The sequence below is a fragment of the Heterodontus francisci genome, chromosome 2, assembly GCF_036365525.1.
Source record: "Heterodontus francisci isolate sHetFra1 chromosome 2, sHetFra1.hap1, whole genome shotgun sequence".
NCBI lineage: Eukaryota > Metazoa > Chordata > Chondrichthyes > Heterodontiformes > Heterodontidae > Heterodontus > Heterodontus francisci.
The window spans coordinates 27,518,589-28,672,021 of NC_090372.1; the positions used below are offsets into that span (position 1 = coordinate 27,518,589).

The 1,153,433-nt window shown below is 43.8% G+C and overlaps 5 protein-coding genes across 8 annotated transcripts; 3 read left to right on the forward strand and 2 right to left on the reverse strand.

Moving 5' to 3' along the window:
* The first annotated feature begins 364 nt into the window (after window positions 1-364).
* marchf6 (membrane-associated ring finger (C3HC4) 6) lies at window positions 365-98,332 on the forward strand. 2 transcript variants are annotated; one of them, XM_068056208.1, is made up of 26 exons: window positions 365-641; window positions 22,528-22,624; window positions 23,845-23,918; window positions 42,289-42,432; window positions 44,369-44,441; window positions 45,984-46,152; window positions 47,522-47,729; window positions 52,350-52,411; window positions 54,110-54,142; window positions 54,634-54,685; window positions 57,869-57,945; window positions 59,131-59,211; window positions 61,578-61,646; window positions 66,406-66,480; window positions 70,504-70,638; window positions 74,415-74,534; window positions 75,111-75,211; window positions 77,109-77,246; window positions 78,828-79,032; window positions 80,435-80,504; window positions 85,163-85,344; window positions 87,665-87,799; window positions 91,246-91,335; window positions 94,038-94,170; window positions 94,864-94,999; window positions 95,819-98,332. In XM_068056208.1, exons 1-26 carry the CDS (start codon window positions 623-625, stop codon window positions 95,904-95,906), a joined length of 2,766 nt encoding a protein of 921 aa, XP_067912309.1. In that variant the 5' UTR covers window positions 365-622; the 3' UTR covers window positions 95,907-98,332. The 2 variants fall into 2 exon arrangements, with proteins under 2 accessions (XP_067912309.1, XP_067912318.1); XM_068056217.1 differs by having other exon boundaries at window positions 57,869-57,927.
* A 14,254-nt stretch (window positions 98,333-112,586) lies between these two features.
* ropn1l (rhophilin associated tail protein 1-like) lies at window positions 112,587-187,298 on the forward strand. Its single transcript, XM_068056230.1, has 6 exons — window positions 112,587-112,718; window positions 116,592-116,727; window positions 124,598-124,721; window positions 128,029-128,190; window positions 141,005-141,180; window positions 187,057-187,298. The coding sequence occupies exons 2-6, from the start codon at window positions 116,597-116,599 to the stop codon at window positions 187,142-187,144; spliced, it is 681 nt and encodes a 226-aa protein (XP_067912331.1). The 5' UTR covers window positions 112,587-112,718; window positions 116,592-116,596; the 3' UTR covers window positions 187,145-187,298.
* Window positions 187,299-210,480: 23,182 nt separating this feature from the next.
* Window positions 210,481-254,144, forward strand: ankrd33ba (ankyrin repeat domain 33ba). The gene is made up of 4 exons (XM_068050102.1): window positions 210,481-211,326; window positions 235,554-235,683; window positions 248,321-248,461; window positions 252,322-254,144. Exons 1-4 carry the CDS (start codon window positions 210,973-210,975, stop codon window positions 253,194-253,196), a joined length of 1,500 nt encoding a protein of 499 aa, XP_067906203.1. The 5' UTR covers window positions 210,481-210,972; the 3' UTR covers window positions 253,197-254,144.
* A 20,767-nt stretch (window positions 254,145-274,911) lies between these two features.
* dap (death-associated protein) lies at window positions 274,912-341,431 on the reverse strand. Its single transcript, XM_068056245.1, has 4 exons — window positions 341,259-341,431; window positions 331,052-331,154; window positions 281,041-281,086; window positions 274,912-275,235 (listed from the first exon to the last, which is right to left on the reverse strand). The coding sequence occupies exons 1-4, from the start codon at window positions 341,311-341,313 to the stop codon at window positions 275,116-275,118; spliced, it is 324 nt and encodes a 107-aa protein (XP_067912346.1). The 5' UTR covers window positions 341,314-341,431; the 3' UTR covers window positions 274,912-275,115.
* A 43,798-nt stretch (window positions 341,432-385,229) lies between these two features.
* On the reverse strand, window positions 385,230-937,817 carry LOC137383425 (catenin delta-2-like). Of its 3 annotated transcripts, XM_068056257.1 has the most exons (22): window positions 937,658-937,817; window positions 930,760-930,872; window positions 715,369-715,403; window positions 714,760-714,876; window positions 714,353-714,537; window positions 711,345-711,888; window positions 704,085-704,279; window positions 691,086-691,323; window positions 622,840-622,959; window positions 597,604-597,736; window positions 567,889-568,102; window positions 545,492-545,675; window positions 501,733-501,850; window positions 498,651-498,836; window positions 465,357-465,530; window positions 452,419-452,569; window positions 440,842-441,070; window positions 432,171-432,255; window positions 414,309-414,435; window positions 402,781-402,912; window positions 394,167-394,243; window positions 385,230-385,738 (listed from the first exon to the last, which is right to left on the reverse strand). In XM_068056257.1, the coding sequence occupies exons 1-22, from the start codon at window positions 937,670-937,672 to the stop codon at window positions 385,478-385,480; spliced, it is 3,633 nt and encodes a 1,210-aa protein (XP_067912358.1). In that variant the 5' UTR covers window positions 937,673-937,817; the 3' UTR covers window positions 385,230-385,477. The 3 variants fall into 3 exon arrangements, with proteins under 3 accessions (XP_067912358.1, XP_067912368.1, XP_067912378.1); XM_068056267.1 differs by lacking the exon at window positions 622,840-622,959; XM_068056277.1 differs by lacking the exon at window positions 402,781-402,912.
* Window positions 937,818-1,153,433: the final 215,616 nt, after the last annotated feature.

The window sequence follows — 1,153,433 nt, forward strand, 5'->3', positions numbered from 1 at the left end:
AACACCCCTGCTCTTCTTTGAAATAGTGCCATGGGATCTTTTGCAGCCACCTGAGAGGGCAGACAGGGCTTTGGTTTTGTGTCTCATCTGAAAGTTGGCACCCCTGACAGTGCAGCACTCACTCAGTGCTGCTTTTTTATGTTTCTTTTGTTCAGTTATCCAGGGGTATTATTTATCTCTGATGTTAGATTTCATTCATTAGAAGTTAAGGCAGAGAACATCAACACACTCCAGTGCATGTGTGTGTAAGATCTTGCTGCAACTCCCTTGAAGATCAATCACCTCCTCCAGCCTTTAAGGTGCGCGCACCCGGCCGCCTCTAGAGGGCGCGGCGAGCTGCTGTCCCGCGCGGGAAGGGTGGGGGAGGGGAGCCGAACTGAGCCGTAAATGGAGACGTGCGACAGTGTCGCGCTGCGCCGCCGGCTCCTTTAATGTTTGTCCCTCCCTCCCTCTCTTCTCTGGCGCACTGAGATCTGAGGCCGAAGCTGACAGGAGTTACCCGAAGAGCAGTAGCGAGTGACCGAGCCCGGTCCCTGCCCTCTTCCAGGCCCCTCTCGGCGAAGAGGGGGGAGGAGGAGGAGGAGGCGCCACCACCACCACCACCACCACCACCACCGACAAGATGGAGAGCACCGAGGAGGGTGAGAGAGCAGCGGGAGCGGATCAGGAGAGGCCGGGGACTCGGGGGAGTGAGCAGGCCACTCACCTCCTCCCCGGGGAGGGGATTAGGTAGCAGGAAAAAGGGCGGTAGTGTTCCACCATAGACCAGGCCGCGACTTCACTGCTTGGGGATATATTTTCCTGAGCCTTCCCTTCCCCCAGCCCAACCCCAGTTTATTTTGGGAAAGAAGAGAGTTAAATTCCAGGTGATGGGTTGACTTTGGGAAGAGTTGGATCGGGACATGGTTTCTAGGGACGTTTCACCAAAGGTGGATTTCTTTTTTGTGTGCCAAAGGGACGTGAAGGCTCAGCAATAAATGGCAAGAAACTGAAGCACTTGGTTAGTGCCTTTACACTGTTACTGAGCTATTGCTTTATAGGAGACTTGTATGAAAGCAAAACTTTCTTATCTAGGCAAGGCAACAAACAAATTGCAGCTGTGCGACATCTTAAATGTAGAAATAAAATGTTCTTATGTCACCTCCCCACCCTTCCCCACCCCCCCCCCCGACCGATCCAAAAAGGGTGCTTAGTCAAAGGAGGACAAATTGGGTGAGGTGATTGTAAACTTGGACAGGAATTATAACTGTGGTCAGGTACTGGCAGGAGGAAATTGCAGTCAGTGTCCCTCATGTTGTTTTGTCTTGTCTTGTTTTGTTTTATTATGGTCTGACTACTTTCAACAATTTCCAAATTAAAAGATGAATCACCTTGAGCAACAGTACAAATTCTGATAAATGAATCCATGGGGAAAAATAGCATGACTCCTGAGATATTCACTAGAGCACTAAAAGTTGTAATCATATTTTTCGGGTTGTCTTGTGGTCTGATGCCACCTGAACCCCTCTGTTAGATTGCTACTTTTGTAATCACTGCTAAATTATCATTTTCTACTCTACAGCAGTTGAGAGGTTTGGATGATTTTATAAATGACTTGAACTGACTAGTAACCCAGAGACCCAGGGTATTGCTCTGGGGACATGGGTTCGAATCCCACCACAGAAGAAGGTAGAATTTGAATTCAATTAATAATTCTGGAATTAAAAAGCTAGTTTAATGATGGCCACGAAACCATTGTTAATTGTTGTAAAAACCCATCTGGTTCACTAATGTTCTTTTGGGAAGGAAATCTTCCTTACCTGGTCTGGCCTATATGTGACTTCAGACCCACAGCAATGTGGTTGACTCTTAAAATGCCCTTTGAAATGGCCTAGCAAGCCACTCAGTTGTATCTAACCGCTATGACGTCAATAAAGAATGAAACCGGACAGACCACCCGGCACAGACCTAGGCATCGGAAACGACAACGGCAAACCCAGCCCTGTCAACCCTGCAAAGTCCTCCTTATAACATCTGGGGGCTTGTGCCAAAGTTAGGAGAGCTGTCCCACAGACTAGTCGAGCAACAGTCTGACATAGTCATACTCACTGAATCATACCTTACAGACAAATGTCCCCATCGTGGCCATCACTATCCCCGGGTATGTCCTATCCCACCGGCAGGACAGACCCAGCAGAGGTGGCGACACAATGGTATGCAGTTAAGAGGATGTTGCCCTGGAAGTCCTCAACATCGACTCCAGACCCCATGAAGTCTCATGGCATCAGGTCAAACATGGGCAAGGAAACATCCTTTTGATTATCACCTACTGCCCTCCCTCAGCTGATGAATCAGTATTGCTCCACGTTGAATACCACTTGGAGGAAGCACTGAGGGTGGCAAGGGCACAGAATGTACTCTGGGTGGGGGACTTCAGTGCAGTAGCACCACTTCTGACTGTGCTGGCCGAGTCCTAAAGGACATAGCTGCTAGACTGGGTATGCAGCAGGTGAGAACCAACAAGAGGAAAAAACATGCTTGACCTCGCCACTCTGCCGCAGATGCATCTGCCCATGACAGTATTGGTAGGAGTGACCACCGCACAGTCCTTGTGGAGACAAAGTCCTGCCTTCACATTGAGGATACCCTCCATCGTGTTGTGTGGCACTACCATCGTGCTAAATGGGATAGATTTCGAACAGATCTAGAAGTGCAAAATTGGACATCCATGAGGTGCTGTGGGGCAGCAGCAGAACTGTACTCAACCACAATCTGTAACCTCATGGCCCGGCATATCCCCCACTCTACCATTACCATCAAGCTGGGAGACCAACCCCGGTTCAATGAAGAGTGCAGGAGGGCATGCCAGGAGCAGCACCAGGCATATTTCAAAATGAGGTGTCAGCCTGGTGAAGCTACAGGACTATCTGCGTGCCAAACGGTGTAAGCAGCATACGATAGACAGAGCTAAGCGATCCCATAACCAACGGATCAGATCTCAGGTCTGCCACCCTGCCACATCCAGCTGTGAATGGTGGTGGACAATTAAACAACTAACTGGAGGAGGTGGCTCCACAAATATCCCCATCCTCAATGATGGGGGAGCCCAGCACATCAGTGCGAAAGATAAGGCTGAAGCATTTGCAACAATCTTCTGCCATAAGTGTCGAGTTGATGATCCATCTCGGCCTTCTCCTAAAGTCCCCAGCATCACAGATGCCAGATTTCAGCCAATTCGATTCATTCCGTGTGATATCAAGAAAGGACTGGAGGCGCTGGATACTGCAAAGGCTATGGACCCTGACAACATTCCGGCAATAGTACTGAAGACCTGTGCTCCAGAACTTGCCGCGCCCCTAGCCAAGCTGTTCCAGTCCAGTACAGCTACAACTCTGGCGTCTACCCGGCAATGTGGAAAATTGCCCAGGTATGTCCTGTACACAAAAAGCAGGACAAGTGCAATCCGGCCAATTACCACCCCATCAGCCTATTCTCAATCGTCAGTAAAGTGATGGAAGGTGTCATCGACAGTGCCATCAAGCGGCACTTGCTTAGCAATAACCTGCTCAGTGACACTCAGTTTGGGTTCCGCCAGGGCCACTCAGCTCCTGACCTCATTACAGCCTTGGTTCAAACATGGACAAAAGGCCTGAACTCAAGAGGTGAGGTGAGAGTAACTGTCCTTGACATCAAGGCAGCATTTGGCTGAGTATGGCATCAAGGAGTCCTAGCAAAACTGGAGTCATTGGGAATTGGGGAAAACTCTGCTGGTTGGAATCATACCTAGCGCAAAGGATGATGGTTGTTGGAGGTCAATCATCTCAGCTCCAGGGCATCACTGCAGATGTTCCTCAGGGTAGTGTCCTTGGCCCAACCATCTTCAGCTGCTTCATCAGTGATCTTCCTTCAATCATAAGGTCAGAAATGAGGATGTTTGCTGATGATTGCACAATATTCAGCACCATTCGTGACTCATCAGATACTGAAGCGGCCTGTGTAGAAATGCAGCAAGACCTGGACGATATCCAGGCTTGGGCTGATAAGTGGCCAGTAACATTCGCACCACACGAGTGCCAGGCAATGACCATCTCCAACAAGACGTTGAATGTCAAGGGGCAACAGCATTGCCATCGCTGAATCTCCCATTATCAACATCCTGGGGGTTACCATTGAACAGAAACTAAACTGAAGTAGCCGTATAAATATCATGGCTACAAGAGAAGGTCAGAGGCTAAGAAACCTGTGGCAAGTAACTCACCTCCTGACTCCCCAAAGCCTGTCCCCCATCTACAAGGCACAAGTCAGGAGTGTGATTGAATATTCTTCACTTGCCTGGATGGGTGCAACTCCAAAAACACTCAAGAAGCTCAACACCATTCAGGACAAAGCAGCCTGCTTGATGGGCATCGCATCCACTCCCTCCATCACCGATGCGCAGTGGCAGCATTGTGTACCATCTACAAGATGCACTGCAGCAACGTGCCAAGGCTCCTTGGACAGCACCTTCCAAACCCATGACCTCTACCACCTAGAAGGACAAGGGCAGCGAATGCATGGGAACACCACCGCCTGCAAGTTCCCCTCCAAGCCCCACACCATCCTGACTTGGAACTATATCACCATTCCTTCAGTGTCGCTGGGTCAAAATCCTGGAACCTCCTTCCTAACAGCACTGTGGGTGTACCTATCCCACGTGGACTGTAACAGTTCAAGAAGGCAGCTCACCATCAATTGGGGATAGGTTGTAAATGCTGGCCTAGCCAGCGATGCCCACATCCCATGAATGAATTCAAGAAAACTTTAAAGTGTGTTTAAATTATGTTTGCCTTGTTTTTGTTATATGGTTACAGTGATGTGCTGGAAGGAACAGAGATCACATCACCTGCATGAGCTTAAAATAACTAACAAAACCACCTTTTAAGTCCAAAACTAAATTAAGATTAGAGTCACTTATCTGAGATTGTGAGAGAGCGTGTCCGATCCGGCCCGACCTGACCCGAGCCCAGACGCGGAAGTGCAACCCGACCCAAACCCGACACGTGTCGTCAGGTCTCGTCTGGTTCGGGTCGGGTAGCTGGCCTTTAACATGAAGGCCCTGGTAGTAAATAATTCTAGCTGAAGCAGGTTATAACAGCACCTTTGGTTCAGAATTCAGTATACATGAATGCAAAAAACACCATTTGTTGTGATGATTCTGAAGTTTTCATAACACAAGATCGAGGGACCAATCACGTTGATCCACATTTCATACATATTGTAATATTATTAAAAACAGCATAGATATTAGCAGCAGATGCCTCTGCAGATGGTAGAGTAAAGAATGAGTTGGGGTAGGGAAGGAGAATTTATAGAACAGCATTTTTATTTTTCCTTTGAACATGTCTGGAGCGGCGCAGTGGTTAGCACCACAGCCTCACAGCTCCAGTGACCCAGGTTCAATTCCGGGTACTGCCTGTGTGGAGTTTGCAAGTTCTCCCTGTGTCTGCTTGGGTTTCCTCCCACATGCCAAAGACTTGCAGGTTGATGGGTAAATTGGCCATTATAAATTACCCCTAGGATAGGTAGGTGGTAGGGAAATATAGAGACTGGTGGGGATGTGGTAGGAATATGGAATTAGTATAAATGGATGGTGGATGGTCGGCACAGACTCGGTGGGCCGAAGGGCCTGTTTCAGTGCTGTATCTCTATTTTAAAAAAAAATACCCTTGCAGGGCTGGTGAAAATAACACGTGTGAGCATAAAACCTTGTAATAAAGGTTTCTTGGGGAATACTGGTGTAACCTTGATTATGCTAAAGAATTTCTAGTCTTTTTTTGTCTGGGCACAACATGAACTCTTATCCCAGGCAGTGTTGCAGGGTTTCCTCACCACAACTGACTAGTGTTATTTATAATGGAAGAAAATAATGCTCTCATTAAATATTAGGCTCCCTACCTTTTGATGCTTGAATATTGTATGTAAAAAAAAAAAAGTCAGGGTTATGTTACCCAAGCTAGGTTTGAGCAGCTTATTGATCATGACGCTTTGTGTTGTAACATCATCAAAATCTAATGAATTTTGCAACTTTGTAATACACAGATGTGTGATCCTTTATTTTTTGGGTATAGAATGTATTAATAGAATATGAGTTCATAATGTGATTCAGATGAGCTGGAGGATACTTCAGGGCGAGTCTTTAACACCACTACAAGAACGTACCAATTTATTGTAGCTTAAACCAACATTTAGGACTTTATTTTTGACCGTTATCTTATTTTATGATTAATGGTTAAGGCTGGGAGATTAGGTGCCCTGGAGTGTGGCTAAGGTTGTTGTCTGATGGTTACTAAGTTGAGCAATGCAGGGTGGCCGACCTGAGTTAAACTGGCAAGTCCAAGTAAAGTGAAGCTTGCATGCATTTGCATAACGACTCCACAGCATCTACATGCAATTTAAAATTTAGTGATCGGGATCTGACAGTCGTATGTGCTCTAGGTAAAGTTTCCAGATACTCCACTGGGTAGATATTCCTTGAATTTCATATTGAATAGGGTACTATTATTACTATAGCTAGTGTAAAGCTGAAGTGGTTTGACACTACTTCCTACAGGTGATCTCATACTGCTTGTCTGACTGTGGCAGCGTTGCACTTAAATTACTCAAGACAAATGTGCATCGAGAGCTGCTTTGCATCATTATCATTTCTGTGAGTTACATGCCCATTTGATGGAACTTCATAGCTATACTTTGATCTTCCTTCATATGGGTATGAAGGAAATCAGGTTTTGAAAGATATTTGTGTTGCAGTGGTTTAACTGTTAAGCCATTTTGTGACCAGAACAAGCATTGTTTTAATCCTTGTGAATTGTGGAATAAGCAAAATAAAATAGGTGAACTATTTGACGTGGTAAAAGTAAGAGAATTTGAGCAATCTTTGATGATTGGAATATAGATGTGCAGGTTTGATGTGATGTATTACTACTACACATTTTTGTACATAGTTTAAAAAGAAAGGCTTGCATTTATATAATGCCTTTCACAACCAATAGACACCCCAGAGTGCTTGACAGCCAATGAAATATTTTTGAAGCGTAGTCACTGTTGTAATATAGGAAATACAGCAGCCAGTTTGTGCATAGCAAACTCCCATAAACAGTAATATGAAAATGACCAGATAATCTGTGTTTGTGATGTTTTTTGAGGGATAGATATTGGTCAGAACACTGAGAGGGACTTCCTTACTCCTCTTCAAAATAGTGCTACGAGATCTTTATTTCCACCTGAGAGCACAGACGGAGTCTCGGTTTAACGGCTCAGCTGAAAGATGACACCTCCAACAGTGCAGCACTCCCTCAGTACCGTACTGGAGTGTTCGTATTGAATGGCGGAGCAGGCTCAAGGGGCTGAATTGCCTACTCCTGCTCCTAGTTCTTGTGTTCGCTTAGACTGCTGTGCTCAAGTCCTGGAATGGGGTTTGACCCCACAACCTTCTGATTTAGGCAAGAGTGCTACCAACTGAACCACGACCAACAAAGTCAGAACTTTTTTTTCCAGAAATAATAATCTTATGGTTGTAATACACGATTATGTAGAGCGTATGATTGTTTTAGCCAAAGTTAACTCCCCCCTCTTGCCCTTTGATGTTTAGCTCTTTTCTGGGCCACCAAGGTGATTTGCTGCACCCCAACAGAGATCAGGTAAATCCATACATTGGGAATTGAGTCTGGCACCTTCAAGTTTGGGAATCTTGTGTTACACCAACTGATGCTGTACCTGCTCCATTTTGGAAGCTCAGAAACCCTTTTTACTATCTTGAGCTGAGTTTATGGCAGTGCTGGCTAGCTAATGAATAATGTAATAAAATGATTTGGATGCATGTAGCCATCGTAGAACTGAATGTATCCTGGGTAAATATATCCTCCATATGTGCACATTTACAGGATTTGGCAATGAGACTGAATTGCGGCTGTTGAGCAATAGAGGTGTTTCCAGAGCTTGTGATAAATAATTGGTTCTGTGGCTATGTAAGTGACAGCTTGCTTCTCTGTGAAGGGTTATTTATTTTATTTAGAGATACAGCACTGAAACAGGCCCTTCGGCCCACCGAGTCTGTGCCGACCAGTAACCACCCATTTATACTAATCCTACATTAATCCCATATTCCTTACCACATCCCCACCATTCTCCTACCACCTACCTACACTAGGGGCAATTTGCAATGGTCAATTTACCTATCAACCTGCAAGCCTTTGGCTGTGGGAGGAAACCGGAGCACCCGGCAGAAACCCACGTGATCACGGAGAACTTGCAAACTCCGCACAGGCAGTACCCAGAACTGAACCCGGGTTGCTGGAGCTGTGAGGCTGCAGTGCTAACCATTGCGCCACTGTGCTGCCCTAACAGCTACTATGGATGTGTATAGTTGTGGCAAAAATGCATTTTAACTTCTATTTTGCATTGCTAGAAACAAACAGTAAGGGGCCAACATTCAAGATGATCTCACGTGATTTATTTTCAATAGAAAGCCATCAGCTCAGGGCAGACAGGTTACCTGGAAAGGGCTCCTTAAGGTGCAAGACTGGCTGCAAAATAGCTGGCTGAAGTGTAGTGCCATTATAAGAACTAGGAGCAGGAGTAGGCCGTCAGGCCCCTCGAGCCTGCTCCGCCATTCAATAAGATCATGGCTGATCTTTTTGTAGACTCAGATCCACTTACCCGTGCTCTCACCGTATCCCTTAATTCCTTTATTGTTCAAAAAGATATCTACCTTAGCTTTAAAAACGTTTACTGAAGAAGCGTCAACTACTTCACTGGGCAAGGAATTCCATAGATTAACAACCCTCTGGGTGAAGAAGTTCCTTCTTAATTCAGTCCTAAATCTGCTCCCTCTAATCTTGAGGCTATGCCCTCTTGTCCTAGCTTCATCTGCCAGTGGAAACATCCTCTCTACTTGTATCTTATCTATTCCCTTCATAATTTTATATGTTTCTATAAGATCCCCCCTCATTCTTCTGAATCCCAATCTACTCAGCCTCTCCTCATAAGCCAACCCCCTCAACTCCGGAATCAACCTAGTGAACCTCCTCTGCACCCTCTCCAGTGCCAGTACATCCTTTCTCAAGTAAGGAGACCAAAACTGCACACAGTACTCCAGGTGCGGCCTCACCAGTACCTTATACAGCTGCAACATAACCTCTCTGCTTTTAAACTCAATCCCTTTAGCAATGAAGGACAAAATTCCATTTGCCTTCCTAATTACTTGCTGTACCTGCAGACCAACCTTTCTGCGATTCATGCACAAGGACACCCAGGTCCCTCTGCATAGCAGCATACTGCAACTTTTTACCATTCAAGTAATAATCCTTTTTACTGTTACTCCTACCGAAATGAATGACTTCACATTTATTAACATTGTATTCCATCTGCCAGACCCTTTGCCCACTCACTCAATGTATCTATGTTCCTCTGCAAAGTTTCACAGTCATCTGCACACTTTGCTCTGCCACTCATCTTAGTGTCATCTGCAAACTTTGACACCCTACACGTGGTCCCCAACTCCAAATCATCTATATAAATTGTAAATAATTGCGGTCCCAACACCGATCCCTGAGGCACACCACTAGTGACTGATTGCCAACCAGAATAGCACTCATTTATCCCCACTCTCTGCTTCCTGTTAGTCAACCAATCCTCTATCCATGCTAATACCTTACCCCTAACGCCATGCATCCTTATCTTATGCAGCAGCCTCTTGTGCGGCACCTTGTCGAAGGCCTTTTGGAAATCTAGGTACACCACATCCACTGGGTCCCCATTGTCCAACCTTGCTCGTAATTATGTGCAGTCACACAAACACTTTGGTCATTGGCTATGCATTTAATGGTGATGAATGTCTGTTTAATCTAACATAAGAGATGCAGCCGCCTACTGCTAGGATAGCTTTGGCGGGGGGTGGTGTTTGCAAGCTGCATTGATGCATCAAAGGATAGTTCCTGATCTAGTTTAGTGGTTCTTAGTGACAAAGGTGGGTCTGTGATCTTTAAGAAGGGCACTAACTAGATTTTTTTTAATGGAGAGCTTGGTGGTCAGAGACCACTTATTATTGAATTATGTCAGACACCAGGAGACTGTTTGCAGTCAGTTTTAGGGTGGTTCTAACAGCAGCAGGGATGTGTGGTTTATAGCCAGGAAGTTAGGCTTGATTTGAGTTTACAGTATAAAATTAGGTGTTAAATCCATAGGCAGAAATTCGACTAGTTTGCATGGTTTTTCTAGTGCAACTCATCCAAAATCAGGCAAATCAGTTCCAAAGATCAAGGAATTTCAAGCGCAAGTTACAACCAGCGCGAATCAATTTTCCATGGTCTTTTGCCTTAGTTGTAAAAAAAAGAAATCACCCATACTGGAAGCCAGCCCCAGCCTGCATTGAGTTAATCACCATGGCTGCTTTCCGCTAATTGCCCGTGTTTGTGGCCCTTTGAGGAGATCTTTCAATTAAAATTTCTTTTAGGTGCATGGACACCAATAGGCCCTTTTTTTTTTAAAAGCTTTTCAATATTAAAAAAAATCATTAAGTAAGTGACTAGTGTAACCAGTAAAACTAGTAAATGGTTCTGTATAGATTTTTAATGTTTTCAGATGTTTAAAATTACTTTTGGTAATTGCTTACAGGATAGTCTAGATATTTTATTCATGCTTTATTTTTGAGAGAAACCCATTTTCAGCTGTATTAATGAAACTGCACCAAGTTACCACTCTTAAATATATGTCAAGAAATATTTTAATGCAAGGGGAACAAAACAGCTGTTCTAAATTGCTGCCCAATTGCACTGATTCATAGGAGATATTAAGTTTGTGATTAAGCAGATGAGTTTAAGCGGAACCTTAAACCATAACTAGCACAATTTGTGCCTGGATTGCTGATTGCGCCAAAGTGGAAATTCTACTCGTATTTTTAGAGGAAAACACATGGCATATTTGTTATTTGATACATTGAAGAAGGCAGAGAAATTTTTTTTTTAACCGTAACTTTGTAAATAAAGCCATTTGTTGCTTCAAAAACCTGAGTTCTCATTCTACTGAGTGTTCAGAGTGTACCGAGATGAGAAATTTTTTCTCTGAGGGTTGTGTGACTATGGAACTCTGCTTCAGAAGGTGGTGGAGGTGGGGTAATTGAATATTTTTAAGGCGGGGGTAGATTGAATATTGTTGGGCAAGGGAATCAAAGGTTATCGGGGGTAGATGGGAGTGTGGAATTCGAGATGCAAACAGATCTTATCGAATTGTGGAGCAGGCTAGAGGGCCCTACTTCTCCTAATTTGTATCTTCATATCCAGTCCATTTTTTGAGTCGTGAATTATGTGGCAGCATGTGATGCATTCCAGTAGCCGGTTTACAGAGTAAAGGTTCTATTTTATGATACCTGGGTCTCACTATCAGTTGTCTAGCTATTGGGCAGCAAAAACTACACTTCAGATCATAGGAAATGTGAGGTTTGTTCTCTGACACAGAATGCAAATAAACATTGAGTTTAGAAAACCAAAAATTCAAATTCAAAGTGAGTGAGTAATTACTGTGAATTCCTTTAAAGCGTTCGTGTCAAGCCCTGCTGTGACATAGCATGCAGTTCAAACACAAATTATTATGTGGTAGCATAACTATCAACTAAGCGCCCAAAAACACTTGCTCAATTTGATTTTGAACCTGTGTGCATCCATAGAGTTATTCAAGGCGCACAGGTCTATTTTTAACAAGTCATTTTTGAAAGGGTGGCCTGATGGTCTAATGTACTGCGCAGTAGAATGATATTGGGGCTTATTTCAGTGTTCGGAAACCGAAGAAAGGTTTAGTTGTTTGCAGGGATGAAAACAAGGATAAACATCTTTTTAGACATTTTGGCAAAATTTTAATCCAGGATTTTTTTTAAAATTTGATAAAACCCTAAGATAGGCCATGATTCAATGCCTAATCTATTCTTGGCTGTTCATTGACGTTGGATAAAAAGCCCAACTACTTCAGGTCTGGGAAGAAAATTGGACATGAAGAAATTTAGGCAGCTATCTCGCCTCCAGTGGGCTGGCTATCTATAGGTATTAGAATCATTCCTAGTTGTACTGATTTTAGGAGCTGAAAATTTAACATGATTGCTATAACAACTTTAACTTATATAGCATCTTTAATGTAATAAAACATTCTAAGGAGCTTCATAGAGGCATTATAAAACAAAATATGACAAGAGCCACATGAGATAGTAGGGCAGATGACCAAAAGCTTGGTCAAGGAGGTAGACTTAAAGGTGCACCTTAAAGGAGGATAGAGAGGTTTGAGGGAATTCTGGAGCATAGGGCCTAGGTAACTGAAGGCATAGCCACCAGTGATGGAGCAGTTAAAATAGGAGATGCTCAAGGGGCCAGAATTAGAAGAGTGCAGATACTTGGAGGGTTGTAGGGCTGGAGGAGATGATAGAGATAAGATAAGGCCATGGAGAGATTGGAGGGTGATGTGATCTGTTGCATTGCATTCATGATTCCTCTACCCAAAGTAATTGCGAGAAAATCTTGTCACAGGTAAGTGAGCTGATTTTTTTAACTCGTATTCCATGGTCGGTGATCAAGTCGTAGGTCAGGCCTAGTTTCTTTCATTTACAATGAAAGTTTTCCACGTGTTACTTTGTGGAGATATTTTTTAAACTACCAGAATATCATAACATTTGTCAGATTTTTCTGTGCCCAGAAAGATTCACATTTTCCATCAGTTTCTCTATATTTAAAAGGAATATTATTGGTTATATATTGTCAAGAGCAGTGTTTTTCCCAGTCCACAGTCTTCCTTCCCTATGGCAACATATTGCATTAGGCAATATATGGATAGTCATCTGTATACTGAAACACGCTAAGAACGACGAAGGATAGAACTTGCATTTATATAGCGGCTTTCATGGTTTCAGACTGTGCCAAACTGCACGAGACAAGCTAGAGAAGCACACGAGGGAGAAAGGAATAGAAGAATATGCTGATAGGGTTAGATGAAGTAGAGTGGGAGCTAACTCTTGGAGAACATAAATGCTACCATAGGCCAGTTGGGCCGAACAGCCTGTTTCTGTGCTGTAGACTCTTTGTAAATGGTGATGTACAATGTTGGTTGAGGAATAAATGTTGACCAGGACACTGGGAGAACTCCCCTGCTGCTGTTTGAATAGTGCCATGGAATCTCTTGTGTCCACCCGAGAGGGCGGACGGGTCCATGGTTTAACGTTTCATCCAAAGGACAGTACTTCCAACAGTACAGCACTCTAATGCAGCGAACTGTCCGACTGGATTATTGCTCAAGTCTTTGAAGTGGTGCTTGAATCCTCAATCTTCTGACTCATGCGAGAGTGTTTTAACTGAACCATGGCTGATATGAGTTAGAAAAGAATGAGTAGTGATTGTGACCATTTGGCTGTGGAATACAGGTAACAGCATGAGACAAAGTGGTCTATAATTCAATTAAAGCCATTAATGAGCAAGAAGGACCCCATTACTTTCATTCTGTTTACGTTAGAATCTAGCTCCTCTCAAAACTACAGTCTTTTTTTAAAAACTTGGATTCTAATCCATGTCCATGTCTTGTGCTTGATGCCCCCACGCTCTAATTTCCCAAGGTTGGATTGTATGACAAAAGGTGTAGTTTAAGATTGCTATCTTGGAGTTTTGTCTGAGTACCTTTGACGATTGGGAAGAAATTTGAGGTTTTTTGGGGGAAGTTTCTTCTGTTCTCCAGATCAAATCAGTTTAGTAAAATTCTTGATAGTATGGATAAAATGGTCTGGTTAAAGGAGTGAATGTGATAGGCCAAATATTTTTCTATATATTCTGAAGATTTATAGGCCAATTGTCTGCTTGGCTGTGTTTCTCTCAGTTCCCTGTCCTCTGGGCTTGTTATGAAATTGGTAAAATTAAAAAGACATCCTCCATTGGTTATTTTTAATTGCTGTTCTGTTAATAAAGGAATAGGTTTCACTGTTCAGTTGATTTTCAACTGTGAAGAGCTGAAATTGAGCACTTGATAAATTTTAGTCATAGGTCATTTGGTTAGACTTCTGTATAAATCTTTTTTAGAAAGGTTTCTTCTCATTTTCATGCATTGTGACAAGCGGAGGCTGTGAAAATCTGTTTCCAGGCTTACGGCAGTGTTTTGCAAACAGCTGTGATATGCATGAAAGTGGCCAGAGTATCTTGCCTATCGAGTCCTTGTTAATTCCTTCTAATTTTATTTAGGGAAGTGCATGATTTTGGTTCTGAGACTTTACACTGCCAGTGTGGAACTGTTCACTGCAGGCTTGTGTTGCATCACTTCCTGATGCAGCAGGTTGAAATAACAAAAACAACTGTATTTACAAAGCACTTTTAACATGGTAAAACATCCCAAGGCACATCACAGGTGCGTTATCAAACAAAAATTGATACTGAGCCCCATGAAATATTAGGCAGATGAGCAAAAGCTTGGTCGAAGAGGTAGATTTTAAAGAGTGTCTTGAAGGAGGAGTAAGAGGTAGAGAGGCAGCGAGACTTAGGGAGGCAATTCTAGAGCTCAGGACCTAGGCAGCTGAAGATGGAGCAATTTAAAATCAGGAATGCTCAAGGCCAGAATTTGAGGAGCAAGATGTCTCATGGGGTTGACATCTTTGTTCTGATTTTCATCCTTAAAGGCACTGAATCTTGCTTGGCACACAGTTCTGGAAAAGAGACTGTCTACCTTTCTGTACCTCACCTAAGTTCCTATTCTTCATGAAAGTCTGCCACAACACTGATAGGGATCTATTTGACAGTGGAAAGGCTAAAAGTCAATTCTGATTCTGTTCACGGATGCACATGTTGCAGTGAGTAATAGCGATTGCGAACAGCAAATCGGACTGCTTTCCGCCCTCTGCTTTTAGCATAGGGTTGCTTTGTGCTTCAGAAGAATCTAATTGAATGTTTTTAATTATTTCTTAATGGTGTGTTGCAGCATGTTCTGTTAAGCATTGAAATCTGTTTTATTGTTTTACATTTTGTGCCCGATCATGCCCCTTTCACACTAAAACAGGCTGACTTCAATATGTTTGCCACTTAAGAGTAATGTAAGGTTGGCATCGTTCCTTCCATCCACAAAAGATGATGGACACGCAGCAAACAATCCATTTTCTTCTCTCGCTGCATTTTTGCTAATGCCGGTGAAGGGCAATCCTTGAGAGGCAGGTTCTATCACAAGCCCCGCATGTGAAGCTGCCAAGTGATGCTGAGAGTTGTTTTTGGCACCTCTTGCCAAGCTGCAATAGCCACTGCTTGGGCGTGGTAATGCATGCTAGTCCACAGTATATGTCGCCATTTCCCTGTTTCGCCAGCTAGTGACTCCCAGATGTGATAGTTGACATTTAGGGCCTTCATGTCATGCTTGCAGCAGAGCTTTGCTCTCCCCGCCCCCCCGGCCCCCAAACTGGTCATCTGGCTCTGGCTACCTCACCATACAGAAGGTCCTTGGGTACGTGTCTATCTTCCATTCCACCGAAGCCTCTGTTGATTAATGTCAACACACTTGGGCGCTCTGCCTTTGCGAGGCTGCCGTTTTCGTGAATTTTGTCTGCCAGGATATGCCCACTATGTGCTGCACACAGCAAAAATGGAAATTATTAAACTTCTTTTCCTGGTAGCTGTAAGTCGCCCATGTTTCACAGCCATACAGTTAGGAAGCATTGGCAAAATCGGCCTGACTGCATTTTGGGAAATAAGTATCAATTCTGACCTGAAGTGAAACTTTTGTGTCTGTTTCTTGAGGGTTTTACTGTAATGTTGAGTTAGTTTGAGCCTTTGTTATGCATATACAATGTATTATGTGAATTACCTCTAACTATTGAGATCTGTTTGATCACTTCTACAGATTCGCTGCTAATGCCGGTTTGCATATTGCTTCTTCCTAATTTAATTTCTAAGGTTGCATGTTGTAAATTCCCTTAGTGCTGTTATCTGGCTCATCAGAGTTTTGTGCCTGGGGAGTCTCTAACCTAGCAGCATTTTAATATTGGTTGATCAGAGATGCAGCATTGAATGTGATTTTGGCAGAAGATTAATACATGCCAGATGCAATGTGAGTTAACTTAAAGAAGCTAATCAGATAATGAAAAGGAAAAATCATAGTTGTAAAATAAAAATCAGATGAAAGAATATTAAATTCATTTGTTTAAAAATAAATCAAGTGAATTGGAAGAAAATAGCTTTTACACTTTGGGGCAGAATTTTGTAATATGTTAAAAATGCTAAACATAGCTCTCAAGGTTAAATTCACAGAATAGCAGGGCTGCAAGCTGTGCATAGGTTTCAGATGGGCTTCTGAACCAGCATCCTGGAGTCAGCCTATTAAAAAGCAATAATTAAAATGAAAACAAAATGCTGGAAATACTGAGTAGGTCAGGCAGCATTGTGAAGAAAGAAACAGTTAACCTTTCCGGTTTATGGCCTTTCCTCAGACCTGTGTGTGAATCATGTAAAGAAGATTGTTCTTATAACGCTTAAGTTGCTGGCTGAAAAACCTAAAAAATAAGTCTGCTCGCTTGATCTGAGGATGGTACACCTAGGTCAGGAAGGAAATAACTCAGTCAATATAAAAAATCGGGCATTTTCTTCCAATGGATCCAATAAGGACAATAGGTAGAATTTTTAAATACTTGATCACAAGGTATATGATCTGTATAGCTAGACCATTATTCTTGTTATTTTGATAGCTTAAGCCACATTGCAGTTCTGTAAATAACCTTGGCAAGAAATCTTGTATAAAAACATGGGCCCTGTTCACACAGTTGCATTATTGAGTTAATGTTTGCTGCAGTAAAAAGCAATTCTTCCTAACATTATATTCACACATGGTTTAGAAATTTAGCTAGATACCTTTTTCCTCCCCCTTTTTTTGGGGCTAAATTTTCTCCCCCCTACTCTCTGCTTCTGAAGACATTTACTCCTATTTTGGTTTGTGGTAGAGACTTGTTTGGTTTCACAAGTTATTTGCTTTTCTGTACCTCATCTAAGTGGTCATTCTTAACATGCTAAATATAGTGTTTTCAGTCAATCATAGGGATTTTACAGGGGAACCTGATCTTGTTCCCATGCAATATTCATACAATAGTGAAATCGAACTGCAGTTAAGAGTAAGGAGCCCTAGCCAGTTTTTCTTTTCCTACCTGGGGCAGAAGCTAATTGTAGTGCACTGTCACCCTAGCTGCAATCAACTAACTTAGCATAAAATGCAGCGTTGACTTTCATGGTCTTTATAACTCAGCTACTCATTGAGTTACTCTTGCCTTTCTTTGACCTTATATGTGGATCACATAGGCATTTACCAGGGAGTCCTGAAGGCTGTGAGTATTAAGTATAAATCCTAATTCCCATTAAGTGGCATATACCTCATTGCTGATTTAACCAATTTTAGTGTTCTGATTTAGGCTTATTAATCAGCGAGACAACAATGCTAAGAGCATCCTTTCAAATGGAACTAATCAGCCAGCATGGCCGCCATTACCCAGAGGCCGTGGATTGAACACCCCTGCTCTGCAGAACCTTCACTTAAAGCCCAGTTTAGATTCCAAACTATTTGGCCGTCTCAATGTAAGACTGGAGGTGAAATGATTGTTGTTGAGGAGTGTAGTAGATCCTGAAAATATAAGCAAGCCCCAAATGTTTGAAGCTGTCTGCTTTGCACTTTATTGTAAGGATCGTAACGCCTTGTTATATTATCCTTCAGACAGATTGCTGTAACTTCTGAAAGTACAAAATTTGCTGAAAACTGTTGGCGGAAATGTATAATCCCTTCTGAGATATGGTACTGCTATGAAGAGTCATTTCGGATCAACTTGTTGATGTAAAGCAGCTGGTGTAAGAAATTTGTTGACAGTTAACTGGATGCAGCAGACATGAAATGCTGCACTACATGTTCCTATTTCAGACTTACATGTTCGTCACCAGTGTACATAATGATCTACAAATGTTGATCTATTGTAGTTGCTACCGGTTTTCACTTGTAAGCTATGACACTTCATAGGGTTTGGTTCCATATATATAAAGTTTATTCGTGTGCTGTGTTCCAATGTAAACCTGTTCTTGTGGAAGGAATGTGCTTTGGGTTGTAATGAGGGGCGTTGGAATATTGCATGGAAACTGGTAGGACAGAGTGAATGTAAAACAAATGTGAACATGGATAAGTTCAGTTAAATTGGATGTCAATGATTAACTCCATATTAAACCTTCAAAGGAGTTGGGAGTTCTAATGTTTGGATATAGTATGTGATTCTCATGACCTTGTTAAAAAAATTTTCTTAACAAACATTGAACATTAGTCAACAGGAATGTTTGAAATAGAGAAACAGTGAGTGTGTGTTCTCTTGGCAGCCAACCCCTTGCCCAAAACCCCTCAATTTATTTTTCTTCTGGGCTTCACTAATGCCACATTTTTTCATTCAGTGAATAATGAGTCTGGAAGCCTGCTCCTGACTGGCAGCCTGTGCACCTCTGAAGCTAGCTACAAGTAAGTATGTGAAAGTCCAGAGTCACCAGTAGTTTGATTTTTTTTCTTCATTTTCCCCAATCCCCAAAAAAAGAATACTTGGTATTCCTTCATAACAGCAAATTTGAGATCAAATGCTTATCATGTGCATAATTGTACTTTCAAACCTGGGTCCTATTACTTTAAGGAAACTATGTTCTAGATTTAGTCATAATTCCTTTTAACTGGACCTGCACAGTCTGCTGATAAATCAGCTTGGGGTGAATGTTCCAGAAGGCTCTGAACAAAAAAGAATAAGTTTATCTTTCTGTATGATTTCTGGGTTTTCCTCCTCTTGGTGCATTTTTACAAGGATAGCATAAAATAATGCGTGGCTACCCGACCCAACCCCGACTAGACCCGACGACGTGTCTGGTTCGGTCGGGTCTCTCTTCCGAGTCCAGCATTCGGGCTAGGGTTGGGCTGGATGTGGACAGCAGGACAAGTTGAGAAGGTTTTTATTAAACATATGGGGTCTTTGACTTTATTAATAGAGTACAAAAACAAGGAAATTAACTGAACCATTTAGGTCTCAACTGGAGTATTGTTAAAAAGTGCACTGCCCATAATTTAGGAATGATGTCACGGTCTTGGAACGGGTGAAGAGGTTTACTAGAATAGTGCCAAAGATTAGGGACTTCAATGCTGTGGAGAGACTAGCAAGCTGGGGTTGTTCTCAGAACAGAATCACAGAATTATTACAGTGCAGAAGGAGGCCATTCGGCCCATCATGTCCGCACCAGCTCTCTGAAAGAGCAATTCACTCCGTTCTATTCCCCCACCTTCTCCCTGTAACCCTGTACATTCTTAACGGAGAAGTTTAAGGTAATATTTAATAGAGATGTTCAAAATCATGAATAATTTTGATAGAGTAAATGAAGAGAAATTGTTTCCGGGTTCAGAAGGGCTGGTAACCAGAGGTGGCACGAGGAAACTTTTTTTAATAACCTGGAATGAACTATCCATAAGGGTGGTGGAAACAGATTAAATAATAATCAATGGAGAATTGGAAAAATACTTGAAGAGAAAACATTCACAGGGCTATGAAGAAAGAGCAGGGGATTGGGATCAATTGGGTAGCTTTTTCAAAGAACTGGCACAGGCATGATAGAACAAATTGTCTTCTGTGCTGTCTCATTCTGACTGCTGCACTGTCAGAGGTGCCGTCCTTCAGATGTGACGTTAAACAGAGGCCCTGTCTGCCGCCTCAGGTGGTCTTAAAAGATCCCATGGCACTATTTTGAAGAAGTGCAGGAGAGTTATCCCTAGTGTCCTGGCCAATGTTTATCCTTCAGTCAACATCACAAAAAACGATTAGCTTGTCATTATCACATTGCTTTTTGTGTGAGCTTGCTATGTGTAAATTGGCTGCCGCACTTCCTACATTACAACAGTGCCTACACTTCAAAAGTATTTTAATTGGCTGTAAAACACTTGAAACATCCAGTGGTCTTTTTCTCTATAATTGCCTTGTAATTTTCCAGGTTCAAATCTGAGTATAACATCTCCAATGCAGGGAAAATTATTTGTGCGCTCTGCATTGCTTCAGAGACAGGTTTTGATAACAATGTGTTACACCCCCACCCCTCCGACAGAGTCAGTGTACTCTTTGTAGGCCCCTTAATGAACCAGAACTGGTGCCTTATTTATATTGTAGAGCCATTTGCCTTGCCTGTGTTCAAAATCTGTCCAGTTTATCCTGCAGGACAAATTCAGAGCATGTGCAAAATTGGTTTTGCAACTTTCTGCTTCCATCTATGAGCTTTCTGTGGTGGCTGGCGGTCTCTACATTCGGAGCTTGTACATTGCCTCTCTTAGCATTGTTATTGAAGGGTATGAGAACTCGACCAAACACTGACCAGCCGTTTGAAGATTATTAAGATCACTCACCTTAAATTTCCTTCAGCATAAATTTTATTGCAATTTTTCTTATGTTTGCTTTTATGAAACTGGATGTATTGTGCTGTCAATATTTTAAATTTTTATTTATTTATTTAGAGATACGGCACTGAAACAGGCCCTTCAGCCCACCGAGTCTGTGCCGACCAACAACCACCCATTTATACTAACCCTACAGTAATCCCATATTCCCTACCACCTACCAACACTAGGGGCAATTTACAATGGCCAATTTACCTATCACCTGCAAGTCTTTGGCTGTGGGAGGAAACCGGAGCACCTGGTGAAAACCCACGCGGTCACAGGGAGAACTTGCAAACTCCGCACAGGCAATACCCAGAAATTTTCTTGCCAAATTAGAATCTTTACTCACAAGCTAAGTAATTTATCAAGAACACATTAATTATTTGGGAATCTCTAAGTACCCAGATATTTTTCTGGGATTACGAGAGGAGGACATAGGACAATGCTAAGCTGCACATGGTGTACTCCTTTTCTCCACTGTCTTTTCAAACCATTGTCCATATCCCAACTCACTGTCCAAAGCAAAACCATAAGCAGTGTCACATGAGTCAAGCCTCCTGACCTTATAAATCTTGACCTGTCACTTCTCTAAACATCTTCCCCAAGTCAAAAACAACCCCTGCTGAGTAATTATTTGAAGGCAGGTGCCTTCAAGTAACTGTTTACAGTCCAGACCTCTAAGTGACCCTTGTTTTAAAAAAAAATTCCATGGACTCCTTTTCCGTTTTAAATGACAAATCTTCAAAATTTAACAAAAAAAGGAAGCACTCATAACGGTGTTCTGAATCCTTTCCATCTGAAATTCTGTTTTCCTTAAGCTGAACTAAACTCCATAGGAAAATGCATAAAGTTCTAGGTTGAATTTACATTCTGCACCGACTCTTGTGTTGGCCTGCTGACTCAGATGTGGTTTAGGGAAGAGAAGAGTGATCACTGCAAATGCTGATATAAGTTTCCTTGTAGCAGCAAAATTATGTTCAGTAATTGAAGATTGTGGTAGTTGCTTTGAAGAAATCACTTTAGTTGTTTTGAAGCAACATAAGAGAAACTAATTAATTTGTAATCTATGAATTGTGTATTACTTGGGGCTGATTTTCTAGTCTTGGTCTGCAGTTATGCTATCCCTTCTGCAGTATTGCAAAGTGATTAGTTGCGCATTGACCAAAAGCGATGGTCAGATTGGTTCCTGATATGATGTAATATCCTATCCAGCAAGAAGCCATCTCACCGCTTGAGATGACATTACGTGGCATGTAATTGCAGTGTAGTGTGAAGCTCAGTGTTTAAAAAGTTCCGAGCACTTTGTAGTACTTGTAGAGTCTTGATTCTATTAGTATGTCTTTCTGGAGTCATGAGAAAGTGGGCAGTCTTGTATGTTTTCCTAACATTTGAAAAATGACCACAGGCACGTGGAGCTGTGCACTGATGTGTTTACTGATGGGCAGTGAGCTTTGAGCTGCTAATCAACTGCCCGTCGTAATCTGACCAATAGTGCAGTCGTGTGGCTGTAGGCTTACACATCTGAAATGAGCATTGTGTTGCAACAAATGGCAGTTAGAAAGCCTTTGCTGTTTTTGTTTGTTCCTGGTCATGTGCAATCTCAATTGGCCCGCATATGCTTTGTTTCACAGTAATTTCAGGACAGTGTTGCACAGATGGATTGCATGAGAGCAAATTGGTTTAGTCAAGATAATATTTAACCCTATTTTTGTTCTTTTTTACATTTCTCCATTCCTAAAAAAAGAGGGAAATTGCACCCTCCTGCCAGCCAACTAGAGATCAGAAACTTGGGGGTGGGGGGAGAGAGGGGAGTTGTAGAAAGGATCTTATTACTGTGAACAAGCATATTGTAATGTTTTGTATTGCTGCTTGAGCCATTATAAATAAAAATGAAGGTGATTGTTTTATTATAAAACATGTATACACATGAATGGTAATTGGCACTCATGTTTTCAGCATTTATTTGATGCTTGGCACATTCTTTCACTTGAACTTTAGGAATAAGTGACAGAATTGAACAGTTTAATTAAGCTAAGTGAGGTAAGGGTTTACCAAAATTTCAATTCTGAAAATTGTTTTTCTTCTCCCCCGTAACAGATATATGCCGGGTATGTCGGTCAGAAGGAACACCAGACAAACCACTTTACCATCCTTGTGTGTGCACTGGTAGTATCAAATTTATCCATCAAGAGTGGTAAGTTGAATCAAATTGATCTGCAGCACAGTAGTCTTTACTCATGATGCAAAATACTATTTATAAAAGTAGTGCAAGTAACATTACAATGAGGAAAGACAATTTTCTGCCAGCATTGACCTTTAAAATAGTTTCGCATAAATTAACATTTCAATTATGTTGATATGCAAAATAACTTTTAAGTATGATCATTAAAGCTAATTAAAGCCTAGCTGTTTGCAGTGGAGATGGGGAATGAAAGCAGGAAGGTTGGGATGACTCAATATAAATTCTAAAGTGATTCAAGTGAATTTTATTAGGTTTATGTAATGAGTGAAGCTTTTAAGTAATTGACTGCTACATTAAGTAGAAAGACAAAAACTGTTAATATTGAAAATGTAAAGTAAAAAAAAAAGAAAGTTGGGCATATATAGTAGCTGTGACAGCGTCTTAAAGATAGATTAATCCTTTGAATGTTGATTCTTTACCTGCTAAACATTTGAGCTGCTGCCCTTGAATCTCCTGTTCCTGAACCTAGGAGTAGAATGATACAGCACACAAAGAAGCCATTCAACCCATCATCCTTGTGCCGCTCTTTGGTAGAGCTATCCAATTAGTCCCATTCCCCTACAGGATCAGGTACCAGTCAGTGAGATACACTGGCTGGTTGTCCAGTAGTTAATATCTACCACAAGCTCTCTAACAATATAGCATTCCCTTAGTGTTGCATTGAAGCATCAACTTAGATTATGTACTTAAGTCTTGAACCTGCAGATTTCTAATCTAAGCAAGAGTACTACCAACTGAGACAAGCTGAGAACTAAGCTAATTGATGCCTAGTGACCAACTTGGTGTAAAGAGATCAACAGTGGCTTGATGGATGAGGGTACTTCAGTCTGGTAAGGTTCATCAGTATATGCAATACTACAGGAAGCAACTGTTGCTGCAAATCAACCATAATTGTATGCAGTTAAACATCTGCTTACACAGAATAATGAGTGAATATGTACAGTATGATGGTGGATTGATGAACATAAATTAAGACTAACCTTGTTAAACTGTGCAGTATGGGAATAATAACTGAGTGAGAATGAGAGTATTTTACTTTAAATGGTTCCAGTGAACTTTGATATGAGAGAAACTATCTTATCAGGCAAATACTTGAATTCTTTTTGTAAAAGTAAGCGAATAATGCTTGTCCATATTTGGCAGTACTAACAATTTTTTACCTTTTCTTGCAGTTTAGTTCAGTGGCTCAAACACAGCAGAAAAGAATATTGTGAACTATGCAAACACAGATTTGCTTTCACACCAAGTAAGTGACTAATGTTTGTGTCACTTTGTGTACTTTGGAGATTCTTTTTATCCTGCTCATTTTCTCCATCTGGTCATTTTAGCATTTTAGGCCATGCACTATATACAGCTAAGTTGTTGAGCATGCAGCTTGCTCCAAGCCTCTGCTGCTCTGAACTGGTCATCAATTCATTTTGTTTTGGTGCCCTTCCATATATTGGCATGGTTGAGATTGAGAACTTGGCAAAGTAGACGGTCAAATCTGTTACACTGCTCTGTGTTGGTTATTCAGGACACTGTTTGAAAGAGTTCATTTTTGTAAATGGAGCAATGTGCTTGTATATTAAACAGTTGAAGCAAAGCAGATGTTTAAGGTCAGATTAGTCTTTAAAACTTATTTTGATGATGGGGCTGGTTTCCTCCTATAGCTTCCCGACATGGTGAAACTTGGTCTTTTTGTATGCTATTTGGGAGGCACAGCGTGGAGCTTGGGAAATTCCATACAAGGAGTTGTGGGGGGGGGGGCGGGGGGGGTAAATTATCTGTAATCACTTTGGGTTGCACCTCCTGGTGACTGAATCAAGAATTATTGACAAATGTGGGAGCAGGCCAGTCATCTTCTCCCTTGGCATATGTTCTGGAGAAAGGATTTTTCTGATCAGAATGGAGAAACTTTTTTTATGTCAGTGGTGCACTGACCTTCTGACTTTGTCTCAATACATTGAGGAGCTGGCATATGGCCATTAACGTTTGGCCCACTGAGATTTGCTGTATGCTACATCAGCTTGGAGTTGTATTTTGGCTGACCTTTGTGGCTGAAGTACTAACAGGCAGTCTGTACTGAATAGTAAAGAGCACATTGTAGGCATGATGGAACGTTCTGTTTGTCCTGGTGGGACTTACTGATGGTCTATCTCTTAATAATTCAAATCTCATCAAGGATTAAATGAAATAATGCAACAGAGCAGCCTGGTGTGCACTGCAGGACTGGTCAGAATTAGCATCTAGTAGATTTATAATGTTGGTCTATCCTTCCCTCCCCATCTTTTCTTTTCTATTCCCTGTAATTAAATTGATATATTCATTAGTGGATGTGCAAGAATAGTTTACCAGTAAGCTATATGCACTCTCTGGTGACTTTCTTTGAAGAGGCACAAAGAATATTTAAGAATAAATGTAATTAAACTAACGGTGGTTTGATGTTGTTACAAATGCTCTGTATCAGGCTATGTGTGTGTGTATATACTTATTTTCAATTACAGTTGAATATATTGACTAGATTATATTTTAGTCATAGAGAGATACAGCACTCAAACAGGCCCTTCGGCCCACCGAGTCTGTGCCGACCATCAACCACCCATTTTTACTAATCCTACATTAATTCCATATTCTCTACCACATCCCCACCTTCCCTCAATTCTCCTACCACCTACCTACACTAGGGGCAATTTGCAATGGCCAATTTACCTATCAACCTGCAGGTCTTTGGCTGTGGGAAGAAACCGGAGCACCTGCACAGGCAGTACCCAGAACCGAACCCAGGTCACTGGAGCTGTGAGGCTGCGGTGATGACCACTGCGCCACTGTGCCGCCTTTTGTCATTAATCTTTTTGCCAGTGATTTTGAATGACTAACCTAGGTAGTGATGGGTTTTGCCAGTAGCTTAGCAGAAATAAAAACATTCATCTTGATTGACAAGTATATACGGCTAATGTATTGAAAAAGCATATCATTTTACTGCCTACCATGCTACAGGCAAATTTGATCATTAAGAAAGCACTGAAATGAATGGTGTAAATTATTGTGCTATTTGTGTTATAATTGGCCAAATTAAAAATATATTTGAGAACATAACTTTTAAAAAAAAAAAAGGAGCAGGTGTAGACCATTCTGTCCTTTTGAGCCTGCTCTGTATTTCCATAAAATCATGATATCATACTTCAGCTCCACTTTCTCCACTTTCACCATATCCTGTGAATCAAAACTGCTGGCTCCCACACCACTCTTTCAGCCACACATTTTAACTTTCTGGTCTGCTGATTCATTCTTATGCTAATTTGCACATGGATCAGGTAGTAATCTAGTAAATTCTACATTCTAATTTCAACCCCAGCTCCTCAAACTCTCCCCAGTAGAATTTCATTCCTAGTTCTACCTATGTCGTTAGTTCCATCATGGACCACGGCAATTGGATTGTGCCCCCCCCTCCCCCCACTTCAAGGGCTTTTCCAGCCATGAGAAGTGTCCTCAACCCTGGCACTGGCCAGGCAACACAATCTTCAGAACTCTGGCTGCAGCTGCAGAGAACAGTATCCTGATTATATTGTCCTCATCACAACCACATTTTTTTTTTTTACCACCTCCACTCGAATGGCCTCCTGTGCTACAGTGCCATGGTCAGTTTGCTCATCCATCCTGCAGACTTTGCCCTCATCCACATAGGCACCAATAGGTACCCGTTGGACAAGGGCAAAGGTTGCGGCTACAACAGCAATGCACCTGGGGTCCTTTTATCTGCCTGACTTGCAGTGACACCCTCCTGTCTCTGACCACTAACCAAACCTGTACCACTACCAAATTTATCAGGATGGTACTTTTCAGGAATGCACCCTGTAAACTTCAATATTGAAGTACAGAAGAATAAGTGAGCTGACCCCACTATGAAGGCCATATTTGCACTGACGAGCTCCAAATTCAAGCTTTTCCAATAACAAGACAATTGTCAAACAATAGGGGACTTAAGCAATGGGAGGCAGTACCAGAACATTGTTTATTTACCAACTTGTTGTAATGATGAAGTTGAGATTAACCCTAATGAGGGTAAAGTGCTGGGGCAAGAAGTGCTTTGCATTTTGGTCAGCCAGCATTTGCATCAACGGGTATAGCAGAGTTGCTTGCAAAATAAAGCTCCCTCTACTTAACCCCAGTAGTTTTATTTTAGATAAAATGTTGTTCTGGGGATGCAGGCATTTCTGGCAAAGCTACATTAGTAGTTGCCCTGAGAAGATGGCAGTGGTGGGTCGCCTGAAAGTGATGGTGCTCCCACAGTGGTGTTAGGTTTATGATTTCCAGGATATTGACTTAGCCCAACATACTAAACACTAGTTTAAGATATCATTAGCTTTGTGGATATGGTACAGCCTCACTGTTGTGCTTCATCTCATGAAAAGGAGGGGTAAGATGGATAGAGTGCTGTTTAAAGATGAAATGGTGTGGGTTGAAATAAATAGCTGGTGTTTTACAAATGCTGAAAAGAATGGATAATGTGATGTGATCAGATTATTTAATTTAAAACTGAGATCGTAAAACTATAAGGCAGAGGTACCCAATTAGCTAGCCTAAAATAATTGTGTGCAGCTAAGTCCAAATGTCTTCATAGGCATTGTAGTTATGTGGGTAATCCTGCAAGGGAGATGAACAAACTGACCATGGCACTATGGTGGAGGAAGCCATTCAAGTGGCGGGAGTGAAAAGAAATGTGGTTGCGATAGGGGACAGTATAGTTGGGGTGGGAGAGGGGGGGATGCGGAGAGAGACATTTTTTTTTCTGCAGCCACAGCTGGGAGTTTTGAAGGTTGTGTTGCCTGCTCGGTGCCAGGGTTAAGGACATCGCCTTGCATCTGGAAGCAAACTTGGAATGGGAGCGGGGGGGATCCAGTTGTCGTGGTCCACGTAGGAATCAATGACATGGGTAGAACTAGGAATGATATTCTAAGAGTTTGAGGAGTTAAGGTCCAAATTAAAACACTGATCCTCAAAGGTAATAATCTCTGGATTATGACCTGAACCACGTGCCATTGGCATAGGATCAAGCAGATTAGTGAATTAAACCTGTGGCTTAAAGAGTAGTGTGGGAAGAAGGGGTTTCAATTCGTGGGGCACTGGCACCAGTATTTGGAAAAGAGGGAGTTGTTCCATTGGGATGGGCTCCAGTTAAACCATACTGGGATCAGTGTCCTGACAAATCATATAACTAGGGCTTTGGATCGGGCTTTAAACTTGGGGGTAGTGGTGGTGAAAGGGAGGGTTCAGGTGAAGGAGATTTAGAAATCTAATGAGAAGTCGAGACAATAGAATAGTGTACCAATTTGGGTAAAGACCAGCGGAGTGGGAAAGGATGGGACAGAAAGTTTAATGGTAATAGTGCGTCAGCGAATAAAGTCCAAGCAAATAATAGCAGTAAAAAAAATAAAAAAATTCAAGGCTATTTATCTGAATGTGTAAAGCAGTCTGGATGACGTATGTCAGCCAAGAGCGACGTCTCAATTTATTCCATCTTTGCTGCCTCCGGAGAATACTTGGCATCAGGTGGCAGGACCGTATCTCCAACACAGAAGTCCTCGAGGCGGCCAACATCCCCAGCTTATACACACTACTGAATCAGTGGCGCTCGAGATGGCTTGGCCATGTGAGCCGCATGGAAGATGGCAGGATCCCCAAAGACACATTGTACAGCGAGCTCGCCACTGGTATCAGACCCATCGGCCATCCATGTCTCCGCTTTAAAGACGTCTGCAAACGCGACATGAAATTCTGTGACATTGATCACAAGTCGTGGGAGTCAGTTGCCAGCGTTCGCCAGAGCTGGCGGACAGCCATAAAGGCGGGGCTAAAGTGTGGCGAGTCGAAGAGACTTAGCAGTTGGCAGGAAAAAAGACAGAGGCGCAAGGTAAGAGCCAACTGTGTAACAGCCCTGACAATCAAATTTTTCTGCAGCGCCTGTGGAAGAGTCTGTCACTCTAGAATTGGCCTTTATAGCCACTCCAGGCGCTGCTCCACACACCACTGACCATCTCCAGGCGCTTACCCATTGTCTCTCGAGATAAGGAGGCCAAAGAAGAAGAAAGCAGTCGCAATAAGATCGATGAACGAGTGGCACAAATAGATATAAATGGTTTAGATCTAATCACCATTACGGAGACATGATTACAAAATGACTAGGGTTGGGAAATAATTATTCCAAGGTATATAACTTATGGAAAAGACGGAATGAAAAAGGAGGAGGAGTACCCCTAACGGTAAAAGATGATATGAAGGATTTTTGCTCTGAAGATCAGGAAGTAGAATCAGTATGGGTGGAGATTAGGAATAACGAGTCAGAAAACGCTGGTGGGAGTAGTTTATAGGCCCGCTAATGGTAGCTCTGCTGTTGCACAGAGTATTGAGAAATTATTGGAGCTAGTAACAAAGGCAATGTAATAATTTGGGGGCTTTAATCTTCATATAGATTGGACCAATCAAATTGGCAAAGGTAGTCTGGAAGATGAGTTTGTAGAATGTTTTCATGACCGTTTCCTGGAACAATACATTACGGAATCAATGAGGGGTAAAGTGATTTTGGATCCAGTATTGTGCAGGAGTAAACCCCAATAGAAAATCCGGAGCGGAACCCCGAATCACCTTTGGCATGTTTCCGGCAGCTCCTGCAGCCATTCCGGTGCCAAATGTTGTGCTCTGCACTCCTTTGGACCCCACCAGGAAGGCCGAGAGGGGGGTTTTGACGCTTGGGCAACTCACAACCTCCATACATCCGCCCAGACATTCACTATGGAGAGGTCACTCCATAGTCGCCTCACAGCGACCAAAACAGCACGCAAGGCAGCAGTTACAGGTTATAAGTCCAGCTCAGTTGGCGTAGAGATTGGGCGCCACGGGTTGCCTTTGTTGGTGGGAGAGGTCATCGCATCTCACTGAACAGCTACCGCTGGCCTCAAACTGGGCAGCCCCCAGTCAGTAAGGTTCTGTCCCGCCACAGTCCACCTGCTTCAATGGGTGCTTGGAGCTCAGGGTCATTGCCCGACAAGTGGACTGTAACACCACAGCAAACAGAATGACAAAAAAAGGAAAGGTACCAGCCCTTCGTTTTGCAAGCTGGAACGTCAGAGCTATGTGTCCTGGCCTGTTGGAAGACCTGACACAAATCAACGATTCTCGGAAGACCGCCATCATTAACAAAGAGCTCAGTAAACTCCATGTGGACATTGCAGTACTTCAGGAGACATGCCTCCCTGCGAGCAGATCTCTGAGAGCAAGGCTACACCTTCTTCTGGCAGGGTAGGGCTCCTGAAGAACAAAGACAGCATGGAGTGGGCTTCGCCATCAGAAAGTCTTTGCTCAGCATGATAGAGCCACCGTCAAATGGCTCGGAACGCATCCTGTCCATCCGACTGCTCACCGCCTCTGGTCCAGTACACCTACATCTGTGCTCCAAGACTCTGCTCCTCACCTGAAGTTAAAGACCAGTTCTATGAGGAACTCCATAATATCATTAGTAGCATCCCCAATACCGAACATCTGTTCCTGCTGGGGGACTTTAATGCCAGGGTTGGGGCCCTCCATGACTCATGGCCCTCCTGCCTTGAGCACTATGGCATTGGAAGGATGAATGAGAATGGACAGAGACTGCTTGAGTTGTGTACCTATCACAACCTCTGCAGCACTAACTCGTTCTTTCATACTAAACCCTGTCACCAGGTTTCTTGGAGGCACCCAAGATCACATCGTTGGCACCAGCTGGACCTCGTCACAAGGCGAGCCTCTTTAAACGGCGTTAAAATCACATGCAGCTTCCACAGTGCGGACTGCGACAACGACCACTCCCTGGTGTGCAGCGAGGTTAGACTCAAACCAAAGAAGCTGCATCACTCCAAGCAGAAGGGCTGCCCGCGCATCAACACTAGCAGAATTTCTTATCCACAGCTGTTACATAAGTTCCTAAATTCACTTGAAAAAGCCCTTCAAAACACTCCTGCAGGGGGTGCAGAGACCAAGTGAGCCCACATCAGAGACTCCATCTATGACTCAGTAATGACCACCTATGGCAAACGAGTGAAGCAGAATGCAGACTAGTTTCAATCTCACTTTGAAGAGCTGGAACCTGTCATAGCCACTAAGCGCATTGCACTGTTGAACTACATGAGAGCCCCTAGCGAGTTAACATCCATAGCACTTAAAGCAGCCAGATGCGCTGCACAAAGAACAGTCAGGCGCTGCGCAAATGACTACTGGCAACACCTATGTAGTCATATTCAGCTGGCCTCCGACACCGTAAACATCAGAGGAATGTATGATGGTGTTAAGAGAGCTTTTGGGCCAACCATTAGGAAGATCGCCCCCCTCAAGTCTAAATCAGGGGACACAATTACTGACCAACACAAGCAAATGGACCGCTGGGTGGGGCATTACCTAGGACTGTACACCAGGGAAAATGTCACTGAGACTGCCCTCAATGCAGCCCAGTCTCTGCCAGTCATGGATGAGCTGGACGAACAGCCAACAAAATCTGAACTCAGTGAGGCCATTGATTCTCTAGCCAGTGGAAAAGCTCCTGGAAAGGACAGCATTACCCCTGAAATAATCAAGAGTGCCAAGCCTGCTATACTCTCAGCACTACATGAACTGCTATGCCTGTGCTGGGACGAGGGAGCAGTACCTCAGGACATGCGCAATGCCAATATCATCACCCTCTATAAGAACAAGGGTGACCGTGGTGACTGCAACAACTACCGTGGAATCTCCCTGCTCAGCATAGTGGGGAAAGTCTTCATCGAGTCGCTTTAAACAGGCTCCAGAAGCTGGCTGAGCGTGTCTACCCTGAGGCACATTGTGGCTTTCAAGCAGAGAGATCCACCATTGACATGCTGTTCTCCCTTTGCCAGCTACAGGAGAAATGCTGCGAACAACAGATGCCCCTCTACCGAAGAAGGGTCACTGACCCGAAACGTTAACTCTGCTTCTCTTTCCACAGATGCTGCCAGACCTGCTGAGTGACTCCAGCATTTCTTGTTTTTGTTTCAGATGCCCCTCTACGTTGCTTTCATTGATCTCACCAAAGCCTTTGACCTCGTCAGCAGACGTGGTTTCTTCGGACTACTAGCAAAGATTGGATGTCCACCAAAGCTACTAAGTATCATCACCTCATTCCATGACCATATGAAAGGCATAATTCAGTATAGCGGCGCCTCATCGGACCCCTTTCCTATCCTGAGTGGCGTGAAACAGGGCTGTGTTCTCGCACCTACACTGTTTGGGTTCATCATCTCCCTGCTGCTCTCACATGCGTTCAAGTCCTCAGAAGAAGGAATTTTCCTCCACACAAGATCAGGTGGCAGGTTGTTCAACCTTGCCTGTCTACGAGCGAAGACTAAAGTATGGAAAGTCCTCATCAGGGAACTCCTCTTTGCTGACGATGCTGCATTAACATCCCACACTGAAGAGTGTCTGCAGAGACTCATTGACAGGATTGCAGCTGCCTGCAACAAATTTGGCCTAACCTTCAGCCTCAAGAAAATGAACATCATGGGACAGGACGTCAGAAATGCTCCATCCGTCAATATCGGCGACCACGCTCTGGAAGTGGTTCAGAAGTTCACCTACCTATTAGGCTCACCTATTACCAGTAACCTGTCTCTTGATGCAGAAATCAACAAGCACATGGGAAAGGCTGCCACTGCTTTGTCCAGACTGGCCGAGAGTGTGGGGAAAATGGCACACTGACACGGAAAACCAAGGTCTGAGTATATCAAGCCTGTGTCCTCAGTACCTTGCTCTACGGCAGTGAGGGCGGCACAGTGGCGCAGTGGTTAGCACCGCAGCCTCACAGCTCCAGGGGCCCGGGTTCAATTCCGGGTACTGCCTGTGTGGAGTTTGCAAGTTCTCCCTGTGTCTGCGTGGGTTTTCTCCGGGTGCTCCGGTTTCCTCCCACAAGCCAAAAGACTTGCAGGTTGATAGGTAAATTGGCCATTATAAATTGTCACTAGTATAGGTAGGTGGTAGGGAAATATAGGGGCAGGTGGGGATGTTTGGTAGGAATATGGGATTAGTGTAGGATTAGTATAAATGGGTGGTTGATGTTCGGCACAGACTCGGTGGGCCGAAGGGCCTGTTTCAGTGCTGTATCTCTAATCTAATCTAATCTAAACATATGTCAGCCAAGAGAGACGTCTCAATTCATTCCATCTTCGCTGCCTCCAGAGAATCCTTGGCATCAGGTGGCAGGACCGTATCTCCAACACAGAAGTCCTTGAGGTGGCCAACATCCCCAGCATATACACCCTACTGAGCCAGCGGCGCTTGAGAAGGCTTGGCCATGTGAGCCGCATGGAAGATGGCAGGATCCTCAAGGACCCATTGTACAGCAAGCTCGTCACTGGTATCAGACCCATCGGCCGTCCATGTCTCCGCTTTAAAGATGTCTGCAAACGCGACATGAAGTCCTGTGACATTGATCACAAGTCGTGGGAGTCAGTTGCCAGCGTTCGCCAGAGCTGGGTGGGCAGCCATAAAGGCGGCGCTAAAGTGTGGCGAGTCGAAGAGACTTAGCAGTTGACAGGAAAAAAGACAGAAGCGCAAGGGGAGAGCCAACTGTGCAACAGCCCTGACAACCAATTTTATCTGCAGCGCCTGTGGAAGAGTCTGTCACTCTAGAATTGGCCTTTATAGCCACTCCAGGCGCTGTTTCACAAACCACTGACCACCTCCAGGCGCTTACCCATTGTCTCTCGAGACAAGGAGGGCAAAGAAGGAGTATTGTGCAATGAGAGAGGATTAATTAGTAATTTTATAGTAAAAGACCCACTGGGAAAAAATTTCATAAGCTTGAAAGCGACATACTCCTGTCCCAAACAAGAATCTTAAACTGAAACAAAGCTAATTACACTGGTATGTGGAGAGGGCTGTCTAAGGTTGATTGGGTAAATAGACTAAAAGGTATGGCAGTAAATAAACATTGGGAAACGTTGAAAGAAATAATTCAAAATGTTCAAAATATTCCGTTAAAAATTTAGCAAGAAAGCTACATCCTTGTCTTACTAAGTAACTTCAGGATAGTATTAGATTAAACGAAGACGCCTATAATGTGACAAAAAATATTAGTAAACCTGAGGATTGGAATTATTTTAGAAACCAGCAAAGGGCCACCAAAAAGTTGATGAGGGGAAAAAAAGAATGAGAGTAAACTAGCCAGGAATATAAAAACGGATTGTAAGAGCTTTTGCAAATATATAAAAAGGAGAGTAGATAAAGTAAATGTTGATTCCTTCGAGGCCGAGACAGGAGAAATTATCATGGGGAATGAGGTGATGGCTGAGAACTTGAAAAAATATTTTATGTCTGGTTTCACCAGTAGAAGCCACAAATGAGATACCACAAATAGAGGGTTACCAACGGGCTAATAAGAGTGAGGAACTCAGTGGAGGAAAAATTACTGGAGAAACTTAAGGGACTAAAAGTCAACAAATCCCCAGGACCTGATAGCCTACATCGTAGGGTTCTAAAAGAGTTAACTGCAGAGATAGTTGATGCACTAGCTATCATTTTCCAAAATTCCCTAGATTCTAGAATTGTCATAGCAGATTGGAAGTTAGCCGATGCAACTTCTCTGTTGAAGAAAGGAGGGAGAGAGAAAATGGAATGACAGGCCAGTTAGCCTGACATCAATTGTCAGGAAAATGCTGGAATCTATTAGTAAGGAAGTCTTGATGCCCTTAGAAAATCATAGTATGATCTCAAAGTCAACATGGTTTTACAAAAGGGAGATAGTGTTTGGCAAATTTATTAGAGTTTTTTGAGGATGTATCTAGAAGGGTAGATAAAGGGGAACTCATAGATGTAATATATTTGGATTTCCAAAAGCCATTTAATAAGATGCCCCACAGAAGGTTAATACACAAGATAAGGAAGGGCTCATGGAGTTGGGGGTAATATATTAGCATGAATATAGGATTGGTTAACAGACATGAAGCAAAGAGTAGGGATAAATGGGACATTTTCAAGTTGTCAAGCTGTGACGAGTGGAGTGCTGCAAGGATCAGTGCTGGGGCCTCAGCTTTTACAATCCATATTAATGACTTAAATAGAGAGGAATGCATCTACGTTGGCTGATTATACAAAGCTAGGTGGGAATCTGAGCTGTGAGGAGGACACAGGTTGCAAAGAGATATAGACAGGCTAAGTGAGTGGGGAAACAAGGTGGCGTATGGAGTATAATGTGGGAAAGTGTGAGGTTATTCACTTTGATAGGCTAGAAAAGCAGAATATTTTTTAAAAGGCCTGAAACTTGTAAATGATTTTGAAAGGGACTTCCTACAAGGAGCACAAAGTTAGCATGCAGGTACAGCAAGCAATTTGGAAGGCAAATGTGATGTTAGACTTTGTTGCAAGGGGATTGGAGTACAAGAATAGGAACTCTTGCTTCAATTGTACGGGTTTTTGGTGAGACTACACCTGGAGTACTGGGAGCAGTTTTAGTCTCCATATTTAAGGAAGGATATGCTTGCATTGGAGGCAATACAGCGAAGGTTCAGTTGATTTAGTTCCTGGGATGAGAGGGTAATCCTATGATGAGAGGCTGAGTAAATTGGATCTCTTCTCTCTGGAGTTTAGTAGAATGAGAGGTGGCCTCAGAAACATACAAAATTCTGAAGGGGCTTGATAGGGTAGTCACTGAGGATTTGTTTCTCCTGGCTGGGGAAGCTAGAACATGGGGTCACAGTCCCAGAATAAGGAGCTCATCATTTAAGACTGAAGGGGTGGTAGAGGCAGGAACCCTCACAACATTTAAGTATTTAGATTAGCACTTGAAACACCATAGCATACAAGGCTACGGGCCAAGTGCTGGAAAATGGGATTAGAATAGATAGGTGCTTGATGGCTGGCACAGACACGATAGGCCGAAGACCCTGTTTCTGTGCAGTATAACTCTTCTGACTCTATGACAAATACAGGCAACTTCAAAACTGATAAAGGACAGCACCCAAATTAAGTCTTGCAAAATTATAGTGAACCTCCTGCATATTTCTGGTATTTTGTATTTCTGTTTCAAGTAAGGAACTGGATAAGTACTTTGCTATAAGAGATTGAAGGATAAGTATGGACATTGAAACACTGGGGGAGAATTTTAAACTTCTGCCTCCCTCTCTTTTTCCCCCCCCCCCCCCCCCAAACATTGAAGTTGCAGACTCAGAAGTGGTTTACTTTCATACGTTGCTTTGTTCTGTCTACTGTCAGTGTAACATTTCAACAGTGGTTTCTTTTTTTTTACTTCAATCAATTATCTACCTCTTAGGGTGGGCAAGAAGATTGTGTGTACTGTATAAATTCTGCTGCGATTCAATTAAGCGAAGTGAGAGAGTTTTGGTCTATTTCTTTTTCTTTTGTGCATGATTGATTTCTGGTCCTCTGTTTAATGCTCCAGGATCTTTGTTATTGTAGCTTTTGTTTAACTCTTATCTACTGTCTTGAGCCATAAATTTTTGTGAGGAGTAAAGCCTAAGCCCTCTGAATAACTTTCCGCTATAAGTTGAATTGGCCTTGTTTAAATTATGTTGCATGCTTGTCTGTAGCTTTACTGTGCCAGGCATGGGGTCACCATAGTAGCAACTATACTGCTCGCACTCTGACTGAAATTTAAATGTAAAGTGGTTTGCATTAATTAAAATCTGTTGAGAATTTGCTCAAAGGGCTTGTGTTCAAATGTTTAATAAAAAAGTTAACTGAGCCCCTATGCACGTTTTCTACAGTATCTGCTTCTATATGTTTGAATTCTGGCCAATTTCTAAAACAAGCTTTAAGTACTTAATTGACAAGATTTTACGAACAACCTTGTTCCCTATTAAAGTAGTGGTACCTTTTCCTCACATTTTCTCTGGGCTGGGGTGGGAGGCGAGGGTGGGGTGGTACATTTGTAAGCAAACTTATGGTTGGACGGCTGTAGCTGTATCCCAAGTTGAACTCACACTTTAAATTAATTGTCCTTTTATGTATGCATTCCAAAATCCTACTTTGCCATAATCTAGGGTTAAGTGTTCCTGTGTATTCTGAACCCCTGCAGTGTTGTCTTGATATCAGTTTACCACCTGATATAACCATTTTCTATATAACGTATAAGGAGGCCATTTGGCCCATCATCTCAGTGCCAGCTCTGAGAAAGTCAGCTAGTCCCACTCCCCTACCCTTTCTCCATAGCCCGGCAACTTTTTTCTTTAGGTAATTATCCAATTCCCTTTTGAAAGCTGCCACTGACTCTGCCTCCAGCATTCTCTCAAGCAGTACAATCCAGATCCTAACTACATGCTGTGTGAAAAAGATTCCCCCTCCCCCCGCCATGTCACCTGTAGTTCTTTTGCTGTTCATCTTAAATTGGTGTCCCCTGGCTCTCGATCATTCCACCAATGGGAACAGTTTCTCCCTATCTACTCTGTCCAGAGCCCTCATGATTTTGAATACTTCTATGAAATCTCCTCTCAAAGGTGTCACATACCACCTTTATCATTTAAGTGCAGCAGTGTGCAGAATGAAGTGGGCCTTGTGGTTCTCTGATTCAGCTCAGGTTATTACATTTGAAGTCTCTGTTCATAGTGACACTCTTGACTGTTTCATGCAGTGCCAGTTCTATGGGCACTAATCTAGGAATGGGATTGGTTACATATGAACATATGAATTAGGAGCAGGAGTAGGCCACTCGGCCCTGCGAGCCTGCTCCGCTATTCAATAAATTCATGGCTGAACGGATTACTCCACATTTCCACCTACCCCAGATAACCATCCACCCTCTTGCTTATCAAAAATCTATTTACCTCTGCCTTAAAAATATTCAAAGACTCTGCTTCCACGCCTTTTGAGGAAGAGAATTCCCTGCCACTCCGGCCGTGCTCCTCTCTCTCTGTGACTCTGAGCTTTTGGCGCGCTTTTTAAACCTCTGTTCTTGCTGTGCGCTTCTGTCTCTTTGTATGGCCGTTGCCAGCATATTTCCCAGTAAATTATCCAGCATTTCTTAAGATAAAACCCACCTTAATGCATTTTATTAATTGTCATGTATTAAGCCACTTAAAAAGCAACAAATGTATTTGCTTGTAGAAGAAAATGATGCCAACCAGCTGATTTGATGACATTATACAATGTTGATTAAAAGCAATACCAGATTATTTACGCTTTCAAGGTAGTCTACACTAGTAAGATCTGTTGCATACAGGCAGACCATTTTTATTAAAATTTAATAAACTTTAAGATGCTTGTTTCCTTTAGATGGATTTCAGGTTTGAACTAATTTAAAGTGCGTTGCCATCTGTACAATGCTTAATCATTCAACTTAGATTCTTTTTATGCACTCAAATGTCATTGGTTAATGAGAATTGTTTAGAAATTAATTTTCCGATGTAACTTGCGTGAATGGAATTCTGAGAAAACTTAAATCTGACTTTAAATATGAGACCTATACTTGCAGCTGTTAGAAGTTTGTTGTGTGAATGTGCATCTAAACTCTTAATCTAACAGTGATGCTACGCTGACAACAGGTAATAGTGTGGCAGTATGGAGGGAGGGATAATCAACTGTTACGTTGATGTGGAAACAAAGTAGATGCAGTGTAGATTTTTGAATTATAAATACATTCACAAGCGTGGACTGAAGGATAGGCTCATCGTGTGACTGATGTGTTACTTGAATCTGTTAAAGATGCAATATGGTCTTGGAGAGGTCGGTTATTTTTAACTTGACCCTGAAATTACTAGTAAATTTCAGGCTTCAAATTGAATGCTGCTGTGAATGACCTCAGCATTTAGAAATGGTTGTAACTCCCTGCATTTGTTTTTTTAGTGCATTGGCCTTAATGGGCTAAATTAGCAGCTAAATGTTATAACTGCACCAGGCGCCAGGTTACCAGTGAGTAATGGTATGGGAGAGCTGCCAGCTTTTTTTTTAAACTGTGAACTTTGCCCTGTCTTGTCAAAAAATGAAAGTGATAATGTTACAAAGCAACTTGAGCGATTAGTTTGTAAAATGAGGTTCATAGTGCAGTATCGCAACCACTTTCTCAATGTATAATGATGCGCACAGGAAATGTTCACGCAGTAGCACTGTGGGTAGTTTTGCCACAATGATTTTGGTAAATGCTAGCTGTATGCAATTATGTTAATGTGTTCATATGCTCTGTTGAAAAATACCTAACTACAATTAGATTACAGATTTTGTTTTTCAAAATTTGGGTCCAGTCCGGAGGGAGCATTTCCAATTGTAAAATGGGATGAATTACTCGTGATTAAAGTTCTATGATCAGTCCTTTAGTTCTTCTTTGGCCGCCTTATCTTGAAAGACAGTGGGTAAGGCCTGGAGGTGGTCAGTGGTGTGTGGAGCAGCGCCTGGAGTGGCTATAAAAGGCTAATTCTAGAGTGACAGGCTCTTCCACAGGTGCTGCAGAAAAATTTGTTTGTCGGGGCTGTTACACAGTTGGCTCTCCCCTTGCGCTTTTGTCTTCTTTCCTGCCAACTGCTAAGTCTCTTCGACTCGCCACACTTTAGCCCCGCCTTTATGGCTGCCCACCAGCTCTGTCGAACGCTGGCAACTGACTCCCACGACTTGTGATCAATGTCACAGGATTCATGTCACGTTTGCAGACGTCTTTAAAGCGGAGACATGGACGGCCGGTGGGTCTGATACCAGTGGCGAGCTCGCTGTACAATGTGTCTTTGGGGATCCTGCCATCTTCCATGCGGCTCACATGGCCAAGCCATCTCGAACGCAGCTGACTCAGTAGTGTGTATAAGCTGGGGATGTTGGCCGCCTCAAGGACTTCTGTGTTGGAGATGCGGTCCTGCCACCTGATGCCAAGTATTCTCCTGAGGCAGCAAAGATGAAATGAATTGAGACATCGCTCTTGGCTGACATACATTGTCCAGGCCTCACTGCCATAGAGCAAGGTACTGAGGACACAGGCTTGATACACTCGGACTTTTGTGTTCCGTGTCAGTGCGCCATTTTCCCACACACTCTTGGCCAGTCTGGACATAGCAGTGGAGTAAATTGAGCTATGAGTTATTGGGTATTTATAAACAATATCATGCAATCTTAAGGCATATTGACTTAAATAATCCTGAACTCATTTTCCAAAAAAAAATGATCTATGGCGCAGTATGCTAGTGCTGAAGTAGTTTTCTTGTGGACAATACATAAATACTGTGCTGTACCTCCATGTGGAGGCAGGAAATGAGTATGTGGCTTTAAAGAACTTCATCTGATCCTCATTGCCTGACTGAGCTCGTTCGTAGGGCTTGGGTGGTCCTCTTAAGTGTTAACTTCAGGATTCATTGTAGTTATATCCATTAATGCAGTAGATCTACTTTAATTTTAACGGCTTTGAAATATGGGTGATGTTCAGATACTGCTTCTTGCTTTATAAAAATCCAAGCTTAAAAAACTTAGGACTTCTGTTTTGACCTCATCACATCTTTCAAGTGAAGATGCGTTTTAGCAGATATGTTTGACTTATTGTTACCAAGCCTAGGCTTTTTATTTTGTCTTTCTGTTGTATTTGTCAATGTGAGAATAGAGCTTGGCTCTCACCAGCCAGAGCTAGAGACTTTCTGTCTGCAATTAGGGTAGCACAAATAAATATTGCATTCGTTAGAAATGAGGGACATGGAATTTTAACCATATGGCATCGGTGAGCCTGTTTTTTTTTAATTAAAAAGGTGGCAGTCAAACTTACTTTTGAATGTCTGTAGGCTGAGGGATTAGGCATTTTCAGATACTTGTATCATTGCTAATAGCACACCTTGTACCTTTCTTGGGTCAGAGAAAAACTAGGTTTCTGTGACAAAGTTGCTGATAAAACTTTTTAAATGAAGCAGCTTTTGCTGTACATCAACTACTTCCATTTTATGTAGTGTTAATGGTTTTAAAAATTTGCTTACTGCTTTACAGAATAAGCATATCAAAAACAAATCAACAAACCCAGGTAGAGATTCTAGTTTCTGAACATAGGGAGGAGCTCTGCCTCCTAGTCAGTGGGAGACCTCATGAAACTGGCGAACTTCTGTCTTTGTAATTCTCGTTTAATTTTAAATTGCTATTCTAAAATGGTGGTAATGTACATTTAAACAGTTGTTTTGATTTGTTAGAACAATGTGTAAAAGGTGGTTTTATTTCAACAAATGCCTTAAACTTGTTGAATTTGAGTGGCACTTTTATTTGGACTTTTTTTTTTATTGCACCCAAATTTCATGTGTAAATTGGATTTCCACAGCAAGACAATATATTCTCAAGTGTAACTTTGCTTTGTAAAGATTTATCTTGGAGTTTAATATTAGTAAAAAGATGGACTAAACTTGCACCAGTTTAAATTCCAATTTGTTTTCTATGCTGTGTTGAGAGCCGTTTGACAAAGACGCAGATTTTGTCGTTGCAGTGATGTGAAATTGTCTGTGATCGCTGTCATTACCCTGCGAAACTTACCGCATCTGCACATGTTGAGTTAAATGCGTAATTTGAGGTTACTGCAATGATTCCCTCCCTGATCCTCCACAGGGTGTGCCGTTGTCCCTCCAGATGACAATATTTAGTAATTGCTTAACTGACGAGAACTTGCCCTTTTGCATTGTTAATGAACCTTGTTAATGAAGTGTAACTGGATTTTTAACAGCTTTTACACAACAGCCTCTTTGGCCCTGACAAACTAACTTTATTTTTGTTTTATATTAAGTGTTTCCATTGTGATAGATTCCATACTTAAATTATGTTTGATATTTCAGCTTCTGATGTGTATGTCCCAATAGTTATTTTGCTCTCTGGGCAATTTATAAAATGTAAAGGATAATCAGTGCATTTTACTTGTTGGTTTGCTGTCTGAGAATTCTTCAGTGTGATTGGCTGTTTGCCCTGCTTGATATCATCGTTTGCTGCATGCTTGGAGATTCCCTTGACATGATGTCAGATTTAAATTAACATCGGGAAAGGTGAAATTACAGCCACAGAGTTTATTAGGTCTATGTGGGTAGCTTTCTTCAAGGTCAGCAGCGAGTACAAAATTCAGTCCAAAGTCACAAATTAAAGTAAACCAGTAGAGTTTTAACCCATTACCTCCAGGATGTCACTTTCAGCCAGATTAATAGATGGTCTAGTTCATCTCATTGAAGCAAGACTGGGTGTAGATGGTGCAGAAAAGAAAGGATAACATTTACCATTTGGATTTCAGTTCTGTTTCATGTAAAATTATTCTGGAGATCATGGAATCATAGAAATTACGGCACAACAGACCTTTTGGCCCATTGTGCAAGGGCTAACTGTTCAGTTGGTGCTATCTGCTCCAATCCCATGTGTGCTTTTTTTTTCTCTGATATTATAGTCCTGCTTTATGAACATCCATTATTACCAGGACTTTTGTAAATACCCAATGTTGCAGCAGCTTCTGCTTCATGAAATTTTCAATTTAAAAACAAAAATTACTCATTCTTTTGAAAAAATCTTGTTGGATATGTAGAAGTGGATTTTCAATCTGTCACCATACACTATTATGTGTAAAAATGTCTTTCTAGAATATTAGAAATTCAAGATAGTCTTTTAAAAATGATTTGTAGCCATGCAAATTTTATGTTTTTAAGAGAAGTTTGTTTCTTTTCCAGTTTATTCTCCAGATATGCCATCTAGACTTCCAATTCAGGATATTTTTGCAGGATTGGTTACGAGTATTGGTACAGCAATAAGATACTGGTTCCATTATACGTTGGTGGCCTTTGCATGGCTGGGAGTAGTACCTCTCACAGCATGTAAGTACGAATCTACATTTTGCAATATTCAATAAGCTAGTTCTAAATCATTATTGAGATCTACAAGTGGAAATGCTATGGAATGAGAATAGTTTTGGACTAGTTGATTTGTTTCCTACATTTTCTAAGATTTCCAATTATTTTCATGCCTGGGACTTGTAGCTTCAGTGTTCCTCATTAAGATTAAGGTTAAATTAGATAATATAGGATATGTAGCGATGCACAATAAAATCATAGAATGATACTGCGCAGGAGGCCATTCGACCCATCGTGCTTGTGCCGGTCCTTTTGTAGAACTAGCTAATTAATCCAACTCCATGATGATTTGAGTATTAAATTTAGCGAAAATTTTTAATAGTTCCCCAAATTTCTTTTTTATGTTAGAATCCTGTTGAATAAGTAAGAATGTGTTCGCAACAAATCAATGTGTATTTATGGCTCTCTGCTCATATATTTTTGAGTGTGTTTTGCTCTGGTTCACTGATCTTTTGCAAGTGCTTTTCCATCCCTTTTAATAACTCTTCAATCTTTGCTTTGAGCCTTGAGCCCTGTAGTTGATGAGACATTTCATAATTGAAGGAAATGTTGAGAAATAAAAATGAATTCAGTTTTATCTACCCTTTCGTCTGTGCAAGAGGTTGACTAGCAGTTTCTACTTGCTCTACTAAGTTAAACGACTTAATAAATATTCAAACTTTAAGGTGTTGCAAAATGATTTCCCTCAACATGCCCTGGTGTAATCCATTTGGTAAGGATATCTATATGAGAGGACTTGGGCATTGCCTGTTCTTCAATGACTGGCTCAATTGTGCTCATTCTTCTATGACCTATTTGTAAACCGCGAGCAATATTTTTCAGCTTTTCTCTACTCCCCATCACGACCCTATCATAGAACAAGTGATCATTGCATTGGTGTAGGAAGGGATTGAGAACACATCATTCTGATGCGGAGGAATGTTCCGTGTTGAGTAATGCAGTGGGTTTAACACGCCGTCTACTCATTTCTGAATTGCTCGTTTAAATCCAGCTAATATAAGTGGGTTGAAGGCCACTTCTGGGTGTAAGGGTCCTATGCAAAATGCATCTGGTTGTCTGAATCAAGTGGATCCACAGCACAGAAACTGCTCGTAGCTAGCAACTAATTACAACTGGAAAATTACAGATTTTCTCTGCATCTGTTCTTTGACCTGAATAAGGTGTATTTAATATAAAATAAAAACAAGAAATGCTGGAACCACTCAACAGGTCTGGCAGCATCTGTGGAAAGAGAAGCAGAGTTAACGTTTCGGGTCAGTGACCCACCCTTCGGAACTAGCAAATATTAGAAATGTCAAAGGTTATAAGCAAGTGAGGCAGGGATGGGGCAAGAGATAACAAAGGAGAAGGTATAGATTGAACAAGGCCACATAGCTGACCAAAAGGTCATGGAGCAAAGGCAAACAATATGTTAATGGTGTGTTTTATTTCAGATTTCCAGCATCCGCAGTATTTTGCTTTTATTAAGGTGTATTTAATGTTGCCCCTTTCTAACTCTGATCTCTCTCACTCTCGTACTCCCTCAAAAAGATCTAAAGGAAATGCATTCAGGGGTGTGTGTGATATTTTCCCAACATTCTGGCCTGCCTTGAGCTAGTTCTCTTGCGGCTGGTGCAGAATCTATTTACTTTGCCTCTGTTTCTTCAGTAAATATTTGACTGACTCCATTATACTGAAATTTTTGAAGAATTTTTAAGTAACAGTCGGTAATGTCCTGTATAGATTAGGAAAATGAACTAAGATCATCATATGGCCATTTTGATGGAAATGCAAAATGCTGAGAGTGGTATAATGTTCAGAGTGTGTTTTTTGTGTGAAACAATGTGGTTTTAAGAGATTCTGTTGAGAAGGACAACCATTACGTGTAGCTCAAGTGACTTTTATTTTCTTCCCTATTTAGGCCGTATCTACAAATGTTTGTTTACTGGCTCTGTGAGCTCACTGTTGACACTGCCACTAGATATGTTATCCACGTAAGTTTATGTACCTTGGCATTTGTTTTTTTTAAAGTAGTAGTTTGAAGTAATTGGATAGTTTAGAGAGACCATATCTGGTTTCTCAATATAGTGAAGCTATAAATGTTACTAGTTGGTATTCATGAACTGTTGGAATTTTAGGATATTTACTTTTCAGTTCCATATTTATACCTTTTATGAATTGGAAAAATTTTCCCTGCATAAATACTGATTAAAATTTCAGTTAACAAACTTGCATTTATTTAGCATCTTTCACTTCAGGATGCCCCAAAATGCCTCTCAGCCAATGAAGCACTTTTGGAGTTTAGTCATCTGTATTATGAGGAAGCACAACAACTGATTTATGTACAGCAATCTCCCACATAGCAACAAGATAATTCAGTGAATAATCTCTCTTCGTGGTGCTGGTTGAGAGATGAATGTCGCCAGGACAGGATAAAGAATTAATCCTGTCCTTACAAAAAAAATGCTGGTTCCTTTGTTTTGTCACCTCATTGGTAGCACCTTTCTAAGACGAGGTGTATCAGTTGTAAAAGAGAAGCTGACCTGTGAAATGAAGGATCAGTCAGCAAGGAGCTCTCTTGCAATTATGGAAATATTGTAATCCCTCTCTGGCCTGGGAATTGATTGGTCAAGTAAAAATTCACTATTGGCAGGTAAGGTGCAGTGATCAAATTTGGCATTTCTCAACATTGTAAATCTAGCTGTACATCACTGACAGAATTGCTGGTGTGATGTAAAGCCTTTGGAAGAAACATCCCGCATATTTCACTCTAAGATCCACCGGCCCAACCTGGTATACTTTTTTCCTCTGTCCAGTCTAATGAATTTCTAATCCTCAAAATAGGTGCAATTAGCTTAACAATTTTTGACCCATACATCCCAGCATGTTTATGCCACATTCATGCTATTGGTCACTGTGCTGCTGAGGGAATGAAAAATTCATCCACCTGTATTGCTAACTGTGTTTAAAATGCTGCTGCAGCCATTCAGCTACTAGTATTTGTTATCTTTAGCACATGATTGAATCTTGTGATACTTTTTCACCACACTCCCCCACCTCATTCAAGTGCAAAAATATATCTTCTGTCAGCTGTGGCAGGTTGGTCTTGTGAAATCACGGATCGGATTAAGTTTGTGGCTGAACCCTAGTAATTAGTCCAAGTTGCACACAGCAAGTCTCACATGGTTTCAAACAAGTTCTGATGTTTTGCTCAAGTTAACTGTAATACTTTTCAGAGCTTCTGTAATTGACAGGCATTCTGGCCTCTGAAACTGATTTTGTTCAAAGCTAGCCCATTACGAGTTGGTTTATATATTTCTAAATTCACTAGTGAGGGGAAGACTCCTTCAGTTCAGATGGGGGAACTGGTGTTTTTGTGAATCATTAAACTTCTCATCACTTGTGCGAGCCCTATGATGTGCAGAAATTTATTCGATAGAAGTTCCTTTTGGATAGTACATCTTGCATTAAAATTTCAAATCACTAGCTGTAGAACTGATTCTGCATGTTTAAACTTTTGTTCTATATCTTTCCAGGGAGAATCTTCTGGCAGACTCTTTGCAAGGTTGTTTTGTGGTAACATGCACGCTGTGCGCATTTATTAGCCTCGTCTGGTTACGAGAACAGATCGTACATGGTGGAGCTCCACAATGGCTAGAACAAAATCAGGCCCAACCGCCCAATGGAGTTGGACAACAGAATGAGGTAGGGACTATAGAAATAATTTCAAGTTACATTCTTGAATGGAAATAAGTAAGAAGAATGCCAATTTGACTGAATATTCAGATTCCACTTGCTTCCTCCCCCATAATATACTTGCTTTGTGTTACAACCAGGTGAGAAGGGGTCGAGGGGGTCTGAAGGAGTAAAGGGGAAAAGTTTGAGGCAATATCTGGTAGTTATAGTCCTTTAAGTTCAATGTGGAGTCTTTGGTTGCCAGTAAGTCAACTTGTTCCAATGTAGGAGTCTTTTCTCTTGAGGTTTACCTGTCTTCCATGGGTCCAGTGGCTTGGGAGAAAATGAGAGAGACACAGCCTTGCTTGTTTCAGCTTCAGTTGTACACTGCCTTCTGAATTCAAACTGTCCTGTGGCTAGTTCAAAAAAACCTTGACTAGCCAGTTAGGCATTTGACCGGCTAGTTTAACCAGTCTTGGCTCTGTGGATTGTATCATCTTAGCAGGGCCTGGAATGCGTTTCCTTACACCTTCAATGTCTGGTGATCAATATCCATTTGGCTAAATGGAGCCAGGAATGGTCCTTTGTCTCCACAAGCATCGTCTCTTAGTATGCAAATGTCCTTCCAGCCCAGTGTCTGGTGATCTTCAAACAAGTGATTTCTTCACTCCAGCAACAGTTTAAAATCAATGTTCGTATGTCGAAATTAATATGCCTCATTTTTGGCAGGTGGGGATCTGCATGACAATTGTATTGTTGGTATCCTTAAGCTGTCCATAATGTATTATTTAGGGATTTAAAAACATAAAACTGTCATCTCAATTTTCTCTCCAAATTTTTTTTTATATCAGTTCATTTTACATCTTTATTTTTAAACTCGCTCACTTCAGTTTTATACACTTTTACTCCAGATGTTAACCCATCAGTCCTTCGCAAACTGCTCACTGGGCAATGCATGAATTATGAACTAAACTTTTATATTACTTTGTGGCATTGCTCATTGTAATGCCAGCTGGCAGCATAGGACAGCAAATATAGAAACAGTTTTGTTTGGTAAACTTGTTATGGTAGAATTACTTTAAAAAGGGCAGATTGTAGACTATGATGCAGCCACAGAAGTTTAGTCTGGGAGTATTAATTAGGCAAGTTATTTTTTTCTCTCCTTTTTACTACTGTATCAGAAATGTCTCAGCAACAAAGTTGCTGCAGTGAATGTAGCACCCTGCTTTCGCTAGTGCTTGAGACTGTAAGTTTACACAGTTACAAGGTTGGGAATTTCAGCATTAATTTACCCCTCTTTCCACACCCCTGCCCCAAAAATATCTCTACAACAAATCATAAGATTTCTGCAAATATTCAATTTTTAAACTCTATGTAATCAGCATTTTCAATTCTGTAGCCGCAAGCTGCTGCAAATGTTGCAGCCGAGAATCCTCAAGTTGCTCAACCAGCCAACCAGGCAGCAGAAAACCCAGCAGCAGCTGCCGGGGCTGCCCCTGCAGCAGCTGAGAATGCCAATGTTCGGCCAGACGAGGGCGAGAATGATGACGATGAGAATGATGATGCTGTAGTAGAAGACGGAGCCGATGTCAACAATGGTGCTCAAGGTATGATGGGACCTCAAGGATTGTAATCTCTGGGTTTCGTCTGGTGCCACGGGCTAGTGAGTCTCTGTATAGGAGGTTAGAGCAGATGAATGCATGGTTGGGGAGATGGTGCAGGAGGGGGAGGGCTTTAGATTCTTGGATCACTGGGCCTGTTTCTGTCGAAGGTAGGATATGTATAAGATGGATGGGTTGCACCTGAACCAGAATGGGACTAGCATCCTGGCTGGGAGGTTTGCTAGTGCTGTTAGGGGGGAGGGGTTTAAACTAATTTGGCAGGGGGATGGGATACAGAATGGAAAAACAGTAGGGGGTGATGTACAATCAAATATAAATGTGAAGCTAAGTCAGTCCGGAGGACAGAGTAAATGTAGACCTGTTAAGGCTCAGGCAAATAATGCAAGGCTGGATTGTATCTATTTTAATGCAAGGAGTCTTACTAGTAAGGCAGATGAATTGAGGCCGTTGATTAACACATGGGAATATGATGATGCTATTACTGAGACATGGTTGGGGGAAGGGCAGGACAGGCAGCTTAATATCCCAGGCTATAGAATCTTTAGACGTGATAGGGGAGGGGGTAAAAGAGAAGGTGGCATTGCACTGTTGATTAAAGAGACAATTACTGCAGTAAGGAGGGATGATATCTTAGAAAGTTCCTTTAATGAGGCCATATGGGTAGAACTTAAAAACAAAAAGGGGGCTATTACTTGGCTGGGAGTGTACTACAGGCCTCCAAACAGTCAGGCAGTGGTAGAGATGCAGATATGTAGGCAAATCTCAGAGGTGCAATAATAATAGGGTAATAATAGTAGGGATTTTAACTTCCCCTATATTAGAGGGAATAGTATTCGTGCAAAAAGCTTAAAGGATTCTTTAGAAAGAATTCTTCAAGTGCATAAGAGGAGGGACTGGACTTAATCCTAGGGAATGAAGCTGGACAAGTAGTAGAAGTGGCAGTGGGGGAGCATTTCAGGATAGTGACCATAATTCTGTAAGATTTAAGGTTTTTATGGAAAAGAACATAGAGGGACCGGAAATAAGAGTACTGAATTGGGGGAAGGCAGATTTCAATATGATAGAACAGGATCTGGCCAAAGTGAACTGGGAGCAGCTTCTTACAGGAAAGTCTGCATCAGACTAGTGGGAGTCATTTAGAAAGGAAATTGTGAGGGTTCAGGTGCAGCATGTTCCTGTAAAGGTGAAGTGTGGGACGAACAGGTCAAGGGAACCCTGGATGTCAAGGGATATAGAGGATTGGATACGGTAAAAAAAGGAGGCGGATGGCAGATTCAGAGTGCTGAAAACAGCGGAGGCCCTAGAGGAGTATAGAAAGTGTAGGGGAGTACTTTAAAAAGTAATTAGGAGAGCGAAGAGGGGGCATGAAAAATCACTGGCAGACAAGATAAAGGAAAATCCCAAGGTGTTTTATAAGTATATTAGGGACAAGAGGATAACCAGGGGAAAAGTGGGGCCCATTAGGGATCAAAGAAGCAATCTGTGTATGGAGCTGGAGGACGTAAGTGAGGTTTTGAACAATTACTTTTCATCAGTGTTCACTATGGAGAGGGACGATATGTAGTGATCAGGGAAGGGGATTGTGATATGCTTGATCAAATTAACATTGAAAAGGAGGAAGTATTAGCTGTATTAATGGGCTTAAAGGTGAATAAATCTCCAGGCCCAAATTAGATGTATCCCAGGCTGCTATGTGAGGCAAGGGAGGAGATAGCGGGGGCTCTGACACAAATTTTCAGATCCCCTCTGGCCACAGGCGAGGTACCAGAGGATTGGAGGATAGCAAATGTGGTACCATTATTCAAGAAGGGTAGCAGGGATAAACCAGATAATTACAGGCCGGTGAGTCTAACATCAGTGGTAGGGAAATTATTGGAAAAGATTCTGGGGGACAGGATTAATCTTCACTTGGAGAGGCAGGGATTAATCAGGGATAGTCAGCATGGATTTGTCAGGGGGAGATCATGTCTAACAAATTTGATTGCATTTTTCGAGGCGGTGACTAGAGGTGTAGATGAGGGTAAAGCAGTTGATGTAGTCTATATGGACTTCAGTAAGGCTTTTGATAAGGTCCCGCATGGGAGATTGGTTAAGAAAGTAAAAGCCCATGGGATCCAGGGTAATTTGGCAAATTGGATTCAAAATTGGCTTCGTGGAAGGAGCCAGAGGGTGATGGTAGAGGGTTGTTTCTGCTAGTGGAAGCCTGTGACCAGTGGTGTACCGCAGGGATCGGTGCTGGGACCCTTACTGTTTGCAGTGTACATTAATGATTTAGACGTGAATATAGGAGGTATGATCAGTAAGTTCGCAGACAACATGAAAATTGGTGGCGTCATAAATAGTGAGGAGGAAAGCCTTAGACTACAGGACGATATAGATGGGGTGGTAAGATGAGCAGAGCAGTGGCAAATGGAATTTAATCCTGAGAAGTGTGAGGTGATGCATTTTGGGAGGTCTAACAAGGCAATGGAATATACAATGGATGGTCGGACCCTAGGAAGTACAGAGGGTCAGAGGGACCTTGGTGTACTTGTCCATAGATCACTGAAGGCAGCAGCACAGGTAGATAAGGTGGTTAGGAAGGCATACGGGATACTTGCCTTTATTGGCCGAGGCATAGAGTATAAGAGCCGGGAGGTTATGATGGAGCTGTATAAAACGCTAGTTGACCACAGCTGGAGTACTGTGTACAGTTCTGGTCGCCACGCTATAGGAAGGATGTGATTGCAGTGGAGAGGGTGCAGAGGAGATTCACCAGGATGTTGCCTGGGCTGGAGCATTTCAGTTATGAAGACAGACTGGATAGGCTAGGGTTGTTTTCCTTGGAGCGGAGAATGCTGAGGGGGGGACCTACTTGAGGTATACAAAATTATGAGGGGCATCGATAGAATACATAGGAAGAAATTTTTTCCCTTAGTGGGAGGGGTCAATAACCAGGGGGCATAGGTAATGGGCAGGAGGTTTATAGGGGAGTTGAGGAATTTTTTCACCCGGAGGGTGGTTGGAATCTGGAACACACTGCCTGAAGGGGTGGTAGAGGCAGGAGCACTCACAATAATTCAAGAAGTATTTAGATGAGCACTTGAAACGCCATAACAAACAAGGCTACGGGCCAAGTGCAGGGAAATGGAATTAGATAGGATGGGTGCTTGATGGTCGCAGGTGCGTTGGGCCAAAGGGCCTGTTTCTGTGCTGTAAAACTCTATGGCTCTAAGATTCTTGTTTGTGATTGGAGCATGTCACTTTCAAACTTAACATGGAATTCTATGGTATTATGCTCACTGTTTCCTAGTGGATCTTTTCCTCTGACATTGCTTATTAACCCTGCTTCAATACACAATACTAGTTCAAAGATAGCTTTATCCCTAAAATAAAAGCAAAATACTGTAGGTGCTGGAAATCTGAAATAAAAATTTATTCTAGCTATATCCCTAGTTGGCTCCACAACATATCGCTCCAAGAAACTGTCCCGAAAACATTCTACAAATCGTCATCTAGACTACTCTTGCCAATTTCATTGTCCCAGTCTATATGAAGATTAAATTCCCCCACAATTATTTACATTGCCTTTGTTAAAAGTTCCAATTATTTCTTATTTAATGCTCTGTCCAATGGTATAACTACTGTTAGGGGGCCTATAAACTACTCCCACCAGTGTTTTTGGATTCTTGCTATTCCTTATTTCCACCCGTGCTGATTCTACTTCATGATCTTCTGAGGCCAAATCCTTCCTCACTAATGTCTTTATGTCATCCTTTACCATTAGTGCTTCCCTCCTCCTTTACCATTAGTGCTTCCCTCCTCCTTTGCTATTCTGTCTGTCTTCCGAAATATCATGTACCTTGGAGTATTTATCTCCCAACCTTGATCACCATGTAACCATTGTCTCTGATGGCGATTAGATCTAAGTCATTTACTTCTAATTGTGCCACTAGTTCATCTATCTTATTGCAGATGCTTTGCGCATTCAGATATAGAACCTTTAATTTCATTTTTTTGCTTCTATTCCCTTCAGTGACCTTCTTTGCTGATGTACAATTTCTGTTAAACTCTCTCTGTCCCTTCCTGTCCCATTCTGCTTGTCTTTACCCACAACGCTATACTGTTCTGATGCTTCGACCTTTCACTTTGGATTTCTAAATCTCCCCTCTCCCGAACCCTCCCCCCACTCTGTTCACAACCTTTAGTCATATCTGTTGACTCGCTCTTGAATTTGTTTGCACTGTCTCTTCCTGTCGCACCCTGATTATCTTTATCCTTATTGCTATCTTACTCTCTTGTCTTCTCTTTAAACTATCACATCTTCCCTCACTTGATCCCATGCCCCCACTATTTAGTTTAAAGTCCTTGACAACTTTATTTCCATTCTTCCATAAAATATATGGACTGGAAGGTTGATGGACTCTGAGGCACCCAGTAATAGTCTAGGTTTCATTTGAGTCAACTTCTGATGAGCTGCAAAAGCTTCTCCTGCCCCCTACCTCTTGACAAAACAGTTGACAGGAGGCTTAAATATTGAACAGTGAAGTACCAAAGGATCAAATTACATTTATTATGCTGGCTTTGAGTTCAACTAATAGATTAAAACAATTTTTCTCTTTTAAGATGACATGAACTGGAATGCATTGGAATGGGACAGAGCTGCAGAAGAACTTACATGGGAGCGGGTATGTTGCCTCGCAGTCTACTTTGAAAGTTTTTTTTTTGTGAAAATTTATTTTGTTGAAGTTAAAACTGACTTTCAGTACATGCTTTTTAAAACAAAACAAACAAGTTCATTGCAATAAAATTAACTGTAAGCAGTTGCCTCAGCAGTAAGGGTGGGTGGCAAGAATATATTTTCATTTAAAAATGCATCTTTCACTTGAACACACCACCTAATAAAGACAACCCAATCGTTCCTGAATCATGAATTGCATTGAAGCACCTGGGTTGTTTTTCAGGCCTGGGAAGGTTGCCAGTCCCTACTGATAGTGATGGGCATCTGAAGGTGGACCTGTAGTATACATTTGCCAGATCTGCAGAAGTGTAGTCACTCTTTATGAACAATTGGAATTTCTCCTCCAAGGTAGAGAATTTTATTTGAAAAACTAGTTGTGAGTATTGATTCAAACAGGCCAATTCTTATCAGTTCGTCTTTGTTTACATCCACGTGCGCAGGGTCATACTTGCAGTGTCAATTTTGTTAGAGGTGATTCATGCATCTCTCTCTCAAGTATGTTTTAGGTTGCATGCCATGTAAATTTGTGTGCCCGATTATATGACTGTACCCTTTTTGTATTTGGAATAGCCCATACTGCTGTATTGCACTTTTTTTCATTTGTTAGCAAACCAAGTCTTGGTGATAAAATATGCTCAAGGCTTGAAGATGGTTCCTAGCCTAAATTTTCAGCTAGAGTTCACAGTTGTTGTTCAAGATTAATGGATAGATGTACTTGTTTGTTATCAATACTGTGGTGAGGGCAGTCTAGATTGATCTCAAAATGGATACTTATTCCAGGAAGTCTAGTGCCCATAGTGAGGCTCTTTGAAGGGGGGGGCAGTGGCGAAAGATGTTTTCCTGCTCCGTAGAGTGGATTGGCCTGGTTTACAGTCTAACTGGGGGTAAAGTAAAACTAGCTTGGAGTGCAGCATGAACAACATCTAAGCCGATGTGTGTGTGTATGTGTGGGGCCAAGTTAGCGAGAATGCAAGTAAGTTGCTGTGAGGTGCAGTGTATTTTTAGATAAGTAGGGAAGAAAATAGTAAGCATGTTGTGGTGAGAGGAAGTCTGGGAGAGCTGTAAATTGTTTAGAATAATTTTAATTTCTCACTATATCTAATGACTACTGTTACTTGCCTGTAGTTTGATAATTGCTGGCCGACACAATGGTGGCTGAGAGTTGAGTAGCTCCATGGTGGCATTTGATCAAGAGCCTGCAATTGTAGGCAAACTTTTTTTTAAAGTGTTAACTACTTAATCACTATTTTAAGTAGCTAACATTACAAAGTTTATCATTGTCAACAGTGCCACCTATAGCCATAACTGGTATGCAGGTAAATGGCAACACTTTTATAATACATTTTTCCTTTCTGATACTATGACATGAGATTTCTCAATGCATTTTAAAATGGAATATTGCAACCCACTCAGCATTTTGAATAATGTTTTATGTACTATCTACTGCTAATTCAAAGTTAAATACAAATTAATGATTAACTCAAATTGCCCTTTTATGCCACTTTAAGGCAATTGCTTAATTTTAATTACTGGATAATTCAAAAAGAAATTGGGAGGGACAGGGGCATAAAAACGACTTCCAATAATCAAGAGTAATCTTGTTTAAAATGTGTGTTGTTTAAGCTCATTCCTTTTTGTTTCACAGATGCTTGGATTGGATGGTTCACTTGTATTCCTGGTAAGTTTAAGAAGGTTGGTCCAGTATTTCTAGTAAAATAATTATCTGTGCACGTCCAAGGCTGGGGGAGCAGATTGAATTTGAAGTATTTGTTGCCATTCTCAACCTGTTTTAAATCAAGCAGTAATGCCTAAAAGTAATTGCATCACTTCTTTGCTTAAAGGAATTTATTGGCCTCTGATTTAAAATATACAATTTTTCCACTAATATGGTTCGCTGATGTAAAGCAGGATATTTTCATACTTCTATGGTGTTAAATTTATGTGGAGGTGGCCTGGTCAGGCTAAATCAATATATAACACTGCCCACTTTGCCAAAAAAAAGCAAAATTTATATGCTTTAGAAGCCTTTAAATATTAAGTTAGTAACACACCTTGTTCTTTAAATGTGTTAAAGATAAATATGATGTAAAATAGTACTTCTAAAGCTCTATTGTAAGTAAAATTGTGATAATTTTAATGCTAACTTATGACTTTGCATTTTTCTGGCAGGAGCATGTCTTCTGGGTGGTTTCATTAAATACACTATTTATTCTTGTGTTCGGTAAGTACCTCTTGATCTAGCATTCTTACATCAAATTATGAAGTCTTGAAACTAGAGTTGTGTTTCCTCTTGCACATTATCCACCCACAGCATTTAATGTTGGGGCTTGTAACATCCCAGAGCATAGCCCCGAATCAGTAGTTGAGGCAAAAAGTATAGATGCATTGAAGTCATTTTATGTACTTTCTATTGCCATCTCAGAAACCGAATCATTGATTTTTGAAGTACAAATATGCAGTTCTGGGAGGGATGTCATCTGTTTTCCTTCATATATTTTTTTAAAAAAAACTAATTTGGTACACTGAAGACCACCCCAGCTCTACAAGATCATGACTAGTTGTGCCACAGGAGTTTCCAGTGCCTGATTTATGTTTTAAGCTGAAGAAATTCTTGTGATATGTAACCATAATCCTGGACTTCGGGCACTGGGTACGTTCAAAGGACGCACTTACCCTGGGTGATGTTGATAGTGATGTTTTAGTAGGTGTTTGTAAACAGCAATGATCAGCAACACTGACATCACGCCACAGATATTGAGAAAATATTTTAATTCTAATCACATTTAGTGAACAAAGCACAAAAAGTCCACATTGCAAAGGGTAATGGTATAGCAAATGCTGTGTCTACTCTTGTGTGCCCCTTTGTGAAAGCTGACATGACAGCAGTAAAATTGAATAGGCTGTTTGACAAACTTGCCCAAGAGTCCCCAAAAAACAGATGATGGCTCATTTTAACCTAACTTCCTGATTTCGAAAGTTTGCAGAATAAAAGTCCTGGGAGATGAAGTGCAGTTATTAAGTTAATTACCATGAACACATAGTGGGTGGGCGGCACAGTGGCGCAGTGGTTAGCACTGCAGCCTCACAGCTCCAGCGACCCAGGTTCAGTTCTGGGTACTGCCTGTGCGGAGTTTGCAAGTTCTCCCTGTGACCGCATGGGTTTCCGCCGAGTGCTCCAGTTTCCTCCCACAGCCAAAGACTTGCAGGTGGATAGGTAAATAGGCCTTGTAAATTGCCCCTAGTGTAGGTAGGTGGTAGGAGAATGGTGGGGATGTGGTAGGGAATATGGGATTAATGTAGGATTAGTATGAATGGGTGGTTGTTGGTCGGCACAGACTCGGTGGGCCTATTTCAGTGCTGTATATCTAAAATTTAAAAAAACATACTTTGCACGTTTTTTGGCTTAAAGCCTGTCAAAAGTTTTAAGAGATCTTGGGTCGGATTTTCAAAGTGGGATCGGGGATCTGACACTATGATAAATTCCGGGACCTGACCCCGCGCTTCAGCTATGTTGCTCACACGACATGATCTTTGAATTCTTACGCCTTAATTGGACAGGAGGTGAGGTCGGCGCCCAATTAGAGACGGCAAGTGCCTTCAGGAGGCGGGAGCTGCCTGCCTGGTGCCAGCCTCAAAGACAGGCAGCAGCCATGTTAGGGGCTGCCGCTGCCTTCTCAAGGAGAGCAGGCAACTCATGAAAGGACCACGTTGTCAACCACGGCTGAAAGTGGTCATGGACCCCAAGTGAAGGAACAGCACTAGTTGGTTCCTCAAATTTAATCTCACCACACACGGAAACAAACTTGCTTTTTCCCACTATGACCCCTACTGACCTGCACCAGACTGGTCGGAATCACCAAAATCTCACTTAAAAGTTGCCTTCCCGAGCACCCTGGCTTCTTAAGCTCCTAAAGGAGCTTAATGGGCCGTTGGTTGGTGTCACGCTTGGTCGTCGTTCCCTCCCCCACCAGCACATTGAAAATTCGAAACCGCCCCAGAGGCGTTGGGATCCTGAAATGACCTGACCCCGCAACCCTTTGAAAATCTGGCACCTTATAGGTTGTAAACACTAAAGTAACATCATTACTTTCTTGCTGAATTTTTGACCCTCACTGTCTCTCCAGAGGGAATTGTCTCTGTTGCTGGAGTACAGTTCTACAGGCACCAAACATGCTTTTACCTAGGGATTCATGTGCAAGTCTTTTGGCTGACTAACTGCAGGGGCATTGCATCTAGATCTGATTCCATCCTCTTTCAAATTCATTTCCATTACTGCATGGCAATTGGGAGTAAGAATCCTGGCTGATGTTTTCCTCTCCTTTATAGAGAGGGTGCGGAGGACAATTATCCCACTACTGATACTTTGATTTGAAATCAGCTAACTCGCAACAGGTTGAGAATAGAGCACTAAGCCTTTCCTGTCCATGTTCCCCAGCTAAATGCTGGATAAACTTGCTTCATTGGAGAAGCCTATTTTGTGTATTTTTAAATGTTCTTAAGTTGAGCACTTCTGGATGATTTCCACAGTCTCCTAGGAATGGCATTTTATACACTTTGCCCATGTTTGTTGTTTGCTGTTCTGCCTTTCATTGTTACAGATCTAACTGCAGCTGCTTTTTAAAAAAAAACTAAAGTGAGCACAAGAATGTGAAACGAGGCAGCCAGAGAAAATCAATTTGTTTAGAATTTCCAATTATTTGACACAGCTTTTGAATACTTTTAATTTTAAAGGATGCATCAACCCAGTATTTTTTGAAAATGTACAGTTTTAATAATCCTGACACTAATGGAGTCTCTTAAATTTTCTGAACTAATGGCACTTTCTTGGGGAGAAAGTCAGCTTTTAAAATTGAAGTTTTTTTTTAAAGTTCGACTTTGCCTTTTGTAATTATTATTCAAGGTTAAGGAGCAAGCCACTTTTTGCTACTTGGTATCCTTATCCAAGTCTCTAGGTCAGACATGGCATTGTTTAGTGCAGAGTAAAGTGCCCTTTGCTTTCTCCCAACAATATACCTGTGCCTCCTGCAGTTTCCCACACTATCATTCTTGTGTAAGATTGCCAACTTGTTGCTAAATTGAGCTCAATTATGGCCAATGTGCTGTGGGCCTGCACCCACAAAAAACTGGTCAAACGCATTTCACCAAACCAGCAACGAGGAGAGACTTTTAATCCTTTTCAATCTGGGTTGGATTTGTACTCGTCTCAAAAGGTGAAAGATTGCTAACCCACTGTGCTATTCCTTTTTGTTTGCTCCATTTTATTTTTCTGATTGACTTATTACAAGCTGAATTTCTGAAACTATATTGTGTAATAGTTTAAAGTTACAACTTAGATGGAACAAGAATGAATAAAATATGGGAGTACCAGTGCACTCTTCTATAACATTGCTGTTGTACATTTCAGCATTCTGTCCTTACCATATTGGACACTTCTCAGTTGTTGGTTTGGGTTTTGAGGAGTATGTAAGTACCAATGATACGGTGCGTGCCCTTTGAGAAGACTTTATATGAAATTAGTCTGATTAGCTTGTAGTAATGTCTCAGTATTGTGTGTTAATATTTTCATATTTGTACTGAGTAAACTTGTTCATATGCTTGTTTTATTATATTGTATCCCATAGTAATCTAGGACACCGCTGTGAATGGCCTTTCCCATTTAAAAGAAAATGTTGTAGATTTGGGACTTTTCTTTGTCCAAGAAGCCAAAATACTTTGAAAAGTTTGGTAGCACATTAGAGTACAGTGATGTATTTTCCATAATGCACTTCCTATTTTGTGGAGCTTAATTTAAAGGTAAAAAGCACCTGAAAGAAATATGTTTTTTTAAAAAGTGCACTTTAAGTTAGTTTTCTTTTAGACCTTTTGCCCTCTAGGACATTGTCCAAGTTGCTATTTGTCATGAGTCTGAACTGTTGTTTTCGCCTTTCAACCATTGGGGTGTCACAAGTAATGCTGCCAATAGATATGAACATCTAGCAGGAGCATTGGATCGCAATCAGAGTGGCACCTCTTGCCTTCACCCATCCCCCCACTCCGGTCAGAGCCCCCCAGCCTCTCCCTCACCTGCTCATTTCTCACTTTCCTCTCTAACCCAGATACATTACCTGCTGCTGCCCCCAGTTTAAATCAACTAACTGAGCACAAACCAGGGATTAAGCCTGGACTGACTTCCCCTTGAAAGCTTAGTTCCTTTTGTCGTCATTAGCACTGTACCTCAGTAGTTTCTGGTACTTCTGAAGACAATGTATACAAACTAGTGAAAAGAGTTTAACCTTTTATAATCTGCTTTATAACTGGTTGTGTTTATCTCATTCTGATATATTTTGAATTTCTACTTAATTGCATATTTCTAAGCTTTGTCTTTAGGTTTATACAAGTATTTGCAGTATAATTTAAAATATGAATATTAATGTGATAATACAATAAGTTACAAATGATCAAAGCAAGTTGATATTCTGATGCTGAAAGGTAATGTTCACCATTGCAGAAACCAATGACTGCCTTAATCTCAGTTCTTGGAAAGACTTAAAATTAAAGGAAAAAAGTGTTCTGTATACAAAGATGATTAGTGTGTCGAACAACAGAGCCTATAATTTTTAATGTTTAAACAGCTTTGTTTTTTTGTTATTATATTGCACATGGTACCAATTGATATTGTTTTTTCAGGTTCAAGCCTCACACTTTGAAGGCCTGATAACAACTATAGTGGGCTATGTACTACTGGCTATGACTCTAATAATCTGTCACGTATCCTTTTTTATCTAGTATTAAAAGGAATTTGTTATAAGAGCTCCAAGTAACCATGCAGTCTTCACAACCAAATGATTTCAAGAGTTACCTAATGTTATAACATGTCAACCAATGGTGCAGTGAATTGTCAGCTGTACTGGGCTAACAGATTGAACCCCACATAAAAGCAGGTTGATGGTCTCAGGGTTTACAAATGTAGTAGAATTATTGGGTTAAAACTGGTCCTCATTTACATGTTTTCAGAGAGTAAAACAGAGTTTAAAAGGACTAATTTCAGGGTGCAGTGTCCTGTGTCCAATCTGCACTAGGTTACAGCCAGCACCATATCAGTAAAGCTGGCTTTGCTGGCATTCCAGATGCATGTCTAAAACTGGTTAGGTCCCTCATTTAAATATGTAGGGATCTGAAGCCTGATTAAGGACCCTCTTGCCAAAATTGGTTGGTGACTCGCAGAGCAGGTGCCTGACCTGTGCTTCATGGTCCCTGGAGCTGCCAAGAAAATGCAAGTACATTTTTGTAATCAGTAATTCATAAAATTATAGAATGGTCTCCTTCTGTGCTATAACCATTCAGCCAGTCGTGTCTGTGCCGGCTCTCTGCAAGACCACTTATGCTAGTTCCACTCCTCTGTCTTTTCCTCAACCCTGCAAATTTTTTCCTTTAGGTAATTATCCAATACCCTTTTGAAAGCCATGACTGAATCTACCTCCACCACACTGTCAGGAAGTGCAATCCAGATCCTAACCACTCATTGAGTAAAAGAGCTTTTTCCTCATGTCACCTTTGGTACTTTTGTCATTCTCCTTAAATCGATATTTTGGTTCTCAATCCTTCCGCCGATGGGAACAGTTTCTCCCTATCTACTCTGTCTACTTCCCTCATGATTTGGAACACCTCTATCAAATCTCTCCTTTTCTAAGGAGGAGGGCCCCAACTTCTCCAATCTATCCTCAAAACTGAAGTCCCTCATCCCTGGAAATATTCTTGCAAATCTTTTCTTCATTCTCTCTAATGCTGTCACATTCTTCCTAAAGTGCTGTGCCCAGAAATAGTCGCAATCCTTCAGTTGAGGCTAAACCAGGGTTTTATGAAGGTTCACCGTAACCTCCTTGCTTTTTCATTCTAGGCCTCCATTTATGGAGCCCAGGATCCCGTATGCATTATTTCTCAACCTGCTTTGCCACCTTCAGTGATTTGTGCACATATCTCCCCAAGGTCCCTCATGTGCCCTGCACACCAAAGTATAGGCCATTAACATGGATTAAGAAAAGCAGCAGTCCTCCTACTGACCTATGGGGAACCCCACTATATACCTTCCATCAGTCCGAAAAACAGCTGTTCACTCCTGTTTTCTGTCACTCAACCAACTTCGTATCCAGGCTGCTACTGTCCCTTTTTATTCCGTGGGCTTTAACTTTGCTGACAAACTTCTTATTTATTTATTTTATTTAGAGATACAGCATTGAAACAGGCCCTTCGGCCCACCGAGTCTGTGCCGACCAACAACCACCCATTTTATACTAACCCTACAGTAATCCCATATTCCCTACCACCTACCTACACTAGGGGCAATTTCATAATGGCCAATTTACCTATCAACCTGCAAGTCTTTGGCTGTGGGAGGAAACCGGAGCACCCGGCGAAAACCCACGCGGTCACAGGGAGAACTTGCAAACTCCGCACAGGCAGTACCCAGAATCGAACCCGGGTCCCTGGAGCTGTGAGGCTGCGGTGCTAACCACTGTGCCGCCTATTTGTATGCCATTTTATCAAACGCCTTTTCAAACTCCATGTATACCACATCAACTGCATTGACCTCTGCAAAGCTCCCTGTTAACGCATCAAAAAACTCAATCAAGTTAGTTGAACACAATTGCCCTGATAAAATCTGTGTTGATTTTATTTTAATTAATTCTCATTTATCCAAGTGACAGATAATTTTGTCCCAGATTATCGTTTTTAAGAACTTTCCCGCCACCAAAATTAAACATACTGGCCTGTAGTTGTTGGGCTTATCCTTACACTTTTTTAAAAACAAATGTGTAACATTTGCAATTCTCCAGTCCTCTGGCACCACCCCTGTATCTAAGGAGGATAAGAATATGGCTAGTGTCGCTACAATTTCCATCCTTACCATTAGCTTTAAGTACAGTGTTTTATCAATTTTTAGCCCATCCAGTGTCCCAACTACCTTCTTTGACTTGGCAGCATCTTCTTCCTTGGTAGATTGTTGCTGTGGAACCAGGAAGAACAAGAATACTTCCCTGATTCAATAGCATCCACAGTTGCCATTCACAGATATGCATTACACCAGTTACATAATGGAGTGTTTGGTTGCTTTTGTTTAACTTAACTTTACACAGGGCTTGGCTGCACTGGTGAAGTTCCAACGATCTCGTCGTTTATTGGGCGTTTGTTATATTGTTGTTAAGGTATTGTTGCATTGTCCTAAAGGTTACAACTATAATTGTATTTTGTATATGCAAATAAAATTAGACGTTTTATTTATGTATCCTGATAAACAGATCACAGCCATAAATTTTTGCCTTAAAATCCTAGAATCATAGAAAGCTTATGGCACAGAAAGAGGCCACTTGGCCCATGGTGTCTGTGCCAGCCGAAAAATGTTCCACCCATTCTGATCCCACCTTCCAGCATTTGGTCCGTAGCCCTGCAGGTTATGGCATTTGAGGTGCATATCCAGACTTCTTTTGAATGAGTTGAGGGTTTCTGCCTCAACTACCCTTTCAGGCAATGAGTTCCAGACCCCCATCACCCTCTGGGTGAAAAAACTTTTCCTCATTTCCCCCCCCCCCAATCTTTCTACCAATCACTTTAAATCTATGCCCCCTCGTCACTGACCTCTGTGCTAAGGTAAATAGGGCCTTCACCTCCACTTTATCCAGGCCCCTCAAAATTTTGTACATTTCAATCAGATCTTCCCTCAGCATTCTTTGTTCCAAGGAGAACAACCGCAGCCTATCCAATCTTTCCTCATAGCTGCATTTTTCCAGTCTCGTAAATCTCCTCTGTACCCTCTCTAGTGCAGTTGCATCCTTTCTGTAATGAGGTGACCAGAACTGCACGCAGTACTCAAGTTGTGGCCTAACCAATTAATTATACAGTTTCAGCATAACCTCCATGCTCTTATATTCTATACCTCGGCTAATAAAGGAAAGGATTCCATATGCCTTTTTAACCACCTTATCGACCTGTCATGCTACCTTCAGGGATCTGTGGACGTTTACTCCAAGGTCCTTCACTTCCTCTACTCAGTACTTTCCCATTAATCGTGTATTCCTTTGCCTTTGTTTGACCTCCCCAAATGCATCTCCTCACACTTCTCCATGTTGAATTTCACTTGCCACTTTTCTGCCCATCTGACCAGACCATCAATGTTTTCCTGCAGCCTACAGCTATCTTCTTCGCTATCTACGACATGGTCAATCTTTGTGTTGTCTGCAAACTTCTTGATCATGCCCCCCACATTTATGTTCAAATCGTTAATATATACCACAAAAAGCAGGGCACCCAGTACTGAGCCCTGTGGAACGCCACTGTAAACAGCCCTACAGTCGCAAAAACACCCGTCAACAATTACCCTTTGTTTCCTGCCACTGAGCCAATTTTGTATCCACCTTGCTGCATTTCTCTGGATCCCATGGGGTTTTATTTTTTTTAACCAGTCAGCCATGTGGAACCTTGTAAAAAAAATCCTTGCTAAAATCCATGTCGACCACATCAACTGCACTACCTTCCTTGTTACTTCAAAAAACTCGATCAAGTTGGTCAGACAAGATCTTCCCTTAACAAATCCACGCTGACTATCCTTGATTAATCTGTGCCTTTCTAAGTGACAGTTTATCCTGTCTCTCAGAATAGATTCCAATAATTTGCCCACTAAGGTTAAACTGTAATTATTCGGTCTATCCCTCGTTCCCTTTTTAAACAGAGGTACAACGTTAGTAGTTCTCCAATCCTCCGACACCACACCTGTATCCTGTGAGGACTGGAAAATGATGGTCAGACCTTCCGCTGTTTCCTCTTTGGCTTCTTTTGACAGCCTAAGGTACATTTCATCCGGCCCTGGTGATTTATTAACAGTGCTAATCCCATTAATGCATCCTTTCTCCCTATGTTGATCACATCTAATACTTCATACCCCTCTTCCTTAACTACAGTATCTGCATCGTCCCCCTCTTTTGTGAAGACAGACGTGAAGGATTCATTAAGAAAAATACCAAAATCTTCTGCCCCTACACATAGGTTACCTTTTTGGTCTTTTATGGGCCCTACTTTTTCCTTAGTTATCCTCTTGCTCTTGATGTATTGATAAAACAACTTTGGGTTCACCTTGATATTGCTTGCCAATATTCTTTCATACCCTCTCTTTTTGCTTTCCTAATTTCCTTTTTGATTTCACCCCTCCACTTTCTATACACCTCTCGGCTTTCTGTAGTATTGAGTACTCTGTGTCTAGCATAAGCATTCTTTTTCTGCCTTATCTTACCCTGTAAGCTTCTTGACATCCATTGGGCTCTAGATTTGGCCATTCCACCCTTTTTCGTTGTGGGAACATGTTTACTCTGAGCCCCCTGAATCTCCCCTTTGAATGCCTTCCATTGCGCTGACTGATTTTACCTTCAAGTAGCTGTTTCTAGTCCACTTTCGCTAAATCACTCCTGAGCTTAGTAAAATTGGGCTTGCCCCAATTGAGAGTTCTAACTCCTGTTCTATCCTTGGCCTTTTCCATAATTATGTTAAAACTGACTGAATTACGTTCACTACCACCAAAATGCTGTCCCACTGACACTCCTTCCATCTTCATTTCCTAAAACTAAGTCTAAAACTGCGCCCTCTCTTGTTGAACTTGCTACATACTGGCCAAAAAAGTTCTCCTGAATGCATCTCAAGAATTCTGCTCCCTCGATTCCTTTCACACTAAAACTATCCCAGTTAATTTTGGTGTAGTTAAAATCCCCTACTATTACTGACCTATTCTTGCACTTCTCAGAGATTTACCTACATATCTGCTCTTCTATCTCCCTCTGACTGGGGGTTTACAGTACACTCCCAGCAGTGTGATTGTCCCTTTTTTTGTTCCTTAGCTCAATCATATGTCTTCATTTGATGAACCTTCCAATATATCATCCCTTCTCACGGCTGTAATGGTTTCTTTGACCAGAATGGCCACTCCACTTCCTTTCTTATTCCCTCCCTATCGTGTCTATCTGTGTCCTCAGCTCATCTGTTTTATTTGCTATACTCCTTGCATTGAAATAGATACCCTTGAGCACTGCCAGACTCTCTCTTTTCTAATCTTTGTTTCCTCTGTCTTCCAGACTCATCCATTAATTTTCTGCCTTCCATTTTAATATCTGATTTTGTCCCAACTGAGTCTACCCTCAGGTCCCCATCCCCCTGCCAAACTAGTTTAAATCCTCCCCAACAGCACTAGCAAAACGTCCCGCAAAAAACTCAGTCCCGGCTCTGTTCAGGTGCAGCCGGTCCCAATGTCCCAAGAATCTAAAGCCCTCCCTCCTGCACCATCTTTCCAGCCACGCATTCATTTGTTATATCCTTCTATTCCTGTACTCACTTGCATGTGGCACTGGGAGTAATTCGGAGATTACTGCTTTTGAAGTCCTGCTTGCTAATTTCTTGCCTAGCTCCCTAAATTTTGACTGCAGGACCACATCCCTCTTTCTACCTGTGTCGTTGGTTCCGATGTGGACCACAACTACTGGCTGTTGACCCTCCCTCTTCAGGATGTTCTGCAGCTGCTTGATGACATCCTTGACCCTGGCACCAGGGAGGCAACACATCATCCTGGATTCACTTATGCGGCCTCAGGAATGCCTGTCTGTTCCCCTGACTATTGAAGCACCTATCAGTCTTCCCTGTACCTGCCGTGCAGCTGAGCCACCCGTTGTGCCATGGACTTGGCTCTGGCTGCACTTCCCAGATGAACCATCATTCTCGTCAGTATTCAGAACTGAATACTTGTTGGAGAGTGCGATGCAATCAAGGGACTCCTCTACTACTTGCATGTTTCTTATTGACTGCCTGGTGGTGACCCATTCACGTGCGCTCCCTGCATAATCTTAAACTGTGGGGTGACCACATCTATAAACGTGCTATCCACTTAGCTCTCACCCTCGTGAATGCACCGCAGTGTTACCAGCTGCCGCTCAATTCCAAACCCGGAGCTCAAGCTGCTTCAATTGATGACATTTCCTGCACAAATGGTTCTGCAGGGTACGGGAAGCATCCTGGCGCGCTCACATAGCACAGGAGGTGCACTCTCGAGATTGAAGCAACCCTGTCATACCTTTATTTATTAATTGACCCTTTGCTACCACTAATAAAAGAAATGTACCCAATACTAAAACATCTTAGAACTATTAATAAAATCTTATTACTGATCAATACAGTTCATTAGTTTAAAATAAATCTTACTCAAAAAAGATAATACTCACCAGCTACCCACTTATTCCTTATTATAAATACTTAATTTTTTTCTCTCAGTTGTTGAGATGCAGTCCCTAAGCTGCAATACTCACCAACCAATCACCTACCAGGTTCCCTGTGATGTCGCACCTCTTTTTTTTTCCCTCTTTCCAAATGCGGGCTCCAACTGGTTACAGGCAACAGCGAGCCCTGCTGATTCGCACTGTTTATAGCCCTGCTAGTAACGCTGATTCGCGCTGCTCCAACTGAGTGCAGTCAAATTTACTTTTTCTTAATTTATAGTTCCTCTCCTTACCAAACTCCCCTCACACTCTGCCCTCCAACAGCACTCTGCTCAATGCTCCATCTACTGTTGTAATTCCAGTGCATATGTAATTTTTTGAAGATTACACATTGAAAGCATTTGGTATAAAATATAAATCTAAAAAATGCTGGAAATACTCAGATCGGCAGCATCAGTGGAGAGAGCAACAGAGTTGACCTTTCAGATTGATGACGTTTCATCAGAACTGCTAAAAGTTAGAGGTGTAAAAGGCAAGTGAAGGGGGGAGGGGGGAAAAATAACAAAAAGAAAGCTCTGATAGGGTAAGAGAAATTGATGAAACCTGCATTTTAGAACTGTCTAATGGAATTTCTTGGAGATTGTGTCTAGCCAATAATCTCCAATACATTGTTATGTACATTTCACACAACTTCAAGGTTTGCTTTTTTTTTATTTAGGTGTCCTTGCTGGTAGTTGTGGAAATTGGTGTATTCCCTCTTATATGTGGCTGGTGGCTTGACATTTGTTCACTGGTAAGTTATTTCTCTCAAGGAATTGATCAGAACTGTGGTTCTCAACCTTTTTGCTTCTGAGGTTCCCCCTTCTGTTACTAAAATTCCATGAACGCCCTGTAATACTATATATGTATATTTCCTGTACAAAAATTAGTTATCCAATTAAACAAATGTTATTTTTGCTTTATTTAATGTGAAACTTGTTACTGGTGCCCATTTTCTAATCTCCTTACATGACTGGGTGCCAGATTTTGTTTTATAGCATACATGTGAAGCGCCTTTGGATGTTTTACTCTGTTAGTGGCCCCATGTAAATGCAAGTTATTGAGGCTGGGGGTGTTCCAGGATTCTGCAGACAGTGTGGGAGAAAGTCAGTTCGGTGACAATAAGACAGCCCCAGAATAGAAACCATCTGTAATAATACTCAGTTTTTTGCCTGTTTGTACTGTTTTGATAGTTCAGTGTAAGGGGCACGTCAGTTGGTGGGTTTATTTGGTGCACATGGGGTGCATGCAGGATTGGAGAGCATAACGCACATGCTGCTGCCAGTGGTGGGGTAGTGGGGTGGTGGTGGATTGGTGGAGCACAAAAACAGCAGAAAGTAAGGGGAGCCCAACATGTTACCCTGACTGGAGATATGTTTCCATGAGGGATGGAATGGAATTGACAGGGGTGGCAAAGCGGGATTAAAGGAATGAATCGCAGAATTGTTACAGTGCAGAAGGCCCATCGTGTCCGCACCGGCTCGCCGAAAGAACAATTCACTCAGTTCCATTCCCCCGCCTTCTCCCCGTAACTTTGCACATTTTTCCTTTTCATATAACTGTTTAATTCCCTTTTGAATGTTTCAGTTGAACCTGCCTCCAGCACGTTCTGAGGCAGTGCATTCCAGACCTGATCCACTCACTGCGTGAAAAAGTTTTTCCTCGTGTCGCTTTTGCTTCTCTAACCAAATACTTTAAGTCTGTGCCCTCTCATTCTCCATCTTTTCACAAGTGGGAACAGTTTTTCTCTATCTACTTTGTCCAGACCCCTCATGATTTTGAATACCTCTATCAAATCACCTCTCTGCCTTCTCCTCCAAGGAAAACAGTCCTAACTTCTCCAATCTATCTTCATAACCGAAGTTCCTCCTCCCTGGAGTGATTCTCATGAATCTTTCCTGTACTCTCTCCAATGCCCTCGTGTCTTTATGAAGCATGGTGCCCAGAACGAGGGACAATGCTCCAGCTGATGCCAAACTAGTGAATGGGATGGGGATTGCACAGGAGGAGTGGCAGAGCTGATGGAATTGGTTAAGTGTGGCAAAATGGTTGAGACAATATGACTTATTATTCAAAAGCTATTCTTAGTGCTAAGAATGAAGATTCACTAGGTTTGAATGAAAAAAGTTTTAGAAAAACTGTCAGGTAAATTAAAAGAATACATGTGTTGATTCTATAGATGAGGATAACAGTCTATACCCTCCAGAGTTTCTGCGCAGTCTACCTCTGATGGGGATGCCGCTGCATAAACGTAGACTCCAGGAAGGAGCAATTATAATGTTACTAGGAAACTTGAATGCTAAACAAGGACTTTGTCATGGAACAACTTGATAGTTACGCTGTTTTCTTCGATGATGGATGCTGAAATTATAACAGACAGATTTCAAGGAAATAGTGTGTTTATTCCTCAAGTAATATCGAGCCATTCGGATGTAAACCTGTATTTCTAACTCGGGAGAAAACAGTTTGCAATTAGACTTTAATATTCTATGACCATCAACAAGACACAAGGCCAGACTCTTGACAAAATTTGTATTATTTGGCTTTATGTAGCTTTTTCCAGAGAGAAGTTTTGATTCAGTTAAACTCTGGTGAAAGAATAACTAGATTTCCTGTAATTAAGGAAGTACTGTTGCAACAAAGATACTAATTTGACCAGAAATACTTTGTGGGTCTCTGCTAGTATAAAATAGTTGGTTTAAATCAGTTGCAAGTTATTCAGTAAATGCTGCATTCATTTCAAAAGCATCATCGATTATTTTGGGACTGTATGTAGTTTCAGTGAACTGACCCACAATATAATCCCTCACGTTCAGAAATGTCAGCCAACTGTTTCTGCGGGCTGGAATTTTACATTGGGCGGTCAGGGGCTGGCCACTGACGTATAAGTCGGTAGCGAACCCGCTTCCGCTTAGCCTGGGGATCCGGCTAGCGTTTTACAGGTCCCCGGGCTTTAATTGTTCCGAGGTGGGACTTCCACCTGCTTGTGGAAGTCTCGCCTCATTGAACTGCCGGCCAATCATTGGGCTGGCAGCTGTTAGTCTCAGCAGCGCCATCGGGAGCGGTGGCCACTGCTGGAACTGCAGGCCAGCCGAGGACATGGAGCCAGGTAAATTTGGGTTGCCTCGCCAGAGGATAATTGGTCGTACCCCGGCGAGGCAAGGGTGGTTATTTGGGGGGAAGGTGGGTCCTGTGCCCGATCGTCAGGCCCCCCCCCCTCCCCCCAGTGCGCTGAGAAGCCGCCATGTTTCACTGGGTGGCCTTTCATGTCTTACGGACGCCCTCCTGCCATTGGTAAAATCTGCGTGGAAGTGGGCGAAGGCCCTTATGTGGTCTGGGACGGGTGGCCCGTTTTTTGCCCGCCCTATGTAAAGTTGGGCGGAGGCGGGTGCGTTTCGGGAAGGCCTCCCGGAGCCTCCTGCTAAATTTTACGCCACCCTCCCACTACCATCCGGCTCTCTGGGGTGGCGTAAAATTCTGGCCTACAATAGAGTTTAAATTCTCTTGAATTTCTTGAAGAGTTTTTCTTCATTGTTTTTAAAATCTTCCCCTTGTGCCCAGAAACACTGCTGTTTCTCAGTGAGAATCTGATGACTCTGGGGTGACGCGCAATCCCACCAATCTGATTACTCAGGAGTACCTTAATGGAAACCCACTTCTGCCACTCTGAGCAACAGCTGCTCTGGCCAATCTGCTTTCCCAAGTGCTTCTCAGTGAAAACCCGCCTCAGACCCTCTAACTGACAGGGACTCCAGCCAATCCGCCTCCCCAGCAGCTCTTCAATGGAAACCTACCTCCATCACTCTGAATGACAGGCATTTAAGCCAACTGACTTCCCCAGGAGCTCCTCAACAGGCCCAACCAGCCAATCAATGCTGCTGGGAGGCGTAATTTAGAGAGATTAGTTCAGTTGAAAGAGGCTCGTGCTCGGAACTTGCTCACTCAGTTTAATTTTTCTTAAATTAGAGGTAATCCGTTTTTCCTTTTGACAAGGTGTTGTGTTTTGACGAACCTCTTAAAACCCTCTCGCGGACTCTTGTTGAGAATCCCTGCTTTAAAAGATAATGTGGGCTTGTTGAGAGCTAGTGAAAGCTTTTAGCGGTTGTTTATATTGTCAAGACACTTCACAAAAGTGTTCTGGAGGGAATTAATGCATGATCTACATTAATCAATTTCAGTATATCTTTTTGAGAAGGTTAGCAAAGTACTTTCTACATTCTTCGAGACTATTCTGGCCTCTGAGCAAACTCTTTTGTTGAAATGTGTCCTTCTGCCATAGTGCTAGTGTAACTGGATTCTACTCTCGTCACACTGTTCCAAAGCTCATCTCGTTGAGAGTCTAATACTAATGCAAAAATGTATAACTTAACCTTGAGCCTGCTACACTTGCATGGAGTGTATATTGTTAATCTAAGAATCAAATTGTCCTTTCTGCCTATAGCAAACAGGTAGGTCTTCACAGACAAAAGAGACTCAAAAATAAGATTTCATCAATGCCTTTCAGATTTGCTCAGCTAAAAGAAAGCTAGCATCTGTAAGTGGAGAGAGAGCGCATAGAAATGCACTGGAACTGACCTTATAATGTTCTGTTGATAAAATGTGGGATCCTATTTGTATCTTTTTAAAATAGTTTTTGAATAGCAAGATGAGCATTGGCCCTTAATTTTTTGCTTGGATTAATAAAATGTATTTTTTAAAACAATCGGGAACAGTGTTGAAATGCAGGTTAGTTGCACTGATGGATATGGCATCACCCTGGTTTTAATCTGGTCTGTAGGAAATGTTTGATGCTACATTGAAAGACCGAGAGCTGAGTTTTCAGTCTGCACCTGGAACCACAATGTTCTTACACTGGCTGGTGGGGATGGTCTATGTGTTCTACTTCGCATCTTTCATTCTTCTACTCAGAGAGGTAAGTTGATCTAAATTCAGCTATTGGTACACTTGAGGTTTGCTGGGATTTCTGAAAGTTGAACATACGAATTAGGAGCAGGAGTAGGCCACTCGGCCCTTCGAGCCTGCTCTGCCGTTCAGTAAGTTCATGGCTGAACTGAATACTCCACATTTCCACCTACCCCCGATAACCTTCCACCTCCTTGCTTATCAAGAATCTGTCTACCTCTACCTTAAAAATATTCAAAGACTCTGCTTCCACCACTTTTTGAGGAAGAGAATTCCAAAAATTTACGACCCCCAAAGAAAAAATTTCTTCTCATCTCTGTCTTAAATGGACGACCCCTTATTTTTAAACAGTGAATCCTAGTTCTTGATTCTCCCACAAGGGGAAACATCCTTTCCACATACACCCTGTCAGGACCCCTCAGGATCTTCTATGTTTCAATCAAGTCACCTCTTACTCTTCTAAATTCCAGCGGATACAAGCCTAGCCTGTCCAGTCTTTCCTCATAAGACGGCTCACCCATTCCAAGTATTAGTCTAGTTACTGAGCCCCCATTTAGGAGTGTATTGAAATCTAATGGCCATGCACAGTCCTGTGAGGGCCAGCCTCACAATCCATCTCAGTTCTGTTTCAGAGTTTGATTGTCTCCCTTGTGTCTTATTCCACTGTGTTACCCTTGCCCTGGATGAGCAGAACTGGATGCTGCAATTCCTATATGATCTCACCAAAGTTGTTTTCTGTCAAACTTTGTTCTTTGGTTTTGTGCTGTTTACATCAATGGCTGTATCCCAACATCATTATTATCATAATACTTCCACTACCATGCACTGAGATTTTCAGTGCTAGGTCAATAAATATATTCTGATCTTTTTCCTGATTTATGTGGTTGAAGTAGTTGTTCAGCTACAGGTTCACTAGTGCTATTAGGGAGGGTTTAAACTAATTTGGCAAGAGAATGGGCACCAGGATGTAAGATTAGAAAGGAAAAACAAGGAACACAAAGGAATTGTACAGTGTTGGGTGGAATCAAACAGAGAATGCAAGAAGGTCTGAGATTTTCAATGCAGGTGTATAAATGCACAGAAGGTGGTAAATAAGGTTGGTGAGCTATAGCCACATGGAAATATAATGTTGTGGTGATAATGGAGGCCTGGCTCCAAAAAGGGCAGGATTAGATTCTTAACATTCCTAATGCAAGATGGTTAGGAAAGATGGGCAAGGAAAGAAAGGGGTAGGGGTGGGTGACAATATTAGGGAGAATGTTACAGTGCTGGAAAGATGTCCTGGAGTGGTTAATGACGAAATTTACTCGGTTTGAGTTCAACAATAGAGGTTCCGTTGCACTACTGGGTGTATTCTATTGGCCACTGACTAGTTGGAATGATATAAGGAACAAACTTGCAGGGAAATTACACAGGTGCAAGTGGTATAGAGTAGTGATAATGGAGGAATTCAATTATCTTAGTTTTGACTAGGAGCTAGAGTTTCTGAGGCGTGTCCAGCACAACCACCTTGATCAGTCCATTTCCGGCCCAATGAGAAATGAGGCATTGCTGAATCTGGTTCTGGGCAATGAGGTTGGTCAGGTGGATCAAGTATAAGGGCTACATTTAGTGAACCGTGATTATAGTATCATGAGGTTTAGATTAGCCATGCAAGAGGACAAGGAGTAATCTAGAGTAAAGAAATAATAGTTGATTGGCGAAGGGCCAACTTCAGCAGGCTGAGAACAGATCTGGCCGTAGTCAATTTGAATTAAAGATTGGCAGGCAAAGTAGTCTTTTAAAGAGGAGCTGGCTCAGATATAATCTCAGTACCTTCCCACAACCAGAGCTCCATGGATGATGGAGAGTAAGATGAAGCAGAAAAAGGAAGCGTATGACAGATGTTAAACTGATAATTAAGTGAGAACTAGGCTGAATATAGAGAATTCTGGATCTGCCTACTCTGCATACCTCTGGAGAACGCTCCCAGCACCTGCACTAACGACCTCGCCAAAATGGCATCCAGTACGGCCCACACTAGAATGGTTCCAGGGATGAGGGACTTCAGTTACATGGATAGATTGGAGAAGCTGAAGTTGTTCTCCCTCGAGCAGAGAAGGTTAATAGGAGATTTGGTGGAGGTGTTTAAAATCATGGACTGGACAGAGTAGATAGGGAGAAACTGTTCCCGTTGGCAGGAGGGTCCAGAACCATACGACAAAGATTTAAGGTGATGTCCTCATTTGCCAATGTGGGGCAAAACTGTTTTATGCAGCATGTAGTTATGATCTGGTTATGAGGATGGTGGAGCCAGATTCAATTTTAGCTTTCAAAAGGAAATAGGTAAGTACTTGAAGAGGAAAACATTTACAAGGAAATGGGGAAAGGGCAGGGGAGTAGGTCTAGCTAGGTTCCTCTTGCAGAGAGCCATCACCGACTTGATGGGAATGGCCATTCTATGATTCTATGAATAACATAACCCTCATATTTTAACATTTAAGGATGCATTCACACTTCAACTGTAGCATTGGTGCAAAGCAGTTTGCTTCGATGCTGCATTGAGTGTAAACATAGTCCAAATCCAGAATCCAAAGTGAAGCAATGGTGTGATCTGATGCTAATATGTAGTGTGGATGTAGCCTTAATTCCTATTTAAGCTAAATTCCAGTAGAGTCCTTAATGTCTCGCCAACTTTAAGGGCATTTAAGTGGTCATTGGATAGACATATGGATGTAAATGGAATAGTGTAGGTCAGATGATCGGCGCAACATCGAGGGCCGAAGGGCCTGTACTGCGCTGTAATATTCTAATTCTAATTCTAATGTCCTTTGGATTGTCCTAAAGGTGAGCCACAGTTGGTTTCTGGGTACTTTCTGATTGGTGGTAACAACATGCTGTTAGTCAGCAGGTTGCCTGGTTTACTGTTTTCCAGTGAATGGCATAGGACATGGCTTATTTGAAAAATGGTATTGACCTTAATTATTGCTGAAAATAGAGACATGTTGTTGAAGCTTTTTGTCTTGCACTCATCAGGACAATCCACAAGAATCACTATGTAAGGGAAAAGAATGACTTTGTACTGTATGAAAAGAATGCTGATTGGTAGGCAAATGAAATCAATCAGCACCGCCTTCTCATACAGTATAAAGTCGTAATTTTCCCTTACATTGGTGTTCTTGCGGATTGTCCTGATGAGTGTAAGATGAAAAGCTTCAACAGCATGTCTCTATTTTCAGCAATAGTCAAGTTCTGTATGACCAAATTACTATTTGTAAATCTTAATTATACTATATGATTTGCTAGTAATGTTTAAGAAATGTAAAAATTGTTCTTGCACCTCTTCTAGGGATTCATTAAGCTGCTTTGCCACAAAGAATGTTTCTAGACAGAATCCCATTTTTTGCTGTTGTGGTAACCCAAATAAATATTTGAATTAATATTTGCTCTCTTGAATGTATTCTTTATATCAAAATGTCATACTTAATACAAATTGATACGTAACTATCTGGTAGAATTGACTTAGGTAAACCAGAGTGATTTAGAATTCAAAATGTTTTCTAGTTAATGGGGAAAACTATCTAGTTCTGTGTGGATCTAGTTCTGGACTGGGGAAAACTGATCAACCACACTGCTAGCAGACTGTGGCTTTAGCTAAGTATAGTGGATTTCATATCTAAGTTTTTAAGCCAGAAAGGCAAAAATTAGTTGTTTTAGCTTCTAATGCTTCTATCTTGTTTCTTGTACTGCTTTTACTGATCCTAGGATCTGTTCAGATCAGTGTTTAAAATTGCTGTTTTCTTTCAGGTATTGAGACCTGGTGTCTTATGGTTTTTAAGAAATCTGAATGATCCAGATTTTAATCCCGTTCAGGAGATGATTCATCTGCCTATTTATAGGCATTTCAGGCGGTTTATACTGTCTGTGGTAAGTCCAATGTCAATGTGTGCCTCCTCTTGAAATTAAAACTGCTAATGAAGAAGAGAGAGGATTTAACCAGAAAATGCTCAAAAGGGAATGGTGTGTAGTGTGGGATTGAATGGGCAGAGGTACTGGACGAGAAGGAATGGGCAGCCTTGGGGTAAGGCAACATTTCAGATTGGGAACCTAGAATTTGGCAGTATTCAAGAGGAAGGGTATGGGTCGCATGGGTAGGGGTGAATTTTTCCAAATTATTTTATGTTTTTATTTTAGGAAGAATCTCATTTCATTGGTTGCTTTTGTGGCAGTTCATCATTGGTTACCTTTCAGTGAAGAAAGTGATTTTATTTCTTTTGAATAGTGGATTTTGGTTCAAATGCCCCTTTCACTGAAAATCAGTTCACATGCTCAACACAAAACTGTTGTATTAATAGGTTGGAAAAGGATGGAAACAATTTAAAGATAGATTTTTTTCTTTAAAAGTAAATTGGAGATTAAGTAATCAAACTCTGCAAACATTACTTTTTAATTTTTCGTATATAACTTGATTAAGGTTCTTGTCTCTTGCCTTTTTCTTTGCAGATTGTCTTTGGGTCTATTGTCCTCCTTATGCTTTGGTTACCAATTCGTATTATTAAGACTCTGCTGCCTGATTTTCTACCATACAATGTAATGCTTTACAGGTAATATCTGGTCTTGTACTCTTACAGACATTATAACTTGTCATCTGGTGGCACACCTCATTGATATAACAATGCCAGGAGTGAGTTGTGGGTTCCCATAAAGTCAGACTATTGGGAGAAACTTGAGCTTAAGACCCCTGCTCATATTTCCTAGCAACCATTTGAAGTTTGACGGAGGCCTAAGAAATGCTTCTTTGCCGCATCACTGCTGCCGCTCCCCACCACCTCGCCCAAAACCCAGGGAATGTATGTGCCATGACAGGGGACCTGTAGATGGGGAGAAAATTAAAACGACAATCTACATTTTAGGTAATAAGGTGTTTTGCCACAAAAGTGACATTTCTATTAATATATTCTGTAACTGAAAACTGAGTTATAATGTTTTGATGTTGAGAAAGAGCTGTTTGTCAATTCTTTACATGTCCAGGACTTATTAATTTTTGATTCTGTGGGTAGCTAGTATTGGTCTGTGAAAATTAGATTTCCAAGGTTTGGCAGTTTTCCTGGTTGAACTTTCAAATGTCTTAAGTTAAGAAATAGTTTTTTTTCCCCTGTTCAGAATACAAAAATTACATTTATGTAGCGTCTTTCATGACCTTGGGACATCTCAAAATGTTCTATAGACAATAAAGTACTTTTGAAGTATAGCCACTGTTGCAATGTAGGAAATGTGGCAGCCAATTTGTAGTCAGTAATGTCCCACAAACGGCAATGTAATAATCAGATAAGCTGTTTAATTGATGTTGGTTTAAGGGATAAAGATTGGCCAGGACACCAGTGAGAACTCCCCTGTTCCTCTTCACAGTGCCATGGAGCCTTTTGCATTCACCTAAGTGAGCACACCGGACCTCCGTTTAACATCTCGTATTCAATGACCTCTGGAGTAATTATACTTAAATAAATCATGGATTAAACCTAGCATAAAAGTGGGTTAGGTGATCTGCCCAGCTTCTGGCAGTACCACCCTGAGGTAGCCGCTTGGAGCTGTGCTAGATAAGGTTTTCCCTCCAGATTTCCTGCTTGCCTCTCTTTTTAAGGTGGTACTTGGCCTCTGCTTGCTACCTCTCTATTGAACTGTTTAGATCTATTAAATCTATGTGTGCATATCTTCCATAATGCAAGCTTATGAGTCACTGATACTGAATGCAGCACAAAGCACAGTTAATCTGTTTTTAAGCACTTTTTAAAGACTTATTAATTTCTTAAATCGCCTGTTTTTGCATACTCTCACCTATGTTAGATATTGATAGCAGTTACATTGGTACGCTATGAAATCTGTGTGCAATTTAATTATTTGCTTCCTTGTACACATTTCCATTTATGATGGGTTCCTGTTGCCCAGACATTGCAGTGTGCTTGCTTGCAGGCACTAGAAAAAGCAGAACCAAAATGCAGAACAGACTACAAAACCAAGTGAGAGTGGAAATTCCAGTCCCGTCCCACTGACCCATGTTCGGTTTCTGGCCTGTGCTGAGTTAGCTAACCTTAGCTAGACCAACTACAACTTGGGCCCGGGGGATGAAAATCATTGAGTGTGTCTCCTCCAGATTGTGCATTTGCCAGCAGATGGCATCCGTGGACATCTGAATACAGGATTGGACTCAATTGTATAATTGCTGTGGTTGGAACAGCCTACCAGCACTTGTTGCCTGGATTCACACATGAGGAATTGGCCAGTTGCAATGGATATTAGAGGCCTCCTGGTACGCTGGGAAAGATCCTACAGCATGAACCCCCGCTGCCCAAAAAGAAGGGAAAATTCCAAAAAAGAAAAAGCAGTTCCTGGATATGACCGGAAAGAATTGTATCCTTTTTTTTGTACTCCTATTTTCCTTTCCAATCCTGTTAAACAGATTGCATTAACAGGTTGGTATTTGCCATTCTGGTTTCTCTGTAGTGACGCCCCAGTCAGTGAGCTGTCTCTAGAACTACTTCTACTGCAGGTGGTATTGCCGGCCTTATTGGAGCAGGGACACACCCGGCAGTGGTTGAAGGGCCTGGTCCGAGCTTGGACTGTCACAGCTGGGTATTTGCTGTAAGTAATTCTTATTGATAATTAGCAATAGGTAAGAATTTGAACCTAGATAATATCTGTGTAAAAGATACATGGACGCACAAATTTAAGTGCATTAGAGCATACAGTGCCATAGTAGGAATTATTTACTACAATTTAGCAAGTTACTGTAAAGTTAGTACTACCTTATGACCAATTCTTTTTAAGATTGAAAACATTTACTCTTCAAGTGATAGTTTGTAAATCTGACATCTCCCTCATAGCGGACTGAATGATGTTTGTACTCACTCTATTGGAGAAATTAGGTTAAATCGATTTGATCTGCATACTCTGTGTAATGCCTGTATCTTTTTTTTAAAAAAAAATCATGACTGGATATTGCAAAAATCAGTGGCAAAGCAATAGCACTCACTGCTGACCTCACAGAAATTTGCCGACATTGATCTAGTAATCTCTGGCAAAGATTTCCTCTTTTCTAATGTCAATTAGAATCTGGCACCAAGGGGCTATCCTTGCATCCAGCAGCAGTGATGTCATCAAGTAGGGTAAGCAGCTAATCACATTGGAGTATTTTTGCAGACAGTAAACCAGGAATTAAAAACCACTGAGTTACCTTCACTTTTAATTTCAAATTTTACAAATAGCAAAATAAATGATTGGGGGATAAACATGGGATTATGGCAGAAGTTCATTATAAACAAACTTTAAAAAAAAAATTAAATGTGTGGAATTTATTCTAAAATTACTCTTTCAGGGCTTGAGACTGTTTAGCAGTAATTATGAACTTTGCCATTAAAAACCCAGTTATACCTCATTGAACAAGGTATAACTTTTCAAGGGTTTTTACAGTAAGACTAAGAGCATAAGAGTGGAAATTGTTGTCCTTTCATTGATTTCTAATTGATTGCATTCGTAAGGGGCTGTCAACAGTGAACCCTGTGCAGAAGCAATGTATCACTGACAGCAACTTCTGGACTTCCATATTTAACAGCACCTGCGCTGTCAGAAATTGCTGTCAATTTCAGAAGAGCAATGATGCCGAATGCTGACAGTTTTACTCTCATTAATACTTCAAAATCTGGGCCCATGTTTTTTTGATCTAGACTATCCAGGTGCAGAAGTCTGATCTTTTAAGTTTTTATTTTATTTATTTAGAGATACAGCACTGAAACAGGCCCTTCGGCCCACCGAGTCTGTGCCGACCAACAACCATCCATTTATACTAACCCTACAGTAATCCCATATTCCCTACCTACACTAGGGGCAATTTATAATGGCCAATTTACCTATCACCTGCAAGTCTTTGGCTGTGGGAGGAAACCAGAGCACCCGGTGAAAACCCACGCAGACACAGGGAGAACTTGCAAACTCCACACAGGCAGTACCCAGAACCGAACCCGGGTCCCTGGAGCTGTGAGGCTGCAGTGCTAACCACTGCGCCACTGTATCATTGATTGATGTGTTTTTAAATCATTTCAGCAGAATGAATGCTACTGTTACATGAAATGCTGTGGAAACCAGTCCGCTGCAAAACAAGTTACATAAAACTTGTTATTTCTCATCTCGTTTAATGTCTTGAATGCATTTGCTTCACGCTGACAGGGACCTTCATTCGTATTTGCTCGGAGATCAGGAGGAAAATGAGAACAATGCCAACCAGCAGGCAAACAATAACCAGCAGGCTCGTAATAACAATGCCATTCCTGTAGTCGGGGAAGGACTTCATGCAGCTCACCAGGCCATTTTGCAACAGGGTGGGCCTGTTGGCTTTCAACCTTATCGGAAACCTTTACAGTTTCCTCTTAGGGTAGGTAACTTATTAAATTGTAAATGCTGTTTATTTTTTTAACACCAGAAGCATGAGGGAAAGTTTCATGTGTGCATTGAGCGTTGCAAAATCATAGGTATCTTTCAGGCCATAATTCCCCTTTTCGTTTTTAAAATAAAAGACAGATGGGTGGTGCTGCTCAAAGCCCACCTTACCTACTTGTGAGGTTACTGGAGTAGCACTTCATTCAGGGAAATTCTATATAGTATATATAGTGTCTGTCCAAAATCTGCCTCTTGCAATTTTAAAGAATAATACTATAATGAGACTGAATACCAGTAATTTTATTTGTAATTAGCATTCTAGGAGCATTCATAAGATGATTTCCTCTGTGTTAAGTATAATCAAGTCATAAATCCATTTGTAAAGAATTGCCATTTGTTGTAAATTGTAAGCCCAATGGGGGGAATCTTAGATTTTAGATCTAAACCTTAGATTTTAAAACCTGCATAACTATATGTAGAATGAGTAGGAAATGATTTGGAGTACAGAAATGCTGGGAGTAGAGTTTATGCTGGTAATACAGTGCAATCTGGGCTGAATTGGCCAGACCAGTGCAAGAGAGCAGAGACTTTGAAATGCAAGTGCAGTACACTCAAAACCACTTGCATTCATGTTTTCTCGCCATCTTTTATGTCCATTGAAGATTCAGTTTGTAGGACTAAGCCCGCCCACAAAACTGACACTGTCTCTCCCCCACCCGCCCCAGGTCAATGTCGTGCAATTCCACTAGTATGGATGGCTCTAATTTTCTTAAGTGCACCAACGCTAGGAGGCATGTTTTTAAATACTTAATTTTCTAAGAAACTGACTAGCGTATAGCAATGAAAGTGGTAAATGGTTCAGTATAGTTTTGTAAGTTATTTCCAGTGATTTTAAACCAAGTTTCTCACTGGTGGAGGACTGGAGAGTTTTTTTTAATTTTTTGTGATTAAACCCATTTTCAGCTGTATTAATAAAACTGAACAAGGGTACCACTCTTAAATACAACAATGAATAGTTTTCAGTGGAAAGAAGAAATGATTATGCTGGTTCATGGAAGATTTTGTGTTTTTGATTTATTCAAATATTTATCAGAAACTCTAACTGTATCGAACTGGCATGCTTTCCCAGTTTGTGGTCAAAGCAGAAACTCTACCCCAGTAAATAAATTATAATTATATTTTGTGTTGTAAGCTTTCACTGGAAACTGAACCTGTCCTCCACAATTAAAGTTGCAATGGTACCTATACTTAACAAACTATTGTGATCAGAATTGTTTTGAAACCAGCTGTGCATCAAAGTACTTTGATGTGAGCATGTTCTTTGACTTGGAATTAAATGCTTAGGTTTGTTTCAGTATGTAATTCAGTGACTCAAAGTTGTTCTTTATTTCAATTAGATCCTGCTGTTGGTAATCTTCATGTGTGTGACATTGTTGATTGCCAGTCTCATCTGTCTCACATTACCAGGTACATGAAGATCTAATGGCACTTTTTATGACTCCTCTTACAAGCATAATTAAATTTTATTATGTAAATCTCTTTTTTTTGTCTCCCTGGTGCCAGGGTCAAGGATGTCACAGAGCAGCTGCAGGGCATTCTTCTGGGGGAGGGTGAACCGTCAGAGGTCGTCGTCCACATTGGTACCAATTACATAGGTAAAAGAGGGATGAGGTCCTGAAAGCAGAGTTTAAGTTAGGAAAGAAATTAAAAAGCAGGACCTCAAAAGCAGTAATCTCAAGATTACTCCCAGTGCCATGTGCTAGTGAGCATTGGAATAGGAGGATTAAGCGATCTAATACGTGGCTACATAATTAGTGCAGGAGGAAGGGCATCAGATTTCTGAGGCTTTGGGGTAGGTGGGACCTGTACAAGGTGGACCTTAGCAGGACCAGGACTAATATTCTCACAGGGAGATTTGCAGGTGCTATTGGGGAGGGTTTCAACTAAATTGTCAGAGGGTTGGGAACCTAAGAGGGAGCTCAGATTGGAGGGAAGCAAAACTGGTAACAGGAATTAGCAAAGTAGTAAGCGAAATTGGAAGGCAGACTAGACGAAGGCAAGCATCAAATAGGGTCGGAATGAGGAATAATGTTAAGACAAAGTTAAGGGCAGTCTATCTGAAGGCATGCAGCTTTCACAAGGTAGATGATTTGAAGGCACAAATAGAGGTAAATGGACATCATTTAATTGCCGTTATGGAGACGTGGTTACAGGGTGACCAGGCCTGGGAACTGAATATTAAGGAATATTCGTCATTTAGGAGGGATAGACAGGGGGGGGAAAAGGAGGTGGGGTAGTGCTGTTAATAAGGGACAAGATCAGTACATTAGAGGGAGAGACTCTTAGTAAAGGCCTGCTCAGGTCAGGAAATTAAAAACCCGACCAGAACCACATCGGAGCCGAGCCAGAGTCCCTCCACTTTTTCCCACGCCCAACCCGATCTGGCCCTACCCGACCCGACCACCGGAATGGTTGCCTACCTTGATTCCATAGTGCACTCACTCACTGTACTGCTTTTGGATGGACAGATTAAGGAAGTTGCAGCGTGAGCGTGATGACCTCATTTAGACGCTCACTGCGCAGACTCAGAGTCTGCCTCCTTAACGTCCCAGACTTCAGCTCAGTTAAGTTTTTTAACTTTTACACTCCAATCCAGCAGAGCAAAATGCAAGACTTCCTGTGTGTGTCCGGCCCAGACCCGGCCCAATCAGACCCGAGCCTGAAAGCTGGACCCGGAGGAGTGACTCAACCCAAACTCAACACGTCATTGGGTTCGAGTCGGGTAGCAGGCCTTTAGCTCTTTGATCAAAGCAGCAAGATGTGGAATCATTTTGGGTGGAGCTTAGAAACAACAAGGGGCAGCAAACATTGATGGGAATTATTTTATAGGCTTTCAAACTGTAGTAGTATTGTTGGACACAGTAAAAATCAGGGAATTAGAGCTCCATGTAGCATGGACGATGCAGTAATAATGAGTGACTTCAATTTACATATACTATGGTAAACCTAATTAGCACTAATGCTGTGGAGGATGAATTCCTGGAGTGTATACAAGATGGGTTTCTGGAGCAGTATGTTGAAGAACCAACTAGGGATTGGGCTATTTTAGATTTTGTATTTATGTAATGAGAAAGGGCTAATAACCTTGCTGTAAAGGAGCCATTAGGAAATAGCGACCATAATCTGATAGAATTCTGCATTAAGTTTGAAACAGGTATAGGAACTAGAGTCTTAAATCTGAATAAAGGAAACTGTGATGGTATGAGGGGCATGTTGGCTATGGTAGATTGGGAAAATACATTAAAAGATTTGACGGTAGGCAATAGCTAGTATTTAAGGAAGTATTACGTGGTTTACAACAAATATACATTCCTCTAAGACACAAAAACCTAACAGGAAAGGTGAATCAACTGTGGCTAACAAAAGAAGTTAAAGATTGCATTCGATCAAAGGAAATGGGTTATATGGTCACCAGATAAAGTGGTAAACCCAAGGATTGGGAACAGTTTAAAGTCCAAAAAGGAGGACCCAGAATCTGAAAGAAAGGGAAAAGAGATTATGAATGCAAACTAGCTAGTGATATAAAGGCGGACTGTAAAAGCTGCTTTAGGTATGTGAAAGGAAACGATCAGCAAGTGCGAATGTGGGTCCATTGTAGGCAGAGACAGGAGAGTTTGTGGTGGAGAATGAGGAAATGGCAGAAAGACTAAACAATTACTTTGTGTCTGTCTTCACGGCGGAAGACACAGAAATACTAGAGAAGCAAGGGACTTAAAAAGTAAGAACTGAAAGTAATTATCAATGAAGAGGTAGTACTCGAAAAATTAATTTGATTGAAAGTTGATAAATCCCAGACCAGATGAGCTACATCCCAGCATATTGAAGGAGGTGGCTATAGAAATAGTGGTTGCAATTGTGATCTTTCAAAATTCTATAGATTCTGGAAGGGTTCCTGCAAACTGGAAAGTACAAATGTAACCCCACTATTTAAGAAGGGAGCGAGAGAGAAAACTGAGAACTACAGACATGTTAGTTTGACGTCAGTAGTAGGGAAAATGTTAGAATCGATTTATAAAGGATGAGATAACTGGACACTTGGAAAATAATATGATTGGGCAGAGTCAGCATGGATTTGTGAAAGGGAAATCATGTTTGGCAAACTTGGAGTTTTTTTTTGAGTATGTTACTTGTAGCATAGATAAAGGTGAACCAGTGGGTGTGGTGTATTTGGATTTTCAGAAGGCTTTTGATAAAGTCCCACACGAGGTTAGTAAACAAAATTAAGAGCACATGGGATGGGAGTAATATACTGCAATGGATTGAGAATTGGTTAACAGACAGAAAGCAGACAGTAGGAATAAATGGGTCATTCTCAGGATGGCAGGCTGCTACTAGTAGGGTACTGCAAGGATCAGTGCTTGGGCTGCAACTGTTTACAATCTATATAAATGATTTGGATATGGGGACCAATTGTAATCTTTCCAAATTTGCTTATGACACAAAACTAGAAGGGAATGTAAGTTGCGAGGAGGATGCAAGGAGGCTTCAAGGGGATTTGGACAGGCTACGTGAATGGGCAAGAACATTGATGGAATATACTGTGAATAGAACATTGAGGGAATATACTGTGAATAAGTGTGACGTGATCCACTTTGGTTGAAAAAGCAAAAACACAGAGTATTTCTTAAATGGTGAGAGTTTGGGAAGTGTTGATGTCCCAAGAGACCTGGGTGCCCTTGTTCCTGAGTCACTAAAAGCTAGTGTGCAGGTGCAGCAAGCAATTAAGGCAAATGGTATATTTGCCTTCATTGCAAGGGGATTAGTGTACAGGAGTAAAGATGTATTGCTCCGATTGTATAAAACCTTGGTGAGACCACACCTAGAGTATTGTGTACAGTTTTGGTTTCCTTACCTAAGGAAGGATACACTTGCCATAAAGGGAGTGCAACGGAGGTTCACCAGACTATTCCCTGGGATGGCGGGATTATCTTCTGAGGAGAGATGTGGAATTGGACCTGTATTCTCTAGAGTTTTGAAGAATGAGAGGTGATCTCATTGAAATTTACAAAATTCTTACAGGTGTGACAGGGTGGATGTGGATTGGATAATTCTTCTGGCTGGTGAGTCTAGAACAAGGGGACACAGTCTCAGAATAAGGGGCAGGCCATTTAAGACTGAGATGAGGAATTTCTTTACTGAGAGGGTGGTGAATCTGTGGATTCTCTACCCCAGAGGACTGTGGAAGCTCAATCATTGAGCAGGTTCAAGACAGAAATCGATAGATTTCTGGATACTAATGACAGCAAGGGATATGGGGGTTGGTGCGGAAAAATGGCATAGAGGCTTGCTGGCCCGAATGACCTACTTCTGCTATTTCCTATGATTTTCTGAATATGAATTCTTTCTTGGTAATCTTGTATGTGTTAAGGGTAGTAGGGGTCAGGGAGTAATGAACAACCATCATATAGAAATAGTTATATATCTTTAATCGTCTCTTGTTATTATAGTGCGTGTTTCAAGTTCTAGATAAGCGCCTGAGTGGATACTAAGTGCTGTAGTTCAAGAATATGTGTCGTTACAGTTAAAAAGCAACATTGGATGCATTAGAAAAAGAATAGAGAAGAGCAGCAAGAATGGGCACAGGTGTACAAGGTGTATGAAGAAAGATTAGAGAAATTTAAGCTGTACAGTTTGGAGAGTAGATAGTTGAGAACAGACCTGGAGCATTAAGATTGTATAGATCAGATGAATCAAAGATATTAATTCAAGGTAAATTGCGCAACACTGACCAGTAGAAATTTAAAGTAACTTAAAGTAATTGAGTTTAGTTTTGCACAATATTTTTGCATATTTAAAATTATCTCCCAGGCGAAGTGGAATGCAAAACCTTAAAAGCATTCAAAATGTGGGTACTAGGCTGGATGAATTGAGCTATCAAAAGGCCCCAGATGAATCCCTCAGCGTTTAGGTTAATATAGGCTTTTGAAATAAATATATCTTTATCTTCAGATGGCACTGGAGTGTGGATTTCTGTCTTGATATGAGTTAATTTGACCATGCATTTGAGTTGCATTTTTCAATCAAGTAGTTAGACCCTCCTGACGCACATGGTATTTTGTGTCCAGTTTCAGCAGGTCGTTGGCTTATGTCATTTTGGACTGGGAGTGCCAAAATCCATGAACTATATACAGCCGCCTGTGGATTGTATATCTGCTGGTTGACTATCCGAGCAATTACAGTGCTAGCGGCATGGATGCCACAGGGACGAGATGTTATTTTTCAGAAACTGAAGGAATGGTCCCTCATGGTGAGTCACTTCAGCTGCTGAATTTAAAGTTTGTTTTTTTTGCTTTTTGGGTACATGTCCAGGTGATGCATATAGTACAGTAGATACATAAATATTGCTGTAATTGAAGTGTCAATGGCATGTAGCTTGAAAGTAATTTGTTAAATTGACTATTTCTGAAAAGTAACAATTTTAAAACAAGTTCACAAAATTGCCATAATTTACATAATTAATCTGTGTTGTCAGGGCATTTTATGTCATCCTTTGAATTTTTACACCCATGTTTCTTTTAAGTCCCAGGTGAAATCTATCTTATTGATGACATATTTCAGTGGTGTAAGCACAGATGTGGGGGGGGGGGGGGGGGGGGGTTGCTGGTGTGGGTGCTTAAAGATTGAACATATGTTCTATTTTATTAAAGTGGCTACAAGAGCAGATCAGAGGCTGAGAATTCTGTGGCGAGTTGCTCACCTGACTTCCCAAAGCCTGTCCAAGGCATAAGTTGGGAGTGTGATGGAATACTCTCCACTTGCCTGGTTGAGTGCAGCTCCAACAGCACTCTAGAAGCTAGACACCATCCAAGACAAAGCTGCCTGCTTGATCTCCACCCATCCACCACCTTAAACATTCATTCCCTCCTCCACTGACGCAGTGGCAGCAGTGTGTACCATCTACAATATGCACTGCAGCAACTTGCCAAGGCTCCTCCAACAGGCATCTCCCTAACCTGCGACCTCTACTGGCTAGAAGAGCAAGGGTAGCAGATGCATGGGCACACCACGACCTCCAAGTTCCCCTCCAAGTCATAGACCGTCCTGACTTTGAAATATATCTTTGTTCCTTCGCTGTCACTAGGTCAATATCTTGGAACTTTCTTCCCAACAGTACTGTGGGTATACTTACGCCACATGGACTGCAGCAGTTCAAGAAAGTGGCTCACCACCCCTTCTCCAGGGCAATTGTGGATGGGCAATAAATGCTGACCTTGCCAGCAACATCCGCATGCCATGAATGAATTAAAAAAAATAATAAAACGACTGAGTTTCTGTTGATCATAGTGTAGGCCAACTGTAGTGATGCCTTTCCTGAAAAGCAAACCTCAATTAGAATTTAGAATTGCCTCACTTTCCAGACATCGTGTCATTTCTGCTTAGTTTGAACTGCCTTGTATTGTACAATTGTATATACTGTAGCATGCTTTAAAAGATGAGAAAATGAATATCCTGTACAATGCACAGAGTAGAGAAAATTCCTGTGGTGGAGAATGTCTTTATTTTTTGGAACGAGTATTGAATTTTGTCAATGTCCTTTCCTGTGAACTCAGTTTTGGTTGCATGGTACAAAGCAATAGTGCAAAAAGTGATACCAAAGAATGAATAAAAGTTATATAATATTCAAAACTGTATAAATAATGTCTGGTCTGCAAGTAGATTGTTTTGCGCTGGCAGTAGAAGTGAGACACCTTTAGAGTGTCCCAATATGTAATTTTGGGGTTGTCAGGGCAGCGATTTGCAATTCTTCGAGCAATTACATGCACACATGCTGAAGATGGTAAGACAATCTGATATGCCTTTTATTGTGTTAAAAAGTGCTGCAGTGTTCAACTCATGATTTATCTCATAAACTGAATAATGCATCGCATTGTATAATCAGCTGTAAGAAGGGATCTTCAGGCAGTAGAGTTGATTCAATATTTATTTTCCAAGCAGTTAAACAATTGCTTCAGCCAACCACCTCTTCAGCCAGCGAAAGACTTGCCCTATTAGTGTTCAGTTTTACTCCTGAATGGTTTTTGTTGTAGGGAAGCTGGGAAAGCACCATTTATTACCCATCCTTAGTTCCCATGAAAGGAAGTAGATTTTCTGGAACTGCTGCAGTACTTGTAGCAACAATGTTTTGGTAGTGATTTCCAGAGTGTTGACCCTTTGTCAGTTAAGACATTGATATGTCCAGGTTGGCATGGTAAGTACTTTGGAGGCGAACTTGGAGGTGATGCTGATCTTGGTTTATATTAAAGGGAAAAGAAAGGTTTAATTCATCTGTTAAAGATCTAACTTCTCAATCTTGTATTTTAAACTAATAGTCTTCATCAAAAAGTGTCTAACAGACTTATTTTGGGATGGAGGGACAGAAAAATTGAGTTTTCACAATGGCATCTCATGCAATTGAAAATACGTTGGTTTATCACATTGTGTTTGCAAGCAAGCAAAAAATTGACTACTTATGAATCTGACACACCTACTGATCTATTGATTTAAAAAAAAATATATATTTATAGCTGATAATTTGAGAAGAACGTAACTAAATACACATGAATGGTTTTGCTTTCTTTTCTCCACAGATAGTAAAAACATTGGTAGTGGCCTTGCTGCTGGCTGGAATGGTTCCTCTTCTTTTAGGACTTTTGTTTGAACTAGTTATTGTAGCTCCCTTAAGGGTACCTCTGGATCAGACACCACTCTTTTACCCATGGCAGGTATGTTACTAGCCTTCAATATGTTTTTTGACAGGTTGTCTGCAGAATAGCTCGCACATAGCACCAAATACATTTCAGAGGAACAATGGAAGTAAATCAAATTGTCAGCCTTAAACTGACCTTTTTCTCTTTAGACATGTAAGATCTTAAAACTAGGATGGAAACTTTTAGAACCTTGTTTCCATAACTTACGAGCATACGAATTAGGGGCAGGAGTAGGCCACTCGCCCCCTCGAGCCTGCTCTGCCATTCAATAAGATCATGGCTGATCTGATTGTAACCTCGACTCCACATTTCTGCCTATCCCTGATAACCTTTCACCCCCTTGTATTTACCTCTGCCTTAAAAATATTTAGGCTCTGCTTCCACTGCCTTTTGAGGAAGAGTGTTCCAAAGACTCGAGACTCTCAGAGAAAAAAATTCTCCTCATCTGTCTTAAATGGGCGAGCCTTTATTTTCAAATAGTGGCCCCTAGTTCTAGATTCTCCCACAAGGGGAACCATTCTTTCCACATCCATCCTGTCAAGACCCTTCAGGATCTTGTATGTTTCAGTGAAGTCTCTTCTTACTCTTCTAAACTCCAACAAATACAAGCCTAGCATGTCCAACCGTTCCTCATAGGACAACCCGATCATTCTGGGTATTAGTCTAGTACATCTTCTCTGACCTTACAAAGCATTTACATCCTTCCTTACATAAGGAGACCAGTACTGTACACAGTACTCCAGATGTGGTCTCACCAATGCTCTGTATAACTAACACATAACCTCTCTACTTTTGTGTTCAATTCCCCTCGCAATAAACAATAACATTCTATTAGCTTTCCTAATTACATGCTGAACTTACTAACCTTTTGTGATTCATGCACTCGGGCACCCTGATCCCTCTGCATCTCAGAGCTCTCTAATCTTTCGCCATTTAGATAATATGCTTTTTTATTCTTACTGCCAAAATGGACAATTTCACATTTTCCCACATTGTACTCCATTTTCCAGATCTTTTCCCATTCACTTAACCTATCTATATCCCTTTGTAGCTTCCATACGTCCTCTTCACAAGTTACTTTCCTACCTATCTTTGTGTCATCAGCAAATTTAGCAACCCTACCTTCGGTCCCTCAATCTAAGTCATTTATATAAATTAAAAAAAGTTGAGGCCCCAGCACTGATCACTGTGGCATACCACTTGTTGCATCTTGCCAACCAGAAAATTACCCATTTATGCCTACTCTGTTTCCTGTTAACTAGCCAATCTTCTATCGTGCCAATATGTTATCCCCTATACCATGAGCTTTCATTTTCCGCAATAGCCTTTGATGTGGCACCTTAGCGAATGCCTTCTGGAAATCTAAGTACAGTACATTCGCTGGTTCCCCAATATCCACAACACATGTTACTACTTCAAAGAACTCCAATAAATTGGTTAAACATGATTTCCCTTTCACAAAACCATGCTGATTGCCTGATTACCTTAATTTTTTCTAAGTGCCCTGCTATAACGTCTTTGATAGCTTCTAACATTTTCCCTAAGACAGATGTTAAGCTAACTGGCTGGTAGTTTCCTGCTTTCTATCACCCTCCCTTTAAAAAAATACTTTGTTGGATTTTCACTAAAGCAGAGCAATCTTATTGAAATTATCTGGTCACTTATCTTGTGGCTGTTTGTGGAATCTTGCTGTGTGCAAGGACCTTGAAATTGGCTGTCACGTTTTCCTACAACAGTGGAGACCCTTCAAAAGTACATTATTGGCTGTGAAACACTTTGTGATATCCTGAGGTTATAAAAGGTGCTATATAAATGCAAGTTTTGATTCACTGTTGAAAAGTTATGGCAAGAACTTCCCTACATTTTTGCATACTGTTCTGATGGTACTAAAGAGTTTAATTCGTGTAACCCACAGACTCCTCCTAACCCCTGCCGCATAAGTTATTAAATCTATTTAACAGGCACTGAATAGTGCTTGTAACTTTGATCCTGGAATTACAGTTGATTTAATTGTTTCATGACTGTAGTCTGCTGCTGGTCTAGTTTGTAATTTCCTAAAAATACCTTCACGCTCATCTTAGGCATACGATCCAAATGAGAAAAAAGACCTCCTTGAACCATTGTTTACAATTAAAATTCATATTAGCTTATCAGTAATTTGATGCATGCCGTTTGCTGCACAAGGAGGGTGGAGGCTGGAGGGTGGGGGGAGGGGGGGGGCGGAACTGTCAGACAAGTCCTCCTGGGATCCTCAGCACACCTCTTGAGTCAGTTTTCAGGCTCCTTGCATAAGAAATAACTATGGATGGAAATTGCAGAGTCAGAAAAGAAGAACTTGCATTTACTTGTTGCTTTATATCCTCAGGATGTTCCAGAGTTGTTCACAGCCAGCAGATCCCAGAGTGTTTTACAACCAGTAAATTTCTTTTGATGGCCAGTTTCTGTAGGCAAATGCAGTATTCAGTTTTCAACAGCAGTGTTCCATGGAATACGCAATCAAGTTCCACGTCATCTGTTTCTAGTGGTGTTTGAGAAAAGAATGGAAAAGAACACTAGGTGAATTCCCTGTTGTTCTGTTAGCCCCATGGAATCTTTCACGTTCAACCAAATGGACAGAGGGCATCTCGGTTTAACGTCTCATCTGAAAGACCGCACCTCTGAGAAGGCAGCAGTCCTTCAGTGGTGAACTGGGCAGTCTAGATTGTATGCTGAAGTCTTGGAGTAGAACTTGAACCCACAATCTTCTTAATTACCAGAGACTGCTATCAGTTGAGTCAAGCTAAAATGTTTGAGAACCTTCAAGGGTACATCAAATTGCCAGGAGCTTTCCTAGTATAAAATGTTCCATTGATGTACCAGCAGCTAAAAGTTGAATTTGCATCAGTCAGCTCTTGTTTATACCCCAACTCCTGCAGACACGCCATTTGGGTTATACTTCCAGTGGTAACTCTTGCCCGATTAGTCATTATTCACATGTAAGTCTGAGTGATAAGTACCATAAGCTATTTGCCTGTGCGGACAGAGAGTCACAGCAGAGCTTTTGCTGTCTTTATGGCATCTGCACATGCATACTTTCTGGCACAATTCATTGGATAACAATCCAGAGCCCTTACTGATTATGCCTTTATATATTAATCTTCCCTCTACAGCCAAAGCAAATTATAATATCTCTACTAGCAAGCTAACAGAGCACAGAATTGGGTCAGACCTGGGATGTTTCTGTACTGGGTAAACAACACTGCTGTATGTAAATTAATATAAGCACTTAGTTATTTGCATACATAGACAATGGAAAACCTGCATCTGAAGCTTCAAGGGAACTTAATCGAGTATATTGTCATATAGGTCATGCTCAGGTTTTGAAGATGAGTCCCATTTGCGAAAACAACAGACTGTGGGGGACAATAGTATTTTAGTATGTACCTCCTCTACTTTTTAATGCTGATGTTTCCATTTGATAGGACTGGGCTCTCGGTGTTCTCCATGCCAAAATAATTGCTGCTATAACACTGATGGGACCTCAGTGGTGGCTGAAAACTGTTATCGAACAGGTAAAAGTCCCCCAAAAATACTTAGCAAATCATTTCCTTTACAATTTCTATGTTGCTATCAATGTAAATTGATTCCACCTTCACAATAGCAGCGAAACTGCCCGCACTGATCTGAATGCACGCATAGGAAGTGGTAAAATAAATTCCAAAGAGGAGACGATGTTAGTAAAGGGGAAATCTGTTTGCATTGCTCATTTTTGACATCTGTGTTTAATTCTTTGCTTAACATTTTTGGCAATTGGTTGTAGTTTAGTTTAGTATGTTATGGTGGAAGTCATCATTGCAGTCACATGGAAATGTATGGGTCGCATGCTGTTATTGTAGAATTTATATTTTCATACACATGTATCAAGAAGATCGCCCCCCTCAAATCTAAATCAGGGGACATAATCACTAACCAACATAAACAAATGGACCGCTGGGTTGAGCACTACCTAGAACTGTACTCCAGGGAGAATGCTGTCACTGAGACTGCCCTCAATGCAGCCCAGCCTCTACCAGTCATGGATGAGCTGGACATACAGCCAACCAAATCGGAACTCAGTGATGCCATTGATTCTCTAGCCAGCGGAAAAGCCTCTGGGAAGGACAGCATTACCCCTGAAATAATCAAGAGTGCCAAGCCTGCTATATTTCTCAGCACTACATGAACTGCTATGCCTGTGCTGGGACGAGGGAGCAGTACCTCAGGACATGCGCAATGCCAATATCATCACCCTCTATAAAAACAAAGGTGACCGCGGTGACTGCAACAACTACCGTGGAATCTCCCTGCTCAGCATAGTGGGGAAAGTCTTTGCTCGAGTCGCTCTGAACAGGCTGCAGAAGCTGGCCGAGCGCGTCAACCCTGAGGCACAGTGTGGCTTTCGTGCAGAGAGTTCGACCGTTGACATGCTGTTCTCCCTTCTTCAGATACAGGAGAAATGCCGTGAACAACAGATGCCCCTCTACATTGCTTTCATTGATCTCACCAAAGCCTTTGACCTCGTCAGCAGACGTGGTCTCTTCAGACTACTAGAAAAGATTGGATGCCCACCAAAGCTACTAAGTATCATCACCTCATTCCACGACAATATGAAAGGCACAATTCAACATGGCTCCTCATCAGAGCCCTTTCCTATCCTGAGTGGCGTGAAACAGGGCTGTGTTCTCGCACCCACACTTTTTGGGATTTTCTTCTCCCTGCTGCTTTCACGTGCGTTCAAGTCCTCTGAAGAAGGAATTTTCCTCCACACAAGATCAGGGGGCAGGTTGTTCAACCTTGCCCGTCTAAGAGCGAAGTCCAAAGTACGGAAAGTCCTCATCAGGGAACTCCTCTTTGCTGACGATGCTGCTTTAACATCTCACACTGAAGAGTGCCTGCAGAGTCTCATCGACAGGTTTGCGGCTGCTTGCAATGAATTTGGCCTAACCATCAGCCTCAAGAAAACGAACATCGTGGGGCAGGACGTCAGTAATGCTCCATCCATCAATATCGGCGACCACGCTCTGGAAGTGATTCAAGAGTTCACCTACCTAGGCTCAACTATCACCAGTAACCTGTCTCTAGAAGCAGAAATCAACAAGCGCATGGGTAAGGCTTCCACTGCTATGTCCAGACTGGCCAAGAGAGTGTGGGAAAATGGCGCACTGACTCGGAACACAAAGGTCCGAGTGTATCAGGCCTGTGTCCTCAGTACCTTGCTCTATGGCAGTGAGGCCTGGACAACGTATGCCAGCCAAGAGCGACGTCTCAATTCATTCCATCTTCGCTGCCTCCGGAGAATACTTGGCATCAGGTGGCAGGACAGTATCTCCAACACAGAAGTCCTCGAGGCGGCCAACATCCCCAGCTTGTACACACTACTGAGTCAGCAGCGCTTGAGATGGCTTGGCCATGTGAGCCGCATGGAAGATGGCAGGATCCCCAAGGACACATTGCACAGCGAGCTCGCCACTGGTATCAGACCCACCGGACGTCCACGTCTCCGCTTTAAAGACGTCTGCAAACGCGACATGAAATCCTGTGACATTGGTCACAAGTCATGGGAGTCATTTGCCAGCGTTCGCCAGAGCTGGCGGGCAGCCATAAAGACAGGGCTAAAGTGTGGCGAGTCGAAGAGACTTAGTAGTTGGCAGGAAAAAAGACAGAGGCGCAAGGGGAGAGCCAACTGTGCAACAGCCCCGACAAACAAATTTCTCTGCAGCACCTGCGGAAGAGCCTGTCACTCTAGAATTGGCCTTTATAGCCACTCCAGGCGCTGCTTCACAAACCACTGACCACCTCCAGGCGCGTATCCATTGTCTCTCGAGATAAGGAGGCCCAAAAAGATTAGGTATTGGGTTCTCCCCATGCCCTGCTTTGATTTCTCTTTACCATACATACGTAAGCCCTTCTTGAGAGGATAGACTATCCCCAAATTGCTGTCTGGTGCTACTTTATAAACCGGGCAAACAGGTGTGCAGCAGCAGTCTTTGCTCAATGTCACAACATTTCTCTCTTTTTTTCCCCCCCCCCCCCCCACCCCGGTCCCTGGCCGAGATTAGAAACTCAAGTGTGGCAAATTATTACCATGGAGCTACACCGTACCACTTTGTGTCCTGCACTATTATATTTTCAAACTGATATTTCCAGTAAATTACCTACCTAAATAGTAAATTATGCAGTGCTGCTTGTGTGTGAATTTATACATCTGTGTAAACTGTCCAAATTAATTTTTTAGGTCTATGCAAATGGGATTCGAAACATTGATTTGCATTTTATAATTTGCAAACTAGCAGCACCAGTTATTGTGGTGCTGCTGTTATCACTCTGCCTGCCATACGTCATAGCTACTGGCATTGTACCCCTGCTGGGTAGGTACTGAATTATTTGTCTGAGTTTACATTTTTTTCAACAAACTAGTGGTATGACTGCTTGATTGGCCAATGCTTATTGAGAACTTATTTTTATGGGATGGTTTCTGGCTGTCTGAACTTTCCTTTTGGTGTTTAAATACTGTAGTTCAAAAATAGTGTCGATTGGGATCTCTAAATGCAATTCCTCCAATGAGTGTACACGACAGATTGTTGCAAAAATTGTTTTAAATAGTGAAGTCACGAAGGTCTTGGATACATTTGTTGGATTAATCTTTCCAGCAGTAGAAATTGTAATAGTTGATGCCATCAAGCCATTTTCCAGATAAAACCATATAAGTATGTTGTCTGTTTTCTCTAAGCATTTATAGCCTTTATGAATGGTTCATAAAATAATCTAGTTAGTTGCTTAATACTCTGAAGGATCAACTGTTCAAGTTAACATGGAACAGTCGAATTATTTAACCTTGTCTCTAGAACAGGCAGTTTCTGCTTCAGTAGAATGTTGAAAGGACTGAATGAACTTGTATGATTAAAATGTCTGGGTAAAGAACCTATTGTTTCAAACCTTTCTTAGTTATTTTGCATCATAATCCCAGATATAGAGTCATATTAATCAAAGTTTGCTTGTGTGTGCACTTTATTCAATATAAATTTTGATATCTGTTGCCCTTGTTCCCCACTGCTATACAGGTGTAACTGCTGAGATGCAGAATCTAGTCCAGCGTCGAATTTATCCTTTGCTTCTAATGGTGGTGATATTGATGGGAGTGATGTCCTTCCAAATCCGCCAGTTCAAGCGCCTCTATGAGCATATTAAAAATGACAAGTAGGTATTTTACTAGGCAACTCAATATGCACCAGAGAATAAAAATGGTAAAACACTTTCATTATTTTCTCATCCTGAATCTCAGTCTAATCAAAGATCTTTATGTAGAGTGGATATCTAATATTGAATTACAAGACGCTACACCACTAATGGAATTTTAATGATAAAATAGACTAAATTTAAGATACAGTATAATTTCACCTGATTCTTAATATTAGATTATAGGTTTTGTTTACATCCATTTTATTGCAATGTGCGCAAAATTTGAGCTTTTCATAGGTTCTTGTTTTTGGCAATGTGCAGTGTATCTGTGCAGTGCTGAATAATGTTTACAAAAGGGTGTTCCATTCCCTTATTGTCATTATTGGTTTGTTGAAAACTGATGTGGTGTTTCCTAGGAATCCAAAAGCATTGTATTGTATAAAAAAATTAGTCTGTATTTCTGAAATGGTTCTATCCTTGATAGCCAGCACAATAAGTGCCTACATCTAATATGCACATTGGGTAGATGTTTTCCTGCATTTGCTTTTAGTGAGCACAAAGTATTTTTTTTTTAAATCTAGAAGGCTATTTTGAAATCTGCATGTATAACAGTTGCAGAAAGTAAAGGGGTGGTCTGGATTTCTTGGGCTGTCTCGCTGATGACTTCACTACATGTAAGCAAGCATGTCATATTTGTCATGACTTAATGAATTATGTGGCTAAATATTTGTACCACAGCATCTTCAGAAATGTGTCTCAGATGTACCTTTAATCTTTGAAAATATTATATGCATTGTGTGATGGTGTTTATACCTTTTTTTCTTTTTCTAAACCTAGGTATCTCGTTGGCCAACGGCTTGTTAACTATGAGCGAAGGGCGGGTAAACAAGCAACGACAGCTGCATCACCTTCTTCTGAGGAGTAGTGGGTGTTGACTGACCCTGCCATCCCTCCTATGTGTTCTTCCTTTTTGCCCCTCTTCGCCCTTCCCCTCCCCCAGTACCTTTGCTAATGTCCAAAAAAAAAAGCCCAACACCGTCCTGTTTTATCTCCCAGTGCTGTCTGATAACTGTATATGTGTAAATATAATGACATGCTGAGCCCCTTAAAGATAAATGAATGTGCATTGTAAATCTTAAAATATGTATATTAATTTATTAAATGTAGTCATCACTTTATTTGGACTGTTGTCCTACATTTTGGGAGTGATGGTGACAGAGGCAATATAGTGAGGAGGTATTTGAAAACTTCATGAGCTCACTTTTTTTAGAAATGTTCATACTGGCTGATGATTTAATACCTTGGAATAAAAATAAACTCTTAAACAGGGAAAAGCAAAACAAAACTGCATATAGAAGGTCTTCATATAATTTGATAAAATCATACTTAATTATTATGACAATTTAAAATGAACTTGGAGCGAAATCTTTGAGGTTTACAGTATTGAAGGCTACGGTGGAGCGTTATAGTCTACCACTAATATGGCCCAAATACAGCTATTTGTAGTTTGATGCAACCTCTAGCAACAATGTTTGTTTTACTCTTACATCTGTGACAGCCGTTACAGATTTTAACTCCATAATGCAATTTTGATCTCAGTTTTGGGGGGTGTCTCTTTTGCAGTACCTTGGTTTAACAAGTTGACTTGCTGTCCTTTTAGCCAAGTGAAGGACAGTGTTGAGATTTAGGCTGTATAGCTCAGGCAGTGCCAGAATACCTAGTTTTTATGGCATCTACGCTTTATTTACAATTAAATTTGGGCAGAAATCTGTCTATTTTGTAGCCATGCCTTTCTGCACCCTGTAAATGCCCATACTATGAATGAATATCTGTAATGTTCAGTGAGTTTATATTCTTTAGAAAGAATGCTGAGCAGTTATAATCTCGTGACACTGCCTCTACTGATTGAGGACTGTGGTATATTTTACATAAAACCAAGTGCATAAAGTTTTAAAGAGCGGTATAGGTTTTCAGTCTGAACTTGTGTTTGCATCCTTAATTGGTAGTATTTACACTAATGAGAATGTTTTGTTTGTACATCACTTTTAAAAACAATATAGGTAATGAAAATGGATACTATGGCTTAACCTAGACACTAATTAATGCAAATTTTCTGAATTTGACTGTACCCCTACTTTTGATATTTTTAAAAACTCTGCAGAAGTGGCACATTTACGCAGTCTGTACTTTGATCTGCAAGCTTTAGTTTAACTGCAGATGGTAGTGTCAGGATGGATTACATTATCAAAAGATGAGGTAAAATTATTTTTTAAGAAAAATTTGGACAACGCAGCTAAATTTTACATTTATGGCTGCAGTAAGTATCCAGTTATGAAATCTTGCAACACTGATGACCAGAACTAAATTTTTTTTTAAATTACAAAGTCCATTGAAAAGGCTAACAATCCAAACCCACTTCATCAAAGTCAAACTTTTGATTGCTGTAGATCTATAGTTATTGCAGGATATGCACAATGGCCATCTCTTACTCTCCACTCCACACCGAGTGCCTTCAAATATATATGAGGATGTCATCTGTGACCCAGAGGCGCATGAGCCTTTTGAGAAAGGATTACCCCTTTGCTTAGTTCAGATCTTCCTCGACAAGCAGAGGGAACTTGAACTTCAGCCCTAGCTGCTTAGTCTAACCTCTGTCTGAAGTCCATGTGTAAGCGCCAACCAACATTGCAATTCAGATTTGAATTTTGTATTCAGCAATCCAGTTCTGCATCAGTCTAACTACTGGCTTGCAGTGTCAGACATTCATGTAATTTTTCAGCAAACTTTGTCATTGTGGACTTTGTTCTTTTCTTAAAGACTTAATATCAATGTCAGCTTCCTAATTTCATAACTTGTCTTGAACATATATACAATTGGAAAGTGAGTTCATGCAGTGAAGAGTAGGTTCACTTGCACAGAATTGCTCATCCTGTTTGATCACGGGCAATCTGTTTTCAGTTCAGAACTGCATGAGTATAAATCTAACTGAAAAAATTCAGTGCAAATATTGGTCTCCATTGCTTTTCCTTGAGGTGGCATTTGGGAGGGTTTGGTAAGGTGGGGAGCTGTTATTACAGTGCATTTAAGGGGGAGGGGCTGAACTCTTTTAGCTTCCATAATTTTGCCATACTCTAAGCATGTATCTGCAATGTAACATTTGCAGACGTAGCTGAACTCTGAAAATTTGTATTTTGTCTCTGGATCAGACCTATTTTCCCAGTAGATCAAAGGAAAGCAGAGCGCAGCACTTGTGGAGGAATGAAGATGATTTCTGCTGGGATGTACTGAAGTCTACTGTAAATGTACTTTTTATTAACAGTTATTACAGATATTAAAACTATTCTGGAAAAATTTTCGTATTTACAAAGGTGACATTTAGGATGGTGTCATAAAACATTTAATATTATGATCTTGCGTTGTAGATGCTTTCTCTATTTGCATTCCATTTTGCAGTACATAATGAGATAACTATCACTGGACCATTTAATAGACTTTTTCTCTCATTTTCTGCCTGGTCTTTCTCCTTACCTCTTTCCCCCATTGAATGTGCCACTTGAGCATGCTTATCTCAGCCGAGTGCACTTTACATAGCGTTCTTACAAATGCAGTTCCAGCAGGGTTTACTGGTTAACTCAAAAGCAACCCTGGCTCATTCTCCCCTTACACCCAGGCATAAACTTGTATTGTGACTGAAATTAATGAACTCGGTGTAAAACAGGGGAAAGTGATAATAAATTTGTTGATCATTAAGTTGATACACTAGAAGAAATACCATGTACTGTATTTCTAATCTTTACTGAGGATTAATATTGAATCAATTTCATCTTGAATGTGTTAATTTATGTATATCAAATTCTGGGGCAGGAATAGGATTACAGTAGAAGACTATGGTTGAAGATCTGGCAATGATGCAGGGTTAGTGGGTTGAATGGTCCAATGTGCTGCAGTGTTTATATCTCTTTGACGTTGAAAGAAGGGAGGGATTGTTCAAAGGAATTGAAAGGGTTATTTGTTTTAATAGCTGGTTATACATGCAGCAAATGCTTTATTCAAGACCAGACACAAGCATGATGGGCTTCTGTAGTTTAAACTTTCTTGGCTTTTTTTTCTTCTTTTGCAGGTAGCTGCATATTTACATTTGTTCAATGGAATGACGTGATGGAAATGAACTCGTTTTATTTATCAAATTATTTCGCTTAAGCAGAAACAAGCTGCTCATCCTTAAAGAACCTCTTGGGGAGGAACATTTGTCCTAACCTCTCCATCACTCTTGGTGATATTCATAAATTTATACTCTCTAGTTACTGACTTGCCAATATAGGAATGAGTTTTTTTTTTCCCTATTTACTTTATCATAAACCCTTATTTTGAGCACCTTTATCAGATGTCTTTTTTTGTAGTGAAAAGAGCTCGACATTTTCGCTCATCTTTGCTTATAAATAAAGCCTCCCGTTGCTGGTGTTCTTGGGGGGGGGTGGGGGGAAGGCCATTGTCAGCCTATCCCGCCCCGTGAAGATCGCTGGGCAGCGGACCCTCCACCCCGTCGCCACCCGTCATGATATTCTGTACTTCCCCCTCTTTCTCTGTTCCCAATGCCTCGGGGGGGGGGGGGGGGGGGGGGGTGTCTCCAAATCATGGCCTTTATTCTGATTTTGTGCTGTTGATAGACATTGGAGAGCAGCAAGAAAGTGGAGTTGATGCGGAAAATCAGCTATGATCGTTTTGAATGATGGAGCAGGCTCGAGGTGCTGTATTGTCTATGTTCTTAATCTTTGCTGTTGTCTGCAGTTTATCAAACCTATCCATGCTGCAACATTGACATCATTCACCTTAGTTTTATTAGCAATCTTCTATGCAGTGCCTTATCAGATATCTTTTCAAAATTCAAATATAAAACAAGCATTATTAAGATTAATGCTGTAGTCACTAAGCACAGCATAACAGACGATTGTAGCATCCCCACCTCCTACTCACTCTCCCAAAAGAACTGAAGTAGGGAACTCAAGTATATACGTACTTCCTGTTTGGTAAGATCATATTGGTAAACTGGTCCTGCTGAAAAAAATTAAAATCAAAGGTTTTTCTGTATTCAAGGCCCTCTTCATCCATAAAGCATAATTGTAGAGCCCCCTACCTAATAGCATTGTAGGAGTAAATTCTCCACAAGGACTGCAGTGGTTCAGGAAACCAGCCCACCACCATCATCTAGAGACAATTAGCAATGAGCAATAATTTCCAGCCTTGCCAGAGATGTCCATGGCTCAAGAATGAACTTTTAACAGCCATGGATGTTATATGTAAGATTTTTTTTAAAAAATGTTACATGCTACATTCAATCCATGTTCTGTGCTGAGTTAGCACATCAGGAGATAAATACCCTTGAAAGGGGAAAATCAGCGAGCATTGCTGCTGATTTGTAACCAGCAAGTCATGCTGGAAAATGTGATTACTTCAGGTGAGGACAGAATAAGACTTGTCAGTAATGCCCCACAAATGGTCTGCTGGTAATGTCTGGTCTCACTTGGGAAAAGTTAGCCAATTGACCTCCGTTCCATCCGATGTGGACAGACTTTACTGCAAGAGTCATTTTTGCTTTTTTTACGTTTCCCAGTTCGTGCTATAGGGAACAGATATCACACCATATATATTGGATGGTTTGGGAGTGGTAAGAAATAAAAGGTACACTAATGGGAGATAATTTATATACAAGGATGCATTGGTTAAATGGTTAAACTCCGTTTATTTCCAGAATGGCTCAAGCCACTGAAGAAAAATGCTTTACCTCTTTGGGCCATGTTACATCAGATTTATGTGCTTGATATAGAAGACTATTCCATTCATCGTTACTAAGGCTCTTTGCAAAAATTCACCAATTTTGACTCGATATTACTACATTCTGACAGTCTTGAGAATTTGTGTGGGCAGTTGGCCACTGTAACAATCTTATCCCTGCCCTTGACCTGATTGCAATGCCTAGGTTATTACAAATGGATCCCTATTTCTTTTAAAATGTTTGATTTTTTTTAAATACACTATTTTCTCCAAGAAAAGTTTAACTGTTAACCTAAACCTTTATCTCCAAATAGGCTTGCAGTCATTTAGTGATCCCTTCACCCACTCCACTTATGACCAACGTTCCTCATTCAGAGCCGATACTAATTTCTAGACCAGCTTGAACAGATTAGTGTTCAACTGTTTTGAAATTGAACCCTCAACTCGCTAATCCATTACTTGATGTGGGTAACATGATTATAACCAGAATTGGCAAGTAAGTGAATGTTTTATTCCCTTCTAATGATATTGCAAGCTGAAACCTTGTCGAATATAGGTAACAATGGACCATCTCTTCATAGCTAGATTTGTTGGAATCTCTAGGCAGATATAGTAATATATACTGCATTCTTGGATCCTCACTTCTGGCGTGAGAAACATTGACACATTTCACTGCAAACATCTTGGCAGCTCTGGCATATCACAGGATTCAAGGTTTGTAAGAATCTAAAACAACATTTCTATAAAATACAAAGCTGAATATAAATCTTATGAAATGGAGGTTGACAGCCACTAGATTAAGTGAAATCACATTTATTCTGCATGATCCATGAGCCAACCTAGAATCATTGTAAACTCTTTGAAGATGCCTCTTAGTAGCAGTATTGACTGAACTTGCCTTCTGAAGAAGACTTTTGATCCTCAACATTTTGCATAAGGGTCATCGCACCTATGACGGTCAATAAAAACAATAAGATCAAACAAGTGGTATGGTTTTCTCCATTCTTTGAAATTATCTTATGCTCCACATACCTCCTGTATCTTACCTAATTTTTCCAATTAATGTGTAATAATCATTTCCAACAGTGCAGTGTTGGATATGAAATAACAGTGTCAAGTGGAGTCTCATGTTGGATAGAACTGGAGAAGTTGATATGATTTGAGATTTCTAAAAGTGTAAAACTGCTGGAGGGTCACTGTCGGTGATTACTGCCTAATGAATTTTGTGTTTAACCCAAAGTTTCTAAAGCATAAACTATATAATAGGGAAGACCACACCAAAATATGGGTAATCTCGTTCAATATATTTTTTAGTACTTGGAGATTATGTTCATGTTATGATTAAGGACATAAATAGCAGCAGGAGTAGGCCATTTGGCCCTTTCAGCCTGCTCTGCTATAAGAGTGTGGTGGATCTTCTAGCTCAACTCCACTTTCCTGTCTTATCCTTATATCCCTTTAGAATCCAAAAATCTGTTGATCTCTTGTTTCGAGTATACTAAGCAACTGAGCATCCACAGCTCTCTCAGGTAGAGAATTCCAAAGATTCACAACCCTCTGAGTGAAGAACTTTCTCCATCTTATTCCAAATGGCTGATTCCTTATCCTGAGACAAAACCCCCTACTTCTAGCTGCACTAGCCAACAACAACCCTATTAATCCACTTAATTTTAAATATTTCAATTAGATCACCTCTCATTCTCCGAAACTTTAGGGAATATAGGCCCAGCCTTCTCACTCTCTTTCTCCACCCCCCCCCCCCCCCCCCCCCCACCAAAATAGGACAATTCCCTCATCCCAGGAATCAGTCTAGTGAACCTTTGTGCACTCCCTCTAAGGCAAGTATATCCTTGGGTAAGGAGACCAAAATTCTACAGTGTGGTCTCACCAAGCCTCTTTATAATTGCAGTAATACTTTTAGCATTTATTAAAAAGGGATTGGAGTATAGCACTATTTGCTTTCCTAATTGCTTGCTGTACTTGCACATTAACTGTTATTCGTGGACAAGGATCCCCAAATCCCTCAATACCAATATTTCCTAGTCTCGCACCATTTAAAAGATATTCTGCTTTTCTACTTTTTCATACCAAAGTGGATAAATTCACACTCCTCCAAGTTATATTCCATCTGCCACATTCCTGCCGATTCATTTAACCTGCCTACATCCCTTTGCAGCTGTTTTGCATCCTCTCGCAGCTTACCTTCCTACCTAACTTTGTAATGTTAGCAAACTTGGATACTTTGCACTTGGTCCCCTAATATAAGCTATTGATACAGGTTGTGAATGACTGAGGCTCAAGCACCAGTCTTTGCAGTACCCCAATAGTTACAGCCTGCCAACCTGAAACTGACCCATTTATTATTTTCTATTTTCTGCCTGTTGGCCAATTCTCAATCCCTACTAATATAACTCCCAATATTCCATGAGCCCTAATTTTGTGTAACAACCTATTGTATGGCCCTTTATACATCAGCAGTGTCTCAGTTGGTAGCACTCTCACCTATGAGGAAGAAGATTATAGGTTCAAGTCCCACTGCAGGGCTTGAGCACAACAATCAAGGCCGACACTCCAGTGCAGTATTAAAGGAGTACTGCATTGTCGAAGGTGCCATCTTTTGGCTCTGTCGTTAGAGCAGGCAAGATCTCAGTTTATCAGGTGGATGTAAAAGATCTCATGGCACTATTTTGAAAAAGAGCAGGGGAGTTATCCAGTGTTCTGGCCAATATTTATCCCTCAATCAACAGCACAAAAGCAGATTATCTGGTTATTATCACAATGCTGTTTGTAGGAGCTTGCTGTGTGCAAATTGGCTGCCTTGTTTCCTACATTATACCACTTCAAATTAGTTCATTGGCTGGAAAGTGCCTTAGGACATCCTGTGGTCATGAAAGGCACTATATAAATTCAAGTTTTTTGTTTAATCAAATGCTTTGTGAGAATGCAAATAAACTAAATCCACAGGTTCCCCCTGATCTATGCTACTAGCTACAACCTCAAAAAGCTCAACAGATTTGGTCACACTATTTCTCTTTCGTAAAACTGTGTTGACTTTTCCCATTCACATTCTTGTTTTCTAAGTACCTTGTTAACATATACCTAATAATAGATTGTAGTATTTTCCTATGCCAAGCAAACTGGCATATATTTCCCTGTTTTCTCTCTCCCACCTTTCTTGAATAGCAGGTTTACATTTGCTACATTCCAATCATGAGGATTATTCTAAAATCTAGGGAATTCTGGAAGATCAAAACCAAGGCATCCACTATCCTCTAGCCACCTCTTTTAAAACCCAAGGATGTAGGCCATCAGGTCCAGAGTATTTGTTGGCTTTTAGTCCCATTAATTTATCTGCTATTTCTTTACTAATTATTTTCAGTTTCTCATTCAGTAGATTCTTAGTTTCCCACTATTCCCAGAATGTGTTTTGTCTTCTGCTATGAAGACAAATACAAAGTATTAGTTTATTATCTCTGCTATTTCCTTAATCCTTATAATTTATACTGCATCTGCTTTCAAGGGACCACATTTATTTTCACTAATCTCTATTTTTACATATCTATGGAAATGTTTACAAATTTTCTTTGTCTCTTGCTAGTTTACTCATTCTATTTTCTCTATCGATTTCTTTGTCATCCTAACTTCTAAAATCCTCCCAATCCTCATGCTTATTATTCCTTTTGGCAACATTATAAGCCTCTTCCTTTAAGACTATCTTTAACTTCTCATTAACCATGGTTGGACCACTTCTTTCCCATAGCGATTTTTATTCCTTAAGGCAGTGTATATTAATCGTACATCATGAATTTTCTTTAAATGATTGTAATTGCTTATCTAAATTTGTATCTTTCAATCTTGTTTCCCAATCTACCTTAGCCATTCATTCCTTATACCTATGCTTTTTGCTTTATTCAGATTTAAGGCTTTAGTTTCTTGCTTAACAAATCACTGTCAAACTCCAAGAAAATCATGATGAGGTACTAAAAAGGCTGGCTATGCTTAGGGTAGATGGTCCAGATGGCTTGCAATCCAGGTACAAAAGGAAGTGGGGGTGGAGATAGCAGAAGGGCTTGCCACAATCTTCTAATCTTCCCTGGATATGAGGGAGGTGCCAGAGAATTGGAGAGTGGCAAATGTGACACCCTTATTCAAGAAAGGGTGTAAGCACAGTTGTAGCAATTACAGGCCTGTTAGTGGTGGGTAAGGCTTTAGAAACAATCGGAATGTTTGGTAATGTATTTTTCACAGATTTTTATGAATAAAGTATATTTTGAAAATAAAATTTTAAAAAATCAGGGGAAAAAAATCAACAGACACTTAGCGAGGTTCAAGTTAATTAAGTAAAGCCAGCATGGATTTGTAAAAGGGAGATCATGCTTGACTAATCTAATTGAATTTTTTGATGATGTAACAGAAAAGGTTGATGAATGTGGTGAATGTTGTTTATATGGATTTTAAGAAAGCGTTTGATAAGATACCACATAAAAGGCTGGTTAACAAAGTTGAGGCTCTTGGAACAGGAGGGTCTGTCCATTGGATTAGAAAAAAATTGGCTTAAGGACAAAAAACAGCAAGTTGTAGTAAATGGTTGTTTTTCAGACTGGGAGATGGTAGACAGTGGCGTTCCCCAAGGGTCAATGCTGGGACCACTGCTTTTTTGGCTACATATAAATGACTTGGATCTTGGAATCCAGAGTAGACTTTCAAAAGTTGCTGATGACCCCAAACTTGGAGATGTGGCAGACAGTGAGGATGTGAACATACAAATTAGGAGTAGGACTAGGCCATTCAGCCCCTCAAGCCTGCTCTGCCATTTGATAAGATATGAACTGCCTGCAACAGGACATAGATAGGCTAGCAGAATAGGCAGCTAGGTGGCAAATGGAATTTAATACTGCTAAATGTGAGGTTATGCATTTTGGTAGAAGGAATAGGGAGGAGGAATATATACCTAATGGCACAGTTCTAAAGAATGTGCAGGAACAGAGGGACCTGGGGGTACATGTGCATCGATCTTTGAAGGTGGCAGGATAGTTAGTTCCTCAACATATTGATCTAGAAAACTGTCTTGAATGTACCATGAACTCATCCTCCACACTCTTACTACAAATCTGGTTTTCCCTGCCTATATGAAGATAATAGTCATGGTTACTGTATTATCTTTATTACATGCACCTCTAATTTCCTGATTTATATTCTGCCTGCCACTACAGCTTCTGTTAGGGGGCCTATAAACTGCTCCCACCAATGTTTTCTGATGATTATTTCCTAGCTCCACTCAAAATGATTCTACATCTTAATTATCTGAGCTCAGATCCTTTCTCTCTCCTGTCTTTATCCCATTCTTTATTATCTGGGCTACACCTCCTCTTCCATTTTGCCTGTCTCTTTTAGAAGTCAAGTATCCTGTAATATTTAGTTCCCAACCTTGGTCACTCTGGAACCACATCTCCGTAATGGCCATTAGATTCAACCCATTTATTTCTGAAATAATTCATCTATTTTATTGTGAATGCTTTGCACAATTAGATATAGTGTTAGAAGAGTGCTTTTTTTTTGTACAATATGTTTTTAAGGACTTCTTGTTGAATTATGAACACTGATTCATCTGGAAGCTTGAAAAGATGCTGAACTTTGTATCTTTTTTTGAAGAGGTCACCAGAAGGATTCCTGAACTTGGCTTGTAAGCAAACCCTTATTGGAAGGCACCTGTTTTCAGATAGAATACCAGCAGGGAGCTTCTTGTTTTGATTTGGGGAGATGCTTACAAAGAAGTGACAGGTGAAGATTTATAGCGCTTAGGAGGCTTGACTTCTAGAATGCTTTCGGTTTCACTTTGAATTGTTCCAAAAGAAAGTTGTTTTTTGCCTGCCAAGAAAACCCAGCTCCCCTTTCCTTTGGAAAGAAATCCTGCATATCCAGTGTGTCAGTCTCCTCTTTCCTCCTGTATTTGAAGCAACCTTTCATATCAAATGAGTGGGAACTGAAACACCTGTTGCCGCATTTCTGCTGTAAGGCCTATCTGAAACCTCTGTTGCTGCATTTCTGGGAAAGCCTACCCAAACTGATCTTCAACATCGCCTGGAAAGAAGTGTTCTAGAAAGATCCCAGTGACAGCCTTCTATACGGATTTGGGGCACCAAACTAAAACAAATGACATCTTTCCATATCTTCTCTCTCTTATTTAAGAATTAGCAAATATTTAACCCAAGTGTTTTTTGTCTTTTTTTTGTAATGGAGCTCTAAAATGCAAATCCCTTTATTTTTCCAGTTAACGTGTGTGTGTGGCTAAGATCAAAAGGGAACTTTAATATTGCAATCTGTGTTTATGCTTTACTTCATTACTGGTTAAGACTTGTTTTATAATCTGATAATTTTGTTGTTTATTAAAGAAACCTGGTTGGTGTGTTTTAGTCTGGGATAAAAATAGAGTCTATGATTGTATCGATAAGTGGGAAAAAAAACTAAACCTATGTTGACTCGTGAAAAAGTGGAACTAGAATAAACAGTGCACTCCTCCCACCTCGGTCGTAACAATACTGCCTTTAGTTTTACCATTTTTTAATATTTCTCCGATGTCCCCTTAGTTATTAATGCTCTATTAGCTTTGTTAAGCTTTCTGTCCCACTCTGATTTTTTTCTACCAAAATTGTTACTCTGCTTTACAGCCTTGACTTTTCTCTTTGCTACTTTTGACTTTATCTTTTCTTGAATTCTCCCACTCAATTCATAGATATTAATAACTCAATCATTAGTGAATCCTTTGTTTAAAGAATAATTTGAAAGATAGTTATCAGTTAGCATGTTATCTCACTGATCAGTTGTGACAGCAGATGCATGTTTTGTGAATATTGCACAAAAGTTGCATAGAATGTAAATTTCGGAAACAGACCTTTCAGCCCAACTTGTCCAGTGTTTATGCTCCACTGAGCCTCCTCCAACCCTATTTCATCTAACCCAATTAATATATCCTTCTATTCCTTTGTCACTTGTATGTTTATCTACTTTCCTCTGAAGTGCATCTATGCTATTCATCTCAACTACTCCTCGAGGTACCAAGTTCCACATTCTAACCAATCTTTGAAGTTTCTCCTGAATTTCTGATTGGATTTATCAGTGACTGTCATATTTATGGCCTTAAGATTTGGTCTACCACACAAGTGGAAACATCTTTGTTATCCCTACCCTATCAACCCCTTTCATAACCTTAAAGTCCTCTGTCAGGTCAACCCTCAGCCTTTTCATTTCTAGAGAAAAGAGCACTGACTTGTTTAAACTTTCCTGCTAGGTATAACCTCACAGTTCTGGCATCATTATAGTAAATACATTTTGTACCCTTTCCAGTGCCTTTATATCCTTTTTGTAATATGGAAACCAGCCTTGTGGATAGTACTCAGCCAAGGTTCTATACAAGTTTTAACTTTCTCTGTTTTTCAATTCTATGTCTAGAAATTAACCCCAGTGCTTTGTTCACTTTTTTTTTTAATGACTTTAATAGCCTTTATTACTGCTTTTAGTGATTTGTGTATCTACCCCTAGATGCCTTTGCTCCTTACCCCATTTGAACTCTTATATATGACCTCCTTCTTCGTTACGAATGCACCACCTCACACTTGACTATATTGAAATTTATTTAGGAACATAGGAACGGGAGTAGGCCATTCAGTCCACTGAGCCTGCTCCGCCATTCAATACGATCATGGCCGATCGTCCAATTCGATGCCTTTTTCCCACACTATCCCTATTTCCTTTCATGTCATTGGTATTTAGAAATCTGTCAATCTCTGCTTTAAACATACTCAATGACTGAGTTTCCACAGCCCTCTAGGGTAGAGAATTCCAAAGATTCACAACCGTCTGAGTAAAGAAATTTCTCCTCATCTCTGTCCTAAGTGGCTTTCCCCTTATTTTGAAATTGTGTCCCCTGCTTCTAGATTCCCCAACCAGGGGAAACATCTTAACCTGCAACTACCCTGTCTATCCCTTTGAGTATTTTGTAGGTCTCAATGAGATCACCTCTCATTCTTCGAACTCGAGAATACAGGCCCAGTTTTCCCCAATCTCTCTTCATAGGACAGTCCCACCATCCCGGGAACAAATCTGGTGAACCTTTATTGCACTCCCTCTTTGCAAGAATATCCTTCCTAAGGTAAGATGACCAAAACTGCACACAGTACTCCAGATGCAGTCTAACCAATGTTCTATACAATTGAAGCAAGACTTCACTACTCCTGTACTCAAATACTCTTGCGATGAAGGCAAACATATCATTAGCCTTCCTAATTGCTTGCTGCACCTGCATGTTAGCTTTCAGTGACTTATTGACAAGGACACCCAGGTCCCTTTGTACATCTACACTTTCTGATCTCTTACCATTTGAGAAATACTTTGCACATCTATTCCTCCTACCAAAGTGGATAACCTCACATTTTTCCACATGATATTGCATCTGCCATGTTCTTGCCCACTCACTAAGTCTGTCCAAATCACCTTGAAGCCGCTTTGCATCTTCCTCACAATACACATTCCCACCTAGTTTTGTGTCATCCACAAACTTGGAAATATTACATTTTGTCCCCACATCCAAATCATTGATATATATTGTGAACAGCTGGGGCCTGTTTATTCCTTTATGCCTTTTCAGAAACTGCAGAGTTGCCCCCCTTCCCCCCACGCTAAAAATACATATTTGCCCTGTCTGCTGCCTCCCCACTACACCACCAATACAGAGTTCACCCCTTCTCCACCCTCAACTACACTAAGTGCAGAGTTGACCCCTCCCCCACCCCCAACTATACAACAAATGCAGAGTGCCCTCCTTCCACACCTCAGTAGTGCCAGCTTTCCTTGGCTGGAAAAGTGAAGGCGCATGAGTGCTGCCTGTCACACTGAAGACCCTGAGCTGCTGGTAAGATCGTTGCAGGTTAGATTTTAATTAATGCAAACAGCTAATTTAAATATGTAAAGTCAGGTCCCATCACAGATCTTTCCCACCGGCGGAAAGATCGGGCCCGGAAATCCATGGTTCCATGGCGGGGCTGCTGCTGCTCCAATCTTCCGGCTCCACCACGGAGCCTGACATCGGGAGGGGAACAAAATCCAGCCCTATGTGTGCCTTCACTCTTTGAAGTTTGTGGCCTGGTTCTGGAGCTTGTGACAATGTAAAGGATTATCAGAGTTCAATTTATCCATTTGCTTAAGAAACTTTAATATTTTTCCCCAACTCTTCTCCTTCAGTCAATATCTGCCTTTTTCTCTTTTCTACACTAGCTCCAGTGCCTGTATATCATTGCTACAATACAGGGACCCCAGAACTGCCTGGCATTCTCTGCTGCCTGTATTCTAATACACATCAAGTCCCATTCACCTATCAACCCTGTGCTTGCTGACCTGCATTGGCTCGCAGCCTAGCAATGTCACAAATTAAAAATTTTCATTCTTGTTTACGTGGCCTCATCCCTCCATATTGCTGTAAACTCCACCCCTACAACACTCTGAAAATTCTGCGTTCTCCAGTTCTGTCCTCTTGTGCAACCTTTGACTGCCTTCATCCCACTGTTGCCAACCGTTCCTTCATTAGTCTGGGCCCTAAGCTCTGGAATTTCCTTCTCAAACATCTCTGCCTTTCCTTTTAATATGCTGTTTTGACCAATACTTTGGTCATCTGTCCTAATGTCTCCTTCTTTGGGTCAGTGTCAATTGTTTTGTCCAATAATGCTCCTGTGAAGCACCTTGGAATGTGTTACTATGCTACAGGTGCTGTATAAATGCAAGTTGTTATCCTAACCATCACCAACATTGTCACTCCATCATACCACTGCTGTTGAAACACATCCACATCTTTATCACAGCTAACAATTTCTCCAGTACTCACTGGTCTGTAAAAGCTTCTACAAATATATACAAAGGAAGAGAGTAGCTAAAGTAAGCGTTGGTCCTTTAGAAGATGAGACTGGGGAATTAATAATAAGAAACAAGGAAATAGCAGAGACTTTGAACAAGCATTTTGTATCTGTCTTCACAGTACAAGACACTAAAAACATCCCAAGGATAGCAGAAAATCAAGAGGAAAAAGGAAGGGAGGAACTTAAAACTATCACTAGGGGAAAACGTAGTAGGAAAACTAATGGGACTAAAGGCTGATAAGTTCCCTGGACCTGATGACCTGCATCCCAGGGTCTTAAAAGAAGTGGCTGCAGAGATAGTGGATGCATCGGTTGTATTCTTCCAAAATTCCCTAGATTCTGGAAAGGCCCAATGGATTGGAAAGCCGCAAGCATAACAGCTCTGTTCAAGAAAAGGGGTTGACGGAAAGCAGGAAACCATAGGCCAATTAGCCTAACATTTGTCATTGGGAAAATGCTAGAATCCATTATTAAGGAAGTAGTTATAGGACATTTAGAAAAGCATTATAAAGTCAGGCAGAGTCAACATGGTTTTATGAAAGGTAAATTGTGTTTGACAAATTTATTCAAGTTCTTTGAGGATGTAACAAGCAGCGTGGATAAAGGGGAACCAGTAGATGTAGTGTATTTGGATTTCCCAAAAGGCATTCGATAAGGTGCCACATAAGCGGTTATGACACAAGATAAGAGCTCGTCCTTTTGGGAGTAATATATTAGCATTGACAGAGGATTGGCTAATTAACAGGAAACAGAGTCGGGATAAATGGGCCACTGGGATCAGTGATGGGCCCTCAATTATTTATGACATATATTAATGACGTGGATGAAGGGATTGACTGTATTGTAGCCAAATTTGCTGACAATACAAATATAGGTAGGAAAGCAAGTTGTGAGGAGGACACAAAGAGCCAGCAAAGAGATATAGATAGGTTAAATAAGTGGGCAAAAATTTGGCTGATGGAGTAGATTGTGGGAAAATGTGAGGTTGTCCACTTTGCAGGAATAATAGAAAAGCAGAATATTATTTACATGGAAAGAGACGACAGAATGCTCTGGTACAGAGGGATCTGGGTGTCCTTGTACATTATTCATAAAAATGTTAGGATGCAGGTACAGCAAGTAATTAGGAAGAGAAATGGAATATTGGCATTTATTGCAAGGGGGATAGAGTATAAAAGTAGGGAAGTCTTTTTACAACTGTACAGGGCATTGGTGAGACTGCAGCTAGAGTACTGTGTACAGTTTTGGGCTCCTTACTTAAGGAAGGATATACTTGCTTTGGAGGTGTTACAGTGAAGGTTCACGAGGCGGATTCCTGGGATGAAGGGGTTGTCTTATGAGAAAAGATCGAGCAGGTTGGGCCTATACTCATTAGAATTTAGAAGAATGAGAGGTGATCTTATTGAAACACAAGATTCTGAGGGGGTTTGACAGGGTAGATGCTGAGAGGATGTTTCCCCTTGTGGGGGAATGTAGCGCTAGGGGGCACAGTTTCAAAATAAGGGGTCTCCCTATTAAGACGGAGATGAGGAGGAATTTCTTCTCTCAAGAGGGTCTTTAATCTTTGGAATTCTCTTCCCCAAAGAGCAGTGGAGGCTGGGTCATTGGATATATTCAAGGCTGAGTTAAACAGATTTTGATCTACAATAAAGTCAAGGGTTATGGAGGGCAGGCAGGAAAATGGACACAATCAGATCAGCCATGATCTTATTAAATGATAGAACAGGCTCAAGGGGTCGAATGGCCTATTCCTGTTTCTTATGTTCTTACGGAGTACTGTACTGAATTACACTACTGTACTATATTGAATTACACTGCCGAGTGCTAAACTCAGGTATTTCAAGTTTGGTCCCGCCCCACGTCAACCTACGTGACGTCAGATAATATCCGCGCGTGCAGCCCGGTAACCGAGCAACCAAGGCGGGCACAATAGTCGCCCCGGTAACCCGCGTCCTATGGCGGCGCTCCCCGGCCCCGCCCCGCCTCCAGACCGGAGCCAGGGGGGCCCGGAGGAATTGCTGTCAGAGCTGCGCAGCGCGTCGTGTGTCGGCACCAATCCGGTAACTGGCGTTCGCTGTTCACCCGGGGCATGAGGGACACAACGGGGAGCCGGGTGGGAGGCCCCTCATTGATAACGGCAGGCAACATTAATGGCACCGGGGCAGGGGTCATCAACGGCAGTCGCGAATGGTAGAAGGAGCCCATTCGGCCCATCATGTCTGTGCTGGCTGTAAAAGAATGATGCCGCCTACCAACTTTCTGGTTCTTGGGGCCCTTGCCCTGTAGGTTACCCCACTACCAGCATATATCTAAGTATTTCTAAATGCCATGAGAGTTTCTGTCTCTACCACCCTTTCAGACAGTGAGTTCCAGACCCATACCACCCTCTGGGTTAATAGTGATCATAGGGGGACATCAGGGATACAGTGTGGGACATTAGGGTTACAGTGGGCACTATCAGTGAAATAAGTGGTAATAGCAGGGATGGTAATGATATTTGGTGGGGAAAGGGGGGAATTAGTGCTACTCTTATAACAGGATATTTGTGAAATAATGTGTTAACTGGAATAACTGGGGCATTATTGAAATAATGGGGATTTATTGGTATGACAAGAGTAAAATAATGTGCTGTTGATGGTATGTTGGGATTAAGAGGAATTTGGATGTCCTTGTACAAAAAACACAAAGTTAACATGAAGGTACAACAAGCAATTAGGAAGGCAAATTATTTTTATTGCAAGGGGGTTGGTAAATCAGACTAAGGAAGTCTTGCTGTAATTATATAGGACTTGGGCGAGACCACCCCTGGAGTATTATGTATCCGAAGGAAAGATGTACTTGCCTTAGAGGGGGCACAATTAAGGTTCACTAGGTTGATTCCTGGGATGAGAGGGTTGTCCAATGAGGAGGGATTGAGTAGAATTGGGCCTATATTCTCTCAAGAAAAATGGCAGTAATTTTATTGAAACACATAAAATTCTTTTGGATGCTGCGAGGCTGTTTCCCCTGGCTGGAGAGTCTAGAACTAGGGGTCATAGTTTCAGGATAACGGGTTGGCCATTTAGGACTGAGATGAGGAGATATTTCTTCACTCAGAGTGTTGTGAATCTTTGGAATTTGCTACACCAGAAGGTTGTAGATGCTGAGTTGATGAGTATATTCAAGACTGAGAATGATAGATTTTTGGGCAGTAAGGGAATCAAAGGATATAGAGACAGGATGGGAAAGAGGAATTTATGTAGAAGTTCAACTATGATTTTATTGAATGGTGGAGCAGGCTCAAAGGGCTGAATGGTCTTCTCCTGTTCCTATTTCTTGTGTTCTTATTTTTAGAATGTGGTGTTACTCTCATAACGAGGGACATCAGTGAAATAACAGGGTGTTGCTGATATCAGAGGGATATCAGTGATATGATGTGCTGTTACTGATATAACATGCAATTGTGATATAATGTGATGTTACTGGTACAACAGGACTATTAGTAAAATAATGGGGAGTTACTGGTAAATCAGGGCATTGTGATATAACCCAGGATTGTTACTTATAAAACAGAGGAATTAGTGAAATTACATTATCACAATGACTATACGTCAAAATATTTCATTGGCTGAAGGCATTTGGGATGTCCTGAGGTTGTGGAAGAAACAAGATGTTACTGATAGAAGAGGGGCATTCATGAAGTAGTGGGTGTTACTGATTAAAATGGGCATTGGTGGTATAATGGCTGTTTGTGGTATAACGGGTATTAGTGATGCAGTGGGGTGATATTAGTATAATGAGGGCAATAGTCCCTTTCCTATCCTGAGTGGCTTGAAACAGGGCTGTGTTCTCGCATTACACTGTTTGGGATCTTCTCCCTGCTGCTCTCAATTGTGTTCAGGTCTTCAGAAGAAGGAATTTTCCTCCACACAAGATCAGGTGGCAGGTTGTTCAACCTTGCCCGTCTAAGAGCGAAGACCAAAGTACGGTAAGTCCTCATCAGGGAACTCCTCTTTGCTGACGATACTGCATTAACATCTCCCACTGAAGAGTGTCTGCAGAGACTCATTGACAGGATTGCGGCTGCCTGCAACGAATTTGGCCGAACCATCAGCCTCAAGAAAACAAACATCATGGGACAGGACGTCAGAAATGTTCTATCCATCAATATCGGCGACCACGCTCTGGAGGTAGTTCAAGCATTCACCTACCTAGGCTCAACTATCACCAGTAACCTGTCTCTTGATGCAGAAATCAACAAGCGCATGGGAAAGATGTCCACTGCTATGTCCAGACTGGCCAAGTGAGTGTGGGAAAATGGCGCACTGACACGGAACACAAAAGTCCGAGTGTATCAAACCTGTGTCCTCAGTACCTTGCTGTACGGCAGCGAGGCCTGGACGACGTATGTCAGCCAAGAGCGACATCTCAATTCATTCCATCTTCGCTGCCCCCGAAGAATCCTTGGCATCAGGTGGCAGGACCGTATCTCCAACACAGAAGTCCTCGAGGTGGCCAACATCCCCAGCATATACACCCTTCTGAGCCAGCGGCGCTTGAGATGGCTTGGCCATGTGAGCCGCATGGAAGATGGTAGGATCCCCGAGGACACATTGTACAGCGAGCTCGTCACTGGTATCAGACCCACCGGCCGTCCATGTCTCCACTTTAAAGATGTCTGCCAACGCGACATGAAGTCCTGTGACATTGATCACAAGTCGTGAGAGTCAGTTGCCAGTGATCGCCAGAGCTGGCGGGCAGCCATAAAGGCGGGGCTAAAGTGTGGCGAGTCGAAGAGACTTAGCAGTTGGCAGGAAAAAAGACAGAAGCTCAAGGAGAGAGCCAACTGTGTAACAGCCCCGACAACCAATTTTATCTGCAGCACCTGTGGAAGAGTCTGTCACTCTAGAATTGGCCTGAAGATAACTCCAGGCGCTGCTTCACAAACCACTGACCACCTCCAGGCACTCTCGAGACAAGGAGGCCAAAGAAGAAGTGATACATTGTGGTGTTAATGCTATAACAGACACAGTAGTGATATAATGGAGTGTTACAGTGATAACTGTAATATTAATGATATAACAGGGTGTTACTTGTATAATGGCATTATTGAAATAAAGGCCTGTTTATGGTAAAACAGGGGTATTAGTATAATTGGGGCAGTAATGCTGTAATGGGTGTTAATGATATAATGGGCCATTCGTGACATAATGGAGTATTATTGATATACCGGGGCATTGGTAAAGTAGCTGGGGCTTACTAGTGTAACAGGGCATGCAAAGTGTGCGGATTGTAAAGTCAAAACAACCTCTCACACTGATTTGGTGCACGATCTGCCATCTTGGACTGCACAGGTCCAATTAACGCCCCTCCTACTCACTCCCAGCTACGTTCAGCTGCACAAGGGCCCTTAAATAATGCTAATGACATCAGCACCTACATGCATGCATTCATACTGGCAAGCCGGCAAATGTTCGCACACACGGATGACATCCGCAATTGTTCTGCGCATGCCCTGCGTTGTCAGGAGTCACTTTTTGTTTATATTTACTACATAATATACCAACTTTAGGGCCATTGACAATTTTTTAATGCAAATATTTGATCATTCATTACTCAACTTTGTAATTAAAATCGACATACAGTCAACTACTTTATTCAGATTATCTGGTAATTCACCACTAAATTCCCACTTTGTTTTATTTATATTGTTTAATTCACATTATCAGCAAATTCAGTTTGCTCTATGATAAAACTGACTTTTGATTATCAGAACTGTACTGTACTATCCTCTACCTGAGGAATTGTAAATTTCTGCGTTCAGCTTTGAGATCTAAATGAGTCTTCTACTCACTGGTCAAGTTCTGTTTGGACATTAGGTGTGGTTCTGATTTGCGCTTCTACGATATATTCCTGTTTTACTCAACTTCTTTCATTTTAATTCTTCTTTACAGCAGCCATGCCTCTTCCAGATGTTCTGTTCTGTGCTCAGCAGATTGAAATCCCACCTGAGTTTCCAGACATTTTAAAGCAGTTTACAAAGGCTGCTATCCGGACCCAGCCACGTGATGTTCTTCAGTGGTCTGCTGCGTGAGTAAAGCTAATGGGTTCAAATTTGCAACTTTTTTTATTGAGAAACAAAGGTGAAGGGCTAAGATTGAAAAGAGTAAAATCAAAACAGAAAATGCTGTGGAAATATTCAGCAGGTCAGGCAGCAGATGTGGAGAGAGAAACAGAGTAACCGTTTCAGGCCAGTAACCTATTTATTAGTGCTAGAAAAAGTTAGACGAAACAGGTTTAAAGCAAGTACAGAGGCTGGGAAAGGAGGGGAAGAGAGGAAAAGAACAAAAGGGAATGTCTGTGATAGGGTGGAGGACTGGAGAGATTAAATGACAAAAGAGATGACGGTACAAGGCAAAAGGGGGGTGGTAATGGGACAAGTAAAGAAACAAAAGAAGTGTCTAGAGGAGGTGTGAATGGGAAAGTGCAGAATTATTACCAACAGATGCCATCCAAAAACTAAAAAAAAGGAGCATCGGTTATGATCTATGACCCTATCACAAACCTTTCTTTTTTATTCTATTCCTCCCCTCCTCCCTTTCCCTGCCTCTGCACTTGCCTTAAAACTTAACTTCACCTGTTCTGATGAAAGGTGATCGACCTGAAACGTTAACTCTCTTGCTCTCTCCACAGATGCTGTCTGACCTGCTGAGTATTTTTAGCATTTTGTGCTTTCATTTTGGATTTCCGGCATAATAAAATAAGCACAATCTTGTATGCGATTGTTGATCTGTTCCACTCTTCCCTATCTGACTGTAGCTCGAGCAGCTCCAGAAATGGATTCTCTTCCCAGCCTCACACTGTTACCTCCAGGAGTCTCCCAAGAATCTGATGTTGGCCCCCTTCTCTTCCACATCTACATGTTCTACCTAGGCAATATCATCCAGAGACATGGGCCAAAATCACTGTTGAACAGCTTTGTGGGAGTACCTACAGCCACACAGACTGCAGCAGATCAAGAAGGTGGCTCACCACCACCTTCTCAAGGGCAGTTAGGGATGGGCAATAAACGCTGACCTTGCCAGCGATGCTCACATCCCATGAATGAGCATTTTAAAAAAAAATTCCTGGTCTTCAACCCCTGGCACAAAATTTGTACCCTTTCTACCAATTTCATTGCCCTTCCTAGCCATTATCTTCGACTGTTCACGATTTTAGCATCCTATTTGACCATAAGCTGAGCTGAGCTTCTGCCCCCATATAAAGACCACCAACTTCACCGTCTGTCACAGGTTCCCACTCTCTTCCCCTGCCTCAGCATACCTGCTGCTGGATATCTCATCCACATCTTTATCACCTCCTAACCCAACTATTGGAGTCCTCTCCTGGCTGACCTGCCGTCTTTCACCTTTTACAAACTTCAACTCATCAACACTCCACTGCCCATATCCTATTCCACACTAGGTCCTCTGTTCTCACCCCTATCCTTCCTGACCTACAATGGCTTTAGAATCTCCTAAACTTTTCAATTTAAAATTCTCATCCTTATGTCCTTATGTATAAATCACTTAAATGGCCTTACTCCTCTAAACACTTCCGGCCCTACAATTCCCCCAAACTCTCCATTCATCTGACTCTGGCCTCTCATTTATCCTCCCTCCCTTAATCACTTTATTGATGGCCATGCCTTCAGCTGTCGAGACCCCATACTCTGGAATTCTGTCCCTGAACTTCGATTCTCCACTTCTCTCTCCTCCTTTAAGGCCCTCCTTACAACCCACCTCTCAGCACTCCTAATATCGTCTGCTTTGGCTCAGAGTCTGTTTTTATCTGATCAGGCATCTGTAAAGCACGTTGTGTTAAAGGCATTTTAAAAAATGCAAGTTATTATTGTTAAGTTGTTCAATGTGGCATTAACTGAGTCATTAGTTAACCCTCAAATGAATAGTCTACTGCTATAGTCTGCACATTTGTATAATTTTAGTAAATTCTGTAGATTGAGAAACTGTTTTACCATTGACTGCTAATCACACTAACGGAGGCATATTCCTTTAAAATATGCAGCTCCTTCTCGTCGTTTTCCTGTGCCATTCAGTTCTTAAATTCTGTAACTATTCACATGTACATGTATATTAGAATGAAAAATCATACTTAAATGTACTCAGATTATTAATTGAATGTGATGCATATTGAATGGAACACAAATTAAATTTTACCCCAAAGTCTTTCCTGGCTGAATCTGGCTACAGAGACAGAGAGGTAGCTGCCTCTCTCTGGCCACTGTTTGAGGCTGAAGCAGACTGTCTGTAACCTTGGTATTCCTACTTGGTCTAGAGCTGAGCTTCTGACTGCATATCCTCTCCATTGCCAAGGCCCCCTACTTCTACTTTCATAACATTACCTATCTCCTTCCTTGCCTCAGCTCATCCATTTCATCCATGCCTTTGTTACCTCGAGACTCAACTATTCCAATGCTCTCCTAACCGTCCTCCCAGCTTGCACCCTCCATAAACTTAAGCTTATCCAATTCTCTGATGCCCATATTCTAACTCTCACCAGGTCCCATTTACCCATCTCCCCTGTGCTCACTTTTTTTTATTCTTTCATAGGATGTGGACGTCGCTGGCTAGGTCAGCATTTATTGCCCACCCCTAATTGCCCTTGTCAAGGTGGTGGTGAGCTGCCTTTTTGAACCGCTGCAGTCCATGTGGGGTAGGTATACCAACAGTGCTGTTAGGAAGGGAGTTCCAAGATTTTGACCCAGCAACAGTGAAGGAATGGTGATATAGTTCCAACCCATGATAGTGTGTGGCTTGGAGGGGAACTTGCAGGTGGTGGTGTTCTCATGCATCTGCTGCCCTTATCTTTGTAGGTGGTATAGGTCGTGGGTTTGGAAGGTGTTGTCTAAGGAGCCTGGGTGCATTGCTGCAGTGCATCTTGTGGATGGTACACACCGCTGCCACTGTGCGTCGGTGGTGGAGCGAATGAAAGTTTGTGGATTGGGTGCCAATCAAGTGGGCTGCTTTGTCCTGGATGGTGTCGAGTTTCTTGAGTGTTGTTGGAGATGCAGTCATCCAGGCAAGTGGAGAGTATTCCATCACACTCCTGACTTGTGCCTTGCAGGTGGTGGACAGGCTTTGGGGAGTCAGGAGACAAGTTACTTGCCACAGAATTCCTAGCCTCTGACCTGCTCTAGTCGCCACAGTATTTATATGGCTGCTCCAGTTCAGTTTCAGGTCAATGGTAACTCACAGGGTGCTGATAGTGGGAGATTAAGCGATTGTAATGAATGTCAGGGGGAGATGGTTAGATTATCTCTTGTTTGAGATAGTAATTGCCTGGCACTTATGTGGCGCGAATGTTACTTGCCACTTATCAGCCCAAGCCTGGATGTTGTCCAGGTCTTGCTGCATTTTTACATGGATTGCGTCAGTATCTGAGGAGTCGCGAATGGTGCTGAACATTGTGCAATCATCAGCAAATATCCCCACTTCTGACCTTATAATTGAAGGCAGGTCATTGCAGCAGTCACAGCTGAAGATGGTTGGGCTTAGGACACTACCCAGAAGAACTCCTGCAGTGATGTCCTGGAGCTGAGATGATTGCCCTCCAACAACCACAACCATCTTCTTTGGTGCGAGGTATGACTCCAACCAGCAGAGAGTTATCCTCCTGATTTTCATTGACTCCAGTTTTGCTAGGGCTCCTTGATGCCATACTCTGTCAAATACTGCCTTGATGTCAAGGGTAGTCACTCTCACCTCCCTTCTTAATTCACCTCTTTTGTCCATGTTTGAACAAAGGCTATAATGAGGTCAGGAGCTGAGTGGCCCTGGTGGAACCCGAACTGAGTATCACTGAGCAGGTTATTGCTAAGCAAGTGCCGCTTGATGGCACTGTTGACGGCACCTTTCATTACTTTGCTGATGATTGAGAGTAGACTGATGGGATGGTAATTGGCCGGGTTGGACTTGTCCTGCTTTTTGTGTTCAGGACATACCTGGGCAATGTTCCACATTGCAGGGTAGATGCCAGTGTTGTAGCTGTACTGGAACAGCTTGGCTAGGGGCACGTCAAGTTCTGGAGCACAGGTCTTCAGTACTGTTGCCAGAATGTTTTCAGGACCCACAGCCTTTGCGGTATCCAGTGCCTTCAGTCGTTTCTTGATATCACATGGAGTGAATCGATTTGGCTGAAGACTGGCATCTAAGATGCTGAGGACTTCAGGAGGAGCCCGAGATGGATCTAGCTAAGAGGAAAAAGGAAGCATACATAAGGTGTAGGCGGCTGATGAAAGACGAAGCTTTGAAAGAATATCGGGAATGTAGGACCAATCTGAAACGAGGAATTAAGAGGGCTAAAAGGGGTCATGAAATATCTTTAGCAAACAGGGTTAAGGAAAATCCCAAAGCCTTTTATTCATATATAAGGAGAAAGAGGGTAACTAGAGAAAGGATTGGCCCACTAAAGGACAAAGGAGGAATGTTATGCTTGGACTCAGAGAAAATGGGTGAGATTCTAAACGAGTACTTTGCATCGGTATTCACCGAGGAGAGGGACATGACGGATGTTGAGGTTAGGAACAGATGTTTGATTACTCTAGGTCAAGTCGGCATAAGGAGGGAGGAAGTGTTGGGTATTCTAAAGGGCATTAAGGTGGACAAGTCCCCAGGTCCGGATGGGATCTATCCCAGGTTACTGAGGGAAGCGAGAGAGGAAATAGCTGGGGCCTTAACAGATATCTTTGCAGCATCCTTAAACACGGGTGAGGTCCCGGAGGACTGGAGAATTGCTAATGTTGTCCCCTTGTTTAAGAAGGGTAGCAGGGATAATCCAGGAAATTATAGACCGGTGAGCCTGACGTCAGTGGTAGGGAAGCTGCTGGAGAAGATACTGAGGGATAGGATCTATTCCCATTTGGAAGAAAATGGGCTCATCAGTGATAGGCAACATGGTTTTGTGCAGGGAAGGTCATGTCTTACCAACTTAATAGAATTCTTTGAGGAAGTGACAAAGTTGATTGATGAGGGAAGGGCTGTCGATGTCATATACATGGACTTCAGTAAGGCGTTTGATAAGGTTCCCCATGGCAGGCTGATGGAGAAAGTGAAGGCGCTTGGGGTCCAAGGTGTACTAGCTAGATGGATAAAGAACTGGCTGGGCAACAGGAGACAGAGAGTAGCAGTAGAGGGGAGTTTCTCAAAATGGAGACGTGTGACCAGTGGTGTTCCACAGGGATCCGTGCTGGGACCACTGTTGTTTGTGATATACATTAATGATTTGGAGGAAAGTATAGGTGGACTGATTAGCAAGTTTGCAGACGACACTAAGATTGGTGGAGTAGCAGATAGTGAAGGGGACTGTCAGAGAATACAGCAGAATATAGATAGATTAGAGAGTTGGGCAGAGAAATGGCAGATGGAATTCAATCAGGGCAAATGCGAGGTGATGCATTTTGGAAGATCCAATTCAAGAGTGAACTATACAGTAAATGGAAAAGTCCTGGGGAAAATTGATGTCCAGAGAGATTTGGGTGTTCAGGTCCACTGTTCCCTGAAGGTGGCAACGCAGGTAAATAGAGTGGTCAAGAAGGCATACGGCATGCTTTCCTTCATCGGACGGGGCATTGAGTACAAGAGTTGGCAGGTCATGTTACAGTTGTATAGGACTTTGGTTCGGCCACATTTGGAATACTGCGTACAGTTCTGGTCGCCACATTATCAAAAGGATGTGGATGCTTTGGAGAGGGTGCAGAGGAAGTTCACCAGGATGTTGCCTGGTATGGAGGGCGCTAGCTATGAAGAGAGGTTGAGTAGATTAGGATTATTTTCATTAGAAAGACGGAGGTTGAGGGGGGACCTGATTGAGGTGTACAAAATCATGAGAGGTATAGACAGGGTGGACAGCAAGAGGCTTTTTCCCAGAGTGGGGGTTTCAATTACTAGAGGACACGAGTTCAAAGTGAAAGGGGAAATGTTTAGGGGGGATATGCGTGGAAAGTTCTTTACGCAGAGGGTGGTGGGCACCTGGAACGCGTTGCCAGCGGAGGTGGTAGACGCGGGCACGATGGAGTCTTTTAAGATGTATCTAGACAGATACATGAATGGGCAGGAAGAAAAGAGATACAGAACCTTAGAAAATAGGCGACATGTTTCGAGAGAGGATCTGGATCAGCGCAGGCTTGGAGGGCCGAAGGGCCTGTTCCTGTGCTGTAATTATCTTTTTGTTCTTTTGTTCTGGCTGAAGATTGTTGCAAATACTTCAGCCTTATATTTTGCACTGATGTGCTGGTCTCCCCCATCATTGAGGATGGGGATATTTGTGGAGCCACCTCCTCTGTTTAGTTGTTTAATTATCCACCACCATTCATGACTGGATGTGGCAGGACTGTAGTGCTTAGATCTGATCCATTCGTTATGGGATCGCTTAGCTCTATTGCATGCTGCTTATGCTGTTTGGCATCCAAGTAGTCCTGGGTTGTAGCTTCACCAGGTTGACACCTCATTTTGAGGTATGCCTAATGCTGCTCCTGGCATACCCTCCTGCACTCTTCATTGAACCACAATGGGTGCCGGTCTGGCAATGCCTTGATTTTAAAATTCTCATTTTGGTTTTCAAATCCCTCCAGTTTTTCCTTCCCTATCTCTATAATCTTCTCCAGCCCTTACACCCTTTGAGATCTCAGTGTTCCTCCAATTTTGACTTCCTGCTCGCCCCCCCCCCCCCCCCCATTTTAATTGCCTCACCATTGGCAGCCATGTCTACAGCTGCCTAGGCTCTAAGCTCTAGAATTTCCTCTCTCTGCCTCTCTACCTCTCTCTCTGCCTTTAGGACTCTCCTTAAAACTTAGCTATTTGGCCAAGCTTTTGGACACCTGTTCTAATCTCTCTTTATGTGGCTCAGTGTCAAATTTTGTTTGATAATGCTCCCGTGAAGCATCTTAAAACATTTTTCTGCATAAAAGGTGCTATATAGGTGCACGTTTTTGTTGTTTGCAATAACTAAATGATTCAGTCAAATTCTGGCCTTCTCTTACAATTGATTGGTTGATTTAATCCCAGGTTGGTTTGGATCTGATGCAATGTCTTTTCTATCAGTTAGAGTTAACAAAACTGCAGATTAGGTACATCTTCACTAGTCCTCAGTTTGCATGGAAGAGCCTTGTTTTGTCTCACTGGAACTGGCTGTTGGGTCCTTCTGAGGTCTAAAGCTGAGCAGTACCTATTTTTTCAGCTGTAGTTTCAAATCGGATTTTTCATGGCACACTCAATTTCCAAGTATCCAATGCTTCAGCTTTGGATAGTTATTTCACAATGGGAGTTCCAAAACCAAATCTGAGCTGGGGGGTATTAGTTCGCATTGTGATGCCATGACCTATGCAAATTCAAACAACAATAACTTGCATTTATCTAGCGCCTTTAATGTAGAAAAACATCCCAAGGTGCTTCTTCATGGAGGGATAATTGGAAAAAAGGATGAGTTATTAGGAGGAATGAGCTGACTTTTAAGGAAGGCCTTGGAGTACTGGCAGATGGGGAGACAAAGATTAATGGAGAGAATTCCAGAGCATGCTGCTTAGGTGGCTGAAGGCATGGCTTCCAATGGTGGGAGAAAGGGAGATGAGAGATCACAATGCAAGCATACAAAAATGTTTGGGTAAGTTTTATAGCCATTAAAAATAGTTTTAACATTGCCCCTTTTCCCCAGGAGGGACAGCCATTGGTGAACCATCTTTGACCTTATTAAGAGCAACATTGACAATAATATGCCCTCCACCTCACCTTTGCTTGGAGAATGACAATGGTAGCTCTATAGAGCGAGGATATAGAAAATGCATAAAGAGTTCTATTAAAAATGCTTCCTTGTCCCAGCATGACAAGCCAATGCTTTCATGGCTATCCCAGTAGATTCCTATGTACCTGCAGCTAATGTGATTTTCTGATCACTGTCATTGATTTAGGTATTTTTCAGCATTGTCTAAAGGTGAAACCCTTCCAGTGAAGGAGCGGTATGAAATGCCAGTAGCAACACAGAAAAATGACACCGGTCTTACACCGGGACTTCTAAAAATCCTACACAATCAGGTATGGTACTGGAAAGTTGAACAATACTCTTCAAGGCTGCTGTTAAAAATCTGAAATACTCTACTTTCATGATTCCATGTTTGCATTTATACTTATTAAATGCTCCTATTTACTGTCTTCTGTTATCTTCTAGAGCCAAATCAACAGAGTTTCTGTGGAATAATAATTACTGTGAGGTTAGATTTAAGTGCTTGCTCTTCTCCAGATATTGCAGGTGGTGTGTAATGATTCCTACTATGGCAGTTGATGCTGAGCTCAGATTAAAATTGGTTTGATGGAGCAAAATAGATGCTCTAGCAGATCACATCTGATGGGAATGAAGCAGGAATGTTCCTGTACCTTTCCCATTTGTGTCCTTCTATCAGTCTTCACCACAGAATCACCTAGTGCCACTCACCCGCCTTCTCCCCGTAACCCTACACATTTTTCCTTTTCATATAACAGTCTAATTCCTTTTTGAATGCTTCAATGGAAAAAGTTTTTCCTCGTAACTTTTTCTTCTTTTACCGATTACATTAAATCTGTGCCCTCTCGTCCTTGATCCTTTCACAAGTGGGAACAGTTTCTCTCTATCTACTCTGTCCAGACCCCTCATGATTTTGAATACCTCTATCAAATCTGCTCTCAGCCTTCTCTTCTCCAAGGCAAACAGTCCCAACTTCTCAAATCTGTCTTCATAACTGATGCCCTGTTTTAGTTACTCCCACAGAGTGTCTCTAATGCACTGGATAGAACCATGGTTATAATTTGGAGGGATGTCTTATGTACAAATGTTCCTTTTGTAGGAGAGTTCTGATCTTCTCCAGCAGTGCAGGGAAGTTCAGCTCTTTGTTTGTTAAGAATCTTCAGTTTGGTTCTCACCCGTGTTTAGGAGGAATTCTGGTTGATTCTTCACCCCAATAAGCATTTTGTCCCCGAGATCACATTTGTAGATAGTAGAAATAGTGAAGATGATCTGGTGAGGCAGAGGCTATGTGATGGAGGGTGAAAGAGGGACAGGGGGTGGCAGCATAGGCACAGGAAATGGAGGCAAATGAGGTTGAGAGTCTTGTGTTGACCACAGATGAAGGAAAATCTCCGCAGAATAATTTGGAAGCCTTTCGGAGCTTGGGAAGTCATAGAGTCGTACAGCATAGAAACAGGCCCTTCGGCCCACCGCGTCCATGCCGACCATAATGCCTATCTATACTAATCCCACCTGCCTGCATTAATTCCATATCCCTCTATGCCTTGCTCATTCAAGTACCTGTCCAGATGCCTCTTAAATGTCACTACTGTTCCTGCCTCCACCACCTCCTCAGGCAGTTCATTCCAGATACCCACTATTCTTTGTGTGAAAAATTTACCCCTTTGATCCTCTTTAAACGTCCTCCCTCTCACCTTAAATCTATGCCCTCTAGTTTTAGTCACCCCTACCATGGGAAACAGACTCTGGCTATCTACCCTATCCATGCCTCTCATAATTTTATATACCTCTATCATGTCCCCTCTCAGCCTCCTTCGCTCCAGGGAAAACAGACCCAGCCTATCCAATCTCTCTTTATAACTCAAGCCCTCCAAACCAGGCAACATCCTTATGAATCTTTTCTGCACCCTCTCTAGCGTAATCACATCTTTTCTGTAGTGCGGCGACCAGAACTGCACATAGTACTCCAAATGCAGCCTAACCAACATTGTGGACAACTGTAACATGACGTCCCAACTCCTGTACTCAATGCCTCGGCTGATGAAGGCAAGCAGGCCATACGCCGCCTTCACCATCCTGTCTACTTGTGTTGCCACTTTCAGGGAACTATGTACTTGTACCCCAGGGTCTCGCTGCTCAACAACACTCCCCAGGGCCCTGCCATTCACTGTATATGTCCTGCCCTGGTTTAACTTCCCAAAATGCATCACTTCACACTTGCCTGCGTTAAATTCCATTTGCCACTCCCTTGCTCTCTTTCCCAGTTGATCGATATCCTGTTGTAACCTTAGACAACCTTCTTCACTGTCCACTATACCACCAATTTTGGTGTCACGTGCAAACTTACTAATCATGCCCCTTACATTCACATCCAAATCATTAATATATATGACAAACAACAAAGGGCCCAGCACCGATCCCTGCGGCACACCACTGGTCACCGGCCTCCAATCTGAAAAACAACCCTCCACTACCACCCTCTGCCTCCTATCACCAAGCTAATTTTGTATCCAATTTGCTAGCTCACCCTGGATCCCATGTGTTAGAACCTTCTGGACCAGCCTACCATGCGGGACCTTGTCAAAGGCCTTGCTAAAGTCCATTTAGACAACTTCCATCGCCCTGCCCTTGTCAATCCTCTTGGTCACCTCCTCGAAAAACTCATTCAAATTCATGAGACATGATTTCCCACGCACAAAGCCATGCTGACTATCCCTAATCAGACCATGTCTTTCCAGATGCATATAAATCCTGTCTCTCAGAATCCCTTCCAATAACTTTCCCACCACTGATGTAAGGCTCACCAGCCTGTAGTTCCCTGGCTTATCCCTGCTGCCCTTCTTAAATAAAGGCACAACATTAGCTATCCTCCAGTCTTCCGGTACCCCACCCGTGGCTAACAATGATACAAAAATCTCTGCCAGGGCCCCAGCAATCTCCTCCCTTGCTTCCCATAGCATCCTAGGATACACCTGGTCAGGCCCTGGGGATTTATCCACCTTCATGCGCTTCAAAACCTCCAACACCTCCTCCTTCGTAATGTTGATATGCTCCAGGATATCGGTGTTCTCTCCCTTGAACTCACTAGCTTCCATGACCTTATCCACGGTAAATGCGGACGAGAAATATTCATTTAAGAACTCACCCATTTCCTGTGGCTCCACACATAGATTGCCACACTGATCCTCTTGGGGACTCAAAATTAAATGGATTTTGGTTTTGTTTCCCAACCCTGAAGTAGGTTCTATCTTCATTGTCAGAATTTCATTTCTAAATGTAGGACTATTGTTGGGTAGTTCTTCTTTAAATGGAGGGTATTTGAACAGATTGCTAGGAAGGATGGTTGAGGCCAAGATATTGAACTTGTTAAAGAAACTAAATGTTATAATGGGATAAGATTAAGTGGGCTGAAGGGCTTTCTTTTTCTGAACCTATCTTGTGATTAATGAGAGCACCTCAAGATTAAAGGAATGTTTCCTCTTTATTTTTTATACCCAGTTGCAGTAGCTGCTTTAGATTGCTATTATATGTAAGTTGACCTTTGATTTATGATTGTCAAAATGTTTAAATGCTGCTATGCTGAAAATCAGTATCTAAAACCGTTGTATTTTTGAACCTTAGCTTTCTCCAAAGAACTTGGTTGAGGAGGCTGAGTTGGTGGAAAAATGGAAAGATCTAGGATTGCCAATCCAACAACTGCAAAATATTCTACAACTGGGTCAATTTGAGGATGAGATTGAGTGGATGAAATTCCTGGCACTTGCTTGCAGTGATTTGGGTGGGGTATGTATAACTTTATAAACTGTTTAAAACTATGCAACTACCACAGACCTTAAATTTACAAAACAGTGAAGTTATAAATAGTCAATGAAACATTCATTAGACATTATAGAGCGTGATATTGTACATTATTAATTTTCTCATTTTCACTGGTAATAGGTTGTACTAATAAGGAAACAAAACAGTGCAGAGCTCCAATACTCAGAATGAATTGAAGTAATAAATGCGCTGTTTGTAAAGAGCATATTAAGTCATTAAGTATAGAAGTCATCTGTGGGGTTTCTCTGAAAAAGATTGCCAATTTAGCGTCAGTCAATACCAAATTATAGGCACCAAGGACTGGGTTGAAATGACTAACATTCATTACATTATGGACCTTGACAGCCATCAAGAAGAGAATTTCAGAACAGGTCTTAAGTTCTGGCCCAGAGGCCAAGCTAAGTATTGTAGTCACCCCTCAGTCAATAGCTTCTTGCATTTATGTAGAGCCTTTTAATGTAGAAAAAATATCTCGACACTTTATGCAAATCGAAGAAAAGAAATAAAAGGAATAAAACAGCTGCTGCCAAATCATGGGGGCTGGATTTTGAAGCCTCCTCCCCAGCGGAAACTGGCATGAAAAAAGTTCCCACTCTGTTCCCACTATCACTGTGGCTGTCTATCTTGCCGGGGTCCTGAGTGGCAGCCCATGCAACCACCTGAAGAGGTTATCACACAGCAGATTAAGATATTTAAATCAGAGTCATCAAATGATATCAATAGGACATTGTTGCCTATTTGGGCTGAGACCACCAAAGGCTCTGCCGCCAATGGTGGGACAAAGGGACGGGGGTGAATATAAAAACTGGAGAAGGCAACAGAGATGAGCGAGGTCACAGAGGAGGTTGTAGATAAGGATAGAGTTTTTAAATTTAATGCTTTGGAGGACTGGACACAAAGTCAGTGAGGACAGGAGAGATGGGCAATCGTTGCAGGACAGGATAAAGGTAGCTGAATTTTGAACAACTTGGAGCTTATGGAGAGTGAAGATGGGAGTCCAGTCAGGAGGACATTGGAGAAATTGAGTCCGGAAGTGATAAAAGCATAGATAAGGGTTTTAGTGGCAGAGGGCCTGAAGTAGGAATAGAAGCTGGCAATATTGTGCTGGTGGAAGTGAGCAGTCTTCATGATAGGGTTGTGGGGTTTGAAGCTGAACTCTTGATTGAACAGAATACCAAGATTTTTTTGATTCATCTTGTTCGAGTGGCCAGGGAAAGGCATGGTCTTGGTGGCAAGCAACCAACAATGTATGGCAGCATCAAAAATGAAAGCTCCAGTCTTCACACGGTTCAGTTGGAGAAACTTTTTGACTCATCCATGACTGTTAGACAAGGAGCGTGACAGCACAGAGGTGGGCCTAGGGTTGATGGAAGTGGTGATGGAATAGAGCTGGGTTACCAGTATTCATATGGAAGATGATCCCATGCCTGCAGATGACACTACCAAGGGACAGCTGGTAGATTGATCAGTGGCAGACTTCAAAGATGATGATGTGGGTGCAAGAAGAGAAATCATTGCTGGACATATGCTGGCTGCCTTTGTGCAGGTGGAGGTGCTTCAACAGGAGGGTGGTTCCACAGAGTTAGATAATAGAGGAGAGAAATGAATTGGGGATGGTGTGATCAACCACAAGAAATGCTACAAAAAGAGCAAGGTGGGATAATTCACTGTAGCCACAGTCACAGAGAATGTCATGGTTGATGGAATGAAGGGTGATATTTAAATACAAGTTTGTTTGTTCCTTCCTCATTGTAAGTTATAAGAATTTAATGGGAAGTTGAACAATATTTTTTCATTATTGTTTCAAGTGTACCTTAGATATTCTAACAGGTACAGCAGTTGTTTTCATCCCTGGAAGCAGTCTAACAGTCTTCTAGGCAAGAGCATGCCCATGCTGCCCCATTATATGATAGGGGGATGAGTTTTTGGGGCCCTTTGAAGTCTCGAGCGGAGGCGGGAAGGCTCTGAAAATACTGCCGCCAGGTGGCATGCCAGTTACAGGATGCCATTCCCGGTGCTGGGTGGCGAGTCAGTTACAGGATGCTGTTCCTGGCGCTGGCAATGATAACCAGAGCGGGGGCAGGGCGGGACAAGAATCCTGCTGTCCTCCCAATTGAGGCCAATTAAATTACTTAAAAAGCTCGTTAAGAGCTTGTTGGAGGGGGAGGGTGGAATATTTAAAGGGCCTCACGGGTTTCAGAAGCTCAGTTTCTGATCAGCTGAAGGAAGGCGGTACAGAGTGAGGAGCCAGTCAATGCTGCCCTCGGGCATCACTCTGGCCCCGTAAGTGGTCAGCAGGGCAAAGGGCGACTCGGAATTTGGTAAGGAGGAGGCCTTGGTGCTGCGCAGGTGGTGAGGAGAGTGGACATTCTGCACTCGGGCATTGAACAAGGTTGTCAACCCCTTGGCAACATGGGGTAGTAAAGCAGGGGGAAAGGCTGCAAAGGACAATTGGCCGGCCACCTGCCCAGAAGGAAGGCTCCAGCTGGCAATCGGTGTACAACTGGCAGACTTTGGACCCCAGCGGCGATGAGGGGCAACACCCTCCGCAGAAAAGGTGGAACCCCAGGCATCAGGAAGGCACAGGAGAGGAAAGAGGGGCAGGAAGGCTAGGAGGCCATACCCTCATCACGGGATCTACCGCCAATGACAGACCTACTGGAAATGACTGAGACCCAGTGCCACAGGAGACTGCGCCTCTCCAGGCAGATGATCAGAGATCTATGCCCTTGTCGCCTAAGACCTTGCACCTCGCAACACTGGTTGCCATATCATGCCAGTAGCTGTCAAAATCACTGTGGCCTTGAACTTCTTTGCTTCTGGCCCCTTCCAAGGACCAGCTGCGGACCTTAGTGGCATCTTCAGAACGGCTGCACACCACTGCATCTCGCTGGTCGCTAATGCCCTCATTGCTAGAGATGGAAAATATATTAATTTCATGACAGACATGGCCTTGCAGGGCATTGGGTTTTGCCTCCATCGCTGGATTCCCCCAGCTGCAGGGCATCATCAATTGTACTCATGTGGCCATCAAGGCATCCAGTGACCGGTGACTCAGATCCATTAGGAGGGAGGGGTTCCGCTCCCTCCATCTGTATGCTCGCTTTCCTGGCAGTTGACTCCTTCATCCTCCGCCAGTCCAAGCTGCCTCCGATCTTCACTCCAATGCCCAAAATGTGTGGATGAATCCTAGAGGATAAGGGAAATCCCTTGAAGAGGTGGTTACTAACTTCTCTATGGAAGCCTAGATAGAGCCGCAGAGGCAATACAACCAATGTCATCTGCACAGCAGGACAACCATTGAGCAAGCCATCGGGCTTCTGAAGATGCAATTTTAGTGCCTGGACCAGTCAGGTGGCGCCTTGCAATACCCTCCTGCAAGGGTCTCGGTCATTGTGATAGTCTGCTGTGGCCTCTAGAGAGTTGTGGACCTTGAGGACAATGAGGCCCTGGAAGGAGACAGCTGATCGTGGGAGGAGCAGGAGGTGAGAGAGGAGGAGGCAGAGGAGATGACGTTAAACAGAGAGATGCCCCTGCTGTACAATGATTAGATTAGAGATACAGCACTGAAACAGGCCCTTCGGCCCACCGAGTCTGTGCCGAACATCAACCACCCATTTATACTAATCCTACACTAATCCCATATTCCTACCAAACATCCCCACCTGTCCCTATATTTCCCTACCACCTACCTATACTAGTGACAATTTATAATGGCCAATTTACCTACCAACCTGCAAGTCTTTTGGCTTGTGGGAGGAAACCGGAGCACCCGGAGAAAACCCACGCAGACACAGGGAGAACTTGCAAACTCCACACAGGCAGTACCCAGAATCGAACCCGGGTCCCTGGAGCTGTGAGGCTGCAGTGCTAACCACTGCGCCACTGTGCCGCCCTTTTTTTAAATATTGGATGATTTTGCTGAAAATTGTGCTCCACATGACACTAACAGCAGGTTAATGTAAATCATGCACAAACCACTCATTGGGGGAAACCAGGACTTGGAGCTATCACTACAAGATTAGATTAGATTAGAGATACAGCACTGAAACAGGCCCTTCGGCCCACCGAGTCTGTGCCGAACATCAACCACCCATTTATACTAATCCTACACTAATCCCATATTCCTACCAAACATCCCCACCTGTCCCTATATTTCCCTACCACCTACCTATACTAGTGACAATTTATAATGGCCAATTTACCTACCAACCTGCAAGTCTTTTGGCTTGTGGGAGGAAACCGGAGCACCCGGAGAAAACCCACGCAGACACAGGGAGAACTTGCAAACTCCACACAGGCAGTACCCAGAATCGAACCCGGGTCCCTGGAGCTGTGAGGCTGCAGTGCTAACCACTGCGCCACTGTGCCGCCTCCTGCCACACTCCGGGAAGAGCACCTCCCTCCTGTTCCTCACGGCCTCCTGTATTAGATCCAGGTCAGCATTCTTGAAGCAAGGGGCAGCCCTGCCCTGGGTGCCAGGCCTCTGGCTGCCCTGTGACATCTCGCTTCCCTCTGGTGCAGTGGAAGGCTTTGGCACAAACCATGGATCTCTCTCTCTCTGGACAACCAGCAGCCTCAGTGCTTGCTGCTATGAGGTGTCTAAATCAGTGCCACACTTCATCTGACCTGCCTCCGTTACTGCCCCCATTGGCTCTAATTGGACAGGAAACCCATCTCCAGATCAATTCACAGCTTCCCCGTGTGAAAATCTTAACATTAATCAAATTCCCCCTGGTTTTCTGACCCGAAAACGAACTCCGCTCCTTTTTCCTGCCTCCTTGGCAAAAATTCGGCCCACGGTAGGAACATTTAGACTCCCCGTGATCTGAACTGGATATCGTGTCTTTCTTGTGTGCATTCACATTCTCCAATCTTTTTGAAAGCAGACTAAGAAACTCATAGTGAGATGAAGCCAGATATAAATCATTAAATTACTTTGTCACACGCAGACATCAAATGTAATTAAATCGCAAACTGATTCAACTAACCATAGAACTGTCCCCTGGAGAGCAAGAAAAATAATTGAAATATGCTACATTATCCCTATTAGTGGGCTTGCTTAACTTCTCCTGGTCTGCTTTTCAATTCTGACTGGTTCTGGGCTTGAGATCAACAAGTTTCCTGTCACCAGGCCAGGATTCCCCCCTCCAGAACTATCTGGGTGGAGATTATCCTGTGTCTCTGTCCTCTTTGCTCTGTGTACCCAACTATTGGGAGAGTTGATCCTGCGACATCTTGCCTATCCAGTGAGTTGCCAGTAGGTCTGTCAATAAAAGCAGCTACTCTCCTCGTGGGATGCAGGTTTCATAAAATAAAATACTTGCTGTTCTCAATATGAATAAAGGGAACTAGCTTACTAAGTCGAGGATGAGAAAATTGAAAGGAAGAGCTTTTTAGCATCTTTCACAACCTCAGCCAAATCACTTCACAGCCAATGAATTAGTTTTGAAATGTAGTCATCAATGTTATATTCCAGTTAGAAGATTGTGCTACACGATTCAAGGTTTGAACACCAGATGGAGCTGTCAGACATTTGCTATTTGTATGTTTACTGCTTCAAAGCCAAAATAAGGTGAAACAAGATGCAAATTATAAAGTACTTTTGAAAAAAGGTTATCTTGGCTCATTGATACAGCTGTTGGTTATGTACTATAGTTCCCCAAATGATCCTAATGAGATTAACGCTGTCTTGTACGATCTTTCCAGGACATTTGCCAGTTTTGAGTATCTTATCAGATGAGCAAGTTGTATGCCCAGCAGGAATTAGAATTTTAATATACACAACCATAATGCCGTGTGTGTTGGGGGAAGGGGGGGTGGGGGTGGTGAAGGAAAGGAGGGGTTGAAGTCTTGTTCACTTGGTTAGAGGGTGGGGTGGTGTGGGAAGAGACTTTGTGCATGGGGGCTCATGGTTCATTCATTAGATTTAGCTTTGGATTTCCTAAGCTAAAAATTCTCTCTTGATTCAGTACAATGGAATTCTCCACATCCACTCTGCAATTCTCATTATTTTTTTATTATCTCCATTTTTGTGGGAAAATACACATTCTATTCCCAGAGTTACTCTTTTATCAGTCATTGTTTTAAGACCCAATTTCGACCATTGCCTGGGTCTTATGTTCAAAATTCTGTTAAATAGAACACTTTTTATATGATATAGAACTTTCTTGTTTGCTACTTTAGCACAAACATACATTTCATAGATGGGAGGTTGCCAACCAACATTGTCTTACATTTCTCTACTTTCTGCAATTTACCATTCAGCAGTTTGACATTTCCACACCATGGGAAGAACATTTGCCCCGATATAGCAGGGAGTATGGAGGCAAGCGGGTGGGAAAATTCATAGTGCCAGTTTGCTGGCACCATCCTGTCCCCGGGCCATTTTCGTGGTGGGATCGAGGTCAGAAGGGTTACCTGCCCTCAAGTGGCAGGTAGCCAATTGAGGTGAGTAAATGACCCATTAAGGCCAATTGTCAGAGGTCGACTGGAACTTTCCCAAGGCATCAGGAACTGGCAAGCTGCAGGCTGCCTTGAAGTGGCCTCCTGGAGGCAGACCGGGGTGGTGGGGGGACTGGTGGTGGGAGGGAGGGCAGCACTCCAGGCAGGCTTTGAGGAGCCTCCCCCTCCCCCTGCCTGCGTGGCCGGAACAGTGGCTGCACGCTGCCCTGGAGAGGGGTTTTCCCTCTCAATGGTGACCCAGTTGCTGAGAGGGTGCCTCAAGATGGAGGCGTCCTTCTCTCTCAGCTGAAATGTCAAGCAGCTTAATTGGACAGCGAGCCCACCCTCTGGCCAATTCAGGGAAAATCACTGCCAGTGACTCTTTCCCACACAGTGCGGGTTTAGGACCCCCAGTTGACCCTGACGTCAGGGTCCTGACCCAAAATACAAAATCCTGCCTCATATATCTTATTTACAATGAAGCCATCAATAAATATCATAAACATCAAGGGGGAGCCTGAAAACAGTCCTGAGTGAGTCTACCAGTCACAGCTGTCAAACACCACCACCGAAATTATCTCCTCTTACCTATTCATCCAATTAGTAATCTAATTTACAGCTTCTTGGAGCCTCTGTTCCAAAATAGGAACAAGTGGGACTTGAAAAAAATCTGCTGGTGTCAGGACTTTACTGGGAATTTGCTTGTGTCATATTTGCACATAAGCAGATCCTTATTTTAGCACATTATTTTTCAAACAATGAGTTGTACATTATATTAAGGTTTTCCATTAAGTTCCCACCATTTACACCACCTATGCTTATCATGGACAGCCGTCTATATCAGGCAAATGCCGTTAACCTTTTGTCATCGCCATAGGAGTCAATTACAAAGGCGCTGCTTGTCACGTCTAGCATATGTCGATTTCAGGCAAAACGGGTCTTCAAGCAGTTTCAGTCAGCTGTTCACACCTGGTTAAAGTGCGATTACTTTAGTGATGAGAGTCTGGATGTAACTGCTAACAACTAGGAGAGACATTTACTAAGTGGAGATTCTTAAAAACTATGTTGGTTACCGGCCACTGTGTATGGCGGGCCAGTCACATTATCACCAGTGCTGCCAATATTAACGGTGTGGGCTGTAATTGAGAAACAAATATTTTAAGGCATTTTACTTTCTACCCTCACCTGAGTCTTCTCATGCCATGAACAACCATTCTTTGCCCAAATGGGTAAACAGGTGGCATCTCCAGGGTCTTTACCTGGACAATGACTGCACCAGAATTTTCCCTTTTTGTCAGCCATGACTCAGTAGTAGTACTCTTGCCTCTGAGTCAGATCCTACTCCAGAGACTTAAACACAATCTAGGTTGACACTTCAGTGCTGTACTGAGGGAGTGCTGCACTGTCAGAGGTGCTGTCTCTTGGATGACGTATTAAACTGAAGCACCATCTGTTCTCTGTGTGGACATAAAAGATTCCCAAGAAGAACAGGGGAATTCTCTCCAGTGTCCTGATTAATATTTATTGCTCAACCAACACCAATAAAACAGATTAATGGGTCATTATTACATTACTGTTTGTGGGAGCTTGCTGTATGCAAATTGACTGCCATGTTTCTTGCGTTATAACAGTGACTACACTTCAAAAATATTTTATGGGCTCTAAAGCACTTTAGGAAATCCAGAGGTCATGAAAGGCACTAAATAGATGAAGTTATTCTTTACTCTCTGTGGGAAAAGAATAACGCTCTGCTTTGCACCTCCCACAGTGCCAACAGCAGTGCCAATTTCTGCCATGTGTGCAATTATTCTCAAACTCTCACGCCGCATTGTGGAGTGCCACTGTGTGCATTCCCCTTTGTTACCCTTTATTTCCAATGAGAGCAAACAATGGAACTTTAATTTATTAATTTTTACGATATAGATGTCCCTGGCAAGGCTGGCATTTATTGCTCATTCCAAGTTGCCCTTGAAAAGATGGTGATGGGCCATCTTTCTGAACCATTCCCATGGTGAAGATACTCCTACAAATGCTGTTAGATAGTGACTTCCGGGATTTTAACTTAGTGATGATTGGCGATTATTTATTTTGTGAGGGTGGAATTCACTCTAATTTCTCCTGACTCTCTCTGACCATGTTGTGCTATATATGTCAACTAGTCTCACTCCCAGCCTTATCCATTGATGCTTGAGTCCGCCACAAGTAGGGGTGATTCTCCCTCCAGTTTTCCTACTTCACAGCAATGTCGCTGAAATAGGGATGCTGGGTGGAGATATTAAAGCCTCCTGTGGGCACTGGTGTGGTACAATGTGTTGGTTCTCCAATGTACTGTGCCACAGTGCTGTAACTTCTGCTATTTAAAACAATGTGAAGTTTCCTAAACTCCATGGGGACGAGAGTGATTTTGTCATAGGTTGAGCGGAAATACTGTTTACCTGTATAACTGGGATTAGGGTAAGGTAGCGGGAGAACCTCTGGAAAAATTCACGCCCCAACACCCATATCCTTATCAATCTGCAATTGTAAAGCCGAATTTAACAGCAACAACAATTTAAGATTATAAATGACTTACTTGTTTTCTCCTCAGGGTTGACTCTTTGCTATGGTATAATTGCCTCTCCCCGGCCCCAGCATTTATGTGTTATCTTTGACAATTGAGTATCAGCAGCCTTTTCACCAACAGCAGATATCACAATCGAATCCCAATCTTATCTCACCTAATGTCTACACATACACATCCAGCTGAGGTTGCTAGATAGCAATTCTTTTCTTTCCCCCTTTTTTTCCTAACCCAAAGACACTGAGGCCAATTATTTTGCCTCTGCTCCCATCACAGCAAAGATCACCTAGCAGAGTAGAGATTGCTCGAAGCTGAGCCATGGGGAAAGGCCCTGTTGCGAGAGACGCAGAGTTAACGTTTCAGGTCAGTGATCCTTCATCAGAACTGGCAAATATTAGAAATGTAATAAGTTTTAAGCAAATAAAGCAGGGGTGGGGCAACAGATAACAAAAGAGAAGGTGTTGATAGGGCAAGGTCACAGAGAATAACTGACCAAAAGGTCATGGAGCAAAGGCAAAAAGTATGTTAATGGTGTGGTGAAAGACAAAGCGTTAGTGCAGAGAGGGTGTTAATTGACAGAAAAATGAACAGCCCTGGCCCAAAGCACAAACATGAAAAAAGCAGTACGTAGACACAGTAGAAACAAACTAAAATTGGTCAGTTATTCTCTGTGACCTTGTCCTATCAACACCTCTTTTGGTTATCTCTTGCCCCACCCCCGCTTTATTTGCTTAATACCTATTACATTTCTAATATTTGCCAGTTCTGATGAAGGGTCACTGACCTGAAACGTTAACTCTGCTGCTCTGTCTACTGATGCTGCCAGACCTGCTGATTATTTCCAGCATTTCTTGTTTTTATTTCAGATTTCCAGCATCTGCAGTATTTTGATTTTATGTTAAGGTTAAGTGGAAATTTGATAATGTTATGCAGGGTTTTGACAGAGTAACTAAGAAATGTTTTCAGTGGCAAAAGGGTCAGTAACGGAGAACACAGATTTAAGGTAATTGGCGACATGAGAAAACATTATTTATGCAGCAAATTATGATCTGGGATACACCTCCTGAAAGGGTAGTGGAAGCAGCTTTAATAGCAACCTTCAAAAAGCAGTTGGATAAATACTTGAAGGGAAAACATTTGCAGGGCTATGGGGAAAGAACAAGTGGTGTGGGGCTAGTTGGATAGCTTTTGCAAAGAGTCGGCACAGGTGCAATGGGCCAAATGGCCTCCTTTTGTGCTGCATGACCCTGTGTTTCTCGCCACAGGGCAGGCTCATTCACTTGATAACTAGCTACAAACTTACAATAACATGTACGTCATCACAGAATCGGGAGGGACAAAGCACTGGCATCTCCATTTAAATTTTTGGCTTAATCTACTCGACACTAAAGGGTCACATAATTAAAACAATGTACGGCATGGAACTTCCAGAATAGCAGGGCATGGGTACTAGACATTTTGGAACTTGTTCAATTCAATAAGAAATTGGTGTCTCTTTTTTTTATTCTTCTGTCTCCATTTTCATGGGGTGGAATCAGCTGATAGTTCATTCTTTTAAGAAGTTTGCACAGTTGTCCTCAAGTGACTCTCTCCCCATTTGGTTCTCCCGAGTCTGGCTACATTGTTCTCATTCTGGCTCTGTCGTCAGTCCTCAACCAAGGGGAGACTAGAATGTACAATAAAAACTTGGGTCAGACTGGCAACATTGCACAACATTTCTAAAAGGGGCAGTGTCCCAGGTGAACATTCTTTGGAAGATAACTAATAATTCTATTGGTACATGGAGGTAAAATAGTTGATCTTTCCTATTCTTTGTGGTTCAAGCATTTTCTCCAATAGGGTACAAAGAACAAAGAACAGCACAGGAACAGGCCATTCGGCCCTCCAAGCCTGCGCCGATCTTGATGCCTGCCTAAACTAAAACCTTCTGCACTTCCGGGGCCCATATCCCTCTATTCCCTTCCTATTCATATATTTGTCAAGATGTCTCTTAAACGTTGCTATCGTATCTGCTTCCACCACCTCCCCTGGCAGCAAGTTCCAGGCACTCACCACCCTCTGTGTAAAAAACTTGCCTCGCACATCCCCTCTAAACTTTGCCCCTCGCACCTTAAACCTATGTCCCCTAGTCACTGACTCTTCCACCCTGGGAAAAAGCTTCTGACTATCCACTCTGTCCATGCCGCTCATAACTCTGTAAACCTCTATCATGTCGCCCCTCCACCTCCGTCGTTCCAGTGAAAACAATCCGAGTTTTTCCAACCTCTCCTCATAGCTAATGCCCTCCAGACCAGGCAACATCCTGGTAAACCTCCTCTGTACCCTCTCCAAAGCCTCCACGTCCTTCTGGTAGTGTGACGACCAGAATTGCACGCAATATTCTAAGTGTGGAAGTGTGGCCTAACTTAGCTGTACATGTTGTACAGCTGCAACATGACTTGCCAATTTTTATACTCTATGCCCTGACCGATGAAGGCAAGCATGCCGTATGCCTTCTTGACTACCTTATCCACCTGCGTTGCCACTTTCAGTGACCTGTGGACCTGTACACCCAGATCTCTCTGCCTGTCAGGACTCCTAAGGGTTCTGCCATTTACTGTATACCTCCCACCTGCATTAGACCTTCCAAAATGCATTACCTCACATTTGTCCAGATCATGTGATTGACAATGGCTATGGTTATGGCAGGGTTGCAGTGCTCACTGGCAAGGCACTGTGCTTTGGAAAACTGGGACCTTTGCTCTTTGTAGTATATATAAATGATTTGGAGGAAAATGTAGCTGGTCCGATTAGTAAGTTTGCGGACAACACAAAGGTTGGTGGAGTTGCGGATAATGATGAGGATTGTCAGAGGATACAGCAGGATATAGATCAGTTGGAGACTTGGGCGGAGAAATGGCAGATGGAGTTTAGATTTTTAGATTTAGATTTAGAGATACAGCACTGAAACAGGCCCTTCGGCCCACCGAGTCTGTGCCGACCATTAACCACCTATTTATACTAATCCTACACTAATCCCATATTTCTACCACATCCTCACCTGTCCCTATATTCCCCTACCACCTACCTATACTAGGGGCAATTTATAATGGCCAATTTACCTATCAACCTGCAAGTCTTTTGGCTGTGGGAGGAAACCGGAGCACCCGGAGGAAACCCACGCAGACACAGGGAGAACTTGCAAATTCCTGCCTGTGTGGAGTTTAAATGGGTGGTTAATGGTCGGCACAGACTTGGTGGGCCGAAGGGCCTGTTTCAGTGCTGTATCTCTAAATCTAAATCTAAAAATCTAAACTCCATCTGCCATTTCTCCGCCCAAGTCTCCAACCGATCTATATCCTGCTGTATCCTCTGACAATCCTCATCATTATCCGCAACTCTACCAACCTTTGTGTCGTCCGCAAACTTACTAATCAGACCAGCTACATTTTCCTCCAAATCATTTATATATACTACAAAGAGCAAAGGTCCCAGTTTTCCAAAGCACAGTGCCTTGCCAGTGAGCATTGCAACTCTGCCATAACCATAGCCATTGTCAATCACATGATTTGTAAAGCTAATTCTTCCAAATTTAAACTAAGGATTTTTAAGATGATTGCTAAAAATGTTCCAATTATTCTTGCCCCCATGCTGAGAATACATCCTCTTCCTTGATTTTAGGTTGCAGGAGGAAATCTCAAAAAACAGTGAGGTTATGACAACAAAAAGTCACATGTCTGTTAAATGTAAAATCATATATATAGCAGATAAGACTATTTTCATTTCTTTTTGAAGACTCTCTTCAGTGCCCTGAAATATGCCTGTGAAATCCTAACGACTGACCCAACGGGAGGTGCTGCCCACATCCAATTTGAAACTTTCAAGTATCTGTACACCTACCTGGCAATGATGGACACAGAAATTCTGGAGTCTGACATTGAAGCTACGCTTCTATCTTTACAGGAAGATGTGTGAGTATAAATGCAGTCCAGCCCGACAACTACAGCATGCCAAGGATTTCTGACTTTAGTTATGTGTTGATGAAGAAAAGTGTGGAATTGACACTCATGTTGAATAGTAATCTGAAAGGATGCAGACAGAATAATAGTTGCAAGGCTAGTAAGTACATTGAGGGACATTCATGATATGAACATCAGCAGAACCCTGTGATCACTTATTGCCTTTCTCCAATTGCCTTTTATTCTTCATAACTAATGGTTACAGCACAGATGGAGGCCTTTCAGCCTGTCATGTCAATGCTGGTTCTCTGAAAGAGCAACTCAGCTAGTCTTGCTCCCCCACCCTATCCTCATATATTGTGTTATTAGGTTCTCAACACAAATGCACCAAGCACTAGGAGAGTGACCGGTAAATTGAATGAAGGGTTCTTTATTACAGAATGACAGAATTATAAGAGAACTGTTTGATACACATGTTACCTGCTGACTAATACTGCTCCAGATGTTGCATGTTAGTTTGCATCACTTCCTGGGATGATGTATACTAAACTATTTACATATTCAGCACTATGTTAACTAGTATTCAAGCAGTTAAGACAATATCACAACACTGTAGCTCTACAAGTTTTATTTCTTCAGGTGCTTTTGAAAGTTACGATTGAATCTGCCTCCACCACACTCTCAGGCAGTGCATTTCAGATCCTAACCATACTCTGTATATAAAAAAAGTTTTTCCTCGTATCGTTGTTGGTTCGTTTGCAAATCACCTTAAATCAGTGTCCTCTGGTTCCCCACTCTTCCGCCAATGGGAACAGTTTTCTCTCTACTCTACCTAGAACCCTCATGATTTTGGACACCTGTATCAAATTTCCTCTCAACATTCTCTTTAAGGAGAACAACCCCAGCTTCTCCAATCTATCTACGTAACTGATGTCACTCATCCTTGAAACCATTCTGGTAAATCTTTTCTGTACCCTCTCTAAAGCCTTTACATCCTTAATGTGCGGTGCCCAGAATTGGACAAAATACTACAGTTGAGGCCAAACCAGTATTTTATAAAGGTTCATCATAACTTCCTTGCTTTTGTACTCTATGCCTTTATTTATAAAGCCCAGGATTCCGTATGCCTTTTTAACCACTTTCTCAACTTCCCCTGCCACCTTCAATAATTTCTGCACATAGACTCCCAGGTCTCTGTGTTCCTGAACCCCCTTTAGAATTGTACCCTTTATTTTATATTCTCTCCTCATTCTGCATATCTACACTTTACACTTCTCTGCATTAAGTTTCATCTGCCATGTGTCCGCCCATTCCACCAGCCTGTCTATGTCCTCTTGAAGTTTCACTATCCACCTCACAGTTCACAATATTTCCACGTTTTGTGTCATCTGCAAATTTTGAAACTAAGCCCTCTACTGCCAAGTCTAGGTCATTAATACGTATTAAGAAAAGCAATGGTCCTAGTAGCGACCCCTAGGGAACCCCACTGTATACTTTCTTCCGGTCCAAAAAGCAATCGTTCACTGCTCTGTTTTCTGTCACTCAGCCAACTTTGTATCCATTTATTTTATTTATATTTTATTTAGAGATACAGCACTGAAACAGGCCCTTCAGCCCACCGAGTCTGTGCCGACCAACAACCACCCATTTATACTAACCCTACAGTAATCCCATATTCCCTACCACCTACCTACACTAGGGGCAATTTACAATGGCCAATTTACCTATCATCTACAAGTCTTTTGGCTGTGTGAGGAAACCGGAGCACCCGGTGAAAACCCACGCAGTCACAGGGAGAACTTGCAACCTCCGCACAGGCAGTACCCAGAATCGAACCTGGGTCCCTGGAGCTGTGAGGCTGCGGTGCTAACCACTGCGCCACGCTGCCACATCCATGCTGCCACTTTCTCTTTTATTCCATGGGCTTCAACTTTGCTGGCATGTTATTATGTGCCACTTTATCAAACACATTTTGAAAGTCCATGTACACCTCATCAGCTGCATTACCCTCATCAACCCTCCCTGTTACCTCATCAAAAAGCTCAATTAAGTAACTGTGATTTGCTTTTAACAAATCCAAGCTGGCTTCCCTTAATTAATCCATCTTGTCCAAGTGACTGTGTTAATTTTGTCCCGGATTATCATTTCTAAAAGCTTTTCCACCACCAAGGTTAAACTGACTGGCCTGTAGTTCTTGGTTTCTCCTTCACCTTTTTTGAACAAGAGTGTAACATTCGCAATTCTCCAGTCCACTGGCACCACCCCTGTATCTGGGGAGGATTGGAAGATTATGGCCAGTACCTCTGCAATTTCCACCCTTGCTTCCCTCGGCATCCTCAGATACATCCCATCTGTCGCTGGTGACTTACCAACTTTAATTACAGCCAGGCTTTCTAATACCTTCTCCTTATCAATTTTTAGCTGATCTAGTATCTCAACAGCCTCCTGTTTCACTTGACAGCATCTTCCATGGTAAAGACAGATGCAAAGTTCTCATTTAGTACCTCAGCCATGCACTCTGTCTCCATGCATAGATCCCCTTTTTGGCCCCTAATCGGTCCCACCTTTCTCTTACTACCTGTTTACTATTTAAATGCCTGTAGAAAAAGACATTTGGATTCCCTTTATGTTAGCTGCAATAAGAAGAAAACCCATAAATGCTGGAAATTGGAAATTAAAAGCAGAAAGACGAAGGCAACTCCCCAATGGCTAGCAAATTTATGCAGCTTTTGAGCAATAAAAACCAGAAAGTTCACAGACCCCCAGCTACCTTGGCAATAGGGATGCTACACTTGATCATGGCATTCCTGCGATAGGGAATGGAAAATCAGCCAGGCTGCTTGCTCCTGATTTCTACCCGGTGATCCTTCTCTATGTAGCTGTGATCTTGCTGGACTGTGACCCTCGCACCCTTTCCCACTGCCCAAGCTTGAACAGCTTTCTGACATTCACCAGCAATGTTCAAAGGCCACTGAGGTGAGCACATCCATGCCCCCAGCATAGCATCAGTACCTTTAGGAAAGGAGAGTGTGAGGGAATGAACATAAATAAAATGCTGGCAATGCATAGTGGATTAATTAACATTAAAAAAAAATGAGTTAACATTTTGGATGGGACATTTACAAAAGATCAGGTTCTCTGATGGCCCCAAGACTTTGGGGGTAATATTACCTATGGGTGATAGTGTAAAATGGGCGATATTAATTTGGCCATCCATTATGCATGTGTATGTATGTGTGTGTGTGTGTGGCTTCAAACATGCAATAATTGATTTTCCGGTAAAGCACAGCAGCCATTCTTTACTAGCAGCATCTCACAGACATCAATGAGAAGGATAATTGTTTAATTATGTTTCTTTTCACCCCACCTTGATATTGGCTTAGGGAGGAATATTGGTTAGGACCCTGGGTGAATTCCCTGCTCTTCAAATAGTGCCATAGGATCTTTAATGTACTCTACCTGGAAATTAATTCCACACATTGATTATCCTTTGTGTGAGGAAGAATTTTCTGACATCGATTGTAATTTCACTAGTTTTGAACTTGTGCCCCATTGCTTTACTCGTGTAATTTCTCGGGACTGTTCCTCCAAGGCTTGAATGCCTCTCTTGTTTCCTGGCAACCAGAAGTGGATACAATATTCAAGGTGTGGTTTGACAAGAACACTGTACAATTGGATCATTTCCTTCTCTAATTATTCTCTCCTGCTTTGGCTGTGCAGTTTAATATTCTGTTGCCTTTGTTGTTTGCTGCTCTGCATTGGTTGGATGTGTTTAGCATTGAGTTTATCAAGACTCAAAGACTGTTTCATGCTTCATCCTTAGCTAGTGCTATGCGATTGACAAGGAAAGGAAAGGGCTTGAATTTATATAGCATCTTTCATGATCTCAAGATGTCTCAAAGTGCTTTACAGCCAGTGAGGTACTTTTGAAGTGCAGTCAATGTTGTAATGTAAATGCAGCAGCCAATTTTCACACAGCAAGGTGCCACAAATAAATATAATGTCCAAATAATCTGTTTTTAATGATGTCAGTTGAAGCATAAATGTTGACCAGGAAACCGGGAGAACTCTTCTGTTCTTTGAGTAATGCCATGAAATCTTATACATCCACCTGAGAGGGCAGACGGGCCGCAGATTATTGTCTTGTCCAAAAGGTGGCACTTCTGACAGTGAAGCACTCCCTCAAGACTGCACTGGAGAGTCAGGCTGGATTATATGCTCAAGTATCTGGAGTGGGACTTGAACCCACAATCTTCTGCCTCAGAGGCAGTAATGCTACTCACTGAACCATGGTTGACAAGGCAAGGGGTCTGCATATGTTCCCCAACTTCTCTATCTTCAGAAGTTTACATTTAGCTGCTTTAAATTCCATGTCATTGTCCTATCCATATTTTGTCTAATTCATTCAGTAATTTCAGAGCTGCCTCTTCCAATTCCATTACCCCTCCTACTCTGGTAACCCAGAGGTCTCCAACCTTCTATCCTAGTTGAGAATGACATTTTCTTTGTTTCACTCTTTGAAACAAAGGAAATAAATAGTAAAAATATTTAGGGAAAAAACTGTGCAAGAATTTGCAGGAGGGACTTTAAGAATTGCTATAATGAAGAACCAAAAATCACATTGGATCAATGGAATATATTCTTCTGAGTCAGAACCATTGCGTATATCATTTGGAACTGGTTGATACTGATGCTTGCTGCAAAAGCAACATTTTTAACCCCATGACAAATATTCACCAAAAAATTAAAAGTGATGGCACACTGTTCTAAAGTGACTTTTTCTGATTGCTCAAAGAAATGGGTTCTTATGAAATGGCCAAGGTGAAAGCAATACACTTCATCACTCAAGATATAACACAGGTTGTTGGTCAGGCAGAAGCAAAGAGGAGCACAGATGTCATAGACATGTCAGGCAGTAGATGGCAGTCTAAACTGGTGTGGAACTCAGTGCAGCATAATATTGGAAGTGGGTAACTAAAGATGATATATGGATGTTATGTTGCACGAATGATCAACAAGTGATGGTGGGCTTTAAAAAAAAAAGTATTAAAAATATTATTTTGTTCCAGAGCTTCTGGAAGAACTGCCAGATTTGTGGATTTTATACTGCTTTCTTGGTATGAATATTCCATATTAGCAATGTACCAATCTTTGTGGTTTGACTACCTAGCATAACATAGATTTTACAGCACAGAAACAGGCCATTCAGCTGAACTGGTCTATACCAGTGCTTGTGCTCCACATGAACCTCCTCCTACCTTACTTCATTTAACCCTCTCTGCATATCCTTTTTCTTTCTCCCTCATATACTTAACTAGCTTCCCCTTAAATACATCTAAGCTATTTGTCTCAACCATTCCTTGTGGTAGCAAATTTCACATTATCACCAGTCTCTGGGTAAAGAAATTTCTCCTAAATTCCCTATTGGATTTATTAATGACTATCTTCTTGTTATGGCCCCTAGTTTTGAACTCTCCTACAAGTGGAAACATCTTCTCTACATCTACATTATCACATTGTTTCATAATTTTAAATACCTCTATCAAGTCATCCCTCAGCCTTCCCTTTTTTAATGAAAAAGGCCCCAGCCTGTTCAGTTTTTCAGCCCAACTATCAGCCACAATGCTCATGTTAGTTTGCATCAAATATCACAATGCAAGTTTTCCTGGAGGTTCTGTGAATAAATAAAATGTCATCATTGCTAAAACTATTATACTTGAAATGTGACTTTAAACAGTGCAGCTCTGGTCTTATTTCTGTAGTGCCAGGAGAAAGATAACCTGCATTTATATAAAGCCTTTTACAGCTAGTGAATTACTTTCAAAGTGCATTCATTGTTAATGTATGCAAAGTGGCAGCCAATTTTCTACCAATAAGCTAATCTGGTAATTAACAAGTAGATGTCAGAGAAAATAAGATAATATTAACGGGTCTAATGGTAAATAACATTTTATTAAATCCAAATATAAATATATTTATCATGTTACATATGCCTGCATATAAAATTCAGTCCTCGGGCCTCATCTATTTACAATCTATAGCAATGATTTACATTCTGTCCCCCCACGTAATATATTGAAGTTTGCTGACAATACAAAGTTAGGTGGGAAAATAAGCTGTGAAAAGGGTGCAAAGAGGCTGCAATGGATATAGACTAGTTAAGTAATTAGGTTAGAAGATGGAGTATAATTTGGAGAAATGTGAAATTATCCACTTTGGTAGGAAGACTAGAAATGTTGAATATTTTTAAAAGTTGCGAGACGAGTAAACATTGGTATTCAGATGGCTTTGGGTGTTCTTGTACACAAATCACAAAGTTAACATGCAGGTACAGAAACCAGTTAGGAAGGCAAATTGTATGTTGGCCTTTATTGCAAGAGAGTTGGAGTATAAGAGGAAGGAAGTCTTGCTGCAATTATACAGGGCTTTGGTGAGACTTCACCTGAAGTACTGTGTATAGTTTTTGGTCTCCTTATCTAAGGAAAGTTATACTTGCCTTAGAAGGGGTGCAACAAAGCTTCATCCTTCACAGAGAGCTCGGAGGAAAGGAGCAGCAGACGAGCCAGAACCTGGAGGGAGTGTGAGCGTCAGGAAGCGAGGTTAAAAAAAAAATAAAGTAACATCAGCACAAGGGAAGGTGCTGATTGGTGAGTAGCTGGTGAGTTTAAAAAAAAAAAATCTTTAAGTTTTAGTTAATTTCTGTTGCCTTTTGTTAGTCTAATAAATAGAGGCATCGTGGGACACCACAGTCCCTTCGGATATACATCCTATGACATATGGGTATTCCAGGAAACTTCCTGTGTCCTGGACAACCACGTGCAGGAAGTATCATCAACTGAAGAAGCTTCAGCTCCGGTTTTTGGACTTTCAACAGCAGCTGGTGTCACCACAGTGCATCTGTGAGGCTGAGAGCTATGTGGATAGCATGATTCAGGAGGTGGTTACCCCCACAGTTTGAATGTGCAGGTAGAGAGGGAATGGGTGACCTCCAGACAGTCAAGCAGGACCCAACAGGTAGTGCAGGATTCCCTGAGTGCATCTCACTCTCCAACCAGTGGGGGGGGGGTGGTGGTGGGTGTGGGGGGAGGCAGAATGGAGGAAGAAGGTCAATAGTAATAAGTAGATTCAATATTTAGGGGACAGACAGGCGTTTCTGCTACTGCAGACGTGAATCCGGGATGGTATGTTGGTTCTCTAGTGCCAGGATCAAAGATGCCACTGTGCAACTGCAGAACATTCTGAGGGGGGAGGGTGAACATCCGGATGTCATGGTCCATGTTAGTACCAATGACATGGGTAGAAAGAGGGGATGAGGTCCTGCAGACAGAGTTCAGGGAACTAGGAAAGAAATTGAAAAGTAGGACCTCAAAGGTAGTAACTTCTGGATTATTCCCAGTGCCATGCAGTAGTGAGTATAGAAAAAGGAGGATAATACAGTTGAATACATGGCTGGAGAGGTGGTGGATGAAAGAAGGGGAGGGGGTGGATTTAGATTCCTGGGGTATTGGGACCAGTTTTGGGGGAGGTGGGACCTGTACAAGGCAGATTGGTCAACAGGGCTGCGACCAGTTTCTTGGGGAGGTTTGCTAGTGCTGTTGGGGAGAGTTTAAATTAACTTAGTAGGGGGATGGGAATGAAGAGGTGCAAAGCTGAAAATAGAAGGCAGAAAATTGGTAAGTAAATATGGAAAGTCAAGGAAACAAAGGCTAGAAAATAGACAACAAAGGAGTTGTTCAAGGATTAGTAATGTAAACTTCAATGCAAGGAGTCTATTAAATAAGGCAGATGAGCTGAAGGCACAGATAGACATTTGCAAGTATGCTATCATAGCTTTTGAAACATAGATTAAAAAAGGACAGGAATGGCAGCTCAATGTTCCTGGTTATAGGGTTTTCAGATGGGATAGAGAGGGGGGGGGATAAAAAAGGAGGAATGTTTGCATTATTGGTCAAGGAAACAATCACAGCTGTGAGAAGGGTTGATATGCTAGAAGGAGCATCAAATGAGGCCATATCAGTTAAACTAAGGAACAAAAAGGTCAATCACACTTTTGGAATTATACTATCGCCCCTCAAACAGAAGGAGACAGAAGAACAAATATGTAGTCAAATTGCTGAAAAGTGCAGAAAGAAAAGGGCAGTAATAGTAGAGGATTTCAATTACCCTAATGTTAACTGGGATAAATTCAATGTAAAAAGTCTAGAGGGTGCAGAATTCTTTTTTAGCCAGTACATAGCAAGTGAATAAGAGAAGGGGTGGTTGGGCAGGTGTAAGGAGTACCAGTGGGAGAGTATTTTAGTGATAGTGATCATAATTCTGTTAGATTTAGAGTGTTATGGAAAAGGGTAAAGATAGACCAAGAGTAAAAGTTTTAAATTGGGGAAAAGTTTTACTAAGCTGAGATATGATTTTGCAAAAGTGGAGTGGAAACAGCTATTTGAAGGTAAAACAGTGTCAGGGAGGCATTCAAGGAGGAGATAAAGAGAATTCAAAACCGATATGTTCCCTCAAGGAAAAAGGGTGGGACTCACAAGTCTTGACCCCCTGGATCTCAAAGAGCATAAAGAGTAGGATAAGGCAAAAAACAAAGCTTATGCCAGACACCAACAGCTCAATACTGCAGAAAGCCTAGAGGAATATAGAAAGTGCAGGGGTGAAATTAAAAAGGAAGTTAGGAAAGAAAAGGAAAGGCATAAAAATATATTGGCAGGTAAAATCAAGGAAAACCCAAAGATGTTTTATAAATACATAAAGAGCAAGAGGATATCTAAAGAAAGAATAGGGCCAACTAGAGACCAAAACAGTAACTTTTGTGTGGAGGCGGAAGACGTATACATGTTCTTAATGAATATTTTGCATCTGTTTTCACCAAAGAGAGGGATGAAGCAGACATTGTAGTTAAGGATGAGGAGTGTGAAATATTGAATGGGAGCAATATAGTGAGGGAAGGAAATATTAAGATGTTTAGCATCCTTGAAAGTCGATAAATCACCAGACCCGGATGAAATATATCTCCGGCTGCTAAGGGAAGAAATAGGAGCAGTTCTGACCATCATTTTCCAATCCTCTCTGGCTACGGGGGTGGTGCTGGAGGACTGCTAACATTGTACCGTTGTTTAAAAAAGGAGGAAGAGATAGCCCAAATAATTACAGGCCAGTCAGCCTAACCTAGTGGTGGGCAAATTATCAGGAAAAAATGCTGAGCGACTGTTTAAATTCTAATTTGAGTGACACTGATTAATCAAGCACAGTCAGCATGGATTTGCTAAGGGAAGATCATGTCTGACCAACTTAACTGAATTTTTTGAGGAGGTAACCAGGAGGGTCAATGAGGATAGCACATTTGAAGTAGTCTACATGGATTTTAACGCAGCTTTTGACAAGGTCCCACATGATCAGAAAATTAAAAGCTCATGGGATCCAAGGGAAAATGGCTCAGTGGCAGAAAGCAAAGGTTTGTGATCAACAGGTGTTTTTGTGACTGAAGACTGGGCCCCTTGCTTTCATAGTACATATCCGTGATTTAAACTTAAATGTAGGGGCATGATTAAAAAATTTGCAGATGATATGAAAACTGGCCACATGGTTGATGATGAGGAAGAAAGTTGTAGACTGTAAGAGGATATCAATGGACTGGTCAGGTGGGCAGAAATATGGAATTCAATCTGGAGAAGTGTGAGGTATTACATTTGCAGATGACAAACAAGGCAAAGGAATACACAATGAATGACTGAATTCTGACCAGTGTAGAGGAACAGAGCAACCTTGGAGTGCAAGTCTACAGATCCCTGAAGGTAGCAGAACAAGTAGGTAGATAAGGGGGTCAAGAAGGTATATGGGATACTTTCCTTTTTGAGGCCCAGAGTATAAGAGCAGGGAGCTTATGCTAGAATTGTATAAGGCACTAGTTGGACTGCAGCTAGAGTACTGCATAGTTATGCTCATGGCATTACAGGAAGGATGTGATAGCACTAGAGAGGATACAGAGGAGATCTACAAGGATACTATATTGCCAGGAATGGAGAATTTTAGCTATGAAGAAAGACTGGATAGGCTGGAGTTGTTTTCTCTGGGACGAGGAGGTTGAGGGGAGATTTACTTGAGGTGTATAAAATGGAGGCCTAGATAGAGTTGTTAGGAAAGGCCTATTACCATTAGCACAGAGTCAATAACTGGAGGGCATTGATTTAAATTAATTGGTAAAAGGATTAGAGGGGAGTTGAGGAGTAATTTTATTCACCCAGAGGGTGGTGGGCATCTGGAACTCTGCCCAAAAGAGTGGTAGAGGAAGAAACGCTCAACACACTTTAAAAAAAAAACTTGGATGTGCAGTTGAGGGCTGTAACTTACAGGGCTGTAGACTAAGAGCTGGAAGGTGGGATTAGGCTGGATAACCCTTTTTTAGGCCAGCATGGACATCATGGCCACCTTCTGTGTCATAAATCTTTCTATGTTTCTCTAGATTGATTCCTAGGATGAGAGGGCTGTACCATGAGGGGAAATTGAGTAGACTAGGCCTATATTCTCTGAAGTTTGGAAAAATGAGATGTGAGTTCACTGAAATGTTTAAAATTCTTAAAGGACTTGACTTTGTAGATCTGAGAGGCTGTTTCCCGTGTTTGGAGAGTCTAGAACTAGGGTTCATCATCTCAGGTTAAAGAGTCAGATATTTAGGACTGAGATAATCGTGAATCTTTGAAATTCTGTACCCCAGAAGGCTGTGGATGCTCAGTTGTTGAGTATATTTAAGACTGATATCAACAGACTTTTTGGGTACTGAGGGAATGAAAGGATATGGGGATAGGGTGGGAAAGTGGAGTTGATATCAATGATCAGCCTTGATGTCATTGAATGGCAGAGCAGGCTTGAGGGGCCATATGATCTACTCCTGCTCCTATTTCTTATGTACGTATGGACTTAATATGTATCTTTTCCTGATTTTGTAAAAATGATCTGACTTTACTGGTTTCTGTCACATCATTTATTTTAACTCATGTAGTTATGCATTAAAATTTGGCAGCTCAAGCCTTGGCTAAATTCACAACATGCTCTTTGAGTTGCAGTTATCAGCTGACAGCATCAGTGTATCTAAAACAGCTAATGACCCACAGAGTGACAGCTGCTGCTTTAGCCAATTGGACTATCATCTTTGCCATAGCATGGAATATGCTAATCAGATGTAACTGGCCTTTAAAAAACATTTTAGTAATTGCATTAGGTTTAGAGACACTTGCAACCTTGTCATATCCTTCACTGTGGTCATAGAGGGGCGTTTTTCAGAAGAAGTGAAGCAAGTTTGGTAATGGTGGCAAAATATACTTTTCTATTTTGTAGAATCTACAGGGAAACATGTCATTCATCCCAACTGGTCTATGCTAATGTTTATACTCCACATAAGTCTCCTTTCACTTAAATTTCCTCTTCGCACCCAGCTCCCGTATCCCTCCATTCCCTCCTGTATGCATCAGGCCTCCCCTTAAAAGTATTCATGCTATCTGCTTCAACCCACTCCATATGGCAAAACGTTCCACAATCTCATCACTCCGTGTGCAAAGAAATTCCTCATAAATTCTTTATTTTATCTGTTAGTGGCTATCTTATATTTATGCTCCCTTGTTCAGGACTCCTGCACAAGAGGAAACATTTTCTCCATTTCCACCAAATCAAGGGCCTTCATAATTTTAAAGACTTGTATCAGGTCTTCTCCTAACCTTCTCATTTCAAAAGAAAAGAGCTCCAGCCTGCTCAGTCATTCCTGATAGTTGCATCTTCTCAATCTGGTATCACATTTGTAAACCTTTTCTGCATTTTCTCCGGTACTTTTATCCTTTTTGTAGTTTGGAGACCGGAACTGCACACAGTACCCCAAGTGTGGTTGAACCAAAATTCTAGATAAATTAAACATTACTTCCCTCATTTTGTTTCTATTCCTCTGGAACCCCAATACTTGTTTGCACTCTGTTCTTCAGAAAAAAGTTTATGATTTTCACATTTTAAATATCAGAAATGCAATAAGGGATGGACTGTTCGTTGGAATTAGATAGTTGACAGGTTCTTTAAAATGTTTCTAGAAAATGTGGTTCAGAGATTAATGAAAGGAACTGGAGATGGCATGTTGGAACTGTATGCCAATGTCACAGGAGAGGCCCACTTATAGTGAATCTGAAGTACAGTGGAGAATGCTAAAGTATCCTTTATCAACAAGTGCCTGATACACAAGAGCAATAAAGAATACAGGTTCACTGTTAGATTGTAAATTATGTTACTTTGGATTTGCCCATGCAGTACAGTAATAATTATTTTGGGGGAACAGTGTGATGCCAATGTGTATTAGAACAATATTACTCAATGTCTCAGCTGGTTTCATATTCACTCTACTGAATTTCTGATCCTAGCAGAAGATGCTAAGTGGACGGTTGCTGTATCATTGGTGACTGTGCCTTCAGGTGCCTCGGCCCAATACCCTCCCTACATCTCTCCACCTCACTTTCCTCCTTTAAGACACTCCTTAAAATCTACTTTTTGGCCAAGCTTTTGGTCATCTGACTTACTATTCCCTTTTGTGTCTCAGTGTCATATTTTGTTTTATAATCCTCCTGTGAAGAGTTTTGGGACATTTTATTATGTTAAAGGCGCTATATAAATATAAGTTGTTGTTGATGGGAATTGCATCTGAGTGGCTAGCTGGAGGGCCAACTGACAGTCGTCTAGGAGCAGGCCAAAGGCTTGGTCACCTGACAACAGGACTGTTTAGACCAAGGAGATTGAGGAACGGGGATAACCTGTTATGAAAGCCTAGTATGGATTGGAAAAAAAAATGTTAAACTTCTAATATGGTAAATCATCCTCTTGATAAATCCAGGTAGGTAGACAGACCATGAAGCTGTCTTTATAATAGAGTAACCGATAAGTACAAAATTTAAAAATTTGAGTATGAAACTGTTTTTATTTAGCCAGTTCTGAACTAGAAGAATCAATGAGGCTTTACCAGTCAGTGATTGCTTTTGCCACAAATATAAAGATATCCAGAGGTTTTGTACTGATGTGAAAGAAAGAAATAGTGGGGAGGCTTAAAGTTTGTCCATCTTCTCATGGTGATGTGGAGACAAATGTACATTGGCAATAAGCCAAGTTTTCACATTGCTGGTGACCAGAATAGTGCTTTTACTGGGTCAGACTAGATTTAGATTTGATAAGCTTAGCTGAATTTGGATTGAGCTGAGTTTTGCTGCTGCTTTTAGGCGGTTTGCTAATCCCCACTGCTTACCTAACTGCTATAATAACATTGCACAAATCAAAACAAAATTCAAGCAAGATTGTTCAAATAACATACTTTTTGAAATTACAAGCATTCCTTGTGCTTATGGACAAGTACAGATAATTGTTATAATTAATACTACTATTTCCGCTTTCTGTTGCTACTGTCATCCTTACCAGCATAGTAAATAATTGCTTCTGTGTTACAATGTGTCTGTCTCACAACTTTCTTTATTCACTTTACAACAACAACTTGTTCTGTAGCACCTTAAGCACAACAAAACATCCCAAGGTACTTCACAGGGGCATTATAAAGGAAAATTTGACACTAGCCACATAAAGCAATATTAGGGCAGATGACCAAAAGCTTGGTCAAAGAGGTTTTCAGGAGTGTCTTAAAGGAGGAAAGAGAAATAGAGAGGGATGAGGTTCAGGGAGGGAATTCCAGAGCTTAAGACCTAGGCAGCTGAAGGGACGGCCACCAGTGGTGGAGAATTTAAAATTGTGAATGCTCAAGAGGCCAGAATTAGATGAGCACTGTTATCTCAGAAGGCTGTGGGGCTGAATGAGGTTGTAGATATGGGACAGAGGGGGTGGTGGTGGGAGGTGAGGTCATGGGAGCGTGTGAAAACATGGGTGAGAATTTTAAAATCAAGGCATTGCTTGACCGGGAGCCAGTGTAGGTCAGCAAACAGAGTGGTGATGGCTGAATTAAACTTGGTGCAATAGGAACACTGGCAGCAGAACTTTGGCTGACCTCAAGCTTACAGAGGGTAGAATGTGGGAGGCCAGCCAAGAATGTGTTGGAATAGTCAAGTCTAGAACTAATAAAGGCATGGATGAGGGTTTCAGCAGCAGATGAGCAGAGGCAGGTGTGGAGTCAGGTGATGTTACAGAGATGGAAATAGGTGGTCTTAATGACGTGGCTATGTGGTTGGAAGCTCATTCAGAGTCAGATATGACACCAAGGTTGCGAATAGTTACCACGTAGAGGAATGAAATTGGTAGCTAGGAAAGAGCGAATTGAAGGTTTCATAGGTCACTCCACATTCCCTATAAATCATAGCTTACAATTAAAAGCATGCAGTCACCAGTAATAGCATGACTCAGGATTAACAATATACTCTTGTATCCCTGGACTATACAATTTAAGTTATATGGGATACCCACCATCCACTCTTGACCTCTTTGATAGATGTAACAACACCACGCTTTCAGAGCATGGTGGCTTGCAGATGCACTTTAGCGTCTCTCCTTTCCACTGTTTAGGGATAATTACTCTATTTCCTTTGTACGGGTGCCATCTTGGGCTGTCAGTTCATCTCTGTAAGCCAAATATGCTCTTGAGACCACAAGAGTGTTCTTGATGCTGTCAGGCCATCCTTTCATCACTACTTCTTGCAACACTTGTAGAGTTGGATCTTGTTGGGTAGTTTGCTTGATTTGAGCAAGGCGCGTGTCCGTCAGATTCAGTGTCTCTGCTGAGTTGATGACTTCCAGAGCATATCAAGCTGCAGCTTCACATTGGATTTGGAAAATTTCACACTCTGTTGTAGCATCCTCTACTTTCTTCATAGGGAGTTCAGCTGTCGACAGCATGTCAGCGATGTACATCTGCTTCCCTTGCTTGTATGTCACATCCAGATGATATCTCTGTAACTGGAGTAACATCTTTTGCAGATGCTTTGGAGCAGATAGTAGCGGCTTGAGGAAAATGCTTTAAAGTGGCTTGTGGTCGGACTCGACTGTCACTTTGTCTCTTCCAAGTAGGCATTGATGAAAATGTTCAGAAGCAAAGACAGTGACCAGGCACTCTTTCTCGATCTGAGTGTAGCTTTGTTCTGTTTGCATTAATGGCCTGGATGCAAATGCATACTGGCAAGTGAAGTTGGATGAAAGCAGCAGCTTTCACACTCCGATGACAAATTGGGCAAGAATTTTACTAAATAGTTGACAGATCCAACAAATCGTTGCACTGCTTTTACATCTGTTGGTCGTCGCATCGCTGCTACTGCTCTCATCTTTTTGGGATATGGACGAAGACCCTTTGCTGTTAGTACATGACCTATGTACTTGACTTTGGGCATCTTTAATTGCAATTTTTTCTTGTTCAGCATCAGGTTCATTTGGTGAGCTCTGTCCAGCAGTCGTGCTAGATTTTGATCATGGTCAGCAATAGCTTCTTCCATTGAGTCTGCGCATCCATAAACTAGCAGATCATCCACTATAGCTTCCAATCTGGGAAGATCACTAACTATCTCATGCTGTCTGCGTTGATACTCCCCTGGAACCGTGGAAATGCCAAATGGCATGCGCAACCATCTATATCTCCCGAACTCCAGAATGTAGTTAGAAAGCTGCTGCTTTCATCCAGCTTCACTTGCCAGTAACCATCCTTTGCCTTTGCAAGTTGTGGCAAAATTCCTTCGATGGTTGGCATGGAATAGTGTGATCTCGTCAAAGCTTTATTTAGATCCTTTGGGGCGATGCATACTCTCAGCTTTCCAGGTTGTTTCACTGCTACCATGCTGCTAATCCATTCTGTTGGGGTTGTCACTTTCTTGATTACTTCCTTCTTTTCCAGCTCTTCTATCTTGTCTTTCAGGCTGGCCTTGAGGGCAGCTGGAGCTTTCCTTGGAAGATGCTGAATTGGTCTTACCCTCTCATCTACTTTGAGATGATATTCTCCAGGAAGACATCCTAAACATGTAAATACATCGTTGTACTCCTCTAGGATCTGTTGCGCAGTCAGTGGTTTACTGTGCTGTGACACGTTGCAAATCTCTTTTTGCACGTTGAGGGTTACCAGTCCAAGCTTTAGACTTGCTCCAGCAGAGATGAGTGGCTTTTGCTTGCCATCTGTGATCTGGAACTCCAGATCTTCGTCCTTGTCATTGCAATAGGCTCTGAGTAACTTGTCCTCTTGGTACTAGTATGGTGCCATCGTATAGCTTCAACCTTACTTTCGAGGGCTTCATCTTTGGATCACCATGTTGAGCCACTTTGCACAGGTCTGTGAAGGTCTTGATGTTTCATGACACACCAGTGCCTATCTGGCACTTTATGTTGACTTGATATTCTTCTTCTGCAGTAATCATTCCAACAGTCACAAACCATTTATCACCTATCGAGCTGACTGAACCAACCTGTTGTATATTGTATCTTGATTCGTCAGAAACTTCAGCTGACACCTCTCCAGTGGCCATCTGTACCTACTTCTTGTGCTTCCTTCTAGCTGAACACTTATGTGCAGAATGAATCAGCTTCTTGTAGTGAGAACACTGATCTCCCCACGCTGGACATGCCTTCTTTTCCTGTGCGTAATGTCCTCCGTAGTATTTGCATCCTGTCCTTTGAGATCTTTCTGCACTTTTGGCCTGGAATGTCTATCAGCATAATGCAAGGCCTGGTCTGTTCTGCCATGAATATGGTCTAGCTGCTGATTTACAACCTCAGCACTTCTGCACATGTTAATTGCTTTCCTGAGAGTAAGTTTGTCTTCTTTCAGTGGACATGCTCTCACTGCAGGATATCTTATGCCTAATACAATCCTGTCTTTAATTAGATCATCCTTAGTTGCACAAATTCACAGGATTCTGCGAGCTATGTTAATGCAGTCGCATATTGATCAATGGACTCTTTTTTCACCTTGGGACCTAATATTGAACACATATCGTTCATAGGTTACGTTCGCTTGGGGTTCAAAGCGTGCCTTCAAGGATTTCAAAATTTCTGTTGTCTTTTTTTCTTCAGAGAGACTTAGTGTGGAATACACTTTGTAACAGTCTCTCCCCAACAATGATAAAAGTGTAGCTACTCGCAGCCACTCTGGTTTGTTAATTAAGTCTGTTGCAATTTCATAATTTTGCCATTGCAAGTGGAAAAACTGTCAGTTTTGCTTCATATCACCTTCCATCTCTACTGGCGCAGGCAGAGGAAAATTTGCAGCCATTGTCTTACCCTGTGCTCACCCTGTTTCTTTGTTCCTTTTCTGTGGCTTCCTGTAGCAGTTGTGACAATTCCTGTGGCCTTTGTTCCGTAGCTGTGCTTCCTCACCACTCAATCTCAGCTCCACTCTGACACCATGTTTCAAGCTCGCAGGACACCAGTCTGGCGTGTACTCTGTCTTTATTGAAACTGACTGAGATGGCTGCCTGCAGTCAGGGTGCCTCATGGTAGAGGTCATATGACTACAGCAAGTCAAGAGGCACATTGGTACAGTAATGCATTTCTATACCAAACACTCCAACAGCTTACTCTTCTCCCACCCCTGCTAATAACTCTTTTACTTAAAGATGCTTAAATTTGCTCACTTAATTTGATATCCTGAGCTTTAAACTTTGCCCCAAGTTCTTTCACCTAATATAAGAACTTTCCTGATTCCAAATTGTTTACACCTGCAACAATCTTAGACTGCTACCACAGAGTGGTTGAGGCAATTAGCATAGATGCATTTAAGACAAATCGAGGTAAGTACATGAGGGAGAAAGGAATAGCAAGGATATGTTGATAGAGTGCGATGAAGTCGGGTAAGAGGAGGTTTATGTGAAGTATAAACACTGGCATAGACTTGTTGGGCTAAATGGCCTGATTATGAGCTGTAAATTGAATGTAATTATTGAGCATTATTGGTCATTGCACCCAAATTGTTGTCTTCCACAAAGCATAAACACCTCGGGGATAATATTCCATCCTCCAAAGCATTCATACATTTTTTAAATAAACAACAGTGACTGTCACACCTGCTCCTGTGGAACCCCACAGGTGACCACTTTCCAGTCTTACACCTCCCCATCATAAAGTTAGGTTACCCAGGATGATAAGCCTATGTTACTGAATGGTTCATCTTTTACCTTCCAACTCACTATGAGCAGACCCACTCCATCAGTAACTAATACTGACAGAGTCCTTTTGTCTGTGTTCATGGTTCAATAACCGGAGGCTGAGGGTCTGTAATTTGATCCTCCTAAAGTATCAGTTTACAAATCTGCAATCTTTAATGAACAGCACCCTCATACTGCTCCGTCGATGCAACCCTCCACTTGTAAGCTTAATACGAACATTCAGTTTCACATCTGGAGAAACCAGATATGTAAATCATATAAAGTGCACCCTAAAGTCTGCACACTTTTGCTGAGATAGATCAGCTAAGAGTCACTCATTAGGAATTAGGATCATTATTTTCAATCAAGGTAACTTGGATGTATGCAACTCTCTTTTAAAAACATAAATCCAGTGCTGTATGTTCTGGATTCATGCTAAATCTAAGCCACTCTTGCTGATCAAAAATGTTACTCATTTCTCCTCTAATATTGGCAGTTCTGGCTTAGAATTCCTGGAGATTTTGCAGCATCACCCCCCCCAATTTTATGTTTCTTGAAAGTTTAGTGACATTAGAGTCAATAGGATTTGAGACATGATGATGCAGATGGCTAGCTAGTGCACAGTCCTTTCATCATTTCGACTTGGGTTCAAGTTCAGTCCAGGCAATAGGAATATTATTCTTGACAGTTATCAGTGTTCAATGTCTTGATCTGGTAATAATACTATAATAAGTTGCGCACAATTCAGCACTAATTGGCAGTGTCACGCGGGGGTCTGAAGAGTGTAGTATCAGGTGCTCTTAAGTTGGATAGAGGTTAGGGAGTTTTAATTTGCTTCTGGCATTGGTTGATGATAGCAGACTAAACATTTCTGCAGATTCCAGCTTTTAATTCCAATTTAACTTTTCTGGGAGCATCAATTGTGTAAATGTTTTGCTTTGCCTCTGAAAGTTTCTTTTATGAATAAGTTTGGTTGGTGACCATCCCCTTATTCCTTTGTTGCATTTTACATATTTTTAGACCCGTATGAGAAGTAAAAACTGCATGATGTAATGGAGTGCACGTATAAATTTCTCGCTTCTTAATCAGATTTATAAAAGTATGGTTATACAGTTAGAAGGATGTGGGGTTTTGATGTCAGATTAGAAAGAAGAAAGCCTTCCATTTATAGGGCTGAATTTAGTGCGGCCGTTTGGAGCAGGAATGGAGATGGCGAACCATGTCAGAAGCGTCCTCCTGGAAATCCGGCGTCGTGACATTGATTCCGGATTTAGTCAGCGGTGGTAAAGCACCAAGGTGGAATCACCACACCCCGACACGAAGAGAATGTAATTTAAATTGCTGAACACTTACTTTGAATACATTTGCATCTAATTCATAGCGATTCATTCGGGGCCTTGGGATTAAGTGGACAGCAGGCGACTTTTGCATGCTTTTGAATTCCTGACCATTAAAAGCTGTCCGAGCCAAGGCGAAGCTTTAGTACTGCGACAGATAGGCAGCCATGTCCAGCACCGCACAGGGGAAGAGGGAGTGTGAAGGTCATTGTCGGCCTGGAGTGCTGTGTGTTCTGCAAGGGGAGTTGGGTTCTTGGGTGCTCTGCAAGTGAGTGGCTTGGGTTTGGGTGGCTGTATCTGCTGAACAAAGTTTGGATGAGATGTGTGTTTGCCAGTACTGTTGGATGAGAGGGTTGGCCAGCAGCAAGGGTGGGCTCTGAGGGCCATTACCAATTCTGCTGGGAGAAGTAGCAAAAGCTTAGTTGGCAAGACTGTGTCATCTCTATCGACCCTGTATATGGACCCCCGTGCCGTGATGTGACAGCTTCGACGGAGGGAGGGCCAAAAGGTAGCTGCGCCTGCCCGTGAAGCTCCACAATGAGAGCAACAGCAGCCAGCCATGCCGAGAAGGGAGGACTTGAATCAGCTATCTCCAAATGTCCGAGTGGCATTGTCAATGAAGACTATGCCTCTCCATGTAGGCAGTCACCAACTTATGCACCCTGCTGCAGGACAAGGTGGGATTTGGGGGTCACCCTATGCCCGTGGCCCTGAAAATCACAATGGCACTCACTTTTCATGTGTCTGGATCATTCCAAGGATCTACTGGGGATAAGTGGGGTCTCTCAGGCAGCAGCCCACTGTTGCATCAAGGAATTGACCAGTGCCCTGTTCAAGAGGGCCAGCAACTTTGCGCTACCGGACTGACCCTGATAGTCAGGCCGAGAGGGATATCGGATTTGGGGCCATCACTGGATTCCGCCAGGTGCAAGGTGTGATTGATTGCATGCATGTGGCCATCAAGACTCCAACGGAGCAGTCAGCCGCCTTCATCAACAGGAATGTCTTCCGTTCAAGCAACGTTCAACTGGTCTGCGACCACCCAAAGCATTTCCTGCAGATGTGTGCCCGCTTCCTGGGAAGCAGCCATGACGTCTACATACTTCGACAGTCCCAGGTGCCACTCCTTTTCAGGCCCCCCACGCCTTCAGGGATGGATACTCGGGGACAAAAGTCTACTGACGCCTGTGAGGAGTCCTCGCAGTGCAGCGGAGGAGAGGTACAACCAACTTGCCACGGGTCCAGCTGAGCAACCATCGAGGAGGTCATTGGACTGCAGAAGATGAGATTTTGTTGCCTAGATCGATTTGTTTGCAGCCCTGCAGTATGCCCCAGCGAGGGTTTCGCATAGCGTTGTGGTCTGCTGTGCTTTTCCCAATCTAACTCTGCAGAGGGGGAAGACCTTGCACTATGATGACATCACTGAGCGACACTCCTCCACTGACGAGGAGAATGAGAAGAAGGGGGATGTAGAAGCCCTTGCCCCAGAGGCCAAGCAGATTGAACGATGGGCCAAGGAGGCAAGAGACAATCTCATACTTACCCCCTTCCAGCCACCCTGATGACCACACAGGGAAAAAAACAATAAAGACTCACCTCAATGCATGCTGTTGCCTTCTTTCTGTTTTTGTTCCGTGCCTAGAATCCAGCTGAACCATGTGCTATGGCTCAAGGGAGATCATATTCAAATGAGGACTGTGCCTACATTGGCATCCACTAAGGGGGAAGGGTGATGTTAGCAGCTCACAATTAATGCATGATAGAATAATCACTTTTACACATTGAAGGTTAATGGCGTGAACAAAAGAACTTTTTCTGATGAAGCACATGTCAAATTGCAAACATCCGCCAACCCCTAAGTGTCTCTAGGTGATTTTCTTTATACATTTACGAGGCATGAATCCATCACTAGCAGTTGGGCTGGAGGCAGACTGCTGATCAGTTGCCCCTTGGCCTGTGATGTCTTCAGCGGCTGTCCTCTGGCTTCCAGATGGTTTCCTGCACTGGTGCAGGACCTCCTCCTCCTCAGAGGTGGATGTTAACCCATTTCTGTTTGAGTCTCCTGCGGAGGCTGACCTGCATGAGAGAACACAAACGTGTGGGTTAGGCTGTACAGATCTTGTCATGCTAACAATACATGATGTGAGTCTCCAGAAGTGAACTGTATGTCGATGGAAGCCAATCCTCATTGTCTTGTGTGGAGTTTCCAGTCTCTCCATCTGATATGAAGCGGCTGCCCTGGGTCCCTGACAATTCTAGTGCCTCCTCCTCTGTTGTGGAGAGAGGCCGAAGATCTTGAATGTCTCCACCAGTCCGGGCTGTCTCCCTCCTGTTATTGGCCCTCTTGTCTTGCTGCAGAGGAAAGAGGGAGATAGTCATACTTCGTAGAGAGATCAACATGACAGTACTGCTGTCAGCCCATCGTTCCTTAATGGGGTATTCTCTATGGCTCATGCTCCCGTCTGCTGTCAGGGGAGTTAATGGGGGTAAGTTGTGAAAAAATGTGGCCTGTGGCTTAGATGCAGCCATTGATCTGTCAGGATGAGGTGATGCCTAACCTCCTCTGGCAGCACTGTTGTGGTGCCTCCCTTCCCATATCCCGCTTCCTCCTGCGTAGCCACTTGGAATAACTAAAAAGGAGAGAGGTGTGGAGCACAAACATTGACCCTGTTGCGGCACTGAACCCATGTCTGGGGGTGACCCCAATGCTGCTGACCTCCTCAGCGAATTCCATCCAGGCTTGCATGGTTAGGCGGGAAGACCTCTTCTTGCCAATACTGGGCAAGAGAACCTCCCACCTTTCCCTTGCAGCCTGGGGGAGTATCTGGAGGGAGGCATCACTAAACTGTGGGGCCACCTATTTCTTGCCTCTGCCATCCTGCAGGGTCTGCCTTGGGGGCTGGAGTGGATGGTGTTGTGTGGGGTCCAAAGTCACTGCAACATGGATCTCTATTTAGACAAGCTAGCAGCAAATGAGTGCAAGGAAGCAATGCATGCAGGGTTGGCAGACCTTTAAATATGGTGCCAGCACTTGCTCCGGAGTAAGAAGCTCGAGCTAATACCGCATCTCTATTCTTTGAGTTAATAACCAGTCTTCAAATTGTGAATGGCCACAGATCTGGCAAACAAACTATAAGACCATCAGACATCCCAGATTTTCGGCCTCTCTTCACAACAGGGGAGAAGGCACTAGAATTGGCAGCGACCCAGGGATGCTGCTCCATACCAGATGGAGAGATTGGAATCTGCACGCAAGTCAGTGAGGATTGGCTTACATCGACATACAGTTCACTTCTGGAAACCACATCATGTGTGGTTGGCCTGACAAGTTGCCATATTTGATGTCTCGCATCCTGACCCAGCGTGTGATTGGAGGAGCCTCGTGCCTCTATTATACAGAGTGGTCACCCGCCGCGTGATTGTGGTGGGCTGTCCGCCCATGTGACTAGTGGGAATGGCACCCATTTCCGTGTCCACCTCTGGGCCCCACAGCAGGCTCACTAAATTCAGTCTGTATAGTGCCTTTCACAACCTCAGGATGTCCCAAAGCACTTTACAGTCACTGAAGTACTTTTGAAGTGTGGTCACTGTTGTAATGAAGGAAACATGGCAGCCAATTTGCGCAATAAGGGATAAATATTAGCCTATTCAGTGGGAGAACCCCCCTGCTCTTCTTTCAGTAGTGCATGGGATCTTTGACACCCATCTGAAAGGGCAGACGGAGACTTGGTTTAATATCTCAACCGAAAGACAGCACCTACAAAACGGCAGCAATCCCTCTGACTAGAATTTGTGCTCAAGTCTCTGGAGTAGAACTTGAACCTACAGCTTTCTGACTGAGGTAAGAAAGCTACCAGTGAATCACAGCTGACAGGTCGTCTCAATACTCATTGTCTAGCTGAAGCTTGAAGAATGGCCACACATGGGTGAGGTTCTGGAGGGCTGCCAACATCAATGTAATTGTATCCTAGCAAATTATACTGATATCAGAAGAGAAAGGTGGTGGGGAGTTATTGCCTCAGTAGTTTTGCTGATGGTCTTATAGTTTGTTTGCCAAATCTGTGGCCACCCAAAATTCGAGACAAGAACCATTGCAACAATCCTTTCATGTGCCTAGTAACATAAAGCATAATGACCACACAAAAGCAAAGGAGGGGAAAATATCACTGGAAAAAGCAGGGTTCTTTAAAATGCAATACCAACTAGTTCTGCAGGAGGCATTACAAGACAGTGCACAAAGTAAAATGTAACAGATAATCGTGCACCTCTGTTTCATACTTAGTTAATGCTGAAAAGAATATGCAATGTGTAACTGGGAGATTTGTTGTATTCGCTTTTCCTCCTGAAAATTCTGCACTTGTCTAAAAATAAAAGGCCCTGTGATCCCAAGGACATTGATTGAATTCGCCACAGTAGACCTGTTGAAGTCAAATTTGAAGTTTGGTTATTAACTCCAAGAATAGAGATGTGGTATTGGCTCGACTAAAGCTCCTTACCTTCTTGCTTCCATACATAGTGTTGCTAGGAAACCTGTATTGTTGTTATCATAAGGCCATTATAGACTTGTTTTAACTTAATTTTAAAGGCCACAGGTTTTGTCCTTATCATTTGGCTTGCTGTACTTTTCAATTAGAATGGAAACTAATCTTAATATAACTCACACATTGTAGATTTTTGACAGTTTTGTGTCAATTGAATGAATAATATTGATTGTTGTAAATAAACTGCCTGCATTTGCTTTTCATTGTAAGCAAGTTTTAATTGCTCCACCTTGATGGCCATGTCTTCAGCTGCCTTAAGCCCTTAGACTCTGGAACTCCCTCCCTAAACCTCTGCCTCTCTACCTCCATTTCCTCCTTTAAGACAGTCCTTAAAACCTACCTCTGTGACCAAGCTTTTGGTCATCTGCCTTAATATCTCTTCTTGTGGCTCGGTGTCATATTATGTTTTATAATGCCCCTTTGGAGCGCCTTGGGATATTTTATTACATTAAAGGCACTATATAAACACAAGTTGTAAGTTATCTCTTCCTTTTAAACTCCAGTTTCTTGGGATGTTTGGTGCATGTATGGACACACACTGCTGTTCAAAGCTAATGTTTCGATCATTTGCACTGTAGAAATCACTAAGAAGTCGATCTGAGTGTGAAACTGTTGTCCACTTTTTATTCAGTGCAAAACAGCTTTCCCTGCAATGCCCAGTTTATATTGGCAACAGTAACACATAGGTGAGTCCTGGAGCAACTCTCTTGCGGGCTGACCTATATGTTACTGTTGTCAATATAAGCTTGAGAGTGCATGAAGTGCAGTTCTGCAGTGAATGGAATCACAGGGGAATATCTGAGGACTCCTGCCTGCCAGAACTATAAGTGGGTGCAACTTACTGTCCCCTTTCAGGTGACAGTGTGGCCAGTGTCCTATTGCTGGATGACAGGCAGTAGGCCATTAGTATGGAAACATGTGGTGCTCCGATAACACCTATTTTTGAATGCAAACCCTACGAGATCAGAATCCAAGAGCTCAACATCTGACCATTGTTGGTTTTCAGGTTCAATTTTCAATTGCTCCAGCCTCAACAACTTTTGGGGGATAGAGTTTCAGATTTCCACTACCCTTTGAGTGAGAAAGTACTTTCACCCCTGAATGACCTGGGTCTAATTTTAAGGTTATGCCCCCTTGTTGTAGTGGAGGGAGTCCAGAGGAATTCATTTCTCTCACTTTACCCTATCAAATCATTTGATCATCTTGGACATGTCAATTAGAAGACCCCTTAATCTTCTATATTCAGGGCCATGCAGCCTCGTCTGTGCAATCTAGCCTCATAATTTAACTCTTTAAGTCCCAGTATCATTCTGGTGAATCTGGTGCGGGCCCCAGAACTGAATGTGGTACTCCAGATGGGGTCTAATAAGAGTTCTGTACAGCTGTAACATAACTTACACATCTTTGTATTACGGCCCACTTGAGATAAAGGGAAACATTCCATTCATGTTTTAAATTATTTCTTGTAACTGTTCACTAGCTTTTTGTGATTTCTGTACGTGGACCCCTAAAACACTGTGGTCATCCACAGTTCCTAGTTTCTTTCCATTTAGAAAATACTCTGATCTATCTTTCTATAGGTTCAAAATGGAGAACCTCACACTTTCGTACAATGAACTCCATTTGTCACAACTTTGCCCATTCAGCTTAGTCTGTCAATGTCCTTTGCAACGTCTGCTCTCAACTGCATTATTTATTGCACCATTTAACTTAATGTTGTTTGCAAACTTAGATATATGGCTCATGAGGTATCTGAACCTTGTCTTCACTTTCAGCCATTATGTCTAGGTAGTTGGGACCTCATTGATGTGCAAAGCCCATCTCCTCCCATTCTCTCTGTGCAGCTTGCGAAGAAGGCCAATTCTACTCAGCGGCACTTCCTGCATCTTTACAGAGGGTCAGGAAACCATGGATATGTGCTAGTGCTCTGATTCATGTTCCAGATTTATTTATAAATTTCTGCCAGCAAAAACACCCATTTGCTGATGCTGACCTTTAAATCACAGCAGCAACATTGGGCATCCTGGTCCCAAAAAAGCTGGCTCCTGGGAGGGGCTTTTCATGACTTGAGATTGCTTGAAATATCTAAATAGGCCTGAGTCCAGAATGTTTAATAGAGTCAGGTGTCTTCCACTTTGGTGGGCAAAACCCATCCTCTGAACACAGTCGAGAAATTACACTTATGTTTTCTATATTGTGTTATCATATAGAAACCAGAATGTTCAGAACAGCCATTTCTATATTGTCTACTTTTACAAATAATCATTACACAATTAAATCATGAATGTGTGTTTTCAGTATGGAGCCGGGTGGTACCACAGGATCACTTTTAATTATTTTATTTAACATTTTTGCTGCTGTACAGGCCCATTAAAATCACTGGCATCTCTATCCTCCAGTGATCACTCAACCACATAGGGAATCTGCACTGAACTTTAATCCACACAATAGGAAAATAATTACTTACCTCATTATCTTGTATAAGGCAGTCGTACTTCACATTTAGGATCTGTGTGAAGCATGTTCAGCTTCCCTACATTGGAAATGAAGCCGTATAATGCAGTCAAACTGGTGTGAGTTTGAGCTTTGGCTTCAAGTGTAAGACCAGTTGGTAAAGATACTGGCCGGGATTTTATCTGGGTGCTGGGGGTCTCAATCTCCGGCAAAAGCACTGGAGAGGACCCCATGTAGCCCCTTCTGTGGGAGGCCTACCGAATCAAGTGCCAGTTAGTTACTTAACTGGACAGTAGCGGGCCTTCCACAGGATCATGGATCCTGGTGATGGAAGTCCCACCCTCTGAGAGCTGCCAGCCAATCAGAGGCTGGAAGCTCTTTTAACTGAGCAGTGCCACTGCTGAGGCGGTGGCTGCTGCCAGTGGAGCACCCACCCGAGGCCCAGGAGTGGCGCTGAACCCAGGCCACGGGTAGATGCGCGTGGGAGGGCTCTCGCAGTGTGGATGTCGTGGGGACGGGGGTGTAGGGGGCTGGCAGCAATGGCAGGGGCGTGGCTCTCAGAACCCCCCCTCCCCCTCCTTTCCCGATGCTGAAACCTCATTCAGGCACTAAGTGCCTACTAACGAGGAACCCCCATCCCTGGAGTCAGCAAGCAAACTGCATGGTTTTTCTTGCCATGCATTAATTGCCCACTTCAGGGCCTCAGTTTGTGGTAGGGCGGGAAGGCCATTCGCAGGCCTTCCCGCCCTGGACTTAATTACAGCGGAAGCGGGAAGGTGGTGGGATTCCCCCGTCACCATCCCACCCGATTACATGCTGTCCCTGCTTCCAAATCCACTGTGGGGGAGAGCATAAAATTCACCCCACTCTCAATGTTGTTCGGCCTTACATTACTTAACTACAGCCAGTACTGAGCAAAACTTCTAAATTTATTTGAAAACATTGTTAAGTGGCTCACTGGACTGCCTATTAAGTTTTTAATGTCAGTAAAGAGGCAACAGGATAGTCAGTAACGTCAAAAATTTCATATGCTGGCAGAGTTCTTACAACAACAATGCTCCACTTTTCTCCTGTTTATAAACGTGTGGAGCTTTCAATATAACTCTGCTTCCACTGCCCTCATACTAAAACAATATTACACCCAACTCTTCCAAAAATTTAAAGAAAAATAATTTTCAAAGTTGTCAAAATACATTCTTTTTAGGTTTTATCAGAAATATGAGATCTATAATGAAAAAAACTAGCAAAGGAAATATTGGTGCTTTTCAGTAGTGTTTCTTTCTTTCTTTCTTTGGCCTCCTTGTCTTGAGAGACAATGGGTAAGTGCCTGGAGGTGGTCAGTGGTTTGTGAAGCAGCGCCTGGAGTGGCTATAAAGGCCAATTCTAGAGTGACAGACTCTTCCACATGTGCTACAGATAAAATTGGTTGTCGGGGCAGTTACACAGTTGGCTCTCCCCTTGCGCTTCTGTCTTTTTTCCTGCCAACTGCTATGTCTCTTCGACGCGCCACTCTTTAGCCCCGCCTTTATGGCTGTCCATGTCTGGCGATCACTGGCAACTGATTCCCACGACTTGTGATCAGTGTCACAGGATTTCATGTCGCATTTGCAGACGTCTTTAAAGCGGAGACATGGACGGCCGGTCTGATACCAGTGACGAGCTCGCTGTACAATGTATCTTTGGGGATCCTGCCATCTTCCATGCGGCTCACATGGCCAAGCCATCTCAAGCGCCGCTGGCTCAGTAGGGTGAATATGCTGGGGATGTTGGCCGCCTCGAGGAATTCTGATTTGGAGATATGGTCCTGCCACCTGATCCCAAGGATTCTCCGGAGGCAGTGAAGATAGCATGAATTGAGACGTCGCTCTTGGCTGACCTACATTGTCCAGGCCTCACTGCCGTAGAGCAAGGTACTGAGGACACAGGCCTGATACACTCGGACTTTTGTGTTCCGTGTCTGTGCGCCATTTCCCCACACTCTCTTGGCCAGTCTGGACATAGCAGCGGACACCTTTCCCATGCGCTTGTTGATTTTTGCATCGAGAGACAGGTTACTGGTGATAGTTGAGCCTAGGTAGGTGAACTCTTGAACCACTTCCAAAGAGTGGTCGCCGATATTGATGGATGGAGCATTTCTGATGTCCTGTCCCATGATGTTCGTTTTCTTGAGGCTGATGGTTAGGCCAAATTCGTTGCAGGCAGCTGCAATCCTGTCGATGAGTCTCTGCAGACACTCTTCTGTGTGTATGTTAATGCAACATCATCAGCAAAGAGGAGTTCCCTGATGAGGACCTTCCGTACTTTGGTCTTCACTCTTAGATGGGCAAGGTTGAACAACCTGCCATCTGATCTTGTGTGGAGGAAAATTCCTTCTTCTGAAGACTTGAACGAATGAGAGCAGCAGGGAGAAGAAAATCCCAAACAGTGTAGGTGCGAGAACACAGCCCTGTTTCACACCACTCAGGATAGGAAAGGGGCCTGATGAGGCGCCGCTATGCTGAATTGTACCTTTCATATTGTCATAGAATGAGGTGATGATACTTAGTAGCTTTGGTGGACATCCGATCTTGGCTAGTAGTTTGAAGAGACCACGTCTGCTGACTTTGGTGAGATCAATGAAAGAAACGTAGAGGGGCATCTGTTGTTTGCGGCATTTCTCCTGTAGCTGGCGAAGGGAGAACAGCATGTGAATGGTGGATCTCTCTGCTCGAAAGTCACACTGTGCCTCAGGGTAGACACGCTCAGCCAGCTTCTGGAGCCTGTTTAAAGCGACTCGAGCAAAGTCTTTCCCCACAATGCTGAGCAGGGAGATTCCACGGTAGTTGTTGCAGTCACCGCGGTCACCCTTGTTCTTATAAAGGGTGATGATATTGGCATCGCGCATGTCCCGTGGTACTGCTCCCTCATCCCAGCACAGGTAAAGCAGTTCATGGAGTGCTGAGAGTATAGCAGGCTTGACACTCTTGATTATTTCAGGGGTAATGCCATCCTTTCCAGGGGCTTTTCCACTGGCTAGAGAATCAGTGGCCTCGCTGAGTTCAGATTTTGTTAGCTGTTCGTCCAGCTCATCCATGTCTGGCAGAGACTGGGCTTCATTGAGGGCGGTCTCAGTGACAACATTTTCCCTGGAGTACAGTTCTAGGTAGTGCTGCACCCAGTGGTCCATTTGCTTGTGTTGGTCAGTGATCGTGTCTCCTGATTTAGACTTGAGGGGGGCGATCTTCGTGATGGTTGGACCAAAAGCTCTCTTAATGCCATCATACATTCCTCTGATGTTTCCGGTGTCGGAGACCAGCTGAATATGACTGCATAGGTGTTGCCAGTAGTCACTTGCGCAGCGCCTGGCTGTTCTTTGTGCAGCGCTTCTGGCTGCTTTAAGTGCTATGGATGTTAACTCGCTGGGGGCTCTCTTGTAGTTCAACAGTGCAATGCACCTAGTAGCTACGACAGGTTCCAGCTCTTCAAAGTGAGATTGAAAGCAGTCTGCATTCTGCTTCACACATTTGCCATAGGTGGTCATTGCTGAGTCATAGATGGCATCTCTGATGTGGGCCCACTTGATCTCTGCATCCCCTGTTGTAGGAGTGTTTTGAAGAGCTTTTTCAAGTGAATTTAGAAACTTATATAACAGCTGTGGATAAGAAATTCTGTTAGTGTTGATGCGCGGGCCGCCCTTCTGCTTGGAGTGATGCAGCTTCTTTGGTTTGAGTCTAACCTTGCTGCACACCAGGGAGTGGTCGGTGTCACAGTCCGCATAGTGGAAGCTGCGTGTGATTTGAACGCTGTTTAAAGAGGATCGCCTTGTGACGATGAGGTCCAGCTGGTGCCAACAACATGATCTTGGGTGCCTCCATGAAACCTGGGTGACAGGGTTTAGTATGAAAGAACGAGTTGGTGATGCAGAGGTTGTGATAGGTACACAACTCCAGCAGTCTCTGTCCATTCTCATTCATCCTTCCAATGCCGTAGTGCCCAAGGCAGGAGGGCCATGAGTCATGGTAGTGTACTCCATACTAAATCTGTGAATAAGACCACATGCCACACTGTGGGGTTGACCTTCCAATCATCTTCCAGAATTCTGCCGTTTACACAATTTCTTCAGCATTTCAGTGGATCATCCACCAAAATTAGGTGGAAAACCCAGAGAACCTGCTCAAAATCCAATCCCTATGACCGTGTCAGTTCTTGTCTCTACTGAAGCATGAAATATGGCACCAGCCTTAACCACAACTAATATAAATTCTGCAGTATTATTATAAATTCTGTATGTTCACATGGAAGCTGCATACATAAACTTGTCACCATATTCATTGCACTCTCCTACCAATGACGGCACTAGCAATTTGATTTTATATCTGGATCCTCAACCTGTATTGCAGAAGATCCCCTGTGCTGCAATTCTTCTACTGTTTTCAAAATGGCTGTAAATTATGTTGCTTAATCATAAACAGTAATAAAATCAATTGGCTATATGAAAAATAAGTACAGAATATTTAATTAACTTCTGGCCCAGTTATTCTCTGACCTCTAACCTCCCTTCGCCTGAAGATTATATTTTGTCTTGATTCCTTGTGTGCAATGCTACCAGGAGGTTGACTAATAGTTCAAATAAAATTAAATGCTCAAATGAAAAATATAGATTGTAATGAACATTTAAAACAAAATGGTGCTTTAACTATTATTTAGGGCTAGTATACATGATTAATCAGCATGTAAATCTAATTTAAATCATAGTGGTTTATATGAATGGGGATTAACTGAAAATCACACAGCTCTCTTGGGTTTTACCTCTTGTGAATAGATGTATAAAAATGCAATTACTTAAGTTCCCAATAACTCAGATCAGACATAGAAGTTTGAATAGGCAAGATTACACGTTTCATAGGAGAACTGAAAGCCTTTAGTGTACATGTAATAAGACTTAGCAGATAAAATGAATAGATTGGTTGATTATCCAACAGTTTAATCCTTTGAGTGTATCCGTTCCTTTTTAGTTTGTAGTACACCAATATACTTCTGCTTTGGACTAGGAGCTTCTCATGCATCACAGTTATTCATTATCTATATTTAATTCTCTCTTTCTATCCATCTACTTATCTCTCTCTCTCACACATTTAATAATGGATCTCCATTTCCTTAGCAACTCCAGAACACGGGACATACAAGTAACAATCAACATCTTTTCTGTGTAGCAATTCCTGGAATTAGCATAAAAACTCCTGACTTGAAAGCAGCTGTAATATGATTAATTCTGCATCAAAGATTATCGGGGTTTCTCAAACAGACAAATCATCAGCTGCAATTACAGTCTTCAAGGGAAGCATCTGGACTCCCTCCACAAATTGAAAATTAGATATTTGTAGTCTGAGATTGGCTCTGTGTCAGGAGGTCATGCATGCAATCCCACTCCAGTAATTGAGCTATAATCTGTGCTGAACTGTAGTGCAGCAGTGAGGGAATAATGCAATGCCAGAGATGATGGGAAGAATTTTCATCTGGAGGCGGATTTGGAAGCAGGCGAGCTGGCAATTTCCCATTGCCGGCCGGCATGCCGGTCTACTGGCATATTCCTGCCTGCGGCCAATTTTCAGGGAGTCAGCTTCTGGGAGGTGGCGGGTAGCCAATTAGACCAGTTAAAGGGCCAATTGAGGCACTCTTCACACACCATTTGGATTTTCCTGATGGTGGACAAGCCCTCCAATGTGGTTGGAGCCCGTAGAGGTGGTGGCCTCCCAGCAGCTGGCCAGGAGGGCCAGAGGTACATCCTGCAAAGCAGCACAGCATGGATCCCCTAGGCTGTGAGGATCACAGCCACAGCTGCAGGCCATCCTGTGGAGGGAATCCCCCTCCGGAGTGATGGCCTGGCAGCTGTGGCCATAATATATTTTGCTCCATGTACAAGTCTTCAGAGGGCGCCTCCATCTTGAGGTGCCCATGAGGTCCCCCGCCTACAACGGCAGCGCCCACCTCAACTGGTGGGGCTGCTGCCGCACTGAGCCTCGGACACTCCCATTGGCCCTCCGGGATCGGGACCCTGGAACTAAAATTCAGCTAGCTAGATGAGACATTTCAGGTGGATCTAAAAGATTTTGGGTATTGTCTTGAAGAGGAGATAGAGGTTCTTTGGGTCAAATTCATTCCTCTACCAAAAGCACAGATTAACTGTCTCATCTTATTGCTGTGACTATACTTCAAGAAGTAATTAATTGATTATATATGCTACAACCAGGTGAGAAAGGAATCTAGGGGTTCCCTCTCAGCCGTAACAGGGTTTAATTTTTAAAACACCATGTTTTTAATTTCCCCTCAGTGAATCCTTGTTCACTGCTCTCCAACTGTAATGGCAAAGAAAACAACTAGACAGGTTTTCTTAGACTTAAACAAGAAAGATGTAAGTTTATTAACCTTAAAACTAATTTGGTTAAAACTACTAAAAATACGCAACGTAACCATGCTAGCGTGCACACGTGATAAACGTACATGCAGTTAGAGACAGAAAAGGAGAAAGAATTAAGGGGAAAGGGTTGAAGCAGTATCTGGAGTTCATTTACTGTCTTTTGAGTTCGATGTAAAGTCTTTGATTGCAGTTAAATCTTGCCATCTTGTTGGGGCCCAGTGCACACTTTCAAACTTGTTTTGATGGTTTTCTGTCTTGAGGCTTAGTTTCATCCTTGGGTCCCTATCTTTGCATGAGAGAGAGAGAGTCAGGAAGATGTTGTCTTCTTGAAATCCAGTTGCAGAGTCCTCTTTTCGTGAGAGAGAGAGGGTGGCAGGGAGAAATGCTCTCTCTTCAAGTTCAGTTACAGTCTTTTTTGTCTGTGTGGCACAATTCGAACCAAACCTGGGCCAGCAGGCCAGTCATGTGACTCGCTCCTTTTTTTGGAACCACCTGCCCAGCGAGGTTTTGTGGACTCTTTCAATCTTAGTAGACATTCTCAGTCGGGGGCTGCAATGCTGATTTTTACACATCCAATGTCTTTTGATCAAAATCCATTTGGTTAATTGAATCAGGGAGCAGTTCCATTGTCTTCTCCAGGCAACTGTTTTTTAGAATGCAAATGTTCCCTTTTAGAATGCAGGTGCAGCCATGTTTTCAGTCCAATAAGAGTTTAAAATTAATGTTCCATATGACGAAATTAATATGCCTCATTCTTGGCAGGTGTGGTTTTCAGCACATATAGCACTAAGGGTCATCCTAAGAACACGAAAATCCTTATATAAATGCAGTTTCTTTCTCTTTCTTGTTCATCTGAGCTAGTCATGGAGGCCTTTTTCACAGTAATTTGATTATGACATTGTTTTATATTGACAAAAGCACAATGTAGTATTCCAGTGAGGTAGAACCTGTGTTTAAGGTGGTCGATCATTTTAAGGCCACAAAATCCAATTGCTGTAAGTAAACAAAACCCAAGATCACTCTGAATTTAATTGTTGTTTGGTCAGAGAATTTTGCAATTGGAATGCACACATCAGTTTTATGCTGGAGATTAGAAGAACCCAACATTTTAAGACTTTGCATCTGTACTTTCCGGAGTTTGATGTGCCTTTTAGTATACAGTAGATATATTGGTACAAAAGCAGAATACTACAGATGGTGGAAATCTGAAATAAAGCAGAAATGTTGGAAATACTCAACAGGTCAGGCAGCATCCATGGAGCGAGAAACAGAGAGTTTAGCATATCATGCTTACCTGTCAGTGTCCACTTTCTGTTCCTCATCTTTTCATTGTCTCTTTCTCTTTGTGTACTGTGTGCTTCTCTCTGACTTTCACCTTTTGTGTTTCTCTGTGTTTTCTTCTACTTCTCTCACTCTCTCACTGTTTTTCTGCCTTTCCTTTATTGCCTTTTGCTTTTATTGCTTCTTCTTTCCTTTCAGACATTAGGTACTGTAGTGGGTAGTGTGCCAGATTTGGCAAAAATAGAGCAGGTCATAGATGGGGGAGGGGAAGTAAAGTGGCCAAGGTGCAGGGCATCACGTGCCTTACAGCTTCACTCCACATAGTCACTGATAGCACTTAATATCCCTTCAAACCCTGCACGTGAGCCTGCTTCTTGATGTGCTGTTCTACCTCATTTCCCTGCAATGCTATTTCCCATGTCCGAGCACCTGTCACCATTCTACTCACTTCCACATCCACTGGCCCTCTTGTTCCCAGTCATAGAGTCATTTACAGCACAGAAGGAGGCCATTCAGCCCATCAAGTCTGTGTCGGCTCTCCGTAGAGCAATCCAGTCAGTCCCATTCCCCTGCTGTAGCCCTGCAAGTTTATTTCCTTCAAGTGCCCATCTGGTTTCCTTTTGAAATTATTGATTGTCTCTGCTTCTACCACCCTTGTAAGCAGTGAGTTCCAGGTCATTGCCACTCGCTGCGTAACAAAGTTGTTCCTCACATTCCCCCTGCAACTCTTGCCCAAAACCTTAAATATGTGTCTGCTAGTCTTTGTACCATCAGCTAATGGAAACAGTTTTTCTTTGTCTACCCTATCCAAACCTGTCAGAATCTTGTTCACCTCTATTAAATTTCCCTGCTCCAACCTAACCTTGTAGGTAAAACCCCTCATCCTTGGAAGCATTCTGCACCCTCTTGAGGACCATCATCCATCCTATAGTGTGGTGACCAAAATTGGATGCAGTTCTCTAGTTGAGGCCTAACCAGAGCTTTATAAAGCTTCAGCATAGCTTCCCTGCTTTTGTATTTGGTACTTCTATTTAAGAAGCCCAAAATCCCATATGCTTTGCTGACCACGCTCTCAATATGTCTTGTCACCTTCCAAGATCTATGCCCATGTATCCCCAGGTCATTGTCCCTGCACACTCTTTAGAACTGTGCCATTAAGTCTATATGGCCTCTCCCCATCCCTTCTGCCAAAATGCATCACCTTATAGTTCTCTGTATTAAATTCCATTTGCCACTTGTCTGCCCATTCGTCTAGCCTAGCTATGTCCTGTTGCACTCGTTTTGTATCATCCTCAATGTTTGCCACTCTTCCAAGTTTGGTATCATCGGCAAATTTTGAAATGTTATTTATTTATTTTTTATTTAGAGATACAGCACTGAAACAGGCCCTTCGGCCCACCGAGTCTGTGCCGACCAATAACCACCCATTTATACTAACCCTGCAGTAATCCTATATTCCCTGTCACCTACCTACACTAGGGGCAATTTACAATGGCCAATTTACCTATCAACCTGCAAGTCTTTGGCTGTGGGAGGAAACCGGAGCACCCGTCGAAAACCCACACAGACACAGGGAGAACTTGCAAACTCCGCACAGGCAGTACCCAGAATCGAACCCAGGTCCCTGGAGCTGTGAGGCTGCAGTGCTAACCACTGCGCCACTGTGCCACCCTGTTACTCTCTACATATATCTCAATCAAAAAGGCAATGATCCCAGTACAGACCCTTGGAGAACAGCATTGTATACTATCCTCCAGACTGAAAAATAACCATTTACTATGACTCGCTGTCTTCTGACCTTAAGCCAATTTTTTTTATCCAAACTGACATTGACCTGCCTATTCCATGAGCCTCAGTTTTGTTAACCAGCTTTTTATGTGGTACTTTGTCAAAAACTTTCTTAATGTAAATAGACAACATCCATTGCAATCTCTTCATCTGCTTTCTTTGTTACGTCATCAAAAAATTCAATTAGATTCATTAAACACAAATTGTCTTTCACAAATCCATGCTGGGTATCCTTAATTAACTCAAACTTCTCCAAGTGCCTGTTGATTTTTTTTTTCCTTGATTATTGTTTCTGATAGCTTACCCACCACTGATGTTAAACTACCTGGCCTCCAGTTACGAGGACTGTCCTTACACTCTTTCTTGAATAAGGGTGTCATATTTTCCACTTTCCAATCCTCTGGCACATCTCCCGTATCTAGGGAAGATTGGAAGATCATGGGAAGCCCTTCTGCTGTCTCCACCCCCACTTCCTTTGGTAACCTGAGATGCAAGCCATCTGGACCTGGCGACTTATCCACTGTAAGCATAGCCAGCATTTTCTGTATGCCCTACCTCTCAATTTCACCCCATCAATTACCTCTACAGTCTCAGTCTCTTGGCTTTTCTGATTCCTATACTTTGATGTTTGTACCATGCCTTTAGGCTTTGGGTTTTAGGGGAGGGGCAAGTGCCAGCAGAATATCAGACAGGTTTTGAGCTGTGGGGCAGGGCAAAAGAGAGGGTGCAAGATATAGAAAGAGAATGCATGTGAATACCTCACCATGATGTCACCTCCGATCACCTTTACCATCACACCTTGTTGAAGTATGTGTTGCCATTTTCCACTACCTGTTTACCTCAGGTATCCTACCTTTGCTTCCCTATTTGTGACCCTTTCTCTTGCTCTTTACTGCTAACATTAAGGTACTGGCCATCTGCATTGGAGATGGAGCTGGAGAACTCATTGGGAACTAAGGAATGCTTTTTGTTGCTATATATAAATGACTGATCTTGGAATACAGAGCAGGATGTCAAAGTTTGCCAATGACACCGAACTTGGAGCTGCAGCAAACTGTGAGGATGCTATGTACCTCCTGCAACAGGACATAAATAGGTGAGCAGAATGGGCAGACAGTTGGCAGATGAAATTTAATACTGACAAGTGTGAGGTGATGCATTTTGGCAGAAGGAATAGTGAGAGGCAATATATACTGAATGGCACAGTTCTAAAGAGTGTGCAGGGACCTGGGGAGCATGTGCATCGATCTTTAAAGATGGCAGGACATATTGAGAGAGTGCTTAGTAAAGTATATGGGATGTTGGGCGTCTTAAATAGAGGCATAGAGTACAAAAGCAGGGAAGTTATGCTGAACCTTTGTAAAGCTCTGGTTAGGCCCTACCTGGTCACCACACTTCAGGAAGGATGTGAGATGTCCTTGAGTGGGTGCAGAAGAGGTTTACCAGAATGGTTCAAGGGATGAGTGATTTTAGTTTCAAGGCTAGGTTGGAAAAGCTGGTGTTCTCCTTACAGCAAACAAGATTGAGGGGAGATTTAATAGAGGTGTACAAGATTATGACAGGCTTAGATAAGTTAGACAAGGAAAAATTTTTCCCATTAACTAATGGTACAATGACGAGGGGACATAGATTGAAGGTTTTGTGTAAGAGATGCAGGGAACTATGAGAAAGCACTTTTGAACACAGCAGGCGGTAATGACCTGGATCTCGCTGCCCACAAGGGTGGTGGAAGCAGAAACAACCAATGACTTCAAAAGGAAATTGGATGGGTACATGAAGGGAATAAATTTGCAGGCCACTGAGATTGAATGGGGGAGTGGGACTGACCGGATTGCTCTGCAGAGAACCAGCATGGACTTGATGGGCTGAATGGTCTCCTTCTGTGCCGTAAATGACTCTACAAATGCTTAAATGTTACAAGATAGTATAATAAGAAATAAAGATGTTACAATAAATAAGTTTGACAGTCGCAGGAAGTGAATGCTATATACAACACTTTTAATATATAGAGTGGGAAAGGGAGGGAGGAGAAAGCAAAACAGGAGGGAGGAGCAGGAGAAAGAGATGTGTGCATTTTTCTCAGGACAATTAAACTCATTCTCATTACAACAGAACTTTACATGCAATGTTTGTTACATATAATTACATAAAGACAGTGAATATATGGTTATCTCACTTCCATAACATTTAGTATTATGTAACAGTTCACACAAATATATGTTATTTCTGACTGAATTTTATGTCTGCAAATTCTGTAAACCAGAAGATAGAACCTTGCTAAAAAGATACAAGCATTTCAAATAGTGAATATTGTGATTTTAAGCACTGTCAGTGACTCAAGAAAATGGGAGATTCAAATTTACTTAAAGGTTGACTGTTTTCCCCCATATACAGTTGCAGTCTGAATCTTCTGTGCCTAAAGTAATTGATTTTACAACTTTTATCTTAGTGACTATAAATTTAACAGTATGCCATAAGCTGCGACTGATTGATTATCCTTCTTTCACAAACTACAGCAGTATTGTATATAGTGAACAATTTCCTTAACTGCTAGTTTTATTGTATTAAAGTACAGAATTAATTAATGGACAGAATCAGGAACAGTCAATTGCATTTAGGCCAGCAGCCACTATTTATAGTCCTCCATTAACTCAGCCACAATTTCACATGACAGCATGCTGCATAACAAATCACCCGCTACCAGTTTGTTGTTTTCAAGTTTACTCATGTTAAGTGATTAACATGATTAGAGAATTATAGCAAAACATTAAGTAATAGGCATCTGGTTAAAGACTGGGGAAATATGCAGAAGAATACTAGAAGAAATACATAAGAACATAAGAACTAGGATCAGGAGTAGGCATTTCAGCCCCTCGAGCCTACTCCTCCATTTAATACGATCATGGCTAATCTCATCTCGGCCTCAACTCCACTTTCCTGCCTGTTCTCCATAACCCTTCAACCTATTACTAATTAAAAATCTGTCTATCTCCTCCTTAGATTTACTCAATGCCCCGGCATCAACCGCACTCTGGGATAGTGAATTCCACAGACTCATGACTCTGAGAGAAGTAATTTCTCCTCATCTCTGTTTTAAATCTGCTACCCCTTATCCTAAAACTATGACCTCTCGTTCTAGATTGCCCCACAACAGGAAACATCCTCTCTACGTCTACTTTGTCAATCCCCTTAATCATCTTAAATACCTCAATTAGATCTCCTCTCATTCTTCTAAATTCTAGAGAGTAAAGGCCTAAACTGCTCAAACGCTCATATAATAAAGTTAATAAAATACAAAGAAGTATGGAGAGAAGCAAGCAGAGAGATTAGGAGGGCTTAAGGATGTTTGAAAGAAAGCTGTCTGTCATTCACCATTAAGTCAAAGAAGGGGTAAGGCCACTTGGGAAAGGGGAAATCTTGTACTTGAGAAAGGCAGAGCTGCTGATTAAATATTCTGCTTCAGTTTTTGTTGAGGAAGGAGAAAATCAGAATATAGGAATACCTGCGGATCACCCACTAACTGGAGATAAATATTCAAAAGGAAACTATTTAAAAGACCCCTGGGAATTAAGGTAGAAAATTCACCAGGTCCAAATGGTATATATCCCAGAGAACCAAGGGAAGTTGGAAAGGAGAAACCTGAGGCAATAACTATAATTTTTCAACAATGTTTGGGAACAGGAATGTGTCAGGACTGGAGGGTGGCAAACGTTAAACTCGTATTCAAGAAAGAGGAAGGAAATATGCCAGCAAATTATACATCACAAGAACATAGGAATTATGAAGAAAGGATTGTAGAACTGAGGGCTTTCCCCAATTGGAACAGAGAGAGTTAAAGAGGAATCTAATAAAGGTTTTCAAAATAAGAAAAGGTTTTCAAAGGGTAAATGTAAAAGATTGTTTTACCTGCTTGATGAATCAGTAACAATTGGGGTTCAACTCATGAATATCACTAAAAGAACAGAGGAAAGGGAAACATTTCACACCGTGTTCTTTGGACACAGGTTGCTTTACCACAAATGGCTACTCAAGGAGTGACTATAGCATCATTTGAAAGGGAATTGGGTAAGCATTTGAAAAGAAAGAATGCAAAAAGATATGGGAAAAGTGCAGGGAAATAATCTTTATTAGTGATCTTTAGATTATGCATTCATTGTTACCATGGGCTATATCTTATGCTGATTCTCAAGTAACGATATAGTTTCAGTATTCTTTATTCTGATTAGTGCCGTGATGTTTTGAGCTGGCCCATTTATAATACATTTGGAGGTAACTCCAATTGTGAAATAAATAAATAACAAGCAAGTGCATTTAAGCCCAGAGTCCAAACACGCACAATGTGATGTTTGCAAATATCACCATTTTGACATCTTCAACGCCTACAATTCCTAGAGGATTGTATTGTTCACAATGACTTGATGCGGTTTCCTGGAGGCATAGGTAATAGCAAAATACGCAAAGTGTGCTGCTTTTGTACTGCTGGGGTCCAGAGGGAAGATATTAACTAGCAGTCGAATAAAGGGTTGATTTTTCTTTTGATATGCGTTAACCGGCACAGCTCTAACTGCATATGTTGGAAGTTTATGTCCCATACCCAATACTCAATGCAATGTTGTATCCTTCTCAAGTATTGCCTGCAACTTTGTACTTGCTAACATCCTGGAGTTTTGATTGCACAGTACAAGTTTAAAAAGCCTGCTTTAATTTATCATATCTACACAAGCTTCTTATCATATCTCCTCTCTATCTTTTTTTCAATGAACTGTTCATTTTTGTTTCTTTCCCAGTAATGCAAAGCCATAAACGAAGGAATCATTCTTGCCTTTCTGCTTTGAGCCCTTTCCAATAGATTAATTGTCTTTCTTACATAAGATATTCCAAAGTGCACAATTTTCCAACTGTGTCCTTGTGAATGATCTCCACTGGAATATGACTTTGAAGTAGAGATTTTGAATCTGTAATGTAGATATTAAAAATAGAGAATAGTGCTCTCTACTTGTCATAATGAATTTTTGATGGCTCCTTGTGAATGTTACACAGTAAATCACTGAGCACGATGGTTTCATAAACACTTATACATCTTACTGAATGAAGAAACAGTAACCTTTACTTTGATATGAGTACTATTGCTCCTCATGTCAAAACATGAGTAATTGAACACAGCATGAGAATTTACTTCGGTGACGTGGAGAACTAGTGGGTCTCAGATAAGCGCATTTTCCGTTTGACAAATGAATGAACAGCAGCAGTTGCAGTAATAACATCTATTTTTGCCTCTAGTCTCATGTTCATTTAATTTTCTTTTAAATTTGACACACATTTCAAATTATAAACAGCAATCAAGCATTCATTCCTAGAACAGAAAGGCCTAGAAATTGGTTTACAATGCCAGGGCATAGTGAACCCTCCCTGCCTCAGGCCTCATACGATTGGCAAGCTGCAGATGCTTGCTGGGCATTCCCAGGCATACCGCTGGCATAGAGGATTTAAATTTCTCAGGTAGGTCCTAGGAGAGAGGCGGGCAATTGGGAGAAGCGGTGAGGCGATGCTCTTTGGCATGATAGTGGTGCTGGGAGGATCAATCCTACCATGATGAAAGAAAGAAAGAACTTGTATTTATGTCACATCTTTTATGTCCTCAGGACATCCCAAAGCATTTCACAGCCAGTAAATTACTGTTGAAGTGTAGTCGCTGTTGTTATGCGGAAAGTGACTAGTAAGGATGACGATTGGAAAGGGAGGCAATCGGGGTGGCAAAGGGTGGGGGTTAGTGATCATGAATAGCCTTCCTTGCTTTACGTGTTCTTATATCTGCATGGAGTAGTAAAATTGACCTTGATGATGAATAACATATGAAATGAGAAACTAATGAATAACTGAATTCTGTTCAACAGCCCCTTACGTTCCCACAAATGATTTAAAATGTAAAAAAAGTAATTAACTTGTTTCAGTGATAGCATTCTCACTTTGGAGCCTGTCCTCGCGGACCTTCATTGGCTCCTGAGTAAGCAATGGGACAATATTAAAATTCTCATCCTTGTTTTCAAATCCCTCTGTGATCTCACCCCTTCCTATCTCTTTAATAACCTCCAGCCCCAAAACCTTCAAGATATTTGCACTCTACAATTCTGGCCTCTTGAGCAACCTTGATTTAAATGCTCCACCATTGGTGGCCTTGCCTTCAGCTTTCAAGATCCTAAGCTATGGAATTCCCTCCCTAAACCTTTCCATTTCTCTACCTTTTCTTCCTTTAAGACACTCCTTAAAACCTCCCTCGTTGACCAATCTTCTGGTCACCTGACCTAATATTTCCTTATGTGGCTTGGTGTCCAATTTTGTTTGATAACGTTACTGTCAAGTGTCTTGGGATGTTTTACTACGTTAAAGGTGCTATAGAAATACAAGTTGGTGTTGTTAATTGTGGATTCAAGCCCAGCTCCAACGCATAATCTAGGCTGATACTTTAGTACAGCAGTAAGGGAGCACCGCATCATCAGAGATATCAAGGGAGAAATTCATTCACATGGTGCAATGCAAACTTAGGTCAATTCTTGGGGGCAGGCAGTGCCGTGGGATGCTACCTGCACAGTCCCCGTGGCGTTGTTCATTAAAGAATGCCGTGCAGATAGCTGCTGCTAATGGTGCTGCCTGTCCCCGGGGAATCGATGTAATCTATGCAGCGCCTGTCTGCGAATGAATTCTCCCCCACCATCTTTCTAAACCAAAATCATGGTCTGCCTGTTCAGGTGGATGTGAAAGACTATTTGAAGAAGAACTGGTAGTTCTCTGAGTGTTCTGCCCAACATTTCTCCATCAACCATCACCATCAAAAACAGATTAACTGCTTATTCATTTTGGGGTCCTTGCTGTGTGTTTTGCCTACAAAACAATAGTTAACTGCACTTCAAAAGTAATTCACTGGGTGTGAAATGTGCAACATAAATGCAAATTCTTCTTTCATTCATAATGAATGGCCGACAGCGATGTACAACATAATAATTCAATCAAAAGTTTCTGACAATATCATCAGAACCCTAAGATGTTTTGTAGTCTTGTATCTCACAGCAGGCAAGAATTTCAGATCAGTGGAAACATTTCCACTGGTGCAAGATATGCATGTGGGTGCTGGCAAATGGTACCACCAAAACAGAAAGTGCGAGGCTTTCATTGTGCAAAAGCAGTGCATGCAAATAAGGCACTTTGCATGAAGCGAGGATTTCCTCATATTTTACTAGAATTTCTACTCACTCACAATGGGACAATAAAAGTAAGCCAAATGGATTAAGAAGCTTGTAAAGAGATATGGGGCATTCCTGGGTCATCAAATTTTCATACGTTACGGAGGTTGCTTTTAAAGCATCCCACACTCATGTAATGCTTGGGGTGATGCAAGATGCAAAAAGAATTGTCAAGCAGATCCACTGGCCAGCACCCATCAATATACCAGCAACTGCAATCTGCAAACCTTGCCACACCTATTTGACAATGATCAAGTGGAACTGCCTAACCAGGCTCTGAGTGAGAATGAAGGTAATTGCAGAGCAGTGCCATCTGCTACATGGACACCTGCAGACAAATATCACCTCAAAGACAGCATGACCATTTGCAGTCACTGTCACCATCACTCTCAACTGCTATATCTCTGCATCCTTCCAGGCGAGCATATAGCCTATCTACAAGATCAGCCAATTTATTGTCTACAAATGTATTGCACAATGGACTGTACTGATCAACAGGACTATCTTTTTCCACTCAAGTCCCATTCACCTCACTGATCTACATTTGTTCTCCCAGTCTGGCAATGTCTCAATTTTAAAATTCTCATCTTTGTTTTCAGATCTTTCTGTGGTCTTACCTGTCCCTATCTCTGTAACCTCTCGAGCTCTACACCCTTCTGAGATCTCTGTGCTCCTCCAATTCTGGCCTCTGTGCATCGCCAGTTTTTATCACCCCACGATTGGCAGCGCGTCTACAGTTGCCTAGGTCCTAAGCTCTGAGTCTGTTCCCTAAATCTTTGGGTGGAATTTTGTGTTGGTCAGGGGAAACTGACGCCGTGATCCCCACGTCAACTCCTGTACGGAAGGCCCGCCAAATTTAGTGCCAATTAGGCACTTAACTGGACAGCAGCGGGCCTTCCATATGATTTAGGAACCTGTTGCCGGAAGTCCCAGCCTTGCAGGTGGTTTGTGCTGTAGATGCAGCCACCAGACACAGAGGAGCTGTGCTGGAACCAGGCTCAAGATAGGTCAGGGCCGGAGGGGTCTCAAGGGTGGGAGCCGCGGGGGAAAGGGGTCAGCAGCAAGGGCAGGTGAGTGGCCCTCAGTGGGCCCTTCCCCCTGCTTCCCGTTGCCGAGTCCCTCGTTCAGGCACCAAGTGCCTTTGAACGAGGGACCCCCTCCCCGCCGGCCTGCAGCTGGGAAGCAGCCACAGTATTTCATGCCGTGCTTCCCGTGCAGCGACAGGGCTGCCCGCCACAAGGGTAATTGTGGCTGCGGCAGGAAGAGTCCCTTAATTAGGGGTTAGTTACCCAGTTAATGGCCTCAACTGGCGGCAGGGCGGTGTCAACACCCCCTCCACCCCACCCTCGGCCACCATTCATCCGATTTTATGCTCTCTCGCCTCCAAACCCGCCACGGGGGAGAGCATAAAATTCAGCCCTTTCTGTCTCTCTATCTCTCTCCTCTAAGATGCTCTTTAAAATCTACCTCTTTGACCAAGCTTTTGTCTTAATGTCTCCTTATTTGGCTCAGTGTCAAAATTTGTTTGATAACGCTCCCGTGAAGCATCCTTAGATATTCTGCTATATTAAAGGTGCTATATAAATGCAAGTCATTGAAGAGCAACTTGATGGTCCAATTTCACTGCATTGCCCATTCATCAAACGACTTATTGAAGCACCCATGTGGCCGTGGAGGACACAATGGCATGGCCTACATGAGCACAAAGGATTACCATTGATTCAAGGTGCCGCTGTTCATGATTAGGGATACTGCATTGTGTTGCTTCTCATGTTGCTGTCAGAATATTTTAAGTTTAAGGCGGTCATCTGTGCAGGTGTGCTGTAAGGTAAAGACAGTTTTGAATAATGATTTCTTGGAAATAAAAATAATGACACCCTAGCCACCTGTGGAAAGATGCAGATGCAGAGTACAGTTACAAAAAGACCCATGCAACTACCAGGATCTTTATACTGCAACCTTGAGAGTGTCACCAAGACAATGTCATTTGCTGCACCATTTTCCTGTACAAAGAGAAGCTGGAAGAGTCATCCTCTAGCCAAGGCCAAAATATGTTGCAGATAACCTTTCGAGAGGATGCCACTGCAGAAATATCTGTGCAGCTAGGAAGACTAGTTGGCAGTATGCTCATCCAAATGAGATTCAGCTAAATGCCTGAGCCACATTTCAACTAACCTTGCTATCCACAAGGAGACAATCAAGTCACCCATAACATTGTTCTCTGCATTAACTTTACCGTGGATGGCCAGTCTTCACTGTGCTACTACCCTATTCTGCAGCATCAGAAAGAAACTGGACAAATTTGAAAAGAAGGGTTATCAATTCTCCCCCCACCCCCTCTCTGCCCCCATCCTTATTTGTGGTATGTTTACTTGAGTTTAGAGTTTCTTGATTCCTATTGGCGATAGTGTAAGTTGTGCACCTTTTCTGTCCCATTATTCTATGTATTCTAAGTGCTGCCCAGTTCAAATAAGTGAGGTGCTGCCAATAGTACTACGGACTTAATAATTATATAACTCTGTAATTGTATTTTTTGCAGCAGAAAAGTACAGAAGAAATACCATTTGTTTATATTTTATGAGAGACAAATTCAGAACACTTTTTTTAACCTGTTATCTTTCTATTGAAAATTATGTGTGTAATCGTAAGTGCAGTAATACAAGAAAATTGTATTGTCGATAATGAGAGCTGAAGACAGTTTTTTTTCAGATCATATTGGAAAACTCAGTACACCTTTGTTATCATCACCCACTTTTTGTAATTTATTTTTAGGGATAAACAAGGTGGATTGATACAACCCAGAAACTTCAAACAACTCAATAAATCAAGACCTCACAATGAAAGCAAAGTACCATCTTAATTAAACATAATCTTTTGTTCCTTCAAGGTTATGTTCAAAGTTGGTAAAATAATGTATAATGTACTACAGAGAACAAGCAACAACTTTCATTTCTAAAGCATCTTCATTTCCAACACTGCTTCCTTAATGCTTAATAAAGCTGCATTGTTCCAAAGGTTTGCTTGTTTTTGCTATCTGTATATTTTGCTATTTGTTTGCTATTATGACTGTAAAAGTAATCCATTTGTTGTAAATAACTTTGGGACATCCTGACACATTATAAAAATGCATATATTTGATCGGTTAGATGTAGCGGAGAATATATCCAGTTGTTAGGTATCCAAAACTAGGGACCATCGATTTAACCATCGTCTTAATAAATGCAATAAAGAATTCAAGAGAAACTTCTTTATCTAGAATGTGGAACTTGCTACTACATCTAATAGTTGAGATGAATCGAATAGATGGCTTTAAGGGAAAGCTATCAGTACATGAGGGAAAAAGGAATAAAAGCATATGCAGGTAGGATTAAATGAAGTAGGGCGGAAGTAGACTTGTCTGGAGCATGGGCCAGTTAGGCCAAATGGACTGTTTGTCTCCTGTAAATTCTATGTTAATTCTTTTCTCAGGCCATGTTGCAGTGACTTGTGGTTTGCGTTGAAATCTTCAACCTCATAAACTAACTTTTGGGTGTGATGAAGCAAAGTGTAATAATTAAAACATTTTACTTCAGTCTCTTTAGGTAATATGGCATTTATCTGAGCCTGAGGTGAATGGTTACCTGTACACTGATTAGGAATGTATATTGCGGAAAAAATTAAAATAGAACTTTGTTAGAGCTTTTAATAGATTTTAAGTTTTATTAAAAATTCTTCATTTATTCAGCTACATACAAACAGGAATTGCAATTATCCTTGGGATGATGGTCCTTTTTATTCTTAAGTGGAGGTTAAACATATTTTACGCACACCCTCCATGCCTCCACGTAAATATGGGGGCATTGAATCTGAAATAGTTTCTCTGACCCAAGATACAGAAAGCTGAATTGTTCAGGTTACTGCAGTGAGCCAAGTTCATGGCTATGCTGCTTGTATGGTCTGTTACAAGATAATCATCTAAAACTGCCCAAATAGAAAGTTTCCACTTTACTTCTCGTCAGTGTGTACCAGGATCTTTACCAAACTAGGGGCCACGAAACTACCCATTATCTAGTCAGTGTGCTATCTTCCATGGACGTGACGGACCCCAGGAGGTTTTTAGAAATGTTGTAATGCCTTGGATTTGTGGTCAGTGGGGCTTTTGATATAATTGTACCCTCGATTTGTGCTGTTGTGATGATGTCACTGTATATTATCACTTCCTCTGGCTTTGCACCAATCACTTCCAAGACTGCACTTTCTGCTTTGAATTTGACCCAGATGTATTGTATTTTCCATTAACCAAAGTTCTAGTCAAGCCAATTATTACTGAACAGACTGATTCTGCAAAACAAAACCAAGCTGCCAAATTCTGTCTTCCACACTAAATGTGTATAGCGTGTACCATTCTAAGTAGGACTTAATGCTTCCCCGACAGATTGAGTAAAACTTACTCATAACTAGCCTGTACATTTTGTCCTAAATGTGAATCAGTGACTTATTCAACAGAATATAAGGAGACACACGGTGATAATGGGCAGAATCTTCTGCGCTATAAAAATTTTCAGGCCATTTCAGCCATTTCCAGGTCCCCATCCTGCTGGTCCCTGTGGTCCACCTGCCTCCACGAGTTTCCCAGAGGCAGCCAATTACTAGGACATCTCCGCGCTTGCCGTCCAATTAAAGATGATGGGCAGCCAATTGGAGTGCCTGAGATAAAGGGCAGATGCCAGCCCCATTGTGAAGGCTACGTGCTGCCAATCTACATGGAGCAGGAGATGGCAACACAAGAGGGATTCTCATTATGTGACTGGCAGCCTATCCCTCCTGCCCAGCACTCTCCAGTGGATCTGTCTGCAGCTGAGGCAACTGGGATACATACAGTGTGAAGGGCACAGAGGGGAAAAAAATTCTTAAACTGTGTTCGAGAACTTTTTTAGCTAGCATGTAACAAGCCCAACGAGAGGGGGTGCAATTCTAGATTTAGTCTTCGGTAATGAAGCTGGGCAAGTGGAGGAAGTAACAGTGGGTGACCATTTTGGAGATAGCGACCATAAGACAGTAAGCTTTAGCATAATCATGGAAAAGGACAAAGATAAAACAGGAGTCAAAATTCTAAATTGGCGGAAGGCAAATTTTAAGAAACTGAGTGGTGACCTGGCTACAGTGGACTGGATGCAGCTACATGAAGGAAAATCAGTGGTATTCTAAAGTGAGATACTACAGGCAAAGTGTAGGCATGTCCCCACAAAGATAATGGGTGGTACTGCCAAATCTGGAGCCCCTTGGTTATCTAGAAGCTTACAGGCCTAAGATCAAGTGTAGTATCTGTTCTTATCAGTGCTTACTTGGTTGAGAAGAGACCATGATCATTACCTTTTGATCCTGGGTAGACTTTGAGTGAAATGGCTATAACCAATCTTCGAGCTTCAGGCCAGGGAGTGCGCAACACCGTTCGGGTGGTCGTGAAGGACAAGGAAGGAGATGCACCAGTCGATTGCACCTTCTTCATCAAGAAAATTCTCTTCGATTGCTGCGGATTTCAAGCGACGGACGTCTTCTGCCTGCAGGATTTCCCCAGCAGTGGATACTTCGACGTGACATTCCGGAACGTGGCGGGATGCATCAAGTTCCTGAAGGCGTTCAAGGAGAAAGGTGACCGGGCGCCACTGTCGATCCTCACAGCGGAGCCACTCTTCACGCTTCCGTCACAACGGGACCTGGTGATGACGATTCACCTCTACAACCCCCATGTTCCGGTGGTGGATGTACTCACCTTTCTCGCCAGGTACGTCGAGGTGGCCGGCAGCAGCACTGATGTCAAGGACCCCTTTGGGATTTGGACCAGCAAGCGACAGGTCAAGGTCACCTTGAAGGTCGATCCCAGTGGAGCCATCATCCACCCTCCCTCCAGCTTCGCTATCGGGGGAAGTCGAGGCTTCTTGGTCTACGCTAGGCAACCCAGAGTTTGCCGCACCTGTGGCAAATCTGGTCACGTGGCAGCCAACTGCAGCATGGTTGTTTGCAAGAACTGCAAGGAGGAAGGCCATCAGACCAAGGACTGTAAGCAGACTAAGTGTTGCAACTTGTGCGGTGCGGCAGGCCATCTCTACAAAACCTGCCCCAAACGCTGCCTCAGTTATGCTCAGGCGGCAAGGTCCAAGGAAAGGCCGGGAGAAGGTTCGACAAAGCCGTCCGGTATTCGAAAGGAGACCAGCAACCTTCTCCGCAGTGAGGAACTTCAACCTGAGAAGGAGAAGGAAGGGGAGGCAGCTGAAACCAGCGACCCAGCACCTACCCTGCGCTCGGAAACCCCTCCTCCACAGACAGAATCAATGGAGGAGGCGGCAGCAGATGGACAAACAGGTCAGTGGCAAGTGGTCCAGAGGAAAACCACAAAGAAAAAACATCCCAAAGCGGAACAGGCCACCACCCAAACCAGTGGCAAGAGGAGCCTATCTTCTGAATCAGACTGCAACAACTCCTCTTCACTGGATGGGGGAATGCTGGAACGACAGCCCCTTCAAAAGAGGCGGCAGAACTCCAAGGAGATGGAAGATAAAGCATCCCAGCCCCCGGGCACTGGAAGCTGTGATGGACCTGGCGTGCCCCAACCCCAAAGCGCCACACGTAACGACGTGGCCAACGCGTCTCAGCTCCGGGACATCAGGAGCAAAGACGCGTCTGGCGCACCTCAGCTCCGGGACGCCGGGAGCAGTGATGGTTTCGAGGAGGAACAGATGGAAGCAGCTGAGGACAACCCAATCCTCTCTGCCTACAAGACCCCCCCGATGTCACCCCAGCGGAACAAACACTGCATGAAAAACCAGGAGGGGTTTCTGAGCCCAACCAACGTGAAATTGCTTGCGCACACGATGGGTATGCAGGAACATCCCGAAGGACTGGGACTAGCAAGGACAAATGGTATGGGAAGCAAGAACTAACTTTAAAAAATGGGTGTAAGGATTGCTTCCATTAATGTGCGTAGCATTAAATCTACTACGCGATGTGTTTCAACCTTGGATTACCTCGCCAAGGTCAAAGCCGACCTACTGTTTCTGCAGGAGTGTGGAATACCACACCTCAGCACCTACAGGCAGTGGTCGCGATGGTGGTCCCACGGGCCATCGATCTGGTCGGGGGGTAATGATTGCCGTTCCTCCGGCCTGGGTATTCTGCTGCGGGGAGGTAACTTCACCATCTCCGTAGTTAAGGAGGTGGTGGGCAGTCGCCTCCTCGTAGCAGACGTGATGTACAACAACGCTCCGCTCCGGTTGATCAACGTGTACGCCCCGGTACAACGCAGCGAGCGGCTGACCGTCTTCCAGCAGCTCCCACTGCTGCTGGCGACGTCCAGGCTGGTCATTCTAGACGGTGATTTCAACTGCATCATCGAAGCGGCTGGACGATCCGGCAGTGACGCCAGCAAACTGGACGCTACAACCAGATTCCTAATAGAAACAGTTAAAGATGCCAAACTGCACGACGTCTTCAGCAAACCTGCAGACAGAGCGCAGCGCAGATACACATGGTCAAGATCAGACGGGTCTGCCCGTTCCAGGATTGACTTCCTGTTTGTGTCCCGTGCTGTCACGGTCGGATCCACCGACGTCAAGCCGGTGTTCTTCTCCGACCACTGCCTCTTACTGGCCGACTGTCACTTACAGGACGACCAGCGGGTTGGCAGAGGGACATGGAAGCTCAATGCTACACTGCTGACCCCAGAGAACGTTGAGGAACTCAAAAGGGATTACAAAGGTTGGAGGACCGTGAAACCCCTCTTTGAGTCTCCAGTTCACTGGTGGGAAGCGATTAAGGAGAACGTCAAGAGTTTCTTCATCCACAAAGGTGTTCAGAGGGCGAGAGAGAGACAGAGGGAAATATCCCGACTCCAGAAAAGTATGCAAAATCCGCTCCGGTTGCAGTCAATGGGGGTCAAGGTCAAGGAGGACCTCCAAGAGGTGAAGAGCCAGCAGGCCTCGCTCTTTGCCAAGGAGACCTCCAAGATCATCTTCCGGTCCAGAGTCTGCTCCATTGAGCAGGATGAGATGTGCTCGCGTTACTTCTTCCAAAAGGTACACAGAGAGAGCTCTGTTATCAGCAGCCTGAAGGAAGAAGATGACTCGGTAATGTCTTCGCAGTCCGACATACTAAGGATCAGCAAATCCTTTTATGCTGGGCTGTATGACGCGAAGCCCACAGACAGCAGAGCCTCCCAGTCCTTCCTGTCATCTATCACAGAGGTCTTAGATGACAGCAGGAGGGAGAGACTGAACAAGTCGCTAACTCTGGACGAGCTGACAAAGGCCGTCGAGTCCATCGAGACGAGTAAAACTCCCGGAAGCAACGGCTTACCGGTCGAGTTGTAATCAGCCCTGTGGGACTGGGTCGGCCTGGACCTGCTGGAAGTATACGAGAGTATGCTCCTGGCCGGCAGCATGTCAGAATCCATGAGGAAAGGCATCATCACCCTCATTTACAAGCGGAAGGGAGAGAGGGCAGAAATCAGAAATTGGCGGCCCATCTCACTGCTTAATGTTGACTACAAGATTCTGTCCAAAGTCATAGCCAGTCAAGTCAAATCTGCTCTGGAGTTGGTGATTCACCCCGATCAGACCTGCACTGTACCCGGCAGGAAGATCTCTGATAGTCTCACGCTACTCAGGGAAACGATCGCCTATGTATGGGACAGGAGGGTGGACACCTGCCTCATCAGCCTGGACCAGGAGAAGGCTTTTGACAGGATATCGCACACCTACATGATGGACGTGCTTTCCAAAATGGGGTTTGGGGAGAGAATCTGCAATTGGATCCAACTGCTCTACACAAACATCAGTAGCGCAGTCTCAATCAACGGGTGGAAATCGGAAAGTTTCCCGATCAAATCTGGAGTCAGACAGGGCTGTCCTCTCTCCCTGGTCTTGTTTGTTTGCTGTATTGAACCCTTTGCTGAGTCTATTAGGAAGGATGCGAGCATAAGAGGGGTGACAATCCCAGGCAGCGGAGGCACTCAGGTTAAAACCTCCCTGTACATGGATGACGTCGCCGTCTTCTGCTCGAATCCGCTGTCCATGCGCAGACTGATGAGCATCTGTGACCAGTTCGAACTGGCCTCGGGAGCCAAAGTTAACCACGGCAAGAGCGAGGCCATGTTCTTTGGGAACTGGGCTGACCGATCCTTTGTCCCCTTCACCGTCAGGTCAGATTACCTGAAGGTGCTGGGGATATGGTTCGGAAGGGCCGGGGCGTGCACCAAAACCTGGGAGGAGCGAGTAGCCAAGGTACAACAAAAGTTGAGCATGTGGGGGTAGCGATCTCTCTCCATTGTGGGTAAGAACCTGGTCATCCGGTGCGAGGCGCTCACATTGTTGCTGTATGTGGCGCAGGTCTGGCCCATACCCCACTCCTGCGCTGTGGCGGTCACCCGAGCCATTTTCCGCTTCATCTGGGGATCTAAAATGGACCGGGTCCGGAGGGACACGATGTTCAAATCTCTGGATAAGGGCGGGAAAAATGTACCCAACGTGGCCCTCATCCTGATGACCACCTTTGTGTGCGGCTGCATCAAACTGTGTGTAGACCTCCAGTACGCAAACTCCAAGTGTCACTACGTGCTGAGGTTCTATCTGTCCCCAGTGTTGCGAAGGATGGGCCTGGTCACATTGCCGCGGAACGCTCCATGCAGTTGGACAGTGCCGTACCACCTATCCTTCGTGGAGCAGTTTCTGCGGGAAAACACCTTTGACCACTGGTACATCAGGCAGTGGTCTGCACGGAAAGTCCTCAAGGCCCTACGGGAAAAGGAGACGGTGGATCCTGTCGGATGGTTCCCTGAGCAGACCGTCAAAGTCATTTGGCGGAATGCCTCATCACCAGAACTTTCAAACAAGTACCAAGATGTAGCTTGGCTGATGGTGAGAAGGGCCCTCCCCGTCAGATCCTTCATGCACGCCCGACGTCTCGCCCCCTCCGCAGTGGCTGTGGTGGGGAAGAGACGGTTGCCCACCTCCTCCTGGAATGTGTCTTTGCAAAGCAGGTGTGGAAAGAGATGCAGTGGTTTTTGTCGAGGTTCATCCCAAGCAGCTCTGTAACACAGGAGTCTGTGCTCTACGGGCTGTTCCCAGGGACGCACACCAAGACAAACATCAACTGCTGCTGGAGGACTATCAATTCGTTGAAAGACGCCCTTTGGCTGCCCGAAACTTGCTGGTCTTCCAGCGCAAAGAGTTGTCCACCACCGAATGTTGCAGACTGGCACATTCCAAGGTCCAGGACTACGTGCTGAGGGACGCACTAAAGCTTGGGGCAGCCGCTGCAAAGGCTCAATGGGGAAAGACCACAGTGTAAGGACCCCCACCAAACTGAACTGAGGGGCTGGATCCATGGGAAACCCCTCGAACTGTATCTGGAAAATTTTGTGTGCAGTAAATGTAAAAATGTATATGGCATGACAATGAAATGGAAGGGTTGTGAGGCAACTCATGATTGTATAGAAGGAAACTGATCACCTTTGTACTGTTTGTATTTTTTGACTTGATGCTCTTTGAAACTGTTTGGGAATTAATTTTTACAGATTTTTATGAATAAAGTATATTTTGGAATTTTAAAAAAATCTATTAAAGCGGAAAAGAAAGCTTATGACGATCACAAGAATCTCAATACTTTAGAAAGCCTAGAGGAGTATAGAAAGTGCAGGGGTGAAGTAAAAAAGGAAATGAGAAAAGCAAAGAGAGGACATGAAAAATTATTGGCAGGTAAAATCAAGGAAAACCCGAAGATATTTTATCACTACCCTTAAGGGCAAGAGGATAACTAAGGAAAGGGTTGGGCCTATAAAAGCTGTACAAGGATACTTAATGCTTGGATGCAGAAGATGTGGGCAGGGTTCTTAATGAGTTTTTTGTCTCAGTTTTCACAAAGGAGAGGGTTGATGTAGACATTGTAGTTAAAGAGGAGGAATGTGAAATATTAAATATGATAAGCATAATGAGAGAGGCAGTACTAGAGGGTCTGACCTCCTTGAAAGTGGATAAATCGCCAGGGCTGGATGGATTGCATCCCAGTTATTAAAGGAAGCCAGGGAGGAAATAGCGGATGCACTGAGGATCATCTTCAAATCCTCACTAGATACAGGAGAGGTACCAGACGATTGGAGATCGTAAATGTTGTACCATTGTTTAAAAAGGGTGTGAGATAGGACAAATAATTATAGGCCAGTCAGTCTGATCTCGGTGGTGGGTAAATTGTTAGAATCAATTCTGAGGGACAGGATAAACTGCCACTTAGAAAGGCACGGATTAATTAGGGATAATCAGCATGGATTTGTTAAGGGAAGGTCATGTCTTACTAACTTAATTGAGCTTTTTGAGGAAGTAACAAGAAGGATTGATGAGGGTAGTGCAGTGGATGTGGTCTACTGGATTTTAGTAAGGCATTTAAAAAGGTCCCACATGGCAGACTGGTCAGTGAAATGAAAGCCCATGGAATACAGGGGAATTTGGCAGGTTGGATCCAGAATTGGCTCAGGGACAGGAAACAAAGGGTAGTAGTGGACGGATGTGTTTGTGAATGGAAAACTTTCCAGTGACATTCCACAGGGCTCAGTGTTGGGTCCCTTGCTGTTTGTGGTATATACTAATGATTTGGACTTAAATGTGGGAGGCATGATTGGGAAATTTGCTGATGACACAAAATTGGCCATGTAGTTGATAGTGAAGAAGCTAGCCGTAGACTCCAGAAAGATATCAATGGTTTGGTTGAGTGGGCGGAAAAGTGGAAAATGGAATTCAATCCAGATAAGTGTGAAGTAATGCATTTGGGGAGGGCAAATAAAGCGAGGGAATACACAATAAACGGGAGGATATTGAGAGGGGTAGAAGAAGTGAGAAACCTTGGAGTGCATATCCACAGGTCCCTGAAGGTGGCAGAAGAGGTCGATAGAGTGGTGAAGAAGGCATATGGAATGCTTTCCTTTATTGGCCAAGGTATAGAATACAAAAGCAGGGATGTAATGCTGGAACTGTATAAAACGCTGGTTAGACCACAGTTGGAGTATTGCATACAGTTCTGGTCACCACATTACAGAAAGGGCATAATTGCTCTGGAGAGAGTACAGAGGAGATTTACAAGAATGTTGCCAGGGCTCTAAAGTTGCAGCTATGAGGGAAGATTGGACAGGCTAGGGTTGTTTTCATTAGAACGGAGGAGGCCTAGGGGTGACTTTAATAGAGGGGTACAAAATTATGAGGGGCCTAGATAGAGTAGACAGGAAAGACCTGTTTCTTCTAGTGGAGAGTTCAATTACCAGGGGGCACAGATTTAAGGTGATTGCTAGAAGGATTAGAGAGGACATGAGGAAAAACTTTTTCACCCAGAGGGTGGTGAGTGTCTGGAATTCACTAACAGGAACAGTGGTGGAGGCAGAAACCCTCAATTCTTTTAAAAGGTAACAGGACATGCACCTGAAGTGCTGTAACCAACAAGGCTATGGACCAGGTGCTGGACGATGGGATTAGATTGGGCGGTTAGTGTTTTTGGCCGACACGGACACGACGGGGTGAATGGCCTCCTTCTGTGCCGTAATTTTTCTATGGTTCTTTGGTTAAATCCACTTGCAAGCCTTTCTTGATGGAAGGCCTGAGGATTGCCAGTTTGTTCTGTCAAAATTAATATTTCATGCTGATCTCATGGGGCCCTGACCTCCTGTGAGTAGGTGACCTGCAGACAAAGCAGGAGTCCTGTGTGCCTTCAGTAAAACCTCACACTCTTCAATACATGGCCACTAATTACTTCAATTACTGCCTCAACTATCTGCCTGCCACTTCAGGGCACATTGCCCCTGCCTCTTTGACCTCACCTCCAGCAAGATCGCTCGGAGGCAGGAACGCGAAAGGGAGCCGACCCGACCGCAACTTTCTAAATTTGCTCTCAGCCCCACCTCCAAACCTACCTCCATGGGGCTGGGAAGATTCCGTTGAATGTGTCCTAAAACATGAATTGTACAATGTGCAGTTAAATGAGAAGTATTTAAACAAACGCAAGTTCGGTTGACACTGAAGAGTGGCAAACTAATTAATATGAAATTCTCTCACTGCTCCTTAGCTCAATGGTTCTTCCCTGTGGTACAAACCAGGTTCAAAATATAATATTTTGTTAGTGAGAGCAGTTCTTGTGGCCAAACTGAGGTTCACTAGTATTTAGAAACACTCTTCTGGTGCACTATAATTCTCTCAATTCCCAGACAAAATTCATGTCAAGGCTGCAGTGCAGAGTCCTTAGTAAGTGGCCTACTATTTTTAACCTGATAGTGGAGGAGTTGATATATCGAAAATTCAATAGTGTACTCCCTGTTTGCCTCTTTCTTCCTGTGGACTTTCCTCCGTCTTCTCTAGCATTTATTCTAGATTTTTTTTTTAACACACAAGCATTTATTTACTGTCTGAATCATCTTGTGATTCTTAATTTTGCTGCAAGATTTTACCCTGCAGCTTGTTCAAATCTTTTTGATGCTTTTTGTACAGTCCACCCCTTTATTCTGCTCCACTAGGGCTTTGGTCTCATGGTCTTACTTATTCCACACCTTATATAGGCTTTAACTATCCTCTTTATCTCCTCTTAGCTTGGATGCAAGCCCACTTGTCACAATCACTTACTCCTGTCTCATAAATTAAACGTTAGATGAAGTATGCTGGGAGGAGGCTCATGTGGAGCATAAACACTGGCATAGTCCAATTGAGACAAATGGCCTGTTTTTGTGCTGTAACTTCTGTGTAATACTATGTATATGTACTTAGACTGGCAGACACGCTGTACTAAATGCCAATATGATACCTGGCTAAATATCCCTGCATCAGTGTTACCACAACAGGTTTTCTTCTGCATTTCTATATTTGGTCTTCACACCTTACTTAACAATTCAGACCTCCATTTCATTTTCCTTTCGAAGTTATGTTCTCTTGCTGCATTCCCTGTCAAATAGTTTCAGAATATCATTACTTACTGAACTGTACACTTTCTGTACATTACATTAGTGCTGTCTTCCAACTGGGTCACATTTTTCTGTGTCACTCATTGTTCTGTAACCGTCTTTAAGCTCTTGATCCACCCTAAGCTTCCGCTCAGCTGTCAATTAGCCCTAACTGGCCCTTGCCTAGAACCCAGGGCCGCACCCATCTTGGTATAGTTTTATTAGAATGCTGTGAAAGATTGACCTATTCCCAACTTGAGGCCTAAGTGGTTGCTTGATTTCAGTTGGTTGCTTTTTTGCTTATTTCTCCTAGATCCAAATCGAAGTGCACTATAACTTCCCTCCTCCTGTTTAACTGGAAGTACCACCCAATCTCTCTGACCCACAGCATCAAATGCTGGGTTGCCCTGAGTTCCAACATGTAACACTTTCCATGAGTAAATTTACCTGCCTCTTTTCAAACAAGGGGGAGGCACAAGCATTCTGTATGATGTAATCAAAGAGGATTCTAGACTGTCAAAAATTCACATAAAGGCCATTTTTATAGTTTCTTGTGCTTTGATCTTGTGCTTTGCATGTGCAGTGTGACACATTTTACAGGGTGCTGTTTTGCTGGTCAAAATGGGGCTGAGGCTTGTTTAAATGAAAGAAGGTCCCATGCCAAATGCCAAGAGTTTCAGCCAAGCTCCACCCCCAGCACACACCTTGCCCTCATAACATGGGCACCTGACTAAATGCCTGACCTGCTTTAGCCTTAAAACAAAGGTGTTATTGCAGTGGGAGGTGAGCTGTTGCCATGTTTCTGTCAGTGAGCATTTATCTATTATAACAATAAATAAAATAGAAATTACAACACAGAAACAGGCCCAGCACACCAACAGTTGACCTAAACCTACGTACCCACTCTGTTCCCATTCCATTTTATCCACTTTTTCTTCAACTACCTATTCTTTAAAGCAGAAACTTAGTCAACTTTTATCATTAACACTGATAGTGCATTGCACAGCCCTGCAACTCTCTGTTAAAAAAAAAATCTCCCCTCTTATATCTATGTCCTTTTGTTCAAGACCCCTCAGTCACTGTAAATAGACTGTTTCTATCTACTCATTCCATCCTTTCATAACTTTAAATACCTCCATCAAATTAAATCTCTGCTGTTCTATTAGTACCAAACCACCGTTCTTCAAATTTGTATTCCCTCATATCAGGCAACAACAACAACTTGCATTTATATAGCATCTTTTACATATTAAAATATCCTGAGGCACTTCACAGGAGGGATTATCAAACAAAATTTGACTGAGCCAAAATAAGGAGCCATTAAGGACAGGTGCCCAAAAGCTTGGTCAAAGACAGAGGTTTTAAGGAGCGTCTTAAAGAGAGGTTGTGAGGCAGTGACATTTAGGGAATAAATTCCAGTGCTTAGAACTCAGGCAGTTGAAAGCACTATCACCAATGGGCTGAAGGAAATCAGAGATGCACAAGTGCAAGGCTGGGCAGCAGTTTAGTGAATCTATGCTATACATTTAATATTGTATGCAGTTTTTTTTTTCACTTGTGCATTTTACAAAATCCTTCACCTTGCAAGGCCAGACCTTTCTATATTTTTTCTTGTTGCTCCTGTATTACAAGTTGCAACCAAAAAGTTGCAAGGATGGGAATTGTTTCAGGTGGGAACATTATGCTACATAAATTACAGAAGGAGGATCCTTTCATACATGGCAAAATGATGCCACAGACAGAATGTTTGTTTCGGTCAGTACCTAAGAGCTTTATTTATAGATGGCAGCGCTACCTGAATATGCCAGAGGACAACTGTCTTTAACCTCCTGCAGTGTCATCAATCAAACTGTGCCATCTGCTGCATTCCGACTTATGTAAAGATAAAAGCTGAGGTTGGCTCTTCCCTTGATTCTGAAGGTAATAAATGGCATTAATGATTCCAATGGTACAGGATTCTTCCAGCATACCACAGGGGACTGTTGTCAGAGAAGCTCGTCTACAGTTCATTCCACTATGAAGTGAGTATGCAATGCCACACTTGCCCTGGGAAACACTTCTATAATATTCCCAATGGAAAGAAGAAATCAGCTAAAGAGAGCAAAGAAATTTTACTGGTGGCAGGATACCCTGCAGTCCAGATCCTTCTAAGTAAAATAAAAACAGAAAATGTTAGATATACTCAGCCGGAGAAAGAAACAGACTTAACATTTCAGGTCAGTGACTCTTCATCAGAACTGGGAATATTTAGAGATGTAACAGTTTTTAAGCAAGGCAGGGAAGGGGGGTTGGGGGGGGGAGGAAAGATGAAAGGGGAAGGCCTATGATATGGTGGAAGGAGGGGGAGAGTAAATGGCAAAAGGGATGATTATGCAAGACAAAAGGAGATGGTAATGGACAAGTAAAAAACAAAATGTGTCCAGAGGAGGTCATTACGAAAGTGCCTCTGTTTTATTAAATATATTTTTTGAGGATTCATTTTTGAAAGATTGAAGAAATGTTAAACTTTGGAGTTTTCAAAGGGTGTCATGTAAAGGCCACATGACTTTGAAAAAACAGTCCCTAGAAATGTTTTTTAAAAGGGCACAGCCAGGAAACCACTTGACTTCCAGCAACAACAACAAGCCTTTCCGGGAAACCACCTGACTTCCAGCTCAATAAACAACAGAGAACTTTGGACACCTGGAGAAGTTGGTTACAAAGGAGTTGTCAGTTTAGCTTTTGAATTGTTTTGAGTTAAGAGTTAAACTATATAAAAAGGGAGAGAACTTCCAAGGAAAGAAGAGAATTCCCAAGGAAGGAGAGAAGACCACAACCCAGCTCAGCTTTCCAGCACCTCTCTAAAAGACCCTGAGAAGTCCATTGTGTCAACTCATCTCGTCTCCTGTTGTTGAAGAAAAGCCTACTAAATTAATTCTCAACGCTGCCTGAAAAGAACTGTTCGAAAAGATCCCAGTGACCCATCTACGTGTACTCGGAGGCCAGACTGTATGCCATTTTTGGACCGCAACATATCTCATCTTCTGTTTCTTCAAGAATGAGCAAGTATTTAGTCCAAGTGTTTTTCTTGTCTTTTTTTTTGGAAAAGAGCTCTAAAACGCAAATCCCTTTATTTTTCAGGTTAACCGGTGTGTGTGTGTTTATGCTTTACTTTATTACTGGTTAAGACTTGTTTTATAATAAACTGATAATTTTGTTGTTTATTTAAGAAACCTAGTTGGTGTGTTTTATTCTGGGATAAAAATAGAGTCTATGATTGACCGTATCAGTAAGTGGGAAAAAATTTAAATATATGTTGTGACATGTGGAGAAGTGGAACTAGAATAGCACTCCTCCCACCTCAGTCATAACAAGGTGAAAATAAGAAAAGCAGAATCATCACCAAAAGCTACTGTCCAAAAACAAAAAATACCTTCTAGGTCAGGGGTGTCCAACCTTCTCACATGGGCCACGTTACAAATTTTGTCCTACATAGGGGCCAGTGAGCAAATTTCAGAAAGATGAAGGCATTAGAAATTTATTTTAGAATTAATCAAAACAACAAAAAATGTGCATTTTTGTGAACAAGCTTTAACTAAGAAGGCTAATTTATGAATTTAATTTGTTAATTAGCACTAATTTAGTGAGATATCTGGCATTGTTTTTGCTTACATAAGTAGACAATGTTTGCCCACACACTTGATGTAGCGATACAGAGTATTCCAGATGGATGGCCATCTGTCAGGAGTAATTGTGATCACTCTCGCTCTCTCTCTCTCTGTGTCTGTCTGTCTCTCCCTCTCCCTGTGTCTGTCTCTCCCCTCTCTGTGTCTATCTGTCTCACTCTCCCTCTCTGTCTGCCTCTCTCTCCCCCCCGCCCCCATGTCTGTCTCTCTCTCCCTCTCTCTGTCTGTCTCTCCCCTCTCTGTGTCTGTCTTTCTCTCTCCTCTCTTTGTGCCTGTCTCTCTCTCTCTCTTCTCCTCTCTGTGTTTGCCTCTCTCTCTCTCTCTCTCTTCCTCTCTGTCTGTCTCTCTCTGCTTCCCTCCCACTGGGCCTAGGCCACAAGCCTCGGGCTAACCTTCACTTTAGTCAGCAAGCTGTCGGTTCCTCAGGCTGACCGCAACTACTGTCTCTGTCGTAACTAACTCGCTCATTAACCTCCAGGGTCACGCCGCTGGGCCACAGCCTATCGCCACGCAGGCACGCGGTGCTGTCTGGAAGTTGTCATCCTGGATTATGGTTCCGTCCATAGGGACCGGGAGCAGGGGAACTATATTTCCCAGCAGGCACTCACTCGCTGAAAAGAACAGAGGGTGGCTGATTGTAATAGAAATCCTTGGTGGGCCAGAAGAAATTTCCCTGAAGCTGAAAGCAAATGGCCAAGGGCAAAAACCGCGCAGCAAGGAGGAGGAACGGCTGAGTGCAATTTTGATCCTCGGGCTGGATTGGAAACTTTAGCAGGCCATAGTATTTTGGACATAGTGTACTAGGTGGATTCCATGTGGCCACTTGTCATGCATAACTGATAGGAAAGGATACCAAAGCGATATTGCCGGCGGCAGTGAGGCTTCATGGCAGCCGCACCCACCACCCCCCCCCCCACCCAGCCCCCCTTCCCCCGCCGCTTGGCGACAGGTGCCAAATTAGAAGAGGGAAATTAATAATGAATAATTGTTTCCAGTAGAGGGGGATAATCACAGAGATAGTGTGTCATACATTGTGCAGGTTTTGTTCAGAGACACACGTGCTCTTAAGGAATAAAGATAATGTGATCTTAGAAAAACAATGGCTTGCCTTCAGTTTTACTCAGAACATTATTCCACATACTACAACGGTGATGATGTTTTGAATAGACTTACAAGGGTTGCGATTTGCGGGAAGAATAGCTAAAGCTGGAACCACGATTGGATTGAACAACACGTAGAGATGCCAATTCTCCTGCGTTACAGCAAATGTTCAACATCAAATTCAGTGCAGCTGACCCAGAAATGTTTTTGAAGTTGACTGCAGAAAATCATGCAGGAAAAGAAAATCCAGCAAGTTAGATAGTGCAACATCGAAACCCAGAATTTGTTGAGAGCTGTTATCCAAAAGCTGTTTTCTTTCTGCCCCTGTAATTTTATTTTAAACTTCGCATCAACCGGATGAAAACGAAAGTACCCTGCCAACACAAAAGTGAAACATTAATTTATTCTAAGGTTGTCAAACAAACGAAAAACAAAACTCCAGTACTTAAACTAGCAAAGTAATTTCTGGGCATCCGATTACTCAGCTGCTCAATGCAAAGCCTGTCAATGACAGATTGAGGTCGAGCACAGACACTCTGCCACTGACTGCTCACTCCGTCTAATCTATATGTAGTCAGACTCCAGAGAGCCACTTCTCCCTGGTAGTAAAGAAATGCAAAAAATATATACAAATGTCGTTAGGAAACCACTGTCAACCAAACATTTACTGGAAACAGCCCAGGTGTCTAAAGCATGGGGAAACTGCAGTGAAACCTGACTGTGTGGGTGGGGCAGGAATATGAAAAACAGTGGAATCCCCCTTAGTACTAAGCAGCCCAGAGTCTGTTCAGTGATTTGTTTTGCATTGCAGGGGAGAGACCATGATCAGTGGCCTTTGATCCTGTTCCAGGTAGGTTTTGAGTAAAACGGCTGTAACCAATTCTCGAGCATCAGGCCAGGGAGTGTATAACACCATTCGGGTGGTGGTGAAGGATAAGGAAGGAGTGCTCCGGTTGACCATACCTTTTTCATTAAGAAAATCCTTATTGATTGCTGTGGATTCCAAGCTGTAGACATCTTCTGCCTGCAGGACTTCCCCAGCAGTGGATATTTCGACGTGACGTTCAAGAATGTGGCGGGATGCATCAAGTTCCTGAAGTTGTTCAAGGAGAGGGGAAACCAGGCGCCGCTGTCGATCATCACAGAGGAGCCACTCTTCACACTGCCGTTGCAACACGACTGTATGGTGACAATCCACCTCGACAACCCCCATGTTCCTATTGTGGATATACTCATCTTCCTCGCCAGGTATATTGAGGGGGCCGGCAGCACACTGATGTCAAGGACCCATTTGGCATTTGGACCAGCAAGCGGCAGGTCAAGGTGACCTTGAAGGTCAATGCCAACAGAGCCATCATCCACCCTCCCTCCAGCTTCACTATCGGGGGAAGTCAAGGCTTCTTGATCTATGTGGGGCAGCCCAGAGTTTGTCGCACCTATGGCAAATCTGGTCACATGGCAGATAACTGCAGCACAGTCATCTGCAAGAACTGCAAGAAGGAAGGCCATCAGACCATGGACTGTAAACAGAGTAAGTGCTGCGACCTATGCGGTGGGCCAGGCCACCTCTTCAAATCCTGCCCCAAACGCTGCCTCAGTTATGCATAGGCGGCAAGCTCCAAGGAAAGGCTGGAAGAATGCATGGTGAACACGTCTGGTGCTGGAAAGGAGACTAGCAATCCTCCCCGCAGCGAGGAAAGTCCATCTGAGAAGAAGAGGGGAAAGACACCACCAGCAGAGGACAGCCCGAGCCTTGCTGCCGACAAGACCCCCCACCCCCCGATGTCACCCCAGTGGAACAAACCCCCCCATGAGTAACCAGGAGGGATTTCTGAGTCCAACGAATGTGAAACAGTTTGTGTACACTATGGGTATGCAGGAACATACCCAAGGGCTGGGACTAGCAAGGACACCTGGTGTGATAAGCAACGCTCAACTTTAAAATGGGTATAAAGATTGCTTCGATTAACGTGCGTGGCATTAAATCCACTACGCAATGTGTTTCAACACTGGACTACCTCACCAAGGTCAAAGCCGACCTGTTGTTTCTGCAGGAGTGTGGAATTTCGCACCTCAGCAATTACAGGCAATGGCCGTGATTGTGGTCCCACGGGCCATTGATCTAGTCAGGGGGAAATGATTCCTGTTCCTCTGGCCTGGGTATTCTGCTGCTGGGAGGCAACTTCACCATCTCCGAAGTTAAGGAGGTGGTGGGCAGTCGCCTCCTCGTAGCAGACATAATGTACAACAATGCTCCGCTCTGGTTAATCAACGTGTACGCCCCGGTTCAATGCAGCGAGCGGCTGACCGTCCTCCAGCAGCTCCCATGGCTGGTCATTCTTGGCAATGACTTCAACTGCATCATTAATGCAGCTAAATAATCCAGTAGTGACGACAGCAAATTGGACGTGACGTCCAGATTCCTAATGGAAACAGTAAAAGATGCCAAGCTGCAAGTCTTCAGCAAACCTGCAGACGTAGCTTAGCTTAGATATACTTGGTCAAGACCGGATGGATCTGCCTGTTCCAGGATTGACTTCCTGTTTGTGTCCTGTGCTTTCACAATCAGATCCACCAACATCAAGCCGGTGTTCTTCACTGTCCACTGCCTCTTACTGGCCGATTGTCACTTACAGGACAACCAGCGGGTTGGCAGGGGGACATGGAAGCTGAATGTTACACTGCTAACCCCAGAGAACATTGAGGAACTCAAAAGGGATTACAAAAGTTGGAGAAGCGTGAAACCCCTCTTGAGTCTCCGGTGCACTGGTGGGAAGTGATCAAGGAGAACATCAAGAGGTTCTCTATCTTCAAAAATGTTCAGAGAACGAGAGAGAGACAGAGGGAAATATCCCGACTCCAGAAAAGAATGCAAAATCTGCTCCAGCTGCAGTCGATGGGGGTCGAGGTCAAAGAGGATCTCCAAGAGGTGAAGACCCAGCAGGCTTCGCTCTTTGCCACGGAAGCCTCCAAGATCATGTTCCGGTCCAGAGTCTGCTGCGTTGAGCAGGATGACATGTGCTAGCATTTCTTCTTCCAAAAGGTACAGAGAGAGAGCTCTGTGATCAGCAGCCTGAAGGAAGAGGACGTCCCGGTAACGTCTTCGCAGTCTGATATACTAGGGATAGCAAATCCTTTTATGCTGGGCTTTACGAGCTGAAGCCCATGGACAGCACGGCCTCCCAGACCATCCTGTCATCTATCAAGGAGGTCTTAGATGACAGTATGCGGGAGAGTCTGGACAAACCGCTAACTCTGGACCTGCTGACAAAGGCCGTCAGGTCCTTCGAGACGAGTAAAACTCCCAGAAGCAATGGCTTACCGTTTTGACTTGTATTCGGCTTTGTGGGACTGGATCGGCCCAGACCTGTAAGAAGTATACGAGAGTATGTTTCTGGCTGGCAGCATGTCAGAATCCTTGAGGAAAGGCATCATCACCCTCATCTACAAACGGAAGGGGAAGAGTCCAGAAATCAGAAATTGGCGGCCCACCTAACTGCTTAATGTAGACGACAAGATTCTGTCCTAAGTCATCGCCAGTCGGGTCAAGTCTGCTCTGGAGTTGGTGATTCACCCTGATCAGACCTGTACTGTACTCGGCAGGAAGATCTCTGGTTGTCTTGCGCTACTCAGGGATACGATCACCTATGTACGGGACAGCGGGGTGGACATCTGCCTCATCAGCTTGGACCAGGAGAAGGCTTTTGACAGGATATCACACACCTACATGATGGACGTGCTCTCCAAAATGGGGTTTGGGATGGGAATCCGCAATTGGATCAAACTGCTCGACACAACCATCAGTGGTGCAGTCTCAATCAATGGGTGGGAATTGGAAAGTTTCCCAATCCAATCTGGAGTCAGACAGGGCTGTCCTCTCTCTCCTGTCTTGTTTGTTTGCTGTATCGAAACTTTTGCTGAGTTCATTAGAAAGGATGCGGGCATAAGAGGAGTGACAATCCCAGGCAGCGGAGGCAATCAGGTCAAACCCTCCCTCTACATGGATGATGTTGCCGTCTTCTTCTTGGATCTGCCATCTGTTCGCAGACTGATGAGCATCTGTGACCAGTTCGAACTGGCCTTGGGAGCCAAAGTAAATCGCGGCACGAGCGAGGCCATGTTCTTTGGGAACTGGGCCAACAGATCATTTGTCCAATTCATCGACAAGTCAGACTACCTGAAGGTGCTGCGGATATGGTTCGGAAGGGCGGAGGCGTGCGCCAAAACCTGGAAGGAGCGAGTAGCCACGGTACACCATAAATTGAGCATTGTAGGTAAGAATCTGGTTATCAGGTGCAAAGCGCTCACGTTGTTGCTGTATGTGGCGCAGGTCTGGCCCATACCCAACTCCTGCGCCGTGTCAGTCACTCGAGCCATTTTCCGCTTTATCTGGAGATCCAAAATGTACCGGGTTCGGAGGTACACGATGTGTAAACCTCTGGATAATGGTGGAAAAAACGTACCAACGTCGTCCTCATCCTGATGACCACTGAGGATGGTCTGCTGAGTTGTGTGTAGAGCCCCAGTACTCAAACACCAAGTGTCACTGTGTGCTGATGTTCTATCTGTGCCCGGTGTTGCAAAGGATGGGTCTGGTCACATTGCCGTGGAACGCTCCATCCAGTTGGATCGTTCAGTACCACCTATCCTTCATGAAAAAATTTGTGCAGAAAAACACCTTTGACCATCAATCCATCAGACAGTGGTCTGCACGGAATGTCCTTAAGGCCCTATGGGAAAAGGAGATGGTGGATCCTGTCGGATGGTTCCCTGAGCAGACTGTCAAGGTCATTTGCCTCATCACCAGAACTTTCAAACTAGCACCAAGACGTAGCTTGGCTGGTGGTGCGAAGGGCCCTCCCCGTCAGATCTTTCCTGCACAGAGTTTCACGCCCTCCACACACTGCCCTCGAGGTGGCTGTGGGGGAGAAGAGACAGTTGCCCACCTCCTTCTGGAATGTGTCTTTGCAAAACAGGTGTGGAAAAAGATGCAGTGGTTTTTGTCGAGGTTCATCCCAAGCAGCTCTGTAACACAGGAGTCTGTGCTCTACGGGCTGTTCCCAGGGACGCACACCGAGATAAACATCAACTGCTGCTGGAGGATCATCAATTTGGTAAAAGGAGCTCTTTGGTCTGCCTGAAACTTGCTGGTCTTCCAGTGCAAAGATTTGTCCATGACTGAGTGTTGCAGACTGGCACATTCCAAGGTCCAGGACTACGTGCTGAGGGACGCACGAAAGCTTGGGGCAGCCACAGCAAAGGCTCAATGGGGAAAGAACACTGTGTAAGGTCCTCCCGCCATAGTGAAATGGGGGGCTGGACCCATTGGAAACCCCTCGGGCTGTGTACACCAAAGTATCATTTTGCTGTAAAATGGAATGGAAGGGTTGTGAGGCAACCCATTCCTGTCTTGAAGAAAACTGATTTCCTTTGCACTTTCTGGAATGTCAACTTGGAGCTGTTTTGAACTGTTTTGTAATGTAATTTTTGACAGATTTTTATGAATAAAGTATATTTTGGGGGAAAAAATTGCAATGAGATTCCAGCCCACTGTAGTCGGGGTGTCCTAGACCTGGGGGAGGGTAAATGGGAGTTGGGGTGGTGCTGGCAGTAGGTGTTGGAGATGAACTTGAGAAGGGGGGGGAGTGTTGCAAACTGACCCCCTGACCATGAGTGGCTCAGCCTGGGTGCTCTGTGTCGGCAGCAACGTAGGGGTAAGTGAGGGGGTAATGGAGGGGGTTAGGGAGGGAATGGGGTAATGGAGAGAGAGGGAGGGGGAGACAGAGGGAGGGGAAAGGGTAATGAGTGATAGGGAACAAAGAGGGGAGGACAGGATGGGGGAGGGGAGGACAGGAAGAGGGAGGAGGCAAGGGGTGAGAGGGAGAGGGAAGGGCTGATAGGATGGGGTGAAGGGGAGGGATGATGGATGAGGGCAGGGCATGAAGGGAAGGGATAATGGAGGGGGTGATGGATGGGGAGGGTGATGAGGAGGGGGTAGTGGATGGGAGAGTGTTGAGGAGGGGTGATGGGTGTGGGAGGAGGATGGAGGGGGTGATGGAGGAATGGTGATAGGGGAGGGAATTAGGGAGGGGTGACGGAATAGGTGATGGAGGGGGAGGATTTTGAGGGGGAAGATGTTGAGGAGGGGGTAATGATTGGGGTGATGGACAGGTAGGATGTTGAGGGGATGTAGCTGGAGAGGGATGATGGAGGGTGAGCGTGCTGAGGAAGGGTGATGGGAGGGGGGGGGAGATGATGAAGAAGGGGTGGCTGATGGAGGGGGAGGGTGTTAAGCAATGGAGAGGGGGAAGGTGTTGAGGAGGGGGTGATGGAGGTGATGAAGAGTATTGAGGAGGTGGAGGGGGTGGGTTATGAGGGAGGGTGATGAGTGGGAGGTGATGAGGAGGGAGTGCTGGAGGGAGAAGGTGATAGGGGAGGGGGTGATGGAGGGACAGGGTGATGAGGAAGGGCAATGGAGGGGTAGGGTGGTAAGGAAGGAGTGATGGAGGTCGAGGGTGATGAAGGGCAGGTGCTGAGGGAGGGTGCTGGGGGAGGTTGATGAGGGGGAGTGTGATGGAGGGTCAGGGTGATGAAGGAGGGTGCTGAGGGGAGTGTGATGGAGGGGCAGGGGAAGTTGAGGGACTGCCTGCGCCCAGGAGTTTGAGGCGGGGAGTTTCCCGCAGTCTCTCAGTTTGAGTCGGAGCCGGGAGAGGGTGAGGGTGAGGGGGATCCCAGTGACCGAGTGCGGACTCCGGTTCCCAGATTGGAGGCTCCTCCCTCTGATTCCCAAATCCCGGCTGCTGCTGCTCTTTAAACCCGAGTTACAATCTTCTGTCATCTGATTAAAGCGGAGCCTCAGCTCATTCTCCGCCTCTCGCCTCCTGCTCTGGCTCCATGTGTTGGAGGCACTGGTTTGAACCTGGAGTTGAAGGAGGGAAGCGGCTCCGCGTGAGACCCGGACCCGGAGAGTGAGAAGCGGAGCGGATTTGTACCGGAGCGGACCCGGCACAGCGGCGGCTCCGGGTTGGGGAGCGACTGCAAGGCGATGGGGCTGAAGGATGATCGGTGAGAGGGAGCTCGCGGAATACAGAGAGATACAAGGAGTCCCCCACCCCACCCTACAGGATCCCTACCCCGGGACCCCGACCCCAACCCCCTCACATCCCGGGACCCCGACCCCCATACCACAGGACCCAACCCCACCGCCCCCCCCCCCCCACATCCCGGGACCCCGACCCCCACACCACAGGACCCATCCCCACCGCCCCCCCCCCCACATCCCGGGACCCCGACCCCCACACCACAGGACCCAACCCCACCGCCCCCCCCCCCCACATCCCGGGACCCCGACCCCCACACCACAGGACCCATCCCCACCGCCCCCCCCCCACATCCCGGGACCCCGACCCCCACACCACAGGACCCAAACCCCCCACCCCACAGGATCCCTACCCCGGGACCCCGATCCCAACCCCCTCACATCCCGGGACCCCGACCCCCACACCACAGGACCCAAACCCCCCACCCCCACACGATCCCTACCCCAGGACCCCGACCTCCACATCCCGGGACCCCAATCCCCACACCACAGGACCCAAACCCCACCCGCACATCCCGACCACCACACCACAGGATCCCTACCCCCACATCCCAGGACCCCGAACCCCTCATCCCAGGACCCCGACATCCCAGGAACCCAACAGCCCAATTTCCAGGCACACAAGGCCCCACATCCCAGGATCCAGACCCAGGACCCCAAACCCCACACCCCAGGACCCCTACCACAGGAATTCGACCCTCACTCACCTGGTCCAGGACTCCCACTCACCTGCGGGACTCCTGTCAGTTCTCCAGCCAGGAGGCCCAGCACCATCCCAACCTCTGGTCCACCGCAGGAGGATTCCAGTGGGATTCCTTGGCCACCCCATCCACGGCTTTCATTCCATTGCTGGGGTCCCCACAGGCAGCTGACGGATCCACATGTTGCTGATGACAGAGGCAAGACAGGGAGAGGCCAATGGGAGAAGCAGGACAACTGCCATGTTCCCCAGCACCACCCGCCTCCTGCAGCTGCCTGAGGAGGAGGAGGAATGGGAGGATCCCGGATCTGAGGACGAGGATGGGGACCAGGAGCCAGACACCCGCAGCATCTTGTCAGATGACTCCTTCTACCCCCCTGACCTGCAATCAATGTGCAGTGGGACTGGGATTGCAACAAGTGGCCCACTCAGCCTGTACCGAGCATGTGCCATGAACAATGCCATTGGACTCAAGGAGTTGATGTGCCAAGAGCTGAACGAATGGGAAGTGATGGAAAGGGACAGGAATGGCAGGGTAAGTGAGGAACTGGATCGAGGGTTGGCACTGCCAGGCAATCGCAAATACACACACACTGCCAGGCACACTGATAGACACTGGCAGTTACACACACTGACACACACGCTGGCACACACGGACACTTACACTGCCAGACATACTTGCACACACACATACACTGCTAGGCACACACGCATACACACTGCCAGGTGCACACACACTCAATGTCAGGCACACACTGCCAGGCACATTCTCTCATCCATTGCCAGACACACACTCACACACCCTGCCAGACACACATACACTTACAGCCAGACATATACTTTTTAGATTTATTGAATTTGGTTAGTTCCTCCCTTTAATTTATTTTAGTTTTCTTTTTAGTTCTGGTACTTCATCCACATCCTCTAATGTGAAGACCAGTACAAAGTAGGAATTTAGTAAGGCTGCCATTTCCTGATTTTCAATAACAGTATCAGCTGTGTCTGTCATTAAGGAGCTCCTGTGACCTTTAGCCACCCTGATTCTCTTTAATATATTTGTAAAAACATTTAGTGTTGTCTTTGATGACCCTCCCAAGCGTTTTCCCGAATTCCCTTTTTGCGGCTCTTAGCACTTCCTTTGTATTCCTTTTCTGTTCTTTATATCTCTCCCAATCCATTGGATCTCTACTGTTCTTCATCTTCGTTTGAGCCCTCTCTTTCAGTATTATGCTCTCACTTTCCTTGTTGACCAAGGTTGTTTAATTGCACACGTAGAGCTCTTGCCCTTTAGGGGTATGTATAGTATTCTACCAAATACTTTTTCAAACACATCCAACTGTTCATCCACAGTTTAATTTAACAGTTCTGCCCAGCCTATTGTGGTCAATTCCTGCCTCATCCCTCCAAAATCAGCCTTACCTAAATTTAAATTAGGTTTGACAATGAATTTTATCATATTATAGCCACTATTAGGTAGGTGTTCCTTACTGTTAGATTATTGACTAATTCAGGCACATTACAGAGAGCTGGCATGGACATGACAGGCCAAATGACCTCCTTCTGTGATGTAACCAGCCTATGATTACACATGTCTAAATCTAAACTGGCCTGTTCTCTTGTTGGCTCAAGAACATATTGTTCCCAGAAAATTGTCCCAAATACTTTCGAGAAATTCAGTGCAAGAAATGGTGTTGCTTATCCCACTCTGTGTGAAAATTAAGTCTGCCATTAAAGCTTTGTTTTTGCGATAAGCTTCTTTGATCTCCACTTTTATGTATCCCGCTGCTTTATCACTACTATTTAGAGGACCATAATCCCACCAAAATCTTGCATTCTTTTATCTTCTTCAATTTTGCCCTTAGCGTTTCCACTGCCTGCCCCACCTGACTAATATCTCCTCTTATGCTATACTAGTGTCCCTTGTCAATATTGCTACTTCTCCTTTTCCAATGGCCCTACCCTTTCTATAAGAACATAAGAACTAGAAGCAGGAGCAGGCAATTCAGCCCCTCGAGCCTGCTCTGCCATTCAATACGATCATGGCTGATCTCATTTTGGCCTCAACTCCACTTTCCTGTCCGTTCTCTATAACCCTTATAACCGGGAATATTTATCTCCCAGTCATACCCAGCTTTGTAGTCAGGCCTCACTACAGCATACCCTTTAATTTGAATTTTTACTTCTAATTCACTTGTTTTATTTCTTACTCTAAGTGGATTAGGGTATTGAACTTTTATTTGGACTTTAGACCCTGTGCTGACCGATGCCCTGATGTTTTAACACACATTTTTAACTTATCAGACTCCTTGTTTTTATCATTTTTATCAGGTACGTATTTTGTTATTACCTATATTTGTTTCTGAACCTGAAGTTTTTACCTTTTAACACTATTGGTGACCTGGAATTTGCACTCATCCCTTCTTTTCAGCTTTTGGCTATTTTAACCTGACGCCTGCCACCCGCCCCCTATCCTTCCCTCCCCCTCCTTCCCTCCCCCCCTGCCCCCCACCCCCTAGGTTTAAAGTCCTTATAAAATAGTGATGGAAAATCTAATGAGATTAAATATAGACAAATCTCTAGATCTCCATAGGTTTCACCCCAAGACATTAAAAGAAGTAGATGAGGAAATTGTTGGTGCGTTTGCCATAATCTTCCAAAACTTTCTCAATTCAGGAATTGTCCTCTTGGATTGGAATACAGCCATTATCACTCCATTACTTAAGAAGGAGATGAGAGATAAACTAGGAAATTATAGGCATATTAGTCTAAAGTTAGTTGTGGGAAAGTTACTAGAATCTGTTATTAGGGACAGAGTGACTGAGCATTTGGACAAATCTGGGGTGATCAGAGAGAACCAGCATGGATTTGGAAAGAGCAAGTTAAAATTTTTTGAGGTGGTAGATAAGGGAGCGTCTATGGATGTTATCTATATGGAGTTCCAGAAGACATTTGACAAGGTTCCACGTAGGTGACGGTTAGCAAAAATGAGAGTGCATGGTATTGTAGGTAACCTGTTGACATGGACAGGAAATTGATTAGGAGGTAGGAGACAGAAAGTAGGGATAGTAGATTATGTACTCAAATTGGCAGAATGGGACTTGTGGTGTCTGCCAGGGATCTGTACTACTTGGATGAAGGAGTAGTGAGCCATGCACAGTGGCGCAGTGGTTGGCACCACAGCCTCACAGCTCCAGGGACCCGGGTTCGATTCTGGATACTGCCTGTGCGGAGTTTGCAAGTTCTCCCTGTGACTGTGTGGGTTTTCGCCGGGTGCTCCGGTTTCCTCCCACAGCCAAAGACTTGCAGGTTGATAGGTAAATTGCCCCTAGTGTAGGTAGGTGGTAGGGATTATGGGGTTACTGCAGGGTTAGTATAAATGGGTGGCTGTTGGTTGGCACAGACTCGGTGGGCCAAAGGGCCTGTTTCAGTGTTGTATCTCGAAAATGAAAATGAAAAAAATATATCTAAGTTTGCTGACAATATTAAATTAAATGGCAACAGGGACATTGAGAGATTAGGTGGTGGACAAAACAGTAGCAGATGGAGTTTAATGTTAGAAAGTATGAGGTCATCTGCAGTGAATCTAAGAAAGATAGATCCAAGTAGTTTCTAAATTGGGAGAAGCTGGGAACTGTGGTTGAGCATAGAGATTTAGGGGTCCAAGTGCAGATATCACTAAAAGATAGTGGGCAGGTCAAAAAAAAATAATTGAAATGCTAATTAAATGTTAAACTTTATCTCAAGAGGGATGAATTACAAAGAGGTGAAAGTTAAGTTACACCTGTACAGAGCACTAGTTAGACCCCATCTAGAGTACTGCATTCAGTTCTGAGTACCACATCACAGGAAAGATATATTGGTCTTGGATGGAGTGCAGTGCAAATTCACCAGAATGATACTCAGGCTAAACGTGGTAAATTATGAGGGCAGGTGGAATAGACTAGGCTTGTATTCCCTTGAGTATAGAAGATTAAGGGGTAATCTTATTGAGATGCTTAAGATGATTAAAGGATTTGATAGGGTATTTGGAGAAAAACTATTTCCTTTGGTCGGAGAGTCTCGAATGAGGGGGCATAACCTTAAAATTAGAACTAGGCCATTCAGGGGTGATGTCAGAAAGCACTTCCTCACAAACATGGTTGTGGAAATCTTCAACTCTCTTCCCCAAAAAGCTGTTGAGGCCAGGTCAATTGAAAATGTCAAAACTGAGATTGATACATTTTTGTTCGATCAGGGTATTAGGGTTATGGAACCACGTTGGGTAGATGGAGTTAAGATACAGATCAACCATGATCTAACTGAATGGCAGAACAGGCTTGAGAGGCTGACTGGCCTATACCTATTCCTATATTCCAATGTTCTTGCGCCTGTCTCTTACTCTCTCACATAGTGTCTATCTCTCTCCCTCCCTCACACACAGTGCCTGTCTCTCACTTTTTCTCCCTCTCTTTTTTTTGCTCGCATGCACACACATGTAACTGCCAGATACACACACACTCTGCCTCTCTGCCAGACAGATACACGCTCACATAGTGCCAGTCTCTCTCACGTGCGCGCACAGACAACACACACTATCTCTGCCAAGCACATTCTCTCTCTCTCTCTCTGCCAGGCACACACACACTGCCAGACATTCTCACAGTCTCAGGCACATGCACAGATCATCAGGCCATTTTTTTCATTACTGTTTGTAGGAACTTGTTGTATGCAAATTAGCTACCAGGTTTCTACTACAATGGTCATCACTCTTCAAAAGTACGTCATTGGCTGCAAAGCACTTTAGAACATCATGTGCTTATGAAAAGTGTGATATTTTATAACTACTGTACATCTTGGTTAGTAGTCCTAAAGCCCTCTTGTGGTCATTTCAATTCACTCTTCTCTAAATTATCAGAAGATACTGAAAAGGTCATTAGAGATACAGCACTGAAACAGGCCCTTCGGCCCACCGAGTCTGTGCCGAACATCAACCACCCATTTATACTAATCCTACACTAATCCCATATTCCTACCAAACATCCCCACCTGTCCCTTTATTTCCCTACCACCTACCTATACTAGTGACAATTTATAATGGCCAATTTACCTATCAACCTGCAAGTCTTTTGGCTTGTGGGAGGAAACCGGAGCACCCGGAGAAAACCCACGCAGACACAGGGAGAACTTGCAAACTCCACACAGGCAGTACCCGGAATCGAACCCGGGTCCCTGGAGCTGTGAGGCTGCGGTGCTAATCACTGCGCCACTGTGCCGTCCGTCATGTACAGGTTGTTACAGGCATTTTTTAGTTGGTGACTGTAATTGGTTAGTTTGGGTCTTCTGCCCTTAGCATATTCATTGTTTGCATTCTTATCTCAACGAGAACATCAGTTGTTGACAATGTGATTCTCGGTAGGATTTAGATTAACTGGAAAGGGTACCAGCTTTTTAAGAGGGATTGAATTCCCTCATGTCTTTATGGTAACTGCACTGCCCACTTTGACACTGAAACAAGCAACCAGGGAGATCCCAGGTCGTAGCTGATCTCAACTTCGGCAATCAGTTGGGTTATACATTTGGCCTCAGCACCTGCAGGTGAGGGAAAGGGGAGAGATAAAACATGTTTATAACTCTGCTCACTATTTGGTGACCCTAATGGAAAGGACATGTATGAGGATTGGCTAGGGGGCAGGATCTGCACGGCCAGGATCCGTGAGGCTGTGATGCCACATTTGTTGAATAGGCAGTAACATTCAGTGTAATTTTAACCTAAATTGCTGTGCAGGCAACCCACAGGATCGGGTGGAATGCCCACAATATTACTCTCTCTTGACTTTTACACCCTGCCCAATATTACTGTCCATTGACTTTTACACCTGCCCAATGTTACTCTCCATTGACTTTTACACCCTGCCCAATATTACTCTCCATTGACTTTAACACCCTGCCCAATATTACTCTCCATTGACTTTTACATCCTGCCCAATGTTACTCTCCATTGACTTTTACACCCTGCCCAATATTACTCTCCATTGACTTTAACACCCTGCCCAATATTACTCTTCACTGACTTTTACATCCTGCCCAATATAATCCTTCATTGACCTTCATGGATGGTAAAATGGGCAATGTTAAACCAACACGGCACCTGATCCCATCAGTTTGCCAACAGGAAGTTTAGGCCAAAATTGTCCCAATACTCTCCAGGTTTATTCAGAAAGGAAGAAGTGATTTGTTATGTAGCACGGCAGTTCATCAGAACATTCAGGGAAGGGAGGATGAAAAGGGAAGGAAACTGAGCAACACAATGTGAAATCTCAACATAATCAACATAGGGTTATGGGTAGGGAGCAGGTGAGTGAGACTAATTGGATAACTCTTTCTAAGTGCTATGATTTAGTTTGAAAAAAGTTCTTTGTCCCCCCATTAAAATTGTTGGGGATATATGTGATCTTGTGAATTAAATATCGCAGAGCGTGTCATGAGTAAATATGCAAAAGCAAGACTAACCAGTTTGCTGGCAAATGTCAAGGTCAAGAGAGTGGAGGCATAAAACGGTATGCCTGGTGGGCACTTTCTATTTGTATTAGTTGTGTCAGAATCAAAACTCTTCAGTAAACTTCATTAATCGACCACTGCTGAATACAACCTCCAATGTGGTTCATATTGTCGAGTTAAGGTACAATCATAAATTACAAAGTTTATCGGAGCCTACTTAATTCTGTATTACTATATTGGAAAACACTCCAGACTGTGCTCTGATATATGCAGGCCTGGTTTTTAATGTAGTTCCCTGGTTAGTTTTGCCAGTGGGGATATCATTGGTGGCCACTAGTGAGGGGGAAATTATTATTTCAATCATGTAACTCCCAGGACAGATAACTTCATATTTCAACAGCAAGCATTTATAAAGTGCCTATAATGTAGTAAAGTATCCCAAGGTGCTTTGCAGGAGTTTATTAAGACAAAAACTGACAACTAGTCAAAGAAGAATACATTAGAACAGGCGACCAAACACTTGGTCAAAGAAGTAGATTTTAAGGAGAATCTTAAAGCATGAGATGGTGGTGGAGAGGTTTAGGGAGGGAATTACAGAGCTTAGGGCCACGACTGCTGAAGGCATAGCCACTGGGATGGTTGGACAAAGGAAATCAGGGATGCACAAGATGCCAAAGTTGGAAGAAATCAGAGTTCTGAGAGAGCGCTCAGGAAGGCTGGAGGAAGTTATGAGATAGGGAGGGATGAGGTCATGGAGGGGTTTGAACTCGAGAAGGAAAATTTTAAAATGGAGGTGTTCGGGAACCCGGAGCCAATATATTTCAGCGAGCAGAGGGTGATTAGTGAATTGTTAGAGTCCTTCATATCTCAGTGACATTCGTGAATTCTCTATCTTGGTGTCCCAGACATTGGAGACTGGACAAATTTTGATTCCCAACACACAGCTTGGGCCCATTTTTTTGGGGGGGGGACAGTGTAGAGGGAGCTTTACTCTGTATCTAACCCCTTTTTTTTTTATAAGGGGCCCTTTATACCCCAGGCCCCTTTTATATTATTCACAACGAGGGGACCTTTATTCCTCAGGCCCCCTTTATGTACGTATTTACAGTTTTAAAATAACTTTATTAAAACCAGATAAATAAACAAAAAACTCAAATTAAAATGCCATTCTCGGCGTCAACGATGCACTCCAGTCCCTGCGGTGCCCACCGGTCGCGGAAGGCCTCAACAGCTTGGGCCCATGTGCCAGATCACCTTGTTTTACCTTCCATTTCAAAAAAGGTCCAGTACCATTTTCTTGATAAACTAGTTTCTCCTCTGGGCATATTATTGGGTTCTCTTCTGCTCACTAGGGGCAATTCGATTTCATTAACTACAAAACATAAAACAATATAACCTGGGTGAACTAAAACAAATGGAATATCTTGTGGCCACCCTGGTATATTGTTTTACACTTTGTACTTATTTGAGGGGTGTTGTTTGCCAAAACACTGCACAAAAGGTGTGGAAATTGAACTCTGCATTCTGAAAAGTTTGTTGTGTTACTTGCGCACAACAACGGATGATTCACAGACTATTCAGCTATCCTTCCTTCCTCCCTCCAATATAAAGAGAGGGGCCTCAGATTCCCAGGGATAGTTCTCCTGACTTCCTGCTGTCACACTGGTGGAAAAAGGCCAGAACACCTGGAGAAATGGTGTGAACCGTTCCTGCCCTTTTCTCCGGAAGGTTCTGCTGGTCTCCTGCAAAAGTTACGTGAGGAAACTGGGAGGAACGGCCATAGAATTTGTAACCCAGGGCTTCTTTCCTATGCACTAACAGCCCTAGGAACTCCCTGCTCATCTTTGAAATTGTGCCATGGGATCTTTTACATCTTTGTGAGAGCTCAGGCGGGGCCTCGGTTTTAACGTCTCATCCAAAAGACAGCACCTCTGCCTGTGCAGCCCTCCCTCAGTGTTGCACAGAGGTGTCAACGCAGATCATGTGTTCAAGTCTCTGAAGTGGGACATGAATCCACAGCCTTCTTGATTCAAAGTTGAGAATGCTACCATCGAGCCACAGTTGCTACACTAGTGTGAATGTTCATTCATCCACACCAGTCATCCTTATTTTTCCTTTAATTCTAGCTCTGTAAACAATCACGTGCTGCTTCTTCAGATATATTTCTGTACAGCTCCAGTTCAGTATTGCAGTTTTTGTTATCCTGGACCTGATAGCAGGAAACTCTGTCAGGGATTAAATGTGAAAAGACTGCTCCAGGTTTAGGCAGCGTTCCCAGATGTCAATTGGACTTTTTTCTCTTCGCTACCAATTATACCTGTATTTTTGGATGATGACTCTGTATATTTCTCTGCAATGTAGAAATCATGGCTGCCAAGCTCCAACCAGGCACTACCTGGTACCCCTGTCCAAGCTGCACCACATTATATGACTGTTATATATTTGAAACATTTTGGTTAGGAACATAGAAACAGGAGTAGGCTATTCAGCACGACAGATACATGCCAGTGCTTATGCTCCACATGAGCCTTCTCCCATCCCTCTTCATCTAACTCCATCAGTATAACCTCCTATTCCTTTCTCCCTTATGTGTTTATCTAGAATCCCCTTAAATGGGCCTATGCTATTTACCTCAACCACTCCTTTTGGTAGGGAGTTCCACATTCCCACCAGTCTGTGGGTAAAGAAGTTTCTCTTGAATTCCCTATTGGATTGATTAGTGACTATATTATATTGATAGTCCCTTGTTTTGGTCTCCTCACAAGTGGAAACATCTTCTCTACGTCTACACATTCAAACTTTTTCCTAATCTTAAAGACCTCAATCAGGTTACCCCTTAACCTACTCTTTTCCAGAGAAAAGTTTTCTTAATCAGCTAACCTCCTAGTTTGTTAGGGTAAACATTAGATTTGCCACTAAAAAAGTAGCTTTTAAGGCAGGCTATGCCTACTGACTATAAATCTTTCCTATTATTTGTTGTTAAGAAAAAATAAATCTACAATGTTTTAAATGGATAAGTGTTCCATTCCAAAGTTAATATTTCTGTTTGAATAGCATGTTTTCTCATCAAAGCAACAAGCCCGTTTACTTCATAGAGTCATAGAGTTATACATAGAGTTCGGCCATCGGGTCTGTGCTGGCCATCAAGCACCTACTATTCTAATCCCATTTTCCAGCACTTGGCCCGTAGCCTTGTATGCTACGGCATTTCAAGTGCTCATCTAAATACTTCTCAAATGTTGTGATGCTTCCTGCCTCTACCACCTCTTCAGGCAGTGTGTTCCAGATTCCAACCACCGTCTGGGTGAAAAAAAATTTCCTCAAATCCACGCTAAATCTCCTGCATCTTACCTTAAATCTCTGCCCCCTGGTTATTAACCCCTCCACTAAAAAAAAGTTTCTTCCTATCTAACCTATCAATGCCCCTCATAATTTCGTATACCTCAATCATATCTCCCCTCAGTCTTCTCTGCTCTAAGAAAAACAACCCCAGTCTTTTCAGTCTCTTTTCATAGATGAAATGCTCCAGCCCAGGCAACATCCTGGTGAATCTCCTCTGCACCCTCTCCTTCCTTTGGTGTGGTGCCCAGAACTGTACACAGTATTCCAGCTGTGGCCCAACTAGCATTTTATACAGCTCCATCATAACCTCCCTGCTCTTATATTCTATGCCTTGGCTAATAAAGGCAATTATCCCATATGCCTTCCTAACCACCTTATCTACCTGTGCTGCTGCCTTCTGTGATCTATGGACAAGTACACCATGGTCCCTCTGACCCTCTGTGCTTCCTAGGGTCCTACCATCCATTGTATATTCCCTTGCCCTGTTGGTCCTCCCAAAATGCATCACCTCACACTTCTCAGGATTAAATTCCATTTGCGACAGCTCCGACCATCTTACCAGCCCATATATATCGTCCTTTAATCTAAGACTTTCCTCCTCACTATTTACGACACCACCAATTTTCGTGTCTTCTGCGAACTTACTGATCATACCTCCTATATTCACGTCTAAATCATTAATGTACACTACAAACAGCAAGGGTCCCAGCACCGAACCCTGCGGTACACCACTTGTCACAGGCTTCCATTCGCAAAAACAACCCTCGACCATTACCCTCTGCCTCCTGCCACTAAGCCGATTTTGGATCCAGTTTGCCAAATTGCCTTGGATCCCATGGGCTGTTACCTTCTTAACCAATCTCCCATGTGGGACCTTATCAAAAGCCCTACTGAAGTCCGTATAGACTACATCAACTGCTTTACCCTCATCTACACATTTCGTCACCGCCTCAAAAAATTCAGTCAAGTTAGTCTGACACGATCTCCCACTGACAAAGCCATGCTGACTATCCCTGATTAATCCCTGCCTCTCCAAGTGGAGATTAATCCTGCCCCTCAGAATTTTTTCCAATAGTTTCCCAGCCACTGATGTTAGACTCACCGGCCTGTAATTACCTGGTTTATCCCTGCTAACCTTCTTAAATAATGCTACCACATTCGCTGTCCTCCAATCCTCTGCTACCTCACCTGTGGCCAGAGGAGATTTGAAAATTTGTGTCAGAGCCCCTGTAATCTCCTCCCGCCTCACATAACAGCCTGGGATACATCTTATCTGGGCCTGAGGATTTATCCACTTTTAAGCCCGCTAAAACAGCTAATACTTCCTCCCTTTCAATGCTAATATGTTAAAGTATATCACAATCCCCCTCCCTGATTTCTACACCTACAGCGTCCTTCTCCATTGTGAACACAGATGAAAAGTAATCATTTAAAACCTCACCTATTTCCTCTGGCTCCACACACAGATTGCCACTTTGGTCCCTAATGGGCCCTACTCTTTCCTTGGTTATCCTCTTGCCCTTAATGTACTTATAAAACACCTTAGGATTTTCCTTTATCTTGCCTGCCAGTGTTTTTTCATGTCCCCTCTTCGTTCTCCTAATTACTTTTTTAAGTACCCCCCCCCCCTACACTTGCTGTACTCCACTATTGCCTCCACTGTTTTCAGCCCTCTGAATCTGCCATAAGCCTCCTTTTTTTTTTTACTGATCCAATCCTCTATATCCCTTGACATCCAGGGTTCCCTGGACATATTGGTCCTACCCTTCACCTTAGTGGGTACATGTTGGCTCTGAACTCTCACTATTTCCTCTTTGAAAGACTCCCACTGATCTGATGTCGACTTTCCGACAAGTAGCTGCTCCCAGTCCACTTTGGCCAGATCCTGTTTTATCATCTTAAAATTGGCCTTCCCCCAATGCAGTACCTTTATTTTCGGTCCATCTTTGTCCTTTTCCATAACTACTTTAAATCTTACAGAGTTATGGTCACTATCCCCAAAATCAACAACTTAATAAAATCAAAAGCAAAATACTGTGAATGTTGGAAATCTGAAATAAAAATAGAAAATGCTGGAAATACTCTGCGGGTCAGACAGAATCTGTGGAGAGAGAAACAGAGTGAACATTTTAGGTCAATGACCTTTCATTAGCTATAAACGCAAATTGTGCCTGAGCACATACAACCCAAAAAAAGTTGAAAAGATTTTCTATAATTTATTTTGATGGGGAAAAAAAATATTGCTCTAGTCTGTTACCAGACACCTCCCTTTCATGTGCATTTCTGGGTTAGGACGCATTACTAAAATGACATTAACTTACAATAAAAGTACAAATGCCAGATCAGTATTAAAAGACACTCTGCAGGATGTAGCAGGCTTTAAACTTACGACTCGGTAAATTAAACACATCAGTGACTTTGCAGAAGCTAATATGAATTCTCTGTGGAAAAGGCTCATTTTTACATGTCCTCAAGATTACTTATATCTTTTAAGTCTTGGTAACTATTTTAGGCAAGTGAAGACAGCCTTGCAGTCAGAGAAAGATACATAGATGACTGGTCTGTACCATACTCCATTTACCCATCTTCATTCCATATCCTTACCTAACAAAAAATCTATCAAGCTCACTCTTCAAATTTTCAATTCACCCACCCTCAATAGTTTTTTGGGAGAGTGTTCCAGATTTCCACAGCCCTTTGTGTGCTTCCTGAAATCACCCTTGAAAGGCCTAACTCTAATTTTTAGGTTATTCACCCTTTTTTGGGACTTCTCCACCCTATCAAAACTTTTGATCATCTTAAACACTTCACTTAGATCGCATTTCAATTTTCCGTACTCAAGGAAATACAAGTGTAGTCTATGCAATTTGTCATCTTAATTTAACCCATTTAGCCCCGGTTTATACAAAAAAATACTGAGAGAAATGTTGGGAACTAAAGTTCATTGTTAATAACATTATAACCAAATAGATACAAACCAAACAGATTATGCATTAAAAATGGGAGTAGATTTGATCAATCGGTACTCCCATCAAAGAGCTTTGTGTCATGAAGTGCTTTGCAATTGTGGGTGTGGAAGTCAGCAATAAAAGGACTGAAAATCAAGCAAGCCTGAGGCGGAAGTTCTAAACCGTGGTCTTGAATTGGTGATTTGCATTCCTAGATGTTAAATTGGTGTGCTGGGAGTGCTAATTTATAAAATTTACAAAAGACTTGCATTTATATAGTGCCTTTCATGATCTCAGGCCATCTTAAACCACTTAACAGCCAATTAAATATTTTTGAAGTGTAGTCACTGTTGTAATGTAGGAAACGCAGCAGCCAGTTTGTGCACAGCAAGCTCCCACAATCAGCAATCAGATAATGACCAGACAATCTGTTTTTAGGTGTTAATTGAGGGATAAATATTGGCCAGGACACTGGGAAAACTCCCTACTTCTCTTTGAAGTAATGGCGTGGGATCTTTTACATGCATCTGAGAGAGCAGATCAGGCTTTTAATGTGTCATTCAAAAGATGGCACCGCCGACAATGCAATATTCCCTCAGTACTGCATTGGATTGCCAGCCTGGATTTCGTGCTCAAGTCTCTGGAATGGGGCTTAAGTGCACAACCTTCTGATTCAGAGGCTAAAGTGTTACCACTGATCCACGACTGACACCTAAGAGGAACATACACAGAACATTATCATTTGGTCAGTGTTTACATATGACTTCTTCCCACTCAGCTGCAGGTGAAGTTGAGTGGTTAGTTACTGAAATAGCATTTTACCTAATTTAAAGTTCTGGATCTTGGAGGTGATTTTACACATTCCCACTATTGGGGCTGGATTTTACCGAGCCTGCGTCGAGAGGGCCCGACCCGATACTCTTGGCGCGGTGAGGCTCTGTGGCGGCCCCCTCACCCCGCCGCTGGGCGGCGGGACCTGGATTTCAATATTTGAATTAATTACATGCATAAATTTAAATAGACTTACCTTCAATCTTCTGGGCCCACCGCCATCTTCGGCGCGGCGGCAGGCACTCCCGCGCCTTCAATTCCCCGTCCAGGGAAAGCCGGTGTGACACTGGTGCTGAGGGGGTGGAGTTAAGATTTTCAGTGCGGGGGGAGGGGGGGGAACGGGGTCACATAAATGTAATGGGTGTGGGGGATGGTGGGACGGGGTGAACTTCAAACTTTGTGCAGTCGATGTGGGGGAAGGTCAGATTTCAAAGATAAGTTGTTTGGGGGAGGGTAAATAGTTAATATAATTGTTATTGAGGGGTGGGAAAGGGCCTTTAGAAATTTATTTAATAAAGTTTGGAGGGGTGTATCTTTAAAAATTCAAATTGACCGGCAGAGCTGGTTGCCCTTTAAAAGTGCCTGCACACAGGCAGCTGACGCCATTTCCGGAGATGGACAGCCTGCCCCCCAAGTGATTGGGGGATGGGCCACCCCAGCTATTTAAGTAAGCCACCGCGCGGGAAATAGTGGCGGCTCTTGGGCGTGCAGTCTGCCATTTTTTGAATTCACCACCGAGATCGGCAGTGGGCTCTTAAAGCCCAGCCCTTGGTGTGGAATGTCAACAGGGAGCAAGTATCAGAAATTTAGGGGGCCTCCAGCTAATGACTTACTCTCCTGTAATTTTGAGAGATGTAAAATCATGGGAGTGGAGGGTGCAAGGAGAGTGAATCCAGCACCCAGGTACTCAATACATACTCTTGGTATCTGATGCTTCATGTCAGGAGTGGAAATTCATAAATTTACTCTGCTATCCATACAATATCCCACTTCATAAATTAGAAACTCTTAAATCAAATTATGAGTGACGATCTCTTTCTGTCCTTGGAAAATCAAAGTTTAAAATTCAAAGAATTGAGTTGCTGTAACTTGACTGAATTCACAGAACTCCTAAGATCTGAACTAATCTACATTCTGACAAACAGAGGAATCTAGTCATGGCACCGCTTGATTAGAGAGCTTCATGTGCTCGGCTGTTGGAGTTGTTTCCTTTCATGAAGGTGCAAGAGGAAGGTGAACTCCTAATCCAGTTGTGACCTCTTCAAGAAGACATTTTGGCATATCTTTTTGTCTGGCAATCTGCTGACTCCATTTCTGGCATTGCATTATAACAACATCACCATGCCACTCAACCACAATATTACTACAATGGAAAATAGTGCACATTATTGAGAAGATGAAAGGAAAATCAGAATGACAAGGGTGATAACCACAGTTTTCTACTGGGCAGATGAGTAACAGCTGAAACAATTTGCCCCATTCCGTTTGTCACCAAATTAAATAATCCTGAGAACAACCAGTTCAGGATTTGAGTCCCTGCAGAAGCTGACAGTACAGAATGATTAGGGAACCATTTGCGGGCACATGTGTAATTTTTCGTAAGCAAAACATGCTTCTGCTGTAGATCACACTTCTTGACTGATCAACATCTTGACTGATAAATGGCTCAAATCTTCCATTTGTCGGCAGCTGGCCAATAAAACTGAGTAATTCCACTTACTTCTCTCTGCACAATGCTGTGTGTTAGCTACCTGACAGATTGCTTCAGTCAAGTGCTTCCAGAAGTTAGAATTGTCAGTGAGTCTACCATGAGGACCAGTTCTCTCTCTTCCCTTGAAATTCTCAACTTAATATCATTGGTAATCATTGGTGCCTCAGCAAAGAAGTGACTGCTGATGGTTTCAGGATCCTTTGGCAAATTGTACCGTCCCTAACAGTGCATAGCATTTTCCACACTCTGCAGTTCTCATGAAATAAAATCTATATCTATGTGACCTACCTTTGTTTCTCTCCGTCTCTCTCTCTTTGTTTATTTTTTCTTTCTTGTTCATCATCTGAACCACTTATTTGGACAAGTGCCTTAAATCAACTGAGTGGCATTCCATATAGTAGAGAGAACAGTGTAAATTATGTTCCTGTGCCATTTGAGGGTAAAGTAGTAGAGCATTGAGTAAGCCAAATGCTATTATTGATTTTATGACCCAAGGCCTGAAGACCTATTGGATTTATAATGCGGTCGTCAACAGTGGAGAGATGTCAGGTGTAAAATCCCAGGAGTGAGAGACAATTCATGTACCTTCATCTTACACAGAAACAATGACCACTGAGTTAGCTACTGGAGGGCAGCACATCTGAGCGTGGCCCTTCAGGTGAGGCATATTTTACATTTGCATTTTTAAATTTATTTCTTGCAATGTTGTTTGGAGATTGAGTAATTGATTAACTATGAAGCACTTTGGGACGTCCTAAAGACATGAAAACTGTTTCCTTCTTTTTCATCCACTTCTCATTCTTGGCATGAAGCATCCTGAGTTGGGGCTCCACACAGTGCTGATGGTTTTAGGTGGTCAGAGAGACCCTGAAACAGCATTGAACCCTCTCCTTATCAACGATTTCTGAAAGCATCTGCAGCAGAAGAATTCCTGCATGCTGCCCACTAGGAAGAGTTTGTGCTGCATCAGCTTTCCTCCAGAGAATTCTGTCAGTTAGAGTGGAGGACTTACAATTAACAAGGTGATTACTTCATGCAAAACTATATTTAGTAACCTGGCAAAAGTTATAAGGCAACAAAGCCTTTTCTACTGTGTATGCTTATCAGTGATTCTAGTGATGTGTTTGATGTGCAGCTAGGCTTGCCAAGCCTTCAGGATTGTCCTGGAGACCCCAGGAATTCCTGATTAATCTCTTGGATATTGCAGCCTTAAAAAAATTGTGCAATATTCATTTTCCTTGAACACTTTTGTTATAAAATATTCAAGATGAGAATAAAGTTAATTAACTGGGTGGGGCGGTTGGAGGAAGAAGGTCACGTGAAGGTCCAGGAATACGTCCAATCAAAGTTAGTGACTCTATGTGCTGCTGGTCTTTCCCTGCTTCCTCTCGAGTTCAAAGGTCACTGTTTCAAGCCTTACTCCAGGATTTGAGCAGATAATCTAGGCTGACGCTTCGGTGCAGTACTGAGGGAGTGCTGTATTCTGGAAGCTGTTAAACTAAGGTGTCATCAGCCAGTTCAAGTGGACGCATGAGATCCCATGGCGTTATTAACAAGAGTAGGGGAGTTGACCTTGTACATTATTGTGTTACTGTTTGTGGGAGCTTGCTGTGCACAAATTGCTGTGTTTATCTGTGATTCTTCAAAATTAGTTAACTGATTGTGAACTGCTTTGGGACATCCTCAGGACATGAAAGCTCTTTTTTTCCTTTCCTCTCATTCTTGACATTAAGCATCCTGAGTTAGGGCACTACACAATACTGATAGTCTCAGATGATCAAAAAGACCCTGAAACAGCATTGAATTCTCTCCTAATCAACAATAGGGTAGGACCTAAACATCAACAACATTAAACTCCATGTACAAATATAACAAACGGTCTCACTTTAGATGGGCTGTTAAAAACGTTAAATTATTTGCTTTACATAATAAAGGAATATAACTTTTTGATCATCGTTGGACATACATTTTTATTTGGGGATTAACCACTTTTAGTTTTTCACTGCTGATTTAAGTCCAAAAAATATTTTTTCACTTGCCACCCATGAAGTGATCATTTTCCATTGGCCAACACTTATCCCACAACCAACACCATCTAAAGTAGATTATCTCCTCGCTGTTTGTTGGACCTTGCTGAGTGCAAGTTGGCTGCCCTGCTTGTCTACAATAATGACTACACTTCAAAATTCATTCATTGACTGTGAACCTTTCCTTCTCTCCCTCCTCTCAGACTTAGTCAGAGTGAGGTACTGTGCAGTTAGTTCAAAGAATGCTGAATTACGTTGCTGCACAACGCAAAGCAGCACGTGCTGTAGACAAGGGTCTTACTATGCCCAGAAACCAGCCCTCATTGGGCGTGATCTCATTGGGCCAGTCCCCACCAAATTTGCTGGGGAGCTGGGAAAAGAATAGGAGAATATTAGTAATCTCACCATGACCTCTCAGAAAGACATTTCAGACTCAAAATAAATATCTTGCATTTGGAAACAGGAGAACTATGACTTGGTGATGTTATTGTTTGAACACTTAACTTGCTCATATTGAATTCACTATTTATCTTAAATGGGTTATAACCTGCATTAAAACAGCAGGCAAGAATTTGATACAGTTTGTTGAGTGTTTTCATAATAGCAGCAGCAACAATCATTTCCAGGCAATTGATACTGATACAAAGAGTAATACAAGTCATAACACAAAGACTGCATTGAAATAAATAAATCCCCTGTAACCAGCTGAATGTTGCAATTACATAGTGGAGGAAATAATCTGCCATGAACTGTACTCCTGAGCTCTGCCTTGTGCCCTGTTCTGGATGTGGCAAATGATGGTGAATCCAGTTGCCACTCTTTCTCTCCAGCCCAAAATTAGCCTTGACACCCTAACCTAATAAAATTCCATCAAAATTTTCAATGGTTCCAGCATCCATAGCTTTGTGGTGGAGTGAATTCCAGGTATCTGTAATATTTGTGTGGAAAAAATGTTTCCTGATTTCATTTCTGAATGATCTGGCTCTAATGTTAAGATTGTGCTCTTTTGTTCTGGATTCCCCCACCAGAGGGGATAGAGTAGATAGAGAGAAACTGTCAAATCCCTTTATCATTTTAAACATCTCAACTCGGTCGCTCCTCAACCTTTTAAGCTCAGGGCACATTATGACAATAAAGGCTGCATCTGCCCCCACCCAATGATCTTCAAACAATTTTTACTTCTCACGAGTCTATTTTATTTGGGGTTTTTTCTCCTCCAAATGATCGCTTCCTGTCGTGAAATTTGCAGTTCTCCAAAGTGGTCTGTTTAGGGCTTGACTGACACATCTGTCCATGTTCACCCAGAGCAACAGTGTGTGATAAATGGAAAGACAAAAAACAAAGTAAATGACTCAGATTCTGAAACTGTTGTCAAGAAAGCCCCTTCAGATGAGACTTCCAATCTGCTGTCAACAAGACTGTTAACAAGGCAGTGGGACTTTTTGACAACATATGCCAGGCCTGCAGCAGTACCTGGAGGGGAGATGACAGAGAAGAGGAAGCAGCCAAGTGCTGTTAACATGCTTATTTAAAGCATTTCCTGCCAGGTTTCTGGTGGCTGCTGTAAGAGCACAATGAACTCTCCCATAATATTACATCATAAAAATTCTATACAGGAACTTGTCAAGTTTTTTTTTATTCATTCATGTGATGTGGGCATCACTGGTTAGGCTGGCATTTATTACTCATCTCTAATTGCCCTTGAGAAGGTGGTTGTGAGCTGCCTTCTTGAACCGCTGCAGTCCTCTGGGTGTAGGTACCCCCACAGTACTGTTAGTAAGGAAGTTCCAGGATTTTGACCCAGCGACAGTGAAGGAACCACAGAGGTGGTGGCTGTTGCCGGAGGAGTGTTACTGGACCCAGGGCACAGGTAGGTCAGGGTGGGAGGGGTTTCATAGAGTGGGGGTCAGGAGGGAGGGGGTGTAGGGGTCGTTAGCAAGGGCAGGGGTTTGGCTCTCAGTGGGCCCTTCCCTTTCCTGATGCCGAGTCCCTCGTTAAAGCACTAATTGCCTTTTAACGAGGCCCTCCCCTTCCCCCAGAGTTGGGTAGCAGCCCACATGGTTTTTTGTGCCATACTTCCCGTGCGGTGACAGGGCCGTCCGCTGCATGGCTAATTGTGGCGGTGGTGGGATGAGGCCCTTAATTGAGGATTAATTGCCCAGTTAACGACCTCAATTGGAGGCGGAGCAGAAAGGCCATTCACAGGCCTTCCCGCCCTAACTAAATTTTGGTAGGAACCCTCCCCCCACCCCCGATCATCCCACCTGATTTTATGCTTTTCCCAACTCCAAATTCACCGCTGGGGAGAACATGAAATTCCTCCCACCAGATCTTAATAACTTGCTGTGAAAAAAGACTTCTCCTCATATTCACCTCTGGCTCTTTTGCCAATTACCTTAAATCTGTGACCTCTGATTACTGGCCCTACTGCCAATTGAAAATGTTTCTCCTTATTGACGCAATCAAAACCCTTCATGATTTGAATGCCTCTGTTAAATATCTCCTTAACCTTCTCTGCTCTAAGAACAATCCCAGTTTCTCTAGTTCTCTACATAACTGAAATCCCTCATCCCTAGTACTTTGCTGGCTAATCTTTGCATATTTGTGATTGACATTTTCAAGGGAACTGTCTTATGTATTGTTAGAAATTGTCCCCATTCCCCCATGGCAAATCAGTTCTGCCAGTGCCTTACATAAATTTATTGATGGGTTGAATGGAATTATGTTAAGTTCCCGTTTTAACTCCCGGTAATGAAGCATGTCACCTCTGTTCATTAGTGTGCTTTACAGTAGACAGGCGGTGAAGTGTGGAAAGAGGAGCTGGATCTGTTTTGGGGTCAGAAACCTGCCTCCAGTGGGAAACTGATTAAAGTTCATATTTTCACAGCACCAAGCCCTTAATTGATAAGAAGATAGGTTTCCTTTCCAATTAGAGCCAGTGGGAGCTGGACTGGAGGTGTGTCAGATGACATGTGGCGCTCATTTAGACTCCCCACGGCAGCCATCACTGAGGCTGCTGGTTGTCCTGAGGAAGAAATCTGTGGTTTGTGCTAAAGCCTTCCACTGCACCAGAGGGAAGTGAGATGTCACAGGGGAGTCAGAGGACTGGCACTCGGGGCAGGGCTGCCCCTCGCTTCATCAATGCCGACCTGGATCTAATGCTGGAGGCCGTGAGGGAGAGGAGGGAGGCCCTCTTTCTGGAGGGTGGCAGGAGTTGTCTACCTCATCGTGTAGCAGGGGCAGCTCCTTGTTCAGCATCATCTCCCTCTGCCTCCTCTTCCTCCTCCTCTCCTGCGTCCTGCCGCTGCTCCTGCTTCTCCCCAGATGAACTCTCTCCTTCTAGGGCTCATTGTCCTCGAGGTCGTCACCTCTCTGGAGGGCAGGTTATGGAGCGTGCAGCAGCACCACCACAGTGACTGAGACCCTTGAAGGAGGGTATTACAGGGTGCCACCCGACCAGTCCAGGGACCGGAATCGCATCTTCAGAAGCCTGATGACCTGCTCAATGGTTGTCCTGCTAAGCAGGTGGCTTTGGTTGTATCACCTCTTTGCTGCACCGTTGATGCACTTTGGTGGTTGGAGTGAAGATCTGAGGCAGCCTGGACTGACGGAGGATGAAGGAGTCATAGCAGCTGCCAGGAAAGCGAGTGCACACATAGAGGAAGCTCTTGTTGTGGTCACAGACTAGTTGGACATTGAGGGAGTGGAAGCCTTTCCTGTTGATGGACCTCACTGGCCAATCACTGGGTGTCTTGAAGGCCACATGGGAGCAATTGATGATATTGATGATACCCTGCACCTGTGAGAATCCAACGATGGAGGCAAAACCCATTGCCCTATGTATTGCAAGGCCATGTCTATTGTTAAATGGATGTGTTGTCCAGCTCTGGCAAAGAGGGCATCATTGACCAGCAACGTGCAGTGGTGTGCAGCCGTTTGTGAAATGCCATCTAGGCCTGCAGCTGATCGATAGAAAGAGCCAGGAGCGAAGAATTTCAAGGCCACAGTTACTTTGACAGCCACTGGCAGGGCATGGTGACCAGTGCTGCGAGGTGCAAATCTTTGCCGATGAGGGTACAGATGTTGGTGACCATCTGCTTGGAGAGTTGCAGTCTCCTGTGGCACTGGCTCTCAGACTTCTGCAGGTAGTTCTGTCTTTGGCAGTCAATCTGTGTTGAGGGTTTGGCCTCCATTGGCTTCCTGCCCTTCTTTGCTCTCCCTTTGGGGTTCTGCCCTTCCTGCGGAGGGTTTTGCCCAAAATCTGACAGTCATACCCCCATTACCAGCTGGAGCCTTCCTTCTGGACAGGTGGCCGCCGAATTGTCCTTAGTAGCCTTTCCTCCTGATCTCCTGCCTCCACAATGCAAGGAGGTGCTGACCCTATTCAAAGCCCGGGTACTAGGAACCCACTCACCCTGCCACCTGGACAATGCACCCTTTGTCCCACTGGCTCTCATAGGCTGGGATGATGCCCTACTCTTCACCTGCCTGCCTTCAGCTGGTCAGTTTCTGAAGGCTTGCGTAACCTGTCTGCCCCGTTAAGAATTTAAAGGTCACCCCTTGACAAGCTCTTTAACTGGTTTAATTGGCCTCAATAGGGAGGAGAGTGGGATTCCTGTCCTGTCCTGCCCTGCCCTCCCTCCATCTTCATTACTGCTGGTGCTGGGATCAGCATCTGGAAATTGACATGCCGCCCGGCGCTGCTATTTTCGGGGCCACCCCACCTCCGTTCCTGACTTCCGGGACAGAGGGTGGGTGGGGTCCTGAAAATTTAGCCCCTCATATCTCACAGTTTTTTCAATAGCTGCAATAGTACTGGAGTGTGACTTAAGCCCACAACCTTCTGACTCATATTCATCATGTTACTCTGAGATTGAATTGTATGTACTCTTAATCTTTTTATACAACAGGCATTAACCCCTGATACTCTGTAATTTTTGTTGCTTTACACTGACTAATTCCTATATATTTTGGAGGTTTACAGAGAAGTGTGAGGTGATGCATTTTGGCAGAAGTGATAGGGAGGGCAATATCGACTTAGTGGCATCGTTCTAAAGAGTATGCAGGAACAGAGGGACCTGAGGATTCATGTGCATAGATCTTTGAAGGTGGCAGGACATATTGAAAGATTGGTTAGCAAAGCATGTGTGATCTTGGGCTTCATAAATACAGCTGATTGTAAAGGACTCGAGGACATAGATTTAAGATTTTGGGCGAGAGATGCAGGGGGAATGTGAGGAAAAGGTTTTTTATGCAACAAGTGGTAATGACCTGGAATTTGCTGTGAGGGTATCAATGATTTCAAAGGAAATTGGATGAGCACTTGAGGGAAATAAGCTTGAAAGGCTGCGGGGATAGAGCGGGGGAATAGGAATGACTGAATTTCTCTACAGAGCGCCAGCATGGACTCGATTGGCTGAATGGCCTTCCTCTGTGCCATAATGACTCTATGAATCTATGTAGACTTCTGCCAACAATCTTTCATTGTCTATAAGTCCCATTGTTTAGCTATGATTAGGTAGCAGTGGGAGAGCAGGGAAGTTTACATTAAATAATTGAAAACATTTCATGAAAAACATAGAGCAGTTTGAAGTATTTCCTGCCAAGTTTCTGGTGGTTCCCGTAATAGTAAGGAAATTGCTCATTTTTAAATAATGCTCAGCAAAACAGGTTGCAACAACAGCAAGCTTGTGGGTGAACAGTCAGAAAACCATTTCAGGCTTTCTGAATGTCTCAGTGGCTAGATATGATTTGTTTTGCATTTCACCATACAGATCACAGGGCCTAAGTCTCAGCGATACCTTTTTTGTCTACTTTCTCCCATTATCGCCTTCTTTGTCTTGCATTGTCATCTGTTCTGTCATTGAATTATCACCTATCCTCTGCCATTTTTTCCCCCTTCTGACTCTTTTTCTCTGGCTTCGTTCCTGTTTATTAGCTCCTGCTTCTGATCAAAGGTCATTGATGTGAAATGTTTGGCCCTACCCTACCTCTCCACAGTTGCTTGCTTGACCTTCTGAGCGTTTCCAGTTTCCCCCGCCCCAATTTAGTTCAGGTTTCCAGCATCTGCATTATTTGCTTTTAGTTGATTTTCTTTTCTGTTCTCGGACCAATCCCTGGTAGTAACTTGGAATGCTCTAATTGGCCATAGTATTAATGAGTGAGGTCATACCCCAGGCACGAGTTGTTGGTGGTGGGGGGGGGGGGGGGGGGGGGAGTGAAGAATTTTTGTTTCCAAAACTATACTTTATTCATAAAATTTGTAAAGTGCATTACACAACAATTCAAATTTGTCATTACATAAAGTGCGATAAAGATCAGTTTGCCATTACAGTTTACATTTACAATGTACATTTCCATTTCATGTCAAATGTTGTGGAAGAAAAGCACTAGAAGTAAGCTGAAGTCATAAAGTTTTTAATTACTAATATCACGCAGGGAAGAGCCTTCAAAGAACAGAAGTCTCTTGAAATTTTTCAGTTACAGCAGATTAATTTATACAGCAGTTTCAGGAGGCAGCGTCCCCTTGTTTGATAACATTTTGTGTCTTTTCCTATAATCGCATTTGTGTCCCCTTACTTGATCACATTGGTGTTTTTTTCCTATAATCACGTTTGTGTCCCTTGTATAATCACATTTGTCCCATACACACAGATAACACATTCAGAGGGAGAAAAACAGTTTTAACACTATGAACTTTGGTAACCCTTTATTTCCCACATCATCAAACATTCTGTAGTGCATGTAGCCCAAGGGGTTTTACACACTTTCCAGCCACTCAGTATACTATGGTGGGAGGGCCTTAGACTGTGGTCTTTCCTCAGTCTTTGAGCCTTTGTGGCAGCTGCCCCAAGCTTTAGTGCGTCCCTCAGCATGTAGTCCTGGACCTTGGAATGTGCCAGTCTGCAATTCTCGTTTGTGGACAGCTCCTTGCACTGGAAGACCAGTAAGTTTCGGGCAGGCCAAAGAAGAAGTCAAGAAATGCATAACGTTGAAAACTGAATAAGTAGTTGAGTTCACTCTTCTCTTATCCTCACTGTGCCAATGATATTTAGTCCACTTCTGCTGAGAATACTAGAGAGTCTGTGACCTTTGCAATCTTACTCACGCTGAACTCCTTCACTTTCACTCATGCGCACTAATTTTGCATGAGCTGTTAACAATTTAAATATTGGCGTGATACTGCTTAAATACTTACAAATGCTTAATTTCTACAATCGATCTTGTATTCTATTTCATTTTCTGCTTCTCCTTTCCTTCAGTTTCTCAGCGATTCCCAGCTCTTTCATTTGTTCCCTTTTCATTGACATTTCCTTTATGCCTGATCATCTTTATGTCAGATTTTTACGTGTGGGTTTTAGTTACAATTTCTGATTTGTGCTACACCAAACTCTGTCTAACACTGCTGGGCGGTTTCTGCTTCCAGACTGGGCTGATAGTGGCTTGTTACCAGGGGTTCATGGACATTGTCTTCATCTTGGCCGAGTGCCCTCACCTTGATGTCAACTGGCAGGACAAAGAGGGAAACACGGCTCTGATTATCGCAGCACAAGCAGGTAAGAATTGGAATGTCCAATACATTTATTAGTTCTAGTACATTCTGTCACGAATGCTTCTACCTCACCCCTCCATTTTAGATTTATTTTAACTTGCTTCTCCCCAACAGTTGAGGAGGGAGATGGCCTCACAGCCTACTCATAGACCTCTTCCAATGCAATGCCACATTTAAGTTGGCCGCTTCAGGAGTGCGAAAGAGGATCCCCCCCTCCCCCCCCCCCTCCATTTTATTTTATACTTTGTGACTCTTTCCACTTGCATATTTCTAAAATGGCTGTCTCAGGTCCTACAATGTAACTGATCTGCTGGTCCTGAGTGGGCCCAGTTTCTCCTAAATGATCCAATCGGTTGATTGCAACGACTTCAGATTGTGATTGGAAAACATCTGAGGTTTGTTACTTCCATGAAATCTTGACACATAGGAAAAAGAAATGATCATTGCTGTCCTTTTAATTTAGCAAAAGGCACATCCAAAATTGCCATGGGACAACCGCAGCTTAAGGCTGCTTCCTCTTTGACAGTATTTTGGTTCAGCAGTGTGAAAGCACACTGAACGTAAATGCAATACAGAAGTTACCATGTACATACTTACCCTTCTAGCTTTGGGTCTCTTCATAGAATAACAAAGACAGTTCCTCAAGACACCCTAAAATGTAAGGTCATAATTCAACCAGAGGGAGGGTCACTGCACGTAGCATTCCAGCCACAGCAACAAAGAGAAATTTATCAATGACTTCAGCACTCAATGGGCAGAGTAATAGCCTTGACATACAATCAAAAACCTTTTAGTTAAAAGCTTCAGGTTAAAATGAATAGTTGGAGCAGGAGTCAATGTACTGGAACCCGTTCAGTTCTGTCTCCTGTGATGTTATCGTCCTGCAGTGATGGAGATGGATCATGATCAATGGTGCTTTATTATCAGTTCTAATAATTAATTCAAGCAAGTGCACTCGTTTATAATTAATGCCCAACTGTAGGTGCTGTAGGAGAATGGAAGTGCCATGTTGGTGTACTGGGGGTGATCTGGTGTAACAAGCTGAGTATAGGACAGGTCAGTCCAGTTTGTGTCACAGATCTACTTCGCTTGTGGCTCGCTATCTGACTCCTGAGGTCAGCATTCCTTAAGTCGGCATGTGCTTGTTGACCTACAGTGGAGCAGGTTCGATGGGCTGAATGGCCTACTCCTGCTCCTAAGTTCCTATGTTCCTACCTTGTCATCCTGGTCCACCTTGATTTTAAAATTCTCACCCTGTGTTCAAATCCCTTCATTGCCTTGCCCCTTCCTATCTTTGTAACCTGCCTCAGCGTTACAATCCTCCAAGATCTCTGTGATCCTCTAACACTGGCCTCTTGCACATCCCCCACTTCCTCTGTCCCATTGTCAGCCATACTTTCAGCTGGCTATGCCTCAAACTCTGGAATATTCTCCCTAAAACTCTTAGCCTCTCTATTTCTTTCTTCTCTGTTAAGACGCTGGTTAAATTTTGCCACTTTAACCAAGCATTTCGCCACCTATCCCAATATCTTCTTCTTTTGGCTCGGTGTCAGTTTTTGGCTGATTATGTTCCTGTGGAAATCCTTGGGACATTATACTGTAATAAAGGCATTATCTAAATTCAAGTAATTGTTGAAGTTGGCAGCCATTCTGGTTGATATGTGCAAACTATACCAACCAGAGCCTCCTAACTATAGATAAATATAGTTGGCAGCATTGATGCACTCCTTGATTCAACAATGTATTGATTTCCTTTTTATAAAAGAATTGCTTACTGGCCTTAAAAATTATAGGATCACTCCAATTTTTTGCAATGTCTTTTTATTTTAAGAAGCTCAGTATCCAGATACTTCAAACATGAGGTTGTGATGACATGGAGTTTACTTCCAGAGTTAGAGAGGCAAGAGTATTTTCCTTGTGTGCTGCACTTACTGCTGTTAGATTTCGACAGCCTCGTCAGTATGGCATGCTCTTCCTCGAAGTGGGCTGCCCTACCTCAAAAGCAGGGTTCCCTTACTCAAAGCTGGGTGCCATTCCTGTCAGCTGCCTGACAGGGTTCTTAAACCTGACAGGTTTCAATATCCAAATTTCAAATTTCCACCTAGAATTACAGCCCTGCCCCTTTAACCACCTTGGGCCTTGTGCTGGACTGAGTTGCTTCCAGCATACTGTGTTGATCTCGGCAATTCCAACTCCCTTATAACATTCAGGATTCTCATTTTCTATTTAGAAAAGTGTCATAGATGCTAATTGAAGTAAATTGCGACTGTGAGTTTGGCTTGAAGTGACTGTAGCATTCATAAAGACCATCTTTACAACCGCTAGCAGATTTCTGTAAATGTCCTTAGGAAATCCAGTAAAAGGCCCCTTCATTGTTTGTAATGATGCTCAGACAGGATTAATTTAGATGTCGGTGATTGACCTTCATTAATGTGACCACTTTGGAGAACTGAAGGTTAAACTGATGAAAGACCATTGACCTGAAACATTAACTCTGTTTCTCTCACCACAGATACTGAGCGTTTCCAGCATTTTCTGTTTTTATTTCAGATTTCCAACATCTGCAGTATTTTGCGTTTGTCAAAATAATTTTGAATGAAAGAAATATTTGTAATAATATAGCACCTTTCATGACCTCAGGATGTCCCAAAGCATTTTAGAACCAATTAAATACTTCTGAAGTGTAGTCACTATTGTAATGAAAAGCACCCAGCCAGGCCAGGCAAAGAGCAATGAAATAAATGACGAGATAATTTGCTTTCGGCCTTGGTTGAAGCATAAGTATTGGTCCGGACTCTGGGGAGAATTCCCCTGCTCTTCTTCAAAATAGTGCATTAGCATCTTTTCTGCCCTCCTGGCTGAGAGGGAAGGTGGGGTCTAGGTTTAACATAAAGATGGCACCTCCAGCAGTGCAGCTCTCACTCAGTAATGCATTGGATAATTTTATCTGTGCCAAACAGCTTCTGATATGAAAAGGCTGCAATGCTAATTTGCTACAAGGGAAAAAATAAACTAGGGAAGCTTCTCCCAGCTATAAAGTATTCAAAACAGCTTAGTATTTATGTGAGGATGGAAACAAAGTCAAAGGCATATACACACACACATATAAACACAAAGAGTGTATACAGTTGTAGTAACCAATCTGTTCCCTTGCAAGACTGGAGGGAACACATTGGGAGAAATTCAGCAATCCCAGCAAGAAGCTGAGCTCAATGGGAGTGCGAGCCAGAGAATCAGTTAATTTACCCAAAGATCCAAGTTAAGATAATAGCCGAGTGCCCTTTTGAATCTCCTCATTAACCAATAGTAATCTCATAGCCATTCCACTTGCATTGCTGTTTTCAAGCAATGTGATTGGCCAGTGGCAATCATATGACTGTTCTGCACAGATCTCTTGCTAGCATCTTAGTAATGGTTGAAATACAACCTTTTGCTTGTGTTATACAGATATTATATATTAGAGGCATTTAAAGGTAGACAGTGCAAACTGAAGGAACATGCTGTGACATTGTAAAACACAGATATCAGTTAATAGAAGCCCGACAACAAGCTACAAAGCAGTAATTTAATCTGGCAGTTGTGCTGAGATTGGTAACCGCAGAAGCAAAGCTCTGGTGGTTTATGTTCATCAGCAGAACCTGAGATTGATTTATGGTCTTAAACTCACTGCTGGGCATTTGTTAGCGTTTCTAAAACACACAAAGCAGTTTTTCAAGAGGTGCCTGAAAATTGTCAGACTGGTGCATTGGAGGGCTGATGAAGCCTGGGGAATGAAGCATATGAACAGTAGTAGGCCATTCAGCCTGTTCCGCCATTTAATTAGATCATGACTGATCTGTATTTCAACTCCATTTACCTGCCTTAGTTCCATAATCCTTAATATCCTTACCTGACAAAAATTTAATAGTCTCAGTTTCCAGCCTCTACAGCTTTTTTGGAAGAGAGAGTTCCCGATTTCCACTAACCTTTGTATGAAAAGTACTCCTGACATCACCCTTGCATGGCCTACCTGTAATTTTCAGGTTATGCCCCCTTGTTCTGGACTCCCTCACCGGCCGAAATAATTTATTTGCATCTACCCTATCAAATTGTTTAATCATCTTAAGCACCTTGATTACATCACCCCTTAAGATTCTCTACTCAAGGGAATACAACATATATCTTTCCTGAGGTGCTGTGCCCACATAGGGTCTAACCAGAGCTCTACACAGCTGTAGCATAGCTTCCACCACTTTGGACTGGAGAAGTCCAAGGAATGGGCCAGAGACAGCCGCTGACCTGAAGCAGCACGGAGCAGGAGAAAGAACTGAAAGTGAACAGGGAGGAAATGGGCCAGAGAATGAAAGTGGCAAGGAGCTGGGAAGAGTCTGAGTTGTGGAAGGAAGAATGATTGGCAGGAACTGTGGTCAGTTAACACCAACCAGTGCTGTATTCTCCCCGATTTACCTTCCCCCCCCCCCCCTTCCCCTCCCCCCCGCCCAAAATAAAACAGTACTAGGATAAATGCCTGCACAACCTCAAAATTTGGGAACCTGTGTTACTTTGAGGTTTGTAGACTGTCAAAGTGAGGTTGGTACACTGTCACTAAGGTTGGTAGACTGTCAGTGTATGTGGTGTGTAGACGGTCACTGTGAAGTTGGTAAATTGTCAGTGTGAGATCGGTAGACTGTCACTGTGTGGTTGGTAGACTGTCAATATGCGGTTTCTAGACTGTCACTGTGAGGCTGGTAGACTGTCAATATGCGTTTTCTAGACTGTCACTGTGAGGCTGGTAGACTGTCAATATGAAGTTTCTAGACTGTATGAGATGGGTGGACTGTCACTGTGAGGTGGGTAGACTGTCACTGTGAGGTGGGTAGACTGTCACTGTGAGGTTGGTAGACTGTCAATATGCGGTTTCTAGACTGTCACTGTGAGGCTGGTAGACTGTCAATATGAAGTTTCTAGACTGTCAGTATGAGATGGGTGGACTGTCACTGTGTAGTTGGTAGACTGTCACTGTGTAGTTGGTAGACTGTCACTGTGAGGCTGGTAGACTGTCACTGTGAGGCTGGTAGACTGTCACTGTGAGGCTGGTAGACTGTCACTGTGAGGCTGGTAGACTGTCACTGTGAGGTGGGTAGACTGTCAGTATGAGATGGGTGGACTGTCAGTATGAGATGGGTGGACTGTCACTGTGTAGTTGGTAGACTGTCACTGTGAGGTGGGTAGACTGTCACTGTGAGGTGGGTAGACTGTCACTGAGGTTTCTAGACTGTCACTGTGAGGCTGGTAGACTGTCACTGTGAGGCTGGTAGACTGTCAATATGAAGTTTCTAGACTGTCAGTATGAGATGGGTGGACTGTCACTGTGTAGTTGGTAGACTGTCACTGTGTAGTTGGTAGACTGTCACTGTGAGGTGGGTAGACTGTCACTGTGAGGTGGGTAGACTGTCAGTATGAGATGGGTGGACTGTCACTGTGTAGTTGGTAGACTGTCACTGTGTAGTTGGTAGACTGTCACTGTGAGGTGGGTAGACTGTCACTGTGAGGTGGGTAGACTGTCACTGTGAGGTGGGTAGACTGTCAATATGAAGTTTCTAGACTGTCAGTATGAGATGGGTGGACTGTCACTGTGTAGTTGGTAGACTGTCACTGTGTAGTTGGTAGACTGTCACTGTGAGGCTGGTAGACTGTCACTGTGAGGCTGGTAGACTGTCACTGTGAGGCTGGTAGACTGTCACTGTGAGGCTGGTAGACTGTCACTGTGAGGTGGGTAGACTGTCAGTATGAGATGGGTGGACTGTCAGTATGAGATGGGTGGACTGTCACTGTGTAGTTGGTAGACTGTCACTGTGAGGTGGGTAGACTGTCACTGTGAGGTGGGTAGACTGTCACTGAGGTTTCTAGACTGTCACTGTGAGGCTGGTAGACTGTCACTGTGAGGCTGGTAGACTGTCAATATGAAGTTTCTAGACTGTCAGTATGAGATGGGTGGACTGTCACTGTGTAGTTGGTAGACTGTCACTGTGTAGTTGGTAGACTGTCACTGTGAGGTGGGTAGACTGTCACTGTGAGGTGGGTAGACTGTCAGTATGAGGTGGGTGGACTGTCACTGTGTAGTTGGTAGACTGTCACTGTGTAGTTGGTAGACTGTCACTGTGAGGTGGGTAGACTGTCACTGTGAGGTGGGTAGACTGTCACTGTGAGGTGGGTAGACTGTCAATATGAAGTTTCTAGACTGTCAGTATGAGATGGGTGGACTGTCACTGTGTAGTTGGTAGACTGTCACTGTGTAGTTGGTAGACTGTCACTGTGAGGTGGGTAGACTGTCACTGTGAGGTGGGTAGACTGTCACTGTGAGGTGGGTAGACTGTCACTGTGAGGTGGGTAGACTGTCACTGTGTAGTTGGTAGACTGTCACTGTGTAGTTGGTAGACTGTCACTGTGTAGTTGGTAGACTGTCACTGTGAGGTGGGTAGACTGTCACTGTGAGGTGGGTAGACTGTCAATATGAAGTTTCTAGACTGTCAGTATGAGATGGGTGGACTGTCACTGTGTAGTTGGTAGACTGTCACTGTGTAGTTGGTAGACTGTCACTGTGAGGTGGGTAGACTGTCACTGTGTAGTTGGTAGACTGTCACTGTGTAGTTGGTAGACTGTCACTGTGTAGTTGGTAGACTGTCACTGTGAGGTGGGTAGACTGTCACTGTGAGGTGGGTAGACTGTCACTGTGTAGTTGGTAGACTGTCACTGTGTAGTTGGTAGACTGTCACTGTGAGGTGGGTAGACTGTCACTGTGTAGTTGGTAGACTGTCACTGTGAGGTGGGTAGACTGTCACTGTGAGGTGGGTAGACTGTCACTGTGAGGTGGGTAGACTGTCACTGAGGTGGGTAGACTGTCACTGAGGTTGGTAGACTGTCACTGAGGTTGGTAGACTGTCACTGTGAGGTGGGTAGACTGTCACTGTGAGGTGGGTAGACTGTCACTGTGAGGTGGGTAGACTGTCACTGTGAGGTGGGTAGACTGTCACTGTGAGGTGGGTAGACTGTCACTGTGTAGTTGGTAGACTGTCACTGTGTAGTTGGTAGACTGTCACTGTGAGGTGGGTGGACTGTCACTGTGTAGTTGGTAGACTGTCACTGTGTAGTTGGTAGACTGTCACTGTGTAGTTGGTAGACTGTCACTGTGAGGTGGGTAGACTGTCACTGTGTAGTTGGTAGACTGTCACTGTGAGGTGGGTAGACTGTCAATATGAAGTTTCTAGACTGTCAGTATGAGATGGGTGGACTGTCACTGTGTAGTTGGTAGACTGTCACTGTGTAGTTGGTAGACTGTCACTGTGTAGTTGGTAGACTGTCACTGTGAGGTGGGTAGACTGTCACTGTGAGGTGGGTAGACTGTCACTGTGAGGTGGGTAGACTGTCACTGTGAGGTGGGTAGACTGTCACTGTGTAGTTGGTAGACTGTCACTGTGTAGTTGGTAGACTGTCACTGTGTAGTTGGTAGACTGTCACTGTGAGGTGGGTAGACTGTCAGTATGAGATGGGTGGACTGTCACTGTGTAGTTGGTAGACTGTCACTGTGTAGTTGGTAGACTGTCACTGTGTAGTTGGTAGACTGTCACTGTGAGGTGGGTAGACTGTCACTGTGAGGTGGGTAGACTGTCACTGAGGTGGGTAGACTGTCACTGAGGTTGGTAGACTGTCATTGAGGTTGGTAGACTGTCAATATGCGGTTTCTAGACTGTCACTGTGAGGTGGGTAGACTGTCACTGTGAGGTGGGTAGACTGTCACTGTGAGGTGGGTAGACTGTCACTGTGTAGTTGGTAGACTGTCACTGTGTAGTTGGTAGACTGTCACTGTGAGGTGGGTAGACTGTCAGTATGAGATGGGTGGACTGTCACTGTGTAGTTGGTAGACTGTCACTGTGTAGTTGGTAGACTGTCACTGTGTAGTGGGTAGACTGTCACTGTGTAGTGGGTAGACTGTCACTGTGTAGTTGGTAGACTGTCACTGTGTAGTTGGTAGACTGTCACTGTGAGGTGGGTAGACTGTCAATATGAAGTTTCTAGACTGTCAGTATGAGATGGGTGGACTGTCACTGTGTAGTTGGTAGACTGTCACTGTGTAGTTGGTAGACTGTCACTGTGTAGTTGGTAGACTGTCACTGTGAGGTGGGTAGACTGTCACTGTGAGGTTGATAGACTGTCACTGTGAGGTGGGTAGACTGTCACTGTGAGGTGGGTAGACTGTCACTGTGAGGTGGGTAGACTGTCACTGTGAGGTGGGTGGACTGTCAGTATGAGATGGGTGGACTGTCACTGTGTAGTTGGTAGACTGTCAGTGTGAGGTGGGTAGACTGTCAATGTGCGGTTGGTAGACTGTCACTGTGCGGTGGGTAGACTGTCACTGTGCGGTGGGTAGACTGTCACTGTGAGGTGGGTAGACTGTCACTGTGTGACAATACCCACTCTCCTATAACCGACCGGTTTTATACATTGTAACTTCAAGATCGGCATTAAATTTATTTTAAATCGTCTGTGTGGTGGAGATAGGCGGACCCCTTGAAATCTTCACACAGACCCCTAGGGGCTCCTGGATCCTTGGCTGAGAACCACTGGCCCAAGGCACAATATAAAATACTGGCCTTTGCAGCAGAAATATACTACACCTTTTTTGAATGTTGTACCTATGCCTAGCAATACCCAGCATGATATTAAGAGTGTCAAGTTTCAAAGAAAAAGGACTTGTATTTATATAGCACTTCTTACGTCCTCAGGGCATTCCAAAGCACTAACAGCCAATGAAGTACTTTTGAAATGGTAGTCACTGTTATAATGTAGGAAATACGGCAGCCAAGTTGTGCACTGTAAGGCTCCACAAACATCAGTGTGGTAATGACCAGCTCATCAGTCTTAAGTGTTGATTGAAGGATCAATATTACTCAGAACACTGGGGAGAATTCCCCTGCTCTTTTTCAAAATAGTGCCGTGGGATCTTCTACATCTGCCTGAGAGCGCAGGCAGGGCCTTGGTTTAATGCCTTATCCAAAAGACAGCAGCTCTGACAGTGCAACACTCCCTCAGCATTGTACTGAAGTCTTGGCCTGGATTTTGTGTTCAGGTCTCTAGTAAAGCCAAACTGTGTACTCCATGCAAACCAAGACAGTTGTACTGGGCCTTCAATAGGGTCCAGTCCAGAGTGTGTTTGAAGGTTCTGTGAAATGTGGCAAAAGTTCCCAAGGGAATGATCCCCGACACTGCCTTGTATCACTAACTCTAATATGGCAGTACCAGTGAACTAGTTGGAATCTGGATTTGATTTTGAAGGACTGGGGTCAGTTTGGTCACAGTCCACAACAGAGTGGAATCTTAATGATTCTGCTGATGCATCACCACCCTTCCCCCACCCCACCCCACTCCCGTAAGGTTAATGAATGACGAGTCATTGCAAGTGGGCAAAGTTCGCCATGCTCGGTCTCGTGTTGAATAATTAGTTGCCGCAGTGAAATAGCATGCATAGAGTTCATTGGTGCTGCTTTATCCATTCAATTATGAGTTGATTACAATTCAAATGGAATTTCAGCTAACAAGTTGAAAAATACTTGAATATTTTGCATCATAAACATTCTAAAGTCACTGCATTCAGAGATGGATATTATGAGCTATGGTGCTCAACGATAGAGTTAATATTGTCACAGCAGACCTGAGCTAAGTGGTTAAGTTGACTATCGACTCTCAAGCTTTGGAATATGGGTGTCGGTAGCACTGCAGCATCACCAGGGGCAGGAGGGTGCAATTACCTTGTGACAAGTTTACATAGGCAATTTCCCTTATAAATATGCACATAGGAATTTATAATTGGTGTTAGAATAAGGACAGAATGTATGATTTTAAAATGGGATTGAATCATCTTTGTCCAACTATCCCCATGACTTCTAACCCCACTTAATACTCTGTCTTGACTGCGCTTACACAGTGCAACAGAAGATTGACTAGTATAGAAAACCCCTTTTCCAACTGTCCTGACATTAAACTGGAGTTATGGTGCAAAACCATCTTTGCTCTGTCACTGAGACTACAACACAAGGCCCCAGAACATTGTTACAGTACTGCTCACTCTCTGTTTCTTTGGGGATCCACTCATTCTGACTTCATTCCCCAGGGATCCACTCACTCTGACTTCTTAACCTGGGGAACTGCTCACTCTCACATCCTTTCGTGGGATCAATCTGGTAGCCCTCAATGTTTTTTCTATGAAAACAGAACCACAAGGAGCAGTTCGTAATGATGCTGTAATCCCTAGGGAAGGAGGGAAGAGAAAGACACTCACAGGGACAGAAATCAGCCAATAGCTGAGGGAAAAAAATTATGACACTGCAGTACTGATCTGCAGGATAAACATTATCCTTCAATGTCATCACCCTTTCCTCTCTCATCCGTAGTGCTGCTGATGCTATCAGCACAGTTGTCAACTTCACATCCCTTCCCAGTTCTGGATGTTTACAGTAAATTATATTAAGGGAAGGGTGGTGAATTTTTGTCTGGTTCAGCAGCTAACCTGTGAAGTTCCATGTCACGCTGCACTGTGATGAATAAAAGCTGCAGAAAAGCTGTCACCATTGAAACCAAAGTATTTATTGTTTGCTAACCTCTTGCCCACTACTCATGTAGAGGCACTGGTCCAGTCTTTCAGGAAGATGACAATACCCCCTCTCCTATAACTGGTTTTATACATTGTAATGTATGACGGAGATGCAACATTCTTCCTATGATAACCCCTCCATCCACCCATAAGTGTCGTAGAATCTTACAATGTTGTAGGAGGCTAATTGGCCCATCGTGCTTTGCCAGCTCTAAAAGAGCTATCCAATTAGTTCCACTCACCTGCTTGTTCCCATAGCCCAGAAAAATTTTCCTTTTTAAGTGTATATCCCATTCCCTTTGAAAGTTACTACTGAAACTGCTTCCATCATCTTTTCTGAAGGGCATTCCAGGTCATGCTGCATAAAAAATGATTCTCCTCATCTTCCCCCCACCCCAGTTCTTATGCCAATTCTCTTAAAATACACCTATTGCTGTGTATATAAATTCACATATCTACAAAATATATACATAGATTTATAAGGAAGAATATAGGAGTATAAACACTCAGCATAAATATTGAGAAAAGATACATGTTTCTACTTCAACTATGAAACACATGCCTGGTGCTTTGATTGATTTCCACTATATGATGATGTAACATCCTGTACAACACAATTTAAATTTTTAAAGACATACCCCTCAAATTAAATACATTTCCAATGCCCCTTTCCCACCCCTCCCAATAACAATTTGCCCTTCCCCAAAAACACTTACATTTTAAATGTTGCACCCAGGTTTCTGCACAGACTCATTAGCATAAGCCCGAACCTGACATCTCTCATGAATCAGCAAACATGAACAGCATAATCCTCCAGGATCACAAAGAGGAGTGGGATTGCCAGGAACTTAATCATTCTGAGTTGACTGAAACAGAGATCTTGGCCTTAGTTTTTAATTGGCTTCAATTGATTTCTGCTCATCAGGGGTGGTCTTCAATTAACCAATTACTGCAGCAGAGGACACAACTGTGTGGTTTCAATTGATAGCTGGCCACAGGTCCTTGATTACCAAACGCTGATCAATTTTTAAAAAATGATGAATTTAGATTAATTTTAACTAAATTTAAAGTAACTTAAAGTATTTGTAGCAGCAGCAAGAGAACCAGACCTGTCAGGCTGCAATTGCCTATTGGTCCCTGCAAGTCAGGTGATTAACACTGGATTCGATGACCATGGGTGCTTCTGCACCCAGGAATCTGGACTCAATGTGATAAAGCCCTCCAAATGGGCACAATTGGCAGAGACTTGCCATGCCAACCTGGGAGTGTAGTAACTTAATATGAATCTGATCTGGAATGCAGACATCTTTGTGCTCTGGACTTGTGCCCATTAAGAAGGGGGGAGGTATATTTCCTCATTTTCGTTGATGTTGGTGATAAAACTGGTAAGACTGTAAAATTAATTTTCACCATTTTATACTCATTCTGATTTTCATTCACTCACATTAGAAAATGAAGGAAAATATATTCTGTAAATTGAGCCTGTCCAAACTTAACTACATACATCTCTTGCTGTCATAGTCTCAGGTGAATGGAAGACATTTCATGGTACTAATTCAACAAAGAGCTGGAGAGTTATCTGCACTGTCCTGACTAACATTTGTCCCACAATCACCTTGGCAAAAATACATTATCTGGCCATTGCTGTTTGTGGGACCTTGATGTGCAAATCAGCTGCTATACTGCACAACAGTGACTACGCTTTAAAAAGTACTTCATTGGCTGCGAAGCACTTTAGGACATCCTCTGGTTGTCGAAGTTGTTATATAAATGAATGTTTTCTTTCTTTCTTACAGCCAGTATTAGGAAAGGGATTTCTATCCCATCATTCTGTGTTGGATTTAAACTTAGGTCCCAGAATCAAAAGAGTTCTTTCGTAACCCTCCCCCCACCACCTTAATGCTTTGCTTTTGCTGCAACATGTGTCTTTGCAAACTCAGATCCACTTCCCTGCGTGTGGCTGTTTCTATGTGATTTACAGTCTTTAAGCACTATTGCACCATACTTTTTGCAGGACACGTGACAATCACAAATTATTTGATGAACTATTTTCCTGGAATTGATATCGAGAGGAGGAACATCCATGGGTTCACTGCGCTGATGAAAGCAGGAATGCAAGGGAGAACGGATTGTGTCAGAGCCCTGATGTTGGCGGGTAGGTACTGACAATGGCATTGACGACACTGGATAACATCTTGCCTTATTCCCAATACATTCCCCATTGAAAGTGGAAGGACATGTTGATTGGGCTTTTAACAAAGCATAGGGGATCCTGGGCTTTATAAATAGAGTACCAAAGCAAGGAAGTTATGTTAAACCTGTATAAATCACTGATGCATTGAGTCCAGTTCTGGGCACCACACTTTAGAAAGGATGTCAAGGTCTTAGGGCGAGTGCAGAAAATATCCTAGAATATTACCAGTGATGAGGGTCTTCAGTTATGGAGAGATCAGAGAAGCTGGGATTGTTCTCGTTAGAGTAGAGAAGGTTAAGGAGGGATTAACTAGAGGTGCTCAAAATTATGAAAGGTTTTGATAGAGTACATGGGAGAAATTGTTTCCACTGGTGGGAAGGTCAGTAACCAGAAAACACTGATCTAAATTAATTGGCAAAAGAACAGGGAGGTGAGGAGAATATTTTTTACACAGTGGTTTATGATCTGGAAGGCAATGCCTGAAAGCACAGTGGAAACAGACTCAGTAGTAACTTTCAAAAGGCAATTGGATATATACTTGAAAAGGAAAAATTTGCAGGACTATGGGGAAAAAGTGGGGGAGTGGGACTCATTTCAAAGAGCAGGTGGAGGCATAATGACTTGAATTGCTTCCTTCTCTGCTCTCTGATTCTAATCCCAGGTGGTGGGCGAATACAAAATGATCCTCTGAGTATTGTAGCATGGATGAAGCCTGTAAAGTGCGAGCTGACGGTGGCAATGAATGAGTTACAGGATGTGAACCTCCCAGTAGAATAGCTACCTCTGGCGTGTTTTTCAAACCTTCAATCTCAGTTCAACTTTGGAAAACAGAAAGGGCATTTGTTGTTGTTAATTTTGTTTGCAACAGGTACTTCTCACCTGGGTGCTTTGTCAGAGCAGGTATCAATTATTTTCCCTCCTTTCTACTCCACTGAGAGTTCTCTAACCTCTGGACTGCCAGTTCCTCACAATAGCACTACCAAAATCTGTGGAGGGAAGTGCTTGGATCCATACACTAACATAGTAGTTGATCTAGAAACTGGTGTTCAGCACATTGCAGCACTTCGTAAGTGGCACTCTTAATGAATTTTGCAAGTGTATCATAAATTTCCAATGGCTGCACCTTGAGTTCAGAGACCTGTACAGGCCAATTAATTGAAAGAAAAATATTATGCTGTGTTGTTATTGCATTACAAAGGCATCAATAGAACACCATCAGCAATGGACATGGAATTCAATAGAAAATGAACACTTGGCCATTGACCAAAGTTTTTTCTTAATTTGTTCTGGGAATATGGGTGTCACTGGCAAGGCCGACATTTGTTGCCCATCCCTAGTTGCCCTTGAGAAGGTAGTAGTGCTGTTCCTCCTTCTTGAACCACTGCAGTCCCTGTGGTGAAGGTGCTCCCACAATTCTGTTAGGTAGAGAGTTCCAGGCCCAATGATAGATAATGCCCTTCAGCACTGCAATGCCAGTGTTTTATTCTGTAGATAAACTGGTTTCCAATGTAGGCTAGGCTACCAAGCTGAAAGTGTTCTCTCTTTGCTGGCTGTATAAAAGTTATAGATCCATGTAATCTTAAAGGACAGAGACCGCTTGGCCCATCGATGTGTTAGCTCAGTGGTGTGGCTAGGAATAGAAATTTGAGTGTGCCCCACTTATGGTGGTCAGACAATGACCTGAACTGATGCTTGGGCTCACACAGCTGCTGTGCCACTTTACTTTTGTAACTCCACTAACAATATTTCCTTCACTAACCGAGTGATATTTGGAAGAGACTATCCCACAGAATTCTGCGCATGGCTTATTTACTCTTTACCTGAGTTACTGATCAGGAACCTAAACATTGCCTCCTGTTAAACAAGCAAATTCAGTTAGTTTACGCTACTGATTCTGTTCGGAAACTGTGTCCTGTAAGGTCATTTCCTGTCATCTCAAGCGTTCTTGATTTAGACCAGTCCTGTTGGTTTTTCAGAATCCTCCATTGTTTTCTTCTGGAATGAGGATCATTGGGTGCGATCTGGGCAAATTATTTTGAGTGTAGTAGTAGATTGCACTGTAGATTGCACTGGCAGGTCCCCAAAGACACATTGTACAGCGAGCTCGCCACTGGTATCAGACCCACCAGCCGTCCATGTCTCCGCTTTAAAGATGTCTGCAAACGCAACATGAAGTCCTGTGACATTGATCACAAGTCGTGGGAGTCAGTTGCCAGCATTCGCCAGAGCTGGCGGGCAGCCATAAAGGCGGGGCTAAAGTGTGGCGAGTCGAAGAGACTTAGCAGTTGGCAGGAAAAAAGACAAAAGCTCAAGGGGAGAGCCAACTGTGTAACAGCCCCGACAAACAAATTTCCCTGCAGCACCTGTGGAAGAGTCTGTCACTCTAGAATTGGCCTTTATAGCCACTCCAGGCGTTGCTCCACACACCACTGACCACCTCCAGGCGCTTACCCATTGTCTCTCGAGATAACGAGGCCAAAGAAGAAGTAGATTGCACTGTAGCATTGTGGATATAGGTCAATAGTAACAGAACTCAGACATTTCCCACTACATATTCAGCATGGACACGCAGCTCATCAGATTTGGGTCTTAATTGGATGGACCATAGCCCACCCATGGCTAAGCCCCCGGGATAATTTCTAATCAATTCCTAGTGGATGCAAATTCGCAGTACAAAATTTTCCCCATCTCTGTAATCTTCCCCAACCTAACAACTCTGAGAACTCCACCTTCCTCCAACTCTGGCCTCTTGCACATCTCTGATTTCAATTGTGCAGAGCCTTCAGTTGCATAGGTGCGAAGATCTGGAACTCCCTCCTCAATCCTCCAGATACTCCTTAAAACCTACCTCTTTGACCAAGCTTTTGGTCACCAGTCCTGATATCTTCTGCTATTATTGCTGCTGTTAATCACACCAACCATATTCATTCTGACAGTCAATGCTTAATTGTTTCTGATAATGTTAGTAACCTCCGATAACTGGGCTGGAGTTTAATAACTATTCTGGATAAATGGCACTGTATAAATGCAATTTGTTGTTAACTGGGACCAAATAGATAGCTTTATTCAAAGATTATCAGTGAAAGAGGGTCTGCGAAATGGAACGTGTCACACTGATGAGTTGGCTAATCTTCTTAGGCTGAACTTAAGGGAAACCCTTGCATCTGACCCATAAATGAACCTGACCTGGAAGTGTTTGATCATGTAAAATAAATGTGCTGTTACCTGATGCATAAAAAAATTAAATTGACCACCAAAAGAGAAACTAAAGGAAAGGCTTGCCTTTCTATAGTGTCTTTCACAATCTTACATTTTCCAAAGCGCATTACAGTCAATGAAGTACTTTTTAAGTGTACTCACTGTTGTAATGTAGGAAACGTAGACAACAAGATCCTACAAACAGCGATAATATAATGACCAGATAATCTGTTTTTAATGATTTTGGCTGAGGGATAAATATTGGCCAGGGCACCAGGGGAACCTCCCTGCTCTTCTTCAGAATAGATAAGGATCTTTTACATTCCCCCTTTGCAGGAAGACAAGGTTTCAAGTTTTAATGTTTCAGCTGAATGATGGCACCTCCAGCAGTGCAGCACTTCTTCAGTCTGCGCTGGAGTGTCAGCCTAGATTATGTGCTCAGATCTCTCGAGTGGGACTTGTACCCACAATCGACTGAGAGTGCTATCTCTGAGCCAAGCCTGACAATTAATTCTAGATTATAACTAATTCCAGGTGGTCTTCCTTTATTGTGACAGACTTTATTTTAGGTAATGTTGTTAGAAAGGAGAAATACATTATATTCATATATGTTTTCTCTCTAGGTGCAGATATTAATGCCACAGATCCAAGGAGGGGTTTTACCCCACAACAATGGGCACAGTTTACAGGGCGGTATGAAACCGTCTCTCTTATGTGCAAACTCCTGGCCAGGCCTTGTCCTGTCCAATTCAGTGACGGGTATAAGCCCGAGTGGCCAAAATTGAAGGAACTCGTAGCTAAAGCCAATGAACCCAGGAACTGCTTGGAAAAAATCTGCGAGACTATCACGTCAGCCTTGACCATCAACTTTCCCCATGATCCGGAAGAAGATGGGCCACTTGACCACATGGTCAGGATGACCACCAGCATCTCCAGCCCTTTTGTTGCAACTGGATGCAGGACAATCTGCCCGAGCAGTCCTCCTTGCGTGGGCAAGAGGAGGTTCACGGTGCAGGAGATCCTAAGCCATAAATCTCGGGAAGTGAAAGCTCTGGTAAAGGATTATACTAAACACCAAAAATTATTTCAGAACTCTCAGCTAATCTTGGTCCCAAAAAAGGAGGAAAGGAGAGCCAGCCTGCCGCCACTGAGCATTCCCTCCAAGCAGGTGACAGCTGCTTCCTCCAGGAGGGGTAGTCTGATGCCCTTGAACATGCTGAGGTGGAGCAGTGTGCAGCCTGGGATCGTGGTGCCCAAGGTACGCGTGGTCAAGGCACCCACCCCAACCTATGACCCTGAGAAAGTGCGCCGAAAGAGCAGTACGAAGGGTGGCAACTTCTTGGAACTACCCCAGTGGAGGTACAAGGAGCTGAAAGAGGAGAGAAAGAAAGCGGAGGAAGAAGAGAAGAGAAGAGCCCAAGAAGCGGAGAAAGAGAGAGCGGACAGGATGGCAGCAAAAAGAAAGTCGTATGGGGGCAAAAAGGACCGTTTAAAATGAAAAGTAAATCAAAAACAAAGAAATTGTAATCTTGCACTTCTGATCAATTCCTCTGATCAATGGGAAGAACTATTAACTGAGGAGAGCTGTATATGGCCCTGTCCTATAAGTGGGGTTCCTGGGATATCAGCGTTAAGCAGTTAAATGTAATGGGTAATTTGTGGTATGCTGCAGAGAATATGATTTTACTGACACAGGATATGGTTAGTTGTTTCCTGTTCAGTTATATAATATGACATGTTCTGAAATCTTCACCTCACTTAATGCAATTGTTTAAACGGTATCAAGAGGCAAAATAAATTATGCCTCTTAATTATATAACCTAACAATTTTAAAACCGCTTAGCAGATATGTCCGCAAATTGTCAAAGACATTTTTAATACACCACGTGGACAATTTCGTCTTCAGTTTAACAAGCTGGGTGTCACAGCATCAGTGACTGCTTTCTACGAGTTTGCCTGCACAAGTGGAGCACCCTCCTCATTTACCTTAAGCATCCAACATGCTGATCAGCATGGCCAGCACATTCTGCACTTTTAACAGCTTTAATTGGTTGATAGGACTGAGAGGTCTGGCACATCACCAGGAGTTCAATTCAGTCCATTAAATTACATTGTGCAGTGCATCAGTGCTGCAATCACATTGGATGACCCACGACTGAAATGATCAATTAATGCTCCAAAATATAGTGGAATCTGTTTTTAATTGATTCTTGTACTGGCGGAAACCACAAATGGATATTTGCCCCAGGGCAGTGAATTTGTTTTGCTGATGGAACAGCCATGGCCATAACATGTTTGACGGACACGATGTTGAGTTAGTGAATTGGTCGAGAAGATCCTCAAGGTGCCAGAAAGGGATTGAATGGCTGTAAGAAAACCAGCTACTAGTAGCAGAATCAGTTTGCCTCGCTGGCATTTACATTTTAAAGAAAACACTTCCTAATAGGGAGAGGGGGTTGGGGGGGGGGGGGGGGGGGTGACATTAAGGGGCGAAATCTACCTCTGATCAAGCTTTTAGTCATCTGTCCTAGGGTCTCCTACAAGTTGTTGTTGAAGCTGAATTCTTTATTCACTAATACTCAGTGCAGTCATTGTGCTTGGTTCACACAACAAAAGGGAAGTTTGGGAGAATTCGGAGCACATGCTTATCCTTTGCTCTTCCAGGGCAGAGGCTACACCTGCACAATAGAAACAGGCTCACTGAGGAGTGGGAGTTTTACATGTATTGTTTTCAATGCAATCTCAGCTGTCTTTTGGACAGATAAATGTTGACCATTTAGTTTTTCGAAAAGGTGTGCAACTAATCAGCAACTTTTTTGAGATCAGGAATTTATTTTAAAATGTGCAATTCATCTGAAAGCTGAGCAAATGTCCAAGCTCATATCAATGTCTGGACACGGGAGCATCCAAGAGGTGAGAAATCCCTGACCATGATCACTGCAGTGGGTCCCTTCAATCTTTCAGAGACAAAAGAGAGGTCATGTAGTAGATGTGTGGAGCCAGAAATCCACTTATAAATTTAAACTTTCTTTGAGGGCCACATCCTGCTGAAGGCCCCACTGTTCAACTAACTGCCCCACAAAAGGTGATGAGCCAGGGGTCTGAATCCACCTTTCACTTAGTGGTCTCCTAATTCTGCTTACGCTACTCTGATTACCCCTGAAAGCGGAGAGGAATGGGAGACCTCACTGAATCCCATCTCTGTGCCCTATAGGCAATCAGGTTATGAGGAGTGAGTCATCCAGAGTTCACAGCAGGGAAAGTATTCAGCCATCAGTGGTTCTCGGGCCACATGACGAGTGGTACTCCTCTACTAAACTGCTGCGTGTGTTATCGAATGTTTAGAGTGTGCTGCTTATCCCCTTTTTGTTTACATCAATGAGTTGCAGAGCTAAAGAATGTGCAACATTATGCAATGTAAGACTATCAGCAACACAAACTCAGGAAAACAAGGTCCTGAGATTACATACAGAATAAGACTTAAGGGGAAAAAAAGTGGAGCCTTAAGGACACAAAAAGAACTGAACTGACTGTATTTAATCAGGCTCGAAGCTCTTTCACTTCATCTCCTCAACCCCAACAGTTTTATACTTGCCCGAATTGGAAAAGACAGCATGGGCATTTTCCACAGTAGGGTTGGTCATAGTCAGGCAGTTAATAGGCTTTTGCAGTTCAGAAAGACAAAAGGCCATTATAGCCTTTGATAATTTTTACATTCTGTTATATCATTGCAAATTGTTTTCTCACTTTTCTAAAAGCTGTGACACATTTGGGTAGCAACACTTGGATTGTTCAGATTAATTGAAATATTTTCTTGTTTAAAGGGCCCATTATTAGCTTACAGCTCATTTGAGACACCTGGCTCAGTTTGGAAACACCTCAGACAGTTTTCAGCAGCCACACATCATAGCAGCAACATGCCATAATCTGTTTTCATTAACATGGGAGCCACAGAGGCTATACAATGGCAACACAAGATCAGACCACCCAAGGGTCGGCTCCTAGAAGGTACCAGCTTTGCAGGCTTTCTTGTAGGTATTATTGAACAGGACTAGATTTATATAGCTAGCATTATCAGTGGGATTACACTAATTATGTTGCAGGGGGGATATCACTTGATGCTGTTGATGTGCTTCCAGTTGATTTAGACAGGAGCTTTAGCAAAAGTAGCCAGTGTCAGGTCAACAAAGACTCATGTCTGTAAACTGATTGTAATGTGAAGTTGAGATGTTACAATACTGTCTATCCCAAGCGGTCATTGTCTACGTAGGTTGTGAAGTTAAAACACCTAGATCATTACTGGTAGTCTGTACTTGGATTTGCATTGTATGTATTGTGAGTCTATGTCAGAACCTGACCCAAGTGTACATAGGCAAGATACTGGCCAGGATTTAATGCGGAGGTGGTGGCCCCACCCGCGGGCTGGAAAGTTAGGGGCAAGCTCACCTCCGCTGGCCGGGGAAGGCACGATGCAACTTTGTGTGACTCACGCAATTATTTGCTAAAGGTCATGGCTTCCCACAACAAGGCAGGATGTCCCACCTCCAAGAGCTGCTGGCCAAGTAGAGGGCTGGCAGCTCTTCAGTCCCAGCAGCGCCACTGGGAGTGGTGGCAACTGCTGGGACTGCACCCGGCCTCAGACCCAGCCAGTGATGGATACCTGGATATCAGGTGAGTGGCGTGGGCTAGCTGGGGCCAGTCCCCACCCTGCCTCCTCCACCGTGGGGCACAGGGTGCCCCCCAGACAGGAGGGACACCCTCCCTTGGAGCACACAGTCAGGCTGCTGGGGTATAACAGGCGGTCTCCCCACATGGCATCAGCACCGCCCACCACTGCTAAAATACCTTGTCATGTGTTCATTTTGTTGGCAGCAGCTAACTCCAACTGAGCTATGGCCGACCGAGCACGGTTTTCAGTCAGTGATGTAGCACCTTTTACTCCTAGGGTGGAATATATTTAACAATATAACGCAGGGCACTCAGGGATGAGGCAGTCCACATCAGCAATGGCACACAGGATGCCTTCGCATAGGATTCTGGTGTCTTTACCACTACTATGCCAATTAGCAATAATTTAAAAAAATAGTCTCACCTTTTCCCACTTGTGATGTTTTTATGTTAGAGGGGAATGATTTAAGGTGTCATTATTATTTAAAACGTAATGGTCCTACACTGTGTCAGAGCAAGATGTTTATATGCAATTTTTAAAAAATGTGCAATACCAAGCTATTTTTACAAAGCAACTGCATACTACTACTTCGGTCTCATTTGAAAATAATTTTACAGACTGCTAAATTGGTGTGGGAACTGTAGTTTAAATGTTATCAAGGTTGATCCTTGCTGAAAAAAAATACTAAATATGACTATTATATGCACTTGCAAAAATGCATCAAATAGTGAATGTCATCAAATGAAAGGTTGAAACTCACACTATAATCAATATTGAAAACTACATTTTTGCAAAAAATAAATAAACCTGGCTGAAAATGCAGACCATTCTCATTTTGTTAGAGATTTTCTTTATCAGCACATTCAGGGTCCCAGTAGATTTCCTTTGCAGCAGATCAGGTATGTAACAGCAGGCAATTTGTGTCAGCTAGCTTTATATCTTACAGAACATTTGACAATTAATTTCAGTCTACAATCTCAGCCTACACTTGTGTCATGTGTCTGCACAAACTGAACTGTTTTCACTTCTCTCTGTTCAAGGATTACCTCTTATTGACCAAAAGGGGTGGGCAGTGTTATCTGGAATGATTTGTCGTACAGAACTTTTCATTGTTTAAATAGAAAAAAATTATGTCTACTGTATGCAAAGAAAATGCTGGAAATGCCTATTATGGACGGTGGGCGGGCTCCCGCTGCTGCAGGCCCAACAGAGGGCTGGCAGCTGTGGAGCCTCAGCAGTCCCACCAGGAGAGGTGGGTGCTGCCAAGGCAGGTTCGCAATCGTGAGGGTGCCTCAACATGGAGGTTCCCTCACTGGCCAAAAGGGAAGGACTCCACTGAAGACTCCTGAAGCCAGTATGGACATTGGGATTGAGGGGAAACCCCTCCGCAGGATCAGATGCAGCCATGATTATGGCCTTTCATCCACATGGCCCTATCATTGGGGCATGTCTCCAAGAGCCACCCGGCCTGCCACAGGTAGGCTGCCTCCAACAGGCTGGCGGCCTCCGTGGGGTAGGGGTGTCCACTCTGCCGGTGGCAAAGTTCTGACGATGCCACAAAATCGTCCCTAATTGGGGCCTTAACCACCCTAATTAGATGCCTCCATGGAGCAAACAGTGCTCCTGTTACTAGCCTGACCCTGGATAAGTTTCCTGCGGCGGGAATGCATCAGGGAGCCATCCCATCATGGCTTCCCCCCTTGTTTTGCTCCCATCCCCATTGCCCCCAGCTTCCAACCCTGTCTCCATGGCGCCGGGAAAATCTAGCCCAATATTTCTGCTCAATGATCTTTCATTAGAACTAGAAGAAGTTGGAGATGTAGCAGTTTTTAAGCAAGTCTAGAGGCAGGGAAAGGTGGGGTGGTGGAATGGGAGTGAAGAAAAGAGAATGAAATAGTGTCCTTACAGGAGGAAAGGTGGGGGAGTGCAATCAAGTCTTATGGTAGATATTGGTTGACAGTCTGGCCACTGAAATGGAAGTAGACAAGTCAAGGAAGGCGAGTGAAGACTCAGAGATGGACCTCATGAAGACAAGGGAAGAATGGAAACTGGAAGCAAAGTTGATTAAATTTTCCAGTTCTGGGCAAGAGCAAGAAGTGGCACCAATACTGTCGTAAATGTGCCAGAAAAATAGGTGAGGGAACCAGCATAGGACAGGAATGCATGTTCCTTGTATCCCTTGAAAAAGCAGGCAGAATAGCTAGGCCCATACTGGTTCCCATTTGCAGAAATAAAAGGATAAATGTAAGAACAAGTTCAGCCAGGCAGAGGATGGTGGTGGTAAACGAGGACTGGTCAGGCCTCCATTCAAGGAAGAAGCGGAGGTCCTGCAGGCTGTCCTGGTGGGGATGGAGGTACAGATGGACTGGGTGTCCATGGTGAAAATGCGTACAAGGGGAGATGGTAGATTAGTGGTATGTCACTAGACTAGTAATCCAGAAGCCCAGGCTAATGCCCTGGGGGAAATGGGTTCAAATCCTGCTACGCAGCTGGTGGAATTTAAATTCAATTAATTAATTTTAAAAAGTCTAGAATTGAAAGCTTGTCGCAGTAATGGCGCCATTGATTGTTGTAAAAGCCCATCTGGTTCACTACTGTCCTTTAGGAAAGGAAAGCTGCTATCCTTACCTGGTCTGGCTACATGTAACTCCAGACCCACAGCAATGTGGTTGACTCCTAACTGCCCTCTGAAATGGCCTAGCTAGCCACTCAATTGTCAAGGGCAATTAGAAATGGGCAACAAATTCTGGCCTTGCCAGACCTGCCGACATTCCTTGAGGGAATAAAAAATTACGGTTATGTCTATGTAGCAAAAAAGAGATTCAGATAATACAGCAATTGCTATGTGGTCATTTATCAGCTATTGCCTAAAAACTGAGGTGGCAACAATAGCGTCATATAGCACAAAAGGCGGCCATTCGGGCCATCCTGCCTGTGCCAGTTCTTTGAAAGCGCTTTGCAATTAATCCCACTCCCCTGCCCTTAACCTATAGCACTGCAGGTTTCTCCTTTTCAAGTATATATCCAATTCCCTTTTGGAAAGTTACTACTGCATCTGCTTCCACCACCTTCTCAATAGGAGAAACTTTTTCTGTTAAACCTCAGAATGAGACATTTTGACCCCTTGCTGTTGAACTTTCTCCTGATCCACACAATCTCTGACTAAACAGAATTTGGATGGCCATTCAAATGTAGGTTGGAATTTTACTTTGGGCGGGAGGCCCCGCCCACTGGCCAAAGGTCAGTGGCAAGCCTGCCTCCACCGGGTCTGGGGAGCCAGGCTGGGATTTTTCGCTCCTCAGGCCCTTAATTGGTCTTGGGCAGGACGTCCACCTCCTTGAGGCAGAAAGTCCCGCCTAATGGAGCTGCCAGCCAATCAGCAGGCCAGCAGCTTTTAGATCCAGCAGTGCCACCGGGAATGGTGGCCAGTGCTGGGACTACACCCAGCCATTGCAGCAACAGGAAGGAGGGCCCCGGAACTCAGCTAAGTTTTTGGGGGCTCGCCAGGGACAACTGGCCAGGCCCCGGGGAGGCAAGGAGGGCTGGTGGGGGAGGGAGGTGGGGGGAATGTTGTGCGTTGGGAGCAGTTGGGACTTTGGGGGTGGCCCTCCACAAAGTGCCCAATCAGGTGGGCACCGCTCACTGCCACTTAAAAAGAAGTCACGATGAGAGTCTATTCTTATCTTATTCGTTCCTGGGCGTCGCTGGCTAGGCCAGCATTTATTGCCCATCCCTAATTGCCCTTGAGAAGGTGGTGGTGAGCCGCCTTCTTGAACTGCTGCAGTCCACGTGGGGTAGGTAAATCGACAGTGCTATTAGAAAGGCAGTTCCAGGATTTTGACCCAGCGACAGTGAAGGAACGACGATATAGTTCCAAGTCAGGATGGTGTGTGGCTTGGAGGGGAACTTGCAGGTGGTGGTGTTCCCATGGATCCGCTGCCTTTGAACAGCCTGAAGTACCACCTTAGTTCTTTCTTTATGTAAGTGAGTCAGCTGCTCAACTCCTTCCCCATGGCATATAACAGAACATGTGCAACTCAAGGATATTTATTTTTATGTACATGAAAAATTGCCCATCTAATGCTAGCTGCAGGTAAATACAGAGAGAAGCACTTAGAAAATGTAAACAGCAAATTAATAAATAAACACAGCTGCTTAACTACTTACAATATCTCTGCACTGGTCCCTGTGGAAACTTATTCTTTTGAGGGCATTACATTCAGTCATTTTCATTCAGTCGGTTTTTAGTCTGTACACACAAAAATTGACTCAAGCGGCAGATAATTGGGTCTAATTCTCATCTTCACAGCTGTGATCCCACTTCCACTCTGACCTCAGCCTCCTACGCTATTCCAATGAAATGCAACAGAAGCTCAAGAATAGCACTTCATTTTTCAATTAGGCAGTTACAGCCTTCAGGCCTCAATATTGAATTCAACAACTCTAGATCATCATAGCAACACTCCCATTTTTTCTCTGACAGCAGGTGCTTGCAGATTCTGTTGTAACCATTTAAAGCTCCATTGAATCCATCTTCTGTTTCTTTATTTGTCCCATTACCATCCCCTTTTGCCTTGCACCTTCATCCCTTCTGTCATTCAGTCACTCCTGCCCTCCACCCAATCACAGATCTCTTTGTCTTCCTTTGCCTCCCTTTTCCCTGGCTCTGTACTTGCTCATAAATGTTAAATCTCTAACTTCTTCCAGTTCTGATGAAAAGTCATCGAGCTGAAATGTTAACATTGCCATATATGCTGCCTGTTTCCTGCATTTTCTGCTTTTATTTTAATCTGTTGATTGAGGGTTCATCATTCAGTGAAACTGTGGAGAGTGTCCATCGTCTGCCACTCCCAGTGCAGTACTGAGGGAGTACAGCATTATTGGAGGTGCCGTCTTAAGGGAGCAGATGTTAAACTGAGGCCCTGTCTGCCATCTCAGGTAGACGTAAAATATTCCATGGCACTATTTTGAAGAAGAGTAGGGGTGTTCTTCCTACTGACATCCTATGCAACTATTAGGCCCTAGGCCTTAAGCTCTGAAATTCCCTCCCTTCAGCTCTCCGCCATCTACCTCTTTGACTAAGCTTTTGGGCAGCTGACCTAATATTTTCTTACATGACTCAGTGTCATATTTTGCTTGATGATGCTCCTATGAAGAACCTTTGGGTGTTTTATTATGTTAAAGATGCTATATAAATTTAAGCTGTGAACAAAAGTAAAAATCTCCCCTCATCCTTCTTGACCCTCCTGCAGCCTTTGACACAGTTAACCACACTATCCTCCTCCAACACTTCTCCACCATCAGCCAGCTGGGTGGGACTGTACTTGCCTGGTTTCATTCTTAACTATCTTCTCATGGTCAGAGTCCCACCTGCGAAGGCTTCTCTTTCCACTCCCACACCGTTACCTCTGGTGTCCCCCAAGGATCTATCCTTGGTCCTCTCCTATTTCTCATCTACATGCTGCTCCTCAGCGGCAACATCCTAAAACACAGCCTTAGTATTCACATATATGCTAACATGCTCTACTTAACCACCACCTCTCTCAACCCCTCCACCGTTGCTAAATTATCAGACTGCTCGTCTGTCATCTGGTACTAGATGAGCAGAGATTTCCTCCAGTTAAATATTGGGAAGACTGAAGCCATTGTCTTCTGTCCCCGTACAAACTGTTTCCTAGCTACCAACTCCATCCCCTTTCACTGGCAACTGCCTGAGGCTTGAACCAGACTGTTTTCAACCTTAGTGTCATATCTGATTCCAAGAGAGAATTGCAAGCACACATCTACACTATCACTATTTCCACCTCCCTAACATCCAACTCCATCCCTGCCTCAGCACACCTGCTGCTGAAATCCTCATCTATGCCTGTTACCTCTCGACTATTCCAATACACTCCAAGCTGGCTGCCCACATTCTACCCTCTAAACCTGAGGTCATTCAAAACTCTGCTGCCTGTGTCCTTACTCTCACGAAGCCCTGTTTACCAATCGCCCTTGTGCTCGCTGACCTACCTTGGGTCTCAGTCAAGCAATGCCTCGATTTTAAAAGTCACATTTTTTTCCAAATCTATGGCCTTACCTCTCATGAACTATGTAATCCCCTCCAGCCCCAAAACCCTCCGAGATACGTGCGCTCCTCTACTCCTGATCTCATGAGCAACCCCGATTTTAATCATTCAATCATTGGTGGGCGTACATTTAGCTGCCTATACCTTAAGCTCTGGAATTCCCTCCATAAACCTTTCTGCCTCTCTACTTCCCTTTTCTCTTTTCGTTCGTTCATTGGTGTCACCTTCTTCCCAGAAGGATGACTGCCATGGATCTCTACCTCTGTCTGTCCTGTGCTGCCCTGACACATTCTGCATAGATCAACTGCATCCAGTCCATTATATCAGTCATCTATTTTCTCCTCTGCTTCCCTCTTCTACTTTTTTCAGTTGATCTTTCCTTCCAATAATTGTCTCTGTCTACCTTCTGCTCTAATGATGCGACTGAAATAATGTAACTTCTGCTCTTTCTCGTTTTCTCCTCTTTTCTCCAGCCATTTCCAGCACGTCCTCATTAGTTTTTCTGTCTGTGGAGGATAAGTGGAATATTCTCCTATATGTCCACATCTCAAATGCATTCCGCTTATTATTAAGCCCAATAAAATAATATATTCCTGACTTTTAAGATACGAATGTTATTCACCATGAACTCTTTGAAATTAATATTTTCTTTAAAAAGTGGACAATATGCTGCAACGATGGCTGCTGAAGGTCAGATGCCTCACTGTCTCGCAAGGACAAATTGATTCACTTCAGATCAAGCGGTGTCAACTACACCCATCCTGAAACCATTGAGACATTCCTGAATTGAATGGGTTTCTTCTGAGACCAAGAAGGTGATTGTCTTAACCACCCCCACCCCTCACTCCACAGGATGAATGTCTTACAAAAAAAAAGGATGAATAGGTTTGAAGTAGGCACATCATCACAGAATGATATCCATCCAGACACAAATAAATAACTACAGATTCCACATCCTGCTCCATTGTGTGGTCACACCAGGGGAGAAGGCCATGTGTCAACTGTCACAAAACCATGCTTTATGTCGAATGATGATTTTTAATTCACCGGCTGGAAGCCTGAATTGAATTAAAAAAAAAAGAGATTAAAGGTGACTCGATGCTTGTAGCTAAACATGGCTACCCCAATTTGCTTCGCTACACACTACAACACATTGAGATAGAGATAGCATGTCTGCACAGACCCAGCAGGGACAATGACCTGGGAATCTAAGTGAACCACCTATCCTGCTCCCATTAGCAAGGTGTCAAGGCTATTACCTTTGGTATTCAACTAGTAGAGATGAACCACTCAAATCTAATCCTTTGAACAATGGGACCCAAGCTGTGAGGAGCAGATTCCTAGACATGGACTAATTAAGTTGCAAGAGGGAATATACTAGTAACAATCATGCTTGAATCACTGGGTGACGGTCATGTGACAGGCCCACCCATTGTGTGTTTAAGCTTTTGTTTGCTCTGCAGTAGAGAGACAAGGAGCTAGACACTGACAGGAGAAGACGTGAGTGGCTTCCTTCTTTCTCTCTCTCCCCAACACACCTTGCAAGCTTCAAACCCTGCCTGTTAACCGTGACCACCCAAGGTCGCCCCTGCTACAGACAGAGACGCCTTGAAGGAAATCAGTCACACTACTGTCTCCAGGAGCACCAACGAATCAGCCATCCACATCTTCAAATCAGAAGCCTCAGGACCACCAAAGGAAACTCGCATGACCACCAGATTCAGCCTAAAGCCAGCCGAGTTACCAAACTCCCCAGACTGTATACCTCTTTAATTTCTCTGGACTCTAATTTGACCAATTGGGAATTGTGTAAAAATTGTTTTAAAAACCTATGAGAAAACCTGTTATTTTTCTGTTTATTTAACCCCAAAAATCACACAGGGACTAACTTATCATTTTTAAAGCATGATTGTGGTCAGCTGGGACATGAACAGTGGTAACCACCTGTCCATAACATTATCAATAGTCTCTTTGTTTGTTGTCCCTGTCTCTAAGGCATATAACATAGATGACAAAATGTAGCATCGCAGCATTCTTTTCCAAAGAGTCAGGTTCACTTTCTTTGATGTTAACACATCCTTCATTCTGACAAAGCTGGTCTTGGCTATCTCAATTCTCCTTCCAATCTCACAATCACATCTCCCATTGTCTGTGATAATCTGCCCAAGGTATGTGGACCTTTTCACTTGTTTCAAGACTTGTCTATTTACTTCAATTTTCACGTCTGGGTTAGGGTCTCTGCTTATCACCATTGTCTTGGTCTTCCTCACATTCAGTCTTAATCCATGCTTTCACTTTGTTTACAATTTCCTGCACTGCCTCTTCTGCAATCAGTGCAGTGTCATCTGCTATCTTAAGTTGTTGATGTTCAACCCACCAATGTTGCAACCTAGTAGAACTTCTATGTCTCTGAAGATAGCTTCAGCCTACTGGCTGAACATTTTTGGGGACATAACGCATCCCTGGCGCACACCTCTTTTGATTGGGAAGTTCTGACAAGATGCTATCAAGTCTCATCGCCGCTGATAGATTCTGAATTATCCTTTTATCATGTCAATTTCTAGTTTCTTTAAGCACTCCATTATTGTCTGTCAATAAAGAATACATACACAGTTTTTTGCACCTGGGTATCTTTCAATGACTAAGCTCAAGTTAAAGATTCCCTCTCTTGTTTCTTTCGTTAGTTGAATCCTGATTATCATCTATCTCTGCTTCTATAGACTGGTCATTTCTTTCCAAAATGATTACAAAAATCATTTTCATCAAATGGCTCATGAGGCTCATCATGTTCTCAACACTCCCGGGCTTTTGGTTTCTTTGGCAGCTTAATGAACATTGAAGACATACGATCCTTGCATAGGAATCCTGTTCTGTAAATTTTGTTCCAGAGGTCTGTCAGTATCCCATTGCTTTTATCTTTCAGGGCTTTCAGGCATTCTGTTGTTATCTCACTGATTCCAAGTGCATTCTTTGCTCTCATCTTTTTGATCACTGCACTGACTTCTGACATATTATCTCTGGTCCTTTCTTCTCTCTGATGGTACCAATTCACTTTTGGCTTCATCATCATACAGCTCTCTGATGTACTCCACCAATCAAGCGAGATTTTATTCATTTCAGGACATTTCCAATGCGGAATCGGAAATGGGTGCCATTTCTGTTCCCTCCCTTTTGCCGGTTCCCACACGATTATTATTGAAAATCAAAGGGCTGGCAGCAGGCACAGGAGACACGCGAGATCATGCGGCAGGGGACGCTTTTCATTGGTGTAACCCGCTTGTCAGCGAAGCCTCATGTATGGCAGGGTTATAAATAATCCTTCAACACAACCATGAAGGCTCCTCAGCATGGCCTTTTGTTCCCAAGGAGGGTATTTCATGTTTTTTCCCCCCTTAACTTAGTATAAGCTTTTACTCACCCTCACACTTTTCCAAAACAATCACCACCACCACCCCCCCCTCCCCCGCTGTAATTGATTGGTTTAGTTCATCATCAACACCAACATATTTGCTAGTAGGTTTAGACCAGCCCCACAGTTCAGTGATACCTCCCTGTAGGTGCTCCTCCAGGCCATCAGAGCAAGGTGGGAGGTCCTCTTTCCTGCGGTTGGCATCAGAAGACCCTCCCACCTGACCAAGGTGGCCTGGACAGAGGTGGCAGAGGAGGTGTCAAATCGTGGGGTTCAAACTAGAACCTGGGTGCTGTGTAGTAAAGGGGTCAATGCCTGTTCAGATCAGTGAGGGTTAAATGATGTGGCTGAATCCTAACAAATGGCAACGCATGGGGGTCCTCAAATCTAAATGTCCGTCAATGGGCATCCATTGCAGGCTGCTGAATGTGTGACCAGAGAATGTGGAAGACTAATACCTGTTTACACTTGGATGCAGTGTGTGACTGACAAACCAGTATGATGGGGAGGATGCAGACAAGGGGCGGCGGGGTGGCAGTGGGGGGCAGTTAGGTAGCCATTAACCTGACATGCCATTAACTCAACACTTTCTCGTGCAAGACAAACAGACCCACAATCAGGGGCAGCACACCAAGATGGGGTGGATTGCAAACTTAAGCCTCCTTGACCCCAGCAGAGGAGGAGGCAGTCGAGATAGCATGAGAGGGATAGCACATGGCAAGGATGGGTCATCTAGGTGTAAGGATGAAGAGCCAAACTTACATTCGCTGGCATACAGCCCTATATGTGCATGAAAAAGTGATGCGCTCACGCTGTGATAATGCTTGTTTGTTCTGTACTGCAGGTGCCGGTAATCCCATGACCAGAACAATGACAAATCAGCAACCTGTTGACTCCGCCTTTGGGAACGATGACAACAATGCCCCAGAGGGCGCACTGTCAGTTGCTTCTTCAGTATCCATCCCCAGTGTAGTCACATGCACATGGTCCATGGGGTGGATGCATGTAGAATCAAGGTTATAATCTGGTGGGCACTGCCCAGACATATTCCAGCAGCTGAGGGAGAATGTTACATTTGGAAGTCAGCTGGGGACCAGGCCCCTGCTGAAGCCTATGCTGATGACGATCCTCTGGTCGAGGCCACAAGCCAGATGGACATGTAGCAAATGTTTGGAGAACATATGTCAGAGATGCTAGAGGTCATTCGTAGCTTTGCGCAGGCGATGGTGGAGTCCATGCAAGTCATGACGTCTTCTATGCCCCAGGCAATTGAGCGCATGGCTTCCTCCGTGGAGAGAATGGCAACCGTCATGGAGGCCCAGGTTGTGCACTAGCCCTATATGTGCTTTGATCTTCATTCCATCACTTTAGCCATGTGCTCTGTGCAGTACTGGGCTAAGCAAGAGGGGGATGAGGCACCTGGATCTCCATCAGTGAGAAAGGCAGGTGCCATCATGCACCCAGCTGGAGCAGGAGCATATACCAGCTGCCCAGGGCCTTCCTCTTAGGACGCACGCAAGGTGAGTGGTGTCTCCTCATTCCACCCCCTCTCCACTGACATTGCCCCCCCTCCCAGAACTCCAGCAGGTGAGGCCAAGGGAGATACCCCTACAGCAGTGCAGAAGATCCTCCAGTCGGATGAAGGCCTCAAGGCCCGATGCCTCCATAGGATGCCCTGCCATGGTCAGCAATGAGCAGACTGCCTCCACCACAGCTGTTGATGTCGGTGCAGCATCAAGATGTAATGGGAGGAAGTGTAAACTTAAGGAATTCTGAGCAGGAAGGTAGCACAGAGGTACAAAACAACAAGACTACACCTGTAAATAATTCACTTTTTTTCTGGTTTACTAATTTGTACATTTTCATCATTGCTTGAGATTTGCCTAGTCAGAGAGCTAAATGGAATGGCATGGCTCGTGATTGGCACACTTTGATGATTACAGAGGAGTAACAGACATGGCCTTTATTGTGAAAGATCTTTTGTTTTTGCGTTCATTCTTTACTGATTGCTAATATGAGTATGCAGTTTTGCATTCGATAGTGTGGTACCTGGCTTCTTCTGCAGGCTCAGCTGACCCTCCCTTCCATGCCTTGTAAAGGAGTTTGCCCCGAGTCTACTCACAACTCTGACACATGAGATGGTGCAGGTGTACTCAGAGTAGAGTTATGATGGTGCTGGTTCTGATTGAGTGGTTGTGGATGGATGACAGACATTATGTCCAATTGTGGCACAGATTTCCTCGGATTCAGTATGCACGAGCTCTACTTCCTGTCGTAGATGACAGAGGGTGCCTATTTTGAGTTTTGACCACTGGGGAGGCTGGCAGGGGATGGTCAACATCCCAGGAAGGCAATGGAGTTCAGGGATTTGAACAATAATCATGTAGGTGCCTCACTCTTGGCCAAAACATGCGAATATAATGTTATCCCTGGTATCCCGTGCATGTCTTTCTGTGGCCCTGGCATCCATGAAAAGGTCATTCAGATTCATGTCCTCCTCAGGCTCATCCAATTCATCCTCATCTGAGGAGAAGTGGTGCTCCTCCATCTCGTCCTGCTGCAACAGATGTCCGTGTTGCATTGCCAGCTTGTGCAGCGCACAGCAGACTACTACTGTTCATGAGACACTGTGATTTGTACTGCAGAGCTCCTCCAAACCAGTCCAGGCAGCGGAAGCACATTTTCACCAAGCCAGCGGTGTGTTTGATGATGGCTCTGGTGGCAGTGTGAGCAGCTTGTACGGCTCTTCTGCTGCTCTTTGGGGATGCCTCACTGGTGTCATCGACCATGTCAGCAGGGGGTAACCCTTGCCTCCCAGTATCCAGCTGGCAACCTGGGCTGGCGCCTCAAAAATTTCTGGGAGTTGAGTTTCACAGCTCCCTGGGAAACGAGCACAGACCTGCGTGATTTTTCACCTGTGGTCGCAAATCAATTGAACATTCAAAGAGTGAAAGCCTTTGCAATTCATAAATGCATCTGGCTGGTCCCAGGGAGCTCTAATGGCCACGTGAGTGCAGATCACTCCTTTCACTCGAGGGAAATGAGTGATGGCGCTGAAGGCCACTGACCTTGCTGCCTGGCTGGCTTGTCTGCTGAGAAACAAATGAAATCATTGGCATGACAGAAGAGGGCCATCCTTCATGCACCTGTGAGTGGCAGCCTGTGAGATACCACATGTCACTCGTTGAGCCCTGGAAAGCTTCGCTGGTGAAAAAAATTGAGTGCCGCAGTCACCTGGAGAGCAACTGGTATAGGGTTCTCACCAAAATCACATGGTTGCAGGTCTTGAACAATCCTACAAATCTCAGTGCCATTTCCCGTGACATCCTCAGATTTTTTTTTTATTTTTTGAGAGATACTGCACTGAAACAGGCCCTTCGGCCCACCATTTATACTAATCCTACATTAATGCCATGTTCCTACCACATCCCCACCTTCCCTTAATTCCCCTACCTATACTAGGGGCAATTTACAATGGCCAATGTACCTATCAACCTGCAAGTCTTTGGCTGTGGGAGGAAACCAGAGCACCCGGCAAAAACCCACACAGTCACAGGGAGAACTTGCAAACTCTGCACAGGCAATATCCAGAATCGAACCCAGGTCGCTGGAGCTGTGAGGCTGCGGTGCTAAGCACTACACCGCTTTCCAACATTGCCTCTCCAAAATATGAAGGTAGTTAGGCCTTCTCCAGCACCTATCTTCTATGATGTCTTCCCTGAATGGCATCATGCTGAGCAGTCTCCCCTCGTGTGCCCTGCTGGTGGCATTACGACCTCAGCTGCTGAGTGCAAGAGCCCTCTTCTGTCACATCCTCTCTTCTTGCTCCCGAGGTGGTAAAAATATTGAGTGTATGAGACTTTGCATCCTTATAACTGTTTGAATGAGACAGATAGCGAAACTAGAACACTTTTGACTGTGGTTTTCAACCACTGAACTCAGGAGCACAGAGTTTCTCAGCTCTTCCCATTGTCCACAGCAGCAATTTCACCCCTCCAAAGTGGTCTCTTTCCACTGTGACTTGCACTCCTGACATGTCCACGTGCGTTTTCATCTCCTTTTGCAAAATGGTGTGCATTCAGTTCGAGACAAGATCCTCCACCTTCGCCCCTCTTCCTGCCGCCTATCAGCTTGCCCCCATTACTCTTGACCCACCCAACATTACCTTGCACTTTCCCTCTGTGACCCTTGAATTGTCCCCCATTACAACGAACCACGTAATTATTGAAGTTTACATGCCATCTCTTCCAGTCTGTGCAACACCCATCCTCCATCAATATGCCCAGTCTCACCCTTGATCTTCCAATTATCCACCTTAATGTAGTTGCTCAATCCCATGCCCGGCCCTATAAGGCCTTCCAATACCCGACCATGACTCTGAACCTGCCCTCCCCCACCTAATCAACTACCTCCTGTGACGGTGCCTGTTTCCTCCAGCAGCTCGGGTTCGTCCCACAGGAGCCCAACGTTGACAGTACTGGCCCCTCCCTGTAGACTGATCATGCACCCCACCTTTTTTAACTGCTTCAACATCCCTCCCACCCCCATCACATCTAGAATGCGATGTCCTTCCCGCCTCATCTCCAGGCACCCGAACCGCACCCGCTGCCCTCCCTGGCTTCCCTCCTCCACACCCGTCCAGGCACCCAAGCCCCAACCTCAACCCCCAACGCAATTCGCCCTTGCTTGGAACTAAACATCCATGCCGAAGAGTTTGAGAAAGAAAAGCACTGATCTCAGACACAGCTGCACAAAGCTGACAGGTGCATGCCACCTTTAAACGGACATGGACCGGGAACCACATGCGCTGCTGACTGAATCTGGCACTCAATTTCAATTAATTATAAAGGTAATGAGTATTCATGGTTTGCAAATGCATTAAATGTTGGAACCTGCCAGAGGATGGCAATGAGGCCCGACCCACCACAAACACACCGCTGACTTAATCTCCACATTTGAACCCTCCATCAGGAAATTGAAATATCACCCCCCCACACAATGAAGTTACCTCGCTCACCACAAATCCTGCTGTTGCAGGCCCCATAAAATTCCCCTTTCCTCTACACTTTATTTTTTGCCGAGAAGTTCACATTCTTTGCTCCTTATGCAGCTACTATTTGTAGTTATTCTTTTCATATGTCAGTGCTTTAACTTTCTCATGTAATGCGCTCATTATGGTGCCTTTTCTCCAGTTCTTCTATTTCCTTGCAACGGTCCTCTTACCACTTTTTCTTGGCCATTCTACATGCTTTTTTTAAATCTGCTTTTCTATTCGGTCCTATTCTTTATTGCTCCCTTTGATCAAGCTGTCGGCCAACTGCCCTAATATCTTATGGGACTCAGTGCCAGGTTTTCCTTTATAATGCTCCTGTAAAACATATTGGGACATGTTATTACTTTTTAGAAAATTCTTTCATGGGATGTGAGTATTGCTGGCAATTGTAGCATGCGTTGTCCATTCCTAATTGCCCTTGAGAAAGCAGTCATGAGCTGCCTTCTTGAATCGTTGCGCTCCATGTGGTGTAGGTACATCCACAGTACTTTAAGGAGTTTTAGGTGTGTGACCCAATGACAGTGAAGGAATGGGTATATAGTTCGAAGTGTGTGGCTTGGAGGGGAACTTGCAGGTGGTAGAGGTCACCGATTTGAAAGGTGCTGTCAAAGAAGGTTTGGCAAGTGCATCTTATAGACACTGAATGGTGTAGTACACATTGCTCCCACTGTGCACCACTGGTGGAAGGAGTGAATGTTTAAGGTGGTGTAAAGGGTGCTGATCAAGCAGGCTGCTTTGTCCTACATGGTTTTGAACTTCTTGACTGTTGTTGGAGCTGCACTCATCCAGGCAAGTGGAGAGTATTCCATCCCACTCCTGACTCATGGCTTGTAGATGGTGGACAGACATTGAAGAGTCAGGAAGTGAGTTACTTACTGCAGAATTCCTAGCCTCTGATCTGCTCTTGTAGCCACAGTACTTATATGCTGGTCCAGTTAAATTTTGAGTCAATGGTAACCCGCAGGATATTGATGGTGGGAGATTCAGCAATGGTTATGCCAGTGAACATCAAGGGGTGATGGTTAAATTCTCTCTTGTTGGAGATGGTCATTGCCCACACTTGTGTGGCACGAAGGTTACTTGCCACTTGACAGCCCAAGCCTGAATGTTGTCCAGGTTTGCTGCATGGACTGCTTCAGTATATGAGGAGTCACAAGTGATACGAAACACTTTGCAATCATCATCAATCATCCCCACTTTTGACTTTACGATAGAGGGAAGGTCATTGATGAAGCAGCTACCCTGATGAACTCGTGCAGTGATGCCCTCCAATAACCACTTTTTGTGCGAGGTATGACTCAATCCAGTGGACAGCTTTCCCCGTGATTCCCATTGACTTCAATCTTGCTTGGACACCTTCAAACACTGACTTGATGTTAAGGGCAGTCACTCTCAGCTCGCCTCTGGAATTCAGCTGTTTTGTCCATGTTTAGACAAAGACTGCAATGAGTTCTGGAGCTGGGTGCCCCTATAGATGTCAGTGCTGTAGCTGTACTGGAAGAGCTTGGCAAGAGGCGTGGCTAGTTTTGGAGCATAAGTCTTCAATACTACAGCCAGGATGTTGTCAGGGTCCATAACTTTTGCTGTATCCAGTGCCTTCCACTGTTTCTTGATATCACATGGAACGAATCAAATTGGCTGAAGACTGGCATCTGTGATGCTGGGGATCTCAGGAGGAGGTCGAGATGGATCATCCACTCAGCACTTCTGGCTGAAGATGGTTGCAAATGCTTCAACCTTGTCTTTTGCACTGATATGCTGGGTTCCCCCATCATTGTGGATGGGGATATTTATGGAGCCTCATCCTCCGGTGAGTTGCCCACCACCATTCAGGACGGCAGAGCTTTGATCTGATCCGATCCACTGGTTGTGGCACTTGGCTCTTGTCTATAGAATGCTGCTTCTGCTGTTTAGCATGCATGCAGTCTGGTGTTGTAGCTTCACCAGGTTGGCAACTCATTTTTAAGTATGCTTGGTGCTCTCCTGCACTCCTCATTAAACCAAAGTTGGTCCCCTGGCTCGATGGTAATGGTAGAGTGAGGGATATGCTGGGCCATGAGGTTACAGACTATGGTTGAATACCATTCTGCTGCTGCTGATGGCCCAAAGTGCCTCACGGATGCCCAGTTTTGAGCTGCTGGATCTGTTCTGAATCTATCCCATTTTGCACAGTGTTAGTGCCACATAACATAATAGAGGGTATCCTCACTGTGAAGATGGGATTTTTTTCTCCACAAGGATTGTGTGGTGATCACTCATACCAATACTGTCATGGACAGATGCACCTATGGCAGGTAGACTGATGAAGGCAAGGTCAACTACGTTTTTCCTTCTTGTTGGTTCTCTCCCCACCTGCTGCAGGCCCAGTCTAGCAGATTTGTCTTCAGGACTCAGCCAGCTTTGTCAGTAGTGGTGCTACCAAGTCACTCTTGGTGATGGGCATTGAAGCCCCCATCCAGAGTACATTCTGTACTTCTTCCAAGTGATGTTTAACATGGAAGAGTACTGATTCATCAGCTGAGTGGGGGTGGGGGGTAAATGTGGTAATCAACAGGTTTATTGCCCATGTCCGACCTGATGCCATTAGATTTCATGGGGTCCAAAGTCAATGTTGAGGACTCCCACGGCAACTCCCTCCTGACTGTATATCACTGTGCCGTTAGCTCTGGTGGGTCTTTCCTGCTGGTGGGACAGGATATACCCGGGAATGGTGATGGAAGAGTCTGGGACATTGGCTGTAAGATATGATTCGGTGAGTATGACAGTCAGGCTGTTGCTTGACTAGTCTGTGGGACATAGAAAACATAGAAAATAGGAGCAGGAGTAGGCCATTCGGCCCTTCGAGCCTGCTCCGCCATTCATAACGATCATGGCTGATCATCCAACTCAGTAACCTGTTCCCGCTCTGCCAATTTTGGCACAAGTCCTGAGATGTTAGTAAGCAGGACTTTGCAGAGTCGATGGGCAGGGTGTGCCTTTGCCGTTTCCAGTGCCTTGGTCGATGCCGGATGGTCCGTCCAGTTTTATTCTTTGACTTCTCTGTAGCGGTTTGATATAACTGAGTGGCTTGCCAGGCCATTTCAGAGGGCAGTTAAAAATCAATCATATTGCTGTAGGTCTGGAGTCACATGTAGGCCAGATCGGGCATGGACAGCAGATTACCTTCCCTAAAGGACATTAGTGAACCAGACAGGTTTTTACAGCAATCTGGTAGTTTCATTATTGAGACTAGATTTTTATTCCAGATTTATTAATTAACTGAATTTAAATTCCACCAGCTGCCATGTTGGAATTTGAACTTGTGCCTCCAGGGCATTGGTCCAGGCCTCTGGATTACTAGTCCACTAAGATTACCACTGACGCCACCGTTCCTACCAACATTAAAGATGCTGTATAAATAGAAGTTTGCATTGTAGCTGGTGTCCTGGCCAATATTTATCCCTTGGCCTTATACCTCGGCAACATCACTGAAAAGCTATATAAATGCAAGTTCTTTTATACATTCTTGGAAGAGTGAAGTTCAATTACACCTCCCCCTTCCCTATGTTACACATACAGTCATACAAGAGTGGGCATGACATTAACCATAAACAAAGCCATCAGACAACTGGGCCAGGACAGTTCCTCCTGCTGCCAAAGTAGGTGCCTACAGACCTTAAATTGCCAGGCTCAGAAAATTGGACCTCCAGATCCTGAAAAGAATACTCCCATTTCACAGCACGCATACTTACTTTTTAGTTACCTTTTGCCTTTACTTCTGGGACAGTGAATTCCTCAGTTACAGCTTCTACAAGGATTCACAAAATGTACACTGAGTCACAGTGTGAAACAGCACTAAATATACTGTCCATACTGTACACACGCACACAACACGTGCATGCACCTCATTAAATTGCACACACAACATATGAACATACACATATGCACTCGTGTTAGACATACTATTGACCATATCGCTATAATTCCAGAAGCAAAGCTCATCTATTATTTCCAAAATATTAAAAACAAAGTAGCTTCTCAAGTACCAATTTAATTTTAAAAATGGCGACTTTTTTTTTTCCCAAATGCGTTTCGACAAGGTTTACAAAATTTAAAACCGCAGTTCTGTTGCTAAAAGCAAAAGAAAAATTTGCTTCAAATATCAGACATTAAGAGTCCAGCTAATGGATGGACACGCCCCACAGATTTCTGTACATTCATTCCGAGGGGTCACATCCTTCACTTGCGAGGTTGGTGGATGGAATGATTGATCTGATGTAGAGCAGGCAGTTTCTCCACTGATGGGTAAGGCTTCTGGTGGGCAACCTGGGCAGCTGCGGGAGGAAAGTCTTTATCCCCCTGTGGCAGGCATAATCAAAGCAAAGTTAGTCTATATCGAACAACATACGGAAGACAAAAATAAATCCTATCTATCTATAGAGACTTGCGGAGAAAAAAAAAGACTTGCCTTTGTATAGAGCCTTTCACAACCTCAGAAGATCCAAAGAACTTTACAGCCCCTTTTTGAAGTGTAGTCCCTGCTACAATGAAAATGGGCAGCCAATCTGTATACAGGAAAGCCCCACAAAACAGCAATGTAGTAACTATCAATTTTTTTTTTGAAGTGATGTTGGCTGAGGGACAAATATTGGCCAGGACACCAGGGACAACTTCTCTACTCTTCTTTGAATAGTCCATGGGACCTTTTACTTTCAACAGAGTAGGTTGACAAGAGTCTCAGTTTAGTCTCATCCAAAAGCAGCAGGAATAGGAGTAGGCTTTCAGCTCCTCAAGCCTCTGTTGCCATTCAATTAGATCATGGCTAATCTGAATCTTAACTCCATTTACCTGTCTTTGGTTCGTAACCCTTAATATCCATGCCTAACAAAAAGCTACCGAGCTCAGTTTTGACATTTTCAACTGAGTTAGCCTCAGTCACTTTTTGAGGTGCAGGGAGTTCCAGATTTCCACTACTGTGTGAAAAATTGCTTTCTGAGATTACCACTGAATGGTTTAGCTCCACCTTTAAGTTTATTCCCCCTTGTTCTGCATTCTCCCACCAGCAGGAACAGTTTCTCTCTATCTACAGTATCAAGGACTGCACCTCCAACATTTTATTTTTGGTTTTCATGGGATGTGGGTGTCGCTGGCAAGGCCAGCATTTGTTGCTCATCCCTAATTGCCCTTGACAACTGAGTGGCTTGCTGGGCCATTTCAGAGGGTAGTTAAGAGTCAACCACATTGCTGTGGGTCTGGAGTCACATATTGGCCAGACAAGATAAGGACAGCAGATTACCTTCCCTCAAAAGAAATTAGTGAACTGATGACTTTTTATGATAATCAATGATAGTTTTCAATTCCAGATTTTTTTTTCATTAATTAATTGAATTTAAATTCCACCAGCTGCTGTGGTGGGATTTGAACCCATGTCCCCAGGACATTAGCCTGAGCCTCTGGATTACCAGTTCAGTGACATTACCACTATGTCACCATCTTCCCCTCCCACTCTAAGTAATGCACTGGGAGTATCAGACTACGTGCTGAACACTCTGGAGGAGGGCTTGAACTTACAACTTTCTGACTCAGAGGCAAGAGTCCTACCAACTTACCCTCAGTATGTTCCTCCTTAGAAGAAAAGGGCTTAATGGGTGCCAGTGTGGGTAACCAGGCAAGCCACAGTTTAGCAAAAGCACTCTGTTCACATTACAACAGTGACAACACTTCAAAAACAAACTATTTCATTGGCTACAACATGTCCAGAGTTCACGAAGGGCGTTACATAAATGCAGGTTCCCTCTTTTTTCTGATTGTCTCATCAGCTCCTTCCCATTACTTGGCAAATAAGTTACACAACTTTTACTTAGCTAAATTAATTCATTTTTATACTATGTAATTTCTCAAAAATTAATGCAACAGCAACTGTGCAATTTGGACGCTCAGTAAAGCTGGGAAAGAGGCACAGAAATTGATTTCCAGAAGTTAATGGGGGTTAGAATTTCCAACAGGGGTTTCCCATTTTAAGACTTTTCCCCTGGGTTTTTTTCGATCTTCCCATCAACATTAAAAGAAATTGAAAGAATCCCCATGTGGAAATAACTGGTAAACAACTCTAGGGTTTTGCTTTCGATGAGTGGGAGTTAAATTATGAAATCCAGACCGTACATGTATAAGATTAATGGGGTTTTAGTGGTGAACTTTATTACTCTCATACTTTAGAGATAGCATCTAGTGGTGAATATACGGTACTGCTGTACAAAAATAGCAACAACCTTGGAAAGTACCCGCTTGACTCCTGAATATTTTAAACCCTTAAACTCGAGTTAGGATTGTCATCAGTCCATGTCTTTTCCACCAGTACAGCTGAATTTCCCAATTGGAAGCCAGCTAGAAGTTTTAACCTGCGATACCACAGCAGCTCATTTCTTTTTAGCCCAGTGGGCCAAACTTCCCTTAAGGTCTCCCTGCCCAGATTCAGGTCTTTCACTAGTTTCTCTCCTTTTATTACGATCATGTAGTTCATGGTTTTTTTTTTTATAAAGAGGTCAGTTTTAGTTTTGGGGAAATTAAATGTGTAGATGTAAGGTAATTGAAATTCTGGAATTCAAAAGTTTCCCAGACTACCCAAGGTATTACATGGCAAAAGTTTTTCCATGTGTACTTACTGGGTCAGAGATAGAGGGGTGAGCCATCAAGCAGCAGGTGGACTGTTTAGTTGGAGAACTGGAGGCAGTAGGTCTGAAGAGAATTGTCCTGTCTTTATTAGCAATATGAAATTTTCATGAAGTCTCCTGAATCAAAGGGATGCTTTGGAGTTTAAGTTAATTAGCTTAACTTTCTTTTTGGGACATTCCAGATGTACCATGTTGCTATGAAGATATATTATGCAGGGAGATGCCTTTTAGTCAGATCTTTTTATCTCTGTTTTGCTCACAGAGGTCAGTTGGTTTGGAAACAACTTTGAACCAGGCGGACAGAGAATCTGCCAAAAGCTGGGAAGGAGCAGAAAGGCCATCAGGAACCAGGGGGGTTTCTGATTTGAGTGAGGCCCATGCTCAGGCTAGGGAAATCCATATTCATGAGGTGTTGGAAGGAGAATTGGAGGATTCACCCAGCTGAATGCTAGAGGGAGAATCCCCAAGAAATCTCATACCTCGGAAAACAGCTTGGAAACTAAGGAAAATCAAAGTGAATTCCAGAGAGCTGTGGTATGCTTTGGATTGGTCCCAGGAGAAGTGAATGAACTTTAGAGATCCTGTAAAGTATAGGGGAACTCTTGGGTGAAAGTAAAAGTCAAATGGGGGTTGGTGAGTTGAGAATTTAAGTTTAAAGTATGAGACTTAATGCTCGGTTGAGATTTTGGCTTTAAAATATGTGATTACAAATTGTAGTGTTGTGAGCATTGCTTGCTTTGCTTAACTCCTACAGTAAAGTTTTTTTTTACTTATAACGTGAAATCTTGTGGCATTATTCTTACAGTAATAACTGGAAGATCACATTTCTTCTTAAAAAGTTACTGGTCTCTAACCGGATCGCAACAAAATCCTCCCTCAAGTCCTCGCCAAGTTCATCTTGTCTACGAAACCCACCTGCTGCTTCCTTGATCCTATTCCCATCAAACTATTGACCACCCATCCTGATCCTGATGTTAACAGTTCTCTCTCTCTTCAGGTACAGTCCCCCTCTCCTTCAAATCTGCTGTCATCAACCCTCTCAAAAAAAAAGCTCGACTCCTCTCTCCTTGCACACTTCTGCCCCATCTTCAACCTCCCTTTCTTCTTCGAAGTCCTTGAACATGTTGTTGCCTCCCAAATACATGTTCATCTTCCCCATAACTCGGTTTGAAAACACCCCTGCCACAGTACCGAAACGGCCCTAATCAAGTCACAAATTATATCTTGCGTGACTGTGACCATGATCAACTATCCCTCCTCATCCTCCTTGATCTGTCTGTCGCCTTTGACATGGTTGACCATATCATCCTGCTCCACCATCTCCCAGCTGGGTGGAACTGCACTCACCTGATTCCATTCATATCTATTCAATCATGGTCAAAGGATTAACAGTAATGGCTTCTTTTCCCACTTCCCCATAGTTATGCCCCAGGGATCCATCCTTAGTCCCTCCTATTTCTCATCTACATGCTGCCCCTTGGCGGTATCATCCAAAAACATAACAGGTTCCAATGTAACTTGACCCTTTCATTGCCTCTGATGTGACATGCTGCTTGTCAGTCATCCAGCACAAGATAAGCAGAAATTTCCTTCGACCAAACATGTGGAAGGCCAAGACCATTGTCTTCATTCCATGCCACAAATGTGCCAACCACCAACTCCATCCCTCTCCTTGGGAACTATCTGAGACTGAACCAGACCTTCTGTAACCTTGGCTTTCTATTTGACAGAGATGAACCTACAACTACATGTCTGCTCCATTACCAAGACAGCCTACTTCCACCCCAGTAACATGGCTCCGCTCCTGCCTCAGCTCACCTTCTGTACTCTCCTTGCTGGCTTCCCATCTTCCACCTTACATAAACTTGAGCTCATCCAAAACTCTGCTGCTTGTATCTGAACTCACACCTAGTCTCGTTCACTCATCACTGACTTACAATGGTCCCTGATCAGGCAACAACTTGATATTAACATCTTAATTTTGTTTTAGTTTAGTTTAGTTTAGAGATACAGCACTGAAACAGGCCCTTCGGCCCACCGAGTCTGTGCCGACCATCAACCACCCATTTATACTAATCCTACACTAATTCCATATTCCTACCACATCCCCACCTGTCCCTATATTTCCCTACCACCTACCTATACTAGGGGCAATTTATAATGGCCAATTAACCTATCAACCAGCAAGTCTTTGGCATGTGGGAGGAAACCGGAGCACCCGGAGGAAACCCACGCAGACACAGGGAGAACTTGCAAACTCCACACAGGCAGTACCCAGAATTGAACCCGGGTCGCTGGAGCTGTGAGGCTGCGGTGCTAACCACTGTGCCAGTGTGAAACATGATCCACATGTTTCAAATCCCTCCTTAGCCTTACCGTTCCCTATCTCTAATCTCCTCCAGCCCTACAACCCTCTGAGATCTCCGTACTCAGCCAATTTTATCATGCCTGATTTTACTTGCTCCACTATTGACAGCTGTGCCTTTAGCTGCCTGGGCCCTAAACTCCAATTTCCTCGCTTAGTCTATCCACCTCTCTCTCTCTTCCTTCAAGGTGCACCCTAAAACCTACCTCTCTGCCCAGGTTTTTGGTCACCTGTCCTTATGAGACTTGATGCCAAATTTTGTTTGATAGTGCTGCTGTTAAGTGCCTTGGGACATTTTACTCTGTTAAAGGTGCTGTATAAATACGAGTTGTTGTTGTTATAAGTTTCCAAAGCAATAGCGTGCATCCTTAGTCACTAGTTAACAATAGCAGCAGTGGTAAATAGAGGGGATGGTTATGGGATCTCCAAACTGCACCTACAAGGCCAAGTGCATTACAACCAGGTACAGATTGAGAAGAGGCCACAGGTTTAGAAGAGAATTCTCTGTTTGTTAGAAATCTCAAAATACTAAAACAAGGGCAGAATAACTGTGAATTAAACCAAAGCAGAATATGACAAAACAAAACTAAGGAGCCATAAATATAAAATCATCACTAATAAATCTAATAAGACATTCAGAAAAAAACTGCATTGCATAGAGTGGTTAGATTGTGAAATGCATTACCAGAAGGAATAGTTGAGGCAAATAACATAGATGTCTTTAAGGGGAAGCCTGGTTAAGTACACGAGGGAGAAAGAATAGGTGGTTATGTAGATAGTCTTGGATGAAGTAAGCTGGGAGGAGGCTTATGTGGAGCACGGACACTGGCACAGGCTAGATGGGTCAAAAGGGCTGCTCTCGTGCTGCAAATTTGAAGTAATATGTAAAATACGAGCAAAGAAGGAGAAAGCTGCAAATGCTGGAACTTAAAACCCAAAACTGCTGGAAATACACAGTAGATAAATTGGCAGGTGAAAGAGAAAAGGGTGCTTAACGTTTTGGTCTTTACTTTCCTCGTGTTCACAGACTAACTGTACATCTCCAGCTATTAAAATTGATCTATACATAAAAAATATACAATTCGTTCCTTGCTGAAATGGAGTAAAATTAAGTAGATTGTGTCATACCCTCGCTAAAGCACCAGAGATGATGATTGGTACAGTCGGCTTAGGGCTGAAAAAGAAAAAAAAATTAACATATGGCTGTGCCAATCAGAATTGTTATAATTTGACATCGATGAGACATGAAAGAAAACTCACAATATTGTAGTTCAGCATAGCCCAATGTTACAAAAAAATCCACAAAGACAGCAAAATGTAAAGAAAAGCTTAAAATAATCAACATTACTGACAGCAGTGGCAATATTCTAATGGTTTACTTGTCATATTTTTCATTCATCATCACTTGTGATTTACAACCAGACTTCCTTCAGCTTTTTTCCCCTCTTCCTCAGAAGCCCTTTTGCAAATTCAAGCCTTTCTATGTGTTTAGTATCTCCCACATCACCCCACCATTTAACAGTTCACAAGATGAAGTAAGCAGGCTTACACTTGCCTGTTAATTCACCCGAGTGAATGCCCTTCCTGAAAATATTTGATAGGAAATCTGGTTGCACGGGTTGCCTGGACATTGTGACGAAATTAACTGCAGAACATCTTTTAAATTTTTCAACAGGTTTCCCATCTGATAGCCACATGGATGGACAGGCTGGCTGCCTATCAGGAAAGCAGCCAGGGAGCAGAGGTCAGTTAAGTCTGGCATCGTGGGAGAGAATTGGATATCTAGGCAGTTTCGCACATTGTAGGCAGGGGTTGGGGGTCAGTCAATCGCAGATTCCATCATGTTGGGCCTGGAAAAATACTCCTGCTGCTTCTAGCCCACAAACAGTGCAACAAAGACTCTTAGTTCATGAATCCAGCCCTTCTCACCTCCTTTTACCTGTCAGTTTTCCAACCTACATTAGTTAAAAAAAACGTAGGACGCAGCCTCTTAAAAAATTTAGTGACCGACCTGCCCCCAGAAGTGGGCGGGTTGGAGGCAGGAGAGGGAATTGCTTTTTAACCTTCTCAGCTGCCTCTAACCCACCCATCCTTAGCAGTTAGAATTCTGCCCTTAATCTTTAATAAAACTTCAACATTTTGAATTCATTCTTGCCGTACAGCACTGCATTTTGTCAACAGTATTACAAAACTCATACTCTTGACAGCAAGATGCCATAGAACACAATCAATGAACAGCCAATTTGTTATTTAGACAACAGAAGATCTCCCTGCTCTTAGAACAGTGCCATGGAATCCTCAACATCTGGTTTAGAACTGGTTTAACCTCAGTTTAACATTTCATTTGCTGGATGCCACCACCAATCTCTTGATGACGTGCTGGAAATGGCCACCTAGATTACATCCTCAAGAACACAAGGCAAATGCACACTCTCATTCAAGTCCAAAAGAGCCAAGAGAAATTAAAACAGACTTCTGCATGTAATGAAGGGTTATTTACTTAATCTGGGCCTCCTCCTTGATGAGCAAAAATGGTAAAAGGACATCCACAAACTTCCTACTACAGGAAAGACAGACACCAACTTGCACCAGAGCTATGGGGCCTTTGGGATCACATCTGCGGATTGTAAATGAATGGTGTGAAAGTAGTGTATTTCAATTTGTCCCTATAAAAAGATTGCTCGTGGATAGGCTCATACTTTGTCTGAAGATAGACTAGATCTCCTTCATGCCTGCAAAGTGCGGAACGTGCCTTTGTGTTTTCTGAACCCATGCTCATTTCCAAGCATTGCATTCCTGTACTGCATGTTCCTCGACTTGTTGATATACAGTTTAACTAGAAACCATTTACCACAGGCTTGGACCCTCAGAAACAGATCTCAATTAACCTGCAATCCCATTACCACCACTTGTATTTATACAGCGCCTTTAACATAATAAAACATCCCGAGTTGCTTCACAGGAGCATCATAAAACAAAATTTGACACTGAGCCACATAAAACAATATCAGGACAGCTGACCAAATACTTGGTCAAAGAGGTAGTTTTTAAGAAGTGCCTTAAAGGAGGAAAGCAATGTAGAGAACTGGAAAGGTTTAGGGAGGGAATACCAGAGGTTAGGGCCTAGGCAACTGAAGGCACAGTCCCCAATGGTCCCTAAGAGGCCAGAATTAGAGTAGCACAGATATTTCAGAGGGTTCTGGGGCAGGAAGAGATTACAGAGATAGGGAGGGGCGAAGCCATGGAGGGATTTGAAAAGAATAATGAGAATTTTATAAATTGAGGTGTTGCTTAACTGGGAGCCAGGTGTGTGAGCACAGGGGCGATAAATGAACTGGACTTGATGCAAGTTAGGAAACTGGCAAAGTTTTAGATGACCTCAAATTTACAGAGGGAAAAATGTGGGAGTCCAGCCAGGATTGCATTAGAATTGTTAAGTCTGGAGGCAACAAAGACATGGATGACGGTTTCAGCAGCAGATTTTATTTTATTATTCGTTCATGGGATGTGGGCGCTGCTGGTTATGCCAGCATTTATTACCTATCCCTATTTGCCCTTGAGAAGGTGGTGGTGAGCTGCCTTCTTGAACCGCTGCAGTCCATGTGGGGTAGGTACATCCACAGTGCTGTTAGGAAGGGAGTTCCAGGATTTTGACCCAGTGACATGAAGCAACGGCGATATAGTTCCAAGTCTGCTGCCCTTGTCCTTCTAGGTGGTAGAGGTCGCGGGTTTGGAATGTGTTGTTGAAGGAGCCCTGGCGCGTTGCTGCAGTGCATCTTGTAGAAGGTACACACTGCTGCCACTGTGCGTCAGTGTTGGAGGGAGTGAATGTTTGTGGAATGGGTGCCAATCAAGCAGGCTGCTTTGTCCTGGATGGTGTTAAGCTTCTTGAGTGTTGTTGGAGCTGCAGCCATCCAGGCAAGTGAAGAATATTCCATCACACTCCTGACTTGTGCCTTGTAGATGGTGGACAAGCTTTGGGGTGTCAGGAGGTGAGTTACTCACCACGATTCCTAGCCTCTGGCCTACTCTTGTAGCCATGGTTTTTATATGGCTACACCAGTTCAATTTCTGGTCAATGGTAACCCCTAGAATGTTGATCATGGGGGATTTAGTGATCGCAATGCCATTGAACGTCAAGGGAAGATGGTTAGATTCTCTCTTGTTGGAGATGGTCATTGCCTGGCATTTGTGTGGCATGAATGACTGCTTCAGTATCTGAGGAACCGCGAATGGTGCTGAACATTGTGCAATCATCAGCAAACATCCCCACTTGTGATCTTATGATTGTAGGAAGGTCATTGATGAAGCAGCTGAAGATGGTTGGGCTGAGGACACTACACGGAGGAACTAAGATTAGCAGAGACAGGGGTGGAATCGAGTGAAGTTACAGAGGTGGAAATAGACGGCCTTAGCGATGGCATCGATGTGTGGTTACAAGTCTTTCTCAGGGTCAAATATGACAAGGTTGCAAACAATCTGGTTCAGCGTCATACAGTTGCCAGGGAGAGGGATGGAGTTGGTGTCAGGGACTGAAGACAATAGCCTGCTTTTGAGAGGGTGGAAGGGCACTTGCCGCTGTCCTCAAAGAGAGCTACCACAAAGATCTAGTGATCTCAGTGGCAGGAATTTCCCCTTTCCTCATAGCACTTTAAACCTGGCGTCTAGCCAACGGCATGTCTTGACATAAGAAATGCTGGAAATATTCAGCAGGTCTGGCAGCATCTGTGGAGAGAGAAGCAGATGCTGCCAGACCTGCTGAGTATCTCCAGCATTTCTTGTTTTTATTTCAGATTTCCAGCATCTGCAGTATTTTGCTTTTATTTTAGGTATGTCTTGACATGCTGAAGCAATGACGTCAGCAAGCAGGTAGGCAACCGATCAAATTGAAATATTCACGCACAGCAAACCGGGAAGTTAAAAGCATTTGAAATGCTTCACTTTTAAATTTTCAAATAGTGGAAATAAATGTATGACTATTTTATCTTGCATCTTCATACAAAGATAAACAGACTTCCAAAAGAAAAAATCCTGTGTTTTTTTTTAAAAAGTGGAATTTTAAAAAAGTCAAAAAAATGACATTCCACAAATATTAAATTATTTTTTCAGGGCCCATGAGGGTGGTTTAGCAGTAGCTTTGAAGTTAGTACACCATTAAAAACACAGCTGCATCTCATTCAGCACAGTGTAAACTTTTTTCAAGGTTTTTTTTTAAACAGTAAGACTATGCGTTAGAGTAGACGTTCTCACCAAATCATGATTGCAAGGAGGTCTGTGGGAATCTCTACAGCGTACCCTATGAGGGAGCATGCACTCAGTACAGTAACTTCCGTATTTCCAGGTAATTCCTGAAGTTGCTGTCAGTTTCAGTGCAGTAATGACAGCGAACGTTGATAGTTTCACGGTCATTACCACAGTAAGAACTGGGCCAATGGTTTTGGTCTTTCCAATATTTAGCTGGAGGAAATTTCTGCCCATCCATTACCGGATGCCGGACATGCAGTCTGAAACAGTGGAGGAGGGTCAAGAGAGGTGGTGGTGAGGTAGAGCTGGGTGTCGTCAGCATACATGTGGAAACTGATGCAATACTTTTGGATGCCGCCGCTGGGGGGGGTAAGATGCAGGAATGGATCCTGGCGCGTGCATTCCCACTCAGCTGGACACCACTGGAAGGCATTGAAGGAGGCTGGTGTGGTCAACCATATTAAAAGCCGCGGACAGGTCAAAAAGGACGAAGGACGATTCTTTAACTTTGTCAGTCATATGACATGTCATTTGTGCCTTCGATAAGAGCAGTTTCGGTACTGTGGCAGGCGTGGAAACCTGACGGGAGTTCTGGGAAAGATGGGCACAGATTTGGGAGGTTGCAGATGGGGCGGTAGTTTGCAAGGATGGAGGGAGAAAGGGTGTTTTTTTGAGCTCCAATGAAGTTTGCATTGTTGCCTCACTCAGAAAGGTGGAGAAGGAGATAGAGAAAAAGGACAGCATTTGCAATGGATACAGGAGGGTCCCCAAGATACAAGCAGGGCACCAATAGAGGCAGAGCATTTAGAACTCTGAAGATACTGCAACATTGTTGGGATGATGACAACTAAGCTTTGTCCTTTATGGGTGTCATATTTCTTAAATTTACTTGGATTTTAAAAAATATTATCGGGACATGGGCATCACTGGCAAGGCCAGTATTTGTAGCGCATCCCTAGCTGTCCCCGATACAACCACCTCAGAGGGTAGTTGAGAGTCAATCACGTTGATGTGGGACAGGAATCAGAGGCCAGACTGGATAAGGGTGGCAGGTTTCTCTCCCCAAAGGAGATTAGTGAACTAGTTGGATTTTTACAACAATCCAATAGCTTCACAATCACTTTAACTGATACTAAATTTTTTAAAACTGAATTCAAACTCTCAGACTGTGATTCTAGGATTTGAACTTGTGTTCATAGGATTAGTCCAGTATCATTACTACTACACTACATAAGTATATTTTATATTTGGTTCAGTAACTATTTCTAACTCTGGGGAAGGTCCTGAATGCTGAGCCATCATTTACTTCCACTATCCTCTGGTTAAAAACAAACAAAGAAGTGACAGATTTTTCATCCCACCACTGATTTGCCCAGAATTTGATCACCCACTTTACCTTATCCCTGGGGCTTATAATTGTACTTTTCTAAAAGTCTTGGCAGAATTTGTAGGAGACAAAAAGAAACCAGAGACTTAGAAGGAGATGCACTCTAATCATCTGTAGTCGGATTACATTTCCTCTAGCTAATTCAGAAAGGAACAAAAAGATAAACCGGGGAGAATAATAAAAAAACACATCTAATTTTTCCCTCTCTGTGGACTAGCAGACAATCCAATAGAAGCAATGAAGGGAGAAAGGTTAGAAGATGCCAATCTTGTTGGATGCAAGACGGGCCTAATAAGTTTCTTTTAGAAATGAACTTCCTACCACTTTTCCAGCTGTTTCTCCTACCATTTCACAATGAGCAAGGTGCAACGAATGGAAAAAAATTACTAACATTCTCCTTTCAGCAGGTATATTCTGTACGCAAAACAAACTGACAGTGAGCACAGCTGTTTATCACTCTCACAATCTCAACGGTCATTATCTCTCTGTCCTTGGAACGTAACAGAGCACATTCAGACAAGTCAATGCTCCCACCGGCTCAATGCAAAGACATTTGCTCAGGAAAACCTCAGATAACTCAAATCTAATTTTAAAAAGCATTTACAACACAGAAATAGACCAACGGGTCTAGGTCGATGTTTATGTTCCATACGAGCCTCCTCTCACCCTACCTGGATATCCTTCTATTCCTTTCTCCTTCATATGCTTATCTAGTTTCCCCTTAAAGGCCTCTATACTATTCGACTCAACTTCTCCTTATGGTTGCAAGTTCCACATTCGAACCACGCTGAATAAAGAAGTTTTTCCTGAATTCCCTATTAGATTTATTAGTGATTACCTTATATTTATGGCCCCTAATTTTGGTTTCCCCCACATGTGGAAATATCAAACCCCTTCATATAATTTTAAAGAAATTAAATATATAAATTATATATATGGTTGGCATCCTTCCATCTACGAAGGACGATGGACACACAGCAAACAAACCATTTAAGTGGGGTATCTTCTTTTAGTACAACTTTGTTGATGGCTGTGAAGGCCAATCCTCGAGAGGCAGGTTCTGCCACACGTGCTGCACATGAAGCTGTAGGCACCTGTTGTCAAGCTGCTGTAGCAACTGGTCATCGTGGTAGTGTATACCAGTCCTTTTCTCTCCCTTGTGTAAATTTAGAACAGGCTGCAGAATGCTCGGCTCCCGAGTCCAGGTTTGTCGTAGACTAATTGATACCAACTGATTACCATGAATCGTTACCAACTCCCACTATTATTTCAGCTGGAATGTTCCATCACAAAAAATATGTCCAGAAACATGGCGAGGGAACGAGCATTCCCTTTGGAAGCAGCACTTGTGGCAGTGTGTGAGGTTTTCACACAGAATGCTACAGATGACATAAAACTGGGTGGGAGGGTGAGTTGTGAGGAGGATGCAGAGAGGCTCAGGGTGATTTGGACAAGTTGAGTGAGTGGGCTAATGCATGGCAGATGCAGTATAATGTGGATAAATGTGCTATCCACTTTGGTAGCAAAAACAGGAAGGCAGATTATTAGCTGAACGGCTATAACCTGAGAGGGGAATATGCAGCGAGACCTGGGTGCTCTCATACACCAGTTGTATAGGGCGGCACAGTGGCGCAGTGGTTAGCACCGCAGCCTCACAGCTCCAGCGACCCGGGTTCAATTCTGGGTGCTGCCTGTGTGGAGTTTGCAAGTTCTCCCTGTGTCTGCGTGGGTTTCCTCCGGGTGCTCCGGTTTCCTCCCACATGCCAAAGACTTGCAGGTTGGTAGGTAAATTGGCCATTAGAAATTGCCCCTAGTATAGGTAGGTGGTAGGGAAATATAGGGACAGGTGGGGATGTGGTAGGAATATGGAATTAGCGTGGGGTTAGTATAAATGGGTGGTTGATGGTCGGCACAGACTCGGTGGGCCGAAGGGCCTGTTTCAGTGCTGTATCTCTAAACTAAACTAAAAAAGTTGCTGAAGGCAAGCATGCAGGTGCAACAGGCGGTAAAAAAGGCAACTGGTATGTTGGCCTTCACAGTGAGAGGATGCAAGTACAGGAGCAGGGATGTCTTGCTGCAATTATACAGGGCCTTGGTGAGGCCACACCTGGAATATTGTGCGCCGTTTTGGTCTGCTTATCTGAGGAAGGATGTTCTTGCTATAGAGGGAGTGCAGCGAAGGTTTACCAGACTGATTCCTGGGATGGCGAGACTGACGTACGAGGAGAGATCGAGTCGGTTAGGATTATATTCACTGGAGTTCAGAAGAGTGAGAGGGGGGATCTCATAGAAACCGATAAAAATTCTAACAGGACTTGACAGGGTAGATGCAGGAAGGATGTTCCCGATGGTGGGGGAGTCCAGAACCAGGGGTCAGAGTCTAAGGATACGGGGTAAACCTTTCAGGACTGAGATGAGAAGAAATTTCTTCACCCAGAGAGTGGTGAGCCTGTGGAATTCGCTACCACAGAAAGCAGTTGAGGCCAAAACATTGTATGTTTTCAAAAAGGAGTTCGATACAGCTCTTGGGTTTAAAGGGATCAAAGGGTATGGGGCGAAAGCCGGAACAGGTTACTGAGTTGGATGATCAACCATGACCATAATGAATGGGGGAGCAGGCTCGAAGGGCCGAATGGCCTACTCCTGCTCCTATTTTCTATGTTTCACCACAGGCAGGAGAGGGACTCTCAGATTTTCCAACAGTCTGGGGCAGAGAAGGCCCTCATTACTCCTCATCTAATTTCAATCCCATTCTGAAGATTTGCCCCGCATCCCTAAGCTTTGAGTTAAATTGACAGTTCTTCCACACTAAACTGTGTCAAAATCCTTTTCAATATTAGCTACATTAGGCCACAGCGCTTTCCACAACCCCTTTGGCATTTCACTTACTCAACAAACTTGTGAACGTTGGCCAGCCATGACCTTTTCCTTTTAAGGGAATGTTCAACGAGACTATTATTTTCCCAAGTCACGCAGCATTCTGACATCCTTGCTGTTCCTTCATCGACACTTGGTCGAAATCTTGGAATTCCCTACCTAACCACACTTTGGGAGCACCGCCACCATATGAACTGCAGCAGTTCAAGCACTTAGTCCACCACCTTTGCAAGACCAGCTAAGGTGGGCAATAAATGCAGTCCTTTCCAGTGAAATTCACCTCCCAAAAAAAAAAAATCAATAAAAACAAAAATACCTGATAATTGATTCTATTAGTTCTTGCAGGATTGAAAACTAATATTCTGTAGTTACGTGTGTTCCTTTGTTGCCCTTTTCTGAATATAGAAACATTAGCCCGTTTCCAATCTACTAGTATCTCCTGATGTGTTTATTGACACCCTTGTAATGAGTCAGTACCTCATGAACATCATCCACTGTCTCCATCTGTGCTGTGGCATTTATTTGTTAAGTCCTTTTAAGAAAGAACTTCCCTTTAAATAACACCTTTCATCTCAGTCTGCGCAAAGTACACCACAGCAAATGAAGTACTTTTGAAGCACAGTTACTGATGTAACGTAGCCCCTCTAGGACGTAGTAATGAAATTGTTAATGCTGCTAACTCAACTAGTGTTGATGATTTCCTTTATGAATCTTTAGAGGAATAATTGTTAATAATATCAACTACTTTGTGTTCATCCTCTGTTTCAGACCAGTTGATGTTTCTTGCCTCTTCTCTGACTACTCTCATCGTCACTGGAAGAATTTCCTACCGTTATGTTTAGAGTCCGGAGCTGTGTCCAGACCCCTCTTATCAGGCGAATCACAATTCACTCCACTCTCCCCACTTCTGTCTGAACATCAACAACTTATATTTATATGGCGCCTTTAACATAATAAAAATGCCCAAGGTATGACGTCAAGCTACAGAAGTAGATATTAGGTGAGATGACCAAAAGCTTGGTCAAAGAGGTATGCTTTAAAGGAGTGCCTTAAAGAAGGAAAGCAAGACAGGAGAGGTGGAGTGGTGTAGGGAGAATGTAGTAAAGCGTCCCAAGGTGCTTCACAGGAGCAATTATAAAACTTTAACACCGAGCCACATAAGATGATGTTGGGACAAATGACTAAAAGCTTGGGCCAAAGAGATTTGTTTTGAGTATTTAAAAGTAGAGAGCGAGGTAAAGAGGCAGACAGGTTTAGGGAGGAAACTCCAGAGCATAGGGCCTTGGCAGCTGAAGGCAAAGCTATCAAAGGTAGCGTGATTAAAAGCAGGAATGCTCAAGAGGCCAGAATTGGAGCAGTGCAGATATCGGAGAGTTGTGGGGCTGGAGATTACAGAGATAGGGAGGAGCGAGGCCATGGAGGGATTTGAACACAAGGATGAGAATTTTAAAAACAAGGCATTATTTACCTGGGATCCAAGATAGGTGATGGGTGAACAGGGCTTGGTGTGAGTTAGGGTTGACCAAGTTTACAAAGGGTAGAATGTAGGGCACCATCCAGGGAGTGCATTGGAATAATCAAGTCTACAAGTACCAAAGGTATGGATGAGGGTTTCAGCAGATGAGCTGAGGCAGGGGTGGAATCGGGCGATGTTACAGAGGTGGAAACAAACAGTCTTAGCGATGGTGCGGATGTGTGGCCAGAAACGCACCTCGGGGTCAAATTATGACACCAAGGTTGAGAACAGTCTGGTTCGGCCTCAGACAGCTGCCAAGGAGAAAGAAGTCAGTAATTAGCAATGTTCTCTCAAATTTCCCTTTGCTGTGCCTGGCCATTAGTTGCACTGCACAGTCCCTTTAAGATTGAAGTGTGGCCGCGCATGCACATATCTTAAAAGGGAGCATTGGTCGTGCGTGGCCTGTTTGTTCTCTGTACAGTAAATTCTGGATTGCAGTGTGGCCACGCAGCTTAGAGGAAATGTTGGTGGCTAGGGAACAGAGTTGGTGGCAGGGACCAAAAACAATGGCTTCAGTCTTCTCATTATTTTGGATAGAATTGATAAATATATTGATTTTTGATAGAATCAAGAATCTGAAAGTAGATAGAGCAGCCAGACTGGATGATATCCAATTCAGGGTCCTCAGGAAGATGGGACATGTGTCTTGCGAGCCCCTAACCCATATTTTTCCTTTTCAAATAGCTCACTGCACTTTGGGGTGTTTCTCGTAGACTGGAAGGAGACTAAAGTAGTCACCCAGCCTTAAAAAAGGTGACCAGATGGACCCAGACAACTATAGGCCCATTAGTTTGACATCAATAATAGGAAAGATGCTTGAGAGCATCATTAGGGCTGTAACACATGATTGCTTGGATAGAGAGCGATTTATTAGTGACACTGAACATGGCTTCATGAAAAGGTCATGTCTTACAAATTTGCTTGTATTTTCTGAAGATTTCACCAAGATGGTAGACAATGTCTACTTAGGCTTCCAGAAAGGTTTTGATAATAAGAGGCTTCTCGACAAGATCAAAGTCTCTGGTATTGGGGTAATATATTGAGCTGGATTGAGAACTGACTAGAAGGATATAGGCAGAAAGTAGTTGCAGATGGATTTGGATCTGTTTAGAGAATGGTCACCAGCAGTGCCAACAGGGAGTGGTGTTGGGACCGCTGCTCTTTACTAATTTTTTAAATGATCTAGATGTAGGTGTTAGTCTTACCTGCAGATTTGAAGATCGTGCCCCTAAGATTGTACCTGGTTATCTATTGGGTAGATAGTCCCAAAATGGCAAGGTCACCGCATCACCATCAGACCCACTGAGTTTATGATGCCTGAATAAGTAAAATTTCTATTTATTTTGCATAGATTTCCAGAATTTCTGCTAAAGGGACCACGTTCCACAATTCTGTTTTCTAATTTGGGCCATTGGTTTATTCCATTTTAATGTCATGTGTTTCCATAATTTTCACCAGTATTTTTGGCAGTGCATTCTATCCACTTTCATTCAATAAAACTGCAACTGAGCATCTCACTGATCATACTGTATTAGGTATTAGGTCTAAAGGCGATGCTCAACAGCTTCAGACAGATCTTAATGTGTTAGGCGACTGGAAAATATTGTTCCATTTGGCCAAGTGCAGATGGACAGGGCAAATGTTCAACATACCTATGCCATTCAGAGAAAGGTGGAGAAAAAAAAAAATTCTGGTACAAACATTCTGAAGGTGCGGGAGAAGTGCAGTGATGTGCTAGCTACAGCAAACACAGAGTGTTATGGTGCTTTCATAAGAGAATTGATTATAAGACCAGGCATACTTATTTTGCCCTTATACATGACATTGATCAGACGTCACCTGGAATACTGTGTCCAGTTCTGATCTCCTCACATGGTGGGAGATATTGAGCCTTTGGAAAGGATGCAGAGGACCACCGGACTAATTCCCAATATAAACATAGGAACAGGTAGGCTAAAAAAAAAAATTGGAGCTCTAGACTTTAAAGAAATGTAGACTTAGTGGGTGATCTGATTGAGGTTTATAATATGAAGGGAACAGATTGTCATAGAGCCATTGAGTTATACAGCACAGAAACAGGCCCTTCGGCCCAACACGTCTGTGCCGGCCATCAAGCACCTATCTATTCTAATCCCATTTTCCAGCACTTGGCCCGCAGCCTTGTAAGCTATGGCGTTTCAAGTGCTCATCTAAATACTAAACTGTGCTCCAATTAAATAGTTTAGGGAGGATCAGGGTGACCATTTTCATTTGCAGAAGGGTATATATTGTAGGTTAGAATTCCAGAGATGGTTCATTACCCAGAGAACAGTGGACCTCGAACAGGCTGCCAACTTGTACGATGGACAATGATTTGCTGAATTCTTTCAAGCGCTTGGTCTGTTTCTGAATGGGGTGAAGAATACCTCTTACAAATGGTAGGAAATTCATTGCCAAATGAATGGGGCAGCACAGTGGCGCAGTGGTTAGCACCGCAGCCTCACAGCTCCAGGGACCAGGGTTCGATTCTGGGTACTGCCTGTGCGGAGGTTGCAAGTTCTCCCTGTGACCGCGTGGGTTTTCGCCGGGTGCTCCGGTTTCCTCCCACAGCCAAAGACTTGCAGGTTGATAGGTAAATTGGCCATTGTAAATTGCCCCTAGGAATATGGGATTACTGTAGGGTTAGTATAAATGGATGGTTGTTGGTCGGCACAGACTCGGTGGGCCAAAGGGCCTGTTTCAGTGCTGTATCTCTAAATAAAATAAATAAATAAAAGGTCTCCTGCACTGATTGTGTTGGACAGGAATTTCCCATAGATTCTACCCCCACCCCGCCCTCCAAGTGGCCTGGGGTTTTTTTTCCGCCTCTCCCAGGAAATCCCATGCTTTTGGGTGGGGTGGAGTATACATGTCGAGACACAAGGTATCACCATTGTGTGGGACAGGCTGGATGGGCCAGACAATTTTTAAACAGCCCATCATTGTTCATACATTCGTATTTCTGCAGGCTTCAGAAGGTAGGTATTACTACGATCAGGTGAGGAAGGGTCGAAAGGCCCTTGTCCCTCTCCTTGTTTGGGTGCAAATAGGGGATGTGCTTACCAATTTGGCGAGTGCTTAATCCTTTACGTGCTATGATCACAATAGAACCAGACAGGTTTTCTTGCGTTTAAAGAGGGTAGTTTATTGTACTTAAAAATAAAAACCCGATCAAAGTAAAAATAAAACTACGCTCCAACTTTCTCACACTCTCTCTCACATGCACACACATAAATAGATTAGAGTGAAAGAGGATAGATTGGTTGTATTAGAGTCCAGAACAAATAAAATATACAGTCTGTGGAGTCTGGTAATTCAGTGGTCTTCCGGCTGAACTTGTGGTCCTAAGGTTTCTGGCTGGTAGAGGTGGCCACTTGTTCAGGGTTTTCTGGGAGACAGTGATGTAGATGGTTTTCTCCCCAGAGTCTCTGTCTGCAGCAATGATATACTTGGATGTTTTGCAGCCCACAGGCAGGGTTTGAAATCTACAGTCTTACCAGAGTGGGGGTGGGGGGGGGGGGGGGGGTCTGACAGGGGGTTCCACTTGGGCCCTGCATGGGTTAAAACTCAGATGCTTGTCTGATGTAGCCAAAAGGAACTCCCAAGTTTTCACCGGGACTGCCACATGATTGTCCCAGTATATTCTCTTTTGCACTTTAATGAGATCCAAGTCTAAGAATTCCAATCTCTCTCAGGTCTCACTGTTTCACCGTTTACTCTTTGAGGTTTGTCTCCACTAGTGCTCATGTTCCAAGATGGCTTTGAATGTCTTACTAATGAAGGTGATGCCAGGTAGCTCATTCAAACTGCTCAAGCCATTGTTCTGGATGAGAGCTATTCAGACATGCATCTCTACCTCGATACCTTGGCATGTAAGTTATTTCAATGCAAACTGCAATCTTAGCAGGTTTCTTTTTAAAAGTGTAATTCAGGCTTCCAACTGATGAATTAAAAATCATCATTCAGCATAGCACATTCATGACAATATACTTATTTAGAAAACAGATTATGAAAACTAGTTGTTTGAATGAGAAAATAGCCAAGTAAAAGCCAGAACAGTAACACGCTCTCAATGAGCATCACAACTAGGATACCAAGTAGGTGATCCTGACTGAGCGGTTAATGATATTAAGTCTTGACATGTGGTACGACAGTGATCACTTTCGTCAGAAAGTTAGTCAGTCTCTAGATATGTAAACACAATGCATATTAGTTATAAATTATTCAGTGTGTCATGAATCAAGTGAATGTTGTCGAAAGAACACTGAAAAAAAAAGTAACAAATGGAATAAATTACGACAGCACAAAACATTACACATGGGAAAAAAAAACAGGTCAGAAATCCAGAAATCACAGAATAAAAAAATCTCCAAAAATACACTGCCAAGTTGATAATGATTTAAAGTTTTTCTTCTTCTTCGCCCAGCCTTCCCCATGAAGACAGAACTAAAACAAAATGAGCTGATGCTTCGATCATTTATACAATCACATATTGCAGTTAAATCATTCTTTTAAACTACAGTTGCTCAATTATCCACCTGGGGGCAGCCTTGGACCACTACATATACAAAGGCTTGTTTTAAGCAGAGACTTACGACGGCTCGAACAGAAACTGATTCTCTCATCACCATAGCATCTGCATGCTTCAATTTGCAAGTTTCTGTGTGCTACTGCCGAAGGCTTTTTCAGATACTGTAGTAGCTCTCTGCACCAAAGTGTAGCCTACCAAATTACATATACAATTACACTCTCCACTTGCCTGGATGGGTGCAGCTCCAACAACACTCAAGAAGCTCGACACCATCCAGGACGAAGCAGCCCGCTTGATTGGCACCCCATCTACAAACATTCACTCCCTCCACCACCGACGCACAGTGGCAGCAGTGTGTACCATCTACAAGATGCACTGCAGCAACGCACCAAGGCTCCTTAGACAGCATCTTCCAAACCCACGACCTCTACCAACTAGAAGGACAAGGGCAGCAAATGCACCACCTGCAAGTTCCCCTCGAAGTCACACACCATCCTGACTTGGAACTATATCACTGTTCCTCCAATGTCGCTGGGTCAAAATCTTGGAACTCACTTCCTAACAGCACTGTGGGTGTACCTACCCCACATGGACTGCAGTGGTTCAAGAAGGAAGCTCACCACCACCTTCTCAAGGGCAATTAGGGATGGGCAATAAATGCTGGCCTGGCCAGCGACGCCCACATCCCATGAATGAATAAAAAAAAATATCTTGATGGCCTCGCAGCCCCAGTGACTGCAGACAAGCACCCCTTTTATATTTGCCACAATATTTGTTCTACTCAACAGCACCAGGATTCGTCGTTATAATTTTTGCATTCTTAGTAGGTCCATTCTTAGCTCATTCTCAGTGAGAGGAAACAACAACATCCCCACCAGGTGTGGAATATTCAGTCACACCCAGTAGTATTAGCAGTAACATGAACATAACAAATGCCATGGCAAAGATAAACACAGCTTTCCAACAGCAGGACTGGTCTCAGAGTAAAGAGGCCTTCAGTAAATTCAGAGCTTTGATCAGGTGGCAGTCAGTACAGTGGGCCCTACTTTGACTTGTGAGCTACTGGGCTGCATTTGCGCCTCTGGGGCATAAAACAGGAACCAGGATTGTTCCAGAGCCCCGAACCTGCCCCCGGGAGGTAACCGTCACTCTTTGGGATTTTGACCAGTCACTCGCTGTCCAATTAAGGGCAGCAGGTGGGCTCTCGAAGCTGGAGAGCCAGAGACCTTCCAGCTACAGTAACTGATAGGGCACCTTCCTGTTGAAACACGGTTTAAAAATTTAATTTAAAAATAGATTGGTTTGGCCACCACTGTGGCGATGGTGTGGGCAGGGGGGGGGGAGGAAGACCCTCTACAGGGCAGCCTTTGGCTGCACCCCCACCGAGACAGGCAGGCATGGAGGGAGGGCATGTCATGTCAGCAAACTGGAAATATCAGTCAGCCTCCTGAATCCTTTGTTAACAAGGCTCTTGATGAACCTAATTGCCTGCCCACCTTGCAGGGCTGGGCTCCAAACATGCGTTGGCCAAAATGGCAGCCATTGGGAATGGGGTTGGGAAACCAGCACTCCTGTCAGCCTTGTAATTTTCAGGCCCCATCTGCCTCCATTCCCACTCTCAGCGTGGCCCGAACATTTATCCCACTGAGTTTCCACTGAGTCAAACAGCTTCTACTCTGGAATACATCAATCGAGTGAGGTTTTAGTGAACTGTTTACTGACTACACAATACGCATGATTCCAGAGCAAGAAAATTCATAATATTGTCAACATTTGCTAAATGCTCTAGGTCAGTTATGCAAACATCCTGCATATTAAACAATGATTACAAAATATTCTATTACAAAAGGCAGAATTGCCTCCAATGGGATTTCCATCTGTGTGTCACCTTTTTCATCTTCATTGCTTTCGGTTTCCCTTCTTGTGTTTGATTATGTATTTACTAAAACTGTCTTCCACAGCCACATCTCCTTCCTCAGTAACTGTCTCCAACTCAGATTTACTCCACATGGTTTCCAACTGAGATTCCACCCTTCACGTTTCGGATTAACCCACGATTAGATAACTGCACGATATTCAGTGTTCCTCAAACACAACTCTCACTGCTTCTGAAGATCCACACTCAATGCCATGTCCCACCACATGAATACTCTTGACTGCTCTCTTCAGCAGGACCAACTCGCCTTCAGAGTTTTCCTGGTGTGCAGTCTACTTCATCCTTCGCCTTATCTGCCGCTTTGACGAAAACCTTTTTTATCCCCCTCTTTCTTTCAGGCATCAAGTACGAGCTTCAACTCAAAGCCCTCTAGATCCTTCTTCCCCTTCACTTTCCTCTGATCACATCCTTCCTTCCAATATCACCCTTGTCCGTGGTTTTACTGTCCCCTCTGATCCCGAAGTTGTCAATGAATGAACATGTTCAGCTACCCCAAGATCCACAACAGCACTGCCCTGGTAGACTCATTGTTTCAGGCTGTTCTTGTCCTACAGAACGCACTTCTTGTCCAATCTCTTCTGGCCTACATCCATGACTCTTCCAACACCCTCTTCCACTTTAACAGTTGCCAGTTCCTAACCATCTCCCTTTCACCATGGACACCCAGTCCCTCTACACCTCCATCTCCCACAAAGATGGCCTGTGGGCCCTCAGCTTCTTCCTTGAATGGAGGCTTCTCCTTTAACTCCACGCACTTTCTGCAAATAAAAGGTGTTGCTATAGGTACCCGCACAAGTCCTACCTACGCCTGCTTTTTCAGAGAATGTATGGAACATTCTTTATTCCAGTCCTAGTCAGGACCCTCCCCTCACCTCTTTATCCAGTACACTGATGACTGTATCAGTGCCACTTCTTCTCTCACCATGTGCTGGAAAGTCTCATTAACTTTGCTTCAAATTTCCACCCTACCCTCGCCTTCACATGGCCCATCTCCACCTCTTCTCTCCCCCTCCTTGACATCTCTATCTCCATTTCTGGGAAGAGGCCATCAAGCAACACCTATGAGCCCACTGACTCCCAGAGTTACCTTGATTACACATCTTCCCACTCCACTTTCTGCAAAGATTCTATTCCACTCTCCCAGTTTCTCAGTCAAATCTGTTCTGACGAAGCAACCTTGCACTCAAGTGCTTCCAATAGGTCTTCCTTTTTCCTCAACCAAGCATTCCCCGCAATATGGTCGACAGGGCCCTTGACCATAACTGCCCCATTTCTGGTACTCCTATTGTCATCCCTCCCAGAACCACAATAGGGTTCCCTCTTGTCCTCAACTTCCACCCCACCAGCCTCCACATGTAATGGATCATCCACTGCTATTTCTGCCACCACCCCGTCTCCTTTCAACATTCCAAGGGGACCGCTCCCTCCACAACACCCTGGTCCACTCTTCCATCACCCCCAATACCCGCTCCCGTTCCCATGCAAGCGCAAGAAATACAACACCTGCCCTTTCACCGCCTCCCTTCTCAACGTCCAGGGCCCCAAACACATCTTTCAGGTTTTCTTGTACTTCTTTCAATTTAGTATACTGTATTCACTGCTCACGATGTGGTCTCCTCTACAATGGGGAGACCAAATGCAGATTGGGTGACCGCTTTGCGGAACACCTCTGTTCAGTTCACAAGTTTGGCCCCAAGTTTCCAGTCACTGCCATTTTCTATTCTCCACCCCACTCCGACGTCTCTGTCCTCTGCCTCTTGCACTGTTCTGATTAAGCTCAACGAACAGCAACACAACTTTTGATGAGGCACTTTACAGCCTTCCATACTCACCATCAAGTTCAATAACTTCACATTCTAACCACTGCACCCATTGTTTTGGACCGCAGATACTGGTAATGACTTTTCTGCTGCCATTTACAGCTCCTCCAGGCACATCTTTTGTTTCTTTACTTGTCCCATTACCACCTCCATGTGCCGTGTACCATCATTCCTTATGTCATTTAAATCACTCCTGCTTTGCACCCTATCGCAGAACTTTTTGTTTTTCTCTCACCTCTGTGCTTGCTTAAAACCTGTTACACCCGGAACAGTATCCCATTCTGGCGAAAGGTCACAGACCTGAAATGTTAATGGTTTCTCTCGCCACAGGTGCTGCCTGACCTGCTGAGCTTTGCCAACATTTTCTGTTTCTATTATAAAATACTCTATTAGGCTAATAAAATGTAGAACTGAAGTAATACAATGAATAGTACTGAATCAACAGAGAAACTCAAAGCAGACCTAGGAGTAATAGAAAGGTCAATTTCAATTTTCAGAGACAGTATGGCAAAAAAGCAAATAAACCCAGCAGAATGTGATGATACTGAACCACAGTAGAATACGCCCACAGAAGCTAGTTTTTACAATGCACTGGTCAGATCTGAGAGTCAATTCCATAAGTTCTCAAAATCTCAGAAGCATCTCATTCTCTAACTCAGTGTGAACCTCATCACTCACTACGTACCAGAACCAAAAGTATCCTTATGATTTGCTTCCCATGCACTTTTATCTTCTGAAAGTTTATTGAGCTGAAACAGGCTCAGAATGGGTATCATCTTCTATAACATTGCTCTGCAAGTCAAAACACCTGCTAATGTGTTTAAATGCCCACTGTTTTATCACCACCAATTTGCCTCTCAAGCTGTGCAATCAACTTAGTATGATACAATACAAACCACTTTTGATCAACTGAAATAAAAATGACCTACAAGGGATGGGGGGGGAAAGCTGTCTACAGAAAAAAGCTAAAAGTTAAAGCCTGTAGAGTGTTGTACAATGCAACAGGTGTCCAGAGAATGAAGTACAAAAATGCATGCATTCTGCACATCAGTGCAATTACTGAGGCAAAACTAACTCATAGCCTCATTAACACTGTATATACTGTCATGCAGGCCCCCAGCTGCCAAGAATGAGGCACATTAATTTCACCACATGGACATTAAATTTCAAATTGTTGCTGGAAAGAAGGCCTATTACAAGGGGTTGCAGGCCCCTGGCTGGAAGTACATTTTGCATATTGGCAGACAGTGTTGGAGCAAAAGACCATTCCCTGACCCACCCAATACACAAAGCCAGAAGTGGTTATACCAGTCACGTGACTACCCTGCTGGCCAACTTGGGAAGTTTTAAATTGCAGAGACAGTGTTTGAAATGGCAGAAAGCTCTTTGCTCCTGGATAAAAAAAGATCTCTCCTGGCTGGCTCGCCGCAGCCTCTCCTGTCTGCTCCCATCTCTTTCTCACCAGCTTCGGAATCCATTGAAAACACTTGAACCCCAAGAGAGAAAAGTCTCCGACAATGAACTAGGTTTAAGAGAAATATTGGGCCCTAACATAAAGCAAGATCTACCTACAAGCAAGGACTATACAGTGAGCTCGAAGATCCGTAACCAAAACCTTTTCAGATATTGCCTCAAACTTTTCCACTTTTTTTTTCTTCTGTTCTTTTCTGTCCCTTTCTGCATGGGTGTATCGCGTATGCATGCTAGCATGGGTGCGCTGTGTATCCGTAGGCATTAACCAAATTAGAGTTTAAGTTTGTCAATAAATTTCACTTTTCTTCTTTAAACCGAAGAAATCTTGTTTGTGCTCATTTCTTTGCCTTATAATTGGAAAGCCGTGAACAAGAATTCACTAAGGGGGAGCTCAAAACACGGTGTGTTTAAAATTAAACCCTGTTACAGTAAGATCAGGTGAAGGTTGAGAGGGAACCCTGGACCTCTTTCTCAGCTGGTCGTAACAATACATACACATCTCAGAACACTCAAAATAGAAAATACTAGAGTACAATAACCCAAAAGTGATATTAGAGTGGCTATCAGTTATACAAGAAATAGAAATTGTTGGCTGAAAAAAGCCTAAGATCTATAAAGTTGAGCTTCTAAGCAGTAAACCCGCGATACAACGATAATGAAAATGCTGACTAATCCATCAATTAGTTTACAACAGACCAAGGTACAAGCAACTCCAGTAGTGGAAAGCTCTGGGAACTTAGCATATTGTGTCTCAAGTTACTCAGAAAGCTGTATTCCAAAATATAATTTTTTGCCATTTCTGACATTGCCCGAGCCCCCTGCCATTTTCCCGGGATGGAGAAAGTAGAGGATGGCCTTCCCACCTCAGGCCAATTAAGGCCCTTAAGTGACCGATTAATGGCCACTTAAGGGCCTCTTTCCACCTCCACCTCAATTTTATGGAAGGCAGAGGAACCTGCTGCTGCTGCAGGGAGACTCTGCTTGGTAAAGCCTGGTGGACTCCTAATGGGGTGGGGGTGAGAGGCTTCCCTCCTTTGGGGGCAATCCAGGGCTCTTGGAAGGCTCTCGCCACCACCCCGCCATCCCCCCGGGAAGCCATCACCATCCCAACCCCTTCAGCAGGACCTGCCCGAATAGCCCCGGCAATCCCAACCCCACTCACCTGTACTGGGGTCTCCTCCATTGTGCGGTACTGCAGGAGACCCTGCAGTCGCCAATGACCCCAGTGGTGCTGCCGATACTGCAGACCTGCCGGCCTTCCGAGTGGCTGGCAGCTCTGGAGGCGGAAGCTCATTCTTAAAGGGACGGTAGTTAATTGCCTGCCCGGCGTTAAATATTTTTGGGGGTCTGACGGAGGGCCAAGGCGGAGTCTCTTCCCCCGCCCCCCCCAACCAGGACCCGTGTCACCAGAATGAATTGCAGCCCTATTACTCTGATCAAGGGTTGATATCAAACTTCAAAAGCATTGCTCCCTGTCTGCACATACATAACCCAGTTTTAACTGGATACATCTTTATAAATGTGTGAGCACCATACATGCGACTCAACTGCACTTATGCATCGGTGTGCATCATGGGGCTCAGTCAGTACCTGACTTAACTAGATAGTAAATTTTGCAGATGGTGATAAATGTCTTAAAATAAGTACTGTTTAGATTTGATATCTGAAATAAAATCAGATTAGTGCCTTTGTAATTCACTGACAGCACGCCAGGTTTTAATATCACAAAAATATGGACTTATAATACACATCATCATACAATGATGTCTCAAAGCATTTCAGTGCATTATCCTGAAATACATCAAGTTATATAGCAAACAGAACTTGAATAAGTAATGAATTAAACATTTATACAGAGTATTGCAAAAAAAAAACCAATAGGTTTGAATGAATAAATTAGAGGGGTACAGCAGCTAGTGCTGACTTTAGGGTTGTATATACCCAGGTGGTTTCAGTCCCACATTTTTCAGCCATGGGGAATATTAGACAGGATAGTTGCGTGGTATTTCATGAAGCACAACTACATTAACTTCATTCCACAAATGGCTGATTCTAAATGTGAACTTCTGTAGAGACTGAAATGGAGATTGAAGGATTGCGCAATGTCCAGTGTCTCCTCAACCCCCATAAGCATGACAACATCCAAACTGTTACTAAGAATGTAGGGAAAACACAGGATCTGCAATGAAAACCTGGAATCTCACTCGCCCACGTATGGTCACTGTCAACTGTGGCTCAGTTGGTTGCACTCTCGAACCCATAACCTTCTGACTCGGAGGCAAGTCCCACTCCAGGACTTGAGCACAAACATCAAGGTCAACACTCCAATGCACCACTGAGGGAGTGCTGCACTGTTGGAAGTGCCGTCTTTCAAATGAGGCATTAAACCAAGGCCCCATCTGACCGATCAAGGGGAAGTAAAAGATCCCTTGGCATTATTTCAAAGATGAGTTGGGGAATTATCCCCTGTGCCCTGGCCAATATTTATCCCTCAATCAAACTCACAAAAACAGATTATCTGGTCATTATCACATTGTGCACAGCAAAATCCCACACACAGCAACCAGCTGCTGCATTTCCTACATTACAACAATGGCTACACATCAAAGTACTTCACTTGCTGTAAAGCACTTTGGGACAACCTGTGGTCGTGAAAGGTGCCATATAAATGCAAGTTTTTTTTCACTTTATACCCAGATCTCTGTTCAGAAGTGAGATCAATTAGGACCGATCTAATCACTAACCCATGCTCAGGATCAATGTAAATTAAGGTAGGAATATGGAAGCACTTGATAACAAGGGGGTTACCAAGCACTGGAACAGTCCTGATACAAAGCAGGTGTGATGCTACAATGCACTCAGGAAGAGTAAAGGACCAGCATCTTCTCTCCACCATCCTATCATTGGCAACCATGTCTTCAGGCACCTAGACCCCAAGCTTTGGAACTGCCTCCTGAAGAGCCCTTCCTCTCCCCTCCTTTAAGACTTTAATTAAAACCTGCCTCTTTGATCAAGCTTTTGATCATTCCTCCCCAATATCTCCTTCATTGGCTCAGCTTCTTTTTCTATTTTAATTCTGTTTCTATGAAGCACCTTGAGGTTCCTGTACGTTAAAGGAGGTGCCATATAAATGCAAATTGTTCTCATAAAGACTGTACACTAAATTTATGATGACATTTTTGAAGTAAATTTTCTGATGTGGTGATCTTATTCTCTTTTGGGTCTTTTGTCCCCAGTCCTGGCTATCAGCATGGGTGTCAACAGCTGTTATGCTTTGAGATGTTAACTATAATCACTATAATCATTTGGATGAGACTTTAAACCAAGGCCCCATCTGCCCTCTCAAGTAGATGTAAAAGATCCCATGGTATTACTCTGAAGAACAACAGTAGAGTTCTCCCCAGTCTCCTGGCCAATATTTTACCCCTCAACCAATATCACTAAAACAGATTATCTTGTCACCTGAACAGTTATACAGGCCTTGGTTTCAATGTCCCATCAGAAAGATGGAATCCCTGACAAAGGTGGCACTCCCTTGGTACTGCACTGGAGTGTCAGCTTAGATCTTGTGCACAAAGTGGGCCATATACAGTGGGGAGGAACCAGCTGCTGCCAGGTAACGTTACTCTACCATCAGTTGAGCCAGATGTTGCATAGTCCTACTTCAACCTAGCCCCACACACTGATCATTAATGGAGAATGGAGGGGCTACATGATGAAATGACTCCATTTCTTCAGTGGGGGCATTTTTCCTTTGGCTGTTTTGTATTGACACAGGTGTTCATTCGGACTAAATGAATAACTGTTAACTGAAACAATCCAAATTGATTTTGACAGGTAGATACGAGACTCGCACACAAAAAAAAAGGTGCAGGCAAATTCAGATTGTTTTTTCCTAGTTACCTGTTGCCTTATGGTTGCTCAACAACAACTTGCATTTATATGGGGCCTTTAAAGTAGTAAAACATCCCAAGGCATTTAAGTTGTACAAATCGGGGTAAATTATGAAGAATTGGCTATGCTTTTTAAAATATGCATGAAAAATAAAAGCTCAAGCAGCTGTTTATTCTGCCCATGGTGTTCTGTTGATGCTTTTATTTCTAGGAAATAACAGAGAATTGGAAAGGGGATGGGGAAGCTGAGTGATTAGGCAAACACTCAGATAAAGACTGTTAGGAGGAAACAACAGCTGAGCAGGAGACACTTGTAACCAGCAGATACAGCTAGGGGACCCAATGAATGATCGGAAACAAGAAAAGCGACTGGTTGGAACTGGAATTATATTTTCCATGATGGAGAGATGGGTCAGATGAAAGGACAACCTGTGGAGATGATTATCAATCAGAAATTCTCTAGATGTCTAGTGTTTGATGCACTGTGTCTGAAATGCTGCAATGCAGTTATCTCACTTTCCAGTCTTTACCGTCTGAAAGATTTCAATACCACAGGTGGAAAGCATTATTAATACTTCATCATTTATAATGAGTGAACCATTGATAGTGAGCTTTAAAAAAGTTGCAATTTAAACAACTAGTCCAAATAATTGGACTTAGGGGAAGCAGAAAGGCCAGGCCAGATGAGAAAAACAACATAGCAATGTTCCCTACTTTAGTTCTTCAATTTTTGACATTAAGGCCAATGAGAATCAGATCAAACAAGCCATCAAGAAACAGTATGATATTGATGTCGTTACTTTTCCCTCCTCCTTTAAAACACCCCTCAAAACTTGTCTTTTTGACCAGCCTTCTGATTACCTGTCCTAAAATCTCCTTGGGTGGCTCAATGTCGAATTTTGTTTAATAAAGTCCCTATAAAGCATCTTGGGACATATTGCTAAGTTAAAGGCACTGTTTAAATGTAAGTTGTTGTTGCTGTCACTTCAGTCAGCATTCTTATCAGACTCAATAGTGGGAAGAAAGCTTACGTCTGTCCGGCCCCTGACTGTGCTGCAGTGGATGTTGCTAATATAACTGGCATCATCAAAACTCTTTTTCAACAGCTGTATAAATATTGCAATAATATTTTAAAATACAGAAAAAAAAGAGATTTAAAATGCAACAGTAGATTTTGGGCCAGAATTTGCCAGAGCGGAGCATCTCGCAGTATGGCCAGTTAGAACGTTTTCCTCATCGATCAGCTTGAAAGATGTCTGCAACAAAAATTGCTGGTAGTGAGAGCTGATAACGGGGCATCTGGGACCTTGGTGAACAGCAGAACCAACAGTATCTCCTAAAATAATGAAATTTAAAGATAGAGAAAGAACAGTGGAAATGACAGAATGGAAATAGGGTAAAGTCAAATTAGGTACAGAAAGAGAAAGATTAGATAGAGAGAAAAAAGAAATAAGGGAAAAAAAAACACATAAAATTTTAAATTCCCTTTAGGAATAATATTCTACCTGCAAAAATTAGATTCCATAGTTCTAATATTCCCTTTAAGGGCTGAAGAGATCGAGTGACATTGCAGGGTCAATTAAAAGGGTCCATATGTCAGTAACTTTCTTTTAATTAATTTCTCTTAACAGTGCAAATGCATTCATTTCTTGAAACTGTTGCGCAGGTTGAGAGTGAGCTCTTGTTTTTGCCAGGTCAAGAGTGGGGTTACATAAATCATTCAGCAATTTGTGGCAATTCACAACTCAAGGCATATCTCCTCACCACAAATTGCTGTTTTTTTTTATATTCATTCATGGGATGTAGGCGTCGCTGGGTGGGACAGTATTTATTGCCCATCCCTAATGGCCCTCGCGAAGGTGGTGGTGAGCTGCCTTCTTGAACCGCTGCAGTCCATGGGAGGTAGGTACACCCACAGTGCTGTTAGGTCAAAATCCTGGATCTCCCTCCCTAACGACAGTGAAGCAACGGTGATATATTTCAAGTCAGGATGGTGTGTGACTTGGAGGGGAACTTGCAGGTGGTGATGTTCCTATGCATTTGATGCATTTACAAACCGATAACAGCATACACATTAAATTTCTTAGTAAATCTTGGACCAATCTCTGCTCCCATTTGCAGCAGGTAAAGAATGACTCTTTCCAAATGAAACTCCAAACTGATTGAAACCATCAATTGCTGCAGCATGACAGTTGGGAGGTGATATTGTCAGAATGCTGCAGCTATATTTTTTCAGAGGATTCCAGGCAAGATACACACAGCCTAAATTCTAAGAGTAAACATATTTGAAGTACAGCGACTGCCAACTTGAACATTTGTTCATCCTTCCTGCTGTCTCACGACGCCAGGCGCATCTACTTCATCTGCTGACTTTACCTGCCTGAATTTTGAGCAGTTGGAAAGGTCTGCTCTCAGTGATTGTTATCTCATCTGTTGGAGTTATCCTCCAATGGCAACACTGAGGGTAGCCCTTTTCAAGCCTGTGGAATTTAAACAGGTGAAAAAGCAGAATAGAAGGCAGCTTACAACATTGCAAACAAAAAAATAGTCACTTCCGCAAATAACCGTATTATTTAAAACCAGGACTACAACTTCAGATTATTTTAGTTTTGTCACGAATGGATATCTCACATATCAGGATTACTGTTTAGGAAAGGCAATCCAACATTCTAGCAGTAACTTTCTGCAACTGTTGAAAGGGTTTTTTCTGTATGATTGACTAGTCATCAACTCTAGATGTCATAGCATTGGAACTACTGGCAGGAAAATACTACGTTCTCATTTTTAATTTAACCAGAACCTCTGAAAGAGCGCTATTAGGATAAGTGTCCACATATGATTTTCGTGAAGTCTCCAGCACTGGGGAAAGGGGGTGGGTAGTGACTAACGGGTCTGATTGCCTGAAGTGATGCTTTAATCTCAAGAAGCTAAGGCATTTAAAGGTGAAGGGGTTTTTTTTGCCTTAGCTTTCAGAAGTCACAAATTTGAAGAGAAATATTTCAAATTTTGTTTGAGACAATTCAGAGACAGTGCAACAGTTGTTTAACAATTTAAAGATTATAAGCAAAATACATGCAAGCTATTAACTTGAAGTTAGAAGGCAAAGATTGATGAACCAGGAAAAACTATAGATGAACTTTAGAGGCCTGAAGTCAGCACACTGCAGATATAGCAGTTAGAGTTCTATCTGATCACAGATGGAGTACTTTTTTTTTAAAAACTGACCCTGTCAAAGAAAAAGACTTAAATCAGGAAGACTGCAGTGGGGATGTATCCAGAGATAAATAATAAATTAGTTACTAAAGCGAGATTCAGGAATGCAATTTGACCTTTCCCTCCAGGATCCTTTAAGGACTGAACATACAAACGAACATACGAATTAGGAGCAGGAATAGGCCCACTTGGCCCCTCAAGCCTGCTCCGCCATTCAGTCAGTTCATGGCTGACCTGATTACTCCACATTTCCACCTACCCACGATAACCTTTCACCCCCTTGCTCATCAAGAATCTCGATAAATGAATATTGTGCTACAATTATCCATATGAAGTGCTTAATTGTTATTATCCCAGAAAATGCACGATGATTCTACATCATGCTTAAGGCCAAATATTGAAAAATTTGCACAAGTACAAACACGATAGAGGAGCAGGGGAAGACCATCCACCCCCTTGAGCCCGTCCAGCCATTCAATCAAATCATGCCTGATTTGCACCTCAACTCTATTAATCTGTCTTTTTTTCAAATATAGTGCAGTTTAAGCTAAATCCTGTATTACCTCACTAAACGGCAGGAACAAAGGTTACTGATACATGAAAACCCTGTAATCAGTGGGTTGGACAAGTACAGAAACTCCCCATCTCCATTCTGGCATTGCTGGGTTATCAGTAAAATTAACACGTAAGCTTCGAAGTGAAACTAAATATAGGCTTGAACTATGGCCTTTGGCTCCAGATAGATATATAGATTGGCGTACAAATCTTTGCTTCTTGCACAACTGCAGTCAGGAACCTGCTGTACAAATAGTATACAATGGGCTTCAGTTATTCTCAACAATTAATTGTGCTAGAAAAGAAGGGGGGAAAAAGTACTAGACAAAGGGGAATAATAAGAGGGAGACCAAGCCAGACAGAGAAGAGACAGAGAGACAGATGAAAAGAAAAAGACGCATTTATATTGTACCTTTTCACGGCCTCAGAACGTCTCAAAGTGCTTTACGGCTTTAAAAAAAAGTACTTTTGAAGTGTTGTCACTGCTGTAATGTAGGAAATGTGGCAGGCAATTTGTGCACTGCAAGGTTCAACAGTGAGTTAATGATCACAATCTGCTTCAATGCTGTTGATCGAGGGATGAACACCCCTACTCTTCTTCAAAACAGTGCCATGGGGTCTTTGACACCCACTGAGATGGCAGGCGGAGCCTTGGTTTCATGTCTCACACAACAGATGGCACCTCTGGCAGTGCAGCACTTCCTCACTGGAGCACTCTGCAGCAGGACTAGAACCTACAATCTTCTGACACAAGGAAAGAGTGAGTACTATTACTGAGCCACAGTCAACACCTTTAGATCACTGGCCTCAAGAAAACGAACATCATGGGACAGGACGCCAGAAATGCCCCATCCATAAATATCGGCGACCACACTCTGGAAGTGGTTCAAGAGTTCACCTACCTAGGCTCAACTATCACCAGTAACCTGTCTCTCGATGCAGAATTCAACAAGCGCATGGGAAAGGCTTCCTCTGCTATGTCCAGACTGGCCAAGAGAGTGTGGGAAAATGGCGCACTGACACAGAACACAAAAGTCCAAGTGTATCAAGCCTGTGTCCTCAGTACCTTGCTCTACGGCAGCGAAGCCTGGACAACGTACATCAGCCAAGAGCGACATCTCAATTCATTTCATCTTCGCTGCCTCCAGAGAATCCTTGGCATCAGGTGGCAGGACCATATCTCCAATGCAGAAGTCCTCGAGGCGGCCAACATCCCCAGCATATACACCCTACTGAGCCAGCGGCGCCTGAGATAGCTTGGCCATGTGAGCCGCATGGAAGATGGCAGGATCCCCAAGGACACATTGTACAGTGAGCTCGTCACTGGTATCGACCCACCAGCCGTCCTTGTCTCCGCTTTAAAGACGTCTGCAAACGCGACATGAAGTCCTGTGACATTGATCACAAGTCGTGGGAGTCAGTTGCCAGTGATCGCCAGAGCTGGCGGCCAACCATAAAGGTGGGGCTAAAGCGTGGCGAGTCGAAGAGACTTAGCAGTTGGCAGGAAAAAAGACAGAAGCGCAAGGAGAGAGCCAACTGTGTAACTGCCCCGACAACCAATTTTATCTGCAGCACCTGTGGAAGAGTCTGTCACTCCAGAATTGGCCTTTATAGCCACTCCAGACGCTGCTTCACAAACCACTGACCACCTCCAGGCGCTTACCCATTGTCTCCCGAGACAAGGAGGCCAAAGAAGAATATTTAATCGAAGCATGTGTCAGGGTAAAATCCCCTAGCTGTTGACTTCAAACGTCAGGAAGCTGTGAAGTAGAAGATTTGCATGAATAAAAAGTGCTGCTGTAAAAAAATCTATGACATGTCTCAAGCAAGTAATTAAAATACTAAAAGTCTCAATGAGCTACAGCAACATATTGAGACAGATATATTGTGGTGAAATCTCCCTTATAGCCCAGCACTTCTAATCACACTCACTTTACACCATTTCAATGCCAACACAATTTGCCTCGAGAAAATAATACCGTGAGTTCAAGTACTGTAAATGCACCTTAGTGAAGTGTGCTCAACACTTCAGTACTGGACAAAAAAACATGATTAATGACTAATGTACTTGAAGCCATTTAAAAAATACGAAACCCACCAGAACTTCAAGTTACATTGCAACTAACCGATTTAAGTCAGGTAGCAATGCAACATGTATTTATAATCACACCTTTAACATGGAGAGATATCTCAAAGCACTTCACAGGAATGTAAATTAGGCAATAATTGACACTGAGCCAAAGGAGGAGACATTAGGACAGGTGACCAAGCACTTGATCACAGAGGTAGGCTTTTAAGGAGCATCTTAAAGGAGATGTGATAAGATTGGGGGAAGGAATTCCAGAGCTTAGGACATAGAGATGAAGGCACAGTGGTCAAAGGCGCAGAGGAAAGGTGGGAAGATGCACAAGAGGTCAGAGGTGGAGGAATGCAGAGTATTTGAAGGGTTGTAGGAGGTTACAGGGATAAGGAGGGGAAAGGCCATAAAAGGGATGAGAATTTTAAAATCAAGGTGTTGGACCAGAAGCCAATGTAAGTCGGTGATGACTGAATGACATGCGGTGCAAGTCAGGATATGGCAGTAGAGTTTTGGATGAGTTCAGGGTCATGTAGGGTGGTAAGTGGGAGGCCAGTCAAAAGCGTATAGCAACAGCCAATTCCAATTGTAAATCAGCAAGTAAAAGCTAAATGAATTCTTTATGTCTCGGTTAACAATCCACTTATATGGACAATAAAAATTCTATAGTAGAATATGAAAATATTTACTTAACAAGCAATAAAGATTTTACAGGAGAATGCTGTAGAGTAACTGAAGCACAATGCTTTACTGTCCACAGTTTCTCCTTTAGGTGCTTGCCTCTATCCAACCCATTTGTTTTCAATGCTGTAGAACATTCAATTATGTAATCTGATTGCTCATAGTTTCATAGCCCTGTGCAAATGGCACACAGTCAGCACTGAACACTTATTGTGACTTGCATGTTAACATCATTTGGTTTGATGCCATCTGCCTGAGAACAGCTGTACAACGTCTCAATTTAAAACATCTAATTAGTTCTTTATGATTCTTTAATCCTGCTTTAAGAAGGTTTAATTTTGATTGCAATAATCTGTTTACTCATGAGCCTCCCCTTTTAGCCTTGGTGCATAACTCCTAACGTTAAAACTCATTAAAAAAAAATTAAAAGCCAGAACCAAAGCCAAGGCTTCTTGGATGATGAGAGACACAGAGAATTTGAAGAAAAAAAAAGAGGGTGTATGTCAGGTGAATTCTTCAAGCGAGAACCAGGCCAAATACAATAAGCTGAGAGAGGAAGCGAAGAGGAAAATAAGACTGGCAAAGAGAGAATGAGAGAATAGAATGGCAGTTAACAAAAAAGGGAATCCAAAAAATCTTCTACCTGGGTGTAAATAGTAAGCTGGTACTAAGAGGTGAGGTGGGGCCTATTAGGGACAAAGGGGGTGATATAAACTTAGAGATGCAGGGCAAGGATAGAATACTTAATGAGTACTTTGTATTGATATTTACAGAGGAAGAAAAAGCTGACAATATCTCAGTAGAAGCGGAGATGTTAGATGTAATGGATGGGGTAAAATTGATTGGAAGGATGCACTGGAAAGGCTGGCTGTGCTTAGAGTGGCTAAGTTGCCGGGTCTGGATGGCTTGCATCGCAGGTTGCTAAAGGGAGTGGAGATAGTGGAAGGGCTTGCCAAAATCTATCAATCTTCCCAGATTCGGAGGAGGTGACAGAGGATTGGAGAGTGGCAAATGTGACACCCTTATTCAAGAAAGGGTGTAAGGACAGTCCTAGCAACTACAGGCCACTTCGTCGAATATCAGTAATGAGTAATGTTTTAGAAACAATAACCAGGGAAAATATCAACAGACATTTAGAGAGGTTAAAGTTAATTAAGGATAGCCAGCATGGATTTGTAAATGGCACATTATGCTTGACTAACTTAAATGAATTTATTGATGAAGTAACAGAGCAGGTTAATGAAGGAAAAGCAATGGATGTTGTCTACATGGATTTTAAGAAAACGTTTGAAAAAGTACCACACAAAAGGCTGGTTAACAAAATTGAGACTCATGGAACAGGAGGGTCAGTGTCAGCTTGGATAAATAATTGGCTTAAGGACAGAAAACTGCGAGTCATGGTAAATGGTTGTTTTACAGACTAGAGGATGGTAGACAGTGGTGTTCCCCAAGGTTCAGTGCTAGGACCACTGCTTATAAATATATATTTTACACACACACACACACATATGTGGATATTGGAATAGAGAGTTTATTTTCCAAATTTGCTCATGATATTGAACTTGGAGGTGTGGCAAACAGTGAGGATGATACAAAATCAACTGCAACAGGATGTAGATAGGCTAGCAGAATGGGCAGACAGGTGGCAGATGGGATTTAATACAGACAAGTGTGAGGTGATTAAGGTGATGCAATTGCACAGGAGGAAAGGCAACATAGATTAAATGGCACAGTTCTAAAGAGTGTGCAGGGATAGAGGGACCTGGGAATTCATGTCCATTGATCTTTGAAGGTTGCAGGACATATTGAGAGAGTAGTTAGAAAAGCATATTGGACTTTGGGCTTCATAAAGAGAGAGATATTGGACTGGATTTTGTTGTCCCACCGCCACTCCTGGCGGTGAGTGCAGAAAATGGCGGCTGCCCCACATAGGAGCCGCGCCGCCGTGATTACGCAGTGGGCAGCCACTTAACATATTGATGGCGGACACACCCCCAATCATGTGGCGGGAGTGGCATTGGCAATGCCATTCACAGCATGACCCAATGCCTAAGCAGGTGCTGCTGCCAGTTTTTAAAAAGGCTGCCAGCCCTGCAAACAGTTGAAAATATTGCAGAGTTCACCCTCTTCTCCACTCCCCCACCCCCACCCTTCACAATGCAGAGTTGACCCCCTTCCCCCATCATCTGTACTCAGAATGCAGTACCACTCTGCATACTTTCCCTTCCTCAGTGACGCCAGCTTCTCCGGAACTGGAAAGCGAAGGCCTGTGAATGCCACATATCACTCTGGAGATTGGAAGCGGATGGGAAGATCACGGCGGATGACATGGTAATGTATGCAGAGTGGTACTTCAAGCATTTAAACCAGGGTCCTGTCGCAGAACGGCGAAAGGGCCGCCACGGAGTTTCCCCACCACTGGGTAGATCAGGCCCGGCAATCCTGGCATCAGGTTCTATGGTGACTGCTGCCGCTCCAATTCTCCAGCGCCCTCAACACAGAACCCAACATCTGGCTGAGAACAAAATTCAGCCCATTGAGTACAAAAGCAGGGAAGTTATGCTGAATCTTTATAAAGCTCTAGTTAAACCACAACTAGAGCACTGTGTCCAGTTCTGGTCACCACACTTTAAGAAGGTTGTGAGGGTCCTTGAGAAGATGCAGAGGAGATTTATCAGAATGGTTTTAGGAATGAGGGAATTTAGCTACAAGTTTAGGTTGGAGAAATTGGTTTGTTTTCCTTGGAGCGAAGGAGATTGAGGGGAGATTTGATAGAGGTGTACAAGATTATTACAGGTTTAGATAAAGGTAGACAAAGGAAAACTGTCCCCGTTAGCTGATAGTACAAGGACTTGGGGATACAGATTTGAAGTTTTGGGAAAGAGATGCAAGGGGATGTAAGGAAGGACTTTCTTTCTTAAACACAGCGAGTGGTAATGACTGGAACTAGCTGCCTACAAGGGTTGCGAAAGTGGAGACAATGAACAATTTCAAAAGGAAATTGGATGGATACTTGAGGGAAATAAATTTGCAGGGCTATGGGGATAGAGCAAGGGAATGGGACTGAGTGAATTGCTTTACAGAGAGCCGGCATGGATTTGATGGGCCGAATGGCTTCCTTCTGTGCTTATGACCCTTAATTGATTAAATCAAGTCATGAATGATAATGAAGAGAATTTGATGCATTTTTAAATGAATGCTGAACCAAATTCTGAGTAAACATTTTTGAGTAAACATCAGTTTTTTTTGGAAAAGAAATGTTTTTAAAATGATCAGGTGATCTAGTCCACAGATTTACAAATGCAGAAATAATTACTGTGTTAAGCTTAGTAAAGATGCATTGGAACATTGTTTAAACAATGTAAAAAAAAGTCAGGAATTCACAAGTGAAGGCTTTTTTTTAAAATATAAAAAGAATGTAAATTTATAATTATTGCTGCTGTAGCAACACCTCCAGCCCAGAGGTAAAATGCTAATCCAGGATATCTGTAATGTATTTATAGTCACTGTTGCAACTGTTAATTAAAAATATTTTAATTTAACGGCAATTACACATATCCTTGTTTACAGTTTAATTTGTTAAAGGGTGCATGCAAGTATTAGCAATGTGATATTGAGTGAATTATTCCCTTTCTGGATGCATGACTAGAAAGGGGGGAAAAAATAAAGAGCAAGCTTTAATGGTATTCCAGGCAGTGCCATTAGCACCTGCCAATGATGTTAGTTAGGCCCATGTACTCTACCTATAATCTGATTGCACTCCTATTTACCCATCAAATGTTATTCCGTGTTGTGAATTAACAACTTGCATTTCTTTAGCCCTTTTAATGTAGTGCAAGGTCCCAAAGTGTTTCACAGGAGCATAAATCAGAAAAAAGGCAACAAGTCAAAGGAGAAGACACTAGGACAGGTGACCAAAAGCTTGGTCAAAATTAAACACACTTTCATCTCTTGAATTGCAGGGAGGGGAGAGAAGAACACAGAGCCTTGCGTTCATTTAACTTGCTCCAGATACCCAGCTGAGATCTGGAACTCACCACTTGATTACAAGGCCAATCCTACTAATTTTACAGAATATTACACACACACGCAGTGTTCCACACTAATGGCTTTCCATATGTTGATCAAGACTCCTTGTTCAGGTTTAAAAAAAAAAAAGAGGACTCAAATTATAGGACACCATAGATGGACAAAACTGCACAGCTTCAACATTACAAAAAAAACTCTGCCTTCTCTTACAAGTACCTGTCAAGTTCCAATTATTTTGCTCATTCAATAAATCAGGTGAAAAACACACCCAGAAGAACTTAGACCTGAACACTCCCTTGTTTCAAAACCAAACTAAAAACCAAACCCAAGTGATCGTGAACAGACAAACCCGATTAAAAGGCTGTATGTAACCAAAGTGATAAAACCACACTGACTGCTTTACAGTGATTATTGTTACACAGACAGTGGCCTAGAACCTTCTAGGGAAAGCAACAACAGAGAGAGGATCAATCACAAGGATGTTAAAGCAAGATGTGTATCAGCAGTATGGTTTAAAAAAAAATCAGAATTTTAATGAGGGCTTTTAGCTGCAAGAAGTAAAATCAGCTCCTTATAGGGATGAATTTTACTAGTTTGGGCTCCCAGTGGTCAGACTCACGTGATAGGAGGACAGATATGAGCTGTGGAGGTCAGTACAAGCAATTTTAAAAAATGTATGAATTTTAATGACTGGATAATTGTGAGGGCTGTGTTCGGACGGACGAACCTCTGTGACTAGTTGTTTAATCTGGCCTTCGGTAAAGCAAGGCTTTCTGCCCAGAGCACTAACTAATCAAGCCTGCCCCCTAGTAGAACATTAACTGCAGTAAATGAGAATTTTTTCCTATTTCACAGAAGAAGCTGTCTGAACACAGTCAGATAAAAAAAGGAATTGGAAATTTTCTGTAAAACCCAGAAAATAAAATCTTGCATCTAAAATAGAGAAGACTTTACCTTAAAAGTCAATTACAATGGCACAGAATCATTCTGTACTGTAATTACTCTGCATAATTACTTCTTAGAACCAGAGAGATGGAATGGGGAAGGAAAGGGGAACAATCGTATTCTGTTGGGATCCTTCAAACTGGACAAGAGAGTCCCCAGACACTTTTGACATTTAAAACTAGGGCTGCAGAAAAGGGACACTGAAGTGAAGACTTTGAAGTCTGAGTGTTGGAAGAAAACTGGACTTCTTATAATTTTATGTACTTTCATATATGCGCTATATAAGCTTTTGGTAAATGGAGTTAATTTTAGATGCGTGCCTTACAGAAAAAATGCTGCCTAAACTGTGAAAGTCAAGCAGAATTACATTGTGATGCGGACTAATAACATCAACAGGTAAAGGGAAAGAAAAGAACAGATAATCGAAAACTAGTAACAAGTTGTGATCAAAATGTAACAGAAAAGCAGGAGGAGTCTTGCTAGAAATGTATGAACTAAAGAACCTCAAGGTTATAATGGACTGTTTGTGCGCCGAGGACACATTGTACATTAATCATGATCACATGTGCAAAACAAACGGAAGCACTGACAAACGAAATGGCAGGACCAATCGGAACAGTGATATGCATTAACCAACCAGTGCACAGGAGGAGTTATCATCTACAAAGAATAAAGGAACAGACCTGGAGAAGTTCGGTGCCCAGATGTGAAGATGACAAAGGGAGAGACAAGAGAAAGAGTCACAAGCCATCTGTGTCACAAGAGCTGGTGCAGAGTAAAGTCACCCAGACTAGGGTATCATCTGCCTTGGATTTGTCGAGTACTGCATTTAGCCTAAATAAATCATCCTGACATCACATCAGGTGTCTCCTTGCCCGAAATCTTATAAGTAAGGTTCTAAATCTTAGTGTTGGTCACCCACGCTTATTTTATGCAATATGCTGCTGTTGAACATAGAACCTACTGAAAGGATCAATGGGAAAAAGTGGTTTGTTTTCTGTGCTTCTAATGATCATTCTTGGAATCCAAGAAAAATTGGGTCCCATATGGTGCTGGAGAACATGGATATTATCTCCTTATATTGACAAATGTACCTGCTACATCAATCTAAAATTGCCCATGGCAACCATTGAACAATACAGCAACATACTGACAGCATCTATTAATGATGCCCTAAGCACAAGACAGAACGGAGTCTAGTAATGACGACTTAAAAGTGAACTTTTTTTTTGATGGGGACAGTGTAGAGGGAGCTTTACTCTGTACCTATCCTGTGAGTGTTTGATGGGGACACTGTAATGGGAGCTTGACTCTGTATCTAACCCAGTTTTCTTTTTGGTGACCTTTGTACCCCAGGCCCCTCTTATTTTGCTTGAGGGGGCCTTTATTTCCCAGGTCCCCTTCATATACATTTTAGATAACTATTAAAAACAGATAAATAAAACAAAACTCAAATTAAAATGCCATTCTCAGCATCGACGATGCACTCCAGAAAAGTGAACCATGGTGCAAATAATTTTGGGGGGGTTGGAGTACAAATTGGAATTTGGAGGTTGTTTCACAGCCAGCTTTTTTTTTTAAATTTAAAAGCATGTAAATACATAATCTCAGTTTTTCTGGAATATTCCATTAGGATGTGAGTTAGGCATTTTCATATGGTTTATACAAATGCCACTCTAATCTGCTCACTAGGAGGCAAAGAAACAAGAGAAACCAATAGATACACAAGAGACATCACTGATATTTCCTGCCTTCCTCTGTACATCTACTGTTCCACAGTTTAAGATTACAAATTCGTGACATTGGGGAAGTATCATCCCAATTCCTAGTTATTCCAACTGCAGCAGTGTTGGAGTTACAGTACTTCAACGATCCACTTCAACATTCTTGGAAAGAGAAAAAAACAAACAAAATCCAAGTGCAGTGCTCAACGGGTCAAAAACATCAATTTTCTGTTTCAATTTGTTATTATTTTGAAAAGACCTACACAATCCCCTAAGATTCTGCACAGCAGATGCAGATTATCCAACTACACATACTTAAATCTCAAGAACGCATGGGAAATGAAAGTCTGAAAGCCATATGAATTTAACTATCCTTCTACAGTGACATTAAAGATGAGAAACACACTGCAGACCAGTTTGGAGAATTATTGATTTATATTCAATGATCAGCAGTTGTAAAATGTGAAGTCACATGATGGCTCTTCTCAGAATCTGCTGTGTTCAATCAAGAACACATTGAAATCACACCGTACCAAAGCCCCACCTCCCAGCCATATGGTTAAACATTGGATAACCATGGCACAATGGGTAGCACCTGAGTGAGAAGGCTGTAGCTGGGTTGAAGTCCCACTCCAGAGAGACAGGAAAACAAAATCTAGACTGACACTCCAGTGCGGCACTGAAGGAGGTGCCATCTTTCGTACGCGATGCTAAACTTATGCTCCATCTGCTCTCTCCGACAGATGAAAAAGATCCCACAGCACTATCTTGAAGTAAAGTAGGGGACTTCCCCTGGTTATCCTGGCCAATATTGCTCCCTCAATCAACATCACTAAAACAGATTAGTTCTCTGTGGCATCTTGCGGTGCACAAATTGGTTACTGTATATCCTACATTACAACAGTGGCTACACTTCAAAATCAGAACAGTGGGTGCAAGCCCTGGAGCGGATGACAAACTCAGGACGTGGAGGACCAGTCCATCTTAACAGTTGGGCCTCACCAGCAAACAGTTTCTTGAAATCCTGTCCACTTCTTAGCACTAAGCTGAATTTCCCCCATCACATTAACAGACCTCTGATACTTTTTGGGGCTAGCCATGCTCGTGTTTGTTCAGCATACAGCATTTGAACATTCTGTACTTTCTCAAACAGAGAAAACAGGAGTTGTATCTGGGTTACCAATGATGTTCACTCTAAGCTATGCTTAGCAAGCCGAAAATTTCCACATCGGCCGCACATAAGTTGGCCCCTTTTAATTTATTGCGCTTGTGCAGCTGTGCAAAAAAATTTAAAGGGCCCATGCAATTAAACAAATCGCCTGCGCACTACAACAGATTAGAGGGCATGTTAATTGCAAACCCTCCAGGATTAGTCCTGCAGGCTCTAGAAAGTGAAGTTTAATTTCCAGGACACTGCTGTGAGCAACCCAGGAGAAAAATATTAAGAGTATTAAACAAAATGTTTTTTCCCCCCATTTTCTTCACTTTTGCTAGTTCTAAAAATATTGAACATGGCCGAAAAAAGCTCTTACATTAACAGTCAGGATTAATCCAATTGGGTAACAAACAGACTGGTCCCCATCCAATTGGCATGGGAAGACAGTATAAGCCTGCAGGGAGGGTGCCTCGTGTTGCAAGGCATCCTCCCCACGTGGCGGAGGTCCCCCCGCTGCTGGTAAGATCCCAGCGGCGGCAGGAAGAGGCCCTTAATTGACCATTAATAGGCCACTTAACAGCAGAGGCCTGCTCAGGTCGGGAAAAATGAACCTGACGCGAAGCACAGCGGACTCGAGACCGACCCGGCCACAGTCCCTCCAATTTTGCCCTGAGCCCGTCCTGACCCGAACCCGCCCCAACTCAAGCCCGACCAGAACATCCCTTTACTTATCTTCCGACTGGGAAGCTCCACAAAGCTGCAGCGCATGCGTGATGACGTCATAGTGACGTCACTTGCTCACTGCGCAGACTCAGTTTCGTCCCGAACTCCCAGCTCAGTTAAGTTTTTTTATTTATTCTATTTAGAGATACAGCACTGAAACAGGCCCTTCGGCCCACCGAGTCTGTGCCGACCAATAACCACCCATCTATACTAACCCTACAGCAATCCCATATTCCCTACCATCCACCTACACTAGGGGCAATTTACAACAGCCAATTTACCTATCACCTGCAAGTCTTTTGGCAGTGGGAGGAAACCGGAGCACCCGGTGAAAACCCACACGGTCACAGGGAGAACTTGCAAACTCCACACAGGCAGTACCCAGAATCAAACCCGGGTCCCTGGAGCCGTGAGGCTGCGGTGCTAACCACTGCGCCACTGTCATCGGGTCCAGTCGGGTTTGGATTGGGTAGCAGGCCTCTACTTAACTGCCTCAATTTGGCTCTGGGCAGGAAGGCCATTGTTGTCCTATCGCACACCCGGGAAGATCGCTGGGCGACGTACCCTCCGCCACATTGACCACCCCGCCACCTGTAGCGATACTCTTCTGCCCTCCCTCCTTTGATCCTGCCTCATGGGCCACACAAAATCCAGCCCGTAATGTGGGCTTTTAAACCATGTCACATTGACAACAATTCAAAACAAATTAATCAGCACAAACACATATTGTACTTCAAAGGTCAGATGTGGGCAAAGATATGATAGGCATTGCATGAATATCTGTATACACAGTCCATTCATCCAACCAACCTGTTATCCTGCCTGCGTTCACCACCCACCATCCACCCAATAGTCATACACGTTGCAATCACAATAAAGCAGTATGTACGCTGTATTGTACCAAGTGTCAGCTTGGCTCAGTTGGTAACAATCTTCTCTCGGTGTCAGAAGGTCAAGGTTGAAGTTCCAATGTAGACTTGAACATGCAATCCAGATTGACACTTCAGCACAGGACTGGAGGAAGTGCTGCATTGCTGGAGATGTCGTCTTTGAGATAAGACATTAAATTGAAACCTCTAACTTTTCAGATGCTCTAAAATATTCCATGGTGCTATCTGAAGAGGAACAGGCGGGTTCTGTCAGTGTCCTGCCCAACATTCCTCCCTCAGTCACCACCATCAAAAACATTACCAGTCATGTTTGTCTATACAACATGAATGATTACACTTCAAAAGTAATTTTATGGGTTGTGTAGCATTTTGGAATGCATCCTGAGGACATGAAAGGTGCCATAAAAATGCTGTGGGACATTTTCTGCATCAAAGGCTCCAAATAACACAAGTTGTCATCATTGTTTATAGGAAGAAACCCCCACTCCCTGATGTTTCAGTAAGTTTGGGGCCAAAGGGAAATTTCACTGGGAATCCAACTCCACCAGGGTCTTTGCTCAACAGAAAGAATTCCTCAAATTCAGTTTTTATAATCCATGGAGCATTCATACCCAAACAGTATTCCAGTAGCACAGATTTATCAAAAGAAACTCTCCAGATAGAGTGGAATTGAATCGCCTTTTAAAATGTACAGACTTTAAAACACTTCAAAAGACCAAATTGATTTTTATATTATTTAATATTCATGGAATGGGTGGTACTTTCCTGTTAGAAGATTAGGTATTTTTTGCTCTTTTTCCCCAACAATATGGCATGCCAACTAACTTTCTGCTTTATCTGTGAGATCAGTCACCTATGCTTAGTTTTAAAAAACACAATCTGCATTGACTGTGAAAAATGTATTCAGTTCAAACTGGATCTCAGTACGTTACTCGAAGGGTCTGTGGCAATTAGCTCCATAGCTGTTTTCTCAAATATCCAGCATTGTTTTTCGCATTTTAAAAGGCTAAAGCAGAGTATTCTATTCTTCCCCTGGTGAAAGCCTTGCAGACACACTATTTTGTATCTAGACAACCTATAAAAACCTTTATTAACAATTCTTATTTTTAAATTAACTCCATTAATTCACTAGCGTTGTTTTTATCTTTTAGCTCCGGGTACTGAATAGAGGTTGTAAACTTACACATAAGCCCCGACTAACATCAAACTCTCATCATCTTAAATCAGCTGAAGCTCTTGTGCTCATATTGTAAGGAGAAGGCAATGCCAGAACCTGCCGACATCTTTCTCAGATCGTTGATCACAAACTGGTTGAACAGGCTGGGGCTCTTTTCTCTAGAAAAAAAAAGACTGATCTCTTTTCTTTATCCAGAGTCATAGAGTTTTACAGCACAGAAACAGGCCCTTCGGCCCAATGCGCCTGTGCCAACCATTATACACCTGTCCTAACTAATCCCATTTCCCCGCACTTAGCCCGTAGCCTTGTATGTTATGGCGTTTCAAGTGCTTATCTAAATATTTCTTGAATGTCGTGAGTGTTCCTGCCTCTACCACCCCTTCAGACAGTGTGTTCCAGATTCCAACCACCCTCTGGGTGAAAAAATTCCTCCTCAACTCCCCTCTAAACCTCCTGCCCCTTACCTTAAATCTATGCCCCCTAGTTATTGACCTCTCCACTAAGGGAAAAAGTTTCTTCCTATCTATCCTATCAATGCCCCTCATAATTTTGTATACCTCATGTCCGTGACAGCCAAAAAAGAGTTATCCAGTCGAATCCCACCTTCCAGCTCTTGTTCTATAGCGTGTGGGTTGCGATACCTCAAATGCATATCCAAGTGTTTTTTTAAATGCACTGAAGGCTTCTGCCTCTACTACCCTTTCAGGCAGTGAGTTCCAGACCCCCACCAAGCTCTGGGTGAAAAACATTTCTCAACTCCCCTCTAATCCTTCCACCAATTACTTTAAATCTAAATCTAATGGAATTTGGTCCTTCCTATCCATTCTATTCAGGTCCCTCAATTTTAAACACCTCAATTAAATCTCCTCTTAGCTTCCTCTGTGCCAAAGAAAACAAACCCAGCCTATCGAATTCTTCCTCATAGCTAAAATTCTCTATTCTGGGCAACATGCTTGTAAATCTTTTCTGTACTTTCTCTAGTGTGATCACATCCTTCCTGCAATGCGGTTACCAGAACTGTACTCAGTACTCCAGCTGCTGTCTTACACGTGTTTTATACAGTTATAGCACAACCTCCCTACTCTTACCCTTATTTGCCGAAGCATAGAGTATAAGTATTCCATATGCCTTCTTAACCATCTTATCTACCTGTCCTGCTCCCTTCAGGAATCTGTGGCCATGCACTCTAAGGTTCTTCTGTTCCTCTACGCTTCACAGATTCCTACCATTTATTGTGTATTCCCTTGCTGTGTTTGTCCTCCCCAAGTGCATTACCTCACACTTCTCTGGATCCAACATCATTTGCCACTTTTCTGCCTACCTAAACAGTCCATTGATATCTTCCAGCAGTCTACAGCTTTCTTCTTCATTATCAACCACACAGCCAATTTTCATATCATTTGAAAACTTCTTAATTATGTCCCTTACATTTAAGTCTAAATCACTGATATATACCACCAACAGTAAGGCACCCAGTACTGAGCCCTGCGGAACCCCAATGGAAGCAGCCTTCCAGTCACAAAAACACCCGTCGACCATTATCCTTTGCTTCCTGTCACCAAGCCAATCAATTTTGGATCCAACATGCCTCTTTCCCATGGATCCCATGAATTTTTAATTTACTGATCTGTCTGCCATGTGGGACCTTATCAAAAGCTTTGCTAAAGTCCATGTAAATTACATCAAATGCACTTCCCTCCAAACCTGTTTCCGGGGGGCCCATACAATTCAGCCCCAGGAGTGCCCTAAGAGGAGACTCCAGATGCTGCTCCTGTTCCCTTTCAGGGTGCACTTATACCTCCCTGCTCACTTGAGGAGTGGGAGAACCTGACAGTGAGTCCAGGTGCCTTGCCGCCTCTCACCCAGCCATTGCTGCACAAAGCTCATTGAGATGGTGATGGCATGCAGCTCCAGCATCCACTGAGTGGTCTGCTGGATATGGCTCTCTATGAGGGTTGTCAATCTCTCAATGGAAGAAGCCAAGTACGTGCACACCAGAGACATGGCAACACTGATGGCCTAGATGGACTCCTCCATCATCCGTGCCAGGGTGTGCATAGACTCTGGAAGCACATTCAGATGTTCCTGCACCTCACGCTGCAGCTCCAGCATCTGCCACCTTGATGATAGCTCCAGATGCATATCATCAGCCTCACCTAGGGCTCTCACAGTCCTCAGAGTGTTGGTGGAGTTGGCTGCCACAGCCTCCATCAGTTACTCGGGTAAATCTGAGCTGTGATCACCAGGTGGCAACCCCAAATTAATTGTGAACAGATACCCACCGACATATGTGCCGGTGGAAGGTGCGGGGGAATGATGTGACGGTGCACCCTCTGAGGTCCCCTCCTCCTCAGAGGTGGACAGCTGTCCCCCAGCTACTGGAGCCGTTTGCTCTCGTCTTTGACCTGTGTGAGAGAGCTTAATTAGATGCATTTGCGCATTCCATCACATCCTTCAGAGTACTCCTAATGTGGAGCTCCATTGGACCAGTGGTGGACGCATGAGCACTCTGCCTCATGTTTGCCAGAGGGTCCCTTATGCCCATCCATAAGGCCAATCACTCTCATGTATCTCCACTCTTGTCTCACCATTCACAATGGAATAGGCCCCATGGTAGCCTCCAAGCTCAACAGCCCCCTCCTCCATGGGCGTCAGGATGGCCAGATAAAGGAGGCCACCATCAGCCTTGGCCATTTCTTTTGGGCTGTGCACAGTTTTCTCCTGCAAGTTCATAAATGTTGCCCGACAAAGACAAGCACAACAGCTATGCTTCTGGCAGCCTGACTATCCATGATGGCACCACAGGAATGCTTCTTGCATGCAGCCACAGAAGCAGCAGTGCAGGAGTCATCTTTGACTGACTGGGACCCTTCACAGAGAAGCTGACATGCCTCTGACAGGCAACGCTGCTGCCTTGTCATTGCCGGTGACTAGGTGGGCATTCGCTTTCTACCAATCTCACCCTCATGTCCAGTCACATGAAAGACTGCAAGGAACCCAATGTGTGGGCATTGGTGGTTAGAATGTGGAACTGGCTATCATATGGAGTAGTTGAGGCAAATGCCATAGATGCACTTAAGGGGAAGCTAGGTAAGTACATGAGAGAGCAAAGAACAGAAAGTTATGGCGATAGGGTCAGATGAAGAAAGATGGGAGGAAGCTTGTGTGGAGCATAAACACCACTGTAGACCAGTTGGGCAGAATGGCCAGTTTCTGTCCTATAAATATTACATAATTCTATATAGTTGAAGTTTTTCTGTACATTGCTCTCTTGCTGTCATCGTTCCACCCATTATCTAGCTGGACAAAATCCTTTTGCTCCTTCCCTGCTACAATGAAAATCAACTGTCAGTGAAGCAAAGACAGAGATATATCTGGAAATAGGGCTGCAATTTATTTATTTATTTAAAAGTGTTGGGATATTAAAGGCACTATATAAATGCAAGTTTTTGTTATTTCATAATTTCTGTGCCATTTAAATAACACCTCCCCACCCAGATCAATCACACGTACCACCCCGAGGGTGATGCTCTACTGAACTTGCTCATGGAAGCATTCAAGGAAAACTGAGGATTTTTTTTTCTAGCCTGTGGAATAACTTGTTTTATTCTGTTGTCTTGCACTGGATTGTCCTCTCTTCATTACAGTTGTGGTCTGCCTATTCCTACGATGGTAGCTAAGGTGTTAACCAGCCTTGCTCAAACCATGTGCATTACAGTAGATTGTTCACAAACCACCACTTTCATGTTGCCATCCTGTACAGAATGACAGCATTGAATCAGAGACAACTGCACAAATTTGTTAAAAGTTTCAGACTTTTGAACTAGTTTTAATTTTTGGATGGTTTTTAACAGTGAAGCACTCCTATCAATGTACATTTCCACTAGCAAGAAATAGAGCAATTTTCCAGTCAGTTTAACATTAGTGGTGGGTAAGGTTTTAGAAACAATAAACAGGGGGGGGGGAAATCAACAGGCACTTGGAAAGTTTTGAGTTAATTAGGGAGAGCCTGCACAGATTTGTAAAAGACACATCATGCATGACTAATCTTATTGAATTTTTGATGAAGTAACAGAGAAGATCAATGAGGGAAAAAAGTGGATGTTGTCTATATGAATTTCAAGAAAATGTTTGACAAAGTACCACATAAAAGACTGGTTAATAAAAGTGGGGCTCATGGAAAAGGAGGGCCAGTTACAACGAGTCATGGTAAATGGTTGTTTTTCAGATTAGGGTCAGTGCTAGGACCACTGCTTTTTTTTTTTGATATGTATACATAATTTGGATATCGGAATACAGAGTAGAATTTTAACATTTGCCCTTGATACTAAACTTATGCACGCACACACAGAGCAAGTAGGAATGAATTGGAATTCGCTGTCGATGAGACTGGTGGAAGCAGAGACAATGAATGATTTCAAAAGGAAATTGGATAGACACTTGAGGGAAATATACTTGCAAGGCTATTGGGATAAAGCAGGGTAATGGGACTGATTGAATTGCTCTATAGAAAGCTGGCGTGGACTCGATGGGCCGAATGGCCTCTTCCTGCGCCATAATGATTCTATGATTGATCCCTGCCTATCAATTGTAACTAGCAAAAGTCTCCAAATCAAGCATGCCCATGTAACCCATATCTGTTCAGATGCACATTTTGGCCTCCACTGTCAACCTGTGCCCACTACTTTTATCTCTTTGTTCACTTGACCCCTTAAATGTAGATGATTGCTTCGGACATCCTAGCTTTGATGAAGCCTGGTTTACAAATGCCAAAAACTTTACCCTCACTGAAGCCTCTCCAGCTGCCAACATTTTCCACCATTTGTCCCCCATCACCAATCTACACCTTGGGATCTCCCCCCTCCTTTCAACCAAACAGCTTGTTCCAACCCTTTCACCTGTTCCATCTACTTCTCAAACCCTTATTCATGCCTTCCGGCACCTCTAGATTCAACTATTCCAACAATGCCCTGGCCAGCCTCCGACCCTCCACAAAACTTCAGCTCTTCCAAAGCTCTGCTGTTCATATCCTGACGCACATCAAGTCCCAGTCACCTGTTGTCCTGGTCCTCACCGACCAACATTGGCTCCCAGACCCCCATTGTCTCCAGATTAAAATACACATACCTTCTACTTAAATCTTTTCACGGCCTCATGTCATCACACCTCTGTAGCCTTCTCCAGACTTGCAATCCCCTGAACTCTCCATACATCTGACTCTGGCCTTTTGCCCACTCCCCCAGCCCATGGCCTCACCACAGGCAACCATGCCTTCAGCCGTCGAGGCCTTACACCCGAATTCCCTTTCTAAGCTCCTCTGCCTCTCCAATTCCATCTCCTCCCCCGAGCTGTCCTAAAAATGCACCTTTTTCACAAAGCTTTTGTCAGTCCTCCTTATCTCTCTCTCTCTTTGGCTCAGCTGCCATATTTTCCCCAACTGTCAAGCATGTTGGGACACATTTCTACATTAAAGGCCCCTCAAACACACATCATTGCTGTTTTTGATCACTGTCATTATTACCATTCCCGTATTATGATTGGAGGTCAAGGCATAAGAAGAGGGAGTAGGCCTTTCAGCCACTTCGAGCCTGCTCTGCCATTCAACTAGATCATGGTTTATCCCCTGATAACTTTATCCAACAAAACTTTGACCAATCTGGCTCATGAAAGTTCCAATTGTCCCAGCGTCCACCAGCTGGTTTAGGTCTTTCTTTCTACAAACTTCCTCCTTCTGTCCCCAACTAAGTTATTGTAGCTTCAATGAAAATAAAACTTGGTGCTGCTATTCGGTGCATACAAATTATTCTTTCCCAATTATTTTGCCCAGTCAAGCTTCATTCAATCCCTCTTCATCATTCTTCTAATTTCTAGCAGTTAGTTGGCTTTCTCCTAGAATTTACAATTTATACACATGGTTGCTTTAAATCCCTTAAGTAAAAAGTATTCTTTTAGCATCTTATAGAGCTTAATGGGCCCCATTTAAAGCAACGTATTCTTAAATCTGTAACTGTGAAATCACAGAGCAGAACTAAAACTATTTTAATTGTACTTTTGGATGTCTCCACATGATAATGAACCACATTTATCCATCTGCAGTCAGACAGCCATTATTTATCTATGCATCAATGGCAACAAATCCCCAAGCCTTCAGTTGCCCTGCTTAAAATCTGTATTCATTTAGTCAAAATACATAGCCAGATTACTGAATATACCTCTAATTCTTCACCCACTTCAAAATCCATCTTGTGAGCAAAGACTGACATCCTCTTACAGTAAATTCATCTTATCCCATTGTTCTTCCCACTGTTATCTTCCATTCACTTTTTACTGTATTTTTCAATGTCATGCACTTGTGCTTTTAAAAAAAAAAAATGGGATTGTTATCTACTGTTGGCCATATTTAATGGGGATTTCCAAGTGTCATGTGTGGTATGAAAAGTAAACCCCACAGCACAAGTGCCCGGTGTTAAGAATGGGCTGTTTAAGGAAATATTTTCTCTTTCTCAAGTACATGCAAAGATGCAATGCAACACAGCAGATGTGATGCTCTCAGAATAACCCTAATACTGCCAAATAGTATCCTAAGCTCCCATGGAGAAGGAAGATAAGAGTCTGTGGCTGGAATAACTCCCTCCTTTTCTCAGGGGTTTTGAAAAAAAAAAGTCATTTTCTCTCTTTCTCACAAGAGAAAGAAATCTGACTAGGAGTTAACTGGTAGGGGAGATTTTGGGCCCAATACTGCAAACACATTCTAAGCAGCAACATTCCAGGGTTAAGGTCTGCATTGATGAAATCCTAAGTACATTTTCTGAAACCCTTCAAGTACAACAAAAATTTCTACATGTTTTATATCTCCTTCAAATTTTTGCTAAGATGTTACTACCTCCTTGTCCACATGTTCACTGCCCTCGTGAAAGTTTACTCAGTTTTTATGCCAGTTCTTTTCTTAATTTCGATTAACGATAGTTAGTTTGAGCTTTCAACACTTTAACCTTGCTATCTCTGCATCCTGCTCCAGTAGTTATACTTTCCCACTACCTTCCAACCCTGTGTTCCACCCATTCTCCCATTTCTTAGTTTCCTCTCCCCATTAGTGGTAGATCCTTCAGCTGCCTCAACTTGCTCCAGAGTTGACTGGAGTCTCCAGGAATTCAAGATTAACCTCTAGGACACTGCTGCAAGCAGCCCAGGAGAAAAATCAGAGGTGTTTTCAGAAAATGGAGTGTTGTTTTTCAGTTTCTTTGAACAATTTTAACTCTCAGTTATAAAATTATTAGAGATGGGGAAGAATGGTTGTTTAACTGGCTGGGGTGGTTGGAGGCAAGAGGTATTTGCAATGAAACCTCAAGGGATCCCTCTAACCACAGTTGATATCCCTACCCAACTCACCAGAGCTACCTCCTTGACACTGGCCTCATCCTTTTCTACTTTAAAAGTATTCTCAAGACCCATTTTCTCAACAAAGCTTCTTCCTAACATTGCCACACATGGCTCCCCATCCAGTCGTGTTTATTTTATTTTCCCTCTCCAGCCCCATTCCAGTAAAGTATCTTAGGATATTTTAAAGAAGCTATATAAATGCAAGTCATTGTTGGCTCTTCCGATTAATATGGGGTAACTCAGAGTAGTAATTGCATTTGATCTTCAATGGAGCATTTCAGAGCAGCAGAATGCTCCTTACTTAGTGAGTTATGATGATCTAGAATTCGCTGCTCAAGAAGATGGTGGAAGTAGATTTAATAACATTCAGAAGGGAACTGGATAAATACCTGAAGGGGAAAATTTGCAGGGCTATGGGGAAAGGGCAGCAGAGTGGGACTAATTGATAGCTCTTTCAAGAGCCAGTGGGCTGAATGGCTTCCTTCTCTTCTGTATCATTCTACAATTCTATAACTGTGTTTTCTGGCCCAGGACCCTATAGAATGGAAAGCAATTTTATTACTATTAGGAAGTGCAAGAATACCAACAGTTAAGACAGTCCCACGAGAGACCCAAAACGTTTAATGGACTGCATTTAGTAATTTGGAGAGATATTAAATTTCATTTGTTAAAATCAAATAGTTTTTCCAGGTTTTACAGAATCACAGAATTATTACAGCACAGAAGGAAGCTATTCAGTCCATCGTGTCTGCACGGGCTCTCTGAATGAGCAATTCATCTAATGCCATTCCCCCACCTTCTCCCCGTAACCCTGCACATTCTTCTTTTTTAGATAACTGTCTAATTCCCTTTTGAATGCCTCAATTGAACCTGCCTCTACCACACTCTCAGGCAGTGCATTCTTGGCCATGTAACTGAAGTTGTATCAAAGCAGGGTACAGCCAGTAGAGAAAAAGAATAAGAAAGGGCAAGGAATGATTTATTTCATTGCTAGCTGGTGTGCTGGGTACGGATTCTCTGTACGCCTTCAAGAGAGAGCTGAACTGGTTTTTGACTGGGACAGAGATGAGATCACATCATACAAAAGGTACGACACTTTACAGATATGATCCATGTGATCTCCCGGACTGGTTTCTATCACCTGAAAGAGTCAGAGAAGAATTGCCCACAATTGTTCCCTTATTGGTCCTGGGGTTTTTCCTTTTTTTGGTCCCTTTAAGGAGATTATTGGCTGCATGGGGTTGGGGGAAGGCTGGGTGTTTAGACATGGCGCTCCAGTGTGGGGCATGCTTGATGCACTATCTGGACTTCACCTGCCTGTCAATTCTATATGTTCACACAGACCCTTGAACTGGGATTTAGAATTTCCTTGAAATGAGTTATACCGCTGTTGCCCTTTAAAAACAAAAATTGTGCTCACCAGCAGCTGACCTTGTGAAATGTAGTCGGTCAAGTACAGGTTTTTGTGGAAAACATGCAAAGTAATAAAAAAGGGCTCCCAAAAGCTGTTCCGAGTCACAGAAATTGCAATAGAAAGTTGGCAGATGCCTCACCCTGATCAGGTGACACTGGAAGCAGCACTTCACTTATCTCCGTCTAATTTCCTCGATGGGTCTAGACCCAAGAAACTCAGGAGATGTGACACCACTGGCGTTCAGTATGGCACATACAAACGAGGCCAGAGCAAGCTCAACAAAGTGTGAAATGTCTTTCCACTTACACTGCCAACTATTCTTAATTACAGCATTATCACCTTCATCTACGCTAATCTCATAGGCTATAACATAGTTGTAACCACAGGGAGCCAAGTCACTGCATCAGCTCATGCTTTGTTTTTTCTAGTACATTTACTGATGACTATCAATTGCTCCACTTAGAGATAAGTCAATCTCACCTGTTGCTTTCCCAGTCTTCACTCTCTTTATCTTTCTCCACAGCAGAAGCCTGAGTCACAGAGCCTTGATGTTTCTTCACAATCCGCATACCACCTGCTTTGACTGGAGACATAAAGTGAGAGTAAGAGCAGGGAAAGAAAGAGTGGGAGGGTTGGCAGAGAGTCAAGGAAGGAGGCAGACCCCAGTGTAACAAAAAAAAGGGGATCGGGGAGAGAAGTTCATGGACAATAAAATTTTACAAAATTACTGGACATTTTAATGTTCCTTCAACTGGAGTCAAATTCTATGTTTAAAAAATTCTTTTTTTATTCATTCATGGGATGTGGGTGTCACTGGCTAGGAGAGCGTTTATTGTCAATCCCGAATTGCCCTCGAGAAGGTGGTGGCGAACTGCCTTCTTGAACTACTGCAGTCCATGTGGGGCAGGTACACAAACAGTGCTGTCAGGAAGTGAGTTCCAGGATCGTGACAGTGACAGGGTGTGTGGCTTGGAGGGGAATTTGCAGGTGGTGGTGTTGCCATGCATCTACTGCCCTTGTCCTTCTAAGTGGTAGAGGTCACAGGTTTAGAAGGTGCTGTCGAAGGAGCCTTGGTGCGTTGCTGCAGTGCATCTTGTAGCTGGTGCAAAGGCAAACAATATGTTAATGGTGTGTTGAAAGACAAAGCATTAGTACAGATTAGGTGTTAGCCTTTGCTCTGTGACCTTTTGGTCAGCTATGTGGCCTGGTCCAATCTAGACCTCCTTTGTTATCTCTTGCCCCACCCCCACCTCACTTGCTTATAACCTGTGACTCTTCTAATATTTGTCAGTTCCGAAGAAGGGCCACTGACCCGAAACGTTAACTCTGCTTCTCTTTTCACAGATGCTGCCAGACCTGCTGAGTGGTTCCAGCATTTCTTGTTTATATTTCAGATTTCCAGCATCCGCAGTATTTTGCTTTTATTTTTGGATGCTTGCACATGTTTGAGAACCTTTTAAATTGAATGGCCAAATCTCAGTGCAGTATATCAATTTGTAAAGAGTAGGTGCCAGTGACTGACACCAAGCTTGGGTTTTAAAAGGCTGCAGATCTTAGGAACAATGAGAGACAAGAGTGGAAGGTGGGGGCGGGGTGTGGTTGGAGGCAAGGAGCTCCGGTATTGAAGCTCAATGGGTAACATGCTTGGCTCCAAGTCAGAAGGTTGTACCTTCAAGTTCCACTCGAGACACTTGGGGACAACAATCTCGGCTGACACCGCAGTGCAATACTCAGGAAGTGCTGCTCTGTTGGAGGTACTATCTTTCAGACAAGACATTAAACTAAGGACCCCATCTACCCCCTTGGGTGGACATAAGAGATTCCACAGCACTATTGCAAAAAACAGAGGGGTTTGCCCAGTATCTTGACTAATATATATTCCTCAACCAACATCACTAAAAATAGAATATCTGGTCATTATCACATTGCTACTTGTGGGATCTTGCTGTGTGCAAACTGGCTGCCATGTTTCATACATTACAACAGTGACTACACTTCAGAAGTATTTCAACAGCTGTAATGCACTTTGGGCTATATAAATGCAAATCCTTCCTTCTTTCCTGGACAGTGCTGTGGGCAATTCAGGAGGAAAATCTTTTCTTCTCATTTTCTTTCAGTTTTTTTTTGTTTTTATATATTGGAGATGGGAGGTAAAAAGGCTGTTTGACTGGGTGGGGTAGTGTCAGAAGGCCTTGTGATGAAACTGCCAAGAATACGTTCAGCCAGAATTGGCAACTCTACTCTGCCTTCACAGAAAGGAGCTCAGCAGAGGTCAGACACTTCCAAAAGGAAAAAGGGGCAGACCAAAGAGGGAAAACAGTGTAAGGTGCACTCAGGGACATTTCACACAACTCCTTGCAAGCAGATGGAAAGCAGCACAGGCATAGAGGTCAGGTAGTAGCCTGTGATTCTCAGACAAAGAAATGGTCTTTGCCACAGAGGCAGACCTGGGGGTGGTCGCGGGGGAGCAAGGAGGGAGCACTTTCAAAATAGCATCATGCCCTCCTGTTTGTTATAACAGGTTTTAAATCTGTCTGCTCAAAGTTTATTTCCCCCCTTTAAAGAATAAGTTATGATGGGCTTTTGATAACAGATAAACTAGTCATATAGACTTTAACAGGAATAGTACACAATAACCTTCAAACATGGCACTGTACTACAAATTTTCAGGATCAAGGACAGGTCTAACCAGCAAATGTTTCTGCTATTCAACTGCAAACAGGACAGCTCTTGAGTTACAAGGCAGCGATTCATGTGTCAAGTCCAGTAATCTGGCAATGTTTTTTAGTTTTCTCTTGAAAATATTTATCAGGTTAAAAATAAATAAATTAGAATGAGAGTGCTTTATTAATTTTTTTAAAACTACCTTTGCAACTGCAAAATCTTCAAAGGTCTTCCAATATGCAAGTGAATTTCTTTCTCTGCTAATGGAATTCTTATTGAAATGTGCAAGTCCCCATCCTATATACTACTGCCTTTTACCAAGACAAATCACATTCTAATCCTGCCTCCTAGATGAATGTCACATGTGTGAACATTAAAAAAGGCTTTCAAACCAGCCAATTAAGTAATCATTCCTCACATCACCCTTAGAGATTGTCAAGACTGCCCAAAAACGCTTCTGTGTACGTGCAGATGAACATGGAATTTTAAAGAACATCTATGCATAAACTAGGTCGGTCAATTAGTCAATATTGAACAGGAATTTTACAGTGAGGCAACAATTGTGTACTGGGTATGGAGGTCAGAATGTGATAACTTTCTTGGACTGTAACATTTTATAGGTTATAATAAAACTGCCACCAAACTAATTGCCAAAAACCCAATCTACTTAAATTCTGATTAAAAGAAAAGTAAGCCCATCTTTCTTTTTCAGATACTGACTGATCTGTCCATTTTCAGCTTTTCATAGCCACGCCAACATGTTATGTTGAATGATTTTTTTTTAAATCCACCGACTGGAGACCTGGATTTTTTTTTTAAGGAATTAAAAAAGGAACAGATAAAAGGTGACTTTGCTCGCAGCTTAAGATGGCCATCTAATTTGCAACACTATCTGACAATGCAAGGCCTGCAAGGTAGAGACGAAATGTCTGCCCTGTCCCAGCAAAAACTAAAACCTGGGAAATTTAAGGGAACTGCCTGTTCCCATTAGCAAGGTACTAAGACTATCACTTGAACAATGGGACCCTGGTTCTGAGAAGAAACCCCCAGACATGGGCTGTTTTAGTTGCAAGAAATACACTAACTACCACACTTGAATCACTGGGTGACTGTCACGTGACGAGCACCCCCTAATCGGTGTGTTTTAAGCTGGTGTTTCTCTGCAGCAGGCTGACAAACATCTGGACTCCAAGTGCAGACCCAAGTGGAGGGCCCTCCCTTCTCTCTTTCTCCCCATTCCAGCTTGCAAACTTCAAACCCTGCCTGCTAACTGACCACCTCTGCATACTCCAGCTGCAACCAGAGACGCCTTGAAGGAAATAATCAACATTGCTGTATCCAAGAGACCCACTGAATCAGCCATCTACCTCTTCAAACCAGAGGCCTCAGGACCACTGAATTCAGCTAGAAGCCAGCCAAATCACCAAACTCCACAGACTGTATACTCCTTATTTTTCTCTATGGACTCTAACTCGATCAATCTACCTACCCTTCCCTACCCTGTAATCTATTTGTGTGTGTGAACCTCAAGAGTGTGTGTGTGAATGTTGCAGCACTGTTTATTATTTTACTTAGATCAGTTTAAGTACAATAAAGCTAACCTCTTTCTTTGTTAAACTCAAGAAAACCTCTACGACTCGTTCTTATTATGAACCTAACATGTAAATAATCAAAAACTCACTGAATTGGCAAGTACATCCACTTTAAAAAAATGAAACCCGTCAAACAAGGGTGAAAGAGGGAAGCCCTTCGACCCCTCCTCACCCGACTAACAATAGAAATTTACAGTACAGAAGGAGGCTCTTTGGCCCATCACACCTGTGCTGGCTCTTTGAAAAAGTAACTGTGCCTAGTTCCACATCCGTGATTTTTTTTTTCTGTAACCCTGCAAGTTCCTCCTCCTCAATACCAGTCTGGCTCCCTTTCAAAATTATTTATGGAATCAGTTTCCATCATCTTTTCAGGTAGAGCTTTCCAGATCCCGACAACTCAGGGTGAAAAAAATTCTCATCTCCCCTCTAGATGTTTTGCTCATGATCTTAAATCTATGACCTCTTGTTACTGACCCACTTGCTAGAGGGAGTAGTTTTTCTCTCTCCAAACTGCTCATCATTGTGAAAACCTCGATGAGGCCACCTCTTAACTTGCCCTGTTCGAAGGAGAACAGTCCTAACTTTTCCAAACTCTAATAACTGGCGTCTCTCACCCCTGATAATATCCTCGTAAACCTCCTCTGTACCCTTTCTAAGGCCTTTACATTTTTCCTGATGTGTGATGCTTAGAATTGTCCACGATACACCAGCTGAAGCCTAACCAGTCACTTATAAAGTTTTAGCATGATCTATTTGCTTTTATAGTCTATGCCTCTATGAATAAACCCAAGCAAATCATATGCTTTTTATTTAAAATCATCTTTAAGAATGTGTATATCGACACCAAGGTGTCTCTGTTCATTTGCACTTTGCAAAGTCATGCCGTTTATAGTACACTGTCTTTCCATATTAGTCCTCCAAGTGCACATCACTTCACAATTCTCCACATTAAACTCCATCTACCCTGTTTCTGCCTATTTCAGCATCCTGTTTACATTATCTTGAAATGTATAACTATCTAATACTTTGCCAAGTTTGGTATCATCTGCAAACTTTATAAACTGCTCACCATGTCTGAGCCTAGGTTGTTTCTAGAAAGTGCAAAGTGTAACTGACCCTTTGGGAACTTTGTAAACCACCTCCCAGTCTGAAAAGATATCCCTCCATCACCATCCTTTGTATCAATGTCGCCACTTTCCCCTTAATTCCAAGGGTTTCAATCATCTTAATAAGCCCCGTGTGGCACTTTGAATGCCTTCCGAAAGTCTATATACACAACTACTGCACTATCTTGATCAATCTTCTCTGTTACCGCAAAAAATTTAATCAAATTAGTCAGACACAATTTGGCTTTAACAAATCCATGCTGAGTCTCCTTGATTAACTGAAATAAAAGTTTTTTTTCCCCTAATCAGTTTCCAATAACTTCCCACCACTGATGTTAGGCTGAATGGCCTGTAGTTTTCTGGCATATCCCTTTCCCCAATAGTGGTATAGCATTAGCAACCCTCCAGTCCTCTGGCACTACTCCTGTATCCTATGAAGATTTAAAGATTTTTACCAATGCCATCTGCCCAGGTGACTTACTAACTTTCAGTAATGCTAATCTTCTTAGTACATCTTCTCTATTACTGTCTTATCCACAACTTCCCACTCCTCCTTCACCTCATCCACTTCCTTTGTGAAGACATGTAAAATAATCATTTAATACTTTAGTCATATCCTCTGCCTCGACATGAAGATTTCCCTATGGATCCTTAGTAGACCCAATTTTTACCCGAGCAGCACAGTGGCTAGCACCGCAGCCTCACAGCTCCAGGGACCCGGGTTCGATTCTGGGTACTGCCTGTGCAGAGTTTGCAAGTTCTCCCTGTGACCGTGTGGGTTTTCGCCGGGTGCTCTGGTTTCCTCCCACAGCCAAAGACTTGCAGGTGATAGGTAAATTGGCTGTTGTAAATTGCCCCTGGTGTAGGTAGGTGGTAGGGAATATGGGATTACTGTAGGGTTAGTATAAATGGGTGGTTGTTGGTCGGCACAGACTCGGTGGGCCGAAGGGCCTGTTTCAGTGCTGTATCTCTAAATAAAAAATAAAATAAAAATAATTTCTTATACTTTGTTTATAAAATATCTTGGGGGTCAATTTAAAGTTGCTTACTAATCTTTTCTCATAACCTCTCTTTGCCTCCCGTGTTAACTTTTTCAATTCCCTCCTGTATTTCCATAGCCTTCCTGGTTATGAACTGAATCTTGCTCCTGATTTGTCATAAGCCTCCTTTTTTTGTTTTATTTGCTTCATCATCCTGGGCCCGTTAGTTTTGGATGCTCTACCCTTTCTCTTCAAAGGAATATGTCTAGTTTCTAAATGAACTATCTCTTCCCTGAATGCCTTGCGTTATTGTTTTATCCTGCAATCATCATTTCCAATCTACCAGTACTAGGCCCCTTCTTAAAATCTGCTCTTCCCCAGCTGAGAATTTTTATCTTCAATATTTTCTGGTCTCTTTCCATAATTACTCAACCAAGTTATGTTGTGGTCACTATTAGCTAGACGATCTCCTACTGTAACACACTCCACTTGCTCCATTTCATTCATTGGACTGGAGACATCTGATTGAGAAAGTTCTCCTGTACACATCAGAAATTCTTCTTCTTCCCTACCCTTAGAACTATGTTTTTCCTAGTTGATATGAGGGTACTCGTTTTGTTAGATGCCTCTGAAATTTGCTCATTTATCTCCTTTCCACTGCTCGGAATGCTTAAAAAAAGCCAGAAATGTAACTGCTCCCCCTCAGTTTCTCAAGACAAATAAATTCAGTCCTAGAAGCATCTAGTAAATCCTTTCTACTTAGAACTAACATCTTTAATCAATACTGCCATGCCCCTCCTCTTTTTCCTTCTCTATCATTCCAACCAAGAATATTAAGAACCCTGGCCTTGTTGAAGCCATGCCTCTTTTAATGCAACCGTGCACTGCCACCTTCAACAAACTGGACAAGTTGAAAAAGTGGTTAAAAAGGCACATAGGATGCTTGGCTTTATAAACAGAGGCATAGAGTACAAAAGCAAGGAAGTAATGATGAATCTTTGTAAAACACTGGTTCTGCCTCAACTGAAGTATTTTGCCCAATTCTGGGCATCACATTTTAGGAAGCATGTGAAGGCTTGAGAGAGGGTGCAGAAAAGATTTGAGAATGATTCCAGGGATGAGGGACTTCAGTTATGTGGATAGAGTGGAAAGATTGTGGTTGTTCTCCTGAGAGAAGAGTATGTTGAAAGGAGATTTGATAGAGGTGTTCAAAGTCATGAGGAGCGTAGACAGAGCAGATTGAGAGAAACTGTTCCCATTGGCAGTAGGGTAAAGAACCCGAGAACACCAATTCAAGGTGAATAGCAAAAGAACCAACAGTGACACGAAAGTGGTACGAAATGCAGAAAGTGGTAAGGATCTGGAATGCAGTGCCCGAGATTGTGGCGGAGGCAGATTCAATCCTGGTTTTCAAAAGGGCATTAGAAAAGCACCTTAATTGAAAAAATTTGAAGGCTACAGGGAAAGGGAAGGAGAGTGGGACTAGCTGAGATGCTCTTGCAGAGATCCGGCACAGCATGATAGACAGAATGGCCTCCTTCCATGCTGTAATCATTCTATGTCATAATCCCATGAGGCAATTTTTGCCTGCAGCTCACCAACCTTGCTGCAAGATTATGGGTCACAAATTGGAGAACATAGATGATGCTAACCGATTTGCAAACCTTCCATGTGAGCAGTGTTGTATTATTTCCTCTGTCACCTCGTTCCACACTTCCAGGTTATTTTGTGTATTAAAGACATGTTCCTTCAAAGTAAACATCTGCTGTGTGGGAACATCTGAACTGAGTGTGGTAAGAGATCACTAAAAACTACAAATGTAATGATTCTCTCTGCCACTGGGGAGAGTTAACTTGCGGAAACCTGCATCTGCAGGTCGACTCTTCCAGCTGTGGAAACCTCTGCAGTCTTTTTGTAATAAAACGGCTTCCTCCAAGGTCTCGTGTCTGATGTTCACAAAAAATAGTTATTCAATGGAAACAAGATCCTGATGCAAATTTCTTGCAGTGCCAGATAGCATTAAAGTGATGTTGGGGTTAAAGATTTCAATGCAGTTGTTCTGAATATGGGGAGGACAAAGTTAATTGGTGGCACGTAAAATTGGACCATGTAATGTTAAGCACAAACCTAAAGCCAGCGATGCTCAAAGGGATCTTGCTGTCTGCAACAGTTCTCGCAAATAATTGGGCTTTATAGTGTCATGTATACCCGCATTTAAATATAGTGGCATTATAGGGTTGCAGAAATGTGAAAAATAACACTGTTATCAGTCAGGTCAAAAATGTTCACAAGTGCCAAAATGTTACTTATGGCACAATCTCTTCAACATTCCTAAAACTGGACAAAAGATTCAAACTACACCTCCAATAATTCAAAGTCAACAGGTGGAAAATCTAATGCCCCACTATCAGTGGATTTAGAACCAATAAGTTTAAACATAATGCCTCTTCAAATAGGCTACTCATTAAGATCTTATATTTTGAAGTCAAGTTCTTAAAGTGAAGGATGGTACTGTACTGCCATAAAATTAGGCAAATTATTTTTACTTCTTATTGCTCTTCCCTTCCTTTCCTTCACCACTGCCTCTCCTGGAAGTACAGGCATGATGGTTCTGTACGCAGCAACGGCCATCCAACTCCTCCATAACACGGCCATCCTTCAAGCATGAAATGGTAGAGCACACAATATGCTAATGGACTTTAGAGCTGAACCCAACCATCCAATGCACGTACTTAGAGCAGGAGTTGACTGAGTGTGCTCTGGAACAGGAGCCCTAGCTGATGTTTCCCTTCCTCAGCCCAGGTACAGTGAGGTCAATTCTAGCACTCTGATATCACTCCCCAATTGACTAACTCAGCACAGATCAGATGTCTGGTTTATTGTCACATCATGACTTGGTATGACCTATCAAGCCATCTTTAACGTTAGATAAGTTAAAGTTTACCTTTTATGTCAAACTCACCTGAGAAGCTGTATAAAACTGAATCACTGCACTCGTTTGATAGTTTCAAACAAGCCAACAAATCAAATGAGTACTGATCAAGTGCACTTAATTCTTAAAAGTTGATCAGCATAAGTTTTTCTAAGACTAATATTAAGGAGGTTTATCCAGCAACAATGTGCACTTACTACACTTTTAATGTAGTAAAACACCCAAAGACACTTCGCGAGTTTTATCAAACAAAATTTGACACCAACCACAGTAGACGATAATAGGACAGGTGACCAAAAATTTGGTCAACGAGGGAGGTTTTATGGAGCATTTTAAAAGGAGGATAGAAGGGTAGAGAGGGTAGAGGATTTGGACAGGAATTCCGGAATCTAAGGCCCAGAAAGCTGAAGGTACAGTCAGCAATGGCTGCACAACTAAAATCAGGGATGTGCAAAATGTACAACTTTCAGAAATGGAGGTGTACAAAGATCTCAGAGGGTTGCAGGGATGGAGGAAGTTAAGAGATAGGACAATGCCATGGAGGGATCTGAAAACAAGAATGAGAATTTTAAAAATCAAGGCAACAAGTGTTCAAAATAGAAACAGAAAATGCTGGAAAACACTCAAAGCAATTCTGATGAAAGGTATCAACCTAAAACATTTAACTCTTTCTTTCCCATCAGATGCTGCCTGCTCTGCTGAATGTTTTTTGTTCTTATTTCCTCATTCCAGCATCTACAGTATTTTTCTTTCACTTTCTAGATAGTTAAATCTTTTGTAAAACAAGCCATATTTCTAAATTACTTATAGAACATTAAACTATGTACCAGATATAGTCAGAAGTGTCCACACCTGAAACATTCAGGTTCTTTCCACAGACACTGACAGACCTGGTGAGTGTTTCTAACATTTTATCTGTTTCTGCTTCAGATTTGCAGCTTCTGCCACTTGTTTTAACTCATAGAAGACAATATTCTGTCGATATTTAAAACTAACATATTAAAAACACATTCTGAAATACCCAAGGTCTGAATTTTAAGTAAACATCTCCAAAAGTGAATGAGACCAGTATTGTCACAGTAATGGTGCCCTTTACTTTGTCCCCAGAACAGACATTTCTGCACCCTTGAACAGCAGAAGTGAAATGTTCTCATTTCAATATTACAAATGTAAGTTATTTCTTCTGTTTCACTAAAGACAAAAAATAACATAACTTTACTAAGTGCAACAAGGGCTGGTGTTGGAACTTCGAATTGTGTCCTAGCCACTGATCTGTACGATTGCATCACTTAGATTTACTATCCCATAATTTCTTCTGTTGAGTGAACTTCGCAGCCAGTTCCCCAGAGAGAAAAAAACAAAGTAATTATATGATGCCACAAGCCGCCCATCTTGAGAACCAAGGGTACGTACCGGCAGGAAGGTGCCCAGCTTTGGTTTCCACTTTCTCCTTGGGAGGTGATGACATCCTCGCCCCTTGGATATTTTTCACTCACTCACTCTCTGCTACAAAGTGGCAACGTGGCTTGACAAACACAGATACACAGCTGCTCAGCAACACGTCCCGCGCATGCGCAACTCCGATTACCCTTCCTCGCCATCCCATAATGTCATCACGCGCCGGCGTCGCCGTCAATGCGCAGTCGCAGTGCAGGGCAAAGCCATGACGTCATGCGATCTGGGAAGGTGGGAAAGGAAGGACTGCCCACGTGGGGGGAAGGAATGCAAAAAGCATTGTGACGCAATTCACAGCCCAGCCATATATAGGAGCCGCTGGAATTAAACAGGCCAATGGGCAGAAAGAATGGGGAATGGGAATGATTCTTTTTCACACTATGAGTTGTTGGGATTTGGAATGCACTGCCTGAAAGTGTGGCTAGAGACAGATTCAATAGTAACTTTCAAAAGGATATCTTAGAATCATGGAATGGCTACAGCACAATCGGAGGTCATTCTGCCTCTTATTTCCATGCTGATTCGCTGCAAGAGCAACTCAGCTAGTCCCACTTCCCCGCCCTTTTCCTCGTAGCCCTACAAGTTTTTTTCTCTTCAGCTAATTATCCAATTCGCTGTTGAAAGCCAGAATTGAATCTGCCTCCACCACACTCTCAGGCTGTGCATTCCAGATCCTAACCACACACTGTGTAAAAATGTTTTCCTCATGTCGCCTTTGGTTCTTTTGCCATTCGCCTTAAATTGGTGTCGTCTGGTTCTTAACCCTTCCGCCAATGGGAAAAGTTTCTTTCTTGCTACCTCATGATTTTTGAATATATATATATTTGATGGTAGAAGTGGGTGTAAGGCACCCTGGGCCAAATGGCCACCTTCTATGCTGTATAATTCTATGATTCAATCCTCTGACCTTCAACTCACCACGTTAATGGCCTTCCAACATAGTTGCCAACTACCCATGTTGTGTCCAGTTTCAGGTCATCCAGCTCATCCTTGAGTTCAGAAGCTCATTGAACCTGCAATATTTTTACTCATGCTTGAATTGCCTCATAAATACATCAATAGAACATCAATCCTAACAAATTTGATTTGCTTGTCTTATGAAACAGAGGCAGCTTCGGTGGATCCGGCACATCCGTGGGATGGAAGATGGTCCCATACCCAAAAACCCTCTGTATAGTGAGGTAGCTGGGGCCAGATGACCAGTGGAGCGCCCAAAGCTCCGCTTCGAAGATGCTTGTAAGCATAACATGAATGTCAACTATCACACCTGGAAGTCACAGGCTGGCGAAAGAGGGAAATGGCAACACATCCTCAGGCTCAATGCTACAGCAGCTTGGTAACAGGCACCAATGTGAAAAACAACTCACAGCATCACTTGGCAGCTTCACGTGTAGCACTGTGGCAGAACCTGCTTCTCAAGGATTGGCCTTCACAGCCATCAGCAAAGGTGCACCAAGGGAAGACACCCCACTTAAATGGATTGTTTGCTGCATGTCCATCATCTTTCATAGAACCATAGAAAAATTACGGCACAGAATAGATGGAAGGATGCCAACCAACCAAAATTCAATCAGCATCTACCTTTCCTATACTGATTAATACTTTATTGATCACCCATGATGTTGCATAAGGGGCAGTCAAGACCAAGTTCAATTTTTTGGTGAAATGGGATTGGAGGTCAGGAGATGATTGGGCTAGGGCACACAGATATAATTCAGCCAGAATTTTAAAGTTATACATACCGTTCTTATTTTTATTTTGCATAATAAATTCCTGTATCAAGAGGATATTATGTGTGATCCGACAGAGCTGTTTAAAATCTTGAATCGATAGGACAGGATGGATAAAAACAGAAAGTTTCCAATGGTTGAATAGTCTGGATTGAAAGGACATTGTCATGCAGGCCCCCACCTGTCAAGAATGAGGCATTCATATTACGCCACATGAACATTGATTTTTATTCTGTTACTGGAGTAAAGAAAGAACTTGTTTTTTAAAAAAACCCACCAGACCCTTGACTGGAAAGACATTTGCATAGTAACGGACAGTGCTTGGAAAGGACAAAGAGGCCACTTCCTGTTCCAATTTAATCCACAATGGACTTTTGATTATCAGATGTTGAAGGCGGAGCAGCTAGCGGCCATTCCAGGTTAAGTGCTAAGATGGCCGAATACACAAACAGAGATGGTCAGACCAGTTTAGTCACATGACTAACTGGCTATTAGAGTTTTTTTTAAATTTGAACTTGCCACAGAGAATTTGAACTGAGAAAGCTCCTGACTCCTGGATTGAGAACAGTTCTCTCCTGTCTACTCTCATCTCGCTCTCACCAGCTTCAGAAACCATTGAAGACATATGAACCCCAAGAGGGAAAAGTCTCCAACAGTGAACAAGGTTTAAGAAGAATACTGGGCCCCAACGAAAAACAAGATTACCTACAATCAAGGACTCTACAGCGAGCTCGAAGCAAAGTAAAAAAACCATCTTCAGAGATTGCCTCAGATCTCTCCACTATTTTGCTTCTGCTCTTTTCTGTCTCTATTTGCACATGCGTATCGTGTATGCATGCTAGCGTGGGGTGTGGCATGTATTCATAGGCGTTAACCGAATTAGAGTTTAAGTTTAATAAAATTTAACTTTTCTTCTTTCAACCTAAGACAGCCTGTTTATGCTCATTTCTTTGCCTTATAATTGGAAAGCGGTGAGCAAGGATTTACCAATGGGGAGCTCAAAACACAGTGTGTTTAAAATTAAAACCCTGCTACAATATTACCAGGTGAAGGCTGAGAAAGACTCCCAGATACCTTTCTCACCTGGTCGTAACAACATAGACATAAAATTAAATTTTAGAGTCTTAGCACAGGAGAGGAGTAACTTTCTATACAAACGGTAGTAGCTGTGATGTTAGTGACTGACCTCTTGACTCCTCGGAAATTTCCTCCCTAAACTTCTCTGCCTCTCCACCTCTTCCCCTTTAAGATGCTCCTCTTTGACCAAGCTTGTGGTCATCTTTTGTAATGTCTCCTTTGCCTCGGTGTCAATTTTTTTCGAATTATGTTCCTGTGAACACCTTGGGACGTTTTACTACGTTAAAGGCACTATATTAATTTAAGTTGGTGCTGTTGAAGTAGGGACAATACTGACATTTAAAAAAAGATTAGCTGGGTGATTGAAGGAAAGGGATGTGGGAACAGGGATTCCTTTTGCTGTTCGTGTGGTGGGTAAACATCCACATGGACTGGTTGGGCCAAACAGCCTGATTCTGTTTTTAATCTCTGTGTAATTCTATATCTAATGAAAGTGATGATCTAAACTTATTGTGATATAATTGCCTTTTCCTGCCAATGGTGGCTCTGCAGCACCTACACTTGGCTAAGATCCAATTACAGTGTGCAAGTTTGCATAAGCAATTTCCAAAATAGGCATTCAGAATGTGACAAGTTGTCAGGAAGAGCAGGCAGAGGTAAGATTCTTAATGTTGCAGATGTAAGATATTTAAGATTATTGTATAGATATATTTGTAAGATGCCCTGTCTCAGTAACCTTCTTTCAAGGTTAAACAGTAACAACAATGTGTATTTATATACCGCCTTTCGTGTAATAAAATGTCCAAGGGAGCTTCACAGGGGCATTATATCACCAAATATGATACTGAGCTATAAGGAGATATTAGGGCAGATGACCAAAAGCTTGGCCGAAGAGGTATGTTTTAAAGAAGCCCACTTTTTCTTGCCTTCCCTCATAGATTGCAAGGATCAGCCTCGCAACTTGCTTTTGCACATCTATAGGGCCTTCATGTTTTAGTGACCGAAACTGGATACAGTAGTGTGCAGTGTGTCCCTCCCTATCTCCTCCAGCCCCACAATCCTCCAAGATATCTGTGTTCCTCTGATCCTGGCCTCTTAAGCATCCCTGATTATAATCGCTCCACCATTGGTGGCCGCACCTTCAGCTGCCTTGGCCCTAAGCTCTGAAATTGCCTCCCTAAAACTCTCTGTCGCCATACCTCTCTTTCCTCCTTTAAGATGCTGCTTAAAACCTACCTCTTTGACCGAGCAATATTGGCCTTAATATTGCCTTATGTGGCTCAGTGCAATATTTTGCTTTATAACATTCCTGTGAAGTGCCTTGGGATGTTTTATTATGTTAAAGATACTAGATAAATACAAGTTATTATCGTTGCAGTCTGGCTAGAGTATCTGACTTCCTCTGCCAATTTAGCATTATAATTCAGCAATCCATTTGCTTTGTTCATTGTTGCTCCACATTGACTTGACATGTAAGTGCCAAGTCTATTAATGCACACAATCTCTCTTACCTCACCTTCAATTACTTCCACACAATTTGTAGTTAATGTAAAATAACAACTGTAAATACAGGGCAGGTCAAACAACATCTGGTAGGAGTGATGGTGGGTTAATGAAAACCCTTCAGCAAGTCTGGAAACTGGAAACTAAATGAGTTCCTTAATGGCAATGAATAAAACTAAGGGGGGGGGGGGGGGGGGGAGGGGCCAAAAACAATAGGTAGAACTCATGCAAAATCAAAATACTGTGGATGCTGAAAAACTGAAATAAAAACAGAAAATGCTGGAAATACTCAGCAGGTCAGGCAGCATCTGTGGAGTGAGAGACAGAGTTAACGTTTTAGGTCAATGACCTTCAGATCTGATGTAAGGTCACAGACCTGAAACGTTAACTCTGTTTTTCTCTCCATTGATGCAGCCAAACCTGTTGAGTATTTCTAGCATTTTCTGTTTTTGTTTCAGATTTCCAGAATCCTCAGTATTTTGCTTTTTGTGGAGAAAGCCTGTTGAGGTTCCTGTGAAATCAGATTCAAAAATAGTCATATAAAAGCAAAATACAACAGATGCTGGAAATATGAAATAAAAACAAGAAATGCTGGAAATACTCAGCAGGTCTGGCAGCAGCTGTGGAGAGAGAAGCAGAGTTAACGTTTCAAGTCAGTGATCCTTCATCAGAACTGGCAAAGGTGAGAAAGGTAATAGGTTTTAAGCAAATAAAGTGGGGGTGGGACAAGAGATAACAAAAGGGAAGGTGTTGATAGGACAGGGTCACAGAGAATAACTGACAAGAAGGTCATGGAGCAAAGGCAAACTGTAGGTTAATGGTGTGCTGAAAGACAAAGTGTTAGTGCAGAGAGGGTGTTTCATTTTTAGATTAGATTAGAGATACAGCACTGAAACAGGCCCTTCGGCCCACCGAGTCTGTGCTGACCAACAACCACCCATTTATACTAACCCTGCAACAATCCCATATTCCCTACCACCTACCTACACTAGGGGCAATTTATAATGGCCAATTTAGCTATTAACCTGCAAGTCTTTGGCTGTGGGAGGAAACCGGAGCACCCGACGAAAACCCACGCGGTCACAGGGAGAACTTGCAAACTCTGCACAGGCAGTACCCAGAATCAAACCCGGGTCCCTGGAGCTGTGAGGCTGCGGTGCTAACCACTGTGCCACTGTGCCGCCCCACCGTGTTATTGGACAGAATAATGAACAGCCCTGACCCAAAGCACAAACATGAAAAAAACACAGTGGGCAGGCACATGATAAAAAAAAATGAATGATGAAACAAACTAAAATAAAATAAAAATTAAAAAAAGAATAACTACAAATAAAAAGGGGGTGCTGTCATGCTCTGTAATTATTGAACTCAATGTTCAGTCCGGCAGGCTGTAGCGTGCCTAATCGGTAAATGAGATGCTGTTCCTTGAGCTTGTGTTGATGTTCACTGGGACACTGCAGCAAGCCCAGGACAGATATGTGAGCATGAGAGCAGGGGGATCTGTTGAAATGGCAAGCAACCGGAAGCTCGGAGTCATGCTTTCAGACTGAGTGGACGTGTTCTGCAAAGCGGTCACCCAATCTGCGTTTGGTCTCCCCAATGTAGAGGAGGCCACATTGTGAGCAGCGAATAGAGTATAGTAAATTGAAAGAAGTACAAGTAAATCGCTGCTTCACCTGAAAGGAATGTTTGGAGCGTTGAATAGTGAGGAGAGAGTCCTGGGATTGCATGGGAAGGTGCCGTGGGAAGGGGACGAGGTGTTGTGGGTAATGGAGGAATGGATAAGGGTGTTGGGGAGGGACTGATCCCTTCAGAATGCTGACAGGGGAGGGGAGGGGGAGATAAGTTTGGTAGTAGCATCACGCTGGACGTGGCGGAAATGGTGGAGGATGATCCTTTGGATGTGGAGGCTGGTGGGGTGGAGAGCGAGGACAAGGAGAAACCTGTTGCGGTTCTCGGACTGAGGGGAAGGGGTGACGTGCGGGAAATAGGCCGGACACGGTTGTGGCCCTGTCAACCATAGTGGGGGGGAATTCTCGGCTGAGGAAAAAGGATTCCCCCCACTGTTGTTGGCAGGGCCCTCGACTGTGTCCGGCCCAATTCCCGCACCTTAGTTTTTAGTTTTAGAGATACAGCACTGAAACAGGCCCTTCGGCCCACCAAGTCTGTGCCGACCATCAACCACCCATTTTATACTAATCCTACACTAATTCCACATTACTACCACATCCCCACCTGTCCCTATATTTCCCTACCACCTACCCTACCTATACTAGGGGCAATTTATAAAGGCCAATTAACCTATCAACCAGCAAGTCTTTGGCATGTGGGAGGAAACCGGAGCACCTGGAGGAAACCCACGCAGACACAGGGAGAACTTGCAAACTCCACACAGGCAGTACCCAGAATTGAACCTGGGTCGCTGGAGCTGTGAGGCTGCGGTGCTAACCACTGCGCCACTGTGCCACCTCTACCCTCTCCCCTTCCCCTCCGTCCCAGAACCACGACAGGGTTCCCCTTGTCCTCACTTTCCACCCTACCAGCCTCCACATCCAAAGGATCATCCTCCGCCATTTCCACCACCTCCAGCGTGATGCCACTACCAAACGCTTCTTCCCCTCTCCTTTCAGCATTCTGAAGGGTTCGTTCCCTCCACGACACCCTGGTCCACTCCTCCATTACCCCCAACACCTCGTCCCCTCCCCACCGCACCTTCCCATGCAATTTCAGGAGGTGTAATACTTGCCCTTTTACCTCCTCTCTACTCACTATCCAAGGCCCCAAACACTCCTTTCAGGTGAAGCAGTGATTTACTTGTACTTCTTTCAATTTAGTATACTGTATTCACTGCTCACAATGTGGCCTCCTCTACACTGGGGAGACCAAGCGCAGACTGGGTGACCGCTTTGCGGAACACCTCCGCTCAGTCTGAAAGCATGACCCTGAGCTTCTGGTTGCTTTCCATTTCAACACACCCCCCTGCTCTCATGCCACATATCTGTCCTGGGCTTGCTGCAGTGTTCCAGTGAACATCAACGCAAGCTTGAGGAGCAGTACCTCATTTACCGATTAGGCATGTTAAAGCCTGCCGGACTGAACATTGAGTTCAATCATTTCAAAGCATGTCAGGCCCCCCTTTTTATTTGTAGTTCTTTTTTCTTTTTTTTTACCTTTATTTTATTTTAGTTTGTTTCATCATTTTTTTTTATCATGTGCCTGCCCACTGTTTTTTTTCATATTTGTGCTTTGGGCCAGTGCTTTTCATTTTTCTGTCCATTAACACTCTCTCTGCACTAACGCTTTGTCTTTCAGCACACCATTAACATATCATTTGCCTTTGTTCCATGACCATCTTGTCAGTTATTCTCTGTGACCTTGTCCTATCAACTACCTTTCCTTTTCTTATCTCTTGCCCAACCCCGCTTTATTTGCTTCAAACCTATTACATTTCTAACCTTTGCCAGTTCTGATGAAAGGTCACTGACCTGAAACATTAACTCTGCTTCTCTCTCCACTGTTGCTGCCAGACCTGCTGAGTATTTCCAGCATTTCTTGTTTTTATTTCAAAAGTATTGATTATTTGTTGAATCATAACTATTATATGCAGCATTACATGACAATATGGAGTGATGTGGGGCTGTATTTTCAAATGGCAGCGGGATCGGGGACCTGGTGGGGACGCAATTTAAAAATGGATCCCAACGCCTCCGGGACAGTCTGCTATGTTCAAAGTGTTGGCTCAGGGGAGGGAACAGGGAACCTGATCGTCTCCAATTAACGGCCCATTCAGCTCCTTTCGGAGCTGTTCACCGGTCGGGGCGGTCGGCACTGCAATTTTTAATGGAGATTTCACTGCGGGATGAAGGAAAAGTCTTTCTCTTAATGTTTAAAATTATTGGGCCCTCCGGTATCCTGTGGCAGGACGTGCGCAGTACCTCGGTTTGGGCCGCTTCCACTGCGTCTCGTCCCTTTATGCTGCTGTCCCTCTGAGGAGCTGCTTGCTCTCTTTGGCAAGGCAGCAGCAGGCTCTATCATGGGTGCTGCTTGCCTCAGGCAGGCAGCTCCCGCCTTCTGGAGGCATTCAGCACCTCTAATTGGGCACTGAGCTTGCCTCCTGCCACATTAGGGCATTAGCATTTAAAAACAGTGTCGCGTGAGTGATGGAGTAGAGGTGTGGCGTCAGGACCCAGAATTCATTCAGGTGTTAGGTTCCCAACCCCGCTTTGAAAATCTAGCCCATGAAGTCTATCTTTATGCTTAAGTGGGCATCAAGTGGCACGTTGCACATGTAGAAGCTACGTGTTGTTAACACTACCTTTATAATATTCAGAATCAGTCATTACAGAAAATGTAACGCTTATTTAAATCAGAACCTAGATTAACACGAGAACAAAAGCAATTTATGCATTTCATAACACCTTCTCTTCAACTGGATTTCACTGAATAACAGTAATATTCAAAGTGCAGGATTGTAGTTTGAGTTTGGCAAGACTAAGTTCACAGACTATGCCGCAAGGTGTCACTGGTTCACTTTCAGTGATAAATCTGTCCCCTGACTGACATTTGCATGAAAGTAGCTAACCTCTTTCCACAGGCTACAGTTTGGCTGAGCATCTGTCTCCCTCTATGTTGGTCCAGTTTGACCCTGGGGCACGTCTATAATGAATAGTTGTCCATGGTCATTTTCTTCCTTCTGTCTCCTTTCCTGACCTTTAGCTAACCTCACAACAACTGTTGTCTGTGATACTGTAATTTCTCTGTTATACCTTGCTTCCTCCCTGTATTTCAAAACTCATGCTATAAATTAACTGTTTTAGTACATTTTACATTCTCCACTATTAATTTGATTTTAACAAGTTAACCTTTGTGAAAAATGTGAACATTCGCAAACTTTCTGATCTTTATATTGTTAATCTTCCTGATCTTTTCTAAGCATTCTACCTCCTTATAAAACCTTCCAGTTCAGGTAAACTTTAAATGCCTTATGCTACTACTGTAATTCCACTTCAAGTGACCTGACCAATCACAGTGACAAAATCAAGCTGCAAGGAGCATTTTCCAAGATATCATTTGGACCAGTCTTAAAAAATTATAACTCCCAGATATTAATTTACAAACCTTTGGTTTAAATATTTTTATTCCACCTTTCCTCCCGGGGTATAATTAGCAGGGAGGAATGTGAATCTGATAAAGTCTTCTCAAGGCCTCTTGGTGCCTTGCAATTCAAGGTCAAAATAACATAAATCTCCCTTTATTCTAACTGTTCTTGCTTGTCATCAGTTTTTCAGCAACACCCTCATTCAGACATCAATATGCAAAGCAAGAATTAACCTTTTAACACCATAATTTGAACATTGAGCACAATTCCTAGATTATCAGTCATGGTTCAGTTGGTAGTACTCTTGCCTCTGATTCAGATGGATGTAGGTTCAAGACCCATACCAAAGAACCAAGTGCAAAATTTAGGATGACACTTGAAGGAGAGGTGCTGTCTTTTGGATGAGATTTTAAACCAAGGTCGTTTCTGCCCTCTCAGGTGGACATGAAAAATCCCACAGTGCTATTCGAAGAAGAGCAGGGGAGTTCCCCTTGTGTTCCAGCCAATGTTTATCCCCCAATCATTATCACTAAAATAGATTATCTGGTCATTTTCAAATTACTGTTTGTCATTTTTTTTGTCATATTGGTTGCCATATTTCCTGGATTGCAATAGTGACTACATTACAAAAGTATTTCATTGGCTTTAAAGCATTTTGGAACGTCCTGAGGTCATGAAAGACACTTTCTAAATGCAAGTTCATACATTAGAGGACAGACTCAAAACAACTAACTCCCCAGGCATAGATGGTGTAAATCCCACGGCACTGAGAAAGAATGGATGACGTTTGTGGGATGCTGAATATATGGTAACGGATTTGTTGTATCAGGTTACAATAAGGTTGGTGAGTAATGCTGCTGGCAAAACTACAATGTTGTCTAATAACCTTGCTCCCTACATACCCACTGGAAAATCATCTGTTACTGCTTTCATGTTTTTCAAAGCCAAGTGCCTCTTCATTAATAGGGTGCACTTCATCTCCCTTATTTGTGGCTTTGTACTGGAGGTCGGAGTTAAGGAGGATAGCTCAGCTTGGATCAACTCCTCGCCCTCATCAGCCGGCCGGACACGCCCTGGTGGTGTGCGTTGCCATCTGGCGGCGAGGGGAAACCCCGATGGAGGTCTCTCTACGCGGGAGTCTTCCCCCTTTACAACGGGGACCTGGGGTGGAGGGTGTTGCACAGGGCAGTCCCGTGCAATAGACTTTTAAGTAGGTTCACGGACTCCCGGGCCGCCTGTACTTTCTGCGGCCTGGACGAGTCCATGTTCCATGTATATATGGAGTGTGCGAGGTTGCAGCCCCTCTTTGAGTAGTTGAAGGGGCTGCTCCTCAAGTTCTGGCTGCACTTCAGTCCCACGCTCCTGATCTTTGGGCACCCAGTGAGAAGGGGCATGGGCCGGGAGGAGGATCTCCTCGTCGGTCTGCTTCTGGGCCTGGCCAAGGTGGCAATTCACAAGTCCAGGCTGCGGGCCGTCGCGGGGGTCCATCTTCCCTGATTGCCTGCCCCTCTTCCGCGGTTATGTTTGCGCCCAGGTGTCCCTGGAGAAGGAGCATGTGGTATCTGCCGGTACTCTTGAGGCCTTCCGCGACCGGTGGGCACCGCAGGGACTGGAGTGCATCGTTGACGCCGAGAACGGCATTTTAATTTGAGTTTTTTTGTTTATTTATCTGTTTTTAATAAAGTTATAAAAAAAAAAATCTTGGATCAACTGACTGAATCAAGCTCACACAAGGTTGACCCTAAGGAAATCAATACTCATGACCCTCAGGAAGGATATATTTGCTTTGGAGGGGGTGCAATGCAAATGCATCAGAATGATACAGGGGTTAAAAGGATTAAATTATGAGGACAGGTTGCCTAGACCAGGTTTGTTTGCCCTTGAGTATGAATGATTAAGGGGTGATCTAATTAAGGTGTTTAAGATGAAAGAAGGATTTGATAGGGTAGAAAGAGAGAAACTATTTCCTCTGGTGAGAGGGTGGGGTGAGGGTGGGGATGGGGCATTTCAGTACTAGGGGGAATAACCTTAAAATTAATACTAGGCCATTCAGGGGTGACGCCAGAAAGCGCTTCCTTATACAAAGGGTAATGGAAATCTGGAACACTCTCCTCCAAAGAGCTGTAGAGGCCAGGTCAATTGTAAATTTCAAAACTGACATTGATTTTTGGTGCATTATAGGTTACAGAACCAAAGCAGGTAAATGGAGCCAATATACAGGTCAGCCATGACCTAACTGAATGGTAGAGCAGGCTCGAGGGGCTGAATGATCTACTTCTGTTCCTATGACATTTTGGCTGGTCACTGACCAGAGTTCTTCAGCCCCTTCCTCCAGGATACAGCAGCATGCTGGCCTTCATTCCAGCCATGCCTGAGACATGATGCTTTCATCTCGAATCTGCCCACCCTCTTGAATCCCAATGCTGTTGCATTTAACTGGTCCACTGGCCTGAGTTCTTGGTCCTGCTACCTCTCGCCACATTCAATTACAGGGACAAAGAGAAAGGGGTGAAAATAATGAGGCAAGGAGGGACAAGAGCATTTATTTTCAAAACAGATACAGATAATGACCAGATAATCTATTTTAGTGAAGCTGGTTGAGGAATTAATATTGGCCAGGACGCCAGGAAAAACCCCTTTGCTGCTTTTCAAATAGTGCCGTGGAAATTTTTACTTCCACCTGAGACAGCAGACAGGACCTTGGTGTAATGCCTCATGCAAAAGTTGGCACCTCCAACAGTGCAGCACTCCTCACTATTGCACTGAAGTGTCAGACTAGATTATTTGTTCAAGTCTCTGGAGTGGGACTTGAATCACAATCTTCTGATTCATAGGCAAGAGCAGACAAATGGGACAGATTGAAAAGCCAGAGGGAGAGGAAGAGAAACAGACATGAAGACAGAGATGGAAACGTAGAGGTAAAGGAGGACATAGCAACTGGAATGAAGGAGGCGACAAAGAGAGAGAGGCTGAAGTGAAGGAGGAGAGAGAGAGAGAGTAATGGAGGGTGCATTTACTGCACAGCTTTAATATCAGGCAAAGTTGCTTTGCAGCCATCCTAAAGCTATACTGTAACATGCCCTCTTAATCAGACCAGTACCATTCAGCCGTTATCTCACAAAGATCCAACTCACTGTCCACAGAGTTCTACATCCCTAATCTAGGAGGTCGCAAGGTCGCAAGTGTCTGAATGCTGAGACGAGCAATCTGCATAGAGAGTGCCTGGAGACCAGAAGTGGAGGAGTTTTATTTCTGTTATTTTGTGGTGCCCAAATTCCACCTGATTAGGATTTGAGATTTTTAATCAACCTTCTAAGAAAAGGGAAGGTTAGAATAGCCAATCTGTTTGAAGTAATTCAGTTAGTCAGCAGATTGACTGTCTACCAATGACCTGAGTAACTCTTACTGCTAAATAATAATTTAGATTTGTCATTGAAATTGCCTCAGTTTCCTTGATTAGAAACAATATTAAAGGGTAGGATAGTGAATAAGTGCAGTCCACCGAAATGCACAACCAGCCAAAACTCAAAATATATCCCAGTAACTCTCAAGCCAGCATTGAATCAGTTTGAATAGAGGGACAGAGTCCCAGTCAATAATTAGCACCTCTTCATAGGTTGATGTTTGACTCAGAGGTGAGTTGGATGACATCTTGCATCGGGGTGGGGGAGGGGGGCGGTGTGGGGTTGGTGAGGGGGTGGGGCGCGTGGGGGTGAGGTCACCGATGGTGAAGCTGTTTTGTGACATCTGACTTGAATATTTCTGCGCACACCTCCTTCATTCCCTTTGATTTTCAAGATTCTGACAAAATGAAAGGCTGCATATTAAAATGTTATTGCCGCTGAGCAAGACAGAAGTTCAGTCATTCTGCTGTACAGTATGTAAACCTACAGGTCAGAGAGAGAATCAGTTATTGAGTAGGTGAATGAAACGGTAAGGCTCTCAAACCTTGAACTATACAGTTAAATACAAAACTTTTGCTGCTGTCATTCTTCTTCATAAATGTTTGCATTTAAGCTAAATTATTTTAGGCTGTTACTGTGGTTATATCTACTGTTGGAACCAATGGTTTCTAACCTGAATATCACAATCCACTGCCAAGACAGTACCACCACTTCACTCCCTCATATGCTTCACAATGTGGCAAGGATGGAGCAGCATAGCAGGGAACAGCATCATAGCAGGAATGCAGGGCAAATCTGCGAGTGGATTAGCAGTGGAGGGAAGCAGAGTGAGTCTTAGTCATAGACACATGGCTATAGAGAAAATGGAGTCATGGAAGGGCTGAGAACCATTGATTTGAACAGTATGGCAACTAAGAAGAAACCACATCCAATCACCAAATCGATAGGCTTGTGTAAGATAAAGCTATTGAGGTTTGACAGGTCTGATCCTGATATGGAGGCAGACTATCCTCATCCATGCAAACAGAGCGGGCAGCCATGCCACCAATTCCTGAGCCATACAACTAACAGAATGGGAGTAATTTTGACATTGTGCGATAGTGTAGATCGGGTAATATCAATTCAGCCACGTTATAATCTCTCCCAATTTTCAATCCAATGGCGCCCATTTTATAATATAACCCAAGTCCAAATTACCCCTAGAAAAATAGAGGGTTGAATTTTCGCCACAGAGGTGGGATCCAGGAGCCAGATTTTGTTCTTGGGTCAGGAATCTGCCTTTGGTGGGAAACTGATTGAAGTTCAGATTTTCACGGGGCCCTAATTGCTATAGAGGTGAGTTTCCTGCCCACTAAGAGCCAATGGGGGCGGTAACAGAGGTGGGTCAGATGAAGTTTGGGACTCATTTAGACTCCCCACAGCAGCCATCACTGAAGCTGTTGGTTGTCCTGAGGGGGAGATCTGCAGTTTGCGCCAATGCCTTCCACTACAGCAGAGGGAAGTGAGATGTCACAGGGGAGCTGGTGGCAGGACAGACCCTTTCTTCATCGATGCCAATCTGGAGCTAATGCTGGAGGCCATGAGGGAGCAGAAGGAGGTCCTGCTCCTGGAGGATGGCAGGAGGGAACAGTCTCACCGTGCAGCAGGGGCACGTCTCTGTTCAGCATCATCTTCCTCTGCCTCCTCTTCCTCCTGCCTCCCTCACCTTCTGCTCCTGCTCCTCCCCTGAAGAGCTGTCTCCTTCCAGGGGCTCACCATGCTCACCTTTCTTGAAGGCCGTGTAATGGAGAGCACAGCAGACTGCCACAATGACCGAGACCCTTGAAGGAGGGTATTGGAGGGCACCACTACACTGGTTCAGGCATCGCAAGTGCATCTTCAGAAGCCCAATGGCCTGCTTATTAGTTGTCCTACTGCACAGGTGGTTTTGGTTGTATCGCTTCTTTGCCTCTGTCTGGGGTTCCTGTAGAGGGGTGAGTAGCCATCTCTTCAAGGGATTTCCCTTGACTCTTAGGATACATCCACTCACTTTGGGGGTTGGAGTGAAGATCTGAGGCAGCCTGGACTGGTAGAGAATGAAGGAATCATGGCAGCTGCCAGGAAATCGAGTGCAAACATGGAAGAAGCTCTTGTTGAGTTTGCAGACCAGTTGGATGTTGAGGGAGTGGAAGCCCTTCCTGTTGATGGATCTTACTGGCCGATTAGTGGGTGCCTTGATGGCCACATGGGTGCAATCGATGATGCCCTGCACCTGGGGGAATCTGACTTTGGAGGTGAAACCCAATGCCCTCTGTTCCTGCGATGCTGTGTCTGTCGTTAAATGAATGTGCTGTCCAGCTCTGACAAAGAGGGCATCAGTGACCTGCGAAATCCAGTGTTGTGCAGCTGTTTTTGAAATGCCACTAACATCCACAGCCAATCCTTGGAAGAAGCCAGAAGCGAAGAAGTTCAAAAGCACAGTGATTTTGATTGCAACTGGCAGGGCATGGGAACCAGTGCTGCGAGGTGTTTGGTGACGAGGGCACAGATGTCCGTGACCATCTGTCTGGAGAGTCGCAGTCTCCTGTGGCACTGGTTCTCAGTCATCTCCAGGTAGCTACACCTTCGTCAGTTGATCCTGTGTTGAGGGTTTTGCCTCCATTGCCTTCCTCCCTTTCTTTCCTCTCCTGTGCCCTTTTGATGCATGGGGTTCTGCCCTTTCTGCGAAGGGTGTTGCCCTTCATCGCCACTGAGCCCAAAGTCTGACAGTCATGCCCCCATTGCTGACTGGAGCCTTCCTGCTGGGCAGGTGGCCGCCCAATTGTCTGTGACAGCTTTGCCCTTTGCTCTTCTGGCCTGGGGTGCCAGGGGGTTGATGACCCCTTTCAAAGCCCAGGCGCTGAGTGCCCACTCTCTCTGCCACCTGTGCAGCATCAAGGGGCACCCCCTCACCAAGTGCCCAGTTCTCTATTGCCCCACTGACCCTTTTAAGGGGCTGGACTGATGTCCTGGGGCAGCCTTGACTGGCTCCCCACTCTGTACCTGCCTCCCCTCAGATGTTCAGAAACTGACGGCTTCTGAAACCCATGTGACCCTTTAACTATTCCACCCTCCCCCTTCAATAAGCTCTAAATGAGCTTTTGAACACGTTTAATTGGCCTCATTGGGGAGGAGAGGGGGATCCCTGTCCCGCCTCCACCACCTTCACCTCACCCCACCCCTAAGCCCTGGTGATTATTGCTGGCACTGGGATCAGTGCCTTGAAATTGACACACTGCCAGGTGCCAGATTTTTCAGGGCCCCCCACCTCTGTTCCTGCCTTCAGGGGGCCCCAAAAACACAGCCCAGTGAGAGGAAGTCAAAATAACCTCCAATGTTTCTTACAGTTTTGCCCCAAGCAATTGCATCTGAAGCTGCAAATGAAAGGAAAAGCTAATCAAAATTTGCACTTTGCAAAAAGTTGCTGCACATGTTAGGAGCCTGAACTTGGAATCAGACTGTGTGGTTGGCAGTGAATCTGTGGTAATGTGACCTAATATGATCACAATGCTCAGGTGGATTGCATCCTCAAAATTACCACTGGGGAACCAGTGGCTTCCTGACCCCTCCTAAGTTGATACTTATGTTCTCAAATCCTTTATTGCACATGTCAAGTGCAGAGTAAAGCTATGTCTGAAGAGTCTCACCTACCAGGAATTCATTGACTTCTGACATCAGCCATCCTAATGGTCTCCCTTTGCTAGATTGTCAATCTGGTGTTAATTAATGCCAAAGTTTTGTACTACATACCCATGGTCACATAAAAATGCAAATGAGAGTGCACCAAACTAGTTTCATATAGAATTTTACAAGCAAAAGAAGAAGGAGTCTTCATCCTCTCAGTCTAGACCGGTCTAAGTCAGTCTAAGCCAAGAGGACAGATAACAATCTAAGGGTTGTCACCGGTCCATTTTGTTCCGATAGGCTGGCCTATCAATTCAGCTCAACCAAGCCACAGGTTCAAAAGACAGACTTTATCTGTCCCGTTTAATTTCTTTTAAATAGACAACCTGTAGAAATTCAGGCGTGGCGTTATTGGGCCTGTGCAGTGCCCATTTTTTGGGCGTGAACTGGCCTATGAAGACACAATATGGCGGGCATGAAGTGTGTGCACGTTGCTGGCCAGATGTGTGCCACCTGCCATAATGGGAAGGAAAAAAAAATGATTGTGCTGAGCGTGTGTCTGAAAGAGGCATGAGGTACTTTGCATATGCATAAAAAGGGACCTAATGCCAATTTGAGGCTTCCATTGCAAGATTGGTATGTCCTGAAGCTGCACTCAGGCAAAGCAGGCATTGAAATCACCTGCTACCAACAAGCTTTGGATTTGAAATATTCCTACCTGAATGTGAAGCTGGGACAAGCAGGGGTGCCACACCTGATCTCACATCTAAAGAAAGAGGCTCACCCAATCACTCTCCAATTCCCTTGGCCTTCTTGATACCCCTCCTCCTACCTCCTTAGCCTCTGATCACACAACCTTGGTTTCTAAGTCTCCTGCCCCAACTCCGTTTGTCCCCCCAAGTCTAACCTCCTTTTCCACTCTCAGTACTTCACTTACCTGAGAACAGATGCTTAGCATCATTGCGACCCAATCTTTGCTGATTCTTTGCAGACTGGCTGTTCACACCATGCTGGTTTGATGGCAGCTAGGCTTGAGGCCCAATATCAGGGGCATCTCAGGCCTCACCATTCACCTGCAGCACCCACCACCCGCAGCCTGCCCTGTGAGCCCAAGAATACCATGCCTGAATTTCTACCACACTGTTTCATTAACAGGCTTTCTATTTAAAAGAAATTAAACAGGACAGGTTCAGCCTGTTTGTTGAGACTGTGGCCCAGTTTCTGGCCTACACTGGTTACCAGTCCTGCAACGCCTCGATTTTAGAATTTTCATCCGTGTTTTCAAATTCCTCCCTGGTCTCGCCCATTCCAATTTCTATAACCACTTCCAGCCCTACAACCCTCAAAGATTTCTGCGCTCCGCCAAGTCTGACCTCTTGCACCTTACTGATTTTAATCCCACCACCATTGGTGGCCATGACCGGGCCCTAAGCTCTGGAAATTCCTCCCTAAACCTCTCCACCTCTCTCCTTCTTTAAAATGCTCCTTGAATTCTACCTCTTTGACCAAGGTTTTGATCATCTGTCCTAATATCACCTTATGCAGCTCGGTTTGAAATTTTGTTTGGTAACACTCTTGTGAAGCGACTTAGGGCGTTTTACTGCATTCAAGGTGCTGGGTCACCTGTGTCTCAGATAAAGCTGGTCTATACCTTTAATGCATAGGGCCCACCTGTGCTTGAGAATTGTCAGCTTGAATCCTGTACATGTGCAATATACGATTTGGAGGCAGCCTGTGCTGCAATCCAACTCTGCAACAATTACTGGTAGTTGGAGTACTGATAACAAGATGGAGACACCCTCTCTCTAACTTTTCTAACTTTAAAATAAAAGGTGGCACAGTGGCACAGTGGTTAGCACCGCAGCCTCACAGCTCCAGCGACCCGGGTTCGATTCCGGGTACTGCCTGTGTGGAGTTTGCAAGTTCTCCCTGTGTCTGCGTGGGTTTTCGCCGGGTGCTCCGGTTTCCTCCCACCACCAAAAGACTTGCAGGTTGATAGGTAAATTGGCCATTATAAATTGCCCCTAGTATAGGTAGGTGGTGGGGAAATATAGGGACAGGTGGGGATGTGGTAGGAATATGGGATTAGTATAAATGGGTGTTTGATGGTCGGCACAGACTCGGTGGGCCTGTTTCAGTGCTGTATTTCTAAATAAATAAATAAATCCCCTCAGCAGCTGGGCCACTGTTGTGGAATTCTGGGGAGGGCCTCAAAGCCTGCTTGGTGTGCTGGCCCCCCATCCCAGGCTGCTGTCAGCATATCACCTCCAGGCAGCTGGTTGGATCCCCGTGCCTCCAGAGGCATGGGGCTGAATTTTCTAGGCCCTTTGAGGTTGGAGGTCTGCCAAAATGGCGGGGGAAGGCATTGGAGGGGTGCCCAATGCCATATTGCCAGTGGTAGGAAAGTTGACATCTTGGACACCCGCCAGGAGGCCAATTGAGCCACTTAAGTGGCAAATTAAGGGCCACTTCCTGCCTTTGTGGACATTTTGCCTGCATTGGGTGGGTCCGCTGCCATGTGGGGAGACAACCAGGTGAAGTCTGGTGGCCTTCCAGTGGGCCCTGGGCAGCAATGGCTCTCCTCACAGGAATGGCACCGCCGGCACTCAGTGACACCACCTTCCCCCTCCACCAATCACCGGAGCCTGCCTGCCTGGCCCTGGCATCCTCCAATTCAACTTAACTGTCTTCGAGGGCGCCCCGCCTTTGAGGCACCCTCTGCCTGAAGCTGCAGCCTCAGCAATGGCCGCCACTGGTAATCTGCCATCCTGAGTCCCACCACCGGCCGATGTGGGGTTAGCTCCTGCTTTCGGCCCAGTGGTGGGACTTCCCCACAGCAAAATTCAGTCCATGGAGGCTGACTGGAAAATTCCAGTCGGCATATGATAATAGGCTTTAAAAGCTGCTATTATTGGCTATCTGCCATTTGCTGGCAGGTTGCCCTACCGCCTGTCCCCATCCTGCCTCTTGGAAAATGGCCCAGGGACAGGATGGTACCAGGAAACCAGCATATGGGCTGGCGGTGCAAAATTCTATGCTTGTCTGGCTCCATGCTTGCTCCCTTCGGGTACCTTAAATTCAGCCCCAGATCCTGTTTTACATGTTTTGACTGTAAAAAAAATCGTGACAAGGTCAGGGCAGGTCAGTATACTTTGCAGCAGCACCATTTAGCCATCACTGGGGGAACAATGTGAGAGATTTCCAAGTAACACTGGGAATGGAATATGGACAAGAATGCCAAGAGATCTGGAAAACTCCCAAACTCCCTATGATTTCCATTCTTTTTCTACTTATAATACCAATGTATCTAGGTTTTCTGGCAGCTCGGTGGGAATACAAGCTGTGAGGAGCACACAAAGAGGCTGCAAAGATATATAGACAGGTTAAGTGAGTGGGCAACAAGGTGGCAGATGGAGTATAATGTGAGAAGGTGTGAGGTTATTCACTTTGTCAATAATAGAAAAGCAGAATATTTTTTGAAAAGGTGTGAAACTTGTAAAAATTGATGTTCAGAGGAACTTGGGTGTGCTTGAACAAGGGACAAAGAAAGCTAGCATGCAAGTACAGCAAGCAATTTGGAAGGTAAATGGCATGTTGCCCTTTATTGCAAGGGAATTGGAGTACAAGAATAAAGAAGTCTTGCCACAATTGTGCAGGGCTTTGGTGGGACCACATCTGGAGTACCGTGCACAGCTTTAAGGAAGGATATACTAGCATTGGAGGTGGTACAGTGAAGGTTCAGTGGGATGAGAGGGTTGTCCCAGGATGAGGGTTTGAGTAAATTGGGCCTATATTGTCTGGAGTTTAGAAGAATGAGAGGTGATTTCATTGAAACATACAAGATCCTGAAGGGCTTGACAGGATAGAGACTTGAGAGGTTGTTTCCCTTGGCTGGGGATTCTAGAACACGGAGGCACAGACACTGGATAAGGGGCCATCATTTAGGGCTGAGATGAGGAGAAATTTCTTCACTGAAAACGGTTATGAATCTTTGGCAATCTCTACCCCAAAGGGTTGTGGATGTTCCGCCATTGAATCTATTTAAGGCAGAGATAGGCAGACTTTTGGTCTCTCAGGGAATCGAGGAAGATGGGGAGCAGGTGGGAAATTGAAGCCGAAGATCATCCATGATTGTATTGAATGGCGGAGCAGACTCGACAGGCCGTATGGTCTACACCTGCTCCTATTTCTTATGTTATTATTTCTTATGTTCTTATGACACCAAATTAGTGGGGTAGTTAATACTGAGAAGGAGTACAACAAAATACAGGAAGATGTTAATAAACTTCCAGACTGGATATGTAATTTCAAAATAGACAAGTGTGAGGTAGTATACTCTGGTAGGAAGAATAAGGAGGCCACATACTCCTTAGAAAATAAAAGTATAAAAATTGGATTGTTAGAGCACGGGGGGTCACGATTCGCGACCTGCCTGCGTCAGTCCCAGTGAAGGGAGGCAATAAGTAAATTTTGTGTTGCTTCCTCATTTAAATGATTGCGGTGTGAAGCCCAGCATGACTGGTGCTGCTGGCTGGCTGCACGCACAACAAGTGGTCTAAGAGTGCATGAAGCTAGCACCTGTTCCAGCTAGCCTCCAGCTCTTAAAGGCAGTCTGTCCCTCTTCAAGGGAAGCTGAAGGCTGCAAATAACTGATAATGAAACAGCCAAAGTGAAGCAAAATGGATCACTAGGCCAGGGAGAGGGCTGCAAGATTCTCAGATGCCATGCTGGAGGCACTCATGTTGGAAGTGGACTCACGGAGAGAGGCAATATTTCCGCAGGGGGAGGACCAAAAGGCCCTCATACCAGATCCTCTGAAGGGATTGGAAACAGATGGCAAGGGAAGTAAATACCCAGCGTCTGGCCCTAAGAACCTGGCAGCAGTGCCAGAAGAAGTTTCATGACCTCACATGCACAGTCAAGGCCAGTGACCACCTCTCATAATTACCAAAACACCAGCCTCTCACGTTGTTCAGTGCACCACACTCCCATACCTCACCCAGCAGCGGTCAGTGGCACTCAGGACTCGCACCTAATATTCACATACTCCACCTCACCCACACACACCTTCCAATGAGGCCAGCCTCACCCCCACCTCTCACTGCCTCCACATATCTCCAACTATTCAGTTTATGGCAGGCACACCACCTAAAGTGCCACACAATCACTGACGTTCTGCCCTCTCTCTTACAGGACAAGGATTCCCATAACAGGAGGGTGAACCAGAAAAGTCAAGGTGTGGTGGGGGGCGGTCACAACTCCATCCACTGAGGAGATGGTACTTCGAGTCATGGGGTTGGCTGAAACAGGGCTGCATCTGGCATCACTGAGACCATCGAGGATGGTATCAGTAAGTTACTGACTTATGCCCCTTCTCAATTCCCTTATCACCCTCATTCTGAGATCTGTCATGAAGTGAAAGCTGCAGATGGTGTGACCATGGACCTCCTGCTTTCCTCTCATCCGTCACTGCAATCTTCCTCTTCAGACTTTATTCTATCAGTTACCCAAGAAATAGTGATGAGGAAGCACTGTTGCTCCGACACTCGCAGACACTATCACAGATAATGGCATTGCGCATAACTGAGAGGCTTGAATAAAGTTGGGATCAGCATGTGGTGAGTCATCAGGCATGAGTGAACTGCCACCAGCCTAGGAGGAAAGAATAGTTCATGTGCCAGCTCACCAGAGGGCAAGGGCGCAGATGAGTTCTGCTGCAGGGGACTCAGATAAGGACTTCGATGGGCCAGTCTACAGGAAAAGGCTGATGAGCATGCACACCGAGATGCTTGATGCATTGGCAGGCAAGCCTCCTGTCACTGTCAAGGAACGTTGTAGAGTCTGGCTCCAACGTGACACAGGGCCTCACACAGAGCTTGGAACTCATCCTTTTTAACATGGAAGTGGTGGCCAACTCCATGATTGCACTAATGGACGCAACTGTGATGGAGTGTCTGGTGGCTGCTGTCTCAGCTTCCATTGCAGCAGAGACAGACGTCTCAGTGCTGCAGTAGAAGCTCAGACAGAGGACATGACATCCATGCTGGTTGCCATTCAAGCCCAGCTTGGTGCCATGCAGCCTCAGACTGATGTCATCATGGCTGCTGATACCAGTGTTCAAAGGGGCTTGCAGGGTTTCACAGCAGACCAACGATCTGTGCTCCAGCAGATTCCTAGAATTGCTGAGGCACTGTCCTGGGGTAGTGGCGGTGACTACATGGTGCATAAACCTGTTGTTCTCTCACTGGAGGACAGCATTTGTGCTCCCATCATTGCCACTCCACCAGTGCCCCTGCTGTTGCCTCTCAGCCAGCCAGATCAGGCTGCTGCCGTCCATGCTGAGGTGGTGCAGTCCAAAGCCAGGCTCTCAAGTCCCAAAGCTGCTCGCAGGCATTCTGTAAGGCCATCTGCAGTCTCCCCCATTGAAAGTCAGTAGCCTTCCGTCGGCCCTGCTGCAGCCACTGGGGTAAGAATGCATAGGAGCACTAGAACAGTCAAAGGCACCCACAAGACAAGCATTAAGGGAATGCACGAGGCTCAAATTTGTGTTTGTATAAATAGATGTTTTGTTTGATGAAGATGTTATGGAAAGGTTTCTGTTGGTGGCTTTTGTTAGTGGCCAAAGGGATGTTGTGATGGAGCATTTCGGATATATATAATGGTGGGCAATGAAGGTGCAAACACTTACTAGAGTGATACCAAAACTGAGAATTTATACTTATCAGGAAAGGTTGAGCAGGCTGGGACTCTTTTCTCTCGAGAAGAGAAAACTGAGGGGTGACCTGATAGAGGTCTTAAAGATTATAAAAGGATTTTACGTTTCCACTTGTAGGCAAGACCAGAACTAGGCACCATAAATATAAGATGGTCACTAATAAATCCAGTAGGGCAATCAGGAGAAACTTCCTTACCTACAGAGTAGTTAGAATGTGCAACTCACTACCCCAACGAGTAGTTAAGGTGAATAGCAGAGATGCATTTAAAATGAAGCTAGATAACACAAGGGAGAAACGAATAGAAGTATATGCTGATGGAATTAGATGAAAATGGGTGGGAGGAGGCTTGTGTAGAGCTTAAACACCAGCATGGACCAGTTGGGCTAAATGACCTGTTTCTGTGCTGTAGATACTTTGTAATACACAAAAAAGCAGATTATCTGGTCATTGTCACATTGCTGTTCGTGAGACCTTGCTGAGTGTAAATTGGTTGCCATGTTTCCTACATTCCAACAATGACTACACTTAAAAGAAGTACATCATGGGCTGTAGAGCGGCTTGGAATATCCTGAGGTCGTGAAACGCGCCGTATAAATGCAAGTTCTTTTCTCAATGAGGATTCATCACATGATGCAGCAAAATATCAGGTATAATTTTCATGAAAGTAAGACCTTAACTTTAGTGTGTATCAAACAGCTGCATTGTTAACCACATTCCTTTTACATTTCCTTTAATCCTTCCCATTGCACCTGCTTTGTCTAGTTTGGGATTTGGTAACTCTAGACAATGTGTTACATCTTTGTACCATCCAAAACCCTGACAGAATTTACCAGAAATTATATTTTGTGTTTTAGAAGAATATTTTATCTATTACAGGGACATATTATAGCATTAACCGAACTACCAGTCAGCCTCCCATGCTAGTGTGCTCATTAGACCTAGTTAGCGGGAGGTTTAGCCCATGTTTATCTATTGATTGCATTTATGGTGCAAATGAGTTCTTGCTAACAGAAGAGTGTTCACATAGATTAATTACTTACCATCTAACAAGGTAGGTACATAAACAGTATGATTATGTATCAATGGATTTTTATTTTTGTTTTACAAAGACACACCCTCTCAGATGATTTCCTCTGTATGCAGTGAAATTGTTAAATGTGTTCAAAGCATCATAGAATCGTACAATGTGCAAGGAGGCCATTTGGCCCATGGTGTCTGTGCCGACTCTTTGAATGAACAATCCAGTTAGTTCCACTCCCTTGATCTACCCCCTAAACCTGCAAATATTTTATTTTCAAGGATTTATCCAACTCCCTTTTGAAAGTTACTATTGTATCTGCTTCTGGCCTTTAAGGCAGTGCATTTCAGATCATAACAACTTGTACAAAAAGAGTTATCCTCAACTCCAACGTACCCTCTGATTTTTCTGTTGTTGTTGTGCGCAGGTAATTTAAGTGCGGGTGCCCATTAAATCTTTTTGTGTGTGGCCTCGCACAAGCAGTAACCTAAAGGGACTGACTTGTGTGCATTCTACATGGGAACTTCTGGGTTGCTGTGTGCCCGTGCAGCTTAGAGGGAACATTACTCAACTCTCTCTCTGGTTCTTTTGCCAGTTACCTTAAATCTGTGCCTTCTGGTTAACGACCATCCTGGAAGTCGAAAGAAATTTCCGAAATTGCTCTATCAAAATCCTTCATAATTTTTAACACCAATATTAAATCTCCCCTTACTTTTGGATCCAAGACAGAAGAGTATTTTCTTAATGGCGAGCTAATAGAAACTGTGGAAGAGCAAAATGATCTGCGTGTCCAGGTACAAAAAGGAGTCAAAAAATATACTGGATTCTTGGCCTGTATCTCAAGGGGGCTGGAGTACAAAGGAGAGATAGTTACACTTCAGTTGTATCGAGCCTCGGTCAGAGCCCAACTGGAGAACTCTGTTCAGTTCTGGGCACCGAACCTCGGGAAGGATATAATGGCCTTGTAGGAATACAGTACAGATTCACCAGAATTTGCAGGATACACTTACAAAAGGTCAGTTGTCTGTCAGAATTAAGAAACTGATGACAAACACAGGAAATGGTTGAGAGACTGACAGGCAACTACTACCGTTCAAAGACTCCAACACTAATAAAAAGCAAATACTCCAGGAGAGCAAAAAAGAATGATTGATGGGTGTATATGAAATGATTTATATGCAGGCACATATATTGCAATGCTAATCACCAGCTTATATGGGGCTCATCTGTGATTAAACTGGCTTGTGGCATCTGAAATGATCAGAATGTCAGGCACTATTCATTTTCAACAATAAATCAGTGGAAAGATCTCTAAACAGCTATGGATAGCTTTAAATACTAACAAGATTTGATCCTTTACATGTGTTTGAATTGACATCTGACATCCTGTAGGATGATAAAATATTGCCAGGACCTATTTATAAATCTTACAATGATCTACTTTCAAGTAGAGGGGGGAATCATAACTCTCAAATTGACCAGTTATTCATCTCCTCCTTCCTAGGTTCATTTTAAAGCAGGATTAGCACGCAGCAGAGCATTGCACTAAATGTTAAGTGACAAGAGAGAGGCAAATAGTGGAGAAGAAAATATAATCGTTCAATGGGAGACTTTGAAATAAAAACAGACAATGCAGGTTAGGCAGCATCTGTGGAGAGAACAGACAAGTTGCCATTTCAAGTGCAGACCCTTTATCAGAACTGGAAAATATTACCAACGACCATCATTTAAAAAAGAATGGAAAGAAAAGAAGTTCAGTCATAGAGCACAGAAACAGGCCCTTTGGCCCATCGTGTCTGTGCCGGCCATCAAGCACCTATCTATTCTAATCCCATTTTCCAGCACTTGGCCCATAGCCTTGTATGCTGTGGCATTTCAATTGCTCATCTAAATACTTCTTAAATGTTGTGAGGGTTCCTGCCTCTACCACCCCTTCAGGCAGTGTGTTCCAGATTCCAATCACCCTCTGAGTGAAATTTTTTTCCCTCAAATCCCCTCCAAACCTCCAGTCCCTTACCTTAAATCTATGCCCCTTGGTTATTGACACCTTTGCTAAGGGAAAAAGTTTTTTCCTATCTATCCTACCAATGCCCTCATAATTTTGTATGATTCAATCAGGTCCCCCCTCAGCCTTCTCTGCTCTAAGGAAAACAACCCTAGCCTATCCAGTCTGTCTTCATAGTTGAAATGCTCCAGCCCAGGCAACATCCTGGTGAATCGCCTCTGCACCATCTCCAGTGCAATCACATCCTTCCGATAGTGTGGTGACCAGAACTGTACACAGTACTCCAGCTGTGGCCTAACTAACGTTTTATACAGCTCCATCATAACCTCCCTGCTCTTATATTCTATGCCACGGCTAATAAAGGCAAGTATCCCATATGCCTTCCTAACCACCTTATCTACCTGTGCTGCTGCCTTCAGTGATCTATGGACAAGTACACCAAGGTCCCTCTAACCCTCTGTACTTCCTAGGGTCCTACCATCCATTGTATATTCCCTTGCCTTGTTAGTCCTCCCAAAATGCATCACCTCACACTTCTCAGGATTAAATTACATTTGCCACTGCTCCACCCATCTTACCAGCCCATCTATATCGTCCTGTAATCTAAGGCTTTCCTCCTCACTATTTATGGCACCACCAATTTTCCTGTCATCTGCGAACTTACTGATCATACCCCCTATATTCATGTCTAAATCATTAATGCACAGTACAAACAGCATGGGTCCCAGCACCGATCCCTGCGGTACACCACTGGTCACAGGCTTCCACTCGCGAAAACAACCCTCAACCATCACCCTCTGCCTCCTGCCACTAAGCCAATTTTGGATCCAATTTGCCAAATTGCCCTGGATCCCATGGGCTCTTACTTTCTTAACCAATCTCCCACGCGGTACCTTATCAAAAGCCTTACTGAAGTTCATGTAGACTACAACTGCTTTACCCTCACCTACACATCTAGACACCTCCTTGAAAAATTCAATCAAGTTTGTTAGACATGATCTCCCTCTGACAAAGCCATGTTGAGTATCCTTGATTAATCCCTGCCTCTCCAAGTGGAGATTAATCCTGTCCCTCAGAATATTTTCCAATAGTTTCCCTACCACTGATGTTAGACCCACTGGCCTGTAATTACCTGGTTTATCCTTGCTACCCTTCTTGAATAATAGCACCACATTCACTGTCCTCCAGTCCTCTGATACCTCTGCTGTGGCCAGAGAGGATTTGAAAATTTATGTCAGAGCCCCTGCAATCTCCTCCCTTGCCTCACATAACAGCCTGGGACACATCTCATCTGGGCCTAGGGATTTATCCACTTTTAAGCCCGCTAAAACAGCTAATACTTCCTCCCTTTCAATGCTAAAAACACATCAACAATGACGCGGTTAAAACCCACAACCAGTTAATTTTTTTTAAGTGATGTTGCATAGAATTACATAGGATATAAAGCACATAAACACACCTGTCAGCCCAACAAATCCATGCCAGTTTTATATTCCACTCGAACCTCCTCCCATTCGTCCTCATCTAACTCAATCAGCATAGCACTCTATTCCCTTCTTTCTCATTTGCTTATTTAGCTTCCCCTGAAATGCCTTTATACGATTCGCCTCATCTACTCTCTATGGTAGCAAGTTCCACATTCTTACCACTCTCTAGGTAAAGAAGTTTCTTCTGAATTCCCTATTTGATTTCTTGGTGACTATCTTATATTGATAGCCTCTAGTTTTGCTTTTCTCCACACGTGAGGCTGGATTTTGTAGTCCCACACGGAAAATGGCGGCCATCCCCCACTGCGCTATGGCAAATCAGCACGGGCGGCCACTTTACATATTTATGGCGGTCGCCTCCCCCAATCACTTGGCGGAGGAGGCAGTGGTGATGCCGTTCACAGCATCACCGATGCAGAAGCAGGTGCTGGCACCATTTTTAAAAGGCTGCCACCCGGCAGACAATTCAACAAAGTGCAGAGTTGCCCCTTTCCGTATACACAAAGTACAGAGTTCACCCCTTTCCCCCCCATCCATCAGAGTGCAGAGTTCACACCTTCCCCCCAACCCATCAGAGTGCAGAGTTCACCCCTTATCTTCCAAACCCATCACAGTGCAGAGTTCACCCCTCCCCCCACCCATCAGAGTGCAGAGTTCACCCATTCCCCCCACCCATCAGAGTGCAGAGTTCACCCCTTCCCCCCAACCCATCAGAGTGCAGAGTTCACCCCTTTCCCCCCAACCCATCAGAGTGCAGAGTTTACCCCTTCTCTTCCAAACCCATCAGAGTGCAGAGTTCACCCTTTCCCCCAATACATCAGAGTGCAGAGTTCACCCTTTCCCCCCATCCATCAGAGTGCAGAGTTCACCCTTTCCCCCCACCCATCAGAGTGCAGAGTTCACCCCTTCCCCCCACCACCCATCAGAGTGCAGAGTTCACCCTACCCGCCCCACCCATCAGAGTGCAGAATTCACCCCTTCTCTTCCAAACCCATCAGAGTGCAGAGTTTACTTCTTCCCCCCCACCCATCAGAGTGCAGAGTTTACCCCTCCCCCCCACCCATCAGGGTGCAGAGTTCACCCGTCCCCCCCACCCATCAGAATGCAGAGTTCATCCCTTCTCCTCACCACTCATCAGAGTGCAGAGTTTACCCCTTCCCCCCACCACCCATCAGAGTGCAGAATTCACCCCTTCTCTTCCAAACCCATCACAGTGCAGAGTTCACCCCTTCTCTTCCAAACACATCACAGTGCAGAGTTCACCCATTCCACCCACCCATCAGAGTGCAGAGTTCACCCATTTCCCTCCACCCATCAGAGTGCAGAGTTCACCCCTTCTCTTCCAAACCCATCACAGTGCAGAGTTCACCCCTCCCCCCACCCATCAGAGTGCAGAGTTCACCCATTCCCCCTACCCATCAGAGTACAGAGTTCACCCCTTCGCCCCCCCACCCATCAAAGTGCAGAGTTCACCCCTTTCCCCCCACCCATCAGAGTGCAGAGTTCACCCCTTCTCTTCCAAACCCATCACAGTGCAGAGTTCAGCCTTTCCCTCCCATCCATCAGAGTGCAGAGTTCACCACTTCCCCCCCACCCATCAGTGCAGAGTTCACCCTTTCCCCCCACCCATCAGAGTGCAGAGTTCACCCCTTTCCACCCACCCATCAGAGTGCAGAGTTCACCCCTTCTCCTCCAAACCCATCAGAGTGCAGAGTTCACCCCTTTCCCCCCACCCATCAGAGTGCAGAGTTCACCCCTTCTCTTCCAAACCCATCAGAATGCAGAGTTTACCCCTCCCCCCCCCCCACCCATCAGGGTGCAGAGTTCACCCGCCCCCCCACACATCAGAGTGCAGAGTTCATCCCTTCCCCTCACCACCCATCAGAGTGCAGTGTTTACCCCTTCCCCCCAACACCCATCAGAGTGCAGAGTTCACCCTTTCCCCCCACCCATCAGAGTGCAGAGTTCACCCCTTTCCAACCACCCATCAGAGTGCAGAGTTCACCCCTTCTCCTCCAAACCCATCAGAGTGCAGAGTTCACCCCTTTCCCCCCACCCATCAGAGTGCAGAGTTCATCCCTTCTCTTCCAAACCCATCAGAATGCAGAGTTCATCCTTTCGCCCCACCCATCAAAGTGCAGAGTTCACCCCTTCTATTCCAAACCCATCAGACTGCAGAGTTCACCCTTTCCCCCCACCCATCAGAGTGCAGAGTTCACCCCTTCTCTTCCAAACCCATCAGAATGCAGAGTTCACCCTTTCCCCCCACCCATCAGAGTGCAGAGTTCACCCCTTCTCTTCCTAACTCATCACAGTGCAGAGTTCACCCATTGCCCCCACCCATCAGAGTGCAGAGTTCACCCCTTTCCTCCAAACCCATCAAAGTACAGAGTTCACCCCATTCCCCACCCATTAGAGTGCAGAGTTCCCTCCTTCCCACCCACCCATCAAAGTGCAGAGTTCCCTCCTTCCCACCTACCCATCAGAGTGCAGAGTTCACCCCTTCCTCCCACCAATCAGAGTGCAGAGTTCCCTCCTTCCCACCCACCCATCAAAGTGCAGAGTTGACCCCTTCTCCTCAAAACCCATCAAAGTGCAGAGTTCCCTCCTTCCCCCCACCCATCAGAGTGCAGAGTTTACCCCTTTCCACCCACCCATCAGAGTGCAGAGTTCACCCCTTCTCCTCCAAACCCATCAGAATGCAGAGTTCACCCCTTCTCTTCCAAACCCATCAGTGCAGAGTTCACCCCTTCTCCTCCAAACCCATCAGAGTGCAGAGTTCACCCCTTTCCCCCCACCCATCAGAGTGCAGAGTTCACCCCTTCTCCTCCAAACCCATCACAGTGCAGTTCAGTCTTTCTCTTCCTAACCCATCACAGTGCAGAGTTCACCCTTTCCCCCCACCCATCAGAGTGCAGAGTTCACCCATTCCCCCTACCCATCAGAGTACAGAGTTCACCCCTTCGCCCCCCACCCATCAAAGTGCAGAGTTCACCCCTTTCCCCCCACCCATCAGAGTGCAGAGTTCACCCCTTCTCTTCCAAACCCATCACAGTGCAGAGTTCAGCCTTTCCCTCCCATCCATCAGAGTGCAGAGTTCACCACTTCCCCCCCACCCATCAGAGTGCAGAGTTCACCCTTTCCCCCCACCCATCAGAGTGCAGAGTTCACCCCTTTCCACCCACCCATCAGAGTGCAGAGTTCACCCCTTCTCCTCCAAACCCATCAGAGTGCAGAGTTCACCCCTTTCCCCCCACCCATCAGAGTGCAGAGTTCACCCCTTCTCTTCCAAACCCATCAGAATGCAGAGTTTACCCCTCCCCCCCCCCACCCATCAGGGTGCAGAGTTCACCCGTCCCCCCCACACATCAGAGTGCAGAGTTCATCCCTTCCCCTCACCACCCATCAGAGTGCAGTGTTTACCCCTTCCCCCCAACACCCATCAGAGTGCAGAGTTCACCCTTTCCCCCCACCCATCAGAGTGCAGAGTTCACCCCTTTCCAACCACCCATCAGAGTGCAGAGTTCACCCCTTCTCCTCCAAACCCATCAGAGTGCAGAGTTCACCCCTTTCCCCCCACCCATCAGAGTGCAGAGTTCATCCCTTCTCTTCCAAACCCATCAGAATGCAGAGTTCATCCTTTCCCCCCACCCATCAAAGTGCAGAGTTCACCCCTTCTCTTCCTAACTCATCACAGTGCAGAGTTCACCCATTGCCCCCACCCATCAGAGTGCAGAGTTCACCCCTTTCCTCCAAACCCATCAAAGTACAGAGTTCACCCCATTCCCCACCCATTAGAGTGCAGAGTTCCCTCCTTCCCACCCACCCATCAAAGTGCAGAGTTCCCTCCTTCCCACCTACCCATCAGAGTGCAGAGTTCACCCCTTCCTCCCACCAATCAGAGTGCAGAGTTCCCTCCTTCCCACCCACCCATCAAAGTGCAGAGTTGACCCCTTCTCCTCCAAACCCATCACAGTGCAGTTCAGTCTTTCTCTTCCTAACCCATCACAGTGCAGAGTTCACCCTTTCCCCCCACCCATCAGAGTGCAGAGTTCACCCATTCTCCTCCAAACCCATCAAAGTACAGAGTTCACCCCATCCCCCCTCCCATTAGAGTGCAGAGTTCCCTCCTTCCCACCCACCCATCAAAGTGCAGAATTGACCCCTTCTCCTCCAAACCCATCACAGTGCAGAGTTCACCCATTCCCCCCACCCATCAGAGTGCAGAGTTCACCCCTTCCACCCCACCCATCAGAGTGCAGAGTTCACCCATTGCCCCCACCCATCAGAGTGCAGAGTTCACCCCTTTCCCCCCACCCATCAGAGTGCAGAGTTCACCACTTCTCCTCCAAACCCATCAGAGTGCAGAGTTCACCCCTTTCCCCCCACCCATCAAAGTGCAGAGTTCACCCCTTCTCTTCCAAACCCATCAGAATGCAGAGTTCACCCTTTCCCCCCACCCATCAGAGTGCAGAGATCACCCCTTCTCCTCCAAACCCATCACAGTGCAGAGTTCACCCCTTCTCTTCCTAACCCATCACAGTGCAGAGTTCACCCATTCCCCCCACCCATCAGAGTGCAGAGTTCACCCATTCTCCTCCAAATCCATCAAAGTGCAGAGTTCACCCCTTCCCCCCACCCATTAGAGTGCAGAGTACCCTCCTTCCCACCTACCCATCAGAGTGCAGAGTTCACCCCTTCCCCCACCAATCAGAGTGCAGAGTTCTCTCCTTCCCACCCACCCATCAAAGTGCAGAGTTGACCCCTTCTCCTCCAAACCCATCAAAGTGCAGAGTTCACCCCTTCTCCCCACCCAGCAGAGTGCAGAGTTCCCTCCTTCCCCCCACCCATCAGAGTGCAGAGTTTACCCCTTTCCACCCACCCATCAGAGTGCAGAGTTCACCCCTTCTCCTCCAAACCCATCAGAGTGCAGAGTTACCCTTTCCCCCCACCCATCAGAGTGCAGAGTTCACCCCTTCTCCTCCAAACCCATCACAGTGCAGAGTTCACCCCTTCTCTTCCAAACTCATCACAGTGCAGAGTTCACCCATTCCCCCCACCCATCAGAGTGCAGAGTTCACCCATTCTCCTCCAAACCCATCAAAGTGCAGAGTTCACCCTTTCTCCTCCAAACCCATCAAAGTGCAGAGTTCACCCCTGCCCCCCACTCATCAGAGTGCAAAGTTCCCTCCTTCCCACCCACCCATCAAAGTGCAGAGTTCCCTCCTTCCCACCTACCCATCAGAGTGCAGAGTTCACCCCTTCCCCCCTACCAATCAGAGTGCAGAGTTCCCTCCTTCCCACCCACCCATCAAAGTGCAGAGTTGACCCCTTCTCCTCCAAACCCATCTAAGTGCAGAGTTCACCCCTTCTCCCCACCCAGCAGAGTGCAGAGTTCCCTCCTTCCCCCCATCCATCAGAGTGCAGAGTTTACCCCTTTCCACCCACCCATCAGAGTGCAGAGTTCACCCCTTCTCCTCCAAACCCATCACAGTGCAGAGTTCACCCATTCCCCCCACCCATCAGAGTGTCGAGTTCACCCCTTCTCCTCCAAACCCATCAGAGTGCAGAGTTCACCCCTTTCCCCCCACCCATCAGAGTGCAGAGTTCACCCCTTCTCTTCCAAACCCATCACAGTGCAGAGTTCACCCCTTCTCTTCCTAACCCATCACAGTGCAGAGTTCACCCATTCCCCCCACCCATCAGAGTGCAGAGTTCACCCATTCTCCTCCAAACCCATCAAAGTGCAGAGTTCACCCCTTCCCCCCACCCATTAGAGTGCAGAGTTCACTCCTTCCCACCTACCCATCAGAGTGCAGAGTTCACCCCTTCCCCCCACCAATCAGAGTGCAGAGTTCACTCCTTCCCACCCACCCATCAAAGTGCAGAGTTGACCCCTTCTCCTCCAAACCCATCAAAGTGCAGAGTTCACCCCTTCTCCCCACCCAGCAGAGTGCACAGTTCTCTCCTTCCCCCCACCCATCAGAGTGCAGAGTTTACCCCTTTCCACCCACCCATCAGAGTGCAGAGTTCACCCCTTCCCCCCACCCATTAGAGTGCAGAGTTCACTCCTTCCCACCTACCCATCAGAGTGCAGAGTTCACCCCTTCCCCCCACCAATCAGAGTGCAGAGTTCACTCCTTCCCACCCACCCATCAAAGTGCAGAGTTCACCCATTCTCCTCCAAACCCATCAAAGTGCAGAGTTCACCCCTTCTCCTCCAAACCCATCAAAGTGCAGAGTTCCCTCCTTCCCACCCACCCATCAAAGTGCAGAGTTCCCTCCTTCCCACCCACCCATCAGTGCAGAGATAACCCCTTCTCCTCCACCCCATCAAAGTGCAGAGTTCACCCCTTCTCCTCCAAACCCATCACAGTACAGAGTTCACCCCTTCTCTTCCAAACCCATCACAGTGCAGAGTTCACCCATTCCCCCCACCCATCAGTGCAGAGTTCACCCCTTCCACCCCACCCATCACAGTGCAGAATTCACCCATTCCCCCCACCCATCAGAGTGCAGAGTTCACCCCTTCCACCCCACCCATCAGAGTGCAGAGTTCACCCATTCCCCCCACCCATCAGAGTGCAGAGTTCACCCCTTTCCCCCCACCCATCAGAGTGTAGAGTTCACCCCTTCTCCTCCAAACCCATCAGAGTGCAGAGTTCACCCCTTTCCCCCCACCCATCAGAGTGCAGAGTTCACCCCTTCTCTTCCAAACCCATCAGAATGCAGAGTTCACCCTTTCCCCCCACCCATCAGAGTGCAGAGTTCACCCCTTCTCCTCCAAACCCATCAGAGTGCAGAGTACACCCCTTTCCCCCCACCCATCAGAGTGCAGAGTTCACCCCTTCTCTTCCAAACCCATCAGAATGCAGAGTTCACCCATTCCCCCCACCCATTAGAGTGCAGAGTTCCCTCCTTCCCACCCACCCATTAAAGTGCAGAGTTCCCTCCTTCCCACCTACCCATCAGAGTGCAGAGTTCACCCCTTCCCCCCACCCATTAGAGTGCAGAGTTCACTCCTTCCCACCTACCCATCAGAGTGCAGAGTTCCCTGCTTCCCACCCACCCATCAGAGTGCAGAGTTCACCCCTTCTCCTCCAAACCCATCACAGTACTGAGTTCACCCCTTCTCTTCCAAACCCATCACAGTGCAGAGTTCACCCATTCCCCCCACCCATCAGAGTGCAGAGTTCACCCCTTCCACCCCACCCATCAGAGTGCAGAGTTCACCCATTCCCCCCACCCATCAGAGTGCAGAGTTCACCCCTTTCCCCCCACCCATCAGAGTGTAGAGTTCACCCCTTCTCCTCCAAACCCATCAGAGTGCAGAGTTCACCCCTTTCCCCCCACCCATCAGAGTGCAGAGTTCACCCCTTCTCGTCCAAACCCATCAGAATGCAGAGTTCACCCTTTCCCCCACCCCCCATCAGAGTGCAGAGTTCACCCCTTCTCCTCCAAACCCATCAGAGTGCAGAGTTCACCCCTTCTCTTCCAAACCCATCAGAATGCAGAGTTCACCCTTTCCCCCACCCCCCATCAGAGTGCAGAGTTCACCCCTTCTCCTCCAAACCCATCAAAGTGCAGAGTTCACCCATTCTCCTCCAAACCCATCAAATTGCAGAGATCACCCCTTCTCCTCCAAACCCATCACAGTGCAGAGTTCACCCCTTCTCTTCCTAACCCATCACAGTGCAGAGTTCACCCCTTCCCCCCACCCATTAGAGTGCAGAGTTCCCTCCTTCCCACCCACCCATTAAAGTGCAGAGTTCCCTCCTTCCCACCTACCCATCAGAGTGCAGAGTTCACCCCTTCCCCCCACCAATCAGAGTGCAGAGTTCCCTGCTTCCCACCCACCCATCAAAGTGCAGAGTTGACCCCTTCTCCTCCAAACCCATCAAAGTGCAGAGTTCACCCCTTCTCCCCACCCAGCAGAGTGCAGAGTTCCTTCCTTCCCCCCACCCATCAGAGTGCAGAGTTTACCCCTTTCCACCCACCCATCAGAGTGCAGAGTTCACCCCTTCTCCTCCAAACCCATCACAGTACAGAGTTCACCCCTTCTCTTCCAAACCCATCACAGTGCAGAGTTCACCCATTCCCCCCACCCATCAGAGTGCAGAGTTCACCCCTTCCACCCCACCCATCAGAGTGCAGAGTTCACCCATTCCCCCCACCCATCAGAGTGCAGAGTTCACCCCTTCCACCCCACCCATCAGAGTGCAGAGTTCACCCATTCCCCCCACCCATCAGAGTGCAGAGTTCACCCCTTTCCCCCCACCCATCAGAGTGCAGAGTTCACCCCTTCTCCTCCAAACCCATCAGAATGCAGAGTTCACCCTTTCCCCCCACCCATCAGAGTGCAGAGTTCACCCCTTCTCTTCCAAACCCATCACAGTGCAGAGTTCACCCATTCTCCTCCAAACCCATCAAAGTGCAGAGTTCACCCCTTCTCCTCCAAACCCATCAAAGTGCAGAGTTCCCTCCTTCCCACCCACCCATCAGTGCAGAGTTGACCCCTTCTCCTCCACCCCATCAAAGTGCAGAGTTCACCCCTTCTCCTCCAAACCCATCAGAGTGCAGAGTTCACCCCTTCTCTTCCAAACCCATCACAGTGCAGAGTTCACCCATTCCCCACACCCATCAGAGTGCAGAGTTCACCCCTTCCACCCCACCCATCAGAGTGCAGAGTTCACCCATTCCCCCCACCCATCAGAGTGCAGAGTTCACCCCTTTCCCCCCACCCATCAGAGTGTAGAGTTCACCCCTTCTCCTCCAAACCCATCAGAGTGCAGAGTTCACCCCTTTCCCCCCACCCATCAGAGTGCAGAGTTCACCCCTTCTCCTCCAAACCCATCAAAGTGCAGAGTTCCCTCCTTCCCACCCACCCATCAGTGCAGAGTTGACCCCTTCTCCTCCACCCCATCAAAGTGCAGAGTTCACCCCTTCTCCTCCAAACCCATCAGAGTGCAGAGTTCACCCCTTCTCTTCCAAACCCATCACAGTGCAGAGTTCACCCATTCCCCACACCCATCAGAGTGCAGAGTTCACCCCTTCCACCCCACCCATCAGAGTGCAGAGTTCACCCATTCCCCCCACCCATCAGAGTGCAGAGTTCACCCCTTTCCCCCCACCCATCAGAGTGTAGAGTTCACCCCTTCTCCTCCAAACCCATCAGAGTGCAGAGTTCACCCCTTTCCCCCCACCCATCAGAGTGCAGAGTTCAGCCCTTCTCCTCCAAACCCATCACAGTGCAGAGTTCACCCCTTCCCCCCACCCATTAGAGTGCAGAGTTCCCTCCTTCCCACCCACCCATTAAAGTGCAGAGTTCCCTCCTTCCCACCTACCCATCAGAGTGCAGAGTTCACCCCTTCCCCCCGCCAATCAGAGTGCAGAGTTCCCTCCTTCCCACCCACCCATCAAAGTGCAGAGTTGACCCCTTCTCCTCCAAACCCATCAAAGTGCAGAGTTCACCCCTTCTCCCCACCCATTAGAGTGCAGAGTTCCCTCCTTCCCACCCACCCATTAAAGTGCAGAGTTCCCTCCTTCCCACCTACCCATCAGAGTGCAGAGTTCACCCCTTCCCCCCACCAATCAGAGTGCAGAGTTCCCTCCTTCCCCCCACCCATCAGAGTGCAGAGTTTACCCCTTTCCACCCACCCATCAGAGTGCAGAGTTCACCCCTTCTCCTCCAAACCCATCAGAGTGCAGAGTTCACCCCTTTCCCCCCACCCATCAGAGTGCAGAGTTCACCCCTTCTCTTCCAAACCCATCAGAATGCAGAGTTCACCCTTTCCCCCCACCCATCAGTGCAGAGTTCACCCCTTCTCCTCCAAACCCATCACAGTGCAGAGTTCACCCCTTCTCTTCCAAACCCATCACAGTGCAGAGTTCACCCATTCCCCCCACCCATCAGAGTGCAGAGTTCACCCATTCTCCTCCAAACCCATCAAAGTGCAGAGTTCACCCCTTCTCCTCCAAACCCATCACAGTGCAGTGTTCACCCCTTCTCTTCCAAACCCATCACAGTGCAGAGTTCACCCATTCCCCCCACCCATCAGAGTGCAGAGTTCACCCCTTCTCTTCCAAACCCATCACAGTGCAGAGTTCACCCATTCCCCCCACCCATCAGAGTGCAGAGTTCACCCCTTCTCTTCCAAACCCATCACAGTGCAGAGTTCACCCATTCCCCCCACCCATCAGAGTGCAGAGTTCACCCATTCTCCTCCAAACCCATCAAAGTGCAGAGTTCACCCCTTCTCCTCCAAACCCATCAAAGTACAGAGTTCACCCCATCCCCCCTCCCATTAGAGTGCAGAGTTCCCTCCTTCCCACTCACCCATCAAAGTGCAGAGTTCCCTCCTTCCCACCCACCCATCAGTGCAGAGTTGACCCCTTCTCCTCCAAACCCATCACAGTACAGAGTTCACCCCTTCTCCCAAACCCATCAGAGTGCAGAGTTCACCCCTTTCCCCCCACCCATCAGAGTGCGGAGTTCACCCCTTCCACCCCACCCATCAGAGTGCAGAGTTCACCCCTTTCCCCCCACCCATCAGAGTGCAGAGTTCACCCCATCTCCTCCAAACCCATCAGAGTGCAGAGTTCACCCCTTCCCCCCCCACCCATCAGAGTGCAGAGTTCACCCCTTCCCCCCCACCCGTCAGAGTGTAGAGTTCACCCCTTTCCACCCACCCATCAGAGTGCACAGTTCATCCCTTCCCCACCTCGGTGGTGCCAGTTTTCCCTGGACAGTGAAGGTGAGTGAGTGCCGCTCGTCGCACTGAGGATTGAGAACTGAAGTTAAGATCACTGTGGTTTATACTTTAATTCATTAAAATGTGTTATTTAAATATGTTGTCGGGTCCCATCGCACAGTGGCGGAGGGGCCACCACAGATTTTCTCTGCCACTGAGAAGATTGGGCCCGGTGATTCCTGCGTCGGGTTCGATGGCGGCCACTGCCACTCCGATGTTCTAGCGCCCTCCCCCCTTCCCTGCCCCACCACCGAACCTAATGTCGGGCTGGGAACAAAGCCCTTGGAAACACATTCTCTCTGTATACTCTATTAAAAATTTTCATAATTTTAAAGCTCTCTATTCAGTCACTCCTCAGCCTTTTCTTTTCAGAAGAACAAAGCTCCAGCCTGTTTATCTTGTCCTAATAGTTATCGCCTCACAGTGTTGGTATCAACCTTGTAACTCTCCATGCCCCTTCTCCAGTGCCTCTATATTTTTTTTATATTATGGCAACAGACTATACACACTATTCCAAGTGTGGTCTGACCAAGGTTTGATTCAAGTTTAGCATGACGTCTCTACTTTTCAACTCTAGCCCTCTAGAAATCAATCCTAGTGCTTGGTTTGCTTTTATGGCCTTTCTGACCTATATTGCAACTTATAATGATGTGTACGTGTCCCCCGTGATCCCTGTGCTCCTCTACCCCACTTAAATTCTTATTTTCTAAATAATATGTGACCTTACTTTTCCTACCAAAACGTATTTATGTTGAAATCCATTTGTCAATTGTATACCTATTCTGCAAGTTTATTAATGTCCTGTAATTTGTTGCAGTCATCCTTAGTGTTGACAATTCCTCCCAATTTGGCGTTATCCAAATTTAGCAATTGCACCTTTAATTCCAAAGTCACAATCATTAATATAAATTGTGAGCAATAGTGGTCCCAGCTCTGACCCTTGTGGGACTCTACTTCTGACTTCTGCTACCCTTTACCTTAATCTCTTCTTTCTGTATTTCAGCCAGCCAGCTATCCATCCTGCTACTTGTAGCTTGACATCGCATGCTCTGACCTTATTCATTGGTCTATTCTGTGGTACCTTATTGAGGGCCTTTTGGAATTCTAGATAGATTACATCTACTACATTACCCTTGTCTGCGCTCTCTGTTATCTTGTCAAACAATTCAATGAGATTGGTCAAGCAAGACTTTCCCTTTTAAAATCCATGTTGACTATTCATTATTATATTTTTGGTTTCTATTTTTTTTTTTCTATTTTCTCCTTTCGTAAGGGTCCCAATGTTTTTCCTATTACCGATGTTAAGCTATAGTTTCCTGAACACGTTCTATCTCCTTTCTTAAATATAGATGTAATCACCAATCAGTTACCTTGGTGAGGGATAAATGTTGACCAGGACAATGAAATGAACTCCCAAGGTCTTCTTCAAAATAGTGCCACCTGAGAGGGATTAAGATCTCTTCTGAAAAATGGCGCTTTGACATAGCAACTCTCCCTCAGAACTGCACTGATGTGTCAGCCTCGGTTATGTGCTCAAGACTTTGTAGTGGGGCTTGAACCCACAATCTTCGAGAGTGTTACCACTGACCCAAGGCTGATACTGGAACTGCTGCCAAACACCTCACTACTCCAGATTATGGGAATAAACCATTTTATGTGGAGTTAAGTGCTGTTACACAATTATATCTCAGTGATCCTATATTCTCAAACCTATCAAACTAGTGAAGGCCTTAAGTCAAAAATGGAACAAACCCCCATGATATTCATTGACAGCATCTTAATTTGCTGAATTTGCTGCTCGTCAATCCTTATTACACATTGCAGTTAATAAATTCTGAGCTCCAGATGACCTTTTTAAGGGGAACGTTAAAAGGAATGTGAGACAATCACTATTTGAGATTTGAAAATAAGGTATTCTCCTTGGGAGTTCAACCTTGACTGACATCAATGGATAATCACAAATGTAAAATCTTCCATGAACTAGCACAATCGGGCAATGCAATAGTACATAATTTGCTTTCCTGGCATGAAAAATATTCACTGATGTATTTAAGCATGGAAACCTGGTGCAGTTTTATTAATACAGCTGAAAATGGGTTTAACACAAAAAATAAGCATTTTTTAATAAAAGCGTCCATACCATCACCTGTGGGTAACCTGATTTTAAAGCACTGAAAATGACTTTAAAAAACTATACTGAACTAATTTTGTTTGTGAATACTAATCAGTTTCTCAGTAAATAATTTTTGAAATTTAAAAAACTTTTAAAATGTGCCTTTGAGCCTAAAAACAAAGCTTAATTTTAAGAGTCTCCCCGAATGGTCGAAAATGGACGTAATTGGCAGAAAATTGGCATGCAAAATTATTCCAATCTGGAGTTGTGGCCAGCATTGTGATCAGGCCAGCTTCCAGCCCGACGTTTTTTAAACCAGCATTCAAGATCACAGAAATTTGATTGCACTTGACATAACAGGTCGATAAGGTGGCTAAGAAGGCATATGGAATCCTTTTCTTTATTAGCTGAAGTATAGAATATAAGAGCAGGGAGGTTATGCTGGAACTGTATAAATCATTGGTTAGGCCACAACGTGAGTACTGTGTGCAGTTCTGGTCACCTCATTACAGAAAGGGTGTAATTGCACTAGAGAGGGTACAGAGGAGATTTATGAGGATGTTGCCAGGACTGGAAAAATGCAGCTATGAGGAAAGATTGGAGAGGCTGGGGATGTTCTCCTTGGAACAGAGGAGGCTGACGGGAGATTTGATTGAGATGTACAAAATTGTGAGGGGCCTGGATGCGGTGGATGGGAAGGACCTATTTACCTTAGCAGAGAGGTCAGTGACTAGGGAGCATTAATTTAAAGTGATTGGTAGAAAGATTAGAGGGGGGGGGGGAATGAGGAAAAGTTTTTTCACCCAGAGCGTGGTTGGGGCCTGGAACTCACTGCCTGTAAGGCAGTAGAAGCAGAAACCCTCAACTCATTTAACAGGTGTCTGGATATGCACCTCAAGTGCCGTAACCTGCAGGGCTATGGATCAAATGCTGGAAAGTGGGATTAGGCTGGGAAGCTCATTTTTCGGCTGGCGCAGACATGATGGGCCAAATGGCCTCTTTTTGAGCCGTAAACTTTCTATGATTCTAACTTGCACTTAAAATTCCGTGATCTTTTATGCTGGTTTGGTCAATTTCAGGTGAATTGCTAGCGGAAACTCTAGGTCTATACATCACATATCACCATATGATCCTGCAACACTGCAGTGAGGCACTGGTACAATCTGTGAGAAATTTTAAAAGCTGTTATGTATCAGGGAACACTATGACACTTGGCTGGCTTGCACTACTTAAAGAAACTTTTTTGAACAGTTTTTTTTTAAAGTTTTTAATAGCATCATTTATTATCTTTTTTAAATCACATCACCCAGATCCTTTCCGACTGCGGTTTAAAGGCTACGTAACCCAATGTGCTGCTTATCCTTATATTTTCTTTTTGTTCATTGTTGACAAAACACACTGTAAAAAGCATTTAACAAATTTAAATCTCATCTATCTACATCTACAAACTGTCAGCAGGACAATTAGCTAGCCATCAATTTCAGATTATTTATTTCCTATAATTAAAATTTGAAGTGTCTTTTTTTGTTTGTTTTTTTCCTCTCATTTGGCACCAATGAGTACTGCTGCACTATTGTTCCTGAAAACAATGTTGCTTTAAAGCGGGCAGTATCCCTTTTATGTTTGCCTTTACAGATAAGTTTAAAGCTTGGCAAAACACTGCGTAGCTTTTTTTAAGGCCAATATTCGGTGCCTTGCGTCGTACAATGTGATCTTTGAAAGAAAGGTTCTAGATTGTGTGCAGCGCAGCACAATGCTTTATGTACAATAAATTTCATGGCCACGAGACTGTATGTCAACCCCAACTGCGTTGAGAAGCATTTTATAATCAAGGCCAGGAGCTTTGTGATTTGGGCCTACATTTCAAGAATTGCTCAGTAAAGACTTGGGTGTCCATCATGAAACCCAGGAGATTAGGTGCAACACTGGTTTTTACAACCCCCCACTCCCTATTGTACCCTCCCTTGAGTCAATGAGTATCATTTGGCTGTGTTTCTCAATGCCAATGGACAGTAATATTGGGAAGGGTGTAAAAGTCAATGGAAAGTAATATTGGGCAGGGTGTAAAAATCAATGGAGAGTAATATTGGGCAGGACGTAAAAGTCAATCAAGAGTAATATTGGGCAGGGTGTGAAAGTCAATCGAGAGTAATATTGGGCAGGACGTAAAAGTCAATCAACAGTAATATTGGGCAGGACGTAAAAGTCAATCGAGAGTAATATTGGGTAGGGTGTGAAAGTCAATCGAGAGTAATATTGGGTAGGGTGTGAAGGTCAATGGAGAATAACATTGGGCACAATGTAAAACATGCTCTCCATCTGATCCCCTGGGTTTTCTGCTCAGTGAGCTGGGCTAAAATTATCATCCTCCCCGCCAACCTTTCCTCCTTTGAAAGTTCAACATGCTTCAAGCCAGAAAAGGGATACTGCAGATTAATATGAACAGACTTTATGGCACATCGGAACCATTGTTGACTTTGTATGAAGAGAAAGAAACATGGAAAAAAAAGACTTTTTTTTCTTTTTTTCCCTTGATTTTTTTTTTTACAAACATGGATGACAACTTCATTTATTTACTGTTAACACTGTATCATCATAAACAAAACTGGTATAAATGAAAAATTGTCTTCAAATATCTACATCTAAAACTTTAGGCAGTGAAAGAGAGAGAGAAAGCGTCTCATCAAAATGAGCGTGTGGAATGATGCTCGTAATATCAGCAACTGATGGGGTTTTCTGTTAGTGACCACACAAACAAATTCACATACCAGAACAAACAATACTGCTAAATACTTCCTTCAGTTAGTTACTTCATAAAAAAAGAAAGTTTGGAAATTCACACATCTGGTCAAATTCGCTTAACACATTTTGTTTTGTCCGTAATGAAAACAGTATTAAGAACAAGAGACGGAAGGAGTACTTTGGCATTGCTGTAATGGACACAATGCTCTCATTGATCAGTAGTGTACATCCAATACTTCACAACAAAGCATTAAAATGAAAGAAAGAACCCAAGAAGGTGGTGAGAGAAATGGTCTTGCTGTACAGAAGAAAACCCGACTGCAAACTACAAGCTGTGACACACAATCAATTGAGAATGTTTGTTTCAAGAGGTGACAGACTGTCTCCGTAACAAGTGTAAACACATTCAGGTTCTTGTGCTTGACCTGGCCTCTCCAACTTCCCTCCTATCACTTTCAACCACTTTCCATTGCCAACTTTAATTCCTACTCAAAATGCCATTTTCTTTGCACGCTATTGATGTTCTTTTCCCCTCACCACCTCGCTTCTCTGGATGCACAACAGGAATTTTTAGTCCTTACCAATGCGGCCCCCCCTCCCCCCCCGCAACAACCACCCCCCAGCTCCCCCTCCCCGCCCTCTGGCGAGCAAATCTTCCATTTCCTTAATATGAGCTGAATGTCACTTGCATTTCTCTCTGTACTTATCCAACCGACTGCCATCTGCCATGATTCACCCGATGACTGTCCTACAGAACAGACCACTGATAGACTAAGACTTGCTGAAAAATGTCTTGTGGTATTCATGCACATGCACAGTTCCCAGGGTCTTGTATTGTTATTCTTTTCTTGTGTATCTGCCGCCTCTGCTCAGACCCAAGAGGGCAACTGCTTAGACCCAGGAGTCGGGTGAGGCCGGGTAGTGGCTCGTCTCGTAGTTTAACTCGCTATAGGGACGGGCGGCGGAGTAGAAATCAACATAATTGCCTGTTGACTTCAGGCCGAGATTCATGTTATATTCACTGGCCGCTGGGCGACTGTGCACTTGATCCTCAAAGAAAGAGTCATCGTAATTTCCTGTGGAGTTTTGATAGGGCTGATAGGTGTCATAGTCTTTCCTACTGGGTTCCTGTGCAGTAGGTTGTGCTGAGACCTATAGAGAAGAGAAAATAGGCCATAATTCTTGTTTTCTTTTAACAACAATTTCTACTTATACAGTGCCTTTAACATAATAAAACATCCCAAGGCACTTTGCAGAAGTTTTATCAAGCAAAATTTGACATCGAGCCACATAAGGAGATATTCGGTCAGATGACCAAAAGCTTGGTCAAAGACATAGATTCTACGGAGTGCCTTAAAGGAGGAAAGCAAGGTAGAGAGGTGGAGTGGTGTACGGAGGGAATTCCAGAGCTTAGGGTCCTGGCAGCAGAAAGCACGGTTGCCAATGGTGCAATGATTAGAATCGGGGATGTGCAAGAGGCCAGCATTGGAGGAACACTGATATGTCGGGAGGGTTGTAGGGCTGGAGCACATTACAAGATTGGGAGGGCTGAGAATGGGAGCATGAGAATTTTAATAAATTTGCTCAAATGTTAGCCTATGTAGATCAACGAGCACAGGGTGATGGCTGAATGAGATGTGGCGCCAGGTAGGATATGGGCAGCAGTATTTTAGATGAGCTTAAGTTTGTGGAGGTGGAAGGAATGCATTGGAACTGTCAAATCTAGATGTAACAAAGGCATGCCTGAAAGTTTCAGCAGCAGATGAGCTGCGGCAGGAGCTGAGTCAAGTGATATTAAGGAACTGGAAGTAGGCGATCTTAGTGATGGCACAGATATGCGGTCAGAAGTTCACCTCAGTGTCAAATACAACATCAAGACTGTGAACAGTTTGATTCTGCCTCAGACAGTGGCCTGGGAGAGGGATGGAGTTGCTGGCTAGGGAATGGATTCTGTGGCGGGAACTGAAGACAATGGGCTGAATTTTCCAGTGGGAGTTGGGACCCCAATGTTGGGACCATATGGGGGTCTGCAGCCCGCCCATGTCATCAGCAAGTTCACCAGCGCAACCTTCAGGGAGGTGGCCTCCTAATTGGCCACCTCCACATTCGCCGTCCTAATAAGGATGTTAGGTAGGTTCCTGCGGCTGCAGGCCCAATCAGAGGGCCTACAGCACAGGATAGCTGGCAACCCCACTGGGAGAAGTGGGGCACTGCTGTGGCAGAAAGACGAGCGTGAGGGCATCTCAACAACGAGGCGGTAGGACCATCAGGGGGGAGGGGAAACCCCTCCGCAGGATTAGTTTGGTTGCAGTTGCGACCTTTTATCCCCACAACCCCATCACTGGGGCATGGTGGCCACCTGGGATGCCACTGGGAGGCCACCTCCAATAAGCTGCCTGGCTCTGCATTCAGTGGGGAGGGCTGCACCAACGGCAGGGAACTACTAGTGCTGTTGCAAAATGGCCCCTAAGTGGGCATTATTGCCCTAATTGGCTGCACACCTCCATCTGACTCTTTTCCCAGCCCGCTCCTGGGAAATTCCTCTGGAGGCAGGAATGTGCCGGGAAGCCGTCCTGATGCAGCTCCCCACTATTTTCTCAGCTGACAACACCCCCGTATCCACAGAGCCGGTAAAATTCAGCGTCATGGCTTTGGGCTTCCCAATATTTAGTTGGAGGAAATTTCTGCTCATCCAATACTGGATGTCGAACAAGCAGTCAGGCAATTTAGAGATAGTGGTATGGTTGAGAGAGGTGATGGTGAGGTAAAGCTGAATATTGTCTGCGTACATATGGAAACTGACATTGTGTTTTCAGATGATGTCAGCGAGGAGCAGCATGTAGATGAGAAATAGTAGCAGCCAAGGTTATATTCTTAGGGGAGCAGGAAGAGAAGCTATTGCAGGTAATTCTCTGGCTATGACTGGATCAATAAGAATGGAACCAGGCGAGTGCAGTCCCATCCAGCTGACCATGCGAATGTAGTCCCATCCAGTTGGACGACAAGAGGGTAACTAGAGAAAGGATTGGCCCACTCAAGGACAAAGGAGGACAGTTATGCGTGGAGTCAGGGAAAATGGGTGAGATTCTAAATGAGTACTTTGCATCGGTATTCACCGAGGAGAGGGACATGACGGATGTTGAGGTTAGGGACAGATGTTTGATTACTCTAAGTCAAGTCGGCATAAGGAGGGAGGAAGTGTTGGGTATTCTAAAAGGCATTAAGGTGGACAAGTCCCCCCGTCCGGATGGGATCTATCCCAGGTTACTGAGGGAAGCGAGAGGGGAAATAGCTGGGGCCTTAACAGATATCTTTGCAGCATCCTTAAACACGGGTGAGGTCCCGGAGGACTGGAGAATTGCTAATGTTGTCCCCTTGTTTAAGAAGGGTAGCAGGGAAAATCCAGGTAATTATAGACCGGTGAGCCTGACGTCAGTGGTAGGGAAGCTGCTGGAGAAGATACTGAGGGATAGGATCTATTCCCATTTGGAAGAAAATGGGCTCATCAGTGATAGGCAACATGGTTTTGTGCAGGGAAGGTCATGTCTTACCAACTTAATAGAATTCTTTGAGGAAGTGACAAAGTTGATTGATGAGGGAAGGGCTGTAGATGTCATATACATGGACTTCAGTAAGGCGTTTGATAAGGTTCCCCATGGTAGGCTGATGGAGAAAGTGAAGTCGCATGGGGTCCAGGGTGCACTAGCTAGATGGATAAAGAACTGGCTGGGCAACAGGAGACAGAGAGTAGCAGTGGAAGGGAGTTTCTCAAAATGGAGACGTGTGACCAGTGGTGTTCCACAGGGATCCGTGCTGGGACCACTGTTGTTTGTGATATACATAAATGATTTGGAGGAAAGTATAGGTGGTCTGATTAGCAAGTTTGCAGACGACACTAAGATTGGTGGAGTAGCAGATAGTGAAGGGGACTGTCAGAGAATACAGCAGAATATAAATAGATTGGAGAGTTGGGCAGAAAAATGGCAGATGGAGTTCAATCAGGGCAAATGCGAGGTGATGCATTTTGGAAGATCCAATTCAAGAGTGAATTATACAGTAAATGGAAAAGTCCTGGGGAAAATTGATGTACAGAGAGATTTGGGTGTTCAGGTCCATTGTTCCCTGAAGGTGGCAACGCAGGTCAATAGAGTGGTCAAGAAGGCATACGGCATGCTTTCCTTCATAGGACGGGGTATTGAGTACAAGGGTTGGCAGGTCATGTTACAGTTGTATAGGACTTTGGTTCGGTCACATTTGGAATACTGTGTGCAGTTCTGGTCGCCACATTACCAAAAGGATGTAGATGCTTTGGAGAGGGTGCAGAGGAGGTTCACCAGGATGTTGCCTGGTATGGAGGGTGCTAGCTATGAAGAGAGGTTGAGCAGATTAGGATTATTTTCATTAGAAAGACGTAGGTTGAGGGGGGATCTGATTGAGGTGTACAAAATCATGAGAGGTATAGACAGGGTGGATAGCAAGAAGCTTTTTCCCAGAGTGGGGGATTCAATTACTGGGGGTCACGAGTTCAAAGTGAGAGGGGAAAAGTTTAGGGGGGATATGCGTGGAAAGTTCTTTACGCAGAGGGTGGTGGGTGCCTGGAACACGTTGCCAGCGGAGGTGGTAGACGCGGGCATGATAGCGTCTTTTAAGATGTATCTAGATAGATACATGAATGGGCAGGAAGCAAAGAGATACAGACCCTTAGAAATTAGGCGACATGTTTAGATAGAGGATCTGGATCAGCGCAGGCTTGGAGGGCCGAAGGGCCTGTTCCTGTGCTGTAATTTTCTTTGTTCTTTGTTCTTTGACATTGGAGAGGCATTGGAAGAGGATAGTGTGGTCAACTGTGTCAAAGTATGTCATCTGCAACTGAGAACAACCGTGTTGGTGTAGTGGCAGGAGTAAAAACTGATTGGAGGGATTCAAACGTACAGTTCCAGGAAAGATGGACACAGATTTAGGCGGTGACAGCACGCTCAAGGACTTTGTAGAGGAAAGGGAGGTTGGAGATGGGCTGGTAGTTTGCAAGGAGGGAGTGGTTAAGGGCAATGTTTTCTCTAAGCTGTGTGGGTGTGTGGCTGTGCAGTAATCAGGAATGCACTGCATTGGGAATAAACAGGCTGCGCACAGGCAAAGCTCCATTTAAGATGCGCACGTGCGCAGCTGCGCGTCAATCTTAAAGGGACCGCGCAGTGCAACAAGCTGGCTGTATAGAGCAAATATTGGAGGACTGTTCTTTTGAGGAAGGGGTGATGACGACCATTTTAAATGAGAAGGCACTGGACCTGAGAAGAAAGAACTGTTAACAATATTAGCTAAGATGGGGGCCAGGAAAAGAAGTTAGGTGGTCAGCAATTTAGTGGGTATAGGGTCGAAGGAGTAGGAGGTGGGTCTCATGGACAGGATGAGGTTGGAGAGGGCATGAGGCGAGATACTAGATAACGATGCATGGTAGGGCTAGGGCAGGGCGAACCTTGGAAGAAGTTTGGTCCCATGGACTAGGAGAAGGGAGGGAAATGGCAGAGGCAGCTGAACAGATGGTCTCAATCTTAATAGCAAAGAAGTCCATGAGTCCTCCAACTTGTTGTTGGAGGTGAGGGTACAGGAGACAGGAGAGAGGGGTTTAACAAAGCAGTCGAATAAATAAACGGCACGAGTTATTTTTGCTTTCCAGGTTGATCCTGGAATAACGAGCAGTTTTGGCAGTGGGCAGCAGGACCTGATAGTGCTTTATTACTTTATGTGGTACAGCCAGAGCAGGCTGGCTCATTCCGCCAAGCTGAATGAGTTGTCTGCCATATGCATTCAAATCTATGTCCCTTGGACTTAAAATGGTGGGTGGGGGGGTGGGGGGCGGGTGTGGAATATGAGAGCCACATTAGGGAAATGGCCAAGGTGAGACAAAGTAATGGTTTCAATGGGGACAAAGACAAAGGTGGAAATGAAAGTGTGGTTCAGCTGCAGAAATGTCATGGTGAACGGAGGAGGACACAAAGGAAGTAGGTTTGAAAAGGACAGGTGGGATGTGGGTGGAGAGTGATATGAGGAAGTGATCAGCAATGGCTTTTCTGTGATTTACACAGTGGGAGTAGCAAGGCCATGTGAGATGACAAGGTCAAGGGTTGCTGTGGATATGGGTTGGGGAGTTTATATGGAGGGAGATATTAAGGGAAAATAGGAGGGAGTGAACTAAGTGGAGAGAGAGAATAAGTTGAGATGGAGGTTGAAATCACCAAGGATGAGAAATTGCTCAGAACAGAGGCTGAAGGTGGAAAACAATCAAGATACCTCACTGAGAAAATGTTTATGGTACTTTGGTGGGTGGTAGAGAATAAGGATTTTATATGAGAGGCGTAACAGGTGCAACAGTTGAGATGCTGAAAGGAAGAGAAGATACCAGAGGACTAGGGGCACAGACCAATGTATGATTTGGTGATACAAGCCACTCTGCCACTGCGACTGACTGGAATATTTCAGCTATCATGCTTTCCGTATAAGCACTCGATTATAACTCTACGCATTTTTCCCCTTCACGTATATATCCAATTCCCTTTTGAAAGGTACTACTGCTTCCACCACCCTTATGATCCCAGGTCATAAAAACACACAAAATAAATTCTAATCTCCCCTCTGGGGGTTCTTTTACCCATCACCTTAAACCTGTGTTCTCTGGTTATTGACCAACTTGCCAGTGGAAACATTTTAACCTTATCTGTTCTATCAAAACTCTTCACAATTTTGAACACCTCCATTAAATTTCCCCTTAACCGTCTCTGCTCTAAGAACAATCCCAGCTTCTCTAGTCTCTCCATGTAACTGAATTATTTTATGATTATAAACAAATGGTTCACCTAACAGGACAATAATCTTCCAGATCAAGACATTTGAAATTCTGAATAAAGATTTGTTTTTAAATTTCCTCTGTCGCGTCTTCCCAGGCCACAGATGGCAAGATGATGTTTTACAATTAGATTTTGTAATGATCATTTACTAAAGTATTTCTGGTGTTTAGACAGTTAAATTATGAGGACAGATTATGTTTAGTAGGTTCTGGTTTAAATGTTGTAATGTGTTCTTTATGTTGTCTGATGCAACATAAATGTCATTTTGCAACTGTTAACACCCAGCTGTAGGTTCTGTAAATGGTTTGTTCTGTACTGTATATAATAGTTTAGCTGTTAATAAACCTGTTAGAGATCTTCAGTGAATTGGACTCCACACATCTCATTTATGTTGGATGAATCAACATAACAAATTACATGATGGCAGCTGTAGTGAAAAAGACAAAGTCTAAGTTGAAGACCAGGGGTAAAACAACTGTGAAAACAACCCTTCCTACAGCCAGAAGAGAGAGAGATCAAAAGAAATACTGGCCCAAACAGTGGAAAGAAAAAAGAACTTATCTCACGCTGTAGAAGACATAGCACAGAACGACAGGCTGTAAATAAATTCCTGCGATCGGATGAGTCATTGTGCCGATGGTTGAGGAATCCCACTTAAAAAGATAAAGCTCTGAAGTGCTTAAAAATTGATTTTTTCCAAAGGCTCTGTAAAAGAAAACCCAGGGAAGACACAACTCCTCTCCCAGGCTGATTGAGGACGGTGCCATTACAGGAGGCATCTGATAGCGAAAAGTGCGGGAAATCTCTGAACACTGCAGAGTCTCCATTCACACAGCCAAAGTTTAAAAAAAAATTAAACCAATCGAGCGTGAAGAACATAAACAAATTATAGCAAATAAAAGCAACTGAACTTTCTATTGAACATATGTGTCAACAGACATGCTTAAGTGCAGCAAGCAATGTAAACAGAGAACACTATCAAAGACCTGCTGCTTTCCATCCAAGCAGTTCGTCTAAATAAGAGAGTTTCTGAAAGGGGAAAACAGTGCAGAGTGAATAGAACAAGTTGTAAAACCAGTCTCAAACCACAAATAGAAAAGTCATAATAAATACAGTGCTGAGGACACACTAAAAGCTATTAAAGTTAAACAAAGAGCAGAAAGCAAAAGAACTGCAGACAAATCAATATCAAATTTCCCAGCATGAACTGGAAGGCCAGTGAAATCCTATCTGAGTTCAAACTTTTTAAACAAAGAATGCAGTTATGCTTCACAGACCAAGTGATTGTAGAACCAAAGAAGCAGGCTGTAACAATATTGATAGCAATTGAAAATGATGGGTTACACAGAATCAATACTCTGGCTTATCTGAAGAGGACCAGAAAGATCCCACCACTGCCACCATGTAATGTGTTCTTTATGTTGTCTCCTGTTCCTACAACCAAGTACTGAAATGAGCAGCATTTCATTATCATACTTTCCCTATAAAGAAGTAGCTGGACACTACTTGCCAGTTCCCTGAGCTGGCATCGGATCTTTCTCAGGAACTCTATTGGGTGGCAGAAAGGACTATGCTTCAAACGTGGCCAGGGAATATGAGTGTCATGGATATGTGCTCAGGAAGCAGGGGGATAAATAGGCAAATTAACACCAATTATACAAAAAAATGATTCATTCTTTCTGGCTAAGGAAAACAAAAACATTTTAGGAGCATGACACCTCTAGCAGAAGCTGGATTCAATTTGATCAGTACATTTGAAGGTTGACTAACATCATACAGCTGATTCTTCTGTTCCGGTTGCTGGCGTATGCGAACTGCTTGGACAAAGTGCATTAACGGGAAATTGAGCACACTCACTCACTGGTATGTGATCCTCATCGTCCACTTTTCTTCTCTGTGCTGGACTCCTGCAATCCAATAGAGTCAGGCACTGGAACAAGAAAGTCTGTCCCTATATCTATTCATTTCGTTGTACTAGTCCTCTGCTTTAGTAAATTAAAATCTTTTAGTTAGAGGTGTAATAGGTAACTCAACCCATGCTGATCACCCCCTCCCCCACCGAGCCCGAGCCCCAGGATTGAAGATGGTGCCTGTGTTCCACCTCATGGCCAGACAAGTTTTTCATTCCACTGGCAGTCAGTTTCCTGGAATTTTAGTTTTTAGTTTTTTTAGTTTTAGAGATACAGCACTGAAACAGGCCCTTCGGCCCACCGAGTCTGTGCCGACCATCAACCACCCATTTATACTAATCCTACACTTATCCCATATTCCTACCACATCCCCACCTGTCCCTATATTTCCCTACCACCTACCTATACTAGGGGCAATTTATAATGGCCAATTTACCTACCAACCTGCAAGTCTTTTGGCTTTTGTGTACCCCCAACCCCTGCATTTGGGAATGAATGAGTGAAATTTGTCCTTTTCTAAATGGGGTTGACTTCTCTTTAAAAAAACTGTCTGGTGGCGTTTATCTTTTTCCATTGGTTTGTAAATGTCATGTAAATGACATTGAAACACTTGTGCATGATATCATTGTTGCAGAAAGGTTAACAGGGTTCATCTTCTCTCCAAACAAAGCAAGAAAAGAGCCAAACTTTATTCTAATAGCATGTGGTGAAGTGAGACTAAGATATAGGAAAGGTGTTGCGATTCACTGCTGGGCTCAAATATCATTCAACGAAGGTTGTTGAAGATCAAACACATCAATCAGATGTTCTGTAAAGTGTATAACACACCTGGTTGTGCTTGATAGCTTCAACGGGAGTAGCATAGGAATTCCTGTAGCCTGATCCGGCTACTACAGAAAGTTGAGCTGTTCAAATAAAGAAACAGACATAATTAAAACGGTTGAAAGTTAATACCAAAGCTTGTAGTGCAATATGTCATGTAGGCATTGGTCAAATCTTATGTCAGTAAGTGCAATTCACCATTCAATAGAACCAAATCCTTACCTCCCACTGAAGCTTTGCTTACTCTTGTAATCTCTGGGCCCATTAAGCCCCAAGCACAATGTTATTTAAATACCATATCGTAATTAACCTTGATGATGTTCTGAACTGTAGATCTGGACCCTTTACTTTGATTTCTCACAAAAATAATTAATTCCAGGAGACCCAATATTGATGCATGCCAGCTGGAGTCTCATGATACACAGCATGTCATTGTAGCTAATCCCATTTAAAACAATGGTCCTGACACTGCTCTCCAACACACCTGGGAAACATTCATTTTTCGAGCCTAACAGAGGAAATAGGGATGGAGTGCCATTACGCTGAGTTGCTGTTTCCCTTACAGTACAGAAAGGTGCTCCTGGGCTTGAGCCCAGAACAGGTGCAGGCTAAAGGCAGCCATGGCAATGAGGCAGGTAAGGTTCAACCCAGACCTCCCATCCCACCGCATCTGAGGGATGTCCATTTTTAGGGGCACCGGCAGAACTGTACTTTTTTTTTCGTATTTGTTCTCAGGATATGAATGCCAGATTAATGCCGCATTTATTGCCTAGCGCTAGTTGCCCTGAGAAGGTGCTGGTGGGTCTTCTTAAACCGCTGCAGTCCGTGTGGTGAAGGTGCTCCTGTGACCAACAATGGTTCAGATAGGGAATTCAAAAATATTGTCCCAGCGATGATGGAAGAACAGGGATTTATGTTCAAGTCAGCTGGTGTGGATAGTAAGTTGGATGTGAGGGTCTGAGAAGGGACGGGTAGTAAGGTAAGAGAGGATGCAAAGCCACTTCATGGATCTTGAAGCCACTTCATGGATCTTTGGACATGGAGGTCTCTAGCTCATTTTCCAATAGTGGCCAGAAGGCTGAGGCCAATGACACAGACCCACAGTTGAAGGCCCCTCAGGCCTGCAGCTATACTTCTGTTCCTGTCTGCTGGAGTGGGGGAGGTAGCAGGAGAATCAACAGCTGAAGTGGGAAGGCAGCAGAAAAAAGTCAACAGCTGGAGGACTGGCAGGAATGGGAAAGATATTTGAGATACATTCAGCTTTTACTGTAATCCTCTGTTAATACCGAAACCTTGTGGGAGCAACAGTAAGAACTTGTCCAGTAAAAATTTAACTTACCTCACATGCCTCATGCCTTTCCCACTCCTGCTGGATCTCCAGTTGCAGGTTCTGTCACTGCCTCTCCTTTCCCCAGCCTACTGCCTCTTTCCTTTATTATTCCTCATTGCCTATCCCCTCCTTTCATTGCCTCTCCCCACCTCACTACTTTTCCCCCCTCTAACGGCTCTCACTTCCTCCACTGCCTCTCCCCTCACCCACTGTCTCTCTTCTCCCCTCACCACTGTGTTTTCCCTCCCCCAACTTACTCTCCCTTCCCACTGCCTCTCCTTCCTGTTTCCAATATTTCCCTGTCGACTGTCCAGCTCAATGACTACTGTCATCTTGCTGCATCTCCCACTGTCAATTCCTCTCTCGCTCCTGATTCCTCTGCTCTGATTGCTGCCCTGGTAACCAGTCCTCTCTTACTGGCTCCTGCTCCCATAATCTAGGGAACCAGGGCCTCCACTCCTTTTAGCTGGTGATGACTGGCTGTGTTTTGGCTGACTGGCTTTCCTGGCCAGTTATTGCTCCCATACTCACTGGATAAACACATTGAGCCTGTTTTGCATGCCTTCATTATCTTAAAGTGCTGTTCCACATCCTGAAAAGTCAAAATCATCTATATAAATAAATAGAAATACTTTAATGCCAGTGGAAACGTAACAAAATAGGTGGCTCTTTATTGATAGCAACAGTTAAGATTCAGTTGAAAAAATTCTATCTGGACTGACTGCAGCTATTGATCTCAAGGTGATCTCACACATGCCAACATGCCAGACATCCCAAGGAAACTATTACCAAATCAGGGACAGGGCCTCATGAAAATTAATGTATGCAAGATAACAGTAATGAAGAAATTAATGGCACTAAAGAGCACCAAAGCCCCAGGACCAGATGGTTTCCATCCTAGGGCTTAAATAAGCAGGTGAGAATGTTGCAGATGCCCTAACTATAATCTTCCAAAGTTTTCTCAATTTGGGAACAGTTCCTTTAGATTGGAAAATTGTGCATGTTACTCCGCCATTTAAGAAAGATGACAAAGGGAAACCAGGGAATTATAGACCAGTTAGCCTAACATTTGTTGTTGGAAAATTGCTGGACTCTGTAATTAAGGATAGGGTGACCGAATACGTTGAAGATTTTCGGCTGATCAGAGAGAGCCAGTATGGATTTGTAAAGGGTAGGTCATGCCTGATGAATCTGATTGAATTTTTTAAAAAAGGTGGCTAAAGTAATGGACAGGGAAATGTCTATGGATGTTATTTATATGGACTTCCAGAAGGCATTTGATAAAGTCCTTCATAAAAGATTGTCTGCCAAAGTTGAAGCTCATGGAATTGAGGGAAAATTATTGACCTAGTTCGGAACTTGGCTGAGCAGCAGGAGACAGAGAGTAGGGATTACGGGCAGGTACTCTAATTGGCAGGATGCGACTCGTGGTATCCCGCAAGGACCTGTGTTAGGGCCTCAAATGCTCACTGTATTCATTAATGACTTAGATGATGGGATAGAAAGCCACATATCCAAATGTGCCGTAAACACAAAGATAGGCAGCATTGTAAGCAGTGTAGATGGAAGCATAAAATTACAGTGATACATTTGATAGATTAAGAAAATGGGCAAAACTATGGAAAATAAATTTCAATGTAGGCAAATGTGAGGTCACCACTTTGAACCTAAAAAGGATAGATGTTGAAAAGCTAGAAATAGTGGAGGTTCAAAGAGACTTGGGAGTCCAGATGTACAGATCATTAAAATGTCATGAACTGCTATGGAAAATAATCAAAAAAGCTAATGGAATGCTGGCCTTTCTAACTAGAGGAATAGAATACAAAGGAGTCATGCTTCACCTATACAAATCCTTGGTTAGACCACATCTGCAGAATTGTGAGCAGTTCTGGGCACCACACCGTAGGAAGGTGATACTGGTCTTGGAGGGAGTGCAGCATAGATTTACAAGAATGGTACTTGAACCTCAGGGGCCAAGCTATGAGGAGAGATTAAACAAACTGGGGTTGTATTCCCTGGAATTTTAAAAGGTTAAGGGGTAATTTGATCAAAGGTTTCACAATATTTAGGGGAACAGATAGGGTAAATTAGGAGGTGGAGATATAACAGAGGAGGAAATTGTGTTTTGCGTTCTTAATTTTCTTCAAAGTTTGCTATTGAAGGACTTGAATTGGCTGAATACTCACACAGTGGGGGTGAAATTTACCTTAGGCAGTTATGTAAAATGGGTGATAGTGAATCAGCAGCCATTTTCCTTTTCATCAACAGAAGGAGAATCAGGTGGGGGAGTAAACCAGGCTGTCGATTCGCTATCGGCTGTTTTGTGTTACTGCCTGAACCCAATTTCACCCCCATTGACTTAACAATAAGACAAGCTCGTCAAATTGAGAGATCTCTAGGTGGATCACAGAGGACAGGTTAATTGGTGTTTCCAAAACTGGAACTTGAGCCAGAATAATGAGAGAACGAAAAGGTGTCCAAGTACATCAGCAATTTACAAGTGTTGTTCCAATTCAATTCTTAACATTCAAAGCACAATATGTCAAAATTTATAACAGACCAATAAAAACTTGTGTTTAAAAACAGTGAAAAGCTTAAACAAGATTAAAACAATGGTATACTCCACTGAATTTGAAGGGGAAATACTGGTACCACAGAGCAGCTGTTTTGTCATACATAGACTCAAATTTGAATCCCATTCCTTATCACTAGTGTCAGGGGGAAAAAAACCTATTTGCTAAATGGGAAATATTAATTTCATTGGTTGGAAACTTTCTTTAGACTTTTAATGCAAAAAATTCCCCAAGTTAACGTTAAAAAAAAAACCTAGCAGCCAAGATGGCCACTGCAATTAACATTTGAAATACCAGGAGATTGGACTGGAGACAAAAAGTCGAGCAGAAGCTCAGCCAGGACAATGGCTTGCTCTAAGTGATTGAATTACCGAGAATAGCTTTATTAGCATGGCCTCAAGGCCTATTCCACCCATTGACTTTGAAAGAGCCAACCCACTCCAAGTGTGAATGGACACCCTGGGGCATGTAGCATCTTGAATTTCATTCGAAGATTCCAGAAAAAAACTCATTAGAAACAAAGGGGATTGATAGAACCATGTGACTGCTGGCTCATCTCTGAAGAAACTAAAGTTTTGTGACACAGACAGCAGAGGCAGTAACAGAAAATACAGCAACAAAGCAGGCGGCTGCTTTGTGTGTGTCTCTCTCTCCCCAGAAAATATCAAGAAAAGAACTGGCTGCAACTGGGGGACCCCCTCCAAACCTACAGACCACTATAGCCATAAACCAGGGGAAGTGAATCAACAACCAATTCTGCCTTCAGGACCCCTGAGCAAAGCAAGCCAACCACAGCGAACTTGGACCAGTGAGGACTTCAAGACTACAGCTTCAGCCGAGGACGACTGGATTTACAGACTGTATTTAAGTTCCATTTATTCTGGACTTTAATCCAACCACCAAATCTGTTTCCCTCTGTAATCTATTTGTGTGTGTGTGACTCTCGTGTGAATGTGTGCATGAATGTGTAGCTTATTTTTTAGCATTTTGAATTGGGTTAGTGTGTTAAGTATAATAAACATACCTCTTTCTTGTTTAAACTCAAGAAAATCTGTCCAATTGGTTCTTTTACAATCACATTAGAGGAACAAGGTCAAACACTCACTGAGGTGGTAAGCTCAACCACTGTTTTTAAAAAGGAATAAACCCTGTTGCGGTCAAACAAGAGGGGAAGGATGAAAGTGAAGCCTGAGACCATCTCCTCACCTGGCTGTAACACGAGGCATAGTTCATTTATGGGTGGCAATTCATTGGAAAGATAAAAACACACGCTCTTAAGGTAACATACTTTAAAGCTGATCATCTGAATTCATCATGCCAAATTGCTCCAACTTCCAAGGTGTCAGCTGTGGGTAGCACTCTCACGTCTGAGTCAGAACGTTTTGAGTTCAAGACCCATTCCAGAGACTTGAACACAGAACCTAGTTTGACACTTCAATGCATGACGGAGTGCTGCACTGTCAGAGTTGCCACCTTTCAAATGAGACATTGAACCAAGGTTCTGTCTGCCCTCTATGGTGGATGTACATCCCAGCTGTAGTACTGAAAACTTGTGCTCCAGAACTAGCTGCGCTCCTGGCCAAGCTATTCGAGTACAGCTACAACAATGGCATCTACCCGACAATGTGGAAAATTGCCCCGGCATGTCCTGTCTATTAAAAGCAGGAAATCCAATCAGGCCAATTACCATCCCATCATTCTACTTTCAATCATCAGCAAAGTGTTATCAACAGTGCTATCAAGTGGCACTTATTCAGCAATAACTTGGTCATTGATGCTCAGTTTGGGTTCCAGCAGGGCCATTCAGCTCCAGGTCTCATTACGACCTTGGTCCAAACATGAACGAAAAAGCTGAATTCAAGAGATGAGGTGAGAGTGACAGCCCTTGACATCAAGGCAGCGTTTGACTGAGTGTGGCATCAAAGATCCCTCGCAAAATAGAAGTCAATCGGAATCAGGAGGAAAACTCTCCACTGGTTGGAGTCAAACCTAGCACAAAGGAAGATGATTGTGGTTGTTGGACGCCAATCATCTCCACCCCAAGATATCACTGCAGGAGTTCCTCAGGGAAATGTCCTAGGCCCAATCACCTTCAGCTGCTTCATCAATGACCTCCACTCCAACATAAGTTCAGAAGTGGGGATGTTCGATGATTGCACAGTGTTCAATACCATTCACAACTCCTTAGTTACTGAAGTAGTCAGTGCCCACAAGCAGCAAGACCTGGACAACATTCAGGCTTGGGCTGATAAATGGCAAGTAACATTCGCGCCACACAAATACCAGGTAATGGCCATCTCCAACAAGAGAAAATCTCACCATCTCCACTTGATGTTCAATGGCATTAGCATCGCTGAATCTCCCACTCTCAACATTCTGGGGGCTTATCATTGACCAGAAACTTAACTGGACCAGCCATGTAGAAACAGTGGCTACAAGAGCAAGTCAGAGGCTGGGAATTCTGCAGCAAGTAACTCACCTCCTGATTCCCCAAAGCCTGTCCGCCATCGACAAGGCACAAATCAGGAGTGTGATGGAATACTCTCCACTTGCCTGGATGAGTGCAGCTCCAACAACACTCAAGAAGCTCTATACCATCCAGGACAAAGCAGTCAGCTTGATCAGCACTCCATCTGCCACCTTAACCATTCATTTCCTCCACCACTGCCTGCAAGAGGCACTGCAGCAACTCACCAAGCCTCCTTTGACAGCACCTTCCAAACCCGCAACCTCTACCACCTAGAAGGACAAGGACTGCATACGCATGGGAGGAACACCACCTGCAAGTTCCCCTCCAAGTCACTAACCATCCTGACTTGGAACTATATTGCCGTTCCTTCACTGTCACTGTGTCAATATCCTTGAACTCCGTCCCAAACAGCACTGTGAATATACCTACACCACATGGACTGCAGCGGTTCAAGAAGGTGGCTCACCACCACCTTCTCAAGGGCTATTAGGGATGGGCAATAAATTCTGGCCTTGTCAGCAACACGCACATGCCATGAATGAATTTTAAAAAAATGTTTCCATGAGATTATTTTGAAGAAGAGCAAGAAAGCTCTCCCTCTGGTCAATACTTATGGCCCAATCAACACCGCTAAAACAGATTATTTGACCATGATCATATTGCTGTTTGAGAGAGCTTGCTGTGTGCAAACTGGCTGCAGCATTTCCTACATTACAACAGTGATTACACTTCAACTGTACTTCATTGGCTGTAAGGGGCTTTGGGATGCCCTGAGGTTCTTTCTTTAACAGTGCAACCTGACAAAGATTCATGCTACAATTCTCCTCCCCGCTGTGGGGAAATTTACCTGGACTATACTTGGCTGCTGGGCTGAGATCAACAACTCAAGAATTGCTTGGACTTCAAATCTGACCTCTTACTCTGATACTTTCATTCCACTTCCTGCACCACCACCAGCAAGAAAATCAATTAAAAACCAGATGGATGCAACTGGTAGATTTACACAGAAAAATGACAGCCACATTGGTGTAAGTTCAATTGACTATTTTGGAAGCATAGTGACTGTTGTAATGTATGAAATGCGGTAGCTATTTATGCACAGCCAGGTCCCACAAATAACAATGAGATAAATGAGCAGATAATCTATTTTAGGAACATAGGAAATAGGAGGAGTAGGCCATTCGGCCCCTCGAGCCTGTTCTATCATTCAACTAGATCATGGCTGATCTTCTACCTCAATACCATTTTCCTGCACTATCCCCATATCCCTTGATATCGTTAATATCTAGAAACCTATCGATCTCTGTCTTGAATATACTCAATGACTGAGCCTCCACAGCCCTCCGGGGTAGAGAATTTCAATGATTCACCATGCTGAGTGAAAAAATTCCTCCTCATCTCAGTCGTAAATGGCCTACCTTTTATTCTGAGTCTGTGTCCCCTGGTTCTAGACCCCCTCCCCCACCCCCAGCCAGGGGAAACGTCCTTCCTGCATCTACCCTGTCGAGCCCTGTAAGAATTTTGTAATGAATTTAGACAAATGCTGGGAAGTAACCAGAGTGAACTCCCTGCTCTTCTTTGAAACGTACTGGCTGTCTGTAAGTTAAATGGAAGTGGCAGGAATGTTGCATGTTTGCTGACGTCCCTACTGTCTATGGCAATGTTTATTGCGCAACTTTAATCTGAAGATGTATGCGTGTGGCGAGGTTTTGAGGTTTCATTTGAAGAATTCAAACCTCTCCCTGCCCCAAGAAAGCCCCCAAATGGCTGGGTGAGTAAATGCACTCACCCCTGGTAGATCACTGAGCTGTACATTTCAGGAAAGTCCTCAGTTCTCCCCTTGTACATTGCAAAATTAATTAATCTCAGATGGGTTTAGAGTGAGACACTATAAGTGGCCTGGGTTAGGGAAAGGGAAGATCAGGAGCCACAGCTCCTGCTCCTGATGACTGAACAATAGGTCCCATTGTAAAGTGCATATCAATGGATGTCAGCTGAGGACAGGGTTCAGCTCAGCTGTGATGACCCTTCATAGCCTTGCAAGGCCACCCTGGCTTACTTATGAATGACCACTTGAGCAAAGAATTGAATAGGTAGGAGGTCTTTCCAGGGTCTGTGGAACTATTTCCGAGCATGAGTCACCAATTTTAGCAAGATGTGGATTGGGGGAAAGGTAGAGAAGAAAATGCTGAGAGATATTCCCCTTCAGCCTTTTTTATTTAGTGAAGATGTTTCCAGTTTGCTCACCTGGAAGAGTATCTTTTCTGGAGATGTGCTCTCCTTTACTCCCATGGTAGCCAGAGTTGGTCCCGGTTGTGTCATAGTCTGACTTTCTCTCCTTTAAGTTGATCATCTCTCGAGGAGAGGCTGGGGCACTCGCTGAAAATGAGAGAGCACTGGGTTATTCCTATATATTTCCTGCATCCTTAAGCAGACAGAGGTCTGTCCCACTTGAAGCTGGGAGAGTGTTCCCTCTGGCTCAGTGACTGAAACCTTTTTTAGGATTGAGCCATAATTTGGGGCAGAAATTCATCGGGGTGAAAGTGCAGAACAGGCAATATATAGTGAATTGGCAGGCAGTTTTACACACCACCCCATTATCTAATACATTGAAGTCAATGAAAAAGAAAATCATTAGGATAGAAAATCAAAATATGTGTTCAAGTCCCTGGAGTGGGGCTTGAACTTACAAGCTCCTGACCCAGAAGAGCCACTGAATCGCAATGATATATTCTGCCCCATCAAATGTAAACACTTTGGGCAAAGTTGAAATAAAAGGGCCAATGCAATAATTGTGGAGCAACATGGAGCCAGGAACACTGCTCTCGTATGATCTAACACGGAATGAAGAGGGGACCCATCAGAATATCAGAATTTGAATCTAATTCTTGTTGTAAATGAATGAAACTTCTGCTGTGGGAAAAAGCACCTGCAAGAGAAAGAACAAACTTGCATTTCTATAGCGCCTTTCACGACCTCAGGACACCCCAATACACTTTATAGCCAATTAAGTACTTCTGAACCAAAGTCACTGTTATAATGTAGGAAATGCAGCAGCCGCAAAGAATGCAATAATGACCAAATAATCTGTTGTAATGATGTTGATTGAGCAATGTACATTGACCAGGAAACCAGGGAGAAACTCCCTGCTCCTGTTCTAAATAGTATGGTGGATCTATTACGTCCATCTGAGAGGGCAGACAGGATCTCGGTTTAACGCCCCATCTGAAAGATGGCACTTCCCTCAGTACTGCACTGGAGTGTCGGAGTGTCAGCCTAGGTATTGTGCTAAGACTCTGGAGTGGGTGGAACGTAAAGCCACCATCTCCTGACTCCGAGGCATGACTGTGACCACTGTGCAACACAAAAACATCAGCAGCAAGTAATGCACCAGAGAAAACCGAATCAGCTCGGTGAAGAGCACAAAAAAACAAGAGAGCTTCAAACACTGTTTTCAAACGTCAATCACATCTTTTAAGAATTGAACTGAACAAAGCAGGAAATTTCCTCAGTACCTGTTTTAAATAGGTGAGCAGAGCTGAAAGGGTTAACAGGTGAACTAGCCTGTATTTTCTGTGCTGGACGACTTTAAAAATAATTGGCTAAAATTATTAAGTGTAGCGAGGCCTTCTAAAAATTTTTGCTCGCACTGAATTTGGTGCCTTGAGAATTGGGCACTAATTGTGTGCAAAAGAAAATGTTATCCTTCTGTGTATTAAAGCAGTGAGCCTTGTTTGATTTTTCTCTGCTTGTTGAGAGCTTGAAAAAATAGAATGTGCTTACAAGAAAAAAATTACAAACTCTGTGGAGTATTTTGGTGAGTAAGTTTAATGTTTGGAGAATGAAGTAACCTCTCTTACTGGATGCTTCTGGGATAAAACCTGTTTGAGCATTCCAACTGTGCACCCCAGTTAGTCTCACTGAAAAGAGTACAGATTTCCTCTCTGAACAGTAATAGATATCATTGTTCCATTCCCTAGCTTCCTGCATTAAAAACCATCATTGGTTTGCTCTCTTGGCAAATCTTTCACAGAAAATCTCTTTTTGACAACTGACAATTTCATTGCAAAACCACTGGGACCAGAAACCTGACCTGGGCTCCATCTGGGATTTCAATGGGAGGCCAAATACATGCCAAGTCAATAAATGTTCTCCTTGGCTTTGATTTAGCCATCTACCTACCAAATGTATGATTCTAATTATCAGAAGAGAACAGCACTGCCAACTATTCCCAAGATACTGCCAGTGAACCATGGCATTCAACATCCTTCTGCTCTACAACTGAAGCTGCAATGTAAACTGTTCCAATACCATACTTTGCCCTATATTGAGTGCTCAGGACTTGTCTTTAAAGTGGGATGTGAGGAAGGTGATTTAAATTCGCCCCCCCCCCCCCCCACCCGCCACCACAACCTGTATTGGTGAATTATTTTCACAGCTGCACATTTAATCCAAAGGACAGGGGTTGGGACACTTTCTGCCAAACAGGTTTCATTTGAGCCATTTTTGGTTTGAAAATACAATGATTATGTTTCCTGTGGCCTGAAGGGTGACGTTTGTAGCTGTGAAATGATTAAAATGTTAAATCCTTTAAAGGATAACATTCCCACTCTAGAAAATTGGTGTGTCATCTTGTATCCTACAAAAAAATCTGTATTACTGAATCCGGAGTGCTGCCAAGTGCCAATTTCTTCATTTACTATCTATTCTGAATAAACTTGAGCACAGTTTTATATGCAGAGTGACAGGTGGTCAAGGGTACAGTACAAAGGGGTGGGTGGCACTGTTGAGGGGGTTGAGTGACACTACCAACCACTACAGTGTCTATGCAATAATTTATGAATGACATTCAGACTGGGACTCAAATACATTTGTGGGTATTAAGTTCTTGCTATGTATCATTTTGTGTATTCAAAATGTGCACTGTAGATAATTCAGTGTCGTACTGAAGGAGTGCTGCACTGTCAGACGTGCCATCTTTCAGATGAGAGGTTAAGCCGAGGCCCTGCTTAACCTTTCAGGTGGATGTAAAAGATCCCATGGCACTATTTGAAGAGGATTTCTCCCTGGTATCTTAGCCAATCTTTATCCTACAACCAACATTAGTAAAAATCAGATTATCTGGTTATTATTATATTGCTATTTGTGGGATTTTTCTATGCATAAATTGGCTGCTATGTTTCCTACATTACATTACACTACACTTCAAAAATACCTAATTGCGTTGGGACGTCCTGATGTCATGACAGGCACCACAAGTCTTTCTTTCAGTGAAACCAACTTCAAGAGAATATATGCAGACCCCGTGTATCTGGGTCTGGAACAGATTTGGATCTGCACCAGAATTGGATCTGGGCTAGGTTTGGGGCCATTCTGCCCAACTGCCACTGGAATCTGCTGGAAAAATGATGGATTTTCGGGGCCATTATGTCTAGCTCCCTCTTCTTGCATGGAGGCCTACACTTATCCACACATGAAACATGACACACAATGGTGAACTTCCCACTGGGCCTCCGCCTGATTTCACACAGTCAATGGTCAGGTGCAAGAGGGAAATAAGATGACAAATCCATGATGACTGAATCTCTGGTCTGTGTTCACTACTGGTGGACTCAAACAGAGGAGAATTAAATTTAATTCAAGGGCGGGACACTTTGCAGTCTATTCCCATTGTTCTGGCACATGGGAAATCAGGTGTAGATCAAGGTCACTCAACAGTAGTATGTATTTGGAAGGCCACGTAGATAGCACTGTGATATCAAGTTAACGTAGACATTGCTGAACAATAAAAGACCAAGAGCCATCTAGTTCGCCTTCTACTATACTGGTACCCACATGATACAATGATAAATCTGTCCTTGGCCTCATCTCTCCCTATTTCAGTAACCTCCTCAAGCTCTCCAAGATCTCTTCATTCTTCCAATTCTGGCCTATTGTGCATCTACAATTGCCTACACTCCACCAGTCTGTGCTCTAAATACTGGAATTCCATCCCTATACCCCTCTCCCTCCCACTTTAAATTGCAACTGTAACTCCTGACAATGCAGACTGATCGCCGACATCAACCGAGTATGTCCAAACACTTGCCAGCGTTAATTTGCGCATGCGCGTGCTGATGTTACCACGCACCGAGCGAGCAAGTGACTGGACGGGGGACTGAGCAGCGGTGGTGGCAGGGGTGGGGAACCAAGTAGCGGGGGCAGGAGACTGAGCGGTGGGGTTGAAGGGGGACCAAGCGATGAGGGGTGGGTGGGGGGGGGACTGAGCGGGGGCAGGGGTTGGGGGACTGAGTAGGGAGGGGGGGAACCAAGCAGCGAGCAGTCGGGCAGGATGGAGTGGCGTGCAGTCGGACGGGAGGGAGTGGGGAACAGAAGTGGCGATTGTGGGAGGGAGTGGGATAGAGAAGCATCAATTGAAGGGGTGAGCAGTTAAACGGGAGGGAGCAGGGAGGAGAAGCGGCCATGGGGTGGGGGGGAGGTAGGGTTTGTGTTTATTCGCTTTTCTGTGTAAGATTGAGCAGCGCCATCTTTATTGCAGACAGCTGCCTGAGACGTTAGTGATAAAAATGTTTCAGTTAATGATACTGCATTTGTGCATGTACCGGTAGTGCGCCATCTAGTAGTTACGTTGTCAACAAACACAGCCTTAAATTGCTCCTTAAAACCTGCCTATTTGACAAAGCTTTTGGTCACATGTCCTGATATCTCTATGCGGCTTGGTGTCAAATTTTGGCAGATAACGCTCTGTGAAGTACCTTGGGATGTTTTACTACATTAAAAGCACAATATAAATGCATGTTGTTGATTAATGGTAGTACTCAATCTCTATCAATTAGTCTACAACAGACCCAGACACGAGGAGAGGAAAACCCCATTAGTGGGAGCTTAGGGAACCGTAAGTCCAAAGTTAGCTTTTTCAAGCAGGCTACACTTAGCATATGTCATGTCTCAATTGACTCATATACTGTATCCCAAAATTTTATTTTCTGTGAGAAATCTACCTGCTGAATTTAAGTGCAGTGCAGCGATTTTTTAACTGCTTTCATCCTGCTGAGATTTTAACCCTGATTTTCACCTCCTGCACCCATCAAGAATGGATTGTGCGAGGGCCAATTGCATCATATTTCCCTTGGCCGCCATTTTAACTCCTGGGCTTCGGGAGGCCTGTGAGGCACTCATTGCAGGCTGATGAAGGTCTGATAATGTTATTCATACCCTGACATGATTTTAATTAGCAGTTGCTGGGTGTTGGACCCGCCCGACAGAGCTGACGGCATTGGGGTCAGAAGAGATCCATTTATTTTATGGTTTCTTTGTGGGCCAGAGAAGTGGGAGTCCCTTCTGGGCCCTATATGGAAATGTGGGCCTCCCCTTGTCCCAGGCTTTGCCTACCCCTAACTCCAAACATGATTAACTCAGGACCCCCTCATTTCCCCAACCCCCACCTCCTCACGACCCACTTTAACTGTTGCGGACTGTTCCCTAGGGTCCCTGGTTATAGACTCCAGCCACCCTCCATTTTTTCCACACGGGTTGGCCAGCTAGTGATTCCGGGCAGGAACCTCACTTCAAAGGTAATAATGAGGCCCGGAATTTAAAATGGGGATAAGCTTACCCCGCCCCACCCAGACAATACTCAAGCCCTCCGGAGTTAAAATGGGGGCATTAAGCACTCTTTCGTCTTCATGCAAATTTCTGTAAATTGTTTATTTTTTGGCTCCAGCACCATTACCAATATCAAGTGGTTTCCCAATGAGAATTCCCCCACTGGAGGTGTTTGGTAGAGCAATGGGATGCAGGAAGGTCAGGAGATGCTCCATGACTACCCAGCGTCACCCACACACCCAACTTCTGCCGCAGAGACAGCTCACTTTGGGGGGGGGGCAACCTGAACCACCTGATGAACAAAAACCTGCCAAGGGAAAAGTCTGCAAGGAGGACATCTTCAGTCCAACCACAACTTAAATGAAGACTTCAAACAGGACTTTATCCCATTGTGCTTGCCGTTGATGCCTGTGTGTGAAGAATGCTAGTCTGGACTGGATGCTCTCTTCCTATTAGCAACCCTCCTCCCATAGCAGCAAATTCCTGAGGTGGGTTTGCTGTAGCCCGCACCCCAAATACTGTTATGTGGGAAGCCTGATCCTCTGTCTTTATAGCCACATGTGCAGACAGTGGAGAAGGCTGGCAGGAGAGCTCACATATGCTGCTATTCTAGAGGCAGCACCATCAACCATAGAGTCAAAAGAGTCATAGAGTTATACAGCACAGAAACAGGCCCTTCGGTCCATCGTGTCTGTGCCGGCCATACAGCACCCAACTATTCTAATCCCATATTCCTGCACTTGGCCCATAGCCCTGTATGCTATGGTGTTTCATGTGGTCATCTAAATACTTCTTAAAATTGTGGGTTCCTGCCTCCACCTTCAGGCAGTGCATTATAGATACCAACCACCCTCTGGGTGAAAAGATGTTTCCTCAAATCTCCCCTAAACCTCCTGCCCCTTACCCTAAATCTATGCCCCCTGGTTCTTGACCCTCCGCTAAGGGAAAAAGTTTCCTCCTATCTAACCTATGTCTATTCCTGCCATGCCAATAGTATTGGGTACTGCTTCCAAGTAGCCACTGATCTGCAGGACAGCAGACCTAATGTTACAAATCATATCAGTGAGGCTCAAAGAGATATTCTATTCCAATCTGGCACACTAGACTCCTGTGGTAGCAGTCTGAGTGCCCATGGAAGATGCCTACACTGCTTGTGGGGCCTTTTTCATGTGGAGGTCTCCTCTGCAGAAGTCAACTTGTGTCTACTAGCAAGCCCAACATTGCCAGGGAGCTGGAGTTGCTAATTCCTCCCATCCAACTCCTCTTTGGTCAGCTACTGAAAATGTCTTTGGGATCATATTGCACCAAGAAAAAAAGATTTGCATTAGATAGTGCTTTTCATGACCACTGGATGTCTGAAAGTGCTTTACAGCCAATTAGTACTTTTTGAAGCATAGTCACTATTCTAATGCAGGAAACAGGGCTGCCAGTATGAGTACAGCAAACTCCCACAAACAACAATGTGATAATGACCAGATAATCTGTTTTTGTAAAGTTGATAGAGGGATAAATATTGGCTGGGGATAACTCCTCTGCTCTTCTTCAAAATAGTGCCATGGGATCTTTTACAGGTTGATGAGGCAGATGGGGCCTCAGTTTAAGATCTCATCCAAAAGACAGCACCTCTGACAGTCCAGTGCTGCCTCAGTACTTGATTTTGTGCTCAAGCCCTGGAGTGGGACTTGAACCCAAAAAGCTTGTAACTCAGAGGCAAGGGTACTACCAACTAAGCCACAGCTGACACAAGGAGTCAATATCTTTAGCAGATGAAGGAAGGGGAGAATATCAGTAAAAAAAAACCTACAAAAAAAGATATTAAAAACAATCAAAATTCAAAAGGACTTTGAAGGTCGTAACAAATCTTTGTGACTGATTGGTTTTTACAAGAAATGCTGTTGGGAAGACTCACTGTTCAAAGCTTTCTTTTCCTTTCTTCTCAATGACACGTACAATTTCAGGTCAATTTCACAGATTTAATATCAACCAACTAGTGATCTTTTACATGTTCTGGCTCATTTAGAAGCACGATTGCAGCAGATGAGTTACTGCAGCAGAATTTAAATAACATTCTCCAAGATTGCTTCTGTTATAGATCAATCCCGGGTACTTGGGGAAGTCTCTGCAAAATTAACCCCAAAAATGCCTTACATAAATTTTTTTTATCACTTCAAAAAACATAAGAGCGGGTACAGCATGATGTTACGCTGAATGATTTGTGATACCTGATTAGGTAAGAGGCTCTTTTTGCTGCCTGTTTGAGAGACATGATATCATTGAAAAATGCCATTGAAGCAAGTTTAAAGTTGCGACCAAACTGATAGAATTCAGTGTGCGTTGTTTACAGAATATTCCATATTTAGATGTTGTATGTACACTGAGTGTCCCGCTCCTGACTCACCTTGTATGTAACAGCACTTTGTATGTAATTCCTGCATTACATCAGTGACTACCCTTCAAAAGTACTTCTGGAAATTGGCTGTAAAGCGCTTTGGCAAGTTCAGAGGTCATGAAAGCACTTTCTTTAAAAATTTAACTTTGATGCTTCTTCCTTCTATTTAATTTGAAAAGTAGTTTGGCAATGGAAATGAGATATCTGTAAGTCAAGCAAGCAGGGTGCTCCAACCTGGGCATCTGTTACTTCCTTAATTATGCACCTCTTTGAGGGAAGAATATGAAGAAGGTACAGCACCTAGATCACAGAGCCAATGCCCATTTATGGGAGCTGAAGATCGTTCTATAAAAACACAAAATCGTGACACAAGTGTATAGACATCTATTAATCTCAGACATGGTCACATTGGCTTAGAGCACTGAACTGCAATTATATAATGATACCCATCAGTCTTGTAAGACCAAATGAGGCATTCAACTCAATCGCCTGCAAAAAATCAATTCTGTTTTGAAACAAGGTGATGCTCTTCATTCGCTCCTTAATACCAGTGTAGTGATACATGGGTCATCTGACACTGATGGATGGTAAAAGCTACAAATTGAGTTTTCTCTCAATATAGTTTCTCTGGATGAAAGCTCCTGCTGCAGTAGGGTACAAACGACTCCCCCCTTTCACTTGAAGAAATCTGTTTGACTAAAATTAAAACTTTGCAGATTTTAGATGTTACCATCAGTAGTAACAACAACTTGCAATTACATAGCATCTTTATGGTTGTAAAAATTGCCTAAGGCCCTTCACAGGAACATTATCAGACACAATTTGACATCAAGCCACTTGAAGTGATATTAGGATAGGCAACCAAAAGCTTTGTTAAGCTCCAGAAGGCTTGTTATGGAAGGATGATGCTGGAGCCTATCTTCACTCAGTTTCACATTTATTGTACAGAGTAAAAGGATTACAAACATGTAGTTCCTCGCTCAAACCCTTCACCAGTCTCAGTAAGTGTCTGGTTATAACTGCTCAAGTAAGGCCCCAATTAACACCCTCCACCTGCATATAATCAAACAATTGATACACAATTAACAGATGAACAAGCTTGGTCAAAGACATAGCTTTTAAGGAGTATTTTAAAGGAGACGAGGTAATGATATTTAGGGAGAGAATTCCTGAAGCCGCCAGTGCTGATCTGAAACCCATCACTGTGTTGCTCAGTTATAGCATTAACAGGAATATCGCTCTTCCACCCTCCCCAAAGCCCAAATAAAAATTTGCCAGGCAATTACTTTTCAGGAAGTCTTTGCTGTGGATTAAGGTACATTCTACACTGTTTACAGTTGGCGTGCTTGTATGAACACAATTTCCCCGCTATACATGAGGGCCAATATAACGGGGTGGCACGATTACAATATTCTATAACAAGAAAGTTCCTTTTGTGTAGTGAACCTTTGTCCAGCTGTTTCTGGCTCCACTCTGACCTGCAGCTTTACTTACACTGCAGTCAATGTTTAGTACAAACTGTAATTTCACACTATTTAGAGGGGTTTTGTAGAGCTTAAGTACACAAAAGGTAATTGAGCATTAAGTGGTGTTATTTACTTATTGACTTTTTCTTGCATTCAGTGCACCTTGGCAAAATCATAGAATGAATCATAGAATAATTACAGCATAGAAGGAGGCTATTTGGTCCATCGTGTCTGTGCCAGCTCTCTGCAAGAGCAACTCAGCTAGTTCTACTCCCCTACCCTTTCTCTGTAACCCTGCCTGGTTTAAATTTCAAACAAAGCTTGGTAGTTAACTGTCAGTCACCGTAAACTGGTGCATCCTCCATGGTAACGCCTCTACCAATCAGAGTTCACTTGCCAACCAATCAGCACTCTCTTCTCATGCAGTATAAGTTGTTGTTTTCCCTTACATTGGTTATTCTTGTGGATTGTCCTGATGAGAGCAAGGCGAAAAACTTCGACAACATGTCTCTATTTTCAGCAATACTCAAATTTTTTTCTCTTCAGATAATTGTCCAATTTCCTTTTGAAAACCACAATTGAATTCGCCTCCACCACACTCTCAGGCAGTGCATTCCAGATCCTAACCACTCGCTGTGTAAAAATGTTTTTCCTCATGTTGGCTCTGGTCCATTTGCCAATCACTTTAAATCGGTGTCCTGTGGTTCTGGATCCTTCTGCCAATGGGAATAGTTTCTCCCTATCTACTCTGTCCAGACCCTTCGTGATTTTGAACACATCTATTAAATCTCCTCTCAACCTTCTCTTCTCGAAGGGGAACAGCCCCAGCTTCGCCAAACTATCCTTGTGAAATCTCTCATCCTCGAAGCCATTCTCATAAATCTTTTCGGCACCCTCTCCAGTGCCATCATATCCTTCCTAAAGTGTGGTGCCCAGAATTGGACACAATACTCCAGTTGAGGCTGAACCAGTGTTTTATAAAGATTCACCATAACCACCTTGCTTTTGTACTCTATGCGTCTATTTATCAAGCCCAGGATCTTGTATGCCTTATTAACTGCTTTCTCAATCTGTCCTGTCACCTTCAACGATTTGTGTAGATATATCCCCAGGCCCCTCCACTTCTGCACCCCCTTTAGAATTGCATCCTGTATTTTATATTGCCTTTCCTCATTCGTTTTACCAAAATGTATCACTTCACACTTCTCTGCATTACGTTCCATCTGCCATGCGTCTGCCCATTCCACCAGTCTGTACATATCCTCTTGAAGTCTATCGCTATCCTCCTCACAGTTCAATATTTCCAAGTTTTGTGTCATCTGCAAATTTTGAAATTATGCCCTGCACTCCCAAGTATAGGTTATTAATATAGATTGAGAGAAGTAGTAGTCCTAGTACCGGCCCCTGGGGAATCCCACTGTATACCTCCCTCCAGTCTGAAAATCAACCAATAAATGGAGCACTTCAGATGCTACAACAGGCAACTTTGAAATGGGTGTTTATACAAATGATTGTTGCTTGTCACTTTCTGACTGATATAAGCTTGTCAAGTTAAAAAAGCATAAAGGATCCTTTGCTTTTTTAAACAGAAGCATAGAATACAAAAGCAAAGATGTTAAGGTAAACTTTTATAAAACACCGGATAGACCTCAGCTGGAGTATTGTGTCCAACTTGGGGCACGACACTTCAAAATGAATTTCAAGGCCTGGGAGAGAGTGGGGAGGACATTTACTAGGATGGCACCAGGGATGAAAGCCTTCAGTTATGTGGAGAGACTAGAAAAGCTGGGATTGTTCTCCTTAGAGCACAGAAGGTTAAAGGGAGGTTTAATACAGATGTTCAAAGTCATGAATGGCTTTGATAGTTTTATCCTATCCTGTTTCCACTGGCAGGGGGTTCGGTAACCAGAGGATACAGATTTAAGATAATTGGCAAAAAAAAGCCCAGGGGGAGATGAGGAGATTTTCTTTTAAGTTGTTATGATCTGAAATGAGCCACCTGAAAGGATGGTGGAAGCAGATTCACTTGTAACTTTCAAACAGAAACTGGCCAGATAGTTGAAAGGGAAAAATTCACCCACCAAGGGGAAAGAGCGGGGTGAGTTTGACTAAGTACATGGATCTTTCAGAGAGCCAGCATAGGCATGGTAGGCCAAATAGCTTCCTTCTATATTGTATCATTTTATGATAAGCGACTACCCTTTTAATCTGGGAGTTTTTAAGTGATGGAGCCTGTGCCTCAAAGTGCCTGCAATTGGAGTGACATCCACCCTGCCAGCCAGCCAGCCACATTGGGAAATCATGGTGAGGCTTACCTGAGCGATTGTTCGGGGACATTCTGACTGGTGATATGGAGGGAGTGCGTGAGGAGGAGTACGGCCTCTGTCTGTCCCGTTCTATTGTGGAAGATGAGGCCACAAAATGATACTGAGACCATCCGTCCTGCAGAAGACAAAAATCATTATGTTTTATATTATTATTATAATACAACTGTAGGCTGGAGCAAAGGATACCCCAGGGGCATTATCAGAAGATGAAAGATCACAGACCTGAAATGTTAACTTTGTTTCTCTATCCCCAGATACTGCCAGACCCGCTGTGTATTTCCAGCACTTTCTGTTTTTATTTTAAAGTTATGCCTCCTGGTTCTGGACTCCCCCACCAGAGGAAATATTTTCTCTCATCTGTCCTATCAAATCTTTTAATCATCTTAAAAGCCTCAATTAGCTCACTCCTTAATCTTCTATACCCTAGGAAATACAAGCATAGCCTATGTAATAAACAGGATGAGGGGGTTATTGGTAATATCACCATTCCATCTCTACAGGACCGACCACAACCTCTAAATTGACATGTCACTTATGCATTTATTGCAGGCCATTTAAGACGAGAGTTTACAAATTTAAATTTAAATCAGCATGGTCGGAAGAACTTGTTGCAAAGTCAGTGGTAATGGACTAGGATGGAACTGAAGGTCTTTGAAATGTTATTTTCCTCCACATCCACAGCTGCTTTTTGCGGAGGGATTTCAAGCCTCTTTAAGAAGACCTCTCAGGTCCAACCTGCTTTCTGGCTTATACACAATCATCAGAAGAGGTGGGAGGAGGGGCCAGAGATCTGTTGGCACCCATGCCCCTACTACGGGTATCAACTCATCATGGCCTACTGATTGGGGTGACAGCAGACCTGTTGGCACTGCTGCTCAGTACCACTGGATTGTTCTTAACATGGTTCTGGTTCAAAAAGACCCTAAAAATGTACAGGACAAACAGCAGCATCAATCAAACTCAAGTCTGGTGCTGTTAACATCAGCACTAATATCTTATCAAATCCAGTTGATCCTGGCTTAAAGCTGAGGAACCCCTTTCCAGTCTACGAGTTAAATTAAAATGTAAATTAAGATCAGCAAGGCCAGATCTCCTATCCTTCCGATCTCTCTCTCTCTGATTATTTGAAGCTTCCTGTCACAATCCGATGTTCAACATTATCAATCACAATAGAACCACACAACTTTCCTAATAGCCAGTGTTTGCTGAACATGTTTCAAAGTGAGTTTCTTTATTTCTCCATGCATGTCTTGCAAAGAGGGTCAACCATCAACTTCAGTGAAATTGGAAGGATGTGACAGGCCAGTTAGTACCTGAAGGGGAAAGGCTAATGTTTTACTGCAGACTGGTTCTGATGAAATGTTAACCCTTCCTTATCAAATGCCAACTGACCTGCTGAGTGCTTTCATTTTCCATTTTGGATTTTTCCCATTTATTTCCTACATTCTTGATTTTACTTGTCATTTGAGTCATCCACCTGCCAAACATGGTTCATGCCCCATAACGGAGGCCTGGGAAGATAATCTATGCTGACACTCCACTGCAGTACTGAGGGAGTGCTGGGCTGTCAGAGATGCAGTCTTTTGGATGAGACATTAATCCCAGGCCCCGTCTACTCTCGCAGATAGATGTAAAAGATCCCATGGCATGATTCCAAGAAGAGCAATTCGAGCTCTCCCAGTAGTCTGGCCAACATTAATCCCATTTAGTTGGTTAAGATATTATCTGGTCATTTCTTTCTTTGCTTTTTGTGGGATCTTGCTGTGTGCAAATTGGCTGCTGCATTTCCCTACGTTACAACAATGACTACACTTTAGAAGTATTTAATTGGCTGTAAAGCACTTTGGAACATCCTGAGGCTGTAAAAGGCACTATAGAAATGCAAGTTCTTCCTTCTTACTTTGAGATTTCTCAGGTTGGGTACAGGAGCAAGTGGCAAGGTGCAACATCCTAAAGGGCGGCTCGGGTCTGCAAATGAAACCCGACCCGAGCCAGACAGAACCACATCTGACCCGAGCCCGACCCGGCCCGAGTCCTTTCATTTTTTCCCACACCTGACCTGACCATCAGTTAACCTAGCTTCCGTTTTCCACTTTGTTGCTTATCTGCACAAGCTTAAAAAAACTGTAATTAAACAAACTCTCAATTCCAAAAAGTACATCAACATTGGAGCCATGTACTGGAGGTGGTGATAGAGTGTGTCCGACCCAACCCAAACCCGACACATGTCGTCGGGTCCCGTCGGGCTCTACAACGTGCTTGTTTCTCTTAGTAAGTCTCAAATAACTGTATACGATCCCAATGAAACCATAAAATACTAGAAACGATGAGCAGGTCAGATAGCATCTGTGGAGAGTGAAACAGAGTTAATAGTTCAGGTTGAATTCTGATGAAAGGTCATCGAGCTGACCTGTTATCTCTCTTTCTCATCCATTGATGCTTCCTGATCTGCTGAGTATTTCCAGCATTTTAGGTTTTTAATCACCGTTTTCCAGCACCTGCTGTCTTTAGCTTTTGTATTCAATGCAACAGAATGGGGAAATCCAACACATTTCTAAACATAAGAAAGCCACTTTCATAATCTATACAATATGATTATAATGAGATGTGGCTATGTCACTTTTAATCTGTTTTACTGCAGGCTTACTGGCCCTGATATTGATGGGTGAAGCAGGGAGGGTGCGGGTGAGGCTGAAATCTTCCAAAGAACCTGCTGAGGTTGGGGATGTTGGAGACCCTAACCATCTTAACTGCAAGGCCTCATCTGCATTTTGTGGGGTAGCCCTGGCCAGCCACAGGCCTAATGGGCAGCCTGATATGTGGGCAGAAGAGGTGGGGGTGGGGGTTGTGGAAGGAGACCTGTTATTGGGATCTGGAGGGCTGGAGATTGTAGCTGGAGGAAGGCTGCTGATGTTTATGACTGGGAGGGTTGCCAAAGGCTTTCTTGGTCATCTGCTCCTCCTGGCCCACAAGGAGTATCAAAGAGCCACTTAGCTTGGGGAGCTGGCAGCTCCTGCCTCGGATCAGTTGCCAGGATTGCCACAGCTTGGGCCTTGCCCTCACTTCCTGTTAAATGTAGGTCACAGTGCCAACAAGCTACGACATTGGTATGTTAATTAGCTCCCCACCTACCTTTTGCAGGAGGCTCGTTCATGGTCTGAATTCTGCACTTTAATATTTAAAGGGACATGAAGTTGAGGTCGGGTTGCCCAACCCTGATATTTCAAATCCTCTCAAGGTGGTTTAAAATCAAGGCCAAAGTGTCTGTGTTATGCTGGAAACTGCAGTGTGTGGACAGCAAGTTGTATAGGTGATGCTGCCATAGATTGCTGCAATCAGATGAGCAGGCCTCAATATAGTTTTTAATTGACAAAACAGTAGTGTTGTTCTCACAAGAAGCAGCACCTCCCAAACCCTTGACCTCAACTACCTAGAAGACCAAGGGCACCAGGTGCATGGGAATGCCATCACCTCCAAGTTCAACAGCAAGTCACATATCGTCCTGACTTGGTTATGTATCACCATTCCTTCATTGTCACTGGGTTAGAATCCTGGGACTCCTTACTGTAAGGGCACCTTCACCACACGGACTGCAGCGTTTCATGAAGGTAGCCTACAACACCTTCTCAAGGGCAATTATGGATGAACAATAAATGCTAGGGATGCCCATATCCCGAGAATGAATGAAACAAGAACTTCCTAATAACCATCTAAATAGATATAAGTCTGTTGATTCTGGCAGAAGGTTAGCTTGCTTGATGTTGTACATACTGTGATCGCTCTGTTGGTTTGTATGGAACAGTTTCTTGATTGATTTTGCTCCAGTCCGATTTACACGATTAAAACAAGGTGTTTGAGGACTTGAATCAGATATCTGCGGGGATAGGACCCTGACATTTTGAAGTCTACTGAACAAACAGCTATGCAGACAGGAGGTGCCCCTTCTGAACCTTCTCCTGGTTTGTCAGTCCTCTGAGCCCATTGAGATGGAGGTTGATGTTGGTAGACAAAAGCTCAGGTGTAAGTTATGTTACAGACGTAGGTACATGTTTATTAAACTTGAAGAGTTTTGCATTTGTTTTAGCATGAGAGATCTCCTGTCAATTCAGCAAATTGATTATACTAAAAGGGTTTCTATTTGGCCTCCAGTATCAGCCATGAATCAATGGTGGCACTCTGGCCTCTGAGGCAGAAGGTTATGGATTGAAGCCCCACCCCATGTACTTGAGCAAAAAACCTAGATCGACACTTCTGTGCAGTACTGAGGGAGTGGTAATGCCATTTTTTGTATGAGGCGTTAAATCAAGGTCTCATCTTCCCTCTCATAAAGTATCCCATGACACTATTTTGAAGGAAAGCAGGTGAGTTCTCCCCAATGTCTGTCCAATATTTATCCCTCAACCAACAATACTATAACAGATTATCTGATAATGATCACAATGCTGTTTGTGGCACCTTGCTGTGCACAATTAGGTGTCACATTTCTTACATTACTGCACTTCAAAAGTGGGTCATCGACTGTAAGGTGCTTTGAGATGTTCTGAGGTGGCGTAAGATGCTATATAAATGCAAGTCTTTCTTTTCTTCCTTTGTACAGTGCCACATGGAAAAGTCATTTTGACTCTGGGAGATAGTGTAAAACAGGCATTATAGATTCAGGTGGTCAACTTCAATGGGAATGAAAATCAGGCGAGAGGTACAATGAGTGGTTGAATTGATATTGCCTATTTTACACTATCACGAAAAGTCACAATTACCTCCACTGTATGTGTAAAGTCATCCGCCTGTTCGGAGGGAGTGAATGCTCACTTATGGGGCTTGTCATTGGCACTGAGCATGACAGAAATACTCATGGAGTCTAAAAGATATCACAATTTCAATTACGATGCATTGTCAAGAAGAGGCTCCAGCAAACCCAACAGATTTCTAAGAGAATGCTGAAAAAAGATGACACTGACAATAACATTAAACCTGGAATTCACAGGGAATCATTAACATTAAACACTAAGATAGACAAGGCACTGGCTCTGCAAATCCAGCTGACCATTTAGCAAGTTAAAATTTAATTGAACCCTCACACCATTTAAGAAGTATTTAGATGAGCACTTGAAATGTCATAGCATACAAGGCTATGGGCCAAGTGCTGGAAAATGGGATTAGAATAGATAGGTACTTGATGGCCTGCGTGGACACGATGGGCTGAAAGGCCTGTTTCTGTGCTGTATAACTCTATGACTGTCATTGTCCTGGTAATTCAGATACAACCTGTATTACTCGGCTTTACCACCAGGTGGCAGAAAGGGTCTTTGCAGCTCAACGTTTGGTATATGCTGCACTGGAGGACTGCATGTAACTTAGCATCATTCAACTTGTGAACAGTGGATACCTTGCTGAACAATTTAAGATGCTAGATTGGAGTGAATATTGTAACTATTTAAAAAACATTCTAGCAAAATGACTATTAGGACATTAATTGGGAAGTTTTTTGCGAAAGTACACATGACCCATTTCCTTACCCCTTTCCCTTGTCTCAGTGAAACACCCAGTCAAGAATGGTGGTGACTTCAGAGCACAGAATTGACAAAAAGCCCAAAAGAGGCGCTTGGCCCACAGTCAAAGCCAGAGAATCCTCAGCAAGGTTCTTTCTGCCTGATAAAGGATTGCTGACCCTCTACGATTACCCTGGAGTCTCTAGGAATTGAGGAATCCTGCGAGCAACCCAGGGGAAAACTCATAGGGAATTTAAAAAATAGTGTCGTTTTCATTTTTATTTATTAGTTATAAAAAAAATAGAAAATGGGAAAAATGATTGTTTCACTGGATGGGGTGGTTGGAGGTGGGAGGTCATGTGATAAAATCACCAGGTTTACATCCAAATCGAGTTGGTAACCCTAGGGTGACAGCAAATGGAAGTCGCTGATATCTGTGTAAGTCAGTGGGTCTGTCAGTCAGAAGGTGTGCCAGTCAGACAGCTGTCCGGTTACCTGAGTGAATCTACATCCATAGGAAAATGTCCCAAGGTACATCACAGGAGCATAATCCGACAAAAACTGGCACCGAGCCAAAGGAGGAAACGTTCAGACAGGTGACCAAAATGCTTGGTCAAAGAGGTAGGTTTAAAGGAGGAGAGAGAGGTGGACAGGTTTAGGGAGGGGATTCCAGAGCTTAGGGCCCAGGCAGTTGAAGGCCTGGCCACCAATGATCCTTCTCTTTAACTTTGAGCATAGTGTTCAAAAATTCTATTCAGTAGTCCAGAATCCCATGTGTTTGCAATTCATTGTGCTTGTTTCTTGCTTCCTGTGTTAGGATGTTGCATGGATGAAGCCGTTTTGTAGCACATTAAGCCCGTTTGGAGAATGATCCGATTTTCCTTGTATGCGTCATTAATTCACTTTGCATTTGATCCGATTTTCCTTGTATGCGTCATTAATTCACTTTGCATTTCTGCCGATACGATGAAGTGATTTAAAATTCAGGTTTAGCATTGAAATTCCAGTACACGGTTTTACAGCATGGTAGGACATGAGCCTATGTTCCTGATCTCCCTTTTCCCCATTGTGTGTGTGTGTGTTCTGATCTCAGCCACATTATTGTGGGGCAATGCAGTGGAGTCAAAGCCATTCCCCATGTGGCATTTTGGGTAACATCGCTGAGTAATTACAGAGCAGCTCTAAAAGATGTTGTATGTGCAGGACATATTTGAAAACCTGGAATATTTCAATAATGGAGCAGTGAAAATCAGGGATGCTCAAGAGGTCAGAGCGCTATGCCTTGTCCTTTACCAAAATTCCCACAGTTCCATCTTCTCCAATCCCCAAGGGAACAAAGAACAAAGAGAACAAAGAACAAAGAACAAAGATAATTACAGCACAGGAACAGGCCCTTCGGCCCTCCAAGCCTGCGCCGATCCAGATCCTCTCTCTACACATGTCGCCTATTTTCTAAGGTTCTGTATCTCTTTTCTTCCTGCCCATTCATGTATCTGTCTAGATACATCTTAAAAGACTCCATCGTGCCCGCGTCTACCACCTCCGCTGGCAACGCGTTCCAGGTGCCCACCACCCTCTGCGTAAAGAACTTTCCACGCATATCCCCCCTAAACATTTCCCCTTTCACTTTGAACTCGTGTCCTCTCGTAATTGAAACCCCCACTCTGGGAAAAAGCCTCTTGCTGTCCACCCTGTCTATACCTCTCATGATTTTGTACACCTCAATCAGGTCCCCCCTCAACCTCCGTCTTTCAAATGAAAATAATCCTAATCTGCTCAACCTCTCTTCATAGCTAGCGCCCTCCATACCAGGCAACATCCTGGTGCACCTCCTCTGCACCCTCTCCAAAGCATCCACATCCTTTTGATAATGTGGCGACCAGAACTGTACGCAGTATTCCAAATGTGGCCGAACCAAAGTCCTATACAACTGTAACATGACCTGCCAACTCTTGTACTCAATGCCCCGTCCGATGAAGGAAAGCATGCCGTATGCCTTCTTGACCACTCTATTTACCTGCGTTGCCACCTTCAGGGAACAGTGGACCTGAACACCCAAATCTCTCTGGACATCAATTTTCCCCAGGACTTTTCCATTTACTGTATAGTTCACTCTTGAATTGGATCTTCCAAAATGCATCACCTCGCATTTGCCCTGATTGAACTCCATCTGCCATTTCTCTGCCCAACTCTCTAATCTATCTATATTCTGCTGTATTCTCTGACAGTCCCCTTCACTATCTGCTACTCCACCAATCTTAGTGTCGTCTGCAAACTTGCTAATCAGACCACCTATACTTTCCTCCAAATCATTTATGTATATCACAAACAACAGTGGTCCCAGCACGGATCCCTGTGGAACACCACTGGTCACACGTCTCCATTTTGAGAAACTCCCCTCCACTGCTACTCTCTGTCTCCTGTTGCCCAGCCAGTTCTTTATCCATCTAGCTAGTACACCTTGGACCCCAAGCGCCTTCACTTTCTCCATCAGCCTACCATGGGGAACCTTATCAAACGCCTTACTGAAGTCCATGTATATGACATCGACAGCCCTTCCCTCATCAATCAACTTTGTCACTTCCTCAAAGAATTCTATTAAGTTGGTAAGACATGACCTTCCCTGCACAAAACCATGTTGCCTATCACTGATGAGCCCATTTTCTTCCAAATGGGAATAGATCCTATCCCTCAGTATCTTCTCCAGCAGCTTCCCTACCACTGACGTCAGGCTCACCGGTCTATAATTACCTGGATTATCCCTGCTACCCTTCTTAAACAAGGGGACAACATTAGCAATTCTCCAGTCCTCCGGGACCTCACCCGTGTTTAAGGATGCTGCAAAGATATCTGTTAAGGCCCCAGCTATTTCCTCTCTCGCTTCCCTCAGTAACCTGGGATAGATCCCATCCGGACCTGGGGACTTGTCCACCTTAATGCCCTTTAGAATACCCAACACTTCCTCCCTCCTTATGCCGACTTGACCTAGAGTAATCAAACATCTGTTCCTAACCTCAATATGGGACTTTCTTTTATATAGGGAGGGGGCACTGTTATTCTCATTGTGAGTTATTTTTTGAACAGAATTATCTCTGGGCTTTCCCTCCACACCTGCACAAACAGCATTTCAGATATGAATCTGGACCCAGGACAATCAGTGAAACTTGCCTCCATACCTCCCTTTTTCTGGTACACACTGGTTATGAAGCTCACTACGCAAAATAAATTATACCGATCAGTTTTGTTTAAACTTTAAGATTCAATACATGTTTCAGTGAAGTCCTTGCATCTTTTTGTCCGTCACTTATCTCCACAAAGCTGTGAGTCATAGTCACTCCCATTGGGATTCTGCAGCACTGAACAACAACAACTTATACAGTGCCTATAACGTAATGTAACATCACAAGGTACTTCACAGGTGCATCATAAAACAAGATATGACACTGAGCCACATAAGGGAATATTAGGTTAGATGACCAAAAGCTTGGCCAAAGAAGTAAGTTTTAAGGAGTGTCTTAAAGGAGAAAAGTGAGGTAGAGAGGCGGAGAGGTTTGGGGAGGGTATTCCAGGCAACTGAAGGCATGGCCACCAGTGGTGGAGGGATTAAAATCGGTGATGCTCACGAGGCCAAAATTAGAGGAGCCCAGATATCTTGGAAGTTGTGGGGCTGGAGGAGGTTACAGAGATAGGGAGGGGTGAGGCCATGGAGGGATTTGAACACAGGACTGAGAATTTTATACTCAAAGCATTGCTTGACCAGGAGCATTGTAAGTCAGCAAGCAAGGGGCTGATGGGTGAACTGGACTTGGTGCGAGTTAAGACACAGTCTGCAGAGTTTTGGATGACCTTAAATTTACGGAGGGTAGAATATGGGAGACCAGCCAGTTGGAATATTCGTCTGGAGGTAATGAAGGCATAAATGAGAGTTTCAGAACCAGATGACCTGAGACAGGGAAAAGTCAGGAAATGTTATGGAGGTGGAAATAGGTGGTCTTAGGGATGGCGCAAATATGAGGTCAGAAGCTCACCTTGGGGTCAAATGTGACACCAAGGTTGAAACAGACTGGCTTAATCTCAGACTGTTGCCAAGGAGAGGGATCTAGTTAGTAGCTAGGGAACAGAGTTTGGAGCAAGGACTGAAAACAATGGGCGGTATTTAATGGAGGTGAGTAAGTCAGAGGGAGTACAAAGGAAGTAAGTTTTAAGGGAGTAATACCAGGATGGATGGCCTCTACTTTAATGCCAGGAGTATTACAGGTAAAATGGATGAGTTAAGGGCAAGGATTGACACGTGGAATTGTGATATAGTAGCCATCACGGAGACATGGTTGAGGGAGGGGCAGGATTGGCAGCTCAATATCCCGGGATATAGAATCTTCAGGCGGGACAGAAGAGGGGGTAAAAGAGGAAGGGGCATTGCAATATTAGTTAAGGAGTCAGTTACTGCAGTAAGGAGAGATGATATCTTGGAGGGGGCATCAAATGAAGCTTTATGGGTAGAGTTTAGGAATAAAAAAGGGAGAGCGACATTGCTAGGTGTTTATTATAGACCCCCAGATAGTCAGTGGGAGATTGAGGAGCAAATATGTGTGCAATTCGCAGAGGTGTGTAAAAATAATAATAGGGCAATTATATTAGGTGATTTCAACTTTCCCAACATTAATTGGGATAGTCATCGTGTTAAGGGCTTAGATGGAGTGGAGTTCTTAAAATGTATACAGGAGAACTTTTTAGCTCAATATGTAGAGGATCCAACAAGGGAGGGTGCAGTGCTGGACCTAATTCTGGGGAATGAAGCTGGACAGGTGGTTGATGTGTTGGTGGGGGAGCATTTTGGTGATAGCGACCACAACATGGTACAATTTAAGCATGTTATGGAGAAAGAAATGGACAAGTTGCAAAAAAGGGTTTTGGATTGGGGGAGAGTGAATTTTAGTAAAATAAGGCAGGATCTGGCCAAGGTAGACTGGAAAGAGTTACTTGTCGGGAAATCTACAGAAGAGCAGTGGGGGGCATTCAAAAAGGAAATGGGGAGGGTACAGGCCCAACATGTTCCCTCTAGGGTAATAGGTAGGAGCAACAAGCCCAGAGAACCATGGATGACCAGAAACATTCAGGGTATGATGAGAAGGAAAAGAGAGGCTTTTAGCAAATACAAGGAGAGCAAATCAACGGAAGTATTAGTGGAGTACAGAAAGTGTAGGATGCAGCTTAAGAAAGCAATTAGGAGAGCAAAGAGGGGATATGAGAAAGCTCTGGCTGGTAAAAGTAGGGAAAATCCCAAGATATTCTGTAAGTATATCAATGGGAAGAGGATAACCAGGGAAAGAGTAGGACCCATTGGGGACCAAGGAGGAAATCTGTGGGTGGAGCCAGAGGACATTGGTAGGGTGTTGATTGAATACTTCACATCTGTCTTCACCCAAGAGAATGAGGATGTAGATATGGAACTGAGAGAGAGAGACTGTGAGGTTCTTGAGCAAATTGTCATAGGGAGTGACAAGGTATTGGAGGTTTTGGCAGGCTTAAAAGTGGACAAATCTCCAGCTCCGGACGATTTGTGTCCCAGGATGCTGTGGGAGGCGAGGGTGGAGATTGCAGGGGCTCTGACCCTAATTTTTAATTTCTCTCTAGCCATGGGGGAGGTGCCAGAGGACTGGAGAACAGCTAATGTGGTCCCACTATTTAAGAAGGGTTGTAGAAATAAGCCAGGAAACTATAGACCAGTGAGTCTCAGGTCAGTGGTAGGGAAACTATTGGAGAAAATTCTGAAGGAGAGAATCTATCTCCACTTGGAGAGGCAAAATTTGATTAGGAATAGTCAGCATGGCTTTGTCAGAGGGAGGTCATGCCTAACAAATTTGATTGACTTTTTTCAGCATGTGACCAGGTGTGCAGATGAGGGTAGTGCAGTTAATGTAGCTTACATGGATTTCAGCAAAGCCTTTGACAAGGTCTCACATGGGAGACTTATTAAGAAAGCAAATGCACATGGGATACAGGGTAACTTGATAAGATGGATTCAAAATTGGCTTAGCTGTAGGAGACAGAGAGTGATGACAGATGGTTGTTTTAGTGACTGGAAGCCAGTGTCCAGTGGCGTACCAGAGGGATCTGTGCTGGGTCCCCTATTGTTTGTTATTTTTATAAACGACATAGATGACTATGTGGGGGGTAGGATCAGTAAGTTCGCGGATGACACAAAGATTGGCCGAGTGGTTAACAGTGAGGTTGAGTGTCCTGGGTTACAGGAAGATATAGACGGGATGGTCAAATGGGCAGAAAAATGGCACATGGAATTTAACCCCGAAATATGTGAGGTGATACACTTCGGAAGGAGTAATGTGACACGAAAGTATTCAATGAATGGCCTGACACTGGAAAGTTCCGAGGAACAAAGGGACCTTGGTGTGTTTGTCCATAGATCTCTGAAGGCAGAAGGGCCGGTTAATAGGGTGGTGAAAAAGGCATATGGGACACTTGCCTTTATCAGTCGAGGCATAGATTACAAAAGCAGGGAGGTCATGTTGGAGTTGTATAGAACTTTGGTAAGGCCACATCTGGAGTACTGTGTGCAATTCTGGTTGCCACGTTATAGGAAGGATGTGATTGCATGTGGTGCAGAGGCGATTCACCAGGATGATGCCTGGGATGGAACATTTAAGCTATGAAGAGAGGTTGGATAGGCTTGGGTTATTTTCGCTGCAGCAGAGAAGACTGAGGGGTGACCTGATCGAGGTGTACAAGATTATGAGGGGCATGGAGAGGGTGGATAGGGAGCAGCTGTTCCCTTTAGTTGAAGGGTCAGTTACGAGGGGGCACAAGTTTAAGGTGAGGGGCAGGAGGTTTAAGGGGGATTTGAGGAAGAACTTTTTTACCCAGAAGGTGGTGATGGTCTGGAATGCCCTGCCTGGGAGGGTGGTAGAGGCGGGGTTGCCTCACATCCTTTAAAAAGTACCTGGATGAGCACTTGGCACGTCATAACAGTCAAGGCTATGGGCCAACTGCTGGCAAATGGGATTAGGTAGACAGGTCAGGTGTCTTTAATGCATTGGTGCAGACTTGATGGGCCGAAGGGCCTCTTCGGCACTGTATTATTCTGTGATTCTGTGATGGGGGTCTCGCCCACTGGCGAGAACACCGAGTTGCCTCTTTTTGGGAAGGCCGACTGCATCATGTGCTAATTAGGCACTTAACTGGGCAGCTGCAGGCCTTCCCTGGGATTAAGGACCCTGGGGACGGAAGTCCCGTCTGCTGAGAGCTGCCAGCCAATCAGAGGACGACAGCTCTTTAACTGTGTAGCACCACCGTCAAGGCAGTGGCTGCTGCTGGTAAAGCACCCACCCAAGGCCCAGGATCGTCGATGAACCCAGGCCATAGGTGAGTGAAGACGGGAGGGGTTTCACTAGGTAGGAGTCGCGGGGGGTGGAGTATGGGGTGGGGTATGGGGGAGGGTGGGGGGGTCAGCAGCAAGAACAGGGGTATGACTCTCAGCGGCCCCCCCCTCCCTTCCCGATGCTGGTCCCTCAACCAGGCACTAGGCACTAAGTAAATAAAAGCCAAATACTGTAGATGCTGGAAATCTGAAATAAAAACAGAAAGTGCAGGAAATGCTCACCATGTGGTCGTCTCTACACTGGGGAGACCAAACACAGATTGGGTGACTGCTTTGCGGAACACCTCTGCTCAGTCCGAAAGCATGACCCCGAGCTTCCGGTTGCTTGCCATTTCAACACTTCCCCCTGCTCTCATGCCCACATTTCTGTCCTTGGCCTGCTGCAGTGTTTCAGTGAACATCAATGCAAGCTTGAGGAACAGCACCTGATCTTTTGATTTGTCACTCTACAGCTTTTGGGACTCAACATTGAGTTCAACAATTTCAGAGCACGGCTGACTTTTATTAAATTATTTTTTTCATTATTTTACTTTATTTTATTTTTTAACCAGGTGCCTGCCTTAAACTTGTTTTTTAATGTTTGTGCTTCTGGACAGAGCTGTTCATTATTCTGTCATTAACACTCTCTCTGGACCATTGCTTTGTCTTTCACCACAACCATTACACTCCCTTTGCCTTTGTCCCATGACATATTTGTTATTTAATCTCCCCTGCGCTCTGCCCTATCACACACCTTCCCTTTGGTTCTCTTCCACGCCACCACCCCTACCCACCCTCCCCCAAACCCATCACTTGCTTTAAAACTTTGCCAGTTCTGATGATAGGTCACAGAACTGATAACGTTAACTCTGCTTCCCTCTCCAATAGGCACTAAGTGCCTTTGAACGACAGAACCAACGCCCCCCCACCCCCACCCCCTCCGCAGGGGGCTTGTTGTGCTCCATGTGTGGCTACAAGCCACTGGGTAAAACTGGCGGTGGCAGTATGAGGCCCTTAATTGGGCATAAATTGTAGTAAATTATTTTTCTATTCGTTTGTGGGATGTGGGTGTTGCTGGCTAGGCCAGCATTTATTGCCTATCCCTAATTTCCCATGAGAAGGTGGTGATGAGCTGCCTTCTTGAACTGCTGCAGTCCTTCAAACTCATCACGAGGGAGAGCATAAAATCCAGCCCAATGGCTTCAGTTTTCCCAATATTTAACCGGAGGAAATTTCCACTCATCTGGTACTGGATGTCAGACAAGTAGTCTGATAATTTAGGAACAGTGGAGGAGTCAGGAGAGGTGGTGGTGAGGTAGAGTTGGGTGCCGTCAGCGTACATGTGAAAATTAACTTTTGCAGTTGGATGATGTCACTGAGGTACAGCATGTAGATGAGAAATATGAGGGGGCCAAGGATATATCCTTGGGGGACACCAGAGATAACGGTGCGGGAGCATAAAGAGAAGCCATTGCAAGTGATCCTCTGGATACGATTAGATAGATCAGACCGGAATCAGGTGAAAGCAGTCCCACCCAGCTGGACAACAGTGTAGAGGCATAGGTGAAGGATGGTGTAGTCAACCACGTCAAAGGCTGCAGACAGGTCGTGAAGGACGAGGAGGGAAAGTTTACCTTTGTCATAGCCACATAGAATATCATTTGTGACTTTGATAAGAGCAGTTTCAGCACTGTGGCAGGGGCAGAAATCTGATTGGAGGGATTCAAAGAATGGAGTGCCAGGAAAGATGGGAACAGAGTTGGGAGGCAACAACACATTCAAATAGAATACAAATATGCTTCAGGGAATCCATTCAATACACATGATACAATAAGAGCAATGGAAACCAAATGTAGAGGTTTGTTCCATAGGAGCCAGAGGCATTGTACAATCACTTTGTTTCACTACTGATTTATTCTCCCCGTCTATCCTTTGTAAGTTAGCCACTGTTCGCTGGTAGCACTCTTGCTTCTGAGTTAGAAGTTGTGGATTCAAGCCCCACTCCACAGATTTAAGCTCATAATCTAGGCTGACACTCCAGTACAGTACTGAGGGAGTGCCGTACTGTTGGAGGTGCTATCTTTCAGATGGGTGTTAAACTGAGGCCCTGTCACCTGTTTTTAATGAGTTGTAGAATAGAGACTGACATGACTGGCCTGGTGCACCATAGCTCTACAGGGTACACTGCAGGTCATGGTGGGTATACAGGTAACAATGTATACAGCTCATACACTGAAGGTATACTAGGTACACTGAGAATAAATCTGCAAAGGAACATGCACAGCACAGAGAGGGTTTAACAGAGAGATAAGATAGAGGGGAGAAGGAGCTTAGAGACACAGGGAGAAAAATAATCAGTGATAGAGGCAGAGAGAAAGTGGGTGATCAGCGACAGATACAATGACAATAATGAGAGAAAGTGGGTGGAAGCCTTGAAGAGGGAAAGAGCAGAAGATGAACAGAACGGTGGAGAATAGTAGATGGCAAGTATTAGAGAGTGGGAAACAGGAAGAAGGACAAATACTGCAAAAGAGACACATTTTTATTTTTGCTTGCAAGTGGCATTGCTGAGATCAGTCAGTGTTCATCAACTTTCTTTTCCCACTGAAGGTGTTCCCAGGTAAGCTGGTGGTTTTGCATCCATTATCCTGAGGCACAAATGAATTGTTCCTATTACCAATAAGGACGTTGTAGCTCTCTTTTCTGGGCATGTCAGTAATTCAGTGGCGATGGACAGACCTACAAATTTCAGCAGTAGGCAGGCATCCTGAACAAGGAAAAGTGCTTGTGGGTGGTTGGATTGGATGTTAGATCCTTCCTGAATCCTGCCCTTATTCCTTTAACTTTAATTTTTACCAAAACACTATAGCAGTGCTGGGATACATTAAAATTGTAGAATTTTCCAGCATTAGGCCCATCACACCTGTGCTAGCTGTCTGAATGAACTATCCACTTTGTCCCATTCTTCTTCCCGTTACTCATACCCGCCTACACTTTTCTTTTATGAACATTTATCCCCCACTTCCCTTTTAAAGAGCTATGATGAATTCTGCTTCCACCACCATTTCATGTCCTAACAACCTCCGTGTATAGAAAAAGGTCTCCTAATCGTTCCCTTTGTTCTCTTAATGACAATCTTAAATTTACGTTCTATAGTTACTGACTCACCAACCAGATGTCCAGTTGTGTCTGATAGCATTCCTATGAAGCACCATGGAATGTTTTTCTATGTTAAAGACACCATGTAAACACAAACTGTTGTGGAAATAGCTTTTCCTGATTTAATTTATCAAAAACCTCTTACAAATTTGAACAGCTTTATCATATCTATTTTTTAAAGTTTATTGTATTGAAGATTCAATTTCTCTAATCTCTCCACACAACTGAGCCTCTCATCCCTGGTATCATCTTGGTATTACATACCATTTTCAACACAGACACAGATCATTTGGCCCGATACGTCTACGCAATTATTTATGCTGCACTCAAGCCTGCCCCCACCATACTTCATCCCACCCTATTAACATATCCTTCTATTCCTTTCTCCTTCATGAATTTATCTAGCGTCTCCTTAATGCATCTATGCTATTCACCTCAACCACTCCATATGGCAGCAAGTTCCACAGTATATCCTGAGTTTCTTATTGGATTTATTAGTGACTATCATATATTTATAGCCCCTAGTTTTGGACTCCTTCACAAGTGCAAACATATGTTCAAAGTTTACCCTATTGAACCCCTTTATAATTTTAAAGACCCCTATCTGGCCACCTTTTCTGGCCTTCTCTTTTCTAAAGAAAAGATCCCCAGCTTGTTCAGTTTTTCTTGATGGTTATAACTTCTCAGTTCTGGCGTTTCATTTCACCTTGGCCAGTGTTTTCCTTTCCTTTTGTAATATGGAGACCCATAAGGCAGCATTATACTCTTAGTGTGGTCCAACCAAGGTTCAATATCTGTTTAACATCACTTCTCTGCTGTAGTCATCCTCTTTTGTACTCTCTCCATGGCTTTGAGATCTTGCCTCCCAAAGGAAAGTGCCCACATCTGGACACAACATTCGAACTGACTCTTGTAGGCTTAGTATTACTTTGTTTTATTTGTATGCTACAATCCTATTTATGAAACCCAGGATCACATATGCTTTTTTAATTCCAACAGCCTTTTGGTTCTTATGCCACTGCATGGATTCAACTTTTAAAGATTTGAATATCTAAGTCTGTCTGCTCCTCCTCTCCATTTAGTGTATATTTCGTCTCCTTATTCTTCATCACAAAATTTAATATCCCACATTTTTCTTGATTCGACATAACATCAATGACTACACTTCATACAATTATATGGAAACAACGAACAGGAAAAGACCCACTAGTCTAGCCAGCCTGTCCCATACAACTGTGATGTCTTGTGCATCATGATACAGACACTCCCCACCCACCCAGAGCCATGTAATCTCCAGGGAGAGGTGAAAAACAAGATAAATATTCAGGCCAATATGGGGGAAATAGCACTTCATTGGCTTTAAAGATTGTGAAAGGCACTAAATAAATGCAAGCACTTTCTTTAAATTTCATCCAATATTTATCTGTCCATTCTGCAACCCATCTACAAAAGGAAAATACTGCAGTTGCTGGAAATCTGAAATAAGAACAGAAAATGCTGGAAATACTAGGCGGGTCAGGCAGCATTTGCGGACAGAGAAGCAGAGTTAACGCTTCAGTTCTGGTGAGAAGTCATCAACCTGAAATGTTAACTCTGTTTCTCTCTCCACAGATTCTGCCTGACCTGCTGAGTATTTCGGGCAACCCATTACATCCTCCTTAAGTCACTGAGAATCCTTTCAATGTCAACCACTCCATCTAGTTTTGTGGTGCTTGCAAATTTGTGCCTGCTATTCCCAAGTTGAGATACCTTATATATGTTGAAAATGATCACAACATGACAGGAGAAAAGGTGGAGAATGGGAAGGAGAAGAGCAAAGTGCCATACCTTCTTGTAGAGGCTCCTCAGATCTCGATATTGCCACATACTGTTCAGGACTTGAGACGCTGCCTTCACTACTTTCGGTGAATGTCTGTGTGCAAAACACCATAGCGCAAGTTAGAAACCATGTGACCCTTTGGCTGGCAGGACTGCCATGACTGAAAAAGTTGAGAAAAAAATACTGTGAATGGTTTTCTTTAGAGAGTAAAAAGGATGAAGCTGACAAATCAAGTTGGTATGGATCTGTCATCTTCACATTTGTTATCTAGCAAGCTTTTTGCTTCAAATTAAGGCTGAAATAAATAAGTCTGAACAAATGGTTTTTAAAGGTTAATGTAGTGTATGATTGATTTTACTCAGCAGTTGGATATTAAAGATCTACATATTTACTCTTTGTGACAAGAAGCAAAATGTTGAACTGCTACATTCTTTTCATGCATCAGATTGATCAGGATAAATCTGCATTTGATCGGTAAGAGTACCAGTGTAGAAATGACTGATCTGTTGTGAGAATTTTAGATATTCACAGTCATTGGGTACAATGGCCAAAGGGAGGGAGCAGCACTCCTCCATTTTGGACCACCGTGGGTTGTACATTTCTCATCATAAACCTGATACTAAATGTTTGGTTGTTTTTAACACAATACAAGTCAATTGGCTCCCAGGTGTCACCTGTGGGTCAGTGGTAGCACTATAACCTGAGTCAGGAGGTCATGGCTTCAAGTTCCACTCCAGAGACTTGAACACATAATCCAGGTGGCCACCAAAGTGCAGGACTTGAAGGAGTGCTGCACTGTCGAAAATGCTGTTCTTCAGACAAAACATTAAACCAAGGTTCTGTCTGTCCTGTCAGGTTGATGTAAAAGATCCAATGGCACTATTTCAAAGAAAAGCAGGGAAATCTTCATTGAGTCCTGGCCAATATCTATCTCTCAAACATTCCTAAAACAGAGTTTCCAGTCATTATCTCCTTGCTGTGCACAGATAGACTGTCACATTTCCCACATTACAGCAGTGACAACACTTCAATAGCATCTCATTGGCTGAGGTCATGAAAGGTGCTATCTAAATACAAGTCTTGCTTTCTTTCCATTTCCTTCTGTGGCTTACACCATTAAGGTATTGTTGTAAACATCAGAGTTCCAGGCAGGGTCCTATCCCTTGCCCTGGCTCTAACTGTCCAAAAGTAGCAGCAGCTCCCATCCCAGCACGTGCAATGATAGAACAGGTCAATTTGTCACATAATTCTGAAATGGAGACTCTTGCTACAATGACAGGGAAGCCGAGCTGGGGCACTCTTGATTTGAATTCATTAAAAAGAAACTTGTCTCTCAGATGAAATGTGAGTCATACAGAGACATTTACTCAATCAAATCAAAGATTGTCTGGCAGGTTTTCTGTGTATTTTATGCTTTTGAAATGAGGGTGCAATTTATAGAAGTACAGAACAGCTCATAGCCAAACAAATCCTTCTGGCACTGCTGAGGTTTTCAGGTGAGAAGTTGGTTGGCTCCTTTATTGTGGCAAAATAGTTGCCCCCCACCAACGCACCCTCCCCCCCCCCCCCCCGCAAGGCACCCTATTGTTACCTCCTTATATCAGCTTACCGTTGGTGTAGATACTGGCGAGACACTCTGTAAACTGTTACTGCTGAACACCAAACCTAACTGCATTACAAATGAAATTATCAGCGGTGGTTCCATTGCTGTTAAGTTTTGCATTTTTATTTAAATGCCTTGAGAGGCATAAAATTTTGCTTACATCCTCTAGCAGATGCAATGTCTGGCCCTTATGACATTTCAGTTTGGGTTTTACAACATGGAAATAAACGGTGCCCTAAAAGGAGTCATCGATGGTGGGTGGAATTCCTGGTTCAGGAGCTCAAAGGGGACCCTTCTATGCTGAGGAGCTAATTTTCTGAGTAGGCACTGATGGCATGGATGGTGGTGGTTGTGGGGGGGGGGGGGGGGGGTGGTGGGTGCAGGGGAGCCTCGCGTGCTGCCAGGATATATTGTACAGAGGGAACTGATGTGGGGTGACACCGTGTCAGCATCTTCTGCAATGTGAACTTGGAAAATTGCCTCTAAAATGTCTGCTTCCAATCAGCAGGGTTCAAAGCATAAAAAGAGACAAGGGGAAAATTTTGACTTTGGGCGAATGTGTGGAATGGGCAGTAACGATTCGGCAGCCCATTTCACATCTCCCGATTTTTATTTCCATTGACTTCAATGAGGAGAGATGTAAAATGGTCAGCTGACTCACTATCATCTGCTTTACATCATCACACAAGGTCAGAAGAGGGACTGGAGACACATTAATAAGAGGCATGTAAATCTCCCTGATTTCAGACTTTAGATCGTGAGGCAATTCAGCAGATTGACACCTTCCCCTTCAATCAAGTTGCTAGGAGGAATTTAAAATGTTAATAACAATTACCCAACTGATTTGCAGTTAAAATCTGAGCGTTGGATGTGGATGATTTGGTGCCAAACAGAGAGAGACCTTGCAGAACAAGCAAGAGATGAAAATGGCGAATGAAGCGTTTGCTGTCAATCTGTGATTTAAAATAGAACCCAGGTACTGGACTGTCCCAGAACAGAAGCTTTGGGCCCAATGCACTGCAGCTTTTAACAATTATTCACAGCTGGGAAGGGCAGGTTGAATTTTTCTTCTGTTTTAATGTGCATCAATTACTCTAAAGCCAAATTGTTACCTTCTGTTCTGAAATAAAGATGGCATCAAAATAAAAGCTTTGGACTGGAAAGGATCCGATTAGATGTGCACATTACGGTGTTAGAGGTGGGCTTGTGTCAACCTGATGGATGTGCCCACTGCCATGTGTTGTAAATTTGAAGTAATTTAAGATGATTAAAGGGTTTGAAAGTGTAGAGAGAAATTATTTCTTCTAGTTGGGGAGTTCAGAACAACCAGGCATAACCTTAAAATTAGAGCTAGGCTGTTCAGGGGTGATGTCAGGAAGCACTTCTTCATACAAAGGGTAGTGGAAATCTGGAACACTCTCCCTCAAAAAAGCCGTCAATTGAAAATTGCAAAACGCAGATAGATTTTTGTTCGGCAAGGGTATCAAGGGTTATGGAGCATAGGTGGATGAATGGAGTTAAGGTACAGATCAGTCATGATCTAACTGACTGATGGAACAAGCCTGAGGGGCTGGATGGCCTACTTCTGTTCTTATGTTCAAGAATTTCTTCCACCCCCACAGCTCGGCTGCAAGCTGTGCAGAATGCCAAGACAAGTAGCCACTGGCAATCAGCAAAAACTCATGGGGAGGGCACAGTACTCTCTTGGAAAAGTCATCCATCAGAGGAGGAGGTAAATTAATTTGGGTAGGATAAATGTTCTCTGTACCCTGCACCTGTCTTGGGAGTAAAGTGCTGTATTAGGCACAGCAGTCAGGGAACATGGGAAAGATGAACCTCCTAAACACATCAAAAGAGATTTACATAGTATTTACAGCCCAGAAAAACCTGTCCATGCTGGGGATTTGTTGCTGACCTCATACTAATGTGGCTAATTGTGTAAATTAAATATGTATCTATCAGCAGAGATTATTGACCTAGAGTTATGCAGGGCGTATAAATACATCTTGGGCAATAGCGTCAAATGGATGATAGCGAATTGGCAGCCTGCTTCACACCCCGGCCTATTGAAGTCAACAGAAGCGAAAATTGGATGGAGTTGTAAAAACTGACTGCTGAGCCACCAATACACACTTAACACTCCCGTCCGACCAAAACATAGCCCCCATTATACCTTCAATGAAGTCTGCCACACAAGTCAGAATTTTCACACCTCAAACGCTTTTAACTAAAAGGGTTTAACTGACAACAAGGGCAAACAATACTTGGCTGTGTGTGGCAGGTGGTGTCCCACGTTCACAATCGGTCACCTAATGTATGTTCAAATGGCACCACTGTGCATTCCTACTGGATAGGAGAGATTGGCTATGTTGCACCTAATCTGAGGGAGAGATATTTGTACAGTTGAAGGAAAGTCAGCCCTTCAGTGGTTCTTCAACTTTTTAAATTAATCTAAAAAAAAATCTAACCACAATGGTTCAAAAATATATGCTCCTGATTTTCAGGTCTGCCAGCCAAAGGTTTTTGTATTATCATAGAAACACAGAATAGTACAGCACAGAAGGAGGCCATTTGGCCCATCAAGTCTGCATCAGCTCTTTCAAAGAGCAATCCAGATAGTCCAACTCCCCCACTCTTTACCCATATCTCTGCAATGTTTTTCTTCTTAAAATATTTATCCAATTCTTTTTTGAAAGCTACTACTGAATCTGTATCCTCTACCCTATCAGGCAGCCCATTCAAACCCTAACCACTCATTGTGTAAAAAACGTTTTCCTCACGTTATGTCTGGTTCTCTTGCCAGTCATCTTAATTCTGCACCCTCTGGCTAGAGACCCTTCAGCTGTTGGAAACAGTTTCTCTTTATTTACTCTATATAAACTTTTCATGATTTTAAACACCTTTATCAAATCTTCTCTTAAGAGAATAACCCCAGCTTCTCCAGTCTATCCATGTAACTGAAATCCCTCACCCCTGGAACCACTCTCATAAATCTCTTCTGTATCCTCTCCAAAACCTTCACATCCTTCCTAAAGTGGGGTGCTCAGAATTGGACACAGTACTCCAGCTGGGGCCAAAGTAGTGTTTCATATAGATTTAGCATAACTTCCTGGCCTTTGTACTCTATGGGCAGAATGTTAATTGCCAAGGGGGCATGGATTTGGGTGAGGGCGGAGTGGGGGAAGGGGAATGTGGTCCAGTGATCCTTGTGCCTCCAGTGGGGAGGGAGCTAAAAGAGTCCTCCCGGGTTCCCCGGCCTGCCACCTTCCGGGCACCTGTCAAGTTTTGGCCTCAGTGGGGGTTGGGGGAGGGGGGCCTGTCTGCCACTGGGAAGATCCTGGCAGCGTTCCCAATCCGCCCACAACTGGACATTTAATTATGTAGATTGGCTACCCGCCGCTGCCGGACAAGTAGCCCTTGCCACTTCCACCGGTCCACTGACCAGACGCTCTCCTATTCCACCTTCCTCTGGTCCCGCCTTCAAGCCAGCCTCTGCGGGACCGGGAATATCCCACCTGGCTGGGGTCCTTCTAACTAGAAATCCTTCCTTTGACAGATGTGGTGCATCAACCCACCTGCCCTCTCTGATTAGTTGGGAAACCCAGAATGGGATGCTAATGCCATGGCTGAATTAAAGAACCTCAGAATACCCACTTCAGTTACAATCAGGTTCCTGACCCGTTACTAGCCCCCACGCTTCGTGCAGATCTGTTATGTTAAGATTCTGCCCGATGCTTCTAGACAGTTTTGTAATTAAGGAGCTCATTAGGATGAGTAATACTAGCCCTGAGGAATGGAACACTTCGTGTTTCAGGAACCTTGGGGTGGATTTTCTCTGCAGGCTTCTGAACCCTGCTGTCTGTCTCAACTTTTTAAAATTTACAATAAAAAAAGGGCTATGCAGCTGGGCCACCACTGTCGAAGGGGGAAACCCCTATCCAGGGTGACGTGCAATTTCTGCTGCACCCAGACAGGCAGGGAGGGCCTTTAAGCCCACCGGCCTCCGGTCTGCCACTAGGAGGCCGCCTCCAGGCAGCTAAACTGGCCCCTGACGCCTCCGGGAACCTGGAGGCAGACTGGAAAATCCCAGTTGGCCTCCTTCAATTGGCCTTAAGTGGCCATTAATTAGTGTAATTGGCTACCTTCCACTTGTGGGCAGGTAGTCCTGCTGCCCCCACCCCTTCCATCCCACCTCTGGGATGGAGCTGGGGAACTGGCATTCATGCTATCTTTAGCGCCCATCTGCCTCTGTTCACGGCTCTGGTGGGGGCTCAAAATCAGGCCCCCAGTGTCAACATCAAGCCAGATTCAGGTTAAATCTCCCTCTACATTATCCCAAACTGTGTGCCCCAGCACCAACCTCAGAAGAGCAACAGCTTGCACTGAAATAGCGCTTTTAACATGAAAATATTGCATCACACAGGCCATTTTTAGGCTTTTCAGAATTGCTGTCAATTAATGCTGGATTCGTGGCAGCTTTATGCTGTAGGTCCATTGCTTTCTCAGATATGGTCTGCCCATTTTAATTCCAAAAAGCCCTTGCAACCAAGAGTGAGGATTTGAATCCCAGGTAGCAGAGTCTAAACCACCACACTGCACAGTTCCACTGTACCGTTTGGTTGCCATCCCTACGTAATATCTGTAAGGAGATGGTTAATGAATTCAGTTAAACTTTTTTCTTTGTTATTTTAACAGTTGTTAACCTGTCTTTTTAATTAGAGTAATGATTTCATTTTGATAGCACTCAGAGCAATTTTAAACAATATTATTTAGCGAGCACATAGAGGAATGCCAAGCGATTTCATTTATATAGGACGCAGAGGGATTTCTATCCTTGGGACATAAGAAGGTGAGAGTGATATGGCTGCAACCTGGCCATTTTACAGCCTATTTCCGGGTGTTACATGGATGATTGAGATGTGTTGCAAGAGTTACTGTGGCATTACGATGAAGTTGGGTGAATTTGGGAATATAGTCAGTAACTGTGATTTTGGAACGCGCTCTTCCATTCACTGCTAGGATTGTCAACTCTGGTTGCACTTCCCTGAAGGTTTCATCACATGACCTAGTGACAATCTGTGGCTCCTAAGCTGCATGCGGCTCCTTAACATCTCATTTGTGGCTCCAAACCTTTTCCTGTTGAATCGCATTAACATGAAAAAAGCCTAAAAAAATTTACGTCAAGAAAAGTAAGAGCGTGTTTTTATTGTGGGGATAAAAGGTTAATCATTAAGCTGCATTTATGACTTCAAATGATTATTTTAATGAAAAACATCTTTGTACTCTAAATAAACCTTATCCGGTGATATAGCTACACCATGGTTATGGATAATCCCTTTGGTTCAAGGAACAGGTTTGACGGTTGTGACCAATATTGTTTCTGATATAGCTGAGACGATAAATTATTCTGACTGGGCTAGTAGTAGCCTATTTTCATCACGGGAATCAACAGCCAAAAATATTGTCTTAATTCTAAGTATCTTAAGTTATATTTTGTTTTAAAGATGACTTTTCTGACAAAATTATTACTAAAAGAGAGTGAAAGAATGCGATAATTCAGAGTTAGGTCTACTTTAATATTGATTTCTTTTTCTATTCATACATAAATTCAATACATGTATTTTATTTATTCTATATGCAAAATATGCAGTCAATCAGAGACACTTGGCAATTTGCCAAGCATTTAGTTTAGAAATGCTGAAATTTCATCTTGCCATTCCCAACAGTTCTAATTTTCAGCAATTTTTTTGAAGAAAGGCTCTTCAGGTAAAAAGGTTACTGACCCCTGACATAGTGCAGCCAACTTCCCCAGCCTCACACCTCAGCCTAAAACATCCATCCTCATGGTTTACTACCTTCTCCCACCAAGTGGAAGGCAAACAAATTCTTCACTACCTGAATGGATGATTCTTGGCTGCGTCAAACATCTTTTTTCCCCATCCCCAAGTTTTTATAACTGTTAAATTAAAGAAAACCACCTTTTGTAATGCTCCGATGATTTTTCTCCTGGGTTACTTACAACAGAGCCCTGGAGATTCATCTCTAATTTCTGGAAACTCCAGGACAATCCTGGAGGGTTGGGAACTCTATTCACTGCACATACACCAGTGAGGTTGGAAGCTAATGGAACTACAGGGTGAAAAACTTGGCCTACTGTATTAAGTGCTTTGCTCTGCACCTCCCAGTTGCTGGTTACAGGAGGACATTGCCAGGAGCCTGTGGCTTAGCTGCATGCTCACGATGCTTGCAATAGACAATGTGTTAAGCTCAAAGCAGGAAAAAGGAGGGGTTAAAAATACACTGAAATAAAACATGTTGACTTTGACCGCTAGTGTAAAATCAGAGATATCGATTCAGCTGTTTGTTATATATCTCTCCCAGTATTCATTTCCAATTGTACAGCGATGTACAACGGGCACCTGAATTGATATCGCCCAAAGTTGATATTACCCCCAGTGTTTCTTTAAACTCTTGCCACCTAAAGAAAAGCCCCTTGGATTTTTTGTGGAAAATCCACGACTACATTTTTTCCTTCATTTTAATTCTTGATGCTGTCTGAAGGTTTGCAGTCTACTTTGAATTCCGAACAGTGTCCAACCATTAAGCATGCTTCCCTGAGACAGGGCTGTCAATGCTCCAGGACTGTCTCCAGGAATTGAAGATTAATCTCCAGGACAGCAACCAGGAAAAACATCATATAAAATAAATAAAATTGTGTTTATTTTTAATTTTCTTTGATTACTTTCAATTATTAGTTATAAAAATTTTGAAGTCGGGGAAAAAAGATTGTTTCACTAACTGTCAAGATTAATTCAGTTGAGTAACAAAGAGTCTGTTCCCTTTCCGGGATTTGGGGTGGCAGGGGTGAGGTGGGGTGGGGTGGTGGAGAAACAGTTCGAGGTCAGAGGTCATGTGATGGAAGCTCCAGGAATACACCCAACCAGAGTTGGCAACCCTACCCAGAGAACATGTATCAATCCCTGCAATGCTTGGCCTGTGTTCATTGACATGGTTCGCATCTCAGACACAATGACATCACCCTCTGGAGCTTCTGATAACCACGACCAGTTACGTACTTGTCTCCTTTACTCTTGGCGATGCCAATAAGCTTCTCGATCCCTCCTGAGTCTCGCAGTGCCTTGGCGTTTTCCATGTTTTTCGTAATGACTTCATGCAAAGCACAGCAAATGGCAGTTATCGTCTCATCGGAGATGGTTTTGCTGATTGTGCTGGTTCCAGTGCCGGTGCCAGTGTTGCCGCTGCTTCCAGGAAGACGGTGGACAAGATCTCGCATGGCGTATTTGCCTTGGTGGAAAAGGAAAGAGGAGAAGAGAAATATGATTAGACCACACTTGGATTACTGAGCAGTGTTCTGTTCTCCTTGGGCTGGATTTTAAAAGCAGCTCGGGGTTGGGATTGGAAGTGGCGGGCCTGCAATTTTGCACTGCCGGCCGTCGTGCTGGTTTGGCACCACAATCTCGACCCCAAGTCCTTTTTGGAGAGGCTGGGGCGGGGTCAGAAAGGCTATCTGCCTGCAAGTGGTGGGTAGTCAATTGAGGGCACATGGAATCAATTACGGGGCCCCCTATTAAGGCCTCATTCCCAAACCGACTGGGATTTCCAGTTGGCAGTGTGGGCAAGAGACATCGGCCTAGACCATGGCCAGGCAATCATGGCCGTCTCATGGCAGGAAAGGGGGGAGTGGGCCATACTTCATCCCATGAGGTACCCACAACCCGCACCAGTCATGGCCGCAGGGCCACAGCTGGGGCTGCTGGCCGTCCCTTGGAGAGGTTGCCCCTCCACAATCATGGCCGGGCAGCTGTGGCCATTTGAAATTTAAAAAAAACTGACCTCTTCTTCAGAGGGCATCGCCATGTTGAGGCACCCCCTCCCAACTCGGCTGGTGGGGCTGCCAATGCGTCAGTCCTGGAGGGCCTCCCAATGGATGGTGAGCCTGCTCCCTGCCATTAATTGTCTTGGCCTTTTACTATCCAGTTGGGCGTGTCTGTAACATGCCATGTGGGGTTGGGACTTCCGATTCCTGACCCTGGACTGAAAATCCAGGCCCATATTACAAAAAAGACATAGAGGCACTGGAGAAGGTGTAAAAATGATTTACTGGGATGATATCAGAACTGAAAAGCTATACCTATCAGGAAATATTGTACAGACTGGGGCTCTTTTCTCCAGTAGACAGAAGACTGATGGGTGACCTGATAGAGATCTTTAAAATTATCATAAGGAGTAGTTCGATGAATAGCATAGATGCATTTAAGGGGAAGCTAGATAACCGCACGAAGGAGAAAGGAATAAATGGTTATGCTGATAGGGTTAGATGAAGGAGGGTGGGAAGAGACTTGTCTGTTTCAAAAACACCAGCATAGACAGTTAGGCTGAATGGTCTGTTTCTGTGCTGTGCATTCTATGTAATTCTATGTAATTAAGGGCGAGAACCAGAGTAAAATGTAGTCAAGAGTGCCTGAAGGGTGGGATATACTTAAAATTCTCACCCAAAAATCTCACAAGTTATGCTTTACATGATGAGGCTGAAGAGCACATTCCTGCACTCAGTGCAATAGAGTGAGGTACTTACCTTTAATCAAGGCAGTACTGACCAGCCAGTGAGCCATACTTCATTACTCAAACACTTTGGGAATATTCTACTGAGTGAAATTCAGTAACTCTTTGCAGGTCTCTCAGCACAATAAACACAGGTGTACCACACGAAAGAGGCCCTGTGACTGACAAACAGCAATCCCTTTAATTCCAGCTGAACTCTAACTATAAAGGTGCCACAAGGCATTAATATGGCATTCGAAAACAAGAGGTTCATCATTTGCCTAATGTTTAAAAACATTACTCCCACCTCTCACTAAGCAGTCAATACAGGCGTCAGATTCTGTTTCCAGCTTGTCTAGGGTTGCCAACTCAGACTGAACCTATTTCTGGAGGTTTCATCACATGACCTCTTGCCTCCAATCGTCTGTTCACCATTGGCTATCCAACAAGGCCAATTTCGCAGTGCCTTCCCATGCCAATTGCAAAGCAACCAGGATCTTAATTACCTGACTAGTTGATGCTTGACTGACAGTCAAACATCCTTTTTATCCCATCTCCAACATTTGTATAACTAATAAATGTTCAAAGAAAATGAAAAAAACTAACTTTTTTGAATGTCACTATGAATTTTCTCCCAGGTTGCTCACCGGAGATTAATCATTAATTCTTGTAGAGTTCAGGATAATCCTGAAAGATTGACCACCCTAAACTTGTGCACTGGCCCTGCAAATGGTTTCACAATTGCATGCTGCAGTTACCCTATTCTGTGAATGAGCACTGCAGGACCCCAGAAAATAAAGTTGAAGACCTCTTCTTGTCAATCACCAGCCACTACCGACAACACGCAGGATGCCCCCTTACAGTAACATAATCTCTCACTCAGTCCAATGATACATTATTCCAAGAATGGAAGCTAGGTTATTCAGTTGCAACAACATAGATTTATACAGTTCCTTTAAAATAGTAAAATCTCCAAAGGCTTCACAGGACCATTATCAGACAAAAATCGAGCAACATCAGAAAATATTAGGACGAGTGACCAAATGCTTGGTCAAAGATATAGGTTTTAAGAAGCATCTTAAAGGATCAGAGAGAGGCAGAGAGATTTAGGGAGGGAATTCCAGAGATTAGAGCCTGGGCAGCTGAAGGCAAGGCCGCCAATGATGGGGAGAAGGAAGTTGGGGAATGCACAAGGGGGCCAGAAATGGAGGAGCGCAGAATTCTCGGAGGGTTGTTGATCTGGTGAAAATAGATTACATTCCTTTACACTGATGCTACAGTGAGAATCAAATAAGCATTCCAAAACAGGAAAACTGTTCAGGGGGGAAAAATTAGATTGCTCCCAGTATCGAGTGCGGGGGCCTCGACTCACCCATACTGGTCCCGTTGAGGCTAGCAGTAAACAAACTTTGTGCTGCCTCCTCATTTTAATGATTTCAGCATGCAGCCCAGTGCCGAATGCACTGCTGGCTGGCTGCACACTCAACAGGGGGCCTACCAGCATATGTGGCTAGCATGTACTTCAGCTAGCCTGCCTCTCTTAAAGGGGAGCTACACTCATGACCCATAAGCTGGTGCTGACTGTGTCGTAATTGGTTACAAGGAGAAGCACGCCAAATGGAGCAACAAGGAAGGGAGCGGGCTCCCAGGTTTTCCAATGCAGCGCTGGAAGCTTTGTACAAGAGGTAGAAAGGAGGAGGGAAGAAATGTCTTCGCAGGGGGCCAACAAGCCCTCAAGGCAAATCCTGAGAAGAGAATGGGAGCAGGTGGCCAGGGAGGTCACTTCTTAGAATCTGGCCCACGAAAACTTAGCAGCAGTGTTGCAAGATGTTCAAATGGGTGGTCAAGGTCAGTGAATGCATCTTCAAAGGACATCTCCTACTCACTGTACCACCAACCTCTCAAGCTGCTCAATACACCACCCAATCACTCACCCATTAGCAATTTCTAGCGATCAGGTCTCAGATCTAAAATTCAGATACTCCACTTCACTTAACAGTGCTACCAGCCGCACACTCACTGCTTGCTGCTTCCACATACCTCCAATTATTCAGTCATGGCAGGCAGGTCACCCAAACACATTGCAAGAGAATCACTGCCATTCTTTCTTTTCTCTTCCAGGCCCATGATAGGAGGCAGCAGAGCAGAACCAGAAGGAGACAGATACACCTGCATACCTGAGCCCTCTGGAAGAGATGGTGCTCCACAGCATAGGGTTGGCTGTGACGAAACCCATTACATCCGGCTTCATCAACAACACCCAGGATGATGGTATCTTCCTTCCTTATGCCCCTTCTCAAATCTTACCTGACGCACATTCTGCTATCTAGCATCAAGTGCAAACTGTAGATAGTGTGATCATGGACTTCTTGCTTTCCACCCCACCCACTTTCCCTCACCCCAAGACTCCCCTTTTGTATTTCTCCTTACAGTTACCCAAGAACCTGCACCTGGCCAGCCACTGCAGCTTCATGAGGAAGCGCGAGAGATGTGCCAAACTTCTGATGAAGAACAACCATCACTTGATCTGACATTCGCAGCCACCAGCTCAGATACTGGCACAGTGTGTGTACCTTAGGGAGTAGCATAGGGTCAGGATCTGCATGCAGTGAGTCACCAGGCATGAAAGGGCTGCAGTCAGGCCAGGGGGAAAGGATAGTTTGAGTGCCAGCTTCCTGGATGGTGAGGTTACTGATGAGTTCTGCTGCAGGGGACACAGATGAGGAGTTCAATGGGATAGCGTACAGGAGAACACAGCTGGAGATGCACACCAACATGTTTGGTGCATTGGCAAGGCTGTCACACAACCACTTGTTACTATTAAGAGGCATGGAGGAGTCGGTGGCCAACTCCATGGCTGCACTTATGAAACCAGCCATGATGCAGTGTCAGGTGACAGATGTCTCAGCTTCCACTGCAGCACAGGCAGAAGCCACCCAACATCTCAGTGCTACAGTGGAAGCTCAGACTGAGGTCAGGAGATCCATGCTTGCTGCCAGGCAAGCCCAGCTTGATGCCATGTAGGCTCATCATACCTGCGGATCTCAGTGCGCAACGGGCATGCAGGATCTCACAGCAGTCCAGCAATCTGTGCTCCAACAGTTTACTAGGATTGCTGAGGCACCACTCCAGGGAGTGGCAGTGACTCCATGGCAAACAAACTTGCTTTCCTCTCTCATGATGACAACATTCATGCCCCTACTATTGTCACTCTGCCACTGCCCTTGCTATTGCCCCTCAGCCAGTCAAGACTGTTGCCACCTATGCCGAGGTGGTGCATTCTGAAGCTTGGTCCTCAAGGCCCAGAGCTGCTCGAGGTCACCCTGTAAGGCCATCTGCCATCTCCCCCAGTGTAGATCAGCAGCCTTCCACCAGCCATGCTGCAGCTACTGGAGTAGCAGTGCATAGGAGCACTAGGCCAGGCAAAGGCACCCACAAGACAGGCACTAAGGGAATGCACAAGGGTCAATAGATCAGTTTTGTATGTATTATTGGATCTGTTGTTGGTTAAAGTTGTTATGGAATGGTTTTTTTGTTGATGGCTTTTATTTCAGGATGCTGTGATGGAATGTCGTGGATGGATTGAAAGGTGGGGAATTGTGGAGCAATGTTGATGATGGAATGAGGTCTTATGAAAAACAGTCTCAGTAGCTGCTCACGGACAGCCCACCCAGCCCAAAGGGTTCCTGGATGCCTCCTCCTTTTCCCGAGGTGGCCTTTGAATGCCTGGTGGCAAGGACTGTGCCCTCATGATAGCGAGGTTGTGGAGGATTCAGCAGACAACCATGAACTTGGACACCTGCTATGGTGGGTACTGGAGACTGTCCTCAGAGTGGTTCAGGCAGTGGAACTGATGCTTCAGTGCACTGATGGTCTGCTCCATGATGTTTCTTGTGCCTGCACGACTCTCATAGGCACATTGTCCTCATGTGGTCAGGTGGTGGAGGCATGTCATGGACCAGATGTATAGAGGATTCCCTTGTTGCCCAGCAGCCAGCATCTTGGTCTTTGTGGTAGCCCACAGACAGCAGAATAGCTGACTGTCTCAGGATAAAGGTTTTGTGGCTGCTGTCAGGATAACAGGCATTCACTGACATGATGCCCTGGGCATGGCTGTACAACAACTGCACATTGATGAAGTGGTTCCTGCATTACTCCCTGTTTACATGTGGGGCCCACAGAGCCACGTGCATGCAGTCGATGACTTCCTGCACCATTGGGAATCCTGCTTCCCTGGCAAAGCCATGTGCCCACTCCTCCTGCTTCTCTCTGGTTGGAGTCCCCTCTACTGACATACAGGGCCTCTGTCACCTCCCTGATGCAGCCATGGAAATGAACTGGGAAATTCTGGCTATGTCACCTGCTCCCACCTGGAACAAGTTGAGGGTGACGGCGACCTTGACGGCCACTGATAGCGGTGTCCTCGCCCGGCTGTGCAGCTGTAGATCCTGTTGAAGGAGGTGGCGCATTTCAGTAATGTAGAATCGTAGGCAACTCAAACATTGCTCCTGGGTGAGGTGGAGGCAGCAGAAGTGCTCCTTAAAGATCATTGGTGAGTAGGGCCTTCTGTGAAAAGCCCTCCTCCTTCTCTCTCTGCACAAAGTTTCTGCCACCTGTGCTCCATGTTGCTGCCATGCTGCAGCCCAAGAGGGACAGCACCTATAGCCCCTATAACTCTAGCTGGCTTTCTGTTGAGGGGACAGAAGACACCTCTGACCTTCCCGCCAGGATACAGCTACACCCTCTTCAAAACAACGTATCACCAAAACTCCTCCAAGAACACACCACTGCACTTGCACAATCTTGCAAGAGCAAACGTAAGTGAAAAGTAACCTCACTCGCAAGGTGAATGGCTGGCACTTTAAATAACACTAGAGAGCGGGGGCTCCTTGTGCAGCTGAATGTATACTCAGCTGGGAATGATTAGTAGAGGGCAGTAACTGGACCTGCAGGAACAAAATTGGCAGAATGTGTGTTGAGTCAGCCTGAGAGGCTATTTGACATCACAATCTGCCCACTCTGCATGCTTGTGGTGCAAGAAAGGCACACCCAGCTAATGCCCTCAAAATAGTGTGCCTTGCGGGCATTGCTGGAAGCAGCCGGAAGCTTTCAGCTTCCCCACTTCTGTAGCACCAGCTCCAGCAGCACTACAGAGTCAAACTTTGCGGCCTTTCAAATGGGGCCTTTTCTAAATCTTCCGGTGGATGTTACGGCCTGTGGTTTAGGAAGGCAGACAAATAGCATGTTTTGTTTTAATGACTTTTTTCCTTTCTTTGTGTGAATTTCTATGCTCAAGAGTTGGGAAGTGCAACATTTTCATAACTGAATCAACATCAGATTCAACATCAGGACAGGTACAGCAATAGTAGGATGAACAGTAAAGCTCCCTCTACTCCACCCCAACAGTGCTTCTCATCCCCAAACTCAGACACACTCCGGATAACATAGGTCTCCATATTACAAAAAGAATACAGAGGCAAAGAAGAAGGTGCAATAAAGATTTACAAGCATGATACCAGAACTGAGACGTTATACCAATTGGGAAAGATTAAACAGGATGGGCTACTTTCACTGGTTAAAAGAATACTGAGGGACTACCTAATAGGTCTTTAGAATTATGAAGGGTTAAAAAGGGTAGATGTAGAGATCAAGTTTCCATTTGTGGGGAGACCAAAATGGGGGGGTTATAAATACAAAATAGTTATTAATAAATCTAATAAGGAATTCAGGAGAAATTACTTTTACCAAAGAGTGATGAGAATGCGAAATTCACTACTACAAGGAGTAGTTGAGGTGAACAGCACAGATGCCATTAAGAGAAAGCAAGATAGGTACGTGGAGGAGAAAGGGATAGAAGGTTATGCTGATAGAGTTAGATGAAGTAAGGTAGGAGGAGACATGTGGAGCATAAACAACAACATAGACCAGGTGGGCTGCATGGGTTGTTTCTGTGCTGTAAGTGCTGGAATAATGTGACGCTTATCCCATTTCTCTCAGTCATTTACTGGCTTTGCTGAGTGACATTGTGAAATTCAAACATGGTGTATAAATGAGCAAATGAAGTTGTGGAATCACTAAGGGTGGGTAAGGAATTTAATCAGAAATGAGTAATCATTTGTGACAATTTTTTGTCAATACCCATCTTTATTTTAGTTAACTGAAAGTGAAATTGAGGCTGGAATGTTATCCAGCAGCCAGTGAAGGATTTCACAATATCTAATTAAAAAAGTGACAAATGAATGTAATCCTTGTGGGAAAACAATCAGTAACACAATCAGTCTTAGAATACACACAGTTTCCAGTAGAGGAAAATTTTATGGAAAGCTTCGACTCTGTGGCTCTGTGATAGTGCTCTCACCTCTGAGTCAGGAAGTTGTGAGTTCAAGTCCAACTCATAACATAAACAGGGGCGGCACAGTGGCGCAGTGGTTAGCACCGCAGCCTCACAGCTCCAGGGACCCGGGTTCAATTCTGTGTACTGCCTGTGTGGAGTTTGCAAGTTCTCCCTGTGTCTGCGTGGGTTTCCTCCGGGTGCTCCGGTTTCCTCCCACATGCCAAAGACTTGCAGGTTTGTTAGGTTAATTGGCCATTATAAATTGCCCCTAGTATAGGTAGGTGGTAGGGAAATATATAGGGACAGGTGGGCATGTGATAGGAATATGGGATTAGTGTAGGATTAGTATAAATGGGTGGTTGATGGTCGGCACAGACTCGGTGGGCCGAAGGGCCTGTTTCAGTGCTGTATCTCTAAACTAAAACTAAACTAAATAATCTCGGTTGAAATTTCAGTGCAGTACTGAGGGAGTGCTGCATTCTCCATGAAGCCATCTTTTAGATGAGATCTTAAACTGAGGCTCTGTCTACCCTTTCAGGTAGATGTAAAATATCCCATGGCACTATTTTGAAAAACAGCAAGGGAGTCCTCCCTCTTTTCTGGCCAATATTTATCCAACCAACATCATAAAATCATATTATCCGGTTATTGTCACATTGCTGTTTATGGGACCTTGCTGTGCGCAAATTGGCTGTTGTAATTCCTACAATACAAAAGTAACCACACTTCAAAAGTACTTCATTGGCTGTAAAGTGCTTTGGGACTGCCCGAGGTCGTGAATGGCATAATATAATTGCAAGTTCTTTCTAATTCCCTTTTAGCAACTCTACCATTATTTTTAACAGATCTAAACCAGTAAAACCAAATCTAAATCACTAAAACAGACAAACTGGTTGTTTATCTCATTTGCTGTTTGTGGGACCCTGCTGTGAGAAAACTGACTGCCACATTTGCCTACAGAACAACAGCAATTTCAAAAATAATTAATTGTCTGTAAAGCACTTTGGGACATCCTGAGGTCATGGATGGCACAATTTAATTTAAAGTTCTTTCTCAATCCCTTTCAGCAAGCAGTAATAGACCTGGATCCAACCAAAACTGCATATGGCAATATGACATGGAAATGCTAACAATCTGAAGCTAGACTACACATCCAACAAAGACTTTGCTTAAACTTAGTGCTGGTCGTTGATAATGGGTCTTCACAGAACAATTTGAAGAGTAAGTCAAAGTGATTAATCTAGTTAATAGCTGCAATGAGGTTTTACAGTCCTTACAACAACTTGCATTCATATAGTTCCTTTAAAGTAGTAAAATGTTCTTCACAGGTACATTATCAAACAAAGTTTGGCATTCAGTCACATAAGGAGACATTAGGTCAGGTGAGCAAAAGATTGGCCAAAGAGGTCGGTTTTAAGGAGTGTCTCAAAGGAGGAGAATGAGGTAGACAAGTTTAGGGAGGGAATTGCAAAGCTTAGGGCATAGGCATCTGAAGGCATGGTTGCCAATGGTGGTGTGATGAAAATCAGAGAGGCTGGAATTGGCACCAAGCTCTCACAGCATCATAGGACTGGAGGAGTTTACAGTATTGGGAGGGTTGAAGCCATGAAGGGATTTGCAAACAAGGATGAGAATTTTAAAATTCTGCTGGTAGCGAACCAGCAGCCAATGTAAGTTGTTACGACCGACCACTCCAGTCAAAGCCCCCAATCAAAATATACAATTCTGATTGTGGTGAGAGAAACGCACTAATAATTCAATCCTGTTCCTCCACAGATAGCCGAACATATCATTTAAAACTTTCCAAATTAAAGAAAGACCCAGCCAAACTGTACCATCTATTAACCCCCAAATGAGGCTAACCAAGCCAGGTGTCTTTAAGACAACACCTGCAGTTACTATCCCAGATAAAAAGTCACTCTCTCGGCATACTTTATACAAAGGTGCAGGTATACACACCCCACCAATTCCATTAACTAGAACTTTAGTGTTCAAGGCCCTCTCGAGTGGAAAGCTCATACCTTTCCCCAGCAAGAGTCTTTGGGTCGCTCCTGTATCCCTGAGTATAATGATAGGTTTTCCTGCCTCACTTACGGGATGTGGCAGAGAATATAGGATTAGTGTACACATTAGTGTTGTATAGGATTAGTGTAAATGGATGGTTGTTGGTCAGCACAGACTTGGTGGGCCAATGGGCCTGTCTCTCTATGACTCTAAGAACTGTATGGACAGAGTGGGCAACACTCTCCCCTTTGACAAAAAATCATTATAACTCTCAGGTATTTCAATCTTAACCTCTACACTCCTTTTAGTTTTAGTATCTGGTTTCACATTCACAGCTGTCGTAAAAGCTATAGCCTGGTCTGCTATACTTTCAGTCAGAGTCTTTTCCTCTGCCCTAACTTTGCATACCCCAACAAGTCCTATGGGTTTACCTCACAATTTCCAGCACTCTGAATGAAGATGACCCATTTTGTTGCAATGATAACACTTTGGTTTGCGAACCTCACTTCTACCCTCAGCACCTTCCTTTCTGACCTGAGGAGGTGATCCTGGGGCATTCCCAGCTGTTCCTTCTTGTCCCAGGCTACTTGCCTTCCTTTCACTCTCCCACTTTCTATCCTTCTCAGATTTATGAGGGTGATGGACAAAATAGGTTGGCTTATTCACAAGCTCAAAATCATCAGCAATCTCTGCTGCTTGCCTAGCTTTCAAAACTTTCAGATTATCTATATGAGTTCTCACTACTGAAGGAATGCAGTTTTTAGACTCTTCTAAGAGAATCAATTCTCAAAGGTTCTCATATGTGGTTTCTATCTTTAATGCCCGTATCCAACGGTCAAAATTCATTTGCTTCACCCTCTCAAATTCTAAATATGTCTGCCCAGCCAATCTCTGTCAGTTCCTAAACTTCTGACGATAAGCTTCAGGGACTAACTCATAGGCAGCAAGAATAGCCTTTTTTGCCATCTCATAATCTGCAGAAGCCTCTTCAGAAAGCATGGCATAAGCTTCATGAGCTCTGCCTACCAGCCTGCCCTGCATGAGTAATGTCCAGCTTTCTTTCGGCCATTTCATCTGTTTGGCTATTTTTTCAGAAGATATGAAAAATGCCTCTAAGTCCCTTTCCTCAAACGTAGGAAGAGCCTGTATAAAATTAAACAACTTCTCGCTGGGTCCTGATCTAAATTCAGATTCTTCCTGACCCGAATTTTCCCTGGATTTAAGATTACCCCTTTGTCTTAGTTCCATCTCTTTTAATTTAAATTCCATCTTCTCTTTCACTCTTTCCTCCAATTCAAGTTTTCTTATTGCTATTGCTTTTTCCTTTTCCTCTTTTTCCAATTCAACCGAAAATGCACCTTTCTATAACTCTTGAGGCTTACTGGTTCTTAAAGCAATACTGATCCTCTGCAAACCTTAAAGGCAAACCACATATTCCCAGAAAAAAAAACGACAGGACCATGTCAAAGTGAGCAAGCCAGAGGTGATGAGTGAACAGGACTTGGTGTGAATTAGGTTATAGGCAGCAGAGTTTTGGATGAACTTAAGTTTATGGACTGTGTGAGGTGGGAGGCCGGAAAGTAGGACATTGCAATAGTCGGGTCTAGAAAAAACTGAGGCATGGATGGGACGAAGCCCTTTTCTTCTAGATTACAGATATATGTCAGACCATCAACCCCGCTCTTTCAAATTACCACAGCATGTTTTTGTAGTCATCCACCACAGAAACAAAGGGGCTTGTCCTTCCACCTACCAATGAGCTCCTTGTTTCTGACATCCAAAGCCATATTTCGTAACGCAGTGGCGACAGCACACACCACACGGTCATTGTCTATTCGTAGCAACTCCACAAGGATGGGCAAACCCTTCTCCTTCCTGACCGCGGCACGGATGTAAACGGACCACTGTGAACACAAACAGCAACACATTGGAACCACAGGCAGAACTGACATTAAACACTGGACAACAGGCGCTACTCAACTACTGAAGGAAAGATGGAAATCCTTCTAGGCAGGTATTCCTGCTAAAATAAATGAGCCATTCTGTAGTGTCCTAATAACAAATGGTTGTATTTTGGACCAAACATTGAACAGACTGGAACTCTTTTCTCTAGAGAAGAGATGGGTGAGAGGTGACCTGATAGAGGTATTTAAAATTATGAAGGGGTTCGATAGGGTAGTTGCAGAGAAGATGTTTCCACTTGTGGGGCAGTCCATTACCATAAATACAGCATAGTCACTGATAAATGCAGTCAGAGATTCAGAAGAAAATTCTTTATTCAGATAATGGTTAGAATGTGGAACTTGCTACCACATGGGGTCATTGAGGTGAATAGCATAGATGCTTTCAAGGCAAATCTAGATAATTATATGAGGGAAAAAGGAAATGATAATAGGGTTAGATGAAGTACATAGAGTAGGAGGAGGCTTCTGAGGAGCAGCTTGTTTTGGTGCTGTAAATTCTATCTAATTTTATGAAGAAATGTAGAAACATAATATGGCATTATACTTTTACGATACCTTCTCAGGTGAGGCACATAAGGAATCTCACTGCCTTAGTTCTCAATAGGTCTCCATGAACAATGAAATGAAGGTTGGATGGGCTCTAAAAAGCATGCCAAAATACTGTCAATGCACCAATTAAAAAAATTAGTCCAATGTGTCTCCAACTGGCACTGATTAACACTGGGAAATTTAAGTATGTGACACATTGGCTAATGCACTACACAGAGTCACACAGATCAGAAAGATCTCAAGGTTTTAATATCCTTTGTTTAATATCTTCGTAAATGATCTGCAATGATGAGACATGCACAATGGATAAGTTTGAAGATGATACGAAGCGACTGAAGGTGGTAGATTCTAAAGCTTAACTTGATAAGCTACAGGAAGATTTGAACCTATTTAGGAATTGGACAGGCAGGTGGCAGATCAAATTCAATGTAGAGAAATGCAAAGTGTTTCACACGGGGACAAAAAGTCCAGGAAGGAACTATTATTAAAGGAAAAGAAATGTTGTGTATGGAAAATGAAAGCGATCTGGGGCTCCTGATCGACAATAAGTTGAAGATATTTCAATAATGCTCAGTTGCAGTGAGTAAAGCAAATTAGATGTTTGGATGCATTAAAATGTCAATATTGAACCAAAATAGTGAGGTAATTCCTTCCACATTAGAATACCATGGACAGTTCTGGTTGCCACACATGAAAAGGATAGTGAAGCTATTAAAAGGAGACAGAAGAGGAACCAGAATGACTTAGGGGACTGGATTATGAGGAGCGATTTTGTAAATTAGGCATGTTCTCACTGGACAAGAGAAGGTTGAGAAATAATATAATTGATGATTTTAGGATTCTAAATGGCTAGATAATGTACACCATGACAAACATTTCACTTTGTCCAGAATAATAGAACCAGAGGACACAGTCTACCCTTGAAGGAGGGTACATTTAAAACTAATCTGCGGAAACATTATTTCAGTGAACAAGTGGTCAATTCATGGAACAGGCTCCCTGGAGACACAGCGGAAGTCATTAATACTGATGAATTCAAATGCAAGTTAGATAGATTTCTTTCAGAAAATAATATTTGGGATACAGTATCTGAGTAATTTGAGATATGACACGTGGTAAGTGTAGCATGCTTGGGAGGGATAGTTGACTTTGGGCCTATGCTGCCTAAAGCTCTCCCCTACTGGAGTTTTCTTTGCCTTATGTCTGGGTCTGATGCAGACCTAACTGATAGAAGATGATTGCCATGGTTAGTCAATAATTCTATTATCATTGTATCATGCAACTACAAGGATGGTAGAAGGGGAACTAGATGAACCTTTAGCTTTCTTAGGATAAATATTTCAATCATTTAGTCACATGTGCAGGCACTGTCTTTATCTTAAGAAGGCTGGATTACAAAGGGGAGGAAGTTATGCTTCAGTTTTACAGAGTCTTGGTGAGATCCCATCTGGAGTACTGTGTTCCGTTTTAGACTCTGCCCCTCAGGAATGATATATTGGCCTTGGAGGGAATACAGCGCAGATTCAACAGAATGATAGTAGGGATTAGTGGATTAAAAAAGAATATTATCTAAATGGCAAGGGATTGCAGAGCTCTGAGATGCAGAGGGATTTGGGTGTCCTTGTGCATGAATCGCAAAAGGTTAGTATGCAAGTACAGCACGTAATTAGGAAAGCTAATAGAATGTTATTGTTTATCGCAAGGAGAATTGAATAGAAAAGTAGGGAGGTTATGCTTGAGCTATACAGGGCATTGGTGAGACCACATCTGGAGTACTGTGTACAGTACTGGTCTCCTTATTTAAGGAAGGATGTAAATGCATTGGAGGCAGTTCAGAGAAGGTTTACTAGACTAATACCTGGAATGGGTGGGCTGTCTTATGAGGAAAGATTGGTAGGCTAGGCATGTATCCGCTGGAACTTAGAAGAGTAAGAGGCAACTTGATTGAAACATATAAGAACCTGAGAGGGCTTGACAGGGTGAATATGGAAAGGATGTTTCCCCTTGTGGGAGAATCTCGAACTAGGTGTCACTGTTTAAAAATAAGGGGTCAACCATTTAAGACAGAGATGAGGAGAAATTTTTTCTCCCAGAGGGTCGTGAGTCTTTGGAATTCTCTTCCTCAAAAGGCATTGGAAGCAGAGTCTTTGAATATATTTGAGGCAGAGGTAGATAGATTCTTGAGAAGCAAGGGTGTGGAAGGTTATCGGAGGTAGGTGGAAATGTAGAGTAAACAGTTCAGCTGTGAACTTATTGAATAGCGGAGCAGGCTCGAGGGGTCGAGTGGCCTAATCCTGCTCCTAATTCGTATGTTCGTATGTAAATTATGAGGACAGGTTACATACACTTGACTTCTATTCCCTTGAGTATAGAAAATTTGGTGTGAATCTGTTACTAAGCATTTTTTTCTCCTCTTCCTTTAATGGCTTTGATTTTATTTTCCCTCCCCTAGAGATGTAAATATATATGTATTATATATAAGTTGTTGCTGTCATCACTGCATATTATCACCACTAATTACTACAGCACGCCCTGTGTGATGTGATGTCACCACGAAGCGCTTGTATTTGGTAGGAAAACATCAGCTCACAGCGCCCACTTTCATTTTCTTGGGTATCACAGGCAAGGCTGGCATTTACTGCCCTTCCCTAATTGCCCTTGAGAAGATGGTCATGTGTTTTTTGCTTGAGCCGCTGCACTCCATGTGGTGAAGGTGCTCCAACAAAGCTGCTACGGTGTTCCAGGATTTTGACCCAGCAATGATAAAGGAATAGTAATATATGTCCAAGTTGGGATGGTGTGTGACTTCCCGACCAGAATTCTGCAGAAGGTTGTGCAGCAGAGTGACAGAAGAGCAGTCTGTACTGACATCACCTTATCCAGAATTCCTTGCAAGATGACAAGCTGGAGGGAGCAGCCTTTGCTTGGATAATCCAACTCTGGGTTATTATGCCATCAACATCAAGCCATAAATGGTTCCGAACATTTGGGAAAGACCCATGCTTCTCAATGCAGTACCAAGCTACTAATATTCATAATTTTATGAATGCTAGATGACCTCCTCTAGCAGTGCACATGAGTCAAGACTATGTGCAGTCTTCAAATATAGCAGGGTTAGGAGTGTGAGAACAATTGGACTAGGGTGTATAGATGTAATTCAGACCCCATTTTAAAGTCATATATTATTTTTACATTCCAATTATAAATTTCTATGTCTATGTTATCTATGTAAACTTGCCATGTTGTAACTGCACCCTCCCTCAAGTCCTGCAGCTCTATCACTTATGAGAAGATATAACTACAGTGTGACAAACCTGCATACAAAATTTCCATTCCAAATGTAGACAAAGGAACTTTTCATGGAAATATAAAAAGTGTATGTCTTCAGAAAAGGGACAGAATTATATCTTTGCAACTTAAGTGCTTTATCAAATAGAGTATTATCTTATTTTTCTGAAAAAGGCTTTAATTTATTAAACTATTGCAGCACACCCTAATATATTCTATTGAAGAATCAATAGATGTAGCACTGCTGTTTATTGAGGACTGCTGTAAGGCAGTTGCATGTCCTGATGTTTTATTGCAACATTATTTTTCATTGTTTCCCACAACCCACACTAATTTAGCAAATGCTTTATTCATGGCATTGTAACAAATGCCAGTTTTAGTTACTACACTGAGTACCAACAACCTTAGTCTGGCCAATAACAAGGACTCCGTTACATGGACCAACAGTAAACATTCACCCTCCACCATCGCGCAACGTGCAAGCAGTATGTCCACTCCACAGAATGCATTGCAGCAAGTCGCCAAAGCTACTTCAGCAGCACCTCCCAAACCCGTGACCTCCACCACCTAGAAAGAAAAGGGCAACAGGGTGTGTGGAAACATCAACACCACCTCCAGGTTCCCCTCCAAGTCACACACCATCCATACTTGGACACAGATCGGTGATGTTCCTTCGTGACGAAGGTGGCTCACCACCACCTTCTCAAGGACAACTAGGGATGGTAAATAAATGCCAACCTTGCTAGTGATGCCCAAATCCCCAGAAATGCCCAGAATGAAAAAAACACCAAAGCACTGGGAATGTAAGTAATGCAGCCTGCAAGTTGAAGATTCTTTCTGATGATCAGGAGAGGCAGAGCTGTCTAATCCTTGAACGATCAATGACAACACTGTGATAACAAAAGGGAAGGCTGGATTTTACTGTGGGTTGGTTGGTGGGGGGTGGGGGGGGGGCGGGCGCGTCCACCGGCTGAAAAGTCGGTGGCAATCCCTCCTCCACCGGGCCTGGGGATCCAGACTGGATTTTACGGTCTCCAGGTCCTTAATTGGTCCTGGGTGGGCCTTCCACCGCATTCAGGAACGAAGTCCCGCCTAATGGAGCTACCAACCAATCAGCAGGCCGACAGCTCTTAGTTCCAGCAGCACCACTGAGAGTGGTGGCCACTGCTGGGACTACACCCAGCTGCAGGACGAAGATGATGGATGGCTTCGGAAAAGAGGCAAGTTTTTGGGGCCTCACCGGGGGCAATTGGTTGGGTCCCGGCAAGGCAAGGAGGGGGTCAGTTAGGGGGGCAGGGGCAGGGCCGTGTTGTGCGTTGGGGGTTTTTGGGGCTTTGGGTGTAGCCCTCCGTGGGACACAGGGTGCCTGATCAGGAGGGAGACCGCAACCCCCCCAACCCCCCACCAAACCGCCAGAAGGCTACCTGGTTTTATCAGGCAGCTTTTCTCAGGTCTGGGCCGCCTGACGAGCCAAACGTAAAATCCCCTTGGTGGCGGGCGGAGGCCATTAATTGGCCACTTAAGGGCCTTGATTGGGCGGGCGGGCCGTTTCTCGCTGCTGCCGCCCGCATAAATTGGCAGCAGAGGCAGGTGCGGGTCTGGAAGTGCGCCCCCAGCCTGCCACTCCATTTTCTGCCCCCCCCCCCCCCACCCCCGACTACCAGCCAGCTCTTTTGGGGGTGTACAATTCCAGCCTATGATGCTCATGCAACTGTGAACACCTGCCAAAATTATGTTCCATGGTCTTAAACTGAAGGACAAGTGTTGTCTGACGGATGAGTGGATTGTTTCCCTCAGGATCATTTTATAAATCTCTGTGAGTCCTGGCCCGAATAAATGATGATGCTGGAGAGTAGCCTGCTTTCCAAGTTCCTGGTAAATCATGAAGGTGATACTGGCCTATATTACTCAGGGACTTGCGCTGTGTTCTACTAGTTTTACAGTGCACAAGTCTCAGGAAATCATGGTGTCCTAGGTAATGCTGATATATGATCAGCCACCCACGATACACTCCACCTGATTTTCAATTCTATTCACTTCAATGGCTCCAAGTCAGAATTACTCCAAGGTGTCAAGACTAGTGTCGTCTTTAGGCGAAGATTGCCTAGATGGCAGTAGTGAACTGGACCAGGGTGCACAGATGTAATTCAGCCTCCATTTCAGGGGCTAAAATTTTGTCCATAGTTTTTAATCCCATTGTAAATTCCTATGTCCACATTTTGAATGGAAATTGCCTGTGTAAACTTCTCACATTGTAATTAAATCCTCCCACCACCAGTGGCGCTGCAACAAATCCACTGGCAGGAAGTTGCAATTACAGTGTGACATGTTTGCATAGTTATGTTTCCTTGTGAGGAATTTATAACACAAAAAGTTGAGAGAAAATACACGATGGACAATTTTTCCTTTTTTGGATGGCAGCTAGACTTACTGCATAATGTTCAGTATTTCCTTTCTTTTTTTTAAAATACATAATTATTCTGTAGTGTTGAACATCAAGTTATCTTGTCAGTTGAGTAAAAGGCAGACAGAGATTTCTTTTGAATAATGCTCTTGCACTGAAGCTGCACTATGGAATGGCTTCAGGCTGCTTAAGGTAATTGGCTGACTTTATTTTAAGTTGGCCCCGATGCAAGCAGCCACTGGAGTCCTCCAGCAACAATCTATAAACTGACTCTCACCAAACAGCACCACTTCAAAGGAGCCGTTGGTCAATGTATATAAAGACATTAGATTCAGTGCCACAGCCTTATCAGCCTGTGTAAGTTGGCACAATTGGGATTTAACACACGGCAAAGTGTGCGTGAGGCTTTTCTTATTGATATTTACATCCAGAGCAGTTGTTGCAGCATTTAAGATAAAACTGCCTTCAATTGCTTCAGTAGGTACTCAACTAAAGCCCTTTCCAAAAACCTTCCAGATGAAATCTTTTGGTTTCATTGATGTGTACATCACAATCACAACCATGTGGATGTCACCCTGCAAACTTCTCCATTTGATTTAGTTGATAACATTGAAGTTTGTAAATCAAATACTATCAATCCTCAAAGCTGGAGGTCTTGCTGATCTCTTTTATAAGGCCTACTTCAAAATTTGGATCTAACCCCCCCTTACTACACATTGTATGTACACTCCTGCCAAACTTAGTACTTCTGGGATTCCCAGGGAATGCTCCTAAATCATATTTAAAATTATAAAGGGTTCTTGATAGATAAGGAGAAGCTGTATCTACTGGCAGGAGGGTCAGTAACTTGAGGACACAGGTTTCAGATAGTTGGCAAAAGAACCTGAAGGGAGATGAGGAGAATTTTTTTAACACAACGATCTGGAATGTGTTGCCTGAAAAGGTGGTGGAAGTAGATTCCAGAATAACTTTCAAAAGGGAATTGGATAAATAACCTGAAAAGGAAAAAAATTGCTTCCGATGAAAGGTCACAGACCTGAAACGTTAACTTTGCTTCTCTCTCCACAAATTTTGCCTGACCTGCCTCCAGCACTTTCTGTTTTTATTTAAAAAATTGCAGGGCTTTGGGGAAAGAGCAGGGGAGTGGGACTAATTGGATAGCTCTTTCAAAGAGCCAGCACAGACACGATAGGATGAAAGGCCTCCTTCCCTGCTGTATGATTGTGTGAAAGGAGTATAGAAAGGTCTTTAAGGAGTCACTGGTGGATCCCCTTTCGTAAGTTCTACTGACATAGAGGCCAGGATTTTCTGCTGCTGAATGCCAACAGTCGGGAGTGAGGATCTGATTATTCTCTTTCCCTGCCAAGGCCTGATGAGGACAATTATGACAGCTAACAGCACAAGCCAGCCATCAAACCTGGGCCCTTAATCTGATCTAAATATCTTGGACTTTCACATGGCAGTGCCTTTATCTACTTGGCCAACAGAAGGAGCTAAGGCCTTCCCTTTACATTGCGATGAAACAGGGCTTAAAATGCCACCATTTTGATTTTCAGAAGTTCTTTGCCATATTCTGAATGTACTGTATGTACCTTTCCTATGTCCCCATATATACATCTAGTCAATGTCTCAAAACATTACAAGCTTTCCCTGAAAGCCAAGCATTATATTTACTTCCTTCAGTGATATATTGACGAAAGGGGAATGAAATTAAGAATAATAAAAAAAAATCTCCCAAAGGCTCTTTTGGTAAATACAGTGCTAGCATGGGACTGAGGCATATAGAGGTCTTGGGTTTGATACCGAGGCTACTTTTTAGTTAGCTGATCTCAATCAGGGTCTTGGTAGTTGACTTCATTGACCATGACAGAATAAAAATCAGCTAAAGCCCATGTCTGGATATGTGTGAGTGCAACTTTGGGTGAGGGCAGGGTCAGGCTGGACAGCATGCCTCCCACAGTCTAAAAGCCAATTAATGACACTCACTGTCTAGGCCCATTTGCAACCAATGACCACCTGGTGTCCATGACACTGCATTCCAGTAAAGAGTCTGCACATTCACTGTCAGCCATGGCTTAGACAGTAGCACTCCCACCTCTGAGTCAGAAGGTTGTGGGTTTATGTCCCACTCCAGGGACTTGAACGCATAATCCATGCTAACACTTCAGCGCAGTACTGGGGGAGTGTTGCACTGTTGAATTGGCGCCTTTTAGATGAGATGTTAAACTGAGGCCCCATCTGCCCTCTTAAAAGATAAAAGATCCCATGCTGCCATTTCTCCCTGATGTCCTGGCCAATATTTATTCCTCAACTAACAACAATAAAACAGACTGACTTGCCATTATCACATTACTGTTTGTGAAATTTTCTGTGCACAATATTGGGTATTGTGGTATTGCTTGCATGATATTTAGGAGTATCCAATCCTCTTGATACAGAGGAGAAAATATACAAAATGATAGAGAAGAAAAGGATAGCAGAGAATTTAAAAGGCTTAAGGGACTAGTTAATTTTTTTTGTTTATTCATTACATTCTGATTGCTTTACTAATCATTTATCTTTAGGAATATAGGAACAGAAGTAGGCTATTCAGCACCTTGAGCCTGTTCTGCTATTTAATTAGATCATGGCTGATCCGTATTTTAATTTCATTTACCAGCCGATGTTCTATAACCCTTAATATCCTTGTCTAGCAAAAATCTATCAAAATCAGTTTTGAAATTTTCAATTGATCTGGTCTCAACAGCTTTTGGGGAGAGAGAGAGATCCAGACTTCTACTACCCTTTCTGTGAGGAAGTGCTTCCTGCCATCACCCCTGAATGGACTAGCTCTAATTTAAAGTTATGCCCTCTTGTTTTGGACTCCCCACTGAAGGAAACAGTTTCTCTGCATCTGTCGTAACAACTTCTTTAATGATCTTAAACACCTCAATTAGATCACTTCTCAATCTTCTATACTCAAGGGAATACAAGTCTAGTCTCTACACCCCGTCATGATAAGTTAACAATTTTAGCCCCAGTATCATTCTGGTGAATCTGTGCTGCTCCTCTCTTCCTCTTTAGTCGTTCTGTGCTTGGTATTATTCCCAAGTAGAGGTGCCCCTTAATCAGCTATAAGCTATTGGGCAGTGCGTGACTGCCTGAATTATTTAGTGCCCGATTTTTCCTTCTCATGCTTATCCTCTACTCAGTGCCACACTCTGGTCAAAATTGGGGGACTCATAAAGGGAACATTTCTTGCCATCTAACCCCTGTAACAAGCAGGGATCCACTAATAATGAAGCATTGTCTAGAAAGTGGAGCTCAAGTTCGGTCTATGTAAATTGATAAAGGCAATTTCTTCTCTTTGAATATATGTAACAAGTGAACCTTTTGGGAGAGGGAGAGACAACAGCACTTGAACACAGCAGAAACAAAACTTAGTGAAGGAAGTTTATTGGTTGCAGGTTAATTTCATTGACTATGCCAAAATGAATAGGAAGTGAATACTCCCAGAGCAGGACTCCTAATTTAGAGGGATCACAAATTCTGCTGGGCCTAAAGATTCTGCCAATACCAAAACCCTTGTTGTAGCTCGTGCAACAGTAACAACTTGCATTTAAATAGCTTCGTAAAATGTTCCAAGGCGCTTCACAGGTGCGTTATCAAACAAAACATTGACACTGAGCCATATATGGAGATATTAGGTCAGGGAAGGTCACTTACGAAGAGAGTAGGACAGGGAAGATAGGTTTTAGGGAGCGTCTTATTAAAGAAAGTGAGCGACTTAGAGAGGCAGAAAAGTTTATGGAGGGATTTACAGAGATTAAGGCCTAGACAGCTGAAGGCATGGCTTCCAATGGTGAGATGCAGAAATTCTGGGACGTGCAAGACATCAGAATTGGCGCAGAGCAAAGATCGTGCAGGGTTGCAGAGCCTGAGAAGGTGACACAGATCAGGAGGGCTGAGGTCATGGAAGGATTTGAAAACATAGGACATAGGAACATAGGAGCAGGAATAGGCCATTCAGCCCCTTGAGCCTGCTCCTCCATTCATGGCTATTCATCCACTTCAATGCCTTTTCCCCACACTATCCTCATATCCCCTATGTCACTTCTATTTAGAAATCTGCTTTAAACATAATGAATGACTGAGCTTCCACAGCCCTCTGGGGTAGAGAATTCCAAAGATTCACAACTCTCTGAGTAAAGACATTTCTCCTCATCTTTGTCCTAAGTGACTTTCCCCTTATTTTGAAATTGTGTCCCCTGCTTCTAGACTCCCCAATCAGGGGAAACATCTTACCTGCATCTACCCTGTCTATCCCTTTGAGTATTTTGTAGGTTTCAATGAGATCACCTCTCATTCTTCGAAACTCTAGAGAATAAAGGCCCAGTTTCCCCAATCTCTCTTCATAGAACAGTCCCATCATCCCGGGAACAAGTCTGGTGAACCTTTGTTGCACTCCCTCTATGGCAATAATATCCTTCCTAAGGGGACAAAAACTGCACACAGTACTCCAGGTGCAGTCTAACCATGGTTCTATACAATTGAAGCAAGACTTCACTACTCCTGTACTCAAATCCTCTTCTGATAAAGGCGAACATATCATTAGCCTTCTTAATTTCTTGCTGCACCTGCATGTTAGCTTTCAGTGACTTATTGACAAGGACACCCAGGTCCCTTTGTATATCTACACTTCCTAACTTTTACCATTTAAGAAATGCTCTTCACATCTGTTCCTCCTACCCAAAGTGGATAACCTCAAATTTTTCCACATAATATTCCATCTGCCACGTTCCTGCCCACTCACTAAGTCTGTCCAAATCTCCTTTAAGCCGCTTTGCATCTTCCTCACAACACACATTCCCACCTTGTTTTGTGTCATCCGCGAACTTGGAAATACTACATTTGGTCCCCACATCCAAATCATTGATATATATTGTGAACAGCTGGGGCCCAAGCACTGATTCCTGCAGTACCCCACTAGTCACAGCCTGCCATTGCGAGAATGACCCGTTTATTCCTACTCTCTGTTTTCTGCCTGTTAACCAATCCTTAATTCATGCCAGTATATTACCTCCTATCCCATGTGCTTAATTTTGCTAACTAACCTCCTGTGGGGGACTTTATCAAAGACCTTTTGAAAATCAAAGTATACCACGTCCGCCAACTCCCCTTTATCAATTCTGTTAGTAACATCCTCAAAAAACTCCGACAGGTTTGTCAAACATGATTTCCCATTCATAAATCCATGTTGACTATGCCCAATCAGATCATTATTATCCAAGTGTTCATTTATTCTAGTATTTTCCCAATGACTGATGTAAGGTTAACAGGTCTGTAATTCCCCGTTTTATCTCTCCATCTCTTCTTAAATAGTGGGGTGACATTTGCGACCTTCCAATCTGCAGTAACCACTCCAGAATCTACAGAATTTTGGAAGATGTTCACCAATGCATCCACTATCTCCATAGCTACCTCTTTCAACACTCTGGGATGTAGAGTATCAGGTCCTGGGGACTTATCAACCTTCAGCCCCATTAATTTTTCCAATACAACCTTCTTATTAATACTAATTTCCTTCAATTCCTCATTCCCCCTAATTCCTTGGATCTCTAATTCTGGGAGACTGCTTGTATCTTCCTTAGTGAAGACAGACACAAAGTTATCATTCAGCTTCTCTGCCATTTCTCTATTCTCCATTATAAATTCTCCTGACTCTGCTTGTACGGGACCCACACTTGTCTTAGCCAAATGTTTCCTTTTTACGTACCTACAGAAGCTTTTAAAGTCCATTTTTATATTTTTTGCAAGCTTACATTCATATTCTATTCTCCCTTTCTTTATCAGTTTCTTCGTCCTCCTTTGCTGTATTCTATAATCCTCCCAATCCTCAGGTTTACTACTATTTCTGGCAACTTTATAGGCCTTTTCTTTTAATGTTATACAATATTTCTTTAAAGACTATCCACTGCCTATATACTGTTATACCTTTTAACGTATTTTCCCAATCCACCTCAGCCAATTTGCCCCTCATACCTTCATAATTTCCTTTGTTCAAATTTAACACCCTGGCTTCAGATTGAACTACCTCACTTTCAAACATAATGCAAAATTCTATCATATTATGGTCACTCATCCCTTAAGGTTCTTTTACAACAAGATTATTAATCAGCCTTTTCATTACATAATATTCGATCGAAAATAGCCTGTTCTCTAGTCGGTTCCTCAACATACTGCTCTAGAAAACCATCCCTAACACGCTCCAGAAACTCATCTCCACAGCATTAGTGCTCATGAGATTTACCCAGTCAATATGCAGATTGAAGTCACCCATGATTTCTGTATTACCCATGCTACATGCTTCTCTAATCTCCTGATTAATGCCATGCCCCACACTACCACTACTGTTTGGTGGCCTATAAACAACAAGGATGATAATTTTAAAGACAGGGAAAACAGCACATAAAGCATAGTGTGCAAGCACAATTTTGACTGACTTACCTTCCAGCTCCCTGCAGCCAGGTTCTGTAAGGCTCCTGCTGCCCCCTCAAGGGTATCTGGATTCGAGCATTCTGACAAAAGTGTGAGGTAGGGTTTGACAATTGAGGGATGCCACAGGAGCTGTATACCCTTTGGTGGGTCTGCCGCTTCTGGGAGAGGTCCAACACCATCCCACTATGAAAGGGAAACAAAGTGGATAAAAAATTAAATCCCTTGTTCAAGTGATATGGCAACAAATTCTTTATCCAGTACAGACTGCTAGCGATGCAAAAGCACAGTGCCCATGTATACTGATTTGTACCCGCAGTTTCCCAGGAGCTGAGCTTCCAGTTCCTGCTATAATCTAGAGGTGGAGAACAAGCAAATGTTTGGTGATTTCCCACTGGAAAAGAGGAGAAATTTGGAGAGTGGTTTCAAGGAACTGGCTCCTGGGTGCAGACTGTCCATCTAACTTCTTTAAGAACATTCCATGACGAGACCCAGAGGAAAGAGGTGAAAATCTTTCACATTGCTTATAAAAAAACTTCCAAATCTGTTTTGCAACATTTTCCAATTTCACATAAACAGTGGTTCCATGTGGTTTGTAGCATCTGTCAAGACCTTCTGAATGCATTCATTTGACATTAATCCAACCGGAATCAAGAAAGACACGCACTAGTAAAGATCTAATTCTGTTTTTCTAATTTCTGGTTTTCTCACTGGTACAGAAGACCTGATCAGCCTTTGAAACCCCGAAGCTGAGTACATAGCCAAGCCTTCCTTCTTCATGCCAAAAAGACTAACATGTGTTTGATTCACACTGTCAAACCACAACAACTGCACTGCCCAGTGCTACCAAACTCATGTAAATAAAAGCAAAATACTGCAGATGCTGGAAATCTGAAATAAAAACAAGAAGTGCTGGAACCACTCAGCAGGTCTGGCAGCATCTGTGGAAAGAGAAGCAGAGTTAACGTTTCGGGTCAGTGACCCCTCTTCGGAACTTCGCTACCAAACTCATGTTCCTTCTGCCATCTCCAGCACCACTGCTGCAGATAAAATACATATAAATTTTCACTGACTTCAGTGAAAATAAAAATTGGGAACATAGCAAGGAACACAGGAACAGGAGTAGGCCATTCAGCCCCTCAAGCCTGTTTTGCTGTTCAGCTAGATCATGTCTGATCTGTAGCTTAACTCCATTTACCTGCCTTGGTTCTATTTTGTTTATTACCTTTCCTAACAAAAATCTATCTTGCTCAGTTTTGGAAATTTCAATTAACCCCCAGCCCCAACAGCTTGGAAAAGAGTTCCAGATCTCTAGCTCCCTTTGTGTGGAGAAGTCCTACCTGACATCACTCCTGAATAGCCTAGCTCTGAGCTTAAAGTTATGCCCCCTTGTTCTGGACTCCCCCAGAGAGATGTAAAATGTGCTGCTGATTTGCTATCACACATTTTACATTATCGCACAAAGTCAAGATCTACCCCAGTGACAGTGGTAATCAGCATGCTCAGCTTCGCCCCTACAATGTGATGAATAATTTTGCTTGTGAAGCAGACAATAACTCACTAATAACTACCTCATCTATGAGTTATCTCAACAGCCTTCCTTGCAGAAACAATCAGTACATTTCTCAGAGAAGCACTGAATATCTTCCACTTATGTTCAACTTTTTTAACACAATGGGGATTTACTTCACAGGAACACTTTCACTGATACATTCATCTGCACGCCACATTCTTGTGTGTCTTTCTCTTCCTGTCTGTACAGACAATAGAAGATGTATGAAGAAGAGACTCTATTCAGACACAGAACTCAGAGGAATAGGTCTGGTGCTTCAATACAATGCAGCCTACTACATGAAGATGTGTATTAGCTCCTACAAGTCATAATAAGAGAAATTCCTCATCTTCACTTTGCTATTGCCTATCGAAGTATTGAGTAGAGGATAAAGGTTTCCTTCCAGGGAAAGAGGAGCATATAGGGAATGTCAAACTGCTCGATCAAGAGCAGCAGAGGCAGAGAAAGAAAGAAAGACTTGCATTTATGTAGAGCCTTTCATGACCTCAGCATGTCCCAAAACACTTTACAGTCAATTAATTATTTCTGAAGTGTAGTCACTATTGTAATGTAGGAAACATAGCGGCCAATTTGCACACAGCAAAACCCACAACAGCAATGAGATAATGAACAAAGAGTCTAATTGGTTGAGGGATAAATATTGGTCATGACACCAGGCAGAACCTCCCTCCTCTTGTTAAAAGTGTTGCCATGGAATCTTTTAAGTCCACTGAAGGGGGAAGATGGGGCCTCGGTTTAACATCTTAGCCCAAAAACAGTACTTCCTAGAGTACAGCACTCCCCGAGTACTGTACTGGAGTGTCAGCCTAGATTATGTGTTCAAAAAATAAGTCTCTGGAGTGGGACTTGAATCCACAACTTGCTGACTCAGAGGCAAGAGTGCTACTCATAGAACCATGGCTGACATCTGAGGGAACTTTCTATCTGCTCTCTGCTAATGCTTATCGACATACTGAGCTGAAGATAAAGTTTTCCTCAGTGGGAAAGTGGGACAAAGAGAGGTAAAAGCTAGGTCATGAGCAGCATAGGCAGAGGTGGCAATTCAGCCTTGTATGTCTTGCCATAAATTCCAGTATTCCATTCGCTTTTTAAAAAAAATACTCTGAGCTACTTGAAATGCTGCTTTTTAATGCTTTGTGAAACTGAATACCTCGACTCTCAAAATCCTATTGCTTTTCCACATCAAGCAACTTTCACCCATTCGAAGTATAATTATTATTTTTACACAAAAATACACCACTTCACAGTTGTTGACACTGAAGGGGAGATGGTGGCCAATGGGAGACGGTGGCGTAGTGGTAATATCACTGAACTAGTAATCCAGAGGTCCAGGCTACGGTCCTCAGGACACAGGTTCAAATTTCACCACGGCAGCTGGTGGAATTTAAGTTTAATAAATTCAACTAATTAAAAATCTGGAATTGAAAACTAGTCTCAGTAATGGTGCCATGAAACTAACATTGATTGTCGTAAAAACCCATCCGGTTTGCCAATATCCTTTAGTGAAGGAAATCTGCTGTCCTTACCTGATCTGGCCTACATGTGACTGCAGACCCAGAGCAATGCGGTTAACTCTTAACTGCTCTCTGAAATGGCCTAGCAAGCCACTCAATTGTCAAAGGCAATTAGGGATGGGCAACAAATGCTGGCCTTGCCAGTGACGCCCACATCCCATGAAAGAATAAAAAAAATTCAAATCACTTTGTGTGTGAACAGTAACTTCCTGATCTCAGGCCCGAATTTGCTTTTCACTAATTTGAACACAATAGCCCCCTTCTTTTATTCACATGCGGTAGTTTATAGTCATTCATGGTCCATATGATATTCTGGACTGGTTCTGATTGCATGAGGGGATCCAAGAGGAATTTTCCCAGAGTATTTCTTCATTAGTGTTCTTGGATTTTGGCATTTATGGTCCATCCCTAGTGCCCTGAGAAGGTGGTGGTGGATCTCCTTCTTGAACCACTGCAGTTTGATACAACTGAACAGCTTGCTAGACTACTTCAGAGGGAGGATAAGAGTCAACCAAAGTGTGGACTGGAATCCCATACAGGCAAGACTGGGTAAGAACGGCAGGTTACTTTCTTAAAGAGCATTTGTGAACCAGTTGGAGTTTAGGTCAATCCTCCGTGGTCACTTGTATGTCTAAGATTGGTATATATTCTTTATGCGTCTACCGTATAGAGTCTAGCCAGAGAGGTTCTTCGACTGTATTGTTTAAACATTAATCGTAATTGTATACTAACTATATACACTCCCCACTAGCTTGTGTCTCTCCTTCAAAAGCCAAGCTGTAACTGTTCTCGAGTCTCTCCTACATGATCTCTTACATCATCATGGTGGCCGGTAATCTTTACATTCTCTCAAGATTAATCCTTTGCTACCCTGATACTACATCTCCCCCCAAGTCTTTATCCCAATATATATTTATATACATTCACTTTTTAATTTACATGCTATCCCTTCTCCCCCCCAAGTCTCTGACTTCATAGATTCAACCTATCAGGAGGCTTCACAACTCTCCCTGATTTTGCTGTTGTCAGATGTGAAAGATTGGTAGTCTTTCTCGGAGCTCTTGTTTCTTGTCTTGAACGGCCTTCGTTGAGGTTTGTAGCATTCACTGCTTTTTGAATTTTCCGTTCATCATCTAAGTCATCTAAATGTATGATGGATTGGCATCTTTGATGTAAAGGAATAAGATTCCTTCTATTTATCCATATAGAACCTTCTGGAGTTCATACGAGATAAGATCACTGTTGAGTCTAATCTCTCTGGAGAATTACCCCTTCTCTATTTTGGTCTTGTACCCATACCTTTTGCCCTTCTGACGACTTTGGTAGGTTTCTTGCATAGTATCTTCTGTTATAATTATGGGTCTGTTTGTTTTGTTATGACTGAGGCGGGTGCAGAATACTGTTTATTCTAGTTCCACTTCTTCACAGGTCACAACATAAATTTAAATTTTCCCATTTACCGATAACGGTGAATCATATACTCTATTGTCTCCAGAAGAAAACACACCAACCAAGTTTCTTTAAAAAAAATTATCAGTTTATTATAAAACAAGTCTTAACCAGTAATGACGTAAAGCATAAACACACAGATTGAAGTATAACAGTTCCCTTTTTACCTTAGCACCCACCCCCCCCACACACATACACACACACACACATACATACCTCGGTTAACCGGAAAAATAAAAGGGATTTTGGTTTTACAAAAAAAAGACAAAACAAAAACACTTAGGTTGAATATTTGCTCATTCTTGAAGAAAAATAGAGAAGACATAGAAAGATGTCCTTTGTTTTGTTTTGGCATCCCAATTGCGTACAGATGGCTGTCACTGGAACCTTCCTAGAACAATTCTTTCCAGGCGATGTTGAAGATCAGTTTGGGTAGGCTTTCCAAGAAATGCACCTACAGAGACTTCAGATAGGCCTTACAGCAGAAATGCTGCAACAGGGGTTTCAGTTCCCACACATCCAATTGGCAAGGTTTCTTCAAATACAGGAGGCAAAAGGAGACAGACACACTGGATGCGCAGGGTTTCTTTCCGAGAGAGAAAAAGATGAGCTGGGTTTTCTTGGCAGGCAAAAACCAACGGTCTATTTTTAACAATTCAAAGTGAAACCAAAAACATTCCAGAAGTCAAGCCTCCTGAACCTCTATAAATCTTGACCTGTCACTTCTCTGCAAACATCTTCTCCAAGTCAAACCAACAAGCTCCCTGCTGGTATTTTCTCTGAATACAGGTGCCTTCCAGTAAGGACTTGTTTACAAGCCAATTACAGGAATCCTTCTGGTGACCTCTTTTAAAAAAAACACAAAGTTCAGCATCTCTTCAAGCTTCCAGATGAATTAATGTCCATAATTCAACTGTACATCCTTATAAACATATTTTACAAAAAATAGAAGCACTCTCATAACAGTTTCGATATGACTTTTCTTTGTCTTGTACTTTCTAATAATCCTTGCTTTACAATGCTGGAAGTAATTTCCTGGGTAGAATTGGAAGTTGTGTTCAAAGTTTTCTTCTCATTATGAGTTCTGATGGCGCTACTCTACATAATAATGCAGTACTTCTGTATGTCAGTAGTGCTATTTGGAAATCTTGATTTTTCATCAACATAGTTTTAATGGTTCTAACTGTTCGCTCAGCTTCTCCATTTGACTGTGGTTACTTAGGAGAGCTTGTTAGGTGAACAAATCCACATTCTTCTGCAAAGTGCGTGAAGTAATCATTTACAAATTGTGGTCCATTATCAGATACTACCTGATCAGGTATACCATGTGTTGCGAAAACGTCTTGTAAGACTCTGATGATTGCTTCAGTTGTTGTTGTTTACATCCGCTCAACAACGATACATCTTGAGAAGTAATCAACTATAATTAGATAGGATTTTCCCTCAAAGAAGAATAAATCCATTGTCAACCATTCCCAGGATCTAGTTGGGAATTGGGTCAAAACTAATGGTTCCTTTAATCTTGTCTGTGTACCTTAAAATTGTTGGACTTGCTCCTTCCCAAGTTCTCTGTCCGTGTAGCACTTCTGTAGGAACTTGCTGCATTTTTCTTTCTCGCTCTGGTAGTCTGAGTGGCATGGTGGGCTGTGCTGTGTTGTGCGGGTTCTTTCTGTATTGTGTGGGCTCTCTGGCAGAATCTGGACTATCTGTAGTGCACAGGTCAGGTTGGGGGGCTTTCCCTCTGTCCAGGCTCCTGGATCCTTCTTGTTTATCTTCTTTAACTTTCTTTATAAGAGGAAGGTCAATACAAGCTCTTCTACTTAAGAGTGAGAACTCCTGATTGCTTAGGACATAGAGTGTTTCTAATATCTGCTTTTCCTTAAATTGAAGCGTCACTTGATACTTCCCCTGTATTTCATGTACAACATGTCCTGGGCCATGTAACTGAGTTTCTGTTGGTTGCAGAACGTGTGTGGTTAGCCACAGCTCTTTATCTGACAGGACCGTCATGCTTGCTCCGGTGTCGAGTTTGAAATGAGTGATATGTCTGTTGACATATGCATCTGCTGACCAAAATGCTTGTTTCGGATCATTGATTTCACCCAGAAAATATTTCGATTGGTCTGCTGCAGGAGGTGGCATAACTTCATTTACCTCTCTATTCTTAACTACTTTTCTTTTAGAGGTTGAGGTGGTCGAGATTTTATTTTGGCACAACTGACTGAAATGCCCTATTTTTCTGCAATAAAAGCATTCTGCTCTAATAGCATTGTTCATGCCTCTGGGAAGTTATTGCACCACAGCACTGGCAGGATTTAAAGGCATCTTTCGCATCCCCCCAGTGTACCTGTTTTCCTGGTGCCTCTTCTTCAGCTCTCTGGTGAAGGAACTGAACAGTTACAGGAGGTTTCCAGAACCAAAGTCTTTTCTCACCTCACAGGATTGGTCTGTAATTACTGCACAAATTGAAATAGGAATCATAAGCTTTTCAGACTTCATCAAATTTTGCTGATGTTTCATCAATACGTTGTCTTATTACCATACCATTAGCTACTACACCAATTAAATATAATAATGTAATAAAAACAAGAAATGCTGGAACCACTCAGCAGGTCTGGCAGCATCTGTGAAAAGAGAAGCAGAGTTAACGTTTCGGGTCAGTGACCCTTCTTCGGAACATAATAATGTATTCACTTGCTCTGTTTCAGACTTGCTGTCCAATTTCGAAGCAATTCTGTATCTGAGGAACCTTTTCCTCCATAGTACCCAGTTTTGATCTGATTGGATCCCTTGTGACTTTTGAAACTCTCTGACACTCCCAAGTTTTGATCCATTTTTAAAATTTTTGTAGCCTTTTTAAAAGCATTCCCCTTCAAGAAACTCTTTTTTTTTTATCAGGCTAGCTTGCTTAGATGGAGGGTAGCAGGTGCTTGACAGTGTTCCCAGTTTTTTTTTTATCGGCTTCTGGTAGGGACTTCTCCTTTCATTCAGCAGTTCACTGAAATATTTACATAGCTGCCTATTGGACTTGACAGAGAATTTCAATAGACAGTTCCAGTTGCTTTTTTGTTAGCAAGAGTTTATTTATTTTGTTCAAGCTTGACTGGTTTAATGATTTTTTTTCTCTTCAGCTTAGCTGCGTTAAGCTCTGCTGTGTTCAGGCTTTTTGTCTTCACTATTGGACTTTTTTCTCAGTTCGCATGCCTTTCAGAGTTTTCCCGCTCTCCACCCTTGTGTTCAGCCCGAATGAGCGATTGGGTTTTCCCCTTTTTTATTCTCTCTTGCTCACATGGAGCCTTTAGAAAATTAACTTTTTAAGCTCTTCAAAGGCTTTTATTTACTGGGATTTCTCAATCGTCAGCACAATGATCGCTTGTTTTTCAGCCACGCTTCCGTTCTATGGAGCTTTTTTCCGTCTTCTACGGTATGTAGTTTATTTGTTTTTCTTCAGCTACTTGTTTTAAAGTTTCTTCTCTTCTGGCTGAAGGATGATTGTTGCTTCAAATTTTCTCTGCTAGGTAAAGGACTTCAATTCCAGCACTATTCACCATGTTACTTATTTAGTTCTTTATGCTGCCACTGTATAGAGTCTAGCCAGAGAGGATTTAGACTATATTGTTTAAACATTAATCTTTATTGTATAGTAACTATATACACTCCACACTAGCCTGTGTGTCTCCTTCAAAAGCCACGCTGTAACTATTCTCAAGTCTCTCCCACATGATCTCTTACATCATCACGGTGGGCGGTAATCTTTACATTCTTTCAAGATTAATCATTTGATACCCTTATACTACAAAAATGTACCCAATAAAAGAATATTTATTTCCTTATTGGCCTGGGGTTTTTCTTTTTTTGCTTCTCCCAGGAGATTACATGGCTGTGGGTTACGGTGGGGATCGGGGTGGGGGTGATAGTGGGTGGTGGGGTGGGATAAGGAAGTATCTGGTCATGGTGTTCCAGCCATCATGACTGCAGGGCAGACTTGATGGAGCAGCTGGTCTTTTCCTGCCCATGATTTACATTTTCCATAGTGTACTGACCCACATAAAAAGATACAGAACGAAAATATAACAAAGTGAAGGCAAATCGTGGATTTCTCTGTTGGTATCTCTGTTGCAGATCACTAGAGACAGTGACAAATGGTTAAAGAGAAAAACAATCTCTGGCTCCTCTCTGCTGTGAGCAGAGTGTGAAGTGACCCATGTAGCTGTAAAGTTCCTCTCATTACATTCTGCCAGTGCTGCTACTGAAAGAAGAGCGATTAATAAAAACACACGGTACGTATGTGTAAAAGTTCACCTCTCAAGGCCACACAGAGACTCAGATGTGACTGTGGGCCACTGTTGCCATATGTCACATGTGAAGAAACAGCAGGTCTTTTCTCAGACTGTAAATTGCCCTGACCTTTATCTGAAATTTCCAATCATATTTCTGAATTTTTTTTTCCAAAATTCAACTTAATCATCTGGGGAAAATAAATGCATCTCCATGGGGCATGAAATTAAATTTCCAATTAGGCTGTATGAGAAGGGATTGGCCATACTGATGTGTTTACAATCTTAAAGTATTAGCAAAAACTTTTTTGCTTTTACGTATAGAACCTTATGGTGGCACTGGAGTTACATATTTAAACAATAGCGCCAAGCTCAAACATTCATGTATAAAACAAAATAGCTTGTATTTTTAACATACTTTCATATTTAATAAAAAAAAATTCATTCTCAGGATGTGGGCATCGTTGGCAAGGCTGACATTTACTGCCCATCCCTAGTTGCCCCGAGAAGTGGGTGGGTGGTGGTAGCAGTTTGATACAACCGAGTGGTAAAGCCTGGCTTGGGTATAAATTTAAACCCGACCCGGGCCTGGGCCCGGCCCGACTACAGCCAACCCGAACTTGACCCGAGCCCTTAATTTTTTTTGTGCCCGACCCAACACGAATCTCCTTCATCTGTTCCAGCAGCAGGCTATTCCTGCAGCTGGAGTTGTGGGGAATCAGGGGTAAGCCTGAACCCATGACTTCCCAGAAGCAGCGCTGTCCAGCCCGACCTGACCCGAGTCCGAATGCTGGACTCGGAATTTTGACCCGACCCGTCCCGACACATGTGGTCGGGTCTAGTTGGGTTCGGGTCGGGTAGCCAGGCTTTACTGAGTGGTTTGCTAGTCTACTTCAGAAGGTCGTTTAGAGCCAACCACGGGGGGTGGGTGTCACATATAGGCCAAAGTGGGTAAGGGGAGGCAAGTTTCCTACCATACTGGGCCAGTTGAGTCTTCATAACAAAGCAACAGTTTCATGGTCACTTTTACCAATGCCTGCTTTTCATTTCCAGATTTTTAAAAACTGAATTCAAATTCTCAAACTGGCACAGTGGGAACTCATGTTCTTTGCATTATTAGTCCAGTAATACAATCACTACACAAACATACCTCTGAGTTTTCTCATGTAAGCTGTAAAAAAATACCCAAATGCGCAGCTCTCGGAGGAGCAGGAGTCTCAAGAGTGGGCCTTGGACCAACCTGTTCTGGTGCAGCGATGGTTCCCAATTTTTAGGCCACGAGTTACAAGAAACCAACACACTGTCTCACTGAAGGCTCACTCAGAACAACAAGCTGTTGCTGGTAGATTTACCATTGGAGCATTCACCTCTACTCGTAAATTAAACACCAAAAAACAAAATTAAATGAAAACAGAAATACTGACTTCTACTTGCTCTGCTTTCCTTCATTTTCAGCCATGGCTCCATGATTGCACTCTTGCCTATGTAGGGTTGTCAACTCTGGTGTGACCTGGAGATTTCATCATGTGACATTTGATCACATGCATTCAGTAACATGTCATCACTCATAAGCACATAAGAAATAGGAGTAGAACTAGGCCATACGGCCCCTCAAACCTAGTCTGTCACTCCCCGTAAAATTACAGCTGAACATTTACATCAACTCCATTTTCCCACCCTATTGCCCAAAAATCTATCGATCTCAGTCAAGTATACTCAACGGCTCAGCATCCACAGCCCCTGGGGTAGAGAATTACAAACATTTGCAATCCTCTCATTGAAGAAATTTCTCCTTGTATCAGTCCTAAATGGCCAATCCTTTATCCTGAGACTAGACTCCTAGTTTAGTCTTTCCAGCTGGGGGGAACACCTCTCTACTTCTACGCTGTCAAGCCTCCTAAGAATTTTATATGTTTCAATTAGATCACCTCTTTCTTCTAAGCATGAGGGAATATAAGCCCACAGTCCTCTCATCCTTGGAACCAATCTAGCGAATCTTCGTTGTTCCCCCTCTCAGGAGGCCAAAGCTGTGCACTGTACACTGTACACAAGGTATGGCCTCACCAAAGCAAAGCACTATATAAATGCAGCAAGGCTTCTTTACTCCTATACTGCCACCCTGTTGCTATAAACTTACTAGGGCTGAATTTTACGAGTGCGCCGCAGTTCGTGGCAGCACACTCTGATGGTGGCATGCATCCCACGTGGATGCATCGTCCCTAAGCCCCCCGCGATATTACGTGTGTGGGCTGATTTAAATACAGGGGGTGGAGCGGCTGCATGGATGACGTTGAGTGGACGGCCACCGCGTCCCCGCCAATGGCATCTGGTGCCACCGCACAGACGCCGGTTCCATTTTTAAAGGGCTTTAAGCCCTTCCCCTTCCCACCATCCCCACAGCCAAATAATAAATGTTTTCCGCGCTCCTCCACCCCACCTGCCCTGAAAGTTTTATTCCTCCCTCCTCCCCACCAGATTCTCGTCTCGGAACTCTGTATGGAGTTCCAAAGGCGTGCGAGCTGCGTTCGTTGGCGGTAAAATCAGCGTGGGACGGCCGCTGCCTGCAGGTAGTTTGCACGTCATTTGGGTTGATTTACATATGCAGATGAAGGGCCCGCCACCAGGCAGCGGGGTGGGGGGGAGGTGGGGGCCGCTCTGAGGACCCCCTGCTGCCGATAATACGTGGCGGGTCCTTCTGGACGTCGCGGGCTGAGGCGGGCCTCTGCCCGCAGAATTTTATGGCCTTCCCCACCGCGCATTGAGGGGCTGGTAAAATTCTGCCCACAATTTGCCTTCCAATTGCTTGCTGCACCTGCATTTTAACTTTCTGTGATTCGTATACAGTGACACCCAAATTCCTCTGAATCCCAACATTTACTTGTCTCTCACCATTTGAGAAATATTCTGCTTTTCCATTCTTCCTACCCCAGATGGATATTTTACACTTACCCACATTATATTACATCTGCCACCTTCTTGCCCAATCACTTAACTGGTCTATATCCCTTTGCAACCTTTTTACATCCTCCTCACAATTTACTTTCTCACCTAGCTTTGTATCATCAGAAAACGCTGTCCCCTCATCTAAGTTATTGATAAAGACTCTAAACAGTCGAGGCCCAAGTACTGATCATGTGGTACTCCACTCTTTACAATATTAATCACATGACACTTCATCACATGGCATTTCCCCACTGTCTGTAAACGTTACTGCATGTACGTTAGTTGACTGTTTCAAGTCCTGAATAAAATATTTGACTTTTTGTTTTACATTGAAATGACTAACATAACTTATACATCAAAGAAAGAACAGGATTTTAAATAAAAACTACAGTGATGTTTCTGCAGTATTGACTGTATCGAATGAGAAACACCAAGTAAATTCCACTGATTCACAGAAACATCACTGATATAAGTAACTTCTAACTCAAGTGTTTGTACATCTTTTTTCTCTTTTTACAATATACACTGCACAAGTTATAAAAATAACAAATAAAACCAAAACCAAACCTAATTTAATTCACTGACTCCACCTGCTGCACTATGGAAACCCAGCTTCTGGGAGATGAGGCTCAGTCTTCAGGGAGCAGCACCAAAGCTGCCCGACTCCAGTAATAAAACACATTATACAACAGTACACATCACTGGCCAACACAAACTCTTCCTCCCCAGTTTGTGTTTCTCTGCTTCCCTCCCCAGTTTATGCTGCTCTCTCTCTCTCTCTCTCTCCATCCCTCTGCCAGTTGTTCTCTCAGGACTAGGGAATTTCCACATGATTTTTGTTGGCCCCCATGTCATCAACTTCACAACTGGCAATGTAGCAATGTGTCTGGAATAACGGTGAGACCAACAGGGCTCAGTCAACGCAGTTTGGTTGCAAGCCATGGTAGCCAAAGGCACATGTGCAAACAATGCACTTAAAGACCCTTTCTCCCAAGTCACCACCAGCAGCACTGAGGAGACCAATTACTCATTCCTGTAGACTCTCACCCAAAGCAGGAGGTTTGGAAATCCTAACTTTGAATCAGGAAGTTGTAGGCTCAAGTCCCTCTCCAGGAATTTCAACACAAAATATAAGCAGTGCAGTACTGAGGGAGTGCTACACTGTCGACGATGCTGTATTTCGATGAGACGTTAAACTGAGACCCCTTCTGTCCTCTGAAGTGGACATTAAAGATCTGATGGCACTATTTCAAGAAAATCATGGGAGTTCTCTCCAGTGTCCTAGCCAATAGTTATCTCTTAACGAACACTTAAAACACATATTATCTGGTCATTATCACATTACTGTGTGTGGGAGCTTGCTGTGTGCAAATTGTCTGCTATGTTTCCTACATTGCCACAGAGTATACACTTCAAAAGTACTTAATTGGCTGTAGAGTGCTTTGGAATATCCAAAGGTGGTAAATGGCGTTATATAAATATATATAACTCTTTCATTCTCACTCTGCTCTGTTTATCTAAAATATACTAATAAGCTTTTGGCTGCACACACTTTCTGCTAACTTGTTCCAGTGGAAATATGGATTTAAGAATTTACTGTATAAACTAGTCAAACTATAATTACACTCTCCCAGCAGTGGAGAAACTACAGCAGTATTACTGATGGGAGTATTTAATTACAGTGTGATGAGTTCACATGCAGAGAGAAAGCAAGTGAGAACCTGCATTTGTATAGCACCTTTCAAATGCTGGATGTCTCAAAGAGCTTCACAGCCAATGAATTATTTTTAAAGTATAAGTCAATGCTGTTTTGTAGGCAAACACTACCGCCAGTATGCACAAGACAAGGTCTCACAAACAGCAATGAGATGAACGACCAGTGAATCATTTTTGGAGGTGCTGGTTGAGAAACAGATGTTGGCTGGGGCACCAGTGAGAACTGGCCTGTTGTTCTTCGAATCGTGCCATGGAATCTTTTGCATTCACTGGGAGAAATAATAGGACCTCAGTGAAATATCTCATTTGAAAGTCAGTTTCTATTACAAATGCGGGCATAGGAATTTATAATTAAAACATAAAAATAACACAGTGTATGTTTTTAACATAGAGACTAAATTACAACTGTTGCTGTAGTCCAATTCTCCCCTCCCCCATCACCCCACTTTATCTGAAAACTACTTTGATTATGATTCCCCATTTGCAATGCTGTGGGAAATTGGTTGGTATCATTTTTAATAGATCCTATTTGATCTATTCAATACCTTTAAATAAAGTCTTGAAATACTTAGTATACACGCCCACTGCCTTCTAGGCCCCACTGCCTATTTTGGAGGTGGGATCCACTTTGAAGTTCTGTCTGGGTGAGAACTCTAAACTTAGCTATCACAAGGCAATATTGTCTGGACATCTGCTACATCGCAGACATGCCCAGCGAGAGGGGTGGGGAGGTGGGGGGAAGGTTGTGGAGCCTTTGATGTGATTTTATGTTAAACAAAGAACTACTGCTGGACAAGTGACCTCGTCTTGGCAGTAAAGGCTTCATGACTCCTGCGAGATGGCCTCGTTCAGCGTTCATCACTAGTTTAAAAAAAAGTCAAGGTCTGAGATAGAGTCGTCCTTCTGACACTCATTTTTTGGGATTTGCTCCATTTGGGGCCAATGTTGTGTGAGCTATCAATGGCTCTGATTTCCACCTTCTTTGAGGAGCTGCTCTCTGTTACTTACCTCAAGGTATCCCTTGACAACTTGTTTACAGGCTTGGCAACACCAGTAGACTCATCTCCTGTGAATACTGATGACTGCTTATTTCAAAGGATTTACACACAGCTGCTGTTCTGTCTCCAAACCTCTCTCACCTTTAACAAGCCAGATTTCTTCTTCAGTGTTTTCCCTGTCTTGAATACACCCAATGAACCTGATTTTCCCTAATGAATACTGCAATCTGTTTTTCTATTTCACTTTTAGTCCCAATGCTCTTCTACAAAGACTCCATTTATTTTTGTTTATCTTCCAATCTCCTTTGCTGAATTCCTACATGATACAACAAGAACGTGCATTTATGTAGTGTCTTTAATGTGGTAAAATGTCCCAAATTGCTTCACACAAGCATTAATTTGATACCGAATCACATAAGGAGATTTTAGGACAGGTGACCAAAAAAGCATGGTCAAAGAGGGAGGTTTTAAGGAGCATCTTAGAGGAGAGAGAAGTAGGGAGGGAATTCCAGAGTGTAGGACCCAGACGGCTGAAGCACGGCCACCAATGCTGCAGCAAAGGAAATCAGAGATGCACAAGAGGCCAGAATTGGAGAAACGCAGAGTACTTGGAGGGTTGTAGGGCTGGCTGAAGTTACAGAGATAGGGAAGGCGTGGGTTTCCGCCGGGTGCTCTGATTTCCTTCCACAGCCAAAGACTTGCAGGGTGATAGGCAAATTGGCCATTGTAAATTGCCCCTAGTGTAGGTAGGTGGTAGGAGAATGGTGGGGATGTAGTAGGGAATATGGGATTAATGTAGGATTAGTATAAATGGGTGGTTGTTGGTCGGCACAGACTCGGTGAGCCGAAAGGCCTGTTTCAGTGCTGTATCTCTAAATAAAAATAAATAAATAAATAAAGAAGGGCAAGGCCATGGAGGAATTTGAAAACAGGAATGAGAATTTTAAATTCAAGGAGACAGTGTAGGTCAGTGAATACAGGGTGATTGATAAATGGGACTTGGTGCAAGTTAGGATAAGGGCAGTAAAGTTTTATTTTAATTTTATTTTTATGTGTTCCAATTTATCCGCAAAAGCATTCTAGTTACCCAGGGCTTTTTTTTTTCTTGTATATACCTTCCCAATTAATCCCCTTTGATGGCTGTGAAATTGGCTCAATTACTGTAAAATTGAAATCAGGGCGTATGTGTCCCATTAATTGGTGTTGCCTGAACCATCCCATCAAATTCAATGATATGATCATCACTGGTACCTGAGAGTTCCTCAGTTTGGAGCTGCCTCAGGTGTGTTGCTCAACATTAGAGGTGGGAGGGCCAATTCCTCCTTACATACTTTGACAAGTCCTATCAAGCGCCATCACATTTCCTCACTTCTTAAGAACCACCATTTTTCTGTCACTTGACATCACTATCCTTTCGTTTGCAGAAGTCCCTTTTATTTGCTCAAACAATTCTGTATTAATCCTGAGAGGTCTACAGCAGTTTCCTGTTATTAGTTTCCTACCTGTTACTGTCATATATTTCCACTCACATCGACTCTGACAACCTCTCTGACAATACCCCTGCACTATCATTGGCTCTCAGATTCCCACTCCTTTCTCCATTTGTCTCTGCCCTTTCATTCTGCACTTGCTGCATGACATCTAGTTCTAATTTAAAGTTAATCTAACAATACTAGGCTTTATTATCTTTGTTTAGTATTAAAATAGAATTCACTTGTCTTTGTCAATCCATTTTCAAACTCAGTGATAACTTTGCTTACAAAGTTGCTTTAAAAAAACAGTTGCTTTAACTTTTTGGGTCTGGTTTGCTCTATGTTGCATTCGGTTTCCATAGAATAGATTCCAATGCTTTATTCCAAGTTTCTCTTGCAGTGTTTTGTCTAACAGAAGTTACACTCCTCCTGTTTTCCCTGAATTAATCTCCTCATACTAGTCTGTCCCATGTGTAACCACTGTCCGTCAATGGGCACTGGCTCCTTCTCAGTTCACCCTCATGGAGACACTCTTCCTCCTGGCCTTTTCTTACATTACACCTAACAGACTTACAAACCTTACATTCGAACTAGATGATGCTACATGGTCTTTTCCAAAAAACATTCGCAGGAATGTTCCTTGTCCCAAAGATAGTCATTACCCCAATCTTTTTCGAATGTAGATAACCTAAAACGAACTTGAATTAATAGAGAGCCTATCATGACCAAAACCACAGGAAGCTGCAAAGCACTTTAAAAAAATGAAGTACTTCTGAAGTGTAGTCACTTATCTTTTATTTCTTCATGAGATGTGGGTGTTGCTGGCAAGGCCAGCATTTACTGCCCATCCCTAATTGCCCTTGAAAAAGTGATGGTGAGCCGCCGCCTTGAACTGCTGCGAACCATGTGGTGCAGGCACTCCCATAGTGCTGTTAAGTAGGAAGTTCCAGGATTTAGACACAGCGACAACGAAGGCATGCGATATATTGTCCCTCTAAGCAGTAGAAGTCGCAGATTCTAATATAGGAAATGCAGCAGCCAATTTGTACACAGCAAGCTCCCTCAGGCAGCTGTGAGCTAATTACCAGATAACCTGTTTTAGTGAAGTTGGTTGAGAGGCCAGGACACCGGGGAGAACTCCCCTGTTCTTCAAAATAGTGCCAGGGGATGTTTTGCGTCCATCTGAGAGGACAGATAGGGCTTCAGTTACGTTTCATCCAAAAAAATGCACATTCTACAGCGCAGCATTCCCTCAGCGCTTTGGGAGGTCATGAGGTCATGAAAGGTGCTATACAAATGCAAGGCTATTTTTTCTTAAACAATTTCTGTGGTGATTCCATTTCCTTTTTCTTTACCTTGGAAATCTGCTACTTAACTGAGTCTGCCTCAGAGCTGTTTTTGAAGTCAATGGGGACTTATCTCAAGGACTAATTGCTGTCCTTACATGTTTTTCCCCTTCCTTTTTATCAGTCTGTCCTTAGTTTACATAACAGACAACACCATTGAGGGATTTTTAGTTGAGTATTGAGAGCAAGAGTAAATCAGCTGAAGATATGTTTGTACAAGGTAATGTTTATTTGACAGTTAGAGTCTTGTGTGCAGTTTTGGAAAGGAAGTATTCAATGAATGGCCTGACACTGGGAAGTTCTGAGGAACAAAGGAACCTTGGCGTGTTTGTCCATAGATCTCTGAAGGCAGAAGGGCAGGTTAATAGGGTGGTGAAAAAGGCATATGGGACACTTGCCTTTATCAATCGAGGCATAGATTACAAAAGCAGGGAGGTCATGTTGGAGTTGTATAGAACTTTGGTAAGGCCACAGCTGGAGTACTGTGTGCAATTCTGGTCGCCACATTATAGGAAGGATGTGATTGCACTGGAGGGGGTGCAGAGGTGATTCACCAGGATGGTGCCTGGGACGGAACATTTAAGCTATGAAGAGAGGTTGGATAGGCTTGGGTTGTTTTCGCTGGAGCAGAGAAGACTGAGGGGTGACCTGATCGAGGTGTACAAGATTATGAGGGGCGTGGACAGGGTGGATAGGGAGCAGCTGTCCCCTTAGTTGAAGGGTCAGTTACAAGGGGACACAAGTTCAAAGTGAGGGGCAGGAGGTTTAAGGGGGATTTGAGGAAGAACTTTTTTACCCAGAGGGTGGTGACAGTCTGGAATGCCCTGCCTGGGAAGGTAGAGGCAGGTTGCCTCACATCCTTTAAAAAGTACCTGAATGAGCACTTGGCACGTCATAACATTCAAGGCTACGGGCCAAGTCCTGGCAAATGGGATTAGGTGGACAGGTCAGGTGTCTTTAATGCTTCGGTGCAGACTCGATGGGCCGAAGGGCCTCTTCTGCACTGTATAATTCTGTGAAGTTAAAGCGATAGCGTGAACAATGCAGATTCATCAGGATGATACCACTGATGGGAAACTATAGCTCTGATGGGAGACTATTTCTACTGGAACACACAAGACTAAGGTGAGATTTAACAGATTCGGAATTTTTTTTTTAGAGATACAGCACTGAAACAGGCCCTTCGGCCCACCGAGTCTGTGCCGACCATCAACCACCCATTTATACTAATCCTACATTAATCCCATATTCCCTACTACATCCCCACCTTCCCTCAATTCTCCTACCACTGACCTACACTAGGGGCAATTTACAATGGCCAATTTACCTATCAACCTGCAAGTCTTTGGCTGTGGGAGGAAACCGGAGTACCCGGCGGAAACCCACGTGGTCACAGAGAGAACTTGCAAACTCCGCACAGGCAGTACCCAGAACCGAACCCGGTTCGCTGGAGCTGTGAGGCTACAGTGCTAACCACTGCACCACTGTGCCGCCCTGTGACAGAGGAATTAGGAAAGAAGACCATTTCTTCTTGTTTGGCTAATCAGTGAGGAGGCGTCATGAATGTAAAATTCTCATTAAAAGGATAAAATATTAGGCGAAATGTCTTTTACATGGGGAGTTGTTGGAGCCACAGCGAGGAATACAGCAGAGGAGAGAGTAGATAAACTGAAGCAGAGGAAGGTACAGGCCCATGGGATAGAGAAGGGCAATGAGATTAGTACTGGACTGCTCCATCAAAGAACCAGGACAGACATGATAGGTTAAGTGGCCTCCTTCTACATTGCAAGCTTCTAATATTTATCCCTCAACCAACATCCATAAAACTGACTATCTGGTCATTATCAAATTGCTGTTTCTGTGGCCTTGCTGTGTTTCACTATATTATAATAGTCACTACACTTTAAAAAAGTACCTCATTGACTTTAATATGCATTGGAATGTCCGAGGTCATGAAAGTCACTATATAAATGCAAGTCTTTATAGTTCTAAACTATGACGTATCGTAGTTAAATGCGCTAACATAAAGGGCAACTGGCATTCCGAAACTTGAACGTGTTTCATGTCCTGACATAGGGACAGTCAGGGAAGTTTACTCTTTGGAAAGGAGGAGACTTGGAGAGGATTTAATCCAGGTTTACAAAATTACAAAGGAGATCAACAAAACTAATTCTGGTAAATTGATCACCAGTGTGATGGGACAAAAATCTAGGGATCATAGATTAAAAATCAGGAGAAAGGACAGAAATCAGGCAGAACTTTGTCACCCATATAAGGCAATACAATTGTAGAATAAATGATTGGGACGGTCATTTATGTAGAAGATATTAATGGATTCAAGAGACAATTAGATGCCCTTCTGTAGCCTCCAGCCCAATATCTGGAGTTTGGTTGCATGGTGCCAATCACCCTCTGATACCTTCCCCAACCTACTTACAACTGAGCCTTCACAGACAGCTTCCAGTCGACTGTTCTACCATGTGGGGCATCGCACAAATGCCAAATTCTCACACATTCACACTTCCAACAATCTGAAACAGGATGTTTAGGCTAATTGCCTCTTCTTAATCTAATTTAAATGTTCTTACTGCTTACCAGGTAGGGACCCCACCTACCCAATGATTTTTGATTAGAATCATAGGTCAGAATCTTACCAGCATGCCTTGGGTCCTGATGTCGGGACCAAATGTGGCTCCCAAGCCTGCGCAGGTGGACGGTGGGACCGTGGGGGCAATTTTTTCCAGCAGTTAGTGCCGGGGCCAGCGTACATGTAAGGATGGGGGCCAGTCTCTCTGAGATGTCAGCCCAATCAGAGGGCCTGCAGCTCTACAGCTTTGGCAGCACCATCGAGATGGCCGCTACTGAGCCTGCAAGGAGAAGGGGAGGGCGCCTCCATGTTGAGGCACCTTCGAAGGGCTGGTAGGTGAGTGATGGATCTGCCAGAGCCAGGCAGGCAGGCAGGCCCCAGCAATCAGAGCGGTGAACTCTACAGTAGCAGCGTCGGATGGCAGGGACAGCCATTGCTGCTGGGGGACCCCTACGGGCCAGGGGCCTCTGGAAAGCAAGGGGCCCCCCCCCCCCCCAGGAAGTCACTGGGAGGCCACCTTAATGCAGATGGCGGTCTAACCATGTGGCTGGGGGCCATTCTGAGGCTTGTAAATTCCCGGTGGCATGGTTGAATGGCCGTCAACAGGCCGATTAATTGGCCGCCTGCTTCCGGTTGGCAGGTGCCGAGCCGCTACTGTTTCTGCCTTTGGTAATATCCCTTGGTGGTGAGAACATATCGGGTGTCCTTCCCCATGCTATTTTGCCACCCTTCCCGCCTCCCAGACAGTCTCAAAAGGCCTGGTAAAATTCCAGCCATAGAATCTTACAGCACGGGAGGCAGCCTTTCATGCTTGTGCTGCCTCTTTGAAAGAGCTATCCAATTAGTGCCACTTCCCTGTTATTTCCCCATAGCCCTGCAAATTGTTCTTTTTTAAGTTTCTGTATTAAGGAATGTGGCGGAAGGATAGGGAGATGGGTTTGTTGATTTAATGGTCTTATCCTATTCCTTAAATTCATATGACTAAAAGCAACCTTCTCAGTCACATTCAAAACAGACATTAGTCAGAATTAAGCTATTCAATAAGGTGACAAGATCTACCACTGGGAGGCCACTTGTAAGGTTGCATCAACAAATCCTTCTTCTAGAAACCACTTTTCCATTGCACTGATTCTAAAAAGCAAGGTTTTGTCAGAAAACTGCAAACATATCTGCTTAAATATGCACATGCATCAGCTTCCATTACTGTGTTGTAGCACCTTATAGCATCTGCACACTCTCAGTTGCTATGGAGATTCTATTTCTGCTAATGCCAAGCTCTGACATCAAGTTTCAGTCTTTTGGGATTTACAATATGCAACTGACAGAGCTCTGCCCTCTCTTTCTTTAAATTTAGGAGAAGGTCAAGTTAACACCTTACTTTGAGTTTCCTGTTTTTATCTGTGAATGTCTTGGAACTATTTTCACAAGGCTGAGATAAATTCAAGATCAAGCTTGTTCAGTGGCACCATTTTGCTTTATGTTTGCTGCTTTTGTCCCCTGTCCTCCTCTTCTGAGGGAATTAGCCTCCCCTGGAACTCCTCTAGCTGGGGTTTGGTTGCAGAGATGTTGGTCACCTTCTAATACCTTCTCCCTTATTTACCAGTGAGCCTTGACAGAGAGTCTCAGTGGACTGTTCCACCATTTGGGGTATCATACCCAGATCGAATCCTCACACATGCATGCTGCCTGCAATCTAGAGCAAGAGTTTTAGTTGATTGCCCCTTCATAACTTTACCTTGGTGTACTTGTCAATAGATCACTGAAGGCAGCAGCACAGGTAGATAAGGTAGTTAGGAAAGCATATGGGATACTTGCCTTTATTAGCCAATGCATGGAATATAAGAGCAGGGAGGTTCTGATGGAGCTGTATAAAATGCTAGTTAGGCCACAGCTGGAGTATTGTGCACCACACTATAGGAAGGATGTGATTGCACTGGAGATGGCGCAGAGGAGATTCTCCAGGATGTTGCCTGGGCTGCAGCATTTCAGCTGTGAAGAGAGACTGGATAGGCTAGGGTTGTTTTCCTTAGAGCAGAGAAGGCTGAGGGGGGACCTGGTTGAGGTATACAAAATTATGAGGGGCATTGATAGGATAGATAGGAAGAAACTTTTTCCCTTAGCGGAGTTGTCAATAATCAGGGGGAATAGATTTAAGGTAAGGGGCGGAGGTTTAGAGGGGATTTGAGAAAATGTTTTTCACCCAGAGGATGGTTGGAATCTGGAACACACTGCCTGAAGGGGTGGTAGAGGCAGGAACCCTCACAAAATTGAAGAAGTATTTAGATGAGCACTTGAAACGCCATAGCATACAAGGCTACAGGCCAAGTGCTGAAAAATGGGATTAGAATAGACAGGTGCTTGATGGCCAGCATGGACATGATGGGCCGAAGGGCCTGTTTCTGTGCTGTATATGACTATGCCTATGACTCTATGACCTAATTTCAATAGAGACTCACCTACTCGGTAAGTACACTCACTGAGTCGTCAGGGGAGCACAGCACAACTTTCAACGACTGTTTACAAAGGTGCACTTTCTTTTTATTAGAATCATAGAATCTTCCAGCACAGGAGGCCGTCCTTCAGCCCATCCTGCTTGTTTCAGCTCTAAATGGGGAGAGATTGCAGAGCTCTGAGATGCAGAGGGATCTGGGCGTCCTTGTGCATGAATCGCAAAAGGTTAGTATGCAGGTACAGCACGTAATTAGGAAAGCCAATAGAATGTTATCGTTTATCGCGAGGGGAATTGAATACAAAAGTAGGGAGGGTGTGCTTCAGCTATACAGGGCATTGGTGAGACCACATCTGAAGTACTGTGTACTTCTTATTTAAGGAAGGATGTAAATGCGTTGGAGGCAGTACAGAGAAGGTTTACTAGACTAATACCTGGAATGGGCAGGCTGTCTTACAAGGAAAGGTTGGACAGGCTAGTCTTGCATCTGCTGCAATTTAGGAGTAAGAGGCGAGTTGATTGAAACATATAAGATCCTGAGGGGTCTTCTCAGGGTGGATGTGGAAAGGATGTTTCTTCTTGTGGGAGAATCTAGAACTAGGGGTCACTGTTTAAAAACAAGGGGTCGCCCATTTAAGATAGAGATGAGGAGAAATGTTTTCTCTCAGAGGGTCGTGAGTCTTCGGAATTTTCTTCTTCAAAAGGCAGTGGAAGCAGAGTCTTTGAATATTTTTAAGGCAGAGGTAGATAGATTCTTGAGAATCAAGGGGGGTGGAAGGTTATCGAGGGTAGATGGAAATGTGGAGTCATCAGTTCAGTCATGAACTTACTGAATGGTGGAGCAGGCTCGAAGGGCCGAATGGCCTACTCCTGCTCCTAATTCGTAATTTCGTTTGAAAGGGCTATCAAATTACAGTAGTCCTACTCAACCACAGTTTCCTCATAATTTTTTCTTATTTAAGTTTCCTTTGGGATGTAAAGGGGTGGAAATTTTGATTCAGCTTTATTAAGCTCTGGTTAGACCCCATCTAGAGTACTGTGTTTAGTTCTGGGCCTTGTACCTCAAGAAGGATATACTGGCCTTGAAGGGGGCGTAGTGCAAATTCACCAGAATGATATATGGGTGAAAGGGTTAAATTTTGAGGACTGGTTGAATAGACTAGCCTAGTATTCCAAGATTATGGGGTGATCTAACTGGGATGTTTAAGATGATTAAAGGATTTGATTGGGTGGATAGAGAAAATCTATTTCCTCTGTGGTGGTGGTGGGGAGTTAGGAGGGGAAGTACAGAACAAGGGGCTATAAACTTTAACACTAGAGCTAGGACATTCAGGGGCGATGTCAAGAAGCACTTCTTCACACAAAAAGTAGCGGAAATCTGAAACTCTCTTCCCCAAAAAGCACTTGAGGCTACAACAATTGAGAAAACTGAGATGGATAGATTTTTGTTAGTCAAGGGTATTAAAGGCTACGGAACCAAGGCAGGTAAATGGAGTAAGATACAGATGTGCCACGACCTCACTGAATGGCGGAACAGGCTTGAGGTGCTGAATGGTCTACTTAGATTCCTATCTTCCTAAGTATATACCCAATTACCTTTTGAAAGTTACTACTGAATCTGCTTCCACCACCGTTTCAGTCAGAAAAAATTCTCCTCTGCTTCCTTTGCCAATTACTTTAAATCTGTATCCTCTGGCTACCTGTAGAAACAGTTTCTCTTTCTCTACCCTATCAAAACCCTTCATAACTTTGAACAACTCCAATAAATCTACCCTTATCCTACTCTTGTCTATGAAGAACAATCCCAGCCTCGCCTGTCTGTCCACATAACTGTAGTCCCTCATCCCTGGTATCATTCTCATAAGTCTCCTCTGCAACTGCTGCAAGGCCTAGACATCCTTCCTAAAATTGGTGGTGCCCAAAATTGGACACCACACTCCATCTGAGGCCTAGCCAGTGATGTAAAAGGATTTAGCATAACTTCCTTGCTTTTGTACTTTATGCCTCTATTTATAAAGCCGAGGATCCCATGTGCTTTGTTAATGGTCTTATGGACTTGTCCTGTCACCTTCAAAGACTTGTGTGGGAAAACCCCCTGGTTGCTCTGTTCCTTCAGCTTCTTTAAAATTGTACCATTTAATGTCGAATGTCTCTCTCATTCTTTTTTTGCAGTTTCTACTTTTGCAGCATTTTAATATATTTCTGTTAAAGCTATCTAATTAAATGATGAGTGATGGCATCATTAAGAAAATTGCCTTGTAGAAATAACTGGGGTTGGGGTTGAGACAGTTAACTAACATGGGACAGAGAGCGAGCTCGTCGTTGCACCTGACCTGTTTCATTTGATCTGGTAAGTCGTGTATGATGCACAGTGAAATGTAATTGTTTTTATCTGTTGGGACAGACATTGAGGAACACAAAGTTTACCGATGTATTATGCACAAGTGACAGGGCCCACCTATTTGCAGAAAGCTTTTTTAAAACGTTGCTTTGGCTGGCAACTAGCATAAAGGGCAGGAGCAAGCGGCAACACAATCAAAACTCAACAAGAGACTGAGTAAAATTTTAGCACAGCAATAGAATAAAATAGGGTGACATTTGTTTGATGGGATCCTCTAAGACTGTGCAGGAAAACAGGGAAGCAGATGGTACAGCTAACGTGAAGAGCCTACTGTATATAAGGTGTTGACTGAGGCTCATTTGGTAGCACACTCATCTTTGGGTCAGGATTCCCACTCCAGAGATTTGAGCACAGAAATTAGGCTGATATTCTCAGTGCAGTATTGAGAGAGGGCTGCACTATTTATGTCACGCCATTCATGACCACAGGATGTCTCAAAGTGCTTTACAGCCAATGAAGTACTTCTGAAGTGTGGTCACTGTTGCAATGTAGGAAACGTGGCTGCCAATTTGCGCACAGCAAGCTCCCAAAAACAGCAATGTGATAATGACCAGTTAATCTGTTTTTGTGATGTTGATTGGGGGATAAATATTGATCAGGATATCAAGGATCACTCCCCCCGCTCTTCTTTGAAATAGTGTCATGGGTTCTTTTACTTTCACCTGAGGCAGACAGGGTGGTTTAACGCCTCAACCGAAAAGATGGCACCTCCGACAGTGCAATGCTCCCTCTGGACTGCACCGGAGTGTCAGCTTTGATATTTGTGCTCAAGCCCTGAATGGGACTGGGATGAGAGGGTTGTCCGAAGATGAGAGGCTGAGTAAATTGGGCCTGTACTCTCTCATTTAGAAAAATGAGAAGTGATCTCATTAAAACATACAGGATTCGAAAGGGTAGATATTGAGAAGTTCTTTCCCTGGCTGGGGAATCTAGAACACAAAGGCACTGCCTCAGGATAAGGAGGTAATAGTTTAGGACTGAGATGAGGAGAAATTTCTTCACTCAGAGGGTTGTGAATGTTTGGAATTCTCTACCCCAGAGGACTGTGAATGCTTGATCATTGAATATATTGAATGCTGAGATAGACAACTTTTTGTTCTCTCAGGGACTTAAGGGATATGGGGAGTGGGCAGGAAAGTGAAGTTGAAGCAGAAGATCAGCCATGATTGTATTGAATGGCAGAGCAGGCTCGAGGGCCATAAGGTCTACTCCTGCTCCCATTTCTTATGTTCTGTGTTCTTAACCAACAACCTACTGACTCAGAGGCAAGAGTGCTACCCACTGAGTCACGGCTGACACTTAAGGTGCGTCTTTCACATGAGACATTAAACCACATACCCATTTGCCCTTTCAGAGGGATGTAAAAGATCCCATGGCACTATATTGAACAGCAGGGGTGTTCTTCCTGGTGTCCTGGCCCTGAACAAACAATGCTGTTTGTGGAACATTGCAAGTTGGCTGCCACATATCCTACATTACAACAGTGACTATACTTGGCATTAAGAGAGCTTTTGGGCCAACCATCAAGAAGATCGCCCCCCTCAAATCTAAATCAGGGGACATAATCACTGACCAACGCAAATAAATGGACCGCTGGGTTGAGCACTACCTAGAACTGTACTCCAGGGAGAATGTTGTCACTGAGACTGCCCTCAATGCAGCTCAGCCTCTACCAGTCATGGATGAGCTGGACATACAGCCGACAAAATCGGAACTCAGTGATGCCATTGATTCTCTAGCCAGCGGAAAAGCCCCTGGGAAGGACAGCATTACCCCTGAAATAATCAAGAGTGCCAAGTCTGCTATACTCTCAGCACTACATGAACTGCTATGCCTGTGCTGGGACGAGGGAGCAGTACCTCAGGACATGCGCGATGCCAATATCATCACCCTCTATAAAAACAAAGGTGACCGCGGTGACTGCAACAACTACCGTGGAATCTCCCTGCTCAGCATAGTGGGGGAAAGTCGAGTCGCTCTAAACAGGCTCCAGAAGCTGGCTGAGCGCGTCTACCCTGAGGCACAGTGCGGCTTTCGTGCAGAGAGATCGACCGTTCACATGCTGTTCTCCCTTCGTCAGATACAGGAGAAATGCCGCAAACAACAGATGCCCCTCTACATTGCTTTCATTGATCTCACCAAAGCCTTTGACCTCGTCAGCAGACGTGGTCTTTTCAGACTACTAGATAAGATTGGATGTCCACCAAAGCTACTAAGTATCATCACCTCATTCCATGACAATATGAAAGGCACAACTCAACATGGTGGCACCTCATCAGACCCTTTTCCTATCCTGAGTGGCGTGAAACAGGGCGGGAAAAGTGCCTGCAGAGTCTCATCGACAGGTTTGCGGCTGCCTGCAATGAATTTGGCCTAACCATCAGCCTCAAGAAAACGAACATCATGGGGCAGGACGTCAGAAATGCTCCATCCATCAATATTGGCGACCATGCTCTGGAAGTGGTTCAAGAGTTCACCTACCTAGGCTCAACTATCACCAGTAACCTGTCTCTTGATGCAGAAATCAACAAGCGCATGGGAAAGGCTTCCACTGCTATGTCCAGACTGACCAAGAGAGTGTGGGAAAATGGCGCATTGACACGGAACACAAAAGTCCGAGTGTATCAAGCCTGTGTCCTCAGTACCTTGCTCTATGGCAGCGAGGCCTGGACAACGTATGTCAGCCAAGAGCGACGTCTCAATTCATTCCATCTTCGCTGCCTCCGGAGAATACTTGGCATCAGGTGGCAGGACCATATCTCCAACACAGAAGTCCTTGAGGCGGCCAACATCCCCAGCTTATACACACTACTGAGTCAGCAGCGCTTGAGATGGCTTGTACATGTGAGCCGCATGGAAGATGGCAGGATCCCCAAAGACACATTGTACAGCGAGCTCGCCACTGGTATCAGACCCACTGGCCGTCCATGTCTCCGCTTTAAAGACGTCTGCAAACGCGACATGAAGTCCTGTGACATTGGTCACAAGTCGTGGGAGTCAGTTGCCAGCGTTCACCAGAGCTGGTGGGCAGTCATAAAGGTGGGGCTAAAGTGTGGCGAGTCAAAGAATCTTCGCAGTTGGCAGGAAAAAAGACAAAAGCGCAAGGGGAGAGCCAACTGTGTAACAGCCCCGACAAACACATTTTTCTGCAGCACCTGTGGAAGAGCCTGTCACTCTAGAATTGGCCTTTATAGCCACTCCAGGCGCTGCTCCACACACCACTGACCACCTCCAGGCGCTTACCCATTGTCTCTCGAGATAAGGAGGCCAAAGAAGAAGATACTTCAAAAGTACTTCAGTGGCCGTTGGGATGGCCTAAGGTTGTGAATGGTGCTACAGAAATGCAAATTCTTTATTTTACTTCTCAAAATGATGCACTGGCCACAGAAGGCTGCATTGGTTCCACACTGCAACCAGTGTACCTATCTCCATAGCCTTAGACTATGACCCCTGGTTCTGGACTCCCCCACCATCAAGAACATCCTTCCTGCATCTATACTGTCATCCTGTTAGAATTCTATAGGTTTCTATGAGATTCCCCCCCCCCACTCTTCTGAACTCCAGCGAATATAATCCTAACCGACTCAATCTCTCCTCATACATCAGTCCCACCATCCCAGGAATGAGTCTGGTAAACTCCCTCTATAGCAAGAACATCCTTCCTCAGATAAGGAGACCAAAATCGCACACAATATTCCAGGTGTGGCCTCACCAAGGTCCTGTATAATTGCAGCAAGACATCCCTGCTCCTGTACTCAAATCCTCTCACTATGAAGGCCAACATACCATTTGCCATTTTTACCGCCTGTTGCATTTGCATGCTTACCTTCAGCGACTGGTGTACGAAAATACCCAGGTCTCATTGCATATACCCCGCTCTCAGTTTATAGCCTTTCAGATAATAATCTGCCCTCCTGTTTTTGCTACCAAAGTGGATAACCTCACATTTATCCACATTATACTGCACCTTCCATGCATTAGCCCACCCACTCAACTTGTCCAAATCACCCTGAAGCCTCTGTGCATCCTCCTCACAACTCAACCTCCCAGCCAGTTTTGTGTCATCTGCAAATTTAGAGATATTACATTTAGTTCCCTCATCTAAATCATTAATATATATTGTGAATAGCTGGGGTCCTAGCACCGATCCCTGCGGTACCCCACTAGTCACTGCCTGCTATTCGGAAAAAGACCCATTTATCCCTACTCTTTGTTTCCTGTCTGCCAACCAATTTTCTATCCATCGCAATACACTACCCCCAATCCCATGCACTTTAATTTTACATGCTAATCTCTTATTTGGCACTTTGTCGAAAGCCTTCTAAAAGTCCAAGTAAATCACATCCACTGGTTCCCCCTCATCAACTCTACTCGTTACATCCTCGAAGAACTCCAGTAGATTTGGCAAGCATGATTTCCCTTTTGTAAATCCATGCTGACTCTGCCCGATTCTACCACTGTTCTCTAAGTGCTCTGCTATAAAATCTTTGATAAAGGACTCTAGAATTTTCTCCACTACGATGTCAGGCTGACTGGTCTATAATTCCCTGCTTTCTTGCTACCTTCCTTTTTAAATAGTGGGGTTACATTAGCTGCCCTCCAATCTGTAGGAACTGTTCCAGAGTCTATAGAATCTTGGAAGATGACCAACAATGCATCCACTATTTCTAGGGCCACTTCCTTAAGTACTCTGGGATGCAGACCATCAGGCTCTGGGGATTTATCGGTCTTTAATCCCATCAATTTCCCCAACACCATGTCTCTACTCATACTGATTTCCTTCAGTTCTTCTCTCTCACTAAACTCTTTGTTCCCCAACATTTGTGGTATGATTTTTTTTTAGAGATACAGCACTGAAACAGGCCCTTCGGCCCACCGAGTCTGTGCCGACTATCAACCGCCCATTTATACTAATCCTACACTAATTCCATATTCCTACCACATCCCCACCTGTCCCTATATTTCCCTACCACCTGCCTATACTAGGGGCAATTTATAATGGCCAATTTACCTATCAACCTGCAAGTCTTTAGCATGTGGGAGGAAACTGGAGCACCCGGAGGAAACCCACGCAGACACAGGGAGAACTTGCAAACTCCACACAGGCAGTACCCGGAATTGAACCCGGGTCGCTGGAGCTGTGAGGCTGCGGTGCTAACCACTGTGCCGCCCTCCTTTGTGAAGACAGAACCAAAGTATGCATTTAGTTGGTCAGCCATTTCTTTGTTCCCCATAATAAATTCTCCTGTTTCTGACTGTAAGGGACCTACATTTGTCTTCACCAATCGTTTTCTCTTTACATACCTATAGAAACTTTTACAGTCAGTTTTTATGTTCCCGCAAGCTTGCTCTCGTACTCTATTTTCCCCTTCTTAATCAATCCCTTGGTCCTTCTTTGCTGAATTCTAAACTGCTCCCAATCCTCAGGTCTGTTGTTTTTTCTGGCGAATTTATATGCCTCTTCCTTGGATCTAATGCTATCTCTAATTTCCCTTGTAAGCCATGGTTTGGCTACCTTTCCCATTTTACTTTTCCGCCAGACAGGAATAAACAATTGTTGCAGTTCATCCATTTAAATGTTTGCCATTGCCTTTCCACCGTTGTCCCTTTAAATAACGTTTCCCAATCCAGCATAGCCAACTCGTGCCTCATACCTTTGTAGTTTCCTTTACTAAGATTCAGGACCCTAGTCTCAGAATCAACTTTGTCACTCTCCATTTTGATGAAGAATTCTATCATATTAAGGTCGCCCATCCCCAAGGGGTCTCGCACCACTAGATTGTCAATTATTCCTCTCTCATTACATAATACCCAGTCTAGGATGGCCTGCTCTCTGGTTGGTTCCTCAACGTATTGGTCCAGAAAACCATCCCGTATACACTCCAAGAATTCCTCCTCTACAGTATTGTGACTAATTTGATTTGCCCAATCTATATGCAGATGTTCCTTTATCGCATGCGTCTCCAATTTCTGTTTACTGCCATTCCCAACATCACCACTACAGTTTGGGGGTCTATACACAACCCCCACTAACATTTTTTGCCCCTTAGTGTTTCTCAGCTCTCCCCATACAGATTCCACATCATCAGAGCTAATATCTTTCCTCACTATTGCGTTAATTCCCTCTTTAACCAGCAATGCAACTCCATCACCTTTTGCTTTTTGTCTGGTCTTCCTAAATACTGAATACCCCCGGATGTTCATTTCCCATCCCCGGTCACCTTGCAGCCATGTCTCTGTAATCCCGACTATATCATACCCGTTTACATCTATTTGCGCGATTAATTCATCCACTTTATTGTGAATGCTCTGCGCGTTAAGGCACAAAGCCTTAAGGCTTGGCTTTTTAACATTACTTGGCCCCTTTCCACTATTTTTCACTGTGACCCTGTTTGATTGTGGCCCCTGATTTCTCTGCCTATCACTTTTCTTATTCCCCTTACTGTCTTTTGTTCTTGTCTTTGATCCCCCCTCCTCTGACTCCTTGCAAAGGTTCCCATCCCCCTGCCATTTTAGTTTAAACCCTCCCCAACCACGCCAGCAAATACTCCCCCTAGGACATCAGTCCTGGTCCTGCCCAGGTGTAATCCGTCCAGTTTGTACTGGTCCCACTTCCCGAAGAACCGGTCCCAATGTCCCAGGAATCTAAAACCCTCCCCCTCACCCTTTCTCTTCAGCCACGTATTCATCCGATGTATCCTGCTGTTTCTACTCTGACTAGCACGTGGCACTGGTAGTAATCCTGAGATCACTACCTTTGAGGTCCTACTTTTCAACTTACTTCCTAACTCCCTATATTCTGCTTTTAGGACCTCATCCTTTTTTTTAACCTACATCGTTTGTACCAATGTGTACCACGATCATTGGCTGTTCACCCCTCCCCCCCACTTCAGAATGTCCTGTAACCACTCAGACATCCTTGACCCTGAGACCAGGGAGGCAACATACCATCCTGGAATTTCTTTTGCGGCCACAGAAACACCTATCTATTCCCCTTTTTTTTAAAATTCATTCATGGGATGTGGGCATCACAGGCCAGGCCAGCATTTATTGCCCATCCCTAATTGCCCTGCTAGGCCATTTCGAGGGCATCTGAGAGTCAACCACATTGCTGTGGATCTGGAGTCATATGTAGGCCAGACCAGGTAAGGACAGCAGATTTCTTTCCCTAAAGGATATTAGTGAACCAGATGGGGCCTTACAATACCTTACAATTGAATCCCCTATAACTATTGCATTCCCACACTTTTTACTCCTCCCTTGTGCAGCAGAGCCAACCGTGGTGCAACGAATTGGGCTGTTGCTGCTTTCCCCTGAGAGGCCATTCCCCCCAACAGTATCCAAAGCAGTATATCTGTTTTGCAGGGAAATAGCCACAGGAGATTCCTGCACTGCCTGCCTAGTCCTCTTGCTCTGCCTGGTGGTCACCCATTCCCCTCCTGCCTGTGGGGTCTGAGCCTGCAGTGTGACCACCTCTCTATATGTGCTATCCATGATACTCTCTGCCTCGTGGATGCTCCACAGTGTCCCCAGCTGCCGCTCCAGCTCCAAAACCCAGGCTTCCAGGAGCTGCAGCTGAAGACACTTCCTGCACACATGCTGGTCCTGGGCACTGGAATTGTTCCCGGCTTCCCACATAGAGCACGAGGAGCACACCGCGGCTTTGAGCTCTCCTGCCATGAGTTAACCCTTTAAATTAAACCTTTTGGAGGATTTTAATATCAAATAATATCAATTACTCACGGGCCCTTCTTCCTTGGTCCTTGTTATTACAGAACTCCCTAAAAAACACTACTTACTATATATGAAATTAAACAGCACCAAACAAATTTAAGCGACATTCTTTTTGCTTTGTGCACCTGTAGCATATCACAAATCTTGTCATGGAATCAGACAATTGCTAAACCCAGTGAAAAATAACTTCAAATAGGGCTTTGAGGGTGTTCATGCAGTTATTTCCATATATTACATTCCTCCCATATTACCTTCCTCAATGAACTCTTGCTCCCCAAGGTTTATAAATGTGTGACCAAATTAAGGGGAGTGGGGAAAATGCAACAGTTCATTCAGCTCCTGCTGCACCCTATGATAACACAACCTCAACAGTATGAACTTCAGATAATGTGAACCATTTAGTTGGCCCCTAAGGGGCCTGGAAGTTGTTGCTAGCTTTAATAATTGCATCACTCATTAAGAAACTAACTCACAGGACAATTCTTCGATTGGATGGGTGACAGATATATTTAAAAACTATCCCAGAGCTGCAGAAAGTTTTATACACTCTTTGGCACTATATCGATGTTGAGAAAACAGATGGATTTCTACGGCCTGCCATTGCTTTGTCACTACATTTCGCTTGTAACAAAGATCAGTATAAAGTCAAAACTGCTCCAAAGTGATTCAGAACATTCTCTATCATTCCGTTAAAACCACCGGCTCCAGCCCACCTTGTAATGAGACATAGTGGCTTACTTTAAAAAAAAACATTGAGCCCAGTGGATGGACTATTTGTGAATGGCACAAACACTCATTTCCAGTTACATTGTCCCTTCTCCCCAGCTGAGCTGGGTCCACTTGTCACCTGATTCTGGCCCTTCTTTTTCTTCTTCTTCTTTCCCCAACAACCTGAACTCTCACTGTCCTTGCCGTTGCTGTCACTGCACAGTAGCCCATCAAACTCGTCCGTCCCCATCTGTTGTCCCTGGGCCGTTTCCGCTGCCAGCCGATAAGAAAGGTTCCTCAAGATGCAGACGCAATTCTCAATCGTCTGGTGGGAGGAAACAAAGACCAAAATGAATTGCATTGCATTATGGAATTATATAGCACCGGAGGCCATTTGATCCATTGTACCCATGTCAGCTCTTTGAAAGAACTGTGCAATTAGGCAATTGGTTCCACTCACCTTGCTCTTTCCCCATAGCTCTGCAAGTGTATATTCTGCAAGTGTATATCTTTTCAAGTGCATATCCAGAACCCTTAGGAAAGTTACTATTGAACCTGCTTTCATGTATAGTTTTTTACTTATTAACATTTTGTTTTAAATGTTTGTGAACTTACAGTGAGCCAGAATTTGCTGTAGCAGGACACCAGTGCTAGAGAGGTTGATTAACAATCATTAACAGTTATCATGTTAATAAAAGCGTACTTACTCTTGTAATGAAAAAACAACCTTCTGTGCCAAGTTTAATGGGAAATTAATGGGCAAATATAGAAAGTTTGTAAAAAGGAGGCTAAGAGTGAGATGCCGTTTTCACAAAGCTAACAGCAACTCAGATAACAATTTTTCAATATTCACATTTAACTGCACATCTACTCCTCACTTGAAGTTTCTGTATCATTTATCCATAAATAATGGTGAGTGCCATTGCCTTGCCATTAATTTGACAGGAAATTCTGGCCAATTGTGTTCCAAACTACTGTTAATGATTAAAATGCAGCAAATGCATTCTGGGCCAACAAAAGTGGCATGTTATGTGTTTCAATTGTTTTCTTTTGCTGCCTTCAATCACTCACTATCTCTCCTGCCTGGTGCTGGGCTACAGTTCCACAGGTGCAGTCTCCACTGCTGACTGTGATTGGTGATAAAACTATCATCAGTTGTAGGAATGAAACATTAGCGTCAGACGCCCTCCAGAAGATTTGGCGTGTAACGTGTTGTTTGGGGTTTGTATGCTGGGGTGGGTGGTCGAGGGGGTGGTGGTGGATGTTTAAATGATTAAACTGCTAAAACTGTACATCAGAGCTGGCTGTCACATCTGGGAAATGGGCATCTCTGAACCCTGCATGGGGCTTAGTTCTTCTACAGGCAAGATCTGTGGCATAATATGAAGCTTAGGTTTCCTCCCTGTATCTATTAACTATCTCACACACTATTAAACAAAAGCAGGGCTTCAGGGTTTGGATCAATCACATCCCAATACTGAATGAGGATTTGTGAATGAATGACATCCCTGTATCAATGTCATTTCACAATACGTAAAAGGGCTTCTTTGCTGTGATGTAAAGTTTGTTGTCACATTGGTAAGTGTAGAGGATTAAACAGTCCGAAACAGTTGGCTTAATACATGATAAGCGATGCCTTTGTGATTGACACTGTATAGTAATGGTTAGCGCTCTTTCCCTAATATAGGACTCTGCCCATGATTATTGTGGAAGGTGTAAATTGGTGGGATTGTACCAGCAACCCTCTCCTTATTCATCCCACATCAGCCTCGACAACGAGCATCAGCAGAATATGTAACTGTGGAAGGAAGCACAACTGAACAAAATACTGATCTCAATGAATGCCTAGCTCAGGGATTGCTGGGGCTAATTGCAGCAGTAGGATCAACTGAGATCAGTTCACCCAGCATAGACCAGGGATCAAATCTGGTGAGATGTATGTGAACCATTATAGGAGCTTTCTTACTGTCCTGTGAGCTTATTAACTTATACATCATCATTCTTTAGATTCAGATCTAAGCACAAAGTCAGTGGGAAAATGAAAGGGACAATTTATCAGGTGTGCACACTCCGTGCAGAGCTTCGCATCCCATCCCAGGACTGCATGCGGAGATATTGAATTCAGAGGAAAACCATACCAGACTTAAGGTCCATTAAAATGAATGGATATAAATCTTGGTAGGCTATATCACAGGCCATGATTCTCCATGTCCAATATTTCAATATCTGTGCGATCTTGGCAGGTTTGCTGCTTCCTCCTATCCTAATCAACCTGGTAAAGTTATTAAACTTTTTCTGACATTTGAGTTGCTGTGTATGGGATCATTTGAGTTGGTACACACTGCCTTGGCCATGCTACTGTTATGCTCCCCTTGTGGGCTGATGTTCCTGGCATCAAGCAATGCCTTCCTGCTCCCCTTAATTTCAGTGTAAAGTATTTGCACAACCTCACCCTTGAATCTGAGGCCTCTTGATTTTTGTTTTGCTGACTCTTAAAGGTGCTGCAGACCTTTAATTGCTACAGCAGCACACAGATTGATTTATCTCAAAAGATGAGCTCACAATAAGTAGCAGCCTTGATGCTTAGAGCTCATTTGTATTATTCAAATTAAGGATGTACTGTCAGCATGTTGCTATGCTTTTCCGCTTCTGTGTAATTACCTAGTAAATATATTCAATTATTAGTTTTAACCTGGTGCAACAACCTGACAATGTCTCTCGTAGTGGACAGAAGAGTATTCTGGGAATCCGAAGTGGCCTATGCTGTATTATAATGTAATGAAAGGATAAAAATCGGTCCAAACACATTCTATCTGATTCATAACACATATAAAGGTGGAATCTTTAGTTCAAAAGATAGTGACTGTAATGGAAACTGCTTATCTTTTTAAAAGGCAAGTTAAATACCCTGAGAAAGTCCACATTGTACTTCATGTGTGGGCTTAATTATAGTTGTATCATACACAACTTATGAAAACATACATAAGGGCATTTCAAACATGATTTATATCATGTCGTTTGTGAATACATATTTCACAGACACTTTCCCCTAAAGATAACTTTCATTCATCATTAATTTTGGGTAGCAAAAAAATCTTCATATTTTTGTGATGTCAAAGAGTTCAGCCACTCTCCGAAATCCCACCTTCCCTACCATCTTTACCCCAGATTCTCATCAGTTACGCCTCATAAAGCAAAATAAAATCTGAAAATGGTCACACCTTACTGTCAATCTCGTTGCTCCCCAGAGCGGACTGAATCACATACAACAATGCATCGGTGAGGCCATCACATTCTCTCATCCTTCTCCGTGCCTCCTCGCCAGCCGAGCTCACATTCCTGCAAAGGGGGACAGAATAGGGTCAGTAGCTACCCATCACTTGATTCCTATGATTTTTCTCCTGGGGTTTTGCTCGCAGCAGTGTCCTGGAGATTAATCTACAATTCCTGGAAACTCCAGGACAATCCCGGCAGGTTGCCAGTGTAGGCAGGGAAATAATGTTTTATCAAAGTGACTTCCTCATTTGTTTGATAATTTCCCAATAGATTGTCTTGGAGTACAGAAAATAAATGCACTTCCCACATCAGACTTAAAAACATCTGAGCAATCTGGACATCCACTCATCGCAGTTAAACTTGGGTAAAAAAATATTAGTTTGAAAATAAGTGCATTGAAATATAGCATTGCCACATTATACATGATAGGTTCTGCATTGTCGGTAGAGTTTAATTTTATATATTACTGAGTAGGTGCAACTCTTCATATGTCTCATATGCCTTCAAACTAAGGCCTAAGTTGGTGTTGAAATGCAGAGCCGAAACAATATCTGGAGCAAGTGGAAATATTGTCCTAAAGCCAACCTGTCAAAACATGAGGTAAAACCTTTAGTTTGGAAAGTGGGGCATTAGAATATAGCACGGTCCATGGCAGGGTGTCGGAAAAAGAATCGTCAACACCCCTTGCCCGTAAATAAAGAGTAAATACTTGCAACATTGAGGTTATTAAAATATTCGCAACTGACTGTTGACTAGGAGTTTTGCACAAAGGCTCCTTTTCACAGTGTTGTTATTACTAACCTATGAACTGCCTCAGAAGTGACACAGTCTCAAATCCCCAGGAAGCTATTAAAAAGCGTAAACAGCTATGGCATAGAACATCCTTTTGTACTTTCAAAGGAATCTCAAATAGTTCAGAGCAAAAACATCCTGGGGGCTAGTTCTTTCTGTCATTCTCACCGGAACTCAGCATTTGCAGATAATACAGCAGTTGTTGTCCAGTTAAAATCTCCCTTAAAGAAACACAATGGGCTGAAATTTATGGTCCCACCACCGAAATTGGCAGCCGGCGAAAACAATGGGTGGGTTGCAGATCACAGAGCCACCACAATATTAAGCACGGCGGCTCATTTAAATAGCTGGGACGAACCACCCACCCCAGCAGGCGGGCTGTCCGTCCCCGGCAATGCCATCAGCTGCCTTTATGCAGGCGCTGATGCCAATTTTAAAGGGCTTCGAGCACTACTTTTCAATTTAAATATTTAAAGAGGTAATAAAAAATTTTAAATACATTTAATTTTCCCCTCTCCCACCCCCTCCAATAACCGTAGAATTAATTACTTGCCCACTCCTCCCCAAAAACACTTACCTTGTCCACCTGATCTTCCCCCCACCTCCCACAAGTACATAAACTTTACACTATAACCTTTCCCACAATCCCCTACACCAATGATGTTAGTTTGACCCCGCTCCTCCCCGCCCCCGCACTGAGAAACTTACCTGTTCACCGCTCCTTACCAGTGTTACACCTTGATTCCCTGGATGGGGATCCGAAGGTGCGGGAGCGCTGGCCACCAGAAATCACACTGGGACAGACGGTGGGAACGTAAAGGTAATCAATTCAATAATTTACATTTATTTCAATATGTTAATAGTGGTCCCATCACCGAGCAGCTGGGGGTGTGGCCACGAGACCTTGCTGCCGCTGGCAATATCGGGCCGGTCCTTCACGGCGTCAGGGTCCATGGGGGGCCTCTCCTGTAGGCATTTTCCGCACTTCCCCCGCCCCCCCATCCCCGGCACAACCCCCGATGTCGGGGGGTCTGTAAAATTCGGCCCATTGACTTGTCTTCCAAATGAGTCTATCCTTTCAACCCAAAATTCAACCTTTCATTTTGCACTGAAGGGAATCAGTTTTTGCAACAAGAATTACTGAAGTAGGATTGCGTTATAAAAGGGGCAGGTACCATATAACATTAATCAAGGCTTGAGTGACCTCCTGCACTAGCTTCAATCAGGCCAGAAAGGAACTTCCCAGATTTCTTTCCCCCTAATTGGCCTGGGGTTTTTATCTGTTTTATTTTCATCTCCCAGGAGATGACATGGCTTCAGGTGGGGTGGGAGTGTGTATATTGTGATGCACAAGACAGCACAGTTGTGCTGGTCAAGCTGGACGAACCAGAGGGTCTTTTCCTATTGTCTGTACATACCTGCTGCTTTTAAGTATCTCAGATCTACTGATGCATATGGCAGTGAGAACTGTCATGCACCCACCACAATTCAGTTCACTCCACTTGATATCAAGAAACGGCTGAAAGCACTGGACACAATAAAGGCTATGGGCTCTGACAACATCCTAGCTGTCGTACTGAAGACTTGTGATCCAGAACTTGCAGTGCCCCTAGCTAAGCTGTTCCAGTACAGCTACAACACTGGCATCTACCCAATATTATGGAAAATTGCCTAGGTATGTCCCATCAACAAAAAGCAGGTCAAATCCAATCTGGCCAATTACCACCACATCAGTCTACTCTCAATCATCAGCAAAGTGATGTCAGGTGTTATTGACAGTGATACTAACAAGCACTTATTCAGCAATAACCTGCTCACTGATGCTCAGTTTGGGTCCGCCAGAGGCACTTAGCTCCGGACCTCATTCCAGCCTTGGTCCAAACATGGACAAAAGAGCAGAATTCCAGAGGCGAGGTGAGAGTGACTGCCCTTGACATCAAGGCAGCATTTGACTGAGTGTGGAATCAAGGAGCCCTAGCAAAATTGGAAGTATTTGTTGGAGACCAATTATCTCAGCCCCAGGACATTTCTGCAGGAGTTCCTCACAGTAGTGTCAAAGGACCAAACATCTTCAGCTGCTTCATTAATGACCTTCCCTCCATCATAAGGTCAGAAGTCGGGATGTTCACTGATGATTGTACAGTGTTCATTACCATTCACAAATCCTCAGATACTGATAGATTTTTGGTCTTTCAGGGAATCAAGGATTATGGCGAGCGGGCAGGAAAGTGGGGTTGAAGCTGAAGATCAACCATGATCGTATTGGATGGTGGAGCAGGCTCGATGGGCCATATGGTCTACTCCTGCTCCTATTTCTTGTGTTTTTGTGAAGGGGACCATGCCCACATGCAACAATTTCTGGGCAACATTCAGGCTTGGGCTGGTAAGTGGCAAGTACCACACAAGTGCCAGGCAATGACCATCTCCAACAAGAGAGAATCTAACCAACTCCCATTAATGTTCAAGGGCAATACCATTGCTGAAACCTCCACTGTCAACATTTCAGGGGTCACCATTGACCAGAAACTTAAGTAGAGCAGCCATATAAATACAGTGACTACAAGAGCAGGTTAGAGGTTGGGAATTCTGCAGGGAGTAACTCACCTCCTGACTCCCCAAGCGTGTCCACCATCTGCAAGACATAAGTCAGGAGTGTGATGGAATACCCTCCACTTATCTGGATGAATGCAGCTCCAAAAACGCACAGGAAGCTCAACACCATCCAGGACAAAGCAACCCACTTGATCGGCATTCCATCCACCATGTTAAGCCTTCAATCCCTCCACCACTGGCAGACAGTGGCAGCAGTGTGTACCATTTACAACAGGCGCTGCAGAAACTTGCCAAGCCTCCTTCGACAGCACGTTCCAAATCTGTGACCGTTACTGCCTAGATGAACAAGGGCAGCAGACACATGGGAATAGCACCAACAGCAAGTTCCCCTCCAAGTCACACACCATTCTGATTTGGAATTATATCACCTGATCTTCACTGTCATTGGATCAAAAACCTGGAACTCCTTTCCTAACAGCACTGTGGGTGTACCTACACCACATGGACTTTAACGATTCAAGAAGACGGCTCACCACCACCTTCTCAAGGGCAATTAGGGGTTAGCAACAAAGGTTGACCTTGCCAGCAACACTTACATCCCATGAATGAAAAAAAAACAATGGTATGTCCTAGTCCTTCCCTTCGCAAGGAAAAGATGAGAATACCAAGCACCAAATGTTTTTGTTGAAAGATATTACTTGATTAAAACTAGATTTGCTGTCCTGTAACAACACTGCAACCAGCAGGGCCTACCCATATATGAAACTCTCTGAAGTGTTGTCCCCTAGATTCAGTGAGTAAACCAATTAATTCTCCACCAAATGTTAATGGCTGTCTGTTCAAACAGATGTTACATTCTACCAACATTCTTTTGAGCACCGTGACAGTGCTTTCTCAGTGGAAAGCTATTCATTACACGAAAATGATTCTGTGACAATGTGCCTAAGTGGAATTTGTAAACAATTATTAAGATACTCTATTCACATCATCCACTGTGCCAGCCAACTGCTCAACTGTGTCTGGGCTGCATGAGCAGCTTTGTTCATCATTCTGCTTCCCCATGCCTTGTGCCAGCTGAGCACAGACTGCGTGAAACTGCTGAGCGGGATGAGGATGGCCAATGTGTCTGGAGGGATGCATTATGGGTTAAGGGACCTGTTTTGAATCCTTTGATCCCTGTCCACAACAATCCTGTTAGGTCTCTAAAGCAGCAACTGCTCCAAATTGCCAGATTAAGTGCTGTTTTGAATCACTTTGTCAGAGCAGTAAAATTGGGAGAGTCGCAGAATGCAAAAGGGGGATTGTAGAGTATGGGATATCACATGGGTGGTTGTGAACTGAGGTGGAGCGTGGGATATTACATAAGCTCGGTGACAAATTAGAAGGTGGACTTTGGTGAAAATGTACTGAGAAGAGGAAATCAAAATGATGAAATGAAATATAATTGATAACAGAAGCTGTTAAGACTTCACTAAGATATGATGTCTATTTTTAGCAGAATTGTGAGTCCAGCTGTATCCTATTTTCCACATGAGCACTCAGACCAATATGATAAGGCTGTGGTCGGATAAACTAAACTGAGCTGTGAATGAACAAGGAAATCAAACAATATTTAGTTGTTCATCCTATCTCCAGAATGTCCCAGGACGTCTCACAATAAATTACTTTTTAGGTGTAGAGACTGTTGTATCATGGGCTAACTCAGCAGCCATTTTGCACACAGCAAGGTCTCACAAAAAGCAATGAGATGAATGACCATTTATTTCTGATTTTCAGTGGTATTGACTGCGGGACGAATGTTAGCCAGGACATAGGGAGAATTCACTGTTCTTCTTTGAATAATGCCATGGGATCTTTTACATCCACATCAACAGGCAGATTTGGGGCTGGATTTTATAAGCTCGCTGCTTTTTCAAAAATGGTGGGCTGCCCGCGTGGATCACATATTGCGGATTCGCCGCAATATATAGTGCGGCGTCTCATTTAAATGGCTGGGGCAGACCGCACCCCCCCTCCGCCCCAATGACACGGAGAGGGTGGGCAGTCCATCCCCGGCAATGACATCAGGCGCCATTGCACAGGCGCTGATGCCACTTCTAAAGGGCTTCAAGCCCTTCCATTTCATTTAAATATTTAAAGATATAGTTAAATAAAATGGATTCAACAAAATGAAATATTTCTAGCTCCTCTCCCACCGCTCCTCTTAACCATATAATTCATCCCTTGCGCTCTCCCCCCAACAAAATACTTACCTTGTGCACTTGACCTTCCACCACCCCCACCAGTTTGTAAACTATGCACTTTACCCCTTCCCACCATCCCTTACACCAATCGAAGGAGTTTGACTCCGCTCCCCCCCTTCCCGCATTGTGATACTTTCCTGCTCCCTCCTCCCCACCTGTGTCCCGCATCAAATCCCTGGATGGGTATCCAAAGGTGCGGGAGTGACGGCCACCGGCATTATTATGGCACCGGAATGGATGGTGGGAGCGGGTAAGTACTTAATTCATTGATTTAAATAAATTTCCCTATGCCGAGTGGCGGGGGGGCGAGTGGGGGGGGGGTGGGTGGGTGCCACCATGAGGCCTCACTGCCACCAGCAATATCGGGCTGGGCCTTACTGGCGTCGAGGCCCGGATGCATTTTCCACCCCACACCCCCCCCACCCCCGCCACGACCCCTGACGTCGGTGGGGGGGGGGGAACAGGTGGGGCTGTAAAATCCAGCCTTTGGTCTCAATTTAACATCTCACCCAAAAGACAGCACCTCCAACAGTGTAGCACTCCCTCAGTACTGCACTGGAATGCCAGCACAGATTACATGTTTAAGTCCTGAATCCTATCAACTGAGCCAAACTGACACTTGTTATTCATTTTAATTATGGTTATAAGTATTTCATTATGGCAAAATAAAAGTATTTTATCATATTAATTTAACTATTGGAAAATTGTTAGACCCGTGAATTGGATGTGCTGACCTCTGTGTTGGATTGTCCGATTTATGCTGCCATTGAGTGAGCTGTTAGATTGATAACTTGACATTTCAGTAAATTCCTCTGTGAGGGTATGGTGTCGGAAGAAATCATGGATTAGGGAAAATCTAAAACAGAGGAAACTGTATGGACTCTGTCAACTAAACACACTTGATAAGCTGAATGGGCTTTTCTTTGTATACATTTTATTTCATTTTTAATTTACTATTTGAACTGGGTTTGCCACTTTCACTGGAATCATACCAGGGCTAGAAGGGTTAAGTTATGACAGGTTACACAAACTAGGCTTGTATTCCCTTGAGTATAGGAGATTAAGAGGTAATGTAATTGATGTGATTAAGATGATTAGAGGATTTGATAAGGTAGCAAGAGAGAAACTATTTCCTCTGGTGGGGGAGTCCAATACAAGGGCGCATAACCTTATAATTAGAGCCAAGACATTTGGGGTAATGTCAGAAATCATTTCTTTATACTGAGGGTGGTGGAAATCTGGGACACTCTCCCACAAAAAACTGTTGAGAAACAGTTGAGGCTAGGACAATTATAAATTTCAAGGCTGAGATTGATAGATTTTTGTTGGGTAAAGGTAAGAAGGATTACAAAACAAAGGCAGGTAAATGGGGTTAACATACAGATCAGCCATGATATAATTGATTGGCGGAACAGGTTTGATGGGCTGAATAGGCTACTCCTGTTCCTATGTTCTTTAATACACTGTTGAACAGTGCAGGTATGCCTTGAAAACGTTCACACAGACACGTAACTTTCAACACACTATTTAGCAATGTTAAGTACTAGGAATAGTAAGCACTCATCCTAAGAAACTCCTCGTTAATTAGCTTTTTTCAGGGAAAGAGACAATTCATTTAGAAAAAACAAAGTCCCATTAACATGGCTGGCATGGATTTGATGGGCCGAATGGCCTCCTTCTGTGACATTATGAGTCTATGACTTATGATTCTATAACACAGATCCTTTGTGGGTTCCTGCATTCACCCACGTTAGTTGCTAAACTAATGTGAAGGAGACACAACATAACCCACATAAAACCTGCTGGGCCTGCGACTGGTTCTTTATGTTCTATAAATAGTCCCATTCAAGAGAAGGCAATGTAAGGTGACAGACATCAGCTCATTGCAGCTATTTAGTAGGTCAGCAGCTAAACTGGAGGCAACAAGCCTGTAAGTCCGAAAAATCACAAAAAACAATTACTCAAAAGGACTAAATTACAAATAATCACCAGAAGATAAATATTTCATTCAGCCTTTATAATCCTCCCCAACATTTAAGTCCAACATATAAGCAGCCAACTATATCTTAAAATGATGCCAACCATTTGCCAATACCACAAGGAAAGAAAGACATGCATTTATACAATGTCTTTTACAACCTCAGGATACCCCAAAGCTTTTTATCAATGAATACTTCTGAAATGCAAGCATTGTTGTAATGTGAGCAACGTGGCAGCCAATTCGAGCACAGCCAGCTCTCACAAACAGCAGTGGCCAGATAACCGAGCATTTTTTTTGAAAGTGATGTTGTTTGAGGGATAAATATTGGCCAGGACACTAGGGAGAACTCTTTGAAGTAGTACCATGCAATCTTTTACAACCACCTGAGGGCAGACAGGGCATCAGTTTCATGTCTCATCTGAAAGACAACACCTCTGACGGTGCAGAGTTCCATCAGTACTGCACTGTGTCTGTCAGCCTAGATTTTGCGTTTATGTCTCTAGCGCAGCCCAAGGTAAGTCCCGGGAAGGGGGAGGTCAGTGGTGGAGCAGCAACGAAAGGGGATCGAGGATACTGTGTTTCTACTCCTCCTGAGTACACAGTAATGCCTTTTGAAATTGACATTTTGATGCTAGCAGCTGATCCCAAACCAATTTCTGCATGAGGGGGTCTAAAACAGGTCCTCATTTACATAAGTACGAGACCTGACCTCTGCTTTAGGTGGCATCCTTAAAGTTGCCTTTACCAATATGGCCCCACCTGTAATTTAGGCCCAATTCGGGTGTGGAACTCTGCACCTGAAATGGGTTCTTCTTGCACCCTATCCCCCAACCCGCTTACCAGCTAGAAATCAGACAAAGCAGGGACCAATTTCTAACCCTATATGTGGATTGTACATCGCTGCAGAAAATATTTGTCCTCTGTAGTTTATTGAAGCAATTCTATTAAGGTTGAATTATGGATGAAAGCTTTAGTTTCTCTTTTTCTTACAGAGTCCTGTGGCTGGGCGACACTTTATCAAAACGATAACAGCATAAATCAAGGGCTGTAATCAACATAAGTGTTGTCACTCCTGAGATGTAAACTAATCCCAGCTCCAGAAGGACCCATGTCACACAAGAATTATGAAACCGTAACTAACGCTGTACTTCTCTATTTCATGTTAGGTGATGCATTTTACAGCCACTACAAGTATAATATTGAGCTGCACTCCAGAGCATTTACAGTGATTAAAAACAGTGCAACAACATTACAAATTCACAAGCCTGACAACCATTTTAATATGCACACACTTCATTTTGTTTTCAAGAAAGTAGATTCATACTTTCATTTTCCAGCCCAGAAAAATCCTGGATAGATGAACGTGTCAGGAGAAAAAAAACAATCGCATCATTTTTCTTCACAGTCTCCATCCATACTTCATTACTGTTTTGAACACTGTTATGACTAATAGGAATCTATCAACCCTGGCTGCCAGAGCATTCCTGGTCTAAGTGTGGCTGCCCATTTTACTTGGCTGTGCCTCTCCGCTGATTCTGTAATAGTAACGCGGAGCTTGGAAGTGTCATTTAACATTTTTAGCCCAGATCTTCATCTATTTTCTTCCCATAATCAGAACGGTGGGGGTATTCAAGAGGGTCAAATCATGAGGCTATTTTCTGAACAGTTGCACTGCTTGATTTTTATTCCATTTATTCCACCATCAGATCATTGAATAATACAACAACATAATCACATGTGAGGTCATGCGCAACTTTTGAAGGGGAGAGTTCCACACAAACCTTCACACGGCTTTGCTCATAAAAACTGAGGAAGTGGACAATAATGTCTTCAAGAAACATGGAATTCAGAAGTTACTTTGGAGAAGAATTTAGGATTCCTCAAATCCTAACACATAAAATCCAATTTTTCTCTTTTGCAGAAAACTAGGAAAAGTGGCCTTCAAGCCCAACTCCAGGCCTTCAGCATCTAACGTAGATTAACACTCCAGTGCATTCAGACGAGATATTAAACTGAGGCCCTCCCATGTGGATATAAAAGCTCCTAAGACACTGTTCGAAGAGGAAAAGCAGAGTTCTCCTCGTGATCTAGCCAACATTTTATCCCTCAACCAATATCATTGAGACAGATTCACTAGTTATACATCTCATTGCTGTTTATGGGAGCAGCTTGGCTAGAGGCACGGCTAGTTCTGAAGCCCAAGTCTTCAATACTACAGCGCGATGTTGTTGGGGCCCATAGACTTGGCTGTATCCAGTGCTCTCAGCTGTTTCTTGATGTCACTTGGAGTGAATCAAATTGGTTGAAGACTGGCATCTGTGATAAGTGGTAAAAGAAAGAAAGAACTTGCATTTATACAACCTCAAGATGTCCCAAAGTGCTTGACAGCAAATGAAGTACTTTTGAAGTGTACTCACTGTTGTAATGTAGGAAACATGGCAGCCAATTTGTGCTCAACTAGCTTCCAAAAACACCAATGTGATACTGGCCAGATAATCTGCATATTTAGTGATATTGTTTGAGGGATAATATTGGCCATGATACTGGGGAGAACTCCTCTGCTTTTCTTTGAAATTGTGCCACGGGATCTAATGTGTCTAATTGAGATGACAGATAATGCCTCGCTTTAATGTCTCATTGGAAAGGCGGCACCTCTGACAGTCCAGCACTCCCTCTGCCATGGAATGTCAGCCTAGATTTTTGTACTCAAGTCTCTGGAGTGGGGCTTGAACATAACAGTCTTCAAAGGTGAGCGTGCTACTTGTTAAACCATGGCTACCCTGGTGGTAGGGATCAGACAGTAGTCAGGGTTGAGGATCATATTTATTTTTTTCCAATACTCAAATAAAACTTATAAAAACTTTATTGATACTTAAAGCATCAGTTTCCCAGGTCTACCTCACCACCACCTCTCTTGACCCCTCCACTGTTTCTAAATTGTCAGACTGCTTGTCAGACATCCAGTACTTGGTGAGCATAAATTTCCTTCAACTCCATTCCTTAGCCACCAATTCCATCCTTCTCCCTGGCAATTGTCTAAGGCTGAAACAGACTGTTCACAACCTTTGTGTCATATTTGACCCCGAGATGAGCTTCTGGCAACATACCTGCACCATCACTACGACTGCCTATTTCCACCTCTAACATCGCCTGAGTCTTCCCTGCCTCTGCTCATCTACTGCTGAATCCCTCATCCATGCCTTTGTTACCTCTAGACTTGACTAGTCCAATGCATTCCAGGCCAGCCTCCCACAATCAGCCCTCTGTAAACTTGAGATCATCCTAAACTCTGCTGCCGTGTCCTGTCTTACTCCAAGTCCTGTTCACCCATCACCCCTGTGCTCACTAACCTACATTGGCTCCTGGTTAAGCAATGCTTTGATTTTAAAATTCGGATCCTCTTTTTAAATCTAGGTTATCAGTGGAGAATTCTGGAATTTCTAATGAAAAGATTTGATGGACTGTCATTGATTTCTTTTACAATTGTGTGTTTGCTGAAAGGCCTTTTACTCATATAAACCTAAAGAATGGGAGAGGGAAACCATTTCATTGAAGAACAATTTCAGCAGAACATTCAGGTGTGGCACAAGTTTCCAATCCTAGCAGGAAGAATCATGAGTTTGTTTTTAAATCCATTATTATTATACTAATGATGCAGATTGTTCCTTTAAAGCAAAGTGATGTTCAGGCTCTCTACGCACATTTCAAAGTGACCTTCTCTGGATGAACAGTGTAATGGATAATTAGCCTCATTATTACCAATCAACAGTGCCCTGTCTATGTGCCTATCTTATTATGGTATTGATTGTACCTCCTGTGTATTCTGTGAATGAAAGCTGTAATTTGTGCAGTAATATCCATTATCAGACATCTCATATCAGTCAAAATGGGTTCAGGAAGGGGGCAGGTAAACAGCTGAAGCGTTCACACATTTGGCTGTCATCCAGAAAGTTGCCCATTGCTCAGATTTACTTCCCCCAGAGATGCTGACTGCCCTTGTGGGTTTCCAGCTCTTTGTTTTCAACTTCATCTGACATGTGGGAGTCTTTCAAATGTCAGCTGATTAGAATCCAGGACCAGCATGTTCCTGTGAGGAAGAAAGACAAGTTTGGCAAGTTTCGGGAAGCTTGGATAACGCGGGATATTGTGAGCCTAGTCAAAAAGAAAAAGGAAGCATTTGTAAGGGCTGGAAAGCTGGGAACAGACGAAGCACTTGAGGAATATAAAGAACGTATGAAGGAACTTAAGCAAGGAGTTAGGAGGGCTAAAAGGAGTCATGAAAAGTCATTGGCAAACAGGATTAAGGAAAATCCCAAGACTTTTTATACGTATCTAAAGAGCAAGAGGGTAACCAGGGAAAGGGTTGGCCCACTTAGGGACAGAGATGGGAATCTATGTGTGGAGCCAGAGGAAATGGGCGAGGTGCTAAATGAGTACTTTGCATCAGTATTCACCAAAGAGAAGGACTTGGTGGATGATGAGCCTAGGGAAGGGAGAACAGATAGTCTCAGTCATCTCATTTTCAAAAAGGAGGTGGTGTTGGGTGTCTTGCAAAGCATTAAGGTAGATAAGTCCCCAGGGCCTGATGGGATCTACCCTAGAATACTGAGGGAGACAAGGGAGGAAATTGCTGGGGCCTTGACAGAAATCTTTGCATCCTCATTGGCTACAGGTGAGGTCCCAGAGGACTGAAGAATAGCCAATGTTGTTCCTTTGTTTAAGAAGGGTGGCAAGGATAATCCAGGAAATTATAGGCCGGTGAGCCTTATGTCAGTGGTAAGGAAACTATTAGAGAGGATTATTCGGGACAGGATTTACTCCCATTTGGAAACAAATGAACTTATTAGCGAGAGACAGCATGGTTTTGTGAAGGGGAGGTCGTGTCTTACTAATTTGATTGAGTTTCTTGAGGAAGTGACAGAGATGATTGATGAAGGAAGGGCAGTGGATGTTATCTATATGGACTTCAGTAAAGCCTTTGACAAGGTCCCGCATGGCAGACTGGTACAAAAGGTGACGTCACACGGGATCAGAGGTGAGCTGGCAAGATGGATACAAAACTGGCTCGGTCATAGAAGACAGAGAGTAGCAGTGGATGGGTGTTTTTGTGAATGGAGGGATGTGACTAGTGGTGTTCCGCAGTGATCAGAGTTGATGATCCATCTGGGCCTCCTCCTGAGGTCCCCACCATCACAGACGCCAGTCTTCAGCAAATTCGATTCACTTCACGTGATATCAAGAAATAGCTGAAGGCACTGGTTACTGCAAAGGCTATGGGCCCTGACAACATTCCAGCAATAGTACTGAAGACTTGTGTTCCAGAACTAGCCACACCCCCTAGCCAAGCTTTTCCAGTACAGCTACAACACTGGCATCAACCCAGCAATGTGGAAAATTGCCCAGGTATGTCCTGTGCACAAAAAGCAAGACAAATCCAACCCGGCCAATTACCACCCTATCAGTCTACTCCCGATCATCAGGCAAAGTGATGGAAGGGGTTGTCGACTGTGCTATCAAGTGGCACTTGCTCAGTAATAACCTGCTCACTGATGCTCAGTTTGGGTTCTGCCAGGGCCACTCAGCTCCTGACCTCATTACAGCCTTCGACCAAACATGGACAAAAGAGCTGAACTCCTGAGGTCATCAAGGCAGCATTTGACCGAGAAAGGCATCAAGGAGCCCTAGCAAAACTGGAGTCAATGGGAATCAGGGGGAAAACTCTCCGCTGGTTCGAGTCATACCTAACGCAAAGGAAGATGATTGTGGTTGTTGGAGGTCAATCATCGCAGCCCCAGGACATTACTGCAGGAGCTCCTCAGGGCAGTGTCCTAGGCTCAACCATTTTCAGCTGCTTCATCAATGACCTTCCCTCCATCATAAGGTCAGAAGTGGGGATGTTCGCTGATGATTGCACAATTTTTAGCACCATTTGCAACTCCTCAGATACTGAAGCAGTCTGCGTAGAAATGCAACAAGACCTGGACAATATTCAGGCTTGGGCTGATAAGTGGCAAGTAATATTCGTGTCACACAAGTACCAGGCAATGACCATTTCAAACAAGAGAGAATCTAACCATCTCCCCTTTATGTTCAATGGTATTACCATCACTGAATCCCCCACTATCAACATCCTGGAGGTCACCATTGACAGAAATTGAACTGGACAAGCTACATAAATGATGTGGTTACAAGAGCAGGTCAGAAGCTGGGAATTCTGTCGTGAGTAACTCAACTCCTGACTCCCCAATGCCTGCCCACCATCAACAAAGCACAAGTCAGGAGTGTGATGAAATACTCTTCACTTGCCTGGATGGGTAAAGCTCCAACAGAACTCAAGAAGCTCGACACCATCCAGGTCAAAGCAACCTGCTTGATTGGCAACCCATCTACCACCTTCAACATTCATCCCCTCCACCATTGATGCATAGTGGCAGCAGTGTGTACTATCTACAAGACACAGCAAGGGCAAAACAGTTGCAAGGGACTGGAGTTTGGGGTGGTGGAACTTGCTTCCACCAAGATGCAGTTGTCCAATGGGGTGGGAGTCTGTGATGGATATTAGACCAACCATCCCCCCACATCAAGGGGTCATGTCTGCAAGAGTTGCCAGGTAACCCTGGATCTCTATCCTTTACACCTTTGAAAGCCTTCAATGGAACTCAGGCCAGCTGAGAGTTGGGAAATGGCATGAGTCCTTTGCAGTATGTTAGATGCTTGAAATGTATTCATGGGCATTATTGCACATTCTGAGTTGGGTGTTTTCTTGGACTTGTTATAACAAAATTGCATTCAATGGAATCACCTGTTATGAACCTGAGGGATAAATTTTTGTCTTTGCCACTTCGGCAGAGTGCAGTAAAGGAAATCTGGCAGGAAGGATTGCACTTCCCTTATAGGACCCACAAGATCTTCCTTCGGTTAATTTCAGTAGAAGGGAAAATCCAGTGACTTCTGTTATTGACGTGCAGTCCAGTGCAATCGCCAATCATGCACGTTGCCCTTTTTTAAATTAATTCTTGGGACGTGGGCGTTGCTGCCAAAGCCTACATTTGACCATCCCCAGTTGCCTGTGAGAAGGTGGTGATGGGCTGCCTTCTATAATCACTGCAGTCTGTGTGATAAGCATACTCCCACAGTGGTGTTAGGTAGGGAGTTTAAGGATTTTGACCCAGTGACAATCAATGTCAAGATAAGAATCTATCCCCATCCATTTCAACCATTTTGTTACCAGGTTGAAAGTAACAAAGAAAAACAAGAGCTTGAATTTATGGAATGCTTTTTATGTCTTCAGGGCAAAGCAAAGTGCTTCAAGGCCAGTGAATTATTTTTGAAGTGTAATCACTGTTGATATGTAGCAGCAAATTTGCACACAAAGGGGCCCCAGCAAAATTGAATTCAATGGGAATCAGAAGGAAAACTCTCCAATGGCTGAAAGGAAGAAGTCTGTGGTTGTTGGAGGCAAATCATCTCAGCCCCAGGATATCACTGCAAGAGTTCCTCAGAGCAGTGTCCTAAGCCCAACCATCTTCGGTTGCTTCATCAATGATATTCCCTCCAACGTAAAGTAGGAAGTGGGGGTGTTTGCTGATGATTGCACAGTGGTCTGTCCCATTTGCAACTCCTCAGATACTGAAGCAGTCCATGCCCGCATGCAGCAAAACCTGGATAACATTCAGGCTTGGGCTAATAAGTGGCAAGTAACATTAACAAGTGTGAGGCAATAACCGTCTCCAACAAGAGAAAATCTAACCACTGCCCATTGACATTCTGTGGCATTACCAATACTGAATCTTTTCACCATCAACATTGTTGGGGGGAAGGGGGTCACCATTGGCCAGAAATGTAACTTAACTGGACCAACCACATAAATACAAGACCAGGTCAGAGGCTGGGAATTATGCAGTGAGTAACTCACCTCCTGAGTCCTCAAAGCCTTTCCACCATCTACAAGACACTTGCTGGATATGTGCAGCTACAACCATACACAAGAAGCTTGACACCATCCAGGAAAAAACAGCCTGCTTGATTAACACCCCATCCACCACCTTAAATATTCACTTCCCTCCACCACCAGCACATCATGGCTGCAGTGTGTGCCATCTACAAGATAAACTCCTGAGTTTAACAAAGGAAGAGGTTAACTTTATTGTTCCTAAGCCGAACTAATGAAAATAATAAACTACGCGACAAATTTCACTCACACACACAAACACACACTTTAGGTTTACACACACACAAATAGGTTTTAGAGTGGGGAAAGGTAGATTGGTTGAGTCAGAGTCCGTAGAAAACAAGGGGTATACAGTCTGTGGGGTTTGGTGATTCGGCTGGCTTCTAGCTGCATTTGGTGGTCCTCAGGCTTTTAGTTTGAAGAGGTAGATGACTGGTTCAGTGGATCTCTTGGAGACAGCGATGCAGATGATTTTCTCCAATTGGGTTTCTGACTGTTTCTGGAGTATGCAAAGGCGGTCAGCGTAGTCAGTCAACAAGCAGGAATTGAATCGTTCAAGCTGGAATGGAGAGAGAGACAGAGAGAAAGAGGGACCCCCATGTAGGTCTGCACGTGTCCAAAAGCTTCTCCTCTGCTGCGCAGAAAGCACCAGCTTAAAACCACAGATGGGAAGGGGCTTGTCACGTGACAGTCACTCAGTGATTCAAACATAGTAGCCAGTTAGCAGTATTTCTCTCTTGCTGAAAGGAACAGATAGTTCTTTTAAACTTCCTTGGTCTTGGTTCTTGCTGGGAAATGAGCAGACATTTTGTCTCCCTCCTCACAAACCTTGCAATGTAGGCTACAGTGTTGCAAATTAGGTGGGCATCCTAAGCTGCCAGCAAAGTCATCTTCTATCTGTCCTTTTTTAAACGTCTTTTAAAAAATATATAAATTCATATCTCCAGTCAGATTAAAGAAAATTATCATTCAGCAAAGCAAGTTGGTGTGACAGTAATTAATAAACCCCTGCATATTCAATTTTATAATCCTCTGGGTAAAGTTTCTGGTTTTCATGTGTCAGCTGGAGGGCCGCTCATGATCGAAAATATCAATTCAAGCCATCTATGGCTTGTGGGCTTTATTGCATCTGCCTCAGTTCAGCTGCAGTTAGTAACTTAAAAGCTGGGCACATGATAAACAAGAACATTCAAGCATGGTCTTAGTAATACAATTAAGATTTATGGGCCTATTGCCATGTACCATGTAGTTATTGTTGTGTGATTGCCTTTAAGATTAATGTACCGTTAAGATCTTAGTATGCCAATGAGCTAAGCACCAAGATGCAGTCATGTGACTCGGTGCCAGAGCCACTCTGTAATGGGAACACCAAGAGGCATGTCCTGTAAATAGTTGGCTCTGCACTGTATATACTTGTTAGCTGTTAATAAACCTGTTTGAGATCTTCAATCAACTGAACTCCACACATCTTATCTCTGTTGCATCAGACGACATAAAAAGATTCCCCTTACATGGTGGCAACTGTGGTGAAAATTCAGAATCCAAGATTGAAAACTACAGGGAAAAAACTACCTACAGCTAAAAGAGAGAAAGTTAAAAGAAATACTGGCCAAAATTTTACACTCCTCAAACAAGCGGGCTGGTGGTGGGGCAGTGGGGGCGTAAAATTTGGTGGGAGGCAGGGTGGGGGCCGAACCCGACCCCCTCCCGCCCCCATTGCAATTCAATGCAGAGCGGCAGCGGCGAGAAACGGCATGCCTGCCTTAGGCCAATCAAAGCCCATAAGTAGCCAACTAACTGGCACCTAAGGGCCTCCGTCCGCAGCCACGGGTATTTTACCCTTGGCAGCCGGATGGCAGAAACCTCAAAAAGCCCATCTGATGAAACCAGGCGGCTTTCTTGCGGGCTGTTGGGGGCATTCCTGATCGGGCACCCTGCGCCCCATGGAGGGCCACCCCCAAGGTTCCAACCACCCCCCAAAGCACAACACTCCCCCCGTCCCCCTAACCGGCCCCCCTTGCCTCGCTGGGGCCTGACCAATTATCCTTGTCGAGGCCCTAAAATCTTACCTTTTTTCCGGGGCCATCCTTCATTATCTTGCGATGGCTGGGTGTAGTCCCAGCAGTGGCCATCACTCCTGGTGGTGCTGCTGGGACTGAGCTGCTGGCCCGCTGATTGGCTGGCAGCTCCATTAGGCAGGACTTCCTGCCTCAAGGAAGTGGATGACCCGCCCAAGACCAATTAAAGACCTGGGAAGCGGCAAATCCCGGTCTGGCTCCCCAGGCCCAGCGGAGGCGGATGCACCACTGACTTTTTGGCCGGTGGACAGGGCCTCCTGCCCAACGAAAAATTCAGGCCACTGGCCCAAACAGTACAAAAAAGAAAAAAAACTCATGTCAAGCTGTAGAAGACGGAGCTGAATGACAGGCTGCAAATCAATCACTGTGAGTGGGCGAGTCAGTGTGCAGTCTGTACAGGAACCCCAGTTAAAAAAAAAGCTTTGAGGTGCTTGCAAAATTTATTTCTTCTAGAAGCTCAGTAATAGAAAAAACAGGGGAAACCCAATCCCTCCCTCAGGTTGATTGATTGTTTTCAAAGGCACCCCCACGCTGATCAGGTCAGCGCCATTACAGGAGGTGTCTGACAGTAAAGAGCGTGGGAATCCTCCATTCACACAGCTTGCAGCTTGAGTTGTAAAAAGAAACTATTAAATCACCCCAGCGTGAAGAGCTTTCATTCACTCAGCCAGAGTTTAAACTAACTCATAAAACCGCTCAACCGTGAAGAATTGCCCATTGAACTGCTCTATAAACAAACCCTAGTTTAAAAAAAAGCACTTGAAATGCCTATTTCCCAGCTGTATAAACAGACAGAGAAGAGTGCTGGAAGCTGGAGAAACAGAGAAGCTGCTCCAGTCTAAAGAAGAGAACCGTTTTTAAAGGGAAAACAAATACAGAGTCTTAAAGCAAGTTTTAAAGCAAACGGACAGTAGAATGATGGATACTAATTTTCCCAGCATGAACTGGAAAGCGTTAAATATCCTATCCGAGTTCAAACTGGATGCAATTATGTTTTACAGACCAAGTAATTGTCGAACCAGAAAAAGCAGGCTGTAAAAATAATGATAGCACTTGGAAATGAGGGATTGCACAGAATCAATACCTCTGGGTTATCTGAAGAGGACCAGAAAGATCCCACAAAGATATGGAAAGTGCTGGAAGATGAACTCTGATTGAGAGTGAATTTTCAAATTCACTGCCTGGAATTAATGTCTTACAGGCAACAGCCACAGAAATCAATAGGCTAGTTCATTAGTACAACCGAAGTTAGGGCCACGAATACGATTTTTCAGATGTTGAGTTGTCAGACCGAAAATGGAGCTGATAATGGTATCAACACCTACTGAAGCATTTCAGAAGGATCTCTTGGGGAAAAAAAAAGGTTACAGCATTGATGAACTGCTGGAAGATGGCGGGAAATAGAAAACCATTGTAGCTGGACAGCAGCACCTACAAGCACGAGATGCAGCCAACTGTATCGGCACCATAACCAGGTCGAAAAGAGCAAGCAAGCTGTGTGGTAAGTGCAGTCTGTCCACTCACGGCGAATTTGCCCTGCTTTTTGTGATCTGTGCAGGACATGTGGTGCAGAAGGACACTGGGCCCACCTTTGCAGAAATTCTGTCTCCAAAGACACAGCCAGAAGTCAGTCAGATGCAAACGAACAGATTACAGGGCAACAGCAGCAAGGAAAGTTCCAGAGACCGGCGTAAACGCAAGCCGAAACACAAAATCCAAGGCAAAACAGACCTGAGACAAAATCAGAGTGAAGTAGTTCTCAGACAGAAGAGAAATAGGTATTTCATATTGTGATTCTGACACGTCATGTTCATGAAGTCCCACAACTGGAAGCTTTCGCCACTATCAACATCATATGCCCAAAAAAAGCCGGCAAACATACACTCAAGGCCAAGATTGACACCGGAGCTGGTGAAAATATCCTACCAGACTGAATCCTCAAACACATGCACCGGAGTCATTGGAAATCAATGATTTAACCGATGACTGCCAAGTTATCTGCATATAATGGGTTACCCATCCCATGCAGGGGCACATTAACAATGCATTGCAGATACGGCAAGTCGGCATGGAAACCACAAACGTTCTACCTAGTAGACACGAATGGAGCAGCAGTAGGAGGACTACCAGCGTGTAAGGACCTCAACATCAAAACTATCCACGAGAACATTGCCAAGGGGAAATCTCCAAGGACCAGAACCCTCTCACGGACACTGATCATCATCAAATGGTGCAGTGTGGAAACCCAGCACCAATTATGCCGCACCTTCACCTCTGATCTCTAGATAACCGTCAGCAACACAACGAGCCAAAATGGACAGATACCTCCATGAGGCCAAGATCACCTCTCCCAACAAATCCTTGACCTTGAGTCCAAGATTTTCAGACGTGGAGATGAGGAGAGGCGAAGGACACGCAATGCCTTAAAGAGGCAGAGGAGGAATGAGTTGAAGCATTGTCTGTTTGATCTTCGAGATAAGGTGCTGGAGCTTTCAAAAAATGATAAGGCCCCCAATGTAGTCATCTTGAGGAAAGCAGCAGAGTGTATTAGCAGGCTGAAGGCAGAGCAACAGAAACTGAATGCAGAGAGGGAGAAACTTGAGAAAGAACAGCAACAGATGAGATGCAAATTCCCCGAGCAAAAGTTGTCAAACCACTGGGACGATATATGGACTTTTGAGCCTCTCTATTTCTAAAGTTCATAATCTCTATACCTATGTAAATAACTTTGATGTTATCTAATTTTATATGTTTCTTACTTTTAGGATACAAGACTTATCTTTGGAAAGAAAGGGTCTATTGTGTGATTGCCTTTAAAAGTAAAGTACCTTTAAGATCTTAATATGCCGATGAGCTAAGCAACAAGATGTAGTCATGTGACTCAGAACCAGACTCACTCTGTAACTGTAACACCAAGAGGCAAGTTCTGTAAATAGTTAGTTCTGCACGGTACATACGCGTTAGCTGTTAATAAACTTGTTTAAAATCTTCAATCAACTGACCTCCACGCATCTCATTTATGTTGCATCAGAGAACATAAAAAGAGCCCCATCACAGTCATAGACACCCTGCAATTTCTTAAAGGCTGGTTACCTTCTCAAGGGCGGTGGAAAAAGAGATTGCTGCAATGGGATATTTTCCAAACCCTTTACCAACCCTGCCACATCCAAACCCTGGCACATTGAAACCCGCTCCCAAATGCTCCCACACCTAAAGCCTCTCCCAAACTCTGGTACATCTAAATGCTGTCCGAAAATCTGTCACATCTAAACCCTGTCATAGCTGAACTACTTTACAACACTGCCCCCTCTAAACCCTGTCCCAAATCTTGCCACATGTAAACCCTGTCCCAAACACTGACACTTCAAATGCTCTCACAAATCCTGCTACATCTAAACTATCTCCCAAATCCTGCCACAACCAAACCTCTCCCGAACCCTGCCCCATCTAAACCCTCTCCCAATCCTTGGCACATCCAAACTCTCTCCCAAATCCTGCCACAACTGAATCCTCGCCCAACTCCTGTCATATCTAAATTCTCTTCCAAACCTTGCCACATCTAAACCCTCTCCCAAACCCCGGCACATGTAAACCCTCTCCCAAACCCTGCCACATCTAAACCCTCTCCCAAACCCTGCCACATCTAAACCTTGTCCCAAACCCTGCCACGTCTAAACCTTGTCCCAAACTCTGCCATACGTAAATCCTCTCCAAAACCTTGTCAAAAAATCTCCCACATCTAAACTCTGTCTCAAAACTGCCACATGTAAACCCTTTTCCAACCTTGTTACATCCAAACCTTTCCCAAAACCCTGTCACATTGAGATCCTGTCCCAAAACTGCCACATCTAATACAAAAGCAAAATGTTGAAAATCTGAAACAAAAACAGAAAATGACGGAAATACTCAGTCAACGACCTGAAAAAATATTTTGTTTCTCTATTCACAGATGCTGCCAGACCTGCTGAGTATTTCTAGCATTTTCTGTTTTGATTTTTGCCACACCTGAACACTACAAACTGTGCCAAGTGTAAACCCTCTCCCAAACTTTGTCACATCTAAAAACTCTCCCAAATTCTGCCACTTCTAAACCTTGTCCCAAACCCTGCCACATCTAAACCCTGCCACATCCAAACCTTGTCCCAATCCCTGCCACATCCAAACCTTGTCCCAAACCCTGCCACATCCAAACCTTGTCCCAATCCCTGCCACATCTAAACCCTATCTCAAACCTGCCACATCTAAACCTTATCCTAAATATTGCCACATCTAAACCCTTTCCCAATCCTGCATAAACCCTCCCACATCTCACAGTGGCGCAGTGGTTAGCACTGCAGCCTCACTGCTCCAGTGACCCGGGTTCAGTTCTGAGTACTGCCTGTGTGGAGTTTGCAAGTTCTCCCTGTATCTTCATGGGTTTCCGCCGGGTGCTCCGGTTTCCTCCCACAGCCAACGATTTGCAGGGTGATAGGTAAATTGGCCATTGTAAATTGCCCCTAGTGTAGGTAGGTGGTAGGAGAATGGTGGGGATGCGGTCGAGAATATGGGGTTAATGTAGGATTAGCATAAATGGGTGGTTGTTAGTTGGCACAGACTTGGTGGGCTGAAGGGCCTGTTTCAGTGCTGTATCTCTAAATAAATTAATTAATTACATTTGTTTAGCAATCCCTGTGCTTGATTGCATTGGCCCAAAGCCCATCCAATCTTTTCCCGCAGTCTTCATTAAGATCTGACCAGCGAGCTGCAGACTGGGCGTCCCAAGGTAACTCGCTAGTGAAGACTTATCAGGGCACAGCAGTTTAAAGCTCTCACTGCCATACTCTCTGAAGTAAGAACAGTTGCCTTTAAGTCTGACATCATAGATATTTGTGGTATTAGTTTTGACTTCCTGATGTGTGGTGACAATCACAAATACACGTTCCACCTGCTCTTCTCATCAGGCTCCCTCATGGTTATCTTCCATCAAAGTATGTTATCATATTTCAATGTGAGATGAAATCTTCAATAAAAGTGACACCCTAATTATAATCTTCAAATGACACTCCCCTCTTACGTTTATGCCGTAGTCCAAAAAGCCTAGCATTATGAACTTTATTGCCGTGTGGTCACTGTCTGTCAAACTCTAGACTCAGCAGCAGAATCAGCAGTGAGATCCCCTGTATCCATTTGCAATGCCCTGTGTGAAATGCTGCCGAGCAGCTCATCTCTTGCTTGCTGCCCTGAGCTTTAGAAAAAAATTCCCACCGGTGGATTCCACTTCAACTGCCTGACAAGTGATCTGTGGAGTCATTCATATGATTCCGTGTGCTCAGCAAGTGAAAGCTTTTCAACGAACCCTTTCACTTCTCATTCTCCCAGCAGACTGCTTAGTTTTTTCTGCCGTATTCCTCTGCAGGCAATCAGTCCTGACAGCGGTGCAGACTAGAGGATGCCTAACTTGTTCCATTCGAAAGTAGAAAGGGGTTTGATCTGTGTTCTGTTCGGGATGAAGTTTTTTAACAGGCAAGTTAATGTTCCGTTATCTTGTTTCACAAAGAAATCTCTGAACCACAGCCTGGCTTAAAATAATTGGATCATTCTTGTCGACAAGGATAAAGCAAAAGTACAAAACGATTAACTCTGACGCTTTATAATCACGTCTGTGACAGCTAGAGTATACCAACATTTAATAAAAGTGCTCAAATAAAGATGCAAAAACTCATTGTAAACAATAGTGTAGCTTGTGGTTTAAGGCCGAATGCTGCTTGCTCGTCAAAGCTGCCAGCCTTGTGCATAATGCGTTCTCCACTATGTCCTTACTGGGAATTCCCAAACTACTGTATTGTTTTAATGTAAAACAATTTTAAAAAATGAATTTCCTACACCTACCTTGGGGCTTTGACTGATTTGCTAAGTCTTGCACCAGTGGTAGTACTCTTGCCTTTGAGTGAGAAGGTTGTGGGTTGAAGACCCAGTCCAGAAATCTGAGCACATAATCTAGGCTGTCAAAGGTGTGGTCTTGTGATGAGATGTCAACTAAGGCCCTGTCTGCCCTCTCAGCTGAACATAAAAGATCCCATGGCATTATTTTGAAGAGGAATGGAGTTCCCTCCAATGTCTTAGCCAATATTTATCCCTCAATCAACACCTGAAACAGACCATCTGTTCATTGCTGCATTGCTGCTTGTAGGATCTTGCTGTGCCATTATATTTCCTGTATTTCTGCACTTCAATAGTACTTCTTTGGCTGTAAAGTTTTTTGGAACATCCTGAGGTCTTGAAAGACACAATATAAATGCACTGTAGGCACTTTTTTCTTTTATAAGTTGCTGCTCCTCACCATGCCATTAGAGAAGGGAGGAACTCCAGCTTTCCTGTCATTTTAACCCTCAAGTCCATTAAAAAAACACAGAAATGCTGCATATATACAGCAAGTCAGTCCTCACTCAAGAGAAAGATAGGTTAATGTTGTGGGTGCGGCCTTTCCATTTCCAGCATTTTGTTTTTTATTTAATTGGTGGTCTTACTTTTTATCCTTACTATAAAATTAACGTACTCCCTAAAAAGGCAAAGACTTTTTTTTAAACTTCAATTCATTCTCATTGTGTAAGAATTATTCTATGTACTTTAGGGTCATATGTGATTTGGAGCCGATTTGTACGGAGAGTTAAAGCAATATGAAATGAAACCACCTCCAAACAAACACATACATACAGGATTATAGTAATATCCCACCCTTAACTAGGTGATTCCCCAGCTAAAGTACAGGCTATTGATTTAATTTCTACTTAAGCATTATGAGAAAGGAATGCTCATTTAACAAATGTGTCTTTGTTGAATACTGGGTTAAAATCCTATCAGTTTCCCTTTGGGAACTGCCGTTGATCCAGCCAGACTGACAAGCTGAAGGTCTCCTTCCTCTGACAGTTATAAGGGCATTAAGTGAAATGCGTTTGGCAATTCCAATCCAGCTCAACCCAGTTCCTAATGGACAAGAATCCATAGCTCAAGATTGCCGACAACTCAACATTAATTGGCACTAACCTGCCCATCACCCCATACTCATCTAGGAGTTCAGTCACACTCGAACCACAAAAAAACTCCAAGGTGGAAGACAGCTTACGTCCACTTGGGCCACCTACCTACTATCCTAGTTGTTTCCAATATGTTTGTCACCAAGCTACTTGTCCTGTCATACCTTGAAAACGTCTAGGCTACTTGGCCGTACAAACTTCCTTCAATAAGCTAATCTAAAAACTCACCACTTTCAGAGCAAAATATTACTGGAGCCAAATATTTTTCATCTGACTGCGTTCTACCTGACCTGGGAGTACTTCACTGGCTGTAAAGTGCTTTGTGTCATGCTGAAGTCATGAAAGTTTGAACATAAATTCAAGTCTTTCTGTCTGGAAGTGCTTGATACTGACACTGGCCGTGCAAATAGGAAAACGTGCTCAAATTCCCTACATCTCACCTCACCCTAAAATTGCAATATCCTTTAAAAATTGTGAATGAGAATATATAGATGCCCACCATAAAAAGACTTATTTTTCCAAAAATTATTCTGAAGGTCAGATGTAGCAGCATTATATTAAAGTGGAATAACACATCATAAAAGAATGTTTAAATACTTAAAGTACAAGTGGATGGATTGCTAATCACTGCACTGATCCCAATTTATGCTTGGAATCTGCTGTTAATGAAAACACCATTTAAAGCTGAAGCTTCCTACAGGCCATTAATCACAAAGACAGCTGCTGCTCAGGTTGATTGTGAAGGTGAGAGGCAAAGGACAAATCCATGAGGCTACCTGCATTACCACACAAAAGAAAAATAACGATGTGACTTTGTCCATTGTTATGGCACCAGTTGCCAACTTATTAAGAAAATGGACTTTCTCAGGACTCTCTCTGAACCACTGATGAGGACAATATACCGAGTAGGCGACTAATTGGGAAATCACAGGTGCAATTATTCACCCACAGGACGAGGCTCCACTACAGGGTCTTGGAAAGTTCCACTCACTGTGTCCCCTTGGGCAGAACTGAGATCTGTTTCTCATGAGTATAATAAAAGCAAAATACTGCAGATGCTGGAAATCTGAAATACGAACAAGAAATGCTGGAACTACTCAGCAGGTCTGGCAGCATCTGTGGATAGAGAAGCAGGGTTAATGTTTCAGGTCAGTGACCCTTCATCAGAACTGGCAGATGTTAGAAATATAAAAGGTTTTAAGCAAGTAAAGCAGGGGTGGAGCAAGAGATAACAAAAGAGAAGGTGTTGATAGGACAAGGTCACAGAGAATAACTGACCAGAAGGTCATGGAGCAAAGGCAAATGGTATGTTAATGGTGTGCTGAAAGACAAAACTGAGCAGCCTGACCCCAAGCACAGCCATGAAAAAAACAGTGGGTAGGCTGTTTCTCATGAGGCCTGAATTAACCAATTATAAAGTAAGCAACCCTTTTCCCTCTTTTCCAGCTGCCAGTTCCATGTACTTAATGTCAGCCTTGATTCAGTGGTAGCATTCTCAACTATGAGTCAGGGGATTGTGGGTTCAAGTCCCACTCCAGAGGCTTGAGCACAAAATCTAGGCTGACAATCCCAGCGCAGTACTGAGGGAGTGTTGCACTGTCAGAGATGCCATCTTTCAGTTGTGATGTTCAACTGAAACCCCGTCTGCCTTCTCAGGTGGATGTAAAAGATCATTTGCATTTGAGTAGGGAAGTCTTGGGCCAATATTTATCACTGAACCAACACCTGAAACAGATTATCTGGTCATTATCTAATAATTGTTTGAGGGATCTTGCTCAGTGCAAATTGTCTGCTGTCATTACACATTGGCTACACTTCAAAAAGTACTTCCTTGGCTGTAAAGCACTTTGGGACATCCTGAGGTTGTGAAAGGCACTATATAAATGCAATTTCTTTTTTCTTTTCTGCAGTAGTGACACATATTAATAAGGCCACTCAAAAAAAGCAAACAGAGCACTCGCGTTCATTTCTAGAGGCACAGAATTGAAAAGCAGAGGAATTATGTTAAACTTGTGGAGAATTCTGGTTAGAACACACGGAGTACTGTGAACAGTGCTGGTCTCTGTGTTATTAAATATATATAGAGGCACTGGAGAAGGTGCAAAAAAGATTCATCAGTTTAATATCAGAATTGGAAGGTTATATCCATCAGGAAACTTTGAGCAAGCTGGGACTCTTTTCTCTAGAAAAGAGAAGAATTCGGGGGAAGGGGTTGCAGGGAATGGGGGGCTGATAGAGATCTTCCAGATTATGAAAGAGTTCGATAGGATTGATGTAGAGAAGATGTTTCCACTTGGGGGTGACTGAGACCAGAAATCAGGGTCATAAATATAGTCACAAATAAATCCAATAGGGAATTCAGGAGAAACGTCCTTACCCAGACTCTTGTTAGAATGCGGTACTTGCTACCACAAGGAGTAGTCGAGGTGAACAGCATGGATGCATTCTAGGGGGAAAGCTAGATAAGCAAATTAGGGAGAAAGGAATAGAAGAAAATGTTGATGGGTTTAAATAAAGAACGGTGGGTGGAGGCTCATTTGGAGCATAAACATCAGCATGGACCTGTTGGGCCGAATGACCTGTTTCTGTGCTATAAATACTTTGTAACACTTTGATATTACTCAGCATTGAGGAATGGGTCATTCTAATAATTCTGCCAATTTATTCCCCTGTGTTTAAGCTTTGAGACACAGAAAAGCTTTGACTTTATCAGATTCCTGGCAAGTCCTAAAACACATATGTGAAGTTCCAAAAAGAATAGCGGTAAAAGCTGTGACTGTGAGCACGCAGTGTAAGAGGAGGGTGTAGCTGAGCTGTGCAGTGCTGGAAGATTTCAGGTTCGATCCCTGGTCTGTGCACAGTTAGCTGATCTCAGGTAGCAGGGCTGCAATGGAGATGCTAAATTTGGACTCAATGGGTGGAATCTTGCTGACTCTGTATTTTCACGGGTGGCGGGATCATTTCCAGGTCGAAAACCCAGATCTGCAATTGACAGGACTTCCAGTGCAATCTTCCTGAATGCGTTCCATTAGTAACCCACCTCCGGGATTGCCGCCCAATTAGGGATGGCGGGTGAGATGAAGCAGGTGTGCAAATGAGCTTGCAAGATTTAAAGGCTCACTGGCAGCCTCCACATTAGCTGCACTGAGATTAATGCCGAGTTGCTTTGGAGAAGTGGCTTCTGCAGGAAATGGAAGTGATGCAGACTGCTTCACCACCACCTCTCTGGAGGTTATGTTGAGGGCAGTGAGGCACAGAGGCAGATACTTTTTCCAGAGGATGGGAGAAGGAGGCCAGCCAGCGTGACCAAGCAGGCAATGGCTGGAGGGAGCTGAAGAGGTCAGCAGCAGCAGTGTCATGAACAAGGCCTGGGTACAGTGTTGGAAGTGATTCAATGACCTCTTGAGGACTGGCAAAGTGACATATGCCTCTCAGTTGGCAGCCATGGCTCTCTCAACTCCTAAGAAGTCCTCTGCATAGGAAGGCAGAAAGGTATATTAATTGCAGCATCACAGAGGAATGTCTCACAAGGTCCCTTTGTCACCTTTCATATACGCGGACAGCTCTCATACTCAGCCGTAAAGAGATAACCTTGTGCATCCATTCCACAGTGAAGTCAATCAAATGCTACATCGCCTTATAATTTGCACACAGCGCCCCTCATATTCCTAACACTCTTCTTGTTCTCATTGCAGGAGAAGACAGCAAATAACATCCACGTGAGGTGTCAAACCGAAGGTGGAGCCTGTTACTGGCAATCCTGACACCAGTGGAGGAGGAAGCTGGGAGATTGGCAGGGTGGCAGCAGGCCAGGCCATGGCTGAAGGAGAGATGGGGGGCAGCAGACAGCAGGCAAAGAATTATGTTTCAATCGTCGAAATGGTTCTGAGCAGCTTCTCCAGTTGGGCATTTGTATCCATGAGTATACATTTCAAGCTCAGCAGCATGTGTGGGTCTGAAACCACTATCACCTACATGCTTCACTAACTGAGGTCTTATCTCTCCCACAGGGGCAATGTCAGAGGCGCAGCAGGAGCTGCATGTGGAGACAGCACAGATCTCAGAGGAGGAACAGCACTCTGAGGAAACACCACCGCTTGAGGCATGCGCACTCTCCACCAGTGCAGAGACACTCACCTCAGTGGGGCCTCAGTCGTGGGTAGAGCGGGTGGCACAAGCGGAGAAGCAATTCACATGTGAGTGGAAGCAGATGATGAAGGCAGTGACAGCTGTGGGGAGTCCCCATCAGAGGGCTGAAAACAGCTCCAGCCATGATCAGCTTGAAACAGATGCTGAGCCTCAGGGGGACTACCTGAAATGGGTGCTTGTGGAGCAGGAAAGAGAAATGTGTGGTCATCTATCAGAGTTTCCGAGGCAGTGCGCACCTTTGCGCAGAAGTCCATCCATGTCGTGAGTGACATGATGACTCAGGCATATGAATGCATAATCTCCTCCACTCAAATAATGACCACCCTCACGGAGAGTCATATGCGACAGGCCAATCAGTGGATGCAGGACCAGTGCAAAGATCTCCACAGTATGTCAATAACCTTGAGTAGCATTTATCGGTCAATTGCAGTAATGGTTCAGAACTGCATGGAAACGCAGCCAAGTGCTCACACGCTCTTGGTTATCAGGGAAGTGCAGGTGAGTCCTTAAAGGGAAGAGGGAGCCAGGCTCCACAAGGCACACCTCCGCACCCCTGCACCCCCCAACCCTGGTCTCTAGCCGGCCCCTCTGACAGAGCCACAAATGCTGCATCCTGCCCCCTTGACCGAGGCTGTCCATGCGCAGGTGGGGCTGTCTGCGCATGGGTTCTCACAGGCACTGCAACCTAGAGGACGTGCGCCATGAGCATCTCATTCACTAGAACAGACAAACGAGCAGGCTGCTCCACATCTGCTCCAGCCACTGGGATAGAAACATATAGAAGTACAAGGAACAGAATGCGGAAATGGCCTTAGTTGCACAATGGGATTCACTTGGGTACCTTCTTTAATGTCGCTGGCACGATGAACAACATGAGTGCAATGAAACTGTTTGTCTTTGCCATCTGGTTCGTCTCATGTAGTCCCATTGCATATTGAACATTAGGAGCTGAATGGATGTCGGCTCAATGAATGTGATGGGTCACAGTTAGAGTGGGAGGGGTAGTGGGTTGGGTTTACTTGAATCAAGCAGATCTGTCCTTTGTGCGAGGTTTGGATTGTGACCACAACTGCTGGCACTGGGGCCCAGGTGCCAATGGTGCATTGCTGCACTCAGGAAAATCTTGAGGGCATTGTGGGCTTCCGTGGCATGCAGGTCAATGGGCACAGGCATTAGCTGGACCGCTGGATGGGCATGCTGAACTGGCCAATTGCTATCTTCCATCTCCTGCTCCTCTGAGGATACTGAGCTGTGCCAGTTCCATTCCTCTCTATAGCACCAAGTTGTGCAGTTGCAGCACACCACCACTTTCTGTAAGACCCTTGAAGGTCATATTGGAGGGGATCCCCAGACCGGTCAGGGCACCGGTCATCAAATGGCAAAAGCTGTATTATCTTCAGTGGATACCCCTTGTCACCCAGAAGTCATCCACAGAGACTATATGGTGGACTGAAGAGTGAAGGCACCGGAGACAGCCTCAGTATGAATATGTAATGGCAGCTACCCAGAAACCTTGCACATACTTGCAGGATACTTTTGCAGCGGTCGCATACCAGCTGCACATTGAAGGAGTGAAATCCTTTCCTATTTACAAAAACACCTGGCTGGTCTGACAGAGCCTTGATGGCCACGTGGATGCAGTCTATCACTCCCTGTACCTGAGGGAATCCTGTCATGGAGGCGAAGCCGACAGCCCTCTGGGCCTGACTTGCAGCATTGGTTTGGAATTTGATGTAGTCTGATGCCCTCACATACAAGGCATGTGCCACCTGAGTGATGCAGTTATGGGCGGCAGATTGCAAGATCCTACAGATGTCAGCAGCCGGTCACTGGAATGATGTGGATGCAAAGAAATTCATTGCCGCAGTCACTTTAACTGCTATAAGCAATGGGTGTCCACCTGCTCCTTCTAGCCTCAGGTCCTCATCCAGAAGGACACAGAGGCCTGTGACCATCTACCGCGAGAGCCGCAGCTGTCGGAGAGACTGTTGCTCCAAGAGGTCCAGGAAGCTGACTCTTTGCCTGTAGACGTGCTAAGGATAGCACCTTCTTCTAGTTCCTGGCCTTCGATCAATCACTCTTCATCAGCATCCAGCTGTATTTGGGTGTACTTCACGCTGCAGCTGCTGCTCCTGTTCCAGTTGCTGGCCCTCCCCATGTGGCTACTGAGTTGGGTGACATCGCTGCTCCTCCTCAGTGGTCCAACCAACCTCTGAATAAGTGGACCACATGTCCCTGTGCAGGCTCAGATACCCGTTGAGGTGTCAAATGATGCTGCAGGAACCTTCAGCAATTTCTTTATCCCGAACACTATCAGTAAGAGTAGTCTCAATGAGCTACTCCTGTATGGCAAGCCTCTGCCTATGGCTAACCTCAGGCTTGCCGCTTTCTCCCTTTATAGTTCTGAGTGCTTCAAAGTTTCAGGGCTCAAAGACTTCCCACTGTACACTTGCCTCCTCTAACTTCCCAAGTTCCAGATGCTGTGTGTAACTCGCACTGCTGGTAAAAGGCCATTGCCTTTGGAAAATAGCTCTTAATTGGCTCCTTAAATACTTTAATTGACTTCCCGCTGCTGCATGGATTGCCGACAACGGACACAATCCGCCCCTGTGAAAAATGGTAGGAGGAGGGAAGACACCAGTTTAATGCTCCGACACCTTTTTTTCTGCTTTTTCCTGGCAGCCACCTCCAAACCTGCCTCCAACGGCCTGGGAAAATTCCCCCGCATGTCCTTGGGCTAGTGAGAGAAAACAATATCTAACCAAGGGTCTTGTTCCTGATCTCTGTTGGATAGTGCATATGTGTTGATATATACAGGACACACTGCAGTACCTTGCTGAGGCATCTTCAACATGAGCTCCCAAATCCATGACCCCCACTGCCTAGAAGGACAAGGGCAGCATGGGAACACCATCACCTCCAAGTTCACCTCAGACACACACCATGCTGACTTGGACGTATATCACCATTCTGAGAGAAAGGAAGAAGGAGCCATTGGGAATGAGTTACAAACCACTGCCAGATAATCATGCCACAGGGTCCTCTAGCTGCCTCTCAGTCAAGCAAGAGCTTGTTTCTTGGGGAGAGATGGTTGTTAACAGGGGTTAAGTTACGAGGAGAGATTACACAAATTAGGCCTGTTTTCGCTAGAAATTAGAAGGTTAAGGGGTGATCTGATTGAAGTCTTCAAGATATTAACAGGAAAAGACAGGCTAGATAAAGATAAACTATTTCCACTGGTTGGAGATTCTAAAACTAGGGGGCATAGTCTAAAAATTAGGAGCAGACCGTTCAGGAGAGATGTTAGGAAGCACTTCTTCACGCAAAGGGTGGTAGAGGTTTGGAACTCTCTCCCACAAACAGCAGTTGAAGCTAGAACGGTTGTTAATTTTAAATCTGAGATAGATAGATTTTTGTAAAGCAAAGATATTAAGGGATATGGGCCAAAGGCAGGTATATGGAGTTAGGCCGCGGATCAGCCATGATCGCATTGAATGGCGGGACAGGCTCGAGGGGCTGAATGGCCTACTCCTGTTCCTATCCTCCTATGTTCCTTTGTGAGTGAGAGAGAGAGGGAGAGAGAAGCTAGGAGGGAGGTAAGCATGAGAGTGATTGAGAAAGAGCAAAGGAGAAAAGGTAGTTAAGATAAGATTTTAAAAGGATAAAAATACACGGTAGTGGCAAAGCCTTTGGCTCCGGAAGTCTCTTCCCAAACCCTTTTCCTTGCCACCTTTTTCCCCATTTCCATAATCCTCCTCAAAATCTAAGTCTTCCACTGCATCTGCTGACGTATTCTGTAACTCTTCCCACAACTCCTGCAGCTGTACAGCAGCTTGGGATGCCTGTTATTTTATGTGTAAGTTATTACAGCTTCGCATGCTGAAGCACCTGGTGCCTCAGCAGATTGCTGCTAAGAGAATGGTCTTAATTGATAAACAGAAATTTGTTGCTGATCTAATTTTCATCTTTCTGGAAATCAATTGGATTTTCTTCTCCCCAGTCCAGCTCCCCAACTCCACAGAATGCAATGTTTTTGACAAGTCAAAGCTGGCGTTCAGAGACAGCACTGTGAACAGAATGGATGAAGCTTCACAGTCTCAGATAGGCCAGGGATATCAGAGTATTACACATATACAATGTCAAAATGCTTTCTATCAGTGTCTTAAAACCCAAGTTTTAAATCTCCATACACACTACTGTCTCTACATGGGTATGAATAGAATAATTGGATTACACAGGCATTTGCAGTGACTTGTAACAGAAATATAATACGCAGTAGCTATGGCTACAACTGTAAATGGTGGGATTGAAAACAAATTTACAAGCTGCCAAAATGACAAACAGTGGATAATAAACGGCTGCCACAGCATAATTGGCTTCTCATCTCTGCATGGGTGAACAGGGCAATTTACAGGTGCTGGAGATGTAAAAAAATTATTCAAGTTCTTTCTCACAGGCAGTTGGGGTGCTGGGGGCCGGAAGTGAGAGAAGAGCATTAGAGGACTATTATCAGTGGTAGGTGAAAGGATTCACAGCTTTGCTCCAAGCATGCATGTGCAATTGAGACCACTAACACTTGAAATTTGCGATCTCCCGGGCAGAATCTTTGTTAAATGTTACAATGTTGTCCTCCAGTTGCTTCCAAGCCTCCAAACGTCAAGTTGATTGATGTATCCCTGACAACTGCAAACAGCAGCTTGCTGTTCGAGTAGAAGGGGGCAAATCAGCCAGTGACAGATCTTGGAAGTGGGCCGGGCACTCACCAGGACTGATGACTCAGAGAATCTACACTATGGATCGATGAAGGGTCACTGACCCGAAACGTTAACTCTGCTTCTCTTTTCACAGATGCTGCCAGACCTGCTGAGTGGTTCCAGCATTTCTTGTTTTTATTTCAGATTTCCAGCATCTGCAGTATTTTGCTTTTAGTCTACACTATGGGTCGGCCTTGACTCAATGGGTAGCACTCACCTCTGAGTCAGAAGGTTGTGGGTTCAAAACCGGCTTCATAGACTCGAGCATATAAATAAGGCTGAAAAGCCACTGCTAAAGGAATGCTGCACTTTTGGAGCTGCTGTATTTCGGAAGCGATGTTAAACCTTTTCCCTCTCAGGTGGATGTAAAAAATCCAGTGGCACTATTCAAAGAAAAGCAGGGGAGTTCTTGCCAGCATCCTGGCCAATACTTTTTCATCAATCAAGACATAAAAACAGATTATCTGGTCATTATCACATTGCTGTTTGTGGAATGCTGCTGTGTACAAATTGGCTGCTGTGTTTCCTACATTAGAACAGTACTTCAAAAGTACTTCATGTGCTAAGAAGCACTTTGGAGTTTCATAAGGGCATGATTTGCTCTATATAAATGCCAGTTCTTTCTTTTTGTCTAGTTCTGTACCTGATTAAATCAAGTAACCTTCATCCATCTACACTATCTGTATCATTCTGCCTGCGATACATTTGGGTTATATTCCTCCTCAGACATCTTTTCACCAATGAATAGTTGCTCAGTCACTTTCACTCTCTATCCTGGAATGTATTTGTTTGCTGCCAGCTTGAAATGAGAACACTCCTGTCGTTTTAGCAACACTGATTGTGCGCCATGCTTTTTGGCAATTACTTTTTAGCTGTGCTGCTATTTATAGGAGAGATTTGGTAGATTGTTATGAGCCATTTGTCTTATGTTCTAACATGTATTGTAATGCTTAATGTCACAGAATCACCAGTACGACTGCCAGTCACACCAGGGAGAGAAAGCAGCCAACAGATGGATGAATTTAACTTCAGCACAAATAAAACATGGTAGATAAATATCAAAGGTGATTTCTTAACTTTCAACCAAGGTCAGAAGGGTGTATTTGTGTATCACAGACCAATATTGGCAAAATAACTCACTTAAAGGATATGAAAATGTCGCTTACCAAAGAGGGTAAAATGCAATTGGTTTATCTGAATTCAGAGCTGAAATTTTAACCTTGAGGTCAATCCCAAATCTCTGTCATTTTAAAACCTTTACCTGTTTGTATTGTTGTGCTTGAGGGTTCTTTTCTGCATATGCTGAACACAGTGGTGAATGCATTCCATGTAGAAGATGGATGATGACCTCTGTATTGAGAGGTCAATGGGCAAGATTAATTACTGCACATTTATCAAGAGAGTCTGCAGCTGATCTGCAGTAACTGAGACAGTCGAATACAGACTAACTGTTAAAGTACAACCTCGGAGGCAATACACTGACTACAGATGAGAAGCCCGACCATGTTAGACTGCAACCAACCCTATAATTTTTGATTTTGCCTTTGTGAAACATTGTGGCTTTTTCTTCATTAAAGGCTCCATATAAACGCAAGTTACTGCTGTGATTTTTGACACTAATTTTTCACTTTAGAGAATACACTTGAGGGAGAGTTTCTTTTAATGCATATAGATCACTTGGACACACATCAGATGGAGAGGATGCTACTATTAAGGCCTGGCCTAATTTACTGTCCATCCGTTTAAAATGGCAAGTTGAGTGGTCACGGTTACGGGCCTTCAATCCTTCCTACCTGATTGGCCTCTGTGCATCTCGCCTAAATGCATTCAGAGGAAAATCTTCCCTTTTCCCTTTTGTGGGATGTAAAAGTATTTCAGCAACCACAACATGCAATTATATAGCGTCTTTAATGAAGTTAAATGTCCCAAGGTGCTTCACAGATATGTTACAAAACAAAATTTGACACCAAGACACATAAGGAGTTATTAGGACAGATGACCAAAAACTTGCTCAGGGAGGTCGGTTTTAAGGAGCGTTTTAAAGGACAAAAGAGAAGAGAGACGGAGAGGTTTAGGGAGGGAATTTTATGGAATGATTAATATAGGGGGTGCTCAAGAGGCCAGAATTAGAGCACTACAGATATCTCAGAGGGTTGTAGAGCAGGAGGATATTAACAAGATAAGGAAAGGCAAAGCCACAGAGGGATTTGAAAAGAAGGATGAGAATTTTAAAATCGAGTTGTTGCTTAACTGAGAGCCTATGTAGGCCAGCTAGCACAAGTGATGGGTATATGGGACTTGGTGCTAGTTAGGACAGGAGCAGTAGAGCTTTGGATGATCTCAATTTTACTGAGGGTAGAACATGGGAAGCCAGCGAGGCCAGCATTGGAATAGTCAAGTCTAGAGATAACAAAGGTATGAATGAGGGTTTCAGCAGCAGATGAGTTGAGGCAGGGGTGAAGTCAGGTGATGCTACGGAGGTGGAAATAAGCAGTCTTAGCGATGGCGTGGTTATATGGTCAGAAGCTCATCTCAGGGTCAACAATAACACTAAGGTTGCAAACAGTCTGGTTCAGCCTCAGACAGTTGCCAGGGAGATGGTTGGAGTTGGCAGCTAAGGAACGGAGTTTGAGGTGGGATCCATAAACAATGGTTTCAGACTTCTCAATATTTAGTCAGAGAAATTTCTGCTTATCCAGTACTGGATGTTGGACAAGCAGTCTGACAGGTTTGAGACAGTGGGAGGGTTGTGAGAGATGGTGATGAGGTAGAGCTGGGTATCATCAGTGTATGTGTGGAAATTGACACTATGTTTTCGGATTACGTCGCTGAGGGCAAGCATGTAGATCAGAAACAGGAGGATGCCAAGAATAGATCCTTGGGGAACACCAGAAGTAATGAACTTAGAATAGGAAGAGAAGAATTGCAGGTGATTCTCTGGCTACAACTGGATAGATAAGAATGGAACCAGGCAAGTGCAGCCTCACCGAGCTGGACAACAGTGGAGAGGAGTTGGAGGAGGATGATGTGGTCAACTGTGTAAAAGGCCACAAACAGATCGAGAAGGATGAGGAAGGATTTTTTTCCTATGTCGCAGTCACACAGGATGTCATTTGTGACTCTTATAAGTGTCTTTTCGGTAACATGGTAGGGGCAGAAACCTGATTGGAGGGATTCAAACATGGAGTTCTGGGAAAGATGGGCATGGATGTGGAAGGCGACAACATGTTCAAGGACTTTGGAATGTGGCATTAGTTTGCAAGGAAGGAGGGGATTAAGGGTTTTTTTGAGGAGAGGAGTGTTGACAGCAGATTTGAAGGAGAGGAAGACAGTACCTGAGGAGAGTGAACGTTAACAATATTAACTAACATGGGAGCCAGGAAGACAAGTTGGGTGGTCAGCAGTTTAGTGGGAATAGGGTTGAGAGAGTAGGAGGTGGGTCTTATGGATACAATGAACTCAGAGAGGGTATGAGGGAAGATAGAAACAAAACTAGAGAAAGATGGGAATTGAGGGCTAGAGCAGGGGAGAACCTTAGAGGAGGTTTGGCCCATTGCAGTGGGGAAAAGAAGTTGGGGGTTATCTTTGCATTCCAGGATGATCCTTGAATAGTGAACAGTTGTAGCAGACACGAGAAGGACCCAATAATGCTTTACGTAGTCCAGTCAGATTTTGTCCGCCATGTTCTTTCATGTCTGCGTCCCTTGGGCCTAAGAGATGTGGTTATGGGGGCCTTACTAGGGGATTGCCAGGGTGAGAGAGTAATTGTTTAAATGGGGACTAGGACATCAAAGGTGGAGGTGAACGTATGGTTGAGCAGATCAGTAGCTGCAGAAAAGTCATGATGAATTGAGGGCCAAAGGCTCAACAGTTGTGATTTTGCAAGTACAGTTGTCAGTGAGTTGAGATGTTTTTTTTTCCCAGGGCCAGACACAGAAGGAAGTAGGGTGGCAGGAGGATGTGGGTGGAGAGTGATACAAGGAAGTGATCAGAGAGGGTCTTATCTGTGATTAACATGATGGGAGTAGCGAGGCCACATGAGATGCAAGCAAATGGCTGTGAATGTGAGTTGGGGAGTTTATATAGAGTAGGGTTGTCCAACCCGCCAAAGTTTTCCATTCGGCCCGCGGACAAAAACTGTACTCGGCCGTTCCTACTCCTTGCTGCGCGGTTTTTGCCCTCAGTCTTTTGCTTTCAGCTTCAGGGGTGTGAAATTTCTTCTGTCCTGCCAAGGATTTCTATTACAATCAGCCGTCCCCGCTGCTTTCAGTGAGTGAGCGCCTGCTGGGAAATGTAGTTGCCCTGCACCCGTTCCCTATGGACAGAACCGTAATCCAGGATGACTACTCTCAGAGAGCACCACATACCTGCGTGGTGATTGGCTGTGGCCCAATGGCGTGACCCTGGAGGTTAATGAGTGGAGTGGGTCACAACAGAGACAGTAGTTGCGGTCAGCCTGAGGAACTGACAGCATGCTGATTAAAGTGAAGGTGAGCCTGAGGCTTGTGGCCTAGGCCCGGTGGGAGGGAAGCAGAGAGAGAGGGAGAGAGAGACAGACACAGAGAAAGGGAGAGAGAGACAGAAAGAGAGAGAGGGAGAGAGAGACAGACACAGAGAGAGGGAAACTTAGAAAACATAGAAACATAGAAAATAGGAGCAGGAGTAGGCCATTCAGCCCTTCGGGCCTGCTCCGCCATTCAAAAAAGATCATGGCAGATCGTCTAATTCAGTACCCTGTTCCCGCTTTCTCCTCATATCCCTTGATCCCTTTGGTACTAAGAAATATATCTATCTCCTGCTTGAATATATTTACTGACTTGGCCTCCACTGCCCTCTGTGGTAGAGAATTCCATAGGTTCACCACCCTCTGAGTGAAGAACTTTCTCCTCATCACGGTTCTAAATAGCATACCCTGTATCCTGAGACTGTGACCCCTGGTTCTGGACTCCCCAGCCAATGGGAACATCCTCCCTGCATCTAGCCTATCTAGTCCTGTTAGAATTTTATAGGTTTCTATGAGATCCCCTCTCATTCTTCTAAACTCTAGTGAATATAGGCCTAGTCGACCCAATCTCTCCTCATATGTCAATCCTGCCCTCCAGGTATCAGCCTGGTAAATCTTCTTTGCACTCCCTCCATGGCAAGAACATCCTTCCTCATAAGGAGACCAAAATTGCACACAACACTCCAGATGTGGTCTCACCAAGGCCCTGTATAACTGCAGTAAGACATCCTTGCTCCTGTACTCAAATCCTCTTGCAATGAAGGCCAACAAACCATTCGCCTTCGTAATTGCTTGCTGCACCTGAATGCTTGCTTTCAGCGACTGGTGTACAACAAGGACACCCAGGTCTCGTTGCAGCTCCCCCTTTCCCAATCTATCAGCATTCAGATAATAATCTGCCTTTCTGTTTTTACAACCAAAATGGATAACCTCACATTTATCCATATTATACTGCATCTGCCATGCATTTGCCCACTCACCCAACTTGTCCAAATCACATTGGAGGTTCTTTGCATCCTCCTCACAGCTCTCATTCCCCTCCCCAGCTTTGTGTCGTCTGCAAACTTGGAAATGTTACATTTAGTTCCCTCCCCCAAGTCATTAATATATATTTTGAATAGCTGGGGCCCAAGCACTGATCCCTACGGTACCCCATTAGTCACTGCCTGCCACTGGGAAAAGACCCATTTATTCCTGTTCTCTGTTTCCTGTCTGTCAACCAATTCTCAATTCATGCCAGTATATTGCCCCCAATCCCATGTGCTTTAATTTTGCACACTAACCTCTTATGAGGTTAGGGAGAGAGAGGCAGACACGAAGAGGGGAGAGAGAGGCAGAGAGATGGAGAGAGACAGAGAGACAGACACAGAGAAGGGGAGAGAGAGAGACAGAGACAGAGAGGGTAAGAGAGAGACAGACAGAGAGAGGGGGAGAAAAAGAGAGACAGACAGAGGGGAGAGAGACAGACAGTCACAGAGTGGGGGAGAGAGATAGAGACGGGGAGAGGGGAGAGAGAGACCGACACAGAGGGGGAGGGGAGAGAGAGTTATACGGGGGAAACAGACAAACACAGAGAAGGGAGAGAGAGAGAGACAGACACAAAGAGTGGGGAGAGAGAAACGGGCACACACACGCACACACACACACAGACTTGCAGACAGAGAGTGGGAGAGAGAGAGACAGAGAGATAGAGGGAGAGGAAGAGTGACAGACACAGAGCGGGGGAGAGACAGAGCGATCAAGGTCACTCCTGATAGATGAACATCTGTCTGGAATACTCTGCATTGCTACATCAAGTGTGCGGGCAGATATTAACTACTTGTGCAAGAAAAAACAATGCCAGGTATCTCACTAAATCAGAGGTCAACATGGCAAATTAATATATTAGTCTTCTCATTTAAAGCTTGTTCACAAAAAGGCACATTTGTTGTTGTTTTGATTATCAAAATAAGTTTCTAATGCCTTTATCCTTTCAAAATGTGCTCATCGGCCCTCTATGTAAAGCAAAATTTGTAATGTGACCCCTCACATGAAAAGGTTGGACACCCCTTATATCGAGGGAGAGTTTAAGCGAGGGTAGCGAACTCAGAGGAGAGACAGCATGATGAATTGAGATGGAGGTTTAAACCACTGAGGATGCGAAGTCGCTTGGTGCAGAGGCTGAGCGAGGAAAGCTGTGAAGATATCTCAATGGGAAAAATTTTATGGTACTTGGGTGGGCGGTAGGGAACGAGGATCTTAAATGAGAGGTAAGGAGATGGAATAAGGTGAGGTGCTTAAATCCTGTAAGAAAGTTTGTGGAAGAAGGAAAATCCATTGTCGATTTGGGTAAAGGGCAGTAGGTAGAAAACTCCACCAACTGCGCTTTTGACAGGGAGACTTGACCTTTGGCAGTGTAAACTTCTGACCTATTAGTTGAAATTTTATGAACCAGCAGCTTGGACTTATAAAATGACCCCTGTTTCTTTTAATTCATTCTGGGAATATGGGCATCATTAGTGAGGCTGGCGTTTATTGCCCATCCCTAGTTGCTCTTGAGAATGTGGTGGTAAGTCATCTTTTTGAACTGCTGCAGTCAATTGCTGTTTGTTGGATAAGTGAAGCATAACTGGGGAGGTGACCATAATTCTGCATATGGTGAGTACCTGACTCTGACTTGAGTCACTGGGAAACACTAAACGGAGGCCAGACACATCCTAACAGAGCAGGAGAGAAAACCAAGTGACTGAGTAAAAAATAAAAAGGGGAAATAGGAAATGAATAAGCACAATGTGACTGTCAATTTATAGTGTGATAATCAGCCTAATGAGAAGACACAACCTGAAGCTACAAGATGCATCTATTATAGCAGGTGCATGTATCCTGTACACTGGGTCTTTTGTGTAACATGAATAATGACTAACACCTATTGTGGCATTTTCACTAGTTCACCTAACTTATTGGATAGTGAGCCAATAAGCAATTAGCATTCATCAAAAGGGCACTGCCTAGCATGGTCGACAGTATTACAATACTCAGAGAGCTCTCCACCTCTGTGTGTGTAGTCTGTTCTCTTGTCCTGTCTCTGTATTATATTGGTCCTCAGCAGAATCTTTGGATTCTTTCAGGAAGGTCTCAAAAATGGGCCTTATTTGAGGGGAGAGTGAGATCCTCACACTGTGATAATGAACTGATACCATATCAAAAGGAATAAGAAAGAACTCTCACTTGAACCGGAAAACTGCTGTATGTTCCTGTGTCTGACAAAGTGACTCTCAGATTCCAAGTAATGTCATGCGCATGTGATTGCTGCGTCTGCATTTCTCACAATCAGGATGAAAAATAGGATCTTGATATATATTTAAAGCATGTCCTTTGGTATTCCTCTTGAATAAAGTTTTGTGTGAAAATGCTCCTGTGAATCATCTTGGGACATTTTACTACATTAAAAGTGCTGTATAAAAACATGCTGCTATTGTTAAATGAACCGCTGCCAATAAGTAACATTGAATGGGAATTTCCTCAGAACTCCGCCCACTCCCTTGCTCAAACTTTGGTGGAAGCTCTGATTTGGCATGGAAACCAGGGCTGAATTTTATGGGCTCCCTAGGGATTTGAATGGAGGCAGGGGACCCATAAGATTGTGGGAGAAGTGGGGGGGGGGGGGGGGGGGGGTGTTGGAGTGCCTGTTGCCTTCCCAATGCCTTCCAACTTAGTCCCGGTTGTGGAAGACCGAGGATGGCCCTCTCCTCCTCGCCACCTGCCAGGCAATTTGAGGCCTTTAAGTGGCCTGCAGCTCAATTTAATGTAAGACGGAAAGGCCCACTGCCACATGGAGACACTGCCACCTACTAGTGAGGTCGCGGGAGTGGTCCCTCCTTTGGGGGTAATCCAGGGTCTCCAGAGGGCCTGCCCAACAGTGATGGCCACGCCCCTGGAAAGACCCCACCCCCCCCACCACCCTCACTGACCCCCCTCATCCCGTCGCCAGGGCCTGTCTGAATGGCCTCAGCGAGCCCAAACCCACTCACCTGTCCCCGGGTCTTCATCACTCCTCTTCTGCAGCGCCTCCTGCAGTACTGGCAGTGGCCACCACTTCCAGTGGCGCTTCCTTTGCAGCAAAGCTGCCAGCCAATCAAAGGGCTGGCAGCTCTGGCGGCGGGAGCTCGTCCCTTAAAGGAACAGTGACCCTGACGACGGGCAGTTAATTGCCAGCCCGCCATTAAATAGTTCCCACAGCCTTCCGGCCAGCTGCCGGGACCCCTGTCACTGGGTCTGCAATGGTGGAATGGGTGAAATCCGGAAGAAAATTCCCCACAATTATTTTCTTGCTGTTGATTATTTTGAATACTTTCACTCAGTGACCACTGATGACATTTTCGGAAGCCATTCGGCGGGCGACTGAACCCAAAGGCGTGAGCGAGCTGAATTAATGCCACTGACAGATAGTGATGGGGCTGTGATGACGGAAGACTGCCTGCCTGTATTAATTCAGTCATCTCACACAATTACTGAACCGAAAATAAATCAGAAGGATCTTTCTTGCTTTTCACAATGAAGGAGGAATTAATTTGTTGAAAGTGAAGTGTCAGCCATAGCTTTGTGGTGGGCATTCTTGCTGCTGAGTCAAGCCCCACTCCAGAGATTTAAGTACATAATCTAGGTTGACACTCCTAGTGCAGTACTTGTGGAGTGCTGCACAGTCGGAGGTGTCGTCTTTCAGATGAAATATTAAACTGATACCATATTTGCCCTCTCAGGTGGAGATATAAGATCTAACAGAATTATATTGAAGAGGAAAAGGGACGTTCTCCCCAGAGTCCTGGCCAACACCACTAAAAACAAAGATTATCTATTCATCATCAAATTACTTTTTTTTATTCATTCATGGGATATGAGTGTCACTGCCGAGGCTGGCATTTGTCGCCCATCCCTAATTGCCTTTGAGAAGCTGGTGGTGAGCTGTCTTCTTGAACTGCTGCAGTCCGTGTGGTGTAGGTAAACCCACAGTGCTGTTAGGTAGGGAATTGCAGGATTTTGAGCCTGTGACAATGAAGGAGTTTGTGGGACCTTGCTGCATGAAATTGACTGCCGCGTTTTGTACATTACAATAGTAGCTGCACTTCAAAACTATTGGCTGTAAAGTGCTTTTGGATGTCCTGAGGTTATGATGGGAGCTATATAAATACGAGTTCCTTCCTTTCTTAATTTGTTCCCAGAGCAAGAAAAAGCACTTTGTTTTTTCACTCTCCTTTTTCCTCCTCACCAACATTTTATTCCAGGTCATCTTTGCTTTATACACTAACTAATTCCTACCCAAAATAATGGAAATTCCTGACAGGATCGAGAACACACCCTTCCACACAACATGAACTCAGAGAGAGGCTCAATAATCCTTGCGTAAACATAAATACAACAAATCCAGGAGAGAAACATATTGATAGGCTATACCACTTAGTGGGGATACTGCCAAGTACTTCAGTCAGCGCCAAATGGCTTCTCACTAGCAATTGCAAATGATGGGTGATAGATCCAAGCCTCAACCTGTCAAAACAAGCCAGGGTAATTTGAAGGGGTGTTTCTACACCTCGTTATTGGCAGCAAAAATCCCGATTACATTGGCTAGGTTCTAAATTTTAAACTGCACAACAGACAGAGGTAACATTTTACCGCGCATGGTAACAGGGCAAAGGTTGTACCAACTGACCTCAGGCACCCAGTGGCATTCCGCAAGACCATTGATGTGTGGAGCTGAATTTTCCGGTCTTCCTGGTGAGGTGAGATATCCCAACCAGAGTGTGGGATGATGATCGCGTTGGTAAGCACCACAAGTGCATCCTGGATAATTGGCATCTTCAATGCATCACATGATGACAGGTTCCACAGGACACCTTCAAAAAGAAAGATGACGAGATGTTAATACATTTGTCAAAGGAGAAGGGGAGAGGATTACACAACATAATGCTGAAAACCCCATTGCACTTCTGATGCCAGTTTTGCACTGCAGTGAACGTGAGTAGAAAATAGTTAGTGTGTTGTTTAAAGAATGGCAGAAGCTGTACTGCAAGAGAATCCTATGCATTTGATTTCTCTACAGAAGCACTTGAGTGGGTCACACCAAGGAGATAACACCTACTGCTTATCATGCTCGAGACTCAGAGAGAAACCATACATGGTACCTTACATGGAGAGGTTTTTTTTGAAATTCTGTGAGTTATGATGACCTGGAACACACTGCTGAATGGATGGTGGAAGCAGATTCAATAATAACTTTCAAAAGAGAATTGGATAAATACATGAAAAGAAAGAAAATACAGGGCTATGGGGAAAGAGCAGAAGAGTGGGACTAAGTGGATAGCTCTTTCAAAGAGCTGACATGGGCAAGTTGGCCCTAATGGCTTCCTTCAATGTTGTATGATTCCAGAATTCTATGCTGATAGAAACTAGCCCATTGATATTTAATTGAAAACAGGTATGGTGACCTTGGGAAGGAGAGATAAAGAAGTTATGAATGTGACAAACAGTATAATGGAAAATGAAGTCATCTTCACCCCATCAATCAATAGTATAACCTTACATATTAGTCATGGGTATACATATATAATATATATTTTTTAGCTTAGAGATGTACAGTTGCTTGCTTTCCGCTTCTTCTGCTTCGGTTATGCCGGCATCATAGACTAACATTTGTATTTCGCCAATAGGGGCAGGGTGAAGAGGCAGGCACCCAAAAGCATTTGTATTCATAATTTGTAGTCAGAAAAGGTATATAAAACAACAAATGGGAACAGTAATTTGAATCTGATCTGGAAAGAGTGAGCTCAAGGAACTGTAAGGGGGAGCCACTGGCGTTGTGGTAATGTCACTAGAGTAGTAATCCAGAGCCCAGGTTAATGCTCTGGGGACATCCGTTCAAATCCCACCATGGCAGATGGTGAAATTTGAATTCAATTAATAAATCTGGAATTAAAAGCTAATCTAATGGTGACCATGAAACCATTGTTGGTTGTTGTACAAACCAATCTGGTTCACTAATGTCCTTTAAGGAAGGAAATCCGCCGTCCTTACCTGGTCTGGCCTACATGTGACTCCAGACCCACAGCAATATGCTTGACTCTTAAAATGCCCTCTGAAAGCAAGCCACTCAGCTCAAGGGCCATTAAGGATGGGCAATAAAGCTGACCTCGCCAGCGACGCCCAAATCCCATGAACGAATAAGAAAAAAGAGACTTTGTTTCACTTGATTGTAAATATTTTTCCTGATTTGGTGGATTAAACTTTGAATAAATGAAACTTTGCTCATTTTTTGAACTAACATCAATATAGCTAGCTAGTTAATAATGGGTACCCCAGAGAAGAGACAGCACAGTACGTATTGTAAATGCAGACTGCAGGGCTGATTCCTCATGCAGTCTGATAGTTACCTGCTACTGACTAATTCCGCTACTTATTTAAAGTGAACCTGTAACTGATAAATCACCATGGTGGACAAATGTAATCAGAAAAATTTATTGAACAATTTATCCTTGTCCATAAAGCAACAGACACGACACTGAATGTGGTCCGACATAATGACCCAATTGAATGGGTTAAGGTCCTCTGTGATGAGGAGTCTAAGGAAAAGTTGGAACAGGAGAATGAAGGGTTTTAAGCAGCCCTTAGACATGTGACACATGTAGGCCAGACCAGGTAAGGACGGCAGATTACTTTCCCTAAGGGACATTAGTGAACCAGATGGGACAGCAATCGATCATAGTTTCACAGCACCATTTGTGAGATGAGCTTCTAATTCCATATTTTCTGTTTATTAATGGAATGTAGTTATGAACTTAAAATTTAACCAGATGCTATGGTGGGATTTGAACCCATGTCCCCAGGGCAGTAGCTTGGTCTTTGGATTACTAGTCCAGTGACTAGTCCACTCCACCATCATCTCCTCTGTAATTACCAGTGTCGTTTAGGTAAGGCAGACTTTGGAAAGATGAGGCAGAAATTGACCACAATGAACTGAACATAATTATTACCAGATAAAAGTACAGGCGAACAGTGGAAGATGTTCAAAGAAATAATTTGTTAGAATACAAAATCTGTACGTACACCTAAAAGGTAAGTGCACTGCCAGACTGACTTACAATGGAGCATCTGCTGGCCACTGTCTCAGTTTCCACTGCAGCATAGATGGAGACCTAATGTAATCAGTATTGCAGTGGAAGCTCAGATAGAGGTCATGAGATCCCTGGGTGCTGGCATGCAGGTTCAGGCTGCTGCTATGTAGTCTGTGAGTGCTTCCATCCATGCACAGTCAGTTGCCAACATGGATACAGATCTCAGAGCTCGAAAGGGTATGCAGGCTCGAACAGCAGTCCAGCAATCTGTGGTCCAGTAGATGATCAGGCTTGCTGAGACGTTGCCCCATGGAAATGGCAGTGGTACTGTGGAGCATGAACCTACTGACCTTCTCTCAGGATGACAGCATTTGTATTCTCACCAATGTCACTCCATCAGTGCCCTTGCTGTTGCCTCTCAGCCAGCCAGACCAGATTGCTGCCACCCATGCTGATGTGGGTTTAAAGCTGGGCTCTCAAGGCTTAGAGGTGCTTGTGGGCATCCTCCAATCATCGGCAGTTTCCCCCAGTGAAAGTCAGCAGCCTTCTTCCAGTCATGCTGCAGTCATTGGGTAGCAGTGCACAGGAGCACTAGTCCAGGCAAGAGTTTTAACTTTGCAGGTTGACCTCCATCAAGGCTGGACTCCTGCCTAAACTCGGACAGGTGTTTCCATGTCTGATACTTTTCCATTGTCTAATACTGCCGATACTGGGTCTCGACTAAGAGGTAAGTTTGAGCTTTGAACAGATTCTGCAGTTAATGGTGTGAATGCAAAGGGAAACATCAGGATCCTGATACTCCTTATTCTTTCAAACATCAGTGAGGAAACTGTGAGCTGAGGCTCGGCAGTGACAAGATAGAACAAAATATTGCTATCGCTAGGCACAGTGCATGATAAAACAGAAGTGATGCTTTAATAAACTCAAGACACTCGTATTTCCAATATATAAAAGCCCATTGATTTTCCTTTCACAAAGCAAGGATCAAAATGGGCCAAAATGACTTGTAATCACTGTCCTCAATCAGAGCACCAGACCGAGAGATACACAACTGACTGAATCATAGACCTGGAGCTAGAAAATGCATTGCTCCTTATATACACACTTTAACAGAGATAGGTCCTCTGGGGCACCTGTGTCAATCACTCAGGCCATGCTCTTTAGGGGTATATGATGAAAAAGCGACCTGAGGTCAGATGCAAACTGTAGCAACTCAAAGAACAAAGAACAGTACAGCACAGGAAAAAACCATTCGATCCTCCAAGCCTGCGCCGATCTTGATGCCTGCCTAAACTAAAACCTTCTGCACTTCCGGGGACCGTATCTCTCTATTCCCATCCTATTCATGTATTTCTCAAGATGCCTCTTAAACGTTTCTATCATACCTGCTTCCACCACCTCCCCCGGCAGCAAGTTCCAGGCACTCACCACCCTCTGTGTAAAGAACTTGCCTCGCACATCCCCTCTAAACTTTGCCCCTCTCACCTTAAACCTATGTCCCCTAGTAACTGACTCTTCCACTCTGGGAAAAAGCTTCTGACTATCCACTCTGTCCATGCCGCTCATAACTTTGTAAACCACTATCATGTCGCCCCTCCACCTCCGTTGTTCCAGTGAAAACAATCCGCGTTTATCCAACCTCTCCTCATAGCTAATGCCCTCCAGACCAGGCAACATCCTGGTAAACCTCTTCTGTACCCTCTCCAAAGCCTCCACGTCCTTCTGGTAGTGTGGCGACCAGAATTGCACGCAATATTCTAAGTGTGGCCTAACTAAAGTTCTGTACAGCTGCAGCATGGCTTGCCAATTTTTATACTCTCTGCCCTGACCGATGAAGGCAAGCATGCCGTATGCCTTCTTGACTACCTTATCCACCTGCGTTGCCACTTTCAGTGACCTGTGAAACTGTACGCCCAGATCTCCCTGCCTGTCAATACTCCTAAGGGTTCTGCCATTTACTGTATACTTCCCACCTGCATTAGACCTTCCAAAATACATTACCTCACATTTGTCTGGATTAAACTCCATCTGCCATTTCTCTGCCCAAATCTCCAACTGATCTATATCCTGCTGTATCCTCTGACAATCCTCATCACTATCCGCAACTCCACCAACCTTTGTATCGTCCGCAAACTTACTAATCAGACCAGCTACATTTTCCTCCAAATCATTTATATATACTACAAAGAGCAAAGGTCCCAACACTGATCCCTGCGGAACACCACTAGTCACATCCCTCCATTCAGAAAAGCACCCTTCCATTGCTACCCTCTGTCTTCTATGACACAGCCAGTTCTGTATCCATCTTGCCAGCTCACCTCTGATCCCGTGTGACTTCACCTTTTGTACCAGTCTGCCATGAGGGACCTTGTCAAAGGCTTTACTGAAGTCCATATAGATAACATCCACTGCCCTTCCTTCATCAATCATCTCTGTCACTTCCTCAAAAAACTCAATCAAATTAGTGAGACACGACCTCCCCTTCACAAAACCATGCTGCCTCTCGCTAATAAGTTCGTTTGTTTCCAAATGGGAGTAAATCCTGTCCCGAAGAATCCTCTCTAATAATTTCCCTACCACTGACGTAAGGCTCACCGGCCTATAATTTCCTGGATTATCCTTGCTACCCTTCTTAAACAAAGGAACAACATTGGCTATTCTCCAGTCCTCTGGGACCTCACCTGTAGCCAATGAGGATGCAAAGATTTCTGTCAAGGCCCCAGCAATTTCTTCCCTTGCCTCCCTTAATATTCTGGGGTAGATCCCATCAGGCCCTGGGGACTTATCTACCTTAATGCTTTGCAAGACACCCAACACCTCCTCCTTTTCGATAATGAGATGACTGAGACTATCTACACTCCCTTCCCTTGGCTCATCATCCACCAAGTCCTTCTCTTTGGTGAATACTGATGCAAAGTACTCATTTTGTACCTCACCCAATATATATATGTATAAAACTCATCAGCAATCAAATCCTGTTCACTCATCATCCCTGTGCTCGCTGACCTACATTGGCTTCAGGTCCGCAAAACTTTGATTTCAAAATTCTCGTCCTTGTTTTCAATCCCTCCATGGCGTCACCTCTCCCTATCTCTGTCACCACTTGCAACCCTACAATCATCTGAGATCTCTGTGCTCCTCCATTTCAGACCTCTTGTCTATCTCAATTATCAATCTACCACTGGCAGCTGTGCCTTCAGCTGCCAAAGCCCTAAGCTCCAGAATTCTCTCCCTAAACTTTTCTGCCTCTCTACCTCCCTCTCCTCCTTTAAGGCACTGCCTAAAACCTACGTCACCTACTTTAATAACTCAGTGGCTCAGTGTTAAATTTTGTCTGATAACACTTCTGTGATGTGCCTTGGGATGTTTTATTACCTTAAAGGCACTACATAAATGTAAGTTGTTATTGCCATCATGCAAAAAAATATATGAACCAGGCCAAAGGATGATATACTGATATTGTAAAAATCATATAAAAGGAGTAAAAGTTGTTAACTCTGGTTGGATGTATTCCAGGAGTTCTGATCACATGACTGTCAATTGCGCAATGTCTGATCATCACGCATGTGTCAGCAGCTTGTAAGCATTATTGCTTTTGCTGTTTGAAGGTTTGGATCTGTGTAATAGAGAGTCGTTGCTCACTGTTTTACGCTCGCAGCTGCTGCACGTTTAGCTCAGAAAAACAGTGTGAAGATTTATTTTCCTCCTGGGTTGCTAACAGCAAATCAGTCTTCCATTCCAGCAGCTCCAGGACTACCTGGGAGGGTGGGCAACCCTAGCTAGGACACATTTGGGAACATTGTTGCATTGTCTGTCTAATATCAAGTTTAATGATTTACTTTTGTTGTGGTTTTATAATTGTAATTATAATTAGGGCCTGTATTAGGTAAAGACCTGTTGCAGGACCAGTGGAAATGCTGGTGCTGTGACCTTTGCAGAATGGCATGTTGAGAGCCTTCACGACTTACAGAATCTTATTGACGCTCATCACTTTGGAGGTGAAGCTGCCGTATAACGACTGCTCGGCATTAATTATGCTGAGTGGAGCCTGATGCCTCCGAACAACAGGGCCTGGGCTCTGCACTGTGATTTGCCACACTTTCATCTCCCAGTCTAACGGTAGGTGCTTTCCTTAAGGGAGGGGAGACCAATGAGTATGTATCAAAGCCATGGTGCTCTCGCATTCCTTGGAATTGGTTCAGTTTGAGGGATTGGTTCTTTCACAAACTGTCAAGGAGTTTTAAAAACACAGTCACTCAGGGGTGATATGCATCCTGCCTGTGCGCTCATCCAACTTGAAAGAGGGGGTGATGATACCGTTTAATGTAACTGAAGTTACAGAAGCTCCATACAAATTCTCAAAGGGTGATGGAGGATCACCTTCCGAGATGTCCATCAGCCAATGGATCCTTTGGTTTTATAAAAATTCTCCAGCAGAGAACTGACAATCCTCCTTTAGTGATCAAAGGCACAATTCAAATAAATGGGATGATGATGCGTCTTTAAGATTACAACAGTGACTACCCTTGAAAGGTATGTCATTGGCTGTAAAATGCTTTGGGATGGCCAAGGCCATGAAAGGTGCCATATAACGGCAAGTCTTTCTTACGTTCTGTAAATATACTGCACTAAGGAATTTTATGTGAACTCATTAAGCAGTAGTACAACCAGAAAAAAGCCCTCCCCCCAGATATTTACCCAGATGTTTTGAAGCAGTTGACACGCAAAAAAAAGTTTTGAACTGCTTTCCCAGTTCTGCATATCTGAGAGGATTAACTTTCCCTCTAAACTGTAGTCTTGTTTCACTGTGGATCTGAAGGTAAATGAGTATTAGCATCACCTTAGTATTTAACAATCTTGCTACAATATTGCCTTTGTATGCTCTGAGCTTGGTGGGACGCAATCCCTCAGAAACATAGGGAGAAAATTTTGGATCAGGCCTCATAACGTGCCCAAGGATCACAATGCTTAATCAACCTGTGCCATTGAAAGTAACGCAGGCAACATGCAAAATTTATGCTGATCTCATTTCCATGTAAGTGGCATGTAGCCAAGCCCTAAGCATGCTGCTGAATGCTTGTGTGCTCAGCAAGGGGTCAACATTCCTGTTTGGCTTGCACCAATTAAAGCTAGTCTGCACCTCTTAAGGGGGAAGTGCATTCTGGCTGCAGAAGCTCATTTAACTGGCTGGGAAACACATTAGGAGCAGGAAGAAACCTGAGTAATGGCACAGCAGGCCAGAGGGATGGTTCCTAGGTTTTTGGATGCAGCGCTGGAGGCCTTTGTGCAGAAAGTTGAAAGGAGCAGAGAGCTGCTCTATCTGGGGGCTGTCACATCTCAGGCTAAAACAAAAACATTTGAAGTCACAGATTTAACTTTAACAAAGATTTAACAAGTGTTTAATGAAGAATTCTGTTCACTGCTATGCCTATCTGACCTGACAACAACCCCCGGGTCAGGTGTTTTCCCCAAACACAAGCTTACTTTCAGTTTCTCTTCTAAGTACCGTATAGTCTCTAATACTCAAGCCCACACATACAATCATGACGTTCCTCCCTTATCAGATTAAAACATGTCCACAATTTTCCTGCTTTAGGTATGTAGCTTAAATTCTATCTCTTACCAAACATACTGTAATAAATTTTCTAACCAAACTTAACAAATCATTATTTTCCTAACTTACCGAGTAAATGAATTTCTTCAATTACATTTGCTTTCAAGGGCAGTGTTCGGCATACACTCTATTGTTTTGAACATAATCACAACACAAAATCTTCATATCACTTTGGTGGTCCCCTCTCATGCTGCGGCCTTCCTGTTTTCTCAGGAACTCTGATCAGCACATCAGGATTAGGAAATGTTGTCGGCCCCTCTGGAACCAATGTTTTTCCCTCTGGATAGCAAGCTGTCTGCCTGCAAACAGCATCACTGGCTTGGACATCTGGATTGCTGAATGTCAGCTTAACCTCAGCTCCTACATCTGGTTCATCTGCTACTGTGTGTTTGTCACCATGATACTTTTTGACGCATGAAGAATTTCTGTCATCCAGTACTCCTTCTGGCGACTGCACAGTCACACTGTTTCCCTTCTTGGCAATAACAGTGTACGGCTTGGGATAATATGGTGTATCCATCTTACGCTAACTCTCCCGTCTCAGCAATACTACATCACTTGGCATCACATCTGACTGTCTAGCTCTCCTTCTGTGGTCTGCATAAAACTTTGCAGAACCCTTTTTCTCAGCATCATGATCTCGAACCTCCTGATCAACTCTAATATCCCTCAGCTCTAGTAGCTTGGTGCATATTTTGCGTCCAAATAACAACTCAGCCGGGCTCTTTGCCATCATTGTGTGTGTGTAGTTGCTCTATACATGGCCACATATGACAACAACACCTTCTTTCAGTCTTTACCCTCAGTCTGAGCAATCCTCATCCGTTTCTCGAAGGATTGGTTTTGTCTTTCCTGTGGCCATTGGGTGTTACTCTGTGATGTTGAATGCCTGTGACTTGCATGTAATTTGCAAAGGTCTGTGAAATAAATTGTGGCCCATTGTCTGAATACAAAATGACTGGTAGACCATGCCTTGCAAATATTTCAGTCAATGCAAACCCCGTTATCTTTGCCATTGTAGACTTCATTACCACATACTCATAATAACAGCTGTAATAGTCAATCACCATGAGTATGGACTCTCCTGATGGAAATGGGCCTAAGAAGTCAACTGCTACATCCTCCATGGTGCAGTCAGTAACAGCGTACTACGTACTGGTTCTGGTGGATTGAGTCTACTGACAAGCAGACATCCATGACATGTTTTGACAAACTGCTGCACATTTTTCTCCATCTTTGGCCACCATACTTTGTTTCATAAGTTTTGCTTAGTACCAACTACTCCCAAATGACCCTCATGAGCTGGCATCACCAGTCTAGGCTTAAGCTTTCGTGGCACTACAAGTTTGTTACCTCAAAGCACACTTGTCAATTGTGCACATTTCATCTTGTATAACGATGTATGCTCTGAATGGGTAATTCACCCAATTTCCAGCTTGGATTCTCTTTCTGATGTCATTCAATTCTGAATCTTTGTCTGATGCTCTTTCAATTTCTCGAGTTGTCATTGCTGTGGGTGTCGCATGCACTGCCACAAACCGCATGAATGATTCAGCTTCCTTCTCTAGTGAAGATTTGTGTGTTTGATCTTCCCTCAGTAGTCTGACAACGAGCCAGCAATATTCATCTTTCCAGCAATGTGAACCACCTTGTACTTGTATTGTTGCAGTCTCAAAACCCATCTTTCGATTCTGGCGCATGGTTTGGATCTTGGAGAATAAATAATCTGTAATGGCTTGTGATCTGTCATTAACTAAAACTTGATGCCAAACTAGTATGCATGGAATCTTTCACACCAATCCTAGGGCCTCTTTCTCCACCTGAAAATATCTCCTCTTCACATCTGTCAGAGATCTGTTCGCATAAGCAATGATTCTCAGTCCCTCAGCATGCATTCGCACCAGCACTGGCCCTAATCCTAACAGGACTAGCATCTGCAATGACTTTCGTTGGTGCATTTGAATCATCATATCCCAGCATTTGAGCACTTGTCAAGTTGTCTTTCAAAGCTTTGAATGTTGCCTTCCATTCTTCATCAAATCTGAACCGTTCATTTTTTCTGGTTAACCTCCTCAATGGATCAGCCAGGGTAATGAAGTTTGGGATATACCTCACACAATAGATCACAAATCCCAGAAAACTTCTCACTTCGCTGACAGTTTATGGTTCATGTGCCCCTAATATTGCTTCTATCTTGTCTTTGGCAGGATTGATTCCACTGTTTATGCCCCATGAACTTTAGCACTGTCGCGCCCAGCAAGCACTTGTCTGCATTTACCATTAAGTCCTGTTAACTGCAATCTAGCCAATATTAATCTCAGCCTTTGTTCATGTTCCTCTCTATTGACTCCATGAATAATGATGTCTTCTGAGATATTGGCTGTTCCTGGGATCCCTTGTATCACCTTATGGATTTTGTGTTGGTAAATCTCTGGTGCCGCTTTGTTGACAAATAGCAATCTCTTGTACTGGTAAAGTCCATAATGAGTGATAAAAGTTGTCACCTTCCTTGAATCAGGATGAAGCTACAGCTGGTGATCTCCCAATTTTAAGTCTAATTTCGAGAATACCTTGCTTGTTGACAACTCTTGAAAGAGTTCATCCACAGTGGGAATTGGGTGACATTTTCTCACTACCGCTTCATTTACTTGTTGCATTATAAACACAGAGTCTGATGTCACCATTTGGTTTCGGCACTACCACAACAGGAGTCACCCATGGTGTTGGTCCTTCAATTGGCTCTATGATGTCTTGGTCAACCAGTTCCTTGATCTTTGGCTCAATTTTCCCTCTCAGACCAAAAGCTGTTCTGCATACAGGTTGAAAGAACTACAGGCTTCACATTCTCGTCAATTGAAAATCTCACTTGGCGGTTGTGCAATTTCATAATTCCTTGAAACATTGGTCCAAACTCCTCTCGAAGCTCCACATAGGAATTCACAGAATTCAATTTCAATCCAATGTGTGGCACCCCTGGGGCTTGGGCAGTTTCTCTACTCAGAAGAGGCTCACCAGCATCCTCAGTCACTATGAATTCTGCCTCCACACTCTGATCCTCAGCTCTCACCCTCAAAGTGAAGTATCCAACAGTTTGAAGCGGCGTTTTAGATGGGTAAGGAAAAAGTTTTTTAGCACATTGTCGAGATGTATACTTGATTCTCTTCATCTTCAGTTCCTCCCACAATGCTCTGCTGATGACATTACTGTCACTGCCTGAATCTACAATGTTGCTCACTTCAACACCCCCAACAATCACTGGAACCTTTTCATGGCTGCTTCCATTGACAGAAAATGGATTCTGCTGCTGAGGACTTTGATGGGGTGGCATATAGAAAAAGGCTGATGGGTGTGCACAATGAAATGCTTGGTGTAATGGCAGGGCTGCGAGAGAGCCTGCTGTCACCATCAAGGAGTGCGGAGGAGTCCGGCTCCAACTTGGCACAGGACTTCACACAGAGCTTGGAGCTCATCCTTTCCAGTGTGGAAGTGGTGGCCAACTCCAGGAGAACATTTACCACCATAACTATGATACAGCATCTGATTGCCGATATCTCAGCTTCCATTGCAGCTCAGGCAGACGCCACGCAACATCTGAGCGAGATTGTGAGATCTCTGCTTGTTGCCATGCAGGGTCAGACTGCTGCCATCGTGGTTGCAGATACCACTGCTTAAATAGGCTTTCAGGGTGGCACAGCAATGCAACAATCTATGCTCTCGCAGATTACTAAAATTGTTGAGGTGCTGCTCAGGGAGAGTGACAGGGCCTCCATGGAGCCCGAACTTGCTGTCCCCTTTCAGGATGACTGCATTTGTTCTCCCATCACTGCCACTCCACCAGTATTGCCTGTCAGATAATCAGCCCAGACTGCTTCTGCCCATGCTGAAACGATGCAGTCAAAGCTGAGTTCTCGAGGCCCAGGGCTGCTCAAGGGCATCCTGAAAGGCCATCTGCAGTCTCCCCCATTGAAAGTCAGCAGCCTTCCATCAGCCCTGCTGCAGCGCTGAGGTAGTGCTGCGTAGGAACACTATGACAGGCAAAGAGAACTGCAAGGTAGACACTAAGGGAATGCACAAGGGTGATTGGGTGATTAGTTAAGTATTGTACGGAGAATTGGATGTTTTGTTAGATAAAGTTGATGTGAAATTGTTGTTCTGTGGTGTCTTTTATTGCAGGATTGTGACCAAGGGGATGCTTTGAAAGACCGCGACAGAGGCATGCTAAAATGTGGAAGCATTGAGCAATGGTGATTTGGGGATTCATTCAGGGGAACTGGAGTCTGGTGATACAATCACAAGCAGCCCATCTGGACTGTGGATGTGCCAGCTGCTTCAAACATGAATTGGGAGACACACTCCTGAGAGTACTGGAGAATTTTCAGAAGCACACAACTCCTTCCACTTCTTTCTGACTTAACCAACTTCTCTCATTAATGATTTAGATGCGAATATAGGAGGTATGATCAGTAAGTTCGCAGATGACACAAAAATTGGTGGTGTCGTAAACAGTGAGGAGGAAAGCCTTAGGTTACAGGACGATATAGATGGGCTGGTAAGACAGGCAGAGCAATGGCAAATGGCATTTAATCCTGAGAAGTGTGAGGTGATGCATTTTGGGAGGACTAACAAGGCAAGGGAATTTACAATGGATGGTAGGACCCTAGGAAATACAGAGGGTCAGAGGGACCTTGGTGTTCTTGTCCATAGATCACTGAAGGCAGCAGCACAGGTAGATAAGGTGGTTAGGAAGGCATATGGGATACTTGCCTTTATTAGCCAAGGCATAGAATATAAGAGCAGGGAGGTTATGTTGGAGCTGTATAAAACACTAGTCAGGCCACAGCTGGAGTACTGTGTACAGTTCTAGTCACCACACTATGGGAAGGATGTGATTGCACTGGAAAGGAGATTCACCAGGATGTTGCCTGGGCTGGAGCATTTCAGCTATGAAGAGAGACTGGTTATGCTAGGGTTGTTTTCCTTAGAGCAGGGAAGGCTGAGGGGGGACCTGATTGAGGTATACAATATTATGAGGGCATTGATAGGTTAGATAGGAAGAAACTTTTTCACTTAGCGGAGCGGTCAATAACCAGGGGGCATAGATTTAAGGTAAGAAGCAGAAGGTTTAGAGGGGATTTGAGGAAAAATGTTTTCACCCAGAGGGTGATTGGAATCTGGAACGCACTGCCTTAAGGGGTGGTAGATGCAGGAATCCTCACAACATTTAAGAAGTATTTAGATGAGCACTTGAAATGGGATAGCACACAAGGTTACGGGCCAAGTGCTGGAAAATGGGATTAGAATAGGTAGGTGCTTGATGACCAGCACAGACACGATGGGCCGAAGGGCCTGTGTTTATTGTATAACTCTATGACTATGACTCTCAACCGCTCCAACAATAAAGTACTTCCACCAACTTTGCAGCATAAAGTGAAAAGCACCTCACTTAAAAGTTGGATGGTTATGCCTTTAATTAGTACTGGTGGGGGGAGGAGTTTCCCTTGTGCAGCTGAATGCATACTCAGCCGTGTGAGTTTAAAAGAGGACTTTAACTGGAGCAGCAAGGTCCAAAATGGCAGGTCAGGTGTCAAATCAGCATTACACGCTGACTGACATCATGATCCGCCCACTGTGCATACTTCTGGTGCACACACAGGAGCCTATGCTATTGTCTTCCACAACATGGCGACAGGCGCGAGTTGCGCCTGAAGTGGTCCCCACCATTTTTTTCATCAAATGGCCCCTAGGATGCCGAAACCAGCAGGTGCTCTGGAGCTGGATTTTGGGGCTATAAACAGGACTATTATGTTAGACTGACTAGCCTGCTGCTATTCCACTGAACTACTTTCTCCCATCTTGACCCTGTATATTTCCTTATTTGTTCAGTCTCTGACCCACCCACATGACTGACTGACTCAACCAACATCACTTAAAAAAAAGAGATCATCTCTTTGATTGTGGGTTGGTCCAGTGCGCCAATTGGTTGCCGTGTTTCCTGCATTACAAGAGTGACTGCACTTCAAAAGTACTGCATTGGCTGTAAAGTGCTTCTTTTTTCTGATCAGTGTGCTATTCCACTGCCCCACCCTATAATGTAAGGTCTGGGAAGACACTTTATAAAGGGAGTCCAAACCAGGATACACAAAAAGTAATTGCAACTTCTGTAATTCAAGTATTATCTGAATGTATTCCTCTGCTTTTGGCTTATTGGCCCTCAATCACTTTGTAATGTATGTTAGTGAAGGTGACTGAACTGCATTAATAGTTAATCCTTTGCAGTTGGGAATAGGTTAGGTTTTCAGCTTGTTTTCTCGCATTTTTCACCTGTTTGAAGAAATATTCAAAGATTGTTTAATACTTTTATTGAAGATTGAAAGGAATGCTGGCTTGTTTTGGTGCAAGTAATGTGAAAACAGCTCATTATCACATCTGTTGCTGTGCACATGATTAAACACCTTACAGAACATCCCCTTGCAATGCACTTATGTCACAACACTGCTGCAATATAACCAAAGGTAGCTCTCAAGTACCTTTTTGTGGCAGGGGTGGGGTTGGTTGTGCTGGTGGGGGGACCTCACGCCACACCTCCAGAAGTACAGTGAAGTACATGGTGAATATATCACTGTTGTTTCCTGGCGTTGCTCCGGGGCTTTGTTCTGGCCCATCCCTTGACAGTATTAAATTGTCAACTATGTAGCATGGAGCTCAAATCCCATCTCGGCCAGACCAGGTGAGGGTGACAGCTGCCCTTCTTTGATGGTATTGGTCAACTAGTTAGTTTCTTTTGACTATCGGGCAGTGTTTAATGCCATTTAAACTAGGATCGGCCCACTGGTGCCAGTTGTGGCTCAGTTGGTAGCATGAATCATAAGGTCCCGGGTTCAGGCCTTACTCCAGGGCTTGAGCACAAAAATTAAGGCTGACATTGAGGGTGTACTGCACTGTTGGAAGTGCCACTTTAAGGATGCAGTGTTAAACTGAGGCCCATCTGCCAGCTCAGGTGGATGTAAAAGATCCCATGGCGCTATTTCAAAGAAGAGTAGGTAAGTTCCCTCCCAGTGGCCTGACCAATATTTATCTCTCAAACAGCATCACAAAAACAGATTAGCTGAGCATTAACACATTGCTGTTTGTGGGTGTTTGCTGTGTACAAAATGGCCGCTGTGTTTCCTGCATTAAAACAGTGACTACACTTCAAAAAGTACTTAATTGGCTGTAAAACACATTGAGATGTCCTGCGACCATGAAAGGTGCAATATAAATACAAGTCTTTCTTATTTCACAAATTACCAGATTAATTGATTCAATAACTCCTGCATTTTCAGTCCAATATCATAACCATGAGTCTCTGATGCCATCTTGACAATGAGGAGGTTGAGTGTCAGGAGATTAGTCACAATCTTGCACGATTGCAATGGTTTCCCATTGTTGCTCATTTCACGGCCCACAAATTACACAGTGCTGAGTGCACACCTCTGCCACATACAATAATGCACTCTTTGCAATGTTTTGAAAATTTCTGTAACGCTTTTCCCCGTTTAAAAGAATCCTGTACTCCTTCTCACTGTTCACCACATTCTGTATTCCTCACTTTCACACATTCCTGCACTCGCATTCACTCCCACTTTTTAACATATTCCTGTACTCCTTCCCTCCATGTTTAACACATTCCTGTACTCCTCACTGTTTAACACATTCCTGTACTGCTTTTCCCTGTTTAATACATTCCTGTACACCTGCTCATTTTTAACACATTCCTGTACTGCATATCTCCATTTAAGACAGACCAAAATGCTTCTCCCTGTTTGGCACATTCCTGGATGGCACCCATCCACCACCTTAAACTTTCATTCCCTCCACCATCGCACAGTGGCAGCAGTATGTACCATCTACAAGATGCACTACAGAAACCTGCCCAGCCTCCTTCGACAGCACCTTCCAAAGCCACAACCTCTTCTACCTAGAAGGACAAGGGCAGCAGACACATGGAAACACCATCATCTGCAAGTTCCCCTCTAAGCCACTCACCATCCTGACTTGGAACTATGTCGCTATTCGTTTACTGTCGCCTGGTCAAAACCCTGGAACTTCCTTCTTAACAGCAGTGAGGGTGTGCCTACCACATGGACTGCAACAGTTCAAGAAGGCAGCTCACCACCACCTTCTCAAGGGCAATTAGGGATGGGCAACAAATGTTGCCTTGCCAGCGATGTGCACATCGCATGATTGAATTAAAAATGGGGAATGATTATTTACGTAACATTCAATGGGTATACTATCTTCAGCATGCTCATTGTATAGAATCTCACCTAAAATATTTGACAAATAGAATCCCATATCCACTACCTCCAAAACAGCCAGTGTTTCGGCAGCCAAAGTAGTTTTAACAACCCTTTTTAGTATCTTAGCTTCCCAAGCTAAAGGACAACATTTTTCATTCTACCCATCAGAAATATTGTGAAACCAGCTACACTAGAATATCTATCAGGAAGATTTGCATGTGAAGCATCGCTAAAAATGACTAGCTTCATTTTCTTTGGGTCACCGAATGATGGGAACTGCAGTATGTATTTATCCAGATTTAATTTAAATATTGACATGAAGACCCCCACCTGCCAAGAATGAGGCACATTAATTTCATCATATGAACATTAATTTTGAACTGTTGCTGGAGTGAAGAAATTACTTGTTTGAAAAGAGATCACTAGACACTTGGCTGGAGAACATTTGCACAGAAAGAGACAGTGCTTGGAGAGACAAAAGAATGGCTCAGTGATTCAATTAACAGAGATTGGGCTGGGCAATGCTGATCCACATCTTGTTGGGGTAAGAGACAGCACTACACCAACCCCCACCCCCCTCCCCCAACCGAAAGCTTTGGAATCCACAAACGCAACAGTGTTTGTTTAAACAGTTAGTTACATGACTAACCTGCTGGTCAACTTGGAGTTTTGAATTGTGCTCACAGAACAGTTTGGGAACAGACTGCAGAGATTGCAACTGAACCTGGAACAAGACAGCCTCTCTCCTGGCTGGCTCTCTCTCGCTTTCTCACAGGCCTCCGGACCCACTGAAAACACATAAACCTCAAGAGAGAAAAGACTCCTACATCGAAACAAGTTGAAGCGTGCACTGGGCCCCAATGAACAGCAAGACTTACTGGCAACCAAAGACTCCACATTGAACTCAAAGGACTGTAATTACAACCCAACTGTTGCCTCAAACCTTTCCCCTTTATTTTTTCTACTTTTTCTGTCTCTATCTGCATGTGTGTTTACCGCGTATGCATGCTAGCATGGTCGCGTTGCGTATTTGCAGTCGTTAACCGGATTAGAGTTTAAGATCAATAAACTTACACCTTTCCCGTTTAAATATAAGAAAACCTGTCTGATTTGATTTCTTTGCCTTGCAATTGGAAAGCAGTGAACAAGGATTCACTGAGGGGGAGCTAAAAACACAGTGTTTTTAAAAATTAAACCCTGTTACGGTTAAACCAGGCAAAGACTGAGAGGGAATCCTTAGACCCCTTCTCACCTGGTCGTAAGAATATTTTATTTGCCCTTAAAATATTCTCAACTTTAGGATGTTTCATTGCAGTACTTAACTTCAACACATCAAAATTAGCATCTGGTCTAGTCTGTGTGCACAACCAGTTCAACTGACCAATTAAGCTTTGCCCTTATTCTTTAGATATAATATCATCTTCCTGTGATGACCTAATGCAATTGGGTTGGGAGTAGCACTCTCTAAATAGGGTTGTTGATTTAAAGTTATTCCAGACCTACTTTGCTTAACATCTAAACCAATATATTTAAAAGCCCCACAATTGTCTCCCAATTTTAAATTCTTCTCTAATCTTAATAACACATATCGCAAACGCCACAGTTCCACCCCCTAAGAAATCATGAACATGCATCATGATAATACCTGATAGGTTTCCTTTATGACACCAATAAAACAATGCGGTATCTGCTTTACTTGAACACAACTGATTTTCAGCAAAGCAGATTTTGCTGGAAAAATAAAACATACCCTCGAAGCGTTATTCAGGCCATGGATACATTTGTTTAGTTTGCATAGTTTTCCTTGTTCATCTGCTCCATCTTTGGGAGTTTTCAGAGTCATAGGAATGGAGAGGGGTAGTATGAATGGATGGCTGGAAGAGATTGCTGAGATAAGGTCTTCAGCTGCTGAGGCTTAAGCTCTGGAATTCCCTGCTTAATCCTCTCTGCCTCTCTACTTGTCTATCCTCGTTTAAGACAGTCCTTAAAAGCTACTCTTTGGACAATTGCTCACCTACCCTAATACCTCCTTATGTGTTCCCAACCCAATTAATTGTACTAGGTCATCGCAGGAAGATGACATTATATCTAAAGAGCTATGGCAGGTTTCCTGTTCCCTCCTTTGGAGCTGAGAAACAGGAATTGGTCATTCAGTTCCTCAAACCTGCTCTGCCATTCAATTAGATGATAGTTGATCTGTACCTCAACTCCATTGACCCGTCCTGGTTCCCTAACCCTTGATACTATTAACTAGCAAAAAAAAATCAATCTCAGTCTTGAAAGCTCCAATTTTCCCAGTATCTACAGCATTTGTGCAGAGAGAATTATACATGTTTACTATCTTTTGTGTGGAAAAGTTGCTCCCTGATTTCACTCTGAATTGACCTAGCTCTAATTTTACGATTGTACCCTTGGTCTTGATTCCCCCAACCAGAGGAAATAGTTTCTCTGTATCTACCCCATTGAATCTTCTTAACATTTTGAACATCTTGATCAGACAATCCCTTAATCTTATATACTGAAGACATATTCTACTATTAACGTTGACTGCCATTCTAAATTCATTGCTTTGCCATTCCTCCCCTACATTTAAAAGCCTCCTTAGTAAAACACTTCACTTTCATTTGCCTTTTGCACCCCAACACATACACCCCAACTTCTGCTTTTCCCCCATTTGACATCCGCCATTTCCCACCATCCCATTAAACACCGTGACTTATCTTTCAGGGTCCAAGGAGTGCTATAGAAATGCTGTTGATATTCCCATCATATTGGATTTAGACTCAAAAAATACCATTACTCTTGTGACCTTGACTGCTCCTGTCCTGAACTCGATATGGTTGTAAAGTTTCTCATGACTTCCCACAGAATCGTGTGATGGCTCTGTAATAATGCCAAGGATTAGATTTCGGGAAGAATGGAAAGTCTTGCTGTACTCACCTTAGCTCTCATCCAAAGGCCCTGACCTGTCGGTGCCTCAACTGCCTCTTTAGCCAGACCTCATTTTTCACATGAACAATCATCCATATCCCAGGCTGCATCTCACTTGCTGTCTACAAGATTTAAGTTATAGTTTTGGAAATGAACCCTGATGGTCAAATTATTTTTTAAAAGCTCCACTTAGAAACAACTTTGATCCAATATTATATGACAATGAAATAGGATTGTGGTACTATTCATGCATGTGAGCCGCATGGAAGATGGCAGGATCCCCAAAGACACATTGTACAGCGAGCTCGCCACTGGTATCAGACCCACCGGCCGTCCATGTCTCCGTTATAAAGACGTCTGCAAACGCGACATGAAATCGTGTGACATTGATCACAAGTCGTGGGAGTCAGTTGCCAGCATTCGCCAGAGCTGGCGGGCAGCCATAAAGACAGGGCTAAATTGTGGCGAGTCGAAGAGACTTAGTAGTTGGCAGGAAAAAAGACAGAGGCGCAAGGGGAGAGCCAACTGTGCAACAGCCCCAACAAACAAATTTCTCTGCAGCACCTGTGGAAGAGCCTGTCACTCCAGAATTGGCCTTTATAGCCACTCCAGGCGCTGCTTCACAAACCACTGACCACCTCCAGGCGCGTATCCATTGTCTCTCGAGATAAGGAGGCCCAAAAGAAAGAAACTATTCATGCAGTATAGCTATACTATATAACTATTAAATGCTAGTTAGGACACGGCTGGAGTACTGTGTACAGTTCTGGTCACCACACTATGGGAAGGTTGTGACTGCACTGGAGAGGGTGCAGAGGAGATTCACCAGGATGTTGCCTGGGCTGGAGCGTTTCAGCTATGAAGAGAGACTGGATAGGCTAGGGTTGTTTTCCTTAGAGCAGAGAAGGCTGAGGGGGGGACCTGATTCAGGTATACAAAATTATGAGGGGCGTAGATAGGGTAGATAGGAAGAAACTTTTTCTCTTAGCGGAGGTGTCAATAACCAGGGGGCATAGATTTAAGGTAAGGGGCAGGAGGTTTAGAGGGGAGTTGAGGAAAAATGTTTTCACCCAGAGGATGGTTGGAATCTGGAACACACTGCCTGAAGGGGTGGTAGAGGCAGGAACCCTCACACATTTAAGAAGTATTTAGATGAGCACTTAAAACACCATAGCATACAAGGTTACGGGCCAAGTGCTAGAAAATGGGATTAAAATAGATAGGTGCTTGATGGCCAGCATGGACACGATGGGCTGAAGGGCCTGTTTCTGTGCTGTATAACTTTATAACTCTATAACATCATCGATAGTGGAATTGATGTCCATTTTGAAAATGTTTGAAGAGACAAAGGCTTCCTCTCTTTTAACCATAGATGCTGAGGCTAATTACAATGTCCTCCCCATGGTGATCCCCTATCAAATACAAAGTGATACGAAACTACAACGAATGACATGCAACATTTGTGATGACACAGCGAAGGTCAATATTCTAGTTTCACAATAATGAGTGCTGATTGTTATTATTAATTGTTGAAAAAACTTCTGGCAAGCTAACCCGAACAGCTACAAACATTCTGGCTGTGTTGATATCTTATTCATCACAATCGTGCAAACGGCTCCCTGAGGCTATGTGTTTTGACAGTAGAACAAAGAGATGAGTAAATATGTCATGACTAGCACTGTCATATTATTAGGTCTGTCACTCTGTGGGATACCTCGTCAATGAACACTCATCACAGTTGCAAAGCGCCTTTCCAGTAGATGTGGCAGGCATCTAATTATACTTGCCTAACAGATTAAAGGTGCTACAGACAGCAATAGCAGTCTGCATGAGGCACAGACCGAAACACAAGGCCATCCTCTGCCAGCAAATAACTAGGTGCTATTCACTGAGGTATATCGTGCTGAAGCCTTATGCTACACCTCTTATTGTATTTCCTTCAGCTCTCATCACGGTGTGTGCCAACACATCTGCCACCATTAATGTTGATGGAGTGATTACCATTGCTAAAGAATGAATTCCCCCTCGTCCTCATCTTTCATTTGCAACACCACCATACAATGGGAGGTGCTGAATAGTTCCATCTAGTTGGCACTTTACAAGCCTCCCGTGAGATCTCAGTCAAACAGGAGAAGCAGAATTCATATTCCAATTGTTGAATCAGCCCAGCAACAGGCCAATTAGCAGTGCTTTTCTTCACAGGAGCCATTTGATGTTATCCCACTCACCTGCTTGCTCCCAGACCCTTGACATTCCCCCCTTTCAAGCAACTATCTAATTCCCTTTCAATGTTTATGGGCTCTGTTTCAAAAATGGTTTGTACCACAGATTTCCATATTCCTACTATTATTGGTGTAAAGGCATGTTTATCTAATTTTCACTTTAATCACATTTGTGATTATCTTAAATTTGAGTCCTAAGAACGGGAGTAGGCCATTCAGCCCCTGCAGCCTGTTCTGTCATTTAGTAGATCTGTACCTCAACCTCTGGATATCCCTTGATAACCTTACTCAACAAAAATCTATCGATTTCAGCCTTGAAAGTTCCAATTGTCCCAGCGTCCAGAGCCTTTTGAGGAAGAGAGTTCCAGATTTCCACTACCCTTTGTGTGAAGAGGTGCTTCCTGATTTCACTTCTGAATGGCCTGGCTTTAATTTTATGATTGTGCCTCCTTATCCTGGACTCACTACTAGAGGAAATAATTTATCTCAATCTATCCTTTTGAATCCTTTTATCATTTTACACACCTCAATCAAATCACCATTCAACCTTCTAATACTCAAGGGTATACAAGCCAGTAAATAAAGCCTTTTAGCCCCAGCATTATTCTGATGAATCGGCACTGCATCCCGACCGAAGGAAAATATGTCCTTCCGGAGATATTCAGAATTGAACAAATGGGGTCTGAGCAAGGCAGTTCTCTCATTATTCCCACTGGCCAGTCAGACAGTGATACCATTTGTCATAATCTCCCATAATCTCAAAGGCATCTATCAGACAATGGCTCATTAAAATAATATTTAAAAGCGGGGACGGCATGTCCAATGGAAAATCCAAGTGGGTTTTGTCTTGAACCTGATGTAATAAATCAACTCACTCAGACAAAGGAAAGAGGGTTTCATTTCCGACTTTGGGCAGCCAACAGCTATGGAGTGCAGAAAAGATAGAATCTAACCTGTAACCAGCTCCCTGATCTCCACGTCAGGAGTTTTCCGAAGCAGTCGCACTAGTGCAGGAATCCCACCGCAGTTTTTCAAGGCAATTTTGTTGTCGTCATTTGCCTTCCCATACACCAGGTTTCTCAGGGCTCCACAGGCACTGCGATGCACTTCTTGCATCCGATGGTCCAACAGGTCTACCAGCAACTGGATTCCACCTTGTCTTCTTATCTATAAGATTAGTTCACTTGTTAATAGTCAATAATTAATCTCATTGAAAGAAACATAATGAAGGAACAAACGTCAAAAGGAGAACAGAATCCTATGGCTTAATGAACTGACCCCAAATATTAAAAAAGGCAAGCTATCCAGACAAATACTAGTGATTCTGTCACATTCATCTCGAATTCAGCAGGCCTCCCTGTGTGTCTCATTTGCAACGAGAAATTTGGCAAAAACAAAAAAACAAATCTTGAGAGTCATTTTACCAAAAAAACATATTACCTTTGCCAAAAAGTATCCGGTTGGAAATGCCAGAATGAAAGCTGTGGAGGAGCTGAAGAACAAGGCAGACAAATCTAGGAACAGGTTCGCTGGTTGGATGAAGTCATCAAGTAGCTCATCTACTGCTAGTTTTGTGGCAGGTAAGAAATTGTGAAATGAGGAAAGCCATTCGGAGATGGTGGCCAGAATTTTACGCCGCCCCAGCGGGTTGGATGGTGGCGTGAGAGCGGCATAAAATTAAGTGGCAGGCTCTGGGAGGCCTACCCGCCCCGATTCCACCTTCGGACAAGTTTACGGCGGTCGGGCAGGAGGTTGGGGTGGGGGTGGGAAATGGCCCGCCCGCCCGAGGCCAATCAAGACCCTTAAGTGGCCACTTAATGGCCCTCACCCGCCTCCACGGGTATTTTACCCGTGGCAAGTGGGTGTGCTGGGGACATGAAAGGCCGCCCAGCGATAGCTGCGGGCTTTTCCGTGCCCGGGGAGGGTGGGGTGGGGGTCAGTGGCAGTCGGGCACTGGATGCCCGATTGAGGGCCACCCCCGCCTCCCAACCCACCCCTGGGACCCAAGACACCTCCCTCCCCTCAAAGGATCACTCCAGCCTCACCAGGGAAAGACCGATCCCCCTGGTGAGGCATGCCCCTACTTACCTTCCCTCCTCGATCCATGACGTTGGCTGAGCTGCAGCCCCAGCAGTGGCCACTGCTCCCGGTGGCACTGCTGGGACTAAGAGCTGCCGGCCTGCTGATGGGCTAGCAGCTCACTGAGGCGGGGCCTCCTCCCTCAAGTGGGTGGAAGTCCCGCCTCGGGACAATTAAAGCCTGGGGATTCATAAAATATGGGACAGATCCCCAGGCTAGGCAGAAGCGGGTTCACCACCGACTTTCACGTCGGAGTCCGTCTCCCATCCATCCACGGTAAAATTCCGGCCGGTGACTATGTAAACAAGTGCTTTACCAAGTCTCAGAGCAGCTGTACAGTGATTTTGAAAACGAAAACAAAATTATTCAAAAAAATTAAAGACATGCCTTTATCAGCAAAGTCCGGGAGGGACAGAAGAGTGAAAATGAAAATATCACCAGCCAACAGATTAAGGATATAAATTCAATTCCAGGCTTCTCAATTGCCGGTGATGAATCATGTGATATTGATATAGCATGGATTGCTCTTCTCTGCAGGTGTGTGAACAGCATTCATAAATGTATCTCTGTCTTGTTTTTCATTATTATTGACATTTGAGTAACAGCACTGTAGCTGTTAAGATATTGTGTTTTTGACTAAATTTTAGAAAATGGCTGTTCTTGTTATTAAGGTTGCCAATCTGTGGTCTAGAGTGTGTGCTCAACTGCCTGGAGTAGGACTTGAACCAGAAGTAGGACTTTACAGATGGTCATCATGGAGAAACCCAGGATAGTGCTTTGTTAACTATTGGCCTTTTAGATGATCCCTTCCCCAAACTATAACATCAACTTTCCCCACTCTAGAGCCCACAGATTTTGTGTCTCTGGTGTCATCAACTGGCATGTCAGTTGTTGGTATCCAAATTGAATGCAGCTTCTCTGCCCTAGACCCAGCCCCTGCCCAAATCCCAGTCCCTGCCCAAGCCCTGAGAACTATTTGGGAAGAGCCTGTGAAATTTCTTTACAGTAAAGGTGTAATCGGAATGCAAGCTGGTGTCAGCATTTCTGAGAGTCTGGATCAGAAAAGCTTCAGTGTGTCAAACTTGAAATGGGTCGGTAATTGAGATATTCATCCAATTTCGCACCCCCGCACCAACTTCCCAGTAAAGCCTTCTCCCAAACACCAGGCACTAACAGTCTTGGGCACTTATAGGTTCATTGACGGAGCCCATCTTATTAAAAAAGGTGGATAGTCTGCTGTAGAAGTCCTGTCTGGGGGAGCATGCTGGGAACTCCACTGGGAGAGACCCTTTAAAAAACTGAAAACAACATAGTGCTACCAGATCTTCTGGGGTCCAGGCCTCAATTCCAGAATGGAAATTGCCGCCACCCCAATGGTTCCCCCACAACTGCCACTGGTCGGGGAACCTCTGCCCTCTATAATCTATCTATTGGGACCCCCAGGAGTGGGAACCTACAATCTAAGTGCTCCCCTCCATGGCAACGGTTGCCAACTCTGGTTGGATGTTTTCCAGGAAGTTTCACCACACGATCTCCAGCCACTCCGCCCCCATGTTCTCGCCACTGGATGCACTGTCTGCCAAGCCAATTGGAAAGTCTTTGTTACCTGTTGGACTGACAGTCAAGAATCATCCCAACAGCCTTTTTTTCCTATCTTCAATATAACTAATTAACGAAAAGTGATCAAAGAAAATGAAGAGAAAACTCATCTGTTTTTTTAAAGTTCCTGCAATTTTTCCTCCTGAAAGAGTAACTTTTCATTCCATGAGACTCCTAGCTATGGCCCTACGCTCCCCTTATGACAATGGCCTTGGAAACATGTGGATGGAACCTCTCCCACCTCACAAGGCCCAGCCCTGGAATATCTACATTCTAGCCTATTTTCTGACATACTTGTCATAAAGATATGGCCACAGATTTTTGGGGCATCTCTCTCTGTCAATGTAAGTGTGAAAATATTATTAAGCTGTTCCTTAAAAAAAATTCACTAATAAGTAACCCTTAAAATCAGACTAACCTAGCGGCTCTACAGGCAATTGATGCTAAAATTCGCTTGTTTAAAACTGGAAGTGTCACATACTTCAGATCCATAATCTCCAAGCAAATTAATGTAACTGTCTCCGATTCCTCGACAATAATCTAATTCGCTTCAGTTTCATTCTCTTTCTAAACTTCACACACCAAAAGTCCACAAGGTGTGGCACAGTCTCAGTGACTACTCCCGTTAGGTGTCAGCAATGGCTCAGTGGTGCCTTGGATAATCACATGTGCAGGAATTGTCGTCAACTGCAGCAGCTCAAGCTCCAAGTACTGGAAGTTGAGCAGCAGCCGGCAACACCTTGGTGCATCCACACTATTAAGAGTTTCATGGATAGCACATTTTATAGATGTGGTCACCCGCAGCTTAAGAGCATACAGGCAGAGAGGGAATGGGTGACCACCAGGCACTCAAGAAGGACCAGGCAGGTAGTGCAGGAGTTGCTGAGTGCATCTAACTCTCCAACCAGTACTCCATTCTGAATACTGGTGGGAATGATGGTTCATCTGGGGGCATGCAGCCAGAGCCTAGTCCACGGCACCACAGTTGGCTCAACTATACAGGGGGGCAGGGGGAAGATGGGAAAAGCAATACTGATAGGGGATTCTATAGTTAGGGGAGCAGACAGACATTTTTGCTGCTGCAGATGTGAATCCAGGATGGCACGTTGCCTCCCTGGTGCCAGGGTCAAGGATGTCACTGAGCGACTGCACAGCACTCTGAGGGGGGGGGGGGTGAATAGTCAGTGATTATGATCCATATTGGTACCAACAACAAAGATAGAAAGAGGGATTAGATCTTGCAGGCAGAGTTTAGGGAGCTAGGAAAGAAACTCGCAAGCAGGTCCTCAAAGGTAGTAATCTCCGGATTATTCCCAGTACCATGCTCAAGTGAGTATAGAAGTGGGAATATAGAGCAGATGAATGTGTGGCTGGAGAGATGGTGCAGGAGGAAGGGCTTTAGATTCCTTGGACATTGGGACCAGTTCTGGGGTGATGGGACCTATACAGGCTGGACGGGTTGCACCTGAATTGAGCCGGGGGCAAAGTACTTATGGGGCAATTTGCTAGTGCCGTTGGGGAGGGTTTAAGCTGACTTGGCAGGAGTGCGGGAACCAGGAGATAATACAAGAGAGGAAAATCAAGGTGCACAAAGAGATAGATAGCACTAGGGTAGGAAATAGCAAAGCATTAGGTGGGTGTGGTCAGAGCAAGAGGAAATGCAATAAGGTCTAAATTAGATTTACTGAGCTTGAACGTGCGGTGTGTGGTAAATAAGGTTGGTGAGGTGCAAGTGCAGAAAGCCAGATGGAAATATGATGTGGTTGCAATAAATGAGACCTGGCTCAAAAATGGGCAGGACTGGGTACTAAATATTCCTGGATACAAAGTGTTCAGTAAAGATGAGGAAGGAAAGAAAGGAGGAGGGGTAGTAATTTTGATGAAGGAGACCTTTACAGTGCTGGATAGATGATATCTGAGAGGGATCAAGGACAGAATCTACTTGGTTAGAGCTTAAAAACAATACAGGTACCATTGCATTGTTGGGTGTTTTCTATAAGCCACCAACCAGTGGGAAAGATAGTGTCATGAAGACCCCACCTGCCAAGAATGAGGCATATTAATTTCATCGTATGAACATTAATTTTAAACTGTTGCTGGAAGGAAGAGATGACTTGTTTAAAGAGATCAGCAGTGGCTGGAAAACATTTGCATACTAACAGACAGTGTCTGAAGACAATAGAACGGCTCCCTGATCCAATTAACACAAATTGGTTTTGATCACCAGACATTGAATATGTAAAAAAGCCAGCATTCCAGGGTGCCTGCTAAGATGGAGAATCCACAAACGCAGGAGATTGTTAAAAAAAAAACAACTAGTCACATGACTAACCCGCTGGCCTAGGTTTTTGGTTTTGAACTGCTCACAGGACAATATGGGTCACATTGCAACTGAACTTGGAAGAAGAGAGCCTCTCTCCTGGCTAGCTCTCTCTCTCTCTCATGAATCTACGGATCCACTGAGGTCACTTGAACCTCAAAAGAGAAAAGACACCTACATCGAAACAAATTTTAAAGCGTGCACTGGGCCCCAGTGAAATGGCAAAACTTACCTGGGCGGCACAGTGGCGCAGTGGTTAGCACCGCAGCCTCACAGCTCCAGCGACCCGGGTTCAATTCTGGGTACTGCCTGTGTGGAGTTTGCAAGTTCTCCCTGTGTCTGCGTGGGTTTCCTCCGTGTGCTCCGGTTTCCTCCCACATGCCAAAGACTTGCAGGTTGATAGGTAAATTGTCCATTATAAATTGCTCCTAGTATAGGTAGGTGGTAGGGAAATATAGGGACAGGTGGGGATGTGGTAGGAATATGGAATTAGTGTAGGAACAGTATAAATGGGTGGTTGATGGTCAGCACAGACTCAGTGGGCCGAAGGGCCTGTTTCAGTGCTGTATCTCTAAACTAAATTTGCAATCAAAGACTCTACACCGAATAAATCCCAGCTATTTCCTTAAACTTTTCCCCTTTGTTCTTTCTACTTTTCTGTCTCTATCTGCATGCGTGTTTATCGCGTATGCATGCTAGTGTGGTCGCTTCGCGTATTCGTAGTCGTTCACCGAATTAGAGTTTAAGGTTAATAAACTTCCACCTTTCTTGTTTAAATCTAAGAAAACCTATCTGGTTGATTTATTTACCTTACAATTGGAGAGCAGTGAACAAGGATTCACTGAGGGGGGAGCTAAAAACACGGTGTTTTAAAAATTAAACCCTGTTACTGTCAAACCAGGCAAAAGCTGAGAGGGAACCCCTAGACCCCTTTCTCATCTGGTCGTAACAATAGAGAGGAACAAACTTGCAAGAAAACTTACAGAGAGGTGCAAGAATTATTATTTATTCAGAGATACAGCACTGAAACAGGCCCTTCGGCCCACCGAGTCCGTGCCGACCATCAACCACCCATTTATACTAATCCTACACAAATTCCATATTCCTACCACATCCTCACCTGTCCCTATATTTCCCTACCACTTACCTATACTAGGGGCAATTGCTAATGGCCAATTTACTTATCAACCTGCAAGTCTTTGGCATGTGGGAGGAAACCGGAGCACCCGGAGGAAACCCACGCAGACACAGGGAGAACTTGCAAACTCCACACAGGCAGTACCCAGAATTGAACCCGGGTCACTGGAGCTGTGAGGCTGCGGTGCTAACCACTGCGCCACTGTAGTTATAGAGTAGTTAAAATTGGAAACTTTAATTATCCTAATAAAGACTGGGACAGTAATAGTGTAAAGGGCAGAGAGGGGTAAGAGTTTCTAGAGTGTGTTCTCGCGAATTTTCTACATCAGTATGTTTCCAGTCCAATGAGGAAAGAGGCATTGCTGGATCTGGTTCTGGGGAATGAGGTGGGCCTATTGAATTAAGTGCTAGTGGAGCATATATAGGGGACAGTAACCATCGTATCACAAGGTTTAGGTTAGCTATAGAAAAGCAATCCAGAGTAAAAATAATTAATTGCCTGTGGGCCAACTTCAATAAGGTGGGAATAGATCTGGCCCAGGTAAAGTGGGCCGCAAAAGTGGCAGGCAAAACTGTAACAGAATAATAGGGTGCCTTTAAAGTTGAGATACTTTGGGATCTTCTGTATGGTGAAGTAGCTGGGGCAGGGTGACCAATGGGGCATCCAAAGCTCCACTTCTAGGATGCTTGCAAGCATGACATGAATGCCCTAAATGTCAATTATCACACTTAGGAGTCACAAACTTGCGAAAGAGGGAAATGGTGACACATCCTATGGACTGGTGTGTACTACCACGATGACCAGTTGCTACAGCAGCTTGGCAACAGGTGCCAATGTCAAAAACAACAACTCACAGTGTCACTTGGCAGCTTCATGTGCAGCACTTCTGGCAGAACCTGCCTCTCAAGGACTGGCCTTGTAGGGCAAACAAATACAGAGCTCCCTGGATGACAAAGGACATAGAGAGTAAGATGAGGCAGAAAAACGGTGTATTTGACAGATGTCAAGTGGATAATACATTTGAGAACCAGGCTGAATATGGAGGGTTCATAGGTGAAGTGAAAAAACAAATAAGAAAAGCAAGAAGAGTATAAGATACTGGCAGCTTACACAAAAGGGAATCCAAAAGTCTTCTATAGGCATATAAATAATAAAAAAGTGGTAAATGGAGGAGTGGGGCCAATTAGGGACCTAAATGGGGATTTAAGCATGGAGGCAGGGGGCATGGCTAAGGTACTAAATGAGTATTTTGCATATGCCTTTACCAAGGAAGAAGATGCTGCCCAAGTAATAATGAAAGAGGAGCTATTTCTGACACTGGACGGCCTAAAAATTGATAAACAAGAGGTATTAGAAAGGCTGGCTACACTTAAAGTTGATAAGTCATCAGGACCAGATGAGATGCATCCAAAGCTACTGAGGGAAGTAAGGGAGGAAATTGCAGAGGCACTGGCCATAATCTTCCAATCTTCCTTAGATACAGGGGTGGTACCAGAGGACTGGGACATTGCAAATGTTATACACCCTTGTTCAAAAAAGGATGTAAGGATAAGCCAGCAACTACAAGCTGGTCAGTTTAACCCCAGTGGTGGGAAAGCTTTTAGAAACGATATATCAGGACAAAATTAACAGTCACTTAGACAAATATGGATTAATTAAGGAAAGCCAGCACAGTTTTGTTAAGGGCAAATCATGTTTAATTAACTTGCTTGAGTTTTTTGATGAGGTAACAGAGAGGGTTGATGAGGGTAATGTGATTGATGTGGTGTACATGGACTACCAAAAGGCGTTTGATAAAGTGCCACATAACAGGCCTGTCAGCAAAGTTAGACACCATGGAATAAAAGGGACAGTAGCAGCATGGATATGAAACTGGCTGAGTGACAGGAAAGAGAGAGTCATTGTGAATGGTTGTTTTTCAGACTGAAGGAAGGATATAGTGGAGTTTTTTTTAGGGGCCGGTGTAGGACCCCTGCTTCTCTTGATGTATATTAATGTGCTAGACTTGGGTAGACAGGGCACAATTTCAAAAATTTCAGGTGACATAAAACTTGAAAATATCATGAACTGTGAAGAGGATAGTGATAAACTTCAAGTGGACATAGGCAGGATGGTGGAATGGGCGGACAAATGGCAGATGAAATTTAATGCAGAGAAGTGTGAAGTGATTCATTTTGGTAGGAGGACCAAAGAGAGGTAATACAGATTCAGAGGTACGGTTCTAAAGGGGGTAAAGGAGCAGAAAGAAAGACTTGGGGGTATATGTGCACAAATCATTGAAGGTTGCGGGGCAGTTTCAGGAAGCAGTTCGTAAAGCATACAGAATGCTGAGCTTTATAAATAGGGGCATAGAGTATAAAATCAAGGAAGTTATGATAAACTTGTATAAAACAGTGGTTTGGCCTCAACTGGAGTTCAGGGCTGGATTTTATGTTGCTGCCGCCGAGTACGTGGCGCTGGCGCCATTTTTCAAGAGCTTCAAGCCCTTAGAAGCAATTTTAATTTTTAAAGGGACCAAAGTGTGAAAATTTAATTTACACATTACATTGCACTCCCCTCACCCACAGCCCCAAAGAATAATCGAGTCATTAATCAGCCATTCCCCCCCCAAAAAAACTTTGATTCAGATCACAACCTTACGCCCCTGACCTTTAATAACTTTAACCCTCAACCCCTTCCCACCATCCCCCCGTCCCACACTAAGAAACTTACCTCCTCCCCCCCCTCCCCACAGGTGTTGCGCCTCGTTTCGCCGGACAGGGATTCGAAGGTGCGGCAGTGCCGGCTCTTCAGGAGGCGACGGGAACATGATTAATTCAGGTGAGTTAATTTATTTGAATATTCAACTCCGGGTCCCATCACCAAGCAGCGGTAGGGCCACCATGAGGCCTCACCCCCGTTGGCAAGATTGGGATGGGCCCTGCCAGCTTAGGGGTCTGTGGTGGGCCTCATCTGGAGCAATCTTCATGCTCCACCCCCCCCACCCCCCCACCGCCAAGGATCCCGACGTCGAGGTCCCTGTAAACTCCAGCCCATAGATTCCAGTTCTTGGAACCACATTTTAGGAAGGATGTGAAGGCATTGGAGAGGGTGCAGAAAAGATTCCCGCGAATGATTCCAGGGATGAGGAACTTCAATTACGTAGATAGATTGGAGAAGCAGGGGCTGTTTTCCTTGAAGAGACGATCAAGAGGATATTTGACAGAGGTTTTCAAAATCATGAAGGGTCTGGACAGAGTAGATAGGGAGAAACTGTTCCCATTGGCAGAAGGATCATGAACCTAAAGACACTGATTTAAGCTGATTGGCAAAAAAAAACTCTACATGAGAGGGAAAAAAAGCAGCAAGTGGTTAGGTTCTGGAACGCACTTCCTGAGAGTGTGGTGGAGACAGATTCATTCGAGGCCTTCAAAAGAGGATTGGATAATTATTTGAAGTGAAAAAATGTGCAGGGCAACAGGGAAAAATTGGGGGAGTGGGACTAGGTGAGTTGCTCTTGCAGAGAGTCGGCGCGGACACGACAGGCCAAATGGCCTCCTTCTGTGCTGCAACCATTTTATGATTCTATGATAACTTTGCAGTTTCAAGAGTGGGTCCAGAGATTTGAACACAAAATCTAGGCTGACACTCCAGTGCAGCACTGAGGGAATGCTGCACTGTTGGAAGCGTCATCTTTTGGATTAGCTATGAAACTGAGGTCCAATCTGCCTTCTTAGGTGGACACAAAAGATTCCATGGCATTATTTTGAAGGAGAGTAGGAGAACTCTCCCAGTTTTCTGGCCAATATTTATCTCCAACCAACAACACTAAAAACAGATGATTTAGTCATTATCGCATTGCTATTTGTGGGATATTGCTGTGTTTCCTATATTACACCAGTGACCTCAGTTCGAAATACTTCACTGATGGTGAAGCACTTTGGGATGTCTGAGGTTGAGAAAGATGTTAAAGAAATACAAATACTTATTTTTTCTTCTTTTATTATTTGCTCCCCAGCTATACAGAGCAAAGAAAGCTAAAAAAAATAACTAGGTTAATTTTCAGGCACACAGTAAGACTGCAGTGAGATAATTAACTGGTTGTCCCACTTAGAGCATCTGTCAATCATTTCCGTGCAAGTGGACCTCAAACAATATGTTGTGCTTCCTATCAGTCATTTTCATTATGTTAAAAGCAAAATACTGCGGATGCTGGAAATCTGAAACAAAAACAAGAAATGCTGGAATCACTCAGCAGGTCTGGCAGCATCTGTGGAAAGAGAAGCAGAGTTAACGTTTCGGAACAGTTCCGAAGAAGGGTCACTGACCCGAAACATTAACTCTGCTTCTCTTTCCATTTTCATTATGTTGTTGTTTGAGGTCACTTGTGATATTAATCTGTGTGAAAGTTCCATTGTATACTGTCGACCCTGACCGGGCACTGGGTGTCATTAACCCATTAAATGGGCAGTTCCGTTACATTAAGGGTTGCTATCAGAGCATACAGGTTGACAAAACAGACACCAGGAGAAGCAACCTCTACAGCTAACTGCGATGTCAAACTTCCTTTAAACAACTGACTGCGCCTTCTACGAAGTTCAGGATACCAATATAGCCGGTGTCCAGAAGTAAAGATAGAACACTGGATGATCTTTCTGTCTCATAAGATAGGGCGTCCCATTATAAAAAGGCATATTGAAAGCAAGTATTTATAGAATGAAAATATCTTCATATACTCTTACGTACTGTGCGCTGCTTTTAGCTTGCTGGCTATTACTTCGACATAAATTCCTATCCACATTATGTTAATGCCGCTGTCAATCTGAGGGGCTAAATTTTCGCTATGGAGGCAGGAAACAGGAGCCGGGACTGTTTCCAGGTCCTGAAACTGCCCTGGGTGGACATGGTCACTAACCTGGAATTTTGACCAGAGCGCCCACTTAATTGGCATGGAGACAGATTCCCTATCCAGTTAAGGGTGGCAGGTGACCTCTCAAAGCCGAGCGAATCAGAGGTCTACCAGCTTCAGAGGCTGCAGTGCAAGGTAAGTAACCGGGAGGGTACTTCAAAAAGAGGGTGGCAGCTCAGCCACTTTTAAAAACTTGAATTAAAAAATACAAAAAACAGCTAGGCCACCACTGTTGGGGAGGGGCTGGGTGGGGGTTGTGTCGGGCTGTCTCTATGGCAGCCTTTGGCTGTACCCCCGCCCAGGCAGGCAAGAAGGGCCTGTATGCCTGCCTGGAACACTGGCACCCCAGCCTGCCACTGGGTGCCCATCTCCAAGCAGTTGAACCGCCCCTGTCGCATCAGGAAAATTCCAGTTGGCTTCCGTAATCCCTGGTTAACAAGACTCTTAACAAGCTTAATTGCCTGCCCACCTCTTGGGCCTGGCGGCCTTCCCAGGCCCCGAATGTGTGTCGGCCAATGGCCGACGTCAGGAACGGGGTCAGGAAGCCGGCATGCAGGCCAGCTTGGAAATTTTCGGGCTCCTTCTGCCTCCATTCCCGATGTTGCTCGGGCCTGAAAATTCAGCCCGAGGTGTCAGTTGTGGCTAACTGGTAGCACTTTTGCCTCTTAACCCTCTGAGTAAAGAAATTTATCCTCATCTCTGTCCTAAGTGGCTTCCCCTTATTTTAAAATTGTGTATCCTGGTTCTAGACTCCCCAACCAGGGGAAACATCTTACCTGCATCTACCCTGTCTATCCCTTTAAGTATTTTGTAGGTTTCAATGAGATCACCTCTCATTCTTCAAAACTCTCGAGAATACAAGCCCAGTTTCCCCAATCTCTCTTTATAGGACAGTCTCGCCATCCTGGGTACAAGTGTGGTGAACCTTTGTTGCATTCCCTCAATGGCAATAATATCCTTCCTAAGGTAAGGGGACCAAAACTGCAAAACACAGTATTTGGGTGCGGTCTAACCAAGGTTCTATACCATTGAAGCTAGACCTCACTACTCCTGCGCTCAAATCCTTTTGCGAAAAAGGCTGACGTACTATTAGTCTTCCTAATTGCTTGCTGCACCTACATGTTAACTTATTAATGAGGACACCCAGGTTCCTTTGTACATCTACACTTTCTAATCTCTTACCATTTAAGAAACGGGGGCGGCACAGTGGCGCAGTGGTTAGCACTGCAGCCTCACAGCTCCAGGGACCCGGGTTCGATTCTGGGTACTGCCTGTGTGGAGTTTGCAAGTTCTCCCTGTGTCTGCGTGGGTTTTCTCCGGGTGCTCCGGTTTCCTCCCACAAGCCAAAAGACTTGCAGGTTGGTAGGTAAATTGGCCATTATAAATTGTCATTAGTATAGATAGGTGGTAGGGAAATATAGGGACAGGTGGGGATGTTTGGTAGGAATATGGGATTAGTGTAGGATTAGTATAATTGGGTGGTTGATGGTCGGCACAGACTCGGTGGGCCGAAGGGCCTGTTTCAGTGCTGTATCTCTAATCTAATCTAATCAAATACACTGTACATCTGTTCTTCCTACCAAAGTGGATAACCTCATATTTCGACCAGGTGAGAAAGAGGTCTAGGGTTCCCTTTCACCTGGTCTTACTGTAACAGGGTTTAATTTTAAACACACCATGTTTTTAGCTCGCCCTTGGTGAATCCTTGTTCACCGCTTTCCAATTATAAGGCAAAGAAACCAGCACAAACAGGCTTTCTTAGGTTTAAAGAAGAAAAATTGAAATTTATTCACCTAGTTTTGTGTCATCTGCGAATTTGGAAATATTGCATTTAGTCCCCACATCCAAATATATATCTATTGTGAACAGCTGAGGCCCAAGTACTGATCCTTGTGGTACCCCACTGGTCACAGCCTGCCAATGCGAGAATTACCCGTTTATTCCTACTCTCTGTTTTCTGCCTGTTAATCAAACCTTAATCCATACAAGAATATATTCTAATTCAGTCCTTCCAAACACTGTCTGCTAATATGCAAATGTCTTTTCCAGCCACGGCTGATCTGTTTAACAAGTCCTTTCTTAACTCCAGTAATAGTTTAAAATCAATGTACATGACAAAATTAATGTGCCTTGTTCTTGGCAGGTGGGGGCCTAGCATGACACTCACATTTTTCCAAATTATATTCCATCTGCCATGTTCTTGCCCACTCACTAAGTCTCTCCAAATCCCCTTGAAGCTGCTTTCCATCTTCCTCACAACACACATTCCCACCCATTAACCAAATTAGAATATATTTTGGTCCCCTTACCTTAGGAAGGATATTATTGCCATAGAGGGAATGCAATAGAGGGGAAGGGAAAGGGAAAACGACAGGGAGTATGATGATAAATAAAAAGGTAAGCAGCAGGCTAACATGTGTGCAGGAGGGTTTAAGTTCAAGGCAGACGATGAAAGAAGCAGAAAGGAAGGATAACTCAGGAGTTAATATTAGAAATGTTGGGAATCATGAGGGTAAGAAAGCTAGCATAAAGGCACTTTACCTGAATGCTCGTAGCATTCGTAACAAGGTTGATGAGTTAACGGCACAAATCATTGTGAATGAATATGATTTCGTAGCCATTACGGAGACATGGTTACAGGTTGGTCACAACTGGGAGTTAAATATCCAGGGGTACCAGCCTATTCGGAAGGACAGACAGGAAGGTAAGGGAGGTGGTGTAGCTCTGATATTCAAGGACGACATCAGGGCGGTGCTGAGAGATGATATAGGTTCTATGGAGAATGAGGTTGAATCCATTTGGGTGGAAATTAGAAACTCTAAGAAGAAAAAGTCATTGATAGGCGTAGTCTATAGGCCACCAAATAATAACATCACATTGGGGAGGGCAATAAACAAAGAAATAACTAATGCCTGTAAAAATGGTACGGCAATTATCATGGGGGATTTTAATCTACATGTAGATTGGTCGAACCAGCTCAGTCAGGGTAGCCTTGAGGAGGAATTCGTTGAGTGTATCCGTGATAGTTTTCTTGAACAGTATGTAATGGAACCGACGAGGGAGCAAGCTATCCTAGATCTAGTCCTGTGTAATGAGACAGGAATAATTCATAGTTAGGGATCCTCTTGGAAGGAGTGATCACAGTATGGTTGAATTTAGAATACAGATGGAGAGTGTGAAGATAAAATCCAATACCAGGGTCCTGTGCTTGAACAAGGGGGACTACAATAGAATGAGGGAGGACTTGGCTAAAGTGGACTGGAAACAAAGATTTTATGGTGGGACAGTTGACGAGCAGTGGAGGACTTTCAAAGCAATTTTTCAAAGTGCTCAGCAAAAGTATATTCCAGTGAAAAGGAAGGACTGGAAGAAAAGGGGTAATCTGCCATGGGTGTCTAAGGAAATAAGGGAGGCTATCAAATTGAAAGAGAAGGCATACAAAGTGGCCAAAAGCAGCATGAAACTAGAAGATTGGGAAAACTTTAAAGGTCAACAGAAAGCTACAAAAAGAGCTATAAAGAAAAGTAAGATAGAACATGAGAAAAAACTAGCACAGAATATAAAGACAGATAGCAAAAGTTTCTTTTAATATTTAAAACGAAGAAGAGTGGCTAAAGTAAACGTTGGTCCTTTAGAGGATGAGAAGGGGAGTTTAGTTATGGGATATGATGAAATGGCCGAGGCATTGAACAGGTATTTTGTATCGGTCTTCACAGTGGAGGACGAGGACATTAATAACATGCCAGTAATTGACAAAGAGACGAACGTAGGTGAGGACCTGGAAACAATCATTATTACGGAAGAGGTAGTGTTGGGCAAGCTAATGGAGCTAAGGATTGATAAGTCTCCTGGCCCTGATGGAATGCATCCCAGGGTACTAAAAGAGATGGCGGGAGAAATAGCAGGTGCACTGACGGTAATTTTCCAAAATTCGCTGGACTCTGGGGTAGTCCCAGTTGATTGGAAAACAGCAGATGTGACGCCACTGTTTAAAAAGGGAGGTAGACAAAAGATGGGGAATTATAGACCGGTTAGCTTAACCTCTGTAGTGGGGAAGATGCTTGAGTCTATTATCAAGGAAGAAATAGCAGGGCATCTCGACAGAAATTGTCCCGTTGGGCAGACGCAGCATGGGTTCATGAAGGGCAGGTCATGCTTGACAAATCTTTTGGAATTCTATGATGACATTACGAGTGAGGTGGACAATGGGGACCCAGTGGATGTGGTGTACCTAGATTTCCAAAAAGCCTTCGACAAGGTGCCGCACAAGAGGCTGCTGCATAAGATAAGGATGCATGGCGTTAGGGGTAAGGTATTAGCATGGATAGAGGATTGGTTGACTAACAGGAAGCAGAGAGTGGGGATAAATGACTGCTATTCTGGTTGGCAATCAGTCACAAGTGGTGTGCCTCAAGGATCGGTGTTGGGACCGCAATTATTTACAATTTATATAGATGATTTGGAGTTGGGGACCACGTGTAGGGTGTCAAAGTTTGCAGATGACACTAAGATGAGTGGCAGAGCAAAGTGTGCAGATGACTGTGAAACTTTGCAGAGGAACATAGATACATTGAGTGAGTGGGCAAAGGTCTGGCAGATGGAATACAATGTTAATAAATGTGAAGTCATTCATTTCGGTAGGAGTAACAGTAAAAAGGATTATTACTTGAATGGTAAAAAGTTGCAGCATGCTGCTATGCAGAGGGACCTAGGTGTCCTTGTGCATGAATCGCAGAAGGTTGGTCTGCAGGTACAGCAAGTAATTAGGAAGGCAAATGGAATTTTGTCCTTCATTGCTAAAGGATTGAGTTTAAAAGCAGAGAGGTTATGTTGCAGCTGCATAAGGTACTGGTGAGGCCGCACCTGGAGTACTGTGTGCAGTTTTGGTCTCCTTACTTGACAAAGGATGTACTGGCACTGGAGGGGGTGCAGAGGAGGTTCACTAGGTTGATTCCGGAGTTGAGGGGGTTGGCTTATGAGGAGAGACTGAGTAGATTGGGATTATATTCATTGGAGTTCAGAAGAATGAGGGGGGATCTTAAAGAAACATATAAAATCATGAAGGGAATAGATAAGATACAAGTAGAGAGGATGTTTCCACTGGCAGGTGAAGCTAGGACAAGAGGGCATAGCCTCAAGATTAGAGGGAGCAGATTTAGGACTGAATTAAGAAGGAACTTCTTCACCCAGAGGGTTGTTAATCTATGGAATTCCTTGCCCAGTGAAGTAGTTGTCGCTTCTTCAGTAAACGTTTTTAAAGCTGGTAGAAATCTTTTTGAACAATAAAGGAATTAAGGGATACGGTGAGAGCGCGGGTAAGTGAATCTGAGTCCACGAAAAGATCAGCCATGATCTTATTGAATGGCGGAGCAGGCTTGAGGGGCCGGACGGCCTACTCCTGTTACTAGTTCTTATGATCTTATGAACAAAGGTTCACCAGACTTGTTCCCAGGATGGCGAGACTGTCCTATAAAGAGAGATTGGGGAAACTGGGCTTGTATGCTCTAGAGTTTCGAAGAATGAGAGGTGATCTCATTGAAACCTACAAAATACTTAAAGGGATTGACAGGGTAGATGCAGGTAAGATGTTTCCCCTGGTTGGGGAGTCCAGTACCAGGATACACAATTTCAAAATAAAGGGGGAAGCCACTTAGGACAGAGATGAGGATAAATTTCTTTACTCAGAGAGTTGTGAATCTTTGGAATTTTCTGCCCCAGAAGGCTGTGGAAGCTCAGTCATTGAGTCTGTTTAAAGCAGAGATTGACAGATTTTTAAATGACATAAAGGGATATGGGGATAGTGTGGGAACAAGGCATTGAAGTGGATGATGAGCCATAATCATATTGAACGGTGGGGCAGGTTCAATGGGCCAAATGGTCTTCTCCTGCTCCTATGTTCCAATAGATACTGTCCATTTATTAAAGAGTCTGGTTAGTTTGTTAATTTCCTGGTCATGTTCCAGACAATACAGTCTATTCCACTTTCATGGAGGTTCCTATATAATAGAGGACACATTGTGACCAGGCGCAAGATATGATTTATGTTCTTACAAGTGAGGTTGCCCTGACAAATAAGATATGATCAACCCAGAGAGAATGCTTCCACAACAGTAATCAATTTTTCCAAATATTTCCATCACTTTTTAAAATTCATTCTTGAGATTTGGAATCACTGGCAAGGCCAGCATTTATTGCCAATCCATAGTTGCCATGGAGATGGTGGAGGTTGGCCTTGTTGTTGAACTGCTGCAGTTCGTGTGTTTCCCACATTGCTGTTAAGTAGGGAGTTCCAGGATTTTGACCCAGCGATGTGTTATGTGTTCAATGGCTATGTGTTCAAGTCGGAATAGTGTGATGGTGCTCCCACAGTGCTAATCGTACACACTGCAGCTATGGTGTGGTAGTGGTGGTACAGGGAAGAGATGTTTAAGGCGGTGGATGGGCTAATGAAGAAGTGGATTGTTCTGTCCTCGATGGTGTCGAGCTTCGTGACATGTTAGGGTAATTTCACTAATTGCACTTTCCCAGTGGACAGCTGTACTCCAAGGGAGCAAAAGGTCAGAGATGGGATGACAATAATTAAGTCAATTCTTCAAATCCAGCTTTCCATTGGGATGGTTGAATTACTCTATCATTTTACCATTGGTATTTTCAAACCAAACAACAGCTACAAGATTACACTACCAATGCTAAACTGATACCAATGATAACTGTCCATTTGGCTCAGTGCTAGTACTCTCACTTCTGAATCAGAAGGCTGTGGAGTCAAGTTCCTCTGTAGGACTTCATCACAAGTCTTTCTTTTACTGCAGTGCTGAGGGAGGACTTTGTGTCAGAGGTGCCATCAGATGAGCTGTTAAGCTAAGGCCCCGACAGCCTACTCAGATTGACATAAAGCAATCACAACAAACGATTCAAAGAGCAGGGGACAGCCATTTATCCTTAAACCAACACCACCAAAAACAGATGAACTAGTCAGTCACATCATTGCTATTTGTGGCACTTTGTTGTGCGCTGATTGGCTGTGGTGTTTGGTTATGAAACACTCAGAGGCTACATTTCAAAAGTAATGAATTGGTTATGAAGTATTTCAGGATGTCCTAAGGTACTAACATAAATGCAAAACCCTTCTTTTTCGGCCCTTGGACCACAAGCAGCAGTTAGGAAAGCTGGGAATGCTTACACTGGAGAAAAGGGTAAATGTTATCCAAGGGTCAGAAGGGTATACATAAGCGTTATAGGAAGGAGGATGGAACCAGAGTTAGTGTGCAGGGATTCTGCTGGGAGCCAAAGATGATGGCGCCAGTTTTGCCAGTGTTAAAGCTGAGGAAGGAGAGGCTTTTCTGCAAGTTTTTCCACTGCCAGCAACAAGAAACATGGTAACAGAGGACCGGTAATAAACACTAACACCTCCCCTTACATCATTTAGTAATTAGCTGGTGGATTTCCCATGGTGCAATGAGTCAGAGAACATGCTGCTTTTTAATAAAGGAGTAGGTGAGAAAGCAATAGGATGCTTATAGAAAGCAGAAAAAAACATTTGAAAGAGTTGTGGGCCTAAAATTTGGTGGACATGTGCCTATGTTACAGATATAAAATAGGTGTCAAAGTGTACAAAATGGTGGGTGATGTGCACATGCAGGAATAAGCCGCTGCAATATTAGTAAAAGCAGAAAAAGAGGTGTCCAGTGCATGCAAATAAGGGGTCTTCTGCCTGTTTGAGCACCCTGTGCTGCATTGGACAGCCCTGCCTGCCCAGACCAGCTGTGTTCAGGAAAAACAATTCTACCAGGAGTGTTCCTCCCAGCTCCACTGCACTGCCAATGACTCTTACTGGCTTCCATTTGACCTCTCTTGATTGCTGCCTGCCCCCTCCAAATTGCTGCCACTCCCTCTTCAGGTTGCGCCCTCCCACCACCAATTGCAACCCACCCTCTCCCAGACACCTCACCTTTCCTGGGTTGTAACTCGATGGCCTCATGTAAATGTGGGCCAAGGTCCAATATTGGGTGGGCCTTGGGCCTACCCATTCAGGCACAGGGCTTGCTTCCTACAACCAGTTAGCTCCGGCAGGGTAGCGCAAACCAATTTCTACGCTGATCTGGTCAGAACAGACTCATTTCCACTATACTGAACATAAAGCAATTCAAGAACAATAAATCAGTCTACTCTGCAGTTTCTTAAAAAATCACCATTTCTTGAGATACTTGAAGAATTTGGAATTACTGTCAACAAGAAGAATTGATAATTAAAAATCTCCTACTTTTGGAGAGACAAAATATTTCAGATTTGTAAGAAAGTAGAAGCACTGGAGCAAGTAATTCAATAGCAATAATGAAAATCTATCAGTAAAGAGCCTGAAGCCTCTGAGAAGATGGTGTGCAAATTATAAACCAATGTATTTTGTACCAGAGATTTACAAAATACACGTCGTTATACATATATCTCCTTCCTATCTCTATGGCTTCCCTCTATACATTCCTCCAATTCTGTCCTCTTGTGCATCCTCGATTTTTATTGCTCCACTGCTGGCAGCCATGCCTTCAGCCATCGAGACGTAAAGTCCTGTAACTCACTTCCTAAACCTCTCTGTCTCTCTACGACTCTCTCCTCCGTTAAAACCTACCTTTGTGACCATGACCTGTCCTAATATCTCTATGAGGCTTGGTATCAAATTTTGCCTGATAAACACTGCGGTGAAGCTCCTGAGACATTTTACTATGTTAAAGGCGCAATATAAATGCAAGTTGTTGTTGATGAGACAGTAAATTGAAGAAATTGAAATTGCGAAGACGAAAAAGGGGCTGATTTATTCCCCTCCCTACCCTACCCCTGAAAACAAAATTACTATTACTCTTGGGGAATACAGGTTTTAAGAAAAAGTAATTTTAATTCCTAATCACAAAAAAAATTAACAGAGATGGTCTATAAAGGATTGCAAATGCTGTATTAGGCCATAAAAGCAAAATTACTGCAGATGCTGGAAATCTGAAATAAAAACAGAAAGTGCTAGAAATACTCAGTAGGTCAGGCAGCATCTGTGGCGAGAGAAGCAGAGTTAACGTTTCAGGTCTGTGGCCTTTCATCACAATATTTGACCTGGTTTTCTCTATGCTTTGTACAGTAACACATGATGGTCCCTCCTTATCTCAACTTCCTCCAGCCCTCTAACTCTCTGGTAATTCTGTGATCCTCCAACCGCAGTCATTTATCCATCTCCCACTTCCTTCACACCACCATTGGTAGCCATGCTTTCAGCTGTCAAGGCCCGAAGCTCTGGAATTTTCTCGTTAAACGTCGCCGATATTTCACCTCACTCTTCTCCTTTAATACCCCCCTTAAAACACGACTAAACTTTTGGTCACCTGTGATAATAGTTATTATTATAATTATATAAATATTCTAATGCCCTACTCACAATTGATTTGGTGCCAATATTTGTCTGATTATGCTTACATGAAGCATTTTGGAACATTTATTAAAATGCTCTTTATAATATAAAAGCGTTCTTGCATACCTATCAGATATTGAGGGACCCAGACTCTACACTGAAGAAGAACATATTCTTCCCCGAGTTTTCTACTGCATATTACCTACTTTTCAACTTGGCTGTCCATGAAACAACCCTTGGTGAAGATAGCAGTATTAAAGACAATAGGCCAGTTAACCCATCTGATACTCTATGACAGGCTAGACAATGAGGTACCCAAGTTAATTCCAACAATTCTGTTTATGCACCAAAAGCCATTTGTGATTTTTGCATTACTCAACCTCTGTGCAATGCACTGCATGCTGCCATGAAGAGGAAGAGTGAAGTGTGGGTGACATAACTGGAGAATCTGCTTATCAACTTACATAATCAGATCTGTATTATAAACAACCAACTCACCAACCCATTGTCTAAGTAAGGAAAAGAAATTCTATGCTGCTTCAAATTTCTAACTCCAGCCTTTACAAAGCATATAACAGAATTCCTTCTGCTGCGGCTGACAACTGACAATGACCAAATTCAACTGGGAAAACTAGCTATGCTGAAGCATTTTATCAAAACTGTTCTTTTGTACAAAAAAAGTGATAAGATAAGGAAAATCAGTTTCTGAATTGCATAACATGTCCTGTTCTAGCAAAAGGCAATATATACAATGGCCAGTCATAGTTATCGAGAGTTAGAGGGGGGAATAGAAATGGTGTAATTTATCATCCAATGGTGTGCTCTGCTCACTGAGGAGAATGAGGAAAACATGAAGATCTGCAATTGCAGACACGATTACAGACATAAATTTCTTCTTTTACCCAGAAAGTGGTTGGAATGTGGAAATCACAAGAACACACAAAAGAACACAAGAAATAGGAGCAGGAGTAGGCTAAATAGCCCATCGAGCCTGCTCCGCCATTCAAAATGATCATGGCTGATCTTAAGATTCAACTTCACTTTCTCACCTGCTCTCCATACCCCTTGATTCCCTGAGAGACCAAAAATCTATCTATCCCAGCCTTAAATGTATTCAACGCTGGAGCATCCACAACCCTCTGGGAGAGAGAATTCCAAAGATTCACAACTCTTTGAGTGAAGTAATTTCTCCTCATCTCAGTCCTAAATGATTGGCCCCTTTTCCTGAGACTGTGCCCCCGTGTTTTAGAGATCCTGACCAGCGGAAATAATCGCTCAGTGTCTACCTTACCCAGCCCCTTTAGAATCTTATATGTTTCAATGAGATCACCTCTCATTCTTCTGAACTCCAGAGAATACAGGCCCAATTTACTTAATCTCTCATCATAGAACAACCCCCTCATCCCAGGGACCAATCTAGTAAACCTTTGCTGCATTGCCTCCAATGCAAGTATATCCTTTCTTAAATGCACACAGTATTCCAGATGAGGTCTCACCAAAACCTTGTAAAATGTAGCAATATTTCCTTATTCCTGTACTCCAATCCCCTTGCTATAAGGGCCAACATGCCATTTGTCTTCCTAATTGCTTACTGTAGCTGCATCTTAACTAAGTTGCACAACTTTTAAAACATATTTCTACTCTTACGACCAAAATGTATAACTTCACCCTTCCCTACATTATACTTCATCTGCTATCTTGTTGCCCACTCATTTAACCTGTCTATATCTCTTTGCAGCCTCTCTGTGTCTTCCCCACAGAGGGAGACAGAAGAACAAACAAACAAGTGGGCACATTTCTGACTGCATAAACAATAGGGCAATAATAGTTGGGGATTTCAACTATCCTAATATTAACTGGGATACAAACAGTGTGAGTGGCACAGAGGGCATGAAATTCTTGAACTGCACTCAAGAGAACATTTTTAGCCAGCATGTAACAAACCCAATGAGAGGGGGTGCAATTCTAGATACAGTCTGAAGAAATGAAGCTGGCAAGCGGATGAAGTAGCAGTGGATGACCATTTTGGAGATGGTAACCATAATACCGTTAGATTTAGCATTATTATGGAAAAGGACAAGGAAAGGACAGGAGTAAAAGTTCTAAATTGGAGAAAGGCAAATTTTATGTGGCCGAGAGGTGATCTGGCGAAAGTGGACTGGATAAAGCTACTTGAAAGAAAATCAGTGGCAAACCAGTGAGAGGCATTCAAAAGTGAGATTCTACGGGCACAGTATAGACATGTCGCAACAAAGAAAAAGGGTGGTACTGCCAAATATAGAGTTCCTTAGTTATCTAGAAGCATACAGATTAAGATAAAGTAGAAAAGGAAAGCTTACAACAGTCACAAAGAACAGAATACTTAGAAAGCCTAGAGGAATATAGAAAGTGCAGGGGTTAAGTAGAAAAGGAAATTAGGAAAACAAAGCATATTGGCAGATAAAATCAAGGAAAACCCAGAGATGTTTTATCAAATACACAAAGAGCAAGAGGGTAACTAAGGAAAGGTTAGGGCCTATCAGAGATGTACAAGGTAACTTATGCATGGATGCAGAAGATGTGGGCAGGGTTCCTGATGAGTACTTTGTCTCTGTCTTCACAAAGGACAGGGATGATGAAGACATTGTAATTAAAAAAGAGGAGTGTGAAATATTAGATACGATAAGCATTTTTTTCTTCTTCTTCTTCTTTGGCCTCCTTGTCTCGAGAGACAATGGGTAAGCGCCTGGAGGTGGTCAGTGGTTTGTGGAGCAGCGCCTGGAGTGGCTATAAAGGCCAATATTAGAGTGACAGACTCTTCCACAGGTGCTGCAGAAGAAATTGTTTGTCGGGACTGTTACACAGTTGGCCCTCCCCTTGCGCTTATGTCTTTTTTCCTGCCAAGTGCTAAGTCTCTTCGACTTGCCACACTTTAGCCCCGCCTTTATGGCTGCTCGCCAGCTCTGGCGATCGCTGGCAACTGACTCCCAGGACTTGTGATTAATGTCACAGGACTTCATGTCACGTTTGCAGATGTCTTTAAAGCGGAGACATGGACGGCCGATGGGTCTGATACCAGTGGCGAGATCGCTGTACAATGTGTCTTTGGGAATCCTGCCATCTTCCATGCGGTTCACACGGCCAAGCCATCTCAGGCGCCGCTGACTCAATAGTGTGTATAAGCTGGGGATATTGGCCACCTCGAGGACTTCTGTGTTGGAGATACGGTCCTGCCACCTGATGCCAAGGATTCTCCGGAGGCAGCGAAGATGGAATGAATTGAGACGTCGCTCTTGGCTGACATACGTTGTCCAGGCCTCGCTGCCATAGAGCAAGGTACTGAGGACACAGGCTTGATACACTCGGACTTTTGTGTTCCGTGTCAATGCGCCATTTTCCCACACTCTCTTGGTCAGTCTGGACATAGCAGTGGAAGCCTTTCCCATGCGCTTGTTGATTTCTGCCTCGAGAGACAGGTTACTGGTGATAGTTGAGCCGAGATACGTGAACTCTTGAACCACTTCCAGAGCGTGGTCGCCGATATTGATGGATGGAGCATTTCTGACGTCCTGTCCCATGATGTTCGTTTTCTTGAGGCTGATGGCTAGGCCAAATTCGTTGCAGGCAGCCGCAAACCTGTCGATGAGACTCTGCAGACACTCTTCAGTGTGACATGTTAATGCAGCATCGTCAGCAAAGAGGAGTTCCCTGATGAGGACTTTCCGTACTTTGGTCTTTGCTCTTAGACGGGCAAGGATGAACAACCTGCCCCCTGATCTTGTGTAGAGGAAAATTCCTTCTGAAGACTTGAACGCATGTGAGAGCAGCAGGGAGGAGAAAATCCCAAGCAGTGTGGGTGCGAGAACACAGCCCTGTTTCACGCCACTCAGGATAGGAAAGGGGTCTGATGAGGTGCCGCTATGCTGAATTGTGCCTTTCATATTGTCATGGAATGAGGTGATGATAGAAGAAGTACTAGAGGGTCTGACATCCTTGAAAGTGGATAAATCACCAGGGTTGGATGGATTGTATCCCAAGCTGTTAAAGGAAGCCAGGGAGGAAATAACAGATGCTCTGAGGATCATCTTCAAATCCTCACTAGATGCAGGCAAGGTACCAGAGGATTGGAGGTCTGCAAACGTTGTACCATTGTTTAAAAAGGGTGCGAGGGACAGATCAAAAAATTATAGGCCCATCAGTCTGACTTCAGTGGTGGGCAAATTATTAGAATCAATTCTGAGAGATAGGATAAGCCATCACTTAGAAAAGTACGGATTAATCAAGGATAATCAGCATGGATTTGTTAAGGGAAGGTCATGTCTTACTAACTTAATTGAATTTTTTGAGGGCATAACAAGGAGGATTGATGAGGGTAGTGCAGTAGATGTTGTCTACATGGATTTTAGTAAGGCATTTGACAAGGTCCCACATGGCAGACTAGTCAGAAAAGTAAAAGCCCAAAGGATACATGGGAACATAACAGTAACAGTAAACAGTAAACAGTAACAGAAAACAAAGGGTAACAGTCAACAGATATTTTTGCAAATGGAAGGCGGTTTCCAGTGGCATTCCACAGGACTCACTGTTGGGTCCCTTGTTGTTTGTGGTATATATTAATGATTTGGACTTAAATGTGGAGGCATGATTGGGAAATTTGCAGATGACACAAAAATTGGCCGTGCAGTTGACAGTGGACAGGATAGTTGTAGACTCCAGAATGATATCAATGGTTTGGTTGAGTGGGTGGAAAAGTGGCAAATGGAATTCAATCCGGAGAAGTGTGAGGTAATGCATTTGGACAGCGGGGGGGGGCAAACAAAGCAAGGGAATACACAATAAGGGGTAGAAGAAGTGAGAGACCTTGGAATGCATTTCCACAGGTCCCTGAAGGTCGCAGGACAGGTAGATAAAATGGTGAAGAAGGCATATGGAATGCTTTCCGTTATTGGCCAAGGTATAGAATACAAAAGCAGGGATGTTAAGCTGGAACTGTATAAAATGCTAGTTAGGCCACAGTTGGAGTATTGCGTACAGTTCTGGTCACTACATTACAGAAAGTACATAATTGCTCTGGAGAGAGAACAGAGGAGATTTACGAGAATGTGGCCAGGGCTTGAAAGTTGCAGCTATGAGGAAAGATTGGATTGTCTGAAATTTTTTCTTAGTTTCCAACATTCACCTTTATACAGCCATCCTCTGCTACCATATTATATTTCAGAAAGCCTGGTGGTGAACTAGAGCCAATTTTTACACACTCTTGTATGCTTTTATTTACCGAGATACACATTACAAACATGCATCTCCTAACCCAACCAGCACAGTTTTAGTCTGTTCCTAATTATAGGAGCACAAGTGAATTCCCAGTTAATGTCCACAACTGGTATACAATTAAACAAAATTAATATACAATCAACTTGGGGCTGGACAGAAACTGTTTCAGTTTATTCTCAGTAGGTATCCAAAAGGAAATGCAAGCCATTCTTTTTTCATTTATTCATGGGATGCGAGCATCACTGGCAAGGCTAGTGTATATTGACCATCCCTAATTTTCTTTGAGAAGATGGTGGTGAGGCATCTTATTGAACTGCTGCAGTCCATGTGGTGATAATACTTTCATACTGTTAGGTAGGGAGTTCCAAGATTTAGATCCAATGACAGTGAAGCAACAGCAATATATTTCCAAGTCAGGATGCTGTATGACTTTGTGGGGAACCTGGAGGTGTTGGTATGCCAATGCACCTGTGGCCCTTGTTATGCTAGCTGATAACGGTTATGGGTTTGGGAGGTACTGTCGAAGATGCCTCGGTGAGTTGCTGCAGTGCATCTTGTAGATGGCACACACTGCAGACATATTGCGCCAATGGTGGAGGGACTGAATGTTTAAGGTGGTGGGTGGGATGCTGATCAAATGGGCTGTATTGTCCTGGATGATGCAGAGCTTCTTATGAGTTGGAGCTGCACTCATCCAGGCAAGGGAAGAGTATTCCATCACACACCTGACGTGACCTGTAGGTGGTAGAAAGGCTTTGAGAAATCACGACTCACTCGCCACAGAATATCCAGCCTGTATTTATGTGGGTACTCCATTAATTTTCTGGTCATTGATGACCCCCAGGATGTTGATGGTGATAGATTCAACAATTGTAATGCCACTGAATGTCATGGGGCAGTGGTTAGACTCTGTAGGTAGTCATGCCTGCCACTTGTCTGGCGTGGATGTTAGATTTCTACTTTTGTCAGAATTTATGCAGCGGGAAATCTTTTCAATGATATTATTTCATCTTTAAACTGATTGTAGTTTTCCTGGTAATGAGCTGTTGATTAACACTGAACAAATTTACATTCAGGTTGTTCATCTTCTAGTCTGGTTCTCAGTCTGAGTTCATCAATGCCACTGGCTACTGTACGTTGGCAATCACCATCATAGCTCCCAGCAATTAAAAATTAACCCAAAATTAAAAGCAGTTTAAAGGAGGAGAGACAAGTCGAGAGGTGTAGAGATTTAGGGAGAAAATTCCAATGCTTAGCACCTAGGCAGCTGAAGGCACAGCTGCCAATAGTGGAACAATTAATATTGGGGATGTGCAAGAGGCCAGAATTGGTGGAGTGCAGAGATATCGGAGGGTTTTAGGGCTGCAGGAGGTCAGAAAGATAGGGAGGGATTTGAAAGCAAGATGGAGACTTTAAAATCAAAGCACTGCCAGACCAGGAGCCAGTGTAGGTCATGCAAACAGGACAGATGGTGAACAGGACCTGGGTATGGACAGAAGAGTTTTGGATGAGGTCAAGTTTCTGGAAGATGGAAAATGGAAAGCTGGCCAGAACAGCATTGGAATAGTCAAGTCTAGAGATAACAAAAGCATGAATGATGGTTTCAGCAGGAGATGAGCTGAGGCAGGGGCAGATACAGCAATACTGTGGAGGTGGAAGGTGGCAGTTTTGGTGATAGAGAAGAAATGTGGTTGGAAGCTCACCTCAGAGTCAAATAGGACACCAAGGTTGTAAATGGATTAGTTCAGCCTCAGACACTGGGAGAGGGAGGGAGTTGGTGCCTAGGGAACTGAGTCTGTGGCAGGGACCAAAGCCAATAACTTTCGTCTTACCGATATTTAGGTGGAGAAAATTTCTGCTAATCCAGTACTGGATGTCGGGCAATGAGTGTGAGAAATCAGAGATCATGGAGGTGCTGAGAGAGGTAGTGGTGAGGTAGGGCTGGCTGTCTTCTGTGTCAGTGAAACTTAACATGTTTTTGGATGATGTCGCCAAGGAGCAGCATGTTGGTGAGGAATAGGAGGGGGCCAAGAGAGGATTTTTGGAGGATTCCAGAGGAAATGGTGCAGGTAAAGGAGGAGAGCGAGGTGGAGAGACAGAGACATTAAGGGTAAGAACTCCAAAACTTAGGACCTAGGCAGCTGAAGGCATGGCTGCCAATGGTGGGGCAATGGAAATCGGAGGAGCAGAGAGATATCAGAGGGTTGTAGGGCTGGAAGAGGATAAGGAGGAGTGAGACCATGGTGTGATTTGAACACAAGAGTGAGATTGTTAATTTAATCGGGTTTACGGACTGGGAGGTGATAGGTGGATACATCATAGTACACTGCAGTAAAGTAAAATAAAATATGGGAACCTCAGTGTAATTCTTAAAATTGAGTAAAGCTCATCATCACTCCAATCCCATCCTCTCTTACATTTCCAAACCGAGGCACGTCTGCAAAAAAGCAGTGACAGGAGTTCTCAAACAAACCTAGTTAACGTATTCACAGCAGGAGCAAAATCTTTGCTTCAAAAAAGTGGATACAACTAGTATGGGTGTCCCTTCACATAAAAGTATAAATTGGCATGCCTTGGAAGAAAATGCTGATTTGTCTTCTAAAACGCTGACAAGCTCATACATAGATTAAAATATGGACGGTCAGCTGAAAAACCAAATGGTTGACATGTAAGTTCAGCTTAGCGTCTGCATTTTATAAATCCTGGGATGATCCTGCTTTAAAGTTTTTTGGGATTTCAAAGTACGAGACATAAAACTCCAAATGTATCAGACATTTCTTGTATCCAATGACACAGTGCAAGTTGTATCAGACTTTCTCTCTTCAATATAACTTGAGAAACAGTGCGATACAGTAAGCAATGGGTTATAAATGCCTAAGAAAGAACTTGCATTTATATAACGCCTTTCATGACCTCAGGACATACAAAAGCATTTTATAACCAATGACGTACCTTTGACGTATAGCCACTGTTGTAGGAAATGCGGCAGCCAATTTGCACACAGCAAGGTTCCACAAACAGAAATGTAATAATGACCAGACAATCTATTTTAGTGATGCTGGATGTGGGGTAAATATTGGCCAGGACACCAGGGAGAATGCCCTGCTCTTCTTCAAATAGTGCCATGGGATCCACCAGAAAGGGAAGATGGGGCCTCAGTTTAACGTCTCACATGAAAGACAGCAATTCCAACAGCACTCCACTGATGTGGCAGGGTGGATTATGGATTCAAGTCTCTGGAATGGGACTTGAGCCCATGACCTTCTGACTCAAAACCAGGAATGCTACCACTGAGCCATGCCTGACCTGTTGGGGCTCCTTGACTTGTTGGGCCCTGCCAGTGACAATTTTCATACCAATGTTTGTCAAAGGGTTATCACCGGTGTGAGTTTTCACATTGTTTTTCAGACCTTTCCTGAGCATTGGGAGCTGTTGACAGCCATAATCGTAAAGACACAAATGTAACTTTTGAGCAACTAGGAATGTACAACGTCGTCCATTGGCCATTTAGTATTCAAATGTTGCTGCTGGGACTCTTGAAATCTCACCATAGCATAAATGAGGCAAACGTGACCCACCAATAGCCACACCACATTCCAGCACTGCTCCCACTGGCAATTGTTTCCCAGGCTGTAAACCTGGCATCACACAGTGCATATATTTTCATTTTTCCTTGATGCTCAGTTATCTCCTCAAATGGTGGAAAACTGAGTGAACAGCATTTGAAGGTACAATTAACAAATATCACCTTACGTTGATTCCAAAATAAATAATAATTAATTTTGATGCTGATTAGGGACTGACTAACTATCATTGGCATGTGGGCGGACTTCATAAGTGGGTTTCAGTTCTACCATTTGTGATGGAAAAGCGTTAAGCTAATCATTTAATGGGTAAATAATTGCTAAGCACAGCTGACTGCTGGCAGGTTGAACATTGCTATTTCTAAATAGGAGATTATTTATTTAAACAGTACAGTAATGCACATCCACAGTGTACTCACCTCCGCCTTGATCTTATTGTCTCCAAAGCACAGGTGTTGCAGGTAGGCTGCTGCATTGGACTGCACTGAAGGGAACTGGTGCTGCAACATCTGGATGACCTCTGGCAGCTCAGGATCCCGCCAACCAAACTCTCTGCGGAAATATATTAAAATGATACTGAATTATTCTGAACAATTCATTCATTTGTTCAGCAAAAACAACACACAATCTTGGCTGAACAATATACAGGCATCCTGAATAAGTGTGATCTGTGTTATCCCTTGTCTCTGGCTTGTTTTTCAGGCACAGCCATTGGGGTCCTGAATATGAGCATTATCTATTTCACCATGTACAAACCAGACTTCATGTGGTGCTGCTTGGAAAATGTTGTTCTATATCATATCAATGAATCATTTTCATCATTATCCATGAAATGACACCAGAATATGAGACTACTGTCATTTTGTTATGATACTGTGACTCAAAACTGGTACACAAATAAAGTGGATTAGAGTACAATGAGGAGAGGAATAGCAGCACTGCAGATAAAGACACATTAGCTGAAGAAGTGTGTAAACAATTATGAATTAATGTACAACATAGGAACAGGAGTAGGTCATTCAGCCCCTCAACCTTTTCCACCATTCAATGAGATCATGCTGATCTGTATTCTAACTCTATCTTGTCTCCACATCTCTTAATATCCCTGGTTGGCAAAAAAAATCTATCAATCTCAGATTTCAAATTATTAACTGAATTACTATCGACTGCTTTTTGTGGGAGACAGTTGCTTACTTCTACCACCCTTTGCTTGAAGAAGTGTTTCCTAACTTCTCTCCTGAATAGAGTGGCTCTACATTGAAGGACATGTCCCCTTGTCCTAGACTGCCCCACCAGCAGAAAAAGGTTTCTGTATCTACCCCATCAAATCATTTCAAAGTCCTAAAAATTGCAACAAATCACCCTTTAACCTTCAATATTCCAAAGAAGACAAACTTAGTTTATGTAATCTCTCCTCAAAATTAAACCTTTAGAGACCTAGTAATATTTTGGTGAATCTGTGTTCCACTCCTTCCAAGGCCAATATATTCTTTCCAAGGTGCAGTGCCCAGAACTGTACACAGAACTCCAGATCTGAACAAAGGAAACTATGAAGGTATGAGGGGCAATTTGGCTAAGATGGATTGGGAAAATACATTAAAAGGTTTGACAGTAGACAAACAATGGCTAGTATTCACCGTTTACAGCAAATATACATTTCTCTAAGGCACAAAAACCCAACAGGAAAGGTGAATCAACCATGGCTAACAAAAGAAGTTAAAGATTGCATTAGGTCAAAGGAAGTGGCTTATAAGGTCGCCAGAAAAAGTGGTAAGCCCGAGGATTGGGAGGAATTTAGAGTCTAATAAAGGAGTGCCAAGAAACTGATAAAGAAAGGGAAAAAAGATTATGAATGCAAGTTAGCTAGAAACATAAAGGCAGACTGTAAAAGCTTCTTTAGGTATGTGAAAAGGAAATGATTAGCAAGGACGCATGTGGGTCCATTGCAGGTGGAGACAGGAGAGTTTGGTGGAGAATGAGGAAATGGCGGAGAGACTAAAAAATTACTTTGTGTCTGTCTTCATGGAGGAAGACACAGAAAATCTCCCAGAAATACTAGGGAACCAAGGGACTTGTAAAAATGAAGAACTGAAAGTAATTAGTAACAATAAATAGCTAGTATTTGAAAAATTAATTGGATTGAAAGTTGATAAATCCCCTGGACCAGATGAGCTACATCCCAGAGTATTGAAGGATGTGGCTAAGAGATAGTGGATTAGTGGTTATCTTTCAAAATTATATAGATTCTGGAAAAGTTCCTGCAAACTGGAAAGTAGCAAATGTAACCCCACTATTTAAGAAGGCAGCGAGAGAGAAAATGGAGAACTACAGACCTGTTAGTTTGATGTCAGTAGTAAGGAAAATGTTAGAATCTATTATAAAGGATGAGATAACTGGACACTTGGGAAAATAATGATATGATTGGGCAGAGTCAACATGGATTTGTGAAAGGGAAATCATGTTTGACAAACCTGTTGGGAGTTTTTTGAGGATGTTGCTTGTAGCATAGATAAAGGAGAACCAGTGGATATGGTGTATTTGGATTTTCAGAAGGCTTTTGAGAAGGTCCCACACAGGAGGTTAGTAAATAAAATTAGAACACATGGGATTGGGGTTAATATACTGATATGGACTGAGATGGTTAACAGACAGAAAACAGAGAGTAGGAATAAATGGGTCATTCTCAGGATGGCGGCTGTTACTAGTGGGGTACCACAAGGATCAGTGCTTGAGCCACAGCTGCTCACAATCTATATAAATGATTTGGATATGGGGACCAATTGTAATATTTCCAAATTTGCTGATGACACACAACTACATGGGAATGTAAATTGTGAGGAGGATGCAAGGAGGCTTCCAGGGGATTTGGACAGATTAAGTAAATGGGCAAGGACATGGCAGATGGAATATAATGTGAATGAGTGTAAAGTGATCCACTTCGGTAGAAACAACAGAAAAGCAGAGTATTTCTTAAATGGTGAGAGGTTGCTAAGTGTTGATGTCTAAAGAGACCTGGGTATCCTTGTTTGTGAGTCACTAAAAGCTAGTATGCTGGTGCAGCAAGCAATTAAGAAGGCAAATGGTATGTTGGCCTTCATTGCAGTAAAGATGTCTTGCTGCAATTGTATAAAGCTTTGGTGAGACCACACCTGGAGTATTGTGCACAGTTTTGTTCTCCTTATCTAAGGAAGGATATACTTGTCATAGAGGGAGTGCAAGGGAGGTTCACCAGACTAATCCCTGGGATGGCGGGATTGTCTTATGAGGAGAGATTGCAGAAACTGGGCCTGTATTCTCTAGAATTTCGAAGAATGAGAGGTGATCTCATTGAAACGTACAGAATTCTTACAGGGCATCACAGGGTAGATGTGGATAGGATGTTTCCTCTGGCTGGTGACTCTAGAACCAGGGGACACAGTCTCAGAATAAGGGGCTGGTCATTTAAGACTGAGATGAGGAGGAATGTTTTTACTCAGAGGGTGGTGATTCTCTACTCAGAGGGCTGTGGAAGCTCAATCACTGAGCATGTTCAAGACAGAAAGCGATAGAGTTCTGGATACTAATGACATAAGGGATATGGGGCTAGTGGGGGAAAATGGCATAGAGGAGATGATCAGCCATGATCTGTTTAAATGATGGAGCAGGTTCAATGGGCCGAATGGCCTACTCCTGCTCTTATTTCCTGTGATCCTATGTTGTCTAACTGGGGCGTTGTTTAGCTGCAGCAAAACATCCTTCCTTTTATATTCTAACCCTCTAGTTAGAAAGACTAACATTCCATTAGCCTTTTTGATTATTTTTGTACCTAATTACAACATTTTAGTGATCTGTGTACATGGACCCCTAAATTTCTTTGGACTTCCACTGTTCCTAGCTTTTCACCATTTGAAATACACTCAGATCTCTTTTGGTCCAAAATGGATAATCTCACACTTAACCTGCATTGAAATCTATCTACATCCATAGACATTCCCTTATCTACTACTTGAGTTACTTCCTCAAAAGTAGATTAGTTGGACACGAACTACCCTTAACAAATCTATATTGACTCTAATCAGCTTAAATTTCTCTAATTGCTCAGCCACTCTGACCTTGTTTATGAATTCCAACAACTTCCCCATAACAGATGTTAGACTAACAGGTCTATAGTTTCCTGGTTTCTCTTTCAGACCTTTCTTAAATAACTCCATCAATGGATTTCTGTTTTATCTACTGTTTATCTTTTGTTTTACTGTGAATACAAGATGAAGAGGCCCATAATGCAAGCATGAACAAGACTGAAAATGCAAGATAACCTAAATCAGGAGGTGATTCATTGAAGCCCAACTTGAGCTTTAAAAATCTAAAGACTGTAAAAGGGAGGAACTTTGGGGGAGGTAAGAATTTGTACAGCATTGAGGCACTTGGGAAGATGGATTTGTGAAGCCTGCCTGCTGAGTTTTGATTTCAATGTTGTGGGTAAGAATAGAAGGAAGAATGCACTGCATGGAGTTGAGAAGTATAGAAGGAACAAAAGAAAGAGTTCAGAGAATCAGAACCTCCTATGGTGCTAAGGATAAAATAAGGAGATAAGGAAGGTTTAAGTAGAAGGAGAAAGTTTGGAGGCTCGATCTGAGACAACACATATTTTTTTCTTGTATCTGGCCTACATTGCCAAAGAAGTGTTAAACTAACCTCCTTCAATACAGTAGCAACATTCTAGTCTTGGAAGTGCTTAGACTTTACACAGAATTATGGGCTGTTGATGGGAAAGAAAGTGCATAGTACAAAGAAAAACTTAAGCTTCTTGGAGGCAGCGTTAGCAATGCAGATGATATGCAAGTTTAACTTGATACCAGAGACCAAGTATGTAGGTCAAACAAGGACTAAGGGAGGAGTTGCAGCTGTTTATTAGACCACAAGAAAATATAGAAACTGTGTCTTTGAACAATTGAAGGAAACAAGATTTTCACTGCCTGATTGAAGGGAGAACAAGATGTATCGATTTAGACATTGGATTGAGAGAGATCTGGAAGTTGTGTCCATTGGGAGCATGTAACATTAAAGAAGTTGATTAGTGTAGAGTAAAATCATCATTGTTGGTCAATGAGTGGAGGAAGCCACTGCTATGAGGAAGGAACAGAGTAGAAGAGAGGACAAAGCTCTGTGGAACATCTGAGTTAAGTTAGAAAATCAACCATCAACAACAACACAGATCTCAAAACAAACATATTATACACACACTTATAAAGAGTCCTAATAATTAAATAAATCTGTACATTTCATAATCCTCCTTTACAACATTAACATTTTACAGAATTTCTGCAGCGTCTATATAAAATATACAGAACATTTGAAAGCCAGTTGTCATATTTTCCTCCTTTGTGATAAAGTGGGTTAAATATCTGTTTTTTCAAGTTTCAAACCAGTCAAATGGAGAAATTCAGTTTTAAAATATGATTTTCCTGAGAGCACAATTTCATTGGCAGCAATGAAAAAAACAACCAATCATAATGTGCCTTCAAAAATGAACCTTTCATGCTTATCTGCTGATCAGCCACCTAAACCAGTATATCAATATTTAGAGAAACTGTGAAGTTCAACTGTTTATTTAGAAAACAAGATTTCCATTTATATAGAGTCTTTCATGGTCCAACAATATCTGAAAGTTCTTCACAACCACTTAAATACTTTTTGAAGTATAGTCAGTGTTGTAATGTAGAAAAAACTGGCAGCATTTTTGTACACAGCAAGATCCCACAACAGCAATGTAATAATGACCAGAAAATCATATGCTGAGTGAGGTTGGTTGAGGGATAAATATTGCCCAGGATAAAATAAAATAATAAAAAGATGACTCGATGACTTGCAATATATTAAAGATTTCAAGGGATGTGGGGATAATGCGGGAAAATAGCATTGCGATAGAAGACCAGCCATGATCCAGTTCAATGGCAGAGCAGGTTCGAGCGGCTGAATGGCCTACTCCTGCTCCTATTTCCTATGTTCCTATAATGTAGAAACTGTGCAGCAAATATGGCAACTCGTTACAGAAAAGATTACCACCCATGTCAACAACTGTTGAGGATGTGGTGAGATCTGTTGCACCATTTGTTGTGAAAGTGCTTCCAATTTTTAATATTTTTTGAGGACTCATGTTTAAAAATGGTGGAAATGGATTCATTTGAAAGACCAAAGACACTCCATAGATGCTGGACTTTATTTTTTAAATGTCACTGGAAGGACTTGAGATTGTGTTCAAAAACAAATCCTTACTGGAAGTCACATGTCTTAAGCTAAGTGAACAGCAGGAGCTTTGGTGACTGGGGAAGTTATTTACAGAGAAGTGGCATGTCAAGATTTATGGTGGTCAAGAGCTGGTTTCGTATTGAATATTGTTTTGAGTCAGTTGGGGGTAAGTCTGCTAAGACAGACGTGCATAGTACAAAGAAAACTCTCCTTTTCCACCTCTTTGAGAAACCCTGAGAGTCTAGTGTGTGGACTGGAGAAATTGATGCCGCATTTCTCCAGAAAAGTTTGCCAGTCTAATCCTTGATGTCGCCTGAAGAGAACTGCTCCAAAAAGATTGCAGTGACAGCCATCTAAGAGTATCTGGATGCCAGACTAAAAGGGCCTGTGGAGAACATCGCACATCTTGTCCTTTTTTCCTTCCAGAATTAACAAGTATTTGGCCCTTTTTGTAAAGAGATCTCTGCAGAGGAAATTCTTTAATTTTGCTTAAAACGGTGTGTGTGTGTTGGGTTAATTTAGAAGAGAACTTTCATATTTCAACCTGGGTTTTTAACAAGCTTTGCATCTGTGTTGAATAAGTCTTCCTTCATAATAAATTAATAATTTTGTTGGTTATTAAGGAAACCTGGTTAGTAGATCTTATTCTGAAACAAAAATAAAATATATAATTGGCCACATCGGTGACTGGGTAAAACATTTAAATCTATGTTGTGACCCGCGGAGAAGTGGAACGAGAGAAAGTCAGTGCACTCCTCCAGCCTCAGTCGTAACACATTAAAGAAGGAAAAGTGACAATAGTACTGCAAAGATGCATCAATGTGAAAGAATGATACAGTCACTGGAAGGATATATACAAAAAACATAGTGGAATGTAAGCAAGGTGAGTTGCCAACTCTGGTTGGATGTATTCCTGGAGGTTTCAAAATATGGTTGCCTGCCACCAACTGCCCCTTCTGGACAAACAGACTTTTTCCCCTTTTATAAATACTTTTATAACTAATAAAGAATAGTGTTCAATGAAGATGAAAATTATACAAGAATTTTTTTACAGTCCCAATGATTTTTCTCCTGAGTTATTTGCAGCAGTGTCCAGATTAATCTTTAATTCTTGGACACTCCAGGGCAATCCTGGAGGGTTGGCAACCTGAGAGCAAGGCTGTAACTAGTGAGAGAGAGGTGAAGTTGGGCAGAATTAGCCATGCATACAGCACCCACTACAGTGGTCAAGAACTTCCAAGGGTCAAATCATCCTGTCTCATTCAATACTGTTCTCATTTATAAAGGCAAAATCTATATATAATTACAGAGCTCAGAATAAAATGCACAAAGTGCACATACTACTACATATGAGGACAGAATAGTAGACTTGCTTAGACAGGAATCCCGAGGTGGTTTTGGGCCTTGGATGGGGTAAGGGTGCACTGACCAACTGCTATCCACTATATTGTTTTTATATATTTCAGGAATTTCACAATATGTTACAACAACATGTCCACACATGATAATTAGTGCATAATGCTTGATGTCGAGTCAACAATGCTCAATGGATACATGTTTATGTATTCAGAATAACCCAAATATCTAAGTAGAGTGGTTCAGTCAGAGGAAAAATCACCACAGCACCATTCTCAACTGAACTGGACACAAGCCGAGATAAGCGCACTTGGGCAGATTACAGTGAGGTTGAGATGGGGGTTGATGAGGGGCAGCATGTATTGGCAGAGGTCCAGTGTTCTGTGCTCCCCACAGTTGCATGAGAATCCAATTTCAGTAGGTCTACTTGAAAGAAGTATTATGAAGCACATAGTCCATGTTGACAGTCCATATTGATGGTGGACAATTAAACAACTAACTGGATGAGGTGGCTCCACAAATATCCCCATCCTCAATGATGGGGGAGCCCAGCACATCAGTGCGAAAGATAAGGCTGAAGCATTTGCAACAATCTTCAGCCAGAAGTGCCAAGTTGATGATCCATCTCGGCCTCCTCCTGAGGTCCCCACCATCACAGATGCCAGATTTCAGCCAATTCGATTCACTCCGCATGACATCAAGAAACGACTGAAGGCACTGGATACTGCAAAAGCTATGGGCCCTGACAATATTCCGGCAATAGTACTGAAGACCTGTGCTCCAGAACTTGCCGCGCCCCTAGCCAAGCTGTTCCAGTACAGCTACAACACTGGCATCTACCCTGCAATATGGAAAATTGCCCAGGTATGTCCTGTACACAAAAAGCAAGACAAGTCCAACCCGGCCAATTACCGCCCCATCAGCCTACTCTCAATCATCAGGAAAGTGACGGAAGGTGTCATCAACAGTGCCATCAAGCGGCATTTGCTTAGCAATAACCTGCTCAGTGACGCTCAGTTTGAGTTCCGCCAGGGGCACTCAGCTCCTGACCTCATTAGAGCCTTGGTTCAAACATGGACAAGAGAGCTGAACTCAAGAGGTGAGGTGAGAGTGATTGCCCTCGACATCAAGGCAGCATTTGACCGAGTATGGCACGAAGCAGCCCTAGCAAAACTGAGGTCAATGGGAATCAGGGGGAAAACCCTCCGCTGGCTGGAGTCATTCCTAGGGCAAAGGAAGATGGTTGTGGTTGTTGGAGGTCAATCATCTGAGCTCCAGGACATCACTGCAGGAGTTCCTCAGGGTAGTGTCCTCGGCCCAACCATCTTCAGCTGCTTCATCAATGACCTACCTTCAATCATTAGGTCGGAAGTGGGGATGTTCGCTGATGATTGCACAATGTTCAGCACCATTCGTGACTCCTTAGATACTGAAGCAGTCTGTGTAGAAATGCAGCAAGACCTGGACAATATCCAGGCTTGGGCTGATAAGTGGCAAGTAACATTCGCGCCTCACAAGTGCCAGGCAATGACCATCTCCAACAAGAGAGAATCTAACCATCTCCCCTTGACATTCAAGGGCATTACCATCGCTGAATCCCCCACTATCAACATCCTAGGGGCTACCATTGACCAGAAACTGAACTGGAGTAGCCATATAAATACCGTGGCTACAAGAGCAGGGCAGAGGCTAGGAATCCTGAGGCGAGTAACTCACCTCCTAACTCCCCAAAGCCTGTCCACCATCTACAAGGCACAAGTCAGGAGTGTGATGGAATACTCTCCACTTGCCTGGATATGTGCAACTCCAACAACACTCAAGAAGCTCAGCACCATCCAGGACAAAGCAGCCCGCTTGATTGGCACCCCATCTACAAACATTCACTCCCTCCACCACCGATGCACAGTGGCAGCAGTGTGCACCATCTACAAGATGCACTGCAGCAATGCACCAAGGCTCCTTAGACAGCACCTTCCAAACCCGCGACCTCTACCAACTAGAAGGACAAGGGCAGCAAATGCATGGTAACACCACAACCTGCAAGTTCCCCTCCGTCACACACCATCCTGACTTGGAACTATATCGCCGTTCCTTCACTGTCGCTGGGTCAAAATCCTGGAACTCCCTTCCTAACAGCACTGTGGGTGTACCTACGCCAAATGGACTGCAGCGGTTCAAGAAGGCAGCTCACCACCAACTTCTCAACAGCAATTAGGGATGGGGAATAAATGCTGGCCTGGCCAGCGTCGCTCACATCCCATGAATGAATTTAAAAAAAAAAATTTTAAAGTCACCTGTCTTCATACACCTGACAGCTCTGAATGCATGGTCCTTCCATTGAGCAAAGCTTCATGCCAAGAGTGCTGTCTTCTAGAATATATACTCAAATCTCCAAGCAGACAAACTACATATCATCTTTGAGGGGAGATAAGCACTTCTTGTGTCCTGGGCAACCACATGTGCAGGAAGTGTCATCAGCTTAGGAGCTTGAGCTCCGGATTTCAAAGCTTGAGCAGCAGCTGGCATCACTGCATCCACGAGGTTGAGAACTACATGAATAGCACATTTCTGGTTGTGGTGACCCCACAGCTTTAGGGGGTGCAGGCAGAGAGGGACTAGGCGACTGCCAGACAGTCAAGCAAGCCCAGACACATAGTGCAGGGGTCTGCTGAATGCATCTCACTCTCCAACCAGTATTCAGTTCTGTATACTGGTGAGGGTGATGGTTCCTCTGGGGAATACAGCAAGAGCAAGTCCACAGTACCGTGGGTGGCTCAGTGGTGTGGGGGGAGGGGGGGAGGCAGAAGAGGAAGGTCAGGAAAGCAATACTGATGGGGGTCTCAATAACTAGGGAAGCAGACAGGTATTTCTGCAGCCGCAGACGTAACTCTGGGATGGTATGTCCCTCTCTGGTGCTTGGATCAAGGATGTCACTGAGAGCTGCAGAACATTCTGAGTGGGCAGGGTGAACAGCCAGGGGTCATGGTTCATATGGTACTAATGACATAGGGAGAAAGAGAGATGAGATTCTGCAGGCAGTTTTCAGGGAGCTAGGAAAGGCTTTGAAAAGTGAAAGCTCAAAGGTAGGAATCTCCGGATTACTCCCAGTGCCATGTGCTAGTGAGTACAGAAATAGGATAGTGCAGCTGAATGCCTGATTGGAGAGATGGTGCAGGAAGGAAGACTTCAGATTCCTGGGGTATTAGGACTGGGTTTTGGGGGAGGTGGGACCTGTACAAGCTGACGGTTTGCACCTCAAGAGGGCTAGGACCAATATCTTGGTGGGGAGGTTTGCTCGTCCTGTTGGGGAGGGTTTAAACTAGCTTGACTTGGGGACAGGAACTCGAGTGTAGATTCAGAAGAAAAAAAAGCAAAACTGGAAATAGAAGGCAGAAAATTAGTAAGCGAAGAGAGGAAGGCTGGAAAATGGACATCAAAAGAGTTGTTCGGTGATTAAAGGCATAAATTTCAGTGCACGGAGCCTAGTGAATCAAGATGATGAGTTGAGGACACAGATAGACACTTGGCAGGATGATATTATAGCTATTACTGAAACATGGCTTAAAGAAGGGCAGGGATAGCAGCCTAACATTCCTGGTTACGGGATTTATAGACAGGATGGAGAGGGGATAAAAACAGAGGGGGCTTCGCAATATTGGTTAAAGAAACAATCACAGCTGTGAGGAGGAATAATATGCTTGAAGGAGCATCAAAAGAAGCCATATGGGTTGAACAGAGGAACAAAATAAGGGGCAATCACAGTGCTGGGTGTACCTATGATAGACCGTCAAACAGTCAGAGGGAGATAGAAGAGCAAATATGTAGTCAAATTGCTGAAAAGTGCAAAAACAAAAGTGCAGTAATAGTAGGGGATTTCAACTACCCTAATATTAATTGGGATAAATTCAGTGTAAAAGGTACAGAGGGTGCAGAATTTTTCATGTATTCAGGTGAAAGGGATATCAGTGGGAGAGCATTTTAGTCGTAGTGATCATAATTCAATTAGAGTTAGAGCTGTTATGGAAAAGGATAAAGATAGGTCAAGAGTACAAAGTTTTAAATTGGGGAAAGGTCAATTTTACGAAGCTGAAAAGTGATTTGGCAAAAGTTGACTGCAAAAAGCTACTTGAAGGTAAATCAGTCTCAGAGTAGGGGGAGGCAAAGAGCAGCTAAAGAGGGTTCAGAACCAATATGTTCCGAAAAAAAAGGGATGGGACTCATACATCTAGACCCCCCGGATATCAAAGAACATACAGAGTAGGAGAAGGCAAAAAAAGAAAGCTTATGTTAGATGTCAATAGCTCAATATTGCAAAAAGCCAAGAGGTATATAGAAAGTGTAGAGGTGAACTTAAAAAAAAATTAGGAAAACAAAATAGAGACAGCATAAAAAAAAACAAATAAAATCAAGGAAAACCCAAAGATATTTTATAAATACATTAAGGGCAAGAGGATAACTAAGGAAAATGCAGGGCTAATTAGAGACCAAAAAGATAATTTGTGCGTGGAGACGCAAGATGTGGGCAAGGTTAGAACATAGAACATAGAACATAGAAAAATACAGCACAGAACAGGCCCTTCGGCCCACGATGTTGTGCCGATCTTAATGAATACTTTGTGTCTGTTTTCACAAAAGAGAGAGACGAGGCAGGCATTGTACTTAAGGAGGAGTGTGAAATATTGGATGGGATAAACATAGTGAGGGGGAAAATTTAAGGTGTTTAGCATCCTTGAAACTGGATAAATCACCAGGTCATAAAATGTATCTCAGGCTGCTAGGAAAAAGAAAAGAAGAAATAACAGAGGCTCTGACCATCATTTTCCAATCCTCTATGACTACAGGTGTAGTGCCGGAGGACTGGAGGACTGCTAACATTGTACCATTGTTTTAAAAGGGAGGAAGCAATAGCCTGAGTAATTACAGGCCAGTCAGTCTAATCTTGGTGGTGGGTAAATTATTGGAAAAAATTCTGAGATTCGATATAAGAACATAAGAAACAGGAGTAGGAGCAGGCCATTCAACCCTTCAAGCCTGTTCCGCAATTCAATTAGATCATTGGCTGATATTCTACTTCAACACCATTTTCCTGCCCTATCTCCGTATCCCTTGATGTTTCTATCGATCTCACTCTTGAACATACTCAACCACAGAGCCTCCACAGCTGTCTGGGCAGAGAATTCCAAAGATTCACCACCCTCTGAGTGAAGAAATTCCTCCTCACTGTCATATACAGAGGCACAGATCAATCAAGGACAGTCAGCATGGATTTGTTACGGGTAAGTCGTGTCTGACTAACCAATCATCACATTAAAGGAAGGATGTGATCACACTAGAGAGGTTACAGAAGGGATTTATGAGGACATTCTCAGGAATGGAGAATTTTAGCTATGAGGAAACATTCATATGAATCATAGAAAGTTTAAGGCACAAAAAGAGGTTACTTGTCCCATCGTGTCTGTGCTGGCCGAAAAACGATCCACCTATTCTAATCCCACCTTCCAAAATTTTGTCCGTAGCCCTGCAGATTACGGAACTTGAGGTGCATACCCAGACTCCTTTTGAATGAGTTGAGGGTCTCTGCCTCAACTACCCTTTCAGGCAGTGAGTTCCAGACCCCCACCACGCTCTGGGTGAAAATCTTTTTCCTCATCTCCCCTCTAATTTTTCTACCAATCACTTTAAATCTATGCCCCCTAGTCACTGATCTCTCTGCTAAGGTGAATGGGCCCTTCACCTCTACTCTATCCAGGCCCCTCAAAATTTTGTACATTTTGATCAAATCTCCCCTCAGCATTCTCTGTTTCAAGGAGAACAACCCCAGCCTATCCAATCTTTCCTCATAGCTGCATTTTTCCAGTCCTGGCAACATCCCTGTAAATCTCCTCTGTACCCTCTCTGGTGCAATTACATCCTTTCTGTAATGAGGTGAGCAGAATTGCACACAGTACTGAAGTTGTGGCCTAACCAATGAGTTATACAGTTCCAGCATAACCTCCCTGCTCTTATATTCTATACCTTGGCTAATAAAGGAAAGGATTCCATATGCCTTTTTAACCACCTTATCAACCTGTCCTGCCACCTTCAGGGATCTGTGGACACTCACTCCAAGGTCCCTCACTTCTCAGTATTTTCCCATTAATCATGCATTCCTTTGCCTTGTTTTACCTCCCCAAATGCATCACCTCACACTTAGAGTCATAGAGAGATACAGCACTGAAACAGGCCCTTCGGCCCACCGAGTCTGTGCCGACCAACAACCACCCATTTATAATAACCCTACATTAATCCCATAATCCCTACCACATTCCCACCATTCTCCTGCCACCTACCTACACTAGGAGCAATTTACAATGGCCAATTTACCTATCAACCTGCAAGTCTTTGGCTGTGGGAGGAAACCGGAGCACCCAGTGGAAACCTACGTGGTCACAGGGAGAACTTGCAAACTCTGCACAGGCAGTACCCAGAACCGAACCCGGGTCGCTGGAGTTGTGAGGCTGCGGTGCTAACCACTGTGCCATTGTGCTACAGGTTGAATTCCATTTGCCACTTTTCTGCCCATCTGACCAGACCATCAATATCTTCCTGCAGCCTACAGCTATCCTCCTCGCTATCTACCACACGGCCAATCTTTGTGTCGTCTGCAAACATCTTGATCATGCCCCCTACATTTACGTCCAAATCGTTAATATATACCAGAAAAAGCAGGGGACCTAGTACTGAGGCCTGCGGAACGCCACTGGAAACAGCCCTCCAGTCACAAAAACACCCGTCAACAATTACCCTTTGTTTCCTGCCACTGAGCCAATTTTGTATCCACCTTGCTGCATTTCCCTGAACCCCATGGGATTTTATTATTTTAACCAGTCTGCCATGTGGGACCTTGTTAAAAGCCTTGCTAAAATCTACGTAGACCATATCAACTGCACTACCCTCATCTATCTTCCTTGTTACTTCTTCAAAAAACTCGATCAAGTTGGTCAAACAAGATCTTCCCTTAACAAATCCACGCTGACTATCCTTGATTAATCTGTGCCTTTCTAAGTGACAGTTATCCTGTCTCTCAGAATGGATTCCAGTAATTTGCCCACTACAGAGGTTAGACTGACTGGTCTGTAATTATTCGATCTATCCTTCAGTCACCTTTTAAGCAGAAGTACAATATTAGCAGTTCTCTAGTCCTTTGACACCACACCTGTATCTAGTGGGGACTGGAAAATGATGGCCAGACCTTCTGCTTTTTCCTCTCTTGCTTCTTTTGACAGCCTAGGGTACATTCCATCCAACCCTGGTGATTTATCAACTTTCAAGGATGCTAATACCATTTATACTTCCTCTCTCCATATGTTTATCACATCCATTGGATAGGCTGGGTTTGTTTTCTCTGGAACATAGAATTCTGAGGGGAGATTTAATTGAAGTGTGTAAAATTATGAGCGGACTAGATAGAGTCAACAGGATTGACCTCTTTCTGTTAGCAGAGAATTCAATAATGAGGGAGAATAGATTTAAGGCAATAGAAAGATTAGAGGGGAGTTAAGGAGTATTTTTTTACCCAGAAGGTTGTGGATGTCTGGAACTCACTGCCTGAAAGGATGATAGAGGCAGAAACCCTCATCACATTTAAAAAACACTTGCATAAGCACTTGAGGTGGCATAACCGACATGGCTACAGAGCAAGAGCTGGAACATGGGATTAGAGTGAATAGCTCTTTTTCAGCCGGCACCATGGGACAAAAGGCCTCCTTCTGTGCCGTAAATTTTTCTATGTTCCTTTCTCATTCTCCAAAGGACTGCAAAACTCTTGGCTTTGTCAGAAGGAAAACATCAGGGTCACACCTTGGGACGTGTACACTAGTGGATTAGTTTCTGGTGGGAGTAGCAGATCATTCACAGTATAATAGCTCTTTATATTTAAGTATGGCACAGGATTTCTGATAAGCAGCTGAACAGCTCAAGGCAGACTGTCAGTGAAGCCCCAAACCATGGGGGCGCTGCCAATTTGTTAAGAAAATCTATTTACCTTTAGGTGCCTCTTGTATTGTACATAGCTTGGGGCATGTTACATGTTCTACTGGTGCATCTCCGCCATTTACACCACACTGCATCATTTACACCACATTATACCATTTTCACCACATCACACCATTCACACAATACATCACATCATTTACAACATATCACACCATTTACACCACATCACACCATTCATGCATTACACCGTTAGCATGACATTAGAGCATTCACACCACATTACACTATAAACACTACATTACACACAGAACCAACATTACGTCATTCAACCCATATTAGCCGAATCACGCCACATTACAACCAGACCAACATGACATAACTTTTTATTCACATCAACTTTTTCCCTCATGCATGTCAGAGAGTGGGAAATATGTATAAAATTGTGTCAAGTGAAAGAGAAAGGGAGTAACAATTAAGTATGTGAATTGTTAGAATTATAATTTTGTGTTGGCTTCAAACCAACAATTTGCAATCAAGGCTTTTGTTTGAAGAAATTCTGGACAGTTTCCACCCAGTGCCATAGGGTAAATCGCCACTCAACAATTGTGTGAGTTAATAGTGATTTGGGTGATAGCATTAAGGCAAACCAGAAGGTATATTCAGCAGTTTGGGAGAATGAAAGATAACACAAACGTGCAGGCATTGCTTTCCCGAGGCTCCCATTTATAAGCAGATTTGTCAGTTTAATGTGAGGTAAGTCCTGACTGTGCCGTATCTGATTTAACAGCATGCAGCTCTGCTGTCACTGGATTCAAAGATGAAAATCTTCCACATCCCAGTAAACACAGATTACACTATGTAATTTTTTTCAGTGTGTTAAATTAGACTGCTCAATTGCAAAGAGAATTGTGCCAGTTATGACCCTGCCCCACTCAACAAGTTACAAATTCCAAAATATTTGCAGCACTAAAACTGGCCATTCAGTCCAACAGGTCCTTGCCCGTGTTTATGCTCCACGTGAGCTTCCTCTCACCCCATCAATAGATTCTTATATACTTTGTCCCTCAGGTGCATATCTAGCTTCCCCTTAAAAGTATCTATGCCATTCACCTCAACTACTGGATGTAAGTTCCATATTCTAAACACTCTCTGGATAAAGAAGGTTCTCCTGAATTCCCAATCGAACACTTTCACAATATTGAAGACTTCTATCATGTCACAATTCAGTCTTTTTTCCACAGAAGAGAGCTTTGGCACGTTCAATCTTTCCGTGTATCTGCACTTGCTGAAAACCTATTATATCTCGAATTTTTGGCAGTACTGATGAAAGGCAACCCATTGCCCTTCATTTTTACACCTTAGAAGGAAGAAAGATTTTGCATTTATAAAAGCCCCATTTCATGACATCGGGGCACCCCAAAGTGCTTTACAGCCAATGAAGTACTTTTGAGGTGTAGTCCCTGTTGGAAACGCGACAGCCAATTTACACACAGCAAGCTCCCACAAACAGCAATGAGATATACGACCAGACAATTTCTAAAACTGATTACTTGCTTATTATCATATTATAATATCGTACTGTCAAAAGTTAAAGCCAATTAGCTGCCACCACATATATAGAAAACTATAATGAATATAACAACTTGCGTAGTGCCTTTAATGTAGGAAAATGTCCCTCTGGTAAAGCAGATTTTTTTAAAAACCCTATATAAAAACCACAGTAATGGCCATGGTTCAATGGTAGCACTTTTGGAGTTAGCAGGTTGTGAGTTCAAGTCCTACTCCAGAGCTTCGAACACACAATCTAGGCTGACACTCCCAATGCAGTACTGAGGGAGTACTGCACTGTTGGAGGTGCCATTTTTCAAATGAGATGTTAAACCGAGGCCCTGTTTGTCCTCTCAGGTGAATGTAAAAGCCCCTTCGACAGTATTTCAAAGAAGAGCAGAGGAGTTCTTGCAGTGTCCTGGTCAACATTTATAGTTCAAACAACATCAAAAAACAGATTAACTGGTAAATTATCTCACTGTTGTTTGTGGAACCTTGCTGTGCGTAAATTGGCTGCCATGTTTCCTACATATCTACGCTTCATTAAAGAAATGTTTCAATGGCTGTAAAGCGCTTTGGGATGTCCTGAGGTTGTGAACGGTGCTATACAACCACAAGATCTTTCTTTTTGTTTTCAGTGAGCTGGTTAAAACATGGTCAAAACAGCGCAGAAATATTCCTGCTTCTTCTAAGCTAATGCAAAAAGCTATAGAATGATACAACACAGAAGGAGGCCATTCAGACCATTGAGCCTGTATGTGCTCTTTCAAATAGCTAAATAATTACTCTTTCCCCATAGGTGAGCAAATTTTTCCCCTTCAAGTATTCATCCCATCACCATTTGAAAGATGCTAACGTACATGCTTTCACCACCTTTTCAGGTAGTGCATTTCCATGTGAAAGCAAAAAATGAATCAAACAGGTCTTATGTATCAGCTTGGCTTAGTTGGCAGTGTTCTAGTGTGAGTTGAAGTTCTATATCAGGGCGTGAGCTGACTCTGTTGAGGGAGTGTCACATTGTTGCAGGCGTGATCTGTCAGAAGAGGCCATTGAGCCACGGTCCTGTCTGCCTGTTCCAGGGGTTCCAGCAGATGTCAAAAATCCAATCCATTATTGAGGCAGGGTGGTTGTTCCTCCCAATGCTCTGGTCCAACATTCCTCCCTCAACCAACATCACCAGCAGCACTGATCAACTGGTCATTCATCTCAGTGATGTCTATGGGATGTTGTCAGCACCAAATAGATGCTGTGCTTAAAAACATAGGAAAAGGAGTAGGCCAAACCACCCCTCCAGTCTGTTCTTCCACTCAATTAGATTGTGGTTGATGTGTACCTTAACTGTCTACCTACCTTGCTTCCATAACCTTTAATGGACTTGTCTGACAAAAATCTATTATTTCAGTTTTGAAATTTTCAATTGAAATAGCCTCAATAGCTTTTTGGCAGAGAGAGTTCCAGATTTCCACTACCCTTTGGGTGAAGAAGTGCTTCCTGGCATCAACCCTGAACGGCCTAGCTCTAATTTTAGGGTTATTTCCCCTTGTTCTGGACACCCCCACCAGAGAAAATAGTTTCTCTCTAACTACCATATCAAGCCCTTTAATCATCTTAAACATCTCAGTTAGATCACCCCACGATCTTCTATACTCAAAGGAGTACAAGCCGAGTCTATGCACCTTGCTATATAACAACAATCAATACAACATGAAACACTTTGAGATATTTCAATGATGTGATATGATGCCATATAAATGCAAGAATCATTTATCTATAATGTATTACAAAATCCTGCCGCTGCATTTTTCATTATCAGTTCTTATGTCCACATTATAATGGCAGTTTCCCATGTAAAACATGTCAGGATGTAACTTTACCTTTTCCCTATCAGTGTCATTACTGGCAGGAAAGTGTAATTACCACATAACAAGGTTACATGGACAGTTTGCATAAGTCTTCACATCCTGGTCCAATTACCCTGCTTCATCCAAAGACTACACTTGATCTTGACTCTCTGGGCTGAATTTTGTCGGTGTGGCCAGGGTCCCAACGACGGGCTGCAAAGCCAGGTGGAACCTCACCTCAGCAGTGTGGGGGACCCCTGGCCGCATCATTCGGCGCTCAGGTAATTAACCGCCTGGCGTGGGGCTCCCATCTCTTTAAAAAAAAAATGGGAGCCTGCCTCCAAGAGCTGCTGGCCAATCAGAGAACCAGCAGCTATTCAGTCTTAGCAGCACCACTGGCAGTGGTAGCCACTGCTGCAGCTGCCAAAAATAGACACTGCAAGGTCACCAGGACCAATCAGGCAGGCCCCAGCGAGGGGTGGAGGTTGGTGAGGGCGGAAGGGTGGGGCTATGTTTTCATGGGGTCCTCTCTGAGGCCACAGGAAGGGCTCCCCCCACACCCTCAGCCCACAGGGAGGCCACCAGGTTTTACTGGGCAGTCTCCCCATGTGGTGGGGAGGCCCATCAGTTGCTGGTAAAATGCCAGTGGCAGTAGGAAGAGGCCCTAATTGGCCATTTAAGGGCTTCAATTGGCCTCTGGGAGGGAAGGCCATTCTTAACCATCCCCGCTGTTGATAAAATTCCATAGCAAGGGAACGGCAACGTGCACTCCACCCCTGGCTTCCTTTGCCATTTTATGGCCCCTCCCCATCCCCTGCCTCCCAGCCCGTCCTCAGAGGGCTAGTAAAACTCAGCCCCCTGAGTGCAATGTCAGGAGAGATCAACTAGCATTTATTATCACTTTGATGCAGACATTAAGATGTAAGTAACACTTCCAGGATTGAGATGTCCTCGAAGTCAGGAAGCCAAGAGTGGATTTTCACATGCTAACTCCCTTTCCACCCATTCTGACATTTTCTCTATTAGCAAATGGAAGAAAATATATCTTCTGGTGCTTTAGTCAACTGAAGGAGCCTTATAAGCAGGGGCTATGAGGTCACAGGGAAGTGAACAACTTCTTTGCACCAGGAAAAAGTAATCAGAAATGTGTGATCAACATTTAGTTGAGATTATTCAACAAAGACAAATATGATTCATGCTGTCTCAAAGGATTGTTGCAACTACTTCTGTCCCAAGTTCAATGCTTCACCTCACTGAGTCCCCAATCTCAGAGTATGGGCACTTCCCTGAAAAAAGAGAGAAGACAGACAAGAAGGTCATCACCTGCTCTCTTTTACACCCCATTCTTTGCACTCTGGGACAAGGTCATCTAGTACCCCTTTGATCACAGATGGGGTGAGACATGAGAAGATAAGGACGGTACTGTCTTTCCGATCAGATGTTAAACTGAAGCCCCGACCGGAATTTTATGCCATCCTGCAGGAGCGGGCTGGTAGCAGGGGAGTCGTAAAATTGAGTGGGAGGCAGGGGTGCCGTTGCTGACGCGTTCCCGCCCCCGCTGAAATTTTACGAGGGGCTGCGGAAGCGAGAAATGGCTCTGCCGCCCCAGGCCAATTAAGGCCCTTAAGTGGACAACTAACTGCCATATAAGGGCCTCCTCCCACCACCCCTGGTATTTTACCAGTGGCGGGCAGGTTGCTGAGGTTCCCCAGAAGGCCGCCAAGTAAAATCTGGTGGTCTCCTTGAGGACTGGGGGCAACCTCCTGCTTGGGCACTCCGTTTCTCACAGAGGGGCCCCCCCGCTACACAACAGCCCCCTTCAGAGGGGCGGAAGTTCCGTCCAAGGCCAATTAAGGGCTTAGGGTGGGGGTGGGTAAAATCCTGGCATGGCTCCGCAAGCCTGGTGGAGGCAGGCTCGCCCCTGACTTTTTGGCTGGTGGGCAGGACCTCCTGCCCAACGTAAAATTCCGGCCCCCATCTTCCCTCTCAGCTGAGTTTAAAAGATCCCATGGAATTATTCGACAAGGAACAGGGGAGTTTACCCGGTTTCCTGGCCAATATTTATCCCTCAACCAATATCACTAAAATAGGTTGCCTGGTCATTACCACATTGCTGTTTGTGCCACCTCGCTGTGGACAAATTGGCTGTTGCATTTCTCCATATTAGAATAGTGACTACACTTTAAAAAAAAGTGATTCATTAGCTGTAAAGCACATTCGGACATCCTGAGGTTGTGAAAGGAGCTATTTAAATGCTAGTCGTTCTTCATGTAAATATGTTTTAAAAATGGTTTATTTTTTAAGTGATAATGAATGAAGGAATAACAAACTGACCTTGTTGTAATCTTTAGATCACTTTCTTTCAGACAAATACATTTAAATGCCCAAATGTTTCTATCTAGCAGTTGGAAAAGCAATTCTGGAATTAGCAAGTTAATACGCACACCTGGTAACTAAAACAAAACCTTTCACTAAGATACCCTTGTGGGAAAAAAAATCTACAGCAGTCTTTATTAAACAATTATTTGACATTCTATAAATTCTTGGCAAAGCTAATTGGCCACAGCCCTATTAAGTATTTGACGTTTATCTGCAATAATTCATTTTAGTTGTCCAAATAATCTTTGCAAATACATTATGATGAACTTGAGCGATTAGCGGAATCTTGTACCACATGTTTTAGTCACAATGTCCTGGCTGTGTTTTATAGTCTAAATTGGTGATGTTACAATGCCCTTTAATTTGGATGGGGAATGCCTCTATTAACACGTCTCCTGCACAGTTCACTGTGAAAAGCAAAGGATTTTCAATCATTCCTTCACACAAACACCAGTGAAGAAGGGAGTTATTTGTAAAATATTACTTGTGGTTTTCTAGGTATGTGGGTGTTGGATTGACTTTTTACTTCAATTGTGAGTTGGCAAACAGGACAGAACTGAGGCAACTGCGTAACAGAAAGGACACTGTTGCAATGCTTTTTGAAATCAAGACATGAGGGGCTCAACATTACAATTCAAGTGGTCATCTGCACAGATAGACCACCTGTTTTGACAAGCAACCTAGCTACAACATTCCCAAAGGTGACTCTAGAGTGATACATTGTGCAGTTAGACCTCTTTACAGAAAGGCATCCTGTTCGTAAAGGTGTCCTACCAGGTGGAACTGCACTCGCCTGGTTCCATTCTCATCTACCTAATCATAGGCAGAGTATATAAGAACAAAAGAACATAAGAAATAGTAGCAGGAGTAGGTCATTTGACACTTAAGAGCCTGCTCTGCCATGCAACAAGATCGTGGCTGCTCTTCCACCTCAACTCCACCTCCCCACTATCCCCATATCCTGTAGTATCCAAAAATCTATCAAACTTTGTTTTGAATATACTCAATGTATGAGCATCAACAGCCCTCTGGGGTAGAGAATTCCAAAGAGTCACAACCCTTTGAGTGAAAACAATTTCTCCTCATCTCAGTCCTAAATGGCCAAACCCTTATTCTGAGACTGTGATCCCATGCTCTAAATTCCCCAGCCTGGGGAAACATTTTCTCAGCATTTACACTGTCAAGTCTCTTAAGAATTTTATATGTTTCAATCAGATCACCTCTCATTCTTCTAAAGTACAGAGAACATAGGCCCAGACCAATCAATCTCTCCCATAGGACAAACCCCTCATCCCATGAACCAGTCTAGCGAACCTTTGTTGCACTCCCTCTAGGGCAATTACGGTATGTTCTTCCTTAGGTAAGGAGACCAAAACTGTACACAGTGCTCCAGGTGTAGCCTTACCAATGCCCTGTATAATTGTAGTAAAACTTCTTTTTCTTATACTCCAATCCCTTTGTAACGAAAGCTACAATACCATTTGCCTTCCTACTTGCTTGCTGAACTTGCTTGTTAACTTTCTGTGATCATGTACAAGGACACCCAGGTCCCACTGAATGTAAACATTTCCTAGTCTCTCACCATTCAAAAAAAGTTTGCTTTTTTATTTTCCCTACCAAAGTGGATAACTTCACACTTCACCACATTGTATTCCATCTGCCGTTTTCTTACTCACTCAGCCAAACTGTCTATATCCCTCTGCAGCCCCTTCACCGCTTATTTTCCCATCTAACTTTGTATCATTAGCAAACTTGGATATGTTACGCTCAGTCCCCTCATCTAAGTTATTAATATAGATTGCAAATAGCTGAGGCTCAAGTACTAATCCTAGCTGTACCCCACTAAGTACAGTCTGCCAACCAGAAAATGTCTCATTTACTCCTATGCTTTGTTTTTGTCCATTAATCAAACCTCAATCCATGCTAATATATCACCCCCAATCCCATGACTCCGTGAGTATCACTTGCAATGGCTTCTCTTCCCACTCCCGCACTGTTACCTCTGGTGTCTGCCAAGGATCTATCCTTGGCAGCCTCCTATTTCTAATCTCCATGCTTCCCCTCAGTGACATCATCCGAACACATGGATACTGACGACATGCTGCTCTACCTCACCACCAACTCTGCCAACTCCTCCACTCCAATTGCTCCAGTACTGGATGAGCATAAATTTTCTCCAATTAAACATTGGGAAGACCAAAGATATTGCCTCCGATCCCTGCTCCAAACTACATTCCCTAGCTACCTAGCTATCCCTCTGCCTGGCAACTGTCTGAGGCTGAAACAGACTGTTCAGAACCTTGGTGTCATATTTGACCCAGAGATGAGTTTCCGACCATATATCCACACCATCACTAAGACCAACTGTCTCAGCTCATCTGCCGAAATCCTCATCCATCTCTTTGCTGCCTCTAGACTTGATTATTCAAACACACTCCTGGCCGGCCTCCCGCATTCTACCCTCCATAAACTTGAAGTCATCCAAAACTCTGCTGCCCGTGTCCTTACTCATACCAAGTCCGTTCAACTATCACCCCTGTGCTCACTGATCTACACTGGCTCCCGGTTAAGCAAAGACTTGATTTTAAAATTCTTATCCATGTTTTCAAAGCTCTCCATAGCCTCACCCTTCCCTATCCCTGTAATCTCCTCCCGTCCCATGACCCTCCAAGATATCTGGGCTCCTCTAATTCTGGCCTCTTGCGCATCCCCTATTTTAATTGCTTCCCCATTGGTAGCCGTGCCTTCAGCTGCTGAGGCCCTAAGCTCTGGAATTCCCTCTCTAAACATCTCAACCTCTCTATCCTTCTTTAAGATGCTACTTAAAACCTAACTCTTTGACCAAACCTTTGGCATCTGCCCTAATATCACTTCTGTGGCTTGCTGTCAGATTTTTGCCTCATAATGCTCCTGTGAAGCACCTTGGGAAGTTTTATTACATTATAGATACTATATAAATACAAGTTGTTGCTGTAAAAATGATCGCATTACAGATAGGCAGCTTTTTGAGAGCATTTTATCCTTTAAGACACACTCCAAATTCACCTTTCCCAGGACCTTAAGATGGTGAAATATCTCTTCCTGCTTGCTTTAAAAGTCACATTTACTGTTCGTAAAATCAACACTTTATGATAGGCCTCATCTTCTTTCTTAACAGTGTTGCCAATCCTCCAGCATTGTCCTGAAATCTCCAGAATTGAAGCTTATTCTCCAGGACACTGCTGCAAGCAACATTGGAGAAAAATAATAGGAGGCATTAAACAAAAAATTCTTTAAACTTTTTCATTTACTAGTTGCAAAAATATTTGAGGTGGGGAAAAAAGGTTTTTGACTAATAGTCATGATTAATATAACTAGGTAACAAACAGTCTATTTGCTTTGCAATGGGTATGGGAAGGCAGTGTGCTTGGACCATGGACCATTGGCAGCAGTGTGGGGGCAGGACAGTTTGAGGCAGGAGACCATGTAGTAAAACCTCCAGGAATACACCCAACCAAAGCTGACAGCTCCATCATCGACTTTTGTACAGTTACCAGAAGGGGTAACATTTATAGGACGATTTGCATGTCTATCATTTTTTTGTTTGTTCACATTTGGATGGCAGTTACAGGCTGGGTTCAGGTTAATTCAGCAAGTAACACAAAGTTGATGTGAAGTAACCTGGCACAGCACAGCACAGCTACCACCATGGCTCTCAGAAGGAACAAATTAAATAGAAAGAAATTCTATTGCACCTCTCATGACCTCAGGACATCCCAAAGTGCTTCAGAGCCAATGAAGCACTTTTTTTTTGAAGTACAGTCTCTGTTGGAATGTAGGAAACATGGCCGCCAATTCGTACACAGCATGGTCCCACAAACAGCAATGTGATAATGACCAGATCATCATTTTTTAGTGATGTTGGTTGAGGGGTAAATGTTGGTCAGGACACCAGGAGAATTCCCCTGTTCTTCTTTGAATAGTGCCATGGGATCTTTTACATCCACCAAAGTTAGATACCATTTAACCAAGTGGCTTTGCTAGAGCGTATGTAGTGTCAGATGTGCTGAAACTGTAACCCATAAGTCATTAAGTGGCTATGTACAATACAGCTAGGTTGAGTTATAATGCGCTTATTCTTTGAAGTTATGAGCTTGCCAAGGCTTTCAATTGTAAGTTGCAGGTGTAATGTTCGTGCTATGGACATGCAGTTAGCAATGAAAGCACTACAAGGTGGTGTGAGGGCTTGACATGGTCCAGCAGGGAATTTGCAACAGGCTACCTGGCAACACTGTGCAGCATACAAATAGGGCCATTAACCAGGTAAATGGAACTATTGGGTAGGCTTACCTTGGCAGCTTCCTTAAGGTGTGCCATCTTCTCCCACATCTGTTCCCAGGTGTTTCAGCTGCTGCACGCAGGGTTGAGCCTGACCGCCACTTCCTGCAGGGCATGCTGCTTTGCTGAACTCTGGAGTGGCAAACAGAGCAACCCTCCTCACACCCAAATCATACAGCAGCACCTTCACTTCATCAGTTATCAAGCAGGGTGTTTGTATCTTGCACCATTCCATTGGTAGCTCACACTCTGTTTCCTGCCTCCACATTTATTGTGCCAGTCCCTGGGTATTGCAAGCTACTTTTTTGTTCCTCCAAAAAGCCTTCAGAAAAGCTCAAGTAAGTTTCAAATAATTTATAACCTTTTTGAAGGCTACTACAATATTTGTCCCCATATGCAACCACTTAACTTTTAAATGGCTGCATCCCTTTAAATGCAAACAATTCAGTAAGTAAATAGACCAGGATGCACATATATAATTCCATCCCCCATTTTAAAGTCACACATTCTGTTCTTATTCTTACATTTGCAATCTTAATTAACTACTATATCCACATTTATAACAGAAACTGCCTATGTAAACTTGCCACACTATGATCGCAATTGACATTGTCACTCGGAAAGCTGGTCAGTAGTAGGTGTACCAGTGACTTGGGGTTGGGGGGTGGGATAGGGGTGGGATGGGGGTGGTGGGAGGGGAGAGAGGGTGTCATTGCAGCTTAATTTTACATAGTTAGTTCCCATTATAAATGTGGACATAGGAATTTATAATGGAAAAAGTTGACACAGAAGTGGCTGAAGGCAGAAGGTTTGTAACATATTCTAATTATTTTCCACTGAGACTTTTTTCCGGGAATACTCTCATGGTCCTAATTTAATAGAAGGTTGTTTGATTCACCAGTGCAGCCTTGAGCTGCTGACTGAACTTTCACACTATTGTGGTGAGGTGGGTGGTTAAGGTTGTTCTGGTTGGGCATTTGTGAAGATTTCTTGCAGTCAGTTTTTCTAGAAAATGCTGTAAGAATGTTTGTAAAAAGCACCAAATGTAGGATGTCTGCCTGAATGAATTTACAATCCTGCAACACAGTAACATCCTTTCCCCCGTCTATTATAATACAATCCTGCAACACAGTAACATCCTTTCCCCCGTCTATTATAATATAACTTATATAGAACTACTCCCTCCACCAAAGCCATGACTTTCCTTCCCAGCATGATACGCAGCCAACGTCTGCAGGGTAGGGAGTCATTCCACCCATCCAGGGTAGCTATCATCGACCCTGGTGACTTTCCTGAGGTCAGATTCATTTTGTTATTTTTTTTTGCTGGACTTTAAGCAATATTCCCATCTGAACTTGAGAGTTGACCACTTGGGGCGGCAAGGGCAACTAGGCTGGGCCGGGAAGATAAGAATGACTGTTTCTGCATAATCTGCCCAGCAGCCTGAAGGAAGTGCGCATTCTGTTGCCTCCGGCCAAGGAGGAGAAAACGTACAGCTGTGGATCTGCCCAGTGATTGGCCTGAATGGATCGCGCTTCAATGTTACAAGATTTAATGCATCTCCGAGCAACACTGGACACTGCTGTCCCAGGGCAAGTGGTGCCCAGCGATGTAGAAGGAGATGATAGCAGAAAATGTCATGCACACCAACAAAAATGTATATATATAGCACCTTTAACACTGTAAAACGTCCCAAGGTGTTTCACAGCCAATGTCCTGCTCAACACTCGTCCCTCAAGCAACATCATCAGAATTACTGGTCATTTATCTCATTACTGTTGATGGGATTTGACTATACAAATTGACTGCTGTATTTAATTATAAACAACAGCTACTACATTCTGAAAGTAATTCATTGGCCGCAAAATGCTCTGGGACATTTAGAGGGTCTGAAAGGTGCCAAATTAAGTAAATGTGTCCTTCTTATTCATTATTGCCACTAAATAATTTGTCTTAAAAATATTATACCATATGTATATACAATAGGGTGGCACAGCGGCACAGCGGTTAGCACCGCAGCCTCACAGCTCCAGCAACCTGGGTTCGGTTCTGGGTACTGCCTGTGTGGAGTTTGTAAGTTCTCCCTGTGACTGCATGGGCTTCCTCCTGGTGCTCTGGTTTCCTCCCAAATGCCAAAGACTTGTGGGTTGATAGGTAAATTGGCCATTGTAAAAAAAAAATTGCCCCTAGTGTAGGTAGGTGGTAGGAGAATTGAGGGAAGCTGGGGATGTGAGAGGGAAAATGGGATTAGTATAAATGGGTGGCTGATGGTCGGGGCGGACTCGGTGGGCCGAAGGGCCTGTTTTGGTGCTGTATCTCTCTATGATTCTATGTTTTAACGTTACTGTTCAAAATGTATCCACAGAGGGGCACAACCTGGTATTGATTAGCGTGTTATGAACCGTGTGCCTGTATGAAGCAAAAATGTGCTTTGCCACAAATTACCTCACAGTTCTGAACATACTGTTATGGCTACAGGTTGCCACTTGCTCAAATGTAGTGCATGGCACAGTAAGGCCAATGCAAGGTAGCAGGGGAAAGAAGACCACAGTAAACCCAGTAAGTACATGGAGGATCCACAGCTCTATGAACACCACAACCTTAAAAACAACCTCCCCTTGATCGAATTCTATTTATTCACAGGTGATTCATTCATAGATTAATTTTATCTTTGATTCTTCTAACTTGCAATTTGATCCTCTTGTATATTTGATGACTATAGGAGTATTTAACTGGAGGCAACTGTTGCAATGTCAAAATATACCATAGATTGGACCCTGTTGATCATGGAAAGTGGAGAATTTATATTAGAAAAAAAAGAATTGCATTTATGTAGCACCTTTCATGACCTCAGGACCATCCGAAAGTGCTTTACAGCCAATTAACTACTTTTGAAGTGTAGTCACTGCTGTAATGTAGGAAACACGGCAGCCAATTAGCACACAACAAGGTTCCACAAACAGCAATATGACAATGACCAGTTATTCTGCTTTTTAGTGGTGTTAGTTGAGGGATAACTATTTGCCAAGACGAGGGGGACTGTTCTTCTTCAAAATCGTGCCGTGGGATCTTACCTGTCCACCTGAGGGAGCAGATTGGGCCTCTGTTTAACCTCTTATCCGAAAGACGCCAACTCTGACAGTCCACCACTCCCTCAGAACTTCATGGAATACAGAGTTACGATACAAATAGGGTAAGATTGCCATTAGCATAATGCATGATCGGACAAATCAACTGAAATGTACTTTGTGGTGTGTTACGAACAAAAAAGGTCCCAGGTGTTGGGTTCTATTAGAAAGTGAGCATGTATGGACTTCATGTGAGGGCTTTGTGGTTGGGCTCAGCACGTGGTGCTCTCCATAGTTAAATAGCCTGTCATCATTCATGGCTTCCACTCACTCAATAGTGGCTTCAGGAGAACTGGAGAAAAAATGGGGGAAGAAACATTCTGCATCAAAACTTTTGCATGAAAACGACAGTTACAGGTAACAGCATTGCTTGGAAGATAGCTTCACAGGCAAAAATCCTACGGGTGTAACCTTAAAATTAAAGCTCGGCCATTCAGGGGTGATGTCATGAAGCATTCCTTTAAACAATGAATCGGGGAAATCTGGAACTTGCTCCCCTCAAAAAACTGTTGTGGCTGGGTCAATGGAAAATTTTAAAATGAGATTGATAGATTTTTGTTAGGTAAGATTATTAAGGGATATCGAATCAAGGCAGGTAAATGGAGTTAAGATGCAGATCAGCTATGATCTAATTCAATGGCAGAACAGGCTCGAGAAGCTGAATGACCTACTCCTGTTCCGATATTGCTATGTTTCCTAAGAAAAGCTGTGTGTGATGCTTAACTGCTGGTGATCTTCCTTAATCCAAACTTTGTTTTTGGTACCTCTGTTTGAAATAGGCGTGAACCCACAGAAGTACCACCACAGTAGCCTGAGTCTAGTTTAACTGGCCATAATGGTAAACAGGGTAAATTTACACTGGGCAGATTATTGGTTTAAAATACATTGCTTTGATTGCTGGCTGCATAAAGCAAATTCCATTCTGGAAAGGAAGAAATCACTCTGATTTAATTCAAGTTAGCTTAAGAGGGTTTCCAATTCTTATCAACTATTTATGTAAGCAATTCAAATCAGACCTTAATTTGACTGTGTTGGAGTGTTGCATTTAGTTAAATGGAAGAGAAGTGCGGCAGTGTTTGATTGATGCCTTTCATTTCAATCATTGCAGCAGCAATATAATTTAAATTATATACGGCTCAAAACCTATTTATTTACACCACCTATCCATACTGGCAAAACTCCTACAGTCAGACAAGGAGGTAGACTGCAGAATACAACAGATAATCCTGCATTCCCAGTGGGAAAGATCAAGAGATTGGGACTACAGTGTCAAAGCCGATCTCTGTCCCAACAGCCCTTTAATGCAGTTCCTTGCTGGGAGTAATAGGTGGGCAATCATCCCTATTGGGTGATGCAGACAACAGATAAGTCTCAATCACACTTGGCAATGACATGTGATGCCAACAGGCTACAGAAAATAGTCACTCTGAATAACAGCAATTACAACCTGCTTCAGTTCAATATATCTGGGATTCAATGCTGCCCAAGGACCAATATCAAGGTGTTCATTTTTAAAAAGGCCAACTAAAAGGTGTGAGGGAAAAGCTTAAACAGATTGAATGGGGAGACCTGTTTAATGCCTCAGTTGAGGACAAATGGAACATCACCATAGAATTGAAGGGATCAGTTGTAAGGTACGTGAACCATCGTAGCAAGCCACTTACATGGCAGCGATTGTAGAATAAACCTTACCCATGGTAAAATGAGCTACCGGGCAATGAGCTGCTGGTGAATTGGTGGACACACAATGTCTGCGCAAAGCTGGTCACTGTGCAGAAAAGCTGCAGAACCATTAAGTACTGAACAAGCTACAGTTTGTACTGCAGTTTACAGATGGTTCGTGATCAGGGACAACAGGGTGTGATTGCAAGTGAGGCAGGTAGGGGGATCCTGAGTTCAGGAGTGGAGGAGCCTCAGTCTTTGACCTTGTCCAACAGGTACGAGATACTTGCTCCCTGTGTGGATGAGGAAAAGGGCTGCGGGGAGGATGAGCCAACTGACCACGCCACCATGGTGCAGAAGGCCATTCAAGAGGGGGGAGCAAAAAGACGAGTGGTAGTTATAGGGGATTCTATAATTAGGGGGATAGATAGTATCCTTTGCAAGCCGGATCGGGAGTCCCGCATGGTGTGTTGCCTGCCCGGTGCCAGGGTGCAGGACATCTCCGGCTTGAAAGGATATTGGAGCAGGAGGGGGAGGATCCAGTTGTTGTGGTCCACGTTGGGACTAACAACATAGGCAAGGCTAGGATGGAGGACCTGTTTGGGGATTATAAAGCACTAGGAACGAAATTAAGGAACAGGTCCTCGGGGGTCATAATCTCCGGATTACTGCCCGAGCCACGTGCAAATTGGCTTAGGGATAAGAAAATTAGGGAAGTAAACACGTGGCTAAGGGAGTGGTGTGGGAAAGAGGGGTTCCATTTCATGCGGCATTGGCATCAGTTTTGGAACCGGGGGGATCTGTACTGATGGGACGGTCTCCACCTGAACCGATCTGGAACCAGTGTTCCAGCGAAAAGGATAAATAGGGTGGTCTCCAGGACTTTAAACAAGTGAGTTGGGGGGAAGGGAAAGGGAAAACGACAGGGAGTATGATGATAAATAAAAAGGTAAGCAGCAGGTTAACATGTGTGCAGGAGGGTTTAAGTTCAAGGCAGACTATGAAAGAAGCAGAAAGGAAGGTTAACTCAGGAGTTATTATTAGAGATGTTGGAAATCATGAGAGTAAGAAAGCTAGCATAAAGGCACTTTACCTGAATGCTCGTAGCATTCGTAACAAGGTTGATGAGTTAACGGCACAAATCATTGCGAATGAATATGATTTGGTAGCCATTACGGAGACATGGTAACAGGTTGGTCACGACTGGGAGTTAAATATCCAGGGGTACCAGACTATTCGGAAGGACAGACAGGAAGGTAAGGGAGGTGGTGTAGCTCTGATATTCAAGGACGACATCAGGGTGGTGCTGAGATAATATAGGTTCTATGGAGAATGAGGTTGAATCCATTTGGGTGGAAATTAGAAACTCTCAGAAGAAAAAGTCATTGATAGGCGTAGTCTATAGGCCACCAAATAATATCACATTGGGGCGGGCAATAAACAAAGAAATAACTAATGCCTGTAAAAATGGTACGGCAATTATCATGGGGGATTTTAATCTACATGTAGATTGGTCGAACCAGCTCAGTCAGGGTAGCCTTGAGGAGGAGTTCGTTGAGTGTATCCGTGATAGTTTTCTTGAACAGTATGTAATGGAACCGACGAGGGAGCAAGCTATCCTAGATCTAGTCCTGTGTAATGAGACAGGAATAATTAATGACCTCATAGTTAGGGATCCTCTTGGAAGGAGTGATCACAGTATGGTTGAATTTAGAATACAGATGGAGAGTGTGAAGATAAAATCCAATACCAGGGTCCTGCGCTTGAACAAGGGGGACTACAATAGAATGAGGGAGGGCTAAAGTAGACTGGAAACAATGATTTTAAGGTGGGACAGTTGACGAGCAGTGGAGGACATTCAAAGCAATTTTTCAAAGTGCTCAACAAAAGTATATTCCAGTGAAAAGGAAGGACTGGAAGAAAAGGGGTAATCTGCCATGGGTGTCTAAGGAAATAAGGGAGGCTATCAAATTGAAAGAGAAGGCATACAAAATGGCCAAAAACAGCATGAAACTAGAAGATTGGGAAAACTTTAAAGGTCAACAGAAAGCCACAAAAAGAGCTCTAAAGAAAAGTAAGATAGAACATGAGAAAAAACTAGCACAGAATATAAAGACAGATAGCAAAAGTTTCTATAAATATATAAAACGAAAAAGAGTGGCTAAAGTAAACGTTGGTCCTTTAGAGGATGAGAAGGGGAATTTAGTTATGGGATATGATGAAATGGCCGAGGCATTGAACAGGTATTTTGTATCAGTCTTCACAGTGGAGGACATTAATAACATGCCAGTAATTGACAAAGAGACGAACATAGGTGAGGACCTGGAAACAATCATTATGACGGAAGAGGTAGTGTTGGGCAAGCTAATGGAGCTAAGGATTGATAAGTCTCCTGGCCCTGATGGAATGCATCCCAGGGTACTAAAAGAGATGGCGGGAGAAATAGCAGGTGCACTGGCGGTAATTTTCCAAAATTCGCTGGACTCTGGGTTAGACCCAGCAGATTGGAAAACAGCAGATGTGACGCCACTGTTTAAAAAGGGAGGTAGACAAAAGATGGGGAATTATAGACCGGTTAGCTTAACCTCTGTAGTGGGGAAGATGCTTGAGTCTATTATCAAGGAAGAAATAGCAGGGCATCTCGATAGAAATTGTCCCGTTGGGGAGGCGCAGCATGGGTTCATGAAGGGCAGGTCATGCTTGACAAATCTTTTGGAATTCTATGAAGACATTACGAGCAAGGTGGACAATGGGGACCCAGTGGATGTGGTGTACCTAGATTTCCAAAAGGCCTTCGACAAGGTGCCGCACAAGAGGCTGCTGCATAAGATAAAGATGCATGGCGTTAGGGGTAAAGTAATAGCATGGATAGAGGATTGGTTGACTAACAGGAAGCAGAGAGTGGGGATAAATGAGTGCTATTCTGGCTGGCAATCAGTCACTAGTGGTGTGCCTCAAGGATCGGTGTTGGGACTGCAATTATTTACAATTTATATAGATGATTTGGAGTTGGGGACCACGTGTAGGGTGTCAAAGTTTGCAGATGACACTAAGATGAGTGGCAGAGCAAAGTGTGCAGATGACTGTGAAACTTTGCAGAGGAACATAGATACATTGAGTGAGTGGGCAAAGGTCTGGCAGATGGAATACAACGTTAATAAATGTGAAGTCATTCATTTCGGTAGGAGTAACAGTAAAAAGGATTATTACTTGAATGTTAAAAAGTTGCAGCATTCTGCTATGCAGAGGGACCTGGGTGTCCTTGTGCATGAATCGCAGAAGGTTGGTCTGCATGTGCAGCAAGTAATTAGGAAGGCAAATGGAATTTTGTCCTTCATTGCTAAAGGGATTGAGTTTAAAAGCAGAGAGGTTATGTTGCAGCTGTATAAGGTACTGGTGAGGCCGCACCTGGAGTACTGTGTGCAGTTTTGGTCTCCTTATTTGAGAAAGGATGTACTGGCACTGGAGGGGGTGCAGAGGAGGTTCACTAGGTTGATTCTGGAGTTGAGGGGGTTGGCTTATGAGGAGAGACTGAGTAGATTGGGATTATATTCATTGGAATTCAGAAGAATGAGGGGGGATCTTATAGAAACATATAAAATTATGAAGGGAATAGATAAGATACAAGTAGAGAGGATGTTTCCACTGGCAGGTGAAGCTAGGACAAGAGGGCATAGCCTCAAGATTAGAGGGAGCAGATTTAGGACTGAATTAAGAAGGAACTTCTTCACCCAAAGGGTTGTTAATCTATGGAATTCCTTGCCCAGTGAAGTAGTTGACGCTACTTCAGTAAACGTTTTTAAAGCTAAGGTAGATATCTTTTTGAACAATAAAGGAATTAAGGGATACGGTGAGAGCGCGGGTAAGTGGATCTGAGTCCACGAAAAGATCAGCCATGATCTTATTGAATGGCGGAGCAGGCTCGAGGGGCCTGACGGCCTACTCCTGCTCCTAGTTCTTATGTTCCAAGGACACACCACAATACCATTCTATTGGGATATACTATTAGACTCTGCTCTGGTGCTCATATCCTAAATCACCCCTCGTGCTTGCCAACTTTTAACGGCTCCCAGTTCGGCAATGACTTGAACTTAAAATACTCATCCTTGTGTTCAAATCCTTCCAAAGCTTTGCCCATCCATATCTCTGTAACCTTTTCCAGTTCTACAAGCCACCAAGGACTCTGTATGCCTCCAATTCTTGCCTCTTGTGCATCGTTGATTTCCTTCACCCTGTTGATGGCTGTGCCTCCAGCTGCCTCGCTCCTAAGCTTTGGAATTTCCTCCCTAAACCTCTTCGCCTCTCATACTTCTTTTAAGATGCTCTTTAAAACTTTGCTCTTACCTGTCCTAATATTTCTTTACGTGGCTCTGTGGTCAATCTTTGTCTGATAATGATTTTGTGAAGCACCTTGGGATTTTTTAACCATGTTAAAGGTGCTATAGAAATGCAAGTTGTTGTTGTAAACAAAACAAAAGCAGCAGCATTATTTTTTGTGAAAGATACTTTCTTTTTATTTATTTGTACTTTCTCACCTTGTTTTGTTTTGAATTATATTCTCTGTCATCCAGCTGTCCCAACAAGTCTGCAGTGGAGAGGGTAGGACATACTAACTGTGGAACCCCTGCCAGCCATCAAAATGCACCAAAGAGATTCCCAAGCATAATGAAGCTCTCTGATTTCCAGCTCAATAAGCATTCACACCAGGAACTGAGTGGACCACAACTTAAACCTGTGCCTGTCTCAGTTCTGCCCCAGGTTTCGAAAGGAAATATAGAACCAGGTTGGATTGCGTCAGTAGAAGAAGACGAACTTGCATTTATATAGTGCCTTTCATGACTTCAGGACATCACAAAGCGCTTTACAGTCAATGAAGTACTTTGAAATGTCGTCACTGTTATAATGGAGGGACACATGACAGACAATTAGTGCATAGTTATATCCCACAAACTGCAATGTGATAATGGCTACATCATCTGCAGTAGGTGTTGATTGAGTGATAAATAATGGCCACACCACTGTGGAAAATTCCCCTGCTCTTCTTTGAAACAGTGCCACTGTATCTATAACTTCCACATGAGAGAGCAGATGGAACCTCGGTTTACCATCTCATCTGAAAGACATAGTTTATTGCGAGTGGAATTGAATACAAAAGTAGGGAGGTTATGCTTCAGCTATATAGGGCATTGGTGAGACCACATCTGGAGTACCGTGTACAGTACTGGTCTCCTTATTTAAGGAAGGATGTAAATGCGTTGGAGGCAGCACAGAGAAGGTGTACTAGACTAATCCCTGGAATGGGTGGGCTGTCTTATGAGGAAAGATTGGACAGGCTAGACTTGTATCCATTGAAATTTAGAAGAGTAAGAGGCGACTTGATTGAAACACATAAGATCCTGAGGGGTCTTGACAGGGTGGATGTGGAAAAGATGTTTAGGATGTTTCCTCTTGTGGGAGAATCTAGAACTAGGGGTCACTGTTTAAAAATAAGGGGTCGCCCATTTAAATCAGAGATGAGGAGAATTTTTTTCTCTCAGAGGGGCGTGAGTCTTTGGAATTCTCTTCCTCAAAAGGCGGTGTAAGCAGAATCTTTGAATATTTTTAAGGCAGAGGTAGATAGATTCTTGATAAGCAAGGTGGTGGAAGGTTATCGATAGTAGGTGGAAATGTGGAGTAATCAGTTCAGCTGTGAACTTATTGAATGGCGGAGCAGGCTCAAAGGGCCAAGTGGCTTACTCCTGCTCCTAATTCGTCTGTTCATATGTACTTCCAACAGAGCAGCACTCCCTGAGTACTGCAGTGATGTGTTAGCCTGCAGTATGCACTCAAGTCTCGTGAGTCTCAGTATCTGGAATAGCCTATTCTGAAAGCTAAGAATAGCCTCTTCCATGTTAGGTGGCCAGGTAACAAACCATGTCAGCTGATGTTTGATCCACTGTAACACTAGTGTCTAAAATAAATCATTAAATTAACAAAATTGGCCCATCACCTTTTGCCAAGTTCAAGAAATGACATGGGGCAGGCCTGGAATGGTGGTTTGAAGTCTGATGTTTGCTGATCAAAATTCATTGGAACTTTTATCATTTTAATTGGCTGTCAGCTCAGTGGCAACATTCTCACCTCTTGAGTCAGAAGCTTGTGGATTTAGGTCCACTCCACTACTGGGTGAGTGCTACACTGTTAGAGATACGAGAAGGAAAACACTGATAAATCCCACTGTAAGGTGGGCCGTGAAGACAGCAAAAGAAACATAGTAAGAGAGGGACAGATAGATAAAGCGAAAAGAAGACATGGCAATATCAACTAAATGGCACAATTTTAACCGGGGTGCAGGGACAGATAGATCTAGGGGATTCACATACACAAATCTTTGAAGGTTTCAGGACAAGTTGATAAGTCAGTTGAAAAAGAATACAGCATCCTTGGCTTTATAAATAGAGGCATAGAGTAAAAAAGCAAGGATGTTCTGGTCAACCTTTACAAAACAGGGTCAGGCACCAGCTGGAATATTGAGTCCAATTCTGGGCAACATACATTAGGAGCTACGTTAAGGTATTTTGAAAGGATGCAGGGGAGATTTACCAGAAAGGTACAGGGATGAGGGTCGTCAGTTATGTGGTGAGACTAAAGGAATTGGGGTTGTTCTCCTTGGAACAGAAAAAGTTAAGGGAAGATTTAATAGATGTGTTTAAATGATGAAGGGTTTTGATACAGTAGGTAGGGAGAAACTATTTTCACTGGCAGGAGGGTCAGTAACAAAAGAACACAGATTTAATACAATTGGCACAAAAAGGCAAAGTTGAGAAGATTTTTTTTTTACACAGTGAGTTATGATGATTTGGAAAGCACTGCCTGAATGATTGGTGGTGGTGGTTTCAAAGGTAACTCTCAAAAGAGAATTGGATATATAATTGAAAAGGAAAAGTTTACAGAGCTACAAGGAGAGAGCAGGGAGTGGGACTAATTGGATAGCTCTTTCAAAGAGCCAGCACAGGCACAATGGGCCCAATGGCCCCTTTCTGTGCTTTAAGATTTTCTGATTATATTAAGGGGGTAAGAGGGAGAGGAGGGAAGGAAAATATATTCATTCAGCTTGGTCAACCACATATGACAAATAAAGCTTGCTGTTTGCAACAGGTTTTTGTTCCTACATGGGGCAGGATCTCAAGTGTGCAACTTGTAACTGAAATTGTCACAACTACAGCTCTGTGTTGGGAGCTCTGCTATTTGGGAAATGGCTTTTCTGCCCCTAAGCTTGGCCATCAGATGTTGGTCTTTTTCTTTCCCATCAGAATTGTCATTTATGGAGATTACAGCAGCAGCTCCACACACAATAGGAAGAAACTCCCATTCGCACCACTCGCCGAATGAAATAATGGTGAACAAACCACTACCTGGCAAACTGTCCTGGTTCGACTAATTGCTCACTAATCCTTCTCATCTCTGTTTCCGCTCAATCATTGAATAGAGCTCCCTGAGGCACCAATGGTCATAATATGATTCAACTAACTGCCTAACAGATTCACTGTGGTTGAGTTGGGAAATCAAAACACCTTGGGGGTTGGGGAGGGAGCTTTCGCCTAACGCATCCAGGGGTAAACTGATGGCATTTGGTCAGCCACCAGTTTAACACCCCACTCAATTTTATTTTCCAGAGAAGGTAGTGGAAATGGAAAATCTAGCACTGTAAAATGGGCAGCCAACCCGATCTCGTCAGTTTTCTGCCAAGTGCTTTAGATTAAAACTGCCTACCTCATTTCTGCCTGGTTGACATATTGTTTACCCTCTCAGGTGGACGTAAAAGATCCCCTGATATTATTTTGAAGAAGAGCAGAGTAGTTTTTTCTGGCATCCTAGCCAAAATTTAACCTCAATCATCATCACTAAAAACACATTAACTGTTCATTATTGCTGTCTGTGAGCAGAATCTCATCACCTCTGAAATGTTTCTGCCATCGGCAACAAAAGTGGGTCCTGACCCCAATGGTCTCATCTGGCCGGACGGTGTCACAATCTTATGGGAGGTGGCAAATTAAGAGGCCCGCTCGACATTTGCCGTCCAATTAAGGATGGCAAGCGGGTTTCCGAAGTGGAAGGCCCAATCAGAGGGCCCGAAGCTGAGGCAGAGGTGGGCACTGCTGAAGCGCGTAGGGGACCGCGAAGGCTTCTCAAGATGGAGGCACTCTCCAAAGCCATATGAAAATTAAAAAATGAAGAATGGCTACATCTGGCAGGTCATTGTTTGTAATCGCAGCTGTGGCCCACTGCTCTGCGCAGCTCCAGGGCGGGGGGGCGGGTTTAGAGGACGCATCAATAGCTACCTGGCCTGCTGCCAGGAGGCCGCCTCCAGGTACTTGCCAGGCTTTAACGTTGGACCTTGGCGTCTGACATTGGGAAGATCCTGACGGTGGCAGCAATTTTCCACCAACTGGTCCTTCAACTGGCCTAATTGGCTACCGGCACTGCCAGCTGGGTAGCCGCTCCTGCTTTGACCCCGCCTCTGGCAAGACAGCTCAGAAGCGGGAATGCGTCAGGGAGCCGACCCGAAGCACTATCTTTAGATTTTACTCCTGGCCCTGCTTCCAACCCTGCCTCCATGGGCCAGGGCAGATTCCGCTCTGTGGGAGCTTGATGTGTGCAAATATGTTGTCACATTTCCAACATTACAACAGTGACTGCACTTTAAAAGTACTTTGTCAGCTTTAAAGTGCTTGAGGACATCTTGAGGTTTTGAAAGGTAATCTATCAATGCAAGTTCTTCCTTTTCTTTTCAAAAGGTGCAGAATATATCAGCCCTGTATGATTCCAAAAGGCCGGTACCAAATTGCTTGCTGGTTGGAACAGTTGATGTGGGTAAGGGCACATATGGAAACCAAAGCCCATTGGATAACTTGGGATTATGTATGTTATATCAGGCCCCAGGTTGATTTCAGCCAAATCTTCTCATCAGAACTCTGATGCACTTTTTAGTTCAGAAAATGTTGCTCACAACTGCTCCAGAGGTTTTTGAGATATGACACATTCATATTTTTAACAGTTTCAAATATTTTAGCACTGGAGTTATTACAGTAAAAAGTACTGGATTATTGGGAACTTGGTAGAGAAAGAGAGAAAGGAAGGAATCTAAGAAGGAAAGCAAAGGGTGAAAAAAGAAATGGGATGGAAAAATGAAACAAGGAATGAAAGAAATAATAAAGAAAAATGAATGATATAAAGAATCAAAGACTTGCATTTATATCGCACCTTTCACAACCTCAGCACATCACAAAGCTTTGGACTGTCAGGCTAGATTTGCTGTTTGAGTTCCTGGAGTGGGTCTTGAACTCTCAATCTTCTGACTCAGAAGTGAGAGTGCTATCACTAAGCCACAGCTGGTATTATTATGCTGTTGGTTAGCACTGTGTGGGGGGAGGAGGGGGTTGGTTCAAATTCAATCTCAACTTTGCTGGCTGTTAGAGCTTGGTGTCGAATTTTTTTTAATTCATTCATGGGATGTGGGCGTCACTGGCTATGCCAGCATTTACTGCCCAATTGGGGACTATACAGCCCAGTTGCCAGTTAACAGAAAGCTCCTAACAAAAAGAAAGAATTGCATTTATATAGCACCTTTCATGACCACAGGACGTCCCAAAGCACTTTACAGCCAATTAAGTACTTTTTTTGAAATTTAGTGACTGTTGCAATGTAGAAAATGCGGCAGCCAATTTGCACAGAGCAAGATCTCACAAACAGCTATGTGTTAAAGACCAGATAATCTTTTTTAGTGATACTGGTTGAGCTATAAATATTTGCCAGGGCACTGCACAGAACTTCCCTTTTCTCTTCTTCAAAATAGTGCCATGGGATTTTTCACATTCATCTTGAGATGGGATCTCAATTTCACATTTCAGCTGAAAGAAGGTTTTCAAACCAAATGCCCATGGAACCAAAGCGATCCGCATAGAAATCCCTGGAACCTAGAGTAGTTATATTTGTTTCATATTTGTTCACTTACTTGTGCATCATTTCAGTTGCTGTATGCTATATTGGACATTTCCTACAATAATGATACTGTTTTCCTTTGGGTAGTTAGGATAAGGGGTTCCTGGAAGTGTGCCATTATTTGCAGGGGTCCTCCAGGAATGCCTCATACTTTCAGATACACTCAATAGTAACTAACATTGGAGAAGCTGTGCTCCATGTACAGACAGAGCTCTGCCAACCTTGGAGTGCTTAGTCCTTAGACATGATGCCCAGAGTAGAAAACTATACCACTTCCCAGCACAATCACTCACTTGATGAGTTGTAAAAAGGACAGCTTTATTTGATTAAAATGAATAAATGAATTGCAATTCATCAACACTGATGTGAGATTAGCATACATAATGCACAATTCACGTTAATAGACCAGGGTAAGAACAAAATATTTACAACAGCCAATTATCAGGAGGTATTTTATTGGTCTCCTTTCGCAGGTGAAACAAAATCAGCATCGGAAGCAAAGATTGGAAAGATTACGTTATGAAAGTTGAGATAAAAGAATCAAATGAAAGGATGCCTTGTGAATTTTTAAAATGTGAATGCAATCAGTCATCAGCTGATTCCTTAGTTTCACCTGATGAGATTAGATTTAGATGATTTTATTTTACATTTAGAGATACAGCACTGAAACAGGCCCTTCGGCCCACCGAGTCTGTGCCGACCATTAACCACCCATTTATGCTAATCCTACACTAATCCCATATTCCTACCACATCCTCACCTGTCCCTATATTCCCCTACCACCTACCTATACTAGGGGCAATTTATAACGGCCAATTTACCTATCAACCTGCAAGTCTTTTGGAGGAAACTGGAGCACCCGGAGGAAACCCACGCAGACACAGGGAGAACTTGCAAACTCCACACAGGCAGTACCCAAAATTGAACCCGGGTCGCTGGAGCTGTGAGGCTGCGGTGCTAACCACTGCGCCTCCCCAACCACTGCGCCACTGTGCCGCGACGGCATGGACCAGAACCAGAAGTTGAAGCTGTTGTACGCTGCTGACTTTACCAGTTCAATAATTCCTTCATTCGGCAATCTTAACAGGGAAGAAAATCTCTCTGAATCCAAACTGATCTCAGTGTAGGTGACATGTCTTATCCACAGTAATTAAACAACAGTGGGTGCAATTTTGTTGACAATTTGAACTGGTGGCCATTATAGACAGATGGTAGGATTGCTTTGCGGCCATTTGAGGTTTATACAAAGTCATCTGCTGCTCTGAAATTGCTCATTTATGTGCTATTATGTATCCCCAAAGACACATTGTACAGCGAGCTCGCCACTGGTATCAGACCCACCGGCTGTCCATGTCTCCGCTTTAAAGACGTCTACAAATGCGACACAAAGTCCTGTGACATTAATCACAAGTCGTGGGAGTCAGTTGCCAGCGTTCGCCAGAGCTGGCGGGCAGCCATAAAGGCGGGGCTAAAGTGTGGCGAGTTGAAAAGACTTAGCAGTTGGCAGGAAAAAAGACAGAAGCGCAAGGGGAGGGCCAACTGTGTAACAGCCCCGGCAAACAAATTTTTCTGCAGCACCTGTGGAAGAGCCTGTCATTCTAGAATTGGCCTTTATCGCCACTCCAGGCGCTGCTCCATAAACCACTGACCACCTCCAGGCGCTTACCCATTGTCTCTCGAGATAAGGAGGCCAAAGAAGATGTATCAGTTATGGATTAATTGGTAGCACTCTCGCATCTGAGTCAGAAGGCCATGGGTTCAAGTCACACTCCAGAAATCTGAGCACAAAATCTAGGCTGACACTCCAATGCGGTGTTGCACTGTCAGAGGTGCTGTCTTTCAGATGAAATGTTAACTGCGGTTCCCTCTTAAGTAGACGTAAAAGAACTCACAGTACTATTTTGAAGAACAGGGGAGGTTTCCCTGGTGTCCTGGCCAATATTTATCCCTCAAGCAACACAACCAGCAGATTATCTGGTCATTATCACATTGCTGTTTGAAGCACCTTGCTCTGCTCAAAATGGTTGCTGTGTTTCCTAAATTTGAACAGTGACGACACTTCAAAAGTAATTTTTTGGCCAGAATTTTACATGGTGGCGGAAGCCCCACCTGCCATCTTAAAGGTCGGGGCGAGCCCACCTCCTCTGGGCCTGGAAGCCATGCAGTGATTTTGCGTGGCCCAGGCCCTGAACTGGCCTCGAACAGGACATCTGCCCCGCTCAGGCCGTAAGTCCCGCCTCCAAGAGCTGCTGGCCAATCAGCGGGCTGATAGCCCTTCAGTCCCAGCAGCATGACCAGGAGCAGTGGTCAATGCTGGGACTGCACCCAGTGTGAGGAGCAAGTGGGACACTGGCCCCAAAAAAGATGTGTGGTTCGGGCCTCACCGGAGACAATCAGTTGGGCCCTGGAGAGGGGGTTGGAACATTAGAACATAAGAAATAGGAGCAGGAGTAGGCCATTTGGCCTCTCAAGCCTGCCGCGCCATTCAATAAGATCATGGCTGATCTGTCCCAGACCTCAACTCCTCTTTCGTGCCAGCTCCTCATAGCCCTCAATTCCCTGATATTTCAAAAATCTATCTACCTTCTCTTTAAATACTTTGTGATCTAGCCTCTACAGCTCTCTGGGGTAGAGAATTCCAGACATTCACTACCCTCTGAGAGAAGAAATTCCTTCGCATATCAGTTTTAAATGAGTGTCCCTTTATTCTGCAACTATGTCACCTAGTTCGAGATTCCCCACTAGTGGAAACATCTTCTCAACATCTACCCTGTCAAGCCCCCTCAGAATCTTGTATGTTTCAATAAGATCACTCCTCATTCTTCTAAACTCTAATGAATAAAGGCCTAACCTGTTTAGCTGTTCTTGATAAGTCAACCGCTTCATCCCAGGAATCAGCCTAGTGAATCTCTTTTGAACTGCCTCCAATGCCAGAATATCCTTTCTTAAATACGGGGACCAAAACTGTACACAGTACTCCAGGTGCAGCCTCACCAACACCCTGTACAGTTGTAACAAGACTTCCCTATTTTTAAACTCTAATCCCCTAGCAATAAATGCCAAAATTCCATTTGCCTTCTTAATTACTTGCTGCACCTGCATGCTAACTTTTTGTGTTTCATGCACAAGAACACCCAGATCCCTCTGTGCTGCACTTTTTTGGAGTCTTTCTCCATTTAAATAATAGTCTGCCTTTTGATTCTTCCTACCAAAGTGCATGACCTCACACTTTCCTACATTAAACTCCATCTGCCAAGTTTTTGCCCACTCACTTAAGCTCGCAGATTCCTCATGTCCTCATCGCAACATGCCTTCCCACCTATTTTTGAATCGTCAGCAAATTTGGATATATTACACTCTGCACCCTTCTCCAAGTCATTAATATAGATAGTAAATAATTGAGGCCCTAGGACCGATCCTTGTGGAACTCCACAAGTTACGTCGTTCCAACCTGAAAAAGATCCATTAATCCCGACTCTCTGCCTTCTGTGAGTTAACCAATCCTCAATCCATGCGAGTACATTACCCCCAATACCGTGAGCTCCTATCTTGTGTAATAATCTTTTATGTGACACCTTATCGAATGCCTTCTGGAAATCCAAATACACTACATCTACCAGTTCCCCTTTATCAACTCTGCTTGGTATATCCTCAAAGAACTCTAGCAAATTTGTCAAGCATGATTTCCCTTTGACAAAACCACGTTGACTCTGTTTGATTGCATTAAGCTTTTCTAAATGTCCTGCTATTTCTTCCTTAATAATGTTGGTGTTGATCAGGAGGGCAGGGGAAGGTGCTCCTGCAGGGTGGCCTTTGCTGCTGGGGGGCCTCTGTGGGGCACAGGGTGCCTGATCAGGAGGGCCCCTTCCCAGTAACCACCCCCCACCCCAGGCCTACAAGGAGGCTGCCTGGTATTATCGGGTGGCCTCATCAGCTGATGAAGTGTCCGGCCGCCACTGCTAATATACCAGCAGTGGCGGGAGAAGGCCCTTAAGTAACAATTACTTGACCACTTAAGGGTTTCAATAGGCCTGGGATGAGCGGGCTGTTTGCCACCTCCCCCACTGCAGGTAAAATGGCAGCGGGGGCAGGTAGGTGACAGGAATGGCACCCCCCAACCTCCCACTCGATTTTACATCCCCTCCTCCCGCCTGCTCCTGGGGGAACACGTAAAATTCTGGCCATTGTCTGTAAAGTACTTTGGGGCACTGTGAGATCATGAAAGGCACTAGATAAATGCAAATACTTCTTTCTTTCTTTCAAATTCCCTAGCTGCTCACAAATATTTTGAGATTCTGGAGTCATGCAGCAATTGTATCATGCAGTAGTTTTTAAAAAGAATCTCTTATAACAGGTGAAAAATGTGTCAGCTGGTGCTGTCCAATAAACTAATTCTTCTGTAATATCAAACAGTCTGTTGGTAAACACTATTGCACAAGACCAGCATTATTGGAGATTCTTTAGAAATGCACTGCTTTTGTGAATCTTCAATTTAACACAGTTTTCAGTGATTTAATCTGATTGGGTTTAGTGGAATCATAATTGGAAGATGCAAGGAAAACCAGACCTCAGCGAATTTCACCCTCTAAGATTTTCACACAGCATTCTTCCTGAAGTCTTCCGAGAATTGATAGGATATTTATCTGCTCACTTTCCAATAGATGGTAAACTAATTAATCCCAGGAGTTGGGGGGTTAGGTGATGCTACAACATAGAAAGGTTCAGGTAAATCGATATTCCAAATTCAATCAGCAAAGTGCCGACTTTTCTGTATTTTGAATTATTTTAAAGACCATCCATCAGAAACTCATCTTTGTTCCTGTCGGCAGGCAGGGGCTGTGAGGGAGAGAGAGCTGCTTGTACACTTGAGTTTGTTGACAGGGCACTGCACCTCAGTGCATCTTTTCCAATATTAAATGCCAGCTGGTACCCACGGCTGCGTGAATGTAAGGGAATGAATATAATGTGGCAGGAATCTAACCTGTACAGCTGCAGCACATAGTACAGGCTGACACTCCAGTGCAGTACTGAGAGAGTGCAGGACTGTTAGAGGTGCCGTTTTGCTGAGGCCCCGTCTTCCATCTCAGGTGGATGTTAAAGATCCCGAGATATTACTTTGAAGAAGAATAGGGAAGGTCTCTCCAGAGTCCTGACCAATTTATATCCCTCAACCAACATCATCACTAAAAAAACATATTGTCTGATCATTATTTCATTGCTTACGGTTGGACTTTGCTGTGTGCAAATTGGCTGCAGCGTTTTATACATTACCACAGAGACTACACTTCAAAGAACTTCATTGCCTGTAAAGTGCTTTGGGACATCCTGAAGTTGTGAAAGGCGCTACATAAATGCAAGTCCTCCTTTTCCTTTTTACACCCTAGGATGCCTTGAGCATTAAAAACGCAACAAGGTGACGGCCAAGGTGTTCTCCTCTTTATTTTTTATCCAAGAAACTGTGTGATAGGAATACAGTTAGGACTGAATGTTGTGTGTCTGTACCAGACTCCCCTTATGCCAACTGAAGGGGACCAGCTGAGATGTTGCTCCACATTCACAGCCACAGCACGCTACAGAATGCCAGCTTATTCCAAGTGGCAGGATGTCAGGTTGTGCCAATGGTGTCTTGCACCTGGGGATCTGGGGAGAACCGTGTTGTGGCTGATGGAAAGACAGGGCCCTAAAGGAATGGGTGGTATTTTGTTAATCATGCAATATCATGGGTTTTTAGAGTAAACAAAAATTATCTCTGAGAACGGTCCGATGCATTTTTTTTAACTTTCCAGGCTCATGATATAATGGCAAGCATTATAATGGGGATGTGCATCTGTTTTGTATGTGTGGATGTGTTAGGTTGTGAGTCTGGGTGTGTGTGAGGTGCGCGTCTGAGTGGTGCGTGTGTTGTGCGTATAGATATGGGCGTGTGACTAGGTATGTGTGTCTGAGTCTGGGGATTGTGTCTGTGGGTGGGTGTGCACTGTCCTTCATTGTCTTTCAGTGTTTATAGCTTATCACCTTTCTCTACATCAGCGAGGCCTGGACAACGTATGTCAGCCAAGAGTGACGTCTCAACTCATTCCATCTTCGCTGCCTCCGGAGAATCCTTGGCATCAGGTGGTAGGACCGTATCTCCAACGCAGAAGTCATCGAGGTGGCCAACATCCCCAGCATATACACCCTATTGAGCCAGTGGCGCTTGAGATGGCTTGGCCATGTGAGCCGCATGGAAGATGGCAGGATCCCCAAGGACGCCTTGTACAGCGAGCTCGTCACTGGTATCAGACCCATTGGCCGTCCATGTCTCCGCTTTAAAGACGTCTGCAAACGCGATATGACGTCCTGTGACATTGATCACAAGTCGTGGGAGTCAGTTGCCAGTTATTGCCAGAGCTGGCGGACAGCCATAAAGGCGGGGCTAAAGAGTGGCGAGTCGAAGAGACTTAGCAGTTGGCAGGAAAAAAGACAGAAGTGCAAGTAGCGAGCCAACTGTGTAACAGCTCCGACAACCAATTTTACCTGCAGCGCCTGTGGAAGAGTCTGTCATTTTAGAATTGACCTTTATAGCCACTTCAGGTGCTGCTCCACAAACCACTGATCACCTCCAGGCGCTTACCTATTCTTTCTCGAGACAAGGAGGCCAAAGAAAGGAAGAAAGCTTATCACAGAATAATTCAAAGTGAAGAGGCTCCAATGAATTTCACTGTGTTTCTTCACTTGTGGTCAATTAGCGGCATCATGCCGAGAAGTCAATTGCATTTCACTGTCATTCCAAGTGTGAAGAGCTAAACTATTACCTGAATTATTAACGCACCTTTATAGTTGCAAGAAATGTGCTGCACAGTAGCAGGGGCTGACCCCTGTTACCTTAATAACTTGTCTGTTATTTTTAAATTACACAAACATTTCCACACAAACTAATTACAGATGACATGGTGGTAATTTGTTCCCAGCATGTTCCTTTGTCCATGCAAACATACATTAATAATAAGTACTGCCCATTTGAGCCCTCGTCTATTAGGTGACAAGAAAACACGAGCTGAATGTTGCTGCTTCTGCTCCTGTAATAACTCAACCAAGGCAGGCTATCATTATTGCAGTTTGCAAATGGACAGGTTCCTCTCCACCTCACTGAACATCATCGGCCAGAATCGACAGTAATCCATCTGACCCTCTGTGCAAACCGAGCTCACAATGAAAATACAAGCCTCATGACCTTCCAAAGAAAAAGGTATTGATGTAATGCAAAAGCTGACATACCACACAGCTAACTTTGTAAATAACGAAAATAAACTGAGTTATTTGCCAAAAGATAAATGTAGTGTTTGACCATCAAGTGCACTGAGAGAAACTGCAATGAACAAATATGGCTCTGACAATCTAATTGCCCATATGATTTCTTTTCCCCTAACAGCGATTATCCTTTATTTGCCCTCAGTGCAGTTTAATGATTACACACTTTAAATTCAAGCTAGGAACTCATTACGTACCCTTAGTATTGTATGCTTGGCCATTATACATTAATTTGCGAAAAATAAAATAGGATTACCACTGTATTTAAATTACATCTTGCTTTGCTTCCCATATCCAGTGAGTAGGTGAACCAGGTTAGTCCCAGCTTGCATTCCCAGTCTGTGCTGAGCTAGCTGATCTCAGCTGAAGTAACAATTGCCCTTAGCGCCCATGGAAAAGGCAGGTAACAAGTGGCATGGATTCCTGCATCCAATTAGTTCTTCTGTTGCAAGAGGATGAGAGTGTGTGTATGTGTGCATGTGCGTCCGTGTAAGTGTCTGCATGTACGTGCGCACGTGTGCGTGTGTGGATATGTGTGAGCATGTGCTGTGTGTACATTTGTGTGTGGATGTGCGTGCGCACACATGCACGTACATGTGCCAGTGTGTACATACAGACTTGGATGTCGGTTTGGGTGAGAACAGGATTGCACATGGCTGCAAAGCCCCCCAAAATCAATTAGCCTACTGGCATTTATTATCAAGGTTCAAATGTGAGCACTGGGTGAGGTGCTAGAGATCAAACAGTTCCTGTAACACCAGCCAGAAGTTGTGAAACGTGTCCAATACTTGGTTTACAAATCAAACCCCAATACTGTCTGGTTTTCCATTTGGTCCGAAATCTCTGCTCTTTGATTCTGGACCGTCCTTCCTTTGTGAAAACAAAATCACTGTTGGACAACACTGCCCCACAAATTACACAGCAACCTGGAAATTATAGCTGCAAATATTAGGCATCCAACACGCACTGCACTGCTGAGTAGGATGTGCCTTTATCTGCCATTTCAGCAATGGGTAAGAATGGGTTCGAATATTACCCCACTAACATAGCCAGCAGTAATCTGAACTGTAAGAAACCACTTCAGGGTTACTCTGGAGAATATTCTTTTGCACGGATGAAGGAGAGAAGTTTAAGAATAACAAGCTACTGCACACCCTAACCCCAACATGAAATGCCTAAATGCTGGGCTTCAGTTGTGTGAGTGACATTTGTCCAATCATTGGGTTTGATAAAAAAAACAATGAACTCATCCACAGAATTAACCAGAAATCTAATTTTCCTTCCTGTTTGTGAAGGATTTTTTAAATAGAAATTCTGAAGCAGAACCTCATTATGGAGGAATATTACAATCAGCAGGGGCACTTCATTATCCACTGTGCAAACTTCTAGCTCGACAGTAATACCAATTAAAATTCAAAAACCCATCTCCTCAGCAGAATATAATGAAGGTTGTCAAAGCTGCCTTCCTTGAAAATTATCACACTGCCTGTCTCTCCCTCCCCTTGCACCGCAACCCCGCCCCCCCCCCCCCCCCCCACCATCCCGGGGAGAGAGAGAGACACACACACACACATACGCGCGCACGCACCAGTTAAACATCCATGAAAAGGTTTCAAACGTAGAAATGCTCAAATTGTTTTTATTTCATTCATGGGATGTGGGCGTCACTGGCCAGACCAGCATTTATTGCCCATCCCTATTTGCCCTTGAGAAGATGGTGGTGAGCTGCCTTCTTGAACTGCTGCAGTCCATGTGGTGTAGGTACACCCACAGTGCTGTTAGGAAGGGAGTTCCAGGATTTTGACCCAGTGACAGTAAAGGAACAGCGATACAGTTCCAAGGCAGGATGGTGTGTGACGTGGGGGGGAAATTGCAGTTGGCAGTGTTCCCATGCATTTGCTACCCTTGTCCTTCTAGTTGGTAGAGGTCACAGGTTTGGAAGGTGCTGTCGAAGGAACCTTGGTGCGTTGCTGCAGTGCATCTTGTAGATGGTACACACTGCTGCCACTGTGTGTCGGTGGTGGAGGGAGTGAATGTTTGTGGATGGGGTGCCAATCAAGCGGGCTGCTTTGTCCTGGATGGTGTCGAGCTTCTTGAGTGTTGTTGGAGTTGCACCCACCCAAGCATGTGGAGAGTATTCCAGCACACTCCTGACTTGTGCCTTGTAGATGGTGGACAGGCTTTGGGGAGTCAGGAGGTGAGTTACTCTGACCTGCTCTTGTAGCCACAGTATTTATATGGCTACTCCAGTTCAGTTTCTGGTCAATGGTAGCCCCCAGGATGTTGATAGTGGGGGATTCAGCGATGGTGATGCCATTGAATGTCAAGGGGAGATGGTTAGATTCTCTCTTGTTGGCGATGGTCATTGCCTGGCACTTGTCTGGGGCGAATGTTACTTGCCACTTATCAGCATTGTCCAAGTCTGGCTGCACTTCTACACGGACTGCTTCAGTATCTGAGGAGTCACAATTGTCATCCTCACTTCTGACCTTATGATTGAAGGAAGGTCATTGATGAAGCAGCTGAAGATGGTTGGGCCTAGGACACTATTTATTTTTTATTTACTTTTATTTAGAGATACAGCACTGAAACAGGCCCTTCGGCCCACCAAGTCTGTGCCGACCAACAACCACCCATTTATACTAACCCTGCAGTAATCCCATATTCCCTACCACCTACCTACACTAGGGGCAATTTACAATGGCCAGTTTACCTATCAACCTGCAAGTCTTTGGCTGTGGGAGGAAACCAGAGCGCCTGGCGGAAACCCACGCAGTCACAGGGAGAACTTGCAAACTCCGCACAGGCAGTACCCAGAATCGAACCCGGATCCCTGGAGCTGTGAGGCTGCAGTGCGAACCACTGCACCACTGTGCCGCCCTGTGCTACCCTGAGGAACTCCTGCAGTGATGTCCTGGAGCTCAGATGATTGACCTCCAACAACCACAACCATCTTCCTTTGCCCTAGGTATGACTCCAGCCAGCGGAGGGTTTTCCCCCTGATTCCCATTGACCTCAGTTTTGCTCGGGCTCCTTGATGCCATACTCGGTCAAATGCTGCCTTGATGTCAAGGGCAGTCACTCTCACCTCACCTCTTGAGTTCAGCTCTTTTGTCCATGTTTGGATCAAGGCTGTAATGAGGTCAGGAGCTGAGTGGCCCTGGCGGAACCCAAACTGAGCATCACTGAGCAGGTTATTGCTAAGCAAGTGCTGCTTGATGGCACTGTTGATGACACCTTCCATCACTTTACTGATGATTGAGAGTAGGCTGATGGGGCGGTAATTGGCCGGGTTGGACTTCTCCTGCTTTTTGTGTACAGGACATACCTGGACAATTTTCCACATTGCAGGGTCGATGCCAGTGTTGTAGCTGTACTGGAACAGCTTGGCTAGGGGCGAAGCAAGTTCTGGAGCGCAGGTCTTCAGTACTACTGCCGGAGTATTGTCAGGGCCCACAGCCTTTGCAGTATCCAGTGCCTTCAGTCGTTTCTTAATATCACGTGGAGTGAATCGAACTGGCTAAAGTCTGGCATCTGTGATGCTGGGGACTGCAGGAGGAGGCCGAGATGGATCATCAACTCGGCACTTCTGGCTGAAGATTGTTGCAAATGCTTCAGCCTTATCTTTCGCACTGATGTGCTGGGCTCCCCCATCATTGAGGATGGGGATATTTGTGGAGCCACCTCATCCAGTTCGTTGTTTAATTGTCCACCACCATTCACGGCTGGATGTGGCAGGACTGCAGAGCTTAGCTCTGAGTCGTTGGTTCTGGGATCGCTAAGCTCTGTCTATCGCATGCTGCTTACGTAGTTTGGTACGCAGATAGTCCTGTGTTGTAGCTTCACCAGGTTGACACCTCATTTTGAGGTATGCCTGGTGCTGCTCCTGGCATGCCCTCCTGCACTCTTCATTGAACCAGGGTTGGTCTCCTGGCTTGATGGTAATGGTACAGTGGGGGATATGCCAGGCCATGAGGTTACAGATTGCGGTTGAGTACAATTCTGCTGCTGCTGATGGCCCACAGCGCCTCATGGATGCTCAGTTTTGCATTGCTAGATCTGTTCAAAATCTATCCCATTTAGCACGGTGATAGTGCCACACAACACGATGGACGGTATCCTCAATGTGAAGGCGGGACTTCGTCTCCATAACGACTGTGCGGTGGTCACTCCTACCAATACAGTCATGGACAGATGCATCTACGGCAAGCAGATTGGTGAGGACGAGGTCAAGTATGTTTTCCCCTCTTGTTGGTTCCCTCACCACCTGCCGCATACCCAGTCTAGCAGATATGTCCTTTAGGACTCGGCCAGCTTGATCAGTAGTGGTGCTACTGAGCCACTCTTGGTGATGAACATTGAAGTCCCCCACCCAGAGTACATTCTGCGCCCTTGCCACCCTCAGTGCTTCCTCCAAGTGCTGCTCAACATGGAGGAGTACTGACTCATCAGCTGAGGGAGGGCGGTAGGTGGTAATCAGCAGGAGGTTTCCTTATCCATGTTTGATCTGATGCCATGAGTCTTCATGGGGTCCAGAGTCGATGTTGAGGACTCCCAGGGAAATGCCCTTCCTACTGTATACTACTGTGCCGCCACCTCTGGTGGGTCTGTCCTGCCGGTGGGACAGGACATACCCGGGGATGGTGATGGCAGTGTCTGGGACACTGTCTGTCAGGTATGATTCCATGAGTATGACTATGTCAGGCTGTTGCTTGACTAGTCTGTGGGACAGCTCTCCCAACTTTGGCACAAGCCCCCAGATGTTAGTAAGGAGGACTTTGCAGGGTCGACAGGGCTGGGTTTGCCGTTGCCATTTCCAATGCCTAGGTCGATGCTTGGTGGTCCGTCCAGTTTTATTCCTTCTTATTGACTTTGTAGCAGTTAGATACAACTGAGTGGCTTGCTAGGCCATTTCAGAGGGCATGTACGAGTTACCCACATTGCTGTGGGTCTGGAGTCACATGTAGGCCAGACCAGGTAAGGACAGCAGATTTCCTTCCCCAAAGGAGGACAGTAGTAAACCAGATGGGTTCAACAACATCGACAATGGTTTCATGGCCATCATTAGACTAGCTTTTTTTAAAATTCCAGATTTATTAATTGAATTCAAATTCCACCTTCTGCTGTGGTGGGATTTGAACCCATGTCCCCAGAGCAATACCCTGGGTCTCTAGGTTACTAGTCTAGTGACAATACCACTACACCACCACCTCCCCTATGTAGCATTGGAAATACTTTCTTCTTCAGCTTCCTACCACCTGAGCATAAAGCAGACTTGGATCTCAAACCACTTAATGTGATAATTTCTTCTGAAGCCATACTTATAAAAATTGTCAGATTCACTTTACTCATTTCACCTACCACCATCATCAATAAATATTGATTTTTTTTCTCTTTCCCAATTATATGAGCTAATGTCAAAGGAGTTATCAATGTACCAAACTCTTATTTTCAAACAGTAAAATAAAAGCAAAATACTGCGGATACTGCATGAAAGGTCACAGACCTAAAACGTTAAGCTGCTTCTCTCTCCACAGATGCTGTCAGACCCGCTGAGTGTTTCCACCACTTTCTGTTTTTATTTCTTATTTTTAAACCCTTTTCCCTGCCTCTGGATTAATTAAAGATGTTTTGGTTGAGTCAGAATTTTTTTCTCCATCAATGTTACATCAGTTCAAAACAAAGAACAAATGATTATTGCAAATCATTTCACGCTTGGAAAACTTGGGGAAAAGGATGTCCATCAAAATTGATCTGGTGCTTGCCTTCCCTGATCAACCCTAAAGCAGTTTGTCAATGAAAAACGCACCCTGGGATGATGTGGATCAGTTCTAGGCTCATTGGCTGGCAGAGATGTAAGGATTTGTACCTCATTAAGGAAAATAATCTGGTCCTCTCAGGTAGACCTCTCAAGTCAGAATACCACTGACAATAGTTGTGGCTCTAACCATAGGGGTTTTGGCCTCTTCAGTTGCAAGTTAAGAAAGAACTTGCATTTATATAGCACTTTTCATGCCCTTAGGAAGTTCTAAAGCGCTTTACAGCCAATGAACTACTTTAAATTGTAATCACTGTTGCAATATGGGGAACGTGACAGTCAATTTACACACAGCAAGACCCCACAACCGGTAATGAAATAACTTTTTTAAAGTAATGTAGGTTGAGGGATGAACACTGACCAAAGAGAACTCCCTTGTTCTTCCTTAAAGTAGTGCATGGGATTTTTCACATCCGCCCAAGAGGGGCCTCAGCTTAATGGCAGAAGGTGGGAAATGGTTTCTACAAAGATGAGAACTAGGACCACTGCTGTTTACAATTTATATTAATGATTTAGACTTTGGAATCAAAAACACAATTTCTAAATTTGTAGATTATACCAAATTGTGGGAGGGATGGTCAATACTGAGGAGGACTGCAACGAATTACAAGAAGATATTAACAAATTTGCAGACAGGGCATATAATTGGCAAATGAATTTCAACAGAGATAAATGTGAGGTATTACATTTTGGCAAGAAAAATAAGCAGGTTGCATATTACTTAGAAATTAAGAATCTAAATGACACAGAGGAACAAAGGGATCTGCGAGTACAAATACGAAAATCATTAACAGGTTAACAGGTTAATAAGTCCATAAAAAAAGCAAACCAAGCACTTGGGTTTATTTCTAGAGGGATGGAATTGAAAAGTCAGACCACACTTGGAAAACTGCGTAAAATTCTGGTCACAATATTGTAAAAAAGATATAGAGACACTAGAGAGGGTGCAAAAAAGATTAACAAGGATGATACCAGGAATGCCACGGTATTTCAATCAGGAGATGATGAACAGGCTGGGTGACTTTTCTCTTGAAAAGAGAAGGCTGAAGGGAGACCTAATAGAGGTCTTTAAAATTATGCAAGATTTTGACAGAGTAAGCACAGAGAAAATGTTTCCACCTGTGGGGAAGAGCAAAACTAGAGGCCATTAATATAAGATAGTCACCAAGAAATGAAATAGGGAATTTAGAAGAAGCTTCTTTACCCAAAGTGCTGAGAATGTGGAACTCACTACCAACAGGGAGTGGTTGAAGCATATAGTATAGATACATTTAAGGAGAAGCTAGACCAGCATATGAGAAGGGAACCGAGGGTTGCACTGATAAGAGTTAGCTGAGGAAAGAGGGGAGGAGGCTCAAATGGAGCATAAACACTGGCATGGACTGGTTGGGCCAAATGGCCTGTTGTTGTGTCGTATGCGTTTTGTAATGTAATTTATGTAATGTCTCATCCAGCACAGCCCTCCCTAGGAATGCCACCTTAGATTATGTACTCAAGCCTCCAAATTGGGACTTAAACTCACAAACATATGTCTCAGAGGTGAGCATGCTGCCATTGAGCCATGTCTGACATGTGCAACCTATGAAGGGAGAAAAATAATCGAGTGTCACATCTACTGTGCTTAACTGCAATATAAGTATTAACTGTACGTAGCATTTGTTTCTTCCCTAATGTCCAGAGTCTCCCTGGCCTAAATAATCTCACTTCAGTTAAAACACTCAGTTTTGCAAGACAGAGAAATACTTTTCAAAAAATGACCAGTGCAGGGCACAGCAAATTTAAATATGTATTGGTGAAGCCCAAATAGAGTTGCCAATCAAACATATAACAATGCACAGTTATGTAGTGCCTTTAATGCAGTAAAAAAAAATGCCAAGGCGCTTCACAGAGTTGTAATCAGACATAAAATCAGAGAAAAAACTCCCATGCTTGTATTAAAATTAATAGTTTGGCAATTCCTTTGGGTACTTTGCTCAGATAATAATGCTTAGTCAAATGTTCAAAAACAAGCTGGTCCAATCTGTGAACTAACCTGTTTTTTAACACCATGGCTGGGTTTTTATACTGGCGACGGAGGGGGAGGGGCTCTCAATGTCTGGAAAAGTGACGCCAAGAACCCTGCGTTGCCTCTTCTGTGGAAGGCCTGCCGAGTCTAGTGCCAATTAGGCACTTAAACGGACAGTTGTGAGCCTTCCATGGAATCAAGGACCCCATGCCAGAAGACCCGCCCATGGAGAGCTGCCGGCCAATCAGAGGGTGGCAGCTCTTCCACTAAGCAGCGCCACCATGGAGGCGGTGTCAGTTGTTGGAGTAGCACCTACCCAAGGCCCAGCAGCATCTCTAGACCCAGGTCACAGGTAGGTCAGGGTAGGAGGAGTCTCGCTGGGTGGGTGGGTGGGTGTAGGGGTTCATCAGCAAGGGCACGGGTGTGGCTCTCTGCGGGCTCTGCTTCTTTCCGATGCTGGGTCCCTCGTTCAGACACTGTGCCTTTTAATGAGGGACCCCACCCCCGGAGCTGGGGAGCAGCTCATACAGTTTTTTGTGCTGTGCTTCCTCTGCGGCGACAGGGCCACAAGCCACACGGCTAATTGCGGCGGCAGCGGAATGAGGCCCTTAATTGGGCATTAATTGCCCAGTTAAGGGCCTCAATTGGCGGCGGGGTGGGAAGGCCATTCATTGGCCTTCCCACCCCCAGACTGAATTTTGGCAGACGTGGGAAGGTGGCGGGGGCTCCCTCCGCCACCATCCTACCTGATTTTATGCTCTCCCCGCCTCCAAGCCCACCGCAGGGCAGCATAAAATTCCACCCCCCATATGCACCATGACAAAAAAGAACCCAATAACATGATACATCATGCCAAAAAGTCTTCATTAATGCTGCTTGATGCAGTCAATGATTTTATTTTTGAGTGTAGTTTGCACGGTGTGACCTATTAAATGTCAATCTCCTCAATGTACTTTTCTCATGTCCCTTTTCCTCATTCCTGAGATAGTCAGTTGAATTAATATCAGCAGTGAAGGTCATTAAAACAGTTTCAACTATCCAGGTTAATCCAGTTCCCTTGCAGTGTTTATTCAGGAAATCCTTGAACCCTCGTTCTCCTCAGAGTATTAATCACTTTATAAACAAAATGGGTTAGGATATAAAGATGAGTAAAAATATAATTCTTTAAGGGACAGTATTGATCAGAAACAAAATTGGTTTGATTCCTGGGCACACTACCTAGCTTCTAGGCAGGTAAAAGCAGGCCATTGGGAGTGAGAAGAGGTCACCTTCAGTAGTTTAAGACACTGACTCTGAGAAAAATATTTAAAGTGAAACCTAAAAAAAAAATGAAAGTTAATAAAAAAGAATATTTTCTAACAAATACTTGCATTATTATCATGTCTTTAACATAGTAAAACGTCCCAATATGCTTCAAAGGAGCATAAATCAGACATTAATGGACATCAAGACAAAGAAGGACACATTCGGACAGGTGACCAAACACTTTGTTAAAGAGGTAGATTTTAAGCAAGGTCTTTAAGGAGGAGAGACATGGGGTTGGATTTTATAAGCTCACCACCAATCTTGGCGGCAAGCTTCAAAAATGGCGGCCCGCCCACGCAGACCACACATCACAGAGCCGCCATGATATTCAGCACGGTTGCTCATGTAAATGGCTGGGGAAGACCGCCCACCCTGATGACGCGGAGCAGGCGGGTTGTCCATTACCGGCAATGGCATCAGGCGCCAATGCGCAGGCGCCGATGCCATTTTTAAAAGGGCTTCAAACCCTACATAGCCATTTAAAATTTAAAGGGACATTTTTAATGAAAAATTAAATAATTTGATCCTGACCCTCTGCCACCACCCCCCACCCCCAAAAATAATCATAGAATTAAGTACCTGCCCTCCTCCCCTGCCAAAACACTTAGCTGGAGCACCTGACCTTCGCCCCCACTCCACCCATCCAAAAGTTCATAAACTCTAAACTTTACCCCTTCCCATCATCCTCTAGACCAATTAAATTAGTCTGCTGCCGCTCCATCCCCACCAGCACAAAGAAACTTACCTGCTCCCCCCTCCCCACCAGTGTTCCACCTCAGATCACCGGACAGAGATCCGAAGGTGTGGGAGTGCCGGCCACCGGCACCAACATTGGAGCGGAATGGACGGCAGGAATGGGTAAGTAATGAATTCCTTCATTTGCATTACATTTGGCTCCCGTCGCTGAGCGGTGGGGGAGCTGCCACAAGGCCTCGCTGCCGCCAACAATATCAGGCTGGGCCTTCCTGGCATTGAGGCCCGTGGCAGGCCTCTGCCAGAGGCATTTTCCCACACGCCCCCTCGCCACATCCCCCGACAACGGGGGGGGGGGGGGGGGGGGGGGGGGGTGGCGGTGCTGTAAATCCAGCCCATGCAGAGAGACAAAGAGGTTTGGGGAGTGAATTCCAGAGCTTAAGGCCAAGATAGCTGAAGGAGTGGCTGCCAATGGTGTAGTAAAGGGAGTGGGGAATGCATAAAAGACCAGAGTTAGAGGAACATAGAGTTCGCTGTCAGGCTGGCGAAGCATAGGGAGGAATGAGGCCATGCAGGGATTTGAACACAAGGATAGACTGATCTCAGCATGAGCTGTTTGAAGATGCACTCAACTTAATCAAATCAGTAGATTTTTGCAGTTAACGGCTGTAGTTGAAGCTGCTGTATGAATGAATATTGCAATCTCAACTGGAGGCTTTCCTATTGTTAGGCAGTGTATGACAGGGTTTGAAATCTGAGCTACAAACCAAACTTCTACCACACCGTTACAAGATTAACTTGTATATTAGGGCAGTCTTGATGTTAAACCTCAGAGTTGAAGGAGGCCACAGGCCTGATGGTTAAAGTGTATCTGGTTAAAGGATTTTATAACCCATTTTAAAGAATTACTCTTGTCCCTTTATTTTGTAAGACTCTGCACTAATGCAGGCTTGTTGATTACATAATTTCTTTCGCTGGCCAGTCTTAGTTCATCCAGATGCTTTCAGTTTGGAAAGGAAATAATTCCTGAAGGTATGATTGAAGCATTGTGTTTTAATGCCACAATTAACCATTAATTGGTAGAATATATGTAGCTGTAAATCAGGACTTTTTAAGCTTCTCTCAAACTGACCCATTAAGAAGAAACTTTGCAACTGGCAACAGTTCTCAAGAGTTCACATCTGAAGAACAAATAGGAGGGAGAAATAAACAGTGCGAAGGTTCATTGCACTTTAACTACTTGATGTACAAGTCATAACAATAAGCATTTTACAAACTTGTAGTGAATAACAAAGAGAGAAAAACAATTTATAAGTGCAAAGGCACACCAGAGGGTTAAATCCCTTCTCAATTTTCAACTATTTAAGTCAAAAGAAGGGTAGTACGGACTTCTTCCTGTTCTACACAAGGCTAACTAACTGATACTGCAGCATATGTATTTCAGTGCACCCAATTCAAAAACAGCATGAAATCAGAGGGAGAGAATCTACAACAGCAAAAAACTACACTCATATTATTAAATTTCATTTGCCTATACCCTGTCCAACTCATTCTGCAGATTCTGAGCTGACTCCTCCGATTTTGCTGCCCCCTCCTAGTTTGGTATCATTTGCAAGTTTGACCATTTTACATTGACTTTCTGCATCCAGGTGATTGACATAAATCGGTAACACTGGAGCTCCCAGAAATGAACCCTGAGGCACTCCACGCACCACTAATGATGACTCATTGTTTCCTGCCCTTCAACCATTTTCTCATTCATTCCCAGGGTTTACCCTGATTCCCCACAGCTTTGCGTGCAATTAATAGCCTGATCTCCAGGTAACGTGTGGAACTTTGTCAAAAGCCTTGTGGAAGTCAAGATACATCAGATCATAGCACTTACCACAGTCCATTTGGGATATTATTTCCTCAAAGTAGTTGAGGAGGCTGGTCATGCAGGAATTGACAGCACTATTTCAAGGAGCAGCAGGGGAGTTCTCCCTGGTGTCCCGGCCAATATTTATCTCTCAACCAACATCACTAAAACAGATGATCTGCTCATTATCTCACAGCTGTTTGTCATGCGTAAATTGGATGCTGCATTTCATATGTTCCAATATTTATGTTACTATATTTCAAAAGTACTTAATTGGGTGTAAAAGCTTTGGTATGTCCTGAGGTAAAGAAATGAACTATATAACTTCCTTTTTATTCATGTTGACTGCTGTGAACTAAATTGTTATTGTACAGATGATCCTCAAAACTTTTCGGATTTCTGCTGTAACTATAGTAACTAAAGCATTTTTGCCCATTGTGCATTATTTATTGGATTCCTTCTTGCTGGATGCATGCACACACAGGGTTAAAATTGATTACTGCGAGCTATTTCTGAAGGCTGTAAAGGACACACATCCCAGACTGATTGATTAGCATGGAACAATTGGTGACATTATCCTCAAATGGTGACCTGCCCCAGGGATCATTCAAAGTATTTGGAACTGATCAATATGCCAGGCCATTCAATTCAAATACAAGCATCCTATAGGACTACTTACAGTACTAGTTTCTTTGCTGTTTATGTGTGTGGACAATACCATCTTGAATTGTGTGTCAATCAATTATCTAATGTAGTTAAGAGAAGAACAGTTTATAATTCCTTTTCTTCCATGATCCCTTCAAAGAAATTCTGACCTATACCTTGGTTGGATTGCAACCAGACAGCAGTCATTGTGCTGCCATTGGGTATCTGTGGAGAGTTGGGCACTTCATGGTAGCAGATAGCCAAACCAGAAGTAAGTATCAATGTTTCAAAGGTTATTTTAATGTTGAAGGTTAATGCAGGAGAACCTTCTTTGTCATTTTAAGATAATTAACTGTAAACATGTTGTATTTTCCTTCACAAGTTTAATGTTTAATAAACTTATCTAGCAGTCCATTGCCTGAGACATGGTCTGATGGAGGTGCTACAAAGAGATCACGTGATGGCCGGTGCTATGCTTCAGTAAGCTGGAGTACAGTGGTAAGTGTTCTCTGTTCAACTACATTTCAAGGACTTAGTTATTGAGCAGGTAAAAGTCCATTCTGATCCATAGAGGACATGAGGTTCACTTACATTATCTTCTGCTCATAATGACTTGAGTTTTTGGGAACTTGCAACCAGCGTCCTCTTGTGCCTGTGCATTGAATGTGGCTTCTGCACTTGCTTGATACTTCAGTGCACAGAAAAATGATTACGTAAATGTTCCTAGCAGTTGCTTGGAAGGATCCAGTGGCACAGACATAAACTGCACTAGTCACCTTCACAGCCATTGCTAGGTCTGCTCTTACATAATAATTGTCTGGAGGTTGAGCTCACGGAGACGCCATAACTTGACAACTGCCTCCTTCATTAGGTGGATCTCTTCTGATCTTTCAGGTATATGTGTCAGGTCCAACCCCAGTCCATGGAATGTAGGCAAGTGAGTGGTAAATGTGTGAGGATGCAACTGCAACGGTCTTTCTTCCTTTCACAGACATTTCATTCACTTTTGCAAATCCAGGAATGCTGTCGGAATACCCAAAGGAAGTATGCTTCTCAGCAATTTGCTGCTGGCAGCTGGCACCAAGCCAACAGGGGAAAAAGTACTGAGGACAAATAGTTCTACAGTGCAAAACACAGCATTATGCACAAGCAGGAATTGATCTGACAAGGGCCATGTAGCTCGTGATATCCAAAATGGATCCAATGCTAAACAGTGCACCTTTAGGAAGCACACTCCCAGAGGCCAAAGTAACAGAAGCCATTTTATATGGACCTGGCAGTACTAAGGCAGCAGATTAAACGGCATCTATTATGTGGGATCCGTTTACATAAATTAGGTGTTGTAATCAGCCCCCCATATATTTGATGTGCAAGTCTCCAAAAAGCTGCAGTGCCAAATTTGCAGTATCAATTGAGCACTCGCCAGGTTCAGAAAGGCATTCTCCCATGACGAATGGGCATGCTCACATAAGAATATATGAAATAGGAGCAGGAGTAGACCATATGGCCACTCAAGCCTGCTCCCCCATTCAATACAATCATTGCTGATCTTCTGCCTCAACTCCACTTTCCCGTAGCGCACGGAGCTCCTCGAGCACAGTGTTGCTGAAATGAGCCTCCGAGCTCAACCTGTTACATTTTAAAGAGATTGATTAATGGCTGTATTGATTAACTTGCCCCAATACCTTCACCTTGAATTCTGCCTCACCAGGTATCATCACCAGAAAAGGTCTTTTCCATACACTCTGTCCTTATGGCATCAGAAATATGGAAAAAAATCAATAGCAATTACACACTACAGTCACTGGGCTGAGATATGCTATCAACATGCTTCCATATGAGTTACAATTTCATCAGCTCCTTCAGATGACCTGCTGCCCGAGGTCCAAGATATTCTGGTTGTTTCTTAACTCAGCTATTACTTTTTTTAAAAGCCAGCTATTGCTTTATTATCCTATTACATGGCTGTCTAGATCCATATTCTGTAGCAGCCTAATCCTTTATGAGAAGTGATTACACCACTACCACACAAGTAGGAGCAATTGTCACCTCCACAATAATTTATCATCAAATCCTAGCCACTTGATTCCTAGCCATAGACCCAGGGACTGACCGCAGGTACAACCGTGTCCAGGGACTGGTTACAGGTACAACCGTACCAAGAGACGGGTCACAGTTACAGCTGTACCAACGGACTGGTCACAGGTACAACTGTGTCTGGGGACTGGCCTTAGATATAACTGTACCCAGGGACTAGTCACAAGTACAACCGTACCCAAGGACTGGTGACAGGTACAATTGTACCAATGGACTGGTCACAGGTACGAGTGTACCCATGGACTGGTCACAGGTACAACTGTACCCAGGGACTGGCCACAGGTACAACTGCGCCCAGGGACTGGTCATAAGTACAACGGTGTCCAGGGACTGGCCACAGGTACAACCACGCCCAGGGGACTGGCCACACGGATAACTGCACCCAGGGACTGACCATAAGTACAACGGTGTCCAGGCACTGGCCAAAGATACAAACGCGCCCAGGGACTGGTCACAAGTACAACTGTTCCCAGGGACTGGTCACACATACAACCGTGCCCAGGGACTGGCCAAAGATACAACCGTGCCAAGGGACTGGCCACAAGTACAACTGCGCCCAGGGACTGGCCACACGGATAACTGCACCCAGGGACTGGCCACAAGTACAACCGCGCCCAGGGACTGGCCACACGGATAACTGCACCCAGGGACTGGCCACAAGTACAACTGCACCCAGGGACTGTTCACAAGTACAGCCACACCCAAGGACTGGCCACAAGTACAACTGCACCCAGGGACTGGCCACAAGTACAACTGCACCCAGGGACTGTTCACAAGTACAGCCACACCCAGGGACTGGCCACAAGTACAACTGCACCCAGGGACTGGCCATAAGTACAACTGCACCCAGGGACTGTTCACAAGTACAGCCACACCCAGGGACTGGCCACAAGTACAACTGCACCCAGGGACTGGCCACAAGAACAGCCGCACCCAGGGTCTGCCCATAAGTACAACTGCACCCAGGGACTGGCCACAAGGACAACTACACCCAGGGTCTGGCCTCAAGTACAGCTGCACCCAGGGACTGGCCACAAGTACAATCATATTCAGGGACTGCCACAGCTTGAAACTGTCACCTGGTCAATCATTGCATGTGTTATGACCAGATGAGTAAGAGGTCTAGGGTTCCCTTTCAGCCTTCACCTGATCTTACTGTAACAGGGTTTAATTTTAGCTCCCCCTTGGTGAATCCTTGTTCACCGCTTTCCAATTATAAGGCAAAGAAAGCAGCACAAACAGGCTTTCTTAGGTTTAAAGAAGAAAAGTTGAAATTTATTAAACTTAAACTCTAATTCGGTTGATGACTACGGATACATGACGTGCTCATGCTAGCATGCATATGCCATACACACATGCAAATAGTGACAGAAAAGAGAAGAAAAATTAAGTGGAAAAGTTTGAGGCAATATCTGAAGAGTTGTTGTTATGCTTCTTCAAGCTCACTGTAGAGTCATTGATTGTAGGTAGATCTTGCTTTTTGTTGAGGTCCAGTATTCTTCTTAAACCTTGTTCACTGTAGGAGACTTTTCTCTCTTGGGGTTCATGTGTCTTAGAGGATTCAGAGGCTTGTGAGAAAGAGATGGGAGCAGACAGGAGAGAGATCTTCTCAGTCCAGGAGCAAACAGACATTCTGAGTTCAAACTGTTTGTACAATTGAGAAAAACCCAGGTTGCCAAGCAGGTTAGTCATGTGATTAACTGGTCTGACCACGTCTTGGATTATATCACTTTAGCAGTCTCTGGAATGCTCATTTTCCACACAATACCTGGTGATCAAGGTCCATTGTGGGTTGAATGTGTCAGGGAATGGTCCTTTGTCCTTCCAATCTCCGTCTGTTAATATGCAAATGTCTTTTCCAGCCATGGCTAATCTGTTTAACAAGTCCTTTCTTCACTCCAGTAACAGTTTAAAATCAATGTTCATGACAAAATGAATGTGCCTCATTCTTGGCAGGTGGGGGCCTCGCATGACACATGAAACTGAGGTGTTACAATTATCAACACACGATGGTTATTTATAACCATAATTGTCCAATACAGTTATCAGCGCTAACAGTGCAAAATGGTACATCTATTATTACCACTGTTGGTATTAGTATGCACAACAGATACTTAACACAATAACAATCAACATTTCCCAGAAAGGAGAAATAATTCAATCATAGACACAGGAAGGAATTGAACTTTACTCTGCCTTGCAGCCTTCCGATGCACACGATGATCCCATCATTTCTCCAAAGCAATATATAGCCTGCAGTGACATTCACAAAGGCTGTGGCTGGGGCACTGCTTTATCAACAAGGTCACTGTATCAGCTCCATGAATTTGACAATTTCAGACCAGTACATGAAACAAATACACCATTTTTATAAAGAAAGCAAGCACCGCGGAGATGGTGTAATGGATGTTTCAATTCACTGTGTTTGCTTTTTCCCCTTGCTCTGTTAATTCATGTCCCAGAAATGCCAGCAGCTGTAGCTCGGTGTTGCACTCTCACTGCGGAGTCTAATGAAGGTTGTATGTTCAAGCCTCACTCCATTGATTAAAGCATATAATCTAAGCTGACACTTTAGCGCAGTACTGAGGGAGTGCTGGACTGGCACAGGTGTCGCCATTCAGATGTGACAGTCAACCTCAAGTGGGCATCAAAGAACTCATGCTGCTATTTTGTAGAAGTGCAGGGGAGTTCTCGCCAATATATATCCCTCAACCAACGTCACTGAAACAGATGATCTGGTCATTATTATGTTGTTGCTTGCGGGGCCTTGCTGTGTGCAAATTAACTGTTATGATTAGAATCATAGAATCATAGAATGGATACAGCACAGAAGGCCATTCGGACCATCATGTCTGTGCTGGCTCTCTGCAACAGCACCTCACCTAGCCTCACTGACCAGCCTTTTCCCTGTGGCCCTGCAAATTTTTTCTCTTCAGATAATTATCCAGTTCTCTTTTGAAGGCCTCAGTTGAATCTGTCTCCACCACACTCTCAGGCAGTGCATTCCAGATCTTAACCACTCACTGCATCAAAAAGTTTTTCCTCATATTGATGCTGCTTCTTTTGCCAATCACTTTACATCAGTGTGCTCTGATTCTGGATCCTTCCGTCAATGGGAACAGTTTCTGCCTATCTACTCTATCCAGACTCCTCATGATTTTTGAACACCTCTATCAAATCTCCTCTTAATCTTCTCTTCCCCAAGGAGAATAGCCCAGTTTCTCCAACCTATCCAAGTAATTGAAGTTCCTCATCCCTGCAACCATTCACGTGAGTCTTTTCTGCACCCTCTCTAATGCCTTCACATCCTTCCGAAAGTGTGGTGCCCAGAACTGGTCACAATACTCCAGTTGAGGCCAAACCAGTGTTTTGTACAGGATTATCATAACCTCCTTGTTTTTGCACTCTATGCCCCAATTTATAAAGCCCAGGATCCCGTATGCCTGTCCTGCAACCTTCAATGATTTGTGCCCAAATATCCCCACGTCCCTCTGCTCCTGCACCCCCTTTAGAATTGTATCCTTTAATTTATATTGCCTCTCCTCATTCATCCTGCCAAAATTAATCACTTCACACTTTGTGCATTAAATTTCATCTGCCACTCGTCCGCCCGTTGCACCAGCCGGTCTACATCCTCTTGAAGTTTATCGTTATCTTCTCACAGTTCACAATACCTCCAAGTTGTGTGTCATCTGCAAATTTTGAAATTGTGCCCTGTATACCCAAGTCTAGGCCATTAATATATATTGAGAAAAGCAGGGGCCCTAACACTGACGCCTGCGGAACTCCACTATATATCTTCCCCCAGTCTGAAAAACAACCATTCACAACTACTCTCTGTTTCCTGTCACTCAGCCAATTTCATATCCATGCTGTTACTGACCCTTTTACTCCATGGTCTCTAACTTTGCTGACAAGCCAGTTATGTGGCACTTTATCGAATGCCTTTTGGAAGTTTATGGAAGTCCACATCAACTGCATTACCCTCATCAACCCTCTCTGTTACCTCATCAAAAAAACTCAAGCAAGTTAGTTAAACACGATTTACTCTTAACAAATCCACGCTGGCTTTCCTTAAGTAATCCACATTTGTCCCAAATCCCCACCACTGAGGTTAAACTGACTGGCCTACATTAAATTTGAAGTGTCCTCCATGAACTTGTACTCAGTGTATATGCATATTTCAGAAGTTACTGTCTGAACTTCCAGTACATTTTACATTTAACGGCAACAAGAGACGCCCCAATTTCCTTTTCCAATTGTCTTGCAAAGCAATTCAAATATATTCATAAGGATGGGTTTCACACCTTCTCCCTGGTGATTACAGTGATGATGCAGTTTGTAGGAAGTAATATCACACTCTTTTAAACAGTATACCCATTTGCAACTGTCTCCAACAGTTTCTATTCCTGTCCTATTGTTTTGTCTTAAATGCAGCCAACAAATGAAAAACTGTTAAGATTCATAATAACTTACAATGAGTCATGTTGGGAGGAAAATAATGACATTGTCTGCATGGCTGCACCAGCACCCACACTCCTCGTAAAGTGAAACACAAAGCAAGAAAGTCTGTGGATCCATGCAATCTACTTTCTAGAAAGTGGGAAAATGGCGCACTGACACGGAACACAAAAGTCCGAGTGTATCAGGCCTGTGTCCTCAGTACCTTGCTCTACGGCAGCGAGGCCTGGACAACGTATGCCAGCCAAGAGCGACGTCTCAATTCATTCCATCTTCGCTGCCTTCGGAGAATACTTGGCATCAGGTGGCAGGACTATATCTCCAACACAGAAGTCCTTGAAGCGGCCAACACCCCCAGCTTATACACACTACTGAGTCAGCGGCGCTTGAGATGGCTTGGCCATGTGAGCCGCATGGAAGATGGCAGGATCCCCAAAGACACATTGTACAGCGAGCTCGCCACTGGTATCAGACCCACCGGCCGTCCATGTCTCCGTTATAAAGACGTCTGCAAACGCGACATGAAATCGTGTGACATTGATCACAAGTCGTGGGAGTCAGTTGCCAGCATTCGCCAGAGCTGGCGGGCAGCCATAAAGACAGGGCTAAATTGTGGCGAGTCGAAGAGACTTAGTAGTTGGCAGGAAAAAAGACAGAGGCGCAAGGGGAGAGCCAACTGTGCAACAGCCCCAACAAACAAATTTCTCTGCAGCACCTGTGGAAGAGCCTGTCACTCCAGAATTGGCCTTTATAGCCACTCCAGGCGCTGCTTCACAAACCACTGACCACCTCCAGGCGCGTATCCATTGTCTCTCGAGATAAGGAGGCCCAAAGAAGACTTTCTACCTCTGTTTCAGCTCTGATTTGTAGCAGACAAGAGTCCTTAATGACTGTGTGTTATTCTCTGAACTAATTATATCCCACCAGAAAAGCTTGTTAAAAAAAAGGCTGTGTTTGCTGACAATGCAACCATTAGGTGCTGTAGTACTGGCACATGCGCAAATGCAACTTCATCGAATGAAACGTCACTGTCTGCGACATCTCAGGCAGCTGCCAGTAATAAAAATGGTACTGTTCAATTTGACACAAAAAATGAATTAAATCCGAACCCCTCAATGGCCACGATCACCACCTCCACTGCCCCCCCCCCAACAGTACCCCGCTCCCTCTCGCAATTGCCGCCACAATCGCTGCTTCTCTTCGCTGCTCCCTCCCGTGCCTGCCTGCTCACCGCTCCATCCCGCTTCCCCCAACTACTCGCTGCTCGCGCCCCACCTCACCACCTGGAGAAGCGGTTGTGGGGGGGTGGGGGGGGGGAGGTGTGGGAGTGATTGGAAAGGCGGGAAGCGAGTGGCGAGCAGTCGGGAGCGGGAGAGAATGGCGGGACTGAGCGGCAAGGAGTCGGGCGATGGAGTAGGCGTGGAAGATAAACAGCGATTGAGGCGCCGATCGCAGGAGAGAGTGGGGAAGAGAAGTGGCCATTGAGGCAATGATGCGGGAGGGAGTGGGATACTGTTGGGGGGTTGGAGGTGGTGATCACGACCATTGATGGATGAGGCAACACCCCGACGTCATTACGTCTGACGTTATTACGTGGTGACGTCGCCGCACACATGCGCGGATTCACGCTGGCAAGCCTGCAAACGGTTCGATGCACTGATGGCATCGGCGATCACTCTGCACATGTTCTGCATTGTCAGGAGACACACTGAAAAGAAATTGCAACAATAGTGACAAACTTTTTCAGTCACGTCTATTTGCAACACAATGAGTTGGAGCAGATTACTGATTGGCCCGCTTGGAGGACAAGACACGCCCAACAGTTTGTTTGGAATGTGTAATCTGATTCTGTCTGCTATAGAATAACAAAGTGATTCTCGACAACGCAGCCGGATGCTAACATCATCAGACTGCGCCACACTGTGCGTATGCGCAAATGGGCTCCTGCTCTCTGCGTGTGCGCTGCGTTCCACATTGCCAGGACTGGTTGGCGCATGCGCAGATGACGTCATCGCCTAACGCGGGGGAGAGAGTGGCCGAAGACTGTGGTGGCGGCGGGTGCGCTCTCCTCCACCGCTCACTCCCTCCCCGCCTGCTTGCTCCCTCCCTCCCCACCCACTTGCTCCCTCCCCACCCGCTCGCTCCCTCCCTGCCTGTTCGCTCCCTCCCCGCTCACTCGCACTTTGCCTGCCTGCTCACTCGCTCTCCGCCTGCTCGCTCCCTCCCTCCCCGCCTGCTCACTCCCTCCCCGCTTGCTCGGTCCCTCCCTGCCCGCTTGCTCCCTCCCCGCTCACTCGCACTCTGCCTGCCTGCTCACTCGCTCCCCGCCTGCTCCCTCCCTCCCCGCCTGCTCCCTCCCTCCCTGCCTGCCCACTCCCTCCCCGCCTGCTTGCTCCCTCCCCGCTCACTTGCTCTCTGCCTGACTGCTCACTCGCTCCCCGCCTGCTCCCTCCCTCCCCGCCTGCTCACTCCCTCCCCGCCTACTTGCTCCCTCCCCGCTCACTTGCTCTCTGCCTGACTGCTCACTCGCTCCCCGCCTGCTCCCTCCCTCCCCGCCTGCTCACTCCCTCCCCGCCTGCTCGCTCCCTCCCCGCTCACTTGCTCTCTGCCTGACTGCTCACTCGCTCCCCGCCCACCCGCCCGCCCGCTCGCTCCCTGCCTGCCCGCTCGCTCGCTCCGGCCATTGTTTGCTGCCATGGGTTTACGTTACCTTTGCGTGATTATTTGAGCAGCGCCATCTTTAGTCCTGGCAGTTGCCTGAATGTTGCAGACTGTGACGTTTAAGTGGGACAGGCTGTATTTGCGCATGTGCCAGTACAGCGCCACCTAGTGGTTGCATTGTCAGCAAACGCAGCCATAGCATAATTCAAGTTCTCTGCAATGTGTAACTTGATCCAGTCATTGTCAGTCAGGTTCCAGAGTTCGGAATTGAGAACAGTGATATAGTAGAATGTAGTTGGCTGTAGGTAGCTTTGTGAAGGTCCTCTTATCTAGCATTCTGCCATTGTAATTAAAGTTGTTCTTAGCTGGTAAAATAAAAGACTTCATGCTCTCAAGTAGTGGGATGGTTACTCTAGAATTTTATGCTTTTTTTTCCTCCTGGCAACGTTAAAAATTAATTAATTCAGGATAAAGGGAACAAGTTCGAGGCTACAACTTTAAGGCAAGAACACTAAACCTCAATAACCTGGTGGCATACAAGTGCAGCCACAGCTGCAAGTGGCCCTTCTGGTCCAGAATATGTGGCAATGCCTTCCATTGCCCGCCACGACAGCCTGACTGGCCCTCAGCATATCCACACGGACAACAGTCCTTCCCTTTGCTAGCCTAGCCTGCAGGAAGGCTTCATCCAGTCAGGTGCCTTGTGCGAGCATGTCCACATTGGGACAAGACCTTTTCAGTCGTGGAATGAACTCCGTCAACTACAAGCTCACCAAGTTAGAGAGCCAAAAGTGGTGTCTCTTACATCTGTCCATGACTGTATGGTAGGAGTAACCACCACACAATCCTTGTGAAAACAAAGTCCCATCTTCACACTGAGGATATCCTCTATTGTGTTGTGTGGCATTACCACAGTGCTAAATGGGATAAGATTCAGAGCAGATCTGGCAGCTCAAAACTGGGCATCCATGAGGCGCTTTCGACCATTAGCAGCAGAATTGTATTCAAACACAACCTGTAACCTCATGGCCTGGCATATCCCTCACTCTACCATTACCATCAAGCCAGGGGATCAACCCTGGTTCAATGAGGAGTGCAGGAGAGCCTGCCAGGAGCAGCACTAGGCATACCTAAAAATGAGGTGTCAGTCACTGAAGCTGCAACACAGGACTACTTGCATGACAACAGTGAAAGTAGCATGCAACAGATAGGACTAAGTAATTCCACAACCAACGGATCAGATTTAAGCTCTGCAGTCCTGCCACATCCAGAAGCGAATACTGGTGGACAATTAAACAATTAACAGGAGGAGGAGGCGGCTCCATAAATATTCCCATCCTCAATGATGGCAGAGCCCAGCATATCAGTGCAAAAGAAAAGGCTGAAGTATTTGCAACCATCTTCAGCCAGAAGTGCTGAGTGGATAATCCATCTCGACCTCCACCAGAGGTTTCCATCATCACAGATGTGAGTTTTCAGCCAATCCAATTCATTCCATCAAAACAGCAAAGGCTATGCGTGACAACATCCTGGCTGTAGTACTGAAGACTTATGTTGCGCCCCTCGCCTAGCTGTTCCAGTACAGTTACAACACTGGCATCCACTCAACAATGTGGAAAATTGCCCGGGTATGTCCTATCCACAAAAAACAGGACAAATCCAATCCAACCAATTACAGCTCATCAGTTCCTCTCCATCATCAGCAAAGTGATGGAAGGTGTTGTCAACAATGCTATCAAGCGCCACTTAAACAGCAATGACCTGCTCACCAATTTGGGTTCCAGTTTGGGTTCCACCAAGGCCACTGATTCATGAAGGAAGGGCAGTGGATGTTATCTATATGGACTTCAGTAAAGCCTTTGACAAAGTCCCTCATGGCAGACTGATACAAAAGGTGAAGTCACACGGGATGAGCTGGCAAGATGGATACAGAACTGGCTCGGTCATTGAAGACAGAGGGTAGCAGTGGAAGGGTGCTTTTCTGAATGGAGGGATGTGACTAGTGTTGTTCCACAGGGATCAGTGCTGGGACCTTTGCTGTTTGTAGTATATATAAATGATTTGGAGGAAAAGGTAGCTGGTCTGATTAGTAAGTTTGCGGATGACACAAAGGTTGGTGGAGTTGCGGATAGTGATGAGGATTGTCAGAGGATACAGCAGGATATAGATCGGTTGGAGACTTGGGCGGAGAAATGGCAGATGGAGTTCAATCTGGACAAATGTGAGTTAATGCATTTTGGAAGGGCTAATGCAGGTGGGAAGTATACAGTAAATGGAGTATTGACAGGCAGAGAGATCTGGGCGTACAGGTCCACAGGTCACTGAAAGTGGCAATGCAGGTGGATAAGGTAGTCGAGAAGGCATACGGCATGCTTGCCTTCATCGGTCGAGGCATAGAGTATAAAAATTGGCAAGTCATGCTGCAGCTGTACAGAACTTTAGTTAGGCCACACTTAGAATATTGTGTGCAATTCTGGTCGCCACACTACCAGAAGGACATGGAGGCTTTGGAGAGGGTACAGAAGAGGTTTACCAGGATGTTGCCTGGTCTTCAGGGCATTAGCTATGAGGAGAGGTTGGATAAACTCAGATTGTTTTCACTGGAACGACGGAGGTGGAGGGGCGACATGATAGTGGTTTACAAAGTTATGAGTGGCATGGACAGAGTGGATAGTCAGAAGCTTTTTTCCAGGGTGGAAGAGTCAGTTACTAGGGGACATAGGTTTAAGGTGCGAGGGGCAAAGTTTAGAGGGGATGTGCGAGGCAAGTTCTTTACACAGAGGGTGGTGAGTGCCTGGAACTTGCTGCCGGGGGAGGTGGTGGAAGCAGGTACGATAGCGACATTTAAGAGACATCTTGACAAATACATAAATAGGATGGGAATAGAGGGATACGGTCCCCGGAAGTGCAGAAGGTTTTAGTTTAGGCAGGCATCAAGATCGGCGCAGGCTTGGAGGGCCGAATGGCCTGTTCCTGTGCTGTACTGTTCTTTGTTCTTTGTTTGTTCACTCGGCTCCTGACCTTATTACAGTGTTACGATCAGGTGAGAAAGGGGCCTAGGCGTTCCCTCTCAGCCGTTGCCTGGTTTGTCCGTAACAGGGTTTAATTGTTAAAACACTGTGTTCTAAGCTTCCCCTCAGTGAATCCTTGTTCACCATTCTCTAATTGTAATGGCAAAGAAATCAACCACACAGGATTTCTTAGATTTAAACAAGAAAGGTGTAAGTTCATTAACCTTAAACTCTAATTCGTTTAAAACTACTAGAAATACGAGACATGACCACACTAGCATGCGTACGCGAAAAATACACAAATAGAGTCAGCAAAGGAGGAATAATAAAGGGGAAAGGATCAAAGCTGGAGTTCATTTACAGTCTGTGGATTAGATGCACAATTTTTGATTGCAGTTGTCTTGCAGTTCTCGTTGAGGCCTAGTGCACACTTTCAAACTTGTTTAAATGCAGGAATCTTCTCTCTTGAGGTTTGAGTGGCTTCAGTGGATCCCCCGGAACTTTGTGAGAAGGAGAAAGAGAGACCTTCCTTCTCAGTTGTCTTTAAATTGTAGTCTCTTTTCCAACTGTTCTGTGAGAACAATTCAAACAACTCCAAGTTGGTCAGCAGGTTAGTCATGTGAACAACCTGCCCAGCGAGGTTTGTGTATTGTCCATCTTAGCAGACACCCTCAGTTGGCTGGGGGAGTGGGGGTGGGGGGTGGTGGAATGCTGGCTTTTTACACATTCAATGTCTTTTGATCAAAATCCATCTGGTTAATTGAATCAGGGAGCAGTTCCATTGTCTTCTTCAGGCAACTGTCTTTTTGAATGCAAATATGTGCAGCCATGCCTCCAGTGGTCTTTTAAATCAAGCCATTTTCAGTCCAGCAACAGTTTAAAATTAATGTTCCATGTGACGAAATTAATATGTCTCATTTGGGCAAGTGTGGTTTTCATGACAACAGCCTTGGTCCAAATACGGACAAAAGAGCTGAACTTAAAAGGTGAAGTGAGAGTGAATGGCCTGGATATCAAGGAGCCCTAGCCAAACTGATGTCAATGGGAATCAAGGGGGAAAATCTCCACTGGTTGGAGTCATACCTATCACAAAGAAAGATGTTTGTGATTGGTGAAGCCAATCATCTCAGTCCCAGGACACTGCAGTAGGAGTTCCTCAGGGTAGTATCCTAGGTCCAACCATCTTCAGCTGCTTCATCAATGACCTTCCCTCCATCATACGGTCAGAAGTGGGGATGTTCGCTGATGATTGTACGATCTTCGGTACCATTCGCAACTCCACAGAGACTAAAGCAGTCAGTGTCCATATGCAGCAGGACTTGGACAACATTCAGGCTTGGGCTGATAAGTGGCAAGTAACATTCGTGCCACACAAGTGCCAGGCAATAACAATCTCCAATAAGAGAGAATCTAACCATCTCCCCTTGATATTCAACAGCATACCACCACTGAATCTCCCACTATCAACATCCTGGGGGTTACCATTAATTAGAAACTGAACTGGACCAGCCACATAAATACTGTGGCTACAACAGCGGGTCAGCATCGAGTAACTCACCTCCTGACTCCCCAAAGCCTGTCCACCATCTACAAGGCACAAGTCAGGAGTGTAATGGAATACTCTCTACTTCAACAACACTAAAGAAGCTCGACTCCAGTCAGGGCAAAGCAGCCCGCTTGATCAGCACCCCATCCACCAGCCTGAACATTCACTCCCTCCACCGCCAACTCACAGTGGCAGCAGTGTGTACCATCTACAAGATGCACTGCAACAATGCACCACGGCTCCTTCGACAGCACCTTGCAAACCTGTGACCTGTTCCACCAAGAACAAGGGTAGCAGATGCGTAGGAGCACCACCATCTCCAAGTTTCCCTCCAAGCCACACACCATCCTGAATTGGAAGTAAATCGCCGTCCATTCACTGTCGCTGCATCAAAATCCTAGACCTCCCTTCCTAACAGCACTGTGGGTATACCTGCACCAGATGAACTGCAGCAGTTCAAGTAGGCAGCTCACCACCACCTTCTCAGGAGCAATTAGGGATGGGCAATAAATGCTGGCCTAGCCAGCGATGCCCAAATCCCATGAAAGAATAATAAAAGAATTCTGTTGTAACTCCACAGAGCAGCGTGGCACGTCTGCTGGCATGGAACTATCTGCTATGTCCCTCCCTGCTGGTTCAACCCAACTCCAGCACACACGGCCACCCGGGGCTTGCAGCAAGCAGCTCTTGGCTTGGAGTCAGCTTTATGGGGCTAGTCGCAAGCATGACCAATCAAGTACACAAGAGCAGTCCCAAAACAGTCTTCAGGCTCTCCCATACGAATGCACGTATAGAAGGACTGATGCACATTACAAGCAATCACTCCGGAGTATTTATTCTTTTTATTTTTTTTTAAACCAAGTAATGTATTGTCTTAGATTAAATGGAGGAGCTTCTTTGATGACAGTAACAACACCTTTGCGTCCTGGCTTTAAACAAAACAGGCCTGGTGTGCAGCATAAATGTTCTCCGATATATGAGCAAACATTTTAGGCTGGTTTATCTTGCCTCTCCTCATTCTTCCTACTTCTTCCACCACTCCTCCCACTGAGTGCCTGATCTTCCCCTCGTCCCATGTTTCTGATCTTCCCCCCGCCACCCTGGGTTTCTGACCTACCTCTGCACTGAGTTTTTGACCTTTCGCTGCACTCCCCAACTCTGGGTTTCTGCCCTTCTGACCTTCCCCCTACCCCGAAGTTTCTGATGTTCTGACCTCCTCACCCCCAATGGGTTTCTAACCTTCCCCCCTCTCCCCATTCCCTCCATCCCCACACAGAAGCACCCCTCCCCCCCCCCCCAAGTTCCAGGCCTTCTCCATCCCTACCATCATGTAACCCCACCACACCTCGGGTTCCAGCTATTTTTCCCCCAACCCCTTAGGTTCCAGGCCTTCTCTGCAGCCCCCAACCCCACCCTGCCTGAGTTACAGGCCTTCTTCCCTCACCCCTATAGAGTTCCAGGCATTATCGCCGCTACCCCTCAGGTTTCAGGCCTTCTCTACACCATCTCCATCCACAACACTCCATTCCAGGCCTTTCCACCACTCCCCCAAGCACCCCCCAACCCACCTCGAGTTCCAGGCCTTCTCGACAGCACCCCCACCTGCATTCCAGGCCTTCTCCCACCCCAGGTTCCAGGCTGCAGGCTCTGTGGCAAAGCACATGAATAGCTGCCAATGTGCACACGCTGGTTGGGTGTGTGGGGGTGGTTAGTGCAGTGGGGGCAGGTGGGCTGTGGGGGGCCCTCCATGGGCCACAGGGTGCCCAATCAGGAGGGCCATGCCCCCAGCTCACAAGGAGGATGCCAGGTTTTACTGGGCAGCCTCCTGGGGAACCTCAGCTACCCACTGGCCACTGGTAAAATACCAGCGGTGGCAAGAAGAGGCCCTTAAGTGGCAGTTAACTGTCCACTGAAGGGCATGGGGTGGGCGGGCCGTTTCTCACCGCCACCCCTGGGAAAATTGCAGTGGGTGTGGGAAGACATTGGGAATGGCACCCCCCCCCCCTCCCCCGCATCCCATTCAATTTTACAGCGCCCCCACCACCAGCCCGCTCCTGCGGGGGGAGGGGGGGGGGCGTAAAATTTTGGCCTTGCCTTCCATAAAGTTATACATTTTTGGAATTCAGAAGGCACTGCTTTATTGTTGTGAAAGCAATTCTAAATTATGCATAAGCCCAAGGTGATGGTTAATTCTAATTTTTCCAGTGTGCAATAAATTATTTTCTTTATAAAGATATGATTTGTGCCTGAAGTTTCTTTAGGAAGAAGAGTCGGTTAAGTTAAACATAAAATTAAAGCTTGTGGAGATTAAAAGGCATTTCCTCAATTTAAAGTGTAAAGTCACTTTGCACCGTTTTGTTCTGACTTCACTAAGTTCATCACCCAAGGCTGAGATGTACGACCATCTAGTAGTGAGGGTGGGATAGCTGAAAGATTAGTAGTTTATGTAAATGATTGCTTCCTTTTACAATATATTAGGTAAAAAACTAGGGGAGATCTGAAAAGAAAGGCTTACATTTATACAGTGCCTTTCATGACCTCAGGACATCCCAAAGCGCTTTACAGCCATCGAAGTACTTTTGAAGTCTAGTCACTGCTATAATGTCGGAAATGCAGCAGCCAATTTGCACATAGCAAACTTCTACAAACAGCAGTGTAACATTATTTTTAGTCACAAGTCTCATGTAGTATCAAAGCAGGGTCAGTGGACACCCTGGAGGAAGGCTGATTCTTTTTCATCCCTTCCATGGCACCTAAGGGTACTCATGAAGCTGTTGGATTGTCATTAAAAACCCAAATGTCTCACTAATGTCCTTTAGGGAAGGAAACCTGCCATCCTTACCCAGCCAGACTCATATGCATCTCCAGTCCCACACCCACATAGTTGACTCTTCACTGCCCAAGAAGGCACTTGGTTATATCAAACCATTGCCAAAGGTTCAAGAAGGTGATGCCCACAGACTGAGGATAAATAAAGAAAAATAAAATCAAAATGTAATTTTACTCCTTGTGCCATTTAATAAAATGGAACTGAAACACTTTCAGAGCTCAGTTGAAGGATGATTCAACAGCTAATCTAATCTAAATGTATATTTCTTATGAAACATGATCGTGACATATAGGCCGGAATTTTACGCTGGGCGGATGGGACACAGCCTCCGACGTAAATGTCAGAGCCGATCCCGCTCTTGCCCTGCCTGGGGATCCGTCCCGTATTTTATGGATCCCCAGGCTTTAATTGGCCCGAGGCGGGACTTCCACCCGCTTGAGGGAGGCAGTCCCGCCTCAGTGAGCTGCCGGACAATCAGCGGGCCGGCAGCTCTTAGTCTCAGCAGTACAACCGGGAGCGGTGGCCACTGCTGAGACTGCAGTCCAGCCGACTGAGAAGGACGCAATGGAACCGGGACAGAAGGTAAGTTCGGGCAGCCTCACCAGGGGAATCGGTCGTGCCCGAGTGAGGCTAGGGTGGTCGTTTGGGGGGAGGGGGACGTCTTGGATCCCGGGGTTGGGTTGGGAGGCGGGGGCGGCCCTCAGTCGGGCACTCTGTGCCCGATTGCCAGGCCCCCCCCACCCCCAGGGTGCGAAAGGCTAGCAGCTATAGCTGGGTGGCCTTTCACGTTCCCGGCACACCCGCTTGCCACGGGTAAAATACCCGTGGAGGCGGGCAAAGGCTCTTAAGTGGCCGTTAAGTGGCCACTGAAAGGTCTTGATTGGCCTCGGGCGGGCAGGCCGCTTCTCACCCCCCAGCCCCCCGCCCCCCACCGGACCTCTGTAAACTTGGTCGGAGGCGGAAGTGGGGCAGTTAGGCCTCCCGGAGCCTGCCGCTCAATTTTATGCCACTCCCACGCCACCATCCGACCCGCTGGGGCGGCGTAAAATTCCGGCCATAGATTCTGCTACCTTAATAACCACTTTGAATTATAAAGAAGTGGTTTGATAGGTAGCCATAGAGATGTTTCCGCTTGTTGGGTGAGACGGGACCTAAGTATAAGATGGTCACTAATAAATCCAGTCGGGAATTCAGTAGAAACTTCCTTACCGTAATAGTGGCAAGAATGTACCGCAAGGAGTAATTGAGGCGAATAGCAAGGATACATTTCAGCAGAAGCTAGATAAGCGCATAAGGGAGAAATGAATTGCAGGATATGCTGATAGGGTTTGATGAGGAGGGGTGGGACGCATCTTTTATGGAGCATTAATGGCAGCATAGATCATGTCAGCCAAATGACCTATTTCTGTGCTGTAGAATCTTTTTAATTCTATGTAATTTCACTTGACTGCACATAACATAGAATAGAAACAGGGTGGAAATTATTCTGGCCCAAACCTTTACAAAAGTTGCATGGATGTTAAGATAAATATGTACATTTTTAACTCTTGATCAGCTGCCTTGTTAAAGTTGTCAGCCAGCCAATTCTGGTCCTGTCTGTCACTGGGACAGAGTGAGGTGTGGGACTGCGTGTGACCAAGGGACACATCAAGTCTATTCAGAACAGCCTGCATTTGAAGACAAAGGATGGGGTTGGGGGTTAGGGTGAATACTGTTTGCAGGATCTTGCTGTGCACAAATTGGCTACTGTGTTTCCTGCATTACAAAAGTGGTTAGACTTCAAAATTACTTCATTGGTTGTAAAGTGCTTTGGGATATGCTAATGTTTCGAAAGACGCTATATGAATGCAAGTACTTTTTTTTATTTCTAAGAAATTTAAGAGATTTAGAGCAGAGAGCCTGAAGTCCCCAGCATCACAGATGCCAGTCTTTAGCCAATTCGATTCACTCCTCATGATATCAAGAAACAATTGAACGCACTGGATACTGCAAAGGCTATGGGCCCTGACAACATTCTGGCACTAGTACTGAAGACCAGTGCTCCAGAACTTGCTGCGCCCCTAGCCAAGATGTTCCAGTACAGCGACAACACTGGCATCTACCCGGCAATGTGGAAAATTGCTCAGATATGTCCTGTAAGGAGGTTAGCACCGCAGCCTCACAGCTCCAGTGACCCTGGTTCAATTCTGGGTACTGCCTGTGTGGAGTTTGCAAGTTCTCCCTGTGTTTGCGTGGGTTTCCTCTGGGTGCTCCGGTTTCCTCCCACATGCCAAAGACTTGCAGGTTGATAGGTAAATTGGCCATTAGCAATTGCCCCTAGTATAGGTACGTGGTAGGGAAATATAGGGACAGGTGGGCATGTGGTAGGAATATGGAATTAGTGTAGGATTAGTATAAATGGGTGGTTGATGGTCGGCACAGACTCGGTGGGCCGAAGGGCCTGTTTCAGTGCTGTATCTCTAAACTAAACTAAACTAAACTAAACAAGTCCAACCAGGTCAATTACCGCCCCATCAGTCTACTCTCAATCATCAGTAAAGTGATGGAAGGTGTCATCAACAGTGCCATCAAGCAGCACTTGCTTAGCAATAACCTGCTCAGTGCAGCTCAGTTTGACTTCTGCCAGGGCGACTCAGCTCCTGACCTCATTACGGCCTTAGTTCAAACATGGATGAAATAGCTGAACTCAAGAGGTGAGGTGAGAGTGACTGCCCTTGACATCAACACAGCATTTGACCGAGTATGGCATCAAGGAGCCCCAGCAAAACTGGAGTCAATGGAAATCAGGGGGAAAACTCTCCAATGGTTGCAGTCATACCTAGCACAAAGGAAGTTGGTTGTGGTTAGAGTCATAGAGAGATACAGCACCGAAACAGGCCCTTTGGCCCAACGAGTCCGCACCATCAACCACCCATTTATACTAATCCTACATTAATCCCGTTTTCCCTCTCACATCCCCACCTTCCCTCAATTCTCCTACCACCTACCTACACTAGGGGCAATTTTTACAATGGCCAATTTACCTATCAACCCACAAGTATGTGGGAGGAAACCGGAGCACCCAGAGGAAACTCACGCGGTCACAGGGAGAACGTGCAAACTCCACACAGGCAGTACACAGAACCGAACCTGGGTCGCTGGAGCTGTGAGGCTGCGGTGCAAGCCATTGCGCCGCACTGGCTGTTAGACGTCAATCATCGGAGCTCCAGGACATCACTGCAGAAGTTCCTCAGGGTAGTGTCCTAGGCCCAACCATCTTCAGCTGCTTCATCAATGACCTTCCTTCAATCATAAGGTCAAAAGTGGGGATGTTCGCTTACGATTGCACAATGTTCAACACCATTCATGACTCCTCAGATACTGAATCAGTCCATGTAGAAATGCAGCAAGATCAGGACAGTATCCAGGCTTGGGATGATAAGTGGCAAATAACATTTGCATCACACGAGTGCCAGGCAATGAACATCTCCAACAAGAGAGAATCTAACCATCTCCCCTCGACATTTAATGGCATTATGATCGCTGAATCCCCTACTATCAACATCCTAGGCGTTACCATTGACCAGAAATTGAATGGGAGTAGCCATATAAATACAGTGGCTGCAAGAACAGGTCAGAGGCTAGGAATCCTGCGCCGTGTAACTCACCTCCTGACTCCCCAAAGCCTGTCCATCATCTACAAGGCACAAGTTAGGAGTGTGATGGAATACGTGCTACTTTCCTGGATGGGTGCAGCTCGACACCATCCAGGACAAAGCAGCCCACTTGATTGGCACCCCATCCACCATCTTCAACATTCACTCCCTCCACCACCGACGCACAGTGGCAACAGTGTGTATCATGTACAAGATGCATTGCAGAAACGCACCAAGGCTCCTTAGACAGCACCTTCCAAACCCGTGACCTGTACCACCTAGAAGGACAAGGGCACCCGGTGCATGGGAACATTACCACCTGCAAGTTCCCCTTCAAGCCATGCACCACCCTGACTTGGAACTATATCACCGTTACTTCACTGTTGCTCGGTCAAAATCCTGGAACTCACGCCCTAATAGCACTGCTGGTGTGCCTACCCCACATGGACTGCAGCAATTCAAGAAGGCAGCTCACCATCACCTCCTCGAGGGAAATTAGTGTAAATGCTAGCCTAGCCAGTGACGCTCACATTCCATGATCAAATTTTTAAAAATCCTTTTACGTCATTTGCTTCCAGAAACCTATCAATTTCTGTCTAGAGCATGCTTAGTGATTGAGCTTCTACAGCCCTCTGGGGTAGAGAATTCCAAAGAATCACCACCCTCTGAGTGAAGAAATTCCTCCACATCTCAGTCTTAAATGGCCTGCCCCTTATTCTGAGATTCTGTCCCCTGGTTCTAGATTCACCAGCCAGGGAAAACATCCTATCTACATCCACCCTGTCAAGCCCTGTAAGAATTTTCTAAGTTTCAATGAGATCACTTCTCATGCTTCAAACTCTAGAGAATACAGGCCCAGTTTCCTCAATCTCTCCTCATAAGACAATCCTGCCATCCCAGGGATTAGTCTGGTGAACCTCCGTTGCACTCCCTCTATGGCAAATATATCCTCGTTTAGATAAGGAGACCAAAACTGTACACAATACTCCAGGTGTGGTCTCACCAAAGGGTCTATACAATTCCAGCAAGACATCTTTATTCCTGTACTCAAATCCCCTTGTGATGAAGGCCAACATACCATTTGCCTTCCTAACCGCTTGCTGCACCTGCATGCTAGCTTTTAGTAACTCATGAACAAGGACACCCAGGTCCCTTTGGACACCAACACTTCCTAATCTCTCATCATTTAAGAAATATTCTTTCAGTTTTTTCTACCAAAGTGGATAACCTCACACTTATTCACATTATATTCCATCTGCCACGTTCTTGCCCATTCACTTTGCGTGTCCAAATCCCGCTGAAGCCTCCTTGCATCTTCCTCATAACTTATGTTCCCATGTAGTTTTCTGTCATCTGCAAATTTGGAAATATTACAATTGGCCCCCACATCCAAATCATTTATATAGATCGTGAACAGCTGTGGTCCTAGCACTGACCCTTGTGGTAGCCCACTAGTAACAGCTTGTCTTTCTGAGAATGGCCCGTTTATTTCAACACTGTGCTTTCTGTCTGTTAACCAATTCTCAATCCATATTATTATATTACCCCCAATCTGGAGTTAGTGATTGAAGCAGAGACCACCTCAACATTTAAGAATAGGTTAGTAAGATAACTGAAGGCAAGGGGGTAAAGGGATATGGGAACAGGACTACTACTGGTGTGGAGGATACAGCATGGACTGGTTGAGTCAAATGGCTTTCTTTCATGTTGTACTTCCTGTGTAATCCTTTGTGACTTTTTCAATTCAAAATAGATCATTAAAACATTGATTCAAGATTTCCAATTTTGCCAGCCATAAGCTTCTCTTCACCCTTTCCCCACTTTGTGCCAATTCCTCTTTGAACAATTTATGTCATTACATGTTTGAGACCAAAGAAGATTTGCCAAAAACACTATTTTTCTGAAGACAGTGCCGCTTGTTAACAAAGAAAGATCTTAAAATAAAACTCTCTGCACTTCAGTTTGTAGTGAGTGATTACATCCAGCTTGGGTAAATAGAAAGCTGCCAGTATCAGGTTGGAGTATTGTGCCAAAAAGTGAGAAGGCATTGCACTGGAAACTTAACAATGATGGCAAATTCAGGATGGAAATGCTTTGTGATAGAACTTGATTCAATAATTGGATTGAACTGTGATGCAATCTGGATTAGCAACAGGAAAGTGCCAAATCACAACAGGTACGGTGGAGGAGCACTGTGACATAATCCTGCCAAAAGATTTCCCAAACAGTGTACAACATTACCAGCTCACTTCGCTGACTGAAAGACCTAGCAGCAGGGAGGAGGCAGCAGAATGGAGCAGTCAAGCCAGAAAGGCTAGAAAAGCAGCTGCAACTTGACTGAACGACTGACCTGAAATGAAGAAGTGGTGCGATGACTAATATTCATTAGCTACACATATTTAAGCAGCAGTTTTAACCAACCCCACCCCCCCAAAAGCCTTTTATCTGAACACTGTATTAACTAATTATCCCTCTTAAATGAATTAGGATGTGGAGTTAATGGTTAGTCAACAAATTGCTATTTGGCTATAAGTTAGAGGATATTAATAAAATGATGAAGTACAAGAATAGATGAATTTCTCAAGAAGGCAGCTCCAACAGCCTGTTCCAGGGGTCTGCAACCTTTTTTACTCGAAGAGCCTTTTTTTAAAAAAAAAGATTGCTTAAAATAAAACCTATTGGGAACCCCAAGATGAAAATTCAGCATTTCTAAACCAAATACTTGGCAAATTGGCAAGTGTCTCTGGTAGAATACATAATTTGCATCTATAATAAATAAAATACCTGTGTTGAATTTATGTATTACTAGAATGAAAATCAAAATTAAAATACACCTAACGCTGAATGATTGAAATAAAAACAAAAAGTGCTGGAAATACTCAGCAGGTTAGGCGGCATCTGTGGAGAGAGAAGCAGAGTTAACATTTCAGGTCTGTGACCTTTCATCAGAACATCTGAATTATTGCACTTTTTGACTTTTTTTGAACAATAATTTTGTCAGTAACGCCATCTTTAAAACAAACGTTAACTTAAGATGCATAGAAGTAAGGCAATTTTTTTGGCTGTTGATCCTTGTGATAAAAAAAGCTTCTAATAGCACATTCAAAATAATTTATCATCTCAACTATATTAGAAACAATAATGGTCGCAAGCATAAAACCTGTTCCTCGAATTAAAGGCATTATCTATAACCATGGTGTACCTGCATCACTTGATCAGGTTTATTCGGAGAATTATGATGTTTTTCATTAATCAATAATCATTTGAAACTGTAAAGTGCAGCATGATGATTAGCCTTTTATCCTCACAATAAAAACACAGCTCTTACTTTTCTTGACTTCATTTTTTTTAGACTGTTTTCATGTTAATGCGATTCAACTAGAAAAGGTTGGGAACCACAAATGAGATGTTAAAGAGCTGCATGCGGATCCAGAGCCATAAGTTGCAGACCCCTGCGCTTTCCCTTCAATGATTGATCTCAAAACCACAGTCCTGCTTTCCTGCCATATTCATCTGCTGTAACTTTCCCTGCCCAGAAACACATTCAGTCATTTCTTGAACACATCTATACTGTTTCCTTCAATGGTTTTTCCCAGTAATTTAATCCTTTTGTCTACTGCCTTTCATGTGAAATAATTCAACTTAATTCTCCACTTTCTCTAAATCTTAAATGACATCCCTACAGCATGAACAAATGTCAACTTTATCAGTGCAACTTATAATTCTAAACTCTGAAATTCTCTCTCCAAACCTCTCTTCTCATTTAAGATGCTGCTTAAAACCTAACTCTTTACCTAAATGTTTGGTCGCCTGGTTCGGTGTCTGATCACACTCTTGTGAAGCACCTTTGCACTATGTGCTATAACTACAAGTTGCTGTTGTTGGAATGTAGTGGAGAGTGTGCCAGGGCAGACTGCTAAGCACCACAGGAGGAAGAGTTGAGATGAGAATGACTGTGCTGAGGGTGATGAGTCTGCATGTAAATACTTCTTGTTAGCTGGCCTCATGAGTTGAACAATAGTGGTATGGGCAAAATCGCAGTAATGTCTGGCAAAAAAAAATAATGCCTAGCAACACCATCCACATACCAGTGGAAGCAGCAGCTTCTACTGTTTTGCTTTGTGCCCTTGATTCTTCCCTTTGTATAATATATACATTCTAGTTCTCCCTGATGTTCTGGCCAATTTTTATCCCTCAACCAACATCACTAAGACAAAATAAATTACCTGGTCATTATTACATTGCTGTTTGTCAGACATCACTGTGTGTAAATTGGCTGCTGTGTTTCACTAAAGTGATTACACTTCAAAAGCATTCAATTGCCTTTAAAGAGCTTTGGAACATCCTGAGGTCATAGTAGGTACTTCATAAATGCAAGCTATGTCTTTTTTTATTCTGCTTTACATCTTGGACTGCCCAGCTCTCTGCTCAAATAATGGAAACTGTCAAAATATGGAGGGGTGTCCAGGGAAAGAAATCAATGTACTCCGTTGCAATAAAAAAAACAGGATTAAAGATGGAGATCAGAATATGGCTACTAAACACAACACTAAGCAGCTTGCTAAATTAAAGTGCTTCACAAAGGAAAGAGAGAAAAAAAATCCAATAATTTTAATGTTATCATCCTAACCAGGAAATTAGATTAAATACTGTAATGGCCAGTCAGTCAAATCACTATAAAATCTCATTAACAGTGTGCTGTAATAGAACCGTCCAGTTAATGCAGAGCTTCAGAACAGATGGGTCCCATTAAACTGCTGAAGGATCTTTATTTAATACTCTGAACAGTTACTATCTCTGTTTGTTTCAGCGCCACTGGAGACAGAAATTTTTTGGACATGCTGGCAGTCTTAAGAGTTAATTTAACTTGACTTTGTTCAGTATTTTTCAAGTGGAATTCTGCAGGGGATTAATTATGGGTTCTCTAATATTCTTTGGTAACTTGATGCACCATCTTTGAGCATACTACAAGTGTATGATTTTATGAATGTGGAAAGTGTATCATCTCAAATACTTGCAGATTGGAACAATCACATCAAAGCACTAAATCAGAACAAACACACGAGGTATTCACACTGTAATCCACATCCCTCCCTGCCTGTGTTTCATTTGCTTCACTGTGTGTGAGCTGTGGCTCAGGAGTAGCATTCTTGCCTCTAAATCTGAAGATCATGGGTTCAAGTACCATTCCATAGACTTGACCACTTAATCCAAGTTGACACCTCCACTGAGTGCTGCACTGTTGGAGGTGCTGTATTTTAGAGGAGATGTTAAACCGAGAATCCATCGTCCCTCTCAGGTGCTAAAAGAATCCCAAAACTTTTGCCCAAACATGGGATTCCTGGCCAATATTTATCCCTCAACCAACATCACCAAAAGAAAATAGATTATCTAGTCATGTACCTCACTGCTGTTTGTGGGACCTTGCCGTGCGCAAATTGGATGTCGCGTTTCCTGCAACAGTGACTACACTTCATTGGCTGTAAAATATCCTGAGATCATAAAGCATAGTATAGAAATGCAAGTCTTTCTTCCATATCTGTGGAACTTTCTAGAAAGGAGGCAAGCAAACTGAAGGGAATAAAGTATATTACTTTAGTCTGATATACTAGTAAATTAACCAGACTGCTACCCATATTTAATCAATGGTGGTAAAATGGGAGAGAGATTTCAGAAACTTATTCCACAGAGTCACATTGTGGCCAGGGTATAAAACTACACATGTCAATTTACATAACAAAATTTAATGGGCTGTCGTGACACAGCAATTTAAACAATAAATGTTGACAGAAAGTTGTAGCTGTAAATTGTATCAAGAGGAAGTAGGGTTTTCAAATAGGAAGTGCATCTTTTGCAAGATTTTGAATATATTGATGTCCAGAGTGGAAAAGAAATGAGGTGGGAGTGAATGAAAATGATTACATGAGAATACAGGAAATTTGAGTGGTTATGGTCATCTAAACCCAAAGTCAGATTGCAAGTTAAAACCAGCTACTGTAAAGACAGCAGACACTACTACCTCTAGGACACTGTCAGCTAATGCTGTTAAGTAGGGAGCTGCAGGGGTTTGATCCAGAAATGATGAAGAAATAGTAACATATTTCCAAGTCAAGATGTTGCACAACATTTTAAAAATTTGTTCATGGGATGTGGGTGTTGTTGACAAAAGCAGTATTTATTGCCCATTTCTATTGCCCTTGAGAAGGTGGTGGTGAGCCTCCTTCTTAAACCGCTGCAGTCCACGTGGTGAAGGTACTCCCACAGTGCTGTTAAATGGGAACTTCCAGGATTTTGACCCAGCGACGATGAAGGGATGGCAACATAGTTCCAAGTCAGGAAGATACATGATTTGGAGGGGAACTTGCAGATGGTGGTACTCCCATGTACGTGCTACCCTTGTCCTTCAAGGCAGTAGAAGTCACAGGTCTGAGAGATGCTGTTGAAGAAGCCTTGCTGAGTTGCTGTAGTGCATTTTGCAGATAATACACTGTAGCCACTTTGCGCCATTAGTGGATGGGGTGCCAATCAAGCAGGCTGCTTTGCCCTGAATGGAATCAAGCTTCTTGAATATTGTTGTAGTGGCACTCATCCAGCCAAATGAAGAGTATTCCATCACACTCCTGACTTGTGCCATCTATATGATGAAAAGGCTCTGGAGATTTATGTGAGCCATTTGTCACAGAATATCTAGCCTCTGACTAGCTTTTGCGGCCACAGTATTTATATTGCTGGTCCAGTTATGTTTCTGATCAATGGTGACCCCAGGAAGTGGATGGTGGGGAATTCAGCAGTGGTAATACCATTGAATGTCAAGGGAACTGGTTAGACTCCTTCTTGTTGGGGATGGTGATTACCTGGTACTTGTGTGGAACAAATGTTACTTGTCTCTTATCACCCAAGCCTGAATTTTGTCCAGGTCTTGCTGCATGCAGGCACCGACTGCTTCATATTTGAGGAGTTGCAAATGGAACTGAAAACTGTGCAACCATCAGTAAATATTGCTACTTCTGATCTTATAACAGAGGGAAGGTCAATGATGAGGTAGTTGAAGATGATTGGGCCTAGGACATTACCCTGAGGAATACCTGCAGTTATGTCCTGAGGCTGAGATGACTAGCCTGCAACAACCACAATCATCTTCCTTTATGCTAGGTATGACTCTAGCCAGCGGAGAGTTTTCCCCGATTCCCATTGACTTCAACTTTACTAGGGCTTCTTCATACTACATGAATTCAAGTGCTGCCTTGATGTCTAGGGCAGTCACTCTTACCTCTCCTCTGCATTCAACTCTTTTGTCCATGTTTGAATCAGGGCTGTAAGGAACTGAGTGATCCTGGTGGAACCCAAAATAACTAGCAATGAGAAAGTTAATGGTGACTAAGTGCCGTTAGAAAGCACTAACAACGACACGTTGGCCGGGATTTTAGCCGGGGGTCTCGATCTCTGGCAAAACGCCAGGAGAGACCCGCGTTGCCTCCTCTGGGGAGGGCTCACCAGATCAAGTGCCAATTAGGCCTTCCCCGGATCAGAGACCCTGGTGGCAGAGGTCCCGGCTGCTGACAGCTGCTGGCCAATCAGAGGCTGGCAGCTCTTTAACTGAACAGCGCCACTAAGGAGATGATGGCTGCTGCCGGTACTGGACACACCCAAGGCCCTGGAATCAGGCCACCAGTAAGTCAGGGCGGGAGGGGTTTCGTGGGGTCGGGGTCACGAGGGAGGGGGATGTAGGGGGGTTGGCAGCAAGGGAAGGGGGGTGGTTCTAAGTGAGCCCCTGCCTTCCCGATGCAGGCGCCTTGATAAAGCACTAAGTGCCTTTAACTTTGCTGATGATTGACAGGAGACTGTTGGGGCAATAACTGGCCCAATTGGATTTTCCCTGCTTTTTGTGGTCAGGACACACCTGGGCAATTTTCCACTTTGTCAGGTAGATGTCAGTGTTGTAACTGTAGTGAAACAGATTGACTGGAGGCATGACGAGTTCTGGAGCACAAGTCTTCAGCACAACAGCCAGGATGTTGTCGGGGGCCATAGCCTTTGCTACTTTCAGTGTGCTCAGCCATTTCTTTGTGCCACGTGGAATGAATCAAATTGGCTGAAGACTGACATTTATGATGTTGAGGTTCTCAGGAGGAAGGTGAGATGGGTCATCTGCTCAGCAATTCTGGCTGAACTCTTGCGCTTCGTCTTTTGCACTCAAGTGCTGTTCCCTGCCATCAGTGGGAATGGGAATTTTCATGGAGCCTTCTCCTCCCATTAGTCATTTAACTGTCCATCAACATTCATAATTGGATGTGGCAGGACTGCAGAGCTGTAAAGTCTTTGATTGCAGTTGTCTTGCAGTTCTTGTTGGGGCCCAGTGCATACTTTCAAACTTGTTTAGCTACAGAAGACTCCTGTCTTGAGGTTTGAGTGACTTCAGTGGATCCCTTGGAACTTCATGAGTGAGAGAAAGGGAGAGACCTTCCTTCTCAGTTGTCTTTAAATTTCAGTCACTTTTCCAACTGTTCTGTGAGCACAATTCAAAACTCCAAGTTGGCCAGCAGGCTAGTCATGTGACTAACTTCTTACTTGGAACAACCGCTCCTGCGGTTTGTGGATATCAAAGCCCTCGGTGCGGGAGTGTTGTGCCGTCTCTTACACAGACAAGATGTGGATCACTGTTGCCTACACCAATCTTTGTTAATTGAATCAGTGAGCAGTTCCCATTGCCTTTATTTTTCAACTGTCTTTTAGAATGCAAAATGTGCAGCCATGTTTCAGTGGTCTTTTAAACCAAGCCATTTTTTCCCAGTCCAGCAACAGTTCAAAATGAATGTTCCGTATGACGAAACCAACATGTCTCACTTTGGCAGGTGTGGTTTTCATGACACTCTCCTAAACTCCTCATTGAACCAGGGTTGATTCCTTGGCTCGATGGTAGTAGTGGAGCGCGGAATATACTGAATAAAGGCCTGCTCAGGTCAGGAAAAAGAACCCGACCCGAACCCGACCGATCCACAGCAGACATGAGCCCCTCCAATTTCACCCCAGGCCCGACCCGACCCGAGCCCGAAAGCCGGACCCAGAAGAGGGTTCCCTTTACTTACCTTCCGACTGGGAAGCTCCACGAAGCTGCAGTGCATGCATGATGACGTCACAGTGACGTCCCTCACTCACTGTGCACACTCAGTTTTATCCCAGACTCCCAGCTTAGGTAAGTTTTTTATTTTTAATACTTACCAGCAGAGCACTTACCGTGCGTGTCCGGCCCAACCTGGACCCAGCCCGACCCGCGCCCAAAGGCCGGACCCGGAAGAGGGCCTTGACCCGACCCAAACCCGATGCATGTCGTTGGGTTCTGTCAGGTTCGGGTTGGGTAGCAGGCCTTTAATGCTGGACCATATGGTTACAGATTGTGGTGAAATACAATTCTGTTGCTGCTTATGGTCAACATACCCTTTAATTTTTTTTTTGTAGTGCATGGGGATTTGTTTAAGTGCATAGGCCCTGTAAGATTTTTTTGTGCAGCCACGCATGTGCGGTAACTTAAAGGGGCCAACTTGTGCGCAGCCAATTGCTGCTCGGCCACGCAGCTTAGAGCGAACATTGTTGATGGGCCAATGTGCCTCATGGATGTTCGGTTTTGAGCTTGTAGATCTGTTCTGAATCTATCCTACCTACACTGTCATGGTCAAATGCTGTGAGGATGAGGTCAAGTATGTTTTTCCTTCTTGTTGGTTCTCTCACCACCTGCCGCAAACCCAGTCTGGCAGATGGTATGTCCTTTAGGACTCAGCCAGCTTGGTCAGTAGTGGTGTTACCAAGCCACTCTTGGTGATGGACACTGATATCACTCACCCCTTGCTACCTCAGTGCTTCTTCCATGTGGTGCTCAACTTGGAGGAGTACTGATTCATTGGCTGGCAGAGGGCTGTATGTGGTTGGTAATCAGCAGGAGGTTTCCTTGCCCATGTATGACCTGATTGCATGAGACTTCGTGGGGTCTGGAGTTAATGTTGAAGACCCCAGGGCCACACCCTCATCACTGTATACCACCATGCCGCCAACTCAGGCGGGTCAGTGGGACATTACCTACTCAGGGACAGTGCTGGAGGAGTTTGGGATATTGGCTGAAAGGTATGATTCTATCAGTATGACTATGACTATGTCAGGCTGTTGCTTGACTAGTCTGTGGACAGCTCTCCCAATTTTGGCACAAGCCCCCATATGTTAGTGAGGAGGACTTTGCAGGGTTGACTGGGCTGGGTTTGCTTTTGTCATGTCCTGTGCCTAGGTCCATGCTGGATGGTCCATCTGGTTTTATTCTTCTTTTAGCTTGCGTAGCAGTTTGATACAACTCAGTGGCTTGCTAGGCCATTTCAGAAGGCAATTAAGAGTCAACCACATTGCTGTAGGTCTGAAGTCACATTTAGGTCAGATCAGGTAAGGATGGCACATTTCCTTCCTTAAAGTACATTAATGAGTGCAACTCCAACAACACTCAAGAAGGTCAACACTATCCAAGATATTTGATTGCAACCCCCATCCACCACCTTAGATATTCACTCCCTCCACCACCAGTGCACCATGGCTGCAGTATGTGCCATCTACAAGGTGCACTAAAGCAACTCGCCAAACCTCCTTCAACAGCACCTCCCAAACCTGTGACCTCCATCACCTAGAAGGGCAAGAGCAGCAGAAGCATGGGAACACTGTCACCTGCAAGCTCTCCACCAAGTCACACACCATCCTCACTTGGAAATAAATCGCCGATCCTTCATTGTTGCTTGGTCAATATCCTGGAACACCCTACTTAACAGCATTCTGGGAGTACCCTTCACCACACAGACTACAGCAATTGAAGATAACGGCTCACCGTTTAGGGCAATTAGGGATGGGCAATAAATGCTGACTTTGCCAGTGACACCCAGATCCTGTGAAAGAATAAATAAAAAAGTATGTAGGGTTGCCAAATCTGGTTGGACGCATTCCTGGAAGTTTTGTTACATGACCTTCTGCCTTCAACCGCTCCACCCAGTCAAACAGCCTTTTTCATATCTCCAATATAGTTATAACTAATAAGCAAAAAGTGTTCAATAAGAATAAATAAAGCTCAATTTTTTTTTTACTGCCCCTATGATTGTCCTCCTGGGTTGCTCGCAGCAACATCCAGGAGATTAATATTTAATTCCTGAAGACTCCAGTACAATGCTGGAGGGTTGAAAACCCTATACTAACTTGGGAAGGGCTGTACCTATTGTGCATGCTGCAGTTTAGTGCAGTGAACGCCCAATGATTCTGTATTGCACCATTAAGAAATGACCGCTGAACTGCCACACACTCCCTCATCTCAAACTCCGTTCACACTGATGGAACAGTTGCTGAATTTTAATATCAAATTAAAATGAATTCTTATTTCACATAGGAGGTTTTGGGATTCAAAAAAATACAGATATGGAGGGAGAAGACCTGGGAGCTCAGTGCAGTCAAGAAACGTTACAGACTACCACAGCAATGAGCGAGAGGGATTTGTTTGGAAGCCTATAAAATATTCAAGTGTAGTGTTCCAGCAGATACAAAAGGATGCAACATTTCACAATGTACTGCTGTCTTCATTTGATTTTTTTTCCTGATAGCTTTCAACTCTTGCATTGCATGGAAAAGAAAAAATGATAAAAAAAAAGTCTTCAAAACCGATGTGCCAAGATTTCTTCCCCCACTCCCCCAGCAAAAATGAAATCATCTTCACAAAAACAGGAATTCATCTCAACTACAAAGCAAAGTAAACTAGGCTGGTGTATGGCTTGTTATCAAAGCTGCAGATACATTTTTTAAAGCACTAACCAAGTAGGGTGAATGCAAATCCAGGTCAAGAGTTAAAGCTTCAGATTCCTCACCCCCTTGCAAGAGAATCTTGCAAGATTTCAGTTTTAGGCCACTACCCACCCCCCTCCAAACACATCACAGGGGGAAAAAACCTCTTCAGTGACTTCAATAATTTATCAAAAGGATGTAACACGAACCAACCTGAACCAAAAGTGGTTCTTATTGATGAATCCAGACAGTATGTCGCTGCAATAATGTTTGTCCCCTTGACAGTAATAACCAACTTGAAGGAAAACCCAAGGAGGACATTGTGTGCATCCAGACAGAAACTTAATAGGCATTACAGAACAGTCTGGAACTTTCCTGAACAGCATCCAAATCTATTCCATGCACGCCTTATTCAATGCCTTTTCACAGGCACTTGACTTGAAAAGAAGTGACAGCACTGAATTCTGAGCCAAAACCAAGAGACAAGAAAAACGTTTTGAAGTGGAAACTTTGCCCTTTAGGTGGACGCTCCAAAGATTTCACAGCGTTATTGGTACAGTTTAAATCATACACTTAATGCTTCTGAATAAAAAGACATTCACCTTGCACTGGTAAAGCCTGAACTCAAGATCAGAAACCAAAGAGCTTCAGCCCTTACTATTGATGTGAGCAAAGACAGCAAACCCTCAGCAACAGAGAAAGGTTAACTTAAAAAAGGAGCTGTTTCAGAGATGGCCCAGTAGCAGAATCACAGTATGATATCCACACTTGAATGGGGTTAGGCAGTGGAAGGATTTGCAGCAGGTCCCTTGCATGTACCCACTGGTGTTTAGAACCAAGCCTCACCAGTTCTTGTTGAATTTCCAGTGTGTGATCTGGCAACTGAGGGCGTGACAAGACCAGCAAACTTATTGTCAATTTAGTGCAGTACCTGTGAGTGCCACTTGATCGTTGAGTAGCTTTGAAGGAGGTCTCGGGGCAGTCCATGGTCTAGATCATCTTGGACCTTGCAGTCCAAGAATGGCAACTCACCAAGAATAGCAAGTTGAGGCAAAGTCGCATGTTTGTGCCCTAGATGCTCCTAGAATCAGAAGTCATTGTATCTGGAGTGGCAAGGAGGAGACTAAGGTGCAAAATTCCTTCAGAGGGAGCAACGATTGGAAAAAACCAACACTACACAAGTGCACCTCCTTGTGGCAGACTCAAAAATGGCTTTGGAAGAAGCTATCATTGGAGTGGTCAGCTTCCAAGGCAAGTGAAAAAGAAAAAAAGGAAAGATTTTGAAATGAGGGAGGAAAGGAAAAATAGTAATTGTTTTTATTCATTCACGGGATGTGAGCATTGCTGACAAGGCCAGCATTTATTGCCCATACCTAATTGCCCTTGAGAAAGTGGTGGTGAGTTGCCGCCTTGAACCGCTGCAGTCTATGTAGTGTGGGTACACCCACAGTCCTGTTGGGGATGGTGGGGATTGAGGCGGCTCCAGAATTCTGACCCAGTGACGATGAACTAACGGCGATATAGTTCCATGTCAGGATACTGTGCGACTTGGAGAGGAACTTGCAGGTGGCGGTGTTCCCATGCATCTGCTGCCATTGTCCTGCTAGGTGGTGGAGATCACGGGTTTGGAAGGTGCTATCGAAAGAACCTTGGCAAGTTGCTGCAGTGCATCTTGTACATAGTACACACTGTTGCCACTGTGCGTCGGTGATGGAGGGAGTGAATGTTTAAGGTGTTGGGGGTGCCGATCAGTTAACCTTTCTCTGCCCCCTAAAGCTAGTCTTCTTCTTAACACCATTCTCCCGGGGAAATAATAACATGAAAGAAGCTGTCACTCACCTGGGATCCTTCTGAATGCTGTCGATGGAAGGTGATCGTGCCAAGGTGCCCTCGGGTGGGATAGCTGGTCCAGACTTGCTGTATGGCGATTCCACTGAGGGACAGTACTGCAGTGTCCGGTAAGGGTCTCCGTAATTGGCTGCCGGGCCGGTGGCATAGCTGGGCCTCTGGTAGGTCGCGGTGTTCTGGCTGCCCGTGCGCTGCAAGGGTACGGAGTCAACAGCAGGGGAGGACGGGGCTACAGTGGGAAAGTAGGGACAAAGCAAGAAACTGAGGACCTGCTCACAGAAATGGTTCACCAGGTCTAGGCAAAAGGAACACCACATATATGTACAGGGTGGGGTATGAGAAGGGACACAAAATTAATGTCAGAATCCTGTTAAGCAATCCACAGTCAGAAAATAAAACAGAATGCATATCACACCTGCAGAAACCTTCAAAAGGATTGCTCTGCCTTTTAATCATCTTTAATTATAGTGGGCTCTTGGCTCCCTGACAGCCCATGGAGTTTATTATGAGGTAACGATATCAAGGAATATGGATCAAAGATGAACAAATCAAGTTCAGGTACAAATCAGCCATGATCCAAACAAAGAAAATGAAAGACCTTGCATTTATATAGTGCATATCACAACCTCGGAACATCCCAAAATGCTTTACAACCAACAAAGTACTTCTGCCTTGTCAGCAATGGGTCAGTTGATAACTCTCTCACATGCAAGCCAGAAGATTGTGGGTTCAAGTCCTACTCCAGAGGCCTACATGCAAAATCTAGGCTGACACTCCAGTGCAGTTCTGAGGGAATGCTGCACTGTCAGAGATGCAATCTTTCAGATGAGACATTGAACTGAGGCCTGGTTTACCCCTCAAGTGGATGCAAAAGATTCCATGGCACTATTTCAAAGATGAGCAGAGGAATTCTCTCTGGTGTTCTGGGCATACTTTAGCCATCAACCAACACCTAAAAACAAATTATCTGGTGACTATCATAGGCATCACATTCCCTATATTACAACACTGACTTGACTTAATACTTCATTGGCTGTAAAGCACTTTGGAACATCTTTTCTATTAGTGATTCATTTGACTAATGCACTAAATGCCAATATTGACTTTACTGTGAAGGCTGTGTCTTTGGTCTTGACATCCAAGACCAGCCATCAATCAGAAAAGGCCTAATTTCCAACCCTTTGTTTTAAAAAGGCAAGGTGTACACTGAAGGAGTAAATTCACTTTAATCAAATCTGAGCAGCTGCTATGAAAGATATTTGCAGTAAAATGTCCAGCTGTATAGGGATAGAATTAAATTTAATAAAAGGAATGCATGTTGAAATCTCAAAGCTTCAAATACTCTTCATTGATCTGCTTTGTTTTATAAGTTTTGGGTTATAAATAGATGTTGTGAACCTGATGTTTATAAACTAATTGTTCACAGAATATTTTGATCCGTGGGAGAAAGCCTATTCAGATTGGAACGCACATATAAAATATAGCACCGTGAAGTTTGTTTGGTTACTAATGATTAGTCCTTATTCACATATTACAGACCCTAAACATTTTGTAATGTTGATTAAAAGGAGTGAATACAATGGGAAGGGGAAAATCAGCCCAGGGTTCCCACACTTGATCACTGTCCAGTGACGCCTGTTGAAAGCGCATTTGGGTATTAGCTCAGGACATCTTTAGTGGAGCACGGTAGTGCAGTTGTTATGGTACAGAACCAGAAGGTGTGAGTTCAACACCTGCCCACTTGTAGCTTTAAGCTGAATAAATAACATGAAGTTTTGTTAGCAAGCCAGGTTATTTTTCATGGAAAGGATCTTAATGCCCCTAAAAAGGCTGGCTGACATGTGATTCCAGTGCCACACTACGGGGGAATTTGTGCTCACCCCCGTGGAGGGTTTGGAGGTGGGGAGAGCATAAAACTGAGTGGACCTTCCCGCCTCCGCCAAAATTTAGTCCGGGGTGGAAAGGCTTGTGAATGGCCTTCCCGCCCCGCTGCCAATTGAGGCCCTTAACAGGGCAATTAACGCCCGATTAAGGGCTACATCCCGCTGCTGCCACAAATAGCCATGCAGCGGACAGCCCTATTGCCACACAGGAAGCATGTCAGGAAAAAACATGCGGGCTGCTTTATGGCTCTGGAGCGGGGGTTCTTCATTAAAAGGCACTTAGTGCCTGAATGAGGGACCCAGCATTGGGAAGGGAGGCCCCGCTGAGAGCCACCCCGGTGTCCTTATTACGGACCCCCCTACATTTCCCCTCCCCCGGGACCCCCACCCTGTATGACCTCTCCCGTCCTGACCTACCTGTGGCCTGGGACCAGCAACACTCCTGGGCCTCGGGTGAGTGCTGCACCGGCAGCAGCCATCTGCAGAGGCGTTGCACAGCCAAAGAACTGCCAGCCAATCAGAGGCCGGCAGCTCTCCAAGGATGGAACTTCCGTTGCCGGTGCCCTCGATCCTATGGAAGGCCCACCACTGTCCATTTAAGTGCCTAATTGGCACTAGATTCAGTGGGCCACCCACAGAAGAGATGACGTGGGATTCTCGGCGTCGCTTGTTCCGGACGTCGCGATCCCGGTCACCAAGATAAAATCTGGGCCTCCGTGCTTGACTCCAAACTGTCCACACAGTCCACTCAGCTGTAAAAAACACCTTTGCCTGGCAACTGAAGATAGGCAATAAATGCACAATACCCACATCCTGAGAATAAAATGAGGTTTGGCCGCGATGCTGCTCCCCATGGCCTCAGACGACTAGCACTCACTTTCTAGGGCAGCTGGCACTCATGGTATCATAGCCAACAGTAGGAGAGAAGTAAACCAACATTAATAACTTGCTGGCTGCATAGCATCAAACCTAGTACTGGAGAAAGCAGCTCTTAAAAATGCATGTGGTAATCTGAAGTGAATTAGCTGATCTCACAGTTAGAGATCTATAATCGGCCTCTGAATCCATTTATAAGGGAAAGGAAAACTGGCCAGATTCCAGTTCCCAACTTGCCACCATCGACTCCTGGTAGAAGTACACATATGGACACTGGGTGAGAACAGCGCTGGGATCAGCTCAAAAAAATTTTTCCCACTTGCATCAAACAACAACCTGTATTTATGCGGTGCCATTAAGGTAGTAAAATGTCCCAAGGTGCAGAAGCATCATAAGACAAAGAACAGACATTAGGACAGGTGACCAAAAGCTTGGTCAAACAGATATGTTTTAGAAATCATCTTCAAGGAGGAGCGAGAGGCAGAGAGGCAATTCCAGAGCTTATGGCCTATGCAGCTGAAGACACAGCTGCCAATGGTGGGGTGAAGGAAATAGGACATGGATGAAGGACAAGGGGGATGGACAAGGGGCTAGAATTGGAGGAACACAGCGATCTATGATGGTTGTAGGGATAGAGGAGGTTACAGTGATAGGGAGGGTGAGGCCACAGAGGGATTTGAAAACAAGGATGTGAATTTTAATAGACTGCTAACAAATGCCAGAATGTCTTGCAAATGATAATGCCCGCTTATTTGGATAACAGAAGGCAGCAAGTGCCTGTGGAATGGTGTCCCAGCAAGAGGCAAAAAGAAGAGGAGGAAAAGAAAATATGGTGCCATTGTGTGTTTACATTCCAGCACTTTGACAAAATAATGAATGACTACAGGGAGCATTCACAGCTGGTAATGCAATGCACTTTTAGTTATCTGTGTTGTCTAACAGGCATCAAAACTTGTTTACTTAATAACAGATACTGTCTGCTGGTGAAACCTCTATTATGCCTGAATATCTTGTATGATCATTACTCAGAGCATGTGATACCTTTAAATACTGCGAGTGACATGTGGTCCATTTAAATAGTACAAATGACTCGCCATATATTAAATAATGCAAATGACATGTGGCACATTTAAATAGTGCAAATGACTTGCAAAACATTTAAATAATGGAAATGTCACATTACATTTAAATAATGCTAATGACACATGGCATATTTAAATAGTGCAAATGACTCACGACACATTGAAATAATGCAAATGTCACATGACACATTTAAATGGTGCAAATGACTCGTGTGTCATTTAAATAGTGCAAAAGAATCTGTCTTTGTACAAGTCAATTATAGAGAACAAAATGTTTTTGATAACATACATTTAAAAAACCCTTAGGTCAAATTAATTCCCAGAACAACTAATTAGCAAACCACAGCTCTCGGCTGTATTTAACTACACAGCATTAACTTCCTCCAGGTTCATTGATCGGCTAAAGTGTTAAACCCCTTGGGAGTGTTGTGGTAATGAGAGAGATTTCATGTTGCCATAGAACTGGCTTCTATTCTGATGGACTCGTGAAGTGTCATGCCTCCTTACTGGATTCTCAAGGGGTGGAGGACATGATACGCTTGTGAGGCAAGTGGGGTAAACCTGTGATGGAATATAGGTATAATAGGCTTAATTAAGTAGAATTTGGAAATAATTAGTTTATTATGCCTTTTAGAAGGAGGGATTGAATGGATGATCAGTTTTCAGAACTCACTGAAATTCCCCTTTAAGAAGGTAGAGTTAAATATTTCAAGGTCAATGTTAGAATAGAATTTCTGTTGCCAGGAAATTGGAAGATAAACACACACATTTTTCCTCTCTGTGTGTTGCCTCCCTTGGTCAAATAGCCTGCCAACACTCCCATGCCCAGGTTCACATATGAAGAATGATCACTTAGGTGACATATGAAAATGGTGCCAGTGCCTGCGGAACTATACCCCATCGTGGCCAAAGCCTTCAAGGAGAAATTGGAGATGGGGAGAGAAAAGAAAGAACAAACTTGCATTTATATCGCATCACAGGATATCCCAAAGGAAACAGGGCAATTTGCACACAATTAGGTCCCACAAACAGCAATAAGATGATGACCAGTTTTCGGTGTTGTTTGAGGGATTAGTATTGGCCAGGATATCGGGAGAACTCCCCTGTTCTTCTTTGAAATAGTGCTGGAGGTCATTTACATCTACCTGAGTGACTCCTACTTTAATGTCTCATTCAAAAGACAGCATCTCCGATACTGCAGCCCTCCCTCAGTAGTGCACTGAAGTGTCAGCTTAGATTTTATGCTCAAGTCTCTGGAGTGGGGCTTGAACCCACGACCTCCTGACTCAGAGGATAGAGGGCTACGGTTGACACTGAGGAGGAAAGAGGTGAGGAGGAGTAGGGTAGAATAGAACTTAACAGTGAAAATAAACCAACGCATTTATTAACAGTAACATGAGCAAAAACAGCTCAGCATGATGGAATGTTATCAAAAAGCCATAGAGATAACTGAGCAATCAATGTGGAGTGCTCCAGTGACTGGAATTTAGTCTCTCATCTCGCTAATGGGATTTGAAATCTGAAGGTGGAAGACGGAACCGTTAAGGTGACTTTTACAAAAGATTTATTCACAAAAACTTGCACTGAAATTTAGCAATGAAAATTCTCACTGTACGTAACCATGGCAATTCACCGTTGTCCTTGAGATCTTCTGTGTCAATGTTTGATTGTTGATAGCAGCTGTTCTCACGTTGAGACTCGACAATTTCATTCTTTACTGTGGTTCTAACGGAGACATTTTTAACTAATAGTTTTTAACCTTCAAGAAATGTATTGTGACTGCACCTCGCCTTTCTTTTGCCTTCATTTCCCCTTCCATCAGGGAAGACAATATAAATGTGTACGTGGCAGATTTAATGCATTAAACATGCACTCAGGCTTCTGAATGCACTTTCTGGGCTACTAAATAAGATGGATAATTATGAGTATAGTAGATTTTAAAAAACCTTACAGCTGAAAGAACATAACTGAATCATTTTGCTTTCACCATCCGCCATCTTTCAACATCAAGCCAACTACAGAACCAATAGCACCCATACAACCTTTTCCATTTAACCCTTCCAGTGGAAACAGTTTCTCCTTATTTACACTACCAAAACCCTTCATAATTTTAAATATCTCTATTTAAGCTGCCCCTAACCTTCTGGGCGCTAAAGAGAAAAATCACAGCTTCTTCAATCTCTCCACACAACTGAAGTCACTCATCTTTATCACAGCCTGAAGGAATTTATGGCAGCCTTATACATCAGGTTTTCATAAACAAAATATGAAAAATATATTGTACCCATTGTAGAATGTGGGTTCACTCCCTCATGTCCCTGTTCATTGGCTTCTCAATCTCTGCTCTCCTGCTGTGGATAATATGGCAGCATAGGAACAGGAGTAGGCCATTCAGCCCCTTGAGCCCATTCTGCCATTCAATCAGATCATGGCCGATCCATATCTTAATTCCATCTACATGTCTTGATTCTGTAACCCTTAATAATCTTGCCTAACAAAAATTTATCATTCTCCATTTTGAAATTTTACACTCAACTGCTTTTTGAGAGAGTTCCTGATCTCCTCTCCCTTTTGTGTGAAGAAGTGCTTCCTAACATCACTCCTGAACAGCATAGCTCTAATTTTAAGCCTATGCTTTCTTATTCTGGACTCCCCACAAGAGGAAAGAGTCTCTTTCTATCTACCTATCAAATACTTTAATCATCTTAAGTACCTCAATTAGATCACATCTTTCACAAAGGGCTAGGAGCAGGTCACCAGCTGTCGATCCTAGATACATGATGGCATGGGCTCATAGTTCCAAAGGGAAACAAAACATTTATTATTTTGTTATAAAGTACAAGAAACATTGGAAACACTAACTACTTATCCCCTCATGCTGTGTAACAAAAACCCCTTGGGTCTTACATCTCTCTATTGTACCAGTGTTATTAAGGTCTTCACTTGTTCTCTTTTATTCCACCCAACATTCTACAGTCTTCCTCCTACATGCAGTGATCCACACAGAGCTACTGAATGGAACAGTCACATGAATTCCAGACTGTGCCCATTAATCCAAAAACAAACAGTAGAGAAACTTAATCCGCAGGTGAACAGTTATCTTCTTTTCAAATTTTCGCATCCGCTTCCTCTGAGACAATGGCCAGAATTTTACGCCTCCCCAACAAGCCGGATGGTGGTGGAGTGTGGGGGGGGGGGGCTGGGTGGTGTAAAATGGAGAGAGAAGCTCCAGGAGGTCTTCCCAACCTGCACCCGCCTCGGCCCCACTTTACGTAGGGCAGGGGGACGAAAAATGGGCTGCACACCCAGGCCAATCAAGGTTGCCAAAATTACCAATTAATGGTCACTTAAGGGCCTTCGCCTGCCTCCATGTGGATTTTATACGTGGCAAGCGGGTGTCCTGGAGCCAGGGAAGGCTGCCCGGGAAAAGCTGGCGGCCTCTCAGTGCCCCGGGGGTGAGTCCTGACAATCGGGCCCGATTGAGGGCCGCCCCCACTTCCCAACTACCCACAGGGCCCCAAGATGCTCCCTTCCCCCCACACAATCATCCTTGCCTCGCCATGGCCCGACGAGGCAACCCAAACTTACCTGAACTCCTTGCTCCATGTCCTCGGCTAGGCTGCAGTCCCAGCAGTGGGCACTGCTCCTGGTGGCACTGCTGGGACTAAGAGCTGCCGGCCCGCTGATTGGCTGGCAGCTCAATGAGGCGGGACTTCCTCCCTCAAGTGGGTGGAAGTCCCGTCTCAGAACATTTAAAGCCCGGAGACCCGTAAAATGCGGGATGGATCCCCAGGCTAGGTGGAAGCGGGTTCGTCACCGACTTTACAACAGTGGCCAGTTCTCGTCCCCCAACGTAAAATTCAGTCCAATAGAACGAAAACTCCCATGCAGAAAGCCAGTAAATGGGGAGAGTAGGGTTTATTTCTTGTACCCTATCTGTCATCAACTAGTAGCATAGGCAATTGTTTCCATGATTGTTCCGCATCCTTCCGCACAGTGAACTTGCTTCACTGCTGCCCTAGTGTAACAGGGAAGCTTCCCAACCCATTGGAAAACCAGACATCATATTCATATGTGTGAACTAATTAAGGCAAAACACACTGTATGGGATTTTGTTTCTGGTTGAAATGGATTATTCCTACACAATCCTTGTTCCAAGACATGGCCAGTAAATCAACAGTGCTGTGAAAAAGGATTCTTCCACTTAAAATCAAATCATTTACTGATAATATAACTGATGCTTCTTGTCACAGGCATTCTTTCATGTAAAAATGCCTCACAGGCTTTTTTCCCTTGAGGGAAGGAGAAAATTCAGAAGAGTTGTCCACTATATTCGTGTCAAGTGACACAGTCATGCATTTTAATTCAATTTGCTTCATCATGCTTTTATAAGGGAGGCTTGGCCACAAAGTGCAGAGTCCCTTAAATTCAAGATAGTTGAAAATAGAAAACACCACCAACTTGCATTCATAATGATGTAATAAAAATGTCCAAAGGCACTCCACTGGAGCGTTACCAGACAAAAAAACTTACACCGAGCCAGAGGAAACATTCGGACAGGTGGTAAGCTTGGTAAAAGAGGTAGGTTTTACGAATGATCTTAAAGAGGAGAGAGAGGTGGAGGGACAGAAAGGTTTATGGAGATATTCCCATAGTTTAGGGCCTAGATGGCTGAAGGCATGGCTGTCAAAGGTGGAGTGAAGGAACTGGCAGATGGATAAGAGGCCAAAGTTGGAGGCAGGCAGAGTTCTTGGAGGGTTGAAGCAGATTACAGAGTTAGGGAAGGGTGGAGTGATTTGAAAAGATGGATGAGAATTCTTAAATCAAGTCATTACCAGAACAGGAGTCAAAATAGGTCAGCGAGGACAGAGGTGATGGGCAATCTGTACTTGGTGTTATGAAGGTGCTTCCATTATTAATATTGTCATGCAGGCCCCCACCTGCCAAGAATGAGGCACATTAATTTCACCACATGGACATTAAACTTGAAATTGTTGCAGAAGAAGAGAAAGGCTATTACAAGGGGTTGCCAAGACCCTGGCTGAAAAGACATTTTTTGCATACTAGCAGACAGTGTTGGAACAAAGTAGCTACCCCAACTCCCAATACACAGAACGGATGTGGTCAGACCAGTTGAGTCACATGATTAACTGTCTGTTGTAGGAATTTGAACTTGCCACAGAGTTTGAACTGACAAAAGAACAAAGAACAGTACCGAGTTCCGAAGAAGGGTCACTGACCCGAAACGTTAACTCTGCTTCTCTTTCCACAGATGCTGCCAGACCTGCTGAGTGAATCCAGCATTTCTTGTTTTTGTTTCAGATTTCCAGCATCCGCAGTATTTTGCTTTTATATTAAGAACAGTACAGCACAGGAACAGGCCATTTGGCCCTCCAAGCCTGAGCCGATCTTGATGCCTGCCTAAACTAACACCTTCTGCACTTCCGGGGCCCATATCCCTCTATTCCCTTCCTATTCATGTATAAAGAAGGCAGAAAGCTCCTTGTTCCTGGATTGAGAACATCTCTCTCCTCATCTCGTTTCCACCAGCTTTGGAATCCACTAAAGACACAGGAACCCCAAGAGAGAAAAGTTCCTTTCAATAAAACGAAGTTTAAGAAGAATACTGGGCCACAACGAAAAGCAAGAATTACCTACAAGCAAGGACTCTACTGTGAGCTTGAAGCACAGTAACAAGAAACTCTTCAGATATTGCCTCAAACCTCTCTACTTTATTTTTCTTCCACTCTTTTCTGTCACTATTTGCATGTGTGTATCACATATGCATGCTAGCATGGGGAGTGGCATGTATCCGTAGGTGGTAACTGAATTAGAGTTTAAGTTTTAATAAATTTCACTTTTCTTCTTTAAACCTGAGGAAGCCTGTTTGTGCTCATTTCTTTGTCTTATAATTGGAAAGCAGTGAACAAGGATTCACCAAGGGGGATTCCTGATACAGTAAGCCTCCAGGTGAAGGCTGAGAGGGATCCCTAGATGCCTTTTTCACCGAGTCATCACAATATGTTTTTGAGGACTCGCTTGGTGTGAGCTAGGATATGGGCAGTACAGTTTTGGATAAGTTCAAATTTATGCAGGATGGAAGATGGGAGGCTGGCCAGAAGATCATTGGAACAATCAAGACTGCAAGAAAGGAAGTAAAAAAAAGAGAGAGAAGATTGAAGAGACCTAGTAGAATGTAGGTGCTCATCATTTCCGAGACTCTAATTGCATAGAAATGAACGACAAGACCTATGTATATTGGGAGAGGGGCCCGGGAGTGGTGGGGGAGGGGGGGGGGGGTGGGTGGTGGAGCTACTGTAATGAGAGTTCCAGAACTCTGCTTTGCCTCATGCCACTTGACAGTGCGGAGGTCTAAACTGAGCTGTACACAAGTTCTGAAGTTCACACTGCCTAATTAGTGTCTCTGCACATCAGTATTCATCATTACCATTACATACTTTAAATAAGTGGGCCAATTTTGTTTTTAAACATTAAAAATGTACTTTTTTGTGAAATATGCATGAGTTATTTGGGCTCACCAACCCAGGGTATTGGTGCTGGACAGGGACTACTTCTGCTCAGTGCCAACATCTGGCACTCACAGGTTAAGTATAACATGGTTAGATGCAGAACAAGCTTCCTCTGCTCTGCCTGACATCATGGCTGCACATTTCCCGGAGCTGTTACCTCCAGGAGTGTGGCAGAAACCCTGTTTACAATTAGAAATGGGTCTCCAGCAAAGCTATGCCAGCAAAGCAGGATCAGCTCTGAGGAAATTCCAGGCCTATGTCTCAGCTTCAATCCCAGGATAGCACCCACCAGTAGACAGTTTGACATTTTGCTATTTTCCACACAAGCATCATGTGGCCTCTTATTGTAAGATTTCTTCTTTGCAATTCTATACCCCAGAGGGTTGTGGATGCTCCATCATTGAATACATTTAAGTCTGGGATAGATAGATTTTTGGTCACACAGGGAATCAAGGGATATGGGGAGCAGGCAGGAAAATGGAATTGAAGCCCAAGATCAGCCATGATCATATTGAATGGCGGAGCAGGCTTGATGGGCCATATGGTCTACTTCTCTTCCTATTTCTTGTGTTCTTGTTTCCACTTCAGTGCCCAATGAGGAAATTCGATGAGATCATCTAAACTCACTATATTAACAGTATACACAGTTTCTATTCTGCTATACCAGTGCCAATATTTCATATTACCGCAGTGGTGCAGTCAATTCAATTTGACAATGTTCTTTACCTGTTCCTTCAGAACATATAGACAGATCAGGGACCTGTTAGATGAACCTGAAAGTTATTTTCGTAAGATAAGGATATCAAGAGATATGGAGCTAAGGCAGGTAAATGGAGTTGAAGTACAGATCAGCCATGGAACTCCCTCCCTAAAACTCCCCGCCTCACCCTCCTCCTTTAGGATACTCCTTAAAACCTACGTAGTTGACCAAGATTTTGGTCACCTGTCCTTAATATCTCCTTCTTTGGCTCGATGGCAATTTCTGTCTTTTTACGCTCCTGTGAAGTGCCTTGGGCCATCTTAACTACATTAAAGGCACTATAAAAATGCAAGTTGTTGCTGTTACATGAGTCAATGGACATGAATGGTGATGAAAAGTTAGCATTGTGAAATTTTTGATTGTCTTTTAGGCCAGCAATGGCAAGCAGGCTCTCTATTTGTGCAAAGTATTTTCTGAACAGTGCCGGTCAACTTTAGAGGCATTCTGTAGTTTCTTGCGAAAACATACAGAGGGAGCAAAGCCAACCTGCGTGAGCAGGTAGTATTACCACCGTGAGAACCAGCACCTTGCAATGCATGACTCATGTAAGGGTGCCGACTCTCCAGGTTTGTCCCAGAGTCTCTAGGAATTGAAAATTAATCTCTAGGACACTGCCATACGTGACCACAGGAGACAAATCATACAGAGCATTACAAGACACTTTTTGCTGAGTAGTTATAAAAATATTGGAGATGGGAAAAAAGTTGTTTGATCATCCATTCAGGCCATGAAGTGTTTGTTTGCTTTGTGACTGCTGTGGGAAGGTGGAGTTTCAGACAACCAATTGTAGAAGAGCATGGAAGCGAAGCAGTTGGAGGCAGATGGTCATGTGGTGAAAGCTCCAGGACTATGTCTAACTAGAGTTGGCAACACTAAACTTGATTAAAATCATGCCTTTAGGGAGCAAATATATTGCCAACATCAGCAGTTATGTAAGTATGGATTACTCGATCACTGATACATTGGGCTAAAAGTATATGTTTTCAAGTCCTGGATAATAATGGTTTTTAAAAGTGAGCTACAATGTTTCACTTCCATTACATTTGTTTTTTGACAGAAATAAATTATAAGTAGTTGCAGACTAATTGAATTTTTTCCTGACTGCTTCTTCAACTACCACACCTACAAAAACTGAAAAGCCCAAATAAAAAAACACCAGATGAGTTAAATACCACTGGAGAATGCAGCCTTTCCTTCTCACTAATTTTGTCAAACTAAATCATATTTTGTCAAATTTACCCAGTAGTGGCTTTTGAAAATGCCTTTGATAATCAGAATAAATGCTTCATTCCAACTGCAGCAAATGCAACTTGACCGGCGCGGATTTAGGGGGACAGCAGGACAACAAGAAAACAGCAAATACCATTCCTTGTATCAAATCCCCAGTGATCTGCCATGTGTTCTTCAGATGTGATGTTAAACAAGGCCCTATCTGCCCTCCCTAGTGGACATTAATGATCCAACAGCACTACTTGAAGAACAGCAAGGGGGTTCTTCCCAGTGGCCTGGCCAATATTTATCCCCCAACCAACATCATTAAAACAGACGATCTGATCATTATCTCACTGTTGTTTGTGGGACCTTGCTGCTGTGTTTCCTACATTACAATAGAACATTACACTTCAAAAGTACTGAATTGCTGTGAAGCACTTGGGATGTCCTGAGGTTGGGAAAGGTGCTATATAAATGCAAATTTGTTCTGTGTATTCAGTGTCGACCTCTTACTCTCAGCTATGATGTATGTAAATATGTTGGGGGAGGGGCGGGGAGAGGCAAGAGTATAACTTATTAAAATACAATATAGCGTGATAGACACCACCTCGGTGATGAGCACGACAGCTTTACACACATCACTGTACCTGTACTAGTGCGATATGTCCCTGTAAGAGATGACTGCAGCGGGTCTCCTTGACTTTGACTTAGGCTCCTCATTGGGGGCTTTTGATAGACTCTATCTTCGTATATGGGGTCGATGTGGTGCTCTGGAGACTGCAGTGGGCGCAGGTCTGGGCCCAGGTGGCTGTGCTGGCTGCTGTAGGAGGCACGGGAGCTGGCTGTGGTGCATGAGAGAAAACAACACTTTGAGAGTTCAAAACCCACAGTCAATATAAGCAGAAAAATGCTGAACAGATTCTGACTCTGCAAATCGGGGTCATGTCAGGTCAGGTCAGGTCAGGTCTCTGGTGGATATTGGGCTGAGGCCTCATTTTTCATTTTGTTAGGAAATCAGATGTGATCTCAATCATGGGGTGGGGGTAATTTAACTGTATCTGACAAAATTGGATCAGCTGCCTATTTTAAATCCCACTCAGTTTTATCCTCCACTGGTGTCTATGGGCAATATAGATTACTTGATACATACTTCCTGGCACTAGAACAAAATCAACTGGATTGAGACAGTCCCTAGTTACATAAGCAGAAAGGTGGACAGACTATTAATGCCATCATTAATTAGTGCCATGGGGTACCCAGATAGAGGCTGGCATCTGACAGGCTGCCTTTAGCCATGTTGCTGTGGGGAGCTGACAAACAGATGGCAGGTGCAGTCCGCCAAGAGGAGTGCAAGTTCTAGAAGACTAATTGTCACTAGGCTTCTCTCATACACCCACTAGAAGCTGACTGAGGAGCAATGCTGCAGAAAAGATGAAAGCAAGTCACCTGATTGCAGTATCGGGGAGACCTGAACGAAGGGAGGGAAAGAACTGGTTTAAAAAATAAATGGAGCAATACATACCCATGCGAGGGCAGTGGGGTGAGGGGGGAATCAATTGAATAAATCAGTAATAACTGACTACATCACAAAGAGACAGGACAATATGCTGGTGTAGAAAATGGACAGACTGGCGCAGTGCAGGCAACTGTACTTAAGGGGCATTGCAGGGCAGAGCGGAGTGATTTAAGCACTTACGCTATAGCTGACCCGGTGTGCCTGACACGAGCACCGACTGCCCTGATATGGAAAGTGTTCTGCCCTGCTATGGCGAGCACAAAATTCAACACCCTGTAAAACATAAACTCTTTGAACCATCTGGGGAATCTCTTCATTATTTTGAAAGGTGTGCATGCATACATGCATGTGTATATACATGTATCTGTGAGAGAGAATGTACCAGAGAGAAAAAGGCCGGAATTTAACGTTGGGCAGGATGCCCCGCCCACTGTTAGAAAAGTCAGTGGTGAACCATGCTGGGATTTTTCGCTGTCCAGGCCCTTAATTGGCCTTGGCTGGGACTTCCACCTCCTTGAGGCAGGAAGTCCCACCTAATGGAGCTGCTGACCAATCGGTGGGCCGACAGCTCTTAGTTCCAGCAGCATCACCGGAAGCGGTGACCATTGCTGGGACTACACACAGCTTCAGGAGGAAGAGGAAGGCCAGCCCAAAAAGGTAAGTTTCTGAGGCCTCGCCAGGGACAATCGGCCAGGCCCCAGTGAGGCAAGGGGGTCCAGTTGGAGTGGGGGGGGGGACGTGTTGTGCGTTGGGCGGTTGGGGCTTCAGGGGTGGCGCTCCGAGGGGCACAGAGTGCCTGATCAGGAGGGCCCACTCCAGCCCGCAAGGCAGCCACCAGGTTTTACCTGGTGGTGTTCTTGGGGCCTCTGCTGCCCACCTGCCTGGGGTAAAATATCTGCTGTGGTGCGAGGAAGCCCTTAAGTGGTAGTTAATTGGCCACAAGGGCCTTGATTGCCTGGGGCAGGTTGGCCCTTTCTCGCCGCCGCCCCACATAAAATTGCAGCAGAGGTGGGAAGGTGTCAGGAACGGCACTCCCTGCCTCCCACTCAAATTTTCGGCCGCCCCCCCCTTTCCACCACCAGCCCACTTGTTGGGGAGCCATAAAATTCAGGCCAAAGAGTGTATGTGAGAGACAGAAACAGTGCGTGCAAGACTATGAATGCAAGTGTGAAAGAATCTGTATGTATGTGTGAGAGAGAAAAACAGAGTGTGCACATGTGGGGAAGATAAGTGTGAAAGAGCATGGTGGTGTGTGTGTGTGTGACATAAATAGTGTGTGCGCGTTAGGAAGTATAAATGTGAAAAAGCATGTGTTTGTATGTGTGCTTCTTTGTTTATGGAGAATGAGAACTGATTGTGTGTGCATTCAATCTTCTATTGGCAATATTGGTTCGATGGATTAGGATTAAGGTAACAGGATCGACTGATACATGATTCATGGCACTGGTACAAAATCAGCAGAATCGTGGCAACTCCACTTTGATCACCTGACAGTTATATATATAATAGATGGATTAAATGAATTTTCATTGCAGGCTCTGATAAAACAACTTCATGCAAATGATTATTCTTTTCTTGGACTTAAAAGTCTATTTTCAAATTATACTTGGGTACAATGTGGATGCAATGGTGAGCAATAGTCAGCAGCTCTGACCCTGGCATGAACTCAGGAAGGCCATCTCCCACTAACAGTGGAAGGAAATGGGCCATGTGAGCTGACTGCAGCAAATATCTCAAATTAAAGACTCAATTCCACAGCCTTGACTCAGAGCTAGTGCTGAGAATAGGGAGAAAGGCAAATGTGTCTATAGTACTGCTTAAGGTACTGTTCTGCATCACAGGCGACAGCGAGATACAATCAGCAGTAATTAGCTCTACTAAATTAATCTATTGTCTTGAACTTTTCCCATTCCCGCAGCTTCCTGATTTAAGGTCTTTCTTTTCCATTAGTTGGGACAGTGGAATCTCCTGAGCTGTTTTTTGACAGGCAAATTTTGTCCTGTCTGTTCCATCCTCCTGTAACCTCACAGTAGTGTTCCTAGTAGCCCCGCAGAGAAATAATGAGACTTGCCCATATAAAGAAAGAAAGACTTGCATTTATATAGTGCCTTTTGTAACCATTGGGTGTCCCAAAGCACTTAACAGCCAATGAAGTACCTTTGAAGTGTACTTATTGTTGTGCTGAAGGATTAGTGAGTTCAGGTAGCCCTGGATTTTGATTGTTAAGGGATTGATATGTAGGTCACAGTGGCAGTAAGCTCTCAGAAACATAGGAATGCTAGGAACAGGAATAGGCCATTCAGCCTCTCATATCTGTTCCACCATTCCATTAGGCCATGGTTGATCTGCACCTCAACTCCATTCTCCCACCTTGGTTCCATATCCATGATACCCTTACCGACCAAATTGTACCCCAATATCCACAGGCTTTTGGAGGAGAGAATTCCAGATTTCTGCTACCCTTTGTGTAGAAGAGGGATTCCTGATTTCACTCATGAATGGCCTAACTCTAATTTTAAAATTATGTTCCCTTGTTCTTGATTCCATATGTCTACCCTATCAAATCCTTTCACCATTTGAAACACTTCAATTAGGTCAGTTCTCAATCCTCTATACTCAAGGGAGTACAAGTCAAATTTATGAACACTGTTCTCATAATTTAACCTTCTATGCCCTGGTACCATTCTGGTGGAGTTGCCTCCTTCTTGAGGAGCAGAGCACAAAAGTGAATGCAAAACTCTTGTTTACATTTCTCAGCATGTTGCATATTTCTGTAAGGTTAGAGGCCAATGAAAGAGCATCACTTATGGGCTAAGCCTGAGTGAGCTGTCCATGAGGTAATATTGGCTGGACTGGGAAAAAAAGCAATATTTTCATTTGAGTGACCATCCCACCCCTTCTGTCCCCCACCAACTCCATGCCTTTTGATGTAGTAATCTTATTGAATGTTGGAGCAGGCTTGATGGGCTGTATGGCCTACTCCTGATCCTTTTTTATGTGAATGGCTTAATTTTGAAGCTAAACTAGCACAGAGAAAAAATTTAGATGGATACAGGAATAATGTGCTTGCTAGTAATAATCAATATAATTTCAAACCCATTATTTTTGAGCTGCTTACCGGCCTACCCTCTCTGCCACAGAGGGTCAACGCCAGCACAGATGTGGGCTCGGGAAGGTTCCCACCTCTTTCCTGCGCTGTTTTAGTGCTGCTACTTTGCACCTGACTCTCTATGCCCCGGATGACAACATGGATCTGGTGCTCTTTCTGCAGTAACTTCTTTGATTGTTCATCCAAGACTCTGGTGCCCATAACCTAACTCACATCCCTGTCCCACTCACCCATCACCCCTATGTTCCTGACTTACAATGGCTCCCAGTCTGGCAATGTCTTGATTTTAAAATTCTCATCCTTGTGTTCAAATCCCTCCATGGCCGTGCCACTCCCTATTGCTGTAACCTCCTCCAAATAGGTTTAAAGGAGCAACTTAATGGAGCAGAGACAGTGAGGCGGAGGATTTAGGGAGGAAATTCCAAGCTTAGGGCTTGTGCAACAATGGTGGAGTGATGAAAATTGAGGGCAAGCAAGAGACCAGAATTGGAGGAACCCAGAGATCTCAAAGCATTGTAGGGCTGCAGAAGGTTACAGAGGGAAGGAACAAATTTGAAACTAAGACCTCACTGTCAATCACCAACAGAAACCTTCCCCCACCCTCTTACCCCATCCTACCACACCATAGCACAGCGTATAGCAGCTGTGATCCTGCTGACTGCTGCAACAACTGTAAGCAGACGTGAAGAATGTCAACTGGTACATGTCAAAACAAAATCATAACCTGGAAGGCTGCAAAAAAACTTTTTAGAGCTGGATAACTGAATGATCAAAATAATCGAGATGGCTATGATTAAAAAGAACAATTCTGGCTTTACAGTAATAACGTTAATTAATATTAAAAATGTGAAAGGCACATGAGACTTGTTAAAAGATATTCTACACAATAGCTGCAAAACATTAACCTCTGCCCTTTATCAGGTCCACCTAACTGAACTGTACCAATTACCAACCTGGATTGCACCAAAAGCACTGCATTTACAAGTCTCTTTTGACTGTTCCTTTTAAATAAAACATATTACATAGAATTTTACAGCACAGAAACAGGTCTACCCTGATGCTTATGCTCCACATGAGCCTCCTCCAACTCTATTTACTTTACTTTACCCAATCAACAAGTCCTTCCATTCGTTTCTCCCTCAGGTACTTACTTAGTTTCCACTTAAATACATCAATGCTATTCTACACGACATTTTGTATTTTGGTAGCAGGAATAAGAAGTCCACCTACTCCTTGGGCAACAAGTGTCAATATAAGGTAGGAACGCAATAGGATCTCGGGGTACAGATTCACAAATCATTAAAAAGAGCAACAATGGTAAGCAAAGCCATAAAAAGTGCAAACACAGCACGGGGGCTCCTTTCTAGAGGAATACAATTCAAGAGCAGAGAAGTTATGCTCAACTTGTATAGAAGCTTGATCAGACCACACTTGGAGTACACTGCACAATTCTGATCTCCATATTACAAAAAGGATATAAAAGCATTGGAGAAAATGCAAACATAGATTTACAAGATGTTACCTTAACTGAGAAAGTACAACTAACTATTAGGAAAGCCTTGAACTCTTTTCTCTGGAAAAGATTTAGAGATGACCTGATAAGTTAGATGAAGAAGGGTCACTGACCTGAAACATTAACTCTGCTTCTCTCTCCACAGATGCTGCCAGACCTGCTGAGTATTTCCAGCATTTCTTGTTCTTATTTAAGGATAGATGTAGAGATGGTTTTTCCACTTGTGGGGAGTCCAAAACTAGGGGTTATTAATTTAGGATAGTCACTGATAAATCCAATAAGGAATTCAGGAGAAACTTCTTTACTCAGAGAGTGGTGAGAATGTGGAACATGCTACCACATGGAATGAAAACAAGAAATGCTGGAAATACTCAGCAGGTCTGGCAGAATCTGTGGAGAGAGAAGCAGAGTTAACATTTCAGGTCAGTGACCCTTCTTCAGAACTGGCAAATATTAGAAATGTAAAAGATTATAAACAAGTAAAGCGGGGCTGTGGCAAGAGATAACAAAGCAGAAGGTGTAGCTAGGACAAGGTCACAGAATAGCTGACCAGAAGGTCGTCGAGCAAAGGCAAACAATATGTTAATAGTATGTTGAAAGACAAAGCATTAGTACAGATAGGGTGTTAATGGACTGAAAACTGAACAGCCACAAGTACAAACATGAAAAAAACAGTAGGTAAGCAAACTGAACAAACTAAGATGAAATAAAATAAAATAAACACAAAAAATGTATATATATATATTAAAAAAAGGAAAAAGAAAAAATAACTAAAAATAAAAGTAAAATGGGGGCCCGTCATGCTCTGAAATTATTGAACTCAATAATTCAAAGTTCAGTAATTTCAGAGCATGATGGGCCCCCCATTTTACTTTTATTTTTAGTTTTTTTTTCTTTTTCCTTTTTTTATATATATATATATTTTGTGTTTATTTTATTTTATTTCATCTTAGTTTGTTCAGTTTGCTTACCCACTGTTTTTTTCATGTTTGTACTTGCGGTTGTTCAATTTTCAGTCCGTTAACACCCTATCTGTACTAATGCTTTGACTTTCAACACACCATTAACATATTGTTTGCCTTTGCTTGATGATCTTCTGGTCAGCCATTCTGTGATCTTGTCCTATCTATACCTGCTCCTTTGTTATCTCTTGCCCCACCCCCACTTTACTTGCTTATAACCTTTTACATTTCTAATATTTGCCAGCTCGGAAGAAGGGTCACTGACCTGAAGCGTTAACTCTGCTTCTCTCTCCACAGATGCTGCCGGACCTGCTGAGTATTTCCAGCATTTCTTGTTTTTATTTCAGATTTCCAGCATCCACAGTATTTTGCTTTTACCACATGGAATGGCCTGTTGCTAAACTGTAAAATTCTATGTATTATGTAACTCACCTCAACCACCCCACATGGTAGCGAGTTCCACATTTTTACAACTCCTTGAGTAAGGAAGTTCCTCCTGAATTCCTTATTGGATTTATTAGTGACTATCTTAGAAGCATAGCCCCGAGTTTTGGACACCCCTACAAGAGGAAACATCTTCTCTATGACTACACTATTGATCCCCTTTATAATTGTAAATATCTCTAGCAGATGATCCCTCTCTAGGAAAAGTGCCCCAGCCTGTCCAGCCTTTCCTGATAGATGTACCCTCTCAGTTCTGGTAGCAGCCTTGTAAATCTTCTCTGCACCTTCTCCAATATCCTTTTTTGGAAAGAGTACCAGCATCTCTCTTGATGCTGAACATGTCCACCCGCCAAACTGAATTACCTGCCAGGCTTCCGGGCCTCTGTAGAGTGGAGCGCTCATACAGCTCCTGCGGGTGCTTGCCGTATGGATCAGACACGTGGCCGAGGCGTTTGGTGGGCGAAAGTGTAGCGTAGCTTGGCTGGGTCGAGCTGGCCTGGTGTGCGGGTGAGGTCGCGGCGATGGCCGGGGGCGAGGGGGAGAGGGCGGCCGAGGACACCACAATGTTGACTGGGGAGCTGGTACTGTAGGACTTGGACAGCCGGCTGGGTGATGCCGTTTGCTTAGGAGAGGCAAGCCGCTGGGCGCTGTAGACACCACTCTCCGCAGCCGAACCCGCTCGCTGGAGCTTGGGTGGCGAGCCTGTCCGCTGGAGGGACATGGGTGAGCTCACTCTCTGAGCAGGCAGCGTGGCACTGACATAATAGACTGAAGATGGATGCTGAGGGTCGGGCAGGCGGAATGCACTCCCATGGCTCGGCACAAATGCATCCCTTGACTGCGATGCGGAGTGGGACGGAGAGCACTCAGATCCCGATGTACGACTGCTGTCACCAACCCGGTTAACCTGCAGGGGGTTGTGGGGGGGGGGCAAAAAGTTAAAATTAATTGCAGAAGGCGGTAAATTGGGTCAAAATTACACCAACAACAATAGCTTTCATTTATATGGCACCTTTAGCATTATAAAATATCCCAATGTGCTTCACAGGAGAATTATCAAATAGAATTCAGACACTGAGCTACATGAGGAGAAACTCAGAATGGTGTCCAAATGCTTGGTCAAAGAGGTAGATTTTAAGGAGCTTCTTAAAGGATGGGAGAGAGGGGAAGAGGTTAGGGAGGGAATTCCAACGCTTAGAGTCTGGACAGCTGAAGACACGATCAACAATGGTGGAGCAATGAAAATCGAGTATGTGCAAGAGGCCAGAATTTGAGCACAGTAGAGATTTCGGAGGGTTGTAGGGCTTGATGAGGTTACAGAAATGGGGAAGGGTGAAGCAATGAAGTAATCTGAATACAAGGATAAAAATCTGAGGCACTGCCAGACCAAAATCCAATGTATGTCAGTGACAGAGAAGGGAGGGGTCAACTGTACTTGGTGCAAGTTAGGCTAAGGGCAAAAGAGTTCTGGATGAGCTGAAATTTTTGGAGGGCCTTTAACAAAGTAAAACATCCTAAGGCCTTCACAGGAGAATAATCAGTCAAAAATTGACAATGAGCCACATAATGAGATATTAGGCTTGGGAATGGGATTTTAAGGTACATTTTAAAGGAGGAGAGAGAGGTGGAGAGGTTTAGGGAGCAGTTCTAGAGATTAGGGCGTGGACAGCAGAAGGCGCAGACATAACGGGTGGCCAAAGGAAGTGGAAGATGAACAAGAGGATGAAGCTGAAGAAATGCAGAGCTCTCAGAGGAGGTAAATACTTGAGAAAAAGAAATTGTGCTAACATTTCTGCATGGGACAAACAAGAGCACTTCTTCAAGCCCTTCTGCTGTCGATGGGAGAGATATCTAGTCACCAATGACTACGTTACGTGCACAAACTTTTATTGCTTGGCGTGCTGAGGTTTTGGCCAGCCTGCCAGAAATTTTAATTACATTCTGGGCCCTGTGTTGTAAAAAAATAAAAATACGTACTGTTCTCAGTGCATACTGATATATATCAGCCAATCTCAAGGCAAAGGTGACCCTCTAGGATTGTCCTGGCATCTCCAAGAATTAAACACTGATCTCCTGAACTCTGCTGCGAGTGGCCGGGAAGAAAACTCAGAGGCATTAAAAAAAAATTTGGGGGCATTTTCTTTAACATTTTTGTTTATTAATTCTAAGAATATTGGAGATAGGAAAACAAGGATGTTTGACTGGGCGGAGCAGTTGGAGGTGGGAGGTTATATGGGAAATATAGCATAGTGGTTATGTTACTGGACTAGTAATTCAGAGGTTTGGACGAATGATCTAGAGACACGAGTTCAAATTCCCCACAGCAGCTGGGGAACTTAAATTCAGTTAGTTAAGTAAATGGGAAATAAAAAGCTAGTAACAGTCATGGTGAACATGAAAACTACTTGATTGTCTCAAAAACCCAGCTGCTTCACTAATGTCCTTTAGGGAAGGAAATCTGCCATCCTTATCCTGTCTGGCCTAAATACGACTCTAGACAATATGGTTGACTCTTAACTGCCCAATGAAATGGCCTAGCAAGCCACTCATTTGTATCAAACCATTACAGAAAATTATAATACCTAACAGCACTGTAGGCATACCGACAACGCATGGATTGCAGTGATTCAAGAAGGCAGCTCACCACCACCTTCTTATGGGCATTTAGTGTTGGTCCACAGCCACGCTCACATCCCATGAACAAATAAAAAAAATCTCTTGGAATACACCTAACCAGTGTTAGTAGCCCTGCAGCCTCTGCAGCTACTAATCAGATAACGTTAAACAGTAAAACCCTTCAATAACTACACCAGTGTTACACAGCAGAAGTGTGACTGCCTCCTTGCTCAGTGTCTGCTGTGACTCTGTAGTAGCACTCTTGCCTCTGACTCCGAAGGCTGTGGGTCCATGTCCCACTCCAGTGATTTGTGCACAATATCTAGACTGAGATTCCAGTGCACTACTGACGGAGATCTGCCCTTTCAGAGGTGCCAACTTTCGGATGAGATGTTAGAATGAGGCCCAGTCCGCCCCCTCAGATTGGCATTAAAGATCCTATAACACTATTTCAATGAAGAGCAGGAGAGTTCTCCCTGGTGTCCTAGCCAATATTTATTTCTCAAGCAACACCACTAAAACAAAAATAAACTGGTTATTTATTTCAATGCTGCTTGTGGGAGCTGACTGTGTGCAAATTGGCCACCGCAGTTCCTACATTACAACAGTGATTAACTTTCCAAAGTACTTTATTGGCTGTAAAGTGCTTTGGGATGTCTTGAGATTGTGAAAGGCACTATATAAAAGTCAATTCTTTCTTTCTTATATGCTTTCTTTTGAAGTGCACATTTTTCTGATAGAATTATATGTTGTACCTGGCTATAGTTATGAATGCTGACTCCTGCTGCAATCTGACCACTGGAAGTCCTCCCAGAGAGTTGCGATGTGGTCGAGTCGCCGCGGGAGAGGGTCTGGTTGCTATGGTAACTACCCGAATATTGGTAGGAACCTTCTGGGTTGGCATTGATCTGTGAGGCACTCTGGGAGAGAACACTGGGCCCTGCACAAAGAGTCAATTGAGAGCAGTCAGCGAGCGGACTTGTCAGCGAAGCAGAAGACATTAATTACTGAACAAGACTTTTGCCTGTCCAATATAATTTGAGGCTCACAGCCTTCAAGAACATGACTATAGCACTCACCTATGTAAGTGAGACTGATAGCTAGCAGCTCATTCAACTAACCGAACAATAATAAGCTAAATATTAAATTAAATGAGTCTCACTTTCGGTTGAAGAGTATTCGTGATGGTCCAGTATTCCAGACTCTTGGAGGGACCTCAGACAGGAGTCCACCAGCTCCAAGCCACTGGCGATTTCATCGTCCGCACCTTTCTGTGCATCTGAGGTACGCATGTATATGATTCAAAAAAAGGGAGAGAACAGTGAAGCGATTAATATCCCCTTGGCCTAATCAAGGAGCCAGACTGATACTCTGAAGTGTTAAGAAAGCTGAGAAAATTCTTCCTTTCATCTCCTAGAAATTAATGCAGCACTTATCCTTCCAATCCTGATCTAAAAATAAACGGCACCCTGCACATCAATTGGCACCGGTATCCAATTAGTGCCAGTTTTTCAGTGGCAATTTGAGAAGCTGCCAATGGAAGAGGCCCAATACAAAAGGCTGCAACCTCCTGCCTCCCTTCGACTGCATGCAAACAATCTCCTGTGGCTCTAAGATGACCTTGGGTAGTCAATCTGCACTTAAGTATCAAGAAATTCCAAGCAACATTTCTCTGCTTGCAATCGTCCTCCGTTAGGGGGGAGGGATCCAGGCAGACTTTCAGTATTTAACCACATCAGGGAAAGAAGGTTAAAAACAAAAGTGATTTTACCTTGTATGTGCCAGCGAAAGGAATCCTCTGTCGAACTGCAAGAATAAAAGTAAACAAGTATATAAATAGGGTGTATGAAAAGGACAATTCCTTTATTATAAAAAGCACAGTCATCTCATAGATATAGTACAACAATAACAACGTGCACTTGAATAGCGCCTTAACATAGTTAAAATTCCCAAGGTGCCTCACAGATCAGACAAAATTTGACACCAAACCAGATAGAGATATTAGGACAAGTGATCAAAAGCTTGGCCAGAGTTAGTTTTTAAGGAGCATGTTAGAGGAGGAGGGAGATCCTCAGAGGAAAAGAGTTTTAGGATGGTAATTTCAGAGGTGTAATCCTAGGCAGCTGATAATATGGCTGCTAATGGTGGAGCGATGAAAATTTGGGGATGTGCAAGAAACCAAAACTGATGGAGCACTGAGATCTTCGGCAGGGGATAGTGGGTGTGGGGGGGGGGGGGGTGCTGCTGTTGTAGTGCCGGAGGAGGTTACAGGGATGCAGAAGGATTTGAACACAAGACTGAGAATTTAAATTGATTCAGGATTTCTTTTCTTTTGAATGTGTTAACTTTCCCCTCTCCCTCCTCCTCTAGTCTCTCACTGCAGTAGATTTCCATTAGTACAAGGCATCTCCAGTCCATTGTCCAGCTTGCCAGGTGAGTGTTTGCAGGCTATTTGATTGCAAGGACATTGTAGCCTAGCCTCATCCTGTCCTCAGCCACTGTGCAAAACTCCAGCAGGGTGTGCAGAATGTCCATCATTGGATGAAGGAGCAGGCAGCCAGGACTGCTTTGCCTTCCCTTAGCCAGAGCCATCTGTAACACTGCCTGACACTACCGGATAATTCAGAGAACAAAAATAAAAATTCAGCACAGACAGGGAATCGACCTCCTAGTCCGTAGGGCTCAGCTCCTCGCTGGTTAAACTTGCTGAGGCATCAGTTGAGCTGCCATTTAGAACATTTTTTAATGAAATGATGCAGAGCTCCTATAATTGCGATCAGGAATATTCATCTCTCCAACCCTCTTCTAAATGCAAACAACGGATAACGGGCATTGGAGAGAATAGAGCACAAATCCTTATGGATCACTCTTTAGTGGGGATAATTGAGACTTTGCATGAACTGACAGCCCATTTTACATCTCTCCCAGTTTTTATTTCCATTTACTTTGATTAGGCAATCATTCTGGTAGCACTGGTTTATTTTACTCATTAAAAACATTTCAATAAAATCTAATCAGGTCTGTGTCATTGGCTTTCATGCACTATGATACTGCGCCCAGATCCTGCAGCACCTAGAACTGGGCTTCCCAATCCGAACCTGAAGCTCCCACTTGTTGTGCCAATTGGGCACTGCTGCATACTGGGACCATCTCTTCTGTCTCAGAGATGCCTCTTTCCTGCATGGCCAATTCCCTTTACAGTTTGTTACGACCAGGTGCGAAAGGTGTCTCGGGGCCTGTTACTGTCTTCACCTGGTCTTATTGTAACAGGGTTTAATTTTAGACACAATGTGTTTTGAGCTCCCCCTTTGTGAATCCTTGTTCACAGCTTTCCAATTATAAGGCAAAGAAACCAACACACCAGGTTTTCTCAGGTTCAAAGGAGAAAAGTGAAATTTATTAAGACTTAAACTCTAACAAGGTTAACACTTACAGATATACGACGCGCCAACACTAGCATGCATACGGGATATACACATGCAGATAGGGATAGAAAAGAGAAGAAATTATTATGTGAAAGATCTGAGGCAGTCTCTACTGTACTTCAAGCTCACTTGATTGTAGGTAGTCTTGCGGTGCGTTGGGGTCCAGTGTTCTTAAACCTATTTCACGCAGGAGAGTTTTCTCTCTTTGAGGTTCATGTGTTTTCACAAGATTCAGTTCCATGGGAAAGAGATGGAGGCAAGCAAGACTGGAGGTTCTGTTCAGTTCCAGGAGCACACGGCTTTGAGTTCAAATTCTGCTTTTCCAGTTTAAAACTCCCCCAGCAGGTGGTCACGTGATCGACTGGCTTGACAAGGTCTCTTCTGTGTATTGGGGCAGGGACTGGTTCCTCATTGTTCCAACACTGTCTGTTACTATGCAAATGTCTTTCCAGTCAGGGGCTTGCAATTTTAAGTTTTACTATTCATGTGGTGAAATAATATGTGCATCAGTCTTGGTAGGTGGGGGGGCTTGCCTGACAAGCTCCTTAAATGTAAACCACCCTCACACAGGGGTAAATATTTGTCTTCAATGAAATGAAAACCAGGCGGATTCTCCTGCAGACCCGGAAATAAAGGAACTTAATTGGGGGAAAGCCGATTTCAGTATGATAAAACAGGATCTAGCCAAAGTGGACTGGGAGCAGCTACTTGTAGGAAAGTCTACATCAGATCAGTGGGAGTCATTCAAAGAGGAAATAGTGAGAGTTCAGAGCCAACATGTACACGTTAAGGTGAAGGATAGGACCGACAAGTCCAGGGACACTGGATGTCCAGGGGTATAGAGGGGCATCAGGAAAAAAAAGGAGGCTTATGGCAGATCCAGAGTGCTGAAAACAGCAGAGGCCCGAGACGAGTATAGAAAGTGTAGTGGAGTACTTAAAAAAGTAATTAGGAGATCGAAGAGGGGACATGAAAAAACACTGGCGGGTAAGATAAAGGAAAATCCTAAGGCATTTTATCAGTATATTAAGGGCAAGAGGATAAGCAGGGAAAGAGTAGGGTCTATTAGGGACCAAAGTGGCAATCTGTGTGTGGAGTCGGAGGATATGTGTGAGGTTTTAAATGATTACTTTTCATCTGTGTTCACTATAGAGAAGGACGATGTCGGTATAGAGATTATGGAGGGGGATTGTGATATACTTGAACATATTAGTATTGAAAGGGAGGAAGTATTAGCTGTTTTAGCAGGCTTAAAAGTAGATAAATCCCGAGGCCCAGATGAGATGTATCCCAGGCTGCTATGTGAGGCAAGGGAGGAGATATCAGGGGCTCTGACACAAATTTTCGAATCCTCTCTGGCCACAGGAGAGGTACCAGAGGACTGGAGGACAGCAAATGTGGTACCATTATTCAAGAAGGGCAGCAAGGGTAAGCCAGGTAATTACAGGCCGCTAAGTCTAACATCAGTGGTTGCGAAACTGTTGGAAAAAATTCTGGAGGGACAGGATTAATCTCCACTTGGAGAGGCAGAGATTAATCAAGAATAGTCAGCATAGATTTGTCAGGGGGAGATCGTGTCTAACTAACTTGATTGAATTTTTTGAGCAGGTGACTAGAGGTGTAGGTGAGGGTAAAGCAGTTGATGTAGTCTACATGGACTTCAGTAAGGCTTTTGATAAGGTCCCACATGGGAGATTGGTCAAGAAGGTAACAGCCCATGGGATCCAGGGTAATTTGGCAAACTGGATCCAAAATTGGCTTAGTGGCAGGAGGCAGAGAGTGATGGTCGAGGGTTGTTTCTGCGAGTGGAAGCCTGTGACCAGTGGTATACCGCAGGGATTAGTGCTGGGACCCTTGCTGTTTGTAGTGTACATTAATGACTTAGACGTGAATATAGGAGGTACGATCAGTAAGTTCGCAGATGACACAAAAATTGGTGGTGTCGTATATAGTGAGGAGGAAAGCCTTAGATTACTGGATGATATAGATGGGCTGGTAAAATGGGCAGAGCTGTAGCAAATGGAGTTTAATCCTGAGAAGTGTGAGGTGATGCATTTTGGGAGGAGTAACAAGGCAAGGGAATATACATTGGATGGTAGAACCTTAGGAAGTACAGAAGGTCAGAGGGACCTTGGCGTACTTGTCCATAGATCACTGAAGGCAGCAGCACAGGTATATAAGGTGGTTAGGAAGGCATATGGGATACTTGCCTTTATGAGCCGAGGCATAGAATATAAGAGCAGGGAGGTTATGATGGAGCTGTATGTAACGCTAGTTAGGCCACAGCTGGAGTACTGTGTACAGTTCTGGGCACCACACTATAGGAAGGATGTGATTGCACTGGAGAGGGTGCAGAGGAGATTCACCAGGATGTTGCCTGGCCTGGAGCGTTTCAGCTATGAAGAGAGACTGAAAAGGCTAGGGTTCTTTTCCTTAGAGCAGAGTAGGCTGAGGGGGGACCTGATTGAGGTACACAAAATTATGAGGGGCATAGATAGATTAGATAGGAAGAAACTTTTTCCCTTAGCAGAGGGGTCAATAACCAGCAGGCATGGATTTAAGGTAAGGTGCAGGTGGCTTAGAGGGGATTTGAGGAAAAATTATTTCACCCAGATTGTGGTTGGAATCTGGAACGCACTGCCTGAAGAGGTGGTAGAGGCAGGAACCGTCACAACATTTAAGAAGTACTTAGATGAGCACTTGAAACACCATAGCATACAAGGCTACGGGACAAATGCTGGAAAATGGGATTAGAATAGGTAGGTGCTTGATGACTGGCACAGACATGATGGGCCGAAAGGCCTGTTTCTGTGCTCTATGACTCTACGACACAATGACAGACGGGCAATTCATTCTGCCAGATCACCCACAACCCCCACGCCCAGGCAATGAAGGCAAATATTTACTTCCCCAGGATGCTTACACTCATGAAATTCACCCAACAGTACATCTTTGCCAGTGCAGGCCTCCATATTTCCTTGTCATGAAGCATTTATATTGTAGCAATGTTGGAAATTGTCTCACCAGCCTTGATGGGCATACAACCTGCAACTTTATCCTTTCGAAGTCAATCAAATGATCTTTTTTTTAAGAGAACCTAGCAATCTGACTGAGCTTTCATTCCATCAGTCTGTATTGGATTTGAAGCTATGTGCTCATCCTAGATACAGTCCTAAAGGAGTAACTGATGCTGCAGTTATCCTGGCTATTAAGTGCCCAACAAAGATACAGTCCAATAAAAGCAAAATACTGCGGATGCTGGAAATCTGAAACAAATGCAAGAAATGCTGGATTCACTCAGCAGGTCTGGCAGCATCTGTGGAAAGAGAAGCAGAGTTAACGTTTCGGGTCAGTGTTCCGAAGAAGGGTCACTGACCCGAAACGTTAACTCTGCTTCTCTTTCCACAGATGCTGCCAGACCTGCTGAGTGAATCCAGCATTTCAAAGATACAGTCCATACAGCTTATAGCAGGTGCATTTGTGCTAATACAATTTGCCTGCTACATGCAGTGGATGATGAAGCCATCTGAATGAAGCTCCCCAAAGTCTCGACTTACAGCCAATCGATGCTCCTTGATGACCTGCCTTTGCTGAAGACTTGACTCGAAATCAGCGGAGCTTTTGAATTGCTAAGTACTGAACTGTGAAAAATAGTTGGCGTGTTTAATACGCTTTAAGTGGTATCGTTATAAATGACTCCTATGTTGATGAAAAATGGTTGGCGCCATTTGCATGATATAGGCAGCAAACAGGTTGGGCTGGATTTTGCTGAAGTCCTGACATCGGGATCCATGGCCAGGGGGGCTGGAAGATTGGACCGGCGCTGGTCCATCACAGAGTCCGACGCCGGGAGTGCCGGGACTGATCTTCCCAGCAGTGAGACTCCGTGGCGGCTCCCCTGCTGCTGGGCGACGGGACCTGGCTTTACATACGTAAATGAAGAACATGAATAAATTTAAATAAAATTCACACTGATCTTAGCTGCTGCCTGGGATCTTGCATGCAGTGGCTGGCACTCATGCGCCTTCACTTTCCTGCCCAGGGAAAGCTGGGGAAGGGGGTGTACTTAGGATTTTCAGTGTAGCTGTGGGAGGTACGGGGTCAAATGTGCATTAATAGTGTAGCGGAGGGGAGAAGGGGTGACTTCTGCACTTTGATCAGTTTCGGGGAGAAGGGCAAGTCTTGCATGTAAGTCTTTTGATGGGGGGGAGAGGGCAACTATTATCTGCAAGTGTTATTGGGGGAAGGGGCGATATTTTGTATTGTGGTGGACTGGGGGCAGGGGGTACGGTTTTAAATATTTAAATTAAGTGGCAGGTCAGACTGCCCTTTAAAAATGGTGCCAGTGCCTGTGCCATGGCAGCTGACGCCGTTGTCGGCGTCGCAGAGCTCGCCCCCACGAGTTGGCTGCCCAACCGGCATATTATCTTGGGCCAATTGCGGCAGCATGGTGGCATGGATCACCATTAGGTGTCAGGAACTGTAATGGTAAATTGTTTGAAGAAGGTTAGCTTTTGTCTGTGCCTTTGCTGTTTAATCAAGTCACACTTTTACACCTTCAAGGAGATCAGTGATAAGCTCACAACCTGAATAGAGAAACTGCAGACAGACCGTTAATCATACTGGATTGAATGGAACTGAAACTGGTGTCAAATCATGAACTTTTGCAATCAGTACTGTAGAAATAGTGATCCAGATCACGATGTGAAGTTATGGTCTCTGTAGTATCATCAACCACAAAGATCATTCACCAGCATCATCTACGCAGCAGATTCTGTCAAGTCATCTGACAATTGTTATTGATTTTTGATGGGGAAAGTAAAAATTCATATTCCAAGGCTGGATCTGTTTACACGGGTGATGAATTGTCTGAGGAGCTAAAATTGTACCTTAATAACAAGTACACATCAAAAAGGATAGTCATTCAGCTCACAATGCCCGCTAAATCCTATGAAATCAGGCCAGTGTATGCAAACAGTCAAACGGTGTATCATTTTACTAAAGAAAAAATGACAGACCATTGAAAACTGATGATAATCAGGACATGGTGCTTGATTCTCATACTGCCACATCTAGTTTATAAAATCTATGGATTAAAGGCTTAGGAGAAATCTCTGCTCCTCTCTCATTATGTGAGCAACAGGTTGACAATAAGAATTTTAAGTAAAACTTCATACAGGGCTGTGACTGAGTAAACATGAAAAACTGCCTGAGCTGCACATTTGCCCTAGAAACTAACGTTTTTGAAATAGAACTTTGAGCAGAATTTGAACAATTTCCCGGCTGAGGAAAATATACAAGTTTATATTGAATGTTCACACATTAAGCGTGAGCAAGCATTGTAGAGCTGCTTGAAGGAACTGTAAAACAATAGGGATGTAATAATGTTTGAAACAGGAGTAGGCCATTCAGCCCCTCGTGCATGTTCTGCCATTCAATTAGATCATGGCTGACCTGCACCTCAACTTCATTTACCCGCCTTGCTTCCATATCCCTTGATACGATGACCTGTCAAAACACTACCAATCTCAATCGTTAATACATACTCTGCGATGGAGACATGGGTTGTGATTTTTGACCTAACAATCTGTGAATCTCAGAGTCTATTGAGATGCTTCTCTGTAGAGAAGGAGAGATAATCAGTTGAATGATTCCCTTTGGTCAATACTTAATTGTCCCCATTCCTTTGAATTTGACTTGGATGCAGTTTTCCACTCTCACGACTAGTATGCATGCATCTGAACCTGCGACTGATGCTGCACTGATGAGCAAATATTGGATTTGGGTAAAAACAGCCCATTTCCATAGGGGTGAATAGCCACTCTGGCAGAAATTATATCAAGAAAAGGCTATTTCATCTGTGGCCAGTCCTGACGACAAGCAAGACCGAATGAAGTGGAAAAAGTTACATAACTGGTTAAAACGGTAGTAAGTGAAAGCATCAGATGGCGAATTGATTGTTTAACGCATTTCCCCATTTGTTGAGATGAGCAGCATCGGGTCTAGAGGTTGAACATGTCCTCTTCCTTGCACCATCAAGTATCCTCAGGGATGGTATGGCAGGATAATTACAAAGCAGTCTCTACAATTTTGTGTTTTAAAGTATTATGATGTACGGGTTTAGAAGTAAGGTGAGGCATTAGTCTCTGTTAGTGTTGCTTACCCCCCGGAGGAGCATTCAGCAAGATGTGTTAAAGAATTGTCAGTGGATCAGTCCTCTTGCTTCCATTGGCAGTTCCAGTTGGTCCATGAGGGAAAAGCTGACAGAAACCTGCCTAAACATTAGTGGATATTACTATGAAATGTCCAGGTGCTCTGTGGTGTGATTTAATACAACAGAGACTGCTTGTGGTACATGGAGAACCAATGTTGATCTCACAACATTTTGCAAGGTCAACTCAATTAAATGACAGTCCCTGCATGGATTGGTTGATGCACAGGGAGAGAACAAGGGTCAATAGTTTGACATTTCCTGTGAGCGATTATGGGCTGGATTTTGTACCTCTGGCAGGGCTTCCAGCACCAGGCTGAACAGGCGGGGGAACCCCACCTTGGTCTTTTCGAGGCCTCATCAGCGTGATCCTCTGCTGTTCCAGAAGCGAAGTTTCCAGTGCCGGGATTTCCATCCCTTCACAGATGGGGACCCCACCTCCAAACATAGGGCTGGCAGCTCAACAGTATCAGCAGCATCCCCGGGAGCAGTGGCCTCTGCTGGTACTATAGAGGCCTTGGACCCAGGCCCATGGCTGGAACCCCAGACCTCAGATAAGTGAGGCAGAGTCACCGGGACCAGTCTGGAAGTGTGGGGTTGTGGGTGTGAGGTCCAGGGGGAGGGGGATCCATGGAGGTGGAGGTTTTGCCATCGGGGGTCCTCCCTGGGCCACAAATTGCCCACGGAGGAGGGATCCCCCTCAAGACCGCAGGGTGGTCACCTCGTTTTCCTGGGTACCTCCCCACGTGGCGGAGGCACTCCCGCTGCAGGTTAAAACCCAGCAGCGGGGGGAGGCAGCCCTTAGGTGGCTGTTGATAGGCCACTTAAGGGCCTCAGTTGGCCTCTGGATGGAAAGTCCTGTGCCGACCGATCCCGTCCCTGGCAAAATTGCTTGGGGACAGGGTAGCGATTGGCACTTCGTCGCCTCCCCCCCCCTCCACCCCACTGCGATTCTATAGCTCCCCCCACCTCTGACCCCATCTCTGGAGGGCCCATAAAATCCAGCCTTATATTGAAGGACAGCTGTATACTCCCTTAATGCTGGTTTCCTTATCGCTGGAAAGAAACCTTCGCCAATTGACTATGGAGGCAAGAACATAAGAACGGCTAGAAAAAAAAGGACCAAAGTCTTGCAATTCACCTTCTACCATCCTGGTAGTCACATGATAAAACAATAACAGAGTTGTTGACTACATCATGGCAATCAATCTCTCATCAATTAGTCTATGATGGACCCAGATATGAGGCCAAGGAGCAGGACCTTGTAGCCCCAGAGGATGGTACTTTAAAGCTGGTAAGATGCCATTCTGAGCTGATAGGTATGTGTCCATGCCCAGCTGGGGTAGGTAGAGTGAGTTACCACTGTTTCACACATAAATCCAGGGATCCAGGGTGAGCTAGCAAATTGGATACAAAATTAGCTTGGTGATAGGAGGCAGAGGGTGGTAGTGGAAGGTTGTTTTTCAGAATGGAGGCCGGTGACCAGTGGTGTGCTGCAGGGATTGGTGCTGGGCCCTCTGTTGTTTGTCATTTCTATTAATGACTTGAATGTGAATGTAGAGGGCATGATTAGTAAGTTTGCAGATGACACCAAAATTGGTGGTATAGTGGACAGTGAAGAAGGTTGTCTAAGGTTACAACAGGATATAGATCAACTGGGAAAGTGGGCAAGGGATTGGCAAATTGAATTTAACGCAGACAAGTGCAAAGTGTTGCATTTTGGGAAGTTAAACCCGGGCAGGACATATACAGTTAATGGCAGGGCCCTGGGGAGTGTTGTTGAGCAGAGAGACCTTGGGGTGCAAGTACATAGTTCCCTGAAAGTGGCAACACAGGTAGACAGGATGAAGAAGGCGTATGGCATGCTTGCCTTCATCAGCCAAGGCATTGAGTACAAGAGTTGGGACGTCATGTTACAGTTGTACATAACGTTGGTTAGGCCGCATTTGGAGTACTGTGTGCAGTTCTGGTCGCCGCACTACAGGAAAGATGTGATTAAGCTAGAGAGGGTGAAGAAAAGATTCACAAGGATGTTGCCTGGTTTGGAGGACTTGAGTTACAAAGAGAGATTGGATAGGCTGGGTCTGTTTTTCCTGGAGTGAAGGAGGCTGAGAGGGGACATGACAGAGGTATATAAAATTATGAGAGGCATAGATAGGGTAGAGAGCCAGTCTGTTTCCCATGGTAGGAGTGACTAAAACTAGAGGGCATAGATTTAAGGTGAGAGGGAGGAGGTTTAAAGGGGATCAAAGGGGTAAATTTTTCATACAAAGAATAGTGGGTATCTGGAATAAGCTGCCAGAGGAGGTGGTGGAGGCAGGAACAGTAGCAACATTTAAGAGGCATCTGGACAGGTACTTGAATGAGCAAGGCAAAGAGGGATATGGAATTAATGCAGGCAGGTGGGATTAGTATAGATAGGCATTATGGTCGGCATGGACGCGGTGGGCCGAAGGGCCTGTTTCTATGCTGTACGACTCTATGACTCTAAATGGATCATGGCAAAAGATGAGAAAGGGATTTTCAGGACTCAGGAAGGTTGGGAATGTAGGCAAATACTCGCTTTGCTCACTTTTGGTCAATGAGCTTACATTGAGACCCAGCAATAGTTCATTCTAGCCCTGGTGGAACATCACAGAGACAGTACTTAAGAAACCATTCACCTGAGTGGCAAATACATGTATACCATGGGTGGCATGAGATACAGAGATGCAGTTCTAACGCTGCACATAAAACTTATGAGCTAGGACAACCAATCACGCTGCAACACAATCTATCGACATGCTGCATGTCATTGGATTCACATAAGGTGCGGGGCTGGGCACATCAGTGATACTACCACCACTCCTGCTAATTTTATTACAAGTCCATTTTTTATCTACTTCAAGAAAGCTTCACATAATCGGTGTGTGTAGATACAGAATAGAGGAAAACAAGCGGCTCAGATTTGATGAACCAAATGGCCTCCTTCTATTCTATGATTCTAATCCAAAATACACCCATTGACCCACTATGAGGTGAGCACCTTGAAAATTAAGGGACCAGAGCCAATAGAGGAAATGGATAGGTTGAGGTCGGAGGCCCTTCCCCTCAAGCTCATGGCCAGCATCATCTTTGATTTTTATTCACTGGTGCACTCAATCATTCCCTGACACACAGACATAAATGACAACTTCAACAGAATATCACATATTATCCCACCCTGTGATCTCTGAGTTTTTTTTTCTCAATGACAGCATTGTAAAATATGTCAGTCAGTTGATCCTATGGGCACATATCAAGAAGAACCTGCTGAAGTGATTGCCCTATCCCTAGCATTTCACACCACCCTACACTTCAACAGTGACAACCCTCCATGACCTCGCCCTTCCCTATCACTCTAACCTCCTCGAGGCCTACAATCCTCTGAAAACTCTGCACAAATCCAATTGTGGCCTCTTGTGCATCCCTGATTTTTGTCACTACACCGTTGACGGTCATACCTTCAGATGCCTAGGCTCTAAGCTCTGAAATTTTCTCCCTAAACCTCTCTGCCTCTCTCTCATTTTAAAATGCTCCTTAAAACCTACCTCTTTCCTATCCTGATATGTTATGTGGCTTGGTGTCAAATCTTTGTTTAATAATGTTCCTGTGAAATGCCTTGGGACATTTTACTATGTCAAAGGTGCTATAGAAATGTGAATTGTTGTAGAAGGGAGCACATGATGAATCACAGAAAATGAATGAGCAGGGGCAAGTAGCAATGTACTGGAGGAGCCAGCACCTGCTAGCTGGATTGCCAGGTCCAGTGTTCCTTGAGATGCTAAACCCTGAGATTCAAACCAGATGTGGCCTACAAGCACAGTCAGATATTTGGGCATCAAATGTTATAGGAAGAGTTTGGATAGGATCATTACCCCCATCTGACTCTAGACCACAGTATGCTGCAGGACCCACATTGCTCTTTGTGCAGGTTTATGTACAGTGGCAACGGGTGCTCTAAGGTGGAAATGCATTTCCCTCAGTTTCATGTCCCGCACTGATTGATATATCCAACAGGAGGCCCATTCTTAAAATTGCAGTAGTCCATTACACTGCATTTGGCAACCATCCACAGAAGAGTCCAATTTGAAAATGGACATAAAGTCAACAAGATAAAGCAAAAATAAACAAAGAGGAACTACTACAGACACAAACATCATGCAACAATTGCACGACTCTTTAAGAGAACAAACATCAAAACAGCTGGGGGGGGCCTTCCAGGCAGTGGCCATTTTATATACAACATGAAATAAAGGACATCAGCACAGTTCTGGTTCTGATCACACATTATAAGGAAAGTAACTTAATATTTAAATGGCTTAATGAGGGGAATACATCCACTTATCCTCCGCTCCCATGCCACTGCCTGGCTATACGATGGCTTGTTTGTGGTTTTGGAAAAAAATAAAAGGCCAAAGGCCTCTATACCTGGTAACACGGAACCTGCTCACTCAAGTCGGCCCACCAAAGTCGGCCCACCACTACACGTTGCATAATCCAACCCAACTAAATGTGCTTAAATGCGGCAATGGTGATAAATCTAGCACGTAAAATTAAACTGGAAGTGTCCCTGGCAGTGGCAAGGCCTGGTGGCCAGAGCATTGCCATATCTCTAATCAGACAGCTGCAGGTTGAAGTCAGATGGCTGCCTGCTGCAGTTGGAATCAGTTCTCAGCCAGGTAGTTAGTCACAGCATCAAGGCATGGACCTCCAGCCAACTGCTTCCGAAAGCACATTATCAATATTCAAGGGGAAGATCACCATCTGGCCCATTCGGCTGATGGATGGCACAGCTAACGATGAGAGAGAAAGTCACCGTATTCCTTTGGGGGAGGTGGGGAGGGGGTGGGGTGAGGGCGGGGAATTTCCTCTGTGCACACTACTGTACCAAAACTGGGTATAGCAGGGACATGTTTCTATTTAAACTGCTGAGCAAACCTTCACCTCATTTCTGTTGTAGCCCTAGAACCATATATGACAGAAGGAGGCCATTTGGCCCACTGTGCCTGTGACGGCTCCTTGAAAGAGCTATCTAATTAGTCTCACTTCCCCACAGCTCTGCAAATTTTGCCTTTTCAAGCTTACTATTACTTCTCCTTCAATCCCCTTTCAGGCAGTGAATTCTAGATTATCATAATTTGCTTTGTAAAAAAAAAGTCTCCATGTCTTTCCTCTGATTCTTTTGCTAATTATCTTAAATTTATGTCCTCTGGCTACTGATCCTCCTGCCAGTAAAAACAGTTTCTTCTTACTTGCTCTATCAAAACCCTTCATGATTTTGAACACCTCTATTAAATCTCCCCTTAACCTTCTCTGCTCTCCAGGGAACAATCCCAGCTTTACATGGTGTTTATACCACACATACTTAGGAGCTTTGGTGGACATCCGATCTTTGCTAGTAGTCTGAAGAGACCACGTCTGCTGACGAGGTCAAAGGTTTTGGTGAGATCAATGAAAGCAACATAGAGGAGCATCTGTTGTTCACGGCATTTCTCCTGTAGCTGGCAAAGGGAGAACAGCATGTCAATGGTGGATCTCTCTGCTCGAAAGCCACACTGTGCCTCAGGGTAGACACGCTCAGCCAGCTTCTGGAGCCTGTTTAAAGCAACTCGAGCGAAGACTTTCCCCACTATGCTGAGCAGGGAGATTCCACGGTAGTTGTTGCAGTCACCGTGGTCACCCTTGTTCTTATAGAGGGTGATGATATCGCGCATGTCCTGTGGTACTGCTCCCTCGTCCCAGCAAGACAATATGAAAGGCACAATTCAGCATAGCGGTGCCTCATCAGACCCCTTTCCTTTCCTGAGTGGCGTGAAACAGGTCTGTGTTCTCGCACCTACACTGTTTGGGAACTTCTTCTCCCTGCTGCTCTCACATGCGTTCAAGTCTTCAGAAGAAGGAATTTTCCTCCACACAAGATCAGGGGGCAGGTTGTTCAACCTTACCCGTCTAAGAGCGAAGACCAAAGTACGGAAAGTCCTCATCAAGGAACTCCTCTTTGCTGACGATGCTGCATTAACATCTCACACAGAAGAGTGTCTGCAGAGACTCATCGACAGGATTGTGGCTGCCTGCAACGAGTTTGACCTAACCATCAGCCTCAAGAAAACGAACATCATGGGACAGGATGTCAGAAATGCTCCATCCATCAATATCGGCGAACACGCTCTGGAAGTGGTTCAAGAGTTCACCTACCTAGGCTCAACTATCACTAGTAACCTGTCACTCGATGTAGAAATCAACAAGCACATGGGAAAGGCTTCCACTGCTTTGTCCAGACTGGCCAGGAGAGTGTGGGAAAATGGCGCACTGACACGGAACACAAAAGTCCGAGTGTATCAAGCCTGTGTCCTCAGTACCTTGCTCTATGGCAGCGAGGCCTGGACAACATATGTCAGCCAAGAGCAACGTCTCAATTCATTCCATCTTTGCTGCCTCCGGAGAGTCCTTGGCATCAGGTGGCAGGATCGTACCTCCAACACAGAAGTCCTTGAGGCGGCCAACATCCCCAGCTTATACACCCTACTGAGCCAGCAGCGCTTGAGATGGCTTGGCCATGTGAGCCGCATGGAAGATGGCAGGATCCCCAAGGACACATTGTACAGCAAGCACGTCACTAGTATCAGACCCACCGGCCGTCCATATCTCCGCTTTAAAGACGTCTGCAAACACGACACGACGTCCTGTGACATTGATCACAAGTCATGGGAGTCAGTTGCCAGTGATTGCCAGAGCTGGCGGGCAACCATAAAGGCGGGGCTACAGTGTGGCGAGTCGAAGAGACTTAGCAGTTGGCAGGAAAAAAGATAGAAGCGCAAGGGGAGAGCCAAATGTGTAACAGCCCCGACATCCAATTTTATCTGTAGCACCTGTGGAAGAGTCTGTCACTCTAGAATTGGCCTTTATAGCCACTCCAGGCGCTGCTTCACAACCCACTGACCACCTCCAGATGCTTACCCATTGTCTCTCGAGACAAGAAGGCCAAAGAAAGAAAGATACCACACAGGCAGGCCATTCAGCCTAACAGGTCCATGCTGATGTTTTATGCTCGATATGAGCCTCTTCCTGCCCTTCTTCATCTAACCCCATTAACATACCTTTCTATTCCTTTCTCCCTCATGTGTCTATCTAGCTTCACCTTAAATGTATCTATGCTAGTCACCTCAACTGCTCCTGTGTAGCTTCTGAAGTCTCTCTACATAACTGAAGTTCCTGCTTAAATATGAAATGAATTTCACCTTCTTAGTTTCATGAATTCCATAATTATTTCAATTTCTTTGAAACAAAAAGCCTTCAAATTTATAGCCTACCTCCTGTCAAAATTAGCCTGATCTCGTAGAGGCCAATGGTTGAATGACTGTGAATTCGCAAAAATTAATTTGTCACTGTTGCAAAAGAGACTTAAGGCCTCCTTTCCACAGAAAGATTTGCAGCCAGTGAGAACAAAGAAATCAAAATGTTTATAAAGTTTCAGCTATTTGAACATGCGGGTGTAGGTGCCATTTTCATTAAAAAAACCTCAGGAAATAAGTTTTCACCTTGAGCAGAGAATCCCATTTATCCTGACTGGATCCTGAACTATGCTTGATATGGTAGATTTTTCAAGCAAAAGGTCAATTCCGTAAAAGTAACCAAGGAAACGGAATACAAATGAATCAAATTTAAAACCTTGCCAACATTTAGCGGGCCCACTTTTTACAAAAGTCCAATTCATTCTCCAAGTTACATGGCACTGACTTAAAGGAGCTGAAAGTACTCATGCAACTGAGCGTATAATGGCCGCCATACATGGCTTGACACAATTCTCCCAGAAGTTAATTAGACATTTTACCATTATCTTCATAGCTTCCCTTTGCACCTTCCCTTTAAGTCTTCTATTATTTATTTCCGTTGCAGAATTGTAAGTGAAAATGTACCAAGAATAGTCCAGAAACACCGAGAAGTCCCATGACATTTTTGCTAAATAAATACAATCTTTCAGGAGATTACAACCAGCTGATACTGTCTGAATAGCACATGACAATTGAAAGAGCCAGCTGAGATTCTGAAAGGTTTTTACATATTATTGCTTTCTGTGAAAAACAGGAGGTGATCAAGACCTGGGATTATTAGTTTTGAATAATGCGTGCTGCAAAAGCAGGAAGCATTAATCTCTGCAGGATAGTTGGGTTTCTCTTGACTTTTTGAATGGACTGGGTTGACCAGGCTTGCAGGGCCGAGTGGCCTACTCCTGCTCCTAATTTGTACGTTCATATGCTCATATCAAGGACAGAAGCAGTTTAAGAAGGTGTCACACATCACACGACCATCATTTCAGAGGATGGGCAACTTATGTGGCCTTTGATCGTGTTGCCCAAGGACAAATTACTAAATGGTTACTGGCATTAGGGACTTGTATCGAACCATCTAAGAGATATGGATGGCATTTGCATTTTGTGAGTGGCAGTTTCCCCAATTGCACATTGTACCTTCAGGAGGTCTATGGGTGACATAAGCTGGGGCCACATGTCCATCCAAGCCCTCAGCATGGGAGCAAAGTAAACATACAAAACCCATACTTCTGGTTCTTGACTACCAGAATCACAGAATCGTTACAGCGCAGACAGAGGCCATTCGGCCCATTGTGTCTGCACCGGCCCTCTGAAAGAGCAACTCCCTCAGTTCCATTCCCCTGCCTTCTTATCATAACCCTGCACATTCTTCCTTTCATATAACTGTCTAATTCACTTTTGAACGCTTCAATTGAACCTGCCTCCACCACGTTCTCAGGCAGCGCATTCCAGATCTTAACCACTCACTGTGTGAAAAAGCTTTTCCTCATCTCACTTTTGCTTCTCTTACCAAATACTTTAAATCTGTGCCCTCTCGTTCACGATCCTTTCATAAGTGGGAACAGTTTCTCTCTATCTACTCTGTCCAGACCCCTCATGATTTTGAATACCTCTATCAAATCACCTCTCAGTCTTCTCTTCTCCAAGGAAAACAGTCCTAACTTCTCCAATCTATCTTCATAACTGAAATTCCTCATCCCTGGAACCATTCTCGTGAATCTTTTCTGTACTCTCTCCAATTCCCTCATGTCTTTCCTCCAATGTGCAGCGCCCAGAATTGGACGCAATACTCCAGCTGAAGCCTAACTAGTGTCTTACACAAGTTCAACATAACTTCTTTGCTCTTGCACTCTATGCCCCTATTAATAAAGCCCAGGATACTGTATGTTTTTTTAACTGCTCTCTCAACATGTCCTGCCACCTTCAATGACTTATACACATATACACCTAGGTCCCTCTGTTCCTGCACCCCCTTTAGAATTGTACGCTTTATTCTATATTGTCTCTCCATGTTCTTCCTACCAAAATAAATCATTTCACATTTCTCTGCATTGAACTTCATCTGCCACCTGTCTGCCCATTCCACCAACTTGTCTATATCCTTTTGAAGTTCTACATTATCCTCCTCACAGCTGACAATGCTTCCAAGTTTCGTATCATCTGCAAACTTTGAAATTGTGCCCTGTGCACCAAGGTCTTGGTCATTAATATAGATCAGGAAAAGCAAGGGTCCCAACTGATCCCTGGGGAACTCCAATACAAACCTTCCTCCAGCCCGAAAAACATCCATTAACCGCTACTCTTTGTTTCCTGTCGCTGAGCCAATGTCGTATCCACTTTGCTACCGTTCCTTTTATTCCATGAGCTACAAGTTTGCTCACAAGTCTGTTGTGTGGCACTGTATCAAATGCCTTTTGAAAGTCTATGTACACCACATCAACAGATTATTTGTAGATTATTTGGAGCTGTGTTGGAAGAACCACAGCCTCCAAACACATGTTTACACCTCCAGGTCTGGCTTTTTGTCATTTTGAATCTTTCACCCCTGGGAGCAGGCTGAAGACAGGGGGAGGGGGCATAAAACTGAGTGGGAGACGGGAAGTGCCGTTCCCGTTGCCTACCTGCCACGGCTGCCATTTTACCAGACCAGACCAATTAAGGCCCTTAAAAGACCAAATAATTACCACTTAAGGGTCTCAACTAACCATCACTGGTTAGAAAGATGTTATTAATCTCAAAAACAGAGTTTTAAATTCAACTTTCTTGTAAAAGTACTCTGGTAGCTTTGTAGCAAATACATAAACCTGTCAACCTTTCCAATACTTCAGTTAACTTTTCCAATCCTACAAATGGTTCAAAATTCTGAACGGTATGACAAATATTCATTGCATCCTTTTTCCACAATGAAGGGTTGTCTGCATCCTTGCACCCATTGGAAAACCTGCATTTTCAGTTTTACTGATGTGTGCTAGCAATATCTGTGAGGTATCTCACCAGATGTGAGAAATTGGAAGTCTTTAAGAGAACACTTGTTCAAAGTTACGTAAAGAAATTCAGTATCGGAAGGGGAACTTCCAAAATGTATGCTCATAAAAATGTAACCAAGTTAACATGGGATTTGGGGCTGAGAAAAGAGTAATATGGGGTTGCTTTTACTCTCCAGGTATGGCACACTGAAATGTTCCAGTGGAAGTGCATTTACACCTCCAAAAATGCTGTTGCATGATCCTGTGCTGATCTGTTTCATCCAAATCATGTGTCGGTCTTGTGGAGTAACCAACTAATTATCCTATTGCTGTGGATACAAGGGTTCATGTTTAACTCTTTCTCAGTAGCTGACACGCCCAAGCAACATCAGCATGGGAGGCCATTTCTAACTCACTGAACCCTCTGTGACACCTTGCCTGTCCTGATTCACAGCTATTGGAGGAAGATGTTGATATATTTATTGCGGCCATGTCCTAAACTGCAGGAGGTAGATGCAGCTCATATGTTCCCTAGTGGGGCTACTACAATGGGGTTTGCACGTGATACGCATGGTACTTGCATACTGTTAACTGAACACTTGATGGCCAACCTGATATGAGCAAGCACACTGGAGCATTTACACGATCTTGTATTCCTTGGTTTTTCTTTGACGGATACAGTGAGGTCAGGGTGATACTTTGGGGATAGGGATGATACAGTGAGGTCAGGTGGAGTCGGGGTGATACAGTGGTGTCGGGCTGATATATTGAGGTACTGCAGCAGATGAGTTACTTTAGAGTTTTTGACTTGGCAATTAGATCGCTGCCAATTATTTCACACAAAATTGAGCACATGCTGAGGCTTTATTTCCTTGCAAATGACCAATAAATCCTCAGCAATTTCTCAGTATTATCTTGGGAATGCCTGTAATTCTTTGCAGTGGCATTTCCTATGATATGGTGCATTTCACACGTGAAACTGTTCAAACAATATTAGACACACAGGCTGGAGCATTACTGCAAGCAGCACATATCTGGACTGTCGAGGCTCTGAAAAGGATTCTTCCTCATTAACATTTATATATATATCTTCACTTTGTTATGACGACTGGGGTATAAACTGAGTCAGCTTACTTTAGAGCATTGCTTGAAGTTGTGCAATCCCTTTTGGACCCAAGTACTTAACCTGCAATGATGCAATTTCAACCCTGATGAAGCTTGGAAAGACGAATGGCATTCACAAAAATTCACAAGCAAATACCTGGCTTCGAACTTCCGTGAAGCTCACGGGCAACCCTAAACAGCAACTACATAAACCATGGCAGATGAAGATACTTGATGCACAAATGGAAAATTAAAAACTGTCCAGTGTGAGACTGTGGTCACCCAGAACAGACCATGGAACAATAATGACTCAATGCCCAATTCACAAATACAAAGGAGACATCACAGTCTGCTACTCCTGATGCAAGTATCTGGCTTAACCACCTGAATGCTAATTTATAGTTGTTGCTCTACATTTACATCAACCACAAAAGAGAGAGAGAGATAGCAGTAAGTCTTTCTAAATTGGTCACTGCTCTATGCAGTTATTTTTTTAATCAGGTTTCCCAAGTGGGGATATTTGCAACCCAGACTCTCCCAATTTGTCCGTTTGTCTATCTGCTGCTTGTATGTCAACAATAACAGCACCAATAACCCCAGTACTACATTATCACATTTTCAAACTAATGTCCTTAAACCTGAAGAGGGTTACAAGGTTATCAGCTCTTTGCATTTTTCAATATTGCTCGATGATAGCACCTCTTTATGGTAGCTGCCTGTCTTTGAGGAACTGATCCCTCCTTTCAGAAGCTCTCAGAGAGCGCGTCAGTAGTTGCAATGGTCTCCTCCAAGCTGAGAAGTTTGAAAATGCCAGTTGTACCAGGGACTAAAATTGAGTATAATTAAATACATTTCATAAAGAGAGTTGAGAAAGGACGTTGCTCCAGTAAGATTTCTTGAAACCCTAATTTTTAGGATATTTTTGAACCAAAATGAATATTTAAGTGAACAAACAAGCTAATACTATGTGCGACAAAAACAAGAAATGCTGGATTCACTCAGCAGGTCTGGCAGCATCTGTGGAAAGAGAAGCAGAGTTAACGTTTCGGGTCAGTGACCCTTCTTCGGAACTGACAAATATTAGAAAAGTCACAGATTATAAACAAGTGAGGTGGGGGTTGGGCAAGAGATAACAAAGGAGAAGGTGCAGATTGGACCAGGCCACATAGCTGACCAAAAGGTCACGGAGCAAAGGCAAACAATATGTTAATGGTGTGTTGAAAGACAAAGCATTAGTACAGATTAGGTGTGAATATACTGAATATTGAACATCAGCAAGTGCAAACCTGAAGAAAAACAACCTGAAAAAAACAGTGGGTGAGCAAACTGAACAAACTAAGATGAACTGAAATAAATACAAAAAAAGATTGTAAAAAATGTAAAAAGGAATGCCAAAAAAAAAAGGAAGAAAAAATAACAAAAAATGACTAAAAATGAAAGTAAAGTAGGGGGCTGTCATGCTCTGAAATTATTGAACTCAATGTTCAGACCGGCAGGCTGTAGTGTGCCTAATCGGTAGATGAGATGCTGTTCCTCGAGCTTGCGTTGATGTTCACTGGAACACTGCAGCAATCCCAGGACAGAGATGTGCGCATGAGAGCAGGGGGGAGTGTTGAAATGGCAAGCAACCGGAAGCTCAGGGTCCTGCTTGCGGACTGAGCGGAGATGTTCCGCAAAGCGGTCACCCAGTCTGCGCTTGGTCTCCCCAATGTAGAGGAGACCACACTGTGAGCAGCGAATACAGTATACTACATTGAAAGAAGTACAAGTAAATCGCTGCTTCACCTGAAAGGAGTGTTTGGGGCCTGGGATAGTGAGGAGAGAGGAGGTAAAGGGACAGGTATTACACCTCCTGCGATTGCAAGGGAAGGCGCCCTGGGACGGGGACGAGGTGGTGGGGGTAATGGAGGAGTGGACCAGGGTGTCGCGGAGGGAACGATCCCTTCGGAATGCTGACAGGGGAAGGGAGGGGAAGATACGACTGGTAGTGGCATCACGCTGGAGGTGGCGAAAATGGCGGAGGATGATCCTTTGGATATGGAGGCTGGTGGGATGAAAAGTGAGGACAAGGGGAACCCTGTCATGGTTCTGGGAGGGAGGGGAAGGGGTGAGGGTAGAGGTGCGGGGAATGGGTCGGACACGGTTGAGGGCCCTGTCAACCACAGTGGGGGGATATCCTCGGTTGAGGAAAAAGGAGGTCATATCAGAAGCACCGTCATGGAAGGTAGCATCATCAGAGCAGATGCGTCGGAGACGGAGAAACTGGGAGAATGGAATGGAGTCCTTACAGGAGGTAGGGTGTGAAGAAGTGTAGTCGAGGTAGCTGTGGGAGTCAGTGGGCTTATAATGGATATTGGTAGACAACCTATCCCCAGAGATGGAGACAGAGAAGTCGAGGAAGGGAAGGGAAGTGTCAGAGATGGACCATGTAAAGGTGAGAGAAGGGTGGAAATTGGAAGCAAAGTTGATAAAGTTTTCTAGTTCAGGGCGGGAGCAGGAAATACTATGTGCGAGTTTGGTGAATTAGTAGTAGCGCTCTCACTTCTGAGTCCTGAGTGCCTAATCTAGGCTGATACTTCACTGCAGTACTGGGGAAGTGCTACATGGTCATAGCAGGCATTTTTTGGGAGAAAAATTTAGGTTCTTTTTGTTTGTTCTGGTGTCCTGATCTGTATTCGTCCCTCAATCAACACGACCCAAAAAGCGTTGAACAGGTCATTTCACGGATTGCTGGTTTTGGACCTTACTGTGCACAAACTGACTGCAGCAGTTGCCTACATAACACCAGTGACTACATTTCAAAAATAATTTACTGCCTGTAAAAGGCTTTGGGACATTCTGACAGAGATTAAAGGTCTATAAAAATGCACCAGTTCTTTCCATTCGCTCCAATGTCATAATTACTTTCCTGAGCTTCTGTGTACAATATTAAATTTGTTATATTTGTCCCAAATATAAAACAGCTGCATTAGCCTTAGGCTGACCGAATATATTTATATGAAACCAAATTACATAAGATATTGCAAACTATTTGTATTTAATTATGTTTGACAATGAAAGTAATTGCTCAGCCTCTCTTTAGACTCCCACACCTAGCAGTATTCCCTGGCCTGGAGGAGGCAACAGCTCCAAGCATAGCTGCTCTATAATTGGCCACGAGTAGGTGCCCAAGAGGATCTTCGAGTGTTTCACCCATTGGCTGGAATTTTACGGCCCCCGCACGAATGGGCTGGTGGCAGGGTGGACCGTAATGTTGAGTGGGAGGTGGTTTGGGGGGGGTTGTTCCTACCTTCCTGCCTCCGCTGCAATTTTATGTGGGGCAGCTGCAGCGAGAAACAGCCCATCTGCCCCAGGCCAATCAAGGCCCTTAAGTGGTCAATTAACTGCCACTTAAGGGTCGCCTCCTGCCACCGCTGGTATTTTACCAATGGTGGCTGGGCGGCAAAGGCCCCCAGAATGCCGCCAGGTAAAAAGTGGCGGCTTTATAGTGGGCTGGGGGGGCCCTCATGATCAGGCACCTGTGCTCCATGGAGGGCTCTTCCCATGGCCCAACTACCCCCACTGCACATCCCCACACCCCCAACCGACCCACCTTCCCTCACCAGGGCCTGGCCGGGTTTACCTGGCGAGGCCCCAGAAACGTACCTTGGTTCTGGGGCTGTCGTCCCTCTTGCTTCTGTTGACTGGGTGCAGTCCCTGCAGTGGTCATCGCTCCCAATTGCGCTGCTGGGACTAAGAGCTGCCGCTGGCAGATCCATTAGGCTGGACTTCCCACCTGAAGGAAGTGGAAGTCCCGCCCAAAGCCAATTAAGGGCCTGAGGAACGAAAATTCCTGGCGTGGATCCCCAGGCCCAGTGAAGACGAGCTCACCCCCGAATTTACAGCCAGTGGTAGGTCCTCCCGCCCACCGTAAAATTCTGGCCATTATTTCCCCTCTATAACTGTGGAGCTGTGACTTGCGAGTTGGCTATGACAGTTTGGAAAATGGTACTTAAAGGGATGATGGTGGATAGGCGATGGCAAACATTTAAAGAGTGCATGGATGAACTGCAACAATTGTTTATCCCTGTCTGGCGCAAAAGTAAAACGGGAAAGGTAGCCAAACCATGGCTTACAAGGGAAATTAGAGATAGCATTAGATCCAAGGAAGAGGCATATAAATTTGCCAGAAAAAACAACAAACCTGAGGATTGGGAGCAGTTTAGAATTCAGCAAAGGAGGACCAAGGTATTGATTAAGAAGGGGAAAATAGAGTACAAGAGCAAGCTTGCGGGGAACATAAAAACTGATTGTAAAAGTTTCTATAGGTATGTGAAGAGAAAAAGATTGGTGAAGATAAATATAGGTCCGTTACAGTCAGAAACAGGGGAATTTATTATCGGGAACAAAGAAATGGCTGACCAACTAAATGTATACTTTGGTTCTGTCTTCACAAAGGAGGACACAAATATCATACCAGAAATGTTGGGAAACAAAGAGTTTAGTGAGAGAGAAGAACTGAAGGAAATCAGTATGAGTAGAGACATGGTGTTGGGGAAATTGATGGGATTGAAGACCGATAAATCCGCAAGGCCTGATGGTCTGCATCCCAGAGTACTTAAGGAAGTGGCCCTAGAAATAGTGGAGGCATTGGTGGTCATCTTTCAAGATTCTATCGGCTCTGGAACAGTTCCTACAGATTGGAGGGTAGCTAATGTAACCCCACTATTTAAAAAGGGAGGTAGAGAGAAAGCAGGGAATTATAGATGTCACAAAAACAAGAAATGCTGGATTCACTCAGCAGGTCTGGCAGCATCTGTGGAAAGAGAAGCAGAGTTAAAGTTTCGGGTCAGTGACCCTTCTTCGGAACTCGGGTCACTGACCCGAAACGTTAACTCTGCTTCTCTTTCCACAGATGCTGCCAGACCTGCTGAGTGAATCCAGCATTTCTTGTTTTTGTTTCAGATTTCCAGCATCCGCAGTATTTTGCTTTTACTTTAATTATAGATGTCAGCCTGATGTCGGTAGTGGGGAAAATTCTAGAGTCCATTATCAAAGATTTTATAGCAGAGCACTTAGAGAACAGTGGTAGAATCAGGCAGAGTCAGCATGGATTTACAAAAGGGAAATCATGCTTGACAAATCTACTAGAGTTCTTCGAGGATGTAACTAGTAGAGTTGATGAGGGGGAGCCAGTGGATGTGGTTTATTTGGACTTTCAGAAAGCTTTCGACAAAGTCCCACATAAGAGATTAGCTTGTAAAATTAAGGCGCATGGGATTGGGGGTAGTGTATTGCAATGGATAGAAAATTGGTTGGCGGACAGGAAACAAAGAGTAGGGATAAATTGGTCTTTTTCCGAATGGCAGGCAGTGACTAGTGGGGTACCGCAGGGATCGGTGCTAGGATCCCAGCTATTCACAATATATATTAATGATTTAGATGAGGGAACTAAATGTAATATCTCCAAATTTGCAGATGACACAAAACTGGGTGGGAGGGTGAGTTGTGAGGAGGATGCAGAGAGGCTTCAGGGTGATTTGGACAAGTTGAGTGTGTGGGCTAAAGCATGGCAGATGCAGTATAATGTGGATAAATGTGAGGTTATCCACTTTGGTAGCAAAAACAGGAAGGCAGATTATTAGCTGAATGGCTATAAACTGAGAGCGGGGAATATGCAGCGAGACCTGGGTGTTCTCCTACACCAGTCGCTGAAGGTAAGCATGCAGGTGCAACAGGCGGTAAAAAAGGCAAATGGTATGTTGGCCTTCATAGCAAAAGGATTCGAGTACAGAAGCAGGGATGTCTTGCTGCAATTATACAGGGCCTTGGTGAGGCCACACCTGGAATATTGTGTGCAGTTTTGGTCTCTTTATCTGAGGAAGGATGTTCTTGCTATAGAGGGAGTGCAGCGAAGGTTTACCAGACTGATTCCTGGGATGGCGGGACTGACGTATGAGGAGAGACTGAATCGGTTAGGATTATATTCGCTGGAGTTCAGAAGAGTGAGGGGGGATCTCATAGAAACCTATAAAGTTCTAACAGGACTTGACAGGATAAATGCAGGACGGATGTTCCCAATGGTGGGAGAGTCCAGAACCAGGGGTCATAGTCTCAGGATATGGGGTAAACCTTTCAGGACTGAGATGAGGAGAAATTTCTTCACCCAGAGAGTGGTGAACATGTGGAATTCGCTAACACAGAAAGTAGTTGAAGCCAAAACATTGTATGTTTTCAAGAAGGAGTTAGATATAGCTCTTGGGTCTAAAGGGATCAAAGGGTATGGGGCGAAAGTGGGAACAGGTTACTGAGTTGGATGAGCAGCCATGATCATAATGAATGACAGAGCAGGCTCGAAGGGCTGAATGGCCTACTCCTGCTCCTATTTTGTATGTTTCTGTGTTTGCCTCTATATTGTGGCTGGATTTGGCAGCATGGCTGCGATCAGCAACACTGGGGGGAATCTTATGCTCTCCCTCACTTCAGGTTTGGAGGCGGGGAGAGCATATAATCGGGGACCCCGCCACCTTCCTGCCTCTGCTGAAATTGTCCTTTGAATGGCCTTCCTGCCCAGCCACTAATTGAGGCCCTTAAGTGGTCAATTAGTGCCTAATTAAGGGTCTTGTCCCTCTGCCACTGCTATCAGCCCAGCAACGGGCGGGCCTGTCGCTGCATGGGAAGCGCGGCAAGAAAGATTGCGCGGGTTGCTTGCCAGTTCCACGGGGTGGGTCCATTGTTAAAAGGTACTAAGCGCCTGAGCAAGGGACCTAGCATCGAGAAGGGTGTGTCCACTGAGAGCCACCCCCTGCCCTTGCTGCCGACCCCCCACACATCCCTCCCCCACAACCCCCACACTGTGAGACCCCTCCCACTTTGACCTACCTGTGGCCTGGATCCAGCACCGCTCCTAGCCTTAGGTGCGTACTCCACAAGCAGCAGCCACTGCCTCCGCAGTGGTGCTGCTCTGTTAAAGAACTGCCCAACGCTGATTGGCCAACAGCTCTCAGAGGGAAGGTCCTCCGTCGCCAGGGTCATTGATCCCATGGAAGGCCCACCGCTATCCACTTAAGTGCTTAATTGGCATTTGATTTGGTGGGCCTCCCAAAGAAAGGACAGCATGGTTTTCTTGCTGGTGCTTTTGCTGGAGGTTGAGAGCTCCGTCGCCCTGATAATATCCCAGCCATTGTGTGGGGATAGCAGACTGCATACAGTACCATGTAATGAAGTATGTACACTGTACTTACTAAATAGTAATTTTACACAGAAAAAAAGCTACAAAAAGTGTTGTTTAACTCTTAAAGCAAAACAAAAGAGAAGTGTAGCAAGCTTGGGGAGAAACAGGTAACTCTGGGCCTATGGTTTCCAAAGGTCTCCACCACTGGGGGGTTTCTTTGCCTCATTTCTGGGTCTGTCGTAGACTAGTTGACAGAGATTGATTGCCATGATTAGTCAACAACTTCATTATCATTTTATCATGCGACTACCAGGATGGTGGAAGGCAAACTACATGGACTTTGGTCCTTTTCGTCTAGCAATTCCTATGTTCCTAAAAGGTCCTATAGGAAAGAGCTAAGAGTAGACACTGAAAGCCTCTGCCCTGTTGTGCTTTAGGTGTTTCAAAATGAGGTAGTGGATCTTAGTATGTCTCTTACTTATTAGTAACCCAGATATGAGAACCTACAGTGTCGAAAGGTCTCAGCTCACTGCCTTCTGTTTACTGAAAAGGTCACAAGCCCTATAAATAGCAACTTAGTCTCTTTGATGACGTGTTCATAATTCTAAACACTCTCCTTTTAGCTGTCCCACAGCTCTAAACTGTGCTGAGAGAGTGTGACACTGAGGATGACTACAAGCTCAACAAAGAGAATTTTCACAGTTGAGCAATTGGAGGTTGTGTTGCTAGATATGCAACGACCTTCACCTAGAGTCACTCAGCATTGTACACATCATCGATACCTATTAGCAACTCTCTTCTAGGAGCCCCTCTCTCAACTTCAATAACATTTTCAAAAACAGTTTTAAATCCACTCATGTACAGATTTCCAGCAAAGTCCGAATACAAGAAAATGCTTGAGGAGCCTATTTTCAGACTTGCTAGTATGGTTGCAAACTGGCCAGTGTGGTTGTAGCCTGGTTACTATTATTATAATAAAAGCAAAATACTGCGGATGCTGGAAATCTGAAATAAAAACAAGAAATGCTGGAACCACTCAGCAGGTCTGGCAGCATCTGTGGAAAGAGAAGCAGAGTTAACGTTTCGGGTCAGTGACCCTTCTTCGGAACTATTAGAAGAGATGTTTGTACATCTCTGACTATTATTATAGCCTGGTCAGTATGGTTGTAGCCTGGCTTTTATTATTATGGTCCAGTAGAAGCCTAGTTTGATGGTGCTGTGGCTTACTGCATACAAGAACTACACTGTGCCCCTTTGATTCCCGTAAGAAGGCCAAATATAATTAAAAGAGCATTTGTGCCAACTTAATCTGAAATCCAGAATATGACAGCCTAAAACCAGAAAATTCTGCATCTTACATGTACATCATTTGTATTTAAAGTGGATATGCTCCATCAGATCAACTACAACTGTAACTTTCATTAAATCTATCTGATTTGCAAGTACTTTACAGCAATGGGTTCTCTTTTAGTTTTGTGAGTAATTAATGACTAGTTCATCAATACATTAAAAAAAAACTCCTGTAAAGTCTTATACATTTTTGGTCATCTGCCCTAATACCTCCTTCTGTGGCTCAATGCCATATTTTGCTGCTGTGAAGCACCATGGGGCATTTTACTATGTTAAAGGCCACAACATAAATAAAAGTAGTTGTTAAAATGATCTGAATCCATACTGTCCAGTGGGGTGCAATATAGTTCGATAGCTTCTGGGGATACCAAGAAAACATATGCAACTCTTATCATGAGGTAGCAGACAGGCAACGACAAACATCTCTTCTAAGTATCATCTTTGGTTCAATTGGTCAAGATCCACTCCAGAGACTTGAGCACAAAATCTAGGCTGACACTCCAGCGCAGTACTGAATGTGTGCTGCACTGTCCCAGGAGTTGTCTTTTGGATGAGACATCTCAGATATCTGCCCTTTCAGATGGATGCAGAAGACCCCATGGCACTATTTGAAGAAGAGCAAGTGAGATCTCCCAGTGTCCTGCCCGATATTTATTCCTCAACCAACATCACTAAAACAGATCATCTGGTCATTATCACATTGCTGTTTGCTGTATGCAAATTGGTTGCTGCATTTCCTACATTACAGCAATGACCACACTTCACAATGCTACATTGGCTGTCAGGTGCTTTGGGACATCCTGAGGTTGTGAAAGTTACTATATAAATGCTGGTTCTTTCTTTATGGGCTTGGTGAACTTGCTCCTCAGTGTGCTCACGCACCATACAGAGATTGTAGTACCAGTTGCTGTGACAGTTTCTAGTACATATAAATCAGTGTAATCCATCAATTAACTTGCCATAAAAATTAGAGCCATAAAAAGTACTACGACAATAAAAAGCAAAATATTGTAGATGCTGGAAATATGAAATAAAAACAGAAAATGCTGGAAATGCTCAGCAAGTCTGAGAACATCTGTGGAGAGAGAAACAGAGTTAACTTTTCAGGTCGATGACCTTTCATCAGAATGACAATATGATACGTGCAATATGCCAGCTGGAAGTTAGATGAGTTTCCAAGAACAATATTAATAACAGACAACTTGCAGGTAAATACCACTGCACTGCAGAGGAGCTGTTGATCAGAACACTGGGGAATTCCCTTACTCATCATTGAGTAGAGCCATGGGATCTTTTGCATCTGCCTGACAGGGCAGACAGGGCATCAGTTTGACGTCTCATCGGAAAGATGAGACCTCCGACAGTGCAGCACTCCACTGGGAGTGTTGGCCTAGATTTGGTGCTGAAGTCTATGGAGTAGGCCTTGCAACCAGAAGTGGGGATGTTCGCTGATGATTGCACAATGTTCAGCACCATTCGCGACGACTCAGATACTGAAGCAGTCTGTGTAGAAATGCAGCAAGACCTGGACAATATCCAGGCTTGGACTGATAGGTGGCAAGTAACATTCGCGCCACACAAGTGCCAGGCAATGACCATCTTCATTAAAAGAGAATATAACCATCTCCCCATGACATTCAACGGCATTATGATCTCAGAATCCCCCACTCTCAACATCATAAAATATATGGGTGACTATTGACCAGAAACTGAACTAGAGTCGCCATATAAAGACCGTGGCTACAAGAATAGGTAAGAGGCTAGGAATCCTGTGGCGAGTAATTCACTTGATGACTCCCCAGAACCTGTCCACCATCTACAAGACACAAGTTAGGAGTGTGATGGAATATTCTTCACTTGCCTGGATGGGTGGAGCTCCAACAGCACTCAAGAAGCTCGACACCATCCAGGACAAAGCAACCCGCTTGATTGGCACCCCATCCACAGACATTCACTCGCTCCACCACCGACGCACAGTGGCAGCAGTGTGTACCATCTACAAGATGCACTGCAGCAATGCACCAAGGTTACTCAGGCAGCACCTTCCAAACCCGCGACCTCTACCACCTAGAAGGACAAGGGCAGCAGATGTGTGGGAACACCAACACCTGCAAGTTCCCCTCCAAGCCACACACCTGTTTCTGTGCAATATAACTCTATGACTGTATGACCATCCTGACTTGGAATTATATCGCTGTTCCTTCTCTGTCACTGGGTCAAAATCCTGGAACTCCTTTCCTAATAGCACTGTGGGTGTACCTACCCCACATGGACTGCAGCGGTTCAAGAAGGCAGCTCGCCACCACCTTCTCATGGGCAATTAGGGATGGGCAATAAATGCTGGCCTGGCCAGCAATGCCCAAATCCTATGAAACGAATAAAAAAAAATCCATAGCCTTCTTACTCACAAATAAGAGTGCTACCACTGAGCTAAGGCTGACATCAAGTTGTTAGGCTCACTATTTATATGTTTAAATTGCTATATTTTGTACAGGGTTAGTTTGATAAAATCACAGCAGTAGATTATAAGGATTTAAAGAAAGGTCCAAACAGAATCCTTTGGATTCAGTTGAACAACACTTGATTTGTCATACCATATTTCAACAAAACATGAGAGTATCCCCAATAGTTTCCTCTGTTAATTTTAACAAATCCAGAAATCCATTTCCATATAACTCATTTACAGATTCATTAAAACTAACAAACAGCATAAATTAACAGAGATTGCAAACTTTGAAACCTCCACATTCTATTACAACACCCATTCAGGTAGAATTCTGATGCAAAACAGCAGAATTCCCTTAAATAATGGACTTTCCCACAATCGACATTGCAAAACGAGAAACTGTTGAACAACCATGGCCATGTGCAGTCCTTATTTGACCAAAAATAAGGAACAGATCCAGAGTTCCAGTAAAATGTAAGGAATGATTCCAGCGGCCTCTGGTTAAGCAATGAGAAATGACCACTTAGCCAATCCTGCATGTTATTCTCTAGTCCAAACATCAGATTTACATATCTGAAGAGCTGACTGCTCGAAAGCAGCTGAACATGGTAATCAACCCTGCACTGTATTACGCTCCCAGTCAATTAGGATTGATGATCTCTGTGGGCTAGAAAAGTAAAAAAAAGCCATCCATCTGCCTGCAAGTCACAGGTGATATGTGGACTGCACAGCTGTAAAACAAGACAAAAGAGAGCAACAGCCCCAACCTCCAGATAATCCTGCAATATTCAATACCAAGGAACAGGTCATTCACTGTGGGAAATGAAACAATGCGATCCTGCTGATTAAATACACTGCATTTATTCTGGGCTGGTTGAGAAAGATGGATGCAGCTATTATTTATCCTGACATTGCAGATGTTTGTGATTTTTACTTCAGTATGTGCTTATAAATGTGAATTGTGACAGCTGTAAAGAACAGTGCAATTTCTACTTTGTGACAACTGACTGGAACAAGTACTGGCCTGCCATGGGTCAAGGAGAAGGGTCATCTCCCGTACGGTGACCTGAGCCTACCCCCAATATGGTACAGTGCTCTCATGCTGAGAGCTACGCATTCCACTCAATCTATTAGGTGTCTTTCAGAGCTGAGGGAGGCCAAGTGCTGAACACTGTGAAGCATTATGTTGGAAACAGCAAGAAGAAGCAAAGCTGCACCCCATCAACATACTGGACCTTTCCTCTTTGTGATAATTACTTTTATGTGATGTGGACGATATATCTACAAACGTAGAAAACATCCCTGTGCACTTCAGAGATGGACTCTGGGAATGAATGTCGAGCAAGGAAAAGAAAGATTGGGAAGTTGGATGGACAGCTTGGATGAGTTTTGAGGAAATTCTTAAAGGTGATAAAGGAGGTAGAGAGGTGAAATGAAGAACCACAGATCAGAGCTGATGTAACTGAAAGCTCCACTATCAATCGTGAGGCAATAGGAGAGCGGAATTAATAAACTGTCAAGAATCAGAGGAGGGGTGCAAGACCTTGGAGAGACAAGGTGGGGTAAAGTTGTAGCAGCATTTACAGATGAGGACATGGGTTTTAAATTTAGTATGTTGAGAAACAGGCAGACTGTCAAGATCAGTGAGGACCAAAGGTGGGGGAGGGTTGGATGAATGAGACAGCAAGGCAAAAAGCATGGGTGGCAGAGTTTTGGGCAAGCTGGAGTTTTTGAATGAAGGAAGATGGATGACCGGTTAGGTGGCACTGGAGTAGTCGAGTCGAGAAGTGACAAAGTTGTGGATTGGGAGTTCAGCGGTGGAAGAGCTGATGGAGATGCTGGCTATAAATGAAAGAGGGAACATTTGCAACAAATAATTTTAGCAACATATGACATTGATTATGACATATGTTGGAAAAATTGTTAAATTAAAAAATCATCTTTTTGAACAGGCAAAAATTAAGAAAAGTGTGCCCTGAAGTAGGGCAGAACAATAGTTCAGGACACATTTCATTCTTCTTATAACGGCTACAACAATAATACATTTCATTTATATAGGCAGCCCTTTCAGGTAGTAAAACATCCCAAGTTGTTTCACAGGAACATAAATCAGACAAAAATTGATACCAAGCCAAAGAAGGAGGCAATAGGACAGGTGATCAAAAGCTTGATCAAAGAGGTAGGTTTCATGTAAGATCTTAAAGGAGAGGAGAGAGGTAGACAGGTGGAGACATTTAGGGAATTCTACAGCTTAGGGGCTAGATGGCTGAAGGCACAGCTGCTACTGCTAGGGCTTAGGAAGTAGGGGTAGAGGCTAGAGTTGGAGGAGGGTTGCAGGGCTGAAGGAAGTTACAGAGATAGGGATGGGCGAGGCCATGGAGGAATTTGAACATGAATACTCACTGCAGGCATTAAGAGTGCGCCAACAGCCAGTAGAAAACTGAAAGGTGTTGTCTTGTATTGGAAGAGTTCAATGTTGTGATTCTGTTTATGCTAATGAGGCAGAATCAAAATACCTTCAGAAGCATACTGTCAATTGGCTTCACCGCGTTTTGCAGTTACATCTCCAGGAAGGCACATGACTATTTGAAAAGTTTTTTATGTTATACATTGTCTTGTATTAGGCTTTGTCCTTGTTAACGTGAGAGAGATGGATGTTAGCCCTGGGGAATAGCATACTTTAGCCCATTTTAGGTTACCAGTCCCAATATCTAGCATTCCAAGGTTAGATATGGCACCGTCAGCTGCAGATTAAACCACTCCACATTCGGCTGAGCATTATATCATTACCCCAAGAGTACCACACCCTCTAGTGCACTCGTATGGCATTTCCACAAGACATCTTTTAATATAAAATTGATAATTAAATACCAAATTAGAGCTAAATTACAGGCAATTTTCCACTGTGGGCTCACATCCACCAAAACTGTCCAAATTTCACACAAGTTCCATATAGCAACAGAGGTATGAGACTCTTATTCTGACAGTCTGTCTGCACTTTGATCCAGGTGCCTATGGGGAAGGGCAGTACATTTGCTTTAGTTGCTTCCATACATCCTTTTAACTTGGACAGTGGACGTTTACCTGGGTCTACAAGTTTGCTAGGGACTTGAGCAAAAATCTTGACTGACACTCCCAATGCGGTATTGAGGGGTTGTTGCACTGTCAGGGGTGACGGCTTTTGGATGAGATGTTAAACTGAGGCTCCATCTGCCCTCTCAGGATGCAAAGGTCCCGTAGCACTAATTCAAAAAAGAGCAGGGGCATTCTTCCTGGTGTCATGGCCAATATATATCCCTCAATCAACATCACAAAAAAAAAAGATCTGTTCATTATCATAGTGCTGTCAATGGAAGCTTGCTGTGCACAAATTGGCTGCCACGTTTCCTACGTTGCAACAATGGCTACATTTCAAAAGTATTTAATTGCCTGTAAAGTGCTTTGGGATATCCTGAAAGTCATGAAAAGCAAAATATAAATGCAAGTTCGTTCTCCTATTAGTTTGTGAAAAACAGTTAATGTCATCAGTAGAATCTTAATCAACAGGACCAATACAGATAACCGTTTTACTTCAGGTTTGATTTAAATTTGCTAACTAGCTCTGGTGTTGTATAGTTTTGTGTATTGTTGTAGCGTAGATCGAGTATTATTTTAAAAAGTCTTAGGTTCTTTGTAAGGGTAAAGAATAACTCGTTTAATTATTTACACTCTCCACAAGCCTGTCTAGCCAGCATACCTCGTGCTGCTTCAAGTTTCTTCCTAGCCTAATACTCATGTGACTATTACATCATCATCACTACAGTGGGTGGGGTTTACTCTCACTGTCGCAAACATTAACCCTTTCAGGCCCTTATACTACATATAGGGTGTCTCTGGGGTGTCTTCATGCATACCAGATGGGTGGACTTACACTGCATTGTGGATTGTTCAGTATTATCCTGCACTAAAGGCTGTTGTATGAATCAGATTGTCCAATGCTATGTGAAGCTGGACATTCACAGCCTACATATAAACATACAAAATTGAATGGCGAGATAAGACCAGCTGTTCCATCAAGCCTGCCCCACTACATCATAACTGAGGCATTGTGACTAGACACTGTCTCACTCTCCCCACCCTCCCAAACTCCACAGTTTCCTACCCCACCCATCACCCTGCAGCTATGTAGTCACCGGGGAGAGGCAAAAACCAGAGGAAAAACCCAGGGCCAGTATGAGAAAAAACAGTAAGGCAAATTCCTCTCTGCCCCCTTCAGGTGATCAAAAGCAGTTGCAATTTTCAAAGGCAGATGAGTCATTACTGAAATAAACTTGACATTTTAAAAACTGTACTTGTGTTGATATCAAGTGAAGACAGGGATTCCTCCCCTCTTCATCCCCATCTCCAATACTCTCCACTCAACATTTGACACTCAGTGGCTTGGATCACAAATGAAGAATGGTCACTTGGGCAAGGTGCCAGAGGACCACTAGCAGTGTGGAATTGTGGTCCAGCAGCAGTTAGTGGGGGAGGTAGGAAACCCATTAGTGAGAGGGAAATGAATTATATCGAGAGAGTTATGGTCTCTTTTTGGAGTATCTCAAATAAATGGAGGGTGGGGGGGGGGGGGGGGTGAGGGGGAGGAACAAGATTTTCTCTGGTGATAATGTGTTATAGTGTATTAGTGATGATTTCCTCCAATTGTTATTGCCAGTGGAATGGAAAACTACTTGTCGAAGTAGTTAACGTAGGAAATACTGCAGCTTTATTTATAATGTTTTTATGCAGCAACCAGAGAAAATCTTCCTTCCAGATCATTTTGCTGTGCATGATAAGTTAATTCATTCCTCCTGTTTTGTCATACAACGACAACACCTCTTGGCTACAACCATCAAAACTGTTATCTGCAATTGTTGAACAAAAATGTCCCAGATAAGCAACAGAAAGCCAAGGTTCAGCTAAATTCCTTTATCATTTTGAATATTACTGCCTTTACTCTGCAGTGTTGCTTCTCATAGGGACAATGCTGGGAATTTAAATAAGATGGCACCAAAGGCAGCAAAATGCAGTCAGCAACTATAAATGCAACTACTGGAATGGCTGCCATTTTTCTGGTCACATTTGGGTGGAACTTTTGATGATTGGGTCACATGCAAAACGTGAAGATAATTTTCTCTTTCCAATGTTGACTGCCTATTTCCAGCATTTTCCAGGTTTATTTCGGTGTTCCAATGTGCAAGATTGTTTTCTTCCCACTTCAATCTCTTACTTGCAATTCTCACTTTGATCCATTTTTAATGAATTATGTGAAAGGATACCCAGTAATCCTTAGAAGATAACAGGAGAGAAATCACATTCGGTAGAAATACAGGACCACCTTCTGTTAACTCACAAAACATTTGAGGAAATTATTTTGATTTTTATACTGATCTCAAACTCTGGAGTCCGTATCAAATCCCGCATCAAGTTCTGCTCAGGCATCACTCCTGTCTCAGTGACCTACCTTGGCTCCCAGACCCTCAACACCTCCAATTTAAAATTCTCATCCTCATATTTAAAGTTCTTCATGGTCTTGCACCTCTCTATTTCTGTAACCTCCTCCAGCCCTACAATCCTCCAGGATCTCTACATTCCTCCAATTCTGGCCACTTGCGCATCTCTGACATCCTTTCTTCATCTGAGCGCTAACGCCATGCATCTAGTTACCCAAACCCAGACTCTGGAATTTCCTCCTTAAACCCCTCCAACTCCCTTTTCACTTTTAAGTCTCTCCTTAAAATCCATTGCTGGCACAGAATGTCTACTGTACTTTCCCACATAATAATCACTGCAATTCATAAAATACTTATTGTGGCTGAACCACTGATGGTGTTTTGATATGAAAGACACAATTTAAGTGCTATGTTATTTATTTTGAAGCAGCTAACCATTGTTTTGCCCTCCCTGCATTTTTTGCTAACTGACCTGATGCAACACCATTTTTTTCTCTCTCTGGATGAGAATTACTCCATTTCTAGAGGGCTGCCCCTCAATTTTCCTGCTCTGGTTTCCTCTCTCATTTCCACCTTCCACTGCTATGCTGCTGAAGGCAGCAATTTCTGCTGGGTTCAGTCAGGGTTCCTCTTTACTGAATTTCTTAATCATGTAAAATACCTTTCTGTTTTCTTTACCCAGAGTGTCATTAGAATGTGGAACTTGGGATAGTTGAGGATTCATGGGAAAGCTTGATAAGTATATTTGGGAGAAAGGAATAGAATGATATGTTGATAGGGTGTGAATAAGCAAGATGGGGAAGGTTCATGTGGAACATAAACATTGGTATAGACATGTTGGGATGAAGGACCTATTTCAGTGCTTTAAAATTCTATGTAATACATTGAGGTGTAAAGTTTCTGCTCTGGGTGTAATTGGCAACCTGGGCACAAATTGCTCTCAAAATTGCTCTAGTTTTCCAAATTGAATTTTTTGATCAAGTTTCCACTCAAACTCATTGTGTATCACTGAATGTAAAGTTTTCCCTGAGCCAATGCAATTGGGAAGCATTTTAGAATTTTTTTTTTCTCTTGCATTAAAATTATTCCTTTGTTTATTTAAGAGTGGTATCCTGGTGCAGTTTTATTAATACATGCCCATAATAGTTTTTGCAGCTTTAAAAACATCTTTGCATTGTCAGAAAAAAAACAACCCCAGGCATTTCAATAGGTTTGCAAATTTGTTTCACCACTTTTTTCTCAGAATGTGTCACAGTTTCACTGGCATGTCCTTGGTGATACTGTAGGTAGGTCGCAGTCATAGATTGATTCCTCTATAACTCCACTAGTCACGACTCTGGTTTCAGTAATGCCTTAAGTGTCCTCCATCATCTACTGTATGGCCAAGGTGTTGATCCAATTTTATGCTGCTTCCTTAATGCCTGGAACTCTCATCCTTTTCTGGCTCTCAGTTGTGAGATACTTTATCAAATGCCCTTTAGAAAGTGAAGATATAGAGATATCTCTTCATCCTCTTACATCCTCAACTATCTCCAGGAAAATTGAACAGCGCGATCCCCTTACCATATTTATTTCCACTGGATTATTGACTAGCAGCAATAGCTAGCTTGTTTGCAGCAACATGTAGTTTAAAGTGGGATTTGTTAAGCAAAGGTACTCATCCTTCTCCCTGTCCCCAGCTCTGCTCGATCTTTGACCCCCACCCTGATAGCTATTATACTGCCAACTTGTGACAATTTTAATTTCAGCAGCAATTCAGTAAAAGTCTTCATTGAGGGATTATTTTCAAGGCAAGAGAACTTGTTAAAGTGCAGGGTCTTTAAAAAAACCTGATTAGTGGAGCTTTTTAAAAAGGTCAGAGGACAGTTTGAGTAAATGATTTAGAAGTGTATTTAAACTGTATTCACTAGTCCTGTGCAACTAACACTGTTACGGTTATAGATGCATTAAGTGTTTAATCCAACAATTAGTGGTGACAGGCTTCACTCATTATGAACGTGACTGATTTCCTAAGTTGCATTGCCTTTGTGGTCCCTGTATTGTGTGCACCTTGGAAAAAAATTATCGTCTATGTTACCACTGCTGTTGAAGAATTAATTCATTAATTTACAGGCAGTGTGAGTCCTCTGCAAGACTATTCTTACCTGTCAGAAGCAACACTGGTTTAACAAGCGCTGTAACATAATTGTGCAAGTAGCAGGACGGCATACTGAATTGTCGCCCCATTTTAAACCAAGGTGGGGAGTGGGGGTGGGTGGTGGGCAGCAAGAGGGACTAGGGTTTGGAGTGACTGGCCCCTTTAATTTTCCCTCTATGGCAGGAATCAAAGAAACCCAGGTTTCATCCATCATTCTTTGCTCGAGTTAGCAGGCCTCAAGTAAGGGCTGGAATAACAGTTTTGGAAACACATTCCCTTCAAAGCCTTGATCTGCAGTGAATCCACTTTAAATCGCACCAAGTTCACAACTGCTTGCAAATAATGGCGGTTTTCTTGGGCTATTAGTGCACCAAAAAACATTGGTGCCGAGCAATCTTTTTTCTCCCTACTTATGCTGACTGGCACTTCAAAGGTATAAAGGAGGACAGTCACTGACGGCACAGTGACCTTTTCACTACTGTACTGGTTTGCAATTTTAGAGAGACTCCTTTAAGCATTGCTTCAGATAAAATCCACCATAGCAACTGTATGTTAACTAGCATTTGTCTTCAGTGTGCTGGCAATCTGTGCTTGCAGTTCAACCTGCAGTCCAGTTGTCTTTCATTAGTGAGTGCTGTGACAAACAATGCTGCTTTTTTTAACAGGAAAAGTAAAATCTTATGATATAGCAATTACCACTTGTAGATCTCATTTGCATCGGTTAGATTTTGTTTAAGACATTACAATCTATACTGAGGAGGCAAAAGGGCATTTTATAACGCAGATGTTCAACTTGAAGGGGTTCAATAGGGTTGACATGGAGAAGTTGTTTCCACTTGTTGGGGAGTTCAAAACTAGGAACTATCAGTCAAAAAAAGTCATGAATAAATCTATTAAAGAATTCAGGAGAAATTTCTATACCCAGACAGTGGTGAAACACGCTGCCACATGAGGCAAATAGCATGGTTGGACAAGAGAAAAGTATAGAAGGATATGTTGATTGGCTGAGATTAAGTATGGTGGGATGAGGCTCGTGTACAGTATAAACATCAGCAAAGGCTTTTTGGGTCAGTTGCCTGTTCCTGTGCTTAAAGCTCCATGCAATGCATTCTATGCAGTCAGACTCAGTGTTTGCAAGGAAAGCAACCATAACATACATACGCCTACCTTTCTGGCCTCTACTCCAGGGCAGCTTAGAGAGGACAGTATTAGTAACTAGGGCCAGGATTTTATGCGGGCGACGGAGGCCTTGATGCCGAAAACCTGCGTCGCCTCGTCTGTGGGAGGCCCGCTGAATCAAGTGCCAATTAGGTTCTTAACTGGACAGCAGCGGGCCTTCTATGGGATCAAGGGCCCTGGTGATGGAAGTCTCACCCTCTGAGAGCTGTCAGCCAATCAGAGGCCAGCAGCTCTTTAACTGAGCAGCAGGTGGTGGCTGCTGCTTGTAGAGTACCCACCCAAGGCCAAGGAGCGGCTCTGGACGCAGCCCATATTATGTTTACGTCAAGCTGCTGGATATATTATGTATGTATATCTGATTTATCTCAGAACAATGCAGATATCATACCTGTATTAAATCACCAACTGATTTATTTACAGCACTTTAAAATATATCAGTTCTTACAAGATCTCAGTACAATGTCTTCTCAGAGCAGTGTGTTTTATTTAGAGATACAGCACTGAAACAGGCCCTTCGGCCCACCGAGTCTGTGCCGACCATCAACCACCCATTTATACTAATCCTATACTAATTCCATATTCCTACCACATCCCCACCAGTCCCTATATTTCCCTACCACCTACTTATCCTAGGGGTAATTTATAATGGCCAATTTACCTATCAACCTGCAAGTCTTTGGCATGTGGGAGGAAACCGGAGCACCCGGAGGAAACCCACGCAGACACAGGGAGAACTTGCAAACTCCACACAGGCAGTACTCAGAATTGAACCCGGGTCGCTGGAGCTGTGAGGCTGCGGTGCTAACCACTGCGCCACTGTACAAGATTCTAGTTCTGTCTTTTAGTTTCAGTTTTAACTCTTAAGCTCCACCCATAGGCTTAAGCAATCAAACACAGTGAACACAGATAAGTGGATAGACTAATACAATCAAACCCAGATTAAATACTATATTTTCCCCCTTTTGACTAAAGACATTATTTTTAATTAAAGTATTCTAAACAACAAACGTATATACATCGTTATTTCTTAGTGTTCAACTTGTCTGTTTTCTCTAAGTACAGAAATAGTCTTTGAGATAGGAAGGTTTAGATTAGATTTATGAAGTTGAGGTTGTGTATCTGTTTGATCAGCTTGATGAGGCGGATGATCAATATCACTCATAGAAGGAAATGTATCCTCCTATCCACCATCCTCAAAATATCCTGGTCTGCTCCCTATCAAACGTCTCGCATTTCACTTGCTGCTGTTATCCAACAGATAAACATTGGTACCTAGCAAACATTTAATCTGCCTTGGACCTGATTCTGATGAAGCAAGTTTGTGGTCATGATTTGGCCGTTGGATTCTAATCCAATCTGCAAATTTAAATTGTGGTTCCCTTGCGCCTGTACGTTTTTCAAAGTATGCTTTTGCTTTACCTTGTTGCTTTACAGTTTCATCTGCTTTTGCTCTGACATCCTCGTTAACTGGTAGTGATGGCTTAAGAATGGTCAGTGGCATGCGAAAGTTATGACCTATCATAAGATCGGCTGGTATCTTTCAGGTCAGAGAGTGTGTGGGCTTTACTCCAGCTACTGTTATTCTGTAACCCAGAACGTCAGTCCCGGGTGCTGAAAATATGCCTTTGTCCTTGTTGAGCATCAAATTGTGTTTTGCAAGTCGAGTGAGCACTGCTGATAATCACTGATCATGTTCAGCTTTGTCACTTCCGTGGACAACGACATCATCAAGTAGGTTGAGCGTCCCCTCAACCTCTGACAAGATTGAAGAAACGATCTTCTGGAATGTGCTAGATGCTGAACTTAGTCCATATGGCATTCTGCTGTACTGAAATACTCGTTCATGGGTAACAAAAGCTGTAAGATATTGACTTTGTTCTACTAGAGGTATCTGAAGATAACTCCATTGCATATCAAGCTTTGTGAAGACTGTGGAGTCATGAAATGAGCTGACAATTCTTGAATCATAGACAGTGGATACTTGTCTGGTATGATAGCTTTGTTGACTGCCTTTAGGTAAATGCATAGTCTAAGTTCACCATTTTTTCATTGCGCAATAACTAGATTTGATATTCACGGCGATGAGTCAATTTGTTCAATGATACCATCTGCTTCTCACCATTTCAGCTCCTGTGACACTGCGGCATGGATTGCAAACAGCAACTGTCTCCAATTCAACCAGTTTCATGAAATTTATGTATCAATGCAAGGAGCATGACAGTACCCTTTGATCTCCCCAAATCCAGTAAATATGGAAGGATACTGGCATGTATAATCTGCATTATCAATCCCATTAATGTGTGGGGTCAGCGAGTTTGTATCCAAGCCCATTGAAAAAGTTTACCCCCATAAGGCTTTGGCCTTCAGCTACATAGAAATTGAGCTTGTCTAGGATGCCATTTTTGTAGCATACTGGAACTGTGATCGTCCCCAAAACTGGAATGATAGTCTTCAAGCTTATGACAACACTGTCTGTTGCAGAAGTGAGACAGAATAGCGAAAAATACCAATGGTAGAGTTTGTTACTCAAAATAGATACTTTCGTGCCAACGTTGATAAGATGCGACACTGAGATGCCTGCGATCTTGACTGAGCACTCCTTAAAGTTACCTGGTGCTTTACTTTTTGTGATAGTATATAGATGTTATATCTCCCTTTCAGGAAGAGACTTCCCCACCTGTCGAACTGATGAAGCCTTTTTCTTTTGACGACCTTCACATCTTTACAAGATGGTTCCACTTTAAAATGAGTTACACTTTTTCCCTTGAGCTGGACATGGCATTGTGATTTGATGAGCATTTACACAATTTGGGCACAGTTTTGAAGGTAACTGACCATAATGGGGGCACACTTCGATGAGGTTGCTGAGGTCTCCTTGTCCGTAACCCTTGCAGTGAAGCTGGTTGGGCAAGCTGTGTCTGCAACCCTGAGTCTAAGGGTGCATGTGTGTGTAACCTCTTCGAATCTAACATGCCAGATTCGATCTGAACAGCCAAGGTTATGGGTTTTTCCAAGGTTAAATCATCATCCTCCATGAGGAGACGTTCCCTAATTCATAGAATTGAAGTTTTTCAATTAATTGGTCACAAATTAGTTTGTTGATTAGTGTGCCAAATTTACATGTAACCGCCAATTGCTGTTACATATTGTTTAATGGACTCACCATGTCCCTGGGATTGGTGGTGGAATGCGTATTGCTCTATCGTCACACTTTGACCTGAAGTATTTTTTGAGAGCACTTACCACCGTATCAATGTACACGTATCTTCTGTGAGCTGCTCAAATATACACAGGCCTGCTGCTCTGAGACTATGTACAAGTATCGCTTTCTTATGGTTCACTGCTATATCTGCGATGCCCATCCTGGTAGTGAGCAAGTAGGTCTTGAACCCCAACATCCATTGCTCCTAGAACAAGGGAGGATTTCCTGGCATTGGAAGAAAAGGTTCTGGAGCTGGTAATATTACATTTTGTTGAATTGTCTTCGTCGCCCATTTTTGTTATGTTTAGACTGGGTTGCTGGATATATTATGTATATCTGATTTATCTCAAAGTAATGCAGATATCATACTTGTATTAAATCATCAACTGGTTTATTTACAGCACTTTAAAATATATCAGTTCTTACAAGATCTCAGTACAATGTCTTCTCAGAGCAGTCAGTGTATTTTCTGTAGAAGGTTCTAGTTCTGTCTTTTAGTTTCAGTTTTAACTCTTAGGCTCCACCCATAGGCTTCAGCAATCAAACACAGTGAACATAGATAAGTGGACAGACTAACAGAATCAAACCTAGATCAATGAAACACTGTGGGCCACAGGTAGATCAGTACGGGAGGGTCTCGCAGGGTGGCGATTACAGGGAGGGAGGTGTAGGGGGGTCAGCAGCAAGGGCAGGGGGTGATTCTCAGCGGGTACTCCCTTTCTGGTGCCAGGTCCCTTTTTTAGGCACTAAGTTCCTTTTAACGAGGGAGCCCCACTCCCGGAGCCAGCAAGCAGCCCGCAAGGTTTATCCTGTGATGCTTCCCATGCAGCAACAGGACCACCTGTTGCTCATCTAATTGTGGCAGCCCTTGTGGGCTGAGGCCCTTAATTTGGCATTAATTGCCCAGTTAAGGGCCTCAATTGCTGGCGGAGTGGGAAGGCAGTTCACAAGCCTTCTTGACCCGGACTTAATTTTGGCGGAGGCGGAAAGGTTGCAGGATCCCCTCCCCACCACCATCCCACCTGATTAAATGCTCTCCCTGCCTCCAAACCTGCTGCGGGTGAGAATGTAAAATTCCCCCCAGACATCAGAGTTGGGCTGCTACACAATTGTTATCCAAGCTACCTTACATTGTGGGAAAGCACATTTTTAAATATATTTCATGCCAAGCCATGTGTGCATCAATTCAGGAATGTGACTGTCAGCAGTAAGCTCTTCCAAGTCTTGCGCATCATGAGTTAGATGTGGAGTAAAACTCCTACCTCATGCAACAACATACTTCAAACTCAGCCTCAAACCAGACACTGCAACACATCATGCCCCTTTCCCACAACCAGTCATCCTAGTGCCCTTTCCTCTCTGAGTGAGACTGTCAATTAGTGCTGCATTGATTAGTTTCATTTTTCTGATGTAAGCCCATTTGGAGGAGGTGGCAAATGGCAATATTAATTCCACTTATTATCCTTACAATTGATAGAGAAGGCGGATTGCCATACATGCTAACCCAAAGCATTACTCAGTACCTGAGCAACAAAATTAGATGATTTCCTCTTACATTATTTGGAACAAAATCATGAACAGATTCTTTGTAATACTTTACCCCTAATATTAGTTAATAAGTAAACAAGGGAAATATCAGTAAGATTGATAAGCATCTAACTGAGCTCTCCACAATGTCGGATGCCAAGCCCTTATTCCAAGAACAGTTCTCCCCAGTGTACTGGCGAGTACTTATCCTTCAAACAACATTACTAAAACAGATTATCTGGTCATTACCTCATTGGTAAATAAAACACTAATTAGGCCACAGCTAGAGTACTACGTGCAGTTCTGGTCATTATATTGTAGGAAGGATGTGATTGCACCAGAGAGGGTACAAAGGAGATTTATGAGGATGTCAGGACTGGAAAACTGTAGCTATGAGAGAAGATTGGATTGGCTGAGGTTGTTTTCTTTGGAACAGAGGAGGCCGAGGGGAGATTTAATTGAGGTGTATAAAATTATGAGGGGATAGGAAGGACCTATTTCCCGTAGCAGAGAGATCAATAATTAAGGGGCATAGGTTTAAAGAATTGGTAGAAGGATTAGAAGGGAGATGAAGAGAAATTTTTTCACCCAGAGAGTGACGTGTGTCTGGAATTCACTGCCTGAAAGAGTGGCAGAGGCAGAAATCCTCACCGCATTTAAAAAGCATTTGGAAATGCACTTAGAGGGCTACGGATTAAGAGCTGGAAAATGGGATTAGGTTGGTTAGCTGTTTATCACCTAGCATGGACATGAGGAGCCGAATGGCCCACATAGATACGAACAAGGAGCAGGAGTAGGCCACTCTGCCCTCAAGCATGCTCCGCCATTCAATACGTTCAGGGCTGTACTGATTACTCCACATTCCCGACTACCCCAGATAACCTTTCACCCCCTTGTTTATCAAGAATCTATCTCTCTAGCTCTGCCTTAAAAATATTCAAAGACTCTGCTTCCAGCCATTTTGAGGAAGAGAATTCCAAAGATTCTCGGCCCTCTGTGAGGAAAAATCTCTCCTCATCTGTCTCCTTCTTTGCCATAAATTTCTATGATCCGATGATTGCTGTTTGCTGTGCGCAAATTGGCTGCCATGTTTCATAAATTACAACAGTGACTACAATTCAAAAGTACTTCATTGGTTCTAAAGCACTTTGGGACGTCCTGAGGTCATGAAAGGCACTGTATAAATACAAGTTCTTTCTTTTTTCTTTTAAAAGAGCAAAGTACGGACATAAGACTTAATTCTTCCAGACATTGCCGTCAACAGCAGATTGACTGCATCACAGAGTGATAGGGCACGCATCATCCCAAATTTTGAGTTCCTGTGTCAGCCCAGATGTCAGGAAGTTGGAACTTTTTGAAGTCTCGGCATTCCCATACAGGAAGGAGGGAGAGAAATTCAGCAGGGGATTCATCCCAGCATACTCACTCAGTTGATGCAAGCGCAGCACGAATTGCATACATATCCTTCATTCATCGTTGCCCCATCATTCGTGGCTGTGCCTTCAGGTGTCCAGGCCCCAAACTTTGGAATTTCTCCCTAAACCTCTCCACCTCTCTTTCGCTTCCTTTAAGACCTACCTCTTTGACCTTCCTTTCCTTTTGGATTCCTTGTCTCGAGAGACAATGGGTAAGCGCCTAGAGGTGGTCAGTAGTTTGTGGAGCAGCGCCTGGAGTGGCTATAAAGGCCAATTCTAGAGTGACAGACTCTTCCACAGGCGCTGCAGATAAAGTTGGTTGTCGGGGCTGTTACACAGTTGGCTCTCTCCTTACACTGCTGTCTCTTTTCCTGCCAACTGCTGAGTCTCTTCGACTTGCCACTCTTTAGACCCGCCTTTATGGCTGGCCGCTAGTTCTGGCAATTGCTGGCAATTGGCTCCCACGACTTGTGGTCAATGTCGCAAGACTTCATGTCTCATTTGCAAACGTCTTTAAATCGGAGAAATGGACGGCCGGTGGGTCTGATACCAGTGACGAGCTCGCTGTACAATACATCCTTGGGAATCCTGCCATCTTCCATGCGGCTCACATGGCCAAGCCATCTCAAGCGCCGCTGGCTCAGTAGGACGTACATGCTGGGGATGTTGGCTGTCTCGAGGACTTCTGTGTTGGAGATACGGTCCTGCCACCTGATGTCAAGGATTCTCTGGAGACAGCGAAGATGGAATGCGTTGAGACGTCACTCTTGGCTGACATATGTTGTCCAGACCTCGCTGCCGTAGAGCAAGGTATTGAGGACACAGGCTTGAAACACTCAGACTTTTGTGTTCTGTGTCAGTGCGCCATTTTCCTATACCCTTTTGGCCAGTCTGGACATAGCAGCAGACATTTTTCCCATGCGCTTGTTGATTTCTGCATTGAGAGACAGGTTGTTGGTAATGGTTGAACCCAGATAGGTGAACTCTTGAACCACTCCCAGAGTGTGGTCACCGATATTGATGGATGGAGCATTTCTGACCTCCGATCCCATGATGTTCGTTTTCTTGAAACTGATGGTTAGGCCAAATTCGTTGCAGGCAGCTGCAATCCTGTTGATGAGTCATTGCAGACACTCTTCTCTGTGGGATATTAATACGGCATCGTCAGCAAAGAGGAGTTCCCTGATGAGGACTTTCCGTACTTTTGTCTTTGCTCTAAGATGGGCAAGGTTGAACAACCTGCCATCTGATCTTGTGTGGAGGAAAATTCCTTCTTCTGAAGACTTGAACGCATGTGAGAGCAGCAGTGAGAAGAAGATCCCAAACAGTGTGGGTGCGAGAACACAACCCTGTTTCACACCACTCAGGATAGGAAAGGAGTCTGATGATGCACCGTTATGCTGAATTGTGCCTTTCATATTGTCATGGAACAAGATGATGATGCTTAGTAGCCTTGGTGGACATCCGATCTTTACTAGTAGTCTGAAGAGACCACGTCTGCTGACGAGGTCAAAGGCTTTGGTGAGATCTATGAAAGCAACGTAGAGAGGCATCTGTTGTGCGCGGCATTTCTCCTGTAGCCGGCGAAGGGAGAACAGCATGTCAATAGTGGATCTCTCTGCTCGAAAGCCGCACTGTGCCTCAGGGTGGACACGGTCAGCCAGCTTCTGGAGTCTGTTTAAAATGACTCGAGCACTTTTTGACCAAGCTTTTGATTACTTGTTGCAATATTTCCTTATGCAGCTTGGTGTCAAATTTTGTCTAATAATGCTCCTGCGAAGCATCTTGGAGCATTTTACCACATTAAAGGTGCAATATAAATGCAAGGAGTTGATGTCATTAAATTGGATTTTGTGCGCTGTGCGCAGCAGAGATATAATTGTTACTGTACAGTTTGTGAACACGAAGTGCAGGGACCATACAACACATCGGGATCATTCAATCTGGTGGTACTGGTTTCATTTCTTTGAGAAAGTGCTCGAATGTTAATGGTGCTGCAGCACTCCTCAAAATATAAAACCAAAGAAAAGGATATTCATCACCCATCTCCCCACATTTAAATCATATTAAAAAACATCTTTTTATGCTGCCTCCTAAAGATTAATAACTCACGTCTATGATAATGGCAATGGCAATTTAAATTTCCTATTTTAACATTTCAATTCAAGTCTGCAGTAATTATAATATCTCGCTCCTGGCTAGTTTGTTGCGATAGATTTAGTTAATGATTCCAGCGATCCACAAGCCTCAACAGAAGGCATTGGACTTCAAGTCTAAACTTTTTGATCTATATTTATTCTAAAACAGATAAGTATGACCAAAAATTGTTCGACTTATCTTTTATATGTTTTTCTTCCTTTATAATGAGTATATTTTTGTCCCTCAGACTTTCCACTTCTTTTGAAAATGCTGACTCACAAGGTTCAGCAAGCACTGATGGCCGACTATCTTCTTATGAGCCTAAATGTAATGTCTTCTGACTATTTAATGAAAGGAACATCACAGTTTACTCTAGACCAAGGTTGTCTGTGTTAAATTCAACCACCTTCCTCCTGTGGTTCACAACAACACATTGATATTTGATGGTGGAGTATCCAGACAATATTTTATCAATGCCTAGTATGAATGATCAGCTCAACTAGACACAGAGAGCTGGATTTTCTCTCTGGAGGTGCGAAACAGAGGTCAGGACTGTTTCCAGGTCCTGAATCCACATCAGGAAGAACAGTCACTCATTGGGATTTCACTGGGACACCCCTTTAATTGGCATGGAGACAGGTTCTCTGTCCAATTAAGGGCCGCAGATGGGCTCTTGAAGTTGCAGGGTCAATCAGAGGCCTTCCAGCTTAAGAGAAGCAGCAGGCTGCAATAGAAGGTAAGTAAGGAAAAGGGTGTTTCCATATGGAGGCAACCTCTCTCCAAATTGTTAAAATCTTACATTAAAAATGGTTTTTGCAGCCAGGTCACCACAAGTGAGTGGGTGGGGTTGGGGAGGGAGGAGGGTAAACCCTACTACAGGATGGCCTATGGCTGCTCTCGCACCCAGGCAGCCAAGGAGGGCATCTAGGCCTGCCTGCAGCGCTAGCCACCCAGCTTCCCACCTCCAGGCACCTAAACTGGCCCCCGCCAGTGTGTGAAACTGGAGGCCAATTGGAAAATTCCAGTCAGCCTCCTTCATTAGACTGAATAAGGCTCTTAATGAACCTAATCGGCCACCCGCTGCATGCAAGTGGTAGTCCTGCTGGCCCCGATCCAGCCTCCGCTAAAATGGCCCAGACGCAGAATGGAGCCAGAGAACCAGCATGCTGCACGGCATGGCTAATTTTCAGCCCGGCCCACTTCCGAAACAGGCCCTGGTGGGGGCCGAAAATGCAACCCAGAGAGTAGTTTTTCAGCTTCTAGTTCTATCTCTCGAGTCCTCCAAAAATGCACTGAAAACCATGCTCCTTTATACACCATATATTGCCCTCATCAAAGGAACATGTCATAAATAAGATATTCCTGAATCCTTTGAATACTGTCTATTCATGTAAATAGTTGTAGTTGTTTACTCTAAAGCTACTTCCCTCAAACAAGGCTTCTTGACTTAACTGTTTCAAACCTTTTTAAGTATAGGCTTTATTAACCATTCTCTTTCTATATTATAGCTAATAGATCCCCCACCTATGTTTATTACCCTAGCCACTAAAGTTATATATTAATCACTAATGGCTGACATTATTACTGTCATTTATTTCCTTACATTTCTCATACCTAATACTAAAAGCTAAAGACAAGCCATGCTTTCCTCTCACGACACTTCAAAGCCACCCTGTTCATCTTGGAAAGTCTGTTGCTCCATAATACAAAGAAGTTTGACTGTTAACCCTGAACTCTCCAAGATATCCAACATACAACATTCCAGGACATCCAGCAGCTTGCACCCACGTCCATGTATAAAAGAAAGACGGATTTATATAATGCTTTTCACAACCATCGGACGTCTCAAAGTCAATTTACAGTCAATTATGTACCTTTGAAGTGTAGTCACTGTTGTGATGCAGAAAATGAGATTTGCACGCAGCAAACTCCCACAAACAGCAATGTGATAATGATCAGCCTGGTTGAGGGATAAATATTGTCCAGGAAACCAGGGATAACTCCACTGCTTGTTTTCAAAGTAGTGCCATGGGATCTTTTACACTACTAGAGCAGGCAGATGGACCTCAGTTTAACATCTCATCCACTGTAGCAGGAAGAATAGAAAAGCAGTCTATTATTTAAATGGAGAGAGATTGCAGAACTCTGCTGTACAGAGGGATCTGGGTGTCCTGGTACATGATTCACAAATAGTTAGTATGCAGGTACAGCAAGTAATTAGGAAAGCAAATGAAATGTTGTTTATTGCAAGGGAAATGGAATATAAAAGTAGGGAAGTTTTAAAACAGTTGTACAGGGCGTTGGTGAGACCACACTTGGAGTACTGCGTACAGTTTTGGTCTCCTTGCTTAAGAAAGGATATAATTGCATTGGAAACAGTTCAGAGAAGGTTCACTCGACTGATTCCTGGGATGAAAGGCTTATCTTAGGAGGAAAGGTTGGACAGGTCGGGCCTGTATCCATAGAGTTTAGAAGAATGAGAGGTGATCTTATTAAAACATAAATGATCCTGAGGGGGCTTGACAGGGTGGATGCTGAAAGGATGTTTCCCCCTATGGGCGAGACTAGAACTAGGGGAGATATTTTAAAAATAAAGAGTCTCTCATTTAAGACAGAGATGAGGAGAATTTTTTTCTCGCAGATGGTTGTTAGTCCCCAGCGAATAGTGGAAGTAGGGTCATTGAATATTTTTAAGGCTGAGTTAGATAGATTCTTGATTGATAAGGGAATCGGGAAAGTATAGTGGAGGCCACAATCAGATCAGTCATGATCTTATCAAATGACAGAGCAGGTTTGAGGGGCTGAATGGCCTATTCCTGCTCCTAATTTGTATGTTTGTATGAAAGACGGGACTTCCAATAGTGCAGCACAACCTCAGTATTGCACTTGTGCATCAGCCTTAATTTTTGAGCTCAAGCCCTAGAGTGGGACCTTGTAACTCAGAGGCAAGAGTGCTACCAACTGAACCACAGGTGACCTACTATTTGTGGTTAATATTTGTTCATGGAATGTAGGTGACCAAAAAGTACCAAATTTATTCAATTCCTATTTTACAACCACAGTGAGGTTTGAACTCACAGTTGTTAGTCCAGTACTGTTACCACAGCACTGTTTGAAGTTGCACCACTTTCTAGCAGGGCTCACTGAATAGTGATTCGGAGTAGGAGCCCTGACCAATTTCCAGCTTCCTAGTCCAGTGTCACAAAATCACTTTCTACTACTGCCCTAGCTGAGCTGAGTTTAACCACAGCAATGGCCAACAACAACTTGCAGATAGCACCTTTAATGTAGCAAAACATCCCAAGATGCTTCAAAGGAGCATAAGCAGACCAAAAAATTGACAAGCTACATAAGGGGATATTGGGTCAGATGACCAAAAGCTTGGTCAAAGTTGTATGTTTTAAGGAGCGTCTTAAAGGAAGATAGAGGAGTGAAGAGGTTTAGGGAAGGAATTCCAGAGCTTAGGGCCCAGTTGGCTGAAGGTAAGACCACTAACAATGGGACAAAGGAAGTTGGAAATGCACAAGAGGCCCAATGCAGAGATCACAGAGGGATGTAGGGCTGGAGGAGATTAAAGAGATCGGGAACGGCAATGCATGGATTTGAATATGAGAATGGGAATTTTGAAATCAAGATGTTGCCGGACCAGAAGGCAATGTATATGAGCAAGCACAGGGGTGATGGATGGGATTTGATGCAAGTTATGACATGGCAGAAAAGCTTTGAATCCTCAGGATTACGGAGGGTGCAAGATGGGAGACAGCAGGAGAGCTTTGGAGGGATCGACCAGTTCCAAAACAAGGATCTTCCTGATCTCTGCTGGATGGTGCATTAATGAGCTAAGACAACAAGGCAGCTTTCAAGTTTTTTTATGATGAGAATTACTTACTACTTTTTCATTCAAATCTTAACCATTTTCCATAGCCAATTTCCCCAAGCTAAATTCAAATGAGCCTTTTTGGAAACACATTCTATAGCTGAATTGTTTTTGTGAAAGTAATTAAAATAGATCATGTTAAGTTTTCTTGAGCACAGTGATTCTACAGCTTGATCGTGGCTGTACTGACAAGAATTTCTGAACATGGAACTTGGACACACAGGAATATCTGTATTTTACAGGGTTTTGGATTCAATATTTTTGTCCATTTTTTAAAAATGAGTAATAATACATTTAAAATTAACAAAGTGCTTCACAACCAATAAACTACTGTTGAATTGTAGTCACTATTGTATTCTGGAACAGGCTCCAGAAGCTGGCCGAGCGCGTCTACCCTGAGGCACAGTGTGGCTTTCGTGCAGAGAGATCGACTATTGACATGCTGTTCTCCCTTCGTCAGATACAGGAGAAATGCCGTGAACAACAGATGCCCCTCTACATTGCTTTCATTGATCTCACCAAAGCCTTTGACCTCGTCAGCAGACGTGGTCTCTTCAGACTACTAGAAAAGATCGGATGTCCACCAAAGCTACTAAGTATCATCACCTCATTCCATGACAATATGAAAGGCACAATTCAACATGGTGGCTCCTCATCAGAGCCCTTTCCTATCCTGAGTGGTGTGAAACAGGGCTGTGTTCTCGCACCCACACTTTTTGGGATTTTCTTCTCCCTGCTGCTTTCACATGCGTTCAAATCCTCTGAAGAAGGAATTTTCCTCCACACAAGATCAGGGGGCAGGTTGTTCAACCTTGCCCGTCTAAGAGCCAAGTCCAAAGTACGGAAAGTCCTCATCAGAGAACTCCTCTTTGCTGACGATGCTGCTTTAACATCTCACACTGAAGAATGCCTGCAGAGTCTCATCGACAGGTTTGCGTCTGCCTGCAATGAATTTGGCCTAACCATCAGCCTCAAGAAAACGAACATCATGGGGCAGGATGTCAGAAATGCTCCATCCATCAATATTGGCGACCACGCTCTGGAAGTGGTTCAAGAGTTCACCTACCTTGGCTCAACTATCACCAGTAACCTGTCTCTAGATGCAGAAATCAACAAGCGCATGGGTAAGGCCTCCACTGCTATGTCCAGACTGGCCAAGAGAGTGTGGGAAAATGGCGCACTGACACGGAACACAAAAGTCCGAGTGTATCAGGCCTGTGTCCTCAGTACCTTGCTCTACGGCAGCGAGGCCTGGACAACGTATGCCAGCCAAGAGCGACGTCTCAATTCATTCCATCTTCGCTGCCTTCGGAGAATACTTGGCATCAGGTGGCAGGACTATATCTCCAACACAGAAGTCCTTGAAGCGGCCAACACCCCCAGCTTATACACACTACTGAGTCAGCGGCGCTTGAGCTGGCTTGGCCATGTGAGCCGCATGGAAGATGGCAGGATCCCCAAAGACACATTGTACAGCGAGCTCGCCACTGGTATCAGACCCACCGGCCGTCCATGTCTCCGTTATAAAGACGTCTGCAAACGCGACATGAAATCGTGTGACATTGATCACAAGTCGTGGGAGTCAGTTGCCAGCATTCGCCAGAGCTGGCGGGCAGCCATAAAGACAGGGCTAAATTGTGGCGAGTCGAAGAGACTTAGTAGTTGGCAGGAAAAAAGACAGAGGCGCAAGGGGAGAGCCAACTGTGCAACAGCCCCAACAAACAAATTTCTCTGCAGCACCTGTGGAAGAGCCTGTCACTCCAGAATTGGCCTTTATAGCCACTCCAGGCGCTGCTTCACAAACCACTGACCACCTCCAGGCGCGCATCCATTGTCTCTCGAGATAAGGAGGCCCAAAAGAATTGTAGTGCAGGAAACATAGAAATGAATCTGCACACAAGATGATCCCACAAACAGCAATGTGATAATGACTAGATATTCTGTTTTAGTGATGTTAGTTGAAGTTTAAATGTTGGCCAGGGGAGACAGGAGAACCCGCTTGCCCGTCTTCGAATAATGCAGAAATTATTTATGTTGGCTTGATGGTTTAACATCTCATCCGAAAGACAGCACCTCTGGCAGTGCAGTGCCCCCTCAGTACTCAAATCCCTGGAGTGGATTATGAACCCACGACCTCGTGACTCAGAGGCAAGAATGCTCGCACTGAGCCATGGTTGATTGCTAGGAATATTTTTTTGACCGAATTTAATTTTTCAAGAAAACAAATTTACAAAATCGAGCAATAAAATAGACAATAGCATCTACTGCTGATTAAAATTGCTTTTTATGCCAAGAATTGAATGAGCCAGTAATTTTAATTAAGCAACAGACATAATACAGAATCAAAATTTAGTGCTAAAACGTGAATCATTAGATAATTTGTATTAAACAATTTTGAATTAAGAGTAGCCTGTATTTAAAAAAATCAGATGAAAGTTGGAATAAATTGCATGCCATCTGGAAAACAAAATGCCAATTTTTGGGAAGGGAAACGGTTTCAAAACAATTACAACACTGCTCTATATACAACAATCGCTGACACATTGCACCTTATCTGACAAGGACCCAGGACTCTTTCAACAGCATTATAGCACAGCCTTATCTCCTTTCAGCCACCATCAAATGCTTGCCCAGGATATAAATATATTTGCATTTTTGATGAGGGGTGATAGGTCAGGGCTGCTTGGCATCTTTGAGTCCGATAAGCAGCTTAAATGGATTACAAACCTTTTTTTCTCTTTTAAAATCACTAGTACTTTTTCATCATATTGCTTTAGATCAGAAAGATAATAGATAATGCTCAGGGTGCTGGACATACTCCTGGAGGTTTCATCACATGACTTCCTACCTTCACCTGACCCACCCCCACACTCCTGTGATTGGGCAAGAGACACTTCCATCTGATTTTCCATGCCAATTGGAAAACAAATAGACTCTTTGGGGTGAATTTTAATCCCCGCCCCCTCCCCAAAAATGGGTGCATTAGGCCAGATGTTAACATTTTAGAAATTTCAAAGCAGACCCTAAACTGCCTCCAATCTACCAATTTATGGGTTTAACAGAGGCGGAACAAGGGGGTGGGCAGTCAATCCATTCCAAGGAAGTGGGTTGGTAATTAAAATATTATAATGAAGCTAGCAGCCTCAGGTTTAACCTGGTCTTGTAGGTTTAACAGCGGTCAGTTGGGTTTCACAAGCCTTGAGAAAGATGACAGCTGAAAGGCGATTAGGACTGCTTTGGGGAGAAGGTAAGTGCTTTTACAGGACTGCTTGTGTGCCAGGAGGAGCCGGGGTGCTTCTCCCCCACTGTCCCAATACATAGGGTCAGGGAGTGGCCAACCCTTCCCTGCAGTGTCCCAGTAGCAGCAGCTGGCTCCCTACTTGCTCCTGTGGTCTGCTTTGGAGTCCTCCTTGCCTGACTGGAAGCCTGTCAATCAGGCTTACTTCTGGGTGGTGAACCTGTCAAGGAAAAAGTCAGAGGGAAACCTCTGGGTTTTCCGTCTGAAACTCCAACCTATGCAACCCACACCTGTCAATATCAGGGCCTTTGTTACCAATTGGATTTCCAATATTTTTATAATAAACAAAAATGTTCAAAATTTTTTTAAAAATTGATTTTAGTGTCCCTATGATTTTGATTGCTCATAGCAGTGTCCAGGAGATCAATCTTTAATTCCTGGAGACTCCAGAACAATCCTGGAGTGTAGACAACCCTAGTATCATCCAGAACAGATACAATGAAAGTACATCAATCCATTGCTTATTCTTCTATCAGGAAGAAAAGAATTCATTGCAGATTCTCACACGCTGCTTGCTCTGGAGGGAAATACAATTGGCATTGCTCCCATTACCATGTGCTCGCCTCCTGCTTTCTCCACTGAGAAGTTCCACTCCCTTTCACATTCAACCTCTTGGATGATGTGATGAGGCTGAGTGTTCAGGATAGTAGCAATTGGCCAAAAGTCTCAGTGGATTTAATGACTGATCCCTGCAATGGAGAGCTCAACTTGACAACAGGCATGTTAAAAGGTGATGGAGCGTAACAAAGTGAGATCAAGCATATATGTAATAACCTGCAGACTTCTGTTTCAAAAGAATGAGAGGCAGCCTTTAGTTTTATTTTAGTTACAACAAACCCTTCATATCTATCTATTTTATCAAATGGAAGTCAGTGTACATATATAATCTGATAACTTAGATATTTACCATTACCAAATCAAGATGTCCACTAGAGGGTACAGTCATGCAGTAGCTATGTTACTGAATTGGTAATCCAGAAACCTGGTCTAATAATCCGGAAAACATGAGTTCAAATCCCACCGTAGTAATTTGATAATTTTAACTTAGTTTTTAAAAAATCTGGAAATAAAAAGCTGGTATTAGTAAAGGGAACCATGAAGGTGTTGAATTGTTGTAAAAACCCCACTGGTTCCCTGATGTCCTTTTTATGAAGGAAAACTGCAATCCTTACCACTGCAGCATGGTTGACTCTTAACTGCCCTCTAAAGAGGCTTGGTATACCATTCTGTTGTATCGAACCTGTTCAAGAAGGCTCACCACTGCCTCAGGGTAACTAGGGATGGATAATGAATGCCAGCCTTGACAGCAAAACCAACTTACCTAGAACGAATAATGATAAAAATCCTTTTCATGATTTTCTGCCAGTTGCATTTAGTCATGGTTCTGAACCAAGTAGAACCACAAGACATTTACAGGACAGGAGGCAGGCATTCAGCCCACCATGACTGTGTTGGCTCTTTGCTACAGCAATCCAGCACTGCCCCCCACCCTCCCTTCATGGCCCTGTATCTTCCTCTGCTTCAAATACTTATTCTGATGGAAACCAGTGATAACTGGGCCTACTTTGAGAGTCAACAGGACATGCTGAGATCATCTCAATGGTCAAAGCTTGCAACGTAAGTGCTCATTTGCTTATTTAATGGCCAGTCACTAAAATCACAATCTTCAGTGAAACAAGTCACCATAATTTGATGTAATGGTCAATGAAAATGGCTGCATTAGTTGGCAACATATGGTGGCTATTTCATGCAGTTTTCAAACACTGATAGTATCAAAAAAAAGTCCCTTTTATCCAATGAACTGGTCAAAAATATACTCTTGATATATATATATATATATTTGCTCCCTTCACCCCACTATTAAAGGGCGTGTCTTCAACTATTTCTGCCCAAGCTCTGGAATTCGCTCCCTAAACCGCTCAACCACCTCCTTTAAGATGCTACTTAAAATCTACATCTTTTCTCCTGTCCTAATGTCTCAGTGTCAAATTGTGTTTGATAATGCTCCTGTAAAGCACCTTGGGATGTTTTACTACATTAAATGTGCTATGTAAATGCAAATAGTAGTTGTTGTTGCCAATCAGTTACTCTACGTTCCGCATCTAACAGCTGAATTTTAACTGATGCAAACATGTTTGATGCAGTGGCACAGGATCAACGTCCTGCTGTTTGGAACAGGCAGCATCTGTGTTCTTTGGAGCCCTGAGCATGTTTAATGTAGCAGCAGAGCCCTGTAGCCTGGATGATCCAACAGTTAGTCAACAGAAAACAGATTTATTTGTGACTATTTGTAAATGAACTGCACAAGCACGTGCTCTCCTTCCACCAGCTGCAACATTCCAGATGATTCATGGGATATGGCAAGGCCAGCATTATTGTTCATCCCTAATTGCCCTTGAGAAGGTGGTACTAAGTCACCTTCTGCAACTGCTGCAGTCTGTGTGGTGATTGTACACCCAAATGGCTGTTGGGGAGGGAGTTCCAGGATTTTGACCCAGTGATGAAGGAATTGCAATATATTTTCAAGGCAGGATAGTGTGTGAATTGGAGGTGGTGGTGTTCCCATGTGCTTGCTGCCCTTGTCCTTGTATGTCTGGAGGTCACAGGTTTGTCAAAGGTGCTGTCAAAGAAATTGGGCACTTGTGGCGCCTTAGTGCCTAGGCCCTGGTCCTGTGTCCTCCATTACCTCCGTATCTACGTCTGAGGTAACACTTTATCATCTAGCCCATTGGTCCCCAAACTGGAGGGATGTGGGAATTGCAAGGAGGTTGAGTTAGCCTACATGAATACGTACGAGAGTCACATAAGGAGATTTGACACCAAGCCAAATAATGAGATATTGGAACAGGTGACCAAACACTTGGCCAAAGAGGTAGGTTTTAAGGACCAACTTAAAGGAAGAGAGGGTGGTATTGAGACAAAGTGGTTTAGGGAAGGAATTCCAGAGTTTAGGGCCGAGGCAGCTGAAGGTACAGTCCCCAGTGATAGAGTAACTAAATCGGAGATGTTCGGGAGGCCAGAATTGGAGGAGTGCAGAGGTCTCAGATGGCTATTAAGCTGGAGGAGGTGCAAAGATAGAAAAGGACAAGACCAGGGAGGGATTTAAAAACAAGCATGAGAATTTATAAATTGAGGCACTCACATTGTCAGGGAGGTGCGTTGTTGGGCATTCTTAGTTAAGCGTGGAATGTTTGAATCCCCACCAATCGTCGGACCAAGCATAGCCATTTTGCTGTTGCACCAGGAGCTCTGATAGATCCAACAAGCGCTTCTACAGAATGGCAGGGATTCAAACATCCCAATATCGCTCATTAATCAGGATTCAAGCATCCTGAGATCATCCCATAATATCGAGTTTACTCCCAGCCCACACAGATCCTTGCCCGAATTGATAACTGCACTGATATATTTCAAATGCAAGTGGGAAACCCCATGACACGCCCCCAAAATTAGGGTTGTCAACTCTGATTGGACACATTCCAAAAGGTTACATCACATGACCTCCCACCTCTAACCATGAGGGTTTAAATGGTTTTGAAATAAATAAAAGGGTTTGAGAATGTCTTAGTTCACATGACCTCACTCCATGCGCTGAGTTTGGCTGCCCAACACATCCATCCTCGTGGGGCTCCGCGTTTTCGTACCAATTGGAGAGCGATTCTTTGTTCGCAATTGGATAATTCTCAACTGTCAATCAAGTTTGATCTCAGCCATGTAAGTCATGGCTCAGCGCATAACATTTTTGGCTCTGAGTCAGTAGGTTGTGGTTCAAGTCCCATTCCAGGACTTGAGCATAAAAATCAAAGCTGACATTCCAGCTCAGTATAGAGGGAGTGCTGCACTGTCAGAGGTGCCATCTTTTGGATGAGAAATTAAGCCAAGGCCCCGCCTGCTCTCTCAGGCGGATGTAAAAAGATCCCAAGGCATTTTTTCAAAGAAGAGCAGAGGAGTTATTCCCAGTGTCAATACCCTTATCAATATTGCAAAAATAGATTGTCTGGTTATTATCACATTGCTATTTGTGGGAGCTTGCTGTGTGTGAATTGGCTGCCACATTTCCTACATTACAACAATGACTGTACTTCAAAAGTACATCAGGCTGTGAAGAGCTTTGGTATGAAAGGTGCTATATAAATGCAAGTTGTTCTTTTTATCTCCAATATTTTTTGAACTAATAAATGAAAGTATTCAAAAAATGAAAAAAATTAGTGAATATAAAATTATCATGCTTGACTGATTGAATTTTTTGATTAAGTAACAGAGAAGGTTGATGAAGGGAAAGCAATGGATGATGTCTATATGGATTTTAAGAAAGTGTTTGACAAAATACCACAGAAAAGGCTGGTTAACAAAATTGAGGCTCATGGAATAGGAGGATCAGTGTTATCTTGGATTTAAAAAATTGGCTTAAGGACAAAGCAGCGAGTCGTGGTAAATGGATGTTTTTCAAACTTGATGATGGTAGATAGTGGTGTTCCACAAGATTCAATGCTAGGACCACTGCTTTATCTACATATTATAAAAATGACTTGGATATTGGAATACAGAGTAAAATTTCAAAATTTGCCGACAATACCAAACTTGGAGATGTGGCAGACACTGAGGCTGATAACCAATCCACTGCAACAGGACATAGGTTACCAGAATGGGCAGACAGTGGCAGTTGGAATTTAATAGAGGGAAGTGTGAGGTGAAGCATTTTGGCAGAAGGGATAGGGAGGGGCAATATAGAAATAATGGCACAGTTCTAAAGAGTGTGCAGGGAAAGAGGGACTTGGGGGCTCAGGTGCATAGATCTTCGAAGGTGGCAGAACATATTGAATGAAAGGTAAGCAAAGCATATGGAATCTTGGGCTTCATAAACAGAGGCATGGAGTATAAATGCAGGGAAGTTATGCTGAACATTTATAAAGCTCTGGTTAGGCCAGAACTACAGTATTGCATCCAATTCTGGTCACCACAGTTTCGGAAGGATGTGAGTGTCCTTCAGAGGGTGCAGAGGAGATTTACCACAATGGTTCCAAGGGTGAGGGATTTTAGCTGCAAGGTTAGGTTGGAGAAGCTGGGGTTGTTCTCCTTGGAGCAAAGGAGATTGAGGGGACATTTGATAGAGGGGTACAGGATTATGGCAGGTTTAGATAAGGTAGACAAAGAAAAGCTGTTTTCATTAGCTGATGGCACAAGGACTAGGGGTCACAGATTTAAGGTTTTGGGCAAGAGATGCAGGAGGAATTTTTGGAAGAACTTTTTTACGCAGCGGGTGGTAATGACCTGGAACTCTCTGCCTGTGAGTGAGGTGGAAATGGAGATGATGAATGATTTCAAAAGGAAATTGGATGGGCCCTGGGGAAAATTACTCAAGGATGGAGGGGGAAAAAAACTTGCAGACTATGGGGATAGAGCAGGGGAAATGGGACTGATTGGATTGCTCAAGAGAGAGCCAGCCAGCATGGATTTGATGAGACCAATGGCCTCCTTGTGTTCCATAATGAGTCTGTAATGCCTTTATGAATTTTCTTCCATAATTGCTTGAAGTAGTGTCCAGGGCACTGATCCTGAATTCCTGGGGACCCTAGAACAATACTGGAGATTTGACAACTCTAACCCAAAAGCTGTTGAAATCACAGTCACTAATAGTGGAGTGATGAAAATCAGGGACAGGACTTTCCTTGTGGGCTTCTGAATCCCACCGTCAGGCTGAAATGTACGTCAGAAACCCGCACTGTGTGGGAAACAGTCCCTCATTGTGATTTTCCCCAGGGTGGCCAGTTAATGACCAGAAGGCAGGCTTGGCATCCAATTAAGGACGGTGGATGGGCTCTCGAAGCTGCAGGGCCAATCAGAGGCCTGCCAGCTTGAAAGGAGCAGTAGGATGCAATGGAAGGGAAGTAAAGGAAAGGGCACTTTAAAATGGAGGTGTCCTCTCTCCAACTAGTTTAAATTTAAACTAAAAAATGGCTTTTGCTGGCAGGCCACCATTGTGTGTGTCTGTGTGTGTGTGTGGGGGGAGGTTGGGGCAGGCGGGCAGGATCCCCTCTACAGGGCAACCAATGGCTGCTGCTGCTGCACCCAGGAAGGCCGGGAGGGCCTCTAAGCCTGCCTGGAGTGCTGGATGTCCGGTGTACTGCCAGAACATAAAGAAAATAGAAACTAGGAGCAGAATTAGGCAATTCAGCCCCTCGAGCCTGCTCTGCCATTCAATACGATCATGGCTGATCTCATCTCGGCCTCAACTCCACTTTCCTGCCCATTCTCCATAACCCTTCAACCCATTACTAATTAAAAATCTGTCCATCTCCTCCTTCAATTTACGCAATGTCCCGGCATCCACCGCACTCTGGGATCGTGAATTCCATAGCCTCACGAACCTTTGAGAGAAGTAATTTCTCCTCATCTCTATTTTAAATCTGCTACCCCTTATCCTAAAACTATGACCTCTCGTTCTAGATTGCCCCACCAGAGGAAACATCCTCTCCACGTCTACTTTGTCAATCCCCTTAATCATCTTATATACCTTAATTAGATCTCCTCTCATTCTTCCAAACTCTAGAGAGTAAAAGCCTAAACTGCTCAAGCTCTCTTCATAAGACAAACCCCTCATCATTGGAATCAATCTAGTGAACCTCCTCTGAACTGCCTCCAATGCAACTACATCCCTCCTCAAGTAAGGGGACCAAAACTGTACGCAATATTCCAGGTGCAGTCTCACTAATGCCTTGTACAGTTGCAGCAACACTTCCCCACTTTTATACTCTATTCCTTTAGCAATAAATGCCAAAATTCCATTTGCCTTCCTTATTACTTGCTGTACCTGCATACTAGTTTTCTGCAATTCATGCACGAGGACACCCAGATCCCTCTGCACCAAAGCACTCTGAAGTTTCTCTCCATTTAAATAATAATTTGCCTTTCTATTCTTCCAACCAAAATGGATAACCTCATATTTATCCACGTTAAACTCCATCTGCCATATTTTGGCCCATTCACCTAACCTATCCATATCCATTTGTAAATTTCTTATTTCTTTATTGCAACTTACTGTCCCACCTATTTTAGTGTCATCTGCAAATTTGGCTATAGTACCTTCTATCCCTGCATCCAAGTCATTAATACAGATTGTAAACAGTTGAGGCCCGAGGACCAAACCCTGTGGCACCCCACTAGTTACATCTTGCCAACCAGAAAAGGACCCATTTATCCCGGCTCTCTGTTTTCTGTTGGTTAGCCAATCCTCTATCCAAGCTAATAAATTGCCCCTAACCCCATGTGATCTTACCTTGTGTATTAACCTTTTATGCGGCACCTTATCAAATGCCTTCTGGAAGTCCAGAAATACTACATTTACAGGATCCCCATTACCCACTTTACTTGTTACATCTTCGAAGAACTCTAGCAAATTAGACAAACATGATTTACCCTTCATAAAACCATGCTGACTCTGATGAATTGCCTTTTGACTTTCTAAATGTCCTGTTATTACTTCCTTAATAATGGATTCTAACAATTTCCCAACAACAGATGTTAAACTAACTGGTCTATAGTTTCCTACTTTCTGCCTCCCTCCCTTTTTGAATAAGGGCATTATATTAGCATTTTTTCAATCCACAGGAACCTTCCCCGCATCCAGGGAATTTTGGAATATTATAACCAATGGATCCACTATCTCCACTGCCACTTCCTTTAAGACCTTAGGATGTAGGCCATCTGGCCGTGGGGACTTACCTGCCTTCAATCCCAATAGTTTGCTCAGTAGTTTTTCATTAGTGGTGATGATTGTTCTAAGTTCCTCCCTTTCTATAACCTCTGCATTACCTGTTACTATTGGGATGGTACTAGTGTTCTCCACCATGAAAACTGAGGCAAAATACTTATTTAGTGTCTCTGCCATTTCTGCGTTCCCCACTATTAACTCCCCAGTCACATCCTCCAAGGGACCAACATTCACTTTAGCTACTCTCTTCCCTTTTATATACTTATAGAAGCTTTTGCTATCCATTTTTATATTTTGCGCTTGTTTTCTTTCATAATTTACCCTTGCCTCTAAGCAGTTAAACTGGCCCCCGCTGCCTGTGGGAATCTGCAGGCTGACTGGAAAATCCCAGTCGACCTCCTTTAATTGGCCTTAAGTGGCTTTTAGTAACTTGGATTGGCTACCCCCAGCATGACCTGGTGGGCGCTAAAAATCTAACCCCTGGGATGTGAAAGAAGCCAGAACTAAAGCACGGCTGAAATCGCAGATGGTTATAGGGCTGAAGGAAGTAGTAGAGATAGGGAGGGGCCAGGCCCCGAAGCTATTTCAGCACAAGGATGAAAATTTTACATTCGATATGGTGCTAGACTGGGAGGCAAAAATGGATACAAGTCAGAGGAGAAGATATTGGGAGGTGTTACCAAAATTGGTCAAAGAGCTGGGTTTGAAGGAGGGTCTTAAAGAGGAGAGGGAAATTGTGAGGGGTTTACTGAGGGAATTCCAAAGCATTGTGCCTATTTGGTTGAAGATATGACTATTAATGGAAGGCTGAAGTGAGGGGTGTGGGGGTGGGGCAATGCACAAGAAACTAGAATTAGAGTTCTGGGGAGGAGTATGAGGCTCGGTTCCAGAGATAGGGAGGGTGCAAGGTCATGGAAGCTTCTAAGCATGAGAATGAGACTGTTGAATTTGAGGCCTTCATTACTCTGTATGGCAAGTGTGACCCCATTGGTGCAATTTTTTTCGACCAAACCATCAACAGACCCTTAAGCGCAGTTACTGAGCCAGATATGCAAGCCCATTTTACCTCAGACAAAACTGCTGGGAATAGATGGGGGTTTTTGACTTTAATTCAGGAGCGCTCATACCCTGCACCAGATTGATGATGTCTGAGGATCCTGAGATATTAGGTCTCGGACCTCATCGTCATAGAGATGGCACAGCACAGTAGTCTGTCAGCAAAGCACATGCAAAGTGATTGGAGGTTGGGAGGCATTGTGTCCACAATCAGAGGCCTTGGAGTCATGCATGTTTCTTGCCTGCCATTTTGGGACTTAGTAGGTCATGCAACGCTTGCAAATTGGATGCTATGTGCCCTAATAGCTATGCCTTTGTTTTAATATCTGGTTGGAGTTTGCAATTCAGCTCAGCAGAGACCTGCAGTTGCTGGGATTGTTCTTCCAGTTTAAATTTGCCACACTAATGTAACTGGGGCACAATACAAGTTCCAAAGTGCCTATGATTAGCTTGATTATTCATTGGTTTCATTCTGGTAAAAAGGAATTCAACATATTATGACAATAGAATTATACAGTTGGCTTGCTTCCCCTCTCAACAGGAATACATTCTCCTTTAAAAATGACTATAAAATACTTGGGGATTTTATTCAGTTAATTAATAGTGTCAATGTTAGCTTCTTCCTGTGTGGGAAAAAATAAGCAGAGATATCGGCTGCCACCATAACCTTTTATTCTCCATTCGAACTTATAAAATTAATGTCATCCTAAAATAAATGATCTATCATCGGTATTACCAAGTGTTATCCCTGGGTGAACCATTAAAAGGCAAACAAATTTAATCTCCAGGCACTAACCAGAACTTGCCTCATACTCATCAGTCGGTATGGGGAAAATGGAACTGGGACAATGTAGGTTTCTTTAACTAGATTCCAAAACTCTACCACCCGGAGATCTTGGTTAGAACGAATGGACAGTATAATCCATAGACCCACCAGGTAGGCATAACAATTAAGAATTCCTCACAACCGAATATACTTACAGCTATGGAAATTTATTATGAACTAATGGAGGATGGACATGTGATTTCTCATTTAGACTGGCAGCTGAATGCTGACAAGAGACATGATTTATCACTGACCAGGATGCCAGAGAGGACAGTTGTTTCTAAGCTCTGGCCAAGCTTAAAGATAGATGGGATCATATCAGTGCCACACATATCTTCAGTTGAAGTCATGAGTGACAAGACAGATTGGCAGAACCTCCAGTGTCTGCTAACACTCACTGGAACTCACCTGCCCAACTGATATCAAACCTGACGTAGGATGTCGAGGAATTTGGACTTTGCATTATAGGACCTGAAATAATCTGAGCACATGAAATGTTGTGGGCTATTCTGGTAAGTGAATTAGGGAAGACCACAGTATATTTTATTACTCATTAGCCAAGTATTAATAATCAATAACACCTTGTCAAACTGTACTCTTCCCTCCAAAGTACTTAATGGGCTGATCTGACTCAACACAGCAGCAATATATTGAACATCTCTGTCGGTGCTTAAGCACCATGCCAGAAAGTGTGACTAAATGAGCTAGTTTCGTACATGACTACACTTTTAAAGGTACTTCATTGGCTGTAAAGTTCTTTGGGATGTTCTGAGGTCATGAAAAGCATGATATAAGTCTGGGTGTTTCTTTCTTTTCTTTCATGGCACAACGTTAAATAAAGTGTAATAAAAATAGAAGATGTTGGAAATACTCAGCAGGTCCGACAGCAGACAGAGTAATGGGTGGAATTTTATGCTGGAGGCGGGGGTCTCGATGTTGGGGGAAACTGACGCCGAGATCCCTGTGTCGCCTCTTCTCCGGAAGGCCCATTGAATTTAGTGCCAATCAGGCAGTTAACTTGACAGCGGTGGGCCTTCCGTAGGATTTAGGACCCTGTTGCCGGAAGTCCCGGCCTTGCAAAGCTGGCAACCAATCAGAGGCCGGCAGCTGCTGCGCCACCATGGAGACAGTGGCTGCTGCTGTAGCTGCAGCAGACAGACACTGAGCAGCAGTGCTGAAACCAGCTTTAAAGTAGCTCAGGGCGGGAGGGGTCTCACAGGGTGGGGAGTCATGGGGGAGGGGGTTTGGCAGCAAGGGCAGGGGGTTGCCCTCTCCATCCCGTTCCCGGGTCCCTCATTCAGGCACTAAGTGCCTTTGAACGAGGGGACACCTCCCGCCCCAGTCCTCCAACCCCCCCACTACCCGCACCCACCTCCCCCCCCCACACACGCACCACCGCAGCCGGCCAGCAGCCCGCATAGTTTTTTTGTGCCGTGCTTCCCGTGCAGTGACAGGCCCACCCATTGCACTGGTAATCGTGGCTGTGGTGGGAAGAGGACATTAAGGATCAATTACCCAGTTAAGGGCCTGAATTGGTGGCTGGGTGGGAAGGCTGTTCACAGGCCTTTCTGGCCCGGTCTAAATTTTTGCACAGGCGGCATGGTGGCGGTGCTCCCTCTGCCACCATCCCACCCGATTTTATGCTCTCCCCGCCTCCAGAGCCGCCGTGGGGGAGAGCATAAAATTCCACCCAATGTTTCAGTGTGTTTGTCTCTCCACACATGCTGTCAGTAAGACCTGCTGAATGCTTCCAGCATTTTCTGTTTTTATTTCAGATTTCCAGAATCTGCAATATTGTGTTTTTGTTTTGAATAAAGTGTGCAGTGCAGAAGAGTTATGGCAACAGCGTAAACTGCATCACTGACAAGGGTGCATCTTAGTTTTGTTTGAAGTCCCAATCCACCAGTGAAGTCAAATTCCATGAGTTTCACCAAAAGGTTGGGGAGGGAATAACCCATCAACAGTGGAGAGACACAAAAAAGTCTCATCTACAATGAACAGAAGTGGCGAATAAAAATTTATATCAAAGCACTACAGAGTAATATGTCATCTCATCTAAATATCTGAATACAATTTTTCTCATGATTCCAATTGCAAAATAATAAGAACCTAAACATCACACATTGGTGCAGCACAGTATATGAATTCACCACTAATATATTTTGATGATTAAAATCTATGAAGATGAAATTATCTTCACAGTTTGATCACAGAAAGAGACACAAGGTCAAATCCAATGAGGCTTACTCTCAGAGCAGCCTTGTGAGATGGAAGCATTGGTTGAAGGATTGGAGCTATAGGGCTGGATCTTGCTGTACAAACAGTAGCATGTTAATGATGCACATCAATACTAATACACAAATAAGTCAGCAAGTTCACGGGATTAAAAGATGCGGCATAGTTGTGAATCTCCAAAACTTGGTTGATTTATGCCACTCCGCCGTTTGCTTTGAACAAATGACATCTCGCCCTTATCTTCCCTGTTATTTTTAAGAATTTACTGAATTAAACTTGCTGCAGAAGGTTAGGGCTGGTAATTCATAGCACAAGTACTCTTTTCACAATGTCATAATTATTAATGTGGTGGTTTTAAAAAAAAACTCTCTGGCCCAGAAAACGAACAATTTAACTGCGGGATATCATTCCTTCAGGTGGTAAATTGATCGTAAGAGATTTTAAAAATGTTAAATTTTCTAAGAAATGTATTGCTTTTCCTTTCTGTCTCTTTTTCCCCTCTTAATCCATTTTTTTCAGTTCTGCTCTTTATTTCTCTTTCTGTACCTGATTTGACTCCAATTCACTTTCCTTCTCAGTTCTTTCTGTTTCTTTCTCAATCCTTAAATTTTATTGGTTAAGGTGATACACTGTTGGTCCCTTGGCAAGCCATGATCAGCTTGCACTTCCAGCAAAACGATGTAGACAATTTTTGAGCGGAAGGAAATCTAACTAACAAGAGCGTGCTGTCAGATGCCCCACTCCAGCAAGACTGTGCTCACATGTGGTGTTGTGCTATTGTTGTCTGGTCAGGACCCACTCTGGGAGGGCTGCCTCACTGAATCTGACCCAGGGAAAATGTCGCAGATTTTTTTTTTGACCAAGTGAGGTAAAAGTTACTTCAATATGGCACAGATTATGAGTGTACAACAACAACTTGCATTTATATGGGCCCTATAATGTAGTAAAATGTCCTAATGTGTCCAGCATGGACTTGATAGACTGATGACCTCCTTCTGTGCCATAAATGACTATGACTCCCCGACTAAGGTGCTTCACAAGACCGTCATCAATTAAAATTTGACACCGAGCCCCAGAAGATGATATCAGGACAGGTGACAATGCTTGATCAGATGGGTAGGTTTTAAGAGGTATCTTAAAGGAGGAGTGAGAGGTAGAGAGATATAGAAGCAGAGAGGTTTCAGGAGGAAAATTCAGAGGTTCGGGTCAAGGTAGGTGGAGCGATTACAATCAGCAATGTGCAAGACTTCATTGTCCAGGGAAATAACACCTTTGCTTACTGTGACAGCACATTCCAAGGTCCCTGGCAGGGGAGAAACCTTGATGGCTCTCTCACGGTGGATATGAGTTGTGGTTCTTTGGCTTTTGTTTATTTTTGGGGGGGTTTTCATCACTAGCTTTGGCCTTTCACCCTGTTGGTCTTGGAGCTCTCCACTGGTTATTGATTTTGTGCTGGCTCGTGCCTTAGTGCCTATCACAAGAACACAAGAAATAGGAGCAGAAGTAGACCATATGGCCCAACGAGCCTGCTCCACCATTCAACACAATCATGGCTAATCTTGGGCTTCAATTCCACTTTTCTGCCTGCTCCCCATATCCCTTGATTCCCTACGAGACCAAAAATCTATATATCCCAGCCTTAAATGTATTCAATGATGGATCATCCACAATCCTCTGGGGTAGAGAATTCCAAAGATTCACAACCCTTTGAGTGTAATAATTTCTCTTCATCTCAGTCCTGAATGAATGGCTCCTTATCCTGAGACTGTGTCCCCGTGTTCCAGATTCCCCGACCAGTGGGAACAATCTCTCAACTTCTACCCTATCAAGCCCTTTCATAATCTTGTATGCCTCAATTAGATAGCCTCTCATTCTTCCACACTCCAGAGAATATAGGCCCATTTTACTCAGCCTCTCATCATAGGACAGCCCCTCATCCCAGGGACCAATTTAGTAAATCTTCGCTGGACTGCTTCCAGTGCAAGTATATCCTTTCTTAAATGTGGAGACCAAAACTGCACACAGTATTCCAGGTGTGATCTTACCAAAGCCCTGAAAATTTTAGTAAGACTTCTTTATTCCTGTACTCCAATCCCCTTGCAATAAAGGCCAACATACCATTTGCCTTCCTAATAGCCTGCTGCACCTGCATGTTAACTTTGTGCGTTCCTTGTACGAGTACCCCCAAGTCTCTCTGAACATCACACCTTTTAAAAAATATTCTGCTTTTCTATTTTTACAACCAAAGTGAACAACTTCACATTTCCCTACATTATACTTCATTTGCCATCTTGTTGTCCACTCCCTTAACCTGTCTATATCTCTTTGCAGCCTCTCTGTATCCTCCCCACAGCTTACCTTTCCACTGTGCTTTGTATCATCAGCAAACTAGATACATTACTCTCCATCTCTTCATCCAAGTCATTAATATAAAGTGTAAATAGCTGAGGCAGCAGCACTGATCCTTGCGGCACTCCACTATTCACTGCCTGCCAACTTGAAAATGCCCCATTTATGACCACTCTCTGCTTCCTGTCTGTTAACCAATCCTCTATCCATGCTAATATATTACCCCCAACATCAAAAGCCCTTATCTTGCCTATTAATCTTTTATGTGGCACCTTATCGAATGCCTTTTGAAAATCCAGGTCTACTACATCTACTGGTTTCTCTTTATCTACCCTACTAGTTACATCCTCAAAAATGCTAATAAATTTGTCAAACAGGATCGCCCTTTAGTAAAACCATGCTGACTTGCTCTAATCATACTATGCTTTTCCAAGTGCAACGTTAAGACTTCTTTCATAATAGTTTCCGGCATCTTCCCAATGACTGATGTTAGGCTAACTGGCCTGTAGTTCCCTGTTTTCGCTCTACCTCATTTCTTGAAAAGCGGTGTAACATTTGCCGACTTCCAACCTGACAGGACCATTCTTGAATCTAAGGAATTCTGGAAAGGCTGTGTTTGCTCACAACGCACCAGTAGGTGGTGCAGTACTTTCACATGCGCAAATGCCTGTTTGTGCTCATTTCTTTGCCTTATAATTGAAAAGATGTGAACAAGAATTCACAAAGGGGGAGCTCAAAACACAGTGTGTTTAAAATTAAACCCTGTTACAATAAGACCAGGTGAAGATAGTAACAGACCCCTAGACACCTTTCGCACCTTTCGCACCCTTCAAGGACAATGACCTGGGGAATCTGAGTGAACCACATATGCTGTTCCTGTTAGCAAGGCATCAAGGCAATCACCTGAGGTATTCAACTGGTGGAGTCGAACCACTAAACCTAATCACATGGACAATGGGACCCTAGCCGAGAGGGGATTCCCAGACATGAACTCATCAAGCTATAATGGGAAAACCTTAAACCTAATCACTTGAACAATAGGACCCTAGCTGTGAGAGGGGATTCCCAGACAGAAACTAATTAAGTTACAAGGGAGATTACATGAGTATGGGGGACACCATGTTGACAAGCCCGCCCACCCTTCGTGTGTTTAAACTTCTGCATTCTCTGCAGTAGAGGCAAACAGCTGAGACGCTGACGAGAGTGGGGCTCTCTCTCTCACACTTCCACCTTGCAAGCTTCAAACCTTCTTTGCTGACCGTGACCACCCAGGGACACCACTGCTGCAGACTGAGAATCCTTGAAGGAAATCACCCCTGCACTGCTATCTCCAGGAGAACAGCCAAATCAGCCATCTACATCCTTAAATCGGAAGCATTAGGACCAGCGAGGAAAAGTCGCAAGACAACCAAATTCAGCCTGAAGCCAGCCAAGTCACCAACCTCCATAGACTGGATACCCCTTTTATTTCTCTGGGCTCTTATTTGACCAATCCTCCTGCCCCCTCACTCTGTAATCTATTTGTGTGCATGTGTGAACTTCGAGTCTGTGTGAAAGTGTGAAAGCGTATTTTATTATTTTACTCAGATTGGTTTAAGTTTAATAAAGCTCACCTCTTTCTTTGTTAACCAGTCGAACAGGTTTTCTTGAGTTTCTTTTATAATCAAACAGTTAAACACTCACTGAATTGGCAAATATATCCTTTACAAAAAAAGTAGTAAACCTGCTGCGGTCAAACAAGGAGAGGGAAAAGAGGTGAACCATTTGACCCCTCCTCACCTGATTGTAAAAGGGGGAACAACCTGCCCGTGAGTGACCAAGCCCAACAACAGTGCAAGAGTTTGTGAATGCTATGGGTATACAAGAACATACCCAAGGCTGGGACTAGTACAGACACCCGGAGTGGTAAGCAACACACAGTTTTAATGTGTCTAAAGATTGCATCCATTACATGCATAGCGTTAAGTCCATTACGCGATGTCCTTCAACCTTGGGGTACCTCGCCATAGGCAAAGCTGCCCTGTTGTTTCTGCAGAAAAGCGGAATACCGCACCTCAGTACCTACAGGCAATGGTTGCGATGGTGGTCCCATGGGCCATCGATCTGGTCAGGGGAAATGATTCCCGTTCCTCTGGCCTGGGTATTCTGTTGCATGGAGCACGGAGGCAACTTCACCATCTCTGAAGTTAAGGAGGCGTTGGGTGGTCGCCGTCTCATAGCAGACGTAATGTACAAAAACGCTCTGCTCTGGTTAATCAACGCATATGCCTCGACTCGAAACAGTGAGTGGCTAACTCTCCTCCAGCAGATCCCCCTGCTGCAGGTGGTGTCCAGGCTGGTTATTCTAGGCGGTGACTTCAACTACATCATCGGTGTGGCTGGACGATCCAGCAGGGTTGACAGCCAAATGGACGCCACACCCTGATTCCTGATGGAAATGGTAAAAGACACCAAGCAGCACAATGTCTTCAGCAACCCTGCAGACAGAGCGCTGTGTAGACAAATCTGGTCGAGGCCAGACAGATATCTCTGTTCCAGGATTGACCTCCTGTTTGTGTTCCGAGCATTCATGGTCAGATACACTGACGCCGTGCCGGTGTTCTTCTCTGACCACTGCGTCCTATTGGCGGACTGTCACTTACAGGAAGACCAGAAGGTTGGCAGGGGGACATGGAAGCTGAACGTGAAACTGTTGACCTCAGAAAACATCGAGGAACTTATAAAGGATTACAAAGGCTGTGGAACGGTGAAACCCCTCAATGTACAGGTGGGAAGTGATCAAGGAGAACATCAAGAGGTTCTTCCTCAAAGGTGTTCAGAGGGCAAGAGAGAGAGAGACAGACAGACACAGACAGACAGAGATAAATTATGACAGAGACAGTATCTGCTCCTGCTGCAGTCGGTGTGGGTTGAGGTCAAGGAGGATCTCCGAGAGGTGAAGAGCCAGCAAGCCTTGCTCGTTGCTACGGAGACCTCCAAGATCATCTTCCAGTCCAGAGTCCACTCCGTGAAGCAGGTTGAGATGTGCTCCCAACAGAAAGGACTCTGTGATCAGCAGCATTAAGGAAGAGGATGGCACGGTAATGTCATCACAGCCTAACATACGAATGATCAGCAAATCCTTTTATGCCAGACTGTATGACGTGAAGCCCATACAAAGCAGAGCCTCCCAGTTCTTCCTGTCCAGTGTCATGACTTCTTAGACAGGAGAATCTGGACAAATGGCTAACTCCGGCCATCAGGTCCTTTGAGACGAGTAAAACTTCCGGAAGCGACAGCTTACTGCCAGAGTTGTATTCGACTCTGTAGGCTTGAATCAGCCCAGGCACAGTGGCGCAGTGGTTAGCACCGCAGCCTCACAGCTCCAGTGACCCGGGTTCGGTTCTGGGTACTGCCTGTGTGGAGTTTGCAAGTTCTCCCTGTGACCGCGTGTGTTTCCACCGGGTGCTTCGGTTTCCTCCCACAGCCAAAGACTTGCAGGTTGATAGGTAAATTGGCCATTGTAAATTGCCCCTAGTGTAGGTAGGTGGTAGGAGAATGGAGGGAAGGTGGGGATGTGGTAGGGAATATGGGATTAATGTAGGATTAGTATAAATGGGTGGTTGATGGTCGGCACAGACTCGGTGGGCCGAAGGGCCTGTTTCAGTGCTGTATCACTCTATGACCTGCTGGAAGTGTATGAGAGAATGCTTCTGGCTGGCAGCATGTCAGAATTCATGAAGAAAAGCATCATCACCCTCATCTACAAGCAAAAGCGGGAGAGGGAGGAAATTGAAAATTGGTGGCCCATTTGACTGCTTTGACTACAAAATTCTGTCCAAGATCAGCGCCAATTGGATCAACTCTGCTCTGGAGTTGGTGATTCACCCTGATGCACCCAGCAGGAAGATCTCCAATAGCCTCGCGCTACTCAGGGAAATGATCGCCTATGTATGAAGCAGGGGGATGGACACCTGCCTTATCAGCTTGGACTAGAGAAGGCATTTGTCAGAATATTGCATACCTACATGATGGATGTGCTCTCCAAAATGGGGTTTGGGGACGGAATCTGAAATTGGATCCAAGCTGCTCTACACAAACATCAGTAATGTAGTTTTAATCAAACAGTTGGAATCGGAAAGTTTTCCAATTATACCTGCAGTCAAGCAGGGCTGGCCTCTCTCCCCTCTCCCCCGTCTTGTTTGTGTGCTGCATCGAATCTTTTGCCGAGTCCATCAGGAAGGATGTGGACATAAGTGGGGTGACAATCCCAGGCAGTGGAGGCACTCAGATCAAAACCTCCCTGCACATGGATGATGTTGCCATCTTCAGCTTGGATCCGCTGTCAGTTTACAAACTGATGAGCATCTGCAACCAGTTCGAACTGGCCTCGGGAGCCAAAGTAAATCGCAGCAAGAGAGAGGCCATATTCTTTGGGAATTGGGCCAGCCGATCCTTTGCCTGCTTCACCATCAGGTCAGGCTACCTGAAAATGCTGGGCATATGGTTCGGAGGGGCTAGGGCAAGCGCCAAAAACTGGAAGGAGTGAGTAACCATGGTTAAACAGAAATTGGGCACGTGGGAGCCCAGTTATCAGATGCGAGGTGCTCTCGGTGTTGCTCTACGTGGTGCAGGTCTGACCTATACCCCAAGCCTGTGCCATGGCGGTCATCCCGAGCTCTAATGCTCCAGATTAAAGGGGGAAAAAATGTACCCATTGTTGCTTTCATCCTGATGGCCACCTTTGTCTGCGGCTGCATCAAGCTGTGCATAGACCCTCGGTATGCAAACACCAAGTGTCACCACGTGCTGAGGGTCTATCTGTCCCCGGTGTTATGAAGGTTGGTCATTCAGCTGGTCTGTGTCGTACCACCTGTCCTTCGTGGAAAAGTTTATATAAAAAAACACCTTTGTCCACAAGTCCATGAGGCAGTTGGTCTGCATTTAATGTCCTTGAGGTCCTGCTGGAAAAGGAGATGTGAATCTTGTTGGATGGTTCGCCAAGCAGACTGTCGATCTCATTTGGCAGAATGCCTCATCGCCAGAGCTTTTAAACAAACACCACGATGCAACTTGGCTGGTGGGGAGAAGGGCCCTCCCCATCAAATCCTTCCTGCACAGCAGGGGTTTAACCGTCTCCGCACGCTGCCCTTGAAGTGGCTGCGGTAGGGAAGAGACGGTCGCCCACTTCCTTCTGGAATGTACCTTCGCAAAGCAGATTTGGAAAGAGATGCAGTGGTTTTTATTGGGGTTCATCCTGAGCAGCTCCATAACGCAGGACTCGGTGCTTTGCAGGCTGTCCCCAGGGACACACACTGAGATAAACTTCAACTGTTGCTGGAGGACAATCAACTCTGTGAAAGACACTCTTTGGTCTGCCTGAAACTTGATGGTCTTCCAGTGCAAAGAGCTGTCGACAGCCGAGTGTTGCAGACTGGCACATTCCAAGGTCCAGGACTAGGTGCTGAGAGACGCAGTAAAGCTTGCGGTGGCCGCCGCCAAAGCTCAATGGGGAAAGGCCACTGTGTAAGATCCTCCCGCTATACTATACCGAGGGGCTGGAACCCACGTAAAATCCCTCAGGCTGTATGTACCAGAGAATGTTTGAAATGGAATGTAAATGCACATTGTAAATATAACCTGTAATAGCAAGTGTAGTGAGGCACCTCATGTACTCTATTGAAAGAAACTGATCTGTATTGCACTTTATGTCATGGGGTTATAGTCATTTACTGCACAGAAGGATGCTATTTGGCCCATCAAGTCCATGCTTGCTCTCTACGGAGCTATTCAGTCAATCTTACTCTCCCGCTCGATCCCCATAACCCTGCATGTCTATTTCCATCAAGTGGCCATCCAATTTCCTTTTGAAGTAATTGACGTCTCTGTTTCCACCACCCTTGTAGTGCCAAATTTGAACAGTTATTTAATGTATTTTGTTTTACAAATTTTATGAATAAAGTATATTTTTGGAAAAAAAAGAGTTGTGCAAGTTGACAGAATTGGAGGAATGCAGAGATTGTCAAAGCCTTGTAGGGCTGGAGGAGGTTGCAGAGATATAGAGGGGTGAGGTCATGGAGAGATCTGAAAACAAGGATGAGAATTTTAAAATTTAGGCATTGCTGAACCTGTGTTGATCAGAAAGCACAAGGGTGATGGGTGAATGCAAATTAAATTACGTGCAGCAGAGTTTTGGACAAGCACAAGTTAATGTAGGGTAGAATACATAAGCCATTTAAGCACACTTATAAATATGTGAATGGTGCATCCAGTTGTCCGTTTCGAATCCTGCTCAGTGTAATAAGGCCATGTTTATAGGGAGCTTTGTGGTCCATACACAGAGCTATATGCAAAGCAGCCTTGGTTCATTACATCTGTAAATGCTAATCTGTCAATAGTTCATCAAAATGGGTCAGTTTACTGACTCATTATTCACCAAATACTAGAGTCTATCGAGTGTAAATGTCATTAAACTGATCCAATTATCAGAACATTAAACTGCATCTGCTGAAAGAGATACATATTTATGCTCTGCTTCTGGATCTAAGCCCTGCTGGGTAGGATTCTTTTTTTCACAGAGGATGTGGAGTCTGAATATTGAAAGCGCTATGGGATTCTCAATGAAACGGTTGAGGTGCTCATTAACGGCCCCATGCTAGATTCACACCAGCCTGATACGCACAGCCAGCTTATCCGACAATTAATTGCCCGAACCATTTTGGTTTATCAAAAGACTTTCTTGCTGGTAGTGTTAACGTTTCTGTGAAGTAGGCACATCCTTGATAACCTTGATCCTGTGCCGCTTGCCACAACAAGGGCGCGCTAGTGGATGATCTGCTTCCAGATCTCTGCTAAGGCCCTCCATTTGATTTTTATTCTCTCCTCTCTCTAGGGAGCCAGGAAAGTCTTAGCCCTGGTCTTTCTCACCTTGCATAGGAAAGCAAATGTCAGTGGTCAGAACCTTGTTGCCCAACAGGCAAGATGAAAATCAATGGTAGATTTTTAAAATAAATATTTCAAGTAATTTGGTACATCAACTCGCATTTGGCATCTTGTATGGCTCAGTCTGTGAAGAGAGGAGTACAAAATCAAAGCTCCAGCCCCTCAGTGGCATGGTGACTCTTCAGACTGCAATGTTCCAACGGGCATCAGCATCAACTAAATGTTGACTTTTAAAATTCTTGAATACTGGTTATAGGTAGAGGGGGAGAAATTGTAATTGTAGCTCCGTTTCTGGGGTGACAATTAAAACTAGGAACCTCCTGATGGATTAGGTTACAAAGTAAAATACCCAGCAGGGTAGCAAAGAAATATGATGCTTCATTATCTAATCCTGGCTCCCAGGGGACAGGCTCTGTGAAGAAACACTGGGGTGAAAGCATGTTGTGCTTTATCAGCATGTGTCTGCAATTTTAATGCACGTGTTCGCCCATTTAAAATAAGAAATATTATCCAATTATGTTAACATGTTCATACGCAAATCTCACACACTATGTTTTTTTTATTATTTCTTATTCATAATTTTTATTATTACTTTAATTCAGGCTATATTGGATAACTGCATACTTAGCGATGCAGCCACACTTTTTTTTTGCAGTGTAATTGAGTGCAGTCGGCCACAAGTGCAACAAGGTCAAATATAAGGTGACAGATTTCTTATGGATCAACCCTAGTGATCACAGAAAGATCTAAGAAACTGTATCTCATTACTAACCAACAAAAGGTTTCTAGAATCCTAATGCATGTCCCATGATCTTGGTTCACCACTTCATGCAGCTGAAATTCTGTACAGAAGGGACAATATTCCGTATGAAGGTGGCACTGCCTGGAAGAGATTCCACAGCTAGCAAAGTTCTTGTGTAAAGTTTCAACACAGGTGCTGCAGATTGATAGGTAACATCGAGGGACGCTGCAGCAACTCTTGTGCTTTTGAAATAAACATTGAGAGAGGTCATTCAGCCTGTCATGGCTGTGCCAGCTCTTCAAGACAGCTATCCAACTAATTTCACTCCTCTGCTCTTTCCTGCTTAACCACAAGCTTACAGCGCTACCCTCATTATTAGAGGTTCTCAAGATGGCTGACAGCGCTGCCCAGTCCTTAATAGCATTGAATCAATTCTGGCCAGGAATACGTCACTCTCAAGAAGTCAATTAGTGTGCATACCTTTAGATGAGATCAGACAAAAGGTGGCACTGATCCAAAGAAGGAGGTATTAGGATAGGTGACCAAAAATGGTCAAAGAGATCATTTTTAAGGACAGTTTTTAAGGAGGAGAGAGAGAGAGAGGTAGAGTGGTTTAGAGAGGGAATTCCAGAGCTTAGGGCCTGAACAGTTGAAGGCACAGTCACCAGTAGTGGGGTGAAGGGAATGCACAAGAGGCCAGAGGTGGAGGAGTGCAGAGATTTTGTGGGGTTGTGGGGCTGGAGGAGGTTACAGAGATCAAGAAATGGTGAGACCATGGAGGGACAGTGCAGAAGTGATTACTCAGGAAAGGAACTGAATATTTATAACTGCAGAGTGTTGTGTTATGATGCTTTTCTATGAAATCACAGATGTGGAGCACCACAGAGCAGCATTGCAACAAGCCAGTGGCATCTTGCCCACAGCAATCACTGTAAATCAGCACAACACATGCTTTCAACCTATATATATTATATACATATCTATATAAAACACCCCTCAGCACAAGCCCACATATATTATTTAAAAACTGTAGATGATAGAAAGGCAGCCATAAGGCTGCACTGCAGCTATTAATATCTCATAACTCTCTCTCAAAGGGCAGAGTGAACCATGTTTTGTTAAACCTAGAGGATATAGGAGGCAGCCATCTGTTCTGGTATGCAAACTTAGTACTTTAAAAAAAATAAAAACAACAGAAACTGCTGCAAACACTCAGCAGGTCAGGCAGCACCTGTGGAGAGACAACGTCAACAGGGGAAATTTTAACCTAATCCACCAACAAAATTGGGTGCAATGCTGGTTTTACACCACGCTGCTTGATTTTACTCTCCATTGAAGACAATATTGTGCGGGACGTAGAATCAATGTTCCACTCAATCTCATGGGTTTTATGCCTGGTAAGTTAGGGTAAAATTACCCCCAAACATTTCACAGTTCTGGTGACAGGTCATTGCGTTAAAAAGTCAAATCTGTTTCTCTCCCCATAGATGTTACATGACCTGCTGACTAATTCCAGCAGCTTCTGTTTTTATTTCACCTTTCCGGAGCCCCATCATATATTTTCTTTTCATATTTTGTGAAACTTGTTTCTAATGGAGGTGAGAATTTACAATAAAAGCTTGATTCAATGGGTTTGCACTGAGATAATGCGTTTTCGTACAAGTTTTCTCTGTCTACTACCTTGGCAGCACCGCAGAGCAGCAGTGACAGCAGGCTGCTCCTGGTTGCCCTGGAAACAGGGCCTATCCAAAAACTCCTTAATTAGCTGAGAACCGGCTTTAATATCAAGTGTAATAGATTGTGATGTTCAGCAGAATTACAATTAAAACTACAATAAATATCAGTACAATAACCAGCTAAAAGGCAGCCATGGTCATGGAGTGAATTTTCCCAGCCATAATCTAGGGGTGGCAGGTTTCTAAACCTTAAATATAAGATATCATAAGTAAACTAAGCTGTTCCCTTGTTCTTCTAATCTCTATACTGAAAATACTTCATTTCTACTTCCTTTGATTAAAATTGATATGTCTACCCAGAGAAAATTTCTGTGAATTTTTGCCCTTCGTCAAAGTGAAGTATCACAGTGACAAAAGCAAAATACTGCAGATGTTTTTGTTTTTGAGGTCTCACAGAGTTAAGTAACACAGGAACATCAGGAGCAGGAGTAGGTCATGTAGCCTATAGGGCCGGCTCTACCATTCACTTAGGTCATGACTAATCTGCACCTGAACTCCATTTTCCCATCTTTGCTCCATAATCCCTTGATGCCATTACCTAACAAAAATCGATTGATCTCGGTCTTGGAATGGAACATTTGCATTTCAGACAACAATCATCAGTGTTAAACACTCCTAAGCAAGCTATGGCACAGTTAGGACTGGAGTAAAGCTCTCTCTACTCTACCACAACAATGTGCTTTAATCTCAACTGGATGACAGCATCCCACTGTACCTGTATGATTATATATAGTCCATTTACTAAAACAGAGCTGTTAATGGTTTAGCAAGTACTCCCGCTGTAAACAATAGGTACACCATTGGAAAATTAATTGGATCAAATTAGCCACAATCAGTGCCAAGTAAATTATGAGGAGCAAAACAAGAAGTCAAGCTAAAAATGGCCTGAAATCTGTGCCAACAAACTACTCTGATCTCCACTGATTAAATTATATCATTTGCAACCAATACATTGCACTTCAATTAAAATAATATCAAAAACAATCCAGAGACAAACTACAAGAGACAATTCGAAACACATTTCCTTCTGAAAGATTTTTCTCCCTGCCATTTCTCTCACACCAATTTCTTGCATCAGTAAAACAAAGGGCTGTTTCATGGAAAAGCAGATGAGCCTGTTTGCTGAATAATTAATTGTTTCTGTACTAAATTGCAGGAATCTGCAGCTTTGAAAAGTGATTCCCGAGAATATCATTGGTGACAACAAAATAATAGCTGGGGTGGTGGTAATAATCTTTTATCACTTGCAAATTTCTGGCCTCTTGTTCATCCCAGACTTCCTTTGACCCACTAAAATAAAAGCAAAATACTGCAGATGCTGGAAATCTGAAATAAAAACAAAGTGCTGGGAAACACTCAGCAGGTCTGGCAGCATCTGTGGAGAGAGAAGCAAAGTTAAGGTTTCAGGTCTTTAACGTTAACTCTGCTTCTCTCTCCACAGATGCTGCCAGACCTGTTGAGTAGCTTCCAGCACTTTTTGTTTTTATTCCTTTGACCCACCATTGGCAGCTGTGCTTTCAGCTGTTTAGGCCATAAGCTCTGGAATTCCCACCCGAAACATTTCCACCTTTCTACTTCTCTCTCCTTTAAGACACTTCTAAAATCCTACCTCTTTGATACAGCTTTTGGCCACCTGATTTAATATCTCTTTATGTGGCTTGATGTCAAATATTGTTTGATAATATTCCTGTGAAGTGCCTTGGGATGTTTTGCTGCTAAATATGCTATATAAATGCAGGTTGTTGTTGCATTATTCCAAAATGTCAACTATCAGGAAGGAAACCCAACAAGGTGACCCCATGCAAAATACATTCAATTGCCATTGCAGTACTGGCTGAGTACCAGAGACTGGGCGACCGTGGGAAAATTCTTCTGATGACCCACAAGAGGACAGTGGGAGGTTTAAACCAGGCGGTTTAAACAAGGCGGATTTATAGTGAAGCCAATATCAGAGAAAAGAGTGGTTTAATTAGGAAACAGCCAATTACATTATTCAAAACCCTTAATTAAGCAATGTTCAAGTAAGCAGTTCTATCTGTATCAGGGCGGAAACACAAGAACTGTGGGCTTGAAGTGAGTTCAAGAAGGTTGCTTCGCTGCCTAAAAACAAGCCTTTGGTGTTGTAACAATGGTATAATGCCACATGCATGTCAATGAACAAGTCCACTGCTTACTACGACAGTCTCTGCACAGAGCCAAAAACAAGAGGAAATTTGAAGTGTCATTGACAGCTCTGGTTAAAGCAGTGCTGTTGCTTCATTATTGTGCTCATTATCATCTTAACTTTCTACAACTGAAAGGTTTGCTTTTAATGCAGAAACACCATCAGGGTTGCAATGGCACCAATAGTCACAGTGTTGTGATTCATAATCAATTTTATATATTCCTCTAAAGCGCTGAGAGGCAAGCATAATCTGGGTGTCACAATGTGACTGAACCTAAATCTGATTGTAGAACTGGAAAACAGAAGTGCAGAATTAACCACCTCAAGCAAGACTGGAAATTGCTCTCCTCAAAGAACTACACACATGGAACAAGCTCCTATTAAAAATTGTTAATCCTTTGTCAATGAACTCCTTTACAAAGGCAAAATATACAGCTAATGTAAAATATAATCCAAAATTATAATGACACAACAGTTTTTAGTGATATCTATCTACTGATGGTGATCGTCGATCACAGTGGTTTAGGGAAGAAATATTAGGAAATCGACGCAGTGATGATGAGGACTTTGAAGAATACACATATCCAATACTGCTGGAATCATTGAAATTCCACTCAAATCACTCGAGTAACCTTTGGGATCAGCAATAAATTTCAGATGAAATGAAATCAAGTTTTATGGTACAAGATCAGGAGTGTGGGTTAATGCTGCAGGTCAATGTGTGAAAAGAAAATGAGAGACTTGCATTTGTATAGTGCCTTCAGGAATTCCCAAAGCACTTCACAGCCAATGAACTACTTTTGGATGTGTAGTCACTGTTGTAATGCAGGTAACACAGCAGCCAATTTACACACAAGGTCATCCAAACAATAATGAGATAATGCAAATATAGTCCTGCCACCGAGATCGGCGGCAGGTGAAAACAATCGCGGTCTGCCCATGTGGGCCGCATGTCGCAGAGCTGCTGCAATATTAAGCGCGGTGGCTCATTTCAATAGCCGGGCTGGACTGCCCCCACCCCATCCCGATGAAGTGGAGGGGGCGGGTTGTCTGTCCCTGGCAATGGCATCAGCTGCCTGTGCGCAGGCGCTGACACCATTTTAAAAGGGCTTTGAGCCCTAACTTTCAATTTACATGTATATAGAAAATTGATTTTAAAAATGAAATAAATTTATCTTGCCCCTCTCCCACCCGTCCCCAATAATCATAGAATTAATTACTTGCTCTCTCCTTCCCACAAAACACTTACATTGTCCAGCTGAGACCTCCCTCCCCCAAAGTGCATAAACTTTACACTATAACCCTTCCCACAATCCACTACACCAATGATATGACTTTGACCCCGCTCCCCCTGCCAATGCACTGAGAAACGTACCTGTTCCCCCTCCCTACCAGTGTTCCGCCTCGGTTCCCTGGACAGGGATCCAAAGGCAAGGGAGTGCCATCTGCCCCAGCACGAAGATCACACTGGGACAGACGGTGGGAGCGTAATGGTAATTAATTTGTTCATTTAAATTCATTTAAATAGGGCTCCCATCTGCGAGCAGAAGGGGGGGCTGCCACAAGGCCTTTCTGCTGCCTGCAATATCCAGCTGAGCCTTCCCGGCATCAAGGTCCATGGCGGGCCTCTCCCGGAAACATTTTCCACGACCCCTGACTTTTGGGGGGTTTGTAAAATTCAGCCCCTGTGACCTTTCATCAGAAATGGCCAGTCCAGGAGTGGCCGTTAATAGGCCACTTAAGGGCCTCAATTGACCTCTGGGCTGGAAGGCCATCGTCAGCATATCCCACCTCTGACAAAATCGCTTAGAGGTGGATAGGAGACGGGCCCTCCACCCCTGCCTCCCTTCGCGACTCTATGGGCCCCCGAGCCTCTGACGCCGTCTCGGGGGCGGCCCATAAAATCCAGGCCAGAGTCTCAGTTTAATGACAGTGCAATACGCCCTGAGCACTGCAGTGGAGTATCAGCCTGGACTATGCGCTCGAGTCTCTGCAGTTGGACCTGGGCCCACAATCTTGATTTCGAGGTGAGAGTGCCACCACTGACTGACAGCTGCCTCAGTTAAAATAGTGGACAAACCAAGCTGGAAGTATCACTTATTGATAATGGTCTCGCTCAGGATATTTTTTTCTTTTTTTCTCAAAAATATACTTTATTCATAAAATCTGTAAGGAAATACAGTTCAAAACAGCACCAAGTTCGACATTCCAGAAAGTGCAAAGGAAATCAGTTTTCTTCAATACAGGAGTGAGTTGCCTCACAATCCTTCCATTCCATTTTGCATACAATGTACATTTTACAGCAAACCCACATTTGGTGTATACAGCCCGAGGGGTGTTTCATGCGTCTAGCCCCTCAGTTCACTATGGCGGGAGGACCTTACACAGTGGTCTTTCCCCATTGAGCCCTTGCGGCGGCTGCCCCAAGCTTTAGTGCGTCCCTCAGCACGTAGTCCTGGACCTTGCAGTGTGCCAGTCTGCAACACACGGTCATCGACAACTCTTTGCACTGGAACACCAGCAGGTTTTCGGCAGACCAGTGAGCATCTTTCACCGAATTGATGGTCCTCCAGCAGCACTTGATGTTTATCTCAGTGTGCGTCCCTGGGAACAGCCCGCAGAGCACAGACTGCTGTGTTACAGAGCGGCTTGGGATAAACCTTGACAAAAACGACTGCATCTCTTTCAACACCTGCTTTGCAAAGGCACATTCCAGAAGGAGGTGGGCAACTGTCTCTTCCCCACCACAACCAACTCGAGGGCAGCATGCGGAGGCGGTGAGATTTCAGGCGTGCAGGAAGGATCGGACGGGGAGGGTCCTTCTCACCACCAGCCAAGCTACGTCTTGGTGCTTATTTGAAAGTTCTGGTGATGAGGCATTCTGCCAAATGACTTTGGCAGTCTGCTTGGGGAATCATCTGACAGGATCCACCATCTCCTTTTCCCATAGGGCCTTGAGGACATTCCGTGCAGACCACTGCCTGATGGATTGGTGGTCAAAGCTGTTTTTTGGCACAAACATTTCCAAGAAGAATAGGCGGTATCGTACGGTCCAACTGGATGGAGTGTTCCGTGTCAATGTGGCCAGACCCATCCTTCTCAACACCGGGGACAGATAGAACCTCAGCACGTAGTGACACTTGGTGTTTGCGTACTGGGGCTCTATGCACAGCTTGATGCAGCCGCAGACGACGGTGGTTATCAGGATGAGGGCAACGTTGGGTATGTTTTTTCTGCCTTTATCCAGAGGTTTGAACATTGTGCCCCTCCGGAACCGGTCCATTTTGCAGCTCCAGATAAAGCGGAAAATGGCTTGGGTGACCGCTATGGTGCAGGAGTGGTGTATGGGTCAGACCTTCGCCACATACAGCAACGACCTGAGTGCCTCGCAACTGATGACCAGGTTCTTAACCACAATGGAGACAGACTACTGCTCAGTTTATGGTGTACAATGGCTACTCACTCCTTCCAGGTTTTGGCGCATGCCCCGGCCCTTTCAAACCATATCCCCAGCACCTTCAGGTAGTCTAACCGACGGTAAAGGGGACAAGGGATCGGTCAGCCCAGTTCCCAAAGAACATGGCCTCGCTCTTGCCGTGAGTTACTTTGGCTCCCGAGGCTAGTTCTAACTGGCCGCAGATTCAGGGGAGAGACCATGATTAGTGGCCATTGATCCTGTTCCAGGTAGGTTTAGAGTCAAATGACTGTAACCAATTCTAGAACTTCAGGCCAGGGAGTGCGTAACACTGTTCAGGTGGTGGTAAAGGATGTGCACCCGTTGACCGTACCTTCTTCATTAAGAAAATCCTTATTGATTGCTGTGGATTTCTAGCTGTGGACATCTTCTGCCTGCAGGACCTCCCCAGCAGTGGATATTTCGATGTGACATTCAAGAATGTGGCAGGATGCATCAAGTTCCTGCAGGTGTTCAAGCAGAGGAGAAACCAGGCGCCGCTGTGGAGCCACGCTTCACGGTGCTGTCGCAACGCAACCGCGTGATGACAATCCACTTCTACAACCCCCATGTTACTGTCGTGGATATACTCACCTTCCTCGCCAGGTACAGCAAGGGGGCCGGCAGCAGTACTGTTGTTAAGGACCCGTTTGGGATTTGGACCAGCAAGTGGTAGGTCAAGGTGACCTTGAAGATCAATGCCAATGGAGCCATCATCCATCCCCCATCTAGCTTCGCTATTGCGGGAAGTCGAGGCTTCTTGGTCTATGCAGAGCAGCCCAGAGTTTGTCGTACCAGTGGCAAATCTGGTCATATGGTGGCCAACTGCAGCACAGTCATCTGCAAGAACTGCAAGAAGGAAGGCCATCAGACAAAGACTGTAAACAGAGTAAGTGCTGCAACCTGTGTGGTGGGGCAGGCCACCTCTGCCCCAAACGCTGCCTCAGTTATGCACAGGCAGCAAGTTCCAAGGAAAGGCCAGGAGAAGGAACGGTGAATGTGTCTGGTGCTGGGAGGGGGACAAGCAATCTACCTGCAGCGAGGAAAGTCTATCTGAGAAGGAGAAGAAAGGGAAGGCATCTACAACCAGCGACTCAACATCTAACCTGTGCCTGGAAACTCCTCCTCTACAGACAGAATCAATGGAGGAGGAGACAGCAGATGGACAAACTGGTCAGTGGCAAGTGCTAAAAAGGAAAACCACAAAGAAGAAGCCTCCAAAAAAGGAACAGGTCACTAAACCAGTGGCAAGAGGCGGCTACCGTCTGAGACAGACTACAGCAGCTCCTCTTCATTGGACAAGGAAGGGCCGGAAAGACGGCACCTGCAAAAGAAGTGGCAGAACTCAAAGGAACTGGAAGAGCCAACCCCCTAGTACCAGGGCATTGGAAGCTGTGATGGGCCCAGCGTGCCCCAACCCCAAAGTGCCGAACCCAGTGAGATGCCCGGCGCCGCGCCCCCCCCCCCCCCCCGCCCCCACCCCCAGCTCCGGGAGACTGAGAGCAGCGAAGTGTCTGGCGCACTCCAGCTCCGGGAAGCTGGGAGCAGTGATGTCTTCGAGGAGAGACAGAAGGGAAAGGCACCACCAGCAGAGGACAGCCCAAGCCTTGCTGCCTACAAGTCCCCCACGATGTCACCCCAGCAAGACAAAACCCCCATGAGTAACCAGGAGGGGTTTCTGAGCTCAACGAGTGTGAAACAGCTTGTGTACACTATGGGTATGCAGAAACATACCCAAGGATTGGGACTAGCAAGGACACCTGGTGTGGTAAGCAACACCCAACTTTAAAATGCATATAAAGATTGCTTCGATTAACATGCATAGCGTTAAATCCACTACACTATCTGTTTCAACTTGGACTACATTGCCAAAGTCAAAGCCAACCTGCTGTTTCTGCAGGAGTGTGGAATTCCGCACCTCAGCACCTACAGGCAATGGTTGCGATGGTGGTCCCATTGGCCATCGATCTGGTCAGGGGGAAATGATTCCCGTTCCTCTGGCCTGGGTATTCTGCTGCGGAGAGGCAACTTCACCATCTCCGAAGTTAATGATGTGGTGGGCGGTTGCCTCCTTGTAGCAGATGTAATGTACAACAATGCTCTGCTCCGGTTAATCAAGTGCGTACCCCCTGGCTCAATGTAGCGAGTGGCTCCAGCAGCTCCCACTGTTGCTGGGGACATCCAAGCTGGTCATTCTTGGTGGTGACTTCAGCTCCATCATTGATGCAGCTAGATAATCCGGCAGTGATGACAACTGGACGCTATATCCAGATTCCTAATGGAAACAGTATAAGATGCCAAGCTGCATGACGTCGTCAGCAAACCTGCAGCATAGATACACCTGGTCAAGACCAGACGGGTCTGCATGTTCCAGGATTGACTTCCTGTTTGTGTCCTGTGCTTTCACGGTCAGATCCACCGACGTCAAGCCAGTTTTCTTCTCTGACCACTGCCTCTTACTGGCCGATGGATGACCAGCGGGTTGGCAGGGGACATGGAAGGTGAATGTTACACTGCTAACCTCAGGAAACGTTGAGGAATTCAAAAGGAATTACAAAGATTGGAGAACCATGAAATCCCTCCATTGCACTGATGGGAAGAAATCAAGGCGAATATCAAGAGGTTCTTTATCCTCAAAGGTGTTTAGTGGGCAATACAGAGTCAGAGGGAAATAACTTGACTCCAGAAAAGAATGCAAACTCTGCTCTGATGGGGATCGAGGCCAAGGAGGATCTCTAAGCGTTGAAGAGCCAGCGGGCCTCGCTCTTTGCCACGGAGGCCTCCAAGACCATCTTCCGGTCCAGAGTCCACTTTGTTGAGCAGGATGAGATGTGCTCGTGTTTCTTCTTCCAAAAGGTGCACAGAGAGAGCTCTGTGATCAGCAGCCTGAAGGAAGAGGATGGCTCAGTAACGTCTTCGCAGTCCAATATGCTAAGAATTAGCAAATCCTTTTATGCCGGGCTGTATGGCATGAAGCCAATGACCAGCACGGCCTCTCAGTCTTTCCTGTCATCTATCACGGAGGTCTTAGATGACAGCATGCGGGAGAGTCTGGACAAACTGCTAACTCTGGACGAGCTGACAAAGGCCATCAGGTCCTTTGAGACGAGTAAAACTCCCAGAAGCCACAGCTTACCGGTTGAGTTGTATTTGGCTCTGTGGGACGAGATTGGCCCAGCCCTGCTGGAAGTGCACGAGAGTATGCTTCTGGCCGGCAGCATGTCAGAATCCATGAGTAAAGGCATCATCATCCTCAACTACAAGCAGAAGGGAGAGAGAGCGGAAATCAGAAATTGGCGGTCCATCTCACTGCTTAATGTAGACTACAAGATTCTGTCAAGTCTGCTCTGGAGTTGGTGGTTGACCCTGACCAGACCCGTACTGTACTCGGCAGGAAGATCTCTAATAGTCTCGTGCTACTCAGGGATATGATCGCCTATGTACGGGACAGGGAGGCAGACACCTGCCTCATCAGCTTGGATCAGGAGAAGGCGTTTGACAGGATATCACACACCTACATGATGGACGTGCTTTCCAAAATGGGGTTTGGGAGGGAATCCACAATTGGATCAAACTGCTCTACACAAACATCAGTGGTGCAGGCTCAATCAATGGGTGGGAATCAGAAAGTTTCCCGATCCAATCTGGAGTCAGTCGGGCTGTCCTCTCTCTCCTGCCTTGCTTGTTTGCTGTATCGAACCTTTTGCTGTGCCCATTAGGAAGGATGTGGGCATAAAAGGGGCGACAATCCCAGGCAGCGGAGGTACTCAGGTCAATGCCTCCCTGTACATGGTCTCGCTCAGGATATTAACTTGGGAGAATCCATAACAGCGAAGCTGTACTCTATGTTTTGGAAGAAGTGAGTTTGGAGTAGTTTAACACACTCACATCTGAGTGCTTGATATTGGCACTGGGAGAAGAAAAGTGCAAAGTGTTCCACCTCAGCACTGGCAACTCAACTCAATGAGCACAAAATTCAGCCCTGTCGTAGAAAGGAACACAGAGATCTTAGAGGTTGCATAACTGGATGAGATTGCAGAGATGGGGAGTGGTAAGGCAATGGAAGGATTTGAATACGAAGATGAGAATTTTAAAATTGAAGTGTTGCTGGCCCTGGAGCCAATGTAGGTCTGTGAACACTGGGGTGATGGGTGAGTAGGATTTGGTGTAAGTTAGCTGTAAGAAAAGCAAGTACTTAACTCACACCTGCACCAAATAGTGTGCTATTTTAAATAATACTCTTTTCTTTAAAAATACATCACTTAAATGCATCACAGAGGGATATGGTCTCCAGAAGTGCAGAAGGTTTTAGTTTAGACAGGTATCAAGATCGGCGCAGGCTTGGAGGGCCAAATGGCCTGTTCCTGTGCTGTACTGTTCTTTGTTCTTTGTACTTACAAAGCTCTTCCATACTGTCCAATAATCATCCATTTTAGAGTATGTTTGAACTTCTTCATAAGCTATTAACAAACAGCAAAAATTCAACAGATGAAGAGATGCAAAATGAAAAAAAAATGGCCCCGCAAAGAGTCTTGTAAAAGCAAGTGTTGCAGAATTCTTCAAGTATCAAAGCAGACATGAACACAGGAGGGCTAAGATCTCACAACACATAATGCTTTTGCCCAGAGATCCATTCTCCCTTAAACTGAAAGTAGAGGGAATGGGCTGGACCTCAAGTGACTGGAATCAAAGTTCTTAATTGTAACTCTGGTGGCTCAACCCCACACCCAGCAAGACAAAACTAGAAACTGTACAAAACCTCTTCCTTTGATTTCAACTGTAGCCAGGGCCATCCTTCAAGATTATTAACTTCAAAAGAGAATATCACTGTCAGGATGATTAGTCATTCATTCCTAATTATGCAAATATGCTAACCTTGTTGCTTGACCTGTGATGTGCTCCCAAAAAAACCCACACTGCATAAATATTCATAAATGTTTTTTCTTGATGTATTCAATTCCAACCTTTTGCACTAAACTGTCACAACACTGTGCTTCCAGAGCTGAATAAGAGCATACTGTTAGTATCTGCCGTTGGGATCATTCTTTTGTAAGGGCATTTAGTGATTAAAGAGACAGCATTTCCTTTGTCAGACTCTAATTGGGTTGTGCCAATGGTATTAACCTCTTCAGTGCTGCATTTCCTGGCAGAAGCTTACAATGCCATTGACTAAAACGTCATTCTCCCCGGGAAGGCCTTTTTTTGTATATAAAAGGTTAGCAGCAAATACAATTCCCTTGGATATCCCCACCCTTTCTCCCACCTGTTCTAAACAATTTTAATTTAAGTATTGGCTAACCACATTACTGGAGAAACTGTTTATCAGGACCTAGGTTCAACAGCACGAGGAAGCTGAATGACCACACACACAAAACAACAATTTGCATTTACATAGTGCCTTTAACAGAGTAAAATAGAGTCATAGAGATATACAGCAAAAATGTTCCAAGAAGTTTCACAGGGGCATTTTCAAACAAAATTTGAAGCCGAGCCATATGTAGAGACATAGGTAACCAAAAGCTTAGTCAAAGAGCTAGGTACCTTCAAGGAGGAAAGGGGGGTAGAGAGGCACTGAGGTTTAAGGAAGCAATTCCAGAGTTTAGGAGCTAGGCAGCTGAACACACACAGGTGTTCTTTTTGTTAAAGCATGCTGTAAATGTTACCTCTCACTCACATCAGAATAGTTAACAGTGTGTAACACTATCATTATGATTCAGCCTTCTTGCAGTAAAGATAGAACAAGAGATTTTTTCTGCAAGCTGGTGGTGGCTATTTCTGTTTATTATAATCGTATGGTTTAAAATACATTTAAAGGAGATGCAACCCACCTAGTTCATGAAATGAAATACATATTTTCTTCCATAAGATGAGAGCTTCAAATGTTGCCTGTCCTCTATAAAGGTATCAGCCCTGAATTTGTATTGGCACTTTCTTCTCTGAAGGTTGTGGGTTCAAGTCCCACTCTATAGAATTGAACACAAAATCTAGGTTGACTCTACCATTGACAATAACGAGGGAGTGCTGCATTGTTGGAGGTGCCATCTTTTGAGGTCTCATCTATTCTCTCAGGTGAATGTAAAAGATCTCATGGCACTATTTCGAAGAAGAGCTAGGCAGTTGTCCCCAGTGTGCTGGTGAATATTTACTGCTCAACCAACATCACTAGAACAGATGATCTGGTCATTATCAAATTCAGTTCACAGATCCTTGCTGTGCATAAACTGCCTGCTGCATTTACTACAACAGTACAAAACAGACTACACTTCAAAAGTAAATAATTGTCTGTAAACATTTTGGGATGTCCTGTGGTCATGAAATACATAGTATAAATGCAAATCTTTCTTTCATAATATTTTAAATGGCTACTCTGAGGTCAGTATACATCACATAGCGGTACATGATTTATAAAGGGAGCATTTGGCATTTGTGGAGGGTTCCTAAATAACTAATGCTACACCAATGATTGTGAGATAGTGAAGACTGGGTGTTTTATATGATTTCCTATTAGAGCCAAAAGCAACATGTCAGAGCTTCCATTAACTTACAATGCATGATAGCAAGAGATGTTATACTAAAGATGAGAAAGACTACATTTTCCTCCATTCTCTGTTCACTAAAAGATAGGAACATAGGAGCAGGAGTAGGCCATTCAGCCCATCGAGCTTCCCCCCCCCCCATTCAATACGATCATGGCTGATCATCCACTTCATTGCCTTTTTCCCACACTATCCTCATATCCCCTTATGTCATTTGTATTTAGAAATCTGTCAATCACTGTTTTAAACATAATGATTGAGCTTCCACAGCCCTCTGGGGTAGAGAATTCCAAAGATTCACAACCCTCTGAGTATGGGCAGCACAGTGGCCAGCATCGCAGCCTCACAGCTCCAGCAACCCGGGTTCGGTTCTGGGTACTGCCTGTGCGGAGTTTGCAAGTTCTCCCTGTGACCGCGTGGGTTTCCTCCGGGTGCTCCGGTTTCCTCCCACATGGGTGGTTGATGGTTGGCATGGACTCGGTGGGCCGAAGGGCCTGTTTCGGTGCTGTATCTCTCTAAGACTATGACTCTATGACTCTAAAGAAATTTCTCCTTATCTCTGTCCTAACTGGCTTCCCCCTTATTTTGAAATTGTGTCCATTGGTTCTAGACTTCCCAACCAGGGGAAACATCTTAGATGCATCTACCCTGTCTATCACTTTGAGTATTTTGTAGGTTTCAATGAGATTACGTCTCATTCTTTGAAACTCTAGAGAATACAGGCCCAGTTTCCCCAATCTCTCTTCATCGGACAATCCCACCACCCCGGGAACAAGTCTGATGAACCTTCGTTGCACTCTCTCTATGGCAATAATATCCTACCGAAGGTAAGAAGACCAAAACTGCACACAGTGCTCCAGGTGCAGTCTAACCAAGGTTCCGTACAATTGAAGCAAGGCTTGATTATTCCTGTACTCAAATCTTCTTGCGATACATACCATTAGCCTTTCTAATTGCTTGCTGCACCTGCATGTTAGCTTTCAGTGACATATTGACATGGACACCCAGGTCCCTTTGTACATCTACACTTTCTAATCTCTTACCAGTTAAGAAATACTCTGCACATCTGTTCCTCTTACCAAAGTAGATAACCTCACATTTTTCCACATTATATTCCATCTGCCACGTTCTCGCCCACTCACTAAATCTGTCCAAATCCCCTTGAAGCTGCTTTGCATCTTCCTCAAAACACACATTCCCACCTAGTTTTGTGTCATCTGCAAACTTGGAAATATTACATTTGGTCCCCATATCCAAATCATTGACATATATTGTGAACAGCTGTGGCCCAAGCACTGATCCTTGCGGTACCCCACTAGTCACAGCTTGCCAAAGCGAGAATGACCCGTTTATTCCTACTCTCTGCTTTCTGCCTGTTAACCAATCCTTAATCCATGCCAGCATATTACCTCCTATTCAATTCTGTTAGTAAAGTCCTCAAAAAACTCCAACAGGTTCATCAAACATGATTTCCCATTCATAAATCCATGTTGACTATGCCCAATCAGATCATAATTATCCAAGTATCCATTTATCACATCCTTTAGAATAGATTCTAGCATTTTTCCAATGACTGATATAAGGCGAACAGGTCTGTAATTCCATGTTTTCTCTCTCTCTCCATTCTCAAATAGTGGAGTGACATTTGCGACCTTCCAATCTGTAGGAACCGCTCCGGAATCTATAGAATTTTGGTAGACGATCACCAATGCATCCACCATCTCCATAGCTACCTCTTTCAACACTCTGGGATGTAGAATACCAGGTTCTGGGGACTTATCAACTTTCAGCACCATTAATTTCTCCAATACAACCTTCTTACTAATTCTAATTTCCTTCAATTCCTCATTCTCCCTAGTCCCTTGGATCTCTAATTCTGGGAGATTTCTTGTATCTTCCTCAGTGAAGACATACGCAAAGTAATCATTTATCTTCTCTGCCATTTCTCTATTCCCCATTATAAATTCACCGGACTCTCCTGTAATGGACCCACATTTGTCTTAGCCAAACGTTTCCTTTTTACGTACTTGTAGACACTTTTACAGTCCATTTTTATATTTTTTGCTAGCTTACATTCATATTCTAGTCTCCCTTTCTTTATCAGTTTCTTTGTCCTCCTTTGCTGTATTCTAAAATCCTCCAAATCCTCAAGTTTACTATTATTTCTGGCAACTTGATAGGCCTTTTCTTTTTTTCATACAATCCCTAACTTCCTTTGTTATTCACGGTTGACTGCCTTTATTTTTGGGGTCTTTGTGCCTTGAAGGAATGTATAGTTGCTGTAAACTATGTAATATTTCTTTAAAGACTATCCATTGCCTATCTACTGTCACATTTTCCCAATCCACCTCAGCCAATTTGCCCCTCATGCCTTCATAATTTCCTTTGTTCAAATGTAACACCCTGGCTTCAGATAGAACTACCTCACTTTCAAACATAACGTAAAATTCTATCATAATATGGTCACTCATCCCTAAAGGTTCTTTTACAACAAGATCATTAATTAGCCCTTTCTCATTCCATAAAACTAGATCTAAAATAGCCTGTTCTTGAATCGGTTCCTCAACATACTGCTCCAGAAAACCATCCCTAACACACTCCAGAAACTCGGCCTCCACAGCATTAGTGCTCATTAGGTTTATCCAGTCTATATGTAGATTGAGGTCACCCATGCCACATGCTTCTCTAATCTCCTGATTGATGCCATGCCCAACATTACCAGATCAGAGCAAATACAATTGTTTCCCCATGTTATACTTCTATTCACCTTTTTACTAATATTCGTAAACAGAGAAAACCCAATGTGCGGGCTCTCCCTTGGTTAAAAATTAATAGATGAAGCATGAAAACAGGGCATCAAGCTATCTCTGTAATTTTCTCCAGCCCTGCAAATCTCCACTCCCACAATTCTGATCTCATGCACATCCCTGATTTCCTTCACTCCACAACTGGCAGCCGGTCCTTCAGTTGCCTAGGCCTTCAACTCTGGAATTTCCTCCTTAAATCTCTTTATCCTCTTAAGAAACTCTTTAAAAGCTACCTCTTTGACCAATCTTTTGATCACCTGTCTTAATATCTGTTTATGCTGTTCCGTGCCCAATTTTGTTTATTAACGCTCCTGTGAAGCCTTGGGATGTTTTACTATGTTAAAGGCACCGTGTAAATGCAAGTTTTTGTTGTTTTTGCAATATATGTTATAGGGAAGTAGTCCAGCAGCATTGCGGTAGTAGAAAAAAGCATCAGGTAGAAGCATGTTGTCTTGGACAGCAATGCAAAACAGGCAGTATCATATCTGCTGCCCATTATGCTCCCTTCCTGATATTCGATTTCTTTTAATGCAATAGAAGCGAATATTGGGAGGCATACATAAAAGGTGGCCTATGCGACAATGCCCAAGAGAAATTTCTACCTGATTGCATTCTACAGTACTGAGGTCAATTTGGCAAATATAAACCATATAGAATTAGGACCCAATGCAGGATTTTCCCTGCAGGCTTCAAGACCCTACCATCAGTCGCAAATGGAGTCAGAAGACCATGCTATGTTGTGACCAGTCATTCACATGTGATTTTCCCTGAACTGGCCAATTAATGGCCAGAGGGAGAGCATGCTGTCCAATTAAGGATGGCAAGTGGGCTCTTAAAGTTGGAGGGCCAATTGGATGTCATTCAAGGTAAGACAGGGAGAGGGTGCCCCAAGATGGAGGCGCTCTCTCTTCAAATCTTTCAAATTTAAAGTAAAAAATAGATCAAGCAGTCAAGTCACCACTCTCCACAGAGAGGCCTAGGGCTGCAGCAGAAGCCTGGCAAGCAAAGGAAGGTCTCTGAGGCTGCCTGGAGCACTGTCAACCACCCTCCCCAACCCCGGTCTGCCATTGGATGGCGCCTCTAGGGCAGTTGCACTGTTCCCAGACACCTCTGGGTACCTGGAGGCCAACAGGAAAATCCAAGCAGGCCTGAATAGGTCTTTACGTAGTTGAGTCAACTACCTGCCGCTTGTGAGCGATCAGCTCTGCCGCCTCTGGGAAAATGGCCCGGGGGTGGGATGGAGCCGGGAAATCAGCATGCCAGCCAGCAGCACGGAATTCCATGGCCATCTGCCTCCATGCCCACCCCCGTCAAGGCCTAAAAATTAAGCCCCATGTAGTAAATTTCTGTGCTATTCTCCAATGAATGTGCTGCCTTTCAACTTTGATACAGCCAGGAGCATCAGAAAATTTGAATCAATACAGCAAGAAACCAAGGTACCAATTTGGATTACTGTGATTAAGGACTGAACTGTTCCTGTCAGTAACCCATCATACTCCTACTTTCAGTTTGTAAATATGTCCCTGCTTGCATTATTCATAGAAACACGTATTCTTTCTTTTACATGGGAGACTTCAATGTGATACGCAAGTTCTAAAAAAAATTTCATTCTCAAGTGTTGGCATTTGTGTAAATAATAGGGGAGTGGTAAATCTTCCATCAGCCGGTCTGTATTTAGGTGGTGACTAAGTGTTGCTTTGACTGTTGGTTCAAAAGGTCACACTATTGCTCTTTGTGAAGTTGAAACATAAAAGTTATTTAACCTCAGATACACATATAGCCCGAATGGAAAGTAATTTTACTTCAAATAAAACATTGCACTTTGACCTGCCAGCCAGGGATGTGTTCTTTCACTCCCTGCTAATGCATTGCACCATGAGATGCCAGAAAATGAATGAAGAAAATCAAAAGTAATTTGGTTGAATGTAACAGCAAAAAGAGCTGGGTGTCAGCATGCTGCCCTGGCATTTCTTAGTCTGCACTTGAACCCAGCTCAGACTGGTGGGATGAAAATCTCCTCTTTGTGCTGATTGAAAGGGCCCGGCATGGGACGAGTTCTAACAGCAACTCTACATGTTTCCCGCCAAATTGCTCTTAACTTGGCAATAAAAGAAAGGCTAGTGTGCGACGGGGAAGAGAAAAGGGAGGGGAAGGGAAAGGAAAAAAAAAAGGAAGGAAGTAGAAAGAGAAAAGGGATTGTATTTATATAGCATCTTTCACAACCTCAGAATGTCCCAAAGTGCTCTACAGCCATGTAATGCTTTTGAAGTATAGTCACTGTCTTAATGTAGGAAACAGAGCAGCCAAATTGCCACAGCAAACTCCCACAAACACTAATGAGATAATGACCTGTTAATCTGCTTTAATGATGTTGGTTGAGGGATAAATTTTGGCTAGGCCATTGGGCAGAACTCCCTTACTCTACTTCAAATAGTGCCATGCGATTGTTTACCTCCATCTGAGGGCAGAAGGGGCTTTAGTTTAACATTTCATCCACTGATGCAGTGGATGGACTGGGGTATGCTGTGGGGGAAGAATAGAAGGGGCTTTCTGTCTAGCTGTTTATAAGGGACTTGGGGAATGTTTGATCCTGGCACTGATTGGAAAAAATGCTGCATTCCCCACCACCAATATCCTTCAGATTGACGACAGCATAATTCACCACCCCTAAATTTAAGGACTGGACTATCTCCCATGGCCATGTGACAGATTGATATATATCAGACTCTTAGCTCTCCCCACTGTTGCTGGTGACATGGTCTCAGTCCCCAGTAACACACAGTTCAATGTTATGTATATACAGTAGTCAATCTACATGACACTTCGTATGGACAAACATGTTTTTTAACTCTTCCTGTAGTTGTCTCTTTACTTCTCTCTTGCTCACTAATTATTTCTGTCGTTTTACTCATTTTTGGGAGGTGGACTTCACTGGCATGTCTGGCATTTAATGCCCACCCCTAGCTACCCTGAGAAGGTAGTTGGCCTTCTTCTTGAACTGCTGCAGTCTGAGTGATGTTGTATCCATTTGATACAACTGTAGTGTGTGAGGCCCCTTCAGAGGGAAGTTAAGAGTCAACCACGTTGGTGCAGGACTGGAGTCACAGAGGCCAGACCACTTAAGAACAGTAGGTTTCCTTCCCTAAAGGATATTAGTGAACTAGTTGAGTTTTTATGAAAGCTGACAGCTTCATGGTCCAATTTTTTTTAATTGAACGGAATTATTGAACGGGCGGCACAGTGGCGCAATGGTTAGCACCGCAGCCTCACAGCGCCAGCGATCCGGGTTCAGTTCTGGGTACTGCCTGTGTGGAGTTTGCAAGTTCTCCCTGTGTCTGCGTGGGTTTCCGCCGGGTGCTCCGGTTTCCTCCCACAGCCAAAGACTTGCAGATTGATAGGTAAATTGGCCATTATAAATTGCCCCTAGTGTAGGTAGGTGGTAGGAGAATTGAGGGAAGGTGGGGATGTGGTAGGGAATATGGGATCAACGTAGGATTAGTATAAATGGGCGGTTGACGGTCGGCACAGACTCGGTGGGCCGAAGGGCCTGTTTCAGTGCTGTATCTCTAAATAAATAAATAAAATTCTCAAACTCAGGTTCTCTGGATTATTACCCAGGCCCCTGGATTATTAGTTTAGTAACATAACCAGTACTCTACCGTACTCTTAAACTTCCACTCTCTTTCTGTTAAAATGATATTAATACTCCTGTGTCAATTCAATGTTTCTACACTGTTCTTTCAGTTACATAAAATCAATAGCAAATCACACGTGTAAGATATTAAATAGCATGGAATACTTCAGTCATACATCTAACACTTAAGTAACATTCTCCTTACATTGAGGCTCTCCATCAGTTCTGAAGTTCCACTTGAGAGAATGCCCGAGTTGCATCAAACCTATCCTTTAAATGGAGTGCAACACAACTGCACCAGGTCAGGGAGGCTTTAGATGCACTGGGTTGGAGGTTTGGGTGAGGTGGTGATTCTCAGCCCTCAGTTGCTGCAGCACAGCATGAACATGGAGTTTTGTTTGCAATGATCAAGCCAGCACTTAATCCCACTGAACACTGGAGCTGCTCCAACAGCAGAGGCCAAGAGACCTTTAGCTCAAGAACTAGGCAGTGAAGGCTGTGAGGTGAGACTGGGAAGGAAGATGCAGGAGTAGTTTGAGAGGAGGAGCACAGGTTGTAGCTCATGGAAAATCAGAAGAGCTACCTGATCAAATATGGGACATAGAGTGTTTAGTATTAATGGTACAGTGAAAGGTGAATTGGGCAGTTGCAAATGGGACACTTTCAGAACCATTTCAGCTGAGTTTTAAACAGAAAGACAGCACAGAATTTTTGCAGTGATATAAAATATTCTGAACATGTGCATTGGAGATGAGCGTGTCTAATTTTACACGTAAATACAGATAAATATATGTATAAATATATATAATTACACATGCACACAATTTTGCATTACACACATAGTTTTTATATATATCTAAAACAAACTGACACATAAGCATGCTTGTGTGTAAGTACAGTTCATTTGCTCTTCAACTCTTGCCATAATGGCCATCAGTGAGGGCAGGTTCTGCTGCAGCTGCCACGGTGTGTTGTGGTGCCAACTGCTACAGTATATGAACACAGTCTGGCTTTTTCTAAAAGTTAGACATTTCTTGCAGCAGACGCAATTAAGGCAAGATGCTGTGCCAGGGAACAATGGCCGTTTACATGAGTAACCAAGCACATTTATTAGTGTCTGATCACCACAGCAGAAAGCCCGAGGGATCCCAGGAGAGGGGGGATTATGGGTGAAAGTAAACCTGTAATTTACTGTAAAAGTTGCATCAGTATCTTACTTGGATTTATTCCAATACATGTCTGAAAACCACATTCCACAGCTTATATCCAGATGCAACCTCCTCTTTTCCTTGTTTACTTGCTCAGCACTCATTTCCCCATCCTGTTTGCTTCCCCATTGCAGCACAGCATTTCAAATGTGCCTTTCTGCAGCTTATTTTTAAACTTTTGCTTCCAAACAGGTCTCATTGGGAAAGCGGCCAGTGCTTTCCTTGGGCAAGGTTTAAACACTGTAATCAGCTAATTCACATGAAGCCTCTTTTCATAGCCTTGTCATAATGTTAAAAGGTATTTTAGGTAATTGTATTCAATGGTGGAAGTGGAGCTGATAGTATTATCTGTTTTTTGTTAAAACACTCCTGTAGAGTGTGAGATTACGCTATTCACATAGAATATTTACAAAAAAGGCACTGAGCCTTGCCACAAAAGCTGGTGTTCCTGATAAGCTACGCCAAGTTAGCCTCCATCCTTCTGAACTACATTACTATGGTAGGCCAAGACAAAAGGTATATTTGAAATCAAGATTCACTGCATCATCGTTCACTCTAACTCATTCTTTCCATGGGACTCCTTAACTCTTTTAATCTTTCTTCCCTTCATTCCAAAATATACAAGCGTTAAAGCAAATGCTTGCCATCACCTAATCACTGTTCCTAGATGCACTCCTTTAAGATACCTCCCCTTCCCTTCTATTCTTTTTAACCTGAAGTATAACCCACATGCCAGGCCTTGTTTCTTCACCATGTTTCTCAATGTAACAAGAAAACAAGGATCCTTTTATTTCTAATTATTCCCCACCACTTATAGTGGGCTTGTTGGTGTGAGCGTGATCTGCCCACTATATGCGCTGGGTGGTAAAACCAAAAGGCGATATAACTGACTTTTTTTTCAAATGGGATGTCTCACTGAGCCAGTCTTTTGTCAGCAGTTGCAAGAAGAAGCTCATCATGAAGGTAATCACACTTTAAGCAGGTGTGAACAACTGGTTGAAACTGCTCAAAACCCTGACTTTGCTTGAAGGCCTTGGCCTTGCCCCTCTCTATCTCTGCAACCTCTGCCAGCCCTCAGCCCTTCAAGATCTCTGCGTCCCTCCAGTTCTGGCCTCTTGCGTATCCCTGATTTTCATCGCTCCATCATTGTTGGCTGTGCCTTCAGCTGCGTGGGCCCTAAGTTCTAGAATTCCCTCTCTACCTCCAGCTCTCCCTACTTCTATAAGACATTCTATAAAATTTCTCTCTTTGAATGAGCTTTTGGTCATGTGTGCTAATATCTCATGTGGCTCAGAGCCAAATTTTGTTTAACGGTCCAGATAAGCACCATGGGACATTTTACTATGCTAAAGGTGCTATTTCAATGCAAGTTTTTGTTGTTGTTGAAATCAGCACAGCCTTTTAAATGGGTAAGTACTTAGCGAACACCACTTAACACATTATAAGTATCATTTTGTAATTGACCTCTATGGTGATGGCAAAGGATCGGCACCATTTGCCCGAAATAGACATCTGCCTGGAAAATGCATGGGTGGTGTAAGTGGTAGAGACGGTACAAAATGTAGGGTTAGAAAACCTTATATCTGCTTAAATGTTTTGCCATATAGTGACATAACTGATGATGTCATCTTCCCACCTGTTGTGCCTCTTATAGTATAAACCTAGCTGATCTCCCATTAAGCTGCTCATGGACAGTGTGTTGCCTGAAGCACAGTTATGATGTTTGTAAAAGCCTGAGGTCACTTAGAGAGTAATTGTAACTATTTAAATTTGTAGATCCTGGTTAGATTCTTCTTCTTTGGCCTCCTTGTCTCGAGAGACAATGGGTAAGCGCCTAGAGGTGGTCACTGGTTTGTGGAGCAGTGCCTGGAGTGGCTATAAGGCCAATTCTAGAGAGACAGACTCTTCCACAGGCGCTGCAAATAAAATTGGTTGTCGGGGCTGTTGCTCAGTTGGCTCTCTCCTTGCACGTCTTTTTTTCTGCCAACTGCCAAGTTTCTTCGACTCGCCATTCTTTAGCCCCGCCTTCATGGCTATCCGCCAGCTCTGGCAATCACTGGCAACTGACTCCCACGACTTATGGTCAATGTCACAGGACTTCATGTTGCATTTGCAGGCGTCTTTAAAGCGGAGAAATGGATGGCCAGTGGGTCTGATACCAGTGACAAGCTTGCTGTACAATGCGTCCTTGGGGATCCTGCCATCTTCCGTGCGGCTCACATGGCCAAGCCAAGGCTTGAAACACTCAGACTTTTGTGTTCCATGCCAGTGCGCCATTTTCCCACACTCTCTTGGCCAGTCTGGACATGGCAGCGGACGCCTTTCCCATGCGCTTGTTGATTTCTGCATCGAGAGACAGGTTACTGGTGATAGTTGAGCCTAGATAGGTGAACTCTTGAACCACTTCCAGAGTGTCGTCGCCGATATTGATGGATGGAGCATTTCTGACATCCTGTCGCATGATGTTCATTTTCTTGAGGCTGATGGTTCGGCCAAATTCGTTGCAGGCAGCTGCAATCCTATCGATGAGTCTCTGCAGACACTCTTCTGTGTGGGATGTTAATGCAGCATCGTCAGCAAAGAGGAGTTCCCTGATGAGGACTTTCCGTACTTTGGTCTTCGCTCTAAGACGGGCAGGGTTGAATAACCTGCCATCTGATCTTGTGTGGAGGAAAATTCCTTCCTCTGAAGACTTGAACGCATGTGAGAGCAGCAGGGAGAAGAAGATCCCAAAAAGTGTAGGTCTGAGTACACAGCCCTGTTTCACGCCACTCAAGATAGGAAAGGGGTCTGATGAGGCACCACTATGCTGAATTGTGCCTTTCATATTGTCATGGAATGAGGTGATGATACTTAGTAGCTCTCGTGGGCATCCGATCTTTGCTGGTAGTCTGAAGAGACCACGTCTACTGACGAGGCCAAAGGCTTTGGTTAAATAACTTGTTTTCTTTTGCACCTGTATGTGACTGCCACATTTTTGGAATTTTGCTCTAGATATTTTCACTGGTACAGTATCAATGGCCACTCCTGTAAGCTGGCTTCACATCTATCAAATATACAGGTAAATGAGAGTGAGACCCAGCGATCTTACTCTGTACATCAGTGACTAGAAGGCATCACATGCCTCTATGGAATTCACACCCTTCACTAGCTTATTCAATACATTAAAAAATGAAGACTATAATCCACTTCTCTCCATACCCAAGACTTTCAAACCAAAATTCACTTTTTAATCTGCGAAACATGCCACAGTTTCAAAGTGACCTCTGCCGGAACAGGCAAAGGCTGATACTAGAATTCAGTCCTTTGGCATATCTCCATTTTTATGTTACACCTTCCCCCACAGTTGGCTGTTTCTCACTTATGCTCATTCACTTAGCACACTGGTTCTCTGTTGATCTTTGCCAATTCACACACTTTGCTTCCCTGCTCTGAAGCCTGTCCCCAACATTTGCCTTTATGTCTGCGCTGGCCTTCATGACTTTTCCTAGACTTTGTTCCACCAACCATGACACATCCCATTTCTCTCTTGTACGCTGGCCATTTTTTACTTGCCCTATCCTGCTTGGCTGACACTGTTCCACTTCTCTCCTAGCTGGGACCTGTATCCTTCATTTAATACTGCAAATGGCTCTCCCAAGCTCTAATATCCAGTTGCTTCACGACCAATTTCAAGTCCCTCCTCTCAGAATTCCCATCCCTTTATGGTTAAGATACATAGATGGTTCAGTATGGAGTTGTTATGGAATAGCGAGTGTGTGATACTATGTATAGCTTTCACGCATGTTCAGATCCACCCCACTTTCCTCCCTTCAATTAAGCCCAGTTGCTTCATTTAAAATTTTAAAAAACCTCACTCTATAGGATTGAAATATTTCAAAGAGCGAGAGACTGGGACAAGGAAAATAGAAGTAGACTACGCAGTAGTTGAAGGATCTAGAATGAGGGGCTATAGATACAAGATTAAGTGTAAGAGATTTAGAACAGAGGGCAGGAGACATTTCTTCACACAGGAAGTCATGAGGCTAAGGAATTTAGTGGCTGAGGCAGAAACTATGACAACATTCAAGTTTAGATTGAATAGGTGGATGAAGGGATATTGGAACAGGGAAGGTAAACATGGTTAGGACTATCTACTCAATTGGCTGCTAAATGCTGACATGGACAGGTTGGGCTTTACGGCTTGTTTGTGCATAGTAAATTCTAGGTAGTTCTCAGGAATACAAAACGGTCTCTCACTTCCTCGCTTCACCACTTTTGAATTTTAACCTCTGACCTCATCCTCATGTTCTGATAGTTTGCCTCCACTAGCTCCACTACCCCAACCATGGCTCTGCCCTGTTCCAATTCCCTGCATCATCCTGTGTCTTAATTATAAATTGAAAATGGCTTCTTGCTGGTTTAATTCGAATACTAAACAACCTCTTTAAAAAAAAATACTATGTGCCCTCACAACCTTAACATTTTTACTTCTGGCCCCCTCACCTCACTTTTCTCTACCCACAACCCCCTTACAAAATACTACTTTTTACATTTTAAAAATGCCTCAGGACAGCTTTTCCCCCTTGTAAATTTTTCCTCAGCCTTCTAAGCCTTCTTCAACTTTCCTTCATCCCTTCTCCCTTCACGAATATCCTTTAAATACCATTCTGTTTTTACTCTCCTTAATGACCTGTTCAATGCTTGGGGTCAATGCCTATTCCCCACTTATATAGGAAAAGTCTCCATGTAATGCAGACTTCCTCTAACTTGTGTCCTTTCTTCCTCTGATTCACCAGGAGCAACAGCACAGGGATCCACTGAATCTTACAGCTGTCCTGTCAACTTTCTCCATTGTAAAAACCTATGTTTCAATGTCTAGGTAAAGTGATCACGCTGTAATTACGCCTCCCACCAATAGAGGTGCTGCAGCACCACCATTGACAAGGAAGATGTCATTACAGTGTGACAGGTTTATGTGGGCCCATTCCATTATACATGCTGACATAAGATTTTGTAATCAAAATATAAAAATAAAGACAGATGGCTAAAAATTGGTTTCCTCCTGTTTTCGGCGTGGGGTTGTGATTCGCTATCTGCCCGTGCCCAGTCTCAATGAAGCAAACTTCATGCTGCCTCCTCATTAGAATGATTGTACCGTTCAGTTGAGCCAAACTGCGCTGCTGGCTGGCAGAATGATCAACAGGGGACCTAGCAGCGTGCGTGTCTAGCATATGTTCCAGCTAGCCTGCAGTTCATAAAGGCAGCCCACCCTCTTTTAAAGGGGAGCTGCAACATTTATTACATAGAATTAGAGAGGATATACGGCACAGAAAGAGGCCATTTGGCTCAACCACTCCATGCTAGTGTTATGCTCCACTCGAGCCTCCCCCTCCCACCTTTCCTCATCTAAATCTATCATAACCCTCTATTCCCTTCTCCCTCATATGCTCATCTAGCTTCTCCTTAAATGCATCCATATTCTTTGCTTCAACCACTCCCTGTGGCCGTGAGTTCCACATTCTCACCAATCTTTGGGTTGTTAAGACGGACTGCTCTAGTCAAAGCCCCCAATCAAAATGTACGATTCTGATTGTGGTGGGAGAAACGCACTGATAATTCAATCCCGTCACTCCACAGATCGCCACGAGTGAGTCTCATGCGATACATTTATTACAATTCAGTTTTGAACTGGCTTTTAGTTGAAGACAGTTTGTTCTAACACAGACAGAGACATTCAGACACAGCTGGTGTTGGCACCTGAAGAAAGAGCTCTCAACCATTTAAACTGAAGGAATAAGATTTTAGTCTGTTTAATTATTATCTCTCAAAAGTCTAAAAAAAAGTCAAGCCAAAACTGTGATCTCTGGTAATTTAAACTGAAGGAAGGGAAGTTAGACTGTGACAATCTTTTATCCCTCAAAAACTCTGAAGTCAGATTGATTCTGTTGAAAGTGTCTGCAAGTCGTTAAATGTTGAAATTTGCTGGAAAAGGAAAGTAACATTCTGTGAGGACTTCAAGCAACATTGGACTGTAAATTTGCAAGGACTCTAATTTTGTCTATTTTAAATGTCGTTTATATCTTCATAGTGTTTAAGAATTTAGTTCTTCTAATTAAAGAGTTAATTTGTTGATTTAAAGACCCCTGGTTTTGCTAGCCTCATTCAGGGTTAATAGATGGTACTATTTGGCTGGGTCTTCCTGCCCGTGAACTGGTGCCAGTATCCCATGAAAAGTGATGCCTCTTTCCCACACCAGCCATGTGTTAATTCTCCTGAACTGTCTGCTCCTATGGCAATTTGCACTTGGCTCGGGCAATAATCCAAAGATTATGACCCTCAAGGTCCTGCTACTCTTTCAGCAGGACCCCCTCCATGTTCCTGCCTATGTCGTTTGTTCCAACATGGACCATGATAACTGGATTTACCTCCTCCCTTTCCAAATTCCGCTCCAGCTGCTGTGAGATATCCCTTACCCTGGCACCAGGTAGACAACACACCCTTTGGGATTCTTGTTCTTGGCTGTAGAGGAAGCTGTCTATTCCCTTAATTATAGAGTCCCCTAAAATTACCACATTTCTACTCGGCTCTTCCTCGATCTAAAGAGTCTTCAGAGTCACGGTGCCTTGGTCTGCATTGTGGCTGTCCTTCCGACAGTCTTCCTCTTCGTCCTTACAAGTAGTGAGTACATCGTACCTGTTGGACAGAACCGGTATCTGTGGGGTGTCCTTCTCAACCTCTCTTAAAGCCCCGCTATCCAGCTCCCTATCAGTCACACCCTCCCTTTCCTGAACCTGTGTTTTCTTCTGGGATGCGACTGTATTCTGGATAAAACTGTCCAGAAATACTTCCTCCATTTTATGTGTCAGAGTCTCTCCAACTTGGACTCCAGCTTAATGACTCTGAGCCAGAGATATTCAAGATGGAAACATCTCCTCCAGACTTATTTGCTTGGGACAGTCTCGCCGTCCACAAACTCCCACATTCTGCACTTCAGCGCAATCTGCTCTGCCATATCTTAGACTAGCTTTATTTTATTTAATTAGTTAGAGTCTTTATTCAATGATTACTTATCGTTATCGTAAGTAGTTTAACTAGTTAAATTATAAATTGAATACAGTACTTGTATTTTCCTGATCCAAGTTTAAATTACTGCCCTAGTTTAGACGAAGAAAAACCCTTAAAACTCATCAAGCAATCATTTGCCTGCTTACCTACATAATGCCTCTGGGCTTCAGCTCTTAGGTCGCACTCCCTCTCTCAGACTACTCCTTGTCTTGTTAAAAAACAGAAGAGCGGCTCTTCCCTCAGTGTGCTGAATCCTCTCACTCACCATATTCCTCAGGTTAAGTAAGCATTCTGCTGAATCTATACTCTGTTGAGCTCGACTAGTGCTACTTGTATTGGAGAAAAGTTCCTGCTGAATGCAAGTGCAATTGGCTGAAAGTAGAAGCTAAACAATTGGAGCACCAGGGAAGGGAGAGGGCTTGCAGCTTAATGGATGTAGTCCTGGAGGACTTAGTGATGGAGATCGACAGGAGGAGAGTGACTATGACCATGTTTCCCCAGAGAAGTTGTGGTGGTGGAGGGGGGTGGGGGAGGTCAAGAGGCCCTCAAGGAAAATCCTCTGAAGGGAATGGGAGCAGGTGGCTAGGGAGGTCTACTCCAGGAATCTGGTCCAAAGGAACTGGCAGTAGTGTCTCAAGATATTTGATGACCTTACACAGGCGGTCAAGGTCAGTGAATGATCTTCAAAGGGCATCTCATACCTACCACATCACCAATATCTCACATTGCTCAATGCACTACATCCCATCACTCCGGATCAGGAGTTCCCAGCTGTCAAGACACAGGGCTAACATTCAGATGCTCCACCTCCCCACCTTCCAATGATGCAAGCCACACCCACGTCTTACAGCATCCACATACCTCCAGCTATTCAAGTAATGCAGGCACATAGCCCAAACACAGTACAACACAATTCCTGACATTCTTCCCCTCACTTGCAATCACTCACAATCACAAGGAGCAGAGCAGAGGCAGTGGGGTACAGGCATGCCTGCATCTCCTCAGCACGACGGAGGAGATGGTGCTCTGTATCATGGGGAACAGCCCGTTGCATCCGGCATCACCAAGAACATTGATTTGGACATGGCTGCAAATCAACTGCACACTAATGGTGTGGAACACCTGGTAATTCCTGTACCTCTCCCTGTTGGAATGTAGGGCTCGAGAGCCACTTGTGTACAATAGAAGGCTCCCTACACCATTAGCAATCCCACTACCCTGGCTAAGCCACATGCCTGCTCATCCTGTTTCCCTTTAGTTAGAAAGAAAACAATGAACGTGCCTCTCGTCGCATACAGGTGTCGTAAAGATTGGCGTTCTGGGATATATTCGTAATGTTGCCTGCTGGAAGAATCCTGTTGCATAGAAGTTTAGAGTTATGGTGAACTTGACGGCCACAGGCAGTGCCATCCTTGCCCAGGTGAGGCTGCAGGTCCTGTTGAACGAGGTGCCACAGTTCTGTGACCATCTCCTTGGTGAATCTCAGGCTTCTCATGCATTGCTCCTGGCCGAGATGGTGGTAGGAGAAATGTCCCCTGAAAACGTGTAGTGAGTAGGGACTTCTACACGAACATATGAATTAGGAGCAGGAGTAGGCCACTCAGCCCTTCGAGCCTGCTCCGCCATTCAATAAGTTCATGGCTGAACTGATTACTCCACATTTCCACCTACCCCTGATAACCTTCCACCCCCTTGCTTATCAAGACTCTATCTACTTCTGCCTTAAAAATATTCAAAGACTCTGTTTCCACCGCCTTTTGAGGAAGAGAATTCCGAAGACTCATGACCCCGAGAGAAAACATTTCTCCTCATTTCTGTCTTAAATGGGCGACCCCTTATTATTAAACAGTGACCCCGAGTTTTAGATTTTCCCACAAGGGGAAACATCCTTTCCACATCCACCCTGAGAACACTCCTCAGGATCTTATATGTTTCAATCAAGTCGCCTCTTACTCCTAAATTGCAGCAGATGCAAGCCTAGCCTGTCCAACCTTTCCTCGTAAGACAGCCTGCCCATTTCAGGTATTAGTCTAGTAAACCTTCTCTGTACTACCTTCAATGCATTTACATCCTTCCTTAAATAAGGAGACCAGTACTGTACACAGTACTTGAGATGTGGTCTCACCAATACCCATAACCTCCCTACTTCTGTATTCAATGCCCCTCACAATAAATGATAACCTTCTGTCAGCTTTCCTAAATACGTGCTGTGTCATAAGATACGTGCTGTAATCTTTTGCAACTCATGCACTAGGACACCCAGATCACTCTGCATCTCAGAGCTCTGAAATCTCTCACCATTTAGATAATATGCTTCTTATTCATTCTTCCTGCCAAAGTGGACAATTTCCCACTTTCCCACATTATACTCCATTTGCCAGGTCTTTGCCCACTCACTTAGCCTATCTATATCCCTTTGTAGCCTCCTTATGTCATCTTCACAAGTTACTTTCCTACGTCACTTTGTGTCATCAGCAAATTTAGCAACCATGCTTTCGGTCCCTCATTCTAAGTCATTTATATAAATTGTAAAAAGTTGAGGCCCTAGCATAGATCCCTGTGGCACACCACTCGTTACATCTTGCCAACCAGAAAATGACCCATTTATGCCTACTCTCTGTTTCCTGTTGGCTAGCCAATTTTTTATCCATGCCAATATGTTACCCCCTACACCATGAGCTTTTATTTTCTACAATAACCTTTGATGTGGCACCTTATCAAATGCCTTCTGGAAATCTAAGTACAATACATCCACCAGTTCCTCTTTATTCTCAGCATATGTAACTCCCTCAAAGAACTCCAATAAATTATTTAAACATGATTTCCCTTTCACAAAACCTTGTTGACTCTGCTTAATTACCTTGAGCTTTTCTAAGTGCCCTGCTATAACTTCTTTAATAATAGCTTCTAACATTTTGCCTAAGACAGATGTTAAGCTAACTGGCCTGTAGTTTCCTGCTTTCTGTCTTCCTCCCTTTTTGAATAAAGGAGTTACATTCTCTATTTTCCAATCTAATGGAACCTTCCCCGAACATAGGGAATTTTGGAAAATTAAAACTAACGCATCAACTCTCTCACTAGCCACTTCTTTTAACACCCTAGGATGGAGTCCATCAGGACCTGGGGCGTGTCAGCCCGCAGCTCCAACAGTTTGGTCAGTACCACTTTCCTGGTGATTGCAATTTTTCTTGAGTTCCTCCCTCTCTTCCATTTCCTGACTTACAGCTAATACTGGGGTGTTAGTTGTATCCTCAATAGTGAAGACCGATGCAAAATATCTGTTCAATTCATCTGCCATCTCCTTATTAAACATTATTAATTCCCCAGACTCACTTTCTATAGAACCAACACTCACTTCGTTAACTCTTTTCTTTTTAAAATATCTATAGAAAGTCTTACTATCTGTCTTCATATTTCTAGCTAGCTTTCTCTCGTACTCTAATTTTACCATCCTTATCAATCTTTGTCATTCTTTCCAGTTTTTTTATATTCCTCTACTCTACTCTCTACTCCTTGATTTACCATATCTTCCCAAATTTGATCCCTTGCCCCCACTATTCAGTTTAAAACCCTCTCTACTTCCCTAGTGATGTGGCTCGCCAGAACACTGGCCCCAGCATGGTTCAGGTGTAGACCATCCGAACAGTACAGCCACCACTTTCCCCAGTGCTGGTGCCAGTACCCCACGAACTGGAACTCACTTCTACCTCACCAGTCTTTGAGCCACACATTAATTTCTATAATCTTATTTACCCTATACCAATTTGCACATGGCTCAGTAATAATCCAGAGATTATTACCTTTGGGGTTCTGCTTCTTAATTTGGCACCTAGTTCCTCATACTGACTATGCAGAACATCTTTCCTTGTCCTGTCTATGTTGTTGGTACCTACATGGATGACGACGACTGGATCCTCCTCCTCCTCCCACTGCAAGTTCCTCTCCAGCCCCGAGCAAATGTCCCGAACCCTGGTACCGGGCAGGCAACACGGCCATCTAGACTCTCACTCTTTGTTGCAGAGAACAGTGTCTATGGAGAGCCCTCCTCCTCCTTCTGCACAGAGGTTCTCCTCTCTGAAGCCTCTGCTCCATTTGTCTTCATATTGCAGACCCAGAGGCACTGCAACTACAGCCCCCATAACTTTGGCAGCCTTTCTGTGGGCAGGTCACGAAACTTCTCTATATGGTTGCAGCAACACTCCCTGTCAAATCCAGCAACTCACCACAACACCTCCAAAAACATTCTACAGTACCTCCACAAACTTTGCCATAGCAGAAGTCAAAAGCACTTGACCTACGTTGGATGACTGGCCCTTTAAATAGCGCCAGTGGGGGGGGGGGGTTCCTTGTGCAGCTTGATGCACATTCAGCTGTGAGTGATTAGCACAGGCATACACTGGACCTGCGCAGTTCAAGTTTCAAAAATATGTGTCAGATCAGCTAGAATGACTGTTTCATGTCACAATCTGCCCACATTGAAAGCTTCCAGCACATGCATGGCATACCTGTGCGAGCGACCTTCCCACCATGGGGCCATGAGGGTCATGCTGGGAGTGACCAGAAGCGCTGCACATGCCATTTTCTAAGTTCACAGCTTCCGTAGCCCCGGCACCAAGAGCACTACGGAGCCCAATTTCGCAGCCAGAATGTATGATTTTAAAATGAAGATTGAATTATGCCTGTGCAACCTGGTCCAATTATTCTTCCAGCCTAACCTCGTTTTACCTGAATATTATATTTGGTTCTGGCTCCTCATCAGTAAAACCCTGCGGGATGGAATAGTGGGGCTTTTGCAATGGGGAAGAAGTAAAACAAACTGTCTCTTCATGAACTGCCTCTTTTCTCTGCTTGTCTCCCACTCTTTAGGCTGGATTTTGTGCTGGAGTCGGGGCTCCTGGTGCAGGCCGAAAAGGCAGGGGAAGCCCGGCCTCTGCCTTTTCACGCCCCCCCTGGACCGATCCTCTGGTCTTTCTGAATCAAAGTTTTAGGAGGCGGGATCCCTGTTCCTTTAAAGTCTTTAAAGGGACGGGGATCCTGACTCCACAGCTGCTGACCAATCAGGGGGCCAGCAGCTCAGCAGCGCCACCAGGAACGGTGGTCACGGCTGGTACTGCAGAGGCTTCGGACCCAGGCCCAGCACTGGAATCCCAGAACAGAGGTAGGTGAGGCAGGGTCGCCAGGGCCAGTCCGGAAGGCCCCAGCGAGAGGGGGTGGGGGCTGGTCATGCAGTCAAGGAGGAGGGGGTCCTGGGGGGTAAAGTTGTTCCCAGTGGACGTCCTCCATAGGCAACAAATTTCCCACGATGGAGGGAGCCACCCCCCCAACCAAGCCCGCAGGGAGGGTGCCTTGCTTTACAAGGCGTCCTCCCCACCGCGGATAAGATCCCAGTGGCGGTGGGAGAGGCCTTTAATTGGCCATGAATAGGCCACTTGAGGGTCACAATTGGTCTCTCGGCAGGAAGGCGTCGTCGGCCTATCCAGCCCCCGAGAAGACCGCTGGGCAACGGGCCTCCACCACTCCCCTGACCACCCCCCCCCACCCCCCGCCACGATACTCCGTGCCCAACACCCCCTCCACTTCGGTCTCCGACCCCGCCTCCGGGGGCCTCACAAAATCTGGCCTTTGTCACCCTTACACGTGCAGTTTCTCTTACTCCTATCTCTAGCTTCTTTCTACTGCTCGGATTCCTTTCCTCATTCTTTCTTTCTATATAAAAAAAATCAACAAGCCATTCATTCTAAATATGTCTAGATCATCCAGAACTTCAAAATCCTCAATCAGAAACTGTGAGCCAATTATTGACAGGAAAAATTAAGCAACAAGCTTTCTTTTTTTTGGTATGGCATGTACTGTGTAATAAAAGGGAGGCATCAACCAGCAGAAGTTGCTTCAAAGGCTGAAAGATCAGCAAGATGGAAAAAGCATCTACTGCATCAAAGATATTTATTTGAAAAGGCTCGAGGGGAAATGTAGCTTTCTTGCTGCTTTCTCTGCTGTCAAGATCGCATTTAATCGGCACAGCAAATTCTGGCTGGTCATTAACAGGTACAAATAAACAGACTTCAAATTGCAACAGATCACACACTTCGGTTTTGTGGTTAGCTTGCTAGCATTTGTAGTGCCATTCAAGGATTTATGAGGTCACTCAACTATGAAAGGCCTCTGTCAGAGGATATCTCGTCTTTCTGTAGTCTGGACCATTAACTTTGAACACGTCATCTCATAGAACAGAAACTTAACAAGGACACCAAACAAGAATGGAAAAAAATTACACAAGTCTCAGTTCAGTGTGCACACATCAAAGGACACTGGAGTGCTTGGGATAGATTTTAATTTTTGCTTCAACATTGCCCAACTTTTAGGAATATTATACGGACACTTTGTATACGAAGCACATCATCGTCCCGACTATTCACCGAATAATAAACCTGAGCACTAATTGGCTCTGACAAGTATGAAAATCCTGTCCAAAGAACTCACCCTCCGCAATTATCCATGCAAGAGACAAGGCCAATTACTGCCATCTTCAATCTTTTCACATCTATTTAAAAATGTGCATATTTTCCAAATAAACAACAGAAGCTACAACGATGGAAGTGCACCTCCCATCTATTTTGCATGCGTGCATTTCTTTAGATTCATTAGCTTCATCATAATCTTGGGCTGTTTTCTCAAAAGATAAGGCTGAAGGGTGATCTGGTGGAGATCTTTAAAATTATGGAGGGGTTTGATGGGGTACATGTAGAAAAGATGCTTCCACTTGTGGCGGAATCCCAAACTAGGGATCATAAATATCAGACAGTCACCAATAAATCCAATAAGGAATTCAGGAGGAAATTCTTTACCCAGAGAGTGGTTAGAATTTTGAACTGGCTACCACAAGGAGTAGTTGCAGCTAATATTACAAAGGTATTTAAAGGGAAACTAGATAAACATGAGGAAGAAAGGAGTAGAAAGAAGTATATGTTGATAATTGGGGAGAATTGATTGTTTCTGAGCTGTAAATTCTACATAATTCTATTCAAGAATCAATACTATAATTTATTTTTCAAAGTTGGGATTGAAAGGCTCGACAGTCTGTCAACTGCCTCAATATGGTTATTTGCAGGGGAAGAACTGACTTGAAAAGTTACCTTAAAAGCAGTTGGTGGGAAGTAACTGATCTTGCACTGATCTTGGCAGCTCAGTGTTTTGTGTTTGGTATGAGCACATCCTCAGTGATGCCAACATTTTGGTAACAGGTAAATAGATCCACCAGTCTGAGATGCAGAAGGAGTACTGAAGGTTAAGGGGTGCTCTAATTGAGGAGTTTAAGGGTAATGGAAATCTGAAACTTTCTCCCCCCAAAAGATGTTGAGGCGAGGTCAATTGAAAATCTCAGACCCGAGCCTGAGATATTTTTGTTGGGAAAAAGTATTAAGGGATATCGATGTGAAGTTTCCCTGCAGTGTAGTGTTGCGGGGGGGGGGGGGGGGCGCAGGAAACAGAAGTCAGGACTATTTCTGGGTCCCAAACCCACCCCCGTGGGGAAACAAACAGTCATTAGCCCTGCGTTTCTCAGGGGCACCCCCTTAATTGGCATGGAGCTGGGTTTGGCAGCCAAGCAGCAGCCGCGGGAGCAGGAAAGGAGGCGAGACTGCTCAAGTGAGGGCCCGATTTAAACAGATCACAGCAGCCATTTCTCTGGCTGCCATTTGACTGCTGTAACTTCAGGTTGGAAGAGCACAGAAGTTTACAATTGTAGAATGTCATCAGGAGAGCCAGCGGCCTGGAACCCGGGGCAGGGCAGCCCCTCAATTCTCTGATGGGGACCTGGAAGTCCTCCTGGAGGCTGTAAAGGAAAGGAGGGAGGTCCTCTTTCAGGAGGGTAACAGAAGGAAATAACCCATCTAGACAAAGCAGGCCTGGATGGAGATAGCTGACACAGTCAGCAGAAGGAGTGTGGTGTGAAGAAGTTGGATCCAGTGCTGGCCACATGGGTACAAATCAATGTACAATGGAGGTAAAACCCAATGCCCTCTGTGCCTGTGAGGCCGCATCTGTCTGGAATTGAATGAACTGTCCAGCTCTGGCGAATAGGGTATCAGTGACCGATGAGATGCAGTGATGGACAGCCATTTGCGAAATGCCACCAAAGTCTGCAACTGATCTTTGAAAGGAGCCGGAAGCGAAGGCCACAGTAACCCTGATGGCTACTGGGAGGCCATGGCAACCAGTGCTGCAAAGTGTGAGGTCTTTGGCGATGAGGGATCAGATCTCTGTGACTATCTGCCTGAAGAGTCACAATCTCTTGTGGCACTGGTTCTTGGTCATCTCCAGGTACTCCTTCTTTGCCGGCAGATCCTACGCTGATGGTATGGCCTCCATCACCTTCCTGCCCCTCATCCCTCTCCTTGCCCTCCTGACGCCCGGGGCTGTGCCCTTCCTGCTGAGGGTGTTGCTGCTCATTGCCACTGGACCCAAAATCGGAGAGTCGTGCCCCCATTGTCATCGCCATTTCTTGTGTTCAGTGGCCCCACAATTGTGTTTGGCAGCCTTGTCCCTCCTCTTACCTCCTCCCCATGATGGGTGGATGACAACCCTCTGCATTGCTCGAGAGCTTACTGTCCACTCTCCCTGTCATCTGCACTGATCTGATGGCACCCATTTCCCTATGGCCAAGTCCCCCTCTGCGCCATTCACCCTTGTGGCCATGGCTCCCCACTGTGTATCCGCCTCCATTCAGCTGGTCTGACCTGGCAGCGCATGCAGCCCGTGTGCCCCAAGTGAAAATCAGAACATGCCCCTTAGCAAGCTTTCAATGAGATCTTTAACAATGTTAATTGGTCTTTTTAATGGATCAGGAGGTATAGCAGGGCCACCCTCCACCCCCCACCGCCCTGATAAAACTTGCCATGCCAGGAATGGCACCATGAACCGGCAGGCCAGCCGGCGGCAGTATTTTCATCCGCCCCCACCACTGCCCTGTCCCCGTGACCTGAAAATACAGCCCATGGAATCAAGGTGGGTAGGTGGAGTTAAGATACAGATCTGCCATGATCTAACTGAATGGCGGTGCAGGTTTATGGGGCTGAATGTCCTATTCCAGTTCCTATGTTTTACTTTAAATATCACCGCATTTAAATTGGGTTGTGTGGTATTAGTAAGAAGCCTGTTTATATCGCTTGTGTGGAATTAACGTATTGGAGTCGCACCTTAATTAAAATAGCAAAGAATTTCAGCTGAGTGCTTTAATGTGTTTGTTAGTAATATTGCAGTGTTTATTTTGCTTGAAAGCCTTGGCCCTTTTTGATATTTTGATACGTATCTCCCAGTAAATCTGGTAAATAATATTCTACTTATTTCTCCCAGTAATAATGATGCTCCTCTCATGGATGTCCGTGTAGTAGAAGGGTCTCTGACTAGAATTTTAAGACTAGGATATAAGATCCGTTGAATGAGTCGTTACAGAAACAAAATACCTGGGGTGGAATCAGACTCCGCCAGAGCCTCAGCTATATTTTTAACTTAAAAGCAAAATACTGCGGATGCTGGAAATCTGAAATAAAAACAAGAAATGCTGGAACCACTCAGCAGGTCTGGCAGCATCTGTGAAAAGAGAAGCAGAGTTAACATTTCGGGTCAGTGACCCTTCTTCGGAACTGACAAATATTAGAAAAGTCACAGGTTATAAGCAAGTGAGGTGGGGGTGGGGCAAGAGATAACAAAGGAGGTCTAGATTGGACCAGGCCACATAGCTGACCAAAAGGTCACGGAGCAAAGGCAAACAATATGTTAATGGTGTGTTGAAAGACAAAGCATTAGTACAGATTAGGTGTTAATATACTGAATATTGAACAGCAGCAAGTGCAAACCTGAAAAAAACAGTGGGTAAGCAAACTGAACAGACTAAGATGAAATGAAATAAATGCAAAAAAAAAATTGTAAACAATGTAAAAAAAGGGAAGAAAAAATGACTAAAAATGAAAGTAAAATGGGGGGCTGTCATGCTCTGAAATTATTGAACTCAATGTTCAGTCCGGCAGGCTGTAGTGTGCCTAATCGGTAAATGAGATGCTGTTCCTCGAGCTTGCGTTGATGTCCACTGGAACACTGCAGCAATCCCAGGACAGAGATGTGAGCATGAGAGCAGGGGGGAGTGTTGAAATAGCAAGCAACCCCACCACCTTGGCCCCGTCCCATGGCACCTTCCCCTGCAATCGCAGGAGGTGTAATACCTGCCCATTTACCTCCTCTCTCCTCACTATCCCAGGCCCCAAACACTCCTTTCAGGTGAAGCAGCGATTTACTTGTACTTCTTTCAATGTAGTATACTGTATTCGCTGCTCACAATGTGGTCTCCTCTACATTGAGGAGACCAGGCGCAGACTGCGTGACCGCTTCGCGGAGCATCTCCGCTCAGTCCGCAAGCAGGACCCTGAGCTTCCGGTTGCTTGCCATTTCAACACTCCCCCCTGCTCTCATGCTTTAGTCCGATTAGGCACACTACAGCCTGCCGGACTAAACATTGAGTTCAATAATTTCAGAGCATGACAGCCCCCCATTTTACTTTCATTTTTAGTCATTTTTTCTTCCTTTTTTTTTTACATTCTTTTTTACATTTTTTACAATCTTTTTTTTGCATTTATTTCATTTCATCTTAGTCTGTTCAGTTTGCTTACCCACTGTTTTTTTCAGGTTTGCACTTGCTGCTGTTCAATATTCAGTATATTAACACCTAATCTGTACTAATGCTTTGTCTTTCAACACACCATTAACATATTGTTTGCCTTTGCTCCGTGACCTTTTGGTCAGCTATGTGGCCTGGTCCAATCTAGACCTCCTTTGTTATCTCTTGCCCCACCCCCACCTCACTTGCTTATAACCTGTGACTTTTCTAATATTTGTCAGTTCCGAAGAAGGGTCACTGACCCGAAATGTTAACTCTGCTTCTCTTTTCACAGATGCTGCCAGACCTGCTGAGTGGTTCCAGCATTTCTTGTTTTTCTATTATATATTTTTAACTTGCCAGCCATGCCATCTGTCACCCTGGTACCATGCCATCTGTCACCCTGGTACCATCCCAAAGGCAGTTGAGTTGACTCCAAATCAAATGGAAACTAGCCTGATCTTTGTCATGATTTACCTTAATCAGTACATGTCTGACTGTGTGTTAGTTATGGACTCAAATCTGCCCCTTTATATTTTTTAGTAATCGTGTCATACATCCTGTAATACAAGCCCCAATCCACAATACATTCCTCCATAACTGTACAGTAGAGTGAAAACCACTGCGGGCCTCTTTACAAGAGAAGCCTCTTGCACCTGAATTTACAGCAAAGTGCAATGTTTCAAATATTTAAAAATAAATGTACTCTATTTGAGTGTAGAAAAAAGTGTCTAACTTGCAGATCGATGGATGGGATATGCTTTTCCTCTTAAAATAATGACAATCATTCCCGGTACTGAAGCAGTGGAGTAGAATGAAGAGTGTTCAGTGCTTGCTGACATTCAACCAGTCAACCTCACGGGAGTTTCTCAGGTCAACTTGCATTAGACACACATGGGATTGGTGCGAGGCACAATCTGGGGAATGGGGAATGGAAAATTGCATGCAGAAATAAAATGAATGATCAGATTATCTGCTTTTTGTTAGCAATGTTGGCTGAGGGATAGATGTTGGCTAGGACACCAAGAGTGGTGGGGTGGGGAGGGGACCTCCCCTGCTCTTCTTCAAAATAGTGCTTAGAGATCTTTTGTATCCAACTTAGAGAGCAGACGGGGCCTCAGCTTAACATCTCATCTGAAAGACAGTACGTCCGACATGTTGCTGCTAAAAAGTGAAGCCCGATCATAGGGTGCCACACTGTGGATTCCACAGGCAAAATGGTGCGTGAGATATAAATGCTGCCAGCTGTTTATTTTGTTCCCCACTCCACCGACACTTCACTTCTGGAAGCAGGCACAGCGCATTCTCACTTGAGACCATCTCTTCATCCTCCCCCTAGAGCGGAAATGCCAAGTTTGGACCAAGCCCTTCCCCCTGCCTCACAATCGCAGATGTTCTGGGATCAGACCACAAACTTTCATTAAACCTTCCCCACACTCAGCAGAAATTCTGAGATCAACCCCCAACTGCCCATTGGATTTCCCCATCCTGTGGAGCAGACAGAACATGCCCTCCACACCCCCAGTAAGACAGAAGTAATGAGGACATACCCCAACTCCATATTGGAGTACCCTCCCCATCCCCACATTGAGCAGCCATATCATGCTACCCTTACTGCATTTGTCCTCCACCCGTGAGTGTGGATATGTAGATAGAATCCCACCCCAGCTGCCTTAACCTGTACTTGGCATCTCCTGCACTGAGAAGATATGAAGTGAGAGTGTCCCCTCCCCACCCACCGAACAGTACTTGGGTTTCTCGAGTCCCACCCCGTGTAATATATAACGTGATAGGAACTCACTACCCTCAGTCAAGCAATATCCCGTTCCACATTGGCCATCACTTTTTTTTGATCGAAACTGCTTTTACTTGAGCTCAGTTCCCCACTCCTAAACCAACCATCAGGCAGAAAAGGGATGGGTGACCACCAGGCAGAGCAGTAGGCGCAGGCAGGTAGTGCAGGAGTCCCCTGTGGCCATCCCCCTCTCAAACAGATATATCACTTTGAAAACTGTTTGGGGTGGGGAGGGGTGGCCTCGCAGGGGAATGCAGCAACAGCCAAGTTCGTGGCACCACGGATGGTTCTGCTGCACAGCAGGGGAGGAAAAAGACTGGGACAGCCATTATGATTCAATTGTAGGGGATCAGACAGGCATTTCTGTGGCCGCAAATGAGAGTCCAGGATGGTAGATTACCTCCCTGGTGCTAGGGTCAAGGATGTCTCGGAGTGACTGCAGGACATTCTGAAGGGGGAGGGTGTACAGCCAGTGGTCATGGTACAAGTCGATACCAAGGACATAGGTAGAGAAAGGAATGAGGTCCTGCAAGGTGAATTTAAGGAGTTAGGAGCTAAATTAAAAAGCAGGACCTCAAAGGTAGTAATCTCAGGATTACTTCCTGTGCCACATGTTAGTGAGTATTGGAACAAGAGAATAGACCAGATGAATGTGTGGCTGGAGAAATGGTGCAAGAGGGAGGGATTTAGATTCCTGGGACATCGGAACCGGTTCTGGGGAAGGTGGGACCTGTACAAGCGGGACAGGTTACACCAGGCAGGACCAGAACCGATGTCCTCACAGGGGCATTTGCTCGTGCTTTTGGTGAGGATTTAAACTAGAATGGCAGGGGGATGGGAACCTGAGCGGGGAGACTGAGGAGGAGGAAACAAGGATAGAAACGAAAGACAGGAAACAAAAAGGCAAAAGTGGAAGGCATGGAAATCAAGGGCAAGAAACAAATAGGGCCATAGTGTGAAATAATGCTAAGATGACGAAGAATGTTAAAAAGACAAGCCTAAAGGCATTGTGTCTCAATGCGTGGAGTATTCACAATAAGGTAGGCGAATTAACCGTGCAAATAGATGTAAATGGATACGATATAGTTGCGGTTACAGAGACATGGCTGCAGGGTGACCAAGGATGGGAACTGAACATCCAAGGGTATTCAATATTTAGGAAGGACAGGCAAAAAGGGAAAGGAGGTGGAGTAGTGTTGTTAGTAAAAGAGGAAATCAATACAATAATGAGGAAGGATGTTCGCTCAGAGAATCCTGATGTGGAATCTGTATGGGTGGAGCTAAGAAACACCAAGGGGCAGAAAATGTTGGTGGGGGTTGTATATAGACCCCCAAACAGCAGTGGTGATGTAGAGGATGGCATTAAACAGGGAATTAGAGACGCATGCAATAAAGGTGCAACTGTAATTATGGGTGACCGTAATCTACATATAGATTGGGCAAACCAAATTAGCAATAATACTGTAGAGGAGGAATTCCTGGAGTGCATACGTGATGGTTTTTTGGACCAATACGTTGAGGAACCAACTAGAGAACAGGCCATCCTAGACTGGGTATCGTGTAATGAGAAAGGATTCGTTAACAATCTTGTTGTGCGGGGTCCCTTGGGGAAGAGCAACCATAACATGATAGAATTCTTCATTAAGATAGAGAGTGAGAGTTGAATCCGAAACTAGGGTCCTGAATCTAAATAAAGGAAACTATGAAGGTATGAGGCGCGAGTTGGCTATGATAGATTGAGGAACGTTACTTAAAGGGTTGACAGTGGATAGGCAATGGCTGACATTTAAAGAGCGCATGGATGAATTACAACAATTGTTCATTCCTGTCTGCTGCAAAAATAACAGGAAAGGTGGCTCGACCGTGGCTTACAAAATAAATTAGGGATAGTATTAGATCCAAAGAGGAGAAATATAAAATGTCCAGAACAAGCAGCAAACCTTAGGATTGGGAGCAGTTTAGAATTCAGCAAAGGAGGGCAAAGGGATTGATTAAGAAGGTGAAAATAGAGTATAAGAGTAAGCTTGCAGAGAACATAAAAACTGACTGTAAAAGCTTCTATAGATATGTGAAGAGAAAAAGATTAGTGAAGACAAATGTGAGTCCCTTACAGTCATAAATGGGGGAATTTATAGTGGGGAACAAAGAAATGGCAGACCAATTAAATACATACTTTAGTTCCGTCTTCACAAAGGAGGACACAAATTACCTCCCAGAAATGTTGGGGAACATAGGGTCTAGTGAGAAGGAGGAACTGTATGCAATCAGTATTAGTAGGGAAATGGTGTTAGGGAAATTGATGGGATTGAAGGCCAATAAATCCCCAGGGCTTGATAATCTACATCCCAGAGTACTTAAGGAAGTGGCCCTAGAAATAGAAGTTGCATTGCTGGTCATTTTTCAAAATTCTATAGACTCTGGAACAGTTCCAATGGATTGGAGGGTAGCTAATGTAACCCCACTATTTAAAAAAGGAGGTAGAGAGAAAACAGGGAATTACAGACAAGTTAGCCTGACATCAGTAGTGGGGAAAATGCAAGAGTCCATTATAAAAGATGTAATAGCAGAGCACTTGGAAAACAATGACAGGATTGGACAAAATCAACATGGATTTACGAAAGGGAAATCATGCTTAACAAATCTACTGGAATTTTTTGAGGATGCAACTAGTAGAATAGATAAGGGAAAACCAGAAGATGTGCTGTATTTGGACTTTCAGAAGGCTTTCGATAAGCTCCCACATAAGAGATTAACATGCAAAATTAAAGCACATGGGATTGGGGGTAAGGTACCAACATGGATAGAGAACTGGTTGGCAGACAGGAAACAAAGAGTAGGAATAAACGGGTCTTTTCCCGAGTGGCAGGCAGTGATTAGTGGGGTACCTCAGGAATCAATGCTAGGACCCCAGCTATTCACAATATATATTAATGATATAGATGAGGGAATTAAATGTAATATGTCCAGGTTTGTAAAAGGCACAAAGCCGGGTGGGAGTGTGAGCTGTGAGGAGGATGCAGAGAAGCTCCAGTGTCATTTGGACAGGTTTACTGAGTGGGCAAATACATGGCAGATGCAGTATAATGTGGATAAAGGTGAGGTTATCCACTTTGGTGGCAAAAACAGAAAGGCAGATTATCTGAACGGCGATAGATTGGGAAAGGTTGAGGTGCAGTGAGACCTGGGTGTCCATGTGCCCCAGTCGCTGAAAGTAAGCATGCAGGTGCAGCAGACAGTTAAGAAGGTAAATGGTATGTTGGCCTTCATAGCGAGAGGATTCGAGTACAGGAGCAAGAATGCCTTGCAAGGCCTTGGTGAGACCACATCTGGAGTATTGTGTGCTGTTTTGGTCTCCTTATCTGAGGAAGGATGTTCTTGCTACGGAGGGAGTGCAGCAAAGGTTCACCAGACTGATTCCTGGGATGGCAGGACCGACGTATGATGAGAGATTGGGTCAATTAGGCTTGTATTCGCTAGAGTGTGGAAAAATGAGAGGGGATCTCATAGAAACCTACAAAATCTAACAGGACTGGACAGACCTGATGCAGGGAGGATGTTCCCGATGGTGGGGGAGTCCAGGACCAGGGGTCACAGTCTAAGGATAAGGGGTAAGCCGTTTAGGACTGAGATGAGGAGAGATTTCTTCACCCAGAGAGTACTGAACCTGTGGAATTCTGCGCCACGGAAAGCAGTTGAGGCCAAATCATTAAATATATTCAATAAAGAGTTAGATATAGTTCTTAGGGCTAATGGGATCAAGGGATACGGGGTGAAAGCGGGAACAAGTTACTGAGTTTGGATGATCAGCCATGATCGTATTGAATGGCGGAGCAGGCTCAAAGGGCCAAATGGCCTACTCCTGCTCCTATTTTTCTATGTTTCTATCATTTGGGTGATCAGAGCCCACAACCTTCAGCCGAATACTCCCCTGCTCCCTACCCCGCCAAGCAATGTTCTGGTGATTGGAATCTAGCTTCTCATCTGAGCCCATCTCTTCCCTCCCACATTCCCCCATCCCGAAAATAAGCAACGCTTTTCAGACTGAAACCAAACACTCCATCTTTCCTTTCCACATCTTCCCCTCCTCTCTTCCCTTCCTACTATCCCATCCCTCCTCCTTTTCCTCTCTCCTCATTTCCCTTTCCTCCTCCTTTCCCCTCTCTCTCTCCTTCCTCTCCTCTCACCAACTTCTTCACATTTTTCCCCAACACCCTCCTTTCCCCTTGTCCTGCCCCTGGCTTCAGTCCCCCTTCTCCCTCTGCTTCTTTAATTCTCTCCCCCTTTCCCTGCACTTTCTCTACCCTCCCATCTGGCTCCTTCCCCCTGCCTTCTTGATCCAATTCAGTTACCCTACCCCCGATCCTGCTTGATCTGAACCCTTAGTCGCATCTACCCGTGTCAACACCGCAGGATATCAAACAGTATTGAAAAAAACCTCCCTATATTTATCTTTTCCATGCAGGGATCTCCGAAAGGCTCATTAATATTTACTATCAATAATTAGTACTATAAAAAGAAGAAAACACAAAGAGTGGGCACTGATGTAAACCAAATATCTGTTTCCAAAAACAGAGACTGAGTACCAGTGGTAACACTGAATGCTTTACAGCTTTCTGCTGAGCTGTAACAGAGAGCTGATTAACATGAGTGTCCATTCAGTGCATGAATCTGCAGACTGGATCATATTCATTATTACCATTAGTAGATAGCAATGTAAATAATGAGCAGATTTGGGAAGCTTGTTCTAGTAATGTCAACTCCACTATCTTGCCACATAAGATACTAAATTATATTTTTGAATGCAAACCTTTATACCTTGGAAAGTACTGGATGTGTTGTACTGAAGGGGTTAATGACGTAATACTTTCAGTTTCTTTGAGAACCTAAACTGTGGATTAAATAAAACTTTTACTGTTTTCAGCACGCAATTAAAATGTATCTTCCAAACAGCAGGTTACCAATGAGAAGAAGGAAGCACTTATTGTTAGTCATGAACTGCAAATGAGGGGCATTTGAACAGCTGAACTAGTAGCAAGTGAGCAAGATCTTCAGCTTTGGTTCAGTGGGTAGCAATCTTACTACTGAGTCAGAAAGTTGAGTTCAAGTTCCACTCCAGAGACTTGAGCATGAAATCTAGGACAACACTCCAATGCAGCATATATATATAAGGAGCAGGAGTAGGCCACTCGGCCTCTCGAGTCTGCTCCGCCATTCAATAAGATCAAGGCTGATCTGATTTTAAGCTCGACTCCACATTCCCGCCTAGCCCTGATAACCTTTCACCCCCTTGTTTATCAAGAATCTATCTACCTTTGACATTGAGGATGTGTTGCACTGTTAGAGGGGCCATCTTTTAGATGAGATGTTAAACTGAGGCCCCATTTGAGAGATTCCACAGCACTATTTTGAAGATGATCAGGAGAATTTTAGCCAACAATTATCCGTCAACCAACATCAATGAAAAGATTATCTGGTCGTTATCACGTTGCTCCATTTCCCTGTATTACAACAGTGACTACACTTTGAAAGTACTTCATTGGCTGTAAAGCACTTTGGGATATCCTGATGTTCTGAAAGACATTATATGAATACAAGTTTTTTTTTTCTTTATTCTAAGTAACTGGCTTTTGAGCCCATAATTTCATTGCTAATGAGTTCTTTCACTGAAGCATGAAGTTCATGCTCCATAAAGTGTGGCTTACCCCTTAATAGGGTTTGACAAGTCGTTTTGCTTCAGTTCCCTACTGGTTAAAGCGAATCAAAGTTGTTAACAAAGATAGGGTATAAATAATCAAGTGTTTCAACTTGTACTATTATTAGATGGCTTAACTTCTAGTCGGTGATAAACTAAGGTGCAAAAGTAGTTGAAGATGGCATTCTAGTAGTTGGCAGTGAGTTGGCGTAATTACCTTCGCACCATCACCAAAATAATGGCTGTCGTCACAACACTCCTCACCCAACAATGTTCATAGGAACAGGAGTAGGCCATTCAGGCCCTCAAACCTGTTCCAAAATTCATTCGGATCAAGGTAATCTGTATCTGAACTCCAACTTGTTCAATAACCCTTCATATCCTAGCCTAACAAAAATTTTATCAAGCTTAGTTTCAACATTTTCCATTGACTGAGCCTCAACATCTTTTTGGGGAGAGAGTTTCAGATTTTCACGGTGTTTTGTGTGAAGAAGTGCTATCTGGCATCCTCCCTGAATGGGCCAGCCCTAACTTTAAGGTTGTGCGCCATTGTTCTGGACTCTACCACTAGAAAATAAAATCCTCTATATCTACCCAATCAGTTTTTTTAAAGAATATCCCTGACCTAACTAATTGCTTGTAACATTCTGGTTGCTAACAGATCTTTCATTAACTACCTGTACTGTCTTGCAACATGAACCCTCTAGATCATTCATTAGAAGTTTCTGAAACCACCTCACTACAACGAGGAACACCGACCTTTGAAAATTAAAAGTGTGTAAAGGAGCAGCATTCTGAACAACGGAATGTTCTTTATTTCAGTCTGCAGTGAGCAATTGTAGTGACCGAAAAAATACTGATAACGTTACAAGGGCTTAAAAAAGGATTGAGATCTACAGTGACAATCTAAAGCTGCCCCAGCAGATAATCCTAAAACTGAGTTCTTCGTTAAAGTCTGCAGTGTGACATGAGAACTCCTCAATATTCCAATTACCTCAAACCAACTAAATTGCTAATCACATATTCTTTTAAAAATCTCTGACAAACTGAACACTTAAGTTTGTGACTTTGCGTAGTTGGTACGTAATTAAGTACCAAGAGTACACTCAATGGTAAGGTCACTGACTCACAGCACAACCTAATTAAGTTAGTTGAAAAACAAGAAGGAGCTATGAACCATAGTGAGAGGATCGCCCAAAAGCATGAATGCTGCTTGATGGATGGCAATTTCTGGGACCAAGCTGCAGTGTCATGGTAACAATATAGTCATTACTCGTCTGCGCTATAAAATATGGCTGTGTTTAAAGAGACTTAATATGACAGTGAGAAAGTCAGTACTCAAAGTATTTTGTTTACCCTCCGCCACCCTGTCAGTTGTTCCTTCCCAAGCTAGTTATATAAACATCAAACCATGGTTTGCAAAGAAACCTTCAGTAAATCTTAATGTACCTGAATTTAACTCTTCAAGGACAGAATCCAGACCTTAGAACAGGTTCAAAAATACAGCAGCTATATTGGTTAGCAGGATTTATCTATCATGCTGAAGTGTTTCAAGGGCTACGTACATCATTCTCTTGTACTGTATATCATTCCATTGTACTTTAATGCTGACTCTTTAGAGGCTTTTGATTCCTTGATAACCACTTTTAGAGGTTATCGATTAGAAGAGGGATTTATGACCAAAACTGTCACTCTGAAGGACTGAGTACTAATGATCCCAACTGACATGTATGGGAGATTGCAAATTCCTCTACGATAAAACTCTTAACACAGCCTGTAAAATTTCTATCCCAAGCTTACCATCAGTCCTTAGGTGAGCTGTCAAAGCAAATGAGCAATGAACAAATATGAAAGCAGGTTTGTATAAAGATGACGATTGATTAATTTACCAGATCCCCTATCTCATCATCACTGGGATACAAACCAGGTTTGCATTGCCCCATGGAGAGCCTAGGATAAGGGGACATAACCTTAAAATCAGAGCCAGTCCATTTAGAAGAGAAATTAGGAAGCTCTTCTCCATGCAAAGGGTGGCAGAAGTGTGGAACTTTCTCTCACAAAAATCTGCAGATGCAACTCGATTAATAATTTTAAATCTGATAAGTTTTTGTTAGACATGGGTATAAAAGAATATGGAGCCAAGGCAGGTGTATGGAATTAAAATACAGATGGCCTACATCTGTTTTCCTATGTTACAGTCACTATTAACACCAGACCCACTGTTGGGAGTTATGAGACCCTCCATTGTTTAATGATCTTACCAACTGTCAGGAGTTAGTGTCCCTGCATTGCTTAATTTCTCACCCAATATAAGGACTTTCGTGTCGCTGCATTAGTTAATCAATGCACCCCTTTTCAGGAGTTGGAATCTTTTAGTTGCTGATTGCTCTTCATACTTGCACTGACAGCCTACTTCTTGGTGAAATAGCTTTACAATAAAAAATACACATAGGTATTCCAAACTATAGAGGTGTTCCCTGCTAGAATTATGTAGGTAGCTTAATTTCACGGCTGTTGTAAATTTTTTAAAATTTTGTCATGGATGTGGGCATCAGTGACAAGGCCAGCATTTGTTGCGCATCCCTAATTCCTTGACAACTGAGTGGCTTGCTAGGCCATTTCAGAGGGCAGTTAAGAGTCAACCACATTGCTCTGATTTTGGAGTCATACGTAGGCCAAACCAGTCAAGGACAGTAGATTTCCCTCCCTAAAGAACATTAGTGAAGCAGATGGGATTTTACAGCACTTGATGATAGTTTCATGGAACCATTACTGAGACTAGCTTTCAATTCCAGATTTTTATTAATTAATTGAATTTAAATTCCACCAGCTGCCATGGTAGGATATGAACCCATGTCCCCAGGGCATTAGCCTTGGCCTCTGGATACTAGCTCAGCGAGATTATCACTACGCCATCGTTACGATACCTGTTGTGTTACCTAAAGACAACTCTGAACTTTAAAGAGTGCCTCGATATTATCTTTCACAGTCCATCATTCCACAGTTGGCAGATATAATGGATCAGTCGATAGCAAAATACTGACAAAACCAACTCCCTCATTTCGGTAGGATGTATTTCAGAATTTCCACCTAACGCCAACTCTTTTTGCCAGTGAGTCTTTTCACTAATTTTTTTTGTTAAAGTAATAGAATCAGAGAATGGTTATAGCACAGAAGGTGGTCATTTGGGCAACTGTGTCTACACCGGCTCTCTGCAAGAGCAATTCAGCTAGTCCCACTCTCCCCTTTTCCCCATAGCCCTGCATATTTTTTCTTTTCAGATAATTATCGAATTCCCTTTTGAAAGTCATAATTGAATCTGCCTCCACCACGCTCTCCAGCAGTACATTCTATATCTTAATCACTTGCTGTGTAAAAAAGCTTTCTCGCATGTCTTCAGCCAAGCACCTGAAATTGGTGTCCTCTGTTCTCAACCCATACGCCAATAAAAAAAAAGTTTCTCCCTGTCTACTCTGTCCAGACCCCTCATGACTTTGAACTCTCCTCTCAAACTTCTCTTCTCTAAGGAGATCAGCCCCAGCTTCTCCAAACTATCCAAATAATTGAAGTTCCTCATCCCTGGAACCATTTTCATAAATCCTTTCTGCACCCTCTCCAATGCCTTCACATCCTTCCTAAATTGTGGCATCCAGAATTGGACGCAATGCTCCAGTTGAGGCCGAATCAGTATTTTACAAAGGTTTATCATTATTTCCTATCATTTGTACTTGATGTCTCTTTATAAAGTCCAGGATCCCATATGCCTTATTAACCATGATCTCAAATCGCCCTGCGACCTTCAACAATTTGTGCACATATATCTTTGGTCCCTCTGCTCCTGCACCCCTTTTAGAATTGCATCCTTTATTTTATATTGCCTCTCCTCATTCGCCCTACCAAAATGTATCAATTGACACTCCTCTGCATTTGATTTCATTTGCCATGTGCCAATCTATTCCAACAGCCTGTCTATGTCCTCCTGAAGTCTGTCACTATTCTCCTCACAATTTACAATCCTTCCAAGTTTGGTGTCATCCACAAATTTTGAAATTGTGCCAGTTGTGATAGTGTATTTGTTAATATGTTAAATATAATCATTTAAATATATATTTATACTAACGTGTGTTATCACAGGAAGTGATGCAATATCACGTGATTCAGTTCTCTTGCACAGTTAGTTAGCACATGTAAGCTGAACCAACAGCAAGTCTCCACTAAAGCTCTGTTTCAAAACCTTAATGCTGCCCTTCAGCTTCATTTGTATTAGTCTAGAAAGAGATAATATAGTATGGTGAGTCGACAGCATTGATCAGCAGCTAAAGATGACAACTCAAGTCAGAAGCCCTAACTGAAGTGCTGCGACCAGATCACAGCTCTCACATTGGGAGAGCAATGGTGTGAGTAGAGATTGAAAGCGATTTGAGCGCACTCCCAGTTTTGCCCCAAGCTGGCAAGAAAAATTATCGGTAGTTTCAGCCGCAGAGATCAATGCAGCATCATATTTTGTTGCGGATCCTTTCCCGCCATTGCCACACTCACATACTATTAGCTGACCCCGATGCCAGAGCCCCTCCTGCCTACAAGCTCACAAGCCTGTGCTGTAGCAACACAGCTCATGGCATGGCTCCTGCTCAGCTCTGCAAACATCACAGCTTGCTGCAACTTTTAATGCAAGGTTTGCCCCTCAGGGAAAGAAAAAAGTAGCAGGCTTAGGCAATGGCAGCCAGATTTCCAGGGGTGGACTGGAAAGCACTTGATGTGCCAGGTAAGTTCAAACTGTTTAAGCGGAGGATTGAACTATGCTTCCTGGGCTATGAAGTTGTGAATGCAGAGAAGAAGGCGATAAAAATTAGGAAACGAAGATCCGTGCAGAATCAATACCTCTGGTTTATCTGATGCTGACCAGAAGGATCCATCAAAGCTATGGGCAACATTCGAAAGTCAGCTTAGGATCAAAGTTAATTTCAGAGTACACCGCCTGAAACTCCTGGGGTATATACAGAAAGCCGACGAGAGCTTGGACGATTTTGTTAACCAATGCAGAGAGGAAGCAAAAGAATGCGACTTCTCCAGTACTAAGCTCTCAGAACAAAGTTGGTTATCGCCTCCACTCCTATTGAGCCGTTCCAGAAAGACTCCTGGAAAAGCCGTGGGGACACGGTGTGGAAAATATGCTACAGGACAGATGCAGATACAAGGCAATCACCGCAGGGAGACAGTGTATGCAAGCCCTAGGGTCCGAAACATCTGTCAGTACAATATCCAAGGCACCCAGACAGAACAAAGGTATGCAGTTACTTCGAGTTATCCCGGCCTATGCAGACACGTGCAAGGCATGCAGGCTTAGAGGGCACTGGACCAAACTTTGCAGTAAATCCAGCAGCAGAAACATGAGGAGAAGCCAGAGCGGGCAGCGCTCAAGCCGCAGAGCTACACCACCCAGAGGCGAAGGGAGGTGAGACACTTCCAGGCTTCACCAAAAGCACAGACCCATCCACGAAATGGGGGAATGTCTGACCCAAATAGATGAGATGGATTGAGGCGAAGGCACTATAGGTGAACAGCTATTTCACACGATCACCTTAGTGGAACAGGTCCATTCCGTTAACAAAACAGAAGCTTTTGAAACACTCCAGATTGTCTGCCCCAATAAGGCTGGACGGCATCGAATGATGAAGACTGTCACAGGCGCAAGTGCCAACACTCTACTTTTCTGCATTCTCAAGGACATGTACCACAAGGCATGGAAGTCTGTGGTCCAACCCACTAGCATGAAGCTTATGGCATGCAATGGCTCAACATTAAAGTGCCTTGGTTTCCTCAACCAGGACTGCAATGGCAAAGAGCAACATGGTCTACTCAGATATTCTACATAGTGGATGTGTCAGGACCAGCAGGAGCAGGATTGCCAGCTTGCAATAAACTTAACATGGTTACCATCAATGAGCTGACCCAGGCAGAAGACCACAGCAGTCAAAACAGGTGCACACCCATTGGATTGGTACAGAACTCCCCTATGAATTCGGACAGCATAGGGAGAGAATCTGATGGAAAAGCATTAATAATGGACAACGAGCAAGAATCAGATCGTCAGTCAGGTTGATCAACCGAGTATCCTGCATCTCACATTCTCAAAGATACAAATGGAGCAGGTGCAACCACGGCTGAGCCTCTCCAACTGCATGACATACCATCATCACCATGGATCAAGATAGTAACTGACCTGTGCTCTGTGGGCAGAGAAGCCTACCTGTTAGTCACTATCACTCCAAACTTTCTATTGTGCAGAAGCTTCGAGAGACATCGAGTACAGCAGTGGCCAATGCTGTTAATGCCATCTTGCGTCTTTTTGGTGCCCCAATAGAAGTTGTGTCTGACAACAATCAATAATACACGGGAAAAACTTTCCAGGGTATGCGTGAACGATGGTCCATCAATCATGTCACATCAGCATCCAGATATTCTTGTTCGAATGGGATGGCGGAATGTATGGTCAGGACAGTCAAATTGCTGATCAAAAAGTGTTCAGAAACCTGGGCAAGATATCCAAGTTACATTCTTGCAGTTTCACACAGAGCCATTAGACTCTGGATTGCCATCACCTGCTGAGATTATGTTTGGTCGACCAGCGAGAACCACACTACCAAGATATCATCTCACCAGGTTGTCATTGATCTCAGATTGGCTTTGTCAGACAAGATGAAAGATGCACATGAGGTTGATACAGTGCAGAATTATCACCGCTTTAAGTTGGCCAGAAGATGAGGGTCCTCCACCCACAAGAACAGACATGGATCCCAGCAGGCATGTCCAAGGTGTGCAAAGAACCACAATCGTACAACGTGAAAACACCAAATGGTGCAGTACTGTGAATGAACTGATCTCATCGACTCTCTGCTAGCCATGCACAAGGCAACCAACCAGCATCGCCTATGCATACCTGCATACATTTTGAAGATGAAGAGACAACTGAGGACAATACTCCCAAGAACAATCTTCAGGAGGGGAGGACAAACAGTTTGAGAAGACACCCACGTCACTGTCACAAGGTCTGGTTGAGCCCACCAATGACCAGTACAGTTCCAAACGTAGACAACACCTTGAAAAGGAGTGTTCCAATTGTTCTTGTTACGATGAATGTTTTGTGTAAATAGTGTTATATAGTTGTCATTTAAGGGAAGGGGGATATTGTGATAGCGTATTTGTTAATATGTTAAACACGCTTTGCCTTTAATAAATCTGTGCTGGCTTTTCTGAATTAATCCACATTAATACAGTACGGTGGAGGTTGACTATATGGATTTGAAGAAAGCATTTGATAAAGTAACACATAAAAGGCTGGTTAACAAAATTGAGGCTCATGGAATAGGAGGGCCAGTGTCCAACTGGATAAAAAATTAGCTTCAGGACAAAAACAGCAAGTCATGGTAAATGGTTGTTTTTCAGAGTGGAGGATGGTAGACAGTGGTGATTCTCCAAGGGTCAGTGCTGGGACCACTGCTTTATTTGCTCTATATATGTGACTTGGATCTTGGACTAGAGTTGAATTTCAAAATTTGCTGCTGATACCAAACTTGGAGGAGTGACAAATAGTGAGGATAATACAAACCGCCTATAACAGGACACAGATAGGCTAGCAGAATGGCCAGACAAGTGACAGATGGAATTTAATACAGACAAGTGTGAAGTGATGCATTTTGGCAGAATGGGGAGAGTGAGGCAATCTAGACTTAATGGTGCAGCCCTAAAGAGTGTGCAGGGAGAGAGGGACCTAGGGGTGCATGTGCATCGATCTATGAAGGTGGCAGGACATATTGAGAGAGTGGTTAGCAAAGCATATGGGATCTTGGACTTCATAAATTGAGGCATATGGTACAAAAGCAGAAAAGCTATGCTGAATCTTTATAGATCTCTGGTCAGGCCCCAACTAGAGTACTACATCCAGTTCTGGTCACCACACTTTAGGAAGGATGTGAGGGTTCTTGAGAGAGGGTGCAGAGGAGATTTACCAGAATGGTTCCAGGGATGGGAGATTTTAGTTATAAGGTTAGGTTGGAAAAGCTGGGGCTGTGCTCCCTGGAGCAAAGGAGATTGAGGGGAGATTTGATAGAGGTGTACAAGATTATGACAGGCTTAGATAAGTTAGACAAGGAAAAACTTTCCATTAACAAGGGCTAGGGAACACAGATTGAAGGTTTTGGGCAACAGATGCAAGGGGGAATGTGAGGAAGAACTTTTATACGCAGCAAGTGGTAATGACTTGGAACTCGCTGCCCACTAAATGAGTACTTTGCATCTGTCTTTACCAAGGAAGAAGATGCTGCCAAAGTCATAGTGAAAATGCAGGTAGTTGAGGCATTGAATGGGCTAAAAATGGAAAAAGAGGAGGTATTAGAAAGGCGGGTTGTACTTAAAGTTGATAAGTCATCAGGACTGGATCAGTTGCACTCGAGGATACGGAGGGAAGAAGTAAGGGTGGAGATTGCGGAGGCACTGGCTATAATTTTCCAATCCTCCTTAGATACGCTGGTGGTGCTCGCGGACTGGAGAATTCCAAATGTTGCATTGTTGTTCAAAAAAGGTTGCAAGGATAAGCCCAGCAACTACAGGCCAGTTTAACCTTGGTGGTGGGAAAGCTTTTAGAAACAATAATCTGGGACAAAAGTAAGTCACTTGGACAAATTGTTTACTCGCTCATTAAGCCATGCCCTCTGCCTCCATGCAAAAATCTCCTTTGTGGTTGCAAGTTGGCCCCATTCCTCCTTTTACACCCTTTTACTATTTATCTGCCTGCAGAACACTTTTGGATTCCCTATTATGTTAGCTGCCAGTCTCTTCTCAGACTCTCTCTTTGCTTCTCATTTCCTTTCTCACTTCCCCTCTGAACTTTCTACATAATGATCAACAACAGAATCGATCCCTCATTACTTTGCACCCTATGTGCAGCACCAGTGATATAGAGCATGATCTAACATCAGAGGAGGAGACTCTGTACATTAAAAACATAGGATTGTCCAAAATGAGTACACAAAATAGATGGGAAGGAAAGAAGAAACGCCAAATACAAATGGAATGATTGAGAAATGCAGAGGCAAAGCAATGGAAGGGGAACTGCAAAAGATTAATTTACCAGATCCCCTACCTCATCATCGGTGAAGTACATACCTGGATTGCATTGTCCCTTGGCGGAGTCTAGGACATGAGGACATATAACCTTAAAAGCACAGCTATGCCATTCATTTTTGTTGATTCGTTCATGGGATGTGGGTGTCACTGCCTAGGCCAACATTTATTGCCTATCCCTAATTGCCCTTGAGAAGGTGCTGGTGAGCTGCCTTCTTGAACCGTTGCAATCCATCTGGTGTAGGTACACCAACAATGCTGCTAGGAAGGGAGTTCCAGGATTTTGACCCAGCGACAGTGAAGGAACGGTGATATAGTTCCAAGTCAGGATGGTGTGTGGCTTGGAGGGGAACTTGCAGGTGTTGGTGTTCCCGTGCATCTGCTGCCCTTGTCCTTCTCTGTAGTAGAGGTCACGGGTTTGGAAGGTGCTGTCGAAGGAGCCTTGGTGAGTTGCTGCAGTGCATCTTGTAGATGGTACCACACTGCTGCCACTGTGCGTCGGTCATGAAGGGAGTTAATGTTGAAGATGGTGGATGGGGTGACAATCAAGAGGGCTGCTTTGTCCTGGATGGTGTCCAGCTTCTAGAGTGTTGTTGGAGCTGTGCCCATCTAGGCAAGTGGAGAGTATTCTATCACACTCCTGACTTGTGCCTTGTTAATGGTGGACAGGCACTGGGTATATAGAAGGCGAGTTATTCACTGCAGAATTCCTAGCCTCTGACCTGCTCTTATAGCCACAGCATTTATGTGGCTGGTACAGTTCATTTTCTGGTCAATGGTAACCCCCAGGATGTTGATACTGGGGGATTCAGTGTTGCTAATGCCATTGAACCTTAAGGGGAGTTGGTTAGATTCTCTCTTGTATGAGGTGTTCATCGCCTGGAACTTGTTGGCGTGAATGTTACTTGCCATTTATCAGCCCAAGCCTGGATGTTGTCCCGGTCTTACTGCATCTGGACATGGACTGCTTCAGTATCTGAGGAGTCGTCAATGATGCTGAACAGTGCACAATCAGCTAACATCCCCACTACTGATCTTATGATGGAGGGAAGGTCATTGATGAAGCAGCTGACGATGGTTGGGCCTAGGACTCTACCCTAAGGAACTCCTGCAGTGATGTCCTTGGGTTGAGATGATTGCTCTTCAACAACCGCAACCATCTTCCTTTGTGCTAGGTATGACTCCAACCAGCAAAGAATTTTCCCCTGGATTCCCATTGACTCCACTTTTGCTAGGGCTCCTTGATGCCATATTAATGTACTTCAGGGAAGGAAATCTGCCATTCTTACCTGGTCTGGCCTACATATGACTCCAGACCCACAGCAATCTGGTTGACACTTAAATGCCCTCTGAAATGGTCTAGCAAGCCACTCAGTTCAAGGGCAATGAGGTATGGGCAATAAATGCTGGCTTAGCCAGCGATGCCAACATCCCACAAATGAATAAAAAAAAACTACCTCAAATGCTGCTTTGATGTCAAGGGCAGTCACTTTCACCTCACCTCTGGAGTTCAGCTCTTTTGTCCATGTTTAGATCAAGACTGTAACGAAGTCAGGAGCTGAGTGGCCATGGCGGAACCCAAACTGAGCATCAGTGAGCAGGTTATTGCTGAGCAAGTGCCGCTTGATAGCACTGTTGACGATCCTTTCCATCACTTTGCTGATGCTCGACAGTAGGCTGATAGGGCGGTATTTGGCTGGGTTGGATTTGTCCTGCTTTTTGTGCACAGCACATACCTGGCCAATTTTCCATATTGTAGCTGTACTGGAACAGCTTGGCTAGGGGCACAGGTAGTTCTGGAGCACAAGTCTTCAGTACTATTGCTGGAATGTTGTCAGGACCCATAGCCTTTGCAGTTTCCAGTGCCTTCAGCCATTTCTTGATATCACGTGGAGTGAATTGGATTCGTTGAAGACTGGCATCTGTGATGCCGGAGACCTCAGGAGGAGGCTGAGATGGATCATCCACTCGGCACTTCTGGCTGAAGATGGATGCAAATGCTTCAGGCTTGTCTTTTGCACTGATCTGCTGGGCTCCCCCTTTGTTGAGGATGGGAATATTTGTAGAGCTACCTTCTCCTGTTAGTTGTTAATTGTCCACCACCATTCACGACTGAATGTGGCAGGACTGCAGAGCTTAGATCTAATCCATTAGTTGCATGATCACTTAGCCCTATCCCATGCTGCTTCCGCTGTTTGGCATGCAAGTAATCCTGAGTGTGGTAGCTTCATCAGGCTGACACCTCATTTTTAGGTATGCCTGGTGCTGTTCCTGGCATGCCCTCCTGCACTCTTCATTGAACCAGGGTTGGTCCTCCAGCTTCATGGTAATGGTAGAGTGGGAGATGTGCCGGGCTATGAAGTTATGGATTATGGTTGAGTACAACTCTTCTGCTGCTGCTGATGACCCACAGCACCTATTGGATGCCCAGTTTTGAGTTGCTAGATATGTTCGAAATCTATCCCATTTAGTACAGTGGTAGTGCCACACAACACGATAGAGGGTATGGTCATAAAGACCCCACCTGCCAAGAATGAGGCATATTAATTTCATCATATGAAACATTAATTTTAAACTGTTGCTAGACTGAAAAAATGACTTGTTTAAAGAGATCACAGCAGTGGCTGGAAACATTTGCATTCTAAGAGACAGTTGCCTGGAGAAGACAATAGAACTGTTCCCTGATCCAATTAACCCAAATGGATTTTGATCACCAGACACTGAATGTGTAAAAAGACAGCATTCCATCCACCCCCACCCCCTACCATTGAGGGTATCTGCTAAGATGGAGAATCCACAAAAAACGCAGGAGAGTTTGTTTTAAAAAAAATTGTTCACATGACTAACCTGTTGGCCCAGGTTTGGTTTTAAATTGTGTCCAAAGAACATTTTGAGTCAGACTGCAATTTGAAGACCACAGAGAAGGGAGGTCTCTCTCTCCCTCCCCAGCAAAGACAGGGACACATGGAAGGAAACTAATCCACAAGACAGAAAACCATCGAAACAAGTTTGAAAGTGCACTGGGCCCCAATGAGATGGCAAGATTTAACTGTAATCAAAGACTTCACATCAAACTCAAAAGACAGGAAATGAACTGCAGCTATTGCATCAAACCTTTCCCCTTGATTCTTTCTCCTTTTCTGTCTCTATCTGTGTGTGTGTTTAGCGCGTATGCATGCTCGCGTTATCGCGTCATGTATTGTTAGTAGTTGTAACTAAATTAGAGTTTTAAGGTCAATAAACTTTCTTGTTTAAATGTAAGGAAACCTATCTGGTTGATTTCTTTGCCATTACAATTGGAGAGCAGTGAACAAGGGATCACTGAGGGGAAGCTAAAAACACAGTGTTTTAAAAATTAAACCTTGTTACAGTCAAACCAGGAAAAGGCTGAGAGGGAACCTCTAGACCCCTTTCTCACCCGGTCATAACAGTATCCTCAATGTGAAGACGAAACTTCGTTGTGAAGACAAAACTATTTCCACTGGTTGGAGATTCTAAAACTTGGGGGCATAGTCTAAAAATTAGTACCAGACCGTTCAGGAGAGACGTTAGGAAGCACTTCTTCACGCAAAGGGTGGTAGAGGTTTGGAACTCTCTCCCACAAACAGCAGTTGAAGCTAGAACAGTTGTTAATTTTAAATCTGAGATAGATAGATTTTTGTTAAGCAAAGATATTAAGGGATATGGGCCAAAGGCAGGTATATGGAGTTAGGCCGCAGATCAGCCATGATCTCATTGAATGGAGGGACAGGCTCGAGGGTCTGAATGGCCTACTCCTGTTCCTATCTTCCTATGTTCCTATGTCTCCACAAGGACTGTGCTGTGGTCACTCCTACCAATACGGTCATGGACAGATGCATCTGCGACAGGTCGATTGGTGAGGACCAAAGAGTGTTAGAGAAGTGCAAAGGTTTGGGCCGGGAATTCCAGAGTTTAGGAACTAGATGGCTGAAGGCGCAGCCACTAATGGTGGGATCAAAGAAGTGGGGGAGGCACAAGAGGCCAGAATTGGAGGAATTCTTTGGGGGGGGGGGGTTTCTCGCAACAAGTTCCATTCACCTATCAGCTCCCCTGTCCCCAACTCCCCTGTTCGCTGACCCACATTGGCTCCCAGTCCAGAAACACCCTCAATATTGATATATTCATCCTTGTGTTTAAATCCTTCACAGCCATGCCCTTCCCTATTTCTGTAACCTCCTCCCGAGCACAAACTCCTGTGATTTCAAGAATTAAGGAGTAGACATATTCGTCTTTGTTCTGAATTTTGCGATGTTATAAGGAACAAGACTCTTCTCTGTTGAGTACTGACGAAGGGCAGAGAGCTTTCTTGAGTAAACAATTACAAAATGAAAATTAATTTTTGAAAATCATTCTACTTTTGGAAAAACAACTGTGATGAAAAAACTATTTGGATAAGACTGGATTTAGGGGGCTGTATCACAGTTGAAGCCTGTTAATGGGGACATCTTGAAGGAAATCAAAGGGGGCCATTTACTGTAGCACATCTGTGTGTACAAACTGTGGAAAACACACTCAATGCAGCTATTTACTTTCACACGCTGCTGGCAAAATTGTCAAGATCAAAAGGTTCCTCCCTCCAGGCAGAGGAACTGCAGCGATGTTCCTTTTTAACCATTATGAGTATTTAGTTGACCACCTCCAGGCGCGTATCCATTGTCTCTCGAGATAAGGAGGCCCAAAAGGAGTATTTAGTTACACAAATCAACACCAATCATAAGAAAACAGCAAGGGCTATTAATTTTATAGAATGCAGGAAATGCCAATTAAAACCATTTAAACAATACCATTGCGATATTGCACACAAAGTTTGCATATTTTTTTATGTACATGAAACAGACTAAAAGAAATCCAACAGTGACTACACTTCCAAAGTACTTCATTGACTGTAAAGGGCTTTGAAACTTCTGGTAGTCATGAAAAGTGCTATATAAATGCAAGTCTTTCTTTCTAAAATAAATCCCCAATGCTATCTCCTAATTATCTGCATTTTGTTTGCTCTCTATCAACTTAATTACTAAAATATTTGGCTTGCAATCCTCACTATGCAATTGCATCCAATGTAATTATTCCTTCTTTTGTGATTCTGTTTTTGGTTTTAAAATATCTTTACTTGTGTAAAGTTACAATTATCTTTGCACTTAACAATCTGTTCTTGTAAACTGTATAAAATGTGTTTGCTAGGTAAAATATTGGAGGTGCCAGCTTTTGGATGAGATGTTAAACTGAGGCCACATCTGCCAGTTTGATTGGATGTAAAAGATCCCATGGTACTATTTTGAAGAAGAGCAGGGGAGTTATCCCTGGTGTCCAATATTAATCCCTCAGTCAACATCACAAAAACAGATCATCTGGTCATTATCACTTTGCTGTTTGTGGGACTTTGTTGTGCACAATTTGGCTGCCACATTTCCTGCATTACAATAGTGACTACACTTCAAAAGTATGTCATTGATTGTAAAGCACTTTGTGATGTCTGGTGGTTGTGAAAAGCGTGATATAAATCCAAGTCTTTCTTTCTTTCTTTAACTGCTTCTCTACTTCCCAATTTGCAGTAAGTAGCTTTGTTATTTAACAATAAATAATTATAAATATAAATATCAGTTATGCAAATAAGGGCAGAATGAGTGATTTGAGAAAAGTAAACTGAATTCCATCTGTATCCCTGGACCAATTATTTCCCATCCTCCCTAGCTGCTTCATCTGAAGACAACACTTGGTCATGACTCCCAATGCGCAACACCAAGGGATATTGAAAAATGTTTCAATCATTTTCTCGTGCCCACATTTTTCAATTACTCATTTCCCCATTAAGAGTACTGCATTCTAGGAAGTGTCATCTATCAGATGTGACATTAAGCCTAGACCCTGCCTGTCCTCTCAGAAGGATGCAAAGAATCCAATGGCACTATTTGGAAGAAGAGCAGGGGGTGCTCTTCCACTGGACTGACCAACTTTATTCTTCCACATACTAAAAGAGATTAACAACAGAAAGTGCTGGAAATACTCAGCAGAATTGGCAGCAACTGTGGAGAGAGAAGCAAACGTTTCAGGTCTATGACCTTCCATGTTTTGATGAAAGGTCACAGACCTGAAACGTTAACTCTGCTTCTCTCTCCACAGATGCTGTCAGACCTGCTGAGTATTTCCAGCATTTCCTGTTTTTATTTTAGATTTCCAACATCTGCAGTATCTTGCTTTTATTATACTAAACCAGATTAACTGGGTGTTAATCCCACTGCTGTTTATGGAATTACTTGATTCCTTCCTTCCTTGATCCATTCATTCCTTCCTTCCTTCAGACCTTGGACCTTCCTGGTCCAGAGGACTCAACTGCTTACTGGGTGATCTCATTGAGCCATCAGGAGAAAGACTGGTTGCATATTTTTATCCCAGTTTTCCAACACAGGAAAGAGGGAATGGGGCTTTATATTAAAGAAGAAAACAAAAGACTTTAAAAAAATGAATATGATGAATGTTTTTTATTGAACAGAAATGCACAGAAGAGCAGACTGCTGATAAGACGTGTGAGCTCTTGAGTTATGAGGCTCTTTCTACACTGCAAAATAACTAGGGGATTGCATTGTTCCTCACTGCATGTCCTCTCTTTATCAGACTGCACTCATTAAGCAAAAACCATTAGTAATGATTTCAATGTAATGAGAGTCAATTGGTGCCTGAGAAAGCGTTGCCTTGTAAATAAATGTTAAACATTAACAACATCAGCATTAAGTGTCATTTACTGTATTCCACAGTGGCCATTTTATGTTATGAAGGACAATGAAAGATGCATCAGCTGCATTTTAAAATGGAAAAGCAACATTAACAAGCACATTGGCCTGAATTTTACTATGGGCGTCGGGAACCCGAGGTCATGATACAATAGCAGGTCCCAAGCCCGCACTTTGCGGCAGCAGGGCCACATCGGCAATTTTACCACAGGTGGGCTCCTGTCAGAGAACCGGAGGGTCAGAGAAGCCCAATCAGAGGGCTGGCAGCTTTGAAGCCTCAGCAGCACTGGGAGAGGTGATCACAGCTGAGGTATGCAGCAGAACTCAGGAGCTGGGCCAGGTTAAGTAGAGAAAAATGTAAAAAAATCACAGGACTGAGTGTCAGAGGGGATATCCTTCTGGCGAAATTGTTGGGGCTGTGGAGTTGCCTTCCCTGTCCAAGGCCCCCTCTTTGGGCCATTGAGCCTGGCTTCACCGACTGCTGCAGGGTGGACGCCTCCACTTAGCTGGCAGCCTCCACACATGGCAGGGGTTGGCCCTCTATCATCAAAATGTCAATTGCCCTGTAAAATAACCCCTAATTGGGCCTTTAATTATGGTAGTCGGCTGCCCGCTTCCTTGCAGCAGGCAGCCTTTCCACATCTGGTCCCATCACTGGCAAAATGTCCTGGTCGCAGGACTGCATTGGGGAGCTGACCTGACAAGGCTCCTTGCTATTTTACCGGTTCCCCTGCCTGCCTCCCGGGGGCCAGTAAAATCTTGGTCATTGTCACACTCTAAGAGCTTATGCATTCCAATTCAATTGCACTCCATTTAAATCTGACGGTGTGCTTTATAGACAGCTAGCTCTGATATGGAATACTAATATTAGAAGTCCTTCTTAGGACCCTCAAAATAAACACAAATGTGGCCTTGAGAAAGAAAATTATTTGGTGCAAACAAATGCTCTCATTTTAAAGGTAAAATGGATTACTTTTCCTCAATGCGAGTCAATAACAATTAATCTATCAACATATATTTATCACCATACCTTCATCATTGCTGGGTCAAAAGCCTGGAACTCCTTACCTAAAATCACTACGGGAGAACCTTCACCACATTGACTACAGCAGTTCAGGAAGGCGGCCCACCACCTTCTCAAGGGTAACTAGGGACAGGGAATAAATGTTGGCCTTCCCAGCAACATCCATGTCTGAGGTATGAATTAAAAAAATCACAAAGCCCTATTTCATTTTTCAAGCTCTGTTTAGGACTGGTTTTAACTGATGTAATCTGTCTACTCCACTTGCCAAGCACTTTCTGCGTGATTTTCCCTCACTAACAATTTTTTTTGCATCACTGCCAATTTCTCTGGGAAAAAGAATGACTTTTTAAATGCGTTAACCTGCACATAATGAACAATCTGTCAGGCTGTAGGTGTCAAATGATTCCTCAAACTGCTTACCACAATGACATATTTACTGCGGGATGTGGTTGACAGATTGAACGAGAGGTGCTATCTGTCTGTTCGGTTAATGTCCTGTGATGATATGTTTCAGCCTCTCAGGGGTGTCACCAATCTCACAGCTGGGCTACAGTTAGTTTTTCATGTACTTAAGTGAAATTTATTGGTAAAATGAAAATTGGCTCCAGCCACTCAAATAGAGCAGTGTTAGGAGCAAACTATGCTGCAACTCATCAAATAATTCCATTTTATAGGCCCTGGTCTGTAGTAGAGATACAGACATTGGGATCAGTCCTTTCAGCTAGAGAAGGGGATAAGACAGCAGATTCTCATCACGAGAGTCCACAAGCAAGGAATTTATATTAAACTTGTAAAGAACACTGGTTCGGCCTCAACTGGAGTACTATGTCCAGTTCTGGGTGTCACACTTTAGGAAAGATGTGAAGGCATGAGAGAGAGTGCAGAAAAAATTGATGAGAATGGTTCCAGGGATGTGGAACTTCAGTTACGTGAATAGATTGGAGAAGTTGGGACTGTTTTCCTTGGAGAAGATTGAGAGGACATTTGATAGAGGTGTTTAAAATCATGAGGGGTCTGGATAGGGAAAAACTATTCCCATTGCTGGATGGGTTGAGAACCAGAGAGCACAGATTTAAGGTAACTGGCAAAAGAAGCAAAGGTGACATGAGGAAAGTCTTTTTCACACAGGATTTGGAATACACTGCCTGAGAGTGTGGTGGAGGCAGGTTCAATTGAGGCATTCAAGAGGGAATTGGATTGTTATATGAAAAGGAAGAATGTGCAGAGCTAGGGGGAGAAAGCAGGGGAGTGGCACTAGATTAATGGCTCTTTTGTAGAGCCAGCGCAGACAAGATGGGCTGAATGGCCTCCTTTTGTGCTGTAAGAATTCTGTGATTCTGTGACTAGCCAGCGACTCCCACTGTGGGATTTTGGGAAGACATAATAATGATCATCACTTTGTACATTTGATCATTACTTTGGAGGGATGTGAAAGCCTTGAGACTCTGCTATGTGAGGCAAGGGAGGAGAAAGCGGGAGCTCTGACACAAATTTTCAAATCCTCTCTGGCCACAGGAGAGGTACCAGAGGATTGGAGGACAGCAAATGTGGTACCATAATTCAAGAGGGGTAGCAGGGATAAACCAGGCAATTACAGGCCGGTGAGTCTGACATCAGTGGTAGGGAAATTATTGGAAAAAATTCTTAGAGACAGGATTAATCTCCACTTGGAGAGGCAGGAATTAATCAGGGATAAACAGCATGGCTTTGTCAGGGGGAGATCGTGTCTAACAAATTTGATTGAATTTTTCGAGGAGGTGACTAGTGGTGTGGATGAGGGTAATGCAGTTGATGTAGTCTAAATGGACTTCAGTAAGACTTGGGGGATTGGTTAAGAAAGTAAAAGTCCATGGGATCCAGGGTAATTTGGCAAATTGGATTCAAAATTGGTTTAGTGGAAGGAGGCAGAAGGTAATGGTAGAGGGTTGTTTTTGCGATTGGAAGCCTGTGACCAGTGGTGTACCGCAGGGATCGGTGCTGGGACCCTTACTGTTTGTAGTGTACATTAATAATTTAGACATGAATATAGGAGCTATGATCAGTAAGTTCGCAGATGACACGAAGACTGGTGGTGTCGTGAATAGTGAGGAGGTAAGCCTTATGCTACAGGATGATATAGATGGGCTGATGAGATGGGCGGAGCAGTGGTAAATGGAGTTTAATCCTGAGAAGTGTGAGGCGATGCACTTTGGGAGGACTAACAAGGCAAGGGAATATACAATGGATGAGCACTTGAAACGCCATAACATACAAGGCTACGAGCCAAATGCGCAGAAATGGTATTAGTTAGGACGGGTACTTGATGGTCGGCGCAGGCGCGTTGGAGTACAGAGAGTCAGAGGGACCTTGGGGTGCTTGTCCATAGATCACTGAAGGCACAGGTAGAGAAGGTGGTTCGGAAGGCATATGGGATACTTGCCTTTATTGTCCGAAGCACAGAGTTTAAGAGCCAGGAGGTTATATGAAGGAGCTGTATAAAATGCTAGTTAGGCCACAGTTGGAGTACTGTGTACAGTTCTGGTCACCACACTATAGGAAGGGTGTGATTGCAATGGAGAGGGTGCAGAGGAGATTCACCAGGATGTTGCCTGGGCTGGAGCATTTCAGTTATGAAGACAGATTGGATAGGCTAGGGTTGTTTTCCTTGGAGCGGAGAAGGCTAAGGGAGGACCTGATTGAGGTATACAAAATTATGAGGGGCATTGATAGGATAGATAGGAAGAATCTTTTTCCCTTAGCGGAGGGGTCAATAACTAGGGGGCATAGATTTAAGGTAATGGGAGGAGGTTTAGAGAGGAGTTGAGGAAGAATTTTTTCACCCAGAGGGTGGTTGGAATCTGGAACACACTGCCTGAAGGGGTGGTAGAGGCAGGAACACTCATGACATTCAAGAACTATTTGGATGAACACTTGAAACGCCATAACATACAAGGCTACGGGCCAAATGCACGGAAGTGGGATTAGTTAGGACGGGTGCTTGATGGTCGGTGCAGGCGCGTTGGGCCGAAGGGCCTGTTTCTGTGCTGTAAAACTCCATGATTCTATGACTTACTAGAATGGTACTAGGGATGAAGGACTTCAGCTATATGGACAGATTAGAGAAACTGGGATTGTTCTCCTTAAAGCAGAGAAGGCTCAGGGGCATTCAAAATTATGAAAGGTTTTGATCAAGTAAATAAGGAGCATCTGTTGCCACTGGCAGGAGGGTTGGTAATCAGAGGACACTGCTTTAAAGAGAATTGACAAAAGAACCAGAGAGGAGGAGTTTTTTTTAAATGCAGCAAGTTATGATGATCTGGAATGCACTGCCTGAAAGAGTGGTGAAATCAGTTTCAACAGTAACTTTCAAAAGGGAAATGGGTACATACTTGAAATTAAAACATTTGGAGCAGGGGAGAAGAGCAGAGGAGTGAAACTAATTGTATCACTCTTTCAAAGAGCCGGCATAAGCACAATAGGCCGAATTGCCTGCTCTTATATTGCATGATTCCATGATTGAGAGTCAGTCAGGCAGAATTACCCACAGTACTGCTATAATTCATTAAACACAGCCATTGCCAACAGTCAGCATATAATGGGGTGGTCAGCATACAAAGTGTATCAGCCTTTGCTAATCAGCATGGATAAGGCCCCTCCTTACTTAGTGCTGCTCCTACCTGCTTCAAGGAAGGGGGCAAAAACTTTGAGGTGGAGCGGGGAGAAAGAGGAAAATCTGGGAGTGGGGCTTTGGGGTGATGGTAAAGAAGGTGATTGCTGTAATTGACTGAAAGGCTGGGAGAAGATGGTCAGGATGAAATGGGGCAGAAAAAACTGTCTGCTGAAGTCGGAGGAGGAAAGAGTGCCAACGTGACCTTTTCAGAAGAGGGGTACAGGAGCACCAACTTGAACTGGGCAACAGAAGTACCTTAAGCACACTAAACTGACACTCCAGTACATGGCATAGGGAGTGCTGTACTGTTGAACGTGCCAGCTTTTGGATGAGGTTCAACTGAAAACCCATCAGCTAAAAAAAAATGATCTGGTCATCTGGTTGAGTGATCTTGATGTGTGCAAATTGGTAGCTGCGTTTCCCTACATTACAACAGTGAATGCATTTCAAAAATTACTTCATTGGCTTTAAAGAGCTTTGAGACATCCTGAGGTGGTGAAATGTGCTATATAAATGCAAGTATTACTTTCATTTTGCTTGTTCACACGTTCATCAATTTACAACACTTAAGTATTATAGTGTGGTTTCACCTGTGCTGATCAGCTTGGGCAAGCTCTGCCTCCAAGAGACTGACAATCCCTCAGCTTGTAACAGGGAAGGCACTGATAATAAATATACTGTACCATTGGTCAAGTGCACTGGGCCATGTGTCATGTTAATGATGCCATGTTGGACTTCTTATGCAGAATGAAACTAATGCGCGTGTGTAGATATAGAGTGAAGACAGGATGGCAGGGGAATGACTGTGATGCCCAAGAGGTTGAATAGCCTATCAACTCACATTCTGGGCTCACACGTGTGAAAGTGAGTGAGATCCTGGACTGCTGCACAGGCAATGGGGCTCTAGTGCAGCACACGCGGACTTCAAGAAAGATTGGCTCCTAGGAAGGGTTGTACAAACTTTCCCAGTATCGTATTTGTGCTTTATCCTGGGTCTTAGCTAGACATTAAAAAAATTGTGTCGTGAGATACAGCTGTCATTGTGTAGCTGACCATGTCATCCCACATTCATCATGGTTTGAGTCTCTTTTCAACTGAGTTTAAAAAGCAAGAATCACTGTTCTGTACATTTTGTGAAAAAAGAGTGAGCTATAAGAAGCTGCAGAGCTGTCAAGTTTCAGGTGATCTGAATCATGAGTGACAACATCTAATCCATTTGACTGAGTAACTTCCTTGTGATTTACTCACTTGTTTTATACTTGGTACAGCAGAAAAATCTTAAAGGCACCAGGTTATAGTCTCTCAACTATCACTCGTACCCTGGGCTGAGAAAAAAATCTACATTCTTCACCTGAAATATTTCACATTCAAACAGCATTCAACTCATATTCCAACATCAAATGTCACCAGGATTTGTGAATTTTATGAGCTATCCTTGTGATTTTATGATATTGCGCAAGTCAAGGATTTTAACAATAGTAAATGGAACAACATAATTAGAAAGAAAGATCTTGCATTTATACAACACCTTTCATGAATTCAGGACATCCCAAATCGCTTTACAACCAATGAAATACTTTTGAAGTGTAGTCACCGTTGTAATGTAGGAATTAGTTGCAAAGTGAAGCTCTCCCTACTCTACCCACCGACCTATAGCCTAACCTCAAACTCACAATATTAGGACACTTCCATTTCCCAAACCATGATCCTTCTAACTTCTCTTGAGGAAGTGGACAGCTTAGTGCTAATTGGTGCTGAATTGGAGACAATCATGGGTTGTGGACCTTTGTACATGAAGAAATTGATAAGACAGCTCAAATCATTTCCCTGTGCAACTGTTTCGGTTGACAAACAAGGCTTTCACCTCTATAGTTTAAGATGGTATTCAACACAAACTGAGGTGGTGAAACAACAGCAGAACTGATTTTCAACCCCAGTGGAAGAATCACTGTGAGGGTCAGAGTGTTAGCCAGAGGTGAGGCCAGCTCATTATACTAATTTTAATATGCTCCCTGCACCATTTCCATGTTTAAATATAGCTTAGAAATTGGATAAATGCGTGAAGGATAAAAACAAATTGCAGGCCTATGGGGAAGGAGGACAGTTGGACGAATTGAATAGCTCTTTCAAAGAACTGGCACATGCAAGATGGGCCGAAAGGCTTCCTTCTGGGTTGACATCCTTCCATGCATGAAAGATGATGGACATGCAGCAAACAATCCATTTAGGTGGAGTGTGTTCTCTTTGTTGATGGTTGTGAAGGCTAATCGTTGAGAGGCAGGTCTGCCTCTGTGCTGCATTTTAAGGTTCTACGATATGTGAATATGCTCCAAAGTAACGAACAAGTGAACTGATGGATTCCATTCTTGATTGCTTTGCATACTACTAAAGGTTAAACCTGAGGACAAAAATCACAAAAGAGCCTGTACACAGCCTAACTAATCAACCACTGCTGTCCTGGTTGGCTATCCTTCCCAACTCCTCTGGTATGGACACCTCATGCTCCATCCAAGTTTGGCCCTGCTGGATCATCCAGCTCCAAACCACCTCCAGCATGGAAGAGGCTACCAAGGCTGACCCAGAACAAGATGGGATGACAACATCAAGGTAGTCCTTATTGGGCGGGGGCCTCACTGCTGACGCGACACGAGTGAGAGTTCTGAAATGTAACAATTGGCAGAAACCAATTGTGGCAACATCCCTGAGAGGATGACTATTTGCAGGAACAGAGGGCTGAATTTAATGGGCCCTCAGCGACGGGTTCAGAGGCGGTAGGGGGTTCACAGAATAGTGACGGTAGGCAGGGGGCCCGTCGCCTTCCCATCGTATCAGAATTTAGTTGGGAATGGGATAGGCTGACAATGGCCTTCCACCCAGAAACCAAGTGAGGCCCTTAAGTGGCTTATTCCCAGCGACTTAAGGGCCTCCTCCTGCCGCTACTGGGATTTAATCTTTTTGGCTCAGTGCCGGGAGCCCCACCGGTACGACAAAATCCATCCCAGAGTGGATGCACTGACTGGCAGGAGAGGCAGATAATCTGGTTTTAAAAGGCTGCTGCTGGGAATCAAAAGGAGTGGGATTTGGAAGGAAATTTAAAGCACAGCTATGTACAGAAATGGAGAGTAAATATTTAGGGAAACGTTCCCCCTTTGAGCAGCCTGGACAGAGCAGATAGGGAAAAACTGTTCCCATCCGTAAAAAGATCAAGAACAAGAGGGCACAGATTTAAGGTAATTGGCAAAAGAAGCACTGGCGACATGAGGAAAAAGTTTTTCACACAGCGAGTGGTTAGGATCTGGATTGCACTGCCGAGAGTGTGGTGGAGATAGGTTCAATCAATGCATTCAAGAGGGAATTTAGATTGTTATCTGAAAAGGAAGAACGTGCAGGGCAATAGGTAAATTGCTCTTTTGGACAGCTGATGCAGACACGATGGGCCGAATGGCCTCCTTCTGTGTTGTAATATTTCTGTGATTCATTGCTGCTAATTCCTTGGAGGCCCTGCTGCAGGAGATACAGATAAATGGAGCTGAATGGAACACTCCTATCAGGGCAGCTGTACCAATACCCAGGATACTGGTGGCAGAAGGAGTGAAAACAGTGCCCCACATCCACAGGAGAAGGAAGTTTGCTAGCAACACAACTAACACAGGGTTAGTGAAACATTAGTCTTGAAACATAGCATGTTTGCTGTAAACAGTCTGACCTAGTGGACTTGCAGTGGAAGAGGTAGTACAGCAAGCACAGACACCACGTTCAGCTCTTTTACACATGTTTCTATGCTCATATTGCTGCAGGGCAACACTTTTTGGATCACACTAAAATAGCCTGTTAAAGACATATATCAATGTTGTATGGTGTGTTCATCACCTACAATGCCATCAGAAACCACATGCATTTCAATAGCCTGCTAAAAGAACAAATGGAGGCTGGACACAGGGGGTTGCTGCAATTTTCATCTTCCAAAGTTCAAAGTTCAACTGTATGCTCTGTCTTCCCTGAAAAGGTTACTCATAACCTTCGCCAAAGAATGGACACATGCGACGGAACCATTAACTTTGGATACCTCCCTTGATTTGAACAAAGTGCTATCTAGCCCCAAGACCATACAATTGGTCAGGAAGGTAAGCTTGGTGGCTAAGTACTAGAGCACAACAAGTAAACCTCTTGGAGGAAGCTTACTGCTCACCTTATTCACTGAGTAACACACAGAAACAACAGTAGCATGGCAAACAATATATTGGCCTCTTACTTCTGTTGGAATGCATATCTCACTAACGCTTCTTTCTTTTTCATAGGGGCTTCCCAAAAGGGGGAGCATGGACAAAGTACGGCCAAAGAGCGGATGTCCTTATATCATGCCACCGCTCATTCTCCAATTGATAGCGTGTACCAGCTCAGAGATAAGTACCCACAGCACCTTCAAAGTGACGTCAGTGCACATGCCTGGAAGGTATGTCAGGGAATCTGTAGATATGAGGCTCTGGCCTGTGTGTGCAAAGCGTGAGGGGTTCAGAGACCTACAGTGCACCCCGGAGCATACCTACTCCAAGGTGATCTCTCGGCAGACTCCTCTTACTCCTCCAAATCAAGGGGTGCTAGTGGAACATTGGGGGGAGGCTGATTTCAATATGATAAAACAGGATCTGGCAAAAGTGGACTGGGAGCAACTATTTGTTAGAAAGTCTACATCAGACCAGTGGGAGTCATTCAAAAAGGAAATAGTGAGTGTTCAGGGCCAACATGTTCCCGTAAAGGTGAAGGGTAGGACCAACAAGTCCAGGAAACCCTGGATGTCAAGGGATATGGAGGATTGGCTCAGGAAAAAATAGGAGGTATATGGCAGATTCAGAGCGCTGAAAACAGCGGAGGCCCTAGAGGCCAGTATAGAAAGTGTAGGGAGATACTTCAAAAAGTTATTAGGAGAGCGAAGAGGGGACATGAAAAAACACTGGTGGGCAAGGTAAAGGAAAATCCCAAGGCATTTTATAAGTATATTAAGGGCAAGAGGATAACCAAGGAAAGAGTAGGCTTCATTAGGGACCAAAGTGGCAATCTGTGTGTGGAGCCGGAGGACATAAGTGTGGTTTTAAATGATTACTTTTCATTTGTGTTCACTATGGAGAAGGATGATATAGGTGTCGAGATCAGGGAGGGGGATTGTTATATACTTGAACAAATTAACATTGAAAGGGAGGAAGTATTAGCTGTTTTAGCAGGCTTAAAAGTGGATAAATCCCCAAGCCCAGATGAGATGTATCCCAGGCTGTTATGTGAGGCTAGGGAGGAGATATCAGGGGCTGACACAAATTTTCAAACACTGTCTGGCCACAGGAGAGGTACCAGAGGACTGGAGGACAGCAAATGTGGAACCATTATTCAAGAAGGGTAGCAAGGATAAACCAGGTAATTACAGGCCAATGAGTCTAACATCAGTGGTAGGGAAACTATTGGAAAAAATTCTGAGGGACAGGATTAATCTCCACTTGGAGAGGCAGGGATTAAACAAGGATAGTGAGCATGGCTTTGTCAGGGGGAGATCATGTCTAACAAACTTGATAGAATATTTTGAGGTGGTGATTAGATGTGTAGATGAGGGTAAAGTAGTTGATGTAGTCTACATGGACTTCAGTAAGGCTTTTGATAAGGTCCTGCATGGGATATTGGTTAAGATGATAAGAGCCCATGGGATCCAGGGCAATTTGGCAAATTGGATCCAAAATTGGCTTCGTGGCAGGAGGTAGAGGGTGATGGTTGAGGGCTGTTTCTGCGAGTAGAAGCCTGTGACCAGTGGTATACCACAGGGATCGGTGCTGGGACCCTTGCTGTTTATAGTGTACATTAATGATTTAGACATGAATATAGGAGGTATGATCAGTAAGTTCGCAGATGACACGAAAATTGGTGGTGTCGTAAATAGTGAGGAGGAAAGCCTTAGATTACAGGACGATATAGATGGGCTGGTAAGATGGGCAGAGCAGTGGCAAATTGAATTTAATCCTGAGAAGTGTGAGGTGATGCATTTTGGGAGGACTAACAAGACAAGGGAATGTACAATCGATATTAGGACCCTAGGAGGTACAGAGGGTCAGAGGGACCTTGGTGTACTTGTCCATAGATTAGTGAAGGCAGCAGCACAAGTAGATTAGGTGGTTAGGAAGGCACATGGGATACTTGCCTTTATTGGCCGAGGCACAGAATATAAGAGCAGGGAGGTTATGATGGAGCTGTATAAAACGCTAGCTCGGCCACAGCTGGAGTACTGTGTACAGTTCTGGTTGCCACACTATAGGAAGGATGTGATTGCACTGGAGAGGGTGCAGAGAAGATTCACCTGGATGTTGCCTGGGCTGGAGCATTTCAGCTCTGAAGAGAGACTGGATAGGCTAGGGTTGTTTTCCTTAGAGCAGAGAAGGCTGAGGTGGGACCTGATTGAGGTATACAAAATTATGAGGGGCATTGATAGGATAGATAGGAACAAACCTTTTCCCTTAGCGGAGGGTCAGTAATCAGGGGGCATAGATTTAAGGCAAGGGGCAGGAGGTTTAGAAGGGATTTGAGGAAAACTCTTTTCACCCAGAGGCTGGTTGGAATCTGGAACACATTGCCAGAAGGGGTGGTAGAGGCAGGAACCCTCACAAGACCAGAAACTGAACTGGAGTAGCCATATAAATACTGTGGCTACAAGAGCAGGTCAGAGGCTAGGAATCCTGCGGTGAGTAACTCAGCTCCTGACTCCCCAAAGCCTGTCCACCATCTACAAGGCACAAATCAGGAGTGTGATGGAATACTCTCCACTTGCCTGGATGGGTGCAGCTCCAACAACATTCAAGAAACTCAACACCATCCAGGACAAAGCAGCCTGCTTGATTGGCACCCCAGTCATAGACATTCACTCCCTTCACCACCGATGCACAGTGGCAGCAGTGTGTACCATCTACAAGATGCACTGCAGCAATGCACCAAGGCTCCTTAGACAGCACCTTCCAAACCCGCGACCTCTACCAACTAGAAGGACAAGGGCAGCAAATGCATGGGAACACCACAACCTGCAAGTTCCCCTCCTAGTCACACAGCATCCTGACTTGGAACTATATAGTCGTTCCTTCACTGTGGCTGAGTCAAAATCCTGGAACTCCCTTCCTAACAGCACTGTGTGTCTACCTACCTCACATGGACTGCAGCAGTTCAAGAAGGCAGCTCACCACCACCTTCTCAAGGGCAATTAGGGATGGGCAATAAATGCTGGCCTTGCCAGCAACACCCACATCCCATGGATGAATAAAAAAAAACATTTAAGAAGTATTTAGATGAGCCAAGTGCTGGAAAATGGGATTAGAATAGATAGGTGCTTGATGGCCAGCACAGACACGATGGGCCAATGGGCCTGTTTCTGTGCTGTATAACTCTATCTCTCTGTAACATTCAAAGGAATCCCTATTCTAGCCACTTTGCTGGCTGAAAATGAAATGGCAACCAGCGGCAAGACTGCAGATGGGAAAGGATAATAAATAGAAATCTCTCCAATGCAAAATAAAAGCACCCTCATCTACTACAATGGAGTAATGCATGCAAAGAAATACAGATAAAATTAAACAATTAAAAAAAATACAAACATCCAAACCAAATCTGAAAAGCTCAACACTCCTTTAGGAAATTAACTTCTGAAGGGCAGGCCATGGAAACCTGTGTTATATAGGGGAGCAGCATTCTTTCTTTCAAAGTAATTCAATGACAGAAAGCATGTTCGGAAGATGTGCAATGTTCCTTTTTATTTCTATTGGACAGGAGACCTCACCCAGATCATGTGCAACTCGCACTACGCACTGAAGCAGGCTCGAGGGGCCGAGTGGCCTACTCCTGCTCCTAATTCGTATGTTTGTATGTTTGTATTGTAGCTCCAATTGGATGCCAACTTCTAAAGAAGTCTCCATTATTCAACATTCCCCTCCCCTTCCCCCCCCCCCCCCCCCCCCCCCACCCTGCCCACACACCAACCTGGTAAATTGGGACAATCACAAATTTAAAATGAACTCTTGCCTTTCAAGGCTCCATGCTGCAAGCAGAACTTCATTAAATCAGCCTGAATGTGAACCCAGTGTGCTATCTAGGACCCTCCGAGCATAATCCTAATGAAAATCACAGAAGTGCTGATAGATGCACCAATCTAGTCACTTGTTTCTGCCTCAGTTAAGCAATATTGTCAATGCCAACAATAACACATAATGATATTTATTTTTATTAGGACTAGCTCATTACAATCTCAACTTATTCCTCAGTGAAATGATGCAGTCTATGAGACAGCGGATTGCTGCTGGTAGTAATTCCACATCAGATTAATGTCAGGTAAATCCTAGTTGGAAGGTTTGTAGTTGTGAAACAGGCACACATGTGTGACACTTCCTTGTGCCAAACCTCTGGCTGCTTCTGTTTTAACAGCTTGCAGGTGGCCTGGTATCTGAAACCAAAGTTAGTTGATGGTGGTAATTTGATGACATTTTAACCACGAGAAAGCTTCCAAACAAGGGCAGTGGTGTGAAAACTCCTGCTAATCTTCCACCCTCTGTCAACTTGACCTCATCCAAACCTCTGCTGCCTGTATCCTAACTCACACAAGTCCTGTTCACCAATCCCCTCTGCTTGCTGACCTACATTAGTGGCCGGTCTGCCAACACCACACTTTTAAAGTTTTTTTTTCTCGTTTTCAAAACTCTCCATGGCCGCAACCTCCCTCTCTCTGTAAAGTCCTCCAGCCCTACAACCCTCTGAAAACACTGCATTCCTCTGGCCTCTTGTGCATCCCCAACTTCCATCTGTGTAGTCCCTAAGCTCTAGAATTCCATCCGTAAGCATCTCTGCTTCTCTCCCCTCTTAAAATATTCATTAAAACCTACCTCTTTGATCAAGCTCCTGTGAAGTGTCTTGGGATGTTTTACTGAGTTAAAGGTGCTATATAAATGCAAGTGGTTGTTATCATTGTAAACATCAATTACAAGGCTGAAGATATCACTAAATGTGCCACTAGATGATTGCGCCTGAACCTACCTACAACATCACTAAATCGTCTCTGATTCTCCTCATTATTATACCTTTACGAAGACAACAGGAGGCTTCATTTTCTGTCATCTCATTAGGAGCTTTCAATTCGTCCTCCCATCTTGCAAAAACATCTATAATAAAGTCACCAAGTTCTTCCAATTCAATCAATGCAACAGTCAAGCCTGACTGCCTAAAGCCAAGGAGAGCTTTTCTTTCCTGAAAGTTTATTGATTAATCCACCAGGTCCCAACTTCCTCATTTCAAAGGAAGAACTGTTTAGGAAAGCTGTTCATTGTGTTGATTTGAAAATATTGAGAACTGTGAATGGGTAGGGCTCAGTGCAATATATAAATAGAAACTCAGTTCCATTTAAAGTGATAGCACAATACTTTGCTACAGTCGAAACAAGAGTTTTTCTGTTTGGCACCATGTTGTGTCAAATATACATTTAATAAGTGGTCTCAGACACGATAAGCAGCGTCATAGGAGCACTTTGGATTCCTGAACGATATTGCTTGTTTTTCTTTCTAGAGCTGAATATTGGTAAGATCAGTGATTTGAACAGAAACATTTACAGGTCACCATGAATAGTAGAAAGCTATTTCCTACGGGACTGATGTAATTCTGTGGTTTGTATTCCATTTACCTTGCTACCTCTTTCGCTCATAGCACAACAACCTGATTCTTACTGCTTAATATTGCTGCATACAGAAGTCTGCTCTTGAACACAATGGATCATTTGCATACCTTGGACATGTCCAAAACCTTTAAAGACATCTGACGCAATTCACTTATCAAATTACCAACATGTGGCCTCCCACCAAAGCTCTGTTCATGACAATCTGGTTTCCTCACAAGTCATTCTATCCTATTGTGTAGTTGATGGCACATCATCCAACACACTTTCTATTAGCCAGGAGTTTCTCCGTGCTCTGTCTATTCATTCACTCTGTGCTTCATATCTGTGATCTCCACCACTGATTAATTAACCCTATTCACTCTGTTGTTAATTGTACTCTAGGTTCATCAACTTCCTTTGCTTCACACAAACTCAGGACAAATAACCTCCAATTGTATTGCAGTGCAATGGTGATTCTCTACACCCTTACCTCCTCCAAAGCCCTTCGATGGGACAGTGAGAATCTAATTGCTCTCAATCCTTCAAAGACACAGGAATAGATTGTCCGCCCATTATAGAACCAGCTTGATTATCATTTCATAGACTGGTTCTATATTGGGTGGGTGATTGTTCTTTTGTGCTGGTTTAATTAATCTCAGCCAGGGTAGTAGTGGGGACTAAATGAGCACCTGAGTCTGGGAAAGGAAAAATCTGCCAGGGATCAATAGTATGCTAACTTTCACTTGTAAGTTCATAGATCAAAAACAGTCACTTGTGTGAGGGGCTGGAGGCTGCTAGAACCATGAAACCCAGAATACATCACTGACCAAAGGAGAGAAGGGGAAGAATTTCAGGAACAGGGTGAGCGTGTCATTTTCAGCAGTCTAAGATAAATTGCAATCACAAAGATGAAACCCACTGATTTTGTCTTTTTAATTAAAGAAATGTTTCACAAATGGGTGAAAATGCACGTGAACTCATTTAAATGAACTGTGCACCCATAAGCCAAGTGACTGATAACTAAAATAGTGAACAGCATTATTCAAGCTGCAAGATAAGAAACAACCTTACACAGCCCAATATTAATGAAAAGGTTGGCGATGAGCTGAGTCTTTCTTCACATTTTCCTGTGCATATGTGTGTGTATCTATATTCTTTTCCCTGCTGATAATTAAGAATTATGAGTGTGCTGTCTTAACGTGCTCATTCTTTTTTGGTGCGGTCTTAAAGTGCTCATTCTTTTTTGGTGCAGTCTTAACGTGCTCACTCTTTTTTGGTACAAATCCTCCACACAGAGGGCTGGATTTTGCACTGGAGGCGGGGCTCCCGGCGCCAGCCCAAAAAGATGAGAGGAACCCTGCCTTTGACTTTTAAAGGGACGAGAATCCTGCTTCCAAGAGCTGCCAGACAATCACATGGCTGGCAGCTCAGCACTATTGGCAGTGCCACTGGGAGCACTGGCCACTGCCGGTACTGCAGAGGCCTTGGACCCAGGCCCAGCAGTGGAACCCCAAAGGCAGGGTTGGCGGAGCCAGTCCAGAGGCCCCAGTGAGGAGGGATGGGGGGGGTGGTCGTTCAGTCCAGCAGGGGTGTGAGGTTAGGGGGGGGGGTGGTGGAGTCCTGTGGGGTAAAGTTGTTCTCGGCAGGGGTTCCTCCATGGGCCACAACTTGCCCATGAAGGAGGAAACACCCCGCCCACCCCAAGCCCACAGGGAGGCGCCTCATTTTACAAAACGTCCTCCCCATGTGGCGGAGGCCCCTCCACCACTGGTAAAATCCCAGCCGCAGTGGGAAGAGGTCCTTAATTGGCCATTTAAGAGCCTCAATTTGCCTCTGGGTGGGAAGACCGTCGTCAGTCTATCCCGCCCCCGGGAAAATCGCTGGGTGATGGGCCCTCAGTCTTGCTGCCTCCCCGCCCACCACCTGTCACGATGCTCCGTTCCACCCCGCCTCCAACCCCGCCTCAGAGGGGCCCGTAAAATCCTGGCCACAGTATCATTAGATTCCTAACTATCAACTCAAGAAGCTCTACTTCAGACTTGCCCTAACCCCAGGGTGTTTATAAATTGTGTGTCTATCATCAAAGAGTATCTCAGTGGGTGCACTGTCTGCATGCCCACCTGTATCTACAGAGCTGGAGCAGCAGTCCAGCAGTTACATGCAAAATCCCATAAACTACAGTAAATCTCTTCTGGAACCTCTGAAGGAGATGATATTTGTCCATGTTATGACCAGGTAAGAAAGGGGTCTAGGGTTCCCTCTCAAACTTCACCTGGTCGTACCGTAACAGGGTTTAACTTTTGAACACAATGTGTTTTTAACTCCCCCTTGGTGAATCCTTGTTCACTGCTTCCCAATTATAAGGCAAAGAAACCAGCCAAACAGGTTTTCTTAGCTTTAAGGAAGAAAGGTTGACATTTATTAAACTTAAACTCTAATTTTTTAAATGCCTACAGATACACGCGCACCCACGCTAGCATGCATAGGCGATACACACATGCAGATAGAGACAGAAAACAGCAGAAGGATAAAATGGAAGAAGTTTGAGGCAATATCTGAAGATGGTTTTGGTTACTGTTCATCGAGTTAGAGTCCTTGATTGTAGGTAGGTATTGCTTTTCATCGGGGCCGAGTATTCTCCTTAAATCTTGTTTGATGTAGGTGACTTTTCTCTTGACGTTCACGTCTTCAGTGGATTTGGCATTCTGTGAGAAAGAGATGGGAGCAGACAGGGGAGGTCTTCTCAGTCCAGGAGCAAACAGTCTTTCTGAGTTCAAACTCTCTGTGGCTCATTCAAAAAAACCTGGACCAGCCAGTTAGTCATGTGACCAGCTGGTTTAACCAATCCTGGCTTTTGTGGATTGTATCACCTTAGCAGTCTCTGGAGTTCTCTTCCACACCTTCAATGTCTGGTGATCAAAATCCATTTGGGTTAATTGGAAAAGGGAATAGTACTTTGTCTCCACAAGCAGCGTCTTTTAGTATGCAAATGTCCTTCCAGCCAAGTGTCTGGTGATTTTTTAACAAGTCATTTCTTCACTCCAGCAACTGTTTAAAATCAATGTTCATATGACAAAATTAATATGCCTCATTCTTGGCAGGTAGAGGTCTGCATGACAATCCATAACCCTTCCCAGATGCAGTGGGAAGGGTATTCCCATCCCTACACTGAGTTGCCTTCATTGAGGACTTGCTGACTCCTTTTAATTCCCTTATTATAGCAGAACTTTGTAACTGATGGCTGCAGCCAACTTTGCATCTGATGGTGGCAGGCAACTTTGTATTCCTCAATCCAAGATCTTTTATAGGATCGCTCCAGATCAATCTGTTCAAACAGTGCTCTCTTCCCAGATTATCTCTGTTCTAATTGGTCAGGATAAAAAGGTCACCAAGTTTAGGTTTAATGCTGGTCTCTGGATCACCATGTCCTCCAAGGTCTTTCTCTACAACCTCTTCCTCTTCAGCAAACCCCTTGTGACAGATGTGACCGTTTTTGGTTGGGATACCCATCTTTTAGAGCAGTAGGCTCTGGACCAGTGCACTTCACTTGAATCTTCCTGGCACATAAACTGACTCAAATTGTAAACGACATGTTTGGCTTTGCAAGATTTTCAAGCTCTGCAGCAGGGCAAGTTACTGGACAGACAACACAGCAGTCTACAAGCAAAGCAAGACCCATACTCAGCTTCACTAACTGGACACCATATAATGCTCAGTGTTGTTTGAAACATAAGGGCACACTCTTGACACAACCTGTAGCCAGGGTAAATGATTTGACTGACGATGGTCTCAGTCATCATGGAGACAGAACTCTCTACATCACCAACTCCACCCCTTTTGTTCCTGAACCATAAATTGGTCTGCTTGGAAAGTGAGTGGTTTGGTTCTCAGACAACTGTGGTTTGAATACTGCTGCATCCATCTCATTCCATAGCAAGGGAGACCTTCTTCTCAACTGTCAGGTCAGATTCTACACCCAGACCCAACTGCTTTCTAGTTGATGGCCTGGCTGTTGAGAAGGCTGATCTTTAAAACAAGTTCTTCATCCATTAATGCACCTGACCTTGCACAAGCAAAGTAAAGTTTTTATGATGATGCTTTGCTAGAAGCCTAGACCTTTTCAGAGGATGATTTTAGTCAACCCTCAGCTGATACTGAGTTCTTCACAACTATAGGTAGCATTACCATTTCATGTACTGCTTACCTTGGATTTGCTTGGAGACCATCCGATGATTTCTCTTTTTATGCAAGACGTTAGGTGTGACCAGAACACCACCAGTTAATTCCTAACTGGGAATTAAATTTTGCCCGAGCCCATTTGTTTGCTCCTTCTTTAATTTCTTGGACTTGTGAGTTCAAAGGCAGGACTTTCCCTATGAGTTTCAGGACCCCGCCATCAAGCTCAAATGGGGATCAAAAGCCTGTACTGTGTGGGGAACAGTCACACACCTGTGAGTTTCCCCGAACTGGCTAATTAGTGGCTGGAGAGCAGGCTCACTGTCCTTAAGGCGAGCCCTCAAAGCTGGCTCAGAAGCAGCAGCAGGTTGCTTTTGTAGGTAGGTGAAGGGTCAGGTGCCTCCAACTTTTTAAAATAAAAAACAGAATCAGGAGTCTGAGGCCAGGCAGGCAGGGAGGGCCTCCAAGACTGCCTGGAGTGCTGACCCCCAGTTTGCCACCAGGAGGCCGCCTTTAGGCAGCCATCCTGTTCCCGGTTGCCTCCGATCGAGGTTCACTTTAAATTCCAGTCGGCCGCGGACAATAGGCCTTAATAGGCCTTTAATTAGTTGAATTGGCTGCCTGCTACTTGCAGGCAGGTAGCCCTGGTGCACCCTCCAACAACCCGCCTCCAGGAAAACAGCTCATGATTGAGATGGAGCTAAGGAACCGGCACGCGGGCAGACAGTGCAAATTTCATGCCTGCCCCCTTTCATGCCCACCCCAAAATTCAGCCTCAAGTTTCTAATCTGTTAAGCTGCACTAATACCTCTGGTTTGAACCAGAAGGATGAGGTGAGTTTCAGGCCTTGCTGACAGACTCAATTCATCTGCCATTTAGCAGGGGTGTTCCTTCAGAACCCTGTCCACTCCATATAAAGGTATTCCCACCTTTTCTGGCAGTTCAATATTGGCCAAACGTAAGTTTTCAGAGAAGTTGTGTGTGTAAATCCATTACTACATTGCATCCTGCTTGACAGTTTTTAGATTGTATCCTTCATTGTTGCTATCTTGATGGCAAAAGGGCTGGTGAAGGCAACAACAACTTGCATTCATATAATGCCTTTAAAGTAGTAAAAGGTCTCAAGGCGCTTCACTAAATTGCTATCAGACACAATTTGACATCGAGTCACATTGGAGATATTGCAATGGGTGGGGCCATGGGAGTTGTGTCTAACAAATGTAATTTGGAAAGCATATTTTGAAGAATTAATTGGGCGGAATGACCATCATAACTAGGGATCTTAATAAACTTTGTCAATGCTGCACCTTAATCAACAACAGCAACTTGCATTTACAAAGAACCTTTAATGAAGTAATATGTCCCAAGGCACTCCCCAGGAGAGCAATCAGACAAAAGTGCAGACACTAGGAATGGACTTCCAGGCACAGAGGTGGAGGTGAAAATTGTGGAATCATTTAAGTACAACTGGGGCAGCATTCTGTGAGGTTCCAATTCATAGAACTCATCCTGGAAGGTCTTAAATCTGCCTTGGACATCAAATAAACCACAATGTCATAGAATCATACAGCCATTTACAGCATAGAAGGGGGCCATTCGGCCCATCGAGTCTATGCCAGCTCTCCGTGGAGCAATCCAGTCCGTCCTACTCCCCTGCTTGATCTCTGTAGCCCTGCAAGTTTATTTCCTTCACGTTTCCATCCAATTTCCTTTTAAAATCATTGATTGTTTCTGCTTTCACCACCCTCGTGGGCAGCTAGTTCCAGGTCATTACCACTTGCTGTGTAAAATAGTTCTTCTTCACATTCCCCCTGCAGTTCTTGCCCAAAACCTTCAATCTGTGTTCCCTCATCCTTGTACCATCAGTTCATGGGAACAGTTCTTCCTTGTCTAACTTACCTAAGCCTGTCATAATCTTGTACACCTCTATCAAATCTCCTCTCAATCTCCTTTGCTCCGAGTAGAACAACCCAACCTAACTTTGTAGCTCAAATCCCCCATCCCCGGAACCATTCTGGTAAATCTCCTCTGCACCTCTAAAGGATCCTCCCATCCTTCCTAAAGTGTGGTGACCAGAACTGGACGCAATACTCTAGGTGGGGCCTAACCAGATCTTTATAAAGGTTCAGCATAACTTCCTTGCTTTTGTACTCTGTGCCTCTATTTATGAAACGCAAGATCCCATATGCTTTGCTAACCACTCAGAATATGTCCTGCCACCTTCAAAGATCAATGCACACGCACTCCCAGGTCTATCTATTCCTGCACACTCTTTAGAACTGCTTCTGCCAAAATGCATCACCTCACACTTGACTGTATTAAATTCCATCTGCCACTTGTCTGTCCATTCTGCTACCCTATCTACGTCCTGTTTCAGGCAATTCATATCACCCTCACTGTTTGCCATTCCTCCAAGTTTGGTATCATTGGCAAATTTTGAAATTTTACTCTGTGTTCCAAGATCCAAGTCACTTATATATAGCAAAAAAAGCAGTAGTCCTAGCACTGACCCTTGGAGAACATCACTGTTTACCACCCTCCCATCTGAAAAACAACCATTTAAAACGACTTGTTATTTTCCGTCCTTAAGCCAATTTTTTATTCAATGACACACTGACAATGTTATTCCATGAGCCTCAATTTTGTTATCCAGCCTTTTATGTGGTACAAACGCTTTCTTAAAATCCATTTAGACAACATCCACCACATTCCCTTCATCAACCATCTCTGTTACTCCATCAAGAAATTCAATTCGTTTAGTCAAGCATTATCTGCCCTTTACAAATCCATGCTGGTTATCCTCAATTAACTCAAACCTCTCCAACACTGATTATTGTTTCTTAAACCTCTGCCAGAACAATGTTAAACTAACTGGCCTGTAGTTGCTAGGACTGTCTTTACACCCTTTCTTGAATAAGGGTGTCACATCTGCCACTCTCCAATCCTCTGGCACCTCCCCTACTCTATGGAAGATTGGAAGATTATGGCAAGCCCTTCCGCTATCTCCATCCCCACTTCCTTTAGCAACCTGGGATGGAAGCCATCCAGACCAGGCGACTCACCTACCCTAAGCATAGCCAGCTTTTCCTCCTCTCTGTCAATTTTTACCCTATCCATTGCCTCGACTCACTGTTTCTACCGATATTTTGTCAGATTGCTCTTCTTTTGTAAACACTGATAAAAGGCACTCATTAAGCATTCTAGCCTTGCCTGTGCCTCTAAGCATATATTACCCTCTTTGTCCCTAATAGGCCCCACTCCACCTCTTACTACCTGCTTACTGTTTACATGCCAGTAGAAGATTTTTGTGTTCCCTTTATGTTGACTGCCATTCTATTCTCAAATTCTGGCATTGCCAGTTTTATTTTCCTCTTCACTTCCCCTCTCAACTTATTGTATTTGGCCTGGTTCTCACTTGAATAATTCACCTGACATGCATCATATACCCTCTTTTTTTTGTTTCATTATAATTTCTATCTCCCTCGTCATCCAAAAAGCCCTGTTTTTGGTCCCACTACCTTTCGCCCTTGTTGGAATGCACCTAGCCTGTACCTGAAGCATCTCTTACTTAAAGATAACTCATTGCTTCATTACAATTTTTGCTGTCAGTCTTTGGTTCCATTTTATCCTGGCTAGATCCCTCCTCATCGCATTGAAATCAGCCTTCTTCCGATCTAGTCGTTCTACCTTATATCATTCCTTGATTTTCTGCATTATGAGTCTAAACCTTATGATACAATGATCACTCTTAGCCAAGTGCTCCCCCACAGACACTTAGTCCACTTGGCCTATCTCATTTCCCAGCAGCAGATGCAGCAATGCCTCCCAATGCTATGAATTAAAAATATGACAAAGCATTCTCATTTGAATATTAATATTGGATGGGATCAGTATATACAGGGTAGGGATCAGATGTTATGATTCAGATTGTGAACATCAATCCCTCTAATAAACTGAACCTCTCAGCTATATTAATTTTTGTCATCCAGTATGATTTGCATGTGATATGAAGTCTTACTCACCAGTGAAACAAATTGTACTCTCCATTAAACCTTACCATCCTGTCAGCTAACGTATCACACCAGCAGTCCAGTGTCATGATGACTCTTCCCTCATGTGATGCCACGCCCTCTCTTCCAGTCTGTGACTCCATAACATTCCTCTTTAAGCTTCAGCTTATACAACTCTCTTGTCATATGACACGGATACTTGAAGATATCAATTATTCTTTTACTTCACTATTAAAATATCTTATGGTAGATTTTACTGAAACATGTGTTGCTATTAACCTAGAATGGGCAATTATATCACAGTTACATCATACAGCTATGGGAAGAGGTTCCAAGGCACTAGTTGGACAAGACGCGGGTCTTGTTTTAGAAGGGTCATGAACATCAAAAACCTGCTGTAGAATTTAATAAAACCTCCATACAGACCATTTTTGAAAGTTAAACAAAACACAGCAGCCATTCAACAAACATCTTGAAGCAACTTGGAAAAAAAATCCCTAATAACTCCCATTTGTAACTTTAGTCACTGCAGAATTCTGCTTCCAAGAGTAATTGAGTAGAAAAAATGGTTTATTTCATCCAATCACAGAATAAATTTACAATCGACAAGTCTATATTTTAATGATTCGCTGTGCCAGACTAGAAAATTGCACTGAAAAAGATTATTTCCCCCAGGACATAGAGGAACAGTACTAACTACTTAAATGAATTTCAATTGTTAAAGAGAGCATTTCTATTTTTAAAAAAAGAATTCAATTATTGTGGTACTTCAAATTTCTAGTCACCAAATGTGAAGGTAGGAGAGCTTTACTAACTTGGATGCTCAGTCAGCAGTTTGAAAATTCCTGGACCTTGAAGTAGGTGGCATAAGAAATATGGAAGAAGGTGTCACATATTTAAGGCTCACCATATATTCTTCTTTTGTTCATTGTCAATGACCACTCCTGTAAGTAAGCCATCTTTCCCCTGACATGTTACCAAATTGATCTAATACCTGGTACTGTAGTTAGGCCCAAAGGACATCCTGCATACTAGAGTCAGGCCCAGTGCTGACTGTCATACAGACCACCGGCTCGTTCGCTCAAAGCTGAGCTTCCACTTCAAGCCTAAGCTCAAGAACAGGCCTAGAGACAACCCAAAGAAATTTCAAGTCAGCAACCTGCAAACCTCATCTTGCAGAGATAGATATCAAGCAACCTTACAGACTAGACTGGAACATCCTGATCTCACTGCTGATTCCACTCCAGAAGAACTCTGGGAACACATCAAAGCTGCAGTACTGGATATTTCCAATGAGGTCATTGGACCCAGCACCAAGAAGAATAGGGGCAGCTTTGATGAAAATGACAAGGAAATTCAAGATCTGCTAAAAAAGTCAGTTCTTCAGGCTCACTTGGCTCAGTCAGGCAGCCAAGAGAAAAAGACAGCCAACCGTCAAGCATGCAGAACCCTTCAATGTAAACTGAGGAACATCCAAAATGACTAGTGAATCACACTTGCGCAAAAAGCTCAATTGATACTGGCGACATAAGAGGTTTCTATCAAGCACTAAAATCTGTCTATGGACCAGCACATCAAACCCAAAACCCCTTGAGGAGCGACGATGGCACGACCCTACACACCAACAAGGAGTCAGTCCTGGATCATTGGTCGGAGCACTTTGAAACTCTCTTTACCACCAAGTGCACAGTGCATGATACTGCCATCAATTGCATCCAACAACAGCCCGTCAAAGAAGAAATGGATGAGAGCCCAACACTGGAGGAAACTGTGACCGCCATCAACCAGATGAAGAGCAACAAAGCCCCCGGAGTCGATGGAATTCCACTCAAAGCCTTGAAGCATGGTGGCCCTGCCCTATACACCAAGCTCCATGAGTTTTTCACAGCCTGCTGGGAACAGGGCAGGATTCCACAGGATGCTCGTGATGCCGTTATCATCACCTTGTACAAAAACAAAGGAGAAAAATCAGACTGCTCCAACTACCATGGGATCACACTCCTTTCTATTGCTGGGAAGATCTTGGCTAGAATACTTTTGAACAGGCTTCTGCCTACCATTGCGGAAGAGAACCTGCCAGAGAGCCAGTGTGGTTTCAGAGCAGACATAGGCACCACAGACATGGTATTTGCACTCAGACAATTACAAGAAAAGTGTTGTGAGCAAAACAAAGGCCTGTACATCACTTTTGTATACTTCACCAAGGCATTTGACACTGTGAGCAGAGATGGATTTTGGAAAATCCTTGTAAAACTTGGAAGCTCACCCAGGTTCCTGGCCATGGTGAAGCAGTTTCATGAAAATCAGTACGCACAAGTCAAGCAAAACAGCCACCTCTCGAGTCCCTTCCGAATCTCCAATGGCATGAAGCAGGGATGTGTGCTGTGCCCAATCTTATTCACCATCTTTTTCAGCATGATGCTGCAGCAGGCAATGGAAGACCTTAAGGAGAAAGTTAACGTACGCTTTTGGACCGATGGAGGCCTTTTCTACCTAAGTCGTCTTCTGGCTCACACAAACACACAAGAAAAATTCGTCCGTGAACCTGTTTTCACTGATGACTGTGCAAAAGGGCCCCATGCAAACCTTTTAAGGACCCCCTGAAGAAGTCCCTCTCCATGTGTCACATTGACCATCGCCAGTGGGAAGCACAGGCCATAGATCGTGATGCCTTGAAATGCTACATCAGGAGGGCTACAGATACCTTTGAGACTGAGCGAAGAGCCAGCATGAAAGAGAAAAGGAGGACTGATCCAAATGCCCCCAGCAGCAACTACACCTTCATTTGTACTTGCTGTGGGAGAATCTGCCAGCCACGGATAGGTCTCACTAGCCACCAGTGGGCCTGCAACCAATAAGTACAACCTTGCCAAAATCTTCGTCCACGAAGAAATGTCAAGAAGAAGTAGTTATGCACAGGAGCCAAATAGAATACCTCATTTACTGTATTTTGCTCAAACAGAGGAGTTGCTGCATGAAGTTGCACCTCCTAGTGTCCTGGCAGATTCAGAATAGATGTTGGTCGCAAATCCACTTGTCCCCTTATTCCAAATACACTGTGGTTGCAAAAGAAAAATACAATGTAAACAAATTCCTGAGTTGTTGCTTTTTTTTGGTATCAGTGGAACGATTTGCAGGCTGATTAACAGTCTCCATCATGAACATGCCCTCCATGGCCATAACTATCGATAGGTTGGTGAGACCCATACCAATGGAGGGTTTTAAGGGCTCCCACTATCTACTGAAAGAAAGGTGGGGAGAAAGGAAAGTGCTCCCCAGACATTAGTATCTCATCGAATGTCAATACACAATTCAGAGCCGGAGCTCCAATCTCCATTCGCCTGAACTATCAGGAGCGGGGTTCGAAGCCTGCACTTCCAGTCTCAAAGGCGGGAGTGCTAACTACTCAGCTGAAGGCACACGTTCAATATTAGCTTCTGATTGAATATATATTTCAAGCTAGAGATCCTGCAGCTGTCAACAAAATTTCAATGGTCAGCAAAATATAGTGGATGTTAAAACCATATGGATCGATCATACTGGTGACATCAGACCTTCTCCTGACTTGCAACAATTTGCAATTCAGCAAAATATTACAGGCTACACTGATGGCCAATACTAGGTTCATTCAAGTTCCAAACTGTATTTAAATGAGTTCTACACTGGAATGTGAGGCTTCATTTCTGCTTCCTCATCCATATCATTTTCCCTCCATTTGAAGAGGTGCTTCTGTGTGTGGGTGACTTATGGGCATAGGATTCTGAAAGGGGAGCACCATTTTCTACGCTTCTGTTGGCAATTTACTTTCATTTCCTTAAATTTAACATGCCACTTCACTTATCAATGCATTAATTATAAGGAGGCCCAAAAGAAAGAAATTTTTGCTTTTGTTTGGACCTGATTTTTTTGCACTGCACGAACCATCATACTTCCAGTTCCCATTCCTCTTGCTCAGATTGCCAGGATGGGGAAATCTTTTGGAAATTTCAATGGAACTCCTAGATTTGGATGATGAGCAATATTTCCTGAACGGTGGCAGGTGGAACTTTTACTCACACTTGTGCTTATCCCAGGGGCCTTGCTTACTGGTCGGACACTGACCATGTCAGACTAACACGAGAAAAAAATGTCTGAGTTTTTTTCTCCTGAATTGTTGGCAGGAGTATCTGCGAGATGAATCTTTAATTCCGGGAGGGTTGGCAATGTTAGTCAGAGGAGGTCAGTTTTTGGGGTCGTCACATGACTATGCCAAGTCCTAGCATTGACCTACACCCTATAGATGGCTCTACCTGTGGGTTTGTACTGATTGTTTATGCCATGACGTTCTTCTGAGTCACCACAGGGTGACAGACAACAAATCAGTAGGCTATCCAAAAATGCAGCAGACAAGGATAATGAGGAGCAACATTCACATTGTTACTGTAAAGGAAAAAGCAGTTCATCAGGGCAAAAAATATTTCCCAGGTGCTAGGGTTTCAACAAGTACAGGCACCTAGCTACTGTACAGATCATTGAATCCTCCACCTGGTAGACAATTGGAAGGGGGTATTCTAGGAAAGGTTTGCAAGGGGTATTCTAGGAAAGGTTGGCTGAATTGCCAATCAGGACAATTCTCCTTGTACTCACTGAATGTAACAGCACATCCATTTTACCAGCAATCATGGGTGCTGCTCCCATTAATCACTTGCCTTCAGGTTCCATTTCATGCCTCCACATTGGCTTTATGTTTGCCTCATTTTAGCTTCACACTTTGTTCCACCCCCCCCCACCCCGCCCCAAAAATCACACCTCCTCCCCAATTCCCCTTGCACCTCTCCGAACTTCAGCAAGGCTTTGAAATGATAACGATTCATTTTGAAGCTACACATTTGCCTTTACATTCAGCCACTTAACTTTAAGTGAGCACATCCCTTTAAATTTGAGCTGCTGGCAAGTTTTGTACATTCACCATTAGGCTAGTTCAGTGTTCAGTGGGTTAGCTTGATTTCAGGCAGCCAGTCATTCCTAGTCTCCCAAACACTGGGCGATAAAGCCTTTGAAATGTGACCGATGGTCGATCTGTCATTGCAAGCTATTCCCTCAAAACCTCAGGTGATAAAAGTTGATGCATACCAGAAGGTCCCAGATCCACTTTATGGTCTGTCCTGAGTTAGTTGATCTATGTTAGATTGGTGTTAGGAGCGTCAGGTAAAGGGAGAAAATTGGCCAAGGTTCCCACTCCTGATGGCTTCACAATGACCCTGGGCGGGTGTCAAGGGAGGGGAATATAAAGATTGACTGACAACCTCCCAGGTCAAAAATGCAGCCAAGCTTTACATGCTATGGAGTGTCTTTACATACTAGATCATCAGGAACCTTCATCGCCTTTGAATCAAAAAGATGAATATGATACAAGCAAGATAATGAAGACAAAGGAGTCCTTTCACAGAAATAGGCCAACTGGCCCAACCAGTCTCTGTTGGAGTTTATTGTCCATCCGTACAAATAATTCTAATCACATTTACCCAACCTGCTCCCCTTCGACCTGTTTTTCTTCTTTCAACTGTCTAATCTAGTTTTAAATGTTGGCATAGTTTCTGCATCAACCACTCTGAAAGCAAATTCCATGGCCTCAAAACTGTGGGTTGAATTTTATAATCCCGCTGCCGCAGGTGCACAAAATGGCACCGGCCCTGCATGTCACGTGAGCGGCTGCGCCACTGTGATTACACAGCGGGTGGCCATTTTGCACAATGGAAGCAGCCGTTTCCCCCCAATCACGTGCTGGGGACAGTAATGGAGACGTCGTTCACAGCGTCACCTGATGTTGGAGCAGGTGCTGGCGACATCTTTAAAAGCCTGCCAGCCCTGCATTCACTCTCTCCAGCACTTCTCCGAAACTTCTGTACACTTCCAAATATTTCTACCTCAGCAAGCAGTCCCCCTTGACAAAGTCTGATCATGTCAGAGGTCTGAGCAAGGGTGGCCCCGTGGTTCAGTGATACCTGCTGATTCTCCTCCAGACTCCAAGGGAAAGATTAGAGGTCCTCTTCCCCAGTGATGGAAAGAAGAGGCCTTCCTGCCTGACCAAGAAAGCCTGGACGGAGATTGCAGAGGAAGTCAGCAGCGTGGGCTCACCTGATGAAACTGGGTGCAGTGTAGGAAGAAGGTCAATGACCTCCTACGTTCAGCAAAGGTAAGTGGCACATTCCAAAATTTCTTGGTGTGATCTGGATGTCACTACATTGTATGCCACATATGTGCCACTGCCATTCCAAAGACAGGGAGGTCAGAAGCAGATGACTGGCTGCATATGTGAAACAGTTCCCCTCGATTATCCCTCAGCCCAAGTAAACCCCATGACAGATTGAATCAATATGAGAGACTAAAAAGCCCTCAGGTTTTGATGAGGTGCCCATGTTAGTAGAACCGTGATGGGGAGATGTTTGGCAATGTTCATTAGCTGCACTCTTGCTCTTTCAGGGGAAGAAGGCCCATAACTGGAGGGAGGCGGCCAGGACCAGCGGCAGAGTGCCGGACCTGTATCCCTTGAATCAGGCAGGGCAGGAAGCACTGGAATTAGCCGGGAGCCAAAGGGGACACGTCATCTCATGGCCAAGGCCATGGAGCTCAGGGTTGCAGCGCAAGAGAGCGATTATTTCTAATCAGATAAAAATGCAATAATAATTGTGAAGTAGCTCTGGCATACTGTCCTTAATGGGATATGTGTAGCATAATGCACACCTGTTGTTTTCATTGTATCTTGCAGGTCACTGGTTGTAGCTGACTGTAAACCTCGAGACTGCCAACAACCTCGGAGGACGAGGAGCACTCAGAAGATGCACCCTCCCATGACTCTCCTGCACCTTCCACCAGCACAGATACTTTCACCTTGGTGGGAATGTGCTCAGCTTTAGAATCAGGATCACAAGCTGGTGAGAGCACCACACACTCACCCGTGCAGCTGACTGAGGCTGAGACAGCCAAGGCTGTCGGAAGAATCTGGGTGGACAGGGAGAAGTAAAGCAACATCTGGCAGAGATGCCAGAGGCCATGTGCAGCCTAGAGCAGAAAGTGAAGGAGTCCATCCATGCCATGACTGCTGCCATGTCCCAGGCATGCGAGCGCATGGCTTCGTCCATCGAGAGCCTGGAGACCCTCATGGAGAGCCACATTCCACAGATGCACCATGACCTGCAAACCCTTGCCTTGGCCATGAGTTCAGATCAGCATCGGCAGGTCAAGTAAAGGACCAGGAGCCTGGCGGTTTTTCCCACTTCTAGTCCTTCTCTGGTGAGCAGGAAGGTTTAAACAAGCCTTTGAGGGCAGAGGAGAGGATATGCTCCACATCTGGGGTCTCGCCTCAGGGCGTTGAGTGTGGACACTGGCTCCTCAGCTCCTCCGTCAGTGAGTCCAGCTCCAGCAGCCTCGATACCTGAGGACAGTCCTGCACCAGTACAGGAAACCCTCAGGCAGCCATGGCCCTCCAGGCCTCAGGCACCCAAAGGATGACCACCGAAGTCATCTCAGGTAAAGGGTCATCCTGATCAGCAGCCTACTCCAGTCAATGTGCTAGCAGGAGCACCCACAAGCGTATTAAAAAAACCTACACACAGTTGAATATTCACAGGTGACACAACTATGTCATGTTGACTTTAATTAAATGTTCTTTTGTACCAATCATTATCCTTCATTGTGTAAATCAGCTTCCAACATGCCTTAATTGGGACTCTCTGAATCCCATCATAACCCTTAGAGTATTACCAATATGACCACTGACATCATTATCATGGCAATGTGAGTGAAGAAGTATTCAACGAATGTTGTCCCATGGGCACTAGCGCACACTGGTGGTGGCCTTCATTCGGGTGAGACAGTTGGAGATGAGCCTGTCTAGCCAAATATGTTTGTCAATTTTTGCTGGTCTGGATGCCTGATGTGGCTCTAGAGTAAAGTTTACTGTTGGTTTTTCAGAATGTGACGCTACACACCCATAACTACGTCATTTAGGATACCCTCTAATGGCACCCACACCCCGGAACACACAACCTATACACTTGCAGCGTTCCCCCCATTTGCACATCAGCTTCTCGCAGAGTTCCTCACATTCACACACAACCACCTTGCAGAAATCACCCCATTCACACAACCCCCTTGCAAAGCTCTCCCAGCATGCAAAACCCCCTTGGACATTCTGCATAGTAGCGATGGCCACTGTAACCCCACTTCCCCTCTGCTGGTATGGTAAGGTTACCTTCCCTTTCACAGCACTGAGGCCTCTTGCCTCGATGCTGCCAGCTTTTCATGATCACAAAACTAAAGGCAGATGATTGCCATGCATCATTCACAAAATTGCGGGATATTTGTTGGACCGCAGTGAATTAGATTCAAATTTATTTAAAACAGCATTTCAGGCACTGAAATTACGATGCTGTTCAGTACCGCCACGGTAGTTCCCTGTCTCTGACAGAATCAGCACACTGCGTTACAGTGCGGGTTTCATGGCAGACTGCTCCACGGAGATTCTCCGCCCTAACCCCCATGCAACCAAACCTACCTCAGACAAGGGAACAAAATTCAGCCGTGTGTGTGTGTGAAAGTCAAAGATAAGGGTGCTAGCTTGTCCATTCAACCATGAGCGGCATCACGGCCAAGCCCAATTTCCCTCCTTGCCAAACCACCACTCGCATGCACATTTAGCAAGGATTAGTGGACACCAACTCAGGAAGTAACCTCCGTAAACCAAAGCTGCTGGACCTATATGCATCAGGTGGCAAAATAGGCAATCGTAATAGTCAGGTGACCAAAAGGGCCAATGGCAAAGGTGTCTTCTTGGTACAATGTAACCCTTGACAACTAACAGCACTGAAACAGTCATATTGGCAATCAGATGTGCTTGGCATTGCGATTCTTCAACAGATCGTCTTCAATCATCACCTGCTGCGTGCTACAGAAACCAGTGGGCTGATGGCCTTGAGGAGCAGCGTGTAATGTGATTTGCAGTCCGTTTAAATCAATCAGCCATTGCGCAAACAGATGCTTCAAAGCTGCAAAGCAGCGAGGGTTGACTGCTGACAAATTAGTCAGAAGCAATCTGTTTCTGTGGCTTGCACCTCAATCACCTGGCCTTGTGTTTCTCACCAACAGTGGTTTCCTACAGAGGGGTTTAAGCATTTAAATAGCAGCATGTTGCATCTCGCCCACCAGCAGCAGTTTCATTATTCAATGAAGAGCTGTTGAACAAGTAATTGGGCCACACAAATTTCATCTCACATTTCCATGCTTCATTTCTGTCACAAGTGGTTCCTGTTAATTGTAAAAAGCAATTTTGCCAACTATCACTGATCACTTTTCATCCATTCTTTGGCTACATATGTTTCATTTTGAAATATATGTAGAAAGTGTTTCTTTTACCAGTGTACAAGCAAGTAATATTTTGAACTGATGGTTGATGCCAGAACAAAATGCAAAGTAGGGCAGCTATCAAGCTGATTTTTCCAATAATTGGAACATAGGAACAGAAGTCGACCCCTCATGCCTGTTTCACCATTCAGTTGGATCATGGCCAATCTGTATCTTAACTCCATCTACTCGCCTTGATTCTGTAACCCTTCATGCTCTTGCCTAACAAAAAACGAATTAATCTCAACAATTTATATAGCACCTTGAATGTAATAAAACATCCTAAGGCACTGCACAGGAGCATTATAAACAAAATATAATAATGAGCCACACAGGAAGATATTACGTCCAATGACCAAAAACTTGGTCAAAGAGGTAGGTTTTATGGAGTACCTTAAAGAAGAAAAGTGAAGTAGAGAGTGAGAGAGGTGCAGGGAGGGTATTCCGCAGCTTAGGGCCTAGACAACTGAGGCATGGCCACCAATGGTGGAGCGATTGAAATCAGGAAAGCTCAAGAGGTCAGAATTAGAGATGTGCAGATATCTCACAGGGTTGTGGAGCTGGAGCATATTCCAGAGATAACAAGGGGAAAGGCCCATGGATGGATTTGAAAACAAGGATGAGAATTTTAGAATCAAGGCATTGCTTGACTGGGAGCCAAGGTAGGTCAGCGAACATAGGGGTGATAGGTGAATGGAACATGACATTTTCAATTGACCGAGCCGCAACAGCTTTTGGAGGGGGGAGAGTGTTTCATATTTCCACTACCTTTTGTGTGGCCTCATCCTTAAAAAGGCCTAGCTCTAATTTTAAGGTTATGCCTCTTTATTCTGGACTCCCCCACCAGAGAAAATAGTTTGTCTCTATTTACCCTATCAACTCCTGTAAACGTCTTAAAACAGCTCAATTAGATCACCCCGTAATTTTCAATACTCAACGGAATACAAGGTTTGTCTCTGCAATCTATCCTCATAATTTAACCCACAACTTCTCATCCGTGTTATGCCCATATTATCAAAGATGAAAAGAGGTGGTGATGTTAAGTCCTTCAAAAGTTTTTGTGAATTATTGAGCACAACCCAAAACTAATGTACAAAATATATATGATGCATTTGAAATTTATTATAATTCGTGCTCGCACTCATTAATGTATCAATACAGAAATAGGTTTAGAATAAATAATTATACAGGTCTCTCATGTTCAAATGAGACATTGGCCGGACTTTTACGCGGTGGCGGAGGCCCCGCCTACCGGCTTAAAAGTTGGAGGCGAGCCCATCTCCACTGGGCCTGGAAGCCACAGCAATTTTGCATGGCCAAGGCCCTTAATTGGCCTCGAGCGGGACTTCCTCCCCTCTGAGGCAGGAAGTCCCGCCTCCAAGAGCTGCCAGCCAATCAGTGGTCCAGCAGCTCTTCAGTCCCGGCAGCGGTACCCAGGATACTGCCCCTGAAAAAGGTTAAGTGGGGTTTTGGGCTTCACCAGGGACAATCGGCTGGGCCCCATGAGGGGGGTAGGGGTCGATCAGGAGGACAGTGGTGGCTTGTGCTGCGGTGGGGGGGAGGGGGTTCTTCTGTGGGGCACAAGGTGCCTGGTGGTCTTACTGGGTGGCCTCCTCAACTGACAAAGTGCCCGGCTGCCATTGGTAATATACCAGTGGGATGGCAGGAGGCCCTTAAGTGGCAATTATTTGGCTACTTAAGGGCCTCAATTGGCCTGGGGCAGGCGGGTCATTTGCCACCTCCCCCACTGCTGGTAAAATGGCAGCCGTGGCAGGTAGGCAATGGGGTCAGCACTTCCTGCCACCCACTCAATTTTATGCCCCCTCCCCCTGTCTTCAGCCTGCTCCCGGGGTCAGGGGCTTAAAATCTGGCCAAAGATTAAAAATGACATAAAGCAAGACCTGGAGGTGACATGTGCTAGAGGCTGAGTTTCTTCCAGCACAGCTCCAAATAATCCATATGCAGTTCTGTAATGGATATGATGATCCTGGACTGGACAAGCACCACATTGTCAACTAGTGCTCCATTCTGGTAAACTGCTGCTGTGGCTCAGTTGGTAGCACTCTCACCTCTGAATCATCACATTCAAATTTCCTTCAGTTTACTGATGATGCAAAATCATTTTTGTGCTGAAATATTGAATTAACAAGTGCCTTGAATTAAGCAATGTAAATAACTTGGCAAAGTGGGAGTTTAGTGCCAACAATAATTTGAATGATCAGATAACTGGATTTAAACAAACTAGATTGAGAGGAGTATACACAAATACATGAGACTGAGTGTGCTAATCCAGTCAAGTGTTAAACCAAATAACTACTGCATACTCATCAACTATGACATGTTACATTTGTGAGAATATTATACCAAACAATATTTAATTTTTTTGAAGAGGAAAAATTATTCCATTATTGAAACATTACTTTTCTTACTCAAAGTTATGCAAATACTATGTTCTTTGTCAGTTAGCATTATTCATTAAGTAACATGCTAATCATTCAGACTAGGACACAAGAGCCAAATGGCAGAGGAGGGGACAGAGTAGCTGGATTTGACCGAGCACGGCACCATGGAGTCTTAGTAAAACCAACCTCAGTGGGATGGGTTGTGGGGGACGGGGGTGGTGATTGGGGTGGGAATAGGTGGTGATCAATGGGAAAATTCTCCAATGGCTGATACAAAGGAAGTAGTTGTTGGAGGCCAGTCATTACAGCCCCAGGCCATCATTGCAGGCATTCTTCAGGCAAGCTTCCTTGGCCCAAACATCGTCAGCTGCTTCATTAATGATCTTCTCTCCTCCAGAAAATCCTGTGAAAATGAAACAGCCTGTGCCAGCCAACATCAGGATCTGGATAACCCTTGGGCTAACAAGTGGCAGGTAATGTTCACACCATGTAATTGCCAGGTAATGACCATCTCAACCAAGAAAAAGTCCAGCCACTTCCTTCCCGTCACCCTTCAATAACCATTGCTAAGTCCATCAACCATCAACATTCTTGGGGGCAGGGGAGGGTGGAGGGTGTCATCACTGACTAGCAACTCAGGGCTAACCATATGAATACTGTAGTTACAAGAACAGGATAGAGGCTGCAAACCCTGCAACAAGTTGCTCACCCCTCAATACCTCTCAATTAAGGGTTGTGATGGAATACTTATCACTTGCTTGCTTGAATGCAGCCACAACACCACTCAAGAAGTGCAACACCATCCAGGAGAGAGCAGCTTGATTGATCAGTGGTCAGTCACTAGACTCCTTATCCAATCCCTTCACAGTGGCTGCAATACATATGATCTACAGGATGTACTATGGTAACTCACCAAGGTTCCTTCAACAGCACTTCCCTCCTCGATGACCTCTCCCGACAAAAATAATCAAAGCAACAAGCAACAATGTTGTGAGAACACCAACACTTCCAAATTCCCCTACAAGTCACATACCATTGACCAAAAACTCACCTGGACTAACCATATGAACACTGTGGTTACAAGAACATGATAGAGGCTGCATACTCTGCAACAAGTTGCTCAACCCTTAATACTCCCTATCACACACCTTCCCTTTTGTTCTCTTCCGCACCACCACCACTCGCTTAAAACCTAACACTTTTCTTACCTTTGCCAGTTCTGATGAAAGGTCACAGACCTGAAACATTGGGCTGGATTTTACCATAGGTGGATGGGACTTCAACACCGACTTTTATGTCAGTGGCGAACCCGCTTCCGTCTAGCCCGGGGATCCGACTCTCATTTTACAGGTCTCCGGGCTTTAATTGTCCCGAGGCGGGACTTTCACCCACCTGAGGGAGGAGGTCCCGCCTCAGTGAGCTGCTGGCCAAGTCCCAGCAGTGCCACCGGGAGCAGTGGCCACTACTGGGACTGCAGCCCAGCCAACCGAGAAGGATGGCATTGAGCCGGGATCCAAGGTAGGTTGTCGATGCCTCGCCAAGGGAATCAGGCACGCCCTGGCAAGGCAAGGGTGTTCATTTGGAGGGAAGGTGGGGGGGGGGGGGTGGCGTCTTGGGTCCCGGGGGTGGGTTGGGAGGCAGGGGCAGCCCTCAATCGGGCACCCTGTGCCCGACTGCCATGGCATCCACTCGACGCGTGGAAAGGCCGGCAGCTATCACTGGGTAGCCTTTCACGTCCCCAGCACGCCCGCTTGCCACGGGTAAAATACCCATGGAGGCGGGCGAGGGCCCTTAAGTGGCCGCTAAGAGGCCACTTAAGGGCCTTGATTGGCGCCGTTCCCCCCCTGCCACCTGAACGCCGTAAAGTTGGCCGGAGGCGGGAGTGGGGCAGGAAGGCCTCCCGGAGCCTGCCACTCGATTTTACACCGCCCCACGCCACCATTCGACCTGCTGGGGTGGCATAAAATTCAGCCTGTTAACTCTGCTTCTCTCTCCACAGATGCTGCCTGACCTGCTGAGTATTTCCAGCACTTCCTGTTTTTAAGTCACATGCCATCCTGGCTTGGACATGTTGCTGGAACTCCCTACCTAACAACATTGTGGGAGCATCATCACCTCAAGTATATTAGCAGTTCAAGGAGAAGGTCACCATCTTAGCACAACTAGGGTTGGGCAATAAAGCCTTTCCCATATGGCCCAAATGCACAGAACAGTTTTTTAAAAATGCTAATTATTAAGTAAAGAGTGCTCCACAGCACAGATTTACAACTGGGTATGCAAAGCAGCCTCATTTACAACAACTTCTGCTTTGTTTATGTACACCAAGGTAATGCCACTACAGGGAGCCAGCAATTCAGTGTGTACCTTGAATACATTCATTACTGTATGAATATACAAACAGAATTAGAGCAAGCAATGGCCCAGACAGCAGTTAGAATGTGGAACTCACAACAAAAGTAATAGTTAAGGCGAATAGCATAGAGGCATTTAACGAGAAGGTAGATAAACATATGAGGTAGAAAGGAATAAAAGGGTGAGTGGTACAATGAGTATGAACTTGGTTGAGTGACAGGAAACAGAGGGTAGCAGTGAAAGGTTATTTTTCGGACTGAAGGAAGGTATGTAGTGGGGTTCCCCAGGGATTGGTACTAGGATCACTGCCTTTCTTGATATACATTAATAACCTAGACTCTTGTGTACAGGGCACATTTTCAAAATTCGCAAATGATACAAAACTTGGATGTATTGTGAACTGTGAGGAGGATAGTGATTGACTTCATGGAATGGTGGAATGGATGGACAAGTGGCAGATGAAATTTAATGCAGCAAAGTGTGAAGTGATACATTTTGGTTGGAAGAACAAGGAGAGGCAATATAAAATAAAGGGTACAATTCTAAAGGGGGTGCAGGAACAGAGAGACGGGTGGGTGCATGTGCATAAATTGCTGAAGTAGACAGGGCAGGTTGAGAAACTGGTTAAAAAGGCATACGGAATCCTGGACTCGATAAATAAAGGCATTGAGAACAAAATCAAGAAGTTAGAATCTTACAGCATACAATAGTTTAACCAAAGCCTTCATAGAATCATAGAACAGGGAATTACAGAACTGTTAGCCTTACATCAGTCATTGGGAAAATGCTAGAATCTATTCTAAAGGATGTGATAAATGGATACTTGGATAATTATGATCTGATTAGGCATAGTCAACATGGTTTTATGAATGGGGAATCATTTTTGACGAAACTGTTGGAGTTTTTTGAGGATGTTACTAACAGAATTGATAAAAAGGCAGTCAGTGGACGTGGTATACTTGGATTTTCAGGAGGCTTTTGATAAAGTCCCCCACAGGAAATTGGTTAGCAAAATTAAAGCATATGATATAGGAAGTAATATGGATTAAGGATTGGTCAACAGGCAGAAAGCAGAGAGTAAGAATAAATGGGTCACTTTTGCGTTGGCAGGTTGTGACTAGTGGGGTACTGCAGGGATCAGTGCTTGGGTCACAGCTGTTCACAATATATATCAATGATTTGGATGTGGGGACCAAATGTAGTATTTCCAAGTTCACGGATGACACAATAATAGGTGGGAATGTGTGTTGTGAGTAAGATGCAAAGCGGCTTCAAAGGGATTTGGTCAGACTTAGTGAGTTGGCAAGAATGTGGCAGATGGAATATAATATGGAAAATGTGAGGCTATCCACTTTGGTAGGAGGAATAAATGTGCAGAGTATTTCTCAAATGATAAGAGATCAGAAAGTGTAGATGTACAAAGGGACCTGGGTGTCCTTGTCAATAAGTCACTGAAAGCTAACATGCAGGTGCAGCAAGCAATTAGGAAGGCTAATGGTATGTTCGCCTTTATCACAAGAGGATTTGAGTACAGGAGTAATGAAGTCTTGCTTCAATTGTATAGAACCTTGGTTAGACTGCACTTGGAGAACCGGTGCAGTTCAGGTCCCCTTACCTTAGGAAGGATATTATGGCCATAGAGGGAGTGCAACGAAGATTCACCAGACTTGTTCCTGGGATGGCGGGACTGTCCTATAAAGAGAGATTGGGGAAACTGGGCCTGTATTCTCTAGAGTTTCGAAGAATGAGAGGCGATCTCATTGAAACCTACAAAATACTTCAAAGGATAGACAGGGTAGATGCAGGTAAGATGTTTCCCCTGGTTGGGGAGTCTAGATCCAGGGGACACAATTTCAAAATAAGGGGGAAGCCACTTAGGACAGAGACGAGGAGAAATTTCTTTACTCAGAGGGTTGTGAATCTTTGGAATTCTCTACCGCAGGGAGCTGTGGAAGCTCAGTCAAGGAGTATGTTTAAAGCAGAGATTGACAGATTTAGATTAGATTAGAGATACAGCACTGAAACAGGCCCTTCGGCCCACCGAGTCTGTGCCGAACATCAACCACCCATTAAACGAATCCTACACTAATCCCATATTCCTACCAAACATCCCCACCTGTTCCTATATTTCCCTACCACCTACCTATACTAGTGACAATTTATAATGGCCAATTTACCTATCAACCTGCAAGTCTTTCTAAATACAAATGACATAAAAAGATATAGAGATAGTGTGGGGAAAAGGACATTGAAGTGGATGATCAGCCATGATCATACTGAATGGCAGGGCAGGCTGAATGGCTTACGCCTGTTCCTCTATTCCTATAACACAGATGAATGCCATTCTTCCTACCAAGCCTGTGCCGGCTCTTTGAAAGAACTATCCAATTAGTCGCAATCCCCTGCTCTGTCCCCATAATCCTGCATTGTTTTCTCTTTAAAGTATAAATCCAGTACCCTTTTGAAAGTTACTATTGAATGTGTTTCTACCACCCCACCACCCAACACCCATCACCTCTCCCCACCACCCCACTTTTCAGGCACTGCATTACAGATCATAACAACTCACTGCATAAAAAAATTCTCATCTCCCCTCTAGTTCTTTTGCCAATTACCTTATGTCAGAGTCCTCTGGTTACCAGACTTTCTCGTTGTTACACATGACTAACTCATTTATACTAAGATAATTGGCCCAGACTTTGCAATCGGAATAATGGTGAGGTGATCAGCCCTCACAGTTATTGTGAAGTCAATCAGACAGCAACTTCTGGCAACCACACATGCGCAGTTAAATACTGAAATTTGGAAATTGCTGTTTGAGTGGTCCTCCTCCACAAGCTTTGTTGCACTGGTACCTCGCTGATAGATCCAGCATTAAGACACATGCAAGGTGTGGACTTGTGGTACTTTCTCATTTGAAACCCATTAAATATGCCAGAGAAAGTTAGGGCTAGTCCATTCAGGTGCAAGTAAATTTTTAACACTGTGTAAGCCTTAATTACTGCCAAATAATCTCTCTGGCCCTGAAAACTTACTTTTACAAGTGTGGAGTCTCATTCCTTCAGAATTTAATTACTGTTGGAGCCACATCAAAAAAATAAAGTGTTTTTAATTTTGTATATTTCTCTCTTAATTCCAATCTTTCCCTCTCTTTATTTTGCTTTCTGTCCAGGTTTTGCACTGAATTAAGTATTCTAATTTATACTAAAGTAAAATACTGTGGATGGTGGAAAATCTGAAAAAGAAAATAGAAAATGCTGGAAACACTCAACAGATCAGGCAACATCTGTACAGAGATAAACAGAGTTAACATTTCAGGTTAATGATGAAAGGTCATTAACCTGAAATGTTAACTCTCTTTCCCTCTTCACAGATGCTGTCTGACCTCTTGAGTACTTACAGCATTTTTTTTAAATTTCTGATTTATACTTCCTAGTTTAGATTCTGCATGTCTCAGTGAGGATTACTCAATCTGATTGGTTGAGGAGCTACGCTGTTGCTTGCTCTGCTCACACATGCCACAGATACCATATACAGGCCACCATACTGAAAAGGATCTCTAAATACCATAGGTTGCTGCTCAAAAGCCTGCAAAAACTGTGTGGGCAGCTGTAAATGGGATGAACGGCGAGTGCCATTCCTGCGCCGCTGACTGCAAAATCTGGGCCAATAATTATTTTCTTTTACTCATGGGCTACAGAAGTAATTTGCCCTATTACACTATCAGACAGATTTCCAGGGGTAATTTTTAACTTTGCCACTTGGGCAGTAATCCCAGTAATAGAATATAGATACTGCCTTTCCCTCAGATGTCAGATATAGACAACTGACTGGGCTGAATTTTACCAGCCCACCCAAAGTCGGGGGTTGTGGCGGGGGGGTGGGGGGGCCCTGAAATTACTTCTGGGAGAGGCCCGCCACGGGCCTAGACACCGGGAAGGCCCCACCCCATTTTATCGGTGGCGGCGAGGCCTCAGGTTGGCATCCCCACCACTCAGTGGCAGAACTTTCACTTAAATATTTAAATAAGTTTTAATCAATGCATAAGCACTTACCTTGTCCCGACGGCCGTCCCACGTTGATATTCTGGAACACCTGCGCCTTCAGATCTCCACTGGTGGGAAGGGGGATACGTGAATTTTTCAGGGTGGAGGGGGGAGCAGCAAAAACAAATGCGATTGGTTGAGGGGATAGTGGGAAGGGTTTGAAGGTTAAAGGAAACAATGTTTGGGGGGAAAGGTCGTGATCGAAAATTTACTTTTTTTGTGGGGGGGGATAGGGCAAATAATAAAATGATTATCCATTGTGGGGGTGGGAAAGGGGATTGGTCGTGCGAATAAAGTTTTATTTTAATTTTTTGACAAACCTGTCACTTTAAACATTTAAATGGCCCTGAAGGGCCTTTAAAAGTGCACCCGCACCTGTGCGGTGATGCCGGACGCCGTTGCCAGGGAAACAGCGCCCGCTGCCTATACATCATCGGGATGGGCGGTCCATCCCCTCCATGTTAATGAGCCGCCGCACAAAATCTCGCGGTGCCTCCGCGGCACACATCTCGTGCATGCACCATGCAGTTTTTGAAGCTCGTCGCCGTGGCAGCAGCTGAGTTTTAGCTCCTTCTGAACATGCATCCTAAACTCCACTGCCCATATCCTAACTCACACCAAGTGCTGTTTATCTATAAACTCTGCATTTATTGATTTATATTGGCTCCCCGTCCAGCAACAGCTAGACTTTAAATTCTCATCCATTTTTCAAGCCCCTCCATGGGCTTGTTCATGCATCCCTACCTCATCCGAGATATTTACACTTCTCCAATTTTAGTCTCTTGGGCATCCCCATTTCTCATCGATCCACTAATGGTAGCTGTGCCTTCAGCTCCCTAGGCCTTCAGCTCTGGAATTGCCTCCCTAAATCTCTCTCCCTCTCTTTATTCCTTTAAGACACTCCTTAGAACTACCTCTTTGATCAAGCTTTTCATCACCTGTCCTAATAGGTCATGTGGCTGGTGTCAAATTGTGTTTGTAAAGGGTCCTGCAAAGTGCTTTGGGATGTTTGTCATTGTATAATTTGTTGTTGATGTAATCACATTGTCAAAACCTGTGTAGTAATTTCGAAACAAAGGATTTGGAAATCCTTTTTCTCAAGTGAGCCATAGATTACTGAAATTAAATCTCAAGTAGTATTGTCCAACTCGATGCTCACAACCCATTGACAATCCAGACTCTCATTTACATCAGTCATACTGGTAACCAGTTTGAGCTTCTCTGATTCCTATCTGTCTGAAGAAACAAGTGCAATGCAACCCACCCCACCTCAATTCCATCTCCTCTCCTCCTGAAGTCACTTATCATCACTGGGATACAGTTCATTCCAGTGGCTCCCACTACCTCACGTCAGTGGCTTGCACAAGCTGAGATGTGAAACCTGTGGCTTTTCAGCCAGCCCAATCTTGCCTCGTGTTTGCAATGTGAGCTGGAAAGGTTTTGTTGAAGAGTTCATTTTATGTTCAAGACTCCACTTTATGGTTATAGTACAGTTTTTGGCAGAAACAAGTGATATCTGTAGAATGTTACATAACGACAAATCGGGATGGGCAATAAATGCTGACCTTGCCAGTGATGCCCACATCCCTTGAACAAATAAAAAAAAAGTTTAAATCACCATGGCCCGTTTTCAAGCCAGTACTGACTGTTGTTGTATAAGATAGCTATGTGGAGTTCTAACCATCTAATAGCTACATCTATTTGTTTGATCACTGTATGTTTACCTTTCCTGTACAAGAGCTCTCTTTTCTAGGAAAGAGAAAGCTGAGGTTGGACCGAATATGAAATTATGAAAGGGTTGGAGAGGATAGACCTAGAGAAAATGATTCCACTTGTGGGGAGACCAAAACTAGGGGTCATAAATACAAGATAGTTACTAATGGTGGCACAGTGGCGCAGTGGTTAGCACCGCAGCCTCACAGCTCCAGCGACCCGGGTTCAATTCCAGGTACTGCCTGTGTGGAGTTTGCAAGTTCTCCCTGTGTCTGCGTGGGTTTTCTCCGGGTGCTCCAGTTTCCTCCCACAAGCCAAAAGACTTGCAGGTTGGTAGGTAAATTGGCCTTTATAAATTGCCCCTAGTATAGGTAGGTTGGTAGGGAAATATCGGGACAGGTGGGGATGTGGTAGGAATATGGGATTAGTGTAGGATTAGTATAAAATGGGTGGTTGATGGTCGGCACAGACTCGGTGGGCCGAAGGGCCTGTTTCAGTGCTGTATCTCTAAACTAAACTAAACTAATAAGTCCAATAGAGAATTCAAGCGAAATGGTTCTACCCAGAGAATGGTTAGAATATGGAACTTGCTACCACATAGTGTAGTTGGGGTGATTAGCAGAGATGCATTTAAGGGGAAGCTAAATAAACATGAGGGAGAAAGGAATAGATGAAGTAAGGTGAGAGGAGATTTGTGCGGAGTATAAACACTGGCATTGATCAGTTGGGCCGAATGGCCTGTTTATGTACATTCTATGTAAGTATGGTCAGCTTTTGTTATGATCCAATCTCTGGAGTGCTGAGCTGATGTATATTAGTGTAAACCAAGAGTGAAGATAACAGAGGTGGTGTGATGAAATGGCCTTTTAGCTCTAGCATAAAAAAAATGACCATTGTAAGGGATGTCAGGGAGGACCCAGAAGCTAATCACTCTGCGACTGTAACTTGACCGGACAAATCAATGCTCCCTGCCTTTGACTCGTGGTGCGATTAGACGGAAAATCCCATTGGACACACTCCATTTCCCGCCAGATTTTCTGACAAGCCTAGCTCTGTGCAGGGAGTGAAAACTCTTAAAATCTACTCCTACATGCAATGAATGGACGTCTGGCATAAACTAACCTAATATTTTAATCAGCCTGGGTGGTGCTATTTCTGAAATACGACATAGAAAAGGCGAGCACAGCTACTATCACATCAACAGATATTACATGCAAACATATGAATTAGGAGCAGGAGTAGGCCACTCGGACCCTCGAGCCTGCTCCACCATTCAATAAGATCATGGCTGAACTGATCGTAATCTCAACTCTACATTCCCACCTACCCCCGATAACCTTTCAACTCCTTGCTTATCAAGAATCTATCTACCTCTGCCTTAAAAATATTTAAAGACTCTGCTTCCACTGCCTTTTGAGGAAGAGAGTTCCAAAGACTCACGACCCTCTGAATATACAGACTGGGTGGTTTTATTTTAATTTTAAAAAGTCACAACAGATCAAACTCTCCGCCGAACAAAGGAAAAATATTCTCCTCATTTCCATCTTAAATGGGCGACCCCTTGTTTTTAAACAGTGACCCTAGTTCTAGATTCTCCCACAAGGGGAAACATCCTTTCCACATCCACCCTGTCAAGACCCCTCAGGATCTTAAATGTTTCAATCAAGTCACCTCTTACTCTTCTAAGCTCCAGTGGACACAAGCCTAGCCTGTCCAACCTTTCCTCATAAGACAATCTGCCCATTCCAGGTATTAGTCTAGTAAACCTTCTCTGAACTGCTTCCAACTCAATTACATCCTTCCTTAAATAAGATGACCAAGAAAGGACACAGTACTCCAGATGTGGTCTCACCAATACCCTGTATAACTGAAGCATAACCTCCCTACTTTTGTATTCAATTCCCCTCACAATAAACGATAACTATTCTATTAGCTTTCCTAATTCCTTGCTGTACCTGCATGCTAACCTTTTGCAATTCATGCACTAGGACACCCAGATTCCTCTGCATCTCAGAGCTCTGCAATCTCTCACCATTCAGATAATATGTTTCTTTTTTATTCCTCCTGCCAAAATGGACAATTTCACATTTTCCCACATTATACTCAATTTGCCAGGTCTTTGCCCACTCACTTAACCTATCTATATCCCTTTGCAGCCTCCTTATGTCCTCTTCACAACTTACTCTTCTCAGCAAATTTAGCAATCATACCTTTGGTCTCTTCATCCAAGTCATTTATTTATTGTAAAAAGTTGAAGCTCCAGCACTGATCCCTGTGTCACACCACTCGTTACATCTTGCCAACCAGAAAATGACCCATTTATGCCTACTTTCTGTTTCCTATTAGCTAGCCAATCTTCTATCCATGCCAATATGTTACCCCCTCTCACGTGAGCTTTTATTTTCTGCAATAACCTTTGATGTGGCACCTTATCAAATGCCTTCTGGAAATCTAAGTAAAGTACATCCACCAGTTCCCCTTAATCCGCAGCACGTTACTTCTTCAAAGAACTCCAATAAATTGGTTAAACATGATTTCCCTTTCACAAGACCAATGAGAAAGAAAAACTCCAAGAGGAGGATCTGCTATCCGTGGTTAACTAAAAAAGTTAAACATAGTATCATACTTTAAAAAAAGCATATAATTGTGCAAAAATGGGTGGCAAGTCTCTGACGCTGCCTGATTACCTTGAATCTTTCTAAGTGTCCTGCTGTAACATCTTTAATAATTGCTTCTAACATTTTCCCTAAGACAGATGTTAAGCTAACTGACCTATTGTTTTTGCTTTCTTTCTCCTTCCCTTTTTGAATAAAGGAGTTACATTGGCTATTTTCCAATCTAATGGAACCTTCCCCAAATCTAGGGAATTTTCGAAAATTAAAACCAATGCAAAAAAATCTCACTGGCCACTTCTTTTAGGACTCTAGGATGAAGTCCATCAGGACCCGGGGACTTGTCAGCCCACAGTTGCAACAATTTGCTCAGTACCACTTCCCTGGTGATTGTCATTTTCTTGAGTTCCTCCCTCTTTCCCATTTCATGATTTACAGCTATTTCTGGGATGTTACTTTTATCCTCAATAGTGAAGACTGATGCAAAATACCTGTCCAATTCAACTGCCATCTCCTTATTTTCCATTATTAATTCCCCAGACTCAATTTCTATAGGACCAATGCTCACTTTGTTAACTCTTTTATTTTTAAAATATCGATAGAAACTCTTACTATCTGTTTTTATATTTCTAGCTAGCTTTCTTCGTATTCTAATTTTCCCCTCCTTGTCAATCCTTTAAGTCATTCTTTGCTGTTTTTTATATTCTGTCCAACCTTCTGACCTGCCAGCCATTTTTGCACAATTACATCCTTTTTCTTTAAGTTTGATACTATCTTTAACTTTTTTAGTTAACCACGGATTGCAGGTCCTCCTCTTGGAGTATTTCTTTCTCATTAGAATGTATCTATTCTATGTATTCTGAAATATCCCCTTAAATGTCTGCCACTGCTTCACTATTGACCTATCCAATTGCCCTTATTTAAGTTTAAAATACAAGTCTTGGACCCATTCTTCTCTTCCTCAAACTGAATGCAAAATTCAATCATATTACGATCGCTGCTACTTTGGGGCAGCTTCACTATGAGGACATCAATTAACCCTATCTCGTTGCACAATACCAGGTCTAGTAAAGTCTGCTTTCTGGTTGGCTCCAGAATGTGCTGTTTTAGGAAACTATCCCGAAAGCTTTCTATGAACTCCTCATCTACGCCCATATTTAAAAACATCCCCATGCTGGAGTCACACCTGCGGTTTGCTGTTGAGTCCTTGTTCCTGCTTCAACTTTGCATGTATTTTTTTTCTCCATGTTGTATAGTAAAAAGGAAAAAAGAAGGAATTTGCATTCATGTAGTGCCTTTTATGACCTCAGGATGTCCCAAAGCGCTTTAAAGCCGACAAAGTACTTCTGAAGAGGAGTCTGTTGTAACAGGGTAAGATGGCAGCCAACTTGCACAGAGCAAGGTGCCATAAACAACAATGTAATAATAACTAGAATAATAAAAGCTAGTGGTGCTGGTTGAAGGATAAATATTGGCCAGGCCACGAGTGATAACTCCCCTGTTCTTCTTTGAAATAGTGCCATTCGATCTTTTATGTTCACCTGAGAGGGCAGACAGGGCCTTGGTTTAATATCTCAGCCAAAAGCCTCCCTCAGTACTTCATGGGAGTAGCAGTTGGGATTATATGCTCTAATCTCTGGAATGGAACTCACAACCTTCACACTCAGAGGCAAGCATGCAACCAGCTGAGCCACAGACAGCCACCACAAATATACAGGAGGTCTTTTTTTAATTGCATGACAGAAAACATCCAAGCTGATGAGAGTCTGTGGCACAGTGATATTGCACTTTGATGTTTCTAAGCACCGTGCCACGGAAAGTGAAAATGCGGATTTACAATTCATCACGCACAAGATTGCAAATTTTTATTGTGCCATTCAGGGAGGCAGTGAGGAGAGGCTCCCTGCCACCCATTAAGGGAAGGCAAGGAAATTAGAGTGAGAGTCACCCCAGGCCACTCTTGTATATCACCAAGCAACTGGCTGCAAAACTAAACCAGCAGCTACCTAGGAGTATTCCACCAGTCTATCTTCCCAGTCACAAGTGGGAGAGAGATCAGGGAGAGCTAAAATGTGGAGCCAATTTGTTACAGGGAGATTTGCAACTAGATCAATAGCACTGTCTAGTCCATCTCAGATTCCCACATACTGGACTATAGAGTCAGCCCTGAGTTTGTGTTTAAATTTCTGAAGTGGGCCTTGAACCCTCACTTTCCAACTCAAAGACAAGAGTGCGACCAGCTGAGCCGCAGTTTAAACCAGGCTGTAGAGCATTGTTAGGTTATTCTCTACAGGGAGCCATGTTTGAAAATCTGGAAGTAACATCCGAAAACGGCTGTGGGAAAATTTAGGATGTGGACTTTGAAATTACTTTTGATAAAGTTCTTCACAAAAGACAGTTCCATAAAGCTTCAAGCAACGGCAATTCAACGTAAATTCTGGATATGAATGAGAAGTTAGTTGGGACCACTGATTTTTATATCAATGATTTAGGAACAGAAACTAAATGCAAACTTGCCAAATTTGTGGATGATACTTAACAAGCAAGGAGCAATTGGGTGTGATGAGGCAGCAAGTACTGACAAAAGGATGAAGATAAATTCTGTCAATGAACACAGCAATGACAAATCTAGTGTAAAATGGGAGACATACGCACTCCATGCATCATATCACATTCATACAAAATGCAAACTGTTAAAGAAAATCAACAGTATATCCTTCATAAACATCTTTACAACAACTATATCAGATAATTGGCAGCATTTCTCAGCCATAAAGATGTGTTTGTTTTACTGATTACAGTTCCTATGTCCAATTGTGCAGTCTACTATTATTTCTGCTCCTTTCAAATTTCATTCTCGACTTCACAATGGTGAAACTCCCATGAAAGACATTGCAGGACAGATAAGGAACTCTGGCAGCGATAAAATACTTGTTAAAGTCAAACCTACTGATGCGTGCTGGGTTCTATTACAAGAGCGTATGCTTCTGCTTATCCAGGCATCTCAGCCTTGATCCCCACTCACATATCTCCAACTGGCCAGACAGCCCTCTGCATACAGGTCCACAGGTCACTGAAAGTGGCAACGCAGTTGGATAAGGTAGTCAAGAAGGCATACGGCATGCATGCCTTCATTGGTCGGGGCATAGAGTATAAAAATTGGCAAGTCATGCTGCAGCTGTACAGAACCTTAGTTAGGCCACACTTAGAATATTGCGTGCAATTCTGGTCGCCACACTACCAGAAGGACGTGGAGGCTTTGGAGAGGGTACAGAAGAGGTTTACCAGGATGTTGCCTGGTCTGGAGGGCATTAGCTATGAGGAGAGGTTGGATAAACTCGGATTGTTTTCACTGGAACGACGGAGGTGGAGGGCGACATGATAGAGGTTTACAAAGTTATGAGTGGCATGGACAGAGTGGATAGTCAGAAGCTTTTTCCTAGGGTGGAAGAGTCAGTTACTGGGGGACATAGGTTTAAGGTGCGAGGGGCAAAGTTTAGAGGGGATGTGCAAGGCAAGTTCTTTACACAGAGGATGGTGAGCGCCTGGAACTTGCTGCTGGGGGAGGCGGTGGAAGCAGGTACGATAGCGACGTTTAAGAGGCATCTTGACAAATACATGAATAGGATGGGAATAGAGGGATACGGTCCCCAGAAGTGCAGAAGGTTTTAGTTTAGACAGGCATCAAGATCGGCGCAGGCTTGGAGGGCCGAATGGCCTGTTCCCGTGCTGTACTGTTCTTTGTTCTTTGTACATTCTTCACAAACAGCAGTCCCAAACACTGCCACTCTACTAAGTAAAGACATGCATTTATATAGTGCCTTTCATAACCTCAGGCCACCCACAATGCTCTACAGCAAATGACACATTTTTTTGAAGTGTAGTCACTGTTGTAATTGTTATATGGTTGGTTAGTCTTAACTAGGAGAGCTTGCTGAGTCTTCGGTAACTTTTAATAATAACTAGTTTATTACATATTAGAGAACTATATACACTTTACTTCAACATGTCTAACTCCTCTGATTGTCATGATGATTTTCCTTCGAGCCTCTCTATCATGTGATCTCTTCCATCATCACTGTGGGAGGTATTACTCACACTGTCCTAAACATTAAACCCTTATACTAAATATCCCCCATAGTCTTTGTCCATATTTTATTTGTACATTCATTTAGACTTATACATACTACCCCATCTCTCCCACAAGACTCTGACATCATAGATTTAATCTGTCAGGAGGCTTCACAACTCTCCCTGATCGTGTTGTTGTCAGACACAGAAGATTGATAGTCTTTCTCTGAACTCTTGTTACTTGATTTGGACGGCCTTCATTAAGGTTTGTAGTATCCGGTGTTTTCTGAATTTCAGGTTCACCATCTGGTTCATCCAAATGTATGATTGATTGACGTCTTTGATGAATAGAAATAAGATTTCTCCTGTTTCTTCTTATAGTACTTTCTCAAGTATGTACTAAATAAGATCTCTGTTGATCATCATATCCCTGGATGATTACTCCTTCTCTGCCTTAGTCTTTTTTCCTTCCATCAACTTGGGTAGGTCCTTGGTATGATATCTCCTGTTATAGTTATAAGCTTGTTTTTTTCGATAAGACTTTTTTGTGTCTTGTAGTCTCTGATAATCCTGGACTTCAAGATCTGGAAGTAATTTTTTGGATAGGATGGGAATTTGTGTCCTGAGGTTCCATCCCATCAATGGTTCTGATGGTGCTAATGCACATTGGACTTGCTTCATTAATGGGTGTGGTATCTTCCTCGGTGTGAAAAGGCATCCAGGTTTAGCATCTTTCCGCAAAGTAATACTATATTCGGTCTTAAGTCTTCCTAGACCAGTAAATAATTTCAGAAAGTCTTTTTGGAAGTGATTTGACTCCTGGATTCTTGCTGCTTAATTTCTTCCACTTTCCTGATAAGATTAAGGTCTGTCCAAGCTCTTCTGCTTAAAAGAGAAAATGTGCTTTCCCTTGTACTGGACTGTTGCCTGTAGCTTTCCCTTGACTTTCAGTTCAATCTCTCCTGGACTGCGTGACTGAGTTTCTGTTGGTTACGGGCAATGCATTGATAACCACGGTTCACTGTCCAATAAAACTGTTACACTTGCTCCAGTGTCTAGTTTAAAGCTGGTGACATATCTGTTGGCATATATATCTGCAGTCCAGAATGCATGATTAGGGTCATTGATCTTACCAAGGAGGTTTTCTGGTTTCTTTTCTGATGGAGATTGTTCAACTTAGTAATAGCTCTATGCGTGAAGACTTTTCTTTCAGAACCTGTGAAAGTTGAGGTTTTACTTTAGCACATCTTCCCAAAATGGCCAACTTTCTTGCAGTAAAAGAATTCTGCTTTGTTTGCAGGACACTGTTCGCGCCTTTGGATCTTTTTTGGCATCACAGCACTGGCAGTGTTTCCTGACATCTTGCACTTTCCCTCTGAAGTGTACCTTCTTTTCTGGTGCTTCTTTTACAGTATTGTGTTTAAGGAACTGTATGGTCGCTGGAGGTTTCCTGAACCAAGGTTTTTCTTCACCTCTCACGATTGCTCTATTCTGCTTACAGACCTCTGCTTGTCTCACCAGCTGTTCTACTTTGCCTTGGGTGAGGTCTTCCTTACACTGCAAAGAACTGATAGGGATTCATCAGCAATACCTACTACAATGTTGTCTCATATTAATTCTGCTTTTAGGTCTCCATATTTGCCTCCTTCAACTAGCCTGTAAAGGTCATTAACAAAAGCATCTACTCATTCACCTCTTTTCTGGACCCTTCTGTTGAATTTGACCCTTTCTAGAATCTTGTTGCTCCTCAGGTTGAAATAATCATCAAAGGCTTTTAAGGCTTTCCCAAATTTAGCTGATGTCTCATTAATGCCTTGTCTTGCAATATCATCTGCTATTGCTCCAATGGAATAAAGCAATGTGTTGACTTGTTCTGTTTCAGACTTGCTGTCTAATTTTGAAGCAATTCTCTAGCTCAAAAATCTTTTTCACCAAAGTGAGCAGCTTTGAGTTTGATTTGATCCTTCCATGTGCCCAAACCTCTCTGGTAGTGTAAATTTAAGATCCATGGCTTTTCCAAACTTTTTAGGTTGTTTTCTTCTTATTTAAAATTTTCCTTCCCAATACTGGAAGTTTTTCTATGCTTTTTGGAAGTTTTCCCATGCTTTTCAGCCTCACAGTTGCCTCATGTAATGGCGCCGACCTCGGATCCACCCTTGTTAAGGAGTTTTGTTTTTTCCCGGTGCTGCTTGCCTCGTGTGCCGTTAGAAACAATTTTGTACCTTTTTAAGGTGAGCTCACCAGATTCTTGACCATTGCTTGGTTCTCCAACTCGAAGCCTGCGATCGCCGGACCAAAACTTTTTTCACAGACCACCTGCCTCTGTGGTGTAGCCTGAATGCCTTTGCAAGCTGATTCCCTGACTCTCCGTGCCTCACTTGTCCACAGATCATCTCTGGAACTTTTCAGCCTCTTCGCAGGTTCTGCAGCTTTGGCCTACTTCTTCGGGTTTGATGATTTTCAAATTTTTCTGGGTGTTGTATAGCAAAAGCCATCGCTGCTCACCATATTGTATGTTTGCTTAGCCTAGTTCGGAGAAATTACTGAGTCTTCGGTAAGTTTTAACAATAATTAGTTTATTACATATTGGAGAACTATATACACTTTACTTAAACATGTCCAACTCCTCTGATGGTCCTGATGCTTCTCCTTCAAGTCTCTCTCTCATATGATCTCTTACATCATTATAGTGAGAGGTATTATTCACACTGTCCCAAACATTAACCTTTTCAAACCTTTATGTTACAATAATGTAGGAAATGTGGCAGCTAATTTATGCACAGCAAGGTCCCATAAACAGTACGTTAATGACCAGATTATCTGTTGTAAGTGTCAGTTGTGAGAAAAGCGTTGGCCAGGACACTGGGGAGAACTCCCCTGTTCTTCTTTGAAAAGTGCCGTGAGATTTATGTGTCTACCTGAGGGGGCAAACATTCCTGATTTCCTATTTATGTTGATTACAACATTATCCAGGGACACAAGAGACCATGGACTGAATTTTATTAGCGTGGCGCACTCCGCGGTGGCGTGCTTTGAACTCAGCGGCGTGCCCGCACTGAGCGACTGCCACAGAGCCCCACGATATTATGTGCGGAGGCTCATTAGCATCACTGTAATGCGCCACACCACCACCCCCCAGCCCCCAATATTATGTGGGGATCGGCGGGACATCCAGCGCAGTGGAGGACCTTTTGACAGCTATGCAGCAGGTGCTGGGGCCCTATTTAAGTACCCCAGCACCTGCTTCCTGACAGCAGCCAAAGAAATGCTCACCTGACTGCTGAAGAGTGGGGCTGCTGTCAATCTGGCAGCAAAACAGAAAGTTCTGCAAAAACTCAGCGGGTCAGGCATCATCTGTGGAGAGAGAAGCAGAGTTAACTTGACCAAGTTCACAGACCTGAAAGTTAACTCGACTTCTTTTTCCACAGATGCTACCTGACCTGCTGAGCTTCCCCAGCACTTTCTGCTTTGCTGCCACATACTTACCCTACTGTGTCCCAGTGTCCTGTGAAGTTGCAATCCTCTTCAAATATACCATTAAAGGCAAATACACAACAGTAATAAAACCATAATTGAAGAATATCTACATACTATGGGCTTCTAATCATCTGACTGTGAAAGGCCGCAGACTAATATGCATTTGGAATCTGTGTTCATTTCTCTGTTATGTGAAAATACATGCAACTGCAATTAAACGATCTTTGTAAAAAAACAGGAAAATATGTTTGTATTCCAGCTGCATTACCAACTAGAAATATTACACCAATAATTACGATCAGCTGCTGCAGAAGCAAAGTGTATGTGAACATGTGTCAATGTGTAACAGATGAAAAATCATGACAACAGCACAGATTTCCTCACTAGTCCTGCATTTTGGTTTTCAAACATGTGCAAGACAAACCTTGCAGCCAGAAGTTAGAGCAGTTACATGGTGGAGTCACCCTTGCATTTAAAGGACCACACCAAAAACCAAAGATAGCAGAGGGGTACTCTCGGGTGGCCCCACAGTTCAGCAAAGCCTCACTGATCACTCTCCTCCCGGCTGTGCAGGCAAGGCGGGAGGTCCTTTTCCCCAGTGATGGTTAGAAGAGGTCCTTCCGCCTGAACAAGGCAGCCTGGCTGGAGATGGCAGAGGAGGTGAGTAGCCGTGGGGCCATCCGGGGTCAAAGGGTCGAATGCCAGAAGAGAATGAACAAGCATTGCACCAACCAACCAGGGCCCTCTAGGCCTCGTGCGCACAGGGTACGACCGCCAAAGTCATCCACAACCAAATGGCAATCAGATCAGCAGTCTTCCTCCAGTCAGGCTGCTAGTGCAGAGGTTGCACTGAGAAGGGGCACTCGCAAGCATTTACAGAGAACACACTGACACAAATGGGAATGCACGGGTGTCATAGCAGTGTAACTACATCTTCCACTAAATGTTCCTCACCAACCTTTTGTGTCCTTATCTCTGTGTGAATGATGTGTGCCAGCATGTAGCGCCAATGTTGCATCCCTTTGCCGTTCAGGAGAGCCAACGTATGCAATATCATTGTCATGCCACCATTACTCTTGAGCGTTTCCATGGATGCATAGACATGGACATTGGCTCAGTTAGCTGCTGCCTCTAATGGTTTCCACAGGGATACTGCAGATGTGGACTGCTGCACAGCAGATGACCAAGGGTGATGTGTGGCTTGCAGAGCTCATGTTGGTTCCTATGGTGCAGAGAGCTCCCCTTGGGGGCTGCTGCGCGCGACTGGGGGCCTCTACGTGGACCGCATCTGCCTGTTGATTTTGCCTCCGGTGCATACGGGGGATCCTCAGCAGAAGCGGATCACACAATGTAGAATGAGCCATACCCATTTCTATGTGATAAATAAAGTTGCATCCTTCATCTATTCGAAGGCTCCTAACAGGGCAGGGATTGATGTTGAGGGTACCTCAGGTGCTTTCATGGATTAACTATGTGGCATGGCATTGCCCATCTTGGCTAACAGAGTGGCACAGCATGACCACATCAGGATCCTACCAGCTGCATCGATTGCCCCCACCACTCATATAACCTTAACGCTCCTACCGTTTCTGGCACCCTCCCCACACACAGGGTGACTAGAGTGTCTTACAAGAGTGGGCTTACCTTAACTGTCCAGTACTCCTACATCTGATGTCCTGTCTGGTTTTCTGTTCATGAACAGGATGGCACGTGGCGGCTGCCCATTCTATGTAAAATACGGAAGTGTAGAGCGAGAGGTGGCGGGATGCATAATCTGGAGCGGTTAGTAGCGTTTTACATATTCTAATTGGGATGCCGCCGCCGAGTAGCGGGGGACGTGCCAAGGTCCCCTCACTGCCAATAACATGCGGTGGCCCCTTCTCGATGTCAGGGATTGAGGCGGGCCTCTTCCCGCAGAATTTTATGGGCTCCCCGCCGCTACCCACGGCATCGAAGGGCTCGTAAAATTCAGCCGCATGTCTGAAAATCAAATCGTGCAACAGAAAGGCGGGCAAGTTGAAGACCAGTGTGTGGGGATCACTGGGGAAATATTTTCAACCTAACAGCCTGGGAGATCAACAGAACGAAAACTGTGTGGATTCTATGACAGAAAGATTAGGCTCCAGCCCAGATGATGTAGGTGAAAATTACCCTCAATTAGAATCGGCAATCCTCTAGGACTGTCCTGGAGAATCCAGGAATTGAAAATTAATCACCTGAACACTACTGCGAATGACCATCAGGGGAAAGCACATTGTGGCATTAAAACAAAATGTATGTGCTTTTTCATTTCCTTTGAAGGCTCTGTTATAAAAATATTGCAGCGGGGAAAGACAGAAAAGTGATTTGTTTGATTCCAACAACAAAATATGGTCTGCAACTACAAATCTATTTATTGTGTTTGACCAAATTCAGACACACACAATGGGCTGGATTTTACCAACCCCTCGACGCAGGCTCCCTGGCGGGGTGGGAGGGGGGGTGGTGGTGGCCAAAAGATGGGACCGGCAGTGGTCCGCCACGGAGGCCGACGCCGGGAGGGTCAGCCTGATCGACATGGCGGCAGCAAGACTCCGGGGCGGCACCCCCGCCGCTGGGCAACAGGTCCTGGACTTCAATATTTAAATTAATCACTTTCATAAATTTAAATGAAATGAACTTATCTTCAATCTTCCAGGCCTGCCGCACGGCGGCTGGTGCCTTCCATTCCCTGTCCGGGGAAAGCTGACGTGACACTGGTTGGAGGGGGAAGGAGTTAGGATTTTCAGTGTGGGAAAGGGGGGGAACAGGGTCAAATAAATGCAATGGGTGTAGGAGATGATGGGAAGGGGTGAATTTTAAACTTTGTGCAGTCTCAGGGGTGGGGAGGAGGGGCAAGATCAGATTTAAAGGTAAGTGTTTTGGGGTGTGGGGGAAGGCCAAATAGCTAATGTTATTGGGGTGTGGGAAAGGGACGTTAGAATTTTTTAAAATACATTTTGGGGGGATGCATCTTTAAAAATTCAAATTGACTGTCAGGGCTGGCTGCCCTTTAAAAATGGTGCCAGTGCCTGCACACAGGCAGCTGACGCCATTTCCGGGGACGGACAGCCTGTCCCATCCACGAGATTGGGGTGGGGTGGGGTGGGGTGGGGTGGGCACCCTGGCTATTTAAATGAGTTGCCCTGCGTGAGATCATGGTAGTTCTTTGGCGTGTGGCCCGCGTGTGCCAGGCCACCGTTTTTTGAGCTCGCTGCCGAGATCAGCAGCTGGCTCTTGAAATCCAACCCAATGTTTTTAAGCAGTAGACTTGGAGAAATAAACACTATTACCCCATTCTTTTTCCCAGGTGGACATGGAACCGTAGTTATTCCTTTTTGAACCAGACTCTCCCTACAACTTATTGAAGGAAAGCTTAGGACCTTTACAGGCCGACTCTCATGAATACTGTTAGCTTTAATTCATTACTACGTTGAATAAGTGTTAATGTGAACAATTGTGAAGTCTTCTTTGGGCCTTCTTATCTCGAGAGACAATGGATACGCACCTGGAGGTGGTCAGTGGTTTGTGAAGCAGTGCCTGGAGTGGCTATAAAGGCCAATTCTAGAGTGACAGGCTCTTCCACAGGTGCTGCAGAGAAATTTGTTTGTCGGGGCTGTTGCACAGTTGGCTCTCCCCTTGCGCCTCTGTCTTTTTTCCTGCCAACTACTAAGTCTCTTTGACTCGCCACATTTTAGCCCTGTCTTTATGGCTGCCCGCCAGCTCTGGCGAACGCTGGCAACTGACTCCCACGACTTGTGATCAATGTCACAGAATTTCATGTCGCGTTTGCAGACGTCTTTAAAGTGGAGACATGGACGTATTTCCTTTAAAACAACAGACACCAACCTAGTATATATCCTGTCTCCATTGTTCCACTTATCTCAAAAACATCTTGGTTATCTGTTTCACAACATGGCCATGAAAATATGCAAATCATATACCCTACACTTTCAGCAAACATCAGAACAACAGTGTCAGCAAAATTCAACCCTAAAGCATTCTGGAAATAAATAATTTTAACCATCTCATTATTTCCAGCCACAATACAAATCTACAAGCTACCGCTAAGTAAATTTAAACCAAAAGCTTTAATCATATAGGATTAAACTAAATCCTAATCCTGCATATATGATAACCACAACTAGGGTATCGAACAAAAGAGAAAGAAGAGAGACTGAGAGAAAGAAAGGAGGAAAGAAAGAAAGATTTGCATTTAAGTATCACCATCCATGACCAACGTGCTTTACAGAAACATATTTTTAAAAGTGTAGTCACTATTGTAATGTCATAAACAGCAGCCAATTTGAACTCAGTAAGGTCCCACAAACAGAATGAGGTAAATGACCAGATAATCTGTTTTTAGTGACGTTGGTTGAAGGTTAAATATTGTGCCATGGGATCTTTGATCTGGCTGATTGACTGCCTGGGAGAAGCGGCAGGTCATATGATAAAACCTCCAGGGAAATGGCCAATCAGCGTCAGTAACCCTACCCACAATGCCTCTAAACCTTTAGATTCAAAACAAAATCACTTTCAAGGCTCGGGCAAAATTAAAGTTTTGCTGAGTTAAACATTTATGTGGACCTTGGAGTTTCTCTTTGATTTTGAATATAGCAACAGAATACAGCCATTGGCTTTATTTAGCCTGTATTCAGAACCACGGTCACATTGTCTAGCCTCAACTCATAGGTCCTCAAATTCCCAGAGTAGTCAATGGATTGTCACTGGACCCTTTGATGGGTTTTTCTTCATATGTCCAGTCAATGTGCTTGCTCTGTTTATTTCGCACGGCCTCAAGCCCCAGGGGACAAGAGGCTGGGGGGTGGGGGGCAAAATCTTGTAAATTGTTCCTATAAAAATAAATTTAATTCAGTGAACACAGAGTGTTACTGTATTTAAGGAACTCACTAACACACCCTGCCGTGGCACTGTTGCAGACAAGCTCTAATAGAATAATTTGTTTATCACAGCCAACGATTAAAGTTATGGCCTTTCAAATTGACTATACATTTGTAAACTTTCCCGGAAATCTGGAATTCTCTCCCAAAAGCTGTTCAGGCTAGGTCAATTGAAAATGTCAAAACTGAGATTGATAGATTTTTGTTAGTCGAGGGTATTACAGGGTTACATAACCAAAGCTGCTAAATGGAGTTAAGATACAGATCAGCCATGATCTAATTGAGTAGCGGAATGGGCTCGAGGGGCTGAATGCCCTATTCCTGCTCCTATGTGCCTCAACATGTAAACTGCAAGTTCTGGGCACAACCAGTTGTTCATTTAACAAATGCCACCGTGTGCTGGCAGTTGCTGGCTGACTTGACTTGTGCGCTCCACAGCTGGTTGAACTGGCAATGGCGACTGTGAGAGGTACAAATCAATTGCTCTGCAAATGCTCTGAACCTTTCTCACAGCTTAGAGATGAAGGGAAATCGGGAACGACTAATAACTCTTCAGACAAAAGCAAAGATCTTCTTGGTTTGCGATCTGGTGCACTTTCTATAAATGGAATTTATTAACGAAGCTCCCTGTGTGAAAGGAATTTTAAGCAGGCAGTTTGGATAAGCAGCACAAGTGTGACAAGGATAGAAAAACAAGGAGACATAGAACGTTGCTGTGAAAGGACTATTTAGTATATCGAAAGGTCTGTTCATGATCGTTAAGGAATACTACATGTAAAAATATATAGCGAGAGAGAGAGATCAACGAGCAATGGACTGTGGCAGGTGGTAAAACACTGACAGATTCTGGGTACGGTGCCAGGATTTCCTGAAAGATTTCAGTGGGAGATGTCTGTTTGGTCGCAGTTGTTCAATACCTTTTGTATTACTGTGAGGCAGCTTTGGTTTTTTACAGCAACCCATGAGCGACATTACCACAGTGACTACACTTCAAAAGTATTTAATTGGCTTTAAAGTGCTTTGAGACACCCTGAGGTCTAGAAAGGCACTATATAAATGCAAGTGCTTCTTGTTTGACAGTATTAGTCTGAAGAAAGGTCATGATGTAATCCCAAGTGGAGTGGTGCAAGACTCTTTGATTGCAGCCATCTCATATTGCTTTGACTTGATGCTACACAGAGCTTTTTGGATGTTTTGTAAACCTTAGCTGGGCCTAATTAAACATTTTTATCATGGAAGCTACTATTTGCAACTGTAATACATGAAAATAAATCCCCCCCACTCCTTCTCCCAGAGAGTCAGACTCACACCAGGCAGTATTACAATACTCTGACAGATGCATATGGATACTGATCTCAGTTTAGCAGTTTCAGTATGGAGGTTGGAGTAATGGTATTAGAATTTAGCAGCCAAAATTCAACCCCAACTCTGCTTTCCATCCCCCGCCCCCCACCACCCACCCTGATGACAGAAATGGGGGAAGCAGAACTGTCAATATTATACACATTTTAGGTGCCAGAGATGTACTGGCAGAGCCCTTTCATGCCAACACTCCATATCCTGCAGAAATTTCTGTTCACCCATCACCCTTCTGCTCGCTGATCTACATTGGTTCCCAGTCTGGCAATGCCTCGATTTTAAAATTCTTGCGTCTTACTAACTTAATTGAGTTTTTTGAGGAAGTAAGAAGAAGGATTAATGAGGGTAGTGCAGTGGATGTGGTCTACATGGACTTTAGTAAGGCATTTGACAGGGTCCCACATGGCAGACTGGTCAGTCAAATGAAAGCCCATAAGATACAGGGGAATGTGGCAGGTTGGATCCGGAATTGGCTCAGGACAGGAAACAAAGTGTGTAGTCGATGGATGTTTTTGTGAATGGAAAGATGGTTCCAGTGGCATTCCACATGGCTCAGTGTTGGGCCACTTGCTGTTTGTGGTGTATATTAATGATTTGGATTTAAATGTGGGAGACATGATTGGGAAATTTGCTGACGACAGAAAAATTGGCCTTGTAGTTGATAATGAAGAGGATAGCAGTAGACTCCAGAAAGATATCAATGGTTTGGTTGAGTGGGTGGAAAACTGGAAAATGGAATTCAATCCAGAAAAGTGTGAGGTAATGCATTCAGGAGGGCAAATAAAGCGAGGGAATACACAATAAACGGGAGGATATTGAGAGGGGTAGAAGAAGTGAGAGATCTTGGAGTGCATGTAAACACAATTAATATACAATTAACAAGCAGAAGTCAGTGGGCTGGATTTTTCAGAACCCCTGATGTGGGTTTCATTGTGGGGGAATGCTGGAAAGTGCCTCTTGGAGAGGGGCGCCAAGCACCCCGACGCTAGGAGGGCCCGTCCTGATATTGGCGGCAGCGGTAAGGCCTTGTGACTGCCGCCCCACCCCCACCACCACTCAGCGATGGGACCTGAAGGTGGCAGGACAGATAGATAGAGTGGTGAAGAAGGCATATGGAATGCTTTCCTTTATTGGCCGAGGTATAATTCAAAAGCAGGGATGTAATGTCTGAACTGTATAAAAAGCTGGTTAGGCCACAGTTAGAGTATTGCGTACAGTTTTGGTCATCACATTCCAGAAAGCCAGTTGGTGAAGGATAGTACTGGAGCCAATCTTCACTCAGTCTTACATTTATTTACCGAATTAAACATTACAAGCTCACACCTCCTAACTCAACATCACCAAAGTTTCAATAAATGTCTCAATATATGTGCTCAAGTGATACCCTAGTTAATGCCCACCACTTGCATACAAGTAAACACAATTAATATACAATTAACAAGCAGAAGTCAGTGGGCTGGATTTTTCAGAACCCCTGATGTGGGCTTCATTGCGGGGGAATGCTGGAAAGTGCCTCTTGGAGAGGGGCGCCAAGCACCCCGACGCTAGGAGGGCCCGTCCTGACATTGGCAGCAGCGGCAAGGCCTTGTGACTGCCACCCCACCCCCACCGCCACTCAGCGACGGGACCTCGATTTGAATATGTAAATAAATTAGAATGAATGCAACAATTATACTTACACTGCTCTCTTTTAACCCGCTGCAATCTTCATGCCGCTGGCCGGCACTCCTGCGCCTTCGGATCACCATCCGGGGAAATGAGACAGAACACTTGTGGGGAAGGGGGAGCAGGTATGTTTCGCAGTGCCGGAGGAGGGGGAGAATGGAGTCAAAGTAACATCATTGGTGCAGGTCATAAGATCACAAGAACTAGGAGCAGGAGGAGACAGTTCAGCCCCTCGAGCCTGCTCCACAAATCAATACGATCATGGATGTTCCCATCTCAGCCTCAATTCCTCCTTCCTGCCCATTCTCCATAACCCTTCAACCCTTTACTAATTAAAAATCTGCCCTCCTTAAATTTACTCAATGTCTCGGCATCCACCGCACTCTGGGGTAGTGAATTCCACAGACTCACGACCCTTTGAGAGAAATAATTTCTCCTCATCTCTGTTTTAAATCTGCTACCCCTTATCCTAAAACTATGACCTCTCATTCTAGATTGCCCCACAAGAGGAAACATCCTCTTTACGTCTACTTTTTCAATCCCCTTAATCATCTTATATACCTCAATTAGATCTCCTCTCATTCTTCTAAACTCCAGAGGGTAAAGGCCTAAACTGCTTAATCTCTCTTCATAAGACAAACCCCTCATCTCTGGAATCAAGCTAGTGAACCTCCTCTGAACTGCCTCAAATGCAACTACATCCCTGCTCAAATAAGGCGACCAAAACTGTACGCAATGCAGCAAGGGATGGTGGGAAATGTTTGAGGTTAAAGTTCATGCACTTTGAGTGGGGGGGGGGGAGAGAGAACGTCAGGTGGACAAGTCAAGTGTTTGGGAGGGGGGAAGAGGACAAGTAATTAATTTTATGGTGTTTGGGAGGGGGTGGGAGAGGGCAAAATAAATGTATTTAATTTTTTTAATTCACTTTAGCTTGAAATATTTAAATTTAAACAGTAGGGTTCAAAGCCTTTTAAAAATGGCAACAGTGCCTGCACAGAGGCAGCTGACGCAATTGCTGGGGATGGACAGCCCACCGCCTCCACGTGATTGGGGGGGGGGGGGGGCAGCCCGCCCCAACTATTTAAATGAGCCACCACACTTAGGATTGCGGCAGCTCCGTGATGTGCGGCCCACACAGGCAGGCCGCCATTGTTCCGATTTCGGCAGTGGGATTATAAAATTGAGCCCAGAGTTTTCAAGAGTGAATGGGAGAAAAGAGTGTATGCGAGAGAAGAGTGTGACTAAGCGGAGTGTAGATAGGAAAAGAAAAAAGTGGTCAGAGTGATGCTTAGCTATGCTAGTTTCCTGTTGGCTCTGTGCACAGGTCAAGATATACACTTCACTGCACTCTTCCTGAGGGTACTACCTCATTCTGAGATATAATTCCCTGCTGATAGTGGTTGACTCTTCTTTGATTCTCTACTGGAAAATAATGGGCTGGATTTTGTTCTTGCTCAGGCGTCCAGTTCTGTGGTGGGGAGGCCTCCGGATGAGGCCCACCACGGTCTTCTCAGCTGTGAGGCCTGGCCAGATCCTCCAGGCGGCTGCGAGACTCCGTGGCGGCCTCCAGCTGCTGGGCGACATGACCTCAATTAAAATATTCAAATCAATAAAATGAATACATTTACATAGACTTACCTGCGATCTCGAGGGCCTGCCGCGATCTTCGGCGCGGTGGCCAGCATTCACGCGCTTTCAGATCCCCGTCTGGGGAAACGGCGTGCCACACTAGCAGGGAGGGGAGAGGGGGTAAGATTTTCAGTGTGGAGGGGTGGGGGGACCAGGTCAAATAAACATAATAGGTGTTAGGGATGGTGGGAAGGGTTGACCTTTAAACTTTGCGCAGATTGGGGGAGGGGTCAGATGTAAAAGGTAAGGGTTTTTGGGGGGGAATACTTACCTGGCAGGGGAAGAAACCATGATCCTGTTCCAGGTAGGTTTTAAGTAAAATGGCTGTAACCAATTCTCGAGCATCAGGCCAGGGAGTGCGTAACACCGTTCGGGTGGTGGTGAAGGATAAGGAATATGTGCACCAGTGGACCGTACCTTCTTCATTAAGAAAATCCTCATTGATTGCTGTGGACTCCAAGCTGTGGACATCTTCTGCCTGCAGGACTTTCCCAGCAGTGGATATTTCGACGTGACTTTCAAAAATGTGGCGGGATGCATCAAGTTCCTGAAGGTGTTCAAGGAGAAGGAAAACCAGGTGTTGCTGTCCATCCTCACAGTGCAGCCACTCTTCACGCTGCTGTCACAACGTGACCGGGTGGCGACAATTCACCTCTACAACCCCCATGTTCCTGTTGTGGATATATTCACCTTCCTCGCCAGGTACGTCGAGGTGGCCGGCAGCAGCACTGATGTTAAGGACCCATTTGGGATTTGGACCAGCAAGCAGCAGGCCAAGGTGACCTTGAAGGTCGATGCCAATGGAGCCATCATCCATTGTCCCTCCAGCTTCGCTATCAGGGGAAGTCGAGGCTTCTTGGTCTATGCAGGGCAGCCCAGAGTTTGTCACACATGTGGCAAATCTGGTCACATGGCAGCTAACTGCAGCACAATCGTCTGCAAGAAGGAAGGCCATCAGACCAAGGACTGTAAGCAGAGTAAGTGCTTCAACCTGTGCGGTGGGGCAGGCCACCTCTACAAAACCTGTCCCAAACGCTGCCTCAGTTTTTCTCAGGCGGCAAGGTCCAAGGAAAGGCCGGGAGAAGGAACGGCGAATGCGTCTGGTGCTGGGAGGGAGACAAGCAACCCTCTCCGCAGCGAGGAAACTCTACCTGAGAAGGAGAATAAAGGGGAGGCAGCTGCAACCAGCGACCCAACACCTACCCCGTGCCCAGAAACCCTCCTCTACAGACAGAATCAATAGAGGTGGAGGCAGCAGATGGACAAGCTGTTCAGTGGCAAGTGGTAAAAAGGAAAACCAAAAAGAAAAAGCCTCCAAAAAAGGAACAGGCCACCACCAAAACCAGTGGCAAGAGGAGGCTACCGTCTGAGACAGACTATGGCAGCTCCTCCTCACTGAACGAGAAAGGGTCGGAACGACGGCACCTGCAAAAGAAGCGGCAGAACTAAAAGGAGCTGAAAGATAAAGCCCCCGGAGCACTGGAAGCTGTGATGGGCCCAACGTGACCCAAAGCCAAAGTGCCGCACCTAGCAACATGCCCAGCACATCCCAGCTCCGAGACACTGAGAGCAAAGAAGCATCTGGCGCACTCCAGCTCCGGGAAGCCGGGAGCAGTGATGTCTTCGAGATGGAGCAGAAGGGAAAGACACCTACAGCAGAGGACAGCCCGAGCCTTGCTGCCTACAAGAACCCCCCGATGTCACCCCAGTGGAACAAACCCTGCATGAGAAACCAGGAGGGATTTCTGAGCCCAACCAACATGAAATAGCTTGCGTACACTGTGGGTACACAGGAACTTACCAAAGGGCAGGAACTAGCAAGGACAAATGGTGTGGGAAGCAACAACTAACTTAAAAATGGGTATAAGGATTGCTTCAATTAACGTGCGTAGCCTTAAATCCACTATGCGATGTGTTTCAACCTTGGATTACCTCACCAAGGTCAAAGCCGACCTGCTGTTTCTGCAGGAGTGTGGAATACCACTGCTCAGCACCTACAGGCAATGGTTGCAATGGTGGTCCCACGGGCCATCGATCTGGTCAGCGGGTAATGATTCCCATTCCTCCGGCCTGGGTATTCTGCTGCGGGGAGGTATCTTCACCATCTCCGAAGTTAAGGAGGTGGTGGGCGGTCGCCTCCTTGTTGCAGATGTAATGTACAACAATACTCCGCTCTGGTTGATCAATGTGTACGCCCCAGTTCAATGCAGCGAGCAGCTGACCGTCTTCCAACAGCTCCCACTGCTGTTGGTGACTCCCAGGCCGGTAATTCCAGGCGGTGACTTCAACTGCATCATTGATGCAGTTGGACGATCCGGCAGAGACGACAGCAAACTGGACGCTACGTCCAGATTCCTAAAGGAAACAGTAAAAGATGCGAAGCTGCACGACGCCTTAAGCAAAGCTGCAGGCAGAGCGCAGCGTAGATACACCTGGTTATGGTTGGACAGGTCTGCCCATTCCAGGATTGACTACCTGTTTGTGTCCCCTGCAGTCACGGTCAGATCCACCGACGTCAAGCTGGTGTTCTTCTCCGACCATTGCCTCTTACTGGCTGACTGTCACTTACAGGACGACCAGCGGGTTGGCAGGGGGTCATGGAAGCTCAATGCTACACTGCTAACCCCAGAGAACGTTGAGGAACTCAAAAGGGATTACAAAGTTGGAGAACCATGAAACCCCTCTTTGAGTCTCCAGTTCACTGGAGGGAGGCGATCAAGGAGAATGTCAAGAGGTTCTTTATCTTCAAAGGTGTTCAGAGGGCGAGAGAGACACAGAGGGAAATGTCCCAACTCCAGAAAAGAATGCAAAATCTGCTCCGGCTGCAGTCGATGGGCGTCGAGGTCAAGGAGGATCTCCAAGAGGTTAAGAGCCAGCAGGCCTCGCTCTTTGCCATGGAGGCATCCAAGATCATCTTCCGGTCCAGAGTCCGCTCCATTGAGCAGGATGAGACGTGCTTGCGTTACATCTTCCAAAAGGTACACAGAGAGAGTTCTGTGATCAGCAACCTGAAGGAGAAGGATGGCTCGGTAATGTCTCCGCAGTCCGACATACTAAGGATCAGCAAATCCTTTTATGCTGGGCTGTACAACGTGAAGCCCATGAACAGCACGACTTCCCAGTCCTTCCTGTCATCTATCACGGAGGTCTTAGAGGATAGCATGAGGGAGAGACTGGACAAACCCTTAACTCTGGATGAGCTGACAAAGGCCGTCAGGTCCTTCGAGACGAGTAGAACGCCCGGAAGCGACGACTTACAGGTTGTGTTGTATTCGGCTCTGTGGGACTGGGTTGGCCAAGCCCTGCAAGAAGTGTACGAGAGTATACTTCTGGCCGGCAGCATGTCAGAATCCACGAGGAAAGGTATCATCACCCAAGCAAATGGGGAGAGCACGGAAATCAGAAATTGGTGGCCAATCTCACGGTTAATGTTGACTACAAGATTCTGTCCAAAGTCATTGCCAGTTGGGTCAAGTCTGCTCTGGAGTTGGTGATTCACCATGACCAGACCTGTACTGTACCTGGCAGGAAAATCTCGGATCGTCTCGCGCTACTCAGGGATACGATCGCCTATGTATGGGACAGGAGGGTGGACACCTGCCTCATCAGCTTGGACCAGGAGAAGGCTTTTGATGGGATATCGCACACCTACATGATGGACGTGCTCTCCAAAATGGGGTTTGGGGAGGGAATCCGCAATTGGATCAAACTGCTCTACACAAACATCAGTGGTGCAGTCTCAATCAATGGGTGGGAATCGGAAAGCTTCCTGAACCAATGTGGAGTCAGACAGGGCTGTCCTCTCTCCCCTGTCTTGTTTGTTTGCTGTATCAAACCTTTTGCTGAGTCCATTAGTAAGGATGCGGGCATAAGAGGAGTGACAATCCCAGGCAACGGAGGCACTCAGATCAAAGCTTCCCTGTACATGGACGACGTCGCTGTCTTCTGCTTGGATCCGCTGTCCATTCGCAGACCGATGAGCATCTGTGACCAGTTCGAACTAGCCTCGGAAGCCAAAGTCAACCATGGCAAGAGTGAGGCCATGTTCTTTGGGAACTGGGCCCACCGATCATTTGTCCCCTTCACCGTCAGATCAGACGACCTGACGTTGCCGGGGATATGGTTTGGAAAGGCCGGGGCGTGCACCAAAACCTGGAAGGAGTGAGTAGCCAGGGTACACCATAAACTGAGCATGTGGGAGCAGCGACCTCTCTCCATTGTGGGTAAGAACCTAGTCATCAGGTGCGAGGCGCTCTTGTTGTTGCTGTACGTGGTGCAAGTCTGGCCCATACCCCACTCCTGCACTGTGGCGGTCACCCGAGCCATTTTCTGCTTTATCTGGAGAGCTAAAATGGACCGGGTCTGGAGGGACATGATGTTCAAACCTCTGGATAAGAGCGGGAAAAATGTACCCAACGTCGCCCTCATCCTGATGACCACTTTCGTGTTTGGCTGCATTTGGCAAAAAATCATTTGGCAGAATGCCTCATCACCAGAACTTTCAAACAAGCACCAAGACGTAGCTTGGCTGGTAGTGAGATGGGCCCTCCTCATCAGATCCTTCCTGCACGCCCGGAGTGTCACCCCCACCGCATGCTGCCCTCGAGTTGGCTGTGGTGGGGGAGAGACAGTTGCCCACCAGCAGCTCTGTAACACAGGAGTCCGTGCTCTATGGGCTGTTCCCATGGACGCACACCGAGATAAACATCAACTGCTGCTCTAGGACCATCAATTCGGTGAAAGACGCTCTTTGGTCTGCCCAAAACTTGCTGGTCTTCCAGCACAAAGAGTTGTCCACGACTGAGCGTTGCGGACTGGCACATTCCAAGGTCCAGGACTATGTGCTGAGGGATGCACTAAAGCTTGGGGCAGCGGCGACAAAGGCTCAATGGGGAAAGACCACAGTGTAAGGTCCTACCACCAAAGTGAACTGAGGGGCTGGACCCATGGGAAACCCCTCGGGCTGTATACACCAAATTTGGCTTTGCTGTAAAATGTATATGGCATGTAAAATGGAATGGAAAGGTTGTCAGGCAACTCATTCCTGTATTGAAGAAAACTGATTTCCTTTACACTTTTTGGAATGTCAACTTGGTGCTGTTTCGAACTCTTTTGTAATGTATTGTTTTTTTACAGATTTTTATGAATAAAGTATATTTTGGAAAAAAAAGTTTTTTGGGGGGAAGGGCACATAGTTACAGTGATTGTTATTGGGGCTGGGTGGGAAAAGGGCGTTATAAATTTATTTATTTATTTTTGGGGGTGTTACTTCTTTAAAAATGTAAATGTGCTGACAGGGCTGGCTGCCCTTTAAAAACGGCGCCCGCGTCTGCACACAGGCAGCTGATGCCATTGCTGGCGACAGACGGCCTACCCCCTCCACGTGACTGAGGGGTCTGGCCACCCCAACCATTTAAATGAGCCGTCATGTGGGAGATTGCGGCAGCTCTTTGGTGTGCGGCCCGCATGGACAGGCTGCCATTTTTTGAGCTAGGCACTAGATCAGCGCTGAGATCGGCGGTGAGCTCTTAAAGTCCAACCCAATGTGTGTTCATTCCCTTCAAAAGCCATATCCCACCTCACAGGCTCTTAGAAATGGCCTTATTGTCTTTGAAGAAGATACAACCGGAAAGAAATGCACCTTTTTAACAGATACTTTGTGCCTTACTCCCACTACTTGACTTGAAATATGAGCAGCTGTTACAGCCACATGGTGAGCGGTGTGGGTGGTTCCCACTGTTCAACTCTCACCTGACCGCAGGATGTGTTTTTGTTTAGGGTTTTAACCCCTTTGTGTTTTATTTGTCAAATAAACAGACAGTGACAGGTTTTCTTGTAGGTTTAAAACAGAAGACTAATTATTTATTGAGCAATATGCCTTATCCTGAAATTGTCGCAAATGCACCTACTCACGCATTCACTCGCACACACACAAGAGACAGAGATGAAAAGGGGTAAGTGGTTTTAAGTGAAGTATGGTTTCGGGGTTCATGGTAAACCTGTTGGATTCTCTTGGAGGTCAAGTTCTCTTTGGCTGCAGGCCTGAGGTGTTTGTAAATTTCTCTGCTGGTTGAAAGTTCAGTTTGAAGACAGAGGATCACTTCCAATTCACTGCTGTACAAGTTACAATGTAGAATTCACAGCAGGGCATCTTCCTTCTTGGTTTATTGGATTTTTCTCCCTGTTCTCAGCGAGACAAACTTTTGTGATGCTTCTTCCTGGGTCTCCCTCTCTCTTTCTCTCTTCAGGGAGCTACCTTTAAAGCTGAAAGTTTCTCACATCTTGCCTGCAGGGAGACAGCGATTTTCATCCTTGTGGTGACTGACAACGGCCCAGGATATGGCTACTTCACACCTTCTTTGTTTCAGAAGAATCCATTAAATTCAACAATGTTTGGGATGGGTGTAATTGACACCTCCTAGCTTTGAATGTATTCTTTTGTCCTGGCCAGACACTTTGAATATACAAAAGCAAGGTCTTTGGACCTTCTTCAGTCATTTTTTAAGCACATTGTCCACTGTTTTAAACTTGGAGTCCATTTTTATTGCTCTTCATGGTGAGTTCTTGTAGTTTCAATTGCTGCACTTTACGTGAGCGTCACACAGCAGTGGTAAAATTATCAAAATGATTTTACCATTTATTTACTGCTCAGTATCCTGTGTTGTGGAGACAGCTGTCTTTAGAAGAAATCCAGCATGTGACAGAGTCTCATGAGCCTCCAAGGTCCTTAAACTGTGAACATGGTCTAAGACCTGACCTCCAGTTCTCACTCCTGGAACCTCCTAAGGTTTTCTAGAAAGCTTCTCAAATATCTTCACTAGGTATAATTTCACACTGCCCACTTGCTCTTCTACCCTGGTCCTTCAAGTCCGGGAAACACAGAGATGGTTCCAGTAAAGTTAGTCCCAATGCTGGATCGATCAATGCATTCTGCTTCATTAATAGATTTCAGTGTGAGATTTTAGATTAGATTAGAGATACAGCACTGAAACAGGCCCTTCGGCCCACCAAGTCTGTGCCGAACATCAACCACCCATCCATACTAATCCTACACTAATCCCATATTCCCAACAAACATCCACACCTGTCCCTATATTTCCCTACCACCTACCTATACTGGTGACAATTTATAATGGCCAATTTACCTATCAACCTGCAAGTCTTTTGGCTTGTGGGAGGAAACCGGAGCACCCGGAGAAAACCCACGCAGACACAGGGAGAACTTGCAAACTCCACACAGGCAGTACCCGGAATCGAACCCGGGTCCCTGGAGCTGTGAGGCTGCGGTGCTAACCACTGCGCCACTGTGCCGCCCACTGTTGCTTCAATCTGAAATATTTGCTCACTTTACAAGGGTTTTTCCTTAGTTCAGCAGATCTCTCCAACAACAACACCAATTTGGAATTATATAATGGCTTTCACATAGTAAAACATCTCAAGGCACTTCACAGGAAAGTTATCAGACAAAGTTTGACACCAAGTCATTTAAGGAAGTATGAGGTCAGGTGATCAAAAGCTTGGTAAAAGAGGTAGTTTTAAAGGAGCCGGGAGGGAGTCAGAAAGGTTTGGAGAGAGAGTTTAGGGCGTAGGTAGCTGAAGATACAGCTGCCGATAGAGGCGCAAAGGAAATCAGGGATGTTTAAGAATCCAGAATTAGAGGAACACAGAGTTCTTGGAAGGTTGCAGGGCTGAATGAGGTTACATGAGTAGTGAGGAGTAAGGCCCTGGAGGGATTTGAACAAGTGGATGGAGAGTGTTGCTGAAGCAGAAGCCAATAAAGGTTGGTGCGCACAAGGGAGATGGGTGAAGGGAACTAGGTGCGAATTAGGATATGGGCAGCAGATGTAATCCTGTATTTCTGGGCAAGGCTAAGCAGTTGGCAATGAGACAAATGAGGCCAATCTCTGTCTCTCTCAGTAGGGTTGACACCACGTCAGGATTGCCCTGGAGTCCTGTAAGAAAGCATGTGTGTTTTTTTTTTCCATTTTCCTTGAACATATTTGCTTATCAGTTATAAAAATATTGGAGACAGGTAAAAGGCTGTTTGACTGGGTGGGGTGGTTGGAGTCGGAAGACCATGTGATGAAACCTCCATGAATACATCCAACCAGAGTTGGTAACACTATCTCTTCCTCTCTCTCTCTACCTCACATACATACTCAGTCACACACTCAGATACACTCCGATGCTCAATTCTTGTATCTGTACTCTGAAATTTCAGTTCCCGCTCTATAGTTAACATTAACAATCCTGTGTCCTTTAATGGTGCTGAGATCAATCTAGTGTTGTTTGGGAGTAGAATGTGCAGCTGGAAGGAGGTTTTATGCAAATAAAATGGAAACGTTACCACCAGATTAATCTGACACCAGGTACAGAAGAGGAGGGGATTGAAAATTTACAGAAGCACCAACTTTCAAAAAGGGAACAAGTGCCTAAGTGTATGTTATAAATGCAAACAACACATCTCACTGAGACAAGGATCCTGTACTTCAGCGCCTGGTTGCAGGAAGATGCCATATTGCTGCACACCTGCCAAGCAAGCACAGATTTCAATACCTGTGGGCAGTGCATACAACCTTCCATATTACAGTGCTGCATTTCTGTCATGCAAAGTGGGCAGTGCCACTCTTACCAGATGATTAGAGAACTACCTTAAGGTGCTCAGCCCTTCTTCAGAGGGAAACAGTTCCTGTTTCCTGACTGCAGGCAGATTCACTGACCCAAGCCAGTGATCCACACAGTAAATTACCATTAACACCAACTCATTATCCAATAAAATACTATTTATGATCACTTGCTGTCTTTGGTCTCTTGACTCCAGACAAGTGTTAGTTTGTTTATGTGCATAATAGTTAATAATTGCAGTGAGTATAAGGTTACAAATACTTCAGGATTGTCCTGGAATAAGAGCAAGGCTACCCAACCCAAACACGACGGGACCCGACGACATGTGTTGGGTTCGGGTCGGGTCACTCTTCCGGGTCCGGCATTCCGGCTCGGGTTGGATCGGGCCGGGTCGGACACAGTGACAGCCAGGGCGTCAAGGCGGGAAATGCTCCGCACTAGTCTGCGGTGAGCGATTCCATCCAAGGTAGACCACAACCTCTTTAATGTAATGAACTTTATTCCGGTGGTCGGGTCGGGCGTGGGAAAAAATGAAAGGACTCGGGCCGGGTTGCGCTCAGGTCAGATGTGGTTCTGTCGGGCTCGGGTCGGGTTTCATTTGCAGAACCACGGAGGCCCTTACCTGGAATTTCCAAGAATTCACAATCAATTTCCAGGGAGCAACCCCAGGGGAAAAAAGTTATATAGGCAATAAAACAAAATCATTTTCCATCACACTTGTTTTTATAATAATGTTGGAGTTGGAAAAGAAAAGACTGCATGATTGGTAGCTAAAAATCATCCAATCAGATAACGACGAGTCTGTTTGCTGTCCAGTTGCTGTGGGAAGGGACGGAGCCACGAGGATGGATGTGTTATGTGATCAATGGAGGGAGTGTGGGGGTGGGGCAGGAAGAGGGAGCAAATCATGTAATGAAATCTCCAGGATTACTTCCAGCCAGAGCTGGCAACTCTAAGTGAAATGTCAAACTATAGTGACAAAATAAAAGTGATCAGGACTACCATTTGCCATTACCACTTGACAGGATTTGGAAAGCTGGGCAACTGGCAGTAATTCTGACAACCCATCACAGTGACTCTCTTCTGTCCCTGAACAACATGGCTGCAATCCTTATAAGCTTAAAATCACACGTCAGGACATTCTTGTGTAAATTCTGAGAATTTTTTCCTGAAATCTGCTCTATTCACCATTTACTTTGGGGGAAAGATTTTCTGTTGATATCCTACAGGGCTTATATCCTGCAGCTATTAGGCAAAATAATTGGGAAATCTGGGATGGGCATGCTTTTAGCAGCAGAAGAATTCAGCTCTAGATCCGTCCTGTGCTGCAAAGAGTTCAAATCATACAGGCAACGGAGCTTTTCAAAGACAGAGCCACTACAATCAGTTACCAGCAAGCAGGGGGTTTGCTAAAAGATTCATGTTAAGCTAAGCAGGCAGAACATTTCAACAAAACAAACAAGGTGGGGATAATGAAGTCTGACAATGAACCTTTGTTTCAGTTGTTCAATCGTTTAAGCAACGTCCTTCACCAAGATGAAGTTAAGGCAAGGTCATTCTCATAGGAAGAGGTATAAAGTCCAAGGCATTGGGAATATATCAGAAACTATTAAAAATTGAAAAGCTATTTGCACAATTCACTACATGTCTAACATTTGTAACAAACCAGTTTTCTTGCAAGACAATTCCTCTGTAGTCCTGTGCACTATTTCCCAATGGTAACCAAAAAAATACTGTTCGGAGGCACCACCATTTTAGCCTTGTGCCTCCATTTTGAATTTTGCACAGACACCTTGGGTAATAGTGTAAAACAGGTGATAGTGTGTAGGTAGCCATTTAAATCTCTCCCGATTTTAATTCCTATTGAAGTCAGTGGAAGAGATGTAAAATAGGCTGCCGACTCGCTATCACTTGTTTTGCACCATCGCACCAAGTCAAAACCTATCCCTTGGATTCCACCCTTTATTAATGGTGGGACTCTGATTACATCCCTCATCCACAGTACTGGTGCTAGGAAGCTGCCACCATGGTTTAGGGAGTGAACACAACCAGTCAACAAAAAATGGTAGTCACATGGAACATCTGACTATTGCGCTGTCTGCAGAATAAAGCAGAGCTAAAGCCACAACAAGGTCTTGAGAGGGGGATATTGTACAGTTAAATTGAAGAATATAAAAGCCAGCAATTTTGCTCTTTGCGTCCACACATCCCAGACACCCCCCACAATCCAATGTAAAGTGGAAAAGTCTGCACAATGGCCTCCAATAAGGTAGGAAGAGCCCATACAAATTTAGAAATAAGCAATGAGTTGTCAGGGTGCCTCATAGCATTGAGACATTCCTCCAGCCACACTGTTAGTGTCTGCAAGAAGGTAAATTAATTCTGTAGTGTGTTAATCACACGATGTAATGAATACACCATTTTATATCATACATACCAAAAGCGTCCCATCGGCACAAAGGTCATTGTCCCAGCAAAATGTTTGACCTGATTGAGGTGTACAAAATCATGAGAGGTATAGACAGGGTGGATAGCTAGAAGCTTTTTCCCAGAGTGGGGGATTCAATTACTAGGGGTCACGAGTTCAAAGTGAGAGGGGAAAAGTTTAGGGGGGATATGCGTGGAAAGTTCTTTACGCAGAGGGTGGTGGGTGCCTGGAACGCGTTGCCAGCGGAGGTGGTAGACGCGGGCACGATAGCGTCTTTTAAGATGTATCTAGACAGATACATGAATGGGCAGGAAGCAAAGAGGTACAGACCCTTAGAAAATAGGCAACAGGTTTAGGTAGAGGATCTGGATCGACGCAGGCTTGGAGGGCCGAAGGGCCTGTTCCTGTGCTGTAATTTTCTTTGTTCTTTGTAATATTATATATATATATTGTTATGACCGACCGTTCCAGTCAAAGCCCCCAATCAAAATATACAATTCTAATTGTGATGGGAGAAATGCACTGTTAATTCAATCCCGTCGCTCCATAGATCGCCTAACATATCATTGAAAACTTTCCAAATTAAAGAAAGACCCAGCCAAATTGTACCATCTATTAACCCCCGAATGAGGCTAACCAAACCAGGTGTCTTTAAATCAATAAATTAACACTTTAATTAGAAAAACTAAATTCTTAAACACTACGAAGATATAAACAACATTTAAAATAGAAAAAATTACAGTCCTTGCAAATTTACAGTCCAATGTTGCTTGAAGTCCTCACAGCCGTCCAATGTGAAAAAAAGGTTCTTTCACAGAGAATAGTCCGCAGTCGAACTCCAGCAGTAGGTGATGCTTTCCATCTTCCTCAATGGATTACAACAATTAACAACTTGCGAACACTTTCAATAGAATCAATCTGACATTGGAGTTTTTGAGGGATAAAAGACTGTCACAGTCTAACCTCCCTTCCTTCAGTATAAATTATCAGAGATCTCAGTTTTGGCTTGATTTTTTTTGAACTTGGAGAGATAATAATTAAACAGACTAAAATTTCTATGCCTTCAGTTTAAACGGTTGAGAGCTCTTTTGTCAGGTGCTAAACAGCACAGCTGTCTGTGTCTTCTGTGTCGGTGTTCTGTTAGAACAAACTGTCTTCATCTAAAAAGCCAGTTAAAAATTGAATTGCAACAAATGTATCGCTTGATACTCACTCCCAGTGGCTGTACCTATGGTAACGAGAATGCACCCTTTGAATCGCAGTCTCCAAATGGCTGTTTCTAAGGCAACGAAAATGCACCTTCCTATTACCCCTGTGGCTTGCTGGTTCTTAAAGCAATACTGATCCTTTGCAAGCCTTAAAGGCAAACAGCATATTCTCGGAAAAAAAAACTACAGGGCCATGACTATATATATATTATAGATTTTATATATATAGACATATATTATATATATTGTGGTTGTTGGAGGTCAGTTCCATCTCAGCTCCAGGGCATCACTGCAAGAGTTCCTCAGGGTAGAGTCATAGGCCCAACCATCTTCAGCTGCTTTATCAATGACCTTCCTTCAATCATAAGGTCAGAGTGAGGATGTTCGCTGATGATTGCACAATGTTCAGCACCACTTGCGACACCTCAGATACTGAAGCAGTCCGTATAGAAGTGCAGCAAGACCTGGACAATATCCAGGCTTGGGCTGATAAGTGGCAAGTAACATCCGCTCCACACTAATGCCAGGTAATGACCATCTCCAACAAGTGAGAATCTAACCATCTTCCCACGACATTCAATGGCATTACATTCGCTGATTCCCCCACTATCAACATCATGGGGGTTACCATTGACCAGAAACTGAACTGGAGTAGCCACATACATACTGTGGCTACAAGAGCAGGTCAGAGGCTAGGAATCCTGCGGCGAGTAACTCACCTCCTGACTCCTCAAAGCCTGTCCACTATCTACAAGGCACAAATCAGGAGTGTGATGGAATACTCTCCACTTGCCAGGATGGGTGCAGCTCCAGCAACACTCAAGAAGCTCGCCATCATCCAGGACAAAGCAGCCCACTTGATTGGCACCCCATTCACAAACATTCACTCCCTCCACCACCGACGCACAATGGCAGTAGTATGTACCATCTACAAGATGCACTGCAGCAATGCACCAAAGCTCCTTAGACAGCATATTGCAAACCCGCAACCTCTATCACTTAGAAGGACAAGGGCAGCAAATGCATGGGAACACCACCACCTGCAAGTTTCCCTCCAAGCCACACACCCCCCTGACTTAGAGCTATATCGCCGTTCCTTCACTGTCGCTGGGTCAAAATCCCGGAACTCCCCTCCTAACCGCACTGTTAGTGTACCTACCCCACATGGACTACAGCAGTTCAAGAAGGCAGCTCACACCACCTTCTCAAGGGCAATTAGGGATGGGTAATAAATGCTAGCCTAGCCAGCGATGCCCACATCCCATGAATGAATAAAAAAAATGTAGATAAAATGAAATTTGTGCAATATACCTGTATATTATATATATTTCTATATTTATCGCTATATCTATATAATCTACAACTATATATCTAACTATACAATCAATATATCTAACTATATAATCAATATACTCATATCTATACATATATATGAAATATTTATCCATCTATCATCTCTCTACATCTGTGTGTGCATGAACATACAGAGTAATATTTGTTACTGGATACCTTGAATGTAATAGCTTTAATGTTTGAGTAATGTCCAAATGTTAAGTTGCTATGGACCCTGCTCCTCAGCTTCTATTACATGATTAAGTGACTGAAGCAGCATGTGTACTCAGCCTGATGAAATCCTGCTCTGTGGAGAGCACACTTCAAAGACAGTGTGGCGGCAGAACATGAGGATGAACTAACTCCATGCAGAGTTTTACGACAGAGGCTTGCACTCAAGATTCCCCCAGAGTGAGGAGAAAGTCAAATGTGTCATCAAATCCTGCTCCATTGTACCTCCCATTAGTCAGCTTTACTACAGTACTGGTCAGGAGGTGGCTTCCTAGACTGGAAATCATCTTGCCTGGCATAGGGAAGCTTAGCACTGTGGGAATGACTTCACCATATTGACTGCAGCAGTTCAAGAAGACAGATCCCACTCCTGTTCTCCCCCTAATTACCCACCACGATCAAAGTTCCACACGTAAAACCTTCACTTGGAGACTGCCTCAAAATCATTGCAAAGGTGGCATAAAAATAAATGGTGCCAAAAGCACCTGACAACGTCAGTTTTGTCCATACCTAATGCTGCTCATGCTGCCTGTGTCGGATCCTAGTTTGCATCGCTCCAACTGACTGGCGACAATCTGGCGTTCCGCCTCCAGCTCTCTGGTTAGTCTCTCAAACTGCAGCTCCTGTAATGGGGAGAAGTAAAAAAAGGGACATTAGCCATGAGAAAAGAACAAATGGAGGAAGGGGGTGGGGGTGGGGGTGGGGGGGTGGTGGTGGTGGTAGCAGCAAGTTAGGGCAGGGGACATAATACTACCTTAAGCAATTCCTCCTTTATACTGCTGTCAGATGACATAACTGAGTCAGGACACAGAAAATTTGTTGATAAGACCAAAGGTAGCACAAAGGCAGTTAAACAGAAAAAAATCAATAAAAAACAGGCATGTGTAGGAAAGTCCTTTTCCTTCCGTCTTTCACTTGTGATATATATCTGACATAATTGCATCTCAAGCACTCCCAAGGAGATTGTGGCTCATACTGGCACAGATAAACAAAGAATTGCATTTATATAGTGACTTTCACATCCTCAGGATGTGCCAAAGTGTTTTACTGCCAACTGAGTATTTTTGAAGTGTAGCCACTGTCGTAATGTAGGAAACATGGCAGCCAATCTGTGCACAGCAAGGTCTTACAGGCAGCCATGTGATAATGACCAGATAAACTTTTTTTTAAAGTGATGTTGGTTGAAGGATAAAGATTGGCCAGGACACAGAGAACTCCACTGCTCTTCTTTGAAATAGTCCCGTGGTGTCTTTTAGGTCCACCTGAGAGGGCAGAGGGGGCCTTGGTTTACCTCCTCATCTGAAAGACAGCACATCTGACAGTGTGTCACTTCCTCGGTATTCCAATGGAGTGTCAACCTAGATTGTGTGCTGGAACGGGACATGACCTTCTGACCCAGTGGCAAAATTTTGCCTACTGAGCTACAGCTGATATTCTGATACTGATACTATAAATGAGACAGAATGATCAACTGCATGTCCATTATGATGGTACTTTCTTCTCAACTACTTGTAGACTTGTAAACTTGTAGAAGCAGGCACCAAGGTTAGGAATTTATCAGGAAATGAAGCAGTTGGCTCTGTGTTGTTAGGGTTACTCAAATTCTCCCTGCTAATCAATTTTATTAGTAAACTAATGAAACTTTATACAGATGAAGTAAAGGGGTGGGGGTTGGGGGATGAGCAGCAAAAGCTCATCTTGGCCAAGAATTGCCTCCTTCTGTCAAGGTATGCTCTGCTAGCTCAGTAACAGACTGCAGGATTAAAAGATCATTGCAATGATAGATATGTGCCAATACTGAGGCCGTTCGAGCCACTACCCAACAATCTGACACCAGTTTTTGGGTGATCGCACCATTTCACTCAGACTGCCTATCACCTCTGTCCAAGCCAAATCAATAATTTCTTCATGACAGCAAGGTATCAGCTGTGGCCCAGTTGGTAGCACTCTCACCTCCGAGTCAGAAGGTTCTGGGTCTCCCACTCTAGAGACCTGAGCACATAATCTAGGCTGATACTCTAATGCAGCAATGAAGGAGTGTTGCACTGTTGGAGGTGCCGTCTTTTGGTTGAGACGTTAAACATCTGCCCTTTCAGATGGACACAGAAGATACCACAGCACTATTTGAGGAAGGGTAGGGGAGCCGTCCCTAGTGTCCTGAGCAACATTTATCTCTCAACCAACATCACCAAATACAGAATAACTGATCATTTATCAAATTGCTGTTTGTGGATGCCACATTTCCTACATTACATCTTTTCTTTTCAATGGCTGACAGCATATTGAAAGTTCTAACACACTGTGACAAGTGACAGGACACTAGTTCACACCAATAATTTGTTGGGTAGGTAGCTACAGTAAGTAGGCAATTACAGTCAATAGGTAGCTACCAGTCCCGGCTATTGGCAAGCATCTAGCAGAGGCCAGGGAGGAAAATCAAGAGTCATTCACTACCATTCTCAAGCATTGTCTAGTAGACTGTTACACAATAACAGCCTGGGAGCAGGTTGCCTGCTTCTGCCTATGGTCAAAAGATGGTGCAGGGACTTTGGAATGAAGAAGTGAAATGAAAGTTTTAATAATATAAGTTTAAATTGCATCACTGAAAATGGATCCAGAATTGAATAAAGTGACCCCAGTAAACGTAACCATGCATATTATCAACAATGAGTGGTGAAGTGAATTCAGTGCTCCAAACTCATCTCAAAGTTCAGATGCTCATTGTAAATAAAGGCAGGTTCCTTTGTCTTGGTTTCTGATGTAATTTGAACCCCTTAATTACTGGCTCATAACAATTCCTGGGTATCCATTATCCTATATGAAAACAATCCAAATCCCCTTGATTAAGTTAATATCTTTGGAACTTCCTGGGTATCCATTACTATCTAGTTTGTCCAGGCATTCCTTCATTTTTGTCCACTGTTTTGAGTTTCACTTGGCATTGCATTCCCCCGCCAGAATTCAAATGCCAACCTACACCACTCCTCCAAAACTAAAATTTGCAGTCCCATTCCACAATGAATCCTGGTATCCAGCAATATCTCACAATGCGTCCAATCCCAGTAACAGACCGCTCTCAATTGTTTCTCAAATACACATAAAGTCTGTCCAATCCTTAATTCTTCCATGGCCTCGCTCCTCCTTATCTCTGTACCCCTCCAGCCCTACAACCCTCCTAGAACTCTACATTCCTCCAACTCTGGTCTCTTGTGCATTAAAGGCCTGCTACCCGACCCGAAGGGATCTGACAGCATGTGTCGGGGTAGGGTCGGGTCACTCTTCCAGGTCTGGCTTTCGGGCTCGGGTCGGGTCAGGCCGGGTTCAGGTCGGACACACACAGCAAGAAGTGTTAAAAGTAAAAAAAAAACCTACCTGAGCTGGGAGTATGGGACGTCAAAAAGGGAAACTCGGAGTCTGCGCAGTGAGCAAGTGAGTGTCTCGATGACGTCATCACGCTCGTGCTGCAGCTTCCTGCAGATTGGGAGTCACAAGGTAGGTAAAGGGAACATTCCGGAGGTCAGGTTGGGTCGGGTTTGGGTTGGCTCGGGCTGGGTGCAGAAAAAAAATGGAGGGACTCGGGCTGGGTTGGGCTCGGGTCCGATGTGGTTCTGTCGGGTTCGGGTCGGCTTTTTTTTCGTGACCTGAACAAGCCTTTACTGTGCATTCCCCACTTCCTTCACCATAACATTGGTGGCCATACCTTCAGCCATGTAGGCCCAAAGTGCTGGAATTCCCTCAAATTTTACATCTCTTTTTCCTCTTTTAAGACCCTCCTTAAAACCTATCACTTTGACCAGTTATTTGGTCACATTTCCTTCTTTGGCTTGGTGTCAATTTTTGCTTAATTACACGGCTGTGAAACACCTTGTGATGTTTTACTATGTTAAAGGTACAATATAAATGCAAATTGTTTCTATTTTATGAATTTTGTTTAATGTTTTTTCTCCACATTGAGCAATGAGCAACTGGCATTTTACACAAAATTGTTCTGCAGCTTTGGAAAGCATTGCAGTCTAACTTTTATTGTTTTTTTATTTAGAGGCAGAGAAGTAGCCAGCAGTGCAATTGGAGCAGTTTGGAGTTGAACCAGTGCCAACATTCTCAGGCTCTACTACATTCCAGAGGACATTTTGCTTCAGCCACAGAGTTTGTCTATCAAAGCAATGGACTGATGAAGGACCTCCAAGGCATAGCTCCAATCCTGCAAGAATCATACTGGCATGTCTAAGGCAGTTAGCCCTGGAACTACAATGCTCAAGTACTCAACTCCCACCCAAGAGGTTCCCAATCCAATGCCAAGTTCTGGACAATGAAACTGAGCTTTGTACTCTGTCCCTGCTGTGTTTTTGAACAAAATAAAAGTTATATATATGGAAGAGTCACCACCTGACAGGCTTCACTTTTAAAATTATCATTTGTGTGCTCAAAGCCCTCAATGGCCTCACGCCGCCCTATGCTTGTAACCTCCTTTAGCCCTACAACTCCCTGAGATTTCTGTGTTCCTCATATTCTGGCCTACTGCCTGTCATTCATTTCCTCCACCCCACCACTGGCAGCTGTGCCTTCAGCTCCCTCGGCCCTTAGCTCTGGAATTCCCTCACTAAACCTCTCCGCCTCTCTATCTTTCCCTCCTCTTTTAAGTTGCTTCTTAAAATCTACCTCTTTGACCAAGATATTGATGGCGAGTCCTTGTGGGCTGAATGTTCCCAGTCCCATGGAGACGGGCTTGAAGGCGGGACTGGGGGTGGGGGTGGGGGTGGGGGTGGAGGGGGGAGGTTGGAGGGAAGGTAGGATGGGAGGATGTTGGGTCACTGGGCCGATGAGATTTCCCTCTCTGGCCGATCTTGCCAGAAGTGGGGTGAGAGTGGCAAGGGCTACCCACTTGGCAGTGCCAGGCAGTTAATTTGCATATTTAAGTGCCCAATTGTGGGCAGATTGGGGATGGCTGACGGGCCTCCCACTGAAGCCAAAGCCCAGCAGAAGCCTGGAGGCAGCTTGCGGGTGGCTGTCTGGGGGGTCCTGTGAGACCTCCTACATTTACCCCCACTACCGGAACCACAAGGATCATCGGACCACAGCTGCAGCCGCAGGCCATCCTGTGGTGGGAATTCCCTCCACAGTGGTGGCCTGGCAGCTGAGGCCACTGTTTATTTTAACAAATTTGAGATGTCTTTATAGACCTTCTCAAGATGGAGGCGCATCACGGTCCCCCTCCTATAGTGGCAGCACCCCCTCTGCTGGTGGGGCTGCTGTCCTTGCAAAGCTGCAGGCCCTCTGATTGGGCCTGCAGCCTCAGGAACCTGCCGCCATCCTTAATTGGATGACAGGCATGGAGGCGGCCAATTAGGAGGCTGCCTCTATGAAGATTGTGCAGGCGGGCGTCAGGACCTGGAAATGCTCCCTACCTGCGATTATTTTAAAGATGTTAAGATTCCACTAATGTCTCTTTATGTGATTCCGTGCCAAATTTAGTCTGATTGCTCTCCTGTGAAGTGCCTTGGGACATTTTACTTTGTTTTAGCTGTTATATAAATGCAAGTTTCTGATGTTAAGGTGCAGGATTGACGAAGTATGTTAAGATCCTTAATTATGATAATCACTCTTCCCAACTAATTCCTGAAAATTTGGTTTTTCTAGTGTCATTTCTTTTATACACAACTCCCCTGATGACTGAGCAGTGAACCACTCCACCCATTACAGTCGGGGGCCATACAAAGCAGAAGGTCCAGGATTCAGTTTCCAATCTGTGCTAAGTGCAATGGGAGTTATGGGGGTACTACAATTGGCCTCAATACCCCAGATTAGGCAAGGAGGAAAGAAAACCATCAGCTGTGGTATCTGGTCTTGATGACCAGTCACCCTCATGTGGGTTTTGGATGAGGACCAGATTGATTGTGAGGTTCCCTTTGCCAACATTCACCACTAAGGGTCAGACACGTACAATATTCAACTTAGACAAGGGCAGTGGACAACAAATTCCCAAATTCAGTAGATAAGGGGAAGGGGGGGAACAGTTTGGAAAAGGATGGAACTATGGAAATAATAAGAGCAAAAGCAGATGCTGAATAATGCAGCAACACTGATATTGTCAGTTCAATGCTTAAAGCCCAGGATCTTTGTTTATATTGTTGGGAGTTCAAAATTGAAACTCAGCTTTGCCGTTTCCTCTTTTTGGGTCCACTCTACTTTTTTATTCTAGATCTCATATCCCCATAGCCCTGAAACCCCTAGGTACAGTCGATGATTTTGACTTTTTGATGGACCCCCATAAAGTTTTGAAGCTTACTGTTCCATCGAAATGTGACTTTAAAGCTCCATCTTAATCAAAATCCTTTAAATGAGACAACTTCCATTGTGGAACAGGTCCTTGTCTGGAATCCTAACTTAAACACTGAACTTCCTTTTAAATCAGCACAGGCTTTGATGAAAATATTACTCCACTGAGCACTCAATGCAGCTTTCAGGAGACCAACACTCTCACATAACCCGAGAGAGACTGCTTACATCACACATCAACACTCCACACAACAATAAAACGTTTAACAGCAAAAAAGGTCAGGAATAATACACAGCCATAAAAATCACCCTGCTTTTTCCTCAAAGCAACCAGAAAAAGCACCTACACCTCATGATATAGCACATCCAAGATTGCTTACAAACACACAACATAAAAGCTTTGCATGTCTCAAGGGCTTTGTCATCTAGGACAATCAGTTCCAGGCTGATTTCCAGGCAGTTGGGGGGAGGGGGGTGGGCAGAGATGATTATTTTTATTCCCTTTCTCTTCATGTGCTGATTATATTCATCTATAGAATGGATTCATCATTACATAACTCCACAAGTGCATGCCAGCCCTATGCTCCCAAATGCACCCACTCCTACTTTTTTTGCCGATCTTTTCCAGGTCTCTTTCATTTCTGAAAAAAAAAATCACCTGCAATTTAAGTTCAAATGTATTGTCTATATTCTGGATGTCAGACAAAATAAATGGAAACTAAAGCAGACACTGAAGTTTCAGCCAACACGATGCTGGACATTTGAGGTATCCCAGTGGGGTTTACATTCTCGGGAGATTTTCCTCAGGTTGAAATGGTCTATGCCTTTCAAATAAGTGTCGTCAAAATAAGCTGTTGTACTTTGGGGTAGGTCTTACAGCAAAAAGAAGTCCTCTGTACTTAGACAAAAACACAAAATAACTAATACCAGGCTAAACACCCTGCATGACTGCAAGGCAAGCAGAACTAATTTCTCCACCTTCCCTGCCCCAGACAGAAAAGTGCTGTCAGCTACTGCAGTGTAAACTAGATGAACTGAAGGACAAAGCACCTCACCCAACTCCCAAGACTTTTTGAAAAAAGTCAGCGTTACTTGATTACACTATAAACAGATAAAATTCCGACTCAAGTACCTGAATATGGACCATGCTATGTAAACAACAAAGCAAAATACTCCAAGCCCCTCGAAGTTAACATTCCTTCCAACGAGCAAACAACTTTTGCCACTCATTAGTAAACGCTTCATCCAATGCAAGCAGCCTGAGTGCTCGCCGTCTTCCAAGCATAGTCGAATGGAGTTCACCCAGGCACAAAGGTCTCCATGGCAACCGCTGAATTTCGACCCTTGTTGGCATTATTTATGCAACATTTCACCACAAAAGGCCTCCTCGGTAGCCGTGAAGGCCGAATCCTGCAATTTTCCAATCAGCACTCTTACTTTTTATTCCTGAGGCAATCAGCATTCCACCCCTAAGAGACAGCAGTGTGATGAAAATTGAGATGCCTTGCAGAGATAAAAACGTCGGTTGAATAAGGTTTGAAATCTACAGCCTGGAAGTAGTATGGAATTTTCATTCAAAGCAGCTTAAATGGTTGATCGGGAAGGAGTGGATATTAATACTACATTTCAAATGTTCTTTTAGGTACAATGAATTCATTGAAAAAGGTACTGACTCCTTTGCGACCACTCGTATCTAGCCTTCCTTACATACCAAGCATCATGTTCCATCCCATGATAATTAGTCTATATGCGTACAGGTTCATATAGAATCAGACAACACAGAACGGGGACATTCAGCCCATCACACTTGTTCCAGCTGAGAGAAAAAACTTGGCCCCAACACCCCTGTTTTTTCCCATATAGCCCTGCAAATGTTTCCTTTTTAAGTATATATCTAATTCCTTTTTAAAAATTACTATTGAATCTACATCTTACTGGCAGGAAGTGTATTCTGGCACAATTTGTTCATATAAACACATTTACAAAAATACACATTGCACAGATAAACTCCTCTTTTTCATTCACCAGAATGATACCGGTGCTTAAAAGGGCTAAATTATGAGGACAAATTGGATTGTGTTCTTTTGAGTTTCAAAGATTGAAGGGTGACCTGATCGAGGGGTTTAAAACGATTAAAGTATTTGATAGTTTCTCTCTATCTACCCTATTTCCTCTTTTGGTGGAACCTAGAACAAGGGGTGCAATTTTCAAAATGAGAGCTGGGCCAGTCAGCAGTGATATTAGGAACCACTTTATCACACAAAAAGTGGAAATTGGAATTCTTGTCAAATGCTGTGGATGCTGGGAGTCAATTGACATTTTTTAGACTCAGATCGTTAGGTTTTTATTAGATAAGGGTATCAAAGGATCTGAAACAAAGGCGGATAAATGGAGGTACAGATCGATCTTGGATGGCAGAGTAGGCTCAAGGGGCTGAATAGCTGACTCCTGTTGCTATGTTCCAAAGATGCTGTGCTCCATAGTAATTTGGTGAAATCTTAAAGAGAAGCTCAGCCTGCTTTTTTTTCTTTTTCTGCATTTACGCCAACAAGTCAGTCAGCCTACAAATTCCGAGTCATGAGGGTTCTTACTAGTGAAGTTTACACAGAATCAGTGATTGTGTACAGTATTGGTCTCTTTATTTAAGGAAGGATGTAAATACATTGGAAGCAGTTCAGAGAAGGTTTACGAGACTACTATCTGGAATGGGTGGGTTATCTTATGAGGAAAGGTTGGACAGGTTAGGCTTGTATCCGTTGGAGTTTAAAAGAGTAAGAGGCGACTTGACTGAAACATATAAGATTCTGAGGGGTCTTGACAGGGTGGATGTGGAAAGGATGTTTCCTCTTGAGGAAGAATCGAGAACTAGGGGTCACTGTTTAAAAATAAGGGGTCGCCCATTTAAGACAGAGATGCGAAGAAATTTTTTCTCTCAGATGGTCATGTGTCTTTGGAACTCTCTTCCTCAAAAGGTGGTGGAAGCAGAGCCTTTGAATATTTTTGAGGCAGAGATTCTTGATAAGCAAGGGGATGAAAGGTTATTGGGGGTAGGCATGAATATGGAGTTGAGGTTACAATCAGATCAGCCATGATCTTGTTGAATGGCGGAGCAGGTTTGAGGCTCGAGGGGCTGAGTGGCCTACTCCTGCTCCTAATTCATATGTTCATATGTAAATGGGAAAGATAAACAAGGCTTTGCAAATAACACAAAGCACAATACAAACTGCGTGAAAGGCAGTGCATAGCTCACGAATCTATCCGACGAGAATCTATTGCCATTCCACTGCTAAACCATCACGGTGCTTCTGCACATTAAAGCTCATCGTCAGACACCTTCACGACAAAACATTAAATTTTTCAAAGCATGCTAAGGCAACTACAGACCCATCAGTCTTGCATTAATATCTGCAAAATAACGGAATGGATTCTCAAAAGTAACTTGACGATTATTTGTAACGTCATAACCTGATAAAAGAGTGGTCAAAATAGAGTGAGAAGGGTGCATTCTTGTCTGATTAACCTCCTTAATTTTTCATAGGAAGTGATGCCAGAAATGGGCAGTGGATAGTTGGTTTTGTACCTTGATTTCTAAAAAACATTTGACAAAGTTCCTCAGGAAAGGCAATTGAAGCTTAAAGTAGTCTGATTCAGGGAAAAACCTGAGGTGTAGAAAAAACTTACTGAAGGGTAGGAGTCAGCAGATATTTATTAGAGGAGTTCTGGCATTCTCGGCTCGAGTCAGGAGGCTGTAGGTTCACACCCCACTATGGACTTAAGCATAGTGTAGTCCAACACTTCAGTGCATTACTGAAAGAATGATGCATTGTCAGAGGTGTCGTCTTTCAGATGTGATGTTAAATCAAGGCCCCATCTTCTTGTTTGGGTAAAGATTCAAAGGAAAACGGTGAATTCTTGTGATGAGTTCTCTTGACAGCCGTCCAACATTCCTCCCTCAACCAACACCACCAAAAACAGAAAGCCTTATGATTCATTCCTTCATTTCATTTGTGCCTTGCTGTGTGAAAATTGGTGGCCACGTTTGCCTACACAGTAGCTACACTTGAATAGTAATCTATTGATTGTTACGTGCCTTGAGACATCCCGATGGATATAAGGTTTAAAATAATGCAAGATCTTCTATTACTATTTCTAATCTATACTAGCAACATTGATTCAGAAATCCAACACACAACAATACCAAATTAGGGAAAAACAACTGAGTCTGAAGAGGCAGCTTGAGAACTACAAAGTGAACTGGACAAAATAATTAAAAAGGAGTTTGAGGTTTATTATGGTCAGGTGCAATGAAAGACGTCATGTGTACATCATGAATGGTGGTAAAACAGCCAAAAATGGAATTGAACGAGTGCTAGTAGACTCGAGAGCCAACATGCCATCACTATAGAGCAGCAATGAACAAAACAATTAAAATGTTGAATTATATAACAAAACAGTAGATTACAGCAACTTGCATTTTCCTTAGTAAAATGTCCCAAGACGCTTCTAAGGAGCATTATCGATAAAATCTGAAACTGAGACACACAAGGACAGATGATCAAAAGCTTGTTCAAAGAGGTAGGTTCTAAGAGTATCTTAAAGGAGAAGAGAGAGGTGGAGAGTCAGAAAGGCTTATGGAGGGAAGTCCAGATCTTAGGACCTCAGCAGCTGAAGGCACGGCCACGAATGATAGAATGATGAAAATCAGGAGGCCAGAATTTGAGGACCATAGACCTCGGAAAGCTGTAGGACGAAGTGAGGTTAGCAAGATGGGGAGAGGAAGGCCATGGAGGAATTTGAACACAAGGATGAGAATTTTTAAAGTGAGCTTTTGTTTTACTGGGGGCCAATGTAGGTCCGTGAGCATAGAGATGATGTCAAAAGTTATGCTCAAACTGCACAGTGCTCTGGTCACACCACAGCGTGAACAGTGTCTCTAGCGCTAGTCATTAAGCCACCTTCAAGCTGGTCACTAATCTGGAGTTTCGGGTTTGAAAGGAGGCAACAGTGAAGCAACTTTATGGAGGCTTACATGCGCAAGTGGAGAGCCAACTGTGTAACAGCCCCGACAACCAATTTTATCTGCAGCGCCTGTGGAAGAGTCTGTCACTCTAGAATTAGCCTTTATAGCCACTCCAAGCGCTGCTTCACAAACCACTGACCACCTCCAGGTGCTTACCCATTGTCTCTCGAGACAAGAAGGCCAAAGAAGAAGGCAAGAAGAAGGACATGATAAACTGTTGACAAAGGGTAGCTGGAAAAGATACTTCAAACTTAACATCAACAGTATGACAAGATGACATAGGATTAAACCAATAAAATGCTAATTTAGGAATAATGGTAGGAATTTCCTTTTCCCACATGGCATTGATGCCCATTTAAAGTACTAGAAGCAAAAAACCTGGAACCAGATAAAATACAGTTGGGTGTTGTAATGATTGGACTGTAAAGTCTTTTAGATGGATGAGCAAAGATGGGCCAAATGGTCACTTACATGTAAACTGGCTGCCGCATTCTCTGCATTACAACAGTGACTACACTTCATAAATAATTAATCCACTATAAAGCACTTTGGGATGTCCAAAGGTCATGAAAGGTACTATATAAATGTAAATTCTTCTTCTTTGACTGTCTTGCTGTCTTTCCTGTAACATCATATCTCTAATTTCGTTCAAAAAATTTCTTTTTAGCCAATTTATTTCCTTCCTCTGCTCGCCTGGGGGGTTTGACTCCTTGTATGGCTGGCACCTCATCCAATTGGTCATTATTCATGCGTGAACCTTTATCGGTGAGTATAGGCAGACAATTCTTTTACAATTGCAGCTGACTTCTCTTGTCTTCCCAACATCTATATATGGACATTTCCAGTAGAAGTCACAGGAATGCAAACAGCAGCAGCCAGTTTTCCTTCCTTAATCCAAGGGTGCTGAGGCCAGTTGTAGAATCCATACCACTGAGCTCAGCTAATTCAATACAGGTCACAGGGCTTTCATGCTCTGTTTGCTTCAAGATACTCATTTAATCACATAGAATTAATAGCACAGAAATAGGCCATCCGGCAGAGCTTCGGGCCTAGGCAGCTGAAGGCAGGGCTACCCATGGTGGAGCGGTAAATATCGGGGATGGACAAGAAGCCAGCACTGGAGGAGCACATAGATCCTGGCAGGCTGTAGGGCTAGAGGAGTTTACAGAGATAGAGAGGGGAATGCATGGAGGGATTTGAATACAAGGATGAGAATTGCAAAACCGAGCTGTTGGTGGACTGGATTATGCCAGCATTCATGCTCAACATAAGCCTCCTCCCACCCCACTTCATCTAACTATACCAACATATCCGTTTCTTCCTATCTTCACCATGTATATAGCTAACTTTCCCTGAAATGCAACTATGTTTTTCACCTCAATTACTCCATATGGTAGCAAGTTCCACTTTCCAAGTACTCTCCAAAGTAAAGACATTTCTCCTAAATTCTCTTTTTGATTTATTGGTGACTTTCTTATATTTACGAGCTCTAGTTTTGGATTCTGTCACAAATGGAAATATTCTCTCTACGTCTACCCTAGCAACCTCTTCATAATTTTAAAGACCTCTATCGGGTTACCCCTTAGCCTTCTCTTTTCCAAAGAACCCCAGCCTGTTAAGTCTTTCCTGATAGATTTCAGTTCCGGTATCACACCTTCTGTTTTACAGCTTCTCCAGTGTCCTTCTTGTAATATGGAGATCATAACTGTGTCCAGCATTCTCAGTTAAATGCCCATCCAATGGGCGAGTTGACCAGTGAGCCAAATGATAAAATTCTGAGTGGTGCTGTTGAGTACACCTTCATTCTACAGCACAGGAGATGAGCAAAAGTCCTCACATTGTTGAGGCAAGTATCTCTGAATGCCATTGTTAAATTATACATAGGGGAGTAGAGTTTCCTATTTGGGCACAAGTGAGAAAGTGTATCCAAAAATGCACTTGAAATTGTGCTGGTTGTTACTGTCCAATTTTCTGCTAAAATTCATTTTTATAAGCACAAACATAAAATCTGTCTTGAACCAGTGCAATCAGGCAGTGTAACAGAACATAATTGTTTCTTTTTTTCTTTATTTTCATTAAAATATGGTGCAATTTTATTCCTAAATGAACATTGATAAGAGCATCCAGTGAGTAACCTGATTTAAAATCACTGAAAATGACTTTTGAAAAACTATACAGAAAAAATAATTTCATTGGTGTAGACTAGTCAGTTTCTTAGTAAATTAAATTTTATGGCATGAAAAGCTTTTAAAACATGCCTACTTGTACTTGGGCACCTAGGAAAATGAGCTGCATTTGAAAAACCTTCCGACACATCACAGTCCTGCAATTTCTACCTGGGGAGGGAACCAGTTTTGTGGACGGGACCTGATTGGGGAAAAATGTAACTTGGAAGCAGTGTAAAAGATCGGGTGAAACACAAGTGCAAGTTGTTTTGGGTGTAACTCACTTCCATTTAAAATTCCCCAATCTTTTGAATTTGATTGCCCAATTCCACCCAGACTCCGCTGATATTACGAGCAGAAACTCGACCCTAAGATATTTATGGTTACTGTGCAGGATATGTACATATTTTACCCTGAACCGTTGTTTTTGGAAATGGTGGAAACATTAACATTGGTAGCCTGAAGGTGGTGGTTCACCAGTGGTTATATGAGGGTTCCTCTCCAGCTGGTGAATTTCTATTCTCATTCAGATTCTTGGGGTGGACCAGTTAGTTCAGGATTTCCTTATGGAAAGTCCATTGGCTACAGACATGTTCTCCTCCCATAAGCGGCAGGTTAAAATGCAACGAGTGCAACATCTGGAGTTCAGATGGTATTGGACACTTGCTATTTTTTGGGTGTGGTTAATTGGCTTTGGATTAAGTCCTCGCCCCTTCCCGTGTCTGTGTGCTTTGAAAGTCTAGAAAAGTACTCTGTATATTGCGCAGCAAAGCCCCCATGGAGAATGGCACTGAATGACAAATATAAATGAGAGTGGGCAGTACATGGAGGTAATTATGTCACTGTTCTCCCAAGACCGGAGATTCCCAAAGGATCTAGGAACAAAGAAACGTGAGAATTTCTAGACAACAAAAAACCAAGGCTCATTGGATTGGTCTTCTATCATCCTAGTCGTCTCATCATACAGCAATCACGGAGTTGTTGACTAATCATGGCAATCAATCTCTGTCAATTAGCCTACAACAGTCCTTGACATGAGGTGATGCAAACTCCCAATGGTGCACAGCTTTGGGAACCATAGATCGATCGATCCAAAATCACCTGTTCCTTCCTAGCATGCTACATTCACAACATGATGTCTCAAATTACTCATGTACTCTATTCCAAAATGTTATGTTCTAAAAGGAATCTATCTAATTTGCATTTGAATGAATCAGTACGAACTGGTGGTGGACAGCCATCACAGCGGGGTGTGGTTGGACATCACTGGGGGCATCTGGACATTGCGGGGGGAGGTCAGACATCATGGAGGAAGGGTTGGACATCATAGATGGGGTCCGATCATGTGTAGGTAAGCTTGTTTGGTAGGGGGAAATCACACTTGCTCCACCTAGCTACAAGCAGTGTATTAAAGGTGCTTAGCTCACGGATTCAACGTTTCTCACACGGATTCAACACTTCTCAGACCTTTTTACCTGCCATGATTCTCGGGGTCCAGGAATCCCAGGCTCCATGTAGTTAAAAAATAAAAACACTGTTGAAATGGAGGCACACACCTCCTTAAAAGATTTTATTGACCGTCCTGCCCCCAGACAGCACGTTGGTTAACCACTCCCGACCAGCCTCCATTAAAATTGGACGTGGATGGGTAACAGATGATTGGGGTCAAGTTTCAGAATTTTGAAGTGCTTAAATTCCCACCTGTCAAAGTTAAAAGTCCCCCCCCATTGTTTAGATTAGTTTAGAATTTACCTCCCATACGAGCTGTAAATTCAAAGAGATGTGGGTCAAATTGGGTCTATTATTGTGAATTTTCTAAGGACCTGCTTCAGAGGGAGTGGCCCAGAAACATAGGGCTGAATTTTTCTGCGGGTGTCAGGAACCTGACATCTGCACCATATGCGTGTCTCGAGTCCACGCTTGTAGTCAAGGTGCCCGCTGGTGCAACTTTAGGTAATATGGGCTCCTAATTGGCCGCCTCTGCATTCGCCGTTCTATTAAGGATGGCGGGCAGGTTCCCGAGGCAGGTCCAATGAGAAGGCCCGCAGGACTGGCCGGCTGGCAGCCCCGCTGGGCGAGGTGGGCGCTGCTGAGGCAGGAAGGCAAGTTTGAGGGTGCCTCAAAATGGAGCACTCTCAGAAGCCAGCTAAAAATGTAAAATTAACGAAGGCCCACTGTTGTTAGGGTCATCAGTGTGGAGGGGAAATCCTTCCACAGAAATGGTTTTGGCCACGGCTGTGGCCTTTTCATACTTTTGGCTCATTCATTGGGCCAATGGGAAGACGCACCAATGGCACTCCAGCCTGCCCCCGGGAGTCCGCCTTCAAGTTGCTGCCAGCTCTGGACTCAGCAGGGGTAGCAGGTCCACCTCTAGTTAAAATGCCAGCGGATTTTGAGAATGGCCCCTAAGTGGGCCTAAAGTGGTTGCCCACCTCTGTGGAGTGGCAGCCCGCCCCTGAGAAACCTGTCCGGAGGCGGGACAGTGTCGGGTAGACATCCTGGCACACAACTATCTGAATTTCCCTCCCTCCACCGCCTCTGAACCTGCCTCCACCCTGTGGCAAGATTCAGTCCATGGTGTCTATCCTCCTTTCCTGAGAAAATATTCATAGAGCAGAGGTGTCAAAGGACATGGGAGGAGAAAGAGAAGAGAGAACAGTTCATCATGCTGTTGAATTCAGAAGATGACACATTCCAGAAATAATCTAAGGTGAGATTATTGGATAAAATGACCTAACCCCAAACTCATCCGTAGCTCCAAAAAGATTCTCTTGAATGCATTAAAAATACAACCAGTTTCAGGAATGACCTCAGCCATTAATTCAGACAGCCAGTTCCTACCTCAAAGTATTTTCTCCTGTCAGATGGAGTGGATACAACTCACAGCAAGAAATACAAACAAGTTTGAGCAAGGAAATAGACCTTATTTACCCACTAGACAATGTATTGTATTTCTTTACACAATTAGTCATGTATGAAGTAATACGATGTGAAAGGTAGATGTGATTTTGAATTAAATAGTTGACAAGTAGATGTGATATTGAAATAGGTGACAGGTAGATGCAATGCAAAGGAGATCTCCTCTTTGAGGCTGAAGGTGCAGAACTCAAAAAGTCACACCTCGTTACTCTTCCCGTTGACACTGCAGATCAACTTGGCTGCTTTCCTCTTTGCCTCCCATGCAGCCTGAATAGGCCCCTTGTGCCATGGTGCCCAGAACTAGTGACAGTGGTCCAGGTGTCTCCTGACTGGCACTGTGCAGATTCAATATGACCTCTGTGGCTTGGCATTACAACAGATCCCTTGGCAAGATATTTCCATTTGTACTCAATGGACAAGCCCACAGAAACCTTAGAGGGAGCCTAGTCGGATTGGTATATTTTAATTTAATATAGTTAAATAATTTGAAATGTGTCATGCAGGCCCCCACCTCCCAAGAATGAGGCATATTAATTTTGTCATATGTACATTGATTTTAAACTTACTGGGAAGAAGAGGAGGCCTGTTACTAGGGCTACCAGATACTTAGCTGAAAAACATTTGCATACTAACAGCCAGTGCTTGTGGAGACAAAAGGATCATTCTCTGACACATTCAACCCACAATGGATTTTGATCACCAGACATTGAAAGTGTAAGGAAGAGCATTCCAGAGACTGCCAAGGTGATACAATCCACAAAAGCCAGGACTGGTCAAACCAGCTGGTCACATGACTAACTCGCTGGACCAGAGTTTTTGAACTCAGAAAGACTGTTTGCTCCTGGAGTGAGAAGACCTCTCCTGTCTACTCCCATCTCTTTCTCAGAAGCCTCTGAACCCACTGAGGACACATGAACTTCAAGAGAGCAAAGTCTCCTACATCGGACAAGGTTAAAGAAGAATACTGGGCCCCAACGAAAATCAAGACCTACCAACAATCAAGGATTCTACATCGAGCTTGAAGAACAGTAACCACAACCATCTTCAGATATTGCCTCAAACTTTTACACTTTATTTCTTCTGCTCTTTTCTGTCTCTATCTGCATGTGAGTATCGCGTATACATGCTAACGTGGGTGTGTCGCGTATCCGTAGACGTTAACCGAATTAGAGTTTAAGTTTAATAAAGTTCAACCTTTTCTCTTTAAACCTAAAAAATCCTGTTTGGATCTTTGCCTTATAATTGGAAGTTAGTGAACAAGGATTCACTAAGCGAGAGCTAAAAAAAAAGTGTTTAAAATTAAACCCTGTTACGGCAAGACCAGGTGAAGGCTGACTGGGAATCCCAGACCCCTTTCTCACATGGTCATAACAATAGGGTAGAGAGGAATAATTTCCTCTGGTGGAGAGTCCAGAACAAGTGGGCATAATATTAAAATTAGAGTAGGCAGTTCCGGGGTGATGTCTTGAAGCACTTCTTCATACAAAGGGTAGTGGAAATCTGGAACTGTTTGCTGCAAAAGGCTGTTGAGGCTAGGTTATTTGAAAATTGCAAAACTGAGATAGACGGATTTTTGTTAGATAAGAGTATGAAGGGATATGGAGCAAAAGCGTGTAAATGGAGTTAAGATACAAATCAGCCATGATCTAACTGGAGGACAGAACAGGCTCGAGGGGCTGAATAGCCTACTCCTGGTTCTATGTTCTTAAGTGAAGATATATTGAGAATACGAGACACAATATAAGGTAGCAATCTGATCGAAGGGTTCAGATAATACCATTAACCCTGCCACTGAGGCATAAGCAGTTTATGTTTGCCACCCGAATGAGATTGGATTAGTGTCTTAAAATTCCCCGAGCGAAACCTGATATGATTCATAGCAGATTATTTATTTTCATCATGTATATTTTTCAGGACTAAAATGCATTTTTCAAAACCTTTTTCTCAACTAAAATAATGTCACTCGATAGAGGCTAGTGAACGCAATGATGACTATTTTGGTTCCTTTCGAAGAAAACTAACTTTACATGCAAGTTCTGTGCATTACTTTGTGATTGCAGCGATCGCCTAAACATCTAGTGGAGACAGGCCACAGATCACAGAACCTAGCCATATCTCCAAAAGTCTTTGACCTGACTATTCCAATGCTCTCCTGACCTCCCACCCTGCGCCCTTGGTAAACTTGAGCTCATCCAAAGCTCTACTGCCTGAACTTGCATCAAGTCCCGTTCACCCATTACCCCAGCACCTGCTGACCTACATTGGTTCCTGATCCAGGAACACTTCCAAATCCCTCCATGGCCTATCCCCTCCCTATCTCTATACCCTCCTCCAGCCCAACAACCCTCTGAGATATCTGCACTCCTTCAATTCTAGCCTCTTCTGCATTCCTGATTTTCATTGTTCCACCATTGGTGGTTGTGCCTTCAGTTGCCAAGTACTCTGGAATTCTCTCCCTAAACCTCTAACTCTCTCTCCTCCTTTAAGATACTCCTCAAAACCTACCTCTTTGACCAATCTCTTCTAACATCTTATGTGGCTCAAAGTCAAATGTTGTTCGATAACACTCCTGTGAAGCTCCTTGGGACTAGATAAATGCAAGTTATTTTTACCATCTTTATTAAGGACTCTATGTTGACAGCAGGTATTATTATATTAATAGCAGGTACACTCATGGTCCCCAACCAAAAGAGAACAGGCAAGCTCTTTAATGCATGAGTATTGGACTGGACTTGCCACACAATTACCTTCAGCTCACAATTTACTTGTTTTAGTTTTTTTTACCAGTTAATAAGCAAATTACCATAATAAATATCGTGGCTTTCACAACCTCAGGACATCCCAAAGTGCTTAACAGCCAACGAAGTACTTTTGAAGTTGTCCTGCAGGCCCCCACCTGCCAAGAATGAGGCACATATATTTCGCCACATGGACATTAAATTTAGAAAATTGTTGCTGGGAAGAAAAAAAGGTCTATCATAAGGGGTTGCCAAGCCAAGCTGGAAAGACACTTTTTACATACTAGCAGACAATGTCGGAACAAAGGAACCAGTCCTTGCTCCAGTTTAATCCACAATGGATTTTTGATTACCAGATGTTGAGGGTGGAGGAGCTCGCATTGCAGGTTGACTGCTAAGATGGCAGAATACATAAACAAATGTGGTCACACCCCCTAGTCACATGACTAACTTGCTGGGCAACCTGAGTTCTTTGAATTTGAATTTGCCACAGAGTTTTGAACTGGCAGAAAACTGTTTGCTCCTGGACCGAAAAGACCTCTCATGGCTGGCTTGCTGCAGCCTCTCCTGTCTGTTCTCATCTCTCTCCCCAGCTTCGGAATCCACTGAAGACATATGAACCCTGAGAGAGAAAAGTCTCCTACAGTGAACAAGGTTTAAGAAGAATATTGGGCCCCAACGAAAAGCAAGATCTACCTAAAAGCAAGCAAGGACTGCAGCCAGCTCAATGCAGAGTAACAAAAACCCCTCTTCAGAGATTGCCTCAAACCTCTCTACTATTTTTCTTCTGCTCTTTTCTGTCTCTGTTTGCATGTGTGTACCGCGTATGCATGCTGGCATGGGGCACAGAGTGTATCCATAGGCGTTAACCGAATTAGAGTTTAAGTATTAATAAATTTCACTTTTCTTCTTTCAACCTAAGAAAGCCTGTTTGTGCTAATTTCTTTGCCTTATAATTGCAAAGAGGTGAACAAAGATTCACCAAGGCGGAGCCCAAAACACGGTGTGTTTAAAAATTAAATCCTGTTACAGTAAGACCAGGCGAAGGCTGAAAGGGAGCCCTAGACACCTTTCTCACTTGGTCGTAACAAAGTGCAGACACTATTGTAATGCAGGAATAGCACCAGCCAATTTGCACACAGCAAGGTCCCACAACCAGCAATGTGATAACGAGCAGATAATCTGTTCCTTTTAGTGACGTTAGGAGCGGAATTAATATTGGCCAGGACACCAAAGAAAAACTCGCCTGCTCTTCTTCAAAATAGTGCCATAGGATCTTTCATGGTCATGTGAAAGGGCCTCGATTTAACATCTGATTCAAAAGATGGCGGACTGAATTTTCTCAGTTGGTTTGGGATCCTGACGGTGGCCTCAATTCCAGCTCAGGAACAAGAGGTGGCCTTGGTGGGACATCAGTTACAATCTTCCTTGAGGCAGCCAATTAAAAAGCTGCCTCCAGGAGCCCTGTCCAATTAAGGATGGCGGGCAGAGCAGGGAAGCAGGAGTCCCAATCTGAGGGCTACTGTGAGCGGTGAACGCTGTCGATGTAGGTAGGAGAACACGAGGGCTCCTCAAGAAGGAGGCACCCTCTGAAGAATTAGAAAATTGTTAAAAGTGTGGTCACAGCTGCCAGGCCATCACTCTGGAGGGGGAGCCCAACCACGGCTATGACTCTCTGATACCCGCGGATTTAAAGGAGCCATGCTGGCACCTTGGCCTGCCGCTAGGAGGCTGCCTCCAGGCAAATGCCAGGCTTCAGCCTTAGCAGGGAGGTGGGGGGGGGGGGGGGGGTCTGTCCACCGTTGAGAAGATCCTAGTGGCGTAACCAATTTTCTGCAAGTGGACACTTAATTAAATCTAATTAGCTACCCGCCATTGCCAGGCGAGTGGCCAGTGCCAGTCAGACCCCGCCTCTCGCAAGATTGCTTGTAGGTGGGATCATGTCCGGGAGTCACTCCAATGTGAGACTCTCTAATTTTGCTCCAGTCCCATCTCCAAAACCATCACCACAGGACCAGGAAAGTTCAGCCTGGTGTCTCCAACTGTGCAGCGTTCCCTGAGTACTACACTGTCAACCAAGACTTTTTTTGCACAAATCTCTAAAGTGGGTCTTGACTCCATAAACTTCTAACTCAGCGGTGAGTGCGTTATCCACTGAACCACAGCTGACACACAATTCCAAACAGGGTCCTTTACCAGGCTGCTTTTACTTTGCTGTACCTATCATGTTATGCTGCACAAATTGAACCAGTTCTGATTAGGAGAGAAAATCAAAGGGAAACCTGAATAAAGAAAAGTTAAAAGAAAAAATAAAAAGAACAAGGTGCCCAGGACAGAACTCAAGGCATCAAACCAGATTATGCAGACAGCGAACAATTGATAAAAAAAAGTGACGTCAGCATATATTAAGTATATAGTCTTGTGATTGTGTCCTGGTCATGGTACTGTTTCTAAGTTAAGCCTATGTGTCAAGCCTATGTGTTTTGTTGAATAATAATTTTCTTTAATCCACTGACTGGAGATCTGAATTTATTTTTATTTAAAAGACATTTTTAAAAAGACAAGCTGCCAGCAAAGTCATCCTTTCAGCTTAAGCTGATTACCCAATTTGCAGCACTGTCCAACACATTGCAATGCTTATAAGGAGAGAGATGAAATGTTTGCATTTCCCAGCAAGAACCAAGTCCCAGAAAGTTTAAAGGAACTACCTGTTCTCTCAGCAATAAGAAGAAATACTGCTAACAGCTATGTTTTGAATCACTGAGTGACTGTCATGTGACAAGCCCCCCCCCCCCCTCCACCCCTCCATCTGTGGTTTTAAGCTGTTCTTTTTTCTCTGCAGCAGAGGAGAAGCAAATGGATTCTGATATGAGCAGACCCTAAGTTGGGGTCTCTCTCTCCCTCTCTCCATTCCAGCTTGAAAGCTTTCAAATCCTGCTTGTTGACTGACCACCTTTGCAGACTCCGGGTTACAATCAGAAACCCTGTTGGAGGAAATCATTCGCATCGCTACCTCCATGAAACTCACCGAACCAGTCATCCAGCTTTTCAAACTAAAAGCCTCCGGACCACAGAATTCAGCCAGAAGCCAGCCGAATCACCAAACTTCACAAACTATATACATTTTTTATGGACTCTAACTCAACCAATCTACCTTTCCCCATTCTGTAACCTATTTGTGCCTATGTAAACCTCCAGAGTATGGACTGAATTTTAATCATGCGCCGCACTCCTCGGCAGCCTTCCGACACAGAAGGGCCGCCGAGGAGCGGCTGTGATATTTCGCACGGGGGCTCATTTAAATAGTGGGGACGGAGCTGCCGCCCCCGATGGCATGTAGTGGCAGCCTCCGTGTCCCTGGCAACAGTGATGGCGCCCCCTAACAGGCGCCGGCGCCATTTTTAAAGGTCTTTATGTACTTAGAATTACTTTTAATTTTTAAAGGTGCAGCAGTGTTAATTTTTTATTAAAAAAATAAGATGTGGATGGCCCTTCCCCAACCCCCCAATGGTCATTTCAATGCCTGAAATGACCAACACATGCCTTTTTCCCTATCCGAGCATTATCCCCTAAACTTCTAACATTTGGCCTATAACCCCTTCCCACCAGCCCCACATCCAATAAAAATTGATTTCCCCGCTCCTCCACCCCTCCCTCCCCACCAGGTTCTCGTCTCCGAACTCCGCGCGGAGTGGCGGCCGTAAAATCGGCTTGGGACAGCCACCACCTGCAGCTAAGTACATTTGCATCTTATTATCATTCATTTGCATATGGAGATGAAGGGCCCACTGCCAGGCAGCGGGGGGGGGGGGTGGTGCCCAATGAGGTCCCCCTGCCGCCGGTAATATGCGGCGGGCCCTTCTCGATGTCGTGGGTCAAAGTGGGCCTCACCCACAGAATTTTACTGGCCTTGTGTCACGACTTTGAGGGGCCGGTAAAATTCAGCCCTATGTTTGTGAGTGAAAGCTGGCGCATTGTTTATTATTTTTATTAGTTCAGTTTAGGTACAATAAAGTTAACCTCTTTCTTTACTAAACTCAAAAAAACCTGTCCGATTGATTATTATCATCATAGCAAGTAAATAATCAAACACCTACTGAATTGGCCAGTACATCCACTTTAAGAAAGAATTAAACAAGGAGAGGGAAAAGAGGGAAGCCCTTCGACCCCTCCTCACTTACCGTAACAACTGCATAAACGTATGCTCATTTTTGCTGTGTTCTGGTACTTTAATTCAGATGTTATGTGATGATGTACCCAGGAGAGATGGCCTGCTTACACTGCAGGCTTCCCCGTGAGGCACACTCTGACTGAAATGTGTTTTCTTGATTTTATTTTTTTGGCAGGAGTAAAACTTCCAAATCACCAGATCTAACCTCTTCGAAGTATTAAAGCTAAAACAAGTAAACAAGTACAAACAGAAAAAGCCGCATGAAGGTCTGTGTTTCGGAGCCAGTGGAACAAATTAAGTTAATTATAATTAATTTTCCAATCCTCTCTGGCTACAGGTGCGAGAGGTCTGCTAACATTGGGAAGAGATAGCCAGAGTAATTACAGACAAGTCAGCCTAGCCTCGGCAGTGGGCAAATTATTGGAAAAAATTCTGAGACACAGTATAAATTGTCATTTAGAGAGACATGAATTAATCAAGGACAGTCAGCATGGATTTGTTAAAGGAAAGCTGTGTCTGACTAACTTGATTGAACTTTTTGAGGAGGTAACAAGGTGGGTCAATGAAGGTAGCACATTTGATGGATGGATTTTAGCAAGGCTTTTGACAAGGTCCCACCTGGCAGACTGGTCAGAAAATTAAATGTTCATGAAATCCAAGGGAAAGTGGATCCAAAAGTGGCTCAGTGACAGGAAGCAAAGGGTTATGGTCAACAGATACTCTTATGATAGGAAAGCAGTTTCCAGTGGGGTTCTGCAGGGCTCAGTACTCAGTCCCTTGCTGTTCGTGGTATGTATCAATGATTTAGGCTGGAATTTCACGAGGAGGTGGTGACCCCGCCCAACAGTTGGAAGAGCTGGGGGCAAGCCTGCCTCTGCTGGCCTTGGAAACCATGGCCACATTTTATGTGGCTCAGGCAATTAATTGCCTGCAGCTGTGGCCTCTCTACCTCTGAGGCAGGAAGTCCCGCCTCCAAGAGCTGCTGGCCAATCAGAGGGCTGGAAGCTGCTCAGTCCCAGCAGCGCCACTGAGAGTGGTGGCCATTGCTGGGACTGCAACAGTCCCCAGACCCAGCCATCGATGGAGCCGGAGGAACAGGTAAGTGGGGTCAGAGCTCGCCGGGGCCAATCAGCCAGCCCCAGCGACAGGGGTTGGGGTCAGGGTGGGGTGGTTGATCGAGAGGGCAGGGTTGTGTTCCAGCAGGAACGGCCCGTGTCGCTGCCTCTGTGGGGCACATGCTGTCCAATCAGGAGGACTTCCCCCCCCCCCCCCAACCTGCAAGGAGGCCACGTAAGGGCCTCAATTTGCCTAAGAACGGGCAGGCTGCCTGCCACCTCCCCCGCCACCAGTAAGATATCAGCGGGGCCGGGTAGGCAATGGACACAACACCCCCTGCCATCCCAATTATTCCCCCCACCCACCCCCACCTCCTAGCCTGCTCCCGGGGGTGGGGAGGAGCCTTAGGCTTACATGTAGGAGGAATGATTAAGGTGTTTTGCAAATTACATAAAAATTGCTTGTGTTTTGGATAGTGAGGAAGAAAGCTGTCGGCTGCAGGAAGATATCAATGGACTGGTCAGGTAGGCATTGAAGTGGCAAATAGAATTCAATCTGGTGAAGTTTGGGGAGGACAAACAAAGCAAGGGAATACACAATAAATGGCAGGATTCTGAGAAGTGTAGACGAACAGAGGGGCCTAACAATCCCTGAAGGTAGCAGATAAGATGGCCCAGAAGGCAAAAGCCTTACTTTCCTTTATCAGCAACAGCATTGCAAGAAGGTTATGCTAGAACTATAAAAAACACTAGTTAGACCCCTGGTCTAACCCCAGGTACACTTCTGGTCACCACATTGCAGGAAGGATGTGATCGCACTAGAGAGGGTACAGAAGAGATTTACGAGGATGTTGCCAGGAATGGAGAATTTTAGCAATGAAGAAAGGTTGGATAGGCTGGGGCTGTTCTTTTTGCAACAGAGGAGGCTGAGAGAAGATTTAATTGAGGTATATAAAATTATGCCTAGATAGGAAGGACCTATTTATGTTCGCAGCGAGTTCAATAACCTGGGGGCATAGATTTAAAGTAATTGGTAGAAGGATTGGAGAGGAGTTGATGAGTACCTTTTTCATCCAGAGGGTGGTGGATGTCTGGAACTCACTGCCTGAAAGGGTAATAGAGGCAGAAAGCCTCATTACTTTTTTAAAAATACTTAAATATGCACTTAAGGTGCCATGACTTACAGGGCTCTGTACCAAGAACTGGAAAATGGGATTTGACTTAATAGGTCTTAATGGGTCAAATGACCTCCTTCTGTGCCGTAAATCTTTCTATGTTTCGTATGTAGTATTGAAGGCACCCAAACGGCAGCAATACTTGGATTATCTTTCTCTACCTATATGGTGGTATCCTCCCATTTAATTCCCTCCCTGGCCTACAGCATTCTACATGTATGCGAGCAACACACTGCTCAACCTCCTGATCAACTCTCTCAACCCCTCCACTGTCTCTGATTTGTCATGTTATTTGTCTGACATCTGGTACTGAATGAGCAGAAATTTCCTCCAATTAAATAATGGAAAAACCGTGCCATTGTCTTTGGCCCCTGCTACTAACTCTGTTCCTTAGCCAATGATTCCATCCCTATCCCCAGCCACTGTCTGAGGCTGAAACAGACTGTTGGTTGCTGACTCTGCTTATCTGCTGTTGAAAACTTCATCCATGCCTTTGTTACCTCTGGGCTCTACACGGGCAAAATCTACTCCCTGGTGTCTATAGTTTGGGCATGACGCGTGCCCTTAAGGTTCCAAAATGGCACCCGTGGCATGCGGCACATTTCTGAAATGAAGTGTGCCAGACACCACCTTGTTTAAAGGGCTTAGAGTGTGCACTTAGAATCGACCGGCAATATGCAGCGCAGGCAGGTCATAATGTCAATCACGTATGATGCTGATTTGAAGCCACCACTACTGTTTTGGATGTCTATGTGATGCCCTCTCTTAACCTCGTACAACTGAATACACGTGAAACCGCATTTAGGAACCCCCCCCCCCGTCCCCACCAGTGCTATTTAAAGGGATCATCAACTACTTGCAGGTTCGTAGCTAATTATTTCTTCCAATTACAGCTATAATTCCACACTTTTTTGTTGCTTTCCATGGTTGTTTCAAATTTCAAAAGCCCACTGGGAGTGGTGTGGAGCTGCTGAAGTATCTTTTGCTGACTTCAAGGCTTCTGCACAAACCAGTTGCTCCTCGACTGGGTGTACTACTAAGCCTTTCTCTGGGAACAGAGCATGACTGGGAGATTGAACAGAGGATATACACAGCAAGACAAGCTGCTAGAAGAGGAGAAAGAGGATGAGATAGAAGAGGAAGATGATGAAGGGAGGCTCCAACCTCAAAAGCCCCTTTACACCCAGCTGCACGTGAAGAACTAATTCAAGTGTGTTATGAGTAAACTCAACCCCAATTCCCTATTGTGTGATTGCCTTTAAGAGTGATATCCCTTTAATATCTTAGTATGCAAATGAGCTGTGCACCAGGATGTAGTCATGTGACTACATGCCAGTCCTACTCTGTAACTGTAACACCAAGAGGCAAGTGCTGTAAATAGTAGCTCTGCATTGTATATAGTTGTTAGCTGTTTAATAAACTTGTTTTGAAATCTTTAACAACCTGAACTCATTTACGTTGCATCAGACAACATAAAAAGCTTCTCATTACATTCCCTATTAAGCAACAGTCCTACACTCCTACCTCCCCTCTGTCACTGATCATCGCAGTATCCGCTTGCCACAATGCAAAAAAAAAGCCAACACAAAATACACATTAAATCATGCCCTATTGCATAATATAAAATCATCCTTGTGCATTCTGTTATGACTGGGTGAGGAAGGGGTCTCAAGCTCCCCTCTTGCCTCTTTCCTGGTTTGGCCATAACAGGGTTTAACTTTTAAAACACAATGATTTCAGCTTACCCCCTCAGTGAGTCTTTTGCTCATTGGGCCACTTGCTGATGCGTGCAGCCAATGAACAGTGCAGTTAGCATGAAGCTGGCACGCAGCCAACATTACACTGAACAAGCGTGAGGCAATCACACATCACAATTCCCCCGCCCATTTTCGAGGCCATCCAATTTAGTCCCTGACGATTCGAATCCTCTCCTGCCAGCCTCCCATCTGTCACCCTCCATAAATGTGAGCTCATTCAAAACTCTGCTGCCAGTATCATTACTAGCATCAAGCCTCCTTCTCCTCGCAACACTGAGAGAGCCAAGAGTACATAAACCTGTAGCAGGGCTGTGGGAGATATGCCTGTTCTTAATTAAAGGAGGGTGCCAGAGCAGCACAATACGTTCAGTCTCTTTTGTTGTATTTGTTGTGATAGCATTGGTCAGCATGTTAAACATAATCATTTAAATATGTTTATGCTAATATGTATGTCATCACAGGAAGTGATGCAATATCACGTGATTCAGTCAGTCAGTCAGTCAGCATGTGTAAGCTGAAGCAACAGCAAATCTCCATTAAAGCTCTTCATTCTAAACTTTTATGCCTGCCCTTCAGCTTCATTTGTGTTAGTCCGGAAAAAGATAATACAACTGTATTCAGCTAAATCAATCTGAATTTTCTACATTCATATTCTTATGTCTAATGAATTGAAAGAATATATCCTGGCTGGTCAGTGTTAGAAGTAAAATTAGTTTCCATTGGCACTGTATGTGTGTCCAAAGTTAATTAAAGCACCAGAACTCCTGCAATTCAGCTTCACGAAGAACGACACTGTGACCTTTGGAACCAATAGCTGAAGCAGCACTTACTCACCACCCAGATATAAATGGGCTGACGGAAGACTTCCCCCTCCCCAATTATTTATTCAAAATGCCAACACCTGAGAATGGAATGTTTTCTCTCCAACCCCACCAACACTGATATTATCCCCTGCCCCGACACTAAAAGTAACCCCCTTTCCCACTGCCCAGAAATTAATAGTATCCCTGCTGCCCGAAACTAACAGTACACTGTGTGCCGATACTAATAGTATCCTCCCGCCCTGATGCTAATCATACCGCACCCCCACACCAACACAAACAGTAGTGCCCTGACATTAATAGTACCCCACCTGCAGCAACACAAATAGTACTACCCCTGCCCCGACACTAATCATACTGCACCCCCAACTCCAACCCTAATAGTACGCCTCCTGCCCTGACACTAATAGGACTCCTCCTGCACTGACAACATTAATAGTAGCCCCTTGTCCTTTCACTAATTGTATCGCACCCCTAATACAAATTGTACTCCCTGCCCAGACACTAATTGTACATTCTTACCATTACACTAATAATACCTCCCTACCTAGATGCTAATAGCACTGCCCTTGCTCCATCCCAACACTAATATTACTGTCCACTCTCCACTGCAGTACCAATGTCCCTTCACACTATAGTAGTAGTAGAAGCTGCTATTCTTACGATGGAGACAAACCTGCTCAACTACCTCTTCTTCAAACTTTCATTGGCAACATAGTTCCTCTCCTCAAAAATAAAGAAAACAAACAAAAATTGATTTTAACCATTCATCTAGTTTTATACCAGTAAGGGGATCAAAAATGCTTATAACTGCTTTAAAATATAGCCTGGCCAGGAAGCAATATGAAGGCATCAGCTTACAGCTGGTGGTCGGATAAGCTCGGAGCACGTCTTTTGGCTGCTTCCCTCTCCCCATGGTAGGTAAAATACCCAGGGTATAAATTGATTGATTTTATCCAGAGAGCAAAACTGAGAACATACAGAGCCAATTTTGAAAGAAAATGAGAACCATAAATGAGGTATAATGCTTTTCACAGGATAAAACAGTCTTCTCTCATTGCTCCTGATGTTTTATTTCATCCAATGTATTGGCATTAATTACTCTGTTAATTAGAATCTTATAGCTCAGAACGAAGCCACCCGGCCCATCGTGCCTGTGTTGGCTCTTTGCAAGAGTTATCCAATCAGTCCTGCTCCACTGTTTTTTTTAACCATAGCCCTCCCAATTTTCTCTTTGCAAGTATATATCCAGTTTCTTTTTGAAAGTTCACACACATCTTTCTGGTCGACAGGTTTGGGCATTGCCATAAATCAAAGGCTTGTTGTCTTTAAGCAAATTAACTGGATCAAGACAGGCTGCCTATAAACACATTCTTAATGGGCCTTCCTACAGCAGAGTACAAGTGAAAAAAAAGCCTTTACAGAAATGAAATCAACTCGATTAACACAGACAGTCCCATTAACTGCAATCTAAGAGCACAGGCCAGGATGTCAGCATTGATTTTTTGCTTTGTGCCCTAACTTGCTGGAAGTGTGAGCTGACAGTGGTGTGGCAAGGACAACAGGGACCAAAGTGACTAGTGAGACCAACAGTGTATCTCCTGAACCAATGAGATTGAAGGATTGAGAAAGAAACAGGAACCATGGAGATGCAGAGTGAATTAGAGTTGGTGAATTCAAATGAAATCAGGTATAGAAAGAGAAATGAGAGAAAGAAAAATGAATTTAAGAGAGAGAGAAAAACAGAGGCAGAAAATAAAACTGAACTGACAACCCGGCATCGACCTAGATACTTGAGACAACAAAGGCACACCCAGCCCAGCCGACCCTGAGGACACCGTCCATCGTACTGTGTGGCATTACCACCATGCTAAATGGGATAGATTCGGGACAGATCTAGCAGCTCAAAATTGGGCATCCATGAGGTGCTGTAATCATCCCGTCATTAAACGGCTACTTACGCTGTTAATTACCAGCCCTAGCTTCCTGCTGCATTTAATGGGAAATTAATGTGCAAATTCAGCAAGTTCTTAAAAATAATGGGAAGGGTAAAGATGCCCTTTGTGTGAGGCAATAGCGGAGCGGTGTAAATCGCCCAGCAATTTCTGGAGATTCGCAAGTCATGCTGTATCTCTTAATGTTCTGAACTTGCTGGGCGATTTGCGCATTAATAAAGGTGTCTGACTTTAATGTACCATTATTCCTCCATCAACATTTGGCCTATTAGCTTAAAAATATCTCTATATACACACAATAAATGCTTTAACAATACTTCGCGGACCTCATAATTCTTTTTTGCCACCTCTATTTAATCATGCTTAAACCTATATCACACAATTAACTGTCGAACAGGTAACCCTACTTTACTTGTTTTTACTTGACAATTGCTTTTTAAAAATGGGTCTGGTTATTAGGTCAGTTTATCAAAATGGGGGCGTATATTACATCAAAAATACAGCACAGAAATAGGCCATTCTGCCCAACTGGTCTATACTCTACCCAAGTCTCTTTCCATTCCACATATCTCAGTCTTTCAGCTTATTTTCCTACTCCCTTTTCTCTCATGTACTAGTCTAGTTTCCTCCTGAAAACATCTAAGCTATTTGCCTTAATGACATTCTATGATCGGGAGTTCTATATTCTAACCACCTTTATTCTCCTATTGGATTTATTAAGATTGACATGCAATTCCAGTCTACAAAAATCTTCATTGACTAAACCAAAGATCTGTATTTTATTTCACCTTTTATTTAGGCGTCAGTCGTGGTCAGTTGGTAGTACTCTCATGTATGAGTTAGAAAGTTGTGAGTTCGAGCCCCACTCCCGAGACTTAAACACACAATCCAAACTGATACTCACATTGCAGTACTAAGGAGGTTACCTATTGGATGTAGACATTGAACTGAGGCCCTGTTTGCCCTCTCAGGGGGGCATAAAAGATTCCATGACATTAGTTTGAAGAGCAAGTGAATTCTCTGGTTGGATATATTCCTGAAGGTTTCATTACATGACCTCCTGCATCTAATACCCTGCCAGTCAAACAGGCTTTTTTTTTGGTAACTAATAGAGCAAGTGTTCAAAAATTGTGAAAATATGTGTTTAATGTCACTATGGTTTTATTTCCTGGGTTCCTAGAGTCTCGAGGATAATCTTGGAGGGTTGGCAACCCTACCTGTACCATTCTTTTTACACGTCCGTTGCGAACACACAGCCTCCACCGCAACTCCGCCCTCCACCCCCGCTCCATGATGCCTGCATCCATTATGGACTGAGAGTGCACAATTTCCTAATGCATGCACCCAACACAAAACTGCAGCAGCACGGCATAACCAATATCTCAGGATTTGCTCCAGTCTACAATTAACAAATGCTTTTAAGATTTGAAAGAAACTGATTAACAGGTGGAATTTTGTTTTTTAAAAATCGTTGATGTGACTACAAAATGGGAAATTCCATTTTAAGAATGCAAGCAAAGTTGAGGATAAGAGCCTTTCAGCACAGTGAAACCTGCTGCTCTAGTAGTTCAGCTCTCCCAGTCTAACATTCCACTATGTGTTAAATGCCCCTTGTCTGCAAATCTTCTACTTTGTCTATAGATTACTGTGGGCAATTATCACCCTTCTTGTGATTGTTGACTGCTCTCAATTTATATTTATTTCCATTATATTGTTCTATTTCAAAATAACATTCAGGATTTCCCTTGGCTCAGAGGCAGCGCTCCCACTTCTTGAATTAGAATGCTGTGGTTTCAAGACAAACTCCAGGACTTGAACACATAATTCAGGCTGAAGTACTGAGGGACCACTGCACTATTGGAAATGTCGTCTTTTGGATGAGACATTGACTGAGATCCCATCTGCCCTCTCAGGTGGATGTAAAAGATCCCATGATGCTATCTGAAGGGCAGTTCTCCTGGTGTCCTAGTCAATATTTATCCCTCAACCAACACCACCCAAAACAGCTTGACAGATCATTTATCTCATTGCTATTTGTGGAACCTGGCTGCACATAAATTGCAGCATTTACCAACTTAACAACAGTGACTACACTTCAAAAGTACTTCATTGGTTTAAGGTAAGATACTTAAGCCATACTTGCCATGCAACCATCCAGTAGCCAATCTAGGAATGCCTAATGCCGACACTGGGCGCTGGCAATGGGAAAATGTTCAATGTTCCAGTATACTGCAATAAGGAACACAGGAACAGGAGTAGGGCATTCAACCGTCGAGCCTGAAACACCTTTCAATCAGATCATGGTTGATCTATACCTCAACTCCATTTGGCCGCCTTACTCAAAAAAGGTTTTGTATTCTAACAATCTCACTGCAATGATCAACAGAAGGAATTTCTTTTAGTTATTCCCCACCACCCCTGCACCCCAAGTAAACAACACAAAATCACATTAACAAAAATAAAATACTAAGAGTCGTGGAAGGCAAGTTTGGGATCAAATAGCAGTATGGTCCAAAAGTACATAGGTTGACCCAGCCAGAGGTCAATCAAGGGTCTACCAGGTTGGTTTGCTTGCATCTTCACCGCCATTTAAATCTACCATTGAACTAGCTCATAATTTATGCACTTCTACAAAGCACAAAGAGCTATAAATATGTATGCCTACGTGTAACATTACTTATCTGCAAAAGTTATCCAAGTAACTGAAGCCTCATGTAGTTTGCAGCACATTAGTTACAGTCATATTTGGAGATGACACAAAAACACATAATTGAACATTTAGCATACATCACTCACAAGGTGAGTCTCGTAATTCCTTCCTTTTTTTATATAGATAAATGGATAATACGTCCAATGCATGGGAAGAGAAAGCAGTTCATCTTTTGTTCCATGATTGATAACCTTATTAAGTCAATTCTAAAGTAAAGCGTTTCCTAACATACTGCTTCACTCATCCTTTGCGTGAGTATAATAGACTATTAGGCAACAAACGTATGTGCAAAACCTAATGATGGAAATAGGGCCATTCCCCTCAATTTGAAAGGAGAGGTCACAATTTTTCCACGTTAAAATTGCTTCCCTTTTTTGTATTTTCCTATTTCACCCTCACACAAGCAAACTAAAAATCACATCCACGTCGATATGATTTTCTTCACCTGAAATTCATTGTTGATGAATACGTTTCTCTAGCAATGTGGGCTATATTAGCAAGGGTGCATTTATTGGCCAATCCCCAGTTGCCCTGAGGAATGGCAGTGGTGGGCCATCTCCTTGAAACACCACAGTCCTTGCATTCCAGAGACTTGAGCACAAAAGCTAGGCGTTGCTCCCCTCCCACTCCACCCCACAAGTGCAGTACTGCACTGTCAGAGGTATCGACCAGAATTTTACAGTGGGCGGACGGGAGCCGGACTCCGACGTAAATGTTAGTGACGACCCCACTTCCGCCCAACATTTTAATAAGTACTTCATTAGTTGAAAAGCATTTTGAGACAGCCTAAGGTCATGAAAGACACTACATAAATGCAAATTTTTTATGTCCTTTGTGGTGATAGTTCTCACACAATGGCGGATTCCATAGCTTTCACTGGGTTTGGGGTGTGGACAATTACTGTGGGACTTAAAGAGGATGTAATGTGCTGCCAACTATCTGGACTCCCTTTGGCTGCAGGGGTTCAGGGTGTTTACCCATTACTTTTGCTTAAACTAAGACCTCCGTTGAGGAATCATATCTACCAAGCAAAGGTGGAATCCACACAGATAGAATAAGTAAAGTATGAAAGAATCTCAGTGTGTGCAACCATAGATACCATATCATCTTTGGTACACTATCATTCTGTCTATCACAGCCCAGAATTTCCTGCACCCCAGTTTAAATTGAAAGGTTTACCAATTTTCACACCAATCAAGTCCATCAGCATTTACATCCAAATTGCTTGCCAATCTGATTAGCATATTCTAGAACAAGAAAACTGGCGTAAACAAGAATCAGTGAAACATTCTGAGCCCAAGGGAAAGCATAGTATTTAGCTATAGTCCTTCATCAAGTTTTTACTTGTGAAAACTAAAGCTTGTAGCTATCAAACCATCATTTCGGCACACCGGCACAGATTACCAAGAAAATGCAATTGCATAAGCTTTTGAATTTTGAATGTTACCCTTCCTGATGTCATAAAAAAGCATTAGCGATTTCTGTACATGTACACCCAAATCACTTTACTTCTCCACAGCCCTGACGTTCTCCACATTAAGAAAATATTTAAAATTGCCTTTCTCATAACCAAAGTGAATGACCTCACTCTTAGGCAAATTGAACTCCATCTGCTATAGTTTTGCCCACTCACTTAGCTTGTCTATGTCCCCCCCCCCCCCCCCCGCCCTACCGATGCCGGGTGCGTCATTCAGGCACTATGTGCCTTTTAATGAATGGCCGCCACCCCCCGCATCCCCACCCCCAGAGCCAGGAAGCAGTCCATACAGTTTTTTGTACTGTGCTTCCCATATGGCGACAGGGCTGCCCACTGCACGGCTAAATGTGACTGCGGTGGAAAGAGGCCCTTAATTGGTGGTTAATTACTCAGTTAAGGGCCTCAATTGGCGGCGGGAAGGCCATTCATAGACCTTCCCGCCCTGGACTAAATTTTGGCGGAAGCCGGGTGGTGGCTGGAACCCCCTACCCCGCCACCCTCCCATCCGATTTTATGTTCTCCCTGATTCCAAATCCACCGTGGGGGACAGCATAATATTCCCCCCAAAGTATTCATTTAACAAGTCTGCCATTTCTTTATTATCCATTATTGTATCACCTGCATTGGCCTTTAATGGGCCCACATTCCCCTTTACCACTCTCTCAATATATTTATAAAAACGGTTATAGTCCTGGTATGTTTTTTCATATTCTCTTTTTGCACCAATTATTACTGTCTCTGTAACATTTATTTGTTTTTTTATTGCACTTGCAGTCTGCCAGACTTCTACTTTTCCTTGCATTTGTGCAAGCTTTTCTTTTAGCTTTGTACTGTTTGTTTTGTTGGTGATTTCATTTTTGAGGCGGTCACGAGCATGGTGGATAGGGGAATGGACATGGAGGCCTGAATCGATGGTGGAAACAGCAGCTTTTGAAAGGGAATTGGATACATACTTGAAAAGAAATGTTTTTCAGGGCTGTGGGAGAGGAGCATTCGAGTTGGATTAATTAGTTAGCTTTTTCGCGGTACCAGCATAGGCACGATGGGCCGAACGACATCCTTCTGTGCTGTATGATTCGATCATCTGGACAAATGGAGCTTTTGCCTTTTGGAGTATGTACTGTCTTTGTATCTTACAGAAAGGAATTGGAAAAAAAATGAGAGGCAAAGAGAAAGTATAAGAGAATGACAGCTCACATAAAAGGGACTCCAAAAGTCTTCGACTGGAGAAAGTTACATAGTGGGTTTCCCCAGGGGTCGGTACAAGGACCATTGTTTTTCTTGACATATATTAATGACTTAGACTTGGGTGTAGAGCGCACAATTTCAAAATTTGCAGACGAAACAAAACTTGGAAGTAATATGAACTATGAGGGGGATAGTGATAGATTTCAAGAGGATATAGACAGGCTGGTGGAATTGGCAGACACATGGCAGAGGAAATTGAATGCAGAGAAGTGTGTAGTGATACATTTTGGTATGAAGAATGAGGAAAGGCAATATAAACTGTAGTGGTGATCTGCTCAAGGACAAGTCCTCTGCTCATTTTTTCCATGCCTCATGGTCCTGTGCTTTCTCTTCATTTGGTCGTAAGAGCCACCCATTTTTTAACTTCCATGAGAAATGAGCAATATGACTGGGGAAAAAGTACAAGAGGTGGTTTAAAGGAAACACACGTCCTCTTCACGAAGGATCCACCGCCTGTAAGCAGCTGTTGTCCCTCAAGGTTCTAGCTCTTCGGCCATCATCACTGAAAATTTGCTGGTTCTGCCGCTGGCTACGGCTCATAACCCTGAGCATGGAAGCCTTACCTGGGCCTGGGATAACTCACCAACGGCAGGGATGATCACCCGCTGAGGTCTCAAATGACCCTGATACCCTACAATATAAGCTGAGGGGTACAATTCTCTGGGGGATGCAGAGAGGGAGGGACCTGCGGATATATGTGCACAAATTGTTGACGATGGCAGGGCAGGTTCGGAAAGTGGTTAAAAAGGCATATGGGATCCTGAGCTTTATAAATCGAGGCAGGCACTGAGTACAAAAGTTATAAACCTTTATAAAACACTCATTCGGCCTCAACTGAGTATTGTGCCTAATTCTGGGCACCACATTTTAGAAAGAATATGAAGGCTTTAAGAGAGGGTGCAGAAAATATTTACGAGAATAGTTCCAGGGATGATTTCTGGATAGGTTGGAGAAGCTGGGCCTGTTCTCCTTACAGAAGGTTGCGAGGTGTTCAAAATTATGGGGAGGGGCGGGGGGGGGGGGGGGGTGGGCGGCGGGTGGTCTAGACAGAGAGAAATTGCTCCCATTAGCGGAAGGGTCGACAACTAGAGAACAAAGATTTAAGGTGATTGGCAAAAGAACCAAAAGCAACACAAGGCAAAACGTTTTACATAGCGAGTAGTTAGGATCTGGAATGCAGTTCCTGAGAGGGTGGTGCAGGCAGATTCAATTGTGGCTTTCAAAAGGGAACTGGATAAGCACCTGAAGAGAAAATAATTGCAGGGTTATGGGGAAAGGGTGGCAAAGTGGGACTAGCTATACAGCTCTTGCAGAGAGCTAGCATGGACTCAATGGGCCGAATGGCTTCCTTCTGTGCTGTAACCATTCTATGATTCTATGAACCAAATGCATCTTTGAATTGGTTTTGCATTGATTATCAGTGATGCTGAGGACCTGGGGGGAGCTGGAGGGAGGAAGCATTTGGAGTCACCTCTTGCACTGGGATTAACGTATTTCATGCCATGCACTACACTATCATATAAACAAATCTACAACAATGGAGTCAGCATAACGTCAGCCAGGTAAATTCAGATCTGCCTATGGACAACAATCTCAAGATCTGCTGCTGCTGCTGGAGTAAGATTGTCCAGTACAATGCAGAACATAAAAAAGGGAAATAAAAGTGTTTTTCACATTGTTATTTATGTCCACCTGACCTCTTGATGTTTGCTGCAGCATGTTCACAAAAAAAAATACATGACAGCCTATTTGATTCCCTGGCCATTATCTCTATCTCTCCATCAATAAACTGCTTGCTTCACAATTATTAATCCTGCCTAGTTTTGACACTGCCCCATGTCGTTGGGAGTGCAGCAGTAGTCAGTCTCAGCTCTGATGCTCATCAGCAGTAAAAATATCTCTCATGTCAGAAGACTGAGTTATGAAGAAAGACTGGAGAAATTTAAGCACCAACGTTTTCAAAGGAAGCAGCTAAGATGGAACCTAATAGAGATATATAAGGTATACAACGGTATAGAAAATTTGAAGCTGGAACTCTGATATGTGCTATGAAAGTGGGATAATAAGACATAGGCTTGAACTGGCAAAAGGATAAAGTCAAGAAGTCATGCAAAGAGTAACAAACACTTAGAATGACATCCCAGTAGTGTAGTGGAGTGGAGGTCCTTGGATTCACTTCAAACATTTTCCTAGATGGATGAAGTGAGAATGCTTCTCCCTTGGTCAAACCACAACAAAATAATAAAAGCAAAATACTGCGGATGCTGGAAATCTGAAATAAAAACAAGAAATGCTGGAACCACTCAGCAGGTCTGGCAGCATCTGTGGAAAGAGAAGCAGAGTTAACGTTTCGGGTCAGTGACCCTTCATCGGAACTGATAAATATTAGAAAAGTCACAGGTTATAAGCAAGTGAGGTGGAGGTGGGGGTGGGGCAAGAGATAACAAAGGAGGTCTAGATTGGACCAGGCCACATAGCTGACCAAAAGGTCACGGAGCAAAGGCAAACAATATGTTAATAGTGTGTTGAAAGACAAAGCATTAGTACAGATTAGGTGTTAATACACTGAATATTGAACAGCAGCAAGTGCAAACCTGAAAAAAAAACAGTGGGTAAGCAAACTGAACAAACTAAGATGAAATGAAATAAATGCAAAAAAAAGATTGTAAAAAATGTTAAAAAGAATGTAAAAAAAAGGAAGAAAAAATAACAACAAAATAATGTCCATGAACATGACAGAAAATACTCTAAAAAAGACAGGTGCAATGGAGGGATTACTGGGCAGTAATCACAACTCAAAGAGTTCAGATGATCATCATATCCTCCTTTAGTACTCTCTGATCAGGTCTGGATGTCAAATGTTTTCTATATAGCCAGATTTTGGTTTTGTTATGATAACTTTAACTTCCAAATTCTGCCATCATTCTTCACTGGGGAAATATTCCTTTTGTTTAGGAGCTGGAGTAAAAGTGTAAATGCATACAAGTTTGCTACCATCAAGGGAGATGGCACCAATTCTGTAGTCTCAGGGAATGCAGATTGGGATTTAGGCTGCACCACTGGTGTTGATATTCTGACTCCTGCCCCCTTCAGGTGATGACTGCCATTGAGAATGCAAGATTGGTGAATCTTCCTTTATTGTTGTTAGTTTAGTTTAGTTTAGAGATACAGCACTGAAACAGGCCCTTCGGTCCACCGAGTCTGTGCCGGCCATCAATCACCCATTTATACTAATTCCATATTCCTACCACATCCCCACCTGTCCCTATATTTCCCTACAATCTACCTATACTAGGGGCAATTTATAATGGCCAATTAACCTATCAACCTGCAAGTCTTTGGCATGTGGGAGGAAACCGGAGCACCCGGAGGAAACCCACGCAGACACAGGGAGAACTTGCAAACTGCACACAGGCAGTACCCAGAATTGAACACGGGTCGCTGGAGCTGTGAGGCTGCGGTGCTAACCACTGCGCCACTGTGCCGCATTATCTCCCTCTTCTGTTGTCATGTCCTGGCTGTCATCTAAGGACAAAAGAAGTCACCAAATCCAATGTGGTTGGTTTGGTTCTTTTGGTTAAACACAAGATCCACGGCATCTTCTTGGCTTGTATAGCTGAACTATTACATAGACGTTACAGCACTAAAGCAGGCCATTCAGCACAATTGGTCTATGCTTGTGTTTATACTCCACGCGAGCCTCCTCTTACCCAATTGCATCTCACCTTATGAGCACATCCTTCCTCTCTCATATACTTACCTAGTTTCCCCTTAAATTCATCAATGCGATTACCCTCAACTACTTCATGTGGTAGCATGTTCCACATTCCAACAACTCTCTGAGTAAAGATGTTTCTCCTGAATTCCTTATTGGATTTATTAGTGACTATCTTATATTTATGATCCCTAGTGTTGGACTCCCCACAACTTGAAACATCATCTCTCCTGTTTCAAACCTCTTCATAACTTTAAAGAAGACTATTAGGTCACCCTTCAGCCTCCACTTTTCCAGAGCTTTTCACTCTGTAATTGCCTGAGCTATTGAGGGAGCACACAGGACATTGATGGTGTCTTACAATGGTCTGCAGCTGTAGAAATCAATTCAAATAATACAATTGTCATGAAAACCCTAAATGCCAAATGGGAAATATTAATTTCATCGGTTGGAACCTTACATTAGACTTTTAATGGAAAAATTCTACAAGTTAACTTTAAAAAAACCTGGCAGCCAAGATGGCCATTGCAATTTACAATTTACACCAGAAGATTAAACTGGAGACGGAAAGTCTCATTAAACCCAGCCAGAACAATGGCTTGCTCTCAGTGATTGAATAACCTAGAATGGCTTTATCAACAAGGTTGTCAAGGCCATCTACACCCATTGATTTTGAAAGAGCCAACCCCCTCCAAGTGTGACTGGACATCTCGAGGCATGTAGCACCTTGAATCTCAGAGAAGATTCCGGAAAAGAATCTCATTAAAATAAAGGGGTTTGATGGAGCCATGTGCCCGCACAGTTCTGTCACACAGACAACAGACAAGCAGTAACTGAAAATCCATCAATGAAGCAGGCTGTCTCTCTCTCCCCAAAAACCATCAAGAGAAGATCCAGCTGCGACTGGGAACCACCACCCACCACCACCCTCCCCCCACCCCCTGCAAGCCTACAGACAGCTAGTTATACAGACAAATCCATGCAATGGCTACTTGTTGGTTCTGATTAGCTTTGCAAAACTTGGGTTAAACTGGCTCCTTTCTGGCATACTTCAGGCAGGTCTTTCATCCATTATAAGATCAGACGAGGGGATGTTTGCTGATGATTACACAGTGTGCAGTTCCATTCACAACTCCTCAGATAATGAAGCACTTTGTACCTTCATGCAGCAAAACCTGGACAACTTTCAGGCTTGGACTGATAAGAGGTAAGTAGCATTCGTGCCACACAAGTGCTAGGCAATGACCATCTCCAACAGGAGAGAATCTAATCATCTCCCCATGACGCTCAATGGCAATACCATTGCTGAATCTTCCACCATCAACATCCTGGGGTTACCATTGACCAGAAACTTAACTGGACTCGCTACATAAATACAATGACTACAAAAGCAGGTAAGAGCTTGGGAAGTCTGTGGCAGGTATCTCACCTCCTGACTCCCCAAAGCTTGCCTACAAGTTTGGAGCGTGATGGATTACATCACACTTGCCTGGATGAGTGCAGCTGCAACATCTAGCTTTGCCACCTCTGGTTAGACCCATTCCTGGAGGTCTCATCACTTTACCTCCCACTCCAACTGCCCCGCCCAGTTAGACAACCTTTTTATCCACTGTCAAAATTTTTGTAACTAATAAATGGAGGCTACACATTGTTTTTTTAATGATCCATGGTTTTTCCCTTAAATTGCTTGCTGAAATGCCCTGGAGATTAACCTTTAGTTTCTGGAGACTTCAGGGCAACCCAAAAGGATTGGTAATCCTACTTATATCAAATGCACACTGACAAGGGAGTGTTGGAGCATATACCTGACAAAGTGATTCCTGACAACGCAGCCGGCCACTGACGTCATCAGGCTGCGCCAATGTGCGCACATGCGCAGACGGGCTCCTGCTCTCTGCACATGCGCTTTACGCGTACAGCAATGCAACGCCAACGGGTACACACGCATGCGTCAAGCTCTGCTTCCCCCCTCCCACTCGCTGCTCTCTCCAGCCACTCTGCTCCCCCCCTGCAACTCGTTGCTCTATCCGGCCGCTCCGTTCTTCTGGCTGCTCCGCTCCCCCCCCCCCCCCGCCCCACTCGCTGCTCTCTGGCTGCTCTGCTCTTTCGGCCGCTCCGCTCCTCCTCCCGTTGCCTTTGCTGCTCTCTCCAGCCGCTCCTCTATTTCCAGCTGCTCCACTCCCCACCGTCCCCGGCCCGCTCGCTCGCCCCCTACCCAGCCCGCTCCGCTCCCCACCCCCGTCCCCGGTCCGCTCCACTCCCCCCACCCCCGTCCCCGTCACGTCCGCTCCATGCCCGGCCCGCTCCGCTCCCCCCCTCCGTCCCCGGCCCGCTCCACGCCCTGTCCCTGGCTCGCTCCCCCCTGTCCCCACCTGCTCGCTCGCTCTCTCCCTCCCGCCATTGTGTGTTGCCATGTGTTTAGGTTAGGTTGCCTTGGTGTGATTATTTGAGCAGTGCCATCTTTAGTCCTGGCAGCTGCCTGAAGTTGCAGACTGTGACTTTTCGTGGCACATTCTGCATTTGTGCATGTGCCACTGCAGCGCCACCTAGTGGTAGCGTTGTCAGCAAAAGCAGCCTATAACTGAATGCAGTCCTCCCAGGCCTAAAGGAACTTCTGAACACTGTGGGACTGTCTTCAGGAAAAAAAACTTTGACATAATTTGTTTCAGTCTGGGAAGGGAGAAGATTTAGAATAATTGGCCATCTAATCACAAAGGGGATGGTTTCGTTGTGTGCTATATGTATGCAACAGTCAGTTTCAGTTGCCTTCCTGTCCTCAACCAAATGCTGTGCATGCACACTTCCACCAGGGGTCACTGGAGAGCACTTAGAGGCAGGGCCTTTGATCAATTTTCCTCCCTAACCCAGGAGCAGGGTCATTTATAACTCTAACTGGAATCAATTAATCCACCACAGACTGAGGGTGAAACTGAAGGCTTTCCTGATATGTTCCCTCAACCAGCTCACCCTTAATACAGAAGACCTCCACAGATCGCTTTATCAAACCAACAACTTCAACTACATAGATGAAGTGTTGCAATAGTCACATGCCTTCCCTGAGCTATGTGCATTACATTCTACACCAGCTGTTTTCCCTACCAGCTGTTGTGTTCTTCTTTGTCTAAATCAGCAGGATATGTCCTGCAGAGGTTCTCAAATAGCAGTGGATGCTGTGCCAACAGAACATGCTTTGTAGCGAATATTACCTCCAGCATGTCCCAACATACAAGTTCGGTGTTCTCCCATCCTAGCACCCACAGCACCCACAACTCCCGCACCTCTCTGCCCCACCCCCCACCACCATCTCACTTTGTAAAGGATTTGGGGCATTTTCTATTGTTGAAAGTGCTGCAACAAACCAGAGTTGTTGTTTTTCTGTTGGTGGTGTTGCTGTTGTAGGAGTACAGCTTTCAACACCTCAGACAGTTGACAACTACCTCAGTCATTTGCTCCTTCTATTGTGACCTGGAAACAGCATAGAACAGGAAATATAGTTTCACCAATTACATTGAAAAGCAAGCATAATGCATATGAAGGTGCAAGTTAGCGTCATCATGAGCCATTTTATCTAATATATGTAGGACAGTCTCCAGCACTTACACGGTCCTGCTTATCCCAGCCAGCCACCTATATTGGGCAAATGGCATTGACCATTTGTCATCACCATCAATTACAAAGGCGCCACATAAACCATGTAAGTGTGCTGGCTATTTCATGAAGATTAAGCAGTTATTCACACCTCTCTGAAGTGCGTTTACCTGTCATTAAGCCTTATCAGGCAACCCCGTCACCTTCAGCTACCCGCATTTATTTTACAGTGGCTTGGAGATGGAGAGCAGTGGAGAGATGGTACTTTATATAAAAAATTAGTTACACTGGCCACTAGTATAGTGGGCAAATTCTGCTATAGTGATGGGGGCTGTATCCACATTCAATGCTCAGTTTCACTGTTTTTGGCTGTACAGCTGATGTGTACTCTGCTGTACAAGTAGCACTGGCACATTTTTCCATATAATTTTAGAGTCTTGTGTTCGGCGAGTGTCCACTGCATCACACCTTTCAAAGCCATCACACCTTCAAAGCATCGCATATCAACAGGGCAAAGAATCATGGATAGTTCCAACAACTAAATGACCATTTGACTGCTTGCAAATGAGTGAACAGATAAACCACAATGCTGATAACCAGTGTTAGAGGTATGAGGTAAGACTGGTGATAATTCAGAAAGTAACATTTTGCGTTACAGTATATGAGTAATTTGAGACATGACATGTGGTAAGTGCTGCATGCTTGGGAGGAACAGGTGACCAAATCTCTCCATCAGTGGGATTTTCCTCACTTCATGTCTGGGTCTGTTGTAGACTAATTAATAAGAATCTGACTGCCATCTTTTGCCAACAACTCGATTATCATTGGATCATGGTAGAGGGTGAACTAGATGAACCTTGGTCTTTTATCGTCTGGCAAATCTTATGTTGCTTTAAGGTCATGCATTCAAGTCTCCAGACTGCCTGTGACCCGATAGTCACTTCCCCAAAACTTATTTCTATCAGTTCTCAGCTGAACTGTTGCACAGGGCTCTGGAACCTCTCTTCCAGTCCCCCTCCCTCTGCAAACACTCGATCAATAAAGTGCTCTTTTGAAGTTGCCGAGGAGTGGAAGAAAATTAATTGGCAGGAAGAATGAGTGAGAATAACATCTAAAAGGAAAAAATAGTTGAATATTAATGATCACTTTCAAAATAATAAAGAAAGTAGCTTTGTTACTAATTGATCCATTGTCAGTTTGAAATAATGAAGCAAAGCATTTGCTTTTGCCCTCAGCTGTGAACAGAGCCAAAGGGAAAACATAAACAAATAGTTGACACTAACCAAGGCTGTTATAGCACTGCCCTCAGTAACAGTGCAACAAAAAGCAATGCAATGAAAGGTTTCTACTGAGCTACACATTTCTAAAGCCATACGATAATGATCCACAGTTGGCAGCAGGAGGATGGAAAATGATGATCAAACAAACGAGTGACTTTTTGCCTCCATTTCCCATTATGATTCCCAAAAGAGGACTCAAATCTCAACACTAATTGCAAATGGCCGTGCTTGATCTGTTTTTTGTGCAGCCTGCTAACTGATGCATATTTCTCCCAGTTTCGTGTAAAATGAGCTGAAGATCAGCGATTGTGAATGGGATGATTCCAAGCTTTGCAGTTCAACATCAAACTAAAGGCACCTCTGTCGGACAAAAGAGATGAAAGCTGCTCTTGTGCCTCTCAGTGACATTTCCTCCAAAACCCTGAGGTATTTTTGACACTCATTACCTGAGGGGGAAAGTTATTGAAGACCAATTTCTAGATGATATTGAAGGAAATGGGAAGGGTCTCACCCAAGAGCCAGCTCCCCAATCCTCAATTTTGCTCGGACTGTGAGTAAAATCTCAATTCTTTCATGGTCTCGCATTTTCCCTTGATTTTCTCATCTGTTCTTTAACGATGCATTCACACTGTGAGTTTAGAGTTGGTAGGCAACAGCTTCAATTTCACAATACTGCTAAACATATGGGGCTGGATTTTCATTATGGAGGCAAGAAACAGGAACCGGGTCTGGTTTTGGGTCAGAAACCTGCCTCCTCTGGGAAGCTGGTTCAGATTACAATTTTTCAAGTGGGAAAGCCTTAATTGGTATGGAGATGGGTTTCTTGTCCTCTTACAGCCAGTGGGATTGAAAATGGCAGTGGGTCAGATCAATTGTGGGGATCATGTAGACATCCATGGCAGTCATCACTGAGGCTGTTGGTTGTCCTGAGAGAGAGATCTGCCTTCCACAGCACCAGAGGGACGTCACTGGGGAGCTGGAGGCCTGTCACTTGGGGCAGCGCAGACCCTCGCTTCATCGATGCCCACCAGGATCTAATGCTGGAGGCCATGAGGGAAAGGAGGGAGGTCCTCTTCCCAGAGGATGGCAGTAGGTCACCTCATTGTGCAGCAGGAGCACCTCGCTGTTAAGAGTTATCCTCTCTGCCACCTTTTTGCCCTCCTCTCTCACCTGCTGCTCCTACCCCAATGATCTATCTCCTTCCAGGACCTCACTGTCCTCACCTTTCTGGAGGGCCATGTTATGGAGAGTGCTGCAGACCACCACAATGACCGAGACCCTTTCAGGATGGTATTGGAGAATGGCACCTGACCGATCCAGGCACCAGAATTGCATCTCCACAAAGTCTGCTCAATGGTTGGCCTGCTGAACAGGATGTCATGAGTTTCTTTGTATTATCTTAAGCAACACAATGAGGTCCATGGAATCCAGTTCCTTGAAGATCTCTGGAGGATTTATTAACAGTTAAAATAGTATTAACGATACAGAGAAAACTATATACAGAACCTTTGTTCCAGTGCAGAGTGAATATGGCTTCTAGTTACTTGACTCCATCTTGGTACTTAGCTCATTAGCATACTGAGTTATTAAAGGGACATCACTCTTAAAGTGATCATACAACACAGGTTGCATAGTTCTTTCGTCTCTGTGCCTCTGACTGGGGTTCCCAGAGAGGGATTAGTAATAATCTCGTCAAGGGATTTCCCTTGTTCCCTTGGAGCTAGCCATGTCCTTTGGGTGATGGAGTGAAGGACTGAGACAGCCTGAACTGGCGGAGGATAAAGGAGTCATGGCAGCTGCCAAGAACGTGAGCACACACATAGAGGAAGCTCTTGTTGTGGTCGCGGACCACTTGGATGGTGAGGGAGTGAAAACCCTGCCTGTTGATGGTTCTCACTGGTTGGTCGCTGGGTGCCTTGATGGCAACATGGGTGTAAGCGATGATGCCCTGCGCCTGATGGAATCCAGCCATGGAAGCTGAACCCAATGCCCTCTGTGCCTGTGCAGGCCCATCTGTCTCAAAGTGGCTGTAGTCCCCTTCCCTCCTGAAAAGGGCTCCATGACCTGCTTGATGACTGAATGAGAAGCAGACTGTGAGATGCCACCTGGGTCCATAGCTGGTTCCTGGAACGACCCGGTTGCACAGAAGTTCAGGGTGATAGTTAGGGGACTGACATAGGGGCCATGAGGCCTCGGGTCATTGAGATCAGAGCACACAGGTCCAAGACCATCTCCTTGCATAGGTGCATCCTCCTACAGCACTGACGCTCTGTCATTTACAGGTAGCTGACTCTTGGGCTGTGCACCTATTTCTTGGGTAGCACCCTCCTCCCCTTGAGGCCCCCTGCTTTGCTCCTCTGGCATCCTGCTCTCCAGAAGATTGCACCTGCTGCAGCTCATCCTGGCTGCTCTGCCCAACGTCAGAGTAGCCTGTTCCCATCTGAACTCCCTAAGCAGGCCTTCCCTGCCAAACCCAGTTGCCCTGTAATGCCAGCGGGATGCCTCCCTCTCTGGTTTCCTAATACTTACCAATGAGAAATTCAACTCTTCCATCTGCAGCAATAACTACACTGAGGGACATCTGAAACAGCTGAGATTTATTTGCTGCCTCTGCTTTATTTCAATCAGACCTTCTCATAACCCTCATGGCCCTCCACACTATTCAAGTCCTCACAACCCTGTTGTATCCGCCCCATGGTGTCTTCCCATTCCCAGCCTTTAAAAATTGCTCACTGATACTGACAAGCCTGTTAATGAGCTCTTTAATGAGTTCACCGGGCAATTAAATGGAATCGTGCGCCCGACCCGTTCCCTCACCGCCAGCGTCCCTTTCAAAATGGCATCGCGTTCCGGAGACCGCAGGTCCCAGTGCTGACTTCCGTGGACGCGATCTTCAAATCATGCTCGTCCCTATTTCCGTACATGGGCTTTGAAAAGCTGGCCCACGAAGTTTCAAACTGGTATTATGGCTTGACCTGATTCCGGAGTGAAGCAAACTGAGACTCCCCGCTCTTTCAAGCAGCTTTGCTCTACTTCACTCTAGTTCAATATGAAAGCTGCATTTACAATTATAGCTACCTCAGTGTGAAGAGACAATGATTTACAGCAATGCTACAGTTGTGGTGCAAATGCACCGTGACAGGCAGTAAGCCGTAAAGTTTGAAAAATAGAAAGAACTTGCATTCCTGCAGTCTTTGATGACCTCAGAACGTCACAAAATGCTTTACAGCCAATGATGTACTTTTTTGAAGTGTAGTCACTGTTGTAATGTAGAAATAATTGTAGCCAATTTGCACACAACTTGATTCCACAAAAGGCAATGTGATAAATATGAATAATGTGTTTTTAGTGATATTGGTTGAAGGATAACTATTGGCCAGGACATTCGTAAAACTTCTCTGCTCTTCTCCGAAATACTGTCCACCTGAGAGGGCAGACGCGGCCTCAGTTTAATGGCTTCATCTGAAAGACAGCATCTTTTACTGTACGGCACTCCCCCGGTATGCACTGAAATGTTAGCCTAGATTTTGTGTCAAGTCTCTGGAGTGGGTCTTGAACCCACAACAGTATTACAGCAGAGGAGAAGGCTATTCTACCGCTCGTACCTGACTCTGAAATAGCTATCCATTTACTCCCATTACCCTGTCCTTCCCTTTCAAGTTAATGTTTTTCAAATATTTATTCTGCACCCTTATAAAAGCTACATGGATTGTTTCTGGTATAGCGCATCCTAACTGGTGGTTAAGTAGTTCGTAGTAATTGGTAGATTCCACATCCTAACAACCCTCTACATAGGAAAAAAACTCTCCTAATCTCTCACTTTATTCATTAGGTAATGATCTTCAATTGGAACACTCACTGACTAGACAAAATGCTTTTACTATTTTTACCTTATCAAAAACCTTCAATTTTGGACTTCCCTGGCAGATCTTGTTTATTTTCTTTTCATGAAAAAGAGCTCCAGCTTTTTCCCCAAAACTAATTTTTTTTAAAATTCTTTTATGCGATGTGGGCATTGCTGGCTAGGCCAGCATTTATTGCCCATCCCTAATTGCCCTTGAGAAGATGGTGATGAGCCGCCTTGTTGAACTGCTGCAGTCCATCTTGTGTAGGTACACCCACAGTGCTGTTAGGAAGGGAGTTTCAGGATTTTGACCCAACAGTGAAGGAACGGTGATATTGTTCCAAGTCAGGATGGTGTGCGGCTTGGAGGGGAACTTGCAGGTGCTGCTGTTCCCATGCATCTGCTGCCCTTGTCTTTATAGGTGGTAGTGGTTGCAGGTTTGGAAGGTGTGGTCCAAGGAGAGTTGCTGTAATGCATTTTGTAGATGGTACACACTGCTGCCACTGTGCGTCAGTGGTGGAGGGAGTGAATGTTGAAGGTGGCGATTGGGGTGCCAATCAAGTGGGCTGCTTTGTCCTGGATGGTGTTTAGCTTCTTGAGTGTTGTTGGAGCTACATTAATCCAGGAAAGTGGAGTGCATTCTATCACACTCCTGACTTGTGCCTTATAGATGGTGGACAGGCTTTGGGAAGTCAGGAGGTGAGTTATCCACCACAGAATTCCTAGCCTCTGACTTGCTCTTGTAGCCACGATACTTATATGGCTGGTCCAGTTCAGTTTCTGGTCAACGGTAACCCCCAGGATGTTGATAGTGGAGGAGTCAGTGATAGTAATGCTGTTGAATGTCAAGCGGAGATGGTTAGATTCTCTCTTGTTGGAGATGGTCATTGTCTGGCACTTGTGTGGTGCGAATGTTACTTGCCATTTATCAGCACAAGCCTGAATGTTGTCCAGGTCCTGCTGCATATGGACACAGACTGCTTCAGTATCTGAGGAGTCACGAGTTGTGCTGAATATTGTGCAATCATCAGCGAACATCCTCACTTCTGACCTTATGATGGAGGGAAGGTCATTGATGAAGCAGCTGAAGATGGTTGGGCCTAGGACATTACCCTGAGGAACCCCTGTAGTGATATCCTTGGACTGAGATCATTGACACCCAACAACCTTCCTTTGTGCTAGGTATGACTCCAATCACTGGAGAGTTTTCTACCTGATTCCCATTGACCCTAGTTTTGCTAGTGCTCCTTGATGTCATACTCAGTCAAATGCTGCCTTGATGTAAAGGGCAGTCACCTTCACCTCACCTCTTGAGTTCAGCTCTTTTGTCTATGTTTGGATCAAGGCTGTAATGAGGTCAGGAGTTGAGTGGTTCTGGCAGAACCCAAACTCAGCGTCAGTGAGCAGACTTTGCTCACTAAGTGCCGCTTGATAGTATTGACAATGTCACCTTCCATCATTTTGCTGATGATCGAGTGTCGACTGACGGTGTGGAAATTGGCCAGATTGGATTTGTCCTGCTTTTTGTGCACAGGACATACCAGGGCAATTTTCCACATTTTCAGGCAGATGCTAGTGTTGTAGTTATACTGGAACAGTTTGGCTAAGGGCGTGGCCAGTTCTGGAGCACATATCTTCAGTAATATTGCTGGAATGTTGTTAGGACCCATAGCCTTTGCAGTATCCAATGGCCTCAGCCATTTCTTGATATCACGTGAAGTGAACTGAATTGGCTGAAGACTGATGCCAGGGACCTCAGGAGGAGCCCGAGATGGATCGTTCACTCGGCAACACTGGCTGAAGATGGTTATAAACGCTTCAGCCTCGTCTTTTCTCTCATCTCTGCTAATATCTTTTTGAATTCATTCTTGAGCCAACCATTACAAGCTGGAAGAAATGATGCCGTGGTTGTCCAACCCAATAATTCTTCCCTTCTTCTCTGTAGGGAGGGATTAACTGCTTAGCTGTGGCTCATTTGGTAGCCCTCTTGCCTCTGAGTCAGAAGGCTGTGGGTTCAATTCCCACTCCAGAGACTTGAGAACAAAATCTAGGCTGACACTTTGAATGTTGCATTTTGAGGTGTTGTCTTTCTGATGAGACGTCAAACAGAAGACTCAGATGGACCCAAGGCACTATTCAAAGAGGAGTAGAGGTGTTCTCTGTGGTGTCCTGGTCAATAGTTATCCCTCAACCAACAACACTAAAAAAAACGTGGTCATTATCTCAGTGCTTTTTATGGGAGTTTGCTGTATACAAATTGGCTGCCACATCTCCAACTTTAAAACAGTGACTACCCATAAAAAGTATTTCATTGGCTGTAAAATGTTTTGGGAAGTCCTGAGGTTGTGAAAGGTGCTATAGGAATGCAAGTGTTAATTTCTTTCTTATAGCAGGTAGGAATTGGAAACTCAGAGTGAGAGATTAAGTTGTTCTTGCATCCACCTTTTGGTAGTCCAGCACTGTGCCACCTCTCCCATCTGCAGTAGATCCTTAGAAACTCTTCAGCCATTGATTAGTAACAGGACTTAGTGTAAAGATGCAATCTACTAAACATTTTGGGGCATCTAATAACTATAAACACTTTTAGCAGCTATCAATTTAACGCAATTTTTTATTTCTTAACTTAGCTTCATTAGTGCACTGACAATGAAGAGATCAGACTATACCCAGGAGTGCATGACACAATACTGCGCCTCAGATTTGCCTTCATTTGTCAATACTATATTCGGTTAGGAGCAGACCAGTCCTCAGCTCTCTCAGCCAAAGCTGATGCAGGAGACAGGGAAGAGGTGGGGAAGATAAAGAGTTTGAGCTCCATAACAGGTAGCAAGCCCTCGAAAAAAGAAAACCTGCTGGTTGGATTTAAGTATTGCTGTCTAATACTGAGGTGCTATCATGAATGGATTGTGCTTACATTCACTGAGATAACACTTCGCTCTTTGAGAGAAAAAAAACTAAATCCGCACTATAAAAATTCCCAGGAGAACAGTAGCCTTTTTATGGGTGAAATTTTCATCTCATCTGCATTCAAACTCAGGTCCCAAAGGTAAAAGGACATTGTCTACTCACTGCCTGGACTGCCCTTATATTCTGCACAGTTCACTGGATCAGGCTTAATTATCTATGATTTGAAACCCATTCACACACCATATGCAGCACACGGAAGTCTTGAACATTGCCAAGTGAATTGTGGCGTTTCTCCAGTCCGCCTGTATCTCAGCTTTATGTCAGAAAAAACTCAGCAAACTGCACTGAATGTAAAACTCTCATTGTGAAATCTTGCAGGCACACTCCCACTCCCATGTCCTGATTAGGGTTACCCTGGAATCTCCAGGAATTAATGACGAATCGCCTGCATACTGCTGCAAGAAACCCAGGAGGAAAAAAATCATATGTGGCATTAAAAAATTGTTCATGTTTTGAACACTTTTGTTTATTGTTATAAAAATAATGGAGTTGGGAGGAAAAATAATGTTTGACTGGGGCAAGGGGTTTGGAAGTCATGAGATGAAACCTCCAGGAATGCATCCAATCACAGTTGGCAATGTGGACAGGGTGAATGCTCAACATTCATACACCCTACAGGCAGTGGATGGCAATTCGCTGAATTTCTTCAATCAAGAGCTGGCCCTGTTTCTGGCTGCAGCAGGTATCACCTCCTACAAAAGATACGTACTTCAGGGATTTCAGGGCCGGAACGATCTCCTGGGCTAGTTTCGATTGCCTAGCTGGGTAGGAGAGGAATTTCCCAGATTTTTTCCCTCCAAGTTGGCCTGGGCTTTTATCTGTTTTTTTCACCTCTCCAAGGAGATCACATTGTTTTGGGTGAGGTGGACAGTGTATATATTGTGAAACACAAGGCATCACAATAGTGTGGGACAGGCTGGAACCAGAGGGTCTTTAACTATCCATCATTGTTCACTTGCTCATTTCTATGTGCCCTGAGCGTATTGAAATTGTGACATGAAATCCAAGCAAATTAAGATATTTCAGTAAATTAAAATTATTATATTGCAAAATGTACACCTTAAAGAAGAAAGGTTATCAGTGCAAGGTCTTAATTTAAGCAAACTAAATTAACCCATTGCATCTAACAGTCCAGTAATCACCAGTTCAGGGAGCTTTCTTCGAAGCACTGCATAGCAATATAACAGCATAGATTCAATGAAACACAGGAATTGAATATTCATCACAGCAATTTCAGACCTGCTTGTGTTTTTTTTCAAAAAAGCACATTGCTTTGGTCTGCATAATCAAGAAAGTAAATCGTCCTGTTTTAAACACTCTATTAATGCATCTGACACCTTGCTGTAATTATGTGCCCCCTCTGATTGATACAGTCCTCCATCCAAAGGCAGAGTCCAGCTTTTTTCTAACCATACATTATTTGCAAGAACTGTGCTGGCTAATTCACAGCTTGCTGACTCACTAACTGCTGCTCAGCTCATGTACTTTTTATATATGGCAATTGGGTGGTTAGAATGTGGAACTTGCTATCATATGGAGTGGTTGAAGTGAACAGCGTAGATGCATTTAAGGGAAAGCTATGTAAGTTAAAGAGAGCAAAAGCAGTAGATGGATACGTTGAGAGGGTCAGATGAGTAATGTGGGAGGAGACTCATGTGGAGCATTAACACAGGCATAGACCTGCCATTGTAACCTCCTCCAGATCTATAACTCTCTAAGATCTCTATATTCCTCCAATGCATCTCTGATTTTCTTCACTCCGTAATGGGCGGCCATGCCTTCAGCTGCCTGGGCCCTAAACTCTGAAATTCCCTCCGTAGACCTCTCCAGCTCACTCTCCTCCTTTAAGATGCTCCTTAAAATCTACCTTTTTGACCAAGTTTTTGGTCACCTGTTCTAATATCTCCTTAAGTGGCTTGCCTGATGACATTCCTGTGAAAGACCTTGGAATGTTTACTACGTTAAAGGTGCACCTATTTAGATAGGTGCAAGCTGTTGTTTGGCTGAATGACCTGTTTCTGCATTGTAAATTCTATATGTTTATAATTATTTGTGTGTAAATATGAGTGTGATATATACATATCACTCTTTCATATACAAACACATATAAACATATGTACACTTGGTGTCATACAGCACAGGTTATTCAGACAATCGTGCCTGTGCCAGCTCTTTGAACGATCTATCCAATTAGTTTCACTTTCCTGCACTTTACCCACAGCCCTGCAATTTTTTTCTTTTTCAAATATACATCTAATTCTCTTTTAAAAGTTACTATTGAATCTGTTTTCACCACTGTTTCAGGCAGTCCACTGCCGATCAAGTGCACGCACAGATACCTCGCAACAGATTATATTTCTGCTCCTACACTAGAAATCTCTGTAATTTTGAGTCACCAAGGCAGTTTTTCCAACTCCTTGTTTCAGAAGGTACTATACTACATAGACATTTAAAAAAAACCATTGTGTGTGGCTGATACAAATCTGATACTGATCAGTACTGAGAGACATTCAACAGATCACTAGCAGCAAGTCTACACTCTGCTGCTGCAAAGTTGTGTAGCAGCTACCTCCTTGAACTGGTCCTATCTGAAGACTCCTGAACACAGCACTGCCCATTAACCTTTCACTGTTTGGGGATGTTCAATTTGTACTGGTAAATTCCTAAAATGGCACCTAAGTCAGCATTCAGACTACATTGGTAGAGAAATGCTAATACCTCGATGAAAATAAAACATTCTTTGGCCTCCTTGTCTCGAGAGACAATGGGTAAGCGCCTGGAGGTGGTCAGTGGATTGTGAAGCAGCGCCTGGAGTGGCTATAAAGGCCAATTCTGGAGTGACAGACTCTTCCACAGGTGCTACAGATAAAATTGGTTGTCGGGGCTGTTATACAGTTTATAAAACATTATAAAGCTAATTAATCACATATTTTCTCACGCTGCAGAATTACATATCAGACTACTGCACTACAAAAAGAATCCAATAAATCACCAATGTTGAGGCAAAATTTCACCACTCCTTCGCAGTCAGATTTAAAACCTGATAGAAAATAGATTCAGGGTCACCCAAGTTAAATTTATGAAGAAAACAAGAACTTGCATTCCTATAGTGCCTTTCATGACTTCAGGATGTCCCAAAGTGCTTTACAACCAATTAAGTAGTTTTAAAGTGTGCTCACAGTTGTAATGTGGGAAACGGGGCAGCCAATTTACTCACAGCAAGGCCCCATGAACAGCAATATGATAATGAACAGATAATCAGCAATGCTGATAGTATGAAGGTGTTAGTCTGCATTTTATGTATCAAGTCAGCCATCACCACCACCCCCTTCAAACCTACTACCAAAGGCCTCAAACCAATGGCCCACGGACAATTGCTTTCACATGACAAACATCAACCTGGATGAGGAACTGCATCAGTGCACTTTGAATGGTATCTCCATGCCTTTGGGAGAGAAAGGGATGGTGAGAAAACTCTGACTCATCAGCAGGTTCAAGGAATGTGGGCAACAGTTTGACTGGCAGCAGATTACCTTCTTTCTAGAAACTTTGCATAAACACAGTCCTTTTTTTATATTAATAGTTCATTTCCTGGTGTGTGTGATTCCCCATAATACAATATCTGTCAGTCCAGAGGCTACCAGGCCCAAACTCTTGATACTTTCCTAGACTGAGCTTTACTGCATTTTTGTTTGTTATACCTGGTTTGATCCACCCTCCATATATAAATAGACATCCAACCTCATTACAATAATTTGTTGCATTTACATCTGTCCATAATGAAATAGGATTCAGATTTACTGGTGTGGTCTTCACTGAATTGCTAGCTGCATTTTTCTACTTGCTTTGTTGGCAGAAACCTTTCCTTCTTTGCTAATCTACCATCTGCTCCTCCTTGTGAAGATGCTTTGGTAGTTTGTTCAAACTATTCTTTTGCAACCTTGCTAGCTGGCTTCCTTGAATTTGTTTCCACTTTTTTAGTGGAATTCTCTCCGGCTGTTAAGCACTCCTACTGTGGTCTCTTTACCCCCTCACTATGGGGCTAGGGAAATCGGCCTTGTTTATAATGTTGAGATTTTGAGAAGCTGAGAACCCTATTTTGTTCCCTGCCTGTCACCTTCTCTTCCATTCTCTGCCTTCAGCAGGACTTGTTTATGTTCTCAAACTGACTGTGATTTCTCTCATACACACACATACAAACACACACCCCTACCAACTCCAACACATTCAGTGGCAGTCTCCCATTGAGAATGCCATTGTCCTCTTTCCTTCTGCCTCAGGATCCTAATCTCACAGCCTATAGTTTCAAGACAAGGCTTCCACTATTACTAATGCTGGGGATTGCCTGCCCTCTTAGTATAAAACAGATCTATAAAGTTTCATTTTGGAGTGAACTTACTCATTTTGGCTTAAAATTCTGATGTAGCTCACTGTTAAAAATGAGCTCAGTCCCATGAGTTTTAATGGGTCGGTGAACAGGAACCTCATTGATTAGAAATCTCGCGCAAATCATTTCTGCGACTTGGACAGCTTTGAACACCTGAATGAGAATGGACCAGACTCCACAATCAACAAAACAAAAGATACAACTTGAGTATTGCTGAAAATAGAGACATGTTGTCAAGGCTTTTCATCTTGCACTCATCAGGACAATCCGCAAGAATACCCATGTAAAGGGAAGCAACAACTTCATACTTTGTGAGGACAGAGTGCTGATTTGTTGGCAAGTGAATTCTGATTGGTAGAGGCATTGCCAAGGAGAATGCACCAGTTTATGGTGACTGACAGATAACTGTCAAGTTTTGTTTGAAATTTAAACCAGGCAGCTTGACGCTGATTGGTCAAGGCATTGCCTGAGGAATGAACCAGCTGCCACTTATTTTGTTTAGCTGAAGGAGGTGCAATGTGTGTACATGTTCTTTCTGTCTGCAAAGAACCTACCTTCACTGGTCAATGGGATTCTTACAGTTCCACGTGCTATAATATTGGCTTTATCAGCAACCTCGTAAACAGGGCCCGAGCCATGCAAGCTTGATGCTGAAATAAGGAGAATCAAAGGCATCCTGAGTGACAATGGTTACCCTGATCACATCATTTCTCGCTGTATATTGTGCAAACTTATGAAAGGGGCCATAGCCGTCATTTTCGGCCCTGAAAAGTGCCCAGTCTACCTCAAATTACCCTGTAAGGGTAATGTATCCCAAACGTTCGAGCAACAGGTGAAACTAGCTGTTTCACGCTGCTACTATGCAGTAGCAACACATGTGGTGTTCACCACTAACAGGATGCTGCCGTCAAGCCAAAATGACGTCCTGCCTGTCACACAAATGAGGAACGTGACATATGATTTTCAACGCCAGTGTGATCCTAGTTATATAGGCCATACGTCGCAAAGACTGGCGGATCGTATCAAACAACATGTCCCTTCCGCTGCTTGCAATGGGCAAGGTACGGGCTATATGCAACCAGCTTGTGCTTGCAAAACTCAAAACCCAGTGTCCAACATTAGATGTGATTCTGCGATTGGACAGCATTTGCTAAATAATCCTCAGTGTGCTAAGAATTACGCTGACAACCAATTTAAGATTGTCAGTAGGGCTGGCAGTGTGGTGCATTTGCATGTACTGGAAGCTACATATATTAATACACAGGGCCCTGTTCTTTGCAGACAGAAAGAACATGTACGCACATTGTGCCTGTTTCAGCTAAACAAAATAAGTGGCAGTCGTTCGCTGGTTCATTCTTCAGGGCAATGTCTTGACCAGAGTCAAGCTGCCTATTTTAAATTTCAAACAAAGCTTGACAGTTAACTGTCTGTCACCATAAACTGGTGAATTCTTCATGGCAAAGCCTCTACCAATCAGCATTCCCTTGCCAACCAATCAGCACTTTCTTCTCATACAGTATAAAGTTGTTGCTTCCCCTTACTTTGATATTCTTGTGGATTGTCTTGATGAGTGCGAGGCAAAAAGCTTCAACATATCACTATTTTCAGCAATACTCAAGTTCTGTACTACCAAAATGACTAAAAGGTACAACAGTAAATTATTACAACAAAATCTAATTCAGAGGTTTGTGGTGCCAAGCTGTGGAATAGAGTCACTATGACCTATATTGCTTAAGTGGCGGGTGTTGGGGAACAGTGGGGGAGGGGGGGGGGGTTGCTGGATGAGATTGGGGGTGCGAGTAGGGCCAGAAGTGCAACAGGGAAAAAAATGCTTTTTAAAAACTGAATTTAGGTGAATTATTTTCACTGTAATGGTTGCAGCAGGCTGGAGCCCGCAGTCCTCAACAAAACTTTGGTGACCTCTGAGCCTCGGTTCAATTCTTGTTTATGGTATGCACTTCCTATAAGCATCACACTTACTTTCTGTCGCATTTTAACCAACCTACTTCACTGTATCCCCTGACTCACTCAGTAACACGACAGAATATCTGCTCAAAGAGAGAAAGAACAAACTTCCATTTATATAGTGCCTTTCATGACCTCAGGATGTCCCAAAGCACTTTACAGGTAATGAATTACTTTGATGTGTGGTCACTGTTGTCATATAGGAAATAAACAGCGATATAATGAATGACCAGATAATCTGTGTTTTAACGATGTAGATAAATATTGGCCAGGGCACTGGGGAGTACCATAGGATCTTTTGCATCCACTTGAAAGGGAAATTGGGGCCTCAGTTTAATGTCGCATCCAAAAGAGGGCACATCTAACAGCACTCCCCCAATACTGCACTTCGTGTGAGTTTGGATTTTATAAGTTGCTTCACAAATGGCAGACGCCCATGCGGACTGCACGCCAAAGAGCCGCTGCAATCTCATGCATGGCGGCTCATTTAAATAGCCGGGGCAGGTTGCCCCACTCAATCACATGGAGGGAGCGGGCTGTCCATCCCTGGCAATGGCATCAGCTGCCTGTGCGCAGGCGTTGATGCCATTTTTAAAGGGCTGTCAGCCCTACCGGCCTATTTAAATATTTAAAGACAAATTGAATTAAATTAAATAAATACATTTCTTTTGCCCCTCTGCCACACCCCCCCCATAACAATTAATTTAATTTTTTGCCCTATCGCCCCCAAAACACTTACTTTTATTATCTGACCATCCCCCCCCCCCCCAAAGCTGCACAAAGTTGAAACTACAACCCTTCCCACCATCCCCTACACCCATCATGTTTATTTGACTCCGCCCCCCCCGCACTGATAAACCTACCTCCTCCCCCCTCCCCACCAGTGTTGCGCCTCACTTCGCCGGACGGGGATCCGAAGGCGCGGGAGCACCAGCTGCCCGGCCGAAGATCGCGGCGGGCCATCAAGATGAGATGCAAGTATATTTAAATTTATTAATTTCATTGATTTGAATATTGAAATTGTGGTCCCGTTGCCCAGCACTGGGAAGGTTCCACAGTGCCTCGTCGACGCCAGCAGGATTGGGCCGGGCCCTGCCGGCATTGAGGTCCATGGTGGGCCTCATCCAAGCCATCTTCAGGCACCCTCACCACCCCGGCCAGGGATCCCAACATCGAGGGCTCCTTAAAATCCAATCCCTGGAGTGGGACTTGAGTCCACAACCTTCTGACTCAGAGCAAAAGCACCACCAACTAAGCTACAATTGACACTTAGACACAGAGGTCAGATAGTCAATTCCTATGATAAACATCTGCATTAATGAACCTGACTGGTTAGATCACGTGCAAAGGAGATCAATCCATCTTCATAGTTAATCAGCCAACAGGGTTGCTGTGTTACATTGAAGAAATGACAAAATGACATTATTTTGCAAGTTTGCGGAGACATAGCTGGATTGCCAGGAGATTTTAGTGACCCGTGTATATTACATTTCATTAACATGTTGCCAAGTGTGCACTGACTATGCAGCTGCATAAAATGGATTGAAGTCTCTTGGAATAGCTGAGAGGCTACAGTGAAGTATGTGACACAATCACAATACCCTGCAGGAAAAGTACAGCATTCAGTGCAGTACCAAGCCTGCACTATAAGCTATGTTTAGTCATAGGTCAATGATATGTTGTACACTATTGCCCAATGATGAAATTGCCTATACCACAGTAGGTGCTTTACTTTGTGTTGTGCCCAACACCCATATTTCATTCATGCAAGTAATTTATTTTGATTGCTATCACTCTCAGTTTAAAATACAAACACAGACAAGGAGATTGCAGTGACAACTCCTAGCAAGGATTACTCATTTCTTGATGTTGTAAATATATATTGTATCTGAGAAACATCTCCCTCCAATTTATACCACATCAGGGAGTTAAATCCAAAAAAATCATTTACTGAAAAACATACAACTGATATTGATTGATGGCAGTCTTTCTCTTTATCATTTGGAAGCACACTGATATTAAAACAAATCAAACACTTTGATTAATTATTTATCAGCTACAATGCCTCCAATGTAGCACATCTTGCACTCCCCCAAGTGACATCTTACTCTAAATATATTCAGTCTCAGAAATCTGTACAAATCAATCAGTTCCCCCACCCACCAGCCCTCCATTTCCATGGTATTTTAGAAGACATATATATCATAACAGGATGGCAAGCCAAACAAATAAACAAGGCTCTGTTCCAGGCGATCAGAAATATATATCTGTGCCTGGAAGATCTTAAAAGCCTGATTTAAGAGTACAAAGTCCAATCTTCCAAGATTTCCGGTCATACTACCTCCAGGGAATCACTCTGCTCTAAGAAGGTTTGGGCTATTAAATTCTCCATTGGTGGAGCCTTGAGATTAAAACATTTGGAGATCTTTGGGATAATACCTTTTGGTCCCTCGATCAGATTCACCAGAGATTTGGTACCCTGAGATGAAGTTTGTCTTTTTTGTTAAGTCAATGCAAGACCCCTGTCTAAAATCTCAGCAATTATTTATTTACCAGTTGTTATACCATTCAAGACTTTTCATTATTTCCCAGAACAGGCAGATTTTTTTTGAAGAAGGTGATTGGGCATCTGACCGTTCAATGGGTACAGAAAGAGATATTGAGCCATACCTCATGTTGCTGGGAGAAGAAATTGATCCATTATTAATCTGTTGCTAGATTGCTTCAAAAATACCTCAAAGCCCATTAAATACTTTATTATTTCTGGGACCTTGCTGTGCACAAATTGGCTGACACATTTCCTACATTAGATTTGTTAACATAATTAAAAACATGGGATTAAAGGGACAGTGGTAGCACAGATACAAAATTGGCTAAGGGGCAGAAAGCAGACAGTCGCTGTGAACAGTTATTTTTCAGACTGGGGGAAAGTATACTGTGGTGATCCCAGGGGTTGGTTTTAGGGGCACTGCTCTTTTTGATATATATTAATTCCATTTTGATATATATTAATGGGTATCCAGGCTATAATTTCAAAATTAGCAGATGACAAAACTCAGAAAAGTAGCAAACATTGAGGAGGATAGTAACAGACTTCAGGAGGACATATGTTAGATTGGTAAAATGGACCGACACATGATGAAATTTAATGCAGAGAAGCACAAAGTGATAGATTTTGGTGGGAAGAATGAGAAGCAATATGAACAATATGGTACAATTGTAAAGGGGGTTCAGGAACAGAAACCTTGGGGTGTTTGTCCACAAATCTTTGAAGGTAGCAGGACAAGTTGAAAAGGCTGTTGAAATGGGATTCTATATTTTAAACGAAGAAGGGTACAAAAGCCAAGAGTTATGCTAAACCTTTACAAAACAGTGTTTATGCCTCAGCTGGAATATTGCGTTCAATTCTGGGCATAGATTTTAGGAAGGATGTCAAGGCCTTAAGGTTCAGTAGAGATTTATTAGAATGGTAGCAGGCAGGAGGGACTTCAGTTATGTAGAGAGACTGGAGAAGCTGGGGTTGTTCTCCTTAGAACAGAGAAGGATAAGAAATCTGATACAGGTGTTCAAAATTATGAATGGTTTTGATAGAGTAAATAAGGAGAAGCTGTTTACAGTGGCAGGAGGGTTAATAATCAGAGGACACTGATTTAAGGTGACATGCAATTTCTTTTTTACACACCAAGTTATGATGATCTGGAAAGCACTGCTTGAAAGGGTGGTGGAAGCTGATGCAATAGTAACATTCAAAAGGGAACTGGATAAACACTTGAAGGGAAAAAAATTGCAGGGCTATGGGGAAGAAGCATGGAGTGGGATCAATTGAAGAGCTCCACCAAAGAGCTGACACAGACATGATGGAGGAATGGACTTCTTTGCATCATCATTCTATGATCCTAAGTTGGAATCTGCAACCACAAAATTCCCACTGATTGTTTTAGTTCCTCTACCAGCCCATTCGATATCTAACAAAAAAAATTCTCTATGGACTCCCTACCTCAGTCATAATATATGAGGCAAGTGCTGAGACTAGCATTTTTTTTGGAGCTGACTTGAAAAGCGAAAATAAAAATACTGTGTCCCATGTTTAATGTAAGAAAGCATGGATCAGCTGGCATTCATTTTCAAAACTAGCAGAAATCACTCCTGAATCTGTGCCTTGCTGGTTTCACACACTGTGTTGTTCAGAGATTTAAGCCTTCAGTTACTTAAATGTGAAAAATGTCACAGATGCTTGCAATAACAAAATTATCCTTTATTTGCTATATTTCTCTTTTCTCTCTCTCCCTTTTATCTGACCTCCTTCACTTCTGCTTCGCTTGCTTTACTTGTTTTCTCCTCCAATTTCCTCTTCATTTGTCTTCTACTTGGACTATTCCAATACTCTCCTAGGGGATCTACCACCCTCCGTAAATTTGAGCTCATCCAAAGCTCTGCTGCCCATATTCAAATGTGCACCAAGTCCCAGTCATCCATCACTTCTGTGCTTGCTGAGCTACATTTTCCCCTGATCTGGCTATGTCTCAATGTTAAAATCTCATCCTTGCATTCAAATCCCTCTATGGCCTCTCTCCTCTCAATCTCTGCAAACTCCTCCAGCCCTACAATGCTCCAAGATCTCTGGACATCCAATTCTGGCATCTTGCACATCCCCCATTTCCTTCACTCCACCATTGGTGGCAGTGCCTTCAACTGTCTAGGCCCTAAGGTCTGGAATTCCCTTCCTAAACCTCTCTGCATTTCGACCTCTCTCTCTTCCTTTAAGATGCTCCTTCAAACCTTCCTCTTTGACTAAGTTTTTGGTTACCTGTCCTAATATCACTTTGTGGTTCTGTGTCAAATGTTGTTTCATTATACTCCTGGGATGTTTTGGGACATTGTACTATGCTAAAGACTCTATATAAATGCAAGTGTTGTTTTTACTTCTCCCTTCTGGATGTGCCTGCAACTTCAACATGGAAGGTAAAAACCATGGGGATCCAAGGTAAACCTTGAGACTTTCTCACAGTTTGGATAGAACAGTAAGAGAGAGGACTCAGGTAACTGTAATAGAAATAGTGTCAAGAATGGAGGACTGCAGGAGTCAGTGTTTCAGTGTCTGTTGTGTTTTATCCACTTAAATGTCCTGGATGTAGAAATCAATTGTAAGCGTCTTTGTTTGTAGAAGACAATAAAGTAGAAGGAGCAGTAGAGACAGAGGATCAGTTAATAATTACATTTGCATCAGTTATGCAATGGGGCAGACAATGAAATGTATTATATGTTGAGTGAAAAATGTGCGAATTGATATACATTGGAGGAAACAGAATTAGTGCAGAGAAACTGGGACGGGAAGTTTTTCTTCTTCTTTGGCCTCCTTGTCTCGAGAAACAATGAGTAAGTGCCTGGAGGTGGTCAGTGGTTTATGAAGCAGCGCCTGGAGTGGCTATAAAGGCCAATTCTAGAGTGACAGACTCTTCCACAGGTGCTGCAAATAAAATTGGTTGTCGGGGCTGTTACATAGTTGGCTCTCCCCTTGTGCTTCTGTCTTTTTTCCTGCCAACTGCTAAGTCTATTTCACTCGCCACTCTTTAGCCTCGCCTTTATGGCTGTCCGCCAGATCTGGCGATCGCTGGCAACTGACTCCCACGACTTGTGGTCAATGTCACAGGACTTCATGTCGTGCTTGCAGACATCTTTAAAGCGGAGACATGGACAGCCGGTGGGTCTGACAGCAGTGACGAGCTCGCTGTACAATGTGTCCTTGGGGATCCTGCCATCTTCCATGCGGCTGACATGGCCAAGTCATCTCAAGCACCGCTGGCTCAGTAGGGTGTATATGCTGGGGATGTTGGCCGCCTCGAGGACTTCTGTGTTGGAGATATGGTCCTGCCACCTGATGCCAAGGATTCTCCGGAAGCAGCGAAGATGTTGCTTTCAACATCAAGGCAATGTGCAGAAATAATTTAAAAAACAAGGAAAATGTTGTGATACATCAAAGTATTAAATAGCATAGGTATATAGCTATAGGTCAAGAGAACATAGAAATTTAAGTTAGCGCCAATTAAATTTAAAATAATATTTAGGAAAAGTACTCAAAATGTATAAATAGAATAAGTAAGAGATATGTGGCACTCCAAATATCTCTCGTAAGTACCAGCATTATAGGGAAACACTGAATGATTGAATGGTCTCCTATTATTCTTTACTTTTTCTTATTTATTTCCCATGCAAGATTCCTGAACCAATGTTTCAGTCCCCTTGATTATCTCTTATCGTATGCTGTTATTTCCCACATGTACAACCATCATTGACTCTTCAAGTTTGTGCATTAATTTAATCATACTCTCCTCAAAATCCCCAGCCATCACCTTTGCTAGCCTCATTTTTATGACCATCAAACCTCCATTTTATTACCGCCATTCTTCTTTCTGATGCTTGATTCCCTTAAGTTCATTAATTTCATCCTTCCACTCCTCATTAACACTTTTAGTGCCATTCAATACCTGGAAACATATTCAACACTTCTGCTTCCTGCATTATAACAATGATCTTCACACATATATTACTGGTTCTCCTTACTGTCACATATCGTGTCACTGAACATGTGACGGCAATTCATGGTGCAAAGCACTTTGAGAAAGATGCTGTATAAAAGCAAGAGTTATTTCTGGTCACCCATTCACTGCCCACCTCTTCCCATTCTATAATTTCTCCAACAGATATCCCTTCATCAGTCTCACAACCCCAAGCAAGTATCATCACACTCACTGATGTCCCTGCATAAATCAACCTTAATCTCCAGCAAACCATACCTTGAGAATCCTAATTAACAGACAATGTTCACAACAAGAATCTGACTGACACTGATTGAAAGAACAATAACAGAACTATGGCAAGGGACTATTTTTATGTTCCAACTCTTAGGTTACCCAAGCTCTAATTTTAGGAGTAGACCAAAGAAAAATGGATTTTTGTAATGACATTTGTAGAGAGGTGGAAGAAGATTCCAATAAAAAGAACTTGCATTTATTTTGCACCTTTCATGACCTCAGGTCATCCCAAAGTGCATTACAGCCAATGAAGGGTTTTTGAAGTGTATATTGTTGGGAAACATGATAGCCAACTAGTGCACAGAAAAGTCATACAAATTGCAATGTGATAAATGATCAGATAACCTGTTTTAGCAAAGTTAGTTGAGGGATAAATATTGACCAAGACACTGGGGAGAATCTCCTGCTCTTCTTCGCATAGTACCATGGGATCTTTTACGTCCACCTGAGATGGAAGACGGAACCTCGGTTTAACACCTTATCCAAAAGATGGCACTTCCAACTCTGTAGCACTCCTTTTGTACTACACTGGATGTTGGTGTGGATTCTGTGCTCAAGTGTCTGGGAGCGACTTGAAGCCACCACCTTCGGACTCAGAGGCAAGTATACTACCAACTGAGCCATGGCTGACAGAAACGAGAATGAACATTTGCCAAAGAAGAAACTGCTCGCTTACCAGCACACTCACATTCTATATTCAGAGTGACCCCATTCAGGCAGAATATTGAAGGGGGAGGACTGGGATTAAAAATAAAGTTCATTGCAGAAAATTGTTCAAAGGGCTGGGATTGGCCCTGTGACTGTAAGTGCATATGGTGCATTTTGTAATATTTCATATACATCCAGAACATAAACATTTGAATTCAAATCTATCTTTAATCACTGTACTGTAATAAGTATACTTTTAAATGTTAGAAATTGCTTCAGCACCTCAGTTCCAATTCCTGAACACAACAGTCAAGTTGGCATGTAGAACTTTCACTGTCAGCATCCTGTTTCAATATTGTTCACTACTTGGGTCCAACATTTTGAGTAAAAACTCTCTGAAGTGGACAATTTGCTGATCCAGCACATTGTTTTTTCAAGGAAAGTCTTAGTAGAACTGTGAACAGTTCTAAGAATGTTGTCAGGGTGCATAAGTGCTTCAAGAATTTCCACATGGGGAATTTATTGGTTTGCCTTCCTCTCCTTATGCTTGTAGAGCAAAGTTCAAGAAAGGAGCTATCAATGTGGAATTCAAGTTAATTTAAAGATATCTTTGAATATCTAGTAGCTAATATCTACTCCAAGACTCTACTCCATATGCCAGTAAAATATGTTAATCTTTAAATCTAATTTGCCAGAATTTCTGAATTCTACTCAATAATCACTGAGTATTTTTGACCAGCTAATTATCTCAATTAATCATCATTCAACCCCTTACAATAGCTACTATTATATTCAGGCCAAACAAAATTGCAGAACAGTTTGCTGAGCAAAGCTGTATTTGTTGATAACTGGGCTGAGCAATCCTCAGGTAAAAAGTGAGTGCATTTCCTTTTCATAGTCTTTGAAGAGGTAGATAAAGTTGGATTCTGATAATTTGTCAAATATTCCTTCTCTGTAGGCTGACAAGTGGAATATCAGAACTTCCTGCACGTCAGTAGCCTGCAGAGCTGGTACAAGTATATAATGCCTTACACATCCTTCCCATCACATTATATCCACATCTACATCTTCACTAAGATAACTACAGCAAGACGTTTCCATCCCATGATAATTCACAAGCACCAGAAAAGATGAGAATAGAAGCAGGACACTAAGCAAAGGCAAAGCATATCTTCCATGGAGATGGAGAAGAGGTTAGGAGGGAGAACATCAAAGGCATCTCCTTTGAAAGACTGGAGATGGACAATTGGCAGAACTCTTGAGGATAATGTGTATTTCTGTCCTTGCGCATCAGAAATGGGTAAGCACAGGAGCTGCAGCAACAAAATGAATAGTGAACAGCTCATCAAAATCTATACAGAACAGACTGAAAACACAGGGTGTGTCAGAAATCCTGGTCGAAAGACCTGTAAAACTTATACTTTTGTAGTATCATATACAATCTTAGTATGTCCCAAAGTGTTTTATAGCCAATGTAATATTGTTGTAATATTGCAAACACAGCAGCCAATTTGCACACAGCAAGGTCCCATATGATCAATGTATGCATGACCAGTTAATCTGTTCTTAGGGATGTTGGTTGAGGGATAAATATTGGCCAGAACACTAGGGAGAACTTCTCTGCTCTACTTGAAATAGGAATCGTTTAGATCCATGCAAAAGGACAGTAGGGGCCTCCGTTTATCGTCTCACCCCAAGGACGGCACCTTCAACAGTGCAGCATTCCCTCAGCACTGAACTAAGTGTCAACCTAGATTGCGTGCTGAAGTCTCTGGGGCTTGAAATTTTGACCTTCTGGCTTTGAGAAGAGAGTGCTACCACTGAGCTGAGGCACAGCTTTTCCATACAGCCCTTATGCGAAGGAAGAAATGAAAACGACCATTATCAGTGCGATAAATTTGCTTTATCAGTCAAAGTGATTCTTTCATTCTTAGTACAACCTGGGACACACTGAGTGAACAACAAGCTCATCCCATGACCTTCTGCCGCCAACCACACTGCCCCCATACTCCCACCATTGGCTGTCCAACATGTCCATCCTCATAGTGTGTCTCCTTCCTACGCCTCTTCCTTACCAAATTGGACAATGTTTCATTGTCAGTCAAACAGCACTTTTCCCATTCTGATTTTTTTTACAGCCAATAAACAAAAGTGTTCAAAGATATAAAAAAAAAACACAATTTATTTTATCCCCCTATGATTTTTTCTCCTGTTTTCCATGCAGTAGCATCCTGGAGATTAGTTTTGAACTCCCTGAGACTTCGGCGCAATCCTGGATGGTTGACAACCCTACTCATCACTCAGTCGTCTATAAGCAAACATCTTTGCACTGGGGCGGGTTAGCAAAAATGACACAAATCAGGCTTTGTCGATTTTCACCAAGAATACAACCTACTGTAGATATATTTGCACCCAGTGCAAAGGATATAGGTCAGGCCCAAAATGATTACTGAACGTTCTACTAATTTAGCAGCAGGGTCTTGAATTCATTCAGACTCCAGGGCAATCCTGGAGGGTTGACAACACTAAGCTCATTCCATAATAAAACATCTATGTTTGCATACAATCACTATCATTTTAGGCTTGTGTGAAATCAATTCCACTGGGCACAGACACTCCCATGCAATGAATCACAGTATCTTATTCACAATACAATTAAAACACAATTTTGTAAGCATGGTTCCCTTTTTTAAAAAAAAGCAGAGAAGGAGGTCCCTTATGTAGGCTTTGATCCCATTTGTTTCATTATTGCATCAACTCTGAAGTTATTCCACATTTTTAATTTTCTCTTCTGAAGACCCCCAAAAAAAGTTTCACTTAAATGACAATTCTTCATCAAGGAAACAGATAGCAAGTATCAAGCTATTTGCACATGGGGGAATCACAACTGAACTGCGACATGCCCCATTCAATAATCACATTTCGTGCCTTCCAGCAGGATTCACCAGATAGTGATCAAGAGCAGCATTCTGGGTTTTGGTCAGGACCCCAATGTTGGGGTCAAATGGGGGTCCTGACCACGCACTGTGCCAGGAACAGTCACCCGACAGTGATTTTCTCTGAATTGGCCAATCAGTAGCCAGAGGGCGCACTCGCCATCCAATTAAGAATGGTGGGCAGGCTCTCGAAACTGGAGGGCCAATTTGGAAGTGCCCAGCATTGAAGGAGCTGCAGCCTGCCATTGCAGGTAAGGGAGAGAGAGGATACCTCCATCTTGAGGCACTCTCTCAGCGGTTTTAAAAGTTTTGAATTAAAAATGGCCACAGCTGCCGTGCCACCATCGTGGAGCGGGTACAGCTGTGGCTATGTCGGTGGGGAGGGCCTCAAAGCATGCCTGGAGGACTGACACTGGCCTCCCGCCGGGAGACCACCTCCAGGCACCTTGGCCTGTTCCTGAAACTGCGGGGGTGCCCACAGACCAACTGGAAAATTCCAGTAGGCCTCTGATAATTGGCCTTTTACTTACCTTAATTGACTCCCACCACTTGCGGTGAGTAGCCCTTCCGTCCCTGATCCCTCCTACAGGAAAATGGTCCGGGGTGGGGTGGGGGGCACGGTGGAAGGGTGGTATAGTGCTGGCAAACCAACACGCCCTGATCTCAAGGTGAAGATTCTGCCCCAGGAAAGGGAACACCTGCAGGTTTTTATCACTCTTTTGTAGCTCAGGGACACTGGGGCCAATTGAAGAACAACAACTTGCATTTAAAACATGTCAAGGTGCTTCACTGCAATGTTATCAAAACAAAACTGACACTGAGCCACAGAAAGAGATATCAAAATAGGTGACCAAAAGCTTGGTCAAAGAGATAGGTTTTAAAGAGCATCTTAAAGGAGGAGTATGAGATAGAGAGGCAGTGAGATTTGGGGAGGGAATTCCAGAGCTTAGGACCTAGGCAGCTGAAGTCACAGCTGCCAATGGTGGAGCGATGAAAATCAGGGATGTGCAAGAGGCCAGATTTGGAAGAACGCAGAGAACTCAGAGGTCCCACATGAAAAAAAGGAATGATGCAGGTTGAAATCTTGACTGTACAGTCACCAACAGCTGCTCCAGGTGTTTATCCTTCAGCCATTTTAATAACTGGTTAAATTTTAGGCAGCAGCTCATACTGCTGAACTATGTGCTCAACCTTTGTTTTTAATTTGATTCTATGTTTTGTTTCACTGATTGTTTGTTACTGGCTTGTTAGACATATAGTTGGACGTGTAGACATTTTACGCTGTTTCATTTACAGAAGCAGCGAGCAACTTCTGATTGAATGTTATATTATATGCACATGCACTTCTTGTTCGCTATATCAGACGGAACATAAATCAAACCGAAATGTATACACACGGACACATTTATAAATAAATATTATGCACATACATTTGATATTGTGACATGTAGCAACAATAGAGAGCAAAGGTTTAATGTGTGATCTCTCAAGTACTGACAGTGCATTTGCTTTACTTCAATGCCTGCACTAATCAGGGTTTGTGCTATGCAGCCACAACCAACTCAAGCTGAACTCGCCTCCACTCTTCACAGAATCAAAACAGCAAAATGTTGGACATGCACATCATCATCGGGCTCGACTCCCATTTAAAGCTTTAACCACCTTTCTCCATCAGATTCTGACTGACCTGCTGTGAATTTCAGATCTGTAACATTTTACATTTTATCTTTACCCACGCCAGCCATTTGCAAGTTTGACAATGCACATAAAACAGGAATTCTAAAAGGCAGCTTTAGTGACAAGTTGCTTTCGCTCTCTATTTCTCTTGTGAGGTCATTGATTAATGGTATAATTTCAGGGCAGAAAAAAATGTGTTTGGTAGTATGGAACTTGAGTATTGCTGAAAATAGAGTCATGTTGTTGAAGCTTTTCATCTTGCGGATTGTCCTGATGAATGCAAGACGAAAAGCTTCGACAACATGTCTCTATTTTCAGCGAAAGAGTCTATTCAATATATATTTTGATATGCATTAATGACTTGGATTTCAGTATATAGGATATCATTTCAAAGTTAGCAGACAAAATGAAACTCAGAAATGAGGTCAAAAATGAGGAGGATAGTATAGGGGGACATAGACTGGTCAAATGGGCAGATAGATGGCAGATGAACTTTAATGCAGAGAAATGTGAAATTATACATTTAGGTAGTAAGAATGAGGAGAGGCATTATGAACTAAATGGTATAATTTTAAAGGTGGTGCAGGAACTGAGACCTGGGAGGTGTCTGTGCACAAATCTTTGAAGATGGCAGGAAAAGTCAGCAAGGCTCTAATGAACATACGAATTAGGAGCAGGAGTAGGCCACTCGGCCCCTCAAGCCTGCTCCACCATTCAATAAGATAATGATCAAGATCAAGATCAGGTCTTAAAAAAGCATGTGGGATCCCTGACTTTATTAATAAGGGAATAGAGTTTGTTGGTGGTCTCCATGGGGATCATAACATATGCCTCAGCTGGAGTACTGTTCAATTCTGGGCACCACACTTTAGGAAGGATGTCAAAACCTTAGAGAGGATGTAGATGTGATTTACTAGAATGGTACCAGAATTGTAGGACACCCTCTATAAGAACAAGGGTGACCACGGTGACTGCAACAACTACCGTGGAATCTCCCTGCTCAGGATAGTGGGTAAAGTCTTCGCTAGAGTCGTTTTAAACAGACTCCAGAAGCTGGCTGAGCATGTCTACCCTGAGGCACAGTGCGGCTTTCGAGCAGAGAGATCCAGAATTGACATGCTGTTCTCCCTTCGCCAGCTACAGGAAAAATGCCGCGAACAACAGATGCCCCTCTACATTTCTTTCATAGATCTCACCAAAGCCTTTGACCTCGTCAGCAGACGTGGTCTCTTCAGACTACTAACAAAGATCGGATGTTGACCAAAGCTACTAAGTGTCATCACCCTATCCATGACAATATGAAAGGCACAATTTAGCATAGCGGTACCTTATCAGACCACTTTCCTATCCTGAGTGGTGTGAAACAGGGCTGTTTTCTCGCACCTACACTGTTTGCGATCTTCTTCTCACTGCTGCTCCCTCATGCATTCAAGTCTTCAGAAGAAGGAATTTTCCTCCACACAAGATCAGATGGCAGGTTGTTCAACCTTGCCCGTCTAACAGCGAAGACCTAAAGACGGAAAGTCCTCATCAGGGAACTCCTCTTTGCTCACGATGCTGCATTAACATCCCACACAGAATAGTGTCTGCAGAGACTCATTGACAGGATTGTGGCTCCCTGCAACAAATTTGGCCTAACCATCAGCCTCAAGAAAACGAACATCATGAGACAGGACGTCAGAAATGCTCCATCCATCAATATCGCCGACCATGCTCTGGAAGTGGTTCAAGAGTTCACCTATCTAGGCTCAACTATCACCAGTAACCTGTCTCTCGATGCAGAAATCAACAAGCGCATGGGAAAAGCATCCGCTGCTATGTCCAGACTGGCCAAGAGGGTGTGGGAAAATGGCGCACTGACATGGAACACAAAAGTCTGAGTGTTTCAACCCTGTGTCCTCAGTACCTTGCTCTACGACAGCGAGGCCTGGACAACGTATGTCAGCTAAGAGTGACGTCTCAACTCATTCCATCTTCGCTGCCTCCGGAGAATCCTTGGCATCAGGTGGCAGGACCGTATCTCCAACGTCCTCGAGCCAACATCCCCAGCATATACACCCTACTGAGTCAGCAGCGCTTGCGATGGCTTGGTCATGTGAGCCGCACGGAAGATGGCAGGATCCCCTAGGACACATTGTACAGCGAGCTTGTCACTGGTATCAGACCCACCGGCCGTCCATTTCTCCGCTTTAAAGACATCTGCAAATGCGACATGAAGTCCTGTGACATTGACCACAAGTCGTGGGAGTCAGCTGCCAGCGATCGCCAGAGCTGGCGGACAGCCATAAAGGCGAGGCTAAAGAGTGGTGAGTGAAAGAGGCTTAACAGTTGGCAGGAAAAAAGACAGAAGCACAAGGGGAGAGCCAACTGTGTAACAGCCCCGACAACCAATTTTATCTGCAGCACCTGTGCAAGAGTCTGTCACTCTAGAATAGGCCTTTATAGCCACTGCAGGCGCTGCTTCATAAACCACTGACCACCTCCAGGCACTTACCCATTGTCTCTCGAGACAAGGAGGCCAAAGAAGAAGAAAAGGAGAAGACCAGGATTGTAGGACTTCAGTTATATGGAGGGATTGGCGAAACTGGAACTGTTCTCCTTAGAGCAGAGAAGGTTAAGAGGAGATTTGATAGAGGTGTTCAAAATCATGAATGGTTTTGATAGAGCAAATAAGGAGAAACTGTTTCCAATGGCAGAAGGATTGGTAACCAGAAGACACAGATTTAAGGTGATTTAAGGTGAATGAGGAAACATTTTTTTTAACACAGCGAGTTGTTGTAATCTGGAATGCACTGCCTGAAAGGATGGTGGAAGCAGATTTAAAAAGTAACTTTCAAAAGGCAATTGGATAAATACTTGAAGGAAATAATTTACAGGGCTACGGGTAAAGAGCAGGGTATTGATTGGACTAATTGGATAGCTCTATTGAAGAGGTGGCAGAAGTATGATAAGTTGAATGGTCTCCTTCTGTACTGTATCATTTCACAATTCTAAGGAATGTGTCTATAAATATATGTGGATAGATTAAAAGTATGTATAAAAACATATACCAACATGCATACACAATACTGATCCATAATACTAAAAGAAATTACATCTGTGCACTCTTCCTGCCAACCTTTCTCTATATTTTCCTATATTCAAATTTCAATGGAAACTGTGTAAACTCATCCTGCTATAATTATACTCTCCTGCCACCTCAGCTTTTCATCTGCTAGCTTCTCAAGTTTGTACTGTAGATAACTAACTATACTCCAACCAACTCTACTTCCCAAACAGAAAGGAATATCAGGCAAGGTGTCCAATGGGAGGCCAATACGCAACCATCTGCCGAAGGCTACAATCTACCCTTACACTTGGTCGAGACTTGCCACGAGCAATGCCACGGAGAGGTTAACTAGTGGAGAATGCCAAAGATTTACATAGATTGCATTCAGCACACAGGGAATAGCAGTCATAACCAGTTTAAAATATGTAGTTTCGTGCCTGCTAAAATAGAAGACAGAGGAATAAAGGAGAGAAAGAAAGAATTGCATTTATATAGCATCTTTCACAACCTCAGGACCTTCCAAAACGCTTTACAGCTAATGAAGTACTTTTGAAGTGTAGTAACTGTTGTCATGTAGAGAATCACGGCAGCTAACTTTTGGAAAGCAAGATCCCACAAATAACAGTGAGATAAGTGACCAGATAATCTGTTTTTGTGGTGCTGGTTGAGGGATAAATATTGACTGTAATGCCGGGATGAACTGCCATGCCCTTCCTAAAAATAGTTCCATGGGAACTTTTCCATCCACCTGAGAGGGCAGATATGGCCTTGTTTTAACGTCTCATTTGAAGCTGCTTCAGTGCTGCACTGGAGTGCCAGCCTAGATTTTGTGCTCAAGTCTCTGGTCCAGTTATGGACCTGACATGTTAACTAAGTTTCTTTCACCACAAATGCTGCCTGACCTGCTGAATGTTTCCAGCATTTTCTGATTTTATTGAGATTTACGGCATCCACAATATTTTGCTTTTGTTTTACTGTATAAATGTAAATCTTTCTTAAAGTCACAATAACTACTTTCTGAACAATCTTAAATGTGTGTCCTTGCCTGGATGTGCTGCCAGCTCTTCACTCTACCCTGCAATGGCAGTTTCACAATATAAATTAATTTATGCTGCCTTGATTGGAATGCAGCACCTTAACTTTGCATCTGCTAGCTCCTCAAGTCTGTACTTGATTGGTGGCATAGTAAATAGTGTAGGCAGGAGCATAAAATTACAGAGATGTTGATGGATTAAGTGAGTGGTCAAAACAGTGGCAAGACAGATTTCAATGCAGGCAAGTGTGAGGTCATCCACTTTGGACCAAAAAGGGCAGATCGGATTATTTTTAAAGGGTTTAAATCCAGGAACAATGGAGGTCCAAAGAGTTTTAGGGATCAATGTACACAGATCACTAAAATGTAGTAGTCAGGTAAAAGAAAAACAAAACGATTAATGAAATGTTAGTCTTTATAACTAGAGGCCTGGAGTATAAACAGAGCAACATTTTAGTACAACTATAAAAAGTCTTGGTTAGACCACTTCTTGAGTGTACAGTTCTGGGCACCGTACCGAAGAATGAATATATTAACCTTGGAAGGAGTGAATTGCAGATTCGCCATAATGTTAACAATGCGTCAAGGGTTAGATTATGTGGAGAAATTACATAAACTAGTCTTGTATTCCCTAGAATATAGAAGATTAATGGGTGGTTTAATTGAGGTTTTTAGAATTTTGAGAAGAATTGATAGGATAGATAGAAACTTTTTCCGTTACTGGGGAGGTCTAGAATAAGTCGGCAAAACCTTAAAATCAGAGTCAGGCTATCTAGGAAAGAAGTTAGGAACACACCTTCATGCAAAGGGTGGTGGAAATCTGGAACTCTCCAACAAAAAGTAGTAGGCGCAAGCTCAATTAATAACTATAAATATGGGATTGATGCATTTTTGCTAGATAAGGATGTTAAGGGATATTGAAACAAGTTGGGTGGATAGAGCTTGGATACAGATGATCCATAATCTCACTGAAGGGAGGAACAGACTTGAGGGGCTAAATGGCCTACTCATATTCCTATGTATATTTAAAACAGCAATGAAGTTCTGTACTGGGCTGCTATTGATATTATTTCGAAAGTCAGAGTTTTCTCTGTTATTATCGTTGCTGGGGTGACAAGCGACTAAAAGCTCTTTGCTCTAATTTCCAAATCAAGTTGAGCTGCACTCTTTAGCAGCAACTCCTACTGTGAAAAACAAAGACATAAATGGTTGTTTCAAACATTAAAACAACTATAATGAAACATTGTTTCAGTTGCAGTGTGTCTGTTTTTGATTACTTATTGTGGAGGTTAGTTTCGAAAAACTAGACCTGTACCTTCAAATATTAATATAGGAATATAAAGTGAAGAACATTTCCTGACATTTTGTAAACATAATTTTCTCCACTCTTTAGGCCTTCCCCACAGTGCACATCATTCATTGAGTGAGAGGTGCCTTTCCCTCAGCACTACATAGCCATTTGTCAGGATGCGTTCAAGAGTGATCTAAGGAGGCTCACTTTTCAACTTTACCTCCTGGAATGAATACTTGAACTTATTAGATACTAACAGAACTGCCTCCTGGATTATGCACTCAAGACCAGGAAGGAGATTTGAGCCCATATGCTAAACCTAGATTTCAATGTGGTATGGAGGGACTGTTGCATTGTGGGAGGTGCTACCCTTCAGATACACCAAGGCCCCATCTGCCTGATCCAACAGCTGAAGTGAATGTTAAAGATCTCACCTGAAGAGAAATAGGAGTTTCTTTTGGCCAAAACATAAACGTCAACCAACACCAGCTAACCACAGATTAACTAATCATTTACCTGATTGTGTTCATGGAATCTTGGTGTGCGTAAAATGGTAGCCAAATTTGCCTGCATAGCAACAGTGACTGCTTCAAGCATGGCAAACATTGTCTCTGTGAAGAATTTGAGACACACACATAGGCAAGGAGGACATCTATGTACAGCGAGAGACACACACACATGGGAAAGAGGGTCAAGGCAAGGAAGAGAAAGAAAGAGGGGAGCAGACAAAGAAAGGAACAGAGAAATGAAGGGATCAAAAATGGAGAGAGAATTAGATGGAAGGAGGGACAATCAAAGAGCAGAGAAGAAATAAGTTTTCACTCAGTACCACACTATAAATATTGATATCTAACTTCAATTCTCAGAGCAACATAAGTGCAATATGTATGGTTGTTCTCATTTCCATCTCCACATTCGATATTTTCATGAATGGCCTTTAACACAGACAGAAATCTAATTTCCTCCTCTCTACTCACATATATCAGGTGCCCCTTTCTGAGATGCCCTGCAATCTGAAATCAGGAAATGAGATGCTGCGAGTCAGTGACATTGCCGAGCCATTTGATCCTACCCATAGCTTCTTCTATCTCAGGAACTGGGAGCGGGGACTCCCTGGTTTTTCCTAGGCTTCCATTTCTCCACTTGAAGTATCGACTGAACTCTGTTATAACAGCAGCACATTCAGCTCTCAGCCTGGCTGCTGGAAAAAGCAATGCAGCCGCACAACAATGGCTTATTTGTTGGACCACTTGTGGAGTCACAGTTTGATTCAACACGATTCACTGATGTGGAAGACGACTGTTCAGACCATTGTTAGTTGCAGGAGACAGTCTGAGAGAGTCAATTTACATCCGACTGTTTAAATTCAAGCTGTAATCCAATGAGGTCGACTCTATTCCTCCCCCTCCCGATCGCGCTTCAGACTCCTGCTTCCTTCTGTTCGGATTCTCTCTTTACAAATAAAACCCCCAGCGAAAGCTGCACCCACAGCTTCAGATCGCATCATACGACATACTGCACAATCTACTGCTGCACCTATGGGTCTGAATTATTAGCACATTTACACACGTCAAGAATGTGTCTCCTGGAAAATGAAACACTCCTAAAGCATTAAGTCCTGAGAAGCTTCTGTACTTACCTTCTCCAACCCCCACCCCACCCCCCATCTCAGATGCGATAATTTTTGTAAAGCAAAGATGGAAGAGAAAATAATTGGTCCAAGAGCAGACCAATCACACTGACCCCGATGACAGGAGTCAGTGTGAACACCACAACATGAGAAAAGGCCATTTAGCCCATGGGAGCTCATCTCTCTGTAGTAAATTAACTCTGTCGTGACATCCAATTGTATTGTGTACAACCCCAGTGACAATGATGTGATTTAACTATGTAATGTTATTGTACACACAGCCTATTATCAGCTATTTAGCTGTATGCATGCACCTGCATTTATTTCCCAGTTCCTTCCATTGCCTTTTTTTATTTTTCAAAAGTCACTCATAAAATATTGTAACTGTACTTGGAATGATTCTGTTGTTAGAGGGTAATAAGCCACCTTTAAAATATAAGCGAGACTAAGATACCATCTCTTCTCACTGCAGAAGTGAGAGCAGAGGGAATGCAGGATCATTTAATGGCAACAGAAAGAGGCAGCACAGGACACTCAAAAGGCACGAGGAAATGCAACTCATATGGAGAATCATGGCCAGATGGGATGGCAGGTTTATAAAGGGCAACAAGAGACACAGGGGCATTGAGGAGTGTTGGATGATAGATTGGAGTCGGAGTCACACAGTTGGATGGGAGGGTAAACAATAATAAGCTGGCCAGTGTCGTTGATTATTTTCCAGTGAATTAAAAATAGGATTCAAACACTGCTGACTATAGAACATGCACTGCTGCCACCAGCTGGCAATCAATGGAATAAAATGCTGTGCTTTCGTCCTCACTTGAGATAATTTTATAAGGATAGTATGAAAAGGAAGACTTGTTAAAGAGGAGTATGCAACAAAATAGTAATAGGTGTTTCCATTGGTCAGTGAGATGACAAGACAATGGTGAAAAAAATTAAAAAGGAGGTTGGAAACAAAACTCTTCACAACAATTGTAATTAGAACATGGATATTTCTGTCACAAACCATTGTTAAAGCAGAATCCTTATATCCTTTTCAAAGGGAATAAAATCGTTATTTGAAAAAAATGTACATTAAAAGGTGTGGAAGCCAACAGAAGAGTGGCACTAGATGAGATAGTTTATGCAGAGGAGAACACTGGTGCAGATTTTATGGTTTGAATGGCCTGTCTACTCTGCAAAATTCTATAATAAAGATCACAGAGACCACTCGGCCAGTCTTAACTTCATGTTACCAGTCTCTTGAATTAATCCAAGGCTTTAAAATTCTCACCCTTGTTTTCAAATCCATCTTTGGTCGTGCCTCTCCCTATCTCTAACCTCCTCCTGTTTTTGAGGTGTCTGCACTCCTTCAATTTTGTCCTCTTGCGTCTACCTGACTTTCATTATCACTCCATTGGCAGCCGTACATTTAGCTCCCTTGGCCCAAAGCTCTGAAAACCTGACTGCCTCTTTACTTTTCTCTCATCCTTTCCTTAAAACCTACCTCTTTGATAAAACTTTTGGTCACCTGTCCTAATGGGTTGAATTTTCCCGGTTGGTTCGCAATCCCAATGCTGGCCTCAATTCTGGGTCGGGAACCTGGAAGTGGCCATGGTGGAACACCAGATGCGATCTTCCCAGAGGTGGCTGATTAAGAAGCCATTTCTGGGAGCTCTGTCCAATTAGGGATGGTGGCTGGGTTCCAGCATCAGGAGGTACCTTTAGCATGGCCTTGGATAGGGCTGCCGGCCACCTTCACAGAGTGGATGCTGCTGAGGGGCCAGCATCAGCAAGTGTTCCCACTCCTGATCACTACCCAGTGAATGCTGCTGGAAGGCACCATGGGACATGATGGAATTCAGTTGTGATGTTCTCAATGTGGCTCGATGTCAAACGTTGTCTGATAATCTGATCTGTGATGCACCTTGGGAAATTTGCTACATTAAATGCATGTAATTATTGTTGTTATGGTTTGGTGTCTGAAACTTTACATGATTCTCAGGGTATAGTCTCCAATTTGTATTTAACTGTTTTGGGGTACATAATCTGTCATTTGTTTCATTAAACTTATTTATGATTCAACATGTTAAGTACTGGGCTTACGATCATCCTCAGATCCCTTTCCACTTCCCCTTTAGCTATTTCCACACTATCTGTACTGTACTTCTGACAAGAACACAAGAAAACACTGACAAGAATAGGTCAAGCGAGGCGATCAAACCCACTGTGTCCACCAGATCAGTTACAGTTTACACATCAACAAAAGCTGTTTGAAAATTAAGCCTCATTTCCTCAACTAAGCAGCTCATTTAAAGCAAAATTAGTTCGCTAAATATATGTTACCCAATACGGCAAGACTCTCCAAATAAATCAAAGCTCTCCACGTAAAAACAGAAACAAAAGGGAAAAATGAGAAGTGTGATGAGCAAGGGCTGGCAACTGCCACAGTATGGAATTGAAGCCGCTCCTGCTCCTCCTGGCTCCACGTTAAGGTCAGTGAACACTAAAAAATCTTCCTCTGCACTTAGGTGACCATTTAAGAACTGCTGGTTAGGCCAACATAGACCCAAATATAATTAACACAGTAGGTACCACACATGCCCTGCCTAGTTTTTGACCATTTTGGCATCGGGAGCCTGAAATGGGTATTAAGCTTTTGATCAATATATTTAAGGGGCTTAATGCTTGTTTTACACAACCACCCAGGGCACTTGGAAGTCACCAGCTGCCAAGTTGATAGTAGATGCACTTCTGAGAGGAAAATTGGATGCAGGAGATTGTGCCAAGAAATTGGTGCCCAACAAAATAAGCACGACATGGATCAATTTCTTCCCCCACTTCTTACCCATCAGCTGTTTATGATTGGCTGAAATAAAAAGAATAAGCCTTCACCCTATCATGCCAAAGACTTGCAGGTTGATAGGTTAATTGGCCATTATAAATTGCCCCTAGTATAGGTAGGTGGTAGGGAAATATAGGGACAGGTGGGGATGTGGTAGGTATATGGAATTAGTGTAGGATTAGTATAAATGGGTGGTTGATGGTCGGCACAGACTCGGTGGGCCGAAGGGCCTGTTTCAGTGCTGTATCTTTAAACTAAACTAAAACTAAACTAAACTATCAGGTAAATCTACCAACCAAAAAATGCCCAGCAACTTAACCAATCAAATTACACAAAGTACTTTTGAAAGGTTTTCATCTGTCATTTTCTTCCCATTCATCCTGCAGATGACTGGTGAAAAATAAGATCTCTAATGTACATATTTCACAGTAACAATTAAATGACCTATAAAAGTATCTTTCTGTGTTAACATTAATATTTTTATTTGAGAGTTACCAACAAAACCAATGCCTATAATTCCCGGGATGCCACAGTCTAAGCGTGTGTAGAGATTTTATCATGCCCATTTCTCTTCACACTGCACCAGGATTTGAGGATCATTCCTTTTTTAAAATCTCAAATGATTTAAAAACAAATTAGAGAATGAATTTTAAAGAATCAGGTACAATTTCATGCTTCAACAATCGCATGCTGCATTTCCATATCAGTGGGAAAGCCAACCTCAGAAATAAATGAGATAGAGAATAATTACTAATCTGTTCTTCATAAACAACGATGATTTAGAGAATTTTTTTGAAGATTAAGATCAAATTATGTTCTTAGTGTGTAACAAAATGTGAATTTATTTAAGTGTTTTTAAAATAGGAGGGAAAATTAATTTAAGAAGTTTTCTAGAGTATAATTTTCAAATAAAAGTTTTATTTTACTTCAGAGATTTGAACTCCCAAGTGTGGCAAGGTAGATAATTTATAGCAACTGCGTCTCTTTTTCCTGTATTAAGAATTCCAGACAAATTATTAATTAAAGAGCTAATTATGCAGCCATGCTACCTAATTCGCGATACCAAACACCAGGATTCCCCCCTAGTTATCCAACAATGCGATCAAGCATCAAGACCCTCACCTTCCTCAGTTCTACCAAACTCCAAGATCTCACCCCTCTACACTATCCTCCCATTTTCTCCAACTCACTCAGAATAACACCATAGGAAATCTGCTTGCCGTATTTCAAAAGCAGCATGATAATATGCATTTCCTGATAAGTCACATTTCAAATTCTATACTTCAGTGACACACTTTTTGATTGACATACTTTTTCATTGACTTAAATTTCCTGTTCATAAAACAGCAACAAACCAGAACACAGTGGCAAGGAACAAACCAAGTATGAACAGAGAAGAAAATATATATCAAAAAAAGCTCTTGCAAAACCAAACCAATAAAGTCAGTCAATCATCAACATGTTCTTTTTTTTAACCATTGAGCTCACTGTGCATGCAGGTTAAACTGAATTGTTGAAAATAACTTCGTAGCATAACAGTCATAATGATTTCAAAATTTACAGCAAAATAACTTTCCAGTAAAATTGTCTTTTATGCATTTGCATAATTTCATTAATCATTTACTGAGGCTGTCTTGGACATTTAGTTGGCACCCTCTATCACGTTTGTCAGTTTAAAAAGATTTACAGCTACAACTTTGCTGGCAAATCCCAGGATGTTGAAATCAGAGAGAATGCACGCTGGAGAAACCCCCAGCATGCATCAGTGCAATTCACTCTGTGCTTTCGTGGAAGTTCCAAGAGTGATTATGAATTAGTTGATTTAAATGATTTCAAAACAAAGGAGAGACTCCATTTCCTCCTTCACCTTCCAATTCTGATCATGTGTGTATCCTCGATTTTCAGCGCTCCACCATTGGTAGCTGTACCTTCAGCTGCCTCAGCCCTATGCTCTGGAATTTCCTCCCTAAACCTCTTCGCCTCTCTCTCCCCCTTTAAGACACTTGCCAAAATCTACGGCTTTGACCAAGCTTTTGGTTACCAGTCCTATTATCTTAAGTGGCACAGTGGCAAATTTTGTTTGGTAACTCTGCTGTGAAGCACTGGGGATGTTTTACTACTTTAAAGGAATTATATAAATGCAATTTGTTGTTGTGCATCTGAAGACTGATTCTGAGTGGGGAATGGTCTCAAAGGCAGCAGCTCATCTCTACCAGAGCACCCATCTTTGGCATGAAAACAGGGGTGGTAAATCTCAGCTGGTGTTTTACCACATCTGAGCCTGGCCCCATCAGTTCAATTCACATGCGTACCAGAGGAATTACTGCACACTTTCATCAGGAGAGGGAATCCTGTGATTTTTCCATTCCATCCTCCACCAAAGTAGGGATGTTGAGGCCAATTGTAGTGCCCCACTCATCACCAACTAACATTAACTAACATAATGCAGCAGTGTCAACCATAGTTCAGTAGGCAACACTCTTGCCTCCAAATAAGATCAGAAGATTGTGGGCTCAAGTCCTACTCCAAAGACTTGAGCACAAAATCTAAACTGACACTCCACTGCAGTACTGAGGGAGTCTGAGGCTGTACTATCGTAGGTGCCGTCTTTCACATGAGATTTTCAGATGTACATAAAAGATCCTATGGTACTATTTTGAAGAAAAGTAAGAAAGTTCTCCTCGCCAATACTTATCCTTCAACCAACATTATTAAAATACAGATTATCTAGTCATTATCACATTCAAATTTGTGGGAGCTTGCTGTGCACAAACTGGTTGCCCCATTTCCTACATTACAACACTGAGGACACTTTGGAAGTATTTTATTGGCTGTAAAACGCTTTGGGACATCCTGAGGTTGTGAAAGGCACATAAATAAATGCAAGTTCTTTATTTCTCTACAGGTTGGGGACTGAACCCGGAATGTTCCTGGTGTATATCGTGCTGCCTCATACATTTTGGATCAACTTGCATCATTTTCAATCCTTTTTTACATGACTATTTTCCACTCTTCTGCAAACATTAAAATTTTTTTTACAGCCCTCGATATGTTTTGTTTGCACGAGTTGAAGGCCTCCTTCTGGTAGCCTCGCCATTATCTCCTCACCACTCCCTTCCTGCAGCAAATGTCAATACAGAGCCTCAGCAATACAACAGCAAAGCGAATCATAGCCTGTGGAATGTCTAAATGTCAGCTCTACAGAAAAATCCACCCAAGTTACAATGTCATTTGTGGACAAAGCCTTGGGTTTGTTGGGCTTGGCTTAACAAAAACAAAAAAAAATCATGTGTGCCCTGAGGTCAGAGAGTGCTCAGGAAGCCAAAACAAAATTCTACATGGGCCGTATTAAAGAAGCCAAGTTGAGTCAACATTTTAACAATGGTAAGCTCATCACTAGCACAACTGAACTAAGTTCAGAGTAAAGTGAAAACCTCATTTTCTCACCATTTAAAGACAAAGAGAAGTTGATCTTTTTCCACTCAGTTTTCAATCCATGGCCATTCTCATTGATTTTATTCACTATTTTCCTTGACAAAATTCAGCACCGTCTCTCAACCAAATGTTCCTGCAGAAAATGTAGGGCCCTCTACCATGTATTAAATGATTTAGGCATTAAAGTCGGCTTAAATATATATAAAACACAAAAAGCAAAATAATGAGAGCACATGTAACTGAAAACTTCTAACATCACAGACTCCCTACTTCAGTATCGTTAAAAAAAGACTTCATATACATCAGTCACCATGGAAACTGAAGAGATGCAGAAATGTTGATGCAACAGTTGAGTTCCAGACTTTCTACAGCAAATTCTGTCTTTAGTCACCGAATTTACTGATAGATTGCATATAGTTTATATCACCACTTGTAACATTTTCAACCATGACAATGGGCTGCATTTTAAAGCCCCTCCGCTGTTGGAAAAGGTGGCGGGGGGGGGGGGGCAATGAAGATCGGTGGGCGGAGGCCCGCCAAGGACCCTGACAGCGGCAGCCCTGGTCCCGATCTCGGTCGCGGCCACCCCGCCACTCGGTGACAGGAGCACCATTTCAATATGTAAACTAATTTACATATCTGATTTAATGAGGGTCCCGTCGCCTCCTTATCGCCGCACCGATCTTCATTTGGGCGGCCGGCAATTCCGCACCTTCAAATCCCCGTTCGGGGAAACATGGCGCGACACCTATGGGGAAGGGGAGGAGGAGGATTTTTTCTCTATGCGGAGTTGTTGAGGTAGGGGAGTGGGGTTAAAACACTGCGGATTGATCGGGGGGTGGGGTGATAGGAAGAGATGAAGGGCAAAGGTCCCGGACTTTGGCGGGGGGCGGGGAGGTCAAATTTTAAATATCTGTATTCCAGGAGGGAAAAGGGCAGGAATGTTGAGGGGGTGGGAGAGTGCATGGTAAGTTTATTTTATTTAGTTTTAGGAAACTTAAATTTACCTGGCCCTATAAATTTTAAATGTGCGTTGAGGGCTATGAGCGCTTTAAAAATGGCAGTGGCGTCTGCGCATTGGCGCCGGACGGCATTGCCGGCTCGCCCGCCCCCTCCAGGTCATGGCGGGGGTGGGCGCCGCAGCCATGCAAATGAGTCGCCGCATTAGAAACTGAGGCGGCTCCGTGATGTGGTGCCCGTGCGCGCGGGCCACATTTTGTACATCCGCCACCTTCTTCAGTGGCGAACTCTTAAAATGCAGCCCAATAAGTCAAGTTCACACTTCCTGAATTAGTCAACTATTATTAAACCCAATCTAACAAATCGGCATTTGAAAGATCGAAGGAGGTAACTTGAATTTTTCCTTTAATATTTGAGTTTTTACTGACTAGTTCACTGAATGTCCTTATCCATTTGAATGAGTGAATATTCACGGATGACTAGATCACATGGTTCTGTCTGAGGGATTCAACACACACACATACACATACAGATGAGCCATGCAATGACCATCACAAACAAGAGAGAATCTAAGCATCTCCCCTTGATGTTCAATAGCATTACCATTGCTGAATCCCTCATTATCAACATCCTGGAGGTTACCATTAAACAGAAACTGAACTGGAACAGCCATATAAGTGCTGTGGCTACAAGAGCAGGTCAGAGGCTAGGAATTCTTTGACAAGTAACTCACCTCCTGTCTCCCCAATGCCTATCCACCATTAACAAAGCACAATTCAGGAGTGTGATGGAATACTCTCCACTTGCCTGGATGGGTGCAGCTCCAACAACACTCAAGAAGGTTGACACCATCCAGGACAAAGCAGCCCGCTTGACTGCCTATCCACCACCTTCAACATTCACTCCCTTCACCACTGACGTGCAATGGCAGCAGTGTGTACCATCTACAAGATGCACTGCATCAACTCACCAAGGCTTCTTCGAAAGTACCTTCCAAACCGGCGAACTCTACGACCTAGAAGGACAAGGGCAGCAGATGCATGGGAACACCACCAACTGCAAGTTCCCCTCCAAGCCACACACCGTCCTGACTTGGAAGTATATTGCCATTCCTTCATTGTTGTTGGGTCAAAATCCTGGAACTCCCTTCCTAACAGCACTTTTAGTGTATCTACACCCAAAGGACTGCAGTGGTTCAAGAAGGCAGCTCATCACCACCTTCTTAAGGGAAATTAGGGATAGGCAATAAATGCTAGCTTAGCCAGCAACACCCACATCCCATGAACGAACAAATAAAAGAAAATGTAATGGCTGCAAACAATTTTGTGCTACTTGGACTCACCATTGTTTTAAATTTCACCAAAGCGAAAAGTTCTAATATTCTAGATATAGTTTTACCAAAATGTCATGTTGATATTTTAGTATTGCAGTGTATGCTGACTCTAATATTGTAAATAAAACTAACAGTTTAAAACATCTTACTTTTGCTCCATTTTTCTTGGTTTCCATTCTCCTTACCACCCCTATTCTTGCTTCAGTATTTAAATTTATTATTTCTTTAACTTTTATTTTAGTGTGTTGTTATGACCAGGTGAGAAAAGGGTCTAGGTGTTCCCTCTCAGCCTTTGCCTGGTTTGACCGTAACAGGATTTAATTTTTAAAACACCATGTTTTTAGCTGCCTCTTCAGTGAATCCTTGTTCACTGCTCTCCAATTGTAAGGCAAAGATGTCAACCAGACAGGTTTTCTTAGACTTAACAAGAAAGATGGAAGTTTATTAATCTTAAACTCCAATTCGGTTAAAACGACTACGAATCTGCGACCCGACCATGCTAGCATGCAAACGGGATAAACACACACACAGATAGAGACAGAAAAGTAGAAAGAATAAAGGGGAAAAGCTTGAAGCTAGTGCTGAGGTTTATTGACTGTCCTTTGAGTTTGATGTAGAGTCTTTGATTGCAGTTATCTTGCAGTTTTGTTGGGGCCCAGTGGACGCTTTCAAATTTGATGTAGGAGTCTTTTCTCTTAAGGTTTAAGTATCTTCAGTGGATCTGGAAATTCATGTGAGAAAGAGAGAGAGCCAGGAGAGAGGCTCTCTTCTTCCAAGTTCAGTTGCAATCTCACCCAAATTGTACTGTGAGCAGTTCAAACAAACCCTGGGTCAGCAAGTTAGTCATGTGACTAGCTGTTTTAACAAACTCCTGCATTTGTGGATTCTCCATCTTAGCAGACACCCTGGAATGCTGTTTTTCTTACACATTCGATGTCTGGTGATCAAAATCCATTTGGGTTAATTGGACAAGGGAGCCGTTCTATTGTCTCCAGGCACAGTCTCTTAATTTGCAAATGTTTTCCAGCCACTTTAAACAAGTCATTCCTCAGCCCAGCAACAGTTTAAAAATTAATGTTCATATGACGAAAGTAATATGCTTCATTCTTGGCAGGTGGGGTCTTCATAACAATGTTTTTGAATTTTATTACTGAAGTCCCAATGTTTTCCCTAGTTTTTGTCTCTATACGAACACACGTACATACGAATTAGAAGCAGGAATAGGCCACTCGGCCCCTTGAGCCTGCTCCACCATTCAATAAGTTCATGGCTGAACTGATAACTCCGCATTCCCACCTACAACAGATAACCTTTCACCCCCTTTATTATCAGGAATCTATCTATCTCTGCCTTAAAAATATTCAAAGACTCTGTTTCCACCGCCTTTTGAGGAAGAGAGTTCCAAAGACTCACGACCCTCTGAGAGAAAAAATTCTCCTCATCTCTGTCTTAAATGGGCGACCCCTTGTTTTTAAACAGTGACCCCTAGTTCTAGATTCTCCCACAAGGGGAAACATCCTTTACAAATCCACCTTGTCAAGACCCCTCAGGATCTTATATGTTTCAATCAAGTTGCCTCTTACTCTTCTAAATTCCAGCAGATACAAGCCTAGCCTGTCCAGTCCTTCCTCATAAGACAACTTGCCCATTCCAGGTATTAGTCTAGTAAACCTTCTCTGAACTGCCTCCAATGCATTTACATCCTTCCTTAAATAAGGAGACCAGTACTGTACACAGTACTCCAGATATGGTCTCACCAATGCCTTGTATAGCTGAAGCATAACCTCCCTACTTTTGTATTCAATTGCCCTCGCAATAAATGATAACATTCTATTAGATTTCCTAATTACGTGCTGTACCTGCATACTAACCTTTTGTGATTCATGCACTAGGACACCCAGATCCCTTTGCATCTCACAGCTCTGCAATCTCTCACAATTTAGATAATATGCTTCTTTTTTATTCTTCTTGCCAAAGTGGACAATTTCACATTTTTCCACATTATACTTCATTTGCCAGATCTTTTCCCACTCACTTAACCTATCTATACCCCTTTGTAGCTTCATTATGTCCTCTTCATAACTTACTTTCCTACCTATCTTTGCGTCATTAACAAATTTTGCAACCATACCTTTGGTCCCTTCATCTAAGTCATTTATATAAATTGTAAAAAGTTGAGGCCCCAGCACAGATCCCTGTGGCACAACACTCGTTACATCTTGCCATTTATGCCTACTCTCTGTTTTCTTCTATCCATGCCAATATCTTACCCCCTACACTATGAGCTTTTATTTTTGCAATAAGCTTTGATGTAGCACCTTATCAGATGCCTTCTTGAAATCTAAGAACAATACATCCACCGGTTCCCCTTTGTCCACAGCACATGTAACTCCCTCAAAGAACTCCAATAAATTGGTTAAACTTGATTTCTCTTTCACAAAACCATGCTGACTCTGCCTGATTACCTTGAATTTTTCTAAATGCCCTGTTTTAACGTCTTTAATAATAGCTTCTAACATTTCCCCGAAGACAAATGTTAAGCTAACTGGCCTGTAGTTTCCTGCTTTCTGTCTCCCTCCCTTTTTGAATAAAAGAGTTACATTTGCTATTTTACCGGACCCTTCCCCAAATCTAGGAAATTTTGGGAAATTAAAACTAACGCATCAACTTTCTCACGAGCCACTTCTTGAAGTCCATTAGGAGCCGGGGACTTGTTGGCCTGCAGCTCCAATAATTTGTTGAGTACCATTTCCCTGGTGATTGTAATTTTCTTGAGTTCCTCCCTCCCTTCCACTTCCTGACTTACAGCTAATTCTGGGATGTTATTTATATCATCTATAGTGAAGACCTATCTTCTTACCATCAGTTCTGGAGCTGGTTCTCTGCCATATAGGAACATGGGAACAGAAATAAGCCATCATCCCCTTGAGTCTATTCTGCTAATCAATTTGATCTGGTTATCTGTACCTAAACTTTATTTACCTGCCTTTGCTCCATATACCTTGACCTAACAAAAATCTGCCTCTATCAATTTGAAAATTTCAATTGATCCAGCATTACAGCCTTTTGTGGGAGAAAGTTCCAGAATTCCACTATCCTTTGTGTGAGAAAATGCTTCCTGATTTCACTTCTAAATAGACTAACTCCAATTTAAAAAGTCTGCCCCCACGTTCTGGAATAAGATTTTGCCTTCTTATTAAGATTATGTCCCTTTTATGGATTAAGATTATGCTCCAATATTCTGGAATAGGGTAATGCCTCCACCCCCTGTGTTCTAGAATACAGTCACCACCCTCCCCCCCATTCTGGATTCACATCATGCCCCTTGTCCTAGATTGAGATCTTGTCCCCTTGTTCTGGATGGCCTCTAAGGACCTGGGGACATATGTTTCGGCTCCACATTTGGAAGAGAAAGGTGCGCGACAAATTACTTACTAGCAGGTCACGGCTGGGCGGTGTACGTATGGACACGGCCTAAATTTGAATGTGTTGAAACGGGTTGAGATTAACGTGCTCAAGTTTCAGATATTTAGAGCTCTGAGCTGGAAGAGCTTAACTCCTAAAATTAGCACCATTCTAACTGTACTAGACAATCCAAGGCCTATATAACAAATTGACTGGGGTGCATTTGGGCCAACTCTTAGGATGGGTTTTCGGTTGTGGGTCTCGATCCCATCATCCCAACCCGCATATGCTGGTGCTGGTACCCTGAGGGCGATTTTCGAGGAGGTAGCTGACTCTGGGAGCCTTATTCAATGAAGGACGGTGGGCGGGCCCTCCAGCACTGAGAGATCGGCAGCCCCACCATCTGAGGCAGGAGTCGCCGGTGTAGGTAGGAGAAACAGAGGGCGCCTCAAGATGGAGGCGCCTTCTCTAAAGCATCTACAAATTCTTAAAATCAAAGAGGCCACAGCTGGCAGGCTGTCATTGTGGAGAGGCAATTCCTCCCACTGGACAGCTAGCAGCCGCAGCCCTATGGTTTTGCAGCGAGGGGGGTTTCCTAGCTGGATGGAGCACAGGCCTCCCCGGTCTGCTGCCAGGAGGCCGCCTCCATTCCTAGCCTGTGTTTCAGCCTCAGCTGGTGGGGGAGGGGTTGTTTGGCTGCACGCTTCCAGTAGGTATGTGCACAGTGGCCTCAATGCGTCCTTTAATTGGCCTAATGGGCTATTTGCCGCTTGTGGGCGGGTAAGTGTCAAACCTCCCCCACCCTCACCCTGCCTCCATGAAAATTGCCCGCAGGCGGCACCTTGGCCTGAGACTGACACGCCAGCCAGTAGCGGGAAATTGGGGGCCTGTCCATCTCTAGACCCGCCTCTGCAGCCAAATGAAAGTACAGCCCTTGGTGTGCAAATTTTGAGGCTAAAAATGGTTTGGAAAGAGTGATGGCTGGTTCCTGAAGCTAAAATCTACCAGGATAAGACCCAAAGAACCTGAATTTGGTTAATGGGGTACGGAAAAATTACCAATAGACATAAAATATAAGCAAGCTACTTGAATTTTGTTGTAATTACAAGGCTCAGAGAACATAGGTAAAAAAATTAACTGCCTCAAGCGCGATCTGTTGGTAGAAAGTTTTTTTTGCAATAAATAGATACAAGGAACAGACTCCCAGCAACAGCAGGTGAGACCATGCTCAGTAACACCATTAATGGAAGCACTGGTTAGCAATAGGATTGGAAGTCATAAGGATAAGTGGGGGGTTGGTTTCCAATTGAGGTGCTTAAGATAATCAAAGGATTTGATAGAGTTGCCAGAGAGAAACTATTCTTTCTGGGGGGGGGGGTCCAGAACATGTGGACATAATCTTAAAATTAGGGCTGAAGTCAGAAAGCATTTCTTTTCGTAAAGGATAGTGGAAATCTGGAATTATTTCCCCCTAAGGCTGCCAATTGAAAATTTTGAGACTGAAAGATTTTTATTAGGCAGGAGTATTAAGGATTACAGGACCAAGACGGGTAGATGGAATTATGATACCGATCAGCCATGATCTAACTGAATGTCGGAACACTCAAGGGGCAGTTAAAGTGACGGCGCTTGCTCCTTCTGATACTACTGACTCTCACCTTATCTCAATGTTAACCTGCTCTTTTGAGCAGGTGAGTTCTATACCTGCAGGAAGGAAAAAGGGTGCTTCTTTAAGAATCCAGATCAGAGTCCGACAAAATTTTAGTTGGAGGCCTGAGCGGGGCCAGCAACAATGGCTTCCCTGTCAGGCGACACCTGCCGGGAGGTGGATTGTGAGCCAGACAGGTAAGTAATTAATTTTAATTTGAGGTTTCCTGTGGTGCAGGTGGAGCAACTCTGACTATGATCCTGCCATCTATCTTCAACCCAACAGATAATTAACCCAGATATTTTTAAGTTGTTTATTGAATTCACTGAATAATTTCTATTTAATTGCAAACAATGGGAGGAAGGGAAACAAGCCCAAGATAGGGACCATGTTTTTTCATCTTTACTATTTCTGTAGCTGGAATACAGTGATCTTAGTGTCAGGGGACCCATATTTAAATAATCTGAAATAAAGGAATTGAAGATGCATCTTTTTTCATTCATCCACAGGATTGAATATTACTGGCAAGGGCAACATTTATTGCCCATCCCTAGTTGCCCTTGAGAAGGTGGTGGCGAGCCGCCTTCCTGAACTGCTGCAGTCCGTGTGGATTATAGTTTTTTGTAGCGGTTTTTGATACAACTTAGTGGCTTGCTAGGCCATTTCAGAGGATGGTTAAAAGACAACCACATAGCTGTGGGTCTGGAGTCACATATAGGCCAGACTGGGTAAAGATGGCAGATTTCCTTCCTTAAAGGACTTTAGTGAACTCGTTGGGTATTTATGACAAGCTGGTCACTTTCACTGTCAGTAACTTTTTATTCCAGATTTATTTAATTAACTGAATTTAAATTCCTGAACTGCTGTGGTGTCTTGTTTCCAAAAGGACTACATTTGCAATGTTTATAGTTGCAAACAGGAGCTGAATCAGCTGATTTTCTTCCTCCTCCTGATTCAGCTCCAATTTACAGCTACAAACAGTACAGACTTACAGAAATTTTTAGGAACTTGGGAGCATAATTCATCAACACCCCTTGTCACTATAAACAAAAAAAAGACACAAAGACATCATCTTGCATCAACCGGTCCCCGAAACAAGGTTCAGCAGGTATGACATAGGGTGGGCATAGGAATAGGGAAAAGTACAGTCATGACTTGCAAAACATCATTATACCTGAAATAAAGCTGGCGTGGTTTCTTCAGTGGTAGCACTCCTGCCTCTGAGTCAGAAGTTTGTGGGTTCAAGTTCCACTGCAGAGACTTGAGCACAAAATCTAGGCTGTGCTCCAGTGCAGTCTTTTGGATGAGACATTAAACTAAGGCCCTGTCTTCCCTCTGGGCAGATGTAAAACAGCAGAGAGGGAGCTCTCCCTAGTGTCCTGGCCAATATTTATCCCTCAATCAATATCATTAAAAAAAAGATGATCTGACCAATTGTCACATTGCTGTTTGTCAGACCTTGGTGTACGTAATTGGTTCAAAAGTACTTTGTTGGCTGCAAAGCACTTTGGGATGCCAGGAGGTCGTGAACGGCACTATATAAATCTAAGTTTTTTCTTTGTGTTCTTTCGAACAATTGTATTTGTGGCACCGTATCACTTCCAATTTACATAAAGCGTATGGAAGGCTCTTGCAGATGGCGCATTAATTTAATATTTTTCAATTATATTATTGTGGAAGAAACAAGCAAATCTTTATTTCAGGTCGCACAGCTGGAAGAGTGGAAAACTTGAGTGTGAGGAATAGGAACTGTGGATCTTAATTTTAGAGCAGAAATCTTTGGCAAGTGGGAAATATCATGCCTTTTTTAATATTACACATTTTTAGAGCAAAAGTAAAGCTAAGTGCAGACATTGTGGAATGTGGAAGCTAAATGTGGAAGTATCATGTGGTTTTTAAACTTGATATATTTTCCATGGAGGCAGAAAGGATGTATCCTCTAGTATCCAGCTGCGATGAGCTTACATGGGCAGTGATTTGATATTCAGAATGGTCAGTGCATCTCAACAGGCACTTTGCCCAGCTGTCTTCATCATACAGTCAACATGGCCCAAACTCTACCATTTGCATTGTGAACCCGCGACACCTAGTCATAAAACTTGCCATGTACACCAATGTTTTAGGAACATTCGGAACAGGAGTGGGCATTCAGCCCCTCAAATCTGCTCTCCCATTCAATTAGATTGTGGCCAATCTGCATCTGAACCCCCATTGACCTTGCTCAATATCCTTTCATATTATGGCCGGAATTTTATGCCGCCCCAGCGGGTCTGATGGTGGTGTGGGGGCAGCGTAAAATTGAGCGGCAGGCTCCGGGAGGCCTACCCGCCCTGATTCCGCCTCCGAACAAGTTTGGAGAGGTCCGGTGGGGGTTTGGGAGGTGGGAATTGGCCCGCCCGCGGCCAATCAAGACTCTTAGGTGGCCACTTAATGGCCACTTAAGGGCCCTCGCCTGCCTCCATAGGTATTTTACCCGTGACAAGCGGGTGTGCTGCCCAGTGATAGCTGCTGGCCTTTCCACACCCTGGGGGGAGGGGGGTGCATGGCAGTTGGGCACAGGGTGCCTGATTAAGGGCCGCCCCCACCTCCCAACCCACCCCTGGGATCCAAGACGCCCACCTTCCCCCAAACGACCACCCTAGCCTCACCAGGGCACGACCGACCCCTCTGGTGAGGTAATCCAAACTTACCCACTCTCTCGGCTCCATCAGGTCAGCTGGGCTGCAGTCCCAGCAGTGGCCACTGCCCCCGGTGGTGCTGCTGAGACTAAGAGCTGCCAACCCGCTGATTGGCCGGCAGCTCACTGAGGCGGGACCTCCTCCCTCAAGTGGGTGGAAGTCCCGCCTGGGGCCAATTAAAGCCTGGGGATCCGTAAAATACGGGTCCCGTCCGCCCACTGTAAAATTCCAGCCTATGTATCACTAGCTATATTCTGATTCGTGCATTCTACTGAAAAAAAATCCCAGGAAATCTGCCTGCAACAAACCTCACTTCAAAGGTAATAGTCACATCACAAACTTAGGAACAGGCTCACAAACTGGAGTCCCATTGGCTTGCACCAAAAACCTTTACCATTAGAAAATCAACCCCCGTTCTCAGACAACAATAACTTGCATTTATAAAATGCCTTTAATGCAGTAAAGTATCCCAAAGCACTTTCCAGGAACGTTACCAAACAAAATTTGACACCAATCCATGTAAGGAGATATTAGGACAGATGACAAAAAGATTGGTCAAAGAGGTAGATTTTAAGAAGTATCACAAAGGAGGAGAGGTAGAAAGTTGGAAAGATTTAGGGAGAGAATTTCACAGCTTAGGGGCCAGACAACTAAAGGCATGGCCACCAATAGCTGAGTAATGAAAACTGAGGATGCGCAAGAGGCCAGAACTGAATGAGTGCAGACATTTCGGAGGGTTGCAAGTCTGGAGGAAGTTACTAAGTTAGGGAGGGGGCGGCCATCAAGTGCTTTAAAAACAGGGATGAGATATTAAAGATTTTTAAAATATGTGATGAAAGGGGAAACTTATCCCTACACACTTGCTTTGTGTTTATTTCTGACGACTTTTCGGGAAGGACCTGATTAGATTAGTAAATAATTGTACAGCCGCCAGCTCCAGTAGCCATTCGTAGGCTGAGGCAGCAAAGCCCCAATATGAGGAAGCAAGACTGCTCAGCCTGAACCTGTCTGCGACCGACACCCACACACCAGGAGTCACTGGATAGTGATCAGAAACCTTTGCTGATCGCTCCCATTGTTGTGCCCAGGCTGGAGCTCCCAAATAAAGTCAGCCAGTTTAAGATAAACCAAAGGTCAAATCTGTGAGATTTTACAATGGGTAGTGCATTTACCAACTGAAGCATCCGTAAAGCTAGCAAAACCATTTCTATTCATAAAAGGACTGCTGCAGAATGACTCTGGTCACATTACATAATAAATTATATCCATATTCTTTTTGAATGGTTGTACAATGTTGTTATGCAGTGACGAGAACAAATCTCCCATCACCATCAAGTGGAACTACCTTAGACGAGATGCTGAGAGGCAAAACATCCAGGAGAGATGGCACCATTTAATAGCGGTATCATTTCAACTATGTGTGAGAGGAAAGAGGTAGAGTGTGTGCACCGATGACAGAGAAAACATGTGTGACAGTGAGAGAAAGTGTGCGTATGTGGGAGAGAGAAAAAGTGAATATCAGTTACTGTGTACATGTGAGGGCCATGAAGAAAACGAGACAAATTGTTTTGTGAGGGAGAGCATGTGAACAAGCAAACGTGCATATGTCAGACAAAGTGTGTGCAAGAGACAGAGACACTGTGAATGTAAGACAGTGAGAGAAAAAGAGATGGAGCATGAGTGAGACAGCATGAGCAAGAGATAGTGTGTGTGAGGGGTAGAGACCATGTGAGTGAGAGACAGTGATAGTGAGAGTGAGACAGTGAGAGCAAGAAACAATGTGGGCAAGAGCAAGAGTATGAGCGAAAGACCATGTGCATGAGAAACCGTGTGCACAAGAGACAAAGACTGTGTGCGCGAGAGGCAGATACCGTATGCGCAAGAGAGGGAGACAATGTGAGGGAGAGTTGGAGACAGTGTGAGGGACAAAGTTATGAGTGGCATGGACAGAGTGGATAGTCAGAAGCTTTTTCCCAGGATGGAAGAGTCAGTTACTAGGGGACATAGGTTTAAGGTGCGAGGGGCAAAGTTTAGAGGGGATATGCGAGGCAAGTTTTTTACACAGAGGGTGGTGAGTGCCTGCAACTTGCTGCCAGGGGTGACGGTGGAAGCAGATACGATAGCGACGTTTAAGAGACATCTTGACAAATATATGAATAGAAAGGGAATAGAGGGATATGGGCCCCGGAAGTGCAGAAGGTGTTAGTTTCGGCAGGCATCAAGATCGGCGCAGGCTTGGAGGGCCGAATGGCCTGTTCCTGTGCCGTTCTTTGTTCTTTTTGACAGTGAAAGACAGTGTGAGGGAGAACGAGAGACAGTGTGAGTGAAAGCAAGAGACACTGAGCACGAGTGAAAGACATTGTGAGCGAGGGTGAGAGACAGTGAGCGAGAGACAGAGAATGTGAATGACGAACAGAAGTCATGTGAGTGAGAGGCAGTGTGAGTAAGAGTGACAGCACTAAGCAAGAGTGAGACAGTGTTAGCCAGAGTGAGAGACAGTGAGCAAAAGACCGTGTGAGTGAGAGACAGTGAGTGAGAGCAAGACACAATGTCAGCGTGAGTAAGAGACATTATGAGTGTAAGCGAGAGAGTGCAAGAAACAGTGAGAGAGTGTGAGCAAAAGGCTGCGTGAGCAAGGGACAGAGACTGCATGAGCCAGAGGCAGAGACCGTGAGCGAGAAGCCGTGGCCGTGTGAGCGAGAGATCGCGAAAGTGTGACTGTGTGTGTGTGTGTTAAAAAATATATTCCAGGAACTATAGCCATCCTCTGGAGATTTTAAGCTAGGTGGCTTTCTACTTGCCAATTTGACTGGTGCAAGGATACCATAGGACACCCCAGAGCAAAATATAGTTTATTTTGTAATTATCATAGCATAAAAGTTTTTCCTCAGCAACATAATAGGTCCCAGATAAATTATGATCACCTGCCTCACATCATTGCTGTCCTATGCTGCAAACAATCGAGTCCCACTCCCCTGAAAGCTCCTAATGGTCAGAAAGTATGTCATGGGAGCAACATCCGCCATCAACATCAATCACCATTAGTCTATTATTTCCAATTTTCTCCCCTCCTCTAAATATTACTTCGCATTATCTACTTACTGGAATTCAACTCTTGATTTAAATTTGATCAACTTAGCGATTTCAGTAAATTCCATTTGGACATTATCCTGCACTGACCCGGGAATGTGCTGGTGTTCAGCATTCATACTGGGAGTTGCTGCCAGCAAAAGATTAATCCAACTCCTGACCTATACAGGAGATGAGGACTACTCAAGTGGGACTGCAAAGATACTAAATTCAAACAGTGAATTTGCCATTCTCCCATGCAAAAACTATTATCCTTCAATCACTACTACTCCTTTGTTCCTCGAGAATCCAACTCCATCGCATGCTGGGAGTGTAAATTTCTGACTGAGTGATAGTTGTGGGAGACCAGGAATTGCTGTCCGCAGCAAACAGCAGTTTGATCCTTGAGCAAAGCAGCTGCAGTAGGAAGGAGTCAGCAGCCATAATTTCAGTCCACTGGGAGAAGAAAAAACTTCCATCAACTGGGGGAAAGAAGGGAGAACTGCCTTCACATTCAATAGTGTGAAAATCAATTGCATAGGCATATGTGAAGGAAATGTTCCAGAGGGCTGCTAAAGCCTCTTACCACCTTCTGGAGGGAATGGAAGAAAAGTGAGTGAAAAATACAATGAAAGATAAAGAGTAACACTACAATCCTGTGGAAATGACTAGACAGATAAGCACATTGTGCCTTCACCTCGAGGACATGGGTCTGAATCCAGGCCACACTGATGTAATGAAGGTGTCCTCTCTGTGTCCTGTGTGAAATCAGGCTGTTCTAACCTATCTTTTCACGGACATGACCTCACTCTTCGATAGAAATCAGCAATCCCACTCAGAATGGCAATTCAATAGAATGGAAACATTCATACTGGTTCATTAGGAATTCGCTAAGTCACTTATAATTCAACTGATATACAATCACTCAACTAATACAAAGGAACCATTACTCCATGTCATTCCAGTAGCCAGCCATCCCAGTAACTCAACATTCCAAATCACCCAGTGCTCAATTTGTAAAGAATTAGGGATGGGTAAATGCTGGCCTTGCCAGTGACACTCATATCCCATGAATGAAAAAAAAGGTACGAGAGTCACTGGCAAGGCCAGTATTTATTGCCCATTCCAAATTGTCATTGAGAAGGTGGCGGTGAGCCACCTCTTGAACGCTGTAGTCCATGTGGTGTAGATACACCCACTCTGCTGTTCGGAAAGGAGTTCCAGGATTTTGACCCAGCGACAGTGAAGGGACAGCGACATATTTCCAAGTCAGGACAGTGCGTAACTTGGAGGGGAACCTGGAGGTAGTGGTGTTCCCCATATGTCTGCTGGCCTTGTTCTTCTAGGTGGTAGCGGTTGCAGGTTTGAAAGATGGTGTCAAAGGAGCCTTGGCAATTAGCTGCAGTGCATCTTGTAAGTGGTACACACTGCTGTCACTGTGTGCCGGTGGAGGAGGGAGTGAATGTTTAAGCTGATGAATGGTGTGCTGCTCAAACAGGCTGCTTTGTCTTGGATGGTATCGAATTTCTTGAGTGTTGTTGGAGCTGCACTCATCCAGGCAAGTGGAGAGTATTCCATCACACTCCTGACTTGTGCTTTGCAGATGGGAGATAGACTGTGGGGAGTCAGAAGGTGAGTTACTTGCCACAGAATTCCTAGCCTCTGACCAGCTCTTGTAGCCACAGTATTTATATGGCTGGTCCAGTTAAGTTTCTGGTTAATGCTAAGCCCCAGAATATTGATGGCAGAAGATTCAGCAATGGTAATGCCATTGAACGTCAAGGGGAGATGGTTAGATTCTCTCTTGTTGGAGATGGTCATTGCCTGGCACTTGTGTGGCATGAATGTAACTTACCATTTATCAGAATGTTGTCCAGATCCTGCTGCACGCAGGCATGGACCACTTCAGTATCTGAGGAGTTGCAAATGGAATTCAACACTGCGCAATCATCAGGGAACATCCCCACTTCTGACATAAGGTGATTGATGAAGCAGGTGAAGATGGTTGGGCATAGGACACTACCCTGAGGAGCTTCTGCAGTGATGTCCTGTGGTTATGGAAGGTTAAACTCAAGGCCCACATCTAGCTAACCACTAAACTATTTGCTTCCACCACCATAATATCACCCATTCCCATCTCTACCTCACTCTCCCACCTTTGATAAACTGATCTATACCCTTGTTGCCACCAGTCTTGAATTTTCCAATGCCCTGCTCACCAAACTTTAGAGCTTCACCCTCCAGAAATTCCAACTCATCCAGAACTCAGCTGCTTGAAACCAATTCCATACAAAACCCACTTACCAATCAACGGTACATGCTGACCTCCCATGGCTCCTCATTCCATAATCACCTTCATGGTCTCACTCCACTCTAGTTCCCTCCAGTTTTATCTTGCACCTTTGGCACCTCCAACTCTGGTCAGCTGAGCATTACCTGCTGAGCATACCCACTACCCTGCTCTACCAGTGGAGGCAAAGCCTAGAGTCACATTGAGCCCACGCACTGGAACTCTCTCCTTAAAACCTTCTGCCTTACGACACCTCTTCCACCTGCAAAAGACTTCTTAAAACTTATCTCTTCAACTACCTTAACAAATTTTCCCCCACCAACCCTGCCACCCCAGATTCTTGTTTGATTCTACCATTGAACCATGAAGTATCCTGGGCTGTATTTCAGTATGAAAGCTGCCAGGTGAATATAAGCCGTTGCTGTGGTTGTTGTTTCTTTAAGGACAGGAATTGCAACTTGATATTACCAAGAATAGGCAAAAGCTAGAAGGAAGAATCATTATAGTATTGTCCACACTACCAGGCCTCCTCCTGATTCCAAGAGACATTTAGTTAGGGTGAGAATGTCAAATGCACATCTCTATCATAACAACTTACATTGATATAGCACCTTTAACATAATAAAGCAGTCCAAGGTGCTATTTGGACATTGAGGGCATTGTGGTTATTTTAAGTGCACCAGTGAAGCTCATTATGGTACCTGTGCCACAAAACATCGAAGAACTCTCTCCACATACCCAAAGATCAGATACCTCTAATGTCAGTATCTCAAAGAGACAATCACTTCACATGAAAGGGGACCGTAAATGCCAGGAAGAGAGGGTTCAGGTGCAAAGCCCAACAGGGTGATTTGCATTTCTGTACAATAGTCAATGGCTGATATAGGTGAATAGTGAATTAAATTCACCAACTGCTGTAGAGATTCCTGCTACGTTGCTGTCTGATTGTAGATGTATTAAGGTTAAGAATAATTTATGAAACCTTTTTAGACTGCATAAGCTGATACCAGGTTTTCCCGTAATAAAAGTCTTATAACGTTACCCTGGTGAATTCGCTCTTTGAGGTTCTACAGCAAGAAGATTCAAACCGTTAGAATTTTCATCCTTTGATTGCTGAACATCCTACCCAGCTTTCAAAATATCCAATTTTGTTTCAATCATGCACAGCATCTACAAACAGGTAACTTTGAAAGCAGTAAAATTTTAAGAATTTCAGCAAGGTACAGATCTCTTCAACTTTCGTTAATTCGTAGAATCATTGGGAAAATAAAAAGCAAAATGAAAGGATGATATTGCTACTTTTCTAATTTGTATACATTAACAATACTCAGAGGATTTAAGGTCCTTTACAAAGCTTTGTTGATAAAAGGCTCCGCATCTTGTCTTATTTTAGTTGCTGGTCTACCAATTGCGTGTGCTCTGGATCATTTAACACCACAGCATTTTTAGCGTCAAAAAATTACCATATGGGAGGACTTTATCATTTTCCAGAGCGAATGAAAGAACTTCCATTTGCATAGTACCTTTCACAAGCTCAGGACATTCCAACATGCTTTACAGCTAATGTAAAACTTTTAAAGTGCAGTTACTGTTTAGGAAACAACACACAAGAAGCTCAACACCATCCAGGACAAAGCAGCCCGCTTAATTGGCACCCCACCTACATTCACTCCCTCCACCACCAGCGCACAGTGGCAGCAGTGTGTACCATCTCCAAGATGCACTGCAGCAAGGCACCAAGGATCCTTAGACAGCACCTTCCAAACCTGCGACTTCTGCCACCTAGAAGGACAAGGGCAGCAGATGCATGGGAATACCACCACCAGCAAGTTCCCCTCCAAGCCACACGCCATCCTGACTTGGAACTATATTGCCATTCCATCACTGTCGCTGGGTCAAAATCCTGGAACGCCCTTACTACCAGCGCTGTGGGTGTACCTACACCTCAAGGACTGCAGCAGTTCAAAAAGGCAGCTCACCATCACCTTCTCAAGAGCAATTAGGGATGGGCAATAAATGCTGGCCTAGCCAGCGATGTCTGTATCCCATGAATGAATTAAAAAAAGCCAATTTGCGCACAGCAGGATCCCACAAACAGCAATATGATAATGATCAGATGATTTGTTTTGGTGATGTTGAGGGATAAATTTTGGCTAGGACACTGTGGAGAACTCCTCTGCTCTTCTTCAAAATGGTGCTATAGGATCTTTTATGTCCACCTGAGAGAGCAAACAGAGCCTCAACTTAATGTCTCATCTGAAAGGTGGCAACTCTGACAGTGCAGAGCTCCATCAGTACAGTATTGGGAGTGTCAGCCTAGATTTTGTGCTCAAGTCCGGGGACTAGGGCTTGAACCCACAAGCTTCTGAATCAGAGACAAGAATGACATCTCTGAGATACAGTTGTTACTGTTGGGAGTTTTAATGTAACTTTCATATATATTCTGTATTTTAAGGAAGGGAAAGGGAGAGAGGGGAACTTGAAGGTGATATATAGAGAAAATGGCATCGGGGTGGGTGGGGGGGGGGGGGGGCGGGAGTGGGTGTGGTAGTGTCAGGGCTGGGTGTTATATTCCAGAAAGCCAGTTCGTGAAGGATAGTACGAGAGCCAATCTTTACTCAGTCCAACATTTATTTACACAGTGAACCATGACAAGCATACATTTCCTAACTCAACACACCACAGTTCCAGTAAGTGTCTCTTTATATGTGCTCAATTGAAACTCTAATTAATGCCCTCAAATTGATATTCAATTAACAGTGGGGAGAATAATTATGATATTAGTGTCAAGCACAAAGGTTGCACAGAATGACAGGGTTATACTGCTACTTTTCTAATTCTGCTACAGAAACAATACTGCCATGCTCAGAGGATTTGAGGTCCTTTACAAAGAACCTAAAAATGCTTCTTGTCTCACCTTACTCCTTTGCTGTTTATCATTCCCCATGCTCTAGATTGTGCAGGGACCTTAGACACAGCCTACAATCTGTCACTCTGTGAAGTGCGCAAACCCGTAATGCTAGCGTGTCTTTTCTCCTGTGTATTTCCATTTCCTGTTGCACTTTTGCCACTCTGTGGTTCACCACCACACAGTACGAATGGGTTGCACCAGCCAGTTGCCAGTATTCCTTAACTTCTGAACCAGCCAAACATGGATGCAGTCAACAAAATTGAAGAACAAGTGCCCAAAATCAGGGATACTTGTTGTGGGTTGCATGTAGCACTTTACACTCAACTTGAGCACGGTTTTGTACTTGGTAAACCCACCTGCAAAACCAATCACTCCTGCAAGGCTTCCGATCCTTGTAGTACACCAGTTATGCTCAGTGGGTACTTTTATAGATTGGCAAAAATTGGGGCTGCACTCCCCTTTGACACATGCATTATACCCGTGCCAGCAGAAGTTATATCCTCTCTGAATTTTGTGATGCAAGCTCTTCACTAATGTTGCTCTGTGCACAGGAAATGTACCCAAATAGCCCAGCCTCCGTGCGATTCGCTGAGGTTTGCAATGACCCACCACTTACACCATCCGTATTTATCTCACAGTCACCTGTGACTGATAACACTCCTGTGAAGCATCTTGGGACAATTTACTGCATTAAAAGTGCTATATAAATGCAAATTGTTATTCAGAATTAACTCAGTACTGCTTCTTAAATTGTTTTAGGGTTTTTGTCTTCACAACCAAATGTGGAAGGTCATGCAGCTCAATCCTAATGCTGCTGTCTCTCCCTGCTCAGACTAGCAGAGACAAATGAAGATCAAGGCAAAAATAGAAAATTAAGAAAGGGAAGGCAAAATAAGTTTAAAACAAAAAGAAAATTGAAGGAACAAAGAGAAATAGCAAGAGTGATAGCTAGAGAGATGAAAGCAGAGAAGTGGGGTGAGAGTGTAGTAGATAGATAATTATGGACAGGGAACATAGGAACAGAAGTAGTTAACTCAACTCTCGAGCTTGTTCTGCCATTCAATTAGATTATCGCTGATCTGTACCTCAACTCAATTTACTTACCTTTGATCTATATCCCTTGATACACTTACCTAATAAGGGATGGAGGGCAGCAAACAAAGACTCAAGTGAAGGAGGTAAATGATGCAGTACAAGGGAGAAATTAAAAATAGATTTTGAGTTGAACATAGTGCTTAATTGTGATTCTATTTGTCTCAAAAGTGTATTAATTGTACAAGGCTCAGTCACTAGTTGCGTCACGAGGATTTGAGCCATTGACTAGGATACAGGGAAGTGGAGGTTGGTGTTAGGGATAAGCATCATGTACAGAAACCCAGCTCATCCTGAATGACAGGTTTTAACTTGTAGCTTTTGCCTGCATGAGGTTAAAAACACTCCCACAATGCCTGGTACGAAGAAGGAAATGGAAATGAATGTAGTTAAACTGATGTCTTGTTACTGACAAAGTTCGGACTTTGAGCTCTTTGCCAATAACAAGAAATCTGTTCAGAGATGTTCCATTTTCTCCACTCGTTACATGAAGCCACTGTCAACTCCAAGAATTGGAGATTTCCAGTTGCAGTCAATTCAACATTGAAAACCGACAGGAAGTTCATGCACTGCAGAGAAGGTAATGTGAAACTTTTAAATGGATTTTTTGTTACTGACATTGGGGTTCAAAGTCTGATTGTCATGCCAATAACAAAAAGCCAGTTTAATAACATGCTATTTTCAACCGTGCACTTCAATTCACTCTTGATCTTGTACACGGTCTCTCATTCCACCCCACTTCTATTGGAAACAAAGGAACAGGAGTAGGCAATATAGCCCCTTGAGCCTGTTCCATCATTCAGTTAGAAAATGGCTGATCTGTATCTTAACTCCATTTACCCACCTTGGTTCCATATCCCTTACCGAACAAATAATATGCCAATCTCAGTTTTGAAATTTTCAATTGATCTAGCCTCTACAACTTTTGAGGAAGAGTTCCAGCTTTCCACTTCCCTTTGTGTGAAGAAGTGCTTCCTGACATCACCCTTGAATACCCTAGCTCCTATTTTAAGGTAATATCCCCATGTTTTGCACCCCACACTACAGGAAATAGTTTCTCTCCAGGTACCCTATCAAATCCTTTAACCATCTATAAAACACCTCAAATAAATCACTCAACCTTCTATACTTGAGGGAATATAAGCCTAGTCTATAAAACCCTCATAACTTAACCCTTTTAACTCCTGTATCATTCTGATGAATCTGCGCTGTATCCCCTCCAAGGTCTTCCCGAGGGGTGGTGCCTCGAACTGAATGCAGTACTTCAGATGTGGTCTAACCAAAGCTTAATACAACTCTTCCAAAATCTCCACCATACCTTATGTCTGGTGCTGAGTTCAGGGACTGTGTCAAACGAACCCACAGTGGCTACTTTGGGAACTGGTGTAAGGTGAATTAGCACTCCTGGAGCAAGAGCTTCATGCAATGGAAGCACATATTGAGAATGCAAGCACTGAGGTTAGGGCATCCTGAGTGATTTTGCATTGATTTAATTATGAAAATCTATGCAGGGGCCAGTGAATGCCATGCTTGAATTCCTGGTGTGTGTTTGCCATCAGGAGAAGCATTGTGTTCAGACTGCTAATTCATAAATTTTAGCTTACTGGTGTTTTTTTTTGTGGATCAGAGGCACAGGTCTGATCATCAAATTAATGAAATTTTACCCCAGAAAAATGGCACCTTTCCAGTCAGAACTCCCACTCACTGCTTTATACTGTGACAGAGAATGATTGACATGCAATGTGATTTTCACTAGGTCTCATTTCAGCACCAATCCAAGGCAGGGAATTTGACTGAATCTGTGATCTGAAATTTAATATATTTGTTGATCATGTGTGGTATAATTCCTGTGGCTTTTGGGCCTGCTTTGGCCCTGATGTATCAAACTTTGGTGCCATTCACCATCACTCTCAACCACAGCACAGCACCTGGAGCTGCCTAGGTGGGACCTGTGTTCCAGGATATGATCAGACAAAGAGGCTTTACAACTCAACATACAGACAGAAGATTTTTAATGACAGACTTTTGCTTCAAGTGCTTGCTGCTCAGATGTCACGTGGCTCGAAGAAGAGTAAAGGTCCATATACATTGTCTCAGTCCTAATCTCAAAATTTTTTAACCACCCCCCAAAATGGAACAGTGGCTTCTGAGTGACCTTGCCAATTTATGCTGAACTAGGGACATTTCAGTGCTGAGTGTTGCCATCTTTCTCCCCCACTTCATTAAGAACAAGGTGTGACTGGCCAACTCATTTTAATTAGGACTCATAGCCAACAGACAGAAGAGCCTTCATCTCACCAGTGTCATTTAACACAAGCACCACAAGTGGTGATATGAACTTTCAATGACAAGAAGGTGTCTTTTCAGCATAGACAGTAACATGTTATATACTTAAATGGAAATGGATAGCAATTCAGTGAGGGGAAGTGCAAGTTATGCAGAGAAATGAAACTGGCAACCTCACACCAGAATCCGGGCAATACTATGTTGTATGCAATCTAATCACATGGAACAATGAGTATTGCTATATGCATCCCATTATTAAATCCAGAGAATGATCATTCATCATCTTGACATCATATTTTCTCTACAGTAGCTACAAGTCAGGTGGCACTGATGTGATCAAGTTATTCTCCTCGGGCAGAGTCTAGTGATCAATACGAGTTTGAGAGATTAGTTTTGTACTGGCATAGATTCAAGTTACTGCTCATGATGATGTTTATTGCAGGAGGAAGAAAAACAATTTGCTAGAAGTAAACAAAAGTGGGAAAACTTTCAACTAATAAAGGAACATTTAAAGATCAGGGAGTCTTTATGCTTCTTTAACGGCTTTGGAGTAGACGATGCGCCTGATGTAGCGAGATAGGCCCCAGGTTCCATCCATGGTCCAGCTTGATCTCAGCCAAGAAAACATGAGAGGTGCTACAATTACTCTGAGCATTTATGGGTTTGGAGAGGAAAAGAGAAACAGAAAATCAGCCACAGTTCCTACTGCTGGTTACTATTCAGTGACCCCTGCTGGAAAATGTGCACAGGTAGATTGGCGTTGTACACTACACCTCCATGGTAAAACAGCTTGTTGTTTAGTCTGATATCGAGATCACCTGCCAAACCCGCAACCTTCAGCATTTAGAAGGACAAGGGCAGCAGGCGCATTTGATGAGTCACACACTATTCTGCCTTGGACATATATCACCGTTCCTTCATCCTCACTGGATCAAAATCCTGAAACTTCCTATGTAACAGCACTGTGGGAGTATCTTCATCACATGGACTGCAGCTGTTCAAGAAGGCAGCTCACCACTTTCTCAAGAGCAACTAGAGATGGGCAATAAATGCTGGCCTTGCTCGCGATGCCCATAATCACAAGAATTTTTTTTCAAATGTTACTTGGTCAAGGTACTGCAGAGGTAGGGGAGAAGTTCCTAGCACTCTTGGAACTTTCCACCAGCATAAATCATTGCCATGACTGGAAGAGGGAAGAAAAAGGAAAGGAAATTGGGTAAAATAGTAAAGAATTTCCTAAAATAACAGAACAACAGTGAGGGGCTAGCTGTTTTGATTCCATATAGAATGTCCCAGCAATAACTATCTGAAAATTCTGCACTAGAATCACTGGTTGCTAGCTCTTCTTTAAAACCAGAATCTTCCTTAACCTGATGCTTATTGAAGACTTTATGGGTCAACCAGTCACCTCTCTCTCATATCCTGGACCTGTCTAAAGACCCACTATGCACAGAACCAGTTAGAAGATTTGAGATCATCGTTTGGTAAAGTACTGATTTGAATCTACTTTGTTATCTCCCACAGCTCCCTATGTAACCTCTCCGGATCCCAGGATGGATCGACTAATTTACCTCCTCCTCTGCACCGTTCACTGGTATATCTCAAGTTGACCATTATCAGGCAAGGTAGTTGATGCAATCTGCCTGAATCCATCTTCCAAAAGGAATCGTGTACTTCCTACACTTACATCAGACAACGTAGATCCCTTCCTGGAATACTATGAATAATAACAACAACCCAAACCTTCCTGTAGTACCGTGAGTACAACAGCCCCAAGTCCAAATGGAATGCCATCCAGATTGGCTTGTATGTAGCTAGGAAGTTATAATTCCCTTTTCCTGATTAGGAAGGTGAAATATCCTGGGATCTTTCTTGCTGACTAATTCTTCAGTAATGATGACGAAACTTGCAAATTACTTATCCTGCCAATGAGTATTTACCAATGAAATACACTTAACTGTGCAAGATTCTCAACATATGTATCTACAAGTACCATGGAACTGGTAATGCAGCATAAATTATATTGTACCAGGAACCGGAAAATTAGATGCATGCTTTTCTCTTGTACAGCTCCAACGAAATGGCATTTTCTTTGTGAGGCCTTCATTTGCCTGTTTCCATTTCTGCATTTCCACCTCTCTGCTTTCTCTCCGTATCTGTGCTTGATTCTGGAGATTGTACCTGGCTCTGTGTGTCTCTCCTCGTACATTGCTCCCACTTTCTCCACCCAGGGCAATCACTTGTTACTCTTATTTAATTGGCAGCATTTGCCCTCAGCTGCCCTCTCCTCTATCTCTGCTTCACCTGGTAGGTTCCCTTGTTTTACGTTTGCCAGACTTCACTTTCTCCATGGCCCTTATCCTAGCAAGTACTGAAACTGCCTCTCAGCAGTCTCACAGAACAGTCTTCTGATGGGCTCACCTGATATTTTCCATGCATCTTAGTCTTAGCCCGTTTCGTTTTCCACATCTCACATTGTGCAGGAATCCAGCAAGCACATGAGAAGAAAAATCAGTACGAATGTTTCCAAAACTTATAAAACAGTCCAATATAAGGATAGAAAACATATACAGCCCCAAAAGCACCTGGCAGCATCACTTGCAACACTTGTGACAGAACCTGCCTCTCAAGAATTGACTTTCACAGCCATCAAAGTGCACCAAGACAAGACACTCCACCTAAATGGATTGTTTGTTGCATGTCCATCATCTTTCGTAGATGGAAGGATGCCAGCCCCCGATCACAAGATGATTACAGATGAGGAAAACCATTTGGCCCAACTTGTCATCCATCCAGAGAGATCCCATCATCATCCCCCATTGTAACTCAAATGATTACAGGGGTTTTTTATTTTATTTATTTATTATTTTATTTAGAGATACAGCACTGAAACAGACCCTTAGGCCCACCGAGTCTGTGCCGACCAACAACCATCCATTTTTAGACTAATCCTACATTAACCCCATATTCTCTACCACATCCCCACCATTCTCTTACCACCTACCTACACTAGGGGCAATTTACAACGGCCAATTCACCTATCAACCTGCAAGTCTTTGGCTGTGGGAGGAAACCGGAGTACCCGGCGGAAACCCACCCAGACACAGGGAGAACTTGCAAACTCCGCACAGGCAGTACCCAGAACTGAACCCAGGTCGCTGGAGCTATGAGGCTGCAGTGCTAACCACTGCGCCTCCATCACTCTATCTGGAACTGTCTTACACATTGATCATGCTGTTCTGCACATATCCTGGCTCGTACCAAGTTCCGTTCACCCATCACCCCTGTGCTCGCAGACCAATATTGGCTTCCAGTCTGGAAACACCTCAAATTTAAAATTCTTATCCTTATGTTCAAATCCCTCCATGGTCTTGCCTGTCCCCATCTCTGTAACCCCCTGCAGCCCAACAACGCTTCACGATCTCTTTGTTCCTCCAGTGCTGGCCTCTTGTGCAATCCTGATATCCACTCCACCATTGATGGCAATACCTACAGCCATTTTTGGGCCTAAACTCTGGAATCCCCTCCCAAAACCTCTCCTCCTCTCTACCTCTTCTCCTTTAAAACACTCCTTAAAATACACCTCTTTGACCAAGCTTCTCTGTTCTAACATATCATGATGTCTGGTAACGCTTCTGTGAAGCACCTTGGGATGTTTTACTATGTTTAAGGTGCTATATAAATGCATGTTGTTGTGTAAGGAACAGTTTTCTGATCTCAGCCCTGTAATTACTGGTCTGAATCTGTACCCTAGTTCTACTCTTGCAGTTTAATTTAAAGTATTCTTCCAAGCCAAATGTTTCTTTCCCCTTAATTGTATATACTTCTGTTGCACCTTAAGATGTGAAAAGAGGGGCTCCTCTGGTAGTGGAGCAAGAACAGCTGCAAGGCAACTCCTGGTCTTGACCTCTGCCTCAATTGTGCATTCCACAGAACCCATTGTGTAAAAGCATTTCTCCTATTCCACTATCACCATACATTTACAGTCATCATTAATATTTTGCTCAATAACACTAAGTGGCATTGACAAGAGCCTGGAAGCAGGCTGTCAGCTCAAGCTCTCAGGTGAAACATGGTGAGAGGAGAAACAGAGGATGTCTGTGTGAGGCCCATGGTATATGATTTGTATCCCAAGAGTGTGCTGACTAGATAAGTGGCAAGTATCCAAAGGCCAACGAGTGGAACATTGGTCATATCTCGCTTGTCTTCATGATCTATTCTGTCTATATCACATCTTTAAAAAATGTTAATTATGAAATGAAAATGCGCTTTACTCCAAATAATCAGCTATGGTGGATTGTGCATTGGTTACAGTCAGAGCTGTGCGCATGGAATAATTTAAATGGAACTGAAGCTACAGTCAGTGCCAGTGCTAGTTCGTCTGCTGTGTCATGTTGAAGGTTTGAAAAAGATAATGCTTTTGATATTCTCTTAAAATGAATCCATAAAGAAATTGTGATGCGAAAAGTCATCTTTGTAAGTTATGAAAAAAATGTATGAGCGATAGTATCGCACTCAAAAAAGTGGAGAAGGTTGAATATTTAGAATACTCTGTTCGGTTGTTTTGTTGTTGATTTCCACATGTTTGCAGTAAACATGTCATGGCAGAATGGTGCTGAATTTATTGAAGTGTTGCCTTTAATTGTGTGATTTGAGGGGGGTCTAAAGTAGATATTGACTTCTGAAAAATGCATTATTGCTGCCCATGAAAACTAATTAAGTTCCTATGAATTATTTTGCTTATTGTTGTTCAATTGTTGCACAATTGAGGCGAGCATCACCTAGAATGCTCTGATTTGGGGGTGGGGGAGAGGAGAGGGTCAGGTGAAAGAGTTGGTTAGTAAGCTCTCCTTTCACCTTTGGGAGCTGGGTGTGAATTATGTCTAGTCCGAAAGACCCCTCTCCATTGTGGCTTTAACAAGTTAAAATTAGAAGTGAGCTGCAAGAATGGAAGTTAAAGGAAATTGTTTCCTCTCAAGGAATAATAAGTATAAGCCAACTTAGCAGAGAAGCTCTTTGAAGCAGGTGATATAAAGGGGTTCAGGAGACAATTAGGTGTATTTCTGAAGATGGAAGGGATAGTGGGAAATAATGAAAAGGTGGATAAGTGCAATTGATCTATCAAAGGGCGATAAAGGTTTGTTAGGCTTACTGGGTTTGCTTCTGTTCCTACAATGTCTTATGTTCTTGTGAGCTTACCCAGCTTCAATCCTTCTCCTCGTGCACATGAGGCCCAAAGTACAAAACTGCTCACAAATTAGCAAACTGTTTGAGGCAGGAATGCTTGCAGGTGTGGAAAATGGAGCTGTCTTACAGGCTGCAGGAAGGGATCAACTCCTGAGACAAGGATTGTTGGTCATGTTAGAAGAAGCTTCATTTTGTTTCTAAACACATTATACTTGAGGAGGAGCCAGTGGATGTGGTTTATTTGGACTTTCAGAAGGCTTTCGACAAAGTCACACATAAGAGATTAGCGTGTAAAATTAAAGCGCATGGGATTGGGGGTAGTGTATTGTGATGGACAGAAAATTGGTTGGCGGACAGGAAACAAAGAGTAGGGATAAATGGGTCTTTTTCCGAATGGCAGGCAGTGACTAATGGGGTACCGCAGGGATCTGTGCTAGGACCCCAGCTATTCACAATATACATGAATGATTTAGATGAGGGAACTAAATGTAATATCTCCAAATTTGCAGAGGACACAAAACTGGGTGGGAGGGTGAGTTGTGAGGAGGATGCAGGGGGAAATGGAAAGGACAGGGGAAGGCGGGGGAGAAGAGGGAGGGAAGAAAGCACATTTCAAGCTGTGTGGGTGAGGGAAAAATGTCCTTTTGGAGACTCAGTTCAGGACGAGAAGAAAAAGAATCAGAGAGCAAGGTAGAGAGGAGATGGGGAGAGAGAGAGACAGAGAGGGGGATGAGAGAGAAGAAAAAGGAAAAAGGAACGGTGGGGAAAGAAAAGAAAGAGGGGGTAGAGGGACAGGGATAAACAAATTTGAGATTGCAGAGAAGTAAGAGAGCAAGAGAGACAGAGAGAGAGGCCCTGTTCAGCAGGAGGTTAGCCAGTTCGAAAAGACCTATGTAATGGAAAGGTGCCAGGGAGATCCATTGATCAAGAGTGATCTAGTTAAGTCAAGGGAGGGGGAGAGACCCTGTTGCATTATGGGGAGGAGAAAACAGTAGGAGAGAAATCCTATTATAGGAGGGGATACCTCTGACTCCTCGGATCAGGACAGAGAGCTGCTCCCAGTTCCTAGTGCCCCACATAATAAAACTGTTATCCATAACTGACCATGAACAATGTCGCAGGTGATTTGTTAGTGTTATCACAGAATAATACAGTGCAGAAGAGGCCCTTTGGCCCATCGAGTCTGCACTGATGCGAATATAATGAGACACAGGTTTTTTAAGTGCGATACATCCAAGTTTAGCCCTTCTCTTTGAAACCCATATTTCATGATCTTCTTTCCCACAGAGCTCAAGTTTATGATCTGCACTTCCAAAGTACCGTATTCTGCTTTTGATGCTGCAGTAACAGTAAAACAAAAGACTGCAGCTCTTACCAATTTATTATGTACCATATAACTTTATCTGGACAATAAAATATTTCCATTTTGTTGTACTGTTTTACAGTGTGTAGAAATATTGCTATGAATCAGGAGTCAGCCTGATTTTCCAACTGGTACTTAATACCATCTGCATTTGACTTCTCTTAATGAATACAAGAATATCAATAAACCATTAAGCAGTTGGTGGGGACATTTTGCAACACGGATGTATATTATCTACCCTGCCCATAACCAATGACATATATGATAATGGAAATATCACACGGAATATGGAGAAAGATGAATGAAAAAGGAGACAAAGGGCCAGAATGCAGTGGTTTATGATTGAAATGGCCATCTTAAATGGTCAGGAAAGCTTATCCTTACTGCCTATGACCCACTATTTCAAAGGAGGGAAGGGGAGTTCTCCCTGATGTCTTGGCCAATATTTATCCCTCAATGAACATCACTGTGCACAAATTGGCTACCACATTTCCCACATTACAACAGTACTTAAACATTAAAAAAGTACTTAATTGGCTTTGAAGCACTTTAGGACTCCTGAGGTCATGAAATGCACTATATAAATACAAGTCTTTCTTTCCTTCCTCCTTTCTTTTCAGAGGCCAGTTTCTTTTCCTTTCTTTTCTGTCGGTCTATCTGCTGACTCATGCAAAGATTATGTGCGATGGGTTGGCACCTTCTTCTTTCTTATCCAAGTTCCCATTCATATATGAGCTTACAATATGACCGTTAATATTCAACTGTGAGGAGGGGCAAGAGGCCAACTCATTTGAACCCAATGTTGTCCTTATGACCACATTTTAGTAGCGGGGTCCCTGAAAGGTCATCAGGAGTGGAGGCTTTAGAAAGTTCCCCCTCTCTAGCTGGTGGGGGTGGGGGGATGGGGGTGGTGCTGGGCAATTGCACTGTCTTTGCTTTCATCCTGACACCTCAACCGATACCAGCCAACTCAGTGCAGGCTGAATATCATACTGGAGACATCCCTGGCATACGAGGTTCCATTCCACATTATGCCAACCAAGCTGGTGAGTGGAATTCACAAAAGTTTAGTTTGTGATCGGATACAGCCTCTGGCACACTTGGAACAACAAAAGTATCCCTCGGACGCCCCTTGTATAATGTGAAACTGCTGAGTTAGTGAAAGTTAACTGAAGACTTGACAACCTTTTTTTATTCTTTTCATGGGATGTGAGCATTGCTGGCAAGGCTAGCATTTGTTGCACATTCGTAATTGCCCTTAACAATTGAATAACTTGCTCGCACATTTCAGAAGACAGTTAAGAGTGGGTGGGTCTGACGTCACATGAAGGCCAGACCAGGTAAGGACGACAGATTTCCTTCCCTCCAGGACATTAGGGAACCAGATGGATTTTTATAACATAGTATCATGGTACCATTACTGAGAATAGCTTTCAAATCCAGATTTTATTAATTAATTGAATTTATTAATTAAATTTAAATTCCACAGGCTGCTGTGGTGGGAACTGAACCCATGTCCCCAGGGCATTAGCCTGGGCCTCTAGATTACTAGTTCAGTGACACTACCACTATACCACCACCTCCCCTGCCTGCCTCTGACTTGCACTGCTGCTGGCCATCCATGGAGCTTCCAATTTTAATGGAAACCTTCTCTTTATAATTAGCAACTGGCTAACAACTGAAATCTGGAAATTAGATCCCCCCAAAAAACTATTAAGGCAAGGTCAATTGAAATTGTTAAATTTTTGTTAGGCAATGATATAAAAGGTTATGGAACCAAGGCAGGTAGATGGAATTGAGACACACATCAGCCATGATCTAACTGAAAAGTGGCACACGTTCAAAGGGTTAAATTGCTGACTCCTGTTCCTATCCAAAGCAGCATTTACAGATTGCACGTTTTGAAATTGCTGTTTTACCAGCAAACTGTCTCCCTAATGATGAGGGTTAATTTAAAACAACCATCAAAAAAATTAACTCTTCAGCTGAAGTAATTATAAGGAGCAGAGGTAAGGCTAATGGTGCAGGGATACCCTTGGATCCAAAACTGGGCCCTCAGCACCTCCAATGATGCAATTACTTTGCAGGAATGGTGCAAGGTGAACAAGGTTCTAGAGGAGTCAAGGTGGTCAAGTATTTCAGAGAGGTGGGGCTAGGCTTCTCCAGACAGTATGCCAGGCTTCGCCAAAGAGTGACCCAGACTTTTCCAGAGTGAAGCCCAGGCTTCTTCAGAAAGCAGGCCCAGTGCATGGCTGCTCCAGTGGCTGTTTTCAAAGTTGCAGTAGGAATCTGCCAAAATGGCAGCAGATTTTTGGAAGCCCCAATGTTTACAACAACCTAATGGAAAGCAGGTTTAAAGATTGGAACTATGTGCATCATTGAGGAAACAGTAAGGTTGCCAACCCTCCAGTATTACCCAGGAATTAAAGACTAGTCTCCTGGGAGCAACCCAGGAGAAAGAATTCATGGCGGCATTTTAAAATTATTTTGTTAAAGAAATTATTTAAATACATGTGTTTCCCAGTTATAAAAATGGTGGACACGGGAGAAAATGCTGTTTTACTGGCAGTCAAGAATCCTCCAATCAGGTAATGAAGAATCCATTCGCTTTTTGTTTGATGTGGGAAGGCAGTGCACCATGAGGATGGGCATGTCCGGCGACCAATGGTGAGAGTGAGAGTGCGGGGTGGTTGGAAGCAGACCATCAAGCCACGGAACCTCTAGGTATATGTCCAACCAGGGTTGACAACCCTTGGAAGCAGCCATAACTTAAACAGATATTGACTGTTTGAATCCAGAATACCTCTGAAAAGCGGCAGACCCCAATTTGAAAGGAGGTATCACAATTCTCATCTTGGCATGGCAGCTGTAAATACTGGCCTGCCACATTGTCAACAGATAATCAACATTTGCCAAGTAGCAGAACAGCTCCTTCTGGTCATTGTAGAATAAGGAGAGAAAAACCTATTTAGACAATTTTATGTTAAATTTGGCAGGGTCCTTTAGATAGCACCTTTTCTGCCAATTGAGATTGTGTTGGCAGTAGAGGAAAAAATATAAGCAGGCCACTGTCAGCTAACAGCAAGTGAAAAATATCAATTTAAACTTAGAGCTTTTGAGTCAGTATTTATGCCAGAGAAATATGTCAGAAAAATATTCCAGTTGGCTGCAGTCCCAGCTCTTAAGTATAGCTTATCACTAATTAATGCTTATAGCATTGTCTGTATTTCAATAGACTCCAAAAACCTGTGATGAGTAACACTATCAAAAAATCAATATTCCAGAAAGAAAATGAGTTGGAGCTTGTATCATAAATCTTCACTTAATAACCTCAGCAGTGTCAACCAGATCATAATTCTGTTTCACATTTCTTTTCAGATAAAGCCTACCTTTGCTGGAGAAGGAAGTATATATTCAACTCACCTCCTGACTCCCCAAAGCCTGTCCACCATCTACAAGGCACAAGTCAGGTGTGTGATGGAATACTCTCCACTTGCTTGGATGGGTGCAGCTCCAACAACACTCAAGAAGCTCGACACCATCCAGGACAAAGCAGCCCACTTGATTGGCACCCCATCTACAAACATTCGCTCCTCCACCACCGACGCACAGTGGCAGCAGTGTGAACCATCTACAAGATGCACTGCAGCAATGCACCAAGGCTCTTTAGACAGCACCTTTCAAACCCACGACCTCTACCAACTAGAAGAACAAGGGCAGCAAATACATGGGAACACCACCACCTACAAGTTCCCCTCCAAGTCACACACCATCCTGACTTGGAACTATGTTGCCAGTCCTTCACAGTCGCTGGGTCAAAATCCTGGAACTCCCTTCCTAACAGTACTGTGGGTGTACCTACCCCACATGGACTGCAGCGGTTCAAGAAGGCAGCTCACCACCACCTTCTCAAGGGCAATTAGGGATGGGCAATAAATGCTGGCCTGGCGAGCGACGCCCACATCAAAATGAATGAATAAAAAAAAAACAGTGCACTTTAGCGGAAGGGATCCTGTCTTCTTTATGGTGCCAGCCTTGGGATCAGATGGTAACAGTCTCACCTCTGAGTCAGAAAGTTTTGGATTTAAGCCCTACCCCAGGATTATAAATTCAGGCTGACACTTCAGTGGAGTACTGAGGGAGTGCTGTATTATCAGAGGTGCTGTCTTTCAAATGAGATGTTAAACCAGCTTATTGCCTGTCCCCTCAGGTGGATGTAAAAGATCTCAAGACAGTATTTGAACAAGAGGTCTCTCCAGTGTCCTGGCCTATATTTATCGCTCAATCAACATCATTAAAACAGGTCATCTGGCCATTATCATATTACTGCTTGTAGGACTGTGCTGTGCACTAATTGTTTGCCATCTTCCCCACATTACAACAATGACGACATTTCAGAATACATCATTGGCTGTAAAGCAATTTGGGAAATCCTGAGGTCGTGAAAGGTTCTTTCTTTCTTGAATATTATTTTGTTATTAGCATTTGAAAGTCTTGATTACAATCCTTTAGACCATAGAGGTTTACAGCACAGAAGGAAAACATTTGACCCAGCATTTCTGCATTGGCTCTTTGATTGAGCAATCCAAAATTCATCCCATGGCCTCATCCCCTCCCAATGTATATGTTCCCCTGTTTCAAATATTTATACAACATTCTCTTAAAAGATGCAATGGTCTCTGCTCAACCATTCTGTGTGGCAAAATATTCTATACTCCAACAAATCTTTTCATAAAGATATTTCACCTAACCTCACTCCCCGTGAGAATCTTAAATTGATGACTCCTTGGGTTGGATTCTATGAGCTTGCTGCTGATCTCAGTGGTGAGCTCATAAAATGGTGGCCTGCCCACATGGGCTGCATGCCAAAGAGCCGCCATGACCTTAAGCACGGCAGTTCATTTAAATAACTGGGGACGCCCGCTACCCACCAATCACGTGGAGGGGGCTGGCTGTCCGTCCCCGGCAATGGCATCAGCTGCCTGTGTGCTGATGCCATTTTTAAAGGCCCTTTCCCACCCTCCCAATAAAAATTACATCAACTATTTTCCCTTCCCCCCCAAAACAACACTCACCTTTAACATCTGACCTACCCCCCACAAACTGCACAAGATTTAAAGTACAACCCTTCCCACCATCCCCTACACCCAAAACGTTTTTTTTGACCTCGTCCCCTCCCCGCTGCACTGATAAACTTACCTCCTCCCTCCCCACCAGTGCCGTGCCTCATTTCTCCGGACAGGGATCTGAAAGTGCAGGAGTGCTGGCCACCGCACCGAAGATTGCGATGGGCCCTCAATATCGCGGGTGAGTATATTTAAATTTATTAATTTTATTGATTTAAATATTCAAATTGTGGTCCCATCACCCAGTGGCGGGGTGCCGTCACAGAGCCCTGCCGCCGCCGGGAGGATCGGGCTGGGCCCTGCTGGCGTTGAGGTCCATGGCGGGCCTCATCCGGAGCCATCTTCAGGACCCCCCCTCCCCCCGCCACGGATCACGACATCAAGGGGCGGCGCAGTGGTTAGCACCACAGCCTCACAGCTCCAGTGACCCGGGTTCAATTCTAGGTACTGCCTGTGCGGAGTTTGCAAGTTCTCCCTGTGTCTGCGTGGGTTTTCTCCGCGTGCTCCGGTTTCCTCCCACAGCCAAAAGACTTGCAGGTTGATCGGTAAATTGGCCATTGTAAATTGCCCCTAGTATAGGTAGGTGGTAGGGGAATATAGGGACAGGTGAAGATGTGGTAGGAATATGGGATTAGTGTAGGATTAGTATAAATGGGTGGTTAATGGTCGGCACAGATTCAGTGGGCCGAAGGGCCTGTTTCAGTGCTGTATCTCTAAATCAAAAAATCAATAAGTCAAGGGCTGTTTAAAATCTAGCCCCTTGTCACTGACTGCCCAAGTGAAGGAAATTGTCTTTCACTATCCATTATCAAAATTCTTCAGAATTTTACACACCTCTTTAAATCTTATTCTTTTCTTCTCCAGTGAAAATAGCCCCTGTATTTCAAGTCTATTAGTTGGTGTGACTTAATTCTCTATGACAACCTTGGTTGAGGCAAACCCTTCCATCGGGTCTTGGTTTCAAACATGTGCACAGTGAGATGCACCATATTCTACTTACATACACAGGACCGCTTTCTGCATGGGGGCCTCGTAGAGGCTTTAGTTATCAGCATTAGTTTAGAAACAACATTTTCTTTTGAAAAAAAAGTAACCAATAATTGGTTCTTAAGTGACAATTCATGGGACAATAAACATTACTGATAATTAGTATTGTTCTGGTAAATGATTCAACCAGAGCGCCTTGTTAAAAATTTCCCAGATCCAATCCACAGTTTTTAGACTCCACATGTCCTTGGTTGCCACAAATTATTAACTGAAGAGCTGGCTGTAAAAGGAAACAGAAAGATTCTTCCCCATTCCCCACCGTCTTTTTTCTCTGGGTCGCAGAATGATGCTCCTCCACATGATGAGGTGCTACCGGAAGGAGAAAAATTGAATAATCTGGCTTTTTCCTTTGCAAGGGCAGCTCATATCAACTGTGGCTCAGTGGTAGTATCCTTATCCCTGTGTCAGAAGGTTGCTGGTTCATCTCCAGAGACCTGAGCACAAATCTAGTCTGGCACTTCAGTGCATACAGAAAGAGCATTACACTGTTGGCAGTGCTGTCTTTCAGATGAGATGTCAAACCAAGGATTTGTCTGCCTTCTCAGATGAATGTAAAAGATTCCACGGCACAATTTGAAGAAGGAAAGTTCTCTCCTGGCCAATATTCACCCCTCAACCAGCATCACTCATTCAGATTATCTGGTTATTATCATATTGCTGTTCATGAGAATCTTGCTGCACACAATTTTAATTGCCACATTCCCTAAAAGTGACAATACTTCAAAAACAAAATCTTGGCTGTAGAGCACTTTGGGATGTCCTGAGGTCGTGCAAGGTGCTGTATAAACGCAAGTCATTCCTTTCTTTTTATCAACGTTTCAGTTGCTGTGAAATCGAATGCTAATGACTGCCCCAGGTTTGTGTGACAGCAAATAGCTCTAGAGACTGAAATAGTAATGAGTGATTGAGGGAGTCAAAAAAAAGTTTGTAAAAATTACAAACAGCCAAATTGTGAAAACAAATACTTTGCTGAGGCATCCTCCAGCTAACTTTCCCTTTTTGGATGTTGCCTGATCCACGATAAACTTATAACATATTCCGTTTCAGATTTCTAGCATTACTGCTGTTCCCTTTATCATCATCTCCTTTGGAGCTCAGCTGAAGTGACAGGCTGCGACACTGCTTTTCAGCTTACGGATCGTTGCAGGATGCAGCTCGAAGACTAGTATTACAAAGTCAAAGTGGAGAAGGTAATGAAGAATTCTAAAAAAAAAATTACCAACAAAAAGTCAGCTTGTTAAACTGTGACCTGGTCTTCTAAAGCCCTCAAAGGATTTGAAAGGTATCTAAGGTTTCTGGAGCTGAGGTGGAATGTGTCGGGCTCTTGGCTGTTTGCTCGTACACTTGACACATTCTTTTTTTTGAACAACTTTTTAAATTTTTCTAGGATTGCGAAAACAGTTTGGAACCACAGTAAAACATCGCATAATGCTTCATTCTTATTGGTCATGTCCCTCCACTTTATAGTGTGTGGCTCAAAAACTGTTTACATAGTGTCATACAACAGAGACATGAAAGAAAAAAAAAGGCATTTTTATAGTGCCTTTCATGACCTCTGGACACCCCAAAGTGCTTTACAGCCGATTAAATACTTTTGAAGTCTAGTGACTTTTGTAAAATGGGAAACATGCTGGACTGGTGCCAGGCCGATCATTGGAAGTCATGTGCACTTACACTTCCTTGAACTCTCTGCAATGAAAACGATTTAATCTCTCCCTCAATGTGTCAACTGTTCAGTACTGTTTTGGTACCAAATAGGAACTCTCAACCTGAATCGCCACAATGAGTGTAGGTGAAAGAAGTGGAAACTTTACACTGCTGCAATAGGCCATGATGATTGGAATCATAGAAAGAACAGCAGAGAGCAAGACATTTGGCCCATCAAACCTGTTCAGATGCTAGATGGTTACCTAGATTGACAGCATTGAGGTTGAGGCCAATATAGAATGTTGTGGTAGCCCAGAGAGCTTTACCCTATACTATATCTGATAAGAATGCCTAGTAGATATATCGGTGTTCAGGATCTTCACAGGCCAAATGTCCTATAATGCCCCCCACTGCCCTAGCACTGAACTTGCTTCTTTCTCTAGTTTCTCTCCTATCTTCCCTCATGCTTTCTCTGAGCTCATCTTGTCCATGAGACCTTTCTCCTGTTCCCTTGATCCTATTCCCACTAAACTGTTGATCACTCATCTTCTCCTGCTGGTCTCCATGTTAGTTGATATTGTAAATGGTTCTCTCTCTCCAGCTGTTGTCCCATTCTCCTTTAAATCTGCCATTATCACCCCTCTCCTCAAAAAAGTCCTTTGATCCCAGCGCCCTTGCAAACTGTACTATACTGGTCAGTGTGCTGTTACTATTAAATGAGGAGAGTAGAATTTGGGTCAAAGTAACAGAAGTTTATTTACAAGAGTCTTATCTCTAAGGCATCTACATTAACACTGAGCAACATGAGGCTCAGACTCCTGACATCACATCCTCTGATGATGCTTAAGGTCTATATAAATAATCTACCCAGCAACAGCTTTTGTACATTATACTACACAAACTACCATCCCATCTCCAACCTCCCCTTTCTCTCTGAAGTCCTTGAACATGTTAATAAAAGCAAAATACTGCAGATGCTGGAAATCTGAAATAAAGCCAGGAAGTGCTGGAAATACTCAGCAGGTCTGCCAGCATAGACCTGAAACGTTAACTCTGTTTCTCTCTCCACAGATGCTGCCAGACCTGCTGAGTATTTCCAGCACTTTCTGTTTTCACTCCTTGAACATGTTGTCACCTTCCAAATCTGTTCCCATCTTTCTTGGAACTCCATGTTTGAATCCCTCCAATCAGGTTTCTGTCCTTGCCACAGTACCAAAACAGCTCTGATCAAAGTCACGACAGACATCTAACATGATTGTGACAAAGGTAAACGTTCCCTCCTCGTCCTTCTTGATCTGTCTGCAGCCTTCGACACGGTTGATCACACCATCCTCCTCCAATGCCTGTCTACTATCGTTCAGCTGGGTGGGATGCTCTCACCTGGTTCCATTCTTATCTATCTAAACATAGGCAGAGAATCATTTGCAATGTCTTCCCTTCCTGCTTCTGCACCATTATCTTTGGTGTCCCCCAAGGATCTATCCTTGGCCTCCTCCTATTTCTCATCTACATGCTGCCCCTCAGCAACATCATCCGAAAGCACAGTGTTAGTTTTAACATGTATGCTGGCGACACTCAGTTCTACCTCGCCATCACTTCTCTTGACTCCTCCATTGTTGCCAAATTATCAGACTACTTATCTGACATCCACTGCTGAATGAGCAGAAATTTCCTCCAATTAAATATTGGGAAGATTAAAGCCATTGCTTTTGGACCCCTCTCCAAACTCCATACCTTAGCTACCAACTCCATCCCTCTCTCACGCAACAGTCTGAGGTTAAGCCAGTCAGTTTGCAACCTTGGTGTCACATTTGACCCCGAGATGAGCTTCCAACCTCATATTTGTGATATCACTAAAACTGCCTAGTTCCACCTCTGTAAGATCATCCAACTTTGCCCCCGTCTCAGTTCATCCATTGCTGAAACCCTCAATCATGCCTTTGTTACCTCTAGACTTGACTATTCCAACGCAATCCAGGCTGGTCTCCCACATTCTACTCTTCGTGAACTTGAAGTCATCCAAAACTCTGCTGCCCATGTCTTAACTCGCACCAAGTCCTGATCCCCGATCACACCTGTGCTCGCTGACCTACATTGGCTCCTGGTCAAGCAACATTTTGATTTTGAAATTCTCATCCTTGTTTTCAAATCCCTCCATGGCTTCTCTCCCTATCTCTGTAATCTCTTCCAGCTCCACAACCATCTGAGATATCTGCGCCCCACTCATTTTGATCTCTTGAACACCCCTAATTTTAGTCACTCCACCATTGATGGCCATGCCTTCAGCTACCTAGCCCCCCCAGCTCTGGAATGCCCTCCCTACACCTCTCCGCCTTAGTTTCCACCTGTAAGACACTCCTTAAAACCTACCTCGTTGACCAAGCCTTTGGTCATCTGACCTAATATCTCCTTTTGTGGCTCGCTGTCATGCTTTGTTTCATAATGCTCCTGTTAGGTGCTTTGGAACATTTTATTACATTACAGGTGTGATATAAATGTAAGTTGCTGTTGTTGGAATGTCCTCTGCAGATTCTCTCCCGACCCTACAATCTCCTACAAATCCCCTGTCTCTTTAAGGCCAATTTTAATTCATGGCAGAAGCTGTGTTGTTGTTGTGGCAGGGTTGGGGGTGGGGTGCGGGCAGCAGTAGGAGCTGAGGCTGAAGGCAAATAATCCAGCTCTTCACATTGTGAAGTCCAGGAGATCTCAACTCTCCTGGTCTGCATCTGCATGAGTTCCATCAGTCTTCAGCCTGAACCCGGCAGGAAGTGGCAGCTGGTTGATGGTGGCAGCAGGGTTTCAGGCAGCCAGTGAGTATCGTTGAGGGCTTGATGGATCAGTCCCTGGCACTCAGATAAGTGATTGGGAGGGGGCTCAAGAGGGCATCAAGGCTAGGGTAGGGGAAAGGAAGCTTGGGGTACGAGGCTCAAGGTTTTTTATGGGGTCCGGAGGAGCACTCATGCTGGCCTTCACTCACCTCTCTGAGCTGCTTCTGGCTCCAGCTCCACTTGCCATCCAGTTAGCCTGGCAGGGAAGACACGACAGCCCCCCTGCACAGGCCTCGGCTTAAAATTACAGTCGAACCCCGCTGATGACATTACAGTCCGGTCCATACACTTACAGAAGGACCCCACTGCCTTCTGGTGGGTGCCTCTCTCGATTGGCTGAAAATAGCAGGTTACAATTTTAATTCACGGGAGCAGGCAAGTCACTACTGCCATTTAAGCCACCTGCACGGTTTCTGCTAAGGGTGAAAATTGGCCCTTGTGTCTCTGAACTGACCCCACCTTTAGGGGCTGGCTGCTTTCTTAATGCAAATGAAAGCCTTATATTAGCAGTATGCCATTATGATGAGTAATAGAGCTCTTTCCATCTGTATTCGCACCACTGGAGACTGATGGATAGAGTCATATTGATCCTCAGTAACAACCATCATTATTGCCTTGGGAAAGGAAATGAGGGTGCAACTTGATGGCTGAAAACTAAAAAGTAGATGCAGAGGCGTGAGTGGGAAGGGATGATCTAATTAAGGTGCTTAAGATGACTAAAGGTTTTGATTGGGTATATGTAGAGAAACTATTTCCTCTGTGAAGGAGTCCAGAACAAAGGGCATAAACTTAAAATTAGAGCTAGGCTGTTCAGGGAAGCTGTTCTTCACACAAATGGTAATGTAAATCTGGACTCTTTCCCCCCAAAAAACTATTGATGCTAGGTCAGCTGAAAATTTTAAAACTGAGATTGAAAGATTTTTGCTATGCAAGGGTATTAAGGAACACGGAACCAAGGCGGGTTGATGGAGTTAAGATACAGATTATCCATGATCGAATTGAATGGATGTACAGGGTCAAGGGGTTTTAATGGCTTACTCGTGTCCCCGTGTACGGGAAAAAAATTGAAGGCTGGAACTTCATTGAGAATTAACAAGACAGAGAGGGTGAGGGGTTGTGGCCTACTAGTTCTCTGTCCCACCACTCCAGATTTATTTTTCCAAAACATCATCAGGTACAGTGCTTGATGCTGATGTAGGAAGCCAAAAGCATAAGAACATGTCCTGTTATTGACATTTCCCAAATTGATGATTAATTTTTTTAAATATACAAATTATAAAGAAGCTCATCAGGTTGCTTCAGAAATAAAGACTTGCATTTATACAGCGCACCTTTCATGAGCTCAGGAAGTCTCAAAGAGCTTTACAGCCAATGAAATACTTCTGAAGTGAAGTCACTATTGTAATCTGGAAAACACAGCATCCAATTTATGCACAGCCTCACAATTAGGATGAGATAAATGATCAGATCATCTTTTTTAGTGATTTTGGTTGAGGGATAAATTTTGGTCAGGACACCAGGGAGAACTTTCCTGCTCTTCAAAGCCTTTGGGTCTTTTACATCCACTTGAGAGGGCAAACAGGGCCTCAGTTTATCATCTCATCTGACAGCGCAGCACTCCTGCAGAACTGCACTGGAGTGTCAGCCTGGATTTTGGGCTTAAGTCGCTGGAGTAGGACCTGAACCTACACTCCTCTGACTCAGAGGCAAGACTGTTACCCACTGAGCCACAACTCATCATGCGAAACAGCCCTTCACCCAGGGAATGTTGCAAAGTCATTAACGGACTCACTGAAGCTAAAAGGAAGAATATTTTAACTCAGTGTCATTTTCAGTTGGAGAGATTGAATCGTTGAGCTCCCCTTTGAAGTCATAGATCAGAACTCGTGATGACTCTCACTGATTATATGCTATGGCATGTTCAATCTAAGTCAATTTAATGCACACCACAGACACAACAGCATTAATGGTATATTAACAGTTAAACGCTGAAACTATGCTAGATGAAGGCAGGCTGGCTATTGTAATGGTAACACTGCAGGAGGATGTTCCCCTGTGAATCATGTGACAATTACCGAAGAATTATTCTGCAGTTCTAAATTAAAATTATAGACCTGTCGAGACCAAAGTATGTGCCATAATTGACAATGAAATTCAGTACTCAAAGGCAATTGTTTTTTTGTTTTCCATTTGGCATGATTGTGTAACTGCTCATCAACAAGCAAGGAAGCTCTGGGGCAGAAGTCTTAGGTTGCAACCAGGTCTGTCAGTAGAGAATCTCCAGTTTGAACAATGCTCATGCTACATCTTTCAGTTAAAATATGATAATTTAAAAAACGCAATCCACTAGGGAATGTAGCTTGGGTTACACATTCTGATTGGATGTATTCCTGGAGGTTTGATTACAAGACCTCCAACCTACAACCATAACCACCCCCCCCACCCCACCCCACCCCCGCCTCACAACGTTCCCGCCATTGGTTGCCCAATACATCCATCATCATGATGCAATGCCATCCCGCGTCAATTGGAGTGCAAACAGTCTTATAGTTAGCCAATTGGATAATTCTTGACTGTCACATATCCTTTTGTACCGCATCTTCAATATCTTTACCACTAATAAACAAAAGTGTCCAAACTAAAAGAAAACAAAATTAAAGCTCCTATGATTTTTCTCTAGGTTTTGCTCGCAGCCATCTCTAAGAGATTAATTTTTAATTCCTGCAGATTCCAGAACAACTCTGGAGGGTTGGCAACCCTACATGGAGGGGTCAGACAGGCACAGTTGGTAGCATTCTTTCCTCTGTGTCAGAAGGTTGTGGGTTCAAGTCCCCCTCCAGAGACTCGAGTAGAAATCCAGGCTGGCACTCCAGCGCAGTACTGAGGGAGTCCTGAACTGTCAGGGCTGCTGTCTTTCAGATGAGATGTTAAATCATGACCCTGTCTGTCCTCGTCGATGGATGTAAAAGATCCCAATGTACTATTTGAAGAAAACCAGGAGAGTTCATCTGATTCCCTGGCCAATATTTATCCCTCAACCAATCTCACGAAAACAGATTATCTGGTCATTACCATATTGCTGTTTGTGGGACCTTGATGTGCACAAATTGACTGCTGCATTTTCCTACATTACAACAGTGGCTACCCTCCAAAAGTATTTCATTGTCCTTGGGACATTCTGAGGTCATAAAAGGTGTTGTGCAAGTGCAAGTACTTCTTTCTTTCTTTCCATCTTTCACAAATCAAGCACCAATGCCACTATATGCAATGCGCCTGTTCCAAAAGGAATACATGGACCCAAATGCCACTACACATATAGCTGAGCTAAACTCAGCAATACTGGCTAATAGTCAGGCTGTCATTTTTGAATGGCATGCTGAAAGCTGGGAGGGTTATGATTGTCACTGTGGCCTTTATTGCCATTCCCCAAATTATAAGTTTTCCTATGCCATGGGTGCTAATCTGGACTGCAGCATTCAAAGTGAAGGGTCTAAGATGAGCTGAAAGGTGAAAGTAACGGGAAATAAATCATTGCTCATCATGTCATTTGGAAACCGATTTTCTAGGTGTCGGAACATATTTAACATTCTAGGTGGTGTGGTTTAACATTTTTTTCCTTTGCAAGCCAGTGTACATGTGCAATCAATTCAATCGTTCCCAGTGATGTGCCTGATTGCTGGATGGTTACCTCTTTGGCACTCTTTCCCAGTCTATTGAATTGCAGCAACTTTCTTATCCTTAATTTGATGGAAAATCACTGCGTGCAGGTTGCAAAGTGCTTTTGGCAGGAGTTACACATAAACAAGTGTTCATTTTCCATTGATTGTCAATTTGATATTGTCAATATTCCAGAATGATAATTTATCGTTGACAATTAATTATTTAATTATTATAATTAACATCTTAAGAGCCATTTCCTACATTACAACAGTGACAGCACTTCAAAAAGTATTTCATTAGCTACAAAGCACTTGAAATGCAAGTCCTTCTTTTTATTAATGAGCCATGTGACATTTGCTAATAAATGTAGCTTATAATATACAGGCAGCACTGCAGGGAAAATAGCAGTTGAACTCAAGTCTGTGAGAATAATTGACCAGCTTCATAGAGACATGAACATATAAAGAAGCCAACCTTAGTTTCCCAACAAAATATCAACACATTTGTGTGTCAAATGATTGGAAGATAAAGGCTCAGGAATTGAACAAAGTGCCGAATATGACCACATGCTGAGCAGCAAGCACCAAAAACACTTCAAAGAGATAAGATTTAAAGAGAAGATATAATAAAGGTGAGAAAAGGAAGGACAAGAGTGGTGGAGTGCCGGTGCAGAAAGAATTAACTACCAATGAATAAATGATCTACAGTACAAAGCTGAATAATTTGTTTCATATCTGCACAGATAATTCAATTATATCACAATCAACAACTTAAATTTGTCCAATGTCAGATCTATAATTGTGTCTGAGATAATTTAGAATCGTGGAGGACTTGGGGGAACAGTAGACTTGCAGAGAAGCTGTGCAATCAATCAGTTAACTATACGGATTTGCATGAGGTCAAGAAATAAGATCACTGTGAGATTGTGCCCTCAGACAATATCACAATTCCAACACTGGATACCAATTTAATTCACTACAATCACCCAAAAAATAATTGAAATAGAGCAAGAGCTGCTACTTTCAATATAGTACACTGTCACATTTTGAGATTGATTAAAACTACTTACATTAAAACTGCATCTGCGTGTTGCTGGAAATACTATTAAAAGAAGCTTCAAATAGTGTCTCCTCATTTTACTGGTACCATGCTTTATGTAGTCACAATGTTGGAAAGGTTCTAACTTAAGTGCCAATTTGATTTAATTGTCATATATTAACAATTGTTTATACCTTTATCAATTCTTGGTGGGAAGAGGTAATACGAGTGGAAGGATGGTCATGTGGAATGTAAACACCAGCATAGACCAGTGGCCTGAAAGCATCTCTTTGTGCTGTAGATTCTATGTAAATTTATGTAATTTAAAGGCAATCATGTAATATGGAATTGGAGTTGCATGTAGGCCAGACTGGGGTAATCGTGGAAGAGACTTGCTGTGATTGATACTATCAGTTGCGTTTTTATAATAATCCAGCTGTCTTTGTGGTTATATTTCTGGTGCTGGACCACAAATTACCAGATTTATTTAAGTGTTATTGTATTTGATAAACTGGTCAATAGAGATAAATTCACAAGCACAAATTGTAATTCCAGCAATCAGACCATTCTAGTTTACAAAGTGCTATCTTTGTATGTGCAGCCTTTATACTACAATAAAGAGCTTTTAAAATAGAAGTCATTATCTGTGCGTGGTGCTTACTGCGCAGTTGTAGTAACCCTTTATTGTTGAAATCACATTATGCAATATTAATGAATATGTTAATGCATTCAGATGAAATTCCCATGTCCACCAACTTAATGAAGCCATTTAGAACAGCATGTTAATGCACACTTACTAATACTGCATCATAGGATTTTAATCCATTTGAGTTGTTTCCAGAATAAGTAAGACACCATTCCTTCACAGATGACATACCTACTTAGATGTTGTTTGCACTAGAGGATGTTGACTCCCTAAAATACTCTATTCTAAAGCACTGTGAGGTAATTGGGAATATTGATAAGTTCCACAACCATCAGATGTATTGTTTTAATGTAAATAGCTAGCAATTGAACAGTGCTCCTCAGAACCATCAATAATTGTCCTGAACAATGGCCATAATTGAGGAGTAAAACCCTCTCACGCAAGTGTCCTTTTGTATTGCCTGATGTGTATGTGATCTGAAGTGACAAGTGCTTGACAATACAATGTACATGTGCATCAGACTGACTTATTAAAAAGATAGCAAACAGGATTTGACAAGAAATAAAAGACATCAAACCGGAAATTAATGGACATATTGAAAAGGACTGGGAACCAAAAAAGAAACAAATTGTGAAAAGGCAGAAATTGATGAGCAAAGATATTCAGTAACTTCCTCTGTATATTAAAGATAAGGATTTTAAACATTCAGGTTAATTTGAGAATTAAAATAATATATTCTTTGGGCTCCATTTTCTTCAATGAAGCATGACTGGCATCTCAAGTGAATACAACAACTTGCATTTATACAGCAACTTTAATTTAGTTAAAATCATCCAAAGGCACTTCACAAGAATGTTATCAAACAAAATATGACGCCAAGCCACATATAGAGGTATTAGAACATCTGACCAAAAGCTGGGAGGGGGATGGGAACCGGACTTGTAATCCAGGGACCAGTGGGTCCACTCAGAAAGACAAAGAGTGTAGTGAGGTATTGGGGAAGGTAGCACTGTCACAGAGGACAGATGGGCACGGAGAAGGGTTAAAGTGCGTATACTTCAACGCAAGAAGCATCAGGAATAAGGTGAGTGAATTGAAGGCGTGGATGGGCACTTGGGACTACGATGTTGTGGCCATCACTGAAACGTGGATAGGTGAGGGGGAGGAATGGTTTTTGGAGGTACCTGGTTATAGATGTTTTCATAAGATTAGGAATGGTGGTAAAAGAGGTGGGGGGGTGGCATTGTTAGTTAGAAATAGTGTAACAACTGCTGAAAGAATTTTCGAGGAGGATCTGCCGACTGAGGCACTGTGGGTTGAGGTCAGGAACAGGAAAGGAGCAGTCACCTTGATGGGAGTTTTCTATAGGCCCCCCAATAGCAGCAGGGAGGTGGAAGAGCAGATTGGGAAACAGATTTTGGAAAGGAGCAGAAGTCACAGGGTAGTAATTATGGGGGATTTCAACTTCCCAAATATTGATTGGCAACTCTTTAGATCGAATAGTTTGGATGGGGTAGTGTTTGTGCAGTATGTCCAGGAAGCTTTTCTGACTCAGTATGTAGATTGCCCGACCAGAGGGGAGGCAATATTGGATTTGGTACTAGGTAATGAACCAGGGCAAGTGATAGAGCTGTTGGTGGGCGAGCACTTTGGAGATAGTGATCACAATTCTGTAGCATTCACTGTGGTAATGGAGAGGGATAGGTATGTGCAACAGGGCAAGGTTTACAATTGGGGGAAGGGTAGATATGATGCTGTCAGGCAGGAACTGAGGAGCATAAGTTGGGAGCATATGCTGGCAGGGAAGGGCACGGTCGAAATGTGGAACTTTTTCAAGGAGCAGATAGTAGGGGCCATTGATAAGCATGTCCCTGTCAGACAGGGAAGGGATGGTCATGTGAGGGAACCGTGGTTGACAAGAGAGGTTGAGAGTCTTGTTAGGAAGAAGAAGGATGCGTATATAAAGTTGAGGAAAAAGGGCACAGGCATAGCTCTGGAGGGATACAAGATGGCCAGGAAGGATCTGAAGAAAGGGATTAGGAGAGCTAAGAGAGGGCATGAAAAATGCTTGGCGGGTAGGATAAAAGAAAACCCCAAGGCCTTTTACGCGTATGTCAGAAATATGAGGATGACTAGGGGGACCGTAGGTCCGGTCAAGGACAATAGCGGGAGACTGTGTGTTGAGCCGGAAGAGATAAGTGAGGTTTTGAATGAGTACTTCTCTTCGGTATTTACGAATGAGAAGGGGTGTATTACTGAAGAGGACGGTGTGAAACAGACTGGTAAGCTCGAGGAAGTGCTCGTTAGGAGGGAAGATGTGTTGGGGTTTTTGAATAACTTGAAGATAGACAAGTCTCCCGGGCCTGACGGGGTATATCCAAGGATGTTATGGGAAGCAAGGGATGAAATTGCAGAGCCGCTGGCAATGATCTTTTCATCTTCTCTGCTGACGGGGGTGGTACCAGGTGATTGGAGGGTGGCAAATGTTGTGCCCCTGTTCAAGAAAGGGAATAGGAACAACCCTGGGAATTACAGGCCAGTTAGTCTTACTTCGGTGGTAGGCAAGTTGATGGAAAAGGTGCTGAGGGATAGGATTTCTGAGCATCTGGAAAGACACTGCTTGATTCGGGACAGTCAGCACGGTTTTGTGAGGGGTAGGTCTTGCCTCACAAGCCTGATTGAATTCTTTGAGCAGGTGACCAAGCAAGTGGATGAGGGTAAACCAGTGGATGTGGTGTACATGGATTTTAGTAAGGCATTTGATAAGGTCCCCCATGGTAGACTTATGGAGAAAGTCAGGAGGCATGGGATAGTGGGGAATGTGGCCAGTTGGATTAAGAATTGGCTAACTGATAGAAGGCAGAGAGTGGTCTTAGATGGTAAATACTCAGCCTGGAGCCCAGTTACCAGTGGCGTGCCGCAGGGATCAGTTCTGGGTCCTCTCCTGTTTGTGATTTTTATTAACGACTTGGATGAGGAAGTCGAAGGGTGGGTCAGTAAATTTGCAGATGATACAAAGGTTGGTGGAGTTGTGGATACCGAGGAGGGCTATTGTCGTCTGCAAAGGGACTTGGATAGGTTGCAGTGCTGGGCTGAAAAGTGGCAGATGGAGTTTAACCCTGAAAAGTGTGAGGTCGTCCATTTTGGAAGGACAAACATGAATGCAAAATACTGGGTTAACGGTAGGGTTCTTGGGCATGTGGAGGAGCAGAGAGACCTTGGGGTCTATGTGCATAGATCATTGAAAGTTGCAACTCAAGTGGATAGGGCTGTGAAGAAGGCATATGGGGTGTTAGCGTTCATTAGCAGAGGGATTGAATTTAAGAGCCGTGAGGTGATGATGCAGCTGTACAGGACCTTGGTAAGGCCTCATTTGGAGTACTGTGTGCAGTTCTGGTCGCCTCATTTTAGGAAGGATGTGGAAGCCTTGGAGAGGGTGCAGAGGAGATTTACCAGGATGTTGCCTGGAATGGAGAATAAGTCTTACGAGGAAAGGCTGAACATTCTAGGCCTCTTCTCATTAGAAAGGAGAAGGATGAGGGGTGACATGATAGAGGTTTATAAGATGATCAGGGGAATAGATAGGGTAGACAGTCAGAAACTTTTTCCCCGGGTGGAGCAAAGCGTTACAAGGGGTCATAAATTTAAGGTGAAGGGTGGGAGATATAAGGGGGATGTCAGGGGAAGGTTCTTTACCCAGAGAGTGGTCGAGGCATGGAATGCCTTGCCCGGGGAAGTTGTTGAGTCAGAAACTTTAGGGACTTTCAAAAGGCTTTTGGATAGGTATATGGATAAAGGAGAATGATGGGGTATAGATTAAATTGTCCTTGACAGAGGACAAAGGATCGGCACAACATTGTGGGCCGAAGGGCCTGTTCTGTGCTGTATGTTCTATGTTCTATGTTCTATAAGCTTGGTCAAAGAGATAGGTTTTAAGGAGTGACTAAGAGGAGGAAAGAAGTAAAGAGGCGGAGAGGTTTATGGAGGGAATTCCAGAGCTTTAGGTCTAGACAGTTGAAGGTATAGCCACCAATGAAAATCGGGAATATGCAAGAAGCCAGTATTGCAGGAGTACAGAGATCTCAGAGGTTTGAAAGACCGGTAGAGGTTAGAGATATGGAGGCCATAGATGGATTTGATCATAAGGATGTTTGCACCACAGCAATCAAAATTAATTACCTCCAATTCAGCCCATCAAAGCCCCTCTTCAATAGACTATATGCAGCCTTCACCATCGAGGGATCTCACTGATACCTTTAATTATAAAGTTTCTCCTCATTTTCCCAAAGGTAAATCAAGCAAAACTATAAAACACAGAATTAAATTCAAATACTACATAGTACAACCTTGAACTGTTGCCTTCCTTGTCACATTTCCATGTACCAAACTATCACATTTCGAGGAACATTCAAGGTTATTTTCTTAACCTTAACTAGCATTATAAGACTGTGTGGAATGCGAGTCATTCAGCCCAACAAACCCACTCTGGCCACTCACCACATACAACCTACCCTTGTACAGTTCTCTGCAAATACATTCTGATCTTCAAAGCCAATCATCTATTTAATTTAGAGTCAAATGGATCACAGCTCAAAATGAGTCTTATTGGTAAGAGCTTCACAATAACTAGGTGTCTTATCAAATGCTTCTAAGTATCCAATTTTGACTAGTTGCTTGCCTTTGTCAATTCACTTACCTTCTCAAGGAATTCCTGTAGACTTGTGAGGCATGGCTGTTTGCTTTTATGACCATGTTGACTATTCCTTACTGGTCTACATTCTTTAGGTGTACACCAAAGTATCAACTTTCCTTCAAAGCAGTAATGCTCTACACCAGTGCTTCTTTTTTGGCTCAAATGGATTAGTAATCATGTACCCCCCCATCTAAACTATACTATATGATACTCATAATGCCTGGATAGACTTATAATTTCGCACCCTTTCTTTGCGTGTAAGTAGTACATAAAAATTTCAAAGCCTTCCCTCTCTTGAACAAGGTTGAACTCACCTGGTGCCTACCATCAGCCTTGGTAACTGCAGGCCTACCTGGTGATCTTCCTGCCATTGACAGCATTTCTACATGTGCGTTTTCCTCCGAGGTGAACCGCCCAACCAATTATGTGCTGTGCATGCAGCGTCCACACACCACTCCCACTTAACGGTCGCACCAAGCTCATCTCCAGTCACCATATTTTGCGTACTGCTCGACTATTTCGCAAACCACCTGGAAAGGCTCTATGGATCCCCAGGGGTCCGCAGACCCCAGTTTGAGAAACACTGATTTACACAAATTCAGTTTTTTAAACAAGGAAACCAAGGATCATGTTTCATATACAATCTCTCCTAAAGAGTATTCATTTAAAGAGAATTCCAGCAGAAGTCTCCGTAGTACATTTAGTTCTGATGTTCAATACAGTCCCTCCCAATTAGGTCCAGGAACTGGGAAGGGAGCGGGGGAGAAGGAAAGTCTGAAGCAGTGATGTACCAATAACAAGGCTGCAGAGTTTGATCTCAATTATAAAACTGTAAAATTGATTGTTGGAGAGTGACACTATTTGAAGCATATTTGAGATATGGTGCATTTTGTCAGATTGCACCTACATATAAGCAAGGCAGAATGTAGAACTTCAATGTCCACCAACTGGATTTAATCATGTCGCTTTCATATAAAAGCCAGTGACTCAATACTTCAGAAGGAATGGTGAACCAGAACTTCTTTAATGAAGTACACAGCAATCCATAACAATCACTAAGTAAAGCTGTTACTCTTTATCAATAGGACGCTGTTTCAGCTGACAGTTGCAGAAAGTCCAGACTCATTAATTGCTGAACAGAATGGACACAGCAATACACAAATTAGTACATTTTTCAAGCCACGCACAGGAGAGACAAACTTACACTTGTTTAGTTTAGTTTAGAGATACAGCACTGAAACAGGCCCTTCGGCCCACCGAGTCTGTGCCGACCATTAACCACCCATTTATACTAATCCTACACTAATTCCATATTCCTACCACATCCCCACCTGTCCCTATATTTCCCTACCACCTACCTATACTTGGGGCAATTTATAATGGCCAATTAACCTATCAACCTGCAAGTCTTTGGCATGTGGGAGGAAACCGGAGCACCCGGAGGAAACCCACGCAGACACAGGGAGAACTTGCAAACTCCACACAGGCAGTACCCAGAATTGAACCCGGGTCGCTGGAGCTGTGAGGCTGCGGTGCTAACCACTGCGCCACTGTGCCGCCTTTACTTGCCCCTGGAGTTTGTGAGAAAATAGCCAAGTATTAAGACTAGATAGCCCAAAAACTATTAGAATTATGTCAAAGCATATACGTTTAGAAAGGTGTTTAGAGAATGAACATTCCGTAAAATTAACCCTATGAATTTCATGAAGTACATGTAGAGCCATAGAAGTTTACAAGATGAGGCCATTCAGCCCATGTCTATGATAGCTCTTTGCTAAAACAATCCAAAACTAATCTCACTCTCCAGCTCTCTCCCCATGACTCTGTATTTCTCTTGGTTTTATTCCTTTATTTATCCAATTTTCCTTCAAAGGATGCAATGGGCTCTGCCTCAACTATTCTCTGTAGCAAAGTGCTCCTTGCTCCAACAGCTCACTGTGTCATGAATGTTTGTCTATATGCCCTCCTATATATAATAATTTCAAAATGTACACAAGAGTGGTTACAAGTACCACATATTGCAACTACACATTGAAGCATGGAGAGAACCTTCTGACCAGTTTTCATTTTAAACTCTTATCAGATAGCAGGCCCTCGGCATTTAATTTAAAAAAGGGAAGATTCAAACTGAATCAATAGTTACCATTGTTCATTTAAGAGAATTTGTTTCACCAAAATGCACAGCTGACTGCAGACTTTCAAAGTTATCTCATCCTGGTACTTATCAGGACGCTAACCCATCATTTTCAAATGACTTTCTCTTAGGAAAATGCTGGGCTATCCAGACTATAGTTTATATAAGATGTGCATAGCTTCATCACAAATCCTTGATAACACAATGCCTTTATTTATTTGGGGATTGTACCACCAACTGTGTTCATTTTATCTGACATTTTACAGCAGCTTCTTCAAAATGAAGACGCAGTCAGAAACAGAAGTGAGCATCTGTTCTAACCACGTAAGATGCCGACTAACAAGTGATCTTCTGATTATGTAACAGTGAATAACAGAAATATCTGTATTTAACGCCTTACAAGGAAGATTAAAGATATCTATGCCTCACATGTAATACAATGACCGGTGGAAATGATCTGTTTGTAATATGCAATGTCGAGATACAATTATCTATTTGTAATGTCTAGCACAATAACTAACAGAGATATTGCTTCTCAATACTTAACACAAAAACTTCTAATTGTTCAGTGCAAACACTAAGACACCTATTCTCAAAATAAATTCTTAATATATGCAGTGTATAATTATGCCACTTGTTCTTAAAACACAACAGCTAACAGACATTTGTTCTCAGTGTGTAACATGGAAAATATATACATTTATGAGAAGTGTTGTGTCAGAATGAATTAGTATCAAACAAGTGACCATATTTGACCACCATGCACTACAATATGAATGCAATTAAAAGCTTGAAGGGAGGTTTTACGATGAGGTGAGGAAGGGGTCTCAGTCTTCCCATTTCCCCTTCTCTAGTTTGACCGCAACAGGGTTTATTCTTTTAACAGAGTGATTTTAGCTTACCACCTCAATGAGCCCTTGCTCACTGTTCCTCGAATATAATTACAAATGAACCAATCAGACAGGTTTTCTTGAGTTTAAACAAGAAAGATGCAAGTTTATTAACCTTATCACTCTAAACCAGTTAAAATTACTAAAATATACGATGCATCCACACTCACATTCATACGAGAGGCACACACACACACAAATAGATACAGAGGGGAAAAAAAGAGTTGGGAGGTTGAAGTAAAGTCCAGAATCAATGTAATTCAAATACTGAGTTTCAGTGTCCTTAGTTGAAGTTAAAGGCTTGAAGTCCTCGCTGGGCCACTTGCACAATTCAGGCTTGCTTCTCTGGTTGCGGAAGACAGGAGAGGGGCTTTATCTGTGTCCCCTGGTTGTTGCCTGTAAGGATCTGTAGTCTTGAGGCGCTTTCTTCCTTGGAGTTCAGTTACTGTCTTCTTTCAGAGGCACAATTCACAAACCCTTCACACAAGCAGTCATGCCATGTGATCACCTCTTTGTTTGAAACAGAAGTTTCCGGAATCATCTTTGAAATTCAATGTTGTTCAGGCATACTTGGTAGGGAGGAGTTTGGCTCTTTCAAAGTCAATGGGTGTCGATGGCTTTTGATGAGCAACATTGTCAAAACCATTCTAGGTAATTGAATCAGAGCGTGCCCCTATTGTTGTGGCTAGCATGGGTAATCACCTCTGTCTCCCAGCCGGCTTTTGGCTTCTCGTATGCAAATTATGTGCGGCCATCTTTAGCTGTTCTGTTCTGCTTTTTCAAAGTTATTTGTCATAATGTCCAGTAAAAAGGTCACAGGCAGAGTTCCATATGACAAAATTAATTTTTTCCCTTTGGCATATCGGATTTCCGTCACAGGAGGCCATAACAAAATAGAAACAGATCACAGGATAGGACAAGAATTATTAAGACCAAGTTCATGATTGGACATATTGACATGAAATAAAAGCTTGGTGCCAAGGTGGTAGGTTATACCTTGGTAGAATCTCCACACACTGTGCTGGCAAATGTAGCATCTCTATGAGTATACAAAATTGATGGGCAAGGAAAGGTCAGCTGGTCTAGCAAGCCAGGTGATCATATGGACCATGTGCTATCTATAAAGTCACTTCCCCTCTGATGTGACCTCTGCTCCAGTCAAAAACTGGTCCAGCTCCTTGAAAGCATACAGAAGGTCAGCACCCAACACATCAGCTGGCAATATATTCCCAAGGATCACTACTTTCTATACATCTATCAGCAATACAGTGAATCCTCTCAAATTTTAGGATGCGACTCCACTTTCATAATATTATCATTAATTGTTCATCCATATGTATTCACAGATGTACAACATAAAAGTCAAATAAATATGTGTTGCATAAATTTCATTTTTGCATTCTTCCCTCCCAGGTTAACTAACCTTCTACTAATGCAAACACACTATCCCCTTCAGCGCAGCAGGACGAAGTGTGTGGATACCTCCACCAACTCCTTCAACGCTGCTCCTTGGCTCACCCTCTGCCAACTGAATGTAACCCAGTAAGGGACAAAGCTACCACATCCCAATCCAATCCTGGTAAATGTGGTTTCACATAAGAAATGCAGCAACAGGATTATGAGACAACATCCACAAAGACTTAAAATCTGTTGAAAATTCAAATCATGGAGAGCAGTAAGATACAGAGGATGCAGATAATAGTCTGTAAAAGAACAACTGGGAAGACACATGGGCTGGGCTTTATTTGGGCGACAGGGGTCTCAACATCCGGCAAAGCGATGCCGAGAACCCCACATCGCCTTTTCTGTGGGAGGCCCACCAAATCAAGTACCAATTAGGCATTAGCTGGATAGCAGCAAGCCTTCCACAGGATCAAGGACCCCGTAATGATAGTCCAGCCCTATGAGAGCTACCAGCGAATCAAAGGCTGGCAGCTCTTTAACTGAGCAGCACCACTGTGGAGGTGGTGGCTGCTGCCAGTGGAACACCCACCCAAGACCCAGGAGCGGTGCTGGACCCAGGCAACTGGTAGGTCAGGGCAGGAAGGGTCTTACAGGGTGAAGTATGCAGGGGAGGCGGGGGTGTAGCAGAGCCTGTACCAAGGTCAGGGGGTGGTTCTCAGTGGGCCCCCCGCCTTACCGATGCTGGGTCCCTCGTTCAGGCTCTAAGTGCTTTTTAACGTTTTTAACAAGACAAACCACCCCACAGAATCGACAAGTAGCCTGCACAGTTTTCCCTGCCATGTTTCCTGTGCTGCCCGCCGCTCAGCTAACGGCAGTTGGTGGCAAGCTGAGGCCCTTAATTGGGCATTAATGGCCCTGTTAAGGGCCTCAATTAGCAACAGGGCGGGAAGGCCGTTCACAGGCCTTCCAGCCCTGGACTTAATTTGGGTGGAGGTGGGAAAGTGGTGGGGTCCCCCCACCCCCCTCCCACCTAATTATATGCTCTCTCTGCCTCCAAATCTGCCGCAGGGGAGAGCATAAAATTGCTCCCATAGATTGTCAATGATAGAACAGTTAATTCAGTACAGCACAGGAACAGGAGTAGGCCATTCAACATCTTGACTCTTCTTCACCATTCATAGGAATGTAGTAACAGGAAAAGGCTACTCAGCCCCTCCAGCCTGCTCTGCCAATCAAGTGTTCAGTGAGCCTCGATGCCCAAATGCCCTTTCTCCAATTTTCCTAACCTTTTCCCAGTTAACATCATTGCACTTTGTCACATACACTGAAAGTGTGATGATACAAATTATGGACTAACTTTGAAGAGTTATGAAAACTGACTTTGTTTTTTAAACATGAAACATTATTTTAAAAAGAGAACAATGGTCCAAAATGGCCAAAGAAAAAGGATTGGCCTTTGTGTATTCAAACTGTTTGACAAAGACAAAAGACAAATCTTCAAAGCTAAGAGGTATCAATTGCACCCATCCTAAAACATTCTAGAAATGAATGTCTTCTTCTGAAACAAAGAAGGTGTGAAACAGCCACATCCTGGGACATTGTGCGATTACCATGGGTAAGAGATTAGAATGTCTCCTACCAGAAGGTGAGAAGTAACACAGCTTTACCTTAAAAAAAAGACTGCCTAAAGAGAAACAGCCAGAGAGAAAAAGAGGGAAGCAACATCCAGAAGCTTGTTTTCCAGCAAGCCAGAAGGCATGTGCCCTGCTGTAGAATCCTACAACTACATTAGACAGCAGTGAACTAGAAATGGCCCACCGTCTTCAACTGAACTTTCAATCAGGAGCAAAATCTATAATCATCTCAGGCCTGCACCCATCGAGAACTTGATTTCCAACCTCCCTCCTACTAAAAATCACTTCCCTTTTTTCTCTCTCTATCTGTCTCATGTGCGTGTGTGTGTGTTTGTGTGTGCACGAGCGAATGCGACAATTTCAGGATAAGGCGTATTGATCAATAAACAATTGATTTTTCTGCTTTTTCAAACCTACAAGAAAACCTGCCACTGTCTATTTTAAAAAAACCCAAAGGGGTTAAACTCTAATAACAAAATTCGTGCTGCGGTCAGGTGGGGATCTGAACAATGGGAACCACCCAAATTGCACCATGTGGCCTAACAACTCCAGAAACAAAAAGTAATTTATTTCAAAGTACTTTAGGGAGTTTCGATGTGAAAGGCAGGTGTACAGATGCAAATTGTTTTTACACATTAAAGGGAGGAAAATGAGAATAGAAGCTCCACAATGGCTTTATGTTGCATTTTTCTCTTACATTGAAGGCATGCAACAAATGAGCTGGAAGAGTTGTTCAGGTTTACAGATCTATATCCTTCGCTCCCACCTTCAGTTGGGAAGCTTTATTGTCAATCTCATCAATGTCAAGCCGAAAAGTCTTGAAGAAATAGTGTCAGGCAAAACGAGTCCAAGGCAGAGTTCAAGGATTGACATGGGAGCACATATTCTGTGTTGCAAAATGAATTAAAAATTAGGAAAATCTTGACAAGCATTTTGAAATATGAAGGGAGGGCATATGTAACTTACATAGAATTGGCAACAACGAAGTAGGCTATTTGGTCCAACTGGTCTGTGCTGGTGTTTGTGTCCCCATGAGCCTCTTGCCACCGTACTTCATTCGTGCTTTCTTCGTGCACTAATCTAGCTTCCCCTTAAAGGTATCTATGTTATTTAGCTCAACTACTCCATGTGGTCGCAAGATCCACATTCTAACCACTCTCTGGGTAAGAAGCTTCTCCTGAATTCTTTATTGGATTTTATAATGGCTATCTAATATTTATGGCCCCTAGTTTTGGAACACCCACAAGTGGAAACGTCTTCTCTAGGTTTACCCTATCAAATCCCTTCAGAATTTAAACACCTCCACTAGGTCACCCCTCAGCCTTCTTTGTTCTAGAGAGAAGAGCCCCAGCCTGTTCATTCTTTCCTGATAGTTATAACCTCTCAGTTCTGAATATTCAGTTCAACAGCACAGACAATGTCATTTAATGTCACTGTAACTAATAACCTGATTGTGATATACGAGACAAGCAGTCTGGTTCCTGGTATTACCGCTGATTACAACTTCAAGTGCCACTAAATGGCTGTATCTTCGTTATTCACACACAGTGGGCTGGATTTTAAGAACTTGCCGTTGCTCCCGGCGGCGAGCTCAAAAAACGGCAGCCCACATGCCAAAGTGCTGGCGCGATCTCCCGCGCGGTGGCTCATTTTAATAGCTGGGTGGCCCGCCCTCCCCCCCAATCACGTGGTGCGGGGGCTGTCCATCCCCGGCAATAGTGACAGCTGCCTGTGCGCAGGTGCTGGTGCCATTTTTAAAAGGCAGACAGCCCTGCCGGCAAATGTGAATTTTTAAAGTGAACCCCCCAAAATTTACATAATAAAATTGTAACGCCCATTTCCAACCTCCCAATAAAAATTATAGTAAGTATTTGCCCTTCCATCTCTCCAAAACACTTTCCTTTGAATTCTGACCTTTCCCCCCACCCCACCAGACTGCACAAAGTTGAAAGTTCACCCCCTCCACACCATCCCCTACACTAATGATGCTTATTTGACCCCATGTCCCCCACTGACATTGAAAATCTTAACTCCGCCCCCCTCCCCACCAGTGTCATGCCTGCTTTCCCCAGATGACGAATTGAAGGCATGGGAGTTCTGGCCACCACTCTGAAGATCGCAGCCGGACTAGAAGATTGCCAGGAAGTAAATTAAAATGAATTAGTTTTAATGATTAAAATATGGAAATTGAGGTCCCGTTGCCCAGTGGCAGTGGGGGGGGGGGGGGGGGGGCCGCCACAGAGCCTCATTGCCACCGGGAGGATCGGTCCAGGCCCTCCCAGTGTTGGCCTCCAAGGTGAGCCTCTGCCGGAACAATCTTTCGGCTCCCCCCCAACCGCCATGGAGCCTGACGTAGTGGGTTTGGTAAAATCTAGCCCAGTGTGCAAGATTCTAGCATTTCCTAATTGTGTGCTCTGAATTTTTGCCAGCTGCAAACTGTGCTGGATCATCAAAGGGATTGGAGTTTTCAAGGATAAAAATAAGTACAGGTGATCAAATACTAAGCAGAATGTGGTGGTGGTGGTAGTGTGGGGGGCAGAGGGTTGCAATCATGTGATTTTAGCAAACGTGTTCGTGCTTAAGTTGTAAAATAAATGAGTTAGCACCTCTTGTTAAATGTTCTGATGAAGAATTGCTATGCAAATACACTGACATTACTTGCATGCTAATAATGTGTACTGCAATTTTATAATGGGAAAATCAGCTGGGGGGTTTCAGTCCATCAGTATTGAATAATGGATGTAATGATGTTACACTGATCTCTTCGAGTTTACACTCCATTACCAATGATGTGTGGGAAAAAAAATTAATTTTCCTTAGAAGCTGTGCCTGAAGTTGTTTCCTTCCCTTAGGAAATTTCACTGGGGAAAGTTCATGGTGTCGCAAATTACCCACGGTCCTTAGGAGGATGCATGCGGTTGGTCTGACCTTTTCTCATGACGTATACCCTTGCGTTTGTTGAAACATTTTCTCTTCCAGTGATCTTTGCATACCTGCTTTCAAGTATCTACTTTACGCTACTCACTGTAACAGGGTAACTCACAGTTGTTCCCCTATGTTTTCATCCCAAAACTATAGGAAGTGGCAATTCTCCACAATGATATCCCCTGAGAATGGAGACTATGAAGAAATCGTGGACAATCGTGCTCATATCACATCACTGTGCACCCCATGTCCTATCACTGTGTTTTGTGTCCCATTATTGTATTTCTCTATGTTGTGTCCCATTACTATCACAGTACTTCATGACCTGTTACTCGGCTCCCTCATTCATCACTTTGTGCCACGTGTCCTTTTGCTTTATGCCATGTGTCCCAATCTATGTGCCCTGTCAATGCCTATCACTATGCCTCTCGTCCTAGCACTCTGTGTCTCATTCCTATTGCTATGTGCCCTGACTCCAAGTCTTGTATCTCTTCTCTGTGCCCGGACACTCTATCATTATGACTTGTGTCCCATTGCTGTGTCTGTTCTGTCTGTGTCCCATGTCTTATTTCTGTGCCATGTCTTGTTGCTGCCTATCACTATGCGTCACATGTCGTATCACTGTCTCTCATTCCTATTGCTCTGTGCCCTGTCTGTGTGACTTGTGTGCCACCACTGTCTATCACTATGTGAATCATGTTCTATCACTTTGTGTCTCGCTCCAATTGCTCTATGCCCCATGTCCAGTGCTCTGTAGCCCCAGTCTTACCATAGCTTGCTTAATTTCCCTTTTATATCACAGCATTATTACTGACAGTGGCCATAGGTTTGATGGCAATCTTTTAATGTAGTTAAGACAATGAGTGGTGCTGGATTGCAGAGCATCCACCCTTTCCTCAGGAGGCAGCAAGACCTCAAGTGTCAATGGCTTCCATTCCGGGACAAGCACCTATGTTTTCTGGTCCTCAGTGGCCTGTGGGCTGGGTTTTGCACTGCTAGATGTGAGGACTTTTCCAGGCCAGGTCCAGCAACCAGGCTTGAAAGTTGCAATTACAACTTACCAAAAAATGCCCATATATGCGCTTGTGCACGTGCAGTTGTTCTCCTATTTCTTTAAATGGGGCAGCATTTACAGAATAGGTGACCCCAATTATCGCAGAACTTCTTCCAGTAGATGTGGGTGTTATAGTATTAAGGGGGCATGTCTCCTGTGTTTTGCATATTATTGTATTTTCCCAGTGCAACATTCTTTGCAATATAATGATTCATTATTATATTGAGATTGATTGCCATGATGAGTCAACAACTCAATTATTGTTGTATCAGGCTACTACCAGGGTGGTATAAGACCAACCAGATGGATGTTGATCTTTTAACACCGAGAAATGCCTACGAGAGTCATAAGCGGGGAGATCTCATCTATCCTCAAGGAAAGCCTTAAGAAAAGTGACATCATACGGCAGCAACAAGGGGAGAAGGTCGAGGAAGGAGATTCACCTGATCTATGTCAGCAAAGACAGCATCACCTCCTCCAAGGAGCATTGCAAACTCCTTTGTGAATGACATTTTCGAGTACATCATCGTCGGCTGTTCCTTGATTTGAAAATAACGTCTACTCAGGGTTGCAAGTTTCTGCCATGGGTCTTCATGTGACTAGATAGACCGATACTCGACCCACAGATCTTGGGGCACATGGGGCAGGACATCCTATGAGGTAGTGGGACCCAGAGTGCAGGATTTGCTTCCTTTATTTTCCTCCTCTGCTGTCGCACTGCCTCATTATTAAGGAATTTGGACGCAAAGCATGATGCAGTTGATGGACAAGTTGTCAGCATTTTGAACAATTGGTAGCAATCTCCTTTTAGTCATCAACGTCAATACTGCCGTGCTTCAAAGTGTCGTTGAAGGGTTTGCTTTGCCCTTGCCTGGAATACTGGCCATTTGAGAGTTGAGAAAACACGACCTGGTGGGGAAGACACTTTTCGGCCATCCGGACACAGTGTCCAGTCCATCAAAGTTGATTTTGCAGGAATTTTGCCTGAATACTTGTGGAGCTGGCTGCAAGAAGGACACTAATGTTTGTTTGATGGTCCTCCCATTGAATCCGGAGGATGCGGTGCATGTGTTGCTGATGGAATTTCTGTCGCGCTCTTATGTGTCACTGACACACAGTTCAGGTTTCACTGCAGTACAGGAGTGTAGTGACAATAACGGCCCTGTACACCAGGACTTCTGTTGACTTGTGGAGCTATTTGTTGTCAAACACTCACTGCCGTAGTTTGTAGAAGTCATTGGTGAAGCTTTCCACCGGACCCATTACAACAAGAACTCAATCATCACTTCCTAGGAGGTCCAGACTGCTGTTTCCTGGGTAACTGGCCAAGTGCACTATTTCAGAAGGAATAAAGGCTGTGACCAAGTACACCTGCTGCCAGTAACAAACAGCATTGTCTTAGAAAAGACAATTCAAAGTTTGCTCACCACAGCAAAAACAGTAGATAGCACAAAGGAAAGGATCTGGTGACAAAATCGTTGTACTTAATCTTTAGAGTAATCTGTACTGCAATCACTTTGGCACAACTGTACATTAATCTATATCACTATCTACAATGTCTGCTCAGCAGCCTGTTGCCAAAGGCAGACAGATAATGGGAATTGGAGTTGACCATTTCTGGGAGGACAGTATAGAATATGCCAGTGTTTGGTGGGGTGGGGATGCGGTTTGTGGAACAAATAGGTGAAAGAATCACAAAATCTGTTATCTTGTTAAAAATCATTAAATATTTTTCAAAGCAACATAAAAAGTTATAATAAAAGCAAAATACTGCAGATGCTGGAAATCTGAAATAAAAATAAGAAACGCTGGAAATACTCAGCAGGTCTGGCAGCATCTGTGGAGAGAGAAGCAGAGCGAACGTTTAAGGTCAGTGACCCTTTTTTTCGAACTGTATAAAAACAGTTACCTTGCATCTGAAGTGAATTCCTTTATAGGCAGTTAAAAAGCACTTTTGATTTCAAAAACCTTTAGTGGAGTTTGTTGGTTCAGCAAAAAGGATACCTTCTCCCAGTGTGGCTCAAATCCACACAGACCAGGTAATATCTGGGCACATTGCCCAGTCTGTGCACAGTAGCTAATGTCAGGTGGGAAGGCCACTGCGCCATTACAATTAACATGAAGAATTCTTCCAGGGTGCCATGCCTGATCTCTATCAGTGATCCTTGCACATATATGAACGTTGAGTGAGGACCAAGGTCGGGCTCAGTGGTGATGCCCTCCAGTTTTCCAACAGCTTGCTGACCATGAAAGACACTATATTTACATAGCGCCTTTCACGACTTCAGAGTGTCCCAAAGCACTTTACAGCCAATTAATTACTTTTGTAGTGTGGTCACTATTGCAATGTAGGAAACACAGCAACCAATTTGCACACAGTAAGCTCCTACAAGCAACAATGGGATAAATGACCAGGTAATCTGTTTTAGTAATATTGGTCGAGGAATAAATATTGCCAGGACACTGGGAGAAACTGCCCTGCTATTCTTCAGTGTCATGGGATCTTTTATAGCCACCTGCACCAGGCAGAAGGAGCCTCTGTTTAACAACTCATCCAAAAGATAGCACATCTGACTGTGAAGGACTCCCTCAGTGCTGCACTGGGAGTCTCAGCCTGGACCTCCAAGTCTTTTGAGTGAGAACTGAACCCACAACCTTCTGACTCAGATGTGATACTGCTACCAACTGAGCCATGGTTGACACTCAATGCTCATATATGAAGAACAGCCACTTGGGTGGGGTCTGTGGGAAGCCTCAGTGATCATCCCAGCAGGTTATCACCTTTAGGAGAGAAATGGAAACATTCCTGAGGAAATGGAACTTATAAACCAGCTGCACCTATGGGCTGAACAATACAACTACAACAACTTGCATATTAGTTTAGTTTTAGTTGGGGGGGGGGAACTCCACAGCTTAGGACCTAGACAGGTGGGATGTAGGAAATTGGGAATGCACAAGAGGCCAGAATTGTATCGTGGTTAACATCAGTGATACATTCCATTTGGATATGAGTGGAACAAAAAGGGATTATAAATTTCTGTGCACTCGTCAAAGAGTTACAAATGAACATCGATTGGAACAGGCTCAATATAACCTCTGTGGAGTCTGCAGCAAAGCTGGAAGAATCCATTCACTAACTAACCAGGGGCAAGCGATCTTGAAGCTTTGCAAGGCTGAAAAATGAAGCAGCTTTTCCAAGTTACTGGGAATTTTAAGTTTTTGCACTCTCTTTTCTTCATCTGCAATCCTTCTGTTTTGCTGCTCTTTCTAATCCTTTGCAGTCTGCTGCATCTCACCCCACTGAGCTGACCAGTCTGCATTAAAGATAAGTTTCAGGGTAAAATTCTTTCCTCCCTCTTGCTTGATGTTTCTGGCTATTGATAGCTTGCCAACTGTTTTGATAAGGTGACTGGAAATTTGTAAAATACAAATATTGATGAAGTGTAATTTTTAAAACAGAAATTTAGCTTACATTTAACATAGGATTTTTTCCTTTGGGTCTGGACCCTAACATCAGGGTCAAATGGGGGTCAGAACCTCACTCTGTTAGGGAAACTGTCACCCAGCAGTGATTTTCCCCGAATAAGACAATTAGTGGCCAGGGGATGGGGTGGGGGCGGTGCTCGTCATCCACCTCAGGATGGTGGGCCGGCTCTCGAAGCTGGAGGGCCAACCATCGACATTCCAGCACTGTGGAAGCAACAGGCTGCCTTTTTAGGTAAAAGAGGCACCCTCTCTCCAACTTTTTAAACTTAAAAAAAATGCCTTCAGCAGCTGAGCCACCATTATGGAAGGGGATCCCTTAAGGTCATCGATCTTAAACGTGAACTCTGCTGCTCTCGAGCAGATTCTGTCAGATCTGTTGAGTATTTCCAACATTTTCTGTCTTTATATCAGAGTTCCAACATCCATGGCATTTTGCTCTTATTTAAAGAGCCTTAATTGGCTACTTGCTGCTGCGAGTGCGTAGCCCTGCTGCCCTCCATCCCATCTCCAGGAAAATGTCCCAGGGATGGGATGGTGCTGGCAAACAGGTACTCTGGCCGGCAGTCTGAAATTCTGCTCCCAATGCTTTCTAATGCTCACCTGCATCAGGGGCTGAAAATTCAGCCCGAAGTGTGAAATACTTACAAAGAACAGGTGCATTTGGACATTTCGTCCCCAATGTTCTCCACCACTAGGTTTCCTAGCCTCATGTACTGGTCTGTTGTACACTAATCGGTTGCCATGATAGTCAACAACTCTATTATCATTGTATCATGTGACTACTAGGATGATAGAAGGCAAACTTGATGGACCTTGGTCTTTTTTCATCCAGGATTTCCTATGCTCTTAGAATTCATTACCTTTTCACCAACTTACATTTAATGATGTAACAGCATTATTAACCATGAAAATTATTGAAGATTTTAAAGTACTTACCTTATTAACTTATTTCAAGCTAAGTTCATACCTGCTACTTATTCTCTCCATCCCCTTGCCTAATCTATCACTTCTCTCGTCATCTATCACAGGTCTACAAAGGAACTGTCTCCCAAACTGTGTGCAGTTCTGCTCAGAATTTCTAAATGTATTTAAGAGCAATTTTAACACACAAAGTATTGCCAAGTCCCAGGTGTTTATCTTTTTTGAGAATAAACCATTTCCTAAACATCGGAGATACAGGAATGCTTCACTGCCTCTTGCTTTTATCCATTACAGCTGCTAATGCCCTGGGGTGAGGTACAATACAGCTCAGTATAATCATTCTGTGACTCTCTTTCTCTCTTTTGCTAATCCTGATTATCTTAGACTGACAAGAGAAGAAAAGGATCTCCTTGGGCTGATAAGTAGCAAGTAACTTTTGTGCCACCATCTACAAGGCACAAGTCAGGAGTGTGATGGAATACTCTCCACTTGCCTGGATGAATACAGATCCAACAACACTCTAGAAGCTCAACACCATCCAAGACAAAGCAGCCCACTTGATCAGCATCCCATCCACCAAATTAAGCATTCGCTCTGTCCACCACTACCGCACAGTGGCAGCAGCGTGTACCATCTACAAGATGCACTGCAGCAACTTGCCAAGGCTGTTTCGACAGCACCTTCCAAACCTGTGATCTCTACCACCTAGAAGAACAAGGGCAGATGACACATGGGAACACCACCACTTGCAAGTTCCCCTCCAAGCCATATGCCATCTTGACTTGGAACTATGTTGCTTTACTGTTACTGGATCAAAATCCTGGAACTCCCTCCCTAATAGTACTGTGGGTGTACCTACACCACATGGACTGCGTGGTTCAGGAAGGCAGCTCACCATCACCTTCTTCAGGGCAATTAGGGATGGGCTATAAATGCTGGCTATGCCAGCAACGCTCACATCCCAAGAACAAATAAAAAGAAATCCTGTCGCCCTTTTCCGCCACAGTTCTAAAAACTTGGAGTCTTAGAAAAATGGGTGCACTCCTAAGGAAACATCTTGTCCTCTTCCATGTCAATTGCTGAATAAGGGCTCAACTGACAAGTCCCAGAAATGAGAATAAAAAATAAATAAGACTTGCATTTATATAGTGTCTTTCACAAACTCAGGATATGCCAAACTGCTTCACAACCAATTAAGAACTTTTGAAGTGTAGTCATTGTTTTAATCCAGAAAATGTAGTGTTCAATTTGAACATAGCAAGCTTCCACAAACAGAAATGTGGTAATGACCAGATAATCTGTTTTTTCAAAGACACCAGGAAGAATTCTGCTCTTCTAAATAGTGCCATGGGATCTTTTGCATCCACCAGAGAGAGCAGATGGGGCTTCAGTTCAACATCTCATCCAAACACAGCACCTCCGACAGTGCAGCACTCTCAGTAATGCACTGGAACGTTAGCCAAAATTATCTGCTCAAGTCTCTGGAGTCTGACTTGAACCTATGGCCTTCTGACTCAGTGGTGAGAGTGTCACCACTGAGCCACAGCTATTCTGAAAACTAATTGTTCCAAACCAAGCCCTAATTACATGTATCTAGGGGAAGGTTCCCTTTGATATATTACCACATCTCAGATATTTTTGAATGAAATTTTTTAAGGAAAAATATTAAAACTACCAGGTAATGAGGCAGAAACAACTCTGAACATTCATGATCAACGTTCGTTTGAAGAACATAGAGATCATAATTAGAATTGAATTAGGAGCAATAACTAACACCCCACAAATCTGCACTGAACTGTAGCCTGCCAAAGCTCTGGGACTGAACAAATGTAATGATATTTACAGTGATTCTTTTTATGCCAGTAATGCTGCTGAGTTCAAACCTGTGCATTTCGTAAGCCTGTTCTCAGTGCTGCTCCCTTACTGGTGAGAGAAAACATCAGTATAAAGCAATGAAGTCGCAAGTTGAATTCAAATCAAACAGGAAGTTCTCGTTAGGCTGCCACTGTGCACAGTGAATGCGGCTTCAATTGAAGCATTGAGAAGAGAAATGGACAAATTGCTGATTCAACAGGGAACGGAGAAAGATAGGCTTGATGCCAACACGGGAGGGTCTCACTCAAAACCTCAAAGAGAATCCAAACACAGCACACCAGGGTTTTCTCTCATGGCTTCCTTTTGTATGATTGTTAGCTGAACCAGGCGTTTCTCCAATCCAATAGGCTGGAAAAGACTCACTAATTAGCTCTCCTCAACCATCTGTTTGTGTATCATGGGGTCTCTAATAGGGTGCCAAATGACTTGCTAGCTAGTATATCAAGAATTCCTTTGAAAGCTGAATATGTTGAACAGGTAATCGGTAAAATTTCAAAAATCTGTGTTCAAGGTTTAAAGCCGGCGGGCTGCATTCCCCAGGCCTCGTGCAGCTCCCCGGCAGCTGAAAGGAGCCAAGAATGATGGGTTTCAATAGTTAAGAGCCTTTCCAGCATTATATAATAGGCCTGGAGGAAGCAGGAGTGCTTCCCCAAGCCCTGCAAGCAAACATGTTACCTCCCCACAATGATACCATTCTCCTGGCCCCCCATGATTGGCTGCTACCTACCCCGTGACCTCTGATCCGTAATGAGGAGCTTTTTTATGTTGTCTGATGCAACCTAAATGAGATGCATGGAGTCCAGGTTGATTGAAGATCTCAAACAGATTTATTACAGCAAACTATGATATATAGTACAGAGCTAACTATTTATAGAACTTGCTTCTTGGTGTTACAGTAGCAGAGTGACTCTGGCTCTGAGTCACATCACTGCATCCTGGCACTTAGCTCATTAGTATACTAAGATCTTAAAGGGACATCACTCTTAAAGCAATCACACAACATCCCCATTCTTTTCAAAGATAAGTCTTCTATGCTAAAAATAAAAAAACACATTACATTAAATATCAAAGTTAGTTGAACGGAATACAGAATAAAATTTCAAAAGTCCATATATCATCCCGGTGGTTTGACAACTCTTGCTCTGGAAATTTGCATGTTATCTGTTGTGTTCTTTCTGAAGTTTCTCCCTCTCTGCATTCAGCTTCTGTTGCTCTGTCTTCCGCCTGTTAATATACTCTGTTGCTTTTCTCAAGATAATCACTGTTGGGATCGTCATTCTTGGAAAGTTCTGGCACCTCATCTTGAAGAACCAACAGACAATGCTTCAACTCATTCCTTCTTTGCCTCCTCAGGGCATTGCATGTCCTTCGTCTCTCCTCATCCTCCATGTCTGAAGGCTTGGAGCTCAAGGTTGAGGACCTGTTGGTCTAAGAGCACTTGGTTTCATGGAGGTATCTGTCTGATCTGGCTCGTGATGGTGCTGATGGTTCTCTAGAGAGCAAAAGTGAAGGCGTTGCGTAATTGTGCTGCTGCTGGGTTTCCAGACTGCACCACCTGATGCTGGTCAGAGTCTGCGAGCAGGTTCCAGTCCTTGGAGATTTCACCCTGGCAATGCACTCATGGATAGTTATGATGTTGAGGTCCTTACACACTGGTAGACCTGCCACTGCTGGTCTACTTGTGTCTACTAAGTAGAACGTTTGTGGTTTCCATGCTGACTTGCCATAGCTGCATTGCATTGATAATGTGCCACTGCATGGGATGGGTGACCCGTTATACAAAGAACAAAGAACAGTACAGCACAGGAACAGGCCAGTCGGTCCTCCAAGCCTGCGCCGATCTTGATGCCTGTCTAAACTAAAACCTTCTGCACCTCTGCATATAACTTCTGGGCTATAACTTGGCAGTCGCTGGTTGCGTCATTGATTTCCGATGACTCTGGTGCATATCTTTGAGGATTCCGACTGGTAGGATATTTGCACTAGCTCTGGTGTCAGTCTTGACCCTGAGTGTATGTTTGCCAGCTTTCTTTGAGCACAAGACATTGATAGTGGTGAAAGCTTCCAGTTGTTGAACTTCATCAACATGATGCATCATGTTCACAATTTGGAATGCCTATTTGTCTTTTGGTTGAGAATTGTTTCTCTCTGAGCCTTGTCTTAGGTCTGTTTCACTGTGGACATCATGTATGGGCTGGCGTTTATGCAGGTCTCAGGTGCTTTTCTTGCTGCTGTCACCGTGGTGCTGGCCTGTCTTCTGTTGGCTCATGTCCTACCGTGGCTTCTGGCTGCTTCTTTTGAGGCAGAATTCTTGCATAGGCGGGCCCAGTGTTATTTTGCACCGCAAGTCTTACACAGGTCTTGAAATGCAAGGCAATATCGCCATGAGTGGGACAGACCGCACTTACCACGCAGCTTGCTTGCTCTTTTTGACCTGGTTATGGTGCCAATACTGTTGGCTGCACCTAGTGCTTGTAGGTGCTGCTGTCCAGCTACAATAGCTTCATATTTTCTGCCATCTTCCAGTAGTGCGTCAATGCTGTGACCTTTATTTACCCCCAAGAGGTCTTTCATAAACGCTTCAATGGGTGTCAATACAATCACCAGTTCCATTAGTCGCTGACATCTCAGTTTCTGAGAAATCACATTTGTTGCCCTTACTACAGCATCTGCTGATGAACTGGTCCATTGATTCCTGTGGCTGTTGCCTGTAGGACATCAATTCTAGGTGGTGAATTTGAAAATTCAGTCTCAATCGGAGCTGATCTTCCAGCACTTTCTATATCTTTGCAGGGTCTTTCTGGCCCCTTTCAGATAATCCAGAAGTATTGATTCTGTGCAATCCCTCATTTCCAATCACTATCATTATTTTTACAGCCTGCTTTTCTGGTTCTATTACTTGGTCTGTAAAGTATAATTGCATTCTCTGTTGCAACAGTTTGAACTCAGATAGGATATCCAAGGCTTTCGATTTCATGTTGGGAAAATTCGTATCCATCTTTCTGTTGTTCTTTTGCTTTAAAACTTGTTTTAAGAACTTGCTTTATGACTCTGTACTTGTTTCCCCTTTAAGAACTCTCTTGGCTGCTTTGACTGACAGCAGCAAGTGTTTAATAGTGCTTGTCTGTTTATCTAGCTTCCTGTACTCTAGTCAGTCTGTTTATAAAGCTGTTGAATATGCCGTTCAAATGATTTTTCTTTTACTAGGGTTTGTTTATACAGCCATTCAAGAGATACTTCTTCATGCTTGAATGGTTTTATGAGTTTTTTTAAAACTTAGGCTGAGTGAATGAAAGCTCTTCAGGCTGGAGTGATTTAATAGTTTCCATTTATATCTTTAGCTGCGAGCTGTGTGAATGGAGGATTCTTGCACTTTTTGCTGTTGGGCGCTTCCTGCAAGGGTGCCGACCTTGCTAGGCCTGGGCGAGCCTTTGAAAGGAATCGATTTTTTCAAGCACTTCAAGGCTTGTTTTTCTTTTCAGCTGGGGTTCCTGTACCAATGGCACACTGACTCACTGGATCACAGTGATTGCTTTGCAGCCTGTCATTCAGCTCTGTCTTCTACAGCTGGAGGTGAGTTTTTTTTTCTGCTTTGCACTGTTTGGGCCAGTGTTTCTTTTAACTTTCTCTCTTTTAGCTGTAGGTAGTTTTTAAAGCTATTTTCCTGTGGTCTTCAATCTTGAATTCTATCTAAGCACCACAGCTGCTACCATATAATGAGGACCTTTATTAAGTTGTCTGATGCAAAATTAATGAGATATGTGGAGTCCAGGTTGATTGACGATCTCAAAACAGGTTTATTACAGTGAACTATGATAGAAAGTACAGAGCTAACTATTTATAGAACTTGCCTCTTGGTGTTACAGTAGCAGAGTGATTCTGGCTCCGGGCAACATGACTGCGTCCTGGCACTTATTTCATAAGTATACCAAGATCTTAAAGGGACATCACTCTTAAAGGCAATCACAGAACACGACACATCATTCCAACCAAGGCAACCCCCTCCGCAATGTCCCCACACACCGACTGATCTCTCCACTCCCCTCCCCACTCGCCCAATGGTCCGTCACTTGCCAGTCTCTCTGACACTTCCAATATACACCCAGAGTGATCCCTCAGGTATCACCCCCAACAAATGATCTCTCAGGCACTCCCTCCCAAACAGTCTCTCTGCATCCCACTGGCTCCCACCTCCCTCACTGCACTGATGTGTCGCACCCACCACCACCCCCCCACACCACAATCAATCTCTGATTCCACCCGCATACAATCACTCCGGGCACACCCCCACAACCGTTCTCTCAGATCTCTCCCCATCCTGATCTCTCCGCCTCCTCCCCAACCCCATGCTCCCCTTTGACCAGTCTCTCCAGCTCCCTCACTGATATTCCCCCCCCCACCCCTCTGAATGATCTCTCTAGCACTCCCCCACCCAATGCATAACCTCACCCCACGCAACCCCATCCCCCCAAAGATTTCCCTGGGCTCCACGGCTTCCGCCTGGTACCACAGGGCTTCTTGCCCAACAGCCAACCAGTCTCTGAACCACAGAATCACAGAATTGTTACAGTGCAGGAGGAGGCCATTCGGCCCAACGTGTCTGCACCAATTCTCTGAATGAACAATTGACCTAGTGCCACTCCCCCACATTCTTCCCATAACCCTGCACATTACTTCTTTTCATATAACAGTCTAATTCCCTTTTGAATGCTTCATTTCAACCTGCCTCCACCACCCTCTCAGGCTGTGCATTCGGGACCTTACCCACTCGCTGCATGAAAAAGTATTTCCTCATGTTGCTTTTGCTTCTTTTACCAATTACTTTAAATCTGTTCCCTATCATTCTCGATCCTTTCATGAGTGAGAACAGTTGCTCCCTATCTACTCTGTCCACACTCTCACGCTTTTAATGCCTCTATCAAATCTCCTCTCAGCCTTCTATTCTCCAAGGAAAACAGTCCTAACTCCTCCACTCTAACTTTGTAACTGAAGTTCCTAATTCCCAGAACCATTCTTGTGAACCTTTTCTGCACCCTCTCTAACGCCATCACGCCTTTTCCAACGTACGGCACAAAGAACTGGATGCAATACTCCAGCTGAGGCCAAACTAGTGTCTTATAAAGTTCAGCATAACTGCCTTGCTCTCGTACTCTATGCCCCTATTAATAAAGCCCAGGATACTGTATGCTTTATTAACCACTCTCTCAACATGTCCTGCCACCTTCAATGACTTATGCACATGTATACCCCAGGTCCCTCTTCTCCTGCACGCCCTTTAGAATTGTAGCCTTTATTTTATATTGTCTTTCCATACTCTTCCTACCAAAATGTATCATTTCACTTTTCTCTACATTGAACTTCAACTGCCATCTATTCGCCCATTCCACCAACTTATCTACCTCCTTTTGGAGTTCTACACTATCCTCCAAGTTTCGCATCATCCGCAAATGTTGAAACTGTATTCTGCAAGTCAAGGTCTAGGCCATTAATAAATATCAGGAAAAGCAAGGGTCCCAACACTGACCCCTGGGGAACTCCACTACAAACCTTCCTCCTGCCTGAAAAACATCCATTAACCACTAGTTTTTGTTTCCCGTCATTCAGCCAATTCGTATCCATGTTGCTACTGTCCCGTTTATTCCATGAGCTATAACTTTGCTCACAGGTCTGTTGTGTGGCACTGTATTTGGAAGATCTGTCTTTTGGAAGTTCATGTACGTCACATCAACTGCATTGTCCTCATCAACTTTCTCTGTTACCTCTTCAAGAAAACTCCAGTAAGTTAGTTAAATATTATTTACCCTTAAGAAATCCAAGCTGGCTTTCTTTAATTAACCCACATTTGTCCACGAAACAATTAATTTTGTCCCAAATTAATCTTTCTAGAAGTTTCCCATCATTGAAGCTAAACTGACTGGCCTGTAGTTGCTGGGCTTAGCTTTATACCCTTTTTTGAACAAGGATGTAACATTTGAAATTCTTCAGTCCTCTGGCACCACATCCCTGAGTCTAATCAAGACTGAAAAATTATGGCTAATGCCTCCGCAATTTCCACTCTCACTTCCCTCAGTATCGTCTCATCTGGTCCTGGTGCCTTATCCACTTTAAGCACAGACAGCCTATCCAACACCTCCTCCTCATCAATTTGAAACCCTTCTAGTGTCTGAATTACCTCCTCTTTCACCATTGCCTGCGTTGCATATTCTTCCTTGGTAAAGACCGATGCAAAGTACTCATTTAATACCTCAGCTATGCCCTCTGCCTTCATGTACAAATTCCCTTGTGGGTCCCTAATTGGCCCCACCCCTCCTTTTGTCATCTTCTTACTATTCATATGTCTATAGAAAACTTTGGGATTACCTTTAATATTCATTACCATTCTCTATTCATACTCTCTCTTTGTTTCTCTGATTTGCTTTTTCACTTCCCCACTGAACCTTCCATATTCAGCCTGGTTCTCAAGAGTATTTTCTACCTGACATGTGTCATAAGCACACTTTTTCTTCTTTATCTTAATCTCTATCTCTTTTGTCATCCGCGGGGCTCAGGATTTGTTTAACCTACCTTTCCCCTTCAAGGGAACATACCTTCACTGTGCCCGAACTATCTCTTCTTTGAAGGTAGCCCAATGATCAGTTACCAAATTTTCTGCCAATCTTGACTCCAAACTATTTGTCCCAGATCCGTTCTTACCCCACTGAAGTTGGCTTTCCCCCAGTTAGTTATTCTTACTCTGGCTTGTTCTTTGTCCTTTTCCATGGTCAGCCTTATTCTTATGATACAATGATCACTGCCCCCTAAATATTCTCTTACTGACACTTGATCCACCTGGCCCACCACATTCCCAAGAACAATGTCTAGCAGTGCCTCCTTTCTCGTTGGAATAGAAACATACTGTTGTAGAAGATTTTCTTGAACTCACTCTAAGAACTCTTGTTCCTGACTGCCCTTTATACTACTACTGTCCCAATCTATGTTTGGACAATCAAAGTCCCCTATTATAACCTACCCTATAATTTTTGCACCTCTCTGTAATTTCCTTGCAAATTTGTTCCTCCACATCCTTCCCACTAGTTGGTTGCCTATAGACTACAGTGAGCAATGTAACTGCACCTTTTTGTTCCTTAGCTCGAGCCAAATAGATTCTGTCCTCGACCCCTCTGGGGCATCCTTTTTCTCCAGCACTGCAAAGCTCTCCTTAATCAATACTGCCACTCCTTCCCTATCTTTCCTGAACACCTTGCATCCAGGAATATTTAATACACAGTCCTGCCCTTCTTTGAACCAGGTCTCGTTATAGTCACATCATATTGCCACATACCAATCTGCGCCTGTAACTCATCAACCTTATTAACAACATTCTGTGCATTCACATACATGCACAATAACCTGATTTAGACTTTATTACTTTCTCCCTTACTTTGACCCCACCGAATAACTTACTATTCTCTACTCTAGTGCTATCTCTCCCAGTATTCTGTGCACCTTGGTATTCCTCTCTGACATTTCTTCCTGGTTCCCACACCCCTGCCAAGTTAGTTTAAACCCTTCCCAATAGCATTAGCAAATGTGGCCGGCTACAGCTGAGAAATGGAACTCAAAAATTTAAATCAGGTCCTTCCACTGAATTCCAAAGGACCTCCGAGAAACCAATATTTCTGTTTTTATCCAGCCATTTTGCTTCCCACCCGCCTCGCTGTAAATATCGGGGTCTTAAAGTTTGCCCAAAATTGACATTAGATGACCTGACCGATAGTTACCCAGCTATCCTTCTCTCCCTTCTTGAGAGAGGAAATACATTGCATACCCTTCAGTACCACAGCATCCTGTACATACCTAAGGCAGATCGATCAATTGCGATCTGAGCCTTTATTACCTCCTCTTTGAGTTCTTGCAAAAAGCTATGGGGTGTGCCATTCGGAAGAAATTATCCACATTGAGTTCTGTTAATCTTTGCAGGGGCCAAATCATTTGCATGGTTATCACAAACAATTGTTTCACATTTAGTCCACCTACACTCACTTCTTTCAATGCTTGTAAAAATGACCTAAAATATTACTTTAATATCTCTGCCACACCTTTGTTCCTCAATAAAGATTTTCCCTCACTTCTAGTGGTCCTACTCTCTGTATGGAGAAAGAGACAATGCACAGAGAGATTTGCAGAACCCCATAATTAGTGGCAAGATAATCACATAATGAACTGTAAATTATGGCACAGACTGAGCAATTAGACAGGAGACCAGAAACCTTGTGGCACTTCTATCACAAATAGTTCCGACCTGTATGACAGATACCGACAGAGATGGCCAAGGCAGGGATAGATGATTTACAAGGTGTTCAATGGCACAGTTCAAGATGTGTGTGCTGCATGCCACAATAACAACAAGAAGTTGCATTTATAAAGTATCTTCAACATGGTAAAACTTCCCAAGACAGTGCACAGGAAAGATTATCAAATGAAATTTGACACCAAACCAAACAAGAAGATATTAGGAAAGATGACCAAAAGCTTGGTCAACGAGGTGGGTTTAAAGAAGCATCCTGAAGGAGAGAGAGTGGAGACGTTTAGGGAGTGAATTCCAGAACTTAGGGCTACAGCAGCTGAAGGCATGGCTATCAATTGTAAAGCAATGAAAATCAGAGAAGCACAAGAAGTCAGAATTGGAGTATCGCAGAGATCTTGGCAGGTGTAGGTCTGAAGGAAGTTACAAAGATAGGGAGGAATGAGGCCATGGAGGGATTTGAAAGAATTTTAAAATTGAGGCTTTTGCCAGACCAGGAGCCAATGTAAATCAGCAAGCACATGGATGATAGGTGAATAGGTGATAGGATATGAGTAGCAAGGTTTTGGATGAGCTTAAGTTTACAGAGGTTGCAAGGTTGTAGGCTGGCCAGGAAAGCATTGGAGTAGTTCAGTCTAGAGGTAACAAAGGCATGGGTGAAGGTTTCAGCAGCAAATGAGCAGAAACTGTGGTAGAGACGGGCAATGTTGTGGCAGCAGAAGTAGGCGATTTTGGTGACGGACAGGATATCTGGACGGGAGCTTGGCTCAGAGTCAAATAGAATGCCAAAGTTTCAAACAGTTTGGTTCAGCCTTCGACAATGAGGATCACTGAGTACAGGCAAACCATTCTAACAACGGTGGGAGTAGAAATACTTCTTGAAAGTCACAAGTTACACATAACCAGAAATGCAATTCAGAGTGTGTTCATGTTCTCTCCCCTCCCCGCTTCCAAATGGAGAAATGGCTCTGGACGTGATTTAAGTTGGGAGTTTAAAGAACTAGACTATGGAGGGCAGATTGTAGGGTTTTCTGGATGGATAAATGAAGACAGATCTTCTTCAGCTATGAATATCTTCTGAAGTATGAGAAAAGAAAATTGATCATGTAAAATTATAGAAGGCAAATGCAAGACACACAGACACACATAGATTTAGTACATCTGTGAGTTGAGGGAGGAAAAAAGACAAGACAGAATATTAATAACTCCTACAGACTTGCTTCCTTAAGGTTGGCACTGGTCCAGCTTCTTTTAAACAATATTTTCAAAGCTTTATTTTTTGTTTGTGATTATAAATGTGGCCGATTTCTTCAGTAGTATGAATTGGTCACAAAGGGACACTCCTGGCTTCTCTTTCATCCCACTGAAAACAATTGGAGCACAAAAGGGAAATAATTTGAGGAGTAACAAACTGTATTTTATCAGCCTTTGTTCATGACTTATTAAATTTCCTTTTTCTCTTCCATGCAGTGTCTCTTTGGCACATATTCATCCTGCTTACGAGCAATGCAAAATGATTTCTAACTGCAGCTGTGTGTCAGACTGCAAAAAAATGCTGCTATAATAGTGATTCTGCAAAATGTCTTTGTATTGAAAATGCTTATACGAACTTACCAATTAGGAGCAGGAGAAGGCCACTAGGCCCTTTGAGCCTGCTCCACCATTCAATAAGTTCATGGCTGAATTGATTACTCCACATAACCTTCTACCCCCTTGCTTATCAAGAATCTATCCACTTCTGCCTTAAAAATATTCAAAGACTCTGCTTCCACCGCCTTTGAGGAAGAGAATTCCAAAGACTCCCGACCCTCTGAGAGAAAAAATTTCTCCTCATCTCTGTGTTAAATGGGCAACCCCTTATTTTTAAACAGTGACCCCTAGTTATAGATTCTTCCACAAGGAGAAACATCCTTTCCACATCCACCCTGTCAACTTCCCTCAGGTCGCCTCTTACTCTTCTAAATTCCAACGGATACAAGCCTAGCCTGTCCAATCTTTCCCAATAAGACAGCCTGCCCATTCCAGGTATTAGTGGAGTAAGCATTCTCTGTACTGCCTCCAATGCATTTACTTCCTTTTTTAAATAAGGAGACCAGTACTGTATACAGTACTCCAGATGTGGTCTCACCAATGCCCTATATAGCTGAAGCATGATCTCCCTACTTTTGTATTCAATTTCCCTTGTGATAAACGATAACATTCTATTAGCTTTCCTAATTACGTGCTGTACCTGCATACTAACCTTTTGCGATTCATGCACTAGGACACCCAGATCCCTCTGCATCTCAGACCTCTACAATCTCTCATCATTTAGATAATATGCTTCTTTTTTATTCTTCCTGCCAAAGTGGACAATTTCCCACTTTCCCACATTACAGTCCATTTAGCAGGTCTTTTCCCACTCACTTACCTATCTATATTCCTTTGTAGTCCCCCTACGTCCTCTTCACAAGTTACTTTCCTACCTATCTTTGTGTCATCAGCAAATCTAGCAACCATACTTTGGTCCCTTCATCTAAGTCATTTATATAAATTGTAAAAAGTTGAGGCCCCAGCACAGATCTCTGTGGCACACCACTCGTTACATCTTGCCAACCAGAAAATGGCCCATTTATGCCTACTCTCTGTTTCTGTTAGCTGGCCAATCTTCTATCCATGCCAATATGTTACCCCCTACACCATGAGCTTTTATTTTCTGCAATAACCTTTGATGTGGCACCTTATCAAATGCCTTCTGGAAATCTAAGTACAATACATTGACAGGTTCCCCTTTATCCACCGCACATGTAACTCCCTCTAAGAACTCCAATAAATTGGTTAAACATGAATTCCCTTTCACAAATCTATGATGGTTTTGCCTGATTACCTTGAATTTTTCTAAATGCCCTGCTACACCGTCTTTAATAATAGCTTCTAACATTTTTCCTAAGACAGATGTGAAGCTAACTGGCCTATAGTTTCCTGCTTTCTGTCTCCCTCCCTTTTTGAATAAAGGAGTTACATTTGCTATTTTCCAATCTCACGGAACCTTCCCCGAACCTAGGGAATTTTGGTAAATTAAAACTAACGCATCAACTATCTCACTGGCCACTTCTTTTAACACCCTTAGATGAAGTCCATCAGCACCCGGGGACTTGTCAGCCCGCAGCTCCAATAATTTGTTCAGTACCACTTCCCTGGTGATTGTAATTTTCTTGAGTTCCTCCCTCCCTTCCACTTCCTGACTTACAGCTAATTCTGGGATGTTATTTATATCATCTATAGTGAAGACCAATGCAAAATATCTGTTCAATTCATCTTCCATCTCCTTATTATCCATTATTAATTCCCCAGACTCAGTTTCTATAGGACCAACGCTCACTTTGTTGTTAACTCTTTCCTTTTCTAAATATCTATAGAAACTCTTACTATCTGTCTTTATATTTGTGGCTAGCTTTCTCTCGTACTCTAATTTTACCTTCCTTATCAATCTTTCAGTCATTGTTTGCTTTTTTTTATATTCTGTCCGATCTTTTGACCTGCCTCCCATCTTTGCGCAAATATAGGCTTTTTCTCGAGGTTTGATACTATCTTTAACTGTTTTTGTTAATCATGGATGGCGAGTCCCTTCCTCAGAATTTTTCTTTCTCGTTGAAATGTACCTGTTCTGTGTATTCTGAAATATCCCCTTAAATGTCTGCCACTACATCTCTATTGACCTATTGCTTAACCTAATTTGCCAGTTCACTTTAGCTAGCTCGGCTTTCATGCCCTCATAATTCCCCTTATTTAAGTTTAAAATACTAGTCTTGGAACCACTCTTTTCTCCCTCAAACTGAATGTAAAATTCAACCATATTATGATCGCTGCTACCAAGGGGTGCCTTCACTATGACGTCATTAATTAATCCTATCTCATTGCACAATACCAGGTCTAGTATAGCCTGCTCTCTGGCTCCAGAATGTATTCTTCTAATTATCCCAAAAACATTCTATTGGGTCATTTACTGTATTAGAAAGATAATAAATCCTAATAAACAAATTAAAAGAATTGCAGTTAGCAGAAAATGAAAGATGGTTAAATTTATTTGAACTTTTAAAGGGGCACCATCTTAATGCAACCTTTATTTAGGGAGAACAAGGAGTTGCATGTCACGTGCATATGGACAAGATGGCCTATTTGGACTGTAATGCCCCGATATTCCTCTCTGTAGCATTAGGGGGGCACTGGTTTCCAAGACACTCTGTGGAGAAACAGGGACAGAGAACTGTTACATCGGGTGTATGGCCCCTTTTGTTGCCTCGGAATTTCTGGAGCAACCCCAGAAAGGCAGAGCATTTGGATGTAAATGAGGTGGGATGGGGCATTATTGGCCCACCGACCTCAATTTCCTTTGGTTCTCACCAAGGGATGGTGCTGGAAGCTGGCAGTGGGCTTGTGTAAGATCTCCCCTCAGATTGGATCAGCCAAGCAAAAAATGGGCCCAAAAGACAAATTGGAACTTTCCTTTTCATTAATGCACTCCATATTAGGGCCTTGAAGCTGACTGGGTTCAGAAAGCCAGCCACCAGGCCTGCAAGTGTATCCCTGATTCCCAGTGTAAGGCAATTCCAGGTTTATGCCCATCAAATATAGTCACATGGCAGCTAGATTGTATGGAGCCCACTCCCAATGGGTTTCTGGACAATCTGTGGGAAGACATACCTCAGAATGCAATGGATGTAAAGGGAAAAATGGTTGGATTCAGAGAGAGAAAGAAAAGAGACAGAAAAGTAAGATTTTAAAAATAAAATACTTATGTTCTGTATAAACCTCCAAGAACAATTTACCACCTGCAGAAATGAAATCCTATCACTCCCTTTCAGGGCTGGAGAGGTTGAGTGCCATTGCAGGAATATAATTCTCATCATTGAAAGGGTCCTTACCTTGTTTTTATTCATTCATGGGATGTGGGCATCGCTGGTTAGGCCAGCATTTATTGACCATCCCTAATTGCCCTTCAGAAGGTGGTGGTGAGCTATCTTCTTGAACCGCTGCAGTCCTTGGGTGCAGGTACTCCCAGAGTGCTGTTAGGAAGGGAGCTCAGGATTTTGACCCAGTTACAGTGAAGGAACGGTGATATAGTTCCAAGTCAGGATGGTGTGTGGCTTGGAGGGGAACTTGCTGGTGGTGGTGTTCCCATGTATCTGCTGATTTTGTCCTTCTAGGTGATAGAGGTCACATGGTTTGGGAGGTTTTTTCAAAGGATCCTTAGTGAGTTCCTGCAGTGCATCATATAGATGATACACACTTTGCTGCCACTGTATGTTGGTGATGAAGGGAGTGAATGTTGAAGGTGGTGGATGGGCTGCCAATTAAGTGGACTGCTTTGTCCTGGATGGTGTTGAGCTTCTTGAGTGTTGTTGGAGCTGTACCATTCCAGACAAGTGGAGAGTATTCCATAATGCTCCTGACTTGTGCCTTGTAGATGGTAAACAGGCTTTGGGGAGACAGGAAGTGAGTTACTCATCACAGAATTCCAAGCCTCTGACCTGCTCTTGTAGCCACCGTATTTATGTGGCTGGTCCAGTTCAGTTTCTGGTCAATGGTAACCCTCAGGATGTTGATAATGGGGGATTCAGTGATGGTAATGCCATTGAACATCAAGGGGAAATGGTTAGATTCTCTCTTGTTGGAGATAGTCATTGCCTGGCACTTGTGTGGCATGAATGTTACTTGCCACTAATCAGCCCAAGCCTGGATGTTGTCCAGGTCTTGCTGCATCTGGACATGGGCTGCTTCAGTATGTGAGGAGTTGTGAATGGTGCTGAATGTTGTTCAATCATCAGCAAACATCCCCACTTCTGACCTTATGATGGAGAGAAGGTTGTTGATTAAAGCAGCTGAAGATGGTTGGGCCGAGGACACTACCCTGAGGAACTCCCGCAGTGATGTCCTAGGACTGAGATGATTGACCTCCAACAACCACAACCAACTTCCCTTGTACTAGGTATGACTCCAATCAGCAGAGTGTTTTCCCCCCGATTCCTATTGACTCCAGCTTTGCTAGGGCTCCTTGATGCCATACTCGGTCAAATGCTGCCCTGATGTCAGGGGCAGTCACTTTCAGCTCATCTCTGGAGTTCAGCTCTTTTGTCCATATTTGGACCAAGGCTGCAATGAGGTCAGGAGCTGCGTGGCCCTGGCGGAACCCAAACTGAGTGCCAGTGAGCAGGTTATTGCTGAGCAAGTGCTGCTTAATAGCCCTTTAAACGACCCCTTCCCTCACCCTACTGAAGATTGAGAGTAGACTGTTAGGGCAGTAAGTGGCCGGGTTGGATTTGTCCTGCTTTCTATGTACAGGACATACCTGGGCAATTTTCCACATTGCGGGGTAGATGCCAGTACTGTAGCTGCAGTGGAACAGCTTGGCTAGGGGTGCGGCTAGTTCTGGAGCACAAGTATTCAATACTATTGCTGGAATGTTGTCTGGGCCCATAGCCTTTGCAGTTAGGTACCAGCCCTTATGCTCTGCAGCAAGTTTAATTCATTTTAACAGTGCAAATGCAGCAAGTTCTTGAAACTCAAGGAAGTTGAGGGTGAGCTGCCTTTTCACGAGGTTAACAGCATAGTGGCATCAATTATCCAGTGACTTGTGGTGATTCACAACTTATGGGATATCTGTTTCTTGTCACAAGTTGCTGGATGATTTATACAGTAATAATAGTGTCTGCATTAAAATCACCATTACTTTGCCAGCAGATTTTGGCCCAAGGTGACAAGGCAGACATTCTGAGAGGGGTTGAGACACAAAGAGCGGTCTATGCGACACAATTACTATGATAGATTAAGGAAGAGTAGCTCGACTTTAAAATTGAGTATAGCTTTGATGGACGGCTATGAAAGCACGATCAGTAGAAGATTAAAGTCTACTTTGAAGCGGGATAAAGAGGGTTACAGGCTGTCATGGCCCCCTATCCAATTAACTACGCTGTTTTCTGTTATCAAAGCACGTGTTCAAAGGATTGAGCTACTAAGAAATACAGACTGAGGAATCCACCTCCATTTCAGGTGAAGGATCAAAACACAGCCAGTATGACAGTAGAATAATCTCACCACGCTCAGGACAGTGAATCATACAGGACAGAAGGCGTCCATTCAGCCCATCATGCCTCTGCTGGCTCTTTCGAAGGGCAATCCAGCTGGTCCCACTCACCCGCTCTTCCCCATAGCTCTGCAAATTTTTCCTTTTTAAGTACAGAACCAATTACCTTTTGAATCTGCTTCCACCACCCTTTCAAGCACTGCATTACAGATCATAAAAACTCACTGCATAAAAAAAATCTAATTTCCTGTCTCGTTCTTTGGCCAATTATTTTAAATCTGTGTCCTTTGGTTACTGACCATCTTGCTATTGGAAACAGTTTCACCTTACTCTATCAAAAATCCCTTATCATTTTGAGCCTGACTATTAAATCTCCCTTAATCTTCTCTGCACGAAGGGGAACCATCCCAGGTTCTCCAGTCTCTCCAGATAATTGAAAAAATTAATCCCTTGCCCCATTAAGGGCGGCACAGTGGCGCAGTGGTTAGCACCGCCGCCTCACAGCTCCAGCGACCCGGGTTCAATTCTGGGCACTGCCTGTGTGGAGTTTGCAAGTTCTCCCTGTGTCTGCGTGGGTTTCCTCCGGGTGCTCCGGTTTCCTCCCACAAGCCAAAAGACTTGCAGGTTGGTAGGTAAATTGGCCATTATAAATTGCCCCTAGTATAGGTAGGTGGTAGGGAAATATAGGGACAGGTGGGGATGTGGTAGGAATATGGGATTAGTGTAGGATTAGTATAAATGGGTGGTTGATGGTCGGCACAGACTCGGTGGGCCGAAGGGCCTGTTTCAGTGCTGTATCTCTAAACTAAACTAAACTATTCTAGTACTGGTACTTCCTTTTGCCAGCAAGTAAGACAAGCTCAATTGTGATGAAAAGTACAGGAGGTGCAGGTGAAAAGAGGCACATCTTAATAATGGGGAGAATGGATGTGTCAGCTCTTCAAATTTACCCTTGATTAGCAAACACAGATCAGTTCAGTCAGCAAACAATTACAAGAGCTCAGATCACAGGAGACATTATTTCCTTAAAAATGACATGCCAATAACAAAAGTAATTTTGCATGAGTGAGTTAAAACACTGCATTCCATTATTAAAACACAAACTCAATGTCATTTCATATCAGAGAGTTTGTTTCATATCCAATTCTTCCTCTTGACAGACAGGTTATAATTACACCCAGAAACAATTTCCTACAGTTAATGCTGTAGACTACTTCAATAAACACATTGGAACATCTTACTGCCCAAGATTGGAGATTCTTCAATGCACATTCATGATTTTTAATTTCAGACTTGCGTGTCAAAACATGCTAGTGGTCTATAATCCATAATTCAGAATTTGGAGATGGTTTTATTCACATTAATACATAATTGAATGTTGATTAACTCAAACAATTACCATAAGGGAAGCAAACCCAAAACAGAGTTGAACCAAGATGGTATTATTGCAAATCCCTAAGAAGGTGACGGTGGGTCTTCCCCTACTGTACCTCGAAAGTGCTTTGGCATGCACTGAGAAAGATCTTGTGCGAGAGTCCTGTTGGGAGCTTTAGAAATACTGAGCAATCAGCAATGGTTGGAAGATACTCAGTGACTGCTTAAGGCAAAAGAAACAAACTAAGAGCTTGCATTTACATAGCGCCTTTCACAACCTCAGGGTGTCCCGAAGTGCTTTACAGTCTGTGAAGCATTTTTGAAGAGTAGTCATTGTTATAATGTAGGAAAAGCAGCAGCCAATTTGCACACAAGGTCCCACAAATTGATACAAAAGTTAAATACTGTGGATGCTGGAAATCTTGAAACATAAATAGAAAATGCTGGAAATACTGAGCAGGTCAGGCTGCATCTGTGGAGAGAAAAGCAGAGTAAACGTTTCAGGTCGATGACCTTTCACCAGAACAGAACAGAACAATGCAGAACAGCACAGAAGTTAGGTGTAGGAGTACTGGCTAGGGTGGCAGTATTTTGAGGCTTGGGAATACTATGTCAGGATATGCAGTGGTGGAAAGAAGTTCCAGGTGATGGTGGGTTGCGGTGTTGGGATATAGGAATACTGAGAACCAGGTCCAGACATGGAACAGCCAAGATCCGGTCGCACTGATAGAGTGTGAGGGTCTGGGAATATTTTTAAGGGGCAGAGAGATCTTGAAGAATTGGGAGGGGGCCCTGGTATATGACAGCACCATCAAGGGAGTAGCAGTATCATGCACTGAGAATGTGAAAGATGGTCTATAAATGGAAGTTCATGGCAGGCATAAGCAGTTATTGTGGGACCAAAGGTCATGTTTTTGGGGGGGGTGGAGAAGAAGGGCACTGCAGAACTACACTGGAAAAAGGAGTGGTGGTAGAGGAGCCAAGAAAGAAGGGATAGACTATTGGTTGGACTTGAGTAGTCCTCATAACACCACCTGTCTTGAAGATGCTGCAAAGACGACATTTGGAAGGTTAAATATATTTAAAAAATAAAATAGGAATAGATCAAGGTGGTACAGACAGGCACTATAGGTGGGTGATATTGAAATGATGTAACAAGGGAACATCATTAAATAAAAACAAGACACGCTGGAAATACTCAGCAGATCTGGCAGCATCTGTGGGGAGAGAAGCAGAGTTAACGTTTCAGGTCAGTGACCCTTCTTCAGGACAGGCAAATATTAGAAATGTAAAAGGTTATAAGCAAGTAAAGCGGGGGTGGGGCAAGAGATAACAAAGGAGAAGGTGTAGATAGGACAAGGTCACAGAATAGCTGACCAGAAGGTCGTGGAGCAAAGGCAAACAATATGTTAATCTTGGATCGTGTTTTTGGGATCCTTAAGGGGGAGGGGGAGCAGCCCCAAGTCATGGTCCACATAGGCACCAACGACATAGGTAGGAAGAGAGATGGGGATTTAAGGCAGAAATTCAGGGAGCTAGGGTGGAAGCTTAGAGCGAGAACAAACAGAGTTGTTATCTCTGGGTTGTTGCCCGTGCCACGTGATAGCGAAGCGAGGAATAGGGAGAGAGAGGAGTTGAACACGTGGCTGCAGGGATGGTGTAGGAGGGAGGGTTTTGGTTTCCTGGATAATTGGGGCTCTTTCTGGGGTAGGTGGGACCTCTACAAACAGGATGGTCTTCACCTGAACCAAAGGGGTACCAATATCCTGGGGGGGGAGATTTGCTAGTGCTCTTCGGGGGGGTTTAAACTAATTCAGCAGGGGAATGGGAACCTAAATTGTAGTTCCAGTGTACAGGATGTTGAGAGTAGTGAGGTCAGGGATAAGGTTACAAGGACGCAAGAGGGCACTGGCAAGCAAGAACTTGGTTTAAAGTGTGTCTACTTCAACGCCAGGAGCATCCGGAATAAGGTGGGTGAGCTTGCAGCATGGGTTGGTACCTGGGATCTCGATGTTGTGGCCATTTCGGAGACATGGGTAGAGCAGGGGCAGGAATGGATGTTGCAGGTTCTGGGATTTAGATGTTTCAGTGAGAACAGAGAAGATGATAAAAGAGGGGGGGGTGTGGCATTGTTAATCAAGGAGAGTATTACAGCAGCAGAAAGGACGTTTGAGGACTCGTCTACTGAGGTAGTATGGGCCGAGGTTAGAAACAGGAGAGGAGAGGTCACCCTGTTGGGAGTCTTCTATAGACCTCCAAATAGTTCCAGAGATGTAGAGGAAAGGATAGCAAAGATGATTCTCGACAGGAGCGAGAGTAACAGGGTAGTTGTTATGGGGGACTTTAACTTTCCAAATATTGACTGGAAATACTATAGTTCGAGTACTTTAGATGGGTTAGTTTTTGTCCAGTGTGTGCAGGAGGGTTTTCTGACACAGTATGTAGACAGGCCAACCAGGGGCGATGCCACATTGGATTTGGTACTGGGTAGTGAACCCGGCCAGGTGTTAGATTTAGATGTAGGTGAGCACTTTGGTGATAGTGATCACAATTCGGTTAGGTTTACCTTAGCGATGGGCAGGGACAGGAATATACCGCAGGGCAAGAATTATAGCTGGGGGAAAGGAAATTATGATGCCATTAGGCAAGATTTAGGATGCGTAGGATGGGGAAGGAAACTGCAGGGGATGGGCACAATCGAAATGTGGAGCTTATTCAAGGAGCAGCAACTGCGTGTCCTTCATAAGTATGTACCTGTCAGGCAGGGAGGAAGTTGTCGAGCGAGGGAGCCGTGGTTTACTAAAGAAGTTGAAGCGCTTGTCAAGAGGAAGAAGAAGGCTTATTATGTTAGGATGAGACGTGAAGGCTCAGTTAGGGCGCTTGAGAGTTACAAGCTAGCCAGGAAGGATCTAAAGGGAGAGCTAAAAAGAGCAAGGAGAGGACACGAGAAGTCATTGGCGGATAGGATCAGGGAAAACCCTAAGGCTTTCTATAGGTATATCAGGAATAAAAGAATGACTAGAGTTAGATTATGGCCAATCAAGGATAGTAGTGGGAAGTTGTCTGTGGAATCAGAGGAGATAGGGGAAGCGTTAAATGAATATTTTTCGTCAGTCTTTACAGTAGAGAAAGAAGATGTTGTCGAGGAGAATACTGAGATTCAGACTACTAGGCTAGATGGGATTGAGGTTCACAAGGAGGAGGTGTTAGCAATTTTGGAAAGTGTGAAAATAGATAAGTCCCCTGGGCCAGATGGGATTTATCCTAGGATTCTCTGGGAAGCCAAGGAGGAGATTGCAGAGCCTTTGTCCTTGATCTTTATGTCGTCATTGTCGACAGGAATAGTGCCGGAAGACTGGAGGATAGCAAATGTTGTCCCCTTGTTCAAGAAGGGGAGTAGAGACAGCCCTGGTAATTATAGACCTGTGAGCCTTACTTCGGTTGTGGGTAAAATGTTGGAAAAGGTTATAAGAGACAGGATTTATAATCATCTAGAAAATAATAAGTTCATTAGCGATAATCAGCACGGTTTTGTGAAGGGTAGGTCGTGCCTCACAAACCTTATTGAGTTTTTCGAGTAGGTGACCAAACAGGTGGATGAGGGTAAAGCAGTGGATGTGGTGTATATGGATTTCAGTAAGGCGTTTGATAAGGTTCCCCACGGTAGGCTATTGCAGAAAATACGGAAGTATGGGGTTGAAGGTGATTTAGAGCTTTGGATCAGAAATTGGCTAGCTGAAAGAAGACAGAGGGTGGTGGTTGATGGCAAATGTTCATCCTGGAGTTTAGTTACTAGTGGACTACCGCAAGGATCTGTTTTGGGGCCACTGCTGTTTGTCATTTTTATAAATGACCTGGAAGAGGGTGTAGAAGGGTGGGTTAGTAAATTTGCGGATGACACGAAGGTCGGTGGAGTTGTGGATAGTGCCGAAGGATGTTGTAGGGTACAGAGGGACATAGATAGGCTGCAGAGCTGGGCTGAGAGATGGCAAATGGAGTTTAATGCGGAAAAGTGTGAGGTGATTCACTTTGGAAGGAGTAACAGGAATGCAGAGTACTGGGCTAATGGGAAGATTCTTGGTAGTGTAGATGAACAGAGAGATCTTGGTGTCCAGGTACATAAATCCCTGAAAGTTGCTACCTAGGTTAATAGGGCTGTTAAGAAGGCATATGGTGTGTTAGCTTTTATTAGTAGGGGGATCGAGTTTCGGAGCCACGAGGTCATGCTGCAGCTGTACAAAACTCTGGTGAGGCCGCACCTGGAGTATTGCGTGCAGTTCTGGTCACCGCATTATAGGAAGGATGTGGAAGCTTTGGAAAGGGTGCAGAGGAGATTTACTAGGATGTTGCCTGGTATGGAGGGAAGGTCTTACGAGGAAAGGCTGAGGGACTTGAGGTTGTTTTCATTGGAGAGAAGGAGGAGGAGAGGTGACTTAATAGAGACATATAAGATAATCAGAGGGTTAGATAGGGTGGATAGTGAGAGTTTTTTTCCTCAGATGGTGATGGCAAACACGAGGGGACATAGCTTTAAGTTGAGGGGTGATAGATATAGGACAGATGTTAGAGGTAGTTTCTTTACTCAGAGAGTAGTATGGGCGTGGAACGCCCTGCCTGCAACAGTAGTAGACTCGCCAACTTTAAGGGCATTTAAGTGGTCATTGGATAGACATATGGATGAAAATGGAATAGTGTAGGTCAGATGGTTTCACAGGTCGGCGCAACATCGAGGGCCGAAGGGCCTGTACTGCGCTGTAATGTTCTAATTCTAATTCTAATGGTGTGTTGAAAGACAAAGCATTAGTACAGATAGGGTGTTAACGGGCTGAAAATTGAACAGCCGCAAGTACAAACATAAAAAAAACAGTGGGTAAGCAAACTGAACAAACTAAGATGAAATAAAATAAAATAAACACAAAAAATATGTAAATAAAAAAGGAAAGAGAAAAAAAATAACTGAAAATAAAAGTAAAATGGGGGGCCCGTCAGGCTCTGAAATTATTGAACTCAATGTTCAGTCCGGCAGGCTGTAGTGTGCCTAATCGGTAAATGAGATGCTATTCATAGAGTCATAGAGCACTGAAACAGGCCCTTCGGCCCACTGAGTCTGTGCTGACCAACAACCACCCATTTATACTACTCCTACATTAATCCCATATTCCCTACCACATCCCCACCATTCTCCTACCACCTACCTACACTAGGGGCAATTTACAATGGCCAATTTACCTATCATCCTGCAAGTCTTTGGCTGTGGGAGGAAACTGGAGCGCCCGGCGGAAACCCACGCAGTCACAGGGAGAACTCCGCATAGGCAGTACCCCGAACCAAACCCTCGAGCTTGCGTTGATGTTCACTGGAACACTGCAGCAATCCCAAGACAGAGATGTGAGCATGAGAGCAGTGGGGAGTGTTGAAATGGGAAGCAACCGGAAGCTCGGGGTCCTGCTTGTGGACTGATCGAAGGTGTTCCGCAAAGCAGTCGCCCAATCTGCGTTTGGTCTCCCCAATGTAGAGGAGACCACATAGTGAGCAGCGAATACAGTACAGAAAGAAGTACAAGTAAATCACTGCTTCACCTTGTTTTTATTGTTTTTCTTGTCTATTTCTTGTTTTTATTTCAGATTTCCAGCATCCGCAGTATTTTCCTTTTATTTTAGAACATAATTAAATGTTATTTTACACAAACACAGGAAATGCATGCTTTGTGAAGGACTTCTTATATTACTTAAATATAATGCAACAGCACAGAACACAGCACCCCAGTTACTTCAATACATTTACTATTTGTCACCTTCCCTTTAAATGGCCTTACAGTTTATGTACTTGATAGACGTTTGGAAACCTTTTGCAGTACATAAACAGTGGAAGGAATCCTGAAGCACTGATGAAACTCATGGTACTAACCTATGTTGCCCTGAAATCTGATTACAAAATGACTGTACAGCTACGTTCTTGTCATTTCTTGACCTAATGAGCTGGACCTTGTAAACACCAGCAACGTGCAGCACCACATGAACTCATTTACATGTTAAATTTAAAGACCTGCATTAAGGGTACTGATGAGCTTTTCTCTGTTTGACTGCATTATTTCTGAGCCATTTTATTGTTGGCCAGTACTGGCTTCAGTACAGTTGTAATTCTTCTTCCCCCATTCTTGTTTTGCAATTTATCATCTCCTTTTAGTCACTCTTCCTCCCAAGTATAATAAACCCTGTTCAGATGATGGAAAACCCTTTTCCAAAAATTGTTCCCGCACCCAACAACTTGCATTTATAAAGGGCCTTTAACATATTAAAGTATATCAAGGCGCTTCACAGGTGCGTTATCAAACAAAATTTGATACAGAGCCACGTAAAGAGCACAATAACTTGGACAAAAAGGAAGTTTTTAAAGAGGGTTTTAAAGGAGGAGAGAGAAGTATAGAGGTGTAGCGACGTAAGGAGGGAACTGCAAAATTTATGAGCCAGGAAGTAGAAACAAAGGTGAGGTTTGGATTTTGTTGGATTGGGAAGAGAAGGGGAGGGGAAATGCTCGGATTCAGAGGACGTTTAGTTTAAGTAGAAAAAGGGTCTAATTTTCTGACTTTGAGCTCCTGCCAGGGAGCATACATTGGGGATCTGAGCACACACTGACACATCATTTTCCCACCTTTAATTTAAATGGCCACAAAACTATGCACAACGCATGCTGAATTTCAGATGCTTGCTTTCAATGGGCAAAGTTCTCCAGCAGGTTTGCAAGGTTGGAAGACTATCCCTAGAAAGTAAGAATGGAAGTTAAAAAATAGAACAAAGGGAATGTGGGGAAGGAAATTTTGCCAGAACCAATTAGTTAGAAATAGCACACAGAAAAATTTCTGCTGATGCCAATGTTGTACTAGGGCTTATATGGAATCTGAGGAATACTCACTTGTTCTCTTGCCTGCAAATACTGGAGCAGGAATTCTCTTGCGTGGTGAAGTACTCCATCAATCATTATAAGGCTAAAACATGGGAAGGAACTGGACCAGTAAACATGCATAAATCCTGTATTTTCTTACTTGAAGTATCTGTTGCCTCCCAGGATGGATCATTTTGGCTTGATAGGCAGAAATATTTTCCAAATTGCTAAAAATTGCACCAACGTGGAAAAATCCAACATCCAATGTATTGGTCACTTACAAGGCCTGAGTCATTATTTAATTAATGACATTTTTCAAACATATTCACGTGCGGAGGATGTAGTCATTTCAGTGGAGTAGTTCGATACTCAGAAAAGGTAACCGACTCACTGATATTCTTCCGCACTGAATACTCACAGAGTGATCTAAGATTGGTATTTGAAATCGATCTGGAGCAAAGAAGTCATTTGAGACAGAAAATCATCACACATCAAATATGGTGCTTAAATTCCAACAGAAAGAAAGGACTTGTATTTACATAGCATCTTTCACAACCTCAAGACTTCCCCAAAGCGCTTCATGCCCAATGAAGCATTTCTGAATTGTTGTCCCTGTTGTAATGTAGGGAGTGCTTGCAATGATAAAATACGATATACAAGAGCCTCAAACATAGTAAATCACTGCTTTCTCTTCCAGCTTTGCATGTTCTAGGGCAGAATTCTGTAGCTATAAAGAGAGAGATGCATGATACATTTGTAACTACAATACGTCCTGCATTTGTGTCCATACAGATAGAAGTATACCATACTCAATTTCAGTAAGGCTCTGTTTTTGTAACAGCCAACTTGACTCGAAACCACCATTTGACCACTAGGGTAAGTGCGTACTGCAGATTATATTTTTGTGATAGGGTTAATGCATTCTGATTTTTAAATCATATTCTGTTAAAAAGAAAATGGCCACTGTCAGGCCTAGTCAGTAACGCATCGTCAAGTCATTAACTCTATTACTGGTGTACAAATGAACAAGACAGGTTTGCCATGACCACAAAGGGGCTTTAATCTCTTATCATAGAACAAGTTAAAAAGAAAGGTGATGCCTTTTGCACTGCAACCATTTTACATTGTGACAAGGAAGCGGAGGTCAGTGATTCAGGTTGGCAACTGAGGGAATTTTAGAATGATGTAAACATTAACAGGAAGGAAGTGAACTACGTTGTTGAAAGTAGTCAAATAATCAAGGGGTTAGATGATATCCTTGCGAAACACCAGCTTCTGACCTTTTGAAAAACTTCCAAAGCCTTTCATATATTACAACAGCGAATACACTTCAAAAGTATTTCATTGTCTACAAAGCTTAGAGACATCTGATGGTCATGAAAGGCACTACATAATAGCAAGACTGTCTTTTTCCCTTTCAACTGGGTCAGCACTAAGTATAATCAATGAAGGGCTAAATCAGTATTTGCCTAATGATTTGAAATCAGAAAGTCCTTTCAACACAATGGACCAATGGCCGGGACTTCATCCAGGCAATGGGGGTCGCAACCTCCGGCAAAAACGCAGCCGAGAACCCTGCGTCACCCCCTCTGCAGGAGGCCTGCTGAATCAAGTGCCAATTAGGCAGTTAACTGGACAGCGGCAGGCCTGCCACAGGATCAAGGACCCCAGTGACAGAAATCCCGTCGTCTGACAGCTGCCGGCCAATCAAAGGCCAGTAGCTCTTTAACTGAACAGCGCCACTGAAGAAGCAGTGGGTGCTGCCGGTGAAGCATCTACCCGAGGCCTAGGAGAGTGCTGAAACCAGGCCACAGGTAGGTCAGGTCAGGAGGGGGTCTCACGGGGTGGGGCGGGGGGGGTCGTGGGGGAGGGAGGCATAGGGGGTGTCAGCAGCAAGGGCAAGGTGGTGGCTCTCGGTGTGCCCCCCTTTCCGATGCCAGCTCCCTCATTCAGGTACTGTGCCTTTTAACAAGGGACTACCTCACCTCTTCCGAAGCTGGGCTAATTGCAGCGGTGGTGGGATGAGGCCCTTAATTGGGCATTAATTGCCCACTTAAAGGCCTCAATTGGTGTTCACGCCCCGGAACTAATTTTGGCGTAGGCGGGAAGATGGCAGGGTCCCTTCCCCTACCATACAACCCAATTACATGCATCAGAAAAAAACACTTTAGATGTGGATCTTTGGAAGCAGTAGCACTGTGACAAATGATGGTGGCATTATGACACAGTTATCGTAGTGATAAATTAAGTTTTTCATTTGAAAGAAAGACTTACATTTATATAGTGCCTTTGACAACCTCAGGACATTTCAAAGCACTGTACAGCCAATGAAGTACATTTGAAGTGTAGTGTTATAACGTTGGAAAACGGCAACCAATTTGCACACAGCAAGGGTCACAAACAGCAACTTGATAATGAGTAGATGATCTGTTTTACTGTTGTTGGCTGAGGGATCATTACTGGCCAGGACACCAAGGACAACTCTTTGACCGCCAACTGAGCTGGCAGACGGGGCCTCGGTTTAATGTTTCATCTGGAAGACAGCACCTTCAACAGTGCAGTGCTCCCTCAGCACTGGACTGTCAGCCTAGATTCTGTGCTGTGGGCTTGAACCCATGACCTTCTTTAGAGCACCATGAAAGTGTAGTACACAGCTGCTTAGTGGCATAGAAACTGATCGATATTGGAGTATTTGACACCTGAGTTCAAACAATTTTCATTATGGAAGATACGGTGATTATAAATCAGTATTCAATCTGAAGTCTACATACTTAAGGGAAGATTTCCTCTTAAGTAGCCAAATTATAAACATGGCTATAATATTAGGGTTCGCAATTTTACTCAGAGGATATCTTCACTCATTTGTTTTTTCTCCCCAGCTAATGCACAAAACTTGTCCAATTTTGTTCTTCAGTGGATCCTTGAGAACAAGTGAATGAGGTTGAATGTGGTTTCCTTGCACCCACATCCATTGACCGTGTGGAATACTCTGGCTTGCATTCAGCGGCAGCTTTCAGGTTAGCTCAAGGACCAAATGAGAGGGCATTTAGATTCTTAGTTGCAGCTCTGAAGGAGGTGGTCCTGAGGAGGAGGGATGTCCTGTACCCACATGGGGCAAGGATGCCACCTTGCCCTCCTCGTTCCCCCTGTTCAGCAGCAGCTGGTGCGACTCTGCCTAGCCTCATGATCTCCTCCCATTCCTTGTCCAAACTCCAGGGGACACCTAGCAAAATGCCCATGACCAAGCACTCACTTTCTCCTGGTGCCTCCTGTAAGATGTCCAATAAGGTGGAGCAGCTCAGCACTTGCTCTTTTTAGGTGAAGTTCTCAGAGAAATTACAGAATAAACATGGTTCAAGTGTTGAAGTCTTGGCAAAGTGTCCCAGAAAGGCTCCAATGTGTTTCAGAGGTAATCTTCAGAGCTCCAGCAGCAATGACCATTAAATGGTGAGAATCCCTTCAAGTGGTGAGCATCCCTTTAGGTAGTGCTTGAAATCAACGTCAACACCGTATTTACTCCCAAACAGCTAGCTGCTGTTAGGGAAGTTGACGTGCTCACTCCCAAAATACCATTCAGCCTCTTTAATGAGCACTAGCAGCCATTTTAAGTGGTCATCAGCTGTTTAACTAGCATCTGGGCAGCTGTTCCTACTGTTGGCTTCAAGTCCTTTACCAAGATGGCAGCTTGCACTAAACTCGAGCCAAAATGGCATTTCAGCTTAAGACCCCATCTTGGCCACCTTTTTTTTTTATCTCTTTAACACCTGAAGTATTCAGTGAAAATTGTAGCCATTGAATTGAAAAGCCACAAAACACTTCACCTGACAGAGTCCAACTCTCAATGATTTTTCATCTGATATTTGACTAATGTTCAATACATCAATATGCAGGTATTTTATATATTTTAAAGTGCTTCATCTTCTTAGCTGTTAGTCATTGTAAAAGCACAAAGTGCCATCCTCTGACACAATCTCAAATTCCAATGTAAGGACATGCAAAATGCATCACGATATGATGCTGAAAGTGAACAATGCATTCAAGAAAATGGGTTCAGAGGATCACAGATCTGAACACAGTGGCCCAATATTTGTTGGGGTCAAGAACAGAGCTGGGGGGAGGACTTTCAGATGGGAAATCTGGAAGTATAGGTTTCCCACACATCTTACAACAACTAACTTCAGGACGTCTTTAAAATATTTTTAGCAGGTTTCTCACCTGACAGCCAGCTTGATTGACAGTGGGGTGGGAAAGCAGCTGGACAGCAGAGATCGCATAAGTCTGACATTTGGGGCCAGGGCAGGATGGTGGATGGGGAGAATCTGACAACATGGAGGAGGATTGGTCATCACTGGGGGAGTCGGACATTGCTTGGCATCGATGGTGGGGGAAGGTGAGAGCGAGGTTGGACATCATGGAACTGGGCAGCAGACATCCAGCGTAGGGGTCAGACATTGACAAAGGGAGACTGATAGCAGAGATAAAATCTTTCAGGGCCTGGAGGAAAAACTCCTGCTCCTCCTAGTCCACAAACAGTGCAATAAATGTACTTACCTCACAAATCCATGTCCTTCTCACCTTTTATCCATGAGTTAAATATGAGTGCAGTTAAAATAGAGACCCTCAGCCTCCTAAAAAAATCATAGGAACATAGGACTTAGGAGCAGCAGTAGGCCATTTGGCCCTTTGAGCCTGCTACGCCATTCAGTAAATTGATGGCTGATCTGGCTGTGGTCTCAACTCCACTTTCCTGTCTCCCTCCCCCATTACCCTTGACTCCCTTGTCTATCAAAAATCTATCTAACTTAGCCTTGAATAAATTCAATGACCCAGCCTCCACTGCTTTCTGGTGAAGAGAATTCCACAGACAAATGACCCTTTGAGAAAAAAAATTCTCCTCATCTCTGTTTTTAAAGGTGGACCTCTTATTCTGAAACTGTGTCCCCTAGTTCTAGCTTCCCCCACAAGAGGAAACATCCTCCATCCACTCTATCAAGTCTCCTCAGGATCTTATATGTTTCAATAAGGTCATCTCTCATTCTTCTAAATCAACAGGTATAGGCTCAACCTGTTCGACCTTTCTTCTTAAGATAAGCCCTTCATCCCCAGAATTAGTCGAGTGAACCTTCTCTGAACTGCTTCTAATGCAGTTATATAATTTTTCAAATTAGGAGACAAAAACTGTGGAAAGCACTCCAGATGTGGTCTCACCAAGGTCCTGTACAGCTGCAGTAAACCTTGTCTACTTTTATACTCAATTCCCCTTACAATAAACAGCAACATTCCATTTGCCTTCCGAATCTCTTACTGTACCTGCATACTAACCAATACCAACAGAAGGGTGCCATGTACGTGAACCACAGCAAAAAGGCAAGAGAATGTAGCCAACGTAGAGGCGGATGATACGAAAAATACTTTTGTCCTCTCTCTTAGATGCAACAAACAGCCACGTGACTGATCCACCTCCTAAGAGTGAGTTGGTTGCCTGGCTTAACCAACCACCATTTAAACTGGAAGTAGGGGAGTAGGAGGCAGATTGGAGTCAGGTTTGAGATTTTTGAAATTTTTTTACCTGCCCCACCCTCACCACCCCACCCATTCTTGGGAATTAAATCTCCCCATTATTTCAATAATGCTTTGGAACAACTGCCGATGTGTGAAGGCCAGACTTTTTGAGAGCTCAACCCAACATAATTTCTGGCATCAGCCTCATCAGAGCTTTCTGGCCAAGCTCCAAGGACTTGGCCTCTAACTGGGATCAGGGTTTCAAGGTCTGTAGCAGCTTAAAGAGGAGGCTTTACCATGTCTGTAGAGAGAAAGATGTCCTGTGTCTTTTGGAATGATTGCCGAATGCACTGCAAGGAAGACTGCTCCAAGGATCTCTGAAGGGATAGGAGAAATACTGCCGCAGATAGCGCGGTAGAGGAGAGCAATACTTTAAGGCACTGAAAGCTGCAGGAACCCAAGGAAATGTGCAGAGGGACAGTATCATGGAGGTGACAAAGACTGATGGTCCCAGCCTCACCATCCCACTCTCCTTCCCCAACCATTTGAACTGATAGTGTCAGATGAAGTTTTCTGATTTTATCAGGACAGCCAAGTGATTAATAGCCTTGGCATCAGCCATGGCATAGCAGTAGTATTCTCACTGCTTAGTCAGAAGATTGTGGGTTCACTCCAGAAACTTGAGCACATAATTAAGTCTGACACTCTGAGGCAGTCTTTCAGGATGAGACATTAAACCAAGGCCCGTCTGCCCTCTCAGGTGGCCTTAAAAGATCCAATGGCGTTGTTTCGAACAGCAGCAGGGGACTTCTCCCTGGTGTGTGGCCAATAGTAACCTTCAACCAAATCCTCTAAAACAGATTATCTGTTCATTATCACATTGCAGTTTGTGGGATCTTGCTGTGTGAAACATTGGCTCCCACATATTATTACAGTTACTGCTCTTCAAATGTTCTTCATTACTGCAAAGCACTTTGGGACCTGCTGAGGTTGTGAAAGGTGTGATATAAATACCATTTCTTTCTTTTCTTTTTAACATCAATATAGTTGAAGGTGTGATTTGAGGGTTTCACAATGTGGTGGACGATGTGAGGGTTTCACCCCTAGTGGCTGCACCACTACCCTTGACACACTCAGCCTTCAGCTAAGAATGTTCCTTCACTCACCTCCTTAAATACATGCACTCTGCAAAAAACCTTGTGTGGATTGTAATTGCAAGTTGCATGCACCTGTCCCTTCATTCATTGTGGGCTGCATGCCAACAGCTAGCATAGAAACAAAAGATAATTCTCTTTTTTTTTTCATTCTTGAAGAGAAAACCAGCAATAACCCCAGAGAGAAATGCAACAGATGACAGCCACTGTAACCACTGATTGCTGATCCCTCTGAGGAACAGGCATAACAAATCCTGGAGTGGAAGGCCATGCAGGCCGCTGGAGACAGGGAAGTAGGAAGGCATCCGCCAGCTGCAGATTCATGGCAAACATCTGCCTCTCTTCTTTTCAGTTTACAATCAGCAAACCACATCATCAAATCATCATGCCACTCCTTCTACTACAAATTACACTGCAAACTGTGCATCACAAAATCATTGCAATCTCCCATCTTCTTTGCTTTCCTCCTCCTTATGTTGCTGAGAATGAATGTGCAAGTTCCTAGCCATCCAGCCCTGCCAGTACTTCAGGGAATGTGCTGTTCCTCACTCTGTACCTTCCAACCATCAGCTCAGGTACATTCTGAAAAAGTTAAACAGTGCATCAGAGGGGAGTGCATTGGGTAACACATACAGCCGCTGGTAGCATGAGGAGGAAGTCATTTCTGGTCAGAGGGTCAGGTTCCACAGGGCATCAAGCTTTTGTGCAAGCACTGGGGGCAGTGTTAAACAGTGTGCTGCAGTCACATAGAGAAATCTGCCAGTAGAATCATTTTTAGAATCCTAGGGTGTAGGCCCTCAGGTCCTGGGGATTTGTCAGATTTTAGTCCCTTAGGTTTCTCCAATACTTTTTCTCTGCTGATATGAATTTCCTTAATTTCCTCAGTCTTTTTAGCCCCTACGTTACCGTCTATTTCTGGTATGAAACTTGTGAAACTTCGACTGTGAAGCCAGACGCAAAATATTTGTTCAGTGCCTCTGTCATTTCCTCATTCCCCATGATAATTTCTCCCGTCTCTGCTTCTAAGGGACCAACGTTTACTTTAGCTACTCTCTTTTTATATACTTATAAAAGCTCCTACAATCTGTTTTTATATTACTGGCTAGTTTACTCTCATTCTATTTTTTTTTCCTTTTTTAAATCACCTTTTTGGTGGCCCTTTGCTTGTTTCTAAAACACTCCCAATCCTCAGACTTGCTACTCTTTTTTGCAACATTGTAAGCCTCTTTTAATCAAATACCACCCTTAGCTTCCTGAGAGAGCCACAGATGGGTCTTTCTTGCTGAGTTTTTGTTTGTCAATGGAATGTATATTTGTTGAACGTTTTGAATTGTTTCTTTAAATGTTTCCCACTGTTCATTTACAGGCATACCTTTTAGTCTATTTACCCGATTTACCTTAGCCAGTTCTCCCCTCATACCAACGTAACTGTCTTTGTTTAAGTTTCGACTGGCCTACAGGGCCGCGATCCTGCCCAATCCCTGACTAAGGCCAATTAATCTGGTTAAGAAGATCATTAAGATCTCATTAATGGCGGATATTGAGATTTTCACAGGGTGGTGGGGGGTGCATGGGCTGCATGCACTGTCTGGAAAGACCAGGTGGAGGGAGATGGGTACACCACCATAGGGAGCCAGACAGTCAGGGAATTACTTGGGCCCCATAAAAGGGAAAACGGTGCAGAGAGGAGCCTGGCCATTGACAAACAGGTACCCTTGGCCCCTCACAGGTGGCAGGGAGAGTGGGCATTAAGTATTCGGGCAGTGCAGGGAGTCATCAGACAGTAGATGCATTGGTGGCTATCTTTCAAAATTCTATAGATTCTTGCAGACTGGAAAGTAGCAAATGTAACCCCACTATTTAGAAGGGGGCGAGAGAGAAAAATGAGAACTACAGACCTGTTAGTTTGATGTCAGTGGTAGGGAAAATGTTGGAATCTATTATAAAGGATGAGATAACTGGACACTTGGAAAATATTATGATTGGGCAGAGTCAACATGGATTTGTGAAAGGGAAATCATGTTTGACAAATCTGTTGGAACATTTTGAGGATGTTACTTGTAGCATAGATAAAGGAAAACCATTGGATGTGGTGTATTTGGATTTACAGAAGGCTTTTGATAAGGTCCCACAAAGGAGGTTAGTAAACAAAATTAGAGCTCATGGGATTGGGGGTAATATACTGCAATGGATTGAGAATTGGTTATCGGACAGAAAGCAGAGAGTAGGAATAAATGGATAGCAGGCCTTTTAATGGGGTACCGCAAGGATCAGTGCTTGGGCCACAGCTGTCTACAATCTATATAAATGACTTGGATATGGGGACCAATTGTAATATTTCCAAATTTGTGGATGACACAAAACTAGGAGGGAGTGTAAGTTGTGAGGAGGATGCAAGGAGGCTTCAAGGGGATTTGGATAGGCTAAGTGAATAGGCAAGAACATGACAGATGGAATATAATGTGGATAAGTGTGAAGTGATCCACTTTGGTAGAAAAAACAAAAAGGCAGAGTATTTCTTAAATAGTGAGAGTTTGGGAAGTGTTGATGTCCAAAGAGACCTGGGTGTCCTTGTTCATGAGTCACTAAATGCTAGCATACAGGTGCAGCAAGCAATTAAGAAGTTGGCCTTCATTGCAAGGGGATTTGAGTACAGGAGTAAAGATGTATTGCTTCAACTGTATAAAGCATTGGTGAGACCGCACCTGGAGTATTGTGTACAGTTTTGGTCTCCTTATCTAAGGAAGGATATACTTGCCATAGAGGGAGTGTGGGATTGTCTGATGAGGGGAGATTGCAGAAACTGGGCCTGTACTCTCTAGAGTTTCAAAGAATGAGAAGTGATCTCATTGAAACTTACAAAATTCTTAGAGGGCGTGATAGGATGGATGTGGATAGGATGTTTCCTCTGGCTGGTGAGTCTAGAACAAGGGGACACAATCTCAGAATAAGGGGCAGGTCATTTAAGACTGAGATGAGGAGGAATTTCTTTACTGAGAGGGTGGTGAATCTGTGGAATTCTCTACCCCAAAGGGCTGTGGAAGCTCAATCGGTGAGCATGTTCAAGTCAGAATTCGACAGATTTCTGAATACTAACGACATCAGAGTCTTGGGATAGTGGGGAAAAATGGCATAGAGGTAGATGATCAGCCATGATCTGTTCGAATGGTGGAGCAGGCTTGACGGGCCAAATGGCCAGCTCCTGCTCCTACTTCCTATGATCTATCACCTTCCTGTCATCATGCGGGCATAAGAGCAGGGGACTAGGCTGCTAAGGACAACTGGGTGGCCACCTGACCACAAGGAAGACAGCAGCTGGCAATGGGAGCATGACTTTCAGACTTTGGGCCCAGTGGTGATGAGGACCAACATGCTCCATGGGAAGGTGGAGACCTAGGCATCAGAAAGGCAGGCGAGACAGAAGAGGGGCATGAAAAACATGGAGGCCATACCCTCAGCACAGGATCTACTGGCGAAGATGGAGCTCCCTGGAGATGACTGAGAACCAGTGCCACTCTGCAATGCAACTCTCTCGGCAATTGGTCACAGACATCTATGCCCTCGTCGCCGAAGACCTCACACCTCGCAGTATTGGTTTCCATGCCCTGTCAGTAGTCGTCAAAGTCAGCGTAGCCTTGCACTTCATCAGTTCTAGCTCCTTCCAAGGATCAGCTGCAGATCTTATGCCATCTCTCAAACAGCTGCACACCACTGCATCTCGCAGGTCTCTGATATCCTATTTTCCAGAGCTGGACAGTACATTCAGTTCATGACAAATGTAGCCTCACAGAGAAGGCAGTGGGTTTCACCACCATTGCTTGATTTCCCCAGATCCAGGGCATCATTGATTGTACCCATGTGGCCATCAAGGCACCCAGTGACCACCCACTTAGATTCATCAACAGGAAGGACTTCCACACTCTCCATATTCAGCTGCTCTGCGACGTGTATGGCACTCACTTTCATGGTAGCTGCCATGACTCCTTTATTCTCTGCCAATCCAGGATGCCACAGCTCTTCATTCCAACCCCTAAGGTGAGTGGATGGGTCCTAGGACACAAGGGATATCCCTTGAAGACATGGCTACTTACCCCTCTACAAGAGCTCCAGACAGAAGCACAGAGGCAATGCAACCAAAGCCATCTGCTCACCAAGACCACCATTGAGCACCAGATGGACTGCACTAGTTCAAGAAGGAGGCTCACCATGACTTTATCAAGGGCAATTAGGGATGTACAACAAATGCTGGCCTTGCCAGCAAGGCCCACATCCCATGAAAATTAATAAAGAAATTTAAAAAATTGGGTGTCTCAAAATGCGCTTCCGGTACCTGGAACGGTCGGGTGGCACCCTGCAATACACTCCTGCAAGGGACTCGCTCATTGTGGTGATCTGCTGCACCCTCCTTAACATGGCCGTCCAGAGAGGTGTGGACCTTAAGGATGGTGAGGCCCTGGGAGGAGACAGCTCATCAGAGGAAGAGGAGGAGCAGCATGTGGAAGAGGAGGCAGAGGGAGAGGATGCAGAATACCGGTGTGCCCCGACTGCACAAGGAGGTAGTCAGGCATGGCACGGGGTTCAAAGGTCTTGCCAGGCTGTGATGAATGTCAGGGATCATCTGATTCAGGACCGTTTCAACTGAGCCCCTCTGACCCAGGATGAAGGGTATAGTATGGAACTCACTCTGAAGTGTTTGTGCTAACACTTCCATTGAAGACACAAACTGGAATATGTAAACTCTTACCATCAATGAAGGAAGCACATCTGCTGGTTTTGCTGTCACCATTGAGGAACCCTTGCTCTCCTTTACCACCTCATACCTCTTTTCTTGTTCCATCATCAATAAAATAAATCTCACAAATCTGGCTTCAGATGTCATTATTTACATAGTGCTGAGTGAGTGCTGCACTGTCAGAGATGCCATCTTTCAGATGACACATTAAATCCATGCCCCGTCTGTCCTTTCAAGTGAATGTAGAAGATGCCATGGTGCTGTTACAAAGAAGAGCAAATTTTCACCCTGGTGTCCTGGCCAACATTTATTCCTCAATCAGCATCACAAAAGAAACAAATTATCTGGTCATTTATTTCATTGCTGTATGTGGGAGCCTGTTGTGTGCAAATTGGCTGCCCTGTTTCCTACACTTCAAATGTGGTTCATTTTCTATAGAGTGCTTTGGGATGTCCTGAGGATGTCAAAGGGGCAGAGCCTCGGTTGGACTACAGTTACCAGAGATTCAGGGATCGGTTATAAACAATAATTTGCAATTAATTGATTGAGACATAAATAATGAATTAAATAACCAATCACTATATACGGTACAACATCAAAGTCACATCTCATCCATTCACTCTGTTCTGCGGGCAGAAACGTTTGAGCTTTTCCTCATTGGATTAGATGGATGGGGTAGAGTCCATGACAGAATGATTGAGAAGGTTAAAGATTATTTGTCATAAAGCAGAACAGCCCTTGATCAATCATAAGTAACGTTTTTGGGAGTTGCATAGGAACTTGACATAAAGGCTAAGGAGTTAGCAACAGGCACTTCTAGAATAACTTTTTTCCATTATTATAGATTTGTGGAGGCTAATGTTGTACATGATTTAGTTAATGTTTCTTTTCTATGTCTTTTAACTTATGGGTTCCTTTTTGGGGGTATGGTTCCAGGAGCACTAAAACCCTCCTTTACCTTGTCCAAAGTAGCCATTCTTTAAGTGCAAGATTAGTGACTCTTTTACGCTATTCGACTGTATGGGGCTTCACAACCAGGTGCAACATCCAACAGGTGTCACTGAATAATCATCAAGGACAGAAACCCTGGATAATTGTCCCTTGCTAACTGACTGCTGGGCCCATTATACCAACCATCTGGAGGGAACAGTTTGCATTTATATAGTGCCTTGCACACTTTCAGGACTTCCCAAAAATGCTTCACAGCCCAAGAATCATTTTTGTTATGTAGGCAAATGCACACAATGAGATTCCACAAAAGAGAAATTAGATAAATTACCAGATAAGTTGTTTTGGTGATATTGGTTGATGGAGTAATGTTAGCCAGGACAGAAGGAGAACTCTACACTCTGCTCTACTTCAAATTACGCCATGGGATCTTCTACGCCCACCTGAACAAGTGAAAAGGTACCCCCAGCAATTCAGTACTGCACTGAACTATTAGTCTAGAATATGTGCTCAAATCCTGGAACGGGGCTTGAGCCCACAACCTTCTGACGAGGTGAGAGTATTTATAAGTGTGCCACATTGAGATTGCTCACATGCCCGAGACCATATAACTTCACATGACTTCCAGTTCCGAAGAAGGGTCACTGACCCGAAACGTTAACTCTGCTTCTCTCGCCACAGATGCTGCCAGACCTGCTGACTATTTTCAGCATTTCTTGTTTTTATTAACTTCACATGACCCAGGAATACTGAACCCAGGACCTTCCTGGTCTGTAAGGCTCTGCTATTGATCATTGGGAGTTGCAGCGACTCTATAGCATTGGTCAAGTTGGTTGATAATGGCTGACTTCAAAATGCCAATTCTCTTGTGCCAGAGAATTCTTTGAAGCTGCAGTCTTCAAATCAAACCCTTCTCATGCTAGTAAGAATGTCTGAAAGAAAAAGTGCTTTGCACAAGACAAAGATCCCATGACAAGAACACTTGGAATATCTGATGAACCACAGGTGGGTGAGTTTGGTCCAGTTCACCATCATCACATGAAATGTGGGTTTTTTGTGTCACAACCCTTTAATCTTAAAAAAATAATTACACAATGAAAAAACTGAACCTATTCTTTTCCCTATTTGCTGCTTATTAGTCTTCTATATTTTGCCCAGCTAGTTGGCCTATTCTATGTTTCTATCCTCTTTCTTCTCTTCCATAACCATAGCAGACATTTTTGCTTCTTTCCAGGTGGGTCAAATTGCGCACAAAAAACCAACATAGGAAAATCATCAAATAACCCAGTCATATGCAAATTATCTCATCTATGCAACATTAAAAAAGAAAGACTTGTATTTCTATAGCATCTTACACGACCGCAGGACACCCCAAAACCTGATATAGCCAAGGAGTTACCTTTGAAATGTAAGAAATGCTGCAGCCAATTTGTACACAGTAGGATCCCGCAAAATAAATGACCAGATAACCTGTTTTTTTTTGTGATATTGGTTGACGGATAAATGTTGACCAGGCTACAGCGGAGAACTCCCCACTCTTGTTCGAAATAGCACCATAGGATCTTTTAAATCCACCTGAGAGGGCAGATGGAAACTCAGTTCAATGTCACAGTTCAAAGATGACGTGTCCACGGTGCAGCATTCCTTCATTACTGCATTGGAGTGTTAGCTGAGATTATATGCTCCAGTCTCTGGAGTGCATTAGGTGAATACTGCATACAAAACACATGAACAACCTGTAAAGCAGGGTTAGCAAAGTGCTCATTTGGGAGTACTCTTGTCGTTGAGTCAGAAACCAACAGGTTCAAGCCCCACATTGTTACGTGACTTAAACTGACACTCAAGTGCAGGGCCTCATTATCAGAGGTGTTGCCCTCCAGATTAGACATGCGACCAAGACATTATCTGAGGGTTTAGGCAGATATAAAAGATCATTGGCAGAAGAGTAGGGGCAATTAGTATCACCATGTACCCATCTGGGAAGTCCCGCACTGACCCTGCTGAAGTTCGCAAGGTCAAGGAGAGGTTTGTTAATTACACTACTGGCAATAGGAGCAGTCTAGGATGCCCAACTAGGATTTAACATCGACCAGTGGTCTGCTAGGTCCAATGGGCGCAAGTGCTCCGTTCACAATTATGCCCGCTGGTCTCCTTTGTGAGGAGGTCAAAATAATTCTACTTTTTCAATTAATATTTGGGAGTCTAGGCCTGAGTCATTCCTGAGGTCTCTATGCCTCATTCTTCTGGGAGGTGGCAGCTGCTGATTCCCTAAATGGTCTTTCCCAGGTTGATGTCGCAGGAAATCCTGGCTTTAGGAGTCCCTCCTCCTTGTCCTGTTCCCACCACCTCCAAAGTTGGGGGGCCTCACTTTATGTGGGCTGAGGTTATGCCCCCAACAAGGCTGACTGGAATCATTTTATGTTTGGCTTGGACGCAGCATATCCAGGTCCTGACTTGATTTGTCTTGGTGAATATTTATCTCTCAACCAACATCACTAAAACAGATTAACTGGTCATTATCACATTACTGTTTGTGGGACCTTGCTCTGTACAAATTAACTGCCACGTTTCCTATATTATAACAGTGACTACATGTCGATAAAGTATTTCTTGGTTGTGAAGTGCTTTGGGCTGTCCTGGAGTCAAGAAAGATGCTATATGAATGCAAGAGCTTTCTTTCTTTAATTTGAAATCTTTCTGATGGTGGGACTACCCTTGAAATTTCTGGATTTTCATACATCAACCCCATCCCCACCCATGATGTCTATGTCAAGACATATTACTCCTGAGTTCCACTCTCACCTCCACAAATAAGGTCAACTTCATCTCATCGGGATTTGTGTGGGAACTGTTGCGAAATGGCTGCTACAATTGCCTACATAAAGCAGTGACTGAACTTCAAAAGAACCCATTGGGATAGATCTTGACTGCAATGGAAATAAAACATGGAAATAAAAATCAGCAGAGATGTAAAATGGGCAGCTTACTCACTAAAGCCCATTTTACACAACTGCACAAAGTCAAGATCCACCCCATTGTCTGTGGAAGGGTCAGAGACGTGATAAGGCATGCCAGAAATACAAGTTTTTCTTTCCCAGTGCAAACCTGTGCTAAATCAACTGGTATCTATTAACTCAGCTCACATTTTATCTGCTGACTACAAAATGCAATCAGAACACATTAGCACGCACAAAATAGAATCTATAATTTAACCAGAACATGAGACCATTTTGCTGATGACTGAATATATTTAAATATGAAATTCTTCTCTGATTATCATAATAATAAGTTGGCATAGACCTAGTTAGTTTACTTTATGAAAAGCTAATATATGGGGTTTCGAGTAGGCCATCTTACAAAATTATATCAACAGGAAAAAAAATCAGTGCTCCTGCTCATCACTCCTCTTTAGTTATGCATAATGTTCTCATTTATTCCCTTATTAGTCTGAAAATGTGACCCCTTTTTCTTGCATACAAAAGAAAGGCCACAGCAGGTATCGTTTCAGGATGATAGTGAAGGGGATAGTCCTTTCACTGAAAAATAATGGAAAAAAAAGACTTGCATTTATACAGTCTTTCATGACCCCAGGATGTCCCAAAGTGCTTTACAGCCAATGAATTACTTCTCAAGCATAGTCACTGTTGTAATGTAGGAAATGTTGCAGCCAATTTGCGCACAGCACTCCCTCAGTATTGCACTGGAATGTCAAAGGAGGCCTGGAACAGCACCCAAGATCAAATCCAAATCAAAATATAGAACAGTGTGATTAAAAAAGACTTGCATTTATATAGCGCCTTTCACGACCACAGGATGTCCCCAAAGTGCTTCACAGCCAATGAAGTACTTTTGAAATGTAGTCGCTGTTGTAACATAGGAAACATTGCTCCAATTTTCACACAGCAAGCTGCCACAAAAAGCAATGGAAAAAAATCAACTCGATAGCAAAGATTAATTCCTGTGTGCTGAGACCAACACAGAGTGGAAGACGATGGCCTTCCTGTAGATTGCATGACACTGTACTTTTAACAAGTCAACCATCATGTAAAGCAGCAGAGGTGAAAGGCCAGTGAAAGACATTTCCTCAAACAGCACTTGCATCATTCTGTGTTCATGTGTTAGGAGCCCTGAAAATTTCCTTCATGTCAAAAATCATCTCCCGACCCAGATCTTGTAAATACCAATAAATAGGTGGGGCTCTCCTCGTCACAGTATTTTTTTCATTTCACCCACTTTCCTGCCCTCAGGGAATAATGTCACTATGAATTTGCTATTGTCAGGAGACAAGTATTCTTCGGAGAAGTTCAATTAATCAAAGGACTAGGGCCTTTCAAGAGGCTTTACTCATGGCAGCACACAGCCAGCAAGAGTTCCATTGTGACCTTTTAAGGGCACAGTGGATGGAATTTCTGGGGTAGCGCGCTGCCTACAGAACATGGAGGGTTGGCTGGGGGAAACAGTGAGGGAGGCACAAGATTCACCTCATCCTCCCCCCACCCACAGGAAAATGGCAAACCTGAAGTACTTGGAGCAAACAAAACACTTAGTACCCTTCATCCCAGACACTGGGATAGGCACGATAACAGTGATAGAAAAGTATTCTTTGTGAATATTAAGGGGCATTTCAATTTGTGAATTGTAAAGTGTCATGCAGACCTCCACCAGCCAAGAATGAGGCACATTAATTTCACCACATGGACATTAAATTTCAAATTGTTGCTAGGAAGAAGAGAAGGCCTGTTACAAGGAATTGCCAAGCCCATGGCTGGAAAGATATTTTTGCATTGTAACAGACATTGGTTGGAACAAAGGACCAGTCCCTGACCCACCCAATACACAAATATCAGTCACGTGACTATCCTGCTGGCCAACTTGGGAGTTTATAAATTGTAACGACAGTGCTTGAACTGGCAGAAAGCTGTTGGCTCCTGGATTGAAAAGAGCCTCTCCTGTCTGCTCCCATCTCTTTCTCACCAGTTTTGGAATCCATTGAAGACACATGAACCCCAAGATAGAAAAGTCTCCTACAGTGAATAAGGTTTAGGAAGAATACTGGGCCCCAACGAAAACAAGAATTACCTACAAGCAAGGACTCTACAGTGAGCTCGAAAAATTGTAACAACTCTTTAGCTATTGCCTCAAACCTTTCCACTTTATTTTTTCTTCTGCTCTTTGCTGTCCCTATCTGCATATGTGTATCGCGTATGCATGCTAGTGTGGGCGTGTTGTGTATCCATAGGCATTAACCGAATTAGAGTTTGTTTAAGTTTAAATAACTTTCACTTTTCTTTTTTAAACCTAAGAAAGCCTGTTTTTGCTAATTTATTTGCCTTATAATTGGAAAGCGGTGAATAAGGATTCACCAAGGGGGGGCTCAAAGCACAATGGGTTTAAAAATAAAACCCCGTTACAATAAGACCAAGTGAAGGCTGAGAGGAACCCCTAGATACCTTTCTCACCTGGTCATAACAAAAGTAAGGGCATCATAAGCCTGGAGATGAGTCACACTTCTAACATAGTTTCAAGACATGTACAGATGCCAGCATTGGTTCAGTGGCTAACACTTTTGCCTCCGAGCCAGAAGGTTATGGGTTCAAGTCTCATTCCAGAGACCCAAGCACAAAATCTAGGCGGATGCTCCAGTGAAGAACTGAGGGAGTGTTGCACTTTTGGAGGTGCCGTCTTTCAGATGGGATCTTAAATCAAGACCCCAATGTCGTCTCAGATCGCAGATTGATAGAAATGGGATCTTTTACAAGACTAGCAGAGGAGTTCTCCCCAGTGTCCTCGCCAGTATTTATCCCTCAACCAACATTAGTAGAACAGATTATCTGGTCCTTATCATGCTGCTGTTAGTAGGACCTTGTTGTATGCAAATTGGCTGTCAAATTTCCTAAATTAGAGCACTGACTACCCTTCAAAAAAGTACTTAATTGGTTATAACACACTTTGGGACAGGCTGAGATCGTGAGAGGTGCGATATAAATGCAAGTGTGTTCTTTCTTTTACAGATGCTTGTCTCTGCATCTATCTTGTGAGGTCACTCAATCTCCTCTGGCATTGCAGGACTGATGGTGGGCTGATGGAGCTGGCATTTACTGCCTTCCATTACAGTTGGACAACCTTGTTGGGCTTCCTCTCCTCCATCCCTGGGAACAGGTTCCTCCTCGTCATTATTTCTGCTAACAGGATCTCTACTGTGGCATCAGGAAATTTGGGGCTGTGATCACATCCGAACCTGCTCCTCCTCCTGACATTTTCAAGCTTCGCTATGTCGTGCCAGGTTCCTAGTTTTATTGAAGTCACCCGCCCCTTTAAGCAGCTGCAGAATTTTATGCACTGCAATAAGTTGAAAAGAACTGCAGTGAGAGGTAGCTAAGGGTTGCAGCATTAGACAGAAAAGGAGGTGGCGGGGAGGGATGCGAGGTTGTGGCGGGATGATGGGCTGGATTTTACCAGTCCCCTGATGTAAGGGTTATTGCGGGGTGGGGGGGGGGGTGGCCGGAAAATACCTCCAGCAGCCTCGACACTGGGAAGGCTCTGTCCCATATTACCAGCAGCGGTGCTGCCTCGTGGCAGCCACCTCGCCATTCGGCGACAGCAACTTAATTTAAATATGTAAATAAATTCTAATTAATGCATAATTACTTACTTTATCGCAACAGCCGGCCCATGTCAATATTCCGGCCGGTTGCCGGAACTCCCTAGCCTTTGGAGCTCTGTTGGGAGATCCGAGATGGCACACTGGTGGGGAGGGGGAAGGAGTGAGGTTTTGAGGGTTGGGGGTGAGAGGGGGGGGGGTGGGTAGGAAACGGGGAAAACTCTTCCTATTGGTTGAGGGGAAGGGGTTGAAGGTCAAAGTTACTAAAGTTGGAGGGGGGAAAGTTCGGAATCGGAAGGAGAGTTATTTTGGGGGGCAGAGCCAATTAATAAACTGATTATTCATTGGGAGGTGGGAGAGGGGATTGGAAAGTTGAATTAAATTTAATGTTAGTTTTATACAAACTGTCCCTTTAAAAATGTAAATGCCTCAGAAGGGCCTGAAGCCCTTTAAAAATGTCTCTGGCACTGGATGCCATTGCCAGGGATGGAGAACCCACCCCCTGAACGTCATCAAGGACAGGCGTTCTGCACCCACCACGTAATTGAGCCGCTGCGCTAAATATTATGGCAGCTCAGCGGTGCACATCTCGTGTTTGTGCCACAGCATTTTTGAAAATTGTAAAAATTCAGCCCGACATGTATACAGTTAAAGGATCAGTCTAAAAAATGCCATTTGTGGATTCAGTCAACAGTAACATTAGGGAACAAATGCAGAACAAGTGAGATTTACCTGATAAAAACATGTAAACTGTCACTATTTATATCGGAATAATCATGGACAGTCAGAAGGCCATGTGTTCAAGTCCCATTCCAGAGGTTTGAGCACAAATTCTGGGCTGACATTCGAGTGCAGTACTGAGGGAGTGCTGCAATGTCAGAGATGCCGTCTTTCAGCTGAGAAGTCAAGGCCACACTTTCCCTCTTAGGTGGATGCAAATGAGCCCATGGCATTATTTGAAGAAAAGCAGGGGAGGTCTACCCAGCGTTCTGGTCAATATTTATTCCTCAGTAGAACAAACATTGCTGTTTGTGGGCTCTTCATTCACTGCAAAGCATTTTCTGATGTCTTGATGTCATGAAAGGCACTATATGAATGCAAGCCATTCCTTATTTCATTCAATTCTTATGAAATATACGAAGTGACTTTTATCACCAGCCCTCAGAAGCGCCTTGGTTTGTATTCTACCAATGCCCTGTTCTTTGATGGGTTCATGCAACTCATGCTTCTGGATTTGCATCCATTCTAAAAAGTGCGTGAATCCCAATAAGCTAATTTGTTGTGACCTTCTGCTGGATATGGATGTACCTATCTTGTCGTCATTTATTGTTTACTTCTTGGCAGTGCAACTGTCATTACTTCAGTGTTTTAGACCCAGAAAATAACCATGAAATATTCACAAGTAGGCATATGCAGTATGGCATCCATTACAGTGCATACAATCTCATTAGTTCTCAATCTTATGTAGTCATGGTTTATAATGGAGGTTGAAGTCCTGGAGATTATGTTATCAAGGAGGAAAGGGATATTGGAGGATGGCAATTCAACATTACATCTCCAAGAAGAATCAAAATGTAAAGAAAATATCACAACACTGTTAGATATTTTAAACAAATTTCATCCTTTTCATGAAGGCTCCACAGGTCTGTTCCAGTGGTGCTGAGCAGTAATCTCCATTTTATCCAAATAATATACTCCTCCCAGTGTGTAGCTTGACTGAAGCCATAACTATTGGTGGAAAAGAAAGAAAAATTTAGGTTGTCAGTCCAGTGCAGTACTGAGGGAGTACTCTACTGTCAGAGGCACCATCTTTCAGATGGGACATTAAACTAAGGCCCCATCTCCCTTCTTAGGTGGATGTAAAAGATCTCAGGCATTATTTTGCAGAAGAGCAGAGGGGTTCTGGAAAATATCTATCCCTCAACCAATACCATTTAAAAGAAATAGATTATCTGGTCATTATCTCATTATTGAGCAAGACCTGTGATAAAATCACACCTGCCAAAATGAGACATATTAATTTCATCATTTGGAACATTATTTTTGAACTGTTGCTGGACTTGAAATAACTTGTTTAAAAAGATCACAACTGTGGCTGAAAACATGGCTGCACATTTGCATTCTAAAAGACAGTGGCTGAAAACATGGCTGCACATCTGCATTCTAAAAGACAGTTGCCTGAAGAAGACAATGGGAGTGCCTCCTGATTCAATTAGCCAGATGGATTTTTGATCAAGAGACACTGAATGTGTAAGAGCCAGTATTCCAACCCCTACCCCCCCCCCCCCCCCCCCAAGAGTGTCTAGTAAGCTGGGGGAAATCCACAAACTGCGCAGTAGAGGTTGTTCCAAATAAGGAGCTAGTCACATGAATAACCAGCTGGGCAACCTGGGGATGTTTGAATCATGCCACACAGTTTGGGAAAAGACTGACATTTGAAGACAAAAGAGAAGGAGGCTCTCTCCCTGTCTCTCTCTCTCTCAAGCAAAGTTCCAGGGACCCACAGAAGTAACTTAAGCCTCAAGACAGAAGACCAACGAAACAAGTTTGAAAGTGTGCACTAGGCCCCAACAAGAACTGCAAGACTTAACTTCAATCAAAGACTTTATATAAAACCCAAAGCCAGTAATGAACTCCAGCTATTACTTCAAACCTTTCCCCTTCTTTCTCCTTCCTCTGTCACTATTTGCGTGGGTTTTTATTGCGCTACGTATTTTTAGTAGTTGTAACTGAATTAGAGTTTTAAGGTTAATAAACCTACACTTTTCTTGTTAAAATCTTAGAAACCTGTCTGATTTCTTTGCCTTTACAATTAGAGAGCAGTGAGCAAAGACTCACTGAGAGGGAAGCTAAAACATGGTGTTTTAAAAATTAAACCCTGTTATGACCAAACCAGGAACAGGCTGAGAGGGGACGCATAGACCCCTTCCTCACCTGGTCGTGACAACCATTTTAAGGTTTTACACCTTGTGAACTTACTCTGAAAAGAGCAGTTGTTTCCTTGAAAAAAGGAGTTCCTAGAAGAACTGGCAGCACTTGATGCTACAGGCAGCATACTCTGCCCCTTGTCCAGAGGAATAACTGGAAACAGTAGGTTCTGTATGTGGTGGTGAATGGGAATGTGGGTGGGATCTTACTGCTGATAGGTCATTACATGTTTTTTTTATTCCTTTCAGGAGATGTGGGCGTCGCCGGCAAGGCCAGCATTTGTTGTCCGTCCCTATAATAAAAGCAAAATACTGCAGATGCTGGAAATTTGAAATAAACACCGAAAGTGCTGGAAATACTCAGCAAGTCAGGCAGCATCTGTGGAGAGAGAAGCAAAGTTAATGTTTCAGGTCTGTGACATTTCATCAGAACACAGAACTCTCCTTCTCTCTCCACAGATGCTGCCTGACCTGCTGAGTATTTCCAGCACTTTCTGTTTTTATTTCTGTTGTCCATCCCTAATTGCCCTTGTTCTTGCTGATATTGGTCACCTACTTGTGTTCTGTGCTAAGTCGATACATGTTATTGTTCTTGTCAGGGTATGTTAGCTGCAGAGCAGGTGATGATGTGTTTCTTGAGTAGGGGTAGCCAGATATCACTGATGAGCAGGCCACTGCCTTGGGGAACGGTGTGGTGTTGATAGATCTTCAATAGATAGATCCACAGCCTCCCTGATGCATCTTGTATGCCAGTGCATAATGGATGAGATGAGTTTGGAATTGGACCATTCGGTGTGGTGGTTGGTTATTGAGTATGCTTGATGATAGTTGACTTGTCCTAGTCACGGTGTTTGAAGCAGTACTGTATGTGTGTAGACTAGAGTTCTGACAGTGATCATTTTATATTTTTTATATAAATACTATATATTTTATAATAATTAATCACTCAGGACCTTCCTGGTCTCTGCATCTCAGCTGCTCACTGGATAAACTTGCAACTAGTATTTCAAGCTGTAAAGCAGGATTAAAAATTGGCTTTGCAATTTGCAACATTCTGTAGTTGTGAAAGGGACTATATAAATGCAAGTTTTTCTTTTTTTCTAAAAACTGCTCTTTGAATTCTAACTATCCATATTATAAAGAAAACTGAATCAAATTTGAAGTTCATTATTTTATTCTTGTAGCTCAGGTCCCCATCTTACCCGTCAATATGTAACTGCCTCATAAAGTGTAGCCTAGATGATGTTCCATACGACAAGCTGCCGTTTTCTGTGCATCACCAGACAGGGACAGCCAAGTTTTTTTCCATTAATAAAAGGTCATTTCTGCCTCTGAATGTGCCCACATTACATGTTCTAATTGCTATCCAATATTGCAGCTTGATTGCAAAATTCTTCTTCTGCTTGTGGGGCCGTGGGAAGGGAGTGGTGGTGTAGAAGCACTGGGATATTCCTTAACTCAAAAGACCCCAATCCCCCTGCCAAAACTACTCACAATATTGTGGCATAGTATTAGATTCCCATAACTAACCTCTTTATCTTGCCAACCTGAAAATTTCTGGTGCACTGTGTTGTTAACAAATGTTCCCTAGGAGAACGTACCAGTATCAGATCATGGAATCAACCATTCTAGGATTTTTGTTGTGACCAAGTGACACCCAAAAAGTTCTGCTCCAATCAATCATTTAAATTCTCATTACCAGTGCTGAAGGAATTATAAAGATCAAGTCCTACTTCATCTCATTTTTTGTTGACAGCCATGTATTGTGTAATAGAGGACAGTAGCATGCTGTGTGAACGATCAGTTTAATTCATGCGGATAGAATAATATTGACAGGGCAAGTATAAAAGGAAAGAAAGGAAGCAAGTTCCAGGTAATAGAACACCTTCACTAATTCAGTAATTTGAAACTCTGATCTTAAATCTATTGAAAATGCAATCACCCGAGTATTAAATGAGGAAGGTTTAAGTGACCAGTCTTACACAATTCTGGTGAAAAGCAGTTATTCGGCTTGCTCACTGATGCATGCAATCACTTTTTGCAGTTTTCCAATAATTCATTATGTGTGGATTTCCGCGTTGATCAGGGCACAATAAATATTTTAAAAGCTGAGTTTTACTTGGCATGGGTAACATGGAAAGATATGGACCTTGAGACTCCTCATGATTGTGTTGGGTTTTTTTGGGTGCAATTCCCCCAATAGCCAAGCACAAATTGTGTTCAGTGCAAATCACGTTTACATATGAACATGCAAATTAGGAGCAGGAGTAGGCCACTCGGCTGCTCGAGCCTGCTCCGCCAATCAATAAGATGATGACTGACCTGATTGTAACCTCAACTCCACATTCCTGCCTACCCCCAATAACCTTTCAGCCTCTTGCTTATCAATAATCTATCTACCACTGCCTTAAAAATATTCAAAGACTCTGCTTCCACTGCCTTTTGAGGAAGAGAGTTCCAAAGACTCACGATGCTCTTAAATGGGCGACCACTTTATGTTAAACCGAGACCCCTAGTTCTAGATTCTCCTACAAGAGGAAACATCCTTTCCATATCCACCCTGTCAAGACCCCCTCAGAATCTTATATGTTTCAATCAAGTCACCTCTTACTCTTCTAAATTCCAGCAGATACAAGCCTAGCCTGTCCAAACTTTCATCATAAGACAACTCGCCCATTCCAGGTATCAGTTTCTGCAATCTTTTGTGTTAGTTTTTCAAAAAATCACACTAGAACATGTCCCACCCACAAAACTACCTCAGGGTAAACCGATCACCACTGGGGTTTTCCACTAATTGCCCTTGTTTGTGGGCCTTCAAGGAGGCTCCAAATATTAAGCTGGAACTTTTGGCCACAAGGATACTAGTAGGTACATTTGGAATTCTTTTTTAAATTTACTAAGGAACTCATTACTGTTTCCCAATCTAACTAGAATGTAATTCTATATATATTTTTTAAAGTTATTTTCAGTAATTTAAAATCAGGTTACTCACTGATGCTGGATTGACACTGTGATTTAAAATGCTTATTTGTTATGATAAATCTATTTTTAGCTGCACTCTGAAATATATTAATGAATATTTTTAAAGTAAAATTAAAAAGCTAATTATGTTGCAAAACGCTGCCCGATCGCATTGGTTCATAGCAGATTTTGCATTCGGCAATATGCAAATGAGTTTGAGCAGAAACTTGGGAGAAATAAACACTTTTCAAAACGAGCTCAATTTGAGTCAGGATCATCAACTGCACCCAAAATCTATCCCCTGGTTTCAATACGAGGGATGGATAGAAAAGGGTGCAGGGGAGAGTGGAAAGGAAAGAGGGGAAGTGGGGAGGGAATGATTTGATTGACTAACATCATACCAAGTTTTGTAATTCTATATTACTATATTAGTTGAAAGTCATAACAGATGATACAGGTGAAACATCATGAAAAACTGATGCTCTAACAACTGAGACTTTCAATGTAATCCAGTTAACTTGGCAATTACTGTCTAAGCTTAGGTGTAGTTCACAATTAAACGCTTTTCTTGTGACTGTGTGTGTGTGTGCATGTATTATATAGTGCCTCTGAACAGCTGGTGTGCTGCTTTATTTATCTTATGACTCAAAAAATGCAGTACTCGACAGTCAATATTATTCTTTTTTATATTACATCTGCGGGCTGAATGTCAATGCTTTGTTTCTGAAACTTTTTATGACCTTTAATTTGGCACAAGTTCACTTCTTGATATCCCATGTACAGAACAAATTTATGCTCATCAAGATAACCGCATGAGGAATGGGACACTTTCCTCACTTCAAGTACTCAATGTTAGTATCAGGCTCCAGCAGTTTACTTCTCTCTCCCCTTGCTGCATAGTGTGGTACTTACACTTCCCACACCAACCATCTTGCAGCTTTACTGAATGAAATTACAATGCTCAATACCAACTATGATAACATCAAGGGCTGTTTGGGCCACCCCAGATTCAGTTCCTAGTAGGCTTGAACCCATCCAGGTGGGGGAATGGAACTGAGGGAATTGCTCTTCCAGAGAGTCAGTGAGGACACGATGGGCTGAATGGCCTCCTTCTGCATTGTAATGATTCTGTGAACTGCATCAGACTGTCCAAACCCATTTTATGTAGGACTCTTAGAGAAAGAAGAGAACTTGCAGCCTTTCACAACCTCAGGATGTCCCAAAGTGCTTTACAGCCACTGAAACACTTTTGAAGTGTCATCATTGTTGTATTGTAGGAAATGTGGCAGCCAATTTGCACACAGCCAGCTCCCACAAACAGCAATCTCATAATGATCAGGCATCTGTTTCGGTAATGTTTGTAGAAGAATAAATATTGGCCAGGACATTGGAAAGAACTCCCCTGCTCTTCTTCACCATACTGCCATTCATCCACCCTAAAAGTCAATCGATGGAGGTGCTCACTGAACCTGGATCTCAGAGATGAAAGGTCAAGATAATAACCACTGTCAATCAATACCATTGCAATTTTTAATCTTTGATAAAAGAAATATGAAAATGATGACCATTACATTCTATTGTGTTGTGATGCTCACAGCCAATGTTTCTGCTCCTGGTCAGTGGACAATAACTCAATATCATGGAACATCTGCAATACTAACTTTCTGCAGAATAAAGGCCTTACACTCAATCTTTGTAAAATACCATGAATAAACTCATAATATCACTCCCTGATTGACAGAAGCAATGATTAAATCATAGAATTTAGCTGTTTAACTCAACAGAGGGAAATTTGGGCCTGTATTACTCATCTTGGACTCGCAATTTGTGCTGCCCATGATCTTCAGAACAGCATTTTTATCTAAACCCTTCATTCTCTTTGCTTATCTGCTAATTACACAACAATTCTGTCTCATTTCATTCGTGGTTTAATACCATGCGTCACTGCTGAGAAATGTCTTTTTTTAGAACAATCACAAATGAGAAAACACCATGCCATCATGGTGTCGGCTGGTCTTTATCAGCCTTAAGATGCGCAGCTACTTTTGAGTACAGTTCATTGGTCTCCCTGTATCCAGATTCCATTCCAGTAAAAGATAGCCAGACCCCTCTGATACACCAGTCTGCTGACTCTCAAGTATTTTGTTTGGCCCAACCTATTCCAAAGTACAGGAATCTCAGTGTATTCCTTTGCCTTTTACCCAATATAATACAGATTTACTGAAGAGGAATTTTGTATAAGATAGAGCTTGCATTTTAATTGTATCTTTCACATCTACTGGCCACCTCAAAATCAAACACTTGCAACTCCAGTTAATCTAACTTGGATCTTCACCAAAACCAAGAAATGACCTTTGACGATATGAACCAATGAACTGACTGTGATTGTAACTAAGATTGCCAACTCTGATTGGGAGTATTCCAGGAGGTTTCATCACATGACTTCCATCTCATAAAACCAACCTCAGCCACACACCCTTCCTAACACTCCCGCCATTGGTCACCCAACATGTCCACTATCATGGAGCGCAGCCTCCCCTCAACACTGGGAAAGTGAACATACTCTTCATTAGTAGATTGGATGAATCTTAAATGTCAATCAAATAGTCTTTATTTCCACTTCCAATATTTTCATAACTGATAAGCAAAAAGATGGCAGGGGTCTGGGCATGAGTGGCAGAGGCAAAAACCTGCATTGCACTTAAAAAATGGATATGCACGATATGCTACAACCGACAGGGCTAAGGACCAAGAGCTGGATAGTGGGATTAGGCTGGATAACTCTTTTTCAGACTGCACAGATACGATGGACTGAATGGCCTCCTTCTAGCCTGGAGATTAATGTTTAACTCCTGGAGACTCCAGGATGATTCTGGAGGGTTCGTAACCTAAAGAACCTGAATTTTCTCAGACTTTCTGCCCACTTTCTGGGCAAATCCCCCCTAACAACTCATGAGAAGTCTGGGACTGTGATATACTGGGTTTTGGCCTTCAATGGGAAGCCCCCAGTTGGTTGCATGAGCAGCAAAGCCTCTGCCTGTTCCTTACGAGGCTAGCCATGTTATGTCAGCGTTAGGAACTCATGACGTTAAAAGTTCCCACTTACCCTGTTCATTATGGACTAAGTTTAACATTGGAGGCCTGCAGGCTGAGTGAGATCAACTGTATTCCAGAAGAGCAGACATGTCGCGACATGGTGGGGAGGAGTGTCCAGGCCAGAAAGGTAACCTACACCCTTTAAATTGGACAATATTTATGGGGAAAGACTGTATGGGGTCATGGGAGAGGGAATTAGGCTGTTCCCTTTTGATGGAAGCCAGGCATCAGAGTCACTGGTCCTGCAGGTGGGGTGTCCTCCCATTAACCCCGTGAACACTGCCAGAGTCATTGCTGGAGGGCATAATCCCAGTATAACCCCTAGGATCATGACACCCCACACCACCTGCCCCCCACTGCCACTCCCCGTCAGGTTTATGAACTGAGCTATTTTAACTTCACCAGCACATTCTACTTTAGAATCCCTGTGATCACCGCTGAACTAGTCAACTGCCAAGAAATGTAACATGACTTTGTAAATGGTAGCACAGTGAGATTCTGCAAGGTTGTATCTTGCTGCTAATGCCATCCACTTTAATAGGTTTTAACTACTATCTACAAAGAAATGGTGCCCCACCGAGGTTGGGAAGGGAGGCAGATGGAGCCTGAAAATACTGGCACCAGCCAGTATGCCAGTTTCCCGACACTGATCCCGGTGCTGGCCATTTTGGGGGAAGCAGGTTCAGGGCTTGGCAAGGCTGCCCGCCCCTATGAGGTGGGCAGGCAATCAGGCTCATTATAAGCCTGGTTAACGATAAGTTAAGGAGGTTGACTGGAATTTTTCCCGACTCAACTGGTGGGCGGGGGGGGGGGGGCATAGTTCAACTGTCTGGAGATGGGCACCCAGCAAGGACAGGATACAAATGCTCCAGGCCAGGCCTACAGGCCCTCCCTGCCTGCCAGGATGCAGCCAAATGCCGTCCTGTAGAGGGATTCCTCCACCGCCTCACACCCCACAGTGGTGGCCTGGCTGCTTTTCCTATACTTTATTTACATTTGTTAAAATTTTAGTGAGAGAGCACCTTCATGTTGAAACGCCCTCTCAGTTACTTACCCTTTATTCCAGCCCGCTGCTTCTCGCAAGCTGGAAGGCCTCTGATTGCCCCTCCAACTTTGAGAGTTTGCCTGCCACCCTCAACTGGACAGGAAACCTGTCTCCATGCCAATTAAGGGGGCGCCCCGGTTAAAATCCCAAACAGTGACTGTTTCCCCCTGGGGGCAGGTTCAGGACCTAGAAACTGACCCGGCTCCTGTTTCCCACCCCCAAAGCAAAAATGGCATCTATCCAATCAGAAAGTGATAGTAAATCTCTTGTTTTGGTCTGGGTAATGTGGATTTGTTTCTCTTCCTGCAACTGAAATGATTTATTCTCAATTCCTTTGGGTGCCTCTTCTCACTCCACCCACTCAGGGCCACCTACTTTTCCAATGGGAATGGAGGAGAGAACATTGGAGGAAGGGTCATTTCTCAACATTCTGGTGCATCTTTTGGGGCCTGGTTCTGAAGATGGCATTCGTGGATGGAGCCTGCAAACTGCTTCCTGGTCTGCTCTAGTTGGCATGAGGGCCATGGATATCAGAAAAAGAGATCAGACAAAGAAAATAACTTGGTCAAAGGAGAAGGAAAACACGGGATTATTAGCGCACTTTGAACCCGGTGGCCTTCCGACATGGAAGTGCCATTGCCGAGCCCCCGTGATATTATGCACGGCGGCTCATTTAAGTAGAGGGGGCGACCGTCGCATCCCCGGCAACAGTATCCGGCGCCACCACACAGGCGCTGCCGCCATTTTAAAGGGCTTCAAGCCCTAAGCAAAGATTTAAATTTTTAAATAAATAATTAGGTGATGGTGGCCCTTTCTCAACCCCCCCACAATGGTCTTTGGATTGCCCTAAAAGAACAGATCTTATTTTATGCCTGACCAGAACTTTCCCCCCCCTCAACCTTCTCACTGTTGCTCTTCAGCCCATTCCCACCATCCCCACAGCCAATAAAAATTGTTTTCTCCGCTCCCCCACTCCTCCCGCCCTGAAACTTTTACTCCTCCCCTCTCCACACCAGCAGGGGGGGGGGCGCATCGAAGTCCCCCCGCCGCTGGTAATATGCGGCAGGCCCTTCTCAACGTCAGGGGTCGAGTACTGGCCCCCCACCCCCCGCCGCGAGGGGCTGGTAAAATTCAACCCATGATGTTTGCAAGATTATATGCACCCTATGGAAAGGAAGTGGAAAGATTTACCAAATTCATTCAAAATATTTAGTCTAAAGCCTCTCCCAATGTGCGATGAAGCTTCCAATAATACTTATTTCAAAGTTTGCTGTCATCCACACATTTCACAATATTTCTGGTTCCTGCATTTGGGTAACTTTCTAATTGGTCTCCTTGAAATGCAGAAGTCACCTGCTAAATGAATGATGTTTCTGCACAAAGATTGTGCAACAGCTGAAATGGAAAAGGTAAGAGAGATATTAATGAAAGCACCACCCATAACAGATGGTGTCCTGATACTCTCACAACTGCGCACTTTGTTCCCTTATACAGATAAAGTGTGCACCAGCCACTTGCATCCTGTGTATGCTACCAGCATTTAAGAGTAGCCCAGACTTTTTGTTTAAACCAATATTGATAATTGAATTTTTCACAGCCATTAATAGACTGACATTATGCTAATGCTAAGAATATGATCGATGTTGCTTTGACTTGGAAAGGTTCCTGTTTATATTCTTCCTACCCAATATAAGCAAACATAATAGACTGACAAATAGATTTATCTTTACAATTGTTAAACTCTGATATGTTAGGTACAAGTAAATTATTAAATTGTAATCATTTTATTTGCATCTGCACTGAAGCGCTCGGTAAGATGATGGAGACGTTCATACCTGTATGTCGCAATGACACTAAGCAACAAGGTATATAAAATGCAAGCGCACATGTATTTTCCTAAAGTAGCTCTTCACAATCCACTTCATTTTTGGTAACTAAAGCGAATCAAATCAAACATAGGAAACTGTCTAGCTCAAGCTAATAATCATCACTGGCACTGCTGAGATTGTCAAATGAATACTCTTCACTTTTCCCATGGCACGAGGTTGCTAGGCAACTGCATTCATAGCTGCTGTCACTTGCTCAGGTGTCCAACAGCAAAACTGAGAGAGAGAGAGAGAGAGATAGATCTAAACATGTGACACCTCCACTGACATGTTACACTATTAGTCGATTGACTGTTAGCCACAGCCAGTGACAGTTTTTTTACTCTCAAATTGATCCATTTCTCAGCATCTGAGTACTTTCCAGCCCCAGTAAGTCATAAAAATGTCAATTCAAAACCTTTTCACTAAATAATTGTAGGGCTGAGGTACGAGACAAAATGTACATATATACACGATCTGGCCATTGGATCCCAGCATTTTTTATTTGGTGTAAATTCAGATAATGAGATGGAGAGCAGGCCTTTTGTGTCAACAACAGCAACTTGCATTTATATAGTGCCTTTGACGCAGAAAACATCCCAAGGCACTTCAGTGGAGCATTAGCAAACAAAATTTATGACATAAGGTGATATTAAAACAGGTGACCAAAAGCTTGGTCAAAAAGTTAAGTTTTAAGAAGCAGGTTGAAGGAAGAGAGCGCGGTAGAGAGGCAGAGTCGATTGGGGAGTGAATTCCAGAGCTTAGGGCCTAGGCAGCTGAAAATCAGGAATGCGCAAGAGGCACAGTGATCTTGCAGATTGTAAGGATAGGGAAGATTACAGAGATGGGGGAGGGCAAGGCTATGGAGCAATTTGAACATAAGGATGAGAATTTTTAATCAGGTAGTTTGTTTCTGAAAAAAAAATCAAAGCAAATTTTGTTTTTGGGGAGGGGGGGTGATGGTTGGTGGGTGGTGGTGGAGAGGCCTACTGTTACAGCCCTGCACTTAAAAGCATAAATCTCCACTGTAAATCCCCATCCATCCATCAACGGCCGGCTCCCACAAATGACAACTGCCAGGCAGGAGCCAAAAGCATCTCTGACCTCCTTACCTTCAGCTGCTACTATACCAAACATAGGAAACACCCCGAGAAGGTGGTTTATATCTCCTGGGGCAGAGACAAATTGCCTGCCGATTGCCCTTTCAGAGTGAGAGTTACTCTCTAAGCCAGCGGCTGCTTGCTCTCCTCTTCATATAGTATGAGACAGGATATATCCAAATTAGACAGAAGCACAATTACCCAGCAGAGTAAGTACTAGGTGTTTTGCAAAGGAAATAGGTAAGGCAAAACAATCACAAAATGCCATTTTGGTTAACAAGATCTCTCCTGTTGACAAATAAATTGGGACAGACTTTTCACCCCAATTTAATTAATTATGGCAATGGAGCCTAGCATTTAGGAAACAAGGCTTGCATTTATATCACAACTTTAATAACCTAGGATGTCCCAAAGTGCTTTACAGCCAATTAAACACTTTTGAAGTGTAGTCACTATTGTAATGTAGGAAACATGGTGGCCAATTTCCATACAGCAAGCTTGCACAAACAGCTTTGTGATAGTAACCAAGTAATCTGTTTTAGCTATGTTGGTTAAGGGATGCATATTGACTAGAACACAGAGAACTCCCCTGCGCTTCTTCGAATAGTGCCACGTGATCTTTTACATTCACCTGATAGAACAGACCTCTGCAACAAAACTTACAATATTCCTACCTGAGGATCTAATGCAGTCAGTTTTCATTAAGCTCCCAAAGAAATCAAAAGCCTGAGCATGTTGAGAGCATGGGACCACAAGCCTCATAAGCCATGTGACGAACATGATTCTAATAATCATTTTGGAAAGAAATGACCAGTTTATAGAAGCAGAGATAGATGATAGTTAGTCAGGATTCAGACCAAAGAAAGGCATTGAGAATTGAGAGAGCATCTTTAACTTGAGAGTAGTCATTGAAAGTGCAAAAACCTGTGTCATATTCTTTATAGACAGAAAATAATGGAGTGCTTAAACAAACTGGAAATTGACAGAAATGATAAAAGGATAATTCAGAATCTATATTGGAGTCAATCAGCGGTGATGAGACTTGATAACAGCATGTCAGATAATTTCCCCAATCAAAAGGTGTGTGTGCCAGGGATGTGTTATGTCTCCAAAACTGTTCAACCTGTACAATGAAGCTATCTTCAGAGACATAGAAGATCTAGTAGGTTGCAACATTGGTGGGTTGAATGTCGACAACTTGAGATAGCAGATGACACTGCACTGAGTCAGAGTCAGAAGAGGCAATACAGGAAATTGCAAACAAAGTGAAAGCAAAGAGTCTGGAACATGGATTAAGAATGAATGTGAAGACCACCAAGTTTATGGTGTTAAGCAAAGACCCAACACTGGAAGTGAAAATTGAATTAAATGGACAAATCCTGGAAGAAGTGAAAAGGTTCACATACCTTGGGCAGATAATTGGGTGATGTGATTGTGAGATCCAAAGGAGGATTGAGATAACCAAGACCAGCTTTATTAGAATGAAGGATGTGTTAACATCAAAGAAACTGAACCTGAATCTTAGGAAAAGAATGCTGAAGTGCTACATTTTGTCATCTATGTTGTATGCCTTGGAGACATGGACAACAAAATAAAGAGACTATTGATAACCTGAATGCATTCAAGATGTGGACATATAGGGGGATGTTCTGCATATCCTACACAGACAGAAAGAGTCATGAAAATGGCTGGAGAAAAGAGGAAATTATTGCATAACAGCAAAGAGAGAAAGACACAATATTTCAGTCACATCATTAGAACAGAGGTAGACAGAGACAATTATTGGAAGGAAAGATCGACAGAAAAAGTAGGATAGAGAAGCAGAGGAGAAAATGGATGAGATATAATGGACTGGAATGCAGTTGACCTATGCGGAAGGGCAACACAGGACAGACGGAGATGGTGATCCATGACAGTCAACCTCCTGGGAAGAAGATGACACCAATGAACAAACGAGAGGACAAATGGGGCATTAGTTTAATGTCTCATCCAAAAGGGGGCACCTCTGATAGTGCAGCACACCCTCAGTACTGCACTGAAATGTCAGGCTAGATTATCCTGGAACACACAACCATCTGATTCAAAGGTGAACCTGCTATAACTGAGCCATGGCGAATAGTGAAGGGTGTTACATAGAATTACATGGAATTTACAGCATGGAAACAGGTCATTCAGAATGGTAGGCTCCATCATAGTTGTGCAATCTTCCCCTTCCCAGTTCTCCTCTAAGTCTTCTGCTCAGACAAACCTCCAAACCAAAGGTGAAGCGAAGGAAAACTTTGCCAAGTTTTCTTAACGCTTCATGTGTACATCTTACCTGAAAGCTCTTGTGCATTTTATTCATACTCAAATGGAAATTTAACACAACTTTTTCAATTTCATTCTTGAGATATCAGTATCATTGGCAAAGCTGGCATTTATGTCTATCTCGAGTTGCTCTGATACAAATTAAGAGTCAATGGGGTAAATTTGGACTTTGTGCGATCGTGTAAAATGGGTGATCGGAAGTCAGCAGTCCATTTACATTTATCCCGATTTTTATTTCCATTTTATATTTATTTAAGTCAAAGTCAAAATCTACCCTGACCACACTGGCGTGGGACAGAGCCATATATAGGCAAGACAGGTAGGGATGGTAGGTTTTCGTCCCTAACTAAAGAAAGGACATTAATGAACCAGTTGGGTTTTTACAACAATCTGATAGATTCATGGTTACTTTTACTGGTTTTAACCAGAATTCAGATTCTCATCTGCTAGGGTAGGATTTGAAATCTTGATTATTAGTTCAGGTCTGTGGATTACTAGTCCAGTAACATAACCACTACAACAATAGTTCTATTAATAACTGTTGGACATCCTTCAGAGTTGTATGTAAGTCATCTTGGGGAGTTAAGGGTTATAGTTGAATTTTTTTGTATCATGGAACAATAGACTTTCTAATATAAACAGACTGACTTTTAAATATTGCATGAGGAAAGTATTGCTTGTCTTCTGATACAAAAAGTGCTTCTGTAAGGAAATAATTGACAGTAATGATGTCAGCTATGACTGATTAAAGGGAAACTTTAGGAGCTGAGGTAATAAACATAGGTAGGAGCATCCATTAGCTATAGTATAGAAAGATAAGGTAATAAAATCTGTTCTTCAAAGAGGTTGAGAACAGTTAGGTCAGGAAGTCTTGTTTAAGGGAAGTAGCTTTGGAGTAAACAACTACAAAAGATTACATGAATAGACTGTCTTCAAATTTGGGAATTGATAGGTCATGAAGTCTTATCTATGACATGTACTTTTGATGTAGGCAAAATATGATGTATAAGAGAGCATGATTTTCAACAATTCTTCAGAGAACTCGAAAGATAGGACTTGAATCTGAAAAGCCACTCCCTGATCCGACTTGGGTTGATCCCCCATCCTGGGTATCAGTAAAGTCTGCTCCATTATACTCTACCACCAAGTGTAGATGTGCTTACTGGAAACATGCTATTGGAAAACAAAGACGGAAGGAGGTTGAATACTAATGATGACAACAAACATAAATGCACAATAACTACAGACAGACAATATGACGGATTTATCCACACTGCCAAATAGCAAATGGGCTGAATCCCAGCAGAATTAGATCACAACCCATTTCCCAGTCCCCATCCAAAAGTTCCACAGGAAGAGGTCCACTCAAAGGGTTGGATTTTACTCTCCTGTTGAAGGTGGGATTGTTGGTTGGGGAGGGGAGGGGGGGGGGGGGTGGTGGAGAATCCCTGTGGAGCCCTCTGCCATGGAACTTGGCGCAATAATGCTCGTTTCTGATTTTGTTGGAGGCGGTGCAGTACAGTGGTGGCACTGCCGCCCCGATGTGACATCATCGTCGTTTAAATGTTTTACATACTGTTTTACATACATTTGAATGTCATTCACAGCAATTCAATGAGGCGTTCTCAATTTTGTGTTTGACATGCAGCATTCACGTGCCTTCAGTTTCGCATATTTCAGAAGCTGGCACCACCGAGGCGAGAGTCATCGGTCTCTCAAGAGGGAAGGTAACTTCACCAGAGTTATGTAGACGACGTGGGTTTTGCAGCGGACATTGCCACTATGCTGACTCTGCAAGGGGATTATTTGTCAAGGTGGTGGGGAACACTGCAAGTGGATTGTGTTTGAAGGGGGGCGGGGGGAGGTGGGGGAACACTGCAAGTGGATTGTGTTTGAAGGGGGAGGAATCTCTGCAAGAGGATTGTGTCTGAAGGCGGGGAACTCTGAGAATATATAGGTTGTGTTTGTCAGGAGGGCATTACAGGGTAGTTTAAATGGTGTGCATGGCTCGCATTCATTGAAAATTGTCAGATCAGCATTAATCCATACTATAGAGCTACCGCAGGCATCCTACAGAACTAAAATTTACACACTTCTTTGCCCAGACAGGTTTACTTTAGCTTTTGAAGGAAGCCGAAGATCCAATGAGAATAGAGATGGTATACGCAAGGTTGGCAGCCTTTTAAATAAGGCGCCAGCACCTGCTCCAACATCAGGTGAACGGCGTTGCCGCTGCCACTCCTGCCATGTGATTGGGCAAGGGGTGGGGGGAAAACGGCCATCTCCGTTATGCTAAATGGCTCCCTGCAGCAGGATAATAAAATTCAGTACAAAATTTCAGGTCCTTGGTCTGTGGAAGTAACAGTTGCATACGTTAATGGAATATTACTTTGTAAATGAGTCCAAGACAACTCTGAACAGGATTTGTTTCTGTGATTATCATGCATTGTGCTCAAACATGAGTGCAATGCAAAAGGCTGGCTAAATAGTATGTAGCTTACGATCTATCCCAACGTACCATTCCTTTGCATTTTTTGATTGATTATCTTGTTAAAATTCATCGGTTCGCCTCTAAAAGAAATCACTTTCTACAAAGGCAATCAAGTGGGTAAAAGCCGAGGTCTCATGACTGTTCATCAGTTCCTGCTCGCCTCTGAAGGCTATTCAGTCAAAAGACCTCTGTAAGTATCTGCATTACCTAGTACATGCGCAATTCCCCATCTGAGGGATACGACTTAAAACGATATTCTGTTGCCAAGAAGCATGAAAAGCCAGATAGCCTTCACTATGCAGGAATTTATCCCAAGTGAATGATTAAATTATTGGAAATGAACTGGTGAGATCTTGGAGTTGAGTGTTTGTATTTTATAACTATCTGATTTGGTAAATCATGTTACAACAGGTGAGAAAGAGGCCTAAGGTTCTAATTCAGCCTTCACCTGATCTTACTGTAATAGGGTTTTATTTATAAAAACACTTTTTAGCTCCCTCTTGGTGAATCCTTGTTTACCGCTTTGCAATTATAAGATAAAGAAACAAGCACAAACAGGCTTTCTTAGGTTTAAAAAAAGTGAAATTTTATTAAACTTAAACTCTAATTCGGTTGACGCCTACGGATGCACGTGCACCCACGCTAGCATGCATACGCGATACATGCAAATAGAGACAGAAAAGAGCAGAAGAAAAATAAAGTGGAAATGTTTGAGACAATATCTGAACAGTTGTTGTTACGGTTCTTCGAGCTCACTGTAGAGTCGTTGATTGTAGGTAGATCTTGCTTTTCGTTGGGGCCCAGTATTCTTCTTAAACCTTATTCACTGTAGGAGACATTTCTCCCTTGGAGTTCATGTGTCTTCAGTTGGTTTTTGGAGTTCCACGAGACAGAGATGGGAGCAGACCGGAGAGGCTGGGGCGAGCCAGCCAGGAGAGGTCTTTTCAATCCAGGAGCAAAGAGTTTTCTCTCAGCTCAAACTGTACAATTCAGGAAAAAAACCCAGACTGCCAAGCAGGTTAGTCATGTGACTAACTGGTTTGACCACGTCTGTTTGTGGATTGTATTGGAGCAGGGGATAGCTCCATTGTTCCCAAACACTGTCTGTTATTATGCAAAAATGTCTTTCCAGCCAGGGGCCTGGCAACCCCTTGTAACAGGCCTTCTATTCTCCTCACAGTTCACAAAACTTCCAAGTTTTGTGTCATCTGCAAATTTTGAAATTGTGCCCAGCACAAGTCTATGTCATTAATAAATATCAAGAAAAGTAGTGGTCCTAACACTGACCCCTGGGTAACATCATTATATACCTTCCACCAGTCCGAAAAACAACCATTCACCACTACTCTATCTCCTGTCACTCAGGTAACTTTAAACCATGCTGCCACTGCCTTGTTTATTCCATGGGCTTCAACCTTGCTGACAACCCTGTTATGTGGTACTTTATCAAATGCCTTTCGAAAGTCCATATACACCATATCAACCATGTCACCTTCATCAACCCTCCCCGTTATTTCACTGAAAAACTCAATCACATTAGTTCAACACAATTTGCCCGAATCTAGATAGACTCGTGGCAGTATGATATGATAGCTATTACAGAAACATGGCTTAAGGGGGGACAGGATTAGCAGCTCAACATTCCTGGTTACAGGGTTTGCAGACGCGACAGGGAGGGAAAGGAGGGGAAGTGACAATTTTGGTCAAGGAAACTATTACAGCTGTCAGAAGGGAAGATATGTTGGAAGGTTCATCAAATGAGGCCATGGAATGAGCTAAGGAACAAAAAAGGAGCAATCACACTGCTGAGACTGTACAATAGATGCCCAAACAGGTCAGAGGGAGATATAAGAGCAGATATGTAGGCAAATCTCTGAGAACTGCAAGAACAATAGGGCAGTAATAGTAGAGGATTTTAATTACCCCAATATTAACTGGGATAGTTTTAGTGTGAAAAGAATTGAGGGAGCAGAATTCTTGCCCAGTATGTAGCAAGTCCAACAAGAGAGATTGCAGTAATAAAAACAAGAAATGCTGGAAATACTCAGCAGGTCTGGCAGCATCTGTGGAGAGAGAAGCAGAGTTAACGTTTCAGGTCAGTGACCTTTCTTCTGAACTGACAAATATTCGAAATGTAAAAGGTTTTCAGCAAGGAAAGTGGGGGATGGGGCAAGAGATAACAAAAGAGGTGTTGATAGGACAAGGTCACAGAGAATAACTGATCAGAAGGTCATGGAACAAAGGCAGACGCTATGTTAATGGTGTGCTGAAAGACAAAGTGTTAGTACAGAGAGGGTGTGAATTGACTGTAAAGCATAAAGCACTCCAAGCACAACATGAAAAAAAAATGTAAAAAAACAGCAACAGTGGGTAGGCACAATAGAAACAAACCAACCAAACTAAAAAAAGAACTAAAATAAAATAACAAAATAAAAATGAAAAAAATGAAAAAAATAACTAAACACAAAAAGGGGGGGCCCGTCATGCTCTGAAATTATGGAATTCAAAATGTTCAGTCCGGCAGGCTGTAGTGTGCCTAATTGGTAAATGAGATGCTGTTCCTCGAGCTTGTGTTGCTATTCGCTGGAACACTGCAGCAATCCCAGGACAGAGATGTGAGTATGAGAGCAGGGGGGTGTGGTGTTGAAATGACCAGCATCCGGAAGCTCGGGGTCATGCTTATGGACTGAGAGGAGGTGTTCCTTAAAGCGGTCACCCAATCTGCTTTTGGTCTCCCCAATGTAGAGGAGATCACATTGTGAGCAGCAAATACAGTATACTACATTGCTTCACCTGAAAGGAGTGCTTGGGCCTTGGATAGTGAGGAGAGAGGAGATAAATGGGCAGGTATTACACCTCCTGCGATTGCAGGGGAAGGTGCTTTGGGAAGGGGACAAGGTGGTGGGGGTAATGGAGGAGTGGACCAGGGTGTCGCGGAGTGAACGATCCCTTCAGAATGCTGATAGGGGAAGAGAGGGGAAGATGCATTTCGTAGTGGCATCACGCTGGATGTGGCGTAAGTGGCAGAGGATGATCCTTTGGATGCGGAGGCTGCTGGCGTGGAAAGTGAGGACAAGGGGAACCCTGTCACAGTTCTGGGAGAGAGGGGAAGGGGTCTACTAATATAATAATAAGGCTGTCAACTAATATTCATTATAAGCCCACCGACTCCCACAGCTACCTCGACTACACTTCCTCACACCCTACCGCCTGTAAGGTCTCCATTTCATTCTCCCAGTTTCTCCGTCTCTGATGCATCTGCTCTGATGATGCTACCTTCCACGACAGAGCTTCTGATATGTTTTCCTTTTTCTTCAACCAAAGATTCCTCCCTACTGTGGTTGGCAGGTCCCTCAACCATGTCCGGCCCATTTCCCGCACCTCTACCCTCACCCCTTCCCCTCCCACTCATAACTGTGACAGGGTTCCCCTTGTCCTCACTTTCCACCCCACCAGCCTCCAGATCCAAAGGATCATCCTCTGCCACTTCCGCCACATCCAGCATGATGCCACTACCAAATGCATCTTCCCCTCCCTTCCCCTGTCAGCATTCTGAAGGGATTGTTCCCTCCATGATAGCCTCGTCCAATCCTCTATTATCCCCACCACCTCGTCCCCTTCCCACAGCACCTTCCCCTGCAATTGCAGGAGGTGTAATATCTGCCCATTTACCTCCTCTCTCCTCACTATCCAAGGCCCCAAACACTCCTTTCAGGTGAAGCAGCGATTTACTTGTACTTCTTTTAATTTAGTATACTGTATTCACTGCTCACAATGTGGTCTCCTCTACACTGGAGAGACCAAACGCAGATTGGGTGACAGCTTTAAGAAATATCTCCGCTCAGTCTGTAAGTATGACCCCGAGCTTCAGGATGCTGTCCAATTCAACACCCCTCGCCCCTGCTCTCATGCTCACATCGCTGTCCTGGGATTGCTGCAGTGTTCCAGTGAACATCAACGCAAGCTTGAGGAATAGCATCTCATTTACCGATTAGGCACACTACAGCCTGCCGGACTGAACATTTTGAATTCAATAATTTCAGAGCATGACGGGGCCCCCTTTTTATGTTTAGTTATTTTTTCTTTTTTCTTTGTTTATTTTATTTTAGTTTTTTAGGTTTTTTTTTAGTTTGGTTAATTTGTTTCTGTTGTGCCTACCCACTGTTTCTGTTTTTTAAAATTATTTTTTAATGTTTGTGCTTGGAGCGCTTTGTGCTTTACAGTCAATTCACACCCTCTCTGTACTAATGCTTTGTCTTTCAGCACACCATTAACATAGCGTTTGCCTTTGTTCCATGACCTTCTGGTCAGTTATTCTCTGTGACCTTGTCCTATCAACACCTTCTCTTTTGTTATCTCTTGCCCCACCCCCTGCTTTACTTGCTTAAAACCTTTTACATTTCTAATATTTGTCAGTTCTGAAGAAGGGTCACTGACCTGAAATGTTAACTCTGCTTCTCTCTGCACAGATGCTGCCAGATCTGCTGAGTATTTCCAGCATTTCTTGTTTTTATTTCAGATTTTCAGCATCTGCAATATTTTGCTTTTATATAAGAGAGATCGCAGTTTTAGCGTTAGTTTTAGGAAATGAAGATAGACAGGTGGAGGAATGGCTGTGGCAGAGCATTTTGGTGGTAGTGATCATAATTCAGTCAGTTTTAACATAATCATGGAAAAGGACAGACCTAGAAGAGAAGTTAGAGTTCTCAATTGGGACAAGGACAATTTTACTAAACTGAGGAATGATTTAGCTAAAGTGGACTGGAAACAGCTACTTGAAGGTAAATCAGTGTCAGAACAGTGTGGGGCATTCAAAGGGGAGAATCAAGGGAGTTCAGGGTAAACATGTTCCCACAAAGAAAAAGGGTTAGGCGGACAAATCTAGAGCCCCATGGATGTCAAGAAGCCTACAGGATAAGATAAGGTAGAAAAGGAAAGCTTATGTCCGACACCGAGTACTCAATACTACAGAAAGCCGAGAGGCGTGTAGAAAGTGGAGGGGTGAAATCAAAAATTAAATTAGGAAAGCAAAGAGAGGGCATGAAAGAATATCGGCAAGCAAAATCAAGGTGAACCTAAAGATGTTTTATCAATACATTAAGAGTAAGTGGATAACCAAGGAGAGAGTAGGGCCCATAAAAGACCAAAAAGGTAACCCATGTGTAGGTGCGGAAGATATTGGTATGGTTCTTAATGAATACTTTGCGTCTGTCTTCACAAAAGAGGGGGACAATGCAGATATTGAAGTTAAGGAGGAAGAGTGAGAATATTGGATGTGATAAACATTGGGAGAGAGGACGTATTAATGGGATTAGCATCCTTGAAAGTTGCGAAATCACCAGGGCCAGATGAAATGTATCCTAGGCTGTTAAAAGAAGCAAGAGAGGAAATAGCAGAGGGTCTGACCATCCTTTTCCCATCCTCACTGGATACAGGTATGGTGCCGGAGGATCGGATTATTGCTAACGTTGTTCTTTCTTTTCTTTTCTTTTGGGCCTCCTTATCTCGAGAGACAATGGATATGCGCCTGGAGGTGGTCAGTGGTTTGTGAAGCAGCGCCTGGAGTGGCTATAAAGGCCAATTCTGGAGTGACAGGCTCTTCCACAGGTGCTGCAGAGAAATTTGTTTGTCGGGGCTGTTGCACAGTTGGCTCTCCCCTTGCGCCTCTGTCTTTTTTCCTGCCAACTACTAAGTCTCTTCGACTCGCCACAATTTAGCCCTGTCTTTATGGCTGCCCGCCAGCTCTGGCGAATGCTGGCAACTGACTCCCACGACTTGTGATCAATGTCACACGATTTCATGTCGCGTTTGCAGACGTCTTTATAGCGGAGACATGGACGGCCGGTGGGTCTGATACCAGTGGCGAGCTCGCTGTACAATGGTGTCTTTGGGGATCCTGCCATCTTCCATGCGGCTCACATGGCCAAGCCATCTCAAGCGCCGCTGACTCAGTAGTGTGTATAAGCTGGGGGTGTTGGCCGCTTCAAGGACTTCTGTGTTGGAGATATAGTCCTGCCACCTGATGCCAAGTATTCTCCGAAGGCAGCGAAGATGGAATGAATTGAGACGTCGCTCTTGGCTGGCATACGTTGTCCAGGCCTCGCTGCCGTAGAGCAAGGTACTGAGAGCTAACGTTGTACCTCTGTTCAAAAAGGGAGCGAAGGATAGACCGAATAATTACAGGCCAGTCAGTCCAACCTCAGTAGTGGGCAAGTTATTGGAATCTATTCTGAGACACAGGATAAAGTGTCACGTAGAAAGGCACAAGTTAATCAAGGATAGTCAGCATGGATTTGTTCAGTGAAGATCTTGTTTGACCAACTTGATTGAATTTTTTGAAGAAGTAACAAGGAAGATAGATGAGGGTAGTGCAGTTGATGTGGTCTACGTAGACTTTAGCAAGGCTTTTAACAAGGTCCCACATGGCAGACGGGTTAAAAAAATAAAATCCTATGGGATCCGGGGAAATGCAGCATGGTGGGTACAAAATTGGCTCAGTGGCAGGAAACAAAAGTACTTGTTGACAGGCATTTTAGCGACTGGAGGGCTGTTTCCAGTGGCGTTCCACAGGGCTCAGTACTGGGTCCCCTGCTTTTTGTGGTGTATATTAATGATTTGGACGTAAATGTAGGGGGCATGATCAATAAGTTTGCAGATGACACAAAGATTGGCCGTGTGGTAGATAGTGAGGAGAAAAAGCTGTAGGCTGCAGGAAGATATTGATGGTCTGGTCAGATGGGCAGAAAAGTGGCAAATGGAATTCAACCTGGAGGTATGAGGTGATGCATTTGGGGAGGTCAAACAAGGCAAAGGAATACATGATTAATGGGAAAATACTGAGAAGTGTAGAAGAAGTAAAGGACCTTGGAGTGAATGTCCACAGATCCCTGAAGGTAGCAGGACAGGTCAATAAGTTGGTTAAGAAGGCATATGGAATCCTTTCCTTTATTAGCCGAGGTACAGAATACAAGAGCAGGGAGGTTATACTGGAACTGTATAACTCATTGGTTAGGCCACAACTTGAGTACTGTGTGCAGTTCTGGTCACCTTATTACAGAAAGGATGTAATTGCACTAGAGAGGGTACAGAGGAGACTTAGGAGGATGTTTCCAGGACTGGAAAAATGCAGCTATGAGGAAAGATTAGATAGGCTGGGGTTGTTCTCCTTGGAACAGAGAAGCCTGAGGGGAGATCTGAATGAAATGTATGAAATTTTCAGGGGCCTAGATAGAGTGGAGGTGAAGGGTCTATTCACCTTAACAGAGAGGTCAGTGACGAGAGGGCATATATTCAAAGTGACTAGTAGAAAAATTAGAGGGTAGATGAGGAAAATCTTTTCACCCAGAGGGTGGTGATGGTCTGGAACACACTGCTTGAAAGGGTAGTTGAGGCAGAGACCTTCAACTCATTCAAAAGGAGCCTGGATATGCACCTCAAGTGCCGTAAACTGCAGGGCTACGGACCAAATGCCGGAAGGTGGGGTTAGAATAGCTGGATCGTTTTTCGGCCGGCACAGACACAAGTGGCCTCTTTCTGTGCCTTAAACTTTCTATGATACTATGATTCTAACTGTAGTACAGGGATAATTATTATTCTCTGGTCCATACAACCTGCTGGGACAGAAGGCAGTAAAATAGGGCACTTATATCATAGATCTTGGATTGTCAGGAGCCATCACCGATGCACCATGGCTTCAATTTGTTCTATCTACAGGGTGCTCTGTAGCAACTCCCAAGACTTCTTTTACAGCACCTTCCAAATCTGCCGTCTCCAACACCGAGAAGTACAAGGACAGCAGGTGCATGGGAACACCATTATTTTCAAGTTCACCTCCAAGTTAACAGAAACTTAACTGGGCCAGTCACATAAACACCATGGCTACAAGAGCAGATTAGAGGGTGTATATTTTGTGGCAAATGACTCAGTTCCCAACTCCCCAAAGCGTTTCCACCACCTACAAGGCACGTCAGGATTATGACGGAATACTCTCCACTTGCCTGGATGAGTGCAGCTCCAACAACACTCAAGAAGCTCGAAGTCATCCAGGGCAACCGCTTGTTTGGCACTCCATCCACCACCTTAAACATTCTCTCCACCACCGGCCCACTATGATTGCAGTGTGGCACAAGGCCAGGCTCACTCTTCACCAGCCTCCTGAGGCTGTCCAAAGCAGAAATGTGTGATCTGCTTCCTTCACCACAACAGTTTGTTTTCTTATCTCCTGGCATACATTCACCCTTACACTGTCCCCATCTTTGGCCACTCCACTTGGTTACTTGCCTCTACTTGACTATAATTGGGTTACATGTCCTTTGGAAGAGACATGAGGTGTGAAATTGGACTACCCTAGTAGCACAAAGCAGGCTCATGGCAAATGGACAGTTGATCTTTTACTGTGCTAGCTTTTATTTTCCATTGACTTAGAAAATATTGCCAGGATTTTTAATTTTAAACCAAGTAAAGGTGACAGTAAGACTAAGAAATGAGTTTCCAAAAATAGTTTGAACTATTGTTCTGTGAACTTCAATGGAAAGAAGATTGGGTGCGGTGAAAAATCGGCCGCTGATTCTGTCGAAGCCCTTTTCATGCTGCATGAATAAAGATTTGCATTTAATATACGATTTATATGTACCACCTACCAGATGCACGACAGCAACATGCCAAGGATTTCTCAACAACACTTCCCAAACAGTGACCTCTGCCATCTAAAATGATAAGGGCAGCATTGGTGGGAACACCATCACCTGCCTGTTCCCCTCCAAGTCACACACCGTCTTGACTTGAAAATATGTTGCCATTCCTTCATCATAGCTGGATCAAAATCCTGGAACTCCTTACCTAAGAGCACTATGGGAGTTCCTTCAGCACATAGAATGCAGCAGTTCAACAATGCAGTTCACTACCACCTTCTCAAGACCAAGTGGGATGGGCAATAAAATGCTGTCCTTACAAGTGATGGCCATGTCTCTGAGAATGAAGTAGCAAAAGAGCCATTTTACAGAAATTATCAGGCTGTTAACTGTGAAAACAGTGCAGAAAAAAGTTTCCAAGACTATATAACTTGCCATCTGATCTGAATGGGGTCGGATCTAATGCATTTGTTTGCTGGCCAACAGGGAGGCACTATGCTAGAAAATGTGCTAAAAAAACAAATCTAATTAATGAAGTAGCACCATTTAAGTCTGTGGCTCAATTGAGATAATTATGATTGACTATTACTGTCATCCTCTGGGCTGCTCTTGAGACCTGAAAGCAACATCATCAAAACAGCAAGCACCATGTATTTCCTCAAAAAGTGCAACATCATTTGGAATTAAGTGCTTTCCTGTTGTCCAGCCCATGATTAAAACACATCAAACATGAGCTAGCAATATAATGCAACACTAGAATGTGCTCTTCTCCTGAGATAACCCATGAATAATACATTATTTATTTGCAGATTTGTTTTAACTTTGAAACATCAATTCACAGTGAGATCCGTCTTTCAGTTTTGGTTACTCCCTTGGTCTTTTTGCGAAGAAAAAATCTTTCCTTCATAGGAGAGAAAAAAAACATCCTTTTTCCAGCCATCTTCTGTTCTCCATTACTCAAAAAAATGAGAAATTAGAAATTATATTTTAAATAATTGATTTATTTTCCATGTAGCAAGTCCTAAAAAGGCACACAGCATTTATAATGTTTTTAAAATCCAGTTAGCAACCAGTTGATGCTATTCAGGGCACGTAACTAGAGTGGCCTCAAGAGCAGGCTTATTCTTCACCAGCCTTCTGAGGATTTCCAAAGCAGAAATGCATTATCTGCTTGCTTCGCCATAGGGCTCACAGCAACTCGGCAGTACTGCACTGAACAGTCAACCTGGAACTTTGCACTCATGCCCTGGCGTGGGACTTGAACCCACAACTTTCTGGCCCAGAGATGAGAATGCTACCAACTAAGCCATGGCTGGCACCTGCTAGCACAGACCAATTTTACCGTCAAACCTAGTCCTCCTCTGCCTTCTCAGGAGGATATAAATATCCCACGGCACTATTTTGAAAAAGAGGAGGAGAGTCTTCCCCAGTGTATTGGCCAATATTTATCCCTCAATCCCAAGTCACCAAAACAGAATAGCTGGTCATTACCCATTGTTGTTTGTGGGCCCTTGCTGTGCACATATTGGCTGTTGTGTTTGCTATATTACAACTGTGGCTTCAGAAGTACTGAATTGGCTGCAAAGCACATTGGAACACACTGAGGTTGTGAAGGGCGCTACATAAATGCAATTCTTTCTAAGCCTTGATGATCCTTTTAAAGGGTTTCAATCTGCACACAGTACCATCTCTGAAATAAAAACCATGAGAAGCCTAACACTGCTCTAACCATTCAGCCCAACACAGTGTGACGAGCTAGAGAGCTGATGATCTGTCAGCTTTTTAACATGCTCAGTGAGCATTCCAAATGCCCACCAGGCTGAAGGTCTCAAATTTAGTTGAGCTTGATATCAGCAGCAGAGCAAGACTGACTATAATATTTTCAACGGTGTTCCTAAGCCATTGGCCGAGTGCTTACTGCTGTCATCTGCCTGTTAAAGAATAAAAGCTCTGTTGCGCACCTTAAAATCTGTCTTTTTAGTGTCAAAAACAGTGCCGGTAAAGCAACCTAAACAAGAAATTCACGAGAAGAAAATAGATTACTTCAGCTGCAGTCGTACAGATCATCAGTCAAGGCCCCATTTCTGTTTTTATTCCAATAACCTCATTGTTTTCAAGATTTATTCAGGAACCAAGATAATCTGTTCACAAAAGCAAGATAAACTTCAGCTAGATTAGATAGTGGAAATGCCAACACCTCTAATTCACAAAGAATGCTCCAGATGTCAGCTGGATTGTCAGGTAGGGTGAGCCATTTGGATGTGAGGTAGTGACCCAGAGGGAAGGAGGCAATATTGGAGGGGGTCTTGAACCAGATCACACTGACATGCATCACAGTCACTAGCTGAAGAATGGAGTGGTCAGAGGTTCGAAACAAGTCAACTTACATTCTTCCAACTCTAGCCTCTTGCGCAACCCTGATTTCCTTCACCCCATCAATGTTGGCCATGCCTTCAGCAGCCTATGCAGTAAGGCCTGGAACTCCCTTCCGAAGCCTTTCTGCCTGTCTCTCTTCCTTTAGGATGCTCCTTAAAATCTACCTCTGACCAAGCTTTGGGTCACCTGTACTAATAGCTCCTATGTGGCTTGGTGTCAAATTACACTCCTGGGAAGTGCCTTGGGGCATTGTACTATGAAAAATGTGCTGTATAAATGCAAGTTGTTCTTGTTGGTGTTGCTACATGTATGTGGGGGTAAACAGATTCTGGATAACAATGACAAAAATAAACGTTACACGAAATATGAAGGTAAAATAGCAGCCATGCCATTACTAAAAGGGAGGCCAATAATCATTACCCCTTCTTGCACACACAGTGACATCCACAGGAGTGCCTGGAAGGGTTTTGAATTAGGCTAGAACCTATCTTGTCCATGAGTTCCCATCTGGTTGAGTGAGCGCTACTGATGTTGGGGGGGGGGGGGGGGGGGTGCGGGGGCGAGAAGCAAAGACTCTCTAGGCCAGGAGTTTCCTTGTCCCCAGCCTCTGAGGTGCCTGGTGAAGCACTAGCTGCCTGTGGTGAAACCAGATGCACCAGGCCACTGAGTTACGAATGTGGTGCCCACCTTGGAGGTGCAGGCCAGGGACATCACCTTGATCCCTGAAGTGGAGGGCTAATTTTTTAAGAACAAGTTTTTTCATCATGATGCTTCCTGGGAGTGAGGTGGTCGGAGTGGGGTGGGGAAGGTTGTGGGCAGGGAACCAGCAGAACTCACCCGTTTCTAGCCTCCCTAGCATCGTGGGAAGTATAGATGCATCCAAGGAGCACAAGTGCCTGTCACTGGAACACAATACTGGGAAAATTCCACCTCCAGCTAAAGGATGGAACGCACAGAGGCTCAGGAATGAGTCATCTCCAATTCTTCCCATTCAGGAAATGATATAAGAACATAAGAACTAGGAGCAGGAGTCGACAATTCAGCCCCTCGAGCCTGCTCCGCTATTCAATACGATCATGGCTGATCTCATTGCAGCCTCAATTCCACTTTCCTGCCCGTTCTCCATAATCCTTCAACCCTTTATTAATTTAATATCTGTCTATCTCCTCCTTAAATTTACTCAATGCCCTGCATTCACCACACTCTGAGGTAGTGAATTCCACAGACTCACAACCCTTTGAGAGAAGTAATTTCTCCTCATCTCTGTTTTAAATCTGCTACCCCTTATCCTAAAACTACGACCTCTCATTCTAGATTGCCCCACAAAAGGAAACATCCTCTCTATGCCTACTTTGTCAATCCCCTTAATCATCTTGTATACCTCAATTAGATCTCCTCTCATTCTTCTGAACTCTAGACAGTAAATGCCTAAACTGCTCAATCTCTCTTCGTAAGACAAACCCCTCATCTCTGGAATCAATCTACTGAACCTCCTCTGAACTGCCTCTAATGCAACTACATCCCTCCTCAAGTAACGGGACTAAAACTCCAGGTGCAGTCTCACTAATGCCTTGTACAGTTGCAGATATGTGGCATTCAGCAGAACCACTCAGCTCCAGACCTCATTATAGCTCTGGCCCAAACATGAACACAACAGCTGAATTTCAGAGGTGAGGTGAGAGTAACTGCCCTTGACATCAAGGCAGCATTTAACTGAGTATGGCGTTAAGGAACCCTTGTAAAATTGAAGTCAGTGGAAATCGGGGGAAAACTCTAGTAATACCTAGCACGAAGGAAGATGGTTGGGGTTGTTGGAGGCCAATCATCTCATCCCAGGACATTGTGACAGGAGTTCCTCAGGGTAGTGCCCTAGGCCCAACCATCTTCAGCTGCTTCATCCATGACCTTCCCTCCATCATAAGGTCAGAAGTAGAGATGATCATTGATGATTGCGAAGTGTTCAATTTCATTCGCAACTCCTCAGATAATGAAGCAGTCCATGCCTTCATGCAGCACGACCTGGACAACATTCAGCCTTGGGATGATAAGTGCCAAGAAACATTCGCGCCACACAAGTGCCAGTCAATGACCATTTCCAACAAGGGAGACTCTAACCACCTCCTTTTGACATTCAACAGCATTACAATTGCCGAATCCCCCACCATCAACATGCTGGGGTTACCATTGAAAAGAAACTTAGCTGGATTAGCCACATAATTACTATGGTTACAAGAGCAGGTCAGAGACTGCCTATTCTGATCCCCCAAAGCAGCATGCAATAGACAGAGTTAAGCAATCCCACAACCAATGGAGCAGATCAAAGCTCTGCAGTCCTGCCACATCCAGTCGTGAATGACAATTAAACAACTTACCGGAGGTGGAAGCTCCATAAACATCCCCATCCTCAATAATAGGGGAGCCCAGCACATCAGTGCAAAAGACAAAGCTGAAACATTTCCAACCATCTTCAGCCAGAAGTGCCGATGAATGATTCATCTCGGCCTCGTCCTGAAGTTCCCAGCATCACAGATGCAAGTCTTCAGCCAATTCGATTCACTCCACGTGATATCAAGAAACAACTGAAAGCACTGGATACAGCAAAGGCTATGGGCCCTGACAACATCCCAGCTGTAGTACTGAAGACTTGCGCTCCAGAACAAACTGCACCCTTAACCAAGCTGGATCCAGTACAGCTACAACACTGACATCTGCCTGACAATGCGGAAAATTGCCCAGGTATGACCAGTCCACAAAAAGCAGGACAAATCCAATCAGGCCAATTATCACCCAATCATATTGCTGCCAATCATCAGCAATGTGATGGAAGGTGTCATTGACAGTGCTATCAAGTGAAACTTACTCAGCAATAAGGCAGGAACACCCCTTAGATCTGTTCTCAGGGAGGAGGGTGTGACTACGAGTGAGGCAGTTATGGGGTTTCAGAAGGGAGCAATGGACGATCCTCAGCCCTTGCACTTGTCCAACAGGTTCGATGATCTTGTAGCTTGTGTGGACGAGAGCAGGGACTGCAGGGAGGATGAGCAAACTGACCAGAGTACTGTGGTGCAGGAGATCATTCTCTGGGGGAAGTAAAATGAATGCAGATGTAGTAGAGGACAATATAGTTAGGGGGATAGATACTGTTCTATGCAACCAAGAGTGAGTGTGCCAGGATTAAGGACATCTCCTCGGAACTTGGAGTGGGAGAGGAAGGATCCAGTTGTTGTGGTCCATGTGGGTACCAATGACATAGATAGGATGAAGAGGTTCTGCTCAAGGAGTATGAGCCACTAGGGGCTAAATTAAAAAGCAAAACCACAAAGGTATTAATCTCTGATTGCACAAATAGAAATAAATAGGTATGATATTACAGAGGCATGGTTGCAAGGTAACCAAGGCTGGGAACTAAATAGTCAAGGGTATTTGACATTTCAGAAGGATAGGAAGACAGGAAAAGGAGGGAGATCAGTATGAGAATGAGATAAGTACAGTAGCGAGAAATGATTTTGGCTTAGAAGATTGAGATGTAGAATCAATTTGGGTGGAGATAAGAAATAGCAAAGGAAAGTCACTGGCGGGAGCGGCTTATAGGCCCTCTAACAGCAGCTACACTGTAGGACAGAGTATAAATCAAGAATTAATGGAGGCTTGTACGAAAGATACATCAATAATCGTGGGTGATTTTAATCTTCATATAGATTGGACTAATCAAATTGGCAAAGGTCGACTGGAGGATGAGTTCATAGAGTGTATTCAGGATAATTTCTTAGAACAATACATTCTGGAAGCAACCAGGGAGCAGACTATTTTAGACCTGGCAATGTGTAATAAGACAGGATTAATTACTGACCTCATAGTAAAGGATCATCGAGGCAAGAGTGATCATAACATGATAGAATTTCACATTCAGTTTGAGGGTGAGAAATTTGGGTGTGAAACAAATGTCCTAAACGTAAATAAAGGCAATTACAAAGGTATTAAGACAGAGTTGGCTACTGTGGACTGGGAAAATAGGTGAAAAGGTAAGATGGGTGTTACAACCAGG

Coding starts and splice junctions, on each gene's coding strand:
- marchf6 (XM_068056208.1), top strand. Junction 44,442..45,983: donor CCACTAGATATGTTATCCAC/GTAAGTTTATGT, acceptor ATATCTTTCCAG/GGAGAATCTTCTGGCAGACT. Junction 95,000..95,818: donor GAGCATATTAAAAATGACAA/GTAGGTATTTTA, acceptor TTCTAAACCTAG/GTATCTCGTTGGCCAACGGC.
- ropn1l (XM_068056230.1), top strand. CDS start 116,597: ATGCCTCTTCCAGATGTTCTGTTCTGTGCTCAGCAGATTGAAATCCCA. Junction 128,191..141,004: donor CTTGCAGTGATTTGGGTGGG/GTATGTATAACT, acceptor TTCTTTTTGAAG/ACTCTCTTCAGTGCCCTGAA. Junction 141,181..187,056: donor CTATCTTTACAGGAAGATGT/GTGAGTATAAAT, acceptor ATTTATTTTTAG/GGATAAACAAGGTGGATTGA.
- ankrd33ba (XM_068050102.1), top strand. CDS start 210,973: ATGTTGCTGATGACAGAGGCAAGACAGGGAGAGGCCAATGGGAGAAGC. Junction 211,327..235,553: donor AAAGGGACAGGAATGGCAGG/GTAAGTGAGGAA, acceptor TTCTGCTTCCAG/ACTGGGCTGATAGTGGCTTG. Junction 248,462..252,321: donor CAGAGCCCTGATGTTGGCGG/GTAGGTACTGAC, acceptor TTTTCTCTCTAG/GTGCAGATATTAATGCCACA.
- dap (XM_068056245.1), bottom strand. CDS start 341,313: ATGTCATCACCTCCCAAGGAGAAAGTGGAAACCAAAGCTGGGCACCTT. Junction 331,155..341,258: donor AGCTGGGCACCTTCCTGCCG/GTACGTACCCTT, acceptor TTATGTCTCCAG/TCAAAGCAGGTGGTATGCGG. Junction 281,087..331,051: donor GAAGACTGGGAAAGCAACAG/GTGAGATTGACT, acceptor TTTCTTTTTCAG/CCCTAAGCCGACTGTACCAA.
- LOC137383425 (XM_068056257.1), bottom strand. Junction 711,889..714,352: donor GCATTCATAACTATAGCCAG/GTACAACATATA, acceptor AACCCCCTGCAG/GTTAACCGGGTTGGTGACAG. Junction 414,436..432,170: donor TGAGGAGCCTCTACAAGAAG/GTATGGCACTTT, acceptor TGTCTTCTGCAG/GACGGATGGTCTCAGTATCA.